At 35.7% G+C, this 1,106,240-nt stretch overlaps 3 protein-coding genes and 1 long non-coding RNA gene across 13 annotated transcripts; 3 read left to right on the top strand and 1 right to left on the bottom strand.

Annotated features, from left to right (window-relative positions):
* Nucleotides 1-138,477: 138,477 nt before the first annotated feature.
* LOC103092828 (uncharacterized) lies at nucleotides 138,478-272,519 on the bottom strand. Of its 5 annotated transcripts, XR_008917713.1 has the most exons (6): nucleotides 262,505-272,342; nucleotides 161,218-161,503; nucleotides 155,735-155,845; nucleotides 151,960-152,080; nucleotides 140,727-140,783; nucleotides 138,478-138,682 (listed from the first exon to the last, which is right to left on the bottom strand). It is a non-coding gene; the product is annotated as an uncharacterized LOC103092828 (long non-coding RNA). The 5 variants fall into 5 exon arrangements; XR_001628739.2 differs by lacking the exons at nucleotides 138,478-138,682; nucleotides 140,727-140,783 and adding an exon at nucleotides 272,390-272,477 and having other exon boundaries at nucleotides 151,699-152,080; nucleotides 262,505-262,687; XR_464433.2 differs by lacking the exons at nucleotides 138,478-138,682; nucleotides 140,727-140,783 and having other exon boundaries at nucleotides 151,699-152,080; nucleotides 262,505-262,687; nucleotides 264,096-272,341.
* Nucleotides 272,501-332,415, top strand: PCMTD1 (protein-L-isoaspartate (D-aspartate) O-methyltransferase domain containing 1). Of its 5 annotated transcripts, XR_008917710.1 has the most exons (8): nucleotides 272,597-272,735; nucleotides 275,712-275,828; nucleotides 297,954-298,380; nucleotides 308,195-308,297; nucleotides 324,227-324,398; nucleotides 326,056-326,179; nucleotides 326,861-326,999; nucleotides 329,620-329,745. XR_008917710.1 is itself a non-coding variant. In XM_007487138.3 (7 exons), exons 3-7 carry the CDS (start codon nucleotides 298,074-298,076, stop codon nucleotides 329,985-329,987), a joined length of 1,074 nt encoding a protein of 357 aa, XP_007487200.1. In that variant the 5' UTR covers nucleotides 272,597-272,735; nucleotides 275,712-275,828; nucleotides 297,954-298,073; the 3' UTR covers nucleotides 329,988-332,415. The 5 variants fall into 5 exon arrangements, 4 of the variants coding, with proteins under 4 accessions (XP_001368830.1, XP_007487200.1, XP_056679880.1 ...); XM_007487138.3 differs by lacking the exon at nucleotides 326,861-326,999 and having other exon boundaries at nucleotides 329,620-332,415; XM_056823902.1 differs by lacking the exons at nucleotides 272,597-272,735; nucleotides 326,861-326,999 and adding an exon at nucleotides 272,858-273,120 and having other exon boundaries at nucleotides 329,620-332,415.
* A 10,739-nt stretch (nucleotides 332,416-343,154) lies between these two features.
* Nucleotides 343,155-927,908, top strand: PXDNL (peroxidasin like). Of its 2 annotated transcripts, XM_007487140.3 has the most exons (23): nucleotides 343,155-343,770; nucleotides 535,305-535,376; nucleotides 618,485-618,556; nucleotides 645,093-645,164; nucleotides 710,640-710,711; nucleotides 716,386-716,457; nucleotides 729,226-729,395; nucleotides 743,281-743,398; nucleotides 752,404-752,573; nucleotides 754,539-754,805; nucleotides 762,907-763,023; nucleotides 771,435-771,593; nucleotides 780,431-780,543; nucleotides 784,749-784,905; nucleotides 805,532-805,640; nucleotides 809,055-809,212; nucleotides 816,051-817,554; nucleotides 861,825-861,959; nucleotides 863,375-863,583; nucleotides 873,052-873,166; nucleotides 903,605-903,734; nucleotides 920,668-920,781; nucleotides 923,147-927,908. In XM_007487140.3, exons 1-23 carry the CDS (start codon nucleotides 343,607-343,609, stop codon nucleotides 923,276-923,278), a joined length of 4,401 nt encoding a protein of 1,466 aa, XP_007487202.2. In that variant the 5' UTR covers nucleotides 343,155-343,606; the 3' UTR covers nucleotides 923,279-927,908. The 2 variants fall into 2 exon arrangements, with proteins under 2 accessions (XP_007487202.2, XP_056679878.1); XM_056823900.1 differs by lacking the exons at nucleotides 343,155-343,770; nucleotides 535,305-535,376; nucleotides 618,485-618,556; nucleotides 645,093-645,164; nucleotides 710,640-710,711 and adding an exon at nucleotides 722,341-722,413.
* A 69,301-nt stretch (nucleotides 927,909-997,209) lies between these two features.
* On the top strand, nucleotides 997,210-997,886 carry LOC100030453 (serine/arginine-rich splicing factor 12-like). The gene has a single exon (XM_056821073.1). It carries the CDS (start codon nucleotides 997,210-997,212, stop codon nucleotides 997,696-997,698), a length of 489 nt encoding a protein of 162 aa, XP_056677051.1. The 3' UTR covers nucleotides 997,699-997,886.
* Nucleotides 997,887-1,106,240: the final 108,354 nt, after the last annotated feature.

Genomic DNA, 1,106,240 nt, shown 5'->3' with positions numbered 1-1,106,240 from the left:
AACGAAAGAAAGAAAGAAAGGAAAAAAGAAAGAAAGAAAGAAAGGAAAGGAAGAAAGAAAGAAAGAAAGAAAGAAAAGAAGAAAGAAGAGAAAGAAAGAAAGAGAGAAAGAGAAAGAGAGAGAAAGAAAGAGAAGAGAAGAAAGAAAGAAAGAAAGAAAGAAAGAAAAAGGAAAGGAAAGAAAGAAAGAAGAAAGGAAAGAGAAGAAAGAAAGAAAGAAAGAGAGAAAGAGAGAGAGAGAGAAAGGAAAGAGAGAGAGAAAGAAAGAAAGGAGAAAGAAAAGAAAGAAAGAAAGAAAGAAAGAAAGAAAGAAAGAAAGAAAGAAAGAAAGAAAGAAAGAAAGAAAGAAAGAAAGAAGAAAGAAAGAAAGAAAAGAAAAGAAAGAAAGAAAGAAAGAAAGAAAGAAAGAAAGAAAGAAAGAAAGAAAGAAGAGAAAGGAAAGAAAGAAGAGAAAGAAAGAAAGGAAGAAAGGAAGGAAAGGAAGGAAGGAAGGAAGGAAGGAAGGAAGGAATGAAGGAAGGAAGGAGAGAAGGAAGGAAGGAAGGAAGGAGAAGGAAAGAAGGAAGAAAGAAAGAAAAGAAAGAAAGAAAGAAAGAGAAGAAAGAAAGAAGAGAGAGAAGAGAAAGAAAAGAAGAGAAAGAAGAAAGAAGAAAGAAAGAAAGAATAGAAAGAAAGAAAGAAAGAAAGAAAGAAAGAAAGAAAGAAAGAAAGCAAGGAAGGAAAGGAAGAAGAAAGAAAAAAGGAAGAAAGAAGAAGAAAGAAAGAAAGAAAGAGAGAGAGAAAGAGAGAGAGAGAGAAAGAGAGAGAGAGAGAAAAGAGAGAAAGAGAGAAAGGAAAGAAAGAAAGAAAGAAAGAAAGAAAGAAAGAAAGAAGAAAGAAAGAAAGAAAGAAAGAAGAAAGAAAGAAAGAAAGAGAGAAAGAGAGAAGAGAGAAAGAGAGAAAGAGAGAAAGAAGAGAGAGAAAGAAAGAGAGAGAGAAAGAAAGAAAGAAAGAAAGAAAGAAAGAAAGGAAAGAAAGAAAGAAAGAAAGAAAGAAAGAAAGAAAAGAAAGAAGAAAGAAGAGAGAGAGAGAGAGAGAGAAGAAAGGAAGAAAGAAAGGAAGAAAGAAGAAAGAAAGAAAGAAAGAAAAGAAGAAAGAAAGAAAGAAGAAAGAAAGAAAGAAAGAAAGAAAGAAAGAAGAAAGAAAGAAAAGAAAGAAAGAAAGAAAGAAAGAAAGAAAGAAAGAAAGAAAGAAAGAAGAAAGAAAGAAAGAAAGAAAGAAGAAAGAAAGAAAGAAAGAAAGAAAGAAGAAAGAAAGGAATGAAAAATAGCAGAATGTATGCCTTCAGGAATCTGAAAAACTATTTCAAATACCCTCAAATTCTACCAGAAAAAAAGGTGCATCTTTTAAATACCTACAGTCTATCTGTAATCCCTAGTTCAAAGCCTGTTGGTATAGCACTCTCTCCTTATTGGTGGAGAAAAAGCCTCAACTACCCAGCCCCTTCAAGCTACTTTAGGGCTAGACCTCTTTGACATTGTCCAAGCTTCAAGCCTTCCTTGAGTACTGAGTCACTTCAGGTGCTTCTGGCTTCCAGCTTCGAGGGAAAAGATGAAGAGGCCAACCCAACTTCAGGTTTCTGAAGGAAAAGACCGAAAACATGAGTTGCCATCATGTCTCTACCCCCAACTTTCTAAACTAGAGACTTCAAAAACTTTCTCTTTGGGTGAGCTCTAGGACATTCTCATGGTTGAGCTGAATCATCTCTCTATGGGAGAGCTCCTTTACTCTGCATTGTTTAGTATATATTAAACATGTATACCTTCTCTGATTTTTGTTTTGCTATGATTTGGAAAAATGTACTTCTTTGCTATTTGCTATACATGTTCATTGCAGAATGGGCATTAGATGGGAAAGGAGTCAAGCCCTGTATATAAAACTTGGAGTTCCCCTCTCACCCCTCCAAATAATAAAGTGATCAGAAGTTAGTTGGAATCCCAATCATATCCCTTGAAATAATGATATTTAAGGGAGCAGAGAGAAATAGTTCTAACTTAGTACCTCCTTTCTCTGAGGAAAATAGGGTGATCTTGGCCCCCAAATTCCTACTTCTCCTCCTAGCAGAACAAAAGAAATCCTTTGAGAAAGCTGGGGAGAGAAGAGGCCAGAGATGTTTATTCTGCCACCTTTCAAGCCACACAATTGACAAGCACCAGGCACAAGAGGAGCTTTTTTTTTTTTGAAGAGCTGAACAATTTTTTATTAAAAGGAACTCTTTTCTCAAGAGTTATGAGTCAAGTACTTTGAATAACTCTGAAGCACAACAAAAAATCAAAGTTTAATTAGACTAGACCTGTCTGATTATTTCTGCCAAGGTCCCCACCACCCCATAGCTTAGAAACATTGAATAAGTTTTCAAATATACTTGTAAACTTCCCCCCACCAAATGTTTATATACATTGTGTGATATTTTGAAAGAATCAATCTGTGGCACAACCTGTGTGTAAGGTACCTAAGAGGTAGGAATCAACAAGTCTTTCCTTTACTCCAAGTCCAACACTCATTTCCCATTAATGATATCCTAGATGGAAATGTAAAAGGCGGGAGAAGGGGGAAGGCAAGCTTTAAAACTTATTTTCTTCAGCAGATCACATTTGTTCCAGACATAGTTGAAGTAAGGAGAAGACAATGCAAGATTCCACTGAGTCCTTAATTACCAAAACTGACATTTTACCCTGATAAAGTAACATGTAACTAGTGAACGAGTGGAATACAGTTTCAATACCATCCTGAAACTCTGTCCTTAGTTTGCCCAGGTATCTATCTGTTCATAATGCCAATCTATTGAGGGGTTAGAAGGGTAATTGCTAATCGAGTTCTCCCTTTCGACTACAAATGTGCAGCCTATTTATCACTACCCATCTATAATGTTATATGACCATGAAAACCTGACAATCTTTTGTGAATCTCAATTAAAATACCACCATCTATAGGAATTTTGCTCTAATCCTTGTTAATTCTAGTATCTTCCCTTTGTTAATTATTTCCCATTTGTCCTGTATAAAGCTGACTTTGTATATATTCGTTTGCACGTTGTCTCCTGTCTTAAAAAAAATAAAAAGAGAGGCAAGGAAAGGATGTACCCCCATGGGGAGGCTTGTACCCTGAGGTAGAGAGGGGGAAAGGGAGAAGAATCCCTCTTTCCCACAAAGTGGGGTTCAGGGGAGACAGAAGATGCAATGGGTTGGCTCAGAGAGAGGAGAGGGGGAATTGAAGGTTTTCCCCCTTCTGCCTTCCCTCCTTAGCTAAAGCTGCTCTCCCCAATTCGCTCTTGTCCCTCTTGTCCCCCCTCCACTATTCAAGACCAAAAGGTCTCCCCTTGATCTATTCACTCACACTCAGCTTGAGGAACAGATAACTTTAATATTAACTCAATCAGGTACTACAAAAGGAAATAACGGGCAGGGAAGAATGGGAAAAGAAAAGTGGGAAAAGGGGGTCCCTGTCTCTATCTAAACCCTTTTCCTCCCTCTTTGAGTTTGAGGGGAACACTGGCTTTGGCAGCCTAAGCCCCCCTGAGAAAAAGTTAGGTTGACTCACCCCTGAGCAACAGGAGGTGAGGTAAATTCTGCTTGGGTTTCTCTTCAGAAAGTCCCTTCAATTGGGAAGTGTTGGGGGGAAAGATTTCCAGTCACCAGCAGGAAAAAAATGGGTTATCCTCAGGAGAAAGTCTTTATCCACCTTCTCTCTTCGATGTCTCAAGACAGAGAGACCCTCACTGTTCTCCTGCCAAAGTCTTCTCTCCTCAGGAAAATCATTCCTGGGGCCCCTCCCCCATCAAGGTGTTCAATTTCATATACTCTTTAGTCTGGCACTTTTTCTCTATTTATATTATATTTATTATTGTTTTATTAATTAATTATTAATTATAATAATTATTTATTGTTTATTAATTAATTAGTTGATTTAAATGAAAATATCTATAATGGCAAACAATGAAAAGGAGTACAGTGAGTGTAAAGAGATGTAAGATTTAAAATTAGGTTTGACTCAATATGAGAATTATAAAAGTGAGATTGTGGTCGCTGTTTATAAAATATTAGTCCCTAAGTCAAAAATGACTATTAGCAGCTTTTATTTACAACAAGGTATAGATATTGAAAGTGGGAAATGTAGGAAGGAGACAGAGAATTGTCTGGCCTACCAGCCTAAGTGCTGATCTGGTGAAGTCTGGCTCAGCCCCCCGGCAAGGACTACCTCAAGTCCTGATCTCCACATGGAAGTCCTTGTGGTGCCTTCAGCCAGAAATCCACCAACACAAGTCTCTTCCTTCAGCCTGAGTCACTCACCCAGCAAGCCTCTCCTGCGCAGAATGCTTCAGTCCAGGACAAGTCCAGGAAAAAGTGTTTGCTCCAAGAGTCTCCCGTCAGCCAGGCTCACTAGTGCAGAATGAATGAATGAATGCTTGGGCTGGCCTTTTTAAGGCAGTTTTCTCCACATCACTTCCTGTCAATCCCCCACTTCACAGGAACCAATCACAGCCTCCCAATTTGCCAAGGAGGGGAGGGGAGTAGTCTTTGGAGGTGTGAGTTCTCTCTAGTAAGTGACTTGTGAACTCTCTTACTTAATAGTTAACTAGGTGCTAATTAGGTGGTACTTTAAGATCTTGGCTTGATTAAATTAAAGGCTGTGGTTGATTACATTAAAAATAAACTAAGGGAGTCTAATTCTCTCTTCACAGAGGCCAACATACCTTTAAGATTCAGTCATTTTTCAATCATGTCTGACTCTTCTATTTGGAGTTTTCTTAGGAAAAATACTAGAGTGGTTTGCCATTTCCTTCACTACCTCAATTTACAGCTAAAGGAACTGAACCAAACAGGTTTAATTGACTTGTCCAGTGATTTGTCCATGCTTAAACAGCTAGAAAGGGTCTGAAGCCAGATTTAACCTCATTAAGATGAATCTTTCCAACCCCAGGCCCTGTACTCTATCCTCTGCATCACCTAGCTGCCCATAAGAAAAATAGAATTAAAAGATCCCATCATGGAGATTACAATAGAAAAGTAGGCTGGTCACATGTCAAGGGCAAGGGATTATAGGCTGATTGCAGCCTAATTATTCTATTTGTATATTCATGAGAGCAAATGAAAGCAAACAAGGAACCAGAATGCTGGGTGACCTCTTTATGGCAGATTTATGGGAAGATAAGAGTGACACAGAATAGGTAGATAGATACATGTATCTTTCAATCTGTATTGTTGGAGGGATAATCCAAAAAAAAAAAAGGACAATATGAAGCCATTTGAGTATATAAGTTGCTAAGACAAAAATATAGGCTTACCAAAAATGATAACTTATCCTGCAAAACTAACTACAATCCAAAGACTCATGACAGTTTAAAAAAAAAGGCTATCTGTTGCAATAGAAGGAATAGACAATATAAGAATGCAAATTGAAACATACCATCCTTTATTTCCTCCACAAATATTTCTCTAGTAAAAGTAATATGTATCTTCTTTCACAACATGACAAACATGGAAATATGTATTATGTGAGAATATATGTACAACCTGTATCTTATTACCTGCCTTCTTGGAGAGGGGAGAGAGGGGAGAGAGAGGGAGGGAGAGAAAGAGAGAGAGAGAACTTTGTGAGATATCAGAAAATGAATATGAAAAATTGTGTCAACATATAATTTAGAAAAAATAAAATTTAGCACCAAAATAAAAAACTAACTATAATCCTACAGAAAAAGCAAGATCTTTAATGGATTAGATAACTTTTGAGTGTTTCCAAAGAAAAGGTGATCAGTCAGTAGGAATTTTGAAATAGAGAATCCAGAGAAACTTAAAAAGGTAAATTTTTTGAGCATTTGGCAAGAGGTGGATGATGATATGTGCTGTAATAGTTAAAAACTTGGTTAAAATTTGTTTGACAAAATAATAATAGTTTAAAAAAAAGAGATTGTGGTCACCATTTGTATAATTAAAATATAGTAAAAGTAAAGAAATGTAAGAGGGAAGTAGAAAAATTATTTCCTAGCCTACCACCCTGGAGTCTAATCCAAAGAAATCCAGCTTGTTCCCCAACAGTTTCAATCTCCACATGGAAGTCCAGTAGGCTCTTCAACAAGTAAGCCTCTTCTCTGTAGCCTGATTCACAAAACTGAATCTATGAAGCACAGAACGCCTCTTCAGTCCAACTCACCAACACGGAATATATGCAGCTGAATCCAATACAGCACAGAAAACACAAATCCCCCTCAGGAGTCCTTGGGTTGGTCTTTTATAAGCAGTTTTTCCACATCACTTCCTTTCTGTCTGTCACCATTCACAGCCTCCCAATTTGTGGTCTTTGGGGGTGTGAACTTTTTCTAGTAAAAAGGCACTTACTAACTAAGTATTAATGACTACCTAAGTGTGAGAGGAAGGATACTTCATATATTTTGATTGATTAACTTAAGATAAAGAAAGAGAGTTAAATTCTCTCTTCATAATTCCCCCTGTAATTCTATTGGGAAAGGAACATGTTGAAATCTCACAGATTTACATGCCTAGTCTCCCCAGTGAATCATTTCACATAACTAGTTCATCTCTCTAAGGATCTTTTAACTAGAGTTGCATACAATATTGTACTTTTTAAAAATAAACTACAATAGTTGGAGATAAAAACAATTATTGGTATATACATTGACAAAAAGTCAATTGGGGTCAATCCCCTTTGGCATGAGAGTTTACATTCAAAATAAATGTTTTCAACCCCCTTCAGTTCAATTCACTACATCCCAAAGTTCATTCTGGATCTTTTGATGTAGTATTTGATTTCTGTCGGCTTCTTGTGGCTCCTTCTTTAAAAGAGTTCACTTTCTTGATTCAAGGAGTTAGCGAGCTTCTTTTCCTAAAATTTCTCTCAAAAAAAATTTTTAAGTCTTGAATTTTATGAAAATTTTACCGTGCTAACATCATAATGGGAGAAGAAATAAGTAGCCTTCCCTTTCAGAAATTCAAGTTATTTTAAAGAGTTCAATAAGAAACAAAATATGCCCAGAGAATGTAAAAATTCCTTTCTTAAGGTTTGAAGAAGGGAAATCAAAAGGAAGGTTCAAAAAATACATTAGTTTAGAAATGAAGGAAAAAGGAGTAGAATTTGCTGCTTTTCACAATTAGGATACATGAAAAGAATAGAACTAAATGAAAGAGAAGATGAAGAATCTGTATCAATGAAGCTCATTTGAATCTGAAATGGATAGAAGACAGTTGCACACACATACATACACATACACACACATACAGTTTATAGTAGAAATACACCACATTAAATAAGAAAACAAGCTGAAAAGAATGGATAGGTATTAGAATGCTAAGAAAAGAATAGTTTTGAGTAAAATATATTTACAAATGCTGTAAGGAGAAATAAAGAGGAGGAGTTGGAGGAAAAACAATAGAAGATAAGATGCCTTAGGTTGCTTTTTTTTAAAAAAACAATTTGAGAACTGAACAGTTTGTGTTATATTACTAAACATAAGGATTCCTATAACCATAAAATGTGCATTTTAGTTTGACTGACAAGGAATATTCACTCATTTGTCCCAAACCTTTAGAGATATAAGATGGTTATGTTTAAATGATCCATTGGGAAGACTGGTCTCCCAAATGATCACAGGGGGATTGTGTGGAGAGGATCTTATCCCCTCCCCCTCCTGGAGGGCCAACCCAGTTTGTCAACATTCTCCACATATCACAGTTTGTGTCAAGGAATGTCTGAACATCAATAAAAGAAAGTAGGTGGGGCATACCTGGGCTAGTGGCATGTACTCTGGGAGAGAGAAGAGAGGTAAAGGGAGAGAAAGGTTAATAGAGGCTAGGATAAATGTGGTCTGAGAATTTAGAGTAAAGAAAGAGATTTAAGTCTGTGCTGATCTACCCTTTCTATTAACAAACTTTATTTAAAAATTACTAAGAGATATATTAATTTTAATTATAACAAGATGCAAACACAGTGTTGCATTAATTTCCACATCTTTAATTATTTGCAATTTTGGAGCATTTTTCACATGGCAATAGCTTGTAGTTCTTTCCTTGAGAATTGCCCACTCATATCCTTTGACCATTTATTAATTGGGGATGGGAACTTATTTTTTAAATTCTGAATTAGTTCCTAGCTAAATAACTTAGAAATGAGAATTTTATAAGAGAAATTTGCTGCAAAAATTTTTTTCCCTAATAATTCTTTCACTTTTATTCAGCTGCATTAGATTTGTCTGAACAAAATATTTCAATTGTATACAGCAATGAAATGAAATAATTCATTTTATCTTATGAGATTTCCTCTCCTCTGTTTGATAATTAACGTTTCCCATATCTATAGATCTGAAAGGGAATTTCTTTTTTGTTCCACTAATTGGTACATAATGTGGCCTTTTATAGCTAAGCCATGTACCAATTTGGAGTGTATCTTGGTGTAACGTGTGAGATGTTGTCCTACATCTAATATCTTCTAGACTGCTTTTCCACTTTCTTCTCACTTTTGTCAAATTCTTACCCAGGAGTTAAGTCTTTAAACTTATCATATTTAGGCTCTAAAGTTAATCTGGTTTTGTAGATTCTACCTTTCTGGTTTTTAACCAATACCAAATGATTTTCATGGTGACTACTTTGTAATATTATTAAGATCTGGTCCTATTAGGACCCTTTCTCCCCCCCCTTTTTCATTATTTCCCTTCACATCTATGACATTTTATTCATTCATCTGAATTTTATTATAATCTTTACTAGTTTTATAAAGTAGTCCTTTGTTAGTTTGATTGTTTTAGCACTGAAAATGTAAATAAATTTGAATAATATCATCCTTTTATGCTGGAGGGCATGTGGTAAAGTTGGGACATTAATGCATTGCTGGTGGAGTTATGAATTGATCCAACCATTCTGGAGGGCAATTTGGAACTATGCCCAAAGGGTGCTAAAAGACTGCCTGCCCTTTGATCCAGCCATAGCACTGCTGGGTCTGTACCCCAAAGAGATAATAAGGAAAAAGACATGTACAAAAATATCCATAGCTACATTCTTTGTGGTGGCAAAAAACTGGAAAATGAGGGGATGCCCTTCAATTGGAGAATGGCTGAACAAATTGTGGTATATGTTGGTGATGGAATACTATTGTGCTGAAAGGAATAACAAAGTAGAGGAACTCCATGGAGACCAGAACAACCTCCAAGAAGTGATGCAGAGTGAAAGGAGCAGAACCAGGAGAACATTGTACACAGAGACTGATACACTGTGGTACAATCAAAAGTAATGGACTTCTTCATTAGCGGCAATGCAGAGATCCTGAACAACCTGGAGGGATATATGAGAAAGAGCACTATCCACATCCAGAGAAAGAACTATGGGAACAGAAACACCTAAGAAATACAACCGCTTGATTACATGGGTCGAGGGAGATATGATTGGGGATGTAGACTCTAAATGAACATCCTAGTGTAAAACATCAACAGCATGGAAATAGATTCTGAAAAAGGGCACAAGAAATACCTAGTGGAATTGCACATCGGCTACAGGAAGGGTGAGGGAAAGGAGGAAGGAGAAGGGAAGGGGGGAAGGGGAGGGAGGGAAAGAATATGATTCTTGTAACAACGGAATAATGTTCTAAATAAATGTTCTAAATTCTAAATTGACTAAATAAAATTTTAAAAAACAAAAATAATAATAATATTATCATTTTATTATGTTGATGCAGCCTACCCATGAGCAATTAATATTTCTCCAATTATTTAGGCCTGTCTTTGTTTCTCTAAATGTGCATTACAGTAAACAAAATATTCCCACCCAATTCTATGAGGCTGGTAGTGAGAGTTTATTATTCATAAAGAAAAGGAAACTGAGATGAGATTGTGACCTGCTTTCTTGCCTATGGACATCAAGTTAATAAGTGTGATTGATGGACAAAACTCAAGCTCAAGTCTTCTAATTCTAAGTCCACTGCTCATAGGTACTGTGCCAATATAAGTAAGATCCAAATAAATTAAATTGCAATTCCTGAAATTACAGCCTTCATCAAGAAATTATTGAGGTCTTAATGGCAAATATATTTAAAAACACTACGTTAAGGAATCTTTTATATTGTGATAATTGCCCAAAACCAACTAAATATATGTGTTGAATGAGGAAGGTAGAGGTAATCTTCAATATAGAAAAGTTCCCTTCATGCCCTTCTCTTTTTTACTACTTAAAAGCAGATCAATTTGTTTATTTTTATTACACAAGACTTGGGATAATCTATAATGATGAGATATTTAGTGACAATTGGCTAATGATGTCTGTGCTTATGATTTGTTTTCTGACTTGCCAGCATGGCTTCCTTGGCATTGCTAAGAAAATCAGGGGTGTTATATCACTACACTTCAATGGCACAATTTACAATGATAGTTTTATTATTTTGTGACTATGGAAAAGCTGGCAGAATTACAAAGGATGAGAATACAGCTCTGTGTTTATAGGTGATAGCTCTTGTTTATTGTAGTTAATGAAAGGTGTATAAGAAAAATCCTGTCCTATGTATTTATGTTGCCTGACCTCTAGTGGCAATAAAAATGAATTTATCTTTTAAGCCAGGGCATTATTTATCTTGGAAAAAAAAATTTTTGAAATAAAAACATGCTAACAAGACAGTAATATATCAGTAAAAGTCACTGTTTTTAAACATAACACACACACATACATATGCATGCATGCAGAAGTGGATTTTAAAGAAATATAGAGTCCCTTAACATGGATTTCAATTTCATATTGGTCAGTTACTCTTATTTTAGAACACACAGATAGAACTAGAAGGAACTTTAGAGATGATTAGCTTCAATTCTTTTATTTTATAGGTCAGACTGCTCATTATTGGCAGAGTTGTTACTCAAAACCAGAACTCCTGACTTGATCATTTTTCCATGGCACAACAGTTCCTTTCTGGTTTTTTATGGGACAATGTCTCTTTCTTTCTCTGATCCCCCAGAACCGATTTATTGCATTAAAAGTACTGAAGGAATGTTTTGTTCAATCTTTGTTAGATCTGAATATAAAGACTTAGAAATAATCATATATTCCATTTGATCCCCCCCAAAAAAACTTCAAAGTAAATCAGTCGGTGGAACTAATGAAATGGAACATCAATCAATACACACACACACAAAAATTAAAACACTTTCTATGGGGTAAACACTGTTCTACATACTTTTGAAATACAAAGACAAAAATAAAATAATAACTGCTTAATTGGGAGTTTGGATTTCCATAGGTAGATATTCTTTGGAGGGAAAAGCATTGAAAAGGAGCCTCAATAAAATGTTTTCTACATTTGTTGACCTATCACAAGCAAATAGTATAAAACAAAGTTTACTGGAATTGTAAAGATACATTTTGGTGTTTGTTTCTGAAACTTGGTCTCCGTCTTATCTACCTCATCCTGGCTGGAAGTGCCTAGAGATGCCAATTGCCTTTTGAGACCTCATGAAGCCTTATACCAAAGCAAAAGGGGCACAAATAGGATGTAGGTATTAAGATATCTAGCACATGCTTTCCTAGGAGTCTTTGGGTACATGTGGATCAGTTAGGAAAAGAGTATTTCCACCAAGTATTATCTGGAACTCCAACAGATTCTTAAACTTCAGGACTGAGAGATCAAGAGACCTGAGGAGAAAAAGGATTGTCTACTTTGTATTTCTATTGATTTCTGGCTCAGAAGCCAATTAAAAGTGTGATTTGAAGCCTCTGCTTTGAGGTGGAGTGGAGAAAGAGGGAGGAAGGGTCACTCCACACATCTCCAAGGAGTGTTACTTTCAGCACTGGGGATGCATAAACAAGAACTGAACTGTCCTCAAGGGACATACAGTCTTACCAGAAGAGAAAAAGTTGTACATATAGAAGTGCATACAAAATAGAATCAAGAGAATTTTTGAGAGGGGTGAACGAAGAGATCATGTAGAGAGCGATGTTTAAAAATGGGACTTGAAAGAAACTAAGGGTTCAAAGAGACAGAGAAGAGGAGAGAATATATTTTCAGGCATGTGAGACAGTAAAATAACATGAAGACAAGAAATGTATAAGGAACAGTAAGAAAGCAAATAAGACTATCAGTATGAATGGAAAGAAGTAATATATAAGAACACTAGAAATGTAGGTATGTCATGTCTTGGACATAAACAATATTGAACTAGTAACAAATTTATAATACTTGAAATAATTTTAAAACATTCTTATCTTTGACTATATTTTGCAAGGGGTTGGAAATGAAAGATGATCCAGTAAAGACTACTGATATGGCAGGTATGAGATTAAATGACTGTAGAAACAAAGGTTTAAGATTCTGAACATATCCGTTTATTAAATAATGAATGTCATTTGCCCAGCAAATCAGGACCAGTTACCTCCCCCTGAGAGATGAACTTATATACCCCCAAAATACATTAATATTGTGGAAAGGAAAACCGAATCAAGCTTTAGGCCATTCTGCCACTGAGGTGGAACAGACAGCAATTGGAATGTTGGAGTGAAGATATTGACAATGGGGGAGAGGGGGACTGGGAGAGTAGCAGTTGCTCTCCAGTGGTCCCTCTTTCCTGGACCTTGGACTGGAAGGAACACTCTCTCTCCCTGTCTCTGGATAGAAGTACCTCTGTTCCTGGATTTTTCCCAACTGTGTGCTCCACCTGGATTCCTGTGATCATGTCATCGAACAAAAGGATTTAAGGTTTGAACAGTAAGGCCATCTTTAGGGGCACTAGCCTGAAAAGACAGGCTCAATTAACACTCTTCCCCCCAAAGTTAGGTAACTCAGGTCTGACAAACTGAACCCCTGAAGGGTTCAGAGTAGAGAAACCCTGGTTTCTTGTCTGGCACAGCAAGTGTGCCCAAGTTCAAGGTTCAAAAGGAGTTGTAGAAATCTTCTTTGTGGACTGCTTGTCTCTCAAAGTCCTTGTCCATTGGCTAGGGTTCAGGAGGATCTGGAATCAGATATTCAGGGAAAGAAAGATCACTGACTTTGAGAAATTCAGTCAGAGTAAAAAAAAAAAAAAACCTCTACCCAGGTACTCTCCACCAGGAGTCTGTTTCAACTGCCTGGATCAGCTTTTTCTCTCCCTCCAAGGTTCTAAGTTCCTTTTTGCCCATTCCCCCCTTTGATACTTGCAGGATTCTTACAGCTTTTCCAGGCTTATTCCCAAAGTTTCCAGATTTCTCTCTCTTACATATATTATCCACAACAATATGTTAACAAAACTGAAAATGCACAAACACAAAAAAGAATAGAGGAATACCTTCAAAAATACAAAATATCCAAATTATCAAAAGACCAGTAAGAGGTCCTAAATAACCCAATCTCAGAAAATGAAATAAATGTATCTATAAAACAACTAGCAAACAAAAATTTCCTGGTCCTGATGGATTCACTGAAGAATACTATAGTACTTATAAAGTTTAATATTATACTTTACAATTATCTCAAAACTTGAGAAAGAAAACACCCTACCAGAATCTTTTAAGACAAATGCAGCCCTGATATTTAAACCAGAGAAAAATAAAACACAGAAAGAAAACATAGGCTAATATCATTAATGAACACTGACTCAAAAACTTAAATAATATTCTGATAAACTACAATGGTTTACCCGAGATATTACAATCATTATAATAAAATGGGGCTTTTACATGTAATAATTCAGGTACTTCAACAATTCAGAAACAATCTGGCCAATATGGCAGCAAAGGAAAATGATAAATGTTGATGGGGAGATGACAAAATTGGGACACTAATACACTGCTGGTGGAGTTGTGAATTGATCCATCCATTCTGAAGGGCAATTTGTAACTATGTGTAAGGGGCATTAAAGGAATGCCTACCTTTTGAAACAGCCATACCACTGCTAGGTTTGTACCCCCAAAGAGATAATAAGGAAAATATCTGTACAAAAATATACCTGCACTCTTGGTGGTGGAAAAAAAAGGAAAAAGAGGGGATGTCCCTTGGCTCGGGAATGGCTGAACAAATTTGTGGCATCTGATGGTTATAGAATATTATTGTGCTGAAAGGAATGATGAACTGGAGGAATTCCATGTGAACTGGAATGACCTCCAGGAATTGATACAGAGCAGAAGGAGCACAACCAGAAATAAAATGCAATGGACTTTTCTAGTAGCAGAAGTACAACGATCCAGGACAATCCAGAGGAATTTATGAGAAAGGATGCTATCCACATCCAGAGAAAGAACTGTGGGAGCAGAAATGCAGAAGAAAAACACTTGTTCGATAGGGATATGATTAGGTTTTGGCATTAAAAGATCACTCTACTGTAAATATGAATAACATGGAAATGGTTTTTAAACAATGATACATGTACAACCCAGTGGAATTGCTTGTTGACTCTGGTAGGGGAGAGGGAAGAGGGGTGGGGAAAATCATGAATCATGTAACCATGAGAAAATCTTCTAAATTTAGAAAAATAAGATAAAAATGATTTTAAAAAATAATTAGCCATATTAAGGAAATATTCAAAACTACATATACCTCAATAGATATAAAAAGTCTTTAACAAATGTTTTACTTTTATACTAAAATCCTTAAAAGTACATAGTGTACTTTTAAGAAACATGGGTATCAGCTAGGTAGTCCAATGGATTGAGTCAGTCCCAGGGATGGGAGATCCTGGGCTCAAATCTGGCTTCAGATACTTCCCATTTCTGTAACCCTGAGGAAATCACTTAATCCTCCTTGCCTAGCCCTAACTGCTGTTGATTCCAAGACTGAAGTTTGGGACTTTAAAAAAAATTTAAAAAAAAGACTTTTTTAGAATTATTTTAAAAGTCTCTATCTAAAGTCAAAAGTATCACATACAATAGGTATACAATAGAACCTTTTCCAATAATACAGGCAAGAGAAAAGAAAGTCCACTCTCTCCATCATTATTTGATATAGTTTTGGAAATGCTAGCAACAGCAATTAAACAACCTCACTTCCTGCATCTCACATGTGCCAATGGTGGCTCAAGCTTGGCTTAGAGCCACCTTAACTGCCCAGGGGGGCAGTTAGTTGTTTCTGATTTGTCATTAGCTAGCACATGCCCGTGTAGTGTGGGTGTGCACATTCCTGGGTGCTAGACCAAGCAAGATGGAGAAAATCTAAAAATCACAATACTTGAGATCCACTCTTCAAGGAAAAGAAATAGGGATGAAGGGAGACTAGCACTTCCAGTCTTCAAACAATATTATAGTTGGGAAAATTAGAAAATGATGTGACATGAATTGGGGATAGATCTACATGTCACACTATATACCAAGATATGGTCAGTATATGTACATGATTTAGATGTAAAAGTTGATACCAAAAGCAAATTAGGAGAACATGGAATAAGGAAAGAATTTAGGATGGAACAAGGGATAGAGCATTATAGAATGTATAATGGAGAGTTTTGATTATATTAAATTTAAAAAATTAAAACAAAACTAATGCTACCTTCAAGATTAGAAGGAAAGCAGAAAAGTTCAGGTGGAGGGTAGTTTACTGCAAATATCTCTGATATAGGTCTCATTTCCCAAGTTTATAGAGAACTGAGTCAAATTTATAAAAAAAAATGTCATTCTCCAATTGATAAATGGTCAAAGGATATAAACAGGCAGTTTTTAGATGAAGAAATCAAAGCTATCTATAGTCATATAAAATGCCTCTAAATCATTATTGATTAGAGAAATACAAATTAAAATAATTCTGAAGTACTACCTCACATCTATCAGATTGACTAATATGACAGAAAAGGAAAATGATAAATGTCGGAGGGAATGTGGAAAGATTGGAACACCAACGCACTGTTACTGTAGTATAATCTGATTCAACCATTTTGGGGAGCAATTTGGAACTATGCTGGAAGGGTTCTAAAACTGTGCATACCTTTTGATCCAGCAATACCAGGTATATATCTTGAAGAGATTTTAAAAAGGTGGGGAAAAGTATTTATTGCAGCTCTTTTTCTAGTAGCAAAGAACTGCAAATTGAAGCGTTGTCAATCAATTGAGTAATGGCTGAACAAATTGTGGTATATGATTGTAATAGAATACTATTGTGCTATTAGAAAATAATTTGCAAGATGATTTCAGAAAAAAAATCCTAGAAAGGCTTACATGAACTGATCCAAAGTGAAGTGAGCAGAACCAGAAGAACATCATACACAGTAATGGCAATATTTTTGGATGAATGACTATTTTTGACCTAGTTATTCTCAATAATGCAAGGATCCAAGACAATCCCAAAGACTCATGATGAAACAATGCCAGCTGCCTACAGAAAAGGAACTGATGGAGTCTGAATGCAGACCAAAACATAGTTTTCCTTTCTTTTTCATTTTTTCAATTTGAGATCTCTTCCACAAAATGGTTAATATGAAAAAAATTCTACATGATTACATATGTAAAAATTTATATCAGATTGCTTACTGTCATAGAAAGGAGAGAGGAGTAGGTGAGAGAAAGGGAGTGAAAGGGGGAGACTGGAACAGAAGGAAAGAATTTATAATTAAACATTTTCAAATGAATATTAAAATGTTTTATATATAATTTGGAGAAAAATAAAATATTATTTAAAAAAAATAAACAAACTATATTATGAAGAAGCAGTCATTAAAACTATTTGCCATTGGTTAAAAATAGAAAAACTGGAAAATGGAAATGACCAAACAAAAACAGTAGAACTCAATATGCAGTTTGAAAAACTGGAAAACATAAATTACCTAGGAATATATTCCTTATTTGACTTTTTTTAAAGTACTGTGAAAACTAAAAAGTAAATTGGCAGAAATTAAACTTGCACCAATACCTCAAACAACAAATACTAAATGGAAATGTGATCTAGATATTAAGAAATATAATATAAAAAATTAGAGGAGAAATGAAACATATACATTTCACAGCAATGACTAAGAGATGTATTCTTATTCAAACAAGAGATAAAAGTAATGACAGAAGATAAAATAGAAACTGTGATGACTTGAAACAGAAAAGCTGCTCTGCAGACAAAATTAAGGCAACTAGGTTAAAAAGGAAAGTAGTCAAATGGGGCGGAGGGGAAGATCTTTATATTAAATCATTCTAAAAAGAATCTGGCATTCAAGATATATGTTGAATTATATAATCTACATATTACATATATATAAAATGCACCCAAAATATAATTAGCCATTCCCCCCAAAATTGGCCAAAGTATATGAACAGCCAATCTTCAAAAGAACAATTTCAAAATATTCACAATCATATAAAAGAATGCTCTAAATCACTAATAATGAGAGTAATGCAAATCAAAACACTCCTAAGGTTTTACTTCACATTTTGCAAAATGGCAAAAATGACAAAAATGGCAATAGTCAATTTTGGAGAGGTTTGGAGTGAAAGGTACACTAAATCATTGCTGGTGGAGCTGTGAAATGGTACAACCATTCTGGAAAGCAAATTGGAATTATGCAAATAAACTGATTATAGTTTCCACATCCTTTGAACCAGACTTCAATACTGGACTTTTATCCCACAGAAGCCATTAATAAAAAGAAAATTCTTATATACATACTAAAATATTTACAGCAGTGTTTTCAGTGATAGTTAAGTATTAGAAACAAAGTAGATCCCTATCAAATGAAGAATGTTTTAAAAATGATATATATATATATGTAATATTATTATATTGTAAGAAATGATGTATGATGAATACAGAGAGGCATAAAAAGACCTATGTAAACTGATGCAGAATAAAATAAGCAGAATCAAGAAAACAATGTATGTATAGATATATATAGAGAGAGATTTAGATAGTAACTTCAACGATATAAAAGAAAACAATCAGACAGTAAAAAATCAGAAGTAAATGTAACAAAATTATAAAGATCTTGTAGGATTTGATTGAAAGGACACCCCCAAACCACCCTTTTGTAGATCTGGAAAGTTCACAAATATTAGAGATTGAACACGTTTTCAGATTTTTTTAATGAAATGATCAATTGTGCTGATAGTTTTTTTCCTGCTCTAAAAAATGCTATTTGTTAAATGAAATGGCATCCTGAAAGGTGGAGAAGAAAGATATTTGGAATAAATATGATAATGTAAGAAACAAAATATTCATTTAAAAATTGTTATTTAAATGTAATCAAGAAAAGTACAACAATAAATTATACTGCAACAGCATATAGATGATGTTGCTATGTGGTTTTCTGAATCATGTGACCAGCAAGAATCTTTATATTCTATTTAATGACCCCATTTCTATTTGAGTTTGTTCTAGATGTAGAGTTTTTAATATGGGAACTGGGAACTTTCTTTTTGATAATTATGCTACAAATAATTGCTTTCTCTTGTAATCACATGCATTTTATTTTGTTCATTTAAAAACATTATTCTGTAAAGGAGTCTATAAGAATCATTAAAGTGCCGAAATTCTCCATGACTTAAGAAAAGGTTAAGAATCTTTGCTTTAGAACAGCTCTAGCTCAATACCTTTTAAAGTGAGTACTATATAGTCATTAAAATGTAATTTCTTTACAATTTAAGATGGAAATCTTTCTCTATTACTATTCACCAATTTTTAATATAGTCCATAGGCCAAGCTATTTGGCATTCAACCAAAGTTAATATGAAATCAGATGTCTGATGTTAATTGTAAAACAAATTATTATCTTAGTCCTGAACTGCAAAGAAGTGGTTAATAGTTGAACATCTGTGTAGCACTCACACATAGTTGCTGTTTCACCCACAAGCAGCTGTGGAGAGCACAGGCAAAACATTCCCTACATGGTGATAATTACAGTGTGCGTTACAAAGAAGGCACAATCACAAAAGCATGCAATCAGCATATGCTTTTTATTTTCTCTTGAGCGGGTCTAGCATGCCAGATCTAGGTCTGTATATATACATAAAATGTGCATCTCAGCCAGAGGAAAAGTGTATTTAATCAAATCTGAGTAAGTTTGGGAAACTAGCCTGATTTAAAAAACAACTTTTAGGGAGGAAGTTCAAATTTGACAGCCTTAATGAAAGTCAATGGGGGAATAATTAAGCTCTTCAAAATGCCATCCTGGCCTCACAAATTCTAGAATTACCTGAAAATGGGTAACAATTGTCTGTCATTTGGGGATTTACAGTTTTCTCATTTGTTTCTCTCCATGCTATAAATCTGAATAAATTTTCAATAGCTACTTAAGGAGTTTAATTCTACCAAATTTCATTGCAGTTCTTATTAATTGCAATAATGATGGATTTAGTTAGCACTGATTTTATTTGGTGATTCCAGATAGGCAAAGCTGGTATCCTCTAACCTAGTCAAGGGACATTTTTCTCAATCCATTTTGCTGATCATAATCAAATTACTGACATAAAGGTGCATATTAAAACATATCCCTAATCTGAATCTCAATCTTAAATTCTTAAACTTTCTAAGTAAGGCATCAGAATAGCAAGCTTTTGTAGGAATCAGTTTTTATTAAAAAAAAAAAGGAAGAAAGCATTTTAATCATATAGTTTAAGGCTGGAAGCTTTTACAACTAAGAAATTGATTTTTTTTACAAGAAATTGATTTTGAAAAGAAATTTTACAACTAAAAAACTGTTCCCTAAAAGAGAAAGTTTCAAAGGAAGAGGTTTTCCAACAGGAGATTGGCAAATGAAAATTTTATTTTTATTTTTTCCATGGTGTAAAAATTAAATTAATATCTAGTAATAAAATTATTATATTTTTGAGGTTTATTAAGGATTATTAGAAATCAAGGATACAAAATAATAAACCACGTGCCCAGGGCTGATTAGCCCATTCAAAGCTTACTTACTACATCATTGCAATGGAAAAGAAGAGAGAGAGGTAGGCGTTACTGCCAGTTAAATACCAATTGTGATCTTGCCAACATGGAGACTCAGGTAAGATTATAGGGAATTCTGGGAAATACCAAGGACTTCTGGGGATTAAAGTCTAGGGTTCAAAATTTCCATTTTTACAATGCTTACATGATTTATGTTGCCTCCCTCCCTTCTTCACTCCCCACTCCCAGAGTTGACAAGCAATTCCATAGGGTTATACAAGTATTATCACTTAAAACCTATTTTCATATTATTCATTTTTGTAATAAGGCGATCTTTTAAAACAAAACCCCAAAACACATACCCACATAAACAAGTTATAAATCATATCTTTTCTTCTGGATTTCTACTCCCACAGATCTTTTTTCTAGATGTGGATAACATTCTTTCTCATAAGTCCCTCAGGACTGTATTGTTTTTAGTAGGAAAATCTATTACATTTGATTGTCCCACAATGTTTCAGTTACTCTGTATAATGTTCTCCTGGTTCTGCTCAGTTTGTGTAGGTCTTTCCAGTTTTTAAAGAAATCATGCAATTTATCATTCCTTATAGCACAATATTGTATTCCATCACCATCATATACCACAATTTGTTCAGTCATTCCCCAGTTGAGAGACATTCTCTCATTTTCGATTTTTTTGCCACCACAAGAAGTGCAGCTATAAATACTTTTATACAAACAAGTCTATCCTCATTTTTTTATCTCTTTGGGATACAAACCTAGTAGTGATATTGCTGGATCAAAGGGCATGAATTCTTTTAAAGTCCTTTGGGCATAATTCCAAATTGTCTTCCAGAATGGTTGTATCAATCCACAACTCCAGAAGCAATGCATTAATGTTCCAATTTTGCCACATGCCTTCCAACATATTGACCTAGGTGTGAGGTGGTACCTCAAAGTTGTTTTTATTTTAATTTCTCTAAACAGAAGGGATTTAGAACATTTTTATATAATTGATAGTTTTTATTTCTTCATCTGAGAACTACCTATTTATATTACTTCACCATTTGTTAATTGGGGAATGACTTGAATTCTTATAAATTTGACTTAGTTCTTTATATATTTGAAAAATTAGACCTTTATCAGAAAATTTCTTATAAAAATTTCCCAGCTTATTTATTCCCTTCTAATCGTGGTTGCATTGGTTTTGTTTGTGCAAAAACTTAATTTAATATAATCAAAATTATTAATTTGCAAATGGAAATTTTAGGGAGGGATTTCACCACAAGAATATTGGAAGAATTTTTTGTCTTCAAATGGACAACAAATTCTGATAGGAGAAATTATTATTAACCTAATGATTAAATGAAAAAAAATGATTGTCACCAATAACTTTTCAAGTATTCTATCCCTGAACAGTCATTCTTTCACCCATTTTCTGCTGAGCACCTACCATAGGTTAGGCACATTGGAGGTTGCAAGTAAGCTTAAAGCACAATTTCTAACCTCACAGACTTTACAATCCTAGTTGGGGAGATGAGGCACACATAGTAGAAATTTAAATACTATAATATAAAACAAAAGACAAAATAAAAAGTTGCATGTGATTATTTACCCAAAGAATTGTTACAGTAAAATTGGAACAAAAGGGTAAACTGAGCCAGATATTTGCACAAGATAACATTTATTAACAGGGGCATGGTTATTGTCAATAAATGGGTCAGTGGCTTGCCTCCATTTATTCATGCCAAAAGATGCCAAGTAAAAGGACAGTTCCCCTTACATAGTACAGAACAAAGAACAGAACAAGGCAGATAACATCATGGGATTAAGTACAAAATGACTGTTTACAGAGCTGAGGCTCAAAAAAAAAAATGATTAGTTGGAAGTTTGGTAATGGGAGCTAGTAACATTCCCTCTTTTTCTCTCATTGGGTCTAAGAATTGTTGAAGGCCATGTGCAAGATTGCAGCCCAGAATTTTAGACAGCAAACCAGACATCCTTGAAGGATACCGTGGTGGCTAAAGATATCAGACCCAAACTCCCTTTCTTTCTTACTCAGTCCTCAAGGGTAGGAAAATTCCTTGAGGCAAGAAAAGATCTCAGATTAGCAGGAGATATGGATTTTTAAATTTAACTCATTACACGCCAGATGAATTCTAAATGAAATTCAGCGACAAAGAACAATGGCAAGCAGCTACAGGATAAAAACAATTACTGGAAAATAGGATCAATAAGAAAATTGGTTCTTCTCTATATTAAGTGAAATTGCAGGTCAATCCCTATCCCTGAAGGAAGCCAGGGTCTAGAGAGGTTAAATGATTTATCCAAGATAGGTTTAGCAAAGTCAACATGAAGCTCCCATGTCTCATGCCTCTAGAAAAGATTGAGGACAGATTTTTGCAGGTATTCAACACAAGGCCAGAGAGTCATGAATTTTACTTTATATGAAATGGAGGGTGTTTGAAGACTTTTGTTACCATTTTCAGACATTAAAATATTATGGCCTTGGAACATTTCATGTACAACTCAAGAATAATGTAATTAAATTCCACAGATTTTATTAAGTACCTACTACATGTACAAAATATTATGCTAGGAATTGTACATGCAAAACTAAAAATAAAACATTTCTCATCTTCAAGGATAGTTTACTCTTCAGATTCGTAGAGATGATTTCATGATCACCATTGTGTCAGACTAACTGCCTCATCTAAACCTTTGCTAATGATCCTCCAAAAACACATCTTAACTGTAAACCTCAAAATTCCTTAGACTTATAAATGTTGGAAATTTCACCATTGGGATATTTCATACTTGGAAAATTTCTTACTGATAGTCTATTGGAATGGAAACCCCATTGGCATGGGAGGTTCTTTCTCTTCCTTTCTTAAGATTACTTTAGGACAGAGACCCTTTGCTGAACAATGGAAAGGACTTTGACCTATGCTTAAGCATAGAACAGGAATTTCTTTGAGTCTTGATTGATTTTAGAATTGATACAATGGAGATACTTGGAATAAATCTCCACCCTATTCAGTCCTAATAGGATTGAGTAAGGGCTGCAGCCTAGATCAAAATTTAATTATTCCAATCTCTACCATACTCAAGTTAACAGGATTTAGAAAGGGCTGTAACAAAGGAGTAAAGATTTAATCATTTGAAAAAATATGACCTTCAACAGACATGTGCAAAAGCCAGAAACCTCTGGGCGGTCCTGGGTTAAGCGAGAGCCTCCATTGACAGGGAAATTGATGAAGAGTGATTGGTAGATGTGAGGACTGAGGGGAGGCAACTTGGATGGTGTCCTTAAAGATAGGAGGGTCTGGGGACTCGAGGAGGTGGTTGGAGTTTTTGGGTCGGTGTGGTTCCTGGGCTCTGAGGAAGCTTGCTCTGAAGGAAGCTGAAGGTGGGGGCCTCTGAGACTGTTTCTCCATTTTGGTCACGTGAGTAATAGGGACTGATCTTTTTTCTTTGCCCCAGCTATCTAAGGGCTTGGGCCTTTTGGCCCAGCCTAAACAGAAGGGGTATTTAAGCCCTATTCCCTTCTCTCCCCTTTCTCTCTCTATATATATCTCTAATTCCTTTCTTGCTCCTATTGTAATTAAACTCCAAAAAAGGCTGACGGCTGACTTGAGTTTTTCATTTAGGAATTACATAGCTGATTCCTGGGCGACCTTAAATTAATATATATCAGTCTTTTAAAGTGATTCCCTTGTAACATAACCAAAACATATCAAATGACTACAAAAGATATTTAATAAAAACAAATTAGCAATGGATTTAAGCCAGGTACTAAATGTCCTGGTACCCAAATGTCTAATATAATTGTGAAATTAAAAAAAATTAACTGACTGGAAACTGTTACTTGTTGAACTAGAGAGGATAAACTGACGGGAAACCTGTTTTTTCACAATGGCTACTATCCTTTGACTGGCTGTGACTAGAGAGACTGCTACTGGGACTCGTGGCTGCTTATTAGTAATGGAGGTAAAACAAAGAAATGCTGGGGGATGCTGCCACACAGATGCTGGTACACAGGGGACACTGCTTATAAGGGACTGCCCTGCGGTTTACTCTGGGGTTTGCCTATTGATCCCTACTGATTGCTGAGGGATCAATCTATTTCCTAACCCTCTTCCTCCCTCACTCCCTCCCTTGCCTCCCTCACCTCTCCAATCTTCCTTAAAGCCTCTGGCTCCTTCCTTCCCTCCTGAGTGAACTATAATGATACTCTTATTTCTTTCTCAGTCAAGGGGTTTATTTGGGATAATGGATGGGAAACTGAAGTAAGAGGGATGAGGAAATCCTTAATCTAAATGAGGTAAAATTGAGGGTTTGGGGAGTCACAAGTGTATCTCTTAGATAGTTGGAAAGATGGAGGTCAGTGGCTTTTCAAGATCTTCTTTCTTCTTCTTCTCAACTCAGCCAGATCTCTCAGCTTAACCCCAGATAAAAACAAAGTTCAAAATCTCTAAGTTTCCTCTTGGCCAGCTCAAAAGCCAAATAGATCACCAACTCAAAAGCTTCTGCCCTGGTCAGCTTCCATTGCTCAGACCCAGAGACAAAGTCCAAAAGCCAAGTCAGCCTCACAAAAGTCTCTCAGCCAGCTTTCAAACCTCCAGAGAGCAAGTGTGTGTCCCCCAATGTAAGAGACCCAGAGACCAAAAGCCCCCTGATCAACTCCAACTGCTCAGAGCCATAGAGACAGAGACTAAGTTCAAAAGCCAAGTTTCTCTTCTTAGTGTGGCCAGCCAAAAGCCTCCAGGGAAAAGAGTGACTTTCAGTCCCAGACACAGAGACCAAAAACCTCTCCCTCAGCTCAAACTGCCACCAACTTGGGACATTCCGTTGGAATCCTGGTTTTTGCATTTTAGAGCTAGATCTCCAGTCCTGCATCTTGGTCCACAGGTCCTACAAAAACTTCTCTCTTCATATCTCTATCACAATCGCCAAAAGAAAGTAGAATGGCCTATACTAGCAAACACTTGAATTACTTGTAAGATAGAGCATCCAGTTTAGCATACAGATTTGTTTGAAAAATCTTATGGAAAAAATATTAGCAGATTACAGGCAGAATTTCCTCACAAAATGTTAAGAAACAATAAAGGGGGGAAATAGCTTTTAAAAAGCTTGAGGAAAGTTGGTGAGAAATCTAAAGAAGCAAAGTCATTCTGAGGGCATTTAAAGATGAAACTGGAAGAAAGTTAACAAGTATCTTAAAAAATGGAAAAAATCTGTAAAAGAATTATAACAAACTCTTCACTATCAAGGACAGAGGAACATCTATATTTGAACTCAAATATAATAACTCAAGATGTGCTATTTGATGAAATGGAAATGGCAATGAAGATTATAAACATGGGGAAAAGAACTAAATAAAATTAATTATGTATAGAGAAAGTTTATGCTGGAGATAAACACAATTTTGAAGGCATAAAGGAGCACTTATGTAGGTATCTGAAACAGATGGAGATATCAAAAACAAGGAAAAAATTCAGCCCTTATGATAACTAAAAATTTAACCATAGACTATTAATAATTATAGATTCATATATCTTCTTTCCCTTGTATATAACATTCTTATGAGAACAACCTGCACATACATGAAGATTATCATTAATAAAAATGTGATAAGGGGATAGGCAGGATTTCACTAAAGATAATCTATAACAGAACATACTACTACAATCAAAGAATTGTCTGCTTGTCCTTGAAAAAAAAACCTGAAAGAGAAATCAGTTCTTCTTAACATTTACAAGTCTCAATATATATTTCTGCTCCTTTTCTTGTGTGACTACTCTATGTTTTCATATTAGTCCTCAGTTAAACATATTTATTTCTATTTTCTATGTGCTCCTAAATTTCAATACTACAGTGAGTCTATGCCTATGTGTCCCATTCTCTTGGACTTGGATACCAATGTCATAGGTGCTCTTGAAATTTATCCTCTCATTCTTGCTATGTGACTGGATCATTCTTTTTTTTCTGATCACAAATATATTTGATGATATTCTTTATATTAATTCTCTTACAAAATTTCTTATTTCTAATACATTGCAATTTTGTCACACCCACAATGTGTCTTTCCTGACCCTTTGCATAATCTTCAAATTCAGTTCTTTGGAGGTTAAAATATTTTATGAATGACATACTAAAAAGTACAATAACAATCCTCACATTTAAAAAGATGGACTTTTGTTTCAGGAATAGGTCTGTATTATTAAAACAAAATAATCCATCCTGCTTTCCTCACAGTAGTCAATTATGAGCCAGAATGCTGGGACATTGCATTTGCAGTATCTGTCCAACAGAGCAGTGCTGACAAACAAGCTCTATAAATCATCCATCCAACTGTAAATTGTATTTTCTAAGAAAGATATTCTTCATCCACTTGATTTTTCCTTGTGTGGATGAGGGCAAACTCTCCTGAGTAATTGTTGTAGACAGTAATTCATGTCTAACTCTTCATGATCCCATTTGGAGTTTTCCTGACAAACATTGGAGTGATTTGTCATTTCCTTCTCTAACTCATTTTACAGATGAGAAAACTGAGGCAAATAGAGTTAAGTGCTTTGCCCAGGGTCACACAACTAGTATCTGATGCTAGATTTGAACTCAGGAAGCCTTCCTGACTTCAGACCTAGCCCTCTATCCACTGTGCCACCTAGTCTCCCTATTTCTTTTTTGTACCTTCTATAAGCTCTTCCCATCACATCCTGAAACTCCAGACTTTGCCAGTATGTCTCAACTTCTTTATTACTCTATCACTCTTTAGAAGTCTTCTCCCATTGCTGAATTCCTCACAGAGAATAGCTTTTGATGAAATGGTCAGGTCAGCTATCCTTCACTCCTTTCCCAACTGCTACAATTTCTTCTGTGCTATGAATTTCACTGTGATCAGATCATATATGAAGCTGCAGCTTTAATATCCACTACTTATTTACAGGGTCAAAATCTAGGGTAGCCTGAAAAGTGGAGACATCAAAGCAGTGAAGTAATACCCTAGGAGGAAGAGTTTGGACTGTGTATGGAGAAAGAAGAAGACTTAGAAGCTAGCAGCAGCAATTGTGTGAAGCAAACATTGGACCCAAAGCTGCCTTTAAGCATCTAGCACAGAGGAATAACCAAGGTTAGAATCCCAAACCTAGGTGGAGGCCACAATTCTGTCTCTTAGGAACAACAGAGATTTCTAGCTGTGTAACAAGACAGGAGTCCAACAGAGTCTTGCACAGAACAAAACCCAGATGAGGAGTTTTCAGAATTCAGATTAGAGGAGCAGCAATTATACTATGCCCCAATTCAAACTACTTTGGGAGTACTACAGAGTTATAGTCTCTAGTCTCTCCAATATCCTGGAAGAACACATTACTCAGTGCCCCTAAAAAAGCTGCAACAGGACCAGCTCTGAGCTTCCCTTAGAAATATGGCAGAGCTCAGCTTTAACATCAACTCTGAAGTCAAATACAGTTGGAAGAATAGTGAATAGGAAGACAAAAAAAGAATTACACCATAATGAGGTACTATGAAGGCAGGTAAAGTTAAGACACAAACACAGAAGAATAGAATGAATACAAAATATCTACCAGCAAAGCCTCAGAGAAAAATATAGTGCAAGCACAAACTCAACTAGAATTCTTATTAGAGATCATGCAAGTTTTTTTTTAAATAAAAAAATCATAGTGCTCAAGGACAAAATTGGGAAAGAAATGAGAGATGAAAAGTATTAGAAATAGAACTAACAACTTAGCACAAACTGTGCCCAAGCAACAAACTCTGAAAATTAGAATGAATGAAATAGAAGCAAATTATTCTATTAGACAAGAAGAAATATTCAAAGAAAATCAAAGGGCAATAAAAATAGAAGAAAATGTAAGAAATTTTGCATTTTGTTAAATGGGGAGGGAAAGGTAGGTTAGACACAATGATCTCACATTATCAGGGTACACAAGCAGACATTGATTTTAGACTAGGATTGGATGAGAGTGGCTGATACTTGGATCTCATTCTCATATGTAGTAGTCAGAAAAGGAAAACTATACATATACATATATAGAGTTGGTTATAAAAGCATATTTCACTGTAAAAGTGAAGAAAAGGAAAGAGAGGAGGAAATTTAAAGGTGGGTAGATTAAGTGAGGGATGAGTCCTTAGTAAAAAAACTCTAAAGATGTACAGAAATATTTATAGCTCTCTTTAAGGTGGTAAATGATAGAAATCTAAATGGGTGCCTATAAAGTAGAGAACAGATAAAGAAATATAGTATTAAAAATATGAAATAGCACTATGCTGAACTCTTATCGGTGTAATAATCAACCATGATTCTAGAGGACTAATTATGAAAAATGCTACCCACCTCCTGATAGTGAGGTAAAAGACTCAGAATGCAGAAAGAATGAAACAATTTTTTTTGTGTGTGGACACAGACTGTATAGAAATTTATTTTGATTTATTCTAAGTGTTTGTAATAGGTTTTGTTTTTCTTGTTTCTCAATGGAGGAAATGGGATAAAAAGGTGGATACTGGCTGATTAAAGCAAATAAAATATATTCTTTTTAAATGGAAGTGGGTTTAGGCCCAGCTATCATCACCTTGGAGGAAAAATGCCCAAGGAGGTGTGCCAGGCAAAGCTTTGCTAATCAACTCTGGCTTAATGGAACAATGGCTCTGGTTTTTTCATTCCCCTCATTTCTAAAATCCCTTTTCCTCTTTGACAGAGTTAATTTTAATTTAGGGCCTCCTAGTCAAAGGATTCCCTGCCTCAGCTGCCTTTTGATTGCCAAGTCATTTTATTGTTGTCACCTTAATTGCTTCTTGGAGGCTTTGCCTTGGGGAGTCCCCAGCTACATACCTACTTCACATAAGCAAATAGTATTATCAAAGTAGTTATCTAGTGGGTATTAGAATCTAATATGGATGAGTCAGAACAAGAAAAAATTATGGTTATATTTTGAATAAGAATATAATCAGGGAACTAAAGAAAATCCATCCTCATCAAGAAAACTCTTATGGAAATATTAAGCCTCATTTCATATAATACCTTCACATTAATATTATTATTTCCAGTTTAAGATTAAGCCATAAGAAAGCTTGTTTATGCATGAACAGATCAAATCAGTGTCTTCCTGGATTACTAACCACAAGTCCAGTATGTCCTAAAGTAAAGTAATTATTAGAGAGCACTGGATTGTATTAGAATATAAAGAATATGGATTAAAGGAAATTACAGAGACATATTTTAGAATTTGGGGGGAAAGAGTATTTTCTTTTCTAATGTGTTTCTTTTCATGTGTAAAGCTAAATAAACTTCAACGTAATAAAAATTGTCTATGGAATATGCTGCAGATGCATAATTCAGACCATTATGTTCTTTGTAAAATGATTAAAAAGTATTCCATTTCAGGATTTTGCCACCAAGAAGTTCCTTTATAAAAGTACTAAAGCTACAAACTGTGGGTCTTTGAGTTAAGTAATGTATTCAGAATGAGAGGAAATATAGTGAGCAGAGAGAGATAGTTCTTCCTATTCTCTGTGAGTTCCCAGTGGGCAAGGACATATAAAGGCAAAGTAACCTCTCCTTTCTCTTGAATTGTCAAAGTGAAAACTCCAGATGATCCTATCTCCTTCTGCTACCACAGAGTTGTCTCCTTTTTCCAGTTAATGCAATAGGGACAAAGAACAAGAAGGGGTGAAGGGAACCTTTTAAGTAGAACCAAGGGGCATATAGGGGTATACAGAGAAGACTCTCCTGTAAGGACGTGCCCTTTTCAGAGCTGCTCATCTGCCTTTGATGTCTACTTTTCATCCAACTCTCATCTGAGACTCCAAGAAGCTATAGCATGCACAGTGGCCACATCCTGCTGAAAGTATCTCTACACACAGGCTAACCCAGCTTGAGGTTAAGTGAAGATGAGTTGGAGGGATGTCTACCCCAAGCATGTGAAGACTTTCCCCAGCAAATTGAGCAGAGGAGAACAAGTTGTTCAAAAGGACCATAAAGGCAACTGAAGCAGGTGCAATTGAACACATAGAGCTTGGTCAGACATCAAAGACACCAGAGTCATCCACTGCATGCCAAACTATTGCCAGTCATCCTGACTTTTGACACTGGACTTCAGTGACCCTGGAAGAGAGAGAGAGAAACTGATGACTTCATGCCACTCTGCCTCACATAAATCCAATTTACATGCTGGTCAAGACATCATGGGTGATGTCATTGGTCCTCTTCAATATGAAGGTCAAACTATATCATAAGTAAAGTCATGTGGAGACAGGAATTGTTCCAGATCAAGGCAACTAGGTCCCTCAATCCCCATCCCCTATAAGTCACTATTGTCTCTTTAGCCACCAAATGGTGTGCTATCTGCTATCTGATCGTATTTAATAGGAAGGATAAAAAGTTAAGAGAGAATGCTAAAAACTAGAAAGATCATCTGTCACTGGATCAGTGGTTTCCTTAGATGGTTTATCTATAATACTACCAGTTTTGAAACTGAAGTGAAAGATTTGGATGCTTTATGGACATTCAATTCATTTCTATATACAAAAAAATGTGCTCAGGCCAGAAGAATAAGATTATTTCCCTAGTTTAATGTCTCTTGAATCATATATGAATACCCTGGGATAAGTATGAATTCTCTTTCTACTGGGTTCTCAGGCTCTGTCCAGGATATAGTAGTGAGAAACACTGGGATGACATCATATTATTGATACAATTCACACACTTGATTTGGCCTTTGGATCTATCTCTTTAGAGAAATGACCTTCGCCTACTACTTATTCCATTAATTCAGCTGTGTTCTTTCCCAGAAAGAATTTCATCCTCACTACTGCCTCCTAGAATCTCCAGTTTTCTTAGTTTTCATACCATCAACTATGGGACACCTTCCCTGTTATCTAATACAATTACTAGAATTCTCTTTCTATTTTAATTATCCTATATTTATTATTTTAAAATTCTTACCTTCAATCTGAGAATCAATACTGTGGATTAGTTCAAAGACAGAAGAGTAGTAAGGGCTAGGCAAAGGGGGTTAAGTGACTTTCTAAGACACATCTGAACAGAGATTTGGATATAGGACCTCTTACCTCTAGGTCTGGCTCTCAATCCATTGAGCTATCTAGCTGTCCTATAACCTATACTTATCTATCTGTGAATATGCTCCATCCCTCTACTAAAATGTAAGCTCATTTAAGGAAAGAACTATTTCATTTTTACTTCTGAATTCCCAGGACACAGTATAATTCTTTGTCCTGTGACAGAGGCTGGCACTAAAGAAAAAGTGCCAGGCTAAAGAGTGTGTGAAATTGATCACCTCAATGGGGGAAGGGCCCCAAGGGATTGAAATCTTGAGGAGGAGAAGACTCTGGCTGATAGAAGAGTTGGTCTCTCAGTCTTGAGAAGCTGAAGAGAGAAGGTGGAAAAAGACTTTCTCCTGAGGGTTACCCACTTTTCCTGCTGGTGACTGGAAATCTTTCCCCCCCAGCACTTCCCAATTGAAAAGACTATTAAAGAGGAAACCTGAGAAAGGCATTTTAAATCTCTGTCTGACTTTACTTCAGCTCCTGTTGCTTTGAGTCTGAGCTGTGGCCAAGGGGCCAAATCCAGGGTGAGTCAACCTGACTTTCTCTCAGGGGCTCAGGCTGCCAAGGCCTGAATTCCCCCCAAACTCAAGGAGGGAGGGAAAAGGGTTTTAGATAGAAACAGGGACCCCCTTTTCCCCACTTTCCTCTCCCATTCTTTCCCTGCTAGTTTTTCCTTTGTATTATCTTGATTGTGTTAAGTTGACATTAAAATAGTTATCTATTCCCCAAGCTCTGTGTTGAGTGAGAAGATCAAGGGGAGACCCTTTGGTCTCTTGTAGTGGATGGGGGACAAGAAGGATAAGAGTGAATCTGGGAGAGCAGCCTTAGCTAAGAAGGGAAGGCAGAAGGGGGGAAATCTTCAAACACTCTCTTCAAATCTTCAAATCCTCTCTCTGAGCCAACCTCAAACATCAGCTGTCTCCCCTGAACCCTACTTGGAGAAGTGGGGTTCTCCAATCTTTCCCCATCCCTATACTGAAAGTCTTACCCCTGTATCAAAATTTAACAACCCCTCAAATACATTGTTTAATTGAAATGAATTGAAACAGAGACCTATCAGGAAAAAGATACAGAAAGAAAACACCAAAACAGGCACACATGCAGACATGTCCAGAAGGAACATAAAGATAAAAATCAGTTAATGAACATTTATTAAACACACAATACTTCCTAGATACTGGAGATAAAAAGACAGAAATTTAAAAGTTCTTGACCTCACGGAGCTTATGTTCTATCAGAGAGACAAAATATAATACAGAAGTATGTATAGACTAAATACAAGTTAGTTTAGGAAGAGCACTGGCAGCTGCGCAACAGGAACTGAAAGATTTATGAAGAAGGTGGAGCTTGTGCTAGTCTTAAAAGAATGAAGGGTTAGGAGGCAGAGAGCATTCTAGGCATGGGAGAAAAACAGAACAAAGATATAAGAATGAAGGGTTAGGAGGCAGAGAGCATTCTAGGCATGGGAGAAAAACAGAACAAAGATATAGATCCAAGGAATGTTACGTGACAGAGCAAAATACATTTGATTAGATCACAGAGTTCAAAAAGTAGAGGGTGGGTTTCATAGAGCTTAGTCTTAAATTGAAAATAGTACCAATGTGAAGGCACTAGATGAAATGACACTTAATATTTTCATATTGGTAGATCTTTTTTAGTTCCTTCATTATCTTCTTAGATAATAATACCTAATGTTTTCTTGCTCCAACTCACCATATTTATTTCTATAATTCATCAATTCTACTATTCACTAGAAAACTAATTTGATATAATATTATTTGCTTAAACAAAGTAGGTATGAAGCTAAAGATTCCCCAAGGCAAAGCTTCAAAGAAGCAATTAAGATAACAACAAACACCAAATAACAAACATCACACAATAAATACCATCAACAATTTCCCCTACAAGTATTATGGAGCCAGTGCAGCTAGGCAGCACAGAGGATCAAGTGCCAGGCCTCAAGTCAGGAAGATTCCTATTTCTGAGTTTCAATCTGGCCTCGGACACTAATCCTTATGACACTGGGCAAATCACTTACCCCTGTTTGCTCCAGTTCTTCATCTGTAAAATGAGCAATAGAAGAAAATAGCAAACCACTCCAGGATCTCTGCCAAGCAAACCCCAAATAGAATCATAGAGAGTAGGACATGGCTGAAACTGTACAACACAGAGCCACTAAAATGTGTTAAGTAGAGGATAGAAAGTAGCATAGTGTAAAAGTTAAAATTAAATCTCAATAATATTATACTTTAAGAGATTTGTTAATGATCATTAGAAATCAATAAATATATTTACATATTTATATATAAATTAAGAAGATACAAAATAAAGACCACATGCCCATGGCTGGTAAGACATTTTTTAGTCAACCCCACTCACCACCATCAATGCTGATTCTACATCAGAGAGCCTGAGCCTCCAAAGCCCATGCCTTTTATCCTCTGTCTACAGGAAGTCAGTGGGATCTTGGTATATGTAGTTCTTTTTTAGGGTAACAGATTTTCAATCATTAAGAGGAAAAGAGAACAAAACTAATAATTGCTAGGCACATTGACAAAAAGACATTTAGGGGGAAGTCCCCTTTTGGCATAAGAGTATACATTCAAATTAAATGTTCAATCATCCTTCAGTTCAATCAACCACACCCAAAGTTCATTCTGGATCTTCTTGATGTAGCTTGTGCTCTGTGGAAGCATCTTCATGGTGCCTTCTAAGAAGAGTTCATTTTCCTGATTTGGATAGGTAGCATGTTTCTTAACCTAAAATTACTCTCAAAAAGAATTTAAAATTTGCAATTTTAAATAATAATAATACATTCTTCCCTGAAGAGGGTGTTGAAAAACACAGGGATCACTTAGGGATTCATGACTGAGTTTTGAGGTATATGAATCAATTGGCAAGAGAAATAAAAAATATTTTAAAAATCCAAATAGAAAAATAAGTTCTGGATGAAGTATAGACTATCAAAGTCTTATGTGTAAAAATTCTAATACAGGAAAAATAAATCTATAACAGGTCCTTGAATCAGGGCCCAATTAAAATGATTAAAACAATTATGCATTTATGCAATCAGTAGCTAGGACTACAGAAAGTTTGCCACAGCATGAAAGACAGAAAAGGGACTAGATTATTGGAGTCAAGTAGGAGCCAAATATGAGATACTTGGTAGAATGTGGGACAAGTAAGACCTGCCTTTAACATATGTTAAACATATGCAACCTTGAACCCCAAACAAGTTCAAGACCTCTTGTCTTGGCTCAAAATTTTCATTAATCCCATTTGGATTGGTTGGTCTCTTTGACCTTGTGCTCGATAGGCACTATGCAGTTTAGCTTTGTGCTTCTTTGGCACTGTGCAATAGGTTTTTTTGTATTCTCTTGTCCTGGAATTAGACAGAATCATTAAGCAAAGTCCCATAATTTTTTAAAAACAATCAGTGGCATCATTTTTATAGTCTCAAGCTTTGGGGGCATGCATTGACATTATAGCAAATATATTTTAAACTTATATTACTACAAAATCAAAAAAGTTAAAGAAAATCTTCTCAATGATGGTGACATGCTTCAAATACAAAATGGAGAGAAAAAATAAAACGGAAATAATATATTGCACATGCAAGCAAAAACAATATTAAAAGAGTTTTAAAAACCAAAAATATATAGCTTACAATCATTGAAACTCTGTCAGCTAAGGAAATGTAGAATACAAAGGTTTCTCACCAAAAATGAGATCCATTTCCTCTTCAAATCTGACCATGATCCACTGTGAGTACAAGCAAATGATTTTCACCAAGTAACAATTTTTTTTATAAAGAACAATAGTACAACATGTAATGCACATTCAAAAAGTATCAAAATCCCCAAAATTATAATAGCCTATTTGATGACAATAGCTAACAAACCCACTATCATATTTCATATAAGTTGCTCTATGATAAAAAAATATGAACTGATGGATATTTGTCACAATTTTTACAGATGTAGCAAATCTTTAAACCTTGACAAGTATATTTTTAAGTAAAACTTATTTGGGTCTAGAAGACCACCAAGAAATCTAGATTGTTCTGGTGGAAGTGAATTAAACTGAAGAATTTTGCAGGAGCTCTTTTTGGCTTCCTACTTCATAGAAATACCTTGGTAAGAACATTTCTTTGTTTCTCTACTTTTAATACAACATTCTTTAAAATATAAATATAAAAAGAATTCATCCATTCAAACCACTAATTAATTAAAATTATTTCCGAAGACCCCTTAACATTACAATTAAATTCTTAGCTTATTAAATTCTCTAAAGGTTGTTAGCCAGGTTGAGTCCATCCATTATCTATGTGACAATTAACAAATGCAAAACGGGGGGAAAGGCTATTTATGGGCTTTTACAATATTTTACAATATTTTGTTCAGTAGTCATAAGGGAAAGGTAACAGAATATATCTAATAGTTAAAACAGAGTAGATTAAAATGATTCAGTGTAACAGAACAGTATCAAATACATTTAATATATGAACGTAAAACAACAAAATTTAATCTTAAACAAAACAATCAGCAAAATACAATAAGATACAGAGACTTTCATTTTTAAAAAAATGGAGTCTGAAAAGGCTTAAAATTTCACCTCTAGACCCTTTAAAGTTCCTATTTCTAAAACTCAGATCCCTATTGTCAGCACTGTGGCATCATCCATAGTGAGGGAGAACATGACTTTTAGGAATCTCAAACAGGGCAGGCCCAAATGGCAAAGGGTTGTAGGGGGATGAATTTCTCCATTGAATCTCAGGCAAGATAATTGAAAGGATCCGTGGTAGAAAGAAAAACCATGCTAAAGCTGGACGCTGTTTGAAATAGGTAATGTAATGCTCTTTCATAGAATATGCCATGATTCTAATCAATTTCCTGTTTGAAGAGTCTCTTCTTTCTCCCTATCCCCCCCTGAGGTAAAATGCTAGTTTCCCCAGAGGGAGTTAGGAGGCTTAATTGCTGTCTAAGGAAAAAAAACACCCTGGTTTTTTTGTTGTTTATTTGTTTTCTTTACCTTCTGCCCTGAGGAGTGACTCCAAGGACTCCTAGCTTCTTAGTGGCAGAAATCAGCCCAGCAGGGGCAGCAACAGTGATCAGGGTCAAGGTGGAGGTCAATTTAGGATAGAAGCTGGAGATTGGGAGGAGAATTTCTGGAGGCTAGGGGCTGGGCCAAGTGAGGGATCTGGGTCCAGAAGATCAGAAGGAAGTAGTATCAGCAACACCAGAGTCAGCAGCTATGAGGAACAAAGGAGGAACAAGGAACAAAGGACTCAAGCAATTGGAGGAGAGAAGCAATTTATTTCTTCTTCTCCAAGAGTCCTCCCGATAAAAATAGCCTGGCCAGTAGGGAGAGCAAGCAACAGGGCAAAAAGTAGTACAAGAAAAAGCCAGTAGCTCCAAAGAGAGTTGGAATTTGTGAGGGTGGGTGGGTGGGTGGGTGGGCAGGAGCCTTGGCAGGAGAAATGTGGCTTTAAAAAAATGTATCTAGGCTATCTTAAAAATTTGAGAGGTTCTTCTCCAACTAGTGGTTGCCATCAATGTAAAAGTTAAAATTAAATCTCAATAATATTATATTTTAAGAGATTGTTTATGATAATTAGAAATCAATAAATATATTTATATATAAATAAAGAAGATACAAAATAAAGACCACATGCCCATGACTGGTGAGCCATTTTTTTAGTCAACCCCACTCACTACCATCAATGCTGATTCTACATCAGAGAGCCTGAGCCTCCAAAACCCAAGCCTTTTATGCTCTGTCTACAGGAAGTACCTAATGACAGGAAGTCAGTAGGATCCTCGGATATGTAGTTCTTTTTTAGGGTAATAGATTTTCAATCATACAATAGTCAGCCTTGTCCTTTAGAAAAATCACTTTGGTGGCTATATGGGAGATGGGTTGTAATGGGAAAGACTTGAGGTAAAAAGATTAATTATAAAGCTATTAAAATTAAGGGAAAAGTAATAAAGGGTGATGGGCTGTGTACATAAGTGGAAGACACATGCAAGAAATATTGTAGAGAAAAAATATATTGAATTCAGCAACTGATTAGATATGTGAAGTGTTTGAGAGTGAGAAGTTGAAGATGACCCCAAAGTTTTGAACCTAAATGAATAGAAGGAAAATGGTATTTTCTATGACAAAAGCATCAAAAAGGCTTGTTATCAATCCAGATAAAAACATAATTCACCCTAGGCCTGGAGAGAAGAGGTCCTGGATTCAAATTTAGCCTCAGACATATCCTAGTTGTGTGACCCTGGGCAAGGCACTTAATCCCAATTGCCTAGCTCTTATGGCTCCTGTTCTGCCTTGGAACCAATACTTTGGATCAATGCTAAGACAAAATAAACAGATTCTATTTTTTAATGTGATTGACCATCAACCTTCAAAAAACTCTGATAATGGTAAAGAAATAAAATTATGGATCAATGGGATAGATTGGTCACTCAATATGTAGTAGTAAATGACCATAGTAACTAATGTCTGACAAACCTGAGGATCCAAACTTTTGGAAAAAAGAAATCACCACTCAACAAAAACTGCTAGGAAAACTAGAAAATAGTATGGCAGAAACTAGACATAGACCAACACCAAATGCCATATACCCAGATAAAATTGAAATGGCTACATAATTTAGAAATAAGGAATGATATTAATAATCAAATAATCAGGAGTCAGGGAAGTTTACCTGTCAGATCTATGGATAAGCATAAAATTTATGATCAAACAAGACATAGAGAACATTATAAGATATAAAATAGATAATTTGGCTACATTGAATTAAAAAAGGATTTTGCATAAACAAAATCAATAAAACCGAGATTAAAAGGGAAACCATGAATGGGGGGGGGGCTTATAACAAGGTTCTCAAACAAAGGCCCCATTTCTCAAATAGAGAATTGTGTGAAAATATGAAAATAAAAGGCATTTCCCAATTGATAAGTGATCAAAGAATAGAAATAAGCAGTTCTCAGATGAAGAAATTAAAACTAGCTTTAGTCATATGAAAAAAATAATCCAATCTCTTAATTAGATAATGAAAATTAAAACCACTCGGGAGTACCACTTTATACCTATCAGCTAGCTCATATGACAAAAAAGGAAAATTTTAAATGTTGGAAGGGATGTGAGAAAACTGGAACACTAATACACTCTTGGTGGATCTGTAAATGGACAAATCATTCTGGAGAGCAATTTGGAGCCATGCTCAAAGAGCCATAAAACTGTATATATCCAAATCAACAATACCATTACTAGTTCTGAATCCCAGAAAGAACAAAGATAGAGGAAAAGGACCTACTTATAAAAAAAATATTTATAACAGCTCTTTTTGTAGTGGCAAAGAATAAAAAAACCAAAGGAATGTACATCAATTGGGGAATGGCTAAACAAGTTGTGTTGTATGATTATAATGGAATACTATAGTGCCATAAGAAATGATGAACAGGACAATCAGAAAAAGAAAGGAGAGGAGAGGAGAGGAGAGAAAAAAACCCTGAAATATTTATAATGAAGTGATGCAAAGTGAAGTGAGCAGAGTGGATGAGAAAGATGTTTCACCTAAGGAAACAGTTGTCACCTCTGATGTGGAAGAAGAGGTATCAAAGTACCAAGACTATACTAATGAGTTACAGGAAACTCTGTCCCAGAAATTGTTGGCTGCTTCCAGAAAAATAAAACATACCATGGCCCTAATTTATCCAAGCTCCAAAGCACTAATGGAGATGACTCCTAGCATGAAGAAATTGAAGGAATAGATAGAAGGGAAAGAAGTAAACAGATTACCTAGCCTACCCTAAAGGATGAAATGAAATGAAGTTTGCTCTCCAACAGAGTTCCAGTCTCCATGTGGGAATTCTAGTTACTCACCAGCAAGCTGGGCAGAGAGCTGCCCTAGAAGGGCACGACAAGCCCTCCATACCAGAGATACTACCCCTCCCTGAACACCCCATACACCCCATAGCTAATATAACATTTTAAAACTAAGCCATTATGCTGCTTGCAGGAATCTTTAGGTATGGTTTAGTTGTCCCAGATTCTACTTGAGTTTGGACACCATTATTTCACAGGAGAGATGTCAAAATAACTTCCTTTAGAGAGTGCTGGGTGGCTCAGTAGATTGAGAACCAGGACTAGAGATAGGAGGTCCTGCGTTCAAATCTAGCCTCAGATATTTTCCTAGTTATATGATCCTGGTCATTATCATTAACACCCATTGCCTAATGCTTATCACTCTTCTGACTTTGAACCAATATACAGCATTAATTCTAAGATAAGATGGGAGGTATGGGTTGGGTTTTTTGTTTGTTTTTTTAATCACTTTCTTCAAGGGCAGCTAAATGACTTGGTGGATTGAGAGCAAGACCCAAAGATGAGAGGTCCTAGGTTCAAATCTGCCCTCAGACATCTTCTAGCTGTGTGACCCTGGGCAAGTCAGTTACCCCCCATTGCCTAGCCTTTACTGCTCTTCTGCCTTAGAACCAATACCCAGTATTGAGTCTAGGAGGGAAGGTAAGGGCTTTAAATAAAAATAAAATCACTTCCTCTAAATCAAAATAAAATATAATTGGAGGGCCAACAAGGTGGTTCAGTGAATAGATAGCCAGGTCTGGAAACAGGAATACCTGGATTGGAATCTTGGCTCAGAGTATTTCCTAGTTGTTTGATCTTGGGTAAATCACTTAACCTTAATTACCTAGTCCTTACTGTTCTTTTGCCTTGGATTCAGTTCTTAATATCAATTCCAAGATAGAAATTAAGGGTTGTTGCTTTTTATGTAATTGAAAATTATTTTTAAAAATACAATACAACATAGATAATATTACTTTATGGTTTTCGATGTGGTTTTCTGACAGGGATCTGTTTCTCTTTCAATTTCATACCACTGTTCTGTAGTAATAGGAATATACAGAAAGGGGGTAGATTTGAAAGAGAAAATCATAAATTCTGTTTGGGGACATTTTGAGTTTGAGATGTCCATGGCACTGAACTTGGATAAATAGATCTATGAATCATCTGCATTGAGATGAAAAATTTAATCCATGGAGGCCATTAAGATTACCAAGTAAGAGATTATAGAATAAAAGAAATGGCCAAAGTCAAAGCCATGGAGAATACCCAGAGTTAATGGGTATGACATGGATATGACTAACAAATAAGATTGAGAAGAAGCAGTCAGATGGATGAGAGGAAAACCAAAAGGTGTAAATTCACATTCATGAGAAAAAAATAGAGAAAATGGCATCCAATAGAAAATGGTCTGAATATTAACAAATGTTGCACACAGATAAAGAACTGGATGGAGATTGAGGGGAAGCCACTCAATTTGGCAGTTAAGAAATTGTTTGTAACTTTGTAGAGGACAGTTTCAATTGAGAAATGAGGTAGGGAGACAGATTGCAGAGAGGATTTAGGAGAGAATAAGAAGTGTTGAATGTACAGAATTTGTTTTGTTTCGTTTTTCCAAATAGTTTAGTTGAAAAAAAAAGAGAAATATGACACAATAGCTAATAGATATATTTGAATCCAGTGAGAAATTCTTTTAAGGCTATGGGAAGAGATGGGAAGAAGATGTGTACCTATTTGTAAAATTCAAGGAAGAAACCTCTATATGAGGAGTGATTGAAGATTAGAGAGTGAATTGGGATCCTGGTGTACTCAATTTGCTGAAGAACAAGAGGAGATGGAGCACTGTAGTATTCTGGAGATATGCGATCCACCAGAAGAAAGGATTCTTGTGCCTTTGAAAAAAGGAAAGGAGAGTCTCCTTAATGGCAAGGGATTGTCCCTTTAGCTTATGTTTTGTTAGCCTGGATGCTGGTGGGGAGTGTCTTTAGAGAACTTTATAGAATTAGAAATCAAGTTCCAATGCTACCAGGAGAAACTGAAGATGAGGGACAAATAGGAAAGTTTTGCTCTTCTCCGGAAAAACTCTAGACAAATACATTAAATCAGAATTAGTACTGTGAGATGGAAAGAATTCTGGATCTGGGGTTGGGGGTGTGGGGGGCACAGTTGGGTGGCTTAGTGAATTGAGAGCCAGGTCTAGAGATGGGAGGTCCTGGGTTCAAATATGGCCTCAGACACTTCCTAGCTGTGTGACTCTGGGCAAATTACTTAACACCCCCCCCCCCCATTGCCTAGCCCTTACTGCTCTTCTGCTTTAGAACTGATACACAGTAATGATTCTAAGATGGAAGGTAAGGATTTTTTTAAAAAAGAATTCTGGTTCTGGTACATTCAACTCTATGACTTCTCTCTGGAAAGTTCCTTAATTATTAAAAAAAAAAAAATAGGACGTTTGACCAGATGCACTTTTGGGTCCCTTCAAGAGCTAAATCTATGATACCTAGAGCTGAACTAAGAGGCTAATGATCAAAATTACTATAAGATGGCACAGAATGTTATTCAGGAAAGGAAACAAAGGTGAGCCTGACGAATCCCTCTTAGGGGCCAAAGATCTACTAACAAACAGGTTACATATGAATCCTATAAATCTAGATTATTTCAAATTTAAGTATTAGTATAAAATATTGCCTTCATAAAACATTAAAATTGCTATATGCTTGTTATCTGATTATTAGCACTGTAATTTTGGGGGAATCACTCATATGGAGAAATGAGGGTTGAAGGCAGTGAGGAAAGGGTTAATGAAAAAGTGCCTTGGACAGAGTAGGTATTATATAAATAGAATAATACATGATGTAATGTGTTTTGAAGAGATGGGTCTTCTTAGTTAAGTAACCTTCTTACATTTTTAGTGTTGTCATTGTAAGCAGAGATCTTTTCTCATTGGAGCTAATCTTCATATATTTCATTTTTCTATTTCATTATTCATCATTCATTATATATCAAAGCTATTTCATTATTGCTTTTTTTTTCCCCAGTGCTTACATTCTGTTTTAACTTGTACTCTCGTGTCTCTCATTTGTGTTGTTGTTCTTGTATTGTTATGTGCAATGCTTTCAATTTTGTTATTCTTCTTCTACTCTCATGTAATGAATTCCATTTGTAGGGACAATTGTTAAGATGTTGTTGTTGGGGCTATTGGCAATACTTCAGTTTTTCTTCTGCATTTTCTTTATGTTGTCACTTCTTGTTCTTCTACATTGCTGGTAATATGGGAATAATGTTTTACATGCGAGGCATGATACCATGGATCTTTACTCAATACTTTGACCAATGTGGGAGTTACCATAATCACATCTAGAGGACCTATCCATCTTGGTTCTATAGATGTTTCTCTATTAAAATTTTTCACATAGACTTTATCTCCCGGTTTTATTTTATGCAATAAGAAATCCAGTGGTATCCTTTGTACTAACAATCCTCACTTCCTTAGTTCCTCCAACCTATTTTGTATCTTAACTAGGTATTGATGAAGTAAACATTCACCTTTTAGCATGGATAAATATGATGGTTTTGCAGTCCTACCATGCCATAAAGGTTGAGCATATAACATCTCGAATGGGGATACATGCAAGTCACTTCTGAGTCTTGTTCTTAGTTGAATCAATGCTAGTGGAATAACATCTGTCCATTTCAAATGGGTTTCTGAACAGAGTTTTCCTATTAATGTTTTCAATGCTTTATTCATTTTTTCAACTTGGCCTGAATTCTGTGGTCTATATACATCATGGAAACTGCTTTTAATACCCAGGTTCTTATATACTTCTTGTAAAATTTGAGAAGTGAAATGAGCTCTATCTGAGTCTATGGTATCAGGAATGCCATACCTAGGAATTATGTCTTTCAGTAGAGATCTAACAACTGAATGTGTCATTTTTCTTAGCTGGATATGCCTCAACCCATCTTGTCAGTCTATCCACGATAACCAATGCATATTTGAATCCTTTGTCTTTGGGCATGTTTATGTAGTCTATTTGTAGACATTAGAAAGGTATAACTTAGAGGTCTGCCTCCCGATGCTATGTTCTTAAAATGTCCTTGATTAAATTTCCTACATATGTCACATGCCTGAAAAATTCTAATGGAATTTGTTGAAATTCCTGGATCTGTCCAGAAGCTTTGTACTGCATCAAGAATGGATTGCTCTCCACAATGACCTTTGGAATGAATCACATTGTATAGATGTTGGTATAAATTTCTGGAGAGAATTGGTTTTCCTCCTTGAGCTACCCAGACATCTTTAACTAACCTATCCCCTAATTATTTCTTCCTTGACTAAACCTCATCCCCTTGGTAAGTTTTGTTTGGTAAGATCATGTTTTTCCACCAGAGGAAGATTCAGCACACAATAGGGACCAAATCTGGCTGAGTATTTGGCTGTTATTACTGCTCTTTCATTTGTAAGGGATACCCTGTCTTTGCCATGAGTATGTGCCTTGCAATGGATCACAGACAACTCTTTTGGAAATTCTACAGCTTTTATGAGACTATTAATAAGTTTGATATATGCAATTGGTTTTCCAGCTGATGTTATCAAAGCTCTGTTCTTCCAAATAAAACCCGTGTCATGTATCATGGAGAAAAGATACATGGAATTGGTGAATATATTCGCTCTTTTACCTTTTGCCATTTCAAGGGCTTTGAGCAAAGCTTTTAACTTGGCACCCTGGGCACTAACATGACTTGGTAATGATGCATGCCAAAGAGTTTTGTCATTATTTACTACAGCTGCCCCTGTGACCCTGTGTCCTCTATAGATGTATGAGGATCCATCAGTGTATAACTCTATATCAGGATCACTAAGAGGTGTGTCTCTGCGATCTTCTCTAGGCTTATACATCATTTCCACCACTTGGTTACAATCAGGCAGTAGTTCTCCACCCTTTGGCAAATCTGGAATCAGAGTAGCTGGATTTAATAGTGCACACCTATGAATGGTTATGTTGTCATTACCTAGCAAAATGATTTCATACTGAGATATTCTTGCATTTATGAAAGCATAAATATTCTGAGATCATAATCATTTTTTTCAATTTGATGTGCAGAATACACATGTGTCTTGCATCCCAGTACAATATCATTTGCTTTCTTTACCATGAGAGCAGTTGCAACAATGCTTCTCAGACAATGTACCACTCCTTGTGCAACTGGGTCTAGGATGGAAATGTAAAATGCCAATAGGTCTTAAATTCAACCCAAAATATTGTGGCAATACCCCTGAAGTGATGCCCTTAGCTTCATGTACATATAAGTGGAACTCCTTTTTGTAGCTTGGTATCCCAAAGTTAGAGCTCTTAGAATGGTTTTTTTCAACTTTGACAAAGCATGTAGATGTTCCTTAGTTAATTGCAAGGGTTCCTTAACCTCATTCTTTGTCAAATCAGTAAAACACTTTGAAATATGGGAATACCCTATGATATGCTGTCTTGAGAAACCAGAAACCCCTAGGAATGCCCTGAGTTGTTTCTTGGTACTAAGGATGCCTAGCTTCTGTATATCAGCTATCCTTTTACTTGAAAATTTCCTGGTGCCCTCTTCCAGGATAAATCCAAGATATTCTACTTTTGGGAGTACCCAATGAGTCTTCTTCCTAGAGACCTTGTGTCCTCTCTTATAAAGCTCTATCAATAGACTTTTTGAATCTTACAAGCACATCTTTGAATCAGGTGATGGTAAAAGTAAATCATCTACATAGTGCACCAACTTTCTGTGTTTGAAACTGATATTTGCTAGGTCTTTCTGGAGTAGTTGACAGAATATAGAAGCTGACTCACAACATCCTTGAACAAGACTTGTATAACAAAGCTGATTTTGTCCCCATTGGAAAGCAAAAATGTTTTGGGAGTCAAGGTGAAATGGTATGGTGAAATATGCATTGCACAGATCTATCACAGTGTTGCACTGGGCATCTGGTGGAATCTGTGTGACAATATCATTTGGATAAAGTGTCACTGTGTATGTTTTCTTTATAAAGTTGTTTACTGCCCTAAGATCCCGTGCAAATCTCCAGCATTGTGTCCTACCTGCATTTAGCTTGTTTTTCTTAATAGCCAAAATTGAACTATTAAATGCAGACACTGTAGGTCTTAAAATGCCTTGTTCTAGTAAGCTATTGATAATTAGTGGGATGCTTTCGATAGCTTCTTTGCTCAGTTTGTAGTGAGGGTATCTTAGGAGGTACACAATCCCTGACTTCTATCTTTACTGATGCAACTGATTTTATTCTACCTACATCATTCTGATGTTTAGCAAAAACTCCTTGTGGAATGTCATCTGGTATGTCATACAATTATGTTAATGTCTGTATTTGTTCTGGTTTTTTTCTTCAATTGCTCCAGATATAGAAATGGATAATGTTTTAAAGAATGTTTGGGTAAATGCAGGTATATATTCCCTGATTGTTAACATTGTAGGGTTGCCCTGATCTTACATAAAAAATCACATCCTAAAAGGTTATCTGGACATCCAGGAATTAGGAGAAATGAATGATCAATGGTGAGAGGACCTGGCTTAACCATTGTGCTTTTTATCTCTTGGACTTGTTGTATTTCCCCAGTAGTTCCAGCCACTGAAACCATACCCAATATAGTGGTATCTCCTGGGAATGTCTTTAGAACTGATTTTGAAGCACCAGTATCCACAAGAGCTCTGTATTTTTTCTTCCCCACCTTAATCCATACATATGGTTCTGTTTTTTCTGTAGCTATTGAATTAATTGTTAAATTGTTACTTTGCACTGCACTTTCATCTTCTGTTGTTTGTATAATTGGACCAGTTAAATTTTCTTGGTTTAATTCATTTCCTGACAGACCTCTATTTATGTGTGAGTATATATTGTCTTCTCCTTCTTTGGAATATGAATTCAAACCATAGCTATTTGTTAGTTCATATACTTTGACTTGGTCAGACCTCCCCCCTCCATTTAGAATGTTGGCTTCATGGAAGTTTCTTGAACCCTTGGTCATCATGGCATTTGGGCCCTGCATTCTATCTGTGTTTTCAAATCTGATGTTACACTTCTAATGCTTTGAATATTGTTGTCAATATTAACTGTATTTTCAATTCCATTTATCTTACGTTTGAATTTTCTAATTTGTTTTGAATAGTGTGAAAAATTTTAATTTCTGGGTTCGAGTTAGATATTTTCTCTAAGGAAGTCTGTACCAAATAGCTTTTTTAATTTTTACTTGGTCCAAGTGGGGTTTTATCTATGTCATCATTTATAGCTCCTATAGATATCTCTGCCATAGTAACCTTATTCTGTGCTTTTATTTGGTTATTTTGTTGCAGGGAATTGAAATTTTGTATTTCTGTCTCTTCCAATAACTTATGATTATGCTTATGCAAGTTTTCATGAATTCTCTTTCTTTCTTTTTCAATCCCTGAACCTAATCTACACCCAATAAAGTTGTCTAGATACATTTTGATCTGTTCTTTGCTTTTCTCTTGACTGGTTACTATGTAACTTCTGTATGAGACTTCAACACCATTTCTCATCTGTGCTATCAGATATTTAATTGCTTGATATAACTACTTGTCTCTGCTTTTTCACTTAAGTTTTGAATTGGTTTTTTATCATAACTTCTCACAGACCCAATAAATTCATTTTAGGTACCACCCATGTAATTTCTCTGTTTATAGTTTTATGTTTCATTCCTGCAAGTTGCTCATTAATTGTCATACTCTGCCATTCCTTTCTGCCATGCCCTTAATTATTTCCAAGTATCATATAATCCTGGCTTCATAAAGGGTGTCTTCCTTTTGTCAAAACCTCCAAGTATTTGGGTTTTGCACCTGTTTTTATGGGCCGTTTCATGCAGTCAAGGTCCAGTGTTTCTTGTTTCAAATTGCAATGCTCACAGCACAAATTTGATTTGGATCTATAATATGTTCTCCCCTGTATACTGTTGCCTTTGTTGTTTTGTTCATATTACTTTTTAAGATAACAATCTTTAATCAAGTGACCAACTTTGCAGCATAGAAAGCATTTTCTTGTTTCTCTCTGACCTCTCTGTTGCTGGTATGAGGGTCTAGAGTAATTTTTAATGGTTTGTAAGTTCCTGATCTGTTCAATCTCCTTTTGTTTTAGAGATTGTTCTGACTTTTCCAGTTTTTGTCTTAACTCTGTCTTTTCCTGCTTCTGCTCTTTATGACTGTCAAATAAATAAGTGGCTACATCTCATAGTTCATTGATTGTTATGCTATAGTATTTAGGAAAATAATTGCTAAAGAAGTTCTTCAGATGGGAGTTACAACCTCTCAGGAATTGTCTCCTAATGTGTGCCACTGATTCTCCTGAGTCCTGATTTATATCCATGATCAATTCAACTGTTTCCACTAATCTATCTATAAAACTTGCAAAATGCTCTTCTTTTTCCTGACTTAGCCTATCAAATTTGCTCCATGCATTGGGCTTGGGACAAAAGGACTTTGCAAGAGGTCTTCCCTGCACTTCCTCAGGTATGTCAAACTAGTGGGATTGGCAAAATCAAAATCCTCTCTTTCCTCCTCTGTGGGCCTACTAGTCAGGGAATTGTCCTTCCTGGTCTTTTCTATGAACTGTCTGTGCTCATGTGGGCTAAATAATTTGGACAAAAGAAAATCTGAATCCTGAAAATCCAGCTCAGAGATTTTTAAGGTACTTTTTAGCTCCTTGAGAGCTTGGTAAGGCTAATTTATAAACTTTGGAAATCTATGTTTTATTGAATCCAATTCCTGAGTTGATAATTGTTTGTGTATTTTGAAATGGACCACACCAGCTGAATCAGAAATCTTAGCAATATCCCAAAGAGGCAGAATAATTTTGGAATCTATATCTTCCTTAACTTTTCCCTCCACCCCTTTTTTATTCTGGTCCTTAAATTTCTTGTCTTTGTCTTTGTTCTCTTTATCTACCATCACTGTTGTCTTTTTTCCCATTCCCATCTTGAGCCTGTCCTTTTTCTTGCTGCCTTTTTAAGTGTCATGAATTTAATGATGTTCCTAATGTATGTTAAAGTCTGGATAGCTGCCATGGCAAATACATAGGTATGTTATTATTTGCCATACCACTGTGTTGTTAGTGAATGGTATAGTTGTTATGAAAGCCATTGAATTAGCTATCATTCCTATAGTGTCCATAACCACACCAGTGACTATACTGTATAATATATTGTAAATCCAGTAACAGGCAAAAGCAGTCAATACCATAACTCCACATACTATCTGCAGCATCATCTTTTCCAGTTTAATCTATATTCCTTAGCCTGGGATGGATCAGACTGTTCTTAGGGTGCCAAATTGTAGTAAATGCCACTATTAGGGGAATTGTGGCAATAGGGAAGTGTTAGAGCAGTAACAACAGGAAGAAAGCTAGGGGAAAGACTGAATCTTGGGTTCCCCCTCCTATACTACTTCCTGTTCCCTTTCAACTGTCTTGAAATGTTCTTCTCAGAAATGGTAAGCTTGAAGATTTCCCCTAATAACTAAATACCACAATCATATCTTTTAACTAAGAGGTTTTTTTATTCTTTTGGATAAAGGAGGCAAGGAGAGGGTAGGGGGTGAGAGGAAAATAGGTCTCCCTAAATTATAAGTTATCCCTGTTGATTGAAGAGTTCAAGATGTATTCAAATTCGGGAAACAAAGTTATCTTTCCCTAAGGGAAGATGTTGACAGCAAATGCTGACAGGTTTCTTCTGGGTTTAACCCAAGATTTTTCTCAGCACTCAATCTTATGGATAAGCAATAACCAAAGAGACAATTTATCTTCCACCTTCTTATCCAACAGCCAGAGAAGGAAGCAAAGTTCAAGCAGCTGGACTTTCCTAACTCATCCCTTCAAGATTTCATTGGAACCCCATCTCTCCTCCTTTGCCCTTCCTCTGATGATTGATGTTCCAAGAGTTTTAAGCTTTTTGCTTTTTCTGCAGATCCATTTTGTATTGCCATATCGTCAATTACAAAGGGAAAAATAATTTCTTTTTCTTTTATGTATGAAAATTACTTCCTAAGTTATTATATTTATCTCTAGAAAATTTCATCATGATCTCATGATCTGGTTCACCTCAGGCCCTATGTTCACATATCTAGTCACAGAAAAAATTCATCATTAAGACTTCTTCAGCAACACTAGAAACTGTTCCCCCAGAGGACATTCTGCCACCCTCCTTGCTAGGATTTCTCCTGTGCACTAACCAATGCATAAAATTGTAAATCTTGAAATTTCTCAGACTTGTGAATGTTAAAAATTTCCCCATTGGGGAATTCTCAATTGGAACGATTCCCTACTGGGAACATTCCACATTTGGATGTGAGAACTCTACTTGGATCAGAAATGGGAGGACCTCTACTCCACCTGTACTTAGGACTGCTTTAGGGGAGAAAACTCCTTGCTAAACAATGAAAGTACTTAAACCCATACTTATAATGAGGCAAAAAGTTCTTTAAGCCATGCCTATTTTTAGAATTACTACAATGGGGTGCTAAGTACCTATTAAAGATCAGGCAACTTGTAAACTTGCCAGGAACAAAGAGGTGAAAACTTATTCAGAAGTTTTCTGGTTCAAACTTACTAAAGGGATTAGTCAACCCAGCAGTGTTTTTTTTCTGATTCAAACTTAACTAAAGGGATTAGTCAACCCAGCAGTGAATTCAGAATGGACTGTCCTTTGGAAAACATCTACTGTGATTGGTAGATGGAAAAACTTAGGGGAGGTGACATAGGAGAAAAAACCCCTATATAAGAAAGAGATTCTCTTGAGAAGAGATCTCTTATGAGGATCGCTTGAGAAGAATCCTTTTGAGGAAGATCCTAATAAAAAATCCTTTTGGGATCTCTTGAGAGAGGCTGTGGAGAAGGGAAGCTCTTGGAGGACAATCTCTAAGGAGGTCTCGCTGGAGCTCCTCTGAGGGGACTCTGTCCCTCTGGAGGCTCTTGAGAGAGGCCCTTTGAAACAGTCTCTGGCTGGAAGGCTCTTTGAGGAGGACTCTGGCTGGATCTCTCTCTGAGGAGACTCTGTCACTAGAATCCTTGCTTAGACAGACCTTGTGGTGAGTGATAAAAGACTGACTGACTGATCTCTCTCTCTTAAGACTCAGGTCTAGGCCATGTTGGCTTAAGGCCCTTCATACTTATCTCCTTTTTCTCTCTTTTCTTTAATTCCTCATTGTATTATTAATTAAATTCTCTATAAAACCCAGTTGACTTGGGTATATTCATAATTGGGAATATTTCCCTGGCGACCACCTTATATTTGATTTAAAACCAAGACACTGTAGTGAAACATATTTTCTGCGGTCACAAATTTACTCACCCACTCTTATATCTATCTTCCACTATTTTACTCACTACAGTTTATGGCTTCAACTATTTTAATTCTTACAAAATGTCTTCATAATCACAGAAGAAGAAGTGCTTTCAATTAAAGCTTCCCTTGGGCAATGGAGGAGACACCATCTCAAAAAACCTTAGAAGCCCCAATCATCATGCACACTGACCGTCAGAGCCTAGAACACTTTCAGAATGTTCAGCAGGTCTTCAGTACTAGATCTGGGCATTATTTGGGATTTCCATTCCTAAAACTATTAGAAATGTAATATGTTTTATGGATTTTGTTTGTGTATCTCAGTCTTTTTCGATCCATGGCTTCCATGTTGAGCTTTTGCTTGTGACAAAAAAGTAATAATAAATGTGATAAGAGATCAGAAAGAAGATTACTGGAGAGAAAATTGGAAAGATTTTGGAAATTCTGGGATTTGAACCAAAACTTAAAATATCAGTCAAGCTTTCATTATAATTTTGTAGGAAGTAGTAATGTCAGATCTAAGTTTTATGGATACTTTTTAAATTGAATGTTCACATTTTAAAGAGCCATATTCCTTGACTTTCCTTTGCATTTGAGTTCAGCCATTAAAAACTGTCCTGACCATGCTTTTCAATTGGTCTATCAATAAACATTTATTAGTTCCTAGTATGTGCCAGGCTCTAGATGAAGTATTGAAGCAAAAAAATAAAAGTGAAATAATCCCTGCCCTCAGTGAGCTTACATTCTATCAGAGAAGACAACATGAACATATATTTTATACATAAGTATATATGTAATGATTTTATAGTTTTATTATCATGAATACTAAGCAACATCATATCCATCTTGTACTCCACAGGTTTTCCCATATGTTGTTCCATTTGATCCTAAAATACATTTTATTATGATATGATAAATGAGAAAAAATAAATATCAGGAAATGAAAAAATCATACTTGATGGTCTGAATGCTGGTTTTAAAAGTCTGTACTGTAAATAGATTATCTTTCTTTCTCTTTCATGGTCCAACTATATTCTTTGTGTTTAAATTCTGTTAACTATTGAGTGATTTTTGTTTTCTATTTACAAAAAAAAAATCTTCCACTCTACCCCTACACATTTTTTAAAGTCTTTTTAAAAAAAGAATTCTTTTATAATAAATGACATGCAGGGTGATTTTGTTTTAATCTCTTCAACATTTTGGAATGACAATCCACTAAAGGAAAGTTTTAGGCATCTCCATGAAATATAGTTTTCATTTCATGTAGCTTTACTTTCTATTATGAACCAGAAATACCAGGACTATTGATGAATATGCCATCTGGCCAATTTCTAATAATACAAATAACATTAGTTTGGAAAACTCCTTTGGTAATTTTGAAGTTTTGTGTGTTGAGATATTATGAAAGAATTGCTTTGTCTAACCAGATGCAGGGGCCCTGAGCTACCTTCTAAGGATAGTACAGTAACTCTTTGATCACTTTATATCTTAGAACTATGCCAGCTTTCCAACAGAAAGAATGACACTGATTTAACTTAGTAGCCATTGAAGGTTACATTGGGTGCTAAATGATTACATCCAAATTTTTAAAACATTCCTTATATTTTGACCCAGATATTTCATTGCTACATATATAACCCAAGATAAGAAGGTCCTGTATGTAATGACATATGATGACCAACCATGAATGTCTTAACTATTATGATCAATACAATTGTCCAAGAGAATTTCAAAGAACTTATGGTGAAAAATGGTATACACTTTCAGAGAAAGAACTGATGGATTCTGAGTGAAGACTGAAGCATAATTTTTCACTTTATTTTTCTTGCTTTTTTTTAACATGACCAATATGAAATATATTTTCGCATAATTTCATATTGTAACTGCCAAAACGTGGTTGCCAGAACTATGAATGTTAACAATTGTAAATGCTAAACTCTGGAAAGGTTTTGGCCAAACCGTAAGGATAATTTTTAGTGTTTTGACTTAAAATCTAAAAGAAGTGGTCGCCATGGGAAATTCCCAAATATGAAAATACCCAAGTCACCTGGGATTTATGGAGATTTTTAATTACTATAAATAAAGGAATTAAGGGAAGGATAGAGAGACAGACAGACAGAGACAGAGACAGAGAGAGACAGAGAGACAGAGACAGAGAGAGAGAGAGAGAGAGAGAGAGAGAGAGAGAGAGAGAGAGAGAGAGAGTAGTCAAGCAGTAGAAAAGGGCCTAGGCCAAAATGGAAAAAAGATGCTTTTTCCTAGGCCTGCCTATTCTAAGTTCACACCATTCTTTAGTTCTCACCTTCTCTGGGTAGACTAAAACTTCACACCTCTTTTGTTAAGCTTGCCTTTTGTAAGTTGCTTAACCTTTTAGGTACTAATTTAACCTTTATAGGTACTTAGAACTCTTTTGTATTAGATCTAAAAATAGACCTAGCTTAAGGCTCTACTTTTACTATAAGTATGAGTTAGGGACTTTCATTGTTCAATCAGGAGTTTATAACTTTATCTTCCCCTAAGGCACTGTCTGAGTAGAGTGGAGTAATTTTAAAAGTTCCCAATACATTCCTGATCAAGTACCTCCATTGTTACAAATGGGGTATAGCTTAATCAAATCTTTTGAAGTAGAGTCTGAGTAGTTTTGAGATTCAAAATATGTATATTTGAAATCACATTTCTTGCCTTTTCAATTAGTGGAGGTCTTTAGAAGGGAAGGAGAGAATTCAAAATTCAAATTTTTTTAAATGAATGCTAAAAATATTTTTTTAAATAAGGGAGACATAAAAGTATTTGAAGCAACATTTTTGGAGGCAGCAAAGAACTGAAACCAAAATATATATCCAGGGCAGCTAGATAACACAGTAGATAAAATACAAGACCTGAAATCAGGAAGACCTGAGTTCAAATATGGCCTTAGACACTTCCTAGCGGTGTTATCCTGGGCAAGTCATTTAGCCCAATTTGTCCAGCCCTTGGCTTTCTTTCTTAGAGTTGTTACTAAGACAGACAGTAAGGGGGGGGGGGTTAATTTATAACTATCAATTTGAGAATAGCTAAACAAGGTATGATACATGGATTTATTTAGACTATTACTATGCTATAATAAGAAATGATGAATGGGAAGAGCACAGAGAAGCATAAGAATACTTATATTATTTGAAGCAAACAATATATACAATGAGATATATATACACATATGTAAACAATATATACAAAATGTAAATTAAAAAGAACAGAAAATAATTAACATTGTCTCATTATAAAAAAACAAGTTTGATTCCTGAATAGAAGAGGAAATGCGTCTCTATTCCTTCATTCCAGAGGTAAGGAATTTGGGTACATAATATCAGACTTGGTTGATGGGTTGATTGATTTTGTTGAAACTGCTTTTTCTCTTTCTTTTTAAGATATCTTTTACAAGAAATGGCTCTTTGGGAGCAGTGATATGCATATTTGTGCATCTTGAGTATATACATTTATAAAATGTATACATATATGTGAATGGTTATATAACTAACATGCTACTAGCTGAGTACATTTTTATACATTCTAATACAACATCATATATACTTATGTGTGCACTAGTCTGGCTCAGCATGAGGATTCTAGGAAACAGCAGCACTTGAAGCACTTATGTTCTTTGCCGATAGACTGACAGACAGATGGATTGATGGATAGATAGATAGATAGATAGATAGATAGATAGATAGATAGATAGATAGATGATAGATAGACAGACAGACAGATAGATAGATAGATAGGCATAAATAGGCACAGACACAGGTACAGATATGAATTATATAGATGTAGATATATATATACATGTATAGGTATAGATATAAGTTCAGAAATAGCTGAACAAACATACAAATATATAGCTATGGATATCTGTGATGGTGATATAAGATGTGCCTATATTTATATATATAAAACATTTTAACAATATAAAGCAGAGTTAGACTAAAATATCTTTATATTAGCCCTCTCAGAGACTGTGACAAGTTTGGACATTCCAGGTTTGTAAATATGCCTGTGTTTTACTGTGTGTGAAGAAGCAGGTAAGTGGCCCAAGTAGTTAGAGCTCTGGACCTGGAGTCTGGAAGACCTGAATAAAAATTCAGTTCAGCATAAACATTTGTGTAGCCCTAGGCAAATCACTTAGCTTCTGTCATTTTGTTTCCTCATCTGTAGAATGGGGATAATAATAATGTCTACTTCCTAGGGTTCTTATGAAGATAAAATGAGGAAATATTTGTAAAATGTTTTATAAATCTTAAAGTGCTATATAAAATACTAGCTATTATTATAGCTATTATTAGTTATCTTGATGTACATTTCTTTCACTTAGAAAACTAGAGTTCTGAAAATCCATACTCCTTAGAAAACTGTTTTGTTTAAGCAATTTAAAAGAATCTGCTATCTATTAAATTATCTAAAATATAAACTCCTTGAGGGAAGGAACTGTAGTTGTTGGGTATGAAGATTTTTGTTTTGCTTTTTTTTTCTTTGTATAGCCAAGGCCTTGTGAATAGTTACACTGGGTCCATGAGTTGTACTATGAGCACTTAATCAATTTAAGCAGAATTTATTGCATGGTTGTTTTTAAAGGATCTAGATATGTTATATAATGGATCTTCTTTAAGCTTTGAATTAGATACAAAACTCTAATCACTGGGCATGTCCTTTGCTTTGAGTTCTTTGCTATGGTAAAGACATGTTACTACTACTCTATTTTGGATCTTAGTTTTTGTCTTGATGTGTCGGACCCACTTTGGTAGGTCTAAAGTTTAGGACAGTTATTTTCTAAATTGCAATCCAGAATAATTGGGCCATGTCACAGCTTCAACAATAGTGCATCCATGTTCCTGTTCCCTTCTCTTTTCATCTTTGCAAGTTCGCATTGAGATAAAATCACAGTGTTGCTTCAGTTTATATTCAGTGACTTGAAGCACATTTTCATGTGATCATTTATAATTTAGAAATCTTTTGAAAACTGTTCATATCTAGTGGCTATTTGTCAGGGGAATTCTTCCTCCTTTCTGGTTAAAGCATTTTTATTTTTGCCCAGAAAAAGATTATTTTTATCTTCATATGCAAATCACTTGATATATAAAATGCTACAGCTTAGTCAAAGAATCTGCAATGTATTTATAGAAAAGCAAAATAGTTTCCTAGTTACATCCACTAGAAATAAGAATTATGTTCACTTCATAACACTGGCAAGTTCTAGGTTTCAACATGAGCCTTTTGGCATTTCTAAAAATCTCTCCACACAATGTGAGCCTTCAAATCAAAGACTTTTATTAGCAAACATTTACAGTGACATTTCTGGCATTTATAAAAGAGAGAGTATCTAGGCATAGCAGAAAACAAATAAGAAAAGCAAAATGACTGTGTTCCAAAAACATTCATCTGCAAAGAGGTCACCTTTTGTCTTTTATGCTGGCCCAACATCTATTTCAATAGAGCTAGAAGAGATATTTAAGGTCATCTCATTCAATCCCTTCATTCTGAATATGAGGAAACTGAGATACAGAATTTACTTACTAAAAGTCTAATAGACAGTAAATGACAGTGCTAGGATTTGAATCCAGATCCTCTAACCCCAAATCCAGTGTTGTTTTAAAACAAGAAATATTTATTATTTGCTTTCTATGCACCAGTCATTATTCCTCCAACTTCAAAGAATAGATTTTGACCCATTTTGACTGGAAGTGTTTGGGGAGAGAAGTAGTCTGAAAAAAATCCTGGAAAAGCAGGTGGAGAAAATTGATAGTCACTTATCTGGACAAAGGTTAAGGAAAAGAGATTATCCACCAGCTGTACAAAGACTCACTAACCTAGATGCAGGCACTGAAAGTGATGTATTTAGTGAAGAAAACCAGGTGTATTATTTCACAGCAGTAGAACTAAATCCAAAGAAGACTTCTTTCCTGCCCAAAACTGCAACAGAGTTTCCTTCAATATTGATTCAATCCATCAAGCTGAAAAATACTGATAATCAGCCTGTCCTAACTGCTAGTCCAAGAACAGACAAACAAGTCTACAATGATCCTGATGGTCATGCCATGCCAATTAACAGCTCTGACATAGGAATTGAGATATCAGTCAATGACAAGAAAACTAGGCCTATTTGACTAGTCACTAGGATGTTACGATATTATAGATTAACACATTGATAGTATGAAGTTGGGATTAACTCTTCCCTGATCATTTTTTAGATTTTAGCCACCAGGAATGTATACAGGCCCCCTTAATCCTTAAGTGGGGGGGAGGGGTGACATCTATGACCCATTTGTGCTAGTAAATGACAAGTCAAAAATGAGTGACCATCCCCTGGGCAATCTGAAGCAAAGCAAAAGCTGCAGTTGGTCCACATAAAAATGGAAGGAAGGCACAGGAAGTGATGCAAAGAACTGTCTTTAAAAATGGTGGTAACTTCCTGTGAGGGGCTTTTTCTCCTTTGAATTTGGCCTTGGAGGAGGTTCTGGGATTGGGACCCCAGACTGCTCTTGGATCTTCCCTTAGGACTGCCACATGGGTGAGTGAAAGGCTAACTCCTTTTCCTGGCTTTTCTAGAGGTATTAGCCTCCAGAGAATTCCTTCATCTTGAAGGAGGCCTCATGGCTAGAACCCTTGTTTAATGTATCTCTGGACCCCCCTTAGCTGGGGCCTCTGAAGCCCTGCCTGGTTCAAAATGAGCCAGAGTAATTATCTCTCTCTCTCCCCCTTTTCCCTTACTTTCAATCTTTCTATTTTGTAAATGAACTACCATAAAAGTCATTTTGACTTGAGTAATTTATTTCAGCAGCCATGTTTTTCATATAATTAGTCCTACCCTTTAATTTTTAACCTTTACTTCTGTTACATGTTCATCTGTGTGACAACATTAGAGATTCCTCATGGGAAAAGAACCTTGCATGTAACTGTATATGTTCACTGCTATACATTTAAACTCCTACATATTTGAGCATGTCTTTCATAATTTGCAGTTATGTTTATATGACAATCTTTTGTGCTATGTTCATGTCATAGCAATATCTGTCGATTGTTTTACATGTATTCTACTGCTTATAATTCAATTGTATTTTATACATGAGTCTATTGATAATGTTGTTGTAATTAGGCTAGCTTTACTTTGTTAGTTAGCTTTTGATTAATTGTTATATGCTATGGATATACCTGTACTCCCAAAAGTGTCATGTATCCCCTTATTCAATGAACTTCAGTGATTTCCTATTCCCTCTAGGAGTGAATACAAAATGATCTATCTGGCATTCAAAGTCCTTTTCAACGTAGTTCCTACCTATCTTTCCAGTCTTCTTACACATTACTTTTCAATAGGTACTCTTCAATCAAGCAACAGCAGCATATGTCCCTATCCCCAACTTGCTATACTAGAGACTTTAGAGAATTTTTCCCTTGGGTAAGATGTAGAATTCTCTCCTTTGGTTGAACTGAATTACCTCCCTCCCAATGGGAGAACATTCTATATTGACTAGTATAACTTCACTGATTTCTGGGTTTTTTTGCCATCTTGGGTAAATGAGTTTCTGTGCTAAAAAAAAAAGGAAATAGGAACCCCATTGTTAAGGACCTTAAATATCAAGCTATGGAGATTGTATTTTACTCTATAGCCATTGGAAAATTGCTTAAGGTTCCTACGTAGTGGAATGATGTGGTGAGATCTATGCCTCAGGAAAATTATTTTGGCAACTGTGTGGATGATGAATTAGAGATGGAAGATAGTAGAAATGGAGCTTTCAATTGGGAATATTGGGATATCAAGGTGAAAGGTGATTGGTGTAAGAGAGGAATTGGACTCAACCTGTCAGAAGGAAAAGTAGATTTTTGCAGGCTGAAGGACCAGTTGGAATGGGGGAAGGGCAGGAAGGAGAGAGAGTTCTGAAGGAAGGAAGAGGAAGGAAGAGAATCTGGACAGTTGGAGAGGGACTTCTTTCTGGGAAGCCTAACAGAAAGGAGGACCTGAGTGGATCTCTGAACCAGCACTCTCTTCCTAAGACCCCTAACCCAATTTCCAGAGAAACAAGCTGAGTGAACAGGACTTTAAATGGAAGCTATTCACTATAAGAAAAACTCCTCTGAATCCCCTGAAAGTTTTTGAACTTATTATAATAGCCAAGGCAGCTAGAAAAGTCAAGACATCTTCACAACTGATCCCAGAGGTGAGGGGATCAGGCAAGCAAAGCCTGATCCTGCCAGACTTTGGGGAGAGGGGGTTCAGTTATTTCTAAGGACTTCTCACTCCCTCTTTCCCAATACCTCATTCCTCAATTCAATTGCCCTACTCTTCATTTGTTCCCTTAGAATAAATAGCTGTTCATAAGAGCAAGTAACTGGCTTCATAGTATCTAAGAAACGAAGGAGACTTTGGAGATTGGGGGGGCGAGGAAAGTTACATTTCTTTCCTTAGAGAAGGAGAAGCTGTTGGTATCATAATTGTTTCAACCAAGTCTGAGGGAACAGAAGTTTGTGATCTTGAAGGTAGTCAGAGTGGGGTTTGCCAAGGAGAAGAGAGAGGGAAAATCATTACATCCCCTTTCTCTTTCTACTTAACTCCATTCCACCTCCACCTCACTCTGGTCCTGACCCAGGAGGGGGAGGCTCCATTCTCTTCCTGCCCTTATATTACAGTGGCACCCCAGTGGTCAAAGTTGGAACTGACTGGGTAGGGCAGCCATCTGGGGAAGGTAAAGACTCTAAAGCAGGAATCCCCAAACTACAGCCCTTGGGCCACATGTGGACCCTTGAGGCCATTTATCTAGCCCACACCACACTTCCAGAAGGGGCACCTCTTTAATTGGTCGTCAGTGAGAGGAGCACAGTAACTGATGGAAAACAAGGCACTGTGCAAGGATTATGTGGCTGCACAATGGAAGATGTCAGCATGGTGAGAGGTGATCTGGGGGAGGGGATTCGGAGATTATACTGCTACCTGGTATAGTGGTGGCAGTGATGGGCCTGTGCAAGGTGTGACAGGCCCATCACAGCCAGCACTTCAGCCTCTACTATCCCAGATAGTGATATACAGTGTCACCGGCCCAGCACTGCCTCCAGTACTGTATACAGGCATTGGATAGCAGTGATCTGACCTGTGACATCAGTGGTGAGCCTCTACTATGAGAAACTCACCATTGCCACTGGGTGTTTTATAAGACACCACCTGTTTTTGAGGGGCCAAATTAATATAAGACAGTGTCTTATTTTCAGGGAAACACAGTAGTACAATGGCCCCCATACTCCCCCAGATGCACAACATAATGGCCCCTGTTATAGGGGAAGTATGGGGGACCATTGTATTATGTAGTAATGTGGGGAGAGATTTTTGGGCAAAGGGAGGTTATAGGGGCCATTATATTGTGCATCTGGGGGAGTATGGTTGCCATTGTACTATGTGGGGGAAGTGAGGCATGTGTTTTTCATATTGCGATCTATAATTACAGATCCATGAATATGGATTGCAAGAGGTCACACACTAGTCTTGTGCCTTCTTTTTTCCTGCTGTGGAATCTGATCGCATGGGTCTTACCCATGCGATCAGATTCCTGTGTGAGTTCACAGATCACAGTGCAGTTCGCACAGGTTAGTGTGAACTGGAAAAGTAGTGGAGGTACCGGCTCTGTAATTGTGCTGGTTCCTGCACTGCACCAGTGTGAGCCTGAGGTAAAAGTGGAGTTCCACCAATATGACCACTGATGAGGCTGAAATGATGTGAACTGAGAAGGCTGCATTGCTGGACACAGATCAGACTGCATTGATGGGCAGTGCAGTCTGTTTGCCTCCGTGTGGGCAAAATTATTGTTCGTATATTGTTTTTGTAGGACTGTGTATATATATATATATATATATATATATATATATACATACTGATAGATAGATAGATAGATAGATAGATAGATAGATAGATAGATAGATAGACAGGCAGGCAGGTAGGTAGGGTAGGTAGGTAGGTAGGTATTTTACTAATAGCAATTTGGAATCCCTAGGAAACAATAACATCAAGAAAGAGAAAAATTGACTTGAAATGTAGGATATTCAAAGAACAGTGAACTTATGATTCCTTTTTCATGCAGTACAAGGAACGAGTTGTGTGTTTGACATGCCAGAATATAGTGTCTGTGTTCAAAGAATACAATTTGTGTCAACATTATCAGACTCAACATAAAGATGAATATGATTGTTTGGTCAGAGATGTGAGAAAAAATAAAATATTAAAACTGAAAAATACATTGACAACTCAGCAAAATACTTTTGTGAAGCAGAACCAACTCAGTATTTCATCACTGCAAGCAAGTTTTCAAGTTACCAAGCTAAAAGCGTGCACTGGCAGACTATTCATGGAGGGAGAATTTGTTAAAGAGTACCTTCTTTCTGTTGCCAAAGAGATGTGTCCAAAAAAGGCAGACTTATTTAGTACAGTTAGCCTTCAGGATCTACAATTACATAAAGGATTTAAGAAATGGGAGAGAATTTGCATCAGCATTTGCAAAACTCCACAAGAAAACTTTCCTATTTTTCCTTGGCACTTGACAAAAGCAATGATGTTCGTGATTCAACACAACTTCTAATTTTTATTCATGGGATGAATGACAATTTCGAAGTCACAGAAGAGCTTGCTCTTCTGCAAAGCATCAAAGGAACAACTACAGGGGAGGTTATCTATGAAAAGGTTTCCTAAACTGTGAAGGATTTGGACCTGGACTGGGCTAAACTAGCCAGTATGACAACTGATGGTGCTCCTAGCATGGTGGGATCTAAGAAAGGAGAAATTGCTCGCATTAACCAAGAGATGGACAAACACAACTATTCTCATCCAATAGCCATACACTTCTTCATCCACCAACAGGTGCTGCTATGTAGTAAATCACTGAAGTGGGACTCTTATGAAAACTGTGGTATCCTGTGTTAACTTTATTAGAGCTAATGCACTAAACCACCGACAATTTCAGGAATTTCTGTCTAAGCTAAATGTTGCCTATGAAGATGTTCTGTACCACACAGAAGTCCATTGACTGAGTTGAGAGAGTTTTGAGACATTTCTATGACTTACTTCCACAGATTACAGCTTTTATGCTTTCAAAAACCAAAGAAGTACCAGAACTCAATGATGCAGAATGGAAATGGCACCTCGCCTTTCTGTCAGATGTAACAGAGCTACTCAATAGTTTCAGTGTGCAACTTCAAGGAAAAGGGAAGTTCATCTGTGATATATAATCAAATGTGAAAGCATTTGAAGTAAAATTTGGCCTCCTTATCAAACAAGTGAAGGAAAATTTCTGCCATCTCCCCTTAACTCAAAAATCTGTTAGCAGAAAAACCCTTGATTGCATTCCCAAAAGAAACATGTGTAGATTCACTGGAAAAGTTGCAAAAGGAGTTCCAATTCAGATTTAAAGAGTTTCATCTCCATGAACAGGATATACAGCTTTCTGTAACCCATTTTCTATTGACATTCAAAATGTGGATACAATTTACCAAATGGACCTGGCTGAACTGCAGAATTGTGACTCTCTGAAAGATATATTAAAGTCAAGCAGCTTGCCTAATTTTTATGCAGCTTTCCCCTCTGAGACACATCTTAATCTCAGAAACCATGCACTCAAAATGGCAACCATCTTTGGCAGTACGTATGTCTGTGAACAGAATGTTTCCAGAATGAAACATCTGAAATCTCCAAACAGATCTATACTAACTGATGCACACTTGCATCACTTGTTATGGCTAGCAATGACAAATATGGAACCGGACATTGACCATCCCATTAGCCAAAAGCAAGCCCATAGTTCCCATTGAAATACTGGTCAGTTCGTTGATTTAAATTTACTTGTTTTTTATTTTAAATATTATATTTGTTCCCATTTTGTTTTGTTTTGTTACTTTAAAATGAGATATGTGCAATGTGCATAGGGATTTGTTGAAGGACAGTGAACTGGCCCCCTGGGTAAAAAGTTTGGGCACCCCTGCTCTAAAATAACTACACATAGGATCATGGCAGACATCTTGATTCCTATAAAAAAAGAACATTAATACAACAACTAAAGAATATGGCTACAAGGGAACAATAAAAATGATTCAGAAAGTACCTTGGACACTATTGGTGTTAGTCATCTTATTTCACTGGTGATACTACTCCATTTTTAATACCATTACTGGCATAATATATAACATTACAGAGGCAGCTACCAATATCACAAGAACCTGGGATCAGATGTCATTGAAAATTTGGACAATATGGTTGACCCTTCCTGCTGGATATGAGACTTTAGTGGTTCTCTGGCAGTTATACAGTCACATTAAGAAGGGAATCAACATAATCCCAGGCAAGCAGACATTGCACAGCAATATTGGCAATAGACTAAAACTCTTATTTTCCCAATTGACAATTATCACAGAGGTATGCCAGGAATTCAATACAAGGCAGAATGAGAAACTGGGAAAGGGAAACGAGAACAGTGACTGGGGAAAACAATAAGGACAATGATAATTATATTGCATAAGGGTGTTGAGATCTATTGCTGGAATCATGGAACCTTTGTGTGAAATTAACAAAAATATAACCCATTAGCTGGAAAACATGATCATCCTTCTTGAATGGGGAGGCAGAAGCCCTGTGCTGGACTCAAACTGCCCAATCAGAAAGCTAAATAGAATGATATCAGTACCTATATAAGAGAGAGGGAGGCCCCCTCCTGCTTGGTTCCCCCCACCCTTTTCCCCTCAAGTCCCATGCTATGTAAGCCTCTTATATGATCTTATCCATGCCATTTGTGGTGGGCTGTGCTTGCCTTGGTAAATGCTTGTAGCCACTCTAGGCTAGGAATCTGGGAACTAAAGATTTGCAATATGACTGAAGACTTTGGGTAGGGAGGACAATCTGGTAACCTTTTTCTTTCTCTCTTTTTTTCTCTTTACCAGTAAATAATTAAAAATTTAATATAAAGTCTGAAAGATTAATTTTAAGTATAACACTTTAAAGAAAAATTAAATGAGTCAATCCATGTTGAGACAACAATAAATCCTTTTATTTGGCTCACTTAAGGTAAATTATTTAAATAGAGACATTCAAGGGACCGTGAATAAGGAAGTAGAGACAACATGGCAAGAGTAACCCACCAACCTCCCATATGGGTGCAGGACTAATATTGAAAACCAAAGTGAGAAGAGATACAACCAGGAAAGTTTTGAGGGAACTACAGTCACCATAATCTTCAGGCCATGGCAAAAGGAAAGAGTCCACAAAAATATTGCCAGAGACAGCTCCAAGAACTTGGCAAATTGTTATACCAAACTCCCTGAGTCTCCTAGATTCATCTTCACTCCATGCATCAGAATGACTCAGGAGGTATTTTATAGAAAGAGGTGATTAGGTTTCCACCCCTGAGGTTATTATTGGCAACTAAATGTCAGTTAGCTAGGAAACTGGAAATGTCTAGATTCCAGTTAAAAAGTTCCCTTATATTCAGAGGTAGAGTGGACAAGGGAAATAGGGAGATACTAGGACATAAACAACTTAATCAATAGAGAAAGACTAAGATATGCCTTCCCACTCCCCCCCCAAAAAAAAGAATTACAACAGTGGATTTGAAACTAGGTTAATGTCTGTGTGAGGGAAAACAAAGGGAAAGTTGCAAGAAATATTATAAAAGTAGATAGAACCATTAAGATATGACAAGTGGTTGAATATGGAGGAGGAGTGAATAAGAGAAGCGAAGTCAGTAATGACTTTGAGATTATAAGCATGGGTAAGTAAGCAAGGGTAGTGCCTGTATTTAGAAAAGAGTTAGGTTTATAAAAAGAAAATGAGTTAGGTTTTAGATATGTTAAGTTTGAGATGAGTACAGGAAATCTGAGGAAAGATATGCAGCAGGTAGCTGATGTCTGGCTAGAATCCAAGAGGAAGGACTTAATTAGATTTAAATATCACTAAGATTCTTTTCAGCATTTTATATTGTCACATTTGATTGATGTTTCTGACTTTGCTACCTACTATCTTAGTGACCTTAGGCAAGTTACCCAAACTCTCTAAGCCCCAGTTTGCTCCTCTTGGGTCTCTTTCATTTCTAGATCAGTGATTCTATGTGTTGTTTAGTTTTGCTAAACTTCTTTTCTTGTTTCTTCTTTTTTTATGCAGGGTGTTTCATAGAGGAGAGGACATATTCAGAAACAAAAGTGATGTAAAAACAAAAGATATCTCTGAACTTTAAATATGCATGTGTGTATAAAAATATACTCAAATAATGTCAAATGGATATTTGAAATTTCTACGGCTATGATTTTTGAATATGCTATGGATGTACGTAAAAATTAGAGAAAAATAATCTCTGAGCTCATTATAGCTACAGTGTCCAAGTGAATTTTCCAGGCTAGTGAAAAATATAGCATTTTCCAGGAAAACAGTTGGGATTTCTACAATTCTGAATTATACATAAGACTGTGTGGTTCTAATGCCCAAGAATTCCTGTTCTTACTAAGCTGCTGTAAGGTTTTAGTCCCAGGATCACTGGGGTAAAAAAAAAATTAAGTAAATCAAAGGGAATAATTCAGACTCAATTATAAGGTTACTAGCCAGGGGTCAGAAACAATGAGAGAGTCTATCTATCTCACAGACTTGTGGTGAGGAAAATACTTTGTAAATCACAAATCACTATGCAAATTGAACTATTATTATGATTCTATCAGGATCTTGGAGATGGGGCAGAGGAAGAGCAGATGCAAGGAACAGGAATCAAGTTGAGGACACATGAGAGCAAAATGAGGTTACTAAGCCAAGTTCAAGAACTCTGGAGGTCAGAAGCAGGTGGGCCAAGAGAAGCACTCTAAGACAGGCTGGTACTGAATAGACAGAGGCAGAGAGGTGCCTTGCTGCACCAAGTGAGGTCTCCTACTCCATCTGAGCCTGACTTGGAGGCTCATTCCTTCTTGCTCAGCCCACCTGTTTCCATACAGGGTTTTAATGAACAAAATCTTTCTCCTTTCTTTTTCTTTCTAGTATTTTTGATGGAAAATTTCCTTCCCTTCTCAGTCCCTCTGACTTCAGAGACTCCTGAATGTTGTGTACTAAGGAAATCAACTGCCATGATTTCTTCAAAACTATCAAAAATATCAGAGGGCCAAAATTGTTGATGCCCCCGTTTGTGTTTAGTCTATGAAATGATCACTTATTAATTATTCCTATTTAGGAGAAAAATGAAATATTTGTGTGTATATAATCTGTATTTTCCTCTCAACCTCTCAGGGGACTAAAGATAATAATAATGATGATAATAATAATAATAAACATACAGTTGTGAAAGGTAGAGAGGACAATTATGACAAAGACAGACATTCTGAATTATCTTCCAAAAACTTGGAGAAAACTGTATTTAGGATATCTTTTTAAAATTCCATCATCATGCAATAAAAATATTCCCAAAAAGTATAGCACTCTCTTATACAAAGTGGAAACAGATATATTTTATATTTACTTATAACATTTAAAATTAATTTCTATTTAAGGATGAAATATGAAAATAATTTAATAATTTGTTATTTTCATCCTACATTAATTGTTAGGGTTAGTAATAAAAAGCAACAATTGAATTCAAAAAAATAAGATTTTATTTATTATAAAGTAAGTGAAACTTTGACAATTATAAAATTAGATGAAATTAACTTGAGGCAAACTAGTAATCATTAAATGATCTTTAAAAATATACTCTGATAAAATATCTTTTTTCCTTTAAAATGAGGAATAATGGTCTCACATTTTACTAATAGAGAACAAGAAGAAAGAGGAGCAAGTGGAAAAGGAAAGGAGAGAATCATATTACCCAAATTTCAAACTCCAATACAAATTTTAAAATATTTCCTTCTTAACTTTGGCTCCCTTATGGCCTCTTAAGATGTCAAAGTAGCAGAATCCCTCAGGACTCAGTCAATATGATAATCAAAGAGTAGTCATTCATAAAGAGACTACTATGAGAAAGTAAAACAAATGGAAAAATTCTGGAGCTTGGTTGGCGAATGCATGGCTTGCATGCACACTAGCACTCAGGGACCTGCACCTTTCCCACCTTTCTAGTGCTGGAGGACATTTTTTGCTTGTCCCACCCCTCTGTACAGCAGCCCAAAGCAAGTACCTTCTTCTTCGCCTCTCTCTGGCAATCCAGAGGCTCACAGACAGTTTGAATTTGCCTTCTGGCCCCTCGAACTGGGAAAAGGTTGGCCAACTCTGTTCTAGATCAATGTAGGGATTCAGGGCTTCAGATTCATTCATTTCAAAACTTGTCAGTTTCTTAATAGTTCTGACTCCCTAAATATTGCCACCATGACTCAGTTGTCTTCTCACCCTGAAATTTTACCAATTATCTAGGACTTTCTAACTCTAGAATAACCCTCCACCATGTTAGCTTCCTTCTCCTATTGATGAGTTCTACTCAAGGGTATTTTAGAAATAGAACCAAGCCAGTCATGCTTCATTCCCTTTCTGAGAGTGTTCCTTTCTGACTCTTCACCACCCAGCCCCTTTGTAAGTACCTCCTCCCAAAAGCTTTTCAGCTCCCCTTTATGCTTTGTCTTCTTTTAGAATGTAAGCTCTTTGAAGATAAGAGCTGTCTTTCCTTTTACTTGTATTTATATCCCCAGCACTTAGCCCTATCTGACACATAGTGAGGCCTTAATGTTTGTTGCTTGCCTGCCTTTAGCTGTGCCTGCCATCACTGCAGGACCAAATTATTGGGGGGAGGTGGGGAAGGCTGCTTTGTATAATTCACTTAAAACAAACTGCTAGTGGTCCCAAAGACTGGAAGAATGGGAAGGAGTAAGCATTTATACAGCACTTACTCTGTGCCAAGCACTATATTAAACACTTTAAAATTACATCACTTTTTCCTCATAACAACCACACAACAAGGGTGTTTGTTATTATTATCCCTGTTTTACAATTGAAGAAGCTGAGGTACAGAGTTTGACTTGTCCAGGGTCACACAGCTTGTACACATCTGAGGCTGCATTTGAACTTGGATCTTCTGAACTTTGGACACAGATCTCAATCCACTGTGCCATCTAGCTCCTCAGGGCAATGCATTCACTTCTTTTCTTCCACTAAGGCATCTCTCTGCTATAGGTCCAGGAATGAAGTAAGGACCAGATTCAGTCCTAGGAGAGCCTGATCTATAGTGTGAAGAGTTAAAGTCTATTTTATCATACTCTTCAGATTATTACATCTCCTACCCCCAACTCTTAGTCTTAGGCTCATGTCAAATTTTGTCCAAAGGGTAGAGTCTTACTTGCCCATTGTCACACAGACAGTAAGTTTCTGTGTCAGTCTTTGCTTATTCCAAGTCAAGTAAAGACTAGACTTGTACCTATGTACATCCTAACTTCCCTGAAAAATAATTTAGCAGCTGCTTATACTAGGGGACAGTTAGGTGGCTCAATGGCATTGGACCTGGGGTTTAGAAAAACCAAGTTCAGATCTGGTCTTGGACACTTACTAGCTTTGTGATCTTGAGCTAATTAATCTCTATTTGCCTTAGTACTCTGGAAAAAGAAATGGCAAACCACTCTAGTATCTTTGCCAAGAAAACCCCATGAACAGTATGACCCACGAGATAACAAAGAGTCAGACACCACTGAATGACCGAATAAAAACAACAGGTTGAGTATTGAACTGTAATTAGTTTATGTGACCATGGGCAAGTCATCTAACCTTTCTCAGCCTCAGTTTCTTCAACTATAAAATGAGGAAAGCAATAATACTGACCTCACAGAGTTGTTGTATGCCCAAATGAGATTATATGAAGTACCTTGAAAGCCTTATATCCTAATGTAAATTATTATTATTATTATTATTATTATTATTATTATTATTTAAAAGGCAGAAGAAGTAACATGAAGAACTGCTATTCAGGAACTAATTCTGACCAGGAAGGAGAAACCATATGGCTTAGGTATAAATGATGGTGTAAGGAGTAAATTTTATGGTTGGAATGAATATATATCTTAGTTGGTCGCCAGGGATTTAAATTCTAAATCCCAATGAAATACTCAAGTCAGAATGGAATTTTATGGTGGTTTATTTACAATAGAAAGAAGAAATTAAGAAATGAAAGAGAGAGAGATGAAAAAGGGAAAGATAGTTGCCCAGGCCTGGTCTGAACCCAGCCTCAGGCAAGGGGTCTCTCTAGAGACTAGTGACTCCAGAAAGCTAAGGGAAAGGGAGTCCCAAGAGGTGGGCCTTTCCAGAGGCTGTTGCCTCCAGAAAAGCCAAGGAAAGCAGAGTCAGCCTTATAACTCACCACATGATTGTCTAAGGGAAGCAGTCTCAGGTCTCACACTTGAGCTCCTCCATGGTGGAGTTCCATGGCCAAATCCCTCTCACAAGAAATGATGGGAAATATAAAGGCAGTTCTTTATGTCACTTCCTATACCTTACATGTACCAATGATGGCTTAAACTTGGTTTTGGATGGCCCAGGGGGTCAGCCAGTTGTTTCTAATTTGTCACTTGCTAGCACACGGGGGTCATAGACCTTCCTCCCCCACACTTAATCCTTAAGTAGGGGTGTATACATTCCTGGTTGCTAAAATTCTAAAGACTAAGCAGGGTGGAGTAAATCTAAAATTCACAATGGGAACTTCTGAAGAAAATTACCATTCCATCTTGGAATTTATGGAGAAGAAGAGGAAAACCAACTAAAATGAATATAAGATTTTATGATAGTGAATTTCAGAGAACTAACAGATAGAATAGGTAGAATATCATAATGTTATATTCTATAAGTGAAATCAACCAAGGAGGCTTGGAATGAGGACAAATAAATAATCCTGAAAAAAGAAAGAAGCTATTTAAAAGAAAGATGTAGCTACAAAGGGAACTCACCAACAAATTTAGATTCAAAGGAGACAGGGATAGACTACAAGCACCTTAAACAGGAACTATTTATTATTAGATTAACCAGTACTTTTATCTATTTTTTTAAGTATCAGCTCCTAGTTTTATTTATTAGTTCAATGTTTCTTTTACTTTCAATTTTACTCATTTCTTCTTTGATTTTTAGGATTTCCAATTTAGTTTTTATCTGGGGATTTTTAATTTGTTCTCTTTCTAGCTTTTTAAGTTGTAAGCCCAATTCATTGATCTCCTTCCTCTCTATTTTGTTGATATAGGCACTTAAGGATATAAATCTTCCCCTGAGTACTGCTTTGGCTATATCCCATAGATTTTGATATGTGGGTTCCTCATTGTCATTCTCTTTAATGAAATCAGTAATTGTTTCTATGATTTGTTTTTTGGCTCAACAGTTTTGAAGAACTAGATTATTGAGTTTCCAATTAATTTTAAATTTACCTCTCTATGAGCCATTATTAATTATGATTTTTATCACATTATGATCTGAAAAAATTATATTATATCTGCTTTTCTACATTTGTTTGCAATGTTTTTATGCCTTAGTACATGATCAATCTTTGTATATGTACCATGTGCTGCTGAAAAGAAAGTATAGTCCTCTTTATCCCTATTTAGTTTCCTCCAAATATCTATTAGCTCTATTTTTTCCAATATTTCATTTACTTCCCTTACTTCTTTCTTAATTATTTTTTGGTTCAATTTACCTAGTTCTGATAGGGGAAGGTTGAGGTCCCCCACTAAGATAGTTTTACTATCTATTTCCTTCTTTAGCTCCTTTAGTTTTTCCTTTAAATGTTAAGTAGTGATATTTCTTCATTATTTATACTGCCTTTTATCCAGATGTAATTTCCTTCCTTATCTCTTTTAATCAAATCTATTTTTATTTTAGCTTTGTCTAAGATCATTGTGAAGATTGGATTAGTCTCAACCCTGATTGTAACAATTAAGGTACCTATCTCTTCCTTGATTTTGAATATTATATTGTAATCCCTTGTCTATTTTTAGATTTTTAATCTCCAAAAGCAAAAGCACAGTGCTTAAAGTTGAGTATGAAGATCTGTCCATTTTGATTTAATCAAAAACGTAGGAACACCCATCTCACACACTGAGTGGACGGTCTGTGAGTCATGTGTAAAAGAGTGGGTGACAAATCAGAATCAACTGACTGCCTTCTGGTGGAGCAGAGAACCAACTGTGATTAGTAGATGTAAAGATTAAGGGAAGTGACATAAGAAAAAAGGTCTTTAAAAAAAACAGACAAGACCCTGAACTTGAGTCTTCTGACATTTTGACTTAGAACTCTCACTTGGAGTAGAACCTCCTGTGAGAGAGAGTCTTTCTGGAGTTCTACTGGCAGTTCTACTGGAGTGGAGAATAATTCTTCATTCAGAAGAGTGCTGACTGGACCTGTTTTTCCTGTTGACCCTATTTCTTTGAACTGACACATGGTGAATGTAAAGGAGGCATTAGCCTCCAGAAAGGTCCATCATCTTGAGACTCCTTCCCCTTGACTAGGACCTCTGAACTTCTACCTGACTCAAGAGGAGACCAGAGTAGCTCTCTCTCTCTTTTTCTTGTTTTTTTCTCTCTTCCTCAATATCTTCCCTCTTTATTGTAAATAAACTACCATAAATTCCATTCTGACTTCAGTCATTCATTTGGGATTTAGTAATTATAATCCCTGGTAACCAACTAAAATATTATTTAGTCCAACCATAAATTTAGCATCATGATTGCCACTCCTGCCTTCTTTTGCCTCAGTTGCAGCCAAATAGGATCTATTTCTTTTTTTACTTTGTATCCCTATCCAACTTTGAAGCTTGAGGGATATGAATTCAAGTCCCAGCTGGGCATGAATTCAAGACTCAGCTCTGATTCATAGTAATTGTATAAACCTGAGTGAGTCATTTCACTTTCATTCAGTATATTCTAAGCAATTTTTAAGACTATGCACTTAAAAAGCAACTATCATTTAGTAAATGCCTACCTACTATGTGCCAAACATTATAGTAAACACTGGGAACACAACTACAAGTGGGAAGAAAGACAACCCCTGCCCTCAAGGAGTTTACATTCCTAATAGGAGAAGATAAGGAATAAAAGGAAGCAGAAGAGGGCAAGTGGGTGGCTCAGTGGATTGAGAGCCAGGTTTAGAAATGGGAGGTCTTGGGTTCAAATCTGACCTCAGACACTTCCTAACTGTGTGACCCTGGGCAAGTCACTTAACCCCCATTGCCTAGCCCTTACCATTCTTCTGCCTTGGAACCAATATACAGTATTGATTCTAATGTGGAAGGTAGGGTTTCTAAAAAAAAAAAAGGAAGCAAAAGATGAGAGGAAAATAAAGAATTCTCTATACCAGTAAATTCCCAGGATTAGACCTTATCCATATCCCTATCCCCATTCCCTACCACATGTCCATGTTATTATATCTACTTGGCTTTTGATTAGACAGTGTGGATCATATATTCTGTTAATTTCACACAATCTGAAGTATCCTAAAACTAGAAAGTGAAATCAAAGTTAAGTAGCACTTTGATGAAATCTCCCCTAACTTCAACTAGAAATTTTTTCTTCCTTCTCCAAATTTCTACAGCATTTTGTTTCACAGAACTGTAGAATCTTAGAGTTTGAAAATACTTCAGTGATCAAATTATCCCAAAACATTTGGTTGTTGTCTTTTGTAGTCTGAGAGGGCTAAAATGACATCAGTGGTGATATCTTTCAAATCATGCATCAATTGGATTTAAGTGAGGTAGAGCTCTAGAGGCATTCAAGTCTAGAGGCAAGACAAAAGCCAAGCAAATCTGAAAATAGTTCAAGAGGAAATGAATAACCTTGGCATCTTTGATTCCTGACCAAGCTTGAAGGTGCTCCACAGCTCCTGTTTGAGCTACTTTCATGGCCCCTGGAACAAATTGTTCTCATCCACCCCTTCCATGATGGAAAATTTTCATATGCCTAGGATAAACACCCCGCCTAATTCACCAACAGGTTTGAAGCCTGATGGCTACCTTCAACCTTGTTTATCTCAGTGTCAAGACTGTTTAGTGAGGTGTGGCTGCCACACATGCTAAAACTTCTCCAAGTCATAGGTGAGAACAAGGTGGCAAGTGGACACCAAAAGAGGAAAGCAGTCCTGAAAGGTGCTCACCAATCCCTCACAACTGAGGTATTAATCTTCTCTGAACACCCTACATCCTAATTTGACAACTATTATTCCTGAATAGGAATTATTTCTATACCATACTTGATAAATGATCATACAGCTTTCACTCAAGGTCCTCCAGTAACAGGAAAGCCACTATCCCTCAAGGCAACCCATTCTATTTCTGGACTTTTCTAATTGTTAGAAGTGTTTTTCCCCCTTATCCTGAGTTAAGATCCACAACTTTTAACAACTGCTTAGTTCTTTCCACTAGTCAAACAGAGCAAGTCTAATTCTTCTCATATATATGTCTTTCAAATATTTCTCCCTACCTCAATTTTTCTCCTCTATGTTTATCATCACTAGCACCATTATTATGGCACTCAATCTAACTGTCCTTCAATTTCCTCACTTAAAATAGTTAGACTATGATCTCTAAAATGGTCTCTAAAGTTCTTTTTTATTAGCTAACAGTTAATGAATTAGCCATGTTGCTCAAGTCAACTGCAATAATAGCAATAGTTCTGATCCTTAATTCAAAATGGCTTAAGGTTTTTGGAAATATTTTTCTTCACTTTAAACTATACAAGTCCTAATGTTAATTCCAACACTAAAACAGAATGGAAACTGGCTCTCATCCTAGCACCACTTACATGTAGTAAAATCGTATGGTTTTTGCCAACAAGACCTATTTTAATCAAAATCTATCATCTGAAATACAATCTACTTTTTCAGTATGGTATAGAAAAAAAAATCCCCCCAAGATTTAATATGCAGAGCTGTAATGTTAAACTCTTTGAAATGTTAGCTGTTATATAAATGATACATTGATTCAATAAATATTTATTGAGCTCATACTAAATACAAAGTACTTTGAGAGATAGGAAAATGGGTGAACCAAAAATTCTTCTCAACTAGCCTTCAATCTAGTGGGGGTAAGGAAAATAAGAAGGGGAGGAGACATAGGAATAACAATACAAGACTTGATCTAATAGATGCAATAAGAAAGATACAGTTCTGTAGTACCATTACAATTGAGAACAGGAAGATACTTTTTTAAGTTTCATGCAAAAGATAACATTTGAACCCTTTGACAAATGACTAGAATTTTGACATAGAAATGGGGATGAGAGGATGACAGAATGTCATTTCAGGAACGCAGAATGATTTGAACAAGGAGAGATTCAGGATAAATGAGATATCAGGAAATGATAAGTATTCAGATTTGATTGGGTAATGTGGTTTGTGAAAAAGAATAGTAGAAGCTGAAGTTGAAGAATCATAAATTTAGAGTTTGAAGGCACCTTATAAGTTATATAATCCAATTCTCTCCTTTTACAAATGAAAAAGCAGAAGTCCAGAGAAATGAAGAGATACCAATTAAGTCACAGGTAGTATCAGAGCCAGATGTCAAACCCACATCCCCTCATTTTAAATCCAGCATTTAAATGTCAAACTAAGGAGTCTTTTGATACATAATGGAGAGTCACTAAAGGCAAGTAAGGAGGAGAAAGGAGAAAGGAGAGTTCCAAAATTCTTTAAAAAATCAATTTATAAAATTACTTTGACAACATTGTATGGTATTGATTGGTAAAGGTAAGCATCAGAGATAGATTAGTAACACTGTAACAGTCTATAAAAGATAGTAATTACTGGAATAGCTCATAGAAGGTTATGAAGTCCCTTGATCCTAATGGTTTGGAAAAAGACCTAAGTACAGAAGTTTGAACTGTCATTTTCATCTATATGGGAAATATCATAGCATAATAAATACAAAACTATTCTCCAATTCAGTAATACTTGAAGCTCAGGCCCTACCTGCCTCTGACACATACAGGCTGTGTGACCCTGGGCAAGTCAATTAATCTCCTGGTATTCTGGACAACTCTCTAAAACTAAGTTGTAGAGAAGGTACCAACTTTCATTGGTAGAAGAAATTTCCTAATCACAGAGTCTCCTATAACAATGAAATCACAGGTTCTATTCCTATCCCTATGATACTAGAACACTACAACAAGGATCATAGATCTAGCCCTGGAAGGAATTTCAGAAGGCACCTTCTCACTTTATAGCTGAGAAGAATGAAGTCCAGGATGTTTTCATGTCTTGCTTGAGGTCATACAAGGAAGAAGAACCAAAGACAGGCTTTGTCCTCTGATTCTCTGATTCCAGAGGCCATGTCCTTCCATAGTACCATGGTTAAATTGGAGACTATTATTTCAGTGTTTCTAACTCTTGGTGAATTGGCTGAATAATTGACTGTATGGTTTACAGATGGCATATATGATTTGAATTTCCTGATTGATTTCCTAGGTCTCAATTTTCCATTCATTTATTAATTAGACTCTAGAAGGTCAGCTGAGGGATTCATCTGCTAACAGATAAATACCTTTGACCTCCAGAAAAGGCTGATAGGGATAAAAATGGCATTTCCTCCCTTGTATATTTTCTTTTCATTCTTTTTTTATATCACTCAACATTTGTCCTTGGGACTAATAGAATTTTCCACAAAGTACCAAGTGCCTCAAAAAGAAAGTGCTCTGGAAATTAAATAATTGTTGGCATTTTTTTAAGATGGGTTAAAAGTTCCCCAAGGGACCCTAATTTTATTACCAATATATTACCCCTTGAACAACACTGTGATTACTGGCTTACTTGAGGTTGGAGTAATACAGTTTACTATAGATTTCTGGTAGTTCTGAGTCTGTTCCTTGTTTAAATGAGAAAATAACCTTCAGCTCCTTCAAAATGTAGAGTTTGGCATTTTACAAAATTTCATAGGGAGAAAATGTAATGAGTCAATAAACCCAATTTGGAGGCTGGTTATTGTCACATAAATTAATTTGCTTGCTAAATGATCAGATTCACATCCACCTTTTTCCCTACCATCTGCCTCACAACAAAGTTGGCATTGTATTCCTTTGAGAGTGGACTGTAAAAGTGCCATTACTTAAAGGCTTATTATCTACCAAGTCATTTTGCATTCCAATTTCCCTGTGGCTGACCAGGTACAAAACAAAGCTTGAATTCTCCAAAATGAAAATTAGAAGCCAAAGTTGTCCATCGTGAAGGCATTTCTCCTTGTGGAGAGAAGGTCCAAGAAAGCAAGGTGAATGTCTGACCTTGTGCCCCTGATGGACTATCTGCCATAGCATAGAACTCTCATTAAATGGGAAGATGACAGCCCAGATTTCTATGGCTTGCTTTTGACTTGTCTCTCCAAAGTCTCGTGATCTGTGAAATCTCTCATGACTGTCACACTGAGTAATCCCATCCCATTTCTCTGCACAATCAGGCACCTGGCAGGCTTTGCCAAGCAGAATGCTTGTTAGGAAGGGGTGCCCAGAGCCAAATCGGTGCTTTAGCCAAGTCCTAAATATGACCCTAAAGGAATCCAAAGGCCAAGATAATCCCCACCAGGATCTTTGACTAAACCTTAACCAGAGGGGGAAGAAAGGTACATTTCACAAAAGGGGGGGGGGAAATTCTGTGGCAATAAGAGGATTGTATAAGGTAGGAATAGAGAAATAAAGGGAAAAAACTGAATCCAAAATGACTTATGTTTTACTTTATTACTAGGTAAAAGCTCTTTCATAACAAGGCTTGTGCCTTTTATTCCTTTTTGTCCTTTCCTCTTCATCCCCTCACTCCCCACCCTCCCAGCCACCCCCCCCCATCTTCTACCCCCGCCCCATAGCACCTGGTATAGTGCTTTATATGTGGTTCTCCAGAAATTCCCGTTGACCGATACATAATTATCAAAGGACATAATTCTGAGCCTCATGGGTCATAAGCCCACAAATAGATGGGGCATATGGCAATATACTTAGCCAGTAAAGACCTTCGATTTCCAGTACAAGTCGAGAGAGAGCAAACAATGAAGGACATTATTCATGTAATCATTTCAAAAATTAACATGGTGAATAAAAAAGGAGAAAACATTATAGAAATTGGAAGCACCCTCAGCATACAGAAAAGAAAGGGTGTGGGACTGAAGAGAAATTATTAACCATTATTACTTATTTGCTGAATAACTTGAAGAAACCTCTTGGAAAACCATAACAAGGATTTAGATCTAAGGAAGTCAACTAGGTGAAGAGGAAAGGTGTGGGAGCCTAAAGAATAAAAACTAATTTTGAATTGGCCTTAGCCATGCACAATTACAGGAGTTAATCATACCTTCTCCTTGAAAAAGACTATTGATTCCAGCAATAATATCTAAAATAAGGCAAGGAGGGGAATATTTTCTAAGGAATATAGTGCCCTTTGGAGACATCTGTAAGCAGAACGTATCCATGGGGAGTCATATGGATCCAATGCTTTAAAGAGTAGTTTCCTCAGCACAAGTATTACATAATTTCATCTGGATGGAGGTGACATTTTTAACTCTTTCCCTGTAAGCCTGAATTGATCTGGAAGAGGAGATAGAAAGAGTAACTAGACAGGAGGACTAAATGGAGGATTAGAATGGTGAAAGAAAATATACAATTGCTTTGGTGGAAGGGACTTCAAACTAAAGGCAGAGGCTGACAGAAGTCCTCATGAAGTCTGATGGGAAGCACTGAACCGGTCTCTTGCTGTCTGTCTGACTCTGTATCTCTCTGCGTGTGTTTCTCTGTTTGCTTTTTGCTGGTTCTGTGTCAGACTATGTTTCTCTTTGCCTCTATATCTGTGTCTTCCGTCTTCCCCTCTGCCCCTGCCTCCACCATCCTAGTCCATGGACAGAATAAAATCAAACTTTTGACAGTCAGTAAACATTTATTGAGTACCTAATATATGGCAGGCATTGTGCTAAGCTTTAAGGATATAAAGAGTGGGGGAAAAGCAGTCCCTAGCCTCAAGGAGCTCGAAGTCTAAAGAGCAAGACAACAAATGAACAAAAATTACCAACAGGCTATATTCAGAATAAACAGGAAATCATTAAAAGAAAGGGCTAGAATTCAGAGCAGTTAGGAAAGGCTTCCTGTAGAAGATGAAATTTTAGTGGAGATTTGGAGGAAGCCTGAGGAGTTAAGAAGTAGAGATCAGGAAGAACATTCCTAGCTTGAGTGACAGCCAGAAAAAAAATGCCCAGGGCTGAGAAATGGAATGTCTTGTTCATGGAACAGCAAGGAGAAGCCTGGAAAGATGATGAAGGTTAGCTTATAAAGAGCTATAAGTGCTAAACAGAAAATCTATATTGGAGCCTGAAGGTTATAGGGAGCCACTTATTTTTTTTTAAGTAGAGGAGAGATATGGCCATACCTGCACATTAGGAAAATTATTTTGGTGGCTGAATGAAGTTGGAATGAACTTATGGCAGGCCAACTCACCAACAAGCTCTTGAAATGGTCACAGAGTGAGGTAAATGAGAGCTTGCAACACAGTAGTGCTCACAGTATCAGAAGACAAAAGGAGTCATCATATTCAAGAGATTTTACAAAGGTGAAATTGTCAGGCCTTGGCAACAGATTGGATCTGGTGATTGAGAGGTTGTGAGGAGTTAAGGATGACACAAGTCTGAGAGATGATGGTGCCTGCAACAATAAGAAAGTTTAGAAGGGCATAGACTTAAGGGGAAAAGATAATGAGTCTAGTTTTGAACATAGGAAGTTTAAGATATCTACTGGACATCCAGTTCTAGATATCTAAAATGCATTTGGAGATGGGAGATTGATGAGATCACAAAATGAAGTACTGTAGAAGAAAAAGCACCCATGATATAATCCTGTGGTATCCCTGGCTTAAGTGGATGTGACCTGGATAAGGATCCAGCAAATCATTTCTCTCACCAAGTTCACTCCCAAATGCTCCACAGCTATTGGATGACTGGATTCCTTGCTTTGAAGATTCAACATCTAGCCTACCAAGTTGACTCAATGCTAAACTGGATCACAAAAATAGCCCCTGCTCAGCTGTGATAGCTATACAGTCTCTGTACTATGTCCTGTCACTGGACTTCTGTTGGTTATTAAAAATTTGGAAAACTCACAGGATCATGCCTTCTCTAATATTTCTTCACCAAAGATCAGCAAAGAATACAGAAGAGATAAAAGAAACAAAAAAGACTGCATTTACAAGAAGAAAGAAAGAAAGAAAGAAAGAAAGAAAGAAAGAGAGAGAGAGAGAGAGAGAGAGAGAGAGAGAGAGAGAGAGAGAGAGAGAGAGAGAGAGGGAGGGAGGGAGGGAGGGAGGGAGGGAGGGAGGAAGGAAGGAAGGGAGGAAGGAAGGAAGGAAGGAAGGAAGGAAGGAAGGAAGGAAGGAAGGAAGGAAGGAAGGAAGGAAGGAAGGAAGGAAGGAAGGAAGGAAGGAAGGAAGGAAGGAAGGAAGGAAGGAAGGAAGGAAGGAAGGAAGGAAGGAAGGAAGGAAGGAAGGAAAGAAAGAAAAATTTAAGACTGCCAATCAATGCAATGATAAGTCAACATTTTAGAGAACTGGTAATAAAATTTGCTATGCAGCTATACAACTCTTGAATTTAAACTACAGAATGAGATGCATTTTTTGGACATGGTCAATATGGAGATTTGTTTTGTTTGGATATTCATTTTTCATATGCAGATTTTGCTTTTCTTTCTTTTACTTGGAGGGGGAAAGATTTATTGGAAGAAAGAAGACTAGCAATAAGGTTACCAAAAGAAAACATCAAGAAAAGCCAGTCATTGAAGAATTTTTTTAACACACAAGAGATCAAAAGGAAATTTAGTAGGAAACAGACAAGGAAAAGAGCTTTTAACATAACCTTGAATTTTTTATATTTGGAGTAGGAAGTTATATATGCATGATGCATATTTACAACTACATGCATGATCCATTTTTTTATTCTGCTTTGCTCATCTTATTTGGTGTTGATTAAATTTAATATTTTACAAAATAAAATAAAGCAAGGACACATACCTTGAGGCTACAGCCATAAAAAAGTTTGTGTATCATTCAAGGACTTGTCACAGCCTCAGTTATATATGTTTCATTGAGTTAATATTATAATTTGTTGAAATCTCATTTTGTATTGTTACTTCTGTTCTGAAAAAAAAAATCTTTCTGTCAAGTATTGCCGATAGTATTGACCCTTTTATTTTACATTTATATTTCCCTTTGAATCTAATTTCAATATTCTAATGTTGCTTGCCTATATCAGATCTATAAACTACCTCTATGATTCTGAACTTCTCCAGAACCCTATGATCCTATCATTCTCTCTTGTTTCACTATCCAAATTATCATCTTTCTCCATACATTTTACTAACTTATATTTACCCTATTCCATTTCTTTGTATAATCAGAATGGTTCTTTATCTACACAAGGCACTTCCTTTTGCAGTGATTTCAAGAAACATTTATTATCTACAGTCAGAAGATCATTGACATATTTTTTAAAACATGAATAGATAAAAGTCATATTAGAAATATGTTGTAAAGAATCAATCCCCCCAAATCTATAAATATATGAATTTCATATTGTTTTGTTAACTGATTTTGAGTAGATGTTTAAATGCCCGCTAATCAACAAAGAAGACTGAAAGTCATTGAAACAGGATTTGCATTTTAACTGGCCAGAAAAAAAATAAAAGCTCTTCAACTGGCAGGGATTTTTAATGCAGGCTGCAAAAAAATCAGTCTGGCATAAAGTCCCTAGCAAGTGTAATAGGAAGTTTAAGACAACTTGATACTCTGCTGAGAGCCAGAGATACTGAGAGAATTACGCATCATTCAAATCTTTACTTCCAAGTCTAAACTCCTACTATTTAAATTAAATTCTTTTGCTAACCCAACTGATAATAGGATTAAGAGGTTTGATTTCTTTTTTTAAGCATTTTTGCACTCCTAGAAGCAAGCACAATGCTCCATTTGCAGCTGTTCAAACTTCAAGCATGTCTAAAGTTCCCAGATCTCTAAGTCTCAGAGTTTGCATCTTTGAGATGCTCTTAGAACAGTAGAGATAAATTGATCTTTTCAGTCTACCTTAACCTTTTGGGTGAGGTTACCTTCATAGATGAAGCATAAGCTTAATAATATATAGCTTGTCTCGAGATACTTTATAAACATCTTTTTTGGAAAAAAATATAGAAAATGTGCATAATTTGAAATTTCTTGAAATTGTTGATAATCATTATACTCTAACTTAATCAAAACACAGGTAGAATTCAATCTTCATATTTATTTTGGTGGAAAGTATTAAGAAGGACTGGCAAATAGGTGCTACAGTATATAAAGTACCATGCCTGGAGTCAGGAAAACTCACCTTTCTAATTCCATATCCTATCTCAGACACTTACAAGCTGTGTGACACTGGGCAAGTCACTTAACCCTGTTTGCCTCATTTTCCTCATCTGTAAAATGAGTTGGAAAAGGAAATGGCAAACCACTCTAGTTAGTATCTTTGCAATGAAGACCCCAAATGGTGTCACAGTGAGGAAAGACTAAAATGCCCAAACAACAACTAAGAAAGACATTGGTTAATATGTCAGACGGGTCATCTGTAACACCTTTTTTTTTTTTAAAGAATTTACTTTATTGTTGTAGAAGGAATACACCAAATGTCACCAGAACATTGTCTTCTCACCCATGATCTGTGGTTTGAATGTTGTACAAAAGGTATGGGGAGAAGAAAAGGTCCTAGGAGTTAGCTGTTGAAATGAGTAACCTTACTACAACTTTGCCTCTTTCCTTTATGGTGTAAAGATTAAAACTAATATCCAATACTCCAAGTATTATTTTAATACTCTTTATTAAAATAAAAAAAAACCTCCAGCAAGCACCCAAAAGGCTCCCTCCTTCTCGCTAGTACCAAGCTAGAGAGAACCTCATGGGCAGAAACAGAAACTCAAAACTGCCTCCCTGTAAGGAGACACACAAACAGGAAAAGGGGATTGTGGGAAATGTAGTCTCTAGGGTTCATGATTCTAAATCAATATATCCCCCTGTGATCCTTTGAGAGACCAGTTTCCCCAATAGATCATGAAAACATAACTAACATATAACTTGAATTATAGATATATACAAATATTACAGTTTTTAAAGGGAAATTACAATAATTGGGGGATAAGAGGAAAATAAAAGGGAAATGGAACAAAACAAATAATAGGTGCATTAACAAAAAGCCAATTAGGGGGAGTACCCTTTGGCATAAGAGTGTATATTCAAAAACAAAAGCATTTCAACCCCCTCAAAGTTCAAATTCGCCATATCTCAAAGTTCACTCTGGATCTTCTGATACAGTGTGTGGTCTCTGCAAGCATCTTCATGGCACCTTCTAGATTCTGGGAGGTAGTCTCTTGTTCTAAATTTGGCTCAAATTCAAGTTCAAATTCACAACAATAACATAGTTCCCCCCTAAGGAAAATAATAATACATTCCTACCTAAGGAGGATACAGGGATACATGTAGGAATTACACAGGGATACATGGTCAAGTCATAAGGCATATGAATCAAATATCAAAAAATATCAAGGAATCAAAGAAATTAAAATTTAAAAAGATAAAAAAGATAACTTGAAGAAAAAGAAAAAAATTATAGGAAGAAGGAAAAAAGAAAAAAGGGGGGGGGGAAGAATATCACAACTCACAACAGGTTCTTGTAGTGATCCATGTCCCATTAGTGCACAACAACAATTAGTCACTAACCCAATTTAGCAGTCTGGACTACAGTAAGTTGTCACATCATGAGAAAAAATATAGAAAAAGAGACTAGATCTTGAGACAAATGGGAAATAGAATTTCCTGGTTCAACCCTTTTCTTTGTTTTTTTGGGGGGGCTTGGGGGGGATAATGGAGCCAGAGCAAATGATGTTATATGCTTGCTATAGAGTGTGGTACAAGGAAGTCCTGCATTTAACACATGTTAAACAGCTGCAAACTTGAATCTCACGCATGATCAAGTCACTATGCTTTTTGTGCAGAATGTCATCAGTCCCAGTAGGATTGGTTTGGTTTCTTTCACCTTTTTGTGCTTGTTTGGCACTTTGCAAGTCAAGTTCTGTGCTCCTTTGTGGTTCATTTGTCCTTGGATTAGACATAGTCATCGAGTAGAAGTCTCATAATAATTAACTAACTAGGGGCAGGTTGCCGTAGTCCAAAGCTTTTTGGGTATGTGTTTTATGTGCTAGGTAAACGGATATCTTAGCTTATGCTATTGCAAAAAGTAAAAATAGTTTAATTTTTTTTTTCAATACTAGTGACATGTTTCAAAGGCAAAAAATGAGAAAAGAAGGAAAAATCAAATACTCTATGACACATATAGGAAGAAAACAAAATGTTAAAATTGTGTATATTTCACAATTACAGAGGTAAAGTATAGGGACTAGTTTTCAAAAAATAAGATTCATTTCCTCTTTGACTTACCATGATCCACAGTGTGAGTGAAAATAAGATAGATAAAACAATGTAAGCGCAAATGAAGTAGACAAAGAAATAATACATTCAAGAAAATACAAAAAAAAATTAGTAAAGGCACAAAATGTCACAAAAGGCACATCAGGTCAATATAGGTCATAGATTTTCTTCTATGAAGTAGTACATGTGTTGCCCAACAAGGCAATTTGTGCAAATATAAGGATAAATCAAATAAAGTACAACAAAATAGTACAAATCCAGCAAAAAAAGAAGTCCAAACACAATCAATAGTCAAATACAATCAGTGCAAGTAATTATTCACCATCAACAGAAGGTACTTGTTTTACATGGCTACAATGAATCCATGAGTCCCTCTCTCCAATTTTTATGGCTAGGATCTGGAATGGTCCATTATAAGCAGGTTCAGTTGGCCCAGTAAGTTTGAAATTATTTACGTACACACTATCATCTGGGTTTAAATCATGAAGAGAAAAATCAATGGGGCCTGCTTGAACAGCAGCTCCAGAGTTGTGGAGTTCTTTCTATTTTGTTTGTAATTATCTGATATATGTAGCAATGGTTGTATCCCTTCCTAAGAGTGAGATGTAGACAGGGGCAATTGGTTGTGCCTGAATAGGTGGATGCCCAAATATCATCTCAAATGGTGAGATGTGTAAATCACCTCTGGGTCTGCTTCTGAGATAAAATAGGACCAGAGGTACAATTTCAGGACACTTTAAATGACGCTCCATGCATAATTTTCCCATCATGGTTTTAAGTTCTTTTTCCATTCATTCAACTTGTCCAGAGCTCTGGGGATGATATGGTGCATGAAATTTAGGAGTTATCCCTATACATGAATAAATTTAAGATAACACCAAATTGGTAAAATGAGTTCCTTTATCCGAATCAATATGTGCTGGCAGGCCAAAATGAGGAATAATTTCTTTCAAAAGGATTTTAGCAACAAATGTTGCTGTGGCATGAGCAGTAGGAAATGTTTCAGGCTACCTGGTCAGTTGATCTACTATGACCAGACAAAATTTATACTGTCCAGCTTTTGGCATAGAGATAAAGTCAATTTGTAGGTGCTCAAATGGTGTGTAAGCAAGAGAACATCCACCAAAGACTTTTCCTCAAAAGGTGTGTTGATTAAAGGCCTGGCAGGTAGGACAAGCTGTACATACTTTGGAGGCAATTGTAGTTCTTCCAAGTGCTATCCATACTGTTTTAAGAGTCTACAAAGCTTTGGGTGCCAAAAATGACAATGTTTATGAATAGAGTGACAAATCTGATTATAGAAAGCTCTAGAGAGTAAAGGTTTGGGGCTTTAAGTTTCTGTTTCTATTTTTCCACTTCCTTGTCATTATAAGAAAGGGATAGATCCAAATCATCAGTAATAGTAATTGTTACAGGCATAATTAATTCAGGTCCTTCTAAGACTGCTAGTTTTGCTGCAATATCTGCTTGGTTATTTCCCCGGGAGACAGGGTGAGTGGCACATGTATGTGTAGAGTAGTGGAAAGCTATTGCTTTGGGTAGCTGGATGGCAGAAAGAAGTTCAGTAATAAGGTTTGCATTGGCAAAACATTTTCCAGCCAATATTAAGAATCCCCTCTGAAGCCATAGCATGTCAATGGTGTGACATATGCCAAAGCTGTAATGTGAGTCTGTGTAATTGTGACTCTTTTATTTTTTGCAATAATACAGGTGTGTTTAAAAGCTGTGAGATTTGCACCCTGTGTGCTTACATTTGAGGGCAAGGAAGCTGATGACAGAGTATTAAATTCAGTAACTACTGTAGCTCCTGCATAGTGCACACCATCCCTCATAAATGAAGAACCATCTGTAAATAATATTAAATCCAAATCATCCAAAGGGGTGTCCAATAAATCATTATGAGGTTTATCAACAATGGACACAAAAGATGTACAATCGTGTAAAGGTCCTCCAGAAATTGGTAAATCAAGGAGCAAGGTTGCAGAAATAAGAATTCCACGGCATGTGATATGTTCATTATTTAATAGGGTTATCTCATACCTAGTAAACCTTTGGTTAGTAAATGCCTGTGTCCTATGTCTTAATAAAAATGCCTCGACCTCATGTGGGCACATTATAGTCAGAGGGCAAACCAATACCAGATCAGCAGATTTGGTTACCAGTGAAGCTGTGGCAGCTAGTCCTCTAAGGCATGGTGATGCTCCATCAGCTACTGGGTTGAGCTGGGCTGAATAATATTCTGCTGGGCATTGAGTAGGTCCCAAAAGTTGAGTTAGAACACCTGAAGCTACCCCCTTTTTGTTCATGAAAATATAAGGTAAATGGTTTATCATAATTTGGTATGCCTAGAGCAGGGGCAGACAGGATAGCTTGTTTTAAATTTGAAAAAGCTGTTAGGCATTCTGTTTCCAATTTAAGTGGTTCAGGGACTGAGATTTTTGTGAGTGCTACAAGGGACTTAATGATTTCCCCATAGTAAGGGATCCACTGCTGACAAAATCCTGTTGCTTCAAGAATAGCTCTCAATTGCTTTTTAGTGGTAGGAGCACTTAACTTTTGGATATTTTCAATATGCTTGGGAGAAATTAAACAGGACCCAGCAGTTAAAATAAAGCCTAAATATTATACCTTGGGGAGATACCACTGAAATTTGTCCTTGGAGACATTGTAGCCTCTCTTATGTAGCTCTAGGAGGAGGTGTTTGCTATCCACTTGGCATACTTCAGCATTTGGTGAGGCCAAGAGTAAATCATACACATACTGGATTAAATTACAGCATTTAAGTTTTATGGCATCTGTATCAGCAGTTAAGAATTGTGTGAACAGAGTAGGGATGTCCACGAAACCTTGGGACAGATGAGCCCAGGTCCATCAGGAACCCTTCCAGGTGAAAGCAAAGATATGCCTGGAGTTCTCATGTATGGGTATAGAGAAGAAGCTGAGCACAAGCCTACTACTGTATGTACCTGTACTAGGAATAGAAGAAATAACAGTATTTATGTTGGAAACTACAGGGTGTCTCTTTATAACGTGATTACAGCTCTCAGATCCTGGACAAAGCGATAGAGATGCTTGCCATCTGGCCCCAGTTTTGACTGTTTAACAGGCAGGATGGGCATATTGTGTAAATATTTACAGGGAATTATGATGCCTTGGTCAATCATGGAATTTATTACTGGTGTAATGCCATCAATTGTCTCCTTCGAAAGAGGATATTGAGGAATGGAAGGAGGTGTGCTAGATTTTGTTTTAATTTGGACAGAGCCAGCTGATTTAAGTAGGCCAACATCACAAGATGATGTGACCCAGAGAGACTCAGGTATATCAGTTGGGATCTCAAAAACAGGATTCTCCTTCATTTCATGAGTATCTGAAAGAAGTACAGGGAGTAAAGTTAAGGATTCCTCAGGCAGTTCCAGTGTCATAGAGCCATCTGGAGAGCAAGTTATTGTGGCCCTAAGCTTGCACAAAAGGTCTCTTCCAAGCAAATTTAAAGGGGAGCCAGGCATTAAGAGGAAAGAGTGTTCCACACTAAGGGGTCCTACAGACATTATTCTAGGGGAAAGTTTGGGAACCTTTAGGTGCGTCCCTGATACCCCCTTGACATTAACTGAGCCAATGGAACTGCAATACGAATCAGGTGTACTCTTAAAAACAGACCTGGAAGGTCAAGTGTCCAAAAGGCAATCATAATAGATGTTACCAACCTTTAATGTTACATGGGGCTCATTATTGGGGGGGGGGGGAGTGTATAGGGACAATAGGCAGTTAGATGTAAGGGTCTGGAAAATCTAAGGTTGTATCCTCTGATTCCTGTGCCCCAATCCCCACCCTGTACACCTTCAAAATCATTGGGTAGTGCCTTGGGCCCCCCCCCCCCATGAGGGGAAGTAGCTCCCTGGGTGGTTCGTGGACGAGCTCCACTCAAAATATACTGCTGTGGGGTCATTTTGTATGAGTTGTCAGGTGCCTGATTTATGTCCCTAGGATTATTGTCAGTTCTAAAATTACAGATCCTGAAATCACCATTATAATTATCATTCCTGGACAGAAGCAGCTGGCAAACCCACATTAACCATGCCGCCACCACCTTTGAAGATGAGTGACGTCGACATCTTGCCGCTGCACGTGAACGCCGACACCAGGCCACAACCGCACCTCCCGTAACAACTGGTGTCCCATGCCCCATGTGCCACGAAATCTGCACCTCAGCCTTTGGACTCCAAAGCCACATGAAGGTACACCGTAGATGAAACTGCACAAAGACAATAGTCATTCTCGATCACCGAGAGACTACCACTACTAATTATTCCTATTGTAAAAATGGATTGGAATCCAGGACTTCAATCCCCACAAACCTTTGCTCCACTTCCCCAGAATGCCTTGTAATCTCATCTGGGCCGAGACTGAGAAAGAACCTGATTGCAAAGGCTTTTGAGCTCTCTTTTGGACTTCTGTTTTGGAGCAGATGCGGCTCTTTCCATAATGTGGGTGAGGTCTTATCTAGGCCTCTGTGGCCTAGGCACCGCGTTTTTCTTATCTTGTATTTTCTTTAATCCTTAATCTCTAATAAACCTCTAAAAATATAATACTCCTTGCAGAGAGAAACTAATTTCTACCTGCCTCAGTCTCCCCTAAATTTTAATCTTTACAGTTGGCGACCACTAGATTGGATGAGAACTTCTCAAATTTTTTAGCCTAGATAATGATTTTTTAAGCCATGTTTCTCCAAGATGCTTTTTTAGAAAACCATCTTGATCAGCTCCTGCCTACGGCCCTCTCTGGCTCCTGCTTCTGCTCCTGGCCTCTCACCTGGTGCCCGAGTTCCCAGCCCTGTTTGTCTGCTCTCCGGCTCCCGGCCCTGCCCACCCCGCGGTCTTTCTCTCGCTCACCTGGCCCATCTGATTCAACCAAGATTGCAATCACCTGGTGACTTGCCTGCCCAACAAACCCAGTTCCTTGGAGTAGATAGCTCGGGACTCATTTCTATCAGCCGGTAACAAAAAGGGGGTATTGGTTCCCGTTGGAGGCCTGGGCTCCACGTGGACTGGGGCAGGAGGAGGTATCAGAGCAGGGGAGAGAGAAAAAAGGGAGAGAGAGAAGAAACAGACTTTTCAAACAGAAACTTAAAAAGCAATGGGCTGTCTAAAAGGATACCTTTTGACTGTTCTGGTAATTTCATTGATTTCACCTGTGTGCCAGAAGAAAGATTCAGCCCAAAGATTCAACTTTGGGGAGGCAAATGGGTGGCTCAGCAAACTGAGAGCCAGGCCTACAGACATGTGGTCCTGGATTAAAATCTGGCCTCAGATACTCCCCAGCTGTGGGGCACTGGACGGGTCCCTTAACCCCCATTGCTTAGCCCTTACCACTCTGCCTTCGGACAATAGACATTTAAATGGATAAACACACCTAAGGAACTTTAAAGACTAGAGGCTATATTTTAAGGCATTTCAGACTCCGATGGTTTATACAAATCTCTGTACTCTATTGCATTTTTCCTGATTGTTTTAAGATATAACTTTGTGATTTTAAGTTCATATATTACTGGATTCTATATTATTCTGTTATACTGTTCATTTTAATGCACTGAGTTAACTACTGTTAAATTCTGTTGTTTTTCCCCTATAACTGTGCTGAACAAATATTATTGAATAAGCCCATATATGAAAAAAAAAAGTTTTTTTTTCTATTTTTGCCTTTGTCACATAGAGGATAAATGGACTTCAGAACTGGTTACAATTGTATAAAACCTTTGGAAATTTTAATGTGCTAAATACCTCAAATGATTTTAAGGGTTTTTTAAATATGATTTTTGGAAGTTTTTTTTTAACAATCTCTGGTTATTTTTGCCTGCCCCTACCACAAGGTAAGGCCAATTATAGCTGAAGTGAAATACATTTTGTAACCCCCAACCTTCCCGCATTTCTAAATATGTGAATGGAAGTTGGGCAGTTAATCTCAGGGCATTTGTACCCCTAAAAAGCCTCCAAAAAAGGAGCACCCCTTTATTTATACTCTTCAGCTTACTACTTTACTTGCATCAGAATGATATATAGATTTCTTGATTATGTTCTTAACCCAAGATGAATTTTACTTTGTTTAAAAATATGTTTAAATACCAAGGTTAAAAGATTGCTAAGTTTGTAAAAATTGTGACAGATATCCATCAATTCATAGGCTCTATAATGTCATACAGCAACTTATGTGAAATATGATAGTGTGATTGTTTGCTATTGTAATTAATTGAGCTATTGAGAATTTTGGGGATATTGATATCTACATATTTGTACTAGTGTTCAATTCATTTGCCTCATACTTACAGTGGAGCATGGCCAGATATTAAGAGGAAATGGATCTCATTTTTGGTAACAAAGCCTTGTATTTTATATTTTCTTAGCTGACACAGTGTGTCAATGGTTATAAGCCACATTTTTGAATGTTTAAATCTCTTTTATTATTATATTTTTATTGCATGTGCAATAAACTATTTGTTTTTTCTCTCTCTTTTTTATATTTCAAGCACATGTCACCAGCATTAAGATTTTTTTTAACTTTTTGATTTTTCAGTACTACAAGTTTAAGATACATTTGCTAATGCATACCCTAAAAAGCTTGTGACCATAAAAATGATGCCACTAATTATTTAAATAAATTATGGGACTTTGCTTAATGCTTCTGTCTGATTCCAGGACAAAATATACACACAAGCGCCATTGCACAGAGCCAAAGAAAAGCCAATCCAGGATGGATTGATGCACTTCCAGGCCAATACAAAGGTCTTTAACCTAGTGTGAAGACTCGAGGTTACTGTGTTTAACATGTTGTTAAGACATAGGCTTTCCTTGTGTCCACACTCACTCTGAAAATACTCACAGACGAGTATCCCCAAACTTGGCTCCTACTTGGCTTCTATAATCTGGTCCCTTTCTTTTCTGCCTCTCATAGTGTGGCAACTTTCTGTAATCCTGGCTAATGACTGGGTAAATGCATCATTGCTTAGATCATTTTGATTGGGCCCTGATTGAAGGACCTGTTATAGATTTATTTTTCTTTACTTGGAATTTTTACACATAAGACTTTGATAGTCTATATTTTCATCCAGAGTTTTTTTCTTTTTTTCTTTGGATTTTTCTGATATCCTTTTAATATCTCTTGCCAATTGATTCATATACTTCATACCTCAGCCATGCATCCCTAAGTGATCCTGTATTTGTCAATCACCCTCTTAACGGGGGAATGTAAAAAATATCATTTAAATTGCAAAGTTTAAATTCCTTTTGAGAAGAATTTTAGGTAAAGAAGAAGCTACCTCTCTGAATCCAGAACTGAACTGTTGGAGAAGCCACCATGAAGAAGCCTCCAGACCACAAGTTGCACAAAAATTGAACTTTGGGTGTAGTTGATTGAACATTTATTTTGTATGTATACTTTTATGCCAAAAAGGGACTTCCCCCTAACTGGCTTTGTGTCAATTCATCCAGCAGTTATTGGTTTTGTTCTTTTTTTTTTCTCTTATCCTCAAATTACTGTAATGTTTAAGTTGATTATGTTCTCATGATCCTTTTTGGGGAAACTTTGCCCCCCAACAAAGATCAAATGGGGGAATGTAAAAATGGATTGGAATCCAGGACTTCAATCCCCACAAGCCTTTGCTCCACTTCCCCAGAATGCCTTGTAATCTCACCTGGGCCGAGATCAAGAAGGGATTTAACCTAATTGCAAAAGCTTTTGAGCTCTCTTTTGGACTTCCGTTTTGGAGCAGATGTGGCTCTTTCCATAATGTAGGTGAGGTCTTGTCTAGGCCTCTGTGGCCTAGGCACCACATTTTTCTTATCCTGTATTTTCTTTAATCCTTAATCTCTTATAAACCTCTAAAAATATAATACTCCTTGCAGAGAGAAACTAATTTCTACCTGCCTCAGTCTCCCCCTAAATTTTAATCTTTACACTATAAGAATTTCTCCAGTTGGCATAGTTCATCACTACCCAGGAAAAATTCCTATAGTTCATCATTATGTGGCCCTTCAAATGACAGAATTGGCAGGCAAGGGACTGAGAGTTATGTTCTTGCAGATGGGCTAGTGCCATTGGTTGAGTATCATGTCCTTTGTTTTGTTTATCAATTTTATCCTCCAAAAATTTGATTAGTTTTCTCAATGTTTCTATAATATTATTAGCCTCTTCCTGTTTTTCCTTTTGGCCTTTAAAGACATAAGAAGCAGTGTTTCTCCTCTATTCAAGGACCATCTAAGGCCACCATGAGCAATGCATCTTAAAATAATCTTGGGCCACCCTGCAAGAGTTGTTCGCAAAATGTCTCTTTATTTGTTTAATATCTTTGTCTTTAGAAATATCAAGATTTAGCTATCAACCCCTAAGCTAAATGAGCTTATCCATGAATTGTGAGGGTGTTTCATTATCTGATTGTCTAAACCTTTCAAATTTTGACCATGCTTCTGTATCTTCTAAGCATTCTTACATAGCTGTTATAATGGCATCCCTACAGCAATGTAATTGCAACTGGTCCACAGTACTGTTATAGTCCCATGCAGGATCCTGAGCTGGCCAGTGTGGTGCACTAAGCCCCCAGACCTTGTTAACAGGAGAGATGATTTTATTTTTCTTACATTACATTAGAAATGCATTGAGCAAATTCTCAACATCCTTATAGGATGGGTCATATTGATAAAAAATATCAGCCATGGGGGCAGCTGGGTAGCTCAGTGGACTGAGAACCAGGTCTAGAGACGGGAGGTCCTAGGTTCAAACCTGGCCTCAGACACTTCCCAGCTGTATGACCCTGGGCAAGTCACTTGACCCCCATTGCCTAGCCCTTACCACTCTTCTGCCTTGGAGCCAATACACAGTATTGACTCCAAGATGGAAGGTAAGGGTTTAAAAAAAAATACATACATATATATATATATATATATATATATATATATATATATAAGAGCCATCTTCTTGGTCGCAACCAAAGGTTTGCATTCAAATGAAGGTACATTATGTTTCAGTTCTCTAATTTCTTGGGGAGTAAAGGGAACATGGTGTCTTAGAGTCACCACATCCCCATTGAGTCCCATTTTGGGCACTTCCCTTGAGGGGAAAAAGCATTCATAGTAGTCATATGATGTCTGTGATTCCTTAGAAGTTGACTGTGGGGATTCCAAGGCAACATGGCTAGGAACAGTTAAGGTAGCAGAACAAGATTTCTTTGTGGTTGGGATGGGTCATGGGGTGGGATAAAGGGCAGGACAGGATGGGGGGATAGAAGAAGGATCAAGGAATGTAAGATCAGCCAGGAGTTGCAGAGCATGAGAGAAATGTTGCAGAGTACAAGAGAGAAGGGTCTGTACCTGATGTATATGAGAGGGGTGTCTTATCTCCATTTTGGGAGAAAAAGATTTCTCCTCTATTTGTGGTTCAGAAGCAGGCTCACAAAATTCAGCCTTGTTTTGGGTGGAATCAGTATTTTTCATTAGGCCATGTAAGTGTTTGAAGTTTTTTTTTTTATTGAATTTTCCTATCTGCCTACATTTCTGCTTTAATCTCTCATATAGAGGCATCTTTTGTCTTAAGAATGAAGATCAGAAAAATAAAATGTCCTAGGAGTACAAGGAGGAGGAAGAGGGAATTTAGAATTTCACATGATTCTAATTGGGTAAAAAGCAAAAGGTTTTCATGCATGGTAGCATTTATGCTGCTTAGCATTTTGATCAAAAAAGGAGAAAAAATAATGTATTTTTATTTATTTATTTTTATTATTATTATAAGGGTAGGGGTAGAAGGTGAGGGTATTTAGCTTAATTTATTTTATTTTATTTTATGATTTTATTGGATTTTTATTCTTTTTTAAAAGGGGGAACCTTTTTTAAATTTTTTTTATTTATTGCTCCCATCTAATGGCAGCAAACAACCACTGTAGCTAAGCAGGAAAAGGGGGGGGGGGGGAGAAGAGAAGAGAAAGAAAAAAGGGAAGAAGAAAAGAGAGAAGAAACAAAATCGGTGCTCAATATCGACCTCTAGTGGCCAAGAGGCAACACTACAACTGGGAGGAGTTAGAGGTGGTTTTCAGGGTAAGGGGTTAGGACTCTCCCAGTCAAGGCAGAGCCTGGTGGAGCCTAAGGGGCAATCAGCTGTCCAGCAGGTAAAGGGGTTTCCCTTCCACTGGCTGGGGAAAGGGAAGCTTATACTCACCAGCTGGAACAGGATTAGGGCAGTAGAAGCAGCAGAAGCAGCAGCAATGTGGGGGTGGGGGGCCAGGCTGGAACTAGCTCTGGCTAAAAAAAACAAATAAACAAACAAACAACAACTAACAGAGGTTTATGAGAAGCCAAGCCAGGTGTGACTAGGCTTCAGCCCCAGCAGAACACAGTAGCAGCACCAGGTGGTCCCAGGGTGCCACAGCTGAGGTAGTAGTTTGATGTAGCAGGGGAAAGGTTGAGTCTGCCACTTAGCCAGAGTTTGTTCAAGCTATGGGCAGAAATGGTTAATCAAGCTGATAGGGCTGAGTAGCTTCTCCACCAAGTCCCCTAAATTAAGACAGCTGGGCCAGTAGGAGATCAGTAGGCTGGCCAGGATATAAAAATGCTCACAGCTGCCAGAGGCTCAGAAGGTGGAAGGAGAGCTATGCAAATGAGCTGCAGCTGGGAGGCTGGAAAGGGGGTTTGAAAACTCCCAGCAGAAAAGCAGCTTGGTTGCTCGGCTGTAACCAGGCTACTGGCTTTAAAGAAAAAGAAAAAGAAAAACCAAGTTCTATAATTGCTTTGTTGTCTGCCAAAAATGTAAAGATTAAAATTAATATCCAATACTCCAAGTATTATTTTAATACTATTAATTAAAATTAAAAAACAAAAAACTCCAGCAAGCACCCGAAAGGCTCCCTCCTTCCTGCTAGTACCAGCCAAAGAGAGCCCTGTGGGTGGAAACAGAAACTCAAAACTGCCTCCATGTAAGGAGACACACAAACAGGAAAAAGGAAATGGGGATTGTGGGAAATGTAGTCTCTAGGGTTTAAGATTCTAAGTCAATACAATGGCATGGGCATTGAACCCCCAAAACTATAGAAGTGTTTCATGCAAACTATAAGCAGGGAAATTCCTTTGCTCCCTTCTATCCTTGTGACTCCTAACCCAAAACATCTGATTACTCCTATAAAACCCTGAGAGGATTATCCCATCCTTTAGATTTGAGATGGACAGGAAGACACACCTCCTTGATATCATCAAGTTGTATCTCAGACATCCATCTGTCCTCTAAACTATGAGGGTCATCCACCATGTCTTCAGGCAAACCTCTCTTGCCCATGCCTCAGTGCATACCACTGTAGAGTCTTGTCCTCACTGTTGTAAAAAGTATAAAGACCCCATAATTGGTGTCATCTGGGAACAGCTTTCCATTTATGCAGTTCCACCTAGGAGTCAGTGTTCCACCTATGCCAACCTTTTGAGCTTTTAGTGTGTCAAAATTTGCCAAAAAACTGAGCATAACTCGGGTGATATGTCACTTTGAGGGGAAAAAACCCCATAATTTCACAATATTTATAGTTTAAATAACAAAAATGTATAATTGTAATATATAACTGTATTAAATAAACCCAAAACTAATTATTTAACTTACTGGCTTAGTGACTTCTTTGTTCATCTGTCAGTCAGTTTCTTTTTTTGGTCTTGATATTATTTAACTTGTGTGGGGTGCTGTGAACTAAGATAAGTGAGGGAGAGGGGGAATTCTTTAACTAACCTATTAGTGACTTTTTTTGTTGCTGAATTTCATTGGTTACATCTTCAATTGAAGGTTGGTATTTTGTACTCTTCAAGCCTGAGCAAGCACTACTAACTTCAGCTGTCAATCTGTTTCTTTTGTTGAAAGTTATTTAACTCTGAGAATAAGTTGTCACAAAAATATGTAGAGGTAAAAATTGTGAGTAAAGTCATTGATATATTTTTCAGGGTGCTAAAAGTGTCTGGTAATTGGTTCTAAGCACTCTTCAGTTGCACCTAGGCCAGAGCTCTGCCCATCCTTCCTCTAGGCCTGGCCCTGTCCCAACCCCTACCCTTCCCAGCGGGTTGGCCCAGGGGCACCACAAGAGCAGCAGCTGCCACAGCCAGCTTGCCTACCCGGGTGCACTCTTTCCACATGTACTCCTCCTCCCACTCCTGCATGAGCCCCAAGAGCCCCAGATGCCTGGCACATATATCTGTATTAAAAAAAGATAAAGAGAGAAGTTTTTGTACCCCAAAGGAGCTTGGTCTTTTGGTATGGAGAGGAGGAAAGAGAGGAGAACCCCCTTCCACAAAGCAGGGTACAGGGGAGACAGCAGATGTAATGGGTTGGCTCAGAGAGAGGAGAGGGGGTTTGAAGATTTCCCCCCTTTTGCCTTCCCTCCTTAGCTAAAGCTGCTCTCCCCAATTTGCTCTTGACCCTCTTGTCTCCCCTCCACTACTCGAGACCAAAAGGTCTCCCCTTGATCCGTTCACTCACACTCAGCTTGGGGAACAGATAACTTTTAATGTTAACTCAATCAGGTAATACAAAGGAATAATGGGCAGGGAAGAATGGGAAAAGGAAAGTGGGGAAAGAAGTCCCTGTCTCTGTCTAAACCCTTTCCCCTCCCTCCTTGACTTTAGGGGAACACTGGCCTTGGCAGCCTGAGCCCCCTGAGAGAAAGTCAGGTTGACTCACCCCTGGGCAACAGGAGGTGAGGTAAAGTCTGCTCAGGTTTCTCTTTAGAAAGTCCCTTCAATTGGGAAGTGTTGGGGGGAAAGATTTCCAGTCACCAGCAGGAAAAACGGGTAACCCTCAGGAGAAAGACTTTATCCACTTTCTTTCTTCAACAACTCCAGATAGAGAGACCCTCACTGCTCCCCCCCCCCCTGCCGAGTCTTCTCCTCCTTTTGATTCTACTCCTGAGGCCCTTCCCCCACAGAGGTGATCAATTTCACATACTCTTCAGTCTGGCACTTTTTTCCTAGTGCCAGCCTCTGTCACACCACCAACTACTCGCCACCCATATCTCCCACCAACCTCCCCCCCCCATGGGGCCAGGGCATGGTCATGGCCATGGCTGCAGGCGCTCAGCTCCCTTGGCAGGTCCCAGCCCCAAAGCATGCTGAGCCCACATGTGGCCTCGTGTCATGGAAAATTACTACACATGTCAGTGCTGACACACCTGTCATAAGGTCACCATCATGGACCTATGCTGTCCTTCTGGCCAGATTCAACATTACCTTTTAAATTAATGACTTTCTCTTTTTTTTATTTTTAAGCTAAGTTTCGGAGTCTTATATCCTTGCAAAAGGTGCCCTTCCCAAACCCTGGAAATTCGCCTCAAGCCCTCCACAACACTTTATAGTTTGGCTAAGTTAGTTCCTAGGCATGATTTGTCTGGACCATTTATAAAAAATTTGCCATTATAAGAATGAAAAGAACATTTTAAATCACTACAACTCAAGTAAGAATTAGAATCTGTAGATCAGACACATACAAAAAAATAAAAAGGAAAAAAGATTTCCATTATTTAAGGACTGGGTTTTTTAGTTGGGTTTTCCTACCAAAATCATAAAAATATCCCAGGCTATGTGATTATTTGATTTTAACCTATTCAGAGATGGGATCCTAGAAAATGTCTGTCAAGACAGCTTAATATATGTTATAATACAGTTGAAATCCAGCAGATGGTAGCAGAAAGCAGCTCAGCAGAGAAGCCCAACAGAGAACAATAGAATAATACCACCAAATGATAATGGTGGCTGTGTGGTGTCAGAGGTACAAGTTGCCTGGCCACTGTGAATTTTAGATTTACTCCACCCTACTTAGTCTTTAGAATTTTAGCAACCAGGAATGTATAGACCCTCACTTAAGGATTAAGTGTGGGGGAGGAAGGTCTATGACCCCCATGTGCTAGCAAGTGACAAATCAGAAACAACTGACTCACCCTCTGAGCTGTCCAAAGCCAAGTTTAAGCCACCATTGGTAGATGTGAGACACAGGAAGTGATGTAAAGAACTGCCTTTATATTTTGCTTCACTTCCTGTGAGAAGGACTTTGACGGTGAAAGTTGGCTTGGACAGCTGGAGTGTGGGACCTCAGACGGCTTCCTTTAGATGACCACTGTAAATCTTGAAATTTCTCAGACTTATGAATGTTAAAAATTTCCACATTGGGGAATTCTCCATTGGAACAATTCCCTACTGGGACCATTCCCCATTTGGAATGTAAGAACTCTACTTGGATCAGAAATGGGAGGACCTCCACTCCACCCATACTTAAGACTGCTTTGGGGGAGAGGACTCCTTGTTAAACAATGAAAGTACTTAAACCCATACTTATAATGAGGCAAAAAGTTCTTTAAGCCATGCCTATTTTTAGAATTAATACAATGGGATGCTAAGTACCTATTAAAGGTCAGACAACTTGTAAACTTGCCAGGAGCAAAGAGGTGAAAACTTATTCAGAAGTTTTTTTCTGGTTCAAACTTACTAAAGGGATTAGTTGACCCAGCAGTGTTTTTTTCTGATTCAAACTTACTAAAGGGATTAGTCCACTCAGCAGTGAATTCAGAATGGGCTGTCACTTGGAAAATGTCTACTGTGATTGGTAGATGGAAGAACTTAGGGGAGGTGACATAGGAGAAAACCTCCTATATAAGAAAAAGCAGAATCTCTTATGGGGATCGCTTGAAAAAAATCATTTTGGAGAATCTCTTGAGAGAGACTCTGGAGAAGGGAAGCTCTTGGAGGACAATCTCTAAGGAGGTCTCGCTGGAGCTCCTCTGAGGGGACTCTGTCCCTCTGGAGGCTCTTGAGAGAGGCCCTTTGAAACAGTATCTGGCTGGAAGGCTCTTTGAGGAGGACTCTGGCTGGATCTCTCTCTGAGGAGACTCTGTCACTAGAATCCTTGCTTAGACAGACCTTGTGGTGAGTGATAAAAGACTGACTGACTGATCTCTCTCTCTTAAGACTCAGGTCTAGGCCATGTTGGCTTAAGGCCCTTCATACTTATTTCCTTTTTCTCTCTTTCTCTCTTTTCTTTAATTCCTCATTGTATTATTGATTAAATTCTCTATAAAACCCAGTTGACTTGGGTATATTCATAATTGGGAATATTTCCCTGGCGACCACCTTATATTTGATTTAAAACCCAGACACTGTAGTGAAACATACTTTCTGTGGTCACAATTTACTCACCACTCTTATATCTATCTTCCACTATTTTTACTCACTACAGTTTAAGACCCCAACTCTTTTAACTGCCACAGTTTATGGCTCTAACTCTTTTAAATATAACAGTTTATTTCAGGCTCCCATTCTTTTAAATGTTACACCGCATGGTTAGTGTTAAAGCTGACTCCCCTTTTCCTTGTCTCTTTCTGGAGGCACTAGCCTCCAAGGAGGCCCCTCACCTTGAAGGAGGCCTCATGGCTGGAAGCTGAGCTAGATTTAATCTTCTAGGAAGGCCCCTTGGCTGAGGCCTCAGAACTCCCCATGCCTCAGACCAAGCCTGAGCAGATCTTCCCTTCACCCCTCCTCCATTCCTAATTTCTTCCTTCTATTGTAAATAAACCACCATAAAATTCTATCCCCACTCCAGTATTTCACTGGGATTTATAATTTAAATCCCTGGTGACCACTAAAAAAATATTCAGTCTCAACCCTAAACATCACACATGTTCCCTTTCTGTGTCCCTTCAATCCACTTCCTGCATATGAGTGTTTCTTTCCATGCAGCTGATAGGGTAACCTTTAGAAGTATATGTACAGTAGGAGCTCATTTTATACAACCAATACATTCCAAAATCCTTCGTATAAGTTGAAAATCATCCATAATATGGAATCCTATTAAATTTTTCTTATAAAAACAAACCTGGGCACTTTACAACTTTTCTTAAACTTATTGGAATTACCAGCATTACTATGCTCGTACTATGGAGAACATTAATTAATAACTAAATAGAGTTAATAATACAAAAAGAAGCATTGCTCTGGCACAGAAACAGCTTGTTACAGGCAAGAACTCTGAACAAAGATTTGTTATCTTGGAATTTGGAGACCTCAAGTTTGTCCCTGTTCCCCTGAAAATTCACCTAGAAAATGTCTCAGACAGCCATTTTAGACTGAACAATAGACCTTAAAGTAATTGATGATCCATTTAGGTGGAGCTAACAGATCTAAGTACCCTTTTATTCTTAGAAGTTTCTCCAATTATATTAAAGATCCATTCCCAAGAAGACCAACACCTGGACAGAGACTATCCTTTTAGTATCTATTACAATTGGGCCATTCCCTGGTACCCCAGCCTCTGGCTATGGTCCCTTTCCTAAACCTGTTTGTAGCCTGTCAATGAAGTTTGGGCTTCTCATTTCCTTGTAACCACGGTAATGTCAATCAGTCATACTTCTCTGTCCTCAGTTCCCCAAATTCTGTTGTTCTTCAGAGAATAATCTATCGTGGTTATCCTCTCAAAGACAGTGTTGCCAGAGTGTAAGACTCTGTGTGGTGGACAAGCATTGAACACTCTCTCTTTCCTGATTAAAGACTTGGTTTTTCTGACTACTTTAAGTGGTTCTGTGTTTTTTCCTAGTTAACAGACTGATGAGAGAACTTGGTGTAAAACAATGTAATGATTCACACTAGACTTCTAAGAGAGAAAATGAGTATGATCTGACAAAATGCTGGGAGACCTTACATTGCTTGAGAAAATAGCTTTCATTTAGCACATGATTAAAAATTTTTATTTTACATTTTTTTTGTATTTGCTTTTTAAATTGCTAATTGTACATAACTAAATTCACATGTGTTGAGTTTACATAAAATGCACTAATACTGTATAGAAGGAATCTTTCTTGTCACTTATTTTGATATTCTTTTAAATATCTTTTGTTTTGGACTTTTGTGTCCTCTAGTTAAGCTAATAAAAAAAAACACATCTGAGGAGAGCTCATAAATTCTAATTTATAAGGATGTTGACTCCAAAATTGCCTCAAACACAGTATGGCTTCTATGGGACTCCCATGCAAATGGAATTCTTGGTGCAACATAGTTTTCCCTGATTATTGTTGACTTAACAAAAAAATCCTACAGAAGCATCTTATTCTGAAAAATTAGGACAACAATTTCTGTTTACCTGTGGCCACAGATTTATTTTCCCTTGGTGTTAATACTGTAAAATTTAAATTATATCTCTACTAATAAAATATTATATTTCATGAGGTTTATTAAAGATTATTAGAAATCAAGGAATAAAGAAGATACAAATAAAAAAAACCACATGCCCATGGCTGATTAGCCCATTTAAATCCCTGCACTTAGCTTACTTGCTACACTTGGTACATCATTGCAATGGAATAGAATGTGGGAGGTGTTACTGCCAGCTAAATACCAATTGTGATCTCACCAACTTGGCGAGATTCTGGGTAATACCAAGGAATTCTGGGGATTGAAGTCTAGGGTTCAAAATCTCCATTTTTACATTCCCCCTGAGGCCCAAGGAAAACTAATCTATCCAATGGGTCTTGTAAACATACCAGCTATAAAATTACAATAATTTGAGGATAAGAGGAAAAGAGAACAAAACCAATAATTTCTAGGTGCATTGACAAAAAGCCAGTTAGGGGGCAGTCTCCTTTGGTATAAGAGTATACATACAAAACAAATGCATTCAACCCCACACAGTTCAAATCACCACATCCCAAAGTTCACTCTGGATCTTCTGGTGCAGCGTGTGGTGTGTGGAGGCATCTTCATGGTGTCTTCGCCAAACAGTTCACTTTCTGGATTCGAAGAAGTATCATGTTTCTTAACCTAAAATTACTCTCAAAAGGAATTTAAACTTTGCATTTTAAAATAATAATATTTTATACATACCCCCTTGAAGAGGGTGATTGAAAAACACAGGGATCATTTGGGGATGCACAGCTGAGTTATGAGGTATATGAATCAGTTGGCAAGAGAAATCAAAAACATCCAAAGAATCCAAAATAAAAAATGATAATTTCTGGATGAAATATAGACTAGCAAAGACTTATGTGTAAAAATTCTAAGAAAAAGAAAAAATAAATCTATAAAAGGTCCTTGAATCAGGGCCCAATTAAAATGATTTAAGCAATGATGAATTTACCCAATCAGTAGCCAGGACTACAGAAAGTTAGCCACACTATGAAAGACAGAAAAGGGACTAGATTATAGGAGCCAAGTAGGAGCCAAATTTGAGATACTTGGTAGAATGTGGAACAAGGAAGACCTGCCTTTAACACATGTTAAACAGCCACAACCTTGAACCTCAAACAAGTTCAAGTCCTCTTATCTTGGTTCAAAATTACATCAATCCTACCAGGATTGGTTGGTCTCTTTGACCTTGTGCTTGATTGGCACTATGCAGTTTAGCTGTGTGCTTCTTTGGCACTGTACAATGGCTCTTTTTGTATGCACTTGTCCTGGAATCAGACAGAATCATAAGCAAAGTCCCATAATTTTTTTTAAAACAATCAATGACATCATTTTTATAGTCTAAAGCTTTTTGAGTATGCATTGACATTATAGCAAATATATTTTAAACTTATATTACTGCAAAATTTAAAAAAAAGTTAAAATCTTCTTAATACTGGTGGCATGTGTTTCAAATATAAAAAGGAGAGAAAATATAAAAAACTGAAATAGTATATTGCACATGCAAGAAAAATATAATAAAAGAGTTTTAAAAATAAAAAATATAGCTTATAATCATTGACACACTGTGTCAGCCATGTGTGAGTACAAAATGAATTTCACAAAGTAACAGTTGTTTTATAATAGTAGTACAACATATAATGCAAATTCAAAAAGTACCAATATCCCCAGAGTTATAATATCCCATTTAATGACAATAGCAAACAAACACACTATCATATTTTACATGAGTCTGCTGTATGACATTTAAAGAAAATGGATACTTGTCACAAGTTTTTCAGGTGTAGCAATGTTTCAACCTTGGCAAATACATTTTTAAACAAAGTAAAACTTATTTGTGTCTAGAACATCATCAAGAAATCTAGATTGTTTTGGTGGAAGTAAAGTGAGCTGAAGAGTTATAAATGAAAGAGATGCTCCTCTTTGGGGAGTCATTAAGGGGTACCATGCCCTGGGATCAACTTCCCAGCTCCTTTTATATGAGACTGTGATGTCCCATCCATTCAAATTTTTATAAATGTGGGAGGTGGGGATTATAACTGTATATCACTTCAGCTACTAAAATGAATCTTACCTCCTATTAGAGGCAGGCAAAATGATCAGAGTTGTTGAAAAAAATCTAAAAATCATGTCTAAAGACCCCTTAAAATCAATTTGAGATATTTAGCTCATTAAATTTTCTAAAGGTTGTTATACAATTTTAACCAGTTTTGATGAAGTCCATCCATCCTCAATGTGACAATTTACAAAGCCAAAATAGAAAAGGCTGTTTTTGTATATGGACTTATTCAATAATATTTGTTTAGTATAGTTATAGGGGGGAAATAAACAGAATATAACAGTAGTTAAAACCCAGTACATTAAAATGATTCAGTGTAACAAAAATGGTATTGAATATATTAATATATGAACTTAAAAACCACAAAATTAAATTTTAAACAAAGAATCTGCAAAATGCAATAAAATACAGAGATGTTTATAAAACATTGGAGTCTGAAAAGCCTTAAAAATATAACCTCCAGTCTCTTTAAAGTTCTTTTTTTTTATCTGTTGAGATTCCTTTTGTCAGTACTGTGGAATTTCCCATATCAAGGAAGAACATGGGTTTTAGGAATCTCAAATTGGGCAGGTCCAAATGGCAAAGAGTTGCAGGGAGATGAATTTATCCCCTGAATCTCGGGTAAAATACATAAAAGGATCAGTGCACTCCAAAAATATCCTTTGAAATACACACTGCACTGCTCTCTCATAGAATATGCCATATTAGTAATCAACTTCCTGTTTGGAAAAGTCTCTTCCTTCTCCTCGTCCTCCCTACCCCACCGTCCCCTGCCACATGAAGGCTAATTTTTGCCTAAGGAAAGAACACCCCAGTTTTTACCAGTTGGTTTGTGATTCTGAAGACACAGGGGCAGCTACCAGCAGCCTGGGTCCTAGGGCTGGCCTGAGATGATCTGGCTCAGAGGAGTAGAGTTGCTGGGGCTGGGGTGAGAGAGTGATCTGGGTCAAGCAGGTCCGAAGCAGATGGATGGAGGCAGGAACAGGCAGCAGGAGCAAGCTGAATCAAGAGAGCCTTGGCAGGAGAAACGTAGCTTAAAAATAATTATCTAGGCTATCTTAAAAAAAATGGAGAAGTTCTCGTCTAATCTTGTGGTTTCCAAAAACTGTAAAAATTAACTTATGTCTCTAATAATAAAATATTATATTTTATGAGGTTTATTAAGGATTATTAGAAATCAAGGAATAAAGAAGATACAAATTTTAAAAAAAAACACATGCCCATGGCTGATTAGCCCATTTAAATCCCCACACTTAGCTTATTTGCTACACTTGCTACATCATTGCAATGGAAGAGAATGTGGGAGGTGTTACTGCCAGTTAAATATCAATTGTGATCTCGCCAACTTGGGGACTCAGGTGAGATTATAGGGAATTCTGGGAAATACCAAGGACTTCTGGAGATTGAAGTCTAGGGTTCAAAATCTCCATTTTTACAATACCAAGTTATTACCCGCAAGTGATAGAACTATGGAACATATTGAGATCAGGTCCTGATACTATATAAGATCTAGATTTGGTGTGAACAGAAGTTTTAGATCATTTGACATTAGTCATATATCTATTAGGGACCATTAGGATGATTCCATGTACATCCCAGCTTTAGGCTTAAAGAAAAACATCTCAATGGTAAAGCATGACTATAGAGAGCCTAACACATTTTATGAAGAGTATAAAGTTGTGCAATTGGAAATCTGTTACCCTAAAAACTGCACTTCCCAGGAGCCCATTGATTTCCTGTCATTATGTACTTCCTGTAGACAGAGGGAAATATTCAATGGGCATTCTTGGTCTGGCCTCTTTGCTTCCTGTCAGCAACTGTGGTGGTAAGCAGGGATTTTGAATAGGCTGATTAGCCATGGGCATGTGGTTTTTTATTTTGTTACCTTTTTATCCCTTTATTTCTAATGATCATTAATAAATATCTTATAATATTTTTATTATTTGAGATTAATTTCAATTTTTACAGTCTCTTGGAGCTCAAGTACTTGCTGGTCATGACAAATGAATGAATAAATGAACACTTATTATGTACAAAGCATTGTGCTAAATAAAATTAGTGATATAAATAGTGTGAAGAGAGAATTGAACTCTCTTAGTTTATTATAATGTAATCAATCAGCAACCTATCATTTAATCAAATCAAGAATTTGAAGTGCCCCAACTTAGCACTTAGTAAGTCACTAGGTAAGAGAGCTCACAAGTCACTTACTAGTTCACACCCCCAAAGACCACAAGCACTGCAGCCCCCCACCCTTTGGGCAATGCTAGGTAAATTGGGAGACTGCAATTGGTTCCTGTGAAGAGAGGGAGAGACAGGAAGTGATGTGGAAAAAGGGGTACAAAAGACCAAGCCCAGGAACTGATTGATTCCCTCTGTGCTGGTGGCCCTCACAGAAGGGACACTCAGATTCAGATTCCTGCGATGTTCTTCTGACTGGAGATTGAGTTTTTTGTCAGTGTTGAGCTAGACAGACTCTAGGACAGACTGTTGGCTAGACAATTCTCTACCTCCTTCCTACATTTCCCTCTTTTCACCAATTAAACTAACTTGTTAAAGCTACTAACAACCTCATCATTTTCATTGTAATTACAGGAAGGCAACACAGCTCCTGCTTGCAAGGAGTATACCCTCTAATGAGGAGAAGACAGCATGTTATAGAAGATTTCAGTTGCAAGTCATATGAACCAGATCTGAGAGATCAAGGTGGCATAGTAGATAGAATGCTAATCCTGGAATCAGAAAGATCTGAGTTGAAATCTGTCCTCAAATACTTACTAAAAATGTGATTTGGGGCAAGTCACTTAACCTCTGTCCATCTCAGTTTCCTCAAGTTTAAAATGCTAACCTCCCAGGGTTGTTTGAGGATCAAATGAGATAATATTTGTAAAGTGCTTAGCACAGCTCTTGACCTACTATGGTAGGTGCTATCTAAAGGCTAGCTGCTATGATTACTAAAAGTAGAAGGCATTGACCCTTCATCTTATTTTGTTGCCAGTGACTGAATCTCTAGTCCCAGAACTCTACCTCAAATATTGCTCACAAGGAGCACCAGGCTTAAGAGATTTGAGTTTCAGAAGTGTCACCACACGCACTAATTCATTGAAAGTTCAGATCATTCTGATTGTAAGAGGTAATATTTGTGCACACATGAAGGGCAGCATATTTGGCAATGTTCTAAACTAAATAATAGTGGACAATTGGAAATATTTATTTATGCAAAAGCTTTGGAAATGTAACAAGCTTCTATTATAGTGACAAGCAGAGCCTGGAGTTGAGTTCTCAGGTTTTGAGAGTAAAATTACAAATACTAGCCTGACTTCCTTTTTTTAATCAGTGAAACAAGTATAACCATCAATTATCTTTTTGATATTAGTGCCAGGTTGGGGATAATGAAGTATTGAGGAATGCAACCAAGTATGTACAACCAGGAGTTACTTAGTATAGAAGAAGAAACCATATAGGTACCATTATTACAAAAGATAAACCGGGGGCAGCTGGGTAGCTCAGTGGATTGAGAGCCAGGCCTAGAGATAGGAGGTCCTAGGTTCAAATCTGGCCTCAGACAGGTCCCAAATGTGTGACCCTGGGCAAGTCACTTAACCCCCCATTGCCTAGCCCTTACCATTCTTCTGCCTTGGAACCATTAAACAGTATTGATTCCAAGATGGAAGGTAAGGGTTTTAAAAAAAAAAAGGATAAACCAGAATCATGGGGTTAGGGGTCAGAATATACAGAAAAAAAGAAAAGAATGTGAAGCCAATGTTTGAGAAGAAGGAAGGAAGGAAGGAAGGGAAAGAAGGAAGGAAGCCAAAAAAAGTGAATAAAGTATCATAAAGTTGGAAAGGTAGGCTGAGGCCAGGTTGGGATGGATTATTGCTTCCCTTTTTTTTAATAATCAAATTTAATAAAACCTAATCCATTTGAAATAGAATAGTAGTAGCAGTAGCAGTAGTAGTACTAGTACTAGTACTAGTAATAGTAATAGTAATAGTTACTAATATTTATCCAGCACTTTAAGGTTTACAAAGCAAATTTATAAATATCTTCTTGTCCTCACAAAAACTTAGGAGGTAGGTACTGTTATTATCCCCATTTTTCAGGTAAGGAAACTGAAACAGACAGATGAGGAGATTTGTCAATGTTCACACAACTCAGTATCTAAAACAGGATTTGAACTCAGTTTTTCCTGATTCTAGATCTAACACTCTATCCACTGTACTACCTACTTGTCTCTAAGCTAAATAAATAAAACTTTACCAGTATGCTAGTTTTTTTATGTTACAACTACAGAGAAAAGTATTGTTGTTTGCATTAAATTGAATATGCAATTCTAAAAGCATATCTACATTTTATGCATCTATATTATGCCAGATACTATGTTAGGTACCAAGGAAACAGACCAAAAAAAGGGGGAAGGTAGGGAGAACTGTTTTTGCCTTCAAGGAGCTTACATTCTACCAAAATATAATCTCTCCCTCTTTATCAAAGATTTCCTTTCCAGTAGAGATTATCTTTGTTTTCTTTCCACAGGAAGAAAAGACAATTATTTCCCAAAATGAAAGCCTGTGAACATTGTCTCCAGTTTAACTGAACCGAAAAACAAAATGCCAGAATCTGCTATGATTTGTGTGAAGATTTTTGTTGTCTCTTCTGTTTCAATAACCTTGCTGGTTAGCTAACAATTCCTTTTCCTTTTATGTTTTTAATTTCTACTTTGCATACAGTCTCTTTTTGAGACAGCAGAAGGAAAAAAAAATCCCAACAGAGGAAGCTATCCTTAGGCAAGTCATAATGTACAAATAGTTGGCTGAGAGCGTCACAAAGGCTGTGTCGGGTTGTCAGAAAGAGGAGCCAAAACCTGACAGTCACATTAAATAAAACTTTTGTTTTAATGTCTGGATATGAATAGCATTGCCATTTCCTCAGCTGAAGATTCCCCTAAGCCCTAAGCATTTAGACATTTGGAGAGAACTTTTTAATGTGCAGCATCCGAATTTAGCTACATATTTCCCATTAACCTTGCTGAGTGACATATAGCCAAATGCCCCCACACTGCACTGAAAATTTCCCCCAAGGATTGTTCACAACCTGACTGGGTAGAGCTGGGGGGGGGGGGAGCTAAAAATAAGAGCTTGATCACATAAAGAAGATAGCTGCTCCTTTAATATTATTTTTTCACATTTAAAATTTTTTTAAATTAACCATCTCAATAAATAATAACAATCCAACAAAACAAAGAATGAAATCCCACATAAAACCACAAAACCCAAATCACTTTGACAAAAGGCAAAAAATAAAAGCTAAAGAAAACTCCTTAAATTTAGACACTATACATTTACTTCTTTCAAGTAAACTGAAAAACACTTTGTGTGAAATTCCACCTGCTCCTAAAACTTTGACATCCCCATTAACTGACCCTCTTAAATCAGTGCTACTCATGAAGTCTCCAGTCACATTTGAAATGAAACAGCTAAGTGGATCAGTGGATAAAGTGCTGGGCCTGATGTTAGGAAGATCTGAATTCAAATTCAGCATCAGATACTTACTGTGTGACACTGGGAAAGTCATTTAACCTCTGTTTGCTTTACTCACCTGGAAAAGAAAATGATAAACCACTCTAGTGTCTCTACCAAGAAAAACCCATGAACCCCACGAGGTCACGAGGGAACAATGAATATAACAATTCAATGAGTCCTGAGCTACATTTGAAATCACAACTAGCTAAAAAGGCCAGATAACTATCCCCTAATTAGTAGAGGCCAGCATGATATAGTAACCTAATATAGATATTAGAGATCTTAATGAGACACCGATCATGTCAGAGCCTATATGTACCAGTGACCTAACTGGTTAAAGAGAACCTAGAAAGGAAAGGAGGAAAATATAAGCCTTCACTTTCTCCTCCCAAAGCTCTGACAAGTTGAGTGAGAATTTTAATAATGACCATATTTATAACAACAAACATGACAACTTTTACACACCTGTTGACCAAGGCATGAAGGGACACAAGGGGGAGAGAGAGAGAGAGAGAGAGAGAGAGAGAGAGAGAGAGAGAGAGAGAGAGAGAGAGAGAGGAGAGAGAGAGAGAGAGAGAGAGAGAGAGAGGGAGGGAGGGAGGGAGGAGGAAGGAAGGAAGGAAGGAAGGAAGGAAGGAAGGAAGGAAGGAAGGAAGGAAGGAAGGAAGGAAGGAAGGAAGGAAGGAAGGAAGGAAGGAAGGAAGGAAGGAAGGAAGGAAGGAAGGAAGAAAGAAACAAAGAAACAAAGAAACAAAGAAACAAAGAAACAAAGAAACAAAGAAAGAGAGAAAGAGAGAGAGAGAGAGAAAGAAGAAAGAAAGAAAGAAAGAAAGAAAGAAAGAAAGAAAGAAAGAAAGAAAGAAAGAAAGAAAGAAAGAAAGAAAGAAAGAAAGAAAGAAAGAAAGAGAGAGAGAGAGAGAGAGAGAGAGAAAGAAAGAAAGAAAGAAAGAAAGAAAGAAAGAAAGAAAGAAAGAAAGAAAGAAAGAAAGAAAGAAAGAAAGAAAGAAAGAAAGAAAGAAAGAAAGAAAGAAAGAAAGAAAGAAAGAAAGAAAGAAAGAAAGAAAGAAAGAAAGAAAGAAAGAAAGAAAGAAAGGAAGGAAGGAAGGAAGAAAGAAAGAAAGAAAGAAAGAAAGAAAGAAAGAAAGAAAGAAAGAAAGAAAGAAAGAAAGAAAGAAAGAAAGAAAGAAAGAAAGAAAGAAAGAAAGAAAGAAAGAAAGAAAGAAAGAAAGAAAGAAAGAAAGAAAGAAAGAAAGAAAGAAAGAAAGAAAGAAAGAAAGAAAGAAAGAAAGAAAGAAAGAAAGAAAGAAAGAAAGAAAGAAGAGAAAGAAAGAAAGAAAGGAAGGAAGGAAGGAAGAAAGGAAGGAAGAAAGGAAGAAAGGAAGGAAGAAAGGAAGGAAGAAAGGAAGGAAGAAAGGAAGGAAGAAAGAAAGAAAGAAAGAAAGAAAGAAAGAAAGAAAGAAAGAAAGAAAGAAAGAAAGAAAGAAAGAAAGAAAGAAAGAAAGAAAGAAAGAAAGAAAGAAAGAAAGAAAGAAAGAAAGAAAGAAAGAAAGAAAGAAAGAAAGAAAGAAAGAACAACATACTCCATCCTCTATCTCCAGGCCTTTTCCCTGGTAGTCTCATGAGAGACTACCTTGAATGCTCTCGACCTTCATCTGTGCCTTCTGACTTCACTGGCTTCTTTCAGGTCCCAACTATGGGAAGCCTTTCCCAATCTCCATTAATTCTAATTCCCTCCTGTCAATTATTTCCAATTTATCCCATACATAACTTATATGTGCAAAGTCATCTGCATGTTGTCACCCATTAGAATGTAAGCTCCTTGAAAACAAATATTGTCTATATAACAAAAACATGATATAAGGAAAAAAAAAAAAACCTTTTACCCACCTGTTGATTTTTTTAAAGTCAGAAAACAATGTTTTATTGGGAAAACAAATAAACAACCAAAAACTCATAGGACTTTCTTCTTTGTCCACTTCAGTTTCCTAGGCAAGATCAACATCTCCCCAGATCGGCTGATGAAGTGGAAGAGTTGATATGTTTAATGGGAGCTTCCCTGGCACAATTTGAACCCTCACAGCCTTGGTAGGTTTCTTGGGGCAGGGGCATGCCCATGGTCAGGAGAATCATCTCAGCCTCACCACAAACTTTTGTCTATATGCTCTTGTGCTCCCTGGCAACTTTCTTGACCAATAAATATATGAATAAATAGAGCTCAGTCCCCAGCAGGCCACAGTCACCAGCAAACATAATCTTCCTCTCTCTTAGCATCGATTCCCAGACACTTAGCACAATGACTGGCATATATTAGGTGCTTAATAAATTTTTTACTGACTGATTGCTGTTCATTCTTCTCTGAAACTCCAAATATGCTTGTGTTGAGACTGCCACCTGCTCTGAAACTCTGACTACATTTGTGCTGAGGATGCTACTAGCACAGAGCTGAACCTTGGGTAAGATCAATGTTTTAGTAATATATAGACTACATTAAGCCATCCTATTAAGTATCTACATCATCCTCCTTCTACCTCTTGGTTCAAGACTACCATCAACTCCTCCTCTCTTGGTTCTGACCTTGAGAGAAGGAAGACTCCATTCTCTCCCTCTCCTTTCTCCCCAAATAAAACCCCTCTATTACACTATTTTGCTTTAAGATTCTGAATCCTCTTAGACCTAAAAGAGAACATTTTCACTTTCACATTTTTCTGGCATAAGAGGATTTGTTTTCTGCCTTATCTACAGCCTGGCGCCTTGACTCTCTATTCTTGACTAATTTGTACTTTTACATTTTTAAATTACTAGTAACCTTAGCTAACTTGGCCTAATGGGAATTTTTATTCTATTTAAGTCTCTTAAAATAAGAAGCTCTTCTGTGTTTCTGCTCCCACAGTTCTTTCTTTGGATGTGGATAGTGTTATTTCTCATAAGACCCTAGAATTGTCCTGGAACATTGTATTACTGCTAGTAGAAAAGTCCATTACATTCGATTGTACCACAATGTATCAGCCTCTGTGTATAATGATCTCCTGGTTCTGTTCCTTTCACTCTGCATCACTTCCTGGAGTTTGTTCCAGTTCACATGGAATTCCTCCAGTTCATTATTCCTTTGGGCACAATAGTATTCCATCACCAACATATACCACAATTTGTTCAGCCATTCCCCAATTGAAGGGCATCCCCTCATTTTCCAATTTTTTGCCACCAAAATAGCGCAGCTATGAATATTCTTGTACAAGTCTTTTTCCTTATTATCTCTTTGGGGTACAAACCCAGCTATGGCTGTATCAAAGGGCAGACAGTCTTTTAGCACCCTTTGGAACTGCTTTCCAGAATGGTTGGATCAATTCACAACTCCACTAGCAATGTATTAGTCAGACACTGCTTCTGTCCAAATCCTTAGAATAACTAATGTCTTACCTTAGCTAAACAGATCTAATGTGGTAATATTCCAAAAGCTCCTAGTCAAGATACTGCCTAACCTTATTATCACCTATGACTATCACAAAGCTGCTGAGAAACCCTGTCCTGACTAATCCAAGCCTATTCTCACCAAAGACACTGTGTTTGTACTTCAGAAGATGCACAGAGAAAAACATAAACCCTGTCCTAAGAGAATTTAAAATCTAGTAAGAGGCATATGAGAAGACATAACTATACTTCAAGGTAGACTATAAATGGTATATATAAAAAGCAATGTGCTGTGGATTCAGGAGAAGAGATCACATCCACATCAAGGAAGGCTTTATAGAAGAAGTGACATTTGAAGGAGCAGATAGAATTTTAATAGGCACAGAGATTTTGGAGAACATTCTAGACAAAGAGAATAGACTGAACAGAGGCAGGGTTTAGGAAAACTCTGAGCATTTTTAGAGAATAATAAGTTGTCTTAATGTAGCCCTAGAAATGGAGCACATTATTGTAGTGAGCATTGGAACCTGAAATGCATGTCCAGGTGCTGTGGGAGATAAGACTGAAAATATCATTTGTGTCCACATTGTTGGGGACCCTAAATTCCAAACAATGGAATACCATTGAATTTTTTATCTAGATATTGACACAATCAAAGCTCTTCTTGAGAATGGTTGATGAAAGATGGATTGGAGGAAGGATAAGCTAGAAGCAAGGATACCAGTTAGGAAGCAATTGTAATTGTTTCCTCAAGGTGAGAAATGATGAGGGCCTGAATCTAGAAGGTGGTTGTGGGAATGTAAAAGAGAAAATGGCTTTAAAAGACACCAGAGAGGTCTATGAAAACTATTGACCAATTAGACACAGGAGTACAAAGCTGAAGGAGTCAAAGATGTTTTCAGCTAGAGTGTCTAGGAGAATAGTGGTAGTATGAACATATAAGAGAGTTTTCAAGAGAAGCCACCCTGGGGAGAAAGATTTTAGAATTCATATTTAAATCTTAGAGACCATTTAATCCAACCTCTTCAGAATCTTTCATATGATGAATTTATTATCACTCTAGACATTTTCCAGTTGAGTCAGAAATCCTCTGGTATCTTTCTGACATCAATACTGAATTAGATATGGATGCTTAATATATTTTTAGGGACCTAAAGCTCAAATTCCCCAGTTATCAGTTTCCCAGGGAAACATCTCATTGAGGGTTTCACTCCCTTTCCTATTTTTCTTTTTCTTTAAAAAAAAAAAAACCTTACCTTCTATGTAAAAATTAATACTGTGTATTGATTCTAAGGTAGAAGAATAGTAAGGGTAAGGCAATGTGGGGTTAAGTGTCTTACCCTGAGGCACACACAGAGTATCTGAGGTCAAATTTGAACCCAGGACCTCCCATCTCTAGGCTTGGCTCTCAATCAGCTGAGTCGCTTAGCTATCCCTCCTATTTTTCTTATCAAGCCTTCATCTTTCAGACCTTTGATAACTTAGTGGCATTGTATCTGAGTCCCAAAAGTTATTTGGAAATTTTAAATGTGCTGAGAAAGATGAAAAGAGACCCAAAGGATAAAAATGTATCAAAAAAGGAATAAGAATGTGCCTGGATTCCTAATGAAATTCACATTGTCTATTCGGGAATTCCTAGTCTGAATTAGTTTTCTGTTTGATGAAGCATTTAACCTTTTTGAGGATACTCTAGATTTTCTGCATTAATAATGTTGATTTAAGCATATAGAAGTTAGCTGTCTCAACTCCCCAAATGATATTGCTCAAGGAAGACAAAGAAATGTACTTTCTTACTTTATAATAGTGTAGCAGTAACTATGGGCTCTCAAAGGTTATGTCCCTGGACATAACCTTTGGATAGGTCCTCTTTTCCAGTTGGTCCCACTATATATCTTTCATATAAATACTGCCTTTGCTAAGTACAAAGAGATGTAGCACCACATTTGTCTCAAGGGAATTAATTTTTCAACCTCAATAAATTACAAAGTCCATCTACCATTTGGATGACCCCTTGTTAGGTACATTTTAGAGAATATTCTTTTCAAAGTATGATTTGGAATAGATGTTCTCAAAGATTCCCCCAAAAGCTAGGTAGCACAATGGACAGAGTACCAGGCCTGAAGTCAGAAAGACATCTTCCTGAGTTCATTTCTGGCTTCAGAGACTTAGTAGTTCTGTGACCCTGAGCAAGTCACTTAATCCTGTTTTGCTTCCATTCTTCATCTGTAAAATGAGATAGAGAAGTATATGCCAAAACACTACAAGTATATGGACCCCCCCCCCAAAAAAATAGTGTTGTTGTTTTTTTAAAGCCAGATAGGACTGAAATCTCAAAAAACAACATTCCTTCTAACTCTGGGATCCTGTGATTCTGTGAAGGACATTATTCATCAGAAGTGGGGAAAAGTTGCTCATCTAAGCCACATTTGAGAATCAGTAGCTCTTACAATTGATGCAGCCAGAGCAAGAGAAACAAAGTGACCTGGGCAGGATACATGTGCCTGACTATATGAAAATCCACTAAATATGAAGGAAAGAGATAGCATCCAGCATGGTTAATTCTATCTCTTCAAAAGTCATCTCAGTCACCCATTAAACCTGAATTGCCCAGCATGGAAGGAGCTGGAGACTTCTTGGGGGCTAGACTCCCAAGGAAATAACAATAAAAGAGAAAGGAGTCTAAAAGTCAGCAATAGGAAACTAAAATTGAAAGTATGAAAGATCTAGGAGTGAAGAAAATTCTTTTAGAGACATTGAATGGAAACAGATAAACCAGGAGAATATTGATAACAAAGGCCTCTAAATCCGTTAAAAGAGTACAGGAATCTACAAATAAATGCTGTAAAATAAAAGGAAGTGAATCAACACCTGATAATGCAGAGAATTCTGGGTATTCCTAATAGACTATGAAACTAGAACTCAATATTGTTGAATGGTTTAACAAGGTAATAAAAAATGTGAAAGCAGAATTTATGACCCGCACAGCAGGAATGATTGGCAGAATAGAAAAACTGGAATCCGTAGTGGCAAGTCTCACCAAAGAAAAAAAGAAAGGTGAGAATAATGGAGAATGAAAATATATTCAGAGTGAAGGACAATCTGCAAGAAGAGAATCAAAAAAAAATTAAAAGAAAACATGATATCCATTGAAGCAAAGATACAGATCTCAAACCTCAGATGTATAGGGACAACTTAAGGAATTTCCCAGAGAATTCAAAGTCAGAAAACTTCAACCCAGTAATGCAAGAAATAGGAGAAAATTACCCAGAACTTTTAAAAACAAAGTGTCAATTGAAATAATCCACAGACCATATCTAAGGGGGGGTAGAGGGTGAGAAGATTCAATTTTGTATACTTCTAAATACATAGTGATTAAAGTTAATAATTCCAATGACAACAAATTCTACATGCAACCAGAAAAAAGACCTTCAAATATAAAGGAAAGGAATTTGAAAATAAGTAGCGTTGTTTTAGAGTAACAGTTCTCTTGGCTATCTATACACATCATAGATGTATTATGGAAGTAGTGTAGGTCATTATTTTCACTGAACATTAATAATTGTTTCATCCACATACATACTTCATATTACTAGTCATTTCTGATGTCAGGTTTATTTTAATTTAAGTCAGCTTTTGTTCCAGACACTGTGCTAAATACTGAGGATACAAAGAAAGCAAGGGGAAAAAATCTTTCCCTTCAAAGAGCTCAAATTCTATTGAGAGAAACAGCATTAAAATAATTATGAGCATTCAAGATAAATATATCTTAGATGAAAGGTAATCTCAGAAAGGCACCACCATTAAAAGAACTAGAGCAGGCTTTATGCAAAAGCTAGGATTTTAGTTGAAACTTGAAGGAAGCCAAGTAAAAGTAGGGAAGTCAGAAGATGGAGAGGAGGAGGAAGAGAATTCTAAGAATAGAGGACAATCAGCAAAAATTCAGTTAGAAGACTGAGTGTCTTATGAAAGAAACATCAAAGAGGCTAATGTCACAGGATCACACGGTATGTAGAGGAAAGTAAAGTCTAAGAAGACTGAAAAGGCAGTGTGGAAGGATGTTTTTAAAAAGTCATTTTAGTTTCTCTAGAAATATTTAGAAATATTATTTCTCCAGCGTAAAACCCTTTCTAGACTTTTCCCTGTGAGAAACTGAGATAAAGAAAAACTAAGGATTTCCTTTGAACTTGAGTAAGGCTGATAATCAAATTTAATTCTTATCTAGATGAGAACATTGCATTCCCACTCAACTGGAGTGATCTGTACCCTTAGATCACCTGGGGACAAGTAATCTTTTTAAATTTCAAGGTTAAGGTAGTGATCAAAGGAAGGAACTCTTCAAAGGAAGTGGTCCAGGAAGAAACTGAGTAGTGACTCTTCTGGAATGTTAACCTAAAAATTGTTTTTTATTTTTTTGAGTTTTTTTTTACAATAATATATAAATAAATAATATATGATAATAGATCCTTTTCTTTTTCAGATTCCTATAAATTAAAGATGGATGGATGGATAGATAGATAGATAGATAGATAGATAGATAGATAGATAGATAGATAGATAGATAGATTCCTATAGATGTTACATGAATTTTGAGGAGAAGAGTAATGTAGGAAAGAATGGGAGATAATATCACTCTGTACACCTGTCTCTCCAATGCCTTAGCTATACATTAATGCAATTCAATTAAATTGTTTCTGATAGGCTTGGACCTAAATCACACAGTATTTTATTGGTTTTTTTATATCATTCTTTATTATATATTTTATATATAATTTATATATTATATGTTTTTTTCTTTGATAATAGGAATGGATTAATTCATGAAGGATTTTAAATGCTAAGCAGAGAATTTTGTATTAGATCCTGGAGAAAACAGGGTGCTACTGTATTTATTATGTGGGGGTGAAGGTTGCAGTGAGGTGGAAGTGATGTGGTCAGATCTACTTTATCACGATCACATTGGCTATTGAGTAGATGATTGAGTGGGACAGGAGAGATATGAGGCAGAAAGACCAACCAGAAGGCTATTGTAATAGCTCAGGTTTATTTAGGGGAAAAGCACACATTTTTTCTTTACCCTTTCCTCTCCCTGGGACTACAAGCTCACAAAGTTATTTGGGATCATTGACCCAAATGATGAAAACAGTTGCAGCTTATGTGAAATTTAAAGCCTGGAGCTTCTACCCTCACCCTCTTCACTCTAGTGATAAGAGAAATACTGAATTCCATTCCTAAGAATTAAAAGTATCCATCACTCCTACAGTTCTGGAGAAGACATGTTATCCGCAGGCTACTCCTACCAGAGATTTTCTTATGTTAAATCATCATAGAGGAAAAGAAGGAGGAGGAGATAAAAAAAAATTTCAGCCATTATCACTGACTTGCAATTGTGAAAATATTCCTGAAACTAACACGTCTGTTTTCCATGAACCACCTTACTATATATGGAAACACATCCAACATAGACTAAGGCTGTTAGCAGGAAAGAATCAATCAGGAGCCTGTAGTGAATCAAAAGTCTTGTTCACTCTCAAATGCCTTCATGTTTCCTGGCTAACCTTGTTGAGGTGTGCATCATAGACCTAACTGAAATAGCCTAAATTAGATTGAACCAACCTCTTGGTCTGCCATTGGTACCAAACATCCCTAAACATGGTGCTCCTGTGTTCCCCCTGTTCTGGAAAGAGACTGCCCATTTTCCACTACCAACTCTTCTCCTTATCTCTTCTTTGAGGTTTACAGGCATAAATTACCCCTGCCTGTCCTAGGCTGTAGTCTACATTGTAGATGTCCTTCAAATGCATATCAAAACACTTTCCCTGTTAGTAAATTATCTTCTTTATTCAACTAGGATTCCTGTATATTTTAGGGGTGAGTTCTTCACAGCTGACATGGTAAATTCTAGTAGTTTATGGATAGAGGAAAGTCTTATGTATAGCCCATTGGCACCAAACTCTTGAATTTGATTTTTCTTTTCTCTAACCCTGATGGCTTCTTAGCTAATTGTGAATACAATTTCTAATAAGCATTTTCTTGTATTTCCTTAACAATGTCATTATTAAACTCTGTTAATGTACTTCATCTTACCAATGTAAAAGAAAGGGAAATTTCCATGAGTATTATAAATATTTAAGAACGTTCAAATATTATTATTATATGTTATGTGTGTATAATATATTTTATATTATTCTTATATATTATCCTTTTAGATAATAAATTCAACAGACTAAATTCAAGGTGCCAGCAGTTAAGAAGTAGATATTGTCAACCAGATAAATAACAAATATATCAATAACATGGTTTATAATTGCAGAATAGAGTCTAGAGGAAACACACATTCTCTGAGGTAGGGAAAAGAACTCAGTCCCTAAAAAAAATCAAGTTTCCTAAACTAATATTTTTGCTTTTGTTTCCATGTGGGAAAATTTGTTTGTTGTTAAATTGTGTCTGACTCTTCATGACCCTATTTTGAGATTTTCTTGGCAAAGACGCTGGAGGGGTTTACTATTCCTTCTTCAGCTCATAGTAGAGATTAGGAACTTAGTCAAACAGAATTAAGTGGATTGTATTGGGTCACATAGCTAGTAAATGTTTGAGATCATATTTAAACACATGAAGATGAGACTTCCTAATTCCAAGCCCAGTACCTTAGTGTCACCTAGAAAATAACATCTTTAATAATGATCACTCTTAAGGTACAGTTGTATATTCAACAGAGCACAAGACTCAAAGTCAGATCTGGGTTCCAATTTTGACTCTTCATTTAGTAGTTTGATCATGTGCAAGTTCTCTCCCTTCTGCATTGAGATAGCATGTGCTAATATTGAAAATAGAGTAAGCTCTTAATAAATACTTGTTGATTAAATGAATGACTGACTAAAACAATGTGGCAAAGCTGCCTGTCCAGAATTTCTTATCTTGGATCTGTGAACTTGTGGGGTTTTAAAAAATATGTTGCTTACCAAATATGGTGTTGATACCCAAACCAGGAGTAGAAATAAATAAATAAATAAATAAATAAACAAACAGAAAGAAAACTATAGACCAATCTCCCTAAAGAATATTGATGGAAATTTTTTAAATTAAATACTGGCAAGGAAATCACGGGAAAATATCACAAGTATACATTATAACCAATTGGGTTTTATACCAAGATGGTTCAATATGAATAAAACTATCAGCATAATTGACCATATCAATAACAGAACCAAGAGAACACCTATGATTATCTCAATAGATTCAGAAAAAAACTTTGACAAAATAAAACACCCATTTCTGTTAAAATATTTTATTTCAATATAATTGATTTATGTTATTTATAATTGGTATAATTTCAATATAATTGGTTTTCTTTATAATACTATGTTTTATTTTTATGCATTTAAAAACACTATTCTGAGAAAGTCTATAGATTTCAACACACTGTCAAAACACATACCTGCAGAAGAAGGTTAAGAACTCTTGTTTTTCTTATTAAAATGCATAATGTTTGTGGAATGATTTGTGCTGATGTGTATTTTAGGGTCCTCCTGAACAGCTTTTCTAGAATGGCAGGATTAGGGCTCCCAATAACATAAGGGAGCACAGAACCAAGGTTCTTCCAGAATTGCTTGAGAACAGTAAAAGGAGAACAGTATTAATAATCACTACTGTGATCTGAATCTTAGAAGACAGTGAAGATGCGTTGTCCAGCTGGGAATCTTTTTTTAAAACTTGTTTTCCATTTTGAACTATTCTCCACGGGCATGGGTCTGGGGGCAGCTAAGTGGCTCACTGAATAGAAAGCCATGTCCAAAGATGAGAAGATCTGGGTTCAAATTTGTCCTTAGACGCTTCTTTGCTTTGTGGTATTGGGCAAGCTGCTTAACTCCCATTGCCTAACCTTTTATCACTCTTCTGCCTTAGAACCGATATACAGAATTGATTTTAAAATGGAAGGTAAAGTTTTAAGACAAAAAAAATAGTCTTCACTTTCAGGTTCATGCTCTAATAAAGATCTAGTTAGGTAGACTCTGATATATTATGTTAACATCTCACCCAGCTTCAATGTCATCTCTTATAGGCTGTGTAAAGTTAGGGGAACAAGGAAGACTGCATGACCCATTTCCCCTCTTAATGAGCAAGCACTATAAATCTTGGGGTAACTTTTGTGGAGAAATTTTTCTTTTCTTCAGAGAAAAGCTCTGGCAGTAGCCCAGACTTCCCATCCTTCATCACATCTAGGTAATGTTATCTGAGGATAAAGGTTGGGGTCAGTAGTTTTCCCCAGACCTGAAGCCAATTTCCTTGTCTAAGAGTACATGTCATCTCAGACTCTCAGCCAATATAACCTTATGGCTACCATAGCAAACAAAAACCAAGAGACAGAAGGAAAGGTGGGAATTAGTGAAACTATGTATTTTGGTGCTGTTTGTGAAGGTGGGGGAGGCAAAAAAGCGCTGGTTTTAGAGTCAGAGATTGGATTAGAATCCTAACTATAACTTACCACACTTGTGACCCCAGGCAAGTAAATAAATTCTTAGGATTTCTTTGTCTATAAAATGAGAGAATTAGACTAGATCCTTAAAGTCCCTTCCAACTCTAAAAGCCTATGATATTACTGATACAATGTTGGTCTAAACAGAGTAATAATGTGCAAACCTTTGTTTCTTAACTAGGTAAAATAATATTTTTATAAAGAACCATTGGCTAGATGTACCAAATATACTATAAAGCAGTACTTATCAAAACAATCTGGTACTGGCTAAGAAATAGAGCAATGGATCAATGGACTAGGTTAGGAAATTTGCACACAGTAGTTAATGACCACAGCAACCCAGTATTCAATAAACTTAAAGATCCATTCTACTGGGGGAAGAATTTGACAAATTCTATTTAACAAAAACTGCTGGGGAAACTGGAATATGGCCAAAACTAGGCAAAGATGAACATCTCACACCATACAGCAAGATAAAGTAAAAATGGATGCTTAATCTAGACATAAAGGGGAATACCATAATGAAATTAGGGGAACATGGAGAAGTTTACCTGTCAGACTTATGGATAAGAGAAAAATTTATGATCAAACATGACACAGAGAACTGTTCAAAAAATGAAATAGATAATTTTTATTACATTAAATTAAAACATTTCTATGCAAACAAATCCAATGAAACAAAGATTAGAAAGGAAACAGAGGATGGGGGAAATAATTTTAGTATGTGAGCAAGTATCTCTGACAAAGGCCTTATTTCTCAAATATTTAGAGAACTGAGTCAAATTTACAAAAATACACAGCATTCCCCAATTGACAAGTGATCAAAGGATATGAACAGGCAGTTCTCAAAGGAAAAAATTAAAACTATCTATAGTCAAATGGGAAAATGGTCCAAATCACTTTTGATCAGAGAAATGCAAATTAAAACAACACTGAGATGCTTCTTCACACCTATCAGAGTGGTTAATATGACCAAAAACAAAAATAATAAATGTTTGAAGGAATGTGGGAAAATTGGGACACTAATACACTGCTGGTGTGAACTGATACAACCATTCCAGAGAGCAATCTGGGACCACACCCAAAATACTACATGATATTAATAGATATGTGTGTGTGTGTGTGCGCGCGCGCGCGCATGCATTTAACCCAATAATATCACTACTATCCCAAAGGAATCAAAGACAAAGTAAAAAGACCTACTTAAACAAAAATATTTTTAGCAGCTCTTTTCGTAGTGGCAACAAATTGGAAACTGCTGAGGGCATCTATCTATCAGGGAATGACTGAAGAAGGTTTTACATTTGGTTACAATGGAAAACTATTATGCCATAATAAATGATGAACAGGATGAGTTCAGCAAACCCTGGAGAGACTGAGGAGAGCAGAACCAGGAGAAGAGACTATACAATAACAGAAATATAGGATGATCAACTGTGAAGGACTAAACTTATAGGCAAAACAAGGCTCCAAGATAAAACCAAAGGGCCCATGATTAAAAAAAAAAGAAAAGAAAAGAAAGAAAACAACTCTATCCACAGTCAAAGAAGGAATTGGTGGAATCTGATTGTAGATTGTGAAAAGTCAATATTAATTTGTAGCCCTCTTTTTGCCCCCGAAAAGGCCGTTTGATTTTTAAAAACCCAACAGTTTGATTTTAGGGCTGAAGCTCCAACTCTTTTAGGGATAAAGCTCCACTCTCCTCAGATAATGTTGGGTTCTTCCTTCTTTTGTCTAGATGCAAAATGGTAGGATGGAGACCAGCTCTGTGTTTTATCTGTAAACAAGAAATCTCTTGGGTGGTTGAAGTAATCAACTAGGTAGCTACCATGTTGAGGGCAAGTGTGCCATGGATCAGGGTGTCTTGGCCCCTGGACTTCTTTTCCTGATTAAGATCTGAATCCTCCAGTCAGAGTCCTAGGAAAGGGACATCACAAATTGATGGAGGTGACAGGAAGTCAGGGTTTTTTCTAGGAATCAAGGGCTCAGGAGACCTGCAAGTCAGGCTGTGGGTTAGCTGAACTGCTCTGTGTAGAAGGCACTAGAAGTGCTAGCTGGCCAGGTGGCCCCAGGCTCTCATTTTCCCAACTAGGAAGCCAAGGAACTTAAGCTTCTATCTTTGTCTCTGTCTCTTTGTGTCTCTGTCTTTGTGTCACTCTGGCTCTGGCTCTCTGATCTGCTTTTTGCTACTTAATAAATAATAATAACAAAATTACAATATAGTCTCCAGAGAATTTTAATCATTACAAGATCAACGCACAGCATCCTTTACTTTATTCCCTTCATAAGTTTTTTATTGTATATGTGATATGTCTTCAGTTATAATATGAAGAATAGAAATATGTATTGCATGAAAGCATTGATATAACTGTTTACCACCTTGTGGTGGAGAGGGAGAGAAAGAAAATTTAATTTAAAAATAAAAACACAAAACATTACCAGGCATTGTCTAATATGTTATTTCTGCATCTTGTCATTTTGCTTCCCCTTTCAGATATGTTCACACTGTGTTTTGTCTTCTTGGAATCCATTCAGTAAAATCATTCATATTCTAGCCTTATCCTAAATCCCTCATAGCAAATCACAATATGACTGCCAGCCCAAGAATGCAAATAAGCAACTCAGAATTACACAGTTGAGGTTGGAAACATTTACGGAAGAAATGTATAAATACCATATGAAAACACACTCAATTTATATCTCCACACACCACTCAACTGGCGCCATTTCCTTCTTTTCCCTTGTTTGCTTCCAACTGATAAAATCACCACTAGGAGCTGAATGAGCTGTGAGGAAATGTTAATAAATTGTAGCTTTATATAAGGCAGTATTGGATATCTTCGTTTCAGCTAAGGGTCATAGTCACTATGAGGAAAAGTATAAATATTTGTTGTTGGGAGTAAATACTATGCAATCAGAAAATGTTTTTTTTTTCTTATCATATACACCTTGCTAAGGTTCTGGTGGTGCAGCTAGGTGGCTCAGTTGAGAGAGCACCAGAACTCAGATCACAGGGACCTGAGTTCAAATATGATCTGAGACATTAACTATCTTGGGATCCTGGCAAGTCGTTTTACCTTTGTGTGCTTCAGTTTCATCATCTGTAAAATGGGGATAATTATAGCACCTTCTTTCCTTTGGTTTTATGTAAGGATTAAAAGAGCATTTCATAAAGTGCTTTTCAAACCTTAAAATTATGTGTGTGTGTATGTGTATGTGTGTGTGTGTGTGTGAGAGAGAGAGAGAGAGAGAGAGAGAGAGAGAGAGAGAGAGAGAGAGAGAGAGAGAAACTTAACACTAACCTGAACCTTTTTTTCTTGGAACCCTAAGATTAACTCAAAAGTTTAAAAGGAGAAAGTTTCATATGGAGTTTGAAAATAGCCCATTCTACAATTGAATTAGATTGTAATTCAGCCCCATTCTTTGATTGAATTAAGAAAAAAAGCCAGGACTTACCTGTCAACAAACTAGTTAAGATGGGGGGACAGCATGTGCCCTCTGGAGGATGCCATAGGTTTTGTGGCTCCCTGACATTCAGAAAATGCTTGTGATCTGGACTGAGATCCAATTCAGAGGAATTCAGAAAAGTAAGGTCATAAGTAGCTTAAAAGGGTCTTGGGAAAAGGAAGAAGTATTCTTTGCCCAGGATTTTGGAACAAGAATGTGGTTGTGAGGGGGCAGCTGGGTAGCTCAGTGGATTAAGAGCCAGGCCTAGAGATGGGAGGTCCTAGGTTCAAATCTGGCCTCAGCCACTTCCCAGCTGTGACCCTGGGCAAGTCACTTGACCCCCATTGCCTAGCCCTTACCACTCTTCTGCCTTTGAATCAATACACAGCATTGACTCCAAGATGGAAGGTAAGGGTTTAAAAAAAAAAAAGAATGTGGTTGTGAGGTCAGCTCTGGTTGGTGGGGATTTGGTATGCGAATGGCCAGCCCTACATGATGGAGAGAGATCTTTTCTTTGATGTGCTCTTTTAATTTATTTAATAAATAAAATTACAAATTAAGATGAAATCTCAGAGAATTTTAATCTTGGTCTGGAGTTCTATCCATTGTGATACCTTGCTGGCCCTGTAAAATTGTTAATATTGACTCTTGAGAACTGATGATGAAGCTATGTACTATAGGTACAAAATGGGTTTGTAAGACAATGTAGCTGTTTGTTTTGCTTAGATATATTTATTTTTTACAGGGCTCATTAGGCAAGTATTTGGGGAAATTGAGAGTAGAAATGATAAATTGCGTTAGTATTCTCTTGTTTGGGTAGGTAGGTAACATGGTGGATAGAGCATTAGATCTGTAATCTGGAACACCTGAGTTTAAACTTAGCTTCAAACATCTAACTAGTTCTGTGACCCTGGGCAAGTCATTTAACCCTGTCTGCCTTAGTTTACTCATCTATAAAATGAGCTAGAAAAAGAAATGGAAAATCCCTTAAGTATCTTTGCCAAGAAAATCCCAAAATGGGGTCATGAATAGTCAGACAGGAATTTAAACAACTAAACAACAAAATTCTCTTCAAATGAAAATGATAACCAAAATGAGTTGTTAGAAATTCAAACATTTTTTTAAAAGACCCCTTAGTGGGCAACTGGGTAGCTCAATGGATTGAGAGACGGGAAGTCCTAGGATCAAATATGGCTTCAGATACTTCCTAGCTGTGTGACCCTGGGCAAGTCACTTAACCCCCATTGCCTAGCCCTTGGAGCCGAAACACAGTATTGATTCCAAGATGGAAGGTAAGGGCTTAAATTAAAAAAAAAAAGACTCAGACCATATTTTTTCAAAACAGTTAGATTTTAATGTGCTTTTAAAGCAAACATACAGATACAGAAAAAGAAGCTCCAAAGAAAAGTGCAAGGTGTAAAAATTATACAGATCTATTAGGGTTATTATTTTTATTTCTACATAAAGGTTTTTATTATTATTATTATTATTACTATTACTAAGAGTGACCAGCAGAGGGAGCATGGCAAGCTCTTTACCATTGTGTTGTAAGTGCACAAAGCAGGTTTCTATGTGATTGGCAGAGGGAATTTACAATGGAAAGGTACCTTAAAAAATTTATTATTTCCCTACTTTACAGATAAGGAGGCAGATGCCCAGAAAGCTTAAGTGTTTTGCCCAATGCCACAGAGCTAATAAGAAGTAAAAATTGAATTTGAACCCAGAAGAAAAACAAAAGAATAAGAAGAAAAGAGTTAAAAGTAAAGTATACGCTAACAAGGCAGATGTCCAAAAGGTAGATGACTAAATGAGAGGGGAAACATGGTCTAGACTGGGACCAGCTCGATATAATAATGAGTTAGGTGAGAGTTAGGTGAGTTTGTGCTAACTCTATCTTTAATCAACCCAGCTCAGCTGCAGAACATGTTTTTCTGAGATAAAAACTTTTAGGGAAAAACCACCTACCCTCAATCCAACCCCCCCCCCCCCAATTGATAAATAATCTTCCAAATATATCAAGTTTCCTTATTTTTATATATTCTGTTCCTGGTGGTATCAATTTATTCTTTTTAAATATCTCTCTATGGAAAATGCTTTAGGTCTATAACTTATAATCAGAAATAAACATTTATTAAGTATCTGCTATGTACCAAGTAGGCTAGAGACATAAAGAAAGGTAAAAGACAGTCCCACTCTTATGGATGTCACAGTTTAATAGAGGAGACAGCATGCAAACAATTGTGTATAAATAAAAACCATATATAGGATGAATTGGAAATAGTCAGCAGAGTGAAGGCAATGGGGGAGGGTCAGGAAAAGCTATGGGGTTTTATCCGGTACTTGAAGGAAGTTAGGGAAGCCAGGAGATGGAAAAGAGAAGGGAGAACATTGTAGGTATAGAGGACAATCAGTGAAAATATCCAGAGTCAGAAGATGGAGTGGTAATGTTAGAGGAAAGAAGAAAGGAGTATAATAGTTACCACATGGCAACACATTTGATGGGGAGGGGGAAAAGAAAGAGTGAAAGGCTGAGAATGACACTTTAATTGAGAGCCTGTACACCTGGAAGGATAGTGGCACCCTTAACCATAACAATCAAGTTAGGAAGAGGAGAGAATAGGAAAAAAACAATGAATTGAGTTTTAGACATGTTGAGTTTAAATGTGTATAGGAAATCCAGATTGAAGTGTCCAAATAAGCAGTTGTAAATAGGAGACTAAAGATTAGAAGAGAGGCTAAAGTTGAAAAAGTAGATTTGAGGATCATCAGCATAGAAACAATAACTGAATCCTTGAAGATTATTGAGATCAAGTAAAATAGTATGAAGGGAGAAGATAAGAGTCTAGGGCAGAGCCCTGTGGGACTCCTCTGGCTAACAAGTGTGATCTAAATGAAGATCCAGCAAAGGAGAATAATAAAGAACTATAAAATAGGTAGAAAGAGAAGGAAAGAGTAATGTCATGAAAACCTAGAGGGAAATAGTACCAAGTAGAGGGTGATTAACAGCTCTAAAGGCTGTGGAGAGATAAGGATGAAGATTAAGAAGAGACAAAACTGGAAATTAAGAGATCATTTATAACTTTGGAGAGAGTAGTTTCAGTTGAATGACAAGATCAGAAGCTATACTGTAGTGAATTAACAAAAGAGTGAGAGGAAAGGAAGAGGAACCTTTTTCAAGGAGTTTAGTAACAAAATGGAAGGGAGCTTTGGGATGATAGCTAGCAAAGATATATAGATCAAATGAGCATTTTTGAGGATGCAGGAGACACGGGTGTGTTTGTTGGGAGAAGGGAAACAGTCAGTAGGCAAGGAGATAATGAAGATAAATGATTGCAGAGGGGATGACTTGTTGAAGAAGATACATTGGAATGGGATCACTTGTACATGTAAAGAGGTTTTCCTTGGAAAAGATTAGGACCACCTCTTCATGTGAGATAGGAGTGAAGGAGGAGATAGAAGTAGGAATCTGGATTGTGAAATGAAGAAGAGAGAAGAGGAAGCTCTTGGCTAATGGGTTCAATTTTTTTTGGTAAAATATGAGGGAGGGTTCTTATATGGGAAGATAAAGATGAGGATGAACCATGGTTGGGTGGGAGGAGGAAGTTGAGGATGTTTGGAAGAGCCATTATGGTGAGTGGGATAGAGAGTTATTAGGGAAATGTAAAAGAATTGTCTTAAAGCAATGAGGACCAGTTCATAATATGTAACATAAATTTGTAGTGAACCCAGTCAAAATGATTTCATAATTTTTTTTCTGATTTCACCTGCATTTGAGGAGAAGCAAAAGGAAGTAGATAATGGAAATAATATAAGGCTGAAATTATAAGGGTAAGATTAGCTATATAAGAGGACGATGTATTGAAGAGAAGAGTAAAGTGTATAGCTGAACTGGCTCACCAAAGGGTCAAGATGGGGAAAGAGAAGAATATAGTTAATGCAGATGTGATGGCCAAGGGAAGAAATGAGAGGTTGAGGGATTGAGGTCACAATGAAGATGAAGAACAGGATTTAGAGTTACAAGGAAAGATTTAATAACAACAGATTTTGGTGAGATAAGGAAATTTCAGAATCCATGAATGCAGAAGTGGTGCATTTGTGGGTCAAAAGATCAAGAGTATGACTATTTTGCATATGGCTGAGATGGGGTTAGTAGAAGGAATTATGCAGTTAGAATGTTTGAGGGAGTATTGATATATATGCTGAAGCCATCTTTTTGTCAAATGGTGCCTTCTTTAATAAGGGGAAGGGAGGGAGCTACTTGGGTATTTTAATATAATAAATCAGCAAATACATTTAAATTTTAAAATAAAAATAATAAAGGAAAAGAAATAAGAAACAATGTAACTTGGGTTGAGGGGGTGTGGTTGGGGATGTAGACTCTAAATGAACATCCTAATGCAAACACCAAGAACATGGAAATGGATTTTGATCAAGGACACATATAATACCCAGTGAAATTGCGCATCAGCTATGGGAGGGGGGGCGGGGAAGGGAGGAAGGGAAATAATATGATTCTTGTGACCAAGGAATAATTTTATAAATTAACTAAATATATTCATTTAAATTTTAAAAATAAAGAGGGATCTCGGGAAAAAATAAAATACTTTAATAAAAAAAGAAGAAACAATGTAACTAAAAAACTAAAACCATAGTCTTTAAGGAGTTTGTTACTGAAACAGCATGTTATAGATAATGAAAGGCAAAATAAATATAAATTGAATTTATATATGTATTATATGCATATCATAGCTATAAAGCCTCTAATATTATGAGGACAGGAATTGAAAAAAAAATTAGCTAGAAACTGAACTCATTTTGGAACAAAGGTAAGTGTCCTGGAGGTAGATAGACAACAGCTACCAGAATCTTGATTTAGATGGAAGATATAGTGAACCTAATGAGTGAACCTTAAAGAAGGAGAGGTTACTAAGGAGAGGTGATAAAAGGAGGACCTAGAAGCATCAATGGAGAGCAAAAACTCAAGCATTGAGTTGGAGGAGAATAAGTGATTATTCAGCCAGTGCTGGAAAACTATTTCAGGAAGGAGCCAGGTCTCAGTGAGAGCCAGAAGATAGAAGGAGTGGGAAAAGAAAAAAGTAAAATGAAAGCAAGTTCCTTACTCCTTGTTACCTAAGAAACAGGCATTCCAGAGAGCACAGTGGGTAGCTTTAGACTGAGACACTGCGGCAAGGGAAATAGGAGTAACAGTTCAAGCAATGAGGAGATCAGAGTTGGAATGATGATGGCCAGGGCTTCAAGATCACTGAATAGGGGTAGGATAAAGCCCTTTGCAAATTTTGTAAGTGATATGTACATGCTAGCTATAAATATTATTGATTGGTTTGGATTCTGGGCACAAAAAAAGCTCCTTATTTCATACTTAAGTGAGATTCACTTAAGTAATTATTCACATAGTAAGAAAAACTATGTATTGGTCTTTTTAAAAATCTCTGTTTTATGGCTATACTTTTCCATAACACCTTGGGTAAATCATTTACTCCATAATGGAAGTCAGAAGCCCAACTCTATTTATAGTACAGCATTATTAATGAATCATAAGCTCATAGAGCTATAGCTGGAAGGGACTTCAGAGGTCACATATTCCAAACCACTCATTTTATACATGAGAAAACTGATTAGATGAAATTATTTGTCCAAGGTTATACAGGCAGAAATTGTTATAAGGAAAATCCAAATCCAGGTCCTCTGACTTCAGCACGTGAGCTCTTGCACCCTATTGTGTTACCTTCCATGTTGTCATTCAATGTCAAACTGGTAGAACACAAAATGTGGCAGGTCCTAGAAACTATAGTGTGAATACCTGACTTAATAGGAGAGAACAGTAGAAATTTTGAGTTAGGAGGGGTGGGTAGGATCTAAGCTGTAAAGGATCTTAAAATCTGTCTAGTTCAACCCCTCATTTTACAGATTAGAAAACTGAAGCTTCCAAAGAGTCTAAGTGACTCATCCATCACATAAATAGTAAGTGACAAAGGCAGAATTTGAATACAAGTCCTCTGATACAAAGACCAAGCTCTTAGAACTATATCTGACTACATATTTTGAAATTGACAGCAATTTTAATATTTGATTTAATGAACAAAATTTTACTTTGCATCTACTGCTCTGCCTGGTTTGGAACAAGATCGCCATGCCTACCACACTGCCCCTAAGCTAGGATAAATTCATCATCCTTCTCCTAACCTCAGTCTTGACTGGCACACCTCCCTCAGCCTTTTTTCCTCTCTAATTGGAAGGCTGGAAGGAAATAGTAATACTATTTTCTTTCACGTCATTTCCAATTCTAAAGTTCTATCCATTTGTGATACTGAACCATTTGGGAAGTTTGAGGGCTTTACTCTGAGAACTTTTTCAGAGTCTTCAGTAGCTGAGGCTAAAGCAGTCCCAGAAAAGTTGCCAGGCTTCATCTCCACTGGATTTATTTCCCAGGATAATGGCTTTAAGAGCTGGTCAAGAGACAGGACTGGCTAAGGAGAGTGCTTCTGCTCTCAGTGTTTTTGGACCTACCTTTCAGGCAGCAGCAGTTGGTGAGCCCCTTCTCCCTTCTCTCACTACCTTCAATGATGGCTACAAACAAAGCCAAGGCTGAAAGTTGGGCTGGTGGTTTGGGGAGTACTGCTGTTCTCATGTCTCCATCAGGGCTTAACGGACTGCAAAGGTCAAGGAGGAGGGGAGAGTTTGACCTGGCTGGGATCCACCACCTTCTATATTTCTCCCTCAGGGTCCTATGATGCTTCAGATAAGCTGGCATGCCTGCTCTGTGAGGGGTTGCTGGTCAGTGAATTTTAGGGATGGCAGACCTCGCCTCCATATAATTGCTTACCTGAATGAAGGTTTAGAAGCAAGGCTAGAAGTCATAATAATAATCTGGGCTGTTTCCCCTTTCCCAAGGCTCCTGAGCTCCAATAACTTGATAGCAACTAAAACTCTGCATTACATGCATCAAAATACAAGTGGTATAATCAGTACTGTACTGTACTTCTCATTCAACCATTCAAGTCAGATAAGGAAAGCAACATGGTAGAGTAGAACGAATACTAGGTTTGGAGTCAGAAGATGCTGGACCTGTTTTTGAAGCCCTGGTATTTACTATGTTTTGTGACCTTGAGGCAATTTGATGGGCCTCATTTTCACCAAGGATTCATTCAACAAGCATTTCAATATTTGTTAGAAGAGTTTTGTTTTTCTTTTTCTTGAAAAAGAGTGAGGGTTATACCCAGCAATATCATTGCCGAATCTGTTTCCCAATAAGATCAGGGGAAAAGGAAAAAGAATCTATATGTTCCAAAATATTTAGAACTGCTCTTTGTAAGGGCAAAGAAGTGGAAATTGAGGGGATGCTCATCACTTGGGGAATGGCTAAACAAACTAATATATGATTGTGATGGACTACTACTGACCCCTAAGAAGTGGTGAGGAGGCAAATTTTTAAAAACTTGGAAAGAACTACATTGGAAAATGAACAGCGAAATGAGAAGAACCAAGAGAATACTATACAGCTACAGAATTGATACTAGAAGGATAAACTGTGGATGTTACCTCCAGAGAGTAAACTGAAAGGGAAAATTTAATTTTTATGAACATACTGATCTCCCAGATGATACCTTCCATGATGCAGGGAGAGTGGAGAAAAGCTAGGATGCTTGTAGATAAAATCTATTAATAAATAAGTAAATTTTAAGAAAAAAGCCCCCAATTAAATGAATGTCTACTCTTTGACCCAGCCATAACACTGCTGGGTTTGTACCCCAAAGAGATAATAAGGAAAAAGACTTGTACAAAAATATCCATAGCTGGGCTCTTTGTTGTGGCAAAAAATTGGAAAATGAGGGGATGCCCTTCAATTGGGGAATGGCTGAACAAATTGTGGTATATGTTGGTGATGGAATACTATTGTGCTCAAAGGAATAATAAAGTGGAGGAATTCCATGGAGACTGGAATGACCTCCAAGAAGTGATGCAGAGCGAAAGGAGCAGAACCAGGAAAACATTGTACACAGAGACTGATACTCTGTGGTACAATCAAGCGTAAATGGACTTCTCTACTAGCAGAAATGCAATAACCAGGACAATTCTGAGGGATTTATGAGAAAGAACGCTATCCACATCCAGAGAAAGAACTGTGGGAGCAGAAATGCAAAAGAAAAAAAATGCAGAAGAAAAAAATGGTCAATCACCTTGTATGATAGGGATGTGATTAGGGTTTTGATGTTAAAGGATCATTGTGCTGCTAATTTGAATAACATAAAAATATGTTTTGAACAATAATACAGGTATAACCCAGTAGAAATGCTTGTCAACCTAATAATGCTAATAACCAACAACAAGGAAATGGGTTCAGAGCAAGGACACATGTGATACCCAGACGAATCGCGTGTCAGCTAGGGGAGGGGTGGCGGGGGGGGGGGGGGGGGCGAGGAAAAGAAAATTATCTGTTTCCAACGAATAATGTATGAAAATGACCAAATAAAATAATGTTTTAAAAACTAGGAAAAAAAAGAAATGCTTGTCAACTTTGGGAGAGGGGAGGAGAGAGCAGGGGAGGGAGGATTAAGAAATGTTACCATGGGAAAATATTCTAAATATAAATTTAAAAAGAAAAAGAAAAGAAAAAAAGGAAAAAGTCCCCAAAAGGAGAGAAGTGAGATGAGGGAGAGAAAAATGCTTGGAACTGAACTGAACTGAAAAATAAATGTTAATTTTTAAGAATTCTTAAAGCCAAAATTTGGAACTATGCCCAAAGGGCACTAAAAGTTGGCCTGCCCTTTGATCCAGCCATAGCACTACTTGGCTTATACCCCAAAGAGATAATAAGGAAAAAGACCCATACAAAAATATTCGTAGTTTCGCTCTTTGTGGTGGCAAAAAATTGGAAAATGAGGGGATGCCCTTCAATTGGGGAATGGCTGAATAAATTGTGGCCTATGTTGCTGATGGAATACTATTGTGCTAAAAGGAATAATAAAGTGGAGGAATTCCATGGGGACTGGAACAACCTCCAGGAAGTGATGCAGAGTGAAAGGAGCAGAACCAGGAAAACATTGTATACAGAGACTGATACACTGTGATACAATCAAATGCAATGGACTTCTCCATTAGTGGCAATGCAGTGATCCTGAACAACCCCGGAGGGATCTACGAGAAAGAACACTATCCACATTCAGAGGAAAAACTGTGGGAGTAGAAACACTGAAGAAAAACAACTGCTTGATTACATGGGTCGATGGGGATATGGTTGGAGATGTAGACTCTAAATGAACATACTAGTTCCAACAACATGGGAATGGGTTCTGATCAAGGACACATGTAATACCCAGTGGAATTGCGCATCTGCTACGGGAAGGGTCAGGGGAGGGGAGGGAGGGAAAGAATATGATTCTTGTAACCAAGGAATAATGTTATAAATTGACTAATTAAATTTAAAAAAAAAAAAAGAAATCTTAAAGCCAAGCATTTAGTCAATCATCTTCTGTTCAATGTATTAAGCTAGGTATGGAGAATACATGTTAAAAATGAAGCAAAATTAGGGATTTGGAATAGATTATCTCAGTATCTGTCTTGGCTCTAAATCTAAGGATTCTAAATATCTAGGTACTATAGAATTTGAATGCTATATTAATGTTACAAAGTAGAAGGTGTGTTACAACAATAATTTCAGAAAATAGCTAAAACAACAAATTAAAATTAAATGAAAGTGAATGCACTCCAGGTTGCAAGCACAAAGTGACTTTTCTATCTACATTTTATAGTTTTCTTAGAGTGTTTTTACCCAGAATCATTTTATTAACTTCTCTGATTAGAATTATAAAGATAAAGGTCTTAATGGATTATTTGTCACTGCCAAAATGCAAAAAGTGGTTGGTATTACCCTGTTTCCAGCAGCAAACACAAAGAAGGGAATTCTGCTCCTTTTTTTTTCTTTCCTCTCACCCAGAATATATTACCTTCAAGATCATTAGGAGGTGCTCACTTCTACAGCATTTTGTATATGAATGTACAATTTTAGAACTTGCCAGTATCTGTGCAGGCAGAAAGAAATAGTCCCACAGCTCCCCCAACAGGAACTTGCTCTGTCCTTCTCTGTAAACTATGCAACACAATTTGCAAACAAGTCTCTAGCTTCTGACCTGAGTGCCTGACAATTTCTCAATTTTGTCATGAATGAAATCATAGCCCATAAGGGAATTTTTAGGCATTGATGAGACTCGTGGTGGAGATATAGTTAGAAGTGCTAGTAAAATACAGTCAGTAAGCTTCGATAATAAGTTAGAAGAAAAAGGAAATAAATTACTTCAACAGTGATGCTGGCATAGATCCCCAGAGATCTTTTGTTTACCAAAAGTCATAGAGATATCAATTTTAGACATGAATCCAATCACAGCAATAACTTATCTACTTGTATGCTATCTTTAGGTAATGAATAGATAACAATGGAGACATAATTCTATGGGAAAATTTCTCGGCCTAGTTGGATCTACTGAGGAAGGACCAAATAACTTGAGTGGTCCAATGAGAAAGAAAGGGATTTACAAATACACTAGGGAAGAGTGCTGCTGACAACAGCTTTAGCCACATAGGGTACAAATATTTTTTTTTTAACCCTTGCCTTTTGTCTTAGAATCAATGCTGTGTACTGGTTCCAAAACAGAATATTGGTAAGGGCTAGGCAATTGGGATTATGTTAAGTGACTTGCCTGGGGTCACACAGCTAATAAGTATCTGAGGCAAGATTTGAACCCAGAAACTCCCATCTTTAAGCCTGGCTTTTAATCTACTGAGCCACCCAGATGCACCCTACCTGTTTTGTTTTGTTTTGTTTTTATTTTCAGGTCCTCTTAGAGTATACAATCCATCAGCAGCATTCTGCAGCAACTTAGGATAGATGGGTAACACCTTTCTTGGAAGAAGAAGGCTAGAGAAAGAGAGAATCAAAGGAAAAAAGGGAGGATTTCTGTGGGAGTGTTTGTCATACATCTGGCAAAGTTTGTTATGAGAATAAGGAAACATTCTCTATTCAAGGACAAGAAAGAAGAGGAGGTGACCAAATACTTTTACAATTGTTAAAGAAGTCCATTTGATCAAAGATATATGGGTTGAGGTAACATTTAGACAATGCTACAAGTGTCTCCTATCCAAGGACAACAAATAGTTTTTACAATGATGGATGTTTGCTTTTCCATGACCACATATGTTTTCTTATGTTTTATTTCTGCTTCCATTCAAGACCTCAGCTCTTATTGACACTATTAATCAGAATTGTTTTGCTTTGTCTTGTTTTCTGAATCACTGTTGATGACTAAAGAGAATAAAGAAAAGAATCCCATTGCAACTTCCAGAAAAGTCCCAAGGATAATTTTATGCAATGAATGTTCTATTCCTAAAGGCTACATTGGTTTCTGCTAAACATATGAAGTCAACTATGTATAGGGAAGACCACAATGAAAGACTTACAGAAAAAGGGTGAGATATTTAGAGCTTCAGAAACACAAAGTCACTAATGGTACATGCTGCTCATTATTTCTGTCATCTATCACTTTATATTGTTAGATGACCTTTTGCCAGGTAGCTCACTGAACTTTGTTTTTGTCATCTAATTAATCCCCTTGACATCTATGACATCTGACATCACAATATCAATTTGGGGATTATAGTGCTAACACATAAAGCTGTTCATTTTCTTGTGTTGAAAAAGATAAAACAATTCACTTTTTTACAATTCAAATACACAGCTCATGAGATATTTATATGATCATCCACAAGCCAGTGCAAGAGATTAGAAAGGTGGTTCCCAGAGACATCAATGAAGACTATTGACTATTATTTACTATCCGGTAACATGATTCTTCCCTAGAATGGGCAATGCTCTTTACTTTCCTTACTGGACCTTGTCTGAATTAGTGATACAAGCAAGAGACTGGAAATAATCACACTGCCTGAGAACAGGGCCAGTCCTTACAAAACAGTTTGTATAAGAGACAGCAGTGAGCCACAATTTAGGAGAATTGGCTTCTAATAACAATAATATCCCTACATCACCTAATGACTTGTGGATTTGGAATACATAGATATGGGAGGAAAAGGGGTAAAAGTATAGTCAGAATATATTATAGTCAGAAAAAGAAAAGGCCTATCACAAAATTATTCCAGATGAAAAGATAATCATTTCATAGGGCTTTAACTGTCTAAACATCTCTGGAAGTTTCTCTCTACTAATAACCTGGAGAGCTAGAAATTTCCCTAAATTCTCTTTATTCTGCCACAGCTAGATGAGATGAAAAGCCAGAGGACCAAAATGTAGGAGGCTTGGAGGGACTGCTAAACTGAACTTGATTCCGACCAATAAGAAGAAAGTGGTAGATAAAATAGAAATTATAGGAATTTGAAGAGAAATTAACTGTACCATTTTATATATTGTGATAGATAAGAATGAACAGTTGGGGTTGTGTATGTCCTCTAAAATTTTGAAGGTTTGATTACATAACAAAGCAAAATCAAAAGAACAAAATAATAGAAGAGAATATGAAACATATTTTTTTTAAACCCTTACCTTCCATCTTAGAAACAATACTGTGTATTAGTTCTAAGGCAGAAGAGTGGTAAGGGTTAGGCAATGGGGGTCAAGTGACTTGCCCAGTGTCACACAGCTAGGAAGTATCTGAGGTCAAATTTGAATCCAGGACCTCCTGTCTATGGGCCTGATTCTCAGTCCACTGAGCTACCCAGCTGCCCCCTGAAACATATTATTATAAAAACAACTGACATTGAAAATAGATCAAGGAAATAATATAAGAATTGTTGGACTACCAGAAAGTTCTAATAAAAAAAAGTTTAATACCATAATCCAAGAAATAATTATAGGAAATTGTCCAGAAGCTCAAGATCTAGAGGGTAAAATAGAAATTGAGAGAATATAGCAGTCATCACTACAAAGAAACTCCAAGATGAAAATACACAAGAACATCATTACTAAGTTCCATAACTCCCAGGTTAAGAAAAAAATACAAGTAACAAGATTTTATTGCAGAGTTCAGAGAAAGGACAGGCAAGATGCCATAGCCTGAAATTATATAAAGGAAGTTGGCACAGAGATGAAATTCTGATCAGGGCAAATGCAAATTATTTGAATGTGGAAGAAAAGAGAGATGTGTCTCATCCATCTAAAATGGATGAAGAATATATACTATCCAGATTAGAAGGACAACATACAAGAAATGCTCCCCCTGGCCCCCAAAGACACACATATATAGATACACATCCTAGGGTGACAATGAAAATAAATGGTCTTTGAGGGAGCAGCTGGGTGGCTCAGTGAATTGAGAGACAAGTGTAGAGATGGGAGGTTTGGGATTCAAATCTGACCTCAGACATTTCCTATCTGTGACCTTGAACAAGTCACTTATCCCCTATTGTCTAGCCCTTACCACGCTTCTACCTTAGAACCAATATACACTATTGATTCTAAGACAGAAGGCAAGGGTTAAAAGAAAATAGTCTGTGAGTTGGGCCCAAAATTAAACAGAGGGATAATGGACTTTATTGTCTTTGGTAAATTACAAAGCTACTTTAATGACCCCAAGCTTCTACAAACATTCATCTTTTTAGTATCAATAATCTATTGCTTTTTTATATGGCTATGAATCATAGAATACTATCAAATTCAAAGAATTTTAAGAGTATTACTCAAGGGACAATGGCGAGGCACCTGGTATATGTGAGTAGGCTGCAATATATAATAAATAAGAAAAAACAAAGTATAATTGGAATAGAGTATATTTTTAAAGAAATATATCCACATAATACACAAAGAAAGTCCATTAATATAGTGAGAGTGAGTTCACCCTAATGGCATCCTCAAATAATAAAAGAATTCAAGAAAAGTTTATTTCAGTCTGTGAATATGAAATTCCCTACCCCCTCCATGATTATATATATATATATATATATATATATATATATATATAACATACATATTATATATACATTTGTAGATATATGATTCTATCTGAAGTATTTTATGTATCACAATCATATATGATTTTATCTGAAGCATTTTTTAGTAGTTCAGTCCTTTTGGAACTGAATAAGCATTCAATTGGAAGTATAAAATTTTTCTAAAAAATAATCACTTAATTCTAAACAATCATCATTTCTAAGAAAAATCACACAGCAGGCATAAAGTTTTCTGACACTTCTCCACCCCATGCTGAATTATGTGAAGTTGTTCACACACCCATGTGTTATCCAATTTTTCTTCAGTTCTCCTTTACTTTATGTCTTCACTGATTTTACTTGATTATTGGGTAACTATTAATTTATCTGAAAAATTATTGTATCTTTAGTACAAGGTTGGGTTATATAAAGAGGCCACTCACAAGGCTCAAGGTCTTCAGTCACCAGCAGGAGTTCAGCTTTACTGTGAGACCAGCCCTCTCTCAATAAACCTACTTCTTTTTGGCTTGGAGACTGTTTTATTTTTTGGTGTCTCAGCTAATAAATTTTCATCACAAGCCCAACATGATGAGTTGAATCCAGGTAGCAAACTTGTGAGAGGACAGGAACAAGATTCTCATATTCCAGGCAGATAGGATGGGTTGTATTTGGAAGAAACAACCACATCAATGGCTCACAGATATATTTTAGTATTTACAATAAATGCAATGACAGATAACTGAGGAAAAATGCAAAAAGAGTAGCTTAGTTCAAAGGCCAAAGTTCAGGATACACCGAAGCTTTTAATAAAGGCAAAGAACAACAACAAAAAAAGGTTAAGGGTTCTGGTTTGATTTATGACCAATGCTGGCAGTAAGAGGAGAAGAAAAAAGGAAGGGTTCAGCGTTCTATTTGGGGTGGAAGAAGGAGCTCTTTATTTTACTTCTGCCTGTTTTCATGCATTTTCCTCAGGTCCTGCTCACAACTCTGTTAAAAGGACAAAGAATGCGTTATTATCCTCCTTTTACACATGAACCAACTGAAGGATATAAGTAGCATGCCCAAAGTCATACATGCAACGAGTAAGTAGCAGAACCAAAATTCAAATCAAGGTCTTTGGACCCCTAATCTAGAAGTTTTTCTCCTATATATTGCTATGGATTTGTGGCCTTAAGAAAATAACTTATCTTTTCTAAGCTACAAATTTTCCTTTCTTAATATATGAGGGGATAGATTAAATGTCAGTAAGTTCTTTTTCCAACTCAAAAATTCTGTGATTTTATGGAAGGAGAATTTAATATCAGAATAAAGGGTTAAGGAAAGCCATGCTTCTGGGCTATATCACATACATATACTTTCTGGACATATAGATAATGAAAATTTAATTAAACTGCTAATAAAACTTAGTAGGAATATCCTTACCTTTCTCTCTACTTGCTTTCTTGCCTTCTCCTTGATATAATTCCTATCTGAAACCAAGCTCAGGCTCAGGATTGGGAAAGAAGGAAAAGAAACATTTGGAGAAATGAGAACCCTACTCATTTTCATTGCCTTTAGAATCACAAACCACATATACATTGACTGTCAAGGCCATTTGAGTTAACAAAAAGCCAATTGCATTATGTGTAAAAGAATACAAAGTCAGAGAATTTTTTATGTGTAAATTAAAAACATAAGAAAGTTATTTTGATGTCACATCAACATAATTCCTATTGGCAAACATATCATGGATTGGGTAATAATTAAAATAGTTGAGGTCATAAACTGTAATAATTAAAATAGTGGAAGACTTAAATTGTAGTAAATAAAAGAGTGGATGGTTTAAATTGTGACCACAGAAAATATGGTTTCAAGACAGTGTTTTGTTTTTAAATCAAATATAAGGTGGTCGCCAGGGAAATATTCCCAATTATGAAATATACCCAAGTCAACTGGGTTTTATAGAGATTTTAATTAATTAATACAATGAGGTATTAAAGAAAGAGAGAAAGAGAGAAAAGGGAAATAATGAGAAAAGGATAGGCCAGCCCAGGGCAGCCCTGGCCAACCCAGGCCTAAGCCTTAAGAGAAAGATCAGTCAGTCCTTAATCACTCACCACAAGATCTGTCCAAGCAAGGATTCTAGTGACACCAGGCCAGCTTCATCTCAGATGACTCCACCAGCTCAATGCCTGAATCTGAATGTCCATGTGAATGAATCTGAGCTCCTATTTAAAGGGAATTTTCTCCTATGTCACCTCCCCTAAGTTCTCACATCTACCAATCACAGTAGACATTTTTCAAAGGACAGATCATTCTTAGTTCACACCTGAGTAGACTAATCTTTTGAGTAATTCACACCTGAGTAGACTAGAATCTCTGAGTAAGTTCTCACCTCTTTGCTCCTTGTAAATTCACAAGTTGCCTGACCTTTATAGGTACTTAGCACCCCTTTGTATTAGTTCTAAAAATAGGCACAGCTTAAGAACTTTTTGCCTTACTATAAGTATCTGTTTAAGTACTTTTCATTGTTCAGCAAAGAGTTTACAACTTTATCTTCCCCTAAGGCATGCTTAAGTATGGTGAAGTAGAGATCTCACATTCCTGATGTGCCCAGGGTCATACAACTGGAAAGTGTCTGAGTAAGGCCAGATTTGAACATAGGACCTCCTGTCTTTAGGCCTGGCTCTCAATCCACTGAGCTACCCAGCTGCCCCCTCCTCTCATTCTTGAAACACTATAAAACCTGTAAGGTCCTCTTCCTTCCTTGGTTCTACCCCAACACATGTGATTGAATTCTCTTAAAAGAAATACATTTGCTGAGCACACTGGGTCCTTTTGGTTTTTCAGGGCCAGTGGGTATAATCCTGTGGCTCTTTGGTTTTCAGAGGTACAGGAAAACTGGTTCTTCTTTGGTTTTTAAGGAGTTGACATTTACCATTTCCTTCCCTATGTCATCGAGGCAAACAGAGGTTAAGTGATTTGCCTAGGATCACACAGCCAGTAAATATATGAGATTGGATTTGAGTACAGGCCTGTTTGCCTTAATCCACTGAAGAGGAACATGACAAACCACTCCAGTATATTTGCCCCCAAAACTCCATGGAAAATGTGGTCCACAGGGTCATGAAGTACTCAACATGACCAATTGACTTACTAAAAAACAACAAATGTGTGTGGCATTAAATTTACTCTTAGAAGATGAAAAAAGGGAGTGGCTCTTCTCTGTGAACTACTAGTGATAAAAGGTGAGCAAAAAGTAAGAGGAAATAGTAAAAACTTAAGCAGGAAGTAGTAAGGCAAAGATTTGAACTCAGATTTTTAGATTCCACATGTTCCATTATGTGAAAGTTACAAATTTAGGCTTGATATTAGGAAGAAAAAATTCCTAATAATTCTATTTGTCCAGAAGTGGAATGTGCTATCACAAGAGGTGACATTACTTCTCACTGAAGTGTTTCAAGCAGTAGCTCAATAACTACTTATCAATTATGTTACAGGAAGGATTCCTTTTAGATGTGAGTTGGACTAAACAGCTGCTGAAGTACCTTTTAATGCTGAAATTGTGTGGTTTTATGATCATTTGAATTTCACTGTTCTTTTTATTATATATAGTAGGGCCCTATATCCACAGGGGTTACATTCCAAGACCTACCAAGGATGGCTGCAAACTGTAGATAAAAGCAAACGGTTGCGTTAATCAGGCGTAATTAAATCAGTGGATTTGGGAATCAGTACATACAATGAGGCACAACTGTGCACTACCAGCACCATTATTCTCATGCTTTGGGGCCATTTTATTACAGTAAATAACAGCTTTCTTAAACAACAGCACTGCTACAACAAATTGGATCCACAGGAGCACTAGAGACAGATGGGAATAAAGTTTCACATTGGGGCATGGATATAGGGAAGAAGGGAGAAGAGTCATGTACTGGCTGGTGGACCTCTCCATATAATATACAGCCTGTACTTACAGGGTGGACAGTTTGAAATTTATTAACTGTTATTTTTTTTTAATTTTCTGGAATTTTTCAATTATTTTCAAATTTTTCCATGCAGATAACTGAATCAGTGGATACCAAATCAGGAAGTACAGGGATACAACTATATTCTATACTGCTTCTCTGTAGAATATACATACAAAAGCTTGAGCTACATACAAGCAAGTTGGGTTTTTACAGTTCGTCACATTTTCTTAGAGCTCTGGCTAAATCTTATGGAGGAGAGGGTATTTATTATGACATATATTTTATTGTAATGTATACTGACCTCAGTTCAATTCAGTATCAAGAAAGGATGAAAGTCAGGTCTGTTGACTCTTGAGTTCTGAAAATAAATATTAGATTTTTTTTTTCCTACTGTACCATCAACTTATTGGTTAAAGTGAGAAGTCAAAATATATATTGTTTTTCCTTTGTGCTTCCTTTGAAGTAATGCACTTACAAGAAGTTATTACTTATTTTTTAAAATAATTTTAGAATAATTAATTTACTCAAGTATACAAATATGGTCCCATATTTTTATTTTTATCTCACAATGTAGGCAGTAAAAATAGTAAGTTCTTATTAACATGTTGTTTTTAATGTCTTTGAATGAATGGCAATAATGAATTTTTAAATGAATTTTAATTTTCTCAAATCAAAGCTTGCATGTTGTTACCATCAAGCTTCCTATTTGTCTGATTTTAATTTTATTTGTAAAAAAGAAATTATAGCCTTTTAAAGATATTTCCATTAACTGAAAATATTGTTTGTGGTTAATTATGAAAAGGCAGATCAAATTTTGAATGAGACAGCAGAGAAATGTGGAAGATTCTGTTTACCAAATACTAGCTTTTAGGTTTAGCTAATTAATGAGGAGAAAAGACTTCTGGCAGACACATAGGACTTGTTTACATTTTGATTGCAATTTAATAATTTGTTGATTGCATTATAATCACAGCAATATTGCATTTTAATTGCATGCATCTATTTGGTTAACTAAATTAATGCCTTGAAATTACAGTTTGATTTTCACTTATACATAACCAATTCTCTTTCTGTCTCTGCTCCAATAAGGATGATTATCAGCAAGTACTATTCCTGATCATTTCTTTCTGGTAAACTCCCTAGCCATATTCTTGTTATAGCATTCTAAAAGGTCGTTTTTTTCAAACTAATGCAAAATGATTAACATTCCATAGATAGATGTGAAGTGTACAGAAAAGTACTTTGTTTAACAGAAATCTGCAACATTCAGCCACAATTAGTAGAGAAGAGAACTGTCCTGACTGTCTCATGTGCATTAGCAATTATCCAGGATTTGTGTTAAAAATACTAGTATTTGTATATTTGTATGACAATCAGGAAATCAGGTACAACAAGAAGAAAAAGAACAAGCAAGTTTCATAAAACACAATTTGAAAATGTAAAATATTTTTTATTAATAGAATTTATACACAAGTGCCCCAGCTCCTCCTCCTCTTCCCCACATCACAGAAGGCCTCATGCAGGAGACAGAGATGTGCATGCAATACTAAGTCTTTCGTGTTTCCAACTTTCAGCTCACTCTTTGAAGGTAGCATTCACAATTTATTCTGCAAGTATTCAATCTGTAGTTATGTCGGATGTTCTCTTAGTTCTACTCATTTCACTGTTCATGATTCCATGTAGTTCTTTCCAAGGTTTTTTTTTTTTATTAGCCTGCTCATCGTTTCTTATGACTCAGTAGTATTCCATCACAATCATATACTACAATTTGTTTAGCTGTTCCTCAATTGATGGGCATCCCCTCAACTTCCAGTTCTTGGCCACCACAAAGAAAGCTGCTATAAATATTTTGGAACATATGAGTTCTTTTCCTTTTCCTTTTTTTCCTTGAGAAACAGATCCAGCAATGGTATTTCTGGATCTCGGGATATGTATACACAGTTTTATAACACTCTGGGTATGATTCCAAATTGCTCTCCAAAATGGTTAGATCAGTTCACAGTTCCACCAATAGTGTGCCCAGAAAATGTGAGGTTTTAAAATGCTAAATTTATATAAAGCAATTAAGTATTTAACTCACTTTTTTAAAAAGCAAAGAATCTTGCTTGACACCAATTTCCTAGATCGCCTAGGTTTTTATAGCACTTTCTTTTAGCTCTTGTGAATTTTAGATTTTCTATGCCCTGATTAGTTTTAAAAATCCTAACAAAGAGGAATGTAAACACCCCTACTCAAGGATTAAGTGTTGAGGTGGATAGCCTATGACAGACATATGATAGCAAATGACAGACCCCCTGGGCTGTCCTAAATCAAGTTTAAGCTACCATTGGTACATGTGAGACACAGGAAGTGATGTAAAAAAAGTCTATATATTCCTGTCACTTCCTCTGGCCAGCCTCTCTTTGGTAGCAGAAGCGTTGAGCTCGGGGTCTCCTCTCTCTCCCTCTCTCTCTCTCTCTCTCTCTCTCTCTCTCTCTCTCTCTCTCTCTCTCTCTCTCTCTCTTTCCCTCTCTCTCTCTCCCTCTCTCTTTCCCTCTCTCTTTCTCTCTCTCTCTCTCTCTCTCTCTCTCTCTCTCTCTCTCTCTCTCTCTCTCTCTCTGTCTCTCTCTCTCTCTGTCAGACTCTGGGTTCGACTAGCGGTGTGGCTCATGGCAGTGTTTTGGCATTTTGGATGGGTCAGGTGAGATGTTTTCCCTGAGCTCTCTCGGAGTTTAGGCTGATTCTTTTTTTCTTTACCTTTTCTAAAATGCTATCCTTCTAGGAGGCCCCTCATCTCGTAGGAGGCCCCTCATCTCGGAGGAGGCCTTGTGGCTGGAAGCCCAGCTAGATTAAATCTTGGAGGAGGCCTTGTGATTGAGGTCTCTGAACTCCCCTTGGCTCAAGCTAGGCCAGAGAAATCTTATACCCTTTTCCCTCTCTCTTCTTAATTCCTTCCCTCTATATTAATTAAACCACCATAAAATTTCCAAACTGACTTGAGTTTTTTTGGGGAATTTGAATTAATCCCTGGTGACCATAAATATAATATATTAGTCAAAAACCCCTAAATTTACCCCTAACAGTCTCCAATGACTTCCTATTAAATAATATATTTGTGTTTGATTTCTACATGAGTGTCATTCAAAATCCCTTGAAGCTCATGGACATTTGTAACAACATATAGGAGGAAAGGAGTGCCCTCAATTAATCAATACCTTTGTGTATACCTTTCACCGGTCTCTCACCTATGGCTTCTAGAAGATATAGCTGGTAAAACTGGCAGATGGCCTAAACTATGTTGAGAGGAACTAAAAGACCTCAAACCAGTCAGTGAGTTGGGGGGATGTCTACTTCTTACCACAGTGGAATGGGAGGATGAGAACAATTTGCTCCAATGGCCTTAAAGGTGACTGAAGCAGTCTGCATGCAGCATCTAGAATTTGGTCAGATATGAAAAGTATCCAAGTCATCCACTGCATCCAGGACCATCACCATTTATCTTAACTTTTCTCTTCCATTGGACTTTGATGAGTCTGGAGGAGAGAGTAAGGCTGATGACTTGTGCATCTCTGCCTGATTTAAATTCAATGCACATGGAACTGGAATGACCACCAGCAACTGATGCAGAGTGAAAGGAGCAGAACTAGGAGAACATTGTACACAGACTGACACACTGTGGTACAATAGAATGTAATGGACTTCTCCATTAGTGGCAATGCAGTGATCCTGAACAACCTGGAGGGATCTACGAGTAAAAACACTATATACATTCAGAGGAAAAACTGTGGAAGTAGAAACACAGAAGAAAAACAACTGCTTGATCACATGGGTCGAGGGGATATGAATGGGAATGTAGACTCTAAATGAGCATCCTAGTGCAAACACCAACAACATGGAAACAGGTTCTAACCAAGGACACATGTAAAACCCAGTGGAATGGCATGTCAATTACGGGAAGGGGTGGTGGGAGGGGAGGGAAAGAATATGATTCTTGTAACCAAGGAATAATGTTCTAAATTGACTAATTAAATAAAATTTTCAAATAAATAAATAAATTCAATGCACATGCAAGTGAAGTCATTACCCCATAATGTCATGAATACTCTTTGAAAATGAAGGATAAACAATAATACCTAGCTGGATATAGTAGGATCACCTTATCCTCAGTTTTGATATCTGGTGTCAGCTCTCAGTAATCAACCCACCTTCTAGGTACCACTGGAGATCCTCCAAGAGAGAGGTCTCCCCCAGGTAGAGATGTGTTCTGATTTTACTTTCACTTTTTTTCTATTTTCAACTTAATTTTTTTTAGTGTTTTGTTTTTTTTTTAGTGGGGAGGAGGACAGGAAGACCAGAGTACCAAGCTAAGGCAGGAGAGGGAGAGAGAGCATCTCTATCTTGGATCATGAGAGATGCCTCTCCACAGTTTCAGCCATCCTTGATGGGTCTTGGAACTATTCTCTGAGGATACAGAGCTTACTGTACCTTATTCTGTCATTTAACATATTTAGTAAGTGACTGCTGTGTGCAGAAAAATGAGCTGAGTGGGACTAAGGAGGTATACAATTCATTTGACAGCTTACTTTCTCTCAAGTATCTAGCAGTATGGTAGAAGGATAAGACACAAACTGGAACTCATATATTATGTACACAGAACGCACAACAGAAAGGTACCAAACAGTAGTCTGAGGTCTAAGAAGAAAGCCCACAGGAATTAAATTATTTTTCTAATTTCAATTTTTATTTAATATGGTGGTTTGTTGTTTAATCTGAACAAATTTTTGTGTGGATTTCCAGAAACTATAACCTCAATCATAATTTTTATTTATAACAATACATCTTTGTCTTTCACTGTGGATTGATCAGGTTGGAAATGTTGGATAGAGAAGCAGTGTTGCAAGATGGATAGGTGGGGCAGCCCTCAAAAGACTGAGACACAAAGACTGTATTCATTTAAATAAAATTAAGAAAAGACTCTTATTGGAATAGTTTTCTTAGAGAAAGAAGGGTGCGTCCTAATGGTTCTTACGGTATTTGAGGTTGCTGTGCCAGATTTTCTAGTTGTTGGGCCCAAGATTTATTTGCTTTAGCAAATTAGAATTGCTAAGATTAATCTTAGAACTGACCTAGAAGGTGGGAAAACTGAGTGTTATGTAGAAGAATTTGTTTTAAGTAAAAAGAAAGAAGTCCTTAGGAGAGGAAAAGAGAAGTCATATTTAATTTCAATAAGGAAATGTAGGAGAAATAGGAAAAGGAAGATAGAAAATGAGAGAACAAGACAGAATTATGGAATCAAAGACTAGAGCTGAAAGAGAATTTAGAGACCATCTAGGGGGCAGCTGGGTGGCTCAGTGAATTGAAAGCCAGGCCCAGAGATGGAAGTTCCTGGGTTCAAATGTGACTTCAGATACTCCTTACCTTTGTGATCCTGGGCAAGTCTCTTAACCCCAATTTTCTTAGTCCTTATTTCTTTTCTCCCTTAGAATCAATACACAGCACTGATTCTAAGGCAGAAGGTAAGGGATTAAAAAAATTTTTAAGAGACCATTTAGTCCAAACCCTTAGTTTTTCAGATGAAGAAACTGAGGCACATAGAGGATAACTTGCCCTGGGTCATATATATAGTAAGTGGCCAAGAACTGAGCCCAAGATCTTCTAACTCCAAATCCAGCCCTCTAAAGCAATTAATATTAATATGAATGTTCAAAGATATCTCAGAGATTCTGGGCTAGACACAAGAAAATTGCTTTATTAATGGCATATAGAAACCAGAGATTTTATTTTAAATGTTCCCCAACTAGCAACTCTCAGAACTCTTCACTTATATTACTCTGTCCACATCCTCATTGCCAGTCACTTCAATTGTGTCAAACTCTTTGTGACTCTCTTTTTGAGAGTTTCCTTGGCAAAGGCACTAGAGTAATTTGCCATTGCTTTATCTGATTCATTTTTCAGGTGAGGAAATAGAAACAAATAGGGTTATATGCAAGGGAACTCTTTATTCTCCTTTTCTATTTTGAGTTAATTAACATTTTGTTAGTCATCAAGTAAAAGAATTAACAAGTCACTTACTTGAAGTAAGAGAATTCCCAAGTCACTAGCTAAAATGAGTGATAACTCTAGAACTCAAAGCATCACTACTTAACACTAAATAAGAGTGTTCCAAGTCTTTTGCTAAAATGCGTGATAACTCAATCAGTCAGAAACTTGGGAATTGTATGATAAAAGTTGATGCCTTCAGAAACCTATGAAAAGAGGTAACATTTTCAGAGGTGAGAAATGGATCCCACAGACACTGCCTCCCTGGGAAGTGCTTGGCAATTTGGAAGCTGTGATTGGCCCCTGTGAAGAGGGGAAGGGACAAGAAGTTACTATAAAAGCCCTGAACTTCTTTGGCTAGGAGCAGTCTTCTGGAGATAGTCTTCAGGAGGTCCTCTTTGGCCTGAATCTGGCTGGGGCTTGGAGGATCTTAGACTAGGACTGTGGCTTGGAGCTACGACTTTGGACTTGGGACCTTGGCTCTTGGACGATTTCTTGGGTGAGTGAATAGTTGGCTTTCCTTTCCTGGCTTCTGGAGAGAGATTAGTTTTGGAGATGCCTTCCCCTCTTGGAGGAGTGTAATATCTGGCCCTCCAGTTGAAGGTTAACAAGCCCTAACAGGGATGAGCCAAGCACCGGAGCAATATTTAGTGTGATAGGCTACACATCTTCTCTACCTACCTTCTTTTTGTATTTCTCTACTTTCACCCTTTCTATCTCTTTTGAAATAAAAGTTATTAAAAGTCATTTTGACTTGAGCTATAATATTTTAAATTGGTGACCACAATATTAATTTAGAATTCTCACATATTTAGTCAAACTCCTTAATTAAATTCCTTACAGTGAAGTGACTTGCCCAGATTCACATAGCTATTGTTTAAGGTTGGATTTGAACTCAGGTTTTCCTGACTCCAGGCCCAAAGCTCTGTCCATTATACCACCATCTGCCTCATTGTTATATATTGACCTCTGATTTACCCTCTCACTATTCTAAATGGCTAGGAACTTTAGTCTGACTTTTCACTGAACTTGAACCATCCTTCTTAGTGATTTCCATGTTTAAAATGATATCCTTAAAATCTTTGTCTTCTCAGTTAATAGACAAAAGCAATAATAATAACTACTGATATTCTAGTAATAATTGATGTATAAAGCTTTAACATTTATGAAGTGGCACTTGATATAAAAATTTTTTGCTGGAGGCAGCTGAGTAGCTCAGTGGATTGAGAGCCAGGCTTAGAGACAGGAGGTCCTAAATTCAAGTCTGGCCTCAGACACTTCCCAGCTGTGTGACCCTGGGCAAGTCACTTAACCCCCATTGCCTAGCCCTTACCACTGTTCTGTCTTGGAACCAGAAGGTAAGAGTTTATATTTTAAAAAATAAAAATAAAAATAAAATTTTCCCAGTTGTTTCCCTTTTAATCTTGGTTGCATTGGTTGTGCTTGTGCAAAACCTTTTTAGTTTAATGTAGCCAAAGTTTTCCATTTTATAACTCATAATGTTCTTTATGTCTTGTTTTGAACATAAATTCTTTCCTTATCCAGAAATCTGACAAGTAAAGTATTCTCTGATCTTCTAATTTGTTTCTGATTTTACCCTTTATTTCTAAATCAAGTATCCTTTTTAACTCTATCTTGGTATATGGTGTGAGGTATTGGTCTGTGCCTTGTTTCTGACAAACCTCAAAATGCATGTAAATGTTAGCTATTATTATTAACAGTAATGTAACAATTACTAATTAATGATAATAGCAACAACTTCCCAGTGCTCTGGGAAATTATCTAAGATACAGAGTAAGTGCCCACATGCATTGGCATGACTCAGAGTTTTGCATACCAATGAAATCATAAGTTCAGTCTAAAAACAAATAGCACTTATTTTATAGGGTTGTTGAGGGGATCAAATGAGGTAATGTATATAAAACACTTTGCTGTTAGAGTCGTCTTTCCCATCAGTGTATTTTTGGATTTATTTTGAGGTTTTGGTTATGTATGACTCTGTTCTTAAAATAATGACCAAAAAACACAAGTGTGTTTTGCATAGCAATAAAAAATTAGAAAGTAAAAAGAAATGTATATTACTGCCATATGAATCACTTCATAAACATTGTTTATTTTATTTTATTTTCCAGATAACATCATCAAATTTTTCCATAATCATTTTCTGACATTTTGCAATCCATATTCTCTCCCTCCTTTCCACCCTGCTCCCTTCCCCAAGAAAGCAGGTAATATAACATAATTGTACATGTGCTATTACATAATACATATTTCCATGTTCAACGGGTTGTAAAAGAAGATACACATCACTTACACTAGAGAAAAATTCATGAAGGAAATTAAGTGGAAAATGACATGCTTCATTCAATCTGCATTCAATCTTCATCAATTCCTTCTACAGAAGTGCCTCTTTTTTTTCCCTGAGTTCCTTGGTGTTGTGCTGGATCCTTGCATTGCTGATAATAGTTGTCATTCACAGCTGACTGTTGTAAAACATTTCTGTTACTTTGTACAACATTCTCCTGGTTCTGCTCACTTCACTCTGTATCCCTTCATATAAGTCTTTCCAGGTTTTCTTCTGAACATCTTGTTTGTCATTTCTTATAGCACAATAGTATTCTATTACAATCATATACCACAATTTGCTCAGACCTTCCCCAATTGATGGACATCCCTTCAGTTTGTAGTTCTTTGAGTCTAGTATCAGTCTTGAGAGTCAAGAAGATTGCCTACGAGCTCAGACATGTATAGTTTAATCAATTAGATCTCTTAAATTTTCTAGGACACTTGAAGAGCCCAAGAGCTTTAAAGAAGTGACATCAGAGGCAGAGTTTTTTCTCAGTATTGCAAGAGCAATCCAAACTCATCTCATACCGCCTTGGGAGATACATCCTCTAACTCACATGGATCCTGGTGCTTGTTTTATCTTGTAGAAAGAGAAACAAGAACCTACAGGCCCTAAGGAGCTTGGTACTCAGCTGGAAATACCTAAGGGATTCCTGGCAGCATGGTTTCCGAATTCAAAAGACATAGGTTCAAATCCATGTCATTATTTATTGTATATGGGTAGTTTATCTGTAAAATGAGGGGCTGAGTTATATTGTTTATGTGGCATTTATTAAAATTAAAATAAAAATATTATTAAAATTCTAAATGTCATTGGATAGCATAAAAGTAATAAATATTGGCATGATATAAAAACTTAATAAATATATTATAAAAATATATATTAATAATATGTATATTATAATAATAAATAATAAATAAATTGAAGGTCATGCAAGAACTAAATTACTGAGCTGAGATTTGAACCCCAGACTTCTAATTATACATTTAGCATTCTTTTCTCCTTACCACAATGTCTTGTTTAGGCAATGTTATGAAAATATGGCCAAAAGCCCCAGCCTATTGAGTGGATGCCCAGGATTGGATTTATGGAAGGACGTGAACCAGTCACATAAGATTGGAAGATGTATATATGATCCATTTGGCACTATTGGAAGAAATATGCACACTGATAAGATCACAGCTAACTGGGATAATGGAGAAGGACTAATTAAAAATGAAGTTGAAGCTAGAAAATATTAGAAAAGTCATGTTCAAACCAATTGAACATTTGTATCTATTTATCAACTTGTTATATAAGTAATCTAAAAAATCTTACAAATGAACTATTTAATATTAATAACAAAAATATATTTTTGTTGTTCAGTCATATACAACTCCTCATTATCCCATTTAGGGTTTTCTTGGCAAAAATACTGGAGTGATTTGCCATTTCGTTTTACAGATGGGGAATGAGGCAAATAGGGTTAAATGACTTGTAGGGTCACACAGCTAGTAAGTATCTGAGACCAGATTTCAACTCAGGAGGATGCGTCTATAGATATACTACAACTGGAAGACACACTGGTTCCAGAAATCCTATGCCTCTCTTCTGAAGCCCAGTTTCACAAGTTTCTAGGTAGACAGAAAAGGAATAGTTAACATCACAGAAACACCAGGTCCTAAGAACTATAAAAGTGCATGCCTGAGGAAGATCGTTTAAATTAACTTAATGTTGTTTTGTTTTGTTTTAAATGCACCACCATCGGTTTCTACACATGATAATATCAATGTCCATTCCTTCTTTCAACAAATAGGAACATCATATGAACCTTGGAGGTCACAAACATACTTGCTATAGCTTATTGAAGACTTGTGAAATTGTTTGCTGTCCTAAATAAGGATCTGATCTGATGCAGGTCTGTGCATGACAGATAACTTCTTATCTCTCTCTTCCTTCTTCCAGGATGAGAGGTGGTACCATGTATAAAGAGCTGGAATCAGGAAGAACCAGATTCAAATCCTTCCTCAGAAACTAACCAATTGTGTAACTCTGGGCAAGTCACTTAATCATCACCTGCTTTGATTTCCTCACCTGCAAAATGTGAATAATAATAGCACTTAATTCCCAGCATCATCCTGAGGACAAAGTGACATATTCATAAATTGCTTTGTAAAACAAAGTGTTACATAAACACTTAACTTTTATCATGGGCTACTATGCTCCTAGAGTTCTAGTTAAAAGCTCTAGAGCAATCAGGAAAAATGTCTTGAGTGCCTATAGATAGAATTCTATTTTGCATTATTAATTTTTTCTTCTTCCCCTTACTAGCATTTTATTCAGCAGGATTCAACAGATGTTTAATAAGTGCCTCTTCCATGCAAGATTCTGTGGTAGGCACTGGAAATATAAAAAGGAAAACAAAATAATCTCTGACCTCCAAGAGCTTACATTCTATTTTATTCTTCCACCATCTAAGGCAAAAGCCAGTATGCATTCCAAGGTGACAGAAATAAATAATTACCAAGTGATGAATGGTAAGCAATTAATAATCTACCATCAGTTTTTCAATTTCTACCTGGTCTAACAGAGTAAGTTTTGTCATATTTTGAGATTTTTTTTTAAATCCTTGTTTTTTTATTCAAAATACATCACTGGAGATGCTCAGCAACCTGACATGACAAAGACAATTTTGTTAATAACTTGTCAACAGTGTGAAAAAGTTCTGAAAAATCCATATTGTGAATGCAATATCCATAATTGTTTGACAAATGACTTAGATATGGGAAACCAAAACAATCTGTGCAGTATAAGAGAAAAGGTGTTGAGGAGTGTCAGGATTAAAATTTAGGGGTTTGACTAAAATATGAGAATTCAAAGGTCATATTGTGGTTGCTGATTTAAAATATTATAGCTCGAGTCAAGTGACTTTTAGTAGCTTTTATTTACAAAGAGGTGGAAAGAGTGAAATTAGAGAAATGTAAAAAGAGAGTAGAGAAAATGTCTATCTTATCATACTAAATGTTGCTCCAGTGTCTGGCTCAGCCCCAGCAGGACTTGTTAACCTTAAGCCAGAGGACCCAGTGATGTCTTATACAAAGATTTCAGCAACGTAGCCTCCTCCAGGAGGAGGCCTCTCCAGAACTAATCTTTCCAAAAGCCAGGAAGGGAAGGTCAGCTAATCTCTCACCCAAGATGAAGTCCAAAGGAGAAGATCCAGGAGCAGTCCAATAAGCCAAGGTCCCAAATCAAAGCTGAAGTCCCAGTCCAAAACCACCTCCAAGAGGCAAGTCACCAACTGAAGCTCCAAGCTGAAGATTCAAGCCAAAGACCTCTTAAACAGGAAATTCAGGATTTTTTATAGTCGTTTTCCCACATTACTTCCTGTCCCTTCCTCCTCTTCACAGGGGCCAATCACAGCTTCCAAATTGCCTAGCATTGCCCAAGGGGGCAGTCTCTGTGGGATCCACCTCTCATCCTCTGAGGGTATAAACTCTTATCAAAAAATTCACAAGTTTCTGGAGTTGTCATCCATTTTAGTTAAGTGACTTGGGAACTCTCTTACTTAGTGTTAAGTAGGGGTGTTCAAGTTTTTAGTTGATTAATTCAAAATAGAAAAAGAGAATAGAGAATTCCTTTTCACAGGAGGTCAAAGAGAGAGGCTGAATAGCTTTCTAAATTAAAGTCATAGGGAATGATGTACTACTATACTTTCTCCTTGTACTAGTATGGTTTTAAAAAAAACACCTATGATTTCCTATGCAGATAAAAATCCTTTGTCTCATAGGAGAAAATCAGTCTATGTGAATTTATTGAAAGGCTACTATGTTGGGCAGTTAGGTGGCTCAGGGGGATAGAGTACTGGGCCTGGTGTAAGGAAGATCTGAGTTTAAATCTAGCCTCAGACACTTATTAGCTGTGTGACTCCAAGCAAAACACTTAAGCTTGTTGACCTCAGTTTCTGCATCTGTAAAATAAGCTAGAGAAGGAAATGGCCAATCACTGTAGAATCTCCACCAAAAAAAAAAAAAAACCTAAATGGGGTCACCAAGAGTCAGACACAACTGAAATGATAAAACAAGAACAGCTATGTCTCAGGCACTGGTCTAGTGAATGACAAAAATCAGACCTTGCCCTCAGAAGAGCTTATGATCTCACTGGAGAAGAGAAACTGTGCATAAGTAAATGTAAGGTAACTTAGGGGATGGCACTACCATCTGGGGGGCAGTAGGAAAAACTTCATATAGAATTTGGCCTTTGGGGGCAGCTGGGTAGCTCAGTGGATTGCAAGCCAGGTGTAGAGACAGGAGGTCCTAGGTTCAAATCTAGCCTCAGATACTTCCCAGCTGTGTGACCCTGGGCAAGTCACTTGACCTTGACCCCCATTGCCTAGCTCTTACCACTCTTCTGCCTTGGAACCAATATACAGTATCAATTCCAAGATGGAAGGTCAGGGTTTAAAAAAAAAAAAAGATGATCTTTGAGTTATACTTTAAAGAAAACTGGAGATTTTGTGATACAAGTCAGAGCTGAGGGGGACCTTCATTCCAGACAGGGGAGACAAGGAGTGCGAAGGCATACAGATATGAGAGCTGGAATAGTAGAGGAGTTTGTATTTAATTGTAAAAACAAGAGCAGGCTGCTGGAGTTTATTGAGTAAAGGAGTGGCATGTGCAAACATTTTAGTTAAAATAATTTGGACAACCATTGTAATCGAATAGATAACCTGTGTGACTATTTCTTGCTGTAACTGATGTACTCTGGCAGACTAGAGAACTGCTCGTAGAGGGGAACCTGATGCTGCTTATTTGTAATGGAGATAGATGAGAGATACTGATAGAGAGAAGCTGCCACAGGGGAATGCTCTGGGGTTTGCCTACTGATCTCTACTGATGACTAGTAAATCAATATATTTCCTAACCTCCTCCTCCCTTCACTCCCAGATCCCACACGTTCTCTCACCCCCCTCCCTTCTTCCAGCTTCTCCCTCCCAGTTTCTTCTTGAAGCTTGTGGCTTCGCCCCTTTCCCCTGAGTGGACTATGAAGATATTCTTGTTTTCTTTCTCACATGGGGGGTTTATTGGGAAACAACAGGATAGAGAACTGAGGAAAGAGGGATGAGGGTTTTCCTAATCTATAATAAGGGATAGGAGGAATTTGGGAAATCAGTCCAGTCACAGCTGTGATTCTAAGACAGCCAGAGAGATGGAAGACAACTGTTATTCTTCTTTTCTTCTCCACAAAGCCACCAAGGTCTCTCAGCCTAATTTCAGAATCCCCCATTCAGGGTCCTTCAGCCTGGGACAGAAGTTAATAATAATAGTTCTCACTTCTTCCCCCTTCAGCTAGGCTTGCCTCCTTTGTCAGAAATCCCAGAGAGCCAAAGTCTCCTGGTCAGTCAACCCCAGAGAGAGAGACAGAATCAGATCCTCTCCCTGGTCACAGCTCAACTGCCTCCTCCTGCTGGGAACATTCTGTTTGGAATCTTCGTCTTGATTGACAGACAGGTCCCCAGCCTTGTTTCTTGTATGACCTGGCTTGTACGTCCTCTCTCTCTCCATGCCTCTACCACACCGTGTGGAAGATAAGCTAAAGCAGAGAGAAACTCAAGGCAAGGATACCAATTAGGAGGCTATTGCAATATTCCAGTTAGGAGATAATGAGAAGAATCAGCTAGGAGGCTAAGTGAATAGAACTCCAGGGCTGGAGATGGAAGATCCTAAGTTCAAATCTGGCTTGAGACCCTTCCTAGCTGTGTGACCCTGAGCAAGTAACTTAACTCCAATTGCCTACCCATTATCGCTCTTCTTCTACCTTGGAACCAAGACACAAGGTAAGGGTTTAAAAAAAAAAAAGATTTGATGAATACCTGAACTAAGGTGGTAGCTGAGTGACTATTACAAGATTAGAAATGAGAGATTCCAGTATGTGGAGTGAGGCATTAGTGCATTATTTTCAAGGTAATAGTTAGCTAGCAATATTAGTCATTTCAGATCGATATTCTTGAAATTCCAAATAGAGGTTAAGTTTGAGTCATGAGCTTATTAGATAAGCTTAGCTCTCCCTTCTCCCTTCCCCCTCCCAGTTTCTCTTATAAACCTTTAATTGGTACATTTTTGTGCAGGTGGAGGGAACTGAGTTGGTTTTCTATAACCTGGGAGTTCATCTATATATCTGCAGGCAATGCCTTTGGGTCTCTGACTTAAGCACAGTGTCCCCATTCTTAGAAGCCAAATCTGTCTGCATCTTATTCTGGCCTCTCTGATTATTTGAGTGATTATATCAAGACCCCCAAAATTCCCACTCCAGATACAGGGAGGTCAAGACTATGAGATTTGGCAACTGACTGAAAATATGGGGACGAGTCCGAGAAATTAAGAATGTCACTAATGTTGCAAATCTGGGTGATGGGAAAGTTAACTGTTTCCTAATGAGAAACAGAGATTTTTGGAGGAGTAGTAGGTATGGAGGGAATGAAGACTTCTATTCTGGACATGTTAAATTTGAGGTGTGATAAGAGCTGATTCTCTCTGGAGACCTGCTCAGGGGGTGAAGGGAGAAGAAAGAGAAATCCCACATGGATGAGAAATTGACATGGTCAAGGGGGCCATGAATGGGATCACAAATTCCATTTTATTGAGCATATAGGTCTAATATTTATATAGTTTGTATACTCTATGATCAAAGGGAAATAATATGTCAAGAGCATACATCCTTGGTGCCAATTAGAGTGTCCAGCTGCAGTTGTGAGGACTCTTCACCCAATGGTAATCTTCAAAGCTTTTGTCATCACTGACATAAGGATTTCTTTTGAAATACAAAAGTACCAAGATATAGCTGATATTCATGAAGGCTACTTGTCCCAGAGACAGAGCTCAAGGTTTGTGATAGTAAGTTAGCTGGTCAGGATGTTCTGAGCCAATTAAAAAAGCTAGATGTTCTTAGTTAGTGATTTATAGACTTACAAGGTCAAGACTGGTCCTTGCCAAGGTCTGAGGCAGAACTACAAATATGTCTCTTCTGGCTGCTTTTGCCTCAGTGGGTTCAGAATGTCTTTATGGACTTGTCAGAGGTGCCTGGAAGAAACAGAGTTTGAAATGTCCTAATGTGTTTGGAAACAGTTCAGGTAAGTAAAAACAGATTTTTTAAAACCACCAGAAAAAGGTTAAAAGCCGTTGACAGCAAAGTTCTCTGGGGTCTCAGGAGCTCCTCAATAAATGCTCTTATTTCTACAATTGAATAATCTATCATTCCTCATATATAATAACATTGCATCTCCCATATCCCTAGACCTTTGCACTCATTGTCTCCTACACCTGGAAAGTAGTTCCCTGTCAGCTCTGGCTTTTACAACAAAAGACAATTCATTTGTCAACCTGGAAAAAGAGAATCACCAAAGCAGTCAGAAAGAACATTTTCATCAGGACAAGGGAGACAATGCTCTTATGGCCACCAACCAGAGTCATGTGCACACCCCACACCAGGCTAAGCTACTCTAGAAACATCTCAGGAAAATGTACTTCTAATGGGAATTTTCATCAAACTGAAGAACTTGGGGCCTCATATACCTTTTAGGGAGTATAGGAAAAAAAGGACATCATTGACTTATCTGGAGACAAGGGAAGGAGGATTCCAGCCAGAGACTGGACTGTCTGGGGGAGGTCTAGATACAATGAAGAAACTTTAAGATTAGATTATATCTGCTAATCCTAGGAAGGGTGAGATCAACGGATTGATCTCATTGAATGTTTATTGTTCAGTCTAAAACAAACCTCCAAATACTACTTAGGCTAGTTCTGGGGTCCTTGAGGGTTCATAAAACAAGATATTCATATTATCCAGTTCTGGAGGTCAGGGGAGACCCTAGGGCAGGATAGAGATTAGAGCTCTAAGAATCATTGACATAGAGATTATCCTTCAATTAGTATGAGTTAATGCCTTCAGAGAATGAAAATTGAGAGAGAGAAAGTGGCCAAGGACAAATCCTTGTGTCTCCTCATCAATTTGGGAATGATCCATCAAAGGAGAGGGAGAAGAAACAGTCCTACAAGTAGAAAGAGAGTCAAGAGAGAGCAGTGTCAGAATAACCCAGAAATGAAAGAGTATCTAAGAGAAAACAGTCAATACAGTTAAATGCTGGGGGCAGCTGGGTGGATAAGTGGATTGAGAGCCAAGCCTAGACACAGGAGGTCCTGGGTTCAAATCTATATTCAGACACTTCCCAGTTGTATGACCCTGGATAAGTCACTTAACCCCCATTACTTAGCCCTCTGCCTTGGAACAAATATATAATATTGATTTTAAGACTGAAGGTAAGGTTTGTTTGTTTTTAAATAGAGTCAAATGTTGAAAGAAGTTGAGAAGGATATGGATGGAGAAAGGCCATGAAATTTGTCAAGAGATCACCAGGGGTGGGGGCAGACCTAAAGACAGAAGATCCTGGTTGCAAATCTGACCTCAGATACTTCCTAGCTGTATGACCCTGGGCAAGTCACTTAACCCCCATTGCCTAGCTCTTACCATCCTTCTACCTTGAAACCAATATACAGTATTGATTCTAAGACAGAAGGTAAGGGTTATTAAAAAGAGAGAGGCAGACAAAGGCAGAGACAGAGACAGAGAAAGGGGGAGATTATTGGTAGCCATGGAGAAAACAATTTCAGTTAACTAATAAGGCCAAAAAGCCAGAATTAGAAAGGGTTGAGAAATAACTGAAAGGAAATTAAATGGAGCCACCATGTATGAAAGCTTTTTCTAGAAGTGTGGCTCCCCAGTTTTTAGTTTCAATTTCCATTTATTTATTTATTTGTTTTTTAAGCCCTTACCTTCCATCTTAAAATCTATACTATGTATTGGTTCTAAGGCAGAAGAGTGATAAGGGCTAGGCAACTGGGGGTTAAGTGACTTCCCCGGATCCAATAGCTAGGAAGTGTCTGAGGCCAGAATTGAACCCAGGACCTCCCATCTCTGAGCCTGACTCAAAATCCACTGAGCCACCCAGCTGCTCCCTTAGTTTCAATTTGCAATGGAGGAGGATTCAAACAAACAGTTCTTTTATTAAAAAGTAACAACAACCTACAGAAGCATTTCCTAATGTGGTTAGAACAGTTCCGGTAGATAATGCAAAAAAAGGTTAAAAGCAGTTGGCAGCAAAGTTCTCTGGAGTCTCAGGAGCTCCTCATTAAAGCCCTAAAAACAATACTCTTCTTGTCCAAAAGGTCTTCTGCTGAGTCTCTCACCAATCCATTTCAGGGTAAAGTGAACCCCAAACTACCCTAGGTCTACACCACAACTTTTTTGATGAAACAGTCCCAGCTGATATACTTGGTGGGTGGGTGTGAAAGGGAAATAGGGGAGGATTAGTTCACTCCTTCCTAATTCCACCAGTATTCCTGGCCAGGAAATCGTAGAAAAGATAAAGAATGATAGTTTGATGGAATGGTAAACACTAGTGTGGCATTTCCTTTTGTTTGGTTTTTTGTTGTTGTTTTTGTTTTCAAAAAGCCAATACAGGTCTCAATTAATGCACAATGCATATTTCCATTAATCTGGAATCAATTTCCATTTGCATAATTGAAACTTCAAATAAAGCAAATCTATATACATATGATCACTTGAAGGAATTCATTATTTGCACTAATTGGGACCCAGTTGTAGAACAATAAAGAGTGATTGAAAAATGAGATATAAGGGATACTTTCTAGGAGAGAGACTAGAGTAAAAGAGGACTTAATAGCAGAATGGTGTCAAAGATGGCAAAAAGAGGAAAAAAGGAGCGCATGGTGAATAGCCACTATTTTTCTAATCATCATCATCACATCTAGCATTTACATGGTATTTTAAGGTTTATAAGGGACTTTATATGTATTGTTGCATTGACTCCTCTCAACAACCCTGTGAAGTTGATGCTATTATCCCAGTTTACAGATGAGGGAATTGTTCCTGAAGTACGCTAAATGATTTGATCAGTGAGCCAGTGGTTGTATAATAGTTATCATTGTGATAGCCCATGGGATCATAGATTTCATCCTTAAAGGCTACTGAGTTCAATCCTCATTTTACAAATGAGAAAACTGAGGGACAGAGTAGGTAAGTGAGTGGTCCAGGTTCACACAGCTAGTCATCTCTGAGGTAGAATTCAAACTCAGACCTTCCTGACTCTCCATCCAATACACTGCCTCTTTGGGAAATCAAATGCACTTATCAGAAGGGGCTGCCTTCACCCCATTGACTTCATGGGTAGAGCAGGTCTTGTGATATCTCTGGGGAGGTACCACTCAGAGAGCCTTTGCTTTGATCAGACTTTAATCCCAACATTCCACCCAATCTCAGTTGCCATTTAATCATATCTCATCTCCCCAAAGGTTAGTTGCTTGCCCACTCTGATGACTCTACAGGCTCCTTCTCCCTTAGAGTGGGAGCTGACATCCCCATGTGACCCTGAATTGCAGTTCCTCCACCCTGGTTAAAGACCCTTCTTGCTACTTTGGTAGTGCTCTTTATTTTTAGGTAGTCTGGGGCAGTGTCGTGAGCTAAGAGGGTAGGCCATAATGGTAGTATGGAAAGCCTGAGGAGAAAACAAAAGGTTTGGGACAGCCACTGAGGAGCATGGATGCAGAATCAATTAGGAAAAACTAAAAGAGATGAAATGAGGCCAAGTGGATTCTTTAATTTATGGAAGTAGAGAATAAAGAAGAAATTGAAGGAAGGGAGGAAGAAATGAGAAAAAGGGCACAAGCGGTAGGGTTAGCCTTGACAGGATGAATAAAATGACTCTTTATCTTCTGAGACTGTAGCAAAGTCGTAAAAGAAAGCTGAGCATGTAGAGAAATTTGGGGTCATGGAAAAAGTACAAAGGAATCTATGATAATGAGTGGCCCAATCTTTTCAGTAACATAGGACTCCAGGATCAGAAAGTTCAGGGCTTGAGGAGGGAGAAGGCTAACCTAAGCTGCTGTAGAGAATGTAATAGTCAATCAAAAACAAATAAAAGGATTTCTCTGCATAAGAGAAAGCCCACTTGAGACTATGGCTCAAAACAGGAATATAAAAGAGTGGGGAAGGAAAAGCTAGGGTGGAAATATGAGCACAGAAGGGCAAGGTGACAAGGTATTAAAGAGTGGCAAAAAGTTCCTTGTTAAACTGTACAACAAGCACAGTACCTGGCAGACAGAGGCCAAGAAATGTACACTGACTGATTTATTATTGATCAAATCTGGTCACTGTAAGGTCAAGTTTCTGATGATAAGGAAGTAAGGCCAGAACCAAGATGATCAGTATAGAGAGGAAGAGAGGAACTTCAAGTCAAAATGACACTGAAGAAGTGAAGCGGAAGGAGAAGAAAATATAATTTTTAAATGATAATTTTGGGGTTAAAGAGTAAATAGTTCTGAATTACTGAGGATGAAAGGAAAGGATAAAGAGCACCCCAACAAAGACTGTACAAGATTAGATTCTGTGATATATCTAATGACTTTCAGAAAGATAGGTAAAGTATAGTAGTAGGAGAAAAAGGAACGGGAAGATAAACACTTTTCTTTGTGACACTTAAGAATGAGGGAGGCAGATGTGATATTGGGGATGTTCAACATCAGAAAGATTAGATTTCAAAGGAGTAGGAATAATCAAGAAGAAAAAAAGGTCACAGTTATCACTAGAAAATGGAAGGAGTGTGAGAGGGAGCAATTGTCTGCTCTTTGGAAAGGGAGAGCAGAGAAGAAGAGGTAGACTAGAGCTAAGCTAGTAAATGGTGACAATACAGAAGAATGCTTTTTGCTAAAATAAATAGTGAGGTTGAGAGACAGAAGGAGACAAATCTGGCCTCAGACACTTTTTTTTGTTTTGTGACCCTGGGCAAGTCACTTAACCCAGACACCTAGTCCTTTATCATTCTTCTGCCTTAGAACTAACATTTAGTTTTAAGACAAAGACAGAAGGTAAGGGTTTATTAAAAATCAAGAAAAAATAAAGTCAGTGGTGATTCTAAAGTTAAACACTAGATATCAATAATAGAGATTCATTTAATCCTGTTTAATTCTGAAAATCAAAGGTTTTAAAGGGGTGCACACTGGTACCTTGTACAGGCCTCACTGGTGCAGAAGTGCTAGGCAAGTGCTATGTTCTCACTGACTTGCACTGCCAATGATTTTCTAATTCTCAACCCCACTTCTTCCTATGGAGCAGCACCAACTCCTGATACAGGATATAAAGAATTGTGGACTTAAACCAATCAGAAGCCACTTCTTGAGCCACCATTCACTCAGTTATAGACTTGCTATATTTCAGAAAATTCCAGTCATGTAATCTAGGCATAAAGAAAGCAAATATTTGTGCTTAGATTCTGTTGGATGCAAAGTTTAAGCATAGAAGTGATCAGTAAGTCAACTGGACCTAATAATAAGAAAAGTTATAATAAAGAATCTAATCAAGGGCTATTAACTTTACTCACATTTCTAGTAGTCACTGATGAAGAGGCTGAAAATCCAGAAGAGCTCTTGCCCAAGGAGGCCCAAGGAGACTCAGGATCCAGTAGAACTTGGGAGGAAATCAAAGCTATGTTGTCAGAGACGTGTAACCTCTTCTGTGGCCACCATCTCTAGTTGCCATTATTGTCTTAGCATCTCTCTCTGATCTTGAAGATTACTCTTCTGCTTCCTTAGTCGTGTCTCTAGCTACTTCCTGTGTTAATTGTCCAACCACATCCCAGACATTAGGGAAGAAAGAAAATATCCTAGCTGTAGAGCAGATGAAGAAAAAAAATAAAGAGAAATTTGTTGGCAAAACATCCTTAAGATTCTAGTTAACATGCTGGTGTAAAGTAGCAGCTCCTAGCTGGATCCTGTTCTCTTATTTTCAGTGGGAGAAGAAATGGCCAAGACTTAGAGAGGCCAAAAGAGCCTTGACTTTGAAAAGTGGCCTGTACCCTGATCGAGTTAAATCAAATCAACCCGTTTTTATTAAGTGACTCCTATGTGTCAGGAACTATACTAAGCTTTGGGGATACAAAGACAAAAAGCAGTCTCTGCTCTTTGGGTTATCACAGTCTAATTGGAGATATGCAAACAACTTTGTACAAGATACATACTGGATAAAATGAAGATAATATCAATGGGAGGGCACTAAAATTAAGAAGGATTAAGAAAGGCTTCTTGCAGATTCAGGACTTGCTGAGATATGAAGGAAGCCAGGAAAGCCAAAGGCAGAAATGATGAGAGAGAAAATTCCAAGGTCAGCTAGTAAAACCACCAGGAACTGAGACATGTAGTGTCTTGTTTTGGGAGCATAAGAACATGAGTGTCTCTGAATCTCATGAGTAGCGGGGAGGGAAGTGGAGGAAGGGAGTGTTAAAATTCAAGATGTGAGAAAAAAAAGAAGGGCTTTTATTTTTTTTAACCCTTTCCTTCAGTCTTGGAATCAATATTGTGTATTGGTTCCAAGGCAGAAGTGTGGTAAGCAATGGGGGTTAAGTGACTTGCCCAGGGTCACACAACTGGGAAGTGTCTGAGCCTAGATTTGAACCCAGGATCTCCCATCTCTAGGCCTGGCTCTCAATCCACTGAGCTACTCAGCTGCCCCCTATGAAGGCCTTTTAAAAAGCAAACCAGATTTACATTTGATATCGGACAGATACAAAGTTTGCTCCTCCATTTTCTTCCCTGGTCCAGTTCAGCATGCTGTCTACTTTTTCCAGTTTTCCTAAGTCACTTTGTTTGAATCTCTCTTTTGTCCATATCACTTCCTATCTTAACCAAATGTCTTCAGGTTCAGGTCATTTTTTTTTTCACTGCAAACTTCTTGAGGCTAGGGACTTTTAAAAAAATTAATTATTTATTTTTAGGTTTTATTTATTTATTTAGAATATTTTTCCATGGTTACATGATTCATGGTTCCCTTCCCCTCTTTTCCTCCCCCTCTCCCAGAGCTGACAAGCAATTCCACTGGGTTATACATGGATCATTGTTCAAAACCTATTTCCATGTTATTCATATCTGTAGTAGAGCGATCTTTTAACATCAAAACCCTAATTATATCTCCATTGAACCATGTGATCAATCATATGTTTTTCTTCTACATTTCTACATCCACAGTTCTTTCTCTGGACGTGGATAGCGTTCTCTCTCATAAATTCCTCTGGATTGTCCTGGATCATTGCATTCCTGCTAGTAGAAAAGTCTGGATTGCATTCAGTTGTGCCACAGTGTATCAGTCTCTGTGTACAATGTTCTCCTGTTTCTGCTCCTTTTGCTCTGCATCAGTTTCCTGGAGGCCTTTCCGGTTCACATGGAATTCCACCAGTTCATTATTACTTTCAGTATAAGAGTATTCCATCACCATCAGATACCACAACTCATTCAGCCATTTCCCATTCAAAGGGCATCCCCTCATTTTCCAATTTTTTGTCACCACAAAGAGTGGAGCTATAAATACTCTTGTACAAGTCTTTTTCCTTATTATCTCTTTGGGGTACAAACCCAGCAGTGCTATGGCTGGGTCAAAGGGCAGACAGTCTTTTAAAGCCCTTTGCACATAATTGCCAATTGCCCTCCAGAATGGTTAGGCCAATTCACAATTCCCGAGTAGTGTTTAGTGTCCCAATTTTAAGAGTAGGGACTTTTCTTCATATTTTATTTCCAAGGTCTGGCACAGTCTTATGTAAAAGCTTATGGATAGTTTGTGTTTATCCATAAATGTTTAATAAATTGTCGTGAATTAAATTGACCTTTCTTGCTTGCCCCAGAAGGAAAGAAAAACCATTGCATTGCTCTTCCATCACACTCCCTGCATAAATCTCTAGTCCTGGCCTGGCCTGATCTACCTTCCAGAGAAGGAGAAAAAACAAAACAAAACAGAACAACAACAACAAAAAAACCATTTCATTTAATCACCTCTGTAGGTAACCTGCCTGAACCTGTCTGCCAAAGATGAATAAAGGAATTATGTTATCATTCTCCCTCTCTGGTCCTCTCTTCTGAGCCTGCCCCCATGCAGGTACCCACTTCTAACTCTATGCTGAACCTCCAGAGCTACTGATAATTTCCCTGAACTCATTCCTTAATGATTAACGAATTTGCCTTTGGTGACACCTCCCTGTCTTGGTTATTCGGAAGCCTCTCCCTCTTCCCACATTGCTCACTCCCTTATTCCCATCCTTCTCAATAATACTCACTGCCACTAACATCTCACCCTACAGCTACCCACATCATCCAGTATGTTCCCTGGAATATCTCCTTCATACTGAACAAACTTGAATTTTGTCTTAAATTTTTTCCTTTCCTAATGCTTTCATCTTCTGGCTTTCCCTGGTTCTCTCCAGTTGGCATTGGTCTTTTCATCCTCCCCTCTGCCCCCCATTTACTTTTCAAAGTGGGAGAGTCTGAATGCTCCTTGTTTCCCCAATTTCACTTTCAAGTATTCTCTCTACCAGCATCACTCACTGACCTCTCCTCCTCTGCAGTTCATTCAATCCACAGTTATTACCCAATCAAGATTCTGATAGCTACCAACCCCCACAAGACTCTCCTTCCTTTCCCAAAAAATTTAGCATCTGATGATGGTCTTTCTCTCCTTCTCAACCATACTAGGGGACTCAAACATATGAATTAATACTCTCTCAAACACCCTTACCTCACTATTCTTTTCCGATGCCCTATTCTTACACCCCACCTCACCTACACACAGAGGGCTATATCCTTGTTCTTCCATTGCTTCCAAATGCACCACTTCATGATCATGAACTCTGAATTTCCCTTATCTGATCATAATCTGTTATTAATTCACCCCTCCTTCTGCCTTGCATCCCCAAACCCTGTTCCTTACCCTCTTCAGACTTCTAGTCACTCTACTCTTATGTTCTTTCCCAGGTAATCAACTTGTAATGGTCTCCCCATCTTAATCCCTTGGTGTAGAGCTCAACTCTATACTGTCCTATCTCTTGAGACCCTTAGCCTGTTATCCAATCATCAATCTTGGATTATTCCTGCCATCACTCCTACTTACACACCTTCACTCACATGTTTCTGATTGAAATTTGAGAAAATCACAAAGCTAGGATGAGTGGATTTACTACAAATTTATATCATGTCAACGTATCTTCACTGAAGCAAAGTAATCCTTTTACATCACCCTAATTAATGCCATTGGACAGCTTCAATAAAGGTCAAAGAGCAATTGATTTACTATCCTACTCATCGCAATGGATTTTCCAAAACTTTTAATCCCAAATCTTCCATGACCTCTCTAACCATTAGCAGAGAACATTGGCCTATTTCACTAAAAACATTGAGGCCTATTCCCCAATTGACAAATGGTCAAAGGATATGAACAAGCAATTTTCAGATAAAGAAATCAAAGCTATCAATAATAATATGAAAAAATGTTCCTAATCATTCTTGATTAGAGAAATGCAAATTAAAATAACTCTGAGGTACCATCTCACAACTATCAGATTGGCCAATATGGCACTAAAGAAAAGTGCTAAGTGTTGGTGGGGATGTGAGAAAATTGGAAAACTAATCATTGTAGGTGGAGTTGTGAACCAGTCCAACCATTCTGGAGGACTTTTTGGACCACTACTGGGTCTATATCTCAAAGAGATAATAAAAAAGGGGAAAAGATCTACTTGTACAAAAAATATTTATTGCAGCTCTTTTTGTGATGGAAAAGAATTGAAAATTGAGGGGATATCCATCAATTGGGAAATAACTAAACAAATTGTGCTACATGTTGGTAGTGGAATACTACTGTGCTATAAGAAATGATAAGCAAGATGATTTCAGAAAAATCTGGAAAGACCTGTAGGAACTGATACAGAATTGAGAAGATTTGAGAAGCAGAATTGAGAGAACATACACAGTAAGAGAAATATTGGATGATGATTATCTGTGAAAACTTGGCTAATCTATCTCATCAAAACAACAATCTGGGAAAATCCTGAAAGACTTATGTCTGGGAATGCTATCCACCTCCAGAGAAGGAACTGTTGGAATCAATGTATTTATGTTTTTACTTTGGAATTTTGGTTCTATATGAGTTTGCTCTTACAACAGGTACCAATATAGAATTGTGTTTTGCATGACAATAAAAAATGAAAAAAATAAACATTGAAGCCCTTTGCTAAGAGCTACCTCTTCTTCCCTCCTCTTCATCTCACACCACCTATATAATTTCTGCCACAAACTCCTCTTTCACCTGTGTCTGATAAGATCCATCCATTTTCTCTAGCAGATTGCCTTCTCCATCATACCCATTCTCTCACTTATCATCAATCTCTCCCTGTCTAGTTGTTGCTACTCTAATGTTTACAGACATGCTCATACCTCCCCCACCTTCAAAAAACCCTCACTTGATCTATCCATCCCCATTAGCTATTATCTCACATCTCTTCACTTTGATGTCTAAACTGCTTGAGAAGGCTCTCTACAGTAGATATTTCCATTTTATTTTTGCTCTCACTCTCTTAACTTTCATTCAACTGAAACTGCTCTCTCCAAAGTTACCACTGATCCCTTAAGTGTTTAAACTAATTGTCCATTTTTATTCCTCATTCTTCTCAATCTTTCTGCAGCCTTTGGCACTGTCAATCATCTTCTTGATATTTTCTCTCTAGGTTTTTGTATCATTGTTTTCTCTTAGTTCTCCTACTTGTCTAACTGTTTCTTCTCAGTCTCCTTTGCTGAATCGAAGTCATTCCTGCTAATGATGATTGTTCCACAAGAATGGCATAGATCCTCTTTTCTTCTTCCTTTCTGTTATTTCATTTTATTTCATGATCACATTCACTCTCACAGATTCAATGAGCAACTCTGTACAGATGATTTTCAGATCTAGAGGATCAGCCTTAACTTCTTTCCCAAACTCCAAATGAGCATTTCCAACTGTCTATTGGCTATGTTGAATAAGATGTGCCCTAGACATCTTAAACTCATCATGTTCAAAATGGAATTCTTTATATTTCTCTAAACCCTTTCACTTCCCACTGCCAAACCTTCCTCTTTTCCTTACTTTCCTACAGCCATGGCGGGGTTGGGAAAGGGGAGATACTAACCTCACAGTTACCTACAACCTCACTCTAGGTATTATCTTTTGCCTTTCTTTTTTCCCCCAAAGCTTATTACAGAGCCTTGTGCATAAAAGATGCTTAACAAAAGCTTGTTGACTTGGTTTCTTAACTTAAATTGAATTTCATTATAAAACATTAGTTTCAGGTCTTGTCTTCTCATAACCAGTATTCAATAAATGCTTGTTGACTTAATTACAGCAGCCATTGTCCCATGCATAAGAAAACAAAATAGTTAAATCTTTGCAGATTGATGAATCTCAGAATGACCCTCAACCTTTTCAGGAATATAATGCCTTACCATTTGTTAAATTTTAATGATTCTCTATTCTTCCTAAAGGTACAATATGAAGAATATTTTCTTAAAGTGAATATGAACAATTTTAACTAGATAATGCTATGAACAATTTATGGCACTTCTTAATATAATGAGCAAATCTTTGAAGGGTTCAAAGAGCCACCCTTCCTCTGAGTGAGTCTAGACACAGAAGTGTCTTCCAGACCATTTAGAATAGAAGTAAGAGTATACTAGATTTGGGGTCTGAAAGCCTGGCTTCAAATATTGAATGAAGTCAAGTTAGTCACTTAACTTCTCTGAAACTCAGTTTTCTCAATTCTAAATTTAGACTAAGTGATCTGAAAGCTCTCTTCCTTTTCTAAACCTATGATCCTATGATTATGAGGTTCAATAAGCCAAGACATAATTATATAATGTGTGAAATTCTCAAGGATGTGTTTCTTAATTTTAAATTAATTTATTAATCAACTGCTCAAGACAATATAAACTGGCCAGTTGACTCATTTCACATCTGAATGAGTGCCAAAGAGCACAAGAGGGACAAAAGAGAAAACTTCTCTCCAGTCAGTATGTACATATATATATATATATATATATATATATATATATATATACACACACACACATACCTTGTGACATCATCAAGTCTCCCCTGGCCAACCCAAGACATCTCTGATTGGTAAAGAGATGGGCTTTGAGACTCCAACTCCTCCCTCACTACATTATCATAGGAAGAGGTAAGTCTTTGTTCAAATGGATAAGGATGCCAATATAGCCTTTCCTCCTTATTTCAGGGCCAAGTTACAGGTAGTCTAATAGAGTGACTAGAGCTTGCTGATTTTTCTCAATAAGATTACTCTTTTTTACAGATAAATAAAGAGCAGGTCTCCATCTTGCCTCTAACAAAAGCCAGTCCAGTGAGATGCTTTGAGACCTAAGAGTAAATTACTTCAGCTTAGAAGCTGACTATCCTTCAAAACCCACTATTTAAGAAAGGTTTCATATAAGAATTATTACAGTTTCTACAATTGAGCAATACAGTTGATTGGTCATAGGATCATTTGTTTTTAAATCTAGAAAGAACCTAGGAGGGCACAGAATACAACCCTCTCATTTTATAAGTGTGGAAATATAGGTCCAGAGAGGGTAAGAAACTTGTTTAGAGTCACACAGCTAGTAAATGTCTGAGTCAAGATTCAAACCCAGTTCTTTTTTACTCCAGGGCCCATGCCCTATCCACTACAACATATTAGCTGAATACATCATTTGCTTAGGGACCAATGTGTGCATGTGTTTTTTAAGCTATGGCCAAAAATATTAGCACAATATTCTATGATTTATTTTTATCACAAATGTTAATTCACCAAGTATATTTAGTGGCAGAACCAGGAATAGAACAGAGTTCTTCTGTCATCATCTGTTTAATCGATCCAGATTTTCATAGTGTTTCTTCTATTTGGTGCTCTTTTCTAGGACATGTTTTGTAGGCAACCAACCAACCATTTACAAATGCCATGTTGAGATCCACAGTGTCTTCTTTTCTACATTACACTAATATTTATAGCACATTCCTAGTCAGACCAGTCAGTTTAAAATTAACTTTTTGAGTTACTGTTCACTTGATTTCACATAGCACTCTTTACAGTCTTCAGTCCTGTCACTAACAGTCTAGCCAAAGGCAAGTCTTCCTTTATGCAATGTCTAGATGAGTTAGTTACATAACTTTAATACTTCTTATAATAGCTGCAGAAGAATAACAACATAGACTGTGACTAAGCCAAACTTGTTGGGCACGTCTCCTTTCTGGATCTTAGTTACTTCATCTACAAAGTAAAGAAGAGGAGATGATTTCTGAAGTCCCTTCCAGTTACCAAATTCTGAGTGTTTTAATGGTCTCTCTCTAAATTTCTCTAACAGGATAATACTCAGTTATGATCCCTGACACAATAATGCACAGTAATGAATGGTTCCTTTAACAAGTAATCTTAAAATCTAAATCCAAAAATTAAGTTTTACAAATTTTTAAAGAGAACTTTGCTTCCCTGAGTTTACTTTTCTGATCTAATGTCACCGTTATTCAAATGTTGAATTTTGTCATATGTACTGGTAATTCACATTGATTGAATTCAGTTACAACAATCCCTTTCATATCCCTCTGGAGGAGGAGGAATAGGAAGATAATGATAAAGATAGCTAGCACGGCCGATGAATACATAGGGCTAGACTCCAAAGCAATTCCACCAACCCATGTGCTTTGCCTTATCTGACCAACCTGTCATCATGTGAGTCTTGAAAGATTGTTGAGGTTTGGTAATACCAGGCTGAAACTTCCAATTCCATTTGTCTACCTCAGTAGAAAACCTGATATGCTCCTAATATCTGTGGGCTCTAAGAACCATTTGGGTGACTGGATCATATTAGCTTTCTGTGATTTAACCAACCTCCACATATGACTTTGCATCCATACCATATGTCGAACAGGGACTAGGAATAAAAGTGAGGTAAAAAATGTTCACTATTTTCTTAAAAAGAATATAAGCACCAAAATCAGTTTGAATACTATCAATAAATGCTGTTCTAAGCTTTGTTCTCAGCTTTGTTCTCAGCTGTGTTCTAAGAACCCCTAAATCTAACACATTCATATTGGAAGCAACATTTGTAACCAGAAAAACTCTGTAAAGGAGAATTAATGGTGCCGTGGAAACTACAAGAAAGATGATTAAAAGAAATTGCTGGTTTATGAGCATTTTAAAGAATATTTTTTAAAAATTTAAAGAATTTTTATTAGGAAGACTTATAGACGTAAAATGTGAGACCTAAATTTGAAAAATCTGCCCCAATGTAAGCCCACTTCAAAAGAAAACCGAAAGCAGAAGTGATTCTAAGTTAGGTATTTCCTGTTCCAAGGTTACAAAAATGAAATATGCTCTATTGCCCATGGATCACCTCAAACATAAAAATATCAGACAAAAGATATTTTTTACTTTCTAATAACAAACAAAATTTGTATCATGTATACCATGTAGAGAGAGATATACATACAGAACCTAGCAAATTCATAGTTTTTATTCAAAAGCATGCCACTGATAGTGATTAGTGTTTTATTAGCTTATGCACTGAAGGGACCAATATGTGGCTTGCTCTCTTTTCTACACTGTCTGTACTGTTTTTGTTTACCTTGACCCCACTCTTTGCAGAGCTCAGGCTTTCTGTAAGGCTGTCTCTATGGCTGAAAATATATATGATAAAATAGTTAAAACATCACTTTACAAAGATTATTTGGAAGGAAAAAGAACAGCTCATGTTTACATAGTATCCCCCCACACACACAGGAATCCTAGGTAGATGTAGATATGGTTTACCCTCTTACAGCAATGGAAACTGAAATTCAGAAAACATGTTGTTGTTCATTAAGATTTGGAATGAGAAGACCTGGATTTGAATCCTGACTTCTCTATTTAATCAACTAGGAACAATCAATCAATATTTAATAAAATCCTACTATGTGCCAGGCACTGTGCTAGGCACCTAGTTGAAGACATAACTATAAAAAAAAAAAAAGATAGCCCCTGACCTCAAGGAGTTTGCACTCTAATGAGGAAAGACAATACATAAAAGGAAGCTGATCAGGGTAAGAAGGAAAGTGAGAATGTACCCTGTGAGGGCATGACGGAAAAATCCAAAGGAGTCCAAAAAAGTACAGCTAGGTCGGAAGTAAAGAGATGACTGGCCTTGGCCTCCTCCTTAAATGGAGTTTGGGGAGCTCATGGATTCACCTTCCAGAGAGGTGGAAGTTATTGAGAAGGTCCGAGAACCAAAGATGATTTGATCTTGTAGGATAATGAGGTTTCCCTCCAATGAGGTTCTTGAAGGTACGAAAAAGAATCTAAAGTTCTGGCGAGTACCAGATTGAACTAACAGTGAATTGAAAAAAAAAATGTTTTACATAGGCCCACATCCTGTCTGAGGACTTCAGAAGCCCTAGTCAGGGTCAGAATTATATGAATTGCAAAGAAGATAACTTAAAGGAAACCACACCAGGAAAAGGTTATAGAAGTGAAATATGGAAGAATATCAAAAGGCAAAAACAAACACCAAAAGGCAACTTTCACAGAGGATGGCCCTGACAATCCGGAACCTACCAACCTAGCAAGTGGAAATTTATTCTTTAACTTTTCTGGCAAGGAATTAATGGTAATTAAAGTTTACCTTTCTTGCCAAGAACAATTACAATAATTGCTATTTACATTTATTTTTTGAACTTTATGACTTGCAAATCACTTTACATACATTATCTCATTTGATATGTATAATAACTCTTTGAGGGTAAGTAGTGAAAGTATTGTTATTTCCCTTTTACAGATGATGAATCTGAGGCTCAGAGAGATGATATAAGTTAGAGTTAAACAACTGGTAAATGGCAGGCTCAACTGAGGATTCAAACCTATATCTTTTAAGTTCAAATCTAACATTCTTTCTACTATAAAAAGATGCCTCCATAACCAATGCAGTCTTTTTAGAGAAATCTTTGTGGGGAGCACAGATACTATTTCAAAGTGAGGAACGGGAGGGGGGGAGGTAGTTGGAAAAGAAAAATATATTTAAAAAATTTTTCTTCCCATAATGTATATGGAAGTCATAAACAAAATGGGAAAAGGGAAAGCATATGTATAAAAAATATTTGAGATTTTAAGACTCTATCTCAATTTTATTTCATAATGAGAGGTTTAATGGGTAACATTCTGGATAAATAACATCAGAATAGTGAAAATACATTAATATATATTCAGTATCCTGCACTTATTGTCACTACTAGAACTGTTACCAATATTAAGTCCATTCTCTTCAAATTTACATGGAGATTTTTCAATTTTCTTCTCAATTTTACTGTTCCCCTTTCTTTGAGGGCTCTATTATTTCTGTCATTCCAAATGCCAAAAGAATAAAAGTAAGAATAAACATTATCATTATTTTTGATCTACAAACAAAACCTGGAGAAAAGTTAAAAGAAAAAGGCAATGGCCTTTCTTAGCCTCAAAAACTATGATTCTATGAAAAAGCCTTGAACATGAAGTCAGAAGGCCTGGAGTCTAGTTCCTATAGTACCCCCTTACTGATTATTTGGCTTTGGGGAAGTTGCTGAACAATTCTAAATTTCAGTTTATATGTATTTAAGTTTATAGAAAGACTGATTATTTGTTAATTAATTACCTTCTCCCTTGGACTCCACTGTTGAAAAACTGATTCAATAATCTGCATTTTTCTCCTTAACTAAGGCATTTTTAAAAATTGGGGCCACTAGGTCCTGGACAAGAAAACATATCATGACTATGTTCTTCAAACTGAGCACAGTTAAATAATTTATCATCTTACAATTGAATTGAGAAGACAAATTGAGGGTGCTGTAAAGTTAATGCAGTGCTAGAAAAAAACCAGGTAGGTGACACAATGGATAAAGTGCCAGGATTGGAGTAATGAAGATTTGGGTTCAAATCTGGTCTTAAGATACTAGCTGTGTGATCCTGGACAAGTTCATTAATCCTAAGTGCCTCAGTTATTCATCAATAAAAGGAGCTAGAGAAGGAAATAGCAATCTACTCCAATATCTTTGCCAACGAAACCCCAAATGGGGTCATGAAGAGTCACACATGATTGAAGCAACTGAACAACAACAAAGAAAGAAGTTCAGGATTAGAAAACTGGTTGAAGGTATAGTGGGACACTGACCAAATTGTGATGGGAACATTCTGAGAACAAGTGCTATAAGGTGAATGAGGACTTTCTATTGTTCTCTTTAGGGGCAACATCTTTTCCTATGAAAAAGAAATTATACCCATAGGTATTTGCAATAAAGCCAAAGTCCCTAGAACAAAATAAGACAGACCTAAAACCTTGATTCCACATCAGATAGCATTTTTATCTTATAATTCTCTGATTACCTTATAAATTTATATTATTATTTATTATTTTATTTTAATATTATTAATAGATTATACTATGATTTATTATTAATTTATTAAAAATAAAAAATATCATAGCTTCTTTTCAGGTACCATTTCCTTATTAGATTATAAGCTCCTTGAGGGTAGGAATTTGGTCTTAACTTTAGATCTTAGTATACTCTGTCTTCTATCCACTACTAAGAGATAAGTTGTTAAGTATTTTTCAACTCTAAGCAAATTAAGGGGGAAAGGGAAGGGAAAGTGGAGTGAAAGGTGGTACTGAATTTCAGTTAACAGAAGACTGAAAAAGTGCTTCTTTAGCATATTCCCTACTAAGTGGATGGGTGATTCATCTGGGGATGGGGTGGGGATTCAGCAATCAAATTAGAGGGGGAAAATGAATTGTTTCTGAAATCAGGCTGTAAATATGTTTACAATAACAACTTAATTGTCTTCACCCCTTCTAAAAAAGACAGAGTGGTATGTTTTCTCTTTTTAGGAAGATCTTAATTCTACATGCAGAAATGAAGCAGTAAATAACTGGAACATTTATCCCACTTAAGATCATTTTATTAACAAAAGTGGTTGATTTGGGGCTATATAACAAAGCTGAGAAAAACAGAGCTGTAAACAATTTGTTGAGTGTGACATAGATTGCTTCAGAAAGCTCAATTTAGGAGTTGCTTGTTAGACAAAAATAAACACTTGAGAAAAGATCCATTAGCCCAACAGTTAAAACATATGTTATTTAGAAGCTTCTTAGTAAAGCATATACTTCTTGATTTTATCTTGTGTTTACAGAATCTGTACAATTAGAGAAAATGTTCTCTGATGTAAAGTTGGCTCTTTTTTAGGAGGAGATGGGTGCTATGTGCCCTATTCATTAAGGGGAAAAAAATCTAAGGCTGCTTTCAGTTCTAACATTCTATATCACAGTTTATTTGCAGTACCTTGTGCTTCTAAAATTTTTTTAACATTTTACTAATGCTATCATATTATGACAACATCATATTGATGACATTTCTATTTCCATAATATCTCCTCTCCTCTCCCTTCTGTTCACTCACATAGCAATCATCCTAGTACAGGCTATTGTTCTTTCTTGTTCCTAAATCCCCTACTGACTCTAAAATTCTGTGACTTTGAGATCCCATAAAAAATAGTTCAGATCGCAACAAAAGAAAGGATTTATTTTAAAATAAGACCCCAAAACTCCACATCCTTTATAAGATCTGAGAGATAGCATGGTATAGTACATAGATCACTAGGGAATCAAGAAGATCTTTGTTCTTTGTGACCTAGGCAAGTCATTTAACTTCTCTTTGCTTCAGTTTCCTCATTTATAAAATAAAGATAATAAGAGTAGCTACCTCCAGTGGTTTTTGTGAGGCTAAAGTAAGATGTTATTTGTAAAGCACTTTGCAAATCTCAAAGGTCTCTATAAATGCAGGTAGTCATTATTATTATTATTGTTATCTGTAAAATGAAAAGATTTGATTGATAACCACTACATCCTTCCAGTTTTAAAACAATGATCAAAATCTATAGCTTCATTTTGGCTTTAGAAAACACAGTTCTTGTAAATAAACTCTACAAATTCTGTTAGAATTCAGAGAAGACTAATGTATGCTGGAGTAAATGGGGAAACTCCATGAAGATTGTGGATCTTAAAAGAGAGATATGTTGGAGAGAGAGGAGACTTTCAGGGAGAAGAAACAATCTAAGGGAAAGCACAGAGCATGAATCGGTATGAAGTATTGGTCTAAATATAAGGAAAATGGCCTGACTAGAGAGAGAGAGGATGCAAATGTCTTCTCTCCCAGCCAAGACTTACTAAAGGGCTTCATTTGATCATTGTGTTGTGTAGTTGGAATTTTGTACCCCAGGACCACGCTCCCCAGAATTCCTTTAGTATTTCCCAGAATTCGTTTCTTCTGCATCCTCATGCACCACCTTTGATTGTTAAAAAGTTTTTGTATCCACACCCTGGTGGTCTTTTTTTCTTGTTAACCATTACTTCCCAAGACAACTCATTACACATTTTGGACAGCTCTAATTATAAGGAAGTTTTTCTTGACATCAATCCTACTATTGTCTCTCTACCACTTCTACCCATTGCTCTTATTTCTGTCTTCTGCAATCAAACAAAACAAGTCTAATCTCTTCTCTTCATGGCAGCCTTTCAAATATATCAAGACAGATATCATAACTCCCCACCTCCCCTATCACTCTTCTCAAGTGTTTTTCTTCTCCAAGCTAAAGATCACCATTTCCTTCAGCCAGTCTTTATAAGGCAGATTTCTCCAGTTACTTCACCATGTTCCTTCTGTTCTGAATATACTCCAGTTTCCCTATGTACCCAAATGTAGTATCCAAAACTAAAGGCAGGCTATATCTTCTTATTTCCCTTGCTCAGAACATCATGCTTCTCTTAATGCAGCTTAAGAAAGCATCAGTTGTTGCTGCCATGAACCTCTGTTGCCTCAATGAGCTTAAAGGCTTTGACCTCCTCAGAAGATTTTAAGCAGAGAATTGATGATTACTTGCTAGGCATGTTGTTGAAAAGATTCCTTTCAGGTATAAGGCAGACTTGAGAGTCAATTAGGTCCCTTCAAATTCTGGGATTTTTGTGATTCCATTATTTCCACTCTAAAATTTTAACCTGATTCACTGGGGCATGGTTAGAACTCAATATTTTCCCTAGATTTGATGTGGGAAACCTCTTATTCCTCACTTGCTGGTTCTAATTTCTGATATCTAGACACCACTAAAACTTCTAGTTCTTTCACAAAAGCTATTGCTTAGCTGTTCCTGCTCTCCAGTATTTGTAAAGTGTACTTTATATTTATCCATATCATGTTTCATCTTCACTCTGGCATTTCAAAATCTTTTCAGATCATGGCTTTGTCATCCAAACTTTACAACATTTTCACATTCAATAAACATGTCATCTATGACTTTATTCCAGTTTTTGGTAAAAATGTTGAGCAGCAAAGAGTCAAGGTGTTAAGGTAAAATTTAGTATATTAGTTAATCCCACCAGGGATTAAAATCCAATCCCAATAAAATACTCAAGTCAGTTTGGGATTTTCATGGTGGTTTAATAACAATAGAGGGAAGAAATTAAGAAGGAAAAGAAGGGAAGAGTATAAGATTTTCTCCAGCCTGGATAAGTCAAGGGAAGTTCAGGGGTCTCAGCCATGGGACCTTCTCAGAAGATTAAATCTAGCTCCGCTTCCAGTCAGGAGGCCTCCTCCAAGATGAGGGACCTCCTCGGAGGATAGTGCCTTCAGGAGGTAAAGGAAAGGAAAAGTCAGCCTTAATCACTCACCAAGGCCAATTCAGGGAAAACACCTCACCTAAACAACTATACAGACCTACTCCCAGTGACCTCCACTGCCAAAGTCCACCAACCCGCAAGCACCACAAACACTGCAGCCCAAAAGCTCCCAACGCTGCAGAGAGCATGTTCACAGGAAGTGACAGAAATATATAGGTAGTTCTTTACATCACTTCCTCTATCTCACATGTACCAATAGTGGCTTAAGCTTGGCTTAGGACAGCCCAGGGGGTCAGTCAGTTGTTTCTGATTTGTTACTTGCTAGCACATGCCCGTCATAGGCCATCTTCCCTACCGTTAATCCTTAAGTGGGGGTGTATACATTCCTGGTTGCTAAAATTCTAAAGACTAAGCAGGGTGGAGTAAATCTAAAATTCACAAAGGGCATATTCCTGGAACTCTGTTGAACTTGATCCAATGACCCATTAAAGATTCTTCTTCCATCTGATCATTCAACCACCTTCCAACTGACCTAATAATACTATAATCTAACTGACATCTCTCCACCATATCAACAGAAATAGTATGAGAGATTTTAATAACTGATTTTGGTAACACTAAAGGTCTTTCCACACATACAGAATAAGCACTTCTCAGGTTTGTAATTAAAAAAAAGAAAATCAAATATGGATGGGACTAGATTGTCTGAGAGGTCCCTTCCCTCTTTGAGATTCTGTGATTCTAAGAAAAGCTTTGTTGAAGTCTAAGGATCTTCAATCTATAGCATTCCCTGGTCCTACCAGTCTAGTTACCTTGTCAAAAATGGAAATGAGGTTAGCCTGTCATGGCCTGACCTTGATGAGGCTGTGCTGGCCTTGAGTAATCAGCACACCATTTTCTAAGTTCCCACAAGTCATTCCTTTAATAATATGTTCTAAAAGTTGCTAAGAATAGAAAAGTTAAGCTTATAAGTCTATAATTTGCAGTTTCCACCCACTTTCTTTTTTTAAAAATTGGAACATTTGCCCTTCTCCAGTCCTAAGGCACATGGCCCATTCTTTTAGCTTCTTCAATGATACTGATAATGGCTCAGAAATATCATTTCTAGTTATAGTAGCCTAGGATATAGTTCATTTATAGTACTAGTGACTTGAAATCATTTGGTGCAGTTTATTACTCTCACTATCACAACTGGATTCAGAATTAATTAAATTTAGTTTAATATTTATTAAAAACCTACTCTTTTGTGAGGCATTGTTTGGCACTGGGTATACAAAAAAAAAAAATAGTCCCCATCCTCAGAGAGGCTACATTTACTGGGTGTATATAACTCATACCCACAATGTGTTCCAACCTGTCCCTATATTGTCCTATATACTTATTATTATTTCTACACCTGCTTTGAGGGTGATTATGCCTCTGATTCTGAAAAAGGACAACTGGCAAAAAATGGTAATCATAGCCTTTTGAGCTTCACAAAGGGCTGCCTTAAACACAATTAAGAGGTAAGTGGATAGAGTGCTAGACCTAGAATCAAGAAGTCCTGAGTCCCAAAAACTTACCAATTGTGTGATCCTGTGCAAGTCACTTAATCTCTTTTCCTCAGTTTCCCCAACTGTAAGGAGGAGATTATTATAGTATTTACCTCACCGGGTTGTTATGAGAATCAAATGAGATATTTGTAAAACGCACTTAGCACAATGCTTGGCACATAGGCATATATAAATGCTTATTTCCTTCCCTTTCCCTTCAATTTCCCTTTTCTTCCAGTTTGTTTTTTAAGAATGAGGTTCTTTCGACTGGAGTCTGTGAATTGTTTTTTTAAGAAAAAAGTTGATAACTGTATTTCAACAAAATTGTTTTCTATTGGCAGTTAGGTGAAATGGTAGATAGACTACTAGGCCTAGAATCAGGAAGATCTTAGCTCCAACCAGCCTTACACATTTACAAGATATATATGATTCTAGTCAAATTCATTAACCTCTCTCAGCCTCGTTTTCTTCAACTCTCAAATGGAAAAAAAAATAACTGCCTACTTTGTAAGAGGTAAAAAGAAATTTCAGACACCCATCTAGAATTATAATTCAAATCCTTATACAAAAAGTAAAATATGAACAGTACAAATGAAATAGCTCTGGACTGGGTGTCAAGAGATCTGGGTCCAAGTCTTTGGTATGCTACTTAGCAGTGTGGCCTTAGATAAGTCACTCAAATTTTCTGAGATAAGGCATAGATACAAATAGATATGATTCAAGGGAGAATGTGGTAGGAACAAAGGATGTAAGAAATATGAAGGGTAGTTCACATTCAGCTGGGCTCGTTAGGAAAGGCTTTACCAAAGAGGGCATCACCTGTGCTAGGCCTTCACTGCAAAAGAAAAATTTCCAAAGATGAAGACATGGAGAGATTACACTCCAGACTAAGGGTAATATCCAGGATTGGAAATGAAAAGATGACAGCTGGAAGGATGACAGATCAACTACTTGGGCTAGAACATATAGTATGTAACAAGGAATAAAGTGAAATAAGGGAGGAAAGATAGAATGAATTTAGGTAGTCGATGATCTTAAATGCCAAGCTAAAGAGTGTATTTTATCCTGTTAGGAGCCATTGATGATTTTTCTTTTTCTTTTTCTTTCTTTCTGTCTTTCTTCCTTCCTTTAATCCTTTCTTACTTCCTTCTTTTCTTTCTTTCTGTCTATCTTTCTTCCTTCATTTCTTTCTTCTCTTCTCTCTTTTCTTCTTTCCTTCTTTCTTTCTCTCCTATCATTACTATCTTTTCTAATTACTATCATTACTAATCATACTATCATTACTTTCTTTTTTCTCTTTTTTCTTTTCTTCTTTCTTTCTTCCTTCTTGCCTTTGTTCCTTCCTTCCTTTCTTTTCTTCTTTCCTTACTTCTTTCTCTCTCTCTCTTTCTCTCTCTTTCTTTCCATCCTAACATTTTACATGTAACAATGTAATATGTAATACAACAATAATATAATACATATGATTTATAAATATATAACAAATTATAATAAACATGTTTATATAAGAAAAACAAATTCTTACATTAACTATGACCAAAAATCTGTCTCATTCTTTTTTTTTAACCCTTTCCCTTCCATCCCTCCTCCCTCCCCAAGAACGTGAGTAATATGATATAGATTGTACATATATTATCAGATAATATATATTTCTCTGATCATCATGTTATAAAACAACACACATATTGATTACTCTAGAGAAAAACTCATGGAGGAAATAAAATGAACAATGATATTATGTTTTGTTCTGATTGAAGAGGGAAACCATCTCAAACCAGTTAAAATGTGATTTATCATTCATTGTCTTTTTGTTTCCCTCATTGGCTCTACAGCCAATTATTAAGAAACATTATTATTATTCAGTATTAAGAAACATCTCTTCACATACAATTTGTTTAGTATTTGGTGTATAAGTCTCAATCACCTTCTGAATATACCTAAAAAAACAAAGATATATGGCCATTGGTTTTGGTAAACTAAACTGTAGCAAAAATCTGTAGAGACTTAATATTTTATTTCTCATCATTACCTACAAAAATGCAAAACTATTATCAAGGGAGAGGATAAAGGTGCAGCAGATGCTACCAAATTAAAATGCATTTAAGTTCATTTTATCATACATATCAACATTTTGGGGGTAGGGTATTTATTTAATGTCTTAAATCTTATCTTGGCAAACAGAAATTAATTATTAACAATTATATCCCTTGAGATCTCCATCTTGCTATATGCTTCACAATTGCAATTTTTATATTATATCTAGGGAACAGAAAATTGCTTCAGATAAAATAAATTGAACTTAATCATCCTATCATACTTATTTGCAGAGTCAGAAATAAAGTGGGTTAATGATATACAAAAATAAGACAGGATAAAAGAGAAAAATTACTTTCATAAAAATAATGGGAGATGAGAAGAAACTGATTGTTATTGGTATTCCAGTTTCATGTCATATGAGGAAAAAGTAATGATTTCCTAGACTTTGAAAAGTTCAAATATAAGCTGTTCCGATGGCACATTTGCACTTTTATTTCATAATCTTGAAAAGATCTTGAAGTGTCAATAATATAGACTGCAAATTTGTTACTGATGTTATTTAATCCTAAATGGAGCCCCATTGCAGCAAAGCAATCATTTTACTTTTCTCTAATAGATTCTCTATCCCTTTCCCCATAGTGGCTGTTTCAAACCTGCTTGTCTCTTCCCAAGCTTCCTTCACTGCTGAGGACATTAGAATTTCCAGGTTACCTTTGGCTTTTCACTCTTAGCTTCAAAGAATCCAATCAGTTGTCATCTTATCATTTCTTTCTCTACTCTCTTTTATGACCCCTTCTCTCTACATACCCAGCTATTACCCAAGTTTATCATCTTTCACTTGGACTGCTGTGAAAGCCTTCTAGTTGGCTTCCTTCCCTGCCTTGTCTTCCTCCCATTCCTGCCGAAGTTATTTTTTCTAGTGTCCCCCTCCTGTTCAATGGGATGTATGATGTTTATGGGAAGATCATTACCTCTGATGTGAGAGCTGCTAAGCTCTTTTTCAGGACTGCTTTCAGTCTTTGGTGTCCACCTGCCATCCAAATCTCATATGTGGCTCCAAGAAACTATTAGCATGCACAGTGAGCAAACCCCAGTAAAGAAATCCAAGTAAAACCATGTTGAAGGTAAACAACAGCCCTCAAGGGGACCCAGCTGGGTGACTCAGTGGATGGAGAGCCAGACCTGGAGACAAGAAGTCCAAGGTTCAAATATGGTCTCAGATACTTCCTAGCTGTATGACTGGATAAATCACTTAATCCCCATTGTGTAACCATTACTGCTCTTCTGACTTGGAACCAATACTTAGTATTAATTCTAAGACAGAAGGTAAGAGTTAAAAAAATGGGCTTCAAATATCTCTATGAATTAGACAAGTAACTACCCCAAGCAGGTAATGAACAACTTGTTCTAAGGAGCCATGAAGGCAATGGAAAGAGGCACTGTGGAGCACTTAGAGCATTTAGTCAGACATCAAAATCATCAAAATCTTGTGTTGCATCCAGAGCCATTACCAGTTGTCATGACTTTTGTCTTGCTATTGGACTCTGGTGATTCTGGAAGAGAGAATGAGACTGACAGCTTTTTGCAACTCAGTCTCATTTAAATCCAATTTCCGAATGAGTCAAAAGAGATCACCCATACCATTTTACCATTTTACTTTATTCTATTTCTGTGCACTGCGTGCAGCTAATGAGGCTGGGGTGCAAGAGTATGATCAATTCTCTGCTCTTTTTGCTTGTTTTGACCTGTCCATGAACACCAAGAAAACAGAGGTTCTCCACCAGCCCAGCCCTGCATCATCCATAAGTGGAACCACTGATTACAGCAAATGGAGAGATTTTGAATGCTGTGGATAAGTTGACTTACCTTTCCAGTATACTTCCCAGTGATATACATGAAGATGATGAGGTTAACACAAGCATTGCCAGAGCTAGCTCAGTGTTTAGGAATCTCTGAAGGAAAGAAGAGACTGCCTACCAAACTAAAAGTCTACAAAACTGTTGTGCTGACCTCATCACTGTATACCTGGGAAACCTGGACAGTCTACAAGTACCATTTCAAGAAATTAAATAGCTTTGATTTAAATTGTCTTAGAAAGATTCTGAAGATTACCTGACAAGATGAGGTTCTTTCATTAATAAGCACATGAAGAAGTGTTCTAAATCTCTTATAATCAGAGAGATGCAAATCAAAACAACTCTGAGGTATCACCTCACACCTAGCAGATTGGCTAACATAACAGCAAAGGAAAGTAATGAATGCTGGAGGGGATGTGGCAAAGTGGGGACATTAATTCATTGCTGGTGGAGTTGTGAATTGATCCAGTCATTCTGGAGGGGAATTTGGAACTATGCCCAAAGGGCGACAAAAGAATATCTACCCTTTGATCCAGCCATAGCACTGCTGGGTTTGTACCCCAAAGAGATAATAAGGAAAAAGACTTGTACAAGAATATTCATAGCTGCGCTCTTTGTGGTAGCCAAAAATTGGAAAATGAGGGGATGCCCTTCAATTACGGAATGGCTGAACAAATTGTGGTATCTGTTGGTGATGGAATACTATTGTGCTAAAAGGAATAATAAAGTGGAGGAATTCCATGGAGACTGGAACAACCTCCAGGAAGTGATGCAGAGCGAAAGGAGCAGAACCAGGAAAACATTGTACACAGAGACTGACACACTGTGGTACAATCGAATGTAATGGACTTCTCCATTAGTGGCAATGCAGTGATCTTGAACAACTAGGAGGAATCTACGAGAAAAACCACTATCCACACCCAGAGGAAACACTGTGGGAGTAAAAACACGGAAGAAAAACAACTGTTTGAATACATGGGTCGAAGGGATATGGTTGGGAATGTGGACTCTAAATGAACATCCTAGTGCAAACACCAACAACATGGAAATAGGTTCTGATCAAGGACACAAGTAATATCCAATGAAAGTACACATTGGCTGTGGGAAGAGTGGGAGGAGGGGGGGAGGGAAATAATGTGATTATTGTAGCCAAGGAATCATGTTCTAAATTGACTAAAGAAACTTATTCAAATGAAAAATAAAAGAAAATAAAGATTATAAGATTAAAAAAAAAAAGATGAGGTCCTTTCTCAATCTGAACCACCAAGCATTCCAACTCTAGTACAGAGAGCACAACTCCAATGGTTTGGTCATGTTGTTTGAATGCCAAACTCACATTTGCCTAAAAGACTATTTTACAGAAAACTCACACAAGGCAAGTGCTTATATGGACATCAGAAGAAGCAACATATCCAAATCATTTCTAAGATACTGGTAAAACTTCAAAGTAATCATCTCCAAGTTATTGGCACCTTGGGCTACATCTCTGCTCTGCAAGTCTGGAGCTATGGAGGTTTGGATTTTTTCTGAAATGTATATATCACAGGACCAGAACCTTCATAAGCAGTGCCTAGATGAGTCCCCCAATTCAAAATACATATTATCAGGGAATGAATTTTACTTAATATATGATACAATTCATAAATTATTCTCTCGACCATTGAGATGATTTATACATACCTTCCAGGTTCCCCTTTGTAATCTCATTTCCAACTGTTGTGTCTTTATACTGGCTACCTATAAAACTTACTTACTATATCCTAGAAGGAGATAGAATGGTCAGGAGGAACAGAACAAGACATAATTTTAACACAGAAGCTCTCTAAAACTTTCTCCTTCTCACCTTTTTGTTCTTATACTTCAGTGTCCTCAACACTCTATATTCCACCTACACTGGCCTACTTGCTTTTCCTCAAACATAATTTAAGTTACATAATTTCAAATGAGTTTCCTGCAGTAAATCCATCCTTTTTTACATCTCCTTAACTGTCTCACTATCCCACCTACCATAATAGTTTTCCCAAACTTCGTCATCTCTCCTCAAATGTCCCATGGTTCCCTTCTACCCTACCCATCCTATCTAAGAACCTTCCCTCATATTTCACTGAAAAAAACAACAACAAAAACAAACCAACCAACCTGAGGTTATTCACTTCGATCTCCCTCTATTCTCCTTCTCCTTGTCTCACCTTACTCACTAAACTCCAGGGTAGGTCTTGGGAGGAAAGAGATAAAAGCCAATACAGTAGAATGGTAGGAAGCATTGTGGCTAGATCTTTTTTCCACAAGCTTCTCTAAACAGACCTAGTGGCCTTATGCCACTCTCTCCATCTTTATCCTATCCCTTTCTCTCATAAAGACTTGACTATATTCTTTGTCATAATTAATTCCTCTACCTGTATTAGTGATCTTATTATATCCAATTTTTTCCAGCCTTTTCTGTCTTCCCTCATCTCTCACTTATCTTCATCTGTCTTTCCTTATCGGTGGCTTCTTTAATGCCTACAACATGCCCATGTATCTTGTGTCCTCAAAATCAAAACAAAAACAAAAACAAAAACACTCACTTTATCCATCTGGCTAACAGCACAAGCCATCATTCTATATCTTTCCTCCCTTTTGTGGCTATACTCTGAGCAGGATGTCTACAATCAGTTCCTTCACTTCCTTTTCTCTCATTTTCTTCTTAAAAAGTAAAAAAATAATTAAACTTTAAAGATGCAAAAAATATAGCTCTTTTATAAAATGCAAAAAAAATAGAAATCTATATGGAGTCCTATAAATTGGGGAGTGGATTAACGAGTTGTGATCTATAAATGTGATGGAATACTATTAGCTTAATGACCAACCATGATTCCAGAGGACTAGTAAGGAAATATGCTACCCACCTCATGATAGAGAGGTAAGGGTTTTGTTTTTCTTGGTTTATCAGTTGGAAGGGGAGAGAGGTAACAAAGCTGACTTTTGCTGATTAAATGAAACAAAACATTTTTACCCTTACCTCCTGTCTTAGAATCAATACTAAGTATCAGTTCCAAGGCAAAAAAAAAAAGGTGGTAAGGGCAGGCAATTAGGGTTAAGTGACTTACTCAGTGTCATACAGCTAGGAAATAACTGAAGTCCTATTTTAACCCAGGACCTACTGTCTCCAGGACTGGATCCACTGAGCCACCTAGCTGTCCTTAAAATATTTTTTAAAAGAAAAAATTCCTTCAAAATCTGATCCCTTCCCTACCTTTCCAGTCTTCTTACATCTACTTTGCTACCTCACATTCTCTTTGATTCGATACAGTGACACTCCCCTCCTTGCTATTGCTCACAAAATAAACCACATCCCAACTCTAGGCATTTCCCTGGCTGTCCCATACCTCTGGAATTCTCCCTCTCTTTCTCTCTTCCACCTCCCTCCTTTGGCTTCCTTCAAATCTTACATAAAATCCCACATTCTCTAAGAATGCTTTCCTAGTCAGTCTTCATGCTAGTGCTTCCCCTCTGGGATTCCCTTCATTTTACTTGGTAGAGGTTTTATTTGTATATAGTTATCTGCATGTTGCCTGTCTGATAGAAAGTGCCTTGAAGGCAGTGGCTTTTTTTATTTTCTATGCATCCCCGGGGTTTAGCACAGCAAGTACCAAGCACACAGTAGGTGCCTTAATCAATGCTTGTTGACTAACTGATATTTATATAGTGTTTTAAAGATTACAAAGCACTTCAAATTCCATATTTATTAAATTCTAAACACATGCAAGGCACTGTGCAAGGTACTCAGGTTGCAAAATGCAAGATCTAATAGCCACTGCCCTCAAGGAGCTTACAATCTAAAATAAAATGTGATGGGGAAAAGGAGAAGGGTAGTGCAAGTATTACTTCCACTTTACAAGTGAGTGAAGAAAGCCAAGTTCAGAAGGATAAGTGATTTACTTACAGTACTACTAACACAGTTAGGAAATGTTCTCCTCTAAATTAGTTTGCTGTTCTTTCTATTGTGCTGCATATTATTTTCTGCACATAAACCAAGCTTGAAACAAACTTCACCCTTCTCCCCTTCCTATTACAGTTTCCCTGACTATCCTGCTCTGGCTGGAGTGGTACACTTAAATTTTTTTCAATTAGATTTCATAATGACCAAAGGACAAATCCCTATCATCTTGTTCAACAAGGCACCAGATATGGTGTTAATCCCTCCAGATTCCTGCCCACTTTGGGAGTGGTAGTTAAGTTCTCTTTAAATGTACCTGAATAATAGGAACTATTAAAAGAGAAGTCCAGCATCCCCTTCTCTGGGATACTGTCCAGTTTCTAGGACTGCTGCCATACCTATTTCTGCATTTGTTTATGCTAGCAATTGGAACACAGCAGATGCTTAGTAAATATTTGTTGATTAATTGATTGACAAATCACACTGTGCCATCAAATGTATCTCGTACCAAGGAATAAGTGTCAAGCTTGTGAAAAATGTTTATCCAGTTGGTATGTGTTCTGAACCCTCATCATGTGGAATATTTGCTTTATATTTTTATACAGTTACAGCAGTGCAATATGATAGATTTGGCATAGCATGGTAAACCTGATTAATTCAAGGATTTGTTTACTGGGGATAACATACCATTATTAATAGATTTTCCCATTGTATAATTAACCTCTAGTGATAAATTAGGCAGCTGCAGAGCAAAAACTCTTTCATGTTTATACTAGATGGTCCTAGAGAGGCCAAAAGAGTTAATGCTCCTTTTTGAATTGACAAAATTAATTTGCTTTGTGTGTATAAAATTTTTGGTTGGAAGGAAGGAAGGAAGGAAGGAAGGAAGGAAGGAAGGAAGGAAGGAAGGAAAGAAGGAAGGAAGGAAGGGAGGGAGGGAGGAAGGGAGAGAGGAAGGGAGGGAGGAAGGGAGGGAGGGAGGAAGGATCAACTACTATCTCATCTTTCTTTGGATTTACCATCTAAATGTTGTGTCTCCCCCAAAGATTAGCAAGCTGTGCTGCATGACTAGGGGCATGAAAAATGTTGAATTGAGGTGAAGGGGTATGGCCTCAGAAACTCCTGCACTTCCTGACTGTTAGGGAGAGTGTTCTTGTCCTTTTAAAATCTATCATAAATAAATGTGAAGAACTAAACTATTCTCAGCAGGGCAAGGATACAAGGGACTCGTGATGAAAAATACTATCCACAGTCATAGAAGGAATGTTGAAGCCTAAACGCACATCTAAGCATACCATTTTTCACTTTATTTCCTTTGTGCATTTTTTTCTTATACATGCAATATGTGTCTTCTTTCACAACATGAGGAATATGGAAATATGTATTGAATAACAGAACTGGTATAACTTAGATTGTTTATCATCTGTGAGGAAGAAGGGGGAAAAAAAGAGGGAAAAATTTGGAAGACAAAATGTCAAAAAAAAGGGTTAAAATTGTTTCTATATGTGATTGAAAATACATGTAAAAATAAAAAATTAAATCAAATCTATTATAAAGATTCAAGCTATGAAGACCCGGAGATATTTTGCTTAAAGGAATATTTGCCTATATATTATTTATTTGTATGGGTAATTCCTCAACTGATATATAAAGACTATCTAGATATAGAAGCTATTTTTATCTCTATTTTACAGATGAAGAAACTGAGGCAAACAAAGGTTAAGTGACTTTCTCAGTGTCACACCACTAGTAAGTATATAAATCTGGATTTAAACTCAGGTCTTCTTGACTCCAGACCCATTTTTCTTCTCTCTGCACCACCTGCCTAAACAAAAATGAATTAAATGTGCCATTCTCTATGGAATTTGGCAATATCTTTGATATCTCACTGAACTCTAAATTTACTTCACATTAACTGCTAAGTCTATAGTCTATAGAAAAGATGATTTAAACAATGTGAGAATGTCATTGGTCAAATCTGACCACAAATTCACTTAACCCTCTTTGCCTCAAATTTCTTCATCTACAAAATAAGCTGGAGAAGAAAATGGCAAACCACTCTAACATCTTTGCTCAGAGAACTTCAAATGGAGTCACAAAGAATTGGACACAACTGAAAAACAATAAAAATGTTTTAAAATTACCATCCCAAAAGTAGCATTTTATTACAAGACCAATTTTTCAAAATCTTAAAAAAGAAATGCTTTTACTACACCCTTGTGAATGTTACTTGGTCTTTACAGTCTCATCCTTACTGAGACTACTGTGCTTACACAGACGGATGAACTTGACAGAAGAACATATGTTTATTGTTACTTGGAATGTCATTAATGTCATGTATGTGTGTGTCTTTTTATATGACTTTTTTCCTGTTATAAAGAAAGATCTAAACTCTATGCTTTGCTCTTTCTATATCAGGTGGATATCAATGTTCCAAATAATCAGGATCAAATCATAAATGCATTTTTATTTGTCTTGCCAGATTTTTCCAACTTAAATGTAAAACATAATTGCATATCATCTTACATAGTGACAGATGTCCCTCTTAAAACCTTTGGGGAAAAAAATGTAAATACCATGGCTTGACACATTTTCTATTTTCAAAGAGGACAAATGACAAGTGAGGACATTTTTAGACTTTATAACATATACCAATTAACCCATAATTCTGATCTTGGACATTCTTCAATGTAGTTAATGATTCAGGACTGGAGTTTAAAAAAAAAAAGATTAGAAAGGGTACTTAGAGATGGAAGTCATTAGCAAAGAAATGATTATTGAACCCATGGAAACTAATAAAGCATCAAAGGAAATTTTGGAAAAAGAAAAGTGACCAGAAAAAAGTCTTCTTGGAAACCCAAAATTCATGCTGGGAAATGAATGATTACTCAACAAAAGAAAAGGAATATGCATTCAGTTAGGAGAAGACATCCAAGAAGTAGAAGTCAATAATACCAAAAGCTACAGAGAGATCAAGATAGAGGAGACAAGACCCTTGGGGGGGGGGGGGGGGAAGACCCTCAGACTTAAATGTTAAGCAAATATTAGTCATTTCGGAGAGAGTAGTTTCACTTGAGTAGTGAAGCTGAAAGTGCCTGTTGAAAGATTAGCTGGGTTAGGAAACAGGTCAAGCTTTTTTTTTTTTTTCCCTAGGAGTTAAGCTTTTAAAAAAAGGAATGACATAATAGAAAAATTCAAAAGGATCACAGGACCTTAAAGTTAAGGTGTTTTTGTTACATTTTATTTTTGTTTTCTTTTTAAGAAAGAAGACATTAGGATGTTTGTAGGCAACAGGGAAAGTGTCAATAAATAAAGAGTGGAGATAAAAGAAAGAGGAAATGACTGAGGATCAAGGGTACAGAGAGAAGTTTGACCTTGGAAAGAAGAGGCCCTCTTCTCTGTCATATCCTGAATCATAAAATGAGAAACACCATAGTAAAATTTTGAGCAATGGGGTAAAACAGAAGATGAATATCACAATGGATGGTCTCTATTTTCTGCAATTAATTAGAAGACAAATTCTCAAATTTTTCAGAAAGAACAGGGAAAGAAAGTGGTATATGAGGTTTTAAGAAAAGGGAACTTTATAAGAATTTCTGTGGAGAATATAGTGAGTCAACATAGATAGTACAATGTGGGTGTATGTGTGTGTTTCTGTATTACAGACTGCCTTGTTTGATTTAGGATCCCATCAGCAAAGCATAATCTACCCCTGGCAAGCTTGCATACTATAGTTTTCTGTATCAGAAATGTTATGTTGGTATAAGGGAGTTTTGCTTTGTTTTCCTAATCAATTGACCTCTTCTACAACCCTTTTCTTTTATCTCAGGCTTCCTGCTCACAGGTGCTGACACCAGACCAGAAGGCAGCATAATACAGGTAAAAAGAGCCTAGAGTCAGAAAAAAAGAGTTAAAAATCCCTTTTTAGTAGGCAGCTGGGTAGCTCAGTGGATTGAGAGCCAGGCCCAGAGACAAGAGGTCCTAGGTTCAAATTTGGCCTCAGACACTTCCCAGCTGTGTGACCCTGGGCAAATCACTTGACCCCCATTGCCCAGCCCTTACCACTCTTCTGCCTGGGAACCAATACATAGTATTGAATCTAAAGCAGAAGGTAAAGGTTTTTTAAAAATCCCTTTTTAAAATAATAAAAACTTTGTTATTTCCTATCTCTATTTTAGATAATAATAGATGTTATTTCATATTCATGTATTTTAAATAATAGATATATGTTATATTTTAGACAATGATAACAGATAAGAAAGCTAAGGCTAAGAATGTTAAGTAGTTTGTTCAAGGTCACCCAATTCATAAATTACTTGCCTAGGACAGGATTTTAACAGAGGGCACTGGGGCTAAAAAGACAAAAATGAAGCAGTCTCTAGGTCAAGAAACCCGTTCCTATCCCATCCCACACACAAATACACATATATTGCAGAGACATTAAGATATCCCTGCAGGAGGACCATAAGAGTGTAATGCAAGGCTATTCTGGTCCTCTACATGAAGGGGAACTGAAAAGAATGCACTGGCCAAATCAACAAATTTGTGCTGATCATTGGGAATGGCCATCAGTGATTCTGTGATTGATAGAATGCCTGGGATGGCCTCCGCTGATGGTGCAACCCCACTGGGGTAACTGATTTGCCCAGGGTCACTTAGCTAGTATTTGAGAGCAGATCTGAACTCAGGAAGACTCCTCTTCCTGACTCTAGGGTTGGCACTCTAACCACTGTACAACCTGACTGCCCTACAGCAAGACAATCCTTTTACTCCTTCCAAATCAGTCCTATATCCCACTGAACTTCCACAAAGGAGCTATTGTGAACGAAGAGATGGTTCAACGAGGACTCAGGTGTCCAGCAATTCCTGTATCAATACAGCTATGCCCCCTTTAGCCCTCCAGATTTGACATTTCCTCAACTGTATTATCCTCTTGAACTGGCCATTCAGTTCAAATAGGCAATTGTTGGTGTGACATTGGCCCTCAGGACAAAGAACCAGGGCTGGATATGTAGATCTAGGAGTGATTGGTATAAAGATAGCAATTAAACCCATGAAAATAGGAAGACTGTAGAGAGTGAGAAAAGAAGAGGACCAATGTGTTTGGGGCCCATTGTTTACAATAAGCATCATAGGATCTGAGCTCTAAATCTGGAAGGGGCAGAGGCCAACTGGTTTAATTCTTTCATTTTGCAAATGAAAGAACTAAGGTCTAAGGAGGTTTAGTGAATTGACTTAAGGCCATGAAAGGAATTTGAATGAAAACAAAACAAAAACAGTGCTCTTTTGAAATAGTTATTAATTATCAATTCTACAAGTTCAAAATTCTGTACAACACAATTTTACTCAGGAAAGAGTAAGTGGCAGAAAGTAACAGAAAACACTTATCCTTTTAGTCTAAAGTTGTTATAAAAATACAGAGGAATTCTATCAACATTATTTCTGATCCTTCAACAGAAGGGCACCTGACAGAAACACACCCTTGATTCTCCTCTAGTGATTCCCTCCCTCTTATAGAGGGAAACCAACAATAACTAAAAATATGATCTAAATGATAAATATATGATCTCTGTGTTGAATAGATCACCTGCTGGGCAGAAATGAGAATCCTAGCATGCCATGTTCCTTAATCCTGGAAAAATAAGAAGCAAAAATGAAAAACCTAGTAATTGTTTTTGCAATTCAGAAGTTCTTTTATTTTCATTAATTTAAAAATATGCCAGCATCTTACATCAATCTACTAAAACTACCCATTTCAATTAAAAACCTAGTAATTGTTAAAGATATTTTATCACACTGAAACTGACCACTCTCTCTGACTTAACAGCTGATTTATATAAATTGATTTAGTTTCAAGTCATGATTATATCACAATAAGGGAACTTTCACTGTGAACATTCCCTCTACTAGAGCAGCCTGATAACTTATCCTTAATTTGTAGTTTAATAGTTTCTCAGGGGATCTAAGAGATAAGTGAATAACCTATGTTTGCATTTAGCTAGTCTGTATAGAAGCAGGATTTGGAACTGTATACATATTTTCTAGCTCTAGGACCAGGTGTACTATATCACATTGTCTTTCTCTATAACGATATGTATGTGTGTATGTACATATATGTAATATACAGCATGTAGGAATTCATAGAATGTCTTCACATATGTCATGTCATTAATTTAATCATAACAACTTTATGTGTTAAGGAAGATGAGTATTATTATCTTCTTTGTTGTTGATGAGATAAATGAAGCACATAAAAACAGAGATGGTCACATAGCTATTAGCGGTAAGTAGTGATGCCAAGATTAGGACCAAAGTCTTTTTGATAACTCATCTGGAATTGCTTCTATCATTGCCTTTCACATTGTCTTTCTTTTCCATTTACTGAGGGTAAAGCAGTCAATCAGGAATTCACTATAATTTTGTGGGTGTTGTGTTATTACCAAAAACAATTTCTTTTGTGGTATTGGCCAGGCAAGATTGCTATAGCATTGTCACATTATCAGTGGAGCAAATAACCAAGTGCAAAGTAGATATCACCTTTAAAAGGTGATAACGGTAAGGATTTTTTTTGTGTGCCCTTGATGAAAATTTTACTCTCTTGAATCCTTCACTATTTCCAAATATAGTTGGAGCTTTGGAAGTCTTGGAAAGAGACCCACAAACCCATGTATACACCATATGCATGGGAGGTATCTGCCTAAAATAGGATCTTATTTCACTATAAATGTTCACATGGTTTGCAATGCCAATGCTATTTGGGATATTGCATCTCAGTGCATTGGCAGTTAGGTGTGTTTATTTGGAATAAACTCACTATAATCTTGTGATAAAGGAATATATTATGTCTTTAGATGATACTTGGTGCCATAAAAAAGTCTCATTTGGTGTTTATAAAAATGTAAGGTACTTTCCCTTTTTCTTTCTTTCTTTCTCTCTTTTCTTTTTTTCCTTTCTTTTCTTTTTTAAGTCCTTATCTTCTATCTTGGAATCATTACTAAGTGTAGGTTCCAAGGTAGAAGAGTGGTAAGTTCTAGACAATTGAAGTTAGGTGAATTGCCCAGAGTCACACAGTTAGGCAGTGTCTGAGAACTTATTTAAACCCAGAACTTCCCATCTCTAGGCCTGATTTTCAGTTCACTGGGCCACCTAGCTGTCCCTGGGACTTTATTTTCTATCACTTTCCCAAGAGAATTCCTAGGACTATATGCTGGGATACTTAGTTTTTTCAACTCTTCTTTCTCCCTTAATGATAATGTTTATCCCCTCTATATAGGCCCATAGATTTAGACCATGAGATGGTCTAGTCTACACATACATCTTTATTTCAAGCATGAAGAAATAATTCAGAAATTAAGTGACTTATCCATGGTTTCACAACTTAAAAGTAATAGAAAAAGGGTCTCAATCCAAGTTTTTGAGTCCCAAATTCTATCCATTATGCTATATACAAAAACTATTTATTGTAAAGGTTTCATAAAGTAGCCAGAGAGCCTGACTCAATGCCAGAAAAATCTGGATTTAAGCCTTGTCTCTGATAGATATGAACCATGTAACTGGGCAAACAATTGAACTTTTTTAGGGCCTGGGAAAAACATTAAGCCTTTTTAGGACTTTAAGTTGCAAAGTAGCTGCTAGTTTGGATAAAGAGAATTTCCTAACTGCTAATTCCCTAAATCATGGAAAATATGTCAGGTTCCCAAACTCATTCATTGAAAGTTGGTCATCATTGTAGAAGCAGAATGTGTCTACACAAGGCAAAGAGCCATTTAAAATTTTTCTGTTTTATGTGTTGCCATTGCCAATCACCGAGTGGCTAACCTACTAATGATTCCCCTTTCTGTCCTTAGACTATTCCGTAAGAATAAAGTGTAACCTAGGGTTTCTACCTCCCAACTCAATCCACTGAGCTACCCAACTGTCACCTAAATGATTTGTCTAAGGTGTCAATGTGGAAATCTAGAGATCCCCAGATTATTTAGTTGGTCAAAAGGGTGGCAAAGGGGTGCTAAGGATAACCCAGTTATTAGACCATCTATAAATACTAACTTTGCTGACAGTAATCTAAATGTGAGATTCTTATCCAAGGAACAAGTCTATAGGTCTTGGGTACAATGAACTGGGTCCAGAATCAAATAGCAGTAGAACAAACTTGATTGCTTTTAGAAATTTTCTTTTTTTTTTTAACAACATCAAATTTTTTCTGGAAAAAAAGTTTATATTTTTAATGTCAATTTCCTTCCAGTGATGTTATCAGACCATGAGTCACAGGACACCAAGGCCTCTGAATAACTGAAATTGAGGCTCACCCAAAGGGCCATGGGGAGGTATGTGCTGTGCTTGAGCAGATTATCACACATAACAAATGTTGAACTGAACAGGGTAAGATGCATAGAGGAGGTTGCTAAGAAATAAGGCACCAGAAAAAGAGAGAGGACCAGTTGTATACCAAGAATGAGGAATAATCAAAGGCAGTAGCTTCATGTTAGAGTGAAGGAATTACAAAGCACAGGGACAAGGCAACTGGTGGGGAGATGAGACTGGCAGGAGAATGATCAAGGATCAAAGCAAGTAAGGTGTCTGGAGCTCTTCAAAAGATGGCACTCTCAGGCAGGAAGCTACCAATCAGGAGGCAGGGAAAGTGGAGTCATCTTTAGGTGGAAAGAGCAGCTGGTGGGGAGGTAGAGCAGACCACTTTATGGGTTCTCCGAAGTCCTCAGCAATAGATTTTCCCTATATTATAAGGGAACAGTGTTTCGCCCTGATGCCCTTTTCCTTATTATCTCAGATGTTCATCAATTTGGGGTAGCTTTTCAGGGATGTATTTCTTTGCAACTCTATAACTTTTCACTCACAACTTTCAGTCCAACAAATATAAACAACACATTCATCCAATATTTATATTTCTGCTAACTTCAGTATAACTAAATCTGATTTTAATTTATTCTTTCATTCCTTTAGCCATTTGAATGGAGCTCTCATATTCATTATCAATTCAACCTTGATTTTGGTTGATTTTGCAGTTATCACAAAGTGTGTATAACTTACATCAAGCTTTATCTTCATTGCCTTGCCTATTAAAGCTGATCTTATTGAGGTTTAAACTTTCTAAGACATTTCTACTTTGTTTCATTTTTCAAAGTCAAAAAGAATTTTTTTTTCAACATTGAATGCAACATTACTAATTGAAAATATTATGAGTGAATATTACTAATTTTGTAATTGAAGATCTAACTTTAGTTTGATAATACTAAAGTATGGATATTTCAGCTACTAACTGATACAGTGGAAAAAAAACATTGACATCAGAACACCTGGGTTTCTGTCCTACCTTAAAGACTTCACATAAAGACTTCAAGACCCTGGGTAAGTCACTTAACTTCCCTTGGCCTCAGTTTCCTCATTTCTAGAATGAAAGAGTTATACAACTCTTCTCTCCCACGGCCCCTTCCATATCTATGATTTTGGTTATCAATAAGAGGTATATATAAGCAAGGTTAGCAGAGTATTCTAATTATAGTGGAGCAGGCAGGTTGGTAATTAAAAACTCAACTGGTTTCCTTAGTCCCTTATCTCCATATGTGGAGAAACCACCTTACTTCTCAGTGTAAAAATCTTATTTTATTCTGAGGAAAATTGTTGTTTTTGTAAGAAAAAATTCCATTCTAGTAGCGAAATCTTGGTGAGAAAACTAGCATTTTAGATAGTTCCTAGAAGCATTGACTGATTGATTCAGTGACTTGCCCAGACCAGTGTTATAACTACTAAACCACATTTTAAATATATATTGTAAGGTGGAGGGTGGGGGGCCAAGTGTGTGACTGACCCCTTAATGTAAAACTTTAGTTCAGGAGTCAGAAAGAAGTGCTAGTAAGCAAGATTCATGATTGTATTTAATGTCAATCCCTGGATTCAAAGTACTAAGAAAGAGGACAACTTATGGAATCCAACAATAGTAGGATGGAAGGGCCATTAACCTTGTTGTTTTGCAAATAATAAACTGAGGTATAATAATAACATTATAATAGTAATAATAAAATCATTTGAGACTAATTATTTTGCTACCAATTGTCATATTTTTTTTAGAATTTTGTCCCTATCCTTAAAAAAACTATACTGCTTTATTATTCCCAATAGCTTTTATAAAATATCTTTCTTTCCTTTATCAACCAAATTTCTTTTTTTTAATTTGTTTATTTAGAATATTTTTCTATAGTTACATGATTCATGATTCCCTGCAATTCCACTGGGTTATATACATGTATAGATGTTCAAAACCTATTTCCATATTATTCATATTTGCAGCAAAATGATCTTTTAAAGCCAACATCCCCAATCATGTATCCATTGAACCATGAGATCAATCATATGTTTTTCTTCTGTGTTTCTACTCCCACAGTTCTTTCTCTGGATGTAGATAGCACTCTTCCTCATACATCCCTCAGAATTGTCCTGTATCATTGCATTCTTGCTAGTATAGAAGTCCATTACATTCAATTGTGCCAAAATGTATCAGTCTCTGTGTCCAATGTTCTCCTGGTTCTGCTCCTTTCACTCTACATTAATTCCTGGAGGTTGTTCCAGTTCACATGGAATTCCTCCAGTTCATTATTCCTTTGAGCACAAGAGTATTCCATGACCAACAGATACCACAATTTGTTTATCCATTCCCCAATTGAGGGACATCCCCTCATTTTCCAAATTTTTGCCACCACAAAAAGCGTGGCTATAAATATTTTTGTATAAGTATTTTTCTTTATTATATCTTTGGGGTATAAATGCAGCAGTGGTATGGCTGGATCAAAGGGCAGGCATTCTTTTAAAGCTCTTTGAGTATAATTCCAAATTGTTGTCCTCCAGAATGGTTGGATCAATTCACAACTCCACCAGTAATGTATTAGTGGCCCAATTTTGTCACATCCCCTCCAACATTTATCACTTTCCTTTGCTACCAGATTGGCCAGTCTGCTAGGGATAAGTTGGTACCTCAGAGTTGTTTAATTTGCATTTCTCTAATCAAGAAGGATTTAAAACACTTTTTTCTTGTGATTATTGATAGTTTTCATTTCATCATGTGAAAACTGCCTATTTATGTCCCTTGACCATTTGTCAATTGGGGAATAGCTTGATTTTTTGTAAATTTGACTTAGTTCCTTATGTATTTAGGAAATTAAACCTTTGTCAGAGAGTTTTCTTATAAAAATGTTCTCCCAGTTTGTTGTTTTCCTTCTAGTTTTGGTTGCATTGGTTTTCTTTGTACAAGACCTTTTAAAATTTATATAATCAAAGTTATTCATTTTGCAATTTGCAGTGTTCTCTATCTCTTTCTTGGTCTTAAATTCCTTCCTTTCCACAGATCTGACAGGTATACTATTCTATGTTCACCTAATTTGTACTTCCTAATTTTCTTAGCCCCTTCTTGCCTTCACAGTTCTCTGACATCTACTCTGTGAAGGAAGGAAGGAAACAAGAATTTATTAACTGTGCAAAGAACATTACAGCTCTTCTCATTTTATCCTTGCAATAATCCTGGAAGGCAGGTGCCATTATTATTATCCCCATTTTATAGATAAAGAAAGAGTGGCAGAGATGAAGGGACACATCCAGAGTCACCTATCTAGTAAGCCTCTGAGGCCATATTTGAGCTCTAGTCTGCCTTGACTTCAGGCCTGGCACTCTCTTCACTGCACTACCTAATGACTTCTAGAGCCTCCTCTGCTTTGAGATCCGGAGATCCAGGCCTCCTACATGTTTCCAGTCAGCAGCCATTCTCACTGGCTGTCTCCCCCTCCTGGAATCCACTCCCTCCTTCAAATCTCAGCTAAAGCCCCACCTCTCCATCATTTTCCTCATCCCCCCTAATGTGCCACCTCCTACACAGACCTTTCCCAATGCCCCCAATTGCCAGTTGTTGTTGTTGTTGTTATCCTTCTTACTCAAAAAAGGACCAAAGTGACAATCCTACAGTGGGGTCACTATAGGGTGTGTCTGTGTCCAATTGTGGTCAATCAAACCAATATGACCCCTGCCATAGGTCAGCCACAGATTGTTCAGGTAAACATTTGGGATGGAGGGGTCTCTAAATGTATGGCATCTCCCATTTCTTTTAGCTATGGCACATCTACTTTGCTCCTAGAACAAAGGGCCTTCTTTGATATTGGCATACCCCACAGACAGTCCTATGCTTGTATTTCCCCTCTCTCACAATTGATACAGAAGTTCTTTTTTTTTTAAACCTTTACCTTCCATCTTAGAATCACTACTGGGTATTGGTTCCAAGGCAGAAGAGCAGTAAGGGCTAGGCAACGGGGTGAAGTGACTTGCCCAGGGTCACACAGCTAGGAAGTTTCTGAGGCCATATTTGAACTCAGGACCTCTCTACACCAGGCTCTCAATCCACTGAGTCACCTAGCTGCCCCTGATATTGAAGTTCTTCAGAGAGACCTTGAGAGTGTCCTTGTATTGTTCCTTCTGACCTCCAGGTGAGAACTTTCCTTGTGTGAATTCTCAGTAAAATAGCCTTTCAGGCAAATGTACATTTGGCATTCAAACAACATGGTCAACTCATTGGAGCTGTAGGCTCTACAGTCCAGGAGGAATGCTTGGCAGGTCAGCTCAAGGAAGGATCTTGGCATGAGGCACCTTCTCTTGCCAGGTGCTCTTCAGCATTTTCCCAAGACAATCCCAATGGAAGTGATTCAGTTTCTTGGCATGGTGCTGGTATCCCAGTTGCTAATATCTACCCTTTAAAATCATCTTGTTTTGGGGGGGATTATATAATCCATATTATCTTCCCTAACAGAATATAAATTCCTCAAGGGCAGAGACAATTTCACTTTTACCTTTATACCTTTGTGAATACCTTTGCATGGAAGCACACACAGTGCTTGGTCACAGTAGTGACCTAATCATTGTTTCTTGATTGAAATGCCAACATTTATCTGGGGCTAATTTTTCAGTACTTTGAGCTATGGAAGAGCAGTTTTTTCCAAATGGAAAAGTTTAGATTATAGAATAGCCTTTTCTCTATCTTGGCAAGGAGTCTAATCCAAAATTTCTTTACAATTTTATCTTACAAGGAAAATTTGTCTAGCAAGCTGACCTCTAAAAATTTAGTATCTGAATTTCATCTCAGGGTAGAAACAAAACAGAAAATTTGTATTTTTCCAAGTCATCATTTCCCATGCTCCATTCTTCAACTTCTTAATTCTTTTCACACTGCAGTCTGGTGATGGAAACTGTTATGAAGAAATTTGCCACTATATTCCACAGTTTGCTTTTCTTGGTATTTAGAAGTGTTTTGTTTTCTCACAAAAATATCAAGTGCTATTCAATTCATTTATAGTGTTTCTGCTCTTTGAAGCTTTCATTCTCTCTTGTACCCATATATTTACTTACTTGTCATTTGAGCTCAGAAAGTAGAAAACCTATCAGAAATATAATTATACAACCTTTATTTCATTTTTATGAAGTTTTGTGACAATACCAGATCCTTCTATAAGCTACCCCCTAGTAGCTATGGAGCAGAAAGGAGTAAAAGTAGTTCTAAGAGCATGAAGGGACCTTGTATGCCAAGATCACTATCATATTTAAGGCTTTGGAATATGATTATTTAAGTAATTGTTTCTTTATTATCTAAATAGCAAGTATTATTGTTGTCTTTAGAATTATTAGTTAATGCTTTATTCGATATGAAAAAAATAGACTTAGATGAGATATAACCCATAAAACACTACCAGTTTCTTTTATACAGAAGGATGTTTTGTCTTCCACTGTTGCTTATATATTGAAAAGATTAAAGCACAAATGAAATCTCCACTCAGGGACATGTGGCTCTGCAGAACAAGGATCCTTTAAATCCCAGCCAGCCATGACTTTTAGGCCATGACTATAATCTAAAAAGAAGGAAGTCAGGGGCAGCTAGATGGCTCAGTGGATTGAGAGACAGGTCTAGAGATGGGAGGTACTAGGTACATCTTTGACCTCAGAAATTTCCTAGCTTTGTGACCCAGGCTGAGTCACTTAACCTTTATTGTCTAGCCCTCTTTGCCTTAGAACCAATACACAGTATTGATTCTAAGAAGTAAGTGTTTAAGAAAGAAAGAAAGAAAGAAAGAAAGAGAAAGAAAGAGAGAGAGAGAGAGAGAGAGAGAGAGAAAGAAAGAAAGAAAGAAAGAAAGAAAGAAAGAAAGAAAGAAAGAAAGAAAGAAAGAAAGAAAGAAAGAAAGAAAGAAAGAAAGAAAGAAAGAAAGAAAGAAAGAAAGAAAGAAAGAAAGAAAGAAAGAAAGAAAGAAAGAAAGAAAGGAAGGAAGGAAGGAAGGAAGGAAGGAAGGAAGGAAGGAAGGAAGGAAGGAAGGAAGGAAGGAAGGAAGGAAGGAAGGAAGAAAGAAAGAAAGAAAGAGAGAAAGAAAGAAAGAGAGAGAGAGAGAGAAAGAGAGAGAGAGAAAGAAAGAAAGAAAGAAAAAGTCAAACTTCCCTTGCTCAATGTGAATGTGAATGTCCCCAAAATTCCCTTGAAGGAAGACAGAAAGAAAGAAAGAAAGAAAGAAAGAAAGAAAGAAAGAAAGAAAGAAAGAAAGAGAGAGAGAGAGAGAGAGAGAGAGAGAGAGAGAGAAAGAGAGAGAGAGAGAAAGAAAGAGAGAGAAAGAGAGAAAGAAAGAAAGAAAGAAAGAAAGAAAGAAAGAAAGAAAGAAAGAAAGAAAGAAAGAAAGAAAGAAAGAAAGAAAGAAAGAAAGAAAGAAAGAAAGAAGAAAGAAAGAAAGAAAGAAAGAAAGAAAGAAAGAAAGAAAGAAAGAAAGAAAGAAAGAAAGAAAGAAAGAAAGAAAGAAAAAGTCAAACTTCCCTTGCTCAATGTGAATGTGAATGTCCCCAAAATTCCCTTGAAACTTGATTTTAAAACCTCCTTACATTGGCTTATACTCTGACCTTAGTTCTGAATTTTCCCAATTGTGGCTTACGCTCTCTCTGTATAAAAGTCCCACAACAAATTGATTCTTGGCTTAATCTCAGACTTCAATAATTCTGAGTATTTTCAGATCACTCACCCTTGCTTCCTCTTTACCATTCAGCTTTCTTGGGGCAAATTCTTCTGAGTCACTTCCTACAATTCACTGATCATGTCATCTCCTTTTGCATTCTATAGTTATTTAACCTCAGGAGATTTAAACTGTAAGGGTTAAAATAGGAGCTTTGACAAAATAAGAGAGCAGCTTTTAATAATTTAAGTTTTAATGAGAATATAGTAGATTGTAAATCTACTATTGTAATTTAATTACTGTAAATCTACTATTGTAATTGTAAATTAATATTATCCCTTTAAGCCAGAAAAAAGAAAACTTCTAGCAGCTTTTAACAATTAACAATTTAGTTTAATTAAAATAGAGATAGTAAAAGAATATAGTAAAGGAGGGAACAACAAAAAAGAGGAAAGAGAGATTACTAATCTCATGCCCTATAAATATACCTAAAATTTCCAATACTATTTAAAATTCCTAATAACTACCTCTAACTGTCTTCTGAGGACAGCTTCTTCTTGCCTGGCAAACATCAGGCCTGTCTAACCTACACTATCTATAAATGATTCTCTAACTCCCTAAAATAATAGACAGCTACTACTCACTCACTCCTTCAATCAGTTTTCTATAGCAGCCCAAACTGTACTGTCGTAACCAACTGAGAGCAGATCCTTGCCAGTGAGAAAGACCTCCTGCTCTCTAGAGATCCCAGAGGCAAAAAAGCCCTTTAAAGTCTAAAGCCAAAAGCCCTCTCAGTAATCTCAGTCCTACCTTTATATACCAGCAACTAAACACCAACCCACACTACCAGCAACCAACTCCCAATGACCAACTCCCTCAAAAGGCCAACTTCCCCCACAACTGCCAGCCCTAACTGTCTGCAACTGACTCACCAACTGTCAGCAACTGATAACCTGCCACGGACCCTGGCTCAGCAGGGGGCTCCCCAGTTTCTACTTCCTGTCACTATGGGCTGGTTAATCCCTTCACATCTCTATGGTCAGAGGACCTCTAGGTCCCCCATTAAATTAAAGAAATTAAAAAATTTCTTTTTACAAAACAAACTATAATTATAATTTATTTTAAAAGAAAAAACCAAACTCTTACTTTCCATCTTAGAATCAATACTTTGCATTGGTTCCAAGGCCAAAGAGCTGTAAAAGCTAGGCAATGCGGATTAAGTGACTAGCCCAAGGTCACACAGATAGGAAGTGTATGAGGGCAGATTTCAACCCAGGATCTCTCACCTCTTAGCCAGGCTCTCTAATCACTGAGAAGCCTGGCTACACCCTAACTTTAGTTTCTTTTTTTACCCTTATTTTTAAAATTAATTGTTATTTTTAAATGTTTTTCCATATTTATAGGATTCATTTTCTTTCCCTCCCCTCTTCCCTTCCCCCTCCCAGAGAGGACAAGCAAGTTCACTGGGTTGTACAGAATCTAACTATAGTTACTTATCAATCTAAAAATTGAATGTGCTAACTGTAGATGGTGAGTTCTTTATCAGCAGAGGTCTTTCAGGAGAAAGTGAGTGGTTGATTATTGGGAAAGTTGTAGAGGATTTGTAGTTCAGGTAAAATTTGGACAAGATAACCTCCAAGATCCTTTCCAGTTACTGAGATTTTATAATTACTACAAAGAGTAAACAGCTTAAAGGGTAAACAAAGGGTAAACTTCTCTGGGTCTTAGATTCTTCAAATGTAAAACAAGGAAGGGAATTAGCTTAAAATTATCTCTAAATTCCCTTCCAATTCCAATAATCTGTGATTTCTAAGTGACTCAGTAGAAGAAAAGGACCAAAAGACCGAAGAAACGTGTACATCTATACCTAGCCAGCAACTATGAACTACAATGGACAGTCTGATTGCATCATTATTTCTAGGGTGCATCAGTTAATAAGGAAAAAGACTTGCACAAAAAAACATATTTATAGCTCCACTCTTTGTGGTGGCAAAAAATTGGAAAATAAAGAGATGCCCTTCAATTGGGGAATGGCTGAACAAATTATGGTATCTGACTGTGATGGAATACTATTGTGCTGAAAGGAATAATGAACTGGAGGAATTGCATGTGAATTGCAAAGACCTCCAGGAATTGATGCAGAGTGAGAGGAGCAGAACCAGGAGAACATTATACACAGAGAGTGATACACTGTGGCACAATCAAATGAAATTAACTTCTCTACTAGCAGCAATGCAGTGATCCAGGACAATACAGAGGAGCTTATGAGAAGGAACACTATCCACATTCAGAGGAAGAACTGTGGGAGCATAAACACAGAAGAAAAAGAACTGCTTGATCACATGGTTTGATGGGGATATGATTGGGAATGTAGACTCTAAATGATCACTCTAATGCAAATATTAATAATATGGAAATAGGTCTTGATCAATGACACATGTAAAACCCAGTGGAATTACTTGTTGGCAGTGGGAGGGGTGTGTGAGGAGGAGAGGGAAAGAATATGAATCATGTAAACATGGAAAAATAGTCTATAGTCTTTAATGGAATAAAATTTTTCAAATTGAAAAAAATAGAGTGCATCAATAACTCAGGTAGACTAGCTCCTTGAGCCTGAGACCCTTTCCAATAGGAATTTAAAAACTAGTTCAGATAAAGAATAAATGGACCAGGCCTCTTACACACAGGAATTAGTTGGCTATGAATACTTTGAAATCTTCTCTGTCTCTATGAGATATTTGAAATAATCACTAAGAAAATTTTAGTTTAAGTACTATAAAATTGTATTAGGAAAAGCAATGATATTGAAAGAGACAATTCCAAGAGTCAGATGTTATATTATCAGTATTGATGACTTACTTATTAATAAGACTAGGGATAATATCTTTGTATTCTTTCTAAATGGGAATCATCATCATCACTACCATCATCCACTGGGATGTGTAATATTTAAAAAATCATTTTTAAGGGCATTGGTTTTTTTGGAGTTAAGTTAAAATATATCTAAATCCATCATCACATATGTAATCTTAAATCAATTTTATAATCTTTTCTATAACCTGTTAATGTGCATCCAAAACTAATTTAAACATGGATGCATTACAATTCAAATATGGGCTTCATAATTTGAATCTTACATTAAGTGCTTATTAATTAAACCTGACTGAAAATTATTAGCAATAAAATGTTAACAACTTGTAGAATATTAATACTGAATTAAACTACTTTGCTAATACAGTTAAGATATTGCAAGTGACCTTATATAAAGATACTAAGGTAGTTCAAAGTGAAATAGTTTGCTATATAATACCATTAAGGCATTTCTTAATACTTTGTAAGTTCTTTGGACAAAAGACAAAATTGTGATATATAAATATAGCTACAGATATAGATATGACACTCTATAAATACACCAAACTCACTTATAAGTAATTGTGTATTGTAATATTGGAGTAATAAAGGATGTTATTAAGGAGGATACTGTGGTAATATACTTTGCTGGATGATCACAAAGTATTCCCAGTCTCCCTCCTTAGGGCTCAGTGCACAAACTGGTCTGGAGATCTTTCTTATAAAAACTTGTAATTTTTATTTATATATATATCAAAGGTTCAAGGATATAGAAAAGGGTTTCTTACCACTAAAGAATCTAAATCACTCCACCCAATCAAACTTCATTGCAAGGCAAAGTCTTTGAATCTCAGGAATTCACCCAAGCTATACTATGACTCCTTAACTCTTACTAGAAATCCCAAACTATCTATGCTAAGCTAACTAAATCCTTAATTATCTATTAATTAAAGTTATCTCCAGAACTATATATATATAGTGATCAAAATGGCTAATCTCAAATACAGCTGAGTGTGACTTAAGAGGTTTCCCTCAGAGTCAGAGGCGACACAGTATTCTGGTCTCTCTACGTCTCACAAAACAGTTCTCCCAGCAGCAGATCGGACAAGTTCTTCCTGATGAATTTCCACAGTGAGGAAAGTGGAAAACCCTCAAGATGGTTTAAGAGTTCTCTTTCTTTGAAGGTATTAAAATTGGCAATTAGGAGACTAAGCTATGAGGAGACCAAGCTGTCATTCTTTGCGGATGATATGATGATTTACTTAAAGAATCCCAGGGAATCAACCAAAAAGCTAATCGAAATAATCAACAACTTTAGCAAAGTTGCAGGATACAAAATAAACCCAAATAAGTCATCAGCATTTCCATATATCTCCAACCCAGTTCAGCAGCAAGAATTAGAAAGAGAAATTCCATTTAAAGTCACTCGAGACAATATAAAATACTTAGGAATCTATCTGCCGAGACAAACACAGGAACTATATGAACACAACTACAAAACATTCTCCACACAATTAAAACTAGATCTAAACAATTGGAAAAACATTGATTGCTCATGGGTGGGACGAGCTAACATAATAAAAATGACCATCCTACCCAAACTTATCTATCTATTTAGTGCCATACCCATTGAACTACCAAAAAACTATTTTACTGAATTAGAGAAAACCATAACAAAGTTCATTTGGAAGAATAAAGGATCAAGGATATCCAGGGAAATAATAAAAAAATACAAAGGAAGGTGGCCTTGCAGTCCCAAATCTCAAACTATATTACAAAGCAGTGGTCATCAAAACAATTTGGTACTGGCTAAGAGACAGAAAGGAGGATCAGTGGAATAGACTTGGGGTAAATTACCTCAGTAAGACAGTCTTTGACAAACCCAAAGACCCCGGCTTTGGGGACAAAAATTCAATATTTGATAAAAAAAAACTGCTGGGAAAATTGGAAGACAGTGTGGGAGAAATTAGGTTTGGATCAACACCTCACACCCTACACCAAGATAAACTCAGAATGGACGAATGACTTGAATATAAAGAAGGAAACTATAAGTAAATTAGGTGAACACAGAATAGTATACAAGTCAGAACTTTAGGAAGGGAAAGATTTTAAAACCAAGCAAGACTTAGAAAGAGTCACAAAATGCAAAATAAATAATTTTGACTACATCAAACTAAAAAGTTTTTGTACAAACAAAACCAATGTAACTAAAATTAGAAGGAAAGCAACAAATTGGGAAACAATCTTCGTAACAAAAACCTCTGACAAAGGTCTAATTACTCAAATCTATAAAGAGCTAAACCAGTTGTACAAAAAATCAAGCCATTCTCCAATTGAAAAATGGGCAAGGGACATGAATAGGCAATTTTCAGTTGAAGAAATCAAGACTATTAATAAACACATGAAAAAGTGTTCTAGATCTCTTATAATCAGAGAGATGCAAATCAAAACAACTTTGAGGTATCACCTCACACCTAGAAGATTGTTCAACATGACAGCAAAGGAAAGTAATGAATGCTGGAGGGGATGTGGCAAAGTAGGGACATTACTGCATTGCTGGTGGAGGTGTGAATTGATCCAACCATTCTGGAGGGCAATTTGGAACTATTCCCAAAGGGCGATAAAAGACTGTCTGCCCTTTGATCCAGCCATAGCACTGCTGGGTTTGTACCCCAAAGAGATAATAAGGAAAAAGACTTGTGCAAGAATATTCATAGTTGCGCTCTTTGTGGTAGCCAAAAATTGGAAAACGAGGGGATGCCCTCAATTGGAGAATGGCTGAACAAATTGTGGTATATATTGGTGATGGAATACTATTGTGCTAAAAGGAATAATAAAGTGGAGGAATTCCATGGAGACTGGAACAACCTCCAGGAAGTGATGCAGAGTGAGAGGAGCAGAACCAGGAGAACATTGTACACAGAGACTGACACATTGTGGTACAAGAGAACGTAATGGACTTCTCCAGTAATGGCTTTACAATGTCCCTGAACAACCTGCAGCGATCTATGAGAAAAAAAAAAAACAAACTAAAACTAAACTATCCTCAAGCAGAGGACAAACTGAGGGCGTAAAAACACGGAGGAAAAGCAACTGCTTGACTACAGAGGATGAGGGGACATGATTGAGGAGAGATGCTAAATGAGTGCCCTAATGCAAATACCAACAATAAGGAAATGGGTTCAGAGCAAGGACACATGTGATACCCAGACGAATCATGTGTCAGCTAGGGAAGGGGTGGGGGTGGGGGTGGGGGGAGGAAAAAAAATGATCTGTTTCCAATGAACAATGTATGAAAATGACCAAATAAAATAATGTTTAAAAAAAAAAAAAGAGTTCTCTTTCTTTCCTCTCACTAGCTGAGCTATATCCAGAGAGTGAAAGCTGAATTGGCCAGTCTCTTCAGAAGTCAGAGACCAACTACTCCCAGAACTCTGCCTCTGACCTCCTTCAAAGCTCCAAGCTCATGCACAGAACTCTTTCTTGTCTCAGCCACTCTCCTGCCTCTGGGACAACCTTACAAAAGTTCTTATCTTACCAAACATTATCAATATATTTCTAATTTCCTTCCTACTACATGTAGCTCAATATTTTGATGATTGTATTATTGAATTGGCATGGATATTCTCTCCAATGATATAGAATGTAACCCTTTCACATCTTATCTGTACCTTGCTCGTATCTTTCTGCAAATCTTCCATAGACATTCTATCAATAGATTGAAGACCTTCCCTGTGTTCTTTTTTGTTGTTATTGTTACATTAAAATACCCAGGTGATTCCCTTCCTTCCTCCCCTTCACCCATTAGAGACAGCATCATTTGACAAAAAGATATATGTGTATACATATATAAAAGTATGCCTTGCTTATTTCTATTTATCAATGCTTTCTCTGGAGATGGATATACACCAGTCATTCTTCAAACAATATTTCTGTTGCTGTATACTCTTGCTTCTGCTTGTTTCACTCTTTATAACTTCATAACCTGTTTGTCATTTCTTACAAGAAAATAGTTTTCCATCACAATCACATGCCACAATTTGTTTAGCCATTCCTCAGTCACTGGGTATCCCTTCAATTTCCAATTCTTTGACACTACAAAGAGAGCTGCTAGAAATATTTTAGAACATAGGGTTTTTTTTTCTTTCCTTTTTCCTCTGATCAGCCTTAGAAAATAAATCTAAAAAATGGTATTGCTGGGTCAAGGTAGACCAGGAATACATCATAAACATAATATATATCATATATTCTACCTCTTGGTCTAGGGTGATTATGCTTGTGATTCTGAAAAAGGAAAACTGGTAAAACATGGTAAGCATGGCCTTTTGATCTTCACTAATGACTGCCTTATACACAATTAAGCAGCAAATAAATTGAGTGCTAGACCTGGAATCAAGAAGCCCTGAGTTCAAATCTCTTCCTAGATACTCACTAGTTGTATGATCCTGGGAAAGTCACTTAACCTCAGTTTGCCTCACTTTCCTCAGCTGTAAAATGAGAATACTAATAGTCTCTATTGAATAAGAGACTATCAAATGACAGATGAAATGAGAACTATTTTAAAGTACATAGCACAGTGCTGGCACATAGTACTATACAAATACTAGTTAATATTATCATTATATGATCACATTATACTAATATGCATTATATTATTATATAATATATTAATATGTATTATTACATGATGTGCTTTATTAATATACATTGTGTTTTATTATACAACTTTTCTTGTTTCTTTATAGGTAAAATGGGGATAAAAATAACACCTACCTCCCAGGATGATAAAGATGAAATGAGACAAAATATGTAAAGCATTAAAAAAATTTTACAGTGCTATAGCAATACTAGTGTAGTTGTTATAGTAATAGTAGTAGTAGTAGTAGTAGTAGTAGTAGTAGTAGTAGTAGTAGTAGTAGTAGTGGTGGTGGTGGTGGTGGTAGAGGTGGTGGTAGTGGTGGTGGAAGTAGCAAGCATGGTTCCAAAGAAGAAATATGAGAAGACATCGCTACTTATCTCCTTTGCAGAGAATAGAAAGTCAATGAGGGTGGAACATTGTATATATATTTTAAGATTTTTTTTTTGTTTTACCAATCAGTTTAGTTTTTTCTTTTTATTTTCTTTCTTATTCTATAAAAATATTATTTGTTACCTAGAATTGCTCTCAGGAAAAGAGATGAAGGATACTAGGAGAAATTTTGGCAATTTTGACAAAAGCTATCAATGCAATTTAATTTTTAAAGGGACAATGGGAGATGAGCATTTATTACTAAATTAGCAAAATGATGGACTTTTGTGGCCTGGGATCACTAAAAGTGTAAAATTTCTTTTCCTTTCTTTTTTTTTAAATTAAATTTAGAGACAATTTTTGAAAATAGTTTTTTTTGACATTTTCCTATTTCAAACTCCCTCCCTCCCTCCTACCCTGGCCTTTCCTGAGGTGATAAATGTTATGATATAGGTTATACCAGTACTTTCATGCAATATATATCTTCATATTTCTCATGCCATGACAGAAGACAAATGTTACAAATATGATTTAAAAAACTCATGAAGGAAATAAAGTGGAAGATGATATGCTTTGATCTGCACTCAAACTCCAATATTTGTTTCTTTGGCTATGGATAGCATTTTTCATCATGAGTCCCTTGTGGATATCTTTTGGGAGCCATCCAGCAGTCTCCCTGAGGGTGAGGGCTCGCTCTGACTAGATGGGACGATCCAGTCGAGTAATGTAGATGACAGACACTGTGTGCTCAGGCCCATGTGCATAGGCATCATGTTCTGCCATAGCACGGAGGTTTATTTATTACATAGGATTCTAAGAACACACTTCTTTGGCACACAATCAATTTTCTACATATGTGTTTCCATGGAACTTAACAAGACAGCCTAAGGGAATACTCAATGAAACATTGTTGCTATAGATGAATGAATAAACAGGGTGATCTAGAGGTTAGTTCTCCCTGACTTGGGAAAATCATTGTTCATTTTAGTCAGCTTTCACAATCAATCACAATTACTTAGGAGATGGGCAATAATCTAGGGGCATTAAAGTGGGATATATATGTATTGATCCTATAAGTATTTGCTCTCATATTATTTCTCCTGTATTGGGGAGAGAATAATAATCATAACAAGTCCATTAGTTAGGAAAGTTGGAGAAAGAAAAGTCATAGAGGGGGATCAGTGGGGGCCTCATTCTCTGGTGGCTGCCTTGCAGACCCCATTTTCCCAGACTGTGACCTTGTCAGCCATTGAGGGAATGATGGCCTCCAATATCTCCTCCCTTTTTGTTTTTTAAATTGAACAACTTCATCTCGATTTGTACTTGACATATAGTGGACCCTAGGCATTGGATGATGACTGGAAAGCAAACAAGAATGAAAAAAAATAAGACAAGAGCAAATCCATAGGCAATAAGGGTGTGAGTAAAACTGCTATGGGACACAAAGGAAGAAATGCTGTCATAAGAGAAACTTGCAATGGATGAGGCTGAATAAAGGGAAGTGCTGGAATGGCTAATATCCATAATTTGTTTATGTAGTGTTTTTAGGTCAACAGAAAATTCTGAGTGGTTCCAAATTCCAAAAATGTGTTGTAGTATATTCTCCCAAGGAGTATCTGATTGATTATAAGGAAGGGGAGAAACACAAATCCATTTATATTCAGCATGACACTTTGATTTAAATCTCACTTGTCTATTTTGTAACTGATTGCCAAAATAATCAATGGCTTCTAAGACATTTAGAAGAACTTCTAATCCTTTGTCTATGTGTTCTTGGGTTAAAAGGGCAAGTGAAAACATTCTTAGAAAGATCATCTACATGTTGTGCAGTGTGGACTCCTTGAGCAATGGCTGCTGTGGAAGTTGATAGGGATGTAAACTTAAAGCAACTTAAACTTTAGGAAATCAGTTGTGGGGAAGAAATGCCTAAATATTATTGAACAACAAATACAGTGAAGGAATTAGAACAATTGGTTAAAATACATCCTGAACAAGAAATTCTAAGAGTCATGCATACGCATCTGTAAGACCACCAAGAAAGTCAGAGTCATTTGAAGGCAGCATTGCAATCAGAAAGTGAAAATTCCTGCTTGTACTTGGGCTTCCGGTGTCTTGATTTGTTCCCAAGTTGGTAGAGCATTCCAGGCTGTTGTCTTAACACAGTCTCTCTGTATCTGTATTCTCTTCATTGCCTTCCTGCTGGGGTGGGTCACGTGGTTTGTTGTTGAGATGGGAGTCATGGTGAGGACGTGTCCTAAAGGTCCCAACCTTTAACTTAAAAATTTTGATTATACGTCCCTAGTAAATAGCTAAATTATACCTTTGACATTTAATTGTAGACTAATTAGAATCCCAGAAACGCAGGAGAAAAGATCTTGTTTAGAAATAACCATGTACAGACTAAGCATCAGATATCAATAAAGGCAAGGTCTAATATGTGTGGTTATTTACTTCTTAACGGACAAAAATTTTCACCCATAATCAATAATATTCCAATTTCAATCATTGTCATAATTTGGAAAGAGTTGCTTGCATGTTCACACATTTACCTCAAATAAGTATAAGGTTCTTATTATCTTTATTGCATAGAAGCTTTATTTATGTACATGTCTATAGTGGAGAAAAATTAACCTATCTTATCTTAAAGTATGTTTAAATTTAGTATAATCCTACTTATGATAGAATTTTTTAGTGTTCTCTAAGAATCCTTTTTTACTGCAGTAGAAAAAGAGAGGGGTAACTGGTAACTTGCTGTAACAGGAAAAAAGGGTGTGTGTGATGAGATAGGTTAACTCAAAAATTAAATTAAAATCTTTAATAGTAGTGTTTTAAAATCATAGGATCTTTGTTTTCAAAATTATACGTGGATTCTCATACATAAAGGTGGATAATGGAATCCGTTTTCCAGTAACCAATGAATTTATTTGTAATCAAAAAACCTGTTTCTGATTGTAAGCCAGTATATGTCTGTTTAACTCTAGTTGGGAGGAGAAAAAAAAGGAAGGGGAGCAAGGGAATAATTTCATCAAATTTGTATCATAGCAACTCCAAACAATCTCCTTTGAGGGGTCAACACACTCAACTTCTCAAAATGCAATCCCAAATCCACACCATGGACACACCATGGCCCACACAGAAGTATCCACAGGAAAGACTGATATATAGATGTACAAAGGTAATCTAGATATTTTCTCAAAATTTTTATCCTAACCACTGGAACCATGAATCTTTTAATTCTGATATATTCTCATTACCATGTTAAACAGTTGATCCAATTATTCATTAGTTATTGTATTACTAATTTGGTTTAGGTATGCTAAAATAAACTCGAAATTCCTTTTGATATATCTTATTATCAGATCAAGATCTATTCTAGTTGTCAATTAATTTCTCAGGGCTTTCAAATTGTATCTCTAAAATTTAAATAAGGTAACTAAGATTTTTTACCTGTTTAAAATGTATTGTTTTTTTGATCCTTTAATACAAATGCTAGGTAACTGCAAACTGCAAACATTTTGATCTTCTTCCTGTGCCTGAGAAAGGGGTTAACTTATTTTTGGAAAAGGTCCAAGACAGTGGCCGCATGACTGCACTTGGCTATTTTCCCAGTAAAGGTACTTTGCTGAGGGGGAAAAAATGTTATTCTTTTTTTTTTTCAATTTAACACTTAGGTTACATGTTTTTTAAAACCTTGATATTAATTCACTCCCAATATATTAATTAAAAACTTAACAACTTCCAAATTGACTTTGATTAAAATTCCCTAACAATGTTTCCTTAAGATTCTAGTTTTCCTTTCAAACTTCTGTTCCAAGCAGAATAAAATCTTCATTTTTTGGCTCTATTACTCTTACTATAAATAGGGGAGAGGTGACTACCTTTTACCTATAATTAATAGCTTAATAATGAATCTTATTTGACTTCTGGATTGGTAAAATTTTCTTTGCCAATAGCACACTTGCTTTGCAAATAATAGTTTAGTGCTTCACTGTGGATCATAATATTTTTTTAACTGCATAGACTATTCTCCTGGTTCTGTTCAATTTGCATTATTTCATATAAGTGTTTTCAACTTTTTCTAAACTCATCATAGTTATCAGTTCTTATAGCATAATAATATTCCATTTCAATTATCTTATGACAACAGTCAATACAGAAATATGTTTTGCATGATAAAACATGTATAACCCAGATCATATGGTTTATTTTATCACTGGGAGGAGGGAGTAAAGGGAGGGAGAAAATTTGAATCATATATTTTTGGAAAATATATGTTGAAAATTGTTATTACATGTAATTTGAAAAATAAAATATTTAAAAAAAATTAACAGTATTCTATTACAATGTACCACATCTTGTTCAGCCATTACCCAGTTGATGGATACCCATTCAGGCTCCAATTCTCTGCCACTACAAATATTTTGGTACAAGTAGGTCCTTTTCTGTATCTCTAATCTCTTTGAGATACAGACTGGATAGTGGTATTGCTGAGTCAAAGGATATGCATAGTTTTATGACCCATGGTTTCATATTGCTTTCCAGAAGGTTCATAGTTCCACCAGCAGTGTATTAGTATCCCAATTTTTCTGCAACCCCTCCACTATTTATCATTTTGCTTTTTGGTCAGATTAGCCAGTCTGATGAGTGTGAGGTGATATCTCAGAACTGTTTCAATTTGCATTTCTCTAATCAATAGTGATTTTGAATATTTTTTCATGTGAATGTATAGATAATTTTAATTTCTTTATCTGAGAATTGCCTGTTCATATCCTGTGACTGTTTTTTATTTAGGGAATGTTTTTTATTCTTATAAATTTGACTCCGTTCTCTACATATTTGAGAAATGAGGCCTTTGCTTTTCTGCACACTCTGTCTTTGCTACCCATGCCAAGCTGAGCCAGTCCTCCACTCTGTTGCTTTGCTGCCTCAGGGGCTCTATAGTTTTACTGTCTCAAGCTACTTGTGCCTACTCTGCCTACACTACCTGTGCCAAGTGACTCAGGCTTCCCATTCTGTTACTTTGTTGCCTCTGGACCTATAGCAGCATGTTTGGTTGGTCCACTCTCTTCTGGCTACCACAGATGCCACACTTCCTGGGCTATTCTCTTTTCCTACCCCAGTGAGACATGTTCCTTCTGCCTTCCTTTGTTCTGAGGTGATTGTGTGTGTGTGTGTGTGTGTGTGTAGAGTTTGGATGAGCAGTGCATCCTTTACTCCAATATCCTAGTTCCCAGTATGCAAACTGTGAAATTTCCCAAATATAACTTAGTCCAGTCTCCTCTTCTGTTTCAATTCTGAGAATAACTCATTGCTTAGATTCTAGCATCTTTCCAAGTTATCTGATATATGAAATAACTTTACTCAATTTGACTACTAACAGGAAGCAAAGCATAAAACAGGGGGACTTATGCTTGCCAGAAAAGTATCATGGAGACGCTTACTTAAAGTTCAAATGGATAAGGAATTCCCTATCAACAGAGAATTTCTAGAGAAGCATTTTTTTTTAATGTATTATCTTGGTTGCACTGGGTCCTTGAATTCTACAGGACCTTCTGAGTGAAATCTATTTTTATCAAAAAAATTATCATACTCATCCATAGTGGAAAAAAATTAAGAGTATAAAGAATGTTTATTGCTCAAATTAAGATAGGCAATTGGATGGGCATTCCATTGAGTTTGTCCATTAAGAATTATATATTTACGGGGCAGTGAGGTGGGTCAGTGGATTGAGAACTAGTCCCAGAGACAGGAGTCCTGGCTAAAATCTGGTCTTAGATACTTCCTAGCTGTGTGACCTTGGGCAAGTCACTTAACCCCCATTGCCTAGCCCTTACTGCTCTTCTTCTTTAGAACCAATACACAGTATTAATTCTAGGATGAAAGGTAAGGGTTAAAAAAAATTTTTTTAAGAACTATATATTTGTATTAAAAAAATGGGAACACATATAAAAGTATAAATGTGGCCAAAGTGTACATATAGAGGATATACACATAAGAATACAAGTCTCTAGTATATCTGTATACCAAAGGCAACTGAGATCTTTGATAATTCAACTATTTATATCTTCACTAACACATTATCTTTGCTGGAATGGTATTTCCACTTTTTGTTAAGTTATCTTTGCTGCTATAGAGACTTCACTCTCTACTGGTCATCTGAATTATCTCATGGTTATTAACTTTTCTGTGCTCTTATCAGTTAAGATAAAATGACTAATACTCCTTTTCTTTTTCCTGGAAAGGGAGTATTACTATTTTTTTGTGCATAGCCAAAAGCTCTGGGCTCCTAAACCATGCTAGATATAGCACATAAAAAAGCTAATAAAGTGAATGAGAAGAAAAGTTAAAATATCTTCATTTTATCCCTTTATTTCTGATGCCTGTTGATTTCTGTGTCCTTAGAATCAGGTAATTATCTTCTCTAAAGTTAGAAAATTATTTTAAACTAGTAAATCCCTGATTATGTCTATATCCCCAAACCCTGTTCCAAATATTTCTCTGCCCAACAAAGTCCCATACTAATTGTGTGGATGTAGAGACTCTTCTTAGTTCCCACAGTGTTCCCAGACTACCATTCAAATAAACCTATGGGCAAAAATAAAAGGACTAAGTGGAAAAGGAATCTGTAGCAACATTTGCCTCCTGTTCTTCCTTTTATTGTTCATATCTTCATTTATTATTAAATTCTTACTGACTTTTTTTGGTTAACTTCTGACTGGTATAAACCTCACTATTTTCCTAACACTAAATACAGAGGAAATCATCACCAAAAGTCTGTTTGCTTTTATTTCTTCCATGGAAGTAATAGAAAGATGGAAAATAGAAGAGTGGATGATAAGAATAATAATATTTTTATTGTTTCATTTGACTGTTAGAGAGCTTTTTCCAATCACTGGTGAGTTCATCCACTAGAGGAAGAAGTAAACCTTGGTGATATTATTAATAAATCAAATCATAAGAGAACAAAATTGAAAATAGATATAAAGGTACCTCAGAGGCCTGGGGATGGGAAATAACAAAAGGCCAAAATTGGACAAGAATCATCATTCCTTGTCACTCCACTATCTTGAGCTATAGTGCTGACAGTGAGCATAAGAAACCAAGGCCCCCACCCCGCCACCCCTCCTTTTTTTTTTTGGCTAGATGTAGAGAAGATGGTGGTTTACAAGCACCAAAAGCAAAAACCATGATTTTTCACAGAATAAAAGGAAACTGGAAGCAAACTGCAGAAAAAGGAGTGCTGGCTGACCACCCCACCACCTACTGTGCAAGTTTTAGAGCCTGGGCATAGATCATTTCCAGGATCCTTGAACCCTGTCTACACCAACAAAAAAAAACACCACATTCGTACCCCCTGAAGTCTTAGGCGCTAGCAGCAGCTCATAGTGAGGTCCAGAAGTTCATAGTGCTTGGCCCTTTCAAGTCTTGAGTGTCCTAAAGCCCTTAGCCTCAGGGCAAAATAATTCTGAGTGCTAAGTCCTATAAACCATCAACAGAAGAGACAGAATCATTAGGTTTCAGAACTCCCAGTCCACAGGCAAAAGAAAAAAAGGGGGGGGAAAAGCCTGGGAAAATGAGAAAATAGCAAAAGAAACACCTAACCATAGAAAATTTCTATGGAGAGACAAAGAGCAAAGCACAGAGTAAATAGGGGAAAGAGAGATCTAAACAACCATATGTAAAACTTCAAAGAAAAATGGGAATTGGTCTCAGGCATTATAAGAACTCAAAAAAGGGATACAAAAATCAAATAAAGAAAAATGGGAAGAAAAATGGGAAAAAGAAATGAAAGTAATACAAAAAGCAAAATTGGCCAACTGGAAAAAATCCAATGAAGAGTTCCATGAAAAGTTGAGTGTACCAAAAGGAAAAGGAGTATCAAAAGGACATGGAAGAAATATATTATTTAAAAATCATAATTGGGTAACTAGAAGTAAATGACTTCATGAGACATCAAGAAACAATAAAACAAAATCAAAAGAATGAAAAAATGTGAAATATCTCATTGAAAAAAATAACTTACCTGGAAAATGGATCCAGGAGAGATAATTTAAGAATTAGTGGACCTGAAAGTCATGATAAAAAAGGCCTAGACATCATATTTCAAAAAATGATCAAAGAAAAGTGCCCTGATATTCTTGAACAAGAGGGTAAATTATAAATTGAAAGGATCCACAAATCACCTCCTACAATAAATCAACAAATTGGTGGCAGCTAAGTGGCTCAGTGGATTGAGAGCCAGGCCCAGAGATGGGAGGTCCTGGGTTCAAATCTGGCCTCAGATACTGACCCCCATTGCCTAGCCCTTACCACTCTTCTGCCTTGGAACCAATACACAGTATTGATTCCAAGACTGAAGGGAAGGGTTTAAATAAATAAATCCCCAAATGACAATTTCCAGGAATGTTATAGCCAAGTTCAAGAAGTTCCAGACCAAAGAGAAAATACTACAAACAGACAGAAAGAAATAATAATTCAAATATCATGGAGCCCAGGCAGGATTACATAGCATCTAGCAGCTTCCACATTGAAGGATTATAAGGTTTAGAATATGATAATCCAAAAGGCAAAGGAACTGGGTTTACAGTCAAAAATCAGCCATCAAAACTGAGTATCTGGGGGAAGCTGGGTAGCTCAGTGGATTAAGAGCCAGGCATAGAAATGGGAGGTCCTAGGTTCAAATCTGGCCTCAGATACTTCCCAGCTGTGTGACTCTGGGCAAGTCACTTTACCCCCATTGCCTAGCCCTTACCACTCTTCTGCCTTGGAACCAATATTGATTCCAAGACAGAAAGTAAGGGTTTCTTAAAAACAAAACAAACAAACAAACAAAACCTGAGTATCTTCTTTCAGGAAAAAATATGGTTGTTTAATGAAATAGAAGATTTCCAAGCATTCTGAAGAAAATACCAATCTTAAACAGAAAATTTGAAGTCTAAATACAAAATTCAAGAGAAGCACAAAAAGGTAAATAAGAAAGAGAAAAAAAAGTAAGGGCCTCAATAAGGTCAAATTATTTATTTTCCTATTGGGAAAGAAAAATATTTATAGCTCTTAAATTTTTTTTCATTACTCATAAAAATTAAAATTAATGTGCAATAATAAAAAAACATTGTATTTTAGGAGATTTACTAATGATTATTAGAAATCAAGGCATAAAGAGGATACAAAATAAAGACCACATGCCCATGGCTAATTAGCCATTTCAAAATCCCCACTCACCACTGTCATGCTCCCCAACAGGGCCAAAAAAGAGAGTGGGACCCTCCCTATCCACCATGAAGATGCCTGCAGAGACCACACATTGCACCAAAAGATCCAGAGTGAACTTTGGGATGTGGTGATTTGAACTGTGGGGGGTTGAATGCATTTGTTTTGAAAGTACACTCTTGTGCCAAAGGGGACTATCCCCAATTGTTTTTTTACAAATATAGCAATCATTGGTTTTTGTTCTTTTTCTCTTCTATTTCCCTTTTATCCACAAAATTATTGTAATTTCCCTTTAAAAACTGCAATGTTAGTTAAAGATCTTTTAATTTGGTTATGTATACTGATCCATTGCGGAGACAAGTCTCCATAAGAATTAGGGGGGGAGGGTGTAATTAGAATCTTGTACTCCTGGATTTCATCTCCCAGAATCCTTTTCCTTTTGTCCTCACATTGCATCCTTATGTTTTGAATATAAGTTTCTGTAACTCCTCCCTCTTTGCTCTCTTCTCCCCCAGTGGTCTGGAAAAAACTCCTCTTTACTGAAGTTATCAGTTTCCTCTACTTCAAGTGATTATTAATAAATCTTATAAAAATATAACACTTGGAGTACTGGATATTAATTTTTAACCTTACAGTAGTTAGAAGTATATATAGAAATAGGGTGTGATCGTAAGCTACTTAGGATGATATGCAAAAAGCATTAGGGATGAAAAAGAGAATTGTAATGGGAAGAGAGAAGTAAAATAGGGTAATCGCATAAAATCGCATAAAAAATAGGTATCGCATAAAGAGGTGTGGGGGTGGGGGGAATGACTATGCAGTAGAGAGGATGAGGGTAATGATAGGTAATACTTTGACATTATTACCATTAAAATTGGCTCAGAAAGAGAAGAACAGCTAGATGCATAGAGGTATTAGAATCCTATCTTACCCTATGGTGAAGAAGAAGGAGAATAAGAAAGGTGGTGGTGGGGAGAGGAGCAATATAAGGAAGAAAGAATACAGAAAATGATTAAAAGCAAAACACTGGAGTAAAGCAAGGATGCCCATTATCACCACTATTATTTAATATTATATTAGAAATGCTAATTATGATAATTAGAGAAGAAAAAGAAATTGAAAGAATTTAAGTAGACAATAAGGAAACTAAACTATCACTTTGTGGATATGATGCTATACTTAAAGAATCCTAGAAAATCAACTAAAAAACTAGTTGAAATAATAATGAATAACTTTGGCAAAGTTGCAGGATGCAAAATAAGCCCATATAAATCATCAGCATTTCTATTCATTTCCAACAAAGCTCAGCAGCAAGAGTCAGAGAAATTCCATTTAAAATCACTCTAGACAGTATAAAATAGCTGGGAATTTGTTGGTCCAGACAAATGCAGGAATTATATGAACACAATTACAAAACACTTTTCACACAAATATAGATCTAAATAATTGGAAAAACATTGATTGCTCATGGTGTGAAGATGGGATTAAATTTCCCCTGCCCATTTTTAGAATTTAATCACCAGAAGCTTATACACCCCACTTATCCTTAAGTGATGAAAGTATATGACCCATGTATGCAAAAATGGGTGACAAATCTGAAACCACTGACTGCCCCCTGGGCAGTCCTAAGCAAAATTATAGTTTATAATTGGTCCACATAAAAGTAGAGGAAGGCACAAGAAGTGACACAAAGAAGCATCTTTAAAAGGAGTTACAACTTCCTGTGAATTCAGCTTTTCATTGTTCAGAGTTCCAAGCTCAAGTTGGAGGCTGATAAAAGGATCTGCTGACTGGACCTGAGACCCTGGATTTGGTTAGACTGTTCTTAAATCTCTCCCTTTGAACTACCATATGGGTGAGTGAAAAGACTGACTTCTTCCCTGATTTCCTGGAGGTAATAGCCTCCAGAGAGGCCCCACTTCTTGGAGGAGGCCTCATGGCTAAAATCCTTGTTTTAATTTACTCCTTTACTGGGTCCTCTTAAGCTCTGCCTGGTTCAGATCAGGCCACAGTAAATACCTACTCTCTTTGATTTTCTTACTTTCATTCTTTCTCCTTTTGTAAATAAATTACCATAAAAATCATTTCGAATTGAGTAATAATTCCTGGTGACCACATTCTTAAATATCTTATCCAACCCTTTTATTTCAACCCTTTTATTTTAACCCCTTACATTCTGGCCCTTACAATGGGTAGGCCTTACATTCTGGCCCTTACAGTGGCTAGGCCAAGCTAATATAATAAAAATGGCAATCCTACCTAAATTAATTAATTTACTTAGTGCCATAACAATGAAACTGCCAAAAACCTGTTTTATAGAACTAGAAAAATAATAATAAAATTCATCTAGAAGAAGAAAAGATTAAGAGTATCAAGGGTTGGGAGCAGATAGGTAGCTCAGTGGATTATGAGTCAGGCTCAGAGATGGGAGGTCCTGGGTTCAAATTTGAACTCAGACACTTCCTAGCTGTTTGATCTTAGGCAAGTCGCTTAACTCCCATTACCTAAACCTTATCACTCTTCTGCCTTAGAACCAATACATAGTATTGATTTTAAGATGGAAGATAAGGGCTTTAAAAAAAAAAGATGAAAGATGGTAGCCTAGCAGTACCAGATCTTAAACTGTACTATGAAGCAATAATCATCAAAACAATCTAGTATTGGTTAAGAAATGGAAGGATACATGACCTCAGCAATATAGTGTTTGATAAACCCCAAGATCTCAGCTTTTGGGATAAGAACTCCCTATTTCTCTGATAAAGGTATCATTTCTCAAGTATATAAATAACTAGGATTTTTTTTTTAATTGGAAAGGACCTACTTGTAGAAATATTTATAGCCACTCTTTTTGTAGTGGCAAAGAATTGGAAACTAAAAGGATGTTCCTCAATTGGGAAATTCCTGAACAAAATGTGATATATGATGGTGATGGATACTATAAGGTGCTATATGGTGCTATAAGGAATGATGAACAAGATGATTTCAGAAAGAACTAGAAAGACCTCCCTGAACTGATGTAGAATAAAATAAGAACCAGAAAAACATTGTACATAGAAACTGAAACACTGTGGGACAATCAAATGTGATAGGCTTAGATACTACCAGTATACAATGATCCAGGAAGATTCTTAGGGGCTTATGAAAAAGAATACTATCCACCTCCAGAGAAAGAACTGTTGGAGTAGGAATGCTGATGAAAACATTAGATTTATCACTTGTCTATTGGGGCATATGTTTGGGGTTTTTTGGTTTTATAAGATTATTGATTTATAAAAGTTGTCCTGACTCTAGTCTCACCCCATTCTGATCATTCAGTCTCCAAAGTGATTTTATGAAAGCATAGGTCTGAGTTTTCAAGTCAAATGTAACAGCCAATGTTGCAAACCCTATTCTCTATATTCAGAATCAAATTGTTGAGCTCGGCAGAATACCTCAAACTAATCAAAGAGAAGTATTTTCCTTTCACCAGCCAATCAAAAGCTGTTTCCAGTTTTAGGCAGCCAATGAAAACCTTTACCCCATTCCTAAAAATGAATTAAATAAAGCACCAAGGCATAGGAGAGTTTCCTGAGAAGTTCCATGCCCAGACAGCAAGAAAAAGAATGAGGTGATGAAAGAGGTAGAAAACAAAAGAGAAGGTTTTCATTGGATAGGATTAAAAAAAAATTCTCCTTGTAACCAAACGCAGAGTCCATTCCTTTGAGCCAATCCCCTGTGCTCTGCTGGTCTCTTTCATGATAACACAGCCAGCTGAGTAGTGGGCCTGGGGGGTGCTTTCCAGGGTAGAGTAAAGGAGATTGGGAGGAGGGGACCTGAAGAGTGGGAAGAAGAGGAAAGAACAGGAGACCTGGTACAATTAGCCAGTTTCACTAACTAGCTTTCACAGGGTTCCAGGATCTTGTCACACTCTACTCAATAACTTCTGTGGCTCTCCCTGGCGCCTCCAGGATCAAATATAAATTGCTCTGTTTGACTTTGAAGCCCTTCATATCCTAGCCCCTTCCTAACTTTCTTGTCTTCTTGTTACCTTCCTCTCTGTCACATACTCTTTGATACACTGACACTGGCCTCCTGGGTGCTCCAAGAACAAGACACTCATCTTTGAATTTCTTTGATCATCTCTCCTATGCCTGGAATGCTTGTTCTCCCTCTTCTACTCTACCAATTAGCTTCTCTGGCTTCCTTTAGGTTCCAACTAAAATCCTCTCTTTTACAAGAATTCTTTCCTATCCCATCTTAATTCTAGTACCTTCTCTCAGATAATTATTTCCTATTTTTATTACATATTGCTTGCTATGTATGTATTTGTTTGCAATAAATATGGATTGTCAACAATTGATTGTAGCTCTTCCTTTATTGAGAAGATTCAATGGTAATCCCCTATCTATTTTTCGATTTTAATCCCCAGAGTAACTCGGTATTTAAACTAGATCTACCTATTTTAACTACAAAAAGTCCTGTGGAATTCAAGGTCCCAGTGCAACCAGGTTAATACATTTTTTTTAATGCCTCTCTAGAAACTCTGTTGATTGAGAATTTCTTATCTATTTGGACTTTGAGTAAGAGTCTCTATGATACTAGCAACATTTCTGGCAAACTTAAATCTTCCTGTTGCTTGCTGTTAATAGTCAAATTGAGTAAAGTTATTTCATTTTTCATATATCATTATTTTCCCCACCTTATTAGTCATGACTTTGCATTTCATAGTTGGTGCAATGCTAAATTTCTGACCATTTTTTAGCAAATCTGTCATAATATATATTAACATAGATTTAGAGTATTGTTTTATGGAAACAGAATACCTAGCAACTGAATCATAATTAGTGAATTTCTATTTCCTATTTATTATAATCCTAGCAAAGTTATGACATCATTTTAGCCCATTTCTGACTCTCCTAGAAGTTGGGACAAAGAATTCAAAAGACTGAATGGGCTGAATTAAGTAGGAAGAGGTGTCACCTAGCTCCTGGAATTTGTCCCTGTACCAGGAGAACTGAATGTGTAAGAAGGTACTTAACTCAAGTATTTCTCAATCACCTTAGACCAGATTAGCTGAAACAACAATTTCCTTAGTCTCTCCTCTTTATCTAGGTGCTCTCAGACTTTTGGCTACACCCTCAGTTCCAAGAATATACTAATCAATCTGTTGTTCTTTCTCTCCTAAATTCTCTTAGAGTATATAAGGGCCTTCCCCATTCTGCACTTGAGCAGAAATTCCCAGGAATTATATTATTGTCCATCTTTCTGGAAAAGTGGACATCCTAAGGCGGCCTCCCTGCATGGTGTCTCAGATCATTGTCTCTCTTGTCCTGAATAAAGATTTGTTCTCATTAGCTACCTAGTAGTTATGGTTTCTTGTCAAGGTTGACAATTCAAAGATGGGCTAGCCACATAAAGTGAGAGAAAATTGAAGAATTACGTTGGTATCCTTGTAATGTCAAAAGAGTGGCATGTTGAGTTGGATCTTCTGTGACAGACTTACAATAAAGGTTGCACAGGATGGGCAGGAACAGATTATTTGTATGATTGGAAGGAGCAGCCATATTGATAAGTACAAACCCTTGATTGTTCTTGAGAGCTTATTATTGAAGTCTTATATTAAAACCCAACAAGGGGGAAGACAGATGATTCAGTGGATAGAGAGCCAGGCCTAGAGATGGGAGAGCTTAGGTTCAAATATGACCTCAGACATTATTACCTCCCTGTGTGACCTTGGGCAAGTCACTTAACCCCCATTGCACAGCCCTTACTGTTCTTCTGCCTTAGAATCAATTGATTCTAACATGGAAAGTAAAAGGTTTAAAAAAAAAACACAACCTAATAAAATACCAAAAGTTATAGGGAGAAAGTTATTTTCCCCATGCCATATGGTATTACAATCACAAAATTTTGTATTGAGAAGAGACAACTAGTCTGCCCCCCTCAATTTTCAGGTGAGGAAACTGAGTTTCAAAGTCGTTTACCAAAGTGATTTAATGAAGGCTATTTTAAATGGACCACTTTGAATTAATCCAAATGTTTATTTTATTTTATTTTATTTATTTATTTTTAAAACCCTTACCTTCCGTCTTGGAGTCAATACTGTGCATTGGCTCCAAGGAGTCAATACTGTGCATTGGCTCCAAGGCAGAAGAGTGGTAAGGGCTAGGCAATGGGGGTCAAGTGACTTGCCCAGGGTCACACAGCTAGGAAGTGGCTGAGGCCGGATTTGAACCTAGGACCTCCCGTCTCTAGGCCTGGTTCTCTATCCACTGAGCTACCCAGCTGCCCTCTGTTTATTTTTTTAATGAAACTCATATGGCCTTGCTATGGTACAGAATGCTTCTCTGGTCCCTAAGTTGATGAATCAGAATAGATCCATTTCTTCTCTCCTTTTGGCTAAAACTTTGCACTTTTTTTTAAAGGTGGAGGGGCAAAGCTGAATCTCATTCATTCTCTACCCTTTAAAATTCTATTTTAGAAATTATTACAAACAATACTGTGCATAAACCATGAAAGAGCTGGCCCAATCAATGAACCCTTTCTACAGCCTTTCTCCGCTCCAGCCATGAGCTTCAAAACAACTAAAGCTTGGATTTATGGGAGCTTTCACAAGGCACAAGGGGACAGAAGAGAAGCAAAGTGTTTCTCTTTGTCCTTATTCTTTATCAAGAAGAGGAATATATAGCTGCTTCTTTTCTTGTACTGTGTTTTGAGAATAGTCTATTTGGGAGATAATATTCTTTGTATTATAAGGCATTTAGGGTGCCTGCCCCAAATATTAAATATTAATTGAGTTAATATTTTAATTAAATATTAATAAAAGATTACCTCCTCAGTATAGTTAATGAATCAATATCCTTTTCATATAGTTACACTAATATAGTTAATGTTTACTTGTGTATTATCAGTTTTGAAGGATTATTTATGATAACAATTGCAAAGGGAAAAATATCCTCTGCCAACTGATCTAGCCTCACTCACTAGCTGTGTGACTCTGGACAAGTAACTTCACCTCAGTTTGCCTCAGTTTCCCAAGCTGTAAAATGGAGATAATAACAGTACCTATTTTGTAGAGTTGTCATGAAGAGCAAATGAGAATGTTTAGCACAGTGCCAGGTTTATATTAGATGCTGTATACCTATTCCCTTTTCCCTTCTTCCTTACTAAAAAACAAACAAAACAAACAAAACAAAAAACCTCTGTGTCTATAGGAGAGGCAGCATAATAAAGTGGACAGAGAACTGGTCTTTTTTTTTTTTAAATCCCTACCTTCTGTCTTGGAGTCAATACTGTGTATTGGCTCAAAGCCAGAGGAGTGGTAAGGGCTAGGCAATGGGGGTTAAGTGACTTGCCCAGGGTCACACAGCTAGGAAGTGGTTGAGGCCAGATTTGAACCTAGGACCTCCCATCTCTAGGCCTGGCTCTCAATCCACTGAGCCACCCAGCTGCCCCCAGAGAACTGGTCTTAAGAGTTAGGAAGACTAAGACTCATGATGAAAACTGCTATCTACTCCAGAGAAAGAACTGATGGAATCTGAAGGTAGATCAAAGAATACTTCTTTTTTTCTTGTTTCTTTTTCTTTCTTTTTTTTTGGTTTAAGTTTTCTTTTACAATATGATTAATATGGAAATATATTTTGTATGACTTCACATACATCTACAACCTATAATCAAATTGCTCGCCTTTTCAATGAAGGAGGGGAATGTTTTTTGTAACTCAAAATTTTTAAAAATGTTTAAAAAATTTACATGTGATTGAAAGAAATAAAATATATTTTTTTAAAAATTAAAATTATTTTTTGTTACTTAAAAAAAATCTGCCTTGAATACACATAGGAAGAAACATTTCCTACTTGAAAGAAGTTCACATTCTAGTAGAAGCCCCAGGCTAGTTACTTAAACTCTCAGTGCTTCCAGGTACTTGATACCATATATATATATATAACATACATCGATGAAATCATGAGCCTTCTAAGTTAAAAAAAAAAATCTGCCCATGTAGGACTTCTGACTTTGCAGTATGAGTTGTTTGACTTTGGGTCTCTGGGCCAATTTCCCTATCTAAAAATGAATTAGATGATCTCTGGAGTCCTTTTCACCTATCCTCAAAGGTATGCATGGGTATATATCTCTCTGTGTTTATTTTCTACAATTTCATTCACTGACCTGTTTTTACACCTGTATGCCTTTTAAATAGTTGTGTTTTCATCTAAAATTCTTGTAATTTATTCATTTCCTCTTTTTCAACCACCAGTAATTTTATTATTCTTAATATAATTATATTAATATATAATTCTTAGATTAATTATAAAGTTTTCATTACCAAAAACACTAAACAGTGTGTTAACTTGGGAATAACACAGAACTATTAAATAGTCAGAAAAACCAAGTCTTTAATCAGGATAGGGATAAGTCCAGTATTTAATTCTTTACTCAGAGTCAGGCGCCACAACTTTTTCAGGGTATAAACCCTGGACTCGGGATATTATCCCTGGGAGTGCCACAACATTAGATGATGACTCCAAGGAACAAAAGAATTTGGGGAACCTATATACCATTTGGGGGATCCAGGGACAAGGAAAGATGATTGACATCACAATAGCTACCCCTTCAGGGTAGATTCCCATGGGAACAGGGAACCAGTACAAACTTTGGGGTCTCCAACCTATAAACTAATCCTGAAACGTGGGGTTCATCAGATCCCACTAGGATACAAGTTTGGGATTCCTAGATTCCATGTTGACAAGTGATATATTTCCATTGGGGAAGGGGGTTAATGGTTAATGGTTTCAATTCAGTTTAATGGGAGCCAACTATTTCTTTATAGGCATATAGACAGACAAGATACATGTGTTTTAGAAATGGCGAAGGAAACAATAATTGGATGTAGCCAAATCATTTTCTGAGATTATTGTTTCCCATTTGGAATTTTTTTAACCCTTTCCTTCAATCTTAGAATCTATACTGTGTATTGGCTCCAAGGCAGAAGAGAGGTAAGGGCTAGGCAATGGGGGTTAAGGGACTGGTCCAAGGTTGCAGGCTAGGAAGTATCTGAGGCCAGATTTGAACCAGACATCCCCATCTCTAGGCCTGGCTCTCTATCCATTGAGCCAAACCTAGCAACTCTCCTCCCCCATTAATATTCAGAATTGGGAATGGAATCTACTAAAAATTCATCTAATTAAATCCTGGCATGGACCTCCTTGCTGTTCCTCTAACAGATATCCCATCTCTAAGTTCCTGACATTTCCATTGGTATTCCCCCATGCCTGGAATACTTTCCCTACTAATCTCTAACTCCTGGCTTCCATGAAGTCTCAACTAAAATCCTACTTTCCACAGCAATGGTGTCAAACTCAAATAAAAATGAATCCCCCACTTCCACCCCCATATTGACTTAGAAAGTCACAAATTAACATTATGCAACCTTCAGTTATCTTTTTCTATTTGAGTTTGATCACTGATTTAGAACTTTTATTTGTTAATTATTTACAATTCTTCCTTTGAGAAGTTTACTTTCTTTGATGATTTCTTAATTTACCTCAGTTATCGGATACTTAGTAAAATTTCATGCAATTATTTTTATTAATTTTGTTGTTTTTTTTTAAGTCGTGTCCAATTCTTCATGGCCCCAATTGTGGTTTTCTTGGCAAAGATACTGGAGTGGTTTGCAATTTCCTTCTCCAGCTCATTTTCCACATGGGGAAACTGAGGCAAACAGGATTAAGTGACTTGCTCAGAATCACACTGTTAGTGTTTGAAGTCAAATTTGAAATTGGGAATATGGATCTCCCTGCCTCCAGGTCTGAGGCTCTATCTACTTTGCTCCCTAGCTTTTTTTAAATTTCATGTAATCATTGAATTTCCTTTCTTATCCTGGCTGTGTTGATTTTTAATTTGTGCAAATAGCTGCTAACTTGAGCTCTGCTCTCTTCTGAGGTTTTTTTGGTTTTGTTTTTTATAGTATGTGTTTTTATATTCAAGATCATATATACATTTTGAGATTGTTGTGGCACATGGTGTAAAATCATGACATAACAGATTTAGGGTTAAAGGTCATCAATTCCAACTCCCTCATTGCACAGATAAGAAAACTGAGGCACCAAAATGGTTAGTGGCTTGTCAGCAATAACATAGGTGAGAAGCAAGGCAAGGTTTGAACACTGTACCATGATTTCTTAGTCCTTTTGCAATCTGGTGAAGTCTATGGTCCTTTTCTTAGAATACTGTTTTTGAATTCATAGAATTACAAAGAAAACCAATTATAATGAAATAGTTTACAAAATATTTTCAAAAAATCAAAACAAAACAAAATTATATAACTCAGGTTAAGAATCCCTGGTCTCGACCCAATTTCTTTCTATTTTCTAGTTTCCTATAGTTTTTGAGTTTATTGAACACTAAGTTACTGAGTTTGACAGGTTAGAATTCTTGCTTTATCTTGTCTATGCGTTGATCTTTTAAAAAATTATTTTTAAAAATACTCATTTGTTTTGATGATTAGCAGTATATGTATTTTAATAAAAATTTTCTTTGTCATTGTCACTGGGTGGGATATAATCTGTGTCCTTCCCGTAAGAAGTGTTTCTTTAAGCCTTTTTAGCCTGTGCCCCAATATTTTCAAGAAACTAGATAGAAGTTGATAAGAATACCTCCTTCTCTTAAAACCAAACCTTTGGCCTGTCTCCTTTAAATTTCAAAAACCTTGAGGGGTTGAGTGGTTTTCTGGAGTCTCTATCCCAAGCAAATTTACAACTCAGTAACTCCCTTATCTCTAGAAGGTGTCAAAGAAGGTTCCTTCCCATTGTATGTGTATACCTTGTTGCATCTTTGAACTTACTCACTGTTCTTCCAACTCTAAGGATGGGAGGAAGGAGATGAAGGTAGGGAGTGGGGTTTCTATGATTAGAAAGCCCTATAAATTGGTACTCTGAATTCACTGCATTGGCATTCCCTAAGCATCCAAAGCTGGGAGTGTCCTCTCCTGAAAGAATAAATTCTGATTTCCTGAATTTATTATAGTGGTGGGGTCCACTGTTCATGACCCCATCCCACACATCACTGAAATCCATTGTTAAGTTTTCATATATTAAAAATAGTTTTAAAGGAGAACTAAATAGCTAGAGGTTGCCAAAGCTAATATCATACATTCTAGTTTTTTAAAAGACTTTTCACTTATAAAAAACTGAAATGTTTGTTATCCTATCTCCTTCCAAACCAACCCTAAATTGATCCTTCGCGATCTAGTTGAAATCTTACATCTTCAAAAAAGCAAAAGTGAGAACTCCCTCCTTAGAACCTTGTTTGTACTTCCCTTATTCTCACCTCCTATTTCTTCTCTATCCTTGTCATTTGGATAAGGGGTGTATATGTTGCCCGCACAGGCTTTATGGGTCCCTCTGGATTTCTCTAGAGGTGGTTTGCAGGAAGGCATGTGTGAAAGGTTAATGTTAGCCAGTACCCCTTTCTTTGGCACTGCAAGACAAACTGGATTTTTTAAAAAGGGAGAAAAGCTTAATATAAAGATTAAAGCACAGCTCTTGCTTCTTACCTCACCTTCTGGCTGAATAAGAATGTAATCAGAGCCTGTGGTTTAAATCTGTAACCAAGCTACTTAATGAAGGTCAGGAGAGAGGGGAAAGATGGTGGTGGGCATGCTCCCTCTGCTTCCATTCTAAAGGTCTCCTGTCTCTCCTTGGCTCTTGCTCAGAGTGCAGTGGAGTCCTCTAATCAGAGGGGCTTTGCAAAGGGAAAGAACATAAAATGAGGTCTCCAGAGAAAGTAGGGGCTTTGGAGCTGGGAATCTAGAGTGAGAAGGTTCTGAGAGGAGACTTGCTAAGGGAACAGCCAGTCATACTTGGCTGGAGGCCTTTTCTTTCTCTTACTTGTTTTTTTTTATTATTTAATAAATAATTATAAATTAAAATGTGATCTATAGAGAATTTTAACCTTAACTCACGAATAGATATTTCTAGAGTTTACTCTGCTCACCTCTCCCCAAAGGAGAGTGTTCTTGATCCTTCATTTTTAAAGGGAACCAAGATTGATTCCTACCAGGAAAGCACAGAATATTCAGAGCCAATAGGCTGGCCACACTGTTCTCAGTGAAGCGGTACCGGGCCAGAATTATATCTGTATGTGTCCCTAAATATTGTTTAAGTTCAAGATGGATATCTGATCCTTTAATAGGGAAGTACCCCAACCTATATAGTCAAGGCTTTATTCCTTTCTCACCAAATGCCAGGAACACAAACCCCACACATAATGAATGCCTAGTAAACACTTTTTCTAAACAAAAAGAAATCAGAGAAGTTAAACAGAGGAGAATATACCAAACAATAAACAGAGCAAACGAACTTTTCTACCGAAGAGTTATCGCCTCAAAACATAGAGTCCCAGATGTTACCCAAAGGGAAATTCTCCCTAGAGTCTTCAGTGGGATAAAAATGGGGATGTGGGCTTGCTCCGTGCCAGCTCTTCTACAAGTCAGCCCCCCTGGAGAGAATCTTGGACCATGTATGTGTCTGCTCTGTCAAAACTGGAAGTCAGAAGATCAAGATCTCTCCTCTTCCACACTCTAGTCATCTCTGTTCTCATAGAGCAGTAGGAATCAAGTCTCTAACAAATACAAATTAATTTTTAGCCCCTGGTTCCACTCATATATGCTTCCCCTAGTGGATTTCAAGCTCTTTTCAGGGCAGAAATGCTGCTATATTTTCTTCCTTTTGTCTGGATCTGATTTCTTTAATGTGAACCCCCATATAATGTTTAGCATCAATTATTCTGACACTGACTTATCGAGTGACCAGGAATAAGGAGTGGCTAAGTAATTTGCCTATTATCACAGAGCCCATATGTGACAGGAGTGGGTCTTGAACTCAGATCTCCTTCACTTTAATGACAGCTCTCAATCAACTTGCTGGAATTACAAACTATTAACAAGAATGAAATGCAAATCAAAACAATTGTGAGGTTTTACTTTACATCCTACATAATGGCAAAAATGTCAAAGGATGTAAAAACCAAATAATGGAGTAATTGTGAAAAGACAAAATTTATATTTATATTTAGCCTATAGATGACCTCTGTATTTTCCACAGCTACCAGCATAATGCTCTACAAATAATATTTTCTCAACAGATGTTTGTTGAATGAATGGAAATAAAATCAAAATTTTTACCCTTTTCTAAAGGCAGAAGAGAATAATAGTGGATGGCTGTTGAACTTTAATTCACTAATAACCACGAATGAAGCCAGGGAATCTGGGCTAGCAAAAGGAAAGAGAGGGAATACCCATTTATTAAGCATATACTATGTGCTAAAGTACATATACACTGTGCTAAGTACTTCAGAAATATTATCTCAGGAGGTGTAACCCTGAATTATTTTCCACAAAGACTTTAAGACAAAGTTCTTAACTGGAGGTCTAAGCTTACATTCCCCACTCCATCCCAACACATGAATGGATATATGAACTTGAGGTGGGAAAATATATCTTTTTTTCTTTAATTTAAATTTAGCATTTGCTTAAATTATGAATCTGAGAAGGGGTCCATTGATTTCACCAGATTCCAAACAGATTCATGAAACACCCCCCCCCCCAATTAAGTATATTTGCTTTAAGACTTCTTTTCATAGAAAACTCATAATTTTTCCTGTCAGGTTATAGGAATTTCTACATAACTAATTATAGACATTTTAATGGCCAGGGATGGGGGGGAATGGATATAGAAAAAAATCTCAGAATGAACTTTGAGAACTTCTACCCTAATTTTCTTAGGTTTTCTTCAGTTTGTCCCTTTTTCTACCTTACTGAAAAAAAAACAAACCTAAAAAATCATCAGTAGTCTAAATTTTTATTTTAAAAAGTAGTGTAGGTATTCAGGTAGATTCATTTAACCTCATCAATTTGTACAACTGCCAATTCTTTTTTGTTATTGATTCTCTGAGGGTTGTATAATTGGAAATCTGGTACCCTAAAACTACATTTCCTGGGAGCCCACTGACTTCCTGTCCTTAAGTACTTCCTGTAGACAAGGGATATTAGGCAATGGGATTGTTGTTCCCCTGGTCTTTTAGCTTCCTGTCAGGACCATGGTGGTGGTAAACTAGGATTTTGAACAGGCTGATTAGCCATGGGCATGTGGTTTTATTTTGTATCCCTTTTTATTTCTTTATTTCTAATGATCATTAATAAATCTTTTTAGCATAATATTTTAATTATTGCATATTAATTTTAATTTTTACAGGGTTTCTTTTAATTTCAATTTATTCTAAATATTTAGTTGATAAAAAGAATAACACAAATACAAAGGTTTACAAAGTATTTTAACATGTTAAAATAATTTCCTATTCTTTCCTATTCAGTATGCTACATTTCCAATGGGATCCCTATCTAAGAGATAAGCTTTTCTACATGTTGTGGTTTTTAAAAAAAATAATTATTGCAATTTGGGAATAATGATAGCTTGATTTTGACAATGCAAAGGAGAATCATGAAGCTTCATCATTGGGTATTAAGATGCAAAGAATATTGACTTATAAATGATGGATTCCTTCAATTTTTCAAATAAGGCTATTTTTACATACTTAGTGCTATGCTAACCAGAGTAAATTTAGACAAAGTTACATGGTCAAAATTTCCACAGAATTATCAAGGTTTGCTCTGCCATCAGATTCACTACTTAATGGATTAATTGTCAGTCACAATTCCTAATATAAACCTGAGTCAGATGAAGCCATAAAATAGTAGTAACAGCTCACATTTACATAGTTCTTCAAGGTTTATATAGCTGTTTTTTCACAGGTACCCAAAGGAACATAGCTGATAAGTGACAGAGCCAGGATTTTAACTTGGCTCTCCTAACTCAGTCTGCACACTTTCTACTACCTTAGTAATTCATACTTGTTGGTCCTTTACAAACAAAGGCATCTTGGAGTTTTAGTGGTTTTTAAATTTGGGGGTTTTAATCTGTTACTAAATATTAAAAAGACAATGTAAAAAATGCATATTTTCCTGCAGCTGATTCCTATTTGTTTAAAGATCTTAAATCTTTAATTCTTATGCTTTATGTCTAATGTAGTTTTAATGAAAATGACCTCTTTATAACTCGTTTTTGAGTTATAAGTAATGCTATAGTTCTTGTCTATGAATCAAATAATAAAATTGACCATAGATTTGATTTATCTTTCTGCTATCTGCAAATATTTTCACATTTATAAAGTCAAATCAAGACAATTAAAGACAAGCATGTTTTTCTTTCATATTCTTTCATTTATGAGCAACAAAAATGTTCATTAGCTATCATTGAGAAAGGTCTTTTAAAAGTACAAACAGAAGATAGCTCTCCATTCTTTTTTAAGCATTAATTGTGCTGACTGAATTAAGTCCCACAGCACTATAGGTCATTTGGTCCTTCTCAAAGTAATAGAAGGTATTTTCATAGGATCTTAGAATTAAAAATTTAAGGGGAGCTTAACTGAGTCATCCATGCAGGAAAAACAAAGGGTAATGAAAATGGTTATTATCCAGATTATGATATACAGTTAGACAGGTAATTTTTTAAGTTAGTCCATCAATACATGTTTTGAGTAGGTATTGCAGGTGGGAAATGAATGGGATTCAGAATTGAAGAAGAATTTCAGAAATTATGATTTCAATGATCTCTATATATTCGTTGCTGAAAAATGCCATCTTTTTTAGATCAATATTCTCTCAGGGCTGCACCCTTTCCCCATCTTTGCCTCCTCTCTCCATCATCCTTTGGATGACCTACAACTTTAATTCTGCAGACAATTATAGCACTTATATATTATTTTATAGCACTGTGAGGTTTTGCAAAGTGCCATCACACATCTTTTCTTATTTGATATAACAGCCTTGTGAGGTGGGTACTATCATTATCTTCATTTTACAACTGAGAAAACTAAGGTACAAAGAGGTGAAGTGACCTGCTGGGGTCACACAGTTAGTATATGTTTGAGGCAGAATTCAAACTCAAGGCTTCCTGAATCCAAGTTCAACACTCTCCACTGTGCTATCTAGCTAAGTTTAAAGAAGCCAGCCTGTGATGTTCTACATTTTGCATTCATGTAACCTCACCAGAATACTGATGTTAACAATTGGGGCTTTTGATTCAGGGAGAAGTTTGAGATCATTAGAAACCTTCCATAGTTTCCCTAATGAAATCAAGCCTGCCTTCTATTCAACAAGGCATCCAGTTTCTCATACTATCTGTGTACACTATTTGTAGATAACTTTAGAGAATTCCTCTTACACTTCGACTGTCCGATGCACATCTCCTGTAATCAGCCAGGGTGGTGATGTGTCCTCCTGATTTATATCCTTTTGAATCTACTATTATTGAACAAAGTTATTATGGCTATTGCAGGCTTAAGGAATCTGGGGAGACTTTGATTCGTATGTGAGAGACATCTTTCATGTCCAAAATGTGCCTTGACAGTTTTCAGGGTCAGATGGGAAGTTCTAGATTATATTACTATTAACAAGAGTAGAAATTTTTAAGTAAAATAAGCCAGTAATACTGGGGTGCATATGGATGTGTGTGTGTCACTAGTATGAATCCTAACAAGTAGCTAGATGGTACAATGAGAGAGCCCTGGAACTGGAGTCAGGAAAACTTGAGTTCAAATTCAGCCAAGTCACTTCACCGCCACCTGCCTCAGTCTCCTCATCTGCAAAATGGAAATAATAATAATAATAATAATTTGTAAAGCACTTTGCAAATTCGAAGTCTTATACATTGGTAGTTATTATTATAGACACAACTAGTTAAGGCAGGAATTATGAAATTTAGAAACAAAAAGCTGTTTTAGGCTATTTGTCCTCACAAAAATATGTAAATCAACAAAGAAAAGAAAACTTGAGCAGTCTACTGAAGAACTAAACTGAAAAATATTGGTAGCAATACAATACATTCAAAGGGGATCTGAAGCCTTGGATTATACATTCAAAGGGGGAACTGCCACAGGCAAAGTCCACCCTTGCCCATGACTCCAGGGTATCCCTAGTGGTGGCAAACAATTAGTCAACAAAAATAACAAATGGAAGACAGCTTAATCACTACAGCCATGGAATTGCTTTGCATCTGACAGCTGCTCCACTATCCCAATGTCTGATCTTTATTTTTATACCCAATTTCTTGGCATGCAGATACACAAAATCAAAGAGAGACAATTGGAAAAGTGATGCATTAACTTTTAACAAATCACGATTAACATTCTATATTTTTGTATTGTGATTACAGACAGAATAAAGGTTGCACACAAGATAAATAATTTCATCACAGGTGGCTTGATTTTCTCATTACCCTGTGAGAAGTTTTGAGCTTACAAACAATCAAGGAAGATTACATATTGCTTTTAATAAAATGGAATGATTGATCAGCAGTTCCTAGAAGACAATTCAACAATCATACCATTGAGGCTGAGGGGCTGGGAACACAACTCAAATTTAGACTGGCCATTTCTCAGGTTCTCTACTGGGGAGTTCCTGAGTCACTGAGGCATACTGAAGCTTAATGTACTTGTACTTAACGCTTGGGCCTCTATGATTGATTTGTGTGTTGGCTTCATGAGAATAGGTTTCTGTGATCGGTGAAGTTTTTGGGCTTGTTCTGCAGCTGGCGGTTTTGCAGGGAATTATGTATCTAAGTAAAATTTAACCCATGATAGTCTTTTTGGGATTGGGTTTAAGGGTCTGATCTTTTGGTGATGTTTTAGGGAATTAGGGTATAGGTGTTTTGCTCTTCCATTATTTCTTTTGAGACAAGGGGGAATAATAGTCATGCCAATTCATAGGTAAGGGGCATTGATGAAAGAGGTCATGTAAAGGGGGTTGGATGGGCAATCACATCTTGCCAAGGCCCACTCTGTGATCTCCCCAGCTACCACGCGTGACTCTGTCAAGGCGTCGTGATCTGATGGCTCCCAACAGGGAACCGTGTTTTCCAAAGGGATAATCTATAGAAAATAAAATTTGCTTTTATAAATGCTGAAATTTGGAAACCGGTCATATATATGATAAAGTAATACTTCTTGCAATTTAGTTGTTTTTCATCTGTGTCTGGTTTTTTGGGCCCCTTTTTGGGGTTTTCTTGGCAAACATACTGAAGTAATTTGCCAATTCCTTCTCCAGCTCATTTTACAGATGAGGAAACAGAGGCAAACAGAGTTAAGTGACCTGCCAAGGATCATGTAGTGTAAAAATGGAGATTTTTGAACCCCAGACTTCAATCCCCAGAAGTCCTTGGTATTTCCCAGAATTCCCTGTAATCTCACCTGAGTCCCCGGGTTGGTGAGATCACAATTGGTATTTAACTGGCAGTAACTCCTCCCATGTTCTCTGTTCACTTCAATTGCAATGATATAGGAAGTTAGTGGTAAGCTAAGCATGGGGATTCTGAATTGGCTAATCAGCCATGGACACTTGGTTTTTATTTTGTGTCTTCTTTATTCCTTGATTTCTAATAATCCTCAATAAACCTCTTAAAAATAAAATATTTTTATTACTAGAGATATAATTTAATTTTTACAGTTTATGACAACCACAAGATTGGACGAGAACTTCTCAATTTTTTTTAAAGATAGCCTAGATAATTTTTTTTAAGCCACATTTTCCCCTTGCAAAGCTGATTCTGATTCAGCTCGCTCCAGCCATCTGCTCTTGCCTCCAGTCATCCACTCTGGACCTGCTTGACCCAGACCTCTCTCCTGCCCCAGTCCCAACCCTGACTGGGCCCCTGGCCCCAGCTGATCTCTAGCCTCCCAGCCAGATTGCCCCACGCCCAGCTCCAGGACCCAGACTGCTGGTAGCTGCCCCTGTGAATTCAGAATCACAAAACAACTGGTAAAAACTGGGGTGTTCTTTCCTTAGGCAACAATTAGCCTCCACATAGCAGAGGACCTGGGGGGGGGAGGGGAGAATGAGGAGAAGGAAGAGACTTTTCCAAACAGGAAGTTGATTACAAGCATGGCGTATTTCAAAGGATATTTTTTGAGTGCACTGATCTTTTTACTTACCTCACCTGAGATTCAGGGGAGAAATTAGAAATTGTAAAAAAAAAAAAAATATATATATATATATATATATATATATAAACTGTTACTTTGTGAAATTCATTTGCTTGTACTCACAGTGGATCATGGCCAAGTATGAAGAGGAAATGGATCTCATTTTTGGTGAGAAATCTGGTATTCTATATTTTCTTAGCTGACACAGTGTGTCAAGGATTATAAGCTATATTTTTTATTTTTAAAACTCTTTTATTATTATATTTTGCTTGCATGTGCAATATATTATTTCAGTTTTTTTCTCTCCTTTTTATATTTGAAGCAAATGTCACCATTATTAAGGTTTTCTTTAACTTTTTTTGATTTTGCCGTAATATAAGTTTAAAATATATTTGCTGGGTACAGCTGAGTAGCTCAGTGGATTGAGAGCCAGGCCTAGAGACAGGAGGTCCTAGGTTCAAATCTGGCCTCAGACACTTCCCAGCTATGTGACCCTGGGCAAGTCACTTGACCCCCATTGCCTAGCCCTTACCACTCTTCTGCCTTGGAGCCAATACACAGTATTGACTTCAAGACGGAAGGTAAGGGTTTAAAAAAAAAAAATATATATATATATATATATATATACACACATACAAAAAGAGTCATTGCACAGTGCCAAAGAAGCACAAAGCTAAACTGCATAGTGCCAATAGAGCACAAGGTCAAAGAGACCAACCAATCCTGGTGGGATTGATGTAATTTTGAGCCAAGACAAAGAAGACTTGAACATGTTTGGGGTTCGGGGTTACAGCTGTTTAACATGTGTTAAAGTGTAAACTTTAAAATTTCTTAGACTTGTGAATGTTGGAAATTTCACCATTGGAATGTGAACCCCATTGGCAAGGGAGGTTCCTTCTCTTCCCTTCTTAAGATTACTTTAGGACAGAAACCTTTTGCTGAACAATGGAAAGGGCTTTGACCTATGCTTAAGCATAGAACAGGAAATTCTTTGAGTCATGATTGATTTTAGAATTGATACAATAGAGATACTTGGAATGACAGAACCAGGTCTTTTTCTGGACTTCCTTTTTGGAGCAGACGTGGCTCTTTCCATAATGTAGGTGAGGTCTTGTCTAGGCCTCTGGCCTAGGCACGTTTTCCTTATCCTGTATTTTCTTTAATCCTTAATCCTTAATAAAGCTCTAAAAAATATAATACTCCTTGCAGAGAGAAACTAATTTCTACCTGCCTCAGTCTCCCCTAAATTTTAACTGTTACAAAAGGCAGGTCTTCCTTATCCCACATTCTACCAAGTATCTCAAATTTGGCTCCTACCTGGCTCCTAAAAATCTAGTCCCTTTTCTGTCTTTCATAGTGTGGCAAACTTTCTGTAGTCCTGGCTACTGATTGGTTAATGCATAATTGCTTAAATCATTTTAATTGGGTCTGGATTCAAGGACCTGTTATAGATTTATTTTTCCTTTACTTAGAATTTTTACACATAAGACTTTGATAGTCTATTTCATCCAGAAAATTATCTTTTTATTTGGATTTTTAAACATTTTTTATTTCTCTTGTCAATTGATTCATATACCTTATAACTCAGCCATGCATCCCTAAACAATCTCTGTGTTTTTTTATCACTCTCTTCATGGGGGGAATGTATAAATTATTATTTTAAATTCCAAAGTTTAAATTCCTTTTAAGAGTAATTTTAGGTTAAGAAACATGATACCTCTTTGAATCCAGAAAGTGAACTGTTTGGAGAAGACACCATGAAGATGCCTCCACAGACCACAAGCTGCACCAGAAGATCCAGAGTGAACTTTGGGATATGGTGATTTGAACTGTGTGGGGTTTGAATGAATTTGTTTTGTATGTATACTCTTATGTCAAAGGGGAGTGCCCTCTAACTGGCTTTTTGTCAATATGCCTAGCAATCATTGGTTTTGTTCTCTTTTCCTCTTATCCTCAAATTCTTGTAATTTCGAAGTTAGTATGTTTACAAGACCCATTGGAGAGACTAGTCTTCCGTGGGCCTCAGGGTGGATGTAAAAATGGAGATTTTGAACCCCAGACTTCAATCCCCAGAAGTCCTTGGTATTTCCCAGAATTCCCTATAATCTCACCTGAGTCCCTAGGTTGGTAAGATCACAATTGGTATTTAACTGGCAGTAACACCTCCCACGTTCTCTCTTCACTTCAATTGCAATGATATAGGAAGTTAGTGGTAAGCTAAGAGCGGGAATTCTGAATTGGCTAATCAGCCATGGGCATGTGGGTTTTTTTTTTTGTATCTTCTTTATTCCTTGATTTCTAACAATCCTCTTAAAATATGATATTTTTATTACTAGAGATATAATTTAATTTTTACAGTAGTTAGTAAGTGTTTGAGGCTGGATTTGAATCCAGGTCTTCCTGACTGCAGGTCTTGTGCTCTATCACATTAAGGTTGCCCATAAAAAAAAAAAGCCAGGGGTAGATGCAGTGAATAAAATGGCTATATTTAACCTTTCTTAAGTCCCTGAAAGGAAGAACAATTAAAATCCATTTAAATTTGTGTCTTTTCATTCCTAGTGAACAAGAAGAGTTCATCTGTAAACAGAAATCTAAGACTGGTATGTTATTTAAAAAAAATCTTCTAAACTCTACAGAACAAGGACAAGTGTCTTAAAAATTCAGTGTAAGCACTAATGGATAGTAAGAATGCAGAGAGAAGGAAATGATAACATCTAGGAAAGGATCATTTTGCTATGTCAACCCCATCTCCTTGTGACCTGAGCAAATTAGCAAAAGAAAATAGTTTTTAGCTTTTCTGTTTCTTCATTTGAAGTTATACAAAGATACCAATCATGAAATAGATCTACTCCTCTATTATAAAATTAGTATAGATCAACTGACTTTGGTAGGGAAGGTGGCCAATTGATAGAAGACAAACCCTGTCAATTTAATTATTTTGATATATTTCATTATATGTTAAAAGGGAAGGTCTCTGAAAGATATCTGTTGAACTCTCACTACTGATAAGCAATTTCTTCTACTCTTCTTATTAATTTTGTAATCTTTTCCCATAGTGACTGTTTAAAACAAACCAACTATAAATCTTCCTATGTTCTCTCTCACACTTCAACTTTGCCCAACATTTGTAAAAATGGAGATTTGAACCCCGGACTTCAATTCCCAGGAGTCCTTGGCCACTTCCCAAAATGCCTTGTAACCTCACCTGGGCTGAGAACGAAATGGAGCATTTAAACTGACTGTATCCACTTAGGCTCTCTCTTCCTACTTCCACTTCTTAGCACATGCAGCTCTCTACCTAGCAGGCAAGATGTGAGTGGTTGTGAATGGGCTCTCTGGGCCTAGACACGTGCTTTCTTATTTTGTATTTTCTTTAATTCTTAATCTTTAATAAACCTCTAAAAATATTAGCAGAGAAACTAATTTTACTGCTACACTTTACTTAGAAGACAATGTCTTAGCCTCTTATTTTACTAAGAGGACTATTATCCCACAATGCTGAAAAAATTCAGCATTATTCATCATTATTCATTCAACTTTTTTTTAAACTCCCAATTTCTGCCTTTCCTTTCACTTCTAGATCCTTAGATGTGTGTGAATTTAATATAAAGTGTACCCTCTTATTTTCTTTTAAAAACCAGCTTTGATTGGATTAGTCTTGTCCTCTGATGGTCCACAAATGCAGACTATGCAGGTCTTGTGACTCAGGTGCCTTGTGGCTGGCATGTGTCCCCGTGTGCCAGCTGATTTGTCCAGAAGTCAGGACCTAAGACCCAGAAGGAGGTTAAGGCTTGTCCAATCAGAGAGTCCCAGGAGGAGTGGTGATTAATTGGCTTTCCAAGTCAGTGACTGAGGTTGGGGCTCCCTTTCCCTTCTTTGGGGCAGTTATGGCCACCAGGCACCAGCTTATCTCCCAACCAGAGCCCCCTGAGCCCTTAGGGTGTGGTTTGATCTAAAGGCTGGGCAGCAAAAGTCACTAGGAATTAGGGCAGTAGGGCGATCGTGTGCTCTTTCTCTTCCTAACTTTTACTCATAATTATAAATTAATACACAGTCTCCAGAGAATTTTAATCATTATAGATTTGAATATAGGTTTGAATGTGATTGCATGCACAGCAGAAGTCAGACAGAGGCATAAGGACTGAGAGATGACTTCTTAGCAAGAGCATCCCAAGAGGCATGATGCATTGACAGTGCTTCAGCTGCCCTTAAAGGAGAAGAATTATCATTATGTAGAGATGGTAAGACTGTTTTAGGTATAGAGAATGGCATGTTAAACTCTTTTGGGAGCAGGAAAGATGAAATGGGAAATAGCAAATAATAAAAGTTCAGTGGGAGCATGAGGCTTATAAAAAATAGTACTAACATATAAGGCTAGATAGGTAGGTTGGAGCCAGATTATGGAGGAATATGAATGACAGATTAAATAAAGGCAGTAAAATATTATAGATTATTTTATTAATTTTTTTATTTTAAGATATTTTTCCATATATACATTATTCATTTTCTTTCCCTCCCTGCTTCCCTCTCCCATCCCAGAACTGACAATCAATTCCATTGGGTTAGTATTATAGTTTAGATGTTAGAATTGGAGTCAGAAGGAATTGAGTTCAAATCCTACTTGCTAGGCATCACCAGATGAGCCTAGGAAATAATATATATATATATATATATATATATATATAATAAATCTTAACAAATAATAAATGAGTATAATAGGAGAAACAATAGGCTTAGTGAGAATAATAAATAATATACAAAATGGGGATAACAGCCTAGCTCACAGAATTGTGATGATCAAATAAGCCAATTAATTTATTGTTTCTTCTACATATTTATTATTTATTTATTAAGTTTCTACTACATATTTTGATTGTAAGTAATTATTTGCATTCTGTTTCCCTCATTTGACTATGAACTCCTTGAACGCAGGAACCATTCTTTGCCTCTCTTTGTATTCCTAAAGCTTGGTACAGTGCTTGGTACACAGTGAGTGCTTAATAAATGCTGGTGGATTTGTCTTGACCTGGTTGTGGTTATTTTCATTCAATGAAGATATCTAGATAAAAGGTAAGTGAAAAGGAGGCAGAGAGCATTGTATATTAAGAAGGTATACCTGTGTGATGAAATCGAGAGGGGCAAACTGAAGAAGACCACTACTCTTATCCCTGGTCCAAACAGAGTAGGTTAAAATGAACCTCAGATCAAAATTTTATGTAGCAGGAATTGGTTAGCTTGTAGGGAACATGATCTGAGAATTGATGGGGAGCTTTCCTTTATAAATCAAATTTTACCATTTAGAACTTAAGATTGATTCTGTTAAAACTTAAATATCCACAAGAAGAGATTGTAGATTAATCCATTTTCAGCTACTAAATATCTATTTGTAAATTAGTTGAGCAAACAAGCCCTTCTGGTGTGATATTAAAAAAAAAAAACTCAGATAAAAGAACACACCTGGTTAAGTTTTGATTGGAGGGAAGGGATAAAAAGAGATGCTGAAGCATAAGAAACTTCCAAAGTTAGAGGGATAAAAAACACTTTCATTATTATTACATTGCCTGATTGATGGAAGAGGGAGAAGGGGGAAAGAAGGAGGTGAAAGATGAGAAGCTATTTGAAGACAAACTTTATTGACTTCCCAATTTTTTAAGGGTCAACCTTGTTATCATGGATAATGGAAGCAGTGTACTTTAATGCCTCATTTTTTCTTTTATCATGACCCTCAAATTATGCAGCAGCAAATTGTCCCAGAGTATTCTATATTATTCATATATTTATTTAATTAGGTAGTGATTCATAAGGTAAATTCTTTTTAGAATTATTTTTATATAGTAACAGTTGGGTTTAAAAAAAATACACTGTTACAAGTGACTTAGTAGAGCTTTGAATTAATAAAGCTGGAATACATTTAAAATACCTTTTACCCTCTAGAAACCTGCACTTAGAATGATTTAGAAATGTAAATTATGTTTTTGTTTTTTTCTTTAAATGTTAGCATTGTGTACCAGAAAAACAGCTGACTATATAGGCCAAAGCTCATTTTAGGAAATGAAAAGGCCTTTGGGCTAATAACTGATTTGTTGTCACAACCCTTATTAAAATGCTATTTTTAGCAAATCTATTCCATTTGGCAGATTTTTTTTATCTTTACTCTCTTTTCAAACCAGTTGGCTCTATCCAGTACTTGATAATTATTGTGTTTCAGAGTATTCAGCCTATTCAGAGCAGGAAGAATCCTCAAATACTACTTTTCACTTCACTGCATGAATTCACTATTGGTACTTAGCATCTAATCCAGAAAGTCATGCAAACTGACCAAGCCCACCTTTTATCTTTTTTATCTGCAAAATTCAGATGCCATATCTATTTGATATGTAAAACAGTAGCTTCCTTTATATAACACAAGACACATTTGAAAATTGACCTTAGGATAATAATTATACATGGCATTATTTTAGTTGACTTTATAGTGAATGTCATGAAGTTAATATTTATCACATATTTACAAATATTAAGACATTTCAAGATGGCTTTTTATAATGACTACATTTCACTTGCTATCTAATATAAATAGGAAATTTTTTTTAATAAGCTTTGAGCTTCTTAAATCACAATTGGTACTTAGAAATTTATGAAGGAAGTTGTGTCATAAGCTAAAGTATATTATCAGAATCTTAATTTTAGAATTAGTTACTAAAAGCTTTGCTATGTCAAATTGACATGTAGAACAACCTATTAATTATTTTCTGTTTTAAGGTAAACAGGGAGAGATAAGAAGATCTGATAAATCTCCTTTCCCTGTCTGCTAGCCAAAAGGAAGTAATGCTTAAATCTGTCTATTAGAGTTATTTATTGGTATTTTATTTCAAAATTGTGATCACATATATGTGTGGGTTTAGAAAATAACATCCTAATTTTAATTTTGTCAGACATTGAAATTTCAGTTTGTATAGAAAAGCCACATATCAGTTTTGTAAAATAGCTTTTAGAAGTATAGCCTCAAGAAGAGGGCATTCCATCCTTAGCTACTTTTCCATCATAAGAGGTTTAAAAGAAAAAAAATGGGTTTAAGTGTTTAAACTTAACAAAAATGGGTTTTTATTTAAAATTATCAAATGGTTTTTATCTCAATGGTTTTCATCCCAGTGTATTAAAGTTGGGCTAACTTTATTATTACATTTAACTTCTTGGTCTCGAAATTAGATAATCAGCCTGCTTGTCAAAAGGCTTGCTTTAAGGTTTATGGTCCTTAAAAGGTTTCAAATCTCTAAATTTAAAATAGATCCTGTAATACTAAATGCTTTATGAAATTTTTTTTGAAATATGATGTGAGTTGCTGCTAAAATATGTATTTCAAGTATTGTTTGGATGTAAACAAAAATTCCTTATAAATCAGACTGTACCATAGATTTTGCTCAATACTCAGTGATTACCTCAGTTTACCAATTTGTTCTATGAACTGAAATTTATAAAGGAGGAGCCCTATGCTAAAGATACAGTGTTTCAATGATGTAATCCTTTAAATCAGAATTCTTTTGGGTTACCGATTAGCAATTGAAGTGATGCCAATGGACTGTTTGTTTGACTTATGATGGTAAAAGCAAGTCAGAGAAGGTGAAGAAGGTATGTTGGGTTTGAATTCAGAAGAAAGAGGGACTTTGATCTAAAGTTCATAAAGCTTGAGTATGCAGGTTTGTGAAGGAAGAATGGAAGTTGTGTTCTATTTTTTAAGCAGAGGGTTTTGAAGGAAGAGAGAGAGAGAGAGAGAGAGAGAGAGAGAGAGAGAGAGAGAGAGAGAGAGAGAGAGAGAGAGAGAAGGTGAAGAGAACAGATAGATGTTCTGGTCACATAATTGGATCTTTAACTTAGGGATAATTTCTAGAATTGATGTATGTAGTTTTGGAAAATCACAAATAATTCTGGAATTTCTCTGAAAATTTCTTAGAGAGATTCCTGACTGATCTTGTCTTAGTTCCTTCACATGGCCTAAGGCCAGGATATGATCTAGCCCTGATTTGTATTTACTGTAGAACTAATGAATTCAACATTCCTGTTCAGGTTTTGTGACTAAATTGTGATAAATTAATTATTGCCAAAATATGTAAGAATAATTGCTATAATGTAGACTCATAGGCTTTAAGGAATCCTTAGAGAGGGCAACCAGTCAGAAAATCTTGTTTGAGGGTATAGAAATTTGCTTCTGGACTACTGATAAACAGAATTTCTCTGAGCTCTAATGGGTGAGACTTGTCCTTTAAGGAAAAAGAAGGCTTCTGGGATCTAATGGTGACAATGTACCCAAAGGACAGAGAACGTCCTGGGATGGTTACAGTGGCATATTCTGGGCTCACCTGGGAATGGACCTCTTCTGACCATCTAGGCTGTTAATCCTTGAGTGATACAATGATGGCATAATCCAGTGATAGCTTTGGCCTGTACTATTTGTCCCTTGGGACATGAGGAAATATTTTCCATTGGGCCTCTTCCTTCATGACAAATTCCCATAATCAGCACATAATGCAAATTGGAAAATTAAATTTTTCATTTCCCCAAACAACCTATTAGGTTAATTGAAAATTCTCAAATTGTTAGGGAACATACTTTGAGAAGTGAAGTTTATTAATTTATGGCTTGTATTTGTAGCCTTAATTTACCACAGTTGAAGTTTGGATCTTGAGCTTGGAATAGCTCAAAGCTTTCTTGAATTTCCCCCAGAATCTGGGGTAAAGAAATTAATCTGTAAAATATTGTTACTCAAATGTTTATAGATGTTTATAGTTAATGTGTACTTTGCAAAAGAATATTCTTTAACAGAAACATCACATACCAACTCTGTAAACAACTCAGGAATCCCAATTTCCTAAAGAGATCTATTCCTGTCAGAAGATGGTTTCTGAAGAAGTCTGTTGGCTAAGATCCCCAAATGCAAATGTGTAATGCCAATTGCTATTGTACTAATTTTCTCTGTTTTGATCTGGTGTTCTAGTGTTTGTCCTAGTCCTGGTTTCTATACTTCTATCTTAGAGGCTGACTCTCCCCCTTGTGACCTATCTACCAATCAATGGAAGCAGTCACTGGACATATCCTGCACATCTCCAAGCAGGTTCCCAGCTACCTGGGACCCAGGCATTCACTGAGGACATGTCCCTAAGACCCTGTGCCCACAGTCTTTTCCTCCCTGTTATCTTAACCCCTTATACTTTAGCTCTTAACTACCTGACCATAACTATTTATTTCCTTAAATTTTGGGTCTTCTCCTATGTTTTAAATTATGCATACCCAGACAGCTGGACATATTGTTCTCTGATTCATCTCTCTAGTTGCTTCTAGGGTAAAAGCACTCATGGGAGCCACCCAGATGCCAGATGCCACCATAACCTCAGCAACCATCCTAGGCAGAAGCTCTGGACATGGCCTACAGTCAATACCTCTCTCTCCTAACGTTAGGAAGGGACAACTCTATGCTCATTCTCAGCTCTGAAGAAGTTACAGAATACTGAGACCATCGCCCCTTTTCCCTTACATATTTGGAGAGGGGGGAAATGACATGGGCATTGTACCCCCAGAAACTCAGGCAAATGATTAAGGACAGAGAGATGCACCTCCAGGGTATACCTCTATCCTATCAGGCTACATCTCAAGATATCTGTTTGTTAAGGAATCTTTATGCCTCCAGGCAGACCACCTTACCCCACCAAATGCCTGAGTGACTAGAACTCTAGGTCACGTCTACACCATGATATAGCATCTGTTGTAAAGAGTATAAAATCCCCAGAACTGATGTCGTCTGGAGGACAGCTTTTCCATCCATGCTGTCCTCACGGGGGAATAGCCTTTCCATTCATGCTGTCCTCCCAAGGAATTGCTCCCCATCTTGCTGTTCCACCTTGCTATTCTCCTGGCCATTCTCAACATTACCTCCTAAATTAATAGATTTCTCTTTTTGTTTTTAAGCTAAGTTTTGTAGTCTTGCATTCTTGCAAAAGGTATCCTTCCCGAACCCTAGGGGGTAGACATCTGCATCCCCATAACAAAATCATAAGTTGAAAATCTTTTAAAAAAAGGAACTATTTTTGTTCGATGGAGTTATGGTCAAAGGATATGAACAAGCAGTTCTCAGATGAAGAAATAAAAACTATCAATAATCAGAAATTCTGCTTGATTAGAAAAATGCAAATTAAAACAACTCTGAGGTATCATATCATACCTATCAGATTGGCCAATATAATAGTAAAGGAAAATGATAAATGTTGGAGGGAATCCAGCAAAACTGAGACACATTAGTGCACTAGCATTATTGGTAAAGTTGTGAACTGATCCAACAATTCTGAAAGGCAATTTAGAATTATTCCCAAAGGACTATTATAAAACTTTTATCCTATAATGCCACTATAAGTCTGTATCCCAAATAGATTTTTAAAAAAAGGAAGGGGAGGAGTTACTTGTACAAAAATATTTATAATGGCTTCTTTTGCGATGACAAAGGATTGGAAATTATAGGGATAACCATCAATTGAGGAATGATTGAACAAATTATAGTATATAATGGTGATGGAATACTGTTGTGCTATAAGAAATGATGAGTGGGATGATTTCAGAAAAAGCTGGAAAAGCCTACATGAACTTATGCAGAGTGAAATAAGCAGAACCAGGAAAACAGTATATACTGTGAATCTTAAATTTTCTCAGACTCTACCTTAGAATATTTGGTTAAGGTTATTCCCCATTTTAAACAATTAAGGTACTTAGTCAGGAATGTATGTGAGAATTTTACATTACTCCACCCATACTTAGGCATACTTTAGGGGAAGATAAAGTTGTAAAACTCCTTACTGAACAATGAAAAAGTACTTAACTCATACTTACAGTAAGGCAAAAGCCCTTAAGCTAGATCTATTTTTAGATCTAACACAAAAGGGTGCTAAGTACCTATGAAGGTCAAATTAATCACTAAAAGATCAGGCAACTTGCATGGGGCAAGCTTAACAAAGAGGTGTGAAGTACTCAGAAGATATAATCTACCCAGAGGGTGAGAACTAAAAACTAAGAATGGGCTGTCCTAGGAAAAGCATCTACTGTGATTGGTAGCCGTGAAAATTTAGGGGAGGTGACACAAGAGAAATTTCTTTTTAAAAGGAGCTGTCTGAACCAGTTGGAAGTTAGTACAATTTAGTTCAGCTTTGGTAGCCGAAATTGCAGGTCAGGAATCAGAGGAGGTTGCTGGGTCTCTGAACACTAGAGTTTTGCTTGGAAAGATCTTGTGGTGAGTGATTAAAGACTGACTTAGTTTCTCTCTTAAAGAGAAAGGCCTAGGCCATTGGCCTAAGCCCTAGCCTTTTCCTACTATTTCCTCTTACTCTGTCTCTTTCCCTTTTCTTAATTCCTTCATTTATATTAATTAAAATCTCCATAAAACCCAGCTAACTCATGTATTTCATATTTGGGAATTTTTCCCATGGAGACCACTTATTTTTTATATAAAATCAAGACGCTAAAAATTATCTTTACAGTTTGGGCAATTCATAGTCTTGAACCCACATTTTCACGGTTACAATACGCAAACAGCAATAGTGTATGACAATCGACTTTGAAAGACTTTTCACAATACAATTTTTATTTTCCACAATACAATGATACAGGATAATCCTGAAAGACTTAAGACAGACATAGGTTGTTTTATGAAATCCCCAAATTTACCTTCATTCCATGGGAACTTGCCTTCAAGGAACTTCCAAACTGACCCTTGTCTCAGACTAAAAATGAGCCATCAAGCACCCATTAAACAACCTGAATAGGAGTGACAAAGATACTTAAGTCTTTAGTATTATTTTTTATTTCTTGGTTTCTCTTACTGTATTTGGGCCTCTCTCAGACACCCAAGCCTCTGGCTACAGCTTCTTTCACAAGCCCCTATGTAACTGGTCAGTTATTTCTCTCTTTAAATTTCCCAAAGTGTATATAAGACCCCAAGTTGTTTAGTTCAATGGAAATTCCATGATGCGCATTCCCATTTATGGTGCATTTTCCCAGACACAGTAATCCCAGAGCCTCAGAACCTAGCTTGGTGTAGTGGTATTGGCTTTTGTGCACATGATTCTGTGTGGTGGCCATGAAAGCTCTGTATATCCTTTGTCCTGATTAAAGACTTGTTCTTTTTTTAAGTACTTTAGTGGCTCTCTGCTTTTCCAGGTTGACATATTTGGAGGTTCCACTGAGATTGGAAATTATTGCTGCTTGAGCTATCTGCTAAAGTGATTGAAGTCTAGGTTTTTAAGCCCAATGTGTTTAATCTAAGTTTTGGTAACTGCTTTGGACCAATAAAAAGGGGAAAAAGCTCATCATGGCATGAAATGCTATAACTTTAGGGTTTTTTTGATAATGGTTATAAATTTTTTGAAAAAGCTTTTCAACGAAGCTTGAGAACTTAAAAATTCTGAATTTGTTTTAGGTTTTGCCTATATATTTCTGAGATACATTTTTATTTTAGGTACTAACTCTTGATTTGAATGCTGTGATTCAATATTTAGCCACCACACAGTCTTATACTCTGGCAACTATCTCTGAGAGGATAACCATGCTAGATCATCCTCTGAAGAACAATAGAATTTAGGGAACTTTTATATCTTTGGGGACACCAAGGACATGAAATATGAGTGATTGAAATTACCATGGTTACAAGGAAATGAGAAGCCCAAACTTCACTGACAGGATACAAACAGGTTTGGAAAAGGGACCATAGTCCAGAGGCTGGGGTACCAGGGAATGGCCTAATTACAATAGATACTAAAAGGATAGTTCCTGCCCAGGTGTTGGTCTTCTTGGGAATGGATCTCTGATATAATGGGGGAAACTTCTAAGAATAAAAGGGTACTTAGCATTTGGTTAGATCTGCTAGCTCCACCTAAACTGATCATCAATTACTTTAAGGTCTATTGTTCAGTTTGAAATGTCTAACTGTGGAAGAGGCATGAAGAAAGGGAGTATTTGCAGGACAAGCCAGGCATGCAGACCAAGGTGAAGGATCTGATCTGTCAATCAAGGGGAAGATTCCAAACAGAATGTTCCAAGGAGAGGCAGTTGGGAGCCTGGCCAGAAGGGAGGAACTGACTCTCTGGGGTTACTGACCAAGGGAGAATCCTCTTCTCTGGGTTCCTGACCAATAGAGACTGGCTTTTTCTGATCTAGGCAGAGAGACCTTTGTGGTTTTTGACAAAGTCTGAACTTGAATTACTCAAGCAGAGATTATCTGACTGAAGAAGAAAGAAGATTTAACAGTTGTCCTCCATCTCTCTGGCTGTCTCTGTGTCACAGCTGTGACAAGACTGACATTTCCCCAAACCCTCATAACCCTTCCTTGTAGATTAGGGACAACCTCATCTCCCTTACCTCAATTTTCATCCTGTCCTATCTTTCCTTACCTGAGAAAGAGAACAAAAGCATCCTCTCTAAACCTCACAGTTCACCTTTGAGTTACATAGAAAGGTGGCTGACCAAAAGGGGGAGGGGAAAAGGGGCAGGAAAGTGTGGGGAAGCTGGATGGTGAAGGGTGGCATTGAGGGAGGAAGAGGGTAGGAAATATCTTGATTTATTAGCTATTAGTGATCAATAGGCAAATCCCAGAGCACCCCACAAGCAGCATCTCTCCATCTATCTCTCAGAAATACTTCTATCTCCATAACAAATAGGCATCCCTCAGGTTCCCCTAGTAGTTCTCCAGCAGCCAGAGTTATTCCAGTTATTACAACCAGAAATAGTTCCACACAGATTATCTATATTACATAAGTCTGAGACCTCCCTTGAGGCAAACTCTCATGGGACAGAGGCCAAACTTGGAGTCTCAAGATTTCAAGTTGACAATTTAAAAGTAATATTAAGCTTTTCCTTAATAATCCTGGTAAGTCTTTGTGTTTTGTGGGAATGCTTATGGATTCTGCTTTTCTGAGAAGAAAAGGCCACCCATTGCAGCCTAATCTTTGGAGTTTTTAATGTAGTTTTTCCAGAGTGCAACCATTACAAGGAAAAACTTTGTGTTTTTAAGATTATTAAACTCTAATGCCTGCCTTTTTTTTGGTGGATTGCCATTATCTTTTTACCCTTTAACTCCGAAAGATTGATTTTATTTGGCTTCTACCTTTGGGGTATTATTTTTCTCTGATGGATGAAGCCACTGCAGTCTGTTGTTAAAGGATTTTCCCACCTGGAATTCCCCAGTGACATCCTGTACCTACTGTTGTGGGGGTGAAGAGGTGCACTCCTGGGGTTTGGGAAAGATACCTTTTGCAAGAATGCAAGATTCCAAAACTTAGCTTAAAAATAAAAAGAGAAATTTATTAATTTAGAGAGTAATGTTGAGAATGGTCAGAAGGATGGTACAGGTACAGCAAGAAGGAAGGCTGCTCCTTGGGAGGACAGCATGAATGGAAAAGGCTATCCCCATGGGAAGACAGCATGGATGGAAAAGCTGTCCCCCAGATGACATCAGTTCTGGGGATTTTATACTCTTTACAACAGATTCTCTGTCATGGTGTGGACGTGGCTCTAGTGTGGTAAACCCTCAGGAATTGAGTTAGGGGTTTGGCTATTTGACTGGGATCTGCCTGGAGACATAGGGAATGACCCTCATAAAAGATTCTTTGGTTTTAGGGATCAGACAGATGTCTGAGATGTAGCCTGATAGAATCGAGGTGTAGCCTGGATGTGTATCTCTCTGTCCATCTTAAATCTAAAGGAGGATCAAAGGAGGACAATCATCTCAGGGTCCTATAGGGGCCATTGGAAGTTTTAGGCTAGGAGTCACGAGGATGTAAGGGAGCAAAGGAATTTCACTGATAATAGTTTGCCTGATTTTCTGGGGGTACAATGCCCATGTCACCTACCATCTCAATTTTCAATTGTGGAAGACTTATTAAAATTTATTAAGGCTAAATTTGATAGATTTCTTATTGATCTTTTTGTTCTATTGCAGGGAATTCATTCAGAATCCTATTATCTCAGTCATTTCCTAGGGAGCTTAAACACAAACAAGATTACCCTACAGCTGGAACCTGAAGGAGTCCATAGAAGATACATATACAAGGAACCTTATAGTCAGACCGAAAGTACTTCATCAAGTCTCAGAAAATTACTGACCTGGGCTAAGTATGCCTTTTGCTCTCCTTTTCATTACCCTTTAGATTTTTCTCTGAACCAGATATTGATATAGAACTTGGCATTTTTTAAATTCCCCTGGGAGTTCTAGTAGTACCAACCCTGAGAAAGGTCTCTTTAAGTTTGGCAGTTACTTCAATCTGAGAACTAGAAAGATTAGATAAGGGAAAAACTAGTCCTCATATCTAACTAGAATAGGAAAGTTTTAATTCAATGGTATTTCATTTTGTTATGAGGTTTAATATGATTTTTATTAATATGGAGATTTACAACAAAATTTACAGAGTACTTTTCTAAAGTTGCATAACTGATAGGTTTAATATGTATTCAGAATATAATAATTTCTCAATGTGATGTCAGAAGAGTTTAGGAAAGAATAATAGAGCTTGATAGCTTTTATGGATATAACTTAGAAATTCCCAAGATGGACATTCCTATTTGTGGTACATTTTCCCAGAGACATTATTCTTAAAGTCTCAGAGTCTAGCTTGGTGTGGTGGCCATGAGAGCTCTGTCCCCCTTAATTAAATTAATTAATTTAATAAATATTTTAAATTTATTTTAATTTTAAATTTATTTTATGTATTTATTTTATTATTAATACTAATAACAATTTAATAGCTAATAAAATTAATTAATTAATTAATTAAAGGCATGCTCTTTTTTCTTTTCTTTTTTTAAAAACCCTTACCTTCATCTTAGCATCAATACTGAGTACTGGTTCCAAGGCAGAAGAGCCGTAAGGGCTAGGCAATGGGGGTTAAGTGACTTGCCCAGGGTCACATGGCTAGGAAGTGTATAAGGACAGATTGAACCTAGGACCTCCTGTCTCTAGGCCTAGCTCTCATTCTTTTTAAGTATTTTAGTGGTTCTGTGTTTTTCCAGGTTGACAGGACAAAGAATGCTACCCACCTCCATGGAAAGAACCACTGGAATCAGAATGCAGAGCAAAGCACATTATTTTTCACTTTAGTTTATCTGAGGTTTTGATTTTATATGGGCATTCTCTTACAAGGACTAATATAGAAATATATTTTGCATGATAATACACATGAAACCCAGATCAAATTATTTACTGTCAACATGGAATCTAGAAACCTCAAACTTGTAGCCTAGTATGATCTGATGAACCCTAAGTTTTATGAATAGCTTGTAAGTTGGAGAACCTAAAGCTTGTACTTGTTCCCTGTTCCCATGAGAATCCACCCTGAAAGGAGTCTCAGGCTAGCAGTTTCAAACAGAATAATGGACCCTAAGGTAAAGATAATTGCAGTCATGTGGGGCCAAGCCCAAGCATACTTGTCTCCAGAAGCCTCTCCCACTGTATCACACCCTCATTTTAAGGATATAACTCAGGACCTTCAGTATAGGAGGCTGCCTACTGTGCTAAAGAGTCACTTGGCTTGGGCTTGGCCAATTTACAAGCTAGTCCTAAAAGCTGGGGTTCATCAGATCTTACTAGGCTACAAGTTTGCGTTTTCTAGATTCCATATTGACATTACTATCACTAGGCGGAAGGGATCTTATAATTTCAGAAAACATGTATTGAAAATTGTTATTACATATAATTGAGAAAATAAAATATTTAAAAAGATTTTATAAATAATTCATTGGGGTTTATTTAGCACTGTCTAAATAAAATCATTGTATCTGGGAGGCAGGTAAGTGATTCAGTAGATAGAGCACTAGGTCTGGAGTCATGTGAATTTTAAAACTACTTCACCCTACTCAGACCATATTAGAAGATTTGGTTTAGCTATTTCCTGATTTGTAGCAATGGAGATACTTGGTCTAACAGAATCAGGTCTTGGGAACTCTACATTGCTCCACCCTACTTAGTTTAACAAGGTCAGGAATGTCTGAGCCCATACTCAAGGATTAAGTATCTAAGAAGATGGCCTTCAACAGACATGTGCAGAAACAGCTGACAGACCCCCGGGCTGTCCTAAGTCAAGCTAAGCTAACATTGGTACAGATGAGATGCAGGAAAGTGATGTAAAACCATTTATATAGGGTACACCACTTCCTCTCTTTGGCCCTTTTCCCCAGAGAGGTGGCTCTGGCTGGCAGCGTGCTAAGCATTCCGACATCTTGGCATGGTGGCAGCTAGTTGTCTGGGTTTTGGCAGTGAGTTTGCCCTTGAGCTAATTCAGGTTCAGGCATCTTGGCTGAGCCCTCTTGGAGTTTAGGCTTATTCCATCCTCTTTTACTCTCCAAAACCTTACCTTCCTAAAGTCTCTAAACTTCCCCCTGGCACAAGCCAGATGGGAGAAATCCTACACATTTTCCTTCTCCCTTCTTCTTAATTTCTTTCTACTATATTAATTAAAACACCATAAACTTCCAGCTGACTTGGGTATTTTTTTTTTATTTGGGATATCCATGGCGACCAATAATGTATATAGTTTAGGTCAAAACGCTAAAATTATCCTTCACAGTCAGGAAGTCCTGTGTTCAAATATAGCCTCAGACATTTACTAGCTGTGGGACTCTGGACAAGTGATTTAACCTCTGTTTTAATACATTGGAGGAGGGAATGGTAAACCACTCCAGTATCTTTGCCAACAAAACCTTAGATGTGAATATTCTAATCTGCAAAAGAGATACAACCTATAATGCCACGATGGTAATTCTCCAAGTGCTAACATTAAAAACAAAACAAATTCCCTTCTTTGAATCCATGCTCACCAAAGACATTATGATCACTAATTCAGCTTCCTCCAAATGGAAGGTAGAAGCAATCTAGCCCCTGAAAAGGGTTGTCTCCTGTTTTCATAATGTGGTGACAACCTTGTTTATGAAACCCTCAATTTACCCTTTTCCCAAGGGAACTTTCCTTCAAGAAACTCCTATATGGACCTTTGTTGAACACAGCAGATACAAGTCATGGAGGTAGTCAAGTCTTAATTCCCCTTTTCTAATTTCTAATATTGTGTTTAGGCCTCTTCTAGATACCCTTTCCCCAATCTCTCATTGTTTCTATTTGGTCACACTCATCAGGGTATAAATATAACCCCAAGTTCTTTAGTTAGACAGAAAAGGGAGACCTTGCTCCTAGAATCTCAGATCCTGGCTCTGTTTAGTGTATGTGTTACTCTGTGTGATGTCCATAAGAGCTCTGTCTCTCTTGTCCTGATCAAAGATGTGTTCTTTATAACTGCTTTTGTGTGTCAATATGGAATCTAGGAATCCCAACCTAGTAAGATCTGATGAACCTCAAATTTCAGGACTAGCTTGTAGATTTGAGACCCCCAAAACATGTACTTGTTCCTTCTTCCCATGGGAATCTACCCTGAAGGGAATCCCAATCTAGCAGTTTCAGACTGAGTGGGAGACAATCCTGGTTGGGTGAGACTAAGCATATGCTAAGGACCCTCTTTGTTTTAGGTAGTCTCCCCTATAGTATCAGAACTTTTCCCAAGAAGATCCACACCAGAGCAGGAACTGTCCTTTAGTATCTAGCCTCTTCTCTTACACCCTAATCTCTAGCTATAATTCCTTTCCCAAGCTTGATTGTATCCTGTCTGTGTAGTTTGAACACTCCCATTTTCTTTGTAGCTATAGTGATGTCAATCATCTATCTTTCCCTGTCCCTGGACTCCCCAAATGGTATAGAGGTATATATTTGTTCCTCAGAGTCCATCCTGAGTCAGTGGCACTCCCAGGGGTCAGTGACCAGAGTTTAATCCAAACTCTGTGCAGTCGCTGGGAGTAAGCAGCTCTGTTGTTGTGGCCTATTAGCGCTGAGGTCTTTTAGCACTGAACCTCTTTAGCCCTTGATTAAAGAGTGATTTTGACTATTTAATAGTTCTGTGTTTTCTCTAGTTGACAGGTGATTCTGTGTTTTTACAGGTTGAGAGTGCTATTTTGATTTTTAAATCACTCTCCTAAATTTGCTGAGGGTGAACCAATTTTCCAAATCCTAAACACCCCCAACACATGATAAATCAAATTTCTGAACATAAAAAACTTGAAGATCCAAGACTTAACATTAATCTGCCAAAGTGATGATATCCTATGAGATCTAGACTAAAAGCCAGTCTCCTCTCTTGTCATCTAACAACAATGAGTAATTTTATAGCATCATTTATCTGAGGAATCTGCACTACCTTATCAATATTGCATCAGTTATTGCCAGGTGACAAGTAACAGAGATCTAAAATTTCCCCTTCCATCTCCATAGGGAATATTTTTGAGTTCATTATTTTGGATGAATTAAAATAAGTTTAATACTTTCTCTTTAAAAAGTCAGTGTTAAGACTGATTAATATAATTACTGGGAATTTCCACTGAATTACAGAACTGGGGATCCTATATATTCTTTAGGAAAGTGTCAGCTTGAAATCTGGAGACCCCAAGTTTGCCCCTGTCCCCTGAGAACTCACCCCAAGGGAGGTCCCAGACTCACCCATTTCAGACAGAACAAGAGACCCTAAGGTAGACCTAAATCAAATGTTAAGTACCTTTTGTCTTGGTAGTTTCTCCCATTGTGTCAAAGTCCTTGCCCAGGTATCCCAGCCCTGGGCTGGATCTTTTCCTTTTCTATCCATTGTCAAGTATCAACCTCTCCCTGATAATCCCTTCTTGGACTTCTCATTTCCTTGTAGCTATGATAATGCCAATCAATCACACTTCCAGGTCCTTAGTTCCCCAAATGGTATATAAATTTCCCAAGTTCTGTTATTCTTTGGAGAATCCTCTAGCACAGTGCATTCTCTCAGGGATGTGTCCCCAGGGCCCCAAGGTGTTGACTGTAGTTTCTGGCACTTGGTGGCTCTATAATAGAGGTGATAAATGAACCTATCTCTTCATTAAAGATTTGTTTTTTCTCTCTCCGTTTTCTACTTTACTAGTTCTGTGTTTTTCAAGGTTAACAAAAGGAAGGACTACTAAGTGGTTACTTAAAGGTTTGGGGCAGAGGCCAGCCAGAGGCTAGGGTGCCTAGGAGTGCCTAGATACAACCAGAGAAATTTAAGAAAACCAAAAAGGTATTTAAGATTAGATTGCATTAGCTAATCCAGTCTAAAGTGATCTGAGAGGTATTGAGTTTAAGTACCTTCTTACAAATTCAATTCTTCAGGGCAAAAGTGAAACCTATTCATGGTCAATTCAGGCCATTCGGTCTTTTGAGGTCTTTGTCCCCAAAATCTAGTAGGAGTCAGTAAAGGGAATAATTTAAGATAATATCATCACAAGCATGGATTATGGTCTTGGAGCCAAGAGCAATATATGGTCACTAAGTATGTGAGACATATGATGAAGTAGAGTACTAGAGCTGGAATCAGGAAGTTGTTCTGTCATATCCAACTCTTTGTGGGCCGATTTGGGGTTTTCTTGGCAAAGATAGTGAAATAGTTTGCCACTTCCTTCTTCATCTCATTTTACAGATGGGGAAACTGAAGGCAAATTTGAACTCCAGGCCCAACACTGTATTCCAAGTGGATAAGAGTCATAGCCTTGGAATCAAGAAGACTGTCTTCCTAAATTCAAATCTGGCCTCAGATACTTACTAAACTGTGTGACTATGAGCAAGCCACTTAACTCTGTTTGACTCAGTTTCCTCATCTATAAAAATGGGCTAGAGAAAGAAATGGCATTTCAGTATCTTTTCCAAGAAAACCCCAAAAGAGGATAAAAAAAGTTGGGAGTCAGGAAAACGAGTTCAAATCCCATGTCAGACATATAGTAGCTGTGTGACCTCAGGCATTGTCACTTAATTTCTCTGAGACTCAGTTGCTTATCTATAAAATTAAAGAATTGAACTAGATGATCTTCAAAGAAGTCCCTTCTAGCTCCAGATCAATAATCCTATGAATATGATATTATCTGATAATAAAAGTATTAGAACCTGTCAGGCCTAGAATAAACAAAGAGAACTAGAAATTAATAGAGTTCTGACTTTTAGTCTTCCCCCACTGAACTCTGAACCAGGTACTCATATTCTTTTGGCAATATAATCAAGTGAAGTGAAATGATTAGAAAAGGACCATTCTCTCTGCCCTCTTCCATTTTATAAGTGAAGTACATCTCTACAGAATTGAATAATTACTCATGAATAATGATTTAAAACATTCCTCAAGCTTACTTTTCAAATAAGTGACTTTTTCTATATCACAAACTGTCCCCTACACATGACCATAACGAATTCTTGAATTCTTAGAAGAAACCTGAGGCTAGGTCTGAACTGCAACATCTCTTTGTTCTGAGAGTTATTTGTTAATTTTCAGTTCAGCTATACTATACAATCCCCTTTAAAAAGTAAAGTGGGATAGATAAGGAAAGCAATTGAAATAAGTAGTATAATTTATCTAAAGTTACCAGGTCCAGGGAAAAAGAATTGCAAATATACAATCCAAAAGGAAACCAAAAAAATTAAAATACATCCTAATCATAATTTGAAGTCCCATTTAACTCTGCAATACAGTGATCTGTATGTTTTGTTTTGCCAAGGTTTTTTTTTTTGCATGAAATATCACCATTGAACCATTTAGATAAAGAGTAGTTAAATGTTAAAAGGAGAGACAGAAAAAGGCCAAAGGGAAAAGAGAAGCAAATTAATGTTTGAAAAGAATATTGACTTGGTAATTTCAAGCTAAAGACATAATAAAAACAAATAAAGCCACAGCAAAGAAATATTGACAAGTGAATAATAAACATAAGGGAAAAAAAAGTTTGTAGCTTAAAAAAGCACATTGGGGTGCCTTAAATTTTACATATTTTTTAAAGGAACCTTAGTACCAGAAACTATTCTAAACATGAATGTGAATCCAGTTCCAACAGATAATGATCAGATTTCTCTTCCTCTAAATATTAATGAACTTTGTCAAAGTTGGCTGTCCTACTTTTTTGTTTGTCTGGTGCCAGAAAACCTCTAGTACAGCAGAGATAGTTAGAAATTAAAGGAGGAAAGGGAAACACTGAGAATTCCCATGATGGCAACAGGATATCTTCAACCTCACTATGAAGACAAGATTCTTTTTACAATCATTTATATTTTATTAGTAAGATTTTGCTTTTGCATTTATTTTTTAATCATTATACCTACATCTAATACTTAGCAGTCTCCAGGAGCCAGCAAAGTGAATAAAATTAGCAGGGAATTAAAATATGATGACCTTTAGTAATGCTTAAACTACAAAGTAACCACAACAAAACTTTCCTTATTTCATATGAAAATATATTAATATAAATGACATGACAGGGACAGTTAGGCCCCATTTTCTCACTTTCCCTAGACTAATTGATTTCAAAGGGAAGCATGTGTAATAATGATTCTCAAGTACCATTCTTACTCATTTCAATTCTTTCTCACCCCTTCGCTAAGCTGCCTCTAGGGCTTTGAAGGCTTTTTACACAAAGGAAGCTAAATTGAGTTTCCTCACTTAAAGTGAGAAGTTACAAGTGTTTATCTTGTGCCATTTGCTTTTATTAGTAATTGAATATTCATGAAATAGTAAATTGGCCAAATGGTTGGTGGTTTTAGCAATAAATAGTACCCATTCTATTTATATTTAAGTTGGTACTTTTTACTAAGGGCTCAGTTCCCAAGATCAATCAAAAATTGTGTTTAATAAAGTATCTGGGGACTATTGTTTAACTTAACCAGCTGAATTACTTTTCTTTTTAAATTATTTATGCGGCAGTCCATATAAAATGAAATTTATTTGCCTGAAATACAATAAGGATTTTGAAATGAATCTGTCTTTTCTACAAATCTAAGTTTTTTCCTGATTGATTTTTATTTAATGCATAGTGAAAATATAGATCATATGCTTAAAATAATGACATGAGAATTTAAATTACTTTATTTGAAAAATCTGCTTTACACAGTATTATTATCAGTGTACTCTAACACAATAATAGTATTCTAATCTACTCTAGTACACCTATTTTTTTCAAACCTGAGATTTGGTCCTTCATCCATATTTCAAATTTAGTCTTAAATCTGTAAGTTTGCATATAAAATGAAATCAAATGAATTAAAAAAAAAACACTTTTCTCTGGTGCTAAATATTTGCATTCATCTTAATTTTAAATTATAAATACTACTGCATTCTGGAGCACAAATCATTTTAAGTTCTTTATTTCATATCTTAGAAATTATCTATTTAATGTCAATTATATACCTAACCAATTAAATATTCAGGTCACTTTGTAGACTACTGAGCTAAACTGATTTTTATAACTTTTTGATTTTCTGTATTGGACTAAAGCCAGAAGGCATGGGGAAGGGAGGAGAGTTGAAATCTATTGGCTTTGGAATAGTCTACCCCAGTTTTGTCACTTATTATTTATATGACAAATCACTTAAGTCTCTGGATCTCAGTTTTCTCACGTATAAAATTAAAGAGATAAAAGCTCTAAAGCTAGGATTCTCAGATCCTTTTCAGTTCTGAATTGATGTTCCTATAAAATTATACAGGTGGATCTCAAGTCTTTTCTTAAGAAGACTTGTTTCTATTCATTCTTCCAGAATTTTAGACTTGAAAAAAGACCCTTTTCTAAAAGTACATGACTGAAATTCACTACCTCCTTTCCCTGCTGTTTAGAATCCCTAGTTTCTCCAAAGCTTAGCTATGTGAAACCTTTCCTGATGCTTTCTGATCTGCTTTTGCCTCGATTTCTCCTTCCTGCCCTTCTCATTCCAATATTTTGAATTTATTTGTGTATATTTCTATATGCTTATGTTGTCTCCCTTGATAAAATCTAAACTCCTTAAGTGTACAGGAATGTTCATTTTTGGTTTTGTAATCAAAGGATGACAAGATCTAGACTTAGAAAGGGCTCAAGAGTTTAGCCAGTTTAGCCATGCTTATCTGTTCACAATGTTCTGACAAGTTGTTTTATGACACCCTCAGGCACTCCTGATTTCCCATGATAGGATCAGTAGGTTTGTCCTCCTTGAATAATAAACCTTCCAGTGTCCAAGGATCTCAGCCTAGAAAGGAGAATTATAATTTAATTTTAAGTACCCTTTTATCTTATAAGTTTTTCCCATTGTATCTAGGCCTCTCCTAGGCAGTCCAGCCCCTGGCTGGAAACCTCTTTCCTGTGTCTCCACCTCAGCCAACAAAAAAGTCCTTCATTTCCTTTATTCTCCAAAGTGTATATAAGACCCCAAGTTTTTCAGTTCCTTGGAAATTCCCATTCTAGGTAAGTTTTCCTGAGATATTGTTCCTAGTGTCTCAGAGTTTAGCTTGGTGTGGTGTGTGTGTGCATGGCTCTGTTGGACACACAAAAAACCCTGCATTTTTCAGGTTTGACAGTTCTTCAGTCTAATCCTATATTCAAAGGGTATAGAGACAGAATATTGCACTAAGTTTACTTAAGAAATAGTAGGTAATACATATAGAGATGGGTATCTATTACAACCTGTTTAACTTGGAAAAACAACGAACCACAAAAGTAGTTAAAAAAGAACACGTCTTTAATCAGGACAAGAGAGTTCTGATGGTCACCAAGAAGAGTCATGTGCACACCACACCAATACCATGCCAATACCCGGAGACCCTAGGAACAATGTTTCCCCCAGGAAAATGTTCTAGGAATGGGAATCTCCATCATGGGAATTTCCAAGGAATTGAAAAACTTGGGGTCTTCTATACAAAGAGGTTGTAGTTTAAGGTATCTGGGAGAGGCTCAAATACAATAAGAGAAACCAAGAAACCAAAAAGGGGATTTAAGACTCGATGTATTTTCTATTCAAGGTGTTTTATGGGTACTTGATGGCAATAGTTCAGTCTGGGAAAAGGGTCAGTCTGAGTATTTCCCATGAGTCAAAGGTAAACTTGGAGTCGCATAAAACCATGTTGTCAGTGTCAAGCATCAGGAATACAAATACAATTTTTTAAAAGATAGGCTCTACCCTTAAGGAGCTTAGACTAAAAGGGAGCTGAAAAGGGGAGAGGAGGGAAAAGTTACCTATGTGGGGACAGAGGAGGAACTTCAGAGGCTCAGGGGCAGAGTTGATAGAGAAATGAGCTAAAACTATCCCTGGTGTTTCCTCAAAGGGAGTTCAGGAAAGAAATTTCCCCAAAGAATGGAGGGGAAGCAGTCATTTATTATCTACTATGTTCTGAGAATGATGTGTGAAGTTCTTTACACATTTGATTCTTAGAATAACCCTAGGAGGTAGGTGCTATTATTACACTCATTTTATAACTGTGGAAATTAAGAAAGACAGAAATTAAGTGACTTGCCCCAGGGTCACACAACTAGTGTCTTGGCTCCAGAACCAGTGATTTGTCTATCTGCTCTAAGCTAATTGTCCTCTTTTTCTGGGTAAGGAGGCATCTGGGGCAGAGGTAGAAAAGTCCAGAAAGTCAAGAGTAGATGCTGAAGAGAACTGAAATTGGTTCTGGCATTTGCTCAACTAGAGGTTGTCAGTCAATAAACATCAATTCAGTGTCTATTATGTACCAAGGCTGGGAATAATATACCAAGAATGGCAAAGCAGTCACTGTCCTGAAAGGGCTCGCAATCTAAAAGCGGAAAGAATGTGCAAAAAAAAATGTACAAACACACTGTATACAGAATAAATAGGAATAATTAATAGAGGGAGGCAATAATAGAATTAAGATTGAGAAAGGCTTCTTGCCAGTCAGGAACTCACCAATGGAAGGAGGGGAATGGATGTGGAGATGTAATTGCCGGAGTATAAACCATTCAATGGACAAGGTATACTAATGAGGAAGCTCCCTCCTGCCTTTCATTGTCACTAGGGTTCTTGTTATGGATTTTGGTTGTGAGATGAATCTGCATTCATGATATTTCTAAATCCGTCCTTTAAAGATTCCTTGTGGGATGAAATGAAGGAATGAGAAAGCATTTAGTTATGTACCACTAGCTATTCTAAGCACTGAGGGTATATAAATGAAGACATTAGAAGTAAACTTATAATGACAAGTGGGGCATAAACTCCCAGATGAAGAAAAACTCCATTTTCCAACTTAATTGTGGGAAATTTATCTTCTGGGCTTGGTCATGAGCTAGGTGGGTCAGTGAATTGAGAGCCAGACTTAAAGATAGGTGGTCCTGGGTTCAAATGTAACCTCCAGAATATTTCCTAGCTGTATGGCCCTGAGCAAATCACTTAATCCCAATTGCCCAGACTTTACTGCTGTTTTGCCATGGAATTAACACATAGCATTGATTCTAAGATGGAAGGTGAGGGTTTAACAACAACAAAGAATACAGCAGTTATATTGACAAAAAAACATGGGCTAGTAGAACTCTTTTGGTATTAGGGATTGTGCTTGATAGACTTATCAGCTATTTTGTTTCTGTTCATTGGAAACTCTTCTGGAAAAAGGATTATAGTACCATGGATCTAAAGATGGAAGAAGTCCAGAGACCTTCTTTATTGGGATAAAATGCTCAGGATTTGAACAAAGGTTACATTTTCATAGGATACCCCATATAAGTTACATGAATAAGGTGTAGAACCAAATGGTAATCTGCCCTGCAACAACCCAAACAGCTATATTTAGATACTTTACTGCTTTACAAATATTTGCTAACAGACTACTTTGAAGAGTTAGGTTATTGCAGGAAGTAGAACTGTTGAAGGGAACAGAAGATTTGTTATAACAGCTTGCCAAAGTGTAAGGAACTAGTAAGAAATGCCCTATTGCAAAGGATCTATATCTTGAGCTTCTTTAGAAACCAGACATACATATGTGTTTATTCTCTTTTGCTTGGTTGCTTTTGTACTCTAAATAAGCACGCAGAGGTTCTGCCATGAGGAAATTTAAGAAAATGTTAATTAAGCCCCTATTAACCACTGTGTTTCATGCTAGAGCAGCTTGGTGTACTAGGGAAGAAATTGACAAAAATATTGAAAATTATTGAATTGAAATTATTGAAAAATTATTGAAATTACTGAATTATTGAAATTGTAGAAATTATTAAAACTATTAATTGTTGTAAAATTATAGAATTAGTTATTGAAAAATTGAGTTAATTGAAATAATTTACGTGGATGTATATCTATCCTTTATTTAATTCAGAATAAGGATCTTCTGATCCAAGTCAAGAAATGCTAAACTTGGTAGCATTCTTAATTTTTATTTCATGGATTTAATTCATGACTTCATCATAAATGTGCTATGGTTTAAAAGCCACTTTCTCAAATCAACTCAATGATTAACAAGTGTTATGTATGAATTAAGTATAAAGGATATCCCCTATTGTAGCAGACTCACCTCATTAGGAAGGACGCCATCAAGTCTTGTGACTGAATGCTTAGTCCCTGTGTGGATGACATGTCTAGAAGTCAGGACTTAGACCCCGACTGTCCAATAAGAGTCTCAGAAGGAGTGATGTCATTGGCCTCATAAGAGAGAAGATGGGGTAGCAGCTCACTCTTTCACTCATGACTCTCTCACTGGTTGGACATACAACTTGTTTCTTTCTCTGGAGTATGAAGCTCCATTTGAGCCTCAGCTGGGAGCTATAACGGGCAGTGCTGCATGGCTTGTAGGCTTTCTTTAGTTAGAGTGGTTCGGTATTAATTTTCTCTTTTTTCTCTTTAACTTTTACTAATAAATAAGTGTAAATTAATATACAGTCTCCAAGGAATTTGAATTACTACAGATATATTACTAATTATACTGAATGAATGGAAAATCATTCATTAGGTGCTGTGTGGAAGCATTATGTGAAATGCTGGGGATACAAATAGAAAAAGTGAGATACTGTTGTTCTAAAGGAACTAATGTTTTAATTGGGGGAGATGGCACATAAACTTAAATTACAGGGCAGATGAAAAGGCCCAGAAGTCCTAAGGGTATATGTATGTGGGGTAGGTGGCAAGGTCCAGGGCATAGAGTTTGAATGAAAGGTAAGGCCTAGAAGTCCTTAAGAAGGCAGAGGCAGGGCAAAGTAAAGCCTGGTGGTCCTCCCTTTCTTAAGAATGGACAAAGTTCATGACACCCATCTCATCCAAGCATTCAAGCCATCCCACTGGAGGGTCAGTGCTTCTCCCTGTAGGTCACAAGGTCATCTGAATGGTTTCTGAGTTAGCCTGAGAGGATAGAAGGACTTTCCTCATAGAGACGAGATTTCATGAAGCATCCTGTAGTCTTTGGGGCGGCTAGGTGGCACAATGGATAGAGCTCTAGGACTGAGACAAAAGACTCTTCTGAGTTCAGATTGGGCCTCAGACATTGATTAGCTGTATGACCCTGATAAAGTCACTTAACCCTGTTTGCCTCAGTTTCCTTATTAGTAAAATGAACTAGAGAAGAAAATGAGAAACCACTCTAATCTTTGTCAAGAAAACTCCAAATATGGTTATGAAAATGACACGACTGGAAAATGACTAAACAAGCCATAGGCCTGTGAAGGAGGATAGGGGAAAGGGTGGCTCTCCTGGGCTAAGTGCCAGGGAAGAAGATATATTGGAAAAAGAACTAGACATAAATGGATCTGCTTTTGAATCCTAAGTTTGAACACAACTAGTTTTGTGACATTAGTCAAGCTGTTTCATTTGTAAAATTGTGTGAAAAATAAGTATTAACAACCACAACATCGATATTGTTGTATTGGTTGATAAATGTACCCGTACTATCAACCACACAGGATTAATAAAGGGCTAATGTAAGATAAACTCTATAATGCCTCAATTCTCTAGACTTAATTATCATTTCTATGTACATGAATCTCAGATCTATATATTCAACCCTAGACACTCTTCCAAGATTCAGTATCATATCATCAATTGACAATGAACATTTCAAATTAGGGACATCATAAACTTAAAATGTCCACAAAAGAACTTGTTTTCTTTTCATCTAAACCTACCCCATGTCCAAATTCCCCTATTTCTGATATGGGTACTGCAATCTTTCTAGCTGCCTCAGTTCCAAACCTTGGTGTCATCCTGGAGTCCTCACTCTCCCTCACCACCCTAATCTAATCTATTGCTATGTCTAGTTGATTTTATTTCCACATCTCTTATCTGTCTCCTTTCCACTCACACAGCCAGAACCAGTGCAAGTGGTTTCCCTGCTATTTTAGCCTCCTGACTTACCAATGTATCCTTTACACTACTGCTAAAATAATACTCCCCAAAGCACAGGTCTGATCACATCACTCCTTTAATAAGTGCCACTGGTTCCCTATTATTTCTAGAATCAAATATAAATTCCTTTTGCCCTTCACAATTTGTCCCTAAACTACCTTTCCAGCCTTATTACATGTCATTCTTTCTAAACTATATGGTCCAATTAAATTGGTTGAGACTATTTTTCACTTATAACACTTATTTCTCATCTTTGGTGTGGCTGTCCCTCATACCTGAAATGTGGTCCTTCTTTACCACCATCTCTTAGATTCCCTAGATTTCCTCCAAATTCAGCTCAAGCTCCATTATCTCTATAAATTTTTTTCAAATACCCTAGACCCATGTTGGAGAACCTATGGCATATGTTCTGGAGGGGGCTGCCCCTCCCCCTCTCCACAGGCCTGAGGACATTTCTCATATCACCTATCCCTCTGCCCAGCGGGAATGCTTCCTCCCTCCTCGGTCTGGAGTAAGGGGGAGACTCACATGCAAGAGGGTTGAAGTTTAGGTACTTGGTCTCTAAGGTCTCTAAAAGGTTCACCATCCCTGCTCTAGACACTAATGTTGGCTTCTCATGCATATGAATGTATGTATATGGTGCTTTAAGTTACATAAAGTTTTACAAATATTATCTCATTTTATCTTGACCCTGGGAAATGGGTGTTATTATTATCCCTACTTCATAGACTTTGAAAGTTAAGTGACTTGCCCAGGGTCACACAGCTTTAGCAGGAAGAGCAAAAGGATCCTAACTCAAGGTTCAACATTGTACCACCTACCTGCCTCTACATTACCAAAGCCAAATTACTTTGTATTTATTATGTATACTATATACTTATATATACACATATTGTCTCCCATAAAAAAATAAGGTCTTTAAGAGTAGAGGCTATTTTTTGTTTTCCCAGTTTGTTATATCTTAGGTTCTTTTTTTCTCAAACCCTTAGTTTCCATTTTAGAATCAATTCTACGTATTGGTTCTAAGGTGTAAACCTCAAAATTCCTTAGACTTATAAATGTTGGAAATTTCACCATTGGGATATTTCATACTTGGAAAATTTCTTACTGATAGTCTATTGGAATGGGAACTCCATTGGCATGGGAGGTTCCTTCTCTTCCCTTCTTAAGATTACTTTAGGACAGAAACCCTTTGCTGAACAATGGAAAGGACTTTGACCTATGCTTGAGCATAGAACAGGAATTTCTTTGAGTCTTGATTGATTTTAGAATTGATACAATGGAGATACTCCACCCTATTCAGTCCTAATAGGATTGAGTAAGGGCTGCAGCCTAGATCAAAATTTAATTATTCCAATCTCTACCATACTCAAGTTAACAGGATTTAGAAAGGGCTGGAACAAAGGAGTAAAGATTTAATCATTTGAAAAATATGACCTTCAACAGACATGTGCAAAAGCCAGAAACCTCTGGGCGGTCCTGGGTTAAGCGAGAGCCTCCATTGACAAGGAAATTGATGAAGAGTGATTGGTAGATGTGAGGACTGAGGGGAGGCAACTTGGATGGTGTCCTTAAAGATAGGAGGGTCTGGAGACTCGGGAGAGAGGATGGAGTTTTTGGTCGGTGTGGTTCCTGGGCTCTGAGGAAGCTTGCTCTGAAGGAAGCTGAAGGTGGGGGCCTCTGAGACTGTTTCTCCATTTTGGACACGTGAGTGAAAGGGACTGATCTCTTTTCTTTGCCCCAGCTATCTAAGGGCTTGGGCCTTTTGGTTCAGCCTAAACAGAAGGGGTATTTAAGCCCTATTCCCTTCTCTCCCCTTTCTCTCTCTCTATATATATCTAATTCCTTTCTTGCTCCTATTGTAATTAAACTCCAAAAAAGGCTGACGGCTGACTTGAGTTTTTCATTTAGGAATTACATAGCTGATTCCTTGGCGACCTTAAATTAATATATATCAGTCTTTTAAAGTGATTCCCTTGTAACAAAGGCAGAAGAATGGTACAGGCTAGGCAATGGGGGTTAAGTGCTTTCTTTAGTGTCACACAGCTAGGAAGGATCTGAGGCCAGATTTGAGTCCAGTACCTTCTGTTTTGGGGCCTGGATCTCTATCCACTGAGCCACCTAACTGCTCTCAACAGATTCTTAGTGAATTTCTATTGATTGGTTGGGTTAATGTAGTATGAAAGGTAGTAGGAACAGTGTGTCCCTCAAAGGCTATGTTAGTTTTTCAAGGCTTTCCTCCACACATATTAACTTAATTTTCCTCAGTTATTGAAACCATCCTGAGACTTAACTGGTCTAAGGAGTCAAAGCTCAAATCATTAAGTTGCAGAGGTGGTTTATTTCTACATTGAAAGAGGAAACTATTCACAAGGAAATACCTATATCAATGAAGTCAATCACAGGACTAATGCCAAAAAATCAACAATATTAACATATGCTTAAAAAGATCTTAAGTGTAATAAATTCAGTCCTATGACAAAAGCAACAATTCATTTCCATAGTGTAAAAATAATAACTGGTGAGTTATAAAAATAGATGGAAAACTCACCAATACAGGTTAAAAACTGTTCTGATACTTTTGATAGATGCAATCAAAAGTATCTTCAGTGATAAAGTGAAGCTCAAATTTGGACTTCCCTTCAGGGCAAGGCACAAGGATGCTAAAGAGTCTCTTATTATAAAAATAAAATATTTATTGAAATATATAAGGATAACAAGGATTTCTAATTCTAAGGCATTCTAAATCCACCCAAATAAACTGCCCGCTTCTGTAAGGAACCTCTTCTCTTGTGTTTCACAGGCTACACTAATCCTCCCTAATCTGACTAACCCAGATTTATACTATCTAAATAAAACTACCACTATTATTCTTATAATTCTTAACTTTGTCTTCAAATTATAAAATAGCAAAGGCTAGATGGTTGAATCTCAACAAGAATCAAGTTAGGACTCCTCAGAGTCCAAACCAAAGACCATGTTTTTCTTTGGTCTTCTCAGAGTTAAACAATCTATAAAACCATAATAGATATTCAATAGTGTTTCCCAAATTGGGAAAGGGAAACACTGAGCTCCTTCAGGTCTTTCCCTCAGACATAGAGACAAAGATGCTACCTCCTCCAGCCCTGAGAGAGAGACTTTGAGTGTGTGTCTATGCCAACTGCCAAAGATCAATTCCCAACTGCCAGAGAGAGTAATTGACACAGAAAAACCTATAACTGTCAACAATTGAAATTAACATGCTCTCAGCTCTGTTTCAAACTTCAATTCTTGCATCAAGCCAGCCACTCTACTTTTTATCCTAAACTAATAAAACAATACTTATTTTCTAATATCATCCTGACAATAGTCATTTAAGCTTAACATAGCACTTTCCTCACAACAAACTTCTAAGTAAAATAGGCCACATGTCATCCACATTTTATATAACTTTAAGGAAAAGTGATTTGATCAGAGACACATAGCTATTATGTGTCTAATCCAAGACTTCAAGGAAACCAACAAACATTTACTATATACTTACTATGTGCCAGAAACTGCCACGTGCTGGGATACAAAGGCAAAAATATGGACCTAACTTGAATGGAGCTTACTATCAATATCCTGGTAAACATTTGACAACTGGTTCTCCTCTCCCGCACTAAAAAGTACCTATAATAACTTTATAAATTTAATCTGTATTAATAAATTTTCTCCATTGCTTTCTTAAATCTAACTAATTAACAAAATAATAAATCAAGCCCTGATTTGCAACATTTGCCAATTGCTGAGGCATAAAATGGTCACAGTGAAAATTTAACTATTTGCTTCAGTTTGAGTTGGCTCCAGTAGAGGTCTACATAAAGAAAACATGAAAATAACTATATATGTAAGCTATATAGAGGGTTTCCCATTTGTCTTACTGCTGTTTAAGATTCAGAAGCTTAAAACTACACTAGGACTTTCAGAACAACCTGTACAGTATAAATAGAAGGGAATCTCAGAGGGAAGGGAATGGAGGTAGAGAAGCTAGGAAAATGCCTCCTGCTTCAGAAGCTGGTATTTGAGCTGTCTGGAAGGAAGCCCAGGTATTCAGGGGGTAGAGTTGCAAGAGTGAAGAGTCAGTAAAAAAAGGCATGGGGAAATCCAGAGTGGTTGGATTGTAGAGAATGTAGCAGGAAATACAGAGTAATAAGACTGGAAAAGTACACTGGGATTGGGTTGTAAAGGGCTTTAAATGCCAAATAGAGGAGTGTACATTCAATCCTAGAATTAATAGGAAAATTCATTGAGTGGGGATTGATATGGTCAGACTTGTGCTTTAGGAGGATAATTGGCAGCTGGGTAGAGGATAGATTAGCAAAGGGAAGAGACTTGTAGCAGGGATTCAGTGAGAAAATTATTGCAATAGTCTAGTGTGGAAGTGTTGGGAAATGGGAGAGAATGAGCCAAAATAGAGAAATGTGAAGTTAGAAAAAACAAAATTTGACAACAAATTTGATAGATGAGGCAAACACTAATGAGGAGTCCAGAGGTGAATTTAGATGACTATGTGCCTTATTCAATAATAGGAATTTTGGAAAGAGGGTAGGATTTGTGTTTGGTTGGGGTTGGGAGTAAATATAATGGGTTGATTCTGAATATGTTTAAAGTGTCCAAAAAACAGTTGGTAAAGAATTGAAACTTGGGCAGATTAGGGATGGATAGATCTTGGAATCTTCTAAGTGGGTATGAGTTATACTAGGGCTAGTTGTTAATATCATGAAAGGAGATAACATGGGGACAGAGGAGGACCTAAGGCAGAGCCTTGTAGGACTCTGAAAGTGAGAGTGGTATGGATAAAATCCAGAAAGAGCCTGAGGAAGCTGGAAACTGGAAACTGTTAGGAAAACCTATAGTATCTAGGAGAAGAGGATGATTAACAATGTCAAAAGTTGCAGAGAAGATCAAGGAGGATAATGATTGAGAAGAGATCATTAAGAATCTTTAACAGGAATTTTAATTTGGGGTCAATCCATGAACTTTATATATTGTCAACATGGAATCTAGAAAACTTGTAGCCTAGTAAGATCTGATGAACCCCACGTTTTAGGACTAGCTTGTAAGCTGGATGCCCCAAAGCTTGTACTTGTTCCCCCCTTCCCAGAGAATCCACCCTGAAGGGAGTCTCAGACTGAATAATGGACCCTAAAGTAAATGGCAATCCCAGTTAGGTGACACTAAGCAAATGCTAAATATTCTTTTTGTCTTAGGTAGTCCTCCACATTGGAATAACATTAGACCCTTTCCCAAGAAGACCCACACCTGGGCAGGGACCATCCTTTTAGCATCAATTTTTTTTTCAAAACCCTTACCTTCTGTCTTGGAATTGGTTCCAAAGCCAAAGAGTGGAAAGGACTAGGCAATGGGGGTCAAGTGACTTGCCCTGGGTCACACAGCTGGGAAGTATCTGATTTTTTTTTTCCCAGTCAACAATATGTAATAGATAAATGCATCAGCGCTTACCATTTACATAACACTTTAAAGTTTGTAGAGTGCTTTACAAACATCTCGTTTAATCCCCACAATTCCTGGCGAGATTGGTGCTATAATTATCCTCATTTTACAGATAGGAATGTTGAAGCTATATAAAAAGGGTTAAGTGACTTCCCCTAGGGCCACAGAGAACCATACTAGAGCTCAGATCTTTTCTGATTCCAGATTCTAGCCACAGCCAACACTTCCATATCCTGTACCACCTAGCTGCCTCTGATCAAATATCAGGGTTTCCCTTGTAATACTATGTATTTTATTTTATGCCCTGAAAAAAATTTGAGAAGGCTTCACCAGTGCCAAAAGGGTGCAGGATACAACAAAGGTTAATGAAACTTTGCTGCACGAGTTGACCCAGGTCAGTTAGTCTTCTCACAAATATTATTACAAATCCTAAGGGAATTTCAAACTGCGGAAGCTAAGTGAGGACTTTCCACAACTAACATGAAACTTCCCAAAAAACGTGGATGTAGTTTTGCGAATGCCGGCCGGCTTTTTGCTGGGGGCAGAGTCCTACCCAGGGATTGGGGAAGCAGGAGCATCTCTGGCTGTTCTTTGTGCTTGGCAGACAGCAGGCACACTATCAACCTTTATGGGCCGATCTGCAGCCGGTGAACTGCTTCCCAAGAGATCTCGAGGTTTCGGGAGCAGGGAAGGCAAAGCACAAACTTTAGATTGGGACAAGCCGCTCCATAGGGAAGCAGAGCGAACCTCCGTCCTGCGTTACCGCCCGGCTCGAAATGAAGCTCCCCATCCCTCCGTCCTTTCGCTCCAGGGTTCATGACGGACTTGCAGCATAAAGATGAGACACCTTTCTTCTTGACTCTTTCTACCTCCCCTCGATCCCTTGGGCCAAGATAAGGGTAGGGGGTGGGTGGGGGCTGGGTCCTGCTCTCGCGGGATCTGCTAAAGACAGCCCCCCCCCCTTAGCCCCCAACCCCCACCCCCAGCCCCAACACAGACCTCGCGTTATTTGGGACTGTCTGGCCAAGGCGGCTCGAGGGAGGCGTTTCGGTGACTTGTTGATCTTCGGCGTCACCGCCCGGCCGGTGCCCCCTAGCTCCCGGTTCTCGTGCGCATGCTCCGCGTCCTGGGTCGGCGGTGAGGAGGCGAGCCCAGCCGGGGCCAGGGCAGACCTCCTTCTCCCCCTCCCCCCTCCGTGGAGGCCGCCTGAGGCGGCGGCGGCGGTCGTTGTTGTTGTTGTGGTGCCGACGTCACGAGGGGCCCCGCCGGCGACGTGGTGGGTTGGGCCGATGTTTTGGAGCTGCTGCACTACCCTGTAGGGACGAGTGAGAGACGCTGGGGGCAGGTAAGGCTCGGTTACCTCCCGGTCCTTCCCCCCCCCCCCCCCCCTTTCAAAATCAGCTAGAATGGCGAGTTTGCTCGCGGCAGTGTTAGGATTTGGGCACCAGGGTCTAGCCCCAGCCTAGCGTGACCCGGAGTGCCTGCTGGGGAAGGAAACCTGAGGAGGTGGGGGTGGCGTGAAAGGATGTCGGAGAAGGAGCACTTGAGGCTGGCTCCCCTTCCCCCCCCGCCCCCACCGCCGCAGCATTTTTGGTGCGCCACTGACTGGGAGCTCGCGACCTGCCGATGGTCCCAATGCTACTACAGTCGCTGCTGCTGCTGCAAGTAAACAAGCAGCTAGAGCAGCCTTTGAGCCCTACTCTTCGTGCACCTACAGCATCACTTGGAAGGTGCGGGGTGGGTCTGCAGAGAGACTTGAGGGAAAAAACGCTTTAAACTGTGACCCCCCCCCCCCATGGTTCTAGAAAGTTCAAGGGAGTGAAATGTTAGATTTCTTTAAAGTGAAGAGAACTAGAGTCCTGAACTGGGGAGGGAAAGATATAGAAGTCGAGTACGGGGAGTTAAAAAAGTACTTAACTCAACTACTGGAGAAGAGTGAAAGGTCGATTGAGCCTTGGTACTTTCGGAATCCTTCCACTCCCCCTTCCCCCGACCCCCCAACCATTAACGGCAGGTAAAAAAGAAACAAACTAGTTTTTGTTAGGTATACACCTTTATATTAGATTATAGATATTTATAAATTATCTTGTAAAGCCTACCGAATGTGAAACTAAAACCACAAACTTTTGATATTAAGGAAATTGAGTAGAAATTTGAGAAGTATTTGGCAGAGCTGGGTCTAGAACTTGATCTGTGGTCTTAAAGAGCGCATATCTATTTAAATACATATATGCATTTTTGAGTTGCTTTAGATTAGTCATGTTTTATTTCTATTGTTAAATGAGAATTTGTGTTCTTTAAGCTCGGTTTTGGTAGTTAGCAAAAGATGAAAAAGAATGGTAAGAAAAGTAAAGATTAGATGAAAAAATTTATGAGTAAATCCAGAGTGATTTGTGTCTGAATAAATGGTAGTTCATTTCTGCATTGTAAACGTTAGAAAACTAACTGATATTGAATGGGACATTTCTTAAAAGAAATGCTTGCGGAAATTGCATTGATTGATATTTCATTTGTCTAACTTTTTTGTTGTTGAACGTGTTATATACTGTGCTGAGTGCAATTTTATGTTTTGAGGGGATATTAATGACTGATTTTTCCTCAGAACTCAGAATACAGGCAATGTATAATTGAAAAAAAAATTTTTTTTAACTTAATGTTTTAAGGAAACTGTAAGCTCTCGGAGAGTGGTGAAATTTTAATTAATGGGCCTTAATGATTTATAGAATTATGCCAGACTGATTTAATGACTTGTTTTGGTATTCTTTTGAAATACTCAAAAATAAGGAAAAGAAGTCATTCAAGTAGAAAATAATTTTTGTATTTTGGTGTTCTGATTTTCAGTGTTGATATGCAAATGGGTAAGAAGGGTAACTAGATAGGAGTCCAAATAATACTATTATGGAGTTCAGCAAAAACTTGAATGGAAGTGTAGGTTGTAGAAATAAGGATGAAAACAAATAGGAAACATTTTGAAGGAAAAGGCAGTGGGAATTGGATATTGTATAGAACAGGAAAGATGCAAAGATTGTCATTATTTCTCCCCAGAAAAGAATGGATATTTAGAGAAATGAAATGCTATCCTTGGAATGGAGTGCTTGATTTCAGTGGAAATTATTTTAGTTTTAGAATAGAACCTATATTATATCCTATATAGTAAATATGGTGAATTGCACATGGTTCTTTTTGGGATACTTTAAAAAATCTGAATTGATTCATACTATCAATCCAATCTAGCCTTTTCATTTTAGAGGTGAAACTAAAGACTAAAAGAATTTTAAGTGATTCAACTAAAGTGGCTGTATTTTTGTTTCCCAGGTGTTAGTACTTTTTTTTTTTAAGCTCTTACCTTCTGTCATAGTAGCAATTCTAGAACAATGGTAAGGGGTAGATATTCGAGATTAAGTGATTTACCCAAAGTCACACAGCTAGGAAATGTCAGAGGCCAGTTTTGAACCAAGGTTCTGACAACAGGCCTGGCATTCTATCTACTGTCCTACCTAGCTGTCCAGGTTAGTAGCTTTTTTTTTTTTTTAAACCGGAGTCAATTGACTCCAAGGCAGAAGAGAGGTAAGTAAGTGACTTGCCCAGGGTCACACAGGTAGGAAGTGTCTGAGGTCAGGTTTGAACCCAGAACCTCTTGTCTCTAGGCCTGGCTCTCAGTCCACTGGGCCACCCAACTGCCCCCCAGGTTAGTAGCTTTTAAGAAAGAACCACTAACTTTTGTAACATTGTAAGAATATAACTATAAATAGCATTATATAGATGAAAAACATAGGACCTGAAAAAACACAGAACTGTTCTACAAGAACATATCTGGGTGGGGCAGCTGGGTTGCTCAGTGGATTGAGAGCCAGGCCTTGAGATGGGAGGTCCTAGGTTCAAATTTGGCCTCAGACACTTCCCAGCTGTGTGACCCTGGGCAAGTCACTTAACCCCCATTGCCCAGCCCATACCACTTTTCTGCCTTGGAAGCAAAACAGAGTATTGAATCCAAGGCTGAAGGTAAGGATTTTTAAAAAGCAAACAAACATCTCTAATCTGGACTAGGGAGACAATGCTCTAATGGTCAGGTACTACACAGAATCAACACACATTATACAATGCCATCTGACTCCCAAGACACTGGGAACACTTTTATAGGCAAACATACAATTATGAATTTGTGATCTCGTCAAATTTAATTTTCCCTCCAAAAATGCAGTGTATAAACCATCAATGTCTGCCTACCTTGTCTGACTTGTTCATTTCTCATAATTTGACCACAGCTGTGAAATATTTGGTATTAAATGAAAATTTTACATGTGTTTTTATGTTGTTCCAGACCTTTGGTGATGGCAACTCCCTCCACTGATGAAGATCAGCAACTTATTTATAATCCAATTTTATAGAGTTGCTTTAGGGACACTGAGAAGTTCTGTGACTTGTCCCTGGTAACAAAGTGAGTGTTTAAAGCAGGATTTGAACTAAGATCTTTGTAATTCCAAGGCAGGTTGCCAAATTGCTTCTTCAGTGTGCAAATACAATCAATCATCTATTAAATATTTATCAAATGCCTGCTTGGTACTGTTCTTGATAGTAATGCAATGTCTATCCCCTCAAGGAGTTTATGTATTATGAAGGAGACAACTTACATACATGTATGCAATTCATGGTAATTTTGAAGGAGATATTCTTTATTAGTTGTTGGGAGGGATTAGGAAAGTAAAAATTTAGAAGGTTAAGAGGTGAAGAATTAAAGGAAACATGATTTTATGAATTGAGGAAGAAGTAGTATATTGAAAACCTTTGGAAAGACATAGATGAGAGACATGACATTTTGTATGAGAGGAACATCTAGAAGAATGCCAGTTTGGCTAGATTGTAAAGGGTGCAAAGGGGAATAATGTGTAATTAGCCTAGAAAAGTAAATTAGTAAATAGTAAATATGTCCTGAAGGTCTTTAAAGGGCAAAAAGAGGAGTTTCTATTTGATTCAAATTTAATAGGGAGCAACGGAATTTTATTGACTGACATGAGCAGACCTGTGATTTCATAATATCACTGACAATTTGGAGGACAGATTGTGAATGGAAAATACTTTCTAATGAGACAAGTAGCCTAATTAGGGAGCTATTAAAATATCCAGGTAAAGGGATATGTGTATTGGAGGAAAAAGGTTTGAGAATAACAACAGTGTTGCAAATCTGGTTGATGTCCTTTATGCCCTTGACAGAAATAAAGTAATTTAGAAGAGGGGCTAGGGTAGGTGTGGGAGAAAAAAACTCAGTTTCTGTTTTGTACGTCTGAAGTTTAAGATAAGTATACACGTAATTTTATATATAATACATATGTAAATTTTACATGTATAATTTTCATTTGGTCAGGAATTTGGTAAACTTTATGTTCCAGTTTATACATTTTCTTTTTAACTTATAAAAGTTAATATAACAGGAAATTATCTCCAGTCTAGGAACTGGAAGGAGAGTACCGAGGAATGCATCCTGCAGTTAGTCAAATAGGTTTACAACATTACTTGTTTGTCATCTTGGAAAACAAGAAGACCTGAGGGATTTTGGTTTTGAGAGAAAGAAGTATAGAACACGAGGGAAAGGATAGAACAAAGGTGGAAAACAGAAGCATGGTAGCAGCAACAAGAGTGTTGTCAGAGAGGATGGATAGAGGCTTAAGGTCACTCCTACTATGATTTCTGACCTTTACTATCAAGATCATGGAGCAGAGAACCAGGAACAGAGGGCAAATCTTAGGAATATCAACATGAGAAAAGCTTCTGGTCTTCTAAAAGATCAGCACCCATTGTTTCTAGTAGTCATATAATTTGCCTGTTAATATGATTAGTCCTTTTGCATATATTTCAGACTCACTTTTTTATTTTGATTATAAATTTTACGAGGGTACTTAAACAGCTTCATAGCATCAAGCAGTTTTATGATTGTTGAAATTTTCTTTTAACCTTTACTTAGTTGATAATGCACCTAATTTTCCTCTTACCTCTTTTCCCCCCTAAAAACCCACTTTCAGTCTTGGTAGCTAGTTTTTTTTTTTTAAACCCTTACCTTTCTTCTTGGAATCAATACTGTGTATTGGTTCCAAGGCAGAAGAGAGGTAAGGGCTAGGCAATGGGGGTTAAGTGTATTGCCCAATGTCACACAGCTGGGAAGTGTCTGAGACCAGATTTGAACCTAGGACTTCCCATCTGTAGGCCTGGCTCTCAATCCACTGAGCTACCCAGCTGCCCCCATTGGTAGCTACTCTTAAGTAAAGAAAGGCAAGGGTTTTGGCAAACAGGGTTAAGTGACTTGGCTAGGAAGTAAACTGAATCCAGTTTTGAAGCCAACTCCTCTTGACTCCAGGCCTATCCACTGTGCCACCCAGCTGCCTCCTCCATCACCAGAATCTCTTAGTCAAGCACCTTTGATTCTTCCATGTCCTTTGCCTTATGCATTTAATCATTTCCTAAGTCTTTCTAATTCTAAGAAAATATTTTTTAAGTAGAATTGTGGTTGGTATGCTGGTAAAGAGTTTATCACAGTAGTATTCCATCACGTTTATATTAGCATAACTTTTTTGTTGATTCCCCAATTTATGGGCACCTCATAAAATTCCTATTCTTTGCTAACTCAGAAAAGAACTATAAATATTTCTGTATATAATTAGTACTAAATTTGTTTTGTGTAGGACTAATCTCTCCTTAAACCTATTCTCTTTCCTCTCCACTTCTTTCTCTATTTCCATATTGAATTTATATCCAACTATTTTTATATATATTCCTTTTTTTTTGACCAGTTCAGTTGAGAGAGGTTCAAGTTTCATTCAGCCACCTCCTTCACTTGTTTGTATAGAAGTTTATTTGTGTACCCTTATGCAAAATAATTTCCCCTATGCCCTCCCCCCCTTTCCTCTTCCTCTCTCCTAAGTCAATAAGTCAGGTCTAGGTAAGTGGTTCTGTGAGAACCATTCAAACTACAGTTAATTGTATTCCCTTTGGGAACCCTGAAGTTGGCAGAGATCAGAGAGGACATTTCACATATTTGATTGTTAAACAGCTTTTCTTTAGTCTTTTATCATTCATGTTTACCTTTTTATATGTCTCTTCACTCTGAACTTCAATTTTCTCCATAGCTCTGGTCTTTTCATCAGAAATAATTATGAATCCTATTTTATTGGCTACACTAAGTGCATCTTATAGCACTATTTAGAGGTGACTTCTAATCAATTCTTGATATTTGGAATTCCTTCCTGCTTCTTTAAGTATTTTCTTAGTTCTGGAATCTGTATTTTGATTTTATCTTCCTGCGAATTTCATTTTGGTGGTTTGCTTTAAATAGTGACTAGTAGATTTTTCCTCTAAGATACCTGGGAAGCTTTATTTAATATTTTTGCACTGTATTGTGTAGTTCTTGGTCAGGTATTTAAATAGTTCAGTGATTCTGAAGTTATTTTTTTCCATTTTCTAGGCAAGTTTTTTGCTGTGATATACCTTAGGTTTTCTTCTGGTTTTGTTTTATTTTTAAGTTTTTTTCTCGTTACCTTACAGAATCATTCATTTTTCTTTGGTACTTTCTAATTTTCAGGGGGTTTATTATTTAGTCAGGGCTTTATGCACTCTTTTGTCTTGTCATTAATTCCCTTTCCAGTTCTTTCTAATATGGCGATTATCATGTATTTTTCAGGTTTTTCCTTAAATGCTCCACTGATAAAAACATTAAAAAAAATTTCTTGCTTCAAGTTTTCCAGATCTTAGTTAATTTTGTCCCCAAACTGTTTTTCTAAGACAATTTGTAGGTGTTTTGGAGTCATTCTCTTAGGAATTTGTAGAGTTTCCTGGCCCCCATACCTCTGTATTATAGTGGGATTCCTTTGTTTGCTGATTCTTTCAGCCTAATTCCTGATTTCAGACTTAATGTTAAGGTTGATCTCTTAATACTTGTAGAGCTGCTTTCTTGGAGTATTGAGCATTGTGTTATTCCAGGGTCTCAGATAAAAGCCAGGGAACTGAAGGTTTTCAGATCTCAAATGTTATGATCCAGGGCAAGTTTGATTGCTGCCACCTAGCTCTGGTCTCTTTGCAAGTTCCTGGCATGGGTTTGGGTCTGCAACAGGCCTTTGAGCTCATGACATTTGGAGTTTCAATACATTGCCCCTGGACCCAGCTCCCATTTGCCAGCACAAAAACTGTGGTCCAGAGTGACAGAATTGTAAGGACACTTGTTTTGCCTGGTTTTCTGTTCTGATTATTTTTTTGAAGGCTGGTTTAGGTGATGGAAGCTCTTAACTGGAGATCTGAACTATACCACCATTGCTACTTCCTTCTGAACTTTATTCTTTCTCTAATACCACCCAAGGCCTTCCCTCATGGGAATGCCATGCCCATGTGCAGATTTATTTTACTTGGAACTGCAACCAAGTAGTATATGACAAAAGTCGCCAAGCTGTCCATGTCGGGAGTGTATTAGTATGTATCTGCCTTGGTAGAGGTCTAAGACCTCTTCCCTAGTCACTAGGGCCTAGAGCATAGCCCTTTCCTAGGACCTGGAATGCTGACCTTGAAGCACTGTTGGTCCAAGTGTCTACAGACCTTTATGTTTCCCCAAGTCAAGCTAGGCAGGACAAATAATTCATTGTGACTTTTTTTCTGGATTTCCCCATTAGGATTCAGCCTGGAGCATCTTCTAAATGTTTGTTTAGATTTTTATGGAGGGGAGCTTGCTGAATTGCTTCCTGCCAGTCTTCCATTACAGTGTTACCTTTTCTCCCTTTTTCTCTTTCTGCCACTATCTTAGTTGCGTCTTCTGCTACTATCATCTTAGTTCTAGCACAAATTCTTTTTTTCCTGTTGTTGTAATGCGATTTTTAAAAAGTTTTTAAATTAAAAAAAATTTTTTTTAATAAACCTTTACCTTCCGTCTTGGAGTCAATATTGTATAATTGACTCCAAGGCAGAAGAGCAGTAAGGGCTAGGCAATGGGGGTTAAATGACTTGTCCAGGGTCATACAGCTAGGAAGTATATGAGGTCAGATTTGAACCTAGGACCTCCCATCTCTAGGCCTGGCTCTCAATACACTGAGCCACCCAACTGCCCCCAGTAATGCGATTTTTAAAAGCCACCTGATCTGGTTATATTCTTCCTTCTGTCTAGAATGTCTTTTTGCCTCATTCCTCTGTTAGAAATCTTTAAGGCCCACCTTGAATGCTATATGTTCCATTATGCTTTCCCTACTCCTTCCAACTACAAGTAAACTCTTCCAGTTAAGAATTTTTCTAGTATTGTATTCTATCCTATAGTCATTTTTATTCTACCTTGTATCATGATTATGTATTAACTAGAACATTCTTAATCTTTGTATCCCTTCAATAAATGTGTGAATGAAAGTTGCCAGTGGATAACCTCTATCATTAGCACCTAAATGGTATTTTGTGACAACAAAGGAAATATATTCCTGACTTATACCTGAATTACAATACATATAAAAGGATGTCCTTGTTTGCTATTTAGAAATAACTTGGAGATTTTGAAGCAAGTATGGATTCAAAAATGGAGAAAAGAAAAAGATGAGGGAAAGTTCTGCTAAGAGGGATCACAGGAGGTGTCCCTCTTTTTGTGTACCACATTCCCTTAAGACCTTAGAATCTTACTTGAAGGCAAATCTGAATTTACTTTGGCTGAAAATCTCAATTCTAACTCTGTATGTCTGTTGAGTAGTCATTTAACTTGGCCCAACATTTTTTTTTCTATAAAATTAAGGAGCTGGTTACAAAGGAAAAGCCTATCTCTGAATTTAAGATCATAGTTTAAATTCTGCCTATGACATTACTTATGTGAATTTCTACAGGTAAATTATTTAACCTCCCTGGGCTTCAGTTACCTCATCTTTAAAAAACAAGGGTGTTGGGCTACATTATCTCTTCTTAATTATAGTTCTAAGACTTTCTTATCTCTAAGATCTCTTTCAGATTAAATCTTCTCCATAAAATCTTATAACAAAAAAAGGTTATAGACGACCAGTTTATAAATGAAGACTGGCTGGTGAGGATGTTCTTTTTGATAAGGAATAATATACTTATGCCCAAGTGTGATTGAACAAGATTTCCCTGATGTTCAGGATGCATAGGAGCTTGGAATTTTTTGGGCTGATAGTCTGATCTCAATGATACAATTTTGCTGCAATAAGAAGATATAACTTGCCTTTTTTCCCTTTGCGTATGTACATCTGAGTCAAAGTCATTGATAACAGGAGATCCTAAAGTGAGTGTTTCAAGAAATTGGTACTTATAGCATTCTGTTGAACTGGAAAAGTAGGAGCTTTTTAATTATGCCTAGAATGTTTTTATTGTGTAACTCAAGCATCAGAATATTTCAAATAAAATTAGACAATTTTTCATATCAGATGACTCTAATACATAGTCAGTTCTAATCAAATTGGCCATATTATGCAAAAAGCCTTAATCTTGATGACTATATATTTGATTTCATTTGAATTGAGTAAACATTATTTTGAGGATATATAATTGCAAGAGTTTCTGGAGTTGAAGTTGGGAAAGACCTGTTTGAATTATTTGTTTTTGACATACTGTTTTTAATAATAGTAATTAATAATTATAATTTATCATTTATGTAACTTTTACTATATGCCAGGCATTGTACAAAACTATTTTAAACTCTATTTTCCATGTTAGAATCAATATTAAGTATTGTTCTAACGCAGAAGAGATGTAAGTGCTAGGCCAATGGGGGTTAAGTGACTTGGCCATGGTCATATAGCTAGGAAATGTCTGAGGTAAAATTTATTCCAGGTCTTCTCTAATATAGGCCTGATTGTCAATTCACTGAGCCACCTAGAGCTGCCTCTTTAGCAGTTATCTCATTAAATCCTCACAACCACCCTGAGAGGTAGATGCCATTATTCCCATTTTAGATGAAGAAGGTAAGTCCATAATAAATGTTCTGGACCCAGGACTTTCTGATTCCAGATTTAATACTCTATCCACTGTGCCACCTAGCTGCCCTCAATTTTTAATATATGTAAAACCTTTTGGAGATTCTTTAGGCAATGTGTAAATACTAGCTATTGTCAAATCTTGTCATTTTCCACTTCAATATTTCTTAATAGACCTGATCCAAGTTGAGACCCTCATTTCCTCTCTGGAATAATTATGTTAGCCTTCTAATTGCTCAGCCTCTCCATCTTCCACATAGTTGCTAATATCCTTTACCAGAAGTATAATCCTGGCAGTGTATTCTACTGCTTGATGAATGTCAATGATCTGTTATGCCATACTTTTTCTCACAGATTTGCCCTAATAGAATATAAGCTCCTTGAAGTCAGTTTCAGAGATAGTTTATTGTGTTTCCAACATAAAATGCCTTATTTATTAGGCTTGCCTGGGTGATTGAAGTCATTAGCCACTACAAATTTTAGTTCCCTTGTTTGTAAGATAAAGATATCGAAGTTCTCTTCAAGATCTGAATCTTTTTTTATGGAAGGACTATAACCTAATAGACAGATTGACTAGATGGCATGATTAATGGAGCAATGTTATAGTAGATAAGAAAGATAAATGAAATAATGTTCATCTCTGTTGACAGTCTCTAGCCTCAGTTTGTAATAGATTTTCTACCTATACTTTTAAAGGTTTTTCCAAGATTAGTGTATCATTACAAAAGAAGCATGAGTATGTTAAAAAAGAAATGCCATTTCAAAGGAAAATGGATTATAGGGTAGCAATTAGTACCTTGGACATAATTTTATTATGGAGAAAAGTTCTTTAAAAAGCCATGTTTTATATAGAAGAAGCTAAAAATAGGTACATAGATGTGAGACTTAAAAATATTTAATAATCTACTCCTCTTTAGCTCCCTGAACACTGCTTCCCTTCACAAATATTCCCTGAGTTCTTATTTGTTAAGTGAACCACTCCCACACATGGTTTCCTGAATGTGGTCATATAGATAGGTACTTTAATTCCCTAAAGCCTCATCATATCCCCACAGTTTTATGACTTTCTTATTATTACTACAGTCTCTTCAACTCTTGACTTTCCTAAGTTTTCCCATACACATAGTCCTAAACTCTTTTGACAATTAGCCTAGTCTTAGAGGGGAACATTGAATTATAGATGAAGCCCTAAGAATTAATCTTGTCTAGTCTATGATCACACACTAAGTGACTAGAGACAAGATTTTAACCTAGATCTTGTGACTGACTACAAATACTAGCTTGTCTCCCTTCTATTTCTTTCCCATCTAGGCCCATATTCTAGTATTTACTAGGTTTGGGAAAGTCAGACACTGGCAAGTGAAGGTGGGGCACTTAACTTACATATGTGCTTCTAGTGATTTACTGGTGCTGCCCAGCAAATGTTTTTCCGCTTTGATTTTTTTTTTCACCTCTTGCATAGGACCAAACATATCCTTTAAGGATTTATAGAAGACAAGAGTCTTTGAGAAGATCATGGGGTTTTGGTAGAATCTCTTAGTAGTTAGCATAGCAATAATGCAGTGCTATTATTTTTCTAATCTGTGTTAAATTTGTAGTTCTAGAATAAGGTTTCAATAGTCAATTAATTGAGTGTGCATGTTATTCCCAATTTGTGCTAATTTTGATGATAGTAAGGTCTTTCCCTCTGGATTGACTCTTATTCACCACCTCATGTGAGATAACTCCCATCAATCTCCTTTTCTCATTTCTCAGTGTTCCTTTTTTCTTGATCTCTTAATTTTGTTTTTTTTGTATATGATCCCATCCTCTTCAACTTATTTTCATGCCCTCTTGTCTATGTATGCGCCTATTCACTGCCTTAATAGTGAATTTCTTAAGTACCTTCAAGATCTTAAGTATCTTATATAAGTATTTCAAGTATCTCAGATAGTTTTAAGTTCTATTAATTATCACCTTTCCTGTAGCAATTTAAATTTTGATTTCAGTGATTCTTTTGAATACCTTAAGTATTTCTAAGTACCTTAGGTATCTCTTACAGCTCTCTTACAGTATCTTATTTATCGCCTTCCCCTGTAGGAATGTAATTAAGTTTACTCCATTAAGTCACTTTGGTTTTTTCTTTTCTGTTTACCATTTTATGCTTTTCTTGATTGCTTAATTTGATCCTTGAATTTTCTTTCCTGCTTTGGTCTTTTTGTCAGGAATGCTTGGAAGTCCTCTCATTAAGTATCTATTTCTTCCCTGGAGTATTTTGTTCAATTTCTCTGGGTAGGTGATTCTTCATTATAATCCTAGTTCCTTTGCTTTGTGAAATAATATTTTTCAACCCTACTGGTCTTTTACTGTAGAAATTGCGAGGTCTTCTGTAATCCTGACAGTGGTTTCAAGATAGTGAAATAATTTTTTTTTTTCCTGGCTGTTCGCTGCAGTATTGGCTGGGAGTTTTGGTATTTGACCAAGTTCTAGGATCTTAAAATTTGAGATCTATTTTAGGAGGTGAGTGGATTCTTTCTATTTCTATTTTTCCCACTTGTTCAAGAACATCAGAACACTGTCTAAACTTTCTTTGTGATGGCTTTCTGGAAGTCTGATATATTTTTTTAAAGTAACCCTTACCTTCAGTCTTAGAATCAGTGCAGTATACTGGTTCCAAGGTAGAAGAGTGGTATGGACTGGGCAATGAGGTTTAAATTACTTGCTTAGGGTCACACAACTAGTAAGTGTCTGAGGTCAGATTTGAACCCAGTCCTTCCACATGTTTTCTATCTACTGAACCACTTAGCTGCCACTAGGGAACCATTTTCTTCCTGAGGTTTTAGACTTCCATTTTTAAGGAGTTGTTTAGTAAATTTTCGTTCTATGCTGTTGACTTTCATTTCCTTTACCAATTTTTGTTCTGTCTCTCCAACTAGTCCAAACACATTTTATAGATGATGAAACAAATAGTGAAGTGACTTGCCCAAGGACAAAGGAACTAAACCAGTGTAAAGGGTAAAATTATGGTTGAGACTGAAAAAAATCTAAATTTAAGTGGTCATCAAAGGAAATCCCAAATAATAAAATACCCAAGTCAGTTGCCAAATTTTATGGTGATTTAATTGATAGAGTAGAGAAGATTTTAAGAAGAAGGAGGAAGGAAGGGGCTAGTACCAGGCAGGAAGATAGGAGATCTAGAAAGTAAGTTTTTGAGTGTGAAGGAGGAAAGAATCAGCTTAACCTCCAAAGAGACTTAGCTAAGATGCCGGAACCTGATATCTGCTCCAGGGCAAACTCACCACCCAACATTCCAAGATGTTGGAATGCTTAGCATGCTGCTGGCAGAGTCGTCTCTCCAGGGAAAGAGAGAGAGGCAGCCCGTGACGTGCCTTATATAGATGTTTTTACATCACTTTTCTGCATCTCATCTGTACCAATGAAGACTTAGCTTGACTTAGGACAGCCCAGAGGTCTGTCCTTTTTTTTGCACATGTCTGTTGAAGGCCGTCTCAGATAATTAAATCTTGAGTTTGATGCAGACCTTTCAAAATCTTGTTAAACTGAGTAGGGTGGAGAATGTGGGTTTTCCAAGACCTGATTCTGTTATTCCATGTATCTCCATTGTTATTGATCAGGATATAGCTAAATCAGATCTTCTGGTCTGATTAGGGTGGAATAGTTTTAAAATTCACACCAGCAAGAGTCATAATCTGAAAACAGATCCTTTATCTCCAAATTCAGATTAGATTTTCTCAAAAGTAAATAGAAATATAATTTAAAAATTATAAAATGATCATATACTGTTTAAAATGTAATGCCTTCCTAAGTTAATTTTTATTTTAGTGACCAAGATGTCCAATTTTATTAGTTATAATATTTTACTATTTGGTCAACAGAATTGGGAAACTTTCTGGGTTTGTAGAAATATGCTTTTGGACTCAATTGGGATGATTAGTTTTACAGAAGTAATTTATTATTATTATTATTATTATTATTATTATTTTTTGTTACAAGCTATGGTTCACTGGATAAGGAAAGAGGGATGTAAAAGGTGAATAGTATGGTTGAGACTGAAAAAAATCTAAATTTAAATGATCGCCAAGGGAAATCCCAAATAATAAAATACCCAAGTCAGCTGCCAAATTTTTATGGTGTTTTAATTACAACAGGAGGAAGAAAATATTAGAGGGAGAGAGAGAAGGAAAAAGGGAGAGAAGGAAAGGAGTTTAACTCAGAACCACTCTGGCTCAGGCTGAGCCAAAGTGGGCGTTAAGGCCTTGGAGAGCCAAGGCAGGGAAAGGGGTCAGTCCTTATCACTCACATGACCAGTCTGAAGGAAAACAGTCTGTGGGGCTCCTCCAGCCTCAGGCTCCAGGATCCAACTGGACTCTAGCCCTCTCCACAGGAAGTCCCGAGAACTCCAGAGGCTGTTCTCTACCTCACGTCCTGCATCTCACATGTGCCAATGGTGGCTCAAGCTTGACTTAGGACCGCCCAGAGGTCTGTCCTTTTTTGCAAATGTCTGTTGAAGGCCATATTCTCAAATAATTAAATCTTGAGTTTGCTGCAGCTCTTCCTAATCTTGTACTGAGTAGGGTGAAGAATGTAGTTTCCAAGACCTGATTCTGTTATTCCAAGTATCTCTATTGTTATTGATCAGGAAATAGCTAAATCTGATCTTCTAAAGAATGGTCTGAATAGGGTGGAGTAGTTTTGAAATTCACAGGGACAAATTTGAAAATGATATTATTGGGGTAGGTAGGTACCTCAATGAAAAAAGCAAGACCTGGAGATGGATAGTTTTAGGTTAAATTGCAAATTAAAGCAATAAGGAGCACTGACAAATACTAAAATTGTAATAGCCATCCGTTGTCCCCTATCATAAGGTATCCTACTTACTTATTGAATTGAATTTGCATTTTTTAACATGTAGTATGCCTAATTAACATCTAGTAAGTTTCTTTTAATTTCAGCAAGTTTCAGTTTCAGTTCAATGTTTCTTTTCTTTGAGTTGTGCCTTTTTAATTGATATTGTAGTTAGAGGACTAGAACTTGACCTTCTGTAATCTGACTGAAGTATTTTTGTTCTCCAAGATTGTTTATGTGGTAAGTACTACTTCTTAATCCAAGTTCTTTAACTGGTGGGAAACCTGAACTTTTGTTTTTATATTACTTTGATTTCCAAAACAATTGAGGACTTTTGCTTTATAGTACATTATGAGTAAATCACTAGACAGTATACTGAGGTACTAACAGGATGTTTATCATCATCCTCTTCAAACACTCTTTGGTTCAGCTAAACAGGCTTTTTTAAAACTCTTTAACTTCTATCTTAGAATTAACTGTATTGTTTTTAAGACAAAAGAGCCATATATGCTAAGAAGTTGAGTTCAAGTGACTTGTACATAGTCACACAGCTAGGAATTGTCTGAGTCCAAATTTGAATCCAGGAGCTCCTCTTTAGATCTAGCTCTATCCACTGATCCATCTATCTGCCACTAAATAGCCTATCTTATTCTTTCTCATACTTGCACTCTTTATGTCCCGTTTCTATCATTTAGTAAATATGAAGTACCTACTTTGTGCTGGACACTGTGCTAAAGATAAAAAAAAAAAGGCAAAAGATAGTCCCTGTACTGAAGTTTCTCATGGTATAATGGGAGAGACATCATGCAGACAACAAGCTATATGTAAGATAAATTGGAGATAATCAACAGAGAGAAGGCACCAGAATTAGGAATTGGGAAAGGTTTTCTATACAAGATGATGTTGAAGGAAGTTGATAAAACCTGAAAGTAAGTGAGGAGGAAGAGTATTCCAGTCATTGAGTCAGTACATGAAAATGCCAGGAGCAGGGATGTGGAGAGTTTTGTTAAAGAAACAGAAAAAAGGCTAGTGTCATTCAGTTGACGAGTACATGGGGGTGTATAAGGTATATGCAGACTAGAAAGGTAAGCTGAGTTATGAAGAGCTTTGAAAGATGTTATATTTGAACAGGTAATGAGCTACTGGAGTTTATTAAGTAAGGGTGGAGGAAACAGATGTGTGAGATGGGCTATATTTTTCTGGGTAGATCAGGAGATAAGTCATTTGCTTAGAGAGGAGAGTGGGTAGTGTTGAGGGATTGAGGACATAACAGTTTTGAAATGGCAATAGGTAAGAAAAAACATTCTGTTCCCTTGTCCTTTCATCGTGTACTCTTGAAATTACCCAGTTGATTAGTTCCCTGCTTGAAATCCTTTGAAAACTTAAAAGTTTTTCATTTTATAATTAAAGATGTTTTAAATTGTTTATAGCCCTGGGAAAAAGGATACATACAATTGAATTCACAAGAATTTCAATTCAACAAATAATAGGTATAACATGGTGGTGTAGTTGAAAAAATTAGACCTGAAACCTGGGCTCAGATTCTGAATTTACTTGTATGTTTGTTGTTGTTCAGTCATATCTACTCTTCTTGACTCTGTGAACCATAACATGCCAGCACTATCTATCTGGTTTTCTTGGCAAAGATACTGAAGTGGTTTGCCATTCCCTTCTTCAGTGGATTAAAGCAAACAGAATTTAAATGATTTACCCAGTTGCATAGATAGTAAGTTTCTGAGGCTAAATTTGAACTCAGATCTTTTTGACTCAAAGCTAGCAGTCTTATCCACTTCACTATTTAGCTACCTTCAAATGACAGTGACCAAATTGGTTAACATCTTTGGATTTCATTTTCCTTAGCTGTAAAATGAAGGGTTTGGATTCTTTCACTCCCTGTTTTAGTCTCTGGTCCTAAAGGACAAGGATTCAAGCCCCTAACCTGAAGTTTACTACATATTTGACTTCATGCAAGAAACTTAACTTTCCTAAGTCTCAATTTCCTTATCTATTAAATGAAGGATTTGGACTAAGTGATTTTGAGATCCCCTCCAACTCAACTTCTATCATTCTATGTAGCCAACTAGGCCAGTTAGCTATGAAATCTCTGATACCTATCTGCATTCATATTGGATATACTGGCTCACACACTACTCCTATTCATTTCTACATGTCAGAAACCTTTGCAAGTCTGGTTTCACTTTAGTAGAGCTCAGGGTGTTATAAGTCTGGGAGGGTAACATTAATATGGATGCTATGCAGAAGAATATGCAATGTATTTGATAATTAGTAAGGAACAACTGAAGTGTTTTTTTTTAAGTAAGAGAATGAAGGAATGAAAGATACACAAGATAATTGTGGCAGTATGAAAGATTAATTGAGCAAGGTCAAAGTGGAGTCCATATAGATGATTTGAAGGCTTGAAGGCTTGTACTAGAGTGACAGTAGTAGTAAAAACGAAGCCTAATTTAGTCTGTGGGTAAAATGGCACAAGTAGAATCAGCAGGACTTGGTGATGAATCATTATTGGGATATTAGTTTAGGATAAAATTAAAGTTTCTTATAGTAGACAGTGACAGAATCAATGTTTGAAGAGACTTCAGAAATCGTCATCTTGTTCTTGTTAGTACCTCAGCAAAATGTCTCTGACCAAGTAGTTTCTCTCTCACAGCCAGAATACCTCCTGTAATGGAATATAAGTGAATGGCATCAGTCTTTTCCTGATCAGAAGTATTAATTAAAAAAAAAAGTTGAAATTGAGGGTGTAGGAGTGTGATGGGTAGAATTAAAAACCATAAACTCACTTAACATTAATATAGAGGAAAATTTCTAGGTCTGGGAAAAGTATGAGACTGTAAAACAGTCTGATAATATTGTAAACAACTTGTACCAGAGAGGTCAATGGGTGGGGTGTCCAGTAGTCAAATTCAGAGCAGATTTCAGTGACATGGAGAGTTGACTAGCCTTGGCACAGCTAGCTTTAGCTGCTGAATACTGAAATTCAAGCACAGGCAGATCACAAAATATGTAAAGTTTTGTTATGTATTCAATAATTGAGTCTACTGAAGTGAGATGTTAATGTTAAGTTCACACTAGCCATAAATGATTAGAAATTAGATGCATTGACATTGTGGTTGGCAAGAGGGTAAAACACAAAGGGAGGCTGTGTTTTGTTGTTCGATCCATTTCAGTTGTATCTGACTCTAGGTGCCCCCATTTTGGGGTTTTCTTGGTAAAGAAGGTAGTGGTTTGCCATTTCTTTCTCCAGCTCACTTTACAGATGAGGAAAAGGAAGCAAACAAGATTAAGAGACTAGGCCAGGGTCACAGAGCTAGTAAATGCTTGGGGCCAGATTTGAACTCAGGTTTTCTTGAGTCCAGGCCCATTGCTTTATCAAATACCACTTAACTGCCCCAAATGGAGTCTATAGCCTTTTAATTTAAACTACATATGGAAATACCTTCTTGCTCTTGCAATCTTACTGGTTGTTTCTATGCCTATAGAATTTAATGAATGAGCATTTTAAAATGCAGATTATATATATTTAGTGATATAATAAATGCTGTGGGGTGCTCAAAGCAAGTAGAAGACACTGTTACTCTTTTTCAAGAAAAGTATGATCTAGTAATGGTTATTTTAAAAAACAGTCTGAATAATATTCAAGTATTAATTGAAATCGGTGGAGTAGATGGATTTTTTAAAGTTGGGTGCAGTTTTTGGAGAGTCTTGAATTGATTCCTTTTTATAACATTTATTTACTTAATTTATAATTTTTTTCTATGGTTACATGATTCATATTCCTTCCTTCCCCTTTTGCAACTCCCATAGAAAATGAGAAATTCTACTGGGTTTACATGTATTGTTGATCAAGACCTATTTCCATATTATTGATATTTTCAATAGTGATGATTTATTTTTTTTAGTGTCAGTCAGTTAACAAGCTTTTATTTTATATTTTTTTAATTCCCTGCCAGTGAACTTTCTCCAAAAATTTATTTATTTATTTATTTTTGTTACAATAATCACTTTATTTCCCTCCCTCCCCTCCACCAACTCTTCCCATAGCCAACGTGCAATTCCACTGGGTATTACATGTGTCCTTGATCAGAACCTATTTCCATATTGTTGTTTGCACTAGGATGCTTATTTAGAGTCTACACCCCCAACCATATCCCTTTGACCCATGTATTCAAGCAGTTGTTTTTCTTTGGTGTTTTTACTCCCACAGTGTTTCCTCTGAATGTGGATAGTGGCTTTTCTTGTAGATCCTTCTGAGTTGTTCAGAATCACTGCATTGCCACTAACGGAGATGTCCATTACGTTCAATTGTACCACAGTGTATCCGTCTCTGTGTACAATGTTTTCCTGGTTCTGCTCCTCTCACTCTGCATCAATTCCTGGAGATTGTTCCAGTCCCGATGGAATTCCTCCACTTTATTATTCCTTTGAGCACAATAGTATTCCATCACCAACATAAACCACAATTTGTTCAGCCATTCCCCAATTGATGGGCATCCCCTCATTTTCCAATTTTTGGCCACCACAAAGCGCAGCTATGAATATTCTTGTACATGTCTTTTTCCTTGTTATCTTTGGGGTACAAACCCAGCAGTGCAATGGCTGCATCAAAGGGCAGACAGTCTTTTAGTGCCTTTTGGACATAGTTCCAAATTGCCCTCCATAATGATTGGATCAATTCACAACTCAACCAGCAATGCATTAATGTCCCAATTTTGTCACACCCCCCTCCAGCATTCATTACTTTTCTTTGTTCATATTAGCCAATCTGCTAGGTGTGAGGTGATACCGCAGAGTTTTTTTTTTTAAATATATTTTATTTGATCATTTCCAAGCATTATTCGTTAAAGACATAGATCATTTTCTTTTCCTCCCCCTCACTCCCCATAGCCGACGCGTAAGTCCACTGGGCATTAGATGTTTTCTTGATTTGAACCCATTGCTTTGTTGATAGTATTTACATTAGAGTGTTCATTTAGAGTCTCTCCTCTGTCATGTCCCCTCAACCTCTGTATTCAGGCAGTTGCTTTTCCTCGGTGTTTCCACTCCCATAGTTTATCCTTTACTTATGAATGGTGTTTTTTTCTCCTGGATCCCTGCAAATTGTTCAGGGACATTACACCACCATTTATGGAGAAGTCCATTACGTTCGATTATACCACAGTGTATTTATTAGTCTCTGTGTACAATGTTCTCCTGGTTCTGCTCCTCTCGCTCTGCATTACTTCCTGGAGGTTGTTCCAGTCTCCATGGAATTCCTCCAGTTTATTATTCCTTTTAGCACAATAGTATTCCATCACCAACATATACCACAGTTTGTTCAGCCATTCCCCAATTGATGGGCATCTCCTCGTTTTCCAGTTTTTGGCCACCACAGAGAGCGCAGCTATGAATATTTTTGTACAAGTCTTTTTGTCCATTATCTCTTTGGGGTACAGACCCAGCAGTGCTATGGCTGGGTCAAAGGGTAGATATTCTTTTGTCGCCCTTTGGGCATAGTTCCAAATTGCCCTCCAGAATGGTTGGATCAGTTCACAACTCCACCAGCAATGAATTAATGTCCCTACTTTGCCACATCCCCTCCGGCATTCATTACTTTCCTTTGCTGTTATGTTAGCCAATCTGCTAGGTGTGAGGTGATACCTCAGAGTTGTTTTGAATTGCATCTCTCTGATTATAAGAGATCTAGAACACTTTTTCATGTGCTTATTAATAGTTTAGATTGCTTTGACTGAAAATTGCCTATTCATTTCCTTTGCCCATTTATCAATTGGTGAATGGCTTGATTTTTTTTGTACAGTTGGTTTAGCTCTTTATAAATTTGGGTAATTAGACTTTTGTCAGAGGTTTTTGTTATGGAGATTGTTTCCCAGTTTGTTGCTTCCCTTCTAATTTTGGATGCATTAGTTTTGTTTGTACAAAAACTTTTTAATTTGATGTAATCAAAATTATTGATTTTACATTTTGTGATTTTTTTTCCTAGCTTTTTCTTGGTTTTAAAGTCTTTCCTTTCCAAAGATCTGACAAGTAAACTATTCTGTGTTCGCCTAATTTGCTTATAGTTTCCTTTTTTATATTCAGGTCATTCACCTATTCTGAATTTATCTTGGTGTAGGGTGTGAGGTGTTGATCCAAATCTAATCTCTCCCATATTGTCTTCTAATTTCTCCATCAGTTTTTATCAAATAGTGGGTTTTGGTCCCCCAAACTGGGATCTTTGGGCTTATCATAGACTGTCTTGCCAAGGTCATTTACCCCTAGTCTATTCCACTGATCCTCCTTTCTATCTCTTAGCCAGTACCAAATTGTTTTGATGACCCCTGTTTTATAGTATAGTTTGAGATCTGGGACTGCAAGTCCTCCTTCCTTTTCATTTTTTTCATGATTTCCCTGGATATCCTTGATCTTTTGTTCTTCCAAATGAACTTAGTTATGTTTTTTTCTAATTCCGTAAAGAAGTTTTTTGGTAGTTCAATGGGTATGGCACTAAATAAGTAAATTAATTTGGGGAGGATTGTCATGTTTATTATGTTAGCTTGGTCTATCCATGAGCAATCAATATTTTTCTAATTGTTTAGATCTAGTTTTAATTGTGTGGAGAGTGTTTTGTAGTTGTGTTCATATAGTTCCTGTGTTTCTCTCGGCAGATAGATTCCCAAGTATTTTATATTGACTAGGGTGATTTTAAAGGGAATTTTCTCTTTCTAATTCTTGCTGCTGTAATAGGTTGGAGATATATAGAAATGCTGATGACTTATGCAGGTTTATTTTGTATCCTGTAGTTTTGCTAAAGTTGTTGACTATTTTGACTAGCTTTTTGGTTGATTCTCTAGGATTCTTTAAGTAGACCGTCATATCATCCACGAAGAGTGATAGCTTCTTGGTCTCCTCATTGCCAATTTTAATACCTTGAATTTCTTTTTCTTCTCTAATTGCTATTGCTAGTGTTTCTAGTACAATGTTAAATAATAGAGGTGACAATGGGCATCTTTGTTTCACTCCTGATCTTATTGGGAAAGCTTCTAAGTTTATCCCTATTGCAGATGATGTTTGCTGATGGTTTTAGATATATACTGTTTATTATTTTTAGGAAAGGCCCTTCTATTCCTATGCTTTCTGTTTTCAATAGGAATGGGTGTTGTATTCTGTCAAAGGCTTTTTCTGCATCTATTGAGATAATCATGTGATTTTTGTCAGTTTGCTTGTTAATATACTCAATTATGTGGATGGTTTTCCTGATATTGAACTATCCTTGCATTCCTGGTATGAATCCTACCTGGTCATAGTGAATAACCCTTCTGATGACTTGCTGGAGTCTTTTTGCTGGTATCCTATTTAAGACTTTTGCATCTATATTCTTTAAGGAGATTGGTATATAGTTTTCTTTCTCTGTTTTGACCTACCTGGTTTTGGGATCAGTACCAAATTTGTGTTGTAAAATTAATTTGGTAGAACTCCTTTTTTGCTTATTCTGTCAAATAGTTTGTATAATATTGGGATTAGTTGTTCTTTGAATGTTTGATAGAATTCATTTGTGAATCCACCAGGTCCTGGGAATTTTTTCTTAGGGAGTTCTTTGATGGCTTGTTCAATTTCTTTTTCTGATATGGGGTTTTTTAGGTAATCTATTTCTTCCTCTTTTAGTCTAGGCAATTTATATTTTTGTAAGTATTCATCCATATCACCTAGATTGTCATATAATTAGGCTTAATAGTTTTTAATGATTGCCTTAATTTCCTCTTCATTAGAGGTGAGGCCTCCTTTTTCATCTTGGATACTATCAATTTGTTTTTCTTCTTTACTTTTTTTAATTAGACTGACCAGTACTTTGTCTATTTTATTTGTTTTTTTTTCAAAGTACAAGCTTCTAGTCTTATTTATTAAATCAATAGTTCTTTGACTTCCAATTTTATTAATTTCTCCTTTGATTTTTAGGATCTCTAATTTAGTCTTCATCTAAGGATTTTTAATTTGTTCACTTTCTAGTTTTTTAATTTGCATGCCCAATTCATTGACCTCTGCCCTCCCTAATTTGTTAGTATATGAACTCAAGGATATAAATTTCCCCAGTACTGCTTTGGCTGCATCCCATAAGTTTTGAAAGAATGTTTCATCGTTGTAATTTTCTTCAATGAAACTATTAATTGTTTCTATGATTTGTTCTTTGACTAACCTGTTTTGGAGAATCTTATTGTTCAATTTCCAATTAATTTTTGATTTACCTCTCCATGTACCCTTACTAATTATAATTTTCATTGCATTGTTATCTGAGAAGGTTGCATTTATTATTTCTGCTCTTTTGCACTTGTTTGCAATGTTTTTATGCCCTAATACATGCTCAATTTTTGTGAATGTACCATGTGCTGTTGAAAAGAAGGTGTATTCCTTTTTTGTCCGTATTTATTTTTCTCCACATATCTACTAACTCTAATTTTTCTAAGATTTCATTCACTTCTCTTACGTCTTTCTTATTTATTTTTTGGTTTGATTTATCTAGTTTGGATAGAGGAAGGTTCAGGTCTCCCACTAGTATAATTTTTCTGTCTATTTTGTCCTTGAACTTCACTAGTTTCTCCTTTAGAAATTTGGATGCTATGCCATTTGGTGCATACATGTTGAGGTCTGGTCTGCTCTTTTCTTTACAAATTTTTGGAATTTTTCTATTTTGTTGAATGATCATAATTTCCCCTGTAAGAATATAGTCAGTTTTGCTAGGTAGTTGATTCTTAGTTGTAGACCTAGTTCCCTTGCTTTCCAGAATATCATATTCCATGCCTTTTGTTCCTTCAGTTTAAATGCAGCCAGATCCTGGGTTATCCTCACTGTGGTTCTGTGGTATCTGAATGATTTCTTCTTGGCAGCTTGTAATATCTTTTCTTTGGTCTGATAGTTCTTGAATTTGGCTATAATGTTCCTTGATGTTGTCAGTTGGGGATTAAGTACAGGAGATGATCTATGGATTCTTTCAATGTCCACTTTTCCCTCTTGTTCTAGAATATTTGGGCAGTTTTCTTGGATAATTTCCTGTTGTATTACATCCAGACTTTTTCTTTTGTCATGGTCTTCTGATAGACCAATGATTCTTACATTGTCTCTCCTTGAATGATTTTCTAAATCTTGTTTTGTGAATGAGATACTTCATATTTTCCTCAATTTTTTCATTTTTTGGTTTTGTTTCATGGTGTCCTGCTGCCTCGTGAGGTCACTTAATTCTAGTAGTTGTATTCTGGTTCTTAAAAACTGGACTTCATCCCTGGCATTTTTGTCATCCTCCTCCTTCTGATCTGATTTTCTTTGGAGGTGTAGTAATTAAAATAGTTGGTTGTCATAAACTGTAATGATTTTAAATAGTGGAAGACTTAAATTGTAGTAGATAAAAGAGTGGATGAGTAAATTGTGACCGCAGAAAATATGATTTTAAGACAGTGTCTTGTTTTAAATCAAATTTAAGGTGGTTTCCAGGGAAAAATTCCCAATTATTAAAATATATCATTGCATTTCTGCTAGTAGAGAAGTCCATTACATTCCATTGTGCCACAGTGTATCAGTCTCTGTGTATAATGTTCTCTTGGTTCTGTTCCTTTCACTTTGCATCAATACCTGGAGATCGTACCAGTTCACATGGTATTCCTCCACTTTATTATTCCTTTGAGTATAACAGTATTCCATTACCAACAGCTACCACAATTTGTTCAGCCATTCCCCAATCGAAGGGAATTTTCCAATCTTTTTGCCACCAAAAGGTATGTGGCTATAAATATTTTTGTACAAGTTTTTTTTTTCCTTATTATCTCTTTGGGGTAGAAATGCAGAAGTGGTATTACTGAAGCAAAGGGCAAGTTATCATTTAAAGTCCTTTGGGCATAATTTTGAATTGATTATTAAAGGAAAGAATGGATAAAAGTTGGAGGGGGAAAAGAGGATATTCCAGGAGAACAAACAGGAGAATAGGGATTGAAATTACTCTCCTTCATGAATACCTGTATAAAGAAAAATATAATTACTTAAGTAATGAAAGAGGAAATGGGGGAGTGGGATCTGTGTGCTAATTAGACTTTAATATAGGCAAATGGTAGTCTGGAGAATGAGATGATGCAAATGTTTTTCAGAAATATTGGGAACTTTGTAGAAATTACATGTAGAGAGACTGAAGTATGTCTCAGATTTAATGTTTTGTTCTTATCTCATTTTTTAAAAGTAAAATTTATTTTTTCCTATTTTATTTCTTCTCTCCTTTATAGATACTATACTTGGAAATTATTTAAAATAAGAAAATCTGCATGTGGAGTATAATTTATTTTCAAGCCATATTTAAAACTGTACTTTTTAACTTTTATTTTTCGGGTAACAATTGGGCTTTTTTTACTCCCCTAAATTTACTAACTTTTTATGTTAAGTGAATGTTATTATATATATGATTAATGAGTTTTTTCCTCCCATTGTGTATAATATTAGTTATTAAAGTTTTTTTGACATAGACTTATCACAATAATATTTAGTCATTCTGACATAACTAAATAAAAAATAGTTATTAAGCAGCTGATTTTGTATTTTGCTTTCAAAACTTTCTCAGTAATCATTGCTTTATTTAGAATGTAGTATGAATTTTGTGAAAGTATATTGATTTAAAATATATTGTAAAACCAAGGTTTATTTTCATTTGAACTGAAAATATACCATAAATATTCCAATTTTAAAATGAGAGTAATTTTCATATCAAATACATTTTTTTCTGTAAAACTAAACTTGTTCTTTTTTTCTTTCCCTAGGATTAACTTTTTATTTTAGATTTAATGTTCTTTTGAAAGAAAACAAATCAAGTTCCTTTACACTGATTCTGGACATTCTGCCAATGTTTTTCAAATTATTAATTTAATTTGAATATCATCATGGGAGGAGCTGTAAGTGCTGGGGAAGACAATGATGATTTAATTGACAACTTAAAAGAAGCTCACTATATTCGCACTGAAAGAGTGGAGCAAGCATTTCGAGCTATTGATAGAGGAGATTACTATTTGGAAGGCTACAGGGACAGTGCTTATAAAGACTTAGCTTGGAAGCATGGAAACATCCATTTATCAGCACCTTGCATTTATTCTGAAGTAATGGAGGCATTGAAACTTCAACCAGGATTGTCTTTTCTTAATCTGGGAAGTGGAACCGGATATTTGAGTACAATGGTGGGCTTAATTTTAGGTAATTTAATTTTTGAGAAATTTTATTTTAAATATATAAGCAATTCTCTTTAAAACTTGGATTATATTAAAGTATGTATATTCTTATATTGTTGTGTATTATATGTAATATTGTACCTATATTATAGTCATCTAATGCTTTGCACATCAAATAGTAACTTTCAAAGTGAAATATAAAATAATCCATCTTCCTCTTGCTTCTAGCCAAGTATACTGATGTACCAGGCAGGTGCCACTTGCTAGACACAAGCTTCTAAACCTTCTTGCTTCCAATCCAAAATTTGAGTTAAAAGTTAAAAAGTAGCTGGGACTCCGACAGATCAGGATTATACTATTATCCTTTTTCTTTTTTTTTTTGGCGAGGGAATCCTTATTGCTGAGTTAAGAAATTGAGGAGTAAAAATGGAGGTACAATGCCTTTACTGACCTTTTCTCAACGTCATGGGAACATTTCCTTTTTGTTATTGAAAAGACATAGGTAAGATGGAAATTTGAATTAGAGAGATAGAAGGAAATTAAGTTTATGAAATACATTTAAGAAGCCAAAATTTATGGTATGCGAGTATGAAAATGTGAGAAATAGCTTCCTACTATAATATGTGGTGGTAAGATTTGAACAGCTATAGGTTTTATTAAGAAATGATTGCTATCATCACAAAGAGTAATGCATTTGTGAAGGATCAACATTTTGACATTTTTCTTTTGGTGACTTTTCTAGCTTTGAGAAAAACTATTGGGTATAAAAAAGCTATCATCAATTCAGATCATCTATCTAGAGCACTTTGCAACCCTCATGTTGCTATATGTATTATCAGTATTCTTGAGAAACTACCTAGAAACATAGCTATACGTCTCTGTGTGTATTTTAGTAAAATTTTAATGTATCTCTGAATTGTAACCTTATTTTTCATATTGTCACTCTTCTCCTTTGTGTTATGGAATTAATGGTAATTGAAAAAAGTGAATGTCATAAGAATAAATGAAATTCTAGTGTCTACTGGAAATATATAAATAGCAACTGGGCCATTTGAGTTTTGGGGTAAGTGGGTTTTCGTTTTTCTTTGCAGTTGAGAATGGGTGTGTTACCCCTGTGGCTTGGAAGATGTTTTTCTTTGCTCATATAGCTTTTCTTTATATCACAGAGGTTTTAAATTTTCATTTTTGTATATCCTATGATTTTGTAATTTATAAAGCAAAGCTTTCTGTCATTTGCATAGCCTTTTAAGAGGACACATTAAATACACATCAGGGGTTTGCTGTGAGGAAAGTTTTAATGATGATGATGATAACCTAGCATTTTATAGTACTTTTTATGTCTCATCTGATCTTCACAAAGTGAAGTAGGTTCGTAGGTGTGACTTATTGTGCCCATTTTACAGATAATGAAACTGATGAACAATTTAAGTGATTTGCCCAGAGTCTCTACAGTTATTGTCTGAGATTAGATTTGAACTAAGATCTTCATTAATTGAGGTACAGTGCTTTATATATGCTGCACTATCTTAGAGTTTCTGGCACATTGATAGATTTAGAGCTGGGAAGAATTTTAGAAGTCATCTAGTCCAGTCGTTTCAAACTCAAATAGAAACTAGGCTCCAGAAAACCCATGTATTAATTGAACAATTTCTGTTTTATTATATTAACTAACTTCACTAAATATTTCTCAAAATATATTTTAATCTAGTTAGGGCTACACTCCAAATAATTGCCAGTAGGCCATGTGTATTTGCCACTTGATCTAGTGCAAATATTTTTTTAATAGATGAAAAAATTGAGTTCGAGGTTTAATGACTTTTTCCAAGGTCTTTCAGATAAATAAATATTAGATTAAGGGTTCGAACCTTGGTCCTTTGACTAGAAACCAACTTAATTTATTGGAGCCATCTGAAGGATGATGTAAGGTATTTTCTTGGACAGCCTCAGTTAACTAACCACATGAGGTCAAAAGCACTAATTTCAGAATGACACTACTGAATCTAGATTGCTCAAAAACATTCAACCAAATTCTCTCATCTTTAAATGCACAAATCTTGTTGATCTTTGGGCTGAGATGTAGTAGTAAAACCCTTTGGACAGAGGGTACCTTTATTCTTAAGCATAAGACTTTTTAGGTCGTTAAAGGCAGTCATTCTTTAGAAGGATGTTGGCAGTGAATTAATCTATCAGCCTGCTACCCTTCCATTTTATATATGGAGCTCATTGACAATTGTCACTGGGCACTGAACCATTGCTCACTGAAAAGTGTGGATCAGAGTGACATATTTAGAATGGCAAATGGGATAAGTGATTGCCTGAACCATCAGAATGCATTTCTACACAAATGGCCACCTGCAAGAGATATTATCATAGTTTCTCTGTTTTCTGCCTTGGTCACTCAAAATCTAAAATGCCACATTTTAGTTAGGACACTGACAGATTTGAATGTATCCAAAGAAGGGAGAATAGGCATTTCAGATTTTGAATGACTAAGGCAGAGCATGAGGAAATTATCACTTCCCTCATATATATCTATTAAGGCAGCTTAAAATTGTATTATCTTATTTAGGGAATTGGAGAAGTTCAGCACAAAGGAAGGGAGATAGTAGGTACATGGTCGTCATCTTCATGTATTTGAAGGACTGTCATGTGGAAGTGGGACTAGACTAGACTTGATATTTTTATTTCCACAATATCCCTTGCGTTCCTTCCCCTTCACTCACTGATTCTGAAATTTTGTGGTTGTTTTCCCAGGAAAACCAGTTCCTAGTTCAATGAAAGAACTTTTTTTTTAAAAAAAACTTTTGAGTTTGTAAAAACCTATATAATTTATAAGATCTGAGAATTGCAGCATGTTGTAGTGCATAGAGCATTAGACTTGCAGCCACAAAGACCTTCATATCTATATGACACTCTACAGGTGGTCATTTGACTTCTCTTTGTTTCATATTCCTTACCTGAAACTAGGCACTGTAGAGCTGGGCCTGGAGTTAGGAAGACCTGAATTGAAATATGTCCTCACTTATTACTTGTGTATGACCTTACAAAAGTCGTGTATGATCTGCCTCAGTTTCCTCAGAAGTGAAGTAGGGATAATAATAGTATGTCTCTCCCAGTATTACTGTGAAGATAAAATAAGAATATTTGTAAAGCACCTTGTCAACCTTAAAGTGCTTTGCTAGCTATTGGTTTTACACAAGAATCATAAAGGCTCTGGGTAACTAGGCTATCCTAGCCAAAATGAATAAACATAACTTATCCAGGTTTTAAACTAACCCTGAGTTCTACAGGGCTCAGTTCTAAGTCCTTTTTTCTTCTCCACCCACCCTAAGATTCTCAGGAGTTGTTTTTACCTCTATGCAGAGGATTCCCAGATATCTCTATATAACCGTATTCTGTTGGTGAACCTATAGTATGTGTGCTAGAGGGGGCACTCAGAACCCTTTCTGTGGGCATGTACACTGTTGTACCAGCACAGAGTTCATTACTAGAAAGCCAGATGGATGTGGGGTAGGGCTGTTCCCCTCCCTCTCTCTATGCAATTTGCAGTTTGGGCACTCAGTCCCTAAAAGGTTCACTATCACTCCCCTAACCTTTCCCCTGAATTAGTAGGATCCCTAACTACCTTTTGGACATCTTAAATAAGATGCCTGTAAGCCTTTGCAAACTCAGCTTTTCTCTAACAGAATTCATTATCTTCTCTTATATTTCTGTATTACTCTATATTACCGTAGAGAAGATCACTGCCATCGTCTTAGCTCACAGTCTCCTTCTCATTTCCTTTCATATACTCATTCCATTTATCAATCTCTTGTCATAATGTAGTTTCTGTTTTCACAAACATTTCCCCTTTCCAAACACTTCTCTTTACAACTGTTCTTATCACATCATATTTAGATTATTACAGTAGTCCTCTGGGTAGTCTTCCTGCCTCAGACCTTTCCCTATTCTAATCCATGGTCCACAGTGCTGTCCAAGTCCATGTCTGATCATGTCACCCAAATGCTCACTTAAACTTCAGTGGCTCTTTATTATCTCCAGGATCAATGATAAACTTTTGTTTGACATTTGAAATCTTCTATAACCTGGCCCCTTCCTAACTTTTCGTAGGCTTCTTTTAATTTGTCTTCATACTTTGCAATCCTGTTATCCAGGGCTTTATGTGATCACACAAAACTTGAGGAATTCCTACCATGTGCCTTGTTACTGGCTGTCCCTCATCTCAGAATAAATACTTTCTCTCATCAAGGCTTCTGGTTTCCTTCAAGACTCAATTCTGTCCCACCTTATGTTGGAGATCTTTCCTGTGTGTGTTCTCTCCTTCCCTGTTAATAGTACTTTTTCCCTTGAGGTTACTTTCCAGTTGCTGGTGTACATACAGGTATGTACACATGTATGTACATGCATACGTACACACATATAAACCTCTTAAGATTTTTTGCATGTTATCTTCCGGTACTAGAATATGAGTTCCTAGAGGGTAGGGACTAGCTTTTTGCCTTTCTTTGTATCCCTGGAGTTTAGCAGAGTGCTTCACACTAATAAAAATATTTAATAATTTGTGACAGTGGAGTAATCTTGGGTAAGTCACCCTATGAGGGATTCATTTTTCTCATTGTAAAATGAGTAGTGTCAGTCCAGATGGTCTCTAAGGTTCTGTAAGCTCTTAAATTTTATAATATATAATTTATGAACCACAGAAAAAGAAGATATATGATATAAATGTAAGCACATACTAAAATGCAACATGGCCTATCCAACCTTTTTGATGACACTCATTTTGGCACATATAATCTAAATCCTGTAAAGGATAATTTTAGTGTTGTGACTTGAAATCTAATTAATTGGTCACCAGGGAAAATTCCCAAATAATAAAATACCCAAGTCAACTGGAAATTATGGTGATTTAATTAATATAGAAAGGAATTAAGGGGGAGAGAGAGAGAGAGAGAGAGAGAGAGAGAGAGAGAGAGAGAGTGTGTGAGAGTGAGAGTGAGTGAGTGTTAATTTAAACTGCTCCAGCTCAGGCTGAGCCAGGCAGTAGTTAAAGGCCTTAGCCAAAGTGGCCTCCCTGAGCCCAAGGGAAAGGGAGTCAGTCTTATCACTTACCAGGAGACTGTCTCAAGGAGGCTATCTGAGTCCTGAACTGAACTCCAAATTGAATTGCCAACTGACCTTTCTAGCCTCCTTTAAAGAAATTTTCTCTTATGTCACCACCCCTAAATTTTCATGTCTACCAATCACAGTAGAGGCTTTTCTCCAGGACTGCCCATTGTTTAGTTCTTACCTTCTTTGATTAGATTTTCTCCAGGACTATCCACTCTTTAGTTCTCACCTTCTCTGGTTAGATTATATCTTTTGAGGTACTTCACACTTCCTTGTTAAGCTTACCTTTTGTGATAGTTACTTGACCTTTTTGTGATTAATTTAACCTTTATAGGTACTTAACACCTTTTTGTATTAGATCTAAAAATAGACTTAGCTTAAGTTCTAGCTTCACTATAAGGTATGAGTTAAGTATTTTCATTGTTCAATCAGGAGTTTACAACTTTATCTTCCCCTAAAGTATGTCTAATTAGGGTGGAGTAATTTTAAAATTCACAATTCTTAATGTACCCATGATGAAAGCAATAGTTAATTGGAGACTTCAGTTTTTTAATGGAATTTTTTTTTTCAAGGAGTAAAATGGAATTGAATTAATTGACCTCCTAACTTTTCCTAGTTCTAGATCTATAATTTTATGATTTGCTTTAATTATTTTACAGAATTCTTAGTATGCTGGCAATATTTTAATATACTTAAAGTATAATATGTAAATATATTAATATCGTTACATTTTAATATAACTTAAAATGTATTTATAAAAGTTATAAATTTAAATTTAGATTCTCAATGCAGTATGTTAACCATTATAAAAATTAAATTTTAACTTGGTGAAATTTTAGTAAATAAATGGTTTCATTTAATGTGATATACATTAATATTGACCTTATGTACATAATTTTTTAAAACCCTTATCTTCTGTCTTAGAATCAGTACTAAATATGGGTTTCAAGCTAGAAAATTGGTTAAGGCATAGGTAGTTGGGGGTAAGTGACTTGCCCAGGCTCACAGAGCTACTAAGTGTCTGATGTCACATTTGAACCCAGGCCCCATCTCCAGTCCTGGCTCTCTATCCATTAAGCCACCTCATATATATAATGTATAAAAACCACATTAAACATTTTTCCCCTATGCAGAAAAATTTCTTAATTCTAATAGTTGAATTTTTGGACTGAAATTTGTCCCTAGTATTCTGAATTAAGATAGGGTTCCAGTAAATAAAGGTTTATTTTAAATAATACTTTATCAAACCATCAGAAAAATTGGAATAAATTCTCTGTTTATAGACCCTAATATCTAATTCTAAACCGAAGTAAAACAATGTGTGCTCCATGTCCTATTTTTTCTTTTGATAAAAAATTTGTTTTAACTATAATAACTAATAAAAAGCAGGAATTTTCTTGGTGACATTACTTCACACTGTGTGAGTGGTTTTCAATGTTACATTAGCTATTGGATAAAGGACTAACAAATTGAGCAGCAAGAAAATACAAAAATTAAATTAAAACACTTGAAAATTACATCATAGAAAAGGAACAGTTGGTAGAGAAAAAAAAATAACATAATAGAGGTGGTTTGTTCTCTGTGAGGAGATTCAGGTTTTGGAATTTAGTCTTAACAAAAGCACTAATAGATTGTATAAATAGAATTAGATTAAAATATGTTTCTATGAAGTTTTGGTCATAAGAAAATATAGGAAAAGTGCATAAATTAAAGAATTATAGTATTCACCTTTGAGGTCAGTCTTTGATATAATTCTAATTATTTGCATTTTTATTTGGGTACTTCATAGCCTTCTGGATAATGTTGTTGAAGTCATGAATCCTGTGAAATTTCAAATTTCTTTATTGTTGAAGTCCCATGAGCAATGTAGATTGCATTTAGAAACCTAGAGATTATAGTTATTTCTTCAGACAATTTAAAATTCCTCATTCTTTCCATTTTTTTCTCAGAGTTTTCAATCTACATCCTGATAACATTTCCAGTTTTTCATTTGGAGGCAGCAGCTAAGCTAGATGGTTGTATGGGTAGAACACCAGCCCTGGCGTTAGGAAAATCTGAGTTCAAATCCAGCCTCAAACACTTAATAGCTGTGCACCTGCCACTTACCTTCTATTTGCCTTAGTTTTTTTCTTTTTTTTTTTAAAACCCTTACCTTTCGTCTTGGAGTTAATACTGTGTATTGGCTCCAAGGCAGAAGAGTGGTAAGGGCTAGGCATTAGGGGGTCAAGTGACTTGCCCAGGGTCACACAGCTAGGAAGTGGCTGAGGCCAGATTTGAATCTAGGACCTCCCATCTGTAGGCCTGGTTCTCAATCCACTGAGCTACCCAGCTGCCCCCTATTTGCCTTAATCTACTGAAGAGGGAAATGGCAAACCACTTCAGTATATTTGCCAACAAAATAAATAAATAAATAAATAAATAAACAAACAAATAAATAAATAAATAAAACCATGGATAGCATGAAGAGCCAAGACACAACTGAATGACTGAATGACAAAAACTTGATAATTTGCTTGCCTTTTTTTCTGTCTGTTGAATCTAATGTGTGATTTATATTTAATTTATTTTAAATTAAAACTTATTTTCTGGCTTGCTACATGCAGTTCATTTACTATAGCTTACAATACTATTCTCAAACATCTACATATTGTTCTTGAATCCTGACTGAAAGTTACATCAGCTTATCAATTTTACTAATAGTTTTATAATATGGATTTTGTTTTTTGGCCATCAGATGATATTTTTAATTCTCATGGCTTTTGTTGTTGTTGTTCAGTTGTGTTTATCACTTTGTGACCAGATAGACCATAGCACTCCCTCCCATATTGTCTCTTTCTTTAGTGGATTTAGTGGATTAAAGAAAACAGATTAAGTGACTTACCATGGGTCACACAGCTATCAAATGGCTGAAGCTGAATTTGAACTCAGTCTTCCTGACTCCAGGTCCAGTGCTTTATCCACTGAGCTGCCTACTTTCCATTTTCATGGTTCCATGAGAATATAAGAAAAAAATATCCACTCCTTTAGATAGAACCATAAAATAGTATTTTCAGGGGAGAAATCAAGGTCCAAAGTTGATATCAAATATCAAATAAAGAGACTTCTCTTGTGAGAAGTCCTGCTTTACTTGAGGTGCAAGGTGTTCAGAAATTAATATTTGGGTCCCAACTTTGGAAAAATGTGTATGATTTTCTTTATTACTTTGCATTCTAAAGAGACTTTGAAATGAAAAGAAACATATCACATGCATTCCTAGATTAAAAGACTGTAAGGGACAGGAGGTCTCTTGGGTACCTAAAATTCTGTTTAAGGCAGGCTGTGAGATGGAATACTTTCAAAGATAAAAAAGCTTCACAAATTAGTGGAATTCTTATAGCCAGAATTCTAGCAATAAAAATGAATTATTCTTTAACAAAATTTAATCTAGAAGGAGGAATGAGTTTTTTTTTTTAATCCAGAAATGACAGCTCAAGTCAAGGAATTAGTAGAACATTAAAATAATAATTTAATGAAATTGTTAAGAATTCACTTAAACATGAGACTACATGGGTGTCCTTAGAACACACTATTCAAGTGTGTGAGAAAGAATCCTTATCTGCCTATCTTTTGGGACCAGAAGCTCCTTTTCTTGTTTTTCTTTCTTTCTTTCTTTCTTTTAAAACTCTTACCTTCCGTCTTGTAATCAATACTGTGTATTGGCTCAAAGCCAGAAGAGTGGTAAGGGCTAGGCAATGGGGGTCAAGTGACTTGCCCAGGGTCACACAGCTGGGAAGTGTCTGAGGCCAGATTTGAACCTAGGACCTCCTGTCTCTAGGCCTGGCTCTCAATCCATTGAGCTACTCAGCTGCCCCCTGTTCTTATTTCTTAATTAATTTAAGAGCGCACTTATATGTTCTCTGCCAAGAGAATAAGAACAACTTAATCCCATTCATTCTGTATATATTTACTAAGGATCATTATGATTCCAACTCTGGGAGGTAAAAACTTATTCTCTAGGATTTTATATTCTAGTAAGTGAGATGTGCACAAATAACTATAACACAAAGTAAAAATTTGTAAGTGCTTCATATGTAGTACAAAAGTGAAATGGGAATTTAGATCTTGGAAAGATGATAAGCTATGATGGTCAAGGTATAGTAAAATCTAATGTGCACATCATATTTTTCTGATTATATCCTGAAACTACAATGCTGTTCTTGTGTACTCGTTCTTTAGGAAATTAGGGCTAATTTCTTATACTACCTATCTTTGTTTTCAGCATTAAGACTTGAGTCTATATGTATTAAAAAGCAATCAAATTAGAATTAATGCTAAAAATTCAAAATTCTTATATCTATTTGTAGCTTTAGGAACAGCTCCTACTAAATCCAACTTTTTTAAGAATAAATAGAATAACCATATTATACCTTAGTTCATTTTGATGAATATCTTTTTTTTTTCCCTTTTACTCCTCTCCCCCTTTCTAATCCTAACAGAGATTGTTTTATACTACTAACAAGTAGCTCTTGCTATATACAAGCTATTAGGTGTGAGAGATACAAACATAGATATGACAAAGATCCTGGTCTTAGAAAGTTTAAAGACAGAAAATACTTGTCAGTTGGAACTAGATACCAACATATTTAAAGTCCTGTTTATAGTACTTGAGATATATGAATGAACATGGATTGTAGAAAGGGGTTATGAAAGGGGATATTATTGTTTTCATAAAAATGCTGCTGCTACAATTGCAGGTCCTTTTGGAATAAATCATGGAATTGAACTTCACTCAGATGTGGTGGAATATGCCAAGGAAAAACTTGAGAGCTTCATCAAAAATAGTGATAGTTTTGACAAGTAAGTATTGAAATTTGCAGTATTTCTTTGGAGGCCATAAATTGTGAATTATTTCTTTTTAGTGATTTATCTAAAAGAATAGTATTGGTGTTGTTCCATACTTAAAGTTTTAACTTACTGAAACTTTTTCTGAGATGTTTTGAAAATAAGCTGAAAAATATTGCATTCACACTGGGAAAAAATAATTCTTTTAATTGATAAAGCCATTCATTCTCTCAGTTGTAAAAACCCCTTAGTGATGTAAAATTAGAATATTTAAATAGAAATATTAAAAACTTAGTTATGATTTCACATAAATAATACCCCATCAAAACAGTAAAGTGTCCTATATCATACTCTTTACCAAAGACCAGACCATTAGGTGGATGTGACTGGAATTAAGTCCTGGGAGCCCAGGGTTTTACCCAAATCATGTGACTTGAAAACTTTCCCATTTTTTTCATTTATAATACTAGATACTAAAAACTGCTTGCTTTTGTAGAATATATGATTATTTGTTTAAATATTTCCAAAGATAATTGAAATTGGAAATGTGTGTTCCTACTCTCCTTTCCTCATAAGTATTAACATTATTATAGGTTCTCCTAACCTATGAGTAAGTTTATCATCCAAAAATTCTTTTGTTTGTTGCTTATTGGGAACACGGAACATATTTTTCCATGGAAAGTATTATACAACATGGTTTAACCATTGTATATTTGAACTATATTGCAAATAATGCGTTAGGGTTTAATTACCATCAATAATTTTTTTGTGATAAAATTTGTTCAGAGTTCAGTTCTGTCTCAGCTGCTAGAAGTGGCCCTCCATCAGAACAATAGACCCAAGGGTTAAGAAAGGTGAAAGAAATATAAGGATCTATGGATAAACAGTAAAAACGGATGAAATATAGGTTTTATCTCTACCACCCTTTCCTTTTCTTGGGAGACTAGATGAGGCAACATCTGTATTAGTACCACAAGTGATGATGATTTAACATGATGAGATCTAACCACTCATCCTTTCACATTGCTGACCAAAACTTAACTTATTGTGTTGGTCTAAAAATGGAAGAAGGAGGAAAGAAAAATAATGTATATAAGTGAAAGCTTTTCCTTTCCTTTCATCCTTCACCCCCCTGTTTTATCAAGCATGGCAATTTTTAGAAATTAAGGGAGGGAAGGCTCTAAGGAAGAAAAGAGCAATCTTTCAGTTGCTGAGTTGGGTTGCCTATCTATTTGTATATTACTTTAGAATTAATAGGATATTGTTTCTAATTTCATGAATTCTGAGCAACAATTTACTAAACTTTTTCCAGTGACCTTTTTTATGTGTGTTAAAAGAGATATTTACATTTAATTTACATTTTGAATTATTTTGCAAATATACACCGAGTTGGATTTGATCTTCATCATTAAAAAAAAAAACAAAAACCTTTATTTTTTCTTAGAATTAATACTAAGTATCATTTACAAGCCAGGAGAGTGATAAGGACTAAATTGCTGGGGTTAAGTGATTTGCTCAGGATCACATAGCTAGAAAGTGTCTGAGGCCAGATCTCAACCCAGGACCTCTTGTCTCTAAGCCTGGTGCTTTATCCACTGGGATACCTAGCTGCCTCTCTCTACATAACATCTTAAGGAATAGTTAGGTGATATTAGTGCAAGGGTGCAGGCAACTGAGCTTTCTTAATGAACATGGAATTTTTTTTCTTTTTTTTTAATTTAAGTTAATTTATTTAGTCAATTTGTACCATTATTTCTTGGTTACAAGAATCATATTCTTTCCCTCCCTCCCCTGGCCCTGCTCTTCCTGTAGCTGATGCATGATTTCACTGGGTATTACATGTGCCCTTGATCAAAACCTATTTCGTGAACGTGGAATTTCTTTAAAAAAAAAAATCCTATGTTTTGAACTTTTTGATTGTACCTCTGGTGGGTGTGATTAACCTGGGTAAGTTGATAATATTAGCATAAAATAATACTTGAATATTCTTAAATTTATCATTAAAAACTTAAAAAGTACTTTCCAAAAATATTATATTTCTTTGTTTTCAGTCTGGATAGTACATATACATAAGGTTCTGTTTTGTACGTCTGGATAATAATAAAATATATAAGGTCTTTTAAAAAAACTATTTCATGTGATGTTTCCCAATTACAAGTGGTCTTTACATTCTACCTTGGTTAAGACAAAGCAGAACAAGAGCTGGGATGGAAGTAGAACACCACCACATTCTCCTATGAAAGTTTTTATGGAGCTTGGACTTCATTCTGTCAAGTGGCAGTAGCCTCGAAAATAATAAAAGATGTCATGTTACCTAAAGTATTTCTTGATCATTAAAATAAAAAATGTATATTGTATAAAATAGATATTAAAATGGATTTCTTTTTAATTTGTTGCTTTTAAAAAATTTGCTACATTTTCCATTTGAGTGCCATACTTTAATAATAATGCATGTTCTTGACTCAAAATGAAAATTGTCAGCTTTCCTTCACTTCGAATTTTGTATTTTAGTTGAAATTGAGTAAATACAAAATATTCTGAGATATACCATTTCTTGGAATTTTTATTTATGAACATTTTGTCTTAAAATTTTTGTTTTGATTTTTATTTGATGGTAAATATTACAGCCTTTTTAGTAAATTCTCTGAAGTATTATAGCTTATTTTGAAACTGTGAATTCAATATTGTAATATAAGAGTGAAGTTTAATGTTTTTTGGATTTTGTTAACTTTTAGAGTTAAAATGTTTTCCTAAAATGTAAATTTACATGTAGTGTCCTAAAACTTAACAAAAATACTTACTTTGTTTAAGGTAACTGGCTTTTTAAACCAATTAATAGGTACAGGAATATGTTACTTTTTTTGTTAATAATAATGATGATATATATATGCATTGTAACCTTAATGGTGAAATAAGGTATAGGATTTGATTCTATTAATTATAGAATACTAGATATATTGGAATATGTTCAAGGACATTTTGGGATAGAATCCTGTTTTTATGTCTTGTAGGAGGGGAATAAGAGAAAGGGGAGAACAAACAGGCAGAGATAAATATTGTTCAACTCTTTCCCTTTGTATATACAGTGAATGGATGAAGGATATCTTTGTAGTAGTGTATACCTGGTCATGCTATAGTGGAAAAGTACACTTAACTTGGGGGTTAGGAAACTTGGGTTTATTTCCAAGTTGTTAACTGTTAAACTTTGAACAAATCACTTAGTTTCTTTTGGCAACTTTCAGGTTCATAATCTATAAAATTGAGATAACATTAGTGATATTTGTTTGTCCTATCTCACAAGCTGCAAAAATGTGAATAATTTGTTTTCTGGTTTTCCAGTAAGCCTAGGGAAGTAAAAATTTTTATAGAAATGCTGTGTTTACTGCTGTCTTTATAGTTGTACAAACCAAACTGTCCTGAAGATATATATTTCCTATTTAGGTTACATATTAATATTTTAGGCACAAATATCCACATATTATTTATTTAAATATAAAGAAGTTCAATGATGAAAATGTGTCTTAATACCTTTGTTAATAAGAGTAGTAATAGTAAGAAAATGGTTGAATATCAGATGTGGCTTTTTTTTATCCCTTTAGCTATATGTGTTTTATTTTGCATATTTCCTTAATAGATTGTAAGCTTCTTGAAGATAAGGGACTTTTTCATTTTTGGCTTTGTAAACTCCTTGTTTCACACATACTGATTCTAATTGTTGACTTATTTAAATAAAGCTCTCTACTTGAGTTAAAATAAAAACTGTACAAACACTGGAACATGGGTGGGTGGGTAAGAAAAGATTTGGTTAGTCAACAATTCTGGAGAGAAAACATCTGGTAGTTTTAGTGGATTGCAAATTCAATCTCAGTAGTGCAACTTGGTTATCCAGGAAACCTAACTATTTTAGATTACTTTATTTTTATAAAGTTTGGAAAGACTTTAGCCTTAAGTTCTGTGAACTTGGTTTAATTAATTCATAATATGTATAAAAATGTATTTCAACATGATTGATATCTTTTGTAATTCTGTGTATTTGATGGATTTAAAAATATTCTTAGAAAAGGGGGTTTGTAGGTTTCACAAGATTGTCAAAGGAATCTAGGACAATGCTATAATAAAGTCCATGATGGTCTATAGTAAATGAGGCAGTGATAATTCTATTGTACATTGTCCTGGCTAGGCTATTTCTACATCTTTGAAGGTCTGTCTTCTGAAAGAGGGCATTCACTTGTTTTGACTAGCCCCCAGAGGACCGTAGTAGGACTGGCATGCTAAAAACAGTCTCTTCTATTAGGTATTTGTAACATGAAATATAAGGTACAGTGTGCAGCTTATTTGGACATATTTGTTTTTTTCAAACTAGATTGAATTTGCATTACCTTTAGATTGTATAAATAGAATTTGCTTCCCAGGACTTATCTATCCAGCATTCCATTTGTGTGCTTACACTGTGATGCTGTTAGGTAAACGAGTCCTGGGTAGCAAATTCTATTTACGTAAGGATAATACAAAGTCTTCTGCCTAGCATTTAAAACTATCCTACTTTTCTAGTCTTTGTTATCCATGTACTCTCATCAGTTAAATTGACCTGTTTTACCCTTGGAATACGTTCCATCTACTGGTATTATGCTTTTTGGTCCTACATATATGGAATGTACTTAATCTTCCTATGCCTCTGAGAATCCTTAATTTCAAAGCACACTAGTGTTAATATTTCTCCTCTTTAAAATTCATCCTTTGTATGTACTTTATATTTCTTTATGTGCATATGCTGTATCAAAATGGAATATTAAACTCCTACGGGCAAGGTTTTTTTTTTTTTAATTTTAACCTTTATCTTCTGTCTTGGAATCAATGTATGGAATCAATGTATTGATTCCAAGACAGAAGAGTGGTAAGGGCTAGGCAATGGCGGATAAGTGACTTGCCCTGGGTCACCTAGTTGGGAAGTGTCTGAGGTCAGATTTGAACCTAGGACCTGACTCTCTCAATCTACTGAACTATCCAGCTGCCCTGCAAGGTTTGTTTTAAGTTTGTTTTTGCATTCTGTAAACCTTAAAATTTCTTAGACTTGTGAATGTTGGAAATTTCACCATTGGGAAATTTCATACTTGGAAAAAATTTCCTACTGATAGTAAAAACTCTATTGGAATGTGAAAACCCTTGGCATGGGAGGATCCTTCTCCTCCCTACTTAAGACTACTTTAGGACAGAAACCTTTTGCTAAACAATGGAAAGGGTTTTGACCTATGCTTAAGCATAGAACAGGAAGTTCTTTGAGTCATGATTGATTTTAGAATTGATACAATAGAGATACTTGGAATGACAGAACCAGGTCTACTCAGAGTAAAAGGATTTAGGAAGGGCTGCAGCAAAGATCAAGATTTAATTATTTGAGAATATGACCTTCAACAGACATGTGCAAAGGAAACAAACCTCTGGGCGGTCCTGGGTTAAGCTAGAGCCACCATTGGCACAGGGGAGACATCGACAGTGATTGGTAGATGTGAGAATTGAGGGGAGGGGACTTAGATGGTGTCCTTAAAGATAGCGGGGTCTGAGGAGGAGAGAGAGGTTTTGCTCTGAGAGGTTTTGCTCTGGAGGAGTCTGAGAGGAGAATTCTCTGGAACATTTCTTGAAAGGAGGCTCTCTTGAAGGTGGAGCCTGAGGTTGGCATGAGAAGCCTTACCTAGAGAGATCTTGGGTGAGTGATAAAACCAACTGACTGATTTATTCATTCTTATTCCTTTCTTACTTTCTCTCTTTTTCTATTGATTAATCAGTGTATTATAAATTAAATTTCTCTATAAAACCCAGTTGGCTTGGGCATATTCATAAATTGGGAATATATTCCCTGGCGACCATCTTATATTTATATAAAACCAAGACACAGAAAACATATTTCAGTGGTCATAATTGATATATATATTTCCCTTGTTCCCAAACATTTTAATTATCACAGTTTATGGCTCCCACTCTCTTATCTACAACTATTTAACACTCAAAACTATTTTAAATCTAACAATTCCCATTGTCTAGCAATAGTGTCCCTCCTGTGTAGTAGTCACAGTAGATGACTAGACTCATTTGACTAGCCCAGGACCTTTTTTCAGAAGTTAATTTACTTGCCTATGTTTACTCAGATGAATAAAGGACAGAAGCAAGGCATGAATTTAGTTCTTCCTGGCTCCAAGACTGGTCTGGTATTCTAAGCTATATTTGCTCTGATTTGAGGGTATGAACTATGTCAGTATATACTTGTATCTCATAAGTTGGTTGATTGATACATGTTTAAAAATGTAAGTTGCTCATGGTGAAAACATCCCTTAAGATTCAGATGAGTTATTGTATAAAACTTTCAACTAGATTCTCATTGGATATTTTTAAAATAAGGGTTAAGCTGATTTAAATAGTATATAGTAACAACCCTAGGAGTCAGGAAACCTGAATATCAGTCCAGGATTTAGTCCAAGATCTCTTTCCATCCCTAAAGCTCAACTATTATTAGAAGCTACATTATTGCGGAGAAATTCACCTAATTTTTAAAAACTCTTAATTTCTTTACCTGAATTTCTTGATCTCTGTGAATCCCATCCAGTCTTTTTGTTGTTATTCTAGTTTAAGTTATTTAAGGTGTTCATTTTTTTAAAAAAGGACATATTTTCCAGTGATTTGAAAACACTTTGTTCTTTTTTTAAGATTTTATGCTTGTATAATATCTAGTAATAACTACCAGAATTTTTTTTTGTTTCATAATCAAAGTTATGAAAACAATTGACTTGCCTGAAATAGTATATAGTTTTACAATAACAGTTGATTGTGGAAATACTACTACCACATTAGTTTTGGAAATTATCTAGAAAAGGACATTACTGTCTTTTTTTTTTTTTAGAATATTTGACTTTTTGCTGTTATAAGAAAAGTATTGCGGATTCCTCTGAAAACTTTTCTAGTACATTATTTGCATATTCATATGATCATTGGTACAACTAAAATATAGTTTGTGCTACTTTGTATAGGGCTACCAATTCCAGCTCGAAATCTTAAGATCCTGTGAACTTAAGAAGAAAAAAAAATACATTGTGGGGGGGGGGGGGTGCGGAGGAGAAGAGAATAATTGTGAATGGAAACCAAGATGTAATAGCTCCATTTCATATCACCTTTCTTTCCTCTATAGTCCAAATTTGTGCAAAAATGTGTAAGTTTTTTTTCTCCCAAATAAGTTTAATGAATAACTGGAATTATCATTTGCACTTTGTGTTATTGAGGTTTTTAAATTTTTGTTCTGATGTATGATTACATAGTTTTACCATTATAAATCATATCTGCACTTAGTCTAAGGGAATTACCTTGAGGTTAATAAACTTGTTTTCGCTCAAATGGATAATAAAGAATGGAATCTTGCCTCTGTCCTTTATTATCCATTATTGACTTAACATTGTTAATAAAGTACATTTGTTACTCCATTTATTCTAGAGTTATTTAAAACATGGCAAGTCTTTGATATGTGTGTAGATTTTTTAAAGGAATAAAAATATGGAAAAATACAAACCTAGTTGTTTAGCATCAGTTTCTAATGAATACTAGAATGAGCAATATATATATATATATATGTGTACATATATATATATATTCCTTATATTTTCTTGAAAGAGAAAATGAAATTACTTACAAATGTTATTTAGAAAATTAGGTTTTTAAAAAAATCATTATTTGAGTGTAATCTTTAAAGCAAAACTTTTAGCTAAGCAGTTCGGTATATCCTGAACTGTCTAAAAAAATAATTGTGATTTAACTTATATAAATGACAAAGGGTAGGAGGAGGGAGAGGAAAGGAGAATAACATTCTGAGGATACTTATTTGAAAGACTTGATGTAAGATTATTATTACGTATAACTTCTAGAGGAAAATGAATGGGTTTATGTTGTTCATAAGTGGAAGGGGATTTTGGGAGCCAGTTGATGGAGAAAAAGTCAGTACTTATTTTTCCCCCCATTCATTCATATTCTATATATTACCTTTTGTTTGCAAGTTTCTCTGAATGTACAGTGGTGGAAAATTTTTTGGAAATTGAAAAATGTATGATTTATCTAGTTATCCTTACACCTTCAATTTTTGAAATTTTGAACATTTACCAAAAAGTGCTAGGAAATTTTTCCCTTGACATGTATTAATTTTGGTAAAGGTTTTTTTTTTTTTAATTAGCCAATTTAGAACATTTTTCCTTGGTTACAAGAATCATATTTTTTTCCCCTCCCCTCTCACTACCCCTTCCTTTAGCCAACGTACAATTCCACTGGGTTTTACAAAATGTGTACGTGATTAAAACCTACTTTCATATTATTAATATTTGTACTCAGGTGATCATTTAGAGTCTACATCCTCAATCATATCCTCGTTGACCCATGTGATCCAGCAGTTGTTTTTCTTTTGCGTTTCCACTCCTGCATCTGAATGTGGATGGTGTTCTTTCTCATAAATCCGTCCTAAGTTGTTCTGGATCAGTGCATTGCCACTAATGGAAAAGTCCATTACATTTGATTGTATCACAATGTATCAGTCTCTGTATATAATGTTCTCCTGGTTCTTCTCTCATGCTGCATCAATTGTGAGAGGTCATTTCAGTTCACATGAAATTCCTCCAGTTCATTATTCCTTTGGGCACAATAGGGTTTTTTTTTCTCCCAAATAAGTTTAATGAAATTATCCATCACCAACAGATATCACAGCCATTCCCCAATTGGAGGGCATCCCCTCATTTTCCAATTTTTTGCCACCACAAAGAACGCAGCTATGAATATTTTTGTACAAGTCTTTTTCCTTATCTCTTTGGGATATAAACCCAGCAGTGCTATGGCTGGATCAAAGGGCAGACAGTCTTTTAGCACCCTTTGGGCATAGTTCCAAATTGCCCTCCAGAATGGTTGGATCAATTCACAACTCCACCAGCAATGCATCAATGCCCCAATTTTGCCACATCCCCTCTAGCATTCATTACTTTTCTTTGCTGTCATGTTAGTTTGGTAAAAGTTTTTAAGAGAAAATAGTTTAATTAGTTGATAAGACTTAAAAAATATATATCATTGATGTAATGACACATTTCTGTGGCACATTATAAAATACATGTGCAAAATACCAGACCCCACTTCAGTATATTGAAGGGGAATGTTGTTTTTTCTACTCTTGGTCAGCTCCTAGACATAGAATGTCCATCTAAGAGGGAAGCTACAGGGTATGGCTAGGTGACCCTGATCTCCTAGCAGCTTATCAAAAGAATTTTATGGTCAAGTTGGCAAGGTTTCCAGCTGTGAAAGAAATCACCTCTCCATCTCAAGATCAAGATATTACAACATTCACCTCCCAAAGAAAACCACAGCAAAGGTAAGTGTTCAAGATCCAAGTATTATTTTTAGGAAAACTTATCTTTCCTGAAATTCATAACTAAGTTGCATAATCATTTTCCAATTTCAGAAAAGAAAATGTGAAATTAGTTTTCAGTTTCAGACATTGATTTAGTACTTAGTCTCTGTAAGGCACTGTGTATATTCACTTGGAGATAAAAAGATAGAATGAATTTATTCCAACCTTCAAGGAGCTTGCATTTTACTGAGATTACATTTATCTAAAAAATAAATGCCAAGTAATTTCATAAGAGAGAGCACCAATACCTGGGGAAGTCAGGAAATGCCACATGGAGGAGATGGTACTTGGCCTAATGGCCTAACCAACCCTTCAAAGAAGCTTGGGAATCTTAAGAGGCAGAAGGGTGGAGAAAACATGCTTTCCACTTATGGGAAGAACTTGTTGGGAATATATTGAGGTGTTGGGCCTTGAAAAGCATTTTAATGATCTAATTGTAGTCATTGGAATTCTTCAGAACTATATTATCAATGGATCACCATAAAACATAGTACATAATTAATGCAAAGTATTGCTGAATTATTTCTCTGGAATGGCTTACCAGAGCCCTCTGATTTTTTCATTCATTAGAAAGTGTTTCAGGAAAAAAAAATAATTGTCAAAATTTTTTCCTTCAAATACTAGAAGTCATTTCTATTCATTGCACCTACATTTAAAATAGGAGTTGTCTCAACTGACATTTAGAGACTAAAAACTCAACAATTTCTGAAAATCATGATGTCACAAGTAAAATTACAATCATGGAGTATACTGTTTTGGAGTTTTTGTCAATTTTTTCCCCCATTAGAAATGGATCAATTCAAGTGGTGGGACATTTGTTTGAGACTCATTTTGTTTACTTGAAACAGTTTGTCAAAGCCTTCTAATCTAACTATATACGGGCATACATTCATATTAAAGGGATATATAACATGATAGCATATGTTTTATATATGTGTGTGCATTCAGTATGATGTGTATATTAGTAATTGAGTTTTCTTGAGAATTCCAATCACAAACTTTTAAAAATCACCATAAATCTAATTTTTGTGATCTTATTTTCTAGATTGTAAATTATCAGAAAGATTTCTGAAACCAAATGCTCATGCTTATCAGCTCATGAAAACAATTGATTTTTCTCTGGTAGAAAATTGGTTTCACTCAAATCATCTTGATTTTTTACTTTTAATTGTGTTTTAACTATATAACTCCAAAGTAAACAATATTTAGTTGACTTTCGTATGTGAAGCTACTGATCCAGTACCAATACTGTAGTATTAGATGTTTTTCTCTTTATGATGATATATTGATATCATTATAATTGATGGAAAATGACCTGTTATGTCCACAAATATTGTAGCTGATTAAACTAATCATGGTGAAGTAGGCTTGAGCACATTACCAAGATAACTTAAATTTTTCTAGAGAATATTAACTACAGCCAGTGGTAGCTCTTACTCTGATATTTGGGTTTTCTCTCAAGTACTACCCAGTAGCTGTTACTATTGTGTTTATAGGAGCCCATGAAAGGAAAAAGTACTTTTTAGTTCTAGCACAATCATTCATTGTTGAAGGAAGAGATGAATACATATCCTGTCAAAGATACATTCTTTTTTCTGTAGAGGCTATTAAAATCAATTTCCTTTTGCTAACAGCTACTTTGTGTGTGTGTGTGTGTGTGTGTGTGATACACTAATCACTGGAGAATGGAAGAGTGTATATACAATTTTCCATGTACTCCGTAGACACTCAAAAAACAAAAAAAAACATTTTATGCAATCTTACCAAATGACATGTTGAGATGTTTTGAAATAATTATAGGACTAAAAGGAACCTTGATCAATTTGGTGTGACCACTACATTCATGAATGTCGAAATTTCTAGGGCCAACTGAGCAATGGATACTGAGGGTGGAAAAGTGTTCGTTATCATAGACAAAAAGAAGTATTGAGTTGATAGTGTAGTTCTGTTTTTATGGATACAAGATATAGTTGTGTTGTATTAAGGATTATTATATGCAAGAACTGAAAAATAACTTCATTATATTATATTCTTTTTATAGAACTGGTTATTAAAAGTGTCAGGTAGTTCCTTTCCTCAATATATTCATTTTGATAGAAAGTTTTAAGAGAAAGTAGTTCAATTAAATTAATATAGGTGAGGAACATTTAGAGTTGTTTATTGAAGAAAAGGCTTAATAACCATTCTAAGTATGGAAAGGATTTTACTTAAGAGTTATAATACAGATCTTGATCATGTCCCTGAAGACCTAAAGAAGAAGATAGATGCATAAATTAAAGCAGGAGATATTTCAGTTTGACTTTTAAGAACTTGACAGGATTAATTTCTTATTCTTTAGCTACTGAGGAAAGATGGAGTATCAAGAGCATTAGAGTTTGACAGAAAATGTTTAAGTAAGATAAGGTAAATATTTACAGTGTTACACAAATAGATATCCAAAGTACTGTAAATGTTTCTTCAGGTAGCTAATTCACTTTGGGAATGATAACTTAAGAAATAAATTTAAATAAATGGGTTACTTATGAGCATTTAAATGTGAAAAGTATTTCTATGAAAAGAATGTCACATCTTTAAATCACAGAAATAATGAAGATAATGTTTGTTTTAATCTTTCAGTGTCAAATGGACAATGCCATTTTGAGCAAAATTGCAATTGATGGCAAAAACATGATTCTTAATTGCAGAATGACTGAAAACAAAGTACTGAAATTTAATGAAAGGATTTAGCATTCCTTGAGTCATCAGGATTATAGATTTAATGTGGTCATGATCAGAAGTAAATTCTTTTTCATTCCCTTCAACAAACATTAAGTTTCTACTATGTTCAGAATACTATGGGGTACAAAATATCAAGAGCTGAGGATGTAAAGTCATATAAAGATTCTCTGGAAGCTTACATTCTAAAGTCTGGTAAGAATTCAAGACAATGCCCATTTTTTTTTAAAATTTCATCTTCACTTACATATATAAACCTATATCAGTTGAAGAGTGGCGTAGGTTAGTAGCCTCCTAAAGTCTGTTCTAACTAGGTCTGTGAGCCTAGGAGTGAAGTTATTTATGCAAAATTCATAATATAAGGTTTGAATAGGACCAGTATTCTGCAACCTCAGCAGGAATTAGTTTTCTTTAAAAGGCAATAAAACTGTCTGAGGGACCTATTTACCCCATGCTTCCTTTGATGTAGCTTTCTGTTCAGCTACACATATATAGATAGTCTCAACAGTGTGGAGTCAAGAGCTCCTCTTCAAGCTCTCTGAATCATAGATACCTTGATAGACAGGTTTCCATAGATAAGAAAGTCAGTGTCTATAGAAGTTGCAGGGTTCTTGTTCTATTTCTTTGCTAGTTTAGGACAAAGTAAGTCTTTTGTTAAGTGGTCTATGACTTAAGTGTTTAATTTTATCCCCAAATCAGACTTGCTGCTACTTTCAAACTGAACAAGGTCAAACTAGTAATTGGGTTTATTGTGTTAAGAATAACTGAAAGAATTTGAGATTTCTTTTGCATTGCAAAATAGGTTGATTATAGCCATCTATTGCCTTTTGTTTTTCTCCTGATTGTACTTCAATTCTTGGCTCAAAATTTTGTGTAAGAGTTTTGAAACCAAAGTGTTATTACCCAATTTAATTATCATATTTAATTATAATTTACAATTTTAAAGAGTTTCCTGAAGCACAGACAGATTGAGTGATTTGTACATGGTCACAAAACTTATCTATCAGAATTATAATGTATGCCTAGGTCTTCAGGACTCTCAGATATATTCATAGTGCCAAAAGGCTTCTCAAAAATGTAACTTTTTTAAAAGCAGAAACCTAACTTCCTCTGAGTACATTAGAATCTTTAATTATATTTTAAATAACCAGAGACAAAAAGTCTACTATCAAATTTGTATGAAAACTATTTAAAACTATCCACTGAAAAAAATTTAATGTGGTTTTGTGCTTTATGTAATCTTTGGATACAGCATCTAAGAGTTTTCTTGACCTGTTAAATTCACATTTTGAAATGTCAGTTTTCTAAACACTTAAAAATATAGTTGGTTACTGATGTTTATAAGTATTTATAAAATATAAATTGCATTGTTTAAAAAAATTTTATGACTACATAAAATGTTACATTTGACTGACAAAATCAGTTATGAATTATTTTAAGTATAAGTTTTTGCTTTGAAGTAAGGCAAAATAAATTTTAAGTATAAAAATAATATGGAATAGTCCGAGGGCTCTAATAGGAATTAGTCCTATAGCTTATCTATTAAACAATTTTAAAAATTCAAATTTCTTCAGACATTAATTATATATAATTAGATAAAAGATAAGAGACATTAGTAAATTGATTTGTGAGGAAAACTTTTAGTTTCAAATTCTAATGCTTATACTGATAGCCATTTCAAATCCTGATTATTTTGATTAGTAGTGATAGAGAAAGTTTCTCATAAGAGCTCAGGAGGGAGATTAATGTTCAATGTATAGATCTGGCTTTTCCAGGAAGGAAAAAAATTAAGCTATTGGGGAGCTAATGAGATCACTTAAAGAGAAAGCATGTAGAGATAGCAAGGACCCTAAGAATATTAGAATAACCTACCTCAACCTACCTGGGCCATCCTTTACATTTAAAAAGATAGCTTTCAAGTAACTACTTTCTTGAGAAGTCTCTCAAATGCTTCTAGCTTAACAAGATTTTGGCTGTAGCTATATGTGGGTTCTCTTAAATGTGAAAGGAGAGTTGGAGATCCTGTCAGCCAATATTTTATCAGGTGAAGAGATTTTTTTCTCTACTTGAACATTTAAAATTGTTGGCTCTAGTTTTTAAGTACAAGAAATCTGCTTCTTTATAATTGCTTCTAGAATTCTGTCCTCTGGAATTTGACAATCCTTAAAATATGTTGGACCTTATAATATCCTTTATGTAATTCCTCTTTTTTAGAGTAAATATATTCCTAGTTTATTTTGCTATATCACATAAGTTCAAGGCCTTTTCATGGTCATGGCTAGTCTCTCCTGGTTATGCATTAGTTGATATCACTCTTAAAATTTAATACTCAGATGAACACAATATTTTAGCTGTGGTCTGACGAATGTAAAGAACAGTAAGTAGAACTATTACCTTCTTATTTTTGACACAAACTATAGTTGAAAAACTACAGTAATTTTATTTTACCCCCATATGAAATCTTGGTTTTATAGTGCATTCTTTATTGCTCTTAATTTCTATGTTCTTTATCAGTCAAAAGCTAAAGCGTTTTAGATAACTTAAAAATGGATTCCATATTGTGCTACTGGTTTGCTTTTCTGTGTAGGGAAATATTTTATCAATGTTTTAATTATTTCAGATTTATGTTCTCTGACTTTTATAAAGTAATATGAGTGAATACAAACCAAAGAAAATACATTAACTGTTTTTTCAAAAGGTATCTGTTTCCCCCTAGAGGCTGTTTTTCTATGTTCAATAGAATACAAGCAGTTCATTCAGCAGGGGCCTCTTATCAAAAACCATCTTGTAGTTAGGGATGACTGGCAGGGTTTCAGGTTACCCGATTTTACAGATTTTCTTCCTGTTTAGGTCTAAGAAGAAAGGTCCACAAGCTACAGTAACTCTCAATACATTTTATTCTTCAGTATCATATCCTAACTTTAAAATGTTCCTCAGCTTACTATTAGGTGGAATATTATTAATCCCAGAGGAATGTAATGTTTGATTTATTTGCAATGGTGATAATAAGCAAATTGGGAATGGCTCTCCATTAATAACAATGAGATACGTATTCTATAGAGCTTTCCTAACTCTACTTTAAATACTTAATATACATGTGAAAGAAGTACTTTTTACCCCCAAGTTATATTTTAGGAATACTTTATTTGGAATACATTTAGGAATGTTAGTAAGGAAGTTTGCTTTTAGCTTTGTCTAGATAAAGGATTAAGCAATATTTTAGTGAAAGATCTCCTCAGTATTTTAGAAAAATTACTAAGATTTTATTGCACAAAATGTATATTTTGGTTGACCTCCTCCCTTTCCCCCCAATTAAGAGTGCTAAGGTTTTATGTTTCTGTTGAATTCTGGAATTAAAAAAAGGCAAAAGTTTTGCTTTAAGGTTTACGTTTATATTACTGTTGTCTGCATTTACTCACACTGGGGACAGGTTTGCTCAACTCTTTGATTCCCTGCATTCTAGCTTGGATTGCAAGCTTATTTTGGCAGAATCATGAAAATAAAATTCTATTAAGATTTCATTAGATATGATTATTGACTTTAATAAGCAGTTTTTAGACATATCTAAGCTTGTTAATATTTTGACGAAGCAGATTTTCCTTTTGATAATTAAATAGAACAGGTTTGGTCCTCAAAGATTCTATAAACAAACTTAAATATAATATTCTAATAGAATTCCAGATTTTAAAGTTAATCAATCATAGTACTGTTAACAAATAAGGTTTAAAAAATTTGTAGATGATTTTTTTTCTTAAAAGAGAATTGTCCTGAAATGCATATGTACACATGCATATTATTTTCCATACAGATTTGAGTTCTGTGAACCAGCATTTGTGGTTGGTAACTGCCTCGAGATAGCATCCGATAGCCATCAGTATGACCGGATTTATTGTGGAGCTGGTGTCCAGAAAGACCATGAAAACTACATGAAAATATTATTGAAAGTGGGAGGTATTCTAGTCATGCCTATAGAAGATCAGGTGACTTTCACTAATCTTTTCCCCTAATGGTATCAGAAACACATGTGAATATTCTTCATAATTTAATAGTAATAAGTTCTTTCTAAGTTATATATTTGTGATTTTTAACTGATAGTAAGATCCGCATCCTCTATGATCACCTATTACCAAGAGGAATTTAATTAGGAAATAAAATAAATCAGAATTACTAAAATTCATGTGAATAAAGCAATTAAACTTTTATTTGAAGAAGAATAATATTGTATGAAGTTTTGAAAAATAGTTCTCAAAAATGTATTCAGTGATTCAAAAGTCCCTGTTTTGGATGCCATAATTAAAAAAGCATTTTAATAATGCTAAGTATCCACTTTACTGGCATTACTTTCATAATATTCTTAACCATCCAAAGATTATTAAGTGGAAAAAGTCTTACTTTTGGCCAGAAGAGAAAAAAAAGGCAATATCAAGTTTTCTTAACTCTACTAAATACTTAATAAATACTGCTATTTACTTCATTTACACATGTGAAAGAGGTACTTTTTATCCCCAAGTTATATTTTAGGAATACGTTATTTGGAATACATTTAGGAATGTTAGTGAGGAAGTTTGCTTTTAGTTTTGTCTAGATAAAGGATTAGATATCCTCAGTTTTTTTAGAAAAATTACAATGATTTTATTGCACAATATATATTTTATTGCAAAATATATATTTTTGTCGATTCCCCCTCCCCCCCTAGAGTGCTAAGGTTTTATGTTTCTGTTGAATTCTTGAATTTAAAAAAAAGCAAAAGTTTTGCTTTGAGGTTTACATTTATACTACTGTTGTCTGCATTAATAAAAATATAGTTATAAATATGTACTTGCATGATATGGTAAAAATAATGAATTCCCTAAAAAAAAATTGTTGTCAGAAAAGTTTCAGAGAAATTGATTCCAAAGTATTTCATTGAAATTAAACATTGAAAATAATTATCAGTATGAACTGGAAAAAATAATCTGGTTTTGAATGTACCCTCATGTTCAGTAAGTTAATTTGTGTTTTAATTTTAATGATAGTCCTTAGGACATTTAATAAGGATTTCAGTTAGTTGAGTCATTACCCATTGCATTAATAAACATTTGTTTTTCTTTGGCATGGGAACAGGTGACAAAATAATTTGCAAAAGGTGGCACTATGAATGTGAAGGCACCTAGTGATTTTTCAACATTATTTATTGGTCTCTTGGCTGTTGATTAATACAATTTATTGCTATAAGTAGAATGTGATGAACCGATTAACCACAATAATCAAAGCAATGACAGTAATACTTTGTTTTTAACCAGCTGAGCTCACAAGAGACAATTTTCGACAAAAATTGAGTTAACCTTTTCAAACACTGTTTTCTCAGATTTAATCCCTTTAAGTACTCTTTTATATTTAACTACATAGTTTTAATTTAATTTTAATCTAAAATCTTAAACCTGCTATATACAATGTAAAATCAAAGTAACACTAACTAAAGATACATTTTACTATTCTACATTTTAGTTGATTATTATAGGGCTTGTCATTTCTGATCACCTCACCTAAATTATATTCAAGTAAAGTGGTATTATAAACCTAATTAGATTATTACAATTATAGTTTGGCCCCCTTTCCTAGATTAAACTGTTGGGTTTGTTTTTTTTTTTCATATAGTTAACTCAAATTATGCGAACTGGACAGAATACTTGGGAAAGTAAAAACATCCTTGCTGTTTCTTTTGCTCCATTAATACAACCAAATAGGAATGACAATAGCAAACCAGATTCAGTGGGATTACGTAAGTATTTTTGTTCTTTAAGACCAAATAATTGCTGTTTTTAAACTTGGTGTACTTAGAAATAAACCAACTATATGATAATGTGCTTAAAGACTATGGAAGCATAGATTAATTGAAATTTCAAAATATTTCTATATAATGGTTCTTTATGTTCTATATCATTAGATATGATTATTAATGTGGTTTATACTAAAAAAAACACCATTAGCATAGTTTAATTTCTACCTTAAATGAGCTTTTAAAAAATATATCTTTTTGACCTAAGTAGATTAGCCGTCACATAGAAGTTTTATTCTTTATTTGCATATGAAACTCATGGATTGTTTTGATAAATGTATGATAATGATAGAAGTATTTGCTGTGAATAGAAACCTCTATAGGACTCTGTTACAAAAACTCTTGCACATTTTAAACTTTCTTGTATCTGTGCCAAAAGTAGTTGAGACCCTAAGTTTGCCTTTTAGGGGAATTGCTATATTATTATAAAATAACATATTAGCACAATTGATGCAATTATTTGGAAAGATGTATTTTTTCCTCTGCATTCTTATTCCAACCACATTATAGCCTCTTTTCTTTTTTTTTAGCTTTGATTGTTTCTATAATTATTGGGTACATACAGTATAACTTTTGGCTACTAAAAAGAATTTTAAAAATTGCTTTTGTCTGTCTTTTTCCTAGCATAAATCAGCTGTACACTTCTGGTACTGGGAGCCATGTCAGTTAAAGTAGATGGATGAAAAAGAATGAGAAAGAGAAATCAAGAAATGATAACCTCATTGGCACAGCATTAAAAATTTGACTTTATATTTGCCTAACTGTAAGCATAATGCAGATCATACATAAGTGGATTTTTGAAGTCCACAGTAAATATGAGTTAAAGCTTTTGAGTGCCTACTAGATACATAGTGCTATATAAAAATAAAATCACAATTTTCTATTAGTACTCGATATCCTTTCCTATTTTAACTGTTCATTTTAGTGTTACTGTAGTTTTGTATTTTAAAAAATTAGAATATAAATAATTAGGTAAGATTCCCTATTATAAATACTAATTATAAACATGAGTAACAAATACAAGTTTTGATCATATCAGCACAATTTATGTACCACATAAATTTGAGGTGTTTTTTTTTTTTTACTAATATGCCTATATATTTTAAAATAAGCACTATCATATCATGATGGGTATAAAATAAGGTAGTATTTTTGTATAGCAAAAGCAGTTAGTCATAAATGTCTCAGAAAATATGGCTTTTGGATAATTCTTACTCTTAAGAGCTGATCTTAAAGATTTATGAAACTAATGATTACCTAATTATTCTGTGTAATAGTCATGTAACAAAAAATTCTTAAAATTTTTGAAACAAGGAGACCAACCAGGAGGTTATTTGAAATAATGAGGACCTATATACTTATATATTATATACTTAGGATGCCAAAGGAGAGAAGAAGCCATATACAAGACATATTGTGAAGGTAGGAATAAAAGAACTTAGAAGCAGATTTGAAGTTTTAAGTGAGGAGTCAAGGGCAACACCCAGGTTTTAAGCTTTGGGTACTAAGTGGATGCTTGGTAAAGTTAGCAATAATGGGAATGTGAGGAAGAGAGGATTTTGAGGAGTAAGAATTTAGTTTTGGAAACTGTGAAGTTTAAAATGTCTATTGGACATCCAATTTGAGATGTCTAAAGGGCAGTTAGAAATGTTAAACTAGAGGTCAGGTACTTATATAGATCTGAGAGTCATCAACATGGAGATATTCAGACCATTGTCACTGATTAGACAATCAAGTAAAATAATAGAGTAGAGGAGAAGAGAGTGAGTGACCATTGGGACTGGGGGAAGGGGAAGGCTCTCACTTTTAGTGGGTCTGGCCTGGATCCACTAGAACAAACAGAAGGATCCATCTGGTCTGGCCTGGATCCACTAGAGCAAACATAAGGATCCATCTGGTCAGTTGGAAAACCAGTAGAGATCAGTGTCAGAAAAACCTAGAAAGAACATCAAGGAGGAGGTTAAGTCAAGAAGGATGAAGAATGAGAAAAGGCCATTAAACAATCTGGCAATTAAGAGATCTTTAATAACTTTGGAGAGAGCTGCCACCCCTTCTTAAGATCTTAATCCTTTTTATTAATTTTTTCCCACTCACTTTTTCTCTTATGATTGATTATCTTGATATACTATTTCCCTTTTTTCCCTCCTCTTTTTCCCTGCTTCATTTTGTAAGGATCCTTTCAGACTTCTTTTTATTTCCCCAAATAGTTGATAATTACATATTTTTCTATTATTCTAATTTTCTAACAATTTTCTAATTTACCACAATTTATTTAATTTTTGTTATGTTTGTTGCTAGCAGTTTTTCCTTTTATAATGTCTAGTTGTAAAATTAAAACTGAAAGACCTGAAGTATTTTTCAAATGTGAGATTCTATTATTATTGTCTTTAAGTTACTTTAAAGATACTTGAATATTTATGGCTGATATTGCCCTCAGGCCATCTTATGAATAGTGGAATTGCTAGGTCAAAGGATATATATTTTTTAAACTTTTGCTGCTTACTTTCAGATTTTCAAAAATAATTTTTTAATCGATTTATTATTTATTCACAATTGATTTATAATTCTTTTTGCAAAGAATGAGTATAACTTTTTCTATCCTCCAACACTGATTTTTTCTTTTAATTATTTTTTGCTAAATTAATGGTATTTTGGTGATACCTAAGTTAGTTGGTATTTCTTTGATTATCAGAGAGCCATATCATTTTGTATGTGACAATTGTAAATATCCACTTTATTATGGACCTTTTGTAAGTGTTTAACATCCCATATAATACCATAAATTATATTATGTTATATTATTATATTATATATATTATAATACCATAACAACAAACCAGTTGTTGTTATTTTTAATTTAGAAAAATAAAGAACATCTTAAAGTAGATAAGAGTGCTGGAGTTGGAGATGTAGGCTCAAATCATTTCTCTGACTTTAGCTTTGTGACTCTTAACAAATCACTTTTTCCCTCTTAGTCTGTTTCCTAATTTGTGAAGTAGATATCATATTTGCAACATCCACCTTAAAGAACTGTTGTAAGGCTCAAATGAGATGATGTATTGTTAAAACCCTTTACAAATTTAAAAATGCTATATAAATGTCAATGATTATATTTGTCAACTTTTACTTTAATAGAATCAAAGAACATTTATCTTGTGTTAAGGAATTTCTTCTATTTAATGGAACAGTTACAACTCTGCAAATGAGATAAATACACCTCATTTCACTTTTTTTTTTTTTAGTCTCTTTAAAAAAAACTTTTAAGTTTATCAGCTGGTTGGAATTTACTGATATATGAGAAATTTTTTTACATTTTCCCCCCAAGAGATAGACTTTTAAGATTATTTCTGGAATTATTTTTAATCTTTTATTTTTTTCTTTAGCTCCTTGTGCTGTCAGGAATCTTCAAGATTTGGCTCGGATTTATATTCGACGTACACTTAGAAACTTCATAAATGATGAGATGCAAGCCAAGGGTATTTCTCAGAGGGCTCCTCCCAAAAGAAAAAGGAAAAGAGTTAAACAAAGAATCAATACATATGTGTTTGTGGGCAATCAACTTATCCCTCAGCCTCTAGACAGTGAGGATGATGAAAAAATGGAAGAAGACCACAAAGAAGAGGAAGAGAAAGACCAGGGTGAAACCTTGAAGCCAGAGGAACCCCCTCAGAATCTATTGAGAGAGAAAATCATGCGACTACCCCTGCCAGAGTCTTTAAAAGCTTACTTGACATATTTTAGAGATAAATAAGTCATGTGAAGTAGAAAAGATACCTAGTGATAATTCCTTTTTCCTTGAAAATGTAGCATTTGTTAAGAAATGAATCAGAATCCACAATTGTGTCTAGCAGTAAGACAGAATTACAATGGAAAACATAGCCAATTTCTGTCTTAAAATGAGGAAGATTTAGATTTAACAATAAAAGTTCCTTTTATAAAATATATTTTTCTTTAAATTTTGAAAAAATGCTGTTGTAACCCAGAGAGAAACCCCAAACTAATCAAGACTTTGTGCTTGGGTAAAGAAAACCAAACCTTTTTTTTTTTAACCTAACATTTGTATTGGGTGAAGGGTAGATGAAATTTTATATCTAGTTAAGTAATAATTTGTTCATGTATTCTTGTTCAAAAAGCTATTGTTGACATTTTTTCTAGGAAGTATTTTAAAAAACAGACCTTCTAATAATGACATCAAACTCTTTGTAGATTTATTTACTATACTTTTATTGCAATCATTATTGCTGGGTTGTTATAGATGTATTCTGGGTAATACATAAGTGCAATAACTGAGTACAGATACTGAATAAGTTGGCTTTAATAAAAATGCAATGTCTCTGGTAATCAGACAGTTCTGCTACTTTTACATTTGTAGCTACTGCCAAAAGACCTAAGGGGTGGGAAATTACTGTTTTCTCTCATAGAGACAACTTAAGGGAACATCATGCTAATATTAAAACAGATATATTGTTAATGTAGCTCTTAGTTTGTATGAATATGCTACAGTTTCAGTATTTACAAATAATGAGAATATCTGATTCTTTGGAGTTTTAAAAGACTACATATTGAGTTCTTTTATAGCTCATGGTATAATTGTCACATATTTGGCAAAAAAAAGTCATGTTCTACATTTACTATTTTAACAGAATAGGAAATGAATAAATATTAGCTATTCTTTCTTGGATCATTGTATTAGCAGGGCCTTTTAGGTTTGTTAAGCAGATGCACTTTAGTAAGTGGAATTTAAACTTCTGAGTATTTTTCCTTTCACAAGGTAGGGCTACATGGGCGTATATATGCTTCTGGACACAACTTTCTAATGTAAAACAATTTTCACAGAGATCTTAATACATTTGTTTTTTGTTTTTGCTTTTGTCTGTGTATGTGTGTAATTTTTGGTTAAGATATGTAGGATAATTTGGGACCTACTATGTGCTCATTAAAGTCTTTTCCTTTTATGCTTTTTATTGGTTTGGGAAAATTATTGCTGTTTTCACCTTAGCTTGATGGATTGCTTTTTTAAAAAGCCTGTCTAATATTTGAAACTTAGTTGTAAGCATATCATTGAAAAATTAGAAAATTTAGTAAAGTATGTTGTAAAAGCCATTATGAACAGAAATTTTTTTTTTTTAATATTGGGCCCAATGGAAGACATTCCTTAGTAAGATAACTTGCATGTAATTACTACTGAAATAATAGTATTACATCAATTATATTTTTAAATAATGAAACAGTACATTGCCCTGTTATTACCACCAGCAGCACCACCACAGTTAAAATATGTACCAATTGTATTTGCTCAAGGAAACTAGCCAATATGAACATGGTGTAACAGGTTTATTATCTGCCTATGAAGATTCAAATAGTAGTAACATAAATATACAAATTTTGCTCTACCGTACAAAATCTAAAATTAGGTATTTAGAGTGTTTTAAGTTTCACTTGCCTACTTAACTAGTTTCACTTGTTATAAATAAGAGGATCTTAGTAACAGTTAAAAGGTTATTTCCCAAAAGGTCTGTATTTTGTATCCCTGAGGAAATATAGATCTTCACGTTCTTCTATAAAATTAAATAAACTAACTCTTATTGGAAAGTAATATTCTAGTAAATTATATTTACTGGAATAACACTTGAAGTTTTTTTGTAAGACAATTGCATTTAGAAGTTTTTATATATTGTAGTATAGAGTAAATTTTGAAATATTAAAGTACTAAGCATTTGTCTTTTGATTTGAATACTTTCTTTCTGGTAAAATTTCATCTTAACTTCAGTTGCCCAACTATTTTTCTAGAGGAACTGGGGAATTTACATTTTGTTCCTTATCTTTCTTTTGGAATCTGCAGCCAATAAGTAAAAGTACAAAGATGTTAATTTTAATGATTTACCTCCTTAAGAAAAAAGCTTTCTTATAGGATGCATGTGAAGACTTGACTTTTTTTCATTGTATTTCATTCTGTTGTATACTTGATAAGATGGACAATAAATAGATAAGCAAGATTACTTGATGTTTAATGTTTGTCCTTGAAATGATCTTTTGTTTTTAAAGGTGCATTCATTTTAAATTTGCAAGTTTATTAATGCCTTTAAATAAAGACTTAGAAACACAATATTAATATTAAAGTGAGGTCTTTTGCATTTGTTAATAGAGACAAGATTGTAATAAATAATTTTTTTTGTGTGTGTGGTTTGTGCTTAATCTTTTCCTGGTCATAATAAAATGGTATATTATAGTTGTAAGGGACACTAGGGTTATGATTGTAAGAAACTGTAGGGTACAAATGATACTTAAATGGAATTTTATAAGTGGAATTTTGGTTTTGTGAAAAGTGTAATACACTTGAATTTTAAAGTCCTGGGCTCAAATTTAGCCTTATAGCACAGTCACTCTACAATTTTGAGCAAATCATCTAATTTGTTTGGGACTCGGTTTTCTTATCTGTAAAATGAAGGGGTGAGACTAGATGACCTCCAAGGTCTTCAAAGAGGTGCATCATATAGTTAAGTCATGTAATTTTAGAGCTAGGTAAGATATGACATAATTTTATAGTAGAGGAAGCTGTATGCTTATATAGTGAGCATGACAAACTTAGTGAGGTACCCTACTAATATAAACCTACTTGGTGATAGAGGGAGTTCATGATTCATAAGTAAATGTATTTTCCATGATTATGCATCATGATAGATGCTATTAATAATAAAGCACTTTCAAATTTAAGGAAAAAGCCTTGTATCTTCTATTTTTATGCATTTATCAAGTGTCTACGCATTATTCTAGGAACCAGGGATAGAAACACAAAAGTGAGACATTGCCTTTCCTCAAGGAGCTTGTGTTTGAGGAGGTACAACTTATTCACAAATGAAGGCTATAGAAGGGACTGAACTGCTGGAGGTCTTTTAAAGGAAGAGGCACTTGAAAGGGAGCTCTGAACTTCTGAGAGGCTAACTATACTAGGTATGGGGAACAACCTCTTTATAGGAAATGGGAGAGGGACTGTTTTGTACAGGGAACGTCAAGGAGGCAGCTTGGCAAAGTAGACTGTAAACTTTAAATTTACTTTTATCCTAGAAGCCATAGTGAGCCACTGAATGTTCTGAAGCAAGGAAAAGGGCATTGATCAGGCAGGTCCTTTAGAAAATCTAATTTTGAAACTGAAGGATGGATTGGAGAAGGGGGAAGAGACTAGATATATGGAAACCTCTTAAGTGACTATTAATATAGGTGAGAGATAGTGAGGACTTGAATTAAGATGTCTGTGATATGACAGGGAAAGAGGACATGTAAAAGAATTATGTTAAGATAGATGAAGAAGTCAGTGAAGAGTGGACAGTTACTTTGTTGTGAATCTGTATAACTAGAAGAATGGTGGTGCCCTCAAATGCTAGAAGGGATGGATTTGCCTGAGTAAGTGGAAATTAGATGTGAATATCTGGAGAGAGAAAAAGGTTGTGGGAGATTGTGTGGCGGCTAGGATTAGTACAGAAGTGTGTGTGTATCTGTATAAGTATAAAGAAGGTATAGAGGAATTGCTTAACAGTAATGAGGGCCCAGTTAAGGTTGAGAAACCTTTGTAGTGTAAGTCATGATGATTGCTTTTCTCTAATTTCATTCAACAACATGCATGTGTAGAAATGAAGGCAGTAGATGGATGTAATGATTCAAGACTAAGCATGGCAGGGCTTGTCAATAACAAGGCTGGGGACTTGAGAGAAGAGGACTGTAGAGTTGCACTGGTTCACCAAGAAGTCAAGATGGGGAAAAAAGGAGTGACTAAAGCAATGATGCTGTGAGAAAGAACCGAGGGGTCAGAGGGTTGGAGGTTATAGTAGGGAGAAAGTAGAGCTTGGTAAGGGAAAGCAGAGAGATAGAAAAATAATAGATTATGGTTGGATAAGGAAATTTAAGATTTCATTATTTTTAACATTGTTTTAAAATTTTAAGCTCCCAAGTTCTCTCCCTTCCATTTGTCCCTCACCCATTTGAAAAGGCAAGCAATATGGTATTGATTATACATGTGAAATGCAAAGCATTTTAACCTTAGCCATATTTCATGAGAAAGTGAGAAAATTATACTTCAGTTTGTACTCCGTTCATTGGTTCTCTTTGGGGGGGGGATGTCATTTTTTCATCATGAACCCTTTGAAATTGTCCTGGATCATTTTATTCATCAGAGAAGCCAAGTCTTTCCCATTATAACATTGCCATTATGTGCACAATGATCTCCTGCATCATTTCATATCGATCTTACCATATTTTTATGAAACTACTCCCCTTGTCATTTTTTATAGCATTATAGTACTCCATCACATATGCTACAATTTGTTCAGCCATTTTCTGACTGATGAATATTCCCTTTGGGCCACATTCAAAACTCCAGAATGGTTGAACTAGTTCACTAGTCCATCAACAGTTCATCAGTGTATCTAGTTTTCTTCATCCCTTCCAGTATTTTTCATTTTTGATAGGTGTAAGGTGCTACCTCAGATTTGTTTTACTTTCCTTTTACTAATCAAGAGTGATTTAGGACATTTTCCCTTATGAATATAGGTAGCTTTGATCTAAAAACTCCCTGTTTTTGCATGGTTCTTAAAAATTTGCCTCTGTTCTGTACTCAGTATATAGTTGAGAAATGAGTCCTTTTATGAGGAAAACTTTGCTGTAAGAGTTGTTTTTATATTCATTATTTGTGGTACCTTTCATTATAATGTGGTTTCACTAGGTCTATTTTTGCTTTTGTTTTGTCCGAGATCATGACTGCTACCCCTGCCTTTTTTACTTCAGCTAAAGCTTATGAGATTCTGCCCCAGCCCATTTACTCTCTCTGTTTTTCTGTTTTATTAAGTGGTTCCTTGTAAATGTGTTCTAATTCATTCAACGTGCTTCATTTTATGGATGAGCTTATCCCATTCACATTCACTGCTGTGATTAGTGTGTATTTCATTCTACCCCATTTTCCTCTTTTTCTTCCTTTTTTCCCTGTCCTACTTAAAAACCTCTTTAAAAATTTTTGGTTGTTATATTTATATCTAGTTAACTCCCTCCCTATCCCCTATTAGAGGAGGCATTATTTGAAAAAATAAGAGGTATTTTTATATAGAAAACCCATGTCATTTCTTTTTCAGTTCTTTCTGGAGGTGGATATGTATGTTATTCTTAAAACAGTATGTCACTGTATGTAATATTCTTTTCATTCTGTTTTTAACTCTTAGTAATTCCATGTTTTCCCAAATTGACTTGCTTGTCATTTTTTCCAGCACAGTAGTATTTCATCACAATCACATGTCACAACTTGTTTAGCCATCCCCCAACTGATAGACATTCTTTCAGTTTCCAGTTCTTTGCCATCACAACCAGAGCATATAGTTTCTTTACCATTTTCTTTGATTGCCTTAGGAATTAGTTTTAAGACTTTTTTGAGCATAATTGCAATTTGCTCTCCAAAATGTTTGGATCAGTTCCCAGTTCCACTAAGAGTATATTAATGTTCCCTTTTTTCCACACCATCTTCAACTTTTGTCATTTTGCCTTTTTCATTTTAGTCAATCTGATAGGTATGAGACATCTGAATTGTTTTGATTTGCATTTCTCTAATCAGTAATGATTTAGAGAATTTAAAAATATAGTTATAACTTGGATTTCATCACCCAAAAACTGTTCATTTCTTTTGACTATTTATCAATTGAAGAATGGCCCATATTTCTATGTTTTTGTCAAAATTCTCTATTTCAGATATGAGACCTCAATCTGAGAAAGTGTCATGAATTTCCCCCCGATATTTACTGTTTTCCTTCTAATCTTGACTACATTAATTCAAAAGAATTTTGCTTCTGACTACTGTCACTCTTAATTCACCTTTCCTCCTATTATCTGACCTCTAATTCCCTTCTCCTCCTATTTCCCTATTGGACAAGTTACACTTCTGTACACAAACTATTATGTATATGTATATATATTCCTTTCCCAGAATTAATTCTGATGAGAATGAGGTTCAAGCATTGTCTGCTCTCCCTCCCCAAACTATTGTAAAAGCTTTTCCTTGTGCACCTCTTTTATGTGAGAAAAAATTCTTCATTTTATCTCTTCCCTTCTCTCAATGAATCTCTCTCCCCTTCATTTTTTTAGATCATTCCAACATAATTGATGCATACCCCTAATCTCTGTATGTGTAACATTCCTTTTAACTCTTCCTCTAGAAGAATCAAAACTTTAAATTTATTTTGTCCCTTATGTTTACCTTTTTATGCTTCCCTGAGTTGTGTATTAGTGTCAGATTTTCTATTCAGCTCTGGCTTTTTTTTTTTTATATCAGGAATGTGGGAAGTCTTCTATTTACTTAAATATTTTTTTCTCTTATGAAAGATTATATTCTTGCATGTAAAATTAGCTCCTTTGCCTCCTAGAATATCATATTCCAAGCCCTTTGATGTGGAAATTGCTAAATCTTGTGTGATCCTGACTGTGACTCCATGATATTTGAATTCTTTCTGCTTCTAGTATTTTCTCCTTGGCCTGGGAGCTCCAAAACTTGGCTATAATATTCCTGGAAATTTTCATTTTGTGTGGATTCTTTCAATTTCCATTTTACCCTATGATTTTAGCTTATCAGGATATTTCTTAAAATATGATATCTAGGATTTTAAAAAAAAATCAGGGCTTTAAGGTAGATACAGGAGAGATAACAAGAATTATTGGACTTTTTTTCCTGATGAGACATTTTAAATTTTCTATTTTTTTTCATTCTGACTTTGTTTTATTCTTTCTTGAAGGCTCATAGAATCATTACCTTTCACTTGTGCAATTCAAATTTTAAAAATATCTATTTTTTCTTCATGTAAAAACAATTTTAACCTTCAGGTTCTTTTTAAAATTTTTTTTAAATTTCCAATCATTTATTTATTTATTTGTTTATTTATTTATTTATTTTTTGGGCCAAATTCTCTCCTGTCTTCTCTATACCCTCCCTGAGACAGCAACCAATCTGGTATAGACTTTGCATGTGCAATCATTTAAAACATTTTTTTCCATGTTAGTAATTTTGTGGAAGAGAACTGAAACAAGCAAAAAAAAATGAAGAAAATGAAATCTACTATGTTTTGGTCTGCATTAAGACTCCCATTAGTTCTTTCTCTAGAGGCAGCTGACATTTTTCATTATGAGTCCTTAGAGATTGTCTTGGGTCCCAATTGCTAAGAGTAGCTTTCATTCATAGTTGTTCATTATGCAATGTTGCTATTACTGTGTTGAATGTACTTGTTCTGCACATACTTCACTTTACATCAGGTCTTTCTGAGTTTTTCTGAAATCATCCTCATTTCTTATAGTACAGAGTATATCATTATAATCATATGCCACAACTTGTTCAGACGTTTCCCAATTGATGGACATCATCATAATTTCCAATTCTTTGCCACCACAAAAAAAGCTGCTATAAGTATTTTTGTACAAATATGTCATTTCCTCTTTAAAAATTTCTTCTATTTCTTGTTTGGTCATGAATGTTTCCCCTATGCATTGATTTGACTGGTAAAATATTCTATACTATCCTAATTTGTTTATGGTAGCATTTTTATTGATAGATCATGTACCCATTTTGACCTTATCTTTGTATATAGTGTGATATATTGGTCTCTACCCAGATGCTACTGCACCTTTTTACAGTTTTCCCAATAGTTTTTGTCAAATAATGATTTTTTTTTACCCCAAAGTATTGATCTTTGAGTTTTATCAAACACTACTAAGTAACTATGGCCTTTTGATACTATATATCAGTAAGTAATCTATTCCACTGATCTATTGCTCTATTTCTTAACCAGTACCCAATTGTTTTGATGATTACAACTTTGTAATGCAGTTTGACATCTGGTACTACTAGGCCACTTTCAATATTTTTTTCATTGATTTCCTTGAGAGCTTTTTTTTAAATTAAAAAAAAATTTTTCAAACCCTTTCGTTCCTCCTTAGAATCAATTCTGTGTATTTGTTCCAAGGCAGAATGATCAGTTAGGCAATGGGAGTTAAGTGACTTGCCCAGGGTCACACAACTAGGAAGTGCCTGAGGCCAGATTTGAACCTAGGATCTCCCATCTCTAGGCCTGGCTCTTAATCCACTGAGCTACCCAGCTGTGCCCCCCCCCCTTTTTCTGAACATTTTATTTAATTAGTCAATTTAGAATATTTTCTTGGTAAAAGAATCATGTTCTTTCCCTCCCCTACCTCTATCCCTTCCCGTAGCTGACACACAACTCCACTGGGTTTTACATGTGTCCTTGATCAAAGCCTATTTCCGTATTTTTGATATTTGCCCTAGGGTGATCATTTAGAGTCTACATCCCCAATTCTATCCCCATCAAACCATGTGATCAAGCAGTTGTTTTTCTTCTGTGTTTTTACTCCCATAGTTTTCCCTCTGAATGTGAATGGTGTTCTCTCTCATGAGTCCCTCAGAAATGTCCTGGATCATTGCATTGCTGGTAGTGGAAAAGTCCATTACATTTGATTGTACTGCAGTGTATCAGTCTCTGTGTACAATGTTCTCTTGGTTCTGCTCCTTTCATTCTGCATCAATTCCTGGAGGTTGTTCCAATTCACATGGAATTTCTCCAGTTCATTATTTCTTTGAGCACAATAGTATTCCATCACCAACAGATACCACAATTTGTTCAGCCATTCCCCAATTGAAGGGTATCCCCTCATTTTCCAATTTTTTTGCCACCACAAAGAGCTCAGCTTAAAATAGTTTTGTACAAGTCTTTTCCCTTATTATCTCTTTGGGGTATAAACCCAGAAAGGCTATGCTGGCTGCCCCTTTTTGGAGTCAATCTTTTGTTCTTCAATTCTTTTATTTAATGAGTTCTCTTCAGTGGATTTTTGTGCCTCTTACTATTTAGTCAATTCTATTTTTAAAAATTATTTTCTTCAATTTTTTTGGAGGAGGTGGCTCTTTTACTAAGCTCTGCTCCCTCTCCATCCCCTCCCCATCTCTTTCTCTCTCCTTAATTTTTTTTGGGGGGAGCCAGCTGTACTCAGTGCCAACAAAGTGTTCCCCTGTAATATTTCCTTAAAAAAAAACCCAAACCCATGAGGTGGGTGTTTTATTATTATTTTTTAATATTTTTATTTAAAAAAATTTTCCATGGTTACATGATACATGTTCTCTCCATCTCCTCTTCCCTTCCCACTCCCAGAGTCTCCTGTAATATTTCTGACCAGTTTTTCAACTCCTTCACCATTTCCTGTCTGAGAACTGCAGAAGCTGCCACTGCTGCTCACTGCTATTGCTGACACATGCATGTAGGGGTTCCAGATAGGCTTCTACCCTTGTGTCACAGAGTAACACTCCTACTGATCTCTTAAGTTTTCTTGGGCCAGAAAAAATTGTCTCCCTTCAACCTTTTGTTGGCTCTGCCATTCCAAAATTTGGTTTGAGATATTATTTTTAAATGGTTTGAGGAGAATGTTGGGAGAGTTCAACTAGGTGGCTTCCTTTAATAGGTCATCTTGGCTCCTCTTTCCATTATTGTTTGGAATTTCAGATTTCTTGAACATGAAGTTAGTCCATTTTTAGGTGATAATAAGTTCCCGGGTATGACCATTTGTATTTGTGACCAAGGTGGGGTGGAAGAGTAGCTTCTGTGAAGTGAATAAGTTGAACAGTTATAATGTTTGAGGGAGAATCAGTATATATGCCAAAGTCCTCTAGTATAAGGTCAGGAGTTGAGAGAAAAAAATGGAACCATGTACCAAACTCACTGAAGAAAGGAGAGAGCCTTGGAATCTGTTTAGAACCATCAGTCTTGATTGAGTGGTAGAGATGGACTGCATAAACTTCAAAGAAAAACAAAGTTAGTTACTGAGTGATAGAAGTAGGGGAAGAACCTGAAAGGAGTAATATGGAGAAAGGGGTATTCCAACTTCCTCACTTCTACCAATAATATAAGGGGAATGATTCAAGCTGCAGCTGATGCTGAAAAGTCTGACCCAGGAGCTGTTCATCAATGGAGAATCTTGTCTTGGTGACTGTTCAAAAATGGAAAGAAAAAGGAAAAGATTTAGGGTGAAGAGAAATGTGTTGCCTATGGAATAAACCTTCCAGAGGGCACAATGGAAGGGATGGTTAGATTTTGGTGGGGACTTTGTGGTGAAAGTATTGCTGGCATAGACAGAAGTTGTGTTGGGACCCTAGCTCGCCCCTTCTGGGGACAAGAACAGCAAAAGGCAGCAGATGCCAGTCAGAGGAAGATTTTGCTCCCCTTAGCTGAAGCTGGAGTAGGGAATGGTGATATCAGAGAGGGAAGATGGAAATTGCATTGGCTCTGAAAGTCGCCAAGTAATTGTCTTCTCTGAGAGGACACCAGTGGGCTAAGCACAGCAAGAGATAGAAATGTGGTCAGAGGAATGTCTCCATCTCACTCCTTAGTAGAGGAATGGGAAGAAAAGCTAGATTGCAAGGGTTTGGGAAGTGAGTTGGAAGTGAGAAGGTGCAGGCAGTTAGTATAGACCACTTTCTGGAGTAGTTTGTTCACAAGTTATATGTACAGAATCATAGCTTGAGGGGATGGTATGGTCAAGCTTTTTAAAATTTTGTTTTAATGGAAGAGGTCTGAATATTCTTGTAGGCAGGAGAGAAGGAACCAATGAAAAAGAGACTGGAAATTAGGGAAGGGGGAGTATTCAAAGAGCAAAAATTTCTGATGAGATGGGGATCAGTGGCACAAGTAGAGAGATTATTTATTGTTTTCAAGAAGTATCTTATCCTTTGAGAGTATAGCAAAGGAGGAAGAGAACGGGATGATATTGAGGTGATTTAAAATGTGGAGTTGGGAAATAGAGGGAACTCCCCTTGGGTTGTTTATGTCTCTCCCCCCACCCCAGGTCTGCCCCATGTAGTATGTGAAGATATTCCACTGAAAGAGAGTATGAATTTGGAGTCACTAGGAAGTGACATCAGTCAGAAAAGAATAAAAGAATTAGGCCATGAGAGCCCACACAGTATAGTAGAGATTAAAACAGCATATTAGTTTAATTTATACATATTTATATACATTTTTTCAACTAAGACAAAATCTTATATAGATGGGGGAAAAAGCAAACATAGGTTACTAAGTAAAAGGATGCCTTAAAAAGCTAATATTGCTTCATATTAAAATTTATTTCTGCTTGGCAGAACTAACACTTGAACTTCAAGTGAAGTGTTTTTGTGTGTCTGTTTTAAAATCCTAAACAGAACAATTCCTTTTCTACTCTCAGGTCCCACTCCCTACCCATCCACAAGTTAAAGATGTGTAGTTCCTTCAGCTGATCTTCACATGATATAACCTTGAAAGCCTGCCTACCTTCCTAGCATCAGTTTGTTTCATAAAATAGGGTGTTTGTATTGAACACTCAATTTCATTTGTGGTTTGAGCAGGTCAGAATACAAAGTTTATCAAATTCTTACTCCTGGATATTCTGTCTCCCAATATAGTGTACTATTATATTAGCGTTTCTTTTCACTGTCATATTCCACTGCTTCGTAGGTTACATGTACATTTTTTTTGGTATATATTCTATCCAATTCCATCAACTCTGTGCTAGAACTTACACATGTGAACTTAAGTGACAGAAGAGATGCCTTAAAGGGATGGTTTTCCCCATCCCCTCCATGCCCTCAACTTTTCCATGCACAGAAAATCTGTGCAAGTTGATGACACTGATTCCTATGTGTGTGATTATAGGTAGGAAGTTGGCTTCTCACATCCCCTCACTAAATTGTGAATCTGTATGATAAAATCAATTTAGCTAATAAACCATGAAAATTTTCAAACTTTAAAATTCTAATTTTTTTCTTCTCTAGTCAAGCAAAATAATCTAATCTTGAAATTAAGTATATACATTCCTGTCCCCCAAACACAAAATTTTAAAATTAAAATAACTAATTGAAACATTTTACCAAAAGAGGGCAGTATTGGCAAACAGTAGACTATAAGAATTAGACAAGCATATCCTTTGAATTTATAAAGATTATCGTCAGCAATCTGTACTCCAATTGTTTTTTTGTCAGACATATATGTTCATTTATCTTGTTATTACCTCAATTTGAATATATCACTTAACATTTAAAAAATAATAGTTATTTTTTAAAAAAGAATTTATTGAGGAGGGGTTTATTTCAATTTATAAAATTCAGAGATTAAAATATGAACAATTTTTAAAGTAATGAATTCTATAATAGATAACTTTGTTTTCTTAAGTCTATCCTGTAATTACTCTTATCTAATGTTTAAATTTTGGAAGGCACTTTCCTCACCATAATACTGGTTTTGGATAATTCAAGTATTACTTCACTCATTTTGAAGATGAAGAAATTGATACTATAGGCAAATAAATAGGTGACTTTTCCCTGATAATCCTACAAATGATTAGTATCTGAAGTGGGATTCCTACTCACTTTTAAGTCTAGCAGTCTACTCATTATATTTTACTACTTGTCTTTAGACCTAACGTTTATTCACAGATTTGAAATGAGATGTCCAGGTTTGGAAACTGAAGTCAAGAACAGCAATCCTGTGTGCCTAGCAGTGTGTCTATTACATGGTAGGTCTTCACTAAATGTTTGCCGATTGCATCAGAACCACAAGAAGGTATTAGTTCAAAAGTTCCTTATTAATAGACAATGAGGTGACCAAGCAAAACATGTTTTCATGATAAAATTATTCTCTCAACATTTTACTTTTGCAGACTTATTTGATAAATTAGACTATCTTTCCAGGGATTGCACTGGTTTTATAGATGTGTAGATGTTCTTAAGCATTTAAACATTACAACTAATTTGCCTACTTGTGAAGTTATTTCCATTTAAGCATATACTTTACCATAAAAATAATTTCTGTCCTGTCTTCATTGCATACTAAATGATCAAACTTTGAAGTAGTGAAGAAATATTTGTGCTTAGGTAATCTAATTAGAATTCTTCCCTTTAGGATGTGGAGATGCTTAAAGATAAAAAAGAAAATCAGCTCTTCATTGATTGATCCTCTAAAATTTTAATCAAGCTCAGCTTCAAAAGAAAAGCTAGGGGCAATGAGGATGGATCCTACATAAATGTACCATGGAATACACCTTCAAAAAAGTTAATGTTCATATGAATCGGTCTAAAGAATGGATTTGTTGGGAGAAAAGAGGACTTTTACATTGACAAGACTAATAATCAGCCCTTCGGAGCGCAGTGCTGCCCGGTGCCCATAGCCTCTGAAATGTGATCTCCCCCCTCCCTGATTGGATAGGAATTGGGCTTTCCTTGAGAGCAGCTCTACACTGTGGCTGCTCAAAGCTCCAGCTGCTCTCTCCGCCTTTGCTGCCGCCTTTGCTGCTGCCGCCACTGCCGCGAATGGAGTGATGGAGCCCAAACGAGGCTGCTGGACCGCCTGCTTTCTCCTGGCTCTGTGGGTGCTCCCGGCTCTGTCCTGCCCTAGCCGTTGTCTATGCTTTAAGAGCACCATCCGCTGCATGCACTTGATGTTGGATCACATCCCTAAGGTGTCACAGCAGACCACGGTCCTGTAAGTTTACACAAGCTCTCGCAAACTTGCTCAGTGACAACCGCCTTCTCCTGCCCCTACTCCAAACCTCTGTCAGCTGGGGAGAAACGTCATTCTCTTTTAATTTTGCGGGGTCCCGATATCCTCCTTGCTTGTGCATTTCGAGTCTTTTCCTCTATGGACAACTGTGGGAATATGCACTCAGACTTTATACAAACAAGGCATTATATTTGATTCAGATGCTTAAATTTGAATTTCTAGGAGTAACTTTGATGAAAACATCTAGAATTTGCCTTGAAGACTCTCATTGCCCCCCCTTTTTTTTCTTTCCTTCCTCCAGAAGCAGAAAAATGTAAATAAGTTTTTAAAATTAGTACTCTGTGTACTTTGATTTTATTTTCCTCCTTTCCCTTCCCACCCCCCCTATCTTTGGAACTCTAATTAAAGCAGTGTGATAATTCCATTTGTGGTTCCAAATTACTCTGCAAAATTAAATTATGAGATTTTACATTTGAAAGGAAACTTAAAAATCATATAGTCCCAAATCCGTATTTTATAAAGCACCTCATAAGCCAAAGTCACTTGCTTAGGTCACATAGTTACAGTCAGAATTTAAACTACAACGTAGGTATCCTGACTCCTTAGCTTAAGAGCCCTGGTCTTTTCAGTGCATAAATTTGGAACTAGTTTCTCCCCTAGAAACACTTCCCCTTCACTGGAAGAAAGACTAAATGCTGGAAGAATTTATTAAAGTTCTTATACTAGAACTGCTATTAAATTAAATATCTTCTGATCATCTTTCAAATTAGCTGACCAAACAAAAGGGAAGAAGGTAGTGTTAAAAGAATAGGAGGTAAGCATGTGCTAATCTAAAAGGTTAAGACTGCCTACTTTCTTATATCTTGATTCCTAAGGAAATTTTTTCAATTATTCCACTCCATCCATCCATCAGTGGACATGAAACTCTCTTTGAACATTTGAGATCCTGGAGCCTGAACAAATCACTTCTAACAGATTATTTAAGGGAGAAAAACAGGATGAGACAAACAATTGGAGAGTTGGGAAATAGTTGATAAACCTATCAACCCAAAGTTGAAAAATCTAGGTGTGATAACAGCACAACTGTTAGAGATTGACCTACATGATACCTATACACTTTGTAACAGCTGTTTATTCTGCACTGTTAGATGAACATTGCAGACAAAAACAAAAAATAAGCTTCATGGTCAGGAAGACAAATCCTTTGGGAATGTCAAGTAAGCAAGGCATAAATAGAGAGTTAAGATTTTTAACACAAGGTGGTAGTAGACACAGATTTTTGTTTCAAAGAGTGGTAGCCATTTAACTTATCATGTGCCTGAAAATTTAATATCAAAAGAATTATCTGTTAGAATGCAACATCAATTGAACATAAAAAAAACACATGTTAAAAAGTGTGAAACTAGTAGTCCTAATCATTCAATTAAGATTATTGAATTAAAGGGAAAAAAAACTGGGAAATAATTTCACCTGTTTGTGTTCATAGTTGCTCTTGAGCATTTAAAGATTTTCCAGCAGGGTAAAGAATAAAACTGAGTAATTTTGTCTGGCCCACAATTGCCTAATCTGTTATCTATAGGACAGGTATTAGATATAGATATATAGGTTTTGGATATAGGTATAGGATAGTTATATGAATACTGTGTTTTATCTCTTGTTTCCTTCATAGTTTTATAAAGACATATCTCTTACAAGAGACCCTTCCTTAAAGACATCAGTTAACTTGTCTACATTCAAATGGTTGGCATCTGAAGATGAGATTGTGGGGAAGCAGGAAAATAATTACCTTTTTAACAAAATGAATTGAAAGTAAAGTGCCAAAAGGTTTTGAGGATAATTAGCCATCACATTACATTTAAAAAAATGTATTGTCTGAATTCAATCAACTCTGCTACCTACAAATCCATGTGGGAAAATATATTTGAAATTTATATTGCTATTCACTTCAGAATATGCTAGTCAATAAATATTTGTGAAGCACTTTGTATGTGCCAGGTACTATACTAAGCACTGGGGATACTATTAATAACAACAATGATGATACTAAATAGCCTTTACATAGTGTTTTAAAGTTTATAAAAGACTTTATAAATATTATTTTATCCTCATAATAGCCCTGGGAAGGAGGAGCTAATTCCTTCCTTCTTTCCTTCCCTCCCTCCCTCCCTCCTTCCTTCCTTCCTCCCTCCCTCCCTCCCTCCCTCCCTCCCTCCCTCCCTCCCTTCCTTCCTTCCTTCCTTCCTTCCTTCCTTCCTTCCTTCCTTCCTTCCTTCCTTCCTTCCTTCCTTCCTTCCTTCCTTCCTTCCTTCCTTCCTTCCTTCCTTCCTTCCTTCCTTCTGTCTTTCCTTCCTGCTGGCTAAGCATCCCTTGTGCATTAAGTCAAAGAGGAGGGAGGGAAGGAGGGAGGGGATGGGGGGGGGGAGAGAGAGAGAGAGAGAGAGACAGAGAGAGAGAGAGAGAGAGAGAGAGAGAGAGAGAGAGAGAGAGAGAGAGAGAGAGAGAGAGTTTTCTGTCTACCAGATTTTTTTCCATTCTGTGATCTCAAGAAATCATGTAGCATTCATTAAAAAGGCAGAACTATGGAAAGAATCATGGAAATTGAATTTTGTATCATTGGTTGTAGCATGGCAAATACTAAGGTTGAGAAGCTCATGGTTTTCTGTACTGCAACTTTTTTTTTAACCCTTGCCTTCCATCTTAGAATCAATACTATGTGTTGGTTCTAGGGCAGAAGAGCAGTAAGGGCTAGGCAATGGGAGTTAAATGACTTGCTCTGGGTCACATAGCTAGGAAGTGTCTGAGGCCAGACTTGAACCTATGACCTCCTGTCTCTAGGTCTAGCTTTCAATCCATTGAGCCACCCAGCTGCCCCTGCAACTGTTTTTAAGGACAGAATGCTAATATAGAAATGGATATTTCCAGTAAGTTGAAAATGAGTTAGGCAATTTCAAAAAGTCTTGAGGAATCTGAGAATTGGCAACGATTTTTAAAAAATGAAATCTGTGTTCCTTCTCTATCACTGCCCTCCAGAATGTCCAAAATCTTTAAACTTTATAACTAGTTTTGTTTAGCATATTCTGTCAAATCCTGTGGGGCAAACTAATATGAGAAAATGTTCAATAGGCACCTAGCTGTACTTTGTAAAAAAAGGGGGAAAAATTACCTAACTGGGACTTGCTCATCTTTCCAAAAGATGCTCCAAGTCCATTATGTAGTATAATGTTAATGAGAATTTAGGAGAATGAACTATATTATAAAGAGAGAAGAAACTAATACGGTTAAAAAAGTCCTTTTCATTCATTTTATTTCAAGGACTTTTCAATACTCCATTACCCAGAGACAGGTTTGCTTTAAGTCATTGAAAATGAGCTTCTGTTTTTCTGGAAAATCAAAGCCTGTGATTGAAACATGCTGACTTGAGTTTTAATAGCTAGGGAAAACAGCATCTTAAATAAGGATTTCATAAGAAAAAATTTTGTGGGTGGGAGATTGTGAAGAAAGCTAGAAGTACATTTAAGACCTACATGAATTGGACCTCTCCTGAGCTAATTAGTTAATGCCAGATGATTATATTGCTATTTAAAAATATTATTAACTCCAATGACAAAACTCATTAAAGCAGGGATTCTCTAAAGGAAATAAAAAGCATGTTTTCATACACTAAGACTAAAAGAGTATAGAATTTCTTTTCAAGGCTGGAATTGCTAGGCAATGAGAAAGTGGAAGAATATTTTAAGTGCAACTAAATAATTGGGGAATGTATTTTCTTGCAATAATGTTGGCAATGCATAATTTTCCCCTGATATTTGAAATCTCATTGCTTCTTAAATCTACCTTATATTGAATACAGATACTCTTCTTTTCCCCACCACAGGCACTGTGAAAATTTGCTGTGTTTAAAGTTTAACCATGATTTTAGAATAAGAAAAGAATAAAAAATCTCACAATAAAATATTATTTGATGGGAGATATAACTGTTATTATACCCATTGTTTTTAAGGCAAATACTATCAACCCAATAGGAAAAGATTCAATCAGACAGCAGAAGAATAAAGTTTTAGAAAGCATGATTTTTTATTTTGTATCCCTCAGAGCAGGGTAAATCATCAGGAATTGGAAGCTGCAGATAAAAAATTTCTGGCAATAAAAATAATTTCTTCATGTAGTCTGTCTGATCACTAATCAAAAGCAGTACATCACTTGGCTTCTTCAGCTTCTTTTTATTCCAAGGTCATTAGTCTGTACCTTGAACAATCTTTCTATATACTGACTTAAGAAATGTGAATGGCTTTAGGAAGCATGATTCGGGGATGGAACAGATTCAGGTTCATTTTAGTGACCAACTTCCAAATAAGGCTTGTTTGGTTACATTTGAAAAAAAAATTTAAGCTCAGGATATTTTATTGAGTCAGGATTTCCCCAGAAGTCTTAGATAAGTGTTCATTTACAGGAATAAGTAAGTTGGGTTAACTCATTTAAAGACTTTTCCTCTGTGTAGAAAGCTTGCTTTGCACTCCAGATAGTGCAAAATTGAATGAAAAAAAAAAATTGGATTGGACTCAGTGAGGAAAAGACTTGCTCAGTTGATAAGAACTTCAACTTGTTTAAGAACAAAATAGAATTTTTTCAGCATTTTCCAATTCCTCTTCCATTTGTGACTTTTTAAAAATTTCATTCAACTTTCAGGGGTTATTTTGGCCTCTTACCTTGACCCCTGAAACACATCCCCCCCAAAGCACTTCTATAATAATGCATTGGCCCAAAATTATTACTGGGGTAACTGGTTACTCATTGCTCCTAGGGATTCCTAGTGTGTAAAATGAGAGATTGGGATGAGATGAACTTTAAAGCCTTTCCATCTTTAACTGTTTATGGTTTAATATATATAAAAACATATGCTAGCTATATAATGTGGTCTAAGTATCTCCCATCCTTGAACTATATACATATATATACATACCTGTAGATTTGTAATATTCACTCATATGCATGTGTCTACATGTCCATATATGTATATATATGCACACATGTGTGTTTATACATGTGTTCACAAATGCACAGTATCTTTATATAAAGTTTTATTTGTTTGAATTGCAGGGGAAGAAACCTTGATACATTTTCTTAAGTACCATGTAGCTGTGGAAAAATGTGGGACCTGAAACAATGCTCAACTTGGAATTTTAAAAATCACATGCATGTATTTTGGTGCTCATTTGTGGGGACATGAAATATTAATTAAGCACTTGCAGGACATGTAAAGAAAACCTGGAGAAAACAGTTCCTACTGTTATAGACCAGTTTATCAGTTTTTCCAAATGACATTTTGCATTTCTATTTCAGGTAGGTCTTTAACCCAGCTTAGTAGATCAGGCCAGAGTGCTAATGAGGACAGGTCATGACTTAATTCCCTTGTGGGCCAGTTATCTTCTCTTTGTTCCGCCTTACTATGGGCTGGCCACAGGCAAAGCTGTCAAATAGGTCAAGTTTATCTCTAGCATCCTTTCCTGTCCTTGTCTCCTTCTTTCCTTCCCTTCCTCTCCCAGGTGATCTCATGATGCCTACAAGCTGCCTATATCCCACTCTAGCAGAGCATCCCATCAAGGGTAATAGCTCATGTTCAGGGTCTTGTGCCAGGAGAAATATGGAGAAATTAAACTAATGTCACTGTGGTAATGGGAAAGGACTACACCTTCTATATTTGTTTCTAGGTAAAATAATAGGCATTTAAAAATATATAATTTTTTATATAGAATACTTTTACCTTAATATTAGAGGAATAATTGTTACCTAAGGTAATCTAGTCTGGGAGTGGTTATCAAGTACAGGTGGAAAGTGGTATTTCATTGGCCATTGGGGATATGTTTTGGTGCACGCGGACACTTTTTATGGTGACCTACTATATGGCCCTGGTTGATCCTGACCCTATAGAAGTGGCCCTTCATTTGTACATTGTGGATAAGAAAGGTATTTGTAATATTTCAATTTATATGTTTTTTTTTCTTGAACATTCTAAGTGCCTAGACTATTCATCTATAATCACATGGTTAACCCACTTCCCTTCCAATGATACATTTCCAGAATAACATCTTTTTAAAAAAATTATTTATTTAGAATATTTTTCCATGGTTACATTATTCATGATTTTTCCCACCCCCTTCCCTCCCTCCCTCTCAGAGTTGACAAGCAATTCCACTGGATTATACATGTATTGTTCTTCAAAACCTATTTACATATTATTTATATTTGTAATAGAATGATAATTTAAAGTCAAAATCCCCAATCATATCCCCATGGAAACATATGGTTTTTTTCCATGTACTTCTACTTTCTCTGGATCAGGATAACATCTTTAAGGGAATTTTTTGTATTATTGTTAGTAATGTGTTGTATCCTGTTTATGTATGTATACTATACATATTTCCTTTGCCCTTCAGGTCACCCAGAATTTTTATTCTCTCAAGACTGAGGTTCCATGATTCATGGTTAGAGTTCTAATTAAATTATCTAGGTACATGTGGGTTTGGAAAACTAACTACATGTTGATAATCTAAAAAGAAGTTTTAAATAATGGAAATGGATTTGATGAAGAAAAAATGCAAATAGTGTCACTTGTTGACATTTTAAATGAGTGAAAATGGAATTCTTTAAAAAAATAAATGCAACAGTAAAAATTATTCATATTAAGATGAACAAATAAGCCTTTTGTTTATATACTGTAATTAGCACGATGATGAATTAGGCTAAAGAAAAAGCCCTGGTAAATAATAAGATTTTTTTAGTTTTCACATCAATGAGGGATTATTTTTTACTTGGCCTGGGGTAGAAAGAAATATTATTATCAATGAGTCAAGAATGTAGATTTTAGCTCACTACATATGGAAGATAAGGGAAATTTAAGAATTAGACCTATTTAAAAATAGAATTGGCCACATTTAAGGAAGTTCACTATATTTCTAGAAGTTCACTATTAAGGAAGTTTACCATACTATCCAATGAAAGGCTAGATGGCTGTGGATGTTAAAGATGGAATTTATATATCTGTTACAAGTTGATCTGAAAAATCTCCAAGGCTCTTCTGAGGCTGTTATTCTACATGGACTGGGGAAGTTGCTAATTACCAAAGTATGATATGATATCCTTTTTTTTTTAAAGTTATGCAAAATATATTTCCACATCAGCAATATTGTGAAAAAGAAGAAAAATAAAGTGAAAGAAAATATATTTAATATGCACTCAGAGCTCATCAGTTCACTCTTTGGCAATGGGTAGCATTTTTCATCATATCTCTCTTTTTTAAAATCTTTACCTTTTGTCTTATTTGAATTCTAAGACAGAAGAGCTGGAAGAGCTGGGTAGGCAATTTGGGGTTAAGCGCCTTGTACAGCTGGGAAGCTCCTGAGGTCATATTTGAACCCAGGGCCTAATCTGCCCCTGCTATGAGTTCTTTAGAATTGTCTTAAATCATTGTAATAATTAGAGCTAAATCTTTCACAGTTGATCATTGTTGTAATGTTGCTGTTTTTGTATACTGTGTTCTCCTGGTTCTGCTCCCTTCACGTTGTATCAGCTTTATAAGTCTTCCCAGGACTTTCTGAAATTGTCCCCTTCATCATTTCTTACAGCACAATAGTATTTCATTACAATTATATTCCATAACTTGTTCAGACAGTTCCGAACTGAGGGACATCCCCTTAGTTTCTAATTCTTTGTCACTACAAAAATAGCTGTTATAAATATTTTTGTTCATATGAATCTTTTTCCTTTTTTAAAAATCTCTTTTAGAAGTTCAGATCAAGTAGTAATATTGCTTGGTCAAAGGGCATGCATAGGTATGCCCTTTGGGCATAGTTCTAAATTGCTCTGCAGAATGGTTGGATCACTTCACATCTCCACTAATGCTGTATTAGTATTCCTATTTTTCCATATCCCTTCTAGTTTTTGACATTTTCCTTTTCTGTCATGATATAGCCCGATTGATACTACTTCAGAATTGCTTTAATTTGCATTCTCTAATTATTAGTGATTCATAGCATTTAAAATTATAATTGTTGATAACTTTGATTTCTTCTTCTGAAAACTGCCTGTTCATATCTTTTGATCATTCATCATTTGGAGGATGGCTCTTGTGTTTGTTTGTTTGTTTCTTTTAATAAATTTGACCTAGTTCCCTATATAGGTGAGAAATGAAGCCTTTATCAGAAAAACTTGCTGTAAAATCTTCATTTACTTTCCTGCTTTCCACTATATTGGTTTTGTCTATGTGAAACCTTTTTAATTTAAAGTAATCAAAATGTCTCATTTTGCCTTTTGTGATCCTCTTTATCATTTATCTGTTCAAAAACTTTTCCCTTATCCATAGATCTGACAGGTAATTTTTTTCCAGGCTTCCCTAATTGGCTTATGATATTATCCTTATGTCTAAATCATATACCCATTTTGTCCTTATCTTACTATATGGTGTAACTTGTTGGTCGGTATCTAGGCTATACCAGACTACTTTGTTTTTCCAACAGTTTTTGTCAGATGGTGAGTTGACTAAGTTACTCCAGTCATTTCCTTCTCTATTCTGTATGCCTAATCTATTCCACTAATCAACCATTCTTTCTAATCCAGTACCAAATTATTTTGAAAATTATCATTCTGTAATACAATTTGAGATCTGGCACTGCTAAACACTCTTTTGTTTTAATATTGCTTCTAGTACCTACTTCTTTCTTTACTTTTAGGAGTTAAGGAGCATCTAAAAATGTCACTATGCCTATTTCCCAGAGCATCTTTAGTGAAACCATCTTGAAGCCTGCATTACTTTGGGAAGTTTTCTTGGTTCCAAAATAACTTACTGCCACTGTGTCCCCTTTCCAGCTTGCATCCCCTCTGTGGAGATGACATCAGCTAGATTTTAAGAAGAAAACAAGCTGATTAAACTAAGTTATAAGTGATCAATAGCCTTTAACTGTACTGGAGGGACAGTCAATCCTCTGCATTCCCAGTTAAACCTTCTTGACTTCAAGCATTCTCATGATTTTATTAACTCATTTTCACTTTCATATTGGCAACCTCATACATTCATGACCATGTGCTGTAGAGGAAAAACGAGAGGCACTATGTGGGCAAGTTTGTGGAGCAGCTGGTATTCTACGAGGGCTCCACTGCTCTTGTTTATCCGGCCATTGTAACGTGTGTTCATTGCATATTTTCACTGTTTGCCATTCCCATCATTGAAACTACTTCAAGGTCAGCTCACTTTGGATTTTGTTTTTCATTTTTATTTTTTCCTTTTGGGGGAGGAGATTGGGAGGAAAGAATGTGAATTTTGGTTAAATAAAACAGTAATTCAATTTAAAAAACAAATGAAGTTAGATTATCTCTAAGGTCCTTTTGAGCTCTAACATTTGACCATCTATTAAATATTTGGGTACACATAGGATGCTTATGTCTGCAATTTTAGAAAATGGATGAGCAAAATATATTCAAGGCTAATCAACATTTTCTTTTTTAGTCCTTATTCTAAACTACAGTGTTGTATATAGTGAATTCTGAGATAGCATTAATTTTGTCACCTTCATTGCATAGGCACCTGGATAGGACAGTTCTCTAACTTTGAACTAATATTTCTGATTCATTCCACACTCTTAGAGAAAGGCCAGTTTTTGCCTGTAGGCCAGCCACATTTTGGCCACCCCTAAGAGAAGTTTAGGTAAAAAGCTGTTGAGCACTGGGAATTTTCTTCAAAAATGTTCCAGGTCAGCCAAAAAATGGTCACTAAGTGTTGCTATAACTCAAACCAGATGGAATACATGAAGACTCTTACACAGTAACTACTTTCTGACAACAAAGTAGATTATTATGAATTTGACAAAACTCTGTATTAGTTATAGACCATGATAATAGTTCCTGACAAGGATAAACGATTAAATTCTTATTGTCCATTTTCTCCATTTTGGATTAATGTCATTTTTTATAATTAGCAATCTTGGCAGTTGCAAAGTGGTTTTTTTCTTTTTCTTTTTCTTTTAAAACCCTTTTTCTTGAGGCAAACCAACCTACAACAACAACAAAAGAATTCTTAGGGAAAAAGGATAAAGCACATATTTTTCCTGGGTGTGTCTACACTGCTCTAACATTTGTCTCTGACATCAGAGTGTTTTAAACTCTTATTCAATCACATACAATGAGAAATCTAGGTAAAGGACATTTAGAAAGGGATCTATCAGTTACAACATGGGTGGAGATGAAGCCTTTGTCCCAGAGTGCTAATGTAGAGATTTCTTAAAGTATTTGCTTTATTAGATGTTTTGGTCAATTTGCCTCTAATGGAATATAAATTCTTGGAGTAAAATGAAGTTTTTCCATAATCTATGATTTCATTTTCTAATGTTATTTTTACTTGTTTAAAAAGCAGCACCAAATCTGTCCCATAAAAGGTATAATATAGTATTTGTTCTCTAGATTTGTGAATAATCTTTGTCAACAGGAATTGTTTGTTCTTAGAAAGTTTGAAACAATTCTTCTATAAAAAGGAAGATAAACTTTTTAGATATGAGAAAATACTCCCAAGATTATGATGTTGGTAGGTGCTATAGGAGAATGCTTTTTTCTTTACTCTAAAGCACATATATGTATGTTAAGGAGACACGTTTAAGCACATGGGAATTATTAGAAATATTAGAAAAGGGCAAATGTCCTGATTTTGAAAAAATGTGAGAAACTCTACAAACTGTATCTTAGTAAGCTTGACTTTGATTTCTGGGGAAACTCTAGAATGGATATAAGATGGTCCATGAACATCTGGAGATGGTAACAGTATTCCAAAACAATTCTTGAAAGAACACACTTCCATTTTCTTTCTTTCTTTCTTTCTTTCTTTCTTTCTTTCTTTCTTTTTTTCTTTTTTTCTTTTTTTCTTTCTTTCTTTCTTTCTTTCTTTCTTTCTTTCTTTCTTTCTTTCTTTCTTTCTTTCTTTCTTTCTTTCTTTCTTTCTTTCTTTCTTTCTTCCTTCCTTCCTTCCTTCCTTCCTTCCTTCCTTCCTTCCTTCCTTCCTTCTTCCTTCCTTCCTTCCTTCCTTCCTTTCTTTCTTTCTTTCTTTCTTTCTTTCTTTCTTTCTTTCTTTCTTTCTTTCTTTCTTTCTTTCTTTCTTTCTTTCTTTCTTTCTTTCTTTCTTTCTTTCTTTCTTTCTTTCTTTCTTTCTTTCTTTCTTTCTTTCTTTCTTTCTTTCTTTCTTTCTTTCTTTCTTTCTTCTTTCCTTCCTTCCTTCCTTCCTTCCTTCCTTCCTTCCTTCCTTCCTTCCTTCCTTCCTTCCTTCCTTCCTTCCTTCCTTCCTTCCTTCCTTCCTTCCTTTCTTCCTTTCTTCCTTTCTTCCTTCCTTCCTCCCTCCCTCCCTCCCTCCCTCCCTCCCTCTCTCCCTCCCTCCCTCTCTCTCTCTCTCTCTCTCTCTCTCTCTCTCTCTCTCTCTTTCTTTCTTTCTTTCTTTCTTTCTTTCTTTCTTTCTTTCTTCCTTCCTTTCTTACTTCCCTCCTTCCTTCCTTCCTTCCTTCCCTCCCTCCCTCGCTCCCTCTTCCTCCTCCTTCTTCTTCTTCTTTTTGGTTCGAAGGTAGAAGAACAGTAAGGGATGGGATTGCCCTTTGGGGAGTTAAGACTTACCCAGGGTACCAACTAGATAGTGTCTGAGGTCAGATTTGAACCTAAGACCTCTTGTTTTCAGGCCTGAATCTGTCCACCAGCCACCCAGCTGTCCTCACACACTTCCAATTTTGACAGTCTCTAAAGTAGTACATGAAGGGATATTGTGGATATAGTTTATATAGATTTTTGCAGCATTTAATGTATTTCATATTATTCTTGGGCAAAGGATGGAGAAATATTGGCTAAATAATAATGAAATTAGTTGATTCACACTTAATGCTTTAATGTCAGTCTGGTAGGTGGTCTTCATTGGAGTATCTCAAAGATCTGACCATGTCACTGTGATATTTAGCATCTTTATCAATGACTTACATAAAGCAATAGCATGTTCTTCAGAATGGTACCTGACACAAAGCTGGGAAATATAGCTAGCACAGTGTCTGTGTCATGATCTTAGAAGATTTTGATCTGGAGTATTGGGTTGCATCAAATAAGATGAAATTCACTAAGCATAAGTATTCAGCTTTTATACTTTGGAACAAAAAAATAAAAACAACAAGTGTAAGATGGGAAAGTCATGGATATATGGTAGCTGTTTTGAAAAAATCTGGGGATGTTAGTAGACTTTAATCTCAGCATATGAAGTAATAATATGCTGGAGCTAATAAAATCTTATATCATGGGCTGTGAAAGGTTTAACTCTAGGAATAGGGTGGTAAGAGACAACGTGTACTCAGTCCTTTTAAAACTACTTCTGGGGTGTTGTTCAATATTGATAAATTAGAGAACAAAAGAGAGCAATCGGGACTATGAAGAATCAAGTTAATGTCACATAAGGGTTGTTTGAAGAGACTGGATTTTTATATTTTAGAAAATATTTTACTTTCTCAACTGCATGTAAAAATAATTTTTAACATTCATTTAAAAAATTATGTTCTAAATTTTCTCCTTCCTTCCCTTTCATTTCCCCTTCCTGAGATGGTAAACAGTTTGATACAGGTGCAATTATACAAAATATATTTCTATATTGGCCATATTGTGGAAACTGCCCCCCCCAAAAAAAAACCCATGAAAAAAATAAAGTGAGAAATAGCTTGCTTTGATCTATAACCAGACTTTACCAATTCTTTCTCTAGAGATGGATAACATTTTTTCATCGAGTCCTTTAGAATTGTCTTAGACAATTCTTAGTATAGCTGAAAATAATAGCTCAGTCATAGTTGATCTTTGTACAATTGCTGTTTCTATGTACAATGTTCTCCTGGTTCTGCTAACTTGACTTTGCATTAGTTCATGTAAGCCTTTCCAGGTTTTTCTGAAATCACTCTGCTCATTCATTTCCTATAGACCACCAGTATTCCATCACAATTATATACAACTTGTTCAGCCATTCCCCAACTGATGGACATCACCTCAATTTCCATTTCTTTGCCACCACAAAAAAGAGCAGCTATAAATATTTTTGTATAAAGAGGTCCTTTTCCTTGACTGAATGTTTAGATGAAGAGAAGATTCAGGGTCAACATGATAGCTGTCTTTAAATATTTGAAAAGCTATCATAGGGAAGGAGGATTAAATTGGTCTTGTTTGACTTTTGAATACTAAACCAGGATCAGTGAGTTGCAAAAGAAGTTAATTTAGACTTTATATCAGGAAAAACCTCCTAAACCATTAGAGCCCAAAAGTATATTTGAAAGTCTAGTGAGGTGGGAGGGGTCCTTCTCCTTAGAAGTCTTCAAATAGTAGCTGGATGACCACTTGTTATATTTCCATTTTAGTAGGCATTCCTTTCATGTATATGCTTGACTAAATTACTAGAAGTTCTAGTTTTTTAATTCTGGGGTTCTATAAAAATTCTGAAGTAACTAGGGAATATTTTAATTAGTGGGAAGTAGCTACAATAACCCAGGTGACCAAAGATGTTTTAACCAATATCATCTGAGTTTGTTAACTCTGAATGGTTCTTCCATATCTGGCATCCCTTTACCATTACTGGAAAACTGGTTATGCATCAAACCTGCCTTTATGCAAGGCTGTAGTGAATAGATGAGAGGACTGACACAGATGGAATAAAAGACAAAGTAAGAAAAGATTGGGCTTTAGTGTGAATGCTTAATAAGGCAAAAGACTTTTAAAAATTTATTTTAATTTTAACCATATAGGAATTCAGGGTAAATCTTGGATGATGTTGAGTTCTTGTATGTATTTTTCCCTCCTCTTGAGTTCATCTGCATGGATGTCCACAATTTTCTCACATGGATCATCATTTAACTGATACAATGCAGGGGTTTGTTCAATGAGTACATAAAGTGATTGGCTTGGAATTAAAGTTTTCTCTTGCTCACTTATGTTGTAACCGAAGGATAGAAGTAGGTTTGGCTTCTCAGAAAAAAGTAGAACCTATCTAAATCTATCCCCAAAGAATCTTTATCAAATCATGTATTTCAGAATGCTGAAAGAGCTTTGAAAGAAACATTAAAAAAGTTTTTTTTCATTTAGTTTGGACATTTCCTTACCAAGTTGTCTTGCATTTTAAAAATGAGGATAAAGGGTTTTTTTTCCCCTCTAAAGTAGATTTTAGAAATAAGTTATACAATTTAAAAAATTCTGTTAATTTGTGAAGAGAGCACTAACTTATTTGCCTTTTAGGTTACTCTGCAGAGTACAATTACAGTATGGTCAAGTGGGAAGGGGCTTTAGAAATGCATTTTGTATAGTAAACACTTTGCTTTACTAGTTATGAAATTATGCCTATGAAAGTTAACCAACATGCTTAAAATAAATCAATTAACATGCATTTATTAAGCATCCCCTGTGTGCTGGGGTTATAAAGACAAAATAAAAATAGTTATTTCTCTTGAGGACTTCACATCTTATAAAGAAAGGCAATATATTTGCACAGCATATGTAGAATATGTATGTGTATATACAGATAAATACAAATAAGTTAGTTTAGGTAGGTAGGGTGGATGGGCACTAGCAGCTGAAGGGATCAGGAAAGGTTTCATTTAGGAAGTCATTCCTTGGGTTGTCTTTTTTTTTTCCTAATATTCTTATTGTCATGCAAAATACCCTTCCATATAGGTCATTGTTGTAGAGCACGCTCAGACATAATCAAAACCCCAACATAAAACCATAAATTTTACACCGATGGGAAAGACAATTTTGATAGTTCTTTCTCTGGAAATGGATAGCATTCCCTGTCATAAGTCTTTCAGAATTCTCCCAGATCATTATTTTGCTGAGAGCAGCTAAATTTTCAGATAATCATGGTACAATATTGCTGTTATTGTTTTCTCTCAGTTTTGCTTATTAAACTCTGCATCAGTTCTTGCAGATCTTTCTAGCTTTTTCTGAAATAATCTTGCTTATCATTTCTTATAGCACAATAGTATTCCATCACCAACATGTACCACAATTTATATATTTTATGGACATCCCCTCAATTTCCAATTCTTTGCTGCTACAAAAAGAGCTGCTATAAATATTTTTTTTTGTACAAGTAGGTCCTTTCCCTTTTTTTATTATCTCTTTGTAGGATACAGATGCAGTAGAGGTACTAGAGGATCAAAGGGTACACACAGTTTTTTTATGGCCCTTTGGGAATAGTTCCAAATTGCTTTTTAGAATGGTTGAATCAGTTTACAACTCCACCAACAATGCAATAGGGTCCTTGGGTTGAGTCTTAAAGGAAGTGAGTGGCAGAGCATTCTAGACATGGGCTGGGGCATCTGATGCAAAGAAAGGCACAGGGACAAGAGGAGTGTCATGTGTGGAACAGCAAGAAGGCCAATTCTGTCTGGACTGAGAAAAGGATGATCTGAATTTTGGTATTGATTGTAACATTTATTATTTATACATTTCTATTAATGTGTAAATGTATGTGATACTTTTTCTTTTGCCTTATTGCTAAGTAGTTGTTTCTATTTAAGATATCAGAGTGGGCAAATTGATGTACATTTCTGGGGACTTGAGAATGTATTTTACCTACTTAAGCTTACCCCTTAGACCATGAAAGAATTGTGTGCAACTACGTGGGGAACTAAGGTGTAATTAAGTGATTATTTCTTCTCTATTATGGTAGAAACATAATCATGATCTAGCTTGCATGGAATCATCAGAGACCTAACTACTTCATTAAAGCATGTGTGTATGATAAATTATATCATTTTTTAGAAGGTGCAACTTCATCTCTTCCAACATAAAACTGGCATATATTTTAAACATTGTTGATGCTTCTTGAAGGAATGTGTTTTTTAGAACTATTTTGTTTGCATTTTTCCCTTTGAAAATTATCTTCCTCATACCATTAAACTGACATGCCTTTCCCCTAAAAATGATTATTATGTTCAATAATTAATTTCATGTTTTAAGTTTCTTTTGAATTTAAAAACACTAATAAAGCTGCTAGGGGCTTATAGGTGGCACAGGGGATAGAACAGATCTGGAGTCAGGAAGATTCATCTTCTCGAGTTCAAATGGGGCTTTAGACACTTACTAGTTGTCTGAGCCTGGGCAAGTCACGTAACCCTGTTTATTTCAGTTTCCTTATCTGTGAAATGAACTGGAGAAGGAAATGGCAAACCACTCTAGTATCTTTGCCAAGAAAATCCCAAATGGAATCACCGAGAGTCAGACACAGCTGAAATAACTGAACAACAACAATAAAACTGCTTTCTAATGCTATTGTCATTGTCTCTGGAATTGATAGAAAAACAATAACAACTCTTGATAATGAACAAAGGACATATGGATGTGTACTCAAGCTAAGGTGATATATGAGCATAGGTTTATAGATTTAGTCCAGGAAGGGACCTCAAAGTCCATATGGTTTGCAGATTGAGGTCTATCATGGTTTTGTCCCAGAGTGCTAGATTTAGAGGGTATTGATAGTACATGTGAATCCCCATTGGACATTAAAGTGTCTGTTTCTATTTCATAAGTCACGTGAGACTACCCTGCCCCCCCCCCACTGCCTGAAGTGATCTACCTTCTGATAATGAGCCCTTCCAATGTAGCTAAGCTATTCATAATAATAATAGCTAACTCTTATGTCATGCTTACTATGTGTTGGCCACTAAATGCTTTGTAAATATTTTCTCATTTAATATTCATATCAACCGTGGGAGGCAAGAGCTATTCTTCTCATTTTACAGATAAGGAAACTGGGGCAAACAGAAGTTAAATGACTTGCCTGTGGACACACAGCTTGTATGTATATGAGGTCAGATTTGAGCTCCGGTCTTCCTGATTTCAGACCCAGAGCTTCTTGACTCCACCGCCTAAATACCTTCTTTGACCATAGTCTTAGCTAATTTCTGAGTTCATGGGTCAATGGATCCTAGCTTGGTGGAACTTCCTAAAGCTTAGAACTTATTGGCATGGCCTTGGAGGACTCAGAACAAGCTCCCAGTTTATGGGGAGGCATTAGAGAAGATTTTTAGTGAAGACTAACAGATTCCCACCAATAACAGATTGGGATGTATTTCTAAAAATCATTTGAATATGTCACCTTGCTCTGTACTGATTGAACTGAACTGAGTAAACTTGTCCTCAAAGATTTCTAGCAGTAGTTCTTTCTCTTATTTCCAGTAACTCTGCTGTGTTTTACATCAGGTGGTGTGCTTGGCCTATTTAAGTCAAAAATAACAAGATTTTTAAGAGAAATATTTCCATTTGCCTTAGAAAGTAGAGTACATGGTCGAATATAGCAAAACAGGGCCAAGTTATGTCATGTGTCATTAAAGGAGAGTAAGTAGAAGGATTGGGATATTTAAAAATTTTTTCCTCATACTCTCTTCCCTTCCTCCTGCCCTCCATTATAAACTTTCCCTAAATAATCTCTTTCTTTATGGAAATCTTTGAAATGTATGGTATTATGAATAAAACTGGACCTAGGAATCATAAAAGCTAATGAGTTAAAAATCTGACACATTAGGCTTATGTTTCCTCAGGAAAGGGACTGAGCCTCAATTTTCTTCTCTATGAAAAAGGAATACTAAGCATTATTATAAGTTATTATGAGACTCAAAAGTGATTATATGTACAAGAGTTCTTTGGAAAATAAAATATATTCAATTGTGATATATAACATTAATTTTCTTCTATAATATAAATATTTAATCTTTGTATTCAATATTTACAATATATTTTGAGTATCAAGGAAGACATTTTGTTATCTTAATAATCTGTTAGAAGCTTGGTTATTCAACTGGTTTTTAAAAGGTACTAAAAAAGTACATCATTAAACATATAGACTTTAAAAAAAAACTCCTACCTTCCATCTTAGAAGCAATACTTAGTAAGGGTTTCAAAACAGAAGAGTGGAAAGGATTTGGCACTAAAAACTGAGTTTTGGAAAAGTTAGAGGCTTTTTACTCATGGTCATACAACCAGAAAGTGTGGGAGGCAGGATTTGAATCAAAGTCTATCCAGACAGCAAAGCTAGCTAGCTCTCTATCCACTACACCACTGTCAAAAAAAGTAGTTCTTGACGAACTCCATCCTAAGATCTTGAAAATGCTTCATATGCCATTGTGGAAGCCCTATCAGTGAAGAAGAGCTGAGAAGGAACAGAGAAAGTCCAATATTGTCCCAATTTCCAACAGTGGGATCTGAATTCTGTAACTGGAGAAACTCCAGAATATCTTAGTATCAGCTTACTTTTATATGAGGCAGATAGATGGTTCATTGACTCCCTTGGATTCAGGAGAACTTGAGTTCAAATCTGTTCCCCAATTTCCCAAAGTTTATTAGGTAGTACATAATTCAACCTGATACAGACCAGGGGAGGTTTTTCCACCTGTTTGTGTTGGAATGTAAAAATAAAACTTGAGAATTTTAGAAAAAAATAGTGTTAACCCTTTGCCTCAATTTCCTTATCTGTGAAATGATCTAGAAAAGGAAATGGCAAATCACTTCAGTATTTTTGCCAAGAAAACTCCAAATATGGCCATCAAGGATCAGACACAACTGAACAACATTTGTATAGCTATTTACAAATCACTGGCCAGTCACTATGTTAAGCATTTTATTATTTAATCTGACCCTCACAACAACCTCACAACAACCTGGGAGGTAGGTGCTACTTATTATCCCTATTTTACATATGAAGAAACTAAGACAAACAGAGGTTAAGTGACTTGTTCAGGGTCCTATGGGCTAGTCAGTTTCTGGGGTTAGATTTGAACTTGGATATTCTTGACTCCAGACTCATACTCTGTCCATTCAGTAACTAGTTATATGTCTCTGGGCAAGTCACTTAACCCTATTTGTCTCAGTTTCCTCATCTATAAAATGAATTTGTAGTAAGGGATTTCTAGCAGGGCTATAACTTGGCTATTTCCTGATCCCTTTTCCCTTTCTCCCTTTCGATCAATAAACTGTTTATATATACATACACACACACACACACACACACACACACACATATATATATATATAGTTTGAACCCTTCCTTTAAACCTTTCCATAACAAATTGGAGAAGGAAATGGCAAATTATGCCAGTATCTTTACTGATAAAACCACAAATGTAGGATCAGAAGTTGTAGTCATTTCAGTTTTGTCTTCATGACCTTAAAAATTGAGGACTCCAAAGACTTTGTTCCTGTGGATTTTATCTAGTGATATTTACTATATTAGAAATTAAAGTGTGTTTTAAAAATATTTTTGTTAAATAATTTAAAAATAATAGTATTAAACCCATTTCATGTTAATATAAGTAACTTTTTTATGAAAAATTACTTTATTTTCCAAAAGAAAAAAATCAGTAAAAAGAGTGACATTGTTGTACATATTTTTGCAAATCTCTTTAATGTTTAATAGAAGACAGTTGGATTCTGAGAGCTGCATTCACACTGAATCTGTTATAATATGTTGTTTTGGTACATGAAGAAAATTTGTCCTCATGTAGATCTATAATTGGAAAAGGAAGGAGTATTTTAACAGTCAAATAACATCTTGGTATTATTATGGAAATAGTTTTTTCTTCAAGGAGCCCCTGAAGGGGTCTTGGGGACCCCAAGAGATCTGTGAGACCATATTTTGAAGATTGCTGTCTCTTTCATGTTGCCACAGTATGCCTGCTTTATTTTTTAATTTTTTAAATTTTATTTAATTAGGTAATTTAGAATATTTTCCCATGGTTACAAGATTCATGTTCTTTCCCTCCCCTCCCACCAATCCCCTCCCATAGTTGATGCACAATTCTACTGGGTTTTACATGTAGTATGCCTGTTTTATAAGCACTCTCAGTAGTGATGGCACAGATATTTATTTTTATTTTTTTAACTTGAAATTTTTTTTAATTTGGAAAATTTTATTTAATATTTTTCCATGGTTACATAATTTATGTTCTTTCCCTCCCCTCCTCCCAACCTCCTCCTATAGCCGATGTGCAATTCCACCAGGTTTTACATGTGTTATTGAATAAGACTTATTTCTATATTATTAATATTTGCACTAGGATGTTCATTTAGACTCTACATCCCCAATCATATTCCCCCTCAACCCATGTAATCAAGCAGTGGTTTTTCTTCTGTGTTTCTACTCCCACAGTTCTTTCTCTGGATGTGGATAGTGTTCTTTCTCATAAGTCCTTCAGAAATGTCCTGGATCATTGCATTGCTGCTAGTAGAGAAGTCCATTACATTCGATTGTACCACACTGTATCGGTCTCTGTGTACAATGTTCTCCTGGTTCTGTTCCTCTCACTCTGCGTCACTTCCTGGAGGTTGTTCCAGTTCACATGGAATCCCTCCAGTTAATTATTCCTTTGAGCACAATAGTATTCACCAACATATACCACAATTTGTTCAGCCATTCCCCAGTTGAAGGGCATCCCATCAACTTTCCAATTTTTGGCCACCACAAAGAGTGGTGCAGACATTTAAAACCTATCAGAAATTTTATCCCTTGTTGAGACTTCAATAGCACTTCTTATCAGTTTCATCTTCATCATTATCTCAGTGTCCTGAGCTTGCAAACTGGGCATCAGATAACTCTTTCATCTTCTTGGCCTCTCTACCTGCTTAGTTCTCAAGTCCTTCTGACCTGCCTCAACAATGTTTCTCTAATGGGCCATCTCCTCTCATTTTACACTACTTCCACCTTAGTGCTGGCCTTCATACATCTCTGTCCTTGACCATTGTCATCATTTCTTTACAGGGTTGCCCTCCTTTCCATCTCTTCTCTCCATATTTTGTCTTTTCTACAACTGCCAAGATACTCTTCCCAATGCACACACTTGCTTGGCTCACAGGCTTCCCATTTTCTTTCTGCCTCACATAAAATAGAACTGCTTAGCCTACCATTTAAGACAACCCACAGTCTGGCTTCCTCTGTCTTTCAAGACTTATTTATTTATTTCACACACTTGCCCTCAGGAGTCTACATTCAAGACCCAAATTTCTTTTTATACTTTTCCGGATCTTTATGTTTGTCCAAGTCCCCCCCACTCTATGAAGCATGAAGCCATTTGTTCTATTACCAACAGACTTCCCTTCATTTTGAATCTCTTTTCCCCATGGTTCTGCTTCTTACAGAGACCTGACTCAGCCCAAACAATGGAGCCTGGAAGTGAAGTAGATAAAGCATGAGTCCTGGAATCAAAAAGACTCAAATTCAAATCTGTCTTTGACATTTACTAGCCGTTTAACCCTGGACACCAGGTCTCTTAAGCCATTTGCCTCAATTTCCTTAATTCTAAAAAAGGTTTAATAACATTTACACATTTAACATTAAATATTTAATAAGTTAATATAAATAAAAACAAATTAAACATTAAACATTTAATAACATTTAAAATGGTATTAATAACATTTACTTCCACAGGGTTCCTGTAAGAATCAAGTGAGATAGGGGGCAGCTGGGTGGCTCTGGATTGAGAGTCAGGCCCAGAGACAGGAGGTCCAGGGTTCAAATTTGACCTCAGATACTTCCTAGCTGTGTGACCCTGGGCAAGTCACTTGATCCCCATTGCCTAGCCCTCCTTACCACTCTTCTGCCTTGGAGCCAATACACAGTATTGATTCTAAGACAGAAGATAAGGGTTAAAAAAAAGTGAGATAATATTTTAAAAGCACTTAGTACAGTGCCTGGTGCAAAGGAGGTGTTATATAATTACTTACTGCTTCTCTTCTTCCTTGTATCCCTGGCCATGCTCCCCAGCATTAAGCACACCTCTTGTATTCTTTGGTGGGTGTCACACAGTCATTTAATACTCTTTGGCTGACTGATTTCAAAGTGGTCTTTCTCTCTATTGAGTCAGATGCTTAAAAAAATTTAAGAAATAATCATGACAGAAGGATATTATATTATCTTCTGCCCTCCCTCTGTTGTTAGATGGTAAAATATAGTTTCATGTGAAATTCCATTTGTGAAAGCTTGCTGCCCTCATTGAATATAAACTTTTATATAAATGGGAAAGTAGATATGAAAAAGAAATTAAACAGTCCTCAAGAAACATTTATTTTTTTAATTTATTTTTAAGATATAATTTATTGTTTAAATATTTTTTCATGGTTACATGATTCATGTTCTTTCCGTCCCCTCTTCCCTACCCCCTCCTGGAGCCAACAAGCAATTCCACTGGGTAATACCTGTATTATCACTCAAAACCTATAAGAAACTTCCATTTTAATGGAACTCTTTGTGTACCTTTAGTGTTTGTTATCTTTTGAATAATCACTATATAATATTTACATATTATATATGCTATATATAAATATGTAATATAGCTGTAGGGTAACATTTATTAAGATCACTCAATATTAGTATTGATAGAATAATAATTGATCTTTGAACTGAAAGACTGGGTTTTGTCATGTTGAATATTTATTTATCAGTTATCTGATAGTGATACTATCACAGTAACCAGAAGAGTTATTCTACCTGGGTGAAGAAGATGCTGTTGGAATAAATGGATGTTGGTCTAATTAATCACCACTTTGGTTATCACCATACATTTGTTTAAAATTTTCTTTGCAGATTACATCATCTTTTGCCCCCCTCCCTTGACCTCTGACTAAAACTTGTCTAAAAATAAAAAAAAAAGAACAAAACTTCCCTTTTATTTTAATTTTGCTTTGATTTCATTTATGTGGGCATTTTAGATCTTTTTAAAAGACATTCATTTTCCCCCTCAGGGATTTCTGTGTTTGGCACAATATAAAAGGAAGATATCAGTATTATGTGCAAATAATTTTTAACAGGCAAATGAGAATTTCATTTTAAACCTAAATCACTTAGATATTCTGAACCACATACAATCTCAGGTCTAGAGCTATGCTTTTGAGAATTGTCCTAACAGCTGAGCACAGCTATAATCATACCCCAGGCCTCAGACATAATGAAATGATTTAAGTAAACCAAGTGTAAGTAGTTCTCTTGTATCCAGGGATGAATTTCATGAATAAAAAGCACAAGAATTAGCATTAAATGTAAGTAAAGATACTCTCAGAATTAGTTCTCAGAAAAATACATTTCAAATTGGTCAAACTAGATTCCAGTAAGCAGTCTTTGGAAAAGAAGCAAAAATGATCTTTTAAATTAGATAACTCACTATACTATGCTTTTGAGGGGATGGGTGGGAAATGAAAACTGCATGACAGTCACAGAGAGAAATGATAAATTAAAAACCCAAAGAAAAAATATCATTAATATATTATTTTTCACATTTCTGCTTCCTATATTGACCAAGGGCTGCATGATTCTGCTTTTCCTAATACCCCTTCCCCCTTTGCTTTATTCTACTTTTCTTTTTATCCATTTGGTCTTCCCTAATTCCTTTGTCTTAGTACTTCTGGCAGTTCACCTGCTTGCTCTTGGAATCCCTTCTTAATCTGTTAGAGGCAGAAAGCTCTATGTTGCTGTTTTTCTTAAGCCTTCAAAGTTCTCAAAAGCCCATAATCTCACATGTGGATGCTAGCTCTGACTTCCAGTCCCTGGGCATGCCTGCTTACTTTTGGCCATTATTCATGACCTTCCATCTCACAGCCCTTCCCAGCTGGGCTTTTTAAATAACAGAGGTGTGCATTTATGTAATATGATATAAACCATAAACATAAAATAATACTACCTATCCATGGCTATTTGCATAATAGGATTTGCCACAAGCCCTTAAATTGGCTTTTTCTTTATCAGGAATTGTTTCCAAGTAATTAGGAGTAGAAAGAAGGCTTTGATGGATGTGATCCTTCAGTGATCACATCAAAGCCACGTTTGGGTAGCTTCCAGGAAAGATGGGAATAAAGCATCAGCCTAACTGAAATCATTTGGCAAGATAAAAGCTCACTTTGCTTACTAGCTGGTTTTTGCGTGTTTTCATTTCAGAAATGTTGCCACAAGTTTTGTGTGCTCCTTGGAAAGACTAAGAGACATGTTTTAGAGCATATCGTCAAAAAGAGAACTCGTTAGGCTTGAATCATAAATAAAATATCGCTTCTGGCGTAGTCACTGGAATGTAAAAAAAATTACACACAACATTAAGACATATAATCAATGACTACATTGTATTTAATTTAAAAATCAAAGCTAGAAAAATGTGACTTTCTTCAAGTTCTGACGGTTACTAATGAGATGTGGCTATCCAGTGATGGTGTAGGGGAATGGCTTTTTTTTTTGGGGGGGGGTTCCACTATTTGATAATGCTGTTTTGCTGGTTGACTTAAAATACATTCACAGATCACTCCTGAAACCAGTGTTTTTGTTAGCAGAGCATCCGAGTTCAGTAAAATTAGCTTAAGTGAACCTGATCTATTCATTGGATTTTTAATCGAAATTTCTTCATCGTTCACAGACCATTTTTTTTTTCCAAGTTCTGGCTTTGCATGGAGCTTAATGCATGTTGTTTGAATGGGATTCAGTTTTCCCACCATGAATCTCCCAAAGTGTTGTCAAACTCAAATAGAACATGTCTCAGACCCTCCTCTCCCACTGCCTTAGAAAATTACAAATTAACATTATCTGTGTTCTATTCTATTTTTATTTCTTTTGCTAAAGCTTCCTCATTAGATTTTGATTTGGTTCAGGCCTATTGCAGAGTATGTTTTAGGCAACAGTTAAAGATCATAAATTGTGAAAGAGTTGCTGATAAGCACGAGTGGAAGAACTCTTCTCACTGGGCTAGCTCATTTTCTCTTTTTCTCACCTTCTCTGTAATTTTGCACTCCCAGCACCAGTGAAATCAGGGCTGAGTACAAAAGAAATTGTCTCCCAGCCCAACATTCCATCACTTTCTATTCTGACTGATTAGTCAGTCTTGCTTACTTTCTCAACTCAGTTATTCCTACCTGTTGTAGAAATTCAAGTGTTGTCTTTTGTTGTTGTTTTTCAGTTTGCAGTCAAGTTCAACTCTTCATGACCCTATCTGGAATTTTCTTGGCAAAGGTACTGGAGTGATTTGTCATTTCCTTTTCCAGCTTATTTTACAGATAAGGAAACTGAGGCAAATAGGGCTAAATAACTTGCCCAAGGTCACACAGCTCCTAAGTGTCTGAAGTCAGATCGAATTTGAATTCAGGCTTGGCATCTAGCTGCTCCTCTCAAGTTTTCTTAGTACCCTTTAATTTTTTAGTGATTAATTGCCCTCATTGTGGGAGGAAATAAAGTTGCTGTCCCTTTCCCCAGTGCCCATCGTGCCTGGGATTCTAAATTAAATTTCCTCGAACCCCTAGGCACCAAGACAAAGGCAGCTAGGTGGAGAGAGGGATGAGTCTGGAATAAGGAAGACAGGTTTAAATCTAGCTCAAATACTTAGGAGGTGTGTGTGATCCTGGAAAAGTCATTTAATCTTTGCCTCAGATAACAGTAACAGCACTCAGACCTCCCAGGTTGTTGTGAGGCTACAAGGAGGCAAAAAGAGAGCACTTTGGAAACCTTGTTTCCAAGTTCACTTGTTCCAACTCCACCCCAGGGGCTTGCTGGATTTATTCTTGTCTTCTCCCCAGCTTCTCTTACCCCCAAAACCCACCATTTTAGTGAAGTGTTCTGACTTCCAGGTCCAGCTCATGAAGTAATGGAGGGAACCCAAGTTATCAGTCCTTGCAGAATCATAAAACCTTGTGTGGTGAGCCCACTGGATAATCCAGCCACTTAGAACAAAGCTAGAAAAGGGGACTCTATTCCTAATTATCCCTAGGAGCTTCTCCTGTTTTAGTAACTAACCTATACAGAGCCTGAACTTTTAGGAGCCCTGACTATTACTTTCTGCCATTTGCTTGTTCTGTAGCCTGTGGCAAGTTTCTTAACCTCAGCTTTCTTATCTGTAATACAGAACATTCTTGTTGGACCATTTAGGGACTTTAATTCCTCCAAATTAAAGGATAACTATATCTTTTGAGCTAATATGTGTATAATTGGACAATTCAGACTATATCATAAAAGATTTGGCCTTTGATGTCTTCAACAAAGACAGCAATTCCATAACAGAGATGGGAGAATTCACATTTAATTAGAATAAATACTATATTTATCTAGAAATATTGGTATGAATATTATATGGGGTTTCTATATTTAATTTTAATGATACACCAAGGATTCTGTATTATTCTGAACTCTATCCTCAAATTCTCCCATCACTTCAAATACTAACATTATGTCCATGTCTAATATTCTTTGAATCTGTGCTGAAAGATGAAAGCCTCCCTTTCTCTTTATTGCCAAAGTGTTTTCCACCCCCTTCTCCATCTCCCTTACTTTATAACTTTCCCTTTTCTGCCACTTGAACCACTAACACCTTTTTTTTTTTGAGAATTGAGTCAAATGTATTAGAATACAAAACATTCTCCAATTGAAAATTAGTCGAAGGATATGAACAGGCAGTTCCCAGAGGAAGAAATCAAAACCATCCATGATTACATGGAAAAAATGCTCCAAATCATTATTAATTAGAGAAATACAAATCAAAACAACTCTGAGATTCAACCTCACGCCTACAACATTGACTCCTGGTTTGTTTGGGTATTTTTTCTTTTGAACCACTAATTATTCTAACTGCTCAATTAAGAAACTTAAAGTTATCCCTGACTTCTCCCTTAGGGAGATAGAGGAGATGGTACTGCTACTACCTTAGCAGTGGGCCATATTACCTCATGCTTGAATTCCTGTACCAGCCTCCTAAGAGATCTTTTTATCTTTTCACAGTATAAAATTCACTGTGACACTTGACTAAAACATCATCTTTATGGTCTGCTCAAGAACTTTTAAGGGTACTCTATTACCTACCACCACATTAAGTCAATCTAATTTACTAGTATTTTAAAAATAGTTTTTGTTAATGTCTTATGATTCTTTCTATCACAATCATGCCTGGAATTACTCCTTTCTCTCCTTTCCCCTTGAAATTGCTCTGCTAGAATTTAATGAGCCTCTGTAATTTGTCTCCACTTCCCCCTTCTAAAAAAGAACATGCACTTTTATTTAGCTATTTTAATATTTAATATGTAGGCTTTGAAATAAAATTCACTTTTGAACCTTCTTAAATGGTCAGTATTGAAATTGGTCTATTACATCCTTGAAAAGAAACAAATTAATCACCATGGAAGAGTTTAGGTTTAAGGAAAGAAAACGACTCTGGATTAAATTTGATTTCTGTGAATTAAGTTGTCCTGACTTGAATGGTTATTGATATTATGATGACATTACTATTTTTTTCAGATCCAGTTTCAAATCTGATTATTTTGTGTCAGAAAAGGATTATGTTGCTGCCATGAACTCCACTAATTTTTATTGGACAATCAGATCAAGTTCAATATTGGCTTCTACAGCTAGGAGTGGGGTTCTTTTTATTTTGTTTTATTTTACATTATTATTTATTTCTTTAGAATATTTTTCCATGGTTCCATGACTCATGTTCTTTCCTTCCCCTCTTCTCTCTCCACCTCCTGGAGCTGACAAGCTTCACTGAGTTATACAGGGATCATTGTTCAAAACTCATTTCCATACTATTACTATTTGTAATAGAGTGATCCTTTAACCCTCAAACCCCAATCATATCCCCGATGAACTACGTGATCAATGGTATGTTTTTCTTCTGCGTTTCTACTCCCACAGTTCTTTCTCTGGATGTGGATAGTGTTTTTTTTTCATAAGTTCCTAGAATTGTCATGGATCATCGCATTGCTGCTAGTAGAGAAGTCCAATACATTCGGTTGTACCACAATGTATCAGTCTCTGTGTATAATGTTTTCCTGGTTCTGCTCCTCTCGCTTTGCATCACTTCCTGGAGGTTGTTCCAGTCTCCATGGAATTCCTACACTTTATTATTCCTTTTTGCACAATAATATTCCATCACCAACAGATACTACAATTTGTTCAGCCATTCCCCAATTGATGGGCATCCCCTCATTTTCCAATTTTTTTGTCCCTACAAAAAGCATGGCTATGAATATTTTTGCACAAGTTTTTTTTTTTCTTTAGTATCTCTTTGGGGTATAAACCTAGCATTGGTATGGCTGTATCAAAGGGCAGGCAATCTTTTAAAGTAGGTATGGTGTTCTTTTTTTTTTTTCAAACCCTTTACCTTCTGTCTTAGAATGAATACTATGTATTGGTTCCAAGGCAGAGGAGCAGTAAGGCCTAGGCAATGGGGGTTAAGTGACTTGCCCAGGGTCACATAGCTAGGGAGTGTCTGAGGCCAGATTTGAATGCAAGACCGCCCATCTCTAGCCCTGACTCTCAATCCTCTGGGCCACCCAGCTCCCCCCCACCCAGGGTGGTGTTCTTAAATAAAACAGTAATGCATGTTTTATTTTAAACCTTTAACTTCCTTCTTAGAATCAATACTGTATATTGGTTCCAATGCAGAAGAGCAGTAAAGGCTAGGCAATGGGGATCAAGTGACTTGCCTAGCTAGGAAGTGTCTGGGGTCAGATCTGAACTTAGGACCTCCCTGTCTCTAGGCCAGTTCTCTATCCACTGAGCCACCCTGATGCCCCCATAATACATGTTTTAACTTTTGATAATAGTAGTTTTGAAGTCCTTGTGTTTAACTGTGTGTGCATTTTTATATTACCAAACATAACAAGGAGATAATAATTCAAATCTTCTACAAACTGCAAGCTATATAGACTGCAAAAAGATACAAGTTGTACTCTCAAGAATCCTAAAAGATTTTGTTTGACAAGACCAACCGTTGCTATATTTCCTTGCATTTACACACATCAGTACATCCAATAGCTTTGCTGAGGTAGCCGCTGTGACAATTTGGGAACTTTTAGAAAAAGGCTAAATCTATCTCTAAAAAACTCCATCTATTTCTCCTCCAGAGCCAAGCAAAATAACTTGGACATGACAGTGTTTCACATACTTTGAAGATGGCTACCATATCCCATAACTGCCCACCCTCGATGAAATAGCACTAATTCTCATCACAAATCTGTACGTCCATTCCATAAACATTGATTAAGCACCAGCATTGGTTCAGACACTGTGGTTAGGCACCAGGGATACAGACTCAGATACCTTCCACGTAATAGGGAACAGAGGGGGCAGCCACAACATGTACACTCTAAGTAACCATTAGACCCTGCAAAATGATTTCTGTATGTCATAAACTAGAGTTCTTTCACCATTATGCTCACTCTCCTGGATATAATTCCATCTTATTGCTATTTTTCTAAAATGGGGTAACAAGATACTACTTTATACTGTTGAATCTAAAAAGATGAAATTCAGTAGAGGTAAATGCGATCTTACATTTGTGTCCAAAAGATCAAGTTCAAAAATAGATATGGGAAGTAAAGTTAGAAAACAATTTATTTGAAAAAGATTTGGAGATTTTGGTGGACTAAAAGCTCTCTCATAACATGCATGTTATGTATATACACACAAACTTTAGGATTGGGACAGTTTCATTTTTATTTTCATGACTCTAGTGTCAGACACATAGTAGGCATTTAAGAAATTCTTGATAATTGGACTTCTTTTCCCATTATAGCTTTCCTGATTACTTTTAGCTAAGCCAAGATACTGTCTTTTGTTTACAAGAGCATGCCATGGTTTTGTATTCATCCTTTGATACCTTCCTGCTTCCATCTTCTGTACATATCTTTTAAAATTCTAATTTGATGGGTGATATCTCTGTATCCATGAGTATAAATTTCTTCAAACATTTCCTGTTTTCCCTCCTCACTATAGTTATTATCCTTTGTGTCTTCAGAGTTGATATCTTGTTAGCTTTTTTTTTTTTGCCTCTCTGGGCTGACTTTACCGGAAGAACAGAGTTCTTCTCCTCTTCAGTCTTCTTAATTCTTCAAAAATGTTGTATCTTCAAATCTAGTATTATTCCCAGCTTTCTTCTTTTTCCCATCTCACCCTCTAGGATGGAGTGACCACTTCAAGACTTCAAGTTTTCCATCAATTTCATTCCAATAGCCAGTTTCCCCTCTTTGTGAGATTCCTATGAAAAAAATTCTCCATTTTGGTTCCTCTAGTTTTTGAAAGATAAAATTTAAGATTTCTTCCCTCTAGCATAATTTTTCAGAGAGACAGGCTTTGTTCTAAGAACCAAGCTGGATGATTTTGAACTGCCTCAGACCATTTGGGAAAGAAGTTGACAAGTCAAGAGCTTCCTTTTTCCTTAATTCAAAGCTTTAAATACATGAGTAGTTAAAGCTAGTATTTAGGTTCTTTTTATGGTACTGAATGTACATATGTAGGAAGACTGTGTGCAGAGGACTGACTGTACCCTAGCATCTTGCACAAAACAGGTGGTGCTAATAAATACCTTGTTATTGGAAGTTGGCAATCTTGAAGATTATTACAATTCTTGTCCCTTATGGCTTTAATGACACGAACAGCAGAGTTCTACATAAAAATGAATGCCCTATGGGAGTCCAGAATTGGGAATAGGGGCTGTAGCAGAGAGATATGGTTCCCGAGGGAGAATTTTTCCAAAGACAAGTTGTCAATTAGCATGAAGGCTTGCTGTTTATATTTGTTGCCTACATAGAATGTGTTAATTGGGTGGTTGCTGTTATTTAAAGTATTACCCTTTCCATTTTGTCTGCTTAAGAACCATAGCAATAATCATAATTAAAACTTTTATTGCAAACTTCTAAATGCAATATTTATATAAAGCTATAATACTTATATAATGAGAATATAACTAGAAAATTACAGTAAAAGTCTTGACTGAATTAAATCCACTGGAAAATGATATACTTATTTGTATTAGAAAGGAAAAAACAAAAAGAGTACAAATATACTTTCCACTTCAAAGTACTCTGCCAGGAACTCTAATTATCTTCCCAGTTGTTTTTCCTTTGGTTGCAGATTTTTTCCACCAAGACATTTAGCAGCTAGACTCTTAATGCTATTCAATTGATTGCAGTTTCTTGGGGTCACTCAAAGACCTGTGAAAAACTCTGAGCACAGACATCTGCAGGAGCCAAGTGCACAATGCTAGTGTTTCCCAGTAAAAGACTTCAGCCTTATATATCGTATATACCTTGGAAATGATGCTCTATTAGCTGAATGTTTATGCATACATCTGGTTTATTATTTGGAGAAGGGAAAGGGATAAACTTTTGTATGATGCCTACTATGTGCCAGATACTGTGCCAAATGCTTTAGAAATATTTAATTTTATCTTCTCAACAATGCTCTTAGGTAGGTACTATTGTTATCTGTATCTTACAGTTGAGGAAACTGAGGCAAACAGAGGTTAAGTGACTTTCCCAGACTCACAGAGGTAGTCAGTATTAAATTTAAACTCAGTTCTTCCAGATGCCAGAAACCAGCCCCACTGTGCCAAATGACAATGAAGGTCATTATTAATTAGTATCACAGATTTTCCTACCTACTCTTTATTGGACTTTAACTAGATTTGGCTGAAGCAAAACTTTAGAAAACCTCAGTTACTCATTGATTTATACTATGGCCTATTGTGGATGAGCAGATGTTAATTAGCAGATAATTTACTTAATAACTTTTTTTTTTCCTTAAAATGTAAATGAATCATTGAATCAATGTAAGGGCAAACAGTCTGTAAAAAATCAGTAGCTCCTCATCATCTGGGACTTAAAATGTATATAATTTTGGAGGAAAACCAGGCATCTGGAACCCAAACAATTTCTTTATCAGGTGAGTAGACCCAATATAAACAAAGATTACATCTTTGAAAGTTTTTGAAATCCTGCCTTTTATTTTCAAATGTAGAAAAATGTTGTGATGTCAGAATGGTTTTTCCCCTTTTGTTACAATTTGTATAATCTTCCAGAAACAACATAGGAGAGATTATATTGTAAAGGTTTTCAATTTTCTGTGCACAAGACTTTCCTTTCATTCTGGTTTTTAAAAATCTGAGTTGCTATTATGGACAAAGGGGCAAAGGCAAACTGGTTCCCCAACAAGAATGAACAAAGTCTTCCTCTTTTCATCCTGTCCTGGACCAGAGCCACACTATTCACATTCCTTTAATTTATGTTTTCACCCTTTTTAGTGAACCAGATCAGGCAGCCAGAGAGTTTACATAGTACCCTTTAAAATGTCTAATCAGCATACAGTGCTGTTAGTTTTCTGATTCTCCTGACTCCAGATTATTTAGCAAAAGTAATATACATCTTAGTTCAATGGGCAGTAAAGTGAAATATGTACCTTTTAAAGTGACAGTAATGTTTTTCTTTACAAGTAGTGAATGCTCTTAGTAGTTAAATCTCTCTTAACTTTATGCATCTCAATATCAGTGCTTTAAGTATGCAAAAAAAAAATCTACACTTTCTCAGAAACAAAGCCATGATTAACAACAGTTGAAAAACCCTGATACATGATGCAGGATTATTTGAAGTTCTAGAGTATAACATTGCAATTCTCTTGTCTGCAATAATTAAAAAGTCAATTTAACCACAGTCAGTTAAAGGAAGACATTCCTTTAAAATTGTGGTATTGAAATCCCACAAATTAAATGTCTTGATCTTCTTAAAATTTTTCAGCATACAGTTTATCTTTTTATTTGTAAATTAATCTGTTCTCATGATTTCTTAGCAGTTTCCAATATTTAGCAAACCATATTATATGTAGAAGATGCTTAATGAAAAGTTTGCTGAATTTCATTCCCTTTCTTTTTATCCTCTTCCTCTCTCCCAGCCTCTTCTCTGTTGCCTACCTACCTGACTACATCTCTCCTTTTCTCTGCTATCTTTTTTTTTTACCCCTTTAAGCTTTTGCCTTCCTGCTCTGTGTAATGTTGGTTTCTGCTACCATTGTACCAGAATATCAGATCTCTTTTGCTTTTGGCCAAGTTTTCCTGGTGAAAACCATCTATCATTATCTCTCTATCTCCCACAGTCAGCATTATCCTATACATATTGTTTGTTGTTTGAGGACCAAACTAGCTACATTGAGGTTGTCTGAAGGTTTCTACATTTTTCTACGACTTCCTACTAAACCAAAGACTCATGATCTGTGCAGGTGAAGAATGTACCCTCCTCACCAAGAAAATCATGGATCCTTTAAATCATGGGACATTCTTGAAATAATGAAACTAGAAATAATCTAAATAGATTTAGGAACCCAGAGGAAAATATCATGGGAAATTTGGTTTCTGATTTGGAGAAAAAAACCTTAAACCCACCTTTTCTTCCAACTTCAGTTTTTGTCCGGTGTTCTACCATTTTTCCTGTATTAGCTTTACCACCTAAGATCCTAAGAACCCAGATTAAATGTTAGAAGAGCCCTAAGAGACCATCTACACCAAGAGAATTAAACAATTCACACAAGTCAAATAGCCATTAAGTCCCTGTTCTTACTCTCCCTCCTTTCATCTCCCTCACCCCCAGTCAATACATTGCAAAATCTCTCCTATCTGTTCTCTACATATCTGCCAAATTAGTATTCCTACAGGGCAGGGCAGGCCATTTTGCTCCTCCACTTGTGAAGTTTTGATGGCTCCAAGTACCTATGGGGTAAAGTACAACCTCTCTGGCCATTTGACTGCCATTCACAGTCTGATAGAAACTTATCTCATTAGGCTGTTTATAGTTACTCTCAACCAGACTAGTCTACTTGTGCTTCCCAAACATGACATTCTATCTTTCAATTTTCTGCCTTTTGCCCAGGCTGTTTCCATTTTTGGGATGCCCTCCCACTTTACTTCTTTCTCTTAATACCCTCATTTTTTTCATTGCTCAGTTCAAATGCTACTTTTTCTATAAATTCTTCCCAAATCTTTCCGTGTAAAAGTAATTTCTCTTTCTCTTTAAAATTTCCTTGGAACATTTTATCTGGTTGTCTTTTTTGTCCCTTTCACATCCTATCCTGTATCATTTTTATTTGTGCTGCATCTCTGTTATTAGATTTTAATGGACCTTACCCTTGAGTGCAAAGACCATTTCATTTTAAAAACCTTTATATTTCTAGAGCATATTACAGAATCTTACATGTAGTAGGTAATTGATAAACATTTGTTGAATGAAACTGAGCAATGAAACAGAAAGCAATTCTGTTGTTCAAATAGCTATTCTTGGTTTAATTTAATTTAAACATTTTTATTGATAATTTTTGCTTTCATAGACTTTTATTTTCAAAAAAAAATCCTCCTTTACTTACTCAAAGAACCATCCCTTAAAACAATGAATAGAAAAAGGAAAGAATAAAAAAAGCAGATCCATAAAACTAATCAATATAACAACCAGAATTGAAAGTAGTGTAATATTCCACATCCCTAATAAGTCCTTAACGTCTTCCAGGAAGGGAGTGAGCTGAATTTACTAATTTCTCTTTCTAGATTAGTTTGGTATTAGTTGCTGTAATTGCATAATTTTGAAAGTTGAAGCATGGCAGTAAATCAATAGGATTAGAAACACAAATAGGAGGGGAAGAAGCATGACTGCCTTAGCCCAGCCCCAAAATGGTGGCCCTGGGAGGAACTTGCCAAGAGATTGGTTAACAACTTTTTAGCAAGTTAGAAATAAAGGAGCACTCAGAACAGTGAAAAAGTATAATGATGTGTAATATTTAAAAAAAAATTAAACCTTTACCGTTCATTTTAGAATTAACGCTGTGAATTGGTTCCAAGGCAGAAGAGTGGTTAGACAATGGAAGTTAAGTGACTTGCCCAGAGTCACACAGCTAGGAAGTGTCTGAGGTCAGATTTGAACCTAGGTCCTCCTGTCTCTAGTTCTGATTTTCAATCCACTGAGCCAACGAAGCTGCCCCCATAGTGTTTTTTAAAAACCAACAACAAAAAAACAAACATGTGCCGAACATTGAGGTTGACCTAAATCACACAGATCAGAAAAAAGATTTTCTGTAGAAAAATGACAAGACACTTTGTTCCTTAGCAAAATGTGGTGTCTGATAAAAGATAAATATGTGTTTAAGAACTTTTGTTTAAACTCCAGCAAAGCAATCTGTAGATGTAGCTGACCTATAGAATAGAGTCCTAAGGAGAAAAGGAAGTTAAAACACCTTTGTTTCAAGTATATCTTATCATTGTCATCTGGGGTTTGTTTCAAAAAGGAGATGAGCCTTGGACTGTTTCCCTCATTTTTTTCTGACTGACTCACTTTGTGAGTCCATTTCTTTGACCTCCTCCAGAAAATTTCTATCCTCTTCTCCCACAGAGCACTGTTACTTAACAAGGATTTAATGACCCAGAAGAAGGTACTAGAAGGTGGAATCTCTTTTTCTTAATGCCCAAATTATTTCCCAGTAGTGAATTATTGACTCCGAAGTGTCCGTAGGCTTCCTTATTGCGCAAAGCAAGTAACCATCTTTTGAACTTGAAAAGCAGATACTTTACAAGGGTTTTGTTGATTGGTCCTCTTGTTCTGTTGTGGGTGTCCTACTTTGTCCTCGCTTTAACTCTCTGAGTGACTTCTTATCAGGGAAAGAGTGTGTCCTGGCAAATTTCAACCAGATTTTTTTATTTGAAAACCAAACTGTTAGCCTGTGGTTTTTAATCTCTTGCGTTTCATGTTTTCCTTGGCTTTGGGAAACAAAAGTGATAATAGCATAGTATATGAGTGTCAGCCTCCTTGGTATTCCTCCGCCTGGTTGTCATTGTTAGCACCGGTCAGTGAAAATGATCAGATGCTGGTTTTCTCACAGGAGGGGCTCTCTGGGTAGGGCCCGCTGTTCTGGTCGCTGTGCCATCTCCGTTGTGCGTCCATGGCCACTTGTCTTCTGAGAGCTGAGTTTTTAGCTGCAGCCACTATTCTCCGACACACCTTGTAATGGAAAGTTATGTCAATGGGGGAGGGGGGGAGGGATGAGGGTTTAGCTGTTCTGCTGACAGAGGCTACATTCCATCTTGTTGCAGAGCTGCTGGTCTAAGTCTAGGAAAGCAATTTAAGGAATCTTTGGTTCTTAACTGAAAGTAATTTGTTGACTACATCCTATGCTTGACTTTGGGTTAGATTACAGAAGAATAGAACATAGTCCTTGCTCGAAAGGAGTTGAGAAAAACAGCAAATGCAAAAGGAAGGTCCATAAGTAATTTTAAAAATCCCTTACCTTCTGTCTTTAAACCAATACTGTGTAGTGGTTCTAAGGTAGAAGAACGGCAAGGGCTAGACAATGGCAGGTAAGTGACTCGCCTAGGGTCACATAGCTTGGAAGTGTCTGAGGTCAGACTTGAATGTAGGACCTCCTGTTTTTAGGTCTAGCTCTCAAACCACAGAGCAAACTGGGTGCCTCATTCTATGAGGAATTTCAAGATCACTTTCATATGGGGATGAGAAAGAGGAGGTGGGGAAAGAAACAAGCATTTATTAGATACTTGCTACGTGCCAGGCACTATGCTAGCTTTTTCAACAGCCCTAACACATAGGAACATTTTAAATTCTCACTGTAAGTTTAACTGATTTGACCCGGAAGTATTGGTGGATGGATTTGAGCTTAAGTTTTCCTAACTCTATACTCAGTGTATTCTACTGAGCCACTTCACTGGAAAGGGGAAGAAGGAAGGGGAAAGACTCAGGGAAGACTTTGTAGAAGAGCATTACAGAAAGAGAGACTTCAGCAGGTCCATTTGATCACCAATAGTTATATTAGTTTTTACAAAGGCTGATTTATAAATATACAAACTTCCGGTATTTGAGAGGCAAAATTCCTCTCCTCCATCACCCCCCAACCTCCACCCCTCATTCCCCTTTCAATCCTGTCTTCACTTGTACCATGCCAGGCTCTGAGGAGGGGAAGAAAGGAAAGGTCCATTGCTTAACTCAATTTCTATAGAACACAGTCCCAGTTACAAGTCCAAGCCCTCACTTCTGTATTCTTGGAAGCTACATCCCTTTTAATGGAGCCCAGGATTGCATTAGTATTAATTTGTTTTTTAGTGCCACATCATGCTACTGTCTCATCCTGAACTTATAGTCCACAAAATCCTTTTTTCTTTTTCAGATCTTTTTCAGATAAATTGCTGTCTGTATAAATGGAGATTTTGAGCCTTTGGACTTCATTCCCCAGAAGTCCCTTACTATTTCCCAAAATTCCCTTTAGTCTCTCCTGCACCTCCACATTGGTGTGATCATGTTATTGTTTTATGTGTTTATTGTAATTCCTCTCTCTCTCAGCACGTTTTTTAGCTAGTTCTTTTTTTTTTACTTTTGTTGTTACTAATAAAACTTTTAAAATATAATAGTTATTGAATATTAATTAAAAAACCCACAAGTCTAAACTACATCTCCCCTATCTTTTATTTGTGAAGTTGTTTTTGTACCCATGAATATTTATCCTGATTGAATTTCATCTTACTGGATTTAGCCTTAAAGTATGAACCTAGAAAACAGGAATCACCATAAGGAGTTGAATGAGGCAGAATCTTCGGGGCTCAGGGAGGAGGGCAAGGGTTTATGAGCTGTTCAGTACAACTTCTAACATTGTTCAGATATACCTGAAATCCCCATTTGGGAGACTTATTGAGGTCTTGGTGGCACACCTCAGTTCTGTTTTCTCAGCTACATTTGTCAGTGTCTTGGTTGACAGCATAGTTGATATTCCTTGAAAGTCTTTTGGGGTGGCTAATATGCCAGGTTTGGATTCTGATTCCACTCCAAGTAACTTCCTGGATGTGACTATGATGTCCAGTCACTTATAAATGCTACTCCACTGATTCCAGTGGGTAAAGCCCAACTTTGATTTCTGACATGTGCCCTTTGTCACTTAGCCCTAGAATTGCTTACAGAAATGGCTGAAATGCCCCTGAAGGTTTATAGAGCTCCATTTTTATGCTATCTAGCTATCTGTTTAGAGTAACTTAAAGTATTGCCTGCAAGAATGAAGGGCAATTCCTCCCTTCTTTTTCTATGGCCTATGTTTTTTCTATGTTCTATGTGTTTTTTTCCCTCCTGTGTTCAGCTTTTTGGGAAGTTGGATTCTTCTTTTTAATAGATGACTAACTTGCTGATTTTAGAGTTTAGAGGATGACAACTGTTTCTTTCTTTTTTCTTCTTTCTCTAGGTGTAAGTTTCACACATTGTAAATTGCCTCAAGGGCAGCTAGATGGTACCTGGAAAGAGCCATAGGCTTGGAATTAAGAAGATTCATCTTCATGAGTCCAATTCCAGTCTCAGATACCTATTAGCTGTGTGACCTTGGGCAAATCACTTGACATTGTTTGCTGTAGTTTCTCATTTGTAAAATGAGCCAGAGAAGGAAATGGCACACTTTTCTAATAGCTTTTCCAAGAAAACCTCCCAAAACGGGGTCACAAAGAATTAGACATATGTGAAATGAAGGAACAACAAAAACAACAAAAATATGATTGTGATGTCATACCACTGTGTTGTAAGAAATGATGATCAGGTTAGTTTTATGAAAATATGGAAAGATTTGCATGAAATAATGCAGAGTGAAATGAGCAGAACCAAGAGAATGTTATGTAAAGTAACAGCAATATTGTTTGAAAAGCAAATGTGAATGATTGAGCTATTTTGATGAAGATGATCTTTCATATCAATAATGAAGAACTTATGAAGGAAAATGCTATCCACTTCCAGAAAAAAGAACTGATATATAGTGGTATGTATTTTATGGTAAAACTCATATATCTATGTTGAATGTTGGCCTTCTGTAATCCAGAGTTGGATGCGAGGGAGGGAGAAAAATTGCAACCCAAAAGATAACCCCATAAAATACATGAAAGGAAAAGAAAAATAAAAAGAAGCCATGGCAATTTTACAAGAAAGAGAAAAGTGAGGTCAGGAGAAAAATGATAGTTGAAGGAGTAAAAGGAAAGGATGAGTTTGAGAATAACTTCAGAGATTTATTAAGACATGATTTTGGGGCCAAACTTTAGGATGACTGTGATTTTTATAGTTCACAATGAGAGATTGAAAAGACCTTTAACTTTTTAAGTTAAGGCAATTGCAAATAATTGATATCAATTTGTAAACAATGGAAATGTATTTTCATTTTCCATCTTTTTAAAAGATGACACAACAAAGGGGTTATTTCAACTCTCTCCCAAGGCCATTCCTTATTAAAGACTGATGTCTGCTTTTCAGTGAATCCAATCTGGAGAAGCATAGAAAAATAATAGCTTTAAGGGAAAAAATGAATATTTGGTTTTCAAAAATATCTCTTTTTAAAAAGAGTTGGCATTGTTTGATGCTGTTGTATGCCCCTATGTAGGAGTAGGAAGTAGAGACTTCTTTAGGACTGCTACTTTCTATCAAATTATCCAGGCCATCTGCTGAAATATTTTAAAAGTCAAATGTCTTCTGATTAAAGATTATGCCTACTGTTATTTATTACAAAATGATAAATGGATTGAACACTCATTGATGTGAAAGACTAGCAGCATTTTGAGCCAAGCAGTGTGTTGGCAGGCAATCTCTCCCACAGAGTTCTGGCAAGACATTTAATTCCTGATCAGAATCACCTCCACCATCCTATTTCTAGACACCCTGTGAGAAATTGTTTGCCTGTTCTTGAAAGGATCCAGCAGTCCTCGTAATATGGAAAATATTCATGGAGGATTGAGATGTGACCACCAACTTAACTTGTATCAACAAAGTCAATATTTGTCAAGATCCATGGCCAATTTAACTCTAATGGCTAGTGCTGCTAAGATTTTAAAAATACAAAACAAGCAAACAACAATAAAACTCCCATCAAGGATGGCATGAAAAATGTCAGATAAGGATACAAACTGGGGAAACATAATAGAGACCGAAACCCCAGCTTCTAGACTTGAATATGAATGGAATCCATTGGATGGTTCTGCATGTGTGGTGGCAGATATATTTTTTTCTAATCTTGTTACACTGGAACACATGTTCTCCATTTAAATGTCTCATTATGTGCTTTTCTAGCAATTACAGATGAGGAAAAGTGTTTGTCTTGAATGGCAAAAGGGGCAACCAGGGGAGGAAATACAACCAAGAGAAAAGAAATCTAGGCAGTCTAATTTTTTTCCCCTCTGTTTTAGAAGATCATTTTTTTCTGCTCAAGATGCTGATATGAGGATATCTAAGAAATGATGACAGAAACACACTTTTTCTTCCTTCTGTTTCCTCTTTCTCTCTGTTTCATTTTTGTCTAATCTCAGGCACAAACAGAATCTTTCTTTTAGACTCAGAGTTTCAATGAAACATGCACTTTTCTCCTCTTTATATATGGCATTTAAAAAATTGGTTCCTTTTGGTCAAGGGGATAACTATGGGTGGAGGGATGTCTTTTAAAGAAGGTAGTTCTCAAAAATAAACACAGCTGCATCCAGAAGGAAAGAGGCCTGCTCAGGTAAGCAATTGGAACAATGGAAAAGTATTAGGAGTTAAGAGACTTGGTATAGATATACACATAAAGAAAACTAAATATTTTAACAAAATTTTCTTTGGAGGGCTATTAGCTTTAAGGAATAATTCCAGAAATAAAAGGATTAAAGCTACCATTGAATAATTTTACAGTCCCTTAAAAGGTCATGGCTGGCATTGAACACACACACATACACTCACACATCCTCAACGAAGGTGGATCATTGCAGTTAGCTTTTGTTTCATAGTCCATGACATTTTGCTAGTGATTTTTTTTAAACCATTACCATCTATCTTAGAATCAATACTGTGTATTGGTTCAAAGGCAGAAGGGTGGCAAAGACTGAGAAATGGGGGTTAAGTGACTTGCCTGGAGTTACAGAGATAAGAAGTGTCAGAGGCCACATTTGAACCCAGAACGTCTGGTATCTTGGCCTGGATGTCAACCCTCAACCCTTAGGTGCCTCTGCTACTGATTTTAGTCAGGAATGACTGAAAAATAGACTGAACTCTATCATTTTAGCAATAAAAGATTGAAGCAGTCTGTGTCCTGGAAGCTGTTTCTATGGTTGCATGTGTAAGTCATATAGGATAAGTCTCTATTATTATTATTATTATTATTTTGGTCAAGGAATAGATAGCAAAGATCTTTCAGCTTGAAAAATCATGGCATCTATCTTAAAGCACTTTTCCTTTGTAAATTTAAAAAAATACTCTGGCATTCTCTCTGAAGAGACTTTGCATTTCTTTCCTGTCATAAATAGAAAGTTAAAACTGCCAGAGCTCTTGCATCTCTTTTACCAAGTCAGAGAAAAGTCCTCTTGCTTCTTGTACTATTTCTCTTATTAGCAAACATCTATTCTACCTTCAAAGGACTATGTTTAGAAGCTTGCGAAGGTTGGGCAACACAACAAAATTTTGTATTTACAGTAAACAAAAGGATACTTTTTTGAGTTCTTGTGGTTTATTTATTTGTTTATTTGCTCATTTATTATTTATTTATTCATACCCTTACCTTCCATCTTCGATACTGTGTATTGGTTCTAAGGCAGAAGAGTGGTAAGGGCTAGGCAATGGGGGTTAAGTGACTTGCCCAGGGTCACACAGCTGGGAAGTGTCTGAGACCAAATTTGAACCCCAGGACCTCCTGTCTCTAGGTCTGACTCTCAATCCACTGAGCCACCCAGCTGCCCCCTTGTGGGTTAGTTTTTAAAATGCTGGACATTCAGATTAGGGCTGGGTAACTTTATTGATTTATGGATTGAATTTAGATAAAAAATCTTAGTAAATGATGACTATCAGTATTAAACTTTTATGTTTTTAGATGCTTTTAAATTATCTATTTTTAAAAAAAATTCTTACCTTTTGCCTTAAAATTAATACAAATATTGATTCCAAGGCAAGTTAAAAAAGCCACTAGCATGCTGTAAATATTTATGATATATATACATAAGACAAATGCAAAATGAAGGTCTATAAGTAATTAAAAAAAAAAACCCTTACTTTCTGTCTTAGAATCGGTGCTGTGTATTGTTTCTAAGGCAGAAGTGTAGTAAGGTTTAGACAATTGGGGTTGTGTTTGCCCAGGATCACACAGATTGGCACCCAAATCCTTCCAATCCAGGCCTGGCTCTCAAACCACTTAGCCACCTACATGCCCCTTTGAAATAATCTTGAATAACAAATAGGAATGTAGATTAAGAGCTGAAAGAGATTTTAGAGTTCATTGAGTACAGCCTTCTTTTATAGATGAAACACTGAGACCAGAGAAATGATTTGCCCATAAGTATCAGACAGGATTACAGTTGAGATCCTCTAACTAAAATCAGTATATATATATATATATATATATATATATATATATATATTTTGAATGCCATCCTTGAGGGCCCCCACTATCTTTTCATTTTTGACTTTGGGGTCCCCAGCAGGCAACCATAGTGCCCTTGAACACTGTGTGGACGTAATAAATATTTGTCGGATTAAATTTGTTTAATATTTCTCTCATTTACTTATTTGTGGCACTATTCTGATTACTCTGTGCAGAGATGTCAGAGATATAGTAAGAAGGCCATGATAACACTGTTAGAGAAAATGGGAAAAAGTTCAAAGTTCTCAGTATTTTTTAAATTGAAAAAATTTAATTAATTAATTAATTTAGAATATTTTTCCATGGTTACATGATTCATGTTCTTTTCCTCCCCTTCTCTTCCCCACTTCCCCTGTTAAAAGCTCTTAGTATTTTATGGCCAATTCAATTGTTATTTATGTAGCATACATAACTTCTTTGAATTCTATGGTTAACCCAACAATTTCTGTTCTGTCTTTACTGGAGGGGCTCCTGGTACATCCTGGCTCTGGAGATGATACGAAGCTGCCCAGGCAGCTGGGGGCCATGTAGATAGAGTGCTGGACCTGGAGTCAGGAAAAGATCTTCCTGATCAAATCTGGTCTCAGACACTTACTAGCTGTGTGATCCTGGGCAAGCCACTTAACCCTGTTTGCCTCAGTTTCCTCATCTGAAAAAGGAGCTGGAGGAAGAGACAGTGAACTGCTCTAGGATCTTTGCTAAGAAAACCCCAAATGGGGTCATGAAGAGTCAGATACAACCAAAAAGGACTGAATAACCACAAAGCTAATTGAGGATAATTAGAGCCTTTGCTCTGCTGAAATAAGCCCCGGTCATTTGCTAAGAATGCTGGATAAGAACAGATGTAGTCTTCTCTACTGGGGACAGAATTACTAATAATTGCAACTCTCAGTATTGAGGAGGTGGCAAAAAGGGTTAGTGAAATAATTGTGACCTCAGAATAATAATGGATCCAGGGTATTAGGGATTCTGGAAAATAAGGAAAAGAGAGCAATGCTTGGTGGAGATTAGGTCCAGCTGAGAGCAGCTCAACAAAATCATTGGTACTTCCAATCTCAGAGTCATGAATTGATCTTCTCTATAACTGTCTCAGCCCCCTGAGTTCCCTATGTGTGTATTTCTTCATGCAGGTGCTCTGGCTTCATGTGTTCTTCAGGTGGGGATATTTCACACATAATACCTAGAAAGGTACATGCTTCTCACTGAATGTGCATGTATTGGTCAAAATAGTTCATTAATGGTTTATGGAGAAAATACTACATTGTTAAAATATAATACATAACATGAAGATACAATATGCCATTATAATATATAGCTCAGGTAAGTATATTATATTATTCATCCCACTGTTGAATTAAAATGCCCTTCTTATGAATTGAGTGTGTCATCTAAATGATTGGTAAGAAGTAAAGTGTAGTTGTTCTGGGCTTGTGAGCTAGAGAGCTTAGAAAGTATTTAGCTGATAAAAATAAATTAAAAACCTCATTAGCCAGTTGGGGGACTCAGTAAAGGGGTGACGGCTCCTGAGCTACATATATCTTAAGTAAAGTTGGAAAGTGAGAGAAAGCAGAATCTAATAAATCTCAAATGGCCAGCCTTGGAGTTAGGAAGATGTGGGGCCAAGTCCTACCTCCATCTGTATGATCTGGGTAAGGCACTACTTCTCAAAGTCCCAGGCAGTTCTCTATGACTACAAGATGCAAGGATGATGACTACAGGACTACAAGATGATTACAAGGTAAGTAGTCAAAGCAGTTCCAAAGAAATCATAGGTCTAGAACAGGAAAACAAACAAGCAAAAAGTTGAAAGTAGATTTAAAATAGAATGGAAAGCTATTTAATAGCCCTTTGCATTCCTTTTTCTGCTGATGGAAAAAAGAGATGATTTTCAAGAAAAAAGCTGCATGTTGTGTGTGTGTGTGTGTGTGTGTGTGTGTGTGTGTGTGTGTGTGTGTGTGTGTTTTGTGATACAAGCATTGGTTCTTCAGCTTAAGTATGAGTTGCAGTTCTATCACTTGGGAATAGATTTCTAATTCAACCCATCTTTCATTCTTTCAGTGGTTTGAGTAAAGAAATGGAAGCTAAATCAGCCCATAATTGGGCTGTCTGGCTTTCTCATGATCTTCCTCTGTGGAAACTACCTTTGTGCCAACCTTTTAGCCAACCCAATTTGAGAGAACACAGGAATAACACAATCCCACATCCCTTAAGGAACTTTATGGTAAGATGGGATGTCATATTTATTTTACTTGCATCCTGACTTTTTTATAGGCTCCAAAGTCTCAGACCAAATCTCCCCTCCTGGAAAATAAAAAAAAAAGCTTTTTCTGTCTCTTTCAATGCTTGCTCACCACCTAGCCCATTAGAATTTGGGTTGCTTGAAGATAGGGAATGTTTTTTAGCCTCTCTTTGCATCTCTAATTTAGCACAGTTCTAAGCATATTTATTGTTCAGTCATTTTTCAACTCTATCTGACTTTTCATGATCTTATATAGGATTTTCTTTGCAAAGATGCTGACATGATTCACCATTTCTTTCTCCAACCCATTTTATAGGTGATGAAAATAGGGATAAATGACTTGCTCAGGGTCACACAGCTAGTAAGCATCTCCAGCCTTATTTGAACTCCTGACTCTAGGCCAATGCTTGATTCACTATGCCACCTAAGTGCTCCCTTTCTATGTGCTTGGTACTTAGGGATTAAATTTTTTAAAAACATTCATTGGCTTGTTACTCCAAATGCATATTATTTTACACCCTTCTGAAATGTCATCAAATTTTAAATGAACAGAATATTTTATGTGTAACTTAGTAATCTGTGGGTTAGATTCTTTTCTTACTGCCACTTAATTGATGTCATCCAGGGATCTAGCACACACAGACCGTTGTAATTAATGTCAGTATGTACTTGCTTAAAACAGTTCAGAAAGGGCTTATGTTACTTTTCATTTAAATGGTTTGCCTTTTATCCCTTGATTTAGGTATACCCTAATATGTTTTATCTCAGTCTTAAAACTTAAGATGACATAAGAATTAACATAAAATAGATAATAGGTAATGCCAAATGAATTCTTTTTTATGAGCAGCTTTGCGCCCCTCATTTAGTGCTCCAGTAGCTTAAACTGGATTTGAAGTACTCCCCTTTCCCAATTGTCACTTATTCTTTAGAGTATTTTATTTCAGGTTGGAGAATTAAGAAAATAATGACAATCCCTTACTGAAGTTACCATATTTTAGTGCAGGGACTGAGCTAGAATACAAAGAAAGTGAGTGAATGAGGAGACGGGTCTTGAGAGAGGGAGATGCTTTTTTAGCTCTTTGGTTTGAGCCTTGCTGTTTTGTGGCCCGTCTCCCCGGCTGCTATGCCAACTGTTGCTATTGCTCTGGCTGCCAATAATAACTTTTGGGCCTAGGATGACTTGACACCTGACTCCTGGCCCATACCAGCTTTATAGCAGCTGCTACTGCTGTAGGAACAGATATCCTGGAGGAGCCAAGCAAGACTATTAAATCCAGGGGCTGGAGGTGGGAGCTACTCCAAGGGTGGTCTGGCTTTTCACAATCTCAAGGGTTCAAATACTATCCCCTAAAACAATGCAACTACCTTCCTACCAAATCCTGTTAATTAAGCAAACACTTTAAAAGTTTCAGGCACAGTGCCAGATAACTAAAAGCAAAAAAACAAAAAAATCCAGGCCCTTTCTCTCAAGGAGCTAACACTCTTCTGAGTAGGTTGGCATAGCAGGTGACAGATTAAAGAAATTAAAAAATAAATAAAGTTATACAAGGTAATTGAGGATGCCAGAATTAATTTGGGAAATTAAAAATAAAAAAGACTTGGGCTTTAAAAGGAACTAGGAATTTCAACCGGTAGAGGTAAAGAGAGAGAGAGCATTCCAGGTATGGAGGAAAGTCCAGGAAGAGAAAGAAAGCCAGAAGAAGAAATAGCATGAAGAAAAAAAGAACAAGGAGGTCCATTTGGCTGGAGTCCAGCATGCATTATGGAGAGTAATGTGTAATGAGCTTGGGGAAAAAATTGGCGGGAGTCAAGATCATGAAAGTCTTTAAATGCTCAGCAATAAATTCATCAGGACAGCTCTGACCTTGACCTACCTCAAATAGAGATTCTTGTCTTTGAGAGGCAGACCATGAACAATTAGTGAGCTGATGCCATAGACAGCTTAGCTGACTACTGAGTAGCCTGGTGTCCTTCTCACCTCCTTGATCTATGGACCTGTTAAAAGCTTGATGAGTTCAGCCAACAGCTTCATCTACACAGGAGTCTGGTTAGGGTGCTGCTGGGCTTCTCCATTCATATCTCCCTATTCATTTCTAATCCTTTGTCCTAAGTTTCTAGGCTTTGAAAGTCGTGCCAAGGAGTCCATTTGTCCCTACTCAGCTGTCCCTCCTGGAACCCCTGTGAGCACCCCTGAAACAATCTCCTCTCTACTTCATCATGAATCTGGGGAGAAATTGACCAGAGCTTTGAGCTCCAGGGCCTGAGATAGAAACCAACAGCTGATGGGGCTGCGATTTTGGTTGTTTTTAGAGAGCCAAAAGAAAATCCTCTTTCCAGGGCATTCTTTGGTTTCTTGGTCTCGTGTCTCTCACTTCTCTTTTACAGTTTACATCTTCAGAGAGCTGTGGAAAGTAGGCCAAAGGGCTTACGTTAGTAGCATTTGTATATGTGTACTTCTCCTGGAATCTCTTTCCTGTGTTTGACATCTTTCTGGCTGGCATTGGAAGATTAAATCTTGGAAAGATTGTGGGATCATGGGTCATCCGGGGACTTCCTTGAGGAATCTGTAACATCTGTTTGCCTCATTCATTTTGGAAAAGGAAAAATGGATAGGTTTTTGTGCAGCCTGAAGAGCTTTAGTAGTTGAACTTGTGTCTGGATTATTGTGTTGATCCCACCATTTTGCCTGACCACCAAACTTTCAATTATGGTCGTTCCAAGGCTAATACCCTTTCCATGCCCTTTTCTCTCTCCCTCACAAGAATCATTCTTTCATTCTTTGAAGGAAAGGAGAAGAGTCTATTTCTTCTCACATAGGAAATAATTAAATAGAACTGTTCTTAAGAATTTATTATAAAATTGTGGGGAAAGATTATATATGACATATGGAAAAAAATAACTTTTCAGTTCTTTTTTTAATTTTAAACATTATTTTATTTGGTCATTTCCAAACATTATTGACTGGAAACAAAGATCATTTTCTTTTCCTCCCCTCCCCCCCTTCCACCACCTTTCCCTCTCCCATAGCCCACGCACGATTCCACTGGTAATCACATCTGTTCTTGACTCAAACCCATTTCCCTGTTGTTGGTATTTGCATTAGAGTGTTCATTTAGAGTCTCTCCTCAGTCATATTCCCTCAACCCCTGTAGTCAAGCAGTTGCTTTTCATCGGTGTTTTTACTCCCACAGTTTATCCTCTGCTTGTGGATAGTATTTTTTAGATCCCTGCAGATTGTTCAGGGACATTGCATTGACACTAATGGAGAAGTCCATCACCTTCAATTGTACCACAGTGTATCAGTCTCTGTGTACAATGTTTTCCTGGTTCTGCTCCATTCACTATGCATCACTTCCTGGGGGTTGTTCCAGTCTCCATGGAATTCCTCTACTTTATTATTCCTTTGAGCACAATAGTATTCCATCACCAACATATGCCACAATTTGTTCAGCCATTCTCCAATTGAAGGGCATCCCCTCATTTTCCAATTTTTTGTCACCACAAAAAGCACAGCTATGAATATTCTTGTACAAGTCTTTTTCTCCATTATCTCTTTGGGGTACAGACTCAACAGTGCTATAGCTGGATCAAAGGACAGACAGTCTTTTATCACCCTTTGGGCATAGTTCCAAATTGCCCTCCAGAATGGTTGGATCAGTTCACAACTCCACCAGCAATGAATTAGTGTCCCCACTTTGCCACATCCCCTCCAGCATTCATTACTTTCCATAGCTGTCATGTTAGCCAATCTGCTAGGTGTGAGGTGATACCTCAGAGTTGTTTTGATTTGCATCTCTCTGATTATAAGAGATGTAGAGCACTTTTTCATGTGCTTATTAATAGTTTTGATTTCTTTGGCTGAGAACTGCCTGTTCATGTCCTTTGCCCATTTGTCAATTGGAGAATGGCTTGATTTTTTGTACAATTGATTTAGTTCTTTGTACATTTGAGTAATTAAACCTTTGTCAGAGGTTTTTATGAAGATTGTTTCCCAATTTGTTGCTACCCTTCTGATTTTGGTTACATTGGTTTTGTTTGTACAAAACCTTTTTAATTTGATGTATTCCAGATGATTTATTTTGCATTTTGTAACTCTTTCTAATTCTTGCTTGGTTTTGAAGTCTTTCCCTTCCCAAAGGTCTGACATGTATACTATTCTGTGTTCACCTAATTTTCTTATAGTTTCCTTCTTTATGTTCAAGTCATTCACCCATTTTGAATTTATCTTGGTGTAGGGTGTGAGGTGTTGATCTAAACCTAATCTTTCCCACAGTGTCCTCCAATTTTCCCAGCAGTTTTTATGAAATGGTGGATTTTTGTCCCAAAAGCTGGGATCTTTGGGTTTGTCATATACTGTCTTGCTGAGGTTGCTTGCCCCCAGTCTATTCCACTGATCCTCCTTTCTGTCTCTTAGCCAGTACCAAATTGTTTTGATGACCGCTGCTTTATAATATAGTCTGAGATCTGGGACTGCAAGTCCCCCTTCCTTTGTATTTTTTTTCATTGTTTCCCTGGATATCCTTGATCTTTTGTTCTTCCAAATGAATGTTGTTATAGTTTTTTCTAAATCAGTAAAAAAATTTTTTGGAAGTTCCATGGGTATGTCACTAAATAGATGAGTTTGGGTAGGATGGTAATTTTTTTTATATTGGCTCATCCTACCCATGAGCAGTTAATGTTCTTCCAATTGTTCAAGTCTAGTTTTAGTTGTGTGGAAAGTGTTTTGTAGTTGTGTTCATATAGATCCTGTGTTTGTCTCAGGAAATAGATTCCTAAGTATTTTATTTTGTCTAAGGTAATTTTGAATGGGATTTCTCTTTCTAGTTCTTGCTGCTTAGCTGTGTTGGAATTATATAGAAATGCTGATGACTTATGTGGGTTTATTTTGTATCCTGCAACTTTGCTAAAGTTGTTGATTATTTCGATTAGCTTTTTAGTTGAATCTCTTGGATTCTTTAAGTAGACCATCATGTCATCTGCAAAGAGTGATAATTTGGTCTCCTCCTTGCCTATTTTAATGCCTTCAATTTCTTTTTCTTCTCTAATTGCTACTGCTAGTGTTTCTAATACAATGTCAAATAATAGAGGTGATAATGGGTGTCCTTGTTTCACTCCTGATCTTAATGGGAATGGATTTAGTTTATCCCCATTGCAGATGATATTAGTTGATGGTTTTATATATATATATACTATTTATTATTTTCAGGAACGGCCCTTCTATTCCTATGCTTTCGAGTGTTTTTAGTAGGAATGGGTGTTGTATTTTATCAAAGGCTTTTTCTGCATCTATTGAGATAATCATGTGGTTCTTGTTGGTTTGCTTGTTGATGTGGTCAATTATGTGGATAGTTTTCCTAATATTGAACCAGCCCTGCATCCCTGGTATAAATCCTACTTGATCATGGTGGATGACCCTTCTGATCACTTGCTGGAGTCTTTTTGCTAGTATCCTATTTAAGATTTTTGCATCTATATTCATTAGGGAGATTGGTCTATAATTTTCTTTCTCTGTTTTTGGCCTGCCTGGTTTTGGAATCAGTACCATGTTTGTGTCATAAAAGGAGTTTGGTAGAACTCCCTCTTTGCTTATTATGTCAAATACTTTGTATAGTATTGGAGTTAGCTATTCTTTGAATGTTTGATAGAATTCACTGGTGAATCCGTCAGGCCCTGGGGATTTTTTCTTAGGAAGTTCTTTGATGGCCTGTTGGATTTCTTTTTCTGATATGGGATTATTTAAGAAATCTATTTCTTCTTCTGTTAGTCTAGGCCATTTGTATTTTTGTATTCATCCATATCACCTAGGTTGGCATATTTATTGCCATATAGTTGGGCAAAGTAGTTTTTAATGATTGCCTTAATTTCCTCTTCATTGAGATGAGATCCCCCTTTTCATCCTTGATGCTGTTAATTTGCCTTTCTTCTTTCCTTTTTTTAATTAGATTAACCAGTACTTTGTCTATTTTGTCTGTTTTTTCAAAGTACCAGCTTCTAGTCTTATTTATTAGGTCAATAGTTCTGTCACTTTCGATTTTATTAATTTCTCCCTTAATTTTTAGGATCTCTAGTTTGGTTTTCTTCTGGGGGTTTTTAATTTGTTCATTCTCAAGTTTTTTGATTTGCATTTCCAATTCCTTGGTCTCTGTCCTCCCTAATTTGTTACTATATGCACTCAGGGATATGAATTTTCCTCTAAGTACTGCCTTGGCTGCATCCCATAAGGTTTGAAAGGATGTCTCGCCATTGTCATTTTCTTCAAAGAAATTATTAATTGTTTCTATGATTTCTTCTCTAACTATCCGATTTTGGAGTATCATATTATTTAATTTCCAATCAGTTTTTGATTTGGCTCTCCATGTACCCTTACCGATCAATATTTTTATTGCCTTGTGATCTGAAAAGGCTGCATTTATTATTTCTGCTTTTCTGCATTTGAGTGCCATGTTTCTGTGACCTAGTGTATGATCTATTTTTGTGAATGTGCCATGTGGTGCTGAAAAGAAGGTGTATTCCTTTTTGTCCCTATTATTTTTCTCCATATGTCTAATAACTTTAATTTTTCTAAGATTTCGTTCACCTCTTTTACCTCTTTCTTGTTTATTTTTTGGTTTGTTTTATCTAAATTTGATAGTGATTGTTTCAAGTCTCCCACTAATATGGTTTTACTGTCTATATCCTCCTTCAATTCTCCTAGTTTCTCTTTTAAAAATTGGGATGCTATACCATTTGGTGCATACATGTTGATTAGTGATATTTCCTCATTGTCTATACTCCCTTTTAACAGAATATATTTACCTTCCCTATCCCTTTTGAGCAGGTCTATTTTTGCTTTGGCTTTGTCAGATATCATGATTGCAACTCCTGCCTTCTGTCTATCCGTTGAGGCCCAAAAGGTCTTACTCAATCCTTTAATTCTGACCTTGTGGGTGTCAACCCGCCTCATATGTGTTTCTTGAAGACAACAAATGGTAGGGTTTTGGGTTCTAATCCAATCTGCTATTTGTCTACGTTTTATGGGTGAGTTCATCCCATTCATGTTCAAAGTTATGATTGTCATTTGTGGATTCGCTGGCATTTTGATACCTTCCCCTAGTTCTGACCTTTCTTCTTTAGCTATCTCCTTTTGAACCAGTGATTTGCTTTAGGTCAGTCCTCCTAGTCCCCTCCCTTGAGATGCTTCCCTTTCTAGCCCCTCCCTTTTTGTGCTCCCTTGCCCTCCCACCTCCTCTTCCCTCCCTTTTTATGCTCCCTCCCTCCTCCTCTTCCCTCCCTTTTTATGCTCCCCCCCACCCCTTAATTTTCTTTTCTTTCTTGCCCTAATGGATAAGATAGAATTCAGGATCCCACTGGATCTAGATATTTTTCCCTCTCAGATTTAATTTCACTGAGAGTAGTAAGGTTTAAGTAATTCCACTTCACGCTCTCTTCCTCTCCTTCTCATATGAGAGTTATTCCCCTCCCCTTCCCATGTGTATCTTTATATGGGAAAGATTATTCTATTAAGTCCCCCCCCTATTTCTTGAAGTACGTCTTAGTGTTATCGACGGTTCCCCCCTCCCTTTTCCTTTCTTTGCCCCCACTTTCCCCAAATCTTCTTAATGCCCCAATCTTTCCCTATGCATGTTTCTTCTAACTACTTTTATGATGCTACAATTTTTGAGAGTTACACAAAACATTTCCCCCACATATTAATATATATAATTTGATGTAAATGTAGTCCTTATAGAAGAGAGTTTGACTTAAAGAAAAAGATAAGATTTATCTCCTTTTCCTTTCTTTCATATTTACCTTTTCATGTTTCTCTTGCTTTCTGTGCTTGGATATCAAACTTTCCACAGACCCCTGGTCTTTTATTAGCAAATGCTTGGAAATCTTCTATTTTGTTGAATGCCCATACTTTCCCCTGGAAGTATATAGTCAGTTTTGCTGGGTAGTTGATTCTTGGTTGGAGACCCAGCTCTCTTGCCTTTCTAAATATCGTGTTCCATGCTTTGTGGTCTCTTAGTGTGTTAGCTGCTAAGTTGTGTGTGATCCTTATGGGAGCCCCCTTATATCTGAAGTTCTTCTTGGCTTCTTGTAGGATTTTCTCCTTTTCTTGGAAGCTCTTGAATTTGGCAATTACATTCCTAGGGGTTGTCTTTTGGGGATTTAGTATAGAAGGTGTTCTATGAACCCTTTCTATTTCTATTTTGCCCCCTTGCTCCAGAACATGGGGGCAATTTTCTTTTATAATCTCCTGTAGAATAATATCGAGTTTATTGTTTATCTCTGGTTTTTTTGGGAGACCGATAATTTGGAGGTTGTCTCTTCTCCCTCTGTTTTCGAGATCGGTGACCTTCTCAGTGAGATATTTTATGTTTTCTTCTAATTCATTAATTTTTGGGTTTGCTTTATTGATTCTTGCTGTTTTATGATCTCACTTTTTTCGAGTTCCTTAATTCTGGTCGTTAGGGACTGGTTTTGCTTTTCAGCTTTGTCTGACCTTCTATTGGATGCTTCGAGCTCTTTTTCCAATTGAGCAGTCTTATCTGTCAGACTGCTGATCTCTTTCTCCCATTTTTCTCTCCAGGTTTCCATCTTTTGGGTAAGCTCCAGTTTGAGATCTTCCAGAGCTTGTTGATAGTTTCCATTTTGGGAGGCATGTTCTTTTTTTGGATTTCCTCCTCATTCTCTTCTTTTCCTTGGGTACTTCCACCATAAAAGTTTTCAATAGTCACCTTTTTCCCTTTCTTCCTGGAGGCTTGATTTTGGGCCATGTGAGCCATCCCTTTGGTGGTTTTATTCCCCTTTCCTTTTTGGTCTGGGGTCTGGGTGGTATGGGCGGGTTTTCTGTGAATTTAGGTTGCCTCAGACTAGTTCTTCCCAGCCTCTGAGGTTTCTTAGAGTGCTGGGCCCCTGATCACAGCCACACTGCCCAGGTGTTCAGCTCCGCCCAGATAATCAGTGTCTGGTCTGCCCCTGGTGTTTAGCTCTGCCCAGATATTCAGTGCAACTGCCCCAAGTACAGCTCTGCTGACCCCCGTGCTCAGAGCCAGGTTCTCCCGTGAAACCGTCCTGAGATGTTTTTTCCTGGCAGTCCCCAGATCCCAAGGACCCTGGAGTGCCCCCCCCCCCCAGACAGAGACGTTCCCCACTCACTCGCTGTCCCAGTGAGTGCTCCTGTAGCTCACTCTGGTTTGGTGGGGGAGGTGGGGGGGGAAGGGAGGCTCAGTTCATATTTCTGTGCAAGCTTTTCCTCCTTATTATAGTGTGGAAATGTTCAAACCCAATGTACCTTCGCCTCTGTGGAGTTCTGGGGAGTACTGGGGTGTCCTTCTCTTCCTCCAAAGGTGATTTTTATGCTCCTTTGATGTAGTCTATTTCGTTCAGTGCTGGGGAGAGGAAGTGTGTGGCGTCTAGATTGCAGCCATGATTACCCGGAAGTCCCACTTTTCAGTTCTTAATGTATGTCAATAATACAGAATAAGAACCAAGTTGAATTTAACTTGGGATTTTCTCTTCATCAGAGTTAATTAGGAGAAATTCCCTGTAAAATAGCAGTGTCACCTCAGCAACCTTACTAGTTGTTTACTATGTACAGATTATGTATACATTCTCTTTATTTACAGATGTTGCCTATCTTTTTTTTTTATCATACTAGATTTTTGTTCTATTAAGTATATGGCTAGAAATGCCTTCTACTATTACAATTTTTTTACCTATGAAATCCCTCCTTTCCTTCAAGTTCAACCTTCCCCCTCCCTCCCAAACATTTACCTTCTGTCTTGAAATTCGTTCAACTGGGGTTAAGTGACTTGTCCAGGGTCACACAGCTAGGAAGTATTTGAGGTCATAGTTAAACCTTCATCCGCCCTATCCACTGTGCTACCTAGCTGTTTCTCTTCAAAGCCAACCTTCTTCATGAAACTTCCCTGATGTTCATTCTGACTGTGTCATGAGAGAGATCTCTCTCATTAATTTTTCATAGCTTTCTACCAGGCTTATTCCTTTGCATTTATGATATGCCTCTGTGCTAATTTGTTATCTTCCTTTATTAGATTTCCTGATTTCTTCAACTTTTAGTGCCCTTCTACTTGACCTTGTATTTATTTTTTAACAGATTTTCCATATATTTATTTTCAAACCTGTTATCTCCCCTGATATAAGCTCCTGGAGCACAGAAAAGGTTTCATTTTTGTTTTTGTCTTATCAGACCCTAGCACATAGTAGTTGCTTAATAGTTCTAGATTGATTATAAACTCCTTGAGAGGAGGGATTCTGTTTTAAATTTCTACTGTTTATAACTGTCTTGCATATAAAATTGATTAATACATTTTTACTTAATTGAATTAAGCCTGGAACATGAATGCTATCAAGGGAGATGTATGCAAGTAGTCTTCCAGGACGATCAGACATTTTTATTATCTTTATTAAGAAGCCAAATGTAGGAACATAGAACACATTCATTTTCTATAGTTGGAACAAAATAAATATGTTGCAAACAATTTGGAAAATAGGAATATGAGTCCAACATAGTTTGATGAATTAGAGAAATAATAAATCAAAGAGAGAATAAGTGTTGAATAAAATCAAGAACAAGTCTGATATACATGACTAAAAGTTAGGAAACATAAATGGAGAGCCAGAAACAAACTGACGAGTGCATCTGGAAATGATAGGGAAACCAAAGGTCAACAGAGTGAACACATAGTCGTCATCAAAGCATACCTAACCGATCAAAATGCTGAAATTGCAAAGGTAAGCCTCCTCTAAGAAAGATATTAAAGTATAGGGACCAAGATATAGCCCAGGGTATCACATTCCATGATTGAAATAATCCAGAGAGAGTACTTGTTTCTCCAGTCATCATCAAGCTATTGATAGTGGAAAACCAACTAAAGTCCTTGCAAACTCACCACTTATGTACATTATAGTCTCCTGTTCTGGCATTAATAAGATCGATACACACAAAAAGAAAATTAATGAGGTAAAAAAATAGGAAAAAAAACCCTAACAATAAAATGGACTATTTTTTACAGGCATCTGATAGTAGATGACTTCACTGAGCTTATTCTCTGGAGTTGTATATTCATTTTCTTATGCTGACATGATTGGAAAGTTCAACAAATGAGGCAAATCTAAGAAAATGCTTTCAGGAATGTTTTCAAAAGATCAAATGTAATCTGTACCTATCATTTATATTCTAACACAATGGAAAATATTCTTGCTTGAATTTTAAATAGTGTACTAGGATACAAAGAAAAGTAAAAAATAGTCTCTGATCTTAAGGAGTTCATAGTTTAATAGGGAAGGCAACATGCAAAAAAATATGCCCAAACAAGATATATTCAGAATAAATTAGAGATGATCCCAGAGGGAAGGCTTCATGCAGAAGTTAGCCCTTTAGCTGAAACTTCAAAGATAACCAGAAAGGTCAAGAGGCAGAGATGAGGAGGAAGAGAGCCAGGCCTGAGGGACAGCCATTGAAAATTCCCATAGTCAGAGGCAGCTAGTTGGCTCAGTGGCTAGAGCAACCAGGCTTGTGCTCTTGGGTTGGGAGGACCTAGGTTGAAATTTGACCTCACACCCTCCCTAAGGGGGCAGCCCTGGGAAAGTCACTTAATCCTGTTTGCCTAACCTTTGCCCTTCTGTCTTTGAGTTGCTATTAAGCCTGAAAGTAAGAGTTTTTAAAAAAAGTTTTAAAAAAGTTTTAAAAAAGTTAAAGAAAAAGAAAAGAAAAAAAATGCCTCTAGTCAAAAAATATTTTTATGTGTGGGGAACAGCAAGAGGCTAAGGTCACTGGATGACAGAGTACATGGAGGCAAGTAAGGTATAAGAATGCAAAGGTAAGAAGGGGATAGATTTTTGGAGTGCTATGGAGTATGTTTTCTTTGGAAATAGTGGAATCTTCAAGTAGAGTCTGGCTGATGATTCTTCAATAATATTAGAGGTCAGACATATGTTTTGGTTAGAATGGGAGACTTCTATGGTTCTTTCTGCATCTAAGGTTCTTTCTGTTGCATTCTGGGAAGCTCTGCTTCTGTTGGAAGGAATAATGATAAGATTAAAAAGAAAAAAAAAATCCTCATTTATATTCTGTCTAAGACAGAAGGGCAAAGGCTAGGCAAATGGATCAAATGACTTGCACAGAGTCACACAGTTAGGAAGTGTCTGAAGACCAGATTTCAACCCAGGTCCTCTCAACTCCAGACCTGGATCTTTATCCACTGTGCCATCTGGCTACTCTTCATAGTTAATGAATGAAGATCTCCTTGAGTTCTATAATGGTTCGTGTAAAAAGGTTCTTTTAATAAATAAGTATATGTATAGAAATATATATGTATGTGATGGTTCAAACCTGTGAGTTCATTAGTATATTGTCCTTCAAAAAAAGATATTTATTTCACATTAGCAATTTTTCTGCCATTCATGATCTTAAGAGTTGCCTGGGGCCACTGAGAGATTAAATGTCTTTCCCAGGATCACACAAACAGAGAGAAAAAAAGCCTGAATCCAGGTCAGGCTGACCTTGACATTGATCTTCTATGCCAGGCTAATAACTAGTTTATCTTTCTTAAATTAAAATATCAGGCATTTCTGGGATAAAAACTTCTCTACTTCTTGAAATTGAATCCTTTCTTATATGAAAGAAAAAGAGTTGAACAAAATCCAACAAATGCAGTGACTATATATGGTGATATATCCACCATTCCAGTTCTTCCTGACCTCTGCCAAAAGGAAGAGCTATTTTCCAATATTGTTTTTCTGGGACCATTATTGGTTTTGTCTATTATTGAGTTCATCTTTTTTTTTAAGTGATATTTTCATTTACATTGTTGTAGACACCATTTTGTTCTTTTTGTTTCCTTAATTTAACTTATCAGTTCATAGAAATCTTATTGTTTCTCTGAATTTATCAGATTGATAATTTCTTATTGTATAAAGTATCTGATGATATTCATATGCCCTAATTTATTAATCCATTTCCAATTCAATGCCATTTGCTTTGTTTTCAAATCTTTGCTAGCAAAAGGAGTAGTGCTATGAATATTTTTGTGTGAGTTGGATCTTTGTCTGTCTTTAACATCAATCAGTAAGAATGTAAGACAGTAGTGAGAGTGTTGTGTCAAATTGTGTGAATTAAATTTATTCACTTTTCTTACATAATTCTAGTTTGCCTGTATACACACACATATGTATATATACATATATATATATACATATATATATATATATAAATGGTTTTTATTCTTTTGGGGGGGTCATTTTTCCAATTTACATGATGCCAGAGATCATGTTTTAATTTGTTTCCCCTATTAATGACAATTTTGAGTATACTTTATATGGTCATTGGTTGTTTATCATTCTTTATTTGAGAACTGCTCATATTCTTTGATTATCTATTTGGAAATGGCGTTTGGCCTTAATTTTTTTGCTCTTCCCTAGATAGCTTAGATTTTTATCAGTTATATATGATGCATGTATTTTCTTATGTTTATTATCTTAGTCTATCTTCATTGATTTTGTTCATATAAAAGTTTTTTTTTAACTTTAAGCATTGTATTTTTTTTTCTCTTAAGGCCTTCTCTAACCCTTTGTTTATGAATTCTGTCCTTCATTACAGTTGAAAAAGGTAGATCCTTTCATTTTCCTACATATTTTTATGTGATGTTATAATGCTGCATATCCATTAAGAGTTTGTTGTGGTATATGATAGAAGTATATGTATATGATATAAACCCAGTTTTCCCAAAGGTTCTTGTTTGAAAGGTAGTCTTTTCCCTTGAAGCATATGTTCTTGTGTTTATCAAATTCTATACTACTATATTTAGAAACAATATTTGTGGTTCCTGCTTATCTGATATTTTTTTGACTTTTCTGTTTATTAATCGGAACCAATAGTTTTGCTTATTATTGCTTTATAATATAGTTCGAGGTCTGGTAATACTATTTCACCTTTTATTTCTCCTTTTTTCATGATTTCTCTTTAGATTCTACACCTCTTGTTTCTCCATATTAATTTTGTTATTTTTATGTTTAGTTCAATAAAGTGCTTAGCTCAGTGGAACTTAGTATGGTCTAGAGGATAGAGTCAGCCTTGGAACTGACTCTGACACATTCCGGATGTGTGATTCAGGACAAATTACTTAATCTCTCAATGTCTAGGCAAATCTCTAATATTACAAATTGATGAAATGAGACCTATTTGCATTGGCGAAGGGAAGACTTTCTCCCAGGAGTTCATTATACCAGTGTATAATCTCCCATCAGTAAAGTATTCCCTTAGTAGTTTGCAAACTTTAAAATACATTTAGATTGAGTCATAACTTTTTTTTTTATATCCTTATTATCCAACTATAAGCACTGGAACTCTCTCTGGTTATTTCTCTTCCTCTTTTTTTTTAATAAAGAGTGTTTTAAAATTATATTTATATGAATCTTGTGATTGTGTAGGTAAATTAATTCCTAGATTTTGTAACTATGTCATACTCTTCATAAAAATAAAGGAAGATAGGTATTCAGTGCTCCTGGTTGGGACATACCATTATTATTTATTGCATTGTGTAGTTATTTTAAATGGAACGTCTAATTCTTCCAGACTTTTCTTACCATTACAACAATTCTTCTTTTTAAAATATTAATCCTAATGATTTTTGTGGATTTATTTTATATTCTACTTTACTGATGCAATTAAGTGCCTCAATTTTTTCACTGCTTCTTAGGCATTTACTTAGTATGTTAACCTGTCACTGGCAAATAGGTGCAGCCAAAAAGCTTTATTGTAGTAAGTCTGCTATAGTATGAAGTTGATCATAGAATCATAATATATATATGTGTGTGTGTGTGTGTGTGTGTGTGTGTGTGTGTGTCCTTAGAAATTATCTCATCCACTTTCTATCCCTTTCATTTTATAGATGAAGAGAAAGAGGTCCAGAGAGACATTCAGTGACTTGCCTAGGATCACACAAAATTTGGTGCCATTAAACCTTTCCAGCATTAGCTCTTTTTTCATGTATTAATACTCTAAGCAAGCTGTAGAGTTCTCTGCTCCTAAACATGCTCTCTCTATTTCCTCTCTTTATCTCTGTGCTATGGCTTACTTAACCTATTTCCTGGGCCTATAATCAAATTCTATTTTTTCTGGGAAGGCTTTTCTGGACCCAACAACTGCATCTTCTCCCTCATCATTTTGTTTTGTAGCTCCATATCTACATTGGGGCAGCTAGGTGGGTGGCTTAGTGGATAGAGTGTCAGGCCTGAAGTTAGGAAGACTCATCTTCCTGAGTTCATATCTGGTCTCAGACACCAGCCATGCAACCCTGGGCAAGTCACTAAATTCTGTTTGCCTCAGTTTCTAAGTAAGAGAGTTGGAGAAGGAAGTGGGAAACCATTCCAGTATCTTTGCAAGAAAACCACAAATGAGGTTACAAAAGGTCAGACATGACTGAAAAGACTGAAAACAACATATCAATTTAGATTCTATCATGTCCAAATGGTAGCATCTAACAGCAGGCATTTTTCAAATAGTTTTATATTTTATATATGTATATATAAATTATATTTATATTGAATTTCATTCTACAAACATTGTGCCAACAACATCCAAGGTATGATATTAGATTCTAAGGATTTACAGATGGAGAACAACACAGTCCTTATCCTCAGTCTATTAGTGGAAATACACAGTTGATGCATATAAATCAGTATAATAAAACAGAGAATGTGATGAGGGGAAAATGAAAAAAAAATGGCCTATGTAATTTAAGGCCATGAAGAACACTTTTCAGCTGGAGTAATCAGAGCATTAAATAGCAGCAGAACTTTTACCACAAGAGAAGATTCTGATTATTGATTGTTTTTATTTCTTCATCTGAAAACAGCTGAACAAACTGTGGTATCTGATAGTGATGGAATACTATTGTGCTATAAGAAATGAGGATCTGGAGGCTTTTCATATGAACTGGGAGAACCTCAGTAAACTGATGTAGAGTGAAATGAGTAGAACCAGAAAAAACATCATACACAATAACTGAAACATAGTGGGATGATCAAATGCAATGGACTTTGCTACTAAAAGCAATGCAATGATCCAGGACAACCCTGAGGGACTTATGAGAAAGAACGCTATCCACATCCAGAGAAAGAACCATTGGAGTAGAAATGCAGAAGAAATCACATGATTTATCACAGGTTTATGTGGGTATATGGTTTGGGGTTTTGGTTTTAAAAGATTACTCTTACAAAAATGAATAGGTTTTGGCTGATAATACATGTATAACCCAGTGTAATTGCTTGTCAACTCCAGAATGGGGGGAGGGAAAAGAGGAGGAGACAACATGAATCATGTAAATATGGAAAAATTTAAAAATATTTTAAAAAGAATGTTAATTTACTTGTCAATTTTCCATACTTTTTATATGATGAAATCAACTTACTCATTCCAATTTTTGTAATATGCAATACTATATTTCATATTTCTAGTTTGAGATAATTAGGTTAAATCAGTGTGAAATAATAATAAATAATTGCTGTTTTCTTGATTATCCATTTAAAAACTGTGTGCTGTTTTTCTTTCTTAGGTTAGAAAGGTGTAAGACTATAGGTCTGAAATACTTAATAAGAGCAGAGGACAGATATTCTCACCAGATTGCATTAGCATGTCTTGTCTGTCATTGGATTCATTATGGGAAACATTTGTAAATGGGGTTGTTTATGAAAGTGAGACCATGCTAACCAGAGCCAAGCTTCATTGCAGGGTTGTCCTATTTAGGCTTATTTGTTGAGCCAAACAACTCAGTCTTTTTCTGTAAACACTCCTGCTGAATGAAAATTTTTGGATCCCTCCTCAATAGAGATGGACTAATTTTTCATTGTTTGAAAGTCCAGACTAAGTTCACCAAATCTGTCTGATGAACTGAACCAGATTTGATTATGTGTTGCCAAAGGAGAAAGTCAGATGGACATCAGCCAGTTGTTCTCCACTCCACATTAAAATGCAGACAGAAAGAAAAAATAATCATTATTTCATCACCTAAAGGACTGCTTAATTTAATGACATCACCTTTCTGTATCCTGATCTCTTTCTTCCCTTTTTTGTAAAAGTTCAGTGAACTGAATCTGAGCTTTCATGTCAGAATGTGGAAGATGTGAACTTTAGCTGTTTAAATGTCAAATTAATCTTATTTCATGGGTTATAAAGGCCATTCCTCTACAAAAATATTGTTATAATACTTTGTCATGTATTATCCTGGGTCCTCAAAAACCATATCAGGGTAACCCCAGATTTTTCTATGCTAGAAGGAGTATTGTGTCAGCAATAGGTGACTTACCAAGGAGCAGCCTAGTTAAGTACAGAACAACTTATCACTAGTAGGTTGGTGTCTAGCTAATGAAATCCTTCTTCAACAGAACCCATGAATCAAAAGAAAACCTACAAATAGCTGTTGAAACTATATCTCTCCCCTTCCCACTTCTGCAGTGACCATGGCAGAAAAGTAGAAAATGGGGATGGATGGTACCAAGAAAAACATGGTATTTAGCCTACCTATAAACACTAACTCTTGGTCCCCTGGATATGTAATATTTACCACCTGTGTTCCATGTCCAACAAGCCAATATAACCTGAGAAATTGAGTTACTCTAATATTGCTATCTCACTATAAATAAAGTCAGATGACAAAGGGAATTGAAGTTAAATGGAAAGATGGCTCCCAGGCTCTCTAGGGAATGGCAAATAAAAGACTGGCTAGAGTTGGTTCCAGAGACAACAAGAAACATCACTTCATGATATATTTTTTGATCTCTCAAATGCTAATGATGACTAAGTAAAGAGTTTGTGATTTATATGATTGTAGCCTAAGTATGGATAGCTGGAACACAGGTTGAAAGGATAGTTTATGAAGAATTTTACAAAATTCCCCCAAACAAATTATTATCACAGTTACAAAGGTGACATTGGGAAAGGTGAGGGATGAGAAAAATATGTTGGAAAATATTAAGATAAAGAAATACAGAGAGAGAGAGAGAGAGACAGAGAGAGACAGAGTGAGAGAGAGACAGAGAGAAACGATATAAGTCAAATATGTGTAGACTGCTTAGCAGCTTATTGTTTGTGAAACATGAATACCTTATTAAAAAATAGAATCAGACAATATTTGAGAGGTAGGTATATGGCTCAGTGGATAGAAAGCCAGGCCTGTAGTCAGGAGGACTTGGGTTCAAATGTGGCCTGAAATATTTCTAGCTGTGGGACCCTTGGCAAATCACTTAATCCCAATTGCCTAGCTTTTACTTCTCCTCCACCTTGGAAAGGTTACTTCTATTGATTCTGTTTGAAAGTAAGAGTTTTTAAAAAATATATATTTAAAATTGTTAGAATCAAATGATATCAAAATGTGAAATTAGTTGTAGTGGAGATAAGTCATTGATTTTTAGGAGCCAAAAGCCCTGAAGGATATGTAATTAAAGATACCATGAATTTTCAAGCTTTTCAGTGCAATATTTGGTCATTTTTATTTGTAGTATTCCTATCAAGTTATAATATATTAGGAATATATATCTACTTCGTGAATTTTAATTGAGATAGAAGCTGAAGTGATGTCTGATTGAAAGTTGTTGATTTCCTATGACATTCATTTTAGAGTATAATGAAGCAAAACACACCATAATACAGTACAAAGAATACTGGTCTTGGAGTAGAAATTTGGGTTTAAAGTTTAGATCTAATACTTATCAACTGTGTCACCACAGGCAATTTGCAAAACTTTCCTGAGCCTCAGTTTATTTATCTATAAAATCAGGATAAAGAATAATAAGAACAATACCCCAGAAATCTGTATATAAATATATACTTTATTAATATGAACTATGCCACGGGCAAAGTCCACCCTTGCCCACAACTCCAGGGTATCCCGACTGGTGGTGAATGATCAGTCAACAAAAATAACAAATGGAAGACAGCTTAATCATAACAGCCATGGGATTGCTTTGCAACTGACAGCTGCTCCACTATCCCGATGTCTGGTCTTTATTTTTTATACCCATTTTCTTGGCATGCAGATACACAAAATCAAAGAAAGATAATTGGAAAAGTGATACATTAACTTTTAACAAATCATTTGATTAACATTCTATATTTTTGTATTGTGATTACAGATAGAATAAAGGTTGTACACAAGATAAATGATTTCATCACAGGTAGCTTAATTTTCTCATTACCCTGTGAGAAGTTTTGAGCTTACAAACAATCAAGGAAAATTTTGTATTGCTTTTAATAAAATGGAATAATTAATCAGCAGTTTTTAGAAGACAATTCAACAATCATATCATTGAGGCTGAGGGGTCTGGGGACACAATTGAAATTTAGACTGGTGGCTTCTAGGGAGTTCCTGAGTCACCGAGGCATACTGAAGCTTGATGTACTTGTACTTATCGCTTGGGCCTCTATGATTGATTTGTGTGCTGACTTCATGAGAATAGACTTTTGTGTGTGGGGAAGTTTTTGGCTTGGCCTGTAACTGTGGTTTGCTGGGAATAAAATACTTAAGTAAAGGTTAACCCATGATAGTCTTTTTGGGATTGGGTTTAAGGGTCTGATCTTTCGGTGATGTTTTGGAGAATTAGGGTACAGGTGTTCTGCTCTTGCATTAATTCTTTTGAGACTAGGGGGGATAATAATCATGTCAATTCATAGGTAAGGGGCATTGATGAAAGAGGCCATGTAAAAGGGGGTTGGGTGGTCAATCACATCTTGCCAAGGACCACTCTGTGGTCTCCCTAGCTACCACGCGTGACTCTGTCAAGGCATTGTGGTCTGATGGCTCCCAGCAGAACTACATTATCATCATCCTTTAAAAAAATTATCTGGTCATATTGTTTGTTCTTTCAGTTTTCAGTAGTAAAGGTTGTAAAGAGTAGGTGTTGATTTATAGTTCTGGGTGCAGCATGGCATCTTGTCATTCAGTTTGTAGCATACAATCTGGGGAGAGGAAAAAAGCCCAACAAAAAACAAAAAACCTGCTGTCCGAGCATTTCCCCTGCTTTATTTTCTTTTGAACCAAGCTTTGTTCAGGAATGATGACCTGAACATTATTTCTTTTCTCATTGTTGTCAAGAGAGAGTATCAGGATGTTAAATGAAAGTCGGTAAAAAATGCTTTGTGAACAGTCAGGAGGACTGTTGATTGGATTAGCTTCTGCTGCCCATTTTCCCTTTACTTCCAATAGCCTCTGAGTTTGATTGAATGCTATGCTAACTGCTGATGAATGGTCCTTTCACATTTCATTCTTCAACAGATATTTTAAAAGGCCTACTATGTGTAAGACATTGCCAGAAATGTATTTTTCACTATCCAAAATAAAATAGAAAATATGTTTTTCTCTAACCCTGTCCCTCCTATAAGGGCAGCTAGATGATGGAGTGGATAGAGTGCTGGAGTCAAGAAGACTTATCTCCCTGAGTTAAAATCTGGTCTCAGACACTTTCTAACTCTGTGACTCAAGGCAAGTCACTTAATCTTGTTTGCCACAGTTTCTTTAAACCCTTATCTTCTATCTTAGAATTGATACAGAGTATTCTTGTTTCCAAGGCAGAGGAGTGGTAAGGGCTGGGCAATTGGGATTAAGTGTTTTGTCCAAGGTTACACAGCTAGGACATGTGTGAAGTCAGATTTGAACCCCAAACCTCCCATCTCTAGGCTTGATTCTTTGTCCACTGAGCCACTTAGCTATCCATTTGCCTTAGTTTCTTTATCTATAAAATGAGCTAGAAAAGGAATGGCAAACCACTCCAGTATCTTTGCCAAGAAAACTTCAAATGGGGTCATGAAGAGTTGGTCATGACTGAACACAACATACCTCAGATAATTTGTATTTCCATTTTTTATCATTATATAACAAGTCAAAAATTTTTTTCCTTAAGGTCGCTGAATGTAGGTGTGTGTGATATAAAATCAGAGAAGTATTACATAATTAATAGAGGGACCTAGAGTCAAGGCAATCCTGCTACTCCTCGGTGTACTGGACAACTCTTTAATACTGATTGTACGAGTGTAGTCATATATTGGGAAGTGGATTGATGAAAAAAGCATTAAGAAAAGAAAAGATGCTATTTACTATATATAGTTGGAAGTATGAGCTAATTTGCCAATATGTATGCCTTAGACACTGCATAGGACAATGAACTGAAATTCAGGATATAGAATAAGTGGAAATCCCACTACTTGGAAAATTGTTCAGTGCTTTTAGTGACCCAGAAATGCTCACTGCTACAAAAATCCCATCTACTTACTACTAACATGTTTTATGGCTATAAATTGTAGAATGCTTGATTTCAGGAAAAAAGGATCTTTTTGAAAAGTGAAAGGTCAGTAGAAAGCTATGTGATGCAGGTTGTAGCATATTTTAGAATATACGCATCAAAAAGTTCACAAAAATATATTATTACTCCTAGGTCTAGATTTCTGTTTCTTCATCTATAAACTAAGGACCTTTGCTAAAGCATTGATCAGCTTGGTCAGGGTTAATTCTAACTCCTATAACTGAGGAAACCAGAAACTTCTATGTATCAATTGAAAGGGAGAATGAGAATCAACAGATATTAATGTGTGTGTATCTATATCCAAGTGGTAAAATATTATCCCTGAGAGAGCAGCAGATTGGGAGGAGGATCTTAAAGTATACTGTGTTGACCCTGGAGGTAGTATTTATGGGAAAAATATTGAGAAGACTAGAATGGGATGAAAAGAAATGTGGAATAATTGCAACTTGCATTGTTGAAGAGAGTAGTCATAGAAATACTGTGTATATTTTACTCCAAAATGATGAAATGTCAATCAAACAAGTAAAAATGTTTATTAAATACACGAATGCTCATATCCACAGAAGAAGCATTCCATGTAAGAATTTTCCTTTTAAAAAACCTTCTACCCTGAGCTGATATGAAACAGGATGTTAGACAAGACAAGTTATGCCAAGAAAAATAAATACTGCCATAAAGTTAAATGTGTCAGAAAATGTAAATCTGAGAATCTTGGGGCAAAACTGGGAGAATATGGTTGGCTTAAAGTTAGGAGAAATGAGTGGGAGCTCAAGAGGTGAAGGTAGCCAGAGGCAAAAGGATGATGAGTAGGGATATAAGAGGGAATCTGCCAGTAGACATATTTGTGCTAGGGCAGGGCTGTCTCCAGGGCTTGGAAGAAGCCAGGGAAGAAAAAATGCATACTTCTGCAACCTTATAGTACTAATATAGTACTAATTAAATGCAAGAGAAGGTCAGAGAAAGGAGAGAACACTATAAACTAGAGAAAGCACAGAATCTTAGAGTCTGAGTTGGAAGGAACGCCAGAGAACATTTAGTTATTTAAGCTATCTTGGACTTGAATCATCTAGGTCTTTTAAGACTAAGAGGGGAGAGTGGTTTTAAGCAAGAGTGGAGACAGTGAGGGCTACATAGAAGGAGACAGACTGAGGTAGGCCTACATGGATTGGCACTTGTGATTTCATTGACACGTGTAGAGATTCCCAGTTGAGAAAATGTCTTCTACATTTGCAGATCAGCAACTTCATTGCCACTTATAGTCTAAAAGAATTGCCTAAAAGAGTTTGTGACATACTTATGTAATTGTGACATGTTTCTTGTTCGTGATATACATATGTAAGAGGCAAATAGGAGACATTTTGAAGGAAGAAATAATGTCTTATTGTTTATAAAAGAGGACAGATTCAAGGATAACTCAAATGTTTCTTGCAGGGGAGACTAAAAGAATAAATTGATAGTTACTTCAGAATGGTCATCATATCTTCAGCATCCTATTGTATGCTGTAGTGGGTATTGTGGACCAATTAAAAATATCTCCCTGAAGAGATTTTTCAGCCTAATTTGAGGAAACAAGAGTCAACACAGAAGAAACAACATTGGACTTAGCAAGGTGCAGTATGATTAAGGGTTTAATTGTTCGGTACCTTCTTAAAATGCCACAGAATATCTGATGAGAGGACTGAGGGGGACAGCCTTGGGAAGGGTGTTGGTTTTTGGCAAGGGAGAGGCTTTGGTTCTGGATATGGTGGACTTGAAGTAAGGGAAACTGGGATGCACATAGCTGGGAATATGTATTAGAGAGTTCAGCTGAGAAATCAGAGCTACAGATGTTGATATAGAAGCCATGAGAACTGGGATAATGAATGTGGATACATAGTCCAAGCAAAGGAACAGTTTCTTCTGTACTTGGGTAATTTGGATCTTCTAATGTTTCTTTGTACAATTACAGTTTTGGTTTTGATGGAATGCAGTTTTACTTCTCTTAAAGAATTACCTCTGTGCTATAAAGACTTTCACTTAGATAGTAAAGAAGTCAGTACTGCAATCTTTTACCTTCTCAGATAATCATTTGGCACTATAAAAGAGATCTGGGAAACGTTTTCTCTTGGGTTTATTTTAAATTGTGTTTTATAAGTTCCTAAGCTCAGTGAGTTTCTTGTTTCTCTTTTTCTTCTTCTACATCAGAGTCCATCAAAAGGGGATGATCATGAATAACTTTCTTACCTCCTTCTGGAGAGCTGTTGTGGGGTCAAGTAAGGTCCTCTAGTTGGGAATGCAATAAAAACGTAAAACATTATAACAGCGAGAGGTATGAGTATTCAGAACCTATTTTCCAAATAAATAATTACAGGTTCTTTAGTAGTTTTCTTATAGTAGTAAACTTTAAAACATCTCAAGTGTATTTTGGTCTATTTCTCTGAGGCAAGGACAAATAAAATTGTAAGTATGTAGGTCTAGAAGCATTTATTAAGCTCCCACTGTGTATAAGGTACTATGTTAAGTACTAGGGATACAAAAAAATAAAAAAAATGAACTCAAGCCCACAGTTTAATGAGGGACAGCATGTAAACAAATATATACAGAGATTTGTACAGAATAAATTAGAGATTATTTTAGAGGGTAGAAACTCAGGTTAAGGATACCTGGGAAAGGCTTCTTGCAGAATGAGTTCCACTAGCTGACACTTCAAAGAATTCAGGATTGCCAAGAGGCAGAAATAAAGTAGGAGAGCATTCTAGGCAAGGGGACAATTAATGAAGATGCCCAGATTTGGGAAATGGAATGTTGTGTGTAAGAACAGCAAGGAGGCAGTTTTATTTAATCACAGAATACATGGAGAGGAGTCAGATATACAAAGAAAAGAGAGGTGAGAAGGAAGGCGGTTTATGAAGGGTTACCAATGTTGGTTGACTCTCACTGTTTAATGTGTAGTCTTATGGAGGCTCAATGATTTTGTTTTTGTCACAGAGCTGCTATGTGTCAGAAGTGGGATTCAAAACTTTGTTTTTCTGCCTGGAGAACTGGAGCTTCGTAGAGCCTTTTGATTCAATATTTATTAACCTGAAAAGGTTGAGGGCAAGCAGAGCACATCTCTAAAAATCCTCCTCTAGATAAATACATTTACAGTTTTCAAATATTAATTCTTTTGCCTACCTCAAATAACTTTCAGATACAGAATTTGAGATATGAGAAAGTTGATGATGGTTCTTTGTGTCTGATAATATTCAATAAATGTTTTCCACTCACAATATCGTCCTTGTTCATGTCTCTAACTATCAAACAATCTCATGTTACCTAATAATATTGCTTTCTGTCTTAATACTGCCATACTTGATTCTATATTTCTTGTAATTTTCCTTGGAGAGTTTAAAAAGTTAAAAGACTAAAGATGTTGTAGACATTTGATTTATAAGATGTCAGCATGGAAAATATCAGATGGTCTCTAATCTAGCATTTTTTGTCCTGTATTAAGAATGAAATTAGCTTGAAATTATAGTAACAATGGCATTTTTATCATTGCTTATAGCTTTAAAAATCTTCAGTAGAAGATATAGAGTAAATACTACAATAGTATATACACCCAGCTCTTACTTGTTGCTCCCAGTAGCTGCTAGCATGAGGCAGCGGGCACACCCTGGGCAACGGCTTTGACAGGCCGGCTAAACCTTGTGAGGATAGCCATCGGGTCATCGACACATGTGAAGACTGCTTCGGCTGAACAGGCGAAAGAAACCATTAAGAAGGTTCAACGGCTGAGATGGCGATGCAGCAAAGCACTGTGGAGTGCTTAGGGCGTGTTGGAGCACAAAAGACAACACGGCCATCCAATGCAGCTGAGGAAGTCTCCAGATGTAATGACTTTTCGTGTCACTGGACCCAGGCTTCCAATGCCGAGAGAGTGGGACTGTCTCTGTGCATCAGCTTTTCCACTTAAATCTCCTTCACGCACAAGTGTCTTTGTGCACAAAAACACACAAAGACAATCATCATCCGTGGTTACCTAGAGACTACTACCAATAACCAACCACTACAATAGAAATTGTAGGAATTATCTGCATTACTCTCTCTGTTGATCATACCACCTTTGAGTATCATGTTCAGTTTTGGGTGTCGCATTTTGAAAGAGGCCTTAACAAGAACATTTATAGAGGAACAACCTGCTTCCAGGCACCCTTGAAGTCATGTAACAGGATCAACAGTTGATGGAACTGGGGAAGCTTAGCTTGAGAAAAATAAAAATACATATATGAAAGACTATGATAATAAATAAATCTCATACTAATCTGCAGTTACAGAAAGATTAAGTAGGACTAGTGAATAGAATTAATAGAAAACAGATTTTACTTCATTATAGTACTAGTTCCTAGTTATTAGACAGTTTGAAAATAAGACTATTTCATGAGTTAAAAAGTTTCTAGTTATTTCAGATTTCTGAGTTCAGACTTGCTCTTTTACATGGGGACTTTTACTATTTTCATGTCTCTGTCTCTTCACAAGTATTTACACAATGTTTTTGGTTACCTTGCCAATATCAACCAGTGAAGAAGCAGCCTGTCTTCCCTTTGACATGATAAAAAAAAAACAAAAAACCCAAACCATTGCAACTTGTAGAGGTCTTAACTGTTTCTCTTCTTCTTTAAAAGAGGATTACAACTTGCATGATCTGGGGAATCTTAGGCATACCAAGATTTTTTGGATTATATTTTTAAAATTAGGCAGCTAATTTTTTTTTTTGCCACTAAATGTGATTTTTAAATAATGGTAAAAAAATGCAATGAGCAATTGAATGAACTGTGAATTAAGCCAATCATTTCATTTATATCAGTGGGATATTCATGTCAATGTGAATGGATCTTGCATAGATGGATTAGTGATACTAAAATCATTGAGGACACACTAAATCCTGTTTCCATTTCATTATAAACACAGTGGTGTATCAGTCAGTTCTTTAGCTAGGAACGGGTCATTTAGAGCAAGAGATAAAGAATATCTGTTGTATCATCTTGTCTTATTTGTCCAGACCCTTAGCATAGGAGTACATCCTTAATAGGCTAAATTGTACACATATCCCCAATGTTTTGGTGCACTTTTAAGCTTTAGTAGACTAAGACTGTGTTACGACTACTCAATATCCTGTATATTTGACTTAGGATGTAGGATTTGGTTCTGTTTGTAGTCAGTGTTTATTTTGTTAAGTGCACAGTGAGTATCCTGGATAATGTTTAGACTTAAAAGAAAAAAACAGATGGAGGTAAGACAAAGTAAAATTTGGCATTTAGTACTGATATGTTTTATCCTTCTAATCTATCATCTGACCCTTTGATAGTCAGTGAATCAGTTTTATCATTCTTCAAGACACCAGCTTGAAAAAATAAAAGCAATCTATGGTGCTTCTTTTCCTTTCCAACTGTGCATTTATCAGCACTTTGCAGATATGCAGAGCAAATGAAAAGCTTGCTATGACTGAAAACCTGGGCAAAATGGAAGAGGCTTTTTAAAAATTTTTACTGAGTTACTATTTGAAGAGCCTTGCTAATAACCCATCTGCCTAAGATTTTAATAGACTTATAAATCTCAAAAAATCTTAATGTTCAAATAATATGTTAGAATACTTCTATATTACATTAGCTATGTGATCTCACTGACATGAGTACTTCTTTGAGTTATTATTTAGTTGTTTTTCAGTAGTTCCTGGCCCCTTGTGATCAATGGTGGGGTTTTCTTGGCAGTTGATGGAGTGGTTTGTCATGTCCTTTTCCAGCTCATTTTATAGATGAGGAAACTGAGGCAAACAGGATTAAGAGACTTGTCTAGAGTTACATAGCTAGAAAGTGTCTGAGACCAAATTTTAACTCCCATTTTGAAAATGAGTCTTCCTAACTTCAGGCCTAGCATTCTATTGACTGTGCCACCTAGCTGTCCCCCCTTTTTGAGTAGGAGATATGCCATCTATACCTTCACATTCTGTGTCACTTGTACTTAGTCCTCCAAAAATCCTTAGGAAGAGATGTACTCAATATTCACTACACCTTCCCCTGGAATGTAAGAATTTTGTAGAAGTGCAACGAGCTATTTCTGGCTTTAGTAGTGACTTGCCTTCCATGTTTTCTGATTATATATTTCATGGGTGATGTTTTTTTATGCCAGTTCCTGCATGCAAGTTATCATTTATGCAACCACATTAATTCCCTGCTATTTACTGGACAACTGTGTTAAGAATTGAAAAAAAAAATAATTGCTAACATTTCTATAGCATCTACCATGTGCCAGGTACTATTCTAAGAACTTTATAAATATTATCTCATTTGATCCTTATAACAACCTCGGGAGGTAGTTGCTATTATTTTCCTATTTTCTAGTTGAGAAAAACTGAGACCAATAGGTTAAGTTACTTATTAAGAGAATCCAATAAGCAAATGGTTGCAGCTGTAGTTGAACTCAGGTCTTGACTCAAGGTCTAGAGTTCTTTCCACTACTTTGGATATGAAGATGAAATGAAGTAGCCTGTATCAACCCTGTGCATTTTCTTTTTTTTCCTTTTTTTTAACCCTTACCTTCCATCTTGGAATCAATATAGTGTATTAGTTCCAAGGCAGAAGAGTGGTAAGGGTTAGGCAATGGGGGTCAAGTGACTTGCCCAGGGTCACACAGCTGGGAAGTATCTGAGTCCAGATCTGAACCCAGGACCTACCATCTCTAGACCTGACTCTCAATCCACTGAGTTACCCAGCTGCCCTCTAGCCTGTGCATTTTCAATGCTCTTTAGGTATGCCTACCATTTTGATTTGAGATCTTGATCTTCCATGATCTGAGCCATCTAGTATAACTAGTAGAAAGGTAGAAATAAAATTATAAGGTTCTGTGTCAGGATGGCAACTGAATATCATTTCCCTTCCAGCTGTGCTGACTTTTTGATTTTCAATACCAGACCTCTAATAAGCTCCCCAAGAACTGTCTTCAGCACTGGCATGGGCTTATCCAAAAACATCCTTCCATGTAGCTTCCTTCTGTCACTGATTAATTTTCCCTGGTGCCTACATTTTGGGGAGGAACCTACAGAGACCAACTTTTACTCACCTTCCAGCTGTGTATCTGTCTTTTTAGATTTCATCACCACACAGCCTTTGTAGTTACTCCTTTCTCCCCACTTTTCACTTTCCTATTATGTGTTGTTTATCTTATTACAATGTAAGTTCTTTTGAAGGCAAAAGTTCCTTCCTTCCTTCCTTCCTTCCTTCCTTCTTTCCTTCCTTCCTTCCTTCCTTCCTTCCTTCCTTCCTTCCTTCCTTCCTTCCTTCCTTCCTTCCTTCCTTCCTTCCTTCCTTCCTTCCTTCCTTCCTTCCTTCCTTCCTTTCTTCCTTCCTTCCTTCCTCCATTGTAGTGGTACTACGACACAAGAGTGGTTAGGGCTAGGCAATAGGGGTTAAGCGACTTGCTTGGGGTCAACAACAACAAAGGAAGCATCTTAGGCTAGATTTGAACCCAAGACATTTAGTCTCTAGGCCTGGCTTTTAATCCACTGAGGACCTAGCATCCCCTACATTGACTTTCTTTTTGCTTGTATTTCTATCCTCAATATACCTTTATATTCTCAACATTGTCTGGCATTTAATTAATTTTTGTTGCATTGCCATTGAAAACAGTGCCTGATCTCTCAAAGGCAATTCAGACGGTTTTCTTCTTCATTTTCAATTCTGGTCCCAATTCATTTTCTGTTTGCAGTAGTATTGTAATATTTTATAATAGCTGTAATACTCTTGTAATATTCTGAGACTTTATGCAGTCAGCACAATGTCATCTTCAAACAGGAGTATATGAACAAGCTCACTATCCATGGGGAATTTGTCTTCCATGTGGACTTTGCAAGGGCATCATCCTTGACAGAGACAAAGACTTTTGGGGATAAGAGAATTCCCTGTTTTGCATATTATATAATATTGATCATCAGATGATAATTGAACAGTTTTCTCTAAGGTGTCATTTATCTACCTGGAATCTGATATGACTTTAAAGAAAATTTGAGAGGCACTTTGTTAGATGATAACTTCAGGGCTATCATTTGCTGTACCAAATCAATGATTAAAAAAAAAGTAATCAAGAAATAAATGCAGTGGAATCTTGTATTTTCTTTCCCAACTTGTTCCTAATGATCACCAGAAGGGTCATGGGTTTCTTGCAAGGAATCTTTGAAATCCATATGTGTGGTAGGGTTCTAACCATCATATATTTCTTCTTCTTTTTTTAATCTCTACCTTCTGCTTTGGAATCAATACTCAGTTTTGGTTCCAAGACTGAAAAAGGACAGGGCAATTACGGTGAAGTGACTTGCCTAGGTCACAAAGCTATGAGACTCAGGTTGTAGTTAAATGGTCATATATGATTTAAAATAACCATGGAACAGATCAGGTAGCATTTCTATGGTTACTTATTTACCCTCCTGCCAGTTTTACGTACAAATAATCTCATAATTACCTATCTTAATTGGATCTCAATTTTGTTTTTCCTTCTAAAACTTCTGTGTGTATATGTGTGTGTGCACGTACATATATGTGTTAGAGAATAATGATCACACTATCATGCTTTTTCTTGCTATTTTGTACATAAATTTATATTTTATATTTGTGTTTCCTTGAAATGTTATTGTACCACTGCTTGGAAAGAAAATCAAGTATGTTGTGAAAGTGGTTTCCTGGCTTTTTAAAAATTGTTGTTGCAATTGTTTTTTAATCAGTAAAAGTCTATATATAATTGTGTTAGTGAAAATAAAATCTTTATTCTTATCCATTTTCCATGTTAATTTTTGTGATCAATAGTCTATCAGATAGGAGCAGCTAACTGTCTCAGTGAATAGAGAGCCAGTCTTGGAGATGGGGGGTTTTGGCTTCAAATTTGTCCTGACATTTCCTAGCTGTATGATCCTGAGCAAGTCACTTAACCACAATTGCCTAGCATTTACTCCTCTTCTGTTTTGGAACCAATACTTAGTTGATTTCAGGATAGAAGGTAGGGTTTAAAATTAAAAAAAAATTAGTCTATTAGGTAGGTCAGGTTAGAGCTGTATGAATTTTTCCTCTCAGTTTGATGTTGATTTTAACCTTTTATTTTACTGGTCAATTCTACAGAGACAGTTTCATAAAAATGACTCTCACATTATTAATCAATAGTTGCCTATATAAGATACATTTATTTTTATTTGTTATGATGTTATTCAGTGCTTGCCATGCTTAGTACCCTCTGATTCTCTGGATAGTCTTTTAGCCTTTGACTTTTTTCAATTCCTAAACTATAACATTTTCTAAATATATCTTATTTATTTCATTAAATAATTCCAAATTACTTATAATTTTTCATGTTTTCAAGTATATTTCAACATCTCTTTGTGGACTCACTGTTGTACTGAAGTACTAATTTTCAATCTACACTGAAGTCTATAGAATAAGGACACGGAATTTAGAGATGAGCAAATTTATGTTTTTTACATACTTTTAAAATTTATTCATTACATTGATTCACTTTGTGTCATTGGACAAGTCACTTGGCCTCTTAGGACCTTAATTTTTAATCTGTAAAATGGAGATAATAAATAATGGTGCTCAGAGAATTTGTAAATCTCAATTCACTAGAGAAATGAGAATTGTCATTTAATTATTCAACTTAATTGCTAATTAACTAATATTTATTATGTGTCTATTATGTACAATATCTTCTCTTACAAACTGGTAGAGATACAAAAATAAAGAGGCAGAGGTCTTGGCCCTCAAGCAATTCACTGCAAAGTAATTCCTAGGGTGCAATAACTATATTTGTCATCTCTGGGGATTACAGGAGTGTGGATTTAGAGTTGAAATGAACCTTAGAAGTCATATAGTGCAAAAAATAAATAAATGAACAAGCATATATTAAGCACCTACTATGTGTCAGGAAAAGTGTTAGCCACTAAGGGTACACATATATTTCACAGGGATACAAAGAAAGACAAACATAATCCCTGCCTGTCAAGGAGTTCACAATCTAATGGGTGACTCAACTTGTCAATAACTAAGTCTATAAAATATATTCACAGAGTAGATGGAAACTAATCCCAGAGAGGAAGGCATTAGAACCTAAAGGAGCAAAGAAGGCCTCTTGTAGAAGGTATATTTTAACTATTAAAAGATGCAAGGGAAACCTAGAAGAAGGCAAAACATTGCAGGAAAAGTACACAGGCTTGAAGACAGGAGATGAAGTCTCAGGTTAGAGTATTAGCAAGTAGGCTAATCACTAAGTGAGATTGAATAAAGATAAAAGAGGAGAGAACCCAAGACCCAGAAACCCAGAGAGATTATTTCACTTGACCCATGCCAATTGTAACCCCACTGTCTTTTTTTTAACCTTGTGACTTAGAATCAATACTGTGTGTTGGCTCCAAAGCAGAAGAGCCATAAGGGCTAGGCAATTGGGGTTAAGGGACTTGCCCAGGGTCACACAGCTAGGAAGTATCTGATGCCAAATTTGAACCCAGGACCTCTAGGCTTCAGGTCTAGCTGGAGCCACTGAGTCACCTAGATGTCCCATGCATGACCCTACTGTGTCTTTATTAAAGACAATCTTTTTGCTTTGCTGTGACTAAAAAACTCTTCCAAAACTTGGTGTCTGATCTTTTGCCTCTTCAAATTTAAGGAACCAGATACTTGGTCTGTCACTACCCCCATGCTGGAAGCCTTTCCACATTGGTAGAGTCTTTTAGAACCTTTGCCTCACTCGTGCAACCTTTGAGAACTGAGATCTGTGAGAAAGACTTTAACAGAGGTTAATCTAGGATAGAAGATGACCTTTTTAAGGTATTTGGGAATATGCTATGGGATTTTATAGGGCAAACTCCACCTTTAGACACATGTAAATATTTCATAGTACCATAATGCCTATTAATTACTTGGTAATTACTTGGTAAGGTACTGGTTTAAATCCCACCTCATAACACCTAGGAGTTGTGATTCTGGTCAACTCACTAAATTTCTCTCAGCTTCATTTTCCTCATTTGTTGCATTTATCTCACAGAATTGTGTGAGAATCAACTGAAGTGGAGTGAAATGTGCTTTGCAAACTTAAAGCACATTAAATAAAGATGTCATTTTTTATTATATTTTTTGGTTAAGTGCAAAGTTTCTTGAAATCGTTAAAACTGAAATGTCACTATGAAAGCATTCTGAACACCTGCTCAATAGACTAGTTAGGCCATCATTCAAAAATCCAACATTTCAATCTGCCCTCGGGCCAGGGTGAAGTCTAGGAAAGAGATTGTGACACCTCTCTTTTCCCCAATGTCCTGAAAAGCATCTGAGGACACCTTTGAAAAATTTGGCAACATTGTTAAGTAATTGTTGAGCCTGAGGAGCTAAAAATAAAGGGAGATGGTACTACTTGCCAATCTGTAGTACTGCAAAAGATGAAGAAAGAAAGGTATGTACCTTCATTTTAAGATTAATTACTTTTGAAAATGCTTTTAAAATGAAAGAAGCTTACATATGAAAAGAACATGTTACAAATTATACTATATTCATCAGCTTTTAAAAAAAGCATTTTGGGTCTATTCAATTGATAGATTTTGATTTATTGGCCACTTCCTTGAATTTATTATATTTTTAAAATGTTGTTTCATGCTATAAGAATAATTACCCAGTCAGTCAATTAGCATTTATAAAAATTCTCCTTTGTGCCCAACAATATGCCAGTAAGTAATAAATCTTATTTTGAAATAAAAATTGATTATTATGGGTATTAGCAGAAGATGGGAATAAATGATACAATGTTTTAGATAGACCAAAGTCAAGAGTTTTCTTATGGAAAATTAATCAGCCAATCAGTCAATAGGCATTTATTAAATACTTAATTCAGTCCAGGTTCAGAGCTAAGTATTGGGGATACAGAGACAAAAAAATAATTCCTGCACTCAAGGAACATACCTCCTTATTTTTTAATTTCCATCATATTTACATATATATATATTCATATAATACCCAAACTCCAAAACAAAACCCTAAATAAACTAAAGTGAAAAATTGTATGCCTTCATCTGCATTCTGATTTCAACAGTTCCTTCACTGGAGTTCGATGCCATTCTTTGTCATAAGTCCCTCAGAATTGTCCTGGATCATTATATTGGGGATAATAAAAGCTAAGTCTGTCACAGTTGATCATGCCATAATATTGCCTTCACTGGATACAATGTTCTGGTTTGAACACATGTTCTTATGAGAAAGAAAAATGTTTAACTAAATGGGTGCCTGCAAGACCTACCTAGAGCAGAGGAGAGCAATATGAAAGGAGAAGTCTCTAGAAGCCAGGGGGACTGAAAGGCCAACTACAGAAGGTGGGAGTTGACTGGAGTCTTAAAGAAAGTCAGGGAAACTAAGAGGAGGAGGTGATGGGGAAAGATATTTCAGATTTCAGAGAGAACCAATGCATGGAAACAAGGGCTGGAATGACCTATGCAAGGCTCAGCAAGTAAGCCGCTGCAGCTCAATGCAGAGTATACAGAGGGAAGTAAGATGAAAGAAGGCTGGAAGGGAGGAAGGGTCTCTAAATGTCAGAGGACTTGATATGTGATCCAGAGAGCCATCAGAGCTCAATGAAAAGATTAGAGGGGGTGATGTGGTCAACCCTGTCAATGATATCAAGATGCTATAAGGAGAAAGATTAGGAATGGAAATTTATTGAGTGCCTCTGTGCCAGACATTGTGCTAAGCACTTTAAAAATATTGTCTCATTTGATCCTCACAACAACTCTGTGAGGTAGGTTCTATTTTAATATCCATTTTATAGTTAAGGAAACTGAGGCAGAAAACTTGCCCAGGATCACAGCTAGGAAGTATATGAGGTCAAATTTGAACACAAATCTGGCTGACTCCAGCCCCATAATTCTATGCTTGGTGCCATCCAGCTGCCTCTCTGGATATCCATTTTTATACTATAGGTAAATATTTCATTCTCCACCTCCCTAATCCCATAAAGCTCTTTCCTTCTTTATTTTCATTGTCAGATTCACCTTTCTTTTACCTTGACAGAGATCCTGTTTCTGGATGCAGAAGAATTGGCATAGTTGGAGGATAATGGGAAGATGAAATAACCAGTACATTTAGCTTGACTTCTCTAGTAATGGGAAAGCACTGAAGGAAAATAGAGATTAGCAAACTAGGATTATAATCTAGAAGGACATACAAGTGAGAGGCCTAAATTATTTTGATTCTGTTTCACAACCAGTTATGTTGAGAAACTGGTTAAATTAATAGTTTCATATTGTTTTCTGAAATGCAGCACTGAATAAAAATTGAAATTGTACATTTAGGAAGGAGTCTTATAATAATTTTTCAATAGATACATTTATTTTCTTTATGGTATATTGGGAACTAGATAATGATAAAATAAAAATAAAGTTTTCTCTTCAACAAGTAGAATTAATTCCCAAAGCATTTTGGTTACAGGGTCCAATAGGTGATGTCATTTGTTTAGGAAAATGAAAAAGATTCCTAGGTAGTAGGGAAAAAGAGGAAGAATAGAGGGTTAATGATCAAAGGATGGTTTCTCTTCTTTGTATTAGTATAAATGTGTTAGGTTTAAATGTGGCCCTATTATAACGTATTAAAATCATCTTTTCATTATGATGGGTAGGTTTTTTTAGTTGATTTACATTTGTATTCTACAATTGAATATATATTCAATCAAATATAGCCACACAAATAAAGACAGGTAATGGGTTTAAATAATGTATTAAATAGAAATCACTGGAATGTATCTTAAAAGCCAAGGATGATTCCATTGCTCTCTTTTACCTCAAGGCATATTGTGCACATCTATGAGCTCTGGAGAATGATGATATCCTGGAACTCTGTAGCAAATGTGATGAGGCACATAAAGGAGCCTGAGGTAGAAAACACTCAGCTCTTTTGCTGATAAAATACAGTAAAGATGTTCCTTAAGGAGAGGCAAGAATGCTCTGCCCTTGAAAAGATTCTCAGAATAAATATATGCTGGTTGAAGAGAAGCTTTACCCTGTAGCCAAAACACATTAGAAAACAACTGGTAGTAGATTCAGATGTTTCAATCAGTTTATTTATCATATATTCTTGTTTTTATTTATTTATTTTAAAATTTTTGTTGTTTGTTTTTTAATTAGCTAATTAATTAATAATATTTTCCCATAGTTACATAATTCATGTTCTTTCCCTCCCCTCTTCTTTTTACCCTCTCTGAGATGAGAAGCAGTTCCACTGGGTTATACATGTATCATTGTGCAAAACCCATTTCCACATTATTAATATTTGCAATAGAGTGATCATTTTTTTTAAACCCTTACCTTCCGTCTTGGAGTCAATACTGTGTATTGGCTCCAAGGCAGAAGAGCGGTAAGGGCTAGGCAATGGGGGTCAAGTGACTTGCCCAGGGTCACACAGCTGGGAAGTGTCTGAGGCCAGATTTGAACCTAGGACCTCCCATCTCTAGGACTGGTTCTCAATCCACTGAGCTACCCAGCTACCCCCTAGAGTGATCATTTAAAGTGAAAATACCCAATCATATACCCATCAAACCATGTGATTGATCATATATTTCTCTTCTGCATTTCTACTCCCACTGTTCTTTCTCTGGATGTGGATAGTGTTCTTTCTCATAAATTCCTCTGGATTGTCCTGGATCATTGCATTGCTACTAGTAAAGAAGAACATTACATTTGATTGTGCCACAATGTATCAGTCACTGTGCACAATGTTCTCCTGGTTCTGCTCCTATTGCTTTGCATCAGTTCCTGGAAGTCTTTCCAGTTCACATAGAATTCCTTCAGTTCATTTTTCCTTTCAGCACAATAGTATTCCATCACCATCAGATTCTATATTTGTTCAGTCACTCTCCAATTGATGAACTCCCCCCCCCCCTTTTCTAATTTTTTTGCCACTACAAAGAGTGTGTCTATAAATATTTTTAATTCTTTTTTTTAAGATTAGTTTTAATTCTTCTGAAATCCAAGGGGAAGAAAAAAATTGCCACATTCTTGCCAGTTAAGTCCTATCACAATTAATTTAATCTTGATCACTTTAAAAGAATGAAAAATATTCTGAGAAAGCTGTATTTTCCCAGGAAAAGGCTTTGTTCAAAAGATGACTTTCTGTTCTTGACTCTACTATAACATGGAGTGGAAAGGTACTGTGTCCAAAGCAGTGGAAGTTATGATCTCACTCTGCCGTGGTTAGATCCAAACAGGAGCATTGTGTTTAATTTGGTACCATACGAGGGTGCCATGTTGGAAGGGATTATGTATTAAAAAGACTAGGTCCATATATGAGTGACTCGAAACTATACTATTCAGGATTTGTAGAATTGTAAATGTTTAATCTGAAGAAGTGTTAGTAAGGATATAGTTGCTTTTTTCAGACACCCGAGAAATTGTTACTTGGAAGAGATTTAGTTTTACTATGCATGAGTCCAGAAGGGAGAATTAGGGCAAGTTATAGGAAGGCAGATTTTGATCCATTAGACAGCTGAAGTTCCTAAAGTCTTGATCTGTCTATAAATGGAAAGGATTTTATAAAGTGCCTACTATATACACTGTGTTAAGTGCTTTGCAAATTTTAACTCATTTTATTTTGAGAGTAAAGAGTTTCCAGCACCTATAGATATTTAAGGAAAGGGCAGTTGACAATTTACTGGGAATACTGTAGAGGAATCCTATTAATAGGGGTTTGAATGAAATAATCACTGAGGTACCTTCTCTCAGGTTCTGTTATTTTCTAATTCTGTGTAATAGTAGAACAGACAAAACTTGAGAAGAGTATAATGTAGTTCTACAAGAGTGAAGTACTGTAACCCTTGGGTACTCTCAAGAGAAGCTTAAGAACTTACTTCAGTTTTATCGTTAGGCTAAGGGAAACAAATATTTTCATGTGTTGTCATTGTTCCATCTGTTTAAAATCATTCTTTTAAATTTCCTTAGCTGTTATGTTGATCAAGAAATTGTTCTGAATCAGACTTCAGAGACAAAGGTGCAATAATTAAAATGTATGACAAAGCAAAAATAGTAATCTCTTTCCACTGCCTGCTAGTTGTTGATTGATTGTAAGCAGAGAAAAAGACTGTGGCACATGCACAGACATGGGTAATAAAGCCTTCCACTCAGGTATGGGAAATTAATTGAGGAATAAAGGCATGTTCCCAGTAATTACATTGAATCTACAATGGGTCTCAATTACATTGAGCACCTTTACACAGGTTACTGCTAAAAGATTAACTACAGAACTTGAGGCAAGGAGATAAGTGTGACTTATAGATAACACTGGGATCTGGCAAAATATAAAGTGGAAGGTTGTTCCTTATTTAAGAGGTACATGTTAGGAGATGGGAAAACATCTGTCATGAGAAGTAGCAGACATGGTAGAAAGTATCTGAGCAAAGACCAAAGGAAAGAGATTGAAGAGGTGATATGATTGTGGACATCAATCCATTAAGTCATCAGGCCAGCTGGAGGGATTAGATCACACAGCTCTCACCTAGATCACACATCTAGCATGAGGGAAAATCAAGTCATGATGGTAGACTTCAGTAATTTGGGCATCTGCTTTGATTCTCTATGCTAAAAGGGGAGTTGGTTTAAAGGGAATCGTAAGCTCCAAGAAAAAAATTCAGGTGATATAAAAGGATGATGTATCTAAAGAGAAGGATATGATTGAATAGGAAGCTTCAAACAAAGTGATATAAATGATGAATCTGAGGATATAAGAGAAGCTTAAGAGAAAAGCATCACACTTTCCTATTAGAGTAGTGTCATTAAAGCTAAATTTTTCTATGAGCCAAAACTTGTGATAGAGCATAGAATGCTGGCCTGGGAGTTAGGAAGATCTGGGTACAAATCATACCACTGATATTTACTAGCTATGTGATAATGGGCAGGTCACTTAGTCTTATTGTCTTCATCTGCAAAATGGAGATAATATACTTGTAGTCCCTACCTCACAAGGTGGTTGGAATGTGAGTAATGAGAAAGTATAGTCAGAATGTACTTTGTAAACCTTAAAAATCATAGATGTTTTAGGGAAGAGGAAAAGGAAAGGGCCACACATTCAATTTGGGACAGAAGAAATACTTGAACTTGGGGGCAGCTGGGTGACTCAGTGGATTGAGAGCCAGGCCTAGAGACAGGAGGTCCTAGGTTCAAATCTGGCCTCAGACACTTCCCAGCTGTGTGACCCTGGGCAAGTCACTTGACCCCCATTGCCTAGCCCTTACTACTCTTCTGCCTTGGAACCAATACACAGTATTGACTCCAAGACGGAAGGTAAGCGTTTAAAAAAAAAAAGGAATACTTGAACTTAAGTCTTCTTGATCCAAGGCTATCTCTCTATCCATCTTTTAGGAGTACACCATGTTAGCCAAAGAACTAATTTAGAGTGATTTTATTAATTGAAGTATCATATTTAGCTTGGAAAAGAGAACCGAGGGAACAAAGTAGCCTTCAAAAATTTCAGAATAAAAAAAGTAACAGGTAATATATATATATACACACACACATATATATCCTTTACCTTCCACCTTAGAATCAGTACTGTGTATTGGTTCCAAGGCAGAAGAGCAGTAAGGCAATGGGGGTTAAGTGACTTGCCTAGGGTAATACAGCTAGGAAGTGTCTGAGACCAAATTTGAACCCAGGACCTCCTGTCTCTAGGTCTGACTCTCAATCCACTGAGCCACCCAGCTGCCCCCTTTCCTTATCCACAAAACCAGATTTTAAAAAAGTATATGGATTTTAGGAAGGAGCTTGGGTAAAAAGATTTACCAATGTGGTGAACCTTTGCAATGGATAATTGATATTGGAAGATCTTGGTTCAAACACTAACCATATCTCTTGCTACTTGTATGATGTTGGATTCTCTGGGATTTGTAATTTTTGGCTGTTGTTTTACTTTTCTCATTATAAATATCACCTTTTGTAAAGAAAAAAATCACAGATCCTCCTTGGAGGATTTATTCATCTATTTGTTTTCATAGGTCTATTCCTTTTTTTCTTTACTTGCATGTAGAAACAATTTTCAACAATTGTTTTCTGACATTTTGTAACCTAAATTTTCTTCTTCTCATCTTCCATTTCCCTCTCCCCAAGATGGCAAATAATATGATACAGGTTATTGCAGTGTTGTCATGCAGTAGATATTTTCATATTTCCCATGTCATAAAGGAAGAATATATTGCACACACAAGAGAAAATTCCTGAAGGAAATAAAGTGAAAAGTGGTATGCTTCAATCTGTATTCAGACGGACAGTTCCTCCAATGGTTCTGGGTAGCATTTCTTATTATAAATCATTTGGGGGTAGTCTTGGATCCTTGCATTGCTGATAATAGTTTGGTTCTTCACAACTGGTCATTGTACAATGTTTCTGTCACCTCATGCAATGTTCTTCTGGTTCAAAGCACTCTTCGAAAATTCCTTTTGCCATTAAGGGCATGAATATCCTGCTAGTCATTCTAGCCACAACCTGTGTCATCTTTGATTCCTGACTTAAATTTATTTCACTCTCCCACATGCCTGGAACATTCTCCCTCTTCAAATCTACTTACAGACTTCTCTGGCTTCTTTTAAATCTCAACTATAAATCTGTCTCTTATTGGAAGCCTTCTCCAATCCCTCTTCAATCTAATGTTTTAAAGGAGAGAGAGAAGAGTAAACAGAGGGGGAAATAAGATGGAGGGGAAAACAAAATTAGTAATCATACCAATGAATGTGATTGGGATGAACCCACCTATAAAACAGAAAAGGATAGCTTGGTAGATTAAGAATCAGAGTCCTACAACATGGTGTCTTTAAGAAGCACATTTAAAATAGGGAGACACACACAGAATAACATTAAGAGGTTGGACCAGAATATACTATGCCACAGCTAAACTTAAAAAAAAGCAGAGGTAGAAATCATGATCTCAGAAAAAGCCAAAATAAAAATTGATCAAATAAAAAAGATAAGGAAATCACATGATAAAAGGCACTCTAGACAATGAAAACATATCAGTATTAAACACATATGAACCAAATGACAAGGCATCTATATTCCTAAAGGAAAAATATATGAATTATGGGAGGAAATACATAGTAAAATCTTACTAGTGGGGGATCTCAACCTTTCTCTTATAGAAGTAGATAAATCCAACAAAGAAATAAACCAGAAAGAAGTTAATAAGGTAAATAGAACTTTAGAAGAGCTGGATATGATAGACCTATGGAGAAAAATGAATGGGAATAGAAAGAAATGCACCTTTTTCTTGTCAGTACATGGCACCTTCCCAAAAATTGAAATCATAATAGGGCATAAAAACCTTACTTCCCCGTGTAGAAGAGCAGAAATATTAAAATGTGTACTTTTCAGACTATAATTCAATCAATTTATACTCAAAAAAGGGGAGAAGAAAGAAAGACTGAAAATTAATTGGAAACTTAACAACCTTATCCAAAAAAAATGAATGGGTCAAAGAAAAATCATAGAAACAAGCAACAATTTCATTAAAGAAAATAACAATGAAGAGACAACATATCAAAATTAATGGGATCTAGCCAAAGTGGAACTTAAGAGGAAATTCATATCTCTAAATGTAAGAAAGCAGATCAATGAATTGGGCATGAAACTAAAAAAAAACTAGAAAAATAACAAATGAAAATTTCCCCAATTAAACACCAAATTAGAAATCCTGAAAATCAAGGAAGAGATTGATAAAAACAAAAGTAAGAAAATCTTTGAACTAATAAATAAGAAGAGTTGGTTTTATGAATAAATAAAATGGATAAAGCACTGGTTAACTTGAAGAAAACCAAATTTCTAGTATCAACAATGAAAAAAGATGAAATAACAATGAAGAATAAATTAAAATAATTCTTTTAAAATTTTATTTAATTGATTAAGAAAAAATTTCCATGGTTACATAATTCATGTTCTTTCCCCCCCCCCTCCTTCCACCCCATCCTGTAGTCATTGTATAATTCCATTGGGTTTTACATGTGCCAATGATCAAGACCTATTTCTATATTATTGATATTTGCACTAGGGTGATCATTTAGAGTCTACATCCTCAATCATGTCTCCACCGACCCATGTGATCAAGCAGTTGGTTTTCTTCTGTGTTTCTACTCCCACAGTTCTTTCTCTGGATGTGGATAAAGGAATTCTTGAAGTTATTTTGCCCAACTATATGCCAATAAATCTGACAATATAAGTGAAATAGATGAATACTTACAAAAATATACATTATCTGGATGAATAAAAAGGAAACAGAACACTTAAACAACCCCACCAGAGAAAAAAGAAATTGAACAAACCATCAAAGAACTCCCTAAGAAAAAGACTCCAGGACCAGATGGATTCACAAGTAAATTTTACCAAGCATTCAAAGAACAATCAATTCTAAAAATACATAAATTACTTATAAAAATAGGGGAAGATGGAATCCTTCAAAACTCTTTATGACACAAATATGGTATTGATACTTAAACCAGAAATATCTAAAATAGAGAAAGAAAACTATAGACCAATATCCCTAATGAACATTGATGTAAAAATTTAAAATAAAATAGTAGCAAGAATCATGCATCATGATCAGGTAGACTTCATACTAGGAAGGCAGAAATAGTTCAATATTAGGAAAACCACCAACATAATTGACCACATCAATAATAAAGCCAACAGAAACTACATGATTATTTCAAAAGATGAAGAAAAGTATTTGATATATTACTTACAAAATGCATACAACCATTCCTTATAAAAACATTGGAATAAAGAGAACCTTCATTAAAGTGATAAATGGAATCTATCTAAAATCATCAGTCAGTATTACCTGAACTGGGAATAAACTAAAATCCTACCTAGTAAGATCAGGGGTAAGGCAAGGTTGCCCATTATCACCACTGTTATTTAATATTACACTAGAAATGCTCATAATAGCAATAACAGCAGAGAAATGGAAGGAACCAGAATAGGCAATAAAGAAAAAAACATTATAACTCTTTGTAGATGATGATATTTAGTTATAACTAGAGAACAAAATCCAAAAAACTATAAGAGAAATAATGAACAACTTCACTAAAGGATAAAAAATAAACCCACATAAATAATCAGCATTTCTATTTACCTCCAACAAAATCTAATAGTAAGAGGTAGAAGAGGAAATGCCCTTTGAAATAACTAGAAAATACAAATACCTAGGGATATACCTACCAAATAAACCCAGCAACTGTGTGAACACAATTATAACATACTCTTCACATATGTAAAATCAGATCTGAATAATTGGAAAAAACATTAGTTCCTCATTGACAGATCAAACTATTATAGTGAGAAAGACAATCCTACTTAAATTAATTTACGTATTCAGTCCATACCAATCAACCCATCCAAAAATTATTTCATATACCTAGAAAAAATAACAAAGTTCATCCAGAAGAACATAAAGTCAAGAATATAAAAGGAATTAATGAAAAAAATATATGGAAGAACAGGGCTTGGCCACACCAGATCTCAAATTATACAATACTTTCTAAACAGTAATCATCAAAACAATCTGGTACTAGCTAAGAAATAAAGTGATGGATCAATGGAGTCAATTAGACAGTTAACATATGGCAATTAGTATCCATAGCAACTTAATGTTTGATAAACCCAAAGATGCAAGCTTTGAGGGAAGAACTCACTATCTGACAAAAAATATTGGGGAAACTAAAAAGCAGTATGGCAGAGACTTTCATCTCATCTCATTTCATACTATACACCAGGATAGAATCAAAATGGATACTTGATCTAGAGATAAAGGGTGACACTATAAATGAGTTAAGGGAACACAGAAAAGTTAACCTGTCAGACATGTATAAGGGAAGAATTTATGACCAAGTAAGACATAGAGAACATTATGAAAAATAAAATAAATAATTTTAATTACCTTAAGCTGAAAAGTTCTTGTATGAATAAAACTAATGCAAGCAAAATTAAAAGGGAAGCCACAATTTGAAAAAAAATTATAACAAAAACTGACAAAAGCCTCCTCTCTTGTCCTAGAAAATTAACTAAAAACCTAGTTGAAATACTTAATAACTTTAGCAAAGTAGCAAGATACAAAATAAATCCCCACAAACCACAAGTATTTCTATGTATTTCCAGTAAAACTCAGCAGCAAGAGTGAGAAAGAGGAATTCCATTTAAAATCACTCTAGACAATATAAAATATTTGGGAATCTATTTGTTAAGACAACTGCAGAAATTATATGAGCAAAATTACAAAATACTTTTCACACAGATAAAATTAGATCTAAACAATTGGAAAAAACACTAATTGCTCGTGGATAGGCCAAGCTAATATAATAAAAATGAGAATCCCAACTAAATTAAATTACTTATTCAGTGCCATACCTATCAAACTATCAAAAACTATTTTATAGAATTAGAAAAAATAATAACAAAATTCATCTGGAAGAACAAAAGGTCAAGAATGTCAAGGGAACAAATGAAAAAAAAAGTGGATAGTAGCCTAGCAGTGCCAGATCTTAAACTGACTATAAAGCAATAATAATCAAAACAATGTGGTCCTGGCTAAGAAATAGGAGGGTGGATCAATGGAATAGACTAGGGGTAAATGATCTCAGTAAATGATCTAGTGTTTGATAAACCCAGAGGTTCCAGCTTTTGGAATAAAAACTCCTGGGAAAATTGGAAAACAGTATGACAAAAAATTAGGTTTAGATCAATATCTCACACCCTATACCAAGACAAGGACAAAATGGGGATACAATTTAAACATAAAGAGTGATATAAGTAAATTAGGAAAACATGAAATAGTTTACCTGTCAGATCTATGGAGAAGGGAAAAAAATTTATGACCAAACAAGAGATAGAGAACATTAAAACATGTAAAATGAATAATTTTGATTATATTAACTTAAGTTTTTGTACAAACAAAACCAATGCAACCAAAATTAGAAGGGAAGCAACACACTGGGCAAAAAAAAATTATAACAGATTTCTCTTATGAAGGTCTCATTTCTCAAATATATAAAGAACTAAGCCAAATTTATAAGTATCCAAGTCAGCACCCAATTGACAAATGGTCAAAGGATATGAATAGACAGTTTTCAGATGAGAAAATCAAAGCTATCAATAATCATATGAAAAAATGTTCTGAAGTCCTCTTGATTAGAGAAGTGCAAATTAAAGCAACTCTGAGGTAGTATATCACACCCAGAATATTGTCCAATATGACAGTAAAGGAAAATGTTAAATGTTGGAGGGAATGTGGTGTATGGCTGGTGGAGCTGTGAATTGATCCAATAATTTTGGAGGTCAGTTTGGAATTATGCCCAAAGGACTATAAATTAATGCATATCTTTTAATCCAATAATACCACTACTGGGTCTGTATCCCAAGGAGATAGAAAAAATGAGAAAGGACTTGTCTGTACAAAAATATTTGTAGCTGCCCTTTTATCGGGTGGCAAAAAATTGAAAACTAAAGGGATATCCCTCAACTGGTGAATGACTGAACAAATTTTGAAGAATAAGGAAATCTGTTTTGCATTATAATACATATATGACTTAGAAAAATATAAAAAAGAACTAAACAATGGTGAAAATATTAATTGTTCATAGATTGACCAAGCCAATATAATTAAAATAACAATTCTACCAAAAAACCCTCATCTCTCAAATATATGTAGAATTGAATCAAATTCATAGGAATAAAAAGCATTCCCCATTTGAAAAATGGTCAAAAGATATGAACAGGCAGTACTCAGAAGAAGAAATTTAAACTATCCATAGTCATATATAAAGTGCTCCAAATCACAATTGATCATAAAAATGCTAATTGAAACAACTCTGAGATACTACTTCATACCTATCAGACCACAAAGGGAAAATAATTAATTTTGGAGGCAATGTGAGAAATTTGGGACACTTGGTGGAACTGGGAAATGATACCATCATTCTGGAGTGCAATATGGAACCAGGCTCAAAGGACCTGTGCTTACCTTTTTACCCAGTAATACCACTACTGGGTATGTATTCCAAAGAGATTAGAGATAAGGGAAAAGGACCTCCCAGTTCCAAAATATTTTTAGCAGCTCTTTGTGTAGTGGCAAAGAATTGAAAACTGAAGGGATGTCCATCATTTGGGGAATGGATTAATAAGTTATAATATATGATTATAATGGAATACTATTGAACCCTAAAGAATGATAAACAGGAAAAATTCAGAAAAACTTGGAAAGACCTATATGAACTGATGCAAAATGAAGTAAGCAGAACCAGTAGAACAATGTATATGGTTTCAGAAATATTATGATAATAAAGTGTGAAGGACTAAGCCATTATTCAGCACAGCAAATCTCCAAGATAACCACAAGGGACTCATGATGAAAATGCTATCCACATCCAAAGAAGGAAATGTGGGAGTCTAAGTGCACACCAAAGCATGCCATCTTCCACTATATTTCCTTCATGAAATTTCTATTGAATGTGTAATATATGACTTCTATTATGATATGAACAATATGGAAATATGTATTGCATGAAAGTATGGATATAATCTGTATCAGGCTACTGCTTTGGGGAGAGAAGAGAGGGAGAAACCTTAAATTCTAAAATGTAAAAACATGTTAAAATTGTTTTTACATGTAACTGAAAAAAGAAACAAAATTGGAAAAAATCATCCCTCTTTATTTCTTAATTATCCTATATATAACTTGTATGTTGTCTGCCCCGTTAGATTGTAAGCTAGTTGGTGGCTGGGACTGTCTTTTTCTCTTTTTGTATTCCTAGTATTTAGCACATAGCAGGTGTTTAATAAATATTGATTGATTGATATCGAGTCTTTTTATAAGTACTATTTTCACCTCCACTAGATCTTTTATCTATCTATCTATCTATCTATCTATCTATCTATCTATCTATCTATCTATCTATCTATCTATCTATCTATCTCTATATATATCTTTTCTTCATTTTATGTCTACCAGTCTGGTGTAGGCTCCATCAGCTTTCATCTGGGTTACTGCAATGGTCTTTTTAATGTGCTTGCCTTGTGCCTCCCTTCATTTTACTCCATCCTCTCCTTAGCCACCAAGATGATATATCCTGAAGTACAGGCTGGAACATGTCATCCTTATCCTCAGTAAACTCCATTACCTCTCTATTCTCTTTAGGAACTGACATCACCTTTTCTGGCATTCAAAGCTCTTCATACCCAGATTTCTTATACTTCACACTTCTTTGCCTATTGTACTATCCAATTATAGTCATTTACTTACTGCTCTTCATATACAGTACTCTCTGAACTCTGCCTTTTCAGAGCCCCTGGAATTCTCTTACTCTTCTCTAAATTTCCATGGCTTCCTTCAAGACTCAGCTCCAGTCTCCTTTCCTGTAAGAGTCCTTCCATAGTCTTTTCAGCTGCTAGCCCCTTTTCCTCTCAATTATCCCTCCCTCTGTATTACCTTGTTATTTTAGTGTTTTTCTCTCCATTTAGAATGTAAGTTTTTTGAGAACAAAATTTTTGCCTTCTTTCCTGACACTCTGCATAGTACCCAGCACTTAGATGAGCCAGACATCGATATTAGAGAATCTACTTTGAGCATAGTTAGTGACTAAAGCATCAGAAGGTAGGAGAAGTAGAGATGCCTTGTTGGGACAGCAAAGCTAGGAAGGAAATGCCATGAGCTGAGGTCACAGCTATGAAGTGTGGTGGAGCACAGATATCTGGCCAGATCAGAATCAAAGAAGGGGATGATAGCAATAACTGAGGACCAGAAGAATTAAGTGACTTGCCTAAAGTCACATGGATGGTAAATAATATAGCCAGAATTTGAAATTTAGATATTAGAACTGGAACCTAATCAGCTAGATGGAAAAGTAGTAGAGCAAAGGACTTGGGGTCAGGAAGATCTGAGTTTGAATATTGCTTCAGATGCCTACTAGCTATATTGACCTCAGTTAAGTCACTTAAATCATATGTTTCAGTTCACTCTTCTGTAAAATGGGCTTTTGTAAGGATAAAGTAAGATAATATTTATAAGCCCTATGGAAATAGTTGCTGCTATTGTTATTATTCTGGTTCCTAATCTAATTTGGGCAGCAAGGTGGCACAATGCATAGAATGGAGCCTGGAGTCAGGAAGACCTGAGTTAAAATCTGGTCTCAGATACTTCCTAGCTCTGTGACTATGGGCAAGTTACTTGACTCTGCCTCAGTTTCCTCCTCTGTAAGAGCTGCAGAAGGAAATGGCAAACCAGTCTAGTATCTTTGCGAGGACAACCCCAAATAGAGTCATGAAGAGTGAGACATAATTGAAAGGGCCTTCCTCCACTGATGCAGGTCCCTATATTATTTACTAAATGGTCTTCAGGGGCTGCTGTGGTTTCAGATCACTCCTCTCTGGCCTGCCTGCAATGAGCCTTTCAGAATTTAAAGAGCCCAGTCCTCAGGAACAAATAGCCTATCACCAAGGCCCTTACTTAATGACCTTCCAGCTGGGTAGAACTTAGCAGAGTCTGTTCTGAGCAGACATAGGGTCACTCTTGCACCAGAATGATGCATCAGCATAAGATTCTGAGGAATAATTGAGATAAAATTATAAAAATAGCTTATATTTATCTAGTCCTTTACAGTACAAAATATTTTCCACACGTCATCTCATTTGATCCTCAGGAAAAACCTTATGAGATTGTAAAAGTAAAACGGTTATCAGACAGATTTTTAAAGGTAAGGAAACTGCTGTCCAATAGCATACTTAACCTAGTTAAGGTCACAGAGCTAATAAGTCTTGGAACTGGGAATCAAACCTAGGTCTGGTGATTTTCACACCTCTGTTCTTTGTTCTACACTTAATTGGTAATTGGTGAATGTTTTTTTGATCTCTTGCATTTAGATCAGCAATTGGTCATAGCTTGTACATTCATTACCAATATGGTGGTGTTTAAAGCAAATACTAACTTGGTCTATACACGAGCATCCCATAGGAGTAAGATTATTTGGTTACTTCTTACTTTTAGTTCCAGAATATTGAAAAGGGACACCAACAACAAAAGATTGTGAGAAGATAAATTGCTCTAAAGTATCAAAGGAAAAATCAATTTGTAAACAAAACAGTTATTTGGCTGTGAAACAGTAGTATATTAGTTAAAATAATTAAATTTCAAAGTTTCTTTTCCTAAGGAAAAAAAAATCTGGTTAATAGAAAGTATTTAAACTATCAGCCATAGAAGAAATGTGAATAAAAAGAAGCTAAGTGCTTCTGTTTGCTGACTGCTCAGTAATCCAAAACAGTGAAAGATATTCTTATGAGTAACCATAGTTTCTGAAATTTGTTTTATAGTTTGGAGTGGTTTTCTAATGGATTTATAGTGTAGAAGAGGGTATTAAATAGTCAATGTTTACCAAATTTTAAAAATATCTTTCAGAATGAGAAACAGGAGCTTACCCTGATGTATATAGGATTTAGACTTTATATAATCATTTATAAGAATTATTTAAAACTGCATGTGAGGACACTGTGGAGAATAGATGATCTCTAAGATTCCTTTTAGCACTAACATTCTATGATGAGGTAACTGCAAAAATATTAGTAATACTTGCTAAGCAAATTTGTGAAATCTTTCCTGGAGGTCTTAAAAAGTCTTTAAACACTTATGAGTATAGTTTAGTTTTATCCTGCTGGAAAATCTGAAACAGATGACTTGCTTTCATGCTCTTCCTATAATTATTAAAATAATTATTCCAATTTCTTGTGTATAACAAAAAGGGTGTGTGTATGTGTTTGGGTGTGTGTGTACATACATATATATGTATAAAATAGCATTTCGTGTTTCTAGTGCCAAATATAAGGATGTGGGTACTTGTCATTCCTCAGTTTAAAATTCTATTTTATATGGAGCTTAAATTAATATGGAGATTTTTTCCAGAAAGGAATTACTTCTTGACCTAAGCAACATTGCAAAAATGCTTTATGTTTCTTCAGTATCTGACATATTCTACTTCTATAGTTCATAAGCCCCCACCAATGTGTTTATTTTTTTATTACATAACAAAGGTGGATAGTTAAAAAAAAAGTGGCCTTATAATATGTGACAATTGCCATTTCTCCAAAGGGATATACTTTCTCATAAGTTATTATATCCCTTGGGGGCAGGCATGCACACACATGGAACATACACTCATGACCATGTAGTCTAGTCCAGTCCTGTGTTGATGCCATTGGGCTATTCTCTGCAGTCTTTTGGGCATTGCATTGTCTCTTGAGTGGCTGCTCTCTACTGTGCATTTCTGTTTGCCTTTGGTCATCAAGCTGTTGTTATTTGCTACCATCTGACAATATAAAGCTTCTTTAGAGCCATCTGCTGATCTTTGCTACTATCTGCTCTTTGTAGTACCTACTAGGGTTTTTCCTTACAAGGGAGGGTTAAAGTTCTTTTATTGCATAGCTGAAGGATTGAATTTTCATAACCAGTCAGGCAGTAAACAAAATCCAGCACAAGTCCTAGGCTAAGATTAAATGTTTTTTTTTTTCTTTTTAATTTTTTTTATCCGAGGGCTAGAAAAATCCTTTTAACTCCTATTAAAGTCGAGGTTAGCAGTCTGAGTTCCCTAAACACATTTTGGAAATTTACCCAACAAATCCCTCCAACCCATATTTTTCCCCACCCTATTAGCAGCTAGGAGCTGCATCTGGATTAGAGCAGTACTGTTTCATTCAACTCTCTTGAGGCTTCCTCATCATCATGCAAATGAATCTGAGAACAAAACCAAAAGGACTAGGTGCCAATCAAACTTCCAAAAATTTATTTTGTAGAAATAGAAATAATACTAAAATTCGTCTGGAAGAACAAAAGTCCAGGAACATCAAGGAAATTAATTTTAAAATATGGGGGAAGGTGGCTTAGCTGTATTGGATCTCAAATTATATTATAAAGTGGCAACCCTCAAAATAATCTGGTACTAGCTAAGAAACAGAGCAAAGGACCAATGGAACTGATTGAGCACTGCGCACAGTAGTGATTGACCACAGTAATCTTGTGTTTGACAAACCCCCAAAAGCCAAACTTTTTGTAGAACTCATTGTATGAAAAAACTGTTGTGAAAACTGGAAAATCAGTATAGCAGGAACTAGGCATAGACCAATAATTCATGCCATATAACAAAGCAAAGTAAAAACGTATACATGATTTAGAAATAAAAGGTGATACCATAAACAAATTAGGGGAATATAGAACAGTTTACTCACAGATCTATGGATAAGGGAAGGAATTATGTCCAAACAAGATATAGAAGATATTATGATGTTAAATAGATGACTTTGACTATATTAAATTAAAAAGTTGTTGCACAAATAAAACCAATGCAAGTAAGATAGAAAAGGAACAACAAGCTTGGGAAAAATGTTTAGAGCAAGTGTCTGACAAAGTTCTCATTTTTCAAATATAGAGAAATGAGTTAAATTTATAAGTCTATACAACATTCCCCAACTGACAAATGGTCAAAGGATATGAAGACAATTCTCAGATGAAAAAATTAAAACTCTCCTTAATTATATGAAAAAATGCACCAAGTGATTATTAATTAGAGACTACTTAGAACACCTATTCATCCTTTATAATAAAGGTGGTACCAAACTGAAGCTGAAAACTACACTAAGTAAGACTAAAAATAAGCATTATCTATAATGGAGATAAACTTGAAATCTTACCGATATGGTCAGAAATGAATCAAGAATGTCCATTACCACCACTATTATTCAATATAGTACTAGCTATAGCAATAAGATAAGAGAAGGAAATTGAAAGAATAAATAGGCAACAAGAAAACAAAACTATGGTTCTTTGCAGATGATATAATGGTATACTTGGAGAATTCTAGTTAAGCAACTAAAATACTAATTGAAACAACAATTTCAACAAAGTTTCAAGATTTAAAATAGACCCACACAACTCATTAGCATTTCTATATATTTCCAACAAAACTTGGCAGGGAGACATAGAAAGAGAAATTCCATTTAAAATAACTACAGACAATATAAAATACTTTGGAGTATGTCTGCCAAGACAAATCCAGAGATTATGTGAATACAATTACCAAACACTTTTCATTCAAAGACAGATCTAAACAATTGGAGAAATATTAATTTCTTTCAGATAAGCCTACTCAATATAGTAAAAATAACAATTCTACCCATGTCAACTTACTTATTCAGTACTATATCAATCAAACTACCAAGGAATTATCTTATAGAGCTAGAAAAAATAGTAAAAAAATTCATATGGAAGAACACAAGGTCAAGAATATTAGGGTTATCAATGAAAAAATGTTAAGGAAGGCAGACCAACAGTTCTAGGAAGAAAAAAAATTCTTGGATAGTGCTTTTAATAAAGAAAAAAGGTGAATAAGAAGAATTTCTCATACCTACAAAATATGTGAGAACAATTTGTGTATGCATAAAGTATATCCTTGGTAAAAACTTGAGAAGGGAGCAGAGAGTTTTTCACTGATGATTTCCTACAGTAGTATATTTTTACAGTCACTCAATGATTGAGAAATATAGACGATCTAAGAACCTGCTAGATATATTAAAAAATAATTTGACAGAACAAAATGTAGTGAGGTCAGGTGTTCTTAAACTCTTCTGTTTGTACAATGGACCACTGAAAATCTGAGGGAAAATAATAATGCCTTCTTGGAATGTTTTTAAATGTATAAAATAAGAGGAATGCAAGGGTAACCAATTATATTGAAATATAGTTCTCTCTGTGTCTCTGTCTTTCTCTTTTTCATGGACTTCATAGTAAGAACCTTTGCCTTAAAAACTACCCTCTAACAAGTTGTCTTTCATTCAAATGTTCAAATCAGAAACTATGCTGTCAAAAATTGACTGAGGAGTAAATGAACCAAAAAAGGAAAGATTTAAGATGACCAAGAGCATTTACCAGTAGCACAGAGATTGTTTTATGTGGAATACCAGTATTATAGGGGTTCTTTAGTAACTAAAGGTTCTCTAGATGCTCCTTTTGTGGGTGTCATTGTGTTAATTACATTGGGTTGTGAAATATTACACAATAGTACAGGGCCTTCTCAGTGAGATGACAATTAGAGAGTCATCAGCCTAGAAATACAATCTAGAAAAGGGTAATGAAAAATCAAAATTGTGATATTGTGGCATGTAGTTGGATGAGAACCCCACTAGGTGGATGAAACTTAGGCAAGATAGAAGCACAGCAAATTGGACCCAGAAGTGAATGGTGGAGCTCAGGTTGTATCACATTTGTCAAATTGTAGCCTTTTTGATGATCCCAAACTCTTGTCTGCTAAAGAGCACCTTGTTAAAACAAAACAATACTTCATGATTCTCCCAGTGGTGTTATATGATAGGAAATAATTGCATTTCATTATCTCAGAGCTTTATAAGTTTTAGGTCATCCAAAGTGCAGTAGAAGGCACATGAAGAGTACAAGGCTGGAAATTATTACTAAAAATGATTTCTTTATGTTAAGTAGAATAAAAAGGAGACAACGTGGTGTAATAGACCATTCAATTTGGAACTATGGTGATCTATTTGAATGCAACAATATTGGTCAATATCTGTATGATCATGGACATTTAAACTTCTGAACCTCAAGATTTCCTTTCTGTAAAATAGGGAGGTTGGATAAATTGATTTCTAAATTATCAATAACTCCAACCCCAAGGTCATAACTCTGAGCTATACATAGACACGCATTTAGTTCAATCCACATCTCCCCTTGACTCCCAATAGTATCTCCAGTACAGCATACTTGTCAAGTGGTCATTTGGCCTTTGCTTGATGAATTCCAGTGAAGGGGAACCCATTCACTCTTGAGTCAGTCCATTCCACTTATGTAGAACTCTAATTGTTAACAAGCTTTCTTTACTTGAAGCCTACATTAACCTTTCTCTAAGTTTCACTCATTAATCCTGGTTCTCTCCCCTCTGGTCTAGCAAAATGAGGTGAATTCATCTTCCATGTGAATATTATATAAATACTTTTTCCTTTGAAATCTTTGAAGACAGCTAGACAGTTTTTCTTTATCCCCTTCTAATTAGTGGGGTGTATTTCCTCAAACTGCCTTTCCCCTCCCTTATTATCTGTGTACATATTGCAGATAGAATTAGAGCTTTTGTAAAGAGCTGTTTTATTTTCATTGTTATATCTCCAGTGGCTAGTAAAATAACTTTGCACATGTTTGTGGAATTATATTCAATGAGATTGCCTCATTCCTCTTTGTCAAGGTGAACATCAGGAATCCCTTCAATCTATACTTATTTTTTTCCCTTTTGGTTTAGAATGTTTATTTTACTTTTTATTTGAAAAAAATTATTTAATTGATTTAGAATATTTTTCCATGGTTACATGAGTCATATTCTTTCCTTCTCCTCCTCCCAACTCCCTCACATAGCCCCTGAGCAGTTCCACTGGGTTTTACATTGATCAAGACCTATTTCTATATTATTAATATTTGCATTAAAGTGATCATTTAAAGCCTACATCCCCAATCATATTCCCATCTACCCATGTGGCCAAGCAGTTGCTTTTCTTCTGTGTTTCTACTCCCACAATTCCCTCAGAATTGTCCTGGATCATTGCATTGCTGCTATTAGAGAAGTCCATTATATTCTGTTGTGACACAGTGTATTAGACTCTGTGTATAAGGTTCTCATGGTTCTGCTCCTTTCACTCTGCATCAATTCCTGGAGGTCATTTCAGTTCACATGGAATTCCTCCAGTTCATTATTTCTTTTAGCACAATAGTATTCCATCACCAACAGATACCACAATTTGTTCAGCCATTCCCCAATCAAAGGACATCCCCTCATTTTCCAATTTTTTTTTGCCACCACAAAGAGAAAGGCTATAAATATTTTGGTAGAAGTCTTTTTCCTTATTATCTCTTTGGAGTATAAACCCAGCAATGGTATGTCTGGATGAAAGGGCAGACAGTCTTTTAAAGTCCTTTGGACATAGTTCCAAATTGCCATCCAGAATGGTTTGATCAATTCACAACGTCACCAGCAATATAATAATGTTCCAATTTTGCCACATCCTCTCCAACATTTGTTATTTTTCTTTGTTGTCATGTTATCCAATCTGTTGGGTGTGAGGTGGTACCTCAGAGTTCTTTTGATTTACCTTTCTCTAATAATAAGAGATTTAGAACACTTTTTCATGTGTTTATTGATAGTTTTGATTTCTTTATCTGAAAATTGCCTATTCATGTCCCTTGACCTTTTATCAATTGGGCTTCTTTGTACAATTGATTTAGTTCCTTATAAATTTGAGTAATTAGACCTTTGTTGGAGGTTTTTGTTATAAAGACTTTTTCCCAATTTGTTGCTTCTCTTTTAATTTTGATTACATTGGTTTCGTTTGTACGAAACCTTTTTAATTTAATGTAATAAAAATGATTTATTTTACATTTTGTAATATTTTCTAACTCTTGTTTGGTCTTAAAATCTTTCATTTCCCATAGATCTGACAGGTATACTATACTATGTTCACCTAATTTACTTATAGTTTCCTTCTTTATAGTCAAGTCATTCACCCATTCTGAATTTATCTTGGGAGTAGGATGTGAGATGTTGATCTATACCTAGTCTTTCCCATACTTTTTTTTTTTTGAGTTTTCCCAGCAGTTTTGGTCAAATAGTGGACTTTTATCTGAAAAGCTGGGCTTTTGGGGTTTATCATACACTGTCTTGCTGAAGTAATTTACCCCATGTCTATTCCACTGATCCTCCCTTCTGTCTCTTAATCAGTACCATATATATGTGTGTATATATATATATATATATATACATATATATATATATATATATATATATATATATTTTATGACCACTGCTTTCTGGTACTGTTTAAGATCTGGTACTGCTACATGCCCATCCTTCACATTGTTTCATTATTTCCCTTGATATTCTTGATCTTTTGTTCTTCCAATGAACTTTTTTTTCTAATTCAATAAATCCATACTTATATGTCATGATCCCAAGGATCTCTCGTGCCCTGTTTAACCCCTTCTGTTTATTCTAAAACTTATTGGTGTCCTATGTAAAATGTGGGGCTGGACCACATTATGCCACTGTCATCTAATTAAGAGAGTAGGTCTGTGGGATGGCAGAAGTCATCCGTCACCTCCTTAGTCTGGTCCTCTCTCATCTTTACCTGTGACATCAATAGAGGCACACAGATTATAAGGTAGGCATAATGGAAGTAGAGATTCAGTGCAATGATGCTATTATCATAAAAATTCTGGAATATGTTTTTCATAATCACCCTGCCAATTCTTAAATAAATTTAGTTTTGTATCTCACTGATGAAGCTTGGTTCTACAGAGAGGTTGAAATAATATTAAAAGAAAAATAACACTAGTGGCGTAGGAGAACAATGAGAAGGTTAAACCACAGTGTAAGTAGAATGAATGATGAAAGGCCAATTTTATTCTATTAAATCAGTGTGAGGATAAAGACCATTTATCTTGTGTACATTTCAGCATTTAAAAATGTATGTGGGGGGGATGTATTTTTATTTCTGGAAGGTGAGGCAATGTACCCAGAATGGCAATGGCCCCAAGATGCAGCTGTCAAAAAACGTCTGCCAAAAGGGACTTGCTTCATTACACTTGAAGCGTTCCTTTGTTCATTAAGATCTTGCCAGATGGGAATTTCATGTTTTGAAGGCAGGTTTCCACGTGGAATTTTGTTCATGACATTGATGAATGACTATCTGAATACTGAGATGGAACTTTCACTCTAGATTTTCAATGTATGTCAGCTCAGGGCATAACTTTAACACTTGATAATATGGATAGTTGAAATGTAACAAGCCATATTTTGGTTGTGTGACTATGGTAGAATATTTTTTAAGCTGTCTGGCCAAAAAAAATGTCCATGTCTCAATTCTTGAATTATAAGCTGTTGCAAAACACACGATTTTTTAATGGAAAAAATTCCCTTTAAAATCCCCATACTTCCTTCTCTTCTTTGAGAACAAATAGAATGACAATATGAACTGTGAGAGGTTGTAGAATTGGTTTTTAGGCCTGATTGTTTTACCTTTAGTGACCTCAGTGATTCTTTTAGAGTGTATAAATATTAGCCCCTTAAAATGTTAAATTTTTATAACTGTCCCTTACATATTTGTAAAGTTCTATGAAGGATGAAGAAACAATGTTATCTATTTTCTAGATTTGTAGTCTAGGTTATTTGGGCAGCTCAGTGGGTGTAGGGGATAGAGCATGGGACCTGGAGACAGGAAAACTTATCTCCCTGAGTTCAAAATTGACCTTAGACACTTACTAGAGGTGTGATCCTGGGCAAATCATTTAACTCTGTTTGCCTCTTCCTCACCTATAAAATAAAAATGAAATGGCAGACCACTCTACCATTTTTTGCCAAGAAAACCCCAAATGGAGTCATGAAGTGTTAAACACAACTGAAAAAGAAGTCTAGGTCCATGTTGGTGAACCTATGGCACGTGTGCTGGAGTGTACTGGAGTGGGCTACTCCCTTCCCCCTCTCCACGTGCACCTGAGGATATTCCACTCATCACCTGCCCCTCTGCCCAGCAGCCCAATGGGGGCACTTCCTTCTTCCCCTGTCTTGGGTAACATGGGAGTCTCACAGGGGGCAAAAGGATTGCAGTTTGGACACTCAGTCTCTAAAAGGTTTGCTATCACTGGTCTATATTATACTGTGTAAAATTAAATTTAATCAACATTGATTAAGCACCTACTATATTCCAGAAACTGGGGATACAAAGAAAAAAATAAAATGGTTTTTCCTTTCAAGGAAGGTACATTCTGTTGGGGGAAGATGCTATGTTGTAGACAGCATGTAATAATATAAGAAATATAAGTGCATGGCAATTTATTTTGGTGATGGGAAGATTCTAGCATCTGAAGGAAAGGCTCAAGAAAGTTTAATTTTTGTAGAAGGTGGTATTTGAGGTAAGCTTAGAAGGAAACAGGGAGTTCTCAGAGGTCAAAGTGAAGAGGGAATGCATTCTAGGCATGGGGGACAGACAGAACAAAAGCACAGAGACGACAATAGCTAGACAACCCGTTTGACTAGACAATAGTGTATGTGAAAGGGAATACTATTGTTAAACTAGTTGTATAACTCAGACTAACTAGATGAACCATAAATATAACGAGGCATTTGCTCAGGGTGGAGGAATTGTAATTTGGAACAGACAGGGATGTTTGAGGTGGAAGGGGAGAAAGGGGATTTCTATAGGGTTTATTCTTGGGAAATAGAAGGAGGGATGATAACTGAGGTATACTGAACAGCTAAACTATAGGAGGGAGTGTTGAGGAGGTATCCTTGAGATTATTTCTGATTAGGAAAGGGTAGTTAGAAACTATTGAGATATGTAGGAGTCCTTGGGGGAGTTAGAAACTGCTGCTCAAAGAAGTTTCCCAGGGTTGGACCTCAGGGTGGGGTGTAAAGGGTAGTTAGAGACTGCTAGAGATTCCCAGAGTTTGACAATGTGAAACCAGATAAATTGGAGATAAAATGGAGCTCGGTTGTGAAGGGTTCTAAATACCAAACATAGAAATCTGTATATGAGCCCAGAGTTAATAGGGAGCTACTGAAGTTTATTAAGCAGAGGAGTGACATGTTCAGATCTGTGCTTGATAAAGTCCCTGTAGTAGCTGTGTGAAGACTGGTTTGCAGGGGGCAGAAAACAAGTAGGAGGCTATCTGAAGAAGCAGCTGAGAAGTAATGATAGCCCTAGGTCGGGTTTGAGTCTATGAATGTAAATGCACATACAATACATGAATGCACATCTTGCATTGTTTGCTAAGAGATATAGTAAGAAATTCAGAACAAAAGCAGAATAGGTCAGACTGGGCTCCCAACTGCTATTATATCAATAAAATCTCCCCACTACTAAATGAAAATGAATAGGCATATGAAGGTGATGTTGAAGAAAGAAGTTGGGAAACCTTGACAGCCAGCAGATGTATGAGGAGAATCCTTATTGAGGACTCTCTGGTTTCTTTGACTTTTATGAAATGTTTATAACATTTCCGTCAAAATAAGCAGATTAGCATTCTGGCTGAATTTAATTGGAATGTTTTGTAAAAAGATTACAAGCTGATGCCTCTATCTTGTGATTGAAGTTGTAACTGTGAACTTTGCCAATTGTATAGTAATTATTCTATAAATCAACGAGAATGTTTATTTGATACAATTTAATACAATCTGCGTTGAGTTAATTTAATAGAGCTGTGAGATCAAAGGCAAAGTTATTAAGGAAAGGATACTTTGAAAGTTGTGTTTTTTGAAGTACCGGAATGGCTAGATTTTAAAAGTGGAAGTGATGATTCTGGAAGTTGTTGGCTGAGCAAATGAAATAATCAGGATGAAGAGGAACTACCATGGCCGATGATTAATTTTGATGAACGACTAATTGGCCTGATAGTGAGATAGGCTTTATTTGACATATATGCACATCCTTATGTATATGCTAACACAAGAATACATATTTTTATATTAATCTAGAGTGACAAATTTATTATTTTAGAGAAGTTAATGGAAGGGATCTGAAGAAATAAAAGAATGAGTTGATTCCTCTTTTTTTCCATCCCCCCTCCCATATATGTGTGAGAGGCATTCCTAAAGAATTATATAATGTAATATACCCACATAATCTTTAATTCACCAAGCTCTTATTAAAAGGCCCATTATGTACCAGGCTCTGGGAGGCCCCACTCCATGTCAGTTCCTTGCTGTGTACATCGGTGAAGGATCCAATTTTTCAGTGCTGTAGGTACTCCTTCAGTTCATAAAGATCTCTACACTTTTGCATCTTAGACTTCACAATATCTGTGACCAAAACAATTTGTCTCCTGGTATCTAACCCCCTAGTGATCTAGTACTTCTGTCAATGCTAGACTTGGATTCAGAGAAGAATACATTTTCTGGGCCCCTATTTGAAGTTTTTCCATCTGGGAAAGGATTGCCAAAACTTGTGCTCAATGGCACAGTTTTCAAGAACTCGAGGTCATTTCCAAAAAGCCAAATGAGGCATCTATATAGGATTTTAATTGGGCAAATGTATATCTACACACATACATGTATGCAGACATTTTTTATAAATTCAAGAAATGTCTGGGCACATATGTTTTTGTGTTATGAATCAAAATGTATGTATAGGTAAGGAACCAAAGAAGAATAAACATATTAATTAAGGGGGGGGTTATTCCTATCTACTGCAAAAATGGCAAACTGATTATAGTTTAGATGAAAAACTAGGTTTATATTAAATAGTATGTGATGTGGTGGACAAAGTAATGAACCCAGAAGCAGGAAACCTGGGAACCAGTCTCTGGGGGGAGAATATTAGACCTTTGTTCAATCATAGTTTTGAAATATTCAATGTAACAATAAAAGCTGGCACTTATATAGCGCTTTAAGGTTTGTAAAATTCTCTCTATACATGTTCTATCATTTGATATATAATAGTATAATTAAAAACATTTATTGAGTCTACTTGTTGCAAGACACAGTGTTAGGCAATATGAAGGCAATGGGGCAGAGAGAGAAGGGAGAAATAGATAGGATTACAGAATCACACATTAGAGCTGGAAGGGAATTTAGAGGACATCTGATCCAATCTTATACCCTTATTTTACAGGTGAAGAAATTGAGGACTAAAATCTCATCTATATTCAGAGCTAGAATCTTACTATAGAGTACTGACTATGCCATGCTGACCTCTACATGGATAAGTACAAGACAAGGCTGGGAGAATATAATATAAAAGAAAGATGCAGAAAATATATTGATCTAAGTAATATTTGGCTTTACAGAGATGACAGGGTTTGGATTGAGGATGGGGGGGTGCAGGAAAAGAATGAATGAAAGAATGAGAGGAGTTTTTAGTGGAGATGTAAGGTTATTTGGGCATAGAATTAGTCTTAGATAAAAAAGGAGACTTTCTTCCATTTATCAGCTATGTGACCTCTGTGGGTTTTATAAATCTGTGTGAAAATATTGATAGACAAATTGGAAAATGAAGCTACAGGAACAATTACTTACTAAAATGACTGAAATGAAGTAAAAATAACCCAGGGTGAGGAAATAGCAAATATTTTTATCAATGACTTGGAGGATATTGGCAATATGATAAGTTAATTTCATATTTAACATAGGTAGAATTACTACTCCCCTTCCATCTCCTGAAATTAGAGTAGAATCTGGAGTGACAAATCTATAAAAACAATTTTATCTCAAATGTGATATTGTTTTGATATATGATATAGGATGCCAGTGGAAGAGCCCTTAGGAGAACAAAAATATACTTTATAAACAAAGCATAGGTCAGATACAAAGTACAAAATGTACTTAGAAAAGTGTATGTGTGTATATGTGCTTGTGTGATGGTTGTAGAATACAGGTTCAGTAAGAGTGAATAATATGGTATTGACTTAATGTATTTATTGATTTGATTTTTAATTTACAAAATTGAATGGAATAGATTGACAGCATTGTTTTTTTATGGCATGCATATTATAGGAAGTTAATCTTCTAATTTAGGTCTCCATGTTTAAAGAGACAAATATATTGAAGTGGGTTTCAAGAAGGAAAATCATACGTGATGTTGCAGAATGGTGACAACAATAACAGTAGTCTTCTGGTGTCTGCCCCTAATAATTCACCTTGATACCTTTAAATCTGGGAAAGCTCTTTACATGTATTTTCTTATTTGATCCTCTTAGTAACTCATTGAGGTAGCTGCTGTTACGAACATCGTATGGCTGAGAAACCTGGGAGGGCCAGAAAATGCCTCCTATAGAAAGTAGCTCCTGAACTGAGTCCTCAAGGAAACCAGGAATTCCAAGTGGCTGAGGTGATGAGGCTGTATATTCCAGGGTTGAGGGGACAGTCAGGGTAAAGGTAAAACACCATATATGAGGAGCAGTGTATCGGCAATTTGGCTGGGCTGTAGATTAGAGAGGGGATTAATAAGTAATATGGTAGAAAGCTCCATGTTGTAATGACTTTAAATGCCATACAAAAGAGTTCATATTGCATCATTGAAATAATAGGAAGCCACTGAAATTTATTGCATTAGAAGAGGCTGGATTGGTAACAAATAGAGCAGACTTATGAAATTTTCCTTCAGTTTAATGTTTGGTAGTGAATTTGGTTCAGATATCCAAAGTCAAAGTCTAAATTCCCAGAACCCAGCTTTCAGCTTCTTATACAACAAAAAGAAACTTTGCAATGTTTCTGTAACAAAGAAAGAACAACAAACCACTAAGATCCCTTCTAGTTTGAAAAGGCTATGTTAGTGCCCTGTAGTGGTCATATAATCTACATTTAACAAAGTCATTTGGGCATAAAAACATGCTTTCTATTCACATATACAGGAAGAAGGATGATCTTGCAATACATGAATAAAAACAAAATGAAACAGATTGTTCTATAGGAGTAAAACTTAGTTCCTTTCCTGGATTATTTCAAGTTATCTGTGTACATCTCATTTTCTTCAATAGAATTAGGTAAACCTATATTTATGAGGAATAATACAAAACTGACCATGGCCTATTCTTAAAGTAATTTTGATGTATAAGTTAAGACAAATTCTTATCCACATTCATTTTTTTTTAACTATTACCTTCCGTCTTGGAGTCAATACTGTGTATTGGCTCCAAGGCAGAAGAGTGGTAAGGGCTAGGTAATGGGGGTCAAGTGACTTGCCCAGGGTCACACAGCTAGGAAGTGTGACCTCCCCTCTCTAGGCCTGGATCTCAATCCACTGAGCTACCCAGCTGCCCCCATCCACATTCATTGTAATGAATTGAATGATTCTTTTCTTTGGAAGTGGAATTAGATACATTTTGAAAATTTGGAAAATTCCCACCTTAAGAAGATAAATGGGCCATATTTTATAAATTAGCACTTTGTATATTAACTTTTCAAGATTTATAAATTATTTCTGAGAAAAGTTCATTCATATTGCACAGTGAGCACTGTTCACTCTTTGAGTGAACTTTCTATAGCCTAGTTTTTGATAGAATAAGAAGCCACTGGTATTAATCAATTTTTCTAGTTGCTTCTCAGCTTACAATTAATGCATTTTCTACATTAATCCTTTTGACCTCAGACTACATTTCCCTGTGATCTTGTCTTCAGGTTCAGCACCTAAACTAAAAGCAGAGAGGTAAGAATGGCCAGACTCCTGGTGAATCCCTATCATTTAATTTAACCACTAAATAGCTTGTCACTTTCTGCATTATCTTTGTTGGCATTTTCCAGAAGACAGTTATTGAAACTCTGGGAAGAACTGTAGGAATTGAGGAGGATTTCTTTCCCAAATGGAATGTTCTTTAGTCTTGTCCTAAGGGTGCATATGACTTTGCATAATTGTAAGTGAATAACATATTTTATAAAGTTCAAGTAATATAATACTGTCAGATAAAAATTTCCAAGGTAATTTCTGTGTGTGTGTGTGTGTGTGTGTGTGTGTTTGTGTGTGTGTGTTTGCACAATTACTAAATGAAGGGGGAAAAACCTCTTGGCTTGCATTTCTAAAGTGTTTGAAGGTTTGCAAAGCAGTTTTCCCATATTATTTTATTTGCTCCCTCAAAACTACCTACCTAGGGAATTTAAGAGATCCAGAAGTTTTATTTGGTCCCACTAGCACCCACTGTTCAAGGAAGGAGAAAACCAGGCAAGCCTTCCATGTGCCAGGTCCTGTGATAAGAGCTTTAAACACATGCCATTTTTATCTTCAGTATAACCCAGGTAGTTTCCAATTTTATACCTATTTTACAAGTGAGGAAACAGCCAAACAGAGGCAAGAGTGACTTGTCAAGGGTCACACAGTTAGGAAGTATCTGAGGCTTTTGTTGATAGTGGAATCCACCAGAGGTGAGAAGTCACTTACTTATGTACTATTTAAAAAACCTAAAGAAAATCACAAAACTATTCTGATTGGATCAACTACAAATTTTTCTCATATAATCTCAACTTGTCATATAATAACTGCAGCAAGATCCTTTTATAACTCCCTAATTGATTTGTCATTTCACAAAACAATATTTTAAATCTTTTTTCTCTTTTAAAAACATTTAGTTTAAACATTCTTTTTACATTTTGCATTCTAAATTTTCTCCCTCCCTCTAGCCCTATGCCACCTACTAAGAAGGCAGTCAATATGATAGCATTATACATGTGCAATTATACAAAACATATTTCTATATTAGTCATATTGCAAAATAAAAAGAAAAATAAAGGGGCAAAATCTCTCTCTGGGGATGGATAGCATTTTTTCATTATGAATCCTCTGGAATTGTATTGAATGACTATATTGATCAGAGAAGCCAAGTCTTCCACAGTTGATCATCATACATCATTGCTGTTGCTATGCACAATGATCTCCCACTTCTCATTTCACTTTGCATCAGTTCATAAAAGTCTTACCATGTTTTTTAAAACCATTTCCTTTGTCATTTCTTATGGCACAATAATTTTCCATCACAACCTTATGCCACAACCTGTTCAGCCATTCCTCAATTGATGAATATCCCCTCTATTTCTAATTCTTTGCTGTCACAAAAAGAGCTGTTATAACTATTTTTGTATAAGTAGGTCTCTCTCCCCAAACGTTTTTTAAATGATCTTTTTGGGATATAGACCAAGTAGTGGTATTTATGGGCCAAAGTATATTCACAGTTTTATAGGCCCCTTCATAATTCCAGATTGTTCTCCAGAATAGTTGGACCAGTTCACAAACCCACCAGTAATTCATTAGTGTACCTATTTTCTCCTCCTTTTCTTCCATATTTGTCATTTCTGGTTAAGTATGAGATAATATTTCAGAGTTCTTTTACTTTGCATTTCTCTAATCAATAGTGATTTAGAGCATTTTTCATATGAATATAGATGCTTTGATTTCTTCATCTGAAAACTGCTTGTTCTTATCCTTTGACCATTTATCAATTGGGGATGATTTGCATTCTTAAAAATTTGATTCAGCTTTCTATATATTTGAGAAATGAGATCTTTTTCAGTATGACTCCCCTCCCCCCAGCTTTCTGCCTTTCTTCTGATCTTGCCTGCATTGGTTTTATTTGTCTTTTCCTTCGGTCTTGCAAAAAAAAAAAAAAAAGAGGTAGTCCTTCTTTCTAAGGCTTTTGGGGGATGAATTAAAAAAATCAACTATTTTTACTCTATCATTTTAGTAAATATCTTTGCTAATTGAGGCTATTTCTAATAATCAAATAAGAAACATTATAGGGGTCATAAGTAGGAGAAATCTTAGCATCTCAATGTTACCTCTAGAAACCTGAGGGGTGAACTAATCAGCCACTGCTTCTGGACATGGCCCAACAGTATTAGCTGTAGTTGGATAAGTGGGCCTAGAAAGATTTCTACATTAAGAAACTTTGAGGATGTGTTGTAGTCAGCAAATATATTGGCCTCCTGGGTTCCTTCTGACCAGAGCTATGAGACTTTTGATCTCATATGCCATTTTGAGCATATAGAATTCAGTTGGAGGCCAATGATATAGGCCTTCAGGTAGCACAAAGACTCTGAGTGATTTGAAGTAGTCTAAACTTTATATAAAAGAGATTCAATTAATTTTATATACAGTAGGTGCTCAGAAATTAGCCATCGAACTCATTTACATTGCCAGAGTTGGGAAAGTGCTTAGCCCTGAGATAACAAGAAGACTGAATTAACCAAGAAAACCCAATTCCCTGAGTATTCTGATTCATAAAGGTCTTGCTGCATGTGCCAGAAGGTATATATATTCACTTTCTAACAGAAGATACTTCAGAGGAGGGATCTTTTGATAGAAACATTAAATTACCATATTTTTGCATGTGATAAGATAAAATTGAGAAATTTGGATTGAATAGAAAACACAGTATTGTTCTGTATGAATAACCAGACTGGGGAATGCTCTTCTGATCTTTCTGCATTTTTACTGGCTGTCCCCTATGTGGGGAATTTTCTCCCTCCTCATCTCCAGTTCCTAATTTTTCCAGCCTCTTTGAAGTCCCAGCTAAAATTCCTTTTCCCACAAAACAACAGCAGCAACAAAAACCAAAATTAAAACAAACAAACCCTTTTCTCATCTCCCTTGATGCTAGTGCCTTAACTCTGCTAATCAACTCCAATTTATTCTGTACATATCTTATTTGTAATAGTTTGTATATTGTTTCATTAAACCATAAGCTCTTTAGAAATAAATATTGTTTTTTGCCTTTCTTTGTAACCAAAGTGCACTGAGCCTGTTATATAATAGGTGCTTAATAACTGGAAAATAATTCTTTCAGCTGTACAAAATGTTTTAAACTTGATACTCAACTAAATCAGGATCTTATGTATTGTCACAGCTACTTCAGCATCGTGATATTTCTCTTTGGGAAAATGCTTTTTAAAACTTGCTTCAGTATTACTGCTTAATAAATTTCATTTGTTCCAACACAGAGAAGAGACAACATGGCCACATTGCAGCAATCAATAATTAGGAATATTTTTCTTGGTCTTAATGTTTAGAAGATGTTACACCAGATCTTTGATGTCCTCGTTCTGGTCTTCTATTGCTCTTTATTGGCCTATGGTCCCCTCATTTTAGTTTTCAGTTTGGAGCAGTTTTAGAGGTAAAAGAGAAAGTACCATTTGTGATATCTTTTGTCTTCAATTTTGTCTATAACCTGATGTTACCCCACCAACTATGCCTCTCCAGTTAATAAATGAATAAGCCAACATAAGTGAAATATTATTGTGCACCATTTTTGTAAATCTCTGTGTTGGTGGGTGTTTCAATGATATTTAAAAGACAACTACTTTGGCTGTATTTTAAAAAATCATTTTTATATATCAATTGCGAATCAATTCTGTTTATGGCACTAGACTATCATAGTTGGAATAAATAATCTTTACATTTATTGAAAGGTGTTAATTGAACTGCAAATGACATTTCTTGTTTCAATAACTCTAATACTATAAACAGTATCCTCTTAATGAGCATTGTACCTCAAATATTTGGCTAATTAATTAGAGATTTAAATATACAAGAGAAACCAGTTAAGTATAAATTGTATAAATTAGAGGTATAGTTATGGTGTATGACACTAGTTTTTAAATGGTCAACTATTTTAGATCAACCAATTAAAAGTGGAAGCTCTTCTGAAACTGTTTCTTTTCTTTTTAAATCCTTACCTTCCATCTTGGAATTAATATTGTGTATTGGCTCCAAGGCAGAAGAGTGGTAAAGGCTAGGCAATGGGGGCCAAGTGACTTGCCCAGGGTCACACAGCTGGGAAGTGTCTGAGGCCAGATTTGAACCTAGGACCTCCCATCTCTAAGCTTGACTCTCAATCCACTGAGCCACCCAGATGCCCCCAAGGAATACTTTAACTTCAAAGGCTATAATGACAAATATACAAACCTATTCCCTCTACTACATGCAAGAGAAAGTTTCCTTCCCTCCTTTGTAACTCCTTGGTCTCTGGGGAGGGGAAAGGGATGCCATCTATTGTTTAACTCAGTTCCTATGGAGCACAATTCCAGTTCTAAGGCTAAAATCAGTCTTGGGCTTTAGGACCAGGTCCTTTGGTTTCTCAGTGTCCATGCCAGGCTTGCAGGCTAGCCTGTCTGGAATACTAGCTCCAAGGAAACCATTGCTCAAACTCTTAGTCTTCTGTTGAATGAAGGTTTCTTCTGACACCTGAAATTGAGGGTAAACAACACAGAACAGAAACAAATACTTCCCAGGCTCATTTCTAGGAGTCAGAGTAAAAGAGCAGGGTTAAACACATCTCTTCCCTCTCAGTTCAGTAAATGGCATCCATGTTGGACATGGCAGATAAGAATCCCCAAAAAGTGAGAAGCTGAAAAGAGCATGGAAAAGAGACACAGCCATAAAAGGACTCGTGGTTCATTCTTGCAAGTTTTAAAGATGCAGGCAGTCAGTCAAAGGAGGCTACCATGGGAAGGGATAGAGCAGGCAAACTAGATAGGCTCACAAAAGCCTGCGCTACATTTCTACTATGAAGTTACTATGTTATTACTATGAAGTAAGAACAATTGGCATCTTGTGGGAACTTTAACACTTTCTGAGTCAACATTTGAGGCATAGTGTTTATGAAAATATGTATAGCTTAGATTGTTTTATTTATTTTTTTAATTGCTTAATTAGTTAATTTAGAATATTTTTCCATGGTTACATGATTCATGTTTTTTCCCTCCTCTCCTCTCACTCCCCTCCTGTAGCTAAGGAGCAATTCCACTGGGTTTTACATGTATCAAGATCAAGACCTATTTCCGTATTATTGTTATTTGTACTAGGGTGATTATTTAGAGTCTACATCCCCAATTTTATCCCCATTGACCCATGCTATCAAGCAGTTGTATTTCTAATGTGTTTCTGTTCCCACAGTTCTTTCTCTGAAGGTGGATAGCATTCTTTCTCACAAGTCCCTTAGAATTGTCCTGGGTTGTTGCATTGCTGCTAGTAGAGAAGTCTATTACGTTCAGTTGTGCCACAGTGTATCTGTCTTTGTGTATAATGTTCTCCTGGTTCTGCTCTTCTCACTCTGCATTAGATTGTTTTTAAAAGCTATTACAAGACTTGAATTAAAATACTTCTGGAAATTACTTTTTCAATTGAAATAAATAAGACAATGTCAACATATGTCAGTATACTATGCCCATCTCAGAAATGTTGGGTAGTACAAGCTTTTGCAAAATGCTATTTTTTTTTTAGTTTTAAATCTTTAATAATCCATTCAACAGGCATTCATTAAGCTATTTTTATCCACAGCACTAAATACATAGTCTTATAGAGGATACAAAATAGGAAAAATAAAACAAAGGTAGTCTTGGATCTTAAGGGGATTTTTAATCTAGTTATAGAGATAAAACTTATTTAAGAAACAACTGGGCAACAAGCAAAATTGTATAAAAAGGACAAGTTAAAGACAGATTAAGAACTGAGGAATTCAAAGCATGGGAAAATGTAATAAGAGAAAATTTTCTGGATGAGGTATTAGTTGAGTTTTATTCTACTAGAGTAAATGTTTAATAAATGCTTGTGGATTGATTGACTTAGAATTATAATTATAAATTCAGACTATACTATACTCTTGTAGTGTCAGTGACTATTTTCCTGAGGCTATCAAAGATTTTAACAAATCATTTCAAGTCTTCTCTCAGTGAATGATGAGTCAGTGATAGGTTCTCTCTACACTTTTGATATTAGTATCATGTGGCAAATTAAAATTTTCAGAAGAGGTAGGGATTAGGAGAAGAAGCCTCGGGGGGGAAAGCAAAAATTAGAAAGTGGAAATAAACTGTTTCCCCCCTAAAAACCTGGATGAGTTACATTTTATTATGTTTTTCTATGTTGGAGTTAACATGTTTTAGATGAGATGTTTATAAATTGCTTTCTAACTTTAAATCCCTTCAAATGACATGATTTTCAAAAACTGTACAAAATTAGGAAATCAAAAAGCATTTATTAAGCATCAACTATGTGCCAAGGGCAATGAGGTGGTTTGGGGATAGAGCTTCAAGCCTGGGGTCAGGAAGAACTGAATTAAACTCTGACCTTAGATACTAGCTGTGTGGCCCTGGCCAAGTCATTTAACCCTATTTGCCTCAGTGTCCTCATCTGTACAATAAGTTAGAGAAGGAAATGGCAAACCACTCCAGTATCTTTGCTCCAAATGAGGTCACGAAGAATTGGACATGAGACTGAAAAATGGCTGCATAACAATAAGGTTCCAAGCACTATGCTAAGTACTAGGAACAAAATAAAAAAAAATGAAATAGTTTTGCCCTCAAGGAACATCCACATTAGGATGATTTTAGGAGCAATAAAAAGCATCTTAGAGGTCATTTAGCAAATAAACAATCCCTTTATTTGATACTTGGGAAGATTGAGGGAATTTTCTGGTCACATTATTAGATTGTTGAAAAACAGATTCTAGAACCTAGGTATTATCGTCTCATGAGCTAATGTCTTAATGTTATATGACATCAGAACCTTTTATTAAAACAAACGAAAAAACAAAATTATAGTAAAAAGAATTACACTTTCCACATACTGAGAACAAAGGATATAGATTTCTAGAATTCAGGGAGGAGATTCATCTCAGTCTCAGAAGGTCCTTACCAATTCCATCAAAGAAAATATGAGGATTCTGTCCATTCTCTACTTTTAAGCCTTCTTTTGACTTAAAAGCATGTAGACATAGTTCTATCTTTCTGCCTGGGATTCAAAGAAATAGTAGTGGAATAAATACTAGCATTAATATCCATTTACTCCTGCAGTGAGTAAATTTGCATAAACTAAGATAATACATTTGACAGCTTGAAATTTCATTAGTAAAAAAAAAGAAGTTATGTAAAGTAAATTCAATAACTAATTTTATAATTGTTTAATTTCAATATGCTCCACATAATGCTTTTATAAATGTTATATGTACTCAATAATTTTTCAAGTACCTACTGTGTGCTATGTTATTGTTTTTAAAACCCTTACCTTACACCTTAGAATCAATACTAAATATTGGTTCCAAGGCAAAAGAGTAGTGTGGACTAGGCAATTAGGGTTAAGAGACTTGCCCCGGATCACATAGCTAAGACAGGTTTGAACCCAAGACTTCCCATCTATAGTTGTAGCTCTCAATCTACTAAGCCACCTGTCTACTCTCTATGTGCTATGCTCTTAAAATTTAACAGAATGATTGTTTAAAAAAAGTTAACAGAATGAATTCAAAGCTACAAAATCCCTAGAGAAATGAAATAAACCATAATTATATAAAATATTATAGTCAAATATATTAAATTGAAATAAATCAAATATAAGAAATTAAATATAGTAAATAATATAATTAAATAACTTAGATACCCAACATCTTCCCTTTTTTCCTTTCCTTGACTTTTTAGTTTTGAGACAGAATTCAGGAACTCTGATTTGGTTAGTAGTGTGAATGACTGGGAATGAATTCTTTTTTCAAATTAGACCAATGGTACAATATTCTTTTATTGGGATTTTTTATGCCAGCTCATTCTTGAGGTTTCTTTTAAGAATGTTTCCATATATATGAAATAGGCTACTGATTTTTAACAAAGTAAGCATGCTTTTTGTCATGATTTTAAGTAAAAAATTTAATTACTAAAATCATTGTTGTATATATCCTTATAACTGGTGATGTAGAAATGCACCTTTTAAATAAGGAAGCATCTGCTATGAAGACCTGGATATAGTTTTGGAATTGTCTCTCACTGGATCACAAAATCTCACTGGCTAATACCATGTAATGTATTGGTATGGAATACCAATGTAAGCATTGGTATTCAATAGATAGAAACCATGGGAACTTGAGTATTTGGCTTTTTTTTTTTTAACCTTTAAATGGGATCTCGGACTCTCCTGTAAAAGCTTGGGCTAATAAGACATTATACATAGAAGGGGAATTATTTATATTTCTAATTAGAATGCAAACTTTTCTCCCATGCTTACATGCTCTCTAGCATATAAACTCCTTGTTTGTGTTTCTTTTTATCCTCACTTTAATGCTTAGGATAGTATTTGCCACATAGTAAATACTATTAACTTTACTTGGGGACTTGACTTAATGCTATTGACTTGAATTGTCTTAACATATACAACAAATTACATAAAGGACCATACCTGAGCCTCTAGATAGTTAAGAAAACTCCAATTTACCATAAGCATTTTCTATTTAAAGTCCTAATTAAAGCACTTAGTACTTCCTATTTAAGCACCTGAGTATCCTGGAATTATTAGAGATCTGACCTTCCTCATTCCCATTAACTATGATTCACTAGTAAGATTTGAATTTGTTTCTGCATGCATAAAAAGAAATGGGAGTGACCCTTGGACTGGCCACTGCCATGGCTGAAAACTGTACTAAGATCCCACTGCTTTCACTGCTTCTGCCCTTTTGCCATCACTAACATTCCCAAGAGAAAAGCTAAGGGACATGCTAAGGGAGACAAGTATAGGATGAACCATAAAGGAGAACAGTATGGTTATCTGCTAAACCTGACCCTCTGAAACCAGAACCTAAACCCAAAAAGGGACCTACAAAGAAGGGATAAAAGTTACCCAAAGGGAAACAGGGAAAGGTTGATGCCAGTAAGGATGAGAACAATCCTGCTTGAACAGGAGGTGCAAAATAGGTCAGGCACAGAAAGATGAAGATGCCTAGAGATGCTAAGTGAATTGTGTGATTTTTTGGTAACTGTGTCCTTCAGGTGATGGTACAGTTTGAAATACTATTTCTTATCAGTTTTTATAGAAATTCAGAATTTTGTTTTACTTTTTTAAAAGAGCTATGTTGATAGAATACAAAATGCTTTGTTGTTTTGGGGGCCAAGGGCAGATGTTTCAGACACTGGGTTGAAAAGGACGGGAATTTCTTCCCCTCCTCATTTTTGAGAAGACTTTTCTTGAATACCAAGATGGGGCTCTCCCTAACCAGATACTGAGGAATAAACACTGGTACCTTCAGCCTGTCTAGGGTATGGAGTTGTGAGTAGTTGTACTTTTCCCCTGTCTGCCATAAGCTCAACATGATTTCTTCAAAACCAAAAGCCTATCAGGACCTGCCCCTATTTTCCACCTCCCTCCCCCTACCAAATAAATTGTGTTGGGTACTAGTCTTTCAGGTAATCTGGACTTGAATTATGGCTTGGAGATAGCCTCCCCAATAGAACCAAACTTCCTTTAATATTGGGAATCTTTTCCAATGATGAGTTATGCAGTTTTCCTTTCATTTCCTCAAAGTAAGATAGGCTTCTGAAAAGTTGTTAAATAACATGTGCTCAATGTGAAAGTATCCACCTTTATTCTAAACTTTCCCTATTTAAAGTATAAAGTAAAGACTTTTCATTGGATTTTATAGTGACTTTATGTTTTTCGTAGTCCATAGAGGAGGGGAGTTTGAAAGTTGTATATTGTTGTTGATCATAGCCCATATCCTGCCTGAAATTCCATTATTGTTTATGAAAAGAATCTTTAATAAAGCTAGATACAGTTTGGTTTGGAAAAAAATTAAAAATGATATTAGGGAACAGAGAAGACCAAAGAAGGAATAGAACTTGAGATGATCAGTATTGACAAGAGAAATAAAGCAGATTTGAAAATTTTATTTTGTTTATTTTCTCTGCTAATGAATATTATCTTTGCATTAGGAAGTTACAGAATAAAAATGGCTAACTGGACAAAATTGAAGTTACCAGCTAAACATGTCCTATTTCATACAAACTTAAGAAAGAGGAAACTCTTGCTTGCTGTGAGCCATCAGGCCATGATGCCTTGACAGAGTCACGTGTGGTAGCTAAAGAGGCCACAGAGTGGCCCTTGGCAAGATGTGATTGCCCACTCAGTCCCCCTTGCATGACCTCTCTCATCAATACCCTTTACCTATGAATTGACATGATTACTATTCCCCCTAGTCTCAAAAGGAATAATGCAAGAGTAAAACACCTGTACCCCAATTCTCTAAAACATCACCAAAAGATCAGACACTCAAACCTCCTCCCAAAAGACTATCATGGGTTAACTTTTACTTAGGTACATAATCCTCAGTGAAACTACAGCTACAGGCCAAGCTCAAAATGTTCCCACTCACAGAAACTTATTCTCATGAAGCCAGCACACAAATCAATAATAAAGGCCCATATAAAACGTACAGGTACATCAAGCTTCAATATGCCTCAGTGACTTGATTACACAAATCAGTAACTCAGAAACTTCTTAGGAAATCCTGATAAATGACCAGTCTAATATTAAATTTGAATTGTGTTCCCAGTACCCCTCAACCTCAATGATATGATTTTTGAATTGTCTTTTAAGAACTGTTGATTAATTATTCCATTTCATTAAAAGCAATAAGTAATTTTCCTTGATTGTTAAGCTCAAAAGTTCTCACAGGGTAATGAGAAAATTAAGCCACCTGTGACAAAATCATTTGTCTGTGACAAAATAATTTTATTTTGTCTGTAATCACAAACAAAAGAATGTAGAATGTTAATCAAGTGATTTTTAAAAAAGTTAATGTATCACCTTTCTAATTATCTCTCTTTGAACATGTGTGTTAGATAATGTATCTATATGCCAAGAAAATAGGTATAAAAATAAAAACCAAGCCTGGGGATGGCGGAGCAGCTATCAGATGCAAAGCAGTCCCATGGCTGTAATGATTAAGTTGCCTTCCATTTGTTATTTTCTTGACTGATTGTTTGCCACCTGTCGGGAACCCCTGGAGTTGCGAGTGAGGCTGGACCTTGACCATGGCATTTCTGGCTCCCAGAACTTGTTCTTGGTGAATTCAAGTTACCTGTCTCAGATACCTTGTATCCTCTGATATTGAAAGTACTGGTGAAGGTGGTTGCCAAGCTACAGTTAACATATTTACAAAGACTAGAGAATCAGAGAGTATTTCAGGCCTGGAGAAAGGCAAATGTCCTGATTTTTTAAAAAGGGAAGAGAATAGAATTTGAACCCTATAGGTCCATAAACTTGACCTCAATTCCTAGGAAAAATTTAAGTGTAAATCATTAAACCAATTACTAGTAAAAATCTAGAAGGAAAAGAAAGAACAACAACAAAAAAAGCCAGCATGTATCATCAAAAACAGACCCCACTAATCTTGCCTCATTTCCTTTTTGACAAGATGATGGAAATGCTTTGGAGGTAGTTATTGTAGTGGTACTTTGATAAAGTATCTCCCACTATTCTTATGGAAAATGTGGAAATATGTATATTAATAGATATGGATAATAATATGGATAATTAGATATGTTTAGAAATGGTTGAACATTTGGATTAAAATAATAGTTAATAGTTGTGTCATTTTGGTATGAAGTCTTCAGTGGGATTGGCTTTGTGTTGTTTATGATTTTTATCAAAGTCTAGGATAAATATAATAGATATCATGCTCATCAAGTTTTTGTCTGTGACCCAGAGGAGAAAGAGATAGCTAATTGAAGCTCCCAAAATATATTAACTAGGTAGAGCACTGAGAAGAATCTAATAAGATGAAATTCATTAGGGATCAATGTTAAGTATTACACTTAGGTGTAAGAAGTTCAAGTTGTGAAAGTATAAGATGGTCAGAAGTATGGTTTACATAGCAATTTTAAAAAGTACAGATTTTAGTGGTCGGATAGTAGTGGAGTATACATCAGCTGTATGATGTGCCAGCCAAGAAAGTTAATGAAATGTTGGGCTGAATCTAGTGATATTCCTTCCAGGAATAGGGCACTGGCAGTCTGAGACTATACTCTGCACTTGTCAGGCCTCATCTGGAATATTTTGTTTAGTCCTCGGAACCTCAATTTAAGAAGGAAGGATATTGATAACCTTGTGATCTAGAGGAGTTCAAACAAAAGTATAAAGAAACTTAAGTCTAGGTCATTTAAAGATCTTTTGAATTACCCAATGTTTACCCCGAGGAAGAGAAGATTCTTGGGCCAAATGTCTTTAGGTATTTAAAAGAATAGCTTAGAAGAGATGGAGTAGATTTTTTCTTTTGGTGTCAGGGGACAGAACAAGAAACAACAGGTTTAAATTGCAAAAAAATCAGTTTAGGACTATCAGAAGAAAAAAAAAACTTTCTAAGAATTAAAGCTGTCCAAAAGTAGAATGGGCTGCCTTAAGAGGAGGAGGTGGTGATTTATTTCAGGTATGATCTGTATTGGGTGGCCATTAAGGTCCCTTCTAACTATAAAATTCCCTGATTATCTAATAGCTAAAGAATCTATCAGTGTATTTAACAAGTATAAGAAACTAATAAATCCTCAAAGAGGTGGAATAGACCATAAAGTCTTTAAATTTTATGTAATGCAGTGGCTAAAGTATTCGACTTAGAATCAGGAAGACTTGAATTCTTATTTACCTGAGATACCTAATAGCTGTGTGATGCTTCACTCAGTGTCAGTTTCCTCATCTATAAAATGAGGGTAATTGCATCTATTTCAGGGCTGTTCAGAGGAGCAAATGAAATTATATATGTAAAGTGTTTTGAAAACCTTACAGAGCTTTGTAAATGCATGATTCTTCTTTGCTATAATAAATTTCTATATATTTAGATAGCTTTAACTGTTATATGTATGCAGTTGAACTTAAGATGAATTATGTTACTAGAACAGGTATGTAATACTCCCTGAATCTATTATTTTTTCCCTTCTAAGAAATCATTAATCATAGTCTCTACAATAGACTGTGGCTTAAAAATTAGTGACCCTGAGGCAGAGCTATAACTAGGAAATTCTATACCTAGGGTACATCCATGGACTCTGAATGGGGAGTAGGGAAAAACCAAAGAAGCCTTCACCTGTGGCAGGTAAACCACCTCATGGGTGAGACAAAGACCTTAGGACACTATAAATCTAGTGCTGGAGAGACTGCTCACCCTCCCCCAATCTTAGGACGAGGACAATTTGGTAGTGTCCCATTTAAATCAATCTTAGTATGAAGTTATCAAATTTCTTCATCCTCAGACTTTCAGAAACTTCATTACTAGGTGTTGAGATTAGAATGGTCACATTTACAGCAAATGGAGAGCTATTTTTGGGAGAGAGCTGAAAGAGGGCTTAATGACATTTCACCCTTCAAAGCCTCAAAATATTATAGCAGAGCTGGAGGAGACCTTAGAGAGCAATTAGTCCAACTCTTTCATTTTATAGCAAAATCTACTGAGGCCCCAGAGAAGCTTCATTCAGTTCTAACTGAAATTGAAGTTGAGGTAAGGTGGAGGTGAATGCTGCTCAGACTCATTTAGAATCTTTTAGATCTGGAAGCAACCTTAAGTAAAGATGTTTATTTAAGTCAAACTCCCTTGTTTTTTAGAAGAAGAAATAGATATCCCTAGTTAGCAAGAGAATATCAGAACCTGTACTATGGACTTTCTGTCCTGTAGTCTTTCAGATAAGTTATTGAAATTTGGCCATACAGAGCAATATTTCTGACTCATGACTCAGACAAGCAGCTAAAGGGAATGGGTAGGAAACTAGTCTTCCACCTGGACTTTGGCTCCAGGCTCAACTCTCAAAAGGGAGCAAAAATTGTTTAGTCTGGAAAGATAGAGACTGGGAGAAAAGAGAAATTCTGAGAATTGAGGGGAGGCAGAGGTGGTCCCTTCTGTGGAAGATGAGAGACTGATTCAGTCCTCTCTACTTGTCCCCAGGTGAAATGCCCATATCCTCCCACTACTCTCCAGGAGCAGACTGGGTAAAGAACACTTAGCTTAGATAATCATTTTTTGCTTTCAACCTGGCCCTATGGAGACCTGTGACCCTTGAAGAGACCTTTCACTAGGTAGTCCCTTTTATTTTTTAATCTGGCTTTCCTCAAGATAATATAGAGTAAGATAATTTAGAGTAAAATATACTCAAGATAATTTAGAGAAAAAAGGGATCTGGAAAGTAGAGGTGTCCTAGGAATATCTTGCCCTTTTGCCAGGTAGGGATGATTCTATCTTCTTTTCTCCCTTTGCTATTTTTCCCTTCCATATTCCCTCACACCTTCCCCTCCAAGCCACACACTCCACAAATAAACTTTGGGTTGAAGTTGTTACAAGTCTCCCTGGTCCTTATATTACTGTCCTCTCTTAAGATGTGATAAGAATTAATTTGCCAAGTACCAACCTGCTCTTCCTCCCACCTCCAGAGGTCCTGACTTCCTGGGAAAGGAATAAGCTTGCTGATCTAGAGTCAGGTCTTTTTCCTTCTCAGTGGGCTAAGCCAGTCCAAGTATTTGTCCTTCCAACTTCTGCCTCTGTCTGAGTAACCCTGAACGAGAGAATAAACTCACTCTTCAGCAGGAGTTTGCTCTCACCACCAATGAACCTTCAGTTACAGTCATAGATGATCCCACAATCTTCCTTTTTTTCTTCAGAATTGCTTATTAGCTGGCCCTTAACATTTCCCCCCTCTGATCATTTCTCTGAGCCATCAGACAAGGCCTTAAGTGTTTGTCCAAGTTCAGGTCTATCCTGAGCCCACCTTGGTAAAGAACCGCTAGTGAGGAGCTCTTCAAAGTGTATCATGGTTCTTGCTTACACGAGAGACATATAGTCCATTTCCTGGGTGCTGCTCAAAGCCTTCTCAGAAAATTTGGTAAAAAAGTAAGAACATGGGCTATACTGTCATGCTATTGAGAACTCAGGGTCACTTTAATTTAACACAAGGCAGCAGAGGAAGATGTTGGCATATTTGCTTTTCCTTCATTGAACAATTTATTCCTTATCCTGGCATGGGATATTTTGAAATGCAGAATTGTTCAATTTTGGGGGCCTAGAATCATTGAATGTTTAACTGTCAGAGTCCTAAGGGACTTTAGAAATCATTTGGGCCAACCTCTTCATTTAACTGATCCCCTGAGAAGCATAGGTGACATTCTCTGAAATTGTGCTTTTATTCCACACCTTGCCTTTTTTTCTTTACTCAATTTTAAACTCCCACAGGATAGGAATGATGTCTTAGTCTTTGCATCTTACAAAGTACCAACCAGATTACTCTGAGTAGTCACTAAAACTCTTGTCTCTGTTTTACTGAATTGCCCAAGGGCAGTCACACAGCCAATAAATGGTAGAACTCAGTTCCCCTGATTTTCAGGCCAGTGTTCTTTCCACTACTTCTTCATTTTTTACCTTCATGTTACATTCCATTTTTCTCAATAAATGAAATCCAACAGGCCAAAAAAAAATACCATAGGAAATTCCAGGGAGGCTTTGTCCTACTTGGTGACAACAATTTTGTAGTTAACCCCTGTAATAGACCATGTAAGGATTCCACAATTCAAGTTACTTTCAGCTCAAAGGTAATTCATGTTGTTTGAAGAAGGGTCCAAGGACCTTTGATGATATAGGAGGAGAAGCCTTGTGACTGCTCTGAAAAGGACCCACCTTTACAGCAGCAACCCTTAATGGGTCTGCCAGGAGTCCTTGAGGAGTACTTTCAAATGATGCTTTATTACATTCCCAGAAATGGATAGAGTAAAAAGGATTCCAAGCAATGACTGAACACTCTCTTGAGGAATTTTGATTCATCATCTGACAAATGGGCCTTCTGATTCCTGACAGAGTTCATTTTTCCCTTTTCCAAGAGAAATATGAAAGATTATAGGTGCATAGATGTTGAGCTCAAGTGGACCTTTGAGGCCACTGAGACCAATACCTTCATTTTACTGATGAGGAAACTGAGGCCCAATAAGTGACTTTCCCAGGGTGACACAGCTAGTAAATGTTTGAGGCAGGATTGGAAGCCACGTCTTTTTTCTTTCTTTAAAAATAATTCTTACCTTCTGTCAATACCAGTTCTAAGCAGAAGAGTGTTATGGGCTAGGCAGTCAGGATTAAGTGATATGCTCAGGGTCACACAACTAGAAAGTGTCTGAGGCTGAGTACTCAAGACCTCCTGATTCTAGGCTACTGCTCTATTCACTGGGCTACCTAACTGCCCCATCCCATTCTTTTTGACTCCTGGTCCAGCACTTCTGATCCTTTACTCCCACAACCTTTGTACAGATTGTTTATTTACTTTAGCTAAATCAGTACACACTTTAAATTTGCCATGGTAGTTCAGTGTTTAAAGGAGAATTCTATTATAAATCCTTTGATAAATATGAAAATCCTTTTGTCAAGCCAATAATGGCCCCTTTACTTAACTTTCTTATAAATCAATTCAAAGCAATAATGAATGGCTACAATAGGTAAGGGTTCTCTTCCCTCTTTGTGCACTAATTCTCAGAATTCTACATAAGTAAAGTTATTTGTATTTAAAGGTCTTGGATATAGACCTTAAGTCTTAAACCCTCCTCCCCTTTTTGATAGTAGGTCCAGGACAATTAATCCTTAGTATTATTTTTCAGACAATACTCCTGGTAGGTTCCCCACCCCCTTTATTTGTGGGGTACATTGTCACAATGAGTCACATCATTTCCATCATACTATTAGGAATGTATTTCATTCCTTGAGATTTTTAGTAATCAACCAAAAAGGAGAACTTATTCATGTGTGTGTTGGGGTGTGTGTGTGTGTTATGTCTTTCTACAATTGGGAAGTTTTCTGTTGACAGATTTATTTGCCTTTCTCAGAAAAAAGGAATGTGCTAATACAGTTCTATTCTACACTCCTCTAGAAAACAAATTAGGGCAAGAAATAATATAAAATCATAGAATGTGAGAGCTAGAAGAGGTAGGTAGCAGTTAATTCAACACCATCATTTTGAAGATGAGGCTTGAAGTGGTGAGGTGACTTAAATAAAACCTGTTAAAGAATGTTTTGGTATAGAAAAAATCATGTGGCTGAAATTCAATACATATATATATATATATATATATATACATATATATTTTTTAATTAAAACTCTTACCTTCCCTCTTGGAGTCAATACTATGTATTGGCTCCAAGGCAGAAGAGTGGTAAGGGCTAGGCAATGGGGGTTAAGTGACTTGCCCAAGGTCACACAGCTAGGAAGTAGCTGAGGCCAGATTTGAACCTAGGACCTCCCGTCTCTAGGACTGGCTCTTAATCCACTGAGCTACCCAGCTGCCCCCTCAATACATATATTAAATGTGTATACCAAATGTATTCTTGAAGCAATCACCCTTCAACATGGGCATCTCTAACTTCAATTATGTGTGCATTTTTTAAACTTAGGATCATTGATCTATAGGTAGAAGGGATTTTGGAGGTCATCTTGTCCAATTTTCTCATTTTACAGATAATTAACAGGTCCAGACAGATTAAGTGATTTGCCCAAGGTCACACAAATGGTAATCCTCAGAAGCAGACTTTGAACAGGTCCTTTGACTCCAGGAACAGGAGACTCTTTTTTTGTTTTATACTTCTAAGATACACCATCCACATGAAGTGAATAGAGAGCTGACTTTGGAGTCAGGAACCAGTCAATCAATAAAACTTTATTAAAGTAACTGTTATGTGCCAGGAACCGCTATGCCAAGATTATGAACTTGCCAAGTGACCTGGCCAAGTAATTTAACCTCTCACTGCACCACACTGTAACTGTAGAGCACATTCTGATATACATTGGCAGAAAAAAATTTCTTACCAGGAGCAATTTACTCTGATTAAAATCACAAATCCAATGAATAAAAACACTACATTGTATTACTCAGGTTACTGACTGAATCAATTCATTTAAAATGCCCATAGATTAGTTGATTTAGGCTGGTTCTACAAAAGTAGCTGAAAGTTCTGCTTTGTTTGAGATAACGTGCTCTTGTTGGAAGGACTGTTCCAACACATATTGATACATGTTCACCATCCTTTTTATGTCACTAACAAAAACGGTAATGGGAAGTAAGCTAGGGCTACTCATCTGAAAGTCATTATCATTCTAGAAGTGATTGTCCCAATTACCTCTCATTTAAAAAACTCTTTTCTTCATTGAATTTTTGTACCTCTTTTTCCACTTGATTAAATTTGATTTTTAGGCTATTTTCTTTCTGCATTGCTTTCATTTCTTTCCCCCATTTTTCTTCCACCTATCTTATTTGATTATTGAATTCCTTTTTGAGTTCTTCTAGCACCTGAGACCAATTTCCATTTTTATTTGAATGTGGTTGCTTTGATCTCAGTGTCCCCTATTGAGTCTGCACCTGTTCTTCTTTGATTACATAGACATTTTCTATGGTTAGGTGGATTTCTTTTGCTGTTTGCTCAGTTTCCCTGCCTTTTTGTGCATGCAGATTGAAAATTCTGAAAGCTGATGATTCTGTCTTCTGTGCTGATAGGTTGTAGGACTCAGAACAGTGAGATCTTTTGCCCTGGAGCTAGGGGTTTTACCCCAGGCTTTAAAGGACTATGTGCTATGGACTTTGGAGCCTCAATGCTGGCTTCTGCTCTCACTTGGGACTTTAAGGAGTGGATGTGGGGTGCTTTGTTGTTGGTGTAGGCAGTGTCTAGGATCCCAAAATTGACCTTTGCCCAGGCTTGGAACCTGGAGCAGTAGGTGGGGGGTGGGGGTCAGCCCACAGTCCTCTATGTGCAGTTTTACTTCTGGTTCTGTGAAAATCATATTTCTCTGCCTACCTTTCAATTTGTTGTCCACAGGAGAGCCGCCTCACTCCATCTTCTTTTTGGTTCTATGAGGTGTTAATTTATGGTTAGTTACAGAGGATTTTTAGAGTGGTTCCAGCTTTTGCTCCCACTAAGCCACTATTTTGCTCTGCCCCCTAATTATCCCTCATCTAAAGAAGCCTAGGAAGACTGGATCAGGATCTAGGTCTGAGAATTTCAGAGTTTCTGAATCCAGTTTGATCCCTTGATAATCCTATAGATTAGAGAAGCATTCAGACAGAGTTTGAGTTCCTTAGAATATATATATATATATATATATATATTGATTGATTGATTGATTGATTGATTGATTGATTTTTTGCCTAAAGAGAACATTGTGTTACAAACCCTGAAATGTCCAATAGGAAAAATGGAATTTTTTCTTTTCTTTTAAATTGCTGATTTAGGTTGATGATGTTTAATGTAAGAATAGCTAACCTCCCTCCTCCCCCCAAAAAACCCTCAATTTTTATAGCTGAGATTTTGTAGAGGGGGATTCTGTATAAAATTATTAATTAAATCTTGTAAGATTATTTGGAATTTCATCATGTTGAAGGGACTTTCAAGATAATGTAATCCAATCTCCTTATCTTGTAGATTAAAAAACAAACACTGAGACCCTTATATAGGATGAAGCCATGTGTACTTTGACCAAGGTTGAAAATTTAGAAGGTGCCAACAATACCATGCATGTAACTTCTGCTGCTCAGAGTTGCCCCCTTGACAAGTCATCTCCCTTAGACTCCATTCGTTGCCTGGGCACAAAAACTACTTAAATTATAGTTTTGAGAAAACACAATTAAGGTGGATAAATCGAGGTTGCACATGGGAGGGGGGAGTTTAGTCACTTATCCAAGGTCATAATGTTGATTGGAAATGGAGATGATATTAGAAACCTGGTATTTTGACTTTCAGCCGTCTTTCCAACTAAATTTTTCAACTTTACAAGAATTAAAAACAGACTCACGATTACAGAGGAAACTCACACGAATGTTTCCCACAGTTGTGTTTTGTGGAGAGAATGCAATAGGGAACATTGCCTTCTTTGAGGGAAAAATTCCCTCAAAATTCAGGAAATTAAATCCTCTCAAATTATAAACCTTTCCAATCAGTTAATTTCATTCAACTTGATAAACCTGAATATACAGTGAAAATAGTTTCCTGAAAAATAAAATATTCAGTGCCATGATGTCAAAGGCCAGCAATTTTAATATATCTGGCTCACTGTGTAGCTTTAACTGCCACATTAGTGGCTTAATTAGGGCTAAAATGGAACCATTATTTACAATATGTGGAGGAGATTTTCTAGGCTTTTTGAAGCTAATTGGGAATTAAAAATCGTCAAGTCAAACATATTTTAAAAGTTGTAGATATAGAGCTAGAAGGGAAGTCAGAAGCCATCTAACCAAACCCCTTCATTGAAAAGATGAGGAAAATGAGACTCAGAGAGGTTAGTTAACTTGCCTAAGATCATGTAGATTATAAGAATCAGAGATCACAGAGTTAGAAGGTACATTAGAGGCTATTGGGTCCCATGTTTTCTTTTTCCAGATGAGGAAACTGAAGAAGAGAGGATTCCATGAATTGCCTATTACATGGTAGTTAAAATCCTGAGAGGGAACTTGAACCCAGGTCATCTGACTTCATGGAGTATATTACTTAGTGATAACAATAAATTTCAAAGACTCCTTTAAAAACAATTTGTAATATTTTTCAGATATCATGTCTGAGAAAACAGCTCATAAAAGAGTAATAAAGGCTGAAAACAGCCTGAGATAATATCTAAAGAAGCTCTGGGTTCAAATTCCATCACTGAAACTTGTTACCTATGTGATCTTGGGAAAATTACTTTGCGGCCTTAAGAAAATCCTCCAGGAGTGAATGAGGTATCTACATCAGAAAGAGCTTATTATTTGCATTAATTGAAAGTTTTCTTATCCCTACAGTTGATCTCATGTTGACATTCATTATTCTTGTAAAGGTTGGTCAATTAAATTGGATATTCCAAACTTTATGTTCTGAAACAAGATTCAGCAAGCTAAATTCAAAGGGCCAAATTAGTTCCACCACCTGTTTTTGTACAGCACTTGACTTAAGAATGGTTTTAACTTTTTAAAATAAAGTTGTTGCCAGAATTTGCCAATCCCTGATCTAAACCATGGTCACTACTATATATAACACATCTCTATATCACTGTTAGACATCTCTTAGACATCTTTATAAATGTAAGCTTTTGCCAAATAATAATCTAATCAGAGAAATCAATGACATTTTAATATAAAATCTCAAAATATATAAATGTGTATATGCTCATATATACATATGTATGTAAACTTAAATTATTCTGTCTTGGAAAAATCTGTGATTTGGGGAATATAGAAAGAGATGATTCCCATGATTTTAGAACCTGCCCAAGAATTCAAAATTTTAGGATTCTCTATCTCTATTTATATTTATTTATATTTGTCTTTGTGTCTCTATCTTCTTTCCTTCCTCCTATTTTACATTCTTTTCCTTTTGTTTAAGAATAGAAAAATATATGAAAGTCTATTTTAATATACTTTTAGATTGTTTCTGCGGTCAGGGTCCAGCCTCACTTGCGACTCCAGGGTTCTGGACAGGTGGCGAACAATCAGTCAAAATAAATAACATAAAATAAATAACAAACGGAAGACAGCTTAATCATTACAGCCATGGGACTGCTTTGCATCTGACAGTTGCTCCACTATCCCAATGTCTGATCTTTATTTTTATACCCATTTTCTTGGCATGCAGATACACAAAATCAAAGAGAGATAATTGGAAAAGTGATACATTAACTTTTAACAAATCACTTGATTAACATTCTATATTTTTGCATTATGATTACAGACAGAATAAAGATTGCACACAAGATAAATGATTTTGTCATAGGTGGCTTGATTTTCTCATTACCCTGTGAGAAGTTTTGAGCTTGCAAACAATCAAGGAAAATTATGTATTGCTTTTAGTAAAATGGAATAATTAAGCAGCAGTTCTTGGAAGACAATTCAACAATCATATTATTGAGGTTGAGGGGTACCAGAACATAATTCAAATTTAATATTAGACTGGTCATTTCTCAGGGTTCACTAGGGAATTCCTGAGTTACTGGTTTGTGAAGTCGAGTCACTGAGGCATATTGAAGCTTGGTGTACCTGTATGTATTGTATGGGCCTCTATGATTGATTTGTGTGCTGGCTTCATCAGAAAGTTTTGGGCTTGGCCTGTAGCTGTGGTTTTGCTGGGATTTATTTACCTAAGTAAAAGTTAACCCATGATAGTCTTTTGGGACTGGGTTTGAGGGTCTGATCTTTTGGTGATGTTTTAGGGAATTAGGGTACAGGTGTTTTGCTCTTGCATTATTTCTTTTGAGACTAGGGGGAATAATAATCATGTCAATTCCATAGGTAAGGGGCATTGATGAAAGAGGCCATGTAAAGGGGATAGAGTGGGCAGTCACATCTCGCCAAGGACCACTCTGTGGTCACCCCAGCTACCATGTATGACTCTGATTGTGGTCTGATGGCTCCCAGCAGATTGTCTATGTGAGAGTTTCCTTGGATAAACTGGAGAACAAAGGGCTACTAGTGATTTTCAATGTAATCTTCAGATTCTACTAGAAGCTGGGTATTTGGCTAATGAATATTGTCTGGGTTATGTGCTGTATTTGGGCACAGACTAACTTTGCTTCTCTTTTCTTTCAGTATGACCCCTTGGCCCACGATGGATATGCTCTCTTCTCGTTGCTACTGTCCCCATTTGAATTCCCACAGTACATTTCATGTACTTGTAGCACAAAAGAATCAAATTTCTGCCTTGAATAAAGACATTCTTTCTCTGACGATATATGAGCCATGGGATCAACTGCCAATTAGTAAATGAGAAATTTTGAAGCCTGTTTAAAAAAGCAGTCATTCATCTAGTGTCTAGAGGATACCCAAATATAGACTTAAAGGAGTAGAGAGAGACTATTCACAAGATGATCATTATAATTTAGAAAATTCAGAGAAATAAAAAGGGAAGGAATCTTAATATAATCCTATCCAGATTATGTCAAGACTGAGTCAGGAATAGATTTTAAAAGTTATACATTTGTGAATTTTTACATCTCTCTTTTTGTCTCTCTCTCTCTCTCTCTCTCTCTCTCTCTCTCTCTCTCTCTCTATATATATATATATATATATATAATTCCTTCCATACTGAGGAAGCTAGAGGCTTGGTGCCCCCCCAATCTGGAAAACCCATATTTTTTTTGGCCCTCCATACCAGAGAAGTCTTAATTTTTAAATTTTCTTTTATGGGATATTTATAGCACTGTATTGAAGATTTTGGATTAGATATGAATTTCTGAATTTCTAAACTTTTTCTGTGACATCTATTGACCTTCTTTTGTTGTCTGTGGCTTCTGCAATATTCCCCCAAAATTCCCATTTAATTTCTTATGCTGACCCTGTGATTGGGAAAGTCATGATTTGGAAAAGATAACTATATATGCATACATATATGTGTCTATCTCTATATATGTATGTGTGTGAATATGAATGAGAGAAGAGGAATGATAGGCAGACTAATTTTAGTTCTCTTGCAATTAGTTCATCCATAACAGGAAAATGCAAAGCTAAGGGTTGGCCATCAGCATTATTTCAAGGACAAAGCTTTTCCTTAGAATTTTCCCATGTGGCAGCCATGTGATTCAGATATATTCTCTCTCTTTTTTTAAAAGGGCTGCTTTTTTTCTCCTCCCTTTTGGCCAGTCTTATTCTCAGCTTGAATCAAAATATATTATTGTGTCCTTAACTCTTCTTTGACAATGACACAGTCAGATTTTCCTGAACGAACACATGCAATTTTGGATTTATAGTGTTGTTATAAGAAAAGAATTCTATAGCTGAGAAAGGACCTTCATTAATGTAAACCGAGGATGTCAGTAACTTATTTAATTATAACAAAAGTGTATTATGGGGAGGTGATAATATCTAATTGCTTTAGTTAATTATTGAAGTAATTCACTGAGGGAAAACTCAGTAGTAGAAAAAGTAAATTTTTTCATGCTATGCTCCAGTATGAAAACTATATTCCAATAGTTTTGATTTGATTTCTTTTTTAATTAGAAAATAAATTCACTACTATATAATTGAATCTTACTTTATATCATATCTGAAATGATAGCTCTCTCATTTTATGTAAAACCACTTCTAAAGATTTACTGATTAAATGTGGAGTTTGTAATGTAATGTATGATGAAACTTTGAATATTTGAGATTTATCTGCCTTACTAAGTTTTTTTTTTATCTTTGCTTCTTCTTTTCTTTTTTAAAGACTTAGTTTCTATCTTAGAAACAATGGTTCTAAGGCACAAGAGTGGTAAGGACTAGGAAATGGGGGTTAAGTAATTTGACCAGGGCCACACAACTAGGAAAAGTCTGAGGCCAGATTTGTACCCAGGATCTACTTACTCCACTTCTGGCTTAATCAATGGGACCACTTAACTACACTCTTTACTTCTTTTAATATATGCCTTTTAATCCAAGTTTATTTATTTAGGACTGAAAAGGTCACCTAGTGCAATCCTCTTATTTCATAGCTGAAGAAACTGAGACTCAGAGAGGTATTATGGCTTGCTTGAGGTTTTACAGGTAGTAAGTTACTGATACAGTTTTGAACTGAAGTCCTTTGCCTCTAAATCTGGCATCATTTTAACTATGCCATCTTTCTCTCCTTTCTCCCAATGTTAAAAACAATTTTTATGTGTAATAGGGATATAGGGAAAATAATATATTCTCAGAAGTTTTGAGTAAATCAGTTTTGAAAAAAATTCCATTTTTAAATGCATCAGCGATGGAAAATGCTACTAAATGTAATCCTCTTGAAAGCAGGGACTTTTGATGTGGTCATTGATCTTTATATGTCCTTGTTGAAGACACAATTATTGCATATGTTCATTGCCAATAAATATTTACTGAAAGAAAGAATGAAATCCCTTAGCAAGTACTTTTGTAGTGTGACCAATCATACTTTATTTTACTTTACTTTTCACATTTTAGCTTCACAATCCATGAAAATGCTTTCCTCTCAATCAGTAAGCTTTTACTACTGTATCATAGGCTTAGTGCTATCAGTTCAAGACTCAATGGAAAAGGAAATCATTCACTATTCCCAAAATATTTATTGGGGCACAAAAAAGCATATATAGCTAGAAGTTATTCTTTGAAAAGAAGGCACTGATTACTATTTGGGGAATGCTGTTAGGTACAGGAAAGGCATCATGCAAATGATAGTGCTTGAGTTGAATTTGGAAATAATCCAGAAATCCCAAGAGGCAGAGATTGGGAGGAAGTGTGTTCCAGGTATTGGGAACAGCTGTTGCAAAAAAAAAAAATTGCAAAGTGCAGAGGAAAATTGAGGGTCATGTGTAAGGGAGAACAAGATAAGAATATAAAGTATGTGGATGGAAGTAATGCACCTTAAGGCTGGAAAAGTTGAATGAGACTGGGGCATGAATGATGTCAGATGACAAACAAAGGAGTTTATATTTAGTCCTAGAAATGAGTTATTGAGTACAAAAAGGGTGGTGTAGGTCAGATCTGTTATTTTAGGGAAATTGTTTTGGTGACTGTGTAGAGGATGGATTAGGATGAGCAGAGAGGAGGCAAGGAAGAGAATTAGCTGCTGCATTAGGAAGAGATGATGAGGATCTGAACCAAGATGGCAGCTGTGTGAGTAGAGAGAAGGTGCCCTACATAAAAGATGCAATAGAAGAGAAGTAGAAAGATTAAAAAAAAACATTAGATATGTCAGTGAGAGGGAGGAATTGAAGATGACTCCAGGGTTTTGAACTTGGATAATTGGAAAGGTGGGAGCTAGATGGTGCAATGAGTCTTGTTTATGACAGGTTGAGTTTAAGATGTCTATAAGACAACCAGTTTGAAATATACAATAGACAGTTGGTAATGAGACCTGAAGCTCAAGAGAGAGACCAGGATTAGTTCTTTCAGTCTGGAAATTATTTGCATGGAGATGATATTTAGACTGAAGAGATCACTAGGTATGAGTGTAGAGGAAAAAGAGGGCCAGGACACAGACATGATATGCCCATACTAGTGTTGTAGAAGATTCAGTAAAAGGAGACCAAGAAGGAACTGTCACATGTGAAGAGAATTAGGAGAGAGCTAGAGAGGAATGTATCTTGAAGAAGAGACTGGGCAACCATGTAATTGCTGCAGAGAAGTCAAGGGTCAAAATCCCAAAGGGAAGTCAAGAAGGATGAGGATTAGGCTAATCTACCATATTTGCTAATTAAAAGATAATAGGTAATTGGAAGCAACCACTTTCAGTTGAGTGATAAGGTAGGCAGCTAGATTGCTGAGCTTGTGAATGAAATGCGAGGGCAAGTCAAAGTACTGATTATAGACAGCTTTTTCAAGGAGTTTAAGAAAGGTGGGAGAGATGTAGGATGAAAATTTGAGGGGGTGGCACTCACATACAGGGACAAATACATTTCTCCTACATTCCAGCTTCTTGCATTTTGAAGGAGGAATCACTTTAACAATGGTGGTTACTTTATTCAATCTAGGGGAAAAGAGCCTAAGACTGGTAATATTCAGGAGAGACTTGTGTTTATATCCTCAACTGACTCTGTGTGATGATGATCAAGTTATTTAACTGAAGTTCAGAAGGGCTTTGGTTCCCTCATCTATACACTGGGGATATTAATATCTATAGAATCCACCCACCAGGGAATCATGTGTGTAACAATACTCTGTAAACATTAAAATGCTAGATCAATACCAGCTGGTATTGTCCTTACAGAAAATGTATTTTTGTGGCTATGTGGGTAGGTGCAGGGTTAAGTGGTAGCTGCTGTTTCTTATGATGAGTCAAGTTCCTTCATTCTGTTTTATCCAGATGCTTCCTTTAATTAAATCAATGTCTTTTCACTTAAGGGAAAGATTTTTTTTTACTTCTTTTAATAAGTGGACACAGTGGAAAAAAAGAACAGGACAAACTGATCTATCATGACAGGAATTATCCATTTTTTTAAATGTCTTTATTTTTGGCCATTTTGATTTTTAAAAAATCATCATAAAATGTTTTAAGAAAGCTGAGACAAAAGTTTGATTCACTGATAAATGTATCATTACATCTGCACTGGTTTTTGAGAAAATAGAGAAAGGTTGCTATCTAAGCTACTAGCTTATGGAGAATGTGTATTGTGAGAGTCAGGAGAGCATCCAGGCGGAAATCAAACAGTTTCCCAATTATCAGGGTTCCTAGGCACTCACAGTTGTGTTTAGTTACCAATTTCAGGCACCAACTTAGTAGAGATAGACATAGGGAGAGAGATGAAAGCATGTTAAGCAAAGTGATGGCAGAGTGATTTTGTATTTGTTGTGAGTTCCTGCTTTTACCTCCATCTTTTTTGGTCCATTTCCCTGTAAAACATGAGCTAATCAGAGCACTCAGTCTCTTTAGATACTTCCCTGTTTTCTTTCTCAGTGGTGTCATGATTGCGTAACATGGAGAGCCTCTCTTTCATTTTGAACTTTGTTTCCTTTTCAGTCTCACAAGCCAGAAGAATCATAACTATCTTTTCCCTCTTCGTTTCTAAAATCTACTTCTCTACCTAAGCCAAGGAGAGTAAAAACAGAGAAAGTAAATTATAGACTGATTCCTTTAATGAATATCAATGCAACAATTCTAAATAAAATGCTAGCAAAGAGACTACAGCAATATATCACAAGGATCATTCCTATGGCTAATGGGATTTATACCAGGAATGCAGGCCTGGTTTAATATTAGGAAAGCTATCAGCATAATTGACTACACCAATAACAAAACTAAGATAAATAACATGTTTTTTAGTATATGCAGAAAAAACTTTTGACAAAAGATAACACTCATTCTTATTAAAAACATTAGAAAGCAAAGGAATTAATAGGTTCTTCTTAAAATGATAAGTAGTATCTGTCTGAAACCATCAGCAAGTATCATCTACAATAAGGATAAGTTAGAAGCTTTCCCAGTAAGATCAGAGGTGAAGCAAGGATGGCCATTATTGCCACCATTATTAAATATTGTACTAGAAATGCTAACTTTGGCAATAAGGAAAGAAAAAGAAATTGAGGGAGTTAAAATAGGCAGTGAAGAAACTAAACTATAATTCTTTACAGATGATATGATAGTATAATTGGAGAATCCTAGAGGATCAACTAAAAACTAGTTGAAATAAGTAATAATTTTAGCAACATTGTGGGATACAAAATCAATCTACATAAATCATCAGCATTTGTATATATTACTATGGTAGGGCTGGAGCCGCGGGGTCATTGGTCTGCTGTGATGCTGAGAGGAGGCCTTGGGGGTCTCAGAAACAGCTCTAAGAAGGAGGACTCTCCTCTTTAAAAGGCAAGGGATCTCATTTTATCAATCCTTCTGTCTGTTGGCAGCCTCAGACAGCCATTTGTAGCTTCAGCAGTGGCTGGCATCTTGGCTGATCTGACCTAATTTCTAACAAACTGCTCTAAAGAAGTTAGAGAGAGTAAAGAGTGAAAAAGAGGATTCTAGCCAGTCTTTGTGGTCGCCAAAATATAAAAGGGAAAATTATGAAACTGGCTCTAAATTAATAATTTTATTAATTAAAGTGGTAGGGGAAAATGACAAAATATTTTTCATACAAATAAAGTTGCATTAAACAACTGGAAAAATATTAAAAATATTAATTGCTCATGGATAGGCTGAGCTAGTATAATAAAAATAATATTTTTATCCAAGTTAATTCATTTGTTTAGTGCCATACTAATAAAACTACCAAAATTATTTTAAAGAACTAGAAAAAATAACAAAATTCTTTTATAAGAACAAAAAATCAAGAATATCAAGGGAATTAAATGGGGAAAAAAAAGAAGGGAAGTAGTATAGAAGTACCAGAGATCAAACTGTACTATAAAGCGGTAATCATCAGAACAATGTGATACTGAAATAAGAAATCTAAGAAATTATCTAAGAAACCTAAGAACAGTTTTGTATGAACATGTTCTTACAGTGACTAATATGGATGTGTATTTTGCATGATAATAAAAAAATAAAACTGTTCATACTGTGATACCACTACTAGTTTCGTATCCCAAAGAGATAAAAAATAATGAAAGGGACTACTTGTACAAAAATTTTTGTAGCAATTCTTTTGTGGTGACAAAGAATTGTAAATTAAAGGGATGTCCATCAATTGGGAAATAGATGAACAAATTGTGGTATGTGATGATGATGATGATGATGTAATATTATTGTATTATAAGAGAGATGAGCAGGACTTCAGAAAAAGCTGGAAAGATCTACATGAACTGATGCAGAGTGAAATAAGTAGAAAGAGAGAACATTGTACACAATAATAACAATATTGTATGATGACGGATTGTGAAAGACTTAGCTACTCTCAGAATACAATGATTAGGGTCTGAAGGACTTATCACAAAGAATGTGATCTCCCTCCAGAGAAAGAACTGTTGGAGTCAGATGCTGATCAAAGCCTACTCTCTCTTTCACATTAGTTTAATTACAGTTTTGTTTGGGGGTTTTGGTTTTACATGAGTTTTCTTTTACAACAATGACCAATATGGAAGTATCTTTTGTATGCTAATACACGTATATAATCCAGATCAAATTACTTACTATCTTTGAGAGGGAGGGAGACAATTTGGATTCTATAATTTCAGAGAATGTATGTGGAAAATTGTTATTATATATATATATATATATATAATTGGGAAAATAAAATATCTTTAAAAAATTAAAAAAACAAAAACAACAAAATCTATTTCTCTAAAGTCCAAGTACATGTCCAATAAAGCCCTGAATTTTCCAGAACTCAAACAGTGCCTGGCACATTGTAGGTAATTAGTAAATGTTAGTTTAGTTGACTGACTTCTTTATTACAAACTGTAAAATGATATGGTTACTTCTTCCCAAAGTTCTTATTCTTTTTCCTAATTAGTTCTTATTGATTAGAAAGGCATTTTGGACCATTCCAAAAAGAAAATCAGTGCTGTCATTTGAGGATTCTGATCATTTAAGGACTCTGTCCAGGGGAGGGCCTTAGTATCAACATTTTATACCCAAGAATTTCCACAAGAGTCCTGTTCTAATATTTCATTGCTATGTAGACTTGGCCTGTGTTTTTGAAAATTCAGATGAACAAGTACAGGTTCTGGGGTGTTGCTAATTTCAGAGAGCTTCTTCAGTAGACTCTGTATTTTTCAGCAGGAATAAATTTTGGAAAACAGCCAATTGAATCCTAAAACAATGGTAGTCCATATTGATAGAAATAATGACCTATTCTGACAAAAGCACTGATCACTGGAGTAGCTAGCTGCCCCAGAATAATGGCCCCATTGTGACAACTTAAAACCTAATGGTAAAAGGATCAGTCTCTTTCTCAAAGAAAACTTTATTCAGTAAGAAGTTTTGTTGACTGAAGAGAAACTATATTTTTCAACATCAGCAGATTCTTTTCTGGCTTTAGAATACATATAGTCTTGGCATATCCTTTCTTAACTGTTCAGTACAAAGAGCTTTAACTAATTGGGATTATTTACCTCTCTCTGTGGCATTGTCATTGACAGGAAGAATTTTCAGTTTAATTGTTCTTTATTGCCTGCAATTACCCTGGCATTTATTTTCTTGCTAGAGTGGACATAAATGAGCTCTTTGGTTTTGGTATTCATGGACAATATAGTGGCATTCTTTTAATGAATAACAAGTACCTTCAGCCTCTGTTAGGAATAAGTTTGTTTTTGAAACAAGAGGAATCAGTGAAGAATTGTCTGAAAATTTTCTTAAATAATTTGCAAACAACAATATTATTATTATTTTGTGAAAAAAAAATACCCGAAGGAGTTAAGATATTGGTCCTTGTCTTCCTTGGACCATGAAACCTTATCAAGCTGGCTATTTTCTGATGTCTCTTTTATTTTCTGCATCTTTTGTTGAGAATTTAACAAAATCAACATTACCATTTTATCTAGAAAGGATGTGTCAATGGACTGCTCTATTGACTCACTATTTTTGAGACTTCCCAGAGTGTCACTTTTTTCCTTGGTCACCACTCATTAAACTGCTTGGATGCAAAGACTGTCTTGATTTTGAATTTGTACCTTAGTAACTTGGCATATGATAATAGAACTTAATAATGAAAAAGATTCCTTCATTCATTCAATCTTCCACCTCTCTCTTGCTGCTGCTTCTTATACAAGACACTACATCTTCCATGTTTTAACTTTTCACTGATTATTTCCTTTTTCTATAATATTTTCCCTCCTGATTTCTGACTCAGAATCATTGACTTCCTTTAACACTCATCTGCCATTTCCTAGAAGAGAAATTTCTTAGTTCCTCCAATTGCTAGCTATTAGTGTGTTCTCATCTAAAGCTACTTTCCTTCTATTCTGCAGAAAAATGGCATAATGGATAGTTTATTCTTTTTCTCCCTACTTTCCTTCCTTGACTCTTTCCCTTCCTCTCTATTGGTCTTCATTCCTTTCTCCTTTCCCTTGTCCAATTGATTTTTGTTTTTAAACAGTCCACACTTTTGGTTTCTGCTTGTCATTTCTTACTGTGTAAAACATTCTCTTTACATTAATATGCCACAGTTTGTTATGTCACTTCCCAAATTGATGCATGTTCACTTTGTTTCAAGTTCTGGAATATCATAGGAAATGCTTATTGGGTTGATTTTCAAATGCAATTTGGCTCATGTAGACTTTCTATCACCTTCTGGAGACATACAAATTGAGAATTGGCTTTCATTGGTAGAGTTAGTTGGAAATGTCTGAATTCTTTTGTTATTTGACAAGGTCTGTATAATTCTTCATTATTTCCTTTTTATAACCATATTTGGGAAGGGAAATAGAAAAAGTGATCTATAATATTTTTGGATAGTGCATTTTGTGCATTTTTGGATGAGTGATTATCACTAGTTTTTTGTTTTGTTTTTTTAGTTCCATAAAGATAAAAATCCTTGACACCTTTTACCTACTATGGAAACTATTAGGGAGAGAGTTTTGATTAAAGCCCCAATAATTCTGAGGCACGGCATACTTGGGGCATTCTTTTTTATGAGTGATAAAGACATGTGGTTTTCATAAAGCAGCTCTCTTGAATTTGCTATGTATTTCCTATGAATGGTAGCTAGATTAGAAAACAAATAAATTGTTTGCTATTTATGCATCTATTTCCTGGGAATTCTTTTTTTATTTTCTGCTTTCATATCCTAAGTACTTTTGAGTCATGACATTGAATAATGTATAATTTTGTTAGAAAAAAAGTTAGAAACATTTTTCCTAAGTGCCTACCACATATAATGCAATACATTGGTTCTAGAGGTTACAAAGATGGAGTAGGATATGATTTCTTAAATTCTTTTTATTTAGAATATTTTTCCATGTCTAAATTATCCATGATCCCCCCTGCCCCCAGTCTTTTCTCACCCCCTCCCGAAACTGACAGCAGTTCCACTGGGTTATATGTGTATCATTGTTTAAAGCCTATCTCCATGTTATTCATATTTGTAGTAGAGTGATCTTTTAACATCAGAACCCCAATCATATTCTTATTGGACTATGTGATTGATCATATGTTTTTCTTCTGCATTTCTGTTTCCACAGTTAGGATATGATTTCTGTCCTTAAGGTGTTAGATATGTATATAAATATCCAGGATATAGTTGAGAATGGCTTGGGTGAATCATAATAATGATAATAATAACTAATATTTATATAGTGCTAGATGCTTTATAATTTTTATCTCATTTGATTCTCACATCCACCTTAAGAGTTAAGTGCTAATATTATCTCCATTTTTATAGTTGAGGAAATGAGGTCAAATGAATTGCCCAGGGTCACACGGTTACTGTCTTGAGGTAAAATGTGTGCTCAGATCTTCCTGAGTTCAAGCCTAGTGTTCTCTCTACCCAGTGGCATGAGAAATGCCAGAAGAATGGAGTTATTCCTAGCCCTGGCAGCAAGGATAATAGATAGAATGGAGAGATTGTAGTCATGAAGATGAGAATCCAAATCCTGCCTCTGACACACTTTGTGACCCTGGGCAAACAGTTTCCTCATCTATAAAATAAGGATAATTAATAATAGCACCTATCTATTAAGGTGGTAAGCATCAAATGAATCAACCCTTGTAAAGAACTTTGCAAACCTTAAAAAAAGCATAAATGCTAGTTATTATGCAAGCAGTTATTAGGGAAATCAAGTAAATCTTCATGGTAGAGGTGACAACTGAAAAGGAGAGGATTTTATTTTTTATTTTATGTTATTTTATTTAAACTCTTACCTTCCATCTTGGAATTAATACTGTGTATTGGTTCCAAGGCAGAAGAGTGGTAAGGGCTAGGCAATGGGGGTCAAGTGACTTGCCTAGGGTCACACAGCTAGGAACTGTCTGAGGCCAGATTTGAACCTAGGACCTCCGGTCTCTAGGCTTGGCTCTCAATCTACTGAACTACCCAGCTGCCCCCGAAGGGGAGGATTTTAGCTGACTGAATGGTGCCTATGTTCATCTTTGGCTACTTAGCAAATATTCTTTGGGGATGGTAGAAGATTCAAGCATCTCTTTAATTTTAGGGAGAATTTTTAGACTACCAGAATGTTTTCTGAGGAAACATTTTTTTTCCTTAGATTTTTTTCCTTAGATTTAATGATGACAGAGGTCATTGTATTTCATCTTGCCTATTTATTTTACAAATTAGAACCCTGAATCTTGGAGAAGTTAAGTATGATTGACTTGAACTCATACAGGTGTTGAGTAGCAGAGCTGGGATTCAAACCCAAATTCCATTCCATGCCCATGAGGGCTATTAGCAGGGTCCTTTAAGGATAGGCAGGATGAGTAACACATATACGCTACCTTCTCCTCTTCCCTCAGCCCATCTTGCCAATGCTGGTAGAATGGAGTAAATAGCCCAGAGATGTGAGGATCCCATGAGCTGAGCTGCTAACATAGCTGAGAGCAAACAGTTGTGATGAGGCACAAAGGGGCATGCCGTGCCAATGTCTTGTTGTTGCCACAGAGGAGAGACCTCCTGCTGGAGAGACGACAGTTCCAGCATTTTATCTGGTGCCAATATAAACTCATTGTTGCCTGCCATGCTTGACCCAGGGCTGGGGTCCAACCAACTTGTGAGCTAGTTGGCAGCCCACTGTTTGAACAGATGGGCTGAAGTATAGGCAGCCAAGAGATTGGGACTGTACATTAAGCTTCTTTGCTGGTATTATTCCCAGGCAGGAGTGTCTAAAAGGTTGTCTTTCCTAATCGTGTGGTTAGGGAGAGATGTCGCAGCAGATCCAGCTGTGAACTGTTTGAACATCCTTATTTTTTAAATCTTCTATCACTTTTAAAGGAAATATTTGGAAGCTTTGTTAATTGCGTGGAGAGCCATTCAAGGATAAAGAGAGTTGTGCCTACTTCCTTCTAAATTTCCATCGACTAGAATAAAATAGACTTTTGTGGTCTATCTGGAATAAGTCTATTCCACCAAGTAACTTCCTTTCTGACTTTGTTAACATCTGCATTTAGCAGATTGGTGTCACCAGTAAAAATAATGAGGATGGTTCCTATTTATAAGGTATTTTTAAGGTTTGCATAGTGTTTAGGAACCTTATCTCACAGTCGCTTTCATTTAGGGTAATTTGTGCTGAGGGACTTCTCTGGTATTCCTTGGGTGCTGGTAATAGACAGATATTTTCATGATACTGCTATTTTCACGACTTGATGTTTATTCCATTGAGAGACGTGTAAGTATGGAAGACACAGAAACAGGAGATATTTGCCTGTGTATAGAATTAGATATATAGTTATCTAATAAGCTAAGAGCTCCTTAATGTCAGAGCTTTATAAAAAAAAAAACCTCAAACTCCTAGAACAAAGCCTTGTACATACTGTGCTCTGAGACATATTTGCCAAGCTGAATTTAATATAGTCATGACGCAGATGTGTCATGAGAGGCAGTATGGTGTTTCCTATGGAGTGGTTGGCCTCAGAGCCAGAAAATTCTGGATTTAAGACCTGGTTCTGACACGTCGAATGACTGTGTAACTCTGGACTAGTCACTTAATCTGTTGGTGCTCTAAGACAGAGCCTTTAACCTTTTTGTGTGTGATGGCTCCACTTTGGCAGTCTAGTGAAGCTACGGATTCATCAGAAGAATATTTGTAAGTGTTTTTAAGGACTAGTGTGGAACTCATAGGGCTTTCCACATCGTGTGCACATTTCATTCCTTGGTAAGTGACTGCAGCTGCTTTTTAAAGAGCTAATTAATGAGTCACTGTAAACCATTGTGTCTTTGCCTCTGCCTCAGAATTAGTCTTATTGTTCAAGGGTTTTACTTGTGGCATAAATGGGGCCATTTTCCTTCTTCTTTCCAAATAGGCAGGCAGCAAGGGGCAAATCAAATATAGGGATAAGGTACTTCAGGCATTACGATTCTTATGCTAAATGGCAAAGTCTGACAACTCTGGAGGTTTGCAAGGGAGCACGTCATATTTATATAGACTGAGGTGCTTTATTTTCATTGATGCTCATCAAACTTGTGATGTCTCTGTACTACAGATTGTTCATGAGATTCAGAGCTGGAAAGAACTTTAGAGGTCTGCTAATCCAACCTTCTCCTTTTACAGATGGGGAAACAGCCCTAGAAAGGCAAAATGATATTCTCAGAGACACTCAACTATTACTGAATGGTAGAACTGGGATTATTCTCTGACCACAAATCAAACACTCTCATTCCTCTCCTTCTCTAATCCTTAGAACACTGGTCAAGGGGACAAAGCACTTGATCTGCTCATGCAGCCAGTGTATTCTAGGTGGAAGAGGGACTAGATTCCTTGATTCCAAGCATTCTTTTCACAACTGAATATTTCTTTCCTTATATCCTTTGGGGGAAAAAAGAGTTTTACTTTGGTCTTTTTCATAAAATAAATATATATGTATATTCATGGTTATATATCTCTCTTTCTCTCTGTCTCTCTCTTTTTCACACACACACATACATATATCTCAGTATAGATTCCAGATATGTAAGAAATCTTTTGGTCCATCTATAATTCTGCTCTTGTGTCTGTCATTTGGAAGAAGAGTGTTTGGGAAGGAATTCCTTCTTCCTTCACCACTCAGCCAACAGGGGAGGCTGGAGCTATGTCCAAATGTAAATGTGTGGCTTTCATTTGCCAAGAGTGCATGCGCATGGCAGGGTGACTCTTTACTGCTTTGAAGTTGAAATCTTTCTAATGTGACAGAAATGGTGTAGAGTTTCAGCCTTAAAGTACAGAAGAATTCTTTTACCTAGAAGCATTCGTAATTCTGTATAATGATTCTAACAGTAAATAGTGTCTAGCCTGGACTCTGCTTCGATAATAAAATCTGGGCTTGAAAGGAATGAATCTTTTACCTCTCTTGGTAATAAGATCATCAGGGTCAGGATGGTCAGGATCAGAGAAACTGGCTTATGCTTTCACTCTGGTGTTGGATCTTAAACCAACTGAGAGTGGAGCAGAATGGGAAAATGAGAGACTAATTTCAAAAACTTTCTATATAGCCACTGGAGATCATTCTCATTTGTTCCCCCCTGACATGGAGACTGTAGATTTAGATAAGATGGAACTTACAAAGAATAGATGAAAGATGAGATTAAGAAATTTGAGTGACTAGATACTAGGGACATGGAAAGTTTTATAATGGGGAAGAAGGCAGAAAATATGATGGTTTTAAAGTGTAATGATGGAAGAGGGAAGGAGACAGACAGAAAGGTTACCTCTTATATTGTGTGCTCAAATACACAAATGGATAGGTGATTTCATCCATCTTTTTAGAAATTTGTTTTAACAAAGGAAATTGCTACCCAACCATGCCTATCCATCCTATGCAAATTTTGTCCCAGTTTTTTTTTTTTCCAAAAGATGACCACACAAGTCCATTCAACATGATGAAGACCTCCCTGACTTTCCCCTAATGTTGAAAATATTCCCTGTGGAGTACTTAGGATGGCCATCTGTCATCCTTCACTCTTGCCCATGCTCAGTTATCACCTTTCTCTGTCATACCATTCTTTGATGGAATCCTTTACTACTGTTCTTTTTTTTTGGGGGGGGGGATTCCCTGTTGTTTATTTTTGTAGTCTAATCCCATATACCAAATGTTTTTCCATTGCCTTCTCTGTGATCCTCATCTTTAGTTCTTCAGAGATGGTAATATTCTAGTTCTCACTGCTATTTAATTATATAGATAAGATATTTGGATTGAAAAAACAGGCCTTTGTTCCTGTAGGAACCTTGGTGTCACTAAAAATGCTTGTGAATATTGTAGACATTAAAGAAAATGCTCATTATTTATTTGAGAGCTCAAATTTCTCATAGCCTTTAACTCTCTAAATATCAATTTTTCTAATATATAACACCTAGAAATTGCAAGTAATGTACATTAATGATAAATTCATTCTGAGTGATCTTTGATGTCTATAGTTATTTTCCTGTGAACTAGGTAATTTAATAGGATTGTTGGTGGTTAGTATGAGAATTTATTTTGCTTATCTATATATATATTTGTAACAGGTTTTTTTTTTTGCTTTCTCAATGAGGGAGGAGGAGTAGGAGTGACTTAAGAACTACAAATAAAATAATATTTAATTAAAAAAATCACAGTCCCAGTATAGTACATGACATACATTAGCATGCAATAAATTCTCTAATAATAAATGATTGATGTGAGCTGAGCAGGTCAGAGAAGGAGAAACATAAGGTTATGACCACGTTATTGTTTTATTTTTCCCTTTCCTATGGAAGGACAGAATTTGGGCAGATCATTAAATCCTTCTGAAACTTTTGTGAAATTATTAGCAAATGGAGATGGTAGTCTTTATTTCCTTTAGTTCTACTCTTCTTATGAATAATAACTGATAGCAGTTGAAAGTTTTAAAAATAATTAAGTACATTATTGTAGTGGGACATAATGGAAAGAGCACTAGATAGCAAATCAGAGGATCAGAGATCTAAACCTAGTTCTGTTCTTTCTTCCCTCTGTGACCCCAAGTAAGTCACTTAAGCTCTCTAGGTCTTAGTTTTCTCATCTATTAAATGAAGAGGTGGGGCTGGATACTTCTAAAGTCCTCTTAATATTTGATCCTGTGATCTTGTTACCTTACTAAGTGTATCAGATATAATTAATCCTACTTCACAGATGTAGAAACTGAGGAGAGAGAGGATGAGTATCAGGCTTATGGCTATATAACTATTCAGTATCAGAGGTGGGAACCACACTCATATTTCTGATTTTATTTTCAGCACTTTATCCACTCCACCCACAACCATGAATCATTCTGGACTGAGAACAATATATGTTGAGTCATGGTCACATTTTTCCCCCCAAAAGATAGCCATAATAGACTATCAGTTGTGGACAATATATTATCCACCCATGAGGATCAGGGTGGGGAGAGTCACTAGCAACTTGTTAAGGAGTGTCTTAGGCAATTCTCATTGCCAGAATTCCCAAGGCTCCTACTTCCCAGTACTGGATTTTTAAGCAAAATAGAAATAGTGATAAGAGATAGAGATTACATAGTTATTCTTGTCCCAGGAAAAAAATATACGGGAAAATGGAAAATTGCAGACCTAGTGGTAGTCATTTTATAATTGGTAAGAATATTAAATTAACTTTGTGCGACGAAGAAAAAATGGATGCATTGGTGTTTAACTCAGCTCCCTGGACAGAGCTCCCATGATTTAGTTAGCAGAATTATAGCATGTCAAGTGATTTGAACTTGGTACTCAAGAGATAGAGGTAGATTGAATCAACTTTAGACATTTTGTCTAGTACATTGACATGTATTAACACAATATGAGAACCAATTATTTAAAGTAATCTAGAGCATTCTTTGGAAAAAAACTATTATATCTACATATCATAGTGTATCTTTAGAAATTTGTTTCCATTTTGGAAGCATTGGTTGTTGTTGTGGATCTGGAATGTGTAGAATCTGGATATTAGCACTTCTTTTTTTACTTCCTCAAATCATCAAGAAATATGATACATTAATTTGGAATTCACTTAGGATAAACAAGTAGTGCTGCTTAGCTGAGATTCCCCCCAAAGAACTGGGGAGGTCACCCTTAATTCCCCTTCTCATGGAACTAGCTTTTTGTTCTTTAACATCATACTTCTACACAGTTGTCCTCTCCTCCAGTCTGCTTTTCAGATCCCTTTGGTAGATTATATTCCTCCATTAGAGTGTAAGTTTCTTGAGGGAAAGCACTATCTTTTTTTGTTTGTTTGTTTGTATTTCCATCTTCAGTGCTTGGTACTGTGCTGGCATATAATAAGCATTAAATTTATTCCTATTATTTTGCCTAATGAATGATTATTTATTGATGGGTCCCCAATTAGATTATGAGCTCCTTTAAGGAAAGAACTATCTTTTGCCTCTTTTTGTATCCCCAAAGCTTAGTCCAGTGCCTGGCACATAGAAGGTTCTTAATAAATGTTTATTGACTAACTTTTTGGTCAGTCCAACATAATTGTTCATTTACCATATCCTGAATTCTTTGGATTTCATCAATTTATTAGGTGCTTGTCTTGTGTCCATTGGAGATGCTCAATAAAAATCTGTTGCTTGTTTATTTTCTTGGGAACTTTTATACCCATTTATGAACTTTCCATATAGATGAACCATTAGTCATGGCATCTGCCTATTTTTTGACTGCAAATTCACATGGCCTTGTTATTTTAATAGTAGCCTTCTGCTCAATAATGCCTTATTGTTTAGAAAGCAGTGTTATAGACATTATCTCATTTAATCTTCACAACAACCCTGTGAGATGAGTCACAGTAATCCCATTTAATGGATAAAGAAATTGGCTCAGGGAAGTTATGTATATGTGTCCCTCCAACAGTTATAGTTCTAAATGGGAATGTGGTGGTAATGACATAGAAGTTCACTAGTAGAGATGTGTTGATGGAGTCTGGTTATTATAAGACTATCACTAGATATTTACAACAAAGTTTTCCAGTATAGAAAGAGCATTTATAAATGTATAATATGTGCCAGTGGCAGAGAGATGTATTTGTATTATGCATTGCATAAATAATTAGAATGCTCCAAAATAGATAATAAAAGTCATTTAACATGTGATTCTCCCCAATTATAAGATTTTCTTCTCATTTACATCCCCATTGAGAGTTAACCTTAACAGATGAAAAAATCCTTCTCTCTTTGGACCCTAGGAAAGGCTGGAAATTCCCCTTCTCCTATACCCCACCTACCTGTCATTACTCTGCATTTAAAAATTGGACTTTTAGTAGTTTACTGTCCCTAAAATTTCCACTGTAGTTCATGTTATTTGGCTTACACAATTACCTATAAGCACCAAGGGGAGGGTTTTATAGGATTAAAGAAGATGTATAAAAATATATCCAACAGTCAATAAACATTAAGCACCTACTATGTTTCAAGGATTATATGCTAAGTGTGGAGGATACAAATAAAAAGACAGCCTCTGACCTCAAAGGCTTTATAATTTAACTTCATCTATATTTTAAAAGATTTCCTTTTTGCATTTCAAAGCACATTGAATCCCAAGCTGCTCATACCTATTTTGTCTAATTTCCCTAGATGTGGTTCAGATCTTGAATTGATCATTTGCTATTGTCCTATTTCAGATTTTAAACAATTGAGGTACTAAAAATGAAACAAGATACTGTGTTGGAAAATAAGGCATAATTCAGAAAGTTTATGTAGTTCTGCTTTCTTGTGGATTTTTTGTATATCTTGCTCAGCTGGATGTTTGTCTCAAAATAGGCTATTTCCCTTGATGTAATTATAAATCTATTGCTTTGTTGAAAATTTGATATGAACAAAGTTTATAACCCATAGTATCTCAGGTGCAAGATTCAGATGCCTCAAAGGTATATTTTACCCATAATGCTTTCTGAAGAAATGTATCAACTATATATATTAACTTTTCTCATTCTCAATTTCTCCAACTGTAAAATGAGGGAATTGAATTAGGCGATCTCCGAGGTGCCCTCCACTTCTCAGTAGTGTGATCTTGTTATTAGCATTAAAATCCAAACATTGTCATGCAGTTATGTTTGTAGAAATACTTAATATTATTTTAGGAGACTAAAAAACATTAAAAATATTGACGATAAAAAGCTTCCATCAAAGCAACAGATGCCATTCTCCTGCCCAATAGAAACAAGTTGCCATTATAATTAGTGTTTCAGTTGGCTGGTGATGTTGGAAAAATACTTTATTAAACATTCAGCAGCTGTGAGAAAAGTACACCAAGAGGGTCCTTCTCATACAATGAAAAATCTGATGAATAGTTGGATTGATAGTTCTTTTTGCCATTTCAGTGTCATAACACTGAGAAAATAGTACTGTTTGTGACTATGTGCCTCTCTTTGGTTATGCACCAACAACTACCACATATGAAAGAAGCCATGGGCCAGAAGAATTCTAAATATAGTTTGTGCCATTTTCATATTTCATAGTATTGAACTATGGGGTATCAGGTCACAATCTTGGAACCTGGACAACTTTATTGTATTGGGGAAAATACCTTCATGGCAGGGTTGGATTTTGGTGGACTGAAAGAGAGCTCTTTTTTTTTTTGAGGTACTCTGGAAAACTATATCTTTTATTTCTTTTTGTTTGCTAGTAGCCCCATAATTCAGTAGATGCTTTGATTGATGAGATAACATTTAATCTCAAATTGGTTATAATTATACAGAAATAATTATTAATACTCTAAATAGCTATCACTTAAAACTAGCTAGCATTTATAAAGTGCTTTAAGGTTTGCAAAGTACTTTAAGAGTTTCATAATTTTTATCCCCACAATAACTCTGGGATATCAGTACTATCATGATCTCTATTTTCTATGTGGGGAAACTGAGGCAGGCAAGGGTTAAATGACTTGTATGGTTACTTTATTGACTTGCCATGTAGCTGGTAAGTGTCTGAGACTGGGCTTGTATTTAGGTATTCTTGACTCTAGGACCAGTGTTCTATCCACTATTATTATTATATTATATTAATTATATTATCTATATTATATTATGTCTCTATTAGCTACCTCATGTAAGTTTCTTACTCAGAAACTAAATTGACATTCCACTTAAATAACTGAATGATATTAAATATATTATATACCATGGTGGTTATTGAAGATCTTTCTCTCCAACTTTCATGTTGCTGTTCTCAATCTCTCATCTTTTCCATCATGCTATCTTAATTGTCATGTCTAATGATCTTGTATTGATTCTCCTTCATTTTAACTTTTCTGCAGTATCCCTAATCTTTCTCTAGGATTTTATGACTTTGCTCTCTCTTGGTGGTCCCCCGTTGACCATCACTTCTCAGTCTTTTTTGCTGCATCTTCTTCCCCATCTTACCTGCTAACTGTGAGTGTTCCCCACAAGATTCTGTCCTAGTCCTTCTCTGTTTTCTTTGTACTTTTTCACTTGGTAGTTTCATTAGCTCCCATGCGTCCCATTATCATATCTATGTACCTGATTCCCAGATCTATTTATTCAGATCTGGTCTTTCCCTAGAACTCCAATCTCATATATCATCAATTGCCTATTGGACATTTCCAGTTGTTTATCCTGTAGACATATAAAACTCAATACATTCAAAGCAGAAATTATCTTTGACCCAAATCTACTTCTCTCAGACTTCCTATTGTTGATGGTACTACAATCCTTCCTTGAAAAATATAGAGTAATTTCATTATAAATTATTAAGTAGTATTTTAAAATAACTTTTGAAATGTAATTAATCAAAATAAATTTTTCTTCCTTAAAGTGAAGTAATTGCTGGTAAATTTTTAGTAATTGATATCATTTAAGAGTACAATATTTTCTTAAGAGTACAGAGAAGAAAGATGAAGATTTAGGCATCAAAGGACTAAAACTCTTGTACCGCATATACAGATAGGCAATTATTAGAAATCTGGGACTTATTACAGTTTTTTTATTTAATTAAGTTTTCTTATTTGGACTTCAAATAAATCATAAGATTATTGCCAATTTTATTTCTTGACACTGCACTAAGCACATGAATTACAATTTATTTTACTACGGATACAGTAAAATATGCCAGAATTGTCAGTCCTAGTAATAAAGATTAAGGTGACATGGTAATTCACAGAGAATAAATGTTTTATAATTCTAAGTTATTCAGGCTTCCATTATCTAATTATAATGAGAGGTACTATTTTCTGCCATCAGCAAAGCACCTCAAATTCAATGTGTCTTAAAGTAAACACCTCTCCTTGTTCTTCTGTTCCAAATCTTACATCTTTCTGATTTTTCCAAACCCTTACTTCCTGTCTTAATAACAACTCTAAGACAGAAGGGCAAGGGCTAGGCAAATGGGGTAGAGTGATTTACCCAGGGTCATAAAGCTAGGAAATATCTGAGGCCAGATTTGAACTCGCTTTCTCCTGGCTCCAAGTCTAGCTCTCTAACTACTTTGCTACAGAACTACCCCCATTCTGATTTTTTAAAATTTAACTTAATGTCACTACCAAACCCAGTCAAGGTTCAAAGTTGTCATTATCTTTTACTTCATTTATTTTGTCCCCCACATCCTAAGTTAAAATTAGAATCCTTTTGATCCTGTATTTGCAGCTTCTTTCCAATCCATCCATTGCTTTTAGATGCCTCTTGCCACTCTCTAGATTTAGTCCTTCTTTTAGTCACCCACCTAAACATCCTAACTGATCTCACATAGACTCTCTGAGTTTTAAGGGGCCCCAGATGTCATTTATTCCAATCGAAGCATGAGTCATCTTCTATAATGAAATAATAATGAGGATAATAATGATAATTCACAGTTTTGTAAGGCTTTGTGTGTTGAAATTGATGTTATTATCATCATTTTCCAGATGAGGAAATTGAGGCTTAGAGAATTTAGGTGATTTACCCAGGGTCACACAGCTCATAAATGTCTGTGGTGGGATTTACATCCACTTTTCCTAGCTCCAAGCCTAGAATTCTCTGCATCAAGTGCTCCTCCATCTTTTGCTTGAAAAATCTATTACCTACTCTGTTTTTTGGTCAACTATATTTGTTAGGAAGTTTTCCCTTATATTGTGCCTAAATTTGACCTTTTACAAGAAGCCTTTCCAATTTCTCCCTTAATATGATTAATGCTTTTCCATCATTGATTATCTATAATTACATATATGTATGTATACATATAGTCTAACTATATCTTTATAGTTAGATATAGATACCTAGATTTCTTGTTTGTACATTGTTGTTTACATATTCTCTTCCCCATTAGACTATTAGCTTCTTGAGGGCAGGAACATTTTTTTTTTCTTTTGTATCCCAGGGCTTAGCACACTTCTTGGCACATAATAAGCATGTAAAAAATGCTTGTTGGCTGACTGACTAATTCCGTCCCCCTTTATAGTCTTTATTCCTAGTTCTCGTCTATTAGATCAAGAAGCATTTTCATATCCAGTTTCCCATCCCTTTCAAATACTTGAATGGAGCCATCATTCGCTACTACCTGCTCTCTGCCCAGAGAATACAAACAAAACATTTCTTTTCTTCAGATCCCATAATCCTAGTTTCTTCAGCCTTACCCCATGGTCTACAGGCCTCCCAGAATTCTAGTCAGCCTCTTCTGGATATGCTTTAGTTTCCTAATTGCTCTGAGAAATGTGGTGCCTGGAACTGAAGACAACATTATGAGTGTGCTCTCACCAGACAGAGCCCAGGGGAAGCTACCAACTCCCTCATTCTAGATGTAAAGTCACTCAAAGCAGTCCAAAATCCCATTGAACTTATTGGCTGCCATATCTTACTATTGATTTGTGTTAAGCTTAAATTCTGTTAAAACTGCCAGATAGGTATTTCTGCATGAACATGAGTCGTTTAGTCATGCTTAACATTTGTTTAATTATTTTACATATTTGCAGTTAGTGCTTTAAACACAAGCAAAGATACCTTCATATCCATCTATATTAAATTTCCTCCTTATTAGTTCTGGTCCATTTTTGGGACCTGTTGAGATCTTCTCTGTTCCACTGATTCCCATTTCTGGTTCATACTACAAATTGTTCCATAATTTGTATTTGTAACCTTAGGATTAAGAACAGTGCTTGGCATATATAGTAGGTGCTTAATAAATTCTTGGTGATTATTTATTTATTCATTAACCCTTATCTTCTGCTTTAAAATTGATACTAAGGCATAAGAGTGGTAAGGACTAGGGAATTGGGTGTAGTGACTTGCCCAAGGTCACACCATATTTTAATCCAAAATTCCCACTCTCTAGGCCTGGCTCTCTATCTGAGCCATCTAAATGCCCATTGCTAGGTCATTTATTGGTTTACCCTGCACATGAATACAAAAATAATCTCTGTAAAGTAAGCTCTGATCTTGTTACTTCTCTGCTCAAAATTTTGGAAAATACTTCTCTACAAAATAAAATGCAGATTCATTAGCCTTGTTTTTCAGACTACTTCTTACATTTTATGCTCAGAAAACGTGTACACATTTGCCATTCTGATAGGAAGCTCCACATTCTCTTATTCCTTGTTTTTGCCATTTCTTCCTTAAAATACTCTCTCTTTTCTTCTCTGCTCTGACCTGTATTGGCATTGTTCTATGATGGAAAAGCTTTTGCATTTGGTATTCAAGTACCTTGGTCCAATTCTCAGCTCTATTATTTATTCCCTGTGCATTTTTGTAAAAGTAACAATTTCTCTGGGTGTTAGTTTACTAAGTACAAAATGAGAGGGCCAGTCTAAATAATTTCAAAAGTCTCTTCAAGTATTAAATCAATGATCTCATTGCATATGTACCTGACAATTCAGATACTAGTTCCTCTGTTAAGCCTTTTGGATTCCCCCTAAGTAGAAGCCATCTCTCCTTCTTCTGTACCTCCATTGCATTTATAATATAAATGCTATTAAAATACAGATGTAGTAATTTGTGCATATATCTTATCTCTTCCCTTCAGTTTAGATTGTAAGCTCCTTGAGGGTCATCTCTGTTAATTCCTATGTTGCCTAACTTTGAAAGAAGAAGTTTGATGAATGAATGGATTTATCCATAGGGAAACAGACTTTGTGCTCAATATAATGAAGACATTTCTAACAGCTAGAACTGTCCCCAAAATGGAGTGAGTTACTTCACAAATTAGTGAACTGGAAGTATTTAACCAGAGGTTGAACCAGAGGCTAGAATAGCCATCCTAAAGTCCATCTTTCTAAGGCTGTATTAATCTAATGGCGTCAGCAGGAAACCAAGTGCATTAACATTGTCAATCAAGTCTGTAATCTCCTTTCAGGTATTGTGATGATCAAAGGAACATGATGACAGGGAACCTTCACTAATGGATAAAACTGGTTATTTACTGAGCTAACTCTATCTTTGGAGACAATGTGCCATTTTTTACTCTTGAATTTCTCAATGCGGGCTACACAGCAGTGCATATGGAATCATATAGTTCCTTCCACCAATTTCCCACCATAGCTTCCATCTTTTGCAGCTAGGTGGTACAGGTTCATGCCTGGAGTCAGGAAGACCTGAATTCAAATACAGTCTCAAATACTTGCTAGCTGGATGACCCTGGGGAAGTCATTTAACTTCTCTTTGCCTCAATTTCCTCAGGTATAAAATGGGAATAACTACCTCCCTGAGCTGTTGTGAGGGCTGAATGATTATAAAGTACTTAGCACAGTATTTGGTACATAGTAGACATTATATACATGTTACCTTTTATTATTTAGGAAGAAATCTTTTATTCCCTCATAATCACCTGGGAAATCCCTAGTTACTGTGCCAGACCAACGACCCAAGGCTCTGGCAATAAAGAATGAACTTTTTATCAAGTAGCACAATTACCAAGCTCATGCAAATCAATTAATCATGGTCCTGAAGAATGGCAAAGTAAGAATCAAGCATTATATAGAGCAGAGGAGAACATCTCAGAGGCGTGACCAGTTGCTTTGTAGATATTGGGTACTATTACATCCACCTTGTGAAAGCAATTCTAGGGATATGGAGTGAGGCAAGGCACACAATAATTCATTTGAAATAATGACAATCTGGTGCAATAAACTGAACTGATATTCATGGTCTATGCTAATGAGATTATCTGGTCCTCCACAAAACCAAAATAGCATGATAAATTGTATTTTAGTTGCTTCATGTAATAGACTAATAAATTTCATTGCTGTGACCTAAAATTCTGTATAATTTTAGGTGATTTGTTCCAGATTATTGTGAATATTCCTCAGAAACTAGAAGTCATTTTTGACAAGGGTATAATGGTTATATATATATATATATATATATATATATATATAAATTTTGTTTTAATGAACTTGATAGTTCAAAATGACCATTTTCATGTACAAAGACTAGAAAAAGGATTGCTTATAGAATGGGGAATTTAAATTGTGTATAGTTTTTTTAATTAATTTAATTTTTTCCTAAATTACATGTAAAATAGTTTCCATTATTTTTCAAAGAATATTGATTCTTGAATTCTCTCCATCTCACTCCCAAAACCCCCACTCCCTTGAGATGGCAAGAAATCTCATATAGATTTTACATGTGCAATCATGTAAACCATTTTTGCATATTAATTTTTTTGTGGAAGGAAACCCAAGTAGAAAAACAATTAAGAAAATGAAAAAAAAAGTTTGCTTTGGTCTAGATTCAGACTTGCTTCTTTTTCTCTGGAAGTAGGTGGCTTTTTTTTTTATCGTGAGATCTTTAGGATAGTTTTAGATCATTGTATTGCTGAGAATAGCTGTTATTCACTGTTGTTCATTGTAAAGTATTCCTGTCACTGTACAGTGTTCTCCTGGTTCTGCTTATTTTACTTTGCCTCAGTTTGTGTAAGCCTTTCCAGGTCTTTCTGAGCTCTTCCTGCTTGTCATTTCTTTAATCACAATGCCATTCTAATATAATCATATATTTTACCTTATTCAGCCATTCCCCAATAGATGTGTATCCCTTGACTTTCCAAGTCTTTGTCCCTCTAAAAAGAGCTGCTTTAAATATTTTTGCACATAGAAATCCTTTCCCCAACCTTTTTAAAAATCTCTTTGGGATACATATCTAGTAATGGCATTGCTTGGTGAAAGGGTATATACTGTTTTATAGTTCTTTGGGCATAAGTCCAAATTGATCTCCTGAATGATTCAATCAGTGCACAATTCCCCAAACAATGCATTAGTGTCCCAACTTTCCCATATACCCTCCAAGTTTTTTCATTTTCCTTTTCTGTCAAATGTCAATTAGATCCCCCAATGTGGGACTTTTAATTTGCATTTCTCTAAATAATAGTGATTTAGAACACTTTTTTTTTGGCATGACTATCGAGGACTTTATTTTGTTTGAGAACTGCTTGTTCATGACCTTTGACTATTTATTAATTGGGGAATTACTTGTATTCATATATATTCAATACATCTCTCTATGTATTTGAGATATGAGACTTTATTAGAGAGACTTGTAAAATATATCATTATGATTACTGTGTATTATTTTCCATCCTATTTATCCCTTTTTAATTTCTGATCTCCACCTCCCCAAATCTACCCTCTTTTCTATAAGCCCCATCCTACTTTCTCTTATCCTTTCCCCTCTACTTTCCTGAAGGGTAAGATAGCTTTTTATACCCAATTTATTGTGTATGTTCTTTCCCCATTGAGCCAATTCTGATGAGAGTAAAGTTCACATGCTCTTCAGAGTCCCCTTCACTATAAAAGCTCTTTCACGTCTCTTTTATGTTCAATAATTTACCCTATTCTATTTTCCCCTTCCCCCCTCCTCCCAATACATTCCTTTTTCCTATGCCTTGATTTAATTTAATTTTTATATCATCCCATCATAATCAATTCATACCTTCACCCTCTGTCTATTTATATTCCCTCTAACTGACCTAATAATGACCAAGTTCTTTGGTATTACAAGAATCTTTGCCCCATATAGGGATGTACATAGTTTAGCCTTATTGAATGTCATTTCTCTTTCCTATTTACCTTTTTTCAATCCTCTTGAGTCTTGTATTTGAGAGTCACATTTTCCATTCATTTCTGGTCTTTTCATCAGGAATGTTTAAATGTCTTCTATTTCATTGAATACCCATTCTCCCTGCCCCTTCCTGGTTGCATATAGCTTTTAAAAAAAAGTATAATAATTTTGACATAGTAATTCCAATGTTATCTAGCTTGTCTGAAATTCATTCTGTTCTCTCCTTTGTATTTTATAGATGTTTCATTGATGTTTATTTCTTTCTTTTGGTTACATATATTTTAAGGATTGAAAGTTTTTTTTTTAAACGAATTTCATGTTAAGATGTATTATTTCTGGGTTTTTATTTTTATTTCTTTTTTTTTTGTAGGGGAGAAGGGTGGGAAGAGCATACATTTACATTTGAGACAGTTTTCAGTATGTAGTCCCCTTAATATTTTCTCTAAATACTTCAGCCTTACTGCATTAAAAATAGCAAGACAGTAAGCTGCAGTCCCTGGAACCAATCTTTCTGCTGATATTGTCATTACAAGGGAAAGATGTCTGCGGGCCAAAAGTTTCACTTTTATTCAAGTTAGTCATGAAATCCTTGGCTAAACCCATTAAACAAACAAACAAACAAAATATCTCTTATCTGGATCCATACCCGGAGGATTCAAGCCAATATGTCGCATAGACATCTGGACTCAGATGAAGCCTTTTCCATTAAGTATTAAATTCCATCCTTTGGTGGAAAATAATAATCATAAAGTATAGTGTTGTTCTCAAATAAATACCCACTGATGACTTTGAAACACTATCCAGCCACCTAGGATCAGGAATCACCCAACTTATTCTAAGTGAAGAAAAGGTGAATGCTTTTAAGTATGATTCAAAGCAAATAAGAGAATGCCAAGTATCTGTTGAATTGCATAGTGTATTATTTATCTCTGCATTTCAGGGTATGGTAACAAAATTAAAACAAACCAGTCTTTCTTCAGAAGCAGTTCCCAAGAGAAAGTTTTATCTCAATCCAAAGGCATATCTTTCCCTCTTTCATCAATCTTTCCTACTTTTCTTAAGTTCTTCTGACAGGATGACTTGCTGCTGGTTTTGCTTACACTCAAAAAGATATAATGTATATTCATGAAACTGGCACTTATTGGGAGGTTCGCTCTGTTCAATAAAAGAGAATTCAACCCTGAGCTTTTGAAGCCCTCTCAAAGCTCAGACATCATAGAGGCTCCTATAGCATTAACATCACCATCAAAAGCCTTGCTAATGGCTGTCACCACATGGACTCTGGATGAGGTGCTATCCAAAGCATTAAGCCATGATCCTTGCCCTCCAGGGGATGACTACTTGGAATGGGTAAAATGAATGCAGACAGACATGTTAAATACAATAAGAATGCTAAAGTGACATTGGACAGTGTCAAGTAAACAAAGATTTTATTTTACTTATGTATGATTGACCATCTGTCTTTTCAAATCCTTATTTGCTCTTTTGAGAGACAGTGCTATATAGTGAGTAGAAAGAAAGCTGGTCTTTTAGCAGGAAAATTTGAATTCAAGTCCTATTTTTAATACAAGGAAATATGACCTTGGGTAAGTCACTTAAATTCTTAGTGCCCATGTTAAATTTCTAATGCTATGTTATAAAGATTATGCCAACCTGTATAAGTAGAGTCAGTTTCCTCACACCAAAATTCCCCATTCCAATGAAGTCTTAGGTCTAGTTTGTATCACTAACTTTTAAATATTTAAGCATTTTAATATGGTAATAAGATTAACTTTTGGACAAAAATCAATCTAAAAAAGGATGTGGAATTGTTTAGTATGTTTCTCTGAGAAGACATTTATCCAAAACTAGGAAAAGATATTACTGCTGGGATGTCATTAGTGGAAAGCTAATGAATGAACAGAGTGGCTTGTTTACTGTGGCCAGAGAAGCAGCTTCCTGGCACATTTGTTGTGGCAGTATATTCTGCCTCTAAATTTGGTGTTTTCCAGCTGACCTCTTCTCAAGAGCCAAGTTCCCAGTCCAATTTACCTTGTCTGCCTAAAGGCAACTGGCCTCAGGAGCATCTTTAACAAATGTTCTTCTTTGCCCTTTGGTGAATTCTTTTTTGGTTGAGTGCCTAAACGAAATTTGAAATGGCTCTAAAGTGTTGTGTAGAGTAAATGTAGGGGAGATAAAAATGAGGCCAGATGGTGTTGTAGCTTCTTGTTTTTCAGTGGAAGAAGGAAGAAGTGGAAGGTGGAAAGAAAATCTCACAATATGAACATTCTTGTTAAAATGGGAGTGTCCAATAGAAATCGCTTGACAAAGTCGTGAAAAGAAACTCATGTTGTGTTAATATTCTACCCAACCACTTTCCTTCCATATCCTTTCCTTGAGGACTTGCTATGACCCAACCCCTCCACCTTTTCTACATAGCTCCTCAAATAAATTTTGCTGTTTTCCCTATAACTTTAACAAAATCATAGATCTTGGAAGAAGGGAAGAGGTCAAGAGGGAAGGGATGGAGAGTCAATTTTAGCAGAGAACAATGAGGTGAGTATCTGTTGTAACCTTCTTGGGGATATTACTCAGAGTGTGAGAAATGCCACACACTTTGACTAAATCTTTTTCTTTCTTTTTTCAAAGTTATTGATAAAAAAATATTTTTTAAAAATGAAAGCAATTAGAAAATTTTGAACTTTAATAACAAAGACCAAAAAAGGCAAAAATCTTTGAAGTCAAAAATGAAAACCACTCTCTCTGTTCACTTGTTATTGTCCAGTCATCTCTGACTCTTCATTTGGGGTATTCTAGGCAGAGATACTGGAGTCACTTGCCATTTCATTCTCATTTTAAGTTTACAATGTGTTTATTTTTTACAATATTTGTGTATTAAAATTTTTAATAATCCTTTCCTGACATTTTACAATCCATATTCTCTCCTTTTCTCCCACACCTGCCAAGGTAGCAAGTAATATGATATAGATTGTACATACATACTGTAAAATACATAGTTCCATTTTCATCATGTGAAAGAAGACAAATATCACTTAGACTAGAGAAGAATTCTTTTGACTTAGAAATCTTGAATTTTATATACAAGATAACCAGTTCAAAGTTGGAGCCATCATGGTTGACATATTAAAATATAATTGATATAAAATTTGATAGATGCAATAAGATAAAACTTTGTTGAACGATTTTCTGATTATTGTGAAGACTATGCAATGAAGAGTACAAATTGAAGAGTGTAAATATATATATGTACACATATATATAATATACCAATATTCTCTATATGCTCCTGTTTGTGGGTAAAATTGTACCATTCAGGTTAATCCCAAATACATTGAAGCATTTCCAAAACAAGAGTCATAAGCTCTAAAATAATTTGATTTAACTGTCTATACAGTTAATGACCAAGTGAATAAAGTCTACCTTTTTTTTCACCAGCCTTTCATATTCAATTGGGTGTAGAGCCCACTGAATTAATTCTTTAGTTTATTTATCTTGATCAAATGCAGCAGACATAATGATTCAAGCCTAGAACTGAATATGAGCAAGTGTACTGCATTGCTTTTGGGAAATTGTACAGTACCTTAAATGACATCAAGCTTAAAGACTCAACTTTATAAAATTTTTCTTCTGGCATTTTTTAAAAATTTTAAACATTATTTTATTTGGTCATTTCCAAACATTATTCACTGGAAACAAAGATCATTTTCTTTTCCTCCCCACTCCACCTCCCACCACCTTTCCCACTCCCATAGCCGACGCACGATTCCACTGGTTATCACCTGTGTTCTTGACTCGAACCCATTTCCCTGTTGTTGATATTTGCATTAGAATGTTCATTTAGAGTCTCTCCTCAGTCATATCCCCTCAACCCCTGTAGTCAAGAAGTTGCTTTTCATCGGTGTTTTTACTCCCACAGTTTATCCTCTGCTTATGGATAGTATTTTTTAGATCCCTGCAGATTGTTCAGGGACATTGCATCGCCACTAATGGAGAAGTCCATTGCCTTTGATTGTACCACAATGTATCAGTCTCTGTGTACAATGTTTTCCTAGTTCTGCTCCTTTCACTCTGCATCACTTCCTGGGGGTTGTTCCAGTCTCCATGGAATTCCTCTACTTTATTATTCCTTTTAGCACAATAGTATTCCATCACCAACATATACCACAATTTGTTCAGCCATTCCCCAATTGATGGGCATCCTCTCATTTTCCAATTTTTGGTCACCACAAAGAGTGCAGCTATGAATATTCTTGTACAAGTGTTTTTCCTTATTATCTCTTTGGGGTACAAACCCAGCAGTGCTATAGCTGGATCAAAGGGCAGACAGTCTTTTATTTTGGGCATAGTTCCAAATTGCCCTCCAGAATGGTTGGATCAATTCACAACTCCACCAGCAATGAATTAGTGTCCCCACTTTGCCACATCCCCTCCAGCATTCATTACTTTCCATAGCTGTCATGTTAGCCAATCTGCTAGGTGTGAGGTGATACCTCAGAGTTGTTTTGATTTGCATCTCTCTGATTATAAGAGATGTAGAGCACTTTTTCATGTGCTTAGTAATAGTTTTGATTTCTTTATCTGAAAACTGCCTGTTCATGTCCCTTGCCCATTTGTGAATTGGAGAATGGCTTGATTTTTTGTACAATTGATTTAGTTCTTTGTAAATTTGAGTAATTAAACCTTTGTCAGAGGTTTTTATGAAGATTGTTTCCCAATTTGTTGCTACCCTTCTGATTTTGGTTACATTGGTTTTGTTTGTACAAAAACTTTTTAATTTGATGTATTCCAGATTATTTATTTTGCATTTTGTAACTCTTTCTAAGTCTTGCTTGGTTTTGAAGTCTTTCCCTTCCCAAAGGTCTGACATGTATGCTATTCTGTGTTCACCTAATTTTCTTATAGTTTCCTTCTTTATGTTCAAGTCATTCACCCATTTTCAATTTATCTTGGTGTAGGGTGTGAGGTGTTGATCTAAACCTAATCTTTCCCACAGTGTCCTCCAATTTTCCCAGTAGATTTTATGAAATGGTGGATTCTAACCTTGTGAGTGTCAACCTGCCTCATATGTGTGTCTTGAAGACAATAAATGGTAGGATTTGGGGTTCTAATCCAATCTGCTATTTGTCTACGTTTTATGGGTGAATTCATCCCATTCACGTTCAAAGTTATGATTGTCATTTGTGGATTTGCTGGCATTTTGATATCTTCCCCTATTTCTGACCTTTCTTCTTTAGCTATCTCCTTTTGAACCAGTGATTTACTTTAGGTCAGTCCCCCTAGTCCCCTCCCTTGAGATGCTTCCCTTTCTAGCCCCTCCCTTTTTATGCTCCCTTTCCCTTCCCTCTCTCCTTCCCTCCCTTTTTATACTCCCTCTCCCCTACCCCTCCTTAATTTTCCTTTCTTTCTTGCCCTATTGGATAAGATTGAATTCAGGATCCCACTGGATCTAGATGTTCTTCCCTCTCAGATTTAATTTCACTGAGAGTAAGGTTTAAGTAATTCCACTTCACACTCTCTTCCTCTCCTTTTCATATGAGAGTTCTTCCCCTCCCCTTCCCATGTGTATCTTTATATGGGAAAGATTATTCTATTAAGTCTCCCCCGTATTTCTTGAAGTAAATCTTAGTGTTATCGATGGTTCCCCCCCTCCCTTTTCCTTTCTTTGCCCCCACTTTCCCCAAATCTTCTTAATGCCCCAGTCTTTCCCTGTGCATGTTTCTTCTAACTACTTTTATGATGCATACAATTTTTGAGTTACACAAAACATTTTCCCTACATATTAATATATATATATATATATATATATATAATTTGATGTAAATGTAGTCCTTATAGAAGAGAGTTTGACTTGAAGCAAAAGATAAGATTTATCTCCTTTTTCCTTTCTTTCATATTTACCTTTTCATGTTTCTCTTGTTTTCTGTGCTTGGATATCAAGTTTTCCACTAAATTCTGGTCTTTTCTTAGCAAATGCTTGGAAATCTTCTATTTTGTTGAATGCCCATACTTTCCCTGTAAGTATATAGTCAGTTTTGCTGGGTAGTTGATTCTTGTTTGGAGACCCAGCTCTCTTGCCTTTCTAAATATCGTGTTCCATGCTTTGCGGTCTCTTAGTGTGTTAGCCGCTAAGTCATGTGTGATCCTTATGGGATCCCCCCTATATCTGAAGCTCCTCTTCTTGGCTTCTTGTAGGATTTTCTCCTTTTCTTGGAAGCTCTTGAATTTGGCAATTACATTCCTAGGGGTTGTCTTTTGGGGATTTAGTATAGAGGGTGTTCTATGAACCCTTTCTATTTCTATTTTACCCTCTTACTCCAGAACATGTGGGTAATTTTCTTTTATAATCTCCTGTAGAATAATATCGAGTTTATTGTTTATCTCTTGTTTTTCTGGGAGACTGATAATTCAGAGGTTGTCTCTTCTTCCTCTGTTTTCCAAGTCAGTGACCTTTTCAGTGAGATATTTTGTGTCTTCTTCTAATTCATTAATTTTTTGGCTTTGCTTTATTGATTCTTGCTGTTTTATGATCTCACTTTTTTCGAGTTCCTTAATTCTGCTCGTTAGGGACTGGTTTTGCTTTTCAGCTTTGTCTGCCCTTCTATTGGATGCTTTGAGCTCTTTTTCCAATTGAGCAGTCTTATCTGTCAGACTGCTGATCTCTTTCTCCCATTTTTCTTTCCAGATTTCCATCTTTTGGGTAAGTTCCAGTTTGAGATCTTCCAGAGCTTGTTGATAGTTTCCATTTTGGGAGGCATGGTCTGATTTTTTTTGGATTTCATTCTCATTCACTTCTTTTCCTTGGGTACTTCCACCATAAAAGTTTTCAATAGTCACCTTTTTCCCTTTCTTCCTGGAGGCTTGATTTTGGGCCATGTGAGCCATCCCTTTGGTGGTTTTATTCCCCTTTCCTTTTTGGTCTGGGGTCTGGGTGATATGGGCGGGTTTTCTGTGAATTTAGGTTGCCTCAGATGAGTTCTTCCCAGCCTCTGAGGTTTCTTAGAGCGCTGGGTCCCTGATCACAGCCACACTGCCCAGGTGTTCAGCTCTGCCCAGATAATCAGCGCGTGGTCCCCCCCTGGTGTTTAGCTCTGCCCAGATGCTCAGCCCAACCACCCTGAGTACGGCTCCCTCGGCCCCCTGTGCTCAGTGCAGGATTCTCCCGTGGAACCGCCCTGAGACGTTTTTTCCTGGCAGTCCCCAGATCCCAAGGACCCTGGTGTGCCCCCCCCAGACAGTTCCCCACTCACTCGCTGTCCCAGTGAGTGCTCCGGTAGCTCACTTTGGTTTGGTGGGGGAGGGGGAGGAGGGGGAAGGGTGGCTCAGTTCACGTTTTTGTGCAAGCTTTTCCTCCTTATTATAGTGTGGAAATGTTCAAACCCCACGTACCTTCGCCTCTGTGGGGTACTGGGGAGTACTGTGGAGTCCTTCTGTTCCTCCAAAGGTGGTTTTTATGCTCCTTTGATGTAGTCTATTTCGTTCGGTGCCGGGGAGAGGAAGCGTGTGGCGTCTAGATTGCAGCGATGATTACCTGGAAGTCCTCTCCTGGCATTTTTAAATGACTGTGAAGCATAGAAAGCCATGATCTCCAGAGAATTATAATTATATGTCACCATTCCAAATGAAATGAAGAGAACCATGCAGATTGTAATTACTCTGCTGTATTCTATAAGTGACAAATGTTCATGCATGAAGATGCCATGTAAATAAATACTATTAGACGGATACCTGACGGGATTTATGGCTTAGTTGATCAAAATACCATCATGCATCCAGGGGAAGTTCTATGCCAATAGTGGTCTTAGAGTCCTATCCAAGATGTCTCTAAAACTGAGCAGTTTGACTTTCCTTCTGACTGGATTGATTAAATAATAATGAAAGTGACCTAAGCATTTAAAAACCAAAACATTGGAATATTATCTGGATTGAACAATAGGATATGACATGCAACCTATATGCATATATATACATACATACATACACATATATATATAGTCATTAGAAGCATCTAAGAAAATATGTATCATAGATGAACCATTTCAAATGAATATAATCTGGAAATTCTGCAATAATGCTAACAGAGTCTGATGCATAGCCATGAATAATGACAAATAATCAGATAGTTGGCATTAGAAATGCTTACCAAACATTTTGTTTCAATACATCACCAAAACAAATGAAGGAAAAACATTAGAAACAAAGTAAACATGTAGCTAACAAATACTTTCTTCTAAATCATAGCTTTAAAAGAACAAATGAATTCCTTTTCTTCCATGGAAAGAAGCAATAATTGTCCTAGCTGAAGAAATGAGCCAGTAGTTGAAGTCAGGAATTCTTTACGTGGGGTCTGTGAACTTGTTTTAGAAAATATTTTAATTATATATAGCTGAGATAATTGTTTTTTTTTTTTGTAGTCTTGCTTTGTATTTAATTTTATGCATTTAGAAACACTTGTAGGGAAGGGTTCCAGAGATGGGCTGCCATATTTCTCTTTAGGGTTCTAGGGGAAACCCTCAGGGAATGGAGGTGGTTTCTATAGAACTAGAGCTCTTAAACCACAGTCCATGTACTTCCTTCAATGATTATCCACTGATATCAGTTAGCTATCCTTCAATTGCCTTTGGATAAAAGGAGTAAGGTAGTAGAACAAGAATAGTAGATATAAAACATTTCCCAGAAGTCTTTGATACATTATCATATAAATTCAGAAAAAGTACAGGGGAAAATAGGCTTTTGCTTAGAGAGCACATGTGGCAAAGTGGGAATTCATAGCTTCTGGTTCCTAGAAATCATTATCTCCCCATATGAGATGCCTAAAAAGTTTCCCTTAGGCATATTGTAGATTTTCTACTGGTCTCGCCTTGTAGTGTCCTGTATCTAACTTTGCACAGTGTTACATTTGTCCTTTATTTCCAATGCTGATCTTGTTGCCAGCTATTTCAGGGATGCTAATAGGATGTGAAATAAAAGTGCAAATCCTTTGGTCCTCAGAAATTCATTAGGTCCAGGTGGGAGAAAGGGAAGAAAACCAAGGAAATCAAGACCAAAGTTGAGACCAAGACTTTTCTCCTTCCCCACCAAATATTTCAGGGATTTAGATGGAATGCCTCTTTATCAACTGTCTTCTCTGTTGCCACTCTTTTTCTTGTGTTCTGGTTGGCTTGCTCTTTTATATATGATCCACAAGGCATGACCAGGTTCCTTAACCTATCTAAATATACTTGTTGAATGTTACTAACATTCCATCCACTGACTTTTAAGGATTTCTAAATTGATCAAGTACTTTAAAAAATTTAGTCTAAAGCATTTGTTTGATTGATTTTGTGGAGCTTTCTGAACCTAATTCACACATAGTTTGCATCTCTGGTCAGCTGAGTGACTATCCACAAGTAAGTGTGAAATATATACAAAGTGAAGGAAGTAAATGCAGATCTCATAAAAATATATTTTCAGAGTTGGAATAGAGAATTAGAGTTGGGTTTGGATATGAGCTTAGTCATTATGTAAAAGAACAGGGGTTTGAACTCTATTTTCAGAATGAGAATGATTCAGGATAATTGAAAGATGTTCCTAGCATGGATGTGGAAAACTCTGAGATAGAGGTCAAAATGGGAGTTGAACACTAGATGGTTAATCTAAAGAACAAGCAAGGTAACACTGAGATCCATGAAGAGTTTGAACCTAATGGAAAATATAATATGGAAAGAATGGAGAAACATAGGGTGTAGAGCTTGAAAATGCTTGAGAAATCATCAGTCTAATTTCCTTATTTTACAGATGAGTAAATTAAAGTCAATGACATTGAATGACTTGCCCAAGATACATATTGCATGGAACACAGGTAGCATTTGAACCCTTGCCTTCTGACTCCAAATCTAATATATTTTTACTGTATCCCACTGTATCCAATGTTGAGAAAAGTAAGGAATCACCAATAGGAAAGATGACTTTTACAGAGACCATAGATATGAATTAAAGGGGGTATATATTGGACAAAGAAAGACATTAAGGAGATTTTGGAGTAGTCTAATTGACAAATGATCAGACCATGAAAGTACAAAGAATGGTCATTATAAGAGACGTTGCAAGTAGTTGAAATATTTAGCAATTTTGATTGGAAGTGCTGCTTATAGGTTCTGGGTATGGTGATATACAGATAATTCCCTATGTGTAAGATTGAAATAAAAGCATGGCATGTTCATGAAATTCATCACAAATATTTTTCAACCAGATCAAGTTGAACAAACCATGACATCCAACTATTTGCTTTTTCTGATGACATTATTTGAAAACAGTTGCTTCTCTCATTAAGTGAAATATTTGAGGGTACAATTAATTGGAAAATAACAGTGAATAACTTTCCCTTTCAGAACTCTTGACATAGAATTATTTCAGGGATTCTTCTTGATGTTCAATTGAAGGCAACCAATTCACCATTATTTCTTTTACTCTCCAGTTAATGAATGCTAAGGGAATTCAAGTCCCAATGCTGTTCAAATTTAGTCATTGAATCCATCTCAGCAGCGGTCAAACTGAGTTTCATGCGTCATTGAGCAGATTCATGAAGTTGTAATGTGATTTCTTGGCAGTGGAGTGTATACAATATAATGGCTTTGCAGAAACACTGAAAGATGGAAGTAGTTAGAACCCCACCCTGCCCCCAACAACTGCTTTCCTCTTCATAATAGGTGTAAAATAGTCCCTTGTTGCATGGCTTCTTAGCAAGCCAATGTATTGTGTTCAGAGTCACTAATTGAATTCCCTTCATATCCCTCAACCATATGGAAAGCATATTCCTGTGTTAAAATAGCAGAACCATTATAATCAGGGATAGATTGAGATAAAGTTTTGGCTTTGGCATTTAAATAGACCATTCTTCATATATCTAGTTTAGCTGCTATACTATAGCAAAGTCACTTTAAAATAGTTTCTTCACATTAGTTGAGGTCTATTCAGTTCAGTTCAATTCCATTTAATTCAGTAATAGTCATCTTTCTTATGATGTATAAGGTGTTTGATGTCAATCACATTATGCCTTTTAATTTTTTTAACAAGTTGGTATCATTAAAAAAAAACCTGTATCTTCCATCTTAGGATCAATACTATATATTGGTTCCAAGATTGAAGAGCAGTAAGGGTTGGGCAATGGGCAAATGACCTGCCCAGGATCATATGGCTAGGAAGTGTCAGAGGCCAGTTTTGAAAACAGGGCCTCCTATCTTTAGGCCTGAGCCACCTAGTTGCCCTTTTTATATAATTTTTAATAGTCATTTTCTGACATGTTTCTATCTCCTTCTCTCCTTCCTCTCCTACCTCTCTAAGACAGAAGGTAATATGATATGGGTTAGACATTGTTTTCAAATAACACATATTTTCATGTTATAAAAGAAGATGCATTAATTATGCCAGAGAAAATTTGCAGAGGAAATAAAGTGAAGAATGGTATGCTTCAACCTACGCTTAGACTCCACCAGTTCCTTTTATGGCAATGGATAGCCTTTTTCATCATGAGTCTCTCTGAGTTTTCCTGGATCCTTGGTTGATTATAGTTGTCCTTCACAGCTGATCACTATTGCTGTTGCTCTGTACAATGTTCTCCAGGTAAATCCTGTGACTCTTGGTGGTCAGAGAGGAGACTGCACATTTACACATTTAATAAGACCTAGATTCAAGTCCAGCTCCCGCACACTGAGTGTGCAGCCTTGGACAAATAATTCAATGTCTTAGCATCCTAGGCAATTCTCTGAAATTATACATTGAAGAGAAGGTATAAGAGCAGTTATGCAGTACTGTGGAAGGAGAGCCAGGAGGACCTGAGTTCAAATCTGTCCTCAGTATTTCCTAGCTGTGTGATGTTGGGCAAGCCACTTAACCCCCATTACTTCGCATTTACCTCTCTTCTGTCTTACAATTGACACTAAGACAGAAGATAAGAGTTTAAAAAAAGAGAGAAAGTACCAACCTGCATTGATAGGAAGAGTTTCTTTGGGTGTTATGCCATGGGTTTTTATGTCAGGGGAATTAGAGATCAAGGCAGATTCCTCTTTCCATGTGTTATATTTCCATTGGGTTATATATTGAGGAGATATGAGAGAATAAAATGCCATTCCTGCCCTCCAGGACCCTTTTCCATCGAGTTGGAAGATTTGTGACACATACATACAAACATACGCACACACAATAAAAGTAGCCAAGATAAAATAAAGATGTTTAAGCACCTGCTAGGAGATTCAAAATGATATATCTGTTTTACCAAAGAGAAAAAGACTAGACAACAATTTTAAACCCCAGGAGCTAAGAATCCTTTCAGAATAGATTCTTTTTTAATGCGAATCCTTACTATCTATTGAAGTATGATTAAAGTGGTGTTATAGCAGAAAGAGCACTAGTTTTAGGGGTGAAAGAGGTTCAGAAATATGGGTTTTGTTTTGAGTTCTAGCTTTGTTTTGTTGTGTAACTTGGGAAAAATTCTTCACCTTGCAAGATTATTTTTAACCCTTACCTTCTTTCTTAGAATCAATTCTAAATATTGATTTCAAGGCAGAAGAGTGGTAAGGGTTAGGCCACGGGATTAAATGACTTGCCCAGGGTCACACAGTTAGGAAGCTCTGAACTCAGGACCTCTTATCTCTAGCCGTAGCTCTCTATCGACTGAGCCACCTAGCTGCTCCTCTCTTTGTATTATTTTTCTATAAAATGTGATGTTTGAAGCTTACTCTTCAGTCTTTGGTGAAAAAATATCATATTTTCTTAATAATGAACTTTGGTTAGAATAATGATGAGTGGTTCCAGTTGTTTGCTTATATAGGGGCAACTTTTGAAAGCAGTATTGATGTACAACATTTATATACATAGCCTTGCAATTGAATATATAATTAGATTTTTACTATATTCTAATTACTAAAATGATGAAATTTTTGTGTTATTATTATTATTAGGAAGTTAGTTGGTATAATAGATAGAGCTCTGGTGTGGGGTCAGAAAACTTGAGCTCAAATTTGGCTTCAAGGACTAACTAACTTGGTGATCCTGTGCCAGTTGTTTAACCTCTGCTTGCCTGTAATTACATCACTTAAAAATGGGGGTAATAACAGTACTTTGCAGGGTTGTGAGGATAAAATGAGATAATATTTGTAAAGCACATAGTAGACAATAAATATTAGCTATTATATAATTATTGTTGTTATTGACATTCAACTACAAATTTCTGATTAAGCAATACTTGACTTTAGGTTTTGGGATTTTATATTTAAGATATAGTTATTTATAATATATGCATTTGAGAGCATATACATTTAATTTTATTTTTATATATCACATAATAAAATATGTAATACCATAATAATATAATACCTGTGATCTGTTATAAATATGTAATAAATTATAATAAATGTGCTTATCAAATAGAAACAAATTCTGATATTAGCTATGTCCAAAAATCTATGTCTCTCTATTTATATATTTATTTTTTAAATTTCTAGTTGAGATCTTTAGAATCCTCCCATGTCCCATAATAAAGACTGTGGAAACTGGTACTTTTGCATGTGCCTCTTCACTGCTTCTAATTTTATCAATAGAGGAAACAAGTCTGGGGAAAGGAGGAAGCAGTTTTCCTGAGATCATGGTGATTAGTGTTAATTGGAGAATGAGAGGCCAGAGTCATAGATTTTCTTTTCTCTTCCCAGTAGACAAAACCAAATCCCCACTTTATGACATATAGAACAATATTTATTAAGTACCAGTTCACCTGTGTCCGAGTCCTGCCCCTGACATAGATTAACTTTGTGACCATGGATAAGTCATTTAACCTTTTACTGCTACAGATAACTGACTATAAAAAATTGACAAGAGTTACTCTTCTGCTTCAATGGAGGGTGGTGAAAAAAACAAAAAGTAGACAAAATCTTCTAGTAGAACCAGAGGATACAAAGACAAAATTTACAAAACAAATCATACCCTCAATAAACTTACAATTCATATTTCTGAAGTCTGTCCCCTTTGCTACCGTGCCATCATAATTGAAATGCTTATTATTAATAGCTGGAACTATTTTAAGTGGATACATACCCATTTTATCTACTGTCTTCAAATCTATTCATCAACCTTTAATGAAATAATGCATATAAAATGCTTTGTACTTCTTAAAGTGCCATATAAATGTTAGTTGTTACTAGCAAATAAATCTTTCCTATAAATAGATCTTATCACTTTAATCTTCTGTTCAAAATCTTTCAATGGCTTCCCATTACTTCCCAAATAAAGTTCCTACTCCTTAGACACAGCAGTTTTAAAAGCCATTTATGTTGGCAGAAAGGGAAATCTTGTCAAGGAAATCATAGACATTTGAGGGATTAAAATATATGTTTTTTATAAAGAAAAATTTAAAAGGAACACTTTACCAACCACAATGGTAATCTAACCTAAATGAAAACTGACATAATGGATAAGACAATGGATTTAGAGTCATGAGACTTAATGGGCTGTGGCACTAATTAACTGTATGCCACTGAGCAGGACACTTAACCATTCAGAGCTTTAGTTTGCCTATCTGTAAAATGGAGATACTAATACTAGCACTTCATAGCATAATAGATAAACATAGCTCTCTAATAGATAGAGAACTGGCCTAACAGTTAGAAAGACATAAGTTCAAGTTTTTTTTTTTCTGTTATAGAATGTCACTGTTACTCTGAGCAAGTTATTTAAAATCTCCCTGACCCAGAAGACTCCTAATGAATTTAAGAGTAGGTGCCTATTTACATTGGTAGAGGGGGATTTCCTCATTCGATATTTCTTATATCTTTGAAATCACAGGTCTGGTTCCAAGCCTCTCCCTACAGAAAATAACCAAACCCTAAAACTTGCTTTTCCTTTTTGTAAGATTGCTATAAAGAGAGTGATTTACTAGCCATACAGTATTACATAAATGTAAGTTATGGCTAGTAGATCAAGGGCTGAGTTGGAGCTGATGAAACTTGAATTCAAATACCATCGTTAAATGATTCCAAGTTGTATGGTCTTGGACAAGTCCTTTAAACTTTCAATTTCTCATCTATAAAATAGGACTAATAACAATTGTACTGTCTACTTCACATGGCTGTTGTGAGGTTGAAACAAGATAATGGATATAAAATATTTTGTGAATGTTAACACATTATATACATGTAGAGTATAGTTTTAATTGTTACCATATCTTTTGTACTTTATATTTCAAAGAAGGGCACTTGGTGATTGCCTTCATTAAGATGTAGATTTTTCAAATAGAGTATTTTCAAAAAATAATAGATATGGAAAAGGAAGGGATCTTAGAAGTCATGTAGATCAGCATCCCCTTTAAAAGCATGCAGAGTTAGTATATTTTGTGCACTATTTTTCTGTTTAAATGTAACTGAAAGATTCCCAAAAGTTTGTGTTTCTCAGTTTTCATCATGAAAAACCTGATTTTGACGAGAGGGAAAGACTGTGAATATATTTGAAAAAAGGTGCATAGCGATATAGACGGTACTATTCTAAAAGGTCTTCCCCCTGCCTTCCCCAGCATCATATATATTTGAAAAATCTTGGGTACTTTTGAAAGCCCCGTCTTTGTATGTCATCCTTAACAGTTAGAGTAATAAGTGAGACTGGTGAATAGAGAGATCTCTAATTCACATTCATTACCTCTGACATACAGTACATATTTCCCAACACTCAGACTAATCAGATATATGACTTCTATGCACAGAGCTGCAAGGTTACAGTGTCCAGATGCTGGAAAGTAACTGTGTTAGCTGACAGATTCATTATTCTTACACACTGACTATATTTTTCCTCCTCTAAAATTTTGTATATAAACTGAGGAGGATTAGAAATCAGAATTTTCTTGATGTAATAGATCTGATTTTAAAATTTCTTGTTAAGTAGTTTACATTTTGATTCTAAAAATAACATTGTTCAAATAGTTTTCTTATATATATGTACACACACACACACACACACACACACACACACACACACACACACACACATATATATATGGACCTCCTATAGACATGGCTTTCCTGTTCCAAAGGATAAGTTTCTAGTGTTTCTATAGCTAAGCTGATGGCTGAATTGGAGTTCAACTGTCAGAAAGTGATGACACTGACTCATTTGAGGAGTGAACTGGATAGAAACCAAAGTAATTTTTTTTTTTCAGAAAGAGAAATAGACTGTATAGGTGCCAGAAGCTGATAACATCTAACCAGTGAGGTGGCTAATGCTGCTTGTTGGCACAGCCTCTGTCTTGTCCTTAGATTCCTCAGGAGAACCGGCCAGTGTCTGCCTTCAACCATCACCTACTTTAGATGATTGATTCTGCAAGTGCCAAACCTAAGTAGATTAGGAAAGGCTTGAGTTGCTCCAGGAACTCAGAGCACCAATTCATAGATTGGAAGCCATAAAATCAGCGTTATTTAAGTGTGGAAGGGAAAGACCACTGAGTTTGAGACATAGATCTGGAGCATCTCTGCTACGTCAATGCCATTCAACTATTCCTATGACTTGGTTCCAAGATCCCTTAACCTTGTGGTCCAAATTCCCTGGATCTACCCTAGCTCTATTAAAATATAACACTCAAAGCATTGTACTCAAGTTATGGTAATATCAAAGCAAGTACAGTGTGTCTATTATCTGTCATTTTCTGGATATAATAGAGCTTTTCATTACATTATCATTTGGGGGATCCAACTTATTCTTTTAACTTACTTTGTGCCAACTAAAAAATTTGTATTTATCACTTATTTAGCCATGTTTCTCCCATCTTTTATTTTGATTTTTTTATGTGCATGATTAGGACTTTACATTTATATCTAGCCTTCAAAGTAGTTTTGAATCCTGGTTGTAGCACTCAGTTAATTAATTCAGTCAATTAATAATAATAATAATAAAATAATAAGTAACTAGCATTTATATATCACTTTAAGGTTTACAAAGCATTTTACAAATATCACATTTATCCTCACAACAACTACTAAAATAGGTTTTATCATCCCTATTTTCAGATGAAGAACTCGATGCAGACAACACTTAGTGACTTTTTCAGGGTCATAGCTAGTATGTATGTGAATCTGGATTTGAAATACAGACCTAGGACTCTACCCACATTCCACCTAGCCACCTCTAATTCTTTCTGCCAGCTTTATGTAATCCACTAATTTGATAATAATGTCATCTATGTCATCATCTAAGTCAATTATAACATTTTAAGTTTTGATTGGGCTAAGGAAAGAGCCATGTAATCTCTCCCTAAACACATTTCACCTAGTTTTCATTGGTTTATTTATTTATTAAATCCTTATGTTCTGTCTCAGAATCAATCCTGTATATTGGTTCCAAGGCAAAAGAGCAGTAAGGGCTAGGCAATGAAAGTTAAGTGACTTAACTAAGATCACACAGCCAGGGCATGTCTGAGGTCAGATTTGAAGACTTCCCCACTCTAGCCTGTAGCTATCAATCCATTGAGTCACCTACATGCCCCCTCATTGATTTATTGATAAACATATTTTGGTATTTTTTTAGTTAATTACAAATCCATCTATTATCCAGTTTCTTTTTTTCTGGTTTCCTCTCTCAGGATTACAAAGGGAATTTGAAGGAGAAAAAGAACAGCTCAAATTAATGAGTATTTAGCTTTGTAAAGTCTGTTGTAGACTTTTCCACATTTGAGCTTTCAAATAATCTCATGAGGTAGGTGGTATAGATATTGTTATCTACATTTTATAATAGATGAAGTGGAGGCCCAAGGGGCTTAAATAATTTTTCTTGTTTTCACAAAGGAATGAGATAATAGAATAGGGATTTGCAGTTCTTATGAAATGCAGATACTCATTTTTCAATCCCACTCTCCAAATATGAACAGCTTTTTGTTGAAATTTGACTAATTTTGACTAATTTTCATCTTCCATGATGTAATTGGTTGTTTTTGAAAATGTCATTGTTACATTTAACATATGTATAATACACAGAAACACACATATATATACACACAAATGTGATTCAAAACCCATTTAAACTTTAATTTCTAACTTAGTTTTTTAACTTCGTCTTTGCAAGATTTTTTCCCAATGTACACATATGAATTTTTGTTGATACATTATTTTTAACAACAATATTTTAGTTTCTGAATGCTTTGCAAATTGTAATGTCTTCATATTCTCATTATCTAATATCTTAAGGTACAATATAAACCAAGGGCAAAGTTAATAATAAATGATGGTATAAATTCATCTTTCAAAAAGCTATTGACAATTTATTTTGGGGATGTGGACTTTTTCCATTTCTGATTCCATTCTGATTTCAATTTCTGACACAATTGTTTCTTTTGAATAATATTGCTGACAACAAGCCGTACTATGAGTCAAGATTCTTAGCTCTGCCATTGTTGTTCACTTGTGTTCACACTTAATTTTCTCTTGAATCCATAGTTCCTTTGAAAGAATCTTCTAAAATTCCATGTTTGTTTTGTGAAAATTAGTTTAATTAAATGTAGACAATATGAAAGATGAGGAATAAATCCATTTATGTAGGAACATGCAGGTTGTACTATATCACAATATCCTGAGATAGATCACAGAACTTAAGTAGAGGCAAGATGTAAATATGAGGGCTGACATTTACCAGCTGTATAATCATGCTAAGTTGGAGTTTTAACCCTGAGATCCTTGATTCTGTAAGAGGTTTGGCCCTTTGGTTTTCTTGGTCCCAGTGGAAGAGAAGTGTTATATTAGGAAAGGGTGAGTAGAAAAGCTGTCCATTAGACTATAGGCTTTTGAGGGCACATATTTTATGTTTCTTTGTATCCTCAAAATTTAATAAAGTGTCTGGAACCTAGTGGGAGCTTGACAAATGCTTGTTGTCTTATACACAGGCAAACAGAACAGTCAAGAGAGAAGTCTCAATCAATAACTTGAAATGAAAGAAGATAGTATCATGGTATGCCTAGGTTGCATCATAGTGCATAGAGCACTAGATCAAGAAGACCTGGGTTTAAATTTGACTTTGGTCAGTTACTAGCTAACTGTATCGATGGGCAAGTCACTAAGTCCTCTTTGCCTCAGTTTCCTCATCTGTAAAATGATCAGGAGAAGAAAATGGCAAACTACTCCAGTGTCTTTGCTAAGAAAACCCCAATTAGGGTCGTGAAGTGAATGGTGCTGGTGGTGGGGAAGACAAGACTGAAAATAACTGAACAAAAACTTTGAGTATCAAATGAGACAGTATTTATAAAATGCTAATCACAGTGTCTAGCACACAGACACTTAATAAATCTTCCCATTGATAAACTCTGATTATTTTTAGTAATTCTGTTTTGAAAGGAAATAAATATGTGGTATAATTTTAAAGGATTTCCATAGGCTTACCTGTTTAAGGTTGGAAGGGACAAAAGAGATCATCTCGCCCGACTTCCTCAATTTTACAAATTAGGAAATTGAGATTGAGAGCAGTTAGTTTCTTGCCCAAGCTCAAACAGGTGGCAAGTGGCAGACTTGGGATTTAAGTCTTCTGATTTCATTCTCTGGGTTCTTGCCAGGACACTACATGGATTCAAGAATAATTAAAGTCAGTACATTGTTTGCATTTGAATGGTAAATTTCAGTTATTGTAAAAAAAAAAAAAAACCCAAAACAGCCCCCAAACCAGATTCAACTCATCCCTCTGGGTAGGGCAGATAAATGAGATTTTATTAAGTATCATTATTTATGAGTGGCTTAGATACAGCTAAAATGTTTTATTAGTTCTATGTGAGAGTGACTAGAGGGAAAATCCACATGACTTGCAGGTGTTCCCTGCCTTCAGGGCATTTATATCAAATTAAATATTTTCGTCTTTTTCTGGAGACTGAAAGGTTTGGACTTTGAAGAGAAGCTTACTCATTAGTGACATCTGCTGGAAGTCCTAAGGGTAGAAACTGAGGAAAATAGGATTGAGGGATGTTTCTTGATGACAACAATTTGTATAAAGAAATGTGAGCCTTTTTCAAACTTGCATTTGTTATCTTCTATCTGTATTCTGTGACCCAAATCCCAAGCAGGAGAGAGACTAGCTCTTCTCTTGTTTTGAGCCTGATTGTCACATTGGGAGATTCTAGTTTTGGGACATCTAGTCCGAAGATTCTAGTTTTGACTTTTTCACTAACCAGTTGTATAAATCTTTTTGTTTCTCCAGGACTCAGTTTCCTCACTTGTGAATGAGGATGTTGGGCTAGAATTAGACCGTTTCTAAAGTCCCTTCCCTCTTTAAAGTTAGTTCATTCTTCTCTCATCTTTAATTTTTTAAAAATCTACTCTAGACACTTGGCAGTTGTCACCCAACTTGTTCTTCCCTACTCTTTGAATTTATTCTTTCCCCCACCTCTGTGCCTGCCCAAGAATAACTTTTCCCTTAGAATTACTTCACTGCCTTGAATACTTAGCTCCTTTGCCACATTCTATAGGAAATCTTTTCAGGTGCCTTATCTATTACTGCTTTTCCCCTCCTCAAATCATCATATATATACTAACTTGTTTATCTACTATATCTCCTCCAGATACATGAAACCCTTTAAGGGCACAGACTGTTTCCTACTTTATATTTGTGTCCTCAGTACCTATTGTGAAGTAGTAGATGCTTTAGAAATGCTTGTTGCTTAAATTCACTGATGCCCTGGCACTGTGAGAAACTGATTACTTAATACATATTAAATAACCATGGCATTTGTGGAAAAAGCTCATGGTCTGCTCTCATTGATTCTTTACATTAATTTTAGAGCTGATTTCTTGCTATTCTGTGCATAGAATATAGAGTGAAGGCTTAAGGGATTTATATAGAATATCCAAAAATTGAAATAGCTGGACAGTACAACTTTTAGAGTGTGATTACATTACTTTATTCAAACTATTATAAATCCCAAAACCTATGTTCCATACTTGAATATAAATATAAAGGCATTTTTATAGTCTGAAATGAATTGTTTTTGATTTATCTGCATTGGTATCCTCTCTCCTTTAGTAAGGGAATTAAACTTCTGTCATATAGATTCAACTGACTTCAAAAAGTCTTATATGAAACAGAATTTATAAAACAAATTTGCTCAATAAACATGCATTGAACTCTGTACATAGCTTTAAGAAGGTGTTAACAGGGATTCAGTTATGGTCCCTCTGCACCAAGACAGCAGATTCTAGATGAGGAGATAAGCCAAAGAGTTAAGAAAATTTGTTAATATGTGACTAGATCTTGAATCAGTGGGAGATGTAATTGGTCCTGTAGAATTGAAAAGAAGGAAAAGAAGACCAGACAGCTTTAGGCCTTGAGGAAGAGCTTGGAAGTTTGGGGAAGGATTTTTATTAGTAATAGAATAGCACATTTTTGGAGAAGCTAGGGGTTGGTAGAACACCATGAACAACTCGTCTTATATAGAACTTTACAAAAATATTTCTTTTTAGTTATTATCATATTCTAAGATCTTGTTACAGTGATTATTAGTCAAGTATATATATATAAATTGATATCAGTGTTTATATAGACATTCATGTATATATTGCATCATACATTTTATTCATACATGTCTGTATACACAATTTATATATATTTCTTAGTTGTAAAAATAGAAAAATGAAACATCCCATTTTCATGTCAATGAATGTCGTACACCAGTGTTAACACTATGAGTAGAGAGACAGTCTGAAGTGTTTTGAAGAAAGAACAGCTGACTTGGTCAGCACTAAGGTTTGGGAAAAGCAAAGGCCACCATTGTGTTAAAAGGTGTCTGGACATTGTGGTTAAGGGCAGCATTAGACAACATATTTAAGGAAGAGTAAAGGTTGTTGACACTTTCCAGTAGATTAAGTATATTGGCTGTTTGGGGGGCCTCTGGGTAATTTGAGTCATTGACAGAGTTGGACTCAGGTGGGCCTGGGAAAGGTTTAAGAAGATTGCAGTCCTTACAAGGTCTGAATTTTCTATTGAGAAATTGCTCTGACATGGACCTATCGCTGTGCTCTTCCCTGGTGGGCTCCCAATCTGTAGGGAGCCAGCAGACATATGTCTGTGTGCTGTTTCCTTGGATGTCCGGTATTCCATGACTTCACTTGAAACTATCCCTGGGTGGCAAGCAATTGGTTTTCCAATAAGACCTAGTCTGTAATGAAGATGCCTTTCAAAGCCAGCTCTGTCTGCCTTTCTTAGGTTCTGCCTGTTCCATTGTCTTCCCTAAGGGGATGTTTGATAGACTAAACAGAATGGTACTATGGGCATATGGACATCTACCCACTTTCCTCTGTCATTCTAGAGTGCCCAGGGCAGGTGGTTCACAAGCAGAGGGAACAAGTGCAGAATTTTCAGACTCACACTAAAAAAAACAAAAACAAACAAACAAACAAAATCAGACTTGTCCAAGCTACTAATGTCTGCCTTACTCCTTCCCTACCTGAGGATATGATAGCATCATAGACTGTCTCTAAATGCCTCTGTCAGACATTGTCTCTTCTTTGTCAATGGGGACTAGCATTCAGGCAGCATTAATGTTTTACATGTATAATCTATATCAGATTGTTTATTATCTCAGGGAAGAGGAGCAGAGAGTGGAGGAAAGTGGAGAATTTGGAATTCTTAAAACAAAATTGTTTTTATATGTAATTGAGGAAGAAATAAAATACTATAAAAATAAAAGGAAGTCTTTTATATGACAGATCAGCTGACGGTAGCATTTGTGTTGAGGAAATTAGTAGAGATCACTGTAGAATGGACAGATAAAAGAAAATATTTCCTCGTTAGGGAGTTATTAGTACTTTCAGGGATGATTTAGGGCTATATGGGGAAATCCACATTATAAAATGTAATTATGTAGTATTATTGAAATAGAAGGGATACTTATTGTTATCTTCTATATACAAAATTTTCCAAATGAGAGCCTTCTTGGAATGGGGAGATAGGGAACTGCTGGAAATATTTCACAAAGGACAAAGTTAAGGCTTAAAACATTTATCAGTAATCCTACACCTTAAAATTTTGGTAGTCTGGATTGATAAAACTATTCATTTAAATGTATTGTTTAGTTGTTTCAGTCATTTCCAATTCTTTGTGACCCCATTTGGGATTTTCTTTGAGTAAAGATACTGGAGTGATTTGCTATTTCCTTCTATAGCTCATTTTATAGATGAGAAATTAAAGCAAACAGGTTTAAGTGATTTGTACAGGGTCACATAGCTAGTAAATGTCTGAGGCCAGATTTGAACTCAGGAAGATGAGCCTTTTTGACTCCAGGCCTGGCCCTCAATCCATTGCACCACTTAGCTGCCCTATTTAATTAAATAACTGTCAGTAAAATAGGAAGAAGGTACTTAATGTCCCCAGGCTTAGCAGCATTAAGAGGGTGAGAGAAAAAAGAAAAAAATCAATTTAATACTGTGGAAATAGTCAGAATAACAAGACTTAGCAGCCTCAAGAGTAAAAGAATGTAAGAAATGGAACACAACATTCCATAGAGCAAAAGAACTTGACTTACAACCAAGAGTAACATATCCAGCAAAACTGAGCATAATTATAAAAAGGTAAAACAAATGGATATTTAATGAACTAAAGGAGTTTCAAGTATTCCTGGGGAAAAACCAAGAACTCAGTACAAAATTTGATCTATAGGAAACATATAAAGGTAATGATGAAAGATTATTCATAAGTGACACAAAATGTAGAAATGTTTGACTATGATGTGGGAAAATGTTATCTAGGGCACTTTGGAAAGGCATTGTTGTATTTTGAAGGGCACTTTGAAGGCATGGAAAACTTGAGGTCAAGGTGAATGTAATGTAATGGACCAAAATGGTAGGGGAGAAAATCAGGAGGAGTTGGATTGAATGGCTATCTCATATAGAGGAGAAATAAGTGGAGGAACTTCCATGGAAAAGGGAAGAGGAAGTAGAGAGCTGGTAGTACTAGAACCCTATTCTCATAATATCTGGGATAAAGAACAACATACACAATTGAAAGGGTAAGAGCCTTATTTATGTACAGAGAAACAAGAGGGAAAGGGAAGGGTATAAGGAAAACACAGGAACAGAACAAGGGAGGGACCAAGTAAAAGAAAGCCCCTGAAAGGACTGAGGTACTAAGAGAAGGAAGAGTAGATTAAGAGAAAGGAAGGCAAGGGGATAAGAAAAGTGAGGGATACTAAGAAACCAGTACATGTCAAGAAATAGGGGGATAAGGTGAAGGCATAAGGGATCGATTCTTAGGATAAGAAAGGGATTTTTAGAATTAAACCCTTTTCAAGAAATAGAAGGACATGGTAAGGGGGAAAAGTAGGGACTTTTGGAAAGGTGGATAAAATAGGAACTAAAAGGAAAGAGAGGAAATACAAAGGAGGGACCTTTAGAAAAGTGAGACAGTCTGAAACTAAAAGGGCAAGAGGAGAGGATATGTGAAAATTTCTAAGGAGTGTGAATTGGAGAGATAGTGGACAGATGAAACTGGACATCTGAGAAGTGATAGAGAAAAAAGATAGAAAGTCAAAGATAAACTAGTGAAGAAAAATAGAATGGAGAGATATACAACTAGTAATTATGACATTGAATGTGACTAGAATGAACAACCAAAACATGAAGATGGATCAAAAACCAAAACCTGACAATATGTTGTTTACAAGAAACTCACTTGAAAATGAGAGGCACATATAAAGTAAAAGTAAAGGTCTGTCAAAGAATACACAGTTCCTCAGCCAATACAAAGAAGGCAGGGGTAGCAATCATGATTTATGACAAAGTTAAAACGAAAATAGATATAATCAAAAGAGATAAATAGCAAAACTATCTTATGTTAAAAGGTACCATAAATAATGAACCATTATGAATCCTAAATCTATATGTACCAAATGTTATAGTATCCAAATTTTATAAGGAAAAATTAAATGTTACAGATAACAAAAACAGATAATAAAACATCAATAGTGGGGGACTTTTAATCTTTCTTGCTCAGAACTAAATCAATCTAACAAAAAAATAAGAAAGGATTTAAAGAGGTGAACAGAATCTTAAGGAAGTTAAGTAGGATAGATATCTGGAGAGGGTAAAATGGGGAATAGAAAAAAAGTTTACCTTTTTCTCATTGGTACATGGAACCTTCACAAATACTGACCACTTATTAGGGCACAAAAATATTATAGTTAAATGTAGAAAAGCAGAAATATTAAATGCATCGTTTTCAGACCACAACACAGTAAAAATTGTATCTAATTAGGAACCATGGAAACAAAAATTAAAAACTAATTGGGGACTAAATAACTTAATTTTAAAGAATGAGTTAAAAAGAAATTATTGAAATAATAGATAATTTTATTTAAAAGAATGCTAATGAGACAACATACAAAAACCTATGTGATACAGCAAAATCAGAAGTTAGAAGAAAATTTATATTCCTAAATGCTTATAAAATTAAAAAAGATCAAATAATTAGAAATATAATTTAAAAACCTAGGAGAACAAATTAAAAATCTCTAACTAAACACAAAATTAGAAATCCTAAAAATTAAAGGTAAGATAAATAAAATTGAATATAAGAAAACCATTAGATTAATAAGTAATCCTAAAATTTGATTTATGAAAAAATAAACAAAATGGATAAGCCATTGGTTAATCTAATAAAAAATCAAAGGAGAAAGCTGAACTCTAGCATTAAAGATGTAAAGTATGAAAATGCCACCAAATAAAGATGAAATTAAAGCAATTATTAAGAGTTATTTTGCTCAATTATATGAAAGCAAATTTAACAATGAAAGAGAAATAGAATATTTACCAAAAGGGTGCCTAGACAATTATAGCAAGAAATAGAATAGAAATAGAATAGGTTTATTTAAACCTATTTTAGAAAAAGAAATAGAACAAGCCAAAGATGAACTTCCTAAGAAAAACATCAGACTAGATGGATTTACAAGTGAATCCTACCAAACTTTTTTTTTTCCTACCAAACATTTAAGGATTAACTAATTCCAAAATTAAACAAATAATTTTAAATAGCAGGTAAAGGAATTTTGTAAAAATTCCTTTTATGAAACAAACATAGTACTGTTACTGAAACAAAAAAAGGAAAAACATAGAAAGAAAATTATAGACCAATTTCAATAATGATCATGGATGCAAAAATCCTAAACAAAAGTTAGAAGAATACACCAATATGCCATAAAGATAATATATTGTGACCAAACAGGATTTATATCATGAGTATAGGATGGGTTGGCATAAAGAAAACTATCAACATAGTTGACAATATCAATGACAAAAGAAATAAAAACTGTAGGATTATATCAATAGATACAGAAAGAGCCTTTGACAAAATACAATATGAATCCCTAATAAAATCACTGGGGCACTTTGGTATAAGCGAATTTTTTTCTTAAAATGATATGGAACATCTACCTAAAATAATCAGCAAGTATTATCTGTAATGGTGAGAAGTGAGAATCCTTCTCAATAAGATTATGAGTGAAGCAAAATGCCTATTATTACCAATATTATTTAATATAAGAAATACTAACAATAGTGATAAGAAAAAAAATGAAGGAATCAAAATGGGAAAGGCAATAAAACTATATGTTTCTGCTGATGACATGACGGTATATGTGGAAAATCCTAGAAATTCAAAAAAAGTTAGTTGAAACTATCAACAATTTTATCAAAGAAGCAGGATATGAAATAAATCCACATATATCATCAGCATTTTTAGATATTACTGAAAGTCCTCTAAGAAGATACAAATATTCCATTTAAAGTAACTAAAAGTAAAATAAAATACCTGGGAGTATATCTGCCAAAACAAATGGACATTTTTTACACAAATAAAATCAGATCTAAATAATTAGAGAAATATTAATTGTTCATAGATGGGCAGAGTTCTCTCTCTCTATCTCTGTCTATAGCTATATATATAATTAAAATGACATCTTACCTAAAATTGTCTTCTCGTCCAATGATATCCTAATTATAGTACCAGACAATCATTTTATTTATTTATGGGAAAAAATAACAACATTCATTTGGAAGGATAAGGGACCAAGAATATCAAAGGAATTAATGAAAAAATGCAAAGGATTTGGTACCAGATTTTAAATTGTGTTTTGAAGCAGTAATTATTAAAACTTATCTGGTACAGACTGAAAAGTAGAAAGACAGATAAATGGAACAGAACAGACATACAATGAACAGAAGTGAAGGATTATAGTAATCTTGTATTTGACAGAATTCTAAATCCAAGATTTTGGGATAAGAAATCACTATTTGGTAAAAATTGCTGGGATAACCAGAAATTACTTTGACAGAAAATAGGTATAGACCAATATCTTGCCATTCACTAAGATAAGAACAAAATGGATATATGATCTAGATGTAAAAGGAGATACCATAACTAAATTAGAACAGGGGACATGTTAAATTTATGGGTAGAAAAGGGATTTGTGGGTCACAAGATGAGAAGAACTGTAATATGTAAAATGGATAATTTTGCATCCACTGCATTGGAAAGATTTTGTACAAATAAAAGAAATCCTGCCAAGATTAGAAGGAAAGCCAGGTCTGTTTCTCAAGGAGATCAGGGAAAAAGGAAAAGAACCCATATGCTCCAAAATATTTATAGCAGTTCTCTTTTGGTGGTAAGGAATTGGAAAATGAAGGGATGCCCATGAGTTGGGGAATGACTGAATAAAAATGTGATAGATGATAATGATGAATTCTACTGTGCCATAAGAAACAATGAACAGATTGATTACCAAAACAAACAAACAAACAAAAAAACTTCGAAAGAACTACATGAGATAATGAACAATAAAATGAGAAGAACCAGGAGAACATTATACACAATCACAGAATTAATACTGGAAGAATAAACTGTGAATGTTAATAGTTCAGAAAGGTGAAATATGAAAGACTTAATTTATATATATATACATATATATATATATATACATATATGTTTGCTGCCCTGATTATATCTTTTGTGATATGTGAAGGATGGGGATAGCCAGGGAGACTTGTGGCCTGGAATTATTATGTAGATATGAAGAAGAGAAAGCTAAACATACAGGAGATTTTTTTTATTTCATTTGTGTACTATCTTTTTTTCCCTTTACATATAGAACTTCTTGTTTAATTTGGTTTGGTTATTCCAAAATTTGGATTAAAAAAAGTAGAAAAAAAGAAAGAAAAAGGGCATTATTTGCTTATTAAGATTTGTCAACTTGCCCAGGGGTACAGGTAATAAATAACCTGTCAAGGGGAAGAAACCGTCCTTTGAAAGAAAAAGAAGTTGTTGGGTAAGAGAAAGTTTCACTTGTTGTCTATACTCTTGGAAATGTGCTCATGACCAGAACACAGGAGCAATTACACAGGCCCTGATTCATCCTGGATCTTTGGGAAACGACATGGTATATAGCAGTGGTGATGAATATATAGCCTGCAGGCTGCATGCGGTTTTTAACACTCAGAAATCTGACCTGAACCAGATTAAGATGCCTATCTGTTTTTAATGTGCTGATGTAATAATAAGAAAAGAAATCTATAAACACATATTGTTTTCCAAGTCAAATTTCAGTCAACAGGGATATTTATATATATATATATAGTTTAGGGAGCACCGTTTTTATTTAGTTCTACAACAATGGTATATAACTTAGTCATGAAGTGGTTTTACTTTCCAGAAGAAAACCATCTTGTAGCAAGTGGTAACAGTTAAAGGCAGTTCCATGAGAAAAAGCATAACCAGTGTGGTTTGTGATCAAGTGCTTTGTCTAGTCACACAGCCAGTAAATACAGGGAATACCAAGACAAGAGAGACTTAGTGGTATGGGACAACTGACACTAAGGAAAGAAACTAGTCAAAAACAGATGATTATAAAGATGTTGGCAACTGTCAGGTATTCCAAAGAGCAGAGAGGAAGGATGTCCATGGCCTTGCTTGGGGAACTTATTTCCCCTAGTTGTGTATAAGGTTAAATCATGTCACACTTCATAAAGAGGGGAAGGGAAACAAAGAGAAACTTAGAGGTTACTAGCTCTGTGACAGTGGGCAAGTCAATTAACCCTGTTTGCCTTAGTTTCCTCATCTGTAAAATGAGCCAGAGAAGGAAAGGGAAAACACTCCAGCATATTAACCAAGAAAACCCTAAATAGGGTAATAAAGACTCACATATGATTGAAAGTGACTCAACAACAACAACAACAACAACAACAACACATGACTGTTAGCTGTGTTACTGTTAGCATTGTTATTAAGGAACAGTCAGAACCATGGCTAGGGATAGCATTTAATGAGGTCAGCTCTAAGCCTAGAGGAAGACATAGAATAGCCTTTTGTGGCAGCATGCAAATGAATGTGATGTTGGCCAGGAAGTTTAAGTATTTCCTATGGAGAAATTCTGCTGCTGTGGATGTATATCTGTGTCCCTTTCACAGTGAATGGAGACAGCCACAGGAAGGGTGTGCCTCTCTGTTCCCTCCTTAGGTGTAGAGTGTGCTGTGGTAATATTTGCTACCATCCTTAGGTAGCAGGAGTTCAGTTTACATCAGGGGCCATATCTGTAGTCTTTTAGAGATAGCCCCAGCTGCATTTCTTAGCAGGGTATTTATTTCAAGACTCCACCCCATCCCCTCAAGGGCATGTTTGACAGTCCAGACATAAAAATCAATAATGCAGTGGCCAGCCTAAATAGTTTTTTGGAGTTCTTTCAATAGATTAGAGGCAGCATGGAAAGAGAAATTGCCTATAGGGGTAAAATTACTTAGAAAACAGCAAAATACAAATTTAGCATTCCCAGAAAGATGAAGTATGTATATGTTTAGAGGGAAAAATTTTTCCCTCTTAAGGGAAGAATTGAAAAATTTCCTCATTTTTGGTCAACGATAAAGGGAAAAGGGAATGTTCTGCTTCTCATGTTCACATAAAGGACAGTAGATTATCTGGACACTGGTCTGCAAGTAATCAAGGGTGTCTATATTAACAAGTGAATCATTTTGATTTTGGTTCATTTGGATAGATATTCTTAGGTTTTTCGCTAACCTTTGAAAAATGCTTCTGCATCTCTACCTATATTTGTAGCTCCTTGGAAGGGATTCTGAGTGAGAACAGACACTCAATTTGCATATCAATCATCTTGTAACTAAATAAGAATTAAGGACTTTGTCTTTTTGAAAATATATTTCAGGGCAATGTGAGACACCTTACTCTGATCAAGCTTCTTTTAGTCCCAGGAGGGAGTGGAGCTGTAAGAGAAATCCAAAACTTTCCAAAGTTTACTTCAGCTACAAAACATCACCAGTCTCAATGACCCTCACTAATTCACATTTTGGAGTCTACCACTTTTCTTGAAAACCATCCCGATGAGCTTAGCACCACCCCAGCAATTTCCTTTAAAGCAGGGCAGAATACATTATCACTGGGGTGAATATGGTGCTTCTCAGGTCTCTTTTCAGTAAATTAGTATAAGTACAATGATTAGTCACTACATCTGGTGGTTAAATAAATATTTTGTGTTGCTAATATTAGTGACAGGTTAAGTTGAAAGTCAATTGTTGAAGAAACAAATTATGGAAATATTTCGTTAAGGAGTTGCTGAACATATAAACACTTGTAGGTTTTTAGGGATAAATTTCAGTATATCTAAGTGATCTTTTGAATATGCTCCTCCCTTCAGCACTGAGCAGTTTTTTGCTTACTTAATGTTTATTCAATGAATAAATAAAACAGGAAAAAATGTCTTTTATATCTTGAAGTTGGAAGCTTATCTTTTAGATGAGACAACATTTTGCTTTAGAGGTGTGTGTGGTGGCACCCGCATAATTTAGATACTTTCTTTTTAGAATCCAGTATAGTAAACCAAAATATGACACATGATATTTAGGCAGACCTCAGGGTTTCTGCTTAACTAGGAGGCACAGTCACAGCTCTTTCATGCCTTCCATATGCCAAGTATTGGGGGGAAGCCCTGGGAATACAAAGAAAAAATGAAACAATGACTGCCCTAAGCAAATGTACAGTCTATTGGGAGAGACAGTGTATGCATCAATAAGTAAATGCAAGATAATTTTGGAAGAGACAGCACTAGCAGCTGAGTTCAGGAAATCCTTCATGTAGAAGGCAGCACTGGATTTAAGGTTTTAAGGAAATTAAGGGTCCTCAGAGTCAGGGTAAAGGCTGGAAGTCATTCTAGGCATGGAAGATAGACTGAGTAAAGATGCAAATATGAGAGAGAAAGTGTAGTGTATATGATCTATAGAAATTGTTAACATACAATAAATCTGGAAAGGTAAGTTGAATCTAATTTTTTAAAGGCTATAAAACCCAGAAGACTTTGCATGTGAACTTAGAGGTCATAGAGTACCACTAGAGTTTGAGTAAGGAAATGGCATGGGCAGACTTGTGCATTAGGAATATTTAGGCTATTGTCAGAGTCCAGATAAGAGATAATGAGATCCTGAACTTAGGGAGGTAACCATGTGGGAAAAGGGAATGAATGTGATATATATTACAGAGGCAGAATCATTGAGATTTGATAACTGATCTTGATATTCATGGTGAAGAGGGAGACTGAAAAGTTCAAGGAAATTTAGATATTTCATATTAGAAATGTGACTAGAAAATTCTAGTAACTAGGGTGACTAGAAAGGTAGCAGTGCCCTCAACAGAAATAGAAACTTTTGTAATGGGTGGATTTGGGGGGAAAGATAATATAATTCTTGTTTAGACTTGTTGAATTTGAATTGCTTCTAGAACATCTAGTTCAAAATGCCCAATAAGTAATTGGTGATTTGAGACTAGAATTCAAGAGAAGGCAAAGGCTAGATTTAGAAATCTGGAAGTCATCTCCATGAAGATGATATGAAACTTTGAGAACTGATGAGTGCACCATGTGAAAGAATATGGAAAGAAAATGGTAGATGGAAAAAAAAAGACAGCGGTTGCTAATTTCACAGAGGAGATTAAGTTAGTTAGGTGGGAGGTTAACAAAGAGAGCAGTGTCACAAAAATCTAAAGTTATGGATGCTACATAATTGAAATGTTTCATGAACTTTCGATGAAGTTACTGTATTTATTCTTAGTTTTACATAAGTGTTTCACTAAGTCACAAGAGACCTCTAATGACAGGGGGAATGATCTATAAGTGTTCATAATATAAAGAAGATGAAAGGTACAAATATAAATGATGTAAATGTAAAGAAGAATAAGAATTGAGGAAAGGCTCTTGAATTTGACAATTGAGAGATTGATAAGTTTGGAGAGAACAGAAGACCCTGAAGTTTTGAACCAGGGTGATTAGGAGGATGGTACCATTTATAGAAGCTGAAAAATCAGAAATTGTAGTAGGTTATGGGAGGAAGAGGAAAAGGAGTAGTGAAAGCAGAGATAATGTATTAGGTTGTGCACTTTTGGAGTATGGGAAGACATTTAGAAGGAAAAGGTCAACAGATAATTGGAAATCCAAGATTGAAGTTTAGAGTGGAAGTGTATTTGGGAGAACTGTCTAGATCAAAATGATCATTTAAATTGTAGGGGAGTGGTAAATAAAATTGCCAAGAGAGGGGATCTGTAAAAATAGGAAGGAAGGATGATGTAGTACCTTGAGTTATGCCTGCATTTAGGGACTAGGATGAAGAAGAGGAGCCATTGAATATAATATAGACAGAATTGTTATTGTAAAGGGAGTATCAGAGGAGTATAATGTCAAGAATAAATGAATGGTATGGTATGCAATGTTGCAAGGAATATGACAGCTGAGAAAAGGTCATTGGATTTGGCATTTGGAATGTCATTGACTTTGAAGAAAGCGACTTCAGAGGCTTTCACAGGCAAAAATCTGACTGAGTGATTAGAAGAGAGTGGGAAGTAAGAAATGAAAGTAATGAATGTAGTCTATGCACTGAAGTAGAGAAATCAGATAGTGTGGTAACCTGAGGGAGTAACAGAAGTGAGAAAAGTTAGAGAGAATTAAGTACACTCAGAGGCATAGGAGAAGGAGCAAGAGAGATTGATAATGAAATACAGAATAGGGATAACTGATGGAACAGGGAAATAGGTATTTATTATTAGAGAATCACAGAATTTCACAGTGTGATGGGACCTCAGAGAGAAACCTCTAGCTGAATAGGAATATCCTCTATATCATCCTTAAAAAATTACCATACAGTTTCTAGTTGCATATCATCAGTGAAGGTGAACCAAATACCTCCCTAGGAATCTTACTACTATTACTAATAACTGACATTTATATAGGTCTCAGAGTTTCAAAGTGGTATAATCCATAATCATATTTGATACTTTTGGAAAGCTCCAGAGGTTGGGATGTTTTCCCTTGTAACAAGCTTAAATCTTCTTCAACTGCATAGTTTCCTTTTGAGATTCTTGAGCTTTCAATGTCTTTCCTAAAATGTTGTTCTCCAAACTGAAATTCATCCTCCAAATGTATTTTGAATGAGGATCAGTGGAAGAGTAAAGTGGGACTCTATAAGATAATGTGTTTTATTAAGCACTCACTATGTGCCATGCATTGGCTGTGCCAAGCACTAGAGATACAAAGAAAAGGCTGAAAAACAGTCCCTGGCCTTGATTAATGTAGCTTACATACATATTAAAGTAGATTGCATTCATGGTTTTTGGGGGGCTGTGACATGAGTTGTTACTCTGTTGATTCATATTGAGCTTGATGTCCATTGATACCCAGGTATCACTCACAAAAACACTCCTCTAATAAGAATTTTATATTTATCCCTATAACATTACATATTTTATATTTGATACAATATTCTAGACCAGTATTGGTGAAGTATTGGCACACATGCCAAACCTGGCATGGGAGAGTTGCTCTGTTCTCCCTCTTCCCAGTGACTGAGGACATTTTTTGCATGCTTTGCCCCTTGGTCTAGCCACCCAAAGCAAACAATTCCTCCCTCCACTCCCAGATAATGGAGGGGGCTCACAGACAGCTTGAATCTGCCCTCTGGGCACTCAAACTTGAAAACCTTCACCCATGCTGTTCTATACTCGAAAGATCTTTTTGGATCCTGACTCATCGTACAAGTTGTCAGTTATCTCACTTAGAAATTTCTTCTTTATATTTAATAAATATTCCACTTATCCTTTTATCCAAGTCATCGATAAATATATTCAACAGAACGGGGTCAAGCAGTTTCTAGTATACTCCACTGAAGAAATTCCTCCAATTTAATATTGAATTATTAATGCCTATCCCCTGGCTTTAATCATTCAATCAGTCATGAGCCTACCTCTCTATTCTATAATTTAGCCCACATCCCTACATCTTACACACAAGGCTACCATTAGAAATATTGTCAGAATTCTGAAACCCAACTACACTGTGTCAGTAATGATAGCGAAAATGAAAACTATGCTTCTGGAAGACAGACTCGAGAGGCAGGGATGAAGGGAGAAGAGTGGAATGGAGAAGGAGCTCACTCCAACCTTCTGTCTGGTAGCTTCCTTTTTTAACTAATTATCCTTTTAAACTAGCAGCTAAGATTTTTTGTTTCTATGGAACTGAAGAACTTCATGTGCTGTGAGAGCCCTCTAAATTCTGCACCCTGAGACAAAGTCCAATCGCCCAATTCTGGTTATAACTCTGTCTATAGCATGTCACTAACTCACTTGTATTGTAGCACTATTAAAAAGGAAATGAGATTAGTATGATACAGTCTGCTTTTGATGGAGCCATGCTTCTTTTATAGTAAATTCATGTTAATTAATACATTTTTCTCATATTACTTGCTTTGGATTAGTTTCTGCTCAGAGGCCCATTGATTAAACAGGGTTTTAAGAAAATTACTACAAACAAAATACATTATGTCAATAATTGACTTAATTATTCACTTTAGCAGTGGCTATCTGGCCTACACAGACTATGTTAACTGATGAAAAAGCTTGTGATAAATTGTACCAATTATTATTGTGTTGTAGTTATTAAGGAAACAGCAGGTCTTTGCCACATTAATTTGAATTTGCATAATGTCAGTACTTAGGTGTTACTGTAGGTGTCCTGTTAGGAACATAGCATTAGGTAGATGATTTACACCTCCCCCCCCCCCAAAAAAAAGACTGGAAGCATAAAAGGAGCTAAGATACAATTGTATAATAGCACTGGCAAAGGCGTAGCCTCTGGGTATTAGAGAACAATGGGACTTCTGGTTGAAGATTTTGACTGAACAAACATGGAAATTTTCTTTGTTTGCTTTTAAACCCTTACCTTCCATCTTGGAATCAATACTGTGTATGGGTTCCAAGCCAAAAAGGTAATAAGGGCTAGGGAATGGGGGTTAAGTGACTTGCCCAGGGTCACACAGCTGGGAAGTGTCTGAGGTCAGATTTGAACCTAGGACCTCCCATCTCTAGGCCTAGCTCTCAATCTGCTGAGCTACCCAGCTGCCCCCACAAACATGGAAACTTTGGATGAGGTTTGTGAGGTAAAAGAAGACCAAAGGGGACAATTTTAATATTAAAAGATTGAAAATCTTAAAGCACTTGAAAGGAATGATGACATTAGAATTAATATGTTATTATCCTTTTTCTCCCCATTTGTTTCTAGGGATTTGAGGTTTAACAGAATACAAGAAATTCCAACTGGTTCTTTTAAGAAACTCAAGAATTTGAACACCTTGTAAGTATTGATGGCTTATCAATAGAATTTTTTGTGTGGATAGTGTTTGTTAGACTCATGTAGCTATATTAATATCAGTTTGTTTGGTACATTATATATATTTGTACATTATAAAAGATTTATTATCATTTTCTACAAGGGATCCTTGATTCCATGTGAAAAATATATTTATTGAGAAAGGAAAATCTTATTTGAGGTTTAAAAGGGCCTTTTAAGGTTTCAGCTTTCCATGGGAAATTAACTTTGCCAATAATGAGAAACAAAGTTAATACAGGCTAATGGAAGATATGGGGAGAGATGTTGGCAGCAGGATGACAGCAAAACTCTGCTCTTTTGTATCTGGATGGGGAAATAGCTAGACTAGAGCCCGATTTTTTCAGGAGGAGGAGGTATTTCTGAGTCATCAGTCAGAGGGAAGACCCAGATAAAAGGAAGCCAGAAAGGAAGCCTGAGAAGAAACTTCTTTCCCCCACCCCCTTCACCAGGTAGTTTACCACTACACTACATTTAGGGGTCTTAGAAACTACAAAATGGACAAAGAAACTGAAACTTAAAGGAGCAATGGGTACAATTTGAGTAAGGAAGTACTGCCTGATCTTGTCCTACCCTCGATTTGGGAATCTGAATTTCCTTTATAGCCTGGCTGGGAATTGGTGGGTAGTGAAATGGTGTGTGACCAAAGTATGGAGTTCTATACTCTTAAAAGACAGTGTTTGTTCTTGCTTTCTGGTAATTAGAGGGCTCATCAGGTCACCCCTGTGAACTTCTGACTGATGTAGTCCACTAGTCTTCTTTGTCTCTCAGATAACCAGTCCTCCTAAGCCAAAAACACAGAGGACAAAGATTAATTGGTTAATGCTTGAAACTCATTTGTTGAATAATTAATGGTTTGTAGGGGCAGTGGCCTAGGACATTTCCTAGATATGTGACCCTAAGAAAGTCACTTAACCCCCATTGCCTAACTCTTACCACTCTTCTGTCTTGGCATCAATACACAGTATTAATTCTAAGATGGAAGATAGCAGTTTAAAAAAATTAATGGTTTGTTTTTAAACCATTAGAAACTATTCTCTAATTCTGGGACAATCCAATTTTCATTTCTTACATGTCTTTGTTAACCACCCTGCTCCAGGAAAAAGTGATGTCCTTCCTCCCTTCATCCCTTCCTCCCTTCCTCCCTCCCTCCCTCTCTCCTTCCTTCCTTCGTTCCTTCGTTCCTTCCTTCCTTCCTTCCTTCCTCCCTATATTTTCCTATTTTTTATGATAGCAAATCTTATTCTTAAATATAATTGTAAACATATAAACATAAGAAAAGGGGATATAATTGTATTATGAATCAATACCTCTTCTAGGCCCCATTGATATACTTTGATATGACTGAGGAGGGAGACAAAGAGGGGAAAGATCTAACTGAAATGGTTTTCAGTGTTATACTGGTCCAAAATTTCATTTTATAAAGGAAGAAACTAAGGTGAAGTGACCATGTATACTTAAAAGTATATATACTAGAAATCATTGAGACTTCTGATTATGATTTTCGTTTCTGCACTATAAACTGTGACTTTTCCTTTCTGAGTTAGGGTCCCAGCTAAGTTACATGATTTTCTGTTATCTTAAGGGTAAGGTAACCTCCCTTATGGTTATCTTGAGAGGAACAGTTAGAAGATTTCAAATGTCCTTTATATCATTCACCTTCTAGGATTATAGAATCTATTGTGGTTCTCTTTTAACTGTCTCTGTTATGACAGGGCTATAATTATAGGATCAGGGAAACTTTTCTCTAAAATCAAAAGATAAAGAAAAAATATCTCATACTAAATGCAGGTTTTTTTTTTACCCTTGGTTCCATTAATTTAAAAATAAAATATCTTTATAACCGTATTTAAAAATAATCACATTCTTTTGTAATGCTACATTTTATTTTTACATTTAAAAACAGTATTTAAGAAGAGATCTCAAGGTTTTACCAGACTACCAAAGGGGTCCATGATATAGAAAACACAAGAAAGTCTACTTTAAGTGAAAAGGAATATTACTTTTCAATTAAACTATCTTTGATATTGCTTTCCCATTGTAATTATCTTGGATATCATGCCAGTATATGCTATATCATCACAAATGAATGTAAAGTGATGATATAATTGATATAATAGAAATGTCTAACTGCACTTCTTGTTTCAAGGATCTATGATCTCCTTGAGCTGGGTATAACCTTTTCGGATACAACTCCCTTTGCCTTAGTAGACAGTTGAATGAGGTTCTGTAATGTAAAAAAATGTAAGAAAAATCCTTTTATCAGCTGGTGTTTGGGTGGTGAGAATTTCTCAATTGAGGTAAGGCTGAGACCATCCATCCCCATCTCCAGGCTTCTATTTAAGGACTTTTCAATTTGATAAGCCTTCTAGAGTTTATGTAGCCCAAACACAATCCTCATGGACCACTCCCATGTCACAAAGAAATACGAGAAGAGTTTTAGTGAAAATAGAAATTAATCCTTGAAATAGTCATAGAAATTTGGTACCTGAATATTAAAGATAAGAATTTATCATATTTCGGTTCAAGTAGACCAGCTATAGAAACTTCACTTCCTCCTTTTAGCTCTAAAGGCCATTTTTTTTTTTACAGAAAAATGACATCAAAACAGTGCTAGAACATAGAGAGGGAGGAGGGAATAGAAAACAGTGATTATTGCTGAAAAGGAATATGATTTTGGGAGGACAGAATCTGGGTTTCCTGAAATAGCGTATGACAAGATGAGTAAGTGGAAGCTTGTGAATGGCCTTGAAAATGGTCTATTTGGGTAAGAATTATGCCTGGTGAGAAGAAAAACTGTCCTCATGCAAACAACTACTTATAATATTCTTGATGCATGCTTGGCGAATATCAAAGCACACCTTTTTCCAAGGCAAAAGTATTATTCCTAAGTTTCTCCCTCACTTTCTTTCTTTTCTTTTTTTCCTCCCTCTCTCCAGCTTCTTGTCTATTTCTCTTTTGTTTCTGTCTTTTTCTCTCCCTCCCTTATTTCTCCCTATTTAAATATTATATGCTAGTACATTGTATATAGTTAGTATTTCTAAAAATTAATTAGGAACGAATGTGTAGTATATGCAGCCTTACCTATCTCTGTTATTTTATTCTTTTAAATATTGGGGTATTAGGTATTCAGTTAACCCTAGTCTTTACAAATTAAATGCATTATTAAAAAGTTTACAGTAAAATAGATTTTTGTTTATACAATATTTTCCTGTTGTTTTCCATAATAGAAAAAGTGATAAGTTTTGATAGGAATAAAGGACTGACATAGTATAAATTCACAGTTAATTCAGTAAACCCTCTGAAATTATGCATGAATCTAAAGGGAAACTGAACTTTCTATTGAAATGTCAATAAAATACTCAAACTAGTAATAATACCCATTTCCATATTCAAAATAAAGCAATGAATTCATAAAGGATCTGGGATTTAATAGGTAACAAAGGAATTCCATCTATTAACAAAGGTCTACTGTAGATGACCTAGTAGGTGAAAGTTGCGAATTTAGAGATTAAGTGACTTGCCCATGATCCCACAGCTAAGTGTCAGAGGTGGGATTTGACTCCAACTTTTCATGCCACTGAATAAAAGTCTTAACAGAATCAGACCTTGATGAAGCCTGAATTAATCAGCTGAATCCAATGTAACAGTTCTAACTTGACATCATCTGTGCACACATACTTGACCTTTTCCCATCATTTAAATCTATTCTCTCTGTCTATCATATCCCAGTTTCATAGATTGTAACTCTGAGGGGAAGGACCATGGCTTATTTAAATTAGATCTCTCTGGAATTGAATTTTAAATGTATCACACTGAATATTATAGGGAGTTGTATATACTCTCACAGACCCAAAGAACTCCTCTAGTTTAGATCAGTACTTGCTCTGAAACTGAACCTCTTACAGTCACCTGAGACATTGAGAAATAGAATAATTTACTCAGAGGGTCAGTCAGCCAGGACAAGTCCAGCTTTATCTATCATTTAACATTGCCAACTATGTGACTTCCAGTGAACCTTCTGTAGGATTTAAATTAATGTCCAATACTTCAAGTATAATTTTTTATAAAGTTTATTATCTGACAAAATAGAACCATCTGACTAAGTTTTCTACCCACTCAAAAATTCCCAGTCCACCAAAGCTGGGACAGGAAGGAAAGAGATGTAGACAGGGAACTCCACCCAATTTACATCCTGTCTATGTCAGCACGTAAGAACAGGAAGTGAGTAGGGTGCTGGGAATTGTAGTTTTTAGGGTAACAGATTCAAATTACACAGTCCCAACTCTATAGGTTCTATGACTTTTCTGTGACAGTCATCACTGAGGGCAGCTGGATGGCTCAGTGGATAGAGAGCCAAGCCTGGAGTTGGAAGATTCTAGATTCAAATCGGGCCTCAGACACTTCCTAGCTCTGTGAGCCTGGGAAAGTCACTTTGCCTAGCCCTTGCTGTTCTCTAGACTTAGAACTGATATTAAGTCAGAAGATAAGGGTTTAAGAAAAGTCATCATTGGCAATATTTTTTAAAATGTATGGCCAGAAGAACAAGGCACCTTAGTATGGGGCAATCAGTACACCTAAATTCTGCCTGTGTGATGTTAGGTATTTTTAATTAATTATAAATAATAATAATAATAATTGCTAGCATTTAGACATAGCTTTTTAAGGTTTGCAAAGCATTTCACCTTTATTAACTCATTTGATCTTCACAATCCTCTGAGGTAGGTGCTGTGGTCTTGGGTTAATCAACTCATATCTCTGGTCTTTGGTTTTCCTTTCTATAAAATGGGGGGAATTGGATTATATTATCTTTAAGTTCCTTCTGGGTCTAAAATACTATGACTATTCACACCAAAGAGATGATAAAGATACATTGCTATAGAAAAAAAAAAGCTGATTTCCTTATCCAATTTTTAGGAACGAAAGAAGTAACATTAATAGAGCTGAGAGAGAAAAAGAGAGAGAGAGAAAGTTTGGGAGAAAGAGAGAGAGAGAGAGAGAGAGAGAGAGAGAGAGAGAGAGAGAGAGAGAGAGAGAGAGAGAGAGAGAGAGAGAGAGAGAGAGAGAGAGGGGAGGGGGATCAGAGTGTGTGGGTGGTTGGTGGTGTTGAAGAGTTCTGTGCCAGGTACTGTGAGCAAAATTCAAGTTCAAGAGGCAGTTTCCTGATCCAACAAGAAACAACATTGGTTTGTACCTTGGCTTCCTCTGCTGCATTTTCTCTAGACTTCCTTTTTAGAATGATTTGAGTTTCTTCTTATTAGTCTATGAGTTTTTCTCCTTTAAAAAAGACATTTCTATGGATTTAGAAGCCTTGTCTAGTTTTCTTCCCTCTCTTCTCCTTTTTTTCCTTTCCTCCATATCTCTCCCACCTCTTCCTTCTCTTCCCTTCTCTCTGCTTATTTAACCTCCAATAATTTTTTGAAGGTAATATCATAGTGAACTTATACTTATTTTTATTTTCTATTCCTAGCTTCACTAGCTTGCTTTAATGCTTAACTCAAATTCCACTATTTATAAAAGGTCTTTCTTGCTTATCCCCCAACCCCTACCCAACGATTTCTAGGGCCTTCCCTCCTGTTATTACCATCTTTTTATCCTGATTACCTGTATGAACATAGTTGTTTTCATTTTGCCTCTCCCATTATAATGGGAGCTCCTTGGGGTCAGTGATTATTTTTGTTTTGCTTTGTATCTCTCAATATTTCAATATTTACCATGGTGCCCGGCATGTACTAAGCATTTAAATGGTTATTTCTTGACTTCATATGACTATGTGGCTTAATTTTTGAGTAAAAAGAGGGAGAAAATGAAGTCTGGGTAGAGGGAGAATTTGTCCTACCAGGTGAAGTCTCACTTATTACAACATGAAATTCTCACCCACTTGCAGTGCATTTGCACTACCTAAACCATATTTGAGACACATTCAGGCTTCTTGGTTGTCAAACTTTAACAAAGCCCTTAAAAGTTGGACTTTTCAAATGCATATACAATATAACAATAAGAGTAGAAATAATTGTCAACTTGTGCATTTAAGAGTAGGAATATATTTTTATTTGAGGTGAAGCAGTATAGTATATTGAAAAAAGAGAATTGTACTTGGAATTGGAAAACTTGAGTTCTAGGTCTCACTCTATTTACTAACTGTGTAACCTGGGGCATAGGAAGTGGGAAGTGAGGAGAAGAAGGGAATATGCTTCTATTAAGTGTCTACTATGTACCAGGCACTGTGCTAAGCACTTTACACATATTGTCTTATTTGGTCCTCACAACAGTCTCAGAAGGTTTTATTGTTGTTCAGTCCTGTCAGGGTCTTTGTGACTCCAGTTGGGATTTTCTTGGCAATGACACTGGAGTGGTTTGCCAGATGAGGAAACTGAGGCAAATGAGGTTAAGTGATTTGCACAGGGTTATACAGTTAGTATCTAATGATGGACGTAAATTCAGATTTTCTTGTCTCTAGGACTGATGCTTTCTGTGCCACTTAGCTGCCCACTTTGGGACACAGATATTGCTATTATTCTTGTTTAACAGTTGAAAAACTGAGGCAAACAAGGTTAAGTGATTTGTCCAGGGTTACAAAGTGGTAAGTGCCTGAGATCCCATACCCACACTAATCATAACTCCACAGTGTCCCTGGGTGACTCTTTAAGATTGTGAGTTCCAGACAAGTGGCTTATCTACATCAGTGAAGAGAGTATCCACACAAGAAGAATCCCATATGGAAAAAATAAATAAAACCACAGTTCTGGATCCCTTGCCACTCCAATAAGATTGAACTGAAAGATTTCATAATGTTGAAAAACCCAAAATCTGGTTCAAGGAACAATGACTAAACAACAATAAAAAAATAGCTGAAAACCAATTCAGTTATATTCATGTTAAATAAGACCACATGGACAGATCTTATGTAAAGGGCAGGAGACCAAAGTGGACAGATGGTGGTTTTGGACTACTCATAAAATCTCAACTCATACACATGTCCTCTGCAGATGTAGAAACTGGCCCCTGTGGAGTATTTTCTTTGCTGATGCAGGGGATACCACCTTTTTTCCTTCACACCTGTAGGCTGTGAAGGCCTTTACAAACAAACAGAATCACACTCTGGAAGAGCCAGCCCAAGTGTGAATTGACCAGAACTCAAGGTGAACACAAGTTTATTATCAGACCTGCTGCGATATTGGTGGTTGCAGGTCATGGACCCTGAGCAAGGAGGCAGGGTTAGAATAGTAAACTTGGGAAAATAAAGTGGGAGTTGTGGTGAGGAGTAGTGGAAAACCTTGCAACAGGCCCATTCTCAGAGATTCTCCATTTGGAATTTATTCTTAATTTATAGTTTAACAAAATACAAAAAGTACAGAAGTTGGAAATGACATAACTTATCCAAAATCAGTAAGCAGGAATTAGATTTCCTAATGCACTCTGAATCCGACATTCACTTGAGTTTGGGGCTTTTTCAGTCCCTTTTTTGAAATATTCATATCCAATATAAAAAAATCAAGGAGGACCAGGACATTTTTATGTCACCATCACTGCAAACAGGTTAAGAAGCTTAACCTTTGCTTTGTTATTCAGTTGTTTCAGTCTTGTCTGACTCTTCTTATGTAAAAAAAGAGGCAAATGGAGAGAGAAAATGGAGGGGGATTCCTCTCCTCTCTTACTGATGGAGAGGGGGTAAACAGGGTTTATCTCACTGGATGGAGGCGTTTCTCCACTCAGAGGTTGAAGGTAAATATGGAGGGAAAGGGTTGTGAGGAAAGATGAAAGTCTGTGGAGAGATGGCTATCTCTCCTTCCCCAAGGTTAGTTGACCTCAAAGCTAAGGATCACATAGAGAGAAAGAGAAGGAATCTGTCTACTTCTCTCCCCTTGAATGTGGGTTCAAACTGCTGGGAGGATGTGATATCCCAGTCAGCCCCTTTTAGGAGTAAGGGTCCTTGTTGTGAGACTCTTCCTTATAACCCCAGTGACAAGTTGGCTCTTTGCTTGTCCCAGATGAAACAAAGATTTCACGGTTTGATCTTGTGCCCACACACTGTAATAGATGCTCCTATTAGGATATTTATGGTAGTAGAGAGGTGTTGGAGGGATAACACCAGGAAATAAGTTAGAGGAAAGGGAAGGTTTGTACTTCTTCCCCCCACCCCACTTCCTGTCCTTCTCTCAGTTGATCTTAATGGCTCTTCTCAATAAGGTAAGTTATTCGAAGTTTCATAGGACTAATCTCACACCATAACTCTTTTCTGAAAGGGGTTTTATTCTTAATTTAGGGGAATTAAGGGAGGTGGGAGAGGGAAAAGGAAGAGGGAAGTTAAGGTCTCTCTAATCTCCTATGGGGTTCAATACAGGGAAATAAAGTTATTTTGTCTATGAGCGGATATTGCTGATAAACTGAAAGGGTTCTTCATAGCCGAGCTCCAATCTTTTCAATATTAAGTCAATGAGTAGCTAGGAATCCAGAGCAAGCCTGCTTCCCAGCCTCCTTTCTTCCCAGTCAGCAGGAATAAAAGTCTCTCCGTTCAGCTGCTGGTTTTCCCAACTGCCTTCTCTTCAGATTCTATTGGAATCTTACTTCCTTTTGGTTGATGGATGGTTCCTTTAAAATTAAAATTAAAATACCTCTCTGGTGTTATAATTTTTTTCTCACAACACCCAACCTCTATCTTTCAAGAAAAACTCTAATCAATCTCTAACTGACAATAACTAAAATTTATTTGAAAGGGATGGGGAATGAAGACAGAAGAGATCAGGAAGCAGGATGGAGGGATCAGGAGAGCCGTAACAATTTAAACTCAACAGATGCTTGAAATCCATGGTCCTTGGCCAGAGGTTTGGTGCCCCCCAGCCTTTTGGCCTAACATACTGTTCCTTACTTATCTCCTAACCTTCCACTAACTTAAGCTATTATCTTTATTATCTAACCAGGGAATGGTGGAAAGGGGGAGGGACCCAAATGAGAGGGCAGATTGGTCTCTGACTCAGAGTCCAACTGACACTTGATCAGTCTTGAGTGGTAGGAGTCTAAATGTGAGGGGGTTTGTAGAAGATTTTCTAGCTGGAGACAGGTATATAGCAAGGTGGAAATTAGATTCTTGTCCTCCTGGCATCAGGAATCTCTCTGACCATCAGGAAGCACTCCTGGCTCCTCTCCTTCGCAGGCTGGAAGTCAAAGTCAGTTGCTTCAGAGTTCTACTCAGCTTCCAGAACTGCCAGGATTCTCTTGTCCCTCTTCCACTGCTCCTCAGGTTGATCTCCCCTCAGTCTGGCTTCTCATTCCAACAGCAGGGTCTCTCTTCCTTACATTATACTTACCCTCATTTAGGGTTTTCTTGGGAAAGAAATTGGAGTGGTTTGCCACTACCTTCTCCAGCTCATTTGACAGATGAAGAAATTGAGGCAAACAGGATTAAATGACTTGCAGAGGGTCACATACCTATTGAGTTTTAAGGCCAGATTTAAACTCAGGTCTTCCTGACTATAGGCACTGTACTTTATCCACTGTGCCACCAAGTTACATTAGTGTACAGGAAACATGAACCAACTCTTTTTTGATCTCCTTTGTTGGTTCTTTATCCAACCCAACCCATTTACCACTAAAAGCTCTGTCATAGAAATCCAATACACTTTTGGATATTGTGAACCAGATATCCTATAGGCATTTCAGATTCAACATATCAAAATAACTCATTATCTTTCTTCCCAAATTCTCTCTTCTTTCTATCTTTGTTACTATTGAAGCTCCCTTCATCCATCCTGGCATTCAGGCTCACAACATTTTGGTGCTGTTTTGTATCCCTAGTACTTTTCATAGTACCATAGACAATGAGCACTTGATACATATGGTACTTGTTAGCTGACTAATGAAAAGAACAAATGAAGCTCACAGCATTTTGGGTAGGGCCTTTGCAGAGGGTTTATGGAAGGACATAGTCAAGAACAGTGCAGGACGAAAAGGTTTGGATGGGCTGTGATCAGTAATTGAAGGTTACTTGATTTTTCTTTTTTTTTGGAGCAAGTATCATGTCCACTTTGATAATATCATAGATCCATGACTATAATCAATAAGCATTTTTAAGCCCTTGGTGTATCTCAGGCTCTGAACCCAACATTGGGGTTATAAAGACAAAAAATGAATCAGATCTTATCCTCAAGGAGCTTACATTCAGTGATCAGAGGAGATATGTAATATAATATATATTTCAATCCAATAAACATTTATTAAACTTCTACTCTATGTCAGGCACATGCTACGCTCTAGGGCTACAATTTATAAAATGAAAGTCCTTGCCCTCAAACAGTTTATAACCCAAAGGAGAAGACAGTAAAGAAAAGGAGGTAAGAAAGCAGGATGGAATGTGGGAATGGGATACCAAGTAGTATCTATACAATAGCAGTGATCTTGAGAATCCAGTCTCTGCCCTCTATAAAGTAAGGCATTGGAAGGAGTTGCTGCTCTCCAGGCAACTGGTAAAAACCAGGGTGTATTTTCCTTAGGCAACAATTAGCCCCTTAATTCCCTCTCCACGTGGTCAAACTGTTCCCTAGCATTTTACCTCAAGGGGGAAGGAAGGGAAGAAGTTTTTACTCTTTCAAAGAGGAAGTAAAAAATTGCCAGCATGGCATACTCTATGAAAGAGCAGTACCTTGCCTATTTCAAACAGCTTCTACCATTCATGAGTGCACTAATCCTTTCACTTATCTTGCCTGAGATTCAGGGAAGAAATTCATCTCCCTACAACCCTTTGTCATTTGGGCCTGCCCAGTCTCTAAGATTCATCCAATTTGGGATTCCTTCACACTATACTCAGCAAGGAGTTCTCTCTCCCTATGGGAGACCCAAGAGCTCTGACAAAAGGAATCTGAATGGATAGAGAAAGGAACTTTAAAGAGACTGGAGGTGAAAATTTTAAGACTTTTCAGACTCCATTGTTTTATGAAAGTCTGAATTTTATTGTATTTTGTTGATTGTTTACAATTTAATTTTGTTGTTTTAAGTGCATATATTAATCAGATCAATACTATTCTGTTACACTGAATCATTTTAGTCTACTGTGTTTTAACTACAGTTATATTCTGTTACCATTCCCCTATGACTATACGGAACAAATATTATTGAATAAGACCATAAAAAAAAGTGTTTTCTTCCATTTTGGCTTTGTTAATTGTCACATCAATGATGGATGGACTTCATCAAAACTGTTTACAATTGTATAACAACCTTTGGACAATTTAATGAACTAAATATCTCAAATTGATTTTAAGGGATCTTTAGACATGATTAAATTTTTTTTTCAACAACATTTTTCTTGCCTCTGAGTTATTTGTAACAAGAGGTAAAGAGTCCATTTTAGTAGCTAAAGTGAAGCACTATTATAATCCTCACCTCCCACATTTATAAAAATGTGAATGGATGGGACATAATAGTCTCATACCAAAGAAGCTGGGAAGTTGATCCCAGAGCATGTGGTACCCCTGGATGGCCCCAAAAGGGAGCATCTCTCATTTGTAACTCTTCAGTTTACTATACCCTTCCACCAGAATGATCTAGATTCTTGGTGAATTTGTTAGACCCAACATCAGTACAGAGGTTTGATTTTTTTCTAGACTCCTCTGCCATATTTTTGTGTTAGTAATAGATTTTAAAAAATATCTCAGTCAAGGTTGAAACATTGCTACACCTGAAAAACTTGTGACAAGTATCAGTAGTTTTAAATGTCATATAGCAGACTCATGTGAATCCTAATGATAGTGGGTTTGTTTGCTATTGTCATTAAATGGGTTATTATAACTTTGGGGAGTTTGATGCTTCTTTAATGTGTATTACATGCTGTACTACTGTTCTTTATAAAAAAAAAAAAACTATCAGTGGATCATGACCAAGTTTGACAAAGAAATGGATCTCATTTTGGGGTGAGAAACCTTTGTATTCTGCCTTTTCTTAGCTGACACAGTGTGTCAATGATTGTAAGCTAAATATTTTTGATTTTTAAAACTTTTTTTATTATTGTTTTTGCTTGCATGTGCAATATACTATTTCAGTTTTATTTTTCTCTCCTTTTTGTTGAAGAACATGTCAACAGTATTGCGATTTTTCTTTAATTTTTTTTGATTTTGCAGTAAGATAAGTTAAAATATATACTTGCTATAATATTAATACACACTCAAAAGATTTAGACTATAAAAATGATGCCATTGATTGTTTAAAGAAAATTATTGGAATTTGCTTAATTATTCTGTCTGATTCCAAGAGAAGGGAATACAAAAAGAGCCACAGTGCCAAAGAAGCACAAAGCTACTTGCATAGTGCCAATCAAGCACAAGGTCAAAAAGGACCAAACCAATCCAGGCAGGATTGATGAACTTCTAAGCCAATACAAAAGGACTTGAACCTAGTTTGAGACTGGAAGTTGTGGCACTCGACATATGCTAAGACATAGGACACCTCGTACTACACTCTTTGTGAAATACTCACAGACAAGTCCTGAAGTATGGCAATCATCCTGGCTCCCCCTATCCCTGAGAGTTAAGGTAAAATCAGACCAGGGAATGACACTTCCCTATCACACAACAATTTAGTCCCTATTCTGTCTTTCTTAGTGTGGCAAACTTACTATAGTCCTGGCTTCTGATTGGGTAAGTGCATAATTACATAAATCACTTTAATTGGGCCTGATTCAAGGATCTGTTATAAATTTATTTTTCTTTTACTTAGAATTTTTACACATTAGACTTTGATAGTCTATATTTCATCCAAATGTTATCTTTTTAATCTTTTCTTTTTTATTTGGATTTTCTTGATGTTTTTGATTTCTCTTGCCAATTGATTCATATACCTCATAACTCAGCCATGCATCCCTAAGTGATCCCTGTGTTTTTCAACACCCTCTTTGGGGTGGGTGGGGAATGTATTATTATTCTAAAATGCAAAGTTTAAATTATTTTCAGAGTAATTTCAAGATAAGAAACATGCTACCGCTCCAAATCCAGAAAGTGAACTGTTTGGAGAAGGTACCATGAAGATGCCTCCACAGATGACACATTGCACCAGAAGATCCAGAGTGAACTTTGGGATGTGATGATTTGAACTGTGTGGGGTTGAATGCATTTGTTTTTGTATGTATACTCTTATGCCGAAGTGGACTGCCCCCACTTGGCTTTTTCTCAATGCGTCTAACAATCATTGGTTTTCTTCTTTTCCCTTTTATTCCCAAATTATTGTAATTTAAAAGTTGGCTATGTTTACAAGATCCATTGGAGAGACCAGTCTTCCACCAGATCTCAGGGGGAATGTATAATTGAAAATCTGTTAACCTAAAAAAGAACTACATTTCGTGGGAGCCCACTGACTTCCTGTCATTATGTACTTCCTGTAGACAGGGAATAAATGAAGTGGGCAGGCATCCTCAGCTCTCTTTTTGGCATGATGATAGTGAGCTTGGTGGTGGTAAGGTGAGAATTTGAAATGGCTGATCAGCCATGGGCACATGGTCTTTATTTTGTATCCCTTTCATTCCTTTATTTCTAATGATCTTTAAGAAATCTCAAAATATAATATTTTTATTATTAAGACTAAATTTAAATTGTACAGATTTAAGGTTTGCAAAGCACCTTACATGATTTATCTCCTTTGAGTTTATCCACATGGTCCCCTTGAGTCTCAGTGCAGTTTTAAGCTTTAAAAAAATAAAGTTTCCCTGAGACTTCTGAGACGTACTATATATGTATGTAAAGAATATATAACAAATTTACATATAAGGCAATTTTAGGAGGTAAAGGCATGAGCAGATGAGATAGGGAGGGGATTCATGTAGAAGTCTGAACTGAGCTCTGAAGGAAATTCAAAAGCTTCTAAGAAGCAGATGGGAAGGATTACATTCAGAAGTTGGACTATACAGTGGGTACAAAGTCATAGAAAGACAAGATGGAGTGAAATTTGTAAAGGTCAGCAAGAAGGTTAGTTTAGCCAAATCTAACATTTTAGGTGCTCAGCAAACATTTATTTAAGGAAAAAGCTAGGAAGTCAGGCAAGGAGAGGGAAAGGGAGGGAGAAAAGAAGGCATTTATTGTTAATGTGTATACATGATTCTTTAATTTGATTAATTGATATCATCTTTTAATGGGGTTTGAAATGATTCCTTGGCTATGATTATCACACAATATTCCCTGAGCTAATTTAAACTCTCTTTGATCTTTCCTAGATGGGGAGTTGTAATAATGAAGTTCTTTTTCTAAACAATTACAACACAGGTATCTGAAAGGATCAAACACTAAAGGTGAATGGGGTGCCACATACCTGATTTTAACCATGCTGTGTATTTGCTTTCATGTTTTTGCTTAATCATGGGGATCAATCATTTGTAGCTTTCTCATTATAGAGAATATAAGATGTGAACCACAAGATGTTGAAAAAAAAGAAATAAATAACTTCCTATGATGCCTATTAATTATCACAGTGGTAACTCTGCAGTCTTTGTGAATGTTGTGGAAGTGCTAAAAAGGCTACAAGGTGACGTGAGGAGAGTCATTACTATCTTTTTCTTCTCTGGGTCTTCCTCTGATGTCTACAGGTTAGAATCTTCCGCCACCAAAAAAACTGAGTCTGTTCCTTAACTTGGAGGCCAGTTCTGTTTCTTGCAAACCCTGGGCAAGCCCTGGGACTTCATTTAACTCAAGTGTTAGCACAGGCTTTCATTCATCCCTGGGCTGGAGGATACCAAATGACTGGCTTTTTGTTTTGATATCTCCTTATGCTGTGGATCTTTTAGCAAAGTAAGAAGTTACCTTTGGCCAAGGTAGACTTGTAAGAGCCACTTTGGGATGGCTCTGTTTTTTTGGAGTGAGTTGGAACTGAGGGAAAAAACAAGGGAAAATATGATTGGCCATGTGAATTATTTTTTTAATTTAATTTTTTAAAAACTCTTACCTTCCGTCTTAGAATCAATACTGTGTATTGGTTTCAAGGCAGAGGAGTGGTAAGGGCTAGGCAATGAGGTTAAGTGACTTGCCCAGGGTCACACAGCTGGGAAGTGTCTGAGGTCAGATTTGACATATGAAATATTTTTAATGTCAAATTACCCTGTACTGTCCACAGCAGAAACCTCTACTTCCTATTATGATCTTATGGTCAAGTAAAAAAGACTATTGGTTTTGGAGTTCTAGGTCTGGAGTTCAAATACTGATTCTGTGTTTTGTCCAAAACATTGGAGGATATGATCCAACAAGATCTCAACTTTGTCAAATCTAATGCTTGATTGAATAAAATGAAATATAATAGAGATAAATGTAATGTATTTAATTTGGATTTTAAAAATCAAACATAGCTAAATAACAGTTCATCTGAAAATTCTGGGAATTTTAGTAGATTGTTAATAGTGTAACAAGAACTTCCATAAAATGAATGTGATCTTATGTTTCATTACAAGAGAGCCAGTGTTCAGACTGCAAGTGTATAGCACAATAATAAGAATATTGCTGAAGGCTACCCTACTCTTACTTGACTTGGAAGATTGCATTCAGTTTGAGATTTTAGGAAGGACATTGATCCATTTGATAATGGCTGTCTGATGAGGTTCTACAAATAGCTGAGGAAGAAGGAAAGTGAAACATAAAGGAAAAAGGGAAAGATATACCCAACTGAATGCAGACTTTCAGAGAATTGCAAGGAAAAATTATGTTGTTTCTTTTTAATAAAATGAGCAATGCCAAGAAATAGAAGACAATAGAATGGGAAAGACAAGGGATCTCTTCAAGAAAATTAGATATATGAAGGGAACCCCAGCAAGGGGGTGGTGGTGGGTGCAGAGGATTAAATTTAACATTTCAGGCTTTCAGTCACAAGTCCTCCTCCAAGATGAGGGACCTCTCCAGAGGCTAGTGTCTCCAGAAAGCCAAGGGAAAAGGAGTCCCAAGACAATGGGCCTCTCCAGAGGCTGGTGCCTCCAGAAAAAGCCAAGGAAAAGGAGTCAGCCTTTTCACTCACCACGTGGCAGTCCAAAGGTAAGCAGTCTGAGATCTCAAGCCCGAGCTCCTCCACAGTCAAGTTCCAAGGTGAAATTTCCCTCACAGGAAGTAACTGTGAAATATAAAGGCAGTTCTTTGTGTCACTTCCTGTGTTTCACATGTACCAATGTGAAACCTTAAACTTGGCTTTGGCCTGCCCAGGGTGTCAGTCAGTTGTTTCTGATTTGTCACTTGCTAGCACACGTGGGTCATAGATCTTCCTCTCTCACGCTTAATCCTTAAGAGAGGATGTATACATTCCTGATGGCTAAAATTATAAAGAATAAGTAGGGTGGAGTAAATCTCAATTTCACAGCAGTAAGAGTTAAATTATAAGAAAAGCTGAGCACTGCAGAATCAATGTGTTTGAACTGTAGTGCTGGAGAAAACTTTTGACAGCCCATTGGACATTGAAGAGATCGTTGCTAAATATTTAAAGAAATTAATTTAGACTGTTTATTGGAAGGCCAAATACTAGAGCTGAAACTTAAATATTTTGGGCACATAATGAAATGATGGGACTCATTCAAAAAGACCCTGATGTTGAGAAAGAATGAAGATGCCATTCGAGGATGAGATAGATAGTGTCATGGAAGCCATGAACATAAGCTTGAACAGACTTCATGAGATAGAGGAGGATAGAAGGATCTATGGGATGAGGCAGAGTTAGACACTCCCGTATGACTGAATAACACAACAAATGTTCACAGAATTACAGAAAAGATGAGGAAGTCCCTTGATATAAAAGGATTGATTTAAGAAATTTGGGATATTTATTATGAAGACATAAAGACCTAATGAATAAGACTTGAAGAGTTACCATGTTGAAAAAGAAAACTTTGTCTGCTTAGACTCAGAGTTCATATCTAGGAGTAATTGGTATACTTGGATAAGAATAAGATTTAGAGATGCCCTGATAATGGTATAGCCTTTCCTGGTCAGGCCTCACCCTGAGTCTTACCATAAGTAAATACTTCTAATAATTATAGCTGTCCAAAAGTGAAAGAGGCCACCTTTGGAGGTTCCCCTTCTCATTAGAAATCTTCTGGCAAAAACCACTTGTTGGAGACTTTGTAGAGGAGGTTTTCTGCCAGGCACAGGTGGGGCTAGATGGTTTCAGGGGCCCTTCCCAACTCTGCCCTTCTTTGATTTATATTTTAGTCTTAGTTCTGACACTTACTAGCTGTTAATGACTTGGCTAAGTCATTTAACTTTTTGAGCCATAGTTTATTGATCCATAAAAAAGGATTGATAGTACTTTCACTGCTTAAATCACAGAATATTGAGAGGAAACCACTATATAAATGTGAATTATTATTATCTTAAAGAAGCACCATTGTGTAATGGAAAGAGCATTGAACTTGAAGACAGAAACAGCATAAGCCCTTGCTCAGCCTTTTACTACTTATAATCATTGACAAACCACTTCACCTACCTGAATATCAATTTCCTCATCTGTAGAATGGGCATCAGGATATTTCCATGGCCTATTTCACAGGGTCCTTTTGTAAGTAAAGGACTTTGGAAACATTTAAGCACTTTATAAAGTGAGCAATTAATGCATAATAATAATAGCCTTTATAAGACACCTATTGTGTTTAGGCAGTATGCAAAATGCTTTAAAATATTGACATTTAATACTCACAACAACCCTGGGAGACATAGGTGTTATTATTATTCCCATTTAATAGCTGAGGAAACTGATGCAAGCAGAAGTTGACTAGCTACTGAGTGACCAAGGCCACATATGAATTTGGGTCTTTCTAATTCTAGGGTTGGTGCTCTGTCCATTGTACCACCTCATATCTAATGATGTTATCGCACAAGAAGTAATAATAGGGAAAGCTCCATTTCAACAAGGAATTCTTTATTGAACACTTCTCTATACTACGAAGAGCTTATCATCTGGCAGCTTCTCAGTGACACTTTAGCAAAGTCAAATATTCTTGCTTGTATTCTTTGTGGAATCTCTTCAACTCTCTTCTTGACTTTCCTATATACTGCCTGGACTCCACTTGACTAATGGATCAGACTTTCTTGGCCTGATAAATTGGGAGCATTTTATGCTTACATTTTTGCCCACACCTCATCCCCAGCACTGTATGGTCTCACTTCTAATGAATGATTGTGGATTAGGCTGGTTCAGGATTCTGCTCTTTAGTTAATACTTATTCATCCTTAAAGCCTTATTGCCCTTCCTTCCATTTCCCACTCAGCCATCTCAGATATTCTAACTGACAAATTTTAACCCAGGTTTTCCATGCTCTAATTTGTTTCCTAGTCATCAGCAACAGGTCTGTCTAGTAGGATAGTACTCCTCTGAGTCATAAAGTAATCAATCAATAAGCACTTAGAAAGGATCCACTAACTGAAAAATCCCTGTCCTCAATATGGTGACATTTTACTGGAAGGAAACATCATCTACACTTTTAAGTATATGCCAAAAATATAGAATAATTACATTTTAATTTTGAGGTTAAGGGAGGCACTCACAGTCTAGGGTATCAGGAAAAGTCTGGTACAGGAGTTGGCATTTCAGGTGAGTTTTGATCTTTCCAGGCAGAAGTGAAGAGCTACTATCTATCCTAAGCATAGGAGTCAGCTTTGCTATGCTCAGAGATGGAAAATGGAGTGTTGTTGGGTGTGAAGACCAGCCCAGAAAGTCAGTTGGGCTGAATTCCACAGTATGTAAAGGGGAGTAGTATATAATAACTCTGGAAAAGTATGTCCGTGCTGGATTGTTAAAGACAATTTAGGGCTCTCAAATACTGCCTTTACTAACTACAAGGCCTCCAGAATCAGAGACTGCTTCCCTAAGGATAGGTAGGATAAGGATAAGGACTAAGAATAGAATTTTTCATAAGGCATTTAAAAGCTCATTGAAATTTTTGGAGAATTTTTGATTCTTTGAGTAGTTCGTTGGGTAGTAGGACTGGAAGCTAGCTTGTAAGAAATCATGGAGGGGGTGGGTTTTGAGGAAGCAGAAGCAATTCTGGTTGATTACATTGAAGAATTTGTGTGAGAGTTATAATTGCTTGAGGGACTTTTGGGGTCAGGTAAAATTTTTGCAAGGTTGGAGGAGACAACGAATGTAGGTTATAAGTAGAAGACAGTAGAGAGGAGAGATTGAAGATGACAGAATTTGCTGGAGAACGACTGAGAGGGTAAGCTTCTATAGGAGTGAGGGAGTGGTTTTTCCTTCTATCAGGTCCTCATCCAATGCATTCCTACATATTTCCTTCCTTTAAGTTTCTAGATTTTCTGCCATGATTGTATCTTACTAACATTAATATATTAATACTATATATTACTAAAAGTAATATATCTTGCAGATATATGCTACTACTAATATAACTATTCTATTCCCCCTTTTATATGTTTTAATATATAATATTTATATATACATACATATGTGTATGTATATATACCTATATATATTCCCTACATGTTAATCAGTTTTTAATAAACATTTATTAAGTATTTGCTAATTTAACATGGCTCATCAATACAAATCATATTCTTAGACACCATTTTCATTGTCAACCATTCATCTCCCAAACCTTTTTTAAAAAAAAATGCCTGAAGTCACTACTTGCAGTTAGTGGCAGTGATAAAGACATCACAGTGTCCTTAAGATCCTAAGTTTTTTCCCCCCAAGTATTTAATAATCTTAAGGAGTTCTTTCTAATTCCTTCTGGCAATATATTTTGTCCCAATATGAAGCCAGACATGAATAGTGGTTGTCATGTTTGAGACATCTCATACTCTTTCCTGTATATGTGCCAAGTCATATCTATTGTTTATTGTCAGATCAACAGATAGCTGCCTCATCGTACTGGAAACCATCAAATATTACTACTCATTTCTTTCTCCTCTGTTCATTACTGGATAAACTCCCTCCTGGGGATAGCTATAGATTCACATTATTGTTCCTTGAACTACAAACAGCTGCATTTTCCAAGTCAATCTAGTTTTCCTTTGTGAGAAAAAGTTTCTGTTTTTTATTTAGGGATGCTCGGTCTTGCTTTTCTGTCACATTCTTTTTTCATCCAACATTTGGAAAGAAGTTAGGAAAGTTAGGATTGTTCTCTCTCTCTCTCTCTCTCTCTCTCTCTCTCTCTCTCTCTCTCTCTCTCTCTCTCTCTCTCTCTCTCTCTCTCTCCTTTCCTCCCTCCCTCCCTCCCTTTATCTCCTCTTTGTTCCCACTTTGAAGCTTTTCTTTTATTCTTTAAAAAAAACCTTTATCTTCTGTCTTAATATCAATACTAAATATTGGTTCTAAGGCAGAAGAATGGTAAGGGCAAGACAGTGGGGGTCAAGTGATTTGCCCAGGGTCACACAGCTAGGAAGTGTCTAAGCAGATTCATACCCAGGGCCTCCCATCTCTAGGTTGGTTCTCTGTCCACTGAACCACCTAGCCACCTGTACTTTTATTCTCATAAGATTCTATGCTCACTGATAACTTAGAAAATAGGGATGTGCTCTACCAATCATCTCCTTCAAGATTCAGGTCAGCTTTTGTACATAGATAGTCCTTCTATAAATTTAAATAACGAGGGTCAGGTTACATATTCCCCCCTTTTTTCCTTCCACTGATGGCTATGGATAATTTTTATGAAATAATTTCTTATATATGTTAGCTTGACAGTGAACCAGAATGAAAAGATCTGGTTTTGAAGCTTGTTTCTGCTACTAACTAGTTGTGTGACCTTGGATAACTATTAGCCACTCTGATTTTTTAATTTCTCATCTGTACCTTTCCTACTTGTCTTGTAGATGTGCTATTAATATGAAACTATAATGTACATAAATAGTTTTAACTATAAGGCAGAATATAAATGTAAGATGAAATTATTATTACTGTTTGTGTTAACATAGCAGGACTCAACTGCTCATTTCACAATTATCTTTTCATTTTTGTATGTTTTTTATTTGTTTGTTTAAACCTTTACTTTCTCTCTTAATATCAATTCTAAGGCAGAAGAGTGGCAAGAACTAGGCAGTTAAGGTTAAGTGACTTGCTCAGGGTCACACAGGTAGTCTGAGGTCACATTTGAACCCAGGTCTTCCTAAAGTTACACATGGTTCTTTATCCACTGTGCTACCTAGCTACCTCAGATGTATGTATTCTTATTTCCTCAATTAGAGTTTAAGCTCCATAAGGGTAAGGATTACCATCATACTTACACATATCCCCACCATCTAGCACATAGACACAATAATTATCAATCGATGGTACATAAAATTGAAATCTCAAATTCTGGGATTAGCCTCCTTAAAATATATGCCCCCTCTGATCGAGTTCATTTGGAACAGCGGAAAACTACCTTAAAAATTATAAAGAAATTATCCTTTTTGTAGCACAGACTATGTAGTTGTATAATGTTTATGTGTAAGTCATATGCAAGGTCAGGAAAATACCTTATTTGAGGGACTGCATATATAATTGGTAGACTTTCCCTTCTAAAATATGTTTGCATGGAAAGCTAGAAAGACTGAAAAGTATTCCTTTCTTCATTTCACACTATATTAGTAACATCAGAAAAAGGATCACTCATGAAATTATCTATTACTAGACTCCTGAAGGGCAAATCATGAGGCTATTTAGCAATCTCATTTTTATTTGTTCAGCGGTTTCCCAAAGTGAACAAGATATTGCCCTCAACAGGAGCGGTAAAACAATTTATTTAGCTGCTTGTCAGAAGAAACTATCTTTAATACTGCAAACGCAGAGGATTTTTAGATATACAGCTGTCACAATTACCCAGTGAATGCCATTCTTGTAATCATTTGACTTCCCAGGAAAGTAAATCAATGACTGGCAAGAAAGTCCAATGGCATGTTCATAATGTGTTGCTTAAAATGACTTCAGGAACAGATTGAACTAGACTGTTGCTCTTTCTTTATAATTGATTGTGGAACTGTTTTCTTTTGAATTCCTCTTACTTTAGTGAGATTTTATAAAATACTAGAAATGGTAGTGGTTGTGAATTCTGCATTATAACATTGCCATTTGTTTAATGAAATATGTACATATATACATGTGTGCATACATCTTTAGAGAGCGTTTCAACTTACTATTTATAGCTATTGCTTTCAGTTCAGGGATTCATACTTTCAAAGAATTTCTTTGCCCCATCTCACTTCTCTGCACTCAATGACCCTCATAGCCAATGCTTCCATTTTTGTAACTAAAGCAGTCTCATGCCAAGCTTCTGAAAAGCCTCTATCAGGGTTGATATTACAAGTAAAGGTAAATAATCTATAAAATTGAGCTGCAAGAATAAAAGAAAACAGGCTGCCCCAAATGGATAAAAATTATTTATGAATTCACCTGGCTTACAGGTGATCAGGAATGCTGAGTTTGTGGTCTTCGGAGATTCTCCTCTCTTCTAGGCTATTTTAACTTTCTAAAGCAGCCATCCAACGCAGGTCATCTGCATAGCAAATTTGCCTTGTCACAAAGAGCCTAGTGTCCACAAAGACTGTACTCCTTGACTTCCTCCCAACTCCCTGAAACACCAAAGGCATTCCAAAGTTACCAACTCCCTCAAAGGATTAGAAAATGTGAAGGAGGAAATTGAATGTGTTAAGTAGATCAACAGATGTGGTCTATCACACCTTTCTCTTTGAAAGCAAATGGGATTTTCAGATTTACAGAATCTTTGGACAGGAGACAAGAGGTATTTTAACTTTCTTTTTTTCAGATTGCATTTCCATTCTTCAATGTTGCTGGGTCTGCACTTCAAAAGGGTTTACTCTCCACTGCCTTTATTTGTTGGTTTTTGTTATCCAATTCCATGGAAACTGACTTCTTGGACTCCCAGCACCTGCTGTCAGGTTTTAAGCAGTTTTCTCCTCTGCTTTGTTGTTGCATCCTATTTTGAGGTCTCTCCCCACTCTACCTGTTCCTCTGCCTACATAGACCACCTTTGGTAGTAGCTGCTCCCTTTGCCCATTAGGTTCTGTCCTGCTGCTGGCCTGTGGATAACCCAGCTGACAGACTGACAGCCTTCTCACAGAGAGTCAGCACCTGGGTGTGCTTGGACCACTTTTCTCATAATGCCTCTGTGGGAGTGCCTGTACCTTAGTAAGGAAACTATAGAAGGAGATGCTGAAGTGAAGTAATTTCTTTTAAAGGCCTTTGGATAATGACTTTTCATTGACATGGTTTGTTTAATCCTTTGAATAGAAACTCCCCTGTAGTTTTTCTTCAGCAGAATTGGAATGGAGATAGGAGCAAGAGGGGAAAAAGGACTGTGAGGAAACCAGATTTTTTTTCTGTGCTAGATTTCTTTTACTCCCAAGTGATGCCAGGTAGTCCATTTGTAACAGTGTTATTTAAACCAGCCTTTCTTTCAGTGCAGTGACCTGCATTTGGAATTTGCCAAAAGCAAAACAAAACACATATGTTCTGTGGAGTACTGCCATTTCAAAAAGAGGATTAGAGTGCAAGAAATTTGTGACACTCAGAAATATGACATCAAAAATGTAGACAAACATGTTTCTGGCTTGTAAGTTAATTAGAAGAGGCTGGCATAGACAATTTATTTGTCTTTCATCTGCTTTGATGATCTTGGGGTCAGTACTGTTCCTCTTTTTGCCAATTGAAAATTCCAAATATTTAGTGCCAACAGTTGCATAATTTAGTGCTATGTGACTTCAAGCACTGAATACATCCAACTACTTGTACTGAGGTTTTAGTTAATTTCCAAGGTGAATTCTCATTTAAAGAGAGCCTCAAGGCAGAGCTAGCTCTAGGTAACAACAAAATAGTAGCTCACATCTCTAGAAAGAGGCAGAATGGAGAAGTGGACAAGCAAGTCAACCTTTCAGTCTGAAAGAACTAGGGTAAAATCTTGCTCTCATCCATGATAGTTGAATAACCTTGGGCAAATCACTTGCCTTCTCATTGGTCTAGGCCCCTCACTAAGACTATAAATGAAAGAAAGGTTATTATTCATTCTTTTTTTATTTAGAATATTTTTCCATGTTTACATGATTCATTATTTTTCCCATCCTCCCAGAGTCAATTGACAAGCAATTCCACTGGGTTATACATGTATCATTGTTCAAAATTTTTCCATGTTATTCATACTTAGAGTAGAGCCATCCTTTAACATTAAAACCCCAATCATTTCCCCATTGAACTACATGATCAATCATATGTTCTACTTCTGCATTTCAGTTTCCACGGTTCTTTCTCTGAATGTGTAGAGTGTTCTTTCTCCTAACTTCCTCTGGATTGTCCTGGATCATTGCATTGCTGCTAGTAGAGAAGTCTTTACATTCAATTGTACCACAGTGTATCAGTCTCTGTGTATAATGTTCTCCTGGTTCTACTCCTTTCATTCTGCATCAATTCCTGAAGGTTGTTCCAGTTCACATGGAATTCCTCCAGTTCATTATTCCTTTCAGTACAATAATATTCCATCACCATCAGATACCACAATTTGTTCAGCCATTCCCCAACTGAGGGACATGCCCTCAATTTCTAATTCTTTGCCACCACAAAAAGAGCAACTATAAATATTTTTGCACAAGTAGGTCCTTTCCACTTTTTAATGATCTCTTTGGTAGATAGATATATTATAGGATCAAAGAGTTTTGTAGCCTTTTGGGCAAAGTTCCAAATTGCCTTCCAGAATGGTTGGATCATTTCACAACTCCACCAATCATGCAGTAGTGTCCCAATTTTGCCACATTCCCTTCAACAGTTAACTATCAGTTTACTTTACTGTCATATTGGTCTATCTGATAGGTATGAGGTGGTATCTTCAGAGTTGTTTCAATTTGTATCTCTCTTATGAAGAGGAATTTAGAACATTTTTATATGACTATTGATAGTTTTGATTTCTTCATCTGAAAATTGCTTGTTCATATCCTTTGACTATCAATTAGGGAATGACGTATTTTTTATAAATTTGACTTAATCTTTATCAGAGAAATTTGTTGTAAAATAATTTCTCCCATTTTGTTGTTTCTCTTGTAATCTTACTTACATTGGTTTTGTTTGTACAAAATTTTTAAATTTAATATGATCAAAATTATTTATTTTACATCTCATAGTGCTCTCTATTGCTTGTTTGGTCAAGAATTCATGAAGAAGTCCCCCCCCCCCCCCAAAAAAAAAACCCTTATCTTCTGTCTTGGAATGAATACTGTATATTGGTTCCAAGGCAGAAGAGAGGTAAGGGATAGGCAATAGGGGTTAAGTGACTTGCCCAGGGTCACACAGCTGGGAAGTGTCTGTCTGAGGCCAGATTTGAACCCAGGAGCTCTTATCTCTGGGCCTGACTCTCAATCCACTGAGCTATCCAGCTGACCCCTATGAAGAAGTTTTCATTAGTGATTCAGGATCAGAGTCACTACCTGGAACTCCAGGTAGTGTCAGGTATGACACAATTTTTAGAGCAGCAAATTGTACTTTTATATCTGGATTAGGTTTTATTTCATTATGTTTCTAGATAGAAGCTCTGTTGATTACATTATTTTAAAATTATCTTTAAGGAGCTTGGATCTGAGATAAAGTGGTAGAAAAATAAAAGTGTCACTATCAGGTGGCTAGAATTATAGAGAGGCTCTTGCTATTTTATCTACTTGTCCAAAGAATATTAAATATAAAAGAATAATAGCAAGAGAGCAATTTGTCTTTAGAAGATTTCTTTCTGAACACCATCAAAAAAGAAGAGAAGAATTGGGTAAAAATAATACTAGAAGAGATATTGCAGGTATTTATTATGGTCACAAGGTTTGTGTTCAAATCCCTCTTGTACTTCTAATACCTGCATTAACTTAAGCAAGTCACTTTCCTGAGCCTCAGTTTCCCCATGTATAAAATGAGCAATTCTATACCTGGTATGGGAAGAGCCCTCAGTGAATAGCTAGTCCAACCTCTCTTATTTTACAGATGAAGAAACTGAGGCCCAGGGAGACCAGATGATTTACTGAAGGTTTCATAGTTAATAAACACCACAGGCAGGATCTAAACCTAAGTCCTCTAACTTCAGAGCTAGTATTCTTTTCCTCTTCCATGCTGTCTTCTCAGGGCTTTTCTTAATGATTTTGAAGGTTCTCTCCATTGTTTTTTAATCCCTTACCTTCTGTCTTAATATAAATTTTAAGATGGAAAAGTGACCAGGGATAGTCAGCTGGGAGTAAGTAACTTGCCCAAGGAAGGTCTGAGACCAGAGCTGAACCCAGGTCCTCTTGACTGACAGCCTGGTGTTCTATTCACTGTGCTCCATCTTGAAAATGTACGTCAGGAAAATATAAAATGATAGGGATCAAATGTCTGAGAAGAAAAAAAGAATTTTGCCTCTTTTTTTAAATCAGGGGAGGTAGAAGGGAGAGGCAGTATCAGAAATCTGAAGTTACAAAACTAATTTTAATATGGTATCTTGTACATTTTGTATCCCCATTAAATGGTAAGCTCTTTTCAACTATGGATTTAAGAAATTAAAAAAAAAAAGTTTGTATCATTTTTGTAATGGATCACATTAAGATTTTCATGTCATCTTCTTTGGCTGCCAATCCGACATGCTCAGTGGTTTCAAAATGAAAATCTTTCAAATGAGTCAGCCAACTGTAGAAATTTTTTTTTTTACCAAAACCAAAAAACTATGTATAAACTAACATCATGATTTCCCCCTTACTGGATTTCAAAATATTGCCTTTAGAATTGCTCTTGCTATTTAAAAAAAACAAAAAACAAACTCAAGGAGTTTCTTTCCTTATTCTGTTGACAATCTAGAGGCAATTATACCTGCCCTTTATTACCAATATCTATATATGAATTCTTTGAAGTGACATCATTTAAAGTGGATAAGACATTAGCTTCCTTCTATTATTACTGATGTAGGCAATTTGATATTTATTTTTGAAGATATTGAATTCAGCATTTTTAAAAGACTTTTGTCACTGAACCAATGTGAGAGAATACAATAGATAATAAAAAATCTTTGAGTAACTAACAGAATTGTAGTTTTCTAGGACAAGAGGGAAGGAGAAGGCCCAGAGCTAGAACTATAATTGGAACTCCAGGTAGTGTCAGGTATGACACAATTTTTAGAGCAGCAAATTGTACTTTTATATCTGGGTTAGGTTTTATTTCATTATGTTTCTAGATAGAAGCTCTGTTGATTACATTATTTTAAAAATTATTTTTAATACAGAATAATCATCCTCTTTACATTATCACTACATAAGACTTCACAAAACTTTAGGGCACAAAATGCCATTCTATCTCTTCGGGTTACCTGTTTCATCTCATGCCTTCTATCGACTCCTGCCTGATCCTCTATTACCATTCCCCTCCAACAAACCCTCTGTTCCCCCATCCCAATGTTCCATGCTGAGGCTACCCACCCCTTCTACCATGCTCTCAGGAATGCTTGATTTTTAGGGAAAAATCTTGCTTCTGTCAAACCTTTTCCTTTCTCATTCCTTCCATCTTCTGGCTCTCATTGAGACCTTGTTACTTTCTGGTGACAGATTCCCTGACCTCATTTTCCAAAACTAGTTGTACTTTCACTGGTTTCTCAATTCAACTGTTGAGGTTGAGTCAATTGGAATCCTCCTTATGCCCTCTAACCATTTCTAAACCCTTCATCTACCATCATCACTCAGTAGCTTCTACTTCTTTGACATTCACTCCATCCATATCTACCTTTCAACAGGTTTTGGAGGAGTTAATCAATATTATGAAAAGGCTTGGTTGGATATAATCTATGCCACTGGAAGGAGTGCCATCTTTTTTTTCATTTTAGTCAATTTTATTTTATTTTTTTAAAGATTAATTTTTTATTTGGTCAATTTCAAACATTATTCCTTGGTTACAAAAATCATTTTCTATTCCACCCTGCCCTCCCCCCACCCCTCCTATAGTCGACACACAATTCCACTGGGTATCACATGTGTCTTTGATCCAAACCCATTTCCATGTTGTTGGTGTTTGCATCCGGATGTTCATTTAGAGTCTACATTCCCAATCACATCCCCTTGACCCATGTATTCAAGTAGTTGTTTTTTCTTTGGTGTTTTTACTCCCACAGTTTTTCCTCTGAATGTGGATAGTGCTCTTTCTCATAGATCCTTCCAGGTTGATCAGGAACACTGCTTTGCCACTAATAGAGAAGTCCATCACATTAAATTGTACCACAGTGTATCAGTCTCTGTGTACAATGTTTTCCTGGTTCTACTCCTTTTGCTCTGCATCACTTCCTGGAGGTTGTTCCAGTTCCCATGGAATTCCTCCACTTTATTATTGAAGGCGTGCCATCTTGATGAGATCTCAGATTCATCAAAGCACTTAAGAAAATGTTATATTCCCCATATGGAATGTTCCTCTGGTGTGAGAGATTGCCAAGCCCTTTTCAGGGCTGTTCATCTACCTTTGGTGTCCAACATTCTCCCAAATCTCTCCTCTGATTCTAAGAAGCTATAGCATGCAAAACAACTATGTCCTAGGAAAACTGTTTCAGCAGACAGCTCAACCCAGGAAGAGGAAAAGCTATGGGTCTCAAACCTGTCTTTGAGATAGAGGGTGTCTACTTCAGGTGTGTGAAGACTTCCTCCAGCAGAATGGACATGATGAGAACACTGTTCTAATGACTGTGCAGGTGGCTGAAACAGACATTGTGGAGAGCTTAGAGCTCAGTCAGACTTCGAAGAAGCCAAAGTCATCCATGGTATCCAGGGATAAGTCATCCTGACTTTAGTCTTGCCACTGAACATCGATGACCCTGGAAGAAAGAGAGGTTGATGACTTTGTACTGCTCTTGCCTCACTTAAATTCAGTTCAGAAACAAAGGACAAAGGACAACACTCCCCAGTAAAATCTAAATTCCTTGGGACCACAGAGGCTATTTTGCTCCTTTCTTTTTCTGTCTCCTATTCTAATGCCTTGCAGCTGAGTAGAATTTTAATAAATATTGTTCAGAGAAATGATACCCATGAAAGTTAGGTGACTTGCTGAAGTTCCCTTAGGACCTAACTACCTAAGGCTTAGGAAGTAACTAGAGCCAGAATTCTAACTTGGGACTTATAGGTCCAAATCCAGTGCTCATTTTCACTACATCCTTATGTTTTTCTAGCTTTCTTCTGCCCTCTTTTAAACCATCATATATAATATTTTCCAGGGAAAAGATTAGTTTTTCTCTAAATAGTTGCAGTGCATGACTATTTTCTTGGAACAATCAAACTGTCTTTATTACCATGAAAATTGCACAAATGAAAACCAGAAAAAAAGAAATACCCTCCACTAAATTTATCTTAAAAAGAATCTGAAGGAATGCTTGTCAATTGATTTTGATGGCATAAAGGCTTGGCATTTCACTGAGTGAAAGAGAAAAAAAAAACAATAGGAAGACAGCAATTGATCAGTTTCTATCTAACTTTTCTCTTAATATTTAAGCACTTGTAAGTCAGAAGCTTTTTCTAATATGTACTTCAGTGCCCAGAGGATTCAATAAATATTCATTCAGCCAACTATTCCTATAAATAGTTTGCAAATTTCATTTGTGAAGTGACAAAATTTGTGAAGTGAAAATAAAATAATGGAATGGATTCCACACCTGTTCTGTAGACATTTAGTAGTCAAAGCTCATATGATCCAGTTGGGGGTAGGAGTTGGGAACTTCAGAATGGGTTGGGAAAAGACCCGGGAGGACTGAGTTTTGATTGCATGTTATATATTGCCTAATAAGATATTCAATTGAATTTTGCTTGACACTATCTAGGCCTTTTTTCACAACCCTGGAGCCACTTTCTTTCTGAGGTTTTCCTTGAACCAATCCCCTCCGTTCTCAATGGCCTTTCCTTCTTGAAATAACCTTTTCTCTCTCTCTCTCTCTCTCTCTCTCTCTCTCTCTCTCTCTCTCTCTCTCTCTCTCTCTCTCTCTCTCTCTCTCTCTCTCTCTCTTTTCTATATACATTTTCTATTTATAGATTTTCTCTCTATAATTTCTTTATATTATTATATATAAACATATATTTGATATATATGTGCATATAAATATTTATGTACATATAAATGAATGTATATATGAGAGTGTATGTATGTGTGTCATAGTAGATACTGGAAGATTGGGTCTGTCACATACTTGGATGGGACGCTGGGCACACTGCTTAACCTCTAAGTCACATTGTCTCTAAGACTAGAAGTTCCTCAATGACTAATATGGAAGCACATTTTGTAGGATAATACATGTATAACCCAGATCAAACTGCTTATCACTTCTGAGAAGGGGGAGGGAAGGCAGAGAAGGAGACAGTTTGGATCTTATAATTTTGGTAAACATTCATTGAGAATTGTTATTACATATAATTGGGAAAATAAAATATCTTTGAATTAAAAAAAATTAAAAACAAAAAAGACCATAAACGGTTGAGAAAATGCTCATTTGAGGATTTTCTATCTTAATGAAATCACAGACCCAGGCCCTTTATTCTATTTTGACCATCCCTGACATTTATTTTTCTGTTTGTATGAGGTATTCCTCCCCCTCTTCCCAGCTGTAGGGTAAAAGATCTTTAGAGGTGAAGGACTTTTGATATTATATTTCCAGTATCCAGAAAGCATAGTCTCTTGCTACATAGTGAGGCCTAAATAAATGCTGAAAAATAAGAGTGCCATCAGAATCCCAGGAGTTTTATCCCATTGTCCATTTACTAAAATATTTGAACTGAATAATGGTGGGGCTAATATTGTCATATTGTGACCCTCCATTGAGGTGGAGGTCTAGCTTCCATTACTCAGGAAGATTTATATGAAAGTAAGGAAACTATAGTGAAAAGAGCACTGGATTTGGAGTTATATGATGGGGGTTCAAATCCCTGCTCTGCCATTTATTATCTGTGTGACCTTAGGTAAGTCACAGTTTCTCTAGGTTCTTCTGTAAAATGAGGGCATTAGACCGGACCCCTTTGAAGGTCTCTTATAGCTCTATGATCCTATGAATCAGTGAACATGGTGTAGACTGGCAGAATAATACCAGGGGACCTCAAGGCAGGAAGACTTGGTGAGCTGGAGTCCCACAAGGGGAAAAGTTCAAGAGTATAAATCAGATTCTGGTTTCTAGGGGATCTAGAAGATGAAAAAGTACTCACAAGAGAAATCAGGGAACTGGAGGCATCATCTAATAAAGTAATCTAGAGGACGGAAAAGTAAGAGGCAAAGTGAAATCTCAAACACAGTAGAGTCACTTCAGTGGGCTTTGAGGTTATTGTAATGTCAGCGGTGGCCAAGTTTCATGCTTGCTAAGTCTCTGCTTAGGGCTGTTTTTTTTTTTTTTTTTAGATTTGACTTTTTATCCTAGTAACAATTCTAAGACAGAAAGGCAAGGGTTAGGCAAACAGGATTAAATGACTTGCCCAGGGTCACGCAGATAGGAAATATCTATGACCAGATTTGAACCTTCCAACTCCAGGTGTGGTCTTCTAACCATTGTGTTACCTTGCTTCCCCCTTGTTGCCCCTGTTTAGGGCTATTCTTAAACACAATACCTGGTCTTGTTTATTCTCCACTTTGTCTGGCAGTTGTAAGACACAGATGGCATCCCCAACCAAATGACCTCCCTCAGCTGCTACTTCACTTATTCCTCCTTTTCCTTGCTTATATCAGTCACTGTTAGAGTAGAAGTAAGAAGCCTGCTAACAACATGTTGCTACAAAGCCAGGAGGGGGAAATAATATTCTGTGAGAGACAATCCTCCTGATGGCAGTAGGACTATGGCAACTTGAGGAGAGACTTAAGAACAAGAGTTAAATGAAACTCTCCACCAAAAACCTTTGAGTCTTCTTCACATGAATTCTGGTGGAATATGAAAAAAAGCCTGATGAAGGGGTTTAAATGGTTTAGTGGGACAAACCCTGACTTTCTAGTACTTGAGATGGTCAGAGAGGAAATATGACATTTGGTTGCCAAGGTAGCAGCTTCATCTCTGAAGTCCATGCCGCCTCCACCTCCTCTTTCTCTCTTCCATTGTCTTCTTCCTCTATTGGGGTTTTGAAGTTCCTTAAACAAGCTTATCTGTGGACATCTAAGCCCTGGTTCTTTCCAAACCTTTCTGTTGTCTGTTGTAGGGCCCTCCCTTCAAAAGATAAGATCCAAAGATTTAATTCAATTTAATAATAATTCAATCAATTAGTGAAGCAAACTGGAGACTGATGCTGATTGAGGACAGGGAGAAAGGAGCTTGAGTCCAGGGACTGATGTTGATTGTAGAGAGGGAGAAAGGAGCCTGAGTCCAGGGACTGGTGCTGATTGTAGAGAGGGAGAAAGGAGCCTGAGTCCAGGGACTGGTGCTGATTGTAGAGAGGGAGAAAGGAGCCTGAGTGCAGGGACTGATGCTGATTGTGGAGAGGGAGCAAAGAGCCTGAGTCCAGGGACTGATACTGATTGTGGAGAGGGAGCAAAGAGCCTGAGTGCAGGGACTGAGGTTGATTGTAGAGAGGGAGAAAGGAGCCTGAGTCCAGGGACTGATGCTGATTGTGGAGAGGGAGAAAGGAGCCTGAGTCCAGGGACTGGTGCTGATTGTAGAGAGGGAGAAAGGAGCCTGAGTCCAGGGACTGGTGCTGATTGTAGAGAGGGAGAAAGGAGCCTGAGTCCAGGGACTGATGCTGATTGTGGAGAGGGAGAAAGGAGCCTGAGTCCAGGGACTGATGCTGATTGTGGAGAGGGAGAAAGGAGCTTGAGTCCAGGGACTGGTGCTGATTGTGGAGAGGGAGAAAGGAGCTTGAGTCCAGGGACTGGTGCTGATTGTAGAGAGGGAGAAAGGAGCCTGAGTCCAGGGACTGGTGCTGATTGTAGAGAGGGAGAAAGGAGCCTGAGTCCAGGGACTGATGCTGATTGTGGAGAGGGAGAAAGGAGCCTGAGTCCAGGGACTGATGCTGATTGTAGAGAGGAAACAAGGAGCTTGAGGGTGGGGACTGGTGCTGATTGTAGAGAGGAAACAAGGAGCCTGGCCTGGGCCCAGGGAATGGTGCTGATTCTTGCTAGAGGTGGAGTGGGATAGAGAAATTCATGAGGAAATAGTGATTTGTCAATATTCAGACTCCTTGTCAATGGGAAAAGGGGCTTTATATAGCTGTTACTGTTGGTCTAACTCTAACAGAATGACTCAGCTTCCCTATTGGGCCTTTTTTGAACTTTCTCTGCTTAGGCTATTGTATCCCTTATAGAGAGATGGACATCTGTTACCTCCTTGGTAATTGTCTTCATATATTTTGTTTCAAATCTTTTGCTTCATTTATCATGTTTAAATAACTATATAGTTAAGCCATGCTTAAGTGATGGTTATTTAGTTCAGCCATTTTTTCAGACATGTCCAACTCATTATGACTCCATTTGGGGTTTTCTTAGCAAAGATAATAGAGCAGTTTGCCATTTGCTTCTCCAACTCATTTGACAGATGAGGAAATTGAAGCCAAAGAGTTAAGTGACTTTTAAGCCAAGAGTTAGTAAGTGTCTGAGGCCAGATTTGAACTCAAGAGGATGAGTCTTCCTGTTTGAGGGCCTGGCCTTCTATCCACAGAGCCACCTAACTGCAGTGGTGATTAGAGTACATTAAAATGAAGCATGTGCCAGAAAAGGGCAGAATATTCCAGCCGGTCTAGGGTTAAGCCAAGAGTGTAATAGATTGAATCCACACTGACTGACCACAACTCTAGATGAAAAAATGGAAAATTGAGTGAAAAGGGGTGAAATTAAAGCATTAAAAAATCAGCTTGTTGAGAACCTTAGAGAGCTTAGTATTTCTTAAAAGTACCTTCCAAGTGCTGAGTATAACACAAAACCTCCTGGGCAAAACCAATGCCTGAGCTTTTATTACTAAATAAAGTCAGACAAGTGGCCTGCCGAGTCCTGTCTCCGTCTCCATTAAACTAGCGAAGTCATTCCTTGATGTCTGGATTCCTTTCCCTAGGGGTCTCCTCTGATGTACCTTCCTGAGGAGAGAGGAGAGGGATAAATTTTTCTTTAAGAGAAGGATCAAATGTGGAATAATAAAGTTATTCTGATAAATTCCAAGCTAATGTTTTGCTATGACTGAATTATTTCATGCCATTGGTGTGAGTGCCTGATCAAGACAGCAATTTGTAAGTATAAAATGTGGTATAAATTTTAGCTGTTCCCATTCCACTCTCCACCTGTGATTTCCTTGATTTAGGGAAATGGTGGTGAGAATATTCCCATTACTAATTCAGATCAACAAACATTCTGCATTTTACACACATAAAAGTTGCCTGGGGCATTGAAAGGTTAAGTGACTTGCCCAGGGCCATACAACCTGTGTATATTAGAGGCAGGACTAGAACCAGTCCTGATTTCAAGGCTGAACCTTTATTTATTATGCCTCTCACATATTCTCAGGTTCAGATGAGACACACATAGATACACACAAACCCATATACACACATGGAGAAAGAGAAGGAAAAATCATACTTTTTATTTTTGTTCAGTCATTTCAGTCACGCCATTTGGGGTTTTCTTGGCAAATATACTGGACTGGTTTTCCATTTCCTTCTCCAATTCATTTTACATATGAGGAAACTGAGTCACACAGGATTAAGTGACTTGCCTAGGGTCACACAGCTAGTAAGTGTCTCAAGCTTGATTTGAGCTCAGGTCTTTCTGACTCCAGGGCCTCCTAGCTGTCCCAATACACTTTAGTGATTCAGTTTTTAAATTGAGAAAACTGTCCTCCCCAGAAGGAAACCTAAAAAGGTCAAATTAGTGCCTCTGTGTTAATTTAGACCAGCCAAGAATTAAGTCAAAGGAAACACAGTCCAGCAGTCTTCTTGACAAAGCAAAATTTTAGTGCTGGAAGATAGTTTATTGAGATCATCTAGCTCTATTTTATTTGACTTTTTAATAAAATTTTAAAATGAATCCAACATGAGTCTGTTTCTAGTCATAGTCAATTATATCAGAAACAAACCATTAACAATGTCAAAATACATGTCTCATTACAAGCAGCTAGAAGGCAAAATGAATGGAATGCTGGCCCTGAAGTTAGCAAGATGAGTTAAAATCCAGCCTTGGACACTTCCTAGCTGAGTGACTCTGGGCAAGTGACTTAATCTCTGACTGTCTCAGTTTCCTCAACTGTATAATAATAGCACCTATTTCGTGAAGTTTTTTTGAGGATCAAATGATATATTTGAAAGTTCCTGGCACATAATATGTGTTTATCTTGTCTCTATATGTGTAATATGTATATAATGTGTTTAATAATACTTATTTCTCATTTGTGCTTATAAATAGATTAAAATCTACATTTGGAAACTTTGTTATGATTATTTTATAACTGGACAATAAGAAGTCATAGCGTATTGAGACTTTCCCTTAGATTCTCTATGTACTTGTGGGAAAGTGTGTCAGACTTTTGGGGAATGTTTTATACAAACCATTTTTCCTGTACTACTTTAGTAAATACTGTGTGAAAACCATTTACAACTGATTGACTAAATGATTCTCAACTGATAATATTAGTGGCAAGTGCAACTGTTGGGGACACCCCTGGCCCATCAGACGTACCTCTAAAACCCAATTGCTGGCCACCCCACTAATCTGTGAGATTAGGAATTGGGATGAGGATGCCTAAGAACTCATATGAACTATTGAGGCACAATGGATAAAGGGCCAGCCTTGAAGTTAAAATCTGGTTTAAATCTTCAGATTGGACTGTGTGACTTAAGCTCTGAGGATACGGACTGTTGGAACAATCTTCCCAACCTGCCACCTCTTCCTAGCTAGCAGCAAGTGACAATCTCTGAGTGGCTCCAGATAATTTTCCAAGATTTAAAATTGTTGCAAATTGCTAACATTCTATTTACTCCCTTACAATTAAAAAACCTTGCCTGTCAATGAAATAAAAAAATTAAGAACTTGATTTAATTAATTTGATTTGTTAATGAGTATAAGATTCATGTGGTAGTTAAGTGGCAGAGTGGATAGACTTCTAGAGGTGAGTCAGGAAGATCTGAGTTTGAATCCTGCCTCAGAGTTCTGCGTGTTACTAGAAGAAGTGATTTAACCTCTTTATGGCATAATACTCTTATTTGTATAATTGGCATACATATATATATATATGTATATATATGCATATATTTAAAAATAATGTTTTTGACTATTAAAGTGCTATATTAATGTTAATTCTTTTTTTATTATGATATTAACCTGAGAAAAATTTACACTTTTGACTCAAATTATAGGAATCTATTGTTTTTACAGGACTCAGTACATATTCCAACTATTCCATAAGGCTTTTCCTTATACCACAAATTGGTAACACACATTGTCTCTTAAATTACTTTGTGTTACTTTGTATATATTTCATATTTGTTTATCTGACTACATGCTGTGTCTCCCTATTCCACCCCAACAGAATGTAAACTCCTTGAGGTCAGGGGCTATTTTGCTTTTGTCTCTTTATCTCCATTTCCTTAATATAGTGCCACACTCTTAATAAATGCTTGCTGAGTTACAATGAATTTCTCACTTTTTAGAAGAACGGCATAGTTTTCCTGAGCACCCAGGACATGCCAAACCCTCACTAACTCTTATATTAGGATGATAAGATCAGTCAAGCTGAAGCCAAGTTATTAAGTCATGTTTAGATTTTGGTGTGTTTTTATATGATTTGGAAGACTGAGTATCACTGGCTAGGAAAATGTGGCAGGTTTGGAAAAGTTTGAATGGTTCATTCCTCATCAGGACATTTTAGGACACTCTGCTATTTGAGTGATATATTAGTGATTTGAAAAATGGGGTTAAGAAAACAGAGAACAATTTGAACCTTTGAGTTAAGTTTATACAGGGTTTTTAAACTTGGGGTCCATGAATTTGTTTTTAAAAATATTTTTTAAATCGCATTTCCATATAATTGTTCTCCTCTATAATCCTATTTACTTTATTTTATTCATTTGAAAGAATTATTCTGAAAAAATTAAATCCTCATTTAGAGTATTTCAGGGTTTTCCCTAAGGGAGATAGTTCATGATTTTGTTTTGCTTTTTGTTATTTTGGTTAGATTTGCTTAGGAACCAAGTATTCATGTGGAGGAAACAGGTTTCAGAACATGTTTTACTTTGGAGTTTTTTTTTTCTGCCTCAACAGACCCTATTTCTCTCACTTGGAGTCTCCTAATGGATCTCCTAATTTTGTCTCAACTAAAATTCTATCGTTTAGTGGAAGCCCTCTTTACCCCCTCATAGTTCTAGGGCTTTCGTTATTTCCTATTTATGCCATGTATAACTTGCTTTGTATGTATTTGTTGGCACATTTTCTTTCCCATTAGACTCCTTGAGGACAAGGACTGTCTTTTACCCTTTTTTATATCCTTAGCACTTGGCACAGTGACTGGAGTATATAGTAAGCAGTTAAATATTGATTGATTGATACAATGTATATTCTCTCACTTGGTGATCTCATCAGAACTTATAGGTTCACTTATTTCTATACAATAGACTTCTAAATGTATACATTCAGTTCTAGATCCTCTCTTGAGGTTGACCCTGCATCACCAAATACTTGACACTTCTACCTAGGAGATGGATTTAGAGATGAAGGATTCAGAGGTCATAATTCAACTTTCTCATTATACAGATGAGGAAACTGAGGGTAAGCCTTAGAAATAAGACTTGAATTCATGTCCTCTGACTCTAAAGCCAGTATCTTTTTCCATAGGGACCCAAAACTGAACATATACAAAATGGAATGTATTGGCTTCCCCCAAAAAACAACTTCTTTTCTGAACCTCCCTATTTCTGTTGCTCACACTGTGACCTTTCTATTCACCCAGTGTTCCAATCTTTGGGTCATCCTACACTTCTTCCTCCTCCTTCAGTTGATCAATAAGCATTCATTAAGAAATTATTACGTGTCAAGTAGGCATAGTGCTGAGTGCTGGAGATACAAAGACAAATGTGAATTTCTGTCTTAAGAAGCTTATATTTTAACAAGGAGACACTTATCTTTTAAGCCAGAGTCCTTAAGCTTTTTGATGTCTTGGTTATCTGGTGAATCAGTCAATCAATAAACATTTATTAAGCACCTACTATATGAGAGGCCCTGTGCTAAATACTAGAAAAAAGCTAACATTTACATATCACCTGCACCGGACTATTAAAATTTATTAATTAAATTTTATTAAAAAATTTTACTTATTTAAAATAACTTACAATGACTTCATTTGATGTTCCCAGTAACTCTGAGAAGTAGGTGCCATTATAATCCCCACTTTTCAGATGAGGAAATGAAGGCAAGCAAAGGTTAGAGTGACATGACCAGAAGTCTCTGGACCCATCTTCAGAAGTGCTTTTAAATGTATGAAACAAAATGCACAGAATTACAAGGAAGCCAACTATATTGAAAAGCAAATTTCAAATACTATTAAAAATATATCAAAATTATAGACTCCATATAGGGCTTAAGAACTCCAGTTTTAAGTAATGTTCAAAAGGACAAATGGCTAGCCAATCTCCACTGAATAAAAATCAGACAATTTTCCTTGCGAATGGGAAACATTTAATGATCACTAGAAAGCATGTGGACTTTTAGGGAAAGGTCTAGCTCAGTACCAATATCCAAATCCATTCATCAAAAATGTCTTCTGCAAGTGGAGAATATAACTGTTAATAGTAACCCCTAAAGATGGAAAGTACATAAAGTTTTCTATAAATTAGAAAGAATTAAATTACTTCTGCATCCAGGTGGTCATATCATTGGGGAGAGATAGATAAAAAGATAGAGACAGTAGGTACTTTCAGCTGACAGGAAGGTCCTGGGGGAAATGAAAGGAGAAAGACAAACTGAGCTGTTTTCTTTTTTTATTCTGCCTATCATCAAGGGGTTTAAGAAGACTTTAGAATGCCACCATATTTAATCCTTGACCACCATTTCCATTTTACTGAGGGCATGGACAATTATCTTCTTTCCTGAAAGGTTTTTTGAATGACCCGCTCCTTTGAAAATCTGAAGATTTGGACCCATGCCTTCTGATTCCAGGTCTGGGCATCATGCACTGCATTGACCACTTATCATTGGATGAGTTTGATTGTAGCTGAGTCAAGGAGGAGCAAGCTGGAAATGTGGCAAGATGTTAATTGATAATGAAGATTTTAGCAAGGACGTATTTGTTGTTCAGTTTTTCAAACCCATATGCAATTTCCTTGACAGATACCAGAGTGATTTGATATTTCCTTCTCTTATTTTACATATGAGGAAACTGAGGAAAACAAGACTTTAGTACGGTTACATAGCTAGGAAGTGTTAGGTCTTATTGACTCCAGCCGTGGCATCCTATTCACTACATACACCACCTTGCTGACCAACTGTACCATCTCAGTATGCTTTTTAGTATTCCAGATCCTATTTCTATAAGGCATTTCCTTTTAGCATTTCTAGGAAACTGAATACGTTAATATTCTTATCAAGGTTCCTAATCTCAATATGTTGCCTATTGGCTGAATGAGAGATTTGTTAATCAGTTTTTTTTTATCTGTCTTAGATTCTAAGTAACAAATCAATCTATTTAAGCCCAGGCTAAATTATCCTAATCTAGCCAGAGGTTTGTCCTTTCCCATTCAATGTTTTTATCAATGGTTTGGATGAAGACATAAAAAACCTACTTATAAAAATCTGTATGTGAGCCAAAACTGGAAAGGAAGGTTATTTAAATTGGATGGTAAAGTCAGGATTCCAAAAGATCTCAGCATCCTAGAATGATGGGCTGAAACTAGCCAAGTGAACTTTAACAGGGATAAATGTTAAATCTTATACTTAGACTAAAAAAAAACAAAAAACTGCTTTGGGTAGGCTGGGAAGAACTGGCTCCAAACTAGTTCCTATGTAAAAGCCCTAGGGATGTCACTTGACCACAAACTCAGTATTGTTAGTGAGCAATATGATGTGTTTGCCAAAAAAATAAAAATGATGTAATCTTACCTTGTAATAATAAAAAGTATGGCACATAGTATACTGCTAATATAGGAAAAATGGGAAACAACAAATGATCAATAGAGTACACATTGCACAGAATCAGAAGGGGTAGAAGTGATGCAATCTTCACTAGTGAAAGGATGAATTTATAGGATTATTAAAATATAAACATCTTAAATTTCTCTCTTTAGTTCTAGTCCTTCATCACCAATTATCTTTTGTGAATGCTCAAATGGCTAGAGAGGGTTAGTAGTAGGAAGCTTGAACTTAGAATTATGAAAATATGAATTGAAACCTGCATCACTTATGTGCTATGTGACATTGGGAAAGTCAAACTTTCTTAACTTTAGTTTCTTCATTTTTAAAATAGTGATTTTCAGTTCCATGTCCAAACTTCCCACAGTATATATGGAAATGCATGTTTAATTTGCTTTTTTAAAATTCAGAATAAGGGCAGCTAGGTGGTGCAGTGGATAGAACACTGGGATTGGAGTTAGAAAGACTCATGATCTTGAGTTCAAATTGAGCCTCAGATACTTCCTAGCTGTGTGATCCTGGGCAAGTCACTTAACCCTGTTTGCCTCACTTTCCTCATATGTCAAATGAGTTGGAGATAGAGAGGGAAAACTATTCCATCATCTTTCCCAAGAAAACCCCAAATTGGGTCACAAAGAGTTGGACATGACTGAAACAAATGAACAACAAAGTGTAGAATAAAAATAAAATTAAAAACACACCTCAAAAGTCATGTTCATTTTGAGGTGAAATATTTGAGAAGCAACATTGACAACAATATGTGAAGAAGGCAACCAGGGTGGTGAGGCATCTGAAAGGTATTCCACAAAAACAGTGGTTAAAGGAACTGAGGATACTTAGCTTAGAAAAGGGAAGACTCAGGGATGAAAGTATGGTTGACTATTTGATGGGCTTTGAAAATAATGCCTTCTATTTTACAGCATTTTAGAAATTACAGAACTGTTCCTCATCATTTTCTTTTGATCTTGCAATAATTCTGTTAGGTTAGCACAACAAGCATTATCCCCACTGTATGACTGAAGAATCATACATAACCAGAGAAGTTGGGACTCCCTTAAGGTCAAGAGGGCACATAAATCAAAAGTAGCTGAGTCCAAATCCCAGAGCACTGCTTGTTCTCATTACATCACCCTTCTGTCATGTGGAGGAGAGAGTAAACCTAGTCTTTGTTAGCTCTAAATGGCAGAACTGGGACAAATATATGAAACTTACAGCCAGATTTTAATTCAATGGAAGGAAGAACTTCCTAACAATAGATCTGTTAAAAAATGGAATGAGTTGCTTCTGGAAGTAGGGAACCCCTTATCACTGGGAAATGTTTAATGAAGGACAAGCATACATTTGAAGGAATGCAAGAATTATTCCATAATAAAGGGGATTCCTTCATTATGTGGCATGTTGGACTAGAGGACTTTAAAGGCTCCATCATCCCCCCCTCTAAGATTTTATGATTCAGTCCTCTTTTCATCACCTAGAAAGGGATCATTTATTTCCACTGGCCTCTCCTAATTGGGCTGAATTCAGGCCTATCCTGAATTTCCTTCATGTCTATTTCCTCATAGTTTTTCACTCATTTTTGTTATTGCCATAGATTAATTGGCACGATGTAATGAAGAGGACCTCATTGATGAATCAGAGCACACTAATTTGAAACTTTGCAAATTGCAACTGTAATTGAAGTTATAACAGGAGCTGGGGAAAATGGTTCACTAAATAAAGTGAGGATATAAATAAGCTTTACATCTTTAAAAATATTTAAATAAGCTAAATGGAATAATGGATAGGTACTATACTTGAAGATCTGAGTTAAGTTCCAACCTCATTCATTTACTAATTATGCAACCTTGGGCAAGTCTGGTTTGCCTCAGTTTCCTTATCTGTAAAATAGCCATAATCCCATAATAATTATAAAGTATTTAGCCCAGTACCTGCCTTGTAGTAAGATTTTTATTTTAGCTATATTGATAAAAATACAAATTAAGAGAACAAACATATTCTAAATGTTAAAAATGACAAATGTGGAGGGGATATGGAAAATTGTGAGCACTAATACAGTGTTGGTGGAACTGTGAACTGATCCAACCATTCTGTATAACAATCTGGCATTATGCTCAAAGGGCTATAAAACTATGTATACCTTTTGATTCAGTAATACCTTTATGAGGTTTATTTCCTAAGGCGATCAAAGAAAATAGAAAAGAACCTATCTGTTCTAAGATATTCATAGCAGCTTTCTTTGTTGTGGCAAAGAACTGCAAATTTAAGGCTTGCTCAGTCAATTGGGGAATGATTAAACAAGTTGTAGCATATGCTTGTGATGGGATACCACTGAGCTATCAGAAGTGATGAACAGATTAATTTTGGAAAAATGTGGTAAGATGTACATAAATTTTGAAGAGTAAAATGAGCAGAACCAAGAAAACATTACATACAGTAACAGAAACATTGTTTGAAGAATGACTTGTGTATGTCCACCTCTAGAGAAAGAACTGATGACTAGAAATGTGATGGAATTGGATGTATACATATATGATGCCTTTTCTAATGGGACAAGGGGATAATAATGATTTGATATAAAGAAGTGGTCTCTAAGTGAATCATTACATGGCCTTTCCACTGAAATACAAATAAGATACTTGGTTTTCTTTCCACAAACACCACTGGCAGTACTGTGGACTAACTGGGTATTTATATATACAAATAAATTAATTAATTAAAATACATAGCTGTACAATAATGAAAGTAATACACTTTTTCTTTCCTAGGACATACTTTGAGATCTTAAAACAATATCTGAATTGAATGCCATACAAAATAATATTAAAAAACCCAATTAAACAGCTCTTCTGTATAAGGATCTATGTTAGGTGCTGGGAACACAAAAATGAAACCAGACATAAGTCCCTATCTTCAAATAGCTTAGAGTTTATTGAGGAAAGCAATACATTGCCAACAGGAGACGCAGTGTTACACAGAATATGACAAAACTGAATTCCATGAGAAATTTGAGGAGTGAAAACTCATCTTTCTTCATATCTTCTGTGAATGTGTATGTGCATATGCATGTGTATGGAAGTAAAAGCCCAAGAGGAAAAAAAAGGCATATTTATAGATGGGAAATTGTAGATCATGAAAAAAGAGGAGGTAGATAGCCCAAACTAGGTAAAAATGGGCAACTAGGTGGTACAGTGATTAGTAGAGTCACTGGAGTCAGAAGTCCCATTATCTTTAGTTCAAATTTGACCTCAGACACTTCATCGCTGTGTGTCCCTGGACAAGTAATTTAATTTGTTCCTCTCAATTTCCTTATCTGCAAAATGAGTTACAAAAGGAAATGACACACCACTGCAGTATTATTGCCAAGAAAAAACCTAAATTGGGTCATGAAGAGAGGGACATGACAGAAAAAGGACTGAGCAACAGTAAAAAGGTCAAAACTAGTAAAGGATAAGGGGTGGGAGATGCAGGTACCTAGTCTCCTTCCTTCCTTTTAAAGCACCTTCCTAATGTATTTGATTTTTTTTCTCCTACCAAGCACCATCACAGAAAATCAAAGTTAAGAAACTTTTTTAGCATTTTAGATGGAGGAAGTACTTTAGAACAGTTTTTTGGGAAGTCTACTGAATTTGTTAAAGGGTTTATCAAATTCTTTACTGGAAAGAATTCTTCACCTAACAAAATCTATTTTTTACTCTGAGAAGCAGACATTGAAGGAAAATCTGGCACCCCAAACTGATAATGAGTATATTTTCATATAAATCAGCTTGTTACTTGTCCTTTTGTCAGCTGAAAATGATTCATAAGATGCTTTAAAATTTTAATGGTTCTTTAGAAGTCTAGCTATGGGAAATTATCAAGAGATAGTCCTTCCTTACTCCCCTTGTGAATTCTTCCTTTAGTAACCATAGAAATAGCCAAACTACCCTAGTTTATGTTTATAAAAAGCTTTAAACTCTGTTTACTTCTGTCAGCATGGGAATGAAGTACACAAACCTTCATGAAAAAAGATGCGTGAGCCACATTTCTGGAGAATTTCCTGACTCAAAATAAACAGAAATGAAGTAAGCTGAACCAGATCCACAGTATTGCCATTGATGTTTATGGAAGGGAAACCAAGTATCTTATTTGTATTTAAGTGTAAAGGACTTGCAATGATTCACTGAGAGGCCACTCCTTGACTTCAAATCATTAACCACAATGAAGATTTCATGTGGCAGATGACAATACTGTATTCTGGCCAGATTCCCTCTAATAAAAACAGAAGACAGTGAAGATATCTATCTTTCCTTCCAAATACTTTTAATAAGAATGGACAAAACTAGGTAATATGAATATAAAATTAAAGAACATTTTTTTGAGTACCCTTTCAGTGAAAGAACACTTTCCAGATTTGGAGGTTAAGAAATCAGATTCAGTCCCAGTTCTGCCATTTATCATCTTTGTGACCTTCTGCCAGTCACTTACTCAACCCCGGGTCCATCTTCCTTAACTGTAAAATAAAAGGTTTTGAAAAGAGGGTTCTCTGAGGTCTTCTCCTGCTGTAAAACTATAGAGCTATGGCATATACATACTAGCAATTGTTCATTTTGTGGTCATTCTGTATGATGAGCAATTATGGTCTGATAGAACAATCCCACTTGGAACTATAGTCTGGACCATAATAGAAACATATTTTCTCATTTCACTCTATGGTCTAACCTCTATGTCGTCACCTATCATTTCATCAAACAATAGGGATAATGGTTGTATTAAACTGTATGGTGAATAAATATGAGTATATGTTTGCATATAAATGCAAAGGCACACTGGACAAACCATTGAGCCTGGAGATAGGAAAACTGGAGTTAAAATTCAATTTTATTAGCTATATGATTCTGGGCAAGTCATTTAACCTATATGTCTCAGTTTTTGTTTTCGTTTTTCATCTGTCAAGTGGGAATAACCAATAGCACTTATCTCCTAGAATTGCTGTGAAGTTAAAATGATATAATGTTACAAAATTTGTTTTAAAGTATTTTCCATGGTTACACAACTCATGTTTTTCCCTTCCCCTTTTCTCTCCCCACTCACAGAGCCAACAAGCAATTCTACTGGGTTACACATGTATATTTACTCAGAACCTATTTCGATATTATTCATTTTTGTCATAGAGTAATCTTTATAAAACAAAACCCCACATCCTATACCCATATAAACAAATGATAAATCATGTTTTTCTCCTGTGTTTCTACTCCCATAGTTCTTTTCTCTTGATGTGGATAGCATTCTTTCTCATAAGTCCTTCAAAATTGTCCTGGGTGCTATTAGTAGCAAAATAAATTACATTTGATCTTTACACAATGTTTCATTTTCTGTATACAATGTTCTCCTGGTTCTTCTTATTTTGTTCTGCATCTGTTCATGGAAATCTTTCCAGTTCATACAGAAATCAAGCAGTTCATCATTCCTTACAGCACAATAGTATTCCATCACCAACAGATACTACAATTTGTTCAGCCATTACTCAATTGAAGGGCATCCCCTCATTTTCCATTTTTTTTTGGCACCACAAAGAGAGCAACTGTGAATATTTTTGTACCAGCATTTTTCATTATAAAATAATATAATTTTAGTAAAGTTCTTTGCAAACCTTAAAGCACTCTATAAATTCTCGCTATTATTACACTTCTACATAGTTTAGATCCTAGGTTCCACATTAAACTTGCCTTTATATTGAAATCTGGATTCTAATGAAGAGGGGATAGTAGTATAAGGAAAAGAAGCCCAGACTTGAATTGAGAAGTTCTGGGTTTAAATATCAACTGATATCTTGTGCTTTGGAGAATATTGCTGAATCATGTTAACTAGTAAAATAAATGATACACAACTTTTTGGACTTGTGCTTAACATTACTACCTTAGGTATATAGGTAGGTACATAGTTATATACAAGGATGATGTGATACCATATGGAGAAGTTGTATGGCATAGTTGAAAGATTATTGGACAAACAATTAAAAATTCTAGTTCCTTTGCTTATTTTTATTTTAAATTAAAAAAATGCTTACTTTCTGTCTTAGTAAAAAAATTAAAAAAAAATCCTTACCTTCCATCTTAGAATCAGTCCTGTCTATTTGTTTCAAGACAGAAGAGTGATGAGGGTTAAGCAATGGGGGTTAAATGACTTGCCCAGGGTCAAGTATCTGAGGCTACATTTGAACCTAGGATTTCTTTAATTAAAGTTCAGGCCTGGAGCTCTATCCAACTAGCTGTCCCACCTTTGTTTATTTTTTCATTTATTTAGTACCTCTTAGTTAGAAGATATTATGGTAGATATCAGGGATATAAATGGTATATAAGACAAAGACTTTTCCTTTAAGGATCTTACAATCTAATGGGGTGGAAATGAATGAACACAATAAGAGTGACTGTGTTAAATGCAAAATGAGGGTCCAAGAAAGTAAAAATGAGAATTTTTCAAAAGGAACAATAATTTGGAGTTGGAGAAGGGATGTTAGTGGGCAGGGAAGGCTTCCTAGGGGAGGTGGCACTCAAAAACAAGGAAGAAGGACTTTAATAATTGACTGTGGTAGGGGGCAGCTGGGTGGCTCAGTGGATTGAGAGTCAGGCTTAGAGATGTGAGGTCCCAGGTTCAAATCTGACCTCAGACACTTCCCAGCTGTGTGACCCTGGGCAAGTCACTTAACCCCCATTGCCTAGCCTTTACTGTTCTTCTGCCTTGATGGAAGGTAAGGGTTTAAAAAAAAATAACTGACTATAGTAGGAGATGATATTACAGGCATTGAAGTGTGCACAGGAATTGAAGAGGGTAGTATGAAATCAAAGACTGATTCCATTTCATATGGCATATAGAGTATGTGGAGAGAAGTAATAGAAGATAGTTAGGAAGCTAGTTTGGAGCCACCTTTGTTGGAAAATCAGGAGTTCATAATTTATTTGTATAGTACCTGGGACATCCCTTGCTCACATTTGTGAACCTCAGGAGATCTACTTCAGTCTTAGAATATTCTCTAAGGCCACATGTGCTCAAAATAATGACTCACAAAGCTCCTACTGATATTATTTGTTGTTTAGTCATGTCTGACTCTTTGTGACCCCTGTGGACCATACTGTCCCTTGGGATTTTCATGGCAGAGATATTGAAGTTGTTTGCCAGTTCCTTCTCTCCTAAATTAAAGTAAACAGAGATTAAGTGGCTTGTTTAGGGTCACATAGCTAGTAAGTGTCCTGAGGCTAGACTTGAACTAAGCTTTTACTGATTCCAGGCCCAGCACTCTATCCACTGAGCCAACTAATTCCCCCACTGATCACGTATGCGACTACTTTTTACTTAATCAGCCAATCAGAAGACATAATTAGTTTAAAGCAAAGATGTTTAATATTGTGGCATCAACATACAATTCCTGAATCTCTGGCATGACCTCCAACCTTTCACAGGAAAAGGAGAAACACTTCCATAGAACAGCCTCTTCCTTTCTAGGGAATAAAAGAAAGTCTACTTCATTAGCTTCCAAACCCTATCCCTGGGTAAGGACAGTAAACCAATTTTTTAAATTCTAAGTACTTGTCATCTTGCTTGAATTGCCCAAGGTCCTAAGAAGACCCCACTCTGAGATTAAACCCCTTTGGACAATGAAAACCTACCCATTTTATTTTCAGACATAAATTATCTCCCTATCTTTTCACACTTGCCCATCGATTGAGAGGGAAAAACATACTTATCATTAGAAAAATAAAATTTCCACGTTAACTATCCCCTCACCAAAAGAGACAGAGAAAGAAAGAAAGGAAAGAAGAAAGAAAGGGAAAAAAGAAACCTATCTTCAGTTTGTACTCTGAGTTCAGTTCTCTATCTCGAGGTGGACATCATGTTTCATCATGAATCATCAGAAATTTTGATGGACCAGTGTGTTGATCAGAGTTCCTAAGTCTTTCAGATTTTATTATTGTTATAATACTGTTGCTAACAATCTCCCTTCTCATTCTACAGCCCCTATCTTGTGTTTCTGAACTCCTTGCATCATGCAAACCTGTTTCTCATTTTCCAATGCTCAATATCTTATTGCTAATCCTTCAATACAACACCCCACAATACTCATTCTAAATACTCTCTGGAATGTCTTCTAAACTTACTTTGATTTTAAATCTTTTTTTTTTCCTACTCCTATTTTCTGGCTCTCTTTTGGTAACAAGACTCCCTGTCCTGCCTTTCCAGCACTCACTATGCTTTTATTCATTTCTTCTGACTCATAGGTGAAGATGAGGGAGTTGAAATACTACTTGCTCCCCATTGCTGCTTCCAGGTTTTCTCTATACCACCATCACTCAATAATTTGTCATCCTTTGAGGTTCACTCAAAATGTGTCTACCACCTAATCAAGAATTTGGTAGATGTCTACTGACTTTTAAGACACTCCATTTCTTTCTTCATTGAGAGCTTAGTGCTTGGTTCACAGCCTTTCGTCTCCCCAATTCCTGGCCTCACACTAGAGGAATTCAACATACCTGTTAATATTCCCTCAAATGTGCTAACTTCTAAGTTCCTCAGTTTATTTATTTCATATGACTTGCTCTTCTATCCCACCTGAACCACACACCAAGAATGTCATACTTTTGATCTTACTATTATCCACAAATTTGCCACTTCTATGTTCATGAACTCTGAATTTCCATTATCTGATCACAATGTATTGTTATTCCACCCTTTCTGACTTGCAACCACACAATCTGTTCTACATCCACACATTCTTTCCCAGGTCATCATCCCTTCACTTGTTATACTCTCTTCTTCTCTATACTGACCTCTTCATGAACTAGTTCTGTATAGTACAATCTTCTTTTCTTGAGTCCCTTGTCTCTTTATCATATCACCACTCTTGTCTTGCCAAACCTCAGCCTTGGATCACTCCCAGAAGTCCATTGCTTTAGCTCCTACATACTCTGTTGCTAAACAAAGCTTGAGAAAATCATGCAACTATGTTGATGAGATCCATTATAAGTTTAAGTTATATAACCTCAACCACTACAAAGCAATCCTTTTAGAACTCCCTAATTAACTCACTATCCTATTGTCTATAGCAGTTCTACCAAACATATTCATTCCTCTTCAAACCTCCCTTGGCTCTCCCTCTTTTTACCCTCTCAGCTGAGAACCTTGTCACATGGTTTACTGAAAAAATTGAAACAATTTGCTGAGATTCTTCTTTCCCCCTTCAATCCTCCATCTCACTTCATCCTGATTCTTTCTGTCATTATCTCCCCCTTCACCAGTCTCATGTAATGATGCCCATTGTTCTTGCCAAGGCAAACATTTCTCTTTCTATTCCTCCTTGTCCAGCTGATTGACCCTCTATCATTCCTTCTCTCTCCTTCTTTATGCACTGCTTCCCTACTACTTACACATGTTTATGTCTTCCCCATCCTTAAAAAAATCCCACCTTGATCCATCTGTCTCCAATAGCTGTCATGCTAGAGCTCTCTTTTGGTCTAAACTCTTTGCGAAGGCTAGCTACAATAGGTGTTTCTACTTCCTTTGCTATCATCATCTACTTAATTCTTCATAGTTTGTCATCTGACCTCATTATTCAACATAAATAGCCTTCTCTAAAGATTCCCCAACATTCAGATATAAGGCTTTTTCTTAATCCTCATCATTCTTGACCTCTCTGCAGCCTTTGACACTGTTCTTCAATTCTCTTTGCCTTGATAATTCTCATCTCTTGGTTTTGGGATCACTATTGTCTTCTGGTTCTCCTTCTAGCTAACTGTTCTTTTTCAGTTGACTTCAATGGATCTTCATCAAGGTCATGGTTGTTAGAGGTAAGTTGTCTTTTTCATGGCATCTTTTTCCTTTTTCCTTTGCAGTATTCCATTTGATGAAATACTGTAGAGATAGATGTTGCTGAATCAGCTCTCATGACTTCAATTACCATCTTTATGCTGATGATTTTCAGATCTATTTATCCAGCCCTGACCTGTTTGTGAACCTACAGACTCATCTCACCAATTCCTTATTGAACATTTTGAACTATATTTTCCATAAATATCTTAAACTCAACATCTCCAAAACTGATATTTCCCCCCCCAAATCCTCCTATCTTCTTAACTTAAATGTTACTGTGGAGAGTATCACCCTTCCTGGTTACCTTGAATTTTTTTTTATTCCTCTATTAGCCCAGCCCCTATCTACTCTATTGCCACTATCTGTCAATTTTACTTTCACAACATCTCTAACATAGACATCTTTCTCTCCTCTGACACCTCTACCACTCTGGGGCAGGTGCTCATCACCTCACCTGTAATATTGCAATACCCTACTTCTTGGTCTGCTTTGTATAAGCCTCTTTCCTTGCTCCATTCCATATTCCACTCAACTGTCAGTGCAATCTTTCCATAGTCTGAAATCCAGTGACTCTGGTCTTCTTGCTCTTCCTTGAACAAGACACTCAGCATCTCTCAACCTCAGGCATTTTTTACTTTCTGTCCCCTAATGCCTGCAGTGCTCTCCTTCATCCCTGCCTCCTACCTTTCCTCAAGTTCTAGCTAAAATCTTGCCTGTTTCTAGGAATTTTTTCAATTTTTTTTCAATTCCCTTAATGCTTGTTCCTTCCCTCTTGACTTTTATCTTGAATAGATCTTCTTTGTATATAGTTATTTTATACTATTTACCACACTAGACTAGAAGCTACTTGAGAATAAGGATTATGTTTTACCTGTCTTTTTATCTCCAGTGCTTAACACAGTACCTCGTGAATACTAGGTGCTTAATAAATGTTTATTATTTGAAAAAGATTTACAGAAGAATTTCTCTCATATATCTATGGCATATGCATACACACATACACACATATAAATGCCATCTCACAAATACACACATAGCATACACCATTTACATACACATGCATACTAGTATAGATTTTACGTATGTATATACATATATATCATCAATGAGGAAAAGTGAGAAAATATGAGGATAACATATTGTGGTATATATGTAGGAAATCAGTGTGGAAGATTAGGTCACCCTCATATCGCAGATGCATTCTGGAGATGCTGTCATACTGTTCTGATTGGACCACTACTTGCTGAGTGCTTCATGGGTCCATGTTGGTCTTGTGTTGATGACTGGTCCTGTAGTTTGCACCAAACTGATCCCATAGTAATTTTTTTTTGCATGCTGTCTCTTCTGGCACGTTGCTTTATTAGTATTGTTGTCCTGATGCCATCTTGGCTAGATGCCATAGCTGAAGGTCAGATTCCTATGTTGAGTGTTCTGGTAGATGTTGAAGGAGTTATTCTCAGTGAGTGCTGCTCCCTGATAATGTCTTCTGGACTCATCTGTTTAGGATTACTAATGCCATGTCAGTTACAACCTGCCAGGAACTGTAAAGATGTAGATATAGAGCTGAAAAGGAACTTAGAGACTACTGAGTCCATACCCTTCTCATTTTGCATATGAACAAACTTAGGCTGAGAGTAGTTACAACATTCAGCCAATAAGTGTCTTAGGCAAGATTTGAATTCAAGTTCTTCTAGCCCCAAGTTCAGAGCTATATCAAAGTAATCAATAAGCATGGAATCAAGAAGATATGAATTTAAATTCAGCCCAAGATATTAGTTGTGTGATTCTTTCCATCTGTAGGGTGAAGATAATAATAGCATCTACATCCGAAAGTTTTTGTAAAATTAAGATAAAATAATATTTGTAAAGTATTTAGCACAGTGCCTGGCACATACTAGGCACTTAATAAATGCTTGTTTCCTTTGTTCCCAACCACTTCTTAGAGCTGAAAAATTTGGCCAGCAGAAACATGTCATTTTCTCCTTCCATTATATAGGCAATGGGGAGGCCAGCAAAAAAAAAAATGCCATTTTTTTCCCCCAATGTATAAGCATTAGGGAGGCACTGGTCCATGTAGTCATCATCTTCATCATCATAATCATCATCATCATCATCATCATCATCATTATCATCTTCATCTATCTCCCTCCTGCATCTTACCCCTAGACATATAAACAATCACATGCTATTTTAGTCTGGAAAAACTCTGTGTTTTGTGATTAGTCTTTCTCTATCCAACAAACTGACATACTGCCTCCTCTTGCCAGATACTTCCTCTCCTTCTGCCAGACCTCTCTTCTGTAACCTCCATAAATGAATCATCTATGTCTGGAAGTTTTCAAATTAAAAAATTCCAGTTTCCTAGATAACTGATACATTTCTGCCACCACCTCTCTGAGATGGGAAAACAATCAGATTAACCTGAGCAGGATCTTTCCTTTCTCAGCATCTGAACTTCCTCAAAGACTGAGAAAAGGTATACCCAGGAGTCCCAGTGAGAGCCCTTTTTATACCATCATGGATTATTATCTCCTTTAGTCATTCTTTGCAGACTAGTCTACTCAAAACTTATTGTTGATATCCCAAATTCCATCCTTTCCTGTTCCTCACAAACCCATGTTGGATGAGTTAATTTAGTTCCAATTTGGAATGAGTGGGCTGCCCCAGCATCTTTCCCTTGGTGTCCTTGACTCCTCTTTGGTGCCCAATTGAGCATCTCTAAGCCATGTGACTTTCCCTCATCAACTATGTGTCAGGCTCTGTGATGAGTATTGAGGATACAATGATAAGCAAAACAAAACCACAAAACCAAAGCACTCAATCTCTGCTCTCAAAGAGCTAAGTTTAATTTGAAAGACAATATCAAACTATATATGAACAAGAGACATACAGGCACTTCAGAATAAATCAGATAAATTTGAATGGGAAGACATTAACATTAAGGGTAACTGGGGAAATCTTTTTGCAAAAATGGGATTTTAGGTGGAACCTGAGAGAAACCAGGGAAGGAGAGAATTTTAGAGATTAAACTTGTCAGTCAAAGGACCTACTGCTTTTAGTATTGATTAGTGCATTTATTTATTTATTTTTGTGAAGGCCATTTATTCCCAGCAATGGACCTGACACCTATGCAAAAGGCAAAGGTGATTTATTTTTAAATTCTACTGAAATCTCTTAACTTCCATCAATTTCCTTGAATTTATTTACCACACATAGAAATCATTTTATTAATGCTTTTTATCATTCATGTCATAGTTCCCTGTAGGTTTTTAAATGAACAAATGCCATTAGCAGAGTGGTACAGAAGGACAATTACATTGCCTATAGTGTGAAGGTTGGCTTAGAGAGGGGAAAGTCTAAAGTCAGGGAAACTTATAGAGGAGATTGTTTCTAAAGTTAGAAAGAATCCTGATCGCCTCTCACTATCCATGTGACTTTGGGTGAATAATTTTACTTCTCTGAAGCTTCCTGAACTGCCCACCTCATGCATTTTTTCATGGAAATACTTCAAAGATCTAGGATCATGTCATATTTGTTTCACTAGTTGAAGCTCACCTCAGTATGTGGTTTGATTTGCTGTGGTCAAAAAGAATCATCAGTTGGTGACTTGGTGGTATAATATAATGAGGAGGGGGCTGGACTTGAATAGAAACTTGGAACTTGCTCCTAATTCTAAATAGTTGTGTGCCCTTGGGAAAATGACTGTATGCCTCTGAACCTTCATTTTCCCATTTATAGAATTAGAGATTGGATTTGATATTTAAGGCCCCTTTCAATTCTAAATCTATGATCATGGGATCTGATGGTGAATAACCCTATGGGTATGAATTTTTCCAAATCTTGCTGAGTGGACTCTGAGGGCTGGATCTATATCTGAAGCCTTTATATTTGGGTAGGACCTATTATAGCTTTTGCTTTACTGGTTTACCTTGGAAGAACTCAGGTTACATCATATCCAGGCATTGAAGCAGGGCTGGAGTAGCAGAAATACTTTGAAAATTGTCAAATGCTAAATAAAGGTGAGCTATTGCTATTATTCTTTTATAGCCCTTAAGGCAATTTGAAGTAAGAGAAAGATTTCTCACCTCCATTATGTCCCCTCAAATTTTCTTGGCATCTCTGTCATCTCTATTCACTTGTCATCTCTATTCACTTGTATTTCCATTAAAAAAAAGTTCATTGCACTTTAGAAAGACCTGTAATGGATGCTCTGTTTTATGCCCCACTCCTATGCTCAAAACCCCATAGTGACTCTTCCAATGCACTTTTCCCCCCTCTGTACCAACAAGTAAAACTCAATTGATGTCATTTTGATAGTCTGGAAGAGTGATGCCAAACTCAAACAGAAAGAGATCCCCACAGGCTGCATACTGATTTAGAAAACCATACATTAGCATAATCTCTATTTTGTTGTAGTCTTATATATATATATTTTAATTATTTCCCAATTGCATTTTAACCTGGTTCAACTGCACATGGGAGTTTTGCAATGAGTTTGAAACCTCTGGTCTAGGAGAATCTAAGTCACATTAAATTATTGTTGTAAACCTGTTCCTGTGAAGTTCATTTTTTTGTTTGAATTTCTTGAAGAATTTATTAAGAATATGATTTCATGCTTTAGTTGGACTTAGAAGAACTAGGGTTACAAACCTAGCTCTTTTACTCAATTCTTGTATAACCTAGTGCTAATCCTGTTACTCTTTGGGCCTCTTTTTTTCCTGAATAAATAAGGGGATTGGATTAAATTCTTAAACTTTTTTTTGAGTCATGGACTGCTTTAGCCCTCTGGTGAAGCCTATGGACCCTTTCTCAGAGCAATGTTTTAAAATTCATAAATTAAAAAACATAAGATTGTAAAGAATGCTAATTGGATTGAATTAAAGATGTGTTTTTTTCCATTCACATTTACAGACCCCTGAAATGTCTCTATGGATCTCTTGTGAGTCTATGGATCATAGAAATCATTGTATTAAGATGACATCCAAGGTCTTGCTCATAGGATAATGAGATCTTTGGGGGAAGCTAGATGGGGCAGAGTACTGGAACTGGAGACAGAAGGACATGAATTCAAATCTGATTTCAGATACTTCCTAACTGTATGGCCCTGGGCAAGTCACTTAACCTGTTTGCCTGAGTTTCCTCATCTGTCAAATGAGCTCAAGAGAAGGAAATGGTAAACCACTCCATTATCTTTGCTAATCCCAAATTAGTCATGAAGAGATGGACACAATTGAAAAAACAACTGATCATCATCAAGTGATTCCTTATTACCTTTAAGATTACATGTAAAGTACACTATCTAGATGTTTAAAGCACTTTACAGGCTACTTTTTCCAGCTTTGTTATACATTACTCCTCAACTATTGTTTACAGTGTAGCCAAACTGACCTCCTAGATTTTCTTTACTAATGATCTTCTAACACTAGCTCCCATGTCTTTGCACTCCCCCCAATATTTGGAAAACTCTTCCTTTTCATGTCAACTCTAGAGACTCCTTGGTCAAAAGATGTAAATAGACAGTTTTTGGATGAAGAAATCAAAGCTATGTATAACTATGGAAAATGCTCTAAATAATTACTGATTAGAGAATTCCAAATCAAAACAACTCAGATATCATCTCTTACCTATCAGATTGGCTAAAATGATAAAATGACAAATGTTGGAAGGGATATAGAAAAATAGGGACATCACATTGGTTTTTTTAAAATTAATTAATTATTTAAACATTATTTTATTTGGTCATTTCCAAACATTATTCATTGGAAACAAAAATAATTTTCTTTTCCTCCCCCTGCCCCTCCCACCACCTCTCCCATAGCCAACTCATGATTCCACTGGGTATCACATGTGTTCTTGACTCAAACCCATTTCCGTGTTGTTGGTATTTGCATTAGAGTGTTCATTTAGAGTCTCTCCTCAGTCATATCCCCTCCACCCCTGTAGTCAAGCAGTTGCTTTTCATCGGTGTTTTTACTCTCATAGTTTATCCTCTGCTTGTGGATAGTGTTTTTTCTCCTAGATCCCTGCAGATTGTTCAGGGACATTGCATTGACCCTAATGAAGAAGTCCATTTACCTTCGATTGTACCACAGTGTATCAGTCTCTGTGTATAATGATTTCCTGGTTCTGCTCCTTTCACTCTGCATCACTTCCTGGAGGTTGTTCCAGTTCCCATGGAATTCATCCACTATTATTTCTTTTAGCACAATAGTATTCCATCACCAACATATACCACAATTTGTTCAGCCATTCCCCAATTGAAGGGCATCCCCCCATTTTCCAATTTTTGGCCACCACAAAGAGTGCAGCTATGAATAATCTTGTACAAGTCTTTTTCCTTATTATCTCTTTGGAGTACAAACCCAGCAGTGCTATGACTGGATCAAAGGGAAGACAATCTTTTATCGCCCTTTGGGCATAGTTCCAAATTGCCCTCCAGAATGGTTGGATCAATTCACAAGTCCACCAGCAATGAATTAGTGTCCCTACTTTGCAGCATCCCCTCCAGCATTCATTACTTTCCACAGCTGTCATGTTAGCCAATCTGCTAGGTGTGAGGTGATACCTCAGAGTTGTTTTGATTTGCATCTCTCTGATTATAAGAGATGTAGAGCACTTTTTCATGAGCTTATTAATAGTTTTGATTTCTTTGGCTGAGAATTGCCTGTTCATGTCCCTTGCCCATTTATCAATTGGAGAATGGCTTGATTTTTTGTACAATTGATTTACCTCTTTGTAAATTTGAGTAATTAAACCTTTGTCAGAGGTTTTTATGAAGATTGCTTCCCAATTTGTTGCTTTCCTTCTGATTTTAGTTACATTGGTTTTGTTTGTACAAAAACTTTTTTATTTGATGTATTCCAAACTATTTATTTTGCATTTTGTGACTCTTTCTAAGTCTTGCTTGGTTTTAAAATCTTTCCCTTCCCAAAGGTCTGACAAGTATACTATTCTGTATTCGCCTAATTTTCTTATAGTTTCCTTCTTTATGTTCAAGTCATTCACCCATTTTGAATTTATCTTGGTGTATAGGGTGTGAGGTGTTTACCTAAACCTAATCTTTCCCACACTGTTTTCCAATTTTCCCAGCAGTTTTTATGAAATAGTGTATTTTTATACCAAAAGCTGGGTTCTCTGGGTTTGTCATATACTGTCCTGCTGAGGTCACTTACCCCGAATCTATTCCATTGATCCTCCTTTCTGTCTCTTAGCCAGTACCAAATTGTTGTGATGACCGCTGCTTTATGATATAGTCTGAGATCTGGGACTGCAAGGCCCCCTTCCTTTGTATTTTTTTTTATTATTTCCCAGGATATCCTTGATCCTTTGTTCTTCCAAATGAACTTTGTTATGGTTTTTTCTAAATCAGTAAAAATTTTTTTGGAAGTTCAATGGGTATGGCACTAAATAGATAAATGAGTTTGGGTAGAATGGTCATTTTTATTATATTGGCTCGTACTATCCATGAGCAGTTAATGTTTTTCCAATTGTTCAAGTCTAGTTTTAGTTGTGTGGAGAGAGTTTTGCAGTTGTGCTCCTATAGTTCCTGTGTTTATTTCAGGAGATAGATTCCTAAGTATTTTATTTTGTCTAAGGTGATTTTGAATGGGATTTCTCTTTCTAGTTCTTGCTGCTGAGCTGTGCTGGAAATATATAGAAATGCTGATCACTTATGTGGGTTTATTTTGTATCCTGCAACTTTGCTAAAGTTGTTGATTATTTTGATTAGCTTTTTGGTTGAATCTCTAGGATTCTTTAAGTACACCATCATGTCATCCGCAAAGAGTGATAACTTGGTCTCCTCCTTGCCTATTTTAATGCCTTCAATTTCTTTTCCTTCTCTAATTGCTACTGCTAGTGTTTCTAATACAATGTCAAATAGTAGAGGTGATAATGGGCATCCTTGTTTCACTCCTGATCTTATTGGGAATGCATCTAGTTTATCCCCATTGCAGATGATATTAGTTGATGGTTTTAGATATATAGGTTTATTATTTTTAGGAATGACCCTTCTATTCCTATGCTTTCTAGTGTTTTAATAGGAATGGGTGTTGTATTTTATCAAAGGCTTTTTCTGCATTTATTGAAATAATAATGTGATTTTTGTTGGTTTGCTTGTTGATGTGGTTAATTATGTGGATGGTTTTCCTAATATTGAACCAGCCCTGCATCCCTGGTATAAATCCTACTTGATCATGGTGAATGACTCTACTGATCACTTGCTGGAGTCTTTTTGCTAGTATCCTATTTAAGATTTTTGCATCTATATTCATTAGGGAGATTGGTCTATAATTTTCTTTCTCTGTTTTTGGCCTGCCTGGCTTTGGGATCAGTACTATGTTTGTGTCATGAAAGGAATTTGGTAGAACTCCTTTTTTTATGTCAAGTAGTTTGTATAGTATTGGGGTTAGCTGTTCTTTAAATGTTTGATAGAATTTACTGGTGAATCCATAAGGCCCTGGGGATTTTTTCTCAGGAGGTTCTTTGATGGCCTGTTGGGTTTCTTTTTCTGATATGGGATTATTTAAGAAATCTATTTCTTCTTCTGTTAGTCTAGGCAATTTATATTTTTGTAAATATTCATCAATATCACCTAGGTTGGTATATTTATTGCCATATAGTTGGGCAAAGTAGTTTTTAATCATTTCCTTACTTTCCTCTTCATTGGAGGTGAGGTCCCCCTTTTCATCCTTGATGCTGTTAATTTTCCTTTCTTCTTTCCTTTTTTAAATTAGATTGACCAGTACTTTATCTATTTTGTCTGTTTTTTCAAAGTACCAGCTTCTAGGCCTGTTTATTAGTGCAATAGTTCTATCACTTTTGATTTTATTAATTTCTCCCTTAATTGTTAGCATCTCTAATTTGGTTTTCTTCTGGGGGTTTTTAATTTGTTCAGTCTCAAGTTTTTTGATTTGCATTTCCAATTCATGGATCTATGCCCTCCCTAATTTGTTAATATATGTACTCATGGATATGAATTTTCCTCTGAGTACTGCTTTGGCTGCATCCCATAAGGTTTGAAAGGATGTCTCACCATTGTCATTTTCCTCAATCAAATTATTAATTGTTTCTATGATTTCTTCTCTAACTAACCGATTTTGGAGTATCATATTATTTAATTTCCAATTAATTTTTGATTTGGCTCTCCATGTACCATTACTGATCAATATTTTAATTGCCTTTTGATCTGAAAAGGTTGCATTTATTTCTGCTTTTCTGCATTTGAATGCCATGTTTCTGTGACCTAGTGTATGATCTATTTTTGTGAATGTGCCATGTGGTGCTGAGAAGAAGGTGTATTCCTTTTTGTCCCTACTTATTTTTCTCCATATGTCTATTAACTCTAAATTTTCTAAGATTTCATTCACCTCTTTTACCTCTTTCTTATTTACTTTTTGGTTTGATTTATCTAAATTTGATAAATTAGGTCTGGTTAGTTTCTGACACTAGGAATGGGGACAGAAGATTTGGGGATAATCACATCTCTCTCTCCAAAAAGGGAAGAATAGCTCAGGATCCTAGTGATCTAACCTGCCTAACCCAAGGAACAACATCTCTCCTTGATAGCGGGGTGACCCCAGGCTTCTGGAGGGAAGTGACAGTGGGTGTCTCTATTTCTCAGAATCTCTTCACTCTCTCTCCCCATTTCCCTCTCTCCTTCCATTCTTCCTGTTCTCCCTCCCAATCTTTCTATTACACTTTTATAATTTATTACATATTTATGATAAATAATCTGGATTGTTATTGTTACATAAAAGTTATGCTATATATAAGAAAACTAAAATATGTTATATATAAGAAAACTAAAATAAATGGTACCAAAAATCTCCACTCAGCTAAAATATAATTTTCTTTCCGTAACCTTTCCTGATACTCCTCACTCTGAACCACTATTGCCCTCTATCCCCCAAATTTTGTGTGTTTACTTTGTATATATTTTAAATATATTTATATGGGTATTTGTTTGCTCCTCCATTAGAGGATGAGCTCTTTGGGGCCAGTGACTTTTTAATTCTTTGTCTTCCTATCTACAGAGCTTATCACAATGCCTAGCAAAGAGTAAGTGCTTAAAACATTTTGTTGAGAGACTTGCTGCTAGGTGGCTCAGTTCTGAATTGAATGCCAAGGCCGAAGACAGAAGGTCCTGGGTTCAAAGGTGGCCTCAGACACTTCCTGACTGTGTGATCCTTGGGAAATCACTTAACCCCATTTCCCTAGCCCTTACCTTAGAAGAGATACTTAGTATTGATTCTAACACAGAAAGTAAGATTTTTTCTTCTTCTAAAGAAATGCTAATTGATTGATTGTTTCCACCATGTGGAAGAGACTACCTACAGTTAAGTAGAACACAGAAAGTAGAAACAACATGGGAGATGACAGGCCTGCTCAGCACCCCTACTTCCCTTCAAGGTTCAGCTCATCAGGAACCATTTCCTGTCTCCCCTAGATACCAATCCAGCCAGTCGATAGAGCTCTTGTCTAAGAGTCAGAAGACCAGATTTCAAATATGGCATTAGATTCCTAATTGCTGTGTACTCTTGGCCAAGTAACTTAACCTGTTTGCCTCAGTCCTCTCAACTGTAAAATGGTGATAATACTAGTACATTCCCCTCATGGAATAGTGATGAGAATTAAATGCGATATTTGTAAAGCAAAAAGCATAGGGCCTGGTACATAGTAGGCATTCATTGCTCTAATCCTCCTTTTCCTCCTGTGCCACCCCAATTGTATTATATTTATTTTGAATATTTTTCAGATTTCCTTTTCTGTCTCCATGTTGTCTTCTCTCTCTGTACCTCCTCCTGGCTTTATAGAGGGCCAGCTCCTTGAGGATATAGACTGTTTATTTTTTTGTCTTTGTGCCCCCAGCACCTAATCCCACCATCTGGCATAGGGTAGGTGCTTAATCAATACGTTTAAAAATTGATTTTAATACTAGGTTCTGGTTTTAAATGGTCTAAATTAATCTGAGAAAGTTTGTTCTAACTTCAAAAGAATTTTTATAAGATGTAGTTCTTATAAGCAATCTTGTGAAGAGGGAAAGGTGCTAAATAAGTATTTTATACTATTTATCATCTCTTCCCCTGCTTCCCATCCCCTCCTCCTCTCCCTACAAAAAAGTGCTAATTTATGTGAGGAAGAGGCTTAAAGACTTAGGTACACATATCCCCATCTCCTTTTCTTGCCTCTCTCTCCCTACTGCTCTACCTACTCTCACCATCTCCTCTCTCACTGACAAAAAAGTGCTAATTGACAACAACAAAAGGTTCTTTGCCCTGAGCCCTTTCCCTTTTTGTTATCAGTAAAGCCTTGTTACAAAGACCAGTACCTTTTCTCTTTTGCATCCTCAGAAATCACCCTCACCTTTCTGTTACAGATCTTTTCTTTCTAGCAGGCTTATACTTGGCAAGAATAGATGTTTTTTTTTTGTCATTTATTTCTGTTTCTCTTTTGATCTTGTTTTCTCATTCAGGTCTCATTGTCTAGTTTCCCATTAATCCTTCTAGTGGACTACATAGGTGTCTAACCCTGGCAAACTGTGATTTGCCTCATTCTTGTGGAATTCCTTCAAATCTGTCAGCTAGTTTTAGATTATTCCTCCAGAAGTATGGATATTCTTTATTGAATTTCCTTTCATGTTTCAGGCAGACACATGAAATAGATAAACTTCTTTGTGAGACTTGTGAAGTCTGAATGGATATTTCACATTTTTGGGGAGGGGGAATTAGTTCCCCATTATGCAAATTTGAAAAGAAACTGTTGGGTTTTGGGAAAAAAAAAACTAATGAAGAACTCATTGAATAAAAGTTAAAACACTAAATATGAAGAAGGCTTTCTTTGCATATTAGAATGATTTTGCACATTTAATGTTTCATTTTAAATGTATTTTTCTATCATATTCATCACACTTTTCTCCTCCAGGGTTTGGCACCAGGCAGTGATTTCAAAAGCTAGGGATCACTTTTGTCATCCACAATCAAACTCTTATTTTCTCTGCCAGTATAATCAATCTGAACCTCACCCCATTTAACCCCTACCCCACTCCCACTCCACCCCACATTGAATCTTCTGTTGAGATGCTCTCCATTTTAATGCTTTCCACTTTAAGCACACTCTTCAAGTCCTCCCTCCCCCCAAGACTACCAGGCTCAAGTTGGGGATGATTTGTAGCACAACAAGTTTTTCTCCTAGTTTCCCAACTTTCTTCCCAGGAGAATCTAATGTAAATTAAAAGTACAGCCCTTTTATGAAAAGTACAACAAAAGGATATATATGAATGACAGCTTCTAGAATACATTTCAACAAAACACTACCAAGGAATGTATCCCATTCATTATTATCACAACAATGAAATTTTTGATGGAAAGCATATTATGTTTAACAAAAAAGTCTTGACAAGCAATATGTGTGTGACTGAAAAATACATTCAGCTGTGAACCACTTTAATGGATTTGTTTCTTGACAGCAACAGATGCATTTCCAAAAATGTTTGTAAAGTTAAGTTATTTGCTCTCATATTTTTGTATTGTTCTGAGTACAATGAAAAATAATAGAGAAATTAAGATTTTACAAGACTACATTTAATAGATTTAATTAATAGTGCCATTTTTAAGCTAATGAAAAGTTAAATGTGTATATTTATGTCAGTAAAGAAATGTATATAAAGCACATTCACAAAGTAATATATTGCATAGATATATCACATATAAAAGAATTATGCGAGCATTCAAAATTAAAATCCACAGCATTGGGAGATAGAATGGGATCTCATTTATGTGACGCCATATAGCTTGCAAAGAACTTTTCTCATAATGATCCTGTGAAATAGGAATTATTACTTACAGTTTAGAGAGAAAAATCACTCTGGGCAATTAAGTGACTTGCCAATTATCACACAGCTTATGAATGTCTCAGGTAGGATTTGAATCCTGATCTCCTGACTTCAAATCCATCCATTGCTCTTTTTACTATGCAACTCTACTTCTAATAATACTCTTTTATGTGTATCTCCTGTCCCAACCTCCTGACACATATACTGTGAAGATTGGATTTAGCTCTCCCCTTATTGTAACAATGAAGATACTTAGCTCTTCCTTTATTGGGAAGATTGAATTGTAATTCACTATCTATTTTTAGACTTTATTCTACAAAAAAGTGGTAATTCAGTATTTTAAGTATAGCTACCCATTTTAACTACAAAAAGGTATTAAGTAACTACAAAAGGTGAACTAACCAAAAAAGGGTGTTAAGTAATCAAAAAAGGTATAATCTAACCAAAAAAGGTGTGAACTAAAGAGTGGGCAGTTCTGGAGAGGAGGTCTGCTGTGAATCTTAGACTTGAAATTTAGGGGAGGTGACATAAGAGAAAAAGATCTTTAAAAAGAGAAACAGAGGTCAGAAGAAGATATTCAATTCCAGGATATCAAAGAGTTCTCTGACTTGGAGTTGGACTGGAGGAACTAGACCCCTGGAGGAAATCATGCAGGAGACCTCAGACTGCTTTTCCTTTTAGATGGTCACTGTGGTCAGTGAAAGGCTTACTTAATAGCCCTGCTTTTCTCCCAGGTATAAACTTCTGAGAAAGGCCCATTGTATTGAGACTCTTTTCCCTGATTAGGGCCTTAGTATTTCTACCTGGCTCAAAGGAAGCCAGAGTTTCCTCTCTTCTCTCTCATTCCTTAATATCTTCCCTCTATTGTAAATAAACAACCATAAATTTAATTTACTTTAGTAATTCATTTTGGGATTTAGAAATTAAATCCCTGGTGACCACAAAAGTAAACATTCAGAGTCCAAACCACAAATAAATTTAATAATACATACATATATATGTATATGTACATAGGTTTGTTGGCCACTGTTTTTCAAATGGGAGAGAGCCTTACATGATGTGACAGTTGTTGTAGTAGTTTTTCTGTCTGGGTTCCTTAAAAATCTTACCCACCATTCAATCTATAGGGTTCAGGAATCACAAAGTAAGTTGCCAGAGTGACATAAAAAAGAAATTTATTAATAGACTAAAGAAGACTGCTTGGAGTAGTTGTAGTTTCAGCTTCTTAGGGTACAGATTGGATTTTTATAGATTTTTAGATTGCTTAGAGTCCATAGGCAGTCAATGGCCTTTTTTAAGCAGTGAAGGAAATGGGGAAATGTGCACATCTTGGAGTCACAGGAGTTGCTAAAGGTCAGGTTTTTTCGTGTGGGAAAATACATTTCTCAATGGTTAAAGTCTCTATATTGGCAGGATATTTTTAAGTTGGTGGGGGCCCTTTTTAAATTGAATCATTTTCGTTCATTTTATTGTCTTCAGGAGAGAGGGAAGTAAAATATAATTCAGTTATCTCAGTTTCCTTAGTCTTAGAGGTTACTTTATCTGGGGAGAACATATTTCTCCCAAATCATAGTTCTCATTCCACTTATTCTGCAGAGTCAGGCCCATTCCTTTTATCAGGTGCTACAAAGTAGTGTATAGAAAGAATGCTGGTCTGGTCATCCTGAAACCCAAGTTCTAGTCCAGGTTTTGCTACCAAATCACTAGCCATCCTTTGGGTAAGTCTTTTTTTTTTTTTAATTTTAAAACCCTTCCCTTCTGTCTTAAAAGCAATACTAAGTCTTGGTTCCAAGGTGGAAGAGAAGTAAGGGTTAGACAATTGAGGTTAAGTGACCTGGCCAGATTCACATAGCAAGGAAATATCTGAGGCCACATTTGAACCCAGAATCTCCCATCTCTTGATCTGTTTCTTTGTCCACTGAACCATTTAGCTGCCCTAAATAAGTCTTTTAACCAGTCTGGTTCAATATTCTTATTTTTAAAAAAAAGTGTCACTCCACTTTGGATCTGCTGCTCTGTCTGGTTTCAACTTTATGGAATAGGACCCAACAGTGAACATTTTCTCTTTCATATTTCTCTGACATTACTGCAGTTTTTTTTTCTGCCTTATCTGGCACCTTGGCTCTCTCTATTCTTGACCAGTCCGTACTTTGCCATTTCAAAAATACTAGTAAACTTAGCTAATATGAGTGGTGGGAGTTTTAATTCTATTTAAGCCCCTTAAAATGATGAGCTAATGTAACAAAATAATATTAGCTACAATGGGTTACCAAGATCTTTTTTTTTCCATTATGTCACTAAAGAATTTCTATCTATATCATGACTCAATGACAAATCTCATTCTACTTTTTTTGAGACATTGCTTCTGTCCAATCCCTTAGAACCCTATGTGCTCTGGTGTGCAAGAGGGGGCTCCTCCATCCCCCCTCTCCACACCTGAAGACAATTTGCACATGTCCTGCCCCTCTGTCTAGTAGCCCAATGTGGGTGTTTTCTCCCTCCACTGTCTGGGAGGCAATCTGGGGGGCTCACAGGCAGCTTGAGGGTGAAGTTTGGGCACCCAGTCTAAAGTTTCAACATTGCTGCCTTAGAATAACTGGTGTCTTGCCTTAGCTAAACAGAAAGAGTGTAGTAATATTCTAGAAGTTCCTGGTCAAGATGCTGTCCAGCCTTGCAATTATCAAACCTATGGCAGAGCTGCAGAGAAACCCTATCCTGCCTAAACCAAGCTTCTTCTTATCAAAGACACTGTGCTCTGTGCTTCAGAGGATACATAGATTAAGAAAATATAATCACTGCCCTCAAAGAGTTTATAGTAGAGTAAGAGACATATGAGAAGACAAAAATGTCCTTCAAGACCAAATATAAGTAGTATATAGAAATTGCAAAGAGCTATGGATTTAGCTATTACATCCAGCTGGGAAGATCAGAGAAGGCTTTGCAGAGGAAGTGGTATTTGAAAGGATAGAATTTTAATAGGCATAGAGATTTTGGAGAACATTCTTGATAAAGACAACAGAATAAGCAGAGAAAGAGTTTAGTAAAACTCTGAGGATTTTTAGGGAATAATACATTTTATATTAACCCCTTCTTTATATCCTGCTGTTGCCTGAACTCTTGCTCCTCTCATTTTTTTTTGGTGGTTTTGTGCTTTTCTTTCTGGCTTCACTCTTGGAGTTTTGTCAGTAAATCTCTCAGTGCAGTCTGTGGGGGAGAAGTTTTGGAGCTTGAGCTTCCCTGTCCTCTGGAGATTTTGATGGGATTAAGTCTTACTGGGTTGCTGCATGTGCCTTGGGGTCAAAATCTCAGGAATGGGGAGGGGGCAATATGGAGTGTCTTCCCTGCTGCAACTATGCCTCCCACTCTATGCTCTGTTTTTCTCCTCTATCTACTTCCCCACTGCCTGTGTTGGATGCTCTGAGCCTGGTACAGCTTTGCCTGCAAGGGACTCCCTCCAGACAAGCACCTTTGCCCACCCAGAGGTTCCAGCTGCTGCTGGAGGCTTAGAGCTCTAGGTGGGGGAGGGGTCCTGGGACCTTCCTTCTTCCTTCCCCTTAAACCTGGAGTGTTCTGCAATTCCTTGGCTCTGTCTTGTTGTTAGGTTTGATTTTCAGTCCCCTAGGAGCATTTAGTTTCCAATCAGTAAGGAAGGGTTTTCAGAGGTCTGAATATTTGCTGCCTCTGCCGCTATCTTGACTCCACCTCCAATATATTTTAAATATAGTCCTAGATATGGAGCACTTCACTATAGCAAGCAGTGGAATGTGACATGCATATCTATATGCTGTGGGAGATAAGACTGAAAACATAATTTGGATCAATGTTATTGGGTGTCTTAAATTCCAAACATAAGGGTACCACCGAATTTTTAAATTTAGGTATTGACACAAAGCTCCTTTTGAGAATGATGAATGAAAGATGGATTAGATTAGAGAAGGAATAGACTGGAAGCAAAGAAACCAGTTAGGAGGCAATTGTAACTATTTCCTCTGGGTGAGAGATGATGAGGGACTAAATCTGGGAAGTGACTGTGGGAATGGAAAAGAGAAGATGTCTTTAAAAGACATCAGAGAGGTCAACTTTATGAAAACTGTTGACAGATTAGACATAGGAAAGAAAAGCTGAAGGAGTCCAAGATGATTACAGTTTTTTAGCTTGAGTGTCTAGGAGAATGGCAGTACTATTAATCAAAAGGAGAGTTTTTAGGAGAGTCAAAGAAGAAGACAGGTAAAAATATTGAAAGTTTTCAAAGTATGTGATAGAAGAAATAAGTGAATTAGTGATGGATGACCTCCAGGAGGAGGATATAAATCATTTGCTGGGAATGGAGTGTATGGACAGGAATAATCTTGACAGCTCGAAGTGATAGTAAAAGATTTGGAAAAGCTGATTTAGGAGAAATCCCTGCCAGCTGAAGATCTTTATTTTTTTTTTAGGCCTACATTATATATATATAGTCTCCCTCCATTAGATTGTAAGCTCCTCCAGGACAAGGACTATCTTTATTAATTGTATCTCCAGGGTTTAGCATTGTACCTGGCGTGGTGCTTAACAAATATTCATTCAAATGGATTGGTATTGAACTAGATTCCGTTTAATTGCACAAACATTTATTGGAGAGTAGCTGTTATAGAAACATAGATTTTGGATCTGGAAGGGACCATAGATGTCATTGAATTCAGTCTCTTCATTTTAAAGATAAAGAAGCTAAAGCTCAGAGAAGGTAATGACTTGTTCAGGGGCATATTGCTAGTTAGTATCTGAGGAGAAATTTGAAAGCCTCTTGACTCCAAGTCTAGCATCCCATCCCCTAAAACACACTGCCTTAAAAGCCTGTAATTTTGTGTCTTACGTGAAAACCCAAATAACAGTATGATTTGGGAAGATACTTTTGAAAACACTTCTCAAACCATGAGAGTTTTGGTTGGCAACAGGGACTTAAAGAAAAATCTAGTGACTCCTTATTCTCTTTATCCTGTTTCAGAAGGAAAAGATAATCAATAGTAACAAAAAGATGCAAAAATGTTAAACAGAATAGACAAAAACTGATTGAGGAGGAGAAGTGAACAGTCTTTAGGGGCAAAAAGCCATTTCAACGGACAAATATTTCATGACAAAGGAAATCTCCAGAGGAAGGGGAAGAAATCACAACAAATTTTGCAAGCCTCCATTAAGATGACAACAGAACTATTCTAGAAAGGTAATATGGGTTGAGGAGTTGAGAAAGGGTCCTTGAATTTGGCAGTTAAGAAGTTTGTTGGCAACTTTAGAGAAAACAATTTCTGGAGTTTGGGATTAGTTGTGACACTGCAGGGGATTAAAAAATGAGTGAGTAGTAAGATAGTAGAGACAGCCAGTGTAAACAAGAAAGTGTAGGGCAGAGGTTCTTAACCTGGAATTCATCAACTTAAAAATATTTTTGATAACCATTTCATTATATTGGTTTATGTTGTAATTTTATGTGTTTTATATCATGAATTTAAAAACAATATTCCAAAAAAAATGGTCCATAGCTCTCCCCAGAGTGCCAAAGATATTTATGACAGCCGTAGAACTGCTGTTCTAAGAGATTGGCAGCAAAAGGGATAGATATAGAATGTGATATTTAAGAGAGGGTAAGAAAAAGTAAAAGTTTTGTTTGCTTTCATTTTGTTTCTTTTATAAAGGATAAGAATACTTAAGCATATTTGTAGTCAACTAGATAAGTGTCATTAGGTAAGGAGCAATTGTAAATAAGAGAGTAAAGGAATAATTAATTGGTGAGATACTCTTCCAAAGTAAATTAGAAGGAATCTATTAAGGGCATAAATAAAGAGTTTGGCCCACAAAGGAGAAGGGCCATTTCATCTTCTGAGACTAAAATAAAGAAAAGGACAGGTAAAAGTATAGAGACTTTTCAGGGTATGGAGGAGAAGGAATAAGTAAATTGGTGATGGATGGTTCCCATTATTCTTAGAAGAATAGGATATAGGTTATTTGTTGGGATTTGGTATGTGGATAGGGGTAGTCTTGGCAGCTTGAAGTGATAGTGAAAGGTCTGAAAGAGCTGATATAGGGAGTGTGAGAGGTCAATCAGGAATTAATAAAAGGATTGCCCCACAGCAGTGAAGGCTCAATGGGAATGTTGTGGGAGAGATGGAGAGAAAACCTGGGCAAGGAAGGGTGACAGACAGGTGAGTCTGTCAAGAATGACAGACTCAATGATTAGCTTAAAACTAGAGAAATTAATTAAGTTGAATGCAAGTTGAATTATTAAGTTGAATGGCTGGGAGGCCGGTGCAGATAGAACACTGCTTCCCAGAGGAGATGGGGTTTGAGATTCTTATACCCTTTTGGCAACAAAGGTTACATGACCAGAGATGATTTAATGGGGTGATGTTACTATGTGACCAGGGATAAGGTGATGTTTTGTGTCCCAAAGACAGAAGGGGTGACCTGAGAAATTCAGGGGGGTAAATTATGTCTTACATACAACCCAATGCTTATCAGAGTAGAACTTGGAGGACTTTATCTGTGCTCATCAAGAAGCTAAAGGGAGAGGCCAAAAGGGAGTGTCTCTCTCAGAGACTCCTTTTATTTTTTTTTATCATATGGTGCTCAAAGTTACCTTCTTTTGGCCAGTACTGTAAGGAGAAAGGAATTCCTTACATACTCTTTAACCAGGGGTACCTCCGGGTTTTTGAGGGTGTCCAGGGGAAACTCTGGAACCCATGCCAGGAATTAGGTAATAGGTTATAGTGGTTAACTATGGCTATGGATTATAGAGGCATAAATGGCTGGAAAGCAAAAGGACAATAGTTGAGTATAGTTCTAATGGTTAACTCTAGGGTCAAGATTGCCAACAGAGTGATTTTAACTAGAATGTGAATGATCTTCTATAATGTATAGAACTGGAAAAACAAGATTGGATGTATCCACAGGAGGTTTCAAATGAGAAAAAGCCTTAGGAGGAATGAGCCAGAGGGAGAGACAGAAATATCAGATACTGAAATCAGAGAAAAGAATTTCAGAGTTTGTGACCACAGAAGTGAAATAGTTTAGATGATGGATGAATGCATGAAAAATTGTTTATTAAGAACTTTTTCTTTGTTCCAGGCATTGTGCTAAGTGCTGGAAATCACATATATGTAAAATGAGATGATAGTCCTTGACTTCAAGGACCTGATAAGATAACACATATGGGGGACTGGTGGACAAGGAAGTAGTCTGGGAGTGTTTTAGAGATGAGTTGATCCATATGATGTACCCTTTCCAGAAGCAATAGTAGTTTTGTTTTAATTATTGAGTCTAGAGCAGAAAGGTGGAAAACATGGATGGGTATGTGGTAGGGTGAGAAGGGAAGAAAGGGTTACAGGCACAGCAGTAGATTAGATGACCAGATAGCTCAACTGGCTGTTTTTCTAGGATGTGAAGTTGATTTGATCTGAGGTTGGCAAGATATAATGGACTAGGCAAGCTTACATCTACTCAGTTACTAGGCAAGCTTACTGCAAACTGGGAGTTCCTAAACTGAGTGGATTGACTCCCTCAAGGACTGGGTGTAGGAATTCTGCAGCTTTTGGTTAGAGGTTTACTGGGCAAGGTGGGCAGAAGTAGGTCAGTGGCTGACAGGGTAGAGAACAAGATGGCTTGGTTTCTGATTGGTATATAATGATGAAGTCTAAGTTGTGAAACTCCAAGAATTGCTGAGATTGAATGGCAATGTAGATTTTGGCTATTGATGGGTATTATGGAACTCTGTGACTGTGATGTTTGAAGCTCTTGCATTATAGATATTGAAATTTGTAGGTATTGAAGTAGACATAAAGCTTATGATCCAGGTACTGAGTTCCTTGAGGACAGAGCAAGAGTATGACCTAAAGGCTGATTCATGATAATGACAAAACTCTAGAGAAGGTAGCATAGATGAATGGAGAGAACCTCAAAAGAGTCAATTCATGGCAATAAATGGAAGGTCTGACATTAACATGAGAGGGCAAAAAATATGCTGATACTCCCAAGCCCTGAACTCTTATACTATACCTTGGTCAGGAAGAATTACAAAAAAAGACCAATCAGCCTGGAAAGGGTGGGAAAGATGAAGTGTCTTCTAAAGAAAGCCAGGTTTCTGTAAATGCCCAAAAGATGGAGAAAATGAGAGGAGATATAGTATGAAATAGTTTGCAGTGGATAGAACAAGATACATACTTTTTTTTAAAAATAGTTTATTTTCCTAATTACATGCAATAACACTTTTCATTATACATTTTCTGGAATTATGAAAGTTGTTTCCATTCCTCTTTTCTCTCTCTTCTCTCAGAAATGGCAAACAATTTGATCTGGGTTATATATGTATCATCATGCAAAATATATTTCTATATAGGCCATTGCTTAAGAGAATACTCATGTAAAACCCCAACCCCCAAACATAAATATACTAGTGCAAAAAATAGTATGGCTTGATCTGCATTCCAACTCCAGTAGTTTTTTTTTTTTCCTGAGGTGGATCACATTTTTTGTCATAAGTTCTTTAGAACTGTCTTGGATCATTGTGTTAGATTTAAAATAGTTTTGAGCATCAAATAGTTGTAGATAAGAGAGTGGAGTCATAAACTGTGATAATTAAAATGTTTGGGATCAAGAGAAATATATATACCAATTATGACCGCTGAAATATGTTTTCTACTGTGCCTTGGTTTTATATAAATATAAGATGGTTGCCAGGGAATATATTCCCAATTTATGAATATGCCCAAGCCAACTGGGTTTTATAGAGAAATTTAATTTATAATACACTGATTAATCAATAGAAAAAGAGAGAAAGTAAGAAAGGAATAAGAATGAATAAATCAGTCAGTTGGTTTTATCACTCACCCAAGATCTCAATAGGTAAGGCTCCTCATGCCAACCTCAGGCTCCACCTTCAAGAGAGCCTCCTTTCAAGAAATGTTTCCAGAGAATTCTCCTTCAGAGCCAGCCTTTTCTCCTGGTCCTCCAACAGAGCAACCTCCTCAGTCCTCCTTCAGAGCCACCTGGCTCAGAGTAAAACCTCCTCCCGCACTCTTCAGACCCCGCTCTCTTTAAGGAAACCATCTAAGTCCCTTCCCCTCAGTTCTCACATCTACCAATCACTGTCCATGTCTCCCCTGTGCCAATGGTGGTTCGAGTTTAACCCAGGACCGCCCAGAGGTCTGTGGCTTTGCACATGTCTGTTGAAGGTCATATTCTCAAATAATTAAATCTTGATCCTTGCTGCAGCCCTTCCTAAATCCTTTTATTCTGAGTAGGGTGGAGATTGTAGTTTCCAAGACCTGGTTCTGTCATTCCAAGTATCTCTATTGTATAAATTCTAAGATCAATCATGACTCAAAGAACTTCCTGTTCTATGCTTAAGCATAGGTCAAAGCCCTTTCCATTGTTTAGCAAAAGGTTTCTGTCCTGAAGTAGTCTTAGGTAGGGAGGAGAAGGATCCTCCCATGCCAAGGGGGTTCACATTCCAATAGAGTTCTTACTATCAGTAGGAAATTTTTTCCAGTATGAGATTTCCCAATGGGGAAATTTCCAACATTCATAAGTCTAAGAAATTTTAAGGTTTACAATTGTATTACTGAAAGTAGCTAAGTCTTTCACTTAGTGATCATAGTAAAATATCACTGTTACTTTGTACAATATTCTTCTGGTTCTGCTTATTTTGCTTTGCATCATTTCATGCAGATCTTGCTAGCATTTTCTAAAATCATTCTACTCATCATTTCTTATAGCACAATAGTATTCCATCACCATCAGATTCCACAATTTGTTCAGCCATTCCCCAATTGATGGACATCCCATCAATTTCCAATTTTTAGCCACCAAACAAATAACCACTATAAATATATTTGTACAAGTAAGTCATTTCCTCTTTTTAAAATTATCTCTTTGGAATACAAATCTAGTAGTGGTATTACAGAGTGAAAGGATAGTTTTATAGTACTTTGGGTAAAGTTCTAAATTGCCCTTGAAATATTTGGGTAAACTGAGGTGTGTGGATGTTATTATCCACTATGGGATACCTAGCCCCATTTAATGAAGTGAGGCATATTTGACCTGACCATTGTAAAGATTAAATTTTAGTGAGGAACTGAGGAAAGATAGGAATTAGTTTCTCTCTGCAAGGAGTATTATTTTTATGAGGTTTATTGAAGATTAAGGATTAAAGAAAATACAAGCAAGAGAAGCATGTGCTAGGTGGGCCATGAGGCCCATCCAAATTTCACTCACATCATGAGACACATCTGTTTGCCAGTAGAGTCAGGAAGAGAAGACACCCCACCTTGGGTGGGGACCCTTTAAATCATAACCTGCTCTTGGTCCAGGTGAGAATTCAGTGAGATTACAAAGCATTCTGGGGAAGTGGAGCAAGGAATTCTGGGGATTGAAGTCCTGGATTTGAGTCCATTTTTACATCCCCTCGTTTGATCATTATTGGGGAAAGAAGTTTCCCCAAAAAGGATCATGAAAACATAATCAACTTAAACATTCCACAATTTGAGGATAAGAGGGGGAAAAAACAAAAGCAATTTGGCATGAAAGTATACATACAAATAAATGTTCAATCAACCACACCCAAAGTTCATTTTTGTGCACTTGTGGTCTGGAGGCTTCTTCATGGTATCTTCAACAGTTCAGTTTCTGGATTCAGAGAGGTAGCATCTTTTTTTACCTAAAATTCTTCTCAGAAAGAATTTAAACTTTGCAATTTAAATAATATATTTTTTTGCATCTTTCTTTACCTAAAATTCTTCTCAAAAAGAATTTAAACTTTGCAATTTAAATAATAATATTTTTTTACATTTCCCCATGTTGTGGGTGATTGAAAAATACACGATCACTTAGGGATGCATGGCTGAGGTATGAGGTATATGAATCAATTGGCAAGAGATATTAAAAAGATATCAGAGAAATCCAAATATAAAAAGAAAATACTGGATGAAATATAGACTATCAAAGTCTTATGTGTAAAAATTCCAAGTGAAAAAGAAAAATAAATCTATAACAGGTCCTTGAATTAGGGCCCAATTAAATGATCTAAGCAATGATGCATTTACCCAGTCAATAGCCAGGACTACAGAAAGGTACCACACTATGAAACACAGAAAAGGGGACCAGATTATAGGAGCCAAGGTTTTGGGGATAGTCGTCTGTGAGTATTTTCAGAGTGAGTGTGGACACAAGGAAGGCCTACATCTTAACATAAGTCACGTGTCACAACCCCACGTCTCACACTAGGTTCAAAGCCTTTGCATTGGCCTAGAAGTGCATCAATCCATCCTGGATTGGGTTTTCTTTGGCCCTGTGCAATGGCTCTTTTGTGTATATCTTGTCCTGGAATCAGACAGAATTATTAAGCAAAGTCCCATAATTTTTTAAATAATTAGTGGCATCATTTTTATAGTCACAAGCTTTTTGGGGTATGCATTGGCAAATGTATCTTAAATTTATATTACTGAAAAGTCAAAAAATTAAAGAAAGTCTTAATGCTGGTGGCATGTGCTTCAAATATAAAAAGGAGAGAAAAAAAACCTGAAAAAGTATATTGCACATGCAAGAAAAATATAATAAAAAAGAGCTTTAAAAATTCAAAAATATAGCTTATAATCATTGACACTCTGTGTCAGCTAAGAAAATATAGAATACAAGGCTTTCTCACCAAAAATGAGATGCATTTCCTCTTCATGTGGCCATGATCCACTGTATGAACAAATGAACATTACAAGGTTTTCTTCATTTTTAAAGAACAGTAGTACAAATATGTAGTATCAATATTCCCAAAATTCTCAATAGCCCAATTAATTACAATAGCAAACAAATACACTTTCATATTTCACATAAGTTGCTGTATGGCATTTTTTAAAACCTATGAATTGATGGATATTTGTCACAAGATTTTACAATCATAGCAAATCTTTCAACCTTTGTATTTAAACATATTTTTAAAGAAAGTAAAACTCATCTTGGGTTAAAAACATAATCAAGAAATCTACATATCATTCTGGTGGAAGTAAAATAATGAGCTGAAGAGAGATGAGATGATGAGAGATGCTCCTTTTTTGGAGGCTTTTTTTTGGGTACAAATGCCCTGAGATTAACTGCCCCAACTTCCATTCACATATTTAGAAATGCAGGAAGGTTGGGGGTTATAAAATTCACTTCATCTATGGGCCTTACCTCATGGTAGGGGCAGGCAAAAATGACTAGAGATTGTTAAAAAAATTACAAAAATCATATTTAAAAAAACCCTTAAAATCAGTTGAGATATTTAGCACATTAAATTTTCCAAAGGTTGTTATACAATTATAACCAGTTCTGAAGAAGTCCATCTATCCTCTATGTGACAATTTACAAAGGCAAAAATAGAAAGGCTGTTTTTTTTTCACATATGGGCTTATTCAATAATATTTGTTCAGCACAGTTATAGGGGAAAAACAACAGAATTTAACAGTAGTTAATTAACCCAGTACATTAAAATGATTCAGTGTAACAGAATAATATTGAATCCAGTAATATATGAACTTAAAAATCACAAAGTTATATCTTAAACAAAACAAAAAGTAAAATGCAATAGAATACAGAGATATTTTTATAAACCATTGGAGTCTGAAATGCCTTTGAAATATAACCTCTAGTCTATCTTAAAATTCCTTGGGTTCATATCCATTTAAATGTCTATTGTCGGAAGGCAGAGTGGTAAGGGATAAGCAATGGGGGTTAAGTGATCTGCTCAGGGCCACACAGTCATGAAGTGTCTCAGGTCAGACTTTAACTGAGAACCTCCCATCTCTAGGCCTGGCTCTCAGTTCACTGAGCCACCCATTTGTATCCCCAAAGTTAGCTGAGTCTTCTCCCTGACATGCAGGCGAAGTCAATAAAATTACCAGAACAGTCAAAAGGTATCCTTTTAAATAGCCCATTGCTTTTAAGTTCCTGCTTGAAAAAACCTTTCTTCTTTCCCTCTTGTCTCTCCCTTTTATCTTTCCCCTCCTACACTCCGATCCACCCATGTGGCCAATAGTTACCAGATGGTAGAAATGAGTCCTGAGCGATCTGCTCCAAGGATCTGGGTTGAACAAGGATCGGGTGAGCTAGAGAGAGCACCGGGGTAGGCCAGGAATGACAGGAATCCAGGCAAGCAGAGTTGGGAGCTGGAGCGGGCAGGTGAGCTGCAATCTGCAAATAGGTCTGCAGACAGGGAGAAGCGCCTGTGAACCAGGTAAGAGGCAAACAGCAAACAGGCAGGCAGGGCTGGGAGTAAAGAGGGAAGATTTAGGAATTAGGATGCCCTAATCTCTAAATTCTTTTACTTCCCTCTTCCCTCTAAGTCCATTGCGAAATGGAATCTATGTGATCTTGATGCTCCCTGTCACTCCTTGATTCTGGCTAATTATTCCCAAGCTCTTTCTATAGTACCTGACAATAAAAATACTCCCTTCTCAGTTTATATGAATGTTATTAGGTTTTTCAAGATAAGGATAAACTCAAGATGATTGAGTTCAACCCAGCAGTTTTTATGAAAACTCATTTCTATTTCTATTTCTATCTCTTCACCCTACATGTTGGTTAGATCAGTTCACAACTTCACCAACAATGCATTAGTTTCCCAATTTTACCACATCCCCTCCAACATTTACCACTTTTTTTACTGTTATATTGACCAATTTGTTAGGTGTGAGAGGTACTTCAGTATTGTTTTAATTTGCATTTCTCTAATAAAGAGTGATTTAGAACATTTTTTCATATGATTATTAATAGCTTTGATTTCTTCATCTGAAAAGTGCTTATTCATATCCTTTGACCATTTGTCATTTGGCAAATGACTTGAATTCTTACAAATTTGACTTAGTTTCCTATATGTTTGATTAATTAGTTGCTTTTTTAGAAAAATTTGCTATAAAATATCTCCCCCTCAAATTTCTTGTTTCCCTTCTAATCTTGATTATATTGGTTTTGTTTTTTACAAAACCTTTCTAATTTAATATAATCAAAATTATTTATTTATATATTGCAATGCAACTTTTTCCTTGGGGATTTTTTCTTATGGATCTCACTGATGGTTTGTTCAATTTCTTTTTTCTGAAATGGGATTATTTATTTTACTTCCTCTTTCATTAATGCGAGTAGTTTTGCAAATATCAGTGCAATCCTCTTTTTCACCCCTTGATTTTTTCTTCCAGTTCATCCTAATCAACTTATTCCCCCACCCTCTGTCTATATATACTTCTTCTAACTGTTCTAATACTGATAAAAATTTTAAGAGTTACAAATGTCATCTCTCCATGTAGGAATATAAACAACTTGAGTTTTTTGAATTCCTTGTTTACCTTTTTATACTTTTCTTGAACTTCTCTTATATTTGAACATCAAATTTTCTGTTTATGTTTGTTTTTTTTTTCATCAGAAATGCTTGGAAATCTTCTATTTTACTAAATGACTATTTTTCCTCTAAAAGAATATACTCAGTTTTGCTGCAAAGGTGATTCTTGGATGTAAACCTAGTTCCTTCACCTTCTGGAATATCATACACCAAGCCTTCTGATTCTTTAATGTGGAAGCTGCTAAGTCTTGTACAATACTGACTGTGGCTCCATGATATTTGAATTGTTTCTTTCTGTCTGCTTGCATTTTTTTCTCTTGGCCTGGGAACTCTTTAATTTGGCTATAATATGCCTAGGCATTGTCATTTGAGGATTTATTTCAAGAAGTGATCAATAGAGTCTTTCAATTTCTATTTTACTCTCTTGTTAAGGAATATCAGGAAAGTTTTCTTTGATAATTTATTGTAATATGATGTCTTGGGAATATTTTTATCATAGCTTTTAGGTAATCCATAATTCTTTTTTTCCTTTTTTAAAAAAATCCCTTAACTTCCATCTTGGAATCAATACTGTGCATTGGTTCCTAGGCAGAAGAGTAGTAAGGGCTAGGCAATGGGAATTAAGTGACTTGCCTGGGGTCACATAGTTGGGAAGTGTCTGAGGACCTCCCGTCTCTAGACTTGGCTCTCAATCCACTGAGCTACCCAGATGTCCCCTAATCTAATAATTCTTTTTTTTTTTAATTTTATAGTATTTTATTTGATCATTTCCATGCATTATTCATTAAAGACAAAGACCATTTTTTTCCTCCTCCCCACTCCCCGTAGCCGATGCGTGATTCCACTAGGTATCACATGTGTTCTTGATTCGAACCCATTGCCATGTTGTTAAATATTTGCATTAGAGTGTTCATTTAGAGTCTCTCCTCTGTCATGTCCCCTCAACCGCTGTAGTCAGGCAGTTTCTTTTCCTCGGTGTTTCTACTCCCACAGTTTGTCCTCTGCTTATGGATAGTGTTTTTTTCTCCTAGATCCCTGCAGATTGTTCAGGGACATTACACCGCCACTAATGGAGAAGCCCATTATGTTCGCTAATCTAATAATTCTTAAAAATTTTCTCCTGAATTTATTTTCCAGGTCAGTTTTTTAAATGAGATATTTCATGTTTTTTTCAAAAATATTTTTTCATTCTTTTGCTTTCATTTTATTGTTTCTTGATGTGTCATGAAGTGTTTAGTTTCCATTTTCTCAATTTTAATTTTTAAGAAATTATTTTCTTCCATGGAATTTTGAACCTCCTTTTCTATTTGGTCAATTTTACTTTTAATAAACTCTTTTCTTCATTGGATTTTTTGCACATCTTTTTCATTTGGCTGATTTTGCTTTGTATTGCTTTCATTTCACTTTTCCATTTTTCATCTGCCTTTCTTATTTGATTTTTGAAATTCTTTCTGAGCTGTGAAGATTCGATTTGACTCTCCCCTGATTATAACAATGAAGGTACTTAGCTCTTCCTTGAATTTGAAGATTAAATTATAACCCCCTGTCTATTTGTTGATTTAATCTCCAAAAATGTAAGCATAGTACTTAACGTTGAGTGGGAAGATCTGCCCATGTTAGATCTACACCTAGTCAAAGGTGTAAATATCCCACTTAATCACAAAGTGGGAGGTCTGTGACCCATGTGTGCCATAGTGGGTAATGAATTAGAATCCACTAACTGCCTTCTGGGCAGTCCTAGAGCAGAGCATCAGCTGTGATTTGTAGACATGGAATTAGGGGAAGTGACACAAGAAAAAAAAGTCTTTAAAAGAAAGAGACAAGGGCCTGAAGGAGGTTGGTTTTTGAAGGTGGTCATTCTTCTGGGAGTTTGAAAGAGACACACTTGGAGTGGAGCCTCCTGTAAGAAGCAGTTCTACTGGAGTTAAGGCTGATACAGAATCTGCTGATTGAACAGACATATGGTGAGTGTAAAGGCTGACTTCCTTTCCTTGACCTTTCTGGAGGTGTCATCATCTTGAGACTCCTTTCCCCTGTCGGGGGCCTTAGAATCCCTACCTGGGTCAGAGGAAGCCAGAGTCTCCCCTCCCCCCTTCGCCTTTCTTCTCTTTCTCTCTTCCCTAATAAACTACCATAAATTCCATTTGACTTTAGTAATTCATTTTGGGACTTAGTAATTAAATCCCTGACAACCAATTAAATATATTCAGTCCAACCATTAAATTAATGGAGTTGTTCTAGAACCTGAGACCCATTTTTTCTCTGAAAATTTTCATGAAGCTGCTTTGATCTCTTTGTCCCCAAGTGAGTCCAAGCTTCATTTTTTGTTACCATAATAATTTTATATTGTTAGATATTTTTTGGATGTTTACTCATTTCCCTAGCCTTTTTCTCAATTGTTATTTTTATTTTAAAGGGGAGCTCTGCTCTTAGGGTAGAGATCATTTCACTTCTTCCCTGCAGTTATTCTCAGATATAATTCTGAGTTACTGCAATTTTTAGTTCTTCCAAGGTGATATCAGCCTATGGACTGGGATCTTTGATAGCCACTTCTCACTACTGTTTCATTCCATCCACCCACCCTACTTCCTCAATTGCTGATGTCTTGCAGGGATCAGAGCACTGTAAGCTACCTTTTTCTGTGACTTGGGACTTCACTACAGACTTGGGCAAGAGCTCTGGGCTTCCCCTTAGGCTTGTACCAGTTAGACATAGTGCAGAAAGCCCTGCACTGGGACTTTGGGGCCTCACCTTGGACTTCTGGAGGGGCTTGGAGCTTTACTCTGGGCCTATACCCACCAGGCACATTGTGGACTCACTGCAGGCTTAAGCAGAGCTCTGGGTTTTCTTTTGGGTTTGTACCAGCTAGGCTTACTATGGATTAAATTGTGGTTTGGAGCTTCACTTTGGGCCAGCACCAACCAGGAGTACCAAGAACTTCCCTGTGGGCTTGTTCTAGGGCTTAGAACTTCAATGGTTGGGCATGGGGTGTTCTACTGTTGACTTAGTCAAGCTCTCAGGGTCTCAAATTGGGCTTTGGCCCAGGTTCAGAACCTGGTGTAGAAGATATGGAGTGAAAGAACTTGCTGTTGGCTTGCACTGGTACTCCTCAGTGTGGCCTTGCTGTCAGCTGTGCTCTACTTTCATCTTGCACAGCAGCACTGGCTTCAATATTATTTCTCCTCTATTATAAACCCAACCTGGGAAAGCATTTCTATTTATCTTGAATTTTCTCCTTTATATAATAGTAAGATATATATCAATACAGTCCTTCAATCACCAGGAAGCAATTTTTAATGTTATTGAAAATTTCCCCATATATACATATTTTTATGCTTTAATTCACTCTTAACAATCTTTGACTAAAGTCTACCATGTGCCTAGATCCAATGTTAGGAACTGTGAGTGAGAGTCTACAAAGATGAGTGAGTTAACATCACTTCCTCCAAGAAGTTTACAATCTTTGGAAAGATATATAATGACTTATTTCTCTAAAAGGAAGCTCAACATAGCTAAAGAACTGATCTTGGATTCAGACACTAGCTAGTTGTTGCCAGGTCAAGTCACTTAAATTTCATAATCCCTCAGTTTCCTCATTTGTAATATGGGGATAATGTCTCTAACATACCTCACAGTGACATTATGAGGCTCAGATGAGATAATATATGTGAAAGGCTTTGCAAACCCTAAAACATTATTGAAATATCAACTCTTCTCTCCATTTGTTTCTCCCTCCCATTAGTCCTTCATACTTTTTCTCAATTGGCCCTTGTTGTGCATAAATGTGGTCATGTTACTCGTTTTTCAAAAGGCAAGTGAGTTGGTCTCTATTGCCCAATGAACAACATTCAGAGTTCCTTGCTTGACAGTCAAGGTTCTCCAGTGTGGTAGAGATTTTAACCTAATTTTTCATACTTATCTCATATTGCTCTTGTCCACAAGTTTCTATACACTGTTCAATTTCATCTATTTCATGTTCCCTGAATATTCCATAGACTGTCCCACGTTTTTGCCTATATTATGCACTGCTCCTTTATCACTACTAAATTCTTGCCACTTCTATAAAGTCTAACTCAAAAGCCCATGTACCACATAAAATTTTTCTTAATTTCCTCTTAGAAATCCTCTTTTTAATTGAGTTGCATTCTGTTCTACTTCTCTCTAAAAATACATTGTAGGATAATTATTTATGTTTATTATCTTTTTTCCCAACAAACTATAAGTTCTGTGAAGGTAAGAACTATGTTCCACTTAATATGGTATCTCTTCCCAAGACCCAGCAGTGGACTCTATCCTTATAGGTCCTTAATATATTTAATGAATGTTTGAGTAAATCTCTTTTTGAAGACTCAAATCTTATTAGATTGTATTAGTGTTTAAGAAATTTATTTCTCAAAGTTTATACAACTTGTCTCACATATACTCTTCAAAATATTCAGCATATATAATGTTAATCCCAACAGGACATTCTCCCTTTTTAGTTAAAGATTTAAACGACATTTAATCTTTCCAGATATGATCAGAGAAATGAATCTCTTCATCTCAGGAAGTACATTTCCACAGTTATGATGATAAGAATGGTTGCCCTATTAATATTTGTGATAAAAAGCAAACAAAACTATGATCATAAATTTCCTTTATTACTATGTTCACCAATATAGGTGAATAACAATTCAAATAATGTATTAGTGCAATCATATATATATATATATACATGTATATAATTTTTCCATATTGGAATTAGGTTACTAATACATAGATTACTAACATTACATAAAGAGACAAATTATGTATGGGGAAACTCCAATTCCCACTACTAACTGGATCATTTTTCATTTTAGCCAAGTGACCAATATTGACACGAGTCAGCTAAGTAAAGGAATTTTTATTTTCTGAATGTATAAAACACACCTAATATTGTTAAGACATTGACTGATACTGATAATTATCTGTTTAAATGGATATTGGCTGGGGTTAGAATTTTAATCATAGCATACACCTGGGGTTTGTTATGACCCAAACCACAAAATAAAATCATAAATGATGAGAAATGAATTTGGCAATATAGCTTGAGGTGTGAGATAGCAGTTTCAAATGCTGTTTAGGGAAATATTCCATTTAGCCATTATCAGTGAGCCATGAGGTTGGTAGTTTAGGAAAGGATGCAATTGTGGATCTCTAGGCTGTCTTATATAATTACATATAATGACTAAAATAATCACATGCTCCATCAGCCAAAACATTTCTTCTGTTTTCCTAATCAGTCATACAACAAAACCAAAATAAACACTTTACAGTGAATTAAAAATAAACCTGCAAGCATTTGAGTCTGTCAAGAATCTGTTGGACATTAAAGAAATATGGGGCATCAGAAATATGGGGACCAATCCATTTAGTGGGTCCTACATGTTTAGAAGAACATACCTCAATCAAATGAATTTATAAATTACTCATATGTCTTTCACGATTGAAGAGTATAGCTACACAAAGAATTGTTTTTCATCAAAGATCTCCTGCTAAATGATTTTAAAACTAAACTATGTCTTACACTGATTTTTCAGTTTGGTACTATCTTTCACAGAAATGTAGTAGGTGACTTTGTGATGTATAATTATTAGGCAGATGTTTATTACTTATATTTGTTAACCATTAGCAAAACTTCCAAATTCATAGTTGTCATAATTACAATTTTCTCATTAGTAAAATGGGGACAATAATACTTTCTTTAGTTATGTCAAAGAGCTATTGTGATGGTTGAATTCAGTGGTGTTAAATGCTTTGTAATGATCAGATGATTTATCAATGGAGCTAAAGCTAGTAGACAATAAGGATGTTTTTATAAGGTGCTTTGGGGTGAGGTCTGTTGGGTTTAACATATTGGTGTGCTCACGTAGAATAAAAAAATTGGGAATTTCCAAGCTTAGACAACTTTTTCAATGAAAAACTTTCTATGGATTCCAAAAGGAACTAAGAGAGTACCATTGGATAACATTTTCCAGCAGGATTATTAAAGTTATATATTTGATTACCATCTGGTCTATTGAATAAAGCTACCATTATCTTCGTGGAATATGATTCTAAAACATGTTCTGATTTCCACAGGCTTCTGAACAACAACCAAATCAGGAAGATTTCCAGAAATGCTTTTGAAGGCCTTGAAAACTTGCTCTATCTGTAAGTCACAGGAAAAAATTCAATGAACACATATGTTACTGACTGATTACTTTGTGCTTCTTGTTCTTGTTCCTTCTTCCTCTTCCTCTTCCATTTCTCCTCCTATTCCCCCCTCCTCTTCATTTTCCTCATCCCCTTCTTCCTCCTTCTTTGAAAAATAAATTGTCAACTTACACTTTTTCTTCCTCTTATAAGTCCAAAACACCCTTAGTTAAAAATATGGTCCCCAGATCCCAATTGAGTACATTCGTGTGGATCCTTGTTTTGGTTCTCCAAACCTCAAGTTGAAGGAAAAAAAAAACACAGAAAAATAATTATCAGATGTTTCATATTCAAAGCTTACTAGGACAAGCATACTTCAAAATCACAGAGATCAAAAAGAAAGAGTAGTGTTGAAAAACAGTCACTCTTACAAGCTTTTCCTTTTAATACTGGGAATTGTAATACAAGAAACAACTTTAATGAGCCTGGATATGAACCAAGTTTTGGATCAATTAGCTTAAGAATATTATTTCAGACAACCATGTTCCCCATCTGTGACTTTCTAGAAAAAGGGGAAAAAAAAGATTAGCTCAAAATGATTACCAGTGTAATTTCATATGGTTGTGGTAGTGGATAGTAATCATATGTTTTGAGGTAAAGAATCAGATTCCAATTTTCTTCTTTCTTTCTTTCTTTCTTTCTTTCTTTCTTTCTTTCTTTCTTTCTTTCTTTCTTTCTTTCTTTCTTTCTTTCTTTCTTTCTTTCTTTCTTTCTTTCTTTCTTTCTTTCTTTCTTTCTTTCTTTCTTTCTTTCTTTCTTTCTTTCTTTCTTTCTTTCTTTCTTTCTTTCTTTCTCAACCTTACATTCTGCCTCAAAATCAATACTGTGTAATTGGTTCCAAGGCAGAAGAGCAGTAAGGGCTAGACAATGGGAGCTAAATGACTTGTCCAGGTCACACAGTTAGTTTGACTTTCTAACCACAAATTGCTTATTAGAAAGTCATGATGGAATATTGTTAAATGGAAGGACCAAAAAAGAAAAAGGAAGAGTTTCAAAAGGAAATTGAAATGATGTTATGATTTTGTTGGAGGAATAAGTATTATTGATTTTATTATCATTACTAATATTATTTAAAAACCCAATAAAAATGAAACATATTTTTAAAAAGTGTTTCCTTCTCTAGTTTCTCCATGCTCCACTTCATTAATGATTGGAATTTTCCTTAAACACTTGGCATTTACATCACTCTGCAGCCTGCTGTGTCAAATCCAACTCTTCAGGCTAGTGTAAGAGACCTTGCACAAGTACCACATTGTCCTTATTCTTTATCCCTCCTCCAGATACTCTGAAATAGTTGGAATGATGTGCTTGTTGCATCTTACATGGATCTTTACTCATGGTTAATCCAAAGGCTTTTTACATTGCATTGCACGTATCTGAGATGTTTTCCCCTCTCTACTAACCGTTATCTCTTTCAAAACTTAACTTAAAACTAATCTCCAGAAATCTTTTCACAACTGAAAGTCCAGCCTGCTCTATTCTTTCCTAAAGTGGTGCTTAGGATGCCTCAGTACATATGTATATTCATTTATACAATATTCCATTTCACTATAATTTAGCAAACTTTTTTGGCATCTACCAAGGATGAGGCCTCAGGTAGGCACCTCATACAGAAAGATATAGCTACTACCCTAATGACATTTATAAGGGAAGTGAATCTATATGAAAATAAATGAAATAAAATATGATATATGATTTATGTATGGTAAAATCTATGGTAGAAGAAGTCAAAGAGAGCTTTGAAATTTTTGAGGAGGAAGGGATGGATCAATTGCTATTAGGAAGTGTCTCATGAAAGAAGTTGCCCCGAGATAGATCCGGAAAGAAAGATTTCAATAGATGGAAATAGTCTTTCTTAGATATAATACCCTTCTGAGATCATTCTTTGTTTTAGGGAACCCAGAAATGGGTGACTATTTTGGGTTTTCAGGATGACACTCAACATATTTCCCTTTATTAAATCAGCCAGTAGTTGAAGCTGAGAAAGGAGACAAGCCAGGCTGAAGAAGAGACTTTTCTTGGTGAAGAAGAAAGACAATTCAAACAGTTGTCCTCCATCTCCCTAACTGACTTAGAGTCACAGTTTGTGATTGGAATACTTCGTCAAACTTTCCTAAAATTATCCCCATAGTTTAGGGAAATTCTCATCCCTCTTACCTCAGTTTCCCATCCTGTTATCCCAAAAAATCCCTTGACTTGAAAAAGGAAAGGAAAAGAATATCTTTATAGTTTACTCAAGTGGGGAGGGGAGGAGCCAAAGGCTTCAAGAAGAACTGGGTGGAGAGGGTTGGTTAAGGGAGGGAGTGAGGGAGAAAGGAGGTTAGGAAAAAGATTGAAGAAGTTATCAGTAGGGATCTGTGGGCAGACCCCAGAGTAAAGCTCAGAGCAGTCCCCTGTGTATCAGTATCCCTGTGTGGCATCCATCAGCATTTCTCATTCCTACCTCCATTACAAATAAGCAGACTCAGGTCCCTGAAGCATCTCTCTCTAGTCAAAGCCAGAGAAAAACAATCATTGTAAAAGAAAGCAGTTTCCCCTCAGTTTACCTTCTCTATCTCAACAAGTAATAATTTCTCTCAGTTTACTTCCTCTATTTCAAGATGAAGAACAAAATAAAAGAAATCAGAGATAGAAGCAGAGGTAGAAAACCAATAGATTATGGTGAGATAAGGAAAATTTGGAATTCTTCAATATGGAGATGGTGCATTGGTGTGTGATGGCAAGATGAAGAATATGGTCATCTTTGTGTACATCTGTCCCAGACCACATACCCTAAAATGCTTTCCCTCCTCATTTCTACCTTTTAGTTTCTCTGACATCCTTCAAGTTCCAGCTAAAACCTCAACTCCTACAGGAAGCCTTTAATGATTCCCTTTACTTCTAGTGTCTTCCATCCTTTGATAATTTCAAGTTAATCCTGTATGTAGAATGTTTAAACATAGTTGTTTGCTTGTATTCTCACTTGTTACATTGTGAGCTCCTTGAGAGCAGAGACTATTCATCTATTTTTTTTTAAATCTAGCCCCTCCTTCTCCTCCCTACACCATAGAAGTCACTCAGTTAATTCTCTTTTCTTAATTTTTATTTAGAATATTTTCCTATGGTTACATGATTCTTGATCCCCTACCCTACTCTCTCCTCCTCTCTCTCAAATCTTACTGCTTTTTTAAACCTTTTTTTGTATCTCCAGTGTGTGCCATGCAGTAGGTGCTTAATAAATATTTCTTCACTGATTAAGTGGCACAGAGGACAAGGACAATGGTCTGTTTTTCATAGAGCCACATGCTGGCCTTGGGGGAGGGCCCAGGACTTTTTTGCTTATAGCATTGCTTCTCTTTAGATACCATCAGCACAAACCAGCAGCCAAGCAAACAACTGAGGCTAAGACCTTTTCTGAAGATATTCCCAGTTCCAGCTACACAGTCAATATAAATGGCTTTTCTTCATCATGTGGTTAGCCAACAAGAACCAATTACAGAATGTCTGTGTATACTCCTCAGTCTCTCCAAGACACTTATTATAAATCATTCTGATTCCTCTAGAAGTCAGCTCTCCAGCCTCTCCACACTGGGAAATGGCCGAACACACTGATTTCTGTGCATGTACCAGTCCCCCTGTTAACAACTAAATATCTGATCTGAAAGCATCCTCATTGCTAAGCACCATTGCAACAGCTTAACACCTATTTAATAATATTTCCCTTAATTGTTCTGAATTACAGCAAATATAATTTAATAGTTTCAAGTCACAGATATACATAAGCATTTGCCAGTAAAAAAATACAGAATATCATTTAGATACTCTAAAATACATAGATAGAAAGCTTAAAACTTTCAAGTGCAGCCTACAATTTTATATCTTTTATTCAAAATTGTCACTACTGAGAGTAAAACATGTGTATCATTTTTACTGCTCCCCCTCCCATGTCCTCTAGCGTTAACCTCTTTTCTTGACTTTTCAATCTTTTAAACTACATTGATTTGTTTGTTTCACCCACCTCCTTATGCCCCATACCCTTTAGTCTCTAGGAAGGGGGGATGAAGTACACAGTTTGACTCAGTTACTATATAACATTAGTTCCACCAAGTTCCAAGTCCAAATGAGGTCTCCCCTTCCTCCTTGCCTTCTGGGATCCCAGCTTCTCATGGTTTTCCTGCTGGGCTATTGGTAACATCCATCCTGGATTCCTGGATCCCAAAGTTTCCATGACTCTAGTTCCTGATTCCCAGACTCTACTCCTTAAACCTAGAACAGAAATGGATGAACAAAACAAGACCAAGATCCCAATCCCATTTCTTGGGTCCAAATGACCTAAGGAAAGGGGAAAAAGTTTTCAGGCCTCTCCACAATTATTGCATGATGCCACTCAGTGAGTGAACTAGTTCTTCACCCCTAGACCTTGTTGGAAGCGAAAGGTTTTTCTCTTCTCAAAAACATGTGTAGATCTCTCTTTATCCCCTACCCACAACCAAAGCAAAACAAAATGTATCAACCTTTCCCATAAACCTCCACCTATTAACCCTTTTGTATTCTCTTTCTTTTGATTGTGAGCTTCTTGAGGGCAAGACCTATCTTTTATCTATTTTTGTACTCCTAGTACTTAGTATAGAGCTTGGCACTTAGTAAACAATAATAAATTCTCAATAAATTCTTGTTGTCTTGCCTCTCTTCTGAGATGCAGTAGCCCCACATCTCCATCTCCCTAAAGAAAAGCTCCACTGAGATGACCTTCAAACTCCACATTGTCATCTCATTCAGCTCCTCTCTGTTTGCTATTTCAGTTTATGACATCACTGTTTACTCAATTTCCCATATTAAAATTTTTGGCTTTTTTTGATTCTCTGATCTCTCATTTATTCAGGTACCATGTTTTATAAATTCTATTGAAACATTTAGCACATTCATTCCCTCTCTTCTCTTTCCTCTGTCACCACTCTAGAACACGTTTGCATTGCTAGCCATCTGAACTGTAGCAATAACTTTCTGACAAGTCCCTCTATCTCTACTTTCTTTTCTGCAATATGTCTTTTATACAAGAACGTCAGCTGGAATTTTATTATTTATAGATTTGATAATATAATGTCTCTGCTCAAAAATCTTCTCTGTCTCGATGTGGAATTGCTATGCTTTTGAAGCCTTATCCCACTTTACTCCCCTCCATATATACCATGTTTTACGATATGGATCTCCTTCCCAAATCTGTTCTGTCAAAGAATTGGAGAGAAGAGGTGAGTGGAGAGTAGAATTAGTTCAACAAAATGTTAATATGCAGAAGGTAGGAGAATTTGAACAGAAGAGGAGTGCAAGGCATCTGGCTGAATTATAGGACCATAATGATGAAAAATATATAGTGCCTGGCCTCAGGGTGTTTACAGTCTTATGGAAGCATTACTGCATACACATAAGGAACTTGATTCAAGATTGCATACTCAGTAACCTCTCTTCCTTGAGGTTTCATTCATCCATATTTATCACCCAATCATGTTTATAGTGGCTGTTATCTACCAGCAAAACATTTTCCCCTCAGTTAATTCAATGGATTGTTCACATTCTTTCTCCTTTCCAAATTCTACTCTCATAGGAGAGGACTTTGACCTACATATTGATAATTTCTCCAACACCCTAATCTAGCAGTTCCTGGAATTAATAATTTCCTAATTATCTATTCTCAGCCTACTCAGCCACATGCAAAAATTGTCATATCTTTGACCTCATCATAAAACACAAATACACCATTTTAGTGTTCATGTACTCTGAAACTTTTATCTGATCCAAATCTGTTGTTTTTCAATCTCTTCTCCTGCCTCAGAATCCTGAAGTCTGTTCTTCATCCTCACAATTTTTAGTCACTCTACTCTCTCTTCATTTCTTTCCCAGGGTATCATCCCTGTACTGGTTAAATTTTCCTCTCTTTCACATGTCAATGCTTTGGTGAACCAATTCAACTCTACAGTGTCATCTTCTCTCTAATTTCTTGACACTTTATCCCTATCAAAAATATTCTATTTCACTTATCTCTTCTTACTTTAATCATTATCTCAAGTATTTTCATATTTCACTGAATAAAGATTTATTAAGTACTCTTTATGTTCAATTAATTTTGTCTTCCCATTTTCTTTTTTCCCCTCTTTCTATTATCCCTATGATTTTCTCTTCTTGTTTGCTTTTCTTCATTTTCCTTCACCCTTTTGCTTTCCTTTTCTCATGTTATTCATTTTATATTCATCACAAAGCTCAGTACATTGTTTGTAGTAAGTACTAAGTTCTGTCAAATTGAAATATTTGTTGGTTAGAGTTATTTGTGTTATGTCTACATGATTCTATCAGAACCAACAAAAAAAGTTTTATTCATGCTCATAAAGACAAATTATCCTGTTGGGGCAATCTCACTTGATTATCAAGATGAACAGATAATAGGACTTGGTATTTTGAGGTCTGGTATTTCTATCAACAACCAAATTGGATCAATCTTGTGACAAATTCTATCGATCTCCTAGTAATTAAGCTGCAAATGGATGTCTTAATGCCGTTTGAGGTAAGGTTTGGAATCCCAAAGTGCAGTTCAAGGAAAAACAGTGTCACAAGGCAGAATATAAGAAGCACAAGTAAGGTGTCAGCAGTGGCAAAGTAAAATAGAACTTCTCCATTGGAGAGAAATAAAATAAGGGCAGCTGGGGATGATGGAAACAGATCAGGTCCACTGGAAACTCAATGGAAAGGGCTCTAAAAACAGTTCTTATTTGGATTAAGCAGAATTAAGCATTAGGGAAGAGAGATAGCAGTGAGTCTAGACCTGCAGTGCAGATCAAGATTTGGAAACTGAAGCTTATTTATGCTTAAGGGAACACCTTGAGATTTGGGGCTTGTTGATATTCAGACTCTCTAAAATGGGAAAAGGGGCATCCAATTATTGCTACTTGCTTTCTTTTGACAAGATGTATCAAGGGATTTAAGTCTCCCCAGTGGCTTCTTAGAAAGATTCTTAAACACTTATGAACCTGGAAGAAATCCTGGTCCTGGAAGGGGCTGGTTTTGCAAAACTGACAGAGAATTATTTTGAATAGATTTTATATTCAAAATGTAAATATTTTTTCTTTGATTAAAAAAAAATCTCTACTAGGTGAACCATTTAAAACGCAAAAGCAGTAAAGAAATTCTACAGTTTTAATTCTGTGTTTTGGTGTAATTTTTTGAACATTGCTATTTGCCAATATTTAATTAAAACTTGTCTTTTGGTTCAGAATAAAAAACCTGTCATTGTTTTATTAGACTTTCAGAATTATAGCTAATAAAGAGTACTATTTAGTTTGAAATTTCTGTTTTTTCTGCTATAAACCATCTTTCTGAAGTACGTGATATTAAAAAAAAGGTGGGAAAAAGAGGCTACTGAGGTACTTATACCTTGCCTCTTTCTCCAATTATGGAACATCCTTGACTTGTGACAGTTTTTCTACTGGGAAGTCAGCTTACATGGTTTTGGTTTTTGTCTAATGTTTGTTTCATCTGCTAGGAAGCCATTCAATTTTACTTTCTTAAAAAATTTCAGTAGATCATGAGTATCACTATTAAAAACCATAGGAAAAATGCCATAATGTTTCTGAAAGAACATGTTTGATTATGGAATTAAAATATATTTTATAACATTTGACAGAAGTCAATAAAACCTTGGGCAGAGACCAAAAGATACACTGGTAGAAGTGCTTTTATAGTTTGTCTCTGCACTATTGAACACATGAAAGGAAAAAATTATCCTCAGTTCTTCAGTGTTATTTCAGTTTTAAAATTCAGCTAACCTTAAGTGAACCAGTATTCCAGAATTCATTCTCCTAATGATTGTACTTTTCCTTATGCAGCTGAAAGAAACATTTGTTGTCAGATTTTTTCATTTGTTTTTGCCTAAGGAAAAACAAATTATATGTTTTGGATAAGAAGATATTTAGTATGTGGTGGGGCAGTAGAAGGGTGCTAAGAAATGCATTTGTGTGAGGAAAAGATGTGCTTTGTTGTGTACTTGGCAGCATGCAACTAAAATTCAGTGGTGTATTTGGTCCAGTGAAAATTAGCCTCGGGAAGATACATATTCTATAATTAAAATGTGCAAGGCCTGGAAAACTCAGAGGCATTTAATAGTCTTTTGTACCTCTGTATTTAAAAAAAAATCAGTTCTCCATAACCAAGAGAGCATAAATCAATTGTTCATTATATCTTTACTGAGTAGTTTTGGCATAGTGAATAGAGAACAGTTGAATCAGGCCTATTGTCCCAGGTTAGTTCAGATTCAATGTTGGGATGAAAGGAAGTTTTTGTAAGCTACTGAACAGTTAATAAAAGGAGGTTTAATTAGCCATAACATAACAAGGATGTGTAGCAAGGATATAGAAGTTCTTAGTTAATACAGACATATCCCTCAGCCCCCGACTCCAGATGGAAAAGCATCTGGTCAGTAGGGCAGGATGTGGTGACTTCACTGCTTAAGTGAGAACTTTTATGGTCATAGGTGACCTGGAAGCTATGCCAACCCAGCCCGAGGGCACCAAAAAGCAGCTGTCAAGGGAGGAGCAGCTGGAGCCTTTCCCCATTCCAGCCCTTTTCTAACCCAGGTGATTGTAGCAGTATATAGATACATATATATCTTACTTATATAAATATATATGATATAGAAAAAATGCAAAGTATATATCTATATATATCTATATCTATATCTTATTATAAGAACTATCCTCAAGCCAGGAACTTCTGGGTTCAAGTCCTGCATCTGACACACTGGCTAAGTAACCCTGGGCAAGTCTCTGTACTTTAGGCAATTCTCTAAGACTATAAATTTCAGGGAAAATGTAGCTTTGCCTTGGTAGAGGGAATTTCCTCATCTTCCCTTTGGTAGTTCCACTCCTAGAGGAGCTGAAAATACACTGGAATCTGTCTCAAGGCACTGAATCAAGAGGGGCCTGAATAAAGAGCATATTGATTACATTTGCTGTTCTTCAGAATTTTAAAGACAACAACAGGGTTTGGTGTCCAGTAAGTCTGGCATAGAAGGGACATATGCTTCTCTATGATTTAAGAATAATTAGTCAAGTGAGAAGCTAATAGATAGTAAGCTGGAGAAAATTCCTTATCCTTTAGTGTCAGTAACCTCATCCCAAGATTTTATGTCTTTGTCTTTGTCTCTTACCTGACTCATACTAGGATATTCTTTGTGCTGTTTGTATAACACTTGCCTTATAGACTTTGTCCCAGGTACATTTTTACTTTTGGTTCTGATGTCCAAGCTTGTGCCTGCTAAGCATCATTTAGATTCAGAAACACAAGATATGATCTCTGCCCTCAAAGAAGCTAAAATCTATTTAGTTTCTCTAAATTAAAAAAAAATTTACATGTTGATACCATTTTTAATAATTATTTTCTGACATTTTGTGATGCCTGTTCTCTCCCTCTCCTCCCCTTTCCCTCTCCCCAAGATGGCAGATTATATGATATAGGTTGTGCATGTATTATCATTCATTTTCCATGATTCTCATGTCGTGAAAGAAGATATATATTGCTCACACTAGTGAAACATTCATGGAGGAAATAAAGTGAAGAAGAACGTCTTCATTCAGACTCTGTGAGTTTCTTCTACAGTGGAAGAAAGCCTTTTTCCCTCATGAGTCCCTTGAAGATGTCCTGGATAATTACCATGTTGAAAATAGTTGTCATTCACAATTGATCCCTGTACAACATTCTCTGGGTTCTGATCCCTTCATTTTAAATCACTTCACCTAAGACTTTCCAGGTTTGTTTGTGATCATCTTGCTTATCATTTCTTATGTCACAATAATTAATATTCCATTATTCCAGTATTCTATGATGATTACATACCACAGCTTGTTCAGCCATTCCCAATTGATTGGTTTTACAATATATTTGTGAAAATAAAATAAAGGAAGCAATAAAGGGGACAAGAATACTAATACTAATTATAACAAGAACAATAATACTAGCTAGTGTTTACATAGAACATTATACATAACATTTACATAAGGTTTGCAAAGTGCCTTATATTTCACCCCTTTGGATCTTTACAACAACCTTGTATAGTTAATGCTTTTATAAACCCAATTTTACAGCACAGATAATAGTCTAAAAGAGGTTAAATGACTTAATCATAAATGCTAATTGATTTGTCCTGGGTCATCCAGATATTAAATATCTGAGAATTTAAGTACAAAATTATATATATAGAACACAGCTTTCATAGTCAAGAGAAGACACTGAGTTTGGGAGTAGTTGGGGAAGGCTTTGATCAAGAATGACCCATTCAGGTGATGATCTTAGGCTTACCCTTAGGTAGCAGGGACAGATAAAGTCATTCTAGGCAAGCCTGAGTAAAATGAGGGAGGTGGGCAAGAATGTGCAGTGATGATGGAACTGGGAAGAGGACTTCCTATTAAGAATAGAAGGTTAGTTTGTGGTCCTGAAGGAGTTTTGCATAGTTCTGTGTGGAATGAGGGTAAGGACCAGGTAATCTTTGGAGGTTTTTAACAACACAAAAATTTTTTGACTATATAAGTTGAATGGCCTATCATTGTTCTATTGGTATTTTTTTTCCTTTTGACATCATGATCCATTTTTGAAAAGGAAAATTTATTCTAATCACTATCCACACTAGACAATTTATGATTGGTACATGTTTGGCATCAGGCCCAGAATTAGGGAAAGGGTAGAAAAGAAAGGGAGAGAATCATTTGCAGCTAAGATTACATTCCATACATACCATCCAAGCAAAAAGTGAGAGCATGTAGAACATACACAATGTACACACTGGCTTGGGAAATGTGACCATTTCGGTATTTTATTTTTCTTCCCTTGGTTATTTTGTTTCTAAAAATTTACTATTTATATTCTGTGATTGTTGCCTCCATTAAAATTTACTTATAGTTATTATGCTTTAATTTCACTGATACAGATAAATTGCGTTGTTGGTGAAGGTGTGATTCTCCTTGTGTTTATATTTTCTTTTTTTCTGGTTTTTCTAGTTTTTAGCACTAGAAAAATGAAAAGATGTGGTATGATGCTATTTAAATTTGAACTCTCAGAGAAGGAAAGCTTCTATTCCTTTGGGAGACTTCTGGCTTTTTCCAAGGCAAATGAAAAATAACCCCCCAAAATGAAGAAAGAAGTCTATTTTTTTCTTTGTCTAACTTTTTAGGTCTTGGGTTGAGGTGAGGCAAAAAAAAAAACAACCCTCTTTATTCAATATTTCCTAAGTATCAACATGATATCCACTGAGATCTACATTTGATGGTGACAACATTTGATATTAAAAGAATTTTTAAAAAATTAATAGATATTTAAAGTGCAGCAATAAAAATAACTTTATATATGGAAGGAGACATAGAGATCATCTGAAACAAAAACTTTTCATTTAATAAGTAAGGAAACAGAGTCCCAAAAGGAGAAATGACATGTTCAAGGTCACAGCTATAAATGGCAGAGCCTGGCACTCAAAAACCAAGGTCTCTTGATTTCAGCAGAATCAAATGCTCTTTCCATTGCACTTCATGCTTCTTTGGGATATTAAAGTATGGGGGAATATTGTGAATAATTTTAAAATGTATTTGCATAGTTGGGGTTTGTTTTGAAGCAGTTCTATGGACTGAGCACACAAGCTTTGGTTCTATGGGAAGGCATATGTGTTTTGGACTTTTCTCAAAAGGCATCTGTGATCAGAGACTATCCCTTTAGACTCTGTGATTGGAGGGAAGTTCGGGAGAGATAAAAGATAATCTGTAAGTAAGCTAGGAAGAGTCTCTTATTCTCTTATCATGTGACCATACTATCTATCAGGAGTGTCTGGTGCAGCACATTCCCATTTTACAGATAAGGGGACTGAGGCAGAGAAGGGTAAGTGCTTTTGCCCCAAATCACACAACTTATAAGTGATACTCACTTGAACAAAGAAAAGTCTTGCATATAAATTGTCTGATGGTCAAGATATGTCACTCATTCAGACTGTCAAAAAGTCAATGTGTATACATTCTGGAGATGGTTTATTGAGAGGAACCTTGCCACTCAATTAGGAAAAAATCTAACATATATAATAAATTTGCACTAAAAGGAGGTATTAATAGTTGAGGCAATTCATTTAAGCTTATATTCTTTTTCTGTTAATCAAGAAAATTTATTGAGCATCTACTGTGTTCCAGGAACTATGCTAAGCACCGAGGATACAAAGAAAGTTTAAACTCTTAATAACATGACATTGGCAAATTATTTAATCTCTTTGGATATATTTCCCCATCTATATAATGAAGAAACTAGACAATTTCATATTCTTACAAGTTATACTCCTGAAGAGATTCTGAATTGATCCTAGAAGAATATTAATTCTTTGGCAAGAATTTAGGGGCAATGGTGGTTTAAAATATTTTAAAATTATTAATGATCATTGAAAGTAGTGACTTCAAGGAGAGAAAGTTAAATCTTGAAAGTAAAGATGATATCAAAGTTTCAGGGCTCTGTAACATGTCATAAAATATGAGAATGTGTCAGTTTGGTCAGATAACGGAGTATGCCTATCAAGGATCTGTAAAACATGTCTTGACCTGCATTATTGCAAATCTGATCAATGAAGTTTTAAACTGAAGAAAAAGGGGAGAGAAAGAAAGCTGCTTTTATATGCCTATTTCTATCTCTGAGTCTGTGTATGCATCTGGATCTGCCAAGTCAATTACCATGCTGACTAGCAGCTACAACAAAGGAAAAAAGAATACCAATAGAGAATTCCAGAAGACAGTAGTTGGGAAGTGAAGCAACAAGCATGTATGAATACAAATCCTATGACCTCAAATAACTCTGCACAAGTATATAGTATATGGAAAATTTAAAGCATGGAAAGACCTACATGAAATTATAAAGAATGAATGAGCAGAACCAAGGGAACATTATATATAACAATAGAAATATTATTTGAAGAATGACTTGTATATGTTCATCTCCAGAGAAATAAATGATAAGTAGAAATAAGTAAGACATAGTTTTATATATATTTATCTTATTTTGTTTTTTAATTAATTAATTTAGAATATTTTTCAATGGTTACAAGATTCACATTCTTCCCCCCTCTCATGGCCATTCCCCCTGTAGCTGACACGCAATTCCACTGGGTTTTACATGTGTCATTGATCAAGACCTATTACTATATTATTGATATTTGTACTAGGATGATTGTTTGGAGTCTGCATCCCCAATCATATCCCCATCAAACCATGTGATCAAACAGTAATTTTCTTCTATGTTTTTATTCCCGAAGTTCTTCCTCTGAATGTGTATAGTTATACATTTATCTTTTTGACAAATGATGCCTTCTCTAATGGGGAGAAAGGAGGGAGAGAGTTAACTGGATATTTTAATATAACAAATAAGTAAATGAATTTAAATTTAAAAAGTTCATTAGATATTCTACTTTATCTAAGACTTGGAATTGTGGAAGTAATGGCTGGAATATAACCATTGAAGGCATATTTTACTCAAAATGAAAAGAAAATTATTCCACGTTGATATTCATAATAGCCAATGTTTATATAGTGCTTTAAAGTTTATACAATTTTTTATGTATTATATCATTTTATTTTCATAATAGCACTATGAAATCCTACTGTTGTCATGCCCATTTTGCAAACTGGAAACTGAGGTTCTGAGAGGTTTCACAATTTGTTCTTAGTTACAAAATTATCTGGGAACTGTAAGAGAGAAATCAGGGCCAGCATGGAAAAAGAGCAACACAAGTGGGGGAAGGGCAAGGAGAATTCCAGGTAGGAACACAGAAGAGCTGAGGAGAAAACTGCCAGATCACTTCACTTCTCTTTGGGAGTGCTCCTGGAGTGGTTGGTCTGAGAGAAACCTCTGAGACAGAAGGAAGACCTTTCTGAGCATTGATCATCTCTCATGAACCCTAAACCCCTTGGATCCAGCTGAAGATAAAGGAGTGGATGGGACTTTGTTAGGAAGCCATTCACTCAAAGAACTCTCTCCATTCTCTGAAATTTGTTCTTTGAACTTCATGCTAGATAGAAGTCAGGGCAGATCTCACAACTGACTAAGGAGAGTCAGACAGACAGTTTGAACCCTCAGGATTTGGGGTGGGGGTCAGTTGTTAACTCAAAGGGATTTACCATTTCCCACTTTCCTTATCCAACAACCCCAATCTCCCTGTCTTGTGTGTCCCTTTAGAATAAAATAATTATTCTTCCTTGATCAAGTATGTCTGCCTCATATTATCAAGTAAGGGAACTGAAGCTTGGGGAGGAAAACCATACTTTCTCCTCAAGTGGGGAGATTCAGTTTCAGTCCTTAACCTTTATACTCAACCCAGTCTCTGAAGGGGCATATTCTGTCCCTCTAAAAGACAATTTGAGTTGTCTTCCCTAGGGGAAGAGAGGGAAGGATGAGTCTATCCTATCTCTCCATCTTCTGGCTCTGTCACACCTCTCTTACTCTCTAGTCCCCAAAGTAAACAATAGGTGACCCCATTCTGGTCATCTATTACAGAACCAAACCAGGAAAAGAATGGTGGAAAGCATTTGAAAATGGTCAATGCATGGAGAAACAAAAGTGATAACATATTGGGAGTTTATTGTAGATCATGTAGACAAGAGGAATGCATGAGAAATTTCAAAATGGATGACAACGTTGGCATAGAGACATGCATGATATAGTAGATATCAGAGACAACCAATATCCAAATATCTTCTGGAATGTTCACTGTCAAAAGTAGAGCATCTGACAAATTACCTTAATTATAATTTCTTCTTTAATAAGATGAATGAAGTGATGAATGAAATAGCTGTTTGGGGAACTGGTTTGGACCAGTAACTTAGATCTGATTTCTGAATTAGAAATGATGAGAATTTTGTGGGTATGTTGGCATATAGGGACAAAAGGAGAATGACTATCCTGTACTAGAATTCATTATAGAGAAAAAAAATCCAAGAATAATTTAACATGAATCCTAGGTATTTTGGAAGAGTATAGTTACAAAGGAATTGAATAAGGAAAAATCATTGTCCATGATCTAAAATTATTTTTTTAAATTTTATGTAATTAATTAATTTAGAATATTTTTCCATGGTTATAAGATTCTTGTTCTTTCCCTCCCCTACCCCTACCTTCCTCCCTTAGCTAACACACAATTCCACTGGGTTTTACATATGTCATTGATCAAGAGCTATTTCCATATTATTGATATTTGCACTAGTGTGATCATTTAGAGTCTATATTCCCAATCATATTCCCACCAACCCATGTGATCAAGGAGTTATTTTCCTTCTATGGTCTAATGGTTGACATGATCTAAAATTCTAAAGGAATTCTCATTAATGTGTTAAAATTAAGCTGGATTGATATCTACAGTTAGGTACCTCAGAGATTTGTCTATAAATATATAGTTTTATATTTTTTGATGATTTCAGTGAAAGCATAAACAATATACTTGACAAATTTGCAGGTGTACAGGAGTATAGATCATAGATTTACAGTTCAAAGCAATTTTAGAGGGTATCCAGTGTGATCACCTCATTTTACAGATGAGGAAATTGAGGTAAAGGGAGGTAAAGGATTTGTTCACAGTCACACAGGCAGAAAGTTAAAGGACAGGATTTAAAGCCAAGTCCTCTGCCTTTATATCATAGACCACTACTATGCTGCCTAATTCAAATTGAAGCTGTGAGATAGCAAACAAATTGGATAACAAACTAATCTCAACAAACTAAGATGATGTGTTAAATCTAAAAAAAAATTCAATTTATCAATCATTTAAATTAAAACTGCCTTTTTTTTTCAGATTTACCAACCATCTCTTAATTGTCAAATCCATGAGGGCCTTCTTTGGTATTGATATTTCTTGCTCTTTTGATAGTATTTGAACTATTGACTCTTCCTATTTTCTTTCAATTCTCTGGATGACTGGCCACTCTTCATTCTTTTTTTTGCTGGATCTCTACCTGTGTCTTGGTCATTAGTATGAAAGGGTTATCTTTTCTCTCTGTTCTCTTTTAGTTTATGATCTCATCAAAAAGGAAATCAGTTATCAGTTTTCTGCATATGGATTTAGATTTAGATACATTTTATTACATTTTCATATTGAATTTTGTATTTATACATCTAATCATCTAGAAATATAGAAATAAATAGAAAACACATGATATATAATTATATGATATATTATAATTACATGTATTGTATATGTATAAAACCATCTCTCTCCTGTGTTCTAATCCCTTATGACTGAGTACTCATCAGACATTGCTATGACATTTCAAATTTAACATGTCCAAAATCCAAACTCATTAGTTTTCCCCCAAACCAATCCCTCTTCCCCACTAAACTATTTCTTTTAAGATCACTAGTATCATTCCAGGCACCAAGCTTCAACATTTCTGAGTTGTTCTTGATTCTTCACTCTTCCTTACCCTCTAAATATCAGAATTAAGTCTTGTTGATTCTGCCTTCATTTTGTTCACTTCTCTCCATGAACTACCATGATAGCTCACACCTTCATCACCTTTTGACTGGATTATTGCAGTATCCTCCCAATTTGCCTCTTTGTTTATAATTTTCTCCCTCTTCAGTATGTCCTCCACAGCTACCAAACTGATATTCTTAAAACCTATCTGTGGACGTGTCACTCCCCTACAAAGGAAGTTCCAGTGGTTTTCATAGCTGTTAGGATAAATGACACATTTTTCCATTTGGCATCCAAAGACTTTTACAATATCTCCTTTTCAAGTTTATTACCCCAATACATTCTATGTTCCAGCAAAAAAAAGGCTATTTGCTCTTCTATATACATAATATTCTATCTTCTGTTTTCATCCCTTTTCAAAGGCTGTCCCTCCCATGCTTGGAATGCATCTTTTTTGGTTCCAAGGCAGAAGAATAGTCAGAGTTAGGCAATTGGTGGTAAGTAACTTAGCCAGGATTCCATAGCTAGGAAGGGTCTTGAACCAGGTTTGAACCCAATACCTCCTGAATCCAGGCCTGGTGCTCTATTCACTGAGCTACCTAGTTGCTCTGATCTACCTTGCTGCCTTTCTTTGCCTTTTAATATTCCTTCCTTCATAGATCATCCCAACTGCCCCTCCCCATGTGAGGCTATTGTCCACCCCATTCCCCAACTACATTACTTACTTTGTATGAATCTTGTATTAAACTGTACTAAGACTTTTCTAACACCTTATATTTTGCATTTACATACATGCACACATAATATATGCATCTATATAGACATATCCTCCCCTTTTTTCCCTCATTCTCTTTCTTTGACTCTCTCTGTCTGTCTCTGAGTCTCTGTGTGTGACTCTCTTTTCTCTTTCCCCTGATAGAAGGTTAAGCTCCTTGATTACAGGAACTTTTTCATTTTGTTTCTGTATCTACATTGCCTACAACAGGAACTGGTACATAGTAGTAGTCCATTAATAAATGTTTGTTGACTTATTGAACTCATAAATGCAAGGGCTTAAGCAAGCTTAAAGTAAATTTAGCAAGGAGAAGATGGGGAGGTATGGCTAGATCATAATAAAGTTAAAAAAAAAGTTGTAGGGCCTTTTGGTAGAGAACAGGTTCCAACAAATCAACCATGTAATTTGGCAGTCAGTCATAAGATTACAATCTTTGGCTGAAGTAAGGCCAGCACATAGCTTGTAAAGAGATCTCTCCATGTACCAGAAGGTGCAGAGCAGAAGGAACCAAAGGGGCCTGTCCTCTGTCCCAGATTCTTCTTTGGACTCCACTGGAAGTTCAATTCACTCTACAGTTTTCCCATGTCCACTTCTTTGTTCTTTCTCAGCCAGATGTCATTTTCACATCCTTATTTCAATGGGTTCCTGAAGTGTTTGCTTCACTCTTACATTTCTGTTAATAGTATTTAACAGGCGTTAAGAGAAGTCCTGCTTGGGTAGTTTTCCCACCCCCAAGAAGAGTGATTTTGGATCCCTGGAGGTTTCCTTTTTGCCCCTGAAGGGAAAGTATATGCAAATCTGTAATTCAGAAACTCTTTAGTCTTTGTTCTAGCTCCATGATTCCTCTAAACCTAAAAACAAAATCAGGAGTGTAGATGATATTTGAGGTAGTATTGGGTAGTAGTGCAATAGAATCTTATACTTTGAGAGCTAAAATGACTTTACCTTTCTAATCTTTTGTGCTTTGAAACAACCAATATTATAAAACACTAGACTGGTAGTCAGAGACTCAGATCCATCACCAGCAGACTTCGTAGTTTTGGAGATGATATATATATATTTTTGTTTCTCAGTTTATTTATTAATATATTGAGGTCTAGACTTGACCTATAAATCCCTTATTCTCCAGGTAAGTAAGCTGAAGTGTTTTGGAAAAAAGATGAACTTTAGGGTTTTACCAGTAATAGACTTGTTTCTGCATATTGGTTTTAACATGAATAAAACACCATTAATAGATCAAAGTGAAGGGCCAAAATGGAAGCTAACTCAACTTTATACTTACCTACTGGCAAGCTGAAAGGAATCATGAAGACCTGAATTTAAATGCAGTCTTAGAGACTTGCTACTTGAGTGAACCTGGACAAGTCACTAACCTTTATTATCTTCAACTGTATGATAGAGATAGTAATAGCATCTCCTCTCAAGCATTCTCATGATGACAGTATGAGATAATTTTTATGAAGCTTCTAGCTCAGTATCCTACATAGTAGGCACTTAATAAATTATTTCCTTCCTTCCTTCTTCCTTTCCAAAGGGAAACAAATAGAAGCAGAAAAAATATCTTTGATTAGTCTGAGTTACTCTTGTGTAGAGATGTAAAAATAATCAGAGAGAATGGATGGTGGTAGGAAACTAATACAAGATGGTGGGAGGATACTAATACAAGAAGAATTAGAGTTAAAAAAGTTTTATGTGAATGGCAGTGTTAGACTCTGAAGAATACAAAGATATACTCTAGTAGGAGAAATAGACAAATGTACTAGTAATTCTGGTACTTGATTTAAATAAAGAAACAGGCATAGCATGAGAAAAGAAACCTGGTCTACAACATGATTTAGAGTTTAGCTTCTCAACTGAAGCTGGAGGAGGGCAAAGTAGGAACAATCAGAGATTATGCAAATAAAAACAATGCATCAGGCCATTGTCACCAATAAAAAAAAAATTATGAGTTGATCTTGAATGGCCACTCAATCTCTGTTCCCTTGGAGGCCCACAAACTTGGTTCTTAAACCAAAATCTTAAGGAGCCAATGAGTGAGTCTATACACTGGCTCTAGTCCTGCTCACCACAAAATAATATTGTAAGAAAAAATATAAAGCAAAGTGCATCTGCATCCTATAAAAATAGCTTGTGGGTGACTCCTCTTTGTTTTTTATTTTTTCCTTTTTGTGTCCAACTTTATTTTTTAAAACAAATTCCATTTTAACTAGATAAGATATTACATTTAATTGGAAAATTCATAGATTTTATAAAAATTCTCTAACGGATGGTTCACCTGCATATGTCAATGAAAGACAACACATCAATGGCCATGTTCCTCCTAATGTTTATGCTGTTAATATTCACAGTTGATGAGCAATGATGAAGACTCATGAGGGAAAACAGATGCTCTATGTTTGACATACCAAAAGTCCTTTTCTCAAGGCCTTATCAAAAAAAAAAAAACAATAACTAAAGAAAAAAGAATTGTCCTTGGCATAAGCAAAGTATACTTTTCTAAATTCAATTTGCCAGGGAAGGCTTTTTGAAGCTGTAATTTAATAAATATTTCTTTCTAGGAAAATGTGAGTACTTTTTTCCCTCTTACAGTATTACATCTAATTTTCCTTTTGAATGCAAGATTTTGTGTTCTAAGATTCTTTAAAATCTTTTAGGGGTTGGCCCTTATCTCTACAATGTAAAGCAATTCTTTGGAATCTGACTGTCAGCACAATTTGGGTGATGTCTCAATACTTGATGAACTAAAGTGTTTAAATTGGATTAAAATAAATTTAATCTTCATCAGAAGTGCATAAATATTTGTAATGGAAAGATACTTCTTGGCTCCTTTGAGGAAATATCTGCCATGGTTATTGTATTCTTGGAGTTGTCACCTCTGGCAATCACTTTTCACCTTATGTCCAAGATGAATAAAGAATGAAAGGAAAACATGAGTCATGTTTGTGGTTTATTATACTGTATAGCTGAAATAACTATGATGTAGGAGGGTTAGAGGATAATCTCTAATGAAAATATATTAGAAAATATTTAATATTTGTCCATATATAATATCAAACTTCTATTAGTTTGAGTCATGTTGAGACGTTTCCAGATAGTAGTAGAGAAATGTTACTTATAGGCCTAACTTCTAAAAAAATATTTTGTGAATACTTAAATTTTTTTTTCTGTTTTGTTGAAGGAGAGATTATTAATACTGAGAACTGCTTTGGAAAGATATGCCTGGATTTAGATGGACTTTGGTTTAGTCTGACACCAAATAAACTTTTTTTTAAAAGAGAGAGATTAGCTTTTGTAACCTTTATGCCTGCTGGAAAGGCTTATATTTCTCAACAGAAACATAGATGCCCTTAGTTCTAATTGAATTTTAAGTTTAGAGAATGGTAAAGTCACCCTGCTATGTTTATTAGGTAGCCTGAGGTCCTGCAATTAATGGATTTGTAGGGAGGAGGAAGAATGAATCATGTTAGCACATACTAATGTGTGCTAATACTAATAGATGGAAAAATTGAACAGAGGAAATATTTTGGATTCAGAAACATGTTTATAACATACTATAACTATAGCTATATTATATATTTTAAAGAATATTCAAATAAGGCTCATTTTCTAAATTATAAAAACAAGGGGACTATATCATTGGATACTTGCTGAGAGTAGATAACTGAGTCTTATATGTATGCACCTACTGAGAGTCAAACTGAAATGTATTCAGACATTAATAAAACAGCAACACAAGGAATGACATAGATTGGTAGTAAGTAAAATAATCAGATTGGTTCTGTGTCTTTTTTAACTGATCCTATTTACAGTTAATTGACTTTGTCCTGTAACTGCCTAAGCCATGATTCTTTCTGAACTTAATTCAGAAATATAGGTGGTCAGCTATAGTGAGTTAACTTTAGAAATCTAGTTCTTGTTTTGATTATTGTTCTATTTTTGTGTCAAGGAAATTTGTTACCTTTGAAGGATGTGAGTGGACACCAGGCATTCTGGTATAGTACCTTGATACAACAAGCTCTCCTTTAAGGATGTCTGGTTTCTTATCTGAAGAAGGCTGGTTTACTATCTCTGCCTTTGCAGATACAGCTGGACTCAAATAATGATTATTTTTTGGTCACAGGAAGGAAGGATGAGGTTGCTGTTGACCCTCATTCTCAATTTCCATGCATTCATATTTTCTTCCATCTATGATACTAGCCTTTCTATTTTCTGTACTCCCCAAAACCTATAAAAGAGAACTGTCCCCCTTACTTTGGATCAGTTTTGCTAGTAAAAGCTGAGATCCTACTTATTGTTAAACATGTGCTTTTAGTAATAAATCGAATGTACTCAGAACCTTGTGCCTGAGTCTGCCATGATTTTTAAACTGTTACAAATGTGGACAAATTCAGAAAAGGGCACAATTTAGGAAGACAGACAACTAATTCTCTTTTGGGCATGTTGAATTTAAAATGCCAACAGGATATATTTTTATATGTGCAAAAGTTAGTTGATGACGTAACAATGCAGAAGTTAAGTTGGATATATAAATCTGGGAATCATCTGCATAAAGATATTTGAGCCCAGGGGTGCTGAAGAGATCACCAAGTGAGATATTATAGAGGAAGAAGAGAAAAGTTCCAGGCACCCTCAATTAGTGAGCATGACCTAGATGATGGAGCTTGTGCATGGGAAGCAGCTGTTTGACTAAAATGAAGAGAATTTTAAGCAGAGTAATACAAAATAAGACCAGAAAGTGAAATAGGAACCCGATTATAGAGTACATAAAATGACTGATTTTGTGTTTTACCTAAGGTATTTTTAGTTGATAGTCCTGCTCTAACCTGAGGCGGGGGGCTAACATCTGCAGAATTATTTGGGTGTTTTGGGCACCACAATTTAGGAAAGCCATTGCTAAGTTGGAAAGCAGCCAGAGGAAGACAAGGACTGTGAAGGATTTTCATCAGTGTCATATAAGACACTGTTGAAGGCCCTGGGGATGTTTAGCCTAGAGAAGACAAGGTTCATAAAGGTTAGGATAGATATCTTGAGATAGTTATGTACAAAAAAAAGAATTCCATTTCCTTCTTTTTTTCCTCCCCAAAGAAAAGAACAAAGAACAATAAATGGAAATTGCCAACAAGAAAATTTAGACTTGATTTACATAATAATATCCTAACAACAAAAGGCATACAAAAGTGAAATAGGCTGTCAAAAGTTGTTTAAAGCTCGTGAAACTGGGTCAATAGAAAGATGATTGTATTGCTAACAGAAATGAAAAACTTGGATGGAAGGATTGGATTTTGGGAATTAAGTTGGGTTCTGTTTTGGACATTGAAGTTTGCAGTCGAAGTTGATAATTTAACAGTGTGTCTTCATATATGTAATCCTTAGTATAGTCAAGTTGGACATCTGATTCATATTGGCTCTGTGACCCTGGGCAAGTCACATAGACTCTGAGTGTCTCCAAATACTTCTTGATATTATGGTTGTACAGCCTTTGCTGGTCTGCCTTGGGAAAGGAGTTTTCTTCATGTGAAATTTTTCATAACAATGAAATTAAAGGTTCAGATTTCCCTCTGACAAAAACAAAACAAAATGTGTGTGTGCATGTGCATTTGTTTTTGTGTGTCATAGCCTTTATTTTGTTCCAAAAACTTCCTACTCTGCCCTCCCTCCTTTATCCTAAGGGTATTCCTCATGTCTAGATCTCCTTTAAAACTGTATTTATGGGCTCCTTTAATATGTTTTAAGGCCAGAAATATTCTCTGACCAAAATAATTTGTGAAGCAGTAATTAAAACAAACACTCAGAGCATGGGGCAAGGTCAATTCCTCTCATATGAGAACCTGAATGTGTTTATTTTTGATACCCACCCCCCATCATCTTCACCTACTATGAGTAGGATGTATATGTAAGTCACTAAATCCTTGACAGTTCTAACAACATTAGCTACATCTGGCATGATTAACTTTTTTTCTATAACTCTCAATAGCTTTAGAGAAGGTTCAATAGATCTCAGGCCATTATTTAACATATATAATTAATTTAAGAGTGAGGGCTGTGTAAAGAGTGGAATCTTGAAAGAGAATGAGGAATCTAACTTCTAAGTTGGGGATGCTGAACCCGAGATCTATGAACCCCTCAGACATTTGTAGATAGACTTTATGGGGTCAGTAAACTTGAATAAGGAAAAAAATACATCTTAATTTGCTCATGATTTTCACTCTAATTAAAATTAGCAGTTCCTTCAATTATGAAGTTAGAAAAATTACATTATTCTGAGAAAGGGTCTATAGGCTTCACAAGACTTCCAATCAGGTTTGTGACACAAAAAAGGTAAATTTTTTTTTCTACTGGCACTTCTATGTTAGAGTGATACCATAGACATAACTGGAAGATACTGTAACAACTTTCTAGATAAATCCTCATTTCACTAATGAGGAAACTTAAGCAGAGAAAAGTTAAATAATTTGCTTCAGGACACACTGGTAACAAATAATGGTTGGGGCATTAGAATCCAGGTTCTCCAGTTCCAAATCCACACATTTTCACATATCCACACATGCAGTTTTTAGGTAATCTTTGGAACAAGTTAAAAGATACAAAAAGATAGATCCAGTCATCTTGAAAACAAACCTGTCTGATATATTCATTGTTCCTGGTTAATTCCTTCAAATTAGTAGTAATTCAGAAGCTCAGATCTAAATACAGGAGCCAAGATGGTTAGAGGCAACTCAGCTGAACTCCCTCTTGGCATTTGCTTCTAAATAACTTCAAAAAATAATGTTTCAAATCAAATTTTGGAGTGGAAGAACCAACAAAAGATCAGAGTAAAGATATTGTTCTGTCCTAATAAAACTTAGATGGTTGGCAAGAAAAGGTTGTGATACCAGGATGTAGGCTTGTTTTATTATACACGGCAGCAGTCACAGCTTCTGTAGATCTTTGCCCAGATAGGATAAAGGAGATAGACAACAGATCAGAAAGAAATTACAGAGGATCCTTAGCTGGCACTGGTTGCAGCTGGTTCTGATTGGCAATTGTATTGCCCATACACAGCCCTGGGTCTCAATTCAAGGGAGGAGAGGAGCTTTCTTTAAAGAACCAAAGCAGAGAGGAGCACTAAAGCTTTTGGCTACTGGGGACCAGAGACCCTTCTTGAGTAAGAAGCAAAGAGCAGTGACCATACCTCTTGTATGATCACATCACATTGGAAGTACCAAAAACTTGCAGACCTCCAGAACACTAATCAACTGTTGATGGAGTAGTGAACTGGCCCAAATATTCTTGAGAAAAATTTAGAACTAGGCCCAAGAGGCTATAAAAATGCATGCCTTTTGACTCAGCACTACCTGGTACTGAGATACAGTACTAGATCATTATCCCAAAGAGAACAAAGAAAAAGAACTTATATGTAAAAAACCCATTCATGTTGTTTAGTCATTTTTTAATCATGTCTGACATTTCATGACTCCATTTGTGGTTTTCTTGGCAAAGATACAAGACTGGTTAGAATTTTCTCTCTAGCTTAATTTGCAGATGAGGAAACTGAGGCAAATACATTAAGTGAATTAATTGAGGTCATGTAGCCTATAAGCGTTTGAGATTGATTTTGAAGACATGTCCTCCTGATGTCAGGGCTGGAACTCTATCCATTGTGCCACCTCTCTGCTCAATGAAAATATCCATTATAGCTTTTTGTAGTGTCAAATAATTGGAAATTGACGGGAGGTTCATCAGTTGGGGAATAACTGCTGGTTTCAGAAAAACATGGTAAGACCTATTATGAACTGATACAAAATGAAATGAGAAGAGCTGAGAGACCATTAAAGCAGTGTTGTAATGATGATCAATTGTGAAAAACTTGGCTTCCTAATTAATGCAATCATCCAAGATAAGTCCAAAGGACTCATGATGAAAAAATGCTATCTATCTTTAGAGAAAAAAACTGATAAACTCCAAATGCAAATCAAAGAAGTTTTTTTTCTTTTTCTTTTCTTTTTTTTTAATATGGTTAATGTGGAAATTTTTTGGTGTGATTTCACATGTGTAATTAATATCATATTACTGGCCTTCTCAGTAGGTATGGGGAGAGGTAAGAAGGAAGGAGAAAATTTGGAACTCAAAACTTAAAAAGAATGCTAAATATAAATGAATAATGAATTTAAAACAAATAAAGAAAAACAAGCATACAAGTCTCAGTCATTTGTTCTGTGGCCACAGGCCACATGAACTAGTCTCCAATAAATCTTTTCTTTAAATATTGTCACAGGCCATCAGTGTCCATTCAACATTTTCTCTTTTGATTTCTAGAGGTATCCCAAAAAATGAATGGGTAGAAGATGTTATTTTATACCTTGTAATTAAGCTTTTTGGTATGATTCCTTTGATTAGTCCCTCCAACTATACTTCTTCATATATCCTACATGGGACCTTTTTTTTTTTTTGTGAAAGTCTGTAAAGCTGATCCTATCCAGTATGGAAGTATGACCTGCTTAGTCAGGTTTTCCCTATAGTGACTTAAAAATACGGAATACTCATACATGATTACATGAAAGGTCTTTGCTATAGGCAGTGTGTGGATATGGGAGCGTGAGAACTTCCTTCACAAATGCAGATCACAACCAATCTATGACTTAATAGTTAAATCCCAGGGAATTGCCTGAGCCATGCTGATGTTAAAAGACTTAGAGCTCAAGCCTTAGGAGTCAGGAAGGTCTGAGTTTGAGTTCTCTGTCAAAACAATTGCTGTCTACTTCAGTTTCCTCATCTGTTAAAAAGGATGTTGTGAGGATAAAATTAATTAAGATAGGTGAAAGTACCTTGCAAACCTGGTTGTTCAGTTATTTTACAGTTGTGTCTGGCTGCTCATGACTCAATTTGGGGTTTTCTTAGCAAAGATACTATAGTGGTTTGCCATTTCCTTGTCTAGCTCATTTTACAGATGAAGAAACTGAGACAAACAGGGTAAATTAAGTGACTTGTTTAGGTTCACATAACTAATAAGTATCTGAGGCTGGATTTGAACTTATAAAGATGAATGTTCCTAATTCCAGGCCATGCACTCTATTTACAGTGCCACCTAAATGCCCTTTTGGAAACCTTAAAGTGCCATAGAAATGCTAGCTATAAGAAATTATTATTACTAACTTGCAAGTGCCAGAGATAATGTTTGAACTTGGGTCTTCTAGCTCCCAACCCTAATCCTGGATTATGCCATACTATTCACTTCTAACAGTAATGCTATGAATTTACTTTCTTACTATTTTAATAGTAATGCTCTCTATTTTTTTCAGGTACTTGTACAAGAATGAAATCCACACAATAGATGCTCAAGCATTTAAAGGGCTTATATCCTTGGAGCAGCTGTAAGTAATGCTAATTTATTGAAACACTGATTGAGTTTTTGGAGAAGCCAAACTTAACATTTTTTTCCCTACAAAGTTCAATAGTGAGTGTGTGTATTATGTTTTTTAATCTTTATGTTCAAATTATGTCATATTCTGTGAATAAGTCTATAAATGTAACAAATTTAGCATTTTCTTTTAAATAATAGTGGTAGATATTGAAAGCTAAAAGAAACCTTAAGGAACCTGTAGTTCAACTTGTATTACAATTTAGAGCTGTTGGGAAGCTTAGAAATCCTCTAGGTCAACCTACTCATTTTTCATAGAAGGAGATAGGTTAAGAGAGGATATTTCCCTTGCCCAGTGTCACTATAGACAGTACATGTATAATCCAGAATTAAAACTCAGGACCTTCAATGACAAAGTCAGTTTTCTTACCACTCTTACTTTGCTTGCATCCTTCATTTTACAAAGAAAGAAGCTGAGCCCTTTGGCAGTCAGATGACTCACACCGTGGTGCTGCCAGTGAGGTCTCCTAAGCCAAATTCCCAGTCCAATTTTCTTTTTTTGCTACATAAAACTGATAATTTGAAAACTATGCATAATGACTCTACAAACTGGCAAATAACTATCAGAACCCCATGATGAAATATAAATCTCTGTGTGAGAAAAATCATATTAAGTGAATAAAGTCACTGGGGGAAAAATGGATGTTTTTTCTAGATTTTTCCATCATGTCTGAGTGTTTGTGAGAAAAATCCTGGTGCTATATTTGAAAGCATTGTCCATTCTGCCTATAGCTTTGGAAAAATTACCATTTAGAAGCAAATATCCTTGTTTATAGTTTTGCATAAGAAAAGTTTTAATATATCATCTGCTATTTAGAAAATAGTTCTTAATAAGATTCTGGGATAGATTTGAACTCATAAACATGATCTCCCTTACTCCAGGTCCAGAACTGAGCTACCTAGCTGCCCCAAAGATATATACATCACTATATATATATATATGTATACAACTACATTGGTCACAATGTAGTTACATACAAGGTAGTCTGGAAGAAAGGGCACTATCCACTTGGGGGAATGATAAAAAGCTTCATTCAGAAAATGATGTTTGAAGTGTATCTTTAAAAAGAGGGAAAATACATGAAGTAAAATTTATAGGATTACAAAAGAAAATAAAAGAGGGACTCTTTGAGGTGGAGTCCATGCAAAGGCATGGAGATGAGATCGGAGTGTCTTCAGTAAGAAACAGAGAGAAGCCCAGTTTGGTTGCTTGATCTAGTACAGGAGGGAAAGTAAAGTCCAATGATGTTAGATAGAGAGGATGAAGGGATGCTACTGAGGCTTCTGCAATTGAAGCCATAGAGCTAGATCTGGATTTAAGAAACATTCCTCTGCCATTAGTGTATAGGAAAAGGGAAAAATGAGTTAGGGAGATCCATTAGGAGTATGTTGCCATAATACAGGACTCTGAACAAATCCATTACATAATTATTGTACTATTTTTCAATTGGGATCCTCAATGCTGTATAATCTTTTTTTTTTCTTTTCTGATTTATTCCTGATCACTCTTCCCATAGAAGGTATTCTAAAGACATTGCTAGCTCTATTACCCTCATCAAATTGTTTACTGTACTGAGAAGGCTGAGGTCATATTTTATGAGCTCCAACAGTTTCCATTCTCCATTCTTCTAAGCTTCTCAGTAGTATTTATATAATTTCTCTTTTGCCCCAATATCAAAAGATGAGGTGTCCATATAGGATAAAAGTGCATACTCTTCCTCCTGGCATCTTAGCTAATATTATACATTTTCTTTTCTTAAAAGATATTTTATTTTCCCAATTCCATGTAATAATAATTTTCTACATATGTTTGCTGAAGTTATAAGATCCAAATTGTCTCCCTCCTCCTTTCCTTCCCTCCTCTTGGAGATGGTAAGCAATTTGATCTGGGTTATACCCATATTATCATGTAGAACATAATGTTATATTGTTCCATGATGGTACTTCATCTCTTTACTTCATTTCAAGTTCTCTAAAGAAAGATCATGGCTTATTTATATTTTGTATCTCTAGTGCTGGCACAGAATTCTGCATGGTAGGCGATTAATAAATTTTGTTACTGCTGGTACTTCAAATCTCTACAAGCTGCCTACATTTGCCTTTGCAACTTTATTTCTCCTTTCTCATCTCTTTTTTTTCCAAATGTTTTATTGACACCTCTTTTTTCCCAAAATTTTCTGTTATTTTCTAGTCACTTCTTCCATTTCCAATTAAATATTTTCTTGTAAGAAATTAATTTAATGAAGTAAAACGTTGTCTATGGAGGACAACGTATGTCTTTTTTGTATATGTAGTTTACCACTTCTCTCCTGAGAGGTGGAGGCATGCTTTATAAACAGTCCTTAGGAGCACTAAGTGATTACTGCATTGATCAGAAATCCAAATTTGTTCAGGGTTGTCTTACTTTATGTTATTCTGGTCATCCTGTAAAAATTGTTCTCTTGGTGCTCCTTCCATTACTGTGGATGAAATCATAAAAAATCTTCCAAGCTTCTGTGAATTCTTCATAGTCACTTTTTCTTATTTCAGCTTTGTTTCTTTCATATTCCAGCCAAACCCTATATTATTTACTATTCTTCATTCTTAACCCATTCTGTGAATTTGTCTAGGCCAGGATTCTTGACCTGGGGTTCATGGCTCTGTGGATAGATTTCAAGGCATCTATGAATTAGAGTGGGGGAAAAATTACATCTTTATTTTCACTAACCTCTAGCTGAAATTTAGCATTTCTCTGAATTATTTAAAAAATATTTGCTACAAAAGGGTCCATAGGCTTCACAATACTGCTAAAGGAGTCCAAAGTTCCTGGATTTCCCTCAACTCCACCTTTTAAAAGTTACCCTTTAATTTGATGTTGATCCCAAGACTAATCCTTCCACAGCTCAGGGTACTCTCTCCCTTCTTAAATATTTAGTGACTTTTTTTTATTGAGACCCTTCTTTTGCTCTAGAATATTCCACAGCATATGACATTTATTTAAGTTCACAACATTCATTTGGTAGCATGTAAGGTTTTTAATGACAAAGAATAAGAGGCAATACTGGACTAAATATAAGGAAGACCTAGTCCTAAATTCCATTTTTGATCCTCACCATGTAAGCATGATTAATCCATTTTCTCCTTTATGAGCCTCAGTTTCCTCATCTTTAAAATGGAATAGAAATGTCTATAGTATCTACCTCACAGTGTTGTTTTGTCACTCAAATGAAATAATCCCTGTAAAAGATTTTTGTAAACTTTTAAATGATAATTGTTTTGCTCAGTAGAAGGTAAGCTCCTCAATGCCACAGCAGTTTTATTTTTATTTTTAATTTTATATGACTCACACCTAGTATCTTACACATGACAGGCATATTAATTTATACTTGTTGGAAAGAGAAAGATTGTTTTTATGTAAAATTTCCAATATTGGCCCAAGTCTATATTCTTGTTTATAATTTAATTTTTAGTCATATTTCCTGGTTTAACGAAAATCTAGGAGAAAAAAGTCTTTTCACATACATGATTTTATTTATTCTTTAAAGCTTTAAAATTATTTATTTATTTGATAATTACATTAAAATTTCCAGGTAACTCCCTCCTTTCTTTCCATTTCTTACCAGAAGAGGCATCATTTGACAAAAAAAGATATAGGAATATATAAAACCAGGTCTTTCTTATTTCTGTTTATCCTTTTGTTTTTTGGAGGTAGAACCCCATAAGTATTCTCCAAATGATATTTCTTTTGCTATACATGATGTTCTCTTAGTTTCACTCATTTCACTCTATAATTTCATATTGGTCTTTTAATTTAAAAAATTAATTTGCTCATCATTTCTTCTGGCACAATAATATTCCATCACAATATGATACAACTTATTTAGCCATTTCTATTTGATTTCCTAACAATCCAGCAAGTGGGGGGTAACAAAGTCATTATTTTTTCTTCCATTTTGCAGGCAAAGTAACTGAAGCTCAGAGAGGTTGCTTGCTCAAGGTTTAATAAGTGCTATGTTTAGAAAAATCAGGTTTATTTATATTCCCTATCTAGTGTCTTTTTCATTTAACTTAAGCCAATGTATATTGTTTAAATATGTTTACAAATGTTTCATAAACACAGCATATTAAAAAGCCTAATTTCTATTTAAGATGTACATAATTCTCATCATTAAATCTTTTAAATTTTAAAAATTGTCTCTTTTAAAAATTTTGGTGGTGAGTAAGGCTATATTCATTTTTTAGACTGTGGAAACATGTAGTTCTAATTTCTATTTTTAAAGCACAGTAACACTCATAATTTCTTATGTTGGCCTGTAAAGGAAGAGATTTGCTGTTAACGAGACATTTCATATTTAATCTTCCATTTAAATATAACCGGTTCTGTTAATCCTAGTTCTTGAGGCCAAATTTGGTTTGGACTATGTCTACACAACTACAATAGATATAGACAACAAGAAAATTTGGACAGTTCAGTTTCCTTTGAACCTTCTCCACAGCCCCAGGTGGCAAAGTCTAGAAATAACATCATCATTTGCAGGATTGCTAACAATGCTATGTCAAACTGCCCTGATTCTGCCTCACTGATCCAAAAGCGGCCTTTGACAGTAACTTAAGGCTTGTTTTGAGGATGGCATTTTTAGTGCAATGTCTCAGACATTTGGTTTATTTTTGACAGCAAAAGTTCTATAACTAGGTCCTGTTTCAGTGGCATGTGTTAGCTGCATTGTTTAGTAGGACTGTTTTTCTTATGTTGGCCATGAAATTAGAAATTTCTATTAATTAAAAGAATTCATTCTTGACTTTTGTTTTCATATTATGGTCACTCCCCCACAATCACCCCCTCCCTCCACAAATAGATTTTCCTTTGTAACAAAATAAACAGATTTAAACAAAACTGATGGACTTAACAACCAGGTCTGGCAATGAATACTTAATTCTGCGAGCATAGTCTTCCACTTCACTGCTAAGAACCAAGAGGTGTATTACATCATAAATTCTCTGGGGTCAAGATTGCTCAGTGTAATTGTTCTGAGTTCAATGACCTTTTAGTGTTGTTTTTAACATATGACTGCAATCTCTATGCAGGTTCTTTTCCTGATTCAGTTTGCTTTATTCTGCATTATTTCATGCACATCTTTCCAACTGTCTGAAGTTTTCATATTTAAGGGAGAGAGAAATGGTAAGAGTGAGAAAGAAAGGAAAGGAGAATGAATGGAAATGAAATAGAAAAAATCAATGGAATTGAAAGGAGAGTGAGGCAGAGGGAAAGCTTAGAAAGGATGGAGGGGAGAAGCAGAGGAAAAAGGAGAAGACAATCAAACCACAAAATTTTTAAAAGAATAAACTATATCACAATAGTGAGGAAATACAAATAATTATCAGAATCTAGGATACACAATTATATTTCAGCAAAACATGAGAACTCAAAAGAAATAGAAAATGAAGAAATTAACAAATGAAGAAGTAGAGCTCTTACCCCTTTTTAGGAAGAGAAATATTATATTGTAAGTTATGAATGATCTACCAAAGGAAGAGACTCTGATTTTGATGTACATACAAGTCAATTTGAGTTATTTTTTCTTATTGCATATATTTCTTTATGTTAATGTGCATCATTTTTGTTAGGCATCTTTCATTGAAAAATTTTTATTTTGAGTATCATGTAAAATATACTTTCATATTGCTCATTGTTGTAAGAGCACACATATACAGAACCAAAACCCCCAAATAAAACCACTGAAAGATAGTATACTTTGATTCACATCTATCTGATGCCAGTAGTTCTTTCTCTGGAGGTAAATGGCATTCCCCATCATGTCTTTTCAGTATTGTTCCCGATCATTGCATTGCTGAGAGGAGCCAGGTTTTCAAGTTGATCATTGTACAATATTTTCCTGTTTCTGGATATAATGTTCTTCTGGTTCTGCTTATTTAGCTCTGCATTAGTTTCTAGCTTTTTCTGAAATCATCTTGTTTATCATTTCTTATAGCACAATAGTATTCCATCATCAACATGTAACACAAATTATTCAGCCATTTCCCAATTGATGAACATCTCCCCAATTTTCAATTCTTTGCCACCACAAAAGGAGCTGCTATATATATATATATATATATATATATATATATATATATATATATATATTTTTTTTTTTTTTTTTTTTTTGTAACACTAGGTTCTTTCTCCTTTTTTATTATCTCATTGGGATATGGACCCAGTAATAATATTATAGCATCAAAGGGTATAGCAGTTTTACAGCTCTTTGGGTATAGTTTCAAAATGATCTCCAAAATGGCTAGATCAGTTCACAACTCCACCAACAATGCATGAGGGTCCCTTTATTGTAATATTGGATAATCTGATAAGTGTGAGGTGATACTTCAGCATTATTTTAATTTGCATTTCTTTAAGCAACAGTGATTTGGAACATTTTTCATGTGATTATTGATGGCTTTGATTTCTTTATCTGCTAATTGCTTGTTCATATCCTCTGATTATTTGTCAATTGGGAAATGGCTTGTAGTCTTATAAATTTGAGGCTTTTTCCATTTTATGGGTATTCATTTTTCTCCATTCTTTGGTATTCCACAAAATATTGATATAAACATCTTGGTATATATGGGAAATTTTCTTTTTTTTCCTTTAAATTTATTTTATTAGAAGTCAAGAGGTGAAATGACAGGGGAAGGTATACTTTTAGTCATCCTTTTTGGGTCATTCCATATTATTTTTGATAAAGGTTGGACCAATTCATAGCTCCCTTAAACTGGATTTTAGTTATACTTGTCTCCCCACAGTATTCCTAACATTGCCTATTTATACTTTTTCCCATTCTTGTCACTTTGGTGATAAGGGATAAAACTGCAAAAGTATTTTAATTAATTAATGTTTTATTATTAGTGACTTGTAAATTTTATCATATTATTTCTGATTATTTTTAATTAATAATTTGATTCAAAACAGGTTATATCTGATTTCTCTTACAGAAAGACTTGTATTCTTCTTTTCCACATTCCATGTAGCTTTTATCAAGTTATCAATGTCTTTCTCAGAATATTTATTAGTACATAAATATGAGCAGATTGTCCACATTGGGATAATTACAAATTCTCAACCTTAATAACATCATTCAATTATTTCAGAGAACTAGTCAATCATTGGTCTCCCTAGATAATAGGTACTTACATTTGAGGTTGCTGAATATCTTAAATGTTTATTAGTTTTAAGTGTCCTCAAAACAAAATCACAAAAACTATTCAAAAGCTGGGTATTGTCTATATTATAAAAGAAACAGGAGTACATGATCACCTTTTCAGACCTTGGAATAAGTTCCAGAAAGAAACCTAGGACATAAGTAGGAAGAAAGCTATTACAGAATCAATGAATTAGAAAGGACCCCATAGATCACTAAATATAACCTATATTTGTATAGGAAGACAATTAGGTGGCTCATTAGGGAGAATGCTGGAGGTGGAGTCAAGAACACTTGAATTCAAATCTTGCCTCATATATTAGCTATGTGACCCTGAGCAAGTCACTTAATGTCTGTTTGCCTTAATCCACTGGACAAGGAAACAATAATCCATTCCAATATCTTTGCCAAGAAATCCCCATATTGTCAGACAACTAAAACTACTAAATAGACATTTGTACAGAGATCGTTTCTTCAGTATTACAAATGGAAATCTAGCTTTCTCTTGGACACTTTTCACATGGAGGAAATATACTGTATTCTGAGGCAGCCATTTCTAATTTTGGTTAGTTTTAATTATTCGGTTTTTTTTCTCGCTTACATCTGATTGAAATTTGCCTCGTCTCCTTTCATTGTTTCTTGTTCCTCACTGATGAACCAGGGATTCTTACCCTTTTTTTGGATATGGATGCCTTAAACAGTCTAGTGAAGCAATGGAGCCTTCCTCAGAATAATGTTTTTAAATTAATTAAAAAAACATTTAGAATTACAAAAAACTAGTTGCATTGAGTAAAATTATCAAATATACTAAATATTAACAGAACATCAATACCATTATCATGGAAAATATATACAAATTAGTTTATGGATCTGATCCCAGATTAAAAAGACTCCTTGCAGGGCCATGGAGAATAAGCCTAATGGTTCTTTTATACAACAAACCTTCTAAAACTTGAAGACAACAATTTTCTTCCCATAGATTTTGCCTATAGTTACTGTAACTCTACTCTTCTAATTTGCAGAATTAAACTAGAATTTATCTTCCCACAGCTTTTTTGGCAGCTCTACCATTGTCCATAGTGTTTTGAAGGATAATGGCTTAGAAAGGCCACTAATAGTGGCTTAGAAATCTTATTTATCAGTTACTGCAGTAGCTTGAGATGAAGTTTATCTAGCCCTGCCTCTTGAACTTGAATTCACTGAGGTAGCAAAGACAATTTTTTGTCCTCCTAACTATATTTAACCTTTCATAAACCATTTTCATTCTTCCTTCCCTGACTAAAGTTCATTTTCCTTGAAAAAAAATCAGTGCAAAATAAAAGTGGAATAGATCACCCTTCTTACTTTCATCTGTCATTTTTAACTTTCATTCTGAAAGGTAATTCTTGTTCCTGTTTTCCTTTTTTACCCTTACTTTCTGTTCTAGCAACAACTTTGAGACTAGGGAAAAGGATAGACAAATGGAATCAAGTGACTTGCCCAGAGTCACACAGCTAGGTAGTATATGAGGCCAATTTGGAAGCCAGATCCTACTACTTCCAGAGCTAGTTCTCTTCCTCTTGCAACCATCTTTCCTCAAAGCATTTAAGGTATCTAGGTGGCACAGTGGATAGAGAATTGTACTTGGAATCACAAAGATCTGAATTAAAATTTTGACTTAAACACCTTTCAGCTATATGACCCTAGTAAAATTACTTAACCTTGATCTGCTTCAATTTCCTTATCCCTAAAATGGGTTTCATAATTAAAATGGGTTTAATGAGCACCCATGGCACAAGGTTGATGTGTGAACCAAGCAAATATAGATCTATATCTGTTTCTTTACAAACTTTTAAGCTCTCTATAAATGCTATTATAATTATAACACAAAACCATGAAAACATTTTTGTTATTTGTTATATTTATAGCTTGTAGCTCTTATAGCTCCTTCATAGGATTTTAAGTATTTTTTGATCAACTAGTGAAATAATCCCACAGAGTTCTCTTCAGGGATTCTATCTTTACTTAATTACAATAGCTATCAGTTTTGTTACTTAGTACTGTCTGGAGAAATCCTATAATTATTTACCAAACATTTACTAGGTATCTAGTAAGATTAAAATACAGAGCAGTTAAAGTATAATGGATGCTGCCATGGTATATAGTCAAGAGAACCTACATTTGAATCCTGGCTCGGAAATATGTTTTTTTCTCTGACACTGGGCAAGTTACTTATACTTTCTTATTCTATTTCCTCTTATGTAAAATGAGGGAATAAATTATTTCAAATGTTTCTTTTTGCTTGTAATCTGATGATTCTACTTCAAATTTTGGAAGGATGAATTGGGTAGGAATGCAAAGAATGTAGAAAACAAATGGGTGAACCTTCTTTAAATACCATCTCTCAATGGGTAGAACATTAGGTCTGGAATCAGAAAGACTCATCTTCCTGAATTCCTGAGTATTCTGTTTGACTCTGGACAAGTTATTTGACTCTGCCTCAGTTCCTCATCTGTAGAATGAGCTGGAGAAGGAAATGGCAGATTGTTCCAGAATCTTTGCCAAGAAAACCCAAAAGAAGTTGTAAACAGTTTTCCATGACTGAAAATGACTGAGCCACAAAATTGCCTTTTTTTTTCCTAGACCAGCTATTAGATTGGGGAGCAGATACATTGGAAGGAAATTTTAGGGAGTGTCTGAGACTCTGCTAGGTCAGATCAGTGATTCTCAAATGTTTTGGTCTCTGGATCTCTTTACACTATCAAATTGAGGATTCCAAAGAACTTTTGTTTATGTGGTATTTACCATGTTAGAAATGAAACTTGATAAAATTTTAAAAAGTATATTTTAAGTAATTTAAAATATAATAAATCAATTACAAGTTAATATAAAGGCCATTTTTGACAAAATGACTTTTTCTCAATATTAAAGAGTTAGTGAGAAAAGTGTCACCATTCTATATATTTTTGCAAATTTCTTTAAAATCTGGCTTAATTGAAGACAATTGGATTCACTTATATAAGCATTCAGTCATTTGTGGTATGTTGTTTAAGTTTAGGAAAATCCTTACACATACATTTAGTTGAAAAAGGAAAATATATTTTAATAGACAAATAACATCTTCATATTATTATGAAAATAGTTGTCACTTCATAGAGCCCCTGAAAGGGATTTTGGCACTCATGGGGTGCTCTTTTCATTTTGAGAAATATTGGGTCAGAATATTTGTTCAGGGTCAGTGATGTAAGTGGTGAAACATGAACACAGGTCTTCATAATGCTGAGGCCAGTTGTCTCTATACAATTTCTCTTACCTTTAGTGAAATAAAGCATATTTCAGAGAATTAATTATGTTGATATAGAAGCTTTAGTTTTCTTGTTATGTTTTAAAAAAAACAACAACATAATTCCAAGTACCGTCTGGTTATCCCCATTGTCAGTAAAGAGGAATTTTGTTGGCAGAATTAAGTGCATCAAAATCCTGAAAGCAGTTTTGGCAGCCAGTAAGATGGCAGTAGAGGACCTCTCAATACTGAGACTTCCCTGGAATATTTCACAAATGGAATCTTTACCTGCAACAAAGTCCAGTTGCTACATCTGTTTTTTACTTGTGTCTGTTTAGGGCCACTAAGCAGAATTATCAAGAAAGCCTACTTTACCTTTTCAAGATAAGATTTCTGTACTAGTTCAAATTGGAGAGAATCTGGTCTTTGGAAAGTCATTTACTTCCCTAGTGTTTATATATTAGAAACAGATGCATGCATCTTTTCTTATCTTTGTATCATCCCCAAGGGTTTGGGTTTAAATGCCCAAGCACTCAAATGTGAAAAACAGGTCACTGGGAAAATAAGTGAGATCTGTTTTTTATCTCTTCTGCTGCTCTTTCTGATTTTGAGAAGTGTTCATTGGATCAGGATAAGGCTGCTGAGTGAGCATGTGCCTGGTGCCTGACTTAAATCACTGCTGAAAGTGATTTAAGATGGGGATTAGGATCAACATAAGAGTACTTTCCAGGGATATTTGCAAATAGTTCTGCATGTAACAAAAATCCCTACTTTCTGTCTTAGAATCTACTGTGTATTGGTTCCAAGGAAAAAGAGTGGTAAGGGTTGTTGGGCAATGGCAATTAAGTGACTTGGTCAGGGTCACCCAGTGAGGAAATGTATGAATCCACATTTGAACCCAGGATTTCCCCTCTCCGGGTCTGGCTCTTTATTCACTGAGTAACCTTGCTGCCCCCTTTCTGTTAACTTATACAGAAGAGGAGGTTGAGCCTATTTAAACTGCTAAATAGTTCAAGGAGTGGGACCCAAATTCTAGATCAGGTAGAACAGAGACTCAGTGGGAGAACTGGGAGCAGAATGTTGAATCAATCACTCTATAAACCAGGTTCCTAACCTGGGCTCTGTGAACTTGCTTTTGTTTTATAAATACAATTGATTTCCTTTGGAATCCTATACATTTAAAAAAGATTCCTCTGAGAAGGCTTCACCAGAATACCAGATTGATCCATGATACCAAAAAAGATTCAGAACCTTCTTTCTTAAGGTTATTTTTTGCTTAATTTTTTCAAAGAGGATTTAGTTCTGTATATGGAGGTTGATATATAGAAATTATTGTTATGCAAAAATAATCATTACACTTATTTAAATGATTACATAAAGATAATAAAACTTTTAAAAAGTAAACTTCATTAAACTCTATATTTTTAAGAATATACTTACTAAGAATCAAAATGAAAATGTCAAAGAAACAATAATAAATGAACTTAGACCAGCTGTCATATCCTAATCAAGAAATTAATTGACATAATTGACTGAAGCCTGCTGAAAGGTGCCTATTAATTAGTGGTTGACACTAGTTTATTGAGGCAGCTAGGTGAGCAGTAGCTAGAATTGCTGGGCCTGGAGTCAGGGAAACTCATCTTCTTGAGTTCAAATCTATCCTTAGACATTTACTACCTGAGCAAGCTATTTAACCCCAGTTGCCTCAGTTTACTCGTTTATAAAATGAACAGGAGAAATAAATGGCAAAAACTCTTCCAATATCCTTGCCAAGAAAAACCCAGCTCTAAATTATTTCTACTAACTCTCTTTGTGGTTGCAAAGAAATGGAAATTGAGGAGATGCCCATCAATTGGGAAATGGCTAAATAAATTGTGGAATATGCTTGTAATATTATATTACAGTACTATAAGAAATGATGAGAAAGTTAATTTAAAAAAATGGTCAAACACTTATGTAAAATGAAGAGTGAAAAGAGAAGAACCAAGAGAACATTATATAAAGCAAAAGAAATCTTGTTTGAGGTGTGTGTCTACCTCCAGAGAAAGAGCTGATAAATAGAAACAAGGTAGACATAATTTTACATATTTATTTACTTATTCATTCATTCATTTATTTATTATTTTTTGTCAAATGATGCTTTCTCGAGTTCAGGGGAGAAAAGGTGGTCAGCGAGGTATTTGGAAATTTTATTATAACAAAAACAAGTGAACAAATAAGTAAATGAATGAATGAAACAATGCTAGCTTAGCATTTCTTCAGCTCTTTTGAGTTACTTAGCATTTCTTTGTTGAGAGCTGATGCCTTTGCTAAAATTCTTTTTTTTTCCCTTTAGTGTGTTTTGGCAGTGACCCTGGGTTCCAGAGGGCTATGCTAATGTCTGTATGTACTGAGCTGGTTGTTATGATTAAAATTATCTTAAAAGACTAATTTTTTTTTTTTTTTTGGTAAGAATAGGTTTATCAATTATATCAGGTTTATTGGTCAGGCCAGCATCACGACTGATAAAGTGATATAGGTCTCCATGGCTCTCTTATGACCAGCTGGGTCAGGCAGCTAGGAGCTCATTATTCAGCCCTGCCTATGGATAGATATCCCAAACATCTTTACTTGGCTAATTAAGAGGTGGTCCATCAACCTATCCAACTCTCCCCATACCTACATCATGATGATCATGTAAATAGAAAAAGAACTCTGGTTTCCTTCATTTATTTAACAAATTCAATTAAAAAGAAAGATGTTCCTGTCCTCAAAGGACAAAGGAAATACAAAAAGCAGTAGACTAGATGGTATCTCTGACCCAAATCCCAGACACAGGAATACACTGTAATTCTCTGGAATATATAGGAATGAATACAATATGTGAAAAATAAATTCTCCCACTGGGGAGGCTTTGAATAGGGGTATGGTCACATATGACCACTATCCAAGGACCAACCAAGTTAAATTCAATGAGATTAATTCCCAGGTTGGCTGCAGGAAAATACAATGTTCCACTATAGCATCTCTTGAAAACAATCATATTAAGGCACAGAGATGTATCAATTAATTGCATTGCTGCAGAGAGTAACTATATGTAAAAATTACCCATTATTATTATTGAAACCACTGACCACCACATGATTTAGTGGAAAGAGAAGTAAGTGAGAATGTGTGAAAAAGAAGCAAAGCTCATGCTTACAGGGACAATTTATGGTTGTTATTAACTAAGGATTGATTAAGGCATCTAGATGGCACTGATGATAGAATTCTGGGGCTAGAGTCGGTAATTTGAGTTTAATTCCATCCTCAGATATTTTCTAGCTGTTTAATCATGGACAAGCCATTTAACCTTTCCTTACCTCAGTTTCCTTATTTGTAAAATAGGAATAATAGTAGCGCCTAATTCCCATGGCTATTGTGAGGGTCAGAGATATCAGATGAGATAATATTTTTAGAGTGTTATGCAAACCTTTAAAAGGTTACATAAAGGTTATATGTTGACAATGATGGTGTTGATGATGATAATAAACAGGTACTATGTATTAGGAATGATCCTAGGAATACAAAGGCAAAAAGAACCTATATTCTATCAGGGGATAAAATACATGAATAAATATATTCATATTTATATTCATATACATCCACACACACATAAAGGTTTATTTTAGTGGGGGAGAGCTAGCATTTGAAAGGATAAGGAGAGGCTTTGTGTAAAAGCTGTTACTTGATAAGGAAATAACCAATAACAGAGAATTATGCTTAGGAACAAACCACTTTACTGCAGTTGCAAGAAAGAAAGACTGGAAAGCCAAAATTTAAAATTATCTCCACAAAGTAATTTTCAGACAGAATAATTTTTATACATTCACAACAAATGGCTAAGTGTTATCAGGGAAAATGATTTCTAGCTTACAGAGGAGCCAGGCACAGGGTGTCTTCTAAGGAGATGAACATCAAAGAAGGTACAGCTGTCTTTACTTCCTAGAACTATTTTGCACTCTCATTATTGGCAAAGAGGTAGGACAATGAGTCTCTTTAGCTTAAAATAACATTTTGGGTTCCTGAGGCCATCTGTTTCCTCCACAAGACAAAGTTGACTGCTTAATTAAGAATTAGAAACTTTTACAACTTTAACACATTGGAACAGTTTGAAGCAAAGAAGGGATTAAAAAAAATGGAGAGCCAGGAAGAAAGGCATTCCAGACATCAGGATCAGTTACTTATAAGTTGTGAAAGTGGTAGATGAAGCCTCCTCCTCCTCCAGGGGTTCCCAGTAGCCTTCAAGATGCAGAGTTTGGTGTTGTGTTAAAGTTCTTATAAGGTTAATTTGACTAGATTGTAGAGCAAATTAAGGGGAGAAATGTCTAATGAAAAATTGTGTAATGAATATAGAAAGGCAGGTTGTGAATGGCTTTAAAAAGCCAAAGAGAGAATGTTGTATTTGATCTGAGAGTTAATTAGGAGTCATTCAAATTTATTGATTAGGTGACTGGCCTGGTCAAATTTCTATCTCAGGAAAATTATTTTGGCAGCTACATAGATTTTGAATGAATAAATGAATGAATAAAAAAAAACTTATTAAGCCCTTAAAAGGTACTAAGTCCTGGGGATAGAAATTTAAGGGTGAGACAGTCCCTACACTCAAAGAACCCATACTTCAGATGGAAGAGAGTTTAGAAAGCCCAGGGATCAGTGGCAGAGCAGATGAAAAGTCCTGGAAGTCTGGAAGACACCATGACAAGGCATAAGTTGAAGCCTATTGGTTCTTTGGACCCAATGGCAAGGGAGATTGTAAAGCCAGGTGATCTATTGTCATCAAAAAGAATTATACTTGGTGACTCCCTTTGAAGGTAGCATGAGGAGCCAAATTAATCCCTAAGTCAGGTCCCTGACCACTGGGAATGGGCTATGCCAGTGGAATCTGAGCAGAGCTTGAGTAGAAATGGAGAACTGATATGTCCTGGTTACCTCTACATTCTTGATTCTGGTATGATGAATTGGAGAAAGGTGAGAGTTGAGTCAAGGTGACCAATTTGGAGGCTATTGCAATAGTTTCAGACAGAGATGAGGAAGGTTTAAATTAGGGTGGTGGCCATATGAGTATAAAGGAAGTAAAGGGTTTGGTAAATACCTTACAGTATGAATTTAAAAGATTTGGCAACTTTTTATTGGTTATGTGGGAGAGGGAGCAAAGAATCAAGGATAATGCCAAGTTCCTATTGAGAAATTAGAAGGACATTGATATTCACAGAAATGAGGTAAAATTTGAGGGATAAGTAGTTTTCACTTTTTCCCTTCTTGAATGTTTAAGAAATAAAATAATTTTTATGCAACAAAGAAACAAATAAAAGATGGACCTTATATGAAAAAATAAAATAAAGGATAGTCTTTAACACAGTTACCCACATCTCTTCTGTCTGGCAGTCTGATGAAATGTATGGACTTCTTATAGTAGTCTAGTAGTAGTCTCTTGGTAACTGAGGATGACGATTGTCTTTGTGTGTTTTTGTGCACAAAGACACTTGTGCATGAAGATTTAAATGGAAAAGTCGATGCACAGAGACAGTCCCACTCTCTCGGCGTTGGCCTGGGTCCAGTGGCATGAAAAGTCGTTACATCTGAAGACTTCCTCAGCTGCATTGGATGGCCATGTTGTCTTTTGTGCTCCAACATGCCCTAAGCACTCCACAGTGCTTTGCTGCATCACCATCTCAGCCGTTGAACCTTCTTATTGGTTTCTTCTGCCTGTTCGGCCGAATCAGTCTTCACATGCTGGGTGAGCAAAGCCCCTGGTTCACCAGGGGTCTGCTGGTGACCCGATGGCTACCCTCACAAGGTTTAGCCGGCCTGTCGAAGCCGAAGCCATTGCCCGGGGTTTGGCCGCTGCCACATGCTAGCAGCTACTGGGAGCCACAAGTGAGAGCAGAGTGTCAGGTGAGGGTCAGAGGTTGGAGAGCTGCCCAAGGAGGGCACGACAAGCCCTCCATACCAAAGATATTACTCCTCCCTGAGCACCCCATACACCCCAGGACTGGACTTCTTATAATAATAGTTTAAAACAAAACAAAGCAATTAATTGAAGGAAATATTAAATTTAAATTAGAGGTTAGTGAAAATAAAGATCTATATTTTCCTATTCAACTATATAGATCTCTTTAGTGGGTCTATGGATTGGAACCCAGTTTAAGAAACCTCTTCTCTAGTTTCTTTGAAAGTATCACTGCTATAATTCTGACAGCAGAGAGGAAAACATACTATTCTATTCCAACATGATTTTTATCCCTGTTAGATATTTATATTTTGAAAGTGTTTAATTACAGGTAGTTTGGAAATTATGCATATTTGGTATAGACAACTATTAAAAGCATTCATAAGAGTTTATTCATCAATGTAATGTCCAAAAAGATTGTACAGAACTGTACAATCTCTGATAATAATCTGTGTCCAGAAATGGAGGCCATTAGTATATAAACCACTTTTAATTACATTCAACAAGTCCAAAGATATATGCCTGTTATTAGCCTTGACTATCTCTTAGTGATGTCTACACTTTTGATTTCTTTATCATATACTTTAAGAATGCCTATCAATGATCTTTTCACTTTTTGTTAAGAGAATGCTCATCTTTCTCTAGCTGCCTTAGGGTGATGGACCCTATATTATGTAATTATTTTATGAATTTTTATGAGCATTTTTTCCAGGTCTGTTATATTTTCTTTTACAACTTGGAAGTGTTCATTAGGATGAATATTTTGTAGATATTTCTGAACTCTCTTCCATCTGAAATATAGATTCTTTGAGTGTAGGGACTGTCTCACACTTGAATTTGTATCCCTAGGACTTGGTACCTTTTAAGGGTTTAAAAAGTAATTTTTTAAATTGTATTTTTCCCATCCAACTTTAATTTCAGGATTCCAATAAGTTTCTTAATGTATTTAGCCAAAGCCATCTCCTTGTTAGCTTTGTACTTTATTTATCTTGCCTGGAAGAGATCTAGTTACTTGTGGATGTCACCTTCATTTATTAGTTCATTTTGATCTCTACATTCAAGGTCAGTCTCATTTTTTCCTTAGCTTAAATTAAGAACTTGGACTTATAGAGACTGAATGACATTTTAATGTCACTGGGGAAAGATCATTAATATCAGTATTTTTAATTTACTTGGACTTTTAAATTTACTTGGACTTCTGGGTAAACATGACTGCAATTTAGATACAGGAATCTACCTTTCCTCATCGCCTACCGATATAGACTACCTCAAAAGACCAAAAAAAACTGGATTCATATGAATGAAGGGACTCCACATTAGGGTGCAGCATTGAAGGTACATGGGATTTGGGCATTTCTGTACTATAAGGGGGTGAAATAGTTTCCACCAAAACTCGAACTGATCTACCCTCCCCCACCCAACCTATGGAACCAATGTGGTAAACTCAGAGCCAGCACACTCTAGAAACAATGAGCAAGTGAGGGGCAACTCTAGGTCCTTGGCAGCTGACTAAGACCACCAAAGACCTAATCCTGAGAGCAGCTAGACTTGAGACCCCAACAGGCAGAAGAGCGCAGACCTTGGGTCTGCACAGAGTTAGTGCAGAGAAGGACTGCAAACAGTAGAAGCAGTGGAGACTGGAGAGGTGGCCTTAGGCAAAAACCTTGCTCCTTAGCTCCATACACAGAGAACCTGCCCACCTCACTCAGACTTCTGACTAGAAAGGGAAGGAAAAACCAACATAGTGATGGTAAACAATGCCCAGGAAAAACAACTTCCCAATACCAAGAAGAACAAGAAGGAAGCTTTGACCCAGGATAATTTTTATGGAGGAAAAAGCCAGGGTGAACAAATAAATGCATCCAAAACTTCCAAAAAAATGGAAATTGGCCACAAGCTCTTGAAGAATTTAAATCAGAGCTTATGAAAAAGTTGGAAGAATATTATCAAGAAAAGTGGGAAATAGTTCAAAAAGAAAAAAACAGTTTAAAAGACAGGAACTCCTGGTTGGAGAAAGAAGCCCAGAAATAAAATGAAATGAAAAATAAATTAGTGACCAAAATTTAACAGCTGGAAGCCATGAAAAGTCCGATAGACCAAACCAAAAAGGAAAATTGAAAGATTAGAGCAGAAAACCAGTCTTTAAAGACCAGAATTGGGCAATTAGAAACCAATGATCTTGAAAAACAGCAAGAATTAATAAATCAAAATCAAAAGATTGAAAAAAAATAGGAGGAAACATGAAATATCTCACTGAGAAGATTGACCAGAAGACTGACCAAGAAAACAGATCTAAAAGAGACAATTTGGGAATCATTGGTCTACCTGAAAACCCAGAAAGAAACAGAAACCTTGAAATACTACAAGAAAATATCTAAGAAAACTGCTCTAATGTTCTTGAGGGCAAAATAGACATTGAAAGAGTTCATAGAACACCCTCTACACTAAATCCTCAAAAGACAACCCTCAGGAATGTAATTGCCAAATTTAAGAGCTTCCAAGCTAAGGAGAAAACTTTACAAGAAGCCAAAAAGAGACAATTCAGATATAAAGGAGCACCAATCAGGATCACACAAGAACTGGCAGCTTCCACACTAAAGGACCACAAGGCTTGGAATATGATATTCAGAAAGGCAAGCGAATTGGGTCTTCAACCAAGAATCACCTACCCATCAAAACTAACTATATACTTTCAGGGAAAATATGGGCATTCAACAAAATAGAAGATTTCCAACTATTTATAAATAAAAGACCAGAACTAAGTGGAAAGTTTGATATCCAAACACAAAGGTCAAGAGAAACATGGAAAGGTAAATAAGAAAGAGAGAGGAAAGGGGGGGAAATGCTTTTTTTTTTAATCTTTAAGGGCTTCAATAAGATCAAATTATTTATATTAATATATGGAAAAATGTTGTTTGTAACTCTCAAAATTATAATCACTTTTGTAGTGACTAGAAGAATCATTCAAAGGTAAAGATTGGGGTAATAAGTGGTCTAAGATGATATGCAAAAAAAGGGAGGGGGGAATAGAAGATGGCATCAAGTGAAACTTGAAGGAATAAGATAAATAGGCCAATTGATATCACATGAAGAGGGACATGGGAAGAGGAGGGGAAGAATACTATTATAAGAAGGAGAGGAAGAGAGTGCTAATAGGAAATACTTAAACCTTACTCTCAGTGAAATCAATTCTGAGAGGGAAGAGTATCTAGATCCATTGGGGTACTGAATTCTATCTTACCCTACTGGGAAAGTGAGAAGGGAAAAACCAAGGGGGTGAGTGGGATGAGGAATACAAAAAAAGAAGGAAAGAGGAAGGAAGGAACTTAATAGACATTAAATTTAGTACCTTCCCTAAATTTGACAATCTTATGTCTTGACTTCATACCTTTAATGCCTTGCTTAATACATGACGTATGATCATGTAAGAAAATAATCGGATACTTTTCTGAAAAAAAATTCTCTCTTCTTTCCTTTTTATTTACTTCTATCCCATAAATTTTGAGCACAGTTCACATCATTGATGGTTTACCCTCTTCCAGAATGAACACTATGCCAGCTGCCAGAGCCAAATAAGCAAATTAGAATATCAAGTGTATCATTATAAACATCTGGGTTCTCATATGCTTAAAAAAGGAATGGATATAATAGAAATTCTATCTCCTTATCTTGTAGATTTCCCTATATCCCCAACCACCTGTGCTCCTGAAGTCATTTTCTTAATATACATTCAATTCATGATGTAATTGTGATACTGTGGAAATGCTATGTTATGTTTTGGATACTAATTCCAGTTTGGAAATTTCTAGAATGAAAAAATAGCATTGTTTTTGAGAACTCATGGAAGAAAGGAGGTTCTGAAAATGAAAAAAAATCTAAAAACTTTCTTAAAAAAAAAGCCTCTACTGAGTGTATAGGGTTATCAGATATAGTTTTATGAACAACAGTTCATAGAATCATAGATTTAGAGTTGATTGACACTACAGAGGTCATCTAATTCCATCACCTCTCCACTTGTCACATGAATAGCAAGTAACTGAGACCATGATTTGAACTCAGTTTATCTGTTCTTTGAACTCATGCTCTTTCCACTGTACCACACTGCCTCAAACCTGGCCAGAGCCTTCTCTTATAGAATTCCTGAAATTATACTATGGCCTTTATTGTGTATAATTAAATTACAAAGAATGGATATGGTGAATGGTAAAGATTTTTTTGTTTTTGTTTTTGTTATTGTTGTCAAACATACTGACACTGATATCATAGGGTTCTGGATTTGGTATGCTAGTTTCCTGTTTGGCATAGTGACATCTGGGATAGAGTGCTGCTCTTGGAGTCAGAAAGACCTGAATTCAGATGTGGTCTCAACTGTGTGACCCTAGGCAAGCCATTTAACCTCATTTGCTTCAATTTCTACAAATATAACAGGAAGACAATAATGACACCAATTTCACAGGGTTATGAGGACAAAATGAGGTAATGTTTGTAAAAAGTGCTGAGCACAGTGCCTGATGTGTAGTAGTGGCTATTTAAATGCTTATTCCCTTCCCTTGTCCCACTTCTTGGTCTATCTAGATGAACCTCCTCCTCCCTGACACCAAATACTTTGCTTTTGGGAAAAGAAATAGACTTTTTCCTTTTATTCTTGTTCTATTCCCCAAGGACTGCAAACATGCCTACATGCTTTCTTTGGACTATTTTTAAAGGTTTTTAGTGTTAAACCCTATGGAAAATATGCTTCCACATTTATAAGACCTTTTTTTCCTGAATAAATGTGTCAGTACTTTCTTTACTAAGAATATCTCAATCCTGTTTGTTCCTTAGTAAGTTGTTGTGGCTAAAACCAACCAACCAAACCAAAAAAAAACAAAACAAAACAATTGACACTATCACTAGTTGCCAATCTTATGGTGATGAAACCTTTCATATTTAGCTGGGTTTAGATCATCTCTGAAGAGGGACTAAATACTTTCTAGTTTTGCAGGACTAATCTCATGGAGATTGTCTTTGTGTCCAAATAGTAGAGCCTTTCAGAACCTAGAGTCACTTTCATGGCCTGTAAGGTACTGGAACAAGACATCATTGGAGAATAGAAAATATGAGAGTGATATGTCAAAAAGAGAAGTTTAAAGAAATTCATCAACATTCTTAGATATAATATGTATATATATAATATATAAAAATACCCCAAAATGGAATTCATTTTTCCAAAGATTTTTTCTTTCCTGTTTTATAGTGTCTGTCTCCCATTTTGAATGCATCGCTGCTCCCTCAGAATGATTTATTTCCTTCAAAACTGAGCTTAAATGTAATCTTTTCCATGAAAATTGACCTAATTTCCTAGCTACTTGTGTTCCCCATCAACTCCCACCCCAAAAGCATTTTGTATTTACTGGTATATATAATTACATACGGAGTGTTTAAACTTCTTTTTCTTTATAGACCTCTTTGACTTTCTGGTGAAACCTGTGGATCCCTGTTCTTTGAATTCAGTGCTCTTTCCATTGTAACACACTGCCTTAAACCTGGCCACAACCTTCTCTTGTAGAATGTTTATTGTTTTTAAATATATAAATGTCTTTAAATATATAAAGTTAAATAAATAATGTTACAAAGGATATTAATTATGTTGGAATGCAACTATTTGGCAAAGAAAATTTATAGACTATATAATATGATATATATGATTTATATTATATATACACCCTCTATATTATATAAACAAGTATATATGCATTCATTCATATATACATATATACATATATATAATATATTATATTCCTGATAGAACATAAGCTCCTTAAAATCAGGAACTATATATAGTGGGTATTTTAATAAAATCTTATGAGTTTCTCATAAAAATCCTTCCTCTTAGAATCAAGCCCACAGGAAAAAAAATTTTTTTTGCATCTTGAGCAAGGACCTACAAAGACACTATTTTTAACTCATTTTGTGTATTTATTTGTCTAAAACAAATTCCCTAGCCAGCTGATTACATCTGGCTCTAGCTTTCTATGATAAAATTATTTTTTTAATAATTGGAATTTTCCATTGGTATTCCATGAGTATCATTATTCCTTTCTACCTTCCATGTGCCCTGAGACCATGAGACTAGGCATTCATCATTCCTTCTTCTAATTGCTGTACCCCTTCCTCAATGCCCTCCCTCTACCCAAACTTCTCAGTAACTTTTCCTTTTCTGACTTTTAATTTGAAAAGAATGAGCCTCTTTTAGCTCCAACTTTATTGGTAGAACTAAGGCAAGAGATTTATCCTAGATTACAATCTAACTGCTATATTCAACTAAGCTCCTTGGGGGCAGGGATCATTTCTGTGATTTTGCTTTTCATTGTATTCCCCAGCACTGAGAATACAGATAAAGACTTTTTGTTGATTGATTGATTTTGGCTTGTGGCCCATGCTTTCCTACTTAAGGTAGATGGCCATTTACTAGAATCCTGATTCACATCTAGAAAAAGTCCTTAATGTACATAAATAATAATTCTTTCTTCCTCTACCTTGAACTGAGTCATGGGTATTAGAAAGGTCAAAGAAGAAAATGGAGAAGAAACAATTGGATTTGATAATAAAGGGCACCATTAGTGACTATGGAAAGAAAAATTTCAATAGCCATGAGCATGACATAGGTGTAGGGACTAGTTTTGGCACAAATGTGGAAACATGCTATCCTTTGTAACCAGAAGCAAGAATTATGAGAGAAGTCATTAAAAATGATTTTTGGGGGAAGGGAATCAAAGGAGCCAAAACTGGTAGTCTCATTTAAGAGATTATTCTTTTCTTCTTTTTTTTAGTAAAATAGAAAGCAACATCATCTGCTGAGAGAATGGCATGTGGATAGAATCGGGTCTTGAAAAAAAAGAATAAAAGATTTAAACTATTTGCTGTGGAGAACCCAGGGAAATAATATGAGGAATAAAATATTTCCATGCACCAATGAAAGGCCAATTTTAGCTAAATAACATGAATTTTTTGGAATAGAAACAATGCAGGCAGTTGTTTTTAACAGCTGGAGAGGAGCAGATCAAGGGTTCAAAGACTTTGAGGAAAAAGGAGGGAATATTTTCAAAATGACTTCATAGATCTATGATAGTAAAGAACACAAATATGTTAGAACTGATCTCATGGCCTTGCAGAGAAGGTAGAGATTCAATTAAATGCAACAAGCATGGATTAGTGTCTGCTATATAGCAGGCACAATTTAGGCTCTGTACACAAAGCCAAAATCAAATAGCCTCTTTTCTCAAAGATTTAGGTCATGATGATTGAAAAGACAATTTGAGAGAAACAAGTATGTAGAAGAGGAAGGGTAGTTTATTTTTATATTAGACAACAGGATTTAAGAATTTTAAATGGTGGTGCTATTCTGTAGGGAAGTTTCCTTACAACCCTAGTATAATCTCTTATTGCTTCTTGCCTGTATTTTTATTTTAATTAGTTTGACTGATGCCTTTCATCTCTACCTCAGACACTTCTATTCCCCTTCCCTATTGAAGCATGCCTTATAACAAAGAAAAATAATTAAAGAAAAACAGCCAATACACTGACTACTCTGCTTTCAATGGATCCAAAATTCTGCACAGTAATTTTTGCTTTTACATTGTTGGGGGAAGGCATATTTCATATTCTATACTCTGAAACCTTTAACTTTTTTCCCCCAGTAATTCAGGCTTGATTCTCTTTTAGTGTATTTTTTTTTGTTTTCACTAATTGTCATGAACATTTTTCTTTTTATCTTGCTTATTTCACCTTATATCATTTCATACCCATCTTTCCATCTTTCTCTGGATAGCTGTTACTGTATATTTTCAATTGCACAACAATATTCCATTACTTCCATATTCATAGACATTTTTCAGCTGTTTTCTAGTTGTTGAGCATTTGCTCTTTTTCATGTTCTTTGCTGCCAAAAATAGTGCTACTATGAATATTTTGGTGTGTACTGTAATTTTTAAAAATTGTATTGGCAATAGGTAATTATCAGTAGTGACTGAGTCAAAGTGTATAGAAAATTTAGTCGCTTTTCTTACATAAGTCCAAACTGACATCTTGAATACATAGATCATTTCATATCTCTACCAATAAATAGTTCATTAATACCTACTTTCTCCCCCACCTTTCTATATCATGACATCTTTTGTCATCTATACAAACTAGCATAATGTGGAGTGAAACCTTAAGGTTGTTTTAATTTGCATTTTTTTTTATATTACACCTTTCCAGTTCATCTTGCCAAAGCTGCTAGAACAACATTTCCAAAGGATCATAGCTTCCTCATTTCTCATCTCTTTTCCAGGCTAATGTCTTTAGTTCCTTCATGTAATTCTTCTGCAGAATGCTTTTTAGTCCCCTCACCATGTTGGCCTCCATTTCTCTTAATGTCATCCAAGCTATTCCCATCATTCCTAGAATGTTGATCTCCAGTTGAATATAAAACTCTAGGTTTGATCTCAACAGATCATTCTACACTGTCATTTTGACCTCCATTGCACTGGACACCATGTTATTTTTAAGGCTGCCCAAGAATACATTTGCTTTTTGTTTTTATTGTGGTTGCTTTCTTATTGACTTATGCACATCATAATTCTCTAAACTATCAATATCTGTTTACAAAGAATTGCATTATAGCTGCAACTATCCTGTTGCATATCCTGTGAGGCATATTATTGTGATTTCAAAATATAAGAAGATTATGTGTACATATACATATATTTAAAGCACTTTAAAAATATTTAAGTTTTATATCAATTCTATCTATTTGCTAGTATCATTTCTTCAAAAAGTAGCCTGAGTAGCTAGAGTGTTCTATTTGGAGTCAGGAAGACCTATTTATTAAGTTTTATTTTTGATACTTAATATCTAGGTAACCACTGGCTAATCATTTAACTTCTCTATGCTTTAAATTCATCATCACTTTATATCTACTATAGCAAAAGAAAGAGGATAATGGACCATCTTTCTAATTAACCCCAGATACTTAACCCACTATAGTTATTATCTAAGCTTAACCTTGTCTAAACTAAACTAAATCTACCTAAGGATAAGTCCACACAAAACCCCAGATTCTCACACAGAATCATTAGTGGGTCAGGCAGCAGAGATCTAGTTGCAGAGTCCTTAGGAGCTCCAGAGAGAGAGAGAGAGAAATCTTCTTCCAAATCACTCTGTCCACCAGAATGAACAGGGAACTTCCTCTTCACATTTGCTTGATGTTATCCTAAGGCAGGCAGCTTGATAGATGGGTTTGTCCAGGGAGAGTCCCAGATCCACACCTTCAGAATTGAACTCCAGTTCTAGACAGAGAGTCAGTTGAAAAAACTGCTTTTTTAACCCCTTAGAATTCTGACCCAGCCAGCTGTTGTAGAATCCTTGGCTTGAGGGCTGTCAATCAATCCTTTGCAACTTCCTTTGCTACTCTATGTAAGTTGTTTTGGGATGGGCAGCTGCATAGTACAGTGGATAGAGCATCAGTCCTGGAATCAGGAGGACCTGGGTTAAAATTTGGCCTCAGACACTTCGTTTATGCCATCCTGGATAAATCCTTTAACCCCATTTGCCCAGCTCTTGCCACTCTTCTGTCTTAGAAATGACACTAAGACAGAAGGTAAGGATTTTTTAAAAGGCTGTAATGGGGATTCAGTGGAATGTAAGAGTCTGGGGCACAGTCCATTTCAGACTTTGTCCATATTTGTACTTAAAGGAGCTTAGAATTCAGCCAAAGTGGTTATCCCCCTCTCCGTTTTGTTATCCCCATTTTTTTCCTTTTGCTGATCTACATGATAGAAAGGAAGACACTTTAGGGTTCTGGAATCCCAAGAGCTGTTTGGTTATTAGTAAGGAAATAATGATTATCTAGTTTATAGTTCAGCTTTCAGAGAATTAAAATGGTATATAGAATCATCACCACAAGTTAGGTTGTGTTATCTTTGCAAAAGACCCAAAGCGTCATCCTAATAAAATATCAGACCTAACAATTCCTGCTAGATTAAATACCCTCATCTTTGTTCCAAAGAACTTGTTTTCTGAGGCTGAGAACCTTCTGCTAGAAATATGGCAGGCCTCTGTATCTAAGACTCTGAGGAAATAAGATGGGGAAGATTTTTTAAACTGGATTCTGTGTGAGATTTTCTGCCTTTTCTAAAAGAGCTGGAAAAAGCCTATATTTAAGCATTAAGCTAAAAGAGCAGGGTTCCAACTGGTCTTCACTGAGAAGAGATAAACAAAGATTTTAGCCTAGCCAAAATCTGAGGGTAGTAGAGACAACAGTGGAGCAATATATGATAAATACTAAAAGTACAGCAGAATAACATCCTGTGGAGACCAGTAGAGAAGTATCTGGCAACATTCTGGGGAGACTAGAGGTTTGAGTCCAGTATAGACCACATGAGCAGTGGGGGATAGACCCATTTAGCAGATAAAAGGAGATGGTGGCCTTATCCTTCAAGGCCCAGCCCAAATTTAGGCTTTCCTCCTACTCCTAGACAAAATTGATTTCCTCTTCCCTTGAATTTTAATATTTACTTTTGGTATTACTCATTTAGGACTTACAGTATATATTTTGTAAGTTATCCTTTAATATTTACTTTTTTCGTGTTCCTATTGTAAAGTTGAGGAAGAGGCCAAGTCTTCTTTCGAGACCCCATAAGACCCAGCACATTAACTTTTAGAGAGTAGTGTCTGAATAAATATCTGTTCATTGATTGTTCTTCAGTTTTGCTCCTACTTTTCTGTTGTCCTCTAACATTTTATAAATGAGTTTATATTCTACCCTGGCATTGCCTTTGGCTGCCACATATTTCTTCTTGGCAAGGTGATCAAGAATTCTCTGACTAAAGAGATTTTTAAAGTCTTGTGGTCTTTTCATTAAGGAAATTGATTTACATGGGTTACATTTCATATGAAATTCTTATTGGTGTTGATATCCTCTTCCCCATCTATCTCATTTCTCAATGTCAGTAACTTTTAAAGTAGGTTAAGATGAAGTTGTTTTAATTGCATGCTGTATCTTTTTCTCATTTTTAGTCTTCTGGTTGTGGATTTATTTTGATGGTTACTCTAAAAAGTCAGTTGTCTGACTCTTCCACTTTCCAGTGCATGGAGTGAATCCTGTCTGTAGTAACAATTAGTCAACAATAATTTATCAAAGGTTTAGTACATGCCAGCCACTGTGCTAAGCACTAGGGATAGATACAGGGAAATATCTTGTCCTTATGGAGTTTAAATATGATTCCCAGGCTTTAATTTTAATGTTTTCAGTGCTTTGGATATGACAAATGTTTTAAAATTCTTGTTAAACATTTTTCTAAAAGGATAATCTAGGGGACTTGGGAACTGACTCATAGCAATAAATACTTATTAAGCACCTAATATTCATGAAAGGGGCAGGGGTAGTGAGGTGGGCAGTGTGGGACAGGGAGGCATCGAAGATGTCACCAAGTGTCCAATATTGCTACCTTTAACAGAAATACAGAAACGAGGCAGATAGATCAGTTATTATTATCTTTTGTGTGGGGTGCATGTGTGAAGTGGGTATGAAGAAGAAGAAGAGTGTGCTAGAAATGGTAGTTTTTGGTGTGCCTTTTGAGGGAGAAGACCTAAGTTTCATTGCTAGTTTGACTACTGACTAGCTGTTGTGACTCTGGAAAAGTTATACAGACTCTGGGTCTCAACTGCCTTATTGATAAAATGAGCAGTTTTATTTGATAAAAAAAAACAAAGCATTTATTAATACTGTCCTTGGCCCTGTGCTAAAAAATATCATCTCAATCATATTCACAACAATACTGGATGTAGATACTGTTTTTATTCCCATTTTTCAGATGAGAAAACTGAAGCAAGTAGATGTTAAATGACTTGCTCAGGTTCATGCAGCTAAGTGTCTGAGGGAAGATTTGATCTTAGGTCTTCCTCAGGCCAAGACTGTTCTTCTATCCACTGCATCATTTAGATTTTCATTAAGGTCCCTTCTAGTTCAAAAATTCTTTGTTTTCTAACTAGAAAATATCAATAGGAACATGAGGATATAAATGAAAATGTATTCCCACTGGCAGTTTCTAGAACTGTGTTTTCCCTTCAAAAAACTAACCCTTTCGACTTGATCTTTTTCTTTCCACCCTCACTGTTGCCTTTATAGATTCCCTTTCTTGGTCTATATAGAACCTCATTTGTACAAATGCAGTTTGAATTCTGCCTCTGTCACTCCTTATATTATGACCTTGTGAAAGTCATTTACTTTCTTTGGGCCTCAGGCTCCTCATTTAGAAAATGAACTAGTTGAACTGGATGCTGTGTGAAGTCCCTTTTAAGTTGGGATCTAGGATATTTGTTAGGAAAGCACGCCCCCACACCTCCACCCCAACCCACCCCCACAATCTGCAAGCAACTTTAGAAAACATCAGCTTGCAAGATAAAAAAGCCCATGGGCTGAAAAGATTTTTCAATTCCCACAGCACACTGTCTGCATATTATCATGCTGTGAAATTGGCAGGGTCCCAAAACACGGAAATAAAAAATGAGGATCCAGCTATTGAGTCAGCCAGCCAAGTGCTTGTGCTTAGATAAAATCCCATATTGCTGACGGAAGCAGTTATGCCCGGCAGTCCCTGTAGGTGTCACTGTTACCTCACCAGAGGATCTCAAATGAAGCAAGCTAGTAAAAGAAGCTGAGAACCCTCATTTGTGTCATTCCTTTTCTGTAAGGAGGCTCAGATGACCAGTAGAACCAAGATTAAGGTCACAAATACACTGGCAAATTAAAAAAAAAATTGTGAGACAAAAAACAGTTTCAAAATGTATATAAACATTAAGAAATGGAACCCAATCAGACATAGATACTGACTGAGTATCATAGAGATGGACAGTATTGCCCACCAGTGTGAATAGATTAACTACTATTAGAGTTATGCTCAAATTATTTTTTTCCAGTCATACCAGAGTTTATTGGTCTATCAGATCTGTTAGGAAGGTGAAAATTTTTTTAAATCAAAAACTTTTATTTAATTAATTAATTTAGAATGTTTTTCCATGGTTACATGATTCATGTTCTTTCCCTCCCCCCAAAAAAAATTTCTACTGGATTTTACAGGTATCATTGATTAAGACCTATTTCCATGCTTTTGATGTTTGCACTAGGATGATCATTTGGAGTCTACATCCCCAACCATATCTCCTGGACCCATGTGATCAAGCAGATGTTTTTCTTCTGTGTTTCTACTCCCACAGTTCTTCCTCTGAATGTGGGTAATGTTCTTTCTAGTAGATCCCTCTTAGTTGTTCAGGATCATTGCATTGCTGCTAGTAGAGAAGTCCATTTTGTCTGATTGTACCACAGTGTATCAGTCTCTGTGTACAATGTTCTCCTGGTGCTGCTCCTCTCACTCTGCATCACTTCCTGGAGGTTGTTCCAGTTCACATAGAATTCCTCCAGTTCATTATTCCTTTGATGCGCTCAACTTAATAGTAGTGAATAACATTTGGCTAATGCTTCATGTGGGACAACTTGGTGTCACAGTAAATAGAGAACTGGGCCTGGAGTCAAGACCTGAGTTCAAATCTGACCATAGAGACTAACTGTGTGACCTTAGGCAAGTCACTTAACCCTGTTTGCCTCAGTTTCCTCATCTGTAAAATGAGTTGGAGAAGGAGGCAGCAAATGACTCCAGTATCTTTGCTAAGAAAAACCCCAATGGGATCATAGAGAGTTGGACACAACTGAAATGACTAAACAACAATGCCCAACATGTATTTATGCCATAGGACTCTAACCCTAGGGTCAAGTTTGTATATTGCCCAAGGTGAACTACAGGGCTGTTTTTTTTTTTTACTTTCTCAGGCTGAATTAACTCTCCTTCTCTTGATAATGCCAATATGGCTATCACTAGTCTTGAACTCATATCTCTTAGGAAGTGTGGGGTGGTGGTAGTAACAAATGGGTCAAAATGGGTTTGCCTCCTGAGAGTGGGATTTCAAGCCTATCTGTTTCTCTCTCCCTCTGGTCAAAGTAATACCTGGTGGCATTCTACCAATCATTCTATCTAAAGTATTTAAATGCCTTAAAAGAGACCATTCTTGTATAACCTCTCTAAAAGGAGACAGCATGTGTACACATATATGCATATATGTTATATACAGGGTGTCTTAGGCATAACCAGCTGTGGTTGGGAATCAGGAAAGACTTACAAGTAGAAGGTGGACAATTGTGCCAGCATGAGAAAATGTTGGTGAACTTTTTGAATTCTTAAGATGGAGCTGTCTTTGACATAAATACGGATTCATAAGACTATGGAAGAAACCAGTTTTTTAAGAAGTAACAAATTCTCATTGTCCTCACTCTCGTTTCAACCCTTCAGGATGGATCTATGTGCAGAATAATGAAGTTGAACACTTTTTCACATGATGCCAGACAACTTCTGAATTTCTAAACTAAATCTTGTTCCAACATTCTAAAAATCTCAAGGTTACAACACTGGGCCAGAGAGCTCCCAGGAGCCTGTTTGCAATGAAACATGTGCTGTTTCTATTTCCCGAGAAAAACACTGCAGATAATTTAGAACTTGATCATTTCCCACTCTGTGTCTATCCATAAATTGCAAAAAGAAGTGTTTGACTAAACCATCTAGATTTCTCAAATGGTTCCTTTTAAGAGAAGTGCACAAAAGTGTAAAGTTTTTTTTTAACTCTTAGTTTATGCTCAATTGATTTTTTTTTTAAGTTAAAAGTATCATTGGGACAAAACTCCAAAACACTTATGAAGAAGGCTGTGTCATTCAGACTCCTTAAGAGTAATGAGTTGCATTGTACTCTATTCTGTGTTAAGAATATTTATCAATCTACCTAAAAGATGAGAAATGTAATGATCTTGCAAAACATACAGAGTATGAGATTTAGGACAGGCTTGAACTTAGTCTTGTAATAAAAACAGCTAAGTTTTGGCAAGGAAACCAAATAGCAAACATAACTGCCCCCTTAATCTTTAGGCTTCATTGAATTATTTCTAAATTCTAGTCCACATCCTACAGTTCAAATAAATTCAATTAAACATATTAATTGCCAACTAGGTGAAAGACATTGTGCTAATTTCTAAAACTACAAAGACAAAACCAAAACAGTACTTGCTGTCACAAAGTTTATATTCTTCTTCGGTAGGAGGAGAAAGAAAAAGTTAAAACAAGGAATATTTTAGTATATTATAAGTATATAATATATAATATAAATAATTATAAATATACAAGTAAATGAATATATAAAATTAAAATATAAATATATAAATAATAAAAAAGGAATATTTATGGTTCAGGAGGTCGATGTTTCTCCTGCCAGCTTTTGTGCCAAAAGTCCTACATAGATCCAGAAATAGATATATAAAATTTCTTATCCTGGAGTATGACCTTAATATTCAATTGAAACTGCTTTTTCAAAGTTATCTAAGATCTTTTAATTGCCAAATCTAATTGCCTCTTTTTTTACTCCTCCTTATTTTCTCTGCAGCGTTTGACACTGTAGAACCCCTCTATTGGATCTGCTCTCTCTTTTCTCTGGATTTTTGTGGCACTGCCCCATCTTGGTTCTCTTCCTAACTATTCAATGAACTGATCCTTCTAAATTTTCTTTCCTGGCTCTTTACCTGCCTGCATCCATATTACTCCCACTAACAGTGTTCTGGACTCTATTTTCTTTTCTATCTGTGGTTCCTCATTTGATCTCATCAAATCCCATAGGTTCAATTATCATTGCTCATTAGATAATACCTAGGTCTCTACATATGTCCAATCATAGTTTCTTTTCTGAGTTGTAGTTCTGCATCAGCAACTGCTATTGGACTTCTGAAAAAGATGTCCTGTAGGCATCTTAAATCCAACATTTCTAAAACAGAACTCTCATTATTTCTTTCTCCATCTATTCCTCAAATCCACCCACTTTCTGAACTTCTCTATTACTGTCAAGGGCACCATCCTTCTAGTCATCCAGGTATACAACCTCAGTTTCATTTGTGATGTATCATTCAGCCCACATATCCTCTCAGTTGTCAAATCTTGTTATTTCTGTCCCCACAGCACTTCTCATGTATATTACCTCTCTCCACTCCTGTAGCTATCATCCCAACTGAATTTCCTACCTTGAGTCTTTCTCCAATCCAATCCAGCCTTCACATAGCTGCCAAAGTTATTTTCCTAAAACTTAAATAGAATATCATCTCCCAGCTTAATAAATCCCAATGTCCCCATAGCATCAAATATAAACTTCTCCATTTTTCTAAAATTACCTTGAATCTAGTCTTGTATAAAGCCATTTATCTACATCATCATCATCATATCTAACATTTATAGAGCACATATTATGTGCAAGGCACTCTCCTAAGCATTTTGAAATTATTATCTCATCTGAACTTCACATCAGTCCTGTGAAGTAGGTGCTGCTAGTATTATCTCCATTTTATAGATGAGGAAACTTAAAGGTTAAGTGACTTGCCCAGGGTCACACAAGTAATTATTGATGGCTGTATTTGAACTCAGGTCTTCCTGAATCCATACCCAGCATTCTATCTGCTATACCACCTATTTGTCATATTATTTCCCTTCTTAGGATATAAGCTCCTTCAGGGCAGGGACATTGTTTTTTGCATTTATTCTTTGTGTTTCCAGGGGCTATGTATATTAGAGTAGGTGCTTCTTAAATGCTTATTGGTATTGATACATTTTATTTGAGGGAAGGAGATGCAATAAGAGAAGATACAATATACCTTGTGGGTAGGCTCTTGTACCAGCTTCACATGCAATGGGTCCCTTGAGTTGAGACTTATATCAAGTATAGCTTGATACTTTAAGAGGCAGGGATTATGAGGTAGACTCAGACATCTTTTCCTACCTGACTGCCCTCATTTTGTACTTTGTTGATGGCAGAAATTGGGGCACGTCCGTCCCTTTCCTTACTTTTCCTCATTAGATTGTAAACTCCCTTGAGAGCAAACACAGTATTTTTTTTGTCCTTGTATCCCCAGCTCCTAATAAAGTGTCTGACATACAATAGGCACTGAATAAATGTTTATGGACTATTTCAGACATGGGGAACAATCTCTGCGATGTTATAGAAGCAGGGGATGGATTATTAACTGTGTAGGAAAACACAAATAAATCGGTTTGGCTAGAACATGAAGTGTGCAAGGCTTGTTGATGTGAAATTGGTCTGAAAAATAAGATTGTAACCAGAATTGTGAAAGTCACTAAATACTAGAAAGAAATATTTGGATTTCATATGAGAGGCAATAGGGAGTCTGTTTGAGCTCTGCTGGATGCTTTTCGAGCATGAGACTTACTGGCTTAGCATATCATAGAATCACAGAGCTGGAAAAGCCATTTGAGGTTAGATGGTACAACCTTCTTATTTTACAGATGAAGTCCCAGAGAACAGACTGCTCACCTGATAGGTGTCAGAAGCAGGATTAAAACTGGGTTTTCTACATCCAAATTCAGTTCACTTTCCCTTACAGTCCATTGCTCCTCTCACTGAGCTATCTTGTAGACTATGTAGTTTTTTGCTTGGTGGATATCTATGTAGTTTATATCTTTTCAGGGGAAAGGAAGAAATCAGTGAGCTGCTGAGTGCCACTTCTTCTGCCTTTGCTTCTGGAAGATCACTTACGTTGTTGTCAGTAGATAGGAGTTTACCTTCCTCCTTGAATCCTGTGACTAAAAACTTTCTTAAATAATTTGTCATATGCCTTCCATGCACAGCTGTGATGATAAATGTTTAAGAATTGGCTCTCTTTTTAAAAAAGTATGTATGACAAACTTTTGAGCTTAATCTACATTTTAAACATTTTCTCTATCACTTTTTTCAGTTTGGGCAATTAATAAAACAGTAGCATTTGCTGATTTCTAAGCTGTAGACACACTCAAAATTTAACAATCAGCTTTCTCTTGCTGGTGTGAGCTGACTCTAGGATAGCCCTGAATCCCCAATTCTTAAATCTGAGTCTAGTGTTCTTTCCACTATATAAAACTGTCTCAATTCTAGGTCACTGTGAATAATGTATAGACTGAATATAAAATTAAATTCATTTAAAAATGTTAAATATAATAATTAAAATATTCTGAAAACACATTAAAACAATTGACAGTTTAAATTCCTATATGTGTTATAGGTTCTTCTTCCTTCCTATGGCAGACTATATTTTAAATGTGTGGTTCATAAATAATAAAATAATTTTACCCATAATTAGTTGAATTTATAAATTCATTGTAATTGACACTATATAAATATTTAATTATGCTATTCTCTACCCATTTTCCACCTAAACCTAAATGCTAAATAATTGACATTATGTTAATATCCATAATCATATGTGAGCATTCAAGCAATATTTTTTTGCAAGATAATTTTCTCTGATAAGAAGTTTGCACTCTCATGAACAGGCTATCTTTTCAGCTAAAAAGACTCTTCCCTATATTTTTAGGATATTTAGGATGAATACTTTTGCCACAAGGAATTGTTTTCAGAAACAAAAAAAGCCTCTACTTTGCTGTTTCAACTCCATTTTAGGAAAATCAATTTTATAAGAAATGAACAAATTAAGTGATGCATTCCTATTCTCTCTCTTTTGTAGAAAATCCAATGAGTTAATTTTTAGATGGAGAAGCAAAGCTAATCTGTCTTCTTCAGAATAGAATCATATATAGCTTAGATCAAAGACTTAATAACTTTAATTGTAGATTAAGTTTAAATATCCTTAGAATAGAGAAGGAATCTGTAAACCCTTAACTAGAGAATACGTGGTATGATTGAGACCTGAAATTTAGAAGAAATGGTAAAAAAGAATGACTGATATTTGCATAACATTTTAACATTTGTAATTAAATCCCTTTTCATAGATATTACTAAATCTATCTTTGCTTTATGTCTAATGTCTTTTTGTAAAAAATGCCAATCAACAAACCCTTACCTTACTTTTACTTTGTCCCAAAGAAATCCTGATTCAAGTTTCTTTCTTTCTTCTGGATTATTCTTAGCCCTTAGATCTTGAAATGTTTTTATTCTTCTTATATGAATTCCCTCAAAGAAATAATTTCATCTCATACTTTCAGGAAACCACTTTTTGGTTAATGGCTCGCAAATATGCCAATTCTTTTGCAGTTTGTTCATTCTTCAGTATTGAATTTCTAGTTTCTTACAGGAAATTTTCATTTGGGTATCACACTTTTACCTCAGATTCTAACTCATTACCTCTCCCCTCACCCCGAATTCTTAAGGTCAATATTCTTCTTGTAATCAGATCACTATTCCAAGTATTCCCTCTGACACATACCATCTCTTGAATACTGAGTAAATTATTGAACATTTCTGAGCCTCTTTCTCCATTTATAAAATGGAATAATTCAATTAAATAGCTATTTTAAAAAATATTAACTCTGAAGTTCAGTGGGTACTGGACAGTAGTAGATATATAAAGTATAGATAAAGCATGCCCCTTATCATATAGCTTACAGTATAGTATGGTTATAAAAACTTGAATACAAGATATACATGACATATACATGAAAAAGTTATAATTTTGCCTGATGTCAGATGACCACCACCATTAAAGCATCAAGGAAAGTTTTGTGGAGGAGGTGGCATTCGATATTTGATTTTAAAGGATTAAAGCTAATTTGTCAAGTGTAGATAAGGGAGAGAGAATTCTAGACAAAGGGCATGAGCAGAGACAAGGAGAGAAAGATAGCATATAGTCCAAGTTGGATGATTTCAAGGATGTGATGGGGAATAGGATGAAAAAAAAAAGACTGATTCATGGTATCAGCGAGGAGAACCTGTCATGTCCCAGATGATGAATTTTAACTTTTTTTCATAGATAATGGCATTCTGAGCTGAAAGTGGTATTACCATAAGATTAGTCTGGCTGTGTTATGAAGAATGCTTTGAAAAGAAGAGAGAATCATCAGAAAATTTTAGTAGTAGGTTTTTGAAATATTACAGAAAGATAGAAATGGCAGGCTGTATATGGGTAGTAGCAATGTGAATACGGGCAGAGGATCATGAAAAAGTTATGGAGGAGAACTATTGATAAGACTTGAGGGAATGTGAGACAATACCAAAGTTTTAATTATGAAATACTGGATGAATGTTAGTGCAGAAATAACGCTATCTTGAAGACCAAGTGTTGTTTTAGAGGAAATATAAAATCTTTATCAGCTCCCTAATGCTCCCAAGATGTAACATGTGGACTGTCTCCCCATCCCTAAAATTATAAGGACTATGTCTGATCCACAAAGATGGACATTTTTTCTTTAAACTCATTGATTTTATTATTGTTTCTCAGTTGTTTTTCATTAGTGTATGACTCTTTGTGACCCAATTTAGGTTTTTCTTGGCAAAGATACTGGAGGGATTTTCCATTTCCTTCTGCGGCTCATTTGACAGATGAAGAAACTGAGGCAAATAGGATTGGACCTTGCCCAGGATCATACAGCTAGCAAGTGTCTGAGGCCAGAATTGAACTCAGGAATAGGACTCTTCCTGACTTCAGGCCTGGCACTCTCTCTACTGTGGCACCTAGCCACCTTTACTAAAACCTTTATTTATTTGTATAGATTTCCACAAACATTAGTAATAGGTCACCCTAACTCCTGTACAAGCAGTCAAGGCAACACACATGGAAGGGAGCAAAATGTCCTTTATTACATGCATTGGTAATGCAGAGGATGCAAAAGACTCACAGAAACTCATCAATAAATAACAAAAACACATAAAATACTTACAGAAGCCTATCTGCCCCTATCAGAAGAAAACTTAACTTGGAATCGATGTTAGAAAAATGCGTTGATACTCTCATGAAAGCCCATACCGCTCTTCTGCCTTGGAAACAATACCTGGTATCAATTCTAAGACAAGAGGTAAGAGGTTTTTTTAATGGAAATTTATATTAAACAGATCAAGGCACTTTTCCAAAATCAATGCTTTGTTCTCAGTGGCAGCAGAATATATAGTATATAGGGGATTGGTCTTACTCTAAACTGCTCACAGGGATGTTTGATTATTTTTTCAAAGATTCTTAATATTATCCTGCCTAAGAGGTGATTGATTTATTTTTTGAATTTTTATTCCTAGAATTTAGCACAGTGCCTGGCACATAGTAGACATTTAATAAATCTATGTTGATTGATAGATCAATTCATTGATTAGAGGAACAGTATGACATAGTTGATGAGAGCTATTTTTGGATCCAGGACAACCTAGTTTCAGCAAAATATAGTGAATGTGAGGTCAGGGAAAGATATTGAAAAACATTTCTGTAACTTTAAGAGTTTAATTGAAGATGTTGCCATTTCATTATATGGTGATAAATTAAGAATACAACTCCAGTAACCAGAAACAATCTGTTAAAGTCAACATTAATCAAAGCCCAAATTACATTTTCTTTGATTTTTCATCCATCTGGACTCAACTATAAAAAAAGGGGGAAAGACAACAATTCTTCCCAATTAACTATTAATTCAAAAAGACTTGAAAATACAACCATTACTATTTATTGACAAGTTCTTGATCTCCACTGACTAGGAAAAGAGCCATAATAAATGAGGATGTAATTAATTGATCTAAGCCTTTCACTATTGCTAGCTCAGTTATATGCTGCCTGTGACCATTTAGGGAAAATCACAAGTCTATGCAAAACTACTAATCTGTGAAACATATAGTATGCAATTTTCTAAGTGATTGGGTTATCTCTCAACTCTGTTCCATTGCATGTTAACATCATGATTATTTAGTGCTACTTAGAATCTTAGAGCTAGAAAAACCTTAGATGTCATTTAACCCATTATCCTCATTTTTCATTTGAGGATCCAAAGAGGAGATGGAACTTCACCTATCCAAGGTCACTCAACTAATGAGTACAGAACTAGAATGAATTAGGTCTCCTAACTCTAAATCTAGTTTGTTTTCTTTTCCTGTATTTCAAGACTAACAAGTCTGATGTCCTTGAAAAGAAGCTAAGTTTTTCTGACATAAGGCATTTGAATCCTCCAGACAATATCCTTATTGACTGGAATAATTTAATTCAACAAACTTTATTTGAGGGCCTGCTATGTGTAAGGTATTGCACATTTAAAAAACCATATGTAGTAAACTCAATTTCCCTCCCAGATGGTTAGGAAAGGGAAAGTCCTGATTTGGTATGTGTTTTTTTTTTTTAAACCCTAACCTTCTGTCTTGGAACCAATTACCGTGTATTGATTCCAAGGCAGAAGAAGAGTGGTAAGGGCTAGGCAATTGAGGTTAAATGACTTGCCCAGAGTCACACAACTAGGAAGTGTCTGAGGCCAGATTTGAACCCAGGACCACCCATCTCTAGGCTTGGCTCTCAATGCACAGAGCTACCCAGCTGCCCCCTACTATGTGTTTTTTTTAATTAATTGAGAATTATTTTATACAAAACAAATTATGTAGCCTGTAATGTGTATCAATTTTCAATTGATTAAAATACAGAAAAATGCAGTTCATACTAAAAACTATAAAGAACATCCCTTCATGATAAATAAGAAAGAAGGCTTTTCAGGGTCTTACAGTTTTTTAGTGTCATATTTGATAATTTAATTTAATTTTAATTGGTCAGCATGGTTGATAGATAGGAGGTTAGATTTTTGTTTGTTTGATTATTATTGTTTTAAATCTTTGACATCAGCTTTCCTGAAGTAGAATTGATTTATTCTTTGTACTTATATCCCCAGCAGGGTGTATGTGGTGTTTATGGAGGATGAGCACCTCTGATGTGAGGGCTTGCTAAGTGCTTTTCAGAGCTACTCATCCACCTTTGGTGTACATCTTTAACCCAATCATCATCTGTAGGTCTAAGAAGCTGTAGCATGCACAGGTGCTACAGTCTAGTAAACCATCTTAGCAGGTGATCTAAACCAGGTTGAATGTAACCAACAGGCTTGAATTAGAGTGATGTCTACACTAAGAATAGGAAGACTCTTCTGGAATGGGTGGAGGAAAAACATTTGTTCCAATACCATGACAGTGGCTGAAGCAGGCACTATGAAACTCCTTGGTCAGACATTGCAGATACCAAGGTTGTCCACTGCATCCTAGGCTATCGCCAGTCACCTTGACTCTTGTCTAGCCACTGGACTTAAATGATTGGAAGAGAGAGTAAGGTTTATGACTTTTAAAAATTCTACTTCACTTAAATTTAATTCATACTTGGGTGGGAGGAACTCAGCCCAACAAGATCCAGCCTCAGCAGAAATAGGTAGAATCTGACTCAAACCAACTGAACAGCTGCAAATCTCCACACAGCAGGCCAACCAAGCTGCCACTACAGAATGTTCAACATGAGATTGAGCCAGCTGAGCCAATCCCAGACATTAAAAGTACACTCCCTTCACCTCAGCAACAGAGGAAAACTTTAGTATATAGACAAGATCGAGGGGAAAAATAATCCCCAAATGAGCAAATGATGGAGAAAAATCCTGAACACTAGAAAATTATTTCAATAAGATGAACAAAATACAAGCTCAGGAGTCAGCAATACAAAAATGAAAATGTGTGAAAACCCAAAGGAAAATGTGAAAGGATGTCAAGTTCAAAATGAACCTCTTGAACAGGTCCAAAAAAGAATAGAAAAACAAATAATATGAAACTTAGAAGAAAATTTTTAAAAGAAAATGTTATAAAATTAATAGCTGAGCACAAAATCTTACTGAAGAAAATAATTTCCTAAAAAAGGAAATACAGGAAAATAACTCCCTAAAAAAGAAGGGCCAAGTCTCAAAGAAGAAAATAGCTCCCTAAAAATGAGAATCACACAAATGGAAGACAATGGCTTCATGTGACATTAGGAAACAATAAAACAAATTCAAAGAATGAATAAATAAAAGAAAATTTTAAATTTCTCACTGGAAAAATAACTGGAAAATAGATCTTGGTTCTTAGAAGTAATCTAAGAATCACTGGGTTGCCTATAATCCATGACCAAAAACAAACAAAAAAAACTTGGACCCCATATTAAAAGAACTTTTCAGGGAAAACTGCCATGATGTTCTTGAACAAGAGGGGGGAAATAGAACTGGAAAGAATCTACTAATCACATCCTGAAAAAAAGTCCCCAGCTAAAAATTTCCAGGGCTATTATAGTTAAACTCCAGAGCTCTTAAACAAAGGAGAAAATACTACAGGCAGCCAGAAATAATCAAATAGTTTGAAACTATAATCAGGAATACACAGGACCTAGCAGCATCTAAATTAAAGTATCAGAAGGTATAGAGTATGATATTCTTCAAGGCAAAGACCTACCATCAAAAATACTTGCCCAGTGAAACTGAGCATAATAGTCCAGGGGAAGAAATGAGTATTTATTGAAAAAGTGAAATTCTAGGCATTTGTGACAAAACAGAACTAAAAAGAAAGTTCAATGATCAAATCTGACACTCAAAAGAGGCATAAAAAAGGTAAACCAAAAAAAAAAAAAAGAAAACTCAGGGGAATCACTGGGCTTTAACTAATCATATCCCTGCATGGGAAAATGGTAACTAGGATATTTAAGATTTCTATGGTAAAAGATACCTAGAGTGCTTAATATACTTCAAGAAATAAAAGAGAATTATGGGGTTAACTTGATTGTATTCCTTGCATGGGAAAGTGATAACTAGAATGCTTAAGATACTTATGATACAAGAGATATCTAAGATACTTTAAGAGAATCAGGGGAAACAATAGTGTTAAACTTATTACATTATTGGTAAGGTGACAACTAAGATGCTTAAGATGTCTATAATACTTGAAGTACCTAAGTTACCTAAAGTACTTAGGGTACTTAAGGCACTGAAGATATTTAAGAACCTTATCACTACTAGAGCAAAGAAAAGGAATATATATATATAAAAAAATATATATATATAAATATATATATATATATATATATATATATATATATATATATATATATATAGACAGGGAACATAAATTTGGATAAAATAGAATACTATTTAAAAAATGAAGGGCCAAAAATAAATACACTGGGAAAAGAGAAAAGGAGAGAGAGTTGGGGGTAAATTATCTTATATGAAGAGGCATGGGAGAATCCTTTCCTATTGCTCCTGACAAAGACTTTATTTCTCAAATATATATATATATTCATATATATACATATATATCTGAATGAAATTTATAAGTATACAAAGTATTTCTCAAGTGTCAAAGGATACAAACAGGCAACTATCAGATGAGGAAGTTAAAACTATATTTAGTCATATGAAAAAATGTTCCAAATCATTATTGAGTAGAGAAATATGAATTAAAACTACTCTGAGGTACCCTCTCAAACCCATAAGACTGGTTAACATAACAATAAAAGAAAAATGATATATGCTGGAGGGGATGTGGAAAACCCAGGACATTAATGCACTGCTTGTAGTATAAACTCATACGACACTTCTGGAGAGCAATTTGGAACCATGCCCAAAGGGCCATCAAACTGTGCATAGCCTTTGACCCAGCAATACCACTACTGAGTCTGTATCCCAAAGAGATTAAAGATAGGGGAAAAGAATCTACCAGAACAAAAATATTTATAGCAGTTTTTTGGTGATGGCAAAGAATTGGAATCTGAAGGGACATCCATCATTTGACGACTGGATGAACAAGTTGTATTATAAACTTGTAAGGGAATACTGTTATGCCATAAGAAATAACCAAGAAGGTGATCATAAAAATACCTGGAAAGATGTATATGAAGTGATACAAAATAAAGTGAGCAGAACCAGGAGAATGTTGTACACAATTACAACAACAATGTATGATGATCGATTGTGAATAATTTAACTATTATCAAAAAGGCAAGGATCCAGGTCAACTCCAAGAGACTCATGACAAAAATGTCTACCACTCTAGAAGGAACAGATGTAGTTTGAATGCAAATTGAAACATACCATTCTTTATTTCCTCCATGAACTTTATCCTAGTGTAGACAATGCATGTATCTTCTTTCAAAATGTGAAGAACAAGGAAATATGTGCTATTTGATAATACATGTACAACCTATTTCATATTGCCTGCCTTATTGGGAAGAAGGAAAAGATAGGAGAGAAAGAGATAGCATGGGCTGCCAAATATCAGAAAGTGAAAGTTTAAAAACCATATCAACACGGAATGTCGAAAAAAATAAAAATTTATCATTAAAAAAATAAATCCTTATAGATTGATCAATTAAAGGCATAGCTTGGAATAATGGATATATAGTTACCCTTAGATTCAGAATAGTCTGGTTTCAAGTCCTTCCTCTGACACATACTATCTATGGGGCCAGGCAGAATTCTCTTAGACTAGACTTAGAGACAAGTCACCAATTTATGTTGGGAGAGAGAGTTTCCATACTAGGAAAAAAAAAGTGAAGCCATTTAATTAATTGATCTCAACCACTTTCTACTTCATCAAAAAAAAAAAAAGAAAAGAAAAGAAAAGAAAAAAAGAACTTAACCTATCTATTTTTGGTGGAGTCTTTTTAACTTAAAAAAGAGTATAATATTCCTCTAAGACAAATCAACATGATTCAATGTTTTTGAAATGCCAAATATACTTAGTTGTCATTCAATAAGTCAGTAAGCATTTACTCAGTGCTGACTGTCTCAAATTATAAACAGATTCTTTCTAATGTAGGAGTTAACTTTTTTTTTTTTTTTTGTATCTTGGACCAAGGTGAAAGTGTTGTGAAATCTATTCTAAGAATAATGCTTTTAAAAAAGTACAAAAATAAAATATATACAATTACAAAGAAAAACGATCATACATAATTGTCAAAGTTATTTTTTTAACAAACCCTGTTTTTGTTTTTATTTAGTAAGTAGAGGGCTTAGAAGTATTTTGTCTTCTCTGTAACCAAAGCACCATCTAATACCATATTGCTTCAGGTAATAGATCCTCAGTGTTTAAAAGAGTTAATTTACCTTGACAGTAAAAAAAAATACCTATGCCAGCCATAGGAACATTGGAGGCCATTATATAATCATGGGCAAGAGTAATTGTTTCTCTGGTAGTTTACTTTTCTATTTCAGACAAATGAGGATGAATACTACCATCTCAGAGATGTTAATATATTTTAACTAATTTGTGATCCTGGGGTAGAACATTATCAATAGAAATGATTTGTAACAGTAATGAAAAAAATCAAATTACTTTTCAGGCAGGCTTTTTTGAATATTAAGAATTTTAATTTGTAGGAGGAATATTAATGAAAGCACATTCTTAGCAAGAATGTAGTTTATCTCTGTCAGTGCCAACATACAAAGTTAAAGGCTTAAGTAAATGCCACTGTATCTGTTGTATGGCCAAATGAAAATTAACCTTATTAGGACAGATAATTTAAACTTACATTTCTAATCAAAGGAGTTCTGTAGACTTAAAAATTAAATATCTGCTTTACCTCTTGCATATTAGATATTTTACATAAATTGAATCAACCATAAGTATAACATGACTCTTTGGCTCAAATTGTGGGAAACTGTTTATCCTCCCTCTTTATAGTTCATTTTCCTCTCAGGGGGATTCTCACAAATCTAGAATTTACTTTTCAAAACCTGAATAATTCATTTTCTTCCTGAAATTTGTAATACATCATTTCATCAAAACAAAGATAAATCATATCCAAAAACTGAAGGCACATACTTTTCTATTGTTTTATAATTGGAGGAAATAAACGTGGTATGCAGTACTTAAATTATAATGCTAAATTCTAACATAAAAGGAAAGTAATTGAAAGGCTCCTTCAGAAATTTTGAAAGCTATTATATATTACTTAAATATTCCAAGAATAGAACCAAATAATATGAAGAAAGCTAAGGAAATCTGGTAGAGCTGAACATGTACAATTTAGCTTTGGTAATATAAATGTAGGAATGATTTTTGGGACTAAAATTTCTTTTCATTGATATATTTATAATATTCTTCCTCTCCCTTTTCCACCCAGCCCCATATACTTGTGATTATATTTGGAAGATTTTAGACCAGCAAATCTGAAAATGAGAGTGCTACACAATAAAGTATAATAAATTGCAGGCATTAGAGATATAACTATGCTACCTTAGAGTCAATGACTGGTTGAATTGCTTGCTGGGTTTGTTTGTTTGTTTGTTTTGTTTTGTTTTGAGGTTGTTTTGGCTTCAAACCACCTGGGGAGTAGGGAGGAAAGACTGTTTCTGAAGATACTGAAATTCCTATCAACATAGTAGTTCTGTACAATTACACAAGCTCTGACCACATAAAATATACTGTCCACTTAAATACTGTCTCAGCTTTGGTGTATGTGAGTAAATTAAAAAAAAATCATACAGGCAAGGATTCCTATGAACTTCTGTGTTTGGATGAAATGTCTTGAATGAAATTAACCCAAGTTGTAATGCATTGGGAACACAAAGTGAGTTTTAGTTGCAACGTAAAGAAAATCTTTGTAACAATAATATCTGTCCAAAAGTTGAGTCCAAAAGAGAGCTTTTGAGCAAAGGCTCAAACCATTGACCATTTCTCATGACCATTTCTATGAACTCATGACCATTTCTAGATATTATTGATGGATTTCCTAATCCAGATGTGGTTTTGGAGATAAAAGAACCATTAGCTTCCAAGAACTGGGGAGAGTTCTTAGAGAATATCTAGTCCAACAGTCTTATTTTAGAGTTGAAGAAACCAAGGACCACATGGGTAAAGCAATTTTCCCATGGTCATCATTTTAGTAAATAAAAAGTCAGATCCTGATATTCTGATTACAAATCAGTGCTCTTTCAGCTGCAAAATTCTGTTGGAGTTACCTTCTCATGACATTTCAAACCTTCATATTATCTGAATTGCTATTTACCTTGATCAATATCCTATATATGAGAGGATTTAAATCATGCTTCTGAATGATAAGCATTTGTCACTTTTTAAATTTGGCTAATGTCAAATAGATACCAATAAAAATTATTAAATTTTGGCATATGTATCATAATAGGAAATTGAGTTTGACCATTGGCTTTATAGAAGATCTATTTGAAAAAATTACTCATTTCCTTAAAGTACTTTCAATTGATTACATTTTACTAAGCAGTGAGATTGCTCTGGGTAGTAATGAAGTATGAAAATATCTTTATGTTAATGATAATTAAAATGAAGAGAAGTTAAATTGTGCAAATGAATTTTTAATAGGCTTTCAAATAGTAATAGAAATTTCAAATAGTTAGGCCTTCCTCACTCATTTTGTTCCCATGAAGATTTTGTATAATCACAGTAGATCAAAAGCTAAGTTTACTACTTAGTAAAAAGTAATCAATTGAAAGTAATTTTAACAAATAAGTAAAATTTTCAGATATATCTCTATGAAATTGCTAGTCAAGTTCAATCTTCTATTATGATATACATTATATATACTATGCTCATACTTCCAAAAATTCAGAATTCATAAAATCATAGAACTGCAAAGAACCTCAAAGATGATTTAATCAGTCTAAATTCTATTTGAACAAGAATTACCTATGCTGATTTACCAGGTAGTCATTCAATTTCATCGAAAATCATCATTGAAGAAACATCTAACACATGAAAACATATCATTTTCTACTTCCGTATCCAGTGAGTCATTCTTTGCAACAAAAAAGGAGAAAGAATAGTTCGGCAAAACTGTCTAAAATCAAGTGTAGCTGATATCACATTCAGCATACCACTTGGCACATTTCCCTACCTTTGCTATGAAGGGAGAAAGGTATATTTTCTCAATTCTTCTCCAGGGCCAAGTTTTTTCAGTATAAATATGCAATATTCAAGTTCATTTTCTTGCTCTTTCCATTCACATTTTAGTCATTGTTTTCCTGATTTCCTGTTACTCATAATACTCTACATTAGCTCACAGAAATTTCCCTATGCATTTCTGAATTCTTCATGTTTATAAATCTTGGAATTTTGTATTAATATTTCTTAGAATAATATTCCATTATATTCATGTACCATAACTAAAAAAAAACAAAACTATTCACTACTGATGGTCTCCTACTGTGTTTTTAATTCTTTACTTCCACAAAAAGTCTACTAAGGGTATAATTTGCAATTTAATGTCTGAAGTGAATACTTATTTTTAAAAACTGTATTTATTTTTAGAAGTGACTTGGAGCTATCTGAGTTTCTAATAATTTGTAATTCTTTTAGTGAACTCTGTGTTCACATCCTTTGACTACTGTGCACTGTTTTTTTTTTTTTTGGTTTTATGTATTTTATATGTACATATATAAGTGTATATGTATGTGTGTATATAATCCTTATATATTTTGGCCACTTGTTCATAATCAGAAATCTTTGATGCCAAGACATCTTGTCCAGCCAATAACTTCACTTCTTATCTTTGTTCTTTTCAATTTCACTTAGTCAAAATTATGTATTTTGTCTTTCAAATTTCTAACACTTATTTGGCTAAGTATTCTTCTTCTAATCTTAGCTGTGAGCAATATATGATCTTATTTTATTTATTTATTTATTTTGGCTTCTATCTTCCATAAGTTAGGTGTTAGGCCTGAAATTTCTATTAAAGAAAATCAGCTGAGTGTTTTCTCAGTTTTTGAAATTGTGTCCCATGAGGTATTAGTTGGTCTCTAAACATTTGCTAGAATCTACCTATTAATGTCTTGACTAGGATTTTCATAGTTTATTCCTTTTGGTGTTCCTATATCACAATAGTTGCTTCATGGAGCTTGAAGTGTACTAAAGCCTTCAGATCTTTTCCAGATAGCTATCTAACCATGCCTCTCTAGTTGTGAGCTTGAAAAATCAATTTTTTGAACCCAAGTATAAGTTTTTATATTTATTCCTATTAAATTTCATTCACAACAATAATAAAAAACATTTGTTAAATGTCTTCTAAGTGCCAAAAAATTGTTTAGGTTCTGGGAATACAAAGACAGAAACAAAAATCAAATCACTTTGAAGAATTTATATCTTATTGAGAGGAGACTTGTAAAATCTAAGCCAGTATTCTAGCCTGCCAAGATCTCCCCACATCATTTTTTTATTCTTGCTCTTTCAAATAGTATAATAATTATACCTCATGGATTTATGCTAGCTTGAAATTTTACAAGCATGCCACTTTTACATTTATTGAAGTGCCTATTTGGGAGCTGAAACTTATTAAGTCATAATAATAAATAGAATGATAACAGATATTTGTATTGTGAGCGCTTTATATGCCTTATATCATGTGATCCTAGAACAACTCTATCAGTCAAATGCTTCAGGAGTGATAACCATTTTAAAGACTGTAGATAAAGGCAATTAAATATCTTGTCTAGTGTCATGCACTAGTTAGTATGTGAGATGGGATTTAAATTTGGAGCTTTTGTATTCATTCTTGGTTATGTCCTCTTTCCAATTTTCTTTCTTTCTTTCTTTCTTTCTTTCTTTCTTTCTTTCTTTCTTTCTTTCTTTCTTTCTTTCTTTCTTTCTTTCTTTCTTTCTTTCTTTCTTTCTTTCTTTCTTTCTTTCTTTCTTTTTTTACAGCTAATAAAATTACATGTTTATTTTATTATTTTTTTCTGGATGTTTTATTTTTTTATTTTTTTAAACATTATTTTATTTGGTCATTTCCAAACTTGGAAACAAAGATCATTTTCTTTTCCTCCTCCCTCCCTCCCACCACCTCTCCCATAGCCGACGCATGATTCCACTGGGTATCACATGTGTTCTTGACTCCAACCCATTTCTGTGTTGTTGGTATTTGCACTAGAGTGTTCATTTAGAGTCTCTCCTCAGTCATATCCCCTCCACCCCAGTAGTCAAGCAGTTGCTTTTCTTCGGTGTTTTTACTCCCACAGTTTATCCTCTGCTTGTCAATAGTGTTTTTTAGATCCCTGCAGATTGTTCAGGGACATTGCATTGACACTAATGGAGAAGTCCATTACTTTCGATTATACCACAGTGTATTAATCTCTGTGTATAATGTTTTCCTGGTTCTGCTCCTTTCACTCTGCATCATTTCCTGGAGGTTGTTCCAGACTCCATGGAATTCCTCTACTTTATTATTATTCCTTTTAGCACAATAGTATTCCATCACCAACATATACCACAATTTGTTCAGCCATTCTCCAATTGAAGGGGATCCCCTCATTTTCCAATTTTTGGTCACCACAAAGAGTGCAATTTTGAATATTCTTGTACAAGCCTTTTTCCTTATTATCTCTTTGGGGTACAAACCCAGCAGTGCTATGGCTGGATCATAGGGCAGACATTCTTTTATTGCCCTTTGGGCATAGTTCCAAATTGCCCTCCAGAATGGTTGGATCAATTCACAACTCCACCAGCAATGAATTAGTGTCCCTACTTTGCCGCATCCCCTCCAGCATTCATTACTTTCCATAGCTGTCATGTTAGCCAATCTGCTAGGTGTGAGGTGATACCTCAGGGTTGTTTTGATTTGCATCTCTCTGATTATAAGAGATGTAGAGCACTTTTTCATGTGCTAATTAATAGTTTTGATTTCTTTGGCTGAGAACTGCCTGTTCATGTTTTTTGCCCATTTATCAATTGGAGAATGGCTTGATTTTTTGTACAATTGATTTAGCTATTTGTAAATTTGAGTAATTAAACCTTTGTCAGAGGTTTTTATGAAGATTGTTTCCCAATTTGTTGTTTCCCTTCTGATTTTAGTTACATTGATTTTGTTTGTACAAAAACATTTTAATTTGATGTAGTCAAAATTATTACTTTACATTTTGTCTTGCTTGATTTTAAAATCTTTCCCTTCCCAAAGGTCTGACATGTATACTATTCTGTGTTCACCTAATTTACTTATAGTTTCCTTCTTTATGTTCAAGTCATTCACCCATTTTGAATTTATCTTGGTGTAGGGTGTGAGGTGTTGATCTAAACCTAATCTTTCCCACACTGTCCTCCAATTTTCCCAGCAGTTTTTATGAAATAGTGTATTTTTATCCCAAAAGCTGGGTTCTCTGGGTTTGTCGTATACTGTCCTGCTGAGGTCACTTACCCCGAGTCTATTCCATTGATCCTCCTTTCTGTCTCTTAGCCAGTACCAAATTGTTTTGATGACCACTGCTTTATAATATAGTCTGAGATCTGGGACTGCAAGGCCCCCTTCCTTTGTATTTTTTTTTAATTATTTCCCTGCATATCCTTGATCCTTTGTTCTTCCAAATGAACTTTGTTATGGTTTTTTCTAAATGAGTAAAATAATTTTTGGAAGTTCCATGGGTATGGCACTAAATAGATAAATGAGTTTGGGTAGGATAGTCATTTTTATTATATTGGCTCGTCCTACCCATGAGCAGTTCATGTTCTTCCAATTGTTCAAGTCTAGTTTTAGTTGTGTGGCGAGTGTTTTGTAGTTGGGTTCATATAGTTCCTGTGTTTATTTCGGGAGATAGATTCCTCAGTATTTTATTTTGTCTAAGGTGATTTTGAATGGGATTTCTCTTTCTAGTCCTTGCTGCTGAGCTGTGCTGGAAATATATAGAAATGCTGATGACTTATGTGGATTTATTTTGTATCCTGCAGTTTTGCTAAAGTTGTTGATTTTTTCGATTGGCTTTTTGTTTGAATCTCTAGGATTCTTTAAGTAGACCATCATGTCATCTGCAAAGAGTGATAACTTGGTCTCCTCCTTGCCTATTTTAATGCCTTCAATTTCTTTTTCTTCTCTAGTTGCTACTGCTAGTATTTCTAGTACAATGTCAAATAATAGAGGTGATAATGGGCATCCTTGTTTCACTCCTGATCTTATTGGGAATGCATCTAGTTTATCCCCATTGCAGATGATATTAGTTGATGGTTTTAGATATATACTGTTTATTATTATTAGGAATGACCTTTCTATTCCTATGCTTTCTAGTGTTTTTAATAGGAATGGGTGTTGTATTTTATCAAAGGCCTTTTCTGCATCTATTGAAATAATCATGTGATTTTTGTTGGTTTGCTTGTTGATGTGGTCAATTATGTGGATGGTTTTCCTAATATTGAACCAGCCCTGCATCCCTGGTATAAATCCTACTTGATCATGGTGAATGACTCTTCTGATCACTTGCTGGAGTCTTTTTGCTAGTATCCTATTTAAGATTTTCACATCTATATTCATTAGGGAGATTGGTGTATAATTTCTTTCTCTGTTTTTGGCCTGCCTGACTTTGGGATCAGTACCATGTTTGTGTCATAAAAGGAATTTGGTAGAACTCCCTCTTTGCTTATTATGTCAAATAGTTTGTATAGTATTGGGATTAACTCTTCTCTGAATGTTTGATAGAATTCACTGGTGAATCCATCAGGCCCTGGGGATTTTTTCTTAGGAAGTTCTTTGATGGCCTGTTGGATTTCTTTTTCTGATATGGGATTATTTAAGAAATCTATTTCTTCTTCTGTTAGTCTAGGCAATTTATATTTTTGTAAATATTCATCCATATCACCTAGGTTGGTATATTAATTGCCGTATAGTTGGGCAAAGTAGTTTTTAATGATTGCCTTAATTTCCTCTTCATTGGAGGTGAGGTCCCCTTTTCATCCTTGATGCTGTTAATTTGCCTTTCTTCTTTCTTTTTTTAAATTAGATTGACCAGTACTTTGTTTATTTTGTCTGTTTTTTCAAAGTACCACCTTCTAGTCTTCTTTATTAGTGCAATAGTTCTATCACTTTTGATTTTATTGATTTCTCCCTTAATTTTTAAAATCTCTAGTTTGGTTTTCTTCTGGGGGCTTTTAATTTGTTCGTTCTCAAGTTTTTTGATTTGAATTTCCAATTCATTGATCTCTGCCCTCCCTAATTTGTTAATATATGCACTCAGGGATATGAATTTTCCTCTAAGTACTGCTTTGGCTGCATCCCATAAGGTTTGAAAGGATGTCTCACCATTGTCATTTTCCTCAACAAAATTATTAATTGTTTCTATGATTTCTTCTCTAACCGATTTCGGAGTATCATATTACTTAATTTCCAATTAATTTTTGATTTGGCTCTCCATATACCCTTACTGATCAATGTTTTTATTGCTTTATGATCTGAAAAGGTTGCATTTATTATTTCTGCTTTTCTGCATTTGAGTGCCATGTTTCTGTGACCTAGTGTATGATCTATTTTTGTGAGTGTGACATGTGGTGCTAAGAAGAAGGTATATTCCTTTTTGTCCCTATTTATTTTTCTCCATATGTCTATTAACTCTAATTTTTCTAAATTTCATTCGCCTCTTTTACCTCTTTCTTATTTATTTTTTGCTTCAATTTATCTAAATTTGATAGTGGTTGTTTCAATTCTCCCACTAATTTGGTTTTACTGTCTATTTCCTCCTTCAATCCTCCTAGTTTCTCCTTTAGAAATTTGGATGCTATACCATTTGGTGCATACATATTGATTAGTGATATTTCCTTATTGTCTATACTCCCTTTTAACAGAATATATTTACCTTCCCTATCCCTTTTGATCAGGTCTATTTTTGCTTTGGCTTTGTCAGATATCATGATTGCAACTCCTGCCTTCATTCTATCAGTTGAGGCCCAAAAGGTCTTACTCCATCCTTTAATTCTAACCTTGTGAGTATCAACCCGCCTCATATGTGTTTCTTGAAGACAACATATGGTAGGGTTTTGGGTTCTAATCCAATCTGCTATTTGACTACGTTTTATGGGTGAGTTCATCCCATTCGTGTTCAAAGTTATGATTATTCTTTCCAATTTTCTATGGTGTGCATCCTTTGAAAAGCTGGGCCTCTCAGTGAATTCTCAATGTTTATTTCTATGTCAGCTTTTCTGCCTGATTTGGAAAAAGTAACAAACTAATAAATAAAATTAAAATTGAATAACATTTTTACAGCTTCTCACTTTAGTCATTTTTCCTTTGATATCATACTTCTAATTTCACAAAAACTGATTTCATAAAACCTATCATTGCTTTTCTTTCTCTTTATCAACTGAAAAATAATTTAACTAGTTAAAGATCCAAACCCCCCAAAGTAGTCATGATGATTTTATTGTATGAGGACTTGGATGAAAATCTCTAGTGGAGTGCACGAGGTATATTTGCTTGGCTCTATGTCATTCAGCATTTTTATCAAGGAGTTTTTAAAGTCACTGCTGGCATGTTTATTTAATTTGCAGATACTACACAGTGAGGAGTAATAACTGACATACCAAATGACAGACAGGATCCAAAAAAGTTCTTGATAAGGTATCATTTTGGGATAAATCCAAAATAAGAATGTAATAGCATAAATTGTACTCTTTCAGTTAGTTTCATTCCAAATATATAAGATAGGAGAATTGCTAGCTTAGCAAATTACCTGAAAAAGATCAAAGAAGCTTTGTAAAGAAAAAGTTCAATATGAGTAAAAAATGCTATGTGTTGTACCAAAAAGGCTAAGAAGAGGAAGGCAATCTGAATGGTGAAGGAATTGAGATCAGACTATGGTCTGTAGTAGTAGTAGTTTGTAGTAGTAGAAATGGTTAAAATTTCATTTAGAAGTGATATTAAATGAAGACATGATAGCTTTAATATACTTGAAAACATCCTATTTGAGACAGAATGACTGCCATGGGAGATTTCTTGGGAGATTCCCTCTTACTAATCTTTAAGCAAAAGATAGGTGAGTTTGGCCTCTTCTTCAAATATGGATTGGACTAGATTGATAATATTGTATTATTTCCTTGTTATCTCTACCTCTCCCTCACTTTCTTTTTTCCCCGTTTTATCTCTTTCTCTTCTACTGTCTCACTGTCTCTGCTTCTCTCTGTCTCTATCTTTGTCTCTGTTTCTTAATGTTTTTTTCCTCACTCACCTCACCTCTCCTCTCCCCTTGTCATGTCTTTTTTATCTTCTGAGATTTCTTTCTATTTTTTACATGCCAATGCAATTTCTAATAATCTTTTTCTATCCATGTACTTTAACTTGTGATTTCAATGGGGCAATTTCTGGTGTGGAAAGTCTCTTTACCAGAGCAGATTGGAAACTATTCTATATTTCACAGATATATTATTTGAGAATCACCTATGGAAACTGAGAGATTGGCTTATGAGGGCAACAATTCCAAAAGTATCTTGTCTTTTGTTGTGTAGGCCGCTGCTCAACACTGCAGCTAGACTCATCTCTAACACAGGGTATTTTTTAAAAGTCCATACCTTCTGTCTTAGAATTGATACTAAAAATTGGCTTCAAGGCTAAATATCAGTAAGGGATAAGCAATGAGGGGTAAGTGACCTGCCCAGGGTCATATAGCTAGGAAGTGTCTGAGATCACATTTGAACCCAGAACCTTCCATTTTCAGTTCTGGTTCTCTATCCACTTATTAATCTAGCTGCCTCCTAGAGGGTATTTCAAATGGGCTATCTTGTTGGTCTTTTAGGGTGAACCTGGAAGAGACAAAACTATGTATCTTTACCTAAAGTCAAGCAGCTCAATTTACTGGACATTGACAGATGCTGCATTCTTTTCTTTCCCTTCACTAAGTAGTCTAATACTGTTGTACCAGTTCAGCATATCTCTTGAATTATTCTTCACAGAGAATGGAGGCAATTGCCCTCACCCTCCTGCTTCCTGGAAGCTTAGCAGTGACTCATATTGGTATCTCAGCTGTCAAAGAGGAGAGAGCCTGGATCAGCTGCTGCTAAAGATGAACAAGAGTTTTTGTACATATAATCACCCCATAGCCATCATTCCCATTGTCCCCAAAGCAAGGAAGAAAGATCACTCTCCCTTGCTTCTACATATCACCAGTTCCTCTTGAGATTTATTTTAGAAATTAAGGTCATGGATTTGTAGAGTTTGATTTGCCTTAAATATAGCCTTCTCTCTGTTGTCAGCATATCTTAAGCATAGAAGAGTGTAAAAAGCTGGGCATAGAAATGACGTGTTTGAATCCTGGATTCAACACGGCAGGATGATGGGCAAGTCACTTAGTTTTACTAAGCCTCAGTTTCCTCAGCTGTAATATGCACAACATGCCTCACAGTATTGAGGAAAACATTTTGAAAACCTTAAAGCACTCTATAAATGTAAGTTATAATTATTATATCTCCCTCCTACCCATACACTTTTAGCCACTAAGGGCAACCCTGTACATTCTCCCTTTAATTTTGATCTCTGTAAGCAAAATCAAAGTCTCCCACAGCCATATCCATCCTGGATTATTTTAATCTTTCTCTCACTGGATTCCCTAGTATTTTATAGAAAACATTCCTACTGGAGGGCTTTCATGCTTGTTCCTTTCCCAACATTATCTTACTTCTCAGAAGTTGTAGGGTTTGTACCATCAAAGTGATTCTCCTCACTCTTGGTTTCAAGATCAATTCATTCCTCACTTCTATATATTTTTCTTACATCTCTGCATTTCATTTTTTCCTTTGGCTGCGTGTATTCTCCTGACTGCTTTTCTCTTCTCACCGTGAACTCTGAGACTTTTATGATGTACTTCTCATACTTGTAACACTGTAAAGCTCTTCTAGATACACTCATTAATTTTCAGTGTTGGTCAAAGGACACACAAAAGTTCTTCAATCCAGTCTGCTTCTGAAGATCAATTCCCTCTACATCATTCCCTACATCATTCAGACTCTGCTTGAATTCTTCTAGTGTAGGTGACTCATTAGCTGAAAAGGCAATCATCTCCACTTGGGGAAAGTTCTGATTACTAGAATTTTTTTCAACTTTTTTAAATTTTTTGAAAAATTAAACAAAACCTAAAATTTCCTTTCTTTTCCCCCATTATACAAAATTGTAGTACTGCTAAGCATTCCTCCATAATATATACACATATTTACATGTATGTTTAGATATACATAGCAACACACATAAGTATATATTAACATATATACTACACATCTCAGAACCTGTTGCTTTGTCTTTTTTAATGTATATAACATAAGTCATGGAATCATAAAGCAGAAAGAACATAAGAGATCATCTCCATTCCCACTTTCTTTTAAGCATTTCTTATCTAAGTATTTCCAGATAAGTATATAATACTATCATTTTGCTTATTTCAGAAGTATAGCCCCTATGATTTTTAGGATGTAGTTTTATAAGTAGTCCATGTAAGGGACATTTAATAATATAATACAATGGCTCACTAGGCACTGCTTGAGTGAGACCACAGGGACTGGCAACCTGTGCCACCCCTGCTCTCTACCAGCCATCTGTGCTTGATCTGATTAATTGCTCTGGGGTTGTCTGACTTCTCAAAAGGAAAATAAAGTACCCAATTCTCACATTCATTGGCTTTTCACTATCACCCCAGCTATTCTAAAGAAAGCTACTTTTTAAAAGAGTTCTAATTATAGAAATAGTTATGGACTCAAAGTTTAAAGGTTCTCTCCAGAAAGGGGAATTTTTTTTAAAGTAACATAATGTATAAACATAAATCAGACACAAAATTGGTGGTTTATCCATCCCACATAAAAGAAAAGGCTAAACAATAGAGAAGTATAGAATTATTAGAACATAAGTACCCTGGTAGTTTGTGTTCTATAGGAATTAAATGAGATGCCTAATAAGGTTTCAATGGGTAACAAAAAATTTACTTAGCTAAAACAGATGTATTATTCCTTTTAAAAATAATAAATTTAATTTTTTTCCAGATTACATGCCAATACAATTTTTAATATTAAGATTCTTATATTTTGACATTCATGTTCTCATTTGAGACCTTTTCAGTTTTGGAAGATCCATTAGAAATTGTGATTTGCTGGGCTATGCTTTGAAAAACCAAGATTACCACAGTACCAGAAGGAAGCTTCAGAATAGGACTTTAGTAGAGTTGGAAGATAATGTGGTTATATGCATGTTTATATAGATGTCTGCTCAATAAGGGTAACTTTGTGATGTTAAATAGAAACAAGGAATCAAAAGTCCATTTCAATTGTTTTATAGTGTATTGATTTGGTGACTTTATTTTAAAAACATCTTTGATCTTTCTCAAGTGATTTGTAAACATTAATAGTATTTACATAGCATTTTAAGGTTTGCCAAGAGCCCTTCTTATGTTAACTTATTTGATACTCACAACAACCCTGTGAAATAGATACTATTATTATCTAAATTGTACACATGAAGAAACTGAGGTAAAAGAGTTTAATGACTTACCCAAGATTACACAGGTAAGGAATATCTGAGGCAGGATTCAAGCTCAGGTATATCTGATTCCAGGTCCTATACTTTATTCACACCCAAGTCAGAAACAGCAACAACAAAATTAATGGACTGAAAAGTTCTATTAAAATTAAATTCTAATTGAACCATTTATTGACATAAGCATAACAAATTTAACTACAGTAAAATTTTTTTCTTTGCCACACTGATTATTTTCATAACTCAGTGATTATGGTAATTTAATCAAACTTTTCTTAAAACAATGTAAATCAAAATAGCTATTTTCCCAAATAAAGATTGCCTATTCAGATATTTAACTCCTAACTACAAGAATCATTTGTTGGTTGAATAGAGATCCCTAAAGACTATTATGAATCTAGAGGCATTCCTTTTTAATCTTAGACTCTCTGAAGAAAGAGAGGAATGTTGTAGTCCAATGTAAATCATAATGAATCTTTGAATCATAGTAATAGTAGAAAGCATTGTTAATTATTAGTCTACAAAGTCACAGACTTAGAGATGGAAGGGAAATTTGTGATTATTTAGGTCCACCTCCTTTATTTTACATTTAAGGAAACCAAGACCCAGAGAAGTAACTTGTTCAAGATCACAGAGGTAGTAAGTGGCAGAGCTAAGATCTGCCCCCAATTCCTTTGATCCAAACAGAGTACTGCTGACTTGACACCTTGACTAGAAAATCATTAAGGAGGCTGCTGCTGTTGGCTACCATTCCCTGTGGTTTTACTCCAGTAGGATTATCTTCCTTCCACTTACAGTTTCATCTTCAGACACACAGACATGGGGAGTGCCCTTGCCTTTCAGAGTCTTTATTGCCCATGCAGATGTTACTCCTTTCTGAGAGGCTTCATTTGTCCCTTGCAACAGAGATAAAAGGGCTTTAAGAAAATGGAAAGTAGTTTCTTTAATGTCTGACTATTCCTCAACCATATTCCACCCAACTTTATTGTTAGCTACAGATAAATACACTTCACATCATTTATTCTTCTCTTAAGCTAGATCAGAGTTGCCAAGGCAATTCCCAGCCTCAGGGCATTTGCTTTTATTTGGCTCAGAAAATGCATGCTGAAAGGTAAATCAATACCATTAACTTATACCTTCTGAAAGTCATTCTCCATCTAGATTTTTTGTTTCTTAATTTGGGCCACATATTCTTATTTTAGGTGTTTTGGCTAAGTTGGAAATGTGTCTCTCGATTAGTCTTTCAATCCTATAGTGCTTGGTGGTAGTATTATAGGTGGACATTGACTCACTACTAAAAATGACGTTTTCTCATGAGACATTGAATGAAATGAGGTTGGCATTTTCATTTACTTTTGGGAAAGAGGAACTGGTCAGATGACCCTCAGATGATTTATGGTCTATGATTCTATGTTATTGTCATGAGAAATGTAATTAAACAGATGTAATTGCAGATATACGGTAATACAACTCATCTGTGTCTCAAAGTTTGAAGTCTTTCCCCAAGGAAATCATAGCTTTTCTGGATAATGAATCATTATACTTTCATGAATTTTTTTTTTATTAAAACTTATACCTCAGTTTTCTGATTTATACTTTAGACTATGTACAGGTAACAATTCATAGATTTAGAGGTTTTACATTGAAGCCATCACAGATATGAGTGTTTACACTTCTTGGCTGATGGAATTGGCATATTGTATTCAAAGGAAAGCATTGTACAAATGAGTAGCAATAGGGCCTTTCATTCTAGAGTGAACTTAATGACCAAGTTCCTCCCTAAAAAAGAAATGTGTCAAGTAGATACATATGCACAATATTTCATGGGAATGTTAAAGTATATTGATAGATTTTTAAAAATTACTTTTGGTCTTAGAATTGATACTAAGTATTGGTTCCCAGGCAGAAGAGCCATTAGAACTAGGCCATGGAGGTTAAGTGACTTGTCCAGGGTCATATAACTGGGAAATATCTGAATCCAGATTTGAACTCAAGACCTCCCAGCTCTAAACATGACTCTCTATCCACTAAGCCACCTCATTTCCCCCATATTGATAGTTTTTAGACATATGTAAGGAAACATTTTCAGATCCAAGAATGTAGAAATCACTGTAACAGTCTAGAAATAAATTGTATGGTCAACATTTAAACACTACTTATAGCAATGACAAACTAGAAAATAACAAAAAAATTGAGGGGAGGGATAAGTCATTATTTTGAAGTTTGTGCCTTTTTTCTTCCTGCATTTATGGAATGCCATCTGATTATATCACAGACCAACTGGCCTCATCATCTTCATGTCCCAGATAATTAAGAACGATTTGCAGACAATCCAGGATATTTATGATGAATGCTGGCTGGGTTTAAGTTCCCCTCTTTCCTATTTGAAGGAAGTGATAATAAAAGATTGAAGTAACTCAGATTTGAGAGAAAGCAAGCCAAGGGATCTAACTCATTTACACACTGGAGATTCTTATAATTCTCCCTCTTGTGAAGTGAAAAAATATTCTTAAATAATTAATTTATTTTTTAAACATATGAACAGGGGAAAAAACCCCTAGGAAACAAATATGAAACTTTGGGGTTCTTTATCAGTTCCAGAAATAAAGGCTGATCTAGGGACAGAGCTGAACATGATATAGTTTCAATTCAATTTTTTAAAAAGTATTGTGTCAGATACCATGCTAGTCCTTGAGAATACAATCCTTGCCATCAAAGAACAAAAACCTCTGTTAATGACTGCATGAGTTATGTGACTCATCTCTGAGTCAGTTATACATTTCTTTCTACATTCTCCACTTAGCTTTTTCTAGTTGGGCTCCATCTACTTTAAATCACCTGATCAATCAGGTAAAGCTGAAAGTGGTCCCAGGAGTTTTCTTGCTGACAAAATAAGTACCTCTTTTACACCGATGGCATAGTTTTATTATCTGAAACCAAGAGCAATCCTAAGCAGCTTGACTTTAGTTAATTATTGTGAGAGTAGCTTAGAATCTATTATATTAAAATTTACATTATTATATATGATAGTCATTCTTTAAGAATTCATCTACTTATGGTTATGAGTTATACTGGAAGATTCACAAGGATGCAGTTTCATTCAAAATAAAACACTCTTTTTGGGGCCATACTAATGTACATCTATGGTCCACACAACTGATTTGCAATACCTGCCATTCAATTTGTTCAGATGAAAACTGTCCCTTCTATGCTTTATGGCAAAGAACTCTGGGATCTGAACCAAAACTTCTCTAAATTCATTAGTAGATCAAAATTTAAATTATTTCTTGAGAGAAAATGTGGCCTTGTCCAGTGAGAGTAGCATCCTTATTTTATTTTGGTGTACAATAGAGTAGGAAGAGAATAAGAAGATCTATGCTTTATTTTGCTGGAGAGAACTATTTTAACCTATGCAGTTGAATGACTGCACATAGGAGTTTTTGAGACTTGCTTGGGGTTCTATTGGGTTACATTTCCCATGGTCACACAACTTTTTTTTTTTAGGGTTGAACCCAAGTCTTCCTGATTCTACAACAGATCTTTCTATCCACTATGTCATGTTGCCTCTTCCTACAGATCATATTGTTAGAAAATGAGATATTAATCTTTCTGGCTGAGAAACATAAGAGCATTAACTGCTTCCTAAAGTATATTAGCTCTACCTCCTGAAAATCTCTAAAGCACATATCATCAACATAAAATAATCAACCCTTAAGATGCTCATCAGGTAGTTCAGTCATGGGTTGGATGAGACCTTTAACTTGCCACAAATTTGCTTGAGACAACTGATATTTGAGCGACATCTTCAAATCTATGTGTTAACCATCTGTTCCCTCAGGATGTCTAAGATCTATACCTACATTAAGTTAGGACATCAGAAAAATATGTGCTATTGATATGATTATCTTAGCTTCCAGAAAAAAAATGTTCTGACTCAGATTTAATGTTATGCCTTCAGCTTTTATACTCTTGATATAAGAAATGTCCATTTGAAGAATGTCTGCATCTTTCGTAAAATTATAGATGATAGCAATGTCCATTATGGTACTTGGTAACTCTCACAGAAATACCCAAGTGATTAATTTCTCCTAAAATTTAGTGCTAGGAAATATTTGTCTCTGCAGATGAACTTGAACACTGTTTTTATTAGACAATGAGAACTATATAACTCAACATTATATTAGCTTTTAAGATACTCAGTTCTAAGTTTAGTGCTCAGTGGTAGAAACAAATTCATGCACAGGTGCTTTGGTACATTAATTTCTCCTTTTTTTCCTCTGTTTTGGTTATCTTGGTTTCCAGTTTTCCCTGTGTTTATGTCTTGATCTTGTAGTGTGCCTTAACTGCTTTTTAGAAGCAGGTAGGATATAAATGATTAAAATACATTTATAAGTAAAATGACTAACTAAAAATCACATTGTTAAACTATGGATTCCAGTTTGTGAGTTCTTGTTTGTGAGGCCCTTACATTGTTCCAGGATATGCATAAAATTATATCATCTCAATGAACTACCTTAGTTCCTCAGGCTAAAAATAGGCTTCACCATTTATCAATAGAGAATATTTTGGCCATAGATGAAGGAATACCAGTATTGATGATGGAAGCCATGTGACTAAAGGACAGGATACCAAAGAACAGAGGGAAATAAAGACAGAAGATGACTTTCAGATTCCTAAGGCAGGAATAAAACTCTGTCTCTAGTAGTTTCCATTTTATTTGGTTATCACTATTCTTATTCAAAATCTATCTCACTAACTATCTTAAAAATGGTAACATCAAAGGGGAAAAAATAAGATTTACATGAATCTGAATGTTCATCTCTCTTTCTAACTGTTTTCCTTTTTAGAAGCAGACATTGTGACCAATATACTTTAAATATTTTTATATAGATTTTGAAACCTAAAGTAACATATGTTACAGACAAAAGAGTGGTTGCCATAAACTGTGACCATGAAAATGTGGGTTCAAGACTTTGAATTGCCAAAATCATAAAGATAATTTTTAGTGTCTTGATTTAAATAAAAAATAAGTGGTCGCCATGGGAAAAATTCCCAAATATGAAATACCCAAGTCAGTTGGGTTTTATGGAGATTTTAATTAATACAAATGAAGGAATTAAAGAAAGGGAGAGAGAGAGAGTAAGAGGAAATAGGGCCTAGGCCAATGGCCTAGGCCTTTCTCCTTAAGAGAGAAAACTAAGTCAGTCTTTAATCCCTCACCACAAGATCCTTCCAAACAAAACTCTAGTGTTCAGAGAGACCCTCCAGTTCAGCTCCTGAGCTCAACTAAGTTCAGCCACCGAGAGACTCCAATTCAGCTTCCTAAGCTGAACTAAGTCCAGAGGCCTCTGACCTCCTTTTAAAGAGAATTTTCTCCTATGACACCTCCCCTAAGTTTTCACATCTATCAATCACAGTAGACATTTTCCAAAGGACTGACCATTCTTAATTCACATCTTGTTATGACCTTCTCTGGGTAGACTAAAACTTCTGAGTACTTCACACCTCTTTGCTAAGGTTTCCCTTGCAAGTTGCCTGACCTTTTAGTGATTAATTTGATCTTCATAGGTACTTAGCACCCTTTTGTATTAAATCTAAAAATAAACCTAGCTTAAGGGCTTTTGGCCTCACTATAAGTATGAGTTAAGTACTTTTTCATTGTTCAGTAAGGAGTTTACAACTTTATCTTCCCCTAAAGTATGCCTAAGGATGGGTGGAATAATTTTAAAGTTCCCAATACATTCCTGATCAAGTACCTTCATTGTTTAAAATGGGGAATAGCCTTAACCAAATGTTCTAAGGTAGATTCACACATACAGCTTTTCTGTTTTGGGTGTACTTACTTTGAATTAGTAACTTTTTAAACTTCAGAATTTTATAGTGCTTCTCATACATATTCTCATGTTATAGTTTAGTTGTTTTGAGGAACAATTTGGGTACCATTTATTTTTTTCTTTTTCTATTTTGGGTACTTTTTAGGGTCAATTCATTGTAACTTGTAATATTTCATGCTTAGTTTTAATTTCAATGTCTTGAAGTAGCTACAATAAGAAATGAATAGAAGGGGGTGATATTCACATTTCTTAAGAGTTGGATGTAGTCAGGCACCAAAGATTCTACTACATATTAGTTGGATTCACCATGTATGTATTTTTCCTTGTTCTGCTTTTGAGAGCATGCCTGTTAATTTGATTTCTGAAGGGAATAGAAACCCATGTGATTTCAATATTGCTATTAATCAAAGGACTTTGTCTTTAATTGAGTATGTAAATATGATGAATGTAAAAATGCCTGTACCATGAGTGAACCCTGAATTCTGAGAGCATTTCATCCCCAAAGCTTTAGTATATTTTCCTTCATGCCCTCTCCAAAAATGAGACAAATTTATAAATAATATGTGTATACTACTAAGTGTAAGCCTATTAATCTTCCTTTTTATCTTGGATTTGAAAATGTTGTATTATTTTTCAAAATGCAAAAAACCAAACAAACCCTAAAACACCTCTTTCTATTTGCATTGTTATTTCATGTTTGAAAAACTTTACATTTTTCTGTTCTGATCTTTATACAACAGTTGTATCTGTTCAACTCATATTCTTCCTCCTTTTTGGTTCTTTCAGATTTCTGCTCTTTCTGTGTTAATCCTCATGACTATAATCTTCTGTTCCTATCTGGAAAATTCCAATGCTTGGCTCAGTGGACTTCAATTTTTTCTTATTATGTAGTCTAATCAATTAAAACTTTTGAGTACCTGTCCATGTATATCTTTACTTATTTATTAAATGTAGGTGATACTATACTAATCATTAGGTCCATAGTGTAATTTATACTGAAATGGAAATTAAAAGCAGATGAGATAAAAATAATTTGATTCTAGAGGTGATAGAGTTTATTGAGTAGGGAAGTGACATAGACCATTTTGCATTTTAGGAAAATCACTTTGGCAAATGTATTTAGAATAGACTGGAGTAGAAAACCTGAGACAAGGAATAATCTAGGAATCTACTGCAATAGTCTAAGCCTCGGATGATAAGGGTATGTGTTTGGGAGGTTGCTGTGTGTGCCTGTAAAGAATAGAAGTGATATAAATAGATGTGAAGATATAGTAACAGAATTTGTCATCTGATTGCATGAGATAAAGAAAGGACTTGAAGATGACACTGAGGGTATGAAATCCTAGGTGACTGGAAGGATCACCCCTGGATGGTGATAGGGAAGTTTGAAAGAAGGGTGTTTTTGGGGGAAGGGTAGTCTATTAATATCTATGTTGGACATCACAATCAAACCATGTATACATGCTCAACCTGTATGCCTCACTCTGTCCCACCCAAAATGGAAAAGAGAAATGGGATTCTGATTTATAATCTTTATCCCTGGCACAGAGCTCACCCTCTTAATGGTACCTGTCCCAGTCACAAGGTACTCTTGGGAAAAAAAGGGTCTGCATCTCATTTTCCTAGTGTCCCTCAAACTCTATAGCCCTCAGGGAGCATTTGCTCAGCTCAGAAAAGGGGCTCACAGAGCAGAGCATAAAGACCAATTGGGAAATCAGGGTAGTGTGATTGTATTGGAAACAATCCTTACAAGATATAACAGGCAGTGTGGAATGTCATCCACCTTTCTCCCTCCCAATGGTTGATTACACAACCCTTCTGCCCTGTTGGTGGCTCCCCTGGATAAGGTCACATACACCAGAGGAGCACATGCCCCTGCTTGGGACATTACTGCTCTAGCTGATTGACATCTCGGGCCCATGAAACCAATCAGACTTGTCTGAGAGGCTCTTCACACTTTCTTATAAAATGCCTGAACTTCCCTGACCCTGGCATAGCCCTCATGGAAAGAAAAGATGTGCTCCAGGGTCTCAGGGTGCTTGAGAGTGCTCAGAGAACTGGAGGAAGCTGTGCTCCACATCCTGGAAGCAGCTTTTGGTGAAATTATCCTGAATTTCTCCTTTGTTGTTGTTGTACAGTTTTTTTGTGACACTATTTTGGGATTTTCTTGGCAAAGATACTGCAGTGGTTTGCCACTTTCTTCTCCAGTTCATTTAATGGATGAGGAACTGAGAGAAACAGGATTAAATTACTCGCCCAGGACCCCACAGTTAGTAAGTGTCTGAGGCCACATTTGAACTCAGGAATATGAGTTTTCTTGACTTCAGGCCCAGCATTTTTTCCCTGCCACCTTGTTATCCTTTCTTCTTTTTGCCATGGCTTAAAGGTTATGCAAGAAGACTCCTTAGTGTTACCCCTGGTTGAATTCATTACCCATATTTCCCCAATTCTACTTTCAAAGTGTCTGTTTGATGGACTACTCTGATTACCACCTGTTAAACCTAGTGGACTCATGTGTTGTGTTGTGTGAGTGTGTCTAGCTGTGGGCTTTCTTTTGATATTTCCTTTACTTTTCTTTCTCTCTTTCCTGAGTATTTCCAGGTAAGCCTTATAACACCTAACCCAGGCCCTCTACCTTGTCCCCAACATATCAAATAAAAAGGAATTATTGCTTTCAGCGGTGTCCACCCCATCTGATTCTTCTGCCAAGTTTCTTTAAGATCCAGCAACTTAAGTGTCAGTGACTTAATCCTAATTATCATGGAGTTGATTTTACTTCCATTGAATCATTAAATCAAATAATGATTTTACCAGACAATTCATTTCTTCCTTGGGTTGGCTCCCTTCCAGTGATAAATTTTAGGCTGCTCCCCATAATCCAGGTATCAGGTTTACTTTTCCTAGCAGAGTCCTACACTGAGTTTGACCAATAACAGGAGGAAAAAAAAAAGAAAATCACTGAAGGATCTTACATAGTTTCTTGTTTCCGAGTGTCTGTGGTACTTTGGGTTAGCTAAGGCCACATCTTCCCCGTCAGTGCCAATTCCTTACAAGCTGATTATTGCAGCTCCCAGAAAAAAAGGATCTCCTAACTCTGTGTTTTGTTCCTTTCAGGTATATTCATTTCAACCAAATAGAAACACTTCAGCCAGAAACCTTTGGAGACCTTCAGAAATTGGAGCGACTGTGAGTAGTGCCTTCTCTAGCACTTTGTTTCTTTTTGGTTAATTTAACCTGCCTTGATGATCTAGAGCCACTGGGTGACCTTTTGGCCCACTATAGACTATTCTCCAGGAAGTCTAAGAGATACAGATTTGACTTATTGTCTAGGATGAGGGAAAACAAAGAGTTATAATCAGAGATCTTATACTTGAAAAACCAGAGGTCCTTTGGGGACTCATTCCTTCTTTCCTTCTTCCCTCACAGGAGAATACCCCTGTGAAATTTTAATTTTGCTTTTTTTAAAGATGCTTTGAGATTGAACTAAATTATAGCTAACATTCATATCATGTGTAGTCTCTTAACTTAATATTTTCCCACTAAAGCAAAAATTAAGGAATATAGGCAGAAAATGAATTGTTTATTTGCCTTCTGAAGGTTTCTATGTAAGGACTAATTTCTACACTCAAACCCCAAACAGCTTTCAGCAAGGGCACTTGGCTGTTATTTTATCTACATTTTATGCATATGCAAAATGGGCTCATGTTATTATGTTATGAGCTCCTGCTCTTTCCCCCTTTTTTATATGCAGTTTATATATATAATAATAATATATTTTTTATATGCAGTTTACACTAACTTGAAGTAGCTGGCTCTCTTATTCACGCGGAAGAATGGTATTAGTGAGGATTTGTACTTGTATCTATCAATCCATGGAACAATTAGGTGGTACAGCAGAGAAAGTGCTGTGTCTGAAGTCCAGAAGACTTATCTTACTGACTTCAAATCTTGCCTTGGACCCTTACTACCTGTGTAATCCTGGGCAAGTCATTCACCCAGTTTGCCTCAGTTTTCTCATCTGTAAAGTGGCAAATCACTTCAGGATCTTTTCTAAAGAAAACCCCAAAATGGGCTCACAAAGAATTAGACAAGACTGAAAAGTGACTGAATTATTTATCTATAGACAGTAAATATAAATAAAAAATATACACACAATTAACATTATGATATATATCCATCATATATATTTATAAACATGTAATCCAAACATACATTTGACTCAATGTCTCCTAAGGCAACTCATTCTACTTTTGGATAGCTTTCATTATTGAGAAGCTTTCCCTCACATCAAGCTTAATTTTCCTCTTTGTAGCATCCATTTGCTTCTCTTGATTCTGGCTTCTGGCACCAAAAGGAACAAATCTAATTCTTCTTCCTTATGACAACCCTTCAGATATTTCAACCCAGCTCTTGTTCTATACCTTGCCCCCTTGTCAAGTCCTCTGTTGTTGTAGTTAGAGTATCCTCTGTTGTTTCAGTTGGTTCTTTTGTCACATGAACTCAACAGCCTTTACCATCCTGGTTGCCCTTCATAGGATGATCTTTGAATCATAAATATTCTCCTTAAAATGGCTTTCTGGAGCTGAACACAGTTCTCCAAATTTGATATGATGAAAGCAGAGTAGTAATATATGATGATAATAGTAGGTAGCACTTATCTCTTGCTTCAAAGTGTACAAAACATTTTATAAATATCTCATTTAACCTTGCAACAATTCTCAGAGATTGATGCTATTATGATCCTCATTTTACAAAGGAAGAAATTCAGATTTAGTGTCTTGCCTAGGTTCACCCAGACAAGTAAGTATTTCAGGCTGGGTTTTAACTCAGATTTTTTTTAAACCCTTTACCTTCCATCTTGGAGTCAATACTGTGTATTGGTTCCAAGGCAGAAGAGTGGTAAGAGCTAGGCAATGGGGGTTAAGTGACTTGCCCAGGGTCACACAGCTGGGAAATATCTGAGGCCATATTTGAACCTAGGACCTCCTGCCTCTAAACCTGGCTCTCAATCCACTGAGCTACCCAGCTGCCCCCCTAACTCAGATTTTCTTGACTCCAGGTCCAAAAACCCATATGTGCTGAGTCATATAGCAGCTGCCTAATTCAGGTGATTACATGCCTTATTTTTGATGCTATGCTCATTTATACTCAGCTGAGATTATATTAGTTTTGTGGGCTGCTTTATCACACTTTCTATTCATATGAAACTTGTACTCCACTAATAAGCCCTACAGAGATTTTAAGAAGAGTCATCTATTCTCAAAATCACTATTGATTAGTGAAATGAAAATAAAACAACTCTGAGGTACCACTTGGTATTGGCTATTATGACAGAAAAGGAAATAACAAATGGTAGAGGGGATTTGGAAAAATGGTGGCACTAATGCGCTGTTGGGAGAGGTATGAACTGATCTATTTATTCTGTATTGCAATTTGTAGCCATTCCCCAAAGACTATAATACCTTGCATACCCCTTTCCCCAGAAATATCACTGGGTCTTTGTTCCAAAGAGATAAAAAAAAAACAAAAGGATCTATTTGTGCAAAAATATTTATAGCAGCCCTTTGTTGTGGTGAGAAAGAGTTGGAAAATGAGGGGAGTGACTGAACAAGTAGTGTTGGAATGATTGGTGTATAAATAGATTGTAATAAAATGGTATTATGCTATAAGAAGTGATAGCAGGATGATTTCAGAAAAACCTGAAAATATTTACATGAACTGATGCAGAGTGAAATGAGCAGAACCAGGAGAACATTGTGCACACTAACAACAATAATGAACAAATATGAATGACTGAGCTATTCTCAGCAATACAATAATCTAAGATATTCCCAACAGGAAAAATGCCAGCTTCCTCCAGAGAAAGAACTGATGGTTTCAAAATCCAGCCCAAAGAATACTATATTTCACTTAAATTTTTTTGTTCAAATTTTATTTAACAAAAGTACTAATGTGGAAAAAATGTTTTACATGATTGCACATGTAAAATCTATATCAGATTGCTTGTCCTCTCAGGGAGATGGACTAGATTGTTTCTTGTACCTAGAATATCCCCCTTCTCCTTTTTATCTTGTTGAATCTGTACATATCTCTTACTCCAATCTCCTTAATTTCTTAATAACATCCCATTACTTCCTTATGACTTTACTGAGAAGACTTCTTGATATTACCATACCTCTTCCTTTACTTCTATCTAATCTCAATTTTCTACTTTCCAAGAAAATAATTCTTTCACTTGTGTTCTTGATCACATTTTATCCTATTATTTTTGGGGGGATTTCCCCAGTCAAAATTTTCCTAAAAATCACTCATCTTCAATATTTTCTTATCTGTTGGCTCCTTCCCTGCTGGCTACTACAACCATGATCAAATCCTCTTTCCTTAAAAAATTCCCTTTTACCTTGTCATCTGTTCAATGTCATCCTATATTTCTCTTTACTTTCATGTCTTAATACTTAAAAAGTATAGTCTATACTCACTGCCTCTACATCCTTGTGGGTTCTTTATAATTCCTTTTGGGGAGTAGAACTTATTAAAGTTTTAGTGTTAATTTCTGAGACTATAGATATCGTCTTGCACAGGTACACACTCCTCAGATCTGTGTTTCACCAATGTCTGGTTCTAAACTGTCTCAAGACATAAACCCAACTAGAGAGGCTTTCTCTATCATTTTCCCCTAGTTCAGCCAAGATTGTCACTGGCCTAATAGTCAGACTTTCTGGGACTATATTTTTATGCTTTCACTCTACATGAGGTCTCAGTGACCACATTTTAAATCCTGTCCTGCTTGTTTGACCTGAATGCCTGACTGTTCCAATTAGTCTGTCTTGATTTTGACTTTCCCTGCCATAGCAATTCAGGAGGAGGGTCTGGACCTTTCTCACCTGACAGTTTTTGAAAATACATTACTGACATAATAAATAAATAAATAAAGTAATTCCGGACCATTATAATCCTTCTTCTTAATCTTGTGAGTTTCTTCACAAATAGAGGAAAAAGGCACTGATATCATGAGTGAGGAGAAGTGATGACATGCATGTGTGTACATATTTGCCCATATATTTTATTATTATACACATATTTTATCTATATGCAATAGTATAATAAATACATACATGCACACATACTATATAATGGATGTATATGTACATAAGTGTATGTTTATCTTAGAGTACAAATTTGAAGAAGTTCAGGATTACAAGTGAACCAAAAGATGCACATATCATGAAAATTGTAAAATTATTCAATGATGTGATTCCTGCATATTTTAATATGTTTCGTGTATGGATATTTCCTTTGTTTGACATGTTTATTAAAATAAGCAGCTGTTTACCATTTCCTTTATTTTCTTTCTTTGAGTCAATACATTTTATGGTCATATACAATATTTTCTTAGTATTTCATTTAAATGTCTCAAATAGTTTCTATAAGAAAGATAATAGTTCTTAGAGATTTCTGTTATACTGAAGATAACATACATTAAATAGTCAATATCCAAAAAAAAACAATTCCTGCATCTACTGAAACTAAACCAGCAGAGAATATTATACCCTGAACTTAAAACCTTATTCTATTGCAAAGTAGCATAGGGTTTTTAATAACTACAAACAGTCAGAATCAGTTGTGCCACAGCCAGTGAGTTCAATAACCCTGCTGAGAGTGCTCAATCAACTGAGAATAAAGTGGGAGGTTTCTTAAAAGATCATCACCTACCAGCCCAACAGGATTCACTAATGACTCCAAAGCTATAAACCTCTAACACCTCATTAGTTTTCAATTGTTGCGTATTGTTTAGCAAAAGCATTGTCTATTTCCCGTGATGTTCTATTGGGATATGGTCAAAATCTCATTTTTATGGATCACTGCATACCAGGAAGTGTCTTTCACTAAGCAAAAGGCAATAAAGCTCAGAGTGATGAGACTGTAGTCTAAGTATTTGGACAAATACTGAAACTGAAAACGGGGTCCTGGATTTTGCTGTTTAATAGTGTTTGTTCATATTATGGAGAGATTCAACTCAATGCCTGATCATAGGGTGATAGATTTAGAATTAGCAAGGACCTTCAAGGTCAGCCAAGCCAAGCGTCCTTGTTTTACAGATGGAGAAACTGAGGCACAGAGTAGTTAAGTGATTTGCCTAGGATCTCAGACCTGGTAAATTTCAAACTCAGGCCTTCTTTACTCCAAGTCCAACACTCTTGCTGTCTATGCCATATATAGGAGATCTTTAATCAATACCTTTTTTTTTTCCCTAAATCTTTACCTATCATCTAAAAATCAATAGAGTGTATGGGTTTTAGGGCAGAAAAGCAGTGGGTGCTAAGGAATGGAGGTTAACTGACTTGGCCAGGGTCACACAGCTAGAAAAAGTCTGAGACCAAATTTGAACCCCAACCCCCCTTCTCTAGGCTTGGCTTTTAATCCACTAAGTCACATAGCTGAAACCTTGATCCGTACTTCTAAAACAGATCCTTAACACTTATTCTTATAAATTTCTGGGAAAATTTTATTTAAAAATTTAAAAATTTATTATTATTATTATTAATTTTATTTTTAAAAGACATCATCCTTTGTGTAATAATTGTTGTTCACTTGTTTTTCAGTCATGTTCAACTCTTCCTGGTATTTTATAGATGAGGAAGACTTACTCAGGGTCACATAGCTATAGACTCACATAGCATAGAGACTGAGGCCAGATTTGAACTCAAATCTTCCTGACTCCTGGCCCAGCTTTCCATCTAATATACCACCTAGCTATAATATCTGTTTTAAAAGTTACTTATCTGTTTTAGAATAATGTCTGTTTTAAAAACCTTTATTATTATTGCACTTTAATCAAGCATTATTTTCTGTTTTTCAGATTTCTGCACAACAATAAATTGTCTAAAATTCCATCTGGGAGTTTTTCTAATCTGGATTCACTGAAGAGATTGTAAGTTTTTAAGACATTTATTCCCAAGTTAAAATTGGAATAAAATAGAATAAAACAATAGATTTTACTTTCACTTTTTGTATTCTGAATGCTGAAGGAAACTTTGGATGATTGGGTAGAAAAATGTTTCAGATTATTCCAGTTGTAAAAAGGCCAAAAGTTATTTGAAATAGTTTGTCCCAGATGGAGCTGTGATCAATATACTATTTTTCACACATCAAGCTAGGTTTTATGCTTATTATCATATTACTTCTCTAAAGGTTCCCAATTAAATCCAAACACTTCCTAATTTTCCTTTCCTTAAACTTTTCTTAAAAACAAAAATACTATAATACTGTAGAATTCCAAAGCTGTTTCTTGAATAAGCCTTTAGAACTTTTCTTTTCATACTTGTATGACTACCAAAATTGAGTGAATTTTCTACTGTAATCCTTATTTCAATCTCCCTTTATTCATTATTCCATCTGTTTCTCCATCAAACTTTCCTTTGTAAGATCTTCTTCCAGGTTGATCACTGTTCTTTCATGCTATCTCCATTCTCTCATTTTGTCTATTGTACCCTTCTTTTTTCTATGTGTTCTTGTGTTTTTCCCTGATACACACAAATCAAAGTTACAGGCAATAGATGGATGGCAAAGATAAGGATTTTCCACTCCATAGTTCTAGGTAGTTGAGAACATCACAGAAAGCAGACAAAAGAACATCTGTTGGTGGCCTTAGGTTACTATTAAAGCTTTGCCAGCTATTGGAGTGTGTTTTCTGCCTGAATGAGGGCTTATGGGCAAAAGAGTGTGAAGGCTAAGCAAAAGCCAACAACACTAAAATATTTATGTTTTGGGTGAGTTGGTGACAAGATACAATACTGTGAAGCCTTTCAAATGTTAGAGATCCTGAGTGACAAAAAGATTCTCCTCTGCATTTTCTCCTGTCTTAATGATCCCAGCTCTCAAATAAGGTTTCTTTCTTTTTCTTTCTGTAATCATATTTGGTAATTCTCAAGGAAAACACAAAGAGGGCAATCTATCATGGGTTTTTTGGTACAGTGTACTCTGAGCCTATATCCTATCTACAAGGAAATTTCATGCATCTTCCTACCTTTGACCTCTTTATCTAAATCACATTTATCAGTGCTCTTTTTTTCCATTTTAAATTCCTTGTTGATCACCAGTGATCAGCCTGTCAATGTTTTTCTTATCAAATTAATTTTTATTTTTAAATATGTTTCTATGATTTGTTTTCTTCCCCTCCCCTGTTCAATCCCCCCTCATCCCACTGATCAGACAAGCAATTCCACCAGGTTGTACAAAAGTTATCATTTGACACCTCTTTCCATAGTATTCATTTTTGGAATAGAGGGATTTTTTTTATACATGTGATAAGTGATGTAATGTTTTTTCTTTTGCATTTCTACTCTCATAGTTCTTTCACTCAAATGGATAGCATTCTTTCCCATAAGTCTGTCAGGAGTGTCCTGGCTTGTTGCATTGCTATTAGTAGCAAAGTCCATTACATTGGATTATTCCACAATGCTTTACTTTCTGTGTACAATGTTCTTCTGGTTCTGCTCATTTTACTTTGCATCAGTTCATTGAGGTTCTTCCAGTTCATATAGAAATCCTCCAGATCATCATTCCTTTTAGCACAATAGTATTCCATCACCATCAGATACTACAATTTGTTCAACCATTCCCCAATCAAGGGACGCCCCCTCATCTTCCAATTATTTTTGCCACCACAAAGAGTGCAGCTATAAATATTTTTGAACAAGTATTTTTCCTTATTATCTCTTTGGGGTACAAACCTAGTAGGGTTTGCCAGTGTTCTTAACAAAACACCAAGGTTTTTTGCTTGTTTGTTTGCTTCATTGAAACTGTGAAATACAGAATCCATTGAAAACTGTGAATAAGATTTCTTTTGAATTGTCAATGATGGTTCTTCAACCAATATTCAAGTACCTTTTCTTAGAGTCCTTTGATGTTTGTGTTTATTTTGTCCAATATGTCCTAATTTCTTCTCCTTTACTTGATTTGAATCTTTAATTATTAGTGGGATATGTTTTCTTATTCTTTAGATTTTCATGTAATTTTTACTTACCTGTCTGGGTAATTTCAGGTATTATTAAATTCTTTTTAGTTTCCTTCAATTCAGTAATTTTTTAAAGTCAATATACATTTATTAGGCACCTACTATGTGTTGGCCACTGTTTTAAGCCCTGAGGATACAAAGAAAAGCACCTAATATGTGTGGTGCAAAATATAAATAAATATTAAGAAAAATATATATGTATAAATAAATATGGAGTAAATATGAATAAATATAAAGTAAGACACTAAGAGGACATGAAACTATCATAGGGGAATCTAGCTGTGTTTGTTGTAAGCCTAGTTTACTTTTATTCCAAAGATTTCAACATGCTTTATATAGTCACATTTCCAGTTAGATAGAAATGTCTTTTATATTTTATAGATGGGAAAACAATTAAAGAACTTACTTTGAAATCTGTTGTCAATCAGTGACAGAATGATTACTGTAGTGTACATAGTTATCCCTCTTCAATCCCTTATCCAACTTACAATCCATGATATCAAAATTCTGGAAGAATCTATGATTTTATGAAGATGGTGAGCTTCCATTGTTGAAACTCCCTGCAGGCCACCTGTACCCTGTCTGTGATTTGAGAGATAAACCCTAAACAGTTGCTTAAGTTACATAGGGGATAAGTAATTTGCACAGGTTTGCATGAGGTTTTTACAGAGATTTTTCAAGATTGAAACAAAATATGAGGAAAAAAAACAACTGAAAGAATCATATCTACAGTTGAATATAATTCCATTTTCAAAATTATTTGGAAGCATTTTAGTAATCAAAGAACTATGATTTAGTAGGTGAATCATAAGAATGCGAGAAAGGAGTTTGAATTCTATTTTTAATGTCACCAGTATGTCCATATGTATGATATTTTATAGGCCCCCTTACATCAGTTTCTCCATCTATACAGTAGAAAATATAATTCTTGACAACTGCTACCTCACAGGAGTATTGTGAAGATTAATGAAATGATTTTTAGTAAGTGTTTTCTGATCCTTGGGCAAAAGGCAATATGAAAGCATAAAAGATTTTTCGTTTTATTTTCCAACATAAAAATCTCATTCCTCATGATGCAATTTCTTTCTTCCAATTTTCTTCCAAAATTATCTTTCAAGCAAAAAATGTGACATGAGACGGACTGTGAAAATTCTTCTGTACTGTAGTCTTAGATTGGTAACTATCAGAAGATGGAGACTATATCTACTTATTTCCTTTATTATCTTACATAAAAGTTACCTGCACTTAGAGTTTACTATTTGCAGATATTGGTAATTTTAAAATTAACACCAAAGAAGTAGCTTAACATGGCAACAAAAGAAAACAAAATACTTAACTTGAAATTCTGCCTCTACTTGCAACTTGCATGCTCCTGGGTAAGACTCTTAACCTTTCTCTGATTCACAACTGCTTCAGCCTCACAAACTAGATGGATTATAATAGCTGCTGCCTCTACATCTAAGGGTCTTTGTCAGTATCAAATGAGATAATGCATGCAAAGCACTCTGGAAACTTTCAAGTGCTATACAACTGTTAAGTATTATGATCAATATTTGATAAGCCTAAAAAAATCTAAGAAAGCTCTTTTTTATGAACATGTGCCTATTCCTTCCAAGTCATCTAGCATCTCAAAAATCAATTTTCTGTGTTTCTTTCTCAGCCAATGTTTGTAAGTAATGCTGAATTCTGCCTGAAGAAGATGAAAATATCATTGGCAAATATTTAACAAAATTAACAAAATTCAATAAAACAGATAATGTTATATTTTAAACTCATGTATGGTTTCGTGCCCTTTGTGTCTATTTGAATTTGACACCACTACTGTATAGCATACATCACAAAATATAGGTTTTTTCCCCCTAAAACCCTTACCTTCTGTCTTAGAATAAATATTGTGTGTTGATTCCAAGGTAGAAGAGTGGTAAGGACTAGACAATGGGGGTTAACTGACTTGCTCAGGGTCACATAGCTGGGAAGTGTCTAAGGCCAGATTTAACCCTAGGACCTCCTGTCTCTAGGCCTGGCTCTCAATCCACTGAACTACCCAGCTGCCTCCACAAAATATAGTTTTCAATAGAAGTGCAGCACCATAACAATGTGACAACATACCTGAATTTATGGGATATAGCCAAAACAATACTTGTGGAGAAATTTATATCTCTAAATTCTTACATTAATAAATTAGAGAAAGAACAGAATAATAAAATAGGAAGGCAACCACAAAAATTAGAAAAGAATAAATAAAAAATCCACAATTAAAAAACATTAAAAGTCAAATATGAGATCAAGAAAATTTAAAGTAAATAATTTAACTAAAATAAGTCTAAAAGCTGATTTTATGAAAAATTAATAAAATAAACCAATGGTTAATTTGATCAAAAAGGAAAGAATATCAAAATTTCAGCATCAAAAATGAAAAGAATGAAGAAACCAAAGCTGCTTATAGTTATATGAAAAAAATGCTCTAAATCATTCTTGATTGGAGAAAATTCACATTAAAAAAACTCACACCTATCTAACTGGTTAGTATGACAGAAAAGGAAAATGGTAAATGTTTGAGGGGATGTGGGAAAACTTAGACACTGATATACTTGGCATAGTCGTGGATCTGATCTAGCTATTCTGAAGAACAATTTGTAAGTATGCCCAAAGGTCTCTAAAATTTTGCATAACCTCTGATCCACCAATGCTACTACAAGTCTATAATCCCAAAGAGATTTAAAAAAGGGAAAAGGACCTATTTCTACAAAAATATGCATAACAACTCTTTTGTGGAACAAAGAATTGGAAATCAAGGGGTTTGTTCATCAATTGAGGATTGGTTTAATAAGCTGTGGTATGCGATTGTGGTACAAGGCTATTGTGCTATAACAAATGATGACCAGGATGATTTTGGAAAAATCTGGGAAGACTTGCATGAACTGATGCAAAGTGAATGAGCAGAACTAAAAGAATACTGTATACACTGAGAAAAAAAAATATTTTGTGATTAACACCTGTGAAAAGTGTATTCTTAGCAATGCCCCATGAAGAGAGAACTGATAGTGCCTGAATGCAGACTAAAACGTAGTACATGTCTCTCTCTCTATTGTTCTTATTCTTGTTTCCCTCTCCTCCTCCTCCTCCTTCTCTCATCTATATCAAATTATTCGCTCTCTTGGGGAGGGAAGAAGGATGAGAGACATTAAGGGAGGACAGGTGGGAAGGCAAGAGAGAATTTGGAACTCAAAATTAAAAAAAAAGAATCTTAAAATTCATTTTACATGTAATTGGGAAAAAACAAAATATTAAAAAATGTACAGTGCCATGATGACTTTAGTTCAGATTTTTTACTAAATTTAGCTTAAAATATTCATTCTTCCTTCTTTTTCTTCAGTTTCTCTGGTCACCTTAATTGCAGGTTGTTGTTATAAAAAGAAAGATCTGACCTTTTTACTGGATATTTAAAAATGAAAAACTAGAACTAAAAAAACACAGAAGAAAAGAAAGTGTCATAAGACCCATGAAGGCCCAGTGGGTGAAAGATGTTATTAAAGAAAGTGAGACATTATGGCCTGTTATAGCTTGGCATTTCTAATGTTTCCTAAGAGATCTGTAGTGCCATTACTTCTTGCATTTAGCTCCTATTCATATAGAAAAAGAATCTCACATGAGTATTGAAGTGAGAATTGACTCTTTCATATTTAGCAATTGCAACCTCTTTTTATTGAGAGTACCACATATTGAATTGATAGTGCTAATCAGATGAATGAACTTTTGGACTCAGTAATGCTGAATTTGCTCTATTTTCCAATCAAGCTGCTGGCACAACAAAGCGATCAATGACAAGGAATAAACCAGGACAATCAGAACCCAACAATGCACTTCCTGAGTAAGCAATCTGTGCCTTTTATATCTAAAATATAGTTCATTTCCCCTTTAAAATAATTGTGTAGTGACATCATTTGTATTTACATCTCCTTCATTTATGTATCTTCATTTCTGTATTTACACCTCCATCATCATTTCTTCTCTTTGTGTTAGCCTGCAAGCTGTTCCTTACTACTAAAAGTTAAAAAAAAAAAGAATAAAAGCATTTAGGAGAATCAGATATCAACTGAATCTTACTATATATATATATATATATAGTGTTCTATACCCATAGTCGCCTGTTCCTGCTAAGAGGGGAGTACAACTTTTCTCATTTAATTATCTATTGTCATTATTAATCATTATAATTACCCAACATTTGGTTTCTATTTACATTGTAGCAACTGTATATGCATTTTTGGTTATGTTTACTTTGTGTCACTTCACATAAACCTTCTTAAACTTCTCAGAATTCATCATAGTTATATTTGTTCCAGCACAATAACATCCAATTAAATTTATATATGATGATTTGTTTAAATATTCTCCAAATGATGGGCACATACTAAAGTAAAATACCATTTTACATAGCACTTAAAATATTTCCATTATGGCTATTTTTTCCTGTTAAAAGTAATTTCATAAGTGTAAGTCCCATTTAAAAAAATAGATGCCATAATATAATTCTTGAATACAGGTGAGAAGATAGTTTTCCTTCTCTAAATTTAAGCTATTTTGATTTAGTGCAGATATATATTATTCTTCAGTCAAATGTAATATCAACTATTCAGAATGAGAAAGTCAGGAAATCTTGGGTATTTTGACTAATTTTTGCCATTCTTTGTGACCTTGGAAAACTCACTTTTGCATTTGAAGGTTTTTAAAGCTCTAAAATTCTACAAGTTCCTAAAATGACTAGTCTGCCATTTTTCCCTGCTGTATCTGATTCTACCATGATAAGAATATTTGTGGGGACTGTTAATGATGTCCCATGAGATTTATCATGCTTCCCTGAGTGACTTTTTCCAAGTCTTGGGAGTAGAATGTCTTCATGTTACTTTGACTTTTTGGATGAATTCCCTTAACAATTTGAAACATAGAAAAATGCTTTTCAAAGTTCAGATAGATCTTATTCTATTATATATTCAGGTATGTTATCTATATTTTCATCATGTCATGATATTCTTTGAAGACAATGTTTCCAGAGGCACTTTTTAAAAATAGGTTTGGCTTATTTTAAATGTACATTTGAACACTCAAAAGGTTGTTTTGCTTTTACCAAGTATGATTTTGTGGAACTCAAATAATGTTTCTACATATTAGAGTTAGATATTAGAAATAGCAAAGAAAAAATTCCCCATAAACTTGTAAAGTGGTCACTGGCATATATGTATACATACATTATATGTTTATATGCAATTTTTAAGATTTTTAATTGTTCAGTAATACATGACTTTTCATGACTCCATGGACCCCCATGGAACACTGGAATGTTCTATCCTCTACTATCTCCTGAAGTCTGGACAATCTCATGTTGATTGCTTCTTTGATACTATCCATTTCACTTGCTGCCATCCAATTCTACTTTGGTCTTCAATCTTTCCCAAAGTCAGGGCTATTCCCAATGAATCCTCTCTTCTCATTATGTGGCAAAGTATTTAAGGTTCAGCTTCAGTACTTGCCCTTCCAAAGAATAGTCTCAATTAATTTCTTTTAAGTATTGACTGATTTGATCTCTTTGCTCTCTAAAATGTCTTCTCCAGAACCACAGTTTGAAAGCATCAATTCTGCAGCTTTCAGGTTTCCTTAGAGCTATATTCTTACAGCCATACATTGATTTCTATTGGAAAAAAAAAAACATGACTTTTGACTATATGCACCTTTGTTTTCAAGATAATGTCTCCACTATTTAGTAAACTGTCCACATTTGCCATAGCTTTCTTTCCAAAGAGCATGTACCTTTTAATTTCATGGCTGTAGTCATCATCTGAAGTGATCTATTAGCTCAAGAATAGAAAATATGACTTTGCTTCCATTTCCCTCTATTTGCCAGGAAGTGGTAGGACCAATTGCCATAATCTTTATTTTTTTGATGTTAAGCTTCAAGCCAGCTTTTACTCTCCTTTTTCACTTCATCAAGAGACTTCCTAAAATTCTTCATTTTCTTCCATTACAGTGGTATTATCTTCATATTTGACATTATTGATATTTTCTCCGGCAACCTTAATTCTGACTTTAGATTCATCCAGCTGGGCATTTTGAATGATGTACTCTGTTTATAATTAAATAAATAAAATGACAATATACAGTTTTATTATATTCCTTTTCCAATTTTAAACTAATCAATTGTTCCATGTTTGACTCTGTTACAATCTTGTTAGGAGAGAAGAAAGATGATCTAGCAAATATACACATTTGTTTCTGCTTGATGAAAATTCATTTTACTGGATTTGGGAGGGCAGAGGAGAAAAAATATAATAACTGCTATTCATTTATTTCTGCTACAAAAACATTGCTAGGAAAGCAGGGTCTATCCTCACCATGAATCCCTCTGATCAACTGCCATTTCAATTTGTATAATTTCAAATATAAAGGAAAAAATTAAGAAAATATATACACTATTGATAAAAAATAAGTCACCCAAATACTAAGTTCCTCCAATATCCAGATCAGATTCATATTACCACTTGCAGTAAGTATGAAACTCTTTTTAAAAAAAAAACAAGCTATTCAGCTCTAGTCTCGTACTTTGGCATGATAGAAACATCCAGGCTGCCCTCACTAAGGACAACCTGAAAACTTAGGAAACACATGCACATTCATAAAGAAATTGTATTAGAAAAGACAATAAATCACTCAATCATAGATTCATCAGTTATGTCCAAGAACATCGATGGATTCTTTTTGTTTAATAAAATATATACATAAAGCATGGAATTAAAAAAAGAATCCCTATGAAAAATTTGAAAATAATAAACCTGAAAAAACCTGTTGTCTGAGACTGTAAAGTGTTTTTATTTTATTAGCTTTTTTATTTTAATACCCAGAAGTCTTATAAAGGAAAAACTATTTAGTTCTTTGGGTACCAGATGTAATGAAGATTCTTTTATAGTCCTTCTACATTGAGGGGGCTCCCCTAATAGCTCAAGCCAAGCAAATTATCCACAGTCACTAAGTCTTGAAAATTAATCACTCATTCTCACTGAAGTTTTAATGGACCCTTCCTAATCAATAGCTTCTACTCCTTTCAATGAGGCTATCAAGTGAGTATGCTTATACCCTCCATAAGAAAATCAGGTCATAAATGTGGAACTAGAGATACAAAGTCCCCCCAAAGGCCTCCATTTCTCACTCCTTATAACTCCTTTTATTAATATCCAACCCTTAAATTCATGAATGCTAAGATTATATCTGACATACAGAGAAGCATTGTGGATAGGTGCAAAAAGTGTTTTGTTTAATGAAAGAAGATCTGGATTTGAGTTCTAATGCTACTGAGCAGTTATTTAACCATAGTCAATTCTTTTAACTTCTCAGAGGCTATGAAATGGGATTTTTTTTGGGCTTAAATCTATGATTTTTGTCATTGAAAAAACTCTCCACAAAAACACATTACCAAATTATTCTGCAGTTTACAGTTTAAGAGTGTTGCTTGGTGGATACTGAGAGGACAAGAGACCTGACCAAGGCCAGGTAATCAGCTTGTGACCTACTGGTTGGTATTTGAATCTAAGTTTTCCTTATTTGCCGGCTCATTCTAAAATCACTATATCAATCTTATAATGATTTTTTAAAACTAAGTTTTGATTCATATTTTTACCCTCTTGACTATTTACCCCTACTGCCAAGCTCTATTCCAGAGAGTGTTATTTTTTAGGGAGGAAAAAAAGTCATCAGAATTCATTAATACACTGAAAAAGTGTGAAAACAAGTACAATAGGTACCCTCTCACCTCCACAAAGGAGTAGTAGGAAGTGTCTTCTATCTCTGCATTCAAATTAAACCAGGTAATTTAACTGTCTTTATAATATTTTTAAATTTACTTTTAATTTTTCAGCTATTCTTTATATTTATATTATTATATTTATACATATTTTTTGTCTCTGCTTACTTTAATCTGCATCAGTTCTAATAAATCTTTATATCCTTCTTTGTAATCTTTACATATATCATTTCTTATAGCACAGGAGTATTCCATTACTTTCATGTGCCACAATTTATTTAACCATTCCTAAATTGAGGAAATTTACTTTTTTTTCTAATTCTAAGCTATTACTAAAAAGTGCTACAGTAAATATTTTAGAGTATATATGGTTGTTTTCTCTTACAAATGGCTTATTTGGGCTACAATCCAGGTAGTGAACTCTTTGGTTCAAATGGCATGACCTTTTAGTCATGTTATTTGCATAATTTCTAATTGCTTTTCAAAATGGTTATACCACTTAACTCCACCAACAACATATTACTGTGCCTATCTTCTCATAACCCCTCTACCATTGGCTATTGTAATTTTTTTTTTATTTTTGCCAAATTGCATACTCTGAGATGGAACCTTAGAGTTGTTTTTATGTACATTCCTCTTAAGATTAATGACAGAATATTTTTTCTTGTGATCACGAATAATTTTCAGTTTTTTTTTTTGAGAAATGTTTGTTCTTATCCTTTTGGCCATTTATCTATTTGAGTATTAGTCTTATATACATTTTTGAGATATTTATATATCTTGGATTTCAAATCCTCAATAGAGAAATTTCATAAAAATATTTTTTACTAATTGATTACTTCCCTTTTTATCTATGTAGAAGCTTTTCAGATTCAATTAATCTAAATTATTCATCTTATCTTTCATATACATATCTTTTTAGGTTAAGATCATATCTCTTATACATTGCTATGAGAAGTAGACAAGGTGTTTCTCTTCTGATTATATTATTATATGATCTATAATATTAAGACCACTCACTGTGAGAAGGGAATTTGTATTTTTATTTGATCAATCAGAGACTTGGACTTCCCTTCCACTTGAATTTGGGTCAATCAGCAACCAGGGAATTGATCCCACAGGTACTGCCACCCTGGGTGATACCAGGCTAATTGAGGAGTTGTGATTGGTTCCTATGGAGTGATGTAAGAGAGCTAGTAAGTGTAAATAAGGGTTTATTTGATGAGACCCAGCAGGAATCTGGGGGTCGTGGTTATTTTCTGAAGCTGAGATTTGGAGACAAACACCGAGTTGTTAGGCTCTGGATTATTAGGATAGGAAGTTATTTACCTCCTTTCTACATTTCACTCTTAGTTTCTTTTTCTTATTAATAAATCTAGCTATTAACAGTCTTGTGACTTAAGGATTAATTATAACTTTTGGCAACCACACATTCTAACAACTACACTACTTAAATGTATTATATAATATGTGGTGTAAGATTTTGGTCTAAGGCTAATTTCTAGTTTGACTGCTTTCTAATCTAACCAGCAGTTTTTCCTTTTTAAAAAATCAAATCGTTTTCTGCTGGTAACTTATGTTTTACAATTTATCAAGTACAATACTGGTTTTTTGAGATCTATTATTTCTGAATCTATCTTTTCTAATTTGCTATGTTGATCTCTCTTTTATTTAATTATACCAGATCCTTTAAAATATTATTTGAGGTCTAAGAAATGCTATTTCACCCTCATACTTGCTTCTTTTTAAAAATCATTTTTCTTGATAATCTAGATCTTTTGTTTTTCCAAATGAATTTTTTTGATATTTTATCAAGTTCTACAAAGTATCTTCATAGTAATTTGATTGGGATAGCATTAATAACTTAATTAATTTTGATAGTATTATCATTTTTATTATATTAGCATTGGTCTAGCCATGAGTTCTAAATATTCCTCTATTTAAGTAGTCCTTTGTTTCTTAAAAGATTACTTTGTAATTGAAACTGTTTAAAACTTTTGTGTATTTGGTAAGGTTGATCCCCAGATATTTTGTGCATTTTGTTCTTATTCAGAATGGAATTCCTCTCTATATTATGGCTACTTGGATATTGTTATTATTAAATAGAAATGCTACTGATTTTTGAGGATTTATTTTGTAACCCGCAGCTTTGTGGAAGCTATTGTCTCATATTTGTTGATTCCCTAAGACTTCAAATAAACCATCATATCATCAGGAACAGGACGAATTTTATTTCTTCTTTATTATTATTTCTTTAATTCCTTGCTCTTGTCTTGTTGTCATTTGTAGCATTTTCAAAAGTATTTAAAATAATAGTAAGAAGAGTAGGTATATTTATTTTACTCTGAGGCTTACTATACTTTAAGCATGAGAATTTCATGAAAGGATTTATAAATTATAAATAATGATTTATAAAAATGATAATGATGATAGAAATGTTAATATATGTATATTTTTTAAAATACCACATGTGTGAATGTGTGTATATATATATATACACACATATATGTATATATATATGATGCTTTAATGTTTGAAAAGTATTTCATATGATCCTCTTTGGATTCTCATATTATGTGACCAACAAAGCAACCCTGGGTAGTATCTACTATTATTATAACTCTTTTATGGATTCCAAAATACAGTCAGGCAGAATTTAAATAACTTGTTTAGAGCTATGCAGCTAATTTACTTCTAAGGTAAAAATTGAACTGTGGTCTTCCTGACTTCATTCTGGTGACAAGACAACTCTACTGTCTATTAACTGCTATTTAAATGATTGTGCTTGTTGATGGAGTGAAATGAAGAGTATAGAGGTTTAGTGATATTCAGTGAGATTTATTAAATCAAAGTAAATTTAATAATTGGGTTTCAATTGTCTTCATGTGTAGGCGCCTGGATTCCAATGCTCTCATATGTGACTGTGATCTAACATGGCTGGGACAACTTTTAAAAGGCTATGCACAGACTGGCCACACTCAGGCAGCTGCAACCTGTGAATATCCCAGAAGTCTTCAAGGGAGATCAATTGTTTCCTTAGGACCTGATGAATTCAACTGTGGTGAGTCCTTTTTATATTATAGCTTTTGTGTGCTCTTTTTTCTTTTTGAGGTTTTAATTAACAGATGCTTGGTTATCTAGCCACAAAAATATGTTGTTGAAATATTATTAGGATATTATTTTTAAAAAGAACTGTAGTTCTTTGAATCACATGCTTTTTTTCCTTTAAAGGAAAATTTAAAATTTTAAGAAAAATCTTGAGAAACATCTCTTCCAACACTCTCATTTCAAAGATAAGGAGAACCATATTCCAGAAAGTTAATGTGATCTAGCCAATGTAGGAGAGGTGAGCTCAAACCTGAGATCTTTTTTTTTAATCAATCAATTAATTAATTAATTAAGTCAATTTGGAATATTATTCCTTGGTTACAAGAATCATATTCCTTCCCTCTCTTTCCTTCCCCCACCCTTCCTGTAGCTAACGACAATTCCACTGGGTATTACAAGTTTCCTTGATCAGGTGTTTCCATTAGGGTGTTCATTTAGAGTCTATATCCCCAATCATATCCCCCTCGACTCATGTAGTCAAGAAGCTGTTTTTCTTCTTTGTTTCTACTCCCACAGTTTTTCTTCTGAATGTGAATAGTGTTCTTTCTTGTAGATCCATCCAAGTTGTTCAAGATCACTGCATTTCCACTAATTGAGAAGTCCATTACATTTGATTATACCACAGTGTATCAGTCTCTGTGTACAATGTTCTCCTGGTTCTGCTCCTTTTGCTCTGCATCAATTCCTGGAGGTCATTCCAGTTCCCATGGAATTCCTCCAGTTTATTATTCCTTTGAGCACGTTAGTATTCCATCACCAACATATACCACAATTTCTTCAGCCATCCCCCAATTGAAGGGCATCCCCTCATTTTCAATTTTTTTGCCACCAGAAAGAGCTCAGCTATGAATATTCTTGTACAAGTTTTTTTTTTCCTTATTTTATCTTTGTGGTACAAACCCATCAGTGCTATGGTTGGATCAAAGGGCAGACAGTCTTTTAGCACCCTTTGGACATATTTCCAAATTGCCCTCCAGAATGGTTGGATCAATTCACAGCTCCTCCAGCAATGAATTAATGTCCCGACTTTGCCACACCCCCTCCAGCATTCATTACTTTGCATTGCTGTCATGTTAGCCAATCTGTTAGGTAGGAGGTGATACCTCAGAGTTGTTTTGATTTGCATCTCTGATTATGAGAGATTTAGAATACTTTTTCATGTGCTTATTAATAGTTTTGATTTCTTTAACTGAAAATTGCCTATTCATGTCCCTTGCCCATATATCAATTGGAGAATGACTTGGTTTTTTGTACAATTAGTTTAGTTCTTTATAAATGTGAGTAATTAGATGTTTGTCAGAGGTTTTTGTTATGAAGATTGTTTCCCAATTTGTTACTTCCCTTCTAATTTTCTTTGCATTGGTTTTGTTTGTACAAAACCTTTTTAATTTGATATAATCAAAATTATTGATTTTATATTTTGTGATTTTTTCTAACTCTTGCTTGGTTTTAAAATCTTTCCTTTCCCAAAGGTCTGACATATATACTATTCAGTGTTCACCTAATTTTCTTAAAGTTTCCTTCTTTATATTCAAGTCATTTACCCATTCTGAGTTTATCCTGGTGTAGTGTATGAGATGTTGATCTAAACCTATTTTCTCCCATACTGTCTTTCAATTTTCCCAGCATTTTTTATCAAATACTGGATTTCAGTCCCAGAAGCTGGGATCTTTGGGCTTATTATAGACTGTCTTGCTGAGGTCACTTACCCCAAGTCTATTCCACTGATCCTCATTTCTGTCTCTTAGCCAACCCCAAATGGTTTTGATGACCACTCTTTTATAGTATAGTTTGAGATCTGGGACTGTAAGGCCTCCTTTCTTCACACTTTTTAAAATTTCCTTGGATATCCTTGACCTTTTGCTCTTCCAAATGAACTTTGTTAAGTTTTTTTTTTCCTAATTCAGTAAAAAATGTTTTTGGTAGTTCAATGGGTATGGCACTACATAATTTAATTAATTTGGGTAGGATTGTCATTTTTATTATGTTAGCTCGTCCTATCCATGAGCAATCAATGTTTTTCTAATTGTTCAGATCTAGTTTTAATTGTGTGGAGTGTTTTGTATTTGTGTTCATATAGTTCTTGTGTTTGTCTCAGCAGATAGATTCCTACATATTTTATATAGTTAGGGTGATTTTAAATGGAATTTTGCTTTTTAATTCTTGCTACTGAGTTGAGTTGGGAATATATAGAAATGCTGATGACTTATATGGGTTTATTTTTTAACCTACAACTTGGCTAAAGTTGTCCATTATTTCAACTAGCTTTTTGGTTGATCCTCTACGATTCTTTAAGTAGAACATTATATCATCTTCTGTGGTGATAGCTGGGTCTCCTCATTGCCTATTTTAACACCTTCAATTTCTTTTTTTTCTCTAATTGCTCTTGCTAGTGTTTCTAGTACAATGTTAAATAATAGAGGTGATAATGGGTATCCTTGTTTCACTCCTGATCTTATTGGGAAAGCTTCTAAGTTTATCCCCATTGCAGATGATGTTTGCTGATGGTTTTAGATATATACTGCCTATTATTTTTAGGAAAGGCCCTTCTATTCCTATGCTTTCTAGTGTTTTTAATAGGAATGAATGTTATATTTTTTCAAGGGCCTTTTCTCCATCTATTGAGAAAATCATGTGATTATTGTTGCTTTGCTTGTTAATATGTTCAATTATGTGGATGGTTTTCCTAATATTGAACGATCCTTGCATTCCTGGTATAAATCCTACCTGGTCATAGTGAATAACCCTCATGATCACTTGCTGGCGTCTTTTTGCTAGTATCCTATTTAAGATTTTTGCATCTATATTCATTAAAGAGATGATTGGTCTGTAGTTTTCTTTCTCTGTTTTTGACCTGCCTGGCTTCAGAATCAGTACCATATTTGTGTCATGAAAGGAATTTGATAGAACTCCTTTTTTGCTTATTCTGTCAAATAGTTTGTATAGTATTGGGATTAGCTGTTCTTCAAATGTTTGACAGAATTCATTTGTGAATCCCTCTGGACCTGGGGATTTTTTCTTAGGGAGTTCTTTGATGGCTTGTTCAATTTCTTTTTCTGATTTGGGGTTGTTTAGGTAGTCTATTTCTTCCTCTGTTAGTCTAGGCAATTTATGTTTTTGTAAATATTCATCCATATCTCCTAGATTTCCATATTTATTGCCATATAATTGGGCATAATCATTTTTAATGATTGCCTTAATTTCCTCTTTATTAGAGGTGTGGTCTCAGTTTTCATCTTGGATACTGTCAATTTGCCTTTTTTCTTTCCATTTTTTATTAAATTGATAGACCAGTACTTTGTCTATTTTATTTGTTTTTTTTCAGAGTACCAGCTTCTAGTCTTATTTAGTTAATCAATAGTTCTTTGACTTTCAATTTTATTAATTTCTCCTTTGATATTTAGGATCTCTAATTTATTCTTCATCTGAGGATTTTTAATTTGCTCCCTTTCTAGTTTTTTTTTTAATTTGCATGCACAATTCATTGAACTCTGCCCTTCCTAATTTGTTAATATAGGAACTTAGGGATATAAATTTCTTCCTGAGTACTGCCTTGGCTGTATCCCATAGATTTTGAAAGGATGTCTCATTATTGTCATTTTCTTCAATGAATTTATTAATTTGCTTCTATAATGTGTGCTCTAACTAACCAATTTTGGAGAGTTATATTGTTTAATTTCCAATTAATTTTTGATCTACCTCTCCATGTACCCTTACTAATTATTTTTTATTGCATTTTGGTCTGAGAAGGTTGCATTAATTATTTCTGCTCTTTTGTACTCATTTGCAATGTTTTTATTCCCTAATACATGGTCAATTTTTGTGAATGTACCATGTGCTGCTGAAAAGAAGGTGTATTCTTTTTGTCCGTATTTATTTTTCTCCACATATCTACTAACTCTAATTTTTCTAAGATTTCATTCACTTCTCTTTCCTCTTTCTTATTTATTTTTTGGTTTGATTTTTCTAGTGCTGATAGGGGAAGGTTCAGGTCTCCCACTAGTATAGTTTTTCTATCTATTTCATCCTTGAGTTTCTCCTTTAAAAGTTTGGATGTTATGCCATTTGGTGCATACATGTTGAGTACTGATATTTCCTCATTGTCTATACTACCTTTTATCAGGATGTAATTACATTCCCTATCTCTTTTAACTAGATTCATTTTTACTTTGACTTTGTCAGATATCATGATTATGACTCCTGCCTTCTTTTTATCAGTTGATGCCCAATAGATTTGGCTCCATCCTCTTACTTTCAACCTATGTATATCTACCTTCCTCATATGTGTTTCTTGTGGCCACATATGGTAGGGTTTTGGATTCTAATCTACTCTTCTATTATGTTTTATGGGTGAGTTCATTCCATTCACATTCAGAGTTATGATTACTAGCTGTGTATATCCCAGCTCTGACTCTCACCTGACACCCAGCTCTCACTTGTGGCTCCTAGTAGCTGCTAGCATGCGGCAGAGGACACACCCCGGGCAACGGCTTCGACAGGCCAGCTAAACCTTGTGAGAGTAGCCATCGGGTCATAGACCCCTGGTGAACTAGGGCTTTGCTCACCCAGCATGTGAAGACTGCTTCGGCTGAACAGACAGAAGAAACCAATAAGAAGGTTCAATGGCTGAGATAGCGACACAGCAAAGCACTGTGGAGTGCTTAGGGTATGTTGGAGCACAAAAGACAGCACGGCCATCCAGTGCAGCTGAGGAAGTTTCCAGGTGTAACGACTTTTTGTGCCACTGGACTCAGGCTTCCAACGCTGAGAGAGAGGGACTGTCTCTGTGCATTGACTTTTCCTCTTAAATCTCCTTCTGCACAAGTGTCTTTGTGCACACTCATCTATTATAGATGAAAACACACAAAGACAATCGTCATCCTTGGTTACTGAGAGACTACTACTATATCCCAGCATTTTTATTTCTACCCCTGATCCTGCCTTTTCTTCTTTCCTAGTTCCTTCTATAGCAATGTTTTGTTTTTAATCAGTCCCCTTAAATCCCACCCTTATTTTATTTCCCCTTCTACCCCCCTTCTTATTCCCCTCTTATTTTCTTAACAGTCTTTTCAAACTACCCCCAACCCTTTCCCTCCTTTGTATTTCTTCCCTCCCCACCAGTCTGTTTGTAACCCTTCTACTTCCCTATAGAGTGCAAATCAATTCTCTGCCCCAGTGGATTGTATTGTTCTTCCCTCTTTGGGTCAATTTCAATTCATGTAAGAGTTGAGTATTTCCTATCTCCAACCTCTTTACCCTCCCAGTATATTGATGTTCTCCCCTCCCCCCCCCCACAATGTACTTCTTTGTGTCATATAAATTTACCCCCTTTTGTTTTTTTCCCATTTCTCTTAGTTTTAACCTCTTTTTAAGCTCTATTTGGTATATATATGTCACACACACACACATATATACCTATGCATATATATATATATATATATATATACATATTTATGTCTTTTCATTTCATCCTATACAGTTTGTCACTGTTCCCTCTAAGTATAATTCTACTAGCTATGCAAGTGATAACAATTTTTAAGTGTCCTCCTTTCTTATAGGGATACATATCATTTTAACTTATTGGGTCTCTTAAAAAAGTTTTTTTTTCTTTTTTCCCCCTTTCTTAATTACCTTCTGATGATTCTCTTAAGTTCTGTGCTTGGGCATCAAATTTTCTTTTCAGGTCTAGTCTTTTCTTTACAAATGCTTGGAATTCTTCTATTTTGTTAAATGACCATACTTTCCCTTGTAAGAATACTGGGGAGTTGATTCTTGGTTGTAGACCTAGGTTGTAGGTCTGTATTCTGGAATATCATATTCCATGCCTTTTGGTCCTTCAGTGTAGATGCAGCCAGATCCTGTGTTATCCTCACTGTAGTTCCTTGGTATCTGAATGACTTCTTAGCAGCTTGTAATATTTTTTCCTTGGTCTGGTAGTTCTTGAATTTGACTATAACATTCCTAGGTGTTGTCAGTTGGGGATTAAGTACAGGAGGTGATCTGGGGATTCATTCAATCTCTACTTTTCCCTCTTCTTCTAGAATATCAAGTCAGTTTTCTTGAATAATTTCCTGTAGGATGATATATAGGCCTTTTCTTTTGTCATGGTCTTCCATTAGATCAATGATTCTTAAATGTCTCTCTTGGAATGATTTTCTAAATCTTCTGTTTTGTGAATAAGTTGCTTCATATTTTCCTCAATTTTTTCATTCTTTTGATTTTGTTTTATAGTTTCTTGCTGCCTCATGAAGTCTGCTGCCTCATGAAGTCACTTGCTTCTAATTGTTTTATTCTGATTTTTAAAGACTGGATTTCATCCCTAGCTTTTTGGTTATCCTTCTCCTGATTTTTCATCTCCTTTTTCTCCTTTTAAAGCTGATTAATTTTGGCTTTCAAGATACTATTTTCTTGTTTTAGTTCAAGTGCTTCTATTTCCAGATGAATTATCTTGCTTTGTAAATTCTTTTCCCAGTTGTTTTCACCCTCTCTTTATTGTGTTTTGAATTATATTTTAGGTTCTTCCAAAGCCTGTGTCTAATTCGCTAGAGTATCTGTGTTTTTGCTTTGTGTTTCTTCATCCTTCTTTGTTATATTTGCTCTTTGTTCTTTGCCTGGATAAAAGCTGTCAACTGTAATTTCCTTTTTCTTTTTTGTTGTTTGCTCATATTTGCTCCTTCTTTCCTCCCTCTTGTTGCCTGCATTCCTGCTCTTCTCATTCTGTAGTTTTGGGCTTTCCTGTCAGCCTTCTCCCTTGGTGCTTAGTCAGCAAATCTCTCAGTGTAGTCTGTGGGGGAGGGGTGTTGGAATTTGAGGTTCCCTGCCCTCTGAAGGCGTTGATGAAATTAAATCTAGCTGGTTTGAACTTGTAGAGGTGAATGTGCCCTGAGGCCAAAACCTCAGGAAGGGGGGGCTATGTAGTGTCTCTGCTGCTCCAAATAGGCTGCCAGCTCAGTACTTCTTCTCCAACTGCTTCCCCACTGACTGTGTTCAATGCTCTGAGCCTGGCACAGCTTTGCCAACAAGGTACTCCCTCCAGACCAGCACCCTTGTCCATCCAGAGGTTCCAGCTACCACTGGAGGCTCAGAGCTCTAGGTGGGGGAGGAATCCTGGGACCTTCCTTCTTTCCCCTTAAACCCGAGTGTTCTCAAATTCAGTCTTTTTTGGGGGGGCATACCTTTCAAGTTGAGTCCAGCAGGAGGGTTTCTTGACTCTGTCTTGTTGTTAGGTTAGATTTTTAGTCCCCTAGGAGCATTTAGTTTATAATCAATAAGGAAGGGTTTTCAGAGGTCTGAACTTTCACTGCCTCTAAGCCACCATCTTCATTATACCTCTCCCTGAGATCTTCTAACTCCCAGTCCAGTGGTCTTTCCACTCTCCCACACTGTTACTTCAGATAAGCAATAATGTTAATAGTGATTCTGAATTATAAAGTATAAATTCTTGAGACAAATTATAATTTTATGTCTATTTTTGTATCAATTATTGAGTTTGTGTTTTGGGTCTTGCTTGCACTAGAAAAATATATACAGACCATACAATTTATATTATTACAATCATGCTCACTAACTTCAAAGTCCTGAAATTTAATTTGTTTATATGAAAGATGAAATTATTTAAATAATTATATTTTGTAAAATCTTGAGGTAATGGAAACTCTTAAATACTAAGGATATTGACCTTGTAAATAGATAGTTTTCAATATATTTATCAAGAAAAATGTAAGATTTTCCATGAGTCAAGAGAGGTCTTTTTTTTTTTGTAAGGAGCAATTTATGAATGAAGAAGGTCTATGTATACATGTTTGATCATTTTCCTCATCAGATCTGACTTATTCAATGTCATCATCTTCCTTCAAAACTTATGATGTCTATTACCTGTTGGATCACATCTAATCTCCAAATACAATTCAATTCATTTCATTAACTGCTATACTATGCTCCTTACCTGTGCAATCTCAACTAACAATACCTTCTGCCATATTCCCTTGACTCTTACTAATGGGATTAATTAAATTAAATCTTTAATTTATATTTTCTTGCTTATGTGCCTTAACATATACAGTTTTTCTTTATCTGAAATACTTTCTTATATTTTTTTCCTACCATTTCATAGCTATCACATCCTTTAACTCCTTATTCATGGCTCCTTTCCTCCAAGAAGTCTTCTTTGACTAAATGGTATAAATTGATCACATTACTCTAATTTTTCTCAGTTCTTCAGTATAGTTTGTACTATATTGTTGTTATATTATTGATACTATCCAGATGGCTTTTCCACATTCATTTTGTTACTCAATTTATATTGTAAACTCTAAAGTACAAGAATTATGTTTTCTGTTTCTTTTGTTTCACAGTCTCTAGTATGATATGCATGCAGTAGGCATATTTATTAAGCATCTATTGTGCCAGACACTGTACTAAGCTAAGAGGTTACAAGAGAATCAAAAGATAATTTCTGCTTTCAAGGAATATAGCTTGATGGTGGTGATAGTATTCAAAGAACAAATTTCATACAAGCCAGATACAAGATAAATTGCCAATAATCAGTGGAGAAAAGTAATTAATAGAGAATGAATAAGTTTTCAATATTTCTTGGCCATAATAGTGAGTGATCACTGATCAGTTAGCATGATACACTTTGTTTTAGGGATCATACTAATAACTAATTCCAGGTCAATCATAGAAACCATTCACATAATAGAAAGTGAAATTATATGTGCTCTAGGGATGTCTTTCATTGTACTCTGATGTCCAGCAGTGGTATGGAGGTGATGCTAAGGATATAAAATGCCAAGTAGGTCAGGGGTGAGCAAATTTTGACATATTTTACATAACATGAATGCATATAATGAATTACACATCTTACATATCATGAGAAGACTTGACATTTGGTTCTAAGCACAATCTATACTTCTGGTGTCTGACGACTAAGAAAGCTAAGTTTACAGAGGTCAATTTGGCCACAAGATGATGTATTTTTTTGGTCATACAAACTCTGTAACTTGAAAAATATCCACTAAGTCACAGAAGCATTATAATCTGCACTGAATGAGGGAGTAGCTATCCTGGAAAAATCACAACTCCTTAAAGTACTGAAGCATATAGATGTTTTGACTCATGACTAAGTAACTTGAATAAAAACATTTAACAAATTCCTTAAGTGTACTTGAATAAAAGCTCTCAGAAATGAAAACTTTAGCACAATTTCAAGATATAAAAATAACTGACAGAAATTATTAGCATTTCTCTAAACCACCAATAAAGTCTAATGGCAAGAGATAGAAAGATAAATCCTATTTAAAATAACTCTAGGCAATATAAAATACCTGGGAATCTACCTGCCAAGACAAACCCAGGAGCTATATAATCACAGCTATCAAACACTTTTCACATAATTAAAGTCAGTTCTAAACAATTGGAAAACATTAATTGCTCATGGATAGGCAATATAATAAAAATGACAATTCTATCTAAAATAATTGACTTCTTCAGTTCCATACCAATCAAACTATCCAAAAATGTATTCACAGAACTAGAAAAATAATATTAAAAATTCTTCTGAAAGTACAAAAGGCCAAAATATGAATGGAATTAAAGAAAAAATATGAAGGAGGATAGCTTAGTTGTACTGAATGTTAAACTGTATTATAAAGAAACAACCATCAAAATAATCTGGTACTGGTTAAGAAGTAGCAAGCAATGGAATTGACTAGGCATCCAGCACACAATAGTAAATGATAATAGTAGCCTAGAGTTAGTTAAAGATCCAAGTTCTTGGAAGAACTCATAATTCCACAAAAACTACTGGGAAAACTGGAAAACAGTATGGTAGGAACTAGTTATAGATCACACATTTATCTATATACAAGTTAAAGTTGAAATAAATGATTTAGAAATAAATGATGAAACCACAGAAAATTAGAGGAAATGGAATAGTTTACTTGTGAGAGCTATGGATAAGGGAAGAATTTATGTGCAAATATGATATAGAGAACATTACAAGAGGTAAAGTTGATACATCTACCTACATTAAATTTAAAAGTTTTTTCCACAAATAAAACCAATGCAACCATGATTAGAAGGGAAATAATAATATGGAAAAAATTTATAGCGAATGTCTCTGACATAGATCTCATTTTGTAAATATAAAGGAAACTAAGTCAAATGTATATGAATACAAAGAATTTTACAACTGACAAATGGTCAAGTTATATAAATGGGCAAATTTCATTTGAAGAAATGAAAACTACTTTTAGTCATTTGAAAAAATGCTCCAAATCACCTTTAATTAGAGAAATACAAATGAAAACAACTGAGTTACCACCTTACACCCATCAGACTCACTAATATGACCAAAAAAGGAAAATGATACATGTTGGAGGGTATGTGGAAAAGTCAGAACTCTAATATACTCCTGGTGGAACTACAAAATTCGACATCCATTCCAGAGAACAATCTAGATCTATATCCAAAGGGCAATCAAACTGTGCATACCTTTGACTCAGCAATAGCACTTCTAGGTCTGTATCCTAAAGAAATCAAAGATAGGGGAAAAGGACCTACTAGTTCAAAAAATATTTATCGTTAATGTTTTTTATGGTGGTGAAGAACTGGAAACTGAAAAGTTGCCCATTAATTGGCAAATGACTGAACAAGTTGTGGTATATGATTGTAATGAAATATTATTGTGCTGTAAGAAATGATGAACAAAATGATCCCAAAAAACAACTCCTAGAAAGTCATATAAAGTGATGCAAAATGTAGTGAACAGAACCAGGACAATGTTGTTACATAGTAACAGCAATAAAGTATGATGATCAACTATGAACAACTTCATTATTATCAGCAATGCAAGGATACAGAACAACGTTAATAAACTCAGAATAATAAGGACATCTACTGTCCTAGAAGGAACTGATGAAGTCTGAATGTGGATGGAAGCATACCATTCTGCATTTATTTCCTCCATAAATTTTTCTCAAGTGTAAGTGATTTGTGTTTTCTTTCACATGATGAAAATGGAAACATGTAATGTATGATAACATATATACAACTTATATCATATTACCTGTTGTCTTAGGTGGCAGGTGAAGAATGGTAGAGAGCCTGCATTGAAAAAGTCAGCAAACAATTATTAAAAATTGTACTGACATGTAATGTGAAAAAAGAATCAAAACCCCAGCATGTTCTGTTTCTGAAGCAATATTTTTACATAGCAGATTACTTTAAAAACTAATCTTGAGGAAAGAAATATTTCTTTATTAATTACTACATAGGAATATAGGTGTTTTTAAATAATTATTTTTAAAAATTTCACAGTTCTATATTTGCAACACAAAGGCAAGTGACCCATAACATTCTTTTTGACACCTCAAATCATCATTATTAGCACAACTGATTAGTCTTATGACAGAAGGCTTAAGGAGAAGAGGGATTCATTTTCTGTTATGGACATTAGCTAATTTTTTCTTTAACTGTAGACATATCAAAACCCAACTATGAAAACAGTTAAAAAGGAATACATCATGAAAGAAGATACTCTAAAACCATTTTGAACTTTGTGAGGATATATTGTATATTTCTTTTAAATGTGGTCATCTGGAAGGAGTGATGATTTTTAAGTTGGAGAGCCTGGATTTGCATCCTGGCTTTACCTCTTTTTGTCTGTTTGACTGGACAAGTGATTTAACTTTTCTGGGCCTCAATTTCCTCATCTGTAAAATGTGGGAGTTAGACAAAATGATGTCTAATATCTTTTCCAAATAGAAATCTATTATGTTATAAAAAGATCTTTGGTTTCCATAAATTGTTAATATGATAGATGACAAATTCATACCCATTCAATAAAAATTATGTGATAATGATAAATAGCAAAAATAGCTTATAAATTTATGGTTTTTTGAACTTCAAGGTATTTTCATATACATAATTTCCTGTCATACTTTATGAAGTATGTAGTGCTGCTTTTATAAGCCTCATTTTATAGATAAGGCTTAGCCTTTGGTAAAGCAGAAATAGCACAAGCTGTAGAATCAGAGGACCTGAATTCAAATCCTGTTTATGTTGCATATTGCGTTTGACATCTTAAGGAAGTCACTTTATTTCCCTGAATGTAAGTTTCCTCAGGTCAAAAATGAGGATTTGGGATAGATGGTCTTTCTGGTACTGCATCTACATTTCTTTCATATGCTAGCCCTTCTCTTCACTGACTGCCTCCACTCTGGTTCAGGACTTCATTGCATTATTGCCTGCTGGTTATTCTCTCTGACACCCATCTTTCTCTTCACTCCAGCCCATCCTCCTCACAGATGTCAGATTGATCTTTTTAAAGGAAATATCTCACCTCCTTGTCCATTCAATAGATCCCATGGCTGCCTATTACCTTCAGGATCAAAATTAAATCCTCTTTTTACCTTTTAAAGTCCTCCATAAACTTTTATCTACTTTTCCATGTTTCTTACACTTTACACCCTTCCCCCCAATCCTCTGTATACTTTGATCCAATGCCACTGGCATTTTTTTTCTGTCTCTTTCACATGTCTATCTCCCAACTTGTAGTCTTTTTATTGTCCTACATGCCTGTGACTTTCTCGTGCCTCATTTCTATTTCCTGGCTTTTTTACTTCCTTCAAATCTCAACTAATGTCTTATCTTCTATAAGAAGTGTTCCTCCTCCTTAATCTTAGTGCCTTCCTTCTAATTTGGATTTATTTAACCTGTTATATTATTGTTTGTTAAATGTTGTTTCCCTAATTTGACTGAATTATAGTTGAGAGTAGGGATACTTTTTCTTTCTTCTTTTATTGTCTTTGTATCTTGAGTGCTTAGTGTGGTACCTAACAAAGAGTAGGAACTGAATAAATCTTAGTTGACTAACTTCTTTCCTTTCTTTTTTCTGAACAAAGTAATCAAATTAAATTTATGACTAGATGGAGTTCCTATGAAAGGAGTAAAATTGCCAATGATTTTTATAAATTTTCCTCTTGATTTCTTGGCAGATATTGCCACGTGACATGGGAGGATCTTTATGACAGGAAGGCTTTAGTAATAACTTGAATTTTGAGAAATTGAGAAGTAAAAAGAGAAAGTATAAGATTTATTGTTTAAAGTATATGGTTATCTGAACAATGACTTTTTCCAAATTTAATTGCATAGGATATGAGCCTTTTCAAGAGAATCTTAAACATTCTTTATTACAATTAAATTTAAAATGTTTTCATGCTGCTAGCAAATTCAAACTTTAGTCTCTGGAAAGGGAACATTAGCTTACATTGGTAAGCATTTTTGTTCACCCAGGTTTAAGGATTAGCCTTTGAAACCCCAAGTAAAATGCATAAACTGGGTGGTTAGAAAGCTAATTGACCAGGAACAGTGAATATAAAACTGCAAGTTTAATTTAGCTACTTGGTTTGAAAAATTGACCCATAAAATTCAAATCTTCCCATAAATACAGTTGCTTCGAACTTTTAGAAATTAGAGTACTCAGAAAGAGCTTGACTTAAAATGCCGCACTGCAGATTTCTTCATGGGTGTGAATCTTTGAACAGTTAAATGCTGAAAGCAAGCAAAAATGTTTCTAATTACCAAAAAGAAAATGCAGTTGAAGTGACTAAAGGCCTTTAAGTATGTAAAAATGGTGATGAAAGCATTGGGTGATAGTTTCATGAATTTCTTGTTAACTGATGAAACCTTGTGTAAACTTCTGCTTTCACATAAACCTCACTTACCAAAAGAGCTCTAAATTTTCTTCTAGCTCCTTTTTAGCAGCCTCTGTAGCATATGGTGTCATTTTAATTGTTTAAGACTTCTCCTAAGTCAGCTTAATTATTTTGTTACAGAGAGACCTCGAATTACCTTTGAGCCTCAAGATGTGGATGTCACTTCAGGGAACACTGTCTACTTCACCTGTCGGGCAGAAGGAAACCCCAAACCCAAGATTATTTGGCTACATAACAAGTAAATACTCTATGAATACTATTATGCATGTGCAGTGACTTGATTTCAAATGTCATTGGCCTGTGCAACTTTAAGCCTGTCTTTTTCTGATCTGGAAAAGTAAAGAAAAGCATCTAAGAGACTTTTTGACATGCTTGGTCTTTAGCTCTGCCTCTCTCTTGATGGGCTAAGTCCATGGTGGCGAACCTATGAAACAAGTGCCAGAGAGGACACTCAGAGTCCTCTCTGTGGGCACAGGTACCATTGTCTCAGTACAGAGTTCGCCAGGGTTCTTTACTAGAAAGCCAGCAGAATGTGCTTCCCTCCTCCTCTCCACACACACCTGGGGACATTTCTTACATCACCCACCCTTCTAAAAGGTTTGCTATCACTGGCCTAACTTATATATAGTGTCATATATGTATATTTTTTCAACTTAAAATATTTTATTTATTTATTTTTTTGAATAATGGACAAAACATGAACATATAAGCAATACAGATTCAGAACAACAATACAATGTAAGCTTATGAAACCAGCATGACTAGCCCACCTCAAGCAAAAGATGTAATTTTGATAAATTGGATAAACACTGGACCAGAGTTAGGGAATAAATATCTCATAAGGATAGATACTCTTTCTATGTAAAGGAATTTTACAACCAAAGTGGTACATAGTTGTGTACAATGCCTGGAGTACTTATTGACTGATAGTGTCATATATTTTGAGAACAACTAGCTAGGTGGCTCAGTGATAGATTGTCAGGTTTAGAGTCAGAATGAGTTCAAATCCAGCCTGAGATACTCACTGTGTGACCCAGGGCAAATCATAGAGAAAGAAATGGAAAACTAATCCAGGTTCTTTGCCAAGGAAACCCCAAAAGGTAACACATAGGATGTGACTGAGATAACTAAATAACAATAGCAATATTTTGGGAAAAGAATTAAGGAACTGGTTAAAATACTATTATGTCCTCCTTAGAAGAAAAAAGGATTGAGTAAAGTAATTCATAATAATTTTAATTTAATTCATTAGAAGGGGAGGAAGGGAACTAATCTTCTCCTATCTTGAGTTTTAGGTATAAGCAAACATTTGAGATAGTGTCACATAATGCCTGAAACTAGATTTACTTTAATTATTGTAATACCAACACAAGGAAATGGCCATATTAATCACTTTATGTAGCATTTTAATGTTTGCAAAGCACTTTCCTCACAACACTGTGATGTAAATATGGTAACTTTTATGATGATTAAACAGTGACTTAAGGAGATTAAATGATTTGAATGAATAGAGTAAACTAATCAATAGCAGAGCTGGGATTTGAATCCAGATCTTCTGATTCCAAACCTAATATTTTTTCCATTTTATCTCACTACCTCTTATACATATGTGGCTACAAGTGTGAATTTCAAAACTATTCCACCCTAATCAGACCATTCTTTAGAAGATCTGATTTAGCTATTTCCTGATCAATAACAATAGAGATACTTGGAGTAACAGAATCAGGTCTTGGAAACTACATTTCTCCTCACTTCTTAGTTTAACAAGATTAGGAAGGTCTGCATCAAACTCAAAGATTTAATTATCTGAGAAAATGGTCTTCAACAGACATGTGCAAAATAGGACAGACCTCTGGGCTGTCCTAAGTCAAGCTTGAGCCACCATTTGGCACATGTGAGATGCAGGAAGTGAGGTAGAGAACAGCCTCTGGAATTCTCGTGACTTCCTGTGGAGAGGGCTAGAGTTCAGTTCGATCCTGGAGCTCAAGATTAGAGGAGCCCCACAGACAACTTTCCTTCAGACCAGTCATGTGAGTGATAAGGACTGACCCCTTTCTCTGCCTTGGCTTTCCAAGGCCTTAATGCCCACTTTGGCTCATCCTGAGCTAGTGGTGATGAGTTAAACTCCTTTCCTTCTCTCTCTCTCCCTCTAATATTTTCTTCCTCCTGTTGTAATTAAATCACCATAAAAATCTGGCAGCTGACTTGGGTATTTTATTATTTGGGATTTCCCTTGGTGATCATTTAAATTTAGATTTTCAGTCTCAACCACAATATTCACCCTTTACTTAAGCAACCATCCATCTCTGTATGTGTGTGTATATGTATATATATATATATATGTATATATTTATATATATTTGAATTTCCACATTTCTAATCATTGCCATACCTCTATTACAGCATTGCAATAAATGTGCTTAGCAAACATTAAAATGCTAGCAAATTTTTCAAATTTTCATTCCTTTTGTCAGTATTATAATATTAAAGCTACACTTGCTATTATATGATCCAATCTCAAATACATATACACAAACACACATATCTATTTATATATAGTTTTCACTTTGTCTTAATTTAATTATGCAAATTTGACTTTATACAAAGAATAATGAAAGAAATCTACATTCCCAAAACCCACTTACATTAATTTAGCGTGCAGTACTACATGTTCTCTATTTGCTCCTGTCCCTCAACTCATAGATATCCTCAAGGAAATACTAGTTGTTGGACATACTGGATATACTGAAAAAAAATATTGTCCAGCTGTGGGTTGGTTGATATGGCTTGTTACATCTTTTCTGACTCCAAGTCTGTGATTCTGTGACTCCCTTTGAAGAAGCAGCTGCATTGATTTCTTGGTACCATGTGTAAGCCATTATTCATATTGTGGCATTTTTCTCCTTATACTTTTCTGTGAGACATCACCCATTACTCTGTGGTTATATAGACAAGGTTAAATTGGCCAGTGGGTACAATCACAGGGTGAACTAAGGAAACTTTGGGGTTATCATATAAAGTTTATATGAGATTCAGTGAGAAAAGGATTTGATGCTTTGGTATAAACCAACAAACTCCCAATGATCTCTTGATCCTCTATTCACTCCATGTCTTGATTTTTACAAAAGACAATAGCATGAATCTGCAGCTTAATTCTTCAATTGATTTAACTTCAAGTTTTTTTTTAATTCTAGAAGTTTTTATTAAAGGAATGATCTGTGAGCATTTAGATAAGGATGAGCAATCACTAAAAGCCAGCATGGCTTCATCAAGGGCAGGAAAAGTAGACTAAGTGAAATTGATTTTTGATGAGGTTACTACATTGGTGGGTTCACGAATGCTATAAACATATTATATACATTCATTTCAGCAAAGATTTTTGTCTGAGCCTCTCATGTTATCTTTCTGGATAAGATGTAGTGCTGTGGGATCAGTGAGCATACAGTCATTTGGATTAGGTCTGGTTGAATAGCTATATCCAGAGGGTAGTTTTTGAAAGATTGCTTTCAATTTGGAGAGGGTGAATGCACCAGTAATATATCCTTGGTCACAGATTGTTTATTTCTGTAAGTTACTTAGATAAGTGCATAAATGGCCTGATCATCAAATTTATAGATTATATAAATTATAGTTAGAAAGACAACTGACATGTCTGATGATAAAATCTCAGTAAACTATTATTATATTCTAATAAAATGAAATTTAATAGGGATGAATTCTATTTCTATCCTTAATTTCAAATATTTGTGTTCAAAGGTAGAGTATGAGAGAATTATAGTTACACCTAAAGGATTACGTAAATCAAAAGCTTAATATGAGCAAATAGTGTTGGCATGATTTAAATATATCTATGTATGTTGCTACATATAACATATATGCATATATGAAATATGTTTCATTGATAGGCATAGTGTGTAGGACAAGGAAGGCAAGAATTTTAATATCATATGCTTTGGTCAGATCACACTTCTGGCATTGTGTTCAATTCTGTATATCATATTTTAAATATGTAGTTATGATGGAGTGAATCCAAAAGATCCCAACCAGTATGTGTTGAGTACCAGAGATCATGTTTTCTGATGATCATTTGAAGAAACAAGGCTATTTAGCCTGGAGAAGAGGTGAAAAAAATTTAGGTGATTGTGTTAACAATGTAATATGAGAAAAGAACCTGACTTATTCCCTCAGGCACAAAAGGGAAGAACTAGAAGTAAGAGCTATAGTATAAGTATAGAAAAAAAAAGGAATTCATTTTTATATTAGGAAAAATGTCCTAACACTTAGAGAGTTTAAAAGTTAATTAAGGTTTCCTTAGGAAATTGTAGGCTTTTTAATATTGGAGAATTTTAGAAATGTAAAGTGACTACTTATTTGGGGTATTAGAGATGTATTACATTTTAGGCATAGGTTGTACTTAAAGACACCTGGTGCTTAGGTTCCTAAATTTAGAATAAAAAAATACAACAACAATAGCTATTATTTATAAAGCACTTTAAATTTTGCAAAGTATTTTATATATATTATTGCAAGTGATACAAAAGCCATATAAGATTGGTGCTATTATGTTATAGAGGAGGAAAATGAGACTGAGACCCTTGCCCAAGGTCACATAGCTAGTCATTGTCTGAAGCAGGATTTTAAATCCTGCTTTCTTGACTCAACATCCAGCGTTCTACCTTGGGAGATCATCTCATCTGAATATCTGATTTTGTGGAAGAGATTGAAATCCCTTATAACTCTGTGATTCTGTGATCTAGTCTTACTCCATGTAACTCATAGATTCCTTCTACAATATCCTTTATAAGAATTAGTTTAGATTTTAGAGTAAAGCTTTTATCAGTGGGCATTCTATGACACAAAGTGACCCATTCCAGTTTGAGTCTGTTCTCATTGTTCACAGAGGATTTTCCTATTGTTATAATGATATCTTTCTCAGAATTTCTACCAATAAGCATTATTTCTATCTTTCAGGCCAATCTGAAATTTTCACATGACAGCCCTTTGAATAGTAGAAGATGCTGATCATGTTTCTACCGAGAATTCTTTTCTACAGGCCAAAAACCACAAGTTACATGACTTAATTTTGAGGCTCCTCTTCTTTCTCTTCTCCCTCCTCTGGATATGACCTAATTTGTAGGGACTGTCAAAAGAATGTCATTCACTACATGTATTCTGACCACAATAGTCTACTGTGAGATGATCTTTTCTCCCATAAAAGAAACTATACTTTTAATTCTGCAAAAGATCACATTATTAATTTCCAGATCCATGTCACAATATTAAATCATTTTGAGCTAAAAGTTCATTGAACCCCCTCAGCATTAAAAAAGTTAAAATATTTGTCCTTAAACTCTCCCTGCCTTCCACTAACGCAGTTTTAAAAATCTTAGCTTTAGGATGTTATATTAAACTTCACCTTGTTCTCCATATTTAGACATTTTGATATATTGAATGTCAGGTAACGATTACATTAGTTACTTCTAGTTTCTTTTCACTTTTAGGTTCCATCAGTATGTAATTTTTATTTTCATCAACATCAGTGGCAAGAGTGATGATAAAATAAGGTTTAAGGACAAAGATGAATAGCATTGCACCAGAGACTTCTGTCTGGCTGATGTTGATTTGTTGGTGAAATCTCTTTGGATTTAGGCAATCAAATAATTCTGAATACACTTACCTGTACATCATCTGATGAGTTAGGTGGCACAGTGAATAGAGAGCCTGGCCTGGAGTCATCAAGACTCATCCCCCCCACCCCCCCGAGTCCAAATCTGGCCTCTGACACTTACTAGTTGTGTGACTGTGGACAAGTTACTTGACTCAGTTTGCCTCAGATTCCTTATCTGTAAAATGAGTTAAAGAAGGAAATGGCAAACCACTCCAGTATCTTTGCCAAGAAAACTCCAAAGGGGGTCACAAAATGTCAGACATGATTGAAATTACTGAATGATAGCAACTATCATCTAGTTGTTTTTTCCATCCCCCATCTATAAATTTATTTTGAGAAAACTTATAAAATGTTTTGCTGAACTCGAGACATATTGTATCATGAGAATACTCCTTAACTTTTCCAGGAATGAAATATGGTTAGTTGAGTATGACATGTTCTTTGTGAAAAAGCTTCTAATGATCAGAGATCATAAGTAATAGCACAAAGAAAGTACCTGAAAACTCTTTTCAATATCCTTTGATGCTATTTTCTCAAGCTGGAGAATTTGGACTATGTAGAGGAAGTAGAAACTCTCTTACTACTTATTCTGACTTTCAGTACCCACTTAACCATATTATTACAGCCCATTTCATTCTAAAGATTATTCTCCATTTTAGAAAAAAAAAACAAGCAAAATAGTATCTGGATAGCCTTCTTTTCTCTCTTCTATCCACTAATATTTCCCTAACCATCCTAAGCAATGAGCCTATGTTTTTATTTTTTTCTTGTCTAGTGATTTATTATCCTTCACTTTTAAAGAAAACACCAGTGAATTCTAGGTTTTTACCTTTCTGATAGTATTCTTACACACCAATCAAATTGATTTATATTCATCCATGGTAAAATTCCCTGTTTTCATCTTTGTGGTTTTTTATTTTACAATTTGAGCTCTTTGCAGGGCTCTCAACAACAACCCCAACAAGCAAAACCATAAATAGCTTGCATTTATATACCACTTTAACATTTGCCAAATACTTCATTTGATCTTCATAACAATCATGTGTGCTGTGATTACTTCCATTTTACAGGATGAAAAACTGAGGCTGAGAGAGGTTTTAGTGACTTGTCCAGAACCATTGCAGGTGTCTGAAGTTCCTTTTGGATTCAAGTTTTTCTGATTACAAATCCTTTGCTCTACCTGATGCACATCTATACAGTCAAATCGATTGCCTTTCTGTTTTATTCCTTGTCTAGCACTGTTTACTGTAGACTTTTGTTCTTAAGAGCCTTCGAGCTCAAGGAAGCTTCTTCCATGATAAAATATGACATTATAGAGTTATATCTATTTTTTCTGAACATTCTTTAAAGTTTATGGCACTTGTTAGTGTTGTATAGGGTCTATATTTTCCTTACCTTTCATAAACACTAAAATCACAGGATCATTTTTCTCCTAGAGTTTCCCTTTGTTTATAAATTCACTTGCTACTTTCCCCTTTTTTAAGATCAGTCAGTACTGCTGTTCTTTTTACTAAGACAGAAAGCAAGTTTTTTTTTTTAAGGAGACAGTTTCAAACTTTTTGGTAGTTACAGTCTAATAAGAGATAACAACATATATACAAATAGCTATTATATGAGTTAGGCTGTATACTCCTTGAGAACCTCTGAAACTCCAGTGTCTAGCACAGTGCCTGGCAGATATGTAATATTCACATTATCAATTGTTTGTTGATTAATAACACAGAAAGAGAAAGAGAAACAAACTGCCACACTGAACTCTGAAGGGTATAAAATACTGAAGTAAAGAAAAAGATCAGGTTTGTGCGCGAAAGGAGTTGGGATAGAGGTGAATAAAGAAGGGTTTTATGTGGTTCTAGAGCTCATTGAGGTCTAGGCACTAAATAAAAATTTGGTAATTATATTTTATTAATGCAGACTCCTTTATAGGTTTATAATGGTAGAGATAGAAGATGCATGGAAGAGCAAATAGTTTTTTAAATGTCCTGATGGAGCAGGGAATGGGATTCAGAATGATGGTAGAAGGATTAACCTAGTGAGGAATAAGAATATCTCTCCTACTTTTTCAGGAAGAATGGAGGAATAACTGATCATGACAAAAAGTTCTGAGAATTGGTAGAATGGAGATGAGGAATTTATCTTTAAGTGGCCTCAATTTTTTAAGTCAAGTATGAGATGAAGTAGGATATTGGACCTGGGAATTTTCCATAGTATGCAAAAATTTAAAGACCACAAAGTATTTTTTACTTTTTCAACAGGAAGAAACAGTTGAGATGAGAACCTATTTAATAGGAACAATTTGTTAAAATAGTAAACTACCAGATGGTTCATGTCTCCTTTTCTTCTCCCCAACCCCCACCATATCCTACCACAATAAGCTTCTCCTTGGCTCAACCGTATCCACCCTCTGCCCCAGAATGATATCTTTCCAGATATTCTTGGATATGTTTGCCCACTTCCACAGGGAAAGTCTCTAGATTCTTCCTCCCACTACAACTCTTTACATATCAAGGTTGACTGTATCTGTCTTAAATTTTTTTATTTGAATTTATCTTTAATATTTCTTGCCCTACTGGCACCCTTTTTGATGCTTGCCTAGTGTGCCAGAACTGCTAGTCCACCTCTAAGACTATGTATCCTGTGATAACAGTAGGTTCAAGAGATACAATTAGTGGGCAGAGAACAGTTTTGTAGGAAGTTTATGAGAATAGAGGAGTTTGGCAAACAGAAGGGAAGACCCAGCTAAGGTGAGATGCCACACATTAGTTAATTAAATCAGTTCCCTTTTGTAAATTTGGAATAGGTTTTTGTGGCTTTCCAATCCCTGGTAGGCAAGCAAATATACCCAAAGGCAACAATGAAAGGTAGATTCCCTAAAGTTATGGGCCACAAGAATTTTGTCCTGGTGTGATATAGCACTGAAAGAACTATTTAATTTCCTAATTTTCTCTTATCGGTGCAGTGGCTATCTGTTTTGGCACTACTCCTCCCCAGAGATTATACCAGAGGATCTAATTCTTCCTCTCTTTAACTGCCCCATCATTCATCAAATATCTATGTCTGGGAGGTTGAGGTCCCATATCACAATTTTCTCTTATTTCCAGACCAGTTTAATTATTTGTATCATCAACCCTAAGTTATCTGCTTCATTCTCAACACTATTTTTTTACTCAGCAGAAGCCTTTAGATAAATTTGGAATGAGGAAGAGGGTGAGTTAGTTTAGTAAAGGAAGGTCTTGATACTGCTTCATTTTCTAAATGGAAGCTGCTCTAGAATGCAGAGCTGAAACTGCCTTCCTTTCTAGCTTTTGCTGACTTGCAGGCTACATTCATTATAAATATATAATAGAATCAGAGAGAAAATAACCAGATTGTGAAAGCAAAGCAATTTGAGTCCCTCAGGTAATGAAAAGCTGAAATTAAGTCTTGGACTTTTACAACATTCTTCAATAAGTCAAAATATTAACCCAGATTTAATAATTGGCTAAAATAGTAAAATACCCAAGAACTTTCAGACTTCTCCTGTAGATATTTTAAAATTGTTTTCAAATATGTCAAGGAGTAAAATTTATTTTCAGCCACTCATTGGACATGAAAGATAATGCTCGACTGAATTTACTTGATGATGGAACACTCATGATCCTGAACACAAGAGAGTCAGACCAAGGTGTATATCAGTGTATGGCCAAGAATTCTGCTGGGGAAGTCAAGACACAGAATGCCATCCTCAGATACACCAGTCTTCCAAGTAAAGTTTTGTTTTCCTCTGTTTTCATTTAGTTTAACTATGCCAGGTATTTTGTTGTTATTTAAAATAGAACTAGGCTATTTGTCACTAATTTACAAGGTATGGTTACTATTAGACACAATTTAAAAATGTTCTTTATTGCTACATTAAAGTGCTTGCCTAACTTTTTTTCTTGACATTTGTGTACTTTTATTTCCCTCATTAATTTTAAAGAAATAAATTGTATACTTTGGTTGTAGAGTACTAATGATTAGACAACTAAAGACGGCTTGCCATATTAGTCATTTCTTGTTTTATTAGGAGATCTAAAAGCTTATGAAATTGGCCAAGTTTACATTATTGCCACTTTGTTATAGATTAATTTTTAGTTCATTTGTAGGATATTAAAAACAATTTCTAGGTTTCATCTTGTTTCATTATGGCTCTGGGGAAAAGAAATGTTTTTGTTTGAACACAAACTATCATCATTTTGTTTTAAATAGTGTTAATTAGAAGTAAATAACTCTCAAATAAAAATCCGCCAGGTAGAATCCCCTTTCTAATGTGGCTCAGGCATCATGTTTTTCATGAAGTTTTTTTTGTGACCCCTCAAACTGTTAGTCCCAACCTTTTCTAAATGGCCTTCTATCTAATTATTTTTTATTTATTTACATTCATGTGAAATATATATTTATATACTTATTATTTCCTCCATTGAAATATTCTAAGTCTTGATAGTTTCATTCTTTCTGTTTAGATCTCTGATACTTTCCCCTTGTCTAGGACACAGTAGTAGCTCAATTAATTTTGATTGACTGAAAGTGATACAATATTTGCAACGAGGCAAAGCAGATAATAGATTGTGCCCACATAACATAGAGTAATATTATATACCTTGATTGGTCAAAATTTGTCCCATATAAAGGGCTACTTGACTACATGTTGAAATATATTTTAGTTTCTAGTTTGGCACTTTTTTTCCCCAAGAACCAAGATCACTTTAGGACAAGAGTTATTAACCTTTTTTGCATCATAAAGTCTTTAAATGTCTGGTGAAACTCCTTCTACTTTTCAGAATAAGGTTTTAAATGCATAAAATAAAATATACTATATTACAAGAAATTTACTATGAGAAATCCTATATTTATCCATAGGTTTGGTAAGGGAGGGAGATTACAAAGGAGCTGCACTGAACATATATCTATCTCATAAAGTTAGAGATTATTCTATACAATCTTCAACTCCTGGTGATACCATGGCAAACATTCCCAATTCCAGAAATTCTTGCCTTATGAATCCATTCCTATATAGACTTTATCCAGTTGGATGATTTTAGAATTTGTGCAGATGGAAAATTTGCAACACCCAAGCTACATTCCCAGCATAGCATCCCTTTAAGTTATGCCCTCATTTTACATAAGGATTCTTAGGAGAGAAATTTGGCTGAGACACATGCTGCAGGGCTCTTTTTTTCAGAGCTTGTGCTTTTGGTAAAGTGCTGCATGTGTGAGTGGCTCTCTTTGCTCTGCTCACTTGACTGAAAGAACCTTTTTTCGTTTCCCTCTCTTTTGATTTATTATTAAAAATCCTATATATTTTTAAATATGAGGAGTATTTATTCATTTTTACTCCTACAAATTCTAATTGAAGAGTTAGAAGAGAACTCAGAGGTCATTGATTGCAATTTTACTCAAAGCATGAATCTCTTCTATGTGGCATAAAAATGTAGCTACCATCACTAACATTCTTAAAAGGTCTTGGAGTTCTTCAGAAAGAAAAATGCCCTTCAAGGATTACGGAGATACATAATTAAAAGATCTTTCCTTTCAAGTCATGCTTCATATTTGACAATTAATTATTTTGATACTCATAATGTTTTTCCTGATCAATGTTATTGAGTTTTGAATTGTTTCAAAACTACAGAATACCTGAAAGTGCCTTTGTAACAATTTACTGATGTCATTCTTCCTCGTTTTTTGCCAAAAGCCAAGCCCAGTTTTGTAATCCAACCTCAAGACACAGAGGTTCTCATTGGCACCAGTGCAACTTTGGAATGCATGGCCACAGGCCATCCTCAACCCCTTATTGTTTGGACAAGAGGAAAATCTGGCCCTCTGGATGAATCCAGGTATATCATCACTTCTGGAGGATTGTTTATTCAGAACATCACATTGCAGGATCATGGTCAGTTTACCTGTCATGCCAGTAATCAACATGGGTCTATCCAATCTACAGCAGATATAATCGTGCAAGGTATGTGGAGCAGAAGGTCTTCATAAAAATGGTCTGGTTGTCCCTCTCAAAGTAAAATGTTTAAATAGGATCATTGTTCTGAAGGTGGAAAAGATTTGTCACCCCCCCCCCCCCCCCCCTTATTTTACAGAAGAGGAAACTCAGGCCAAAGGGGCATTAAGTAACTCCTCCAACTCATATAGTAACAGATTCAGGATTTGAAATCCAGCCACATCATTCTATGTTCAGCATTCTTCTACTGTGTACCATCTTGCTTTGCCTATTCTGCTTGTTCTGATTAGTATAGCTCCCTTTGGAAGCAGAAAGAAGGAATTAAAGGAAACAGTGGAAACTGGAGAGGTAGATTTAAGTTCAATGTCACTTCTAAAAACTAGAGTTTTGTGGGGAGATAGAAGGGTCTATATCATTAGAGGTCTTTAGGCAAAGACTGGATATTGAGTGTGATATGGAGTAGATTCTTATTTAGGCCCTGGAGTCCTTCTATCTCTGAGATATTCTTCTTATTAATATTTTTGCTTTAAATTGTTATTATTGTTATTTAGTAAATACCCGAATTCAGTGTAAGTGAAAATAGAATTAATCTAAAATGCATAGGAGTGAGAGGAAATAGTTTTATTTTCTTAATTACTTTGACACAATAGATTTTCCATAAGGAATCTCTCTAATATATGAGAAACCATGGCATAATGAATAGAGCCAAAAGGTTTACAAAGACTTGGGTACAAGTCCTGTTTCAGATACTTATTAGATCTTTGTGACCTGAGGCTATTAGTTATAGATAGCTCATGATCTAGGAGTTCCCATTCTAATGAAATATCAGGCCCTTGGCATGTTGACAAAAATTTATGATGTTAAAACATTGGCGAATACTTGCCAATATTATAGAGATGTTATTACTGATACTGTTATAACAACAACAACAACAACAATAATAATAATAAAACACAAATGTAGCATTTTACTATTTTCCTAACCCCTTGAAATAAATATATCATTGTATCTGAAATTCACAACTTTTTGAATTAGATAGTGAGGATACCTCATTTATCAGGTCTGCATTATAAGATTTATATGATTTCAACTGTCCTGTCCCCTCACTCTGAATTTCTAGGAACAGTAAAGGAATTGCAGAAATATATTTGGATTTGTTTGTTGAATATGACAAGCTCAAATGCTGCAAGTAATACATTAGTAATTTTGACTTATTTATCAGTATTGGCTTTTGAGAAATAACAGTTGATATTTATATAATATTTTATTTTGCTTGCAATGAATTTTTACATAATAACAATATCAGCTATCATAGCTATTATAACTTTTATTGTTACAATTTTGTATATGAGGAAACTGACTCAAAGAAAGGAAGTGACCACTTTAGAGCCACATCACTTACAAATCTTTCCAGTGGGATTTGAATATAGGTCTCTCCTGCACCCAATTCCAGCATTGTTTCTTCTATACCAGGTTGTTTTTTTTTTCTCTTTGCAACAAAGAAATACCAATAATAATGCATCAATATGAAGAGATATCTAGTTCCAATTTATGGGTAATAATCAGTCTTTTAATAAACATTTATTAAACACAAATTTATAATAAATAAACATTTATTTAGCACACTTGTAATGTTCCAGACAGTGCCATAATGATTTACAAAGTGTTTTTTATGTTCATCATCTCATTTGAATCTTAGAATAGGCAAAATTACAGGTACTGTTGTCCTTGTCCTCATGGAGGAAATAAATGAAGTAGATAGATAATCAATGACTTTCATATAATAGGACAGCGAGGTGGCACAGCGGATAGAGCAGCGGACCTGGAGTCAGGAAGACCCATCTTCTCGAGTTCAAATATGGCCCAAGGAACTTATTAGCCATGTGACCCTGAGCAATGTCTATGACTGCTTGCCTCAATTTCCTCATCTGCAAAATGCACTGGAGAAGGAAATGACAAACCACTCCAGTTTCTCTTCTATGAAAACCCCAAATGAGTTCATGAAGAGTCAGACATAATTGAAATAACTGAGCAACAATACAAAAGGGGCTTTCCCCTCATATAAATGTCGGAGGTAGGATAAAAATCTGGATATTACTGATTCTAAGGTCAGTACTTTTTTATCAGTTATATCATATAGCCTCTCCAGGTACACTGATAGGAAAATAAAACAAAATATATTTTCTGTGACCGAAAGTAATTGAGTAACAAAAACATGAAAACCTCCAAATAATAACTATTTTTCAGAATGGTGGAAGAAGATGAAGTAGAATAGATGATAATAATAACTCATTAATTTATATAGCACTTTATGTAGCACTCCCACTCCCCATCATTCTTGTGGGGCACGTTCAGTTCCTCGTTCTTATTGCAGTGATCCTTGAGTTCAATCACCTGCCACTCAAGTAAAGAGCCCTTTCATCACTGGGCAATCACATAGCCAGAAGCAGGTCACGTGATCTCCATGAATATAGATGTGAGTGACTCCAAGCATATTCTGTTCTCCCTCCATGCCCCTCACCTGGAGAAAAGCACATTTGTTCACCACAACAATCCAGTGACGATGGTACATCAAATATTATCATTTCTATTTCATAGATGAGGAAATAATGTTAGAAAGAACAAGTGTCTTACCAAATTGGTCTTCTGACTGTAAGCTCAATATGTTTCACTATATCATTCTGCCTCTCAAACAAATAAACCTCTAAATGGAACTTTTGGTAAAATGGCAGGAGCCAAAAAAATGCAGCAAGCAAATTTTGGAACTTTCAAACCGCCTTCTTGAAACAGTTTTATTGATTTGACGAAATTTGCATTTTATTGTCTCCTTTATTTATGGCTTAGTGTAATTTTCTTGATTGGAAATGTATCACCTATTGGCACCCTTCTCACCCTTTTTTCCCCCTAGTATTTTCTTTACTTTACAATGACCTATTTTATTTTGGCAGATAGTAAGAGCTTGGCTCATAGCCTTTTTGTTTGTTTGGTATTATGTGCTCTGTTGCTATAATTAATTCTGCAATGGCCTTTGTTATCTGTTCTAGAGAATAATCCTTTATTATATTATATTATACGGATTATATAATCAATCCTACAAATCCAGAGTGAGGGGACAGGGCAATAAAAATCTTATAAATCTTAGAATATAGACATAAATAAATGAGGTAACACAACCATCCTTGCCTACTTAAAAAAAAAAAAAACTTGTGAATTTTAAATTAGATAATATATTTGAAAGGACAAGACAAAATATAAAGTGCCAGATATGTGTTTATTATTATTATTGCACAAACTGTGCCAGTATTTTCTCTTGAGCTATATGTTCTACAATGGAAATCACCATCTGCTTATCCTTGTAATATTCTTGTATAAGTTGTTTTTTTTTTTTAATTCTGCTTAAATAGGTTCATTAAACCAACTAACCAGTTTGCAAAAAGGAGTTTGCATCATTTGCTATTGGGGTAGACTGTAAATTTAAAGATGTCACCCTTTATTGTCCATTTAACAGGTGTCATTTCAATTTGTTATAGATATTTAATGTCTATTTATTTTAAAATTACAATTAAAGCCACACAGACTCCTCTCTCAACTGGCAAAGGGAAATGATAAAAAAAATGGAAAACAAGTCCCCCAGTGAGTAAAGTAAATCAATGTTCAAGGCAGGCACTTAGTTTATAAGGCATACAGTAATTAATGCTGTAAATCAAAACTCTTTTTTACTAGGCATCCCAGGAATGAATAGCTAGAAGGACCCACTCTTGATTGATTTTAGTAAAATAACAAAACATTTTATGCAGTAGATATAAGCACATAATAACTTTGACTCTCCAGTGAAAATAGCTCATTTTAGGCAACTTCATAAAATAATGACTGTGCTTTCAGTGTTCCTAGCATGATACTAGTTCCTGTAATTCTTTTCATAGCTGGTCCAATGAATTAGCCTAATTGCTAAGTTCTGATTTGTGTGGCCTAGTAGCAAGCAAATTTTATGCCTGTGTGTTTTCAATATTTTCATTTTTGAAATACCATTTCTTCAGCATTCTAATATTATGGTACTTTAAATGTTTGACATAATAAAATGATTTTTCATTGGACTTCTTTTTTCTGGACTATATTTTAAATAAGATCACATGATTACTATTTGCCTCTAGAGCAGTTCATCCGTGTCTTAAAATTGTGATGTAACCATCTTCTAAAAATCTCAATGTTATTTCCTAGCATATGGAAACCTTGGCTGATTTGGCCACTGAATTAACCATATGATATTTTAGACACAGTTCAATATAAAGAGCAGTGATTCGAATCTGAAAACCTGGGTTAGTCTTGTTCCATAACTTAACTGTGAATCAGACTACTTGAAGAAGGGCTAGTGGTGTCACTGAGTCAAGCAATTAGTCAGTAAATAATTATTAAGCACTACTTTATAACAGGCCTTGGGCTAAGTCCTGGGAAATCAAAGAAAGACGAAAATCAGTAACAGTTCTTGCATCTCAGTTATTGCACCTCTATGTAAATAAATAGGTAAATGTAAGACACATACAGAGTAGAATAAAGGTGACATTTGAAGGTAAGATACAAGTGCTTGGGGGATTTGGAAGACCATTTGGAGAACATATCGTTTGAGCTAAGTTTTGAAGGAAGACAGGAAAACCAAGAACATAGAAGATCTTAATAAATGTTGATTGATAGTTTTCTCGTCAAATGTGAAGAGGAAGAAACTTCAGTCTAGTATGATAGTGGCATGTCATAGTGTTTGTTGTTGCCTTTGGCTACATGATATAACTTTCTCTTTTAAATTCCTTTGTTTCTTCAGGGAAGAGTCTTTGATCATCCCAGTTTAGCTGCATCTTCTTAATGTCATCTGATTGCATGTATAGTGATAAGAATCTAGTATTTCCTTTTTTTTGGTAATTGGACAAAAAGCTTTCATTTAGGGTACTGATAATTAAAATTTATAGAGAGTATAATAATTGGATAATGTTTAACCCACCCTCTTCTGGTTTCCACTGAAAGTCACCATTTCTACAGAGGGAGGAGAGGCTACTGCAGATGACAGAGTAATTGTCTATTTAATAATTTGTGAGACTCAACTTGATTCCTGAAATACATGATCTTCAAAATTGCCCAAAGCTTCCTGACTCCCATATGTTACTAATGATATGGAGATAGTCTCCCAAGATTTCTCTTAATTCTGTCACACCTATAGAAGCAGCTAGTTGTACAGTAGTAGTAGGGAACTGAGCCTGGGATTAGAAAGATTTGAATTAAAAATTCAGTTTTAGATATTTATTATTTGCATGTTCTTGGCAAGGCACTTAACCTCTATCCCAGTTTCCTCAACTATAAAATGAGGATAACAATTGTATTTCCCTCCTGCATTGTATGGATCAAATAAGATATTATTTATAACATGCATAGCACAGTCCCTGGCAAATTGTGGGCACTTAATGAATGGAAGTTTGCTTTTTTGTTAACCTCAGAAAAGTACAGGGATGTAGTAGAGCTAATTTGAAAACATTTTCAATATGAAAATATACAATTTGGAAATGTACAAACACTATAAATGAGGGCTTGCTGTATTTTATTGATTAAGGAAGTGATTGGGAAAATGTTAATAATGCAGATTAGACTTAAAAGGTCTAAAAACAATCTAAAAACTTAAAAAACAGTATTCCATACAGAGGAATGTAAATTGACTTGATCCCCACCTTCATGGTGCTTAGAGCCAATTAGAATAAACTAACAAGACAGACAATTGAATGAATATGATAAAAACATGAAAAAAGTAGATTTATTTCAGAGTGCTGATTGTTAAATATTTACCAAAATACCCCTAGACAATTCTCTTAAACTTTCAGTGCCTTAATTTCTTCAAATATAGAATGGGGATAACAAAACCTCCCTCCCCTTTTCGCCTCACATCATTATTATGACTATGACAGGTGACAATAACTTTGAATCCATTTTCAAACCATGAAACATTTTAAAATGTAAAATTAATTTTGTTATTTTAATTCATTGAATAGTAATAGCAAGCAAATACATAATTATAAGTTTTGAGAAGTTCTTAATGTCTAATTTTATTCTCATAATTATCCTCGGAGTGAGCCATTTAACTGATGAGGAAACTGAGGCAAACATAGATTAATTGACTTTGTCTTGTGCTACACAGCTGGTAAGTGCTTGAGACAAGTCTTGAATTTGGGGCTTCTTGACTCTGAGTCCAACACAATATCTTCTACTTCTATGCCCTATATTTGTATGACTGATTGTATTAATTATGAATTAGATATAACTTATGCATTCATTGACTTCATCAATCAATAGCCACTTATTGAACAGTATTCCATTCAGAGGAATGTAAATTGGCTTGATCCCCATCTTCATGGTGCTTAGAGCCAATTAGAATAAACTAACAAGACAGACAATTGAATGAATATGATAAAAACACGAAAAAAAAACTGGACCAGTAAATTTGCTTTCTTATTTTTTAAAGCGTTGTAATATTAAAAATATTTCAGATGTTATGGTTTTAATTCTGAGTTTTCATTTTCATTTGCTTATTTAAATACATGGTTTTCATTTTTGTCCCTGATTGTCATTTTTAGAGTTTATTGCAGTTTACAAAATATGTTCATATATATCACGTTCTCTGATCTGTAAATCAACTTTTTGAGATGGATTGAACAGGAATTTCCATTTTACAGAAAAGAAAACGGAAGCTCATCAAAATTAAGCCCTTGGTTATAAAACTAGTAAGCAAGAGTGTCAGGAATGAGACCTTGGTATTTTGATTCCAAGGTTCTTTTCAAAGGTCTTAGTCTCTGATTGCTATAAGTTTAGACAACTGTAAATAACACATGCCAAATTGGCTATTCTACTTTTTTGTCTTTTCTGGAAATTAACTGTCTTTGTATTACAACTGCTTATTTACTATAACAAGACATTTGAAGAACAAAATTCCTTGGATATAATTATCACTCCTATTAAATGTTTTCTGTTCTGGTGCCATATTCCCAATTTAAAATAGGGACAAAAACCACAGCTGGTTGGCAGATTGGATAGAGCCCTGGAGTTGGTATAAGGGAGATGAGTTCAAATTAACTCAGACATATTAAGTTTTTGGCCCTAAGCAAGTTACTCCATATTGCTCATCCTCAGTTTCCTCATCTGTAAAATGCAAGTATAAAAGCATCCCCCCTCACAAAATTATTGCAAGGATGATTGCAACACAATTGGAGTTGAGATTACATATGAATATATACAAAATGTGTATTTTTATATATACAAAACATGTATGTATGTTTATGCATATAATCTTCACAATGTTATACATCATTCTAAGTATATTTTAATTATTGTAATGAAATTTTACTTGATATTAAATGTAAAGGTGATCATTGAATTTTTGACCACATCAATTGTTTTGGGCTTTGTTTCTGGAGTTTATTCTCCACAGTTCTCTATCTGCATCTTGACACTGTCAAAACTAGGTGAGAAAATGAAATTCTGTTGGTTTTCTAATTGAGTAACAGAATGCTTGACACTTGGATACTTGGAATTATCCAGATCATTGACTACTGTGATTTCCATCTTTCAAATGGATATTTTTTAGCCTCTTTGAAATAGCTCTCATTTGCTTGATGGACAGCATGAAGAATCTTAGTTTAAATGGATTCTGTGTCTAATTATTGCTGCATACTTTATGCTCTTTGTTAGAGAAGAAAAAAATAAACTATACTGTTTTGTTCTTCAAAATGTGTCTTAGATGTTTAAGTTGGGTTTTCAATAACTTGTAAAAAGTAAAAATTATACAGATGTTATCATAACAATGAGAAGTTGATATTATGATAAATAAGGATAATGTAAAATAGGATCATGCAGAAAAGTATTTTTGCAAATATATTTATATGTATATCACAATAGTAATAATTATTTCTCTTTGTATCTTCACCTAGCCATATACATGTATTTTTCAGTTGTTTATTTTGAATGACTAGCACAATTGAAATGTATTCTGTTTAGTTGTTTTTTTTTTTAACAGATGATAACCTGAAGACTAGAAAAGAATTTAAGCTCTTTTGTATGTTATTTCTCTTTTCTTGTTTAGCTCCTCCACAGTTTACTGTAATCCCCACAGATCAAACAGTGCTGGAAGGACATACTGTAGAATTTCCTTGTGAAGCTGATGGCAACCCATCTCCTATAATTGCCTGGACCAAAGCAGGTACTTATTTTTTTCTGCAAGATATTGGTGGCTAAAAATACTTTACTCTTTTGGGAGCAGAACCTAGATTTTCCTTAAGCTAGCTTTTATGTGAGAAAGCACAAATATTTGCATTAAAATATAGTTGCAGAAGATTACATTTTAGGTGCCATTAAACCTCTAATCAAAGTTTCTGCATCTTAGTTTCTTCATCTTTAGAATGAGAGAGTTAGATAAGACAAACTCTAAGAATCTTTGTGGCTTTATCATTCTCTGGTCTTATAGCAATTAGTATTGTTTGAAACTATTTTAAGTTCAGGTTATATATAATTATTAATGCCTTAGATTGAAAACAAACTCTTTGCCACTATACCATGGGAAGTTCCCTTTGATGTAAAAATACATTTAAATTCACCAAGTTTCTCAGATACTCAAACATCACAATTATAAATATTTCATTGTCATAATTCTATATGTCATAAATAAAATATTTAAGGGATTATGGAAAATCTTAACAACCAAATTGCCCACAATCTGTCACAAATAATTTAAAAAGTCAATACCACTATAACTAAGAGTTGGGAGAAGAGAAATGTATAAAAGATCTCACACCTCATTTCCTTCTGAAATTTAGCATTTTCAACTCTCTTTACCTATTCTATAAAAGGGCAGATAAGTGTTTCAATGAATACAGTCCTGGGCCTGAAGTCATATTTCTGTTATTAGTATTAATTTTTTCTAGTTCTTTTACAAATTATTTAGAAAATTTTTCCATAATTACATGATTCATGATGTCCTCCCCCTTCTTTCTTCCCACCCCCAACAAGTAGTTCCACTAGGTTATACGTGTATCATTGTTCAAAACTTATTTCCATGTTATTCATATTTGTACTAGAGTGATCCTTAAGCTTCAAAACCCCAGTCATATCCCTATCACACTACGTGGTCAATCATATATTTTTCTAATGCATCTCTGGTTCCACATTTCTTTCTCTGGACGTGGATAGCATTCTTTCTCATAAGCTTCTCTGGATTGTCCAGGTCATTGCAATGCTGCTAGTAGAGAAGTCCTTTACATTCTATTGTACAATATATCAGTCTCTGTGTATAATGTTATCCTGGTTCTTCTCCTTTCATTCTGCAACAATTCCTGGAGGTTTTTCCAGTTCACATGGAATCCCTGCAGTTCATTATTCCTTTGGGTACATCAGTATTCCATCACCAACATATACCACAATTTGTTCAGCCATTCCCCAATTGATGGACATCCCCTCATTTTTCAATTTTTTTTTGCCACCATAAAGAGTGTGGCTATACACATTTTTATACAAAGCTTTTTCCTTATTATCTCTTTGGAGTACAAAACCATCAGTGGTATGGCTGGATCAAAGGGCAGTCAGTCTTTTAAAGCCCTTTGCACATAGTTCCAAATTGCCCTCCAGGATGGTTCACAACTTCTTTGCTGTCATATTGGCCAGTCCGCTAGGTATGGGGTGGTACCTCAGACTTGTTTTAATTTGCATTTATCTAATCAGGAGGGATATAGAACACTTTTTCATCTTATTGATAGTTTTGATTTCATTGTGTGAAAACTTCTTATTCCTATCCCTTGACCATTTGTCGATTGGGGAATGGATTGATTTTTTGTAATTTGACTTAGTTCCTTATATATTTGGGAAATTAAACCTTTGTCTGAGAGTTTTGTTATAAAAATGTTCATCCAGTTTGTTGCTTTCCTTCTAATTTTGGTTGCATCAGTTTTGTTTGTACAAAACCTTTTTTAATTTGATAAAATAAAAGTAATTCATTTTACATTTCAGAACGTTCTCTATCTCTTGCTTAGTCTTAAATTCCTTTCTTTCCCACAGATCTGATAGGTATACTAATCTATGTTCATCTAATTTATTTATGATTTCACTCTTTATGTTTAAGTCACATATCCATTTTGAATTTATCTTGTTATAGGGTGTAATATATTTATGTAAATCTAATTTTTCTCATACTGTTTTCCAATTTTCCCAGCAGTTTTCGTCAAATAATGAGTTCTTGTTCCAAAAGCTGGGGTCTTTGAGTTTATTGAACACTAGCATACTGAGGTCATTTACCCCTAGTCTATTCCATTGGTCCACCCTTCTGTCTCTTAACCAGTACCATATTGTTTTGATGACCACTGTTTTATAGTATAGTTTGAGATCTGGTACTGCTACACCACCCTCCTTCACATTTTTTTCATTATTTCCCTTGATATTCTTGGTCTTTTGTTCTTCCAGATGAGCCTTGTTATAATTTTTTCTAATTCCATAAAAAAGAGTTTTTTGGTAGTTTGATGGGTATGGCACTGAATAAGTAGATTAATTTGTTTAGGATTGTCATTTTTTTATGTTAACTCATCCTAGGCAGGAGCAGTTAATGTGTTTCTAATTGTTTAGACCTAGTATTAATTCTATGAAAAGTGTTGTGTAGTTGTGTTCATATAATTCCTATGTTTGTTTTGGGCAATTTTAAATGGAGATTCTCTTTCTAATTCCTGATGCTGAGTTTTGCTGGCAACATATAGAAATGCTGATGATTTATGTGAGTTTATTTTGTACCATGCAACTTTACTAAAGTTGTTAATTATTTCCACTAACCTTTTAGTTGACTTTCTGTGGTTCTTTAAGTATACTATCATATCATCTGTAAAGAGTGATAGTTTGGTATCCTTACTGCCTATTTAACTTCTTTCAATTACTTTTACTTCTCTAATTGCTACTCCTAGCATTTCTAGTACAATATCGAATAAAAGAGGTTATAATGGGGATCCTTGTTTCACTCCTGATCTTATTGGGAAGGATTCTAACTTGTTCCCATTGCAGATGATACTTGCTGATGGTTTTAGATGTATATTGTTTATTATTTTTAGGAAAGGCCCTTCTATTCCTATACTTTCTAGTGTTTTCAGTAGGAATGAGTATTGTATTTTGTCAAAGGCTTTTTCTGCGTCTATTGAGATAATCATGTAAATTCTATTAGTTTGCTTATTGATAGTATTAATTTTTAATATGGCAAATATTTATAATAAATCCTCTCAGAGGGAGAACCTCAATAATTTTTAGAGTGTAACAGTGTAAGTAGCAGATAATGAAATCATTGAGGAAACAAAGATTTGATCTTCTGAGCATAACAATTTTTAAGCAATGGATACCAATTGCTCTTCCTTAGCCTAGGTCTGGGCCCAGAATAGAGAGGAAGACAGACTTTTATACATTAAAAAAGGAAATATGACCAATTAATTAAAAAGAAATAATATATTACATAATCTGATTTATAAATGGATAAAAATTAAGGACTTTCCAAGTTTGGAGAGATGAATAAGTGTGATTTTCTGGAAAAGAGGCATCCCATTCCTGACAAGTGTTTTTAAACAATCAAAAGAGCATGGAAGCAAAAACAGATTGATCAGTATAGGACCACTTTTCAGATAAGACATATGTGTTGCTTGAACTGTGCAATTATGAGAAAACTCCTAATATCAATCTCAAGGTATGATTGCATTTCTCTTCAACATAACCTAGGTCCTTGGTTAAGGGTCTCTATAAACATGAGGTACAGATTCCTAGTCATACAGGTCTGGGTTAAAAGAATGCAATAAGGTTTTCTCCCAATTCCCACAACTGAATAATTTTTTTCACAGGACAAAGAAGTTGGAAAATTGTTTTGTCATCTGTCCTCTAAAGGCATGGTTGATCACTGTTTTGATCAGGCCATAGGTCTTTCAGAGATTTTTTTCTTTATAATATTGTACTTGAACAAATTGTTCTTCTTGTTCTATTTACTTCATTCTTCATTAATTGCACCATCTGGAATTCTCTGAAAATGTCTCTTTTGTCATTTCTTATAATGCAAAAATATTCCATTGTATATACATATGTATGGTTTGTACACACACACACAAGCACTCACACACACACACACACACACACACACACACACACATATATATATATATATATATATATATATATATATATATATGTATATAAAACCTGTGTGTGTGTCCATTTACTTTGGAGACAGTTTATGTAGAGTGCTAGAATGAGAGATAATTTGTATGGAATCAATGAGCACATTGATGAATAAATTGATGATGTATTTGAAAACTATTCTTTCTAGAAATTTGTAATGGAAGGTTTTTTCCCTTTTTGTGTGTTGTAGGTTAGAAAAATGGGCAGCCAAAGGAATTGTAGTAGACATGGAATGATTGAAAATAATAAGATGATGATGTACAACAGGAGAAATGCCAAAAGGCAGGGAGAAAATGATAATAGTGGGAAGGATGATTATAAGGATTAGATAATGAAAAAGGAAGGCAAAAAAATCAAGTGGACAAATGAGTTGACCACTTCATCTTCTGTTGCACACAGGAGGAAGAAATGATCAAAGACCTAATTTTTTGCAATATTGGGGATATAAAATAATGGGGGTCAGGGTTAATACCTTTATAAACCTAATCACTTCTCACCTTGCTTGCTCACCTGGACTTCACCATTTTCTCCAGAAACTCATCTTCCAACAAGATAAAAATCAATGCAGTAAATTTATACCTCCTTAGGATCTCCCACCCCTTGAAGCCCATCTTCCCTCTGAGTGGAGATGATAGAAGGTAGACATGGGAGAATTTCTCTCAAACTCTCTTTTTAAGGAGAGGGCCCAAGGCAGATACCTCATCATTTCCCACCTAGTTATACAACTTCTCCATGGGCTTTTGCCATCTACTTTCATTTCCCCTCTGTAGCTTCTTTTGGTGTGTTCTCTGCCTTTGTTAGATTGTGAGCTCCTGTGGGATAGGGAATATCTTCCTTTATTTGAATCTCCAGGTGCTTATAACAGTGCCTGACTCATAGTAGGCAAATATTTATTGTTTGCTTATAAAATAAGAAGTGACATTAACTGAAGAGAAAGAGGATAGTGTAAGGGATAGAACTGGATGTCTTAGTTGAGATAATTTTTTTAAACCCTTACCTTCTGTCTTAGAAACAATACTAAGTAGTGCTTCCAAGGCAGAAGAGTGGTAAGGGCTGAGCAATGGCTATTAAGTGACTTTCCCAGGGTCACACAGCTAGGAAGTGTATGAGACCAGATTTGAATCTAAAACCTCTCCATCTCTAGTCCTGGCTTTCAATCCACCTTTAGTTGCCCTCTAGAGAAGAAAATTTTTGCAATAGATAGATCATAGAAAATCAAAGACAAATTTATTATTCTACAGTTGGGTGAACCTAGCTGAGGTTCAATAATATGAAGTACTAATGAAAAGGATTTTAACAATGGGATTTTAGAATTTCTTCCAGGTGTCATAGGTCTAAAATTTATCATCAATGGACTTGGTTTAAGTATAGTAAAGTTGCAAAGAAGACATGTGAGTTGAGGAAGTTGATAAAGTTGGCTAGGTTATTGGGGGAAATTTAAGATGACTATTAAAATAACTTATGCACGTAAGGGTTAATTAGAGTAAAAATTGTAGAAACATGTTCCAGAGATTGGTAGATGATTGTGACAAAAACCCCAACAAAACAGATAGAATGTTATAATCAGATGAGATGACTGTCCAAGGAAGAGAAATAAGTCAGTTATTTTGGTAGAACAAGAGTCCAGTACTAGTAGGGGAAATGGGGAAAGAGTATGTTGCTCCCCTTTTCCTGAACTATAAATTAGGGATCATTAGGGAAAGAGTAATCAACTTATAAGAGGGAAGATAGTGAGGAGCTTGGTGAGAGAACAATGTAATGGAAAGCAATATAAACTTAGATTTAGGTGAAACCTGAATTTCAATCCCATCTTTGACAGTTATAAGCTTTGTGACACTTAACATTTCTGTGTCCCAGTTTTCTCATTTTTAAAATCAAGATTATAAAACCGATAGCACCAACCTTGCAGAGATATTGTGAAGATCAGATGAGACAATGCAAAATTGAACAATCTAAATATTAGGTAAAAGCAACTTGTTATTTAGCTAGTTGATTTATTTGTTTCCTTTCTGTAACTGCATAACTACTTCCAATTTTTATCTTTTTCTTTTTGAATTACCATTTATTTTATTTATATAAAACATTATATGTAACATAACAATAATATAATGCATATGATTTGTTATTGTAAAGGGTAAAATTATGGTTGGACTGAATATTTAAGAGTATGGTCACCAGGAATTACTTAATTCCAAATGAATTACTCACCTCAGAATGACTTTTTTGGTACTTTATTTACAAATAGAGAGAGTGAAAATAATGAAAATGAGAGAGAGAATGAGATAACTACTCCAGCTTTGTCCTAACTAGACAGGACTTCAGAGGCCCCAGCAAAGAGAGGCACAGAGGTTAATTAAATAAGGCTTCTACCCATGAGGCCTCCTCCAGAAAAGACAAGGAAAGGGAGTCAGCCTTTTTTACTCACCCACATGTCAGTCAAAGGGGAAGCAGTCTGAGGTCTCAAGCCAGAGCTCCTCCAAGGCCAAGTTCAAAGGGGAAAAGAAACCTCCTCATAGGAAGTTACCACCATATTTAAAGAAAATTCTTTGTATCACTTCCTGTGCCTTTGGTCCACTTTTACATGGACCTAAGAATAAGTGGGGGTGTATACATTCGTGGTTGCTAAAATCTAAAGAATAAATAGGGGAGAGTTAATCTCATCTTCACGTTATAAATATGTAATAAATAATACCAAGTGTACTTTTTGAAAAGAAACAAATTCTCATATCTGTTATGTCCAAAAATATATCTCATTTTTTCCACTTCCCTACCATCTCTCCCTATTTTTTGCCATTCCTCCCCACAAAGAAGTAAGGTTATCTGACAATACAACTTATTTCCCTAATCATCATGCTATGAGACAAGACACATGTTGCCCACAATTTAGAAAAATTCATGGAGGAAATAAAGTGAAGAATGGCATGTTTCAATCTGCATTCAGACTTTATCTTTTTTCCTTCATCATGAGTCCTTTGGAGTTGTCCTGGATCTTTGCCTTGTCGATAATAACTGCTCCACTTTTTTTTTTTAAACCCTTACTTTCCTCTTAGAGTCAATACTGTGTATTGGTTCCAAGGCAGAAGAACGGTAAGAGCTAGGCAATGGGGGTTAAGTGATTTGCTGATGGTCCCACAGTTGGGAAGTGTCTGAGGCCAGATTTGAACCTAGGACCTCCCGTCTCTAGGCTTGGCTCTCAATCTACTGTGCTACCCAGCTGACCCCTGTTCCATTTCTAAAACAGGATATTCTATTGCTTATCTTCTTACTTCCCTTTGAAAAGTACCTCATTTTTGTTATTATATTTTATTTTTGTATCAAATATATTTCTGAATATGTCTTCTCCCCCTGTAATGAATCATCCCTTACAACAAAGATTGAGAGGAAAGAAAAACAATTGATATAATCAACACACTGAACATGTCTGAAAGTATATATCATATTCCATATCCATAATCCCTCTCACCTCTGTGATGAAGGGAAAGGAATACATTTTCTTAATTCTCCTTTACTGAATTGAGTCATTATAAAATGCACTTTTATATTTTCTTTTGATCTTGTTTACATTCTCACCTTTCTTTCAAGTGAGTTAAACTAGACATAATACTCAGTACAAAGTCCATAAGTCAGTCTGAACGAGAGCAGGACAGTCTACCCAGGAGAAACTTACATCTGGGTAACAAGACAGAACTACAGGATTGGACAAAGGTAGCATAGGCACAGAATAGACACTAAATTGGATTGGAAAGAGATAAATCCATGGGGGAGGAGGGGAAGGACAAGTGAAATGGGAGTAATTATTCCAAAAGATTCATGCTTATTCCTAAATCTGACTGATCATACAGGTGGTGGTAGGGGAAGATATTAGTAGAGGTCCACATTACAAAGTAGGTGGCTTTTTTAGTTAGGCAGATGTTCAAAGTCTGTGATATTCAACAGTAGATAGGGGAACATGATTCTCTTCTTAAGAGGCAATATAGAACAGGACCTGACAAACAAAGAAGAAGTTTAGGCACTGAAAGGACTCAGATGATGGGGGGAAGAACATGATCATATGTATGGAAATATGGGGCAGCAAAACCAATTATTCAGGAATTTTGCCACAGAGGAAGACAGGGTGGGAACCCATTTATTAGGAAAGAAGAAAGTAAAATGGAATCAATGCTGAGATGGATGATGCACCATTTATTTAGGGCTCCTTCTATCTTTTCTTGCCTAGGGGCCACTAGTGGACCCAGAGCTTCAAGTAATGCTGAACTTGCAGCCTATTGATAATGGAGATTGTTGGTTGGTGTCAGTGGTCTTGCTGTAATTAATTTAAAAATAGAATCAGAAAAATGAAAATAATTAAGGAAGAAAATCACATTTTTACATTGAGGGATATAGGCAATGAAATACCTAAATCAGTTTCTTTGGTTTATTCACCTACAGGAGGCCAGCTCCCTCAGGAGGGCCAGCATCTCCTTCTGTCTTCAGGGACTCTTCGCATTGTTCATGTGGCAGAACATGATGAAGGCCAGTATGAATGTCAAGCTGTCAGTTCTTTGGGGGTGAAGAGAGTGATTGTCCAGCTGACTGTACACCGCAGAGGTAATTCTCCCTATTATTATTCACCCTCTATATAAAAATAAATTAATATAAAGCAATTATTAAACATTTACTATATGCCAAGTACTGTGCTAGGCATTGAGGATTCAAATACAGAAGTGAGGCTGTGCCTGCCCTCAAGAAGCTTCCATTCAAAAAGGAGGTAGAGTTATGAGGTGAGGCTAGAGTGCCAGCTGTGACAACATGATTTGGTGATGTCTGGCTTAGACCAAATTAAGGTGGAAACTTAAAACAGCCCAGAGTCCCAGGGGTGAGAGACAGAGGAGGGTCCCCCTACAATCTTCCAACAGAGGGTTTATTTCTCAGATCAAAAAAAAATTCACAAGGTAGAAGGAGATGTAAGTTTAATGCCCTGCGTCTCTTTTTGTCCTTTCTTTTTTCATCCTCTGAATTTCATTGCACTAATTCAGTTGTTACAAGCCATCCATCTCCTAATAATTGCTTACTTCTTAAAAAGCCTACTGAAATATGACATTATAATGAATGGATATTTGATGAATCTATACCTAGGATACTGTATAGCAAGAAATCATCTTTTTAAGACTGATGGAATGTGTCTTCTCTAGGATATTATTGAGTGCTATATTTCATGTCCAGGGTTATTACTAATTAAATGCTGATGCTTTTAATATTCAGATAAATTTCAAATTGTATTAAAATCAAGACTTTTGTTTATATATTTGTAGTGAGTATTCTGGAATGAGGCAATAGCATTTGCCTAGATTTTATAGTACAATGAGTGGTATGAAGGTAAAAAGAGTCCACTGTGTAGATTTTTAAAAAGATAATTCAGATATAGGATAGGGACTAGAGTAGTGATTTCATTAGGATGTTGAATCCCAATGAGGAAACTTCCTCTATCATTACAAGTAGACACTTGCTTTTCAACTGATAGTCTCAGAGAGTTGCCTGGAATATCAAAGAGTTAAGTATCTTGCCTAGTGGCACACATTCTGTTTATGTAAGAGACATGACTTGAGTTCATGTCTTCTTGGCTCCAAGGTTGACTCCCTATCCACTATACCATACTCTCTTCAAATTTAAACATAAAAAATTATCATTATTAATTACTAAGTTATGTGCTTTTATGGCTTATGTAGAAAAGGAGATTTTTGTAATAAATGAATTGCATTTATGGAACTTTGAAACAGTTCAAAATGTCTTCATTCTGTTCACATTTTCTTAAATTATTTTCATTTTGGTATGGTTAAGTGTTTTTTAAAGCTTATGTATATTCATATTTAGAAATGAGGGAAGCATGTAGTCAAGAGGAAACAAAAACCACAGAATTGATGGGAAGAATGCAGTGTTGTTAAAAAGCCAAACATGAAGCTTATTAAGAAAAAAATACAGATATATGTATATACATAAACACACATATGTATGTTTATATACATAAAATTCTTTGTAGAAATAGCATCATGCTCTATACTAATCAGTTTCACCTTGGAGTTTCATACCTTCTATTTGGGCTCCAAAAAGAGGATGAAAAGAACATTGAAAGGGTCTAGAGGTAAATAACGAAAATGAGAAAAAAAGAGAAACTGGAAAAATAGGAAAGCAAAGAGAGATGAACAAGCAGAAAGAAATAGTGATGAGGCAGTTCTGTTCCCTATTTGATCATCTAAGGTGAATTTATCAGTGTGAAATATAAAGCCTATCAACCTATGAGAATAAAATTACTCATGTGATTGCATGTTCTCAACCCCATTTGACTCAGTGGAGAAAAAAAGGTTATATAATTGGTTTTTAGGACACAAAAGATGAAGAGCAGCACAGCCTGGGGGTGTTTTGCCTACTAAAATATGACAGATAAAGTATAGGTACTTGATGAATCTCTACCCAGAATACTGCATGGCAAGGAACAGTCTCTCAAGACTGATGAATAGTATCTATTTTCATAGAGATCTGTTTCTGTATGGAGTTAGGCTTTTGGGTTTTTATTTGTTATGTATTATTATAGAGATTCATCTATAGATGGAGTATAGCTTTCCATTCTTTAGTGATATTATTGCATTTCCCTCCATATTTTAAGATTCTGTGATGGTATTCATTTTGAATCCAGGTGATATCAGCTCTTCAATTTCCAAATTATACTCATTTTTTCCCTGAAATAACAAATGCTTCACTAAAACAAAACAGAAAAGATGTTTCTATTCCCAGGTAGTTCATTTATTATGTGACTTTCAATGTGAGCTAAATAGCAGGGAACATTTCATATGAGAATATCTTATTAAGATTCTTACAACCTTCATCTCTATTCCTATTGACCTGATATTTACTGTTAATGTACTCCATTACTTCCACAATGATCCACTCCTTTACTTCCACCATGGACTATGAGTTAATGTATATTCCACTTTTATTATCAGGTGCTTTATATTATGACTACACTACAGAATAGAATCCCGTGATTAAAAAAAGAGAGATCATTTATCAGATTATTAAGACTTTGAAAATGCTTGATATAGGTAGCCATGTTTTTAAAAAAGCATGACATCAGAAAGAAAGAAAATGTATATTTAGAAATAATTTTCATTGTTTTATTAAATTAAGAGATAATGATATGAGTGAAGGCAGGTCCCTAAAGGCTATTCCTAAATGTAAAATTGGTTCAATTATTTTGGCTAAATTGAGCACTTATTAACCAATTCAATTTAGTTCAATAAAAATGTATTAAATGCCTAGTATGTACCAGGTATGTTTCTAAGTGCTGGGGTCTACTCTCAATGGAGCTTACAGTCTAATGGGGGAGACAACATACAAGTAAATATATACAAAGCAAGCTATACTGTACATTAGATAAATAGGAAACAATTAACAGCAGGAAGGCACTGGAATTAATAGAGGTCGGTTAAGGCTTCCTGTAGAAGCTGAGATTTTTTTTTGAGACTTAAAGGAAGCCAGGAAAGTCAGTGGTCAGAGTAGAGGAGGGGAAGTGTTCCAAACACAGGGGCTAGCCAGAGAAAATTCCTGGAGATGATTGATAGAGTGTTATGTTTGTGGAACAACCAAGATCCCTGTGTCACTGAATTGAAGTGTATGTGCTGGGAAATAAGGCATAAGAAACCTGGAAAGGTAAGAGGTGCCTAGGTTATGAAGTGCTTTGAATATCAAACAGTACTTTGTATTTGCTTCTGGAGGCAAGAAGTAGCACTAGAGTTTATTGAATAATGGAGTGACATGATTAGACTTAAGTTTTAAGACCATTTTAGTGACTAAATACTTAAGCATAGTTCAATGGATATGTTATATCACTGATGATGGTGCTCCCTCCAGTGGTACCTATCATAATTAATGAAAGCTTTCTCATTTATCAATGTCCTTCCCTAAATTCTCCATAAAGCTATCCAACATGCTATATTCCTTTCTCTAGGTTTTTTAACATTGCATTGGTACTAGACTTAGACTATCTGTTATGTTTAATTCTTATTATCTATTTACCCTTACCAATATTGCCATAGATCATGCTTCTGATGCTTTAAACTTTGCAGAGTGCTTCATGGATATTATCTCCTTTGAATAGTCCTCATTCTTTTTCAAACATACCTTTTCTGATGACATTGTTGTGGGGGGCTTGAGGTGAACCCCTGGGGTTCAGGTTGGGTACCCTTTGCAAGAATGCAAGTCTCCAAAACTTAGCTTTAAAATGAAAAGAGAAATTTATTAATTTAGGAGGTAGTGTTGAATCTGGCCAGAAGGACAGCATAGGTGGAAGACTGCCTCCTAGGGGAACAGCATGGATGGAAAATCTGTTCTCCCAGATGACATGATTTCTGGGGTCTTTATAATCTTTAAAACAGTGGAGATGTGACTTTGTGCCACAGTGAAGACGTGACTCTAGAGTTTTATGCGCTGAGGCAGGGGGCTTTGGTCATATGACCTGAGTCTGCCTGAAGACATAGGGGCTGACCCTCATAAATTAGGGGACATGACAGGTAGATGTCTTAGATACAACCTGATGGTATCAAGGCATAGCCAGGGGAGGGTATCTCTCTGTCCATCTAAAAGATGATCCAAGGACGATTATCTTCTCAGGGTCTTATAGGAATTATCAGATGTTTGGGGGTTAGGAGTCACAAAGATAGAAGGGAGCAAAGGAATTTCTCTTCTTATAGTTTCCCTGAAAGACTTCTCCAATTTTGGGGGTACAATGCCCATGCCAACATTTTATGACATTCTGTGCATATGAAACATTCATCAATGTTATGCTATATCATACAAACACCCATGATTTTCTCCATTGCCCTTTGAATTACTCATAATTTTCACTGATTGCATCTCCCAGACAACTTGGTTTGCTAAAGATACTGGACTGATTTTTATCCCTAGTGCTTAGCACAATTCCCGACATGTAGTTGGTGCTTAATAAACATTTATTGACTGAGTTTTCAAAGATTATTGATAGTTGTCTAGCAAGGATATCTATATAGATTTTTCAGATCCTGAGATGTAGTTCACTTATATCTTAAAACTTACAACTCATTTCATAGCACTACAGATTTAGAGATGGAAGAAATATTAGGGGTATTCAAGGCAAATCTATTTTACAGATGAAGAAACTGAGGTACAAAGAGATTAAATGACTTATCCAGGGTTATGCAGTACTAGTAATAACTTAAAAATGATTTTAACTCATGTCTTCCTTTTGTGCCTTGGACTTAAGTTTTCACTTAAACACTCGTGTTTTACACCTTTGAGTATTTCTGTCTTCTTTTTCTAGTTCATACAGGTTATACTACTTACCATTATCATTGAACTAATATTTCTTCATTCATTTTCCCTCAAAATGTAACCATAAAAAGTTTATTTTATTGGTCTTAACATTTAAAAAAAAACCTGTTAAAATTTGGGATCTAGCCTTACTGAGACAATTTTATTCTCTTCGTTATTTTATTCATAATAATTTCAGAAATTTTGAATAGAGCTTCCCATTTTTAAATGGTCATATCTATGTTAACTCTAAATTTTTTTTGAATTCACTTCCCATAGAGCTTATAATACATTTTTAATTGTAATGATGAAGATGAATATGAGAATGATGAAAGTTAGAGGACAGAAGGAACTATCTATCACGACTATGCTGAGGGCAATTTCTTAACAAAAAGAGGTAGAAACAAGGGTGATGACAAATGATAAAAAAAAACAACATAAAAATTGATTGCAAAAATTGTTCCAGCTTTTGCACAAACAATACAAATGTAATCCACATAATAAAATAAATTGTTGATAGGGAAACAATCTATCATCTATGTGCCACAGTGAATAGAGTGTTGCTCTTAGAGTCAAGAATAAATAATTGATTTCAAATCCAGTCTCAGAGATGTATTAGCTATGTAACAGTGTTCAAATCACTTCCCCTCTGTTTGCCTCAGTTTCCTAATCTGTTAAATAGAATTAATAATCGCACCTAATACCCAGAGTTATTGTAAGAATCAAATGATATGATAATTGTAAAACCTTTGGCACTGTTCATGGCATATAGTGCTATGTAAATGTTAATTAGCTATCATATCTTTGATAAAGTCTGATATTCAACTTATATAGGAAATGACACATAACATTGAGTTGTCAAAGTATATAGACAATCAAGTTGTAAAATATATAATGTAAAATATAAATAGCCATAAGGGGCAAAGTTTCACTAAAAAAGATAATACAAATTTAAAATGCAAAATAAAACAACTTCAAATTTTTCCTTTTGGTCATCATATCACCAGAGATTATAGACTATGAAATTAGTTGATGGTTAGGTAATAGTGGAAACAGGCACATATAAAGTGTTGGTGGAGGTATGAATTGGCTGTATCATTCTGGGAAACAATTTGCAATTATGTATGAAAAGTCAATAAAATGTCAAACACTTTGACCCAGTCAAGGCCTTATATAACAAAAAATTCATAGTAGGATTCTTTGTGAAGGCCAAAACCAAAACATGCTATGTGATCATCAATTGTGGAATCACTGAATAAATTGTGGAATATGAATAAAAATGGGATGTTATATCACAATAAATACCTAATACGAGGAATTTAGAGAAATATTAGAAAAATATGAACAAAGAATGAAGAGATTAGAACCAAGAGAGCCATACCTATGATGACTACAATAAGGTATTGTGCCTGAACACAAAACTAGAGGACTGCCTTACATCAAAATATTTGCGTGATAGAATTTCCTGTGGGGAAGGAGGAGGAAAGAAGATAAAAAGACAAAGCAGCAGAGTACAATGGAAAAAACAAAGGCTCTAAAACAAGAAAAACCTGAGACCAAATTCCACCATTTATTCTTACTATTTAAACTGTAAGAATAGATTTAAGGGGGCAAAAGGGAGAACCCTGGAGTTGATGTTAGAGAGGGTCAATGAGCAAAACCCCTCCAGGGAACTTCTCTTTCAGACAGGGCATATGGTTGCTAGTTGCTCTCTCTCAGTTAGTTTTCCAATAGAGAGTGGAATAGTAACCTGGTTAACAGGGGGCTCCCCTAGATAAAGTTATTTAGTCACTAATCTTGATGGATTCACTGGTTGGCTTGCAGGGAAACCTCCCTTCTTCTGATAGAGAGACAATGTCTGCCCTGTCAGTATTGAGTGTAATGGCTGTGAAGAAACAAGCAGGAGTGTCAGACCAAGAAGTGACACTGAAGGAAAATATGGAATTGAATTTTTGTCAGGGCTTGGCTTATGCCTGACTTTTCCTCAATGTCTTCCTTGGTCAGCTCCAGCTAGGTGAGAATCAAGGCTGCCACCCCAAGGTTTGACAAAACTTAAGGATATCTACCTATCTATCTATCTATCTATCTATCTATCTATCTATCTATCTATCTATCTATCTATCTATCTATCTATCTATCTACCTATCTATCTGTCTTTATCTGTCTATCATCTATTTATGTCTGTTTATCTGTCTATCTATCTATTTGATCTTTGTTTTTTCATTCTTTAAATATGATCAAGAGGAGGCAAGGTGACTGAATGTATAGAGTGCTGAACCTGTAATCAGAAACCAATTAGTTCAGTTCTGACATTAGACACTTATTAACTTACCCTCATTCTGTCTGGCTCAAGTTTCCTCAGCTTCAAAATGGGGATAATAATATCATCTACCTCCTAGGGTTATAGTGAAGATAAGAATGAGATAATATTTGTAAAGTACTTTACAAGCCTTAAAATGTTATATAAATAATAAATGCTAGCTATTATTCTGAACTTTGGGTTAATGTAGTTACCTTCCTCTAGCATCCTCATCAATTTCATATCATCAGGTAATTTCTTACTGGTCAGAGTCATATCCAGTGTGACAGTTCCACTGATTTATTTCTTTGATTTTTGCAAGATAAAAATAATCAGTAATGCAAGATGAAAATTCTGCTATAAGCTTAATGAAACATTTTAGCATTTGTCTGGGGAGCTGCAATCACCCATCTTTACTATCCATATCTTCAGGCTAGTTTTCTCTCAATATTAAAGACACATCATAAATATCTTCCATTTGACCTATCTCTCTAATATTTCCATGATAATATCACTTCTATTTTTTTTCTTTTATCCTTACTCAAATGTTCTCTATTACCTGTAAACTTTCAGTTTAATGTATACAGATGTGTACTTTACCGTGTGCTCCTCCTTTGTTCCTCTCTCCACTATCCTTAGATTGGTTTCTTGTCATTTTGATCATATATCGCTCTCTTCCATATAGTCTTCAGTCCAGCCAAACTGGCATTTTTGCTATTCTCACACATGACAGTCTATCTCTCATCTCTGTGCCTTGCATGTTTCTGCATCTGGAATATATTTCCTCTACACTTCTCCATCCTAGAATCCTGGACATCAAAGTTCAACTCGGATGATACCTCTTACATGAGACCTCCCCCCACCCCTGGCCTAGCTACTAGCATCCTTACAAAATCAGATTGTATTTATTTTGTAATATTTTGAATATACTTATGTGTATATAAGTTGATTTCCTATATAGAATGCATTCCTACATTGAGTGATTTCCTGAATAGAATGATAGCTCTTTGAAGCCAGTGATCGTTTCACTAGTATCTATGTATCCTTGGAGTGTAGTACAATGTCTAGCACATTGTAGGCTTATAAAATAGACTCTACAGTTGATTTTTGGCAAGCTATATATATATATATATATATATATATATATATATATATAAATAATTACATTGTCTTAGTCAGATTATGACTACTTTCCTAACAAGTGGAAATTACACCTATCAGATCATATTTATCTCCCTATGTTATCATTTTAATATCTCTTGGTTTTCAGGCTTTGCTATTTTTATCCAAAAATTCCTTGCCCTCATCTCTATTATATTCATCTAGGAATTATTTGTTTCACTATTCATCTACTCTGCAATACTATCCCATTGTTTCCATGATATTTTTATTATGTGTTCTTGCCCATTACCCTCTACACTATATTTTTTTTCTGGGTATTTTTCATTCTTTTACAAATTTCACATTGAGCCCACTGCCAAACATCATTTCCCCAATCATTTCAAGAAACAAATAGGCAAGACACATTCCTTTCAAGGATCCCTTTGCATTGGTCTTATAAGCCAGTCAAGAAAAACAAAATTAAATTGTTTACAGGGCAAATTTATTATGGCTTAGTAGGATGCCCATTTTCCTTTTGCTATGAAAGCTGACCTGTTTTTCTTGCCAACTAATTAATTTTTCAAACAGTAAAGTCAATATTAACCAATACAGTATCCAGTAAGGTGTAGTTTGATTTGGCTGGCCACTGAGGGGAGAGACTTTTTATGTGTGATTATTTTCATTTGTTTATTTGTATTTTTGGCAGTGCTTCCTGTGTTTACTCAGCTACCTCAGGATTCAAGTGTAGAGGTTGGGAAGAATATAAACATTTCATGTAGTGCTCAAGGAGAACCTCAACCCACAATTACTTGGAATAAGGTAAAGCTGCAACTTTTGAAAGATAATATTTTTTTAAAGGTAAGAATTGTACTAAAGCTATAGCAGTCATCATTTTCAGATCGATTTATTACACCTATGCTTTTCTCCCATAAAAGTGGCAGCTTCTTATTATATGGAAGCAAACTGTTTCCTTTATTGCCTTTAAAAATACATCAGTAGGTATCTGATTTTGTTTCACAACTTCTCACAAATGATTTCCTTCAATATTTACCTGACATAAAAAGTTGGTTCAACATGTATAGTTCAATTCTGCTAAGATGCAGTTATTTACTCTATATTAAACCCTTGGTCTGATGCAACAACAACAAAATGATACATCCTCAAACTTTCATAAGGGCCCTCCTTATTTCCAATTCCTCAAAAATGCATCTTTATAAAGCATAAATAAAACCTCACAGGAAGATTTTGTTGTTCTTCAATTGTTTCAGTTGTTTCTGGCCCTTTATGACTTCATTTAGGGTTTTCTTGACAAAGATACTGGAATGGTTTGATATTTCCTTCTCCAGATCATTTTATAGATGAAGAAACTGAGGCAACCAGAATGAAATGACTTGTTTAGGGTCACACAGCTAATTTCTGAGGTCAGATTTGAACTCAGGAAGGTAAGTCTTCCTGATTCCAGACCCAGTGCTCTATCTACTGAGCCATCTACCTGTTTATAAGATACATGGGGACATGGAGGCAACTAGGAATGAAAGCCAAACCCAGGAACAGAAGGTCCTAGGATCAAATCTGCCCTCCGTCATTTTTTAGTTGTGTGACCCTGGGCAAGTCACATAATGTCCATTGCCTAGCCTTTACTACTCTTCTGCCTTGAAATCAATATTTGGCACTGATTCTAAGAAGGTCATTTAAAAATATAGTTTATGGAAGAAAACATTCTAAGCAATGTAATAAAATCACTTTTAATAGATACAAAGTCTTTGCTGCTGCCATTTTGGATTTTTGATTTCAGCAATTACTTACTATTATGGATTATCTCTCTACAAGCCAGTCTCCCTGTTGTGCCACAATCTAAGAGTGGCCTTGCACCCTGAGAGGTAAAATGTTCTGTCCATGCTTATGTAGCTAGCAAATATCAGAAGCAACACTTTAACCAGGTGTACCTGACTCTAAGGCTGTCACCCTGCTTCTTTAAAGACATTTATACAAATCTTTAAAGAAGTCAAAGAAGGCCTCTAGCATATTGGGTGGACACCATTTGGAATCCTTTTATGAGCACATGGATACATCCTTGGAGAAGTCCTGAATTTATAAGATCGCATATTTGATTTTTTATGGAAATAATAATAATTAAGAAATATTTTAATTGGACATCTCACCCATATTTAACCACTGGGACATGATGACTGTGTTTTCTTTAACTTTCAACATTGTTCTAAGAGTCATATAATTGTCTTTTGAATCTGGTCCTAAAAGAAATAAAACCACTGCCCCCCTCCCAACTTCCCACCCTAGCCACATAACAATAACAAAACAAAGAAACAGCAACAAGAAGCAAGCATTGGAATGGCAGGATGTGTAGTTATTTCCAGAAGAACACGATGCCATGATGTACTAGCTGTTCACGGTTACTAAACTGAAGTTCCCAGGGCTCTTTGCTAAATAAGCATGTGCATCATCACAGATCAGTTTTACAACACAGCTGTATGGCACATGTAGTTTTTCTTAAATGAGAACATTAGAGCCCAGCCAATGATATTTTAAAGGTTAAGGGAGTTAATTCCACAAATGTTCTTAATTCAGCTGAACAAGAATTTATTAAATATCCATCTTGTGCTGAGCATTGTACTGTGCAAATTGGACGCTTTGGATAGAAGCAGTTTCTACATCTCAGGCAATAAATGGCGCAAGTTTGATCTCTTTGGTATCAGAATTGCCATTTGGAATCAGAAAACAGGACCCTCTGTTATTTTCTTGGGGAGTTTCTCAAGGCTAGGTTAATTTTTGATAAAATACTATTGATGGACTTTCTATTTCATAGTTATAGGAGATGCAATGGCCAAAAGTTTAACAATCATCCTCTTCAGTTGATATTCTTTGTTCAATTAATAAATAAACCAGGGGTTTTGTATAAGGCAAAACTTGAAGCATCAGATATATTTTTGGACATTGGCCTAGGACTTATTGAATATTCCATAGTTAAAAAAGAAGATGGATTGTTAAGTGTCCTTTTTATAAGACCAGATGTCATTTGTGAAAACACTTTTATGTCTGTCAATTCTTTGGATCTTCACAATAATCTCATGAGGTAGATGCTGTTACCTCCCTTTAGCAGAGGAAAACATTGAGGCACACAGACAGTAAGTAAATGAGACAGGTCTCTGATTTGGTTCTTTTGGCTCCTAGTAACCAACTTTATCAACTGTGCCACCTAATGTGTCCCATTTTATCTCAGATATTCATTTCAGAGGCCCTCCATGGTGCTAAAATACTAATACAAAATTCAATTCATCCTCAGCGCACTATCTTCCTTTACAACTGGTGATACACCACAGTACTCTAAATAAGGTCATATTTATATATACACATGTGAAAGATTGTTTGGCCCTTTTTGCTATCTAATTTTCCTGTTTCCTTTCCCATTCATTTTCATATTTCAGTGCATTAGCTTTGAGCTAATTCTTCTGGAGATTATTATCTTTTTACAGAAATTTGTAGAAATAATAAATATTTTAATTGGGCATTTCATCAATATTGAATTGCTGGAGCATATCTATTCCACCCTATTTATTTCTTTCCTCTAATTTTCTTATAAACATCATGCCATTAATGTCTGATTCTGGTCCTTTAAAATGCAAAGGCAGTACCATTGGAACAGAAATTCCCACAGCAGCCACCCTCCAGTCTCTCTTGAGGATCTGAAGGTCTAGCTGTGTTTCAGAGGCATGGAACAGATTTCCTGATAAATAGGTCACACTGTCTTGCTTGACACATTTTAGCTCTCAAAAAAGCTATCCATGTAGCAACAAAAACGAAAGCTAGTGTATCACAGTTGATATAGGAACTCCAAGTTTTTCTACACTCAAAATAAGCTTTATGTGGCCTGACCTAACTCTTTTCCTGCCTTGCAAGGTGACTGAAGAGGAATTTCACTTTTCAGTAGGTTTTTTAGCACCATAGATTGTCTCTGAAATGAATGTTTCAAATATAAAGGGACAAGTTAGGTGGTACAGAGGATAGAGATGGTTACTTGGAGCCAGAAGAGCCATATTAGAATCCTATCTCATAAACTTATTATTGCCCCTGTCACAGGACTATTCTGGGATTTGATAACTTTCCTCAGGGTTGTATAACAGGATCTCTTCCTGTCATCCACTCCAGCTGCCTTATTTTACATACAAAAAAATTGAGGTTCAGAAGGAAGTTTGAGAAATTTTTTGTATGTGTGTCTGCCCTCAATAATCAACTCAATTTGCCTTGAATTCCTGGTTATTGTTCAGCCTTGGCTCATCAGCCTTTCTATTCCTAAAATGGACTCCACTTCATCTCTATGAAGTCATTCACTTCCTACTTAATTCAACTTGGTTGCCATCTTTTCCATGGCCTTCCTCTCTACATTTATTTTAGGGTTTTTTAAGCCCTTACCTTCTGCCTTAGAATCATTTCTATGTATTGGTTCCAAGGCAGAAGAGCAGTAAGAGCTAAGCAAAGGGGGTTAAGTGACTTCTCCAGGGCCACACAGCTAGGAAATGTCTGAGATCACATTTGAACCTAGGACCTCTCATCTCTAGAGCTACCCAGCTGCCCCCATTATAGTTTATATCACACACACACACACACACACACACACACACACACACATCTTTTATTTTACCAATTAGAGAGTAATCTCCCTGAGGGTCAAGATACTTCATTCCATCTTTTTATCCAAGCATTAAGAACATTTCCTTGAGTGTAAAAGGTATTTATTCATTATTTGTTAAATTTTTTGAAGTATTGTTCTTTAGAACATGGGCTTTGTGACATGTTTTTTTTTTTATTTTGAAACACCTTGGCTTACTTCAGGTAAGGGTGAGATTTCTAGATGTCTTTTTTTGGAAACATTTACTACAAATGTGAAAAAAAATCACAACTGAAAATGAAGATTTAAAAAAATTAAAGATGTTAATAAGAACGTTCCTTTTGGGCTATGAATTATAAACACTTTTCTTCTCTCTCTTATTAAAAAAAAAACTCCATAGGCAGGTGTTCAGATCACTGAGAGTGGCAAATTCCATGTAAATAGTGAAGGTACCCTTACTGTCAAGGATGTTGGGCAAGCAGACCAGGGAAGATATGAATGTGTTGCAAGGAATCACTTTGGATTTGCTGCTGCTAGCATGCTACTCACAACCATTGGTAAGCTGTTCTTGATTTTTATCATAATAGAGTATATCACAATAGGTTTGTTTAGGGATTAAAATGAATAAGACACCATAGAATCATGGGGACAGAAGCTTTTTAATATCTTTTTATGGGAAAATACTTTCAAGCTATCTTCCAGGATTATTGCAAAGATTGAATAAAATAATATTTGTAAAACAATTAACATCAAGCTTGGCACATAGTAGATGCTCTCTAAATGCCAGCTATCAACATCATCATTCTCATGATAATTAAAAAGTATTCAACATATTTCACTAAACAGAACTGTGTCTTTATAATCCAGACATGTAGATTAAAAATGGAAAGTTCATTTATCTAATTGATTTTCCTATGTGGCAACAAATTTACAGAGAACAGTTTATTTTTCATTTTTGTTGTTGGGAGGGTTAAATGAGATAATAATTGTAAAGTGCTTAATACCATTCCTTGTACATAGTAAGTGCTATATAAACGTTATTATTATTAGTTCTCATATTTGTACAGATCTTTAATGGTACCAAAATACTTTTATTATAACAACCATATGGGGCCAGTAGGTCAATTTTTTTACCCTCATTTTATAGATAAGGAAACTGAGGCTTAGGAAAGTTTAGTGCTTTTACTGTGATCAAATTGATCACAAATGTCTGAACCAAGATTCAAGTCCAAGTTATCTGCTTCCAAATCTAGCATGGAGTTATATAGACTTAGGCCATAATTTTGTTACTTCCGAGTATAGTTTAAGGAAGTGTACCATTTGATAATCATGTTCGTCTAAGTGGACTAAGATGCCAATCTGTGCAAAAAGAACATTCTTTTACTGTTTGTAGAACTGTTACATGTCAGAAAAATCTATGTGTAGACAGATTTGAGGACAGTATAATGAGATATGATATTCTGAATCTTGGCATTATAAGGAGTAGTATTGATTTATTATCAAAGATTCTACAGTGAGCACTCATCAAAAGCACATAAAGTCTGTATAGCTAGCTAGCACAGACTGATTTTTCATATTGCCTCTGAAAGTCTTTTTTTCTAGCTTACAGCCATCAGCTGAAATTAACATTTCACAAAAAAGCAATTGAAGGTTTGTTTTATTTTTTAATCTCCTGTCTCTATAGAAGTGGAAAGATTTTCAAACTTTGACTTAAAATTTCCATTTTCCCCCTCTTTAGTAGTCTAAATCCTTCTTAGAGATCCAGAAAAGTTATCAAGTGTTTTTTCTATCATCCTAACTCTGTGCCAAATAAAAAATAGATTTGATTTAGACAAATATCTTCCTTTAAAAAAGAATATTTATGTTCTTTATAAATCAAGAGATTTATAATTGGTTTAAATTTCCTATGACTCAGGCACATATTCAAATTTATATGAGCTATTTTCATTACTAGCATTCCAATGTATATATTTTTAATTTTTTGTTAAGGCTTGTTTAATTATCTTCATTTGAGACTAGTACTAATATTTAAAGATAGAGTTAGACATATATGTACAGTTATAATAACTAGAAAATTTGATGTTACAGTTAGAAATTTTTGCCAAATAATATTTCCTAGTATACTGAAAACTTTTCTTTTTCCTGTACCATATGATTCTATCTTTCTCTGGGCCAACATCCATTAACCTACAACAATAGTGCTGAAAACCAATTATCTAAAAAAAATTAACTAATTCACTTTCTGTTCCTTTCCATGTGGAAATGTAAACGTCTCATGAAATGAAATTTGTGGTTTGGAGACTCAAAGACATTTTAGAAAATTTAAAAAAAAGAATTTTTACTGAGAACATTTTTAAGCACTTACTAGGATCCAGGCTGTGTGCTAAGTGCTGAAGATACACTCAAAAAACCAAAACAAAATGGTATTTCCTCTCATTATAGCCTTGGGGAAAGAAAACATAAAGTGAAGCTAGGAAATCAGTCAAGAAGGAAGGTGGGTAACCACATGAAGGCCAGATAGCGCATATGGAGGGAAGCCAGAAACAATTACTGAGCAGCATGGTTTGAGCCTCCTTATGACAAGCAGGTCCTAAGCAGAGACTCACCTATTATCGACGTTGCCTCAGGGTAGAGTTTTGTCTGGGATTTTATTAACATACCTTAAGCCAAAAGCATTTCTTGAAAAAAATGATCATTGGAAATTTAGTAACTACCAGCAAAAACAAGCATTTATATATGCAAAAATGCAAATTTGAAATGATTGTATATAAAATGATTAATTTCAGTTTATTTAAAAGGCATATATTTACTTTAATAAGATAATAATGTACTATTTGTTTTGTATCGTATTCCAAACTATTTCCTTCTATTTATCTTGTTGCTTTAACATTTTATAAACATTATTGCAGTATTCATAGGTATTATTGTCTTGATTCTGTTTTCTTTATCTTTATTTCCTGATTTCTTTATATTCTTCATACCTGTAATTTCTTATGTTTCAATAACATTTGATTGGATCCATCCACCATATTTTGTTTAGTCATTACCCAGTCATAGGATGAATGTGTTTTTAATAGATTTTTGTTATTATAAATAATACTATTATGAATACCTTTGTCCAGATTGGTATTTTATAACCATTTCATTACCACCCTATGAATATTGCTCTAGTAGGAGGAATCATTGGATGAGACGGTATGAATAGTTTCATAGCATTTTTTGCATGTTGTCATATTGTATAAAGTGAATGCCTTTATTGAAAGTATTGTTTGTTGTATATATCTAAAAACACATTAGTATTTAGTATTTTTAATAAAACATATGCCCTTAATCTCTTCCCTCCTATCTTTTCTTTTTTTAAATTATTTAATTTGTTTGTTACATTAAAATTCCAAGATAACTCCCTCTCCTCCTTGCACTAGAAAAAAGCATCATTTGACACATAAAAGGTATATATACAACTATGTCTTGCTTATTCTTATTTAATCAGTTCATTTTCTGGAGTTGGATATACTCAAGTCATTCTTCAAACAATCTGTATATAATGTTCTTTTGGTTCTACCCATTTAACTTTTTATAGTTTTGTGTTGTCTTTCCATGTTTTTTTTTAAATTAACTTGCTTGTCATTGTTTACAGCATAGTATTATTCCATCAAAATTATATGTCACAACTTGTTTAGTCATTCCCCAATTGATGGACATCCCCTTAATTTCCAGTTCTTTACCACCAAATAAAGAAGCTGTTATAAATATTTTAGAACATAGGAGTCCTTTTTTTTTCCCCCTGATTACTTTAGGAAATAAAGCTAATAGTGGTATTGCTGGGTCAGAAGAAATACCCAAAGCTTTATTAAGCTGTGTATACTTTTTTGACCCTCCTTTTTTCCCCTAGGAGATTCAATCATCATCCAACTCTTCAAATCCAACATTTCTTTATCTGTTTCTTTCCCTACCATTTCAACATTTACCTACTACTTCAAAAATGTCTTTCTCTCCCTAAAGTTTAAAAAACAAACAAATAACTTAACTAGGTCCTGCTGTTGCCTCAAGCTATCATGCTTTATCTCTCTTCCCTTTCTTACTCAAAAACCTAGAAATAAACTCATTACAGGAATGGCTTCTGCGTCCTTTCCTCTCCCTTCTTTATCCTTTGTAATCTTTCTCCTGATTTCAATGCTCTTCTGAAATTGTTCTCTGCAGTCACTACTGATTTTTAAATGGCCAAATTTCATGCTATTCCCCCCCCCCCCATCCAGTCTTTTATCCTTCTCAAACACTTTACTGCATTTGACATTATTGATCACCCTCCTCTGGACATGATTTACCCTCTGGATTTTCTTGACAAAATTCTCTCCTAACTCTCTTCCTACTTGTTTGACCACTTCTTCTTAGTCTCTTTTGCTAGTTCATCATCCAGATCAGCCCTTGACCCCAATTTTCATGTTCTCTGAGGCTCTGTTCTAATAATCCTATTCTTCTTACTCTACTGTTCCTTTTCTTGGCTATTGTGAATTTAGATAGTTTCTCTGGCTTTAATGATGATATATCCCAGGTATAAATTCCAGATTTTATATCAACTCTAATCTCTCCCTTGAACTACAATACCAAATCACCTATTAGATATTAAGAACTGGATGTTCCAAAAGTACCTCTAATTTGTAAAAAAGCAATTCTTTATTCCTTTCTTAATTTAATGGGGGATCTTGAGGGCCTCTTACAACAGAGATATATAGGAATTAACCAGGTTTTGATTGGGCCAGACTGGGTTGGAACTTTGTGGGGTGGTTGTTATTAGCAGTAGTTATAGACATTTAAGGTAGATATAGGCTGTTTTAGATAGAAGTTATAGGCAGTTATAGGATAACTGGTATGGACATTAGGAAAATTTCTTTCTCTACCTCTTTCCTAAGGTTCCCTCCTTTACTATATTCATTTTACTATATTCTTTTACATCTCTATTTTAATAAAACTAAATTGTTAATTGTTAAAAGCTGCTAGATGTTTTCTTTTCTCTGGCCTAAAGGGATAATATTAATTTCCAACTATACTATATTCTCATTAAAACTTAAATTATTCAAAGCTGCTCTCATATTTTATCAAAACGCCAATTTTAAACCTTACAAACTCAACATGTCCAATTCATTATATTTCTTCCCAATCCACCCCTCTTCCAAAATTCCCAATTTTTGTCAAAGATATCACTTTCTAGTCTCCTCTATTTGCTTTTACTTTATCTTTGATTCTTTACTATTGCTTGCTTCATAAAGCCAATCAGTTGCCAAAATGTGCCTTTTCTTTTTTTGAAATTTTTTGCATTTGATCTTTATTTTTTATTCACCAAAGTATCTTCTTAGTTTAGGCTCCCATTGACCTTTGTTTAGATCAGTGTAATCTTTTTCTAATTGGTCTTTCTGTGCCACATCTCAACCCATTTCATTCCATCATTCACTATGCTGTCAAAATGATTTTCTTCAAAGACAGATTTTCTTAGTAAACTTCAGTGGCTCCCTACTACCTCTAGGATCAAATATCTCTCTAGCTTCTAAATACCTTCACAACCTGGCTGAAACCTATTTTGTCAGTGTCATTGGACATTATTATTTCTCCTGCATTCTGTAATTCAGCCAAACTAACCTTTCTGTTCCTTACCCAGAATATTCTATCTCTCATCTCTTCACCTTTGATCTAGCTGCCTTCAGTGTCTACAACATACTTGTTCTCTATCTCTGCTTCACTGAATCTCTCTCTTCCTTCAAAACTTTGCTCAGGCACCATCTTTTACATGGAATCTATCCTAATGCCCTCATTGCCAGTTTCCTCCATTTCAAACTACTTTGCTTTTATTATCTTTATGTTTATTTTGTATATACCTCCTTATATATGATCTCTCTCCCCATTAGAGTATAAGCTTCTAAAGAGTAAGAATTATGCTTTTTAAAATTTTGGATTTCTATCTCCACTGTTTACCACAGTTTCTGGTACATAGTCACCCCCTTAGTAAATACTTATTGAATGACTAATTGATGGTACAAAAAAGAATGCCAGAATTATTTTCCTTTTTTATTATTAGAATGTTGCTTATTTTTGTTTATTTTTTCTAATTGGCCTTTTTTTTTTGAGAAAGACTGTAGGAACATAGACTTTTAGAGTTAAAGATGGCCTAAGTATTTCTTTTTGATACTATCATTTTACTAGAGAAATGAAACTAAAAGCAGAAAATTGACTTTACCAAAATCAAATAACCAGTTGGTAGTAGTACAATGAATTGAATACTAGTGTCTTGATTCTCAGTCTAGTACTTATTGAATGGTCATATAGCATACTATGCAAAAGAGCATTTAGAAGTGGGAAATATAATCATCTGATCAAGACAAATATAAACATAAAAACATAGAGAAGACTTAAATAGAAAGATTGAATAAAGAACTGATATTTTCACTTCTTGATCCAAATATTTGAAAAATGTAACTTTAACATGTATTTCTAGGTAATAGAACAGTTGGCAAAGGTTTTCAAGTTTAAGTGCCCAAACTACAACTTCAGAGCCCCCTGTACAACTCCAGAGAGTGGAGGGAGGAAGTCCTGGCTTTGGGTGGCTGGGCAGAGGGGCAGGGCATGCAAAAAATGTCCTCAGGCACAGGGAAGAAGGGGAAGGGAGCAGCTTCCCCAGTGATGGCTTGGCATGTGGCCCAATGCTTCACCAATGCTGTAATAGAAGACTGTATTTTTGAAATTTTACTATAAAGTGTTATAAACAATTGTAAATTATTGTCATCTAATCACATTAAACAAGTGAAGTTAGTGGCTGAGTTACATTGATTTTATTGCACATGTCTGCTTACCTACAAAATTTATTCATTCACAATAGATCTTCTAGTCAGTGCAAATTAGAAAGGTCCTGCATTATACAAAATAGGCAAGTTAATACTTAGTTTCACCTTTGTCAAGTGCTAGCAGCAATGTTAATAATGAAGCTTTGTTGTTGAAAAATTCAAACCTCTAATTAAGCTTAATACAGTCCTCATTTAAATGCACATAGAAGTTGGTGCTGTAAGCACTCTTCTATCCTAAGGGAAAATACATTTGATTTGATGCATTTTAAAGATAAAATTCCACAAAATATCATACTTTTAAGTTATCACAAGTATTATCCTGTTTGCATTGCTGTGAATTTTGATTTAGAATTGGTTGATGGTAGAACTATCTTCAAAATAAAACTTGTTAGTACAATCCGAGGTTGAAATGTGGGGGGAAATGGTAGATGATGCCATTTTTCATATACTCTCTAAAGAGACTTGTGATGTCCTCCTAGGCAAATGAACTCCATTTACATGTTTAATGATGCAGAGTGATGAGCAAGGGAGATTTATTGAAGTTTAAAGAAAATTATGTAAAAAAATTGTCATTAATCCCAATTTGTATGCAAGAAATTCCTTTGGTTCCATAGCACAGTCATCAGAAATGTCAGCCCATTCAAGGTCACTCTTTTAAAGAGATTTAAATTTGATAGGGCATTTTAAGTTGCATCATCTGGCTAATTTCATGAGAAAACTACAAAACAAAACAAAAAAATCTTTAGCTACAACTACAGAAATGAGTTACTACAGCTTGCAATCCAGGTTGCTTCCTACTAAACAAAGTATAAGAATGATCATTTTTTTTATTATATTTTATTTGATCATTTCCAAGCATTATTCATTAAAGACATAGATCATTTTCTTTTCCTCCCCCCCACTCCCCATAGCCAACGCGTAAATCCACTGGGCATTACATGTTTTCTTGATTTGAACCCATTGCTATGTTGATAATATTTGCATTAGAGTGTTCATTTAAAGTCTCTCCTCTGTCATGTCCCCTCAACCGCTATATTCAGGCAGTTACTTTTCCTCGGTGTTTCCACTCCCATAGTTTATCCTTTGCTTATGAATAGTGTTTTTTTCTCCTAGATCCCTGCAAATTGTTCAGGGACATTACACTGCCACTAATGGAGAAGTCCATTATGTTCAATTATACCACAGTGTATTAGTCTCTGTGTACAATGTTCTCCTGGTTCTGCTCCTCTCGCTCTGCATCACTTCCTGGAGGTTGTTCCAGTCTCCATGGAACTCCTTCACTTTATTATTCCTTTTAGCACAATAGTATTCCATCACCAACATATACCACAATTTGCTCAGCCATTCCCCAATTGATGGGCATCCCCTCATTTTCCAGTTTTTGGCAACCACAAAGAGCGCAGCTATGAATATTTTTGTACAAGTCTTTTTCCTTTATATCTCTTTGGGGTACAAACCCAGCAGTGCTATGGCTGGATCAAAGGGTAGACATTCTTTTATCGCCCTTTGTGCATAGTTCCAAATTGCCCTCCAGAATGGTTGGATCAGTTCACAACTCCACCAGCAATGAATTAATGTCCCTACTTTGCCACATCCCCTCCAGCATTCATTACTTTCCTTTGCTGTTATGTTAGCCAATCTGCTAGGTGTGAGGTGATACCTCAGAGTTGTTTTTATTTGCATCTCTCTAATTATAAGAGATTTAGAACACTTCTTCATGTGCTTGTTAATAGTTTTGATTTCTTTATCTGAGAACTGCCTATCCATGTCCCTTGCCCATTTATCAATTGGAAAATGGCTTGATTTTTTGTACAATTGATTTAGCTCTTTATAAATATGAGTAATTAAACCTTTGTCAGAGGTTTCTATGAAGATTTTTTCCCAATTTGTTGTTTCCCTTCTGATTTTAGTTACATTGGTTTTGTTTGTACAAAAGCTTTTTAGTTTGATGTAGTCAAAATTATTTATTTTACATTTTGTGATTCTTTCTATGTCTTGCTTGGTTTTAAAGCCTTTCCCCTCCCAAAGGTCTGACATGTATACTATTCTGTGTTTACCTAATTTACTTATGGTTTCCTTCTTTATGTTTAAGTCACTCACCCATTTTGAATTTATCTTGGTGTAGGGTGTGAGGTGTTGATCTATTCCTAGTCTCTCCCACACTGTCTTCCAATTTTCCCAGCAGTTTTTATCGAATAGTGGATTTTTGTCCCAAAAGCTGGGATCTTTGGGTTTATCATATACTGTCTTGCTGAGGTCGCTTTCCACTGTTCCACTGAGGTCTGTTCCACTGATCTTCCTTTCTGTTTCTTAGCCAGTACGAAATTGTTTTGATGACTGCTGCTTTGTAATATAGTTTAAGGTCAGGGACTGCAAGGCCCCCATCATATGTGGTTTTTCTTCATTATTTCCCTGGATATCCTTGATCTTTTGTTCTTCCAAATGAACATTGTTATGTTTTTTTCTAAATCAGTGAAGAAGTATTTTGGTAGTTCAATGGGTATGGCACTAAATAGATAAATAAGTTTGGGTAGGATGGTCATTTTTATTATATTGGCTCGTCCTATCCATGAGCAATTAATGTTTTTCCAATTGCTCAAGTCTAGTTTTAGTTGTGTGGCGAGTGTTTTGTAGTTGTGTTCATATAGTTCCTGTGTTTGTCTCGGGAGGTAGATTCCTAGGTATTTTATTTTGTCTAAGGTGATTTTGAATGGGATTTCTCTTTCTAGTTCTTGCTGCTGAGCTGTGTTGGAGATATATAGAAATGCTGATGATTTATGTGGGTTTATTTTGTATCCTGCAACTTTGCTAACGTTGTTGATTATTTCAATTAGCTTTTTGGTTAAATCTCTAGGATTCTTTAAGTAGACCACCATGTCATCTGCAAAGAGTGATAACTTGGTCTCCTCCTTGCCTATTTTGATGCCTTCAATTTCTTTTTCTTCTCTAATTGCTACTGCTAGTGTTTCTAGTACAATGTCAAATAGTAGAGGTGATAATGGGCATCCTTGTTTCACTCCTGATCTTATTGGGAATGCATCTAGTTTATCCCCATTGCAGATGATATTAGCTGATGGTTTTACATATATACTGTTTATTATTTTTAGGAATGACCCTTCTATTCCTATGCTTTCTAGTGTTTTTAATAGGAATGGGTGTTGTATTTTATCAAATGCTTTTTCTGTGTCTATTGAAATAATCATGTGGTTCTTGCTGGTTTGCTTGTTGATGTGGTCAATTATGTGGATGGTTTTCCTAATGTTGAACCAGCCCTGCATCCCTGGTATAAATCCTACTTGATCATGGTGAATGATCCTTCTGATCACTTGCTGGAGTCTTTTTGCTAGTATCCTATTTAAGATTTTCACATCTATATTCATTAGGGAGATTGGTCTATAGTTGTCTTTCTCTGTTTTCGACCTGCCTGGTTTTGGAATCAGTACCATGTTTGTGTCGTAAAAGGAGTTTGGTAGAACTCCCTCTTTGCTCATTATGTCAAATAGTTTGTATAGTATTGGGATTAACTGTTCTCTGAATGTTTGATAGAATTCACTGATTAATCCATCAGGCCCTGGGGATTTCTTCTTAGGAAGTTCTTTGATGGCTTGTTGGATTTCATTTTCTTATATGGGATTATTTAAGAATTCTATTTCCGGGGGGCAGCCGGGTAGCTCAGTGGATTGAGAGCCAGGCCTAGAGACGGGAGGTTCTAGGTTCAAATCTGGCCTCAGACACTTCCCAGCTGTGTGACCCTGGGCAAGTCACTTGATCCCCATTGCCTAGCCCTTACCACTCTTCTGCCTTGGAGCCAATACCCAGTATTGACTCCAAGATGGAAGGTAAGGGTTTTAAAAAAAAAAGAAAGAAAAAAAAAGAATTCTATTTCCTCTTCTGTTAGTCTAGGCAGTTTGTATTTTTGTATATATTTATCCATTTCTCCTAAATTGGTGTATTTATTGCCATATAATTGGGCAAAGTAATTTCTAATGATTGCCTTAATTTCCTCTTCATCGGAGGTGCTGTCCCCCTTTTCATCTTTAATGCTGTTAATTTGGTTTCCTTCCTTCCTTTTTTTAATTAGATTGACCAGTACTTTGTCTATTTTGTTTGTTTTTTCAAAGTACCAGCTTCTTGTCTTATTTATTAAATCAATAGTTCTATCACTTTTGATTTTATTAATTTCTCCCTTAATTTTTAGGATTTCTAGTTTGGTTTTCTGCTGGGGGGTTTTAATTTGATCGCTTTTGAGTTTTTTCATTTGCATTTCCAATTGATTGATCTCTGCTCTCCCTTTTTTGTTAATATAAGCATTCAGGGATATGAATTTACCTCTAATTACTGCTTTGGCTGCATCCCAAAAGGTTTGAAAGGATGTCTCGCCATTGTCATTTTCCTCGATGAAATTATTAATTGTTTCTATGATTTCTTCTTTAACTAAACGGTTTTGGAGTATCATATTGTTTAATTTCCAATTGGTTATAGATTTGGTTTTCCATGTACCATTACTAATCATTATTTTTATTGCCTTGTGATCTGAGTAGGCTGCATTCATTATTTCTGCTTTTCTGCATTTGTGTGATATGTTTCTGTGACCTAATGTATGGTCAATTTTTGTGAATGTGCCATGTGAGAAGAAGGTGTATTCCTTTTTATCCCTATTTATTTTTCTCCATATGTCTATTAATTCTAATTTTTCTAAGATTTCATTCACTTCTTTTACCTCTTTCTTATTTATTTTTTGATTTGATTTATCTAAATTTGATAATGGTTGGTTTAAGTCTCCCACTAATATGGTTTTACTGTCTATTTCTTCCTTCAATTCTCCTAGTTTCTCCATTAGAAATTTGGGTGCTATATTATTTGGTGCATACATGTTGATTAATGATATTTCCTCATTGTCTAAAGTCCCTTTTAACAAAATATAATTACCTTCCCTATCCCTTTTGATCAGGTCTATTTTTGCTTTGGCTTTATCAGATATCATGATTACTACTCCTGCCTTCTTTCTGTCAGTTGAGGCCCAGAAGGTCTTACTCCATCCTTTAATTCTGACCTTGTGGGTGTCAACCCGCCTCATGTGTGTTTCTTGAAGACAACATATGGTAGGGTTTTGGATTCTAATCCATTCTGCTATTCGTCTACGTTTTATGGGTGAGTTCATCCCATTCACGTTCAATGTTATGATTGTCATTTGTGGACTCCCTGGCATTTTGATATCCTTCCCTAATTCTAACCTTTTCTTCTTCGGCTCTACCTTTTAGTCCAGTGATTTACTTTGAATCAGTCCCCCTTGTCCCCTCCCTTGATGTTTCCCTTTTTAGTCCCTCCCTTTTTGTTCCCTCCCCCCTCTCTTTCCCTCCCTTTTTGTTTTCCCTCTCCCCCTCCCCCCCTTGGTTTTCCCTTCTCCCTACCCTTGTTGGGTAAGATAGAATTCAAGATCCCAATGGATCTGGATGTTTTTCCCTCTCAGAGTTGATTTCCCTGAGATTAAGGTTTAAGTAAAAAAACCCTCTCTTCCTCTCCTTCTTATAGGAGTTTTCTTCCCCTCTCCTTCCCATGTGAGTCTTTGTGTGAGAAAGAATATTCTATTTGGTCTTTCTTTACCCTCTATTTATACATTACATTTCCCCCACATGTTATTATACATAGATTGATATAAATGTAGTCCTTATAGAAGAAAGTTTGAGTAAAAGAAGAAGATAACATTTTTCCCCTTTCCTTAATATTTACCTTTTCAGGTATTCCTTGCTCTTTGTTTTTCGGTATCAAACTTTCCACAGAGCTCTGGTCTTTTCTTTGCAAAAAGTTGGAAGTCTTCTATTTTGTTGAATGCCCATACTTTTCCTTGGAAGTATATAGTCAGTTTTGCTGGGTAGCTGATTCTTGGTTGGAGACCCAGCTCTCTTGCCTTTCTGAAGATCATGTTCTATGCCTTACGATCATTCAGAGTAGAACTTGCAAGGTCTTGTGTGACCCTGATTGGCATTCCTTTATATCTAAATTGTTTTTTTCTGGCTTCCTGTAGGATTTTTTCTTTTGTTTGATAGCTTTGGAATTTGGCAATTACATTCCTGGGAGTTGTCTTTTGGGGGTTTAGTGTAGAAGGTGTTCTGTGAGCTCTGTCAGTGGCTGTATTGCCCCCTTGTTCTAGAATCTCTGGGCAATTTTCTTTGATTATATCTTGTATCACCATGTCCAGTTTAGTGTTTATTTCTGGCTTTTCTGGGAGTCCAATTATTCTTAAATTCTCTCTTCTCCCTCTATTTTCCAGATCTATCACCTTGTCGGTGAGATATTTTATGTTCTCTTCTAATTTCTTGGTATTTTGGCTTTGCTTTATTAATTCTTGCTCTTTTACACAATTGTTGTCTTCCAGCTGCCTGATTCTGGCCTTTAAAGCCTGGTTTTCCTTTTCACTTTGGTCAAACTGGTTTTGTAGATGCGTGACTTTCTTTTGCATTATTTCCCACTTTTCCTCCCAAAAGGCTTCCATCTTTTTGGTCATTTCTGATTCAAATTCTTCATGGGTTTGTGGAGAGTTTCCATTTCCTTTGGAAGGTTTTGGAGCATTTTCTTGCATATCATATTCTATCTCCTCTGTATTTTGTATTTTGGCTCCATAGAATGTGTCCAATGTCGCCCCTTTCTTCTTATTTTTCTTGGTATTTTGGGGCTTCTGTGCTTCTGTGGAGTTTGCCATCTCTGAATGTGGAGAATTATCTTTTCTTATCTCTGTCTGGTGTTCAGAGGCTTTAGTCCTGGGCAGATTGTCGGTTCTATGAGCTTTCCCTGGGTTAAATTGAGTATGCCTTCAGGCAATGACTTTCACTGGAACTGGAATGGAAGGGTCGGAGCAGGGGGCCACACTCTCCCCGGCTCTCTGGGTTGGGTTGCTTTCCAGAAGTTGCCTTCAGAATAGCTGGCCGTGAGGCTGTTTTGTTGGCCCTGAGGGTTGCTGTTGTTTCAGAGGACCCTGCTCTCTGAGGGGGTAGGGGCTGTGGCCAGAGCTCGGAGGGCAGTGACTTTCACTGAGACTTGGATAGCAGGATCCAGCCCGTGAGGCTGTCTTGCCTGCCCTGAGGGTTGCTGTTGTTTCAGAAGACCCTGCTCTCTGAGGGGGGCGGAGCTACGGCTTCCCGGAGCCTTGGACTCTGTGCTCCTACCCTTTAGGTCCGAGTAATCTCGGGTTCTGGCTTTTGTGGGGGGCCATACCTTCTGATCCAGGTCCAGATCCAGGAGGAGGATTCCCAGGGTCTATGCTGTTGATTGTTTTGAATTTCGGGGCCTTAGGAGCTTATAGTTTGAGATCGGTCGGGAAGGGTTTTCCGGAGATCAGAACTTTAGCTTTCTCTAAGCCGCCATCTTGACCGGAAGTCCAAGAATGATCATTTTTTGATACAGCAGCTTTGTACAAATATGATAATCTAATTAGGATTATTAAAAGTCAATGAGTCATTAAAGCTATGTAGTAAAGACTAAATATGAGAATGATTATTATCTGATCATCTTGTCATGAATTCAGTAATATCTAGTTTTTGTGTATCCTAGATGAGCTTTAAAAATATTGTTTAAACCTAAAAAACACCATGAAGGAGAGATTGTTGACATGGCTTTGCACTATTCTTGGGTATTTCTCTTGTTTGACAGGAGAGGGGGTCCAGAAATGTAATTTTTAAAAAAGTAGAGTTTCCCCACTAAAAATTATGCCACTTTAGCTCAACAATTCATCTTTAACTTATAATCTCCAAGAAAGACAAGACAGTAAAATGTATAATTCTAGATTTGCATGCTGTGTGTGCAGAGATTGATAAGGCACATAATTGTCTGAAAAAATGGTATCTCATGTCTCCTATTTAAACTTTGCTTTTTAAGTGAAATTTATTTTTAAATTAAAAATAATTTTATTTTAGTTGATATAATTTTTGAGATAAAAAAAGCTCCCTTATGATTGAATATTCAGTAAGTATTCACTTTTAGAAATAAAATAAAATTCTTAGGGTAAGAATCCTAATGAAATGAGTTGTACATACATATGGACTCAATGACTTAATAGAGGTTATCTAGGAGAGGATCTGAACCTGTGTCTTTAGGATTCTAAGGTCAGCCCTCTATCCATTTCACTTCTCTACTGTTCTTATGACAATGTGAAAGAATTTTTTGTTGCTTTAAAAAAAAAACCCAACCTTAATTCATTGTTTATTGATCAAAGAAATCTTTAAAGAGAGTAGGTTCATAAATTTACAGGAGAAATATGCACCAGGGGGTTATATTATATGGATTTGGAAGGGACTTATGAATCATCAGTCACAGAGTCCAGCATTTGAGATTTGGAAAGTACCTTAGTAATCATTTAAGAAGCCTGATTATTACATACCTGACAAGTTGTTGTACAGCTTCTACTCAAAGACAGCCAAGAAGGGCTCTTGGCTATACTATCTAATGGGATACTTCTCATTCCACTTTGGTGGAGCTCTAATTGTTAAGAATTTTTTTGTGTTTTTTTTTCCAGACACCAAACCTTAATTTTTCTCTCCTCAACCAAGACAGATTACTCCTGGTTCTTCCTTTTGAATCCAAATAGAACAAGTCTGATGCCTTCTCAAGAAAATAAATCCTTCAAAACTCTTGAAGAGAGGTATCATATTGCCTCTTCTCCAGACTAAATAAATCAGTTCCCCTCTTTCAATTAGTTCTCAGGTGACACAAACTTGAGCATCTTTACCATCCTGATTACCTTCCTCTGGATACTGCAGCTTATCAAGGTCCATAACTCATGATGCCATAAACTAAACACACTCTTCATGATGAGTTCTAACAATGGACATATATAGTGTGACTATTATTTTCCTCTTGTTGGAAACTTTTTCCCTCTTGATGCAGCTGGAGGTTTCATTATCTTTTTTAAAATTTTAACTGTCACATCATGCTATTGAGTAATATTGAGCTTTACAGTACACTACAATTCTCAGATATATATTTTTCAGAATGGATGCAACATAACCATAAATCTTCCATCTAATATTTTTGAAATTGATTTTTTTTGTATTCAGGTTCAAGACTTTCCTTTTATTCCTATTGAATTTTATCTTACTAGGGTCAACCCAATTCTCCACCTGTATCAAAATGATTTCTTTTAGATTCAGACTATCATTTAGAAGTTAACTATCCCCTCCAGCTTTATGCCATTTGTAATTTTGATGTTTGGTCATTTATTCCTTTAATTTACCAATAAAAATATTAAATATTGAGATGTCAAGTGACATTCCTGGTAGTTTTCACTGGAGACCTCTTGTCAATGTGGATGTGGATGTCGAATCATTAATAATTACTCTTTGAGTCAGGTCATTTGAAGTCTGAATCTTTCCTTGTATTTTCATCAAATCCATATCTCTCCATCTTTTCCACAAGATGAGCATGAGATAATTTTATTACTACATTGCTAAAATCTAATTCAATTATATCCCAAGAATTCCCCTCATTTACTAGTTTGGGGATATTGTAAAAATGACAACAACAACAAAGATATGAGATTATCTATGCTTGATAGGCTCTAGTAAAAGCCATGCTTATTCTTTGTAATCCCTGCATCTAGATGTAAACCAATCATTTCTTTAATGGTCCATCCTGGAAATTTTCTAGTCATACAAGTCAAGCACACTGATCCATTATTTGGAGAATCTACTCTTAATTTTTTTTTTCTCCCTATCCCCCACAAAAACAGGTTTGCACTTGTCTTTCTCTATCACCTTGTGATATCTCTCTGGTTTCTAATATCTTTTCACATGTCTATCTTCTACCTTTTTTATCCTCTCCAAACAGAGGGAGGGGTTTTTATAGGAATAATCGCTCTCTTAATTCATAATCAACAATCAATCAGTCAATGAATATACAGAATATTTGAATAATACACTTTGCAGGGTACTAGGGTAGGCCTCATGGGAGATGTTTAGTTCAGAAAAAATATGATCTTGTTGGGGTTAAAATTAATGGTTTGACTAAAATATATGAAAATTATAAATAATACGGTGGTCACCAATCTAAAGTATTATTGCTCAAAGTTGAAATGACTTTAAATAGCTTTTATTTACAAAATAGGTAGAAAGAGTTAAAGCAGAGAAATACAAAAGGGTGGATAAATCTATCTAACTAAATATTGCTCCAGTGCTCAACTCAGCCAGTACTTATTGACCTTCAACCAGAATTAAACTATCCAGAAGACAGGAAGGGAAAGCCAGCTATCCACTCACTCAAGTTCCCTCCAAGAGATAGATCAAGAAGATTACTTGTGCTGAAGGTGACTCCTCAGGCCAAGTTTCTTCCTTGAGCCACCTTTCTTCTTGAAGCTGACTTCCTTCTGGAAGTCAACTTCCCTAGAATTTAGGGCCTTTTATAATGGCTTCTTGTCCTTTCCCCTCTTCACAAGGGCCAATCACAAGCTTCCAAATTGTCAAACTGTGGGAACTACTTCTCACCTTCTGGAGAGGTGAATGTTCATCAAAATGTTTCACAGATTCCTGGCTGATTGAGGTGTGAAATCTCATTTCCTGGCTGATTGAGTGGAAAGGGTGAAGAGCTCTTCTATCTAGTACTAAGTAGGGTGTTCAAGCTTTTGTTGATTCAATTAAAAAGTAGAAAAAGTAGAGTTAATCTTGTCTTCACAATCTAGTGAGGTACTAAGTAAGGGCACTTAAGTTATTGTTAATCAAGTGTAAATTCAGAATAGACAAAGAGAATAAAGAATTCCCTTTTACAATTGCCCCTGTGATTCTATGGGAGACTAGTCTCCTCAATGAATCATTTTTACATAATAAGAAATTACAATAGTTATAGATAAGAGGGAATTGAAAGAGAAAGAGGGAGAAAATCAATGTTTGCTAGGCACATGGACAATAAGCCAATTAGGGACAATCCCCTTTGGCATAAGAGTTTATATTCAGAATAAATGTGTCCAACCCTCTCACAGTTCAATCAATTGTGCTACATGCTTCTTTCTGTGTCTTCTGATGCTGTGGATGTTTCTCAGTCATGTGACAAGGAAATCACTTTAAAAGACTGATATATATTAATTTAAGGTCGCCAAGGAATTCAGCTATGTAATTCCTAAATGAAAACTCAAATCAGCAGTCAACCTTTTATGGAGTTTAATTACAAACAGGAGGAAGAAAGGTATTGAGAGAGAGAGAGTGAGAGAGAGAGAGAGAGAGAGAGAGAGAGAGAGAGAGAGAGAGAGAGAGAGAGAGAGAGAGAGAGAGAGGGGAGAGAAGGGAATAGGGCTTAAATACCCCCTCTGTTTAGGGGCTGGGTCAAAAGGCCCAAGCCCTTAGATAGCTGAGGCAAAGAAAAGAGATCAGTCCCTATCACTCACGTGACCAAAATGGAGAAACAGTCTCAGGGGCCTCCACATCCAGCCTCCTTCACAGCAACACTTCTCAGAGGACAACCTCTCAGAGCAAAACCTCTCTCCCCCCCCCTCAGTCCTCAGACCCCCCTATCTTTAAGGACACCATCTAAGTTCCCTCCCCTCAGTTCTCACATCTACCAATCACTGTCCATGTCTTCCCTGTGCCAATGGTGGTTCTAGTTTAACCCAGGACTGCCCAGAGGTCTTGTGGCTTTGCACATGTCTGTTGAAGGTCATATTCTCAAATAATTAAATTTTGATCTATGCTGCAGCCCTTCCTAAATCCTGTTAGGACTGAGTAGGGTGGAGATTGTAAGTTCCAAGACCTGGTTCTGTCATTCCAAGTATCTCTATTGTATCAATTCTAAAATCAATCATGACTCAAAGAACTTCCTGTTCTATGCTTAAGCATAGGTCAAAGCCCTTTCCATTGTTTAGCAAAAGGTTTCTGTCCTAAAGTAGTCTTAGGTAGGGAGGAGAAGGACCCTCCCATGCCTAGGGTTTCACATTCCAATAGAGTTTCTTACTATCAGTAGGAAATTTTTTCCAGTATGAAATTTCCCAATGGGGAAATTTCCAACATTCATAAGTCTAAGAAATTTTAAGCTTTACAGTCATCTTCATGGTGCCTTCTTCAAACAATTCACTTTTGGATTCAAAGAATTATCAAGCTCTTTCCTGAAATATTCTCTCTCAAAAGATATTTTAGTTTTATGAGAATTATACAATCCTCATGACAATTATGCAATCCCCCCTGAGGAGGGTGTTGTGATCCCTGGGACAATTATACAGTGTCTACCTACCCTCAGGCATGTTGTCAGTCTGAGTACCTCACTCTTTTTGGAGCCCAGTGTAAAAAGAAAAATTATGGATTTTGTTTTAAAACCAAAATATGATTCTAGGGATCAAGTGTTGCATCAATAAATGTGTAGCAATTAATCTTTAGTTGGAATTAGTCTTTATTTCACTATAATCTTTAACAGCTCTCTTGATACAAAATGTAATTATGACTTTGGAGAAAATAATTTAATGTTTCTGACTCTAATACACTGAGGAATTTATGCATGGATATATGGATTTCACTGGGTGAGTACTCTTAAATGATATTAACCACCATCCTCTGAACCTTAGCCACTTGGAATGTTTCTTATCCATGTTTTCACCTGCATAGACAATCTGTTCGAGGTGTTGGAGAGCTTCCTCTTAGAAGTAATATGTCTTTCCTACAGTCTGCCAAGTGTCTTATTCTAATTAGATTCCTAACCCACTTTTGTCTCTTCTCCTTATCTTCAAGTTGAATCCCTGATTATATTCTTTATTCTGACTCTTATTTTGCAAGTCTTTTTTGGTAGCAGTCAATCAAGAAACATTTATTAAATGCCTGCTATATATGTCACTGTTACTAAGAGTTAGTTATACAAATACAAATTAAAAAAAAGAATCCCTCTCAAGGGAGTTTGCCATCTACAGCATGGTGGGACCTTCTTGGGTCCATCATAGGATGAGAAATTTAGAATTGGTAGAGACCTTAGGGACCTCCTGCTCTAGGGTTCAACAAAGTGTGGCCCAAGAACCAAATCCTATAGTCCCTGGAACTATGAATATATTCTACATTTTACACTTAATTTTTATTTTTTTAAAACATTTTAAGGTAAAGTTTTATTATATTTAAAAATATAAAAGCCATTCTTAGCTTATAGTTTGCTGATCTAGTCCAAAACCCTCATTTCGCAGATGGGAAAACTGAGATCTGGAGAGATTAAAGTGGTTTACCTAAGATCACACAGGCAAGGATTATAGATACTATGCTCTATCCATAACTTCTTTGATTAGGTCCTCCCTTAATTCATATATTCAAAATTGTCCCTTAAACCTGCACTATTACATGCAATGGGTTCATCATGATCTTCAGAACTGTAAACTTTCCTACTGAAATCTTAACTGGTGGAGGGAGGACCCATGCGATGTCATCCTAGTCTGAGGGTTATTTCTGTAGTCCAGAAGTCTCTATAGTTGAAATATCAGGAATGAAAGACACAGTCCTCTTCTATTTTTGGAATTGGCTGTTGGGGTACAGTATATGGAATCTTCTTCCCATGAAACACCTGGTTTTGAGACACTGCTTAGGCTCAAGTCCCAAAGGTTTCACCCAGAGGTCACTCCTTGCTCCTAAGGGCATCTTTTTATACTGGCTGCAAAGATTCTCTCTTGACTCTGATTTCTAGATTACTATGATTCATTCTCCAGATCATTCAGAATCCCTACGGTCAGAAATTCTCCTTCTTTCACTTAGGATGAAACTTTTTCACCGAATGAGGAAAAAAGACTAAGGAATAAAGCCTCTTTCTTTGGATCCACGGAACCTCTGAGGGCCAAAGACCAAAAGATCTTTCCTTTATCATATTGAAATGACACATTAAAAGGCCATTTGGAATTTATCGTTCTGGCTATGCAGCTAGTCAGAAAAGGTTCCATTCTAACCAGAGGGTTACCAGTCAGGGAGCTCATTACAGAATGCCTGTACTTGCTCCATAATTTCCCAGAGGGACATCCCTTATACATCAGGATTATTTTCTCAGGAGCAAGTTCCCTCACCTCTCCAGGGGGATAGGCATCATCTCAGGTGCTTTGTACATGGACCAGATGCCAGTAACACAGCAGCCCTACATCCTTATCCATCTGGGTTCTCTAGACCATTACTAAAATGGAATGGTCCGTATGCCCTTGACAGTTTTTAGGGTACTTTCATTCTCTGAATTTAGAGTTTGTATAGGAAGATATGTTGGCAATATTATTCTTTTCTATCTAATAGAAAATATCACCTGGAGGTTTTAATAGTATTTTCATTTTGTTGCAAGGTGTTCCTTCTAAAATATAAAAGATGTTAAATGCCACTTACATCATGTAATTCCTAACTTTTTTTTTTAAATCATGGGATTGTTGTTACAGCAATACAGGGCAGACAAGCTGGTGATAACTTTGTTGAATCATCCATTCTTGATGCCATCCAGAGGGTTGACAGTGCAATTAACTCCACAAGAAGAAATCTATTTTCACAGTAAGGATTTATTTTATTCTGTTTATGAAAATGTTTTTATTTCAGTTCTGTTTAGCTATTGCAAGCTCCATTAATCACAAGCAGGGATACTATTATGATATTGTCAAAATGCGTTTTCTTTAAGTTTGGCAATCCAGGCCATTGCCTAGGAATAGCAGTCATTGTTAGTTCAACTATTGAAAGAAAAGTAAGGTTGTGCAGTGTGTTATTGAACATTGCTCATTCCCAAAGAAGTTTCTATGAATCAGATCCTGCTCTCCAGAGGTAGAAGAATCAGAGATACCCAGGTGATTGGTTTCATGATGTTTACAGCAATTAGCCAATATCCTGGGGCCACACATTTTTCTCTGTAATTATTTTAGGAATTAGTATACATAGAATCTAACAGTGTCACTAAACTGACAATACTGAAGTTTAATAGATTATCTGCTTAAGGTAATAATTTTCTCCTTTCCATTTCCATTGCCTTACTATTTTAGAATAAAATAAGGGACTTTTTCGGTCAAACTTCATGAGTAAGAGTTAAAAGCACCCTACATTGTCATAGTAAAATCAGAAGTCAATTTAGGATCAAGAAGATTATTAATAGTGAATAGATTCTGAATGCTTTGTTTCTAACAAAGTTCTCCACCAGCTAACCATTTTCTTCAAAGATTTCTGATTATGAAACAGGATACCAATGACAAATGCATGAGAATAGTTACTTTTTTCAGTTTGAGTGAATAATACTGAGTTTTTAAATGTTCACTTTCTTAAAGGGATAATTTTTAACATAATCCATAAATCAAAGAGTGATTTTTACATAATTGGAAAAAATGTGTGAATTAGTGAGGCAGCCTGGTCCCAGGAAAGGAATGAATGTTTTGTTGTTTAAGATCAGCTTCCATGTTTTTATTTGGACATATAAAAAGATTTAATTTTGTGCTACTTTTGAAATCAACCCTATTTTGAAACAAATTACATGTCTTCTTTCATTACCTCCTCTTATGATCTAAGTTTTAACTATCACCCTCCATGCAACTTAGCATTTCATTTGTAATTTTCTTCTGTACTTATCTCATTCAATTTATATCACTGTATTTTAATTTATATTTATATATACACATATATACATAAACACATACCTACAAACACACAAATATACACATTCACATATATATATGTGTGTGTGTGTGTATGTGTGTGTATATATATATATGTCCCTTATCTCCACAAATGTATTTTAGGCTCCTTTAAGGTATGTCATTGCCATCTAGCATTGTATTTTGAACAAAAGAAAATCACAAAGTGTCAAAATTAGTAAGCACCTCAGAGGTCAATTAAACCAATCCATATCTCAGTAAGATTACATCTACAGTACAGCTTAAATTATTTTATCCACATACAGTGAGAAAACTTCCAGTAAGGTTTTAATTAATGGATTTATGTCAGCTTAAAGGAAGTTATCAAATGGAATGTGCTAGGGAATCTGTCTTTGATTCTGACTTGTTTAGCATTTTTGCTAAACATATTGATAACTTAGATAGAGGAATATACAGCATATTTATGAAATGTGAAGGTGATGCAAAGTTGGATAAGATAAATATGCTGATTAAAAGAATCAGGACAAGCAAATCTTGTTACACCAGAATAATGGATGAAATGGAAAGGCATTTATAGGCTTGAGATCATTGGAAGTAGCTCGAAATATTGAATGTAGAGGAGAAAAGTCTTGGGGAAAAGGAGCATGATAATTGGTCACATATATTTGAAGGGCTTTATATGAAAACATGATCACCTTTGTTTTGTTGGCCTTCAGAAGAAAGAATGGACAGTGGTTGAAAAGGGTAAAGAAGTAGATTTATAACTGATGTAGGAAAAACTCCATAACAATGAGCATTATCCAAAACTAGAATGATCTGGCGTGGGAGTATTAACTCGTCCTGTCTGACTAGAAGACTTTAATGAAGACTGGAGGACCACATGTTGAGAATATTGTAGAGGACATTGATTCAGGTTGTCTTCTGAGTGTTCCAATTCCATGATTTTCATTCTTTGTTGAGGAACTCATTATCTTCTGAAGAAGTTCTCTTTAATCTGTAAAGAGATATAAGTCCTGAAAGTATTTCTTTATATCCATATGAAATTATACCCTCTGAAGATTCCTACAATGGCTTCTACCTCTACCTTCTAGATTCAAACTTCCTCATCTTGAGTTCTCTACTCCAATTAAGTCATAGGTCCAGTCCTTTCCTTTGGCCTTCCTTCTATTGACCTAAAGTTGCATTTTCTTTCCTAGATATTTTAATTAGTTCATGTAACTTATGATATCTACGTATACATATATATGTGTGTTTGAGTGCTTATGTGTATGTGTGCGTGTTTATCTTGGTAGTACACTTCCAATGGGCTCCCGCTTGTCAATATCCTTATATTTAATCCATTATTCTAGACTGTCAAGATTTGTTTGGATCCCAATTCTTATAATCATTGTTTCTCTTCTCCAATTTTGTATCATCTTGCGATTTCACAAGAATGCCACATATTCCTTTATCTAGATTATTAAAAGCCTTTCATAACCTAGCTCCTCCTCTTACTTTTCCAGTCTTCTTATTATTTCCTGATATATACTCTTGGGCCCATTATCTGAACTATTGATTATTTTATGAACAAGACGCTCTATTTCTTTACTCTCGGTGTTCTTCCTGACAATTTCCCATGCCTGGAGCACTCACCCCCTTTTGCTCCAAAGATTGTATGTGCTATTTTATTTTAACATTCATTGAACTCATTAAAACATCTAGTTAGGGGTTAATAGATATTCAGTTTCATCAATAGCTATATATTTTTTTCTAAAAACAAATATTTCTTACTAATAGAAAATCTCCAGAACTTTTCATTCCAGTGACTTCCAGTAGATATTCTACATATGTTTATGTATTTAATAAATAAAAGGTATATATATATATATATACATGATATATATATTTAATGACCAATAATGAACTTCTCAACAAAGAAATAGAATCTTGAAATTGCAACAATCAGAAAAGACAATCTGAACAGGTATTCAGAATGACTCTTCTAAAAGATGGTCTTTCTGAAGGTATATTCAGTGCTCCGTCATTAAATGTATAATATTAACTAAGAGGAAGAAATGTGGATTACTACTTTATTAATGACCCTATTTATTATTTTGAATTTTACATAATACATAGGATTTCTAAGGAGATTATTCACTAGACTATTAATTCCATTGCTTATAAATGTTTATTCAAACCAATGAATTGACTCTAAAATTCAAAAGGAAGTATTTTCAGTAAGAAGACTCCTGGTTTGATAGGTATTGGTATCTTTCTGTTTAGATCTCTGAAACATCATTCAGAGTGTTTCTGAGTTTTACTTCATGAATAGCAATGCTTTTGTCATCTTCAGAAGACCTCGAACTCCTAGTGACCTGCTGGCTCAGTTCCGTTATCCACGGGACCCTTTCACTGTTGAGACTGCAAGAGCAGGAGAGATTTTTGAGCAAACACTTCAGCTGATCCAGGAGAATGTGAAGCAAGGCCTCACTGTTGATTTAGAGCACCAAGGTGAGGATCTATATGTGTATGTTTTCAAATGTGTTCAAGATTGTTGTCATAAACTAAAAGATCAATGAATTTTCCCACTTTAAGACATCAGCACATTTTAGAAACTTAAAAAACAAAACTTTTTACAAACCACTGAAGCGCAGGTGTTTATGGAAGTTAAGAGAGATGTAATGATAGAGTGTTTAATCAAAGGAGGGTGGTTTTTACTGTTGCTAATATCAGCTAGAGGATGAGCCATATACTATATACATCTTCTACTCTTAAGATCAATATGTTCCTACTAAGAAATACTTTATCCTCAAAGTTATAGTTCCCTTGTTCATTATTGTAAGCATACAAATTTTATAGCGAGTCTTCAGGCATCTCCATCACCAAGACATATACATCCTCTGTTTCTTTTCTTTATACTCTTTCACAGCAATGTTTTTTTTTTTCATGCATCAGAAGTCTACTTAGTAAATGCCATGTGAGGATATCACTAAATTTATTCAGGAATTATGCCCTTTTTTTTCATTTGATAGAAAATCATGTTTGTGAAGGTGACCCCTATTACTGATAACACCTTGTTTTTGGTATTGCTATAAAAATTACTACCATGATCTCTTTCCATCACCTTGAGTTACTTCCTTTGGGGAAGTAAGCTGGGAGGTAGATCAAATTGTCTTTTTCATGTGTTCAGGTGTGTGTCTTAAATTTAAATAAAGGGAACAGCTAGGTAGCTCTGTGGATTGAGAACCAGACCTAGAGACAGGAGAGCCTATGTTTAGGTCTGACTTCAGATAGATACTTCCTAGATGTGTGACCCTGAGCAAGTCACTTAATCCCCAATGCCTGTAAAAAACAAAACAAAACAAAACAAAAAAATAAAAAAAACCCTTAAAATTAAAAATTCCCCCAAATAATAAATCTCCCTAGCCATAAAATTTTTGTTTTTGAATGCTTGTCTGTTTTAAATTTTAAATTCCATTGGAATAATTTTAAGGAAGGACAGTTACAAAGAACCACTTTGATCCCTTATCCTAACATGGAGATGGCCCTCAATTCTTAAAGGCTGTGCAAGTATAGTATATCCAGTTTTGAGTACAGGCAGACCTGATGATGGGTATCTTGTAGGTAGTCCTAAGTTTGACAAAGCTTCCCACCATGAAGTCAGTCAATAAATCATGAACATAAAGACATAAAACAATTGTTTGAGATGTGGTTTGGCAGTAGGACTATCCATCCTTATTGAATTATGACTTTTTAAAGTTTTGAAGAAATATTCAGGAAACAGTCAGCTTGGCTACAGAGAAAATAAGGATAATGTGATTTATAAATGGAAGAGACTGTCTCATTTTTGGACTTTCATAGGGAGGGTGTACATATGGCATCAGAATGGGTGGCAGGAAATTCCAGAATATCTGGGTTGATGGATGGATGTGAAAAAGTAATTTAGATGTTTAAACATGAAATCCTGCATTGTGACTGGCTTGAAACAAATTAAATATAAAAATTATTGATATCCAAAGCTTTGTAGTTAATAATTCCAGTGTAGATAGACATGAGTTTTAGAAGGGTATATGAATAAAGAAATAGTAATAATTGAAGTTTTGTCATGTCTTAGGAATATTATTAATTAAATATTATGATTGCGTGAGGTTTTTGTCCTTCATCCTCATACAACTTGTTTCCTTATGGGACCAAGCGTAAGTCTTTGGGTTTCCTTTTATGCTAAATCTGAGTCTTGATGATAATTATCCATTTCTTCATAAAAGAAGTCAGAGAAATTAAATACTGAAAGGCTTCACAGTCTACTTTCTTGTCTGGTCTTATGCTGATTTCTTGATATCTTATGGGTACTGCCTAGATTCCAATCCCTCTATCCCTTGGTACATAGTCTCTATGAACAGCTGTGACAAATAACAACAATAACAATAGTTATTAATTGTCATTCTCTATAGGCAAAGCTTATTGTATGAATGTCTCTGAATTTGGCTAATTTGGTTTTTGGATGACAGACTAACTGTGTTATAGATGTAAACTCAAAATCTCTCCATCTTAGAGAGTTTTCAAAGAACTTGCCTTTTGCTGGGTATCTTTCAAAAATACAATGCCATCTAAGCAACATAATGGGGCTTTTGGAATAGCACTTCTGTGAAAATCTTTCCAGAAATCTATATTCTAACATCTGCTTGCATTTATTAAATCAAGTAATCAATATTGTTGATTAAGTCTCTACTATGTACAAGGCACTGAACTAAAAACTGGTATTAGAAAGAAATGCAACAACACAGCTCCTGAGATCAAGGAGCTCAGAATATAACAAAGAACATAACCTTTAAACAACAGGGAGGTGGGACAATAGGTAAATCTGTTATGGGAGTCCAGAGGAACTGAGTTCAGATCCTACCTCACACACTAGCTGTGTGACACTAGGTAAGTCATATCATCTCTCTCTCAATCTGTTCCTTCATCTGTAAAATGTAATAATTATATCTACCTCAAATGGTTCTTGCAAGAATAAAATGAGAAAGTGTAGAACATTTTACATACCTCACAGCACTATATAAATGCTACCCATTATTATTGTTATTACTATTATTAATTTTTAAAAAAGAAAATATATCTGGGAAAAATTGGAGATGGCCTCAAAAGGAAGGCACCAAGATTAAGGGAGACTGAGAATGATCATCCTTTAAAAAAATAGTTAACACTGTTCTACTACTTCCTAAGCTTACTTAATTATATGGAGCTATCTGACCTTTCCCTGATTACGCTATCCCCTCAGCTCTGGAAAGGAGAAACTTTATAGTTTTGTGTCCTAACTGTCTGCAAATTGTTTACTTTTAGCATTCTGCATTTCTCCCCAAAATATGGCAAATATTGGTTCTGCAATACTATATTCAAAGTGCATATTTCCATCTCTATGAATGTTCACTGATTCAGAAAGAATGAAAAAATATTTTTCCATTTCAGTCCCCAGGAGTGATCATGTAATAGAAATAATCTGAATCACAATGAAGACTCTCTTCACTCAAATAGAAGAAGAGATGCAATTATTAATAAATTACAATGGAACACATGAAGCTTATTAGATTATCTTCCAATAGTAAAATATTCAGATAGTATTTAACTTTTTCTGATTTATTTGTTGCATGTGTGATTCATTATCATGTGTCTCTACAGTAAGTCCTTAAGTTTTTGGGGAGGAATAAAACATTTTGAAGTACCTTGTGCTTATTTTTATGAAAATTGAGTAGTTGTTATGAATGATCATATTCTGTATCAATAGGCAATACAAGCCTATAAACTGGATATCTTATTTGTAATGGCAAAAATATATTAATGCTATTAAATATTGGTATTTCCTCTTCCAATATTCCAGAAAACTTTCCTTACTATATTATACTGTCAAGGGCACCAGCATCATGACCATCACCAATTACCTTCAAAACCATCAAAGTATACATGTTAGAATAGTCAATAAAACTGAGCTCCATGAGTATGTGGTCAATTTTTTCTTTCTTTTTATATAGAAACACTAATTCTGAGTTTTGAACAGAACAGAGAATCAATGAAGATTTATTGAATTGAATTTGAACCCGATCTTTTCCCTTTACTTATGAATTCTTTTGGCAGTGAGTGTGAATCTATACACATTGATAGTATGATTCTCCTCTAATCTATCATAACCTAACTTTTCCTTGACTCAGTGAAAGGTATAAAGATACCAAAAGAACGTGATTGCATTGCCAGGCTTCTTGTTCAGAAGCTCCTCTGGGTCTAGTCTCATTATCTCAGTTATACTGACTCAGAGAAATTAAATGATGTCTGTCATCACAGAGCTAATATTTGTGAAAAGAAGCACCTGAGTGATTCAATAGATAGTGCTCTGGACCTGAAGTCAGGAAGACCTGAGGCCAAATACAGCCTCCTATACTCTCTCACTGTGTGTACATATATTTTACATAAATCCTAAAATAATCGCATATATTTTATATTTATCTTAAAATTTCCTTGTACACAAAATCCTCTTAGTGATTTGTCCTCAAGAGATTATGAAGCATACTTATTAACTTTTAAGAATTAAAAAAAAATATTATTTAAAAGCCCTTACCTCCATCTTACAAGCAATACTGTGTATTGGTTCCAAGGCAGAAGAGTGGTAAGGGCTAGGTAACAGGGGTTTAGTGACATGCTCAGGGTTATAGAGCAAGGAAGTCTCTGAGATCAGATTTGAACCTTCCATCTCTAGGCCTAACTCTCAATTCACTGAACCAATCTAGTTACCCACACCTATTAACTTTAATAACTCAAATTCAACCTTAACATTCCTTCAAGTCTTGCAGCTGAAGGATGCCTGTTGTATAGATTTTCTAGTTTGTGATATAAAGTTGAGTGGGAAACCAATAGAGTAGGCCCATCAGTAATGGAAACAATCAAGAATCTCCAAAGTTTAGGTGCTAGGAGAGAGAAACAAAAATGAAAGAGAGAGGTGACCCTTCAGGAGTTGGGATCAGATTTCCGTAGAGAGGACAGCCTGGATCTCTCTGGCAAAATGGTGTCTTGCTTCTAATGACCTTGTGCTTCTCCCTAACATATCCTTATTAATAGCATAGGCATTCTTCCATTTTCCTATATGCCGGTGAGTCATAGCATGCCATGGCTTCTAAAAAAAATGAAAAAAAAAATTTGAGTCACTCAGAAAGATGAAGAAGGGCATGAGTAGGCTGTACCTATCACTGATGAAAAATTGCTTAAGAGTAATGGCATAAAACAGAATGTCAGAGGGGGCAGCCAGGTGGTTCAGTGGATTGGGAGCCAGGCCTAGAGATGGGAGGTTCTGGGTTCAAATCTAGATTCAGACACTTCCTAGCTGTGCAACCCTGGGCAAGCCACTTAATCCCCATTGCCTAGCCCTTACTGATCTTTTGCAGTAGAACCAATATAGTGTATTGATTTTAAGGTAAGGGTTAAAAAAATCATCAAAGAGATATGAAATGGGAAATGATGAGTTAATGATTCAGTGAAAATATAGGACATCCAATGGACAAGAGAATGAATGGAAGACCCTAGCACCTTGAGTCCATTGAAGGATTTCATATACATGCATGTATAAATGCATGTATACATTCATATATATCTGTTTATATACATATACATGCATATATACTCTACTGATGGAGACCTATGCCTTTTTTCCAGTGTGACTTTTCCTATTTCCACATATATGTGCATATATTAGAATATATACATATTGGAAATACATATATACCTATACAATACAAACATACATATATACATATGTACATGTACTCCTATTGATATGTTGATTTACAAAATTATAAACTTTTTTCTTCCAGACCAATTTGCTAATTTTGTGGTTACTGAGTTTCCTTTTTATTTCTAGAGTGTCCTCTAACCTCTCTATATCTTCAGTTTTTAGTTTTTGCTTGGTATTTCATAGTTCCAGATGGTTGTTGCTTAGTCATATCTGACTCTGTGACACCATTCTCTTGACAAAGGTATTGCAGTGGTCTGCCATTTTCCTTCTCTAGTTCATTTTATTGGAGAATGAACTGAGGCAAACAGGGTTAAGTGACTTGCCCAGGATTCCACAGCAACTAAGTGTCTGAGTTCAGATTTAAATTCAGAAAGACAAGTCTTTCCCAACTCTAGACCTGACACTCTGTCCATTGCATCACTTAGCTGTCCCCAGGCCCATATATTTATCTTCTAATGTTTACTTATTCCAATCAGGTTCAATAGCTCTTATCTTTGGAATTTTGTTTTAGAGATTCCTGCTTTTTTGCCAGTTGCCTTTAGGCTTTTATGATGATATATGTCTATGTATGAATGTATATGAATATGAATATACATTTTCAAATTGTGTTTTCATTTCTATGGAGATAATGAACCAATCAGTCAAATAAATCAACTAGTATTTCTGAAATGTTTAGTAGATGTCAGGGACTGCTAGGCATTGGCAATTCAAAAACAAAGATAAAACTTTTAACCTTGAGGGCAGAAAATACATAGGTATAAAAATATAGAATATCTACAAAATAAATAAAACTATTTAGGAGAGATTCAAACCATTGAGATAACCAGGGAAAAAAAACTCTAGGAAGAACCAACTGATAATCTGACTCTCAAAGACATGATGAATTTTACTTAATTACTTACAAATAATTGGGTTATTCATATATATATGTATATATATATACACATATATATCCAGCACCATATATAGATATTATCTGCATAATTTAAATTTTTTTCCTTAATTTATTATTTTATATATTTTAGCTTATTATTATTTTTATATTATTTTATAATTTTATTTTTAATACCTTCAAATTATTGTTTTAGTGGGCTTTAAATTGTTTCCCAAGATGAATTAACACAATTTTTCCAGTTTTTGTCATTCCAATTTCTAGCCTATATTATATAAGCTATTTTAAATTTGTTTGTATTATTATCCCCATGAAAATCTGAACTACCCTTTGATTTTAGTCTTAGAATTTTCATTGAAATATTTTCAACAGTCAGAAAGTGACAGAAGTGAATGTCAGCAAGTATAAAACCTTTATTAAAGGCATTTTTATTAAGGGTTGAGAATAAACCTGTCTCTCTCTCTCTCTTTAAATAATGGCTTCTTTGTGTGTGTTTTTCTTCTCCTTTAAAATAATCACAGCCATCATGGATTGAGACTGTAAAATCCTAAGTGAAAACATACTAGACTATACATTCCCAAAAATCCCGTGGTGTTCTATGTCTTCAGAATTTGCTGAATTATCTTTCAAGTTGTTTTTTTTTTAAAGCTACTTTAATATTTTTCAACTGTTCTATATTTCAGAATTTCGTTACAATGACTTGGTGTCTCCTCACTACCTCAGCCTCATTGCCAACCTCTCTGGATGCACAGCCCACAGACGTTCTCCAAATTGCTCTGATATTTGTTTCCATCAAAAGTATAGAACCCATGATGGCACATGTAACAACTTACAGAATCCTATGTGGGGGGCTTCTATGACTGCTTTTGAACGTATCCTAAAACCTGTATATGAAAATGGCTTCAATTTGCCCAGGGGTGTCAGCCCAAACTCTTTTGCCAATAAGTATTCACTACCACTGCCCAGGACTGTCTCTACAAAAATGGTTGGGACAGCAACCATTACCCCTGATGATAGATACACTCACATGTTGATGCAATGGGGTCAATTTTTAGACCATGACTTGGACCAAACAGTGCCTGCATTGAGTATGTCTCGTTTTTCTGATGGTCAGTCATGCAGTTCTGTGTGTACTAATGACCCACCTTGTTTCCCCATCCTTATTCCCCCAAATGATGCTCGAGTGGCAAATTCACACTGTATGTTCTTTGTCCGTTCCAGCCCTGTGTGTGGCAGTGGTATGACCTCCTTGATGATGAGCTCAGTCTATGCAAGAGAACAAATTAACCAATTAACATCCTACATTGATGCTTCTAATGTTTATGGAAGTTCTGACCGGGAATCAGAAGAGCTCAGGGATCAGACAGATCAGAGAGGTCTGCTTAAGAAAGGGGTATTCGCCCCCTCTTCTGGAAAGTACTTGCTGCCATTTTCCACAGGCCCTCCAACTGAATGCTCACGAGATGAAAATGAAAGTCTGATCCCATGCTTCCTTGCTGGGGACCACAGAGCCAATGAGCAGGTTGCCCTGACAGCCATGCACACGTTGTGGTTCCGAGAACACAACCGGATAGCCGTGGAATTGTCGACACTGAACCCACACTGGGACGGAGATACCATTTATAATGAAGCCAGGAAAATTGTTGGTGCGCAAATGCAACATATCACATACAGCCATTGGCTGCCCAAGATTCTCGGGGATCATGGTATGAAGATGCTAGGTAATTACAAAGGGTATGACCCCAATGTGAATTCAGGAATTATTAATTCTTTTGCTACCGCAGCATTCAGATTTGGCCACACATTGATCAATCCCATTCTTTATCGCTTGAATGACACCTTTGGTGAAATCCCCGAAGGCCATCTTCCTCTCCACAAGGCTTTCTTCTCACCCTTTAGGATCATTCAGGAGGGCGGCATTGACCCACTCCTCCGTGGGCTGTTCGGTGTTGCTGGAAAATTGCGAGTGCCTTCTCAACTTCTCAATACGGAACTGACAGAGAAGCTGTTTTCTATGGCCCATTCTGTGGCTTTGGATTTAGCTGCGACCAACATTCAAAGGGGGCGTGATCATGGAATTCCACCCTACACTGACTTCAGGGTTTTCTGTAACTTAACTTCTGTGGAGAGCTTTGAGGATCTCCATAATGAAATCAAAGACCCAAACATTCGAGAGAAACTAAAAGAGTAAGTATATAGCATACATGATGACTGAACTTAGATGTTACTTGATGCCAAAGGAATATATTTTGTATATAGAAATCTGTTTCTTCATAATATCATTCACTGTCCTAATTTTGCTAAAAAGTTAATCTCCTAAGGGGTGAAATAACTAACTAGATGATACTTGGTGGAATAGGGATGCTTCAACTATCCCCAAAGAAAAGCAACTTTGTCAGTCTCCTAGAATTCTGGAACCTTCCTGCTTCTTTTTCAGCAGTTCTTGCTTATTTCCTTATAACAGGGGTAGTGGGAAAAGATTTTCACATTATTGGAAAGACGTGTTAGGTATATTGGGTTAGATAAGATGCTCAACTTGGAATCAGGTGTGTCTAGTTTTCAAATCCAACCTCAGATATTTACTAGGGATGACCTTGGGAAAACATTTAATCTCTCTGAGCTTCATTTTTCTCATCTGTAAAATGAGAGGGCTGAACTCAATGTCCTCTAAGCTCTCATCCACCTCTAAAAGAGTGAATGAAGCATTAGGTCTGGAGTTAGGAAGATGAATTAAAAAAAAAGAACAAACAGCTTCAGGGGCAGCTGGGTGGCTCAATGATTTGAGAGTCAATCCCAGAGATGAGAGGTCCTGGCCTTAGATACTTCGTAGCTGTGTGACCCTGGGCAAGTCATTTAACCCCCATTGCCTAGCCTTTACCACTCTTCCACCTTAGACTCAATAGTATTGATTCTAAGACAGAAGGTAAGGGTTTAAAACAACAACAGCAACAACAACAACCAGTTTCAGACACTTAGTTGTGTGATCCTGGGAAACTCTTAACCTCTGTCTGCCTCAGTTTGGAAAATAGGGTGATAATATGGCAACCTCATAAGGTGGTTGTGAAAAACAAAGGAGAATGCATTTGTAAATCACTTTGAAAACTTCAAAGCCATAAATAAATGCTAGCTATTATCGTATTGTTTACAAACCAAAATTCCCAGCCTACAGGGTAAAAAGTAATTATCTTTGGAGTTAAAGGACCTGGTTACAAATCCTACCTCTGGGGATTAATACCTGTGTGAAATTGGGCGAACCACTTATTCTTCTTGGCCTTCAGTTTTGCTCTCTATGAAATGGGGCGGTGGGACTAGATGACTAGATGGGTTAGTTTTTCCCTCCACTTTCTCACTTCATCATACACATATTAACTGAATTAATCTTCCTTATACACAGGTATAGTATTCCTCAAAAACATCCTTCAATGGCCTCCCAATTTAATACTAAATACAAATGAAATCCTTAACCTGGCATTCAAGGTCCTCTAGAATCTGTCTTTGTAATTTATACTGTAATCATTGTATAATGTATATTTTAGTAATCTTGAACTATTTTCTACATATTCTCTGAGCTTTCCCAATCATTTTTCTATGCTTGGAAAGCCTCCTTCCATCCATAGCGAAGCAGCTTGGTATAGAAGCAAGTGTGCTTGTTAGATGTATAGAGATTTGAATGCTTCTCCTGACACTAAATTTGTAACCATGTGCAAGTTAACTTGACCTTTCTGAGCCTCAGTTTCCTCAAAAGTGAAAAGGGTATGATAGCATCTATAACTCCTTCTTCAAGGTATTATGAAGATCAGCTAAGATACATTAGTATGCAAGTTGCTGTGCAAATCTTAAAGTGCTGCATAAATGTTACTTATTTTTATCTCTCCCTACTGATATCCTCTCCATCCTTTAAGGTCCAATGCAAATGCTGCTTTGTTCTTTGAACCCTCTCAACTGATTACAAAGTGCCTTCTTTTTCTTTGAAGTACTGGTTTTAGGTCATAATTATCTGTTTGCTAGTGCCCTACAAGATTTAAGCTTTTTAAGGCTAAATACTATCCCTTGTTTAATTTCATGTCTCTTCCAGTGCATCAGACATGGTAGGAACTTAGTAAAAAATTATTGAATTAATGAATACCTTAAAAGATACTTTATCTTTCTGCTCTAAATTAACCCTTTTCAAGTAAAAAAATAATTTCCAAAACTCAGTATACAGTTCATATTCTGGAACTCTCAGTTTATAATGGATTCATAAAGAAACCCTCTCCGTGACTGTGAAGGTGAGAAATTAAATGACTCTAACTAATTTGGTCCTGACACCTTTTTGTTTTAAAAATACATGTTAATGAAATCAATACATTGTTGTATGATCTGGATATGAATAAGTACTGGACATTTCCATTAGGTACAACTAGAAGGCTGCAGTGGGGCATGCATAAAACCAGTAACCTATTTTGGAATTTTGGATTGATACAAATGATGAGTTAGGAGAGAACTATTCTAGTTAAGGTTTGAGAGGGAATTGCTTAGGGGTAGGTCTTGGCTTTGATCTTCCCCTGCCAGCCATTGACCAGAGGGAGACCTTGTGTACTTCAGAGGATCAGAGGATTTGGAATTTTAAGTCAGTATTCTAGCAACATCTTCAGGGATAAGGGCAGTTGGTGGTAGTATCTACTTTAGGATTCAAGGACAGACTAGTGTAATAAGGAAAGGCAAATTCAAGGGAGAAAAACAATACCACACCTAGAAGGAACATCTTGAAGACTCTGTAAAATAATGTTTGAGGACCTGAGTTACCTCTTTGCTATATATACTCTCTAAGACTGAGCTCTCTTTTCCCTCTATGTGCTTGTGGGAATATATTCCAGGGCAATTGGTTTCTACCAACTATTTGTTGTTCAATAGTTTCCAACAGTTTGTGACCCTATTTGCTGTATTCTGGGAAAAATATTAGTGTCATTTGCCATTTCCTTCTTTAGGTCATTTTACAGATGAAGAAATGGAGGGAAACAAGGTTAAATGACTTGCTTTGGGTCACACAGCTAGCAATTGTCTGAGGTCAGATATAAACTCATGAAGATGACTTTTTCTACCTCTAAGCCTGGTACTCTGTCCACTTTGCCACCTAGTTGCCATCTACCAACTCTCTATAACCTTAGGAAATGTCTGTTTTTAGAAACTAATTAAATCTGGCTGACTAACTGTTATCACTCAATACTCAGAGAGAGAAACACCTCAATGGTGATTTGTTAAACATGCATTAGAAATGTCTCTAAATGGGGCAGGTAGATGACTCGGTGGATTGAGAGCCAGACCTAGAGATGGGAGTTCCAGAGTTCAAATCTGGCCTCAGCTACATCCTAGTGGTACGGGCAAGTCACTTAAGCTCAATTACCTAGAATTTACTTGGAACCAATACTTAGAATCAATTATAAAACTAGTAGGTAAAAGTTTAAAAGAGGATAATTCTGTTCCCTTAGAACCTTGAGGTGAAATGTAGCAGCATCTAGGTACCTAACTTGTCAGTGCCAATAGGAAGTTTGAGAAATCAGTTTAAGATCATGTTATGCAATAAAGACAAATAAAATAGTTTCATTAAAAGCTCAACTCAGATACCATCTCTTCTTTGAGGCACTTTCTTTTTCCCTAACTTTAATTACTTCTTGCAATTATGCCCATTTCTTTGGTAGATGTGTGCATGCATAAATTTCTTGAGGGCAAGGATTATAATATTAATCTTTGTATCCTTAGTAACTTTCATAGTAGTAGCACAAACTAGGAGTTTAAAAATTACTTTCTCCGGGATTGATTGGCATAGTTAGAATGTGGTTTAGTAACATAGAAGAAAAGCAGGATGATTCCTAAGGACCATCATATATGTGGTGCATACAATTGCCAAACCAAGAATGCTCAGATATTTCTGGGCATAAAGAATCAGTGTGAGATTTTGTATCTTTTATACCAAATATTTCCTGTTTCTTTTAAGTATTTGTAATGTTAAACTACAGAAGTGTACAAGGCATTTAGAAAAACCAAGCCCACTCTGCATTGAATTTTAAAGTGTTTGAGAGTTGATTAGCATGTAATCCACTTTGGATGCTTTGCAGACAGATTATCCTCATTGCAGCACATCTGTGACAATCTTCCTTGGAAGTTTATTCAGTCATTCATTCGGCAAATAACTTTAAAATTGATTCCAAATTCAAAGCCATTGAACACAGAAAAGTTCCCCATGAACTCACCTTGTTACATAAGAACACACCGTTTTAAACTGCTAATTTTCCTTAAGTAATTTCCATTCAGATTTTTCAGTTGTAAAAGGTTATCTTAGCTGACACTCATCTCCAGGTGGTTTAGCCTCATTGGAACTTAGCTGGAGTGAATCTTGCTTTCAAGTTGGATGGTACCTGTAACCTCTTGGTAACTGCTATGCCAGCATTAGAGGTTTTCATTTGCTTTTTTTTTTTTGCATCTTTTCAGTGAAAGCTTTAGAAACCCATATACTTGTTCATTTTTCTTGCTTAGCCTAATACTTTGCCTCATTCTGAGAGAAGAGTTGCTTATTCTTAGCATGGAGCAGCTTTACAGGGAAAATATTATGAGGGTTAGGATGGAGAAGTTGGAAAGCTTCCCAAATGCTTGTATATCAAGTCTTGAAAGCATGGCTTCCTTATATAGTTTGAAGTGGATTCTCAGATGTCACCCAAAGATATAGTCTATCTAAATACAAATATTATATACATATATATATATATATATATATATATATTCCCTTTTTAAAAAAAACCAGTACTTTCTATTTTAGAATCAATACTGAATATATTGGTTCCAAAGCAGAAGAGTGGTTAGGAGTGGGTGACAGAAGTTAGATGACTTTCCCAAGATTACAGAGCTAGGAAGTATTTGAGGTCAAATTTGAACCCAAGTCCTCCCATCTCTAGCACTGGCTCTCAACTGTTTCTAGGCCTGGCTCTTTGTCCACTGAGCCAACTAGCCACCCCTACAAGTATCTGTTTTATATGATTAGGCATCAAGGGAGATGAAGGTACATAGCATACTTTCTTTAATGACCTTATGTTTCCAAACCTATATTGAGGATGTCCATAGCATAATGAAAAATATTTGGCATTGGAAACTCTCCATTCTTATTGAATATCACTCAAAAAAAGTGAAAAAACATTATGAAATTATTTCTGTAAGGTATGTAAAACTTCTCAGGAAACAAAGATATTCTGGATATTTCTTTAAGGATTTTTTGTGGAGAAAATGATTTTAAAATATTTTAGTAACAAGAATAACGACATTTGAGAAGTTGTAAATGGCCATTTCTCTAAAAAGTTTAATTCTTAATGAGTTTTTCTTTTAGTCATAAAGAACAGTTAAACATCATTTTCATTGATTTATTTAGCCTCTCATAGCCTGCTATGTGCTTCCTTTTCTTGATTCCTTCTTCAACTCAGAATGAGTAGAATGAAGATTGAAAACTCAGGCTAGTATGCATAGATTCACTAAAAGATAGAAAATTTGGGTGTTCATTTTGTGTTGTTATATCCCCACTTTCAATATGTTTACCTCATATATGGTAACTTCTATTTTTAATAAGCTCAGAGTAGTTGTATAGAATTATTTCAGACTTAACTAGTTTATGTTTTGTATTTAAATTTTATTTATACTTTGATTTAAAAATATATTTTCCTCCAATACATGTAAACAAAAAATTTTAAAATTCTCTTTGAAAATTTTTGAGCTTGAATTTCTCTCCTCCCTCTGTTCAACTCTTTCTGAGAAGACAAGCAATTTGATATATTATTTATGTGCAGTCATGCATAACATTTCTATATTACATATTACATATGTCCATGTTACAAAAGAAAATGCCAATTAAAGAAACACAAATAATAACAATAGCAAAAAAGTATGCTTGATCTGCTTTCATAATCTATCAGTTCTTTCTGCAGAGGTGAATTGCATTTTTCATCATAAATCCTTTGAAATTGTTTCGGATCATTGTATTGTTGAGAATACCTAAATCATTCAAAACTATTTGTTTATATAATATTGTTGTTACTGTGTACAATGTTCCTCTGGTTCTGCTTACTTCACTTCATGTAAATCTTCCCAGGTTTTTCTTGGGGAATATTGCTCTTTATTTATTATAGCACAAGAGTATTCCATCACAATTATATACCATAACTTGTTCAGTCATTCACCAGTTGAAGAGCATAACCTCAATTTCCAATTCTTTGCCACCACAAGAAAATATTTCCTATAAATATTTTTCTCCATATAGGTTCTTTCTCCTTAAAAAATCTCTTTGGGATACAGATCTAGTAGTAGTATTGCCAGATGAAAGGGTAGGCACACTTTAATCACCTTTTGTTCATAATTCATACTCTCCAGAATGGTTGAATCAGTTCTCTACACCAGCAGTGCATGAGTGTCATTACTTTTCTACATCCTCTCCAACTCTTATCACTATCCTTTTTCATCATAATAGCCAGTTTGATAGGTGTGAAGTGATGCTTGAGATTTGTTTTAATCACTGGTGATGTCGAGTACTATTCATAGAACTATAAATAACTTTGATTTCTTCTTCAGAAAACCACTTGCTCAGATACTTTAAATTAATTGTATTTTAAATTTCTTTCCAATTTAATACGTGAAAAGTGTTTTCCTTTGCTAATACTTCATATTTTGGTGAGCTGCAGTAACACAAGTGTAGAACTTATGATTGCCCTTACCTATGAGTTCTTGGAAATCTAAATCTATCATAAGTTTTAGGTAATTGTGGTCAGAATTCTCTGTAAAACTTTGTTCTTGAGAACCTTCAGCATTGTGTTTGTTTTTACTTATTGGCCAAGTCAGTCAGTTAGTGGTAGTCTCTCGGTGACCTAGAATGACTATTGTCTTTGTGCAGTTTCATCTACGGTGTACCCTCATGTGGCTTTGAAGTCCAAAGGCTGAGGCGCAGAGTCTGTGGCACATGGGGCATGGGACGCCAGTTGTTACGGGAGGTGTGGGTGTGGCCTGGTGTCGGCGTTCACGCGCAGTGGCAAGACGTCGACGTCGCTCATCTTCAAAGGTGGTGGCGGCATGGTTAATGTGGGTTCGCCAGCTGCTTCTGACAGAGGCAGCGAGTTCTAGCTGCTTTGGTGTCATGCCAGCCCACTTCAAGTTGGACTTTAGCTGATCCTTGAATCTTTTCTTTGGGTGACCTTGTTTCCTGAGTCCAGCTGACAGTTCACCATAGAATACCTGTCTTGGTATTCGCTGTGGGTCCATGCGGATGACGTGTCCAGACCATCGTAGCTGGGTTCTGAGGACCAGGACTTCGATGCTGGTGGAGTTGGCTCTGTCGAGGACTTCCTGGTTGGTGATTCGGTCCTGCCATCAGATCCTCATGATTGATCAGAGGGAGCGTTGGTGGAATTGCTCCAGCTGCTTCATGTGCTTCTGGTAAAGTGTCCATGTCTCACAACCGTACAGGAGCGAGCTGAGGACCACTGCGTTGTACACTTTGAGCTTCATCGCAGTGCTTACACCTCTGTGTTGGAGGACTTTGCAGCGCAGCTGCCCAAGTGCCTGGCTGGCCTTTTGGATCCTGGCATTGATCTCTTGGTCTAGGGACCGGTCGTTGGCGATGGTGCTGCCCAGGTACTTGAAAGTGTTGACGTTAGAAAGCTGCGTGCCATTGATTGTAATGCAGGGCTGGTTAGTTGGTCTCCCTGGTGCAGGTTGGAACAGCACCTCTGTTTTCCTGAGGCTGATAGGCCAAACAGTTTTGTTGCGGTGGAGGACCTGTCCACAATGGTTTGGAGATGATTTTCTTGGTGGGCCATGAGAGCACAGTCATCTGCAAAGAGAGCTTCCAGGATGAGTCTCTCTGTTGTCTTTGTTTTTGCAGTCAGGAGGTGAAGGTCGAATAGTGAGCCATCCAGTCAGTATTTGATGTAGACACCCAGGTCTAGATCCATCACAGCATGTCGTAATACTTGGGTGAAGTATAGGTTGAATAGTACCAGAGCGAGGACACAGCCTTGTTTCACGCCATTGGAGATGTTGAAACAATTGGAAGTCTCTCCACCAGAGAGAACTTCCCTTGTCATGTTGACATGAAAGAGCTGGATCAGTTTGACGAATTTTGCTGGGCAACCGAGCTTGCCGAGGATCACCCACAATGCGTCCCTGTTCACTGTGTCGAACACCTTTGTCAGGTCTAAGAAGACAATGTAGAGACTCGGGTTCTGCTCAAGGCATTTTTCCTGCATTTGCCTCACTGTGAAGACCATGTCGATGGTGCTGCGATCTGGTCAGAAGCCACATTGTGATTCAGGCAGGTTCTGCTCTGAAACAAATGACAGGAGTCTGTTGAGTATGACATGGGCGAGGATCTTTCCGGCAATGGAGAGTAGTGAGATGCCTCTGTAGTTGTCACAGTCTGCTCGTGAGCCTTTGTTCTTGTATAGGGCTATGATGGAGGCATCTCTGAGTTCTGGGGGCATGTCTTCCTCTTCCCATATGCTGGTCAGCACTATGTGGAATGCCTGGAGCGCCTTTCCCTTTAAGGCCTTGTACACCTCGGTTGGGATCCCGTCTTTACTGGGTGCCTTGCCTGCACTCATTTGTTTAATGGCTTTTTGGACTTCCTCTATTGAAGGAGGGACTTCAAGTTGTTCAATGGTGCGGTTTTGGGTGATCTGGTCAAGGGAGCTTTGGTCGACTGAAGAGGGTCGGTTGAGAAGCTGACTGAAGTGTTCTTTCCACCTGTTGCTGATGCCTTTTTTATCTTTTATGAGAGTGTCACTGTCAGAGGATAGCAAGGGAGTGGTGGTGGGTTTTAATGGCCCATAGACAGTCTTGAGGGCACTGAAAAATTGTTTGTAGTTTTTCGTATCAGCAAACTGCTGGATTTCTTCTGTCTTTTTTTCCCACCATCGGTCTTGCATCTTCCTGATCTCATGCTGTGCCATGGCTTGGAGAGACTTGAATCTGTCCTTTTTAGGAGCAGAGTTTGGGTTATTTTGCCACTCCATTAAGGCTTTGTTCTTTTTGCTCAATAGGTCTTCAATAGCAGTGTTGTTCTCGTCAAACCAGTCCTGGTGGTTGCGTTGTTTGGACCTAGGACTGTCTTTGATGTTTCCTTCACTGCATCTCTGAACTGGTTCCATTTTCTATTTCAGTCAGTCAGTTACTAAGCATTTATTTAGCTCTTTTTATCTGCTAGATATTGTGGTTAGTGCCCAGGGCATATAGAAAGGGGGGAAATGGTGCCGGTTCTCAAGGAACTCAAATTCCAATGACAGAGGCCACATACAGAAAATTATGTTCTTGTAAATATACACATGAAAAGTAATCTCAGCAGTAAATTACTGGTATCAAGAGGGGAAGGCTGCAGCTCGTGAAGAAGGTGTAATTTCAGCTGAGTTTTGAAGGAAGTCAGAAATACCAGTACTACTAAGTTAAGCAGAAGAATAAACCTGCATAGAGATCATATGCAAGAAATACTCAGGGAATTCATTTGGCTAGAGAACACAGAAAACTTCATTTTCTCTATGTAGGTGCCACAACTCTATTATACTTGGTCTTCAGTTATCTTTGTGAAACCTACATGACACTCACTAGAGATGCTATGACTAATAAATCTCTCTTGTGGGAGAGGAATGGGAGTGAAGTTTGGGTGCAATTTTGTCAGACACCTCCATCTATTAGGACATTTTGTCATTAGAAAGACTTTCCTCTGCAGGGTATAGATGTGAAACTATTTCACTCCCCCTTCCCCTCCACACACAGATACACACACTGTGTCTCACCTAGGTCTTTCAGCTGAGATAGTATATGTTGCCTCATTGGCTCTTCTGGCCTACCTACTGGGTGGTACTACAGTTAGTAGGCTTTTCCCTTGTATAAGAGGACTATTGGTCTTTCAGCTAATGGCCATGATGCCCAGACCTCATCTGCTCTTTGAGCTATCTCTCCCCTACTATCTCCTCTTGAGTTGCTCAATTCAACTTTTATCTGACTTAATAATAATAAACTCATTTTAGTTCTTAGTCTTTATCATGACTCTAAAAAAGTATCTCTCCAAGGGTACTCTTTCCTTAAACAAAAGTGGACCTGGATGTGAAAGAGATGAGGGTGATTCTTTTAAATTCTCCCCTCATGTTTCTTTGCAATATGCAGCTGAGAAGGGCTAGACAATTTGGAGAAGACTTAAATGACGGACTACTTTTGTTCTTTGGTAGCAAATCACAGTTCAGTCTCTACTCTCCATGCTTGAGGATTAAGTTTTAATGTCATTAATGGATATTGTATATTCAAAATAACTCTGTACTCTTCAGTTTCACAGAAAACTGATGGGTACATTTTGAAATAAAGTGAATCACATCAACCTTATTTAGAAGTGTTCAATAAGTTATGAAAGACCTTAACAAGGCAAAGAGTTGGACTAGATATGGAGTAAAAGTGAGAGATAAATGATAGATAAACTAGGTACTCCTAAGACATGCTTTAGTGGAATCAGAATCTTTAGCTGTGCCAGTATTTTAACCCTAAAATGAACACATTAAAACTACCTTCAGATCCTGTGGTTACTTTCTTTGATTGGATAGTTTCTTCCCCAACCTAGATTTAAAGAAGATGCCCAGATTACTATGGCTTCACTCCTCTCTGGGGTCTACTGTTGACTCTTGGACTTTTTCTGCCATGCTTTTGCCCAAGTAATGTAAGCTTCTTCTCTCCTAAGCTTCTTTTATGTATTTTTCTCCCTCTCTGAGGGCAGGAACCTTTTTTGGGTTTATATTTGATTTCTCAGTGCTTAACAAAGTGCCTTAGAACCTAGAAATATTTAATAAATTCTTTATGAGTGATTAATTCCTTCAGGGGCACAAATAACCAATATATGTCTGTTATTTTTTTTTGTAATTATCTATGAACACACACCTCTAAATTTCCATAGAGGATCTTCCCAATAAGCTACAGACTTCTCCATATGTTACTATTTCTTGAGATCCAGTATGTCCCTTAGGCTGTCCATCTCATATTCACAAATATATATTCCTATTTAATCATTTAAAATATTTGTTTGTTGTGTTAAAATGCCCAGTTAACACCTTATCTCTCCCTCCATTAGAGAAAACATCATTTGACAAAAAGATATATGCATATATATAAAACTATGTCTTACTTGTTTATATTTTTTAGTTCTTTCTCTGGAGGTGGAAATATACAAGCCATATACACAACTCACAAGTCATTCTTTAAACAATATTTATGTTGCTGTTTATAATGTTCTTTTGGTTCTTTTTGTTTCACTTCATAATTTCATGTAGGTCTTTCCATGTTTTTTTCAAAAATTGACCTGTTTGCCATTTCTCAAGGTACAGCAGTATTCTATCACAACCAGATACAACAGCTTAAACTTTACTAAATGATCAGCCAGATCCTTTTCCCAGTTATATATTTCCAACCAGCTGCTTGACCATAGGAAATCCACTTAGCTCTTCTTATCCTGTTTCATCACCTGTAAATTAGAAGAAGAATGCCTTTAGAGTCTACCTCAAAAAGCTTTTTGAGACACAAAAGAGATATTTCAATATAAGGTGCTGTATATACCTTAAAGTATTTCTAAAAAAACAATTTGTATTAATATTATTCTAAATAAGTCATCTTATATGTAGCCACTGCATCTATATCCATTACCTTTTGTGTCATTTGCCATTTTTATTCTTCAGATATCATGGTGGTTCACAATAACCAGTCATGTAACATTACTGAAAGAATATCCGTGTCAAAACAATTTATTATCAAATCACAAAGCAGCCAGAAACTATTCAAAGTATAGTATAATGTTCTAAATATAATCCAAATTTCTGTATACATAGATATGGTAGATATTATAATTACAGTGAACATATATTTATATATATATATACACACACATGCATACACACACATACACATACACATAAATATATGAAGTAACTCAGTGGGCTCTTCATCTAACTGTATGTCCTAGTTGAGAGTCTAGGTATTTTGCCTCTTTTTTATGGCTAGGAAAAAGGCTTTTAAGTGTCCCTGAAGCTCACTGGGGAGATTTAGTATTTGGGGTTTTGATGTAATCAATATAAACCATCTACAAATAGGAGCATCAAAAGGACCTTTTCATCTCTAGGAAATCTTTTTCCATTTGAACATTGTATAAGTTATACTCTATTATAGAGAAAACATTTTTGCATATATTTTTCTGTTTTATTCCTCATTTGGAATTGATTATAACAGTAAGTTCTCTATTTTTTCATCCCCTGAAATGATGAAAATTATCATTATGTACTTCTTTTTTTCCATATGACCTCTATAAGCTCTGAAGATGTATATGAGCAAGAATCCTTTCAAATAATATTCTTCATGTCTTTGGGGACACAGAGAAACCAAATCTAGCAACTCTTCTAGTAGCCACTCAGAGGAGAAATTGTGAGCTATAAATCTACAACTCATTTATCTCTTCTGTCTTCATGATAGCAGGAATGTCAATGAGCTGTAAATCTACAACTCATTTATCTCTTCTGTCTTCATGATAGCAGGAATGTCAATACAGCTATAATTCAGGTCATTTTGTAGTTTTTTACTGTGTTGTTCCTTATTCAAAGATTTATTATTTAGAGTAATAAAACATTAAATTAATGTTTTTGACAATCTAATTTTTTTTTTGTAATTTTTCATTCCCTTTGCCATATTTTCCACTACTTTGCCTCTGTTACTGGTAAAGTAGAAAGACAGTCTCAGGATTCCGGAATGCTTTGTATATTTCTTGGATTAGTTTAAATTAAGTATTTCATCACATTGTGGCCAACCTATTGGTGATAGTCCTTTCATACTTATACAACTTGGTTAATCTATTATTTAGTTGCAATCTATCACTAAATCTACAGTCAAAACATCTTCCACTCATTAGACTTTTCCAGAGTTTATGCTGTATTTGGTATAGCCTTTGAGAACTCATAGCCATTCTCTTGCCATGATGAATCATTAAAATTGTGTGGCGGAATCTTAAATTTTAGTTACAGAACACAATAATCTCAATTTACTCCTGATTTATGATACTCTTTTTTTCTCTATAAAGAATCATTTAAAGATTAGACAAAATGGGATATTGAATGGTTGTATCTCAAAGTTATGAAATTTTGCTGTGGAAAAATACTCTCAAAATTAAGCCCAAAGTGAGATGAACAGTTTTATAAGACAAAACTTTTTTTCACATTCATATTTAAATATTTGTCCCTATCCAATATTTTATAGACTTTGATTAATTGCGTTGTGTTAGACTACTTTTTTTAAACCTGAGATCAATTGTAACTCCAAGACAAAGATGAAAGGTCAGACATGAATTTTAACTCCATTTCTATGCTTAAACAACAACAATGAAGTGTAGAAAAAATAGATTTCACTGGATAAATGAAAATCACCTAAAGACCAATTAGTAATTGCTGCTGTTGGATAGCTATCCTCAAAGGTGTAGTTCTTAGAAGGAGATTGCTATAGTAAATAATTAATTGCTTCAATCATTTGAAACATCAAGCATGAGTTGGCATCCCATGTGGGGTTTAATAGAGTGTAATTACATTTATAGACAATGGGTGGCCTCATGGTACAGTGGAAATAGGTATGGCTTTGGCATTGGAGGACCTGGATTGAAATCATGATTCTACTAAACACAGCTTCCTATGTGACTTGAGCAAGTTTTGACTTTAGCAAATTACTTCTGTATGGTGGCTACTGTTTCCTCGTGTGTAAAATAAAAGATTTGGACTGAATAACCAGTTGTGTCTATTATAGTTCTATGAATCTATATTTTGTTAATTTCAGTTGTTTGTTTGTTTGTTTGTTTTTTTGCTGCAGTTTTCTGCTTCTTTGAGTAGCAGGCAGTTAAATGAATTTTGCCTTTGTTTTTTGTGTATGCATATTTGTGTTTATATGTGTATTATTTCATTACCTATTTTTTCTAAGCTAAAGGTTAAGATATGTAGAACCAAACAATCATTACTATCCGGCCCAGTAACACAGAAAAGGGGTTCATAGAAATAATTTAGTTGTAATGTTGGCTAATCTTCCTTTAGAATGCTAAGAAGGGACTGATAGAGGATGTATAAAATTATGTTGTGAATGCTGTAATCTAGTGACTTAAAGAGTACTAGTTTTAATGAGTCTTATTGATGTAAGCATGGCCTCATTAGTTGAGGATGAGTTTTTCAGGAGTTTTATACAGAAGTATACTTTTACCAGTTTTAAAAATAAAATAAAGTAACTCTACTTTGTCTTGACCTTCATATCTTTCCCCTCTTTTCCTTCTTTTTGTCCAAATTCATTACACTAATTTCTCTCTTGTTCTTTTTTAGTTTATTTTTTATCTTTTTTAGTTCTTTCCCCTTTATATATATCTTTTCTCTTTATTTTCTTACTTTATTTTTCCTCCTTTTTCTTCATTTTTTAAAAATCTTCATCTAATATGCTACTACTTTTTTGTTCATCCTATTCCATCTTGTATGTTTACATTTCACTTTTCAATCATGTTTCTTCCATTCTTTCCTTCATTTTCAAACAACAAACATTTATTAAGCATATTCAATATGCCAAAAACTATCCCTTCTCTCAATTTAGTATCTCTCAAATTTTCCACAATTCAGCTACCTCACACCTGTTTTAGCTTGGGGTGCTTTAGTTTTTTCCATTTTCCATTATCTATGCAATGCATTTTCTCTGATTGATGAGTTTCATAATCAATTAATTTGGTCACATTGGTAGGTCAAAACAGGCTCCAACACATGGAGAAGTATATTTAAGTCATTGTTGCATGAAAGGCTTATCCATTCTCAACCAATTTAATCAGTACAATAACAAAGTTCTACCATGTTATGAACATTCTATAACTTGGAGGCTTTTGAATGCACAAGGTTACACAGTTTGGCCCATTCCATCAAATTCTCTTTAAATTAAGACTTTTCCTCAAGTCCAATATCAAATTCTGCCTTTGAACATTTAAGGGTAACTGGGTGTAGCAAGTATTCATTAAATAATAAAGAAAGAACCCATAAACAAATGTCTCATTGCTATTGTTATTTGTATGTGCTTTCCCAAACTCAGGGCCAAACTCCCACTCAACTACTCTCTTCCAGCCATCTTCCTTTAGTTGGATTCTAATTGCTGGGAGAATTGTGAATTGATTCGATCATTCTGGAGAATAATTTCAAACTATGGTCAAATGGCTATAAAATCATGCATGTCTTTTGATCCAGCAATATCCCTACTATTTCTGTATCCCAAAGATATTTTTTAAACAGTGAAAAGGACATGTATGAACAAATTGTAGTATATAATTGTTACAGAATGCTGTTCCACTATAAGAAAGGAGGAGCAGAATGATTTCAGAAGAAAAAAGAATGATTTACATGAAATGACATAGAGTGAACTGAGAACCAGGAGAATATTTTATACAGTAATAGCAATACTATATGATAAAAAACTATGAAGGACTTGGGTATTCTCAGCAATACAAAGATCTAGGACAATCTCAGAGATTTTATGATGAAAAAATACCCTCTATCTCCAGAGAAAGAACTAATAGAGTCTGAATCCAGAATGAGCATATTATATTTCACTTTCTTCATTTTGAAAAAATTTTCTTCCACAAAAGAGTAACATCAAAAAAATTTACTTGATTCCATAAATTAAATCTAGATTAGATTGTTTATCATCTAAGGGAGGGAGGAGTAGAATTCGGAATTCAATGTTGTTGAACATTGGGTGTCAAGAATGTTGAACATTGTTTTTACATATAACTGGGGAAATATTATTTTAAAATATTTTTAAACAAAACCATACATTTAGGAAAAATATTAGGAAATTTAGGGGAAAATGTTAGGAAAATATTCAGAACTCTACTAACTGATTCAAAATGAAGTGAACAGAACCAGGAAAAACTTCCATATAAGGACAGTATTATTGTAATGATGATTAATAGTGAGAGGATTATCTATTCTAATTAATACAGTGGTCCAAGATTATTCCAAAGGACTCATGAAGAAAAATGCAATCTATATCCAAAGAGAGAACTCTGATTTCAGACAAGCATGCTTTTTTCACCTGCTTTATTTTTCTTGGTTCTTTTTTTTTTTGAACCAAGGCTAATATGGAAATCTGCTTTGCATGACTTCACATGTATAATTGATATAATATTTCTTGCTTTCTCAGTCAGTTACAGAAGAGCTAAAAGGAGAGAAAATTTGGAACTAAAATTTTTTAAAAACAAATGTTAAAAGGAAAATAATTCATCCTTTCTTCCCATTCAAATATATAGTTTTCTAGTAACTGCTTTTCCATTTTTGAATATTTAGCCTTCTCTAAGATAAAATTTTGCCTTATTTTAAATGTGACATTAATTTTATTTTTATTGCTCCTTTTTTACTCTTTGGCATTGAGAACCTGTCTTCTATGGTACTGCCCAAAATATATTTTCCCTTCTTGTGGACAGAGACCACATTTCAATTTGTGTTTTTATTTCTCATTGTTTAGAACAATGCATGGTGGGGGTAACTACATGGTTCAGTGGACTGAGAGCCAGGCCCAGAGATAGGAGGTCCCAGATTCAAATATAGCCTCAGATACTTTCTTTGTGACCCTGGGAATGTCACTTAATCCCCATTGCCCAGCCTTTCTTGATCTTCTGCCTTGAAACTAATGCATAATATTGATTATAAGAGAGAAAGTAAGGATTTTATCGCAAAAATCCCAAAAGAACAATGCTTAGCACACAGTAACCAATTAATACATCTTTGTGGACCTGATTTGAAGCTTTTAAAAAAAATTATATCTCCCCTGTCTGTCTTTCATAGCAATAACTTACTTCCTTTAAACCATGTAGTTACAAATAATTTTATTCTTTGGCTTCCTAAAATTCTATTCTAAAAATCCTGTTCTGTCCCAGATTTGTAGATGTATATGAAGAGGTATCAGGACCTTTTACTTCCTTTGTGGATGAAACTACCATTGTTTATACTCCCTCTATTTTATGCAAGTCAACAACTCATCTGTAATTTATAGTCTTAGAGAGTTTTCTAGGTCACTGAGAGTTTGTGACTTTCTGATGGTCCCACAGAGCTTGAATCTAAATAAATACCCAAAATGGGCAGTGTTACCTTCTTAAGATACTATATCAGCTGTAAAGAAGGGTTAGGAGGAACACATGGAAATTTGCACATTTTTACATTCATTTAAATATATCCTAGTATAACTATGGGTGATTTTTAAATTAATACTTTGTCATTTTGTATTTGTAGTTACTTTTTGATAAAAATGTGTTATTTTACATTTTAGTTATTACCTTTGATTTTTCTCATGTGCCCACTAAAATCAATTTCATTCATTGGGGATTTTATCAAAGTGGAAGAGGTAATAAGGAGAATGGCAAAACATTGTTACTGAAATCACCTTGGATCATGGTTTAAATCACACTCAAAATAGACTAGATAGTGTATAATTTTCAGAGATATACCATAAGTCAAATGAAAATACAGACTTATCTCTTAAATATTCTGGAAATATGTCAATGTTAGAACTTTGGGGTCTAATTGACTGCACCCTCCTTCTTGATATAGCTCTAATAGACTCAAAATACAATGGAAACATAATAGTCTTTTATGATCTATTCTAATTAATCCTAGTGCCTAGCTATGACATTGCTAGTCACCTTTGAATTATAGAACTTAACATTTCAAAATGCCCTCAGAGAGCACAATCTGCCTAAAGTAGTAGCCATATTTTGTCTCTTAGTCTTTAAATGAATGATGGATTTAACCCAGTTTCAATAACTCTTTGGGATAGCTGGTTGGGTTTTACTGACAGTAGAAAGATTGTTTTTTGACATGCATCTTCTCTAGTACCTGATGGTTTTGAAAAGCAGCAATTTAATGGTTGAGAGGTTATTTCTCAGAGAAACCTCATCCAGAAAAAAATACAAGGCTTGTATACTCATAACTAGATGTTATGACATATCTAGTATGATTATATACTAGTTGTTCATTTATTTAGTGACACGTTATTAAGATTATTCCTTTTGCTTAATAATCTAGTGTAAACACTAAAATTAAATAAGAGATTTGTCTACATAATGCTGTAGATCAAATAAAAAGGCAAGAAAATATGCTTTAAAAGAACTGGAAGAAATATAAAATAATTTCTGTCTCAAAGTTCTTTAGCACATTAATTACTAAGTAATAATTAGAAATCTCAGGAAACATTTGTCAAATTTTCATATAGTGGGTGAAATTCAGTAATAAGATCCCTTTCTATGTCAATTTACCCATATGGATCATAGGATTTAGAGCTAGAAATGATCTTTTGTGATTATCTCTTTCATAGCCCTTTTTAGTCTTGATGATGAAAGTAATTCCAAGAGATTTTTAAGTGACTTGTTTATAGCATATATGTTAAAATTTATGCAGGTACACATTTATAAATTACATATGTATAACAAAAATACTGTATACAATTATTATGGTAATAATGATAACCAAAATACCTTGTTCTTATTATTTTTCTACAACAATGCCTGGCACAATTCAAGTTTTAATGTTTTCTTATTTCTTGATCAACTGTCAGTATTAAGATGATGTAGAATAATAAAAATCAGTGGACAAAGGGTTAGAAGATCTTCATCTTAGTCCCAGTTTACTGTGGTGATTTGCCATTTCCTTATAAATTTGCAGGAAACTGAGGCAAACAATTAAGTGACTTGGCTAGGGTCATATATCTAGTAAGTGTCTGAGACCAGATTTGAACTCAGGCAGATGAGTTATCCTAACTCCAGGCCCAGAACTTGATCCACTGTCCCATCTAGATGCCCTTTTTAAATGAAATGCACAACTTTATAAAAGAAAATGGTCCTATGTAATACACACATTGGTTGAACTAAGTTCAGTATTTTTTCTTTTGAAAAATGTGAATTGATTGAAATAGTTTTCTTGTACTAAATGATATAGTATGACTTCACTGTTCTATTCTCTCAACCAATTGTTTTAGAGTTTGATAGCTGCAGGTGTTATCTTTTTCTTGTTGGCTGAAATTATTATTTCAGACCCTGCTCTGAACCAGAGCAGAAGCTATTTAGGGTAGAATTGTTGGCTTTATATTTTAAAAATTATGTTGAGCTGACAGGTCATAAAACCACATCAAACCACTATTTTTATTTGCATGTCAGATGATTTAAACATAACATTTAAAAAAGAGTATAGTACTTTTCTTTAAGGATTCTTCATTCATATTAGTTCTTTTCTGGTTGTCCATGATACTCAAACAATCCATTAGAAGAAAAGTGTTGGAAGTCTCTGTTTTATCAAGACACTTGGGCAGTCAGACATAAAATGAGTTTTGCTTTGAAGAAACTTCAAAACAACCACTTGTAACCCAAAGAGTAACACAAATAATAAATGATGGTAGGAAACTTGCACCAAACTGAAATATGAGAAATGTCATATTTATATACTGTAGTAGATGGTTTAAAAAATAACTACGTTCTGTGTAAAAAAATAGAGGTGCTCATTTATCTATAAGGTGAAATTAAATACAAAAGCAAATATTCATTAATAATGTTTATATTAAACATTTATATTTACTGGGGTACTCAGGGAGGGGTAGTGTCTCTGGTATGGAAAGCTTGTTGTTCCCTCCTAGGGCAGCTCTCCAGCCCCTGACCCCCACCTGACACCCAGCTCTCACTTGTGGCTCCCAGTAGCTGCTAGCATGTGGCAGTGGCCACACCCCGGGCAATGGCTTCAACAGGCTGGCCAAACCTTGTGAGGGTAGCCATCGGGTCGTCATTGACCCCTGGTGAACCAGGGCTTTGCTCACCCAGCATGTGAAGACTGCTTCAGCGAAACAGGCGGAAGAAACCAACAAGAAGGTTCAACGGCTGAGAGGGCGACACAGCAAAGCACTGTGGAGTACTTAGGGTGTGTTGGAGCACAAAAGACAACAAGACCATCCATTGCAGCTGAGGAAGTCTCCAGGTGTAACAATTCTTCGTGCCACTGGACCCAGGCTTCCAACACCGAGAGAGTGGGACTGTCTCTGTGCATCGGCTTTTCCACTTAAATCTCCTTCACGCACAAGTATCTTTGTGCACGCTCATCTATCTTAACCCCGTCCACCCTCTTCTAGACCTGCGGCGATGGGGGAGTGGTGACGCAACAGGTGGAGGTGACCACTGGCAGTTGTAGTCACGATCCTGCATGTAGGCGGCCCACGGACCAGTGATCGCTCGGCCCTGTGGGCAGCAGGGACTTTCGGCAGCATCCTGGGCGACTGAGCAGCCCTCTCTAGGACAGCACTGCTCACCCTAATCAAGGGAGGGGACTAGAAAAGGTGTCCCAAACATTGCCTGCCCTACAAACACCCGGTCAGCACACCGCGGCTGGCGGGTCATCCCTTTAAGTGGTCGAAATCAAAAGAAACAAAATACAAAGAAACTCCTACTAGGAGCATGGAACATCAGGACATTACTTGACAGAGAGAATACCCCAAGACCTGAGAGAAGAACAGCTCTAATCGGTAAAGGACTGGTGCGATATAATATCGACATCAGAGCCCTAAGTGAAACACGCTTACCAGAAGAGGGATCACTCAGCGAACCAACCACTGGATACACCTTCTTCTGGAAAGGTAGAGACTCAAATGAAGACAGAATCCACGGTGTTGGCCTGGCCATCAAGACCAGTTTGCTCAAACAGCTGCCAGACTTGCCTGTGGGCATCAGCCAGAGGCTCATGAAGATCCGTTTGCCTCTCAGCAAAGACCGGTATGCCACAATCATCAGCGCATATGCCCCAACACTGACCAGCACAGAGGAGACCATTGAGCAGTTCTACTCTGACCTGAGTGCCATCCTGCACTCAGTGCCCACAAATGACAAGCTGATACTACTGGGAGACTTCAACGCCCGTGTTGGCCAGGACCATGAAAGATGGAAAGGAGTGCTCGGCAAACACGGCGTGGGCAAAATGAACAACAACGGCCTACTGCTACTCAACAAATGCTCAGAGTTCGAACTCGCCATCACAAACACTGTGTTCAGAATGGCGAACAAATATAAAACAACGTGGATGCACCCACGATCCAAACAGTGGCATCTCATTGACTACATCATTGTATGCCGGCGAGACATCCAGGATGTAAAGCTCACCAGAGCCAGGAGAGGAGCTGAATGCTGGACAGACCACAAATTGGTTAGAGCAACTCTTCAAATGGGCATTGCGCCTCGCCATACAAAACGTACCCAGATAGTTCGCGCATTTTACAACGTGAGTCGTCTTAGAGATCCATCTTATTTGCAAACATTCCAGTCCTGCCTGGAAGACAAGCTGTCTGCCAAGGGACCATTCACTGGAAGCTCAACCGAGAAATGGAACCAGTTCAGAGACGCAGTGAAGGAAATATCAAAGGCAGTCCTAGGCCCAAAACAACGCAACCACCAGGACTGGTTTGACGAGAACAACACTGCTATTGAAGACCTATTGAGCAAGAAGAACAAAGCCTTTATGGAGTGGCAAAATAACCCAAACTCTGCTCCTAAAAAGGACAGATTCAAGTCTCTCCAAGCCACGGCGCAGCGTGAGATCAGGAAGATGCAAGACCGATGGTGGGAAAAAAAGACAGAAGAAATCCAGCAGTTTGCTGATACGAAAAACTACAAACAATTTTTCAGTGCCCTCAAGACTGTCTATGGGCCATTAAAACCCACCACCACTCCCTTGCTATCCTCTGACAGTGACACTCTCATAAAAGATAAAAAAGGCATCAGCAACAGGTGGAAAGAACACTTCAGTCAGCTTCTCAACCGACCCTCTTCAGTCGACCAAAGCTCCCTTGACCAGATCACCCAAAACCGCACCATTGAACAACTTGAAGTCCCTCCTTCAATAGAGGAAGTCCAAAAAGCCATTAAACAAATGAGTGCAGGCAAGGCACCCAGTAAAGACGGGATCCCAACCGAGGTGTACAAGGCCTTAAAGGGAAAGGCGCTCCAGGCATTCCACATAGTGCTGACCAGCATATGGGAAGAGGAAGACATGCCCCCAGAACTCAGAGATGCCTCCATCATAGCCCTATACAAGAACAAAGGCTCACGAGCAGACTGTGACAACTACAGAGGCATCTCACTACTCTCCATTGCCGGAAAGATCCTCGCCCATGTCATACTCAACAGACTCCTGTCATTTGTTTCAGAGCAGAACCTGCCTGAATCACAATGTGGCTTCTGACCAGATCGCAGCACCATCGACATGGTCTTCACAGTGAGGCAAATGCAGGAAAAATGCCTTGAGCAGAACCCGAGTCTCTACATTGTCTTCTTAGACCTGACAAAGGTGTTCGACACAGTGAACAGGGACGCATTGTGGGTGATCCTCGGCAAGCTCGGTTGCCCAGCAAAATTCGTCAAACTGATCCAGCTCTTTCATGTCAACATGACAAGGGAAGTTCTCTCTGGTGGAGAGACTTCCAATTGTTTCAACATCTCCAATGGCGTGAAACAAGGCTGTGTCCTCGCTCTGGTACTATTCAACCTATACTTCACCCAAGTATTACGACATGCTGTGATAGATCTAGACCTGGGCTTCTACATCAAATACTGACTGGATGGCTCACTATTCAACCTTCGGTGCCTGACTGCAAAAACAAAGACAACAGAGAGACTCATCCTGGAAGCTCTCTTTGCAGATGACTGTGCTCTCATGGCCCACCAAGAAAATCATCTCCAAACCATTGTGGACAGGTTCTCCACCGCAACAAAACTGTTTGGCCTATCAGCCTCAGGAAAACAGAGGTGCTGTTCCAACCTGCACCAGGGAGGCCAACGAACCAGCCGTGAATTACAATCGACGACACACAGCTTTCTAATGTCAACACTTTCAAGTACCTGGGCAGCACCATCGCCAACGACCGGTCCCTAGAACATGAGATTAATGCTAGGATCCAAAAGGCCAGCCAGGCACTCGGGCAGCTGCGCTGCAAAGTCCTCCAACATAGAGGTGTAAGCACTGTGACAAAGCTCAAAGTGTATAACGCAGTGGTCCTCAGCTCGCTCCTGTACGGTTGTGACACATGGACACTGTACAGGAAGCACACAAAGCAATTGGAGCAATTCCACCAACGCTCCCTCTGGTCAATCATGAGGATCCAATGGCAGGACCGAATCACCAACCAGGAAGTCCTCGACAGAGCCAACTCTACCAGCATCGAAGTCCTGGTCCTCAAAACCAAGCTACGATGGTCTAGACACGTCATCCGCATGGACCCACAGGGAATACCAAGACAGGTATTCTATGATGAACTGTCAGCTGGACTCAGGAAACAAGGCCGACCAAAGAAAAGATTCAAGGATCAGCTAAAGTCCAATTTGAAGTGGGCTGGCATTACACCAAAGCAACTAGAACTCGCTGCCTCTGACAGAAGCAGCTGGCGAACCCACATTAACCATGCTGCCACCACCTTTGAAGATGAGCAATGTCGACATCTTGCCACTGCGCGTGAATGCCGACACCAGGCCACAACCACACCTCCTGTAACAACTGGCGTCCCATGCCCCATGTGCCACAAACTGTGCACCTCAGCCTTTGGACTTCAAAGCCACATGAGGGTACACCGTAGATGAAACTGCACAAAGACAATAGTCATTCTCAGTCACTGAGAGACTACCACTAACTAACTATTGTTTTAAATATACACAACACAATGTAAGTGAATGAGTATCTGATGACACATTTTAAAAATTCATAAAATCATCTTTGAAGAATATGCTAGGTATCTGAAATGCCTCTCCTCAATCTCCAGAAAGCTCAGTTTTAGAGTTTATCAAGAAGGATTTTTCCTTTGTGATTTAATGGTTTCCACACTTTAAAAAGTGAGTTCATGCATTTCCTGTGAAGTGATTATGACCTGCTTTGAATTAATATAAAATTAGATTGTTAAAGATTTGCTTTGTTTGAATGCTCTCTCTCAAAATAATGAAACAAAGTTCTCAATTCAAAATATAATGTAAAATTCCCTCCTAATACTGGATCCATCAATACTGATTAATTTAACATAAACTAATAATTTTCATACTGGATTTTACACTGTATTGATCTAGCTATTATGGTACTATGCCTCTGACTTGGACATCATAGCATTTAGTAGGACTTTGTTGTCCTTTGTGACATAAATTTCAAAGGGATAGACATCTATCTTAATTTCCCTAATTTCCCTCACTAATAAATTTATATTAATTATGCAAGAATTTAATTAGATCCTTCTTGGTTTTATTTATATCTTTAGCCTTTACCACCTTTTGATATAATTAGTGTATCAAGTATACTACCAACTGTGTCAAATATTGCTTCTTTTTATTTCTTCTAAAATACTTCTAAATCTTTGATATATGCTTCCAAGACTTGGGACTCTAGAATTTTTTGAAAAAGTTTATGTTCACTTCCTTCAAACCCCTTGTGTTCTTACATATTTCACCTGCTTTTTTCAGGCTTCTTCTTTTGAAGTTGACTTAAAAAAATAAAATTATTCTTAAAAGATTTAAGAACAAACCACATTGGAAAGACCAAGATTAAATTTTTATTTCCCTTTCCCAAAATTTTTTGGTCCCAAGAAATCCAAGAAGACTACAAGAAATATAAATGAACTTTTTGCCAGCCTGTGGTCGAAAAGAGAATATCCTTGAGATGGTGGTTTAAACTTTACATGTAACTCCATTATAGAATCCTGAGAGTGAATTATGAATAGCAAGTGCTTGTCAGCAGAGGAATATTAGTGAATAGTAAAAAGGGTTTATCAGCCAAAGAGAAAACCATAGGACTCCATGGTATACTGGTGTTGCAATTATCTTTGTGTTTCAAACTGATGTATGATTTCATTTATTTTTATATTCCCTCAAAAGATGGAGAGCATCATATGCCATGCCTTGTCCATCTTGTACAACTTGTCTGTCTTTTCATAAGTTTTCTACAGAAGGTTCTACAGATGGTTCTTCCTTGCTTTCTCTGTAAATTGTAAGAGTGCAAGTAAAGAACTCAGCCTTTCTAACTATTACGCCTCACCCTTCCATGCTACTAGACCATCTTCTTTATCAATCATAAAATTTATGGATGGCACTTTAATTCCAGTTCTTCAACAACCTTGGTATTATTCCTTGACTTTTCAGCATTGTTGACTTCCAAAATTTAATCAGTTGCCAATTCTTATTTTTTCTATCTGCCCAGCTTCTTCCTTAAGGTTTCCTTATCTTCCAGGACAGGTTTTCATCAGCTCTCAATCACTAAATCATCAAAATACTTTATGTATCTACTTCATGCCAGGCAACATGCTACATTCTGCATATATAAATAAATGAATAAAACAGTTCCTTCTCACAAAATATATTGTGGCTCACAAAAAAACCCACACAATATATTAGGGATACAATATATACATATAGAGAATAAAGAAAAGCACAAAATGGTTTACAATTTAGCAGGGAATACAGTAGCATCTGAGAGAAGGGGATGGAGAAGGGCTTCATTTAAACTGTGATGCCCAAGGTGTATCCTGAAGGGAGAGAGGAATTCTTTGAGGCAGAGGTTAAGAAGGGGTGTATTCCAGATAATGGGGCAGCCAGTGAAATGGAGAACACAGAAAGGGAGCTGTGTGTGTGTGTGTGTGAGTGTGTGAGTGTGTGTGTGTGTGTGTGTGTGTGTGTGTGTGTGTGTGTGTGTTTGAGGAACAGAAGGTATCTCTGGCTGAGTTACAGAGTAAAAGAGGGAAAGAATGTACAGAGCATGGATAGTAACCTGTGGCTATTGTAAAGAACTTTAAAATCTGAACAAAGGAATTTATTTTTATGCTACAGAGAAAGGAGTCACTGGAGTTTATTGAGTGTAGGAGTAACACAGTCACATCTGATTTTAAGGAAAATCACTTTGACAGCAATGTTTAGGATGAAATGGAGTGAGATGAAACTTGAAACAGGAAAACAATTTGGAAGCTGTTACAATAATTTAAGCAAGAGATGATGATGACCTGGAGTGAGGTGGTAGCTGAGAGGAGGGATAAGATGCAAGAGATATCAGACCTAGAGATGGTAAGATATGGCAAGTAACTGGATATGTGGGGTAAATGAGAACTCAATATGCAGGATGGGAAACTAGGAGAAGGGTTATAGTTTAACAGATATTAAGGGCAGGGTCAAGGTAATGAGTTCTGTTTTGAATTTGATGAGTTTGATATCGTTGGGGAATCCAGTTTGAAGTGGCTAGCAGGTTAATGTGGGATTGAAGTTCAGGGAGAGCCTGGGCCTGGATGTATAACTCTAAGAGTCAGTGGCAGAGAGAGCACAATTATACATCTAGAAGGAGTTAAAGCCAGTGAGTTAGAGCCTGTAGAGAAGACTTGGTGGCCTATGACAGCTATAAAAATTAAAATCAATGTACAATATTTAAAATATTATATTTTATGAGATTTGTTACTAATCATTAGTAATAAAGGAATTAAAAGGTAGCAAAATAAAACCATGTGCCAATGGCTAATTTACCTGTTCAAAAATCCCACTTATCACCACAGTTGCAACCCAGGAAGCAAAGAGACCAAGACCAGGAACCCCACTCAATATATTCCCCTCTCTATAGGAAGTAGGTAATGACAAAGTCAATGGGCTCCTGGGAAATATAGTTTTTAGGGTAACATTTCTAATCACACAGAGATTGAGAAAGAGTCACAGTGAACAGATATATGGGTGAAGAATTAGCAAATGAGAGTAGGAGTCATTGGGCAGTTAAGAGGACAACTAGGGGAAAAGTTACTTCATAATAACCATTGAGGAAAGAGTATCAAGGAGAAATATATGATTGACTGTTTCAAATCCAGCAGATATGTTGAGAACGGGAAACACTGAAAAGGGATCACCGAATTTGACAATTAAGAGATCATGGATAACTTTGGACAGAACAATATCTATTGAAAATGATGGCAAGCAGTTTATTAAAAAAGGATGAAAAATAGAATTGGAGACAGCAAGTATACATAACTATACAAATTAAAATGTATAAAGTTCTCAGTATATACAAGTTTTATGAATTTAGTCACAAAATGCAAGCAAGAAAGGGGCAAAAGAGGGTATTCTTTTAAATTTCTAGTCTTCTTTGCCAAGTATCATTATATTTCTCCTCTCTATGATTGTTAAGACTTGCCTCCATTGTTTATATTCTGAATAAGGAGATGAGAACTTCAGAAGTACTCCGTTAATTTGTACTTTTTTTGATATATGCTTATCTTAGTATTAGTTTCAATAGTAATAATTGAAATTTATGGGTAATGTTATTATTGTTCATACTAATAGGAATGAAAAGAAAATCAATGTATATGAAAATTCCATACAACTTCTATTTAAAGTGTAATAGTGGGGCAGATAGGTGACTCAGTGGAAAAGAACCTCCCAACTCCAGGCCTGACTCTCAATCCATGGAGCCACCTAGCTGCCCTATTACACTTTAAACAGAAACTCTACGAAATTTGTATATACAAAGGGGACAGGGAGGCAACTAGGTGATTTCATGGATTGAGAGTCAGGTCTAGAGATGGCAGGTCTTGGGTTTAAATTGAGCCTCAAGACACTACCCAATGTGATCCTGAACAAATCACTTAACTTCAATTGCCTGGCCCTTACTACATTTCTGGCTTAGAACTAATACTTAATAATGATTATAAGATAGAAGGTAACGGTTTAAAAAGAAAGGTGTATTTGTGTCTTTCCTTAGAATAATGACCAAGCTTGGGTTATGGTTTTGATTGAAATAATGTATTCTCATATTCTTAATCAAGGATATTTTCAATCAAATCTAGAAAAATATTTCAATTTAGACCTAAATGTCAGTAGTAATATTTGAGTCAAAATACTATAACCCATATAAGAAGTCTTCGTCTTTTCAGTTCAATTTTCTACCTATTCCTCTAAAATTATTCCTTTATTCTGTTCTCTTTATTGATTCATTTCACTTTCTGTCTATTCTGTTTTAGTAGATAGTGTTTAATTTATTTATTTTCTTTATTGTCTGTGTAACTCATGGGAATAAAATTTCTAAAGTAATAATAATAACTGTTCTTATTACTATTATTATAACATGTATGGAGTATATCTTCTAGGTCAGGCAATGTACTAGCCCTTTTACAAATATTATATGATTTGATCCTCACAATAACTTGGAGAGGTAGGTGCTATTATTATCCCCATTTAACAGTTGAGGAAATTAAGGCAAACAGAAGTTAAGTGACTTACCAAGGTTGCACAGATAATAAGTGCCTGAGATCAGATTTGAACTCTGTTCTTCCTGATTCTTGCTTGATACATGTACTACCTAGCGTTTTCAAGTTTGACCAAATTTAAGTTTCTCTCTTTTGAATAATTTCTTTGTTATTGTCTTGAAGTTCATGTCCCACCTTATTTTTCCATTATGCCTCTCTTAGAAGTATACATTTCCATCTGAGATAGTGAGGATAGAAGCATTGCTCTATGGTACAAATTTCCACGTCCTTTATTATTTCATCCAGTTCTATTCCTCCTCCCTCCCTTAGAAACTCTAATTGTCCCCAGGACTTCTGATTTTCCTTCTCTTGAAACAGAATGTTATTAATGGAGACTCATCACTCTCCCAGATGAAGTGGTCACCATCATCATCAATCTCTGGAGATGATACACATTTTGAAAATATTGTTTATTTTGAATAATGATCATGAAAATTCAGTTCTGAATTCTCTCTTTCCCTTTCTCCCTCTATCACCCATTAAGTAAACAGGTAATGTGATATAAATTATACATGGAAAACATTCAAAGCATAATTCCATATTAGCAATATTGAAAAAATAGCAAGAAAAATAAAGTGAAAAAAATTCTACTTCAATTTGCAATCGACTACATCAGTTCTCCCTCTGGAAATAAAAAAAAAAATTTTTTTCATCAATTCTTCAGAATTGTCTTGGATTATTTTACTGATCAGAATAGATGAGTCATTCACAGTTGTTCATCATCTAGTATTGTTGTTACTATGTACAATGTTCTCCTGGTTCTGTTCACTTCGTTTTGCATCAGTTCATATATATGTCTTCCAAAATATTTTGGAAACTATCTTGCATAACATTTCTTATAGCACCAAAGTAAACCATTGCGATCATATATTACAGTTTTTTTCAACTGTTCTCCAATGATGGGTACCCTCTCAATTCCCAATTCTTGGCTACTACAAAAAGAGATGCCATAAATATTTTTGTACATATAAGTCCTTTTCTTTTTCTTTGATGTCGCTGGAATAAATTAGCATTATTTCTGGATTTATAGCCATTTGGGAATAGTTCCAAATTGATCTTGGACCAATTCACAATTCCACTAACAGTGCATTGATATCTCAATTTTCCCACATTGCCTCCAATATTTTTTATTTTCCTTTTAGGTCCCATTAGCAAATCTGATCTGTGTTAGGTGTTTAGATTTGTTTTAATTTGTATTCTTCTAATCAAGAATGATTTAGAACATTTTTTCATATGACTATAAATAGCTTTGATTTCTTCTTCTGTAAATTCCTGTTCATATCCTTCAAACATTCATCAAATAGGGAATGACTAAGATTTTTATAAATATGACTAAGCTTCATATATATTCATAAACTGAAGTTTTTAATCAGAGAAATCTACTATTAAAACCCCCTCTCCAATTTCTTGTTTTCCTTCTAATCTTGGCTGCATTGATTTTGTTTTTTTAATTAAAAAAATAAAATGACTAGATTTAGGTGATATACTTGTTAAGGTTCTTATCTTACAATACAGAATTTATCTATACTTTTGGGGGGAGTGTTTTTCAATGGGACTGTTTCTACCATTGAAATGGCATTTTAATTTTTTTCCCTCCATTTCAATTTTTTTTTCTTTAGCCATTCTCTTATAGCCCTTCTGCCCAGAAACTACAGGAATTATTTTGCTTATGTTACTTATTATTGTTTTGAATAAAGTACAGTAAACATTCCTTTGTATCTTTTGTCTACCCTTTCTCCTTTTGTGCACTCTCCCAATCTGCCCGTTAGTCCACCAAAATGCATCAATTCACTGTAAAGTGGAAGATTGTGAAGTTTATTCCATGGTGTTCTAGCCCTTTTCCTTGACCATCAATTCTACTTAAGTTCTGCTTTCACCCTCATCTATTGTTATACTTTCTGTTATTTATTGTTATTTGGTTGCTTAATGTTTTTTAGATTAAGTCTTTCTAAGTCACTCAAGCTAGAAATTCAGAAGCATAATATTTGTTTTATTTATTTTGTTTTGTTTTAAGGTATAGATGCTTTTAACTAATGATTTGTTTTCAGTATTCAAGATTTCTGGGCAGTTTTCATATATTAATTCTATTATAATAGTTGGAGGTTTTTGGCTTACTGTGTTCTGGGAGATTTAAGATCCTTAAGTTGTTTCTGTGTTGGAGATCAATGTACTTTACTTATACTTTTATATATATGTGACATTTTAATGGTCTTGCTCCTCTTCTTCCATACTGTCCATATTGAGAATACGTGAGTATATTTGTATTCTCAATCAGTTGTTCTCTCTTTCACTTCTTTTGAAAGATTTGCTACAATGGAAATAAGTTTTCCATTCTGCTACTTACATTGGCTATGTAGGATAAGAATTATGCCACTTAAAAAAATTTTAACTCCTTTTATTTTGCTACTGTTCTATGTTCTTTTGTGAATCCATAGATTTCTCAGCTTCATCTTATTGATCCTTTTCTTCCAAAATTTATTTACAAATACTTACAGACTTTTAGATGTCTATGTTATTTCAACATCCTCTCTGGTGTGCTCAGTTTTTTTTATTTATTTAAATAAACCCTTACCTTCTGTCTTAGAATCAAAAGTGAGTATAGGTTCCAATGCAAAATAGTAGTAAGGGCTAGGCAATAGGGATTAAGTGACTTGCCCAGGGTCACATAGCTAGGAAGTATCTGAGACAACATTTGAACCCAGAACTTCCTGTCTCTAAGTTTGGTTTGCAGTCACTTGAGCCACCTAGTTGGCCCTATACTTAAGGTTTTTAACAGACTTTTATTTATCCTTTGGTGGCTTTTTTTTCCCCTTAAATTCTTTCTGATTCCTATCCTCGTGATGGTAAATATATACTTGGTAGCTATATATGTAAATACATATATATGTAACTAAAAAGTAAAATATACATATTTACTTACATACATACATACCATATTGCCCTTTTGTTTATCAGTAACCTGGAAGAAGTTGGACTATCAACTAACAAGTATCTCCACTTTGATTACTAATATTGTGAAATTTATTTTGCTTTTTCTATGACTGTGCTAGTGAATCTCTGGCAGGTTGTTCCCTTTTGAAAAGGTTTGAATATCATCTTGGAGATGGATTATGTACTCTCATGGAATTCAATAGCCCAGCACTGTGTGGAGTAGTTTATTATAAGGAGGTTGGCCACCTTATGGTGAATATGATAACTCAGAACAACTTTTTACTATAATATGGAAGGGTTATGATCCCTGTCAATGCAATACATTTGGTTGCAATGGATGGAAGTTAATGGGAAGTAGACGTAGACCTTATATAAGAAGATAAAACCTTCCTACCAAGGCTATATAAAAATGATAGGGGCTCTTTTGGAAGGTTAATGGTTGCCCTTCATAGGAAACCTTCAAGCTAAAGCTAAAGATGACCACTTGATATATTATGTAAAGTTATTCTCTTTCGGATTTGTCTTCAACTACATGGTCACTGAAGTACATTTTGACTGAGCTTTTGTGACTTGGAACATCTATAATAATGATATCAGATATCTTAAAAATAAGAATAATACCTTAATTTATCAGATAATTTTCCACATGAGAAAGTAGAATATGTATAGAACATGACATAAGGAAGAAGAGTTTTGCATAGAGAAACAAAGGCTTCAATGATGAACAGAATAAGGGATACTAAGTAATGCAAATGTCCTGGCACCTTGGTACATTTATGTGCCATGTAATAAAAGGTAGGGACTCTTCAGTGAATGATGTTGACCTTGAGAAAAGCCAAACAGAAGTTTTCTTTTTAAGGACAAAAAATGAAATATGTCTCTTCACACACACACACACACACACACACACACACACACACACACCTCCATAAAATAAGCCAATTAAATGAAATATTTAGAGGTAAAATATTTTCAGGTCTTTATGAACACAAAAGGAAGAGTCTTTTTCTTCTTTCTCCAATACCCAAGGCAGGCCCTGCTGATGTGTCTATTAGGAAAGGTAAAGCTCAATACTTCTGGATGGGCAGATGTTTTTGGACAGTAGCCAGGGCTATCAAATACTAGGGCACTGTGGGGCATAGTCTCATTTGGAAGTCATTTTCCATACTACCTTATGCACTAATTAGTTCAAATGTGCCATTTTAAAAATTTTGATCCCATAAATTGGAGATGAAAACTTCATTTAATCTATAAAGTTTTAAAACTTAAGGGTCTTGAAATTTCTAACCAGATATCTCTCAGAAGTTAAGCAGTCAACAAAGCATTTATTAAATATCTGCTTAAGCTCTGGAGGAACAAAGAATGGCAAAACCCAGCTACTGCTCTAAAGGACTTCACATTCTTAAGGGGAGAGAGGGAGACACCTCTATTTCTCCATTAATAATATTTTTAATTTTGTGAGTGTATGTATGCATATATGTGTATTTGTGTGTATCTGTATGTCAATTTCTAGTTTCTCCCTTTTCCCTGTATATCCCCATTTGTCTTTTTTCTTTATCCATTTCTCTCTCCTTTCTTCATTTATTGCCAGTCTTTTACCTTCAGTGATTCTTTAATGTGTATAAATAGAGAATTAATCAATTAAGTATTTATTAAATATCTACCATGTGTGAGGCATTTGGTGCAATGTTGGGGATACATGTACAAAGAACAAAACACATTTCTATTTACAAGAGAATTACATTCAAATGGTGAAATGATCAATGAAAATCTATTTTGAAATTATAATACTTATTAACCCCCCACCCCCAGTTTTAGCATAGAAGTAAAACATTTTATTTTTCTCTCCCCAAAAAGATTATTGAATTGTTATTTTTTACTTAGATAGCTTAGAACTTACTTAGATTAGATTTTTTTCTATTGTATTTGAGGGGTTCTTTAGTTGTAACCTAGGGGTTCAGTCTTCCAGACTAGAGAGAAAGGAGAAGAGTGGAGACCTCCTTTCTCAAAGCAGGGTTCAGGGGGTGACAGTTGATGTTTAGGGTTGGCTCAAAGAGAGAAGAAAGGGTGTGAAGATTTTCCCCTTTCTGCCTTCCCTCCTTAGCTAAGGCTGATCTCCCAGATTCACTCTTGTCCCTCTTGTCCCCCCTCCACTACAAGAGACCAAAATGTCTCCCCTTGATCTGTTCACTCACCCTTGATTCACAGTTTGGGGAAAAGATTACTATATAATGTCAACTTAACTCAATCAGAATAATACAAAGGAATAACTAGCAGGGAAGGAATGGGAGAGGAATGTGGGGAAAAGGAGGTCCCTGTCTCTATCTAAAACCCTTTTCCCTCCCTCCTCAAGTTTGGGGGAAACTCAGGCCTTGGCAGTTTGAGCCCCCTGAGAGAAAGTCAGGTTGACTCATCCTGGGTTTGGCCCCTCAACCACAGTTCAGACTCAGGGCAACAGGAGCTGAAGTAAAGTCGGACACAGATTTAAAATGTCTTTCTCAGGTTTCCTCTTCAATTGTCTTTTCAATTGGGAAATGTTGAGAGGAAAGAGTTCTAGTAATAGACAGGAAAAAGTGAGTAACCCTCAGGAGAAAGTCTTTTTCAACCTTTTCTCTTCGGCTTCTCCTGACTGAGAGCGACCAACTTCTCTCCCGGCCAGAATCTTCTCCTCCTCTAGATTCCAAACTCCTGAGGCCCCTTCCCTGTTGAGGTGATCAGTTCCACACACTCTTCAGTCTGGCACTTTTCTTATATGCCATCCTCTGTCACACTATGAATCCATTGACTATAATATTAGGAAGAAATAGTTCTCCCCTTTCTAATATGTGGGAAACTGTAATAATATGCAGTAAAAGAGAAAACTATAATTGGACTCATCTGTCCTACTTATTTAATTTTCTGTACAATTTAAGCAAGTTGTAGAACCAATGCTTTTAAAAGATTGAACTTTATAACTATTAATACCGTATAAAAGTTTAACTGTGGTTTTATAAGGAAAATATAGTGACTTTAAAAACCTTTAAAGAAAAAAAATACAATAATGAAATGTTCTGCCTGTAGTAGAAACTATTGTGAAAATTTCCCCAGAGGCAAAAATAGAGGCTTTTTCATACACTTACATAAATCATGAGGATATATGGTTTATTCTAATGATGTTTTGATGGCTTAAAATTCTCTCATGTCCACACCATCTTTCTGTACCAAAAAGGAGTCATTTCACATTGAGATAAAAAAAACAACACATTATTTTATATAATAGCACAGAAGGTATTTCATCTTTTTCAAGGACATTTTTGCTTGTACATTTTTGTTTTTAAAAGACATTAAATAATTATGTTCTATCTAAAAATGAAAAAGTACCTAAGAAGAAATTTTAAAATGAATACTTTATCATAGTATAACCTTCCTTATTGTTCATGGGAGAGGGTTTCATTAAAATCATAAAATCACTGAATTATCTATCTTTCACTCTGTGCATTGAATTCAATTGTGTGGCCCTGGAAACATTTCAAGCACAACCTCTTGACCTCATGTCTCTCTATGGGATCCAGATGAATGAAAGTTCTTATTATGATCTTTCCTGCTAAAGTAGAATTTAAGTCAGACTGTCATTATGGAATTAGGAATGAATGGCATTGTAGTCTTTGCAGCATGAAATAGCTCATTTCAAGGTCCAGGAATCATTTCTTTCAGCCTCTTGTACATCAAAATGGCAACAAAAATACCAAGTTGGTCTTATTTATTCATGTATATTTTCTGGCCTTCCTTCAAATGGAAGATGAGGTTAGTAGCTAGGGTAAAATGATGATACACAAAGAATTTTTTAAACCCAGAAGATTTTTAATGAAGGTCATTTTTGTACTCTGTTTAATCAGATGCTCTGTAGTGCTGAACATGCTACCCAGTCAAAGTTAAGTGTATATATACACCAAATTGTCAGAGCAATTTTTCTCCTCAAATTATATTGTATTTATCTTTATAAGTGATGCTTCTTTTCCTGACCCCAGTATAATGTAAGTTCCTTGAATGTAGCATTCCATTTGCCTTTCAGTCCTTGAGAGAATACTTAGAACTTAGGCTTTAATAAATATTTGTTCATTTGATTTGTTAGTTCTTCCTAAAAAAGGCTTTCACGCTAGTTTATGTAAATTAGCATTATTTACACTGAGTTTCAAAGTGTTTGAATGATGATCCTTTTTTAAGGAATAGATTTTACTTTGATCTAAAGTACTGTAAATTGATTATAGGACTAGTGACAATAAGAAATCATTTCTGATTTTCCCAATTCCTGTGGTTAAAGTTGTGTATTTGAGGTAAAAGTCTCTTTTAGGTCTTCTGTATATGGCAGCAATCAAAATAGGCTGAATTTTTGGATTTTGAAGCAATGCTTTAAATTTGAACCTGCCAAATATTGCCTTGGAGAAATTATTTTCCCAAAACAATAAGGAAAGTTTATCTTATGATAAGATATTTATGTCAAAATTGATTATAGTTATAAAAATAAATATAATGCCCATGTTTGTAACTTCACTTAGTACATGGATGTAATTTCTTAGAAAAATATTAAACCAATTTTTGGTAGCATTAAAAATTGAACAAAGCAATTCTTTGAAAGCAGTAAAAGTTTTACATCCTGGAGACAAATCTGGCGAAGTCTAAATAAAAGCTTCATTATGTAGGGGCAATGAGGTGGTTCAGTGGAGAAAAAGCCAAGCCTAAAGACAGGAAGTCCTGGGTTCATATTGAACCTGGGTTACTTGCTAGCTGTGTGACCCTGAGCAAATCACTTAAATCTAATCACCTCACCCTTACCACTCTTCTGCCTCTTTGAACCAATGCTGACTATAATTTCTTTTTTTTTTTTAAATATATTTTATTTGATCATTTCCAAGCATTATTCGTTAAAGACATAGATCATTTTCTTTTCCTCCCCCCCACCCCCCATAGCCGACGCGTAAGTCCACTGGGCATTAGATGTTTTCTTGATTTGAACCCATTGCTTTGTTGATAGTGTTTGCATTAGAGTGTTCATTTAAAGTCTATCCTCTGTCATGTCCCCTCAACCTCTGTATTCAGGCAGTTGCTTTTTCTCGGTGTTTCCACTCCCATAGTTTATCCTTTGCTTATGAATGGTGTTTTTTTTCTCCTGGATCCCTGAAAGTTGTTCAGGGACATTACACTGCCCCTAATGGAGAAGTCCATTACGTTCGATGATACCACAGTGTATTAGTCTCTGTGTACAATGTTCTCCTGGTTCTGCTCCTCTTGCTCTGCATCACTTCCTGGAGATTGTTCCAGTCTCCATGGAACTTCTCCACTTTATTATTCCTTTGAGCACAATAGTATTCCATCACCAACATATACCACAGTTTGTTCAGCCATTCCCCAATTGATGGGCATCCCCTCGTTTTCCAGTTTTGGGCCACCACAAAGAGCGCAGCTATGAATATTTTTGTACAAGTCTTTGTGTCCATTATCTCTTTGGGGTACAGACCCAGCAGTGCTATGGCTGGGTCAAAGGGTAGATATTCTTTTGTCGCCCTTTGGGCATAGTTCCAAATTGCCCTCCAGAATGGTTGGATCAGTTCACAACTCCACCAGCAATGAATTAATGTCCCTACTTTGCCACATCCCCTCCAGCATTCATTACTTTCCTTTGCTGTTATGTTAGCCAATCTGCTAGGTGTGAGGTGATACCTCAGAGTTGTTTTGATTTGCATCTCTCTGATTATAAGAGATGTAGAACACTTCTTCATGTGCTTGTTAATAGTTTTGATTTCTTTATCTGAGAACTGCCTATCCATTGCTGACTATAATTTCTAAGACAGAAGGTAAGGGTTAAAAAATGTGAACTCCGTATGAGACAAACAATTGACCTTGGATACTTATTGCAAAGAGATAAGCAAAGGGTCATCATCAGAATAACATAAAAAAACCAATAAACCACCCCTACAACAATGCAATAAATAATACAGAAAAAACTATGTTACTTTTGTTTACAGACAACAAAACACTTAGCACAAGAATCCAGAGACAAGCATCAGAAGAAAGAAAAACATGTTAAACTTTAATTCAATAATTAATGGTAAAATTTAACAATTTCACTAAAAAAAATATAAGCATCTACAGGAATGAATGTCAAATATGAAGGAACAGGTATCTGAATAATGCAATATTATTCCATATTCATGAGCAATCTCAATGGAAAATGGTTATTGGGGAAAACATATATGACCTTGGAAGAGACCACTTTATTTTTGAGTCTTTAATAGAGGAAAATAAATGTGAGCATAGTCTGATATGAACCCTAGACTCTGGGAAAGCAAATTTCAAATAGTTCAGTGAGAAGATAAGTAAGAGTTCATGGACTAACATGTTTTAAAGGAAGTAAAGCTAGGACTAATGGGCAGGAATGGGAATGGAGATTCTGGGATTGAGAAGGAAAATAATTATGTTGAGCAATGAAAATAAGTTTTTTTTTCTTAAGGAATAAATGTAGAAAAACAGGGAATTAAGTAACCAATTAAAAAAAATTAATGTACAGAAAATGGACAAAAGGAACAGTAAGGTCATAGTACTCTTAAAAATAGAGTCAGTTAATGGAATGACTTAAAAAGAGCTGAAGCTGATGAGGGATGTCAAGGACAACAAAAAAAGGGGTGAGTTTGTTGTGGTTTTGCTTGGTTTTGAGTTTTAATTTTATTGGAAGAAAAGTGAAGATAAATAATAGAACCTTTTCTTGAAGTGAATGGGATGATAACTGACAACTGAAAGAATCTATAGCTACTCAATTCTTTTTTGGTTTCTTTTTTCACTGTAAAGGACAATGACTGGTGACATAAAGGAGTTGGTTCTCTAGGTAAATGAAGAGAGAGTAAGAAATCATTTAGCTGCCCTTGATAAATTTAAATCACCTTGCCCAGATGAACTACCTCCTTGGTCCAGAAAGAAATGGCAAATAAGACTGTTGAGCTATTATCAATGATCTTTGTATGATTGTGGCATATAGTAAAATAGCCTTAAATTAAAGAAGGGTCAACACTGTCTTAGTTTTCTAAAAGATAATAGAAAAGAGTTGACAAATCATAGGCTATTGAACTTAAATTATTCTAAAGTAGATCACTGTAGAGATACTTGGTGAAGAATTAGAAAGGAAAATGTTCCAGATAGGCTTTGTAATGTAAGTGGTGGAGAGAGAATGGAGTCTCTCCCCCTACTGGGTCAGGACCAGAGTGAGGTGGAGGTGGAATGGAGTCAAGCAGAAAGAGAAAGGGGATGGATTGATTTTCCTTCTCTCTTCTCCCTGGCAACCCCCACTCTGGCTCCCTTCAAGATCACTAACTTGTGTTCCCTCAGAGACTTGATTGAAACAAAGATGATACAAACAGGTTCTCCCTCTCTGAGGAGAGAAATGCCACTTCCCTCCCCCCAATCTTCAAAGTCTCCTTCCTCACTTAGATACTATGAAGACAGTCACTTGCTCTTATGAACATCTGTTTATTGAAGGGAACAAATGAAGGGCAGGGCAATTGAATTGGGGAATGAGGTATTGGGAAAGAGGGAGTGGGAAGTCCCTAGAAATAACTGAACCCCTTCTCCCCAAAGTCTGGCAAAATCAGGTTTTGCTTGCCTGACCACCCTCCCCCTCCCCAGGGGGTCACTTGTGAAGATGTCCTGACTTTCTAGCTGCTTTGGCTATTATAACAAGCTCAAGTACTTAAGAGGATTCAGAGGAATTCTTATAGTGAAATTTCCTGTTGAAGTCCTGTTCACTCAGCTTGTCTTCTCTGGAACTGGGTCAGGAGTCACAGAAGGAGGGTGTTAGTCCAGAGGTCCACTCCGGTCCTCCTTTCTGTTGGGTTTCCCAGAAAGAAGTCAGATCTCAACTGTCCAGATCCTCTGACTTCCTCTCCTCTTCCTTCAGAACTCTCTCTCCTTCCTGCCCTACCCCATTCCAGTTGGTCCTTCAGCCTGCAAAATCTGCTTCTCTCTTCCTTCTAGTAGGTTAAGTCCAATTCCTCTCATACAGATTCATCAAGAAAAGGTCATGCCAGACTTGTTTCTTTTCTACTTTTTATTTTGACAGGTTTTCTCAGGTAGTAGAGAAGAGGAATTTTGCAGATATAGTTTATCTAGATTTTATTCATACCTGCTGAAGTACTGAATACTATTCATTTTTTCTTCAAACCTTTACTTTTCATTTTAGAATCAATACCTTGTATTCATTCCAAGGCAGAGGAATGATAAAGGCAAACTATCTACACAGTTAGGAAGAATCTGTGGTCAGATTTGAACCATCCTTTGGCCTGGCTCACAATCTACTGAGCCACTTTGCTCTGTTAGGTGCCCCTCCCCTTAATATTGACGGAGAGAGATAAACTAGATGATCTAATCAGATTGATTTAGATTTGACTAGATTACAAGATATGAAGAGTAGTTAATTAATGACTCAAAGTTTTGAGGGATCCATATTGTTTAACGTTTTTTCCAATGACCTAAAATTTAAAAAAAATGTGATTTGCTTATTAAAATTTCAAATCATACAAAGCTGTAAGTCACAGTTAACAACAGATGAGAATCAGTATCAGAAAGAATTTCAATAGATTAGCACTGGGCTTAAGTTTATAAGAAATTAAGTATTTGGGTATTTGGTTTGGGCTGTATGGGGTATTCAGAGAGGAGTAGCACCTCTGGTGGGAGGGAATTGCCAAGTAAATTCTTTTAAAGTTTGCTTACACATTTGGTGTCCACCTCTCAGCCTCCTCTCAGTTGTGGCTCAGAGAAGCCAGAGCGCATGCAGAGCACAAACCCTGGCAAAACTGGCTTGGTAGATGGGCTAAAGCAGGTTAAGGGCAACCGACCCACCTCAAATCTGTTCTTGAGTTGTATAATTAGAATGGGCTCCTCAGGACTCTAAATCCCAGCATCCTATTTACCTGTCTACCTATGTCCTTACTGAGGGAGGATATATTTTTGTGTAGCTCCTCCCTTTCACTCTCTTTTCCCCTGATCATGGTTTGTGTAGGTGGGGTGAGTCCCAGGCAGGAGAATTTTTCTTTACTCAGACTTTTACTTTTGTTCTTGTATTTTTCCTACTTCAAGTGATTATTCATACATCTCATAAAATATAATACTTGGAGTTATTGGATATTAATTTTAATCTCACAGAGTTGAGAAAGTATCTACCTCAAGCATGTGAAGACTTCACCCTACAGAATGTGGGGATGAGAACATTTCTTTCCTACAGTGAGATAGCATCTGAAAGCAGGCACTGGGCTTGATGAAATATCAAAGATGCTAAAGTCATTCACTTCATGGACCTCTACAGTGGCTGGATAAAATACTTACTCACATAGGCTCCCCTCTTAATCCCATTTCTTCTGTTTCATAGTGCTGAAGTCATATCTTCAATTACTCTATTAGTGACCTTATTTTAATTTTAGGCAACCCTTCAGTAGGGATACTGTGAGCTTAAATGGAGAACAGATATTACAGCTTATTTTTTTCTACCTACTTGTAACCAATACATTTTTATTTTGTAATGAAAGGGAAAAAAACAACTTTTGTTTTGCTACCAAACTTGGATGACTGGAAGGGAGAGGGAGGCTGATGACTTTGTGCAATTTTGCCTCACTTAAATACAATCCATGTACAAGTCAAGAGATCACCCTGTGACATCATGGGTCCTATTTGAAAATGAAGAACAAACATCAAGTGGACTTAATTTAATAAGAAATTCAGTATAAATATATGCAAAAAACCAGAGATACATATATGCATATATGTGTATGTGTATCAATATCAATATCTTTAGTCTTCAACTTGGGAACAAAACAAAATATCAAATCAAGAACGTAAGATGAGGAAATGTAGGTTATAGATAGATTGCCTGAAACATCTTTTGGTGGGGTTAATGAACTATAAGTATAAGCTCAGCAACAATAAACAGAGCAATAAAGTAGCAACAGAATAATATGAATTAAGAGACTTATTGCCTCATGAAATAGGAAGGTGATAGCCTCACTGCATTCTGCCCTCAACAGGGCTTTTGAGTATTGTACTTGATTTTTGGCACCATGGTTTAAGGACAGAACATTGAGAAGATGAAAAGGGTCCATAGGAAGGAAACCAGAATATATGTGCCTGGAGTCTATGACATTGATTGAAGTACTTGATCATGGTTAATTCTAATTAAAAAAACTCAGAGGGACATGAAAGCTATCTTTAAGTAACTGAAGTGTTGTTATGTGAAGTAGCCATTAAGTGGGTTCAGTTTTCCTTAGAGGACCAGGAAACAATGTCTAGATATTGAAAAGAAATAAATTTTGCTTCGATGAGTGGAAGGAAAAATTCCCCTCTAAGAGCTGTCCTGATAGGGAAGGATTCCTCTCTATAAGTGGTGACTTCCTCCTCCTCAGCCAGCTTAAGCACATTAATGTTATAGTGGAGATTCTTTTGGATTCTTTGAGACAAGATGTTCCCCTCTAACTTTTAACTTGTGTGATGCTTGGAACAGAGTTAACAACAAGATCCTCAAACTAATGATATTAAAAATTTATTCCATCCTCACAAAAAAAAGAGTAAAAAGCCCTTTTCTAGAATTGGAGTAATAAAAAAGGCAAGGAAAAAACCATTTCTGCTGTCAAAGAACTTACATTCAATTGTGGACGATTAAAAAAAATATGAAGTGTTCTTTTAAGTGAGAAAGCAATAAAAATTTAGGGGTGAGAATCACTGGCTATATGATGATATCAGTTACCCATCCATCTTTTCTCATTGGGTATTATTTTTGTCCATATGCTACATAATAGTTTACAAAAGATCAATAAAATCTATCTTATTTTTTAGTATTTCATAGATATTAGCATAGCATAAGCCAGTGTTGGCTTATCACACATGCTGAGCTGGTACTGGGGGAACTGTTCTGTTTCCCCTCTTTCCAGCACGTGAGGACATTTTTGCATGTCCCTCCCCTTTGTCCAGCCACCCAAAGGGGTACTTCCTCCCTCCACTTTCTGGAGTAATGGGTTGGGTTGAGGGGCTCACAGGCAATTTGGAGTTGCGTTCGGGTAATCAAACTTGAAAACCTTTGCCAACATTGGCACAAGCTATCTATTTACTTTTCCGTTCTCTCATTATGTGATTGGTTCATTCTTCATATAGTGTTTTAAAAAAATAATAAAGAGAAAGGATGTAACCCCCAAGGAAGGTTTGGACCCTTGGTTTGGAGAGAGAGGGAAAGAGAGAAGGAGAACCCCCCTTCCTACAAAGTGGGGTTCAGGGGAAACAGCAGATGTAACAGGTTTGCTCAGAGAGAGGAAAGGAGGTATTGAAGATTTTCCCCCTTCTGCCTTCCCTCCTTAGCTAAAGCTGCTTCTCCCCAATTAGCTCTTTAGTCCCACCTCCACTACTCGAGACCCAAAAGGTCTCCCCTTGATCTGTTTGCTCACATTCAGCTTGGGGAACAGATAACTTTTAATGTAAACTCCATCAGAAAAATACAAAAGGAATAATGTGCAAGTCAGAATGGGAAAAGGAATGTGGGAAAAGGGGGTCCCTGCCTTTATTAAACCCTCTCCCCTCCCTCCTTGAGTTTGGGGGGAACTCAGAGAGAAACTCAGGTTGACTCACCCCTGGGCAACAGGAGCTGAGGTAAAGTCTGCTCAGGTTTCTCTTCAAAAGTCCCTTCAATTAGGAAGTGTTGGGGGAAAGATTTCCAGTCACCAGCAGGAAAAATGGGTAACCCTTAGGAGAAAGTCTTTTTCCACCTTCTCTTTTCGAAGTCTCAAAACCCAGGGACCCTCACTGCTCTCCAGCCAGAGTCTTCTCTCCTCAGGATTCCACTCCTGGGGCCCCTTACTCATGGAGGTGATAAATTCCACATACTCTCCAGGCTGGCACTTTTTCTCTAGTACCAGCCTCTATCACAATAGGTAGTTGCAAAAATTTCTTCTTTTTTACCAAGTTATTTATTTATTATTCATTAAATGTTATTATAATCACACAATCCACAAAAGAGGTTTTAATTAATACTTTTACTGGAACATACCTTTAAGTAAAAGAGAGTATTGAGGTACTGTGATTCAAGCAAGAAAAGTTGCTAGTGAATATATTTGAATAGTCTAATCCCAATCTTTCTTTGGAAAATGACAGCTATATGAATTTAAGATAGGGATTTATTTGGAAATAAGATCCCAAAGTAAGATTTCAGTTCACGTAAGCCAAATTCTCTCTGATGCTTTCTCATACTCTGTAACATAGAATTATACTTGTAAAATATTATCTATCGGTATAATATAATTTTTTGGTAGTCTTTAGCTCAGGGGGCCCCAAACTACAGCCTGTGGGCCACATGCAGCCCCCTAAGGCCATTTATCCAGCCCCCACCACACTTCTGGAAGAGGCACCTCTTTCATTGGTGGTCAGTGAGAGGAACACAGGATGCATCCATATCCTGTGCTCCTGGAGTACTATATGTGGTGGCGCTGCAAAGTGTGGCATCGCTCGTGTACAGTACTACGTCCAGTGACAAAATCCTTTGTGTGGCACCTTGTTCTGAGAGTAATTGAAGGAGAACGAGGTGCGAGGTGCTGTGCAAAGGATTATGTGGCTGCATAATGGAAGATGTCAGCATGGTGAGTGGCGATCTGGGGGAGGGGATTCCACACTGTCTATACTGCTGCCTGGGGATTTGTTCATAGTTTTTTTTTTAATAGTCTGGCCCTCCAATGGTCTGAGGGACAGTTAACTGGCCCCTTGTGTAAAAAGTTTGGGGATCCCTGCTCTAGGTGATGCAATGAATAGATAGAGTGAAAGACTTGGAGTCTAATATACCTGAATTTCAATTCGGTCTGCAACAAGACAACTAGTGGCTATTACCTTGAGAAATTCATTTAATTTCTCATGAGTTCAATTTCTTTATCTATAAAAATAGGCATAATAACACCAACCTCACAGGACTGTGTGAGGATCAAATGAGATTAAATACATATATTATATAACATATATATAGATATATAAAGAACTTTGTACCATATTAAATGTTATCATATCTCCTTGATTTTCTAATGTCAAGAGGTTATGTATTGATATCTATGTATTGATATATGGCAAAATTTTAATGACTTTTAATTTTTTTTTATATTCAAACCTTTGTTACTGATATTTTCTAGGCTCTATGGTACTCCATTCAATATTGACTTTTGGCCTGCCTTAATAGTAGAAGATTTAATCCCTGGCACAAGAGTAGGACCAACCCTTATGTGCCTTTTTGTTACCCAGTTTCAACGACTAAGAGATGGAGACAGGTGAATAAATATAACTTCACGTCTTTTTGCTTTACTAACCAAAAATGACCTAAATAGAAAATTTGTTTGTCTAACATAATCTAAAAGGAAGCTTAAAGAGTAAAAATTTATAGTTTTGAGCTCTTAAAAATTCTATACTCTAAAATGATACTAAATAATTATTTGAAAATGGATTCAATTTCTCTGACCAGTAATAATTAATTCACATTGATTTTCAGGAAAATTATTCCATAATGGGAACAATATTTCTCCTAAGGAAATTTCTTTGCTTTAGACATTCTTTTTTTTATCTCTTCCTTTTGGGAGTTTAATTTTTAAAGAAAGGGAAGAGATTTTATTCTGTTTTCATTATTTAATTTTAAAAGGCTCAAGGAAGATAAAACTCTGACACCCATATTTGGATCTGTAGTGGTTTATCATGAGCACATAGCTCCACCAAGCATCAGAATCAGTGATCCCACAGATCATTTTATCTCTATTCAAGTGGAAGGATCATAAATCCATTCTCCTAAATTGTAAGTCTCCAGGTCAACCATCTGTGGTCTGAAAGTTGGGTGGCCTATCTATTGTCTTCCATACTGGTATATGATCTTCTTAGTAGTTTTTCACCTCTAGAACATCTATATCCTCTGACCTATGTAGTTATTCGTTTTTCAAGTCTTCATTCTTTAGTTTTATACATCATTTACCCTATTGGATTTAAGGTGACCAAAAGCTTCTACTCTCTATGTTTTGTTTTTGATGAGCATTCTGATTTATAATCTGTCCTCTTCTTCAAGAGTTGTTGGCTGCCCTTGAAACTGATAAAGGATCCTTCAAGAAAAATTAATTATAGAACATATTAGAGGACTTTTGTCCCTCTTCTCTTAAGGTTTTAAAAAATTAGTGTTATGATATCTTCACCTTAAGATCAACATTGACAGGCTTTAAAATTTCTGTAGAAATTCAGTTCTTTGTAATAATGGAATAATTTTAGTAGTGAGTCTACTTATTTAAATTATTTATTGGTCTTATATATTTTGGTTCCATTGGGGGCTTTTACCTTTTAAATATATCTTAATGCAGCTTTAGGGCTTGAAGAAGTTACCAAAATACTCTCTAAGAAATATGCATGACCTCCAAATTACTAGTTTTCTTTTGATTAAAAAAATACATTTTGTTTAAAGGACTTCATTTGCTAAGCCATTTTGAAAGTTTTTAATAGAAACTAATAGTTCAAGGATATGGGATTAAAGAACTTAATATAAAACACTGAAAGCAATTAAAGTACATTTAATTGGAGAACAAATGTGATCTCTTCCATATGGTGCTTTCTCTCTCTGCTCTTATCTTTGCCTCATTATCACTGTTTGACATGCAGTTTAATTCTCAGGCAGCTGATCCATGATACTGTGTCTTTCTTGCTTGCCAACTAGGTTCTGGTATGAAAACCCTGGAGTATTCACGCCAGCACAGGTCACTCAGCTGAAACAGGCTTCACTGGCACATATACTCTGTGAAAATGGTGACAATATTCAGCAGGTCCAGGCTGATGTCTTCTTAAAGGCAGAATACCCTCAGGGATACATGAACTGCAATGAAATACCAAAGATTGATTTGAGAATGTGGCAAGATTGCTGTGAAGGTCAGTAATAAGTTGAATAGAAAGAAGAATAAAAATCCTTACTTGAAAACTCATCAAAGAACCTTAATTAGCTAAGATTGTTTTAACTGTTACTTTCATTGTATGTGCAGTAACAAGGGCTCTGTGACTTTAAAAATAAGGGGGAAAACATACTCAAGTTCAAATCCTCCCTCATAGACTAGCTGTGCCATTCTGGACAAGTCACTTAATCTTTGTCTGCCTCAGTTTTCTTATATGTAAAATGAGGACAGTAATGCCTACTTCCTAGGATGATAGTGAGGATAAAATGCAATAACATATGTAAATCATTTTGCAAACTTAAAATTCTCTCTATATATACTATTTATCATTGTTATTATTTGTTATATGTGTATATGTGCATGGTACACCAAAAAAAATCTGTTATCGCTTTGGTATATTGATTCCATTTATTGATTGTAATCTCTCTACTACTTGGTAGATGGCTTCATGAATTACTGTGGCCAAAATCATTCATCATGTAGTAAGTGTTCATGAGTCTTGTCATGGGCACAGTATATTGCTGAGTATTGAAATGGAAACTGCTATAGTTTTTTTATTGTTATCTGATATAATATATGTGTTAGCTATATACTGATGCATTATACTATTTATATACATTAGTGATTTTGCCTGCATGAATATGCTGCTGGTTAAGTAGTGGGGAGAGGAGCCATACAGGACATTGTATGCTTGGTGTTTCTCCTCCCTAATTAAGACTATTCTTAAGGAGAAAAAAGAATGTTTTGGTAGTTTGGTAGTTACAGAAGCATGTACATTATAATGCATAATAAAGATGCCTGGAGCACCTCTACTGAGAAATGAGAAAATCACAAAAATTCGGGATTCCCCAATTACTATAAGCATGCCACAAAATCTTCATAATCATTCATCACTATTGGATGATCACCAACTGAGTGCTATTCAATTTGACCCAAAGATTCTTGCCTTGAGTCTTTCAAAGTTGAGTTTACATTCCAATACTTTTTCTCAATTACAAAAACAGTCATTTACCCACCTGCCTAATCAATGCAGAACATTAAATATAAAAGAATAATAACAAAATAATGATTGATCCCATGACTCTTGCTATCCATATTCTATTGAAAAAGATAAAATGAAGAAAATAAAACCAATCAAACAATGATAATATACAGTAAAGCTATTTATAGTGTTAAAAAGTTAGAAATGCAATAATATGAAACAGTTTGCAAAAGGGTTTTAGTACTAGACAAACTTTATTGTGTTTGTCATATGAACATTTGGACTTAGTGGGGATTGAGAAGAATTATAGAATTTCAGAAGTCCAAAGGGACTAATTCTCCTATGAAATGAACTCGAGACCTTTCTCTGGTCTATTTGCTCTCTTCTGGATGATCTTCAGCTTGGCAACATCCTTCCAAAATTATAGCACTCAGAAATAAGAACAAATTTCTAGACTATGACTGACAAGGAGAGAATGTGGAGAGAATAAGTCTTTCTCCTTCCTATTCCTAAAACTTAACTCCCTCAATGCATTTCAAGATCATTTAGCCTTTTTTACTATCATATCACACAATGGACTCCCTTTGAGTCCTCATTCTACTAAAAGCTCCCCATACTTTTAATAGAACAGCTATTATCTATCTGTGTCTCCTTGATTTTATATTTATGAAGTTGATCTTTTGTATTTAATAAGTAAACATATATTAAGTATATATTGTATATTAGATATTTTGCTAAACACTAAGGATAACAAGTGAGGTAAAACATAGTTCTCACCCTTAAGAAGTTTATTCTAATAAAAGAGAAAACCTATAAATAGCTGGGTATATATAACATTATATATGTGTGCGCACATGTATATGTATGCATATAATATATGTATATGGTGTGACATGTTATATTTGTATATTTATGTATGTAAATATATATATTTTTAATATGGAAGGTAATTTTAGAAGAGAATGAAATATTAGTGGAAAATGAGACCTGGAAGGAAGCTAGGGAAATAATGAAAGAGAGTATTTTAGAAATGAGGGGCCTGAAATAGGAGATATTTAAGTCAGGGAGATCAACCAAAAGTTTATTACAAAAGTCCAGGGATCAAGTGTTAAAGACATGAACCATGGTGGCCATTATCTGAATGAAGAAAAAGGGAAGTGAAAAAGACATCTCATGTAAATAGAAATAAGACTTGGCAACAGTTGGATATGTGGGTTAAGTGTGAGTAAGGATTTGAGGATGACATCTATTTCTTGAGTAGGGATGACTGAGATTACAATGGTTCCCTCGATAGTATAAGGAAAATATAGAGGCAGGGATATTTTGGGACACATAATAATGAGTTTATATTTAGGCATTTTGAGTTTGGGGTGTCTATAGAGCATCCAGTTAGAAATATTCTATAGGAAGTTGGTGATGTGAGACTAGAAATCAAAAGCAATATAAAGACTGGATAAATAGATCTCAGGATAAACAGAAAAGAAATGATAATTTAGCTTATGGAACTAATTAAATCATTAACTGAAATAGTACAGAGAAGAAGCCCAGATCTTTGGGGGATACTCATAGTGAGCAATGATGGCAAACATGCCCAAACTGCCACCCTCACACCACATGGAAGCCCTCCACCTTACCCCATGCAGGGAAGGGAGAAAGCACTCCCATTGGGCTGCTAGGCAGAGGAGTGGGTGATGAGATAAATGTCCTCAGGCATTTATGGAGAGGGTGAGAGGAGCAGCGCCCCCCCCCCAGCATCAGTGCCATAGGTTCTCTAACATGGACCTAGATGAAGATCCAACAAGGAGGGATCATTAGCCATAGTAATAGTATCACCAAAACCTTGAGAGAAATTATTAAGAAGAAGATGAGCAATGGTAGCTAATGTTTCAGAGAGGTCAAACAGAGTGAACATTTAGAAAAGGCCATTAGATTTGGCAATTAACATGGCAATTTTAGATTGAGCATTTTCAGTTGAATGATGTGATTAGAAGCTTAACTACAGAGTTTAGAAAGGAGAGCAGAAAAAGAGTTGGTGCCTAATAATAAATTTCTCAAGAATTTTAGTCACAAAGGGGAGAAGAAATATAGAAAAATAATTGATAAACTTGATGGGATCAGGTAGATTTTTTAAAAAAATAAGTGAATTATCTCCTGAGAGTACTAGACAGAATGGGATCACTGGTGAATGTTGAGGTGTTCATCTTGGCAAAGAAAAGGCCATTTCAATGCCTAAGACATAAATGAAGAAGGAGATGGTGGGAGAAGACATTTCAGTGGGGTGAGATGAAGAGGGAGAAGAATAGTAAACTCTTAGAAGATGGCCTCAGTGTTTTTTGTTTGTTGTAAAATATAAAGGAAGATTCTCAGCTGAGAGGAGGAAGGGGTATAATGAATCAAGTTGAAAGTTGTAAAGATTTCCCTCTCTTCAGAGATGGCCTAGTTAAGACTATGTAACATAAATTTGTAATGAATATAATCATTATGATTTTTGTGACTTTCTTCCATTCCATTCAACAATACATGAATAGGAACAAAGTGGGTGGAGGGAGAAACTAGAAATAGAAAAACACCTTTTTAATATAAATGTTTGTCTTGAATTCTGGTATAGTTGCAAATCACGAACTACCACAATGAAGATTCAGGAATGTTGGTCATGAAGAGACTCCTGGAGCATATTTCCAAAGATGAATAAAATGCAAGAAGTAATATAAAGGATGTTGAGGAAATTTATAATTAGAAAAGGAGGAGAGCTAATAATATAGCAAGAAGGATGAAGAACAGCTGAATAGCATTAAAACTTTACAAGACAGAAATCATGAAATGCCAATATGAATAAAGTTAAACCTCCAACATGGGTATTCTCTATGCTATATCAAAAGGGACAAGAATGACATAAAACTGAGAAGTTTTAGAGATCAGCATCAGTGAATCCTACATTACAAATGCCTATAATTATCTTTAAAAGAGTCACTTCAATAACAAAATCATTTTAGAATATAATTAAGCCCAACATTAACTCAAAGATGCCTAAATAATCTGTATGGTAAATAATTATAGAAATAAAGTCAATCAAATTTTGCAATATTTTCTGGCCAATTGTAATGGATTTTTAAAATGGCTTTCTCCAATGGGGAATTAGAATGAAATTATAGTACATTATATTTTATTTTTTAGGTAAAATTGGCATTATATAATGATATTATGTGATTTTTCTACCAATGTATATTACTGTATATTTTATATGATATTGTTCTGTTATAGCTACAAATTATATACATTATATGTTATACAATAGATATGTATAATGAGATATTCTTATATTATACAAATATTACATTATATAATTCTGTGAGTAAATCTAACACAGTTAGACTATTTTCCTTCCTATACTATATTGCAAATTGCAGCTTTGATAAATCAAGTAATTTGTGGACTTCAGTAGCCTCACAGAGGCCTTAAAAGACTACTAAAAGTTCTCCTAGAGACACAAAAAGGTTTTTGTTACTATTGTTATTAATAATTTTTGGTGGTAGCAGCAGTGGGGCTAGACCTGTGTTTTTATTGGTTCATAGAGAATTCTTGGTCAGCAACCTAGTTGCTAAGGAAGATTAGCAAGTAATCTATTCTACAGTTTGTAGTTTTAGTATTTCCCTAGGCGCTAGAGGTCAAGTGACCCATTTAGAATTGCAAAGCCAGTATGTGCCAGAGGTGAGATTTGAACCCAGGTTTAGCTTTGAAGTGCCACATCATCTCTATTCACTAAATAACATACTGTTCAAGGTCTAGTAATTGATAGCTTAAAATAGAATACTTTTTATGGAATTTCAGTCACTCATTTTGAAGAAATCTGTGCTTTTCTCTTCTGATTTTTGCCTTTACTTATGTAGAAAAAGATAATAATACTTAAGGGATTTAATTATTTGAACTGTCATCTTACTCTAGAAAAGTATGAATAGATCTCTAGAAATCAAACTGAACTCTATGAATTTCAAGTAGTGTGCTACATGATTAAGAATTAATATTCTATTCAGATGAACTTCAAATCTTTATGGTGTATTTTCATTAGCATGTCTTCATTTAAATTATATTTCAAGTTCAGCATTTTCTGGAAATAGCTTTCACTAAAGCTGAATGCCTACTATTCAACCAACAACATTGTGAAGCATATATTATGTGTTACTCTCTGTGCTAAGTGCTGGAGATACAAATTAAAAGAAAAAGCAAACCCTCAAAATTTGCCATCAAGGAACTTATGAATGAGTGGAGGAAAGGAGACAGTGTTACGTGCATGGATAGGAACATAAAGGATACAGATTGCAAATATAAGATAACCTTAGAAGCTGGAGAGGGATGTGCGGGGAAGGATGTGAATCATGAAGGTAGAAGGGAGGATTATCTGAACCTAGAAAGGAGCCAATAAATCTAAGAAGAGGAATACAACATGCCAGGATGGGATACATGCCACAGTGCAAAGGCATGGTGATGAGAAATTGAAGGTTGTGGGAGGATTGTATAGCTGAACTATAGCATTCATGGGAAGAGACCACAAAGATAACTTACTCAATAATCACTTACTAAGTACTTTGTTTTGAAAGGCATTGTGCAAAGAACAAGGAGTAGAAAGGCAAAAACATTTCCTTTGTATCCAAGTAGTCACTGAGTGATGTCTATTTTTGTTTTGCCACAGAAACTCAGGAAGACCACTAAATGGGCTATAAGGTGTCTCCATAGATCTCCTTTATTGAAATCATGGGCCCTGTAAAGAACACAGGTTTTAACCAATTTCTGTGTCATGGAACCTACCGTCAGTTTGGCAAAGCCTAGGGACCCCTTCTTGAAATAATGATTTGAAATATAAAAAACAAAATACATAAGATTACAAAGAAGATCAATCATATTGAAATGTGGTTATAAAAGAAATATTTTTTAAAGTTCATAGACCCAAGATTTCTAAACATGATTATGGAAAGTAAATGGCAATGAGAAATATTGCATTAAAATAATATATTTTCATTAATAAGTAATACAGTTCTTATTATATGTACTATATATTTTTCATTTATATAATATACATGATAAATAAAAATATACTACATAGTTATATATATATATATGTGTGTGTGTGTATATACAGTTTTTTCATACATCTCCATACATATATATGAGGGTACACATCTCAAAAGTGGAGACAAATTTAGCCTCAGAAAACACATTTTCACTGATATTCTCATTACCAAAGTCTGTACCATTGCCTGGAAAGCATGACAAATCCCACCCATGTTGTCCCCATTCCTACCAACGAATGAGGTAAGAGTAATATCTGGAAATGATAAATTCATGGACGTTATCACAAAAGAAAAAATATGTTCAAGAAAACATTAAAATCTATTGACCTGTATTCCTATTTTATCAAAGCAGGTTGTGGCATATTAACAATGAAGAACTGAATCAAAGAAATGGTAGGAAAATGTTATTAAATAAATAATAATAGTCACAATAGATGGCATTTATAGAGTATTTTAAGGTTTGCAAATTACTTTAAAAATTATTTCATCTCAGAATAACTCTAGTAGGTATGTGTTCTGTGATTATCCTGATTTTTCAGATGAGAAAATTGAGGCAGAGATTAAATGATTTGCCTATGGTCCCACAGCTTGTAAGCTTCTAAGGCTGGATTTGAACATAGGTCTTACTCCAGGTCCTGCGCTCTATTCATTGCAACAATTAGCTGTCTAGATATATTTTATAACCATAAAGGATGAGTCAGTTATATAGTGAAACAGGAAAAACAACTGAATAAAGATGTTTGCTTATGTAAAAGCAAAAGAACAAGAGAAAATCCTTACCATCTCTTGGGAACTTTCTTTAATTTGGGCTTTGCATTAGATTTCCTCCATAACAATATCAACTGTGTTCAACAAGCAAATGATTACATATTTTATGCCCAGCTTTATAGTGGAGGGTCTTTAAGCAAGGTTACCCAAGTTGTTTCAAGTATTGTTGGAGGATAGTCTTGAAGATGATATCTTGCTCGACTGTTTTAAATGTGTTTTTAAACTGGCAACAGAAAACATAAAAAGATAGTATATTTTCCATGGCAATCTACTGAGTAGACTATAATGTTGTAGCTTTCTAAAGAATATCATTTGTATATGGTGGAGGATATATGAGAACATGTGGATGAGCCACATTGGATAAGAAGGCAAAGATGAGTTGAAATATCCCATCAATGAAGGAAACAGCCATACTGGTGAAAATGCTGGCCCATTAAACACTCTTTATGAAAGCAATTGTGCTTTGGTGAATGGGGTACAATAAGTTTAGTGTTACAGCATGAAATTTTGAGGGTTCAAAGGTTTCTTTCACAAAGTAAATGTTCAATAAATGTATCTATATCATTTGTGGACAGAATTGAGGGATGGGTGTGCACTATCCTTTGAAATGCTGAGAGATTAGTAAAAAAGGTTAGTGCCAAAGAATCTAAGATCAGAAGATATTATTGGACTAAAAAAAAAAAAACAGCAGCCCTCACTTCTTCACTGGGATCTACTAGTTTGTCTTTTATTTTTCATTTCTCCTTAAAATGATTTCACGTTCAATTAGCAAAGGTAATTTAGATTCTAAGCATTGATTTATTTTGGCCATGATATGTTTATTTTGTAAACCTTTTCCTTCCCTTCTTCTTCTCTCCTTCCACTGCTGGATTTATAAGCAGCAACTACTTTCTTTCCTATAACCACTTTTACTTCATACACTTTCCTTAGAATGATCTCTCCTGATAATAAACAGATCTACTCTTTAAGATGGATATTTTTAAATTCTAAAAGTACCACCCTGAAAGGGTTGCTACAGAAGCAACAGCTCCTACAGGTTATTATTGCTCAATTCCAAAATCATTTTCACCATCATCTAATGAAAAGAGCCTTTGCATACCTTTATAGGCAATGCAAACATTTAATTCACCACTTTTCTTAAGTGTAGCCATTACTCCTTATCATTAAATTGGGTTCTGTCAAAACCTCATGATTGGTGCCTCTGCTTGACAAGTCTTGTACCAATTCATTTTAATCAGAAATGAAGGCTGACTCCTCATATATAATGGAGCCTATGTGCTAAAATAAACAAGCCCCATGCTAGGCCCCCATGCCACTGAATCAGATAAATCCTCCTTCAAATAAAAAGTGTTTCACAAAGCACAAACAGATGTATATTTTCTTCTGGGATTTATGCAACCATCTGGTCTTGTAATTTCCAGCTGTATATTTCACATTAACTTCTCTCTTTAAAGCTTCAAGTCATTTTAAATACTGTGTACTTTATATCACATGTAAATATATTTATGTTTACTCATGACTTTTGTTCAAGTAAATTGTGCTTCTGTCTGTAGGCTAATGAAAGTTTAATTTCTTCCATAAGTGACTAATCTTATTACCATAATATTTCATGAGATTGCTGCTATTCCAGTTTGTCTTAGAAATTCCCTTCAAAGTATTTTTGAAAAACTCAGATCACAACAGCCCCAAGAAAATCTAAGACAACAATTAAACCATAACATTGTTTTTAGTCCTGCCTTTGAATCCAGTTGCTATATTTAACATCGTGCCATAAGGAGCTCTTCTCAGAGCTTTGCTATTATGTAATGCCTTGCCCAGAAACCTTGTGGAAATCAAGGTGAAAATAAGTATATAATACCAGAAGAAAGGACATTAAACAACCCTGAAAAAATAACTGAAAGCCTATAACATGACCTGTGCTCAAAATGTGATACAATCAATATATCAAAATAATATTGATACAATTGAGGTTAGCTATGCAATATAATATTTCTCTGGAGATAATTCCCACATTAAGTTTTTAAAGTATTGAATTATCCGTCCAAAGGTTTGATTATTTATGGGATATCAGCCATCTCTAAAGGAAAAAAAAAAAACACTTTTTACATCACAACTCAATGTTCAATTGTAGTGTAATTTTGTTGTTTATGGAGAAAAATGGATTTTTTAAAAACAAAGATTTCTTCTGATAACAAACTTTTCTCATTGGAACAATCAAGACCTATTTTCATAGTCTTAAAAATTCAAGGGCTGCATCTATGGTCAATTTTCAAGCCAAGAGAAAGTAAAAATAAACTCATCAATGTGTTTTAGGAGGGAAAAAAATCTCTTGGGGAATGAATGAAAAATGAAGATACTTTTGCTTAGAATTGGAATAAAGCTGTCAGGGATAAGGCTTGAGTTGGCACAGTGCAGGGCAAATATTTGACATCTTGAATCTATGTGGGAAGAAGGTATCCTGTGCTTTGCTGGATATTGACCTTCTGGAACAAGAATTATATAAATTCGCCCTGTCTGTCATCTTCTTAAGAGCCTATCTCTATTTCACCCAAAGAAATAGCATTTGAAGCTTTGGTGCTGTGCTAATTATTAGTTCTTCAATAATATTAATATGGGCTCCTCTTTTTCACAGATTGTGGAACACGAGGACAGTTCAGAGCATTTACACAAGAACTTAGAAGAAAACGGGCTCTTCAGTATAGTTATTCAGAAGAGAAAAACGAAGACTTTGATGATGTGAATAACAGGTATATATATATATATATATATATATTATAAATAAAGATTTAATTCCTATGGATTCGGTTTCATTTTGAGAATTATATTAATAAATTTTAAAACAAATGAAAGTTTAGGATATACCCAGTTTTCATAACATATGCCAGCTTATTTTATGCTTACTTAATTACTATTTTATTCGGAAAAATGTCTTTCTCAAAAGACAATCTATTACATCCCATGAAACATGGTCATCTAGCTCCTACCTGAAGAACTTAAATGTAGGGGGAAATATTAATTTCCAAAACAACCCTTTTTTTCCTGGGAGAGGAATTACTTCTGGCTAATCTTTTCTTACACACTATTAAAGTCTAACTCTGCTACCCATTACTCCCATTTGAAGCAAAGAGAATATGTTTAGGGGGCAGTTGGGTAATTTACTGGATTGAGAGCCAGACCTAGAGACAGGAGGTCCTGGCTTCAAATTTGACCTCAGACACTTCCCAGCTGTGTGACCCTGTGCAAGTCACTTAACCTCCATTGCCTAGCCCTTATCATTCTTCTGCCATAGAACCAATACATAATATTGACTCTAAGGTGGAAGGTAAGTTGTTGTTGTTGTTTTTTAATAAGAGAATATGTCTAATACTTCTGGAGATCTGGTATCAGAAGAACCAAATTTGAATTTTTCTCATATATATATAAGCCATGTGCTCATGAACAAGTCATTTAAACTTTCTGAACCTAATTTTCTCATGTGAAAAAATGAAAAAAATTATAATAACATCTAACTCCCAGGTTTGTTGTTATGATAAAATGAGCTAATGCATATAAAGCAGCTTATAAAACTTAAATTACTATGTGTCAATAGTTATTGTTGTTATTTTATACTTAACAGTCTTTCAAATAATTGGAGAAGATAATAATGCATCCCAAATCTTTTTAGATTGAAAACTTTCAGTTATTTTGACTATTTCTGTTTTAGTATAATTTTCTCAGTCCCTTCACAATCCCACCCAACATTCATTAGAAAGTTCTCTCTGCCATCATCTCTCAGTAAATAGTCCTCCTTTGAAGTTCATGTTATCTTATCTACGACACAATCAAAATCCTGGAAACTGTTGTCTTCTAACCTAACCTAACCTAACCAGACAATCCACTTGCTTCCTCAGAGTTCTAGGTTCACCATTTGTCCTCTTCTGAATTCTTGCCCTTGTATCAGAGAACCTCAATGTGTGTATTGATAGTCCCCTGAATATCCTGACTAGTTCCTTATTCTATTCATTTCCTCTTGCCTACTTCTTAGTCCCTACACAACACACAAAGATGGTCATACTCTTGATCTTTCTATTCTTCACAAATGCATCTCATTAATGTTAATGAAGTCTAAAATACCTTTTTTCTGATCATAGTCTATTGGTTTCCTATCTCTCTTGTCTTCCAATATCAATACCTGTTTTTCATTTTTATCATGAACTTTAATCCCTTAACCCTTCATTTCTATCTGAGGCTATCACCCTTATACTAGCCACACTCCCTTCCGTTGCTACTCTTGACACTTTGGAGAACCAATTCAACTCTATATTTTCCTCTCTTCTTGCCCTTTTCTCAATTGCTCCCTATTGTGCCCTGTCAAATCTTGACCTTGGGCCACTGTTATTCATGTACTGTGGAATGAAGGTGGGAAAAATCGTGCAACTGTTCCAACTGGGTCCATTACAAATTTGTGTGAGGTACCTTCATCTGGGCTCTCTCTGCTGGTAGGTAATTACTTTACTCCTTAATCCCTCAACAACCAGCCCCACTATTCCTTAGACATTACTATTTGACACCCCACATTAGCTCTTTCAAACCTTTTTATCTCTCCTCATACCTCCCATGACATCTCCTCTACCCACTCTGTCAGCTAAGGATCTTGTCTCATTCTTTTTTTTTTAAATAATATTTTATTTGATCATTTCCAAGCATTATTTATTAAAGACTAAGATCATTTTCTTTTCCACTCACCCACCCCCCATAGCTGACGAGTGATTCCACTGGGTATCACATGTGTTCTTGATTCGAACCCATTTCCATGTTGTTAGTATTTGCATTAGAGTGTTCATTTAGAGTCTCTCCTCTGTCATATCCCCTCAACTGCTGTAGTCAGGTAGTTGCTTTTCCTCCGTGTTTCTACTCCCACATTTTGTCCTCTGCTTATGAATAGTGTTTTTTCACCTAGATCCCTGCAGATTGTTCAGGGACATTGCATTGATACTAATGGAGAAGTCCATTATGTTCGATTATACCACAGTGTGTTAGTCTCTGTGTACAATGTTCTCCTGGTTCTGCTCCTCTCGCTCTGCATCACTTCCTGGAGGTCGTTCCAGTCTCCGTGGAATTCCTCCACTTTATTATTCCTTTTAGCACAATAGTATTCCATCACCAACAGATACCACAATTTGTTCAGCCATTCCCCAATTGATGGGCATCCCCTCATTTTCCAATTTTTGGCCACCACAAAGAGCGCAGCTATGAATATTCTTGTACAAGTCTTTTCCCCCATTATCTCTTTGGGGTACAAACCAAGCAGTGCTATGGCTGAATCAAAGGGTAGACATTCTTTTATCACTCTTTGGGCATAGTTCCAAATTGCCCTCCAGAATGGTTGGATCAGTTCACAACTCCACCAGCAAAGAATTAATGTCCCTACTTTGCCACATCCCCTCCAGCATTCATTACTTTCCTTTGCTATCATGTTAGCCAATCTGCTAGGTGTGAGGTGATACCTGAGAGTTGTTTTTATTTGCATCTCACTGATTATAAGAGATTTAGAATACTTCTTCATGTGCTTATTAATAGTTTTGATTTCTTTATCTGAAAACTGCCTATCCATGTCCCTTGCCCATTTATCAATTGGAGAATGGCTTGATTTTTTGTACAAATGATTTAGCTCTTAATAAATTTGAGTAATTAAACCTTTGTCAGAGGTTTCTATGAAGATTTTTTCCAAATTTGTTGTTTCCCTTCTGATTTTAGTTACATTGGTTTAGTTTGTACATAAGCTTTTTAATTTGATGTAGTTGAAATTATTTATTTTACATTTTGTGATTCTTTCTATGTCTTGCTTGGTTTTAAAGTCTTTCCCCTCCCAAAGGTCTGACATGTATACTATTCTGTGTTTACCCAATTTACTTGTGGTTTCCTTCTTTATGTTTAAGTCATTCACCCATTTTGAATTTATCTTGGTGTAGGGTGTGAGGTGTTGAACAATTCCTAATCCTTCCCACACTGTCTTCTAATTTTCCCAGCAGTTTTTATCGAATAGTGGATTTTTGTACCAAAAGCTAGGATCTTGGGGTTTATCGTATACTGTCTTGCTGAGGTCGCTTGCCCCCAGTCTATTCCACTGATCCTCCTTTCTGTCTCTTAGCCAGTACCAAATTGTTTTGATGACCGTTGCTTTGTAATATAGTTTGAGGTCTGGGTCTGCAAGGCCCCCATCATTTGTGTTTTCTTTTTCATTATTTCCCTGGATATCCTTGATCCTTTGTTATTCCAAATGAACTTTGTTATGGTTTTTTTCTAAATCAGTAAAGAAATTTTTTGGGAGTTCAATGGGTATGGCACTAAATAGATAGATGAGTTTGGGTAGGATGGTCATTTTTATTATATTGGCTTGTCCTACCCATGAGCAGTTAATGTTTCCAATTGCTCAAGTCTAGTTTTAGTTGTGTGGAGAGTGTTTTGTAGTTGTGTTCATATATTTCCTGTGTTTGTCTTGGGAGATAGAATTCTAAGTATTTTATTTTGTCTAAGGTAATTTTGAATGGGATTTCTCTCTCTAGTTCTTGCTGCTGAGCTGTGTTGGAATTCTATAGAAATGCTGATGACTTATGGGGGTTTATTTTGTATCCTGCAACTTTGCTAAAGTTGATTATTTCAATTAGCTTTTTGGTTGAATCTCTAGGATTCTTTAAGTAGACCACCATGTCATCTGCAAAGAGTGATAACTTGGTCTCCTCCTTGCCTATTCTGAAGCCTTCAATTTCTTTTTCTGCTCTAATTGCTACTGCTAGTGTTTCTAGTACAATGTCAAATAGTTGAGGTGATAATGGGCATCCTTGTTTCACTCCTGATCTTATTGCGAATGCAACTAGTTTATCTCCATTGCAGATGATATTAGCTGATGGTTTTAGATATATACTGCTTGTTATTTTTAGGAATGACCCTTCTATTCCTATGTTTTCTAGTGTTTCTAGTGCGTCTATTGAGATAATCATGTGGTTCTTGTTGGTTTGCTTGTTGATGTGGTCAATTATGTGCATGTTTTTTCTAATATTGAACCAGCCCTGCATCCCTGGTATAAATCCTACTTGATCATGGTGGATGACCCTTCTGATCACTTGCTGGAGACTTTTTGCTAGTATCCTATTTAAGATTTTTGCATCTATATTCATTAGGGAGATTGGTCTATAATTTTCTTTCTCTGTTTTTGACCTGCCTGGATTTGGAATCAGTACCATGTTTGTGTCATAAAAGGGATTTGGTACAACTCCCTCTTTGCTTATTATGTCATATAGTTTGTATAGTATTGGGATTAACTGTTATCTGAATGTTTGATAGAATTCACTTTTGAATCTGTTGGGCCCTGGGGATTTTTTCTTAGGGAGTTCTTTGATGGCCTGTTAGATTTCATTTTCTGATATGTGATTATTTAAGAATTCTATTTCTCCTTCTGTTAGTCTAGGCAGTTTGTATTTTTGTATATATCCATTCATATCACCTAAATTGGTGTATTTATTACCATATAATTGGGCAAAGTAATTTTTAATGATTGCCTTAATTTCCTCTTCATCGGAGGTGATGTCCCCCTTTTCATCTTTGATGCTGTTAATTTGCTTTTCTTCTTTCTTTTTTTAATTAGATTGACCAGTACTTTGTCTATTTTGTTTGTTTTTTCAAAGTACCGGCTTCTTGTCTTATTTATTAAATCAATAGTTCTATCACTTTCCATTTTATTAATTTCTCCCTTAATTTTTAGGATTTCTAGTTTGGTTTTCTGCTGGGGGTTTTTAATTTGATCTCTTTCGAGGTTTTTTATTTGCATTTCCAATTGATTGATCCCTGCTCTCCCTAGTTTGTTAATATATGCACTCAGGGATATGAATTTACCTCTGATTACTGCTTTGTCTGCATCCCAAAAAGTTTGAAAGGATGTCTCGCCATTGTCATTTTCCTCACTGAAATTATTAATTGCTTCTATGATTTCTTCTCTAACTAAACGATTTTGGAGTATCATATTGTTTAATTTCCAATTAGTTTTTGATTTGGTTTTCCACGTACCATTACTGATTGTTGTTTTTATTGCCTTGTGATCTGAAAAGGCTGCATTTATTATTTCTGCTTTTCTGCATTTGTATGCCATGTTTCTGTGACCTAGTGTATGGTCAATCTTTGTGAATGTGCCATGTGGTGCTGAGAAGAAGGTGTAATCCTTTTTGTCCCTATTTATTTTTCTCCGTATGTCTATTAATTTTAATTTTTCTAAGAATTCATTTACTTCTTTTACCTCTTATTTATTTTTTGATTTGATTTATCTAAATTTGATAATCGTTGGTTCAAGTTTCCCACTAATATGATTTTACTGTCTATTTCTTCCTTCAGTTCTCCTAGTTTCTCCATTAGAAATTTGGATGCTATACCATTTGGTGCATACATGTTGATTAGTGATATATCCTCATTATCTAAAGTCCCTTTTACAGAATGTAATTACCTTCCCTATCCCTTTTAATCAGGTCTATTTTTGCTTTGGCTTTATCAGATATCATGATTGCAACTCCTGCCTTCTTTCTCTCAGTTGAGGCCCAGAAGGTCTTACTCCATCCTTTAATTCTGACCTTTTGGGTGTCTACCCGCCTCATGTGTGTTTCTTGGAGACAACATATGGTAGGGTTTTGGATTCTAATGCTATTCGTCTACGTTTTATGGGTGAGTTCATCCCATTCATGTTCAATGTTATGATTGTCATTTGTGGATTCGCTGGCATTTTGATATCTTCCCCTAGTTTTGACCTTTCTTCTTTAGCTATCTCCTTTTGAACCAGTGATTTACTTCCCAGAAGGCTTCCATCTTTTTGATCATTTTTGATTCAAATTCTTCATGGGTTTGTGGAGAGTTTATGTTTCCTTTGGAAGGTTTCGGAGCATTTGCTTGTGTTTCCTCTTCTATCTCCTCTGTATTTTGTATTTTTGCTCCATAAAATGTGTCCAAAGTCGCCCCCTTCTTCTTGTTTTTCTTGGAGTGTTGAGGCTTTTCTGTGCTGTTTTCCATCTCTATCTGAGTGGGGAAGTCTAGCTTTTCTTATCTCTGTCTGGTGTTCATAGGCTTTAGCCCCAGGCAAATTGTCCATTCATGGGTGTTACTGCTCTCTGTTCCCTCCCGATGCTTTTTTGTTGCCTTACTCCCATGCTCTGAGTCTGGCTTTGCACTGTCCCTGAGGTATCTCAGAGCCTTTGTGGGCCACAGAGGCCTGCACTCTGAGGGGGGAGGGGCCAAGGCTTCCCAGAGCTCTGAGGGCTCCTGATAGGATTAACTTCAGTTGTGTCTTAAAGCAGGGACCTTCCCTGAGACTCGGACAGAAGGATCCAGCCAGGGGTCTATAGGCTCCCCTCTGTCTCTCTCTGTTTCCCAGCTGTCTGGGTGCCCCCGTGACTGGCTCAGGTTGTTTTCAGGATGTGGCCTTCTGAATAGCCAGCCCTGAGGGTTACTGTTGTCTCAGAAGTCCCTGCACTCTGAGGAGGGAGGGGCCATGGCTTCCTGGAGCTCCAAGGGCTCCTGATAGGATTAATTTCCCTTGGGTTGGATTGAGTGTGTCTTAAAACAGGGACCTTCCCTGAGACTCGGACAGAAGGATCCAGCCAGGGGGCTACAGGCTCCTCTCTGTCTCTCTCTGTTTCCCTGCTGTCTGGGTGCCCCCGCGACTGGCTCAGGTTGTTTTCAGGGTGTGACCTGCAGAATAGCCGGCCCTGGGGTCCTTTTGCTGGCTCTTAGGTTCCCGCTGCTGCCTCGGACTCAGTGCTATGGGTTGGGGGGGGGATGGGTCCTGGGACCTTCCTTCTGCCTATCCCTTAGATCCGAGTGATCTTGGGTTCTGGCTTTTGGGGGGCTGTACCTTTTGATCCAGGTCCAGGAGGAGGGTTCCCTGGATCTATCCTGTTGGTTGTTTTGAATTTCGGTGTCCTAGGAGCATACAGTTTGAGATTGGTAAGGAAGGGGTTTCCGGAGATCTGAACTTTAGTTCTCTCTAAGCCGTCATCTTGACTGGAACTCCTTTGTCTCATTCTTTAAAGAAAAAAAATGAAGTCATTTTCCAAGAGCCTCTACTTTCCCCATCTTTTTCATCTCATGTAAATATCTTCTACCACTGTCTCTTCCTTCAGCCCTGTCTCACATGGAAGAGGTAGCCCTTCTACTACCAAAGCAAATCTTTCTACTTATACAAATGATCCCATTTCTTCCTGTCTCCTCTATCAGAATTCTTACTATAGCATTCCACACTCTCTTACTTACCTTCACTCTTTCCTTGTCTAAAAGCTGCTTCTCTGTTATATGCAATCATGTCTATGTCTCCTCCATCCTCAAAAATCTCATTCAGTGCTTCGATTCTTGATAACTATCATTCTATATATCTCCAGTCATTGGAGGCTAACCTCTTTGAGAAGGCCATCCATAAAAGTTATCTTCCCTTCCTTTCCTCTCACTTTCCTCCTAACTCCCAAAATATTGCTCTTGACCATATCATTAAATCAAAAATGCTCTCTCCAAAGTTACCAGTGATCTTTTAATTACTAGATCCAGTGGACTTTTCTCAATCTTCATTGTTCTTAACCTCTCTGCTGCCTTTAACACTGTCAGCCACCCTCTTTTACTTCTTTCTTTCTCTGAGTTTTCATGACACTATTTTCTCTTGTTTTATTTTCTATTTGTCCACTTCTCAATCTTCTTTGCTGGATCTCTTTACAGGCTATACTGCTAATTTTGAGTGCCCTATAAAACCCTTGTTACTTTCTCCCTTTATACTCTCTCAGTTGGTAACCTCATCAGATCTCAAGGATTAATCTCTCAATGCTGATGATTCTCACATTGACTTTTCCAGTGCAAACTGTCCAACTGACCTCTTGTTTTGCATCACCAACTTCTTATTAGATATTTTAACTGTGTATCATGTATACATTTTAGACTCAACATATCCAAAACTGATCTAATTTCTCCCAAACCCTCCCAACTTCCAAACTTCCCACTTAATGTCACTAGTCTCCTAGGGCTCTGGGTTTACAACGTGAGTATGATCACTATTTCTCATGCCTTATGTTCCCAATTCACCTTTCTAATTTCACCTTTCTAATATCTCTTTAATATAGTTCTTCTTCATCATTGTCACCATCCTGGCACAGTTTCTATCTCCTTATGCTTGGATAATTGCACTAGTCTACTGGTTGATTACTTGTCAATGGTCTATTCCATTTCAATTCATCCTCTACCCAGCTACCAAAGTGATTTTCCTAATTCAGATGTCAGATCATGTCACCCTCCTTCTCAATAAACTTCAAAACTTCCTATAGCCTCCAAGATCAACGATAAAGTCTTTTTTTTTTTCTGGGTTCAAAGCCCTTTATATTGAAGCCCCTTTCAGCAACATTTCCAATTTTCTTATACATTACAACACAGTTTCTTCTTCCTTCATAGTCAATGATTAAGTGACTTGGGTTTCCTTACTGTTGTTCCTTTAACAAGACACTCCATGTTTTAAATCCAAGCATTTTCTCTGGCGGTCTCATGCTTTGACTGCTCCCCCTTATCTCTGCCACTTGGCTTCTATGGATTCCATCAAGTTTCAGCTAAAATTCTACTTTCTACAAGAAGCCTTTGCTAATCCTTCTTCATTCTATGTTGTTGTTCCATTGCTTGTTTCCAGTTCTTCTTCCTTGTGATTATGTAGTCATTTTTATATAGCTCTCTCCTATTAGATTGTGCACTCCATGATGATAAAGATTGCTTTTTTGCCTTTTTTGATCTCAAATGCTTAACAGTATCTGGAACATAGTAGGTGCATATCAATTGACTGAGGACTTCCACTTTCATCCTATACAGTTTGTTGCTGTTCCTTCTAAGTATACTTCTTTTTGCTGCCCAGGTAATAAGAACAGTTTTTAAGAGTTACCAATAACCTCTTTTCTTATAGGGATACATATCATTTTAACTTATTGAGTCTCTTAAAAATATTTTTTTTGTTTTTCTTTCCCCCCCTCTTTTTTAACTACCTTTTGATGATTCTCTTGAGTTCTGTGCTTGGACATCAAATTTTCTGTTCAGGTCTGGTCTTTTCTTTACGAATTCTTGAAATTCTTCAGTTTTGTTGAATGACCATACTTTCCCCTGAAAGAATATAGTCAATTTTGCTGGGTAGTTGATTCTTGGTTGTAGACCTTGTTCCCTTGCTTTCCAGAATATTGTATTCCATGCCTTTCTTTTTTTCAGTGTGGATGCAGCTAGATCCTGAGTTATCCTCACTGTGGTTCCTTGGTATCTGAATGACTTCTTCTTGGCAGCTTGTAATATCTTTTCTTTAGTCTGATAGTTCTTGAATTTGGCTATAACATTCCTGGGTGTTGTTAGTTGGGGATTAAGTACAGGAGGTGATCTGTGGATTCTATCAATCTCCACTTTTCCCTCTTATTCAAGGATTTCAGGGAAGTTTTCTTTAATAATTTCCTGTAATATAATGTCCAGGCTTTTTCTTTTTTTTTTCCTGGTAGGCCAATAATTCTTAAATTGTCTCTCCTTGAACAATTTTCTAAATCCTCTGTTTTGTGAATGAGGTGTTTCATATTTTCCTCAATTTTTTAATTCTTTTGGTTTTGTTTTATAGAGTCCTGCTGCATTGTGAGGTCACATGATTCTAGTTGTATTCTGGTTCTTAAAGACTGGATTTCATCCTTGGCCTTTTGGTCATCCTTTTCCTTGTGGTCGGATTTTCTTTGGAGGTCATCTTTCATCTTCTTCACCTCATCTTTCATCTGCTTTGCCTCATCTTTCATCTCCTTTGCCTCATTTTCCAGCTGGTTGATTTTGGCTTTCAAGACACTATTTTTTGTTTCCAGATGACTTATCTTAGTTTTTAAGTTCTTTTCCCAATTGTCTTCAGCCTCTCTTAATTGTGTTTTGAATTGCATTTTGAGTTCTTCCACAGCCTGTATCCAATTCGCTGGGATTTCTGATTTTTTCTTTGCTGATCCCTCCCCCTCTGTTTCATTTGCTCTTTGCTCATTACCTGTGCAGAAGCTGTCTATTGTAATTTCTTCTTTTTATGTTGTTTGCTCGAGTTTACCCCTTCTTTCCTCCCCGTATTTGGCTGTGCTCTTGCTCCTCTCATTTTGTTTTGGTTTTGGGGCTGTCAGTCTCCCCTCTTGGAGCTTTGTCAGATCTCTTGGTACAATCTCTAGGGGAGGAATGTTAGCTTCCCTGTCCTCTGGGGGCTTTTGATGGGATTGAGTTCAACTGGGTCGGGCTGTATGTGGTATGAAGCTCTGAGGCTCTGAAGACTCCTGGAAGGCTGAGCCGCCCAGGCTCTCTCCAGTTCTCTCCAGCTGCTTCTCCGCTGTCCGCCAGTGCCTTTGCCCACCTCCCTAAACTCTGAGGAGTTCTGATGGAATTAGGTTCAATTGGATTGGTCTGGATGTGCCCCGAGGCAACGGTGAGACTGGAGCCCGATGGAGGGACCCAGCCATGGCCCCGTCTCTCCCTGGCTTCCTCCCCACTGTCCAAGTTGGATGCTCCGAGCCCGGCTCCTTGCTGCTCACAAGATAGACCCTTCAAACCAGCACCTTTGCCCGCTCAGAGATTCCCGCTGCTGCTGGGGGCTCAGTGCTCTGGGTTGTGGGGGAGGGGTCCTGGGACCTTCGCTCTGCCTTCCCCTTAGCCCTGAGTATTCTCGGATTCCAGCTTTTGGGGGGCATACCTTTTGATTTGAGTCCAGAAGGAGGGTTCCCCACTTCTGTCCTGTTGTTCAGCTTGAATTTCAGTGCCCTAGGAACATTCAGTCTGTATCGGTAAGGAAGGGTCTTCCACGAGGTCTAAACTTTTGCTGCTTGCTAAGCCGCCATCTTGACTCCGCCTGGACTTCCACTTTCAAAAGGCCATCTAAAACTTCTTCACCAAAAACTGGAATCAGTCAAAACTCTAGATATTGTCTATTCAAGCCAGAGTTGCATAGCTTTTCCTGTACACTATGTTTCATTTATATGCCATGTTGCATTCCCCAACTAATTAAAATGTTGTCAATTGCTACTTTCCTTAATCTCTGATTGCCCATTTCCTCTTTGCCTTCTCTTACAAACTTTACATTTGAGAGATATTTTTTCTAGGTAGTGACAGTTATTTCGGAACATGGTTCTGTTGGAAGATTCTTTCTACTCGCTATTGTATATGTGTGCCAGGGGCCAATGTATTGTAGTATTTGTATACATTTTTATTTCAATTGCATTTTGGTCCTTTTAACTTCTGAAAATTACATGCTCTAACTCTATTCAAAATGGGCTTTTGGTCAAGGACATTTTGCAGCAATAACTTTCCTGAACCTGTCCTGTTTATTGATCCTAGAAACAGTATATATTCTGGCAGTAGGGTTAGGTTCACATTAAACTTGGGAAGCTGAAGGAAAAATAATTCTATGATCATGGACTCTAGGAAAATAATTGAATTCTGGCTCTGTTGTGGAAACTGAGCCAACCTGGTACTTTAGTGACTACTTTGTATACTGAAAATATTGATATCAGTCCACCATCAAATTGAGATGTGGATCCAAAGTGATGGTATTTTATCTTAATTTAAACCCAATGAAGTAACCAGAAAAGAAGGATACAATGACTGTCAATTATACAGCATCATAAAATTTCCATTGAAAAAAATATTCTTTATAACTAGTGAACTCATCAAAGACTTTTATTTGATGAACGATTGAATTATAGAAATCATATTTCTCATCAGTACTATTAGTCATATTGAAAAATTAAATCCCACACTCAGGTCAAAACAGTGCTGATCATTATTCAGATCTGTGCCCTAATACTATAATACTACAATTTGGGAGATTTCTTAGAAGGAATGTTATACAAATCATATTGCATGTAGACATCAAATCAAAACTACCCAAAGTTTTCTCTTGGTGGAAATAAATGATATTTGTGATGAGAAGACAATTGGGTTGAGTTCATACCCCAACTCTATCACTGACAGTATTGTCACAGCCTCTCTAGTCCTCATTTTCCTCAATAGTAAAATGATGGAATTAGATTTCATAATGTAAGACCTCTTCTCATTCTAAAGATATCAATCTAATGACCCAACCCAAAGCTCTAGCCATTGACATGGCTACACTTTATGCCAGAAGAATTAAAGAAATACCCTCTACTAAAACTGCTATATATAACAAGCTGGTTTTGAGTTTTTTCCCCCCTGGAAGGCTTAGGAATGCACATTCCATAGCATTTACAAATCAATTCAGAAATAAAAATAAAGATTAGTAGAATCACAGATTGTTACACTTAGAAGGAATCTTGATATGTTATCCAACATATACATATAAAAGGAATTCCTGCTAGAATGTACCTGATCAATTGTACAGCTTCTTCTGTAATGAACTCCAATTTGAGAGAATCTATAAACATCTTAAGTAGTTTTTCTACTTTTGGATAGCTTACATCATTAAGAAAGGTTTTCTCCCATTCTGATACCAAGCCTAGATCTGCCTGATTGAAGGTTCTACCCATTTCTTTTGGTTCTGCCTCATGAGATTAAACAAAATCAATCTAATCCCTCCTTTGCATGGAGGCCCTTAAAACAATAGAAGGTCATCATAGCTTTGCCTCTGAATCTTACACTTTCTGGGCTAATCATTTTTAATTTCTTTAGTTGATCCTCTATGCAGGTCTTTCACCATTTTTGTAACTCTTCTCTGTATCTCCAGCCTATCAAAGCCCTTCATGATCTGCATTGTCCAGAACTGAAAATAACAGTATTATAAAAGTAAGATGCTGGGAGACTCTTATGGATAAAGTCCCGTCTTTATTGTAACAGAGAAATCACATGATCAGGGTCTGCAAGCTTCCTCCCAGTTTAAAACCTCAGACCCCATTTTGTAAAACATCTACATTTTTATAGTTTCCTATTTCCCCTATCTTACCCCCTTCAGGTGGTCCCCAATATTTCCAAAGTAGGACCTTCTTTGCTCCTGCTGGTTCTGTCTGTTCCCTTTTCTCTTTTTCTACTCTCTTCCAGAGCAGTAGTTTACTTGGGTAATCTCCTGCTTCCTGTGTGAGCTAGCTTGCCCGGAGTACATTTTTTAAGAAGGAGAAATCACACTTATGATTAATATGATAACACCTTTATGACATATTTATGATTCACAGATTAATATAGTAACTCACGTATGATTAATACAATAATACATTTAAAATTATTATAACAAATACACAGTTTAAGTGATAACTCCGTGGTTATCTTGCAACTAAACTCTTAATCTGGTTACATAGGCAGACTTTTGCCTGGGACAAAATTCTTACTATAAATCACTGTTAAATTAAAAAAAAATCACACTCTAAGCATTGATTAAGCTATTAATGATTTCTTTTCTGATTATAATACAGATGTAGCTAGATAAAGATAGAGTAGAATCTGTATTATCCCCCTTTTCTAGAAGCAAATCCTCTCTTTATGTACCACTTGATTATATTTGCCTTTTTTTATTATCATGTCATGCTATTGGTTTGTATTGAATTTAGAGTTCACTAGGACTCCCAGATCTTGTTCAGACAAACTGCTATCTAAATATGCCACTCCATCCTTTCCTTATAAAGATGATTTTTAACATCTAATTGTTGAATTACTGTTGCATTTAATTTTATTTTTATTTTTTATTAGATTAATTTTTATTTATTAGATTATTAGATTAATCCTAATACTCTATTCTATTAACATTTCTAGATTTTGACTGTCAACTTGTCTGTTAGTTAACCCCCAGATTGATTTGATATGAAAGTTGATAAGCAATTAGCCAGCAAAAAACCCTCTACTCAAATTGATGAGGCAGACCAATGCTATACTTGCAACTTTAAGGCTATAGAGTTTAAATTCTACATACCATGTGTGCAAAAGAGACACAGAGACACAGAGAAGGAAAGATGGACCAAGAGAGAGAAACTGAGAGAAAGAAATAGAGACCCAGAGAAAGAAAGATACATGGATAGATAGAAAAAGAGGCAGAGAGAGACAGAGTGCTCATATAATGATTTCATCAAAAGTGCACCCAGGAACTATCATGGAGGTTCATATTAATTGAAATGGGAAGTTCTTTATTTTTCACATGACAGAAAACCCCTAGGGTTGTATACAGTGCTTCAGGATACAATGATATTTAAAAATGTCTAAGGACAAGGTGGAAGTCACCTCTGGTTGTGATGAATCAATAAATCACTGAGAATTTTTTAGCTACTTTTTCCCTAAGAAGTTTCGCAGAGCTTTCTGCTAAAGTTGTTGAAGCCTTCATGCAGTCTTTATGATTACGATAATCACCTATTTGTTACTGCAGGAAGCTATGCAATAAATGTTCAGTGTGAATCCACAGAGAAGCTTCCACTCATCATCTTTTTTTGAGGCAGCATAAAAGCTTCTTAAGAAGAAACTGTTCCTTATTTTGACAAAGTGTCAAAGGCATTCATGCCATTAGAACATCTTGACTACATTGAGTACTAAGCAAATTCCCCAAGCACCTCAGGCCTTAAAAATGGGAGCTAGTGTCATTGTTTCTAGAGCTAGTGTATGCATCAAAACACAAAAAGACTTAATATTTACTTTTTGCATAGAAAAAGATTTTAATCATCTAACCAAACAAGAATAAATCTTTAAAAGAAATAAAAATACATTGTGGATCCTTTTATTCATACATGTAATGAAGCCTGGTGATGAGGTAAGTCATCAGGACCAGAAGTACACTCTGAACTAGAATACGTAGATGTTTCTTTTTTTTATTTCCAAAGATTTTATTTCTTTTTAATTTTATTTGGTCAATTTCAAACATTATTCCTCAGTTACAAAAATCATTTTCTATTCCTCCCTTCCCTCCCCCTCTTCCCATAGCCAATGCGCAATTCCAATGGGCATTACATGTATCCTTGATCAGAACCTATTTCCATGCTCCTGATGTTTGCCCTAGGATGTTCATTTAGAGTCTACATCCCCAATCATATCACCCTTGACCCATGTAATCAAGCAGTTGTTTTTCTTCAGTATTTTTACTCCCACAGCTTTTCCTCTGAATGTGGATAGTGTTCTTTCTCCTAGATCCCTCTAAGTTGTTCAGGATCACTGAATTGCCACTAATGGAGAAGTCCATTACATTTGAGTCTCTGTATACAATGTTCTCCTGGTTTTGCTCCTTTTCCTCTGCATCACTTCCTAGACGTTATTCCAGTCTCCATGGAATTCCTCCACCTTATTGTTCCTTTTAGCACAATAGTATTCCATCACCAACAGATACCACAATTTGTTCAGCCATTCCCCAATTGAAGGGCATCCCCTCATTTTCAAATTTTTTACCACTACAAAAAAGTGCAGCTATGAATATTCTTGTACATGTATTTTTCCTTATTATCTCTTTGGGTTAGAAACCCAGCAGTGCTATGGCTGGGTCAAAAGGCAGACAGTCTTTTAGCACCCTTTGGACATAGTTCCAAATTGCCCTCCAGAATGGTTGGATCAATTCACAGCTCCACCAGTAATGAATTAATGTCCCGACTGTTCCACATTCCCTCCAGCATTCATTACTTTCCCTTGCTGTCATATTAACCAATCTTCTAGGTGTTAGGTGATACATCAGCGTTGTTTTGATTTGCATCATTTTGATTATGAGAGATTTAGAACATTTTTTCATGTGCTTATTAATATTTTTGATATTTTTGACTGAAAATTGCTTATTCATGTCCCTTGCCCATATAACAGTTGGAGAATGGCTTGATATTTTGAGCAATTGATTTAGCTCTTTGTAAATTTGAGTAATTAAACATTTGTCAGAGGTTTTATTATGAAGATTATTTCCGAATTTGTTACTTCCCTTCTAATGATGGTTACATTGGTTTTGTTTGTACAAAAACTTTTTAATTTGATGTAATCAAAATTATTTATTTTATATTTTGTGACTTTTTCTAACCCTTGCTTGGTTCTAAAATCTTTCCTTTCCCAAAGGTCTGACATATATACTCTTCTATGTTCACAAAATTCACTTATAGTTTCCTTCTTTATGTTCAAGTCATTCACCCATTCTGAGTTTATCTTGGTGTAGGGTGTGAGATGTTGATCCAGGACTAATCTCTCCCACACTGTCTTCCAATTTTCCCAGCAGTTTTTATCAAATATTGGATCTTTGTCCCAAAAGCTGGGATCTTTGGCCTTTTCATAGACTATCTTGCTGAGGTCACTTACCCCAAGTCTATTCTACTGATCCTCCTTTCTTTATCTTAGCCAGTACCATATTGTTTTGATGACCACTGTTTTATAGTATAGTTTGAGATCAGGTACTGCAAAGATGCTTTCCTTTGCATTTTTTAAATTGTTTCCCTAGATAACCTTGATCATTTGTTCTTCCAAATGAAGTTTGTTAGGGTTTTTTTCTAATTCAGTAAAAAAGTTTTTTGGAAGTTCAATGGGTATCGTAGCAGTTAAAATTAGTTTTTCTGCTAAAAGTATTATATTTTTAGAGGTTTATTTAAGATTAAGAAATGAAGAAAATACAAAATAAGAAAGCACATGTCTAGGCCCAGAGAGTTAATTCACAACCACTCATATCTTGCCTGCTAAGTAGAGAGCCAAGTGTTCTCAGAAGCAGAAGTAGGAAGAGAGAGCCAGTAGGCTTTACAACCAATTTAAATAGAAATTTTGATCCCATGCAGGTGGGAACTTGGGTGAGACTAGAGAGCATCCTGGGAACTAGAGCAAGGACTTATGGGGATTGACATCTGAGGTTCAAACCTCCATTTTTACATTCCTCCATTTGATCATTATTGGTGAAAGAAGTTTCACCAAAAAGGATCATGAAAACGTAATCAACTTAATCATTACAACAATTTGAGGATAAGAGGAAAAAAAGAACAAAACCAATAATTGCTAGACACATTGACAAAAAGCTAGTTAGGGGGCAGTCCCCTTTGGCATGAAAGTATAGATATAAATAAATAAATGTTCAATCAACCACACCCAAAGTTCATTTTGATCTTCTTGTGCAGCTTGTGGTCTGGAGGCATCTTCATGGTGTCTTTTCCAAACATTTCAGTTTCTAGATTCAGAGAGGTATCATCTTTCTTTACCTTAAATTCTTCTTAAAAGGAATTTAAACTTTGCAATTTAAAATAATATTTTTATATTTCCCCATTAAAAGGGTGATTGAAAAACACAGATGACTTAGGGATGCATGACTGAGTTATGAGGTATATGAATCAATTGGTAAGAGAAATTAAAAAGACATCAGAAAAATCCAAATAAAAAATAGTTTCTGGATGAAAATATAGACTATCAAAGTCTTATGTGTAAAATATTCTAAGTAAAGGAAAAATAAATCTATAACAGGTCCTTGAATCAGGGCCCAATTAAAATGATCTAAGCAAGTAAGCATTTACCCAGTCAGTAGCCAGGACTACAGAAAGTTTGCCACACTATGAAAGACAGAAAAAGGACCAGATTATAGGAGCCAAGTAGGAGCCAAGTTTGGGGATACTCGTCGCTAAGTATTTTCAGAGTGAGAGTGTACACAAGGAAGGCCTATGTCTTAACAAATGTTAAACATAGCAACCTCGAGTCTTCACACCAGGTTAAAGTCCTTTGTATTGGCTTGGAAGTGCATCAATCTGTCCTTGATTGGTTTATCTTTGGCCCTATGTAATGGCTCTTTTGTGTATATCTTGTCCTGGAATTAGACAGAATTATTAAGCAAAGTCCCATAATTTTTAAAAATAATTAATGGCATCATTTTTATAGTCTCAAGCTTTTGGGGGCATGTATTAGAAAATGTATCTTAAACTTACATTACTGCAAAATCAAAAAATTAAAGAAAATCTTAATACTGGTGATAAGTGCTTTAAATATAAAAAGGAGAGAAAAAATAAAAAAACTGAAATAGTATATTGCACATGCAAGAAATTATAATAAAAGAGTTTTAAAAATAAAAATATAGCCTATAATCATTGACAAACTGTGTCAGCTAAGAAAATATAGAATGCAAGGCTTTCTCACAAAAAATGAGATCCATTTCCTCTTCATATCTGGCCATGATCCACTGTAATTACAAGCAGATAAATTGAACAGTAGTACAAATATGTAGTTTTAATATCCCCCAAATTCTTAATAGTCCAGTTAATTACAATAGCAATCAAACACTATCATATTTCACATAAGTTACTATATGACATTTAAAAAAACCTAAGAACTGATCAATATTTGTCAAAATTTTTACAAACATAACAATTATTTCAACCTTGGTAAACATATTTTTAAACAAAGTAAAACTCATTTTGGGTTTAGAACATCATCAAGAAATCTAGAGATCATTCTGGTAGAAGTAAAATGAGTTGAAAAATATACATGAGATGTGCTTCCCCCCCCCTTTTTTAGGAGGCTTCTAGGGGTACATGCCCTTGGATTAACTGCCCAGCTTCCATTCACATTTTTTTTTTAAATACGGGAAGGTTGGGGGTTATAATTGTATTTCACTTCAGCTACTAGAATGGGCCTTACTCCTCGTGTTAGGGGCAGGCAAAAATGACCAGAGATTGTTAAGAAAAATTCTAAAAATCATGTCTAAAGAACCCTTAAAATCACAATTAAATTCTTGGCTTATTAAAGTTGTATATAGGTTTTGATGAAGTTCATCCATCATCATCTAAGTGACAATTTCCAAAGTAAAAAATAGAAAAGCTGTTTTTATATGTGCTTATTCAATAATGTTTGTTCAGCATAGTTATAGGGGAAAAGCAACAAAATTTAACAGTAGTTAAAACAGTACATTAAAATGATTCAGTATAACAGAATAGTACAGAATGCAGTAATATATGAAATTAAAATCACAAAGTTAAACCCTAAACAAAACAAACAGTAAAATGAAATAGAATACAGAGATTTTCATTGGAGTCTAAAATGCCTTAAAAATATAACCTCCAGTCTCTTTAAAGTTCCTTGGGTTTTTATCCATTTAGATGCCTATTGTCAGAAGGTAGAAGTTTGGTGTGGGCTAGGCAATAGGCTTTAAACGACCCACTCAGGGCCAGATTGCCAGCAAGTGTCTGAGGTCAGATTTGAACCCAGGACCTCCCTTCTCTAGACCTGGCTCTCAATTCACTGAGCCAACCAGCTGCCTCCCCAAATTTTGCTAAAGAGATGCCAGGAGCTATATTTTTCCCCTGGAATGCAGGTGAAATAAATGAAATTACCAGAACAGTCAAAAGACATCCTTTTAAATAGCCCATTGCTTGTAAGTTCCTATTTGGAAAAGTCCCTTCCTACTTTCCCCCCTCCTGTGATCCTGTGCTCCCTGTCCACGTGGAGGCTAATTGTAGCCTAAGGGAAAATTACCCCCGTTTTTTGCCAGCTGGTTTTTGATCCTGAAGAAATTGGGTCTGCTACCAGCAGCCTGGGTGATGAGCTGCCTGGGTCGGAGGCCAGAGGTGCGGGAATCAACTAGGCCAGGTGAACGAGAAAAAGACCAGGAGCAAGAGCCGCCAGGGTCTGGGTCGTAGAAACAGGCAGGCAGCTGCCAGGAGGGTGGGGCGGCAATAGCCAGGGGGAGGAGGAGCAGGACCAATTTGAATCAAACAGGTCCAGATTACAGGCAACAGTAGACAGTAGCAGGAGTGAGCCAAGTCGAGCCAACCGGGGCCAAGCTGATCAAGATGGTTTTCTAAAAGAGCATCTTGGAGAAATGTGGCTTAAAAAACAAATAAATAAGGCACTAGCTATTAAAGGCTGAATTTGGTTACAGTAGATCAGAAGATTGAGGGTATTTTGTTTTCCCGAATTGGTAAGCCAAAACTGTAGCAGATAAAATTTAGTTTCACTAAAAGTATTATATTTTTAGAGGTTTATTTAAGATTAAGAAATAAAGAAAATACAAAAGAAGACAGCACGTGTTTAGGCCTAGAGAGCCCATTCACAACCACTCACATCTTGCCTGCTAGGTAGCCAAGTGTTCTCAGAAGCAGAAGTAGGAAGAGAGAGCCAGTAGGCTTTCCAGCCAGTTTAAATAGAAATTTTGATCCCACACAGGTGGGAACTCAGGTGAGACTAGAGGGCATCCTGGGAACTAGAGCAAGGACTTCTGGGGATTGAAGTCTGGGGTTCACATCTCCATTTTTATAGTATTTTTATAGTATCTCCAGTTTTATAGTATAATGTAAATAATTAGATAAGTTTGGGTAGGATGGTCATTTTTATTGTGCTTATTATGTTATTATCATCCTACCAATGAACAGTTAATGTTTTTCCAATTGTTTAGATCTAGTTTTAATTGTGTGGAAATCGTTTTGTAGTTGTGTTCATATAGTTCCTGTGTTTGTCTCAGGAGAGAATCCTAAGTATTTTATATTGTCTAGGGAAATTTTAAATGGAATTCCTCTTTCTAATTCTTGCTGCTGAGAGGTATTGGAGATATATAGAAATGCTGATGTAGGTGTATTTTGTATCCTGCAACTTTGCTAAAGTTGTTGATTATTTCCACTAGCTTTTTGTTTCATTCTCTAGGATTCTTTAGGTAGAGCAATATATCATCCACAAAGTGTGATAGCTTGTATTGCTATTGCCAATTTTAATACCTTCAATTTATTTTTCTTCTCTAATTGCTACTGCTAGTTTTTCTAGTACAATGTTAAATAATAGCGGTGATAAGGGGCATCCTTGTTTCACTCTTGATCTTTTTGGGAATGCATCTAGTTTATCCCCATTGCAGATGATGTTGGCTGATTGTTTTAGATAAATACTGTTTATTATTTTTAGGAAATACTCTTCTATTCCTATGCTTTCTTGTGTTTTCAATAGGAATGAGTGTTGTATTTTGTCAAAGGCTTTTTCTGCATTTATTGAGATAATCATGTGATTTTTGTTGGATTGCTTGTTGATATGGTCAATTATGTGGATGGTTTTCCTAATATTGAACCATCCTTGCATTCCTGGTATAATTCCCACCTGATCATAGTGAATAACCATTGTGATGACTTTCTGGAGTCTTTGCTAGTATCATATTTAAGATTTTTGCATCTATGTTCATTAATGAAATTGGTCTATAGTTTTCTTTTTCCATTTTTTACCTGCTTGGCTTTGCAATCAGTACCATATCTGTCTCATAAAAGGAATTTGGTAGAACTCCCTCTTTGCTTATTATGTCAAATAGTTTGGATAGTATTAGGATTAGTTGTTCTTTGAATGTTCAATAGAATTCACTTGTGAATCCATCTTAGGGAGTTCTTTGATGGCCTGTTCAATTTCTTTTTCTGATATGGGATTATTTAAGAATTCTATTTCTTCTTCTCTTAGTCTACGTAATTTATATTTTTGTAAATATTCATCCATATCACCTAGGTTGTCATATTTATTACCATATGATTGGGCAAAATAGTTTGTAATGATTGCCTTAATTTCCTCTTCATTGTAGGTGAGCTCTCCCTTTTCATCTATGATACTATTAATTTGGTTTTCTCCTTTCCTTTTTTTATTATATTAACCAGTACTTTGTCTATTTTGTTTGTTTTTTCAAAATACCAGCTTCTAGTCTAATTAATTAGTTCAACAGTTCTTTCACTTTTGATTTTATTAATTTCTCCCTTAATTTTTAGGATCTCTAATTTGGTTTTCTTCTGGGGGGTTTTAATTTATTCACTTTCAAGTTTTTTGATTTGCATGTCCAATTCAATGACCTCTGCCCTCCATAATTTGTTAATATATGCACTCAGGGATATGAATTTTCCTCTGAGTACTGCTTTGGCTGCATCCCATAGGGTTTGAAAGGATGTCTCACCATTGTCATTTTCTTCAAGGAAATTATTAGTTGTTTATTTGATCTGTGCTCTAACTAACTGATTTTGGAGAAGGATACTATTTAATTTCCAATTAATTTTTGATTTGGCTCTCCATGTAACCTTACTGATGATTACTTTTATTGCATTAATAATCTGAAAAATTTGCATTTATTATTTCTGCTTTTCTGCATTTGTTTGCCATGTTTTCATGACCTAGTACAACATCAATCTTTGTGAATGTACCATGTGCTGCGGAAAAGAAGGTGTATTTCTTTTTGTCTCTATTTATTTTTCTACATATATTTATTAGTTCTGATTTTTCGAAGATTTTATTCACATCTTTTACCTCTTTCTTATTTATTTTTTTATTTGATAGTGGTAGGTTCAAGTCTCCCACTAGTATAGTTTTACTATCTATTTCATCCTTGAATTCCAATAGTTTCTCCTTTAGAAATTTTCATGCTATAGCAATTGGTGTATATATGTTGATTACTGATATTTCCTCATTGTCTAGACTCCCTTTTATCAAGCTATAGTTACCTTTCCTATCCATTTTAATCAGATCTATTATTACTTTGACTTTGTCAGATATTTTTGCAACTCCTGCCTTCTTTCTGTCAGTTGAGGCTCAATAGATTTTGCTCCAACCTTTGATTCTAACCTTGTGAGTATCTACCCACTTCAGGTGTGTTTCTTGTGGACAACATATGGTAGGACTTTGGATTCCATTCCACTATCCCATTTGTTTTCGTTTTATGGGTGAGTCCATCCCATTCACATTCAACGTTATGATTGTCACTTGTGTATTCTCCAGCATTTTTATATCCTCTCCCAGTTCTGTCCTTTCTTCTTTTGCTATATCAATTTAAACCATTTAAACCTTTTAATTCTAATCAACCCCTCTATTCCCCTCCCTTAATATGCTTCAGTTTCTGGCCCTTCCCTTTTTGTTCCCTTCTTCTTTTTTTAGGGTCTGTTAAGTTTCCTCCCCACTCTCTTTCCCTCCATATTTTACTTCCTCCCCCTTCCCCTTAGTGTTCCCTTCTCACTTTCCCTGTAGGATAAGATAGAATTCAAGACCCAAATGGATCTAGATGCTCTTCCCTCTCAGATTTGATTTCACTGAGAGTAAGGTTTGAGTCTTACCTATTAGCACTCTCTTCCTCTCCTTATAAGAGTATTCTTCCCCTCCCCTTCCCATGTGTATATTTGTGTGATAAAGATTATCCTATTTATTTTTATTCTTCAAGTATCTCTTGATGCCATCTTTGATTACCCTCTCCCTTTTTCTTTTTTTTTTTGTATATGATCTTATAGCACTTATTAACCTAGTCTCTTCCTGTGAATTATTCTTCTAATTACTATAATAGTAAATATACTTTTTCAGAGTTACAAATAACTTGAAAAGTTATTTGTAACTCTGAAAAAGTATATATATATATATATATATATATATATATATATATATATATATATATATTGTTCTAATTGTAGCCCTTAAAGAAGAAAGTTTGAATGAAAAAAATAAATTTTCCCACTTTTCCCCTACTTTATTATTTACCGTTTCATGTTTCTCTTGATCTGTGTGTTTGGATATCAAACTTTCCACTTAGTTCTGGTCCTTTCTTCACAAATTCTTGGAAATCTTCTATTTTGTTGAATGCCCATACTTTCCCCTGGAAATATATAGTCAGTTTTGATAGATAGGTGATCCTTTGTTGAGTACCCAATTTCCTTGCCTTTCTGAATATCATCTTCCAATGTGGTCCTTTAGTGTGGAAGCTGATAGGTCTTTTGTGATCCTGATTGGTGCTCCTGAGTATTTGAATTATCTCTTTTTTGACTTCTTGTAGAATTTTCTCCTTAGCTTGAAAGCTCTTGAATTTGGCAACTATATTCTTGGGAGTTGTCTTTTGGGGATTTATTATAGAGGGTATTCTATGAACTCTTTCAATGGGCATTTTCCCCCCTTGTTCAAGAATACCAGGGCAGTTTTCATTGATAATTTCTTGTAGTATGATGTCAAGATTTCTGTTTATTTCTGGCTTTTCAGGTAGACCAATGATTCTAAAATTATATCTTTGTGATCTGTTTTTCTGATCTTGTCAGTGAGATATTCTGTTTTCTTCTATTTTGTCAGTCTTTTGACTTTGCTTTATTAATTCTTGCTGTTTTGCAAGATCATTGTCTTCCAGTTGCCTAATTCTGGTCTTTAAGGAATAATTTTCTGCTATAATATTTTCCTTTTCCTTTTCCCTTTGGTCTATCCTGCTTTTTGTGACTTCTAGCTATTTCTCCAATTGGGAATTCTTGTCCTTTAAACTGTTATTTTCTTTTTGAATTATTTCCCACTCTTCTTGCCAGAAGGCTTCCATCTTTTTGATAAGCTCCAATTTAAATTCTTCAAGAACTTGTGGACAATTTCCATTTTTGAGGAAGGTGTTGGGTTTGTTTGAATTTCCTCCTCTATTTCCTCTGTAACCTGGGTTTTTCTTCTGTAAAATTTTCCAGGGTCAATCCCTTATTCCTGTTTTTCTTGGAGGGAGGTTGTTGGTCCTATTTGCCATCACTGTGGAGGTTTTTCCTTCCCTTTTTAGTCAGAATCTGAGTGAGATGGGCAGGCTCTCTGTTTATGGAACTAAGGAGCAATGATTTTGCCTGAGGCAAGCTCTCAGATCTCCACAGCTTCTGCTGTTTGCTGTTCTTCTCTGTGTTATTTTCCCTCAAGTGTCCACAGTATGCACTCTTCAGCCTGCTGGGGTTTCAGGTATAGCTTCTCTCAGGGGTAGGTCTTTGGTGGTCTTAGTCAGCTTCCAAGGACCTACAGGTACCCTTTACTCACTCTAGAGGTGCCCCTCTCTCACTGATTCTGCCACATGCTGGCTCTGACTCTGGCTTTGTAGGTGGGGTGGGGGAGGGTAGATCAGCTCATGATTTTGGTGGGAGCTTTTTTACCCCCTTATATGTTGAAATGTCCAAATCCCATGTACCTTCAATGCTGCACCCTACTGTAGTGTCCCTTCATTCTTATGAATTTGATTTTTTTTTGGCCTGTTAAGGTAGTCTATATTGGTAGGTGCTGAGCCGAGGATGAGTCTTGCCTCTAGACTGCTGCCTGGAACCCCCTAGATGTTTACCTGGAACCCGCTAGATGTTTCTAATCAACTTTTCAATGAAGTCAGTCAACTCATGATTGCTTTTGATATATTCTTTCATTATCTCTAAACTTGATCTTTTTGAAAACTCTTCATAAATTAAAACACTGCAGATACCTAATTGGCTAAAAGTAAAGGAAATCTTTATTTTGGTATTTCTGACATTATGGGATATCTCTAATGTTTTATAGGAAAAAATAGCATGTTTATTATGATAGCATGTGTTTTTTTTAATCTTAATATTCATGAGATAAAGAGAGAATGAATATATAGTCGGATTTTTTTAAGTTCCACATTGTTTTAATTCACCAGTTATTTCAGCAATCAACACACAAATGTAGGAAATTAGAACTTAAATAGTTCTAGTGTGCATCCTATCTAAGATAAAGTTTCTGTATTGAATTATTTATCTTTCCCCCCCAAAACAAAGTAAAATCTTTGTCAGTCAAACCTTGTAAAATGAGTTCCAGAATCATGGAAACTGAACGCTCTTGATCAGAAAAGAAAGGGAGCCTCTGATGCCTTATTCTGATAAGACCCAAGACTTCTAAAGGCTGTGCCCTTAGAGCACAAGCTGCAGCAGGACTGGCAAAGCTTAAAAAGTTTGACATGAAGACGTGAAGATGAACTGTGTGTCTGTTTTCTGAAGAACAACCTAATTAAATTGAGAGGTGATAATTACTAGTTGGTTGTAGGGTGATTATTTTAGCTGTATAGTCTCTTGTTTTTTTTTGGGGGGGATCATATTCAGCTATATTTATACTCTTTGTTTATACATTATATCCATTTATAGACTATTCCCACTTCACAAGAGATCTTTTGGAAAAAAGTAAAATATTTAAGTGAATCAAATAATGAAGTTACATTATCTGAATATGCATGAAATATCTCATATCTATAGCATCTCCCACATCCCAATGTTAAAAAAAAATTGACAGAAAGCTTTAGCCTCTCCCTTTTATTCCTTTGGAAAAAGAAAGAAAATTTCTTGTAACAAATATGCATAATCAACAACTTCCCCTCCTGTACCTATTTCTACTACCTAAATGCATATGCTATGCTTTGGGATGCATATGTTGTAAGTATTGAATGAAATCATTCATTTTTTCAGTTAAATGTATTTTCCTTCTTTATCTGTTTTTATTACCGATTTTTGTTGTTAACTTGTCTGAGAAATTAATTGCTCTCCTTGTTTTTTTGTGTTCGGCTCAGGCATAATAAATTTTGCTCTATGCTCTTATTTTCAATAGTGTACAAATGTATTTATTAGAAACAAAATATTGTTGGATTCTCCTTCCTTATTCGTTCTGTTAAATTCTTTATTTTTATGGGTGAATTTATTCTTTTTGGAGCTAATTATTTCCCTCTATTCTATTCTCTAATATATATTTTTCTTTTCTACATTTCCTTCCCATATCTGGAAGTTTTGTTTTATTGCTACTAAAATTCCTAGGGCTTTGATTTGTTTTCTTTTGTTATTCTTTCTATTTTTCAGATTGTTCTCATCCTAATATGCTTGAGCAATTTTTGTTAAGGATTTCTTGAAATATTATATCAGGTCCTTTTTCTGGTCATGGATTTCAGATAATACTATGATTCTTAAAGTTATCTCTCCTTGACCTATTTCCTATTTCAGTTGTGTTTGATGTGAGATGTCTTACATTTTACTCATTTTTTTATTTTGTTTGAAGAATTCTTGTTATTTCCTGGAGCTATTCATTTAGATTTTGTCCATTCTGATTTTTAGGGACTCTTTTGCCAGAATAAAATTTTATAACACTTCTTTTAAGCTGTTCCCCCTCCTCCACTTCAATTATCATTTCAATGATCATATCAAATATCATTATCATATCATTATTTATTTGAAGAATTTTTATTGTTGTTCTGGACAAGTTTTGTTTTCTTTGAGCTTTTGATTACGGATGTTTTTGAGTTATATTCCTCTTCTTGCTCTTGCAAATTCCAGGCATAATAAAGTACTTTTTGTTTTGCTTTGTTTATTCATTTTGTTATAAGGACTGGGGAGGTAAATTCTATATTTCTCTTATTCTGAGAATCTAATCAAGTTGAGGATCTTTCGTTTGACCTTGTATCTTTTCTGAAGACTTTTTCTTCACAAGTCACTAAAGTTGCCCTCTCCTTTGTTCAGCCTTAACTGTAGCCTTTTCTTTGGAGGAGTAAAGAAAGAAGCCTTTTCTTTAATCCTCAGTTCACCCTAAGGATGTTCTTCTCTGCTATGAGAGATCTAGTTGAGGACTTTTCCTTAGCTTGAAAGTCTTGGTTTCACCACAAAAACTCTTGAAGATCATTGACTAAGCTACGGTGAGGTTGAGATTTGATTTACTAGAGGTATAGTCAATATTAATCAGAATATGAATTGTAGTAACAAGTTGCTTAGTGTTTTGTTCCTTTTCAAGTTTTCAGGCATGCTGGCATGATTTCTAGGATGGAATTTTGAGAAGATTTTACAGCAATAATATTTCTTTCTGGTAAAAATCCTCTCTCCTTTTATCTTTTTACTGAAATCAATTCCAACAATAAAACAGTTCACTTTAGATGGGCCAGTTATGCAGCAGATATGAAAAATAACAAGTTCTAGGCACTTCAGAGGGCCAGTGTTAGCTGCCTTTAACATCATTGGAAAAATTGTTCTCCTCCACATATTCTGCTGGAGGGAAGTCTTCACATGCTTAGGGTAGACTTTGTTCTAAATCACCAAAGGGTTTGAGGTCTCTCAGCTACCCTCAAACTCATTTAGCCTGTCTGCCAAAACGGTTTTGCTGGGGTATGACTGCTGTGCATCCTCCGCATCCTATTGCTTCTTGGAGCCACAGGTGAGAACTATATGGCAGGTAGATACTAAAGATTGATAACCAGTTCTGAAAATGGTTGTATGTGGTATGCATGGAGGACAAGCATCTCTGGCATGAGGGCTTAATAATCCCTTTTCAGGACAGCTCATTCACCATCCACTTTAGATACCTCCAGTAATCATTATTAAAAGTCAGTCAGACAAGAAACATTTACTGAGTATTTACTATGTGCCAGACGGTGTATTAAGGGAAACTAGACCACTCCATATTGAAATGGTCTCATAAAAAGATTTATTAAATAAACATTAAATTATTTAAAAGCCAGGTTTTTTTTTGCATGATCTAAATAGGTAGTAAGCTCATTTTAAAGATGAGGAAACAAGATATATGTGATTTGTACATAGTCATATATCTAGAATGCCAACTTAACTCCTTTCATTCCAAGGCCCAGCATTTAGCCAATATGTGCCATTTCTTCTCGACCTACTTACCTTATATTTAAGGATCAATTTAATTCCATATCTTTTCTCTGGTTGAGAATTATTGAGGGTGATAACATGGTATCCTTTCTCTTCCAGTTCTCCTATAAATAGCTACTGCTATATAGGTCTCTGTGGAATTGTTTCCTATTTCTACTTCCTTTTATCAGAATAGAAAAGAGCACAAAGCTTCTAATTTTCCTTCATCTCTTATAGATTGCATAATAACTTGGTTACTATGGTTCCTTAGTTACTAGTTGCTGCTGTGCATAGCTTCTATACACTTTATCTTTCTCGCTTAATTTTTTTCCCTAGGTTTTGCATCCTTTCTGGTCAATTGTCTTCAGGTTCTTCTCAGGCTCTTCTGTCTTGTAAACTCTGGCTTGACAGGACCAATTTAGAGTCTCTTCTTAAATAGGCCAAATCTCTTTACAGAAGAATTGAGTGTATATATTCTCAATAACAAAAGTGAAACAAACTTAAATGTAAGCACAATTAGATGATTCTTCCTAACTATCTAAACTTAATTCTACAATGTAATCATTTCCATCTTTGAATAAGAGCATAGAAATATTATAAAAACAGATAAAATCAACAAATATTTATTAAATATTTACTGTTTAAAACACTCTCCTAGGCACTAGAAATGCTTATTTCATTTTTTTGCCCCCGACCTATGATTTCAGGGGTATAGAGAACTCCTGGTGACCGACCTTCAATCAATGTAGACAACAACTTCTGCAAATTAGTTTTTAAAATGTTGCCTGGGATCACTGATAGTATAAGTGATTGGACCAATATCATGCAATCAGTGTGTATCACAGGTGTGATTTTAATCTAAGCCTATTGATTTTAAGGTTTGCTCTATGTTTATATGTTACCTCTCATTAGAGATGCAGGAATGCCAAATCATATACTACCTGTCATAAGGAGCTGATATCTCAACAGGTGAGAATCCTACATATGTAAAGATAGGTGACATAAAATGTAGAATATGAGGCGGTGAAAGTAGAAATACCAAATGTCCTGAGAAAATTTGAGGAGTGGGATCGGGGAAATATTTATTGAAGTGTAGCAATTAACTTGAACCTTGAAGATAAGGATTTGGAAAGGCAGTGATGAAAAGAAAGTGCATTTCAGGAATAGGAGATAGCTTTAACACATGTGACTGACCTGTTGAGTCCAGGGAACACCTGGTAGTCCAATGTGCCCAGGATGAGGCTCCGATTTTTATTCTGCTTCATGAAATTTTTCTCTATGAAACATCCTACTCTAAAATGGATCCTATTTTTGTTCCCGGTTCCCAAACTCTATACAACCATCTGGTCACTTGCCTTTATCTGTTAAGAACTTTCCTTAAACTTTCCAAAAGCATCAAAAGCTGATGGGGCTTCTTATCTTTCCTGCTCAGCAGGGTTGGGCTGTTTTGCAACTAGCTTTTTAAGGTCTGATTTCTGACAGCCAGACTTATCATTGTTTTAGCATTGCTATTTCCATGAATATGTAATGAGGCCAGCAACTTTCCCACCTGGGTGCTGCATAATGTGTGATATTTAATTTGTCACAGCTTTGTCGCTGTGTAAAGTGAAAAAAAAAAATATCATTAGGAAAAGACATACCTCTGAGATCTAAATAATATACCAAATGTACTTGCAACACAACATGACATTGCTCATAGTTTGTAGGGGAAAAAAAGGTAATTTAAATTCATTTGAAAAGAAATTTCAATAGAATGACACTGTGGGTTATTCTTCTTTATTCTCATTTTAATTTCAAATATTTCATTCTGATTTTAATTTTTTCTCTCCTTTGTATCCTTTTAGCACTTAGCCCAGTGCCTTGCACATAGTAGGCACTCACATTTGTTGATGCTGTTTGACTCTGATCCTTCCCCTTTCTACTCTGAATCTTGTTTTGCTTCCTACATTATAGGTATAACAAAAAATTATCAGTGGCTAAAAATACAGAAAATAGGACTCATCTGTCCAGTTCCAGTTTTCCCCAGGATTTCAGCCATTTTGCTGCAGAAGTTCAAGAAACCATCATATCTCTCAGGAAGCAGGTTTGTTTTCAGCAGTAGCTGCCACTGTTTTTACAGTGAATACAGTAGGTTAACTAATGCTCTTGAGTGTCTTTTGATATTGACATTTGACTCTGAATGTCTTTTGCAGGCATTTACTATAATTATAAGATGATGCCATAATAAAAGGCATATATCCATTGAGCATAATGATAGAATATTATTATTTAATAATGTTAAATCTAATACATATTAATCTTAAATATAGATTATTTAAATGGTTATAGGAGGAGAAGGAAAAAAAAAGAAATGGAACAAGATTGGAAAAGTTAGTTCCTTTAATTATCTTTAAGGAAATTATATCATTGAATAGTACACAATGTAGAGTATATTGAGGTCAGATTGTTAAGTGCATGATGCTCAGGGAATTTCTTATTCTGAACTGGATGATAGAGGCTGACAAATATCTGAAGGAATGTAATTTAGGATGTAGTTTCCTGAAGCTCAAATGTGGAAAAAGCACATTTTTTGGAATATACTCAAAAGCCTCTGTCTTGTAACTGCCTGGAAATGTTCTAATTAAAAACTAAAATTCTACACTTTCCTATTTTTGTGCTTATCATCTCAGTTTTTGGTAGCTTCTGATTTATACATTCTTCTCTCAAATTGAAAAAAAAGAAGCATTGAAAAGGGAATTTCATCTATATGGATCGGGAAAATGTAGATGTCTCTTCTGTAATAAAAGTCTGCTTGCTTAAGGGCATAGTGTCAAGCTATCTATATTCACAGACATTTTTGTCTCTGTGAACCTTCTGCTTTCCCTACATTAATATCAGAGAAACTCTGTGCCAATAGTAGTTTAAACTTTGTCTTTGAAAGCAAGTAACCCTTGGGTCTCCAAGATTGAGGTAAGCATAAATTTTGGATGTTTGGGGTGTTTAGATGGGATGTGTGGGGTTCAAGGATAAGACTTGTCCCATACTCAAATTTTTCCCACATCATTTTGCCTCTGTATCTATCACTTTTCCTTCCCACTAAACCTAAAATGATAGATGGGAATATTGTCTTCAGGTTTTTATAGGGACCTTTTATGGAGACCTCTTACCTATGGGAAAAGATTATAATCTGAGGGATCTCCTTTAGCCTTTTCTAATGATCATAAATCCATCTACAAGATTGGCTAATTTTTACCTCAGAAGATAAAGAGAAACTAAAAAGCCATTACATGGGGGAGGTAAATTTTAAAGGGAAAGTGAAGATCTTGGCAATAAAAAGTACTATGTACTCAAGAGGCAGCATGATGATGCCAAAATGAGGAAGACAATTCCTCTAAGTTAAGGTTTGTTCAGTTGGGTAGTGCTGCCTAAGTATTGTCTCAAGTGGCTCAGAGAAAGAGTTATGGATTAAATGTTTATGCCTAGGGAGCTTTTGATTCAGTTTTGCACAGTGTGACTTTTGTACAACTTCAAAAGGAAGTAGAAGATTCAGGACCAATTGTGAAAGAGGTATTTTAGTCTCTCCCCAGAAGTATACCTTCCCTATGGTGGTTGCCAACCTATATACAATGGCAACTGATTAAGGTAGCATAGCTGGAGTAATTAGACTTATTTTGAGCTTAGAAAACCGAGATAGGCAGGAACACCAAGAAATAAAAAAAAAAAAACCCAAAATCTCAAGCCCACTTTTCCTACTCTTTTGTGTATTTGTTTGTACACGCATAAACACAAATATAAAGAAAGAATATCCTCCTCCCCCTCCAGAATTTTGTATTCAAACAAAGTAGAATTTTTTTGTATCATCTATTAATTTAAGACTGACTTTGCTAATGAACATAAGATATTTTAGAAGTAAACCCACTCCGCACAAGTTCTGGACTAGAGAATATAAAGAAAGCATTCTAAGCAATCTTTTGTCTATGATGTCAGGATTGGGCAAATAGTTGTTTGCAGGGGATTATGGTTTAGTTTGTGTAAATAAAAGCATAGTTTAATGCCCATTTTAGCCAACACAAAAGGAAGAAAATCATATGGTATTATTAGTATTTATTCCTTAACAATATTTCTGAATAATGGATATATTTAATCATTATCATACAGAGCATGAAGTTAACTAATTTCTATTTTGCTTTTTGTCTATATATCCATCTCTACACACATATACACATATATTTATGTGTATATATATATATATAGTATATATATACACAAATACAGATAGGCATCTGTACATCTATTTGTCTAACTATAGATATATTCAGATCCATGGAAATTGAAGTGGAACTAGGATCTCTTAGATGTGAATACTCTCTCTACCACTCCAATCCATCATTCAAAAAGTGCTCAATATATACCAGGCTATATATATATATATGTATGTATGTATGTATGTATGTAGGCAGCTAGGTGATAGAGTAGATAAAGCTCTAGACCTAAAGTTAGGAAGACCAGAATTTAAATTCAAGTCCAGCTTTAGGCACTTATTAGCTTGGGCAAGTCACTTAACCCTGTTTACCTCAATTTTGTCAACTGTAGGATGAGCAGGAGAAGGAAATGGCAAACCACTCCAAAATCTTCGCCAAAGAAAACCCCAGATAGGGTCACAAAGAGTCAGACACAACTGAAGTGACCTTACAACAAAACTATTTGTTTTAATTTGATTTCTTTGATAGCTGTATTTCAATATAATTGATTTCTTTTATAATGATATATATTTGATTTTATGCATTTAAAAACATTAATATTAAGAGAGAGTCCTTAGGTTTTACCAGACTTCCCAAGAGGTCAATGATACACAAAAAGGGTAAAACCCTTTGTTTTAAAGAGGAAAGACTTGGGGAGAGGAAGGCAGAAGAGCAGGAAGCATTATAATTCATATACACCTTCTCATTTTTGGAATAAAATATATTCGTAACACATTAGAAGATTATCTTGTTTCTTTTCATATTTCCAAGATTCAAAGATTCTAGAGTCTCACTTGTATTCTTCCCTCTCTGATCAAACATGTCCTTGACATTGTCTTTCACATCATTTCTTAAGTGCAAGTCATTATTAGTAATATACTGTTATGACCAACTGTTTGTTTTCATTGCCTTTTCAATCACCTACATTGTTGATAATTTTCAGGTCATGGTGTGCTAAAATTTGTAGCCATATCAAGTCATCACAAAAATAATAGTCTTAAAAATGACTTAGCATGGCAGCAAACAGTTTCAAAGCAATAAAAGCACTGAGCAATTTCCCAGGGTGATCCTGCCTTTTTTTTTTCTCTTTTTTCAATTTGGATGTAGTTCATTATAATCTGTAGAGAGATAAATGTAGTATTTATTCAGAACTTAATGAATACAATGTATAGTGTTAAGCACTGAGAAAAATACAAATGAAAAAACAGTCCTATCCTAAAAGAGCTTACATTCTAATGAGAGAAGACAAAACATAAAGGAGAGGTTTAAAAATGGAGGTGGAAAGAGTAGGTTGGAGAGAAAGGGGGAAAGGGTTCCAAGTCCAGAAAGTCAGATGTAGTATTTTCTCCATTCAACTCCAAGTCATAATCTGGACAACATAAGTTATTTATCCACTTGATTTTTATTTATTTTGATTGAAAACTTGGTCTTTATTGGGAAATCATGGATCTCATTTAGAAGACCTAGTATTTTCCTTTATTTTTATTTGTAAGTACAATAGGGAATAGGGACTGGACTTATGAATTTACTGAGGGGGAATGCCTAAGTAAGTAAACTACTTTTTCCAATGCAGATTAGCATCTTTGCTGCAAAATATAGTCTTTGAGGGTTGAATTGAGAGAGTGATTTGCCCAGAGCCACACAGACAATTGATGTCACAGGTAGAACTTAAACCCAGTTCAAGAAAGCTTCAAGGTTGATTCTTTATCCACATGCTGCCTCTTATACACTACGTCATTCCATCTCTATAAACAAACAGGAAATCCCTTTTTTCTTGGAAATTTGTCAAGTCCATACTTTATAATGGATACCTTTGGTAAACATATTTCCATTTTGATGATTCCCTACTTTGTGGGTTCACCATACAAAAACCACAAAATTAATGTGATATTTTGTATATTATTCAGATAATTGTTTGATTTTGAAGATGTCTTCTACTGTAGAAAATAATCTTTGAAGTCCTGCCTCTTTTTAAAATCAATATACTTGATTTACATACATGGATGGCTTTCAAAGATCTTATAGATGAAAGAAAAAATGTTCTTCCATGATACAGGACTTATTCACACTGTCATTTGAAGACAGAAACAACTATAGAGAACCTCAGAATCTATAGGGAATTCTCTTTCATCCTGAGATATGTTCTGGATTTTGACCCCAATAGTTATAAACCCCTTCGTTATGAGGAAATCCATATTTCCTTATTTTATGCTTTGCTTGATATTAATGATGAGAGAAATACCATATAATCCTATTCATGTGATTATAATTTTCAAAGAATCTTCATATATTTTTTAAATTAAAATTTTTTCTAGACTACATGTTGATACAATATTAATAATCATTTCCTAACATTTTGTGATCCATCTCATTTCTCTCCCCATTTCCCAAGATAGCACAAAATATAATATAGATTGTACAAGTTTTATCATACAGTATATAGTTCTACATTTATCAAGTTGTGAAAAAAGACATATATTGTTTACACTAGAAAGAAATTCATGTAGCAAATAAAATGAAGAATAGTATACTTCAATCTGTAATCAAACTATAGCAGTTCCTTCCGTGGCAATGGATAGCTGTTTTTGTCATGAGTCCCTTGGAGTTGCCCTAGATCCTTGCATTGATGATAAAAGTTATGTTGTTCATAGTTTGATTGCACTTTATTGCTATTACTATGTAGAATGTTCTTCTGGTTCTGCTTACTTTACTTTGCATCACTTTGTGTAAGTTTTTCCAGGTTTTTTTGTGTGATCAGCATGTTTGTCATTTCTTATGGCATAATAATATTCCACTGCAATCATAAACCACAACATTTTCAGAAATCTTTACATAGTTTTGATCTACACATGGAAGGTATTCCTTGCTGTGGGAGAGAATTTAGGATAATATTTTGTATTTCTAATTCAAATCCTTTCTAATAACCAATAAATGATAGGTACAGTTTGAAATCACCTTCTCTACACTTTTTAGTCAGTTGTATTATGATAAAAAGTTTTTGTAGTATAGAATATTGCTTACACCATCTTCATTCTTCCCATATAATTACCTCATCATGAAAATCCCCAATGTATTTATAGGTTATTTTTATGAGAAAATATTTAAAATTATAATCATGTAAAACAGGATTATGTCAGTAGTTATTTCTTTTTTTTTACTTTTAATTATAATAACAATACAATTCTGGAACATTAGAGTTTCCTAACTAAGGCCCATATTCACACAAAAGAACTTAATTTATATATCCTTAGAGGAAAACAAAACATAAGTAGAAGAAGAATGCTGATTAACCAGAGTAGCCCTATCAAAATAAAATAGAAACAAGGGCCACTATTCATACATAAGCATATCTATGGGCTACATAATGCCTTGGAAAACCATATATCAATATTACCTGTGTTCTATTAATTTTTTCTTTATTTTGTTTAATATTTCCTAATTATATTTTAATTTGGTTTGGTATCATCATCCCTTTACCATCAGCTTATTGTCTAGACTATTATATAGAAGACTGTAGGACTCATTCAGCAATGAATTTATTTGTCAGTCACTGAAAATGTATGATTTATTAGACTCAGAAATAAATAAGAGGAGAATAGCATCCTTGATTGCTTTGGGAAATTGTAATGTTCTTTAATGGTTTCACCTTCTTACTGAAACATATATCCACCTTTTTAATGTCAATGTACTCCAGGAAAATTATATGATAATGAGTTATGAACCAGTATAGTTTAAAAAAAAAATTAAAGTGTGGTAAAAGCTGAAGGGCAATCTAGAGGTAAGAGGGGGGATAAATAAATTGCAATATATTATAAACATATAAATAAAAAAGCAGTTATGAATAAAGGGTATAAAATGATTGATCAAAAAGAAAACGGGTTAGTTATGTGATAAAAGTGAATAATGGCTGAGTTTAGTCCCTATTCTCTATGAGTATTCTTGTAATGTCAAAGGAATTTGGGAAAGTCTTCCTTCCCATTTCCCCTGACCCTTTTCAGGCACACATTGGCTTGAATCCCTGTGGTAAACCAATGGTAATTGCTTTATTCCTTTATTATTTTGGGAATTACTTGGGTTGGGCAGGCATGGGTGAGTGTGATCTGGAAGAATGCTCACACTGATAGGGTCATAGCTATATTTAGATATCAGAGTGTTAGAGGAAAAGAAGCAATATATGCCAGAAGTATGTTGATATCTCAGTCATCTGTTTTTGGAAATAGTTTGAATTGTGCTTTTTCTACTTTGGGAGAATTTTCTTTTTTTGCAATACCAGGGATATCAATTTCTAGAAGCCTTTAAACTTACATTATTTTTGGCATCATTTCTTCTATGTGTGCTTATTCAGCTTTAGCTATTTTTCACAATTTTGTTATTTATTTTTTTTTAATCCTTACCTTTTAGCTTAGAATCAATATTGGTTCCATGGCAGAAGATATGGTGAGGGCTAGACTTGCCCAGGGTCACACAGTTAGGAAGTGTCTGAGATCAGTTTTGAACCCAGAATCTCCTGTCTGTAGGCCTGGCTCTAAATCTCCTGAGCTACCTAGTTTTCCCCCTCTCCAGTTTTGTTTTTTACCATGTTGTTGCCCCTTCCTGGCAGAGTACACCAAGCAGTTACACCAAGATGGAAGAGTATAAATATGGTGGTTCCACTCTTATTGACAAGAGGATGGGTTGCCATAGAAATGCCAGATCATTTATCCCAATTCATATCTATTTTATTGTTTTTCTTGCATTTTCATCCAGAAATGCTCTCATGGGGCTATATTATTTAGTAGGATCACAGCAAATGTGCCATTGGCTTATTTTTACCTTAATTAATGTTCATTGTTTTTGAGACTACACAGCTCAGAATTTGCTTAGGGCCTCTATTTTACAAGTGAGCTCATGTTATGAACTGGTGTCCTTGGCTTTTAGATTTGAACAAAGGAGTACAAGTTTTTTTTGATATTAGACCATTTGGGGATTCTTTTTGACTTCTTCATGGTAATTATTTAGCATTTGCCAAACTTTTTGATTATTGAGGGTTGTAAGCAATTTCACTTAATAAAATAGAGAGAATAAGTTCTGGAGAAAACAAGCCCATAGAGAGTTTAGGATGAAATCATTCAGAAAACTTTCTAGAAGGAGGACAGAAATAGTTTAAGAAACAGTTTTTATTCATTTTAATTTAGCCAACATTTATATGTGCCCATTATTTGAAAAATCACCATGAAAGGCAATACAAGTTCAAAGACAAAAAAATACAATAGTCCCTATCAAAATAATAATAACAGCTTGATCTTGTGTAATATTTTAAGGTTTGCAAAGTGTTTTAGAAATACAATACCGTTTTGTCCTCACAACTAACATGTGAGGTGGATACTCTTATGTGATTTTAAAGATGAGAAAAGAGGCTGAGAGAGGTTAAAAGAATTGTCCAGGGTGGCACAGCTAGTAACTATTTGAGATCTGATTTTAACTCACTTGACTCAGTGTCAAATGTTCTATCCACTCTACTGGCTAATTTCCTACTTTTCTGAGGGGCTATAGGACATAAAGATGAATAATTATAAGATAATTTGAGGAGTAAAGACAGAATATTTGAAAAGGCTCTGGATCTGAATATGGTGAAGCACTTAGGTTGTGAAAGAAGTATAAATTCTAAGAACCAATAGTGGACAAGGAAAGAATTCAAGACTTGAGGGATGATCTATACTAATATGGAGATGGGGGACAGAATGCTGCATTCAATACCAAGAATCTGTCTCAAGAAGATAAAAGCAGAACCAAGAGAAAATTATATACAGTAACAAAAATACTGTTTGAAGAATGACTTATATATGTCTACCTCCAGAGAAAGAACTTAGAAATAATTGAGTCAGAGTTTTATATATATATATATATGTGTGTGTGTGTGTGTGTGTGTGTGTGTGTGTACATATATGTGTATATATATATATATATTTTTTTGTCAAATGATGAATTCTTTAATGGGGAGAAGGGAGGGAGATATTTTGCTTTAACAAATAAACAAAGAAAGTTAGATTAAAAAATAAGATAACCTCCATGTAAAGCTCTCAGTATTCAAATCTTGTGAAGCATTTAACCTCTAGTACCTTGAGTATCCTTTAGAATAGCTTAAGTATCATATCAGGATCTAAGATGGATATGATGCAGGCTTTCCACTGATTCTTCTACACTGATATCATTAAGATATTAATATAATAAGGGAAATATTTTCATCCTATGTTAAGTTTTTACCAAAGGACAAAATGAGAACCTCTGCAAGTATCATAGTAACCCACCAGAAGATATCACAGACCTATGTAAGTTGATTTAAGAAAGCACACCTACAATTTTGATAGCAAAATGTTTATTTGACTATCTTATTTTTCTCTATGTAAATTGGTAAATGTATTCAACAGTAATTATTATGAATAAGATAGTTAGTTGCAAATGCCTTTATAACATGAAGATATCATTTAACTATCCCCAAAACCCTAAGAGGTAGGTGCTATTATTAACCTCATTTTACAGATAAACTAAGGCAAGCAGAGATTAAGTAACTTGTCCATAGTCAACCAGCTAGTAAGTGTTTATTTAAACTCAGATCTTGCCAATTTAAGTCTAGTGCTAATTGAGGAAAACATTATTTTTGTGTCTGGCACATTGCAGAAGTAAGCTACAGATTTTTATGTTGAACTTCAAAATTCAGTGGTCTCAAATATGTTCATGGAAACCTTGTTCATAGTTGTCACCAAAGGGATTCTGAATTTATAGGTCTCAGTAATCATGCTCATGAAGTCAACATGTTTCTTTGAGGAACATGACATAGAGTCCCTGGTGCAAGGAAGCAATGTGCTTAATAGACACTAATAGAAACCTTGAATATGTGAATAGTGAGACCTGATTTATTGATCTTATAATGTTCAATATTCATTTTGAATTGACAATGAAAGATATTTTATACATTTTTCTCCCAGGTAACTTTATGCAGGACAAAGGCAAAAGAACAAATTCAGTTGCATTTGAATACTAATAGAAACTGAATCTTCTTTTAATATCAGTTCTCTCTAGAACCTTAATTGTTAAAAGTACACTTTGTCTATTAAAGAAAAGCAATACACCTTGGAGGAAGGATTGGCATATTCCATGAAACTCTACCCATTTTTGTATGGTTGATGAGTTAAGATTTTTTAAAATTTTAAAATGCAACAAAATTTAATTTTAAAATTCACAAACCATTCCTATAAGCATCAAAACAAGCTACACCTTGGACTTGCCCATTGGGCACTATACTATACTAGAGAATATAGAATTAACTACAAAGCTAGCTAGACATGGGCTTAAATATGCCTCTGACTTTATGATATATACTGATTGTGTGAACCTGGGCAAGTCACATAATCTCTAAGGGCTCTAGGCACTATCCTAAAATTGGTTGTTTCAAATATGGAGCCAACCTATATTGTTAGAAGGGGTTAACTCCCCTGAAAGTTCCCTAATCAAATAAATTCACAATTCCTCTCACTACCCATTTTTATGCTTTTCTATTAAAAATGAAAATAACAAAATAATTTTGAAATACACCAATACTATGACATGACAATTTTTAAAAAGCTAATGTCTTCTTTTAGTGCTCAAATTGAAAAGAATAATACCTCCTGGACTCTGCCTTGGAGAGATTATATATGTAGCATGGTTTTTAGTTATAAATATCACTATTTTCAAATGTATTTTTTCTTACATTATAATATGCAGTTAACTCCCTCTCTTCCTCCCCTACTACAATTAAAGGAGGTATCATTTGACAAAAAGGCATATGTATATTTAAAATTATGTCTTATTAATTTCTATTTATCAGTTCTTTCTATGAAGGTGGATATACCCAAGTCATTCTTCAAAACACTATTTTTATCGTTGTATTCTCTTCTGTTCTCTTGGTTCTGCTCATTTCACTCTTGATAATTTACATGTTTTTCCAAAATTAACCTGTTTGTCATTTCTGTAGTATTTCATCACAATCATATGCCACAACTTACTTACTCATTTGATGGACATCCCTTCAATTTCCAGTTTTTTGCTACCACAAAGAATTTCTGTAAACATTTTAGTATATAGAAGTTCTTTTCCTTCTTCTCTGATCACCTTAGGAAATAAACCAAATTGTGTTATTGCTGGGTCAAAAGGTATACACAATTTTTATAACTTTTTGAGCATAATTACAGATTACTCTCCAAAATGGTTGAATTTTTTCATAGTTCTACCAAGTATATTTGTGTCCCCATTTTCCCACATACATTCTAATATTTGTCTTTTGTCATTGCTTCTTAATTAATGGGTTTTCTTTTTGTTTCCTTATGTTTTAACTTTATGTTCCTAGTAGTTAGACCATTAATAACTATTTGTTGAATTGTGGAGGGTAACTGATAATTATGGATCCCAAAAGCATAAGGATCAATTGAAAGAACCAAGAATGTTCATTCTAGAGAAGACTTAGGTGGGAGATTTAATAAATGTCTTCATATATTTGAATGTCTTTTACTGGAAGAGAGATGAGTTCTGTTCTCCTGGGTCCCATAAGAAAGAACTATAAATAATAAATCAGAATTATAAAGGCAGATTTTGGTTTTCATCTTCAAGTTGACATTTTCCTAACAATTCTAGCTGTCTCAAAGTGGAGAAGTAGATCTTGGAACTTAGTAAACTTCTTATCACTGGTTAGATAATCTATTACTAGGGGTGTTATCGATGGGACTCTTACCCAGGTGTATGTGACTGTGCAGGTTAGATGACTTCCGAGTTCCTTTAAAAGTTTGAGTTTCTATAAATTCTATTATTTTGGCAAATATTTATTAAGAGCCTATTATATGCAAGAGATCATGGTAGGCACTAAGAGAGACCTTAGAAATCACCTACTTTTAAATACTCTATTTACTGGAAAGAAAAATGAGGTCCATTAAGATGAAATGACTTGAACAATTGACCCACAATGGTCCATTACACATTCCTCTATTGTGTGCTAACACCTGAGTGAAAATTTAGGTGGCTAGTACTCTGCATATTGGATTCTTTTTTTTAATGATTTACTCCATGGTTATATTTCATTTTATTATTATTTTTTACTTTAGCATTCTCATATATAAAAAAAGCATTCTTTCTAACTGCAGTGTTAGTCATCTGTGACCTACAATTATGAGACCATTTTGAACCAGATCAACCAGTTGTATTTGCTGTGAACAACTGGACATGTCGTGATTTCATGTTTATTGTGGAACCACAGTGGTGGTCACAATGAATAGGCCTGTTGAAGTATCTGAGCTGTGACAAAAGGAAAAAAAATGAATCATATCATTTTAGTGTTTGTGTCAATTGGATTACAGCTTGAAAGACAATCAAACCACTCAGTTCACTTCTCTTTCTAAGATGTCTTCTGTATGAAAGTATGTGATTGCTCTCCTAAAAAACGTCTACATTACATTATGATGAAAATTAGCAAATAAAGACATTTGAAAAATGATAGAAGAACTCCATAGATTTATTTTATGTATTCTGATAAAGGAAATAAACATTTTAAGGACCTACTAGGTGCCAAGCACTTAGCAAATATTAACACATTACACCAAATTATTAGGAACTGAAAGTGGGGAGTGGCAAGGTCATGATCCTAGGAAAACATGTTGATAATGATTATACATCCATTTCAGTATTTATTATTATTAAAATTTAAATATAGCTTTCAGGACCAATTGATAGGAAGTCACTGAAAAGAAGCCAGTAACTTATGGCCCAGAAGGTTGAAGTGGTTTAGTTTCTGATAGACATCTAAAGAAAGGTCAATTTCCATTAGCCTTGAGAACTATGTCCTCTTAGTTGACTAATAATGAGGATCTGGGTGAGTATAATATTAATAATGAAAATCCTTGTAATTTAAGGAAAGTAGTCATGGAATCAAAGGGCAAAGACCCAAGAATGGCCTAGGGACCTGTCTGCCTGGTTTGAGTAGAAGGAGTAACTTGGAGTCTTTGATGTTACCTGTGTCAATAAGAAGTGGTTTTGTCAAGATCATATAAATGGTATATCAGAGGCATACTGTAGCTACTACACTACACCGGTTAAATTATCCATAGTTGAAGCTTAAAAAATAAATCTGTCAAATTGAATTGAAATAAAGGGGTATATGATACCAAATATTATCTTTTATTACAACTTAAGTAATTAGATTTATATAAACTATGCTAAATATTATCTTATAAGAATGATAAATGTCTTGTCCTTTCCCACCCTAACCTGGGCAAAATCTTTTGTTGTCATCTTCTTGGCTTCATAACATTTCTCAATTTAAAGGAAAATTTCCTTTATAATAACTTTTTAATGAAGCAATTTTTAGGTAAATCTTTATTGTGCTAGAAAGGCAAATAAAGACATAATGTTAAAAACTTTAAGTGAATCTAGTTATCCTAAAGTATTATCAAATATAGTATATCTGATTATCAATTTAGTTAGAGAACAATTTTTTTTCTTTAGAAAATCAGTTTGGTAATAGATTAATAACAAGAGGGAAAGTAATTTTAAACAACATTTACTCATTAAAATAAAAACAATTGTGCATCTATTATGATAGGAAAGAAAATTATATGAAGAAGCATTCTACATTGAATGAAATGCCAAAAGTCATAGACAAACTTTGGCCATATGATTACTTATCTTACCACCTTCAAGATTATTCTGTTTATTTATTTCTCAGCCACATTTTTAGTTTTCCAGTGTTACATACCCTCCTTTAAGAGTTAATATTATGATTCCTCCCTAAAGTGTAATTTAGTAGATAAGTAGAAAAATCTGGGAGCTTGACTAGAGTGTCATTACTGAAGCATCTATTCTCATCTGCTCCTGTGACCCCCTCTGCTATTTCCTTCAAAACCCCACTGTTTAACTTTGACCTTACATATCATGCCATGGCCATTAGGGGATACTCTTAACAGGGTATGTTCTCTTTATATTGAAAATGTGCTTATAGTGAATTTAAAGTATGTCATGTGTTAAGAGTATTCCTGGTAATTTATTTGTGGAGAAGGTTGCCTTATCTTTTGAAAAAAAAATTTAGTGGGATAAAAAAGCATTTTCCCCATAAAAACTCCAACTGAAACTTCATCTGGCAATCCTTCATGTCACGAAGGGGACTAGATTCATTCTGAAACAGTATGTCAGGGGATGCATTTTAGGCTGGAAGTGCTTTGAATATGTGAAGGACAGAATATAAGTCATTTGAGAAAAAGTCATCCAAGTTTAAACTTATCACCCACTTAGCTGCAGAGTAATGAATATAGTATCCAACCACTGTATTTCCTAAAGAAAACTTGATAAGATGGCTACTGGATTTCATGAAGTTCATTTCTAAAGTGTAGTAGAGTCACAATCTGTACTGGGTAAAGATTATTATCTCCATTAATAATAACAAAACGTAAAAGAATTGAAATCCAAAATAGTTAGTGGTGATGATATTTTGATTTACAGAATCATAGAATCTTTCATGTTGTAAATAGAGCTCCTTAACTTAATGTCTGAGAAATTTTAAAATAATAAAAATATATTTTATATCTATTTGAACATGATTTATTTCCTTTATAAACTTTTATTTTATGAATTAAAAACATTCTGAGAGAACATCAGTCCCACTTGTACCTTAACAATAATTTCTTCCACAAAGTGTCCAACAAATCTTAAATACTTACAAAGAGGTGAAATTTATTGAGGCAATCTTCCTCTTTTGGATAGCTTTTATGTTTAGAAGAGTGTTTTTCCCCCCTTATTACATCAGGTATTTTAAAAACTTCTACCTAATGTTTCTAATTCTTTCTTCTTTTGAGTTTATTTTTCCTTCCAAATGCAAATTGTTTCAGTACTCCTTCCCAATATTCTTCTCTTTTCCCAGGCACTAAATCCCCATTTTTCCTACTATTTCTTAAATGATTTTCTCTTGAGGTATTTCACTTTCCTGAATGTTTTTCTAAAGATACTCTCTTGGTTATCAATAACCTTTCTAAAATGTGACAACTGGAACTTGGTCTATCTTTTTAAAAAAGTTTTTTTTTTTTTTTAATGACCAGGACAGAGTTCAGTGGAACTTAACTCTTTGGGCCTGGACAAAAGGTCACTATCAATATTCCCTAAGTGTGTATTAAATTTTTTGACTGGCGTATGATACCACAGATGCTTAGTGAACTGGCAATCCAACCAAAACATCAAAATCTTTTTCAAATATACTGCTGTCTATGCACATCTCCCACATGCAATAGATATGAATTTTTGACAGTTGTTCCTTTACATTATTTCTTAATGATTTTGATCCCCCAACCTGCTTCCTCTGATTTTCTGACATAAAAAGCTGGATCAAAATATATATAAGCATTGGAAAGGTCTAACAAGCTGAAATATCTTCCAGTAAATCCTGCTCATGGGATAGATGATAATCCTGAAAGGACCAATCTCAACTATGTCTGGAAAGGATTATTAAATGGAGATTGACACAGGGATGAAATGTTCTTGCATCTTTTGAACTACTGAACAAGTAATTCTTTTGCAACCCATATGTTAGTGGAAGACAGATTAGGTTCAATTTGGGGCATTTGGGATCAGAATCAGGAACTTTAACTGAAATTTCCCTTGGCGTTTATCCAACCCCCAAACTCTCATTTTGCTTTGAAGCTTAACAAGCTTGATCCAAGCCACATAGATAGTATATAACATAACTTGAGTGTGAACCTATATCCTCTGACTTCTGATACCAATGACCTTATCAGTTCAATTTGCTATCTCCAGTAATAACACCATTTCTGTATTCATGGCTTCTATATGATCTTTAGAGTTGAAGGGTGTAAAATTTGCATCTGTCACATACTAAAAGAAAGTGGGATTTACCTGGGATTTGAAAGAGGTAAAATTACTAAGAAGAGACTAATGAAATAAGTTCAATAGATTTTTGTTTATAAAAAAAGAATATTTGACCTACATGACAAAAGAAAAAATAAAGAGAAATCATCAAGGAATCAAAAGGAATGAAGAGATTAAAGAATTAAGGGAAACTTGAAGTCTCATGAAAAGAAAAGAATTGAATTAACACTCCATGAACCCAATACCCTATAAATGAGTCAGTGTCTTTGTATTAGAAGAATACAACCATTAGAAGGGTGGAAAGTTGTGAGATTAGAAAGAGGGAAAACAAGGGGCAGATGAAAGTAGAGGATACAATCTTACCATATCCATGACTTTTTTTGGTGAAGATATTGAAGTCATTTGCCATTTCCTTTTACTCATTTTATTTTACCCATTTAGCCCTGAATTGGCTTTGGAATATGAAAATTTTCCCCAGTCTCCCACGTGTCTCTAGAGGGCTTTGGAAACACTGAGGAGTAAAGAAAAGCTGGAAGCCATGGAAAAAAATCTGACTCTATGGCAAAGTTTCTGTACTCTCAGGTTTTTATTTTCAACTATTGCATAGAACAAATAGTTGATGAACTAAATCAATCCTTTAAAATAAATATTGTTTCATATTTTAAAATTGCTAGATCTAATTATCATCTTTAAAAATCATCTTAAAAAAGGAAATGATTTTATTGACAGAAAGGTGCTTTTCCCTCAAGAAACCTTCTATAAACTTTGTATAAATTTTGGATTCCAGCTTAATGATATCAAGTTTTTAAGTTCAAGCCATTTCTAAAAGATGCAGTTAAATGTGTTTTTTTGCCCGACCATTCTGGAAAACAATCTGAACTGTGCCGAAATAGTCATAAAACTGTGTATGCCCTTTGACCCAGCAATGCCACTGATTTGTATCCCAGAGAGATCAAAGATACAGGGGGAAGAAAAATAAGTGTGCAAAAATAGTTATAGAAGTTCTTTTGGGGATGGAAGATAACGGGGAACTGAAAGGATGTTCATTAATTAGGGAATGACTGAAAATGTTGTGATATAGAATTGTAATGGAACACTATTGTGACATAAGAAATGATGAACAAGATGAATGCAAAACAAGTTGGAAAGACTTATATGAAGTGATGCAAAATGACATGAGCATTGTACACAGAAACTATAATAATATACAATGATTGACTGGGAATGACTTAATTATTATCAGCAATCAAGGACAAGATCAAGAACATCTCCAAGGGATTCATACTGAAAAAGTCTATCCATAGCCATAGAAGGAATTGGTAGACTAAATGCAGAGTGAAGCATACCCTTCTTTGTGTCCTTGATGAATTTTTCTCTCATATAAATGATGTGTTTTCTTCCATATGCCTGATAGCACAGGCACTGCTTATTTTATATTACTTTTGGTCTTAGGGAGAGGGGAGGTTTGGGACAGTGGATGAGAACACATATAACAAAATGTCAAAAGATGTCAGAAGTTTTTCTGGTTGTTATTGTTGTTCTGATGCAACTTGTTGGTCTATTATTTCTGATGCTGCTGATATTGTAGGGGGAAAGGGTGGGACCTATAATTTAATTCCTGCTTTTTTAAAATCTGGAACCCTTAGAATTTATGTTAACACTTTCCTATAATGGGTTCACTACTCAGAAATATAGAACAGTTGGAGTTCTGTTTAGGAATATAGATATGTGGAGATCCTGGTTTGTTATCTTTGGAATGAAAGCGTTAAAGAAAAATGAGGTGTAGCTTTGAAGTTTCCTATGCCTCCTAGGCTTGTGCTTACAGAGCGTTTGTAGTATTTCATTAAACCATGTTATTCATCAGCTTAGTTTCTCTCTACTCCTTATTTTTGCCTCCTTTCCTTCCACCTCCTTATTCAGATAAACAAGCTGGAGGCTCGCCTGAGGCAGGAGGGATGCATGGATGATAATAGAATTCATCGGAGGGACAATGAACACTGGATGAAAGAAGACTGCATTAGCTGTATCTGTAAGGTACGTTTGGCTCCAAGTTCTTTCATCCGCCTCCCTCTATTTTCCCTCTGGTTTCCTGCCAGTTGAAGTACTAGGAAGAATTTCTTCTTGAAACTGTGTGCCTTGAAGCAGATTTCAGGAATATTCTTGAAGGTCAGTCCAAGTTCGGAGTGATCAATGATTTTCCTATTACTGTAGTGAGCCAAAAGGGTAAGTGCTCAATGCTTAAGGCTAAGATCACTCTTTACATACTTCTGTCTACTGTCCAGTGCTGCTCCTCTCCCCACCCCCCGAAAAGCATTGGATTTTTAGTCTTCACGTAGACTGGCTTTGGATGATGAAAGAGTTAATGTGAGAATCCCAGAAACTTTGATTTTGATGGGTACCCTGACTGATGGCACAGACCTATGGTAGGATGCTCTCCCTCTCTCTTTCTTCCCCCTCCCTTTGCCCTGCCCCTCCATCTCTCCCAATTTATGCTGTCTTCTGAACATGTGGTATGTGTGATTAGTCCTAGTTTAAGCCCTGTCATGAGAGAGAAATTGGCATATTCTATGTGACTATTAGCTAAGCTGCTTTCTTCCTATTCCCACAAACCATCTTCATTCTCTTTCTTGTACTAATAGTCTTAATTCTGTACTTTAAAAAAACTACATACTCTATTTACAATGAAAATTGTTGAATCTGCTTATTCAGTGGAAGTAGGGAAGGATTAATGGAGTTCACAATCAAATGGATTTGGGCTTTTCTAGACACATTGCTTTTAAAATGAAACACATAACTGCTTATTTGCTCAATTCACTTTCTAAATTCTGATTCAATGATTAATTATTCCTGAGTTCTTTTTGCCATAAACCTCGACTGAGGAGATAGTTTTCTAGGGATAAGCAACTACTCAAAATGAAAGCAAGAATATTCGGCAGAAAAGTACATTTGTGAAATTTGTAATGACAAGAAGAAAAATGATTAGGATACAAATAAATACTATACTATGCTATTTCCATACTTAGATACTGAGTTTAATTCTTTTAAAATTGTGTACTTACACATGGGTCTGTGGGGCTCTGACTGGGAAAGCAGACTCTAAAAGATCACCCTCGTATTAATAATAAGGAAATGGGTCTTGATCGATGGCACATGTTAAACGCAGTGGAATTGCGAGTCAGATTTGGGAGTGGGGTGGGAGGAGGGGAGGGAAGAAGCATGACTCTTGTAACCATAGAAAATTATTCTAAATCATCTAATTAAATAGAATTAAAAAATAAAATAAAATTGTGTGCTTACAAGGATGTTTAGTCTACATCTCAAATGATTGCTTTTGACATTAGGGAAAAGCTTGCCTTCAAATGACAACATCTCTCCCTGTCAGTCTTTAGAAACATTTGACTAAAATGCTCAAAAGTCAATAAAGGAAACACTGGTGTAATTTCTGTGGTAAGCACAGAGGAAGTTACAGATTTGCTTCACATTCATGTCTAACTGCTACGTCTGTGGCTGGTCTACCTTGTTCGGAACAAGAACTCCCCATGATGTGGGAATTCACCTCAGAAGAACAACAAAGAAAATCATTCTGTCTAGGTCTTTGGGGGACAGCAATTTTCCCTCCTGTCCCTACATCGCCATCACTTGAGACATGCAGTAGGCTAATAATGTTCCTTCCACACAAGTTTGATATCTTGTTTCTCCATTGTCCTGTTCCCTCCTTATCCTAGCAAGTGATGTTGCATTTCTATTGAGGAAGAACCAATTTCAAATGTGACCTCAGAAACATAGTAGCGCTGCCACCTTGGAAAAGCTACTTTAAATTCTGTTTCTACATTTCTGAAATGGGGATATAATAATAGCTCCCAATTTACACACTTCTCATGAGGATCAAGGAAGATAATATGTGTAAAATATGTTGTAAACCTTAAGGCAATATGTAAATGTTTTCTATCATCTTCACCCCCACTTAACACTGTACGGGGAGGTGGTGGAAGCAATTTGTTCCTAATGAGTTTATTTCTATATCATCCATGTCAATATTTATATGAAAAATTAGACATTTATCAAAGCATGAAATCAACTAATGCTTGTTGGCTGATTGATTTTTCTTCTGGAAGATGTAGTATTTCTTTCTGATGCGAAGTGCCCTGTTTCCAGTGGATAACTCATAATATGTAATTCATTTAGTGGGTTGTCAAAGTTACAGTGAATATATTCTCCTGTTACACATATAGGATTATACCCTAAATTATTTTGATTTTAGTGGCAGCAGGAGAGAGGGGTGGGGATGGGGACTGTAGAGTTCTAGAAAATGCTTGTTTACATGTAAAAACTGGTCTACATTACTCTAGATGTCTCTGTGTCAGAAACATACAGTTAATATTTTAACCTTCCCTTTCAGAATGGTCAGGTGACATGTACGATGAAGACCTGCCCTCCGGCAGAGTGCCTCCATCCACAAATGGCGAAAGGAGTATGCTGTCCCCTCTGCGTGGGCAACGAAAAGACGGAGGATTCCCCAGAGGAACTGTAATAAACACTTCCTATTACTGGAGCTCATAATAGGAAGGGAAGATTCTTGCCATTCAGTTCTGAGCAATGGGCTAACAACTTACACTCACATTTTGATAGGAAAATGCATGCTGATTTTAAAAATTCAGACTAGTTTAAGCCTTCAAGCACCCTGAACATATTCTACCACTTTCCCTAACTTTGTCTGAAAATTGCAAAAGTGAAGAAGGTCACAAAGCTATACTTAAAAACCTGTGCAATACTGTCAGATATCTCTGAAACTGATTACAAGTCACTGTTCTTAGAATCTTAAATGGCTGCTCCTATACTCCTTTCACTTCTCGGATTTCAAATCAGAAGAATTGTATATTCTTAAACTTCAGTAATGGGAGAAGATCTCTGATTTTTAAGTTCAGACACATTTTCTCAGTGAGACTGAAAGCCAAATCAGATGGGTTTCCTACTTACTTGGAATGGAGGTTGTGATCAGTGGAACATGATCTATAATGTGCCTGAGTTTCTCCTCTGTATTCTGAATTCTACAGCAGATATAAATTCCAGTAACTCAAGAGTCTTTTTTTAAATGAATCTAAAACAGGGCTCTATGTTTTTGGAGAAGAAAGAATTAGATTTTTTATCTCTAACTTTCACTTGAAATGTTGAATTTCCAGGAGCAGCTGGATGCCTCAGTGGATTGAGAGCCAGGCCTAGAGACAGGAAGTTCTATGATGAAATCTGGCCTCAGATACTTTCTAGCTGTGTGACCCTGGGCAAGTCACTTAACCCCCATTGCCTAACATTTACCGCTTTTCTGCCTTAGAGCCAATACTTAGTATTGCTTCCAAGATTGAAGGTAAGGATGTAAAAAGAGCAAACAAACAAAGCAAGAATTGTTGTATTTCCTTCCTTTATAAAAATGGCACATAATAATAGCTCAATTATAAATATAGACATTAAAGTCCACAAAAGGGGTTTATTTCCTTCACAAGACCTTAACACAAAAAAGGCTGAGAGCCCTTATTTTAGAGAGTTCTATTGTGCTATTTCATTAATTTGTAATTCTTTGCATATTGACAACTTAGTGAAAGAATTAGATTGTTTCAAAATAATACAAATGCTCAGAAACACATTGAAAATTTACTAAATGTTAACTCAGCACAAAGCACTGCAGTAAGTACTGGAGAAGGGCTATGAAAATAAATAAAATATGAATGATCTAAACAGAAAAATCAATCACCATTGGGTCCAGCTCCTTTATTGTATGTAATTAAAAAAACATCTTACTTTCTGTCTTGATAATACCTCTTAAGACAGGAGGGCAATGGCTAAATAAAGGATGTTAAGTGACTTCCCCAGGGTCACAAAGCTAGGAAGTATTGGGGGTCCATATTTGAACCGAGGACCAATGTGCTCCAGGGCAGGTGCTCCATCCATTGTGCCAACTAGCTGCCTCCCCTTTTATAACTCCTTTATTTTACAAATTAGTAAACTGGGGTTCAAAGAAGTATATTGCCCAAAGTCACAGGCCCTACATCATTATAATCAGAGCCCTTTCTACTATACACTCCCTGATCTCTAAATGAACATATGGTTTAAAGTAGAATGTGAAAACTTCTATATGGAACAGGCTCTATAATTGTGGTTTCACCAATTTATGGAACTCCCAGTTGAGGAAACTTCTGCTACAAATGGAGATTGGCACTTTTTCTAGGATTTATGGCCTTAGAGTAGCCTATAGTGTCAGCAAGCTCAGTGACTCACCCAAGGCCATATAGTCATTATTTGTCAAAGCCTAGACTTGAATAAAGTTTTCCTGGACACAAAGCCATCTTTCTATCCACTACATCATATTATCTCTCAAAGCAATTGTTTTGTGAATCCAGAAACAGGAGAGTTTTCTACCAACTGGAGGCAATCAAATAAAATTTGTGGAGAAGTAGTATTTAAACTGCGCCTTGGATGATAGGATATAATTTCAAAAAGCAATAATAATGAGGAAGAACATTACAGGCAGAAAGAACAAGCCTGAGCAAAACAAAAAAAGGAAGGGAATATTCTTTTCACAGCTCTCAGGGTGCTAGATACTTGTGTATTTCTCAGGAAAGATAAAACTGAATAAATCCAAGAAACAAGAGTTCTTAAAGAGCTTTTCTCATTTCATTTGCAAAATCATATTGAGATTTCTGAGGAATTTAAGGTTTCCAAATACAGATATGCCTTGTTATTATTTTTCTTTAAAAACTACAACAATAAATCTAGAGGTGATGATTTACCTTTAAAATAGTTTTTCTCTTTACATAAGAGCCACAAGAATCTTTCCTTTAAGCAGGGAGCTCTATTAGTGTGTTTGTAATAGAATTTTATTTACAAAACTTGAATTTCCATCAACATTTTCTGAAACACATCAATAATGTAAAACAACACAAATTCATGTGTTGTAAATAGTGCAAAGCATGAAACTAGAGCCATTAAAATAGAAGAATAGTATTTTGTTCCATGTAGAAGGAAAATTTTAAAATATTTTGGACTGATAATTGAAATATAAATTTTCCATCTTTTAGTTTGGCACCAAGTACAAAAGGATACTCAGGGAAATAGTTTCACTTCTTTTTACTTCTAAATGAATAAAATTCAGGATTTCTTCATAATTATATAATTATTATTATTAATTATGTAAAATAAATATAAAATATGTATTTTTTAAAAACATTATCATGGATTAAGTAAAATGATGAACAGATGAAATGGTATGGGGAGTGTAAGGAAAACATCTCTTCATTTCTAAAATGTTTAAGCCTTTCCCCTCATTCTTCCAACTAAAATGAAAGTGGCCCACATTTTGTTTGGTAATTTATTCATATATTAAGATCAGCTAAGTGTTATCAATAGAAATCTGACTTTCCTTCAAAATAAAAATGATTGCATTCATGTGATAAATGAATATTTTATTCCTTCTCTTCATATCCCACATATCAAAAAGCTAAAATTTGGTGGTAATTTTTAACTCACAGAACAGAAACCTAGCAAAATAACCTAAATCTGTTATGTGAATGTTGTTAATCTATTTTTCAGTTTCTCAAAGAAAATCTCCAAATTCAGCTTCCTTAAAGCTTATTATAAATCCCTATTGTCATGATTAAAATATAGAGAACATAAGAGATAGAAGGGACTTCCTAGAGCACTTAGTCCAAACCTTTCTTGTTTCTTAGCAGAAAACTTGAGCCTAGATAAAAGTGCTTTCTCCCTTCAATCTACACAGAGGATTTAGATTTAACAAAGGAATTGAAAATGCCTTTCCCAACATTTCAGTGCTGACACTTGGACTCTCAACCATATATTTTTGTTGTCTTATTTCTATGAATTATATATATCTAGCTTAATCGACTATGTAAGTTGGTCACCACAACATAATTTGATAACCTCCTTATTAATTGGATTCGGTTATTAAAATGACCCCAAACAACTAGCTTATGAAATAAGCACTTAAAAACTGAACTGACTGGCCCTTTGTGTAATACATTGATTGTTTGGCAATTATCTGTTATAACAACTTGAAGGACCCAATTGGTTCCTTTTATAAAAATTTGGTTTATTTAATTGAACTATGTAGACAAGATGATAGTATGAATAGGTTTATAATTTTGTGTTTTTATGATTCTGTGCATTGAATTAATATGAAAATTGATATTTTAATGGCTTGGAGACATTAAATTCTAAAAAAGGTGATTAGTCTAATGTGTTATCAACATATTAAATTAGCATGTTGTGTTAAATAATACTTATTTGAAAAGAATTTTGTAGTTCTTCTTTGTGGGTGTCTACTGATCTCCAGTAAAAGGATGAACCTTAGCATAGAATAAATTCTCTTTAAAAGCTGACGAGGCCCCTGCTTTTCTTGAACATAGTGATCCTTCTGTGTCATTATGATCATTCTTCTGTATTTTGTCTCCTGGGGTCTTTTCCCAGGTGCATAAAGGTCAAGGGCCTGGAAAAAGGTGCACACTACTGGCCATTTTCTTGGGCTAAGCAGCCTCAACCTCTATATACCCACTTTGACTCTTTTTTTGGGTAAAGGAACATAGAAAAATCAGAGATGACAGCTGTGCAGAATCTGCCAGCTGCAGACAAGTGATTTTTTTTCCTGAGTAAAACAAACTTGAAGTGCCATGTGATTTGTAAATTTTCATGGAGAATATAGTATATTATCACACAATGTTTATTCTGAAAATAATGCCTTACTTACACAATAAAATCTGTAATAGTGCCTGAAAAACATTCTTTATAATGAATTCCTCTTTTTTAAAAACAATAAAAAAAAAACATCCCAGTGTTTTAGAGGATGAGTAGAGGGAAATGATTTGGCCATTTAAAAAAATCATTTGTGATGTTATTTGCCAGTTTATATTGATTTAATTTTAAGAGATGACTGTTAAATTTGAATGACAAAGTTTCTTAAATATTTAAAGATTCATGTTATGTTTTATTAAATGTTTTAATAAAATTATGTTACGCATCAATAAGTTAAATAAATTCCTTGATCAGTTTATATAGAAATAAACTTAAATGGCAAGGAAAATGTTCATTATTTTTAAAAAATTAGCTCTGTTTTCTTTCAAGACCATTTCAGTAAAAAGCCTTTGCAGTAAAAGAAATTTGTATATTGTGCCTATATAAAGTTAGAGATGATGTTTTAAATATAAGTGGTGCTCAGAGTTGTACCTGAAATACAACTTCATGTGATATAATTTTTACTTTGTGGAAGATGATTTTTTGACTTTTATTTCAAGCATTGGGGTGAATTAATGTTCAGTGTGTATTTCAAATATAAATATGAGATATTGAGACTGTAATGTTATACAGGTTATATATAATACATATGATTCATAAATGAGTGAATGCTTGCCACATATAATTATTAACCCAAAATATTTAAGTCATAAGCTTATGAGAATGATGATTTCTGTGTACATGTCTAAATAGCAATGGGAATAACAAAACAAGCTATTTGGCATCTCATTTGAGAGAATTCACCTAAATAATGATATGCAGTTGTATGTAAGGGGAAGGGAGAGATCTTTTATTCAAAATGCATGATATTTAATCTGGTGCTGATAATATAAAATAAAAAAGGGATGGGGGCAGCTGGGTGACTCAGTGGATTGAGAGCCAGGCCTGGAGATGGGAGGTTCTAGGTTCAAATTTGGCCACAGACATTTCCTATCTGTGTGACCCTGGGCAAGTCACTTAACCCCTATTGCCTTACTGCTCTTACACTTTGGAACCAATACACAATATTGATTCTAAGGTGGAAGGTAAGAGTTTTTAAAAAAAAGAGATGGCTGAATGATGATATTTTGGTCCGATTCTTTGAGAATCTAGTCACTTATATTTCTAAAGTGAAGGTTTCCTATCAAAATTGTAAAGGAGGTTAGTTGATATATTGGTGTATATTATCTAATTAAATAAAAAAAATCAAGGAGAAATCTAGTACTTCAGTATAACAATAAAAGTGAATTTTTACACCATTTTTATTAATAATTAATTTAAAAAGCATTTTATTTATAACAGTTCTTCTCCATACAAAAAGTGTACAGGAAAAAAATTCTTCCTTCCAATCTTTTTATTGGGAGACATTTTTATTTCATTGGTATAGTGAACTCCCTCAGGCAACTGTTCTGTAATTTACAGGCCAAAAGAATTTCTGGGGATATTGAAAAGTTAATTGATTTACCTAGAGTCACAAATGATGAGCAGAATGATTTTATAAAGACCTGGAAAGACTTACATGAACTGATACAAAGTGAAGTAAGCAAAACCAGGAGAATATTGTACATAGTAACAGTAATATTTTAGGATGACCAATATTAGAAGATTAGGTATTCTCAGCTATACAATACAATTCCAAAAACTAGTGATAAAAATGTCTTCTGTCTCCAGAGAAAGAACTGATGGAATCTGAATCCAGACCAAAACATACTGTTTTTCACTTTCTTCATTTTTTAAAAGTGTTCTTCTACAATTGGACTGATACAAAAAAGTCTTTTGTGATTTTACATGTAAAATCTATTTGGCATTGCTTACCAACTCAGTGAGAAAGAAGTGGAGAGAGGGAGGGAGGTAATTTGGGACTCAAATTATTTTTAAGTTGTTAAAATTATTTTGACCTGTAATCAGGGAAAATAATTAAAAAAAAAGAAAATGAATGAATCAAGAACCACAGACTTATGATATGGCTGTGATAAAATACAAATTAGATTTTGAGTCCAATTTTGTTAGGGAAAATAAGAAAAATAAAATACCATGTGTAGTTTTTAATGAAAGTTTAATATTTGAATATACATGGAAGATATAAGTTCACAGCCATCTCGATGTGTTGATGTTGATTTGAAAGGGGAAAGGGAATGAGAGAAGTGGATAGGAAGCAGAACAAAATTGTGGAGAAGTACAGAAATTGTAAAAGAAGTTATAGTTTGGAAGAGAGATTGTATCCAAGATAAAAATTCAAACAGGAAGGGATGAGGTAGTCAGAACACTAGGAAAGCATTAAAAAGTAGGAATGGAAGAGAAGATGAAGACAGAGAGTTATTCTCCAAATGTAAACACAGATCTGTAGGAGAGGCTCTTTAAGGTCAAGTTCAAGCCTCAAATGCAAGGTTTGGGGAGATTTGCTCAAAATTTAGAAAAAGAGAGGCAAAGAAATAGACAAAGAGACAGATACAGAGGCACAAAGTGTCAAAGAGTCAGGAAGAGAAAGAAACACCTCTCTTGCTAAGTACAAATATAGTAAGTATGTGCTAGTGCACTTTCTTTTTTTCTTGTTTTCTTTTTAACATTCATTTTTGGAATTTTGAGTTCTAGATTTTTTCCTTCCTTCTTACCTCTCAGCCACTTAATGAAAAGGTAAAATGATACCAGTTATATATGCGAAGTTATGAAAAACATTTCCAGATTAGCCAGGTTATAAGAAAAAAACTAGGAAAAATAAAGTGAAAACATGTTCTTCAATTTACAATTAAAATTCATTAGTTCTCTTGCTGTCTGGAGGTGGACAGAGCTTTTCTTCATTGATCTTTTGGAATTATTTTGGTCATTATATTGATCAGAGTAGCAAAATCTTTTGCAGTTGATAATTATTAGAATATTCCTGCTACTGTGTACTGTGTACAATGTTCTCCTGACTTTGCTCATTTCACTTTCTATCGGTTCACATATCTTCCAGGGTTTTTTTTTTTTTCCTGAAACCATCCCTCCCATCACTTCTTTGATACAGAAACTAGCATGTGGATAGAGTACTGGGCCTGCAGTTAGGACGACCTGTATTCAAATCTGGGCTTAGACACTTACTATTTTTGTGATCCTGGACAAGTCACTTAACTTGTTTGCCTCAGTTTCTTCATCTGTATACTGAGTCGGAAAAGGCAAACCACTCTAGTAGCTTGGCCAAGAAAATCCCAATTGGGATCAGTAAGTGTTGTATACAACTGAGAAAAGACTGAACAACATCTAATCGCATTCATATATCACAGTCTGTTTAGTCTGATCCATTTTCCCAGATGCCAGCTTGACTACATGGTCCTTTCTTAGTCCTGGGGGTACTCTGGAGGATTTGAGTGTCTCTAATGCTATTAACTAAAACCCCTAATGGTTATGGTCCCTTACTATTAAGTGCCAGTAATTAGTGCTCCAGTACATTTAAACTCAACAAGGAGTACCTTTTACAAAGGGATAAGTGCTTTGAAGATATAGCAAGAAAACAAGTACAAACATTTTCCCTAACATGTAGAGCAGCATATACTTCCCAGTTTCATTTTGGTCTGTTAGCTTTCTACATAACATTGGTTCTACTAAGTTCATATCCAGATATCACTTGATGGTCAAATAAATCCTTCTTTTGACTACCACTGGCCTGGGATCCAAAGTCAGTCCTGACTGTCATTCCTTGGTCTTCTGAGCTTTGTTACTGAATTGGCTTCAGCATTTGTATGCTGGTACTCTGAAGAAAAAGAAGCTCACTCTTCACCTTTTGAAACAAAAAATCAGAAATGTCAGCTTAATCTCCATTCCCTAAACATTAACAAAGGCTTATTTTTCACAGGACCAATTGTCATCCTTAAAGAGGGGAAAGTCCAAACTCTCTCTACTTATATCATCTCTCAATTGCTGCTAGTAAAAGCATCAAAGGAAGAGAGAGAAGCAAAGAAGAAATTGCCGGAAGCTCTGGTCACTAGTGCTTTTGAAGGCTTCTGTTGTCATTCAAATCACCTCCTATTCACCACAGCAACTGACCTGAAATATTAGCTAACCTGTTAAATATTCTATGCTTGTTCTAATGCTTCTCCAAGGCATTTCTATTAGGTAGCATCACAACTTTAAAGAAGCAGACTCATAAGTCCCTTGTATGTGAGGTACTCTGATAAAGAAGATGCACATGTTTGCTAGGCTCTGCTATACTACAAACATATATGGAACAAGGATCAACAGATGGGATTCTCCAGATTCCTGCCCTCAGGAAGGCAAGGAAGTTAAAAATAACATGCCGTGAGAAATTAAAAAGTTTATCAGTTCCTAGAGGCTACCTCACTTTCTAAATACTTATTACTTTAGGAGTCACCAAAAGACGAGGCATTGGGCCCATTTAGCCTGTCTAGTTCTTTGGTTCCATGATTAAACCAGGATGGAGAAATAGACCTAACAAGAATGAGGACTTACAACAGAGGTTTAGTTCATCTCAAAACAAAAGAAAAGACTAATCAGGAAGCTCCTTTATGCAGAATCCCAAGGACACTACTTTGGCTAGTCAGGCAGGTGTGAAGAAAATAGCTAACAATTTGAAAATGGGAGAAGGAAATAGACCTAGAAAATCAGATCAGAAAAAGATCCTCTTCCTTAAGGAGCTTAAGGAGGGGAGAAGGGCTACTTATCCTGATTTGGTAATCAAGTCTAGAGGAGGAGCCATTAATTCAGGATGAAGAGGTGGAAGAGCTTTGGTGTAGGGGAGAGAAAAATGAATGATGACTTGGGAGACCAGGATTTTCATGCATTCATCTGTCCTCTAGATGAAACCTCTGATCAATTGGTCCAATCCTTCATTAACCATATGATGAAATTAGAATCCCAAGATATTAAGGATATGCTCAAGATCACAAAGTAACTAAACTGGAATAGGAACACAGGTCCTCTATTATATACAGTAGCCTTTCTTCCGGCATTATATTGCTTCTTTCTCTAAGACATAATGTCCAATTCTATACTCAAAGTTGGTGAAATAGCAGCCTATATGTATTAAGATCCACTGTGTGCAGGACACTATGTCCACTCCAGGAGCAGTATATGAGCTCAATCAAATCACTTCACCTGCTTGATCAGTCTGTTTCCATATCATAAAAAAGAGCAGGTTGTACTATATCATCTCTAAAACCTTTCTCATTCTTACATTCTATGTAGCTATGGGAGTATCCAAAGTAGGAAGAGGAAATCCTGTTTAAAGCTTTAAATTTGTGTAAAAGGAGTTGAGAAACAGTAATAAGCCCCAGTATGCACACTCTTACAAATCATGTTATGAGGCTATAAATAGAATGGAGAGGAAATTCTGTAGGGAAAAAAAAAAAGATTTGTAGTGAGGAATTCAAGGGCTCAGAAGTCCATGGAGGAATTTCTCCTTCCCATTGATTTCTAGGTAGAGTTAAAAGTTATCCAAGAGGAATATGGGCCAAAGTCCTCCATGTATCATTTATCCTGAGGGTGAGTTATTTGTTATAAAGTCACTTGGAAACACCACTCTCGTCATTTGGAATGGAAGTAGGTGTAATCCTATAACCTGGAGCCTGTCTACAGAGATGATTTGTGAATGACATGATGGGAAACTATAAGTTACTAAGCTATTACAGGAAATCAGAATGGTTCAATCTGTCACTCACCCACCTGTGGGGAGACATAGCCTACTGCATTGAACCAGGAATTAATTAAGGGGGATGCCCATGATTTAAACAAAGCTGGGGTGGAATGTATAAATGCTTTGCTGTGTCATGACATGTATGCTTAGGGCTAGAAGGCTAGGTTAATAGCAGCCTTGAAGCTAGTTGGCTCACTGTGCCAATACCAATGTCAAGAAGCTACAATATCCTCAGGCTAAAATTGGGCATACAGCAGTCCAGTGCCAATGTCCTCTCTCTCTCTCTCTCTCTCTCTCTCTCTCTCTCTCTCTCTCTCTCTCTCTCTCTCTCTCTCTCTCTCTCTCTCTCCCCAAGTAGACTTTTTTTTTTGCTTTTATTTGTAAATCTGTAAATCTCTACTTCTCTCTCTAGGAGATGATTTAGAGTCACATATAATCTGCAAGGTTTTATAAGGTTCAACCATACTCTATCTTGTCAGCAGGCTCCAACTTTAAAGTATTTTGAAGAACAAAATATGAGTCCCTTTTACGAATGGGTTCCCCTTTTCCTCTCTAACTCATACATGCAACATCCAAATAAATTAAATTTGATGCCATGACTTTTTTTTTTTCAGTGAAAAAAGTGAATGCTCAAGAAACAACTCATCTAAAAGCCAACTGCAGGAAGGTACAACCAATTGCTTCTCTCCTCCTCCTACTTCTCTCTTTCCTTCATAAATTTGGGGGAATAATAGAGGTTAGCTCAGACTGTTAATAGAACATAATCCACTTTAGCCTGGATGAGGAATGGGAACATAAAAGTTTTGGAGAATAAGTATGTCTCACCAACCCTTTCACATTCTAATAGTTCTTCTCATCTTTTGATTTCATCTAGTCTGCATTTTTCTTACTCAGGCCAGTCTTATGAACAGGCAGGGCTCTCTAATTTTCTTTCCAAGTCAGTTGGACAATAGTTCCTGCTGTAAGATTTAAATTAATATCCAATACTCCAAGTATTATATTTTATAAAGTTTATTAATAATCACTAGAAGTAAAGGAATAAAAGGGTAATTAATTAACAAAATAAAACCATGTGACTAGACTCTTGTCTGTTTAAAAAGACTTCTGGCCATCACTGCCATTACAGAAAGAAGAGAGAGAGAGAGAGGCAGAAATACAAGGAATTATATCCTGCCTACATCAGCACATAACAACAGGAGGAGAGTGGAGTGGTGGGAACTGTAGTTTTAGGGTACAGAAATTAATTACACATTGCCCAGAGAGTTCAGAATGTCCCTCTTGGGACACAGACTGGATCCTCAGTCTTTCTTGCATGGCTTATCCATTCTGAAAGGTGTTAGATTCAAAGGCAAATGCATTTGGTGAACTCTTGTTAAATATTCAGATTAAGTATAAACTTCTGTGGGACCAAAAGGATCATCTGTGTCTCTTCATCCTTAACAATGGCTAAACTTGTGTGGATGAGAGCATGTCAGAACCATTAATTCTAAACTAATGAGAGGCAGTGTTGTATAGTATAGTGGCATCAAACTCAAATAGAAACTAAGGTCACTAAACCAAACATTAGGATGCCTACAGACCACATATTGACTGCAAAAATGATATATTAATATTATCTGTTTTATAGTATTATTATTTGTTTCATTAAACATTTCCCAATTGTATTTTAATCTGACTTGGGCTGAGCTACAGTATTGTGGGCTGCACATTTGATGCTTCTGTTGTGATGGGATAAGACATTATTCTAGAAAAACCTGGGCTCAATTACTGCCCTAGATACCCAATATCTGTGTGCCCTTGGGTACATGGCTTGACTTCCCTGGGCTTCAGTTTCGTTATCTCTATAGTGAGAAGATTGTACTTGTTAGCCTCTAAGGTCTCTTCCAGCTCTAGACCTATGATCATCTGATTATATACAACAAAATCCAAAAAGATAGTTTGTAGTCTCTAGTTAATATCTTAGTCACTTTCTCCAAAGAGTTTAATAGATAGTGAAGCCTTCATTTTAGATTAACTAATCTATTGTGAAGTTTGATAGGAAAGGAAGAAATTCAGATGATATGCAGCCTTGTGCTTTCAAATAATAAAATGGGAGAAAAGTATTAATTTTACACAAACCCATTTCAAAGTAATAAAGGTGGATTTATCATTTTGAAACTGAAAGGTGAGATAAGTAGAAAAACTCTGGGATGGGGAAAGGGTCTGGAGGAACAATTTACAGAAGCACAGTTTGAAGCAATGTTTCATTATAGTAACAGCAAGTGAACAGACACACCCATGTTGGTGCTCGTATTGCTGGAGGCAATCAGAGATGGAACCAGATCTGTTTCAACTCACCTCCAGCTGGCCAGTGGACTAGGATGGCCCTGAGGCAGCAGTCCAATCTCTAAGCAGTAGCTCTGTAGGGAGCAGCTACATTGGCTGCTTTAGTAACAACTATAACTGAAAACTCACCAAAAAGAGTTTGTCCTTCATTAGATCAAGACTTTATTTTCCAGGGATCGATAGTACCCTTGCTTCAGTTAACAAAGAGAAACCTGTGAAGTGAAGGAAATTTTAGAAGCATGAGCTGGGGTTAAGCCTATTTTAGACTAACTAGCAAGTGGTTAATTTTCAGAGATTATACTGATGGATTTATATTACTCTTTGATCTGAAGGTATTAGGAGACTTCTAGCATCAAGGATCACAGAAAATAGTGTCCATTACGTGGGAAGAGATCACATTTCACAGCTAATGTAATCCAGGAACTATCAGAGCTATAGGATATCACCAGTTCTCCTTCATATAAAAGGGGGAGGGGAAGGAAAAGAACTATTAGTAAGTCTGACAGTTGATGCTAATGCACAAATTAGATTAAGATTGAAGGGACACTTCATGACATGTTAAAAGGCCATAAGAAGAAATAGCTTCTGAGAGCTCTGTCTTCCCAATAGTGTATAGACTCCTTTGCAGAAGGACCACTTCATTTTTTATTTTGTATCGTTATTGTCTAATAAGGCAGATTTAATGAGTGTTCAATAAATACATCCATTAGTAGAAGCAAAAAGTATGCAGCTCAATATTTACTACCTCTTATTTTTCTTTAAAAAATGGAGAGGCTGAATAATTTAGTCTGTGTTGCAAAACAGCAATTATCAAAATAATCTGACACTGACTGAGTAATATAGTGGTGGATTAGTGGAATGGATTAGGTACATAATACACAATAGTTAATGACCACAGTAATCTAGTGCTTAATAAACCCAAATATTCAAGCTTTTGGAGTAACAACTCACAATTTGACAAAAAAAAAAACTGCTGGGAAAACTAGAAAGCAGTTTTATAGAAACTAGACAAAGACCAACAAATCACACTATATATGAAGATCAAGTCAAAAAGAATCAATGATTTAAAGATCAAAGATATAATTAAATTAGAGGAGCATGGAAAAATGTACCTGTCAGGTTTATGGAGAAGGGAGAATTAGGAAAAAAACTAATTGTTAAAAAAGTTTACATGTCATTGGGAAATCTTTAATGAAATAAATACCAATAACTTTTTTCAATTAAAAAGTGAAGTAACTCTAGGTACAGGGCACAATTAGTCAAGAAACTGTCCCTTCTAATACAAACCAGAACCTACTCTACAATTTATAGTGGTAGAGGGTCATTTGGGCATTTAGAAGTGGTCTTCAGCTCAAAGCAGGTTTTAATCTCAGGTTTTTACTTTAGGGCTGATTGTCTGCTATAGGATGCTGCCTCTCTTGAAATCTTTGGTGCTGTGTATTTCTGACAGGAGGGTTTATTTGGACATGTGACACAGCAATGGGTTTGTTATAATGGCATCTTTTGAATTAAATCTTTCATCCAGAGCCTTGCCAACTCATTGAAGTACAAAAAGTGGGGAAAGCTTTCTTTCCAGGCTACCCATTCTATACTCAACCAAGTGTGAAGGTCAAATTTAACCTCTGTATACCCTTCAGGAGATTTAGTGAGAGCAATGTTGCAAAGTCATGGTTCTCATAAAAGAAGCATTTAGGAGAATGCTTGTTTATCTTAGAACATGATAAGGGAATCCTAGTACCAAAGAATTTCTAATAACCCGACTGTTTGCACTTCCAAGTTGAGGCTTAAATGGGAATTTTTATATTTTTCAATGAAAGCTTAATATATGTGCTTATTTTCCTACCATAAACCAAAATATGTTCCTACTGAATGATCTAGCCATAAAACACTACAAAAATAAATCAACTGCTGCTGCCATACATCACGTATCATTCCAATCAGCCAAGAGTTTTGTAATGTGGTTTTTAAAGCAAAGTCAAGCTGACAGACAAGCCTAAAAGAAAACACGAAGTAGTTGCATCAGAGTTATATCTAAAGGAGAAGAGCTTATTATTGCATGAATGCATAGAATGGGATAAACCAGCTGGGCTAATATTAATTAGCACATAGCCAGGGCATCATAGGAAATACACTCAATCCAGTCCAACAAATGTCGTGGGTTCCTTATAAAGAGATCTGTTGAATTCAACCCAAACAAGGCATTGTGATAGGCACTGAGGATACCAAGACAAAATAAAAAGCATTCCCTGACCCTTGGAAACTTCCATTTGGTAGAGGCAGCTAGCTGGGGTGGTGGATAGAGTTCTGGGCCTGCAGTCAGGAAGACCTGGGTTCAAACGCAGCCTCAGATGTTTATTAATTCTATGTTTGTGGGCACAATATTTAACCCGTTTGCTTCAGTTGTAAAATGGGAAGTACCTTCCTCCCAAGACTGTTTTAAAGTACCTGGCATAAATGAAGTACTCTACAAATGTTATTATTGCTGGCAAGGAGTTTAAGTGGGATAGAAGAGATTTACAAGTCAAGACTCAAATTTTTCTACCTACATAGCCTTGAGATTGCACAACTTCTCTGGGTCTTGATTTCTGGTCTGTAAAATGAGGGGTTGGACTAGGCTTCAGTGGTCCCTTGATCCTATGATCAGGCAATGAAAATGGTCACATGATGATTAGGTAGATTGGTAGGAGTCACTGGGAAGAAAGAATCCTCTGTTACATACATGGCACACGTGCTAGATAACAGTGGGCAAGAAAGAGAAAGAATTTTGAGATATATATTATTAAGGAACGTGTAATTAATGGGTATAAGCTACAGACAAACAGCAAGGCAGAAGAAAGTTGTGAAATGAATGTTGAAGGAAATAGGTGCTAAAGGAACTTTGAGGGGAGAGAATCCAATGTCTGCTGATGTGAAAGAGATTTCATCAGAAAGGTGGAATGTAAACTGGGCTTCAGAAACCCTGAGAGATTTTTATGTAGAGAAGTGGGAAGAGAGTATTCTATGTATGCAGAGAGGGCAAGTACAGAGGGTAATTATAGAAGGGCCAATAAATCATTTGGGTAGGGAGATCATGAGAAAGAAGACAAGAAATATAAGCTGCAGGCAAGGGATGAATAGTTGCCTGAATATTAAGACTCTAGAACTTGAACTGGATTCTGTAAGCAGTGGAAACATTGCAGAAAAAATTTGACCAAGTATTTGGATCAAAATGATTTAGTTGGCATGGGGTGGTAGTGGTAGAATGAATATTGTTAGCATAGGATTTGTAAAGCACATTACACATATTATTTCTTTTGACTCTTATAATAATCCTGCATTAATTAGTTAATTAATTGATTGATTAGTTAATTAATCCCTATTTTACAGATGAGGAAATGGATGCACAGGAAAGTTCTGTCTTGCCAAAATGTCTAAGGCAAGATTTAAATGCAGATCTTCCTGACTGATAGTCTGGCACTTTAAACACCACAACACCTAGATGTCTTGGCAATGATATGATTGGAAAGGCAAGGGACTCAAGAGGGGGGAACCAGGTTGGTCCAAGGTTATATTTTCTCAGGATGGCAGGCACAGGCACAAGCCCCTAAGATGCTTTCCTTTCATCTTACTCTTCAGTTTCAAATCTCTGTCCCCTGTGGTCTCTGTTCTTGGTCCGGAGACTTATGGGGAAAACAAATACCTCATCAGAATCAGCAAACGTGCAGGCATAGCACTTATCAATAAAATTTGACAGGACCATTTTCCTACTGGCCAAAACTGTTTGGGAAACAATGTGACATTTGTGGGGAGAAGAAGGAGAAGGGATGGTGAGAAGCTGAACGAGGGCAGCAGAAGAGGAAATAAACAAGAACATTTCATCAGAAACATTTTGAAGAAAAATCAATGGAAAATCATTCTTTCTAGAAAAATTAATTCACTGGAGGGAAGAATTGTTTGCTCACCTCTTTTCCCTGTGCAACTGAGTGATCATAATAAGTTGGAAAGAAATTACTTTGGGTGAAATTTTTAATTGTTTTTATTAATGATGGATCACAAATTTAAAATAAGTCTGACTTTTAGGATTATTCTTTGACCATATGGGGAAGATGCTACTTTCTGGTTTGATTTTTGTGTCCTGGTCCTGAACTGTAAATTTCAGGGAGTCTTAACAGATAATAATATTTTAGATTTTTTAAAAGGATATCAAATGTGTAAATATCATTATCAATAGACAATAAGGTTAGGTTGCATGCCAAAATGCACTGATTGATTTTTATATAAAAGTGGATTAGTGCTACTGAGCTCAGCTTCATTTGATGTATTATTCATCTCTTGAGGTTATTTATGCTCTCAGATCATGAAAAAAATGACTTGGAAAAAATTGAAAATAAGTACTGCATACAGCCCCATAATTTATGATACAATTGCATCCGTGTTGATGAGGTGCCATAACAATGCCTTAATGTTTAAGGGAGATGTGTTTAAGTATTCACAAAATTAAGTTGAAAAATGATTACTCCCAGGCAAATTGAAAAGGGGATTGGAGCAGAATATAGAAAGGTAGGCACATTTTCATACCTAATGCCTATCACTAATTACCATTTCAGCATATTAGGTACTTAAATTCCAAAGCCTTGTTTAACTCATAGATATAATTACATGTTGTTTACACTGTTGTTTCGAGAGTACCATTTTCAGTTAACTGTGGGGGGAAAATCTATCTCCGTGGGGAGTCATTTTGCTTAGTGAAATTAGATCCTGGTTTCAAAATGATGTTGTATCTGGATTCTTAGACAATACCCAGGAGATCACTTATCCATCTGTTAAAATTTAAATGTATTTTATGATACAATAGGTGAAAGTTCCATTTGAATTTTCCAGGAAAGTCCAAAAGCAGAAATCATAAAGTGATGAAATTCAGTTCCTTAATACATACAAGGTTTCCAAAGACATCAATTTCATGGTCTTGCTTTTCATTTCCAGGCAATTTGCACTAATAAGTACCAGGATTGTATACAATAGAAATACACTGACAAAAGAGGAAAATTGAAATTCTCAAGAGGAAATGAAATGAGAGGCAAAAAAGGAAAGTTGGATCCCCAAATTTTGTCATTCATCATCCTCATTTACACTTTTAATTATCTGGCAAAGAATGTCAGGTGATGGGTCTTGAAACTTTATGTAATTCAGAATTTTCAAGATCTGCATCATTCCAGAAATTTGGATCAAAATTATTATTTTATTTTCTTGGCTAGATAGTTTCTGGATATGGGTCAATTCTAGAAATCCAGATACCATTTTTTAGTCCCATGGTATCTTTCTCATCCTCCATAATCTTTTAAGTACTACTTACTCAGGAATCACCTCTGTTAATTTTTCTAGTACCTGAAGACATAGTTCATCTGAGTCAGGTGATGGATATCCAGATGCCCTTACTATCTTCTTAATTGCATCTCTTACCAGCTCTTTATATGGGGCAGTGGTGTCAGAGCTGTGGTGCAATCAAACGGTAGGTATCACTGCATAGCCAATCATGGGATATGTTTCACTTCTCGTCTATCATTGCCTAGTCCTTAGCTCAGTGGCCAGAATTGCTGGTAGCTTCCAACCACTTCTCTTACTCGGTAGGCAATGGTTTCTAGGGCCATTTTAATCATTATCCAGAATTTGTTTAGCCATTCTCCAACTTATGGACATTTCTTATGTTTCCAGTTCTTTGCTACCACAAAGAGAGTTATTCAAAAGTTTTTGGAACATATAGGTAATTTCCCTAATCTCTTTGGGAGACAAAACCAGCAATTGTAGTTCTAGGTCTAAGGGTATACACAGTTTTGTAACTGAGTAATATTCCAAACTCCTCTCCAAAATGTTTGAATCAGCTCACAGCTCCACCAACAGTGCCTTAGTGTCCTTGTTTTTCCATATTCCCTCCAAAATTTATCACTTTGCCCTTTTGTTATTTTAGCTAGTCTGGTGTGTGTGGGGTGATATCTCAGAATTGTTTTGGTTTGCATTTCTCTAATCAGTAGTGATCTAAAACATTTCTTCATATATTTATATATGGTTTTGATTTTTTCATCCAAAAAATTTCTGTTCATATCTTTTGTTCATTGACCACTTGGGGTATGACTCTTGTTTTTATAAAAATGACAAAGTTCACTATATATTTTATGTATGAAGTCTCTGTGGGGCTGTCTAGAATTTTTTTCTCCCAATTTTCTGCTATTCTTTTACCCTGACAGCATTTGTTTTATTTGTATGAAAACATTTTCAATTTAATGTATTCAAAATTATTTTTTATCTTTCATAATCTCCTCAACCTCTTGTTGACTCATAAATTCCTCTCCTATGCATAAATCTTATGAGTGATATGTTCCTTGTTCTTATTTATTTATGGTATCTCCTTTTATGACTAGATCACATATCCATCTCATCTTAGTGAACGGTCTAAGATATTGGTCTCTACCTAGTTTCTGCCAAACTAGTTTCTAGTTATCCCAGCAATTTTTCCAAAGAGTGACTTGTTATCCTCAAATCCTGGATCTAGGATTTTTTTTTTTTATCAAATACTAGATTACTATGATCTTTTACTGATGTTTGTTTTATGCCATTTCTCTTCCACTTATTTACCTATTTCTTAGCTATTATCATGTAGTTTTGATAATTATTGTTGTTTAATACAATTTAAAGTCTGGTACTTCTAGACCTTATTTGTTTAGTTTTTAAAAATTAATTCCTTTGAAACTCTTGATCTTTTATTCTTCCAAACACATTTTATTATTTTTCTTACTCAATACAACATTCCTTTGGATTATTTTGTAATTTTTTTCTTTCTTTATCTATGGAAACACTTGTTTTGTTTGGATTTATAACCATTTGGAATAATAATAGAAATGAATGCTAAAAAATTTTAAAAAACAGTGTTTAGGAAAATTCCACATCCCCTTAAGTGTAAGCATAATCATCTGTGGCCAATAATCTACAAATAATTGTTAAGAGTCTACTAAATGTTTAGAACTATGCTAAACATTGGAGATACAAATACAAAAAAAAAAGTCCCTGTTCTTAAAGAGCTTAGAATTTCGTAAGGGAATAAAACACCTAAAAGGAAGCCTAAAAGCAGAGAGGAGATAATTTTGAAAAAAAGGTATTAGGGGCATGAAGGAGAAGCCAATGAAGTCCAAAATGAGTGATACTAAAGATGTCAAAGAAATCCAAATCTGCCCAAAATACTTTTGTACCTTTTGGCAAACTGAGCTTTCAGGGGAAATAGCTGGATAAGTAAATTCGCCTGGGTCCAATTATCTGTAGAGGTATGTTTTGTTTTTGTTTTCTTAGTTTGTTGCATTGAAATAAACATAAAATAATTTGTTTGCTAACTATTTTTATTTGTCTCCCCTTTCCTCAGAGCATTCACAACTTAATTATATTTACTAACTCATCCAAGTTTTTTTGTCAGTGGTTTGTACAAGTCAAGAGATAGGAAGCAACCACAGGAAATCTTTTTGTTTCACATAAAGGTATCTGCTTAACTTGTGGCAAAATGCTTAAGAGTTGTCAAATGTAATAACACATTTATTATTTGCCAAAAGACAAGCAGTGTTCCAAACTTAATGACTTTTTCTTTAATGAAAATACCATAGTGTGCTACCAAGCAGATACCTTTGAGACCTCTCTCCCCAGACACACTTAAAAAGCACCCATAGTAAATTTCTTCAAGATCAAGAACAATGAATAAAAAAAAGAAACTGCTTTTTAGAATAGATATTTCTGGTGAAGGGTAACTTTTGAGAAAGGATGTATCAAAATGCCACCACCTACCAAGTTAAATGATTTTGTTGTGAATCAGCTATTTAAAAAACCCAAATATTGTCAACACAAGAAAACTCATGAGCAATTTTTAACCCATTTAGAATTTGTAAAATTAGTTTTAATAATTTGTAAAGTCATTTGCTAAAAAAATTACATCATCTCCAAATTGGTTTGTTAAGAACAACTGATTGTTACTATTGTGTGGTAAAAATGATGAAGAGAATAGTTTCAAACAAACTTGGAAAGACTTGTATGAATTAATGAAAAGTGAGGTGAGCAGAACGCAGAGAACAAATTCTACAGTTAATAATAACATTGCAGAGACAAACAACTTTGAAAAACTTAAGAACTGTTCACTAAAATGACCAACCATAATTCCAGAGCATTTATAATGCAAACATTCTGCCCACCTCCAGATAGAAAAACGATGGATTCAGAGTACAAATTAAAGCTTAATTTTTTTATTTGTTTGTTTTTGACATGACCAATTTGGGAATTTGTTTTGTTTGACTATATATGTTTTTAACATTTTTTTCTTGCTTTCTTAATGGAAAAAAGGGAAGTAATAGGGAGGGAATTCAGACCTGAAAATAAAATAAAATTTAATTAAAAAAACAAACAACTGAGTGGCATCTAAGAAGATGGTAATGTATTAGCTAAATTTATTTATTTTCCTCCCTTCTACATAGTTCTTCAATTGCATCTTTGTACCTTTTAAAATATTTCATTTTCCCTATTCATATTACTATACACTAACATACCTCTTTCCTCCACTTTCATTTGAGAAGTTTGATTATAGTAAATATATGTAGTTAAGCTAAAACAAAAATAAATTGATTTGAGAAGTTTGTGTCCTGTTCTATACCTTTAATTTTTTACTTTTCTGAATACGTGGAAGGAATACTTTTCATCATTATGTTTTCATCATCACCTGTGGGAGGTGTCTGAGAAGATATAAAAGAAGAGGGAAGCATGGGTTTTTGCCCCCTTTTCCCCAGTGTCCTTTCTCCATGAAGAGCCTTTTGGTCCCTATAGCTGCCAGAGATAAAATTTTCTCTAGCTTTTCCAAACTTTTCTTTTATAGCCCAAATAAACCTATCTAAATATCCCTGAAGTCTGGCTTGATTTAATTTAATTCCCAAGCCTGGGTATAGTTAAGAAAACCTGGTCAATCTCCCTACCGGGCCTGGAGAAGATCTGGCTACCTTCCTTTGCCATCCTTTCCCTCCATTTTCCCATCCACAATTTGTATTTTGAAATTACGTTTCATTGTTCATTTCATCATGGTTTTCAGGTCTTTCACAGTTGTTTTCTCTTACTTTATAATTGATTCATCACATGAATTATTTTCCTGGTTATTAACTAAATTTTGACAAACTTTATCAAAATTTTTGGATTTAAAATGATCATTCTTTACCTAAATGTTTTCTCTTCAAAGATAAGGTCTCTGAGTTAGGGTTAGAAATTACTTATGGGACTTCCGGTTAAGATGGCGGCTTAGAGAAAGCTCAAGTTCAGATCTCCGGAAAAACCTTCCCGACCGATCTCAAACTATAAGCTCCTAAGGCGCCGAAATTCAAAACGATCAACAGCACAGACCCTGGGAACCCTCCTCCTGGACCTGGACCCGGTTCAAAAGGTACGGCTCCCCTCAAAAGCCAGAACCCGAGATCCCTCGGACCTCAGGGGTAGGAGCACAGAGTCCAAGGCTCCCGGAAGCCGCAGCCCTGCCGGCTGGGCTCAGAGAGCAGAACCCTCAGGGCCTTCTATAGTCCCGGTGAAAGTTACTGCCTGGGGTTTCCGCTGCAGAGAGCTGGTCAAAACAACAGCAACCCTCAGGGCAGGCAAGACAGCCTCACGGGCTGGATCCTGCTATCCAAGTCTCAGTGAAAGTCCTTGCTCTCGGAGCTTGGGTTAGCTGCAGCCCATCCCCCCGCAGGCCGACGAAACAGCCTCACAGCCAGCGATTCTGAAGGCAACTTCCTGAAAGCAACGTGGTCTGACCCTTCCATTCCAGTTCCAGTGAGGCATATTCAGTTTAACCCAGGGAAAGTCATAGAACCATCTGCCCAGGACTAAAGCCTCTGAACACCAGACAGAGACAAGAAAAGCCAATCCTCCACATTCAGAGATGGAAAACTCCACAGAAGCACAGAAGCCCCAAAATACCAAGAAAAATAAGAAGAAAGGGGCGACTTTGGACACATTCTATGGAGCCAAAATACAAAATACAGAGCAGATAGAAGATAATATAAAAGAAAATGCTCAAAAACCTTCCAAAGGAAATGGAAACTCTCCACAAACCTATGAAGAATTTGAATCAGAAATGACCAAAAAGATGGAAGCCTTCTGGGAGGAAAAGTTGGAAATAATGCAAAAGAAATTCACGCATCTACAAAACCAGTTTGACCAAACTGTAAAAGAAAACCAGGCTTTAAAGGCCAGAATCAGGCAGCTGGAAGACAACGATCGTGTAAAAGAGCAAGAATCAATAAAGCAAAGCCAAAATACCAAGAAATTAGAAGAGAACATAAAATATCTCACCGACAAGGTGATAGATCTGGAAAATAGGGGGAGAAGGGATAATTTAAGAATAATTCGACTCCCAGAAAAGCCAGAAATAAACACCAAACTGGACATGGTGATACAAGATATAATCAAAGAAAATTGCCCAGAGATTCTAGAACAAGGGGGCAATACAGCCACTGACAGAGCTCACAGAACACCTTCTACACTAAACCCCCAAAAGACAACTCCCAGGAATGTAATTGCCAAATTCCAAAGCTATCAAACAAAAGAAAAAATCCTACAGGAAGCCAGAAAAAGACAATTTAGATATAAAGGAATGCCAATCAGGGTCACACAAGACCTTGCAAGTTCTACTCTGAATGATCGTAAGGCATGGAACATGATCTTCAGAAAGGCAAGAGAGCTGGGTCTCCAACCAAGAATCAGCTACCCAGCAAAACTGACTATATACTTCCAAGGGAAAGTATGGGCATTCAACAAAATAGAAGACTTCCAACTTTTTGCAAAGAAAAGACCAGAGCTCTGTGGAAAGTTTGATACCAAAAATCAAAGAGCAAGGAATACCTGAAAAGGTAAATATTCAGGAAAGGGGAAAATGTTATCTTCTTCTTTTACTCAAACTCTCTTCTATAAGGACTACATTTATATCAACCTATGTATACTAATATGTGGGGAAAATGTAATGTATAAATAGGGGGTAAAGAAAGACCAAATAGAATAATGGTTCTCACACAAAGATTCACAGGGGAAGGGGAGGGGAAGAAAACTCCTATAAGAAGGAGAGGAAGAGAGGGGGGGGGGATTTACTTAAACCTCAATCTCAGGGAAATCAACTGTGAGAGGGAAAAACATCCAGATCCATTGGGATCTTGAATTCTATCTTACCCAACAAGGGTAAGGAGAAGGGAAAACCAAGGGGGGGAGGGGGAGAGGGAGAACAAAAAGGGAGGGAAAGAGAGGGGGGAAGGGGAGGGAACAAAAAGGGAGGGACTAAAAAGGGAAACATCAAGGGAGGGGACAAGGGGGACTGTTTCAAAGTAAATCACTGGACTAAAAGGTAGAGCCGAAGAAGAATAGGTTAGAATTAGGGAAGGCAATCAAAATGCCAGGGAGTCCACAAATGACAATCATAACTTTGAACGTGAATGGGATGAACTCACCCATAAAACGTAGACGAATAGCAGAATGGATTAGAATCCAAAACCCTACCATATGTTGTCTTCAAGAAACACACATGAGGCGGGTTGACACCCACAAGGTCAGAATTAAAGGATGGAGTAAGACCTTCTGGGCTTCAACTGATAGAAAGAAGGCAGGAGTGGTAATCATGATATCCGATAAAGCCAATGCAAAAATAGACCTGATCAAAAGGGATAGGGAAGGTAATTATATTTTGTTAAAAGGGACTATAGACAATGAGGAAATATCATTAATCAATATGTATGCACCAAATAATATAGCACCCAAATTTCTAATGGAGAAACTAGGAGAACTGAAGGAAGAAATAGACAATAAAACCATACTAGTGGGAGACTTAAACCAACCATTATCAAATTTAGATAAATCAAATCAAAAAATAAATAAGAAAGAGGTAAAAGAAGTGAATGAAATCTTAGAAAAATTAGAATTAATAGACATATGGAGAAAAATAAATAGGGATAAAGAGGAATACACCTTCTTCTCAGCACCACATGGCACATTCACAAAAATTGACCATACATTAGGTCACAGAAACATAGCACACAAATGCAGAAAAGCAGAAATAATGAATGCAGCCTTCTCAGATCACAAGGCAATAAAAATAATGATTAGTAATGGTACATGGAAAACCAAATCTAAAACCAATTGGAAATTAAACAATATGATACTCCATAACCGTTTAGTTAAAGAAGAAATCATAGAAACAATTAATAATTTCATCGAGGAAAATGACAATGGTGAAACATCCTTTCAAACCTTTTGGGATGCAGCCAAAGCAGTAATCAGAGGTAAATTCATATCCCTGAATGCTTATATTAACAAACAAGGGAGAGCAGAGATCAATCAATTGGAAATGCAAATGAAAAAACTGGAAAGCGATCAAATTAAAAACCCCCAGCAGAAAACCAAATTAGAAATCCTAAAAATTAAGGGAGAAATTAATAAAATCGAAAGTGATAGAACTATTGATTTAATAAATGAGACAAGAAGCTGGTACTTTGAAAAAACAAACAAAATAGACAAGGTACTGGTCAATCTAATTAAAAAAAGGAAGGAAGAAAAGCAAATTCACAGCATTAAAGATGAAAAGGGGGACAGCACCTCTGATGAAGAGGAAATTAAGGCAATCATTAGAAATTACTTTGCCCAATTATATGGCAATAAATACACCAATTTAGGAGAAATGGATGAATATATACAAAAATACAAACTGCCTAGACTAACAGAAGAGGAAATAGAATTCCTAAATAATCCCATATCAGAAATTGAAATCCAACAAGCCATCAAAGAACTTCCTAAGAAAAAATCCCCAGGGCCTGATGGATTCACCTGTGAATTCTATCAAACATTCAGAGAACAGTTAATCCCAATACTACACAAACTATTTGACATAATAAGCAAAGAGGGAGTTCTACCAAACTCCTTTTACGACACAAACATGGTACTGATTCCAAAACCAGGCAGGTCAAAAACAGAGAAAGAAAACTATAGGCCAATCTCCCTAATGAATATAGATGCAAAAATCTTAAATAGGATACTAGCAAAAAGACTCCAGCAAGTGATCAGAAGGATCATTCACCATGATCAAGTAGGATTCATACCAGGGATGCAGGGCTGGTTCAACATTAGGAAAACCATCCACATAATTGACCACATCAACAAGCAAACTAGCAAGAACCACATGATTATCTCAATAGATGCAGAAAAAGCCTTTGATAAAATACAACACCCATTCCTATTAAAAACACTAGAAAGCATAGGAATAGAAGGGTCATTCCTAAAAATAATAAACAGTATATATCTAAAACCAACAGCTAATATCATCTGCAATGGGGATAAACTAGATGCATTCCCAATAAGATCAGGAGTGAAACAAGGATGCCCATTATCACCTCTACTATTTGACATTGTACTAGAAACACTAGCAGTACCAATTAGAGAAGATAAAGGAATTGAAGGCATCAAAATAGGCAAGGAGGAGACCAAGTTATCACTCTTTGCGGATGACATGATGGTCTACTTAAAGAATCCTAGAGATTCAACCAAAAAGCTAATTGAAATAATCAACAACTTTAGCAAAGTTGCAGGATACAAAATAAACCCACATAAATCATCAGCTTTTCTATATATCTCCAACACAGCTCAGCAGCAAGAACTAGAAAGAGAAATCCCATTCAAAATCACCTTAGACAAAATAAAATACCTAGGAATCTATCTCCCAAGACAAACACAGGAACTATATGAACACAACTACAAAACACTCGCCACACAACTAAAACTAGACTTGAACAAATGGAAAATCATTAACTGCTCATGGATAGGACGAGCCAATATAATAAAAATGACCATCCTACCCAAACTTATTTATCTATTTAGTGCCATACCCATTGAACTACCAAAATACTTCTTCACTGATTTAGAAAAAACTATAACAAAGTTCATTTGGAAGAACAAAAGATCAAGGATATCCAGGGAAATAATGAAAAAAAACACACATGATGGGGGCCTTGCAGTCCCTGACCTAAAACTATATTACAAAGCAGCAGTCATCAAAACAATTTGGTACTGGCTAAGAAACAGAAAGGAAGATCAGTGGAATAGACTGGGGGGAAGCGACCTCAGCAAGACAGTATACGATAAACCCAAAGATCCCAGCTTTTGGGACAAAAATCCACTATTCGATAAAAACTGCTGGGAAAATTGGAAGACAGTGTGGGAGAGACTAGGAATAGATCAACACCTCACACCCTACACCAAGATAAATTCAAAATGGGTGAGTGACTTAAACATAAAGAAGGAAACCATAAGTAAATTGGGTAAACATAGAATAGTATACATGTCAGACCTTTGGGAAGGGAAAGGCTTTAAAACCAAGCAAGATATAGAAAGAATCACAAAATGTAAAATAAATAATTTTGACTACATCAAACTAAAAAGCTTTTGTACAAACAAAACCAATGTAACTAAAATCAGAAGGGAAACAACAAATTGGGAAAAAATCTTCATAGAAACCTCTGACAAAGGTTTAATTACTCATATTTATAATGAGCTAAATCAATTGTACAAAAAATCAAGCCATTCTCCAATTGATAAATGGGCAAGGGAAATGGATAGGCAGTTCTCAGATAAAGAAATCAAAACTATTAACAAGCACATGAAGAAGTGTTCTACATCTCTTATAATCAGAGAGATGCAAATCAAAACAACTCTGAGGTATCACCTCACACCTAGCAGATTGGCTAACATAACAGCAAAGGAAAGTAATGAATGCTGGAGGGGATGTGGCAAAATAGGGACATTAATTCATTGCTGGTGGAGCTGTGAAATGATCCAACCATTCTGGAGGGCAATTTGGAACTATGCCCAAAGAGCAACAAAAGAATATCTACCCTTTGACCCAGCCATAGCACTGCTGGGTCTGTACCCCAAAGAGATAATGGACACAAAGACTTGTACAAAAATATTCATAGCTGCGCTCTTTGTGGTGGCCCAAAACTGGAAAACGAGGGGATGCCCATCAATTGGGGAATGGCTGAACAAACTGTGGTATATGTTGGTGATGGAATACTATTGTGCTCAAAGGAATAATAATGTGGAGAAGTTCCATGGAGACTGGAACAACCTCCAGGAAGTGATGCAGAGCGAGAGGAGCAGAACCAGGAGAACATTGTACACAGAGACTAATACACTGTGGTATAATCGAACGTAATGGACTTCTCCATTAGGGGCGGTGTAATGTCCCTGAACAACTTGCAGGGATCCAGGAGAAAAAAACACCATTCATAAGGAAAGGATAAACTATGGGAGTGGAAACGCCGAGAAAAAGCAACTGCCTGAATACAGTGGTTGAGGGGACATGACAGAGGATGGACTCTAAATGAACACTCTAATGCAAATACTATCAACAAAGCAATGGGTTCAAATCAAGAAAACATCTAATGCCCAGTGGACTTACGCGTTGGCTATGGGGGGTGGGGGGGGAGGAAAAGAAAATTATCTATGTCTTTAACGAATAATGCTTGGAAATGATCAAATAAAATATATTAAAAAAAAAAAAGAAATTACTTATGGCTCCCCACTTAATGATGGCTAAATTGTGTCTAATTAGTTTGAGGCTACCTGTTCACAGACTATCAAAAAACTCATTAGGTTTGATACTACCCAGTTTTTCAACCTGAAAATTCTGTTGGCTTCCAATTTACATGAATAAGGAGAACAGCATACTAAACAAATTCTAACTCAAAGGAACTTTATTTTTATCCTCTGTTGACCCATTCTATGCACACGTGTACACACATGTATGTAAATTTCTCTCTGTTGGTAAATGAACACATACACATACTTTAGGGGACAAGCTTCCTTAATTTATAATACTACTAATAATAATGAATGATATCATTTATAAAATGCATTACGGTTTTCGTAGTGTTTGCACATAATCTTTTAAGGTTTTAAAGTAAGCGTGGCAGATATCTTGTTGGAAGAGAGGCTTTAAGGTGACCATATGATAAACAAACAAGATAAATACCTGTTCAATTATTTTAGCATCACCAACCTTTTCTTAATACCTTTTATAGTGTTCAGTTTTCTCCAACTATTAGGTAGAGAATTACAGGAGGTACTTTATTGAAGTTATTTATTTTGTACTTGTTATTGCTTCTTTATTTTTACCAACAGTTTGCAGAAAAGATAATTAACTTTTTCATGTTTCTGACTCAGAAAATAATGCCAAGATAATACAGAGAAGGTTTTGTTCAGATGCTGATTGGAAAATGCTTATAGTAACTCTGTGACTCATTGAAATTTCTCACACTTGAATGCTTTACAATGAATTAAAAAGACAACAGAGTAGAACCTTTCATTTAAGTGGAATCAATTAATACTATTAGCAATGAATAATTATTAATATAAAATTGATATTGGATATTTAAGCCATATCTAGTTCTGTGTTTTAATAAACACGAGTAATCCCCTTACCAATGTTAGCTGACATATATCACTATAAAGATTACAAAATGATTCTGCATATATTAGTTAGCTCCAATTCTCTGGGGATGGTGTTACTATGATTGCCATTTTACAGATTAAGAATTGAGTCCCAGGGCTGAACTACTATTGAAATGGGAATGAAACCCCAAGCCTTCTAGATTTGGGTACCATGTTTTATCTATTATACCACTAAGGCACACTGTTTCATATCTCAGTACATAGTTTTATGACTTTTGTGGCTCCCTGAAACAAACACATTATTTAATGAAGAAACTTTCCAAAACTAGCTATATTAGAGTCCCTTCAGTTTGGTAGAGATTACCAGAACTTATGCTCAGTTGACACATCATTCAAGTAGTTATTGGGAGTCTGCTCGGAGCCATAATAAGGAATTGGAATAAAACTTAGTAGAGAACACACATAGTAAAATGTGTTGAAGGAACTGTGGAAGTTTAACCCAGAAGAGAGAAATCCTGGAGGAATGCTATAGCTTTATTATAGTATGTGAAATGTTTTCATGAAATAAAAAAGGATTAAGCTTCTTTTGCTTGGCCCCATAAGGCAAAAATGAGAATAATGGATAGAAACAGGAGAGATAGAGAGTTAGGCTTAACTTGTACAATGAAATGTTCTAACAAAGGCACTCAGATGATGTAGAAGATAGATCTCCCATACTCTAAGTGTTGTTATAAATACAAATTAACCTCAGAGACTTTATACTGTGATAGAGACATGAGAGAGAGATTTTCTTTCAGGACTTGAGGACCAAGATGCAAGAATGCACAAGTCAGGGTTCCAATGGAATGTCCCCAGTTGGTGGCAGCTTGAGCTGATGGGGGGGAGGGGCTTTTGAACTTGGTCTCTGACTGGGAGACACACACTGTCTCCTTGGAGATTTGAAGCTGGCTGAGAGACTTTTGTGAGGCTGACTTGGCTTTTGACTTTTTCTCTGGCTCTGAACAGTAGAAGCTGACCAGGGCAGAAGCTTTTGATTTGGTGGTCTATAAGAGAGTTGAGCTGGCCAAGAGAAAAGGAGAGACTTTGAACTGTGTTTCATTCTGGGGTTAAGCTGAGAGATCTTACCAATTTGTGAAGAAGAAAGAAGAATATGAATTGCTGTTGTTCTCCATCTCCTTAACTGTCTAAGAGTCACAGTTTGTGACTGGAATGCTTCCTCAAACCTTTATAAATTTATCCCCATAGTCTAGGGAAATACTCATCCCTCTTACCTCAGTTTCCCATCCTGTTATCCTAATAAACCCCTTGACTTAGAAAGCAACTAGAGTATGTTTATAGTTCACTCAGGAGGGAGGGAAGAAGCCAAAGACTTCAAGGAAGATTGGGGAGGTGAGGGAGGCAAGGAAGGGAGTGAGGGAAGAAGGAGGTTAGGAAATAGATTGATCCATCAGCAAGTAGTAGGGATCAATTAGCAGACAAACCCCAGAGTACACCACAGTATCTATCTAGAGCATCACCCAGGGCATTCCCTTATAAGCAGACCTTAGTGTACCACTATCCCTGTGTGGCAGCATCCCCCAGCATTTTCTCTGTTCTACCTCCATTAACAATAAGCAGCATCAGGTTCCTGTAGCAGCCCTCTCTAGACACAGCCAGCCAGAGAACACAGTAATTGCTGCAGAAACTGGTTCTCCTCAGTTTACCTTTCTCCATTTAAAGCAGTAACAGTTTCACTCAGTTTACTCTTTATTTCAATACTAAGTTTATAAACATTTATTAATAAAGAGAGGAAAAAGAGCGAAATAAGGTTTCCAGCCTCTCTAATTTATGGTAAAAAGCAGGTCCTGGATTGAAGCTTATAGGGTTCTCTCCATGCTGATGCTTTCCAGAGATGTCAAGATAAATAAGAGCTCAGATAAAGAGATAGCCCAGGGATAGAGAGTTCATTCTTGGAAAAGAAGGGGAGCAAAGAGACCTGGTGAGCTTTTCCTACTGGCTTTTCAAACCTCTTTCTCACTCTCTCCCTCAGATCCTTCTAGGTCCTTCAATTAGCCAATACTCTTCATATGTCATATTTCCTGGCCTACTGGCCTCAGTGAAGCTGTGCAAATATTTGACTCTCAGACTACACTGTTCATCCCCTGGGATGTCTTCTGGGGTTGGTCAGGGATGAAGGTCCCCTAGATATTTACCTCACACAGGGTAATACTCTGAGTTTGAACCCTAACTCAGATACTTACCAGTTGTGTGGGTTTAGGCTAGTCATTACATCTGTTTTAATCTCAGTTTCCTCATCCATTAAATGGGTATAACAACACTTATTTCACATGGTTTTTGTGATGATCAAATAAGATAACATGTCTAATGTGCTCTGCAAGTTTTAAAGAGCTCTGTTAATACTAGCTATTAAAAAGAAAGCTATTGTAAAAAGTAAAATGAGTTTCCTTGAAGAGTAGTGATTTCCTCTTAATGAGGTTTTCAAGAAGAGGCAAAAGGATGATTTGTCAGGGATATTGTAGAGAGGATTCAGGTATAGGCAAAATAATCAAAAATTAACATTTATAATTGCTCTTTGAATTTCCATTACTAACATTGGAATCTGAATTTTTCCATGTTTTTATTTTGTTTTTGTAACATTGAATGCTTATTAAATTCTATAGAGGACCTCTTCATGGCTTGTTTTCAATACAGAAGGGAAATTTTATTAAGATAATTTGTACAGAAATGTTGATAAGTCCTATTTTAAAACTCTTGTATTTTTCCCCACTAAAAAGGTGACTTTAGACATGATGAAACACATGTATCCTTTATTTGTGAATTCCTGATTCCATTTTCCTATTGATGATTATAACTTATCAAATCCCAATTTGGGTTACTTCCACAATTCACCATCTTTGCTTTTATTGTTATTGCTGATTGATGTTGGAAATCATGTTGGCTGATTCCACTACAAATTTGTTACATAAATATTGTCCTCTTAAAGTAACAAGAAAATCCTTTTCTACTTCCTTAATTGATTTGCTATTCCACTCAAAACAATGGCCATTCTCAACATCTTTATCCACTTCTCAGTCTTCTTATGGTACTCATCACTGCCTTCTTTCATTTGGAGACCTTGTCTCATACTTCATCAAAAAATGATTTTCTCTCACACACATAGAGACTCCTCTCTCTGACAAGGCACATTCCTCCAAATGTGCCCTGAATACAGTCTTTTCTTTTATTCATTAGCAGATTGCTTTCATTATCATCTTTACTCTCCCTTTAATCTTTTCTCTGCATAACCATTGACACCTTCCTTGATACCTACAAACATGCTGATATAGCTATATTAAAAAAAACAAACAAACAAATAGCAAGCTCTCATTAGATCTTATCATCCTTGTCAGGAATGCTTTTCTCAACTGTTTTATTTATTTATTTTTAAGAAACCTGTCTACACTATGTGTCTCCACTTCCTCTCCTTTTATTCCTAAACCCTTTACACTTTTGGCATCTTATCATATTCTTCAACCAATACTACCCTCCCTAATGTTGCAATTTTTCCAAATCTAATGGTCTTTTCTCATTCTTTGATCTTCTAGTCTTCTCTTCAATCTCTGATACTGTTAATCACCCCATTCTTTCATATATTCAATCTCTTTTCCTTAGTTATTTTTTTGCCATTATTCTTTGCCAACTATTTGACCACTTCTTATTCTTTTCTGTTGGATCTTTATTCTGGAGCCACTCACCCACATAGGCATGATTTACATGTCTGTCTTTGAATTTTTTCTTTTCCTTTATACTATCTCACCCAGCAACCTCATCTACTCCAATAAGTTTAATGATCATTTTGTATATGATTCCCAGATCTGCTCACCCAACCCTAAGCTCTTATCTCATATCACCAAATTCTTTTTACAAATATCTAATTGAATTTTCCATAAGCATCTCAAATCAAATATATACAAAATAGAATTTATATTTCTCTCTCTTCCAAACATTCCTTATCAAGTTTTCCATTAGTACTTTTCAGAGCATAATTATCCTCCCAGTCAGTCAAATTCATGGCTTCTTTATAATTCTTATACATACACATATACACATCTGCATATATAAGTATGTATGTGTGTGAGTATATACTCAATAAACCTCAGTGATTCCCTAATACTTCCAAGATTAAACACAGTACTTAAAGGCATCCCAAATCTGACCCACTGGTTTTTCAGTAGTCTTACATTTTACTTGACTCCACACACTATAAGATTGAACTATAGTCGTCTTCTTGCTCTTCTCACACAGAACACTCCATCTTTCAACCCCATGCCTTTGCAGTGGCCATCCCTTTATGGCCAGAATGTTTCTCTCTCTCTCTCTCTCTCTCTCTCTCTCTCTCTCTCTCTCTCTCTCTCTCTCTCTCTCTCTCTCTCTCTCTCTCTCTCTCTCTCTCTCTCTCTCTCTCTCTCTCCCCCTCCCTCCCCCTACCTGCTAAGCTTCCATTAAGAATCATATCAAAGTTGAACATATACAGAATCTCCATCACTTCTCCCTCCCCTTCTAATCCCTACTGCTAGTGCCTTTCCTTTGACATTCTATTCCACTTATACTGTTTATATCTTATATGTCACATAATTTACTTATTTTCTTGCCAACCTTCTCACACTAAAATGGAAGCTCCTTGAGGACAGGGTTTATTTTTTCCCCTTTATTTGAATCTCTTGTGCTTAAGATAGTTTCTAGACTAAAGTAAGTACTTAATAAATGCTTGTTGACTGAATTATTATTGCACCTTTTGGAAAAGGATTCACTTAGTCTCCTTTATAGAACTGAGCATACATATGTTCATTTATGAAAAAAAAAAACATTTTGAGTGTACATTGTTGTCCCAACTACATCTAGCCTTCATGCTTTTACCAGAAAAAGTAGAAGATAGGATTGTGAGAGAAGGAAATAACATAGGAAACAGCTGCACTACAGCAAATAAAACAAACTCTCTTTTTCAGTTAACAGTGTAAGGTTGACAAAATGAGGCTTTCACGTTTATATAACATGTTGACAGAGCTATTGACCAAGATCTGTTAGAAGCCTGTTTTCAGCTACTGCCATAGTGCTAAAACTTTTTCTTGGGCCTGCTAGTATTTCAGAGGTGTAGATTGTTTCCTTAACTGATCCTGTTGGGTCTCTCCTGTTGTTAGTTTCATGTTATGCAGACTGACCTCACTAATATATGTAGTAGAAAATCAGTAGAATAGGGGGCCCTGGAGAAGTGATGCCAGAGAGCCTGAGCCAGTACTGCATCTTTCCTCTGGAACGAACATACAGATGGAAAGTCTGGCAGAAATGTGGCAGAAATGTGACAGGCTTAAGGATGATCAACTGACAACAACAACAAAAAAGGATGCAAAGAAATAAATCATGTTTTCTGCTGGATTAATGGTTGGCCCAATATGTGAAAGTTTGATAAACCAGGCCTGGGGTGACATTACCCTGCTGCTTCCAGGTGACAGATGGTAGGCTCAGATGTGGATAGAAGTAAAGTATAGCCTGCATCATGCCCCACATTGAAGTACTGGTGTTATCTTCAAACTTCATAAGTGACATTGTGTAATCCATTTAAAAGAAGTGCCATGTATTTCTAGTCTTGGTTTCATCCTGTCTCAATGTCTCAGAAATTCAGAATGTAGCATTTTGACCTCTAAAATATTACTTTTGAAATACATAGTGTGAAAGACTTACATTAGAGAACAAGGACTGGTACCCTCATTGGTCCCTAGTGGTGATCTATCACTAGCTTTCAATGATTTTTCCACACAAAAACAGAGAATCTCTAAGCTAGAGGGGACTTTGGTGGCCATCTTTTCTAACTTGTATTTGAGGAACTCTTGTAAAGTGAGGTGCTCTATTTTCTGAGGTGGCCCATTACACATCTGGGCATTGTTAGCATTTTTCCCCATTAAATCAACTTAAACTTTTTTTCTTTTCAACTACCTTATTTCTACCCTTTGAGAGCAGTACTTGAAGGCAGCTACCATGTCCCATTCAAAACAAAAGGTCATGTATTCTGAGTCCTGAGAATGGGTTACATTCTCTTCATGATAATTGACTATTTTTAAAGCATTTACTTTGTGCTAGAAATGGCACTAGGTGATAGGGATACAAGTATAAATAATGAAAAGGGAAGGGAAGGAGAAGGGATGAGCTACATGTGCCATGCACTGTCCTCACACTAACTGTATGAGGTAGTTGCTGTTTTAACCCTCATCTTATAGGTGAGGAAACTGAGCCAAATAGAGATTAAGTGGCTTTGCAAAGGTTTCACAGCTTGTGTCATACTTGTTTCAAATTCATTTCTTGACTTCAAGCTTGATGCTCTTTTCACTATACCATACCAACAGCTGCCCCTAACTGAAAGGAAATTATATTCTGATAAGTAGCAATTATGTATAAAATATATACTGTCATAAGTCAGAATACACACACACACACACACACACACACACATAATATACTTTTGCTAAAGTACAGGTTCAATCATGTTATCCCCTCTACTCAATAAATTCCAGTAAGCCCTATTGCTACTAGAATCATATACAGAATGCTCTGCTTGGCATTCAAAGCCCTTCATAATCTATAATGCCAGACCACCTTTGAAGTCTTCTTGAACCTTATTCTACAATACACTGGCACTGGCTTCCTGGTTTTTCTATAAACAAGACAGTGGATCTCTTGGATCCAAGCTTTTTTCCCATTGTTCCCCCATGACGAGAATGCTCACTCTTTTACTTCAACTACTGGCTTCTTTAAAGTCCCCCCCTAAAACTCCATCTTTTATTGGAAGTTTTCTTCAGCCCCTCTTAATTCTAATACCTATCTCTGTTAATCATCTCCTTTTTTTGTATATAGTTTGTTTCATACATATAGGTCTTGATGTTGTCTCCTCCATTAGATTATAAACTCCTTGAGGATACATATACATAGTAATCAAACCCAAGGTATTTTGGGAAGGTTATTAATTGTAAAGATTAAAATTAATATACAATAACTATTATATTTTTAAAGTGTATTAATAATAACCAAAGTAAAAAAGCTAACTAACCCAGCCCCCAGTTGTGAGAGAAGAGCATGAATAGTGAGGAGACACTGAACCATATACAAACATGACCCCCAAATGTGGTGGAGAGATTAAAGAAAATTTTGAGAAATACTAAAAGGAATTCTGGGGGATGTAGTTTAAAAGATAAAAAAAATTCCACTTGTACATTGTATTTGAGAGAGATAAGAAAAGACTTTTGCAGAAGATAGGGACTGAAAGAAACTCTATGAGGTGGAGGGAAAAGAGAATTCATTCAGCTTTTCTATTGTAAAGACAGAACTATAGGAGATAGAGTTTCCTGAGTGAGGAACAGAAAAGCCAGTGTGACTGGACTGTAGTGTGAGTAGGAGTCATGCCCAGTGACTTCCTATTGGCTTCACATTTGATTCACAGACATTTCACACTAACTAATTTCTGAACTTGTTTGATTTTATGTCCATTGCCTGAAATTCTAAGGCCTCTGATGCTTTTGGTACATGAACTTGCTCAGCTTCCTAGGTTTAGAGACCCAACCAACTTGCCACTCTTTTCCTGCCGCCACTTTACCTGATTGCCTGATTATGCATTGCCTTCTTACACATGTCTTTCACATAGTTCAGACCACAAAAGCACAGTCTCCAGAGTTTATTCACAGGGATAAATGGAATAGAACAATTCATGAACAATCCACAAAGGTCAGATAATTAGAAGCAAAAGGAATGAAAATTACCTCATACCAGGAGGCTGCTACTTTGGACTTCAGTTTTAATTGAAATTCCTCATGCTTACCTCAGCCTTTATGATCATTTAGGCTTGGTCATGATGCTGTGGCATGGGGTTCTCCACTTTACTTGACCTGAGATTGGAATCTTTTGCATCAAAACACTCTAAAGTTTAGTTAAGATCATCTTCTTGGGACTTCTAGTATGAATTCATTATTTTATATAATCAAAAACTCTTTCTTTTTCAGTCAATGAAGCCTTCTCATCCTTCTTAAGTTTTCATACTTAACTATTAGCTTTCTAATTTCAGTTTTCATTTGCCGATTTAAAAACAATGTGTGACACATGTAAAACCCCAGAGGAATTGTGTGTCAGCTATGGGAGGGGGGCTGAGGGAGGGCAGGGAAAGAACATAAATCTTATAATTAATTAAATAAAAATTTCAAAAAAAAATCTTATTGTGTTTCCCAAGAATAAAATACAAATCCTCCATTGGGCTCCAGGACCTCCATGGACTCCATGATCTCATCCTAACTTAGTAGATAAAATGCTGGACCTAAAGGAAGGAAGACCTGAATTCAAATGTCCCCTCACACATTTACTGGCTGTGTGATCATTGGAGAGTCATTTAACCTCTGTCTGTCACAGTTTTCTCATCCTTAGATAGGGACTATAATAACACTTAACTTTCAAGGTATTAGGATAAAGTCACATTTCTCAATTGCTTTGCAAACCTTAAAGCATTATAAAATGCAAGTTACTATTATTATTCAGCAGAGGTGAGGAGTAAAAGCACATTTAAGGCATAAGGAACAGGCAGTACAGAGACTCAGAACTAGAGTAATATATGTAAGCAAAAGAGAGAAGGCTCTACTGCCATGTAGGAGGGGGAGTAGTGTAAAATGAAGCTACAAAGATTATATTATGTAGGTAGGGAATTGCTGGTGAAGAAGGGCTTTAAAAGTCAAACTGAGGAGTTTACATTTTATCCTGGGTTAATAGAGAGCCACTGGAGTTTCAGTAAAGAGTCATATGGTCAGATGTGTACTTGAGAAATATCTCTTTGGAAGCTATGTGGCAGATCAGTTGAAGTGGGCTGAGGCTAGAGGCAGCAATCAGGAAGCCATTATGGGAGCCCAGTAAAGAAACGGTGAGGGCATGATATACAGTAGTGTCTGTTAGAGGAAAAAGTGGCAAGATTTCAACTTATTTGAAATGGGGTGGAGGGGTGAGGAAAAGTCAAGAGTTGAAGATAACACTGAAGTATGAACAGGTGAGACTGAAAGTATTGTAGAGCTTGTGACAAAAATAAGGAATTTGAGTCTGTTTCAGGGAAAATGATGATTTTTCTTTGGGATATGTTGAATTAGAGATTATGTAACTAGGGCAAAAGCCATTTTGCTTTTTATCTTCATATCCTTAGCATGTAACACACCTTATAAATAGAAAGACTTAATAAAAATTTATTAAATTGAATTACTACAAATGACAGAGACAAAGAAAAAAGAAACTAGTAAAGACATCTAAAAATCAGAAAATTTAAACTGACCCAGTTCATTCCTCAAAAACATTCATTTTCATTGCAGCCCCACAGGCAGAAGGTCAAGTCAGTTATTTATGCACAAGAGGACTGACTAATCATTCTGATTTAGTTCTGATTTGGGTGAATTACAATTTGAAAGTTATCAAAGGGCACTTATCATCAGCCATGTAATCCTTTGTTTCAAGGAATTGTGTAGTTTCCTATGCTTATTTATTTTTCAAATATTAAAGACTTTTTGAAAAAAAATTATTATGGGTTCTAAATATCCAGCGTTTTAAGTATTTTAACAATAAAAATATCTTCTTAATTTTGAGCTCTGGTCAAAACAGACTATTTAGGAATTTTCTTTAACAACTTTAAGGATATTTTCCAGGCAAAGACTTCCTGCTGGGTATAGGTAAATTTCAGAGACCAAAGTCTCCTAATGGATGCCAATGAATTGGGCCTTCACTTCTTTCATTTTTAGTACTTGTTTTAGCTCAAAGAGAGAAAAAAGTGCAAAGATTATCCTCCAAGTAGTTTCCCCACCTTTCTAGAGCCAGAAGACTCCATTAAAAGGCAAATCATTTTATATTATCAAAATTCCTTTGAAGACTTGGTGGGGTAGGAGGTAGGAGGTAAAGAAGGAAACGTGGAGATTGAAAAACTTTGTCAAATATACTTGAACATAGAAATGAAAAGATAATCCACAACCAAGTTCAATTTCAAGATGAAACCTTTAGAATGTATATATATTTGGGGGGTCTGGGTGGGAGTTGATTTATTTTCAGAATGTTGACACAGCTGCATAATAGTAGAATCAATCATAGGGGCTTAAGTGTTGTTTGAGCCAATAAAGTCAGCTACATTTCCAAAGAGATTTTGTACATTTTCATCACAAAGCAAATTTTTCATGTGTAAAATATTTTTAATATCCAAATGTCAGAGGCTGACAAGGATTTTCTAGGACTGTAATTTAGTTTCATAATTTCCCTTTGACATTTCTCCTGCTCTTATATTGTTGGCCTTTTGAAAAATCCTAATATCTGAGGTAAACCACCATTGTCACTAGACATCATCTATTATAAGGTTTACCTGAAGCAGTAGAGATTGATTAATGGGTACATTAGTAACTGCTCTTTAAATCCTACTGTGATTTATATCTACATGTATGAGCATATCTATATCTATGTCTAAAAAGATATAGATTTATTTATAAAAGATGGTTTATGTTCTAAATTTTATAAACAAATTTTATTTCTTAAAATTTGGGGGGGACCTCTAAATGTTGCTTTTATCCTGAGTATGTTTAGTCTTGTGCTACTTCTATTTTATTGTTATGAATGGGCCTTCCCAGGATACATGACTGTCCTTTACAATGAAGAAAATGAAAGATAATGATGGAAAGTGTGCCATACCAAAGAGACAAACTTGAATTCACTATAAATAGTAGGAAGATAACTGTAGACCAAATATGTCAGATGTGACTCATTTTATATCATTCTGATAATTATTTTAATCTTTAATTGCTTACTCATTAGTTATGTTGTAGAAATTATCATAACAGTTTTAAACATGCACCATTAAGAAATTTAATAGGATATTATATTTTCCCACTTGTTTAAATAATCTGGTAGATCACCAGTAGTTATTCATTTGATAAAAAGAGAAAAGAAACACAATTGTTCTTTTTGTATAGAGTTTATAAATAATAATCAAGTATTTTTAATGTTCAAGGAATGCATCATAGTCTGGTTTCCTTTTAGAAACCAAAAGGCATAGGTTTCACATATACAGGTATTAAGCACCACAAAACCTGCAACTCAAAAAGTATTTTGTTCACTGAAATGCCTTTTGCTTTCCTTTAACATGTGAAGGATCTTCAGTTTCAGTATGATACCATCTCCTTCTAACACAGATAAGTAGTTCATCCATGAAAGCTGCTTGAGAGAGATACCAAAGTGTTGTGTCCTAGAATGCTGATGGAATTGGGGAGGCTTCAGTTAACACTATAGGCTTCCCCAGCACTAACCAAGATTATTGTAAGTAAAGAAACTTTGGAGCAGGCTTGAGACAGTTTAAGTTAGTCTTGTCCTCATATGGACCCATCTGCAAGTCCTTTTGTGCAAAGAATGTATAAAATTTGCTCTAGGACTGCAGCAGTGAACTCAATTCCCCAGAGTACTTTATTTCTCATTCCTTTTAAACAAGTCTTGTTGATGGCTTTTTTTCTTACTGTAACCACTTTGGTTAATTAAAAACTGGGTCATTGTGCCCCATGATTTAGAGTTTTTCCATATTGTCTATTTTATTAATATACTTTTCTATTTTTAACCAATATTGAATATTTTATGACTTCTACTTTAAAATAGAGTTTGAAATCTGGAAATGCAGTTTTTTCCTTCATTGCAATTTTATTTAATTATATCCATTGATATTCTAAATCTGTGATGGTAAACCTATGGCACATGTGCCAAAAAGGGCACACAGAGCCCCCTCTGTTGACACACCTGCAGTTTCCCACCAGAATTTGTTACTAGAAGATCAGAGGGACTTAGTGTGAAGCTGCTCCCCTCTCCTTCCCCATGCACTCACTTCTTCCACCTATCTGCCATTAGGAGTGCTTCCTTCCTCCCCTATCTTGGATAAAGGCACTGAACAGGGGGTGTCTCATGCCACATGAGGGAGCAGCACAGATGGCAGCCTATTGAGTCTGTGGCAGAGATGATTCCCATGGTGGGGTTGGAGAGGAACTAGGTTTGAAAGGAGAATACTTCAGAGAATGGCACATAGCTAGAGGGGAGCAGAATACTTGAGCAACTTTCCTCCCCCTCCCCACACACACCTCTCATCACCTGCCCCTCTGCCCAACAGCCCAATGGGAGTTTTTCCTCCCTCCCCTGTCTGGGGTAAGGGGGATGGAGGACTGAATTAGAGGGGTAAGGTACAGTGCATGGTCTCTGGGGGGGGGCATAGTATAGTACTCACTCTGGGGAGTGGGGTGGGGGGAGGGTACAGCACTCACATTTAGAAAGATCACCATCACTGTCCTAAATTGTTTCTTCCTCCATTTGCATTTTTTATTATTATCTTAAGACTTTAAAGTTCTCCTTTGATGGTTTAAATTGTATGGCATTTAAATGGTAAATTAACTTTTGCATTAATATAAATTTTTATAATGACACAGGACAACCATGAATAGTGAATTGTTCTCAAGCTATTTTAGTTATTCTTACTTATTTAAAAGATTATTCTTTAATTGAATCTATAGAAGTATCTTTTTTTACATTTGTGGTTGATCAATCAAAAATTTTAATATATTTTAGTAATCTTGATATTTTCCTATTATTAATTCTTACATTTTATTTTTATACAAAAGTATACTTTTATACAAAATTACTATTGATTTCTCTAGGTTACTTATGTAAAAAACCACTTTGCTCAAGCTATTATCTCAATTAATATCATTGCTCATTCCCTTTTTGATTTTCTAAGTAAACTATTGCTCATCATCAAATACAGTTTTATCTTCTCTTTGACTATCTTCATGCCTTTAACTTCTCTATCTTATCACTGTTATGGCTTGCACTAAAAGATGTCTAGATAATTAAAAGCTCCCATCACTACAAAAGAGTGCCTTCATGACAGATTTATGATTTATTATCTAATCTCCTACTCTACTTCCTCTTTTGGTCTAGGACTTCTATTGTTTCCTCTTATGATAATACAACTTGTGTTTCTACTTCTGTTAATATTCACCAATATGCTATCTCCTTTCCATAGGGCTCAAGTTTGATTTATGTTCTGTGTTGCTCTTTCAGGATCTTCCATTAATAAACAAGGCAGAGGCAGGGAAAGAGAGCTAAAGGCATGTAGATTGACTGCTATATGTCAGAAACATAATGGTGACTCCTCCCAAAATAGTTTCACAAAAGTGGAAAACAACCAATTTGTTGTAGTTCCTATCAATGAAATAATGTATTCAGGAACTATCAAATGGTATGTCCAAAACTTGTAAAGATAAATACAATTCAAAGTCCCCCCAAAAAGGCTTGCCTCCTGTAAGATTAGGCAACTATTTGACTAGCCCCTTACAATAACTAGTATTTTTCTTTATCCAACATAAATTTCCACCTTTGTAACTTGTATAGAAATGGGCATTTCTAGGATTTGAACCAAGGCCATTCCACTATCAGTGAATATGATATTCTTGGAACAATAAAAACTTTTAGAAAGTTGATACATCATCCTCTCCCAGGTATCTGTAATCTCTCCTTCTCTTCTGGTTTCTTACCTTCTAATAATCATGCTCAAGTTCCACCGCTGCCACCACACCCCCAATAGATATCTATATATCCTCCAAACTTTCTGTTGATCATTACTTCATCCCATTTACTCCATTACTTTTCAAAATGTCACTTCTTATGAAATGTATTTCCAGACTATTTTGCTATTATGAAACTAGAAAAGAATACTCACTATAGATATTTTTCTTTTCTCCATACTTTGTTCTTTCTTTTTATAGGGTATGAAATGGTCTTTGTTATGATAGTAGTTCAGATAGTCAATAGATTTACCTCAAAGCTTTTCTATCCCTATTCATATTCTTCCCATCTGATTAAAAAATGCATCTAAATTCAAATTATATTTGAAGGTATCTTTCTCTTGGGATATGTATACTGTCACTCACATTAGGATCTGCCCTGCTTCTTAACCTGGTTGTCATTATAAACTGAATCATTAAGAAATTGTAATTTGTTGGAATAATAAACTGTGACAGGATTTGGCCTTACTTTTCCATACCTGCCACCAATATGCTGTATAATTCAGAGTGATTTATTTACATTTTTGGCTTCAGTTCCCACACCTGGAAAAATATAAATGATAATACTTCTCAGCTGTTTATTGTCTACCTTCCTAGACGATATCTGTGAAGCTTTTGAGTTTCCCAAATAGGGTCAGTGCCAAGTGTTTTTATTGCCTCCTGGAAATATTACTTTGCTATTCCAATAGGCTCTTATTTTCTCCCACTCTGTTCTCAATGCAGCATTAGCATTGGTTCAGATGGCCCTCTGCCATGTTCTAACATTTTATCTACCTCTTTCATCCCCAGTTTACTACATTTTTTTGTCAGGGTAGAAGAGGGTTATGAAGAGAAAATGGAAAGAAGTTTCATGTAGGGAGAGGGGACAAGTCAAAAGACCTGTTCAGTCTTACATTTTGACACTGAGAAAACCACAATATTCCTAAGTCTTGTTTTCTTCATTCATAAAATAGAAATAATTATGTCTGTACTATTTCATGAGGTAGAGGGGGAGAAACATAAGATAGTAGATGTCAAAAAATTTTTGTTAGAAACATTTAAGATATCAATGCCATCTAATTATTAGACAGTTAAACCAAATTGATAATCATCACCATTTATATATGAAATACATATAATTTTAAAGAATATGTGTATGTATCCATATGTATATGCATTAAATAATATGTGTATATATATGTATGCAAATATATATATATATATACATATAACACCACAGACATTTACATACATAAATGGAATACTGGGATTAGAGTCAGAAAGACTCATCTTTAAATCTTGTCTCAGACATGTATTAGCAGAGTGACCCAGGGCAAGTCACTTAGCTCAGCCTCAGTTTCCTCATCTGTAAAATAAGTTGGAGAAAGAAATGTCAAACTACTCTAGTTTTTTTTCTTTCTTTTTCATCCTTTTCTTTTTCTTTCTTTCTTTTTTTTTAACCAGGAAAACTACAAATGGGGTCATGAAGAATCAGGCAGGACCATAAAATAACAAAAGAATAAGAATACATACATATCTGTTTCTACATATGTCTCTATATATTTACATAGCTTACAGTCCTAGTGATGGATTATATGTCTGTGGTTCAGGGATTAAGGTAGTTTAGTTATAGAATTAGGACAAATTAAGCAATGTGATTATGATTATTTTGGTCATTAATAACTCCCATAGACTATCCACTAATTATAATTTGAACCTTGTTGCTTAGATTTCCAGTCTGTTTTACTTTCTGATTTCCTCACTGCCTATTCTTACAAAAATAAAGATTACTAATTATTTCAATTCTAATCAAAGTTGTTTGGGGGAAATGGTCAAAATAGCTTTCAGTTATACTTATATATTTTAGTACATCTGGGATATCATACATGTGGGTATTCATTCTAACAGTTCAAGGAATGAATCCTCCATGACTAATTGTTTTTTAGACTTATTTCTTTCTTCCATAAAGGATCAACTTGATTTATCTTTATCTAGGTTTTTATCTAGGTCTTTATCTAGGTTTTCCTTATATTTCATCATTTGTAATTCAATAATATGAATGTCTTACTGTTATCCCTCACACTAACTAAATGATTAGACTACCTTTTTTGAAACATCACTTATAACTTTGGATGCCATTTCTTGAACTTTGGTCTTGGTTGGAAATGTACCTTTTGCTAACCCACTGTTTTAATTGTTTTTCAGAGATCGTGATGTTGAAAACAGTTAGAAATATATTTTTTCTGGAAGAAAATTTACTTAAAATTTTATTAATTTGAAGGAAAAATTTGGGACCCAACCAATGAATCTATACAACTCTTCTTAGGAGGAAAATTCTTTGTAGGAAGAATTCCTATTTGGAGTCTATGTATGATATCTTCCATTACAGTGGTACAAGTCTTTGGCCAGCATATATCTTTTTCATTCTTTGCTTGAAGATGATCAAATTGGGAAAATTATCTCTTGGATTTAGTTTTTCAAGTAATCTTGTAAGAACTAAAACTATCCTTGAAATAGTCTTATTTAACTCCTTAAATCTAGGTTTTGCTCTACCTGGTCAACCCTTTTTAAAACAAATAATTATTGTTGTTATCAATAAACCATAAATATTGTGGGATCTTGTGTGTTCTGAACATTTTATTTAAAATGACCACATTTATGTGCTATTCTATTAAAATTTGTTTCATAAAATATGTTTACTTCTCATATGTTCATCAATTTGTGTATAATGTATTCTTATGAAGACATGAAAGAAATATGACTTGATAGTTACTACTCTCTAATCACCATTTTTTTTGGTAATCCACGATTTGTTTTTCATATTGATCTATTTTTTTTAATCTCTGTAACACCTAATAAAATGATTTCACTTAACTTGGTTGATACTTTGTCAAGTTATTTATCCTTTTGGTATTCAAGGTCATCCAAGGACATTAAGTTGCACAGGAGATACTACAATCAAAAATCTAAGTTTTCTACACCCCCCCAAAAAAAAACCACAGATTCTATGTAACTAGTAGGAGTTACAAAGAAAAATATAAAATGATCCCATGATACTTTTAATATTCTGCTGCTTCAAACTACTATTTATTCAAACTACTATTTCTTGGTCTAATCAAGCTACTTGTCCCAAATTCTCTTTTTAGTTGCCATTTTTATTTCTTCAAAAAGACATCACAAGGTAGTTAGGTGGAGCAATAGATAAGAGCCCGGGGCCTGGAGTCAGGAAGACTCATCTTTCTGAGTTCAAATTCAATGTCAGACACTAGCTACGATATCCTGGGTAAGTTATTTAACCTTGTTCTAACCTGTAAAGTGAGTTGCAGAATGAAATGACAAAACACTTGAAGTATTTTTGCCAAGAAAAGCCAATGGGATAATGAAAAATCAGACATGACTGATAATGACCCAACAACAAAAACACATCACATAGACTTTCTGTGGTGGAATTCTAGTTCTGAAACTTACTGTAAATACATCCTTATAGAAATGTTTTCCAATTTGTTCAATTTTCTACTGCCTTCCTGCCAGTTTTATTTATGAATGGTCTTTGAATAAGAAGGTAGAATAGAATTCTACATTTTGTTTCCTAAGCAAATAGTTTCATTCTCACTACATTTCCTTGTTTTATGAGATACTATTCCAAAATTCTCATTTATGGTGTTTTAAAGATAACTTTAATTCTAAACTGGTGGTAATGTTTGTTGATGTGTTCATATGTGACAAGAATGCCACTTATTTTCTGCCTAAGGTATTTCTGATCTCTTTAAACCTCTTGATTGTGCTATTTTATATTGAATTAAATTTATGAAGAAAACTTATGTAATCAAATATGCATATCATTACCTTTTCCCTTTGATATCAGTAACTTCTATGAATAGCTCAGGATGAAATTCTGCTATTGCACTCAGTGTTTTCTTATTTTTATTCTTTCCTTAAAGGTTATTATTTTAAAATTTGTTCTAATTACTTAGCTGTGAAACTGCACAGATGGCTAATTTTGACATAAATCCTTATATTGGCAACAAGTGATTTCTCATTTTCTTGTCTATTTGAATACAGTAAATTTCATTTTTCATTGTATTTTCTAGCACCTTCTCAATGACAGCTTAAAGAAAGCATTTATGATCTCTCTCTCTCTTTCTCTCTCTCATGTTTCTTAATTCTGAAGAATGTTATTTAAAATATTTTTCATCATACTCTCTCTTACTTTGCAATGATGCCACCAAAAATTATTGAGATCAATGTATTTGGAGGACTTTTAAGATTCTTATTAGGACTTTTCTACCTCTTCATATTCTATAACAGATCTTGATATATAAACTACAATTATCTTTATAATGATCTTTTCACTTACAGGATAGCAAAAGATGAACTGATGAATTCTGGACTGAGTAAAGCAACAGTACATTATCTGGTTATCTATTTTTTACTTTCTTTTTTTGATGTAGATCAGATATTGTTATGCCTCTGATGAAGTAATGTTAACAATGTGAATAGCCCTAAAGATTACTGGAATGAAGTGTGTATAGGAAAGAAAAAACTATATAGTGGTGGTTGGCAAGGCTCTTACTCTTGCATATTATAAAACTACTGCAAAATATAAAAAGATATAGTCATTTAGATTTCAACTTTGATTAGCATCATAGAAGAAAAAAGAATAAAATAATTTCAGGAGGTTAAAAATTGATTCCTAGGAATTTATTTCTTCATGGTAAGAATAGAAGTAGTTAATACAATTCACCTAAAGAAAGAGATAATAGCTATTCTTTGATTTTAAAAAAGAGAAAAATTAAATAATTACTTAGAGAATATAGTTTATATTGAACAGGAAATTTTTACAGCCATCTTCATGTGAGTTTGGAATATTAAAATTTGACAATCTTACTTCCATTATGTCTCTTTCATAGAGACATATTATTATTATACTATAATAATATAGACATATTATTTATTTATGTAATAAATAACATTTATTCTATGTTTCTGTTTTCAATAGGCTATTCCTTGCTTTTCATGCAGTAATACTATATTAATCATTAACTTTATGCTAATTCTGTTATATTCCATGCTTAGAGGAGAGATCTTTCCTCCCGATTCTTCAGGTTTTCTTTTGGGCTTGTACATTCCACAAAATAGAATAAGAGAGAAGAGAGTGAAGACCTGGAATCAAAAAAGGACAGAAATAAGGTAAATTTTCATACTTTAAAAGTGAGATTAGACTATGGGCTAGTGCCTCCACCAGCCACAGGCATAGCAGACCAACAATACTTGGCACCAACAGGAAATTAAGACCTTGGGGCTGGGTTTTGCTTTCTCTTCCAGGAAACTTTTAGTTTCTCTTGAATATCTTAATACTTGGTAACTAAGGATCCTAGTGTTTCTGGAGAGAGACCTATTAAAATCCAGCCACAGAAAAAGTGGAACCATTGCTACTACTTATTGACTTGAGGTGCCAGAGATAGGCATATTATTCTATGCATGGATATATGCAAGAATCTCACTTGAGCCACAACTAGGATTATTTGCCTAGAGCAACTATCCATGAGATCACAAGCCATGAAGTTAAAATGGACCATAATGAGAAAGTTCCTTCCCTTCCACCCCCCTGCACTTTGCTGATTTGATGCAAGTAGAGAAGGGGGTCAGACCCACATTATAGTATCTGAAGTGAAGAGAAAATATGTTAATTCATCCATTTACAATGAGTGAGCAACTACTATGCATAGAGAAACTCTTTATCCACTTAACGAGCAATTACTTAATGACTCTCAATATTACTGTGTAAAGGAAACCCCTTCCTCCCAGGGTCATGAACTTTCTTCTTTTCTGACCTTAGTGTGGCTGGAACGCTCCAAACAGAAGTCACAGGTTAAGACCTCTAGGAACATGGCTCTGAACTAAGGGTTATGAGTCTGGGTCTGAGAGACTTTAATTGCTTCCTGAGAAGGCATAGACCAACAGAGAGAGATAGGAAGGGGCATGGAGGAAAGGGCTAAAAAAGATGAGACCTAAGAAGTCCAAGGAAAGTCTTTGGAGGTCTTTGGCATGAGTTTTCTGGGATTGATTCTTCTACTTCATTCAGCATTGGTGACTCAGGTGGAAGACACCCTGTTGGGCTGGTAAGACTGTTGCTCCATAGAGACTACCTCGCTTCCATGAGGAGAGTAGGATCTTGTTGGGGAGTGAGCTAAAATTCTATGGATCATACTTTAGGGTGATAGGCTAGGAAATATTTTTTCTACTTCCTTTCTTTCTTAGTTATTTCTTTTTTTTTAATTTCTTTTTTTAATTTTAATTTTAATTTTTAACTTTTTTAAATTTTTATTTGGTCATTTCCAAACACTATTCATTGGAAACAAAGATCATTTTCTTTTATTCCCTCCCCCCTCCCACCACCTCTCCCATAGCCCACACGTGATTCCATTGAGTATCACATGTGTTCTTGATTCAAACCCATTTCCCTGTTGTTGGTATTTGCATTAGAGTGTTCATTTATAGTCTCTCCTCAGTCATATCCCCTCAACCCCTGTAGTCAAGCAGTTGCTTTTCATTGGTGTTTTTACTCCCACAGTTTATCCTCTGCTTGTGGATAGTGTTTTTTAGATCCCTGCAGATTGTTCAGGGACATTGCATCACAATGGAGAAGTCCATTACCTTCGATTGTACCACAATGTATCAGTCTCTGTGTACAATGTTTTCCTGGTTCTGCTCCTTTCACTCTGCATCACTTCCTGGAGGTTGTTCCAGTCTCTATGAAATTCCTCCACTTGATTATTCTTTTTAGCACAATAGTATTCCATCACCAACATATACCACAATTTGTTCAGCCATTCCCCAATTGGAGGACATCCCCTCATTTTCCAATTTTGGCTACCACAAAGAGTGCAGCTATGAATATTTTTGTACAAGTCTTTTTCCTTATTATCTCTTTGGGGTACAAGCCCGGCAGTGCTATGGCTGGATCAAAGTGCAAACAGTATTTTATCACCCTTTGGGCATAGTTCCAAATTGCCCTCCAGAATAGTTGGAGGTTGGATCAATTCACAACTCCACCAGCAATGAATTAGTGTCCCAACTTTGCCACATCCCCTCCAGCATTCATTACTTTCCATAGCTGTTATGTTAGCCAATCTGCTAGGTGTGAGGTGATACCTCAGAGTTGTTTTGATTTGCATCTCTCTGATTATAAGAGATGTAGAACACTTTTTCATGTGCTTATTAATAGTTTTGATTTCTTTGGCAGAGAACTGCCTGTTCATGTCCCTTGCCCATTTATTTATTGGAGAATGGCTTGATTTTTTGTACAATTGATTTAGCTCTTTGTAAATTTGAGTAATTAAACCTTTGTCAGAGGTTTTCATGAAGATTGTTTCCCAATTTGTTGCTACCCTTCTGATTTTAGTTACATTTGTTTTGTTTGTACAAAAACTTTTTAATTTGATGTAGTCAACATTATTTATTTTACATTTTGTGATTCTTTCTAAGTCTTGCTTGGTTTTAAATTTTTTACCTTCCCAAAGGTCTGACATGTATACTATTCTGTGCTCATCTAATTTACTTATAGTTTCCTTCTTTATGTTCAAGTCATTCACCCATTCTGAATTTATCTTGGTGTAGGGTGTGAGGTGTTGATCCATACCTAATCTCTCCCACACTGTCTTCCAATTTTCCCGGCAGTTTTTATTAAATAATGGATTTTTGTCCCAAAAGCTGGAGTCTTTGGGTTTGTCGTAAACTGTCTTGCTGAGATCATTTATGCCAAGTCTATTCCATTGATCCTCCTTTCTGTCTCTTAGCCAGTACCAAATTGTTTTGATAACCACTGCTTTATAGTATAGTTTGAGATCTGGGACTGCAAGTCCTCCTTCCTTTGCATTTTTTTTTTCATGATTTCCCTGGATATCCTTGATCTTTTGTTCTTCCAAATGAACTTATAGGGGTTTTTTCCTAATTCAGTAAAGAAGTATTTTGGTAGTTCAATGGGTCTGGCACTAAATAAGTAAATTAATTTGGGCAGGATTGTCATTTTTATTATGTTAGCTCATCCTACCCATGAGCAATCAATGTTTTCCCAATTGTTTAGATCTAGTTTTAGCTGTGTGGAAAGGGTTTTGAAGTTGTGTTCATATAGTTCCTGTGTTTGTCTTGGCAGATAGATTCCTAAGTATTTTATATTGTCTAGGGTGATTTTAAATGGAATTTCTCTCTCTATTTCTTGCTGCTGAGAAGTATTGGAAATATATAGAAATGCTGATGACTTATGCGGGTTTATTTTGTATCCTGAAACTTTGCTAAAGTTGTTGATTATTTCGAGTAACTTTTTGGTTCATTCTCTAGGATTCCTTAAGTAAACCATCATATCGTCTGCAAAGAGTGATAGCTTGTTCTCCTCATTGCCAATTTTAATACCTTCAATTTCTTTTTCTTTTCTAATTGCTAGTGCTAGTGTTTCTAGTACAATATTAAATAATAGAGGTGATAATGGGCATCCTTGTTTTACTCTGGATCTTATTGAAAAGGCTTCTAGTTTATCCCCATTGCAGATGATGTTTGCTGATAATTTTAGATATATACTGTTTATTATTTTTAGGAAAGGCCCTTCTATTCCTATACTTTCTAGTGTTTTCAATAGGAATGAGTGTTGTATTTTATCAAAGACTTTTTCTGCATCTATTGAGATAATCATGTGATTTTTGTCGGTTTGCTTGTTAATATGGTCAATTATGTGGATGGTTTTCCTAATATTGAACCATCCTTGCATTCCTGGTATGAATCTTGCCTGATCATAGTGGATGACCCTTGTGATGACTTGCTGGAGTCTTTTTGCTAGTATCCTATTTAAGATTTTTGCGTCTATATTCATTAGGGAGATTGGTCTATAGTTTTCTTTCTCTGTTTTTGACCTGCCTGGCTTTGGGATCAGTACCATGTTTGTGTTGTAGAATGAATTTGGTAGAACTCCTTCTTGGCCTATTCTGTCAAATAGTTTGTTTAATATTGGGATTAGTTGTTCTTTGAATGTTTGATAGAATTCATTTGTGAATCCATCTGGACCTGGGGATTTTTTCTTAGGGAGTTCTTTGATGGCTTGTTCAATTTCATTTTCTGAAATGGGGTCGTTAAGGTAATTTATTTCTTCCTCTTTTAGTCTAGGCAATTTATATTTTTGTAAGTATTCATCCATATCACCTAGATTGCCATATTTGTTGCCATATAATTGGGCATAGTAGTTTTTAATGATTGCCTTAATTTCCTCTTCATTAGAGGTGAGGTCTCCTTTTTCATCTTGGATACTGTCAATTTGGTTTATTTCTTTCCTTTTTTAAATTAGACTGACTAGTACTTTGTCTATTTTATTTGTTTTTTCAAAGTATCAGCTTCTAGTCTTACTTATTAAAATCAATAGTTCTTTGACTTTCAATTTTATTAATTTCTCCTTTGAGTTTTAGGATCTCTAATTTAGTTTTCATCTGAGGATTTTTAATTTGTTAGCTTTCTAATTTTTTAATTTTCATGCCCAATTCATAGATCTCTGCCCTCCTTAATTTGTTAATATATGAACTCAAGGATATAAATTTCCCCCTGTGTACTGCTTTGGCTGCATCCCATAGGTTTTGAAAGGATGTCTCATCATTGTCATTTTCTTCAATGAAGTTATTAATTGTTTCTATGATTTGTTTTTTAACTAACTGGTTTTGGAGAATCGTATTGTTTAATTTCCAATTAATTTTTGATTTACCTCTCCATTTTCCCTTACTAATTATTATTTTCATTTGCATTGTGATCTGAGAAAGTTGCAGTTATTGCTCTTTTGAAAGTTGCTCTTTTGTACTTGTTTGCAATGTTTTTATGCCCTAATACATGGTCAATTTTTGTGAATGTACCATGTGCTGCAGAAAAGAAGGTATATTCCTTTTTGTCCCTATTTATTTTTCTCCACATGTCTACTAACTCTAATTTTTCTAAGATTTCATTAACTTCTCTTACATCTTTCTTATTTATTTTTTGGTTTGATTTATCTAGTTCGGATATAGGAAGTTTCAGATCTCCCACTAGTATAGTTTTTCTATCTATTTCATCCTTGAGTTCCTCTAGTTTCTCCTTTAGAAATTTGGATGCTATGCCATTTGGTGCATACATGTTGAGTACAGATGTTTCCTCATTGTATATACTGCCTTTTATCAGGATGTAATTACCTTCCCTATCTCTTTTAACTTGATTTATTTTTACTTTGGCTTTGTCGGATATCATGATTGTGACTCCTGCCTTCTTTTTGTCAGTTGATGCCCGATAGATTTGGCTCCACCCTCTTACTTTCACCCTATGTGTGTCTACCTTTCTCATATGTATTTCTTGTAGACAGCATATGGTAGGGTTTTGGACTCTAATCCACTCTGCTATTCGCTTGCGTTTTATGGGTGAGTTCATTCCATTTACATTCAGAGTTATGATTACTAGCTGTGTATTTCCCAGCATTTTGATTTCTGTTCTTTTTCCTGCCTTTTCTTCTTTCACTATTTCCTTCTACAACAATGTTTGCTTTTGAACAGCCCCCCTTGTTCCCACCCTTATTTTACTTCCCTTTCTACCCCCCTCCTTATTTATCCCCCCTTATTTTCCCTGTAGTCTTTCTAAAATTAACCCCCCACTCCCTCCCTCTCTTGTACTGCTTCCCTCCCCACCAGACCATTTTTTCCCCTTCTACTCACCTATAGGGTGCAAATCTATTCTCTGCCCCCAATGGATTGGATTGTTTTTCCCTCTTTGAATCACTTTCAAATCACGTAAAAGTTGAGTATTTCCTGTCTCTGACCTCTTTACCCTTCCAGTGTATTGATGTTCTCCCCCCTCCCACCATGAGCTTCTTTATGACATATAAATTTACCCACATTTGTTTCTTTTCCCATTTCTTTTTATATTAACCTATTTTTAAGCTCTAGTTATATATATATATGCATATTTATGTGTATATATTTTTGCATGCATATATCTCTATATCTATTTATATCTTGTCCTTTCATCCTATACAGTTTGTTGCTGTTCCCTTTAAGTATACTTCTTTTTGTTGCCCAGGTAATAAGAACAGTTTTAAAGAGTTACCAATTACATCTTTTCTCATAGGGATACATATCATTTTAACTTATTGAGTCTCTTAAAATTTTTTTTTTGTTTTTCTTTTTTCCCCTCTTTTTTAATTACCTTTTGATGATTCTCTTGAGTTCTGTGCTTGGACATCAAATTTTCTGTTCAGGTCTGGTCTTTTCGTTACGAATTCCTGGAATTCTTCTATTTTGTTGAATGACCATACTTTCCCCTGTAAGAATATAGTCAGTTTTGCTGGGTAGTTGATTCTTGGTTGTAGACCTAGTTCTTTTGCTTTCAGGAATATCGTATTTCATGCCTTTCTTTTTTTCAGTGTGGATGCAGCCAGATCCTGAGTTATCCTCACTGTGGTTCCTTGGTATCTGAATGACTTCTTCTTGGCAGCTTGTAATATCTTTTCTTTGGTCTGATAGTTCTTGAATTTGGCTATAACATTCCTGGGTGTTGTCAGTTGGGGATTAAGTACAGGAGGTGATCTGTGGATTCTATCAATCTCTACTTTCCCCTCTTATTCAAGGATTTGGGGGAAGTTTTCTTTAATAATTTACTGTAATATAATGTCCAGGATTTTTCTTTTGTCATGGTCTTCTGGTAGGCCAATAATTCTTAAATTGTCTCTCCTTGAATAATTTTCTAAATCCTCTGTTTTGTGAATGAAATGCTTCATATTTTCCTCAATTTTTTCATTCTTTTGGTTTTGTTTTATAGTGTCCTGCTGTGTTGTGAAGTCACTCGATTCTAGTTGTTGTATTCTGGTTCTTAAAGACTGGATTTCATCCTTAGTTTTTTGGTCTTCCTTTTCCTTTTGGTTGGATTTTCTTTGGAGGTCATCTTTCATCTTCTTCACCTCATCTTTCATCTGCTTTGCCTCATCTTTCATCTCCTTTGCCTCATTTTCCAGCTGGTTGATTTTGGCTTTCAAGACACTATTTTCTGTTTCTAGATGACTTATCTTAGTTTTTAAGTTCTTTTCCCAATTGTCTTCAGCCTCTCTTAATTGTGTTTTGAATTGCATTTTGAGTTCTTCCAAAGCCTGTATCCAATTCGCTGGGATTTCTGATTTTTTCTTTGCTGATCCCTCCCCCTCTGTTTCATTTGCTCTTTGCTCATTACCTGTGCAGAAGCTGTCTATTGTAGTTTCTTTCTTCTTTTTATGTTGTTTGCTCGAGTTTACCCCTTCTTTGCTCCCCATATTTGGCTGTGCTCTTGCTCCTCTCATTTTGTTTTGATTTTGGGGCTGTCAGTCTCCCCTCTTGGAGCTTTGTCAGATCTCTTGGTACAGTCTCTAGGGGAGGAATGTTAGCTTCCCTGTCCTCTGGAGGCTTTTGATGGGATTGAGTTCAAGTGGGTTGGGCTGTATGTGGTATGAAGCTCTGAGGCTCTGAAGACTCCTCGAAGGCTGGGCCACCCATGCTCTCTCCAGTTCTCTCCAGCTGCTTCTCCGCAGTCCGTAAGTGCCTTTGCCCACCTCCCTAAACTCTGAGGAGTTCTGATTGAATTAGGTTCAACTGGATTGATCTGGTTGTGCCCCAAGGCAAAGGTGAGGCTGGAGCAGGTGGAGGGACCCAGCCATGCCCTGTCTCTCCCAGGCTTCCTCCCTGCTGTCCAAGCTGGATGCCCCGAGCCTGGCGCCCCGCTGCTCAAAAGGTAGACCCTCCAAACCAGCACCTTTGCCCACTCAGAGGTTCCTGCTGCTGCTGGGACCTACCCTCTGCCTTCCCCTTAGCCCTGAGTATTCTCGGATTCTGGCTTTTGGGGGGTGTACCTATTGATTTGAGTCCAGAAAGTGAGTTCCCTGCTTCTGTCCTGTTGTTCAGCTTGGATTTCGGTGCCCTACGAGCATTCAGTCTGTATCGGTAAGGAAGGGTCTTCCACTAGGTCTGAACTTTTGCTGCTTGCTAAGCTGCCATCTTGACTCTGCCCCTCCTTAGTTATTTCTTAAACGTTAAAAGCTATTATCCTCCTCATGACTTGAGTCAATTTTATAAATGGTGACCACAATTTTTTTACTAATATTATTTAATAAAACCAATTTCTAAATATTACATGTAGAATTTTAATTATTATATATTACATTTATTTTCATTATTACATTGTGTTTCATTATATTTATAATTTATTCAGCAAGTACATTTAAAACCCCAATGAGTATGATTCCTTCTTGAGTCACTAAAAGTGCAGAATATTATGAGAACCATAGTGGCAAATGAAATATGAGATATATTTGGTCTATATTTTGATATTTTCCTATAGCAAGTCCAATAGTGGGCAAAATTCAAGACAAGTTGTGATAAACTTACTTATGGAAATATTGTATGCGCATGGTTGTTATACATTTAAAAAATTCAAGTTCTATCCTAGAGGGGTATCATGAAGTAGAAGACAGAGAGCTGGCACATATGGGCACAGAAGACTGGGCAATCAGTTAATCTCTTACTGTCCCTAAAAAAGCTCTCTAACACTAACTTGTGGATAAGGTTCCAATCTGCACTGGTAGAGGGAGTTCTCCATCAGAATATCCTTACATTGACAAAATTACAAGTTACATATAAATGAACAAATATGTAGACACCAGGCTTAGAGTAATTGGGGTTAAAGTGTGTATGAAAATTGGGGAGCAGCATATATTCTATATATTCTTATGGCTGACAAGTTGCTAATAAGTAAATAGGAAAACCATTTGGATGTAGTTGATTAATATTATTTTAAGTTACAATATTCATTTGAAGAGTGGATTTAATGCTTAATTATAATTTCAGAGGTTTACATGTTTGAATGCCACAGGAAATAGTTACATAGCTGGTCATGTTACTAGGATGTGTGCATGTGTGTGTGTATGTGTGTGTGTGTGTGTGTGTGTGTGTGTGAGAGAGAGAGAGAGAGAGAGAGAGAGAGAGAGATTTTTGTATTTCCTTAAATGACAAAAAGCTGGCTATTCACAATGCTAATCTTTTCTGTCCTTCAGGAAATCATGTCTTATAGCAGAATATATATTTGATGAGTAGCCTATACCAGATTTATATTTAGCACTGCTGTTTATCCTTAATTTTAGAAGATGCCCAATGACATCTCAGTTCCTCTTTAGAGTTATGCATAAATTAGATTTAAGTGAAGTCGAGATACAAAAAGTTAGCAAGAGTTAACTTTATGGAGAGGTGAAAGTGGAAATGGAGTGGCCTAAAATCAGGGGATGTGAGAGCTAGTGATCACCTCATACAGCTCTCTCATTTTGGAAATGAAGAGTTTGAGAAACCACCAAACTCAAGTTATTTCTCTCTTATGAACAGTATTATTAGCAATACCACTACTAGGTCTGTATCCCAAAGAGAGAAAAAAAATGGGAAAGGACTTCTTTGCACAAAAATATTTATGTGGTGGCAAAGAATTGGAAACTAAAGGGATGTCCCTCAATTGGGGAATGGCTGAACAAACTGTGATATATGGTGGTTATGGGATGATATTGTGCTATAAGGAATGATGAGGAGGAGGATTTCAGAAAGAACTAGAAAGATCTTTGTGAACTGAAACAGAGTGAAACAAGCAGAACCAGGAGAAATTATACACAGTAACTGAAATATTGTGAGATGATCAAATGTGATAAACTTTGCTCCTAATAGCAATCTAGGACAATTCTGAAGAACTTAAGAAAAAGAATGCTATTCACCTCTAGGGAAAGAACTTTTGGAGTAGAAATGCAGATGAGAACATATCCTTTACCACTTGCTTACTTGGGGTATATGACTTGCGTTTTGGTTTTAAAAGATTATTACAAAAATGAATAATTGGGAAATATATTTTAAGTGAAAATACATGTAGAGGCCAGTGTAATTGCTTGTCATCTCTGGGAGATGGGTAGGGAAGAGGAGGAGGAAGACAATATGAATCACATAGCTTTTGAAAACTTATGTGTAAATTTGTTATTGGAATAAAATATAGATAAAATTAAAAACAATTTAAAAATAAAATAAAAATGAACAGTAATGTTATAACAATAATTTAATAACAATAGGGAACATTTATATGGTCCTTTATGGTTTATATGACACTTTATAATATTATCTCATTTTAGCTTCCTAACAACCGTGGGAGTTAAGTTCTATTATCATCCTCACCTTACATGAGGAAACTGAAACTGAAGGAGTTAATGACTTACCCAAGGTAACATATCTAATGAATGTCTAAGGCTGGATTCACACTTAGGTCTGGATGGCTCTAAGTCAAATACTGTATTGACTTTGTCATCTAGTGCATTTTAATATTTCATTCAAAAAATGAAATGTCTTTTTAGTATACCAAATAATATTTAATAATGAAAACAACCAAATGCATATGATTATGTCAATAGCTTATGAAAAATTCTTTTCTCAATCCTCTTTCTCCCTGGGCTCCCTGTTGTCTTTTTTGACACTTACTCTCTCCTCCTTCATATTCTCTTTTTTCTATGTTTTTGTTACATCACTCTCCTGGTTTTCTTTTAATCTCCAACTATTACTTTGCTATGTACCCTTTGCTGGATCTTCCTCTAGATCTCTCTCTCTTACCACAGATGTTCCTCAAGGGTTTTGTTCTCATCTCTTCTCCATCTTTTTTACTTTCCTTTGGGATCTCATGAGTTCCCAAAGATTTAATGACCATTTCTGTTATGACCAATCTACCCTTATAGCCTCAATCTCTCTGTTGACCTCCAAACTCAATTTCTCAAACTTATGTCCATCTTCAACTCAATATGTCCAAAGTTGAACTTATCATCATCCTTCTTAGTCCTTTTCTACTCTCTCCTTTCTTTCTTATTACTCTAGAAGGCAATGCCATGCTCTCAGTACCTCAGGGTGGCAACCTAGGGGGCATCATGGGTTCCATCTCTTACCCTTTCTACTTTAGTGTTTAGCTAATTTATTTCACAAATCAACCACTATATTTCTTGGCCAGTACCAGATTGTTTTGATGATTATTGTTTTGTCATAAAGGTCCATCTTCTTTCACATTTTTTTCACTGCTTCCCTTGATATTCTTGACATTTTATTCTTCTGGAAATAATTTTGCAATTATTTTTCTAGTTCTATAAGACAATTCTTTGATAGTAATTGGTACATTACTTGAGAAGCAAATTAATTTCCTTAGAATTGTCATTTATATTACATATGTATGATCGATCTATTAATAATTACTATTTATTTAATTGTTTTTATCTGTAATTATTTGGAAAGTGTTTTGCAATTGTGTTCATATAGTTCCTGGGTTTGTCTTGGTAGGTAGACTTATACGTATCTAATGTTGTTTTTACTTATTTAAATGGAATTTCTTTTTCTAGCTCTTCCTGTTGGATTTGTTGGTAATATATAGAATTTCTTATAATTTATGTGGATTTATTTTATATACTGAAAAAAATCTAAAGCTGTTGTTTCAATTATTTTAGTTAATTCTCTAGGGTTCCCTCGGTATTCTATCTTACCCTCTGCAAACACTGATATTTTTATTTCTTTATTGGCTATTTTTGTTCTTTTGATATCTCATTCTTGTCTTATTGCTACTGCTATCTTTTATTGTATAATAATGAACAATAGTGGTAATAATGAATATCCTTGCTTCATCTCTGTTCTTATTGGGAAGGCTGATTTATCTTCATTTTAGATAATTCTTGTTATTATTGTTAAATAGGTACTCATTATTTTAAGAAAGACTCCACTGACTTATGTACTTTCTAGTCTTTTTTGGTGAGAGTAGATATATTTTGTTAAAAGTTTTTTTTTTCTGAATCCATCCACATGATTATATGATTTTTGTTGTATTTATTAATATGTTAAATTATGGTTATATTTTTAACATATTAAATCAGCTGCATATTTCTGGACTAAAGCTTATCTAGTTATACTGCATGATTGTAGTGTTAATTTGCTACAATATCCTAGCTAGTATTTTATTTAAAATTTTTGTTACAACATTCATTAGGGAAATCGCCTATGGTTTCCCCCCCCTCCACGCCCCCACCCCCTTATTGGTTATTTGACCATTCTCTTAAAATCCCCTAATGCCTACTTCAACTACTTTTATATCTGTTGGAATAAATTGTTCTCATCTACCTATTCTTCCATGGGATATCTTCAAATGCTTGAAGTATATAACCCCATATATCAAATGCGTTTGATGCTTATCAGTTAGCCTCAACCTCTTTTTCTCTGTAGAGATGGTTTTTACCGAGGATTTTGATTAAAATTCAGTTGATGAATTTCCATCTTCCATCATATGTTTAAATCTTTCTCTGTGTGTATGTGTGTATATGATGTGTATGTGTGTGCTTGCTGTGAGAGTAGATGGGGCTCTTACTCTCTCTTGCATCTAAAGGGTTATTTCTCCAAATGGAGAAAAAGAGACAGCAAAAAAAAAAATAGACTGCAAGACGCCCAGACAGACCTTGGCTTTCTGGTGGGAAGTGACCCTTTTCATTTGTTTCCAATCTGGCCATTGGGGTTGGATGAATCTTGAAAGCAGAGTTATGAAGAATAATTGAGATAGTTTTATGTTTAGCTGCTTAAATTCCCATTATAGTGACAGCACCATCAGCTAAAATCATCTCTTGCCTTTTTTTAGCTACTTCTTGTTTTCACTTTAGCTGCTCTAGTGTCCCCCTCACTCTCTAGGGGGTGGTGAAAGTATTTATGGAAAGTGCATCCTATTCATCCTACTAAAGATTAGGTCATGGAAGGATCCTTGACCCATAGAACTGTCTGTCCCAGTTGAAGCCTAGGTCTCCCCAGAGATACAGAGAGCATTCAGAACCCTGGCTAGGGACTTTAAAAGGTATGCACTGCTATTCTGTGGGTGTGGAAACAGGAAGACAAGATGGGAGTTGTCAATACTGATGAGATTGTCAGAAGATAAGCACATTGATGCACTATTGGTGGAGTAGAAACAGAATATTTTAAATTATATATTCATAGAAAATAAATTCTTTCCACTAAATTTCTTGGTACAGTCAAATTATTTTACATCAGAAATGGCTATAATTAGCAATGAAATGACAATAAAGAATATGCATTATCATCTGCTTTGCCTCTAAGATTATAGGATGGTTATATTTCACTGGTAGCTGGGGCTGTGGTTTATGTTGCTTCTTTCCACTTCCCATTAGAATGTGAACATGGATTGTCATTTTTTAAAATCTCCAGCACTTAGCATAATGATTTACATACAGTAATGCTTAATAAGTGCTTTACCATGTATTTTATTTCACACATTTCAACAAAATGTATTTCTTGCATTTAATTCATATTATACATATTTAATTTAATGCTGTTACAATCAACTTTATTTACACTAAATTTCTCTATTAAAAATTAAATAAAATAAATAACTAAACTGTTCATATAGTTTGACTGAGTAATCTCACTACTAGGTGTAAAATTCAAAGAACCTAAAGATAGAAATAGAAGCTAAACAGATCACAATACATTGTTGATTTCATTTGTATTATTGTGTGTTATAATATTTGTATTTAAAAACATTATTCTGAAGACTCTCAAGACTTTAGAAGCCTGCCAAAGTAGTTCATTGCAAAAGAAGGTTAAGAACCCCTGGGCTATAAAACCATTCTCATTGCTGGCTGATACTTAATAGCACCAAATTTTGAAAATTAGCTGTTTAAACATTAGTATTAAAATTAACCTTTTCATTTACATCTTATGAGGCTTAGGAAAGCCTTCCATTCTGTATTTAAATTTGCAACTCTGGCAAAGTAAGTTCTGAAACATCTTTAACTCTAGGCTATCCAGAAACTCTGGGGTATGCCACAATGGATAATGGAATTTTGTCCAATTTCCATGGAATGCATGTACTTTACTGAGCATAGCAAAGCCTCTGAGGGGTAAGCATTGCCAATTTGTATCCCAGTGATGGCAATTTTCTGACTTTTTCCTTATGCCAATAAAAGTCAGGGCCAAACTATAATATAAAAAGGAAACCAATTTGCAACTCAGTTTGTTCCTCAGTGTGTGTGATGTTTTTGGTTAATCCTCAAGGTTTCATTTCTATTTGCTTTTGTGAGGACTTTGGGATGCTTCTATAATGTGAATATAAGGAAAACAAAACAACAAAAAAAAGGATATCGAGAATTTTTGTTAAAAACTCAGAAAAACCTTTTCATTGTTTGTTCTGTCTCTTCAATCCCTCTCTTATTTTTTCCTATTACAAAGAAAAAATGAAATTTTAAAAGAACTTTAGCATAGTTTTTTGTTTCCCTCAAAATGACCCTTTATTACTAAGAAAGCTAGTTCTATGAAGCAGATATCATTCCCATTTTACAGATGAAAAGCATATTTACAGAGAAGGTGGCTAAGTGAATTTGCTAACATTTTAGAGTCCAGGGCAGGTCTAGAAAAAGGTATCATTTGAAGCCTCAGGACCAGATCACACTGCTTTCATAAGAGTGAATTGCCAATATAATGACTGCTTAATGCTACATTGAGCAGGCTATAATGCAAAAATCCCACTGCACCTTTAACAGTGAGATAAAAATAGAAACAATATCATTGTATCACAGACTACTGGGACTGTTGGAACTTCATAGATGTGTATTTCTACCTCTTATTCCATTCTAAACACATTTCTCCTGATATGACAAGCAGATTAGACAGTAGCCAGCTGGCTAAAGCATACAAAATTCAAAATTATGTGTCTCAGAATCAGACAGACTCTTGTATGGCTAAGGGATTATTATGATATTGCTGGGATCTTGATCTATCAGTTCCTCTAAAAACCTGAAACAAATGACCTAAAGATGAAAGAATGTCATTGTCTTCCTAGGTAATATGCTGAAAAGCCCAGCTTAGATTTTTCTGGGCTTCTTACTTGTGTAGCCTGTGAATTTTAAAAGTCTCCATCTTGGTATAGCACCCAAAAATTGTGCACACCCACACTACACGGGCATGTGCTAGTCAATGACAAATCAGAAATAACTAACTGCCCACCTGGGCTGTCCTAAGTCAAGCTAGAGCCAACCATTGGCACTTGTGAGACACAGGAAGTGAGGTAGGGAACAGCCTCTGAAATTCGCTCACTTCCTGTGGAGAGAGCTAGACAGGAGTTCGTGTTAAAAGCTTGGACAAGGAGGACGCCTGAAGACAGCTTTCCTTCAGATCGGTCACGTGAGTTAAGGACTGATTCTTTCCACCTTGGCCCTTTGGGCCTAAAACTCCCTTTGCCTTGGTCAGAGGTTTGAGTAGCCCCTTTCCCTTTTCTCCTCTCTCCTTCTCTCCCTCTCCTTTCCCTTCTCCCATTGTGATTAAACCTCCATAAACACCATTCTGACTTGAGTGTTTCATTTTAGGAATTTCATAAGTAAATTCCTTGGCGGCCATTGTTCAATATTACAACAATCTTAAAAAGGTGAAATTTTCTCCATTACAGGCCTATACTGCAAAAGAGTCATTTCAGTATCTTCAGGCAGCTGGAGTCTAGATTGAGGAGAAATTAAATCGGTGAAATAGTCCCAAATAGATTAAATTCATGAATACACACTAAGTAAATATTTATTAAGCATGTAAGGTGCCAAAAATTGTACCAAGTGCCTGGGAAACAAAAAGAGATAAAACACAGTTTCTGCCCTCAAAGAGCTCACAGTTCCGGGGGGGGGGGGGGGGGAAGAGACACAAAAAAGTGAATTCACACATACACACACAAAGAAACAGCTATATCTTGGATAAATATCAAGTAAATAAGTGCAGAAAGGCACTAGAATGAAGAGGGGTTGGGAAAAGCTGCTGTATCCCACTCTTTCCAGTGTAGCTTCCATTTGTGTCATTAGTTGAGTGGAAGAAGTTAGAGTGAAGGTGGACAATGGGGACAAATAGAGGCTCTATGACTTGGCCACTGAAGGGAACAGGAAAGAGAGGGAGGGGGGAAATCGGAGGATACATCTACTACAAAGGAGATGGCAATGTCAACAATGTTTATGCTAAGGACAATCATAACACAACCATTTCTTTTCTATGGAAAAACTATGATCCTATAATTTGAATGTGTATGAGGTCAAAAGGTTTTCATACTTATCTATAAGATGTACTGAGTATAACAAACAGATAAATGATCTGTAAAATGGGAATATCTGCTTCATAGAATTAACTTTCTTATGAATAAATGGCTATTTTGAGGGAAAACAAAAACTATGCTAAAGTTCTTTCAAAATCCCATTGCAACCCTTTAACTGTACTCAGTAGCTTAAAAGAATGAGTATTGATAGGATGAGAATGGTGGTGGTAGTGATGGTAATAAAATAAATAATTAATAGCTCCACTACCCATACAGTGGAAGAACTATATTTATACATTTCTTTTATATTGAAAACATTATAAGTCAGAATCATCAACTAAGCTGCATTTATTAAGTGCCTGCTATGTATCATGATGCGAATAAAGGCAAAAATACAACCCCTACACTTAAACTCAGTCTAATGAGGGGAGACAACATCCAAATATCTATGTACATATAAGATACTCTTTGTTTCTCTCTGTTTATACCTGCATATATACATAAATATATATATATACACATACATATATGTGTGTGTGTGTGTGTGTATAAGAGAACAATTTGTCCCAGTAACCATGAAGGCAGCTGAAGCAGACACTAGGGACTACTTAGATCTTGGTCTGACATAGAAAACTCCAAGGCAATCCACTATATCTCAGCCCAATGATGGCAGATTTTTATTTATTTTTATTTTTTAATTTTATTTAGTCAATGTAGAACATTATTCCTTGGATACAAGAATCATGTTCTTTCCCTCCCTTCCATCCCCCTCCCCCCTTCCTGTATTAAAATCAAATAGTTTATTATCATAGCAAGAGTGAAAATAATATAATCATCTTAAAATCAAAGTAACTTTGTCATCTTTTAATGACAAAAAAAGCAACATATAGATCGTAAAATAAGAAGGGGAATAAATACTTTTAAGAAGGTGACCTATTCATCAGGAGATAATTGCTATTCAATACATTATGTTTTTCCAACATTTCTAAAAAAGATACACCATCTAAATCTATTTGAAATCTATCCTCTCTAAGCTAATGATCTCCAAACTTTACATAGAGATACCTACCATTTAAAAATATATATTATCTTTTTTCTTTAACAAAATAATTTGTACAAATAATTTTCTTACCTGATACTGTATTTTATAAAATTAAACAGTATAAATTTATAATAACCCAAATAAATTTTAAATATGCAATGAAAATAATGAAATATATAGCCCTTAAAATATTTAGAATTATATTACACATTTAATTAGGCATTATAATTATCATGATCATTATTATAATACTATTTGCATTCAGTTTTGCAAAATATTGTATTTGGCTCTAATTTTTTCTTACATCCTCTGAAAACTGATATTTTATTATAAAAGCTACATCCAAAAACCTCATTTTACACAAAATAGTTGCATATGTTGATAAAATCTGTATCACTTTGAGAAAGAAGAGATATTTTTTATTCAACCACAGCCAAAATAGAAAATGATTTTTTGGTTCCAAATTGCTGTTTCAGCATGCTATGACAAGTCTATTAGCCATTTTTATTAAAATGGAAAATATTATACATTTTCCAGTGCAAATGAGTTCTTCTTCATCTACTTATGCAAATATATGTTATTAAAATAAGAATTATTTCTATAGGCTAGTCAAGAGATTAGTACTTAGACCTTATTTTCTTCCTTTTAATTTTCAGGTGAGATATTTTTAAAGTTGAAGATCATTTAAAATATTATTTTAAAATTGATTATCTAATATTTTAACTTTTCATAAATGCAGTTAATCTTTGTGAAAAGTATAAATAAGCATCTTAACATTAATCTATTTTTGAGTACTCATATTAAAAATTAATTTCCCAGAGAGGTGAAGTTTGAAAAAAAATTTAATAAAATGAATTTCCTTTTTTGTTATCACTAAGAAAAATGAGTTTTAAAAGCTCAAATATTCATTTAAAGACTCTGCCATAAAATAGCAAGCTTTAAGTGGGTCACAGATCTCCCACCTCATAATTAAGTGGGAGATTTACACCATTGGTGATCAGATCTAACAGGGACAGATCCTCCCACTCAACTTCAAGTACTGTGCTTACATTTCTGGGGATTAATGCAACAAATAAACAGAGGATTACAATTCAATCTTCACAATCAAGGAAGACCTAAGTACCTTCATTGTTACAATCAGGGGAGAGCTAAATTCAATCTTTACAAGTGGAGAGAAATAAGAAATGTTAGAAGTTTAGAAAAGGTTTAAATACTGATATTACTTGTCATAGTTTTTGAATCAACTCATTAGAGATTACCACAATGAAAAAGAATCTTTATTGGTTAGATAATCTTATGTCTAAAGTCTAGATAAAATGGATTAGAAGTGTCTTGAAACTGCTATTCTGATTTTAGTTCTATTTAAAAAAAAACAGAAATAGCAAGGTAGTTTCCAGTAACATATAGAAATCTCTACATTCAATTGTAAGAATAAAAAACAAACAGAAACACCACATTGTTAAGGCACCTTGACTTTTTCCTGAAGATTCAAGATCATGCTGAATTTTAGGCTGGAGGCTAGGGGAACAGAAGTTTGAGCTGCTATGGACTCATTGTTAGCAATTGTAATAATTTGCTTATAAGTAATTAATTATGATAATTTGATTCAAATGTGCACTTTTAAAAACCAATAAGAAACATGTATTAAATGCCTTTTTTGGTGTGTTTGGCAATCTAGAGGGTGCTCAGTAAGATAGAAAATATAAATAAGACATTGATTTTTACCTTAACTTATAGTCTAGTGGAGGGATGAGATAGGAGCATGGTAAATGTAATGTACAATTCATTCATTCACTTCCATAAATTGTAAGAAGTACCAAGTCTCAAGCATCATGCTAGGGAGATATAGAGATTAACATTAGTTTCTTCCAATAAGGACTGTGCTGTCTAATAGGAGAAAACAATGTATAAAAAGACAATTAAATAAAAAATGTATGCAAAGTAATCTGGGAGAGGAAAGGAGCAAAAGGTAGAAAGAAGAATGATTTCCTATAAGGATTGGCATTTTAAGGAAGGAAGATTTGAGGATTCTAGAAAGTGTAAGTAAGAAAGGAGTCTATTTTAGATGGAAGGATGTGCTCTCCAAACTTTCTGTGGTTTTAGATCATCTTTATCTTCAAATGAAAGGACAACTCAGATTGCTAGCAAAGCAATTGCCTCATCAGCTTCTGTACTACCTGTAGGAACACCAGAGATTTTTTGTAGTTATAAAGTCAGTAACTATTACTTGGTGTACATAATACTCACCATAAATTCCTATGAGATATCTGACAGATAGACTCAAAGCCTTGAGACAGAAATAAGACACAAATATACACAGACACACACAGAGAAAAGTGAAATCTGTTAAGATGGCCCCTTTTGTCCTAAAAATATTGGTACTGGAGGCTGAGAATAAGCAATTGAGAAAATGAGGGGCCTTGGTAGCAACAACTCTGAAGGAAAGAGATAGGAACAGACTGTAGGGATGTTCTTTTGCTGATTCTCAGGTAAGAGTGTCTGCTTTTCCTAAAATGTAGCTTCTTCCTCATCATGCTAGAATCACTTCATTTCCTTTTTAATGGGGATTCTAAAGGTGATGTGGACATTTCTTTAGCTATTATACACTTAATATATGGATTTTAATGAAATATTTGATCAAGTATGAAAACAGGGTTGTGGAAAAGATGAACAGATGCTCATTTGAGTATTTTAGATGCTTTTGAAACTGGTTGAATGGTTGAAATCAAAGAATCCTAATGGTTCCCTGTAAAATTTTCAAGGAATTTCCATTTGGTCACTCTTGGGAATCTGTTCTTAGCTATGTGATTTTTGAGGTTTTAAAAATCAGTTAACTGGGGTAAGGCTTTCTTAGAAGACATTGATTACAGAAATAAAGAGAAGATCTTCTCTACATACTTTAAGCTGAATAGACTTCATCTGGAATATTTTGTTTGATTCTTGCCAATAGATTAAAAGAGATTTTGATAATGTGGAGAATATCCAGAATAAAACAACCAAGATATTAGTGGGCCTTGAATCTAAGCTCTATAAGAAGCAGTCAAAGAAAATGCAGATGCTTAGCACTGAATAGAAAAGTGGAGACTTTAACTATTTGCAACAATATATTGTGGATGAAAGATTAGCTTTAATTTGTTTGGTAACAGAAGACAGAATCCATAGCAATGGATTAAAGTGGCAAAGAAGTGAATTTAGGTTAGATGTGTTGGGGAGAAAAAAACCACTCTTCTTTAATATTAGGGCTATATGGAAATAGAATGAGTTTCTTTATGTGGTGGGTAAATTTCCCTTCAGAAGATCCTCAGGCAGAGTTCACAATGATAACTTATTATGCATTTCAGAGAAGGGCTTTCTTCAGAAACACGTTGGTTATTGGGTCCATTCTAACTCTCAGTTCTTTAATTCTTTGATTTCATAGGATTCTGATTTCCTTTTCCAGACATTTTCTAAAGATTCTGTAACAGAAGTTTGTAGGTGGTAAAAGAAACAGGATCTAGGAGAGACAGCTGATGTTTAGGTTTGGCTCAGAGAGAGGAAAGGAGGTTTGAAGAATTTCCCCCTTCAACCTTCCCTCCTCAAATATGGCTGCTCTCATAGATGGGTTCTTGTTCCCCTTGTCCTCCTCCACTACTAAAGCCTAAATATTCCCTCCCTCTTTAAGCTGTTCCACTCACACTTGATTCAAATTTGGGGAAAGGATAACCACTTTAATGTAAATTAATTCAATCAGGGTAATACAAAGGAATGGCTAGCAGGGAAAGAATGGGAAAAAAGTGGGGTAAAGGGGGTCTCTTCTCTAACTAACCCCTTAACCTTCCCTCCTCAAGTTTGGGGAACTCAGGCTTTGGCAGCCTGAGCCCTTGAGAGATAGTCAGGTTGACTGACCCTGGGTCTGTTCCCTTGGCCACAGTTCAAATCCAGGGCAACAGGAGTTGAGGTAAAGTCTGAAGGAAAGCTCAATGTCTTTTCTCAGGTTTCTCTTCAGTAGTCTTTTCAATTGAAAAATGTTGGGGGGGGGGAGAATTTCAGTCAATAGCAGGAAAAAGGTGGGTAACCCTCAGGTGAGAGTCTTAACCTGCCCTCTCTCTTCAGTTTTTCAAAACTGAGAAACCAACTGCTCTAAATAAGGAACTTTCTCGCTCCTCAAGATTCCAGCTCCTCCCTCAATGAGGAGAAAGATTCAGTCTGGCACTTTTCCTATGTGCCAGCCTCTGTCACAATTTCTATAATAATATGTTTAAACAGTTTGCCAGGTTTGAGGCAGAGTCAAGATAGTGGAGAAGAGAAGTACTCAGCTGAACTCTCCCAACCATCCTTTCTAAACAATTGTAAAATGATACCTCAAATTGAATTCTGGGTGTGGAAGAATAAACAAAAAAGTCTTAGTGAGACATTTTTCCATTCATAGATAATTTAGGATGTCAGAGAGTTCTGTTACATAAGAGTTAGAGATTAGACTAGAGCTCTTGTGGATGTAACATCAGTGGTGGGATTAGGTTATTGCAACTGAAGCAATAGAACTTTGAGAGTTCTCAAACCAGAGATAGTAATGGGATCTATCCACTTGTCAGAGAGTACAGGATTATGTTACCAATGGGTGCAAGACCAGATACGGTTTGGAAACTCCATTACTTTTATCCACTTCTAGGTCATAGTTCAAGTGCAAAGAGGAATACTTTCAATCAAGAGGGTGTAGAAACTCTGAGAGGAAGAATCATTTCCAATCTGAAGAGATCAAGGAACCAGGAAAATAGTATTATTTCTGGTCACAAGGGAGGAGAGGCCCTGAGGAGCAGTACCAATTGTAATCCCAAGGGATCAGGGAAATTTCCTAAGTAAGAACCAGATTGTAAACCAAGAGAGCAGTGACCACACATCTCCATAGATCATACCACCTTATCTAATAAATAGAAATTAATCTTGGAGACTTATACTAAATTTATCAGTACTTATTAGTCAAGAGAAAGAAAGAGAGAAAGAATAAATTCCAACCATGTTGTTGCTTCATCAGGTCCTAGATTCCCAGTTGGCCCTAGACTGTTTACCAGTGGTTACAAGGGACCCCAGCTAATGACATGATTGGGCCAAATAAAAGCCAGCCAATGATTCCACACAACCTCTCCATAAAAAAACACTTACGTGACAAGGAGGATTAAGACACAAACTCAGAAGAAGACAATGAAGTAAAAAGATTTAAAAGTGGAATTAGACCCAAGCCCAACAATAATTCATGGACGAGCTAAAAATGATTCCTAAAATCCAATAATATTAGGCAAAATTTTAAAAAGGCAAAGCAATAAAAGCAAAGGTAGAAATTATAAGACAATAAAGACCCTTGGTAAAATAGGCACAAAAACTGATGAAAATAACTCCTTAGAAACAGAATAGACCAAATGTAAAAAGATATACAAAATTTCATTGAAAAAAATTACTTAAAAAATAAAATTGGGCAAGTAGAAGATCCATGAAACATCAAGAAATAATTAAAAAAAAAGATAAGAAGAATAAAAAGAATAGAAGAAAATGTAAGATATCAGAAAATTGACTGGCCTTGAAAATACATACAGGAGAAATAATTTAAGAATTATTGGACTACTTTAAAGCCATGATCAAAGAGCTTAGACATCATATTTTGAGAAATTATAAAAGAAAACTTCTACCATATCCTTGAAATTGAGTGTAAACAAATTGGAAGAATCCACCAGTCACCACTTGAAAGTGATCCCTGAAGGAAATCTCTCAGAAATTTTATAGCCAATTTTCAGAGCTCACAAGTTGAAGAGAAAATACTTTAAGTTGTCAAGAAAAAAAAATTAAATACTGTGGAATCATAGTCAGGATTTCACAAAATTTAGCAGCTGTTACCTTAAAGGAACAGAGGCCTTAGAGTATGATATTCTAGAAGGCAAAGGAGCCAAGAATAATCTACCCAACAAAACTGAGTACAGTAAAATCCTTAAAAGAAAAAAAAATCCCCATAGATATTTAATGAAATGAAGGACTTTTAAAGATTCCTAAAGGGAAGATCAAAGCTGAATAGAAAATTGTACTTTCAAAGAGAACATACAAAAGAAACAATTTAAAAGACAAATGTGAAAAAATCATATGTGACTCAAAAAGTTATTTTTTTTACCTTTCCATTTGGGGATATGATACAATAATATTCTAAGAATTTTATCATTAGTACAGCTGTTAGAGCCATTGTATATAGAAGGAAGGTGTGGGAAAGAGTTGATTTTCTTGGGATTATATAAAAATGGATAAGCAAGAAAGAGGTATGCCTCAGAAGAAGTGGGAAAGGAAAGGAACCATTTCAAGCTTGAGGACTCCCAAGGGTGGGGAAAATTATCACATATAAAAGATGCATAAGGAAGAAATTTTATAGTGGAGAGGATAATGATAGTGTGAGAAGGTGGTGCTTGAACATCACAATCAAAATTGGTTTAAAAAAGGAAACTACCTATCTATACTAAATTGGTAATAAAAAGGAGGGGAAGGAGATTAGAGAAAGGGGGAGAGATAAAAGGAGGATCTACAAAAGAAGACAGTAGTGAGAAGCAAAACAGATTTAAGAGGAGGTACAGAATAAAAATAAGAGAGAATAAACAGAAGGATAGAATTGAATGCATCATTAGTAATCAGAACTGTCAATGTAAATGGAATGAACTAATCTGTAAAATGGAAACAGAAAGCAGAATGGATTAGAAACCAACAAAATCTGACAATATGATTTGTTTTGTTTTGTTTTGTTTTTACAAGAAACATACTTGAAGGAGAGACACACAGAGTTAAAATAAGGGGCTTCAGCAGAATTTATTATGCTTCAGCTGAAACAGAAAAGAATAACAATCATGGTCTCAGAAAAACAAGAGGCAAAAATAGATCTAATAAAGGGTGAACAAGGAAAGTACATTTTATTAAAAATGAACCATAGTGAATAAAATAATGTCAATACTAAGTATATATTCACCAAATGGCACAGCACCCAAATACCTAAAGAAAAAGCTAAATGAAATAAATGGACAAAATATTAATATATACTAGTGAGAGACACCCTACTCAGAGCTACATAAATATAACCATAAAAAGATAAGAAAGATGTCAAGGAGATGAATAGAATCTTAGAAAAGTTAGATATTATAGACCTCTAGAGAAAACTGAATCAGAATATAAAGCAATATTCCTTTTATTTAGTTGCAAATGGTACCTTCACAAAAATTGACCACATATTATAGAATAAAAACCTCTTTACCAAATGTAGAAAATAGAAATGTTAATTATATCCTTTTAAGACCATAATACAATTTAAAATTACATTTAATTAAGATCTATGGAAACAGATTAAAAGCTAATTGAAAAAATAATCTAATCCTAGAGAACAAGTAGATCAAAGAAAGGATCATACAAATCATAATTTCATCAAAAAGATTTAAAAAAATGAGACAATGCACCAAAATTTGTGAGATATGGGCAAAGCATTACATAGGAGAAATTTTATATCCCTAAACACATATGAAATAAAAGAAAGAGCAAGTTCAGGGAATTGGACATTCAACAACAACAACAACAAAGAAAAACAACAAAATAAAAGTTAAAATTAAAAAATTTACACAAATACAGATCTAAACAACTGGAAAATATTAATTATTTATATGTAGGTTAAACTAATCTCAGAAAATTGACAATTATACCTAACTTTATTTGCTGATTCAGTGACATAGCCATTAAACTACCCAAGAATTACTTCATAAAGTTAGATAAAATAATAAAATTATCTGGATGAACAAAAGTTCAAGAATATCAAGTGAATCAATGAACAAAATGCTAATGTAGATAGCCTAGCAATTCCAGATTATAAACTATTACAAAATGGCATTCATCAAAACAATCTAATAATAGATAAAAAATATGGTTGTGGATTAGTGGTTATAACTTAATTATAAAAATTAGAGTGATAATGTTTAATTGTTTTTCAGTCAAGTTTGATTCTTTATGATTCTAATTGGGGTTTCTGGGCAAAGATATTACAGTGGTTTGCCGTTTTATTACCCAGATCATTTAATAAAGAAACTGAGGCCAACAGGATTAATTTGATTTGTTTCAGGTAACACAGTTAGGTAGTATCTAAGGCTAAATTTAAACTAAGTCTTTCTTATTCCCAATCTGACACTCTATCCCCTGGGCTACCTGGCTGTTTATATACAGTAATAGAAAAACAAAAAAATCTAATGCTTGGTGAACCCAAAGATCTAATCTTTTGGGGAAACAGTTCAACATCTGATAAAAAATTGCAAGGAAAACTGGAAAGCAATTTGGCTGAAACTAAGTGTAGACCAACATCTATATAGGAAGAAAAGGTAAAAATGGATAAATGATTTAGACCAAAAAAAGGTAATATCTTTAGTAATTTAAAGGATAGAAACATGTATCAGTCAGATCTATAGAAAAGGAAAGAGTTTATAGCCAAACAAGAGATAGAGAAGATAATAGGAAATAAAATAGCTAATTTTGATTAGCATGAAAAAAAACTAATAAAACCAAAATTAAAAGGAAAACAGAAAATTTGGAGAAAATTATAGCAAATTTCTCTGATATAGATCCTATTTCTCAAATATATAAGAAACTGGGCCAAATTAAAATAAGATCTATTCCTCATTGACTATTGATTGATGGGCAAAGAATAAAGATGGGCTTTTCTAGATAAAGAAACCAAAGCTATTAATAGTTACATTTTAAAAATGCTCTAAATCACTATTGATCAGAGAAATTCAAATTAAAACAACTCTGAGATACCACTAAACACCGATCAGATTGGCCAACAAGTCGAAAATGAAAAATGACAAGTTCTGGAAGGGATGTGGAATAATTGGGAGAACTGGGAACTAGTCCATTCTAAAGAAAAATTTTGTATCACATCACACTCAAAGGGTCACCAAACTGTGCATATTCTTTCATCCAGCATTACCACAGAGAGATCAAATCATAAAAAAAGTTCTTATTTGTACAGAAATATTTAGAATCGACTCTTTTTGTAGTGACAAAGAATTAGAAATTGAGGGGAAGCCTATTAATTGGAGAATGATGAAAGAAGTTTAACTTCAATGAACTCATGCAAATTAAAGTGAGCAAAATAAAAAGAAGATTGAACACAGTACTAGGAATTTTGTAAGGAAGATCAACTATGAAACAGTTACTCTTATCAAGGCAACAATCCACGACAATTCAAAAGTATTTTTATGATGAAAAATACTGTGTAGAGAGAAAGAACTGGTTAAAGCTCTGAAAGCAGAGTAAATAATACATTTTTCTCTTCATTTTTATTGTTTTATTTTGTTTGTGTTTTCTTTTGCTCCTTGTCTATTATGGAAATATGTTTTGAATAACTTCACAGGTACAAACAAAATCAAATTGCTTACCTTCTCAAGTAGGAGAGGAACAGAGGGAGCAAATTTGGCACTCAAATTTGTAAAAAAAAAAAAAAAGCTTAAAAAATATAAATGGGCACTCAGTCAGGCCGGGAAAGAGAAGGACGAAGGGGCAACATGCCTCGATACACCAGGCCCCCCAACACCTCCCTTTTCATCAGGAACGTCAGGGATACCACCAGACCTGAGGACTTGCAATGTGAATTTGGTCGATATGGCCCTATAGTAGACGTACACATTCCACTTGACTTCTACACTCGCTGCCCAAGAGGATTTGCTTACTTACAATTTGAAGCTGTCTGTGATGCAGAAGATGCTCTTTATAACCTCAATAAAACGTGGGTATGTGGTCATCAAATTGAAATACAGTTTGCACAAGGTGATCGCAAAATACCAGGCCAAATGAAATCAAAAGAACGCCACCCTTGTTCTCCAAGTGAACATAGAAGATCAAGAAGGCACAGTAGAAGGACTCGAAGTAGAAGTTCTTCATGGGGAAGAAGCCGGAGACAATCTGATAGCCTTAAAGAGTCTCCTCGTAGGGGACTTTCTTATAGCTGATCTAAATCTCGATCTAACTCATTAACAAGGCGTTCTACCTCAGGAAGGAAATCAAGATCTCCTAGAAGAAATTCTAGTTCTAGACGATGATCAAGATCTGAGTCCTTACAAAAAAGGACCACATCTGTGGGAAAATCACAGTCAAGTTCACCTCAGAGGCAGACTATCTCAGGGGCAAAATCAAGATCAGGTGGAAGACATTTTGATGTACTAGCAAGATCAAAATCTCACTAAAGACACACTAATTCTGAAACTAAAGCACAGTCTCAGAGCTACCATCATAAAAACAATTGGTGAAACAGCATTCAAAGATCTCCACACATACTTAGACTTTCATTATGAAGACAGAACTTTTGTTAAAAATTCTTCACAGGCCAATATTATTTTGGGCATATACATGTTGTAAAATATATCTTGATTTGGATTATTATATTTGACCTCTCATCATCCCTGCAGACACTATAAATAATGTTATGTTTAGTTTTGTGCTAAATGAAATGCTGTAGTCAAGAAAACCTGAATTCAAAATCTGGCCTCATATAATTAGTTGTGTGACCTTGGGCAAGTCACTTAATCTCTGACTGCCTCAGTTTCTTCATCTGTAACATGTGGGTAATAATAATACTTACCTTCCCTTGGTTGCGGTGAGGATAAATATGATATTTGTAAAGTGCTTTGCAGACTAAAGCACTATATAAATGCTAGCTATTATTGTTGTTATTATTATCAGTTTCATAATCTTATGTATAAGCTAGTTCTTTTCCTTTCCATTTTAATATGCCTAGTTTTCAAACAGTTCTTTCACATGTGGCAAGAGTTCTTTTCAACTGAAATAAGTGAAATTAAAGTAATTTATAAACTCTTATTTCATGTATTTGACATTATCTTAAATAATAATACTACATATTGGTATAGCACTTTTTAACGTTTTCAAAATGCTTTTGTGTACTTCAAAACTTCACACAACTATTACTTCATTGATGTGGTACACATTTTATTGATACAGATCGTGATAAACTATTCATTAGTTAACATGTCCCTAAAAGTTTTATAACCTGGGGGTGAATCTTTTGGGGATGAATGTCCTAAATTTAGCCAAGCCAGACTTGAGAAAACAGATCACCAGGGCCATACCGAACTTAAGATCCTCCACCAAACCATGTGTTCCACTGCTATAATGTTTCCAATCCAGTGTTTTAATCTTATTCCAACTTCTAGTGAACACCTTCCCACATTACAAGATAAGGTAGTTTTTGCTATCTTCATTAGCAGTATTCACAAAACAAAGCCAAGAAATCAAAAGGAGGTACGTTCTCCCCTGTACCTCAAGGTAACTCTATGAAAGATTTAATATGTATTGGTAGGATAATGTAGATAAATTGGCATTAAGATGGCATTCAGTTTTATATGAACGTATTTCGAGGAGGATCAGATCTGTGATTTCATTGGCAGGAGGAATTACCACTAAGGAAACTACCACTGCAAATGAGCATTTGCTCTATGACTTTAGTCAGAGAGAATTACTTGAATAATGAGATATTAGGCAATTTGTCTATAATCATATGAGTAGGATGTATTAGAGGTAGGACCTGAGTTGCCAGCCTTTGAGACCTTGAGGCTGGCTCTATTCACTATGCCTTGTTGCCTCATTACATAAGGCTGTGTAGTATGTTGTAATAAAAAAAATATCAAAAATGGCTTTATAAAAAAATGCAAGTATTTTGAAAATATTATGCTATCCTTATTTCCCCTACAATTAACTTGGTTTACATTCTTTGCTTTTGTAGTTAATAAAACCAAGGGCTTTTCTAAAAAGTATTTTTAGTTTACATTTCAGAGAAACTTTCTTGGTAGTAGTATTATTTATGATAATTCAGTTTTAAATATCAGCAAGCATTTATTAAGTGCTTACTATGTATCAGGCATTCAGGATACAAAAATAAAAATAAAACAGTCCCTGCCCTCAAGAAGCTTAAATTCTATCAAGTATAGTACCATAGTGATGTATTTATATAGCTCTGCTTGTGGGCTTTGTTAAATTGCATTCTTGAACCTTTGCAAACAAAGTTAAGTATTTTTTTTGCCTAGTATGCCAGTCTATGCTTTATGAAAAAAATTATTTTTAATAAATTACATTTAAAAAGTATAATTGGGAAATGTTTAATGAAATAGTTAAATAAAATTTTAAACCCTAAGATTTTTTTCCAGAAACAAAGAAATCTTCAGAGATAATATGTAAAGGAGTAGAGAGGGCAAGGAGAAGATGAAGAGTGTGTGATATAACTGAAGGTGAGGAAGGAAAATGTATTCTTCAGGAGCAGTGACCAATAATAACAAATGCTAAGGAGAAGAGGGCTGAAAAAAGAGGTTGTTCCTTTCATTGATTTGGAGGTCACTAGTGATCTTGCTAAGAACCATTTTTTTTCTAATTTTCTGTGGTTAAAAATCCAGTTTCTGAAAGTTGAGATATTTGCCAATAAATATATAAAAAACATTACTCAAGAAATCAGGTAATATTTTGTGTATTAGGAAAAACAGGAATTTTAAAAATCATTATCATTCAAACTGGAGGTTTGACTATATTCAGTAGTTAATGTTATATATTAGTTGACAAAGAAATAATTTCCTTTACCATCTTCTCTGCTCTCATTTCATTTTTCTGTCTAGTTGAATATTTCTTAGGTTAAGAGCCTACTTACTCCTAAAATGAATGAAGTAAATGAAAAGTATTAATTTTGTGTATCCTTTTTATGACACTATGGATTTCCTGACATAGTTACTTTGGGTGGCAAAGATGATATGTGAGAATTATGACCTCTGAGAGGAAAAAAAAATAGAACCACCACTATAAAGTAATATTGCTTTTGGCTTATTGATCTGAAAAAAGTTAGACATTTCTCAGTGATAAGTAAATTATTTTTTCTCATCAGTGTGATTGGATCAATAAATATGTATAGATATATTACTGGAACTATGTCATAGAAGATTATCAATAGTGATTCTTTTTTGAAGTGCTATAGTCCAATATAAAAAAAACAAATGAATATTTCTTAGAAATAGTAACTTCTTATAAAATAATAAAATTAATTTTACTATAATCAAGAATATCTATGAGCAGTTATAGAAAAGGTACATATGCCTATCAGGTATGCAATAAAATGCTTCAAAAGAATCCTTGATATCCTACCTGCACAAATAAAAGTTGATGAAAGTCAAGATTTGTCAGCTGCAAAGAGGAGGAATTGAGCTACTGACATGATTTATGGCATAGTTCTGAAAATGAACCAAAACAAAAGAAATAAATGAAAGATCCCAGAATAAGGTCAGCAAGATGAGCTCTTGAAATCAGCAGTTGAACAACTCAAGAATTTCAAGTGCTATTCAGTGACAGTTTTGAAGGCCTAGAGAGTTTTTAAGGGACTTTACTTGAAATACCAAGGAAGAGGATTTCATAATTTCCCAGGATAAAGTTGGTTTGGTGGAGGGAAAAGTATTACCTAAAAAAAGGAGGATACTGCAGTTGTAACTAGTGACAGTATGGTTATAGAACACCTTTTTACTGTTCTGTATGGCTAGAGAAATTGATACTCATCATTTCCCATTTTGACAGATGGGAAGCTGCTGCTAAATTTTTAATGATAACATGATTTTTAATGTAATCTGAATTCTATTTATTTCTACATTCTGAAAACTATGTCAAAGATTTATTTCTTAACATAAGAAAGCTGATTCTTATGATCTATGCATCATTCATTTTGCATATGACACTTGTGAAGGATGATCTCAGTGTCATAGAAAGAGAACAGTCTTTGCAACCTGGAAAGTTTGAATTTAAATTCAACTCTATTGCTCACTAGCTACGTGACCAAAAATGTCATTTAACCTTTCTGAATCTCAGTTTCCTCCAATGTAAAATGGGAATCATGATAATTATGCTACTTTCTTTCATTGGGTTGTGAGAAATTTTACATGTAACACATGTATACACTGTCATTGTTAAAAAAAGACCTGGAACCTTTATTTACTTCAACGATGTTGAATTACCATCTTCCTGAGAAACACCATGTATTAGAATCACAGTATTCTGCAAAGTAAAGTTGAAGCATGAAGACACACTCTCTCCTCCAAATACATACAGATGCAGAAATGAAAATGTGACAACTAAGGTGACAAGTGAGTCTTGGGGGGGGGGGATACATGCTACTTGGAGAGAAAATTTGGAGCTCAGTCTTTTGGGAATATAAGCCATATTCAATGATTCAAAACAAGTTTCTTATTTATGGGGAATGGATAGTTTAAAAGAAAAAATAAGTATTTAATGTATATCAAGCTAATTTTACCTCTCTTCTAATAAAAGATTCCCAAGGAGAGGAACTATTTTTTTTTTGAGGAAACATAGCTAATTCTTTTTAGGTAATTCAAAGATAAAATTTTGTCTGAGAAAGACAAGGAATGATAGAGAATCTATCTGTATTATAATAAATATAGCAATATTTTAATGAATTGCACTTGAATGGATTAGAGATACATGAAGTAAATTTTAGTAAAAGACATATAGTTATTCAGAAAAAAAGAAATATTCTCCAACTTTGTTGGTTCTGAAAATTAAGTATAGAAAGCTGTTTTGAAGAGTTGAAAAAGTGGTTAGTTACTTAAATTAAAATGTTTTAATTTTTCAAGTCACCACTTTAGGAAAACAAAAAAGGAAAAATATGGCTATGGATACATATATGTGTAAGTAACATATATGTATATATTTATATGCATTTAGAATAATTTATGAATAGTTTTCACAGAATTTCCAAATCTTATAGATGGACAGTATATCAGAAGTCATCAAGGGGGCAGCTGGGTAGCTCAGTGGATTGAGTCAGGCCCAGAGACGTGAGGTCCTAGGTTCAAATCTGGCCTCAGACACCTCCCATGTGAATATTAAATTTAACTCTCCCCTGATTATGAAAATGAAAATAATTAACTCTCCCCTGATATGTTCCCCTGGACAAGTCACTTAACCTCCATTGCCTAACCCTTACTGCTCTTCTTCCTTGAAACCATTAAACAGTATTGGTTCCAAGATGGAAGGAAAGGGTTTAAAAAAAAAAGAAGCCCTCAAGTGCAAACTTTTTGGGTCACTGGAATCATTCAACAAAATAGCAGGTGGGTGGTCATCCAATCTTTCCATGGACATCTTACCTGAGGGAGAATACCCTACTTCTGAAAGCAGCCTATTTCACTTTTAGATAGCTCTTATGGTTCTGAAAATTTTATTTCTATAGAGATGAAATTGGGCTTTTCAATTTTCATCCATTGTGCTGGCACTTAAAAGAGACAGTTAATAAGACTTCTCTTTAATCTTCCTATGACAAGGCCCTGAGTTTACTTATCATTCTAGTTGCCTTCCTCTGGACACATTTTAGCTTGTTAACATCCTTTCTATTGTAAGATGCAGACTGAACACATTACTTTAAATGTGGTCTGAATAGAGGAGAGTAAACAAAGATAATCCCTTCTCTAATTCTGGACATGGTTTCTTTTATGAAGCTTAAAATGGAATTTATGTTTTTGGTTGCTATGAGTGATTATGATCATGGACAAATCTTTTAATCTTTCTCTGTTTAAAATAATTGTCAAGTTGTGACTCTGCATTGATGGAGAAAGTCTCCACCTCAGAGGTTTCGATCTCCAATAATGAAATCAATGAGATAATAGCTGTAAAGCATCTTAGCACATTGTTTGATGTATAATAGGATTTTAATCAAAGATGGCTTCCTATGAGATGGGACTTTATTGGCAGTTGAAGGAAGCTAGGAGACCTCACTCATAAGGGACAACATTCTAGGTCTGGGGTATAGTCAATGAATGTCCAGAGTCATGAGATTTTGAATTTTGTTCAAGGAACAGAAAGGAAGCTAGTTTCAATGTATCACAGAATATATGATGGGGGAAGCTATATGGTTTCAAAATCTCAGAAGTGTGTGTGTGTGTGTGTGTGTGTGTGTGTGTTATGAATGGCTTTGAATATTATATTTGGTCTTGGAGATTATAGGAAGCTACTGGAATTTATTGAGGAGAATGGTGATTTTTTTTTAGGAAGATCACTTTGATAGTTGAAGACAGGATGGATTGGGTAGGGAAAGATTTTAAGTGGGGATATTTGCCAGCACATTATTGTAAATGTCTAGGACCCAAATCAGGGGAGTGACAGTGTCAGAAATAGAAAAGAGAATATATGAGAGGTGTTTTAAGGGTAAAAACAACAGACCTTATCAACCCAGAGTATGTGTCAGGGGAGAGGATTCAAGGATGATAATAATCTGAGTAATTGGAAGAATGGTTCCTTGATAGCAGTGTTTAAGCTAGAGAGAGTGGAGATACTGAGGGGTGAGGAAATTAATGAGTTCAGTTTTGGGCATGTTAAGTTAAAATGTCTAAGAGGCATCCAGTTTGTGATATCCAGGAGTTGAAGTTTCAAGTCTAGAGGTCAGAAGAAAGATTAGTGCTTGGATAAGTATATTTAGGAATCATCAGCACAGAGATAATAATTAGAACTACAGAAGCTAAAAAAAAGAAAAAGGGTCTAGGACAGAGCCTGACCTAGATTTAGGTCCAGTAAGGGACACTGAAAAGGAGTAGTCAAAAAGGTAGGAAGATAACCAGAAGAGAGAGTACTGCCAGGAAAATATAGTTAAGTGTGACAGAGGCTGGCACTAGAGAAAAGTACCAGGCTGAAGAGTATGTGAAATTGGTCACTTCAACGGGTGAGGGGCCCGAGGAGTTTAGAATCTTGAAGAGAAGACTCTGGCTGAGAGAGGAGTTGGTCATCTCTTTGGTCTTGGGAAGCTGAAGACAGGAGGTAGATAAAGACTTTCTCCTGAGGGTTATCCACTTTTCCTGCTGGTAACTGGAAATCCTTTCCCCCAACATTTCCCAATTGAAGGGACTTTCTGAAGAGAAACCTGAGCAGACTTTACCTCAGCTCCTGTTGCCCAGGACTCACCAGTCAACCTGACTTTCTTTCAGGGGGTTCAGGCTGCCAAGGCCTGAGTTCCCCCCAAACTCGAGGAGGGAAGGGAAAAGGGTTTAGATAGAGACAGGGACCCCCTTTCACCACATTCCTTTTCCCATTCTTCCCTGCCCATTATTCCTTTTGTATTACCTGATTGAGTTCACATTAAAAGTTATCTGTTCCCCAAGCTGAGTGTGAGTGAACAGATAAAGGGGAGATCCTTTGATCTCTTGCAGTGGAGGAGGGATAAGAGGGTCAAGAGTGAATCAGAGAGAGCACCTTTAGCTAAGGAGGGAAGGCAGAAGGGGGAAAATCTTCAAACCCCCTCTCCTCTCTCTGAGCTAACCCTAAACATCAGTTGTCTCCCCTGTACCCCTCATTGAGAGGGGAGGTACCCACTCTTTCCTCCTCTCAATACTGAAAGTCTTAATATTTTTAATACATAAGAGAATAACCAGAAGAGGGTGATCCATATTATCAAGTTGTGGAGAAGTCAAGAAGGATAAGTGTTCAGAAAGAAATTTAAGAGTTGGCAGTTAGTAGATCCTTAGCAGCTTTGACATTTTTGGTGGAATAATGTGGCTAAAAGCCAAAATGTAGGGAATTAAGAATAGTGATAGAAACAGAAGTGGTGGTACCTGTTGTTAACTCCTTCTTCTTCTTAGTCACAAAGAGGAAGAGAGGCATGGGAGGAGAATTAACAGACATAGATGGATCAAGTGAAACGGTGTCTCATTTCACTTTGTCCACATGAATTAATTTTCCAGATTACTGACTTAACACTTTTATCACTAACATTTAAAACTTTACATATTATTTGATAAAAATCTTGCTACAATATACTGTATCCTTCCTTCCTTGCCTTCTTTAACAGAATATATTTGTCTCTCACTGAATCCATGATTAGCAGCTTGTGTACTCCTCCACAAGATACAGGTAACAACCCACCCATACTTTCTCATCCTCTTTTATTTTTGTCCATGTACTCCCACAAATTCACCATAGCAACATGCTAGAGGTATATCTCTGGGTCTGCTGTCTTTATATAATTATCAGTTGAGCACTTGTATTACAATCTATTATCTATCAGCCTAGAGTTACAATCCTATCTCAGATAAGAATTTATTGTGTGACCCTGGACATATCACTTAACTTTTCTTAGCCTTAGTTTCTTCATCTATAAAATGGAGATAACAATGGCACCAATTTGCTAGTCATTAAGAACAAAAAATAAGATCGTTTTTGTAAAGAACTTTTCAAATCTTAAGGCTCTATATAAATGCAAGTCATCACCACCACCATCATCATCATTATTAATGTCTGTAATCACATGTATAGTCTGCTTTTCCAGTCATGAAAAGAATATTAAATGTAATTTTTATTTTTTAAAAGTACTTTTATGAAAGGCAATTAGTACACTGTAGTAATTGTATAAATCTGTTGAATTGTTAGTTGTTCATGTTATATTTTAAAGAGCCTTAAACTTCACTGTGTTTTTTTTTTCTTTTTACTTTTTGCTTTTGTTTTTTACAGTTTTTCTCCTTTGCTGTTTGGCTATCAACTCCTTTCTGTTATGTTTGCTAGCCTCTCACAGCTACTGCTCTTCTAATTGTCCCTATTTCTAATTTCCTGGGGACCTATAAACAAAAAAAATTATTAGAATCATGTATAAAAGGGTGAAGAAGGGGAAATGAACAAAAACAATTTTTACTACTTTTTCAAGTTGATTTATATGTCTTAAAGAATTGTAAATAGTATTACACTTTCATGTACAATGTCTTTTTCTTTTTTGTGTACTATATTGTTTCTATTGATAATAACTATATTTAGTATCATCAGATGCTTTAAAATAGAACCCATTATCTTTCTAGCTAAACAACCCTCTTAAAAACTTTCCTATTTCTGTTAAAGGTATTTTCATACAGTAGTCAAGTTTGCAACCTCAGTGTCAGATTAAATACTATGAAAAATATTTTTCAGCCAATCTGAAATAAAAGAAAAAGGTAAAGCTCCAAGCCAATAACAAGTTTATTGAGAGAGACCAATGTGGTTCAGCAAAGCTGGGCCATTAGGCTTTTCTCCCAACCTAAAACAATTGAATGAGGGTTTTCCCCTTGCTTATATACCCTACTTAGTATCTCTTAGTATCTTGTCATAGAATCTCTTTTATCAAGTCCAGATATTCTTCTCTCTGTGGGTATTCTGGATAACCTTTCTGTCTCAGCTTCTTGACTGGTCATGAGATCTCTGAGGTCACGACCTCTCCTCCCTATGTGCCTTATATGGAAATGACCCATAATCAGTAGTTCTGCAAAAGGTTCAAGACCCCCATCACTGGTCATCTTGACATGCCTATTATGGCTAGTAAGCTTTCCACTTACTTGATGAGTCACAACCCACTGCAAATGCTAGCTTATGTAAAATGAGGAAGCAGCCAGATTTACTTCATTAGTTTAAAATTTTCCCTTATAAAGTATTATTACTGGACTTCTATTAATCTTACTATAATTCTATTAATTAATAATCAATCATTGTCCCAGATTTATCACTTCGTTTGATTACAAACTGATTGATTTTTGATAATTAGGGTCTTATTTAAAAAGAGTCAGAGGGTCAGGGATTCTCATTCTCTTCAATACCCCATGTGGTGGCAACAATATTCTAAGCCCTTTTCCCAATACCAGTTAACCTGATTCTTCCTTAAAATATAACAAAACTATTTTCATGACTTGATTGATTTATGAGACTAAAGACTCAGGCTATTGACACCACTTTCTGCTTGCCTGAGATAAAAACAACCACAAAGTTCTCTAGGTCCACATTGAGGCTTAGCTGATGGACCACAATGGACAACTCAGAGTCAGGAGAGCTTTATTCAGCTAATTTCATCATCAGTGCATAATTTTATTGAATGTTTTTCTACTATTGCTAAATAAATATCTTTTTGATATTTAATGACCTACAAATATCTCATTTACTTTTAATATCAAATGTAAACTGCCAGAAGCCTGGATCAAGTTAGAAAGTTAGCTGCAACTCAGAATATCCCACATAGTTGACAAATTTTGTTTTCTTTCTCCACATTATCTCCATTTACAATCAGAAATTCTATGTTGTACTCTTATTAGTTTTTGAAAACTCTTTTAATAACCTCTGACTCAATTCTCTGTCTACTCCTATCTATTGCTACTGAACTCATAAAGTAATTTTCTTGAAGCTCAGTCCTAGAATGTCACCTTGTATTCAGTAAACACTAGTAGCTCCCTATAATCTCTAGGATCAGATATTAATTTCTATATTTCACATATAAATGTATTCACTATCTTTCCCATTTGAACTTTCTAGTATTATTATACATTACTCTTTTCCCCTGCACTCTTCATTCCAGTGTAACTTAATCTTCTTATTGTTCCTCATACATTCCATTCCATTTCTCATCTACATACCTTTATTCTGGATTTAAAGTAAACCCAAAATAGACTCTCTTCTTTGCTAAGTCTCTAAGAATCTCCGGTTTTGTTTAAGTCTCAGCTGAAAGGGCCATTTTTCATAATATTTGTGGTCTCACCGATTCCCTCCAACAAGAAAGATCAGAAACTATCCATGCCTGCCCAATCTTTGATCCATTCATGTCTTCACATAAACTCCTAATGGAGATTGGCATCTCTGTGTCTTCCTCAAATTAAATATAATAAATATAAATATAAATATATAAATATAAATGTATAATAATCCCAGTTGTTAAGGATGAGTTATTTTAGGTTTAGTGTTTGGTGAATTGAGGAACTCCTAAGTCACTGAACACTTAAGAAATGCAGGTTTAATAAAGCTAGAAATTGCAAGGATATGTACAAAAGATACAGTGGCACTTAGCACTCTAGATGTTGTGTCTATTATCTCCTTATGGACCCATGCTTCGTTACCAAGGCAGAGAGAGCATGGTAACCTACATGATCTTAAAATATCCACTAAGCTGGAAGAGCCAAGACTTCATGGGGAGTGGAAATTTTTATTCCTTTGTTTGACCAGTAAGAACATTAAAAGTCAGAGATTATCTGGAAACTGCATCAAAGGAGGTAGGGCTCAATCAAGTGCTGGAAAGAACTTTATCTTTTAGGGAAAACTAAACCATGTTGGTATGGGTTGGAAGGATTGGGAAACCATGGTAGATTATTAGTTCTATTATACCAATAAAACATAAGCTAATCAATGGTTATTCCTTACTCTTCTTATGTGCTTCCCAAGTGTTTCCAGTCATAAATATACTTGGTTACATTCTATTTACTGTTGCTCCTATGAAATTTATTGTTTATAATATGCTGAGTCTTATTTATTTACACCAGTGTTTTTTCATTGTATTTTGGGTGATTTTGCAGTTCTTTGGAAACACCTAGTGTTATCTGACTTGCAGATATATATCCCTTGAAAAAAGGTTTATAATAAAAAGAATTTGGGGGGCCTTGGGGGAGAAATTTGGGATAATTAAGAGAACTTAGTAATTTTTCAAAGTCTTATCAGTTTGTTATCTTCTTTCCATTTAATATGTCATATATACTCACACATGGAGTGCATACATACAGATAGATAGCTATACCTTCTTCATTCTTACTCATTTTTTATTTAATGGGAACTGGAGAAAGTCATGTAACTCTACTGACTGGATCCTGTACAAATGTATATTATCTCATCTCATTTAGATTTTTAAAAAGGTAATCATATTATTTAAAACTAGTTAATTCTATATGCCATTTCCCATATCCTTATTTCTTCTCCCCTAAACCCTCTTAGAGTACCTCTTCTCTCTACTCTCTTAGTTGAGGACTTCATCTTCAATGAGCATCTCAACTCATACTTTACGAGGAAAATCATTGTCATTATCTGTGCACTCCATCCTTCTCCATTTTTTCCAACTTGACTCTAGTCTCTTTGTCAAGATTAACTCATTGCATGTGTTCTTGACACCATCCACTCCTCAATTCTTCAGAAGATTGGCTCTACAAATACCCACTCTTCTCTGTCTCTCTGTCCCCGTCTCTTCCTTCCCCCCTCCCTCCTCTCTTGCTACTCTCTTCTCCTTAATCTCCCCACTTAGTGGTTCTTTCCTTCCAACCTTTAAGCATGCCCAACTCTTCCCCCATCTTAAAAACAAAACAAACAAACAAAAACCCCAACCTTCAATAGATTCTACCATTTGTACAAGTCATCAGCCTTTATCTCTCTTATTTTCCTTTCTTAGGCAGACACCTTGAAAAAAATATAAATGTTTTGTCTCTATTTCTTTTGCCTTCACTTCTAAATCCTGTGTAATTTAAAGTCTATCCTCATATTTCAATAGAAACTATTCTTCAAAAGCCTAAATATTTTAAACTTCTTTATAGCCTTTAACTCTGCTGACTACATTTTCTTCCTGGTTACTCTCTCCTCTTCATGATTTTGGGACATTGCTCTCCTTTGCCCACTATAATTGCCTCTTAACTCATACTTTACCATAAGAATTAAGGACACTTTCTGTGTTTTCCATTATCCTCAGTTATCTACAACTTGACTCCAGTTTCTCCACTGATCTACTTATCTGACTGTTCCATAGTATTCTCTTTTGATATGTTATCATGTCATGTCTTCCCTTTATGACTATCCCATTAGGCTCTTTTCTTGTCTTCTCTTTATTCTTTACATTCTTTTTTGTATATCTCAATAGTTTTCATGGGTTTTATTGTTATTTCTACACAGAACACTCCCAAACCTATACGTCCAGTCTGAGTCTTTCTTCTAAGCTTTAGTTCTTGGGGCCCAGCCACCTGTTGGACACTTGATGTTTTTCTGAAAATAGATATTTCAAAAATAGAATTAACATTTCTACCCAAATTCACCCCTTTTATACAATTCCCTATTTTTAAGAGGGGTAATATAATCCTTTCAGTCACCCAGACTTGCAACTTTGTCACAATCAGTGCATTTTTCTCACCCCATATGCTGGAAGTAATATTGGGAAGTAGAATCCTTGCCCACTACCCTAGTACAAGTCACGCTAGTTTGTTTTTTTTCTTTGAAACTACATTCAGAATTTGATTAGCTTAGGATATTGAAGCTTTGGACTTTTGACATTACTTTCTGGTTGCCTGAGTTAAAAACAGTCACAAAGAACTCCCCAGGTGCACTCTGATGCTTGGCTGGCAGACCACGATGGACAGTTCAGTCACAGGAGCTTTATTCAGTTGGAGGTGTCGTCAAAAATATAACCTTATTTTCTTGAACTACAGGTTCAGAATTTCTCCTTGTACTCAGTAAACACTAGTGGCTCCCTATACTCTCCAGATGAAATATAAATTCCTCTACTTGACATTTATACTGCTACATAAACTAGATCCATCTTCTCAGCCATATTGCATTTTACCTTCCTTCATATACTCTGTGTTCAAATGAAAATGGCCTTCATCCATTACATTCCATCTCTCATCTGCATGCTTTTACACTGATGATAACTTAAGCTTGGAATATATTTCCACTTTATTAATGATTCTTGGAATCTCTGTTTTTATTCAAGTCTCTACTCAAGGGCCATTCAAGGGTCAACTTAAATAGTTCTTATTCATTTTTGTGTCATAAAGTGATTTGGCAGTCTGGTGAAGCTTAATATTACTAAGATTAGTGAAAAGAAGAAATTATATGATTTCTTCCCATGTAGGAACACAGATCCAATGATATTTACTCAAAGATATCTTGGGAGTCCACAGACCTCAGGATAAGAACTCCTTCTCTGGAATATCTCTTTTTAGGATAGAATTAAATCTAGTCTATTGTATAGAATGAAAGGTCCTTGAGGGTAAGTACTTTTCCCCACTTTTGTTTTTGTACAACCAGCACTTAGCATGATGCCTGGCATACAATAAGTGCATAATAAATGCTAGTTGATTCATTCACTCTAAAGTAGTGGGGAAAGTACTAGACTAAAATAAGGGTTCTAGGCCCAACTATCATTACTAATTTATTGTATGACTTTTGACTACATCTTTAAAGAAGGGACATTATACTTTAATGTCTATTCCAGTTTTAAAAAATCTGTTTTGTAGGAATGTAGAATTTAAAAAATAAAAGTATCCAAACTGATTTGAATATTTCAAAAAGCTCGAGTTTTCAACAGAAGTTTTTTTATCTGATTTTCATGTACCAAGTAGAAAATGAATAATAACAGCTTGAAAAACTCAGTGCTTCTGAAATATGGCTAGCTGTTTAATAATTTGTATCTATCCGTGAGTTCTCTGGGTTCAAAAGCTTATTACCCTTTTATCTTTTAACCTTAGCATTATCATCTACTTATGAGATGTTTTCCCCTATCAGATGTGATCTGAAGACCAGCCTCATAAAAACAAATTAATAATAAACACTGAGGGAAAATGGTTACTGTATAACAGTAGGAAAACTTGGTATAATATCATATGAAATTAGGATTTTGATTCATTATAGATGTGCCTCAGTAACTCCTAGAATTATAACATACTACTTCTATATAGGGTGCCTTTTTGGTCAAGTACTTGGTAGGCTAAGCAAGTGCTCTTTAAACTTTCTCAGTCATTTACCTGGAACAATCAGCCTAATTTCTCATTTATAAAGTAATTGTTTGGAAATGTCATAGAGTCTTAGTGGGTCATCTGAATGGCTAAAAGACAGCTCTAGCTAATTGGTACCACCTGCAACTAATTCTTACCTAACTAAAGCAATTTAAAATTTGTGCTTCTGGAAAATATTGTCTTTTCTTTTATATTTCCTACCTTCCTTTCACATTAGTATTTAAAAAAGGACTTTATTTTATAATATTTATTCCTTTAGGTGTCATATAAATTCTAGGTAGGGCTATATGAATTTTTAGGACAGATTCAACAAGTATTCAACATTTAAAAGTATGAAATAGAAAGATAATCTGTTATGGACTATTTCTGTTTCAATGACTGATGTACTCTTGCTTGTGACTAGAGAGAACTCCTGGTAGTATGGGGACACACCTGAGGGTACTTAATTACATGGAGATAGAAGTACTTTGATAGATACTGAGAGATACTGTTACAGGTAGAGGGAGATGCTGCCACAGGGGAATGCACTGGGGTTTGCCTATTGATCCCTATTTGAAGGATAATGGATCAATCTGTTTCCTACCCTCTTCCTCCCTCACTCCCTCCCTTAACCACTCACTTCTTGAAGCCTTTTGGCTTCCTTCCTCTCCCCTGAGTGGGCTATGAAAATACTCTTGTTTTCCTTCTCAGGAAAGGGGTTTATTGGGAAACAACAGGATGGGAAACTGAGGAAAAATGGATGAGGGTTTCCCTAATCTATAATAAGAATTTGAGGATTTGGGAAATCAGTTCAGTCACAGATGAGACTCTAAGACAGAGGGACAGTCAAAGAGATGGAGATCAACAGCTAAAATCTTCTTTCTTCTTCACAAAGCCACCAAGGTCTCTCAGCCTAATTTCAGAAGCTCCCCCCCACCCCCCGCAGCCCCTCCCGCCAACACCCCCCTCCCCCACCCGTCAAGAGTCCTTCAGTCTGAGACAGAAGCTAAATAATAATAGTTCTCAGCTTCTTCCCTCCTCAGCCAGTCACCAAGAAAGGTCTCTCCTTCAGCCTGGCTTTCCTTCAACTTTCTTTTCCTGGGAACATTCCCTTTGGAACCTTGTCCTTGATTGACAAGACATGCCCCCAGCCTTGGTTTGCAAGCCTGAAGTTATCTCTTTCTGGCTTGCCTCTATCACAAGTAAAAGGTAAAAAAAGAGGTGGAATGTGGAATGATCTTTAAAAATATAAATTTTTACATGGAGGACAACTTTCCTCACAGTATTTCATAGGAAATAAAATAATAAAATCATAAGTGGACTTTTAGCTCAGAGGACCAAGATGAATGATATACTGATATCACACCTCTCCTTCAAATGGACAAAAAATAATTGAATTCAGCACCTAGTTATCAAGAATAACTAACTAAAATGGGAGAATGCCTGATGGCACCCTCAGTGAACTATTTCCTGTCTGGTCCCAGCCTTATTCTGTGCCTTCTTCTAATTGGGTCCTCTCTAGTAGCAGCCATGTGGTGTTAGAAAACAAAGTATACTGGGTTTCTGTCCCTCATTTCCCATTAAAGGGAATATATTGATGTTTTCCTTCCACATTAGGATCAGTCTTTAATGACTGAAGACATATTTGTACTTGTTTTCCCAGTCATATTTTCATTCCTGCAACAAAGGCTTTTTTTTTTTAACATATGACAACCATGTTTTATAGAACCCCCAAATTTACCTTTGTCCCTTTTGAATTTCCCTTCAAGGAACTCCCAAACAGAGCTTTGTCCCATAATTTGTAATAAATATTTCTTGATATTTTGTAATCCATGTTTTCTCCCTCCCTTTTCTTCCCTATTCCTGAGATGGCAGGTAATATGATATAGGGTATACATGTACTATCATGCAATTCATTTTTCCATTTTGTCATGTGAAAGGTGACACATACTGCTTTTCAACAACAACAACAAAAAAAACTATGAAAGAAATAAAGTGAAAAATTGTATTCTTCCGTCTTCATTTAGACTCCAGCAGTTCTTTTTATGGTAGTAGATTGTCTTTATGGTCATGAATCTCTGGGAAGTGACTTTGATCCTTACATTTCTCATAATAGTTACCAAGGTTCATTTTATGAACTTTGTCCTCCAGGTAGGATTTGGGGCAAAACTGACAGTTGGAGGAAGGGTGGAGGAAAAAAAAATGTGCTCTGAGAATTGCCAACCTGAAAAAAACACAGAACCACCAAAGCAGTTGCAAAAGAATTAATCTTTAATCGTGACAAAGGAGATAATGCTCTTATGGTCACTACACAGAGCCAACACAAACCTCACAAAGTCAAGCTCTGGGACTCTGGGAATACTTTCTCCAGGGAAAACACCAAAAATGGTAATTTTCACTGAACTGTATAGCTCCTAATATATACCATTAGGAAATACACAAAAGGAAGGACAAAGGCTTACCTAAAAGCTAGGGAAAGAGGATATAGCCAGAAGCTAGAATACCTGGGAGCAGTCTAGTTACAATAAAAGAAACTAAGAAGACAAAAAGAGTATTTAAGATCTGATTCTATCTTCTAATCCTATCTAGGCTGATCTAGAGGTGCTTAAGGACTTACAAAAAGAAAAGGTTGTATCTATTTCCTCCCACTGGTGAACTTTCTCCATACTCATTATGCTTCTTCTTAACCTCTTTCATTTTTATTTTTCCTCTCCTTTTCTAACATAATTCTAATCTGTACTCACCATCTCAATAATTTTCCAGACCAAAATGTCCCTCCCAGGACACTAATCCCTTACATATATCAGCTTCCTATTAGAAGATAAACTTTTTGAGAATAGGGGGCAATCTTTACTTTTGTATTTATAGCCCTAAAGCTGAGCATTAGGTCTGGCACATATGTTAATATGCAAACTAATAGAAACAAAGCAATGCTAAATTTGATGAAATACAATAAACCTTACAGTTTTTTATAGCTTTAAAAATACTATTAATATGAAATAAGTCTTTTTGTTGCAATTATTTTTTATGGCCTTGATTTCACAAGATTTTAATATTCCTTAATTCTTCATCTTGAAACATTTTTATCACCATGGAATTTTTGCATAACTTTTAGTTACACTGTCTCTTCAAGGAATCTCCAGATTGACTCTTTTCCAGACTCTTCCCTGGCATGTTAAAGAACTCAAAAGCTGTTGAATTGGTTGCAACTCTTTCTTTGGACCTAATTAAAGCAATCAAACCAAAAGTATCTTTTCATTCTCTCTAGTCTCAGGCGATTGCATCCAGGCCTCTCCTAGCCACCCTAGCTTCTATCCTGTCTTTCCCTAGCTTTTGTGAACTCAAATAATTTGTTTTTTGCTTTCTCTCCCTTTTTAAAAGACTATATAAGATTGATCATCTGGTACTTTCAGGATCTAAGACGATCAGTCTGGAACTCCTGCCTCAGGAAAATTCTCAAACTCACTAAAGGCTTTAAAGTCTTTCTAAGAATGGAGGTGGATGACCAGCTTTGACCAACCTAGAGATATTAATAATCATTAATAACTTGAGAATAACACACTACACAGGGTCCCACATGATTGGGGGAATCATGAAAACTAATAATATTAGGGGGCTGGATGTTGGCAACTGTCAACCCTGGCAACCTTTGTGTGTTGGCTTGTTGCCTGGCTGGAGTTTGTTTCCTGTTGCCTAGTTATGGTCTCCAGGTTTGTCAATAATGCCTACTATTATAACAACTTTAGTAGTTCTATATTTTTTCAGGTTGACACTTTGAAGAACTATTCAGGTTTCTAAGTTTAACCTTGATTATAATTGAGAGATTTTATTTTAGAAATTTTTTATTAATTGATTTGTTGGTACTATAAAATTCTCAGGTGTTGCATACTCTTTTCCCTCTCTCTGTACAATAGAAGGTGTCAACTGACCAAAAAAAAAGTATACATAAATTATGTCCTTTATATTTATTTTTATCAATTCTTTTTCTGGAGGTAGATATTTACAAGTTATTCTTCAAATATTAATTCTGTAGTTGTATATAATGTTTTCTTGGTTCTATTCATTTCTCTTTTCATGATTTCATTTAGGTTTTTCCAAATTAAAAAAAAGAAATTAACCTGCTCATCATTTCTCATATATATATATATATATATATATATATATATATATATATCACATATCACAGTAGTATTCCATCATATGTTATGAAATGTTCAGCAATTCCCCAATTGGTCTTTCATTTATTCTCCAAGAGATATGTTTTCAATAGATAAGTCTCTTTCACAACTGGAAGATTCATTTTTTTTTTAAATTAAGTAGTAAGGGAACAAAAAATTTTAATATAAAATTTTTAAAAATGGTGTGGGGGGACTTCCGGTTAAGATGGCGGCTTAGAGAAAGCTAAAGTTCAGATCTCCGGAAAACCCTTCCCGACCGATCTCAAACTATAAGCTCCTAAGGCGCCGAAATTCAAAACGATCAACAGCACAGACCCTGGGAACCCTCCGCCTGGACCTGGACCTGGACCCGGATCAAAAGGTACGGCTCCCCTCAAAAGCCAGAACCCGAGATCACTCGGACCTAAGGGGTAGAAGCGCAGAGTCCAAGGCTCCGGGAAGCCGCAGCCCGGCCCGGCTCAGAGAGCAGGGTCCTCCGAACAACAACCCTCAGGGCCTTCTATCTGAGTCCCAGTGAAAGTCACTGCCTGGAGCTCCTGCTACAGAGAGCAGGGTCAACCCTCAGGGCGGGCAAGACAGCCTCATGGGCTGGATCCTGCTATCCAAGTCTCAGTGAAAGTCCCTGCCCTCGGAGCTTGGGGAAGCTGCAGCCCATCCCCCCGCAGGCCGAGGAAACAGCCTCACAGCCAGCGATTCTGAAGGCAACTTCCGGGAAGCAACTCGACCCAGAGAGCCGGGGGGAGAGTGTGGCCTCGTGGTCCGACCCTTCCATTCCAGTTCCAGTGAGGCATATTCAGTTTAACCCAGGGAAAGCTCAAAGAACCAACAATCTGCCCAGGACTAAAGCCTCTGAACACCAGACAGAGATAAGAAAAGCTAATCCTCCACACTCAGAGATGGCAAACTCCACAGAAGCACAGAAGCCCCAAAATACCAAGAAAAATAAGAAGAAAGGGGCGACTTTGGACACATTCTATGGAGCCAAAATACAAAATACAGAGCAGATAGAAGAAGATATACAAGAAAATTCTCCAAAATCTTCCAAAGGAAATGGAAACTCTCCACAAACCCATGAAGAATTTGAATCAGAAATGACCAAAAAGATGGAAGCCTTCTGGGAGGAAAAGTGGGAAATAATGCAAAAGAAATTCACGCATCTACAAAACCAGTTTGACCAAACTGTAAAAGAAAACGAGGCTTTAAAGCAAGAACTAATAAAGCAAAGCCAAAACACCAAGAAATTAGAAGAGAACATAAAATATCTCACCGACAAGGTGATAGATCTGGAAAATAGAGGGAGAAGAGAGAATTTAAGAATAATTGGACTCCCAGAAAAGCCAGAAATAAACACCAAACTGGACATGGTGATACAAGATATAATCAAAGAAAATTGCCCAGAGATTCTAGAACAAGGGGGCAATACAGCCACTGACAGAGCTAACAGAACACCTTCTACACTAAACCCCCAAAAGACAACTCCCAGGAATGTAATTGCCAAATTCCAAAGCTATCAAACAAAAGAAAAAATCCTACAGGAAGCCAGAAAAAGACAATTTAGATATAAAGGAATGCCAATCAGGGTCACACAAGACCTTGCAAGTTCTACTCTGAATGATCGTAAGGCATGGAACATGATCTTCAGAAAGGCAAGAGAGCTGGGTCTCCAACCAAGAATCAGCTACCCAGCAAAACTGACTATATACTTCCAAGGGAAAGTATGGGCATTCAACAAAATAGAAGACTTCCAACTTTTTGCAAAGAAAAGACCAGAGCTCTGTGGAAAGTTTGATACCGAAAATCAAAGAGCAAGGAATACCTGAAAAGGTAAATATTAAGGAAAGGGGAAAAATGTTATCTTCTTCTTTTACTCAAACTCTCTTCTATAAGGACTACATTTATATCAATCTATGTATACTAATATGTGGGGAAAATGTAATGTATAAATAGGGGGTAAAGAAAGACCAAATAGAATAATCTTTCTCACACAAAGATTCACATGGGAAGGGGAGAGGAAGAAAACTCCTATAAGAAGGAGAGGAAGAGAGGGTTTTTTTTTTTTTTTACTTAAACCTCAATCTCAGGGAAATCAACTCTGAGAGGGAAAAACATCTAGATCCATTGGGATCTTGAATTCTATCTTACCCAATAAGAGTAAGGAGAAGGGAAAACCAAGGGGGGAGGGGGAGAGGGAGAACAAAAAGGGAGGGAAAGAAAGGGGGCAGGGGGAGGGAACAAAAAGGGAGGGACTAAAAAGGGAAACATCAAGGGAGGGGACAAGGGGGACTGATTCAAAGTAAATCACTGGACTAAAAGGTAGAGCCGAAGAAGAAAAGGTTAGAATTAGGGAAGGCAATCAAAATGCCAGGGAGTCCACAAATGACAATCGTAACTTTGAACGTGAATGGGATGAACTCACCCATAAAACGTAGACGAATAGCAGAATGGATTAGAATCCAAAACCCTACCATATGTTGTCTTCAAGAAACACACATGAGGCGGGTTGACACCCACAAGGTCAGAATTAAAGGATGGAGTAAGACCTTCTGGGCCTCAACTGATAGAAAGAAGGCAGGAGTAGTAATCATGATATCTGATAAAGCCAATGCAAAAATAGACCTGATCAAAAGGGATAGGGAAGGTAATTATATTTTGTTAAAAGGGACTCTAGATAACGAGGAAATATCATTAATCAACATGTATGCACCAAGTAATATAGCACCCAAATTTCTAATGGAGAAACTAGGAGAATTGAAGGAAGAAATAGACAATAAAACCATATTAGTGGGAGACTTAAACCAACCATTATCAAATTTAGATAAATCAAATCAAAAAATAAATAAGAAAGAGGTAAAAGAAGTGAATGAAATCTTAGAAAAATTAGAATTAATAGACATATGGAGAAAAATAAATAGGGATAAAAAGGAATACACCTTCTTCTCAGCACCACATGGCACATTCACAAAAATTGACCATACATTAGGTCACAGAAACATAGCACACAAATGCAAACAAGCAGAAATAATGAATGCAGCCTTCTCAGATCACAAGGCAATAAAAATAATGATTAGTAATGGTACATGGAAAACCAAATCTAAAACCAATTGGAAATTAAACAATATGATACTCCAAAACCGTTCAGTTAAAGAAGAAATCATAGAAACAATTAATAATTTCATCGAGGAAAATGACAATGGCGAAACATCCTTTCAAACCTTTTGGGATGCAGCCAAAGCGGTAATCAGAGGTAAATTCATATCCCTGAATGCTTATATTAACAAACAAGGGAGAGCAGAGATCAATCAATTGGAAATGCAAATGAAAATACTCGAAAGCGATCAAATTAAAAACCCCCAGCAGAAAACCAAATTAGAAATCCTAAAAATTAAGGGAGAAATTAATAAAATCGAAAGTGATAGAACTATTGATTTAATAAATAAGACAAGAAGCTGGTACTTTGAAAAAACAAACAAAATAGACAAAGTACTGGTCAATCTAATTAAAAAAAGGAAGGAAGAAAAGCAAATTCACAGCATTAAAGATGAAAAGGGGGACAGCACCTCCGATGAAGATGAAATTAAGGCAATCATTAGAAATTACTTTGCCCAATTATATGGCAATAAATACACCAATTTAGGAGAAATGGATGAATATATACAAAAATACAAACTGCCTAGACTAACAGAAGAGGAAATAGAATTCTTAAATAATCCCATATCAGAAATTGAAATCCAACAAGCCATCAAAGAACTTCCTAAGAAAAAATCCCCAGGGCCTGATGGATTCACCTGTGAATTCTATCAAACATTCAGAGAACAGTTAATCCCAATACTATACAAACTATTTGACATAATAAGCAAAGAGGGAGTTCTACCAAACTCCTTTTACGACACAAACATGGTACTGATTCCAAAACCAGGCAGGTCAAAAACAGAGAAAGAAAACTATAGACCAATCTCCCTAATGAATATAGATGCAAAAATTTTAAATAGGATACTAGCAAAAAGACTCCAGCAAGTGATCAGAAGGATCATTCACCATGATCAAGTAGGATTCATACCAGGGATGCAGGGCTGGTTCAACATTAGGAAAACCATCCACATAATTGACCACATCAACAAGCAAACTAGCAAGAACCACATGATTATCTCAATAGATGCAGAAAAAGCCTTTGATAAAATACAACACCCATTTCTATTAAAAACACTAGAAAGCATAGGAATAGAAGGGTCATTCCTAAAAATAATAAACAGTATATATCTAAAACCAACAGCTAATATCATCTGCAATGGGGATAAACTAGATGCATTCCCAATAAGATCAGGAGTGAAACAAGGATGCCCATTATCACCTCTACTATTTGACATTGTACTAGAAACACTAGCAGTAGCAATTAGAGAAGATAAAGAAATTGAAGGCATCAGAATAGGCAAGGAGGAGACCAAGTTATCACTCTTTGCGGATGACATGATGGTCTACTTAAAGAATCCTAGAGATTCAACCAAAAAGCTAATTGAAATAATCAACAACTTTAGCAAAGTTGCAGGATACAAAATAAACCCACATAAATCATCAACTTTTCTATATATCTCCAACACAGCTCAGCAGCAAGAACTAGAAAGAGAAATCCCATTCAAAATCACCTTAGACAAAATAAAATACCTAGGAATCTACCTCCCAAGACAAACACAGGAACTATATGAACACAACTACAAAACACTCGCCACACAACTAAAACTAGACTTGAACAAATGGAAAAACATTAACTGCTCATGGATAGGACGAGCCGATATAATAAAAATGACCATCCTACCCAAACTTATTTATCTATTTAGTGCCATACCCATTGAACTACCAAAATACTTCTTCACTGATTTAGAAAAAACCATAACAAAGTTCATTTGGAAGAACAAAAGATCAAGGATATCCAGGGAAATAATGAAAAAAAAACACATATGATGGGGGCCTTGCAGTCCCTGACCTAAAACTATATTACAAAGCAGCAGTCATCAAAACAATTTGGTACTGGCTAAGAAACAGAAAGGAAGATCAGTGGAATAGACTGGGGGAAATCGACCTCAGCAAGACAGTATACGATAAACCCAAAGATCTCAGCTTTTGGGACAAAAATCCACAATTCGATAAAAACTGCTGGGAAAATTGGAAGACAGTGTGGGAGAGACTAGGAATAGATCAACACCTCACACCCTACACCAAGATAAATTCAAAATGGGTGAGTGACTTAAACATAAAGAAGGAAACCATAAGTAAATTGGGTAAACACAGAATAGTATATATATGTCAGACCTTTGGGAGGGGAAAGGCTTTAAAACCAAGCAAGATATAGAAAGAATCACAAAATGTAAAATAAATAATTTTGACTACATCAAACTAAAAAGCTTTTGTACAAACAAAACCAATATAACTAAAATCAGAAGGGAAACAACAAATTGGGAAAAAAATCTTCATAGAAACCTCTGACAAAGGTTTAATTACTCATATTTATAATGAGCTAAATCAATTGTACAAAAAATCAAGCCATTCTCCAATTGATAAATGGGCAAGGGAAATGGATAGGCAGTTCTCAGATAAAGAAATCAAAACTATTAACAAGCACATGAAGAAATGTTCTAAATCTCTTATAATCAGAGAGATGCAAATCAAAACAACTCTGAGGTATCACCTCACACCTAGCAGATTGGCTAACAAAACAGCAAAGGAAAGTAATGAATGCTGGAGGGGATGTGGCAAAGTAGGGACATTAATTCATTGCTGGTGGAGCTGTGAACTGATCCAACCATTCTGGAGGGCAATTTGGAACTCTGCCCAAAGGGCGACAAAAGAATATCTACCCTTTGACCCAGCCATAGCACTGCTGGGTCTGTACCCCAAAGAGATAATGGACACAAAGACTTGTACAAAAATATTCATAGCTGCGCTCTTTGTGGTGGCCCAAAACTGGAAAACGAGGGGGTGCCCATCAATTGGGGAATGGCTGAACAAACTGTGGTATATGTTGGTGATGGAATACTATTGTGCTAAAAGGAATAATAAAGTGGAGGAATATTCCATGGAGACTGGAAGAACCTCCAGGAAGTGATGCAGAGCGAGAGGAGCAGAACCAGGAGAACATTGTACACAGAGACTAATACACTGTGGTATAATCGAACGTAATGGACTTCTCCATTAGTGGCGGTGTAATGTCCCTGAACAACTTTCAGGGATCCAGGAGAAAAAAAACACCATTCATAAGGAAAGGATAAACTATGGGAGTGGAAACACCGAGAAAAAGCAACTGCCTGAATACAGAGGTTGAGGGGACATGACAGAGGATAGACTCTAAATGAACACTCTAATGCAAATACTATCAACAAAGCAATGGGTTCAAATCAAGAAAACATCTAATGCCCAGTGGACTTACGCGTCGGCTATGGGGGGTGGGGGGGAGGAAAAGAAAATGATCTATGTCTTTAACGAATAATGCTTGGAAATGATCAAATAAAATATATTAAAAAAAATGGTGTGGGGTTGGAAAATGAACAATATAAATGTAGCTAAAGATTGAGTCCATGAAGGACAAAATGAGAAATTATTGGAGGTCGTACCATTTCAGTCTCTTGTGGAAGTTTCAGTTCATGTCCACATGTTCCCAGGTACATGTAGAAAAAGAATATATCTAACCCGAACTCTTTGCTATAATGTAGATCATGGTTCAATGCAGTTGAATGAAGATTGTTTGTGTAGTCTCTTTGAATCATAATTTTAAGGTCATTTTAATAATTCAAATGCATAAGAATTAGCATGTTTCATTTTATCCATATCTTATAGTTGTTCAAGTTCAACTATACCTTAGTTGTACAATTTAAATTAGATGTGATCTCTGAGCAAATAATTTATAAAAATTTACTATTAAAAATATTTTAAAAATAGTTCAGGGTTTGTTGGAGCTACTTCTACTGCCTGAGGGCAGCTGATTATTAAATTTTCAGTATAAGCATTTACACCTTAGAGATTGGCAAATGTTGCAAATTATGGCTTGAATTATTATGTTGATTCTTTACACTTAAGAAAGTGATGAGAAAATGTTAATAATTTAGATTATATTTGACGTGTCCTATGAATAGCAGCTCCCAACTCCCTTTTAGAAATCTGAAGAAAACATTGGCACACCACTAGAGGTAGCTAATTCGTATGTTTCAGTTATTAAAGATTTCTCATAACCTAAAAAAAAAGTAAAAAAAGACAATTCTTACCTTCTGTCTTAGAATCAATATTTAGTATTGGTTCCAAGATAGAAGAATGATAAGGAATAGGCAATGGTGGTTAAGTGATTTGCCCAGGATCAAAAAGCTAGGAAATATCTGAGGTCAGATTTGAACACAAATGGCTTTCAATCTACTGAGTCACCTAGTTGCCTCCTCTCATAGCCTTTTAAACGAGTTGTTGGTGGGACACAGTTTATAATTTAATTCTACTGGGAAAAAATTGCTTCTCAACATTAAAATGAAAATAATTTTCCTGCATTTCACAATTTGGCATCTGCCAATATAGGCACATTACCTGCAACCCTTCTCTGCAGACTGCCAAGACCGACAAACTTGAACAGTAAGTAATGACATATTTGTCAGTGAGAAGGTTGGGCAATCCAGTCTTTGAATTGTGAGAACTGTCAAATACCATTAGCATCTTGGGTGACAGTAATGCTGCATCATTATTGTGGCTCTTCCATTTTCCTCCCTCTTCTTTGGAGCTCTCTTGGGAAAAAAATACATATATATTTATATAATCTACCTATGGAAACTTAAGAGTAATTTTAAAAAGAAAATAAAAAATAGAAATGTACAAGAAGCATGTTTTTTCTGACAAAGGCAACCTATCATCAGAAATTGTCATGATGTTTTGATGAAGGGTGAATGAATGGTAAGTCATCTGAACACCAAGATGAAAGGAGATACTTTATTATAAGAAAACAAGACTGTAGTATCTTGTGGAAAAAATCAGCTATCATCAAGAAGGGAAATCACTTAAAGTTTTCATCATTCATGTAGGACCAAGTACATTTTGGAGGTTTTAATAAAAATGTAAAGCTTTTGGAATCAGAAAACATTTACATACATTTCCTGTAGTTAATGAGCTATTAAAGTTAAATAAATTTTTGAAGGTACACCTAGTTTGAAGTTATAATGCTAGCCTCAATGTTTTGTTAGCAGTTAATGCCATAGAACCATAATAAATTGGTCATCAGTTCATTTTTAGATGTCACTTGTTCATTGCTCAGAATGCTCTGTCCTGCCAATATTGAAGTAAAGTATGAAAGTTCTTACTTTATATTTCAAGAAGCAAACAAATATGGAATACATGTCTTATTCTATAATTTTGTGTGTGTAGTGATATTATTTATTGATACTATTGAAATGATCACAGCATTTCAATGTGTACATTTAATTATCTTTTGAACAGAGAATGATATCTTCAACAAAGCTCAGTAGTAATTATATTAACATTTTGATCATATTTCCAGAGAGCTTTTCAGACTAGTAGCCAGTTCCATATTTATAGTCAATGACATATCTTGATTAAAATTAATATGAATTCATTTAGAAAGAGGACTACTAAAGGGGACTACAATATGACCAATCCAATCATTACAAATAAGCTAACTATTTAATAGTTAATAATTGCTGTTCATAAATCAATCATATATTATTTCACACATCTATTGCAAGCAGATATCACAGTGAATAAGATCCTTGACCAGAAGTCAGGAAGACCTGAGATTAAATCCTGCATCATGTACTTATTCAGAAAGTGACTTAACTGGTTTTACCTCAGTTTCTTCAACTGCAAAATGGGAATGATTATAGTATTTATCTCACAAGGTTTTTGTGAAATAAAATGAGGAAATATTTCCTAAGGGCCTTCGTGCAGTACTTGGCACATAAAATTTACTTCATGAATATTTGTTTTCTTCTTCTCTCCCCTTTAGTAAAATTGTAGGCTCATTGATTTGATTTACTTGTTCTCTTCAATAGACCTCCATTTCTTCTTATTATAGAAAAGAGGCATCTTCCAAGGGATTACTTTTTTATTTCTGAATAAGTCATGATGATTAATGTGCTACAACCTTTTTATTCCCACCAAAGCTGTGAATCAAGTATGAGTGAACAGATGAAGGGGAGACTCTTTGGTCTCAAGTAGTGGAGGGGGGACAGGAGGGACAGAAGAATCTGGGAGAGTAGCCTTAGCCAAGGAGGGAAGGCAGAAGGGGGAAAATCTTCTCAGAACTCCTCTCCTCTCTCTGAGCCAACCTTAAACATCAGCTGTCTCCCCTGAATACCGCTTTGAGAAGGGAGGTCTCCACTCTCTTCTCTTTCTCTCTCTATACTGAAAGACTTGACCTCCCCTTGGTTAAAACTAAACAGCCCCTTAAATACACTATAAACAAATGCAAACTTTTTGATCCAGGGATATAATTACTGGGTTTGTAACCCAAAGATAAAAAAAAGAAGAATCAGAAAGGACCTATTTGTACAAAAATATTTATAACTACTCTTTTTGTGGTGGCAAAGAATTGGAAACTAAAAGGACATCCATCATTTGGGGAATTATTGAACAAATTTTGGTATACAATGGTAATAGAATACTATTATTCTATAAGGAATTATGAATAGGATGATTTCAGAAAAAGTTGGAAAAAACTAAATATGTTGATACAGAGAGAAATAAGCAGAACCAAGAACTCATTATATACAATAACTGTACTATTATGGACCAACTTTTCTACTAACATTAATACAATGATCCAGGAAAGTTGTAAGGACTTATGAGAAAGAATGCTATCCATTTCCAGAAAAAGAACTGTTTTAGTAGAAATCAGATGAAAACATACAATTTATCACTTGTTTGTTTGGATATATAATTTGGGGTTTGGGTTCCATAAGATTATTTGCTTACAAAAATGAAAAGTAGGAAAATAAGATTTGTGTGATTAAATTGCTTATCAGTTCCAGGAAAGGGCAGGAGATAATATGAATCACATGACTGGAAAATTTATGTGGGGATTTTTTATTAAAATAAAAATATTTTAAATAATGTTTTAAAAATATAAATTAAAAAATGACAAAAATAAATCTCAGTTAAATGAAATGGTGATTGTCAGAAAGCCAGTAATCATTGAAAACAAAATGTCATCCCAAATATTCCTGACTCTAATTCTAGCTATTTCTTTTATGGCATAGTCAGTAAATGTGTTCTTTAATGTCATGCAAAGTCAAATAGAAGAGGGCTTTTCTTGAGTCAGGTAGATCAATTAGAAGTTTACTATAATAGAAAGACCAGAATTCTAAATTTCTAAATCAGTTTCATATGTGTGTGTGTGTGTGTGTGTGTGTGTGTGTGTGATGTGGTCTTGAGCAAGACACTTAACCTTTTCTGCTTCGGTTTTCTCATCTTTAAAATGGAGATGGTGCTAGCTCCTACTCCCCAGAGTTAGTGTTATCATCAAATGAGACAATATTTATAAAATATTTTGCAAACTCTGAAGTGCTATATAAATGCTAATATTACTCCTCCTCCTCTTTCTCCTCCTCCTCCACTACTTTTATCTTGGTGAAAGCTCCAGCAGGTGGATATTTGTGAAAAGAGAGAAGGTGACATATTTGAAAGACATTTTGAAGGTAGAAATGACAAGGTGTGGCACTACATTGGGTATGTGCCTTGAATGCGAATCAGGAATCTAATATGATGTTGAATTAGGAACGTAGGACACTGGGAAAGATGGTGATTCCCTCAAAAATAATAGGAAAATTGGGAAGAGAGGAATATTTGTGACAGAGACTGGCACTAAAGAAAAAGTGCCAGGCTGAAGAGGGTGTGAAACTGATTACCTTGATGGGGAAGGGGCCCCAAGGGATTGGAATCTTGTGGAGGAGAAGACTGGCTGGGAGAGGAGTTGGTCTCTCAGTCTTGAGAAGCCAAAGAGAGAAGGTGGAAAAAGACTTTCTCCTGAGGGTTACCCACCTTTCCTGCTGGTGATTGGAAATCTTTCCCCATAGTATTTGACTTTACTTCAGCTCCTATTGTCCTGAGTCTGAACTGTGGCCAAGGGGCCAAACCCAGAGGGAGTCAACCTGACTTTCTCTCAGCGGTCTCAGGCTGCCAAGGCCTGAGTTCCCCCCAAATTTGAGGAGAGAGGGAAAGGGGTTTTAGATAGAGACAGGGACCCCCTTTTCCCCACTTCCCTTTCCCATTCTTTCCATGATAATTATTCCTTTGTATTAACTTCATTGAGTTGACATTAAAATAGTTAACTTTTCCCAAAGCTGTGTGTAAGTGAACAGATCAAGGGGAGACCCTTTGGTCTCAAGTAGTGGGTAGGTGGGGACAAGAGGGACAAGTGCCAGCCTCTGTCACAGGCTTTGTGGAAAAGATAAATTCTGTTTTAAATATGTTGAGCTTGAGATGACTAAAGTACATTTAGTCAGAGATGTCTAATAGGAAGTTAGTAATATTTGACTGCAGCTACCTAGAAATCATAACTAAATGTATGGGCAATGATGAAATTGTCATGAGATGACATTTCCAGAGAAAAAGACCCAAGACAAAGCCTTAAGAATCTTACAGGGTTAGTGGGCTTGACCTGGAAGAAGCAACAATAAAGACATTAAGGAGAGATTAAATAAATAAGAAACCATCTAGGAAACAGGTGTCTGACAGAAATCTATGAAACAGAGTTTCCAGGAGATTGGGATCACAGGATAAAATGCAATCAAAATAGACAAGAAGGAGGAGAACTGACCATTAAATTTGGCAATTTGATCAATTGTCACTTTCTAGAGGACTATTTCAATTGAATGATGATCCACCTTGGGCTTACAACAGATAGATTCAGGAAAAGCAAAGCTTAGTGGGAGAAAAATTTGGGTTAACTGGTTAGTTAAAAAATGTATACAGAACAATTTCTATTATGAATGTATGTATGAAGTATGAAGTATGAAGAATTATAGGAGTTTTAATGAGTAATTACTATATTTAGAAAAAAAGGAAACATCTCTATAACTACTCATGTCTCTAGCATAGAATGATAGTTTGATTCTAAGAATATGGGCTAATTATAAACTATCAGTCTGTATATTTATACAAATATATTTTGGGAGCTGTCATTTGATTCAAAATATAATCAATTCAGTGTGATAATGCTCTGACACTATGGATTTTATTAGTGAGAATATTCATTGAATAGTAGTTACTTTCAATTTGGCAATATTTTGTTACAGTATTTTTGGATTATAGATATTTCACATATGTGCAATGTTTTGCCAGTGTTCTAAGTTATGTAAACCAATTAATAAATACATATGGAGTATTGATTTTGAAGCATATTTTCTCAATTCAAAGTCCATAGGAAAGCCTAGACTTTTTTTTGTTAAAGCAGTGTTGCTTTTTAGCTAAAAATCTTACTTGATTCAGGGAAAACAAAAATAAATCATTCTTTCAGAGTTATCTTCTTTATTAAAATTAATGCTCCATGTTTTTATATTTGTGGAAATAAAAAAAAAACACTTGTAAATCTTTATTTTTAAAAACATCCTGAGTACCCATAGATTTAGCATAGGGAATAAATTAGTTGAAAATATTATTTATTCATTAAGCATGCATTGGATACTAATAGGAATGTTTCCATGGAGTTTCATAATTCATTATTGTTAGAAGATGGCACTAGAAGTATTAGTGAATTTAAAATGATTAAACCTTTTTGACCTATACAAATGAAATTATCCCAGAAGACACAGTTACAAGAATTCTAATTTTCTTTCAGAATGTCTTCTACTTGAGGAATGTAATTAATTCATTGGTTTATTTAGTTCAGTAAAGTTCATCTTGATTTTACAGTCCATTTTAATATCTCATGGTTCAAGAGCTGCATTTGGCATTGTGATTACTTTGCTTTGGGATGATTTATGCAGAAGGATTTGCTAAGAGTCCCGATTTCACAAACAGTCCAGGATAATAGAAATACTTTGACTATTGAATACTGAACTATTTTCAACTAAACAAAGGAAAACAACTCCTAGACTTAAAAGTAAGCACTTCTCCCATATACATTTACATATATACACATACATTACCTAGGAAAGATGATAGGAATTGAAGAGATGTTTCCTGAATAAATTACATGAGTACTCACATTTCTTCAGCATTCTGTAATGCTTTCCTAAAATAAGCTGAAGCATCGTTTTTTTGTGTGTATAATTGAAGGGGCTCTGAAAAATCTACTTTATTAGACTCTATTTTAGTGTTTCCTCACTGATGTGTATAAAAATAATATCAATACTGTCTGGCAATACTAGTTTTCTTTTTGATTGAAGCATTAAAGATTCTGACAAAATTCCATTACTGTCAGGATAGATAGCAAATTACTAAATCATTGTCACATTTAGTTTGTAAATCAGCTTAGGGACCCAGAGGATTTTACTTTCTTATTTTCTGAGAATGTTTGAATTAGAAATTTCATAAACTGGGGCCAATGACAATATGTTATTATTGTTAGTATTGTTTACAAATATATTTCAATATACAGGTGTACTTTCTACATTACGACTTTCCCCACTGAGGTTTTGATATATCCCAGGTCAGCATAAGAAACTAAGTGGGAATTTTTTGAGAGTCTTGTGGAAGCCTTAGATGCCACATGAAGGCCAGCAGATGATACATACAAAGTATAGAAACTCAGCAATGCTTGAGATGTATAGTATTGTATACTATCCACATTTTTATCTTTTAATATTATGTACATGATTGATTTTTTAAAGTTAAAATTAATAAAAAGTTAAAGTTTGTGAAAAAATGTGAAATTATCAGATAATACACAAAGGCTAGAATGTAGAGATATCTTTAAAAGTTTAGTAATTCATAAATACATAAAATGTATGGATTGTTATGTATAGTATTGCCTATATAGTATGTATTTTAATACTTATAACACAAATTAACATCTACTCAATATTTTCCCGCAAAACTAAATTTGTAGTAGAAAAATTGAGATTTCACACAGTGGTTTGAGGATGGCAAGTGTGTTTATGGCAATCTCTTTGGTGGCAATCTCATGGTGATCTTGCAGTGATTTTTGCATCTCTGAATTTTAAAACTATTCCACCCTAATCAGACCGTACTTTAGAAGATATGATTTAGCTATTTCCTGATCAATAACAATAGAGATACTTGGACTAACAGAATCAGGTCTTGGGAACCCTACATTTCTCCACCCTCCTTAGTTTAACAAGATTAGGAAAGTCAGCACCAAACTCAAGATTTAATTATCTGAGGAAATGGCCTTCAACAGATATGTGCAGAAAAAGCAGACAGATCCCTGGGTTGTCCTAAGTCAAACTAAGCTATTATTTATAAAGATGAGATGCAGGAAAGTGACGTAAAACCATGTATATAAGGTACATCACTTCCTCTCTCTTCCTCTTTTCCTGAGGATGCGACTCTAGCTGGCAGTGTGGTAGGCATTCCGACATCTTGGAGTGGTGGCAGTTATTTTGTCTGGGTTTGGCCGTGAGTTTGCCCTGGAGCTGTTTCAGGTTCAGGCATCATAGCTTAGCCCTTTCTTTTTGGAGTTCAGGCTGACTCTTTTCCTCCTTCACACTCCAAAACCTTATCTCCTAATCTTCCCACCCAGTGCTAGCCAGGTGGAAAGGGGGGGGGGGAGAAGAAAACCTACTCCTTTCCTTCTTCCTTCTCCTTAATCTCCTCTACTATCAATTAAATCACCATAAAATTTCCAGCTGACTTGGGTATTTATTTAGGATTTTATAAATAAATCCTTGGCGACCAAAATAATTATTACATTCAGTCTCAACCATAATTTTAACCTTCATACATCTCAAGTTCCTTGTATCTCATGTCATTTAAAAACTAAAAACTCTATTAAATCATTGCTCCCAAGGGCAGTGTGTCTAGCAATTCAGAAAGTGCTTCCAAGAAACAGGAAAGTGGTGAACCTGAAGGAAAAAGAATAATTTATAGATAGGTTTCATTCAGGCAGAATGGATGCTACTGTGGTGGGCCACCATTACCATGTTAAGGAGTCGACTGTAAGGTATATCTAGATTATATTTCTTTTTTATTTTATTTTAACTTAATTTAAAATTTAATTGATTAATTAAGAAAATGTTTTCATGGTTACATGAGCCATGTCCTTTCTCTCCCCTCATTGCACCCCCTCCCTTAGCCAAAAAGCAATTCCACTGGGTTTTACACATGTCATTGACCAGGACATATTTTCATATTATTAATATTTGCACTAGAGTAATCACTTAGAGTCTACATCCCCAGTCATATCCCCATCAACCCATGTGATTATGTCTAAACCCTCTGTCACAGTGATCAAGCACTTGTTTTTCTTCTGTGTTTCTTTTCCCACAATTCTTTCTCTGGATACAGATAGGGTTCTTTCTCATAAGTCCCTCAGAATTTTCCTGGGTCATAGCATTATTGCTAGTAGAGAAGTCCATTACATTTGATTGTGCCACATATCCTGGTTCTGCTTTTCTCACTCATTAATTCCTGGAGGTTGTTCCAGTTCACATGGAATTCCTCCAGTTTATTATTCCTTATTGCACAATAGTATTCCATCATTAACAGATACCACAATTTGTTTAGCCATTCCCCAATCAATGGATACCCCATCATTTGCCAATATTTTGCCACCACAAAGAGTGTAGCTATGAATATTCTTGTACAAGTTTTTTTCCTTATTATCTCTTTGGGGTACAAACCCAGCAGTGCTATGGCTGGATCAAAGGGCAGACAGTCTTTTAAAGCCCTTTGGGCATAGTTCCAAATTGCCATTCAGAATGATTGGATCAATTCACAACTCTATCAGCAATTGTTAGGCATATCTAGAAAAGAGAGAAGGAAATCCATAAAGCCATAGCTGCAGTTACACCACCAACTGCAAAGCATTTCCTTAAACCATGAAATCCATATCTCTCTCTTGTAGAAAGTGCAAGATTCTGCCCAGTGCAGTGTTGTTTAAAAAAAGAGAGAGAGAGCATGTCTGATACCATATGAGAAAAAGTGATGCCTTTATATGATTTTCTAAAGGAAAATGAAAGTGAAGCATCTATTCCTATAGATTTTCAAGCCAGCAAAGGCTGGTTTGAAAATTTTAAAAAATGTTTACTCTCTGTAATGTAAAAGTAATGGGAGATGCTGCCTCTGCTGATCAAGAGGCAGCTAGGGAAATTCTGGAAAACCTTGAAGAAAGGAATTGAAGAGAAAGGCTACAAACTGGAACAGAAATTCCATGCTGATGAAACTGTCCTATATTGGAGGAAAAGATGCTTCAGAAGACATACATTAGTTAAGAAAAGAAGTAAGCCCTAGGTTTTCAAGCTACCAGGGTGATAGTGCCATAGGATGCATAATAAAGAGAGTCATGAGAGATAAAGGTGTTAACCTTCAAGCTTTAAAAGGAAAGAACTAGTACTAGGTGCCTATAACTTTTGAATGCTCAATAAGAAAGCATGGATGGCAAAGCTCTATTCCTCGACTGATTCCATCAATGTTTTGTTTGGGAAGTTATAAAATATCTTTCCAGCAAGGGATTAGCCTTTAAAGTGTTTTTGGATAATGGCTCTGGCCACCAAAAACCCCATGAATTCCATGAAGTCAACCACATGCCAATTAACCCAATGTCTCTCATGCAGCCTTTTGGTCAGGGGTAATATGTAAGCTTAAAGCTTACTAAACACATTACCAATAGAGAGAATCATAGAAGAAGACCTTGAGACAGGCAAAAAATTTTATGCAGATTTTTCCAGGTTGTGGGGTTGCTGCACCCCTAGCCCCGTTGATATAGAAGTGATACCTGTAATTGATTTTTTGATTCTACGTATTTTAATTAAAAAAATTTAGAAACATCATTCTAAGAAATCAAGATTTCTGCTAAAAGGGTCCATAACGTAAAGAAAGGTTAAGAATTTTTTATCACTATTTTTTTTTCACCTAGATATCAACTGCAGCTTTTTAATCCTTTTTTAAAAACATTATTTTATTTGGTCATTTTCAAACATTATTCATTGAAAACAAAGATCATTTTCTTTTCCTCCCCCCCCCTTTCCCACAGCCAACACAGGATTCCACTGGGTATCACATGTGTCTTTGTTTTGAACCCATTTCCATGTTGTTGATATTTGATTAGAGTGTTCATTTACAATCTCTCCTCAATAATATCCCCTCAACCACTGTAGTCAAGCAGTTGCTTTTCCTTGGTGTTTTTACTCCCACAATTTGTCCTCTGCTTGTGGATAGTGTTTTTTCCCCTAGATCCCTGCAGATTGTTCAGGGACATTGCATTGACACTAATGGAGAAGTCCATTACGTTCGATTGTACCACAGTGTATCAGTCTCTGTGTACAATGTTTTCCTGGTTCTGTTCCTTTTGCTTTGCATCACTTCCTGGAGGTCGTTCCAGTCTCCATGGAATTCCTCCACTTTATTATTCCTTTTAGCACAATAGTATTCCATCACCAACATATACCACAATTTGTTCAGTCATTCTCCAACTGAAGGGCATTCCCCCCCATTTTCCAATTTTTTGCCACCACAAAGAGCTCAGCTATGAATATTCTTGTACAAGTCTTTTTCCTTATTAACTCTTTGGGGTACAAACCCAGCAGTGCTATGGCTGGATCAAAGGGCAGACAGTCTTTTAGCACCCTTTGGGCATAGTTCCAAATTGCCCTCCAGAATGGTTGGATCAATTCACAATTCCACCAGCAATGAATTAATGTCCTTACTTTGCCACATCCCCTCCAGCATTCATTACTTTCCATAGCTGTCATGTTAGCCAATCTGCTGTGTGTGAGGCAATATCTCAGAGTTGTTTTGATTTGCATTTCTCTTATTATCAGAGATTGAATGACTTCCAGTCAAGATGCCGGCTTAGAGGCAGTGAAAGTTCAGACTTCTGAAAACCCTTCCTTACCAATCACAAACTGAATGCTCCCAGGACACCGAAATTCAAACGGGACAACAGGACAGACCAGGGGAACCCTCCTCCTGGACCTGGATCAAAAGGTACAGCCCCCCCCCCCCCCAAAAGCCAGAAACCTAGATCACTCGGATCTAAGGGGTAGGCAGAAGGAAGGTCCCAGGACCCATCCCCCCCAACCCAGAGTGCTGAGCCCAAGGCAGCAGCAGGAACCTCAGGGCCAGCAAAAGGGCCGCAGGGCTGGCTATTCTGAAGGACTCACCTTGAAAGCAACCTGAGCCTATCTCCAGGGAGCCCAACACAGACGTCTGGGAAACATAGAGAGAAGGGGGAAGCCTGTAGCCCCCTGGCTTAGTCCTTCCATCTGAGTCTCAAGAGAGGTTCCAGCATTAGGGCACCAGCTGAACACAATCCCATCAGGAGCCCTCAGAGCTTCTGAAAGGACAGAAACCTCAGGGCCAGCAAAGGGGTTACTCCGAAGGGCCTACCTTGAAAGCAACCTGGGTCAGTCTCCTGGCATTCAACACAGATTGTGGAGGAGGAGGTTTTTTACTTCAGGGCTCATTAGGCCCAAACCAGCTGAACTTAATCCCATCAGGAGCCCTCAGAGCCCAGGGAAGACATGACCCCTCCCCCCTTAGAGAGCAGGGTCTTCTGAAAGAACAGAAAACTAGAGGCAGACTCAAGATGGCAGCCTAGAAGGAGCATAGACCTGTCAGCCTGGCCAAAGCTTTGGAGATCCTCCGTATTTGCTCCAGCTGTCCAGGAAGTTTAGAAGTCAGAGCAAACCCAGCCCAACCAAGCTGAACTTAATCCCATCAAAAGTCTCCACAACACAGGGGAGCCCAGGCTCCCCACCCATCCTCATTGACTGCTGGACTTTAAGCCAATCAAAAGCCTCCAGAGGACAGGGAAGCTCAAACTGCCAACAACCATCCCTCAGAGACTACACCAAGAGATCTTCTGTTAAAGCTTCAAGAGGGGAGACTGATAGAAGTCCCCCAAAAACAAAAAAAATGAGAGGAACAAGAGCACAGACAAATACGGGGTGTAAAGAAGGGGTGAATTTGAGCAAACAACAGAAAAAGAAGAAGGAAACTACAATAGACAGCTACTACTCAGCAAATGGAACAGAGGGGGAGAGATCAGCAAACGATAAACTGTAAAAAATAGACTCGAATACAGGACTACAATCCCCATGAGCCTTTGCTCCACTTCCCCAGAATGCCTTGTAATCTCACCTGGGCCGAGAACAAGAAGGGATTTAAACTGAGGAAAAGGCTTTTCGGCGGTTTTGGACTTCCATTTTGGAGCAGAGGCGTCTCTTCCATGATGTGAGGTTATTTTGTCTAGGCCTCTAGCCTAGGCACATGTTTCTTACTTGTATATTTTTAATCTTTAACCTTTAATAAACCTCTAAAAATATAATACTCCTTGCAGAGAGAAACTAATTTCTACCTGCCTCAGTCTCCCCATCTCCCCTAAATTTTAATCTTTACAGATGGCGACCTAATGGGAAAAAAAACTCAGTCTTCTGATTTCTTTTCTGATCTTAAATTCAGTTTTAATAGCTAGTACCTAGAAATTTTTTTTTTGAGCCATATCTCTCTGGCCAAGGTTTTCTACCCTCGCAAAGCTGCTACAGGCTCTGGACCTGCTGCCCACCCCACCTGGCTCGGCCCCGCCGCTTCCTGCCTGCAGCCTGCATCCCTGATTGTTCTCACCTGGTACCTGGTCCCGGCCTTGCCCACCCCCGCAGCCGCTCCAGCTCCAGCTCCTGGCCTCTCAATGGCCCGCTGCCTGACTATTTCTGCGCCCCAGACCCAAGAGCGTGACCCCAGCCGGCTCATCACCCAGATCCTTGGAGCAGATCGCTCAGGAACCATTGCGACCAGCTGGTAACAGTATTGGCCACGTGGGCGGGCAGAGGGGAGAGACCAGAGAGAAAGGAGACCGGGCAATTTTCCCTTAGGCTAAGCCTCCACGTGGCTGGGGGTATTGGCCACAGGGTGATCAGAGGGGAAAGAGAGAAAAGACTAGAGAGAAGAAACAGATCTTTTCAAACAGAAACTTAATAGCAATGGGCTGTTTAAAAGGATTTTTGACTCTTCTGGCAATTTCATTGATTTTGCCTGCCTATCTGGGAGCAGACTCAGCCCAAAGATTCAACTTTAACTTTGGGGAGGAAAATGGGTGGCTCAGCGAACTGGAAGCCAGGCCCAGAGACGGGAGGTCTCTAGCTAAAATCTGGCCTCCGATGCTTCCCAGGTATGGGGCCCTGGACGGATCCCTTGAACCCCATAGCCTAGCCTTTACAACTCTACCTTCGGACAATAGACATTTAAATGGATAATTAAAAACAAACAAACAAACAAACAAACAAAAAAACCCCAAGGAACTTTGAAGAGACTAAAGGCTATATTCTAAGGCATTTCAGACTCCAATGGTTTATAAAAAAAAATCTCTGTATTCTATTGCATTGTTTTGTTTAAGGTTTAACTTTGTGATTTTAAGTTCATATATTACTGGATTCAATATTATTCTGCTTGAACTGAAGGTTGATTGAATTTAATTTGAATGTACTGAGTTTTAAAATTCTGTTGTTTTCCCCCTATAACTGTGTTGAAAAAATATTATTGTGAATAAGCCCATATATGAAAAAACAGCTTTTTTTCTATTTTGCTGAGGATAGATGGACTTCAGAACTGGTTATAATTGTATTAACAACCTTTGGAAAATTTAATGCGCTAAATACCTCAAATGATTTGATTTTAAGGGTTTTTAAATATGATTTTGGGAATTTTTTTTAACAATCTGGTTATTTTTGCCTGCCACTACCACGAGGTAAGGCCCATTCTAGTAGCTGAAGTGAAATGTATTTTATAACCCCCAACCTTCCCACATGTGAATGGAAGTTGGGCAGTTAATTTCAGGGCATTGGTACCCTTAAAAAACCTCCAAAAAGGAGCACCCATTTATTTATACTCTTCAGCTCACTACTTTACTTGCACCAGAATGATATATAGATTCTTGATTATGTTCTAAACCCAAGATGAGTTTTACTTTGTTTAAAAAAAATATATGTTTAAATACCAAGGTTGAAAGATTGCTGTGTTTGTAAAGATTGTGACAAATGTCCATCAATTCATAGGTTTTAAAAATGTCATACAGCAATTTATGTGAAATATGAAAGTATGTTTGTTTGCTATTGTATTAATTGGGCTATTGAGAATTTTGGGGATTTTGATATCTACATATTTGTACTACTGTATTTTTAAAGATGAAAAAATTGTTAGCCTTGTTCAATTCATTTGCCTTCTACTCACAGTGATCATGGCCAGATACAAAGAGGAAATGGATCTCATTTTTTGGTGAGAAAGCCTTATATTTTATATTTTCTTAGCTGACACAGAGTGTCAATGATTATAAGCTATATTTTTGAATTTTTTAAAGCTCTTTTATTATTATATTTTTCTTGCATGTGCAATATACTTTTTCAGTTTTTTAATTATTTTTTCTCTCCTTTTTATATTTGAAGCACATGTCACCAGTATTAAGATTTTCTTTAACCTTTTGATTTTCAGTGCTACAAGTTTAAGATACATTTTCTAATGCATGCCCTAAAAAGCTTGTGACTATGAAAATGATTCCACTAATTATTTAAATAAATTATGGGACTTTGCTTAATGATTCTGTCTGATTCCAGGACAAGAGCTACACACAAGAGCCATTTCATAGGGCCAAAGAAAGGCCAATCTAGGATGGATTGATGCACTTCTAAGCCAATACAAAGGTCTTGAACCTAGTGTGAAGACTCATGGTTACTATGTTTAACATGTGTTAAGACATAGGCTTTCCTTGTATCTACACTCACTCTGAAGATACTCAAGGATGAGTATCCCCAAAACCTTGGCTCCTACTTGGCTTCTATAATCTGGTCCCCTTTTCTGCCTCTCATAGTGTGGTACCTTTCTGTAGTCCTGGCACTGACTGGGTAAATGCATCATTACTTAGATCATTTTGATTGGGCCCTGATTGAAGGACCTGTTATAGATTTATTTTTCTTCTACTTGGAATTTTTACATATAAGACTTTGATAGTCTATATTTCCATCCAGAAATTTTTCTTTTCTTTTGGATTTTCTGATGTCTTTTTAATATCTCTTGCCAATTGATTCATATACCTCATACCTCAGCCATGCATCCCTAACTGATTCTGAATCTTTCAATCACCCACAACACGGGGGAATGTAAAAAAAATCATTATTTAAATTGCAAGTTTAAATTCCTTTTGAGAAGAATTTTAGGTAAAGAAGATGCTACCTCTCTTAATCCAGAACTGAACTGTTGGAGAAGCCACCATGAGGAAGCCTCCAGACCACAAGTTGCACAAAATTGAACTTTGGGTGTGGTTGATTGAACATTTATTTGTATGTATACTTTTATGCCAAAGGGGACTGCCCCCTAATGGCTTTTTGTCAATGTGTTCAGCAATTATTGGTTTTATTCTTTTTTCTCTTATCCTCACATTATTGTAATCTTTAAATTGATTATGTTTTTTTGCAAATGATCACACGGGGGAATGTAAAAAATAGACTCGAATACAGGACTACAATCCCCATGAGCCTTTGCTCCACTTCCCCAGAATGCCTTGTAATCTCACCTGGGCCGAGAACGAGAAGGGATTTAAACTGAGGAAAAGGCTTTTCGGCGGTTTTGGACTTCCATTTTGGAGCAGAGGCTTCTCTTCCATGATGTGAGGTTATTTTGTCTAGGCCTCTAGCCTAGGCACATGTTTCTTACTTGTATATTTTTAATCTTTAACCTTTAATAAACCTCTAAAAAATATAATACTCCTTGCAGAGAGAAACTAATTTCTACCTGCCTCAGTCTCCCCATCTCCCCTAAATTTTAATCTTTACAAAACCAAAAACCCCAGTGAATTGGATACAGGCAGTGGAAGAACTCAAAACACAACTAAGAGAGGCTGACGATAATTGGGAAAAGAACTTAAAAATTAAGATAAGTCATCTGGAAACAGAGGCACTTGAACTAAAACGAGAAAATAGGGTCTTGAAAGTCAAAATCAACCAGCTGAAAAATGAGGCAAAGGGGATGAAAGATGAGGCAAAAGAGATGAAAGACGAGGTAAAGAGGATGAAAGATGATCTTCAAAGAGAATCAGACCAGAAGGAAAAGGATGACCAAAAAGCCAGAGATGAAATCCAATCTTTAAGAACCAGAATACAACAACTGGAATTAAGTGACCTCACAAGGCAGCAGTACACTATAAAACAAAACAAAAAGAATGATTATCAGAGATTTAGAACACTTTTTCATGTGCTTATTAATAGTTTTGATTTCTTTATCTGAAAACTGCCTATTCATGTCCCTTGTCCATTTGTTAATTAGAGAGTGGCTTGATTTTTTGTACAATTGATTTAGTTCTTTGTAAATTTGAGTAATTAAACCTTTGTCAGAGGTTTTTATGAAGATTGTTTCCCAATTTGTTGCTTCCCTTCTGATTTTAGTTACATTGATTTTGTTTGTACAAAAACTTTTTAATTTGATATAGTAAAAAATATTTCTTTACATTTTGTGACTCTTTCTAAGTATTGCTTGGTTTTAAAATCTTTCCCTTCCCAAAGTCTGACATATATACTATTCTGTGTTCACTTAATTTACTTATATTTTCCTTCTTCATGTTCAAGTCATTCACCCATTCTGAATTTATCATGGTGTAGGATGTGAGGTGCTGATCCAAACCTAATCTCGCCAACACTGCCTTCCAATTTTCCCAGCAGTTTTTATCAAATATTGGATCTTTTTCCCAAAAGCTGAGGTCTTTGTGATTGTCATAGACTGACTTGCTGAGGTCATTTACGCCAAGTCTATTCCACTGATCCTCCTTTCTGTCTCTTAGCCAGTACCAAATGGTTTTGATGGCCACTGCTTTGTAATATACTTTGAAATCTGGGACTGCAAGTCCTCCTTCCTTTGAATTTTTTTTTCATGATTTCCCTGGATATCCTTGATCTATTTGTTCTTCCAAATGAACTTAGTTATATTTTTTTTTTCTAATTCAGTAAAGAAGCGTTTTGGTAATTCAATGGGTATGGCACTAAATAAATAAATTAATTTGGGTAAGATTGTCATTTTTATTATGTTAGCTCGTCCCATCCATGAGCAATCAATGTTTTTTCCAATTGTTTAGATCTAATTTTAACTCTGTGGAGAGTGTTTTGTAGTTGTGTTCATATAGTTCCTATGTTTGTCTTGGCAGATAGATTCATAAGTATTTTATATTGTCTAGGGTAATTTTAAATGATATTTCTTTTTTCTAAGTCTTGCTCCTGAAATGGGTGAGAGATATATAGAAATGCTGAAGACTTATGTGGGTTTATTTTTTATCCTGCAACTTTACTAAAGTTGTTGATTATTTCGAGTAACTTATTGGTTGATTCTCTAGGATTCTTTAAGTAAACCATCATATCATCCACAAAGAGTGATACCTTGGTCTTCTCATTGCCAGTTTTAATACCTTCAATTTCTTTTTTTTTCTCTAATTGCTACTGCAAATGTTTCTAGTACGATATTAAATAATAGAGGTGATAACAGGCATCTTTGTTTTACTCCTGATCTTATTAGGAAGGCATCTTCTTTATCCCCTTTGCAGATGATATTTGCTGATGGTTTTAGATAGATACTGTTTATTATTTTTAGGAAAGGCCATTCTATTCCTATACTTTCTAGTGCTTTCAAAAGGAATGGTTGTTGTATTTTATCAAAGGTTTTTTTTTTACATCTCTTGAGATAATCATGATTTTTGTCGGTTTGCTTATTAATATGGGCAATTATGTGGATCGTTTTCCTAATATTGAACCATCTTTGCATCCCTGGTATGAATCCTCCTGGTCATAGTGGATGACCCTTGTGATGACCTGCTGGAGTCTTTTTGCTAGTATCCTTTTTAAGATTTTTGCATCTATATTCATTAGGGAGATTGGTCTATAGTTTTCTTTCTCTGATTTTGACCTGCCTGGCTTTGGGATCAGTACCATGTTTCTGTCATACAATGAATTTCGTAGAACTCCTTCTTGGCTTATTCTGTCAAATAGTTTGTTCGATATTGAGATTAGTTGTTCTTTGAATGTTTCATGGAATTCCATTTGTGAATCAATCTGTACCTGGGGATTTTTTCTTAGGGAGTTCTTTGATGGCTTGTTCAATTTCTTTTTCTGATATGGGGTTGTTTAGGTAATTTATTTCTTCCTCTTCTACTATAGGCAATTAATATTTTTGTAAGTATTCATCCATATCACCTAGATTGCCATATTTGTTGCCATATAGTTGTACATAGTAGTTTTTAATGATTGCCTTAATTTCCTCTTCATTAGAGGTGAGGTCTCCTTTTTCATCTTGGATATTATAAATTGGGTTTTTCTCTTTCCTTTTTTTAAATAGACTGACTAGTACTTTGTCTATTTTATTTGTTTATTCAAAGTACCGGCTCCTAGTCTTATTTATTAAATCAATAGTTCCTTGACTTTCAATTGTATTAATTTTTCCTTTGAGTTTTCGGATCTCTAATTTAGTCTTCATCTGAGGATTTTTAATTTGTTAGCTTTCTAATTTTTTAATTTTCATGCCCAATTCATTGACTTTTGACCTTCTTAATTTGTTAATATATAAACTCAAGGATATAAATTTCCCCCTGAGTACTGCTTTGGCTGCACCCCCATAGGTTTTGAAAGGATGTCTTATCACTGTCATTTTCTTCAATGAAGTTATTAATTGTTTCTACGATTTATTCTTTAACAGGTTTTGGAGAATCGTATTGTTTAATTTCCAATTAATTTTTGATTTACCTCTCCATGTTCCCTTACTAATTATTATTTTCATTGAATTGTGATCTGAGAAAGTTGCATTTATTATTTCTGCTCTTTTGCACTTGTTTGCAATGGTTTTATGCCCTAATACATGGTCAATTTTTGTGAATGTACCATGTGTTGCATAAAAGAAGGTATATTCCTTTTTGTCCCTATTTATTTTTCTCCACATGTCTACCAACTTTAATTTTTCTAAGATTTCATTCACTTCTCTTGCCTCTTTCTTATTTATTTTTTGGTTTGATTTATCTAGTTAGGATCAAGGAAGGTTCAGATCTCCCACTAGTAGAGTTTTTCTACCTATTTCGTCCTTGAGTTCCTCTAGTTTCTGCTTTAGAAATTTGGATGTTATGCCATTTGGTGCATACATGTTGAGTACTGATATTTCCTCATTTTCTATACTGCCTTTTATCAGAATGTAATTTCCTTCCCTATATCTTTTAACTTGATTTATTTTTACTTTGGCTTTGTTGCATATCATGATTGTGACTCCTGCCTTCTTTTTATCAGTTGATGCCTAATAGATTTGGCTCCATCCTCTTACTTTTACTTTATGTGTAGCTACCTTCCTGATGCGTGTTTCTTGTAGACAGCATATGGTAGGGTTTTGGATTCTAATCCACTCTGCTATTTGCTTGCATTCTATGGGTGAGTTCATTCTATTCACATTCAGAGTTATGATGACTGGCTGTGTATTACCTAGCATTTTGTTTCTACTCCTGTTCCTGCCTTTTCTTCTTTCACTATTTCCTCCTACTCCAATGTTATTTTTAAATAGTCACCCTAGTTCCCACCCTTATTTTACTTCCCTTTCTACCTCCCTCCCTTCTTATTCCCCCCCTTATTTTCCCTATACTCTTTCTAAAATACCCCCCTGCCCTCTCCCTCCCTTGTACTGCTTCCCTCCCCACCAGTCCATTTGTTACCCATCTACTCCCCTATAGGGCACAAATCTATTCTCTGCCCACAATGGATTGGATTGTTTTTCCCTCTTTGAGTCAATTTCAAAGCACTTAAAAGTTGAATATTTCCTGTCTCCAACCTCTTTACCCTTTTAGTGTATTGATGTTCTCCCCCCTTCCACCATAAGTGTCTTTGTGACATATAAATTTAACGTCATTTGTTTGTTTTACCATTTCTTTTAATATTAACCTATTTTAAGCTCTAATTACATATATATATACATATATATGAATACACATGTTTATATATTAATGCATGTATACATCTATATATCTATTTATGTCTTGTCCTTTCATCCTATACAGTTTTTTACTGTTCCCTCTAAGTGTACCTCTTTTTGCTGTGCAGGTAATAACACCAATTTTTAAGAGTTACCAATGACCTCTTTTTTTATAGGGATACATATCATTTTAACTTATTGAGTCTCTTAAAAAAGTTTTTGTTTTTTTTTCCTTTTTTAACCTCTTTTTTAATTAACTTTTGATGATTCTCTTGAGTTTTGTGCTTGGACATCAAATTTTCTGTTCAGATCTGGTCTTTTCTTTATGAATTCTTGGAATTCATCAATTTTGTTGAATGACCATACTTTTCCCTGTAAGAATATAGTCAGTTTTCCTAGGTAGTTGATTCTTGGTTGTAGACCTAGTTCCCTTGCTTTCCGGAAAATCACATTCCATGCCTTTCAGTTTTTCAGTGTGGATGCAGTCAGATCCTGCGTTATCTTCACTGTGGTTCCATGGTATCTGAATGACTTCTTCTTGGCAACTTGTAATATCTTTTCTTTGGTCTGATAGTTCTTGAATTTGGCTATCACATTCCTGGGTGTTGTCAGTTGGGGATTAAGTACAGGAATTGATCTGTGAATTCTTTCAATCTCCACTTTTCCCTCTTGTTCTAGGATATCGGGGCAGTTTTCTTTAATAATTTCCTGTTGCATGTTGTCCAGGCTTTTTCTTCTGTCATGGTCTACTGGCAGACCAATGATTCTTAAATTGTCTCTCCTTGAAAGATTTTCTAAATCCTCTGTTCTGTAAATGAGGTGCTACATATTTTCCTCAATTTTTTCATTCTTTTGGTTTGGTTTTACAGTGTCCTGCTGCCTTGTGAGGTCACTTAATTCTAGTTATATTCTGGTTCTTAAAGACTGTATTTCATCCTTGGCTTTTTGGTCATCCTTTTCCCATTGATTTGATTTTCTTTGGAGGTCATCTTTCATCCTCTTTATCTTGTCTTTCATCTCCTTTTTTTCATCTTTCATCTTCTTCACCTCATCTTTCCTCTCCTTTGCCTCATTTTACAGCTGGTTGATTTTGGCTTTCAAGACATTATTTTCTGTCTCCATATGATTTATCTTAGTTTTTAAGTTCTTTTCCCAATTGTCTTCAGCCTCTCTTAATTGTGTTTTGATTGCATTTTGAGTTCTTCCAAAGCCTGTATCCAATTCTCTGGGATTTCTGATTTTTCCTTTGCTCATCCCTCCCCCTCTGCTTTGTTTGCTCTTTGCTGATTCCCTGTACTGAAACTGTTTATTGTAATTTCTTTCTTCTTTTTCTGTTCTTTGCTTGAGTTTACCCCTCCTTTGCTCCCCATATTTGGCTGTGCTGTTGCTCCTCTCATTTTGTTTTGGTTTTGGGACTGTCAGTCTCCCCTCTTGGAGCTTTGTCAGATCTTTTGGTACAGTCTCTAGGGGAGGAATGTTAGCTTCCCTGTCCTCTGGAGGCTTTGTATTGGATTAAGTTCAACTGGGTTGTGCTGTATGTGCTCTGAGGCTGAAGACTCCTGGAACATTGGAACCATAGAGGCTCTCTCCAGCTCTCCCCAGCTGTTTCCCCTCTGTCGGCAAGGCAACCCAGTGACTTTGCCCACCCCGAGGTTCCTGTCCTTGTGGGAGACCCTGGACTCTAGGGGGGGAGGGGTCCTGGCCTCCCTGGACTCTGAGACTGGCTTGGTCTGGTTGTGCCCCAAGGCAAAAACCTCTGGTGAGACTGGAGCCAGATGGAATGACCCAGTCACGGGGCTGCAGGCTCTCCTGTCTCTCCCTAGCTGCCTCCCCACCGCCCTCACTGGACGCTCAGAGCCCGACGCCCTGCTGCTCACAAGTTAGACCCTCCAAACCAGCACCTTTGCCCACCCAGAGGTTCCCAGTGCCGCTGGGGGCTCAGTGCTCTGGTTTGGGAGAGAGGGGTCCTGGGAACCTCTTTCTGACTTCCCCTTAGACCCATGTGTTCTCAGATTCTGTCTTTTGGGGGGGTGTACCTTTTTATTTGAGTCCAGAAGGAGGGCTCCCCACCTCTGTCCTGTTGTGAAGTTTGAACTTCAGTCCCCTAGGAGCATTCAGTTTGTGATTGGTAAGGAAGGGTTTTCAGAGGTCTGAACTTTTGCTGCTTCTAAGCCGCCATCTTGACTCTGCCTTTCCTTTGATCACTTCTAATGACCCTTCCAGCCCAGTATACTTTAAGGTTGAAATGAGATAAAGGATGCAAACTACTTTGCAAACTTTAAGAGTATATATAAATGAATGTTATTGCTATAACCATTATTATTTGCTTCAAGTTATCTGGTCCACTGTCTAGTAGTTATTTCTATCCTCAAGTCCTCTGCTGAACTCCTGCTTAGTTCAGTTATTAAAAAAAAAAACAAATCAGGAATGTGCTGAGAAATGTTTCAGAACTGGTATATTTTGGGGGGAGAAAGTATGCGTGGATACTTTAAAGTTAATTTTGCATTATTAACACTTTCCCAAGTTTAAATAATCAATCAAACCCTGATTTGTGGTGATTGCCTATTTCTGAGGCTTAAGTATTCACTGAAAATTTAACTGTCCTTTTGGCCAGCAGGTTTGAGCTGGTTCCAGCATACCTCTGCTTCCATCTCTAATATCCTGTGATTTAATAAGGCAAGGGCTTTTGAGGATTAGGTGAGATGGAGAGTGACAAGGGAGAAACTCAGGAGAGAAAACAGAGGGAGGAAGCAACCCTGTTTTCTCCAGTGAAGTTGCTAAACCTCAGGCACAAGCATTGGGGTCTCAGGAGTAAAACCTCTTCACTGCCCTGAACAGTTTCAATTTGAGCAATAGAGATCTGTCCTTTCAGAGACCAAGTCTCTTAGCCTTGCCATCTAGAATGCTAGCTTTTTATGTAGATCATATGAAACCATTGTTTTCTTGTGTGACAAAGAATAAAAGTAAAAGTAGAGAAAAGGAGAGGGTGGAAAAGGTAAATGAGATAATGGAAAGAGTAAGGATGGAAAAAGAGAATATATGGGAAGTCAAGAAAACAGAAAACAAGGGAATGGTTCTTGAGTTTTTGCTAGTAATGTGGATAAAAGCTAATAGAGACTAATTATAAGTAATTCAATATCCAGAAACCTCAAACTATATTGCTTGAGAGAACTTTTGCAAATGAGGGATCAGAATAAAAAACAAAACCAAACAAAAAAAAAAACCCAACTACAAATATTCATTGTCAAAAAAAGAAATCTTTGGGAGAGAATAGTTTTCTGACAAAGAGATGACTTCCATTTACTTATGCAATCATTTTCAGACTGATAAATTCAACACTCTTCAAAGACTTCTGGTTTGGCAGAATCTGTGGTAATTGATATAAAAATTTAATATTTTTATGCATTTTTTTGTTTATTTCATATACTCAAACCCTACTTTATTCCTTAAGGCCTTGGAATTTGTGCACAAAATGCAAATGAAATATTCAAACTAAAATAATTACAACAATGCAACAACAACAATAGCTAACATTTATAAATTGTATTAGTGGGGAAATTGAGAAGGAACCAAAGTTGCCAGATACTTGGGGAATCAATGGAAAGTAACACCACTTCCTTCCTCCCCTTCCCACAAGTTGTGCTGTTAACAAATGGAGTCAGTTCTGACTGGAATGAAAGGATAAGTAAAATTCCCCTCAGCCCTCCTTTAAATAATGTTCTTTGAAGTTCCCCTCCTAACACAGAATCTGATTGAAGTCTCTATTAAAAATCAAGATAGACTATTTATTTAGGTATAAAGGTTGAAGAGTAATGAGGACAGAGGGAAAAGGAAATCCCTAGCTATTTCCTATACAGATCTTGGGGGTTTGAACCAGGGAGTCTTCTTTAGAATAAGCTCTGAGGTTCCCCTAAGGAAAAAAGTCTTTATCCTAAAGGTGTCACTAGTTGAAAGATAAGATCTTCTGTAGCTCAGGAAAAGGATTAAGAGATGTGTATCTTCACAACAAAGGTTTAGTTACCTCTCCTCTCAGCTCAGGAGCAAAGAACCCTTTGTTTTCCCAAATGCTGCCTTTTTGAGTTTGTCTTGAAAGTTCTATACCATCCCCCATGTCAGCTGGGGTTCCATCTCCTCTTCTCCTGAGACAGTCCTTCAAATTCATTTTTTCCATTACTTCTGGTTTTTCCCTCTTATATAATAGCCCATAATATGCTCCAGGCAGTGTGCTAAGTGCTTTACAATTATTCTTTCATTCAATCCTTATAAGAACCCTGGGAAGTAGATGCTGTTATTATCCCTATATTATAAGTAAGGAAACTGAGACAATGTACAGAGGGTAAGTGATTTGCATAGAGTCCCACAGCTTGTGAGACTGGAATTGAATATGAGGCTGGAATTGAATTTGATTCTTCTTGACTCCAAGTCTAGTGCTCTATTATTCCATAAACAGAGAAAAAAACAAAACAAAACTATTGCAAGATGAATTATTTGTTCATGATATGCCAGTGCTGGTTCAAATAAGAGAAGACTATTGAGATATGTGGCACAAGGCAAGAAAGTATGTGGGAAGAAAACTTCAAGAAGACCACCAAATCCCATGCATCAGCCACTATGCAGGTATCAACTACCCCTTCTTTTCTATCCACTATAATGACTAATTGTGCCTTTAGAAGATAATATGCATATATGTACATGTATACATGTATGCCCAATTCTACCTTGTTCAGTTTAAGTTTAATTTAAATATTGAGTTAAATAAAATATTAGTCTGTAAGTCAAAATGACTCTTAGCAGCTTTTATTTACAACAAGGTAGAGATAGTGAAAGTGGGAAATATAGGAATGAGAGAAAGCTTGGTCTAGCCTACCAGCCTTATGTACTGCTCTGGTGAAGTCTGACTCAGCCCCCAGCAGGGACTTTCCCAAGTCCTAATCTCCATGTGGATTTCAAGGTAGTACTTAGCCAGAATTCTGGTGGTATCTTTAGCCAGAGTTTCACCAATGCAAAAAGATTACAAGGAAAAGTGTCTCTTTAGGTCTACTCACCCACACAGAAACCAAGGGAAGAGTCTCTCCAAGGAACCAGCATCTCCAAAACCAGTGAAGCCAAGACCTCCTCCAGTATGGGTCACACAGACAGAGTAAGTCCCAGAATGCTTCAGCTGGCCTTTTTAAAGTAGTTTTCTCTGTTGCTCTCTGTTGCTTCCCCTACTGCACAGGAACCAATCACAACCTCCCAATTTGCCTAGCACTGTAGGGGAGGGGCTAGGGTGGTGGTGGTGCTTGTGGCCTTTGGAGGTGTGAGCTAGCAAGTGACTTGTGAACTTTCTTACTTAATGGGTATTTAGGTGTTAAGGAGGGGTACTTTAAATTCTTGATTTGATTAACTAAAGATAGACAAAGGGAGACCTAATTCTATCTTCATAGCCAAATTTATGATATCCTCCCCTTGATCACTATTCTCTCATAAAATGTCCACTAACTTGGGGAAATTTATTATAAACTAAAAATAGAGAGGGTCTATGAAATTCTTCTCTCTCTTTCTATCATTTATCTTTCATCTTTCCCCATATCTCATCTTCCCTCTCCTCTCTTTATAGCTTTATATACACATATAAATATATCAATAGAACAATAGAAAGGTATCTGTATTTAAATCAATATAGCTCCACATCCACATCAATATCTTAAAGCATCTTTAGTCATGTAAATATATAGGTATTTATAGCAATATAGATTGCTATCTATACTTTATATATTCATATCCATTCTTTTTATATATGTATCTTTATATATATGTGTATTTAAATGCCTAAAGATATAGATATAGTTAGAAGATCAAGTTCACAGACTCTAGGTTAAGAAGTCCAGAAAATAGGTAGATAGATAGATATAAAACTAAAGATAGATAATTCAATATAATTGATACCCTTTAGAATTCTATACACTTTGTGTTATGGATTTATAAATAGTATATGTTGTAATAAGGGACTATTTTGAATAGTAATTGATAACAACAGATCAGGCTGCTAATCTTCTTATTTCCTCCCTTCCTCCCTTCACTCTCTTTCTTTTGTCAGTCTTTTAAATCTACTCAGGGTGAGTTTATGATGTCTCAAATGAAATACTCTTTCTCTTCTCTATCTTAAGTAAGGGATGTATTGGGGAAGACAGGGAAGGATAAGAAAATGAAAGGGAAGAAGGTTTTGGGGTTTCCCTAATACTAGGATGAGTCTTAGATTGAAGAATGGTGAAATATAGTTCAATTTGAGGAAATGGCTGATAGGTCTGGAAGTTCAGTCACTATCACAACAGAGCAAGTCAGAGAGAGCTGGACTTTGTCCTTCTCTCTTATGTCTTCAAAGCCAAAGACAACCTTCAGGCTTCAGTCTCCAAAAGCCAAGAGCATCAGACCTCATCTGTCTTTTCAAGCCACAATGTCCAGACTTCACTTGGTCTGCTTCTTCCTCCAACTGCCTCTTCTGGTCACATTCCAAACCAGAATGCTCTCATTTGAATGACAGGTCATCAATCTCAGCTACTCCAAGCTCCTGCTACAAACTATTCTCAATTTCTCATTTCCACAATGTAGGACTACAAAAGTATTCCTACACAGGTTTCACAGATTGTCAAAAGTGTTCATGATAGAAACAAAAAGAACCACTTAACTTTCTGATCCCCTATCCTCATTTACTATTGGTTTCTTCATCTCAAAGAAATATATACTTATGTGATTTAAATATTCAGTAGAATGTATTTTGAAGTCAGGATAAATTCCTTTTTTTTTCTTTGTATCCTTACATAGTGCCTTGTATGTAGTGAACATTAAAAAAAACACAAAAAAAACTCTTGTTCAAATAGATTATAAATTTATACTTTCAGCCCAAAAAGGAAAATAAATTTGGATGGATCATTGCATCATTTAATATATTCCCTGGAGAAAGCATCCTTAGGCAATGGAGCATAATTTTAGAACACAGCTCTAAATGATAGTAAGTTGAACATCCAGAAGGCAAATTTAAATTGAGGATTCACAGCAATGGAGCTACCTAGCTTTCAGATATTGCCATCAGCTGTCCTCTCTCCATGAGACTGCAAAATTTGAAAAGGCCATTCAAAGTTAGTATGTCACTCAAAAAATAAAAATCTATTATTTCTCAGGCATTCTTAACTTAATTAAAAGTCAATTTTAGCTAGAAGGTATAATATAAATTGTTGAGTTGGGGGATAATATTTAGGGAGTTTTGAATATTCCTAAATTAGATGGTAATAACGTCTGAATTAGAAATTTCCATCAACAAGCACTGAAGTTACATTTAAAAACAAATAATAAAGTAATCACTGTTAAGGGAAAGATGGAAAATATTGGATTTTTCTAAATCTGTCAGCATTAAGTCAGATGTTAATTTCTGTTAGGACATGGTGTAGAGAAAGGAGCAGTAGATTTAAAGAAAATTCAAGAGTTTGTGATCCTATACAACCACTCATGAACTGTGCAATCTCAAGTCACTTATCTTCTCAAAGCCTCAGTTTTCTTAGGTCTAATGGGTAATAATGTCTACCCTGTCTGTATTATATTACTGGATACTTATGTGTATCAGATAAGAGAATGTGTGAAAAAGGCTTTGTGACCACAAGTGCATGTCATATCTCTTCATCCTTACTCTCTCTTTTATAGATTGTTATTTATTTAAAAATTTTCTGTAGTAAGTCAATTTACAGATAAATGACTCAGAAAAACCCATTCAATTGAAACTTATTATTTTCTTTTTGTTAAAACTTTACCATCATGATCTTGCTAATGCTATTTGGTGCCTTCCATGTCCTTGCTTCCTCATCCTCTCTTCTTAGTGTGTGTATTTGTGTGTGTGTGTGTGTGTGTGTGTGTGTGTGTGTTATATAGTCTGCTATCCTTGGAACACTTATTTTTTACTTCTATGGGCTTCTAAATGACACCTTAGATAGAGACTGACACTGACAACCAGATCTTATTTTCTCTTCCTTCCTTCCTTCCTTCCTTCCTTCCTTCCTTCCTTCCTTCCTTCCTTCCTTCCTTCCTTCCTTCCTTCCTTCCTTCCTTCCTTCCTTCCTTCCTTCCTTCCTTCCTTCCTTCCTTCCTTCCTTCCTTCCTTCCTTCCTTCCTTCCTTCCTTTCTTTCTTTCTTTCTTTCTTTCTTTCTTTCTTTCTTTCTTTCTTTCTTTCTTTCTTTCTTTCTTTCTTTCTTTCTTTCTTTCTTTCTTTCTTTCTTTCTTTCTTTCTTTCTTTCTTTCTTTCTTTCTTTCTTTCTTTCTTTCTTTCTTTCTGCCTTTCTGCCTTTCTTCCCTTCTTTCCTACTTTGGTATCCAGTTCTACCTAAAGTTCCTTCTCTCCCTTCCCCCCAACTACCCAACACAGCTTTTCTGTTAATACTACTCTCTTAAACTAATTGCCTCTGCCACTGTATCCCTTTCTCTGTTTTAACAGTTTTAGTGCCAGTATTTTTGGCAAAATACTTTGGATAATATTATTTTTATCGTAAACATTGCTATTGTAAACCTTAAAATTTCTTAGACTTATAAATGTTGGAAATTTCACCATTGGGAAATTTCATACTTGGAAAATTTCTTACTGATAGTCTATTGGAATGTGAACCCCATTGGCATGGGAGGTTCCTCCTCCTCCCTTCTTAAGATTACTTTAGGACAGAAACCTTTTGCTAAACAATGGAAAGGGCTTTGACCTATGCTTAAGCATATAACAGGAAGTTCTTTGAGTCATGATTGATTTTAGAATTGATACAATAGAGATACTTGGAATGACAGAACCAGGTCTTGGAAAATACAATTTCCACCCTACTCAGTCCTAACAGATTTTAGGAAGGGCTGCAGCATAGATCAAGATTTAATTATTTGAGAATATGACCTTCAACAGACATGTGCAAAGCCACAGACCTCTGGGTGGTCCTGGGTTAAGCTAGAGCCACCATTGGCACAGGGAAGACATGGACAGTGATTGGTAGATGTGAGAACTGAGGGGAGGGAACTTGGATGGTTTCCTTAATTCCTCAATGCCCCTAATTCTTCAGCTGCCATATAATTGTCAAAGAATGTAGTACTCATTTATATATATATATTTTGTAATTTCACAAAACATGTGGGGAGCAGGGCAAAGCAACAAACTTTCCACACTACACTATTCTAAAGCATTTTCTGATATCTTGAGACCAACTTCTAACATAGAAATACTTTTGTATCATTATGATAGAAACAATTGGATAGTTTTATTGAAAATTAAGATATTTATTTCTTGGATAAGATTTTAAGAACACATTTTGTTCTTATAATGTAGCATTGCTCTGAATACAGACTTTACACAGGTTGAGAAGATGATCAAAATTGCTATATATCTCCCCACCCCTGAAAATACAACATTCTCATACAAAATCCAAGATTTTTATTTGACAAAAAAATACATTTTCCTAGAAAAAATTTCTTAAGAGAGCATAGATTAGAAATGGATACTAATATATCCATAGTAAATTCTTTCCTAGTGTTAAAATAGTATCCAAAAAGTTCTACTTATGCCTATGGAATAAAGTTAGTGCTAGGTCTTCTAGCAGTTTTCAAGTCACTTATTGATGAACTCTTTGGACAAAGTGTCTGGAAACAGAAGGAAAAATGACCTTTAGAAAATGAACCTTAGTTTTAACTTCTACTTGTGAAGAGCCAGTAGTAGAATCAGAATAAAGGGGCAGATTTTCCTTAGCATTGCACAATTTTTAGACTATTTTTAAACATAACTTTGCTGTTAGTACTCTATAGTATTTACTTGTCCAGTCACAAGAATTGTTTCAAAACAATATTGTTAATGGCATTCTTGGTGAAATAGAAGCTAGAAATTAGCTTAAGGTTAGTATAACAACACCTTACACATTTTTCCTGAAGAGGAAAATAGAGGTGTTTGAATAATTAGCTTCACTGTATGCCTAAAGGTAATAAGAAACACCATAGTTTTGAATACTTGATTTGCAGTGTTCTAGATAAACATAAATATAAAGGACTATCTCTAAGATATTTGTATCTTTTATCTACTCTAGAGATGTTCAAACCCATCTTCATAAAAGAAGTAAAGAAATTCTCTGAAGACTGGGGTAAAATTCTCTAAGCAAAGGTAATATGGAAACATGAAACCTGAGAGCTGAAAGTCCCCTTGGGGGACATTTAGTACAATCAGTCTATGAACAGGAATTCCCTGTACAATTAACTGCCAAGTAGTTAACAAACTTTCACTTCAAGAATGCTGTTGATCAATGAACATAGTATCTTCAAAGATATTTAATTCCAATTTTTAATCATTTCATGGGTTAATATTTGTTTTTTTTTTTAATTATAAATAGATTTGCTTCTCTGCAAATGTCACCCACAACTCCTCAAACAGTCTCCTGGAGCCAAATAGGACAAGTTAAATTTTAAAAATATTTTAATGCTTAAAAATCCAATTTTATTTTCAGTTTCTGATACTTTCTCCCTTCCCTCTAAGCTTTTCCCCACTCATTGTAAAGGCAAGAAATACAAAACCCATTAAAATATGAAGTAATGAAAAACAAATGAGAGAGAGAGAGAGAGAGGTATTTGAAGACTAATTTGAAACTAGACGTTCTTTTTCTGAAAGTGGAAACTATAGTTCATCTTGAATGAGAATGCTTTGGAATCATAATGGATCATTTTGTTAAGCAAAGTTAGCAAGTCTTTCATAGTTGATTATGATATCATATCACTTTTACTGAGTGCATTGTTCTGGCTGTACTCACTTCACTGTTCACCATTTCATATAAATCTATACAGGTTTTTCTAAAACAATCTCCCTTTTAACTTCTTATGCCACTATTATATTCTGTCCCATTCATATAATTTAACTTATTTAGCCATTACCAAATTGATGGGCATTCTCTCAGTTTCCAATTTTTGTCAAGGCAAAAAGAGCTGCTATAAAGATTTTTGTACATATGGATCTTTTTCTAATTTCTTTGAACTCTTTGGGGCATAGAATTACTGGTGGCAATGTTGGGTCAAAATGTAAACGCAGTATAAAAATTACTATTATATATATTTTAACATTTCAATAATATTTTGAGTTCCAAATTCTTTCCTTCTCTCTAGCCCCTCTGACTAGAGGAAAAGCAAAATCATATCAACTCTACATGTGAAATCATACAGAATATATCTTATTTCCATACTAGTCATGTTGCAAAAAGAAAAAAAGACTAAAGAAAAATAAAATGAGAAAGACATACTTCAATTTATAGTCAGAGTTCATCAATTCTCTTCCTGGATGTAATAGCATTTTTTTGTCATGGGTCCTTCAGAATTGTCTTGGATCATGGTATTGATCATAGTAACTAATCTTTCACAGTTGATCATCACAACTATATTATTGTTACTGTGTACAATGATCTCCTATTTTTGCTTCACTTTGTAAGATTCATTTAGGTATTTCCAGGATTTTCTGAAATCATCCCAATAATCATTTTCTTATAGAATAATAATATTCTACCACAATCAAGTACAATTTCTTCAATCATTCCCTAATTTATGAGTATGTCTTCACTTTACAATTCTTTGTCAAAACAAAAAGGGAGCTGCTATAAATAATTTTTGTATGTAGAGGTCTTTTCTTTTTTCCTACTCTCTTTGGAATGTGGAAATATGAGTGGTATTGCTGGGTCCAGAGTTTGCATAGTTTTAAAGTCCTTTGGGAAGAGTTCCAAATTGTTCTCTAGAATGGTTGGACCAGTTTACACCTTTCTAAGCCATTCGTTAGTGTACTTATTTTCACACACTCCCTCCAGCAATTGTCATTTCTGATAAGGGTGAGGTGGTACCTGAGAATTCTTTTTAATGTGAATTTCTCTAATCAACAGTGATTTACAGCATTTAAAAAAATATTACTTTGGATAACTTTGTTTTCTTCTTCTAAAAAAGTTCCTGTTCCTATCTTTTGACCATTTATCAGTTGGTTATTGGGTTTTAGTTTTGTAAATTTGACTCAGCTCCCTATATATTTGAGAAAAGAGGCCTTTATCAGAGAAAAATTTCTAATATTTTTGGTTATTATTTCATTGTCTGTGGTATCACTGAGCAAAAATGTAGTTTCCTTACTTATCTATTTTAATTTGGTCAATTTTTGCTTTTGCTTTGTCTGAGAATATGATGGATAACCTCACCTTTTTTACTTTAGCTGAAGCATCATAGATATTGCTCCATCCCCTTATTTTAACTCTCTATGTGCTTTTCTATTTTCTGTGTCTTTTAAAATTTTTTTTGTTGTATTCTGTTTTCTAATCCTTCTGTTATCTACTATTTTATGGATGGGTTCATCCTATTCACATTGTGAGCTGTGTTTCCCTCCATCCTATTTTATTTTGTTTGTCTTTCTCTCTCTCTTTTGACCTTCTCAAATATATGTTTGCTTTTGACAACTGGGTCCCTTAATAAACCCTCTTTTATATATACACTCCATCCTTTTCTCTAACCCTTCCCTCCTACTTCCCTGTTGGGTAAGGTTGATTTCTACAATTAACTGAATATGTGAATATATTTATATTCATATATCCTTCGCTCTTTGAACCAATTCCTGACTAAGGTGAGATTCAAGTATTGCTTACCACCCTCATTTCCCCTTCAATAAAAAAAAGTTGAATAAAAGCTCTCTATTACGTGCTTTTTATGTGAGATAATTTTTTCCCATTTTCTTCTCCCTTCCTCTTTTCCAGTACATCCCTCTTTCTTATTATTTCCTTTTTTTTTGATATTTCATTTATTTATTTATTTATTTTTCCCTTTTAAACATTATTTTATTTGGTCATTTTCAAACATTATTCATTAGAAACAAAGATCATTTTCTTTTCCTCCCCCCCTCACACCACCCCGCCCATAGCCAAGAAGCATTTCCACTCCATATCAAATATGTCCTTAATTCGAACTCATTTCCTTGTTGTTGGTATTTGCATTAGGGTTTTCATTTAGAGTATTTCCTCAATCATATCCCCTAAACCACTGTAGTCAAGCAGTTGCATTTCCTTGGTGTTTTTACTCCCACAGTTTGTCCTCTGCTTGTGGATAGTGTTTTTTCTCCTAGATCCCTGCAGATTGTTCAGGGACATTGCATTGACACTAATGGAGAAGTCCATTACGTTCGATTGTACCACTGTGTATGTATGTACACAGTCTCTGTGTACAATGTTTTCCTGGTTCTGCTCCTTTTGCTCTGCATCACTTCCTGGAGGTTGCTCCAGTCTCCATGGAATTCCTCCATTTTATTATTCCTTTTAGCACAATAGTATTGCATCACCAACATATACCACAATTTGTTCAACCATTCCCCAATTGAAGGGCATCCCCATATTTTCCAATTTTTGGCCCCCACAAAGAGCTCAGCTATGAATATTCTTGTACAAGTCTTTTTCCTTATTAACTCTTTGGGGTACAAACCCAGCAGTGTTATGGCTGGATCAAAGGGCAGACAGTCTTTTAGCGCCCTTTGGGCATAGTTCTAATTTGTCCTCCACAATGGTTGGATCAATTCACAACTCTACCAGCAATGAATTAGTGTCCTTACTTTGCCGCATACCCTCCAGCATTCATTACTTTCCATAGCTGTCATGTTAGCCAATTTGCTAGGTAAGAGGTGATACCTCAGAGTTTTGATTTGCATCTCTATGATTATAATAGAGTTAGAACACTTTTTCATATGCTTGATTTCTTTATCTGAGAACTGCCTATTCATGTCCCTTGCCCATTTATCAATTGGAGAAAGGCTTGATTTTTTGTACAATTGATTTAGCTATTTGTAAATTTGAGTAATTAAACCTTTGTCAGAGGTTTTTATGAAGATTGTTTCCCTATTTGTTGTTTCCCTTCTGATTTTAGTTACATTGATTTTGTTTGTACAAAAACATTTTAATTTGATGTAGTCAAAATTATTACTTTACATTTTGTGACTCTTTCTAAGTCTTGCTTGGTTTTAAAATCTTTCCCTTCCCAAAGGTCTAACATGTATACTATTCTGTGTTTGCCTAATTTACTTATAGTTTCCTTCTTTATGTTCAAGTCATTCACCCATTCTGAATTTATCTTGGTGTAGAGTGTGAGGTGTTGATCCAAACCAAATCTTTCCCACACTGTCTTCCAATTTTCCCAGCAGTTTTTATCAAATTCTGGATTTTTTGTTCCCAAAGCTGGGGTCTCTGTGTTTGTCATAGACTGACTTGCTGAGGTCATTTACGCCAAGTCTATTCCCCTGATCCTCCTTTCTGTCTCTTAGCCAGTGCCAAATTGTTTTGACGACCACTGCTTTATAGTATAGTTTGAGATCTGGGACTGCAAGTCCTCCTTCCTTTGCATTTTTTTTTCATGATTTCCCTGGATGTCCTTGATCTTTTGTTCTTCCAAATGAACTTATAGGGTTTTTTTTTCTAATTCAGTAAAGAAGTTTTTTGGTAGTTCAATGGGTATGGCACTAAATAAGTAAATTAATTTGGGTAGGATTGTCATTTTTATTATGTTAGCTTGTCCCATCCATGAGCAATCAATGTTTTTTCCAATTGTTTAGATCTAATTTTAACTCTGTGGAGAGTGTTTTGTAGTTGTGTTCATATAGTTTCTGTGTTTGTCTCGGCAGATAGATTCATAAGTATTTTATATTGTCTAGGGTAATTTTAAATGATATTTCTCTTTCTAATTCTTGCTCTTGAAATGGGTGAGAGACATATAGAAATGCTGATGACTTATGTGGGTTTATTTTTTATCCTGCAACTTTACTAAAGTTGTTGTTTATTTTGAGTAACTTTTTGGTTGATTCTCTAGGATTCTTTAAGTAAACCATCATATCATCCACAAAGAGTGATACCTTGGTCTCCTCATTGCTAATTTTAATACCTTCAAATTCTTTTTCTTCTCTAATTGCTACTGCTAATGTTTCAAGTACAATGTTAAATAATAGAGGTGATAATGGGCATCCTTGTTTTATTCCCGATCTTATTGGGAAGGCCTTCTAGTTTATCCCCAATGCAGATGATATTTGCTAATGGTTTTAGATATATAGTGTTCATTATTTTTAGGAAAGACCCTTCTATTCCTATGCTTTCTAGTGTTTTTAATAGGAATGGGTGTTGTATTTTATCAAAGGCTTTTTCTGTGTCTATTGAAATAATCATGTGATTTTTGTCGGTTTGCTTATTAATATGGTCAATTATGTGGATGGTTTTCCTAATATTGAACCATCCTTGCATTCCTAGTATGAATCCTGCCTGGTCATAGTGGATGACCCTTGTGATCACTTGCTAGAGTCTTTTTTCTAGTATCCTATTTAAGATTTTTGCATCTATATTCATTAGGGAGATTGGTCTATAGTTTTCTTTCTCTGTTTTTGACCTGCCTGGCTTTGGGATCAGTACCATGTTTGTGTCATAAAATGAATTTCGTAGAACTCCTTCTTGGCTTATTCTGTCAAATAATTTGTTTAATATTGAGATTAGTTGTTCTTTGAATGTTTGATGGAATTCATTTGTGAATCCATCTGTACCTGAGGATTTTTTCTTAGGGAGTTCTTTGATGGTTTGTTCAATTTCTTTTTCTGATATGGGGTTGTTTAGGTAATTTATTTCTTCCTCTTTTAGTCTAGGCAATTAATATTTTTGTAAGTATTCATCCATATCACCTAGATTGCCATATTTGTTGCCATATAATTGGGCATAGTAGTTTTTAATGATTGCCTTAATTTCTTCTTCATTAGATGTAAGGTCTCCTTTTTCATCTTGGATATTGTCAATTGGAATTTTTTCTTTCCTTTTTTAAATTAGACTGACTAGTACTTTGTCTATTTTATTCGGTTTTACAAAGTACCAGCTTCTAGTCTTATTTATTAAATCAATAGTTCTTTGACTTTCAATTTTATTAATTTCTCCTTTGAGTTTTAGGATCTCCAATTTAGTCTTCATTTGAGGATTTTTAATTTGTTCGCTGTCAAATTTTTTAATTTGCATGTCAAATTTATTGACCTCTGCCCTTCTTAATATATTTATATATGAACCCAAGGATATAAATTTCTCCCTGAGTACTGCTTTGGCTGCACCTCCATAGGTTTTGAAAGGATGTCTCATCTGTCATTATCTTCAATGAAGTTATTATTTGTTCTATGATTTGTTCTTTAAATAATTGGTTTTGGAGAATCGTATTGTTTAATTTCAGATTAATTTTTGATTTATCTCTCCATTTTCTCTTACTAATTATTATTTTCATTGCATTGTGATCTGAGAAAGTTGTATTTATTATTTCTGCTCTTTTGCACTAGTTTGCAATGTTTTTATGCCGTAATACATGGTCAATTTTTGTGAATGTTCCATGTGATGCAGAGAAGAAGGTATTTTCCTTTTTGTCCCTATTTATTTTTCTCCACATGTCTATTAACTCTAATTTTTCTAAGATTTCATTAACTTCTCTTACCTCTTTCTTATTTATTTTTTGGTTTGATTTCTTTAGTTCAGATAGAGGAAGGTTCAAGTCTCCCATTAGTATAGCTTTTCTCTCTATTTTATCCTTGAGCTCCTCTAGTTTCTCCTTTAGAAATTTGGATGCTATGCCATTTGGTGCATACATGTTGAGTACAGATGTTTCCTCATTGTATATACTGCCTTTTATCAGGATGTAATTACCTTCCCTATCTCTTTTAACTGGATTTATTTTTTCTTTGGCTTTGTCAGATATCCTGATTGTGACTCCTGCCTTCTTTTTATCACTTGATGCCCAATAGATTTGGCTCCAACCCCTTACTTTCACTCTATGCCTATCTACCTTCCTGATGTGTGTTTCTTGTAGACAGCATATGGTAGGGTTTTGGCTTCTAATCCACTTTGTTATTCACTTGCGTTATATGGGTGAGTTCATTATATTCACATTCAGAGTTATGATTACTGGCTGTTTATTACCCAGCATTTTGTTTTCTGCTCCTTTTCCTGCCTTTTCTTCTTTCACTATTTCCTTCTACAACAATGTTTATTTTTAAACAGTCACTCTAGTTCCCACCCTTATTTTACTTCCCTTTCTACCCCCTCTCTTCTTATCCCCCCTTATTTTCCCTATAGTCTTTCTAAAATAGCCCCCTGCCCTATCCCTCCCTTGTACTGCTTCCCTCCCCACCAGTCCATTTGTTACCCTTCTACTCCCATATAGGGCACAAATCTATTCTCTGCCCCAATGGATTACATTGTTCTTCCCTCCTTGGGTAAATTTCAAAGCACGTAAGAGTTGAGTATTTGCTATCTCCAACCTCTATACCCTTCCAGTGTATTTATGTTCTCCCCCCTCCCACCATGAGCATCTTAGTGGCTTATCAATTTACCCCCATTTGTTTCTTTTCCCATTTCTTTTAATATTAACCTATTTTAGCTCTAGTTATATATATATATATATATATGTATACATATACATATATACGTGAATACACATGTGTATGTATTCATGCATGCATATATCTATATATCTATTTATGTCTTGTCCTTTCATTCTATACAGTTTTTTACTGTTCCCTCTAAGTGTACTTCTTTTTGCTGTCGAGGTAATAACACCAATTTTTAAGAGTTACCAATGACCTCTTTTTTTATAGGGATACATATCATTTTAACTTATTGAGTCTCTTTAAAAAAGTTTTTGATTTTTTTCCTTTTTTACCTCTTTTTTAATTACCTTTTGATGATTCTCTTGAGTTTTGTGCTTGTACATCAAATTTTCTGTTCAGGTCTGGTCTTTTCGTTATGAATTCTTGGAATTCTTCTATTTTGTTGAATGACCATACCCTGTAAGAATATAGTCAGTTTTCCTGGGTAGTTGATTCTTGGTTGTAGACCTAGTTCCCTTGCTTTCCGGAATATCACATTCCATGCCTTTCAGTTTTTCAGTGTGGATGCAGTCAGATCCTGCGTTATCTTCACTGTGGTTCCATCGTATCTGAATGACTTCTTCTTGGCAACTTGTAATATCTTTTCTTTGGTCTGATAGTTCTTGAATTTGGCTATCACATTCCTGGGTGTTGTCAGTTGGGGATTAAGTACAGGAATTGATCTGTGAATTTTTCCAATCTCCACTTTTCCCTCTTATTCTAGGATATCGGGGCAGTTTTCTTTAATAATTTCCTGTTGTATGATGTCTGGGCTTTTTCTTTTGTCATGGTCTTCTGGTAGACCAATGATTCTTAAATTGTCTATCCTTGAAAGATTTTCTAAATCCATTGTTCTGTCAATGAGATGCTTCATATTTTCCTCAATTTTTTTCATTCTTTTGGTTTTGTTTTACAGTGTCCTGCTGCCTTGTGAGGTCACTTAATTCTAGTTGTATTCTGGTTCTTAAAGACTGGATTTCATCCTTGGCTTTTTGGTCATCCTTTTCCTATTGATTTGATTTTCTTTGGAGGTCATCTTTCATCCTCTTTATCTTGTCTTTCATCTCCTTTTTTCATCTTTCATCTGCTTTGCCTCATCTTTCCTCTCCTTTGCCTCATTTTACAGCTGGTTGATTTTGGCTTTCAAGACATTATTTTCTGTCTCCATATGATTTATCTTAGTTTTTAAGTTCTTTTCCCAATTGTCTTCAGCCTCTCTTAATTGTGTTTTGATTGCATTTTGCGTTCTTCCAAAGCCTGTATCCAATTTGCTGGGATTTCTGATTTTTCCTTTGCTCATCCCTCCCCCTCTGCTTTTTTTGTTCTTTGCTGATTCCCTGTACAGAAGCTGTCTATTGTAATTTCTTTCTTCTTTTTCTGTTGTTTGCTCATGTTTACCCCTTCTTTTCTTCCCGTATTTGTGCTCTTGTTCCTCTCATTTTTTTTTTTATTGTTTTGGGGCTGTCAGTCTCCCTGCTTAGAACTTTGTCAGATCTCTTGGTATAGTCTCTGGGGAGGAATGTTAGATTCTCTTTCCTCTGGAGTCTTTTGATTGGATTAAGTTCAATGGGATTGGGCTGTATGTTCTATGAAGCTGAAGACTCCTGAAAAGTTGGAGCCATCGAGGCTATATCCTGTTCTCTCCAGCTTCTTCTCCACCGACTGCATTCCACTCTCTGAGCCTGGCCCAACACTGTCCACAAGGTACACCAGTGCCTTTGCCTGCTCAGTGGTTCCTGTCCTTGCGGGAGGCCCTGCACTCTAGTTGGTAGGGGTCCTGGCCTCCCTGAACTCTGAGGACTCCTGATGGGATTAAGTTCACCTGGGTTCGTCTGTATGTTCTCTGATGCAAAAACCTCTGGTGAGACTGGAGCTAGATGGAAGGACCCAGCCAGGGGCCTGTAGGCTATTCAGTCTCTCTTGGCTGCTTCCCTGCTACCTGTGTTGTATGCTCTGAGCTTGGCCCAGGTTGCTCTCAAGGTACACCTTCCAGACCAGCACATTTGCCTGCCCAGGACTTCCCACTGCCACTGGGGGTTCAGAGCTCTGGTTTGGAGGAGAGAGGTCCTGGGAACTTCTTTCTGACTTCCCCTTAGACCCGAATGTTCTCAGATTCTGGCTTTTGGGGAGCATATCTTTTTAATTGAGTCCAGAAGGAGGGTTCCCTACTTCTGTCCTGTTGTTAAGTTTGATTTTCAGTCCCCTAGGAGAATTCAGTTTGTGATTGGTAAGGAAGGGTTTTCAGAGGTCTGAACTTTTCCGGTTTCTAAGCTGCCATCTTGACCAGAAGCCCCCCTTTTTTGGAGATTATCCCAAGATAACAACTTGATTTTATTTTCTCCATGTAAATTCCCTAACTACCCCAATAATGAAAAATTCCTTAGGAAATTGTATATGTCATCTTTCTATATTGGAATTTAAACAGTTTAATCTTATTGAGTTTCTTATAATTTCTCTTTCATGCTTTAATTTTTATGCTTTTATTATATTTGAATGTCAAATTTTTATTCAGTTTTAGTCTTTCCATTAGGAATATTTGAAAGATATCTACTTCATTAGATGTCCATTTTCCTCTTAAAGAATAATACTCAGTTTTACTGTATTGGTTGTAATTGTAATCCTTGCTTCTTTGCCTTCTAGAATGTCATATTTCAAGTTCTCCTCCCCTTTAATGTGGAAACTGCTAAATTGTATGTTATCTTGAATATGGCTCCATAGTATTTGGATTGTTTGTTTCTGGCTGCTTGCAATATTTTCTTCTCAATCTGAGAGTTGTGGAATTTGTCTATATTAATCCTGGGAGTTTTTATTTTTAGGTCTCTTTCCGGAAGTAATCATTGTAGTCTCTCAATTTCCAATTTCTACTCTAGATGTAAGATATTGAGACAATATTCCTTTATAATTTTTTGAAATATAATGTCTAAACTCTTTCTTTTATCATGATTTTCAGGAAATTCAGTATTTAATATGTTATATCTTCCCAATCTAATTTCCATATGCGTTGTATTTCCAACAAAATACTTTATATATTTTACAGGTCTTGTACCCAATGCCAACAAATAGTTTCCTGTGATTTATTTCTGATCATTTATCTGATTCATTTACTCTCTCTGGGCTGAGAGTTCCAAATATTGTTGCTACTACTATTGCAGTTGCCTCTGTGACTCAGCTCTGGTGTTGTCCCTTTGTGTGCACTATACTCATCACCACCTTGTAGTTTGCATGGAAATGTTGAGAGTTTGGATGAGTTTTTTACTCTACTCTGCCAATTTGCCTCTGCCTCTGATGTGGATAGTTTAATAATTATGAGTGTTGGGGGGAAGTAGGAGAGAGAACATGGATCACAAAATGTCAGAAAAGGGTTATTAAAATTTTTATTGACATGTAATCTGGAGAAAAACAAAAAAAAATTAAAAAAATGTTTATGGCAGCATAGCTTCAAATTCAATAAGTTCACAACTCTACCCACAGTGCATTAGGATATCCAAATTCCCATATTCCCATCAGATCCTGTCATTTTCTTTTCTATTTTAGCCAGTCTGATGATTATGAAATGGTATTTCAAAAATTTTATGTGCATTTTTCTATTAGTGATTCGGAGCACTTTTTCAAATGATTATTAATAGCTTTGATTTCTTCTTCTGAAAACAGACTGTTTTAACCTTTGAACTTTTATCACTTAGATAATCAATCTAATTCTTCTGGGTCAATTTCCTACATATTTGAGAAATAAAACCCTTATCAGTAAAATGTGCTGCAGAGATTCCCCTCCACAACTTTCTTCTTTTCTTCTTATTTTAACCATCTTTCCTTTGTTTGTGAAAAACTTTCAAACCTCATATTATGAAAATTATCCATTTTACCTCCCATAAACATATCTCTTTTTTCATAATGAATTCTTTCCCTGTCCGTAGATTTAATTTGCTTATGATAGAATCCTTTATATTTGAATGACATATCCATTTGAGCTTACATTGTGAGATATTGGTCTATGCTAATTTTCTGGCAAACTTTTTATTCAGTAAATGTCTAGATAATTGAATCTCCTTCAATATTATCATTATGCCTTTTTGCCAGGCTTACAGTATGCTTTCTGAAACAATCTAATTCATTTTTGTGTCTTATTGTCTATACTATTGATGAAAATATGGTTACTTTCTATCTTCATTAATCTACAGCTAAATGTTCTTTGCCACAGTCTTTCCACTGTTTCATGGATAATTTTTATATGACAGTTTCTTAATATACAGAACTATTCTCTACCTCTTCCCTTTCCCCTTAATTTAATTTTTTATTAATTAAAATTAAATTAAAATAAAAAAATTAAGTTTAGTTTAAATTTTTACTTTTTCACCTAAGCTGAAACACCAAAAAGTATTTCTATGCATATAATAGAACCCCTACAATGATTCTCTGAGAAATCATAAATTTATAACACTTGATTTTTAAATGTGTATATTCAAATAAATTTTTATATTGTTACTAAATCTTTTTTCCTTCTATTTTTTAAATTTCCTTCTATTCCCTTTGTATAAATAGAGATTTTAAACCTTAGACTTCATTCCCCAGAAGACCTTAGTATTTACCAGAATTCCCTATATTCTCTCCCATGTCTTCATGTTGGTGGGATCATGTTATTGGTATTTAACTGCCAGTAATGCCTCCCATGTTCTCTCTTCCTTTGCAGTGAAGCAGCAAGTATGGTGGCAAGCTAAGGGCAGGGATTTTAATTCAGCTAATCAGCCATGGGCACATGGTTTATATTGTGTATCCTCTTTATTCCTCAATTTCTAATGATCCATAAAAAACTCACAAAATATAATATTTTTAATTTTTAGAGATATAATTTAATTTTTCCAGTTTTTGGCAACCACAACTTGAACAAGAACACCTCATTTAAAAAAATAGTCTCGATAATTTTTAAACCATGTTTCTCCTGCCAAGGCTTTTTGCCCACCCCACCCACCCACCCGCACTCACAAAGCTGCTTCTCCAGATTCGGCTCACTCCTACTGCCTGCTCCAGTCTCCAGTGATCCACTCCTGACCTTTTTGATCCAGATCACTCATCCAATCCCAGGCCCAGGACCCAGGTTTCTGGTAGTTGCTACTGTGTCTTCTGAATCAGAAATCAACTGGTAAAAACTGGAGTGTTCTTTCCTTAGGCAACAATTAGCCTCCACATGACATGGAACCCCAGGGAGGGGGATGAGGAGAAGGAAGAGATTCTTCCCAACAGGAAGCAAAATACAAGAATGGCACATTCTATGAGAGAGGAGTGCATTGCCTATTTCAAACAGCTTCCAGCTTTAGGTGTTTTTTTTTTTTTCATGAGTGCACTGATCCTTTAACTTATCATGTCTCAGATTCAGGGGAGAAATTCATTTCCCTGCAACTTTTTGCCATTTGGGCCTGCCCAGTGTGAGAGTCCTAAAACCCATGTTCTCCCTCACTATGGGAGGTACCACATTACTGACAAAAGGAATCTCAAAGGATTAAAAAAAAACAAACAACAAACTTTAAAGAGACTGGAGGTTATATTTTTAAGACTTTTCAGACTCCAATGTTTTATAAAAATCTCTGTATTTGATTGTATTTTGTTTATTGTTTTGTTTAAGATTTAATTTTGTGGTTTTTAAGTCCATATATTAATGTATTCAATACTATTCTGTTACATGGAATCGTTTTAATGTATTGGGTTTTAACTACTGTTATATTCTGTTGCTTTTCCTCTATAACTATACTGAACAAATATTATTGAATAAACCCATATAAAAACAATTTTTTTCCATTTTGGCTTTGTAAATTGACACATAGAGGATAGATAGACTTCATCAAAACTGCTTACAATTGTATAACAAGGTTTGGAAAATTTAATGAGCTAAATATCTCAAATTGATATTAAGGAGTCTTCAAACATGAATTTTAGATTTTTTTTTCAACAACTCTGATCATTTTGCCTGCCTCTAACAGGAGATAAGGTCCATTTTAATAGCTGAAGTGAAGTTCAATTATAATCCCCATCTCCCAATGGGAAATTACAGTTTCATAGCAAAGGAGCTCAGAAGTTGATCCCAGGGCATAATACCTATGGATGGCTCCCAAAGGAGAGACATCTTATTTGTAACTACTCAGCTCACATTAGATTCTTGGTGACATTCTTAGATATAATATAAACAGTATAGAGCTGTTTATTTTTATAGACCCCTCTGCCACATTTTCGTAATGATGGCCATAATAGAATTTTTAAAAAATATATCAGCCAAGGTTGAAACATTGCTACACCTGAAAACTTGTGACAAATATCCATTAGCTTCTAAGGTTTTTTTCCTTTAAATGTCATACAGCAGGTTCATTTAAAATATGATCGTGGGTGTGTTTGCTATTGTCATTAAATGGGCTTTTATAACTTTGGGGATTCTGATACTTTTGAATGCAGATTACATATTCTACTGTTGTTCTTTATAAAAAACTTTTACTTTGTGTAAATCACATGCTTGTACTCACAGTGGATCATGGACAGGTTTGAAGAGGAAATGGATCTCATTTTTTGTGTGTGTGAAACCTTTGTATTCTACATTTCCTTAGCTGACACAATGTGTCAGTGATTATAAGCTATATATTTCTGAATTTTTAAAACTCATATTATTGTTTTTGTTGCATGTGCAATATACTATTTCAATATTTTTATATTTGAAGCACATGTCACCATTATTGAGAAGATTTTCTTTAACTTTTTTGATTTTGCAGTAATATAAGTTGAAAATATATTTGCTATAATGTCAATGCATACACAAAAAGCTTTAGACTATAAAATTGATGCCACTAATTGTTTAAAAAATTATGGGATTTTAATTAATGATTCTAGGACAAGAGAATACAAAAAGAGCCATTTCACAGTGCCAAAGAAGCACAAAGCTAAACTGCATATTGCCAATTGAGCACAAGTTCAAAAGAGACCAACCAATCCCAATGGCATTGATGAAAATTTTGAGCCAAGACAAGAGGACTTGACCTTGTTTGGGGTTCGAGGTTGTGACTATTAACATGTATTAAAGGCAGGTCTTCCTTGTCCCACATTCTACCAAGTATCTCAAATTTGGTTCCTACCTGACTCCTATAATCTAGTCCCTTTTCTGTCTTTCATGGCACAGCATTGTCATTCACTTTAATGAAGTCTGTAATTGTTTCTATGATTTGTTCTATGACACACCTGTTTAGAAGAATTAGATAATTTAGTTTTGAATTAACTTTAAATTTAACCTTCTATATTTTTCTATATAAATTTTACTGCATTATGATCTGAAAAAATGGCATTTATTATTTCTGCTTTTCTGCATTTGTTTGCAATATTTCTTTGTCCTAGTACATGTTTGATTTTTTTATATGTATCATGTACTGCTGAGAAGAAGGTATATTCCTTTTTATGCCTTTTCAATTTTCTCCAGATATATATTACCTCTAATTTTTCTAGCATTTCATTTACTTCCCTAATTCATTTTCACTTCGATTTATCTAGTTTTGAAAGAGGAAGGTTGAGATTCCCCTACTACTTTAGGGTTACTATATATTTCCTCCTTGAGCTGCTTCAATTTTTCCTTTAGACATCTAGATACTATACCATTTGTTGTATAAATGTTTAATAATGATATTACTTCATTATTTATAGTACATTTTAACAAAATGTAATTTCCTTATCTCTTTTAATTAGATAAATTTCTATTTTGGTTTTGTCTGGTATCTTGATTGTTACTTCTGCTATTTTTCCTTTACATGATGCATAATATATTATGCTCCATACTTTTACCTTGAATCTGTGTGTCACCCTGCCTCAGATGTGTTTCTTATAAACACTATATAGTAAGATTGTTGTTTTTAATCCACTTTGCTATCCACTTCCATTTAATGGGTGAGTTCATCCCATTCACATTAAGTGTTATGATTGCTAACTGTACTGCCCTCCATCATATTATCCTATTTAGATCCTTCTGCATTCCCTTTCACTTTATTCCTCCTCACTAGTATTTTGCTTTTTTAATCCTCAGTTCCCCTTCCCTTCAATTACCCTCTCCTCTCTTTGTCTTGTTCCCCTTCTACTTCTCTGTAGGGTAAGATAGAATTCTATGCCACACTGATTATACTTGTTTTTCCCTCTCTGAACTAGTTACAAAGAGAGTAAATTTTAAGCATTGCCTGTCACCACCTTTGTCTTCCCCTCTCTGTATTAATTTTTCTCTCCTCTTTATGTTATATAATTTACCCCATTGTTTCTCTCCCTTCCCCTTTCTCTCAGTGCAACCATTTTTCAGCCCTTGATTGAGTTTTACATGTCATTTATATGCATTCATATCATATCATACATGTATATTATTCCATATCATCACATTAACATATATATCACATCATCATAATCAGCTTACTTTTTCACCATCTTTCTGAGTAAATTCCTTCTATCTTCTCCATTATTGAAAGTAATTTTTGAGAATTATAGAAATCATCTTTCCATGTAGACATACAAACATTTTTATCCTAATGAGTCCCTTAAATTTTCTCTTTCTTATTTCCCTTTCTGGACTTCTCTTGTGTCTTGTACTTGGCCTTAAATTTTTTTGTTTAGGTCTGGCTTATTCCTCAGGAATGTTTGGAAATCTTCTATTTTTATTGAATGACCATTTCCCCCCTGAAAGAATATATTCAGTTTTGTTGCATAGCTGACTCTGGGTTGTAAACCAAAATATTTTGCATTTCTGAATATCATATTCCATGACTTCCATTCCTTTAATGTAGAAGACTCTATGTCTTGTGAATCTTAAAAATTCTCAGACCCCATTTCATAAGATTTGGTTAAGACCATTCCCCATTTTAAACAATGAAGGTACTTGATCAGGGATGTGAAAACTCTACTCCACCCATACTTAAGCATACTTTAGTGGAAGATAAGGTTGTAAACTCTTTACTGAACAATGAAAAAGTACTTAACTCATACTTATAGTGAAGCAAAAGCCTTAAGCTGTCTATTTTTAGGAAGGTACTAAGTACCTATGAAGGTCAGGCAACTTGCAAACTTGTAAGGGACAAGCCTTAACAAAAGAGGTGTGAGGTTTTAGTCTACTCAGTGAGTTTACTCAGAAGTTTTAGGCTACCCAGAGAAGTTGAGAACTAAAGAAGGTGTGAATTAAGAATTGTCAGTCTTGTGAAAATGTCTAATGTGATTGGTAGATGTGAGAACTTAGGGGAGGTGACATAGGAGAAAATTCTCTTTAAAAGGAGAATCAGAAGGCCTCTGAAAAGGAATTCAGCCTTGGAAGCTAAAGTGGAGCTCAGGAACTGAACTGGTGGGTCTCTGAACACTAGAACCTTGCTTGGGACAAATTTTGTGGTGAGTGGATTAAAGACTGACTTATCTCTCTCTTAAGGATTAAAAGCCTGACCTAGGCTAGCCTAGACCTTTTCTCATTATTTCTTCTTGCTCTCTCTCCCTTTCATTGGTTCCTTAATTTGTATTAATTTGAATCTCTATGGAACCCAGCTGACTTGGGTATATTTCATATTTGGGAATTTTCCCCTGGCAACCACTTTATTTTAGATTTAACTCAAGACAATGTCTTGAAACCATATTTCCGTGGTCACAGTTTAAGGCAACCACTCTTTATCTGTAACAGTCTTGAGTGATCCTGATTGTAGCTCCATGGTATTTGAGTGGTTTCTTTCTGACTATTTGAAGTATTTTTTCCTTGGCTTGGTGGCTCTTGAATTTGGCTATTACATTCCTGGAAGTTGTCAATTGAGGATTTCTTTCTGGAAGAGATCTGTGAATTATTTCAATTTCAATTCTTGTTCAATTCAATTTCTTGTTCAAAGACTTCTGGGCAGCTATATTTGATAATTGCTTGTGATATGATATCCATGGTATTTTCATCATGACTTTCAGGTAATCTAATAATTCTCAGATTGTCTCTCTAAGATCTGTTTTCTAGGTATGTTTTTTTAATAAGATATTTCATATTTTCCTCTTTTTCCTTCCTTTGATTCTGCTTTATTATTTCTTGATTTGCCACGGAATCATTAGTTTCTAGTTGGTCAATTCTGACATTTAAAGCCTGGTTTTTCTCTGTCAGTTTTTGATTCTCCTTTTTCAGTTGTCCCATTTTTTATTTCATCACATTCATATCTTCTTTCAATTCTTTCCTTTCTTCTTGCATCACCTTCATGTCTCTTTCCCACTTTTCCTCTACCTCTAATAAATGTTTTTGACTTTTTTTGGGACTCTTCCAGAATCTGTGTCCAATCCATGTTTTTCTTTTGGACTTTGGGTGTGTCATTTGCTTTCACTGCCCCCTTCTGTGTTTGCATCTTGCTCTTTGTGTCCATAAAAAGTCTTTAGAGTTAGGTGTTTTTTTGATTGTTTGTTCATTTTTCCTATCTTAGGTAGGCTCTTTTCCAGTGAGTTGGGCTACCCTCTTAAACTTTAGTTTTTCCTTGATGTTATTTTCAGTTTATTTTCAGGGTTGTTACTAGTTTACCAGCTGGTCTAAGGGCTGAGAGCTCTGGGAGTCCCCTACTCCTGCTGATTCAGATTCAATTGACCCTTGCAATACTGAAAGCTTAAAGACTTTTCTCAATCTTGGGTATAAACTTTTTTTTTGGGGGGGGGGAGTGAAGCCATAATTGATTTGTATTTGTTTAACTCTAATAGCAGAGCAGAACCTGAGAGCTGCAGACCCAGAGAAAGTGTCTTTTTTTTTTAATTACAACAATGCAGGTAGAAATATATCAGGTTTATTAGAGATCCTAATTCACTCCAAAAGACTAAAGAGGGTAGTGGGAACAATAGCATGTTCTTGCTTTTGAGCCACTTGTTGAAACTAATCACATTCAGGTTTTTTGTTTGTTTGTTTGTTTGTGTGTTTTGGGGGGGATTGTTTGTTTATTTTTAGCAAGTCTTCAGCTTTTAGAAGTACCTGATTATAGAGGGTGGCAGAGATTAAGCTTGCTTATTCCTTCCTCAAATTCCAGTAAGGAAGGAAGTAGTCACTGTACTCCAAAATCTCTCTAAGGAAGGAAATTCCCACCCTTTGTGACTACTAGCTAAGTCTTAGAGTCATTCAATTCAGGATGGTCTCCTTTGTAAATGATTACTCAAGGACTCATGTTCATGCTGCCACTAAGCTGAGCACCCCTCCTCTTCTGACCTAGAAAGCTGAACAAAGACTGGCTGGGTCTCTCAGGCATAAGCTTTTGATCTCATTTTGAACTTGATCAGGTCAGTGCTGATCACATCCTAGGTGTTCTTGATTTAATCAGGCACACCCTTGCTTGTCCTATTTTGGAGCTCTATGTTTATTTTTGGCAAAAACATCCTAGGGGAGTGGAGTTCCCCCTGAGAACTGTTTCCTCACTCTAAATCCTGGATTATGTCCTCACCCCAAGCCCAGACTGGGATTTCTGGCTTCTCTCTTGGACCATGCAGATCAGCCCCCTTCAGCCCAGATTGCCTTGGGCTGGGACTCTGGACTTCTCCATAGGTTTATAATTTCAAGGGATGTTAATTCTCATGGACCAGTATTTGTCAGGCAAAATCTCAAGGTCTGACTCAGTTTGAGATTAAGTTCTGAACCTGTGAGAGCAAATATGGGGGGTAGTGGGAGTGTGTGTGGTTTGCTTGTGGCTTGCTTTTCACTTGCTGCCATGCCTCATAACTCTGCTCTCCTGTCACCCAAGTTCCCCACATGATTTCAGCCTTCCTTTTGGGTTTTTCTTTTTCTTTTCTTTTTTTGAGAAGATTGTTTTCCTCTGTCTCTTTGTTGGTTCTTTCACTCCTGTATTCATTTTGTGGTTATTTTTAGTCTTGGTCAGAGAGGATTTTCGTGGTTAAACAGCATTGCTGTCCTTGTTACTCATCAATCTTGGTTCTACCCCAGGAAGTTCTTTCTTTTTCAGTTCTTTGAACTTCTTTTAATATTTGTACCTGTCTTATTGGGTCTTTGATTCTTGTTGTACAGTAGAGTTGAGGTAGGCCATTAATTGCATAGTTTAACTCTTTCTCTTCTAAGATTTATTTTCCTTTCAGTTATTTTCCTCAAAGCTTTTATTGTTTATATATTGCTTTATTATTATTTTTATTTATTTATTATTATTTTATATATTATTATTATCTAATTATTTATGCCATTCTTAGAGAACATGCATTTTGCCCCTTTTAATTTCAACTTTTAAGTACTATATAACTGATTTCTCTTCCATTTTGGGGCATTTCTATATTTACAGTTATGGTGTTTATTTTTAACATTGGTTGGTATTTTCTTTGATTTATGCATCTTTTTTACTTTAGTTCCTGAAATGGAGCTTTGTTCCAGGTCTAGTCTCCAACTTTTGCCCTATGCTTATTTTTGTTTTAGGTAACTGTTATATTTTTTATGTTTTGGACTTGAATATTTAATTGGTGGTTACCAGGAATTTAATATCTAAATCCCCAAAATGAATTACTAAAGTAGAATGGAATTTATGGTAGTTTATTTACAATAGGGGGAAGATATTAAGGAATGAGAGAAATGGGGCGAGAGAGAGGAAAGAGAACCCTGGCTTCCTCAGAGTCAGGTAGAAATTCTAAGCCCTAGCCAGGGGAAAGGAGTCTCAAGACAATGGACCTTTCTCAGAGGTTCACACCTCCAGAAAGGCAAGGAAACTAAGTCAGCCTTTCACTAACCATGGTGACCATCTAAAAGGAAAGCAGTCTGAGGTCTCCTACATGAGCTGCTCCAGGGGACCAGTTCCAGAACCAAGTGTCTTCACTCCAAGTCTGAGTGTCTGTCTTCCAGTCTCTCCTCAAGTGTCTGTCTTCCCTGTCTTCCAGTTTCTCCTCAAGTGTCTGTCTTCCCTCCAGTTCCTAGTGACTATGTTCACTCCAACTCCAAGTGTCTGTTTGTCCAACTCTGAGTGACTGATCCTTCACTTCAAGCCCAAGTGACTTAGTCTATCCTCAGTCCATCTTTGAGTAACTGATCTCTATTTATCCATGCTTGTGTGCCTCTGTTTCCTCTATTTAAAGACCTTTTTCTCTTGTATCACCTTCCCTAAATTTTTAAGTCTATCAATAATAGCACATGCTCCTCTCCAGGACTGGTCACTCAATGTATGGAATGGGTGTTCACATCTTTTGTAGTAAGTTAACCTTTTTGTGGTTAGTTAATACCTTTTTTGGTTAGTTAACACCTTTGTAGTTAGTTAACACATTTTTTGGTTAATTAATACTTTTTGTAGTTAAAGTGAGCAGATCTACTTTAAATACTGAGTTAACACTCTGGGGATTAAAATCTAAAAATAGACAGGGAATTACAATTTTATCTTTACTATAAAGGAAGAGATAAGTACCCTCATTTTTACAACCAAATTTTACAACCAAATCCAATCTTCACATAACTAAGATTCTTGTACTTCCTGGTACTTCTTGGCTTCTTGGAGTTTATCTCACTCCAATCTTTTAGGTCCATATTATGAGTCTTTCAGTACCTTCTCTAGAATCTTAGGATTGAATCTAAGTTATTTTAGAGCCTCTAAGTTTGGTGTTTGCCTGTCAAGTGTTTCTTTGGTGCATTGTCACACACGGAGCTTTGAAGATCTTCACTCTTGGGTCCTCTGGCAATCCTTGGAATTTGGCAGGAGCATTGTCCTTTCCTGAATAGAAAATCATAGGCTATAAGTGACTCTCTTTGCTTTGGGCTCATGCCTTTATTTGCCAGCCTTGACTTTGCTGATGTTCTCATTTCCTATTGCTCTCAGGCTTCTGGTTGAATTATTTTGCAGTTCTAAAGAAGAAGTTATTTATTGTGATTGCTCATTATATTTCATTTAAAAATTATTTCCACATTACATGTTGATACAATTTTAATAATCATTTCCTCACATTTTGTGATCCATATTCTCTCTCTTCTTCTCACGCTTCCTCCACAAGATGGAAGATAATATGATACAGGTTATACATATATTATCATACAATATATATTTCCATGTTCATCAAGTTGTGAAAGAAGACATCTATCATTTACATACGAGAAAAATTCATGGAAAAATGAAGTTATAAATAGTATGCCTCAATCTATATTTAGAAAAACATCAGTTTCTTCCAAGATGGTGCATAGCTTTTTTTTTGTGAGTCTTTTGGAATTGTCCTAGATCCTTGCGTTGCTGATAGTACATGGCCTTCATAGTATATTATTGCTGTTATTGTGTACAATGTTCCCCTGGTTCTACTTCCTTCACTTTGTGTCACTTCATATAAATCTTTTCAGGTTTTTTGTGATCATTTTGTTCATATTTTTTTAAATGGTATATATAAATGGTATTTTTAAATGGTACAAATGGTATTTGTAGTGGTATTTCTGTGTCAAAGGGTATCCATAGTTTTATGGCCTTTGGGCATGATTTGTACTGTTCTCCAAAGCAGTTATATCAGTCCATATTTCTACTAATAGGGTCCCAAATTTTCCATATCCTCTTGTTAAAATTATTTGTGGACAGGACTGAATAATATATTAACTATTAAGTGGTTTTCATTAGGTGGTCACCAGGGATTTAATTCCTAAATCCCAAAATGAATTACTAAAGTAAATAGAATTTATAGTAGTTTATTTACAATGTTTACAATAGAAGGAAGATATTAAGGAGAGAGAGAGAGAGAGAGAGAGAGAGAGAGAGAGAGAGAGAGAGAGAGAGAGAGAGAGAGAGAGAGAGAGAGAGAGAGAGAGAGAGAGAGAGAGAGAGAGAGAGAGAGAGAGAGAGAGAGAGAGAGAGAGAGAGAGAGAGAGAGAGAGAGAGAGAGAGAGAGAGAGAGAGAGAGAGAGAGAAAACTCTGGCTATCTTCTGATACTTAGAATCTCTAAGTACCAGCCTTACCTGGAGGCTTCATGCCTCCAGAAAGGCAGGGTCACTATATTAGTTAGAATGTCTAAGCCCCAGACAGGGGAAGAGAAAAGCAAATCCACTAAGACAGCCTTTCACACACCAAGGGTGACAGTCTAAAAAGAAGTCTGGGTATCAATCTTCCAGTTGCTCCTCTGAGTCAGTGCCAAAATGTCCAAATGCCTGAATGTCCTTCTTCCCTCCAGCTCTGAATGACAAGCCCAGGTGACTGACTGTCCTTCAGACTTTGCTTCCTCTATTTAAAGACCTTTTTCTCTTGTGTCACCTCCACTAAAAGTTCATGTCTACCAATCACATCAGATGCTTTTCTCCAGGACTGTCCATTCTTTAGTTCTCACCTTCTCTGGTTAGATTATATCTTTTTGGGTTACTTAACACTTCTTTTGGTAAGTTCACCTTTTGAAGTTACTTAACACCTTTTTTGTGGTTAAAATGGGCAGATCTACTTAAATACTAAGTTATCAACATTTTTTGTGGATTACAATTTTAGCTTCACTATAAAGGAAGAGCTAAGTGCCTTCATTGTTACAATCAATAGATAGCTAAATCCAATCTTCACACTTTCCAACATTTATTCTTTTCCTTTTTTTAATTGTCATATTAACCAGTTCAATAGGTGTGAGATGGTACCCTATATTTGTATTAGTTTGTACTTCTCTAATTCATGGTGATTTGGAACATTTTTTCATATGACTAAAGATAGCTTTAATTTCTTCCTTTAAGAATTATCTTTTCATATCCTTTGACCATTTTTTCAATTGGGGAATGCTTTGTATTCTTATAGATTTGATTCAGTTCTCTATATATTTGAGAAATGAAGTCTTTGTCAGAGATCCCCACCCACACCCCCAGTTTGTTGTTTCCCTCCTAATCTTCATTGTTTTGGTTTTATTTGTGTACTTTTAAATTTAATGAAGTTCTCATTATATTCCTTGATCATTATTGTTTCTGGTAAAAAAAAATCAGTTTTATTGGATTAAACATGTTGTTGGAGAATGGGTGGTAGGCTTCAGATTAAGGGAGTGTATATTTGATGTAAATATTTTATTTTCATTTTCATCAAAGTATTTTTTTATGTTTATGTGTCAAGTCTCACCATTTCAATTACCATTTCAATTAGAATTTTACCCTTTCTATAGGATTTCTAGTCTACCTTCCTTTTTACCAATGCTCCATGCATTTGTACATAGATGTATAAAGCTATGAATATTATTAATGATTTATCTCTGGAATTTTGTCTCATGAATTTGAGTATTACTTTTGCTATTTTTCTTTCATTGGAGCTCATCTTTCAATGCCTTACACAAAGCCATTGCTTAGCACTTATTTGAATTTAATATATATCACATCTAGTTCTATGCTTATATTTAGACCATTTTTTCCTCCCTCTCCAATTTTAATCTAAAGCCTTTCTGACTTGAATAAAAAGCTCTAGGCACTTATTTTTTGGAGACTGGTTCTCTTTATCTTGCCCAAATTGGTAGTGCATTGACCATTCATTACCTGATCCTTCCTCTAATTGGCACAGGAGTTTTGATCTCCATTTCTAAATTAGATCAGTTCATCCCTCTCTGGGCAATCTTTTGTCTTCTCTACTCTTGGGGTCTCACAATATTAATGCCAAATTGAGTGTACCTGCCTGATTGGCTTTAGCCATGCTGTAGATCAGAACTGAATTTCAGTATTCTCTCATTTTCAATCTCTCTAGTTTTAGAGACCACAGGCATTCATCAATGAAGCTCACTAGACATTAAAAACAAACAAACAAATAAGCCTAGCTATTTTTAAATGTACTCTGGCAAAGATCTTATAATTCAGATATTTTATTTACATTTAAATAAATTCATCCATGTTTTCTTTTCCTTTAAGCCACAGTCTTTTATTAAAATGCTGCCAGTTAAGTAGGACAGTTAATCTGGACAAATCTGACATCCTATTCAGCATTCTATGTCTATAGTTCCCTATTTCTATAATGAAAATAGTAAAGTGTATGTCATCATTGCTCCTTTGGAATCAGTATTTTTTTTTGCATTTGATTTGAATTTACTTGTCTTCTAATCTTACTTTCATTTATATTATTAACTTTATCTATATGAAATCTGAAAATGAGCCCCAACTATGTGCAAGGAACTGCCTAAGATTACAAGATAAAAACAAAATTGGGAGGATATAGGTATACAACATAATATTATCTTTTTGAGGGCATGGAGTTTTAATTTTTTCTTTGTATTTCAATTACTTAGAATATAATTGTGTAATAAGAGAATTTCTAATATAACTTTATTACAGTTATTCATATCAGAACTGTGCAGAGTTAGCTAGAATCTGTAACATTAAACTTGAAATATCTATTACCAGTTCAGGATTAACCAACTGCCATTCTGTATTACTTGATAAAGGTCTTTCCTGTGTTTCATTTGTTCTTTGATCTACGTCATTATCTATCTTTATTTGCTCTTTTAAATTCCATTGTACTCATTCTAATTACATAACCAAAATCTATGTAATATAGTTTAAATCTAGTACTCAAGGCTGATGGATGTTTGTTGTTGCTTTTGTTGAGTGACACCTGCAGTATAAGGGTAATAAATGTTTGATAAACAAGCATAATGAGACAGAGAGAGAGAGAGAGAGAGAGAGAGAGAGAGAGAGAGAGAGAGAGAGAGAGAGAGGAGAGAGAGGATAACACCTTAGTTTTGCTTTCTTTTTTCTTTATCATTTCTTCCCATACTATTTAATTCCATGGATAAGAAGCTGAAGGGTATTTTGGGATTTTGGGGGAGGAGTGTTAGAAATTGGTGTGGAGTAGAAAGATTGATTTAGCATCATGCAAAAGAAGAGATATGGTGTGTATCAGGGAGAAAAGTCTGATACTGGAGGCTGGGGTGAGTGATTAGCAAGTTAACAAATTAGACAAGGAATCAGTGCATGTTACTAGACAATGATTGCTAAGGAAAGAACAAAGATGGAGAGACCTAGATATGCACTGAGCCCTAATATGAGAGGAATTATGTACAAATTTTATGGCATCTTTCTACCCTTTCTCCTCCCTCTGCAATGTATATATAGCAGCAGGAAAGAATAGAGATGAACTATTAATGCAATTTAGTTCAAATCCTGTATTTGTGAGCTCCTCCTGGTCTATTTTGCAATGAAGTCTCTGACAAGGCACAGCATGAAAAGAAGAGGGGGAGAGTAAATAAGGCCTGGATTTGGAGTCAAGGAGAACAGAATTGGCGTCTCACCTTGAATATTTTATGACCCTTGGAAAGTCACTTGACTTCCCTCAATTGAAGTTCTTGCGTCTGTACCATGAGAGGACTTGTCCTCAATGACTGTTAAGTTTTCTTCCAGTTCTAAATCTTTGATTCTATGTAACAAAAGTTGTGGAGTTTGCCTGGACATAGTCCAGTAGAAAGTATGCTCTTAGAAGATAAGCTGATCTGAAATCTCATCATCATGTTTGACTAACTCACTTTTTGATACTCAGCATCTTCTCTATTCATTCTGCCTCCTCCACCCTCTGACTGAAGGGCTAGAACAGGGGTCCCCAAACTACGGCCTGTGGGGCACATGCGGCCCCCCAAGGCCATGTATCTGGCCCCCACCACACTTCCAGAAGGGGCACCTCTTTCATTGGTGGTCAGTGAGAGGAGCATTGTATGTGGTGGCGCTGCAAAGCATAGAGTTGCTCTCCTACAGTACTTCTTCCAGTGACATAATCCTTTGCATGGCACCTTTTTCTGAGAGTAACTGAATGAGAACAAGGCACCATGCAAAGGATTATGTGGCTACACAATGGAAGATGTCAGCATGGTGAGCGGCGATCTGGGGGAGGGGATTCCAAGCTGTGTACACTGCTGCCCTGTATAGTGGTAACAGTGATGGGCCTGAGCAAGGTGTGACAGGCCCATCACAGCCAGCGCTGCAGCCTCCGCTATCCCAGATAGCCGTTTATAGATTTGTTCATAGTTGTTTTTTAATAGTCCAGCCCTCCAATAGTCTTAGGGACAGTGAACTGGCTCCCTGTGTAAAAAGTTTGAGGACCCCTGGGTTAGAAGGTAGAGAACTAAAGTCCTCCCAAAGCTTTCTTTTATAGAAGGCTAGGATCTGAACTTTCCAGGTAATTTGACTTTCCATCAGTATCTCTGCTTGGGTTTTACTATATGAAACATCATGCTTATCTTCATGTTTTGTCTCCTTCTTTCATTCACTAATTTGGCTTCTTTTGGTGTGTTAATTTTTATCATTAGATTGTAAACTTCTTGAGGGTAAGAACTGTTATTTTGTTATCAGTATCACCAAAGCTTAGCAGAAATTCCTAGCCTGTCACATAATAGGCAATTAAAAAATTTTTATTAAATTGAAATGAGTCTAGTTCACTTTTGCCTTTGTATTCTTATTACCTAGGCTTGTACATGACACATAGTAGTCACTTAATGAATACTTGTGGATCAAATAAATGATCAATAAGTGAGAGTTTAGTGACAGATGAAATTATCACGAATTAAACTGTATCAAAGTACCAATGTTAAATCAGAACAGGACTTTTATGTCTGAACACTGATTTCCTTGAAATAATGAAAATTGAGTCTATTTGCAATCTATTGTAACTTTTTTCTTCTCAAATTGTATATATTGGATTGTAGATCAAATAAGGATTGCAGAGTAGGATAAGTATTACATTATTTCTAATTTTGCACATTTGAGTTAGGAAACATCACCTGAATTAATTTCTGAGGAAAGATTAGTAAAATAGAAGGGGTCTTCCTGTGTTTACCAAGCTGTTTATCATGACTCTAATATTTATTTTATCTTTAGATAATTGAAGTGTATGGTAGCTTTTATGAGCTCATTATAAGAAGACTAAAGATATGACAAAACACATATCTCAAATAGTGAGAGTCTGATGGTAGTTTTCTCTCTAAGTATTGAATCAAAAACTTCATAGTTGAAGCAAATAGTATGAAAATTATTACCATTTAAAATAATTTTTCAGTGATAGGAATCATCAGTTAATCTTTATTTTCATCACTCTTAAGGTTGCTGTTATGATAATTATGATATTGGTAGTAATAATAGCTCCCATTCATATAGCATTTTATGGTCTATAATGTCTTTTGATATCGACGCAGTGAATTTGATAGTATAAATGATTGTTCCCTTTTTATACAAATTACGAAGACAAAATAGAACACAGTGTAGTTTAGTGTCCAACTAAATTATATGGTAATTTGGGGCTTTAACTTGTGGGAAGCAAGTGTGGGAAGTTAGTCTTAACTCTCTGACTCCTTGATGTGGACTTTGAAATGCTAACTTAGTGACAGCTGTAATCCTGCCATATGGGGAGCAGGTACGGAGGGTGTGTAATCACAGACAAAGCCACATCTTTCCTGAATAATGATCTCATTAGGAAGAAATCATATTCACAATGCTTGGTGTGCTGCCCTTGACCCTCCTCTTCGATTTCTTCTCATTTGGGAGCTGATCACCATGTCACTAACTGGCAGCTCTGTGACCCAGATGCAAAGTGTGGTGTGTATTATTTCTCCAGCACCATCTGGAGTCTCATCAGTTTAGGTACTTCCCTGGCAATCTTCTGAGCTACTTTAATTACTAGATTTTTTTTTTTATGGTGATGTAGTTGTTTATAAGAAAAACTAAGTACCAGACTGTCAATGGGTTTTCTTTCATTCCTTCATATACTTTGTATTTCCCAAGATCTTAGTTACAATTGAGATAATTCTTTTCATATATTCTTTATATAGACTCTCTGAAGTTGACAACAAAAGATGCCAATAAATAAAAAATTTAGGTAGTATTCCCTTCTGCTTCTGGCTGCTGTTTGAAGCAATCATAATTTTGGGGTCAGCGCGTGTGTATGGCATTTGATTATACTTTTACATGAAGGAAATCAGAGTGTCATTTAATAATGTCAGGATGTTCTCTGTTGGTTCAGTGGCTCCAAAATTAGTAAGTGAGGCCAAGCTAAAGTTTACTATCCAATACAGCTCAACAGACTTTTGTAAGGTGATGATTTACTCAACGCCATCTCCATAAGGATGAGACATAAATTACCCAATCAATCAGTTCTTTCAGGAATCTTGGCTAAGTGAGAAAAAAGTTTGAATTGGAATAACTTCTTCATAAAAATCCTAAATTGACTACTAATCTATCAGTTGAGAAGGGATTCATTTCAGAAACTGAAAAAAAAGGTTTTCTAGCAATCCAAGGAAGTAGAGATAAGGGAAGGAAAAGGCTTCAGCTTCAGTCAAGTCTTTTTCACAATGATTCCTGCCTCCTAAGGCCAGATATCCTCTCCATCTTCCACTCCCTTCATTGCAGCAAAGCATTTGTAAAGTATAATTAGTCAATGAACATTTATTTGATGCCTCCTTTGTGCCAGTCATTGTACACGGTGCTCAGGATACAAAAAAAAAAAGTCCTATAGTCCTTGCCTTGAAGAAATTACAGTGTAAGGACAGAAACAAGAATACATATGTGTATAAACAGGTTATATATCAGATAATTTATCTAATTGGACAGCCGTTGCTGGAGTTTTGGGATTGTTAGGAAAAATTTCCTTAGTGATTGCAGATCTCTTCCTAGAGGCTCTGCAGTCTTTCAGGATTTGATGTAAACAGTAAAATAAAACCTGAATACAGGATCCTCTGAGAGGAGGGGGACTTGTCTTTTATAAGGATCTAATTTTAATCTGTATTGTGATGAATTTCCTTCCTGAAAGTGGTAAACCAAAAAAAAATTATGTATAGAGAGTGGATAACGTTGATGTAAAAAGTCCTGTAATGTGGTCTTTTGCACTAATGTGGTATTTTGGTATTAGAGGCTTTTTAAAAAGTTTATTTAATTAATTAATATAGGATATTTTCCCATAGTTACATGAATAATTTTCTTTCCCTCCCCTCCTCAGACTCCCTCCCATAGCCAATGAGCAATTCCACTAGGTTTTACATTTGTCATTGATCAAGTCCTATTTTCATATTATTAGTATTTATACTAGAGTGATCATTTAGAGTCTTCATCTCCAATTATATCCCCATCGATCCATGTGATCAAGCAGTTGCTTTTCTTCTGTGTTTTTGCTCCCGCAGGTCTTACTCTGAATGTGGATAGTGTTCTTTCTCATAAATCCCTCAGAATTGTACTGGATCATTGCATTTCTATGAGTAGAGAAATCCATTGCATTCGATTTTACCACAATATATCTGTCTTTGTGTACAATGTTCTCCTGGTTCTGCTCTTTTCACTCTGTATCAGTTCCTGGAGGATGTTCTCGTTCACATGGAATTCCTTCAGTTCATTATTACTTTGAGCACAATAGTATTCCATCACCAACAGATACCACAATTTGTTCAGCCATTCCTCAATCAAAGGGCATCCCTTAATCTTCCAGTTTTTTGAAACCACAAAGAATGTGGCTATAAATATTTTTGTACAGTCTTTTTCCTTATTATCTCTTTGGGGTATAAACCCAGCAGTGCTATGGCTGGATCAAAGGGCAGTCTTTTAGCACCCTTTGGGCATAGTTCCAAATTGCCTTCCTGAATGATTAGATCAATTCACAACTACACCAGCAATGCATTGATGTCCCAACTTTGCCACATTCCCTCCAACATTTATTGCTTTCCTTTGCTGTCATATTAGCCAATTTTCTAGGTGTGAGGTGATACCTCAGAGTTGTTTTGATGTGCATTTCTCTGACTAGAAGAGATTTAGAACATTTTTAATGTGCTTATTGATAGTTTTGATTTCTTTATCTGAAAATTGTCTATTCATACATATCCCTTGCCCATCTATTAATTGGGGAATGGCTTGGTTTATTTTTTTTTTGTACAATTGATTTAGCTCTTTATGGATTTGAGTAATTAGACCTTTGTCAGAGGATTTTGTTATATTCTTTCCCAATTTGTTGCTTCCTTTATAATTTTGGTTATATTGGTTTTGTTTGTACAAAACCTTTTTAATTTAATGTAATCAAAATTATTTATTTTACATTTTGTAATATTCTCTATCTCTTGCTTTGTCTTAAAATCTTTTCTTTCCCATAGATCTGACAGGTAATCTATTCTATGATCACCTAATTTACTTTATAGCTTCCTTCTTTATATTTAAGTCATTCACCCATTCTGAATTTGTCTTGGTGTAGAGTATGAGATGTTGATCTAAAGCTAATTTCTCCCATACAGTTTTCTAGTTTTCTCAGCAGTTTTTGTCAAATAGTAAATTCTTGTCCCAAAATCTTTGATCTTTGGGTTTATTGGACACTAGATTGTTGAAGTAATTTACCCCAAGTCTATTCCACTGATCCTCCCTTCTGTCTGTTAGCCAGTACCATATTCATTTGATGACCAATTCTTTATAATACAGTTTAAGATCTAGTACTCCTAGGCCATCATCCTTCACATTTTTTTTCATTATTTTCCTTGATATTCTTGATCTTTTGTTCCTCCAAATGAATTTTGTTATGATTTTTTCTAATTCAGTAAAGATATTTCTTGGTAGTTTGATAGGCATTGCACTGAATAAGTAAATTAATTTGGGTAGGATTGTCATTTTTATTATGTTGGTTCATTCTACCCAGGAGCAATTAATGTTTTTCTAATTATTTAGATGTAGCTTTAATTGTGTGGAGAGTGTTTTGTAGTTGTGTTTATATAACTCCTGAGTTTGTCTTGGTAAATAGATTCCTAAATATTTTATGTTATCTAGTGTGATTTTAAATGGGATTTCTTTTTCTAACTCTTGCTGCTGAGTAATATGCTAAACACTTTAAAGTATCTCATTTGATCCTCACAAAATATTTGGGAGGAGTTCTCATCATTATTATTATTATATGTCAGTGTTACCCCATTTGACAGTTGAAGACACCTGGGCAAAGAGTCATTAAGTGACTTGAGTAGCACCATAGAGATAGGAAGTATATGCAGTCAATCAGGGTTTCTCATCCCCAGGCCTAGAAAACTATCCACCATGTAATTAACTGCCAAAAAATAATCTTGCACTACCCCCTAACAACTATTAAAGAAGGAAGGAAGTATTTATTCAGACACTGTGCTAAATACATTACAGATTTTATCACTGAATCCTTACAAGAAACAGCAACTAGGGTAATAAGATAAGAAAACAAATGAAGTTATATACCTTTTCCTTATTGTTTCTAGTATTTTCTCCTTAACCTGTGAGCTATGGAATTTAGCAATGACATTCCTGTACATTTACATCTTTGGATCTCTTTGAGGTGGTGATTGGTGGGTTCTTTTAATTTCTATTTTAAACTCTAATTCTAGAATTTCTGGTCATTTTTTCTTGATGATTTCTTGGAGTGTGGCGTCTAAAATCTTTTTCTGATTGTAACTTTCCAGGATTCTAATCATTCTTATACTGTCTCTCACTTATGTATTTTCCAAGTCAGTTGTTTTTTATGATACAATGTTTTATATTTTCTTGTATTTCATTTTTTAAAATTTGCTTTATTACTTCTTTTTTCTTAGGAGATCATTAGCTTCCTCTTTGTCTAATTCTAATCCTTGATACATTATTTTCTACCATGGATTTCTGGATCATTTTTCCTTTTGGTTGATCTTTCATTAGTATCTTGATTTTTGTTTTGCATTGTTCTTATTTTTCTTTCTAATTTTTTCTTAACTCCCATTTTGTTTTTGAGGTATTTTCCAAGTTTTTCCAAAAGCTCCTTTTGAGCTTGTGTCTATTTATTTATTTATTTACTTACTCATTTATTTATTTATTTATTCATTTATTTATTTATTTATTCATTTATTTATTTATTCATTTTTTGCTGTTTTTGAAATAGGTATTTTTTCTTTGGTGTTCTCTGAGTTTGAGCCAAGGTCTTCTCTGTCCCCATAATAATAGTTTGGTTCTTTCTCCTTTGCTTGATCATTTTTATTTTTTTATTTTAAAAATGTTAGTAGCCAGGCCAATACATTTAATTATTGGCTTTTTTATGGGACTTCCGGGGTTTCTGTTATGCTGGGGCATGTTGCCTTAGGTTTTGGGATTTTTTTTTAATTTTGCTTTTACCTGGTTCCTATTTAGATATTCCAGTTTTTAGTTCAGTATCTGATGTGATCCTGAGTCCCCCACTCAAGTCCCCAGTCTATGACTTGCTTCAGGTGATCTGACCAGAGCCTCTGGGCAGTTCTGCCATTGTACCGGGGAATAGTCAGTTTACATTCTGCTATGGCAATAATCAGGGACTCCACTCTACTGAGAGTGACTATAGCTGACAGGATCTCAGTCCATCAGCATCCATACTTATTAGCACATGTTCCTTCCTCATTCCTCATCTCCTATTGCCTCAGCCCAGGACAGAGCAGGTTTCTAATTTGTATTTCTTAGGCCTACAATGTGTCTCATTTTCTAACAGTGAAGTTTAAATTCATCTTTAGGACTTGGTGCATGCAGATCCTACAGGATTTAGTCCTTCAATCATCAGCTATGGCCCAATGAGTATCTCTGGAGCTGAGGCTACAACAGACATAGCTGCTTGCTCCCTGGGACCTCTACCTGAGGATTTCAGGAGTATCCTCAGGGATGCAGGCTCTGGGGCAGCAAACAAGGTGAGGTAGACAATCCTTTCGTTAGGGATTACCTTGTTGCTTTCCACTCTATTAGCTCTGTTCCTGCCCCTAGGGACTATATGTGGTGGGACTGAAGACAAGGAAGTCAGAAGCCTTCCTCCCTAGTTTTCCCAGGATGTTCAGCTTCACTCCCAATTCCTGTTTGTTTTTGCTGCTTTTAGCTTTAACTCTGCTGAATTGTTTTTAGTTGTTTGTGGGGGGTATTAGGAGGATGAGAAAGCTTTATGTCTTACTTGGCCATATTCCCACAATCAAATTAAACTTTAAATAACTGAAAAATCAGTGAATCATCTTACAGAAAGGATCTTAAAGGCAAGGATGTGGAACTACTAGAAAAAATAATGTATATTTTAAATGTTGATTGATTTGATGATTTTATAATTGGTTTTCTTATAAATGATCATAATACATATGATCAACAATTGATCATAATAAATATATTATTGATTATATTTGAAAGGTCTATTTAGAGCAGAGAGAGGGCTGAAATGACTGTTCTAAAGGACAAAAGACATCAACAAAATGTGTTTTTCAAAGTTAGTGGTTCAAAGTGGTTCAAAGTTCTTTCTGAAGTTAGTGGTTTACTTTGCTATAATGTAGCTATTAATTATTATTTTTCCTAAACTCTTTTCTCCTGACAAGATATAATTCTATTTTAGTGACATAATTTCATCTCCAGTGTCAGAAAATTTAAGGGATAAAATTCTAATTAAATTTTATAGCAGCTCTAAGTAGAGTTTTAGAAAGATTACTTATATGAGAGTATTGACATTTGGGAAGATTAGGGGGAAAAAGTATTTTATACCTTTAAATAAAAATTCCAAAAAAGTAAGTATAATATTATATTTTAACCCTGAGTTTTTGTTACATTCATTGCTTCAAATCTTCTGTATTCTCCACATATTACACAAATGATCAATTAGTGGTTGTAATATGGTGCTTTTAGAGTTTCAGTAGAAACATGAATATACTTCTGTCACTGATAATAGACATTGAGAATCCAGATGTTTCAACTTGTTTAACCAAACTTCTGAGATTTAAAAATTGCTTTCTTACTCACTGGAGCTAAACATGAGTCATTTTCACATGCTGAGAACTGATGATATGGATTATTACTGGAACCAAATACTCTTCTGGAAATCCAGTAACTTATGCTTCCTCTGCAGGTTACATACCCTCCAGTTACAAAAATTGCTTGACCTCAGCAGGAGAATTATTGTAACATTTTTCCTTCTATGGGACCAACTTCTAATTTCACTCATTTAGCAGAGGGAGGCAAGGAAATAATATTAATTAGTCATGAAACCATACTGGCTAATCATTTTGTAGAACTTATTGATAATTAGATCTGATTAGTATTTCCATCCTTAAAATAAAAAATAAACCCAGACAGATGAGAACTAATATGTCACCTTTTAGAGGACTATTTAAAATATTGAAAAGTTTCTACTTTACCATTAATGAAACAGAAATAAATTGTTCTCAAAAAGTATTTTTATAATAATATAAAATTAATGTCAGAACAAAATGCTGTGTGAAGTACCAAGAAGAGGACATGTTCTATGTAGGTTGTGTTTTCATGATGTCAAACTCACTGCAGCAGGGAAATCAAACTGACATTTTGGTTTAATGGAAAGATTAAAAAAAAGCACATTTACTAAAGTTTTCACTTTTCAAATAATTATGCTAATGACAAGAGGAGCCAGAAAAATGAACAAAGAAGGGTAATCCCAAATGTGATCATAATTAAGAGCTACTACTATGCATTTTAAAAGTTTATATTGTTGGAAATTAAAATGCTGTAATTTTCTTTATTCTCAAATTCTCAGGTCTTTTGAGAATTGAATTGATTAAAAAGCATGGCAAATTCTTCCTTTTCATTTTGCCTTGAAGAAAATTCACAATTAAATAAGTACCTTTATTTTACATCTTTTAGATCTAGTGCATGACTTTGGTTAAGGATGGGTTAATTTAGGCATAGTGAAGCTAGGAACTATTTCCTATGTGTCATAATATTCTGCATGGTGATGTTTTCCCCTAAACATATGTACTAATCACTTGTTTTTTAATCTGTATCACAACTGTTTGCCTAGAATTGAAGCTCTAAAGTGACATGAATTGTGATAAATTTTTCAGCATTTAAGAAATACTTAGCCAATACATATATTATACTTTTTTTGCCAATGTATTATAATTGTAACAACAAGTATATTTCTTTTTTTTTTTCTGGAAACATCATCCAAGGACTCTTCTTCCATGCCTAGGAAATTCAATAATACCAACTCTTTCTTCCTTTGCTCAGAAACTCTTTGCCATATTGTTTCATTTATCTACTACCATCACTAGATCCACATAGTTAAACCATAGGGTCTTTGGAGATGAGAAGACTTTCCCTCCAAAGGCCTGAATTTGAATTTCTTGTGTATTTTCCTTCTCATTATATCTTGCTTCTTCAAGAAGCCTTTCCTAACCTCTCTTAATTCTAGTACCTTCCTTCTATTGATTATTTTACATTTGTTTTATATAAAACCTTTTTATACATATTTTACATAATTTCTCCTCCATTAGATTGTGGATTCCTTGAGGACTAAGACTTGTCTTTTACTTTATTTTGTGTCTTGAGCTTAGAACAATATCTGGCACTTAATAGGTGCTTAATAAATGCTTAATGACTGACTTTACACTAATATTCTCCTAGGTTCTAGCCATCCTTGAATGCTTAGTCTAAGGAATTCCAAATCTAAGGGGGAATTGATTTCACATAATATCACAATTCAATACTAGTTTTCTACAATGTCCATGAATTGGTCAATAATCTATAATGTCATATCAGTATCTAGTGAAAGAAGAGTTCCTACCATATCAAAAAGGCACAATAAATAGGATACAAAAGCCTCACCCAATAACCTTGACCTGGCTTTTCCTTGGCCCACCCTTTATACTATAGTTAGAATATTAATAAGAAAACTAGATTTGAGGATCTTGTCAGAGGCCAGTGACTTGGCTTTAAGCATGTCATTGAATGAAATTCAGTAGACAGAGTAATAGAATAGAATTTAGTAGATGCTTTATAAGATGGAGTGTTAGGCTTAGAGAAGAAAGATCTGAGTTCAAATTTGAGCTCAGAAACTTACTATCTGTGTGACTAATCCTATTTGCCTCAGACTACTCATCTGTAAAATGAACTAGAGAAGGAAATAGCAAAATATTTCACTATCTCTGCCAAGAAAACCCCAAATAGTGTCACAAAGAATTGGAAACAATTGAAAAATGATCAAATGAAAAATCTAAAATCATAGACAAGAAATATCATACTCAGAAAGTTGAAGTGTATTACTTAAAGTTTCATAGGTAGAAGAACCAATATTTGAACCTAGATCTAATGTATATGATCTCCAAATGTATGTTTTTATATTGGTCTAGAGTTGAAGTATGATCAGAGGGAAAAAATGGAGTCATTCACTCAGGGAATATACATATACAAAAATATCTGTAATGTGAATCACACTGTGATGAGAATTTAGAAAAATGTTAACAGATTGAGATTATTTTCACTGGAGGAAGAGTTTTTATGGAGGAAGAAGCCTTTCAACAGATAATTATATGGAATATCTGGAAGTTTGCTAGAAAATAGAATGACATTATTATTACTATATTTGCATAATGGAGTTGTATTTTATTAAATAAGCATTAATAATACATAGACATAAATAAAGAAAACAATAATTAGATTAAATAAAATAATTTTAATTTAATTTTAGCTGTTTTGAGAGGAGTTCATGGTGTAAGGCAGTGACGCAAACCTTTTAGAGATAGAGTGCTGGTCCCTGCCCCTACACCACTAGACCAAGTGCTGCACTCCCTTCTCAGACTGTGTGCCATTCCCTTCCCCCCCACTGAGTGCTGTGCATGCCCCTTTCACCACCTTATCACACACAGGGGAGGGAGAAAGTGCTCCCATTGTTCTCCTGGGCAGAGGGGTGGGTGAAGTGAAGAATATCCTCAGCATGTGGAGAGAGGAGGAGGAGAGTGGTTTGAACATTTCACTCCCTTCCAGCTTTGCAGCCTATGTAAGCTGCTCACCTTCTCCCCAGTGTGCTCCCATAGGGCTGCTGGGCAAAGGGACAAAGGATGTGAAAAAATGTCACCTGGCACAGTGGAGAGGGGGGATGGGAGCAGCTCCACCTGAGTCCCTCTGCCTTTCTAGTAACAAACTCTGGGTGATTAAAGGGGGAGAGTGACTGTGTGGCCACAGAGTGTGCTCTGTATGCCATCTTTGGCACCTGTGCCATAGGCTCACCATCACTGGTGCAAGGGAGAAGAAAGGGGTTTAATTTTTAAAAGAGTTGGACTTGATTATTTGAGAGTGGTTGCCAGGAATTTAATTAATTCCAAAGAGATTTATTTTACAATTTATTTTAAAAATGTAGAAAGAGTGAAGCAAGAAATCAGAGAGAGGATACGGTAAGATATCTATCCTAAACATTAATTAATTTGCTCCTGGCCCCTGGGCAGGGAGAGTTAGTTTTTAGCCAGAGGCGCCTCAGTCCTTGTAGCAAAGGCCCTGGGGATACAGGGAGCCTCTCTCAAGAGGATAAGTCTTTCCTGAGGCTGGTTTCTTCCGAGAAAAAAACAGCACTTAAGAGTAAGCTTTTCACTCATCATGTGACAGTCCAGTCAGGAATAGGGTCTCAGGTCCAGTCAGCAGATCAAAGAATGAAGACTTTCCCTCTCACAGGAAGTAACAGCTCCTTTTGAAGACATTTCTCTTGTGTCACTTCCTGCGCTATCCTCTAATTCCATGTCTACCAATCACAGTTGAAGTCCTGCTCTAGGACTGCCCAAGAGGCAGTCAGTTGATTCTGATTCATCACCCACTATTACACACATGGGTCACAGACCTCCCACTTCATGATTAAGTGGGATGTTTGCACTTTTGGTGATTAGATCTAAAATGGGCAGATCTTCATACTCAGCTTTAAGTACTGTGTTTACTCTTATGGCATGGGAATTATGCCTATCTAAAAATAGGCAGATCTTACAATTTTATCTTTACAATTAGGAGAGAGTTAAGAATTTTCATTATTATCATCAGGGGAGAGTTAAATTTAATCTTCACACTGGTCTAAGGGGATGGTAGGGAGGAATAATATCTGAGGGCAACTGCACTTCTGGAATTCTTTCTCTTTCCCTTTTCTATCTTTTATCACAATTGAACTCTCCTTGAGATTCACCAGGTGTAAGCTCCATAAGAAACCTATCCAATGATGTTTATTTCTGTCTGTTTCAAAATTTCTTCAAAAAGGAAAATGGTCTAGTATTTTAACAAGTTTACAATTCTGCTTGTAAAAGCTTTATCAGGGTGCTAGATTTCAATGAAATTTTGTACTTCTACCCATTTTATACATGTTTCCTTGATTAATGAAGTGAGGATACCCTTCTTACTTGAAAAATCCTCTGCCACTAGCTGTTGCTGCTCTTTTTGAAGTTCTTGTAGCTCCTCAGAATTGAGCTCTTCTTTAGACTCCTGAACTACCATGTGTTCCTTTGTTTTGGCTGGAGGGGGCATTTGTAACATTATTATCAACATAAAGAATATAGAAACTTCATAAGGTTTAGAGCTGAAGGGCCCTTAAATTCATCATAAATTACTCTCATTTTATAGATGAGGAAATCGAATCTGAGTTAATCAAGGTCATAATGTGACAAGAACCAGAGCCAACATTTGAACCAAGTTCCTTTGACTCTATAGACCTGATGATCTATGAGGGAAGTGATATAAATAAAATGAGTCAGAAAAGGTAGCTTGGAGCCAGATTGGGGTAAAGGGCAACAGGATTTGAATGCCAAGAAAAGTAGTTGTATTTTATTTATAAGTAAGGGAAAGAACTGAACATTTTGAGCAGAGGAGTGATGTGATCACATTTGATTACTGGGAAACTAGATATAAGAGAGAATGAAGGTTGTGAGAAAAATTAGCTTGTTGAAATAGTTTGAGCAAGAGGTAAGAAGGTGCAGAATTAAAATGAATTTAATGGCCAAGGAAAGAAGAGAATGATGTGAGAAATACTGCATAACTAGAACTGATGAGATTTATCAAATACTTGGAATGGGAGGATTAGGGAAAAGGAAATCAAAGATAACTCAAAGCTTTTGAAACCAAGTGACTGTCAAGGATGTTGTGGCATCAACAGAAACAAGAAAGTTGGAGAAACCAAAAAGTCAGTATTGGGAAATAAAAAATGAATAATCCCATTTCTGCATTGTAGCTTTCCATAACTTACTCCTCCATTCCCAGATGGAATGTCATAAGATTGATATGATTCACATAAAAATTGCAAAACATTTTCTGGGAGAGGGAAGGGCCTATGCATACTAAAAAGCAACAGTTAAAACATTTTATAAGATTTTAAAAATTATGCTTGCCCATTTGACTTTTAAGATTTATTCATATGGTAATTTTCTGGAGGGAATTGCCTAGAATCCACTTAATAGAACATGCAAAGGTCAGTTTATATGGAATGTCGCTGCTTGTTTTAAGATCTTGGCAGAATAATATAATGTTGAGGCCATGTTTTCTGCTAGATATAATTTCATTTCTTTTCATCTTCCTTCTATCAATTTATTGATTTTGTTCATGTGGGCATCTCTCCACCAACAAAGATCAAAGACATTGATGTTTTATTTTCAGGACTTAAGTATATTTCAGGACGTAAGTATATTTCTTTCCAAATAGTAATGGGAAAAAAATCCTTTTCTTAATTTAGTTTTAATTGCTCAACAAAAATTCATGCAAGGGAGTTACTGAATTGCTACTAAATTCTGTCCCAGGGGTTAAATAACTCTTGGCCTGGTTCCCTGATTTTATTTATACAGATAGACTATTTTGTGATGACTGATAGTTGTATTGCTATAAAAATCAATATAAGTTTAAAAATAAAAGTTGCTAAATAAGCTATAGTCAGCTATTCCTTTTAGTTTCAAACTCAAAGCATAGTAGAAACTGACAATATTCTCAGAATACTTCAAGAGAGAGAGGAAAAAGGTTTGCCTAAAATGAACATTGTTCTATCAAAATATTCCAACTTGAAACATTTTCTTTCAAAATGGAAATGGAAAAAAGCTCTTATTTTAACTTTACTTACTCAACAAGGATCATGCCAGGGAATTACTGGATTGATACTATGTTCTATTAGAGGGATTTAACAACTTGAGCTCAGTTTCTTAATTAGTCAAAATAAGATGGTGGTCTACATGACTCCTAAGGTCTTCTCCTAACATATGATGTCTCACTGTAGAAGGTATTAGTCACTGGATGCAATGCAACCTTAAATAAAACATGATGCTTGCCTTTATGGAACATATAACATAGCAGTAGGATGTTTATGGAGCATACAATATTTCAGTAGATGCTTTAATATTGTGCTGAGTATAGTACCATGTAGGTATTTTTTTATATTGGACAGAAAAATACAAACTATTCATGCCTTCCATCTCCCCCCCCCATATTTTTCCTTGAATTCTCAACATAGAATCAATGCAATGCAATAACATCCTTTAAACATTTAATAGCAACCATTTTATAGCAACCTTGACACAAATCTAACTGTTGCTACTTGACCACCAAATTCCCCTTTCCAGTCATACAGGTCCTTGATATTATCTTTTATGAGAGTTCACTCAAACAAATAATCATTGGTAATTTACTGCAGACTACTTTCATTGCTCATGTGATTCTTGCCTTTTAAGTCACCTATCATCTTGCATTTTTAGAGAATAATATTTTACATGTTTCATGTAAACATGTAAACATTCATTGAACAGTTTCAATGGAAGATCATTGATATTAACTTTTCATAATGTTTTGTCCCTCCCTTCCTCTCTTCCTTATCTACTTCCTTCCTTCCTTATGTTATGGGCAGAATGTAAGGGGTTGAACTAGATTATTTAAGAGTATGGTCACCAGGAATTAATCAATTTCAAATGTTTTTTAGCAATTTACTTATAAAATAGAGGGAAAGTGTGAAAGTAAAGAAATGAGAAAGAGGGCAAAGTAACAAATCTAGTTTAACAAGCTAGACTATTGCTCAAGCCCTGGCTTTACTCTGGCAGGTGTTCAGAAGCCCCAGCCAGAGGGCCTAAGAGTCAATTAATAAAGGTTTTAGCCACAAGGTCTCCTCCCAGATGAGGGACCCCTCCAGAGGCTAGTACCTCCAAGAAAGCCAGGGAAGGGAGTCAGCCTTTTTCACTTACCCACAGGGTAGTTCTAAGGGAAAATAGAAGCAGTCCAACATCCTCAGGTGGAGCTCCTCCAGGGTCAATTTCAAGGAGAAAGACCTTGTCACAGGAAGTCCTTGGCATTTTCAAAGATAATTCTTTTTTGTCACTTCCTGTGACTTCCTTCCATTTTACATGAATCAATTATAGCTAAAGCTTTGTTTAGGACTGCCCAGAGGGCAGCCAGTGGGTTCTGATTTGTCACCCACCATTGCACATGGGGGTCAAAGATCTCCCCCACTTAAGAATAAGTGGGGTGTATATGCTTCTGGTAATTAAATCCAAAAATGGGCAAGGGAGAGTTAATCCCATCTTCATACTTCCTTTCTTTCTTCTTCCATTCATTTTTCCTTTTCCTCTTCTCTCATCATCATAGAGACTTTATTTCTAACCTGGACCTATTAATTATTTTTAATACCCCCCACTCACAGAGATTCACTATATTGATATAGGAATTTATGCAGTTACCCAGTTGGATTAAGCTCAAAAATTTCAACCTCAGGAAATTAACCAGTCTTAGCTTTCCTGGGAGTAGAGATAATGAGTATGCAACATTATGCCCAGATGTACTATCAATAGAATTCAATAAACATGTCTCTACTGTATAAGCACCAAATATATCTAATAGGAATTACAACAATTTTTCTTCCTAATGTACAGTACATTTTGGGAAAGAGAAGTGGCAGTCTTCTAAGAGCAGAGGAAGCAGCTCTTAGTAATTTGAACAACTTTACATACTTGCTTTTAGAGTTACTTGGGTGACAGAGATATTTTGGGAGACAGGTTCCCTCCCTCCCCTACCCCTGCTATATACATAAAAAGCACTAATGCTAAAGTGAGGTATAATCTCCCAAACTAAAAGAAACAAGACATCATACTATGATGTAACAGAAAGCCAACTTAATTTTGGGAAGGAAGAAGAGAGACAAAACAGTGAATTAGAAATGGTGCTAAATTTAGAGGTATAGGAAATGAATTTAAATTTCAGGTCTGCCACTTGCTACCTATATGAACTTCAGGGAGTTAGTTAAATTTTCTAGGTCTCAGTTTCCTCACAAAAAAAATGTAAAGGTTTTATAATATGACCTCTAAAATTCCTAACCTGTTAATTTTTAGGGAAGGCATTTCCTTGACCTCTAGGAAACATCTTATATAAGGTCAGAAGCTACAGGAAAAGGAGTTCCAATGAAAGGGTTTTGAAATATAGGTAACACCCTAAAGTGGTATTTTTGACTTATGACAAAAGGTGGCAGAGATTCTGAAGGTGGAGAGGTTGTTTGGTGGAAAAGAAAATAATTTCCATCTCCCACAAATTGAAGAGGACCTGGGAATGTATTACTCATAGGCCTAACATAACAGGATAGCAAAATGGACAATGATGAGGAATAATGCCCAATCAAATCTATAGAGAGTTGAGAAAGAATGCAGGAGGCAAGAGTTGCAGGTAGGGCAATAAAGGAAGGTTCAAAGCAGTGAAAAAAGAGACCTTGATATATATATATATATATATATATATATATATATATATATATATATATATATATATATATATACAACAAGGATAAGTGACATCTTTTGAGAATACTGATGGTATAAGCTGAAGGGTTAACAATGTAGGATGGCAAAAAGAAGCTTTGATGGAGAATAGTGACTGTTACTATCTTCTAAGAGCTGAAAAATAAATGACACTGAACACATAGGTTAAAAAGTTAAAATACCAATGTGGAAGGAAGAAGTTTTCTTTACTGAGGTCTGACCCTGGGGTTCAGTGTAGCTGACTGAGATCAGATAGATCATAAGTTCATATTGGTGAGCATTCATGATCTCTGTGGATTCTGTTTTTCTATTCTTTTCTGTTTTTCTTTTTTAGAGCTTGATTTTTTTATTGTCAAGACTTCATAAAATGGTGGATGGACAAAATATTAATAATGTCAATTAAAATTAAATGTGTTTCTTGCATGTATGGAGAACCAATTAAACATTTACCAGTATAACACTACCTTGTTATTATTGTTCAGACTTTTCTGATTGTGATATCATTTGGAATTTTCTTGGTAAAGATACTATAGTTGTTTTCCATTGCCTTCTCTAGCTCATTTGACAGATAAAAATACTGAGGCAAACATGGTTAAATGACTTGCCCAGGATCATCCATAAAAGGAATTGGATAAGGAAATGGAAAACCACTCCAGTATCTTTGCAAATAAAACACCAAATAGGATCATAAAGAATCATTTGAATGACTGAACAATATCATTTTTTTTACTTTTAAACATTATATTATTTGTTCATTTTCATACATTATTCCTTGGAAACAAAGATCATTTTCTTTTCCTCATCACCTCCCAACACACCACCTATAACTGACGCGCAATTACATTGGGTATCACATGTGTCCTTGATTAGAACCCATTTCCACGTTGTTGCATTAGGGTGTTCATTTAGAGTCTCTCCAAGTCATGTCCCCTCAATGCCTATAGTCCAGCAGTTGCTTTTCCTCGGTGTATTTACTCCCACAATTTGTCCTCTGCTTGTGGATAGTGTTTTTTCTCCTAAATCCCTGCAGATTGTTCAGGGACATTGCATTGACACTAATGGAGAAGTCCATTACGTTTGATTGTACCACAGTGTCTCAGTCTCTGTGTACAATGTTCTCCTGGTTCTGCTCCTTTCTCTCTGCATCACTTCCTGGAGGTTGTTCCAGTCTCCATGGAATTCCTCCACTTTATTATTCCTTTTAGCACAATAGTATTCCATTACCAACATAAAGCACAATTTGTTCAGCCATTCCCCAATTGATGGGCATCCCTCATTTTTTCAATTTTTTGACACCACAAAGAGTGCAGCTATGAATATTCTTGTACATGTCTTTTTCCTTATTATCTCTTTGGGGTACAAACCCAGCAGTGCTATGGCTGGATCAAAGAGAAGACAGTCTTTTAGCACCCTTTGGGTATAGTTCCAAATTGCCCTCCAGAATGGTTGGATCAATTCACAACTCAACCAGCAACAAATTAATGTCCCAACTTTGCCACATCCCCATCAGCATTCATTGCTTTCCTTTGTTGTTGTGTTGGCCAATCTGCTAAATTTGAGGTGATACCTCAGAGTTGTTTTGATTTGCATCTCTCTGATTATAAGTGATGTAGAGCACTTTTTCATGTGCTTATTGATAGTTTTGATTTCTTTGTCTGAAAACTGCCTGTTCATGCCCCTTGACCATTTATCAATTGGAGAATGGCTTGATTTTTTGTACAATTGATTTAGCTCTTTATAAATTTGAGTAATTAGACCTTTGTCAGAGGTTTTTGTCATGAAAATTATTTCCCAATTTGTTGCTTCCCTTCTCATTTTGGTTACATTGGTTTTGTTTGTACAAAATCTTTTTAATTTGATGTAATCAAAATTCTTTATTTTAGATTTTGTGACTCTTTCTATGTCTTGCTTGGTTTTAAAGTCTTTCCCTTCCCACAGGTTTGACATGTATACTATTCTGTGTTCACCTAATTTACTTATGCTTTCCTTCTTTCTGTTCAAGTTATTCACTCATTCTGAGTTTATCTTGGTGTAGGGTATGAGGTGTTGATCCAAACCTAATCTCTCCCACACTGTCTTCCAGTTTTCCCAGAAGGTTTTGACAAATAGTGGGGTTTTCTCCCAGAATCTTGGGTCTTTGGGTTTGTCATATACTGTCTTGCTGAGGTCACTTACCCCAAGTCTATTCCACTGATCCTCCTTTCTGTCTCTTAGCCAGTACCAAATTGTTTTGATAACCACTGCTTTATAATAGAGTTTGAGATCCGGGACTGCAAGGCCACATTCGTTTGTATTTGTTTTTTCATTATTTTCCTAGATATCCTTGATCATTTGTTTTTCCAAATGAACTTTGTTATGGTTTTTTTTTTCTAATTAAGTAAAAAAAAATTTTTGGAAGTTCAATGGGTATAGCACTAAGTAGATAAATAAGTTTGGGTAGGATGATCATTTTTATTATATTGGCTCATCCTATTCCAGAGCAGTTAATGTTTTTCCAATTGCTCAAGTCTAGTTTTAGTTGTGTGGAGAGTGTTTTGTAGTTGTGTTTATATAGTTCCTGTGTTTCTCTCGGGAGATAGATTCCTAGGTATTTTATTTTGTCTAAGGTGATTTTGAATGGGATTTATCTTTTTAGTTCTTGCTGCAGAGCTGTGTTGGAAATATATAGAAATGCTGATGACTTATGCGGATTTATTTTGTATCCTGCAACTTTGCTAAAGTTGTTGATAATTTAGACTAGCTTTTTGGTTGATTCTCTAGAATTCTTTAAGTAGACCATCATATCATCTGCAAAGAGCAATAACTTTATCTCCTCCTTGCCTATTTTAATGCCTTCAATTTAGCTTTCTTCTCTAATTGCTACTACTAGTGTTTCTAGTATAATGTTAAATAGTAGAGGTTATAATAATAAAGGTTATAATGGGCATCCTTGTTTCACTCCTGATCTTACTGGGAATGCATTTAGTTTATCCCCATTGCAGATGATATTAGCTGCTGGTTTTAGATATATATTGTTTATTATTTTTAGGAATGACCCTTCTATTCCTATGCTTTCTAGTGTTTTTAATAGGAATGGGTATTGTATTTTATCAAAGGCTTTTTCTGCATCCATTGAGATAATCATATGATTTTTGTTGGTTTGCTTGTTGATATGGTCAATTATGTGGATGGGATGGTTTTCCTAATATTGAACCAGCCCTGCATTCCTGGTATAAATCCTACTTAATCATAGTGAATGACCCTCCTGATGACTTGCTGGATCTTTTTGCTAGTATCCTATTTAAGATTTTTGCATCTATATACATTAGGGAGATTGGTCTATAGTTTTATTTCTCCATTTTTGCCCTGCTTAGCTTTGGAATCAGTACCATGTTTGTGTCATAAAAGGAATTTGGTAGAACTCCCTCTTTGCTTATTATGTCAAAGAGTTTGTATAGTATTGGGATTAGCTGATCTTTGAATGTTTGATAGAATTCACTTGTGAATCCATCAGGCACTAGGGAGTTTTTTGATAGCCTGTTGGATTTCATTTCCTGATATGGGATTATTTAAAAATTCTATTTCTTCTGTTAGTCTAGGTAATTTATATTTTTGTAAATATTCATCCATATTGCCTAAATTGGTATATTTCTTGCCATATAATTTGGCAAAGTAATTTTTAATGATTGCCTTAATTTCATCTTCTTTGGAGGTTAGGTCCCCCTTTTCATTTTTGATGCTGTTAATTTGCTTTTCTTCTTTCCTTTTTTATTAGATTGACTAGTACTCTGTCTATTTTGTTTGTTTTTTTCAAAGTACCTGTTTCTAGTCTTATTTATTAGTTCAATAGTTCTATCACTTTTGATTTTCTTTATTTCTCCCATAGTTTTTAGGATCTCTAGTTTGGCTTTTTCTGGAGGTTTTTAATTTGTTTGCTTTCTAGTTTTTTTAATTTGCATTTCCAATTCATTGAACTCTGCCCTCCTTAATTTGTTAATATATGCACTCAGGGATATGAATTTTCCTTTGAGTACTGCTTTGGCTGCATCCCATAGGGTTTGAAAGGATGTCTCACCATTGCCATTTTCCTCAATGAAATTATTAATTGTTTCTATGATTTGTTTTCTAACTAACTGATTTTGGAGTATCATATTATTTAATTTCCAATTAATTCTTGATTTGGCTCTCCATGTACCCTTACTGATCATTATTTTTATTGTCTTATGATCTGAAAAGGTTGCATTTATTATTTCTGCTGTTCTGCATTTGTATGCCATATTTCTGTGACCTAGTATATGATCAGTCTTTGTGAATGTGCCATATGGTGCTGAGGTGTATTCTTTATGTACCTATTTATTTTTCTCCATATGTACATTAACTCTAATTTTTCCAAGATTTCATTTATGTCTTTTACTCTTTCTTATTTATTTTTTGATTTGATTTATCTAAATTTGAAAGTGGTTGGTTTAGGTCTCCCACTAATTTGGTTTTACTGTCTATTTCCTCCTTCAATTCTCCTAGTTTCTCCATTACAAATTTAGGTGCTATACTATTTGGTGCATACATATTGATTAGTGATATTTCCTCGTTGTCTATACTCCCTTTTAAAAGAATATATTTACCTTCCCTATCACTTTTAACCAGGTCTATTTTTGCTTTGGTTTTGTCAGATATCATGATTGCAACTCCTGCCTTCTTTCTATCAGTTGAGGCCCAAAAGGTCTTACTCCATCCTTTAATTCTGACCTTGTGAGTATCTATCTGCCCCATGTGTGTTTCTTGAAGACAACATATGGTAGGGTTTTGGATTCTAATCCATTCTGCTATTTGTCTGTGTTTTATAGTTGAGTTCATCCCATTCACATTCAAAGTTATGATTGCCACTTGTGGATTTCCTGGCATTTTGATATCCTCCCCTAATTCTGACCTTTCTTCTTTAGCTATAACCTTTTAAACCAGTGATGTACTTTAGATCAGTCCCCCTAGTGCCCTCCCTTGATATGCTTCCCTTTCTATCCCCTCCCTTTTTGTTCCCTTCCCCTCCTCTTCTTCCCTCCCTTTTTATACTCCCTCCCCCCTCCCACTCCTTAATTTCCCCTTGTCTCTTACCCTGTTGGATAAGATAGAATTCAAGATCCCAATGGATCTAAATGTTCTTCCCTCTCAGAATTGATTTTACTGAGAGTAAGGTTTAAGTAATACCAATTCTCACTCTCTTCCTCTCCTTCTTATAGAATTCTTCCCCTCTCCTTCCCATGTGTATCTTTGTGTGACAAAGTTTATTCTATTTATTTTTTTTTCTATTTCTTGAAGTATATCTTAGTACCATCACCAATACCCCCCTCCCTTTTTACTTCTTCCCCCTTATTTCTCTATATCATCTTGATGCCCCAATCTTTCCCTATGCGTGATTCTTCTAACTACTCTAATGATGCATACAATTTTTGAGAGTTAGACATTACGTTTTCCCCACATATTAATATATATATATATATATAGTTTAATATTAATGTAGTCCTTATAGAAGAGAGTTTGGATAAAAGAAAAAGATAACACTTTTCTCCTTTTCCCTTTCCTTCATATTTACCTTTTCATGTTTCTCTTGCACTTTGTGTTTGGCTGTCAAACTTTCCACAGAGCTCTGGTCTTTTCTTTAAAAATACTTGGAAACCTTCTATTTTGTTGAATGCCCATACTTTCCTCTGGAAGTATATAGTTAGTTTTGATGGATAGCTGATTCTTGGTTGAAGACCCAGCTCTCTTGCCTTTCTAAATATCATGTTCCATGCCTTACAGTTGTTCATTGTGGAAATTGCAAGGTCTTGTGTGACCCTGTTTGGCATTCCTTTATATCTAAATTGTCTTTTTCTGGCTTCTTGTGAGATTTTTTCTTTTGCTTGAAACATTTGGAATTTGGTAATTACATTCCTGGGAGTTGTCTTTTGGGGATTTAGAGTAGAGGGTGTTCTGTGAACTCGTTCAATGCCTAAATTGCCCCCTTGTTCTAGAATTTCCGGGCAGTTTTTTTGGATGATATCTTGTATTATGATATCAAGATTACTGTTTATTTCTGGATTTTCTGGTAGACCAATGATTCTCAGATTGTCTCTCCTTCCTTTGCTTTCCAGGTCTGCCACCTTGTCATTGATATATTTTATCTTTTCTTCTAATTCATTAATTTTTTGACTTTGCTTTATTGATTCTTGCTGTTTTGCAAGATCATTGGTTTCCAGTTGCTGAATTCTGGTCCTTAAGGCTGATTTTCTGCTTTGATCTTTTGGCATTCAGCTGTAATTTTTTGTTTTTTTAATATAATTTGTTGGTTTTCTTTTTGAACCATTTCCCACTTCTCTTTACAGAGGGCTTCCATCTTTCTGATGATAAGCTCCATTTGAGACTCTTCTAGGGCTTGTGGACAATTTTCATTTTTTTCAGTTTCACCTTTGTTTGCCTTTTGTCCAGTATTTCCTCTGTAGCTTGGGTTTTTCCTCCAGAAAAAGTTTTGAGGGTGACAGTCTTCTTTTTTGATTTCTTGCTGGGATTTTGAGGCTCCTGTGCACAGTTAGCCATTTTTTTCTGGATGTTTTCAGTTCCCTCTTTAGTCAGAAATCAGAGTCAGGTTTTTTTTTTGTGTGTGTGTGTGTGTGTGTGTGTGTGTGTAGTTAATGAGTAGGCTCTCAGTTTTCCTCAATCCTTTGCAGCTTTTCTTGGTGCCTTCCTCCAGGGGGCGCTCAGTGTCTGCTCTCTCTTGCCCGCCTGGTTTTCTGGTTTAGTTACTTTTAGGAGTGGGTCCCCAGTAGACCTGGTTAATTCCCAAGGACACCCCCCAAAAATTCTCCCTGTTTGTTCCAGAGGGACTCCTGTCTCACTCCCTGGCTCTAGCAGGAACGCTGGCTCTGTGCACCTGAAGTCTGCTCTCTCTCACGTCTTGAATTTTTCTGCCTAGCTGCCTTTTGGGGGGGGTTCCCCCTGCTGTCCTAGTCAACTAACAAGGGCGTAGACGTGCCTTCTCCTTGCTTCAGAGGAGCCCCTTGCTCATTTATCTCGGCATGCACTGGCCCTGGCTCTGGCCCTATAGGGCAGGCTGGATCTGCTTGCTTTTGCTTTTGGGTGGAAGCCCTTTCCCCCTCTTATAGGCTGGTAAAGCCTCAAACCCACGCACTTTCACTGCTGGTCCCTGCTCTACAGTTCCTCCACTCCTCTGATATAGATTCTTGAGGTCTTTTGGGGTGATCCTTATCGGTGTATGTTGGTGTGATTTGGGGAGCGTGAGTAAGCCATGTTTTGCTGGCTGCCATGCTTACCCGGAAGCAACTCTGTTTTTCTTAGCCTTATAAACTTATGTATAAAAGCAAAATGTATTTGCCATTTTGAATTCTAGTAATCTAGAGATGCTGATTAGTTCTTCAGTGATCGCTGAGGCAAAGGGGGAAGGGAGATAATAAACAAACATTTGTTAGGCACCAGCCTATGTCAGGAATCAAGATTTGGTGGTGTTAGCAGTGGTAGCACTTTTTTGTTTTGTTTTGTTTTTACAAATATTTTATTCAATCCTCATAATAATAATCCTGCGTATGGTACAATATCTGATATTGAAGTTTTTAGATCATCTGAGTAACTGAAATAATCCATATAATTGAGATATCTATATTTCAAAAGTGTTTTTCTGCCAAGAGGGATGGGGCTTTACCTTTGACAATTTATGTATGGGACATCTGTATTTTCATCATTGATAATATCTATATATATATATATAAAGTGACAATAGTAAATATACGGTTCCTTACTTCCACCTCCTGGAGTTCAGCATCAACTAAGTAATTATGACTGAGCAATACTAGCCTTCATTGAAACTACTCAGCAGCTCCTACTCAGACCATCATCTCAACTAGACTTATTGACTCTGTTCAGATGGTCAAAGGACTTGACTTATTTTGGAGAGAACAACTTAAGGGAAAATCACAGGGAGTTTCTTCTTCCTTTTCAATAATTGCTTATTGAATATAGTTTATTCTGGTAAATGCTTTGACTTAAGTCAGGAACAGAACTATAACTAGGAATTTTTTTAGTTGTGTCAAAAATAATTTGGTGGATGGAGTGGAATAGGATAGAGTGGGGCATCAGAAGTACAGAGGTCACCACAATAATGGTTAGAGTCATCTCTGCCAAAGCTGAATATGAAGATTTGCCCAGAACAATTCCATAACAAGGAATCTCTCTCTCTCTCAGAGAATGATGGCTTATAGATGATTGCACTACAAGACAGTGAAAGCTGACAGAAAACCCTGAGGTGAACCAATTGTCTCTTTAGATCCTGGGATGATGAACCCTGGGGCAGATCCCAATTTACCCCATGCTAAGCATACTCTACTCTCAGAACTCACTGAGTGTGTAATATTTATTGGGAAAGAAAATAGGATTGGAAAAATGGGAATAAATGGGAGGTTTGTAGCAGGGTATGAAGGAGAGAGGGGAGAGAGGGTATATTGTTTGGAGAGGCAAGGGAGGGAGATGCCCCCTGCTGAGAGGAAGCCGCAGGGGTCTGATAAGGACTCTTTGTCCTGGAATGATTGAGCTGAAGTCCAGCTCCCTCTATGAAGAGAAAAGATAGTCCACTTATCTGACTGCGAATTCCAATAATATAAAGTTTAATAACCCGTTGGGATTGGAGTTTTTTCTCAGCTTCAGAGTATAGGGCCAGGCCCTAGAGGCTGGCGGAGAGTTTGTCCCACTCCCGCCTACTCTCTAATTCTAATTCAGAATCTTAGCAGTACACAGAAAGCAAACAAGAACAATTCTAACCTTTAGAAGCCTGTGTCTTTGGGCTGAACCAAGAAGAGCATGCCACTCCAGACTGGGCTGAACAAGCTCCTCTCTCCTCCAACGTCCTGAAGCAAGTTCCACACGGCAGGTCACAAGTCCTAGTGCTAGTCACAAGACCCAACTGCCACTCCCAGTTGGGCCCTTCCCCCACAAACTATCAGTCTTGTTTCCTTTCCACAAGAGTTATTATTTATTTCCTAATTTTGTGTGTGTGTGTGTGTGTGTGTGTGTGTGTGTGTGTGTGTGTTGTGTTCCTTTAGTCAGTTGAGTAGCATATAGGTCACACTGAGAAATAAATTAAATTTTTACATGGTTATTTGTATTAATAAGAAAAAATAATGCCTAGAAATTTTCCTACAATAAAGCAGAAAAGAATAGCTAACACTATGTAGGAAAGCTAGAGATTTATTACCGTGTCCCTTTTATTCCTGGTGGAACCTACTTACAAGTATGTAGTAAAATACAATGAAGCTGATTATTGTAAATAAGGAAAGAAAAGTAATGTTTATGACTTTTAAAAAACAAGAAATAATATAACAGATCATAGTTATATTGAATTTGAAGTTTTATAATACACTTTATTCACCAAACCTCATGAAGTAAGCAATGAAGTGTTCTTGTTTTTATCATATAACAAATCCTAAGAGAGTTAAAAATGTTCTTCTGGTAACAGATGTGTTAGATAGCATATCTATTATGAGTTTTGATCCAGTTAAATATCTGAAATTTATAAACATCAGCAATAGTGGTTTCCAAATTAAATTGTTCTTCTTTCTTTCCCCCGGGCATCCAAAAGGTTGTCCTAGAAAATCTCATTTTTAAGGGCAAAAATAATTTAGTTTATATGGAAGTCAGGATGTTCCCTTAGTAGCAACTCCCATAAGATCATTCAATCACTTCCTTAAAAAAACAATGTGACAACAATGGAAAGAAAAAAGCAGATGGAAAATTTTGAGATAAAAAAATACATTTAAAACTGTTTTGGGTCATCCAGCTGTATAACTTCAAATAAATAAACTGTAATAAAAATCTTTTTAAAACATTAGTATTTTCAAACTCAAAACATGTAAGCCTAATTTACTTTGCTAAATTCTTTTAGGAGAATTTCCCCCTTAAAATCCTTAAAGCTTTAAATCACTAGAGTAGAATGAAAAGGAAAAAAAATAGATTATGCTT

Source organism: Monodelphis domestica, chromosome 3 (genome assembly GCF_027887165.1).
Source record: "Monodelphis domestica isolate mMonDom1 chromosome 3, mMonDom1.pri, whole genome shotgun sequence".
Lineage (NCBI taxonomy): Eukaryota > Metazoa > Chordata > Mammalia > Didelphimorphia > Didelphidae > Monodelphis > Monodelphis domestica.
This window is presented reverse-complemented; position numbering and strand designations above follow the sequence as displayed.

Coding starts and splice junctions, on each gene's coding strand:
- PCMTD1 (XM_001368793.4), top strand. CDS start 298,074: ATGGGAGGAGCTGTAAGTGCTGGGGAAGACAATGATGATTTAATTGAC. Junction 298,381..308,194: donor AATGGTGGGCTTAATTTTAG/GTAATTTAATTT, acceptor CTACAATTGCAG/GTCCTTTTGGAATAAATCAT. Junction 324,399..326,055: donor TCATGCCTATAGAAGATCAG/GTGACTTTCACT, acceptor TTTTTCATATAG/TTAACTCAAATTATGCGAAC.
- PXDNL (XM_007487140.3), top strand. CDS start 343,607: ATGGAGCCCAAACGAGGCTGCTGGACCGCCTGCTTTCTCCTGGCTCTG. Junction 710,712..716,385: donor CTTCAGAAATTGGAGCGACT/GTGAGTAGTGCC, acceptor TCTGTTTTTCAG/ATTTCTGCACAACAATAAAT. Junction 780,544..784,748: donor CCACAATTACTTGGAATAAG/GTAAAGCTGCAA, acceptor AAAACTCCATAG/GCAGGTGTTCAGATCACTGA.
- LOC100030453 (XM_056821073.1), top strand. CDS start 997,210: ATGGGCACTCAGTCAGGCCGGGAAAGAGAAGGACGAAGGGGCAACATG.